Source organism: Rhodnius prolixus, unplaced genomic scaffold (assembly GCF_049639745.1).
Source record: "Rhodnius prolixus isolate KJV_2025 unplaced genomic scaffold, Rpr scaffold_3, whole genome shotgun sequence".
Taxonomy (NCBI): Eukaryota; Metazoa; Arthropoda; class Insecta; order Hemiptera; family Reduviidae; genus Rhodnius; species Rhodnius prolixus.
Genome location: NW_027411603.1, coordinates 46,895,146 through 47,822,716, shown reverse-complemented (window position 1 = coordinate 47,822,716; position 927,571 = coordinate 46,895,146). Strand labels below are relative to the sequence as shown.

The window sequence follows — 927,571 nt, the reverse complement described above, 5'->3', positions numbered from 1 at the left end:
ATACGCCATGATTTTCTTTTTATTTAATGTTTTTCTTTAATTTCCTTAAAATTGTTTTAATCAGAAATTTTAAAATTAATTATTTGTTAGTATATTCATTGTCCGAACAGTATCTATATAAACTTCACCTTATATATATTATATAAATACTTAATATCAACATTTTTTTCCTTTTAATTTTTATTATAAATTTATTACAATACTTAAAAATCACATAATAATCGTCTTTTTTTTCAACTTTCATTTTATATTTAAAGGTCTTATTTCTGTAATTATTTGTGTTTTCTAAAGAAAAGAAAACTGAGAAGTAGGTACATAAGGAAATTCGTATTAAATAAATATATATAAAAATTGTAATAAAAAAAAGAACACAAACTATAAACAAAAACCTATTTAAGAATATAATATTACATTTTTTTTCTTTTGAATTCATTTTTCTTTACACTCAAGTCCTAACAACATATAATAATTTTTTATTTAGATCAAAAATATATATTTCGATTTATTACCTATTTAATTTTTTATCGCAATGGAAGTGAATATATGGAGAAAGAAAAAAAATTATTGATTTAAAGTGTGACGTATTTTTCTTTTCTCTTAAAGTAGGAAAAAATAATTGGAATTTAGAGAAAAAAATATAAAGAATAGAGAATTAAAAACTAAACTTGATATCTTTCATATGATAAGTTGATAAGCAAGATTTCCTGTACTTTTTTTTTTAAATTTTTGCTAATCATGACCGAATTGAGCTTAAGTTTCCATCCAACTACTACAGAGATGGTCTTATCAGGTTGTTATTTGTCCTAATTTTTCATCACAAGCCAAATTAGCTGTACTTAAATGAGGTGATTTATATTTAATCAGAGTATTCCTTATGAGTGATATTATGTGTTCTTTTGGTTTTATATATCATCCCTGAATGTAAACGCTAACTTATTCCTGAATCATGTTACAGAGTCAATTCCCACCCACTTTCCTTTAATAATTAGGGTAATTATAGTAAGTGACCAGAGCGGGGCTTGTGACTTGTGGCCTTAGTCTTCCCTAATTCTTTACGCCAGATCCCCAAAAGTCCCAAATAAGTTGGAAGAGTCCTAACTGTTTTATCTAAAAAATTACACAGTGATTCATAGGCATGTGTTCCTATCCATTACTTTTTTTTATGAGAGAGAGAGAGAGAGAGAGAGAGAGAGAGAGAGAGAGAAAGAGAAAGAAAGAAAGAAAGACAGAACAAGGGTCTTCTGTTGATCGCTTCTAAAAAGCCAACCAAGATTTCACACATGAACCAGGACATACTGGATTGAAAGAGCTTCAGTAAAATTGATTCAACATCAAATCTGCGCTCGTGGTTAACAAAAAAGTGGTGTATTTTACACTAGGAGTAAAGTTTTATAATCTCAGCACACCTCAATCCAAACTTATCTTAATAGGGACGAAATTTCGTGCACATCCCGCAAATTCTTTTGTTAACTTTTTGGTCTACGTGAAATCTGTCTCGTTCCTACAGCCCTCAGTTCCCCCTCAGTTCCATTATTCTTAAATGTTTATTTCCTGTATGATTGTGACCGAAAGGATCAGAATCACAGAGCTAAGTCGAGGGAATTCTTAACCAAATTGTCTCTTTTTGCCTTCTAACCGTCACATCAAGGTACCACACATTCAAAGTAGTAGAGCTTTACGTTATCCCTCTGAGGACGGTCTTACATATTCACCCTCAAAATTAGAGTTCCAACAAGACAGCCTGCTCAAAACCTTCAGCACAGCCTGACTGTTAAAATATGTCATCACTCATCATCCATTTAAAAATCCCCCTGCCACAGTCCACCAATCAGCACCATACAATGATCACATGCTTGGAAAACACTAGTATAACTCCACGAGCTTTTTTGATTAAACTTCGATAAGAAGCCCAAAATTCATGGTCTTTAAAGATCCTCCACTCTCTGGGGATTCCTTTCACTTCACAGAATAATAAAACCTCCCTTGTACAGGATGGGTGAGCATATGTAAAGTAATACCTACTTTTCGGGCAACATTATTGGCCAACTACCAACTAGGGATATCGTGGATGGTGGAGACTAACGAACGTACTTAACTATGAATTTCTCATATTAACCATAAGATAAAATTCAAAGTCTAGCCCGGGAATCGAACCCAAAATGATCAAAAGCCTTTCTCTGCTGATCAACCTACTGATGAACCAATCCTTGAGTGGTTAAAAAAATATGAACAAAAAAAATTAATAGAACAATAATAATACTAAAAAAAAAAGCAAGAAAGCTGCGACAAAATTAATAATCTATTAAAAGAAAATCTAATAATTAAAACAGAATTTTAATTAATTTTACGTTATTTAAGTTTCCATAACTTCTTTTTGAAGTAAATCGTTGATTATTTACAGGATAAAATGGTAGGAAAATGCATTTTTTTTCTAAAAATAAAAGAAAACAAAAAAAACTCCTCTCACTATTTCTTTAAAATAATAATCTTTTTTTAAAAATTAATTTGTTAAAAAAGTTGTTAAATTTGTTAAAATCTTATTTTAAATTAATAACAGTATATCTGCCCTAATTAATTTTAATGTTTGTTTCTTTTGAATTGATTTTTTTTTTTTTAAGTATTTTATCTTTTTTTTTTTATAGTTTATTTATTATATATTTTGTTTCTGATTAATAATCTAGATTAATATCAGACATAATATGTATATATAAATTAATTTTTTTGTTTAATCTAGTTTAATTATTTGTTTTTTAATAAGTTACACATGAAATATACCTTCTTTTTTTTTTTCTTCATTAATCATCAATTTAAATACATCAAATTACTTATTAATTTAATTATTTAAATTAATTGTTTTACCACAGTGATTAATTTTTTAAATTAATAATACACATAAAAGGTTAAAATTTGAGCGGCTTTGACCTAGTTTTTACTTTTATTTTATTTTTTTTAAAATAATATTCGCTCTCTAAAATGGTCAAAGCTTGTAAAAAACAAAAAGAGTTTAATTTAAATGATTATTTTTTTTTTTTCAATTTTATTAGTTTCATTATTATTAATGACTATATACATATAATCATTTATATAAATAAAAAAATGACTATATCGACACACATTTCTTTCTTTAGTCGCACTTTGGCACAAGTCTTTCAATGATTATTTTAAAACAAAAAAAAGGGAGAAAAAAAATTATTATTTTTTAACATCGCATTTTTTTTTTGACTACAATTCTAAAATTATTCAATAAAAACGAGGAAAAATTAGAAGAAGAAAAAGTTTATTTTTCCAATACAATGTTTTTTCATTTTCTAAGAGAAAACAAAAATAAATCAATTCCTCTCACATTAATTAAAAACATCCTTCGCGATTTGATTTCTCAAATTTGTATTTTAAAAATTATTTTGGAGGAAAGGGAACACCATTTTTAGTTTTATTAGTATCAATTTTTTGATTTTAAATTAATTTTCGACGTTTTAATAAAAATGCTTAACATTTTTTTATTTTTTTAATTTTCAAATTCATCGTCACTTCGCGATCACAGTCTTTAATTTTTTGACACAATTTGATTTTATAAGATTTTTTTTTTTTTTTTAAATTATTAATTGAGGTAAATATTAATTAGATTTTTTTTTTATTACTTTTTGTTTTTAAAGCAATAAAATAAAATTATACATAAAATTTTTTTAAGAGAGAGTGAAAAACAAAATTTTCAAGAAGTTGAGAGAGATTTTTCATGATAATTTACAGCCTACACTAAAATTTTTAAGAAAGATTGATTATTAGGGGTTTTTCTTTAAGATATTTTTCTTTTTTTCTCAATTAGTTGGAAAGTGGGGTAGAGGGGAGGTTGGAATTTAGGAGTTACTTTTATTTATTATTATTATTTTTTTTTTAAAGGAGTTGAAGGGGTTTGATAATATTATTTATATATATATATATATGTATATATTTACACAAAATAGGCCACCTCTCGCCGTAAGGAGAGGGGTGTATGTATTTGTATTTATATGGTTATTATTTATATTATATTAAGTACTTTTGTTACAACTATAAAGTAATTATGATAAAAAAAAGAACTGAAGTGTTTAAAAATAAATAATTCAATCAAAATAATAAATAATAAATGGTTTTGAGAGGAAGATGGTCTGTGTTATTTTAAACTATTAGTATTATAATTATTATTTATTAGTTTTTTGTTTTTTTTTGGTGTTGTCTATAATAATATTTTTTCTTTTTCCTTTTTTTTTGTTTTCTATTTTGTTTTTTGTTTTTTATAATAATTTATGTAGGCCTCCATTTTTTTTTTTTGGTTAAATAAATCTCAGATTCTACTTGTGCTCGGCTTGAGCTGTTCGCCGTCCCAAGGTCCGGGTTTCACCAGCTCCGCCAGACTGATGGCTGTTAGATTTCGACTTCCGCGGCAGTGTCATCGTATCACTAATGTCTCTTGGTTTCCAAACTGGCGAGCCTGGAACATATTTTTTAATTTTTTTTTTTTTTTTTTTCGAGAGAGAGTTTGAGAGTGAGTAAAGTAATTTTTTCTTTTTCTTTCTTTTAATTATGGTGGTTTTATTACAGAATAAAAAACATGGCAAAACACACATAAGGTGAAATAAAGGGTGGTGTAGTGTCATTTTTTTCGTGAAGGGAAAACAGCATAAAATAGGGTGGTTTTTTTTTTGGAGTGCACGCTGCAGTTTTCAGGAAACCAAAAGACATGTTTTTAATTTCTTTTTTTAAGTGTAAAAAAAAATTAGGCCCATATTTTTATGAAATATTTTAAACTTTTTTTGGTAAAAAGAAGTAAGGCCATTTGTGCATGCAAAATAAATAAAAAAAAGTAAATAAATGTCTGTATCATTGATAAAAAAAAAAAACACATACAATTACGTCATTCATTCCTCAAACCAACTTCCTCACACCTGCCTTTCATTCTATCTCTTTCTTAACTCACTCCCTCCTTGTTTTTAAAATAAAAAAAGAAAAAAAAAGAAGATTCAAAAAAGAATAAGTAGAAAAAAAAAGAAGGAAAAGAAACATTTCATCCTAATTTTCAGATGAGCGTCGTAGCCTCGCCACAGCAAGACTAGAAGCTCATCTCAAGCGAGTGTCATTTGGCCAGTCGGGGTTGATTGCAGTGTACGCAGATGTTACCTAGATCGGCTGCTGCAGGCGGCTGGTAGTTGGCCGGCTGTTGACTGGACTGTATAAGACGCGCCTGAGAGCCTGTAGATCCAGCCGACAATGTGGACGTGGTGCTCAACGTCAGATGGTTTGGTGTTCGTCCAAGACCGCCTCCACCGCCGCTGCCACCACCACCACCACCTCCACCGCCTTTACTACTACTACTTCCGCTTCCAATGCCAATCGACCTTTCAGCACGGCAAACGCTTTCCTCTTCACCTTCCGACTTGGTCCCAGGATCAAAGTCGCTACGATGCTTTTCACCACAATCATCTGGAAAGAAAAAAAAAAAAAAAAAATTACAAAAACATAAAAAGTTATTTGTATACGTATTTCTTGAGTTTATTTTTGTTTATTCAATTTTTATGGATATAAAATCTAAATGAGATTCTGAAAAAGTAATCATTGTCTTTGGTATATTTTATTTTTTTATATTTCGTAACGTTTCGGCCTGTTAACAGCTTTCTTCAGGTCTGAAAATTTACATTAAAAGATATTGTAACAATTGTTTTTAGTGAGATTCACGCCGCTGGCCCCGCGAAATATCTTTCTTCAAGGAATTATGAAGGAACCAATGATCTGAAGTTCCAACAAGGTTCCTCCACTAGGCGGCATCATCGCACACGATATAATGCCAATAAAATTTCTCGTACTTAAGACTGTGGTCTTGTAATCTCTCCGACAATGAGAGTATTGTTTTGGAGAAGTATTGCCAGAGTATTATCACTGGGTAACTTCGCCACTCTTAACATTTCCATTCCACTCTAACTTTTCTAAATGCAAATATAATAAAATCAAGGATAGCGAACACTGTGACTAGTTTTTATCTGAATCTTATATAGATTTACATCCAAAACAAGAACATAAAAAGTTATTTATTTGAACAAGTGATTAAAGCTTTTTTTAAAAAAATTCTTTCGTTCAATTACCATACTAGATACACTCGTGTATCAAGATGAACTTGAATATCAAAAATAATTGACTAAATAATTACATATCAGTTTTCTTTTGCTTGATCTCACTGACGCTAAGGAAAGTATTTGCGTACGTTCAACATTTCATAACAAGCTTTCAAAGTAATATCCGTTTTTTGTTTCACTGAGTACGAAAAATTAGTTTTTAGTAAATTGTCCCCCTCAATTTAAGCATGTGCGTGTTTGTCTTTGAGTGAGAAAACACCTCAAAATAAGAAATCGTAAGAAAATCAAATATTATATTTTGATTGGGTAGCAAAAAACAAATTCCTTAGCCGGAAGTGGCTATTAACAGATGGGATTAACTTTGTTTTATACTTTATACGCTGCAAGAATGATAAAACGATTTGGTCAAGGAATCGTTTACTTTGCCTGCATTTCAAATCTTTAATAGGCTTCCATTGCCAAGTTTTTTTTATGTCCAGAAAGAGAAATGGAATTCCCTACCACATCCAAGGAAATAGTTATTTTTTCAACTAACTTTAGAGTTCTATATAGATCTATACACTATCTCTATGCCCTACAACACTAAGGTGTAAGCTGTACTTCAACTAATTGTAAAGGCCAAAGAAAAGACAGATATTTCACTCAGGATATTTAAAAAAGGTTTTCCCAGAACATAGTGACTTAAATTTTTACTAACTGTAAATTTTCTATTATTTTCTCTTCAAAATCAATATGATTGATTAAACATCTTTCTCTTGTAGAGGTAAGGAAGGGTAAAAACGAGCTACAGACTCCCAACAATGGAAATATATATTCAGGTGATTCTCTTTTAACAAACCAATCACAATATCGAATTTGAATTCTCCTATTTTGCTTAACGACCATTGTCCAGAAGCATTTAGTGTATAACTTCTCGAGAAAAATAGGAAAGATCTAGCATAATATGATAATTAAGTGACAGTAAAATGCAATACATACACTTACCAACAGCGTCTGACACTGTTTTGCTTCGGGACCGGAAACCAGTACTTGCCGGAGGCTGGGGTCCTTCCACTGATGATTCCCTCGACATCCCGCCGAGATTATCATAATCAATGTTACCAGCTGAATGACGTTGTGGCCCTTTTGGTGGCTTCTTGGCTTTGCCCAATGTCTGCGAACCTTGCATGATAACAGCTCCACTAGCTGTCGTTGTTTTCTGACTGTGCGACTGACCTTCACCACTTGTGCTTGCACTTTTCTGGCCGCCTAAGATTAAAAAAAATATCTTTATGCACAATTAATAAGTTTAAATTAATTTTTTAAATTATATCGTTTCTTTGAATACTAGTTGAACTAAATCACAATTGCCTACCATTCAAAGAATCAAAAAATTAAGGAAGGAAAACAAAAGTTACCAGGTTGATTAGATCTCCCAAGCGTTGATGTACCGGAGAACTGACTTCCGCTTCCAGAGCTAGCAGGTTTAGTAGCTGGTATACTCATATTTCTTACGCTTTCTCTTATAATCTGGCGAATCGTCTTTAAAAATGCATTTCTAAAATCTGATGTGCTATTAAACAAAAAGAAGAAACAAAAAAGAACAATGAACAATTAATTAATTCCACAGTAACATTCTTTTTTCTTTTTTGAGATTTTTGGGATGGTTTCAATTTTTTACAGAGCAATCAAGTAAGATTAGCAATAAAATTTGGATTTCAACAACAAGCTGATTTGCACTCCAAGTTAATTCAAGCTATATTAGACAAATCAGGTATACTAAGCAAGCTTGATGATATTTCTCTTGGAAGTAGTCCATTACCAAGAAATGTTGGTCTAAGAAGTTTACTAAGTAGTTGCCTAGAATTGATAACATTCATGACTTAAGACGTAATAACTGAACAATTGCTGTTTCCAGACAGCATCATAGAGTTTAAAAGCAAGATGTGTTAGATCGAAAAGTATCAATAATTACCAGAAGAAACTAGTCTCAAACGATCAACATAAAACTACTTACACCAGGTTATCGTGAAAATTCTAGAAAGTAATGAGAACGTATGTAGTTAAAGGTAACCACTTTCTGTTCCAATTAACCATTTCCCTTCCTAAATATTCAGAAAAAGAAAGAGAGATACAGGAGATATTTCCTTTCAACTCCTGGTAATTACCTAGTTCCAGATAGGGTGGGATGTCTGCAGTTGGAATTAAAAAATTTCCTGCTGCTAAACTTGCCAAAGCTCCCCAGATAATCTGAGGTTGGATCTCCCCAAATTTAGGAAACCAGGATATCAGCTACGTGTTGTTTTTTGTACCCTTTCCCGCCACGCAACGCTACTGCGAAATATTTCAATAGTGGCATCCCAAATTGGTGGGTTCTACGGATAGTAAACATTCTTCTAACACTGGAAATCAGACTCGCTCTATAAGCAAGTTGAAGGGATCGAAAAATCGACAGACTGGTTCTGTCCACTACTTGTCCACAAATATCTACCTCCTAACAAGTCAAGACTTGGTCAGACCCAGTGTTTTGAAAAAAGAGGAATTTTATCGCTGACCAGAAATTAAAATATTAATAAAATGACTAAAAAATTGGGATTTAAAATACTTTTTTGAACAATTTATACTCACCTATTCGAAAGAACGTAAACTTTTTCCGAACGTCTTTGAAGTTGATTTCTTAAATGAATTAATTCCCATAAGAAGTGCGATTCCATGTCCTTGGCAGAGCTAGCTCGGACTTGGACTTCAGTCACTGGTATTAATACTTGATACCTAATAATTTCTACCTCGTTTTCTTTTCCTTTACTGGCAACACTCTAAAACAAAATTAAAAAATACAAAATATAATTTTATGCAAGGAATGATTAGTTGAATTAGTCAAATAATGGAAGCATATTCAAGTTTAGACCTGACAAGATTGTAACATGTGCAATTCAGGCCTATGATATCCCGATTATGCCTAAACATAAACCCCATAGATTTAGCTCGTTCTTACACTATTCATTAATATGCTCTTTGAATTGGAGTTCCTGGTCCATGAGCACTCCAAGTTCCCTTACTAACACTAATCTATAAAGGAGATTTAAAGTATAAGAGATTTAAAGCGCATTTCTTTATGTTTAGATCCAATTAATCACTTTCGTTCTTTTTATTACTTTGTATGTCCATCACTGGTACCAGACAAAAAACGTTCCAAAATAAGCCAGCAGGATTATCTTTAAACATAAGTGTTCTTTTAACAATCATTTATTTTATTAAACCAATACGTACCATTAATTTTTTCTTCTGACGAACTCTCTCCTTGCAAAGGAATACCACAGCAGATTTGAAAACAAAGCACATAGCATGCAGTTCTAAACCTTTTTTAATTTTGCCTAAGAAGTCGGATATGTTCAACCATTCAACACCTCCATAGTACAGCAGATCACCAGGACTCAAGTCAATTGGCTGTTAACAAAAAAAAAACAAAAAAAGAAGAAGATTGTTTAAGATTAATCAACAATTTATCATATTTCGAGATGTATGTTATTTTTTAGATTTCTCCTAACAAGAAAAGATTGGTATCAAATAATGCATAAAGTGATATTTTTGTCCATAATTATTGATAATTCTGATTTCGCGTTCTTTCTTTCTCTAGGCTAGGAATGAGTTTTCAAAAGAATGAACTCTTCAGATTGTGTGGATTCTTGCAATTTTTCTCATCAACTGTTCTCATTAACCAGGTTTTTACTGGCTTGATGGATTCTTAAATGCGTAGAAATTTATTTGTAACATCTACAGAAATTTATCTGAGAATAAATATTTTCCTAAATTCCACGATTGAAGAACATCATTTGTAACAGAAATGTTAAATTTTCTGAAACTTATTGTACTAGGACTTTCCGACAAAAATAAATCGTGCTAGTTTGTAAAGTATTTCTAATCAAAAATGATTATTAATGTTTCATGCTAAAAAAACAGTAAGTTCTTTTACCTGTTTACAAGATTTCTGATGCTGTCTGTAAAGATGATCGAATATTGCACCATATTCTTCATGGATCCTTTGCATTTCATTTATATGTTCAGCAACTTTTTCCATTCCCTTAAGAGCCTCTGGAAGAATCAAAATAAATAAGTAAGTGAGATCTAACACTATCAGCGAGAGAATATGAGAATTTTCAAACAAGAAACGTATTTCTTTAGCTTCTTTAATTTAGCACTAGAAAAATATCTTTAAGAGAATTACAATGTAAAAACAATGAAGGTAACGAAGAGGGTAAACGTCTGCTAAATATGGCACAAGCCCTCTGAGCGAGATAATGAATGCGGTCTCTCTAATTAGTGCTCAGAAATCATGAGCAATCCTGGAGGACGCTCCAAGGGCTGACGTCGGCCGAGAATTGGAGTAGGTATCAAATACCTTTTTAGGACAAATTAACCAGACAGAACAGGATAGATTGATACTTCTGAAGAACTGCGACGCTAAAAAAATCGGAAATTAGATGCCAAGGTACTTACTAGATGCAGAGGGGCAAAATATCTTCCATGGAGGATTCCTTCTTAGAGAAATAGATTTAGAAAAAGTGCTCTAGGATTTTTGGTGATGCTTTTATGAAGTTTCATCGCCTCATGAGAAATCCAGACTTTAATTTATTATGTCTCAGAATTTATGGCTATGAAACCTGATTAATTAAGAATTGTCATGATCGACTCTGAAGTGGACAGAAACGGTGAAGAGCGTCATAAGCCTCTGTTAACCATTTAAGGATGTAGAAATCACTAAGAAAATTTAAAGACGAGCGGTGCAAACAACTTGAGATGAATGGTAAGTGACTCTGTAATGAATTATGGTGAGTAAATTAGCGCTAGCTTGAAACTCGCAATCAGAGACCGATTGATCAACAAACCATTCAGCAGAGACTGATCTGGATAAGCCAAGATGCGAGATTAAAACACAAAATTAATAACTTAAAATAACTAACCGACTAGATGTAAATGTTGATCAGATTGTGGATCAGTTAGATTTCTAAGTTGTTGTAAAAGGAGTGGATATTTAAGTATTCTTTGTATTGGTTTAATCAGATATGATTCCAGTGTGGACGAATGTTGTTGCCGGGGATTTCTTGCCGATAGGAACTCTTGTAAAGCTTGATTACCTTCATCTTGAAAAAGTGTAAACAAAAAAAAAAAATTATTTAAATCATTTTAGATATATTAAATTAATTGCCAAAGTGAAAAAATAATAATACATACTTGGGTGGAGGACTTTTTGGGCCTTAGAATGGCTGGCACAGAACGAGCTGTACAGCTTGAAATGATTCACATAATAAAGGAAGGCACTTCCTACTGAGAACAATACATTCTGAAAAATGAATTAATAAACGGAAGTTATTACAAAATACGGTTATTATACAAATTACCAAAAAGGCTGTTTCCCTTTACGTAGCAGCCTCTATTTTTTTGAGTTACACTTTTTTTGGATTCAGTTTACACAGGAAAAAGCACATTTTGCGATCCCCTAAGCAAGATTTTTTTTTGTTGCGCAAGGACATTTTGTATGTGTACATACCGAAAAGATACCTTAAAACGAAACAATAAAAAAATAATTTTTGGTTTGATTATCGTATCGAATCAAAATTTTGTTAATTGACTTTTTTTTTCTTCATTAACAAATTTATGCGGCATCATAGCTTCATAGATGCGCACCTATAGGGCCCATCCCTTCTATTTGAACGTTTCTACCAAAGAGAATTAATTTTTACGGGAGTTTTTAAAGAAAAGTAATAATTATTATAAAGTAAATAACCTTAAACTGATTCGGATGTTCAAATTTATTGAAATCCGGCTCCATTTCAAGCGCTTCCTCTAAATTCTGTAGGAACTGACGCTGGAATGATACAATTTCTTGGATATTGCCAAAGAGAGCGCCTATTTCAGCTTGCGAGAGGAATGTCTCTTTCTTCAATGGCTCCAGATAATTTTCAAGAAGGTTATTTAGATGCTAAAAAATAGAGAATAAAATATAAAAGAAAAGTATAAATTCATCAGAATTACGTGTTTGACAGTCTTTATTTTGCAATTATTGTTAAAATTCACAATCTGTCACCTCTAATCAATAAGTAAATCTGAGAAACAGGAAAACCTTATGAAAAATAGATTAGTCTTAGTTTGCTACATACGTATGTCTGAATATATTGTACAAATTATAAAATTCTAAGATTTTTGGTCCGGATTGGCTGGCAAACAATAAAAATAAAGGACTGATGAATTAATTGGTTTGATTGGACATTGTAACAATACCCGTTGTTGTAATTGGCTTTGGCAAAGAAGCACAATTTTCTATTTTACTCAATTTTCATCAGTACTATTAGTCGATATGATGATACTATGACTTTTCTGAAAACTTTTCCTGATTTGTCATGAATTTGTTTAATTTTATAACAAAAAAAGTATTACTTACTTTGACATATGTTCTTTCGGTATCAATTAATTCTAAGACAACTTTTCTGATTTTCTCAGCATCCGTTAGTTGTCTACTCGGAGTTAAAGCAGTTTGTGAGCTGACCACACTTCCGGTTGGACTAGATTTACGTGTTTCTACAGGAGATCTACAGAAACCAGTCACCTGTTCCGCTGACTAAAATTAAATGCAAAAATTTAAATCAAATTAACTGTTCATAAAGTGAAAACTAATGGAAGTTTACAAAGAAAATATTACTCACCTTTAACAGATTTTCAATTTCAAAAGAATTAGCACGAGACGCTTGTTTAGTTTGTGGCTCACTTCCGGTCGGAGCCGGTGATCCTCCGTCCAATTCATTGCCTCCAGTATATAGTTCTTTGCCTGTTGTTGGACAACACAATAGATTACACACCCTATCTATTATATGACACATATTTTTGTATCATAACTCATTAGAAAGACATGATACGACACTATAAACACTATTAAAGTGCAAAACTATGTGACCATGCATAATAATATAGACAAAGGTAAGGCACCACACATACGACAGACACAACGATAGCACCGCTATTTCTTATCAGCTAAAAAGGTATATACGGCAATGCGTGACCTTGTTTTTATACTTTAGTCATTAATAGTGTTACGTTATATTAAGAAAACTGGTATTTTAAAATAATTACTAGCCGAGAATGAAATATTGAAGAGTTAACTAATATAATAAGAAAATGTAGTACGTGTATTAATTACTAAACAAAAAAAAACTTTAATTTAATTTTTTGTTTCCTTTCATGAGTAGAAAAGAAGTCTGTAAATTAGGACGTAAAAGTCTGTAAAAAGTAGAAATCGGAAAGCTAGTTGAGACAAGGAAAGAATATTTCTTTTTACAGTCCTTTTTAGACCGGAAATCGAAGGGCCGCTGTACCATAAAACAGACTCATCAAAAAAGGAACCTCTTGGATTGAGAGATAGGTGAGGCTACTACCTTACTTAGTTCCAGTGGGCACGGGGGTTTCTAGGTTGTATCTCCATGGACTGGGCGACGGACGACCTAGGGCAGATCTGCTACAATGTGAAACCTCGTTAGGTAGAACATACTCGTATACTTGAAAGTTCTTAATTTATGTTAATCCCCAGGATTATTGCTATTTATATCATTCAGGTGGTAGGACCAACTAATTTACTAGAATGGCACTTCTAGAAGGAGCACCACCTTCTAGAAGTGCCATAAAATACTTTTTCTTGTGGAAATGATCCAAATAAATTTTTTTAGATCTACATCATAATAGGCCATCAATGTCGAAAGAGGTATTTTCAAGATTAGTTCCTTCCGGGTCCCTTGAGAGAAAAAAAAATGACTCCTCCAGTAACTTTTGAGCTGTTCACATTCACACTTCTAAAAACCACTCAATAAAGCACAAAACTTGTACTTCCTTTTAGAGCTTAATACGGAAAGTTTCGTAAGATAACAGTAGTACCTTATTCTAATAGTTCTTAATTTAAGAAAAAGTGAAAGTTAATGGAGTTTAAAATAATGATTTAGTGTTCATTTTTTAGAAGTGTGCAACATGATTACTTAAATAACTTATTGATTTATTGTTATTGGTTGTTTAAAAAACAAAAACACTAAAAAATAAACACAGTAATCATCCCGAGTTACCAATTCAAAGAGGGGTTTTAATTATATGTTTTTTTAAAAGACTTTTTTATCTTTTCGTAATTAACTTCATGGCCAATAGTGGACAAGTAAGACTGATTGTATTGATCGATTACGCAAATAGTTAAAGAGGTACAAGAACAGTGAAAGGTCCCATAGATAGAAAGAAATTAAGAGGCGGTCCTAATCACTGAATTATAAGGAGGAGGAAGTTCACCATTTCCCAAAAAAGGAGTTCTGGTTCGCTAGGATTTTTTTTTTGGGTGACGTTTGTTTGTTCGTTTTTTGTTTTTTACTTTCTCTGATATCTAGGAAGAGGAAGTAGTACGATACTCTGGAATCTCCGAAATGTGCGATGAGAAAACTAAAATATAGAATTTCATTAAGGTTATGTCGCTTCACTAAACCGCAAATAAATTTTATTTAAACGACTGTTTAAAAATAACTTTACCGATTTTCTTAAAAGTTAAAATATTAAGCGCAGAAAACGTTTTATTGTCAACGATTTTATTATCTGATAACATTTAGGGGTTCTTAAATGTTACCATGGAACTCCAAATTTATCGTAATTAAGTTAACATAAAATGCAAGTTTTTAATATAATGCATGAACAACGAGTTTAAATTTTCGTTATATTTCATGGCTGAAGAAAAACCAGCGGCAAGTAAAGGGCTACAAATCCGAAGCTCTACATCAGATAATCCCTACCCTCTGAACTTATTTTGGCTAGGGCCATTATAGCTCTTTGGACTGCAACAAATGTGTACTTTTTTGTGCATCTTTGGTGCCTGCATAAGAAGAACCAGCGGCAAGTAAAGGGCTACAAATCTGAAGCTCTACATCAGATAATCCTTAACCTCTGAAGTTATTTTGGCTAGGGCCATTATAGCTCTTTGGACTGCAACAAATGTGTACTATTTTTGTGCATCTTTGGTGCCTGCAACACTGCAGTAAGAAAAAAAAAATCAAGTAAAAAGTTGCTTCTCTAAAATCTAAAGGGGTGACAAAAAAAAATTCTCAAAATGTTCATTTAACTTGATTCAAACTCTAAATAGATGTTGCCTTAGATGTTGACGCGCCTCAAATCATTAAAAAAAAAATCACCTAATGAGCAGAGATTTAAAATAAATAATGTCTACGACTTACATTAATTTCATCGATATAAATACTGAGTGACTCAGTAAATACTGAGTCTAATAATTACTCAGGAGTGTCAATATCTGAGATCATTGGTGCCCGCAGCTTTTTTCACTGTGCTGCTAATCTCCGGACAGTGTACTCTCGTTACAGACTGTCCATCACTGGACAGTGTTGTCTGTAAGAAGCTTTCAAGTTGTATTATTCATTATGTCTTATCCCATACACTCAAAAGTTAATTCCTACATCTTTTGTGGCGCCAATGAAATGTATTTAAGTATTTTTGGGTCAAAAAGAGGCGGTTTCAGAGTATCGGAATAAGGTATTTTCACACAAGAAAAATGAAGTAGGTAAGTAATAGTTGAGATAAGACAACTGCCCAGTTGTAGAAGAAGGCTCCTCTAATTGCATTGTAGTAGGTGGGATACATTAAGCAAAACATTTCACGTAGAAGAATATCACAGCACAAATAAAGGTTGAACTATTGTCCATGGTTAAATAAATTAATAAAATAGTAATTACTCCATCCAGGCGCAGGTACGATAAGGCCTGAGATCATCTCCTCGGATATGACTGGCGGTTCAGACGGTGGTGGTGGGCAGACCAAAGATTCAATGTCCACATCAGGCCTCAGCAAGCCGGACCCTAGTTCTGGTGGTTCGGTCCTCGATGAACGCATCATCATACACAATGACAGTTCTTCTTGAAGTACTGATTCCAAATACATCATATCCAAGTCTGATACTATAGCACCATTGATTACCATTATTTCATCTCCTTTAATTATTCCTATAAAGAAAAAAAGGAGTAGAATTTAGATTTATTATAATTATTTTATTTTTTGAGATAATTTACGGAAAACTAATTAGCAAACACCAAAAAACTAACCATTATGCATAGCCACACTTTTGTCCTCTACCCTGCTGACGTAACAACACAGTTCATCCTGTCTGTCGGCGTTCTCAATCAGTTCCGCTTCCACAGAGAAGCCCCACATATGTTCCAAAGTTGTCCTTTGTAGTTCAACTTGATATAGTATCTTAGCGCAAACTTCTACCACTTCATGGGTGTGTAACTGGTGGAAAAGTTATAATGAAAATAAATTAGAGATTCTAAGTTTATCAATATTGTTTAGGAAAATACATACATATAATTTTCCGAATTTCAATTTATGAAAATAATAAATAAATTCAAATTTGAACGAAATGTTAATTAAAAAAAATCACGGGCTCAAAATTTTGAATGATGTATTCGGATGAATGAACCATGAAACCCGATTGTAATTTTACAAAACAGAATTTCCTTCATTATTTTATTTTCTATAAACTTTGTTCCATTACATCACAAGTGAATGTATTCTTCTAATATGCCAAAGCCCTACGACCTATAAGCTCTACTCTGGCTCCCATCTATGCCAGCTTTTTAATTAGCATGCGATTTGCAATTGCAATGATGAATAGGTTTGTTTCAGATAATTATTAGTCAACATGATAATGGGTACGCAAAATCCACATTGGTTGGACAAGATCTTTGCTTGAAAACACTACAAAATATTATTATATCTCTTAAGTGAAATATTCAACTTACATAAGTATCGATAACATCAGATCTATGAGGCACAAAATAATTATGATCTTCCATATCCCTTCTCTTTTTCACTCTGACGAAATGTTCCATAGCGTTCAAACCTTTTCTAGCACAAGCGCCGGCTAAGAATTCTTCAACGGTCATTCCTTCTCGCAGATAGACATTTACAAACTGTAAAAAGAAAATTTAATACAACGTTCTGTAGGATATTTCATGTTGGAAACTAAACTAAGAGCAGCCTCATAAATCAGGCAGAATCTCACTACGAAGAAGGCAGTACGGTGAGATGAATATCGTACGTTTTCTTAACCAGTAACTAACTGTAAGCAGAAATAGACCGCCAGTTTGGGAAGGCTTATTTAACCCTATGGGTTGCTCCTTTGTAACTCACATCGCGAAGGAAAATTGTAATGATAATAACCGATCACTATCTGTAGGGCAAAGTATTATCTTTCCGGAAGCCTTCAGTTCACTGAGAAAACTTCACGTGCCAGTGTTACGTGATACTGATAGGCTCAAACTATAAAAAAAGTAGTAATAATACGAAGGTCATAATATTAATGGACATGGTCCCAATAGAAAGAAGTTGCAGGCTTTATTTTCTGGAGCTTGAAAAGAGATAGGTATTATATCTAGGCCTCAAAAAGTATCGAAAAGATACTTATATCCATAAAAAAAACTGGTGCAGAAACTGTGATCGACCAGAATATTTGAGTCATACAGGTATGAATCAGATGCTGAGGCGTTCAGGATGAACGACACTAATATATTTGTGTCTTCATGAAGGATTGCCTCAAAGTACTGGCCTCGTTTTCGAAATGCCTGACAACAAAGTAGGTATTCGTAATAAGAATTTTATTTTTTCTCCCAAGTTGATTTAAACGACTTTTTTTAAAAAAATAACAATAAAATAAGAAAAACAATTTCACCTGATTGTCTGGTACAGAGACTTTTACAGATTTATCCGGCTCTTCCCTAGACATCTGTAAAGATCTTCTAGATGATCCAGAATTTGATCTAGATAACATTGGCGGCCGACGTTTTGTCGCTCCACGGCCAGCTAATAAATTATTTAACAATGAAGGTGATCTGGCACAGATGAACGCATGGAAAGATGATACAGTAAAAACTCCTAGTTTGTTTAGGGTGGATTTCGTTGTCCTGGATACATGGGTCAGCAAGCTCTGGAAAAGAATAAAGTTTTAAATATTAAAAGCTGCTAGTAATAAAAAGAATTAAAGTCTGGAAAATTTAAAATGATCTATTTTCATTTTCCATTATTCTATAATAATGAGGGAAGACATTACAGTAGGTAAGATTTTTAATTTAGATTTTTCGCCCCCTGAGTAGGAATAAGGTTTTTCAAAATTGGTCTAAGTTTATCCAACACAATTCAAAAAAGAAAAAATCCCAGAAATCCCCAACTTAACATTTTTCTAAGATGACAACAGATGTCAACCTAGAATATGGTTTTGATCCAAATCTTACAATCTCAATCATGACTTTATTGAAATAATTTTTCCGCTAGAGGCGGCTGGCTCCCAAATGTGAGGATGCTTTATCGAAGCTTGCTCAAAATAGCCAACAATAGGGACCAAGAATATCAGCTGACGTTTCATTCTGATTAAAGCTAACAGACGCAATTTTTTTATACAACGAATATAAATCGCATTCATTTATTATTACCTTTGGATTTGGTAATTCACCATTTTGTAGACTGGCCATATAACATCTCAGCCTGAACTGTTCACAATGTAAACGTTCCAGATTTTCTTCCCACTGTAAGATCTGCTGTGAGATTTGTGACTTAGTGTCCGGATCTGAGACAACGCTCTGCTGCAGTTCCGCCATATGTTTCAGCTTGTGATCCTGTAACAGTTATTATATAGTTACTTGAATTTCGTACGTAATTAATCACAAAATCTTGCAATGAGCGCATCAGCGCTGGGTTGTTGGTCGCCTCCTGCTCTTCACCATCGAATTATGCTCAGATTGTAAATTAATAGATCAATTTAAAAAAAAAAAGTAAAATAAAATACAAACTGATTAGTATTAAACACGTGGCCAAAGCAAAAAGAAAAAAAGAAAGAGAAAAAGAAGTTCTTAACATTACTGTTACAGAGAGCGGAAAGAATGAGAAAAGATGAGAAAATTACAAAAATATTTACATCATAGGTAGAAAAAGTTGAACAAAACAGCAATATCATTTGCAATTTGCATGCAATGAAAAGAACAAAACTAAAAAACAGTTTGCGAAGCGGATTGGATGACAATTAGGAGAGATCTGCGATCCATTCACATATCGAACTCGCCAAGCCTCACGAGTGTGTAGCAAATTAAAGGAACACAGCTCACTAGTCTGGTCAAAGTAATCCATGATTCCACTTCTGGAACGATATTTCTTGTCCAGATAGAGAAGACGGAGCTCAACTAATAGTGGAAACTCTCCCAAAAATTGGTAAAGATCATCACAAAGACATGTTTTATTGTCCCGATTTCTGTGCACCCAGCGCCGGAAGTTCAAATACAGTGGGTACCTCGGTTTTCGAACGACTTGACTTTCCAACAAATCGGTATTCCACCAAGAAATTCGAGAAAATATTGTCCTGAAATCCGAACAAACGATTTGGAACTCGGAACACCCGAGATGAGCCGAGTTGTTTCTTGTATTTACACTTTTAGATCTTATTTCTTGTTTAGATACATGTTTTTTACATAAAATATAAAAAATTAGGCCAGTAAAACGGCCTAATATTTCTGGGGCTTAGAAACGAAATAAACTACATAGTTTACCATTATTTCTTATGGGATAAATTGTTTCGGTTCTCGATCGCACTTCCGGAACGAATTGTGGGCGAGAACCGAGTTACCACTGTATTGAGGAGCTCTTCTCTAAACTTGGAGGGGGAGGGAAACCAACGAAGATCCTTAAGTTTCAGTAAATAACAAATTAACACCCCCCCATGTGTAAGCAGAACAATCTGAGATTAGGATTGTGCGGAAACCGGTGCAGATAATCAACGGCCTCCTAAAAGGATGTCTACGCTGAATAAGGGGCGAAAGTTCATGAGAAGAAGACTGTCGTTCGAAAAGGATGCAAAATGAGTTCAGGAATAATAACTAGAAGGAGCCGTTGAACCAAAAAGTTCAAATTTATAGTTTAGGGTGGTTGACGATGGTCGTCCAGTGGTTGTAACGCTACTGTCGTCATGTGTTGTTTTCTAGCAATAAAAAAGAAATAAAAAGAGAAAATATTAAACTGGAAAATTTCAAGTTTTTCCACTTCTGAATAATAATAAAGAGTCAACATCTATATCTGGATTCCAGCTACTTCGTTATCATTTAGATTGTTCAAGATTTCCTACTATGCCCATAAATTTTAATAACTGCATAATCATTCTCATTAATTACTTTTCTCCTTCCAAAAAAGGTAAAGAAGAAGTAGTTAAAAAGTTTATCAACACAATTTGAATAAAACTTATTGAGCGGTGAAATAAAAAGAAAAAGGAAAAAAAGTCTAATTAAGAGCAAATTAGATAAAAAAAAGGTTATCTAATTCAGAAGGTAATTAAAAAAAAAAATCCGTTTTAATTTAGAGAAACCCAATGATCACTGGCCTTGACATAGTTTCTTTTTAAGGCGACAATCGCATTAACACTAAATCAATAGATGGATCAACTACAGACTCACTAAATCCGACTTAAGTCTTGTCCTATTGCAGACTGGTGAAGACTATGCGTTAAAAAGTAATTGTAATGAGAACTATTTTCATTATTTTAAGAAATTCCAGGTCTATGACATAATTATATGGCTTAAATCTCCTATATCTGGATAGAAACATTAAATTTAGATGACTTGAGATTAGATTCCTTAAGGGTTGGCCGGGCAGTCCTTTTAGCTTTGAGAGAGCTCCTTAAATCCTGTCTACTTGATTTGATCTGAGACTCTGGAAAGGTATACCTGGAGAAAGCTTGAAGGCACGTTTTTTTTATTCTTTTTTTCTTCAAAAGGCTAAACTCTCAGGACATAGTACATGCCCTTAACCCTTTCAGGAAATACTCGCAACAGGTGTAAGGAGGAGTCTTCTTCTTTCTGTCACACTTATACAGACTAACTGTTGACTGGTCCAAGCGATAATTATGTTCAAACCGAGAACTACATTCTGCGAGTGACCGGCTAATAATGAAGGCTACTTCGCTACCAGCTTTATTATTTTTTTTTTTACGCCGTACATCGCTCAGATCCTTTAGAGAGCTCTTACTCTTCTGGGCCAGACAAGCTGTTGTCTCATTTCACTTTTGACCCGAATGTCCCTCCTAGTTCCTTGAATGGACTTCGTAGAACTTGATAGCCAATAAAGCTGCCAGTATATGTGTTGGAACGGCTCTAGAATTTGTTTATCCATCTTTTGCAGTCTCAGCAATATAACCACAGAAAATAACCACTTCAGTACGTTCAGCCACCAATGGACTTGTTAGCTTGTCTATAGTACACGCAGAGAAACATTTGGACCTGAAACAACTAGATGTAAAAAGCAAGACGATGAAGAAAGAAAGATCGTTCTATACACAGCATTTTGCTGAAGATAACATAAAGGTCCAGGGGGAACTGTCTATGAAGATGCTGCTAGATGTCCAGATATTTTCCTTCTCCTTGACAACAGCTAGACTTAAAAGGAAAAAGAAAAAAACTAAGAAAAAGGGCATGAGTGGTTCCTCTCCCACTAACCATTAATCTTGTGGATGCTGTATGAAGAACAATAATTTACAATCATCCAATGTGTTCTCATTTCAAACAATTTTAGAAGACCATTTAACTGAAATACATTTGAAGGCATACCTCATAACAAACTCTCTTATCGTTAACATTTCAAAATACTATAGGAAGTTCACACAAAACACGACCAGCATATCCAACTGAACATATTTACGCATGTTTCTGATGATAGTAGTAGTATAATAACTGTCTATAATTGTCATTCAGGACTATCTATCCTGACGACATTTAGCGCTTTATTCATATACCGTTAACCGCCATGTTGCAATATTCCGAATTTGCATGAGAGGGGGTTATTATTATAAGAATAATTTTAAAAGGGACTTAATTTATTTCAATTTGACCTAGTTATTTTTTAGATATCGAATGATCAATTAGTGCTGCCCATTGTTTACCATTTAATTTGCATTCAACTTCGCACAATTAATTGTAATAAAACTATTACACTAAACCATCGACTTTGCTGTCCAAAGCATTGGGGGATTCCTTCTACTTCTTCTTTTATCTCTTTTTCTTTGGCTCCCATCCGCATTCTTTGACCATTTTTATTTGTGTTTAATTTCTTATAGGACCAAAACGGGGGGCACCCTTCTTTCTAAGGTGCTCTCTAATATCTTCTTAGTCCAGAATGTCCCTCCCCAACTTGCTAAATGGTGCCAAAAATCTAGTAGTTTTAACTTTTACTCTTTTAAAGACTCAAATTGTGTTTATTCTCTAAAATAGTTTTTTTCTCTCTCACTCGCCAGTTATGACGTCTGATGACTTCTCTTTCTAGTTATTTTTTTTTGCAAAAAAAAAACCAGTTCAAAATAGAATTCGAATGTTTAACGAGCTCAAAGTTATTTGTCGTTGAGAATTGGATTACTCTCAGTTTAGGATTTCTTTCTTTTTTTTTTTATCTTTTCAGAAATGCTGTTTCTTGAAAGATCCTTTAAAAATGATCTAATCACATCGCCCCACTATTGTAACACTTATCAAAGTATTTTCTAATTACGAAAAAGAAAAAAATATAAGTATTTAAAAAGGAACAAAATAAAACTGTTGATGTACGTTTAAGATTTTCACAACTTATGTATTTTTATAAATTTTAGATGTAGAAATAGAAATAGAAAAGAAAATTATTCCGGGACAATTGTCCCCTAAGAATAAATACAGGTACAAATAGAGTTCTTAATGGTTTGGCCTGTGATTAAACAGAAAATAAATAAATAAATAAATATTTACAAAAAGTGAAAATCAAAATAACAGCAGAAATTAAGGAAATAAATTAAAACCATTAGAATTTCGGAGGAAGCTGAATAGAAAGGAGATAACTAATAGACGGGATTTAAAGATAGACAGGGTAGGAGCATGGCGGGCAGATGAAGGTTAGGAGTTCCAGAGAGAGGTAGCACGTATTAGGAAGGACTTGTCAAAGGATGAGGTACGGTGAGAGGGAATATAGAGATCGGATGAGCGAGATCTAGTATTACGGGAATGTGTCGAGGATTTAAACTTAAGGAGTTGAAAAATATAGGATGTAGGTCAACTTCAGAGCTTATACTTATTAACAATTATAATATTCGTATAATTATAACATTGCAGGTGTTAAAGGTTGGAATGTCAGGACAGAAGGTACTCGCAACAATGTATAAAACAAATTACAATTCTTTATAAGTCTATCCCTGAAGATGACCTAATCCCTAACACTGCTTGGCATTAATAAAAATTAAAAAATTTGTAACTGAGATCTGCAGTAATCTTCTTTTTTCCATCTTGTATTAATGAATCAGTCACCAAAAAAAAAGATGAGAAATACTTTACAATATATTAAATATTAAATTAAAATTGAAACAGAAATAATAAAAATTAATAAAAATATGCCTATTTTATGAATGAAATTCAATGAATAAAAAATCTTGCTATTCATGCTTCAAACAATAAAGGAACTTGCTTGATAATATTATGAAAAACAGGGCAATCTTAAAGGAGTTCAATCTTGAAGAGATACAATTTTGATTCAAAATACTTCCTTAAATTATAAATTAACAAATCAATAAGTTTTTCCATCTTTATTTTTTGAATCGAACAGGTCAAGAATAATTGGGAAAATATAGGAGATACAAAAATAAATAAATAAGCTTGCAGAGATGGAAAATTGTTTGTATTAATTTTTCAATAACTTGCCTGACTTACCGACTCGATGGCCTTCTCCAATCTGAATATCTCTTCTTGTAAAAGATGTAGAGTACCAGTTTTACCACGATGTCTAGCAAATGCTGCAGCACATGCTGAATGAATACTGTTGACCCAATTCTCTAATTCCACCTGACATGGGGCCTAGAACAAAAGTAAATAAAAGGTTCAACATGTTCAGTTCCGAAGGAGATTGAATTACATGTACGAGTACGTTTAATTCTCTGGTTCTTCAGTTAAGTCAAACTGGGAGCTATTTGCACCAAATTCTATTTTATTAATGTTAAAATGAAAATTTTAATAAAAATGGGAGTTAGCACAGAGATTAGCTTTCTGGGTTCCCCACGCAAAGATCCAGGATTTGAATCCAGAAGCCGGTCCTCTTTTTCTCTTTCAAAGAGCTTCTTATAGTTCTCTGTTCGGTGATGGACAGTGTACTCAGTGATGAGAGGCCGACAGTACACCGAAAAAAAGCTCCGGGCGTCAATGACCTCCGATGTTGATGTGCCTTAAGAATTAATAAAAATATCAATGTCTTAAGATAATGATTGGCACTTGATTATCGTTCTCTAAATTTAGTATAAGAAAATACAACTTATTATTTAACGATAGCAGTAAACTAAAACTAAGAGAAATCTGCACGCAAGACCTTCCCTAAGTTGTACAATTCAAACCAACAAACTTCAAAAGCAAGTTTGAAAAGTTAAATTAAAACAAGAAGAACATGTCAAAAATTGAACCCTTCTATGTGTTTTTTCAAGTTCTTTTCCAGGTAAAAAGGTTGTGTGAAGGAGCAATTGATGGAAAGAGAAGAGAAGATAGTCAAGAGAAGGAAATCAAGATCCTGTTACGCTCTCCGTCTATGCACTTCTTCATCGGCTCTTCACAGGTTGTTGAAAGAAGAAGATTAAAATTTCTCAACACCACCACTATGTTTCTATTACAAAACTAAACTCCTCTCGAAACTTGAAGGAGCACGAACTTATCTAAAACAGTATGAGTTTGAGACTGGGAGGATACCTTCTCTCGCTCTTTATCCCTCTGTTTCAGAGGAATAATTTTCCAGCTTGGATTTGTATAGGCAAGCAGGACAGGCAACATCCCCTCCAGCCAGCACAATTACACAGCTTCTTTCCTTTTACTTTACACTTTAATAAAGCAACTGTGATCTTTCTAGATAAATATTTAAATACTACTTACTATATTCAAATTTCAGGGCTTCTGCACAACCTCTCGGGTTACATACAGATATTAATTTCTTTCACTACTCTCAAAAGGTTAGAAACCTATACAGGGAAATCAGCTATTTCAAGGCGGATAATCTCTAGAAAGATTTGCTTTTAAAAATAGAACCTGGGAGAAACAGGGCGATTTTTGTTTTGCCGGAAACTGAAGTTTTTCCCTTAAATTTTCAGTGAAATAAAAATTTTCCAGCTTTTTTTTTTGAGTATTTTGTAAATAAATGGATCAGAAGGAAAATTAACACGGGAGTCTGTATTCGTGCAAGATAGAGAGGCGTAAATGTTTATTTGACTTTTATGGACCAACCTAGCCGATGAAAGAGCAAACTCGGTGAATCACTGAAGGATTGGTGAGGAAGAGGTTACAGCTGGTAAGTAATTCTGTAGGAAGTATAAGGACCAATGGAGGCACAGTAAACAGTCAAAATTTGACCGGAAGGAGTATTTGTTTTATTAATTAAAAAGTTCCTAGGTTTAATTAAAAATATTCCGTTGAGTACATATTTATTTAAGTAGCTTTGATTTATTGCTTGAGTTTATTTATTTGCAAAATACAATGTGTTTTTTGTTTTTGTTTAAATAATTAAATAATGGTCTTATAAACCTCATTTTTAAGAGATATTGCCCCAAAAACGGCTTAATATACCAGGGGATACAACAAACGATAACAGCTCATTAGACAGGACGTAAGAGATTTCCTCTTTTCCTGTCCTAGACTAACATGGCCGGACCCAAACGCTGTGGGATCGATCCCTTTATGGAAATGTTTTTTTAACTCCCTAAAAATAAGCGGCCTAAAACAGAATTATGACATCACAGGCACACAGCCTGGTCGAAGTACAGTCCTGCAGCAACGTCTAGGAGATGTGTCCTTTCCTTTGTCCAGAGACTTCTGTGGATGGCTAGTAAATATCGCATGCTGGTCCTAATTATCTCCCACACCACCAGTCCAAAAACTTCCCTTTCCGAAAAAAAAAACAATCTCTGCAATTCCAAGGGAGAAACTGGGACATCGAGTAAAATTAGCTACTTTCCATCGACCTCCAGAACAAACAGTAAATTGTATTCTTCGTATAGAGTGGAACTTGTAGATTACCAAAGCTGACCAAAACTTTAAAAAAATCATTTTTGCGAACAAGAAATTGATTTTGAAATTTCCGCGTTCAGTATTACTTTAAAGCCATATAAAATTAAAAACGACGAGATTTATTGGGCTTCAAGAAACTGAATGGCGTTAGGAAAGAGCTTAGCTTCAGGAAATAGGTAATTCTCGTCTGGTTTGATCGGAAGTATTGAGATTTCTGCTTTACACACTTAATTACTAAGCCAGAGGTGGAATGTATACACTGGATAGCCAAGAATTTGAAGTTAAGATTGCAAAATGAATGGAAAAATAGGTAATTCTCGTCTAGTATGATGAGAAAGATTGATATTTCTGCTTCATTCATTTAATTACTAAACCAGAGGTAGAATATATACACAGGGTCGCCTGAATTTGAAGTTACAATTGCAAATTAAATGGAAAAAATCTGGGATTCTCATCTAGTTTGAATAGAAAGATAAGAGATTTCTGCTTCAGTGGGTTATTAAATATGACAGAGGTGGAATGTATACACAGGGTCGCCTGAATTTGAAGTTACAATTGCAAATTTAATGGAAAAATCTGGGATTCTCATCTAGTTAGATCGGAAATATTACAAGAGTGGAGCTTAGGTATGCAACGTGTCTTCACTCTTAAAGTAGTTACTTAATGTAATAATGAAGATATTATCTTTCTAATCGAACCAAGAAACCTTTTACATTTACCAAGAAACATTTTAAATATGAAAAATTGCTAAGAATTTTCACTATAATTTATTTTATTTACTTAGTATCGGAAAACAAACAAAGCGATAGACCCAACTAGCTACTCCAGCCTAATTTAATAACACTGGGTGATTGAAAGGGGCAAAAGCATTATTACTAAGAAGTATTCAGTTTCCATAAGTTTTATAAAATTAACTACAAATTATGTACGTGTTATTTTTAAAAAGTGAAACAAAAAAATAATACGTCTATGAAAATTTATTCCCTTTAAATCCGGATAGATCTTCATAATCCATGGTAACCGAATAGATTGTAAAATAAAATCACATAGATTGTCCTGTCTATTGTTAGACAACACACACTCAATTATTTGAGCCGTAAATAGCCAGCTGGTAAACATAAATCTCATCACTAAAACCGAATACGCCAGCTATAGTTAGCGCACGGAAATGAGTTATGTACACCGTTTGTGAGATTAATCAATTAACACAGAAGAGAAAATATTCAGACACATGCATGGAAATAGGACGGTTCGTTCATCAGATATGAAAATAGATGGCGGTGGTATGAACAAGATGAATTATGCAATCAGCTTTAGCATAATAATAATTATTATTATAATTATGACGTGTACGTCAGGAGGAAAGAAGCAAACGGTTGCCGGAATTATGGTGAAGGGGTGGGTCGCCTCAAAATGAGTGCCGTGTATGTAATTAGCTTATTTTCTGTGAAACCCATTTCAATTTATAAAATTATGGAATTAGTATCCGCATAGATATGTTCACAAATAGACTTGTTTTTTTTTTTGCACATTTTATCAGTAGCACCTAACAGTCAGTTTTTTTTTGTACACCACAAATTGAGTCTGCACGAATTGAGTTGTGAAATTAGTTCCAGTTTAGCATCTGGTACAGCCAGGGCCGGATTTTCCTATAGGCTAATTAGGCTTCAGCCTAGGGCCTCAAGATCAAGAGGGGCCTACATTCAAATTGATAGCAAAATTAAAATTACACTACATATTCTAAAAACAGTGAACACTAAAATGCTGAACCAAAAATAAGCAAAAATTCTACGCATATGACTAATAAACAAACATAAAAATGTATTATAAACTTAAAAATGGGAGGTGAAAGGGCCTCATAAGTGGTATAGCCTAGGGCCTCTTTTCATCTAAATCCGGCCCTGGGTACAGCAAGGTTCGGAGCAATGTTGATTAGTATTAACAACACCACTGTGAATTAATTTTTATACAGAATTCATTTTATTTATTTACGATCTGCACGGAATGATCTAGTTGTTATATCGACACTGAAAAACAAGCTAGCTAGGCATCACGATAACATGTGGAGGCCGTACCTGATGGCAAAAAATAAGCCACTATGGGCTGTTTACGTTATCACCGAACAAAGCCAACTAACTAACGAGAAATCTGGCAGATTAAGACAGTCCGAAAGATGGTTCTAGACAATGCCGTTTCTCTAGGACTTGTAACATTGTTTGTACTATGACAGAAAAGAAGACGCAGGAACTGGATCTAGGACTTACCTATGGTCCAGCTGTTGGACTGTAATCATTTCATTCCGACTATGAGTACAATGTCTCCGCGAAGAGGACTGCCTTCGAAAGAAGACTCATTCCTACTATCAAAAGACTGTGATGTTGGGCACGGCGTGAGAAGATTCTTTAGCTTGAAGGTGAACACAACAAAAGTCCGCACCAATTTAGGAAAGTTGGGAGTCATCTATTTCCTTTCTTTTAGCCCGGTCAGATCAGAAGTAATCCGAAAGTTAAATAAAAACATAATTTAAAGTATTTCTAAAGACAATGAACAGCTGATACCGTAGCTTTTGATGATGACCCCTCTTTTGACTATTGTTTTAGTACCTCAAACAATCCAAATAAAAAATGTCAGCCGCCAATTAGGCCACGAATTGAGTGGACACGTTCAGTCACCAATTAGGACTTCCTGTGGCGAGTTTAATTTTTTTATTTACGTACATCAACAAACAGCTGCAAAGGCAAACAAGTTGAAGTTACACAGACAGATAAATTGAATCTGTAACAAATACACTGAAAAAAAGGGAAGCTGTACACACAGGCTCTTATTGATTACCACATGAAAGAAGTTTTTCGTTGTTTTTGGACACAGAATTGTTTCAGTACCTGTCAACCACTTTTCTATTCGTGCGCTGGAGAACTGAGGAATGTAAAAACATTGCGGCGCGTCTGAGTCTGAAAGACGGAATATGGAATCTCACATGAGATAAGATTTCTGCACAATTGACCTCGCAATTTAGTATTCTATTCAAAAACAAATCGCAGATCATACCACAAGGGTTTTAATAAATAAACCAGACGTGGATTGTACACTCAGTGAAGTTACGCGTGCAAAAATTGATGGAAAAATAAGGAATTCTCTTCTAGCTTTACTGCAAAGATTGTGATTTCTGCTTCTGTCTATTAATAAATAAGCCAGACGAGGAATGTTCACACAGGGTTGTCCTAATTTGAAGTTACGCGTGCAAAAATTGATGGAAAAATAGGGAATTCTCTTCTAGCTTTACTGCAAAGATTGTGATTTCTGCTTCTGTCTATTAATAAATAAGGCAGACGTGGAGTGTACATACAGGGTTGTCCTAATTTGAAGTTACGCGTGCAAAAATTGATGGAAAAATAAGGAATTCTCTTCTAGCTTTACTGCAAAGATTGTGATTTCTGCTTCTGTCTATTAATAAATAAGCCAGACGAGGAATGTTCACACAGGGTTGTCCTAATTTGAAGTTACGCGTGCAAAAATTGATGGAAAAATAAGGAATTCTCTTCTAGCTTTACTGCAAAGATTGTGATTTCTGCTTCTGTCTATTAATAAATAAGGCAGACGTGGAATGTACATACAGGGTTGTCCTAATTTGAAGTTACATGCGCAAAATAAACGGGAAAATAAGGAATTCTCTTCTAGTTTTACTGCAAAGATAGTGATTTCTGCTTCTGTCTATTAATAAATAAGCCAGACGAGGAATGTACATACAGGGTTGTCCTAATTTGAAGTTACGTGTGCAAAATTAATGGAAAAATCAGGGATTCTCATTTAGTTTGAATAGAAAGATTGAGATTTCTGCGAGAGGTAGTGTACACACAGGGTAGCCGCCAAGAATTTGAAGTAATGATTGCAAAATTAATGGTAAAGAGGAAATCTCGTCTAGTTTGACCGGAAATTTTAGGATCTCTGCTTCAATGTATCAATAATTAAGGCAGAGGTAGAATGTATACACAGGGTAGCATAAATTTTGAGTTATGATTGCAAAATTTACAGAAAAAGAAGGAACTCCGGCCTAGTTTGACCGAAAATTTACTTGTTGAAGTTATCTAGACAGATAAATTGATTCTATAACAAATACACTAAAAAAGAAAAACTCTACAGGCACTTATTGATTACCACATTAAAGAAGTTTTCTTTCTTGGGCACTGAATTGTTCCAGTACGTATTAACCACTTTTCTATTCATGCACTGTAGAAATGAGGGATAAACATTACGGCGCGTCTGAGATTGGAAGACGGGAGATAGAATCTCACACTGGATAAGATTTCTGCACAATTGACCCTTATAATTTAGTATCTTGAAAACAAATCGCAGATCCTGTATCTCAAGGGAATAAAAAAAAATCATCTCGACGTCTTTGTACAGCCTTGATCCTTTAAGAAAGCGGAGAAATTTCTTTCTATCAGCTTCCCAACAGCTATAATTTTGCCTGCTGCTATTCAAAACAATGAAAGTGTTCAATGATAAGGTTGTAATATATATTTGGGATTCAGGGTGAAATCCTTGATATTCCTGCAATGCCTAAACATGAATCTTCTAAATTTACCTCCCTTCTTAGACACTTCATCAATGTTCTCTTTGAATTGGAGTCCCTGAACATTCCTAGGTCTCTCACTACTTCAATACTAACAGTTGAATTCCTTGGGGAACTGGCATTCTAATTATTTTCTTGTCATTTTCCTCATCATTACAATTATTCTCTGAGAGAACTAAGACTAGTGGAAGGACAGTTTTCATTACAATTTTTCCACTTAATATGAAACTAATCTTTTACTTTTCATCTTTTCCCTACCCTCAACCATGTGGAAACTTTTCCTGGGACTTTTAATTTTTTGTTTTCATTTTCATTAAAAGTGTCGAACTGTTGGACCAGTTATTTTCTGTTTTGAGAAGTTTGTTTGGCCAAGTTGGTCCATCCAGTTTCTCGTAACAGCCAAACAGTTATGACCAGCTTTAACTTGTTCTTCACACTAAAAGAAGACCAAAAGTAAAACTGAAAGTAGGTTCAAGCAGGGCAAACTTGCCGTAACAAACTTGCAACTGGCGGACTTTAGGCAACCTATTAAATCGGACAGCTTTATACTCTTTCAACTTCGGCGTAGGGACGACATCTTCTATAAAAAAAATTAAGAAAAACTGAAACAAAACAAAAAAAACTAAGAGTTCCTTTTCATTACTTTCTATTAGAGAATATCAAAAAGAAAAATTAATAAGAAATAACTTGACAAACTCTCCCATGACAGGTACATTTTGATGATAGATATTTGATGACGCGGCTTTATACTAGACATCATGGAGAATCGATACTAACATTAAAAGACTTACTTTGGCAATAAACAAACTGACTTTAAAAGTCGATAATTCAAATACTCTCGCTCAAAATTCATGCCGTAATATCCGGATATTGGGTTGCCGTATTTTTAAATGTCTACCTGCAACAAGACTACTTTCCGCTTTACTCTCACGTATAGGTAACTTATACTTCTTCTACGGAGTTTCCATCACGACGATGAGTCTAATTATCGGTAGTAGTATAATTCCAGAAAACACACAATGAGTTTCATAGACTCGAGACTTACTCTCCTCGACGTACCAGAATCGACTTCCGCCTTAAGATATCTTCCATAATTCCCTAACATTCCTTTATCCTTTTTCCCTGCAAGTGACATCCTTAATGTCGATCAAAGGTCCTGAATAATTAATTGTTCCTTAAGGTCACTGAATCACTGGATATCCGTTTGAAAATTTTTTGTGATTGTAAGACCCAATTTACAACTATAATCTTTTTCATTTCTTTTTTTCCCCACAATATTACGTAGTTTTTATTTCGAATTAATATAAATCGCAATTATATTAATATAAATCGGCTATTTTTCAATGAACACTCAACAATAATTGTTTTAATGTTTATTGTGTTTAGAGTAAACAATGATGAGCAGAACTGTCAGTGATGAACTAAATTGTTTGAGATAAAACAAACAATATCTCAGGTTTGCTTGTTTAAAAATATTTATTTCAATATTATATTGTTCAACTAATTAAGTAAATTAAATTAATGGAATAGAGCGTGCTTTGTTTTTAAACCTCTGAATTTGTATAGTTTTATTCATATATCTTCATATTTCGCCAGAAACAAGTGATGCTGTAGCATGATTTAGTAAAGAGGGAAATCACTCGTTCGAATCCAGTTTGTAGCTACTTTATGTTAGAAAAAAATTGTTAATAGTAAAGTATATGCTTTAGTCTCCTTCAACGATAACTTAAATGATGGTTCGCTTTATATTTGTGAAAATCTCTTTTAATTATAAATTCTTTATGATTCAGCATTTTCTTTTTCCAGGAGTTTCTCAATATTGAGATTTTTCTCAACCAAATATTTCTTTTAATGTCAGCTTCAAATAGAATCTATCCCGGATATCCCCTTCTCTCAGTCCGTAACTGTGAAGGTTTTCTCGGACGCCATTTATCCCACTTCTTCCCTTTCTTCTTCTTCCTTCGGCTTCCCAGTCTAGGATTTCCGTTAAGGAGGAATACAATACTTAATTATGAGAGTCAAGATAGCAGAAGATGTAATTACTACAGTCAGGGATGTAAGTGAAGCTGTGGATAAAATGATGTATTATTTGAAAATAGTTTAATAGTAGACTAAAGTAGACCAAGATAATTTTGTTGAGAGAGATAGCACGAAAGGTAGTTCAAAGTTAGTAGAGGGCGAATACATTAAGACAAGGTGAAGATGGCTTAGAAGTTGTAGTGGGTCCTGATGAGACCCACATAGGAGCAGGACAACCTCTTCTCTACCCCGAAGAAGTATTCATATTCAAGGAGGATGGAGGGGATTCTCTACTAAGAGGACCCTTACCGTTGTAACTAACACCACTCTACAAGGTTATGTAGGAGTCAAACCAGCCAGAGTGGGAAACTTCTGATACATTCTAATCCTTACTGCTATACCCCAGTTTGCCAGCCATACTCTCCTAGTTCTAGATCCTGCTAAACACCAAGGAAGCCCATATTCTCTCTCCACACTCTAACTCTTCTAACCATACCATCCAGGATTGTCAAGGTCTTTCCCTCCCTCGTCCACAATCTCTCCTTCCTTCCTTACCCAGTTCCAAGTTAATGCTTGCAAATGTATTCTGCCAGCAATTGGCCACACACACACACACTCCTTACTGCCACAACCAATTTATAAATTTGCAATGTCCAATCCTAGGGTCTAATTTAAATATGGAAAGGATTTAATTTGTAAATCGAATTCATTTTTGATTGAGTGGTTATTTCTGATTTATAGGTAAAAGATCTGCTAAAGAAATGCCAATTATTTTCTCTTAACATATTTATTACAATTACAGTGCCTTTTATTCATAAAAATTTCCCTGCTTACACACGATTTTCAAATAATGTCATCTCCAAAATTTAACTTTTACTGAACACTCTAACAGTCGAACATCCGCCTAACTGATATTCAATCCATTTCATGGCATTTCTGGGGCTGGACATGATGAACGGAACAGCTTCGTTTAAGGTGGTTAACTTTTGATTGAAGTTCTTGGCATGAAAATGCATTTTACGGAAAGAATACGGCTTTCCACAATCGTTCTTTTAATAAGACGAACCCAAATAACATTTAGTAAAAAATTTCGAACCCAAATTTTGGGAAATGTATTCAGAAAAAGTCGTATAAATGTACAAACTAAGTTTATTTATTTTATTAGATAAGTGACTTTAATTTCACTTATTCAAAATGATACATACATACGTAGGTATCTTATTAAATATTTTCCAGCTTTTCCCTCTTAAGAGCAAATATCTTAATCTGTTAAAATATTAATAGTAGGCTTTTCATTTTACTTTATCGTTTTAAGAAGGAAAATTTTTCTTCTGTTGAGGTAAACTTCAAACCAAAAAGAAAAGTAAATGGAAAACCTCTCTAATAGGATTTTTTTGTTCATAATTAATAACGGAAAAGCCCTCTTACAATTCAAGATGGTGGTAAGTACATGATACACGAGCAGCCTACAAGAATTTACAGGAAGTGGGTAAAAAAATTAACCAAAAATAGGCACTTCATTATTAATAACAAAAAAAAACCTCATATTGCAACGTGAACAAATCCATTAACTTTTCATCGAAATAAGAAAACCATATCATGAATTGGGCAAAATTAAGTGGATGCTCGAAATAAGAGGTAATAAGTAACCAAGGGCAACCATGCTGAGTTGGACTGGGCACGTTCTACATCACTGGATTGTGCCGCCACTGTGGACTGACTCAAAAGTAAGTTCACGGTCTGTTGATCCTAGTTTCCTAAATTTTCTATTTCCACGCTTAACATGTTACTTTTTGTTTTTCTTTTAATAGCAAACGTATTTTCCTCTCTTTTTATAATTTAGCGTGCTACAATCCTGTCTAATTTTCGAAATTGATTATGAAACAATCCTTTCTACCTTTACTGATGATTCTGCAATCCTATTCCCTCAATCCGATCCTTTTTTTTTTTTGTTAAAAGAGCTCCTCAAACGCATATCAATCACTTACAAGACTGGCTTAACAAATGGTAAATCAAAACTAACATTACGAAATCAAAATGTATAGTATTTACTCTAAGACGAAAAATCCTATCTCCCATCTTCATGAACTAAACTCCAATACCAAATGTGGACAAGTACGCTACCTTGGACTGTACCTAGATGAACGGATAACACAGAATTGCCATACTAGAAACAAGAAACTAACCAACGTTACAAACTTTTCGCAAGACTGCTGGACAAAACGATCAATCTAATTAACAAGACACTAGTGTTACTGCGACCTATTTGGTCATACGTCATCAAATTGTAGGGATCGACTAAACGTTTTCACACTCTACCCATTCCAGTCAAATCATCATCAATAACTGAATAGCAATGATGGAACTCATCAAATCCCTGTGGCCAAAGATCTTGCAAAAACTCATTTTCCCAAAAATTTCCTTCCACTCTACAGCAGCTCATCCTAATCCTACAGGCGAACACCTATCATCTTCCTGCAATATGCTAGGTAATCCTCCAAGGAGATTGAAGAGAAGATGGCCTCGCAATCTACTCTCTAATCGTGAGAGCATTATAGCAAGATTGTTCACGTTAATGGGGTGACTTCTTCGCTTAAATAATCCTGATATATCTTGTATCTCATTTATTTGTTACAACAATTGTTGAAGTTATAAATTTCTACAAAAGATAATAAAAACTATAACTTTAATGGAAAAGACCTATTCATTCAGAAAATTTTGAGTATTAAAAATGAATGGTGTACGATTTAGTTTAGTGAGGTAATAAAATCATAATAATGGGAAGATCAAGTTTCATGTACTTCCTGCTTATAGTGTAATACTACTGAAATTTAATCTTGATCAATTGATCATCCCTTCGTAATATAATTGAGTATTGAACTCAATATTGATGGTCTTTCATTATCATGAGGCTATTACTGTAATGGAACTGTTTCTATCTACCCAATACTAAATGTTAACTCTATTACTTTCGCTCCAAATAATATCTAGGTTCTGCTGCCTCCAACGTCAATGTGAATTTAGGATAAATCTTCAAATATTTACAAACATTCTTGATCTAAATAAAATGCAGGACACTTAAACTTCCAATTCTCGAGATAACAAATTTTTATCTATAATTAAATTCAATGAAACCTCTATCTTTTAAAGGAATCAGAAAACTTAGTGGCCCATTTCTTGTGTGTCAACTCGATGTTGCTTTCGTTGACATTACTTCTAAATATTCTCTACACGTCAACCAGCTTCCCTGACTAAGATAACTTGTTTCCTAATTTGCACTTTCCTCTTATACCATGCCAAAGCACTTGAGTCAGCTTATATCTTTGCTTAACACTTCTTAGAAAAAACACTAACAATCTCGTTCTCTACTCCAGTTACTAAGTCCAATTAAAGCCTCTTCAAGCTTAAAACTTAATGATTTTCTTCTTTTCTTTTTATGTACGGCAACGAACGTGAGGTGAGCTGTCCTGTAGCCTAATTCAACTTAGCATGTTAAAAAAGAATACAGGATACGTTGTCACCTGCAAAAAATACATCCAACGATGTAAGAAGAAGGGTACTGACGACATTTCCTCTTCTCTATCTCAAGTCACTTCCTCTAGAGAATCTACATGGGTGCTTTGTCCCATAAACGCTAATCATGTACAGAGTTTTGGCCAGAAAATCATGTTGTTCTTCCATTCTGAAAATCTTGATACTGTTTCAACGTTGGGTAGATTTCCAGTGATTGCTAAATCAGTTCACTAATATTATGTAGAGTGAAGGCCGCATAAATATTGGATATCTTAGAAGCCAGCTGACTTAATAAATGGTCGCAGATGAGAGCAGTGGCAGAAACGTTGATGCTCTATTAAAAACGCCAGCTAGAACAACTATAGGTAACGATTTAAATGAAAGGCGATTCTACGCCGCTGGAGAGCAATGCATCTGAGAAAGGGCTTTGAATCATTCTCAAGAAAATCCAGAAAATCTGACTCACTTTTTTCCAACAAAGAAAAGCTAAACATTGATTGCATTGGGTACCATTAGCACATTCGTCCGTCCTTAAAAACCACGTTTTCAGCAAATTTAGTTAGTTGTAAAATGTTATTTGTTTATTAATAACCATTAGATTAACGATTAGATGTTAATAAAACGTGATTTATAATTTTCTAGGTGTGAATGGAATGACGCCAGAGGATGGGTTGGTTGGTGCTAACCATAAAAGGAGACATGGTGAGGATATTCCCAGTTATGTGAGAGCCCGTGGGGCTATTATATAAATTTTAAGCCCTTTCCCATTAAATATGAGAATAATTTCTCTCTCATCCCCCTCCTGTGATCTACATGCGGTATTCATAGGATTCTCTTCTGTTTTGGGTGTTAACCGACAATGTTCTGTTATTTAATTACACTGTTATTGATTGAAATGCAGGCAGGTGATCTTCCATTTTCGGATTATTTTATTAAAACTGAATGAAAACAGTCTAACGACTGTAAAGTACGCCTGGCTTAGAAATAGAATGTTAGAAACGGAAAATAGGGAAAATTCCAGTAAAACTATCAATGATTTCCTATTTTCCCTTTTTTACTGAACCTCTGCATCCAAAATTAGCCGACCTAATGTGTATAATGTATTCCTGGCTTAGAAATAGAATGTTAGAAACGGAAAATAGGGAAAATTCCAGTAAAACTATCAATGATTTCCTATTTTCCCTTTTTTACTGAACCTCTGCATCCAAAATTAGCCGACCTAATGTGTATAATGTATGCCTGGCTTAGAAATAGAATGTTAGAAACGGAAAATAGGGAAAATTCCAGTAAAACTATCAATGATTTCCTATTATCCCTTTTTTACTGAACCTCTGCATCCAAAATTAGCCGACCTAATGTGTATAATGTATGCCTGGCTTAGAAATAGAATGTTAGAAACGGAAAATAGGGAAAATTCCAGTAAAACTATCAATGATTTCCTATTTTCCCTTTTTTACTGAACCTCTGCATCCAAAATTAGCCGACCTAATGTGTATAAAGTATGCCTGGCTTAGAAATAGAATGTTAGAAACGGAAAATAGGGAAAATTCCAGTAAAACTATCAATGATTTCCTATTTTCCCTTTTTTACTGAACCTCTGCATCCAAAATTAGCCGACCTAATGTGTATAATGTATGCCTGGCTTAGAAATAGAATGTTAGAAACGGAAAAAAGGGAAAATTCCAGTAAAACTATCAATGATTTCCTATTATCCCTTTTTTACTGAACCTCTGCATCCAAAATTAGCCGACCTAATGTGTATAATGTATGCCTGGCTTAGAAATAGAATGTTAGAAACGGAAAATAGGGAAAATTCCAGTAAAACTATCAATGATTTCCTATTTTCCCTTTTTTATTGAATCTCTGCATCCAAAATTAGCCGACCTAATGTGTACAAAGTACGCCTGGCTTAGAAATAGAATGTTAGAAACGGAAAATAGGGAAATTCCAGTAAAACTATCAATGATTTCCTATTTTCCCTTTTTTACTGAACCTCTGCATCCAAAATTAGCCGACCTAATGTGTATAATGTATGCCTGGCTTAGAAATAGAATGTTAGAAACGGAAAATAGGGAAAATTCCAGTAAAACTATCAATGATTTCCTATTATCCCTTTTTTACTGAACCTCTGCATCCAAAATTAGCCGACCTAATGTGTATAATGTATGCCTGGCTTAGAAATAGAATGTTAGAAACGGAAAATAGGGAAATTCCAGTAAAACTATCAATGATTTCCTATTTTCCCTTTTTTACTGAACCTCTGCATCCAAAATTAGCCGACCTAATGTGTATAATGTATGCCTGGCTTAGAAATAGAATGTTAGAAACGGAAAATAGGGAAATTCCAGTAAAACTATCAATGATTTCCTATTTTCCCTTTTTTACTGAACCTCTGCATCCAAAATTAGCCGACCTAATGTGTATAATGTATTCCTGGCTTAGAAATAGAATGTTAGAAACGGAAAATAGGGAAAATTCCAGTAAAACTATCAATGATTTCCTATTTTCCCTTTTTTATTGAATCTCTGCATCCAAAATTAGCCGACCTAATGTGTACAAAGTACGCCTGGCTTAGAAATAGAATGTTAGAAACGGAAAATAGGGAAAATTCCAGTAAAACTATCAATGATTTCCTATTTTCCCTTTTTTACTGAACCTCTGCATCCAAAATTAGCCGACCTAATGTGTACAAAGTACGCCTGGCTTAGAAATAGAATGTTAGAAACGGAAAATAGGGAAAATTCCAGTAAAACTATCAATGATTTCCTATTTTCCCTTTTTTATTGAATCTCTGCATCCAAAATTAGCCGACCTAATGTGTACAAAGTACGCCTGGCTTAGAAATAGAATGTTAGAAACGGAAAATAGGGAAAATTCCAGTAAAACTATCAATGATTTCCTATTATCCCTTTTTTACTGAACCTCTGCATCCAAAATTAGCCGACCTAATGTGTATAATGTATTCCTGGCTTAGAAATAGAATGTTAGAAACGGAAAATAGGGAAAATTCCAGTTAAACTATCAATGATTTCCTATTTTCCCTTTTTTACTGAACCTCTGCATCCAAAATTAGCCGACCTAATGTGTACAATGTATGCCTGGCTTAGAAATAGAATGTTAGAAACGGAAAATAGGGAAAATTCCAGTAAAACTATCAATGATTTCCTATTTTCCCTTTTTTACTGAACCTCTGCATCCAAAATTAGCCGACCTAATGTGTACAATGTATGCCTGGCTTAGAAATAGAATGTTAGAAACGGAAAATAGGGAAAATTCCAGTAAAACTATCAATGATTTCCTATTATCCCTTTTTTACTGAACCTCTGCATCCAAAATTAGCCGACCTAATGTGTATAATGTATTCCTGGCTTAGAAATAGAATGTTAGAAACGGAAAATAGGGAAAATTCCAGTTAAACTATCATTGATTTCCTATTTTCCCTTTTTTACTGAACCTCTGCATCCAAAATTAGCCGACCTAATGTGTACAAAGTACGCCTGGCTTAGAAATAGAATGTTAGAAACGGAAAATAGGGAAAATTCCAGTTAAACTATCATTGATTTCCTATTTTCCCTTTTTTACTGAACCTCTGCATCCAAAATTAGCCGACCTAATGTGTATAATGTATTCCTGGCTTAGAAATAGAATGTTAGAAACGGAAAGTAGGGAAATTCCAGTTAAACTATCAATGATTTCCTATTATCCCTTTTTTACTGAACCTCTGCATCCAAAATTAGCCGACCTAATGTGTATAATGTATTCCTGGCTTAGAAATAGAATGTTAGAAAAGGAAAATAGGGAAAATTCCAGTAAAACTATCAATGATTTCCTATTATCCCTTTTTTACTGATCCTCTGCATCCAAAATTAGCCGACCTAATGTGTATAATGTATTCCTGGCTTAGAAATAGAATGTTAGAAACGGAAAATAGGGAAAATTCCAGTAAAACTATCAATGATTTCCTATTATCCCTTTTTTACTGAACCTCTGCATCCAAAATTAGCCGACCTAATGTGTATAATGTATTCCTGGCTTAGAAATAGAATGTTAGAAACGGAAAATAGGGAAAATTCCAGTAAAACTATCAATGATTTCCTATTTTCCCTTTTTTACTGAACCTCTGCATCCAAAATTAGCCGACCTAATGTGTATAATGTATTCCTGGTTTAGAAACAGAATGTTAGAAACGGAAAATAGGGAAATTCCAGTTAAACTATCAATGATTTCCTATTATCCCTTTTTTACTGAACCTCTGCATCCAAAATTAGCCGACCTAATGTGTATAATGTATTCCTGGCTTAGAAATAGAATGTTAGAAACGGAAAATAGGGAAAATTCCAGTAAAACTATCAATGATTTCCTATTTTCCCTTTTTTACTGAACCTCTGCATCCAAAATTAGCCGACCTAATGTGTATAATGTATTCCTGGTTTAGAAATAGAATGTTAGAAACGGAAAATAGGGAAAATTCCAGTAAAACTATCAATGATTTCCTATTATCCCTTTTTTACTGAACCTCTGCATCCAAAATTAGCCGACCTAATGTGTATAATGTATTCCTGGCTTAGAAATAGAATGTTAGAAACGGAAAATAGGGAAAATTCCAGTAAAACTATCAATGATTTCCTATTATCCCTTTTTTACTGAACCTCTGCATCCAAAATTAGCCGACCTAATGTGTATAATGTATTCCTGGCTTAGAAATAGAATGTTAGAAACGGAAAATAGGGAAAATTCCAGTAAAACTATCAATGATTTCCTATTATCCCTTTTTTACTGAACCTCTGCATCCAAAATTAGCCGACCTAATGTGTATAATGTATTCCTGGCTTAGAAATAGAATGTTAGAAACGGAAAATAGGGAAAATTCCAGTAAAACTATCAATGATTTCCTATTTTCCCTTTTTTACTGAACCTCTGCATCCAAAATTAGCCGACCTAATGTGTATAATGTATTCCTGGTTTAGAAACAGAATGTTAGAAACGGAAAATAGGGAAATTCCAGTTAAACTATCAATGATTTCCTATTATCCCTTTTTTACTGAACCTCTGCATCCAAAATTAGCCGACCTAATGTGTATAATGTATTCCTGGCTTAGAAATAGAATGTTAGAAACGGAAAATAGGGAAAATTCCAGTAAAACTATCAATGATTTCCTATTTTCCCTTTTTTACTGAACCTCTGCATCCAAAATTAGCCGACCTAATGTGTATAATGTATTCCTGGTTTAGAAACAGAATGTTAGAAACGGAAAATAGGGAAATTCCAGTTAAACTATCAATGATTTCCTATTATCCCTTTTTTACTGAACCTCTGCATCCAAAATTAGCCGACCTAATGTGTATAATGTATTCCTGGCTTAGAAATAGAATGTTAGAAACGGAAAATAGGGAAAATTCCAGTAAAACTATCAATGATTTCCTATTATCCCTTTTTTACTGAACCTCTGCATCCAAAATTAGCCGACCTAATGTGTATAATGTATTCCTGGCTTAGAAATAGAATGTTAGAAACGGAAAATAGGGAAAATTCCAGTAAAACTATCAATGATTTCCTATTTTCCCTTTTTTACTGAACCTCTGCATCCAAAATTAGCCGACCTAATGTGTATAATGTATTCCTGGCTTAGAAATAGAATGTTAGAAACGGAAAATAGGGAAAATTCCAGTAAAACTATCAATGATTTCCTATTATCCCTTTTTTACTGAACCTCTGCATCCAAAATTAGCCGACCTAATGTGTATAATGTATTCCTGGCTTAGAAATAGAATGTTAGAAACGGAAAATAGGGAAAATTCCAGTAAAACTATCAATGATTTCCTATTTTCCCTTTTTTACTGAACCTCTGCATCCAAAATTAGCCGACCTAATGTGTATAATGTATTCCTGGTTTAGAAACAGAATGTTAGAAACGGAAAATAGGGAAATTCCAGTTAAACTATCAATGATTTCCTATTATCCCTTTTTTACTGAACCTCTGCATCCAAAATTAGCCGACCTAATGTGTATAATGTATTCCTGGCTTAGAAATAGAATGTTAGAAACGGAAAATAGGGAAATTCCAGTTAAACTATCAATGATTTCCTATTTTCCCTTTTTTACTGAACCTCTGCATCCAAAATTAGCCGACCTAATGTGTATAATGTATTCCTGGCTTAGAAATAGAATGTTAGAAACGGAAAATAGAGAAATTCCAGTTAAACTATCAATGATTTCCTATTTTCCCTTTTTTACTGAATCTCTGCATCCAAAATTAGCCGACCTAATGTGTATAATGTATTCCTGGCTTAGAAATAGAATGTTAGAAACGGAAAATAGGGAAATTCCAGTTAAACTATCAATGATTTCCTATTTTCCCTTTTTTACTGAACCTCTGCATCCAAAATTAGCCGACCTAATGTGTATAATGTATTCCTGGCTTAGAAACAGAATGTTAGAAACGGAAAATAGGGAAATTCCAGTTAAACTATCAATGATTTCCTATTTTCCCTTTTTTACTGAATCTCTGCATCCAAAATTAGCCGACCTAATGTGTATAATGTATTCCTGGCTTAGAAACAGAATGTTAGAAACGGAAAATAGGGAAATTCCAGTTAAACTATCAATGATTTCCTATTTTCCCTTTTTTACTGAATCTCTGCATCCAAAATTAGCCGACCTAATGTGTATAATGTATTCCTGGCTTAGAAACAGAATGTTAGAAACGGAAAATAGGGAAATTCCAGTTAAACTATCAATGATTTCCTATTTTCCCTTTTTTACTGAACCTCTGCATCCAAAATTAGCCGACCTAATGTGTATAATGTATTCCTGGCTTAGAAATAGAATGTTAGAAACGGAAAATAGGGAAATTCCAGTTAAACTGTCAATGATTTCCTATTTTCCCTTTTTTACTGATCCTCTGCATCCAAAATTAGCCGACCTAATGTGTATAATGTATTCCTGGCTTAGAAATAGAATGTTAGAAACGGAAAATAGGGAAATTCCAGTTAAACTATCAATGATTTCCTATTTTCCTTTTTTTACTGAACCTCTGCATCCAAAATTAGCCGACCTAATGTGTACAATGTATGCCTGGCTTAGAAATAGAATGTTAGAAACGGAAAATAGGGAAATTCCAGTTAAACTATCAATGATTTCCTATTTTCCCTTTTTTATTGAATCTCTGCATCCAAAATTAGCCGACCTAATGTGTATAATGTATTCCTGGCTTAGAAATAGAATGTTAGAAACGGAAAATAGGGAAATTCCAGTTAAACTATCAATGATTTCCTATTTTCCCTTTTTTACTGAACCTCTGCATCCAAAATTAGCCGACCTAATGTGTATAATGTATTCCTGGCTTAGAAATAGAATGTTAGAAACGGAAAATAGGGAAATTCCAGTTAAACTATCAATGATTTCCTATTTTCCCTTTTTTACTGAACCTCTGCATCCAAAATTAGCCGACCTAATGTGTATAATGTATTCCTGGCTTAGAAATAGAATGTTAGAAACGGAAAATAGGGAAATTCCAGTTAAACTATCAATGATTTCCTATTTTCCCTTTTTTACTGAATCTCTGCATCCAAAATTAGCCGACCTAATGTGTATAATGTATTCCTGGCTTAGAAATAGAATGTTAGAAACGGAAAATAGGGAAATTCCAGTTAAACTATCAATGATTTCCTATTTTCCCTTTTTTACTGAACCTCTGCATCCAAAATTAGCCGACCTAATGTGTATAATGTATTCCTGGCTTAGAAACAGAATGTTAGAAACGGAAAATAGGGAAATTCCAGTTAAACTATCAATGATTTCCTATTTTCCCTTTTTTACTGAATCTCTGCATCCAAAATTAGCCGACCTAATGTGTATAATGTATTCCTGGCTTAGAAACAGAATGTTAGAAACGGAAAATAGGGAAATTCCAGTTAAACTATCAATGATTTCCTATTTTCCCTTTTTTACTGAATCTCTGCATCCAAAATTAGCCGACCTAATGTGTATAATGTATTCCTGGCTTAGAAACAGAATGTTAGAAACGGAAAATAGGGAAATTCCAGTTAAACTATCAATGATTTCCTATTTTCCCTTTTTTACTGAACCTCTGCATCCAAAATTAGCCGACCTAATGTGTATAATGTATTCCTGGCTTAGAAATAGAATGTTAGAAACGGAAAATAGGGAAATTCCAGTTAAACTATCAATGATTTCCTATTTTCCCTTTTTTACTGATCCTCTGCATCCAAAATTAGCCGACCTAATGTGTATAATGTATTCCTGGCTTAGAAATAGAATGTTAGAAACGGAAAATAGGGAAATTCCAGTTAAACTATCAATGATTTCCTATTTTCCCTTTTTTACTGAACCTCTGCATCAAAAATTAGCCGACCTAATGTGTACAATGTATGCCTGGCTTAGAAATAGAATGTTAGAAACGGAAAATAGGGAAATTCCAGTTAAACTATCAATGATTTCCTATTTTCCCTTTTTTACTGAACCTCTGCATCCAAAATTAGCCGACCTAATGTGTATAATGTATTCCTGGCTTAGAAATAGAATGTTAGAAACGGAAAATAGGGAAATTCCAGTTAAACTATCAATGATTTCCTATTTTCCCTTTTTTACTGAACCTCTGCATCCAAAATTAGCCGACCTAATGTGTATAATGTATTCCTGGCTTAGAAATAGAATGTTAGAAACGGAAAATAGGGAAATTCCAGTTAAACTATCAATGATTTCCTATTTTCCCTTTTTTACTGAATCTCTGCATCCAAAATTAGCCGACCTAATGTGTATAATGTATTCCTGGCTTAGAAATAGAATGTTAGAAACGGAAAATAGGGAAATTCCAGTTAAACTATCAATGATTTCCTATTTTCCCTTTTTTACTGAACCTCTGCATCCAAAATTAGCCGACCTAATGTGTATAATGTATTCCTGGCTTAGAAACAGAATGTTAGAAACGGAAAATAGGGAAATTCCAGTTAAACTATCAATGATTTCCTATTTTCCCTTTTTTACTGAATCTCTGCATCCAAAATTAGCCGACCTAATGTGTATAATGTATTCCTGGCTTAGAAACAGAATGTGAGAAACGGAAAATAGGGAAATTCCAGTTAAACTATCAATGATTTCCTATTTTCCCTTTTTTACTGAATCTCTGCATCCAAAATTAGCCGACCTAATGTGTATAATGTATTCCTGGCTTAGAAACAGAATGTTAGAAACGGAAAATAGGGAAATTCCAGTTAAACTATCAATGATTTCCTATTTTCCCTTTTTTACTGAACCTCTGCATCCAAAATTAGCCGACCTAATGTGTATAATGTATTCCTGGCTTAGAAATAGAATGTTAGAAACGGAAAATAGGGAAATTCCAGTTAAACTATCAATGATTTCCTATTTTCCCTTTTTTACTGATCCTCTGCATCCAAAATTAGCCGACCTAATGTGTATAATGTATTCCTGGCTTAGAAATAGAATGTTAGAAACGGAAAATAGGGAAATTCCAGTTAAACTATCAATGATTTCCTATTTTCCCTTTTTTACTGAACCTCTGCATCCAAAATTAGCCGACCTAATGTGTACAATGTATGCCTGGCTTAGAAATAGAATGTTAGAAACGGAAAATAGGGAAATTCCAGTAAAACTAACCAGGAATATATTCTGGTCAGGGCAGACGAGTCAGGGGATATAGTGGTAGAAAGATGTTCATTTTTATTCATAGAAACCTAATATTCTCTAATCTCATATTCTCCTTTACATCGATTATTGAAGCAAGAAATTTGAATTGCATCATTGCTCAATATCTTCTTGGAATAAGATGATTTACATATGACCATGTATTCTTTGTTAAACAAAAATAACAAATATTTACTTCCGTATATAGAACTAAATTTTAGAGCGGGAAATTCATTTGCCCTCTTTTGCTGAGAATAACAAAAAGAGAAAAAATAAAAATTAAATTAAAGTCTCAGTAAATATTTTTACAGCCAGCTGTAACAAGGTCAACATCTTGAGATTATTGGCGCCTGGAGCTTTTTCCAGTGCACTGCCGGCCTCCAGTGTGTTCTCTTGTTACAGACAACACTGTCCATCACCGAGCTTTAGGAAGTTAAGGAAGAGAAAAGGGCTAGACTTGAACTCCGGATCTACGCGTTGAAATCCAATAACTCGCCAACTACTGAGTTCCGTTTTATGTTATTTTTTATACCATATTATTAGAAACTTACTTTTCCTTATAATTTTAGTGGGAAGGAGGAGTTTGACCCCTTAAACCCTCCCTTGGAGCGCCATTGCATCTACGTTTTCCTACTTTCACTCAGACATTATCCCTTACCACGTACTTTTATGGATGTTCAAATAAGAAAATCACAAATGACCTACTGTCCTACGTTTCCGAATTATCACATCTTAAGTATCTTAGTGAAGCTCCCAGTTTGACAAAAATATTACCCAGTCTACCAATACTCAATTGGTAACCAAATTATTGCTATTATATGACAATTACTCCAAATCTATACCTGAAATAGATACGCATCTCCGAAAGCTGTACTCAAACAGAAGATATAATCACGTTTCGGATGTTCCGGTATGGGCTGCATGATCGCTCCATCCACGATTATCAGATGTTTGGGCGCCGCTTCCACAGATCTGCCTTCCCTAGAATCACAAGGATAGAAGAGCAAGGTAGTTCCTTTCAGGCATACCCAATAACCTTTCCATCCTCGTTTTCTGGCCAATTCAATCTGATGTTTTTTACGCAACAGCCATTTCTTTACCGACAGGAAGCTGTGAACAAAGAAACAATCAATGATGAGTAAAAGTATTATAAAAAATAGTTTTAGATCAGAATGTAAAGGTAAGAACATAAAAATAAGATGGAATTTAAAATAACTCTCTCGAATTTAGATAATTATTGAAATTTAAGTACGAAATGACGTAAGTATCAAAGGGGAAAAGATTTAGCTTTATCTTCATATGAGTAAGCCTCTGGTTTTGAAGAATCGATTGGTGTTTCTTCTTAATTGAAATATAAAACTTAAGTCGCTTTAAAAGAAATACTATAGGCAACTTCCGTAAAACTGTTATCGATTTTACTGAAACTGTGTCGAACTGAAATTTGAATTACACTTTTTCAAAACCCTCTACTGGAGAACAGTACAACCCTCAGCACATACATTTGCAATGCCTAATTTACAATTTCGAAACATTAGAAGTTTCCTTCTATAATAGCCATAATAAAGGAACGATAAACAATTCAGACTCCCCTAAAAGCAGACGTGCACAATAAACATTGGAAGGCTTGCTGCAACTGAATTAAACGAACTCTTTAGGTGACCTTTAGTAAGAGCCTAATACCAAAAGTGTTTTGCGACTGGTAGCGCGAACAACGGATGGCATAACAACGGTGCCTGCGAGGAACATAAAGAGATCTACGATGCAGCAAGCGTCCACTATCGTGAGCGTTGATTTCCCTTAAAAGCTTTTTTATTTATAGAAACTGTTAAAAACATAGTGATACCAGCATTCGTGTGGAAAAAAGGACGCTCAATTGCAAGAGTCATCTGTGACAAATAAAAGCCTAGAGATTGTTAAATAAAAATGGATTAACTATAAATGAATAAAAAATCAATTAGACACTATAATGGAGGTAAATTAGCGAATGGTTTAGTGCTGCAATGAAATTAGTTTGAAAACTGATACGAAGCCCGTTTGATAAGCTTTATTTATTGTTTAAAAAAAAAGAAAAAAATACTCTAAATTCTATGCGAATCTTTGAGATTAAATATTTATAAATTCAGTGGAATATTCTCTGCATTGAATATTTGAAGTATTTTAGTAGAATGTATGCAGCTGCCAGGAGGAATATATAGGCTAAAAATAGTTATGTACCACCCACGCCTACGATAAAGGATTTATATGTATTTAAAATTGGCAGGCTACTTGCCTAAGCCTAAATAAATACGGCACGATAAAAATAACAAGGTGAAACATGAATCGATTTGTTTGTTTTGGTGTTTTGCTGATCACACACATTTTAAGGCTAGATAATAACTAAACACGTACAAAGGAGGAAACTTTTATTAAGATAATCCGCACAATCCGCCATATTTGCTTTTACGGTAAAGATAAAATTATTAGATGACTAATCTTAGAAGTGTATGCTAATTTGCAATTTATTATAAAAACTAACTAAAGTAATGAACGAGCAATAACCAAGAAAATTGTTTGGCTAAAAATACAAATTTAAAAAGTGGTAGTTACCAGTTTCCAAGAGGGTTTTAACCTGACAAATAAATTTGGTTATTTGCTTTGGCAAAAAAAAAAAGCAAAAGAAATCCTGTTCTGCACACCCACCGCCGCAAAGGGACTATCTTACTATTGGGCCATACAAAGTAATCGGGGAACACGGGGATAAGTACTCTTTGCAAGTAATCTAAATCGCTCTAGACGATGTAGAAGAAACTAATGTTAGTGGCTGAGAATTTATATTGGATGACTCTACACTATTCAGCTGAGGTTGTTCCTTTTTTTCCCCCCCCCTATCCCGTCCGTTTTCTTGTCGCCGCCACTATATTCAGGACCCTAGGAGGCCGCGTCCCTATATCTCCAACCCTTGGGTAAACTTCGAACTCACACCATTGCAGCTAATATTTATGTAGGATGTAAACTAGAGTTTAGTTGGGTGGGGAGCCCCTTTTCTCAGGGCAATCTGTATCGCTCCTCTTCCCACTTTACATCCTTCTCTTTTTTTTACCCATCCAGGTTTTTTTAGTAGATAAAGGTTATCTGGGAGTATTTTTACCCCCTCAGAAAGCCAATCTACGTAACTAGAATCTTTGAATAGATAAATAGATTTTTTTTTTTAGGTTTAAGCTTAACAAATGATTAATTGCATTGCTTCCATTGGCACAATTTAGAGAGTAAACAGCTCGACGATCGTTCATGCTCTTGCCTTTATTAACATTGCAACATAATTACTTTTTATAATTAAACATAAAACATAACTGAATATATTGCAACTGAAGGGAACTATAATATTGGAGTTGATTATAGTCATCGAAGTGCGAGAAACTCTCTCTTGCAAAGTGAGCTTACAAATGCTTAGGCTCGAACTTTAAACGAACTCTTTAGATAACCTTTAGTAAGAGCCTAATACCTAAGGTAACGGTGTCTGCGAGGAACATAAATGAATGTGCGAGGCAGCAAGCGTCCATTATCATGAGCTTTGATTTCCCTTAAAAGCTTCCTTTATTTATGGATATCTGTTAAGTACCCAATGATACCAGCTTTCAGTAAAGTGTTTCTTGTTCTCTACTTCCTTTTAAATTACACATGGAACCGAAGATGGAGGTGTGATCACTGTAGGGCATAGAGTTAAGAATTGAAAGTTCTCCCTGTACATTTTATTATAATAGCGCTGAGGTACTGTTGTCATAAAAATAATTAGTCTTTTCGTAGTATAGTGATGATTTCCGGCATCCTCACGTTTAAACGATTAACGATGATGCATGAGATTGTAAAGACATACTGTAGTCTTAAATTTTCTATGTAAAGACTTAAATATGAGGAAATAGGGCGGTAACTTACTGGACTATTAAGTCTTTTCCTCTTTCAACATAATGTACATTTCAACATGGTTAAATAAAGTTCATGAAATCATTTTTTGTGGTACTAAAGTACAAAGTAACACGAGCGAAGTAGCCGAGCGGTTAGAGGCGAAGCCCGGTGTTAAGCTAAGTTACATTGCGGTGCTAGGTCCTAGGCAGTGTGCTGGAAAAAGCTCCGGGCCTCAATGGACGTCAGATATTGACACGTCTTCAATAAAACTAAAAATTTTCTAAACCCATCTAATGAAACTACTTCTGATAATGGATGAATACGCGAAATGGTAAGAAAAATAAATAAAAAAAAACACAAGCATGCTGCGACGAATAAAAATAACTGTATCATCTAACAGGCCACAATTTTTTTTAAATAAATTTGCTCCATAACAGCCTAAAGAAATTCAAAATGGTAAATATTTTTATTTCTAGAGGCAATTAACTTGTACACATTTAAAAACAAAAATGGGCCTACCAAAAAAAAAGGAAGAAACAATTTCACTCAGCTGAGTTCCGTTTCCCTCGACGAACTGTAGGAGTGAGGTAGTTACAGAATGGAGTAATGGACGCACGCACAAACCGACCGGGAAACAGTTACGCGTTTAGCACTTACGCTTTATACGCTATTTATTGGCTTTACAAAATGTTTTTATCTAAAATCTTGTTTTGCGAGAAACAAGATCACAATCTAAGCAGTTGCCGCAATGCGGGCATAACTTTTGTGCCTTATAAGGCGTACTGTACAAACACGCTTTATAAAGTAAAAAATACAAGGGAAATATAAATTAGAAGAAGTGGGACATAATGGTTAATAAAACCTCATTTCATTAAAAGCAACTATTCTTAGAAATCAGTATCCCGCTCCTTGTACTAATCTAGAGCTACTAAACCCACAATGAATTTGTGTATTGCGTTACAAGTAAGGCGCTACGGTAGCCGAGTGATTATAGGCTAGACCCGCAAAGCTTAAATGTATTATTGGTTTAGTAGGTTCGATCCCCGGGATCTAGGCTTTTTTAGTTTATTTATTGGTTAATATGAGATGTTTATAGTAAAGTATGTTAGGCGGTTATAGGCCAGACCCGCAAAGCTAAGATGTATTGTTGGTTTAGTGGGTTCGATCCCCGGGATCTAGGCTTTGGAGTTTATTTATTGGTTAATATGAGATGTTTATAGTAAAGTATGTTAGGCGGTTATAGGCCAGACCCGCAAAGCTAAGATGTATTGTTGGTTTAGTGCAGGGGTCGGCAACCCACGACTCGCGAGCCGCATGCGGCTCTTTTATCCAAATTGTGTGGCTCTTCAGCCTGCCCAAAATATATTGTATATTTTAATTTTATTGAAACCAATGAAAATTTCAATTATTAAAGTAAAGAATTTTAAATGCGATAGGTTTGAAATTGAATAGAATTATATTAAAATAAAGTACGTAATTATATAATACTTTCATTACAACACAGGTTTAGCTATTATTTATTTGTTTATTTACTTTACTTAAAATAAATGTATAGAACATTTATATGTTATTGAATATCATAAAATAATAATTTGTGAAAATACAAATGATCTACAGAGTTTTTTACTCTATCATCCTTGCGGCTCTCGGTAAGATTTATTAAAATTATTTAAGGAGAAATGGCTCTCTACTTGAAATAGGTTGCCGACCCCTGGTTTAGTGGGTTCGATTCCCGGTGTAGGCCTTGGATTTTATTTAATTGTTAATATGAGAAATTTATAGTAAAGTATGTTAGGCGGTTATAGGCTAGACCCGCAAAGCTAAGATGTATTGTTGGTTTAGTGGGTTCGATTCTCCAGGTCTAGGTCTTGGATTTTATTTAATTGTTAATATGAGAAATTTATAGTAAAGTATGTTAGGCGGCTATAGACTAGACCCGCAATGCTAAGATGTATTGTTGGTTTAGTGGGTTCGATTCCCCCTGTCTAGGTCTTGGATTTTATTTAATGGTTAATATGAGAAATTTATAGTAAAGTAAGTTGGGCGGGTCATAGGCTAGACCCGCAAAGCTGAGATGTATTGTTGGTTTAGTGGGTTCGATTCCCGGTGTAGGCCTTGGATTTTATTTAATGGTTAATAAGTAAAGTGTGTTTGCTAGTCGCCTGAACAAGTAGGCGATTACTTTACTTTACTTTTACAAGTATCATCATAAAAGCACAATAAGTGATATCGCTGACTTTATCTGTTGTAGCTGGCATTTTTTTTTAAATTTTATAAATTCCTGACAGGTGTTTAGAATTTTCTTCCATTGTCAGGGGTAGATTAATAAATTTAGTGTATAGAATTTATCTTTCAACAATCCATTGTTTGGTATAAACTTAGTTAAAGTCAAATTCTCTCATCCTCTGATGATATGACGAGTAAAATCTGCGTTTATTAACCGAATACAGGCGGACCTAACCACATTTTCAACTGAATTATGAGTGGTACATGATGGTAGGTTTTTTACTGTAATGTATTGATTTATTATCAATCAATATACCCTTAACAATAAATTATTATTAAAAAATAGCCTAATCCAATGAACCGTACCATTTACATCACTGTGTGTGTGTATTGTTCAAAATCGTTATCCCGTTTGATTAACAACGTAGCGGCGGTTTCTGATTCCATCAGCTATTCAATGTCACGTGAATTTGTCTCTTAAGTACTATAGACTTAATAGAAAGAAATCGATCGATTTTTTTTATTCTCACAATCACGTTTTAATATCACAAATAAATTATAATCGCGTACAAACATAAACTTATATAAAAGCTTCAACAATCAAGTGAATTCCATTTTTATCAAAAAACCCGCGGGACTTTAAACTCACGGAGTGAGCACATATTATAACTTCCAAGAGTAAAAGGGCTTTAGAACTTTGAATACGGAGCAGGAACTTACACACACACACACACACGTACTCACGTAAACATTTACTCGGTTCATGTGGAATGAATTATGAGTACTCTAGCTTTTCTCTTTCTACTCCCGAGTTTTCCAACTCCAAAACTCCACCATCTGCACAAAATCTGCAGGAGCGGGATGCTGCTTTGGAACTTCCTTTAAACAACCTCCTTCGCCAACTAAACAGAAATTAACATCGCCTCCTGGCCAGAACAGACTAACAACAAACATACACATAACTAACAAACTGGTTACTATACGGCTCAAAAACAATAACATTCATTAAGTTGTTAACTAACCATTAGCAACATATATATTTATGTTCATAATATGTTGCTGAATTTCATAAAACTGAATAGCTGGGCCCTTTAAAGATTTTAATGGTAATTTGGGCTGATATATCGATTCTACTGCTACTAACGGCTTTGTATTCAAAAATCCATTATCCGCACCGGAAACGATTTTCGTTAAGACTCATATTTTTTTTTTTTGATAACTTTAAAAGTCAGAGAATACTAAAAGAGCTAATCTCTCAAGGCTAAGGAGTTATTCTTATCAGAATAAATCAAAATTAAAGAAAACAAGTCCTGCTTTTTCAGGCATATAATATCGTTAATCAGCTTTGAGGAAAATATAGAATGCAGGAAAATTTAGAAAAAAGGAAAATAACAGTTGATAAGGTAAATATGAGGCCACCAATCAGACGATAGAGTCTGGTGTTGGCAGAAAGCTAAATATATAAGGTAACAAAGTTTGTTTATTCTATGAAATAAGATTATTATACAGATTTACACGAAGAGGATATTACAAAGGTGTTGAAGGCCTTCAATTTATTAACAATTTAATAGAAAGAAAGGAGGTTTAACAATTTGTACAGCTGTTGTACTTTAATACAACTAAACTTAAGATAGATTACTTTAACTAACTAATGCTTTAACATTTATTTATAGAAAACCGGATAATTAAATAAGATATATTTGGGTTAAAGCTACAAAACACTGTCTAAATTAAGGATTTTAAGTGAAATTTGTGAAGTAATTACAATTCTGTACTATGATTGAATGCTCATAGGAATTGAATTGCGACTGACGCCAATTCCGGCCCTGAGGTTTATCGGAAATATGTATAAAACAATAGTTCCGCTGTAGCGTTTCGGAAGTTGTAATTAAAATTGAATTTAAGTGTTGTGAGTTGACGTTAAAAAGTATCTTCCATGTATTCTATTGATGATTCTTCTAATGATGTGGTATTATCCAAAACAGATATTTGATTTGGTGGTTTCTTGAGCAGCCGTTAGTCCGAGATAAAGGACCAGAAGGTAAGCCAGATGGCCAGAGGATGCCCAACTAACAGTTGAATGGTTCAGTTAGAGGAGGACCTCAAAATATCTAGCCAAAGAAGAAGAATTTGAAGAAGAAGAAGAAGAAAAAGAAGAACTGGTATTCGCTAATATATCAAGATATTTATCTTTTACTACCTCTTTATCGCTCTTAAGAGTAAGTACGAGGATGCAATTACGCAAGACTGCGAAAGCTTCAATTTTCAAAAATACTTACCACACAATTTTAACGACTGGCAGCGAATAGTGTGCACCAACCTAGAGCCAATCATAAGCAGCGAAAAATTGCATGCGCCAAGTATGTTGGACCTTACAAGTTGCAGCTCAGTTGCAACAACATTCTACTTGCATTATCGAAAGCAATTGAATAAATTATGGAAATACTAGTTACATTCATCATGATTGGATCTCTTAAGCAAAGGATCTACTGAATAAATAGTGCACGACGGTCACTATCCGAATATCTAGGGTGATTCCAGAACCCTCCAACGGATAAATGTAGTCTATTACTGGTCGGTAATGGCCGCAGACATTGCCAGTTATGTGTTATAAGATGTTCAGATTGTCTCTACTGAGCTTAGAAGTGCCTTCTTAGGGAGGTTTTATATTTTTTGTTTATGTAAAAAACCCTTTGCTCACCCTGTAAAAAGGTGTAGACTTCGTTATAAATAAAATAATAAGCTCCGTTAAAGTACAAAACTATTAAAATTTTGGAGCAAAAAATGAACATCGCGATAGATTCCATTTTTAAATAAATTGCTATATAAAGCAATTAATTAAAATTGGATTGTAATCTGGTAATAATCACACGGTAAATCCTTTGTTCCTTTTTTTTTCTGTAAAAAAAGGAGGTTAATCCTTAATGAGTACAGGGATGAGGAGAAAGAATAGAAGAGGAAATTTAGTAGAACATCCCAATTGGATGAACAGGGGATCGCTATCCCGGTCGGTTATATGTCACCCTACTCCCAGCGCGGTTATGTAGTTGGTATGCACTGATCCTGGGTATTCACTATCTCTCTCTATGGTGAATCAGTGGGTATATGTGTGTTGTTTAGATGCTGGATAAAATAAAACGTCATTAATTTCCTAACTTGGCCATCCAGTCGATATTTGTAAAACTACCACCAAACGTGCCTATAAAACTTCTTTAAACCACAAAACTCTAAATTGGTGCAGTCTCCATGGAGATTAGAGAGAGAGAGAATTTGTGAACAGTTTTTGCATTGTCAGACAGACAGACAAAAAAATCTGTGTTTAATACACATACAATGATCACTTCATAAAAATGTGTATACGTATGTATATAAAATTCAAAACCAGGGAAAACGCAAAAAAAATTGACAACTGCTTCCCTTCTTCTTTACAGGAAGTTAAAAAAAAAGTAATTAATTTTTCCAAACGGATGTAAAAAAATCCAGTGCGTCAAGAAATCAGAACATATGGTCCCCATTTATGACGTAAATGTACCTGAGAACCACTGGGGACAACCAAGTTCCCAGACTGGATTAGATTCGTTATAGAGTCATGTTGGGATAGCTAACTATGCTGTGCATGAATAATAACTACGAGCTATGGGAAGTACCACAGCTCGGGTAGAGTTGTACTAATACAAAAACTAACAGAGATAGAGACAGAGTGAGAGAAGAGAGAGAACGAGAGAGTGATGACGTTTTATAATTTGATCACGTCTCCCTGGTCTCGGTCTTATGTATTGCACGGCACAGCTCGCACAAAGTAGATAGAACAAAATTTTACCGAGTGTCTATGGTAAAAGAAACAAAATATGTTTGCAAGGTTAGTAATTTTAATACCCAACAAGAAACAGGAAACAATTTGTTCAACATGGTACTAGTAATTGAACTACCTCACAGGAAATAAAAAAAACTTCGGGTATCAATTTAAGTATTTTAAGGTAAATTAATTATAGCAGTTATTGAATCTACTTAGAATATATTTCTGGATGGAATATAGACCAGAAATTGTCCCTGGATAGTCATTTAGAAGATTTTAAAATCCCAATTCCAATTCATATTAAAAAACAACCATGACTTCAGTTTCACAATAGTTTATCAATATGTTTGTTACAGATTATCGATTTAGAAAATTGAACAGAGATTCAGAGTATCTGAATCTTCAAGATCCAAGTCTCTTTCTTCCTATCCCGGATTACAGGTTCTGAGGTGATTAGTTAGTTCCAAGCTATGCTCAGTGCAGTGCATATGTATTTTACACACTTTGTAGGCCACACTATGTGTTTTGTGGAAATCAATGCAGTCTTGCGACTCGTACCGGATGGATAGAATGATTGGATCGATAATAAAAGCCTCAAAGCATCTGGTGGCCACCTGTAAGTAGTCTTAACTGACCAAGGAAGGCTGGGGAGGAGGTCATTGAGCACTTTCCTAGGATGGTTTCCAGATATTTAAAGAGGATATACCTGCCCACTAAGGCGGGCGTTTCCTTCCTTATAAACCACTAACGCCATTCAATAATAATGAACTCAACCTGGAACATCCAACTGAGCCATGATTTTTTTCGTGCCTTCTAGCTGTATCAACTCCCAGACAATCCTACTTTCTCCAGATTCGAACCAGCCGTCTTAACAGCGAATATTCCCTTGTGTAATAGCACTACTCTCTTACATTTACTCATTAAAGATGCTTAGGAAGAGGTGGACTAGTAATTTCTACAAGGTTTCAGCGCCTTTGCCCTTATCGCAGCCTAAGCACTGAAAAAGCTTGTAGTGTCATCCTGAACATTCTCTATAGTTCATATAGGGCCAGAAAGGGTAGTTTGATGCTGGAAGCGCTCTTACAGGCAATCATTTGCTCTTCATCACCATAAACAACTCTTCAGTTATCTACATCTTTTTTGTTACCAGATTATCGATTAAGAAAATTGAACGGAACCACAAAGAAGGCAGATTCAAAGTGTCTGAATCTTCAAGATCCAAGTCTACGAATAAACCTCCTCCACCTACCCGTTAATAATCTGCGCGGCTCAGCTCTCGGAAACTGCAAAATGGGAACTGATAAATAATCAATGGAACCATTTTTGAGAGGAAAGAGTAAGCTTGAGCTTACGAAGATATTTTTTTTGTTCTTGAGACTTTTTCATCATTCACCCAATCAGAACTCATTCTTTGAACACATTTTTTCGTACTTGAAACAAATCATTTCCGGTATAAATTCAATATTTAAACTTTTTGCTATTGTCCTGAGTAAATAAAAAGAGAAACTAGAAAATTTGTTAAAAAATAAATAATAAATTAATATAATTCATCGACTAAGTGATAAATAAGCTATTCCGCGTATCGGTGCACATCGATATTAAAGATAGTATATTACATGCCGGATATTGCGACCAGTACGTGAATTATATCTCACTGCCACATTTTTATAGATGAAATAAATTTTATTTGGTCATAGAAGAAATATGTGATTACATCGTAATTTCTGACTTTAGTCATCCCCAATGTTACTTTCTCCGCTTTATTATTGGTTTATAGTATAACGAAGTGTTTCTTTTAATTCTGTGGTTTTTTTATCTTCCTTATTTTCTATTCTGCATCGCATCCTGTGTGATTTATACATGTTTTTTCCTGTGTCGTGTTTTTATGGCGACTTCGAGTGATAAAAGGAATGTTAAGATCTGTATGTATTAGCCCGGATAGAGGCATAAAATGATGCGTTTACTGTGATGCGAAGTATTTTAGATTGAAGAGATAGAATTCTATGGAGATAGACAGATGTTTAGTTGAACACCCTCATCACAATTAAAATGATTTTTTTTTATGGTTAACATTAAAGGTAGGGGTAACATCTGGCGTGTACAGACCTGGGTAGGTGAATTACTTGATCGTCAAGAAAAAAGACACACAACCTTTGATGTTAACCATGTAAAAATAATTATAATTGTCAATGAGTCAAGCCCTGAAGATGACCTAGACATTATGTCGAAAGCTGGGGGGAAAAATTATGACTGAAATTGGGAATAATATTTCATCCCTTGGAATTAATGAATCTGTGAACAAGTAAGTACAGGTGCCTTCTAATGATGATAGATCTTCATAGATAGAACACTAGGTATACAAAAAACTCTGGTATCGTGTTCGATATAAAACCCAAAAAAAGCTTAGTATAGTTCCGTTCAGTGCAAAGTGGTACTACCAAATGGCAGAATTGGACCAAAACCACTCAGTAAAGTGGTATTTCAAAATGGCAGCATTGGACTAAAACCACTCAGTAAAGTTCCGCTCAGTAAAGTGGTACTTCCAAATGGCAGAATTGGACCAAAGCCACTCAGTAGAGTCCCGTTCAGTGGTATTTCCAAATGGCAGCATTGGACCAAAGCCACTCAGCAGAGTGCTGTTCAGTGGTATTTCCAAATGACAGCATTGGACCAAAACATTGTCTCCTGATGGAATCTAAATCTAATCCCAAATTTGGACCAGCTGCAATTATTCGTTATGCCATCCAAACCCAGATTAATATTTAAATACCACTTTTTTTTGGACCCTAGGGACCTTATGACGGACTTTACCAGCGAAAATAAACATTGGAAAATCTGCATGATCCCTTAGGAGTGAGAGAATAAGAGAATAGAACAGAAAAGCGGGACGGGACCTATGCCCCCACGGCACCGCAGCCTTAAGAGGGCTTATTGTGGCATTCCTCTTTTTTTTAGGCTCAAGTAGACGGGCCTCCCCTGCTAAGAAGGTTGAAGACTTTCCCTACTAGTTCTTTTTGCGCTACTATCTCCTTTGGTCTCAAAGAGCAAAGGAGATAGTAGCGCAACCGCTCGATTGCAACACAATCGAACAACAAGTGCAAGACCGTTTCCTCCTCTTCCTGACCACAATCTGCAGTTTATTTAAATGCATTTACAGCAGTTCCGGGCTAATGAGCCCCACCTTGTGCAGGTAAGTTCCTGATAAGTAGTAAGAGAAAGAAGAAAACTAATTTATTTCAAATAACGTTATTTTAAATAAATATTTATTCATTTTAATTTTATTTTATTGAATTGGAAAAGCCGACTAAAATTGGGAAAATATAAATATTTTCCACTAGATTCGTTTCTAAGGAGAAGAAAACTGAGATCAGATAAAACTTTCTATAAATGGAAATATTATGCACACCTTACTTAGCATTATTTTCTTTAAACTTCTTTTTTTATCTTTGTTTCTCTCAGACGTGTCATGTTTAGGGATAAGTTATAAAGTTCTAAGAGATGAAAAATGGGGGGAAAAGCGAATAGATCGAGAGGAATGAAAAAAAAATCCTGATATCTTTTGCTAAGAAGAATTTTCACATGACTACTCGATAGACTGGAGTCGGGAACAGTGTGAGCTTTTCTTCATACTTTCTCCTTTGCAAAATGATACTACTTTTCTTTACTACTCATATATTATTTGATTTTTCCGACATTTATCTACGTAAATAACGTGCACACATTCATGGTAGAAATCGTGAAAGAGAGAGAGAGAGAGAGAGAGAATTTTCGCTCCTTCTTTATTGTTCCCCAAAGACCGAGTTCTCCCTTAAACGTTATTTATTATTAGTCTCGACATTCTTGGTTTCCGGTAATTTTAATAAACGATTTTTCATACATACTAAAATAATTTATTTTACTGCGTTGTACTTATTGCACTTAGAAGATTCTGGTTATGTTTTATGAATGAAACTAACTTATACATAGTGAGCTTTTGTTCTTCTTCTCTTTTCGAACTCTCCTCCCTTATCAAATCCGAAACCCTGGATCTCAGATAGGATCTTACAGGTTCCAAGTTAAGTCTATTAAGCAGGCGGGGAGGAATAATTTATTTAGGCAATGCATAAAACTGAAAAGAACATGATCGAACCACGTTGAGACTGAGAGCGAACCACGCGGTGTGCGGATCGTTTCTTCACAGCATCAACAAAAGGTCCACCTCTCCTCTTTGCGTAGATTGCAATGAGGAGGAGGAGGATTTCAGGACAATATAATAATGGATATGTCCACGTTATGTAGTAGAAAGGAAACGAATGTTTGACGACATATACAGGTATTTAGATGCACCATTTCGCTACGAAGACATAATATTCTCCACCAACATCTATGTGCTTAAATCTATAGCAGAGCTAGCAATGAAATATGAATGTATTTAAAAGTTATAGCCGATTAGAATGAATGGAAGAAAATGATTAGAGAAGGATTACGTGATTTTAATTTCGGTTAAGCTGTAAGGATGGCAGGAATATAGAGTACTGATCCATCCATTAGTTGTAAGTTTGTATGTAAATAGTTGTATATAGTAGAGGGATGAATGTGTGAAGCGAATGTATTTATAAGTAAGAATGGAGAGTGAGTGATATTCTAGTGATAAGCACCTAGACGATGCTGGCTGTATGGCGGAAGCCAATGCCAAAAAAAAAAAGGCAAAAAAAAATGAACGAATAAAGACATAATTTGTCAGCCTACCTTAAATATAAAATACCTCAGCTAAGAAATAGAAACTACCAAATATACTAGTTACATCGAGAAGCTATGTAAAGCAAATAGAACCTGAGGCACATTAAACTGGAGAAATTAAGGAGCGACTAAACTGTGTAATAAAAAATAAATTATTACAGAGATATTGCAATGTAAAATAGTTTACGATGTTAAGATGCGACGAACAACCTGGGAGGTAAGGAATGTGGGGATAAAAACTGGGATATACTCGTTTTTATTATTATGATTAAAGAGGGAGTGGCTGTTAGGTTCAACTGGATAAAGGAGGGATAGGTGACGTTGACCTGGGAAACGGTTCTAAAGTTGGAGAAAATTTATATCTGTACAAGAAATACCGGGGCACGACGAGTGAGGGGGTGTTGAGGAAAGACTGTAAATTTTCCATCTAATGGAAAGTCAGCCGCACGTATAATTGCCTGAGATTTTCTCCAGAACTTACTGCAGCACTGGAGACTAAGTCATACTATCTTGTTTCCAAAAACCATCCCTCAATCCAACAACATTTTCGGATATTTGAATCCTCTCACTTCCACTAATTTTTCATTTAATATTTTAATAACTTTCAAGCAGGATTTCAAGAATGTGACGTCAGAGTTTCAATTATTAAATCCAGAGGTTTCCCACCTTGCCTTTAACTTTTCTTTTCTTTAAATATTAGAATTTTTCATCCACTTCAGCATTCATAAATCTACATTTCAATAACCATCAAGTGTTATGCGAGGAACGGATTGTAGTTTAACATTCTCATCTTTATTTTAAATTGGATAAAAGATCCTATATCAAGAAGAGTTGGTGTTAGGCGTGTTTGCTCGATTTGGGAAAAATCCAAACATCTCCGCAACAGCAGCAAATAACGCCAGTGAAAATTACTTTTCTAGGTCTGCCAGTAACCAGAAGAGATAGAAGAGACAGACATAAGACCCAAAAGGCTTCTGGCTCAATACAGTTGTCACGCGGTTGGCGTGTGATGTTAAACAGACAGTCTGTAACATTACATGCGACTACATTGTCACGTCAACAGCTGGCCAAGTCTGATATCAAGCAGCTGACGTCTTAGCTGACCTCATTAACATTATTTAGATAAATCCCCAAGTTCTGACAGTAAATAATAATCATTTTATTGAACAATTAAGGGAAACCGTGGGTAACCGAGCGAATAGAGGCGAGGCTCACAAGGCAAATATGTGTTATGGGTTCGATTCCCGTTCTAGAATTAGGATTTTATTTTATTCTCATTAAAGGAATTTATTGTGAAGTTTGCTATCTGCTTCCAGTCACAATTAGGCGGTATTTGGACGTAAAGCCACAGCCTGATAAATTAAGCATTTATTTACTTGTTATTTTCTTTTTGTATAGAGTAAATGTTGTTTCGATTCGGATATCCAAGAAATTGCTGCCAAAGAAATGACCAAGAGACTTGGAAGAAAGTTGATAGCCCACATCTACGAAGATCATATTTGTAATTAAGTAACTAATACTCAGCGTTTCTTTACTTACTAGGCGGTTCTAAGTGAAGTTACGATATATTGGGTACCTGCAATCACGAGAAATCCCAAATAAGCTGTCCCAAAATATAGAATAAGGGAATACGAAGAGAATCATGGAACTTCAGACGATTAATTTTTGAACAAAAATGTTCACATACAACTATTTTATTATTAAAATAAATAAATAAATATTTCAATACAACTAAAATTTAAAACTAAACACGAACCAAATTAGTCTTACGTATTTAAAAAAGTATCATTTGATTAAAACAGTTGAAACAATAAAAAACGACGAAAACTTTAACGAATTTTACAATGAATTAAATCCAGTGAATGAGTGCATCTAAGCATGCATTTGCAGCGTGGACTAGGCGTATATATGCATTTATATGGGAGGAGTATGCATGGAGATGTGTACATCATTGAGCATCTAATGAGCCTCAAAATTTAGTTCATGATGCTGGTAGAGATGAATTTAAACATAAATTTAAAATTTAAATTACCTACTACAATGATAACTCGGTCGTTGACTTTTGTAAGCGGAAATGCAGTAATAAAAGAAGGGGGAAAGGAAAGAGTGAGAGGGGGAATTATACAGGAACTACTTTTTAAAATCAATTTTCATGAAAATAATCTCAAAGAAAACCGGTTTAAATTGAGAAGTATTCGAAACGTACTCAATTACTTGCAAACTTACTTCGAACGCCAGAGATGATTTCGAAAATTTGGCACATTTACCATACTTCCTTCTACTAATAGGTAAGAACCGGCATTAAAAGTAACCTGCAATTTTTTTTTTTAATTTAAGGTACATTAGCATTAGCATCTAAGGTCATTGGCGCCTGGAGTTTTTTCCAGTGCATTGTCAGTGCTCTCTCGTTACAGTCAACTCTGTCCATCACCGGACAAGTGACCTGTAAGAAGTTTCTAGAAAGAGAAAAATCTAAGGGCCTGCAGCTGGATTCGAACCCGGAACTCCTCGTGTCAATCCAATAATTTAACCACTTGAATAATCCCTTCCCATAGGTTCCGTGTTAATTAGGATCCGTTAACGTTAATTATATCAGCATTGATTCCCAAAAATAATCCCTTTTTTTTTGGCTAAAAGTGAAAAAGGTTAAAAGTAGAAAGTTCCTGTAAAAGAAAGACAGAAAGAAAAAAAGAGAGAAAACGGAGGGGGGAGAGGGCAGCACTGCGGTTGCTCTAATTCCCTTGATTAGAAAGCTCTGAAAGTTGCTCTTAAACTCGTAATTAGTCAATGCTGGCAGTTTTTAAGCGGTTTCAGGAAAACTGCGGAAGCCTGTTGGAGGCAGGGATTTACTAAATTAAAAGTTTTCAAGCAAAAAAAAAAAACCATCCTCGATTCTGGAAGAGTCATGATATTATTCTATTTTAAAGGTGGGATATCCTATCAGAAGATGGAATCTGTAAGAAATAAAAGGACAGAATACGTACTCTTCTTTCCGCTGTCAATTGTTTTGGGGCAGATTATTGTTGAGCTAAATGGGTATCCCAAAATACAGAATTCAGTCCCTTCAGTATTTAATTAGCTTACAGATTGGATTTCCTGAAATTCCCGAATCCCAAGATTTCGATTTGAGTTAAGTCACACTTCAGTTGCATGTGTGTAAAAAGTTGTTAAATAAAGAAGTGTAACAATCAAAGTAGTTTCTTTTCTTGAAAAACAATTTTTCCATGAAAACTCAATAGTCATTATTTTCCGTTGTACAGAAAACAATCTTAGGCAGGGCCGGATTTAGAAGAAAAGAGGCCCCTAGACTATTCCACTTATGAGGCCCTTTCACCTCCCATTTTTAAGTTTGTAAATTACATGAGAGATAATAAAATACATCACTAAAGTAAAGTAAAAGTAAAGTAATCGCCTACTTTTTCAGGCGGGGTTTTACGTCCAACTTCCAATTAGGTGTCGTGGACGGAGACGATTAGCAAACATACTTTTACCGTAAATTTCTCATATTAACCATTAAATAAACTCCAAGACCTAGACCAGGGGAATCAAAACCACTAACCAACAATACATCTTAGCTTTGCGGGTCTAGTCTATAACCGCCTAACATACTTTACTGTAAATTTCTCATATTAACCATTAAATAAAATCCAAGACCTAGACCAGGGGAGTCGAACCCACTAAACCAACAATACATCTTAGTATTGCGGGTCTAGCCTATAACCGCCTAACATACTTTACTATAAATTTCTCATATTAATCATTAAATAAACTCCAAGACCTAGACCAGGGGAATCGAACCCACTAAACCAACAATACATCTTAGCTTTGCGGGTCTAGCCTATAACCGCCTAACATACTTTACTATAAATTTCTTTTATTAACCATTAAATAAAATCAAAGGCCTAAGACCGGGAATCGAACCCAGCACCACAGTACATAATAAAATACATCGCTACTGTGATATAATATATCAATATTTTCGGTACAGTGTTTTACTGTTCAATGTTTTTAGAATAGTTAAGTTTAATTTGGCTAACAATTTGAATGTAGGCCCCTCTTGATCTTGAGGCCCTAGGCTGAAGCCTAGTTAGCCTATAGGAAAATCTAGGCCCTAATCTTAGGAGATGAACATTTTTTAGAGAACACTTTATAAAATTCATCACAATATTCTAGCATGTACCAAATAACGACTACGAACTGTACTGACTGACATTGCGCTCAAAAAGTACTATGACAGCTTTTGTTTATGCTTCTTTCTACGTGACAAATCAACCAAATTTTGGGCATGTCTTATAGTGTTCACACCAAGTTGGTTTTTATAACAATTGGCAATCACGTTAGCAATAGTTCTTTTTGTTTCCTGAAGATATTACCATCCAATATATGTATATTATAACGTCTACAAAAAAAACCAAAAACTAGAAACAAAAAAGGAAGTATATTCGGCTATAAAACCATTAGGTGCACAAGTTTAATCCATGCTCATCACTGCGATACTGGGATACTGTCTTCCGCACGAATGCATTCTTTATTTCTTGTATTCCGTTTTGAAGAAGCGAGGTATTTCTGCTCCAGCCAACCGCACTTTCCATCACAACATTACTGGAATTCAACCCTTTCAGCTCGATCGTTACAACGCTTCTTTCTTATTCCTGTATACTTTTTATTATCGTCTTCACGGTGACGTAACGATAATCACTTTTCCTGTTATATTCTTATGGAGATTTGTAAGCATTGCAAAATTTATGATCACCTGGGCTAGAATATATTTCTTACATTTTTATTAAATATAATTTTTCGCTGAAGGCGGCGACAATTTATTTCTACGAAGACAATAATTTAAATAAATAGTTTTAGCAACAAAAAATATTGAAATTAATATTTCTTTTTACTTCTCTAAAAGGAAGACATAGCAAAGAGCCTTAACATTGTACGGTCACATACAGAGAATAGAAGATGACAGATGGCCCAGGAGGTGTTTGAGATCGTAACTATATCCTATAACAGAACCAGAAGTAGCCTAAGGTGGGAGTTGCAGCAGTTATCCAGGAGACTGGAGAACAGTGACTGCCTGGACAAGAAAGATCTTGTAGTCTAAGATAACAAGCCGGCAACATTCGAGAGAAACCTGAGTAAAATAAAGGACTATGTAAAAGACGATAAATACAAATTAAAGAAAAAAAAGATTTTTCTATCCAGAATTTTAGCCCTAATATTGATTTGCAATAGAAAGCAATGAAAAAAGATTTAGAATCCTAAAAAAAAAAGTAGATGTTAAACAACCATTTAACAAAAAAAGTTGAACCAGTGCTATTTTGAAAGTATGCCAAAATTTAAGAATATAAAATGGGAAGAATATAAAACTAGAAGAGGAAATTAAAATAGTTAGCCAACATTCAGAAAGTTTCCTCCAAACCAATAACTATTGTGTTCCGGTGCCAAGAAGGAATTGGATGCAATTGGAATCGCTTTGGACTAATTAAATTCCTTTCAATATAATTAAGACAGAGGTGGAATGTATACATTGGGTAGCCTGAATTTTAAGTTACGATTGCAAAATTCATGGAAAAATAATGAATTCTTGTCTAATTTGACTGGAAATATTAGTATTTCTGCTTCAGTATATTCATAATTAAGACAGAGGTGGAATGTATACACTGGGTAGCCTGAATTTTGAGTTACGAGTGCAAAATTAATGGAAAAATACGGAATTCTTGTCTAATTTGACTGGAAATATTAGGATTTCTGCTTCAGTATATTCATAATTAAGACAGAGGTGGAATGCAGGGAAGCCTGAATTTTGAGTTAAGATTGCAAAATTGATGGAAAAATACAGAATTCTTGTCTAGTTCTACCGCAAAGATTGAGATTTCTGCTACAGTATATTAATAATTAAGCCAGAGGTGGAATGTATACATTGGGTAGCCTGAATTTTAAGTTACGATTGCAAAATTCATGGAAAAATAATGAATTCTTGTCTAATTTGACTGGAAATATTAGTATTTCTGCTTCAGTATATTCATAATTAAGACAGAGGTGGAATGTATACACTGGGTAGCCTGAATTTTGAGTTACGAGTGCAAAATTAATGGAAAAATACGAAATTCTTGTCTAGTTCGACTGTAAAGATTGAGATTTCTGCTACAATATATTAATAATTAAGCCAGAGGTGGAATGTATTCACAGGGTAGCCTGAATTTTAAGTTAAGATTGCAAAATTGATGGAAAAATACGGAATTCTTGTCTAGTTTCACTGAAAATATTAGGATTTCTGCTTCAGTATATTAATAATTAAGCCAGAGGTGGAATGTATACACAGGGTAGCCTGAATTTTAAGTTAAGATTGCAAAATTAATGGAAAAATACGGAATTCTTGTCTAGTTTCACTGAAAATATTAGGATTTCTGCTTCAGTATATTAATAATTAAGCCAGAGGTGGAATGTATTCACAGGGTAACCTGAATTTTAAGTTAAGATTGCAAAATTAATGGAAAAATACGGAATTCTTGTCTAGTTTCACTGAAAATATTAGGATTTCTGCTTCAGTACATTATTAATTAAGCCAGAGGTGGAATGTATACACAGGGTAGCCTGAATTTTAAGTTAAGATTGCAAAATTGATGGAAAAATACGGAATTCTTGACAAGTTTCACTGAAAATATTAGGATTTCTGCTATTTATTTTTTATAAAATGGCTAGTATTTGGATCAATAAATAAAATAAAAAGGAAACCCTAACGCCATTGTTTTTCCTAAACCTAAGCTGTTAATTCCTTCCGTTATTCCATTATTATTAATATTTTCCATTCAGAAATGAACAAAAGAAAATTACTGCTTCATTTATTTCACGCTCATTATAATGAAGTAGCTTTTCCACCAGTGTGAGCTAACGAACCGACGAAAAGACAGACAGACAGACAGATATCCAGTTTTAATGGCAAGTATATAATAAAAATGTTTCTGAACAGAAGACGAGTCTTCCATCAAAATCTCGTTTTTTGTTTTAGAAAATATATTTTAGAAATTGTAAGTAATATAAGTAGAGCGTTAAAAAAGAAAAGTTCTACAAACCAACAACATGGCTCCCTTGTTAGCTGCCTACCTCACACTCGAAAAGGGATTTTTACTCAACAGTTTATAATGAATGAATACCCTTCCTCTGTTTTTCCTTTCAAACTTTAATAACGAAGAGAGGGAGATGATTTAGAGAGAGAACAGTGGTTTGTGCAAGCCAATCAGTTCTCTGAAATGAGTAACCAGATTTTTTTGTTTTTCTCCACTCTGTATTTACTTATTTATTTCTTAGTCAAACAGTTTCAACTCATGGTTAATTAAATGTAAGGAGACTACTCCCAAAGAGTGGTTCAAACCACTCATAGAACTCTCCTCTTACTGTTGTAATTAAAAGAACAACCCTCAACTGGAGTTTTAGGGGACCTCTTTTGTTCTCTATTTAAATAAGTATTGCCTCTGAAAAGATGTTTTTCTATAATATGTTTCACCGTCGTCAAAACACGGTTTTAGTTTCAAATTATTTCTGATCACTACTTAATTAAGAAAACTAGCTACAAAATAGTGTAAAGAGCTTGTGGCGTTGTGCTGAAGATTGGTGGAAATCTATGGCCAGAGATGGTTGTGGATGTATCTGTTAGAAGTGACCAAGTCCTTTCAAAAGTTGTAGCGCAAAAGAAAACAGAAAAACGATTCAGTGATGACGTTATTGAAAGAATGCTGGACGTAGACCGAACATTGTTATTGAATGCATAAAGAAATAGGAAGCGTGAGAAAAAATATATTACTGGTGATAATTTAGGGAAATTTTCTCTTACCGTTCCCAACCATCCTAAAAGAAAAGAAAAACACTGTCAGAACATGTAAAGCAAATAAATAAATCAGCTACAAAAATAACTAAGACAATAAATATTTGAATACAGAGACCAAAGTTACCTAAAAGAATTCTGAACTTATCCTGAGACGTAAGAAGGCTACGGGGAGGACTCACAGATGTAGGCTACAGGAAACTTTGTGATGAGGAAAGAAATACAAGAGAAATAAACGGAACAACAAACTTTGGTTTTATTGGGAAAAAAGACGCCTTATAAATTCCAAGATTTGTTCAGATCACAGTTAGATCCTGTGGTGAATAAAAAAGGAAAAAATTTACTACCATTAGCGAGTATAAGTCACTTTTTCGTCACCAGCAGGAGGTCGGCCCTATGTTATGTCAGTTTAAAGCACTTGTACAAATAAGGAAAATGCGTATTCAATGAAGGGTTTGGAAAAACTGCAGGTACAGGAGTGCAGAACCAAAGTCACAGGAGTTTATCTCAAATATAGAATCATGACCGGAAAGGCCTGCTACCGCTTCGTGACAAAAGTTTGGGCAGAAGTGCGAAACAATTGGCTAAATTAAAACAATTGGCTCTTGCTAAGGAGTTAGTTGCTTGATTATTGTCAACTCTTAGCTCTGAAAGCTTTTTGAGAAAAATAAAGAGTTTTAAGATAACGATGTAGAACGGACTCCTCCTCAACTTAGACTGTCCGTCTTTTTGGTTGGACCAGCCTGGAGATAGTGTGACAAATAAATGCCAAAAACTTCAGTAACCGCTCAATCAAGGTAGAATATTGAGGAGACCAGGAAATCAGCAATGAATTGTAAAGATCAATGATTAAGAATACTGCAAATTTTTGCCAAAATACTTGAGAATCAGTCAGCAAAAATGATGAAAAGAAATAAAATATATATCAATATGATAGTTCTAAATTAGGGCCTAATATAAAAACAAGTTGACCCTAATTAAAACTATTATTTACTTTTTAGTTTTCATAATAAAATTAAACGTCTGTTAGAGATGTCTAAGTTTAGAAGCTTTATTAAGTTATCTAAGTTTAAACAACTTTGGTTTTCACAGAGAGTTGAAACAACTACCAAAGTGGGTTCTATCCTCACTTCTGTAATGGTACCAAAACTATTTTCAGCAGGTTGCCCACTTCTAAAGCTTGGAGGAAAGACCATAGAGTTTTGTGGTTTACTTCAATTTGAGAAGCGTGAGGTTTTTGTGTGTGTGTGTGTGTGTGTGTGTAAAGTAAGTGTAGTTCGAATTTATGATGTTCAGGTGACTTTTAATATGATAAAACAGAAGTTGTGAAAATTGAAAGCTAATGAAATGCTTAAAAGGAAATCATTGAAAATCAGTTGAACGAATAATTTTTTTTGGGAAATTATAACGATTGAATTCGCAACAAATGAGATTTTGGTGAAGATGGGAAATAAGAAAAAAAAAAAAATGAAGATCATTGCGGACATTTAATAGATAAAAAGAAGGAAAGCGAAGAAGGTATATGCCGATGTAAACCAAGTACCGATTGAGTATAATCTAGTAATTAGTGTGACTTCCTGTCGCTAATATGACGTTGATAAGGACGATTGGAACGTTTGAATTCTTTTTATATATCATAGATTTACATTGTGGCATACAAGTTATAGATCCACGTACTAGCATACGTATAACAGGTATTTCCGTACAAAAACCGGGGAAAAAAAACGCTCGAAACAATATCCTCTCTTACTTAGTAAAAGTAAGAGACTACTCACAATACAGAGAGAAAAATAATACTAAACAGAAAATATAGAAAGGCAGAGAAAAGATTCCCAAGTGAAATGTTGATGAAATATTAGGCCTTTAGGGCAATGCATCAAACTACACACATCATCGGCGCTCTAGTTGGTATGTGAAAAAGAAATATTGGCAAGTCCTTGAAGAGGGCTTTGGCTTACTTTATTTTTCTGGTGCTCCAGTTTCTTTTATTTTTTTGTCTCAACCGGTACTTGAAGTCTGCTTCCATATATGGTTATAGCGCTAACAAGATCTATAAGTACAGAAGGCGACAAAAAGAAAAAGAAAAAAAAGAAGAGATTTATCATACGGTTTGAAGAAGCTCTTCTCGGTTAACATTTACTTCTAGTATCGTTTTATATTGAACCACATCAATATATCTGCAATATTCCCTGAAGTGTAATCCATTTATGAAATACAATAATTCATCCAAATAAGCTCGGGGTAAAAGAAAAAAAAAGAAATCAGAAAATATTCAATCGGGAAGGCCTCATAAGCTCATATATTATGCCACAGAATACAAAAAAAGAGAAGACTACTGTGAATACGCGATTTAGGGCTCAAGGGAAGTCAAAATATGTTGTTTCAGCTGTAACTCAATCATTAACGTGGACGCAATACTTCCGTTACTTAAGGAAAATTAATATTTTGTATTTATTAATTTTCTTTTATTTTCTGAGACTTTGCACAAAAAAGCACGTAACATGTAAAACAGGGCGCTAATGGCCATAGACGTCGATGCGCCGGCAAAAAAAAAAAAACATGTAAAACAAACATCAGATGAGAGTGCCTAATGAAGTTCTTAGGTTAGTTGAAGGCCTCTGGCATAAATGAGTGGCTATCCAATCTCTGGCGTAAATGTGTGGCTATCCAATCTCTGGCACAAATGAGTGGCTATCCAAAGATGATTAGCCAATTTGTAATATGCTGTTATAGTGAAGTGGTTCGCGACTGTCACTGTAGACCAAAGGCATACGTAGTTAGTCGCGAAATCTCTGACGCTTCAGGTTTTAGGGAGCATTGATTAGATTGTAATAAAAGGGCGGGGTTCCACCAAAAAAGGGGAAGGAACGCAGGAAATCCAAAATGCCCATTGTTCCCCGTCCACCTCTCATCACGGTAAGAGGTACCGGGGCTTTAAAACGAACAAATCCGGCTAAAGATAACAACAAAATCCAGCTAAAGATTTTAGGAAGGATCAGTATGGAGAGTAGTGGTTGAAAAGACTTGGATTAAGGAATTCGAATGATAGGATAGCCGGGAATGGAGAAGTTTTGGTCAATTTGGTAGGTCAAAAACGGACGAAATTTTCAAGGTCTACGCAAATAGTTTGGAGACGTAGAAAGAAGGAGCACTGACTAGATTCGTAAGATTTTAGAATGAAGGGCATACTGCTCGCTCCACTTGCTCCAATCCTCTAGTACAGTCTCTCGCCTCCTCTGACATTCCTGACAATCCTCCTCGCCGACTGAATCGCCAGTGGCCCCGCCGCGACTTCCTCGTAGTCTGAAAGCCTAAAAATCATATCCTGTAGAAAGTGCTACCGCTGGGCAGTTTCTTTCCTCCTGCCTTTCGCGCCTTTATACTTCAATCTCCCTATTTACTTATTGTATAGTATATTATACTATAGTATAGTATATTATAGTACTATTCCCGTTGGAGGCTAATTTTAGATAATACAGGTCGCCTTCAGTTGGGTAACGTTAGAGTGGAACTTTTGCCAAGGATATTTAATGCTTAAAATCTGTAATTTAATTCAGTTTGCTTTATGAAGTATAGGGGATCCCTGGTTATTCGCTAATCGAGGTGAAGTCAAAACGAGCTTTTACGTAAAACGACAGGAAGGATGATATAATTTAAATTTATGGAGAGCAGGATAATTTGGTTTTTCGATGTTTAACCTTGATTCTTCCCCTTAAGAAGCCAGGGATATTGCGAGTGGGATTGCAGATGGCGCGTTGCCATGTCAGAATCGTCAGTAAGTAATATGAACATTATATTTAACTATATTATATATATATAATCAACGACAATGTGATCGGCTACAAGCTAGTCGCAATTGCGATAAACCGAGTTCTGCTTAACAAAAGAAATCTTGAAAACTCACTTAGAAAAAGCTCGTGAAAATCCCTTTTTCTTCTCTTAAGAGGTGTGCGGAAATAAGAAAAAAAAGAAGAAAATTCTCTCCCTTATATTTTGTTGAGAAGTTTTCTCTCCATTACTAGGTTGGAAAATGTTTTTTAAAAGGATTTGAAGAATGCAATAGCTGAAGAATGCAATCTCAGAGCTTTTCCTCGCTTTTCTTTTTCTTTTTTTTCTTTTAGCCTCCTGAGGAGTAAATTTTTCTCTATTCTACTTCACCCCTCCCTCCTTCGTGAATGTTGCTACATAACTTTGTGGTGTTATGTGCAAGATAGGCAAATAAATCGCTATGTAAGGCAAAGTTGTATGCTTTGGCTTGTGGTTTTCACAATGACGTCATGACTTTACGTATTAAATTAGATGGGTTATTTGATGAATACAGTTTAACTGAATTCAACGTCATCAGCACATCATTGTCTAGGCGCTTAGTATATTCTGTCTTTTAATCAGTGTTTGAATAGTTGCTCTGTTGTTTGGGAGAAAAATGAACAAAACCTGAAGTAAACGCTATCCTCTTGTTTCTCTTGTTAGAGCGCTACTTTCTTAATTGGTTATTCAACTTTATGGCCACATTTTCTCGAGCAAAGTTAAATTAATTTCAACCCACATGACGTCAGTAATTTACTTCATAAAAAAAAATAAATGTTCAACTCTAAAATACAGCTGTATTAGTTTCTATTAGCCCTTTATAAGGTCGTTTGGAATAGAAAATGCGGGAAAACTAAACATTCGAATCCCCCTATTGCATCCAATCATTACAATCTAAAATCCTCCGAACGAACAAACGTTTTAGTATATAGTGCAGCCTCCGACCCAGTGGCTAACAATTATGTTGTCATTAATAATGAATAGCTAGAAAATTTTCTCCAAAATGCACAGGAATTAATTACAGGACATTGTCAACTTCAAAACTGGAAAATGTTGAAAAGATTGATAACTTGATAATCAATACTTCCTTTTTTCTTGTATATTTTGCCGGATGTACACTGATGCCTGGCAAGATTCTGTGACCCTGCTAAATGGTATAACTACCCACAGGTACTTTGAGAATGTTCGAGGAGCTGGTTGTTATGGATAGCTACACTTCTGGAGCCAGTTCAGTTTAGGTTCTTTATTTTTCAATATACGCCAAAGGAAACTTCTTTAAGAGGGCATTATTCCCCAATGATTCCTGGTTATTGTCCACTTTCTTGTACAACTGTACGCCATTCTTCCTAAAGCTTGTAAGATGTTCTAAGAAAAGTTCTTTGGTGCTGAACTTCTTTTGGGTCATCCCAAACGAACTACATCTTTGGTTATTCATCTTCTTGGTGTACTGGTCTACAAATTTGGGCGGTATTATATTCAACTCTTTGACAAACTGCAAAATCGTTAGCATTATTGAACTTATGAGTCGTATTACACTGTTATTTCGTAGTTTTTTTTAGACATGTCTATGTACTTTTCCTGACACGTCCTTACCAGATGACATTCCAAAGATGGCATCCAGAATTAATATTTTGAGAGTAATCTAAGGAGGTTTTTATACACTGTTCCAAACACCCAAAGCAATTGACTTTCATTAAATCGTCCCCAACAATTACAATCCCAACAGTTATCCTAAAGAACAGCAATGTATCACGAGGAAACAATCACTCGGAAAGCTATCCCAAGACATACGACTTTCAATTAGTATTCGAGTAGAAACTTGGATGGGAATAATAGCCACAGCATAGGAAATGTGGTCCTGTAATAATAATTAGTTCGGGAATTCAAGGAAACGATTACCATTAAGGTTGAAATGTCTCATTCAATATTAGGACTTCTATATTGATTTCCAAAACAATATAGAGCAATACAGGAACTTTGCTTATAGTTTGGTTTCCTTTTAATATGGGAAGACGTAAATTCATGCTAAAGCTGTTAAAACATTAAATTTCAAGGCCAAAGTTGTCGAAACTTTCATTGTATTCTCATCTCTCTCACTCACTTCCTTTGCAGCAGCTTCACCGATTTGCTTTAAAACTTTCAAGTACTTACCGGAAGTCATTTCTAAAAGACTTCCCATTCATTTGAAACCTTTTTTTTTTTTTTTTTTTTTAAAAAAAAGAAGAAGTTTCCAAAGAATATAAAGATTCTTCAACTTTAGGTTAAGATGGCGATAACGTTTTTGGTTAAAACCACATTTTATTCTTCTTTGGCGCATTCATCCAAGATCACTGTTTATTAACAATTTAAAAGTAAATGAGAAAAATTCAAAGAAGCTTTTGAATTGCTATTTCCTTTCTTTTTACGTAGTGGCACCGATTAATAAATACATGATTTATTCAAATAAGTCCCATTTGTTTGGGCGCCTGGCTGGCTAGAATTTATTATTTATTTGTAATTCTATGGAGTACTTTTCATATGTACAGGTGCTTCTAAGGAATTCCATCAACCGCTGGAGGGCATATACTTTGGTTGACATAGAGGTAAATGTTTCATCAGTTCCATAGATGGTTAAAGGTGAACAAATGGGCGGAGAAGAAGGTGTCAAACACGAGTTCATCAACAAGAGCACAGCAAAAAAGGTTTATATACAAAAAAAGAAAAAAGCAAGAAAACAAAAACGGCGGACATAAGAGGGCAATATGTCTCCAGGGCACATTTACTGGCTATTCATATTAATGGGGAATGTCAAACGTAGTGGAGGTCCAAAGGGCTGCGCTATATTAAAACTTTTCTTCATAAAAAAGAAATTTATATAGAGGAGTGCATGAGCTTTAAAAGCAAACCCTACAGGAATCTCCTGAAAAGGATAAAGAAGGAAATATTGGCATGAAATACTCACACAACTTTTTTTGTATAAAGCTTTGACTTTTCTTGAAATCTATAATCAATTTTGTGCATTAAAGAAAAGCCCTCTTTAAAATCAATTTTTATGAAAATTATTTCAATCAAGGAAATTTTAGTCACTCATTTAATCCACTTACTATGACGTAAATAGTGGGCCCAATAAATTAGGCATTTCAAGGGAAAGCATAACAATCACCTCCCTAAGAATTACCTTAAAATGAGTTTTCTACAGCAAAAATAAATAAAAAAAATCAATTAATAGAAAAATATACAAGTAAAGGAACCTAATTTGGTAATTGGATGTAAAGACTGCATGAATGAACAGGCATTACTTTATTTTAAAAAATAAGATACGTAGTGAGTATAAGGCCTGCATGAGGAGAAATCCATGCTAGTACCGCAATACATCTAAGCTTTGCAGGACTAGTAGCACCGGTTAGCTATCAGGCGCCGCAACATGTTAGATACGTTACAGTACTTTTTATATACTTTATTATTATTGTAAAATATTTTATACATTATACAATATATAATATTTGATATACACTATTTGGTAGCTGTATTAATAAATTTACTACAGAACATTTATCGCTCAACACTTCCACCTGAGAATAACTAATAAATAATAGTTCAAAATAGTTTCAGAAGTTAAAAGAAAAAAGAAAATTGGATCGATTCTCGTGAAAAACTGTAGCAAGATTTAAGCATCAGGAAAATAGGCACTTCCAGCTGTTGAATTTCAGCCACAATTTCCAGATCAAGCGCTGGAAAATAATTTTTCTACAGACAAAGTTGTCTGCCTCATATTCAAATTCTGAGGCCATAAAAAGAATGTTATAAATAAATCTGATAGGTGAAAAATAAAAGTCAGCCGTTACTCGGATTTTTTTATTTTTTTATCGTGAACAACAATTTAGAACATCATTTTCCACTTCCTTCCGTTTACTCCTCCTCCTCCCCCCCAAAAAAAGTAATCTACGTAGAGGTGAAGGTTGCGGAGCAAAATGTACGAATAACATTGGGGAGATTAGATCATCAGCAGATGCTGGTGACTATGGTAAGGGAATTTAATTGAATCCGTACAGTGAAGTTCTAACTTAACTGAGAGAGAGACCAGTTCTTGGAAGTTTAAAAAAAAACTTTTTAAAACTTCTAGTGGTGACGTCATTATAATCTCTATCTTTCGCTTTCTTTCTGTAGAAACTTTTTACCGAAATTAATGGGTGGGCGGGGAAAGAAAAAAGCGAAAGAAATAAATGTGTCTGCGCACCCCACCGTTACACATTTTAATTTTATTGAAAAATTCATATTTGAGCTATTTTTTTAAAAAATTAATATTATCAATAATCTGGGGGGTTTTATTCATGAAATCTATGTGACGTTTCGTGACACTTTTTTGCCCCTGTATTGACACAAAACTGGGAAACTCCGAAGTGGCTGTGAAAGGGAATTAAAATGATCAGAACGACAGAAGATGCCCACAAGCATTAGAGTAGATATGGACGCCAGACTACCCTGCTCGAAACACATAGCATTCACCCATGGAGGATTCATTCTTACGACACTCGTCATTCTCAGTTAATCCGATTCTTCTAGAAATACTGAAAATTTGGTTAGGTCCTCAGTGATGGATACTTTGACGCAATCCGTTGTAGCACGCGTGTTTACAGCATTTCTGACCGATTTTAGAGTTTCATCGTTGATCACTGTTAGATTAATCAGCATGGTGAAAAGATTTCGACTTCACTAACGTTACCGTCTCGCTATTTTAAACTTACTATAGATTGTGCATAAAATAATTAATATTATAATAATATTGTGCAACAAGTTTTCGTTACAAAAAAAAAAGGGTCTTTTATAGATAAGTACTTGTAGCAATAATAATGTTGCATGCTAGCAGCATAAAGACTTAAAGCGTAAATAAAGTTAAGGAAATAATCCCTTTTAACTTGTAACTTTGACGTCACAACGTAGCCCTTTACGAGAACTTAATACTATTCACTTTGCATAGTACAAGTTGCTTAAATAAACTTTTACACTAAAGGGTGAAAAGGGAAGGAAAATAGTTAGGAGACAGAGAGTTGCATTTTAATTTAGTAAAATGGCCCTTTTGAAAAACCATGTAAACTAAAATGTTCTTTGGAAAGTTAGTAGAAGGTTCACTAGTTTTACTAGCCGACCAAGCGTTCTGATACATAAAAGCGTTAACTATTATCTCTATTGTGTGTTAAACGTATTGCGACACTATTGTACGAGAGGAAGGAGCCTGCGCGGGTCGTTGAATTAATTATCAAGTGATAAACAAGGCGGAAGACATGGTGCACATCATGTATTACGTTCTTCTTCCTGCACAAACATAGTGAAGGTAGTTACAAAAGTTTGTGTAAATCTGTGGGGTGAAGAGGTTGACGTACTTAATTTTACTAAAGTGTTTTATGCAAAATAGTTTTACTATAGAACAGTTTGAAGCTCTTTAAAACACCCAGAGACTTTACAAAATACAATCTCATTGGATGACATTTTACAAAGCTAATAATCTAATGGTCATTTTAGAATTTTTGGATCGTGAGTTTTCACAGCGATCTATAGTATTATTAGGTCAAAGGTGGAGGTGAATGAGTTTTTACAAATAATTGTAATGTGTGTCTGGATGGTTGGGAAAACTCCTAGAAGATTCTAATTTGACTAAGACGAATCATTTCAAAAAGGGTTTGGTCGAAATCCATTAACAGAAAATGCCATTTTACTGGATGAAATGGTAACCGAAAATAAGGTATTTTTTTCGTTTGAGTACCCGAGCGTTCCGGATATAAGGGTACGAATCGCTTGGCCTGGCAAAGCTCATATGAAGTTTCCATGTGACCTGAATCCTTTTGCAGTGTATCCCAAAATGTCGTTGTCAGTCATATAATAAGTTACAGAAGTTCCTGAGTATAGAGACCACAGGAAACCAGCGAAAAAGTTCCTTAACAAGCTACAAGTCTAAACTTCCCATTCCTTAAGCAAGGCTGAGCGATCATTAAGATGATGGTAGACTATTTCACTGGCCAATGTAGACTAAAAAAACACATCCATCGCTTGGGCCAAACGGAAGACTGTCCGTGCAGCAACTGTCACATATTGCCCCAATGTGAAGAACTAGTTTAGTTAAGGGTTCGCCTCATCAGTAAATAAAAATTCACGCCTCCATACTTTACTCAGAAACCACACCCAACCACCAGACTTCTCAGTACTAGCTAAACAAGATTGGAGAAAGAGGTTAATTTAGTGGATGCCGGTGGTGTTGGCTTTCCTAAAAACCCGCGCAGAATCTGATCAAATCTACTGAATGGAATTTTTTACTTTTTTTTATTATTACTAATTAATGACGTCAGAGTAACAGTTGTTAAGAATATTGCAGAAATGTTACGGCTAGATTTGAAAGAATACAAAAAGAAAATTTAACATTTAGAATATTCTTTAGATTTAATCTACTTTAGAGTGTATAGGAAGTCAAGTAGGAAAGTATTACTCACTTCAAATAGCATGTACAGATAATCAGCTTTTCCAGTACAACTAAAAAATGTATATACGATATATATAAGGTTTCAAAAGTTGTAAGGTTCCAACAATACTTCTATCTTCCTCTATAATAATTAAACAAGTCAGGCGCCACGGTAGCCGAGCGGTTATAGGCTAGACCCGCAAAGCTAAGATGTATTGTTGGTTTAGTGGGTTCGATTCTCCCTCGTCTAGGTCTTGGATTTTATTTAATGGTTAATATGAGAAATTTATAGTAAAGTGTGTTAGGAGCCGGTTGTAGACTAGACCCACAAAGCCAAGGTGTATTGTTGGTTTAGTGGGTTCGATTCCCCTGGTCTAGGCCTTGGATTTTATTTAATGGTTAATATGAGAAATTTTTAGTAGTTTGTTTGCTACAAATCTAAAAATAGGCAATTAATTTACTTCTTTTTTTTTAATTAAACAAGTTGTCATAGTTAAGTAGCAAAAGTAACTTAAAATAACATTAAGAGTAAGGGAGATAGGGAGATACTGAAAGAAAGAAAGGGCGTTAAGGAGGGAGGGAGAGAGGGTGAGAGAGTAACATTGGACAAATATCGGAAAATCTGCCATTTAACGAATTATGACCTCTTTTCGTTATTTTGTCCCGCCAGGATGTTTGTGTTTTGAAGTTACAGCGGGTGATTTATTGATTTATTAACCTTTTTTTGTTGATTGGGAGGTGGGGGGGAGAGTAAAAGGGCCGTAGATTTATATATACTTCGTTTTTCCTCTCACTTTTATTCAACATCATACATTTATTTTTGTTTTCTATCTCATAATGTTTTTGTTTTTCCCAGATTTCTTTCCACTATTAGAAAGATAATAAATTTAAATTGCTTTTATTTAAAAAAAAAAAAAAAAAAATAGCGTGAAGGAGTTTTGGGGAATCTGAGAGGTCGGATTAATGTGTTTGTACAAGTTCCAAGGTTGCGAAAGAAACAGGAGGTCGACTGATACCTGATAAAGTTGCCCATCATAAATTTTATACCGACTTATGGTACAAACTATTTTTTTTGGTTAGCGATAAGAAAATTTATATATTATAGTGGAAACTGTAAGCTTTGTACCGATAGGGAAGGTCGTGTGAGTTTGTACATAGATATAAAGAAAACTAGCTGTAGTAAATCCAATATCCTGGTATTTTTTTTATACCAATGAATAGGATATAAAATCTATAAATGGTTAAAAAATAATAAAATTGTCTTTATCTCGCCCAGCTTTTTTTGCTATTCTTTTTTCACCTTTTATGGTGAATAGGTTTTCCGTACAAGTATAGGAAAGAAATCAGTTTGCCAATGGAAACAGAAAATACATTGTAGAAACGCTGGCCACAGCCGGCCAGCCAATAGGCCAGGGTGAATAAGCTCAACTGGAATAAGCCTAATCTGAGATAAGATTCTTGGAATGAAACTCAGCATGATAGGTATACGACCAACCAACCAATACGAGTATTCATGGAATGTATAAAAATAAAAAATGGTAATGTCTTATTTTTGCAGGCAGGCTTTATATCCAACTACCAAATTAGATGTCGTGGACGGAGGCGACTAGCAAACATACTTCTCATAACATAAATTTCTCATATTAACCATTAAATACTCGTAAAATCCAAGGCTTAGACCTGGAGAATCGAACCCACTAAACCAACAGTACATCTTAGCATTGCGGGTCTAGTCTCTTAACCGCCTAACATACTTTACTATAAATTTCTCATATTAACCATTAAATAAAATCCAAGGCCTAGACCTGGGGAATCGAACCCACTAAACCAACAATACATTATATAGCTTTGCGAGTTTAATTTCATTAACTCGAAATCACAAAAATGACCAAAAATGCCAAAACAAAATATAAATTTATAGGAGGTGTTTTAAAAATGAAGATGAGGATGCTTTCACAATGCTGGATAATTACGAGTATATTGTTCATTTTATCTTTAACCAGCCTAACATATAGGTTATTTTACAAGGTTTGTTATTTTTGAAAGATGAGAAGAAATGTTAATAGATCCGGATGGAAAGTAACTATGGAATGGCTAAGGGCCGAACAAACATAACTTTGGAAAGAGCAAGAGCTAATACCATTTATCTTTCAGGAGGGGTCAAAGTGGTTCCATATATGCTGACTCTATAAATATTGAGGGCTTAAGTGGATCAAATCTCTCTTATCTTCGTTTACCTTCGAGAGCTGTCAAAAAATTGCTGTTATATATATATATATATATTTAATTTGAGTTTAGGATTAAGTTGTGCGTTGATGGCAAATTTGTTAAGTGATTTTTTCGGAAGTAGAAGGATTAAGTTGTGCGTTGTGTGCCACATTTTTCAAGTTCTTAAGAGTAAGATGTTGTTAAATATGAGTAACAGTTTTTAATAAGTGACTGTGGCAAGCTAAGGTAAGGAGTAGGGTAAACCAAAATTCCCCAGACTTAATCTTCTCTCTTCGTTGACTTGCAGCGGAGATATCATGAGACAAGTCTGGGATGTTTGCTACTTAAATTTGGGCCGATATTAGAAGGTTATATAAACGTTCGATGGGCTTGATCTGGACGACTATTCCGAGAGATACTGCTACCATCTATGGACCCTTGAAGCTTTGTTGTTGGAAGAGTAGTTACATAAAAATTAAATGGTGAATGGTACACCCTCTATTAGAAACCGGTAACTTGCAGCTGATCTTAATTCAAAACAGGCTAAGTGCCTCATGCTGACTTAATCTAGCCTAATGTCATTTTTATAGGATACGATAAGCCATTTATAACTAACTTTATAGGAAACAAAGGCGTTTGTAGCATGTCCTGTTGCGTTGCAAATCGTTATTTTGCAAAACGTAACTTTTTTTCTTCAATTCCAGAATCTGTTGAGGAAACTCACAGGAAACTCTTAATAAAAAAGATGATTTCTCCTGTTTGACGTAGCAGGTTTTTTTTTTTTTTTTTTTTTTAAGGGAAGCAGTTCCAATGGGAGCAGCAGAGCTGAACCGATAACCGAATCAATGTGGCTTTATTTCTATTCAGTCAGCATTTTGTTTGATAATTCCTGGAGAAAATAAGTGTAATCCAATGGAAGCTTAAAAATAAGTTCCACTGAAAAATAGACCTCAAAAAATTTGATTAAATGAATATAAGCGAGTCAGCTGACTGCTCTAATGAAAGCAAGACGCGATTATTTATTGTGCTTATTAAAATTAAAAGTTTTTTGGTAATTTATGGACTATTTATGCCGATTTTTGGTAAGTAAGTACCTTACTTCAAGTGGTACTTGATTCTAAAACATTCTCCGGTACATTGTGTTCGAAAGTTTTTTTTTTTTTTGTGACAATTTATTAACAATATTATTAGCTTAAGTTATGTGACATTTATTATTTTTAGTGAGTATTTCGATTTAAGGACCTAATAAACTATATAAATAACATAGCAGTGTATTAAAAAGTTAAAAAAGTAATTGTATAAATTTAACCTGGACAGTAACTTTAATAATTTTGTTTATAATTATGATCATATGTTAATTTGTAAATATTATTGTAAATATTATTATTAGTGTTAAGCAGTGTAGATACGCATTTAGTTCGCTTTTCTTTTTTGTTTACTGACTTTTTATTACTCTCTTTCGGTTTATATTGTTATTCTCTTATTTATTTCTCTTTCACGATGAGTAATTCTAGTGACCGCACGGTAATAGCAACCTCCACGGACAACGAGTCCACTACGTCCACATCCTACAAGAGGAACTATCCTTCCGGTGTCTCCCCCAAAAAATGCAAAAAAACCAAAAGCACAAGGAATGCCTCAGCCAAGAAAGGACCCCAGGGCCCTATGGATCGACCGCAAAACCTTCCTGCCTTTTTGCAACCAGCGACGCCCTCAGCTGAGAAACCCGAAGTAGCTCGAGGCCTAGCAACTGTTACGGCTCCTCCAGGAGTGCTGACTAATAATCCCTTTGCTCCTTTGGCTGATCTACAGGACATGGAGACTGCTCCACCTGCCTCAACACGTGTCCACAAGCCACCTCCTATCTACGTAAAAAATCTCAGTCAGTATACTGTTTTATGCAATGCATTATCGCAACTCGTGGGAAGAGATGCCTTTATATGCAAAGCAAGGATCACAGATCTAGTCATCCACGCAAAAACCGTTGTCAGTTACAGAGGCATCATCAGGTACCTCAAACAAAATAAGGCGGACTACCACACATACCAACTGGAGGAGGACAAAGCCTACAGGGTAGTCTTAAGACACCTCCACCAAAGCGTGCCCGTCGAATATATAAAGGAAGAACTTAATGAGCTGGGCCACACTGTTCGAAATGTGGCACCAGTTATTCATCCAGTCACCAAACAAACTCTGCCTCTCTTCTTTGTGGATCTCGAGCCACGGCCAAATAACAGAGATGTTTTCAATATTGATACTCTTTGTTATTCGAGAATTAAGGTCGAAGAGCCACACAAGCAGCGGATTGTTGTGCAGTGCAAACGCTGCCAGGAGTACGGGCACACAAAGAGCTACTGCCAGCACAAACCAAGGTGTGTTAAATGTGCCGGTGAGCACTTTACCCAAGATTGCGGCAAGATGCCAACCACACCAGCCAAGTGTGCTCTCTGCAGCGGCGACCATACAGCCAGCTATAAAGGATGTATGGTGTACAGAGAGTTGCAGCGAGCTCGGAGACAGCCTCCCGTGTACGAACATCGCTCAGCGCAACGGAGTACTCCACAACCACCGCCAACAACACAACAGTCAAGAAGCTTTCCTCCTCTGCATACTCCCATCACTAACCAAAATCTATCTTATGCAAGGGTGGCCGCGGGACCTCAGCCGCCTCCTATTTCTCAAATGCCCACAACCTCATCCACAGGAGACATCAATACACTTCTCACAAGCTTCTTAACAGACTTCAAATCCCTCATCACACCTCTGATATCTCTCCTTACAACTGTCGTTTCCAGACTCCTTCCTAACCAATCTCCTTAATGGCTCTTTCACAACACTCTCTCACCATCATCCTCTGGAATTCTAATGGACTGACTAACCGCAGACATGAACTAGAAATATTACTTCGAGACAAACGTATTGACATCGCCCTTATAACTGAGACGCACTTCACTGACAGATCAAGATTTTTCATCCCAGGTTACACGACTTACAAGACCAATCACCCCGACGGAACAGGACACGGAGGAACTGCAATACTTATTCGAACTTCTTTACAACATTTCTTAATTCCCTACAACGCTACACCCTTCCTACAATCTACAGTAGTCTCTTTACTGACAGAGCCCTTCTCCTACACTTTTGCAGCTGTTTACTGTCCTCCTAACCACAATATTCATCAAAACGATTTCTCATCCTTTCTCTCTTCTCTTGGTTCTCGTTTCATATGTGGTGGCGATTACAACGCTAAGCATCCGAGTTGGGGCAGCCGGGTGGCGAATCCGAGAGGTCGAACTCTTAGGACTATCCTCAATCAAAATAGTTACATTCCTTTATCTCCTTCTCAACCGACTTACTGGCCAACTTCTCCTCGCAAAAGACCTGACCTTCTTGACTTCTTTATCTGTTCTAATATTACCTCTTTACACACTGATATACACACATTAAACGACTTGTCTTCAGATCATAGCCCCGTCATTCTAACCCTTGACATTCACCCAAAACAAGCTCTTCCCCGACAAACCCTAATAAACGGAACTGTTGACTGGGACTTATTTCGAGAAACTCTTGACGGAAAACTGAACTTAAATGTGTCCTTAAAAACTCCACAACAACTAGACGATAACGTGGCATACTTGACTACCGCTATTCAACAAAGTATTTGGCATTCTACTCAACGGACTTCATACAACAGAACTGCACCATTACCTCTAAATCTACCTCTACACTTGAGAGAACTGATAACGCGCAAACGTCGCGCAAGAGCTCTTTGGCATCGCACCAGATATCCCTCTCACAAAAGACTGTTTAACCAACTCACTAGAGAACTGACAACAAAACTAAGGGACTACTTTAACGACCAATTCTCTGATTATACACAATCACTCACAACTGAAGACAACTCTCTGTGGACAGCAACCAAAAGAATTCTCAAATACAGAAAAACTTCTCACCCACTAAGACGCCCGGACAATTCTTGGGCTAAATCCGACGAAGAGAGAGCCCAGTACTTTGCCGAACATCTTTCTACAGTCTTCACTCCTCATCCCGACGTACAAGACTTACAACATACTGAAAATATTCTCAAAGAACTGGACATCCCTCTACAACTTTCACCTCCTCCCAAGCCATTCACTCCTAAAGACATCATGGACATAATCAACTGTCTTCCCAAAAAGAAAAGTCCGGGCTATGATCTAATTACAGCTAACATCCTTTTACAACTCTCCAGGAAAGCAATAGTATTTCTTACTACTCTTTATAATGCTGTACTTCGAACCACTTACTTTCCTATTCTCTACAAATTCTCTTCTGTAACAATGATCCCCAAACCAAATAAACCTTCTCATATCCCAAGCTCTTACCGACCAATCAGCCTTCTACCCATCCTGGGGAAAGTTCTTGAAAAACTCCTACTACTCCGCCTTCAAACTGAAATAGCACCTTTAAACATAATTCCTGACCATCAGTTCGGTTTTCGGAGTTGCCACTCGACTGTTCTCCAGGCACATCGAGTGGTGGATGTAATCGCTACTTCCCTTGAATTAAAGCAGTATTGCCCGGGTGTCTTCCTTGACATATCTCAGGCATTCGACAGGGTATGGCACACGGGACTGCTTTATAAACTCAAACGCCTACTGTCTTCTACCTTTTACCTCATTCTTAAATCTTATCTCTCCGACCGTTTCTTCCAAGTCAAACAAGGTTCTTCTTCTTCTCTTATCCTTCCAACACTCGCTGGAGTTCCTCAAGGAAGCATTCTAGCCCCCTTACTTTATATTCTCTATACTGCTGACTTACCAACTCACCCGACTACAATTACTTTCACATTCGCCGACGACACTGCAATTCTTTCTCCTCATCTAGATCCTGTTATAGCATGCCGTGCACTCCAAACTCACCTCAATCTTCTCGAACCTTGGCTGCAAAAGTGGAGAATCAAAGTGAACGAATTGAAATCTAAATACATAGTATTCACTCTAAACAAGAAAACTCTCCCTCCTCTCTCCTTCCACAATACTTCTATACCAATCACTAACCAAGTACGATATCTCGGACTACATCTTGACAAACGACTAACGTGGAACCCCCACACGAGACTCAAACGAACTGACCTCAATCTGAGGTATAAAATGTTGAAAAGACTACTTGACAAACGATCAAAACTGACCCTGACGAACAAACGAACACTATATACCGCTCTACTTGCCCCAATATGGACGTACGGAATACAGCTCTACGGAAGCGCCAAAAAATCTAACATCAACCGACTCCAAACCTTACAGTCTAAAATCTTGAGAACAATAGTTAACGCTCCCTTCTACGTCTCCAATCATACTATACACTCTGATCTCAACATTCCTCTCGTTTCTGAAATAGCCCAAACTCGATACACAAAACTCCATTCAAATCTACACGATCACTACAACCCTCTGATCCACAACATGTCCACCACAACACTTCCTTCTAATCCTAATCGCAGACTAAAGCGGCGGTGGCCACGCGACCATCTCAACACAACGTCGACCTCCTAGGATGGTTGCTGTGTAAGCTTGCCAATCTGGCGAACTAACGGCTTCCATCACTGGATGGTCGTCGTTCACTCCAATCACGCCCTTGGCGCACATGCATGTGCGCGTATGTGTATGGATATGCATATGAGTGCATGTGTATTTGCGCCATCCTTATCACTCATCTCTTTTGCTTATTGTACTGCATACAGTTGCAAAATAAATAAACAAATAAAAAAAAAAAAAAAAAAAAAAAAAATGAATATAAGCAAAATTTTTTTAACGGAAGTTCAAGCCAAATCTTTACGCTAGTATTGAGCAATTCGGAACTATTAGGCAAACCATTTTGAGCCTTATTTTTTTATAGATAAAAGTATGGAACGCAGGCACTTGCTGAGAGATTTGAGGCATTAAAATTTGTGTCAGATTTTTTTATGATATACTTTAAAAATACTTAAAAACGATAGAAGCTTAAAACTTCTTAAGCGAAAAGTTGGTGAAGTATTCACTTGCCCTGGGGGCCACTTTTCACGCTTTCATTCACCTTAGTTCACCTTAAAGATGAAGTTTGAATTGAAAAATTCTGTAATGGTTGAGGAGAGTGATGTTGTTGGTTGTTGATGTTGATTGATAAATAACACTTTTAGTATCGGTATAAGATATTATATTTGTATGTGACTGACTGCCAAGGACTGTATACTTTACACAAGAACCGAACAGACTGACTGACGTGGCTAAACGATGTGTACAACTGAAGTGTAAGACTTTGAGCAGAAACTTCGAACTGAATATGTAACGCAATATCAATATGATCTATCACTGAATTGAATCCCAGTTGAATCTCGAATCTATTCTTCCTCTTTGACTTTCCTCTTCTTCTTATATACCTTCGTCGAGCCTCCCTTCTCTGTGTGCCAAGGGGGCTGAACCTCTCCCTCTGGCTAGAGTGGATGAGTGGTGGGGTTTCACTACCCCTACGCTAGAGTGGATGAGTTGTGGGGGGTTCACTACCCCTACATCAGGTTGTGGGGGGTTCACTACCCCTGGTTGAGGAGAGAGTTGTTGGTTGTTGATGTTGATTGATAAATAACACTTTTAGTATCGGTATAAGATATTATATTTGTATGTGACTGACTGCCAAGGACTGTATACTTTACACAAGAACCGAACAGACTGACTGACGTGGCTAAACGATGTGTACCACTGAAGTGTAAGACTTTGAGCAGAAACTTCGAACTGAATATGTAACGCAGTATCAATATGATCTATCACTGAATTGAATCCCAGTTGAATCTCGAATCTATTATTCTTCTTTGACTTTCCTCTTCTTCTTATATACCTTCGTCGAGCCTCCCTTCTCTGTGTGCCAAGGGGGCTGAACCTCTCCCTCTGGCTAGAGTGGATGAGTGGTGGGGTTTCACTACCCCTACGCTAGGGTGGATGAGTTGTGGGGGGTTCACTACCCCTACAATTCTATTAAAAGTATAAGATTTTTAGTTACTATCTATCGTTCATATGCGCTAATATGGGTAAAAATATTTGGAAATTTTATTAATCTATGATTTTTTTAAGGATTCAAGTATTTTCAACAGGGTCAGCATGATCCAAAAAAATGTCATGAGCTGCCACTGAAGTCAAATTTAATGAAAGAGAACTTCCATTATATCATTCTTTAGGCATGTGACGCAGCACCCTGAGAATTTCATGGAAAGATTGATGGTTTAAGTTAAAAGGCAGATAGATAGACAGCGTGATTTAGGCCCTTTAGTGTACTGGACAAGATGGATGGATGGATGAATGCAATGTTAAGGTAAAAGAATCCTTAAGAGGAATTCTGGATAAAATGGTTGGTGACAGACAGAGATTTGAAGTTAGCCTAAATGTATTGGATGTTCCAATTTCATGATTCTTGTATCCAAAAATCAAGATTTTTGCCTTTCAATAGAAGCGCTGGATTATGAATATGTATAACATACACATAGATAACATTGATTTGGTATGAACAATTAACCTTACTTAACAATTAATCAAATTATCTTGCCTTGTGATCGGGTAGATTTTAAAAGATCAATATCTAAGGTTCACTGCCCGCCTCCAGGCTGTGTACTCTCACTTTGCCCCCAACACCGGGCTAAAGGAAGAAGCTCTGAGAAGAGTATGCCTCGATTTGGGTTCTTTTGACTTTCTAGCCCAATCGCTAGTCAATTGTAGGATGCACAAAATGTAACTAGAAACTAAATTATCCCTACAAAACTAGGTATTCTATTAGGCTAATGAAAAATGCGAAAACTAAATAATATAAATTACAAACTTGCACGAAAAATTAACTGTCAAAAGAAATTTATTAAACTCTCTGGTCGTGGAATCCCCACATATGATTCAAACGTCAAGAATTAAACAGACTTTATGGACTTGTGAACAGACTCAGACTTAAATCCACCCTGACCATATACAACTCTTACTTTACAAAACATTACTTCGGCCAATGCAGCAGAATTGTGAAGCACGTCCAAACCTTCTAACAGTCAACCTAGACAATCCTCTCAATACAAATGCTTTCACCGAATATACCGCAAAAAAACAAATTGTTAATAAGACGGCTGCATCATCAGAATCAGTTATTAGTAATTTACCGAAACCTATGGTTAAAATTTAACCTTGTTAATTATGTAAATATGGTTAGATATCTGATACATAACTTCGTAAACATTTGTTTAAATGTAATGTTTACCTTACTATATATTTGTAAACTGAATACTGCATTACAGTAGATAAATAATGCCATATTTACATTTCGTTACGTTATTCAACACAAGTTGTTTGTAAAAATATCGCCCCTAGGTGTGACAAATGTTTTTTTACGAAATTGTGATGTAATTTTTTGGAAAAAAGAAAAGAATATTGCTGTTAACGTTTCAATTCCATACGTGCCAACCTTTTTTACTGAATCCGTTAAGATAAAATTGATGGCGGTGCAACAGGACGCATTAACCGATCGTTTGCTCCAAAAGAACACCAGGATCCTTTCCTGCCTTCCAAAAAATGTTTTCGGGTCGTTGAGAACTTCAAAAGCAATAACTTTTGGATGTCACCCAAGTTTATCTTCAAAAGTATTCTAATTGACGAAATTATAATTCAATACTTCTTCATAATAGAAGGAACAATTTTTCGTACATTTGTACGACGGCAATGTCTCAGTTATTGTGATAATTCATATATACATATATTATTGAAGGACACAATGCTAATTAATTTGTTGTAAAATTAATGCCTATTTTCTCAGGCAGGTTTTACGCCAAACTACCGAATTAGGTGTCATGGACGGAGGCGACTAGCAAATATACTTTACTGTAAATTTCTTTATATTAACCATTAAATAAAATCCAAGGCCTATAGACCGGCAATCGAACCTACTAAACCAACAATACATCTTAGCTTTGCGGGTCTAGCCGATAACCGCCTAACATACTTTACTATAAATTTCTCATATTAACCATTAAATAAAATCCAAGGCCTAGACCAGGGAAACAAACCTACTAAACCAACAATACATCTTAGCTTTGCGGGTCTAGTCTACAACCGCTTAACATACTTTTTACTATAAATTTCTCATATTAACCATTAAATAAAATTCAAGACCTAGACCAGGGGAATCGAACCCACTAAACCAACAATACATCTCTGCTTTGCGGGTCTAGCCTATAACCGCTCGGCCATCGTGACACCTTAATTTGTAGGAATAATTTTTTGCAGCAGGACGATCTCTTAATAATTTGGTTATTTTTACTTTTTTGCTGGTTATCCTGCTATCTGTTTAAACAAGGTGATATGATTGTCTCGCTTCTTCCAGTTGAACTTAAATCCTACTAAGCGCGAAGATGAGGATTTCATGAGGCTTATTGAACTGGCCAATCAGTCCTCGCCCAATTATCTGTTTCGTTCGCCAAGCTTGTAAAATAAGGAGTTGTTGGATTTTCGACCTAATTTAGCTCAATCTGTAAATTACTGGTTATTTTCTTGAATATTTTGTATCTTTTGATGCCTTTAATAAGTGTACTTTAGCGAACGGTTTTTTTGCTATTGCTTAATTCATTTTGTACATTCATTTTGACTATGTATATGCTTTTTAAATAAAATAATAATAAATAATTTGTAGTATAATTGAAATTTGGAATTCCAAAACCTATTCTAAACTAAACAATGAAGTGACCCAGTAGAGAATTTACCCTTATCCCACCCTAGAATGACTTCAAAATAAAGTCTTTATAAATAATTATTCAAAATAAACAATTACAGAGCTAAGTCCATTAAATTTAAAATTTTTCAAGAAATCATAAAAGTCATTTTTAAGGGCAAATCTTAACAAAGTGAAAGCTAGACCAAGTGTTTTCAGTTGGGGAATACTTTATGAGCTCGAGAATGTTAGCAGCTCACTTTAATCGTCTTTAATAAATAAAGAAGAGTTGGGATCAACCATTCTACTGAAATAGCACATTAATGGCAGAAGCTAACTCTTCCTAACGAAAAAGAAAAACTTGAATACACCAAATAAATGTTCAGTTACTTTTCATAAATATTCCAGAAGAAGAGGGGGAAGAAAAAGCTTTGAAAAATCATATTTCCCAGGGGATAACTTATAATTTATCAACTCAGATTAAAAAAAAAAAAAAAAAAAAAACTAAGTACAAAAAAGTTCAAAGAAGATATTTATTCAAGTATGATTTCATCAAGTAATGGGATCCCATCAAGTAATGGAAAAGGGATAAAAAAGAAAAATTCCACCTGAACTTTGACCCACAAAAATAGCTTTTGATTCTTAGCTAAAAGACACTTCATTCAGTCTAATGTTTTTCATCTATAAAAAAAAGTAATATTACAGAGTTCATTTCTGGTCGCCAAAAATGTTCGTCTTTTTCACTTTCTCGTACTCTACAAAGTAATATTAGGTATTTGAAATCGTGCAGCGGACACTTTGAGGTACCCTGAGTCAGTAAAAGAAGTATTTGAAAATTAGTCTCTTTCTCGCTTCAAATTTTATCTAAAACCGACACTGTTAACTCATTGCTCCTCAATCTTTCTTCGTATAAAATTTTAAAAAAGCAAAAAATAATACAACAATAAAAGGGACAAGTGACAGTATTCTTTTGAAGTTAAACAAGCTAATACGCTAACCAGTTAAGCGTGGAATTTAGTTTTAAAAAAACCCCTACTGTGAGCGGAATTAAAATCAGAGAATGACGTGTATACACGTCGAACGCAGGGCAAAACAACCAAAAACGTTTACAACGTCTTAATAGTTACTGCAAGCGAAACTTTTTCTGCAATTTCTGGGGCTTACAGATTACCAGAGCATTCTGTGCTCATTCAAAACATCTTACACCGCTTCACGTATATGCATTGCTCTAGTTAACTAGAGACGCAAGAGCTTTTACAAGGAAGAAAAGAGCTTTGAATTCTGTGCAAAATGAAATCATGCTCGTACTGAAGTCTGAATCTCTATCTAAGGTAAAAAAAAGGGCATTGCACAAGGTTTGAGAGCTTCTATTTGTGTGCGAAATTCCCAATGCTCTAATGCGGAGACCAAACATGTACCAACCATTTATCATACTATAATACGACTTGGCAGTTCTATCGGTAAGATAAAGGAAACATCCCACCAAGTTCTTATTGTATTTTATTAAAATTTCGAGTTTTTATAGTTAATGGCAATTTTATATTTTTCACAACGAGTATACACGTCGAACGCACCGTAACAGAGATTTGGATTGACGTGTATACACGTCAAACGCGCCTAACTGGTTAAAGGATAAAACTAATATCAAGGGAAATACATACGATTTTAAATAGAGGAATTTAAGCTATGACCAAGTTGGATACATACTCGACATCCGATAGAACAACGTCATAATCATAACTTAAAGCTACACAGTTTGGATCCCAACTGTTCCTATCAGTTGGAAACTGATCAGAGATAGTAGCCAGTTTAATGTAGGATGCATGAATATCCCCCATGTGGATTTCATGTGATCCCCCTTCTAGAAAAGCAATGCTGCTCGTTGGGAATCATTGCTAGACTAGTACGGCTAACCTACCCTAATACATAAATTTACCCTTTTTTCTCTGTCTCATTCTCTTTCTCGCTCTCATACAATCTTTATTTCTTCTTTTTCCCTTTATTTATTCATTCGAATTTACTATCATTTTGAATGTTACATTACTCGCTATTTCTTGCCTTGTGAAATAATAGAATTTTACTCACTAAAATAAGTTAGCAAAAAATGAATAGAATATCTAACCATAAAATTGTTCAATTTCAGCTGCACCAAAGCCCAGATAAAGCAAACGTTTTTTTGCTCTTTTTAAGACCAATTTAACTTGAAATATATTTCAACAACATTTCAACTACGCTTGGCGTTAAAGTACAATGTTAGAAACCGAAATTATGGAAATTCCAGCAAAACTAATGAATATTTTCTATTTTTCCCTATTTTCTGAACTGCTGGATCCAAAACTAGCCGACCTAATGTGTATAATATACGGTTGGTATTAAAGTACAATGTTAGAAAACCGAAATTAAGGAAATTCCAGCAAATCTAATGAAGATTTTCTATTTTTCCCTATTTTCTGAACTGCTGGATCCAAAACAAGCCGACCTAATGTGTATAATATACGGTTGGCATGAAAGTACAATGTTAGAAACCGAAATTATGGAAATTCCAGCAAAACTAATGAATATTTTCTATTTTTCCCTATTTTCTGAACTGCTGGATCCAAAACTAGCCGACCTAATGTGTATAATATACGGTTGGCATGAAAGTACAATGTTAGAAACCGAAATTATGGAAATTCCAGCAAAACTAATGAATATTTTCTATTTTTCCCTATTTTCTGAACTGCTGGATCCAAAACTAGCCGACCTAATGTGTATAATATACGGATGGCATTAAAGTACAATGTTAGAAACCGAAATTATGGAAATTCCAGCAAAACTAATGAATATTTTCTATTTTTCCCTATTTTCTGAACTGCTGGATCCAAAACTAGCCGACCTAATGTGTATAATATACGGTTGGTATTAAAGTACAATGTTAGAAAACCGAAATTAAGGAAATTCCAGCAAAACTAATGAATATTTTCTATTTTTCCCTATTTTCTGAACTGCTGGATCCAAAACAAGCCGACCTAATGTGTATAATATACGGTTGGCATGAAAGTACAATGTTAGAAACCGAAATTATGGAAATTCCAGCAAAACTAATGAATATTTTCTATTTTTCCCTATTTTCTGAACTGCTGGATCCAAAACAAGCCGACCTAATGTGTATAATATACGGTTGGCATTAAAGTACAATGTAAGAAACAGAAATTATGGAAATTCCAGCAAATCTAATGAAGATTTTCTATTTTTCCCTATTTTCTGAACTGCTGGATCCAAAACAAGCCGACCTAATGTGTATAATATACGGTTGGCATTAAAGTACAATGTTAGAAACCGAAATTATGGAAATTCCAGCAAATCTAATGAAGATTTTCTATTTTTCCCTATTTTCTGAACTGCTGGATCCAAAACAAGCCGACCTAATGTGTATAATATACGGTTGGTATTAAAGTACAATGTTAGAAAACCGAAATTAAGGAAATTCCAGCAAAACTAATGAAGATTTTCTATTTTTCCCTATTTTCTGAACTGCTGGATCCAAAACAAGCCGACCTAATGTGTATAATATACGGTTGGCATGAAAGTACAATGTTAGAAACCGAAATTATGGAAATTCCAGCAAAACTAATGAATATTTTCTATTTTTCCCTATTTTCTGAACTGCTGGATCCAAAACAAGCCGACCTAATGTGTATAATATACGGTTGGCATTAAAGTACAATGTAAGAAACAGAAATTATGGAAATTCCAGCAAATCTAATGAAGATTTTCTATTTTTCCCTATTTTCTGAACTGCTGGATCCAAAACAAGCCGACCTAATGTGTATAATATACGGTTGGCATGAAAGTACAATGTTAGAAACCGAAATTATGGAAATTCCAGCAAAACTAATGAATATTTTCTATTTTTCCCTATTTTCTGAACTGCTGGATCCAAAACAAGCCGACCTAATGTGTATAATATACGGTTGGCATTAAAGTACAATGTAAGAAACCGAAATTATGGAAATTCCAGCAAATCTAATGAAGATTTTCTATTACTCCCTTTATTAAGTTCTAAAAAAAAACATTGGAAACGTCTCCAAGAAAATTTTAAAAGACAAAAAAAATCTATTCTGTAAAATGCCATTTCTTTGGAAACTAGCTCAAAATTTATGGTTTATTGAAAAAGTTTGATGTGAGATATGCAGCCCTTTTGGTTGTCTTTTCGATTTTTTCCAAAAAAAGAGATTGAACATCTAAGAATGATATTTGTATCTATAAAGAAGTGGTTGAAGAGAATCTGATTTAGTGACCCTGGTGGAAGCAAGATGACAGATGTTGATTGGACATGACGGGAAAATGGAAAAAGAGAGTTAGCCTAAGAAAACCACGATCCAAGGGCTGGGAGTTCATAGATCGTAAAGCAGGGCCCAAAGTAGGCAGAAAGCTCTGTGCTTTATGGTCCCCTTCTGGAAAATATGCTGGAGAAAATTGTCTTTATGCTTGGATATATGATATTCCATGTCGCTTTGTACTTCATCTTAAGCTGCTTCATTAATATACTGGAAAATGTTAACTGTTAATGTTTAAATAAAATTTCAAGTTAATAAAGAGGAGTTAACAGTTTGATGTTTAAAATTAACATATTTCTAACAATACACTTTGGCTGTAAGCAATACTTCCTCAACTTGCAACAATTCCAAAATACAATTAAATAGTTAAAATTTCTCTCTCCAGCGCTAATTATATATTTAACTAGAATGCTACAGTTAATTATTCATTATTTATTGCCAGGTAAGAAAGAAGTTGGTGGAGGTGAAGGTTACCTGTAATTATGCCCTTCCCTTTTCAGCTAGTGAAATTACACTCGAGAACAAGTTTCCAGACTCTTCCTGCTAAATTACATAATACTCGTACGCATCCACCTACAACTTGGAGCGAAATTAAACTAATACGCAGACTGTACCGCCTTCTTTACTTGTTTTCTCAACTGGAAATAGGAAGTATCACGTGAGGTAGATGGAAAATTTTGTAAAGAAAATAATAATTTTCTCTACTCTTTATAGTTACAAGTCTCTTCTGTTACTTAAACTTTAAAACGATTACAAAATATACAATCAAATATAAATGTAATTCTTAATTACTTATTATTCTTTTCCATTCTCCTATCACTCGTATCACAGTCATTGTGCTGATTTTCGAATTTCTACCGAAACGTTCACGTTCTGTATAAAATGAAAACGGAAATACAATGGTACTTCGGTTCTCGACCATAATTCGTTCCGGAAGTGTGGTCGAGAACCGAAACAATTTATCCCATAAGAAATAATGGTAAACTATGTAGTTTATTTCATTTCTAAGCCCCAGAAATATTAGGCCGTTTTACTGGCCTAATTTTTTATATTTTATGTAAAAACAGGTATCTAAACAAGAAATAAGATCTAAAAGTGTAAACATAAAAACAACTCGGCTCGTCTCGGTTGTTCGAGGTCCAAATGTTTATTCGGATTTCAGGACAATATTTTTGCTCGAATTTCTTGGTCGAATACCGATTTGTTCGAAAGTCAAGTCGTTCGAAAACCGAGGTACCACTGTACATTTAATTCATATTCATACCATAAGTGGCGTTCTGTTGCCGCTTAGTTACAGATTTTTTTAAAGGTTCATATTTATTTGGGGACACCTGGACACTGGGAAGTCTGTCAGAACAGATTGGAGAGCTGTTACTAGAACTGTTCCTTAACGAGAGATTCCAGTATTGGACTCACTAAAAGAAAAGTGAATTGGTATCAGAGATGGGATACCATCACTATTAATAAATTAATGGAAATCAAAAGCAATGTCAACAGATGGAACTCCTCTTTCCGACAGAGAAACGTCGAGAAGAGGTGTTACTGAGCCGCCTCCGAATTGGACGTATATGTTTGACACTCAGACATTTGAGGACACGTGCGTGCATCTCCACCAACTTGCTCAAATCTTGCGGTGTCATCCTCACTATTAAACTCTGCTTGAATTATAACTCGTAGTACTTCATGCAGGCTACAACATGACCAAAGTATATCTTAAGATATTGAAATTTTTTTCAAAACAGATTGTAACACAACGAATTCGAGTCCAACTTAACAAAAATCCAGTCACCACTTATTCCACATCATTTTTTCCTAACTTAAACCGTTACTTTAAACTAAAAAGCATTAATCCTTTCCGAGAGCACAGCCATAACTTAAGATCAATTGAAGGAAAAGTACCACCAAACCCATCGAAACTCGTTTCACTTTCTTTCGACGTGTTACAAAAAACCTGTACAATACGATGCTTATAAATGAAACTATTTCTTGCCTCCTGAAGAACTCGAAGTATAAAACATGAAGCAATTAATATATATTGCTGGATAGACATGCAGAACACAATGGAGAGTAGAGATTGGCATAGAAAGGAAAGATTAGATAGTAGCTGGATGATGCTGGTGTGGTTAGAGGGGGGGGACCAGCTTGGTCACTATGGCAAACATTCCATTTAGATAACACCATTTCCAACCTCTAGCGGTGGTCCAGAACTTTGTCATTCTATGGGAGGTCAGTCTCTGATTACTGCGAACTCTCTCTCCGGACTCTCTATTCACCCGCTAACAACGCTCAAATAATGAAACTGTGGTGGACGAGAAATATTTTCTGCCTTTAAGTCATGGATTTTCCCTTTACAGGGATAACGAATGTTGAGAATAATTAAAAACCATTTTTTTAAAATATATTTATTCAGATCATGAACTAAGAATGGAAGATAAATTTTTTTAGGGACAAAAATCTGATTGCAACTTTTTATGACTCTTCCCAGCTTTTTGTTCGGTGAAAGAATCCGAAGGGTTCTTAAGGCTGGAAGAACTTGAGCAACACCTAAAGACGCCTGAGCAATCTATCATCTATCTAGTCACAGTCCCAAAAAAAAAACCTCACCAAGTCTGGTCAAAGTAAAACGGCGTCCTCAGCTGCAGATAAGTAGAGAAAATTTGTATAAACTGCTAGGTTATTGACTGCTCTAGCAAACCTTAAATCAACGTTGTACAAGATCTATTACACAAGAATACTTCTGATGAAAAACCTGCAGTTGTCCTTGTAGGAACTACAAATACTTTACAAGTGAAAAGGCAGAACTAAGCTGAAGATGTTATCGAGTTCCCCAGGGTAGAAGACAACGAGATAGCTTCTGCTATTCTTAGTTGGCTTAAGGAGATTTCTCAAGTATTGTTTTAGAACCAGTGGTTGTAATGAAACAATTTTGTGACAGAAAAATTAAAAACAGGTATTATTCAGGGCGACACTCTTTCTAAACAGGATGCAATTATAGTCTCCATGACATAAGCAACGGATGTAAACTCGAGAAAAAAAAAAGATATTCTTGTTTAGTTACAATCAACTCTTCATATTTTGAAAGACGATCTAGAATAAAAATTAGCAGAAGTTCTTCTGATAATACTCGTAATGCTTAAAGTGGGCAAACTTCCACCAAGATTTGTAGGAGGAAGTAGGCTAGCCACTTTTTCAGGATTGTTGTCTTATCAGGGATTCCAGGCTTTTACGAACCATGACCCACACAATTATACATAAGGCCTACAGAAGTAGTTAAGTCTGTTTGCTTAGACAGCATCTGGTTCATCAACGTAACATTGCCTAATTCAATGGACTAATACTTATTGGGAGTCTCTATAAATATTTTAGGTTGCAGTGGATTCAGATTTACCACCACTTAAAGCTGAAAAAAAGACAACAAATCTAAACAGCATCAAAGACTAGTTTACTGAATAGGCCGATCATGAATGGCAGTTAACACCCGTGGCAGATCTGTCGTCGCCAATAATACGAGTATGCATGACATAGCTACCATTGTCGAGGTTAATTTGTTCTCTTTACGAGGGATCAGTCACGCTCTTTACGTTGGCCAATTTCCGTGTCTACATGACCTTAAGTGCGGAATATATTGTAACGGAAGTTTGTAATATCCTATCTACACCATAGAGTAATCGTGCGTTCTCAATGACCAATCATAAATCCAATTATTCTATGATGTAACCAATCTTGTTACATCTTTTTCTTCCTTCTTTGGCTTTCCTCTTTTTCCAGATAATCCATGACGTCAAGTTGGGGGGGAAAAATTTGTTCTGAGACACTCAGTAAAGTCGTCGAATAGGATCTCAGTTTCAACCATTGCTTGTTATTGCAAGACCCGAGGATATGAAGAAAGAAAGAGAAAAATAATAATAAAAATAAACGGACAAAATAAAGAATGAATTGTTTTTATGGGAACCGATTGGTCAGCAAACAAATGGGAATATCCTTGGCAGAGGGAGAGGGTGGTAAGGACCGGAATTTAACGAGCGAAACCTCTGGTCTCGACTAACTTATTTATTGTTCTAAAGATTGTTATGTTCAGCTTTTTATTTATATATTTATTTGTTTTTCTTTTATCATTTAAAATTTGTGACAATCCTTGAAAACAATTTTATTATTATGTCAAATAAGCACTTCACAGTTACTCAATGTTTTGTGGTTTTTAAGTAGTGGATTAATTGAGCTACAACTACGCAACTCAAGTTTTCCGTCAATGCTAATTAGGAAAATCACACACGACACCCCTCTCGCTGAGGGGTCACCACCAGAGGAGAAAAAAAATCTTAATACAATTTTCCGCACAGTCCCAAAGAACCAAACACAAAAAATGAAATCCGAAATTGGTCAGATTTAAATTTAGAACGGCAATCTGGACATTGAACTTAACAGTTCCTCCTCAGAGCACTCGATCACTTTTGGAATACTATAAGAAGGCTCTGAAAACAGGAAATCTGGGGCAACTATCTGAGTGAACCAAAAACTTACGCTCTTAAATCCCTGCACTTCCGCTCCTAAGTCCATGCACTTCCTATTAATAGTCTTTATTTTTATTTTTTTAAATAAAAAAAAAGTCAAATGTCTGAATATGCCATGACTTTTCAGCAAAAGTAAAAACAAAATTAATATATTTTTTTTAATTAATGCGGACCAACATCTGAGGTCTTGAGAAGTGAAGGAGCAAAATCTGATCCTATAGTCAGGATTTGGACAGTCTAGTTGAAGGGAAATATTCTCCCTTCCCAGAATATTTGCTGATTATTTCCAATTTTGGGAAGTCAACTTTAGAAAATTTAGGGGAAGGCACTGGAAAGAGAGGTAAGTGGAAGGTTACTGGGCTGTACCAAGGTATTAGGTCATCCCAGACTGTCCGACGACTTCCTTCAGAATTTCCCAAAGATCCTGAAGAAAGAAATTGCTGTAGTTAGAAACTGTCTAATTTGGACTTCAGTGAGCAGGCCACAATAGTGAACTGGTTCAGTAGTACTTCCCATAAATCTCTTTCCCGAAACATTGCTGCTTTCCAGACACTATTTGCATCTGCCAATTACTGGAACAGTGGAACAAAAGAGGGAGACAATTCAAAGACATCACATGCATGGTCTCGAAAATAAATCCAATAATTTTGCGCGTTCTGCAGTCTTTATTTCATCAACCAGCATAACAACTAGAGAATCTCTTGAAAGATAAAGTGCTCTTTGTAAGTGAAAAGTTAAAGGAAAAAAAAAGTTTCCTTCGGGAAATAAAGATAACCTCTATCTAAATGGAAAATACGTTTAATTCAATACAATCTGGTAAATGAGAATAAGGGAAATGAGGTGTTCAATAGGTTGCGTGAAAATTGGAAAATCATTTAGATAATAGGGGCAGCCGGGTGGAGGAAAAATTGAAGGAAAGGGAAAAATCGCATGAGGGAAATGTAATCTACAATTCTCTTAGAGACTTTTTTTTCCCCACATATTCTACTCTTCTAATTCTCTTTGTGTAGAAGTCCTTCTTCAGTAAGGGGATGATGAGTATGGTAAGTGAAAGCAGGTGTACCAGGAGTGGAAGGGAATTGTAACAAAGGAAGATGAACATCACTCCTATGTTGAACAGTGTACTGAACTGTTCAGCTTTTCAGTTCTGACTGAACTGAACCCAATTCACCATTTTCCGACGAGCTGATAATAAAAGATGTTCCCTAAATCTCAGCCCCTCCCCTTTACGTGGGAAGAAATATTGTCAAGATTATTTGGTATTAAAGCTTTTGCCAGAGTGTGTGAATCCAGTCATACAACAACCAGCCTGGAACTGGAACTCCTTTCACTTAAATTCATTCGCTCGTTTTCATTTTATTCATCCATCTATCCATTTTCTATCTCGTCTTTTTGTGTTAGTCCGTAATATTGGCTGTGACAAGCTGTTATTATCTTCTCGTGCATCAGCACACTCTATCCGCCATGAAAAGCAACAATGAAGCTCTCATATATTCTAAAAAAAATCTACTTTTTAAATTTCGCAGTTAGGAATCCTGATTTTTTTACCTGGATTAATTTTAAAAAAAACCTCTCTCCTTCTTTTCATATAGTATATTATTAATTTTTGCAATTTGTACATAATACAATATATTTTATGGTGCGAAAACAAATCAGGTCATTGACGCCAGGAGCTTTTTTCAGCGCACTACCGGCCTCTTAGCCAGACGCTTTAAATAGATCCTAATGTTTATAATATACGCTTGGCAAAAAAGTAAAATGTGAGACACAGAAATTATGGAAATTCCAGCAAACCTAATGAAGTTATTCTATTTTTCCCTATTTCCTGAACTACTACATCCAAAAAAAGCCGACCTAATGTGTATAATATACGCTTGGCATTTCAGTACAATGTAAGAAACAGAAATTATGGAAATTCCAGCAAACCTAATGAAGATTTTCTATTTTTCCGTATTTTCTGAACTGCTACATCCAAAACCAGCCGACCTAATGTGTATAACATACGGTTGACATTTAAGTACAATGTAAGAAACAGAAATTATGGAAATTCCAGCAAACCAAATGAAGATTTTCTATTTTTCCCTATTTTCTGAACTGCTACATCCAAAACCAGCCGACCTAATGTGTATAATATACGGTTGGCATTTAAGTACAATGTTAGAAACAGAAATTATGGAAATTCCAGCAAACCTAATGAAGATTTTCTATTTTTCCCTATTTTCTGAACTACTACATCCAAAACCAGCCGACCTAATGTGTATAATATACGGTTGGCATTTAAGTACAATGTTAGAAACAGATATTATGGAAATTCCAGCAAATCTAATGAAGATTTGGTCTTTTTCCCTATTATCTGAACTACTACATCCAAAAAAAGCCGACCTAATGTGTATAATATACGGTTGGCATTAAAGTACAATGTTAAAAACCGAAATTATGGAAATTCCAGCAAACCTAATGAAGTTATTCTATTTTTCCCTATTTCCTGAACTACTACATCCAAAAAAAAAGCCGACCTAATGTGTATAATATACGCTTGGCATTTCAGTACAATGTAAGAAACAGAAATTATGGAAATTCCAGCAAACCTAATGAAGATTTTCTATTTTTCCCTATTTTCTGAACTGCTACATCCAAAACCAGCCGACCTAATGGGTATAATATACGGTTGGCATTTAAGTACAATGTTAGAAACAGATATTATGGAAATTTCAGCAAACCTAATGAAGATTTTCTATTTTTCCCTATTTTCTGAACTGCTACATCCAAAACCAGCCGACCTAATGTGTATAATATACGGTTGGCATTTAAGTACAATGTAAGAAACAGAAATTATGGAAATTCCAGCAAACCTAATGAAGATTTTCTATTTTTCACTATTTTCTGAACTGCTACATCCAAAACCAGTCGACCTAATGTGTATAACATACGGTTGGCATTTAAGTACAATGTTAGAAACAGAAATTATGGAAATTCCAGCAAACCAAATGAAGATTTTCTATTTTTCCCTATTTTCTGAACTGCTACATCCAAAACCAGCCGACCTAATGAGTATAATATACGGTTGGCATTTAAGTACAATGTAAGAAACAGAAATTATGGAAATTCCAGCAAACCTAATGAAGATTTTCTATTTTTCCCTATTTTCTGTACTACTACATCCAAAACCAGCCGACCTAATGTGTATAATATACGGTTGGCATTTAAGTACAATGTTAGAAACAGATATTATGGAAATTCCAGCAAATCTAATGAAGATTTGGTCTTTTTCCCTATTATCTGAACTACTACATCCAAAAAAAGCCGACCTAATGTGTATAATATACGGTTGGCATTAAAGTACAATGTTAAAAACCGAAATTATGGAAATTCCAGCAAACCTAATGAAGTTATTCTATTTTTCCCTATTTCCTGAACTACTACATCCAAAAAAAAAGCCGACCTAATGTGTTTAATATACGCTTGGCATTTCAGTACAATGTAAGAAACAGAAATTATGGAAATTCCAGCAAACCTAATGAAGATTTTCTATTTTTCCCTATTTTCTGAACTACTACATCCAAAACCAGCCGACCTAATGTGTATAATATCCGCTTGGCATTTCAGTACAATGTAAGAAACCGAAATTATGGAAATTCCAGCAAACCTAATGAAGATTTTCTATTTTTCCCTATTTTCTGAACTGCTACATCCAAAACCAGCCGACCTAATGGGTATAATATACGGTTGGCATTTAAGTACAATGTTAGAAACAGATATTATGGAAATTTCAGCAAACCTAATGAAGATTTTCTATTTTTCCCTATTTTCTGAACTGCTACATCCAAAACCAGCCGACCTAATGTGTATAATATACGGTTGGCATTTAAGTACAATGTAAGAAACCGAAATTATGGAAATTCCAGCAAACCTAATGAAGATTTTCTATTTTTCCCTATTTTCTGAACTGCTACATCCAAAACCAGCCGACCTAATGTGTATAACATACGGTTGGCATTTAAGTACAATGTTAGAAACAGAAATTATGGAAATTCCAGCAAACCTAATGAAGTTATTCTATTTTTCCCTATTTCCTGAACTACTACATCCAAAACCAGCCGACCTAATGGGTATAATATACGGTTGGCATTTAAGTACAATGTTAGAAACAGAAATTATGGAAATTCCAGCAAATCTAATGAAGATTTTCTATTTTTCCTGTTTTTCAAAACTTCTACTAGCGAGACTAGGCGGCATTTTATGAATACATTGTATACGTTGCATAAATAGGCCATACTAACATTCCAGCTGCATTTAAAACGGAGATATGAGGAGATAAAGAGTTTTGTCCATTTACCTCTACATCTGTGCAGTATTCCACCTTTCTATCGGCATTTCTGAAGAAAATATAAGGTGATAAAGTTTTGGTTTTTTGCACTTCCTTCAATTTACAAATTGCTGTAGCTTCCGTCGTATTAGTGTTAACACTGCAGCAATATGTACAATTATGGTACTCATTTACCTCTATATTTGTGCAGTATTCAACCTTTCTATCGGCATTAAAGGAAATATAGGGTAATAAAATTAATATAAAATTTTGGGGTTTTACACGCAATACCTCTAGCTCAAAATCTTTCTTCTAGAACTCTTTCTAGCAATCCAACAAGACGTCTTGAAAGACAGTGGTCTTGTAATATCTTCCCTAGTGAAGAGAGTGTCTAATAGTTCAGTGATTTATTACTACTTTGTAACTTCTCCATTTGTATGATTCTACTATTGACTGTTATAATGTTTGTTTATAGCGCTTAATGTTCCACAATGGAGAAAGATTATTTTATGTAAGAAGTTCTTAATGTCATATTACGATAGGTCATTTCCTGTCCATAGGTCTGATAAACCTTTCTGAGTTAAAAAAAAGTACGAAGTCCTAATTTAATTCTATAATCTATTACTTCGTACTGTTAAAGGGAACATCTTTAAAAAGTTTGGATTATTCTAATAGTTTTAGATAAAGATAACCGATGTAGAAGTTAACTGGGATACCAAAAAAAAGAGAAGGAAACAGGAACAAGGTCTTATTTCATTTGTGTGACAAATGCGAGTGATATATATGTGAACCGTGGGGGTAGGAAGTATAGGTAAACAAATGGAACCCTTTTGAATATTCGACTTGACAAATGGTGACAAATTACATCCAATCAAAGTCCTTTTTAAATCCAGGAATCTGTGCAAGATTGCCAAATTGTGATTTGTTGAAGCTCAACCAGTAGTATTTGATAAAATTTTGAAGGGAAGCAATTAGTTACCTACGTTTTAGAGTGGTTACACTCTCGTTATCTTTGGGTCTCATAATAGCCCTATCCCAGATCTAAGCACGTTAAGTGGATATAAGTCATAATTTGGTTTATTTAATACTCAAAACATTAAATTAGGAAAAAAATTAATTCACTTAATGTATGTTTAGGGTCTCATGGGATCCCTTTTTCCGGAGGCTTCCGTAAGTGACTTTGATGTCTTGAATATACTCGTATATCTGCCGGCCTATTTAAACTAGGTTCATTTCCTAAACCACAAGTTGTAAGGTGATGGGCAAAGGAAGCCTTTTGAAAACTGCTTTATTGTTGATCTACGTTTCGGGTACCATTGGCACCCGTCATCAGGAGGGCTTCAGAAGCTTCACAGACAAAAAAAAATCAATAAAATGTATTTTTCTGCACAATTTCTTCAAATAGAAGTGATACAACTTAAAGTAAAGTAAAGTAATCGCCTATTTTTTCAGGCGGGGCTTAACGCCCAACTACCAATTAGGTGTTGTGGACGGAGGCGACTAGCAAACATACCTTAGATACAACTTATATTACTTAGTGCGTGCCAAAGATTGAATGAAAAGCGCATCCCACTTTTAATAATTTATTTCTGTGGTAGCTTAAGCTTGAAGCTTGAACACTGAACCTCTCTCTAAAGTACCACTTCGATACAAAGTAAAGATCTACCTAGTATGTAATATTCAAGTCCATTAAAAGCATTGTCACAAATTGAAGTTCGATAGAAGCATTAGAAATTCAATTAAATAGAAGAGCAATTTAAATTTCGAGCTTCTAGAAGCACACAGAAAACCACTCCAACAATGCTGCTAAAATTTTATATTTCATAATTTTAAAAATATACGCCTATAATTAATAATATTATTTGTTCGCTGCAGTTATTATGTATACGAATTTTAAACAAATAAATAAAAAAAAACTCCTCACTTATTCCCAAGCCTGGTAATGGAAATCCTGGAGGACATCCAGTAATATAATATTCTCGGACTTCCTATTCATCTAATTCCTCTAGGATGGTCGTGAAACATTTTCTTGGGAATCCTAGAAATTTCCATTCTTTCTGAATGCTCCACGGTCTCTGAATGGTTTTCTTTAGTTCATGTTTTAGTGGGGGGGGGGGAAGGGGAACAGAGGCTGACTTCCTGTTGGAAAAAGTTATGATTTAGAAAATAAAATATTCTTTTTTGAAAATAAATAAAATAAAATAAAATAATGCCATGAAAAAATGTGTGGTATTACACTATAATATGCTGGCAACACTACTGTTAGTATCCCAAACATGCTTTATGTGTTTAGGCTCGAGTCAATTTGGTTGTTCTCTGGGCCTAATTAGTCTCCCGTCCACAAGCGTCCTACTCGCAGCATCACACTCTTTATTACCGATTATGGAGTCCGAACCTATCTATCCGTCTAGGAGGTTAGTTAAGTGTAGTTGATTTAAATTTAAGAAACGATATGTCGCAAGGTTGGTACACCCGAACCTTTTTTTTCTTTTTTTTTTTCTAATATCGGAAGTGATATTAAAAGGAAAACAAGTCAGTGCGTGTCTCCTTACCTTAATCCGACATACTTGATATAACACTTAGCTTCAATGACTATTTACTTAGCATTAGCACACATCAAAAGAGAGAGAGAGAGAAAGACAGATAGATGTTTATTTGAGGAGATAAAGCAAAGCAAATCTCAGCAGCACCAAGCAGCTCTCTCGGCTTTATTGCCAAGATTGATAAAGCCAACGCACGCCAATCTGGGGAAGGAATATATTAACCAATGTGCACATATAAATGTGTGTATATAGTACATGTATGCACCAATGACCATGGATATAACTAACATGTTTATGTGGGAACCTTTTTAATTTAATCTATCAAGTATTTATTGAGTTACTTAACGAAGCTGGTCTAGTATACAATTAGTAACAAACATACATACATAACTACTCATTAAATACACAAAGTGGTAAAGCAATCAAATTTGAATACGTGTAAGAGAGTGGATCTGGTGTAAATCAACACGTTGTATTAATTAAATTAATCCATTTAATGGCTGTAATCCATTTATTAGTAAATTGTCAGGATACATGAAAAGTTGTCAGGAAAATGGAAATATACCAAAGGAAACTTTTACTTGATGCAAAAAAAAAAAAAGGGAAGCATATTAATAAATATTGAGAATGAAGTTCTGAGTAAAAGATGCAGAAAAATTTTTGGGATCAAAGTCCATGGAATCGGGAGTATCACTTGACTACATGGATTTCTCTTTATATATACATTCTCTCAAAAAATGCTGAAATGATTTTCGACGAATTAATCAATTAAGATCACTTCCGGTTACCACTAATATAATATTAAAGAGGATTGAATGAGTAGTAAAAAATATCTCAACTTTATAGAATATTGACATTAGTAAAAAGTGAATTAATATCCTTAACAATAAAATAACTTTTTATGATAAAAAATAAAATAGAGGTCATATATAAAGATTCATTTCTTATCTCTTGGTAGAAGATACGAGAAAATATTTACACAAGTATTAGAAGCTGCACTTGGCAAGTGTACCTTACGTCACTGCTGAAACAAAAAAGGAGAAAGAAATCCAGAGAACACACACACTCACACACAGACACAAACTTTCTCATACAATTATACACACAGACACACATATACACACCAATTTCTCTATTCTCCTCCCCACCACCTCAAGTATAAAGATAACTTTGCAATAAAACTAAAGTATAATCTCCAGACCCTCTGGGCTTTTAGATATAACAAAAGAATTGAGAAACAAAAAGAATAAGAAGCACCTAATAAGAAATTCCTGTCGCAAAAATAATGAAAAACGGATGTTGTAGTAACAAAGCTTGTTCTTATTTTATTCTATTTTTTTAACTTTTATTTATTCAATTTCTTTCCCCCCCCCTTTATTCATCATGTATAAAACATAACGGGATAGTTAATTTTATTATATAGGCTTAGATACAATATTGACGAGGTTTCAAAGATTATTGTTAAAATTCAGAGTTCAAGGAAGACGGTCAGACAAAGAAAAGGTGAATTATTTGGCAGAGTATTGTTCATCGTTTTTGGTAAATGATTCATTAATCCGGAAGGAAGAAAGAATATTGCCGATCCTCATTTGACAATGGGAAAAAAGAAAAAGGAAATTAAAGTTACTGAAATAAAAACTTAAAATCTATTTATCGAGGCTAGACCCGCAAAGCTAAGATGTATTGTTGGTTAAGTGGGTTCGATTCCCGGTCTTAGGCCTTGGATTTCATTTAATGGTTAATATGAGAAATTTATATTAAAGTATGTTAGGCGGTTATAGGCTAAACCCACAAAGCTAAGATGTATTGTTGGTTTAGTGGGTTCAATTCCCCCAGTCTAGGTCTTGGATTTTATTTAATGGTTAATATGAGAAATTTATAGTAAAGTAAGTTAGTCGGTTATAGGCTAGACCCGCAAAGCTAAGAGGTATTGTTGGTTTAGTGGGTTTGATCCCCCCAGTCTAGGTCTTGGATTTTATTTAATGGTTAATATGAGAAATTTATAGTAAAGTATGTTAGGCGGTTATAGACTAGACCCGCAAAGCTAAGATGTATTGTTGGTTTAGTGGGTTCAATTCCCCCAGTCTAGGTCTTGGATTTTATTTAATGGTTAATATGAGTTTATAGTAAAGTCATTTCTTGATAAATTTATTATTACTATTAATCATCTAAGTTCGTAGGCGCCCGGAGCTTTTCTGAGTGCACTACCGGCCTACGATAACGTTCCTCGCTGCAGACTTTTAGTTCAACTACGTACATTTACTTTTGCGTGCGAACGTAATAAAATTTCTTCGTTAAAATGTTTAATGAAGAGGAATGAGTAATTCATTCTCTCTCTATCTCCCTCAGAACCCCTAAACACATACATACACTCTACTTATATATACAAGTATAAATTGGTGTAAGATAACAAGATAATTTCAGTAATTGTTGCGGTAATTACTGAATAAATAATTATTGGTTAATCAAATCACTTTTAATTAATCAATACCTTTAATGATGTTCATAAATTCTAAATTCTAATTTTAGACGAAACCAATTTCTGAAATTATAATCCTAAAATGATTTATAATTGTAAGGTTAAGCAGTAATTACTGTTCCGAGGGTAGGGCCCATTTATAAGGGGAGGTGAAGTGAATAAATTTTGTAATTACTGTGCATTACGTGACGTAATAAATTTCATAACTAAAATCTGACGCATTTTGGCTGAATTAAATGCAGAAATGCAAACGATACTAGTTGAATTTACTTTACAAGAAAGAAACATGTCGCAAAGCAGATAATGCTTCCAAGCAAGCATTGATTTTTTCTGAAAGCAAGGCGTGTATATTCACAGCAAACTTTCGGAAAACCGCTGGCTCTACAGTCTGGGCTATTCAGGACAACTTAATAATCGACGCATCAATCAACATCATTTCTCTATATGTTCTTCTAATAAAAAATGTTGACAGAGAGCTTTCGTGTTTTAGAAGGGTTAACCTAGTTTTCTTTCAATATCACTTTTTCTCTTTCTCATTTCAATTTCCTGACATATCACTCAAGACGGAAGTCCACACAGTCCATCACCCCTTTTGATCGCTTCTAAATCAACTTTAGTGTTTTTTTTTTTGTTTTTTTTTAAATAGAAAATCGCGTGAAAACAGAAAGATAACTGCAGGATATTTGCACTTCCGGCAAATCAATTGTCTGGTTCAGCTTTAAGAAATTTTACATTGCACAATAAGGAAATGAAATCTGATGCATAAGGTGAAACGAACTTTTTGAGTAGCCAGTGAAAAATTGGATTTAAAAAAATGGCGACAAGAAATAATCGCTGGTACCTCAAACTTTATATTATGTTTTAGCTTTCGTGTTTTGGTAAACAGAAAGCGACAAAGCGACAGAATTACCAGGAAGTGGTGACTAAGGTAATTGTATTGAAGCTGTGAATGGAGGTAAGAAGCTGTCCGCAGGCTAAGAGATTTATAGAAGGCATTAATCCTTCGACTGTATAGGCTCGTCCCTTAAAGCTAAGATGTATTGTGGTACTAGGTTCAATTTCCGGTTAAGACTTTGGATTTTATTTAATGCGTCCATACTCACCAGATCTAAAGTTGAACCTAAAGGCGATCAGATATTAAAAATCTATAAGGAGCTAATTGATTCTGACGAGAAATATAATCTAAAAGTTCTGAAATCGGTAATGACTGCGCATATGCTTCTGAGGCTGGTCACCCGAATATCATACAGGAAGGAGATCAATGTAACCAAGCATGGCATGAGGTTAGAGGAACCCACTATTTGAGACAGTGCTCTCCTTTACTTAAAATTCAAGATTCAAGATATTTGCCACTGGCCAGACATTAAAGAAACATCTAGTCCAGTTAGACAGATTAAATTAGGGCAGCCTCAAGGCCTACGCCTCTGCGAGCCCTTTGGATCTATTGTGGCTCCCCAACTTAAGAGCTCGCCCTCGAGACCCGTCCTTTTAATCAGACTCTTAATTCTGGAGAGCGAATCCTGGGTAAAGCTCCTCAGGCCTTGGTTTTTCCTCCCCGAGAAGTAACATCCTTAGCCATACACGCCCCTTACACTGACACAACACGTGCAGTGCGCCGTTTCCTCTTCTTCCTGACAGAACCTTCAAAGGCTATCATCTGCTAGAAACATCTAGATCAGTTAATGGTCGGCGACTGAACTGAAACCGGAAGACTGTCCCAGAGATTGTTAACATTTTTTTGGAAGTTCCAAAAAAAAAAAAAAAAAAAAAAAGCTTTGTAGCATCAAGTTCCACGCTTTTTGCGGGCCCTTAATAATGATAACAAGTTTGTGCCAATTAAAAAATAAGCAACTGCGCCTTATTTATATCAACAGAATCAACTTTTAAAATGGGCCCATAAGAGTTACTGTATTGAGAACAGCTTTTACGTGAATTTAGCCTTTAAAACTGATAAGTTTTAATTATCAGTGGCTGCTTAAAGCCACAATCATAAATACTTTCACGTTTCAAGTTCATAGCAATTCGCAAAGCTTAATTAAATAAAATGTGAACGGTAATCAATTAAAAAAAGCTTAGTAATTTATTTAATTGCCACTTTATGTAACAGGAAAATTAAAATTATTGTTACATCAATTTTTAGAATTGCTGAAGAAACCAATTGGAAAATTATTCAGCTGTTTTGAAGTTAGGAAAGCGATCAATCGATCGAATACACTTATGTCATCAAAATTATTAGAAACTGGAAATAAATAAATAAATGAATATTGTAATGAAATTTATCTTAAATATAGTTTTGTAAGCGAGGCCCTTCAAAGAGTGGAAAAAAAGAAAATGTATTGGTTCGGGTTTGAAAAGATAGTAGCCGAAGAAAGTTTTGTATTCCTGGCAATTTTCTTGATGAGTAGGCAGTATTGGTCTCAGAAGAGATCCTGAATACCTGATGAGTAAGATGAACGAACAGAGGAGTTTAGAGGAAAGGAGCAAAACTGTGTATTTGGCCTTCTTCATATATACATTCAACCATCTTAAAAACCACCAACATTCCAGCTATTGGAATAGCAAAGATGCCATCAACTTAAATACCTCTGAGTTTGGTTTTCCCAAGACGGATCTATTCGAAATCGATAGGAAAAAAGGATACACTCTCAAGGGATTTTTTTTTTTTTTCTTAGGAGAAGTTACCTTTATAGGGGGAATTTGTTTTTATACTCTTCCGGAAAAGGCCGTTTTATATAAAATTGAAGCTTGGACTTTAAAATAAAGGTTTTCAGAAAAGCTGCAGGCCATTGAAATGGATTTCTTGAGACGTCCTAACGAATTAGAAAGGATGGATTAGAAGTAAATCGTTGGTGCTAATAAACCCATAGTTCCTAGTATCTGCATTACAAAGCACAAGGAGGCTGTCATGGCCAAGTCTATGTAGTACGATGAGATGGGGGTCTTCAATGCTGCTGGATACGAACCATTTGAACTAGAGGAATGAGATGATCAAGAAGATTAGCATAGAGTTTGTGATCTAGGACATTGTAGCGACAGGACATACCTGTAGTAGCGACCTAATATGTATAATATACAGTTGGCATTGAAGTACAATAATAAAAACAGAAAATATGGAAATTCCAGTAAACCTAATGAATATTTTCTATTTTTTCCTATTTTCTGAACGTCTGGATCCAAAACAAGCCGACCTAATGTGTATAATATACGGATGGCATTTAAGTGCAATGTTAGAAACAAGAAATATGGAAATTTCAGCAATACTAATGACGATTTTCTATTTTTCTCTATTTTCTGAACTGCTGGATCCGAAATCAGCCGACCTAATGTGTAAAATATACGCTTGGTGTTAAAGTACAATGTTGGAAACCGAAATCATGGAAATTCCAGCAAACCTAATGAAGTTATTCTATTTTTCCCTATTTCCTGATCTACTACATCCAAAAAAAGCCGACCTAATGTGTATAATATACGCTTGGCATTTCAGTACAATGTAAGAAACAGAAATTATGGAAATTCCAGCAAACCTAATGAAGATTTTCTATTTTTCCCTATTTTCTGAACTGCTACATCCAAAACCAGCCGACCTAATGTGTATAATATACGGTTGGCATTTAAGTACAATGTAAGAATCAGAAATTATGGAAATTCCAGCAAACCTAATGAAGATTTTCTATTTTTCCCTATTTTCTGAACTGCTACATCCAAAACCAGCCGACCTAATGTGTATAATATACGGTTGGCATTTCAGTACAATGTAAGAAACAGAAATTATGGAAATTCCAGCAAACCTAAGGAAGATTTTCTATTTTTTCCTATTTTCTGAACGTCTGGGTCCAAAACAAGCCGACCTAATGTGTATAATATACGCTTGGTGTTAAAGTACAATGTTGGAAACCGAAATCATGGAAATTCCAGCAAACCTAATGAAGTTATTCTATTTTTCCCTATTTCCTGAACTACTACATCCAAAAAAAGCCGACCTAATGTGTATAATATACGCTTGGCATTTCAGTACAATGTAAGAAACAGAAATTATGGAAATTCCAGCAAACCTAATGAAGATTTTCTATTTTTCCCTATTTTCTGAACTGCTACATCCAAAACCAGCCGACCTAATGTGTATAATATACGGTTGGCATTTCAGTACAATGTAAGAAACAGAAATTATGGAAATTCCAGCAAACCTAAGGAAGATTTTCTATTTTTTCCTATTTTCTGAACGTCTGGGTCCAAAACAAGCCGACCTAATGTGTATAATATACGCTTGGTGTTAAAGTACAATGTTGGAAACCGAAATCATGGAAATTCCAGCAAACCTAATGAAGTTATTCTATTTTTCCCTATTTCCTGAACTACTACATCCAAAAAAAGCCGACCTAATGTGTATAATATACGCTTGGCATTTCAGTACAATGTAAGAAACAGAAATTATGGAAATTCCAGCAAACCTAATGAAGATTTTCTATTTTTCCCTATTTTCTGAACTGCTACATCCAAAACCAGCCGACCTAATGTGTATAATATACGGTTGGCATTTAAGTACAATGTAAGAATCAGAAATTATGGAAATTCCAGCAAACCTAATGAAGATTTTCTATTTTTCCCTATTTTCTGAACTGCTACATCCAAAACCAGCCGACCTAATGTGTATAATATACGGTTGGCATTTCAGTACAATGTAAGAAACAGAAATTATGGAAATTCCAGCAAACCTAAGGAAGATTTTCTATTTTTCTCTATTTTCTGAACTGCTGGATCCGAAATCAGCCGACCTAATGTGTAAAATATACGCTTGGTGTTAAAGTACAATGTTGGAAACCGAAATCATGGAAATTCCAGCAAACCTAAGAAAGATTTTTTATTTTTCTCTATTTTCTGAACAACTACATCCAAAGGAAAATTTTCTATTTTTCTATTCTTTTCTAAACCTCTACTAGACTAGGCGGCATTTTGTGTATACATTGCATAAATAGGCCACTCAAACACTGTATTATTTTATTATAGTACAGGCTGGTACAAACACCTCAATTGCAGGAAGGTTTTCAGAAAAGCTGTAGGTCATTGAAATGGATTTCTTAAGACGTCCTAACGAATTATAAAGGGTGGACTAGAAGCAAATCGTTGGTGCCAATAAAACCATAGTTCCTATTATCTTCATAGCCATGTCTATGTAGTACGATGTGATGGGGTCTTCAATGCTGCTGGATACAAACGATTTGAACTGGAGAAACGAGATGATCAAGAAGGTGAGGATAGATTTTCTGATTTAGGGTATGGCAGCGAGAGGACATTAGAAATGCGGCTATAGGAAGATGGAAAGCTGTTGAAAGACGCTGGTACTGGGTGCAGCATAAGAGATGATATTAAAAGCTGGCTTCTTAAGATAAGGAACCCCACAGAAGAATGATCTCTGTATTTTTTTAAAAATATTCATGTTCCTCTATACTTTGTAGGCTTCAAACTTCGTGGGAGGTTTACACAAACTAAAAAAAAACAATGCAAGGAAATAAGAAAGTATGCCGTCATCAGTACTGCATTGTTTACGTCATAGTGTAGCATTATTTGACTACCTGTCAGAAGAGCAACGCCCCAACTTAAAAATCTATAACTCGTATGAAAATCTGTCATAAATTACGGCCACAGAGCTGGAATAGAATAGAATACACAAAAAGAGGAAGTAGGTATACAAACGGATTAATTCTATTTTACATAACAAAGTTCGTAAATCATGAAAATAAGCTAGCAATGGAAATTACTACAGAAACTAGGTTCTTAAGCGATTTGCTCATAAGAAGAAACTAATATGAGGAATAAATATTGAAGTATGACAGTAGGAGGAGTCCGGGGTATTACGTGAGAGGATTTTGTACAAGATGATTTCCGGTAGACCAGGGCTGGAGGAATCGAGCAGGAAAGGAAGACGGATGGCGAAGCTTATCCTCAGGTGCCGCTGAAACGAGAAATAGAAGAGGATCGTGATGGAAATTAATAATGAGGTCCATCAACCTAAACCGGAAGAACCTATAGTCATCCTACTAATCACACGCAAATTTCTATTCTATTGCAAACAAACAAACAAAATCAAAAGATAAATCAACGATCTTTACATTAAGCTAATCAAATTAATTTGTTTCAAATTTTTAATTCAAGAGATATCAAGAGATTGGTGGTGGGTATATCCTGATTCGGATTCCCCCCCCCCTTTATTAGTAAATTTACAACTGCAACGAATGTTGCATCAAGTAAATTTGATGAAACTGGTTCAGTTCTCATGAATGTCATGTAAGAGCAACCACCCATTGATGGAACTCTTTCTCAATAGATATTACACTCACATCAGTAAGGTCCCTAGGCCACTTCCGCTTCAAGCGACGAGGAGGATTGTCTGGAAGGTGAGGAGAGGAGAGTTGTTGGACAAGAGGATTAGGATGGAGAGAGCTAGGAGGCTGTGAAAGTTGCGGTAGCGGGACTTTATTAGATCGGTGACAAAAGGGATGTGAAGGTCAGTGTGAATTTAGTTTGGAGCATTAAGGATTTTTCTTAAGATTTTAGACTGTAGTGTCTGCAGGCGTTTGGAGTTAGAGGGTTTGGTTGAGCTCCACACTTCTGCTCCGGTATGTCCATATGGGTCTTGTAAATTATCAGTTTGTGATTCAAGTCGAGTTTGGATCTGCGGTCAAGTAGTCTAGGTAAGTAGCTTGTAGCGTCTGTTCACGTCTTGTCGTTTCAGTCGAGTATGTGGGTTTCACGTCAGTCTCTTGTCAATGTACAGTCCACGTAAGTATCGTACTACGTCAGCTGGAGGAATCGTTACACCGTTCAGTTGAAAACTGGTGGACTCGCAGGATTTTCGTAATATAAAAGTAATGTGCACTGATTTTTGTACATTAAATTTTTATTTTCCATTTTCGAAACCAGGTTTCGAGAAGCTTTAAGTGAGTTTGAATGTTCTGACTGGCTTGGACCGGATCTCGGAGTGGGATGAAAGTATAGCAGTATCGTCGGCGAATGTTGAAACTATTGTATTTTGGGATAGAGGTAAGTCAGCAGTATATATTCGGAATAATGGGTAAATATGTAAATGAAATTATGTAATCCTGGGAAAAATGTTATAAATAAAAGTGTAGGTTTATATGTCCATGATTGCCATTTATAAAAACATATGTTTTAATAGACACAAGATCTCAAAATTGAGTATATCCGGTGAAAATTAAATTACGTACTTTTGATTAGTAACAACAATTAATATTATTGGATGCGCCAGATTGTAAACTAAATAAATAAAAAAAAAAGTTGGAAAATATCCACCAGTATTTTCATTTATTTTTCCAACACAACAGGAAGAGGAACAACAATTTCTAAATTGAATAATAGAAAAAATAAAACTAATCGTGCCACGATAGAAAATCTAAATCGTATTTGAATACGATCTAAACGATGTGCTTGTGGTTCTACTATCAGTAAGCTTAGAGCTGAAATGAATAGAAGAGGACAAGGTGTAATATATTCTCTGGAAGGGCTAAATTTAGATTGAATCTATGATGATGTGAAATGCTTAAATGTAGAAGCGGCAGGAGAGTTGCTAGGAGTTAGCGGGCGGAGATGGGACCGGAAAACTCCGACTCAAGGTAACCAATAGCAACCCCGGAATGAGGGGATCACTCACTTTACTATCCCACCTACTTTTATATATATCTATATATAGCCCTATATAGTCTCTCTCCTATTTCTGTCACCCTTCCTCTGTATCCTGGAATTACCAAACAACAGGTTGTACAAGTTCCTCTTGCTAATGGATTGCACGAGGCAGGCAGGAAACTCGTAGGAATTGTAATCATTCTATCTTATTGGAACTGGGAAAGAATTTTTGGATGATAATCATTATTTCCGTTTGCGGAAAGATTCTGACAAAAAAGAGAATCCTTCAATCCGGTCATAAAATGTTCCCATTTCTAGTAAGGGAGATCTCTAAGGTAATGCTCTAAGTTGATGTAATTTAGAATGCTGACAGGATCAATACGTAAACGGAAGTAAAGAGTGGGTATTTTCTTATTAAACAGCCAAAACTTCTTAAAAGATATTAGCAGCAAAACGGTAGCTCTATACCACGCTTATAAGACGTCTTTGGCTTAACCAATCCTCACACACATATCTCGAAATCTTTTCTTTTTTTTGTCTCCGTTGTTGCAACAGATAACGCTTACAAATAAGGATATTTTAAGGAAAATTTGGGAATTTTACCTTTTATAGAAAAAGAGAATAAAGTTGGGTAATATAACGGATTTAACCAACCCTTATATAATTGACAGATTTAATAAAATTAATTTGACAGTTAGCCCCGAATGTAACTATGGTTGCGGAGAAGATGGCAGTATCAATTCTTCAGTTGCAACTAATACAGTGCGATTTCTTGTGGTGACAATATTGATTAGGATGAAAACAGAAGCGTTGATTTACATAAATAATAAATAAAGTGGCCATATAGATTGGGACAAAAGACAATAAGGAAGTAAACATGCTGGAGATAAGAAAATTAACTTTATGGATTACCTAGTTATCTGACAAAAAAAAGAGTATGAAATACGAGAGAAATTCATGCCTTCTATATATTTGAAGTTTAATCATTCGTCTGTAGCAACGGAAGTGAAGGGGTTCAACTAAACGCTCAAATCTCCTCCAAAGAATCTACGAGTCCTTCCCGTCTAAAATTCTAAAATTCTCAAGTTGCTGAAACTCTTTACAGAAAAAAATCCATCTTAACATACATACAATCTCATCACAATTCACTTTGATACAACATCCTTCTTTCCAGGGCACTTCCAGATAACACTCTTAAGACGTCTTAAAAGACAGTACCCTCATGATCTCGTCTCTGATCAACAGTAGATAGTGAGGGGCTCGTATGGCTTGGAGGAAAAACCAAGGCCCGTGAGCTTTACCCAAGAGCCGCTCTCCAGCATCAAGAGTCTGATTAAAAGGACAGGTCTGGAGGGTGAACTCTAGAGTGAAGGGAGCCACCACAATAGATCCAAAGGGGTCGCAGTGGCGTAGGCCTTGAGGCCGCCCAAGTTTAATCTAATCTAATAGTAGATGGTGGAAATGTTTTTGGAGAGCTATCACTAGGAAACTTCTCCACTCAAAGAATGTTATGGACTCGTAGATATCCTTGTCGCATATAACGTAATTTTTTAAAGTTTAAATATACATATTAATGAATATTTAATAATTGGGGGAAAAAATGAAAAAGCCCTTTTAAGTTTAAAGTTAGTTTAACACCTGAACAAACACCAGATAAGGAAAATACAAACAGAATGAATGTATCCACCTGTAAACAGAACTCATTAAAACTTGAACTTGGGAGGTGGTGCTTGTAGAACGTCTTCAACTACCCAGATATACTCGCATACATTAAACAAAATAGCGATGAATAAATTATTATCCATGAATGAAAGAAACTCACAGGACAAGAGGAAGTATGAGGTAAAATAGCATCACTATAACTTCCGACTTCACCAATAGAAGGCGTAGTTTAAATTTATTCAAAAGAGAATAAATAAAAAATGAATATTTTAACAATATAGGGAAAAAAAATTTAACAATATTTCATCTCTTTTTTAGAATAGAATAGAATAAAATGATAGCACGATGTTACAGAAAAGAGGGAATAAAAGTAGCGCTAACGAATCGTTAGTAATGAACCAAAAGGGGAAAGAGGAGAAACCGGGAGCCAGCCTGTAACAACCCTTTCTGGTAATGGTAATGGAGTACCATTTTACGGGATGGTTAAACCCGTCGTACCCGGTTTTATGAGGGGAGTAAACTTGCTTGCTAGCATTCAGTTCTCCATAACTAGTCCCATATCAACTGGTAATGAGACTTCTCACAGATGTTCTGGGGGGGGGGAGGTGGTCGGGTCAGAAGGTCCTCCAGCTATTACCCACTGATGGAGAGCTTGTATTCTCCGGATTCTCTCAGAAGATTGGGCACACGTCTTTCTCGGAATTAGAACAATTAAACTTCTGAGTCCCAGTTACTGGTGTAGGCTGCAGATGTTATGCAATAAAAATTCTCCTCCTAATCGAGACCTCTAAAAAGAGGTTTTTAAAAAATATAATTATTTAAAGGATTTTCCTTCATTGAACGGGTTCTTGTAACAATAATTATTATACAATATCAAACATAAAACACTAAAAAATTAATAAATCTTCAAAAAGTAAATATCCTAGAGGCAACACTTATAGCCCCATAGATTCATGGACTGTTCTTGCTTTCTGCAATGCCCCAAAAGGCTTTGCCCATCCACCAACACTTTGGTCTACCTCTCCTTAAAAAAAAAACACTCATTTCACGTCTGGCAATCATCTCCATTCTTTTCTAGAGGTCGACCATCGAAGGCGTTACACCACAATAGTTTTGCAGGACGTTCTACCTTATTGCCCATTGTTCCTAATCTGAAAACCTCCAGAATATTTACCTTCTTGGCTTAGGTTGGATTAGTTATATCTAGAAAGACGTAAATAACGAGCTGAAGACACTTCAGCAATAGTCCTTTAAGATTGCTGCGGGCAAAAAAGAAATAATGCTTTTTTTGATATTCAGAAAAATTCTTTTAAAGTAAAGAAGTTTTTAAAAAAGAATATTTATTTATTATTCTTAAATTTAAGATCCGTTCACATCAAAGATCATTGGCGCCCAGAGATTCTGCTAGCCTGCGGACAGTGTCCTCTCGTAACATACAACCAGACAAGAGAAGCTCCTAGGAAGAGAAAATCTAAAGGCCAGCAACTAGATTTAAACCTAGGAACCAGTGTGTACACTATCCTGATTCCCTAAACAAGAGTAATATTCAAGATTGAAGGTAAAATTAGATCTTTCTGCTTGCTAAAAAAGTAAAAAAACTGACCGCATTTTTTTTTTTTTAATTAAAGGTAATAAAGATCAATAAATATTGTATAATTTAAAATGGACTCACTTGGGAAATTAGTTTATTCCAGTGACAAAACAATTATGATTGGTTAAATTGGAATAAAAGCCAATGTTTTAACCAATGGACTGTGATAATTTACCAAAGCTCGGTATTTTATTAAAAAAGCTCTCCCCTCTTAAAAAACCAAATCACTTCCTTACTTTCGAAATTTATACCAGAGACTTAAAAGGTCTTTATTGGTTTATTGAGCTTTCCATTGGTTAATTTTCTCCTAATGAGTTTTCCTTTAAAAGAAACTTTTCTTCTTTTCAAATTAACAAATCTTTGTTTTAGACTTTAACAGTTAATCAGAGAATATGTTTCAATTAAAATGGATGAATTCTGATAAGTGTTAGAAATAATTCTGATAAATTACAGACTAAATTACTAATTAATTTATTTAAAGGACTTTTCTTTAATTTACCTAAGGATGTTATGTAAGACGAGGTAAATAAACGTACCTTAGTTTGTATGCGTACATACATATGTAAATATAAGTTAAGTTTACATACATAATTCAGTGATCTTAATTCGTTGACATACATTAACTCGTTTACATTAACCTCAGCACTGATAATGTAAATTGGCTTATCTAAATTATAATCAAATAGAAGTTTATAAGCTAATAAGAAATATGGAAATTTCAGCAATACTAATGAAGATTTTCTATTTTTCTCTATTTTCTGAACTGCTGGATCCGAAATCAGCCGACCTAATGTGTATAATATACGCTTGGTGTTAAAGTACAATGTTGGAAACCGAAATCATGGAAATTCCAGCAAACCTAAGGAAGATTTTCTATTTTTCTCTATTTTCTGAACTGCTGGATCCGAAATCAGCCGACCTAATGTGTAAAATATACGCTTGGTGTTAAAGTACAATGTTGGAAACCGAAATCATGGAAATTCCAGCAAACCTAAGGAAGATTTTCTAATTTTCCCTTTTTTCTGAACTACTACATCCAAAACAAGCCGACCTAATGTGTATAATATACGCTGGACGTTAAAGTACAATGTTGGAAACCGAAATCATGGAAATTCCAGCAAACCTAAGGGTGATTTTCTATTTTTCCCTTTTTTCTGAACTACTACATCCAAAACAAGCCGACCTAATGTGTATAATATACGCTGGACGTTGAAGTACAATGTTGGAAACCGAAATCATGGATATTCCAGCAAACCTAAGGAAGATTTTCTATTTTTCCCTTTTTTCTGAACTACTACATCCAAAACAAGCCGACCTAATGTGTATAATATACGCTGGACGTTAAAGTATAATGTTGGAAACCGAAATCATGGAAATTCCAGCAAAACTAAGGAAGATTTTCTATTTTTCCCTTTTTTCTGAACTACTACATCCAAAACAAGCCGACCTAATGTGTATAATATACGCTGGACGTTAAAGTACAATGTTGGAAACCGAAATCATGGAAATTCCAGCAAACCTAAGGAAGATTTTCTATTTTTCCCTTTTTTCTGAACTACTACATCCAAAACAAGCCGACCTAATGTGTATAATATACGCTGGACGTTAAAGTATAATGTTGGAAACCGAAATCATGGAAATTCCAGCAGACCTAATGAAGATTTTCTAATTTTCCCTTTTTTCTGAACTACTACATCCAAAACAAGCCGACCTAATGTGTATAATATACGCTGGACGTTAAAGTACAATGTTGGAAACCGAAATCATGGAAATTCCAGCAAACCTAAAGAAGATTTTCTATTTTTCCCTTTTTTCTGAACTACTACATCCAAAACAAGCCGACCTAATGTGTATAATATACGCTGGACGTTAAAGTACAATGTTGGAAACCGAAATCATGGAAATTCCAGCAAACCTAAGGAAGATTTTCTATTTTTCCCTTTTTTCTGAACTACTACATCCAAAACAAGCCGACCTAATGTGTATAATATACGCTGGACGTTAAAGTATAATGTTGGAAACCGAAATCATGGAAATTCCAGCAAACCTAAGGAAGATTTTCTATTTTTCCCTTTTTTCTGAACTACTACATCCAAAACAAGCCGACCTAATGTGTATAATATACGCTGGACGTTAAAGTATAATGTTGGAAACCGAAATCATGGAAATTCCAGCAGACCTAAGGAAGATTTTCTAATTTTCCCTTTTTTCTGAACTACTACATCCAAAACAAGCCGACCTAATGTGTATAATATACGCTGGACGTTAAAGTACAATGTTGGAAACCGAAATCATGGAAATTCCAGCAAACCTAAGGAAGATTTTCTATTTTTCCCTTTTTTCTGAACTACTACATCCAAAACAAGCCGACCTAATGTGTATAATATAAGCTGGACGTTAAAGTACAATGTTAGAAACAGAAATAATGGAAATTCCAGCAAACCTAAGGAAGATTTTCTATTTTTCCCCTTTTTCTGAACTACCACATCCAAAACAAGCCGACCTATTGTGTATAATATAAGCTGGACGTTAAAGTACAATGTTAGAAACAGAAATAATGGAAATTCCAGCAAACCTAAGGAAGATTTTCTATTTTTCCCTTTTTTCTGAACTTCCACATCCAAAACATGCCGACCTAATGTGTATAATATACGCTGGACGTTAAAGTATAATGTTGGAAACCGAAATCATGGAAATTCCAGCAAAACTAAGGAAGATTTTCTATTTTTCCCTTTTTTCTGAACTACTACATCCAAAACAAGCCGACCTAATGTGTATAATATACGCTGGACGTTAAAGTACAATGTTGGAAACCGAAATCATGGAAATTGCAGCAAACCTAAGGAAGATTTTCTAATTTTCCCTTTTTTCTGAACTACTACATCCAAAACAAGCCGACCTAATGTGTATAATATACGCTGGACGTTAAAGTACAATGTTGGAAACCGAAATCATGGAAATTCCAGCACACCTAAGGAAGATTTTCTATTTTTCCCTTTTTTCTGAACTACTACATCCAAAACAAGCCGACCTAATGTGTATAATATAAGCTGGACGTTAAAGTACAATGTTAGAAACAGAAATAATGGAAATTCCAGCAAACCTAAGGAAGATTTTCTATTTTTCCTCTTTTTCTGAACTACCACATCCAAAACAAGCCGACCTATTGTGTATAATATAAGCTGGACGTTAAAGTACAATGTTAGAAACAGAAATCATGGAAATTCCAGCAAACCAAAGGAAGATTTTCTATTTTTCCCTTTTTTCTGAACTTCCACATCCAAAACATGCCGACCTAATGTGTATAATATACGCTGGACGTTAAAGTACAATGTTGGAAACCGAAATCATGGAAATTCCAGCAAACCTAAGGAAGATTTTCTATTTTTCCCTTTTTTCTGAACTACTACATCCAAAACAAGCCGACCTATTGTGTATAATATAAGCTGGACGTTAAAGTACAATGTTAGAAACAGAAATAATGGAAATTCCAGCAAACCTAAGGAAGATTTTCTATTTTTCCCCTTTTTCTGAACTACCACATCCAAAACAAGCCGACCTATTGTGTATAATATAAGCTGGACGTTAAAGTACAATGTTAGAAACAGAAATAATGGAAATTCCAGCAAACCTAAGGAAGATTTTCTACTTTTCCCTTTTTTCTGAACTTCCACATCCAAAACATGCCGACCTAATGTGTATAATATACGCTGGACGTTAAAGTACAATGTTGGAAACCGAAATCATGGAAATTCCAGCAAAACTAATGAAGATTTTCTATTTTTCTTTTCTTTTTTTCTTCTAAACCTCAACTTGCGAGACTAACTGAATGGAGAAGTTAGGTAATGAATTTTAGAGGACCATACTTCTACTTACTGCAGCTGGAAAATGAAATAAAAAGGCTATTATATTAACTACAAAGTCATACTTTATTTACAAGGAAACCCACCATAATCTATTGGAATTTTTCGTAAGTTTGTAGCCACATTGTTTAGTTTGAAAAAGTGTGTGTTTAGATAAATGATTGTACTAGAAGTAAGGAAGTTAAAAAGATCTGCAGGAAAAAGAGCAGTATTACCAATACAATAAACAGTATGTATTGGTGGTGCCTATCTTTTATTGGGTCGCTAAACAAAATGCTTCAACATTCAAGACGGTATTTCCATAGCAGAATGCTATTTATCTAAGCTTCTTGTGTTTCCTTTTCTTTACTTATTCCTTTTTTTATCAATGAGCCAGCTGATCGGTGACAAACAGCTGACAGAATACAAAACAGTTCTCGACAATTCCAAAAGTTCTACCCAGACATTTTGATGTTGGTACTTTTTTTTGTAAACAAGTAGATCGATTTAGTAAAAGAATATTGAAGAAGTTAACTTTGTACTGTGCATTTAATAGTGATGTTCGTACCTTCGCAGGTGAGGTGTCTGTAATGCTACACTCTATTAGAGTCAGGTGTAGCTAATACAGGGACCCTTAAGTGCATTTATGGTAAAACTGGAAATCGCTAAAAACTTCAACTTTATACTCGACTGTGTCAGATGACTTGTCTGCAACTCAAATAAGCTCGCTCTGCAACAGACTTCCTGATAAAAAGCCAGCTTCAGTCTTTGTGGACTGCCAAGCTGCTATATCGTATCTCCGGCCTCTTTTAGATCGGAAGCATATAAGCCTATATTACCAGGAAGATAATTACATTGAATAATGGTGGAAGAATTGAAGGTCACTGCAACATTCTGAGCAAAGATCAACGAAGGAGGAGCGCCAGTTCCTGCAGCCGGAAGTTTCATCAGGAGCAAGTTTCAGAGAGGGGAGTGGAGCCAATAGTTGATGAAACCCAATTCCATGAAGCTTAATGTGGATTGGGCAACAAGACTTGATTCCTCACAACCTTACTTCCATGGAATTTTAGGTAGTAGAGTGTCCGTTATGTGATATCCATTCCTAAAATCGATGCTCTCCTTCCGTTTACGTGGACGGCATACTGAAGGCGAAGTGTTTTCACGCTGAAGAACTATTTGAGGAGGACTTGGACTGGCTTAAGTACCAGAGATCATCAGTAAAACTTACTTACATGTATCCCGTAAGTAGGCTAGCCACTTCTTCAGGGATCTTTGCGTCCCGATGATTATCCCAGACTAACAATACGGACATTCTCACTGATAACCCTAAGTTTTTATAAAGCAAGTCACATTGTTTAGTGAGTGGTCATTTTTTACGTTCACTGCTTGACATGTACACTATCTTATCAATGTAATATGTCAAGTACCCCCTGCAGGTATCAATTTTAAAATAAAGTAATGGTTTAAAGAAATGTCCACTATCCTAGACAGAGGAATTTTGTAAGAACTAAGTTCATCCAAACAGGAACAAAAATAGAAATGGGCAAACCTGATTGATTACAATAGGTAAATTAAAAACAAAACAAAATCCATCAAATAATTGCAATCATTTTTTTTTTTTTTTTTTTTTTTTTTTTTTTGCGAGGGGGAAAAATGCCAAAGGCACCTTCCGACGATCTGTCGGGTGTGTGGGGCTCAACCCACTAAAAAACCCCCTCCCCTTCAGGCGTAAATATCCATCCCGGAACCGCCAAACAGCATTACTTCGGGATGGCGCCTCGTTACTTGGCTTTCCTTCTTTTTATTGCTCTTCCACCTTACCTACAATAATTCGAGGTCCTTCTTTTTCCTTATTAATATTTTTTTAGCAATGGAAGATACTTTTGCCCAGGCTTCCTCGTCTTCCAGCATCCGTCCGACGATGCTGTCCGGAGCTATCGGACCGGTGACTTCCTGCAAGCTTCTTCTTTCTTGTACCCATCGTGTACACTCAAAAAAGGTGTGCAGGGCGTCATCCGAGTCCGAGTCCCCGTAAATACACGCCCCAGACGGCCTTTTCCCTATTTTTTTAAGGAATCCTGCGAAATACCCGTGGCCGGTAAGGAATTGTGTGAGGTAATAATCCACCTCCCCATGTTTCCTTTCCGCCCAGATCACCGGGTCAACAATCAATTTTGCCGTCCATCGCCCATGGCGGTCATTGGCCCAGCAGGCTCTCCAATCTTGTGCCAGCCGAGCAGTCGCTCTCTTTTTGGCGTCGGTACTACCTAGAGACTCCCTCAACAGGTAGGTCCTTCTTCTGGCCATTGCCACCAAGTCAATGGGGGGAACACCTGCTATTACCAGGGCCGCCGACCTCGAAACCGTCCTGTAAGCACTGATAATTCTCAGTGCCCCTTTTCTTTGGACTGCCGCCAGCCACTTCTTATGTTTTCCTTTTTTTAAGGCTTCCGCCCAAATTTCGCTGCCATATAGCATGGCAGCATTTGCCGCGGACATCAGGAGCCGTCTCTTGCTAGGCAAAGGTCCTCCAACGTTTCCCATTAGCCTGCTTAGTGCCGATGTGTTTTTTTCAGCTTTAAGAGATACATGTTTTAAATGTTCCCCAAAAGTTAGTTTTGTATCTAGGAATACTCCTAGATATTTTAACGCGCTCTTGGTTCCCATTGCAACCCCTCCCACTTGCATCTGGATTCTGGTATCAATGTGCCGTCTTGTAATGAGGAGGACTTCCGTCTTTTGTGATGCCAATTCCATACCATGATCCTCTAACCAGGATTGTGTACGGCGCATTACCTGGTTAAGCCTTAGTTGAGCATCATCTATGTCTCTAGCCGAGATAACAGCTACAATGTCGTCCGCATATCCAACTAGAAAGGTGTCATTTGGCATTTCCATACGCAAAATTCCATCATAAGCCACATTCCAGAGGTCTGGGCCAAGGATCGAACCCTGCGCAGCTCCGCCCGTAATCTCCAGCTGTCGGATACCCTCAGTCGTTTCGTACTGAAGCTGCCTATCGCTCAGGTAGCTATCCATCATCCTAAGCAAATATCCGGGCACCTGGAAATCCTTCTCCAGGGCTCTCAACATATCTGACCACCTAGCTGAGTTGAAAGCGTTTTTCACATCCAATGTTGCCAAGAGTACGATCTTTCTCGAGTAGTGACTACCATGTATTGCCGCGTTGGTTGCTTTCATGACCTCTTCAACTGCCCCGATTGTGGAACGTCCACTCCTGAAACCATACTGACGAATAGCTAAGTCCCCCGCATTCTTAACTGCTTCTAGCAAGCGAGGTTTAATCAATCGTTCCAGCAGTTTCCCAGCCGTATCCAGCATGCATAATGGTCTGTATGCTGACGCGGTATTTGGATCTCCTTTCCCTTTACTGATCAGAACCAGGCGCTGAATTTTCCAGATCTCCGGGAAAATACCCGCCTCCAAACACTGATTGTACATGTTCAACAAGAGCCATGGGCAAACTTGAGCAGTGATCCTGAGTACCTCGGAAGGAATACCATCTGGTCCTGGGGCCCGCTTGTTTCGCATTAAGGCTACTGCGTTGTATAGTTCGTCTTCTGTGAATTTCGGTGTCTCTGCATTAGAACAGAGATACTGATGTTTCTTCCTGCTTGGTCGAGTCGGGAACAAATTCGTTACAATATGTTTCATTTGCGCAGCCTCGAATTTAGGTATTGGCCGTAAATACCCAAGCTTGCGCATTACAATTTTGTATCCCCTACCCCAAGGGTCCAGATCTATTTCCTTTCTTAACTCTTCCCATTTCTGTCGCTTACTCCTATTTATAGAGTGTTTCAAGGCTTTCTTAGCAGCTCTATACTCCTCCTGTTCCACTTCTGCCTCACTCGCATTTCTTCTCCTTGTCCTGGTTGCCTTCCGCCTCAGACGCAAGCAGTTCCTTCTGAGCTGCGCAATTTCCTCCGTCCACCAGTACGCTGGTCCTTTATTTCCGCGAAACTTACCCTTTCTAGGCATGGCTGCATCACAGGCTTTCTGAATAAGACGCATAGTGGCTCTTACCACCTCTTGTGGGGTCCCCACCACATCCATCGCAGTTGCTTGTCCTTGTTCTATAATCAGAGTAAAAGCATCTTTATTTAATTTAGCAAGGTTCCAGCCAAGTTTTTTGTTGGCATCGCTTTTAGTTACCTTTCTACGCTGATTGAAATGAAACACGATATACTGATGGTCACTCCCCGTATAGTCTTCTAAGACCCTCCAATGTTTAAGTTGACCAGCCGCTGTATCTGATACAAGCGTAATGTCCGGAATTGTGCCGACCTGGCCAGCTCTTCTAAATGTGGGCGTATTACCGGTATTGGCGGCTATTAAGTTTTGCCTGGCCATCATCTCTGAAATATACCTGCCCCTACCGTCTAGCGTAGACATACCCCAATCCGGGGCCTTAGCATTAAAGTCTCCTGCGACTACTATCCCTTCTCGCCATTCATGCAATGTGTCCTCTAGTTCATCTATCTTTGCTCGGAACTCGTTTATACCTTCGTTCGGGGTAAAGTAGCAACTCACAAAATAGGTTCCTAGGCTTTTAATCCACACATAGCCATGACCAAGACCAGTTGCTTCAATCGGTACTTCACTAGGATTTGCTACCCATATGGCTGCCGTATGGAGCGCATCGGCAAACCAAAGCGGGCAGTCCTTGTCTTTATATTGTTCACTGATTATTAACAAATCCGCATCCCATTCTGACCTCAACTGGTTTAGCAGGGAATCAGCCACCCTACTTCTGTGCATGTTTCCCTGAAGGATCTTCATTTAATTTTTCATTTAATTGCAATCATTAAGAATGATGCTTATAACTGGAATTTCCAGGAAAATGTCGTTAAACTGGAGAAATGTAGGATATGAATGAAAACTAGGTGAATTCATGTGGAGAAGCGTAAGCACGCTCATAAGCTGTTTATTGTAAAATAGTGCAGGCTTACACTGACAGCCACTGTAGCTGATTTTATTAACAGCAACAATAACGCTAACTTCAACAACAACAGCAACAGCAACAACAACATCAACAACCTAGAATGGAGGACGAGTTTTGCATATAAAGTTGACATTCACAGTCACCTCTCTGCAATTTATTTTTCCTTATACAGTTTTTATACACCGTGGTGACTAGGTTCAATTTATACTTTCCCATACACAGAAATTAGCTTGTTGTCCTCGTTGCACAAATGTGTGAATGTATGTGAAAACGGGAGTGTTCACAAGAATAAAATAATAAAACGGGATAAGAGAAAGAAGATGCAAACAAAAAAGTGGTACTTGCAGCATTCCATTTACTCGAAGATGGTCTTTTCCCTTACTCATAATGTTCTTCCTGTAGAATTCCTTATTTCCTCCTTCCTTGCTTGTAGTCATGGTTCCCACTTTTGTCAGCTTTATTCTTTTGTTTTTAAGCAAATTTTATTTTGCTTTATTTTTAAAGTTAAAGTATGTTAAAACAGGAGGGAAACGCGGTTTCTAAAGATGAGAACTGTCATTGCAGCATCCTGCAATTTATCAAAATTGAAATAGGGTTGAAATCTGTAGCACACTATTGGTACTTAATGCATTTAGAATTGCAGAACACGTTTAACTTGATATTTTACTTGCAAATCACGAGCATTGGATAGTTTTAAATTATTATTATTATTATTATTATTTATGCGTTAAGATTATTAGTGAGTATTTGAGGAAAGAAATAGATTACGATACACTTTTAAGACACTTCAACATCTAAGGTTATCAGCGCAAGGCAGCAATTTTCAGCGCACTTAATTCGTGAACTGTGTTCTTTCGTAAGAGACGTTACCATCAATGAGCTGTATGAAGCTCCTAGGAAGAGAAAAATTTAAGGGGCAAAAGCTAGTTTCGAACCCAGGACTCCACCTTGGGATCCAGGAATGATAATTATTATTACTTCGCTAATCCCTTCCCTAAAAATGTGGTATTAATTTGATTTTTTCTCTTTTTGATTTGAAGAGGAACAACACCTTATGCAATTTTGATACAGCCCAGAAATGCTCTCTTCCATTCTCTTCCATTTTGATTTCATTCACATGAATGCATGCATGATAGGCATAATTATGCTCTCTTGCTAGCACGTGATATTAGTACCAATGATACTCCCCACTGTACCTCTACAAAATAAAAAAACCTTGAATCAAAACCACATCCTGAAATATTTATGTAATTAAAAAAAATCAATTGCAACTGAGAATCAGATCATGGATTATTTGAACGTTCATTTGTTGCGAATTTGGTGTAGAAATACCTCATTTCTTGTGGCCAATTCAAGTGGTTCACCCAGAATATACCGGCAAAAAAAATCAAACAAAAAGAGCTCCCATGTACCGGAAAACGTTTACTGAAAACACGTCAATTATTTCGAATGAAATAATAATATATAATTCACAGGATATCCTTTTCTTGTTTAGTACTTTTATTACATCTCTCACACCTCTTGTTTGTAAGAGCGTATGAATGTTATTACAAGACATTAAATCGTCCAGAATGGACACTGTGCAGCATGTACCCTACAATGACGTACTCATGTAAATCTCTAAAAGGATATAAAAATGGTTATTACATTGTTTTACAACTAATTTTACAATCGATTTGATGTAATTCTATTTTTACAATATCGTAATAAAAAAAAGAGAGTGTTCCTAACATTTTGATCTAATAAATTGTCAGTTTCACAACAGAGAAATATATTTTTAGCCCTAAAAAGGAAGTATTATATTATTCCCTATATAATGTTTGCAAGGGAATTTTGATGCCTTTATTTATTTATTTTTTTTAAGTTAAACAGGGAGTTTTTATGTGCTTCCCATAAAATAAAGGATCTACATAAAGCTCTAAAGTATTTATGGATTTATTTATTTTTCTTTATGATGGAAAACTAATAAATTTTATTATTATAACGCTATAAATTACAAATAATATGTGATAGTATGAATAATATACGACCATATAACGTATTCTACAATGCAGATAAGAATCTAGATTTGTTTAGATAGAAGAAGCTGTATGAAATGTACGAGATATTTCAGGAGACGAACTCATAAAAAACACGCGCACACACAAAACCACCTAAGTTATGATGTCACAAAATGAGAGCACAATGACGTCAGTTACCTTCATTATTTTTACGATTTTACTACCCTATTTCTTTCCCCCCCCTCTTTTACGTCATGATAAAGATTTTTTTCTGTATCTTTTCTTTTTTTATGTTGTTTTCTTTCTTTGCACCCTGTTTCTTATTTTTAGCCCGTATTTGATGTTTTCAGTAGAGCTCCTTCAGTAAAGTTGATGTGAAATAGATGTCTTCTTTGGGTTCTTCTGCAATATTCTTAATAAGATTTAGACTGAGCTCCAAAAAAGACTATAATCCAAAGACAAACGTCTGATGGCAAGATAGCAAAAGACGTCCTCCTTCGAATTCACTTCATCGAGCTCTTGTGTTAGCCGACTCATGGCGGCCAGTCAATTTTTTTAGGCAGTTGTAAATTAAATAGAGCTGAAAAAAGAAAGAAACAGAAGAAGAGAAATGCTATGCACTTAATTTACGGTTCTGAGGCGAGCGTTAATTTTACAAGAGATGAAAAGATTTGACAATACTTCGAAACAATGATCCTCATGCGTGGCGTAGAACCAATGCTGAGGTTATTGTTTGGTTCAAAGTGATAAGCAAGGAAATAATAGAGAGATTTAGAATAGATGAGTATCATAAAACGCAGATGGTGTTTGTGAGGGCGCCAGGGATCTTCTATTAAATACTAGGAACTGGGAAAGGTACGCAATAAACGGAGAGGGTTGGCGGAAGTGGATCGTGGTGGCGAAGATCTCGAATAAAGGGCTGCACAGCCAAGCAGAAGTAGGAAATCCGACGATGATCTAAGGCACTTGTTGGAAAAGTCTTATGACAAGCTGAAAGTTTATTCTTATAACTATTTATGATCTTATAAAATCGTACGACATCTGCAATGATGGATATCTTATTTCAATTACTAATTCCATAAAAAGAATAATACAAAAATTAATAAATGTAGTACAAGATTTTTTTGGTAAATAAGTGTAAGATAGAAGGTCAGATTGGCTTTCCCAGAGTAAGCGAATAAGCTCTCCCTGAAACTATCAAAAAGGCAGTAACCTAATCCTTCTGGTCACCCTATAGAGTTCTAGGAAAAGCGGTGAACCGCCCACAAACCCTATACACCACCACCAATGATCTCTCCAGATTCCAAAGATAAGACCCCTAATAAAAACTTTAAGAGAACTGTAAGGAGAGTGAATCATCCCTCCAACAGCTTGGTAAGTAACCAGGGATCTCCAGGAAAAGAATCCAAATAGCGGGGAAGTCGGAAGTAACCATTCTGAATAGTTTCAGAATTCTTTATCCTATTGCTTTTGCCTGGAAGAAGGGATCTCTCCTATCATCAGTAATCTTTCAAGCTCACTACAAGTTAACAGACAAACAAAATAAATTTAACGAACCGATTGCAGGCCATCCTTCATGAGTTGGCTAACTCACTGAATTCGAAGAATTCCCTTATTTTGTAACAATGCGATCAGGGAGACCATTAATAATTCAGCCTTCGGGAAGAATTCCAGGGAAGTGTAATTTGGGAGAAACATTTAAGTTCATAAAATATTTTTTCTTTCTAATAAAACTGCTTTACCGGAAAATAGTTTTCTAATCACAGGAGCATTGGTTAGAAATATTAATTTTAGAAAACCCACTAAATTATTAGAAAAGAATTGACTGAATCCTGGAAAAATAGTAAAAATTGCTTTTCCTAAAATCAGAAATTTTAGTGACTAAAGAGTGTAGAGATATTTGGAACACATTTTCATATAAAATACTTGCGTATAAACTATTGTATTTTGTATATATTTTCGTAAAGTAAAATATTTCTAACTTAGGTAAAATGTATATAGATATATTAATCTAGCCTTTCTTATTGTGATAAATGTTACTCGCCAGAAAATAAGGAAAATTTCAAGCAACATAAATAATTCACTTCAAAAAGCTGTAACTTAACTTGCGGCGCTCGGCTAGTTGACAGTTAAAACTCATCGCTAAAATTTATGAACGTGCTCCTTCATGAAGGAGCTTAAATTGAGATATTTTTTTCTTTTTCTGTTAGTAAAATTCATTATTTTATTTGAAAGCGAGATTTATAATTTATGGAAAATAGGAAAACAGTCTTTATTATTATTATTTTTTAATCTAAGGCGTCAACATTTTAAGTTTAATGGCACCCTAGAGCTGTTTCCTTTTTTTTTTTTTTTTTAACGCACTTCCGTCCTTTGAATAGAGTTTCCTCTTTCCAAAGAACATTGCCCATAACAGGAAGTGAGCTAGCTATAAGAAAACTTCTAGGATGAGAAAATTCTTAATCTGAATAAAATAAGATTCCAAGGAAGAGTCTCCTCCTCTGCATGAAATCGTGTTTTTCTTTTTCTTTAAAGACTTTCTTTTTAAAAAATAATTTTAAGTTTTATTTCGTAAAATGCGGTAAGAGAAAATCGTGGGAAATGTTGGAAACACAGACTTTTCATTTAGTGCAGTAATTTCAATTACACTTCAATTATCCAATCTTCAAAGAATTACAATTCTTTGTTTATTTATTTTTTTACCAAAAAAGATTTCAATAATAATTTAACTTTTTCATTCCCACGTTTTTCACAAACGGTTGTTTTTCCATGAAATTGAAGTCCACCAGGGAAATGGATCAAAAATTCATTTCAAATGAAGAAACAAACAACTACGTATACAATTATTTTAATTTTGAAAACTTCATTTCAAACTTCCAATAATGAATTCCATTCTAAACGGAATTTCCGTTATTTCATTATTGTATTGGTTGCTGTTCAACATTTTTTTTTTTTTGCTTTAATTCCCAGTTTTATGAGATCTAAAGCAATTAACAAAAAAATCCACTTGTTGAATCTTTGAACGATGTTCGAGTGAGACCTTCCGCAAAATGAAAAATTTTTCCTTCAAACACAGAATTTTTATAAATTGAATTTTCCAATCAGTGATGAGCACATACGATAAAAGATCACTCGTGTTGTAATTTGTTTGACGACGCAATTCTACATCGAACGAAGCAGCAACAGATCGGGTTCGGCGATGGCTTTTCCAATTAATTGGAATCATTGTTCGTGATTTCTAAGCACAAAGATTCGTTTTGGATTTCAGCTGTCAAATACTCATATTGGAATTTTCCTTACATATTCGACGGAAAGTATCTTCAGCCACGAGCGATTTACGTATATTTCGCCCATAACCCTGTTGGAGAAGAAAGTGTGCAGGAGGTCAATTTGATTGCTAAAAATGAAGAACTTAATTTGGATGTGCATTTTTCACTTTTTTCTGAATCTCTACAAACAAATCCAAAGTGTATAAAATATGCTTGGCATTAATGTTCAAATTATGGAAATTCCAGTAAAACTAATTATGATTTGGTATTTTTCTCTTTTTTCGGAACTACTACATCCAAAATCTGCCAACCTAATGTGGATAATATACGGTTGGCATTATAGTTCAAAGTTAGAAACAGAAATAAAGGAAATTCCAGTAAAACTAATGAAGATTTTCTATTTTTCCCTATTTTCTGAACTGCTGGATCCAAAAAAAGTCGACCTAATGTGTATAATATACGGTTGGCATTTCAGTACAATGTAAGAAACAGAAATTATGGAAATTCCAGCAAACCTAATGATTTTCTATTTTTCCCTATTTTCTGAACTACTACATCCAAAAAAAGCCGACCTAGTGTGTTTAACATACGTTTGGCGTTAAAGTACAATATTAGAAACCGAAATTATGGAAATTCCAGCAAATCTAACGCAGATTTTCTATTTCTCCCTATTTTCTGAACTGATGCATCCAAAAAAAGCCGGCCTAATGTGTATAATATACGGTTGGCATTTAAGTACAATGTTAGAAACAGAAAATATGGAAATTCCAGTAAAACTAATGAAGAGTTGGTATTTTTCTCTATTTTTTGAACTACTACATCTAAAATCTGTCAACCTACTGTGGATAATACACGCTTGGCTTTAAAATACAATGTTAGAAACGGAAATAAAGGAAATTCTAGCCAAACTATTAAAAGTTTCGTATTTTTCCCTATTTCCGGAATCATTAGATCCAAAACTAGCCAACCTAATGTGTATAATACACGCGTGACATAATAATACAATGTTAGAAAGCGAAATTATGGAAATTCCAGCAAATCTAATGAAGATTTTCTATTTTTCCCTATTTTCTGAACTACTACATCCAAAAAAAGCCGACCTAATGTGTTTAACATACGTTTGGCGTTAAAGTACAATATTAGAAACCGAAATTATGGAAATTCCAGCAAATCTAACGCAGATTTTCTATTTCTCCCTATTTTCTGAACTGATGCATCCAAAACCAGCCGGCCTAATGTGTATAATATACGGTTGGCATTTAAGTACAATGTTAGAAACAGAAAATATGGAAATTCCAGTAAAACTAATGAAGAGTTGGTATTTTTCTCTATTTTTTGAACTACTACATCTAAAATCTGTCAACCTACTGTGGATAATACACGCTTGGCATTAAAATACAATGTTAGAAACGGAAATAAAGGAAATTCTAGCCAAACTATTAAAGGTTTCGTATTTTTCCCTATTTCCGGAATCATTAGATCCAAAACTAGCCAACCTAATGTGTATAATACACGCGTGACATAATAATACAATGTTAGAAAGCGAAATTATGGAAATTCCAGCAAATCTAATGATTTTCTATTTTTCCCTATTTTCTGAACTACTACATCCAAAAAAAGCCGACCTAATGTGTTTAACATACGTTTGGCGTTAAAGTACAATATTAGAAACCGAAATTATGGAAATCCCAGCAAATCTAACGCAGATTTTCTATTTCTCCCTATTTTCTGAACTGATGCATCCAAAAAAAGCCGGCCTAATGTGTATAATATACGGTTGGCATTTAAGTACAATGTTAGAAACAGAAAATATGGAAATTCCAGTAAAACTAATGAAGAGTTGGTATTTTTCTCTATTTTTTGAACTACTACATCTAAAATCTGTCAACCTACTGTGGATAATACACGCTTGGCTTTAAAATACAATGTTAGAAACGGAAATAAAGGAAATTCTAGCCAAACTATTAAAGGTTTCGTATTTTTCCCTATTTCCGGAATCATTAGATCCAAAACTAGCCAACCTAATGTGTATAATACACGCGTGACATAATAATACAATGTTAGAAAGCGAAATTATGGAAATTCCAGCAAATCTAATGAAGATTTTCTATTTTTCCCTATTTTCTGAACTACTACATCCAAAAAAAGCCGACCTAATGTGTTTAACATACGTTTGGCGTTAAAGTACAATATTAGAAACCGAAATTATGGAAATTCCAGCAAATCTAACGCAGATTTTCTATTTCTCCCTGTTGTATACTAATGCGGCCGAGGGATGAAGTCCAGTATACAAGCTCTTCTTCTCACCGCTCGCAGGTACAAGTGACTGGATGGCCCTGAAAAGGACCGTTCACAAAAAAATGTGTCGGCGCTTGACTCGCCTATGGCGCTCCCCAGCGGGGTAGCCGTACAGTTGGGTGGCCCTGAAAAGGGCCGTTCACACTGTTGGTTGAAGTGACTGCGCCGCTCCGAGCATGGCTTGCTCCCAGCGCGAGGCCACAGCAAAAGTGATGTGAGAGGCCCTGAAAAGGGCCGTTCGCTAATACCAGTCAACCGGCTTTGGGAGCCCCGGCAGTGTGGCCAGCACCCCGATAAACCCCGGTACCAATTGGCCTGGTCCTCGCTCGTATCTCACACTGTGGCAGCGCTGGTGATTTGGCTTGCCTCCGTAGCTGGCGAACTGCAGCGGCTCGTGTGCTGGGCTTGGTCCTCGCTCTTGTCTCGCACTGCGGCAGCGCTGGCGTTCGGCTCGCCTTCGTAGCTGGTAAACCAAGGCGTCTCGTGTGCTGCACTTCCTTCTTTCTTCTTTCTTCACAATACAGGGGTTAAGTGATCGATTTTTTGTTCTGGTCCGGACAGTGAGGTCCTTTGGCCGGTACAGAGATCCAGGTTGAGAGTAAGGCCCAGTCAGCAATCTTCCAGCTAAGGTAGCTATTGTGGATGTTTTCCCGTTGAAAAATTATCTTGGACTGATGCAGACACGGCCGATTCTGCCCTTTTTATAGCGAAGTCGACCGTGCTGCGCCCTGGCGTCGCGACTGCGTCGCTATTTCTGTACCGTCCAAAGAACCACATTGCCATTCCAGAGTCTTGAGAAAGACTTTTTAAAATGGGCTATTTGCCTCTTTTCCTTTTTTATTTTTCTTTGATAAGCAATCATATGTACATATAAAAATTATTTTTTTTCTATTTACAAAAATTATGTAGCTGTTCAATTATGCAGCAAAGTGAAGTTGGGGTTCCAACATGCCTCCGCCCTAATTGAAGAGCTACGTTGCAAATCGCACTGGCCGCCTGATGGTCCTCGATGGTCTAGTTGACCGATGCTCGCTTCCTTCATCGTTGGCGGTGGAAGGCTCCGGAGGTTTTGGTGCATCCTGTTGGCTCTCCTCCAGTAGGTAGGCTGGCTTGAGGCGGTCCAACGAAACTCGGTCTTCCCTGCCGGGTAGTTGCACTGTAGCCGTTTTGTCATCCCGTTTCCGCACTAGGTACGGTCCTGAATAAGGTGGCGTCAGTGACCGCTTGTGAACCTCTTCTCGTAAGAATACGTGTGTGCACTTTTCCAGGTCCGGGCTGACAAAACATTTTGTTTGCGTTGGACCGATGGTTCGTGCCCATTCTTGCCGTAACAGTTGCAAACTGGCGTCTGTGGGTTCTTGAGTTCGAGGAGGCATGAATATTTCTCCGGGCAAACGTAGTGGCTGTCCCAACACTGCCTCTGCTGCGCTTACCCCGGTGGTTCTCCTTAGAGCCGACCTTAGTCCTAGCAGGACCGTAGGCAAGGTCTTTGTCCATTTGCTGGCCTCTTCTAGCCTCGTCCGAAGTGCGCTCTTCAGGGAACGGTGCCATCGTTCTACCATTCCGTTGCTTTGTGGATGGTAAGCCGTTGTTCTGAGATGCGTGATCCCTAGAAGTTGCGCTAGCTGGTTGAACAGCGTCGACTCGAATTGCCTTCCTCTATCAGTTGTTAGGCGGACTGGTACTCCATATCGAGCTATCCAGTGGCGATAGAAGGCCTCTGCCACAGCGGTAGCGGTGATGCTAGTCAGAGGTATCGCTTCCGGCCACCCGGTCGCTCGGTCGACCATTGTCAGGAGATATTCTTTCCCGTCTGATGGTGGGAGTGGTCCAACTAAGTCCAGGTGCACGTGTTCAAATTTCTTGGACGGCATGAAGGACCCAAGCGATGTCGAGGTGTGTCGGTTGACCTTGGCCCGTTGACAGGGTATGCAGTGTTTTGCCCAATATGCTACGTCCTTTTCCATGTTTGGCCAGAAGAATCTAGCGGTCACCAGCTTCCTTGATGCTCTGATCCCTGGATGGCTAAGGCTGTGCAGATTCTCGTAGATTGGCTTCCTTAATTCCCCTGGTACGTATGGCCTGGGTGTTCCCTTTGTGGTCTCGCAGAAAAGACTGTACTCTGCACCAGGTACCGGAACTAGCTGGAGGCGAAGAGTCTCCCTTTTCTCTTGGGTATCGATTTCTTCGTCCCGTTTCTGAGCTTCAGCTAGGTTCTGAAAGTTGTTCAGTACAGTTACCTCCGCAATCCTCGATAAAGCATCAGCCACGGTGTTGTCCTCTCCCCGCTGGTAGCGTATATCCGTGGAGAATTGAGAGATGTAGTTCAAGTGCCGTAATCTCCTGGGACACAAGGTCTTATTGCTCTGTAGCATTGCGTAGGTTAGTGGCTTGTGGTCGGTGTATATTAGGATATGCCTGCCCTCAATCATGGGTCTGAAGTAGCGTATTGCCTCATACACTGCCAGAAGCTCTCGGTCGTAGGTGCTGTAGTTTTGTTGCGCCTTGTTGAACGCTTTAGAGAAGAAACCTAGCGGCTGTAGTGTGCCCTCTTCCTGTTGCTGTAGCACTGCTCCCATGCCGATGTTGCTGGCGTCACAAGCTACTGATAGCTGAGAGTCCGGTGAAGGATGTGCTATGCATGTTGCATTCGCAAGGTCCTCCTTGGTCTTCTCGTAAGCCGCTTCTGCTTCCCTCGACCACACTATAGGCGTCTTATCTCTGCGTTTAGCGTGGTGGAGATATTTGTTGAGCTCTCTCTGGGTGGTGGCTGCGTTGGGAAGGCACTTCCTGTAGAAGTTTACCATCCCAAGAAATCTCCTTAGATCATAGATGGTGGCTGGCTTTGGTAGTTCCCGAATAGCTTTCACCTTCTCCTGGAGTGGGCAGATCCCTTCTGGTGACACGGTGTACCCAAGGAAGCTGACTGTCGGTTGTCCCAGTACACATTTATCAGTCCTTAGCGTCAGCCCTCGCTCACTCAGCCGCTGGAACACTACTTTTAGGTGGGCTTCGTGTTCTCGCTCATCCTTGGACGCAATGAGTATATCGTCTACGTAGACGAACACGAATGGTAGGTCCCTAAAAAGGTGGTCCATGTATCGCTGAAAGGTCTGGGCTGCGTTTCTTAGACCGAACGTCATCTTGACGAACTCGAATAGGCCAAACGGTGTGATTATAGCCGTCTTCGGAATGTCTTCTTCCGCCACTGGTATATGATGGTACGCCTTGTTTATATCCAGAGCCGAGTAAATCTTAGTGCCGTATAACTGAATCGTGAAGTCGTGCAAGTTAGGCACATTGTATCGGTCTGGCACGGTCTTGCTATTCAGCAGGCGGTAGTCACCGCAAGGTCGCAATGTTCCATCCTTCTTCTCAACCACATGCAGTGGGCTGGCCCATGGGCTCTTGGATGGCCGACAGATACCGTCGTTCATCATTTGCTGGAACTCCTCCTTGACAGCTTGATACTTGCCTGGCGGCAATCTGCGCGCCCTGCTGCATACGGGAGGCCCTGTAGTTTCAATGTGATGAAATATCCCGTTGTTTTGTCGTACCTTATGTGAGCCAACCTTCGTTAAAGTAGGGAACTGTAGCAGCAACTCCCTAAATGGTACGTGCGGTGGTACAGTAGATAGCTCTAGTAGCTCCACGACTTCAATGGACCCTATAGTTGCGAGTCCTGTGGTCCGGTCTATTAGACAGCGCTGGGCCAAATCAACCACCAGATTGCTTCCGGCGAGAAAGTCTGCCCCAAGTATGTGCTGCGTGACGTTGGCCACGATGAAATCCCACACGAACAGTCGGCGTAAGCCAAGATCCAAGCTCTTCCTTTGCTCTCCATAAGTTGGGATTGGAGTGCCGTTAGCCGCATACAGGCTGAATCCTGAGTCTCGTTCCCTGGCCTTGTTACAGTTGGGGATGATGGATATCGCCGCGCCAGTGTCCACCAGGTATCTTGTCCCTGTTTTTATGTCAGTGACGAAGAGACGGCGGAATTTATTAGCGGTAGCGGCTTCCGCCTTCCCGTCTACCGCGTCCCATTTGTTGACGGCTGGCTGGTGGTCCCCCATTTGCAAGGTTTCTTGCACTTGGTGGCCTTCTCCCCGAACTTGTGGTGGTAGTAGCAATACCCATCCTTGGGAGCTCCTTGGTCACGGTTACGGGACCTACTTCTTCCACGGTTGCTGCGCTGAATGGTAGTGGCCAATGAAGAAAATTGCTCGTGCAAAACTTGCAGTTGCTTCTCCAGTCGAGCAAGTCTGTCGCCGTCAGTATCCCTCACAGCGTGAACAGAGGTATTGGAGTCTACCTCCATTACCTTGTCTGCCACAGTGGCCAACTTGTCTAGGTCGTCCTGTTCAATAGCGGCTAGAATCCCTCTCACTCTCTGCGGTAGTGCTCGCAGCCAAACGGTACGTAAGACGCCGTCCGACATCGCTGTACCCGCTTGGTTTTGCATTTGTCGCAACAGCTGTGAAGGAGTCATGTCGCCAAGCTGTGTTTGTTCCAGAAGCCTTAGTATCCTTCTCTCCTGGCTTTGACTGTAGATAGCGATCAGTTTTTCCTTCGTTGACGTGTAAGGCACTGGACCAGGTGACTGCACTGAGCCGGCTATTTGTGTAAGCACCTGATATGGTAGCTGACCAACCAGGGCTTGAAATCGTCCAGCCTCGCTCTTGATCTTGTAGGCCCCAAATAGAGCTTCGATTTGTAGAAACCATAATGCTGGATTTTCCTCCCAGAACTGGGGTAACTTCACGAGGCTTACAGCCTCTGTGTCCGGTGCAGGCTCGAGCGGTGCGTCCCTCGCTTCAGTCATCACGTCGGGGTCACCAATTGTTGTATACTAATGCGGCCGAGGGATGAAGTCCAGTATACAAGCTCTTCTTCTCACCGCTCGCAGGTACAAGTGACTGGATGGCCCTGAAAAGGACCGTTCACAAAAAAATGTGTCGGCGCTTGACTCGCCTATGGCGCTCCCCAGCGGGGTAGCCGTACAGTTGGGTGGCCCTGAAAAGGGCCGTTCACACTGTTGGTTGAAGTGACTGCGCCGCTCCGAGCATGGCTTGCTCCCAGCGCGAGGCCACAGCAAAAGTGATGTGAGAGGCCCTGAAAAGGGCCGTTCGCTAATACCAGTCAACCGGCTTTGGGAGCCCCGGCAGTGTGGCCAGCACCCCGATAAACCCCGGTACCAATTGGCCTGGTCCTCGCTCGTATCTCACACTGTGGCAGCGCTGGTGATTTGGCTTGCCTCCGTAGCTGGCGAACTGCAGCGGCTCGTGTGCTGGGCTTGGTCCTCGCTCTTGTCTCGCACTGCGGCAGCGCTGGCGTTCGGCTCGCCTTCGTAGCTGGTAAACCAAGGCGTCTCGTGTGCTGCACTTCCTTCTTTCTTCTTTCTTCACAATACAGGGGTTAAGTGATCGATTTTTTGTTCTGGTCCGGACAGTGAGGTCCTTTGGCCGGTACAGAGATCCAGGTTGAGAGTAAGGCCCAGTCAGCAATCTTCCAGCTAAGGTAGCTATTGTGGATGTTTTCCCGTTGAAAAATTATCTTGGACTGATGCAGACACGGCCGATTCTGCCCTTTTTATAGCGAAGTCGACCGTGCTGCGCCCTGGCGTCGCGACTGCGTCGCTATTTCTGTACCGTCCAAAGAACCACATTGCCATTCCAGAGTCTTGAGAAAGACTTTTTAAAATGGGCTATTTGCCTCTTTTCCTTTTTTATTTTTCTTTGATAAGCAATCATATGTACATATAAAAATTATTTTTTTCTATTTACAAAAATTATGTAGCTGTTCAATTATGCAGCAAAGTGAAGTTGGGGTTCCAACACTCCCTATTTTCTGAACTGATGCATCCAAAACCAGCCGGCCTAATGTGTATAATATACGGTTGGCATTTAAGTACAATGTTAGAAACAGAAATTATGGAAATTCCAGCAAATCTAACGCAGATTTTCTATTTCTCCCTATTTTCTGAACTGATGCATCCAAAACCAGCCGGCCTAATGTGTATAATATACGGTTGGCATTTAAGTACAATGTTAGAAACAGAAATTATGGAAATTCCAGCAAATCTAACGCAGATTTTCTATTTCTCCCTATTTTCTGAACTGATGCATCCAAAACCAGCCGGCCTAATGTGTATAATATACGGTTGGCATTTAAGTACAATGTTAGAAACAGAAATTATGGAAATTCCAGCAAAACTAATGATGATTTTATATTTTTCTTTTCTTGTAAACCTCTACTTGCGAGGCTAGCCGGCCTATTGTATATACATTGTACATATTTCTAGCACTTCATTACTTGTTGCTGAATTGCTGGATGACGTTGACCGGGCTTATTTAAGAAAGAAACATTCATCTTGATTGGGATGCACGGTGTACAGTCTGCCTATGGTAGTTTCTTTAAATATGCGCCAGGTTGTCCGTCGACTCGCACTCCTCGTTTGCGTCGTTCAAATGATTTTCTACTCGCTTTGCTTGTGTAATACGTAGACACTTCCGAATACAGTAGTGTTCTTGTAAACGCGTCATTTTGACATAAGTGACGTGAAGAAAGTTTGAAAAGAAAGTTCTGAGGAAAATGCTAGAAAATGAGAAATCACTACAGCAAAGATGAACTTCCGGATGAAGGTCTTCGAATTTTCGAGGCCCCAAAACATGAATTTTAATATGAAAACGTCGAAAATACAAGTGCTATTATTTAATCTTCTTAAAAACTATTTGCTAAAATTAATTTGAAAAATCATAACTGAAACTACGACAACTAAAAGCTCTCAAGTTATAGATAGAGTACTATAAAGAAGTATAATAGTTAAGCAGAACTAGAAACAAAACGAAGCTTCGAAGTAGCTTTGTGCTATCCGCAGAAGTAAAGAAAATAAAAAAAAGAACAACTTACATTTCACAAGGGAAATAACTTATTCTTTGAGAGAAAAAAAGAAACGAGTCACCTTGTAACGCAAGGATGAAAAACTGCAGAGAAAAGATACTAGAAAAGACAGCAGATGAAAGAAAAATTACTTTGGAATTTTTCAATAGAAATGCACACAGTAAAATGATTGCAACAGCTAGAACATGGAACTAGGATAACATATCTCGATATATTTTATATTTTCTAAACCCATACAATCAATAATTGCAAATAATTTAAAATTTAGGTTCAAATTATTTTCTGATGATATTGATACTTTTATTTATTTCTCTGATCTACTTAAGAGAATCTGTGGAAGAAGAACATTTCACCATAATCTAAGGACTCTGGTCATCCGAGAAGAAATCGCGAGCATCTTTTAAGATGTCTAAGTTCCGGAAGTGGAAGAAAGATGTTTGTAACAGTAGATTGTGATGAGATTCTAGGTAAAGATGGAATTTTCCTGTGTTCGGGTTTAAGCTGTATTTGTGACGAAAGGAATGTTTAAGTCTGCGTGAATGGTTTGGTTAGTGTTTATAGACAGGAGCGTCAACTGTATAGGGGAGCAACAAGGACTGGATTCCTTGGAGATTTGAACGTTGAACCCCCGCAGTTTGATGCCACAGGACCAGAAGGGCTTTAATCCGCTAACATATGTTAAATAAGTCTTTTGTTGTCCAGAGTGAGTTTTAATCAGTTATCTAGTAGCGTTTTTAAGTTGTCAGAAGCGTCTGTTGAGTTCTGTTCTTCCAAGTGAATCTTCTGTCGAGATAAAGCCCAAGCTACGGGAGAAAACTGATTGACTTAAAAAGGAAGGAACAAAAAAATGATGATTTTAGATTTCCACGATTTAACTGTGTTCAGCTAAAAAATATTAAAGAACCTTACAAATGAGCCAGAAAATCCAAATTTGAAAGAAACCCAGTTAATAATGATTGCATTTTTTTCTTGAATAAGGAAATGACACTGGTGAATTTAAACGAGGGGTAGGGAAAATAAATAGCAAGAAAAAGTGTGTAACTAAATTAGAGAGATTCGTAACTGGAATGAAACCACTAAAAATCATGGAGGGCAAAATCGTAAATAAGTTTGCGATTCGTCAGCCAAGTATTGGAACCAATCATACGTGCTACCAATTCTATTTCAATCTCGGATCTGAACATATACGTACGCTTCCCACACTTTTTTTATCTCAATTTATATCAGATCCCAATCTCTTACTCATACCCCCCCACGATGAACTATATTTGAATAAATTCCACCCTCCATAATAATTCCAAATGTAAAAAAAAGATATATGTATATTCATTCGTTATTCAAAATTAACATCTAAATAAAAAAAAAAAAATTAACATTTTTTTGAAAATTCAGTTACAATTATGTTACTGGTATTTAAACAGTATTTTTTATTGTAATTATAAAAAGTTCAAATTTTAAACGTTTATATCTCTTCTTGTATTTGTCAGATCTAAACGATTTCTTTATCAAAATGTAGAGAAAAGTTAGCTTTATATGTGGTATAAATGGCAATGTTTTCGTGATAACAGTTCATGAGATATTCAAGATGGAATTATTGGACGTTTTGAAATTCGTTTCGAATGCAGTGAAATTTCAAACGTTTCTATCTCTTTTCGTATTTACTGCAAAGCTAATATGCATTGTGGTACTGCGTTCGATTCCTGGTCTTAGGTCTTGGATTTTATTTAATGGTTAATATGAGAAATTTATAGCGAAGTATGTTAGGAGGTTATAGGCTAGACCCGCAATGGTAAGATGTATTGTTGGTTTAGTGGGTTCGAGTCCCACGGTCTAGGTCTTGGATTTTATTTAATGGTTAATATGAGAACTTTATAGTAAAGTATGTTAGGGGTTAGAGACTAGACCCGCAATGCTAAGATGTATTGTTGGTTTAGTGGGTTCGATTCCCCTGGTCTAGGCCTTGGATTTTATTTAATGGTTAATATGAGAAATTTAGAGTAAAGTATGTTAGGGGTTAGAGACTAGACCCGCAATGCTAAGATGTATTGTTGGTTTAGTGGGTTCGATTCCCCTGGTCTAGGCCTTGGATTTTATTTAATGGTTAATATGAGAAATTTATAGTAAAGTATGTTAGGCGGTTATAGGCTAGACCCGCAATGCTAAGATGTATTGTTGGTTTAGTGGGTTCAATTTCCCCGGTCTAGGCCTTGGATTTTATTTAATGGTTAATAAAAGAAAATAGTAAATTTTGTTTGCTAGTCGCCTCCGTCCGCGACCCCTAATTGGTAGCCCGCCTGAAAAAAAAAACACATTCGGAATAACAAATATCACGAAATACAATCACTTTTACGAAGTGGTACAATTGAGCATGATGTACTACCAAGTGGTACGCGAGCCAACAAAGGTTGGGAAACGCTGCTCTAACTAAATAACTTCAGTAAATGTCTCCATTATTTGCATACTATACAAAAAAACCAACAATGCTTCCCCTATATTTTGAAGTAGGAAATAAATATATAACGAGATTATATAATACACCTTTAGAATACATTTCAGAAATTCAAGAGGCTCACTTATCAAAAGTAGAAACATGGAAGAAAAGATTATATTATTTTGTTTTTGTCTTGCCACTTTGTTTCAATGCTGTCTCCATTATGTATACACCTTAGCCGAAAACATACTGACGCTCATGTACAATCTAAATGGTGCGCGTCCGCCGACTTTGTCCATTCATAATGTCACAGAGTGCATAGCAAGAATGAAAAATAAGAAAAAACCCAGCTCTTTCTCCAAAATTTTTAACAATTTAAGAGAAGTAGCGTGTTATCTGATTGGCTTAGATCGTACCACATTTTTTACTTAGTGTAATAACAAAATCCTAAAATTAGTGTGAAACATTCACTTGAATTTCTTTTAATACTTTTAATTAAAAGTCTAATTGGTAAATTTTCTTCGAAAGTTTAGGGTTCCAATTAGATAGAATTTCTCTCTTGTGACTGCAGCCTCTTTAAATCTTTTGGGTAAAAGAATTTATGAGAACAGATTTTCGAAAATTATTTAATTAGAATAAGCTTTAATTTGAATTTTTTTCAAAGGAGCTTTTAAATTTTCTTGCTTTTTTTTTTTTTTTTTTTTTAATTTATTTATTTTCACAACTGCAGAATAATTCTGCATCAAGTGAAGCTGATACAACATGATACATAGAATACATACATGAATACATGAGGGGAGAATTCACCCATTGGTGAAACTCCCAAAGTGGTACAGTTCACTACTGTACATTGGCTCTTACTTCATTTAGAAGATCGCGTGGCCACCTGCGCTTCAACCGCCTGGGAGGATTTCCTGGTAGAGTGGTAAGTTGAGCTACTAGAGGATTAGGATGTGAGGTGATTGATGTGTGGAATTTAAAGTATCGGGATCTTACAGCTTCAGAAACATAGGGAACAAGGAAATCTCGGTGCAAGGTATGATTGGAAACAAAGTAAGGAGCATTAGCGATTCTACGGAGAGTTTTTGACTGGAAGGATTGGATTCTGTAGATATTGGAAGCTTTGGCTGAGCCCCAAAGTTCCATTCCGTAAGTCCAGGCAGGTTTTAGTATCATAGTATAGATAAGTCGTTTATTCTGTAGAGAGAGTTTAGATCGCTTGTCAAGAAGTCTAGAGAGAAGTTTGTATCGTCTGTTCAGTTCTTTCCGTTTGAGTCTAGTATGTGGATTCCAGGTTAGGCGTTTGTCCATGAAGAGTCCTAGATACTTAACACAATCTGTTGTGGGATGAGGAGTGAGGTTTAGGTAAACGGGTGGAAGGATAGTTCGCCTTAGGGAGAATGTAATGTAATTACATTTATTTTCATTAATTTTAATTCTCCATTTCTTTAGCCAAGGCTCAAGAGATTCTATATGGGATTGGAGGAAGCGGTAGGCAAGGACCGGGTCTTTATGAGGAGAGAGGATGGCCGTATCATCGGCATAAGTAAAAAGGAAGGTACGAGGATTGGTAGGAATATCAGCAGTGTATATGGTGTAGAGTACAGGCCCAAGGACACTTCCCTGGGGAACACCTGCTCGAACTGGGTAACAAGGAGAGTAGGAATTTCCAAAATTTTCTTGCTAAAATATTTTTTTAAAAAAAGGATGTTTTTTTGTTTGTGTCTACACTACGTAAAAGAAGTCGGCAAGGTTTTCTTAACAAAGATATTTAAAGATGGTTTCGACGCCCTAAGACGAAACAAATACCAAAAAATAAATAAATAAAGCCAGATAAGCTGCAGGCAATAGAAAAGCTTGTTTGCTATTCAAAAAGTTCCGGGATTTAGGGCAATATAATGACAATGCCCATCATATTAAGAGGATTATCAGTAGTAACTAGTTTTAGAGAAACATGGGTTATAAAAAAAAAAAAAAAAAAAAAAAAAAAAAAAAGAAGTGAAAGAGTTTTAAGGGAACTGGGAAGGAAAAGTGCTCCAGGAGAACATATAGTAAGTAAAGTAATCGCCTATTTTTTCAGGCGGGGCTTAACGTCCAACTACCAATTAGGTGTCGTGGACGGAGGCGACTAGCAAACATACTTTACTGTAAATTTCTTTTTATTAACCATTAAATAAAATCCAAGGCCTAAAGACCGGGAATCGAACCCAGTACCACAATACATATTAGCTTCGCAGGTCTCAGGAGAACATATATATATATTCCAAAAAAAAAAAAAAAATGAAGGTAGGCCTAAGGTGGCTTGGACATGGGGAAAGAATGGAGAGACAGTGAAGTTCATGCTGTACGACGGACCAGAAGGAGCTCGAAGTCCCCGGGAAGAACCCGCTTGCAGGTGGTTGGACGACGATGTGGAGAGGAAGAACTGTGTTGAAGATGGACAGCAAGGTCAGAAGATAGGGATGAGAGGCGACGAATCCACCTTTCAGGAGAGTGTAGCACCCACGGAAGAGGAAGAGGAAGAAGTAAACGTCAAGTGAAAGACTTCTCGAGGATTAACTTCAAAATTTTTGCGCTTCGTACACAATTTATTTAAATGAATAAACTTAGAAGAACGTATGATTTCACAAATAATAAAGGGGAAGTGGTTTAGGCTACTCTAAATTGACTGCGAAGAAAGTACACTTGCACAAAGTACCAATTTACTTTCATTTTCACTTATTATATTTTCACTTTTGTAAATACTTATTTATTTATTTAATTTCTGTATAATCACAGGCCAAACTGTTAAGAACTCTATTTGTACCTGTGTTTATTCTTAGGGGACAATTGTCCCAGAATAATAAATTTCTTTTCTATTTCTATTTCTCTATTTCAATTAGCTGGCTGGAAATCAATTGACGTGTCGAGTAAGTTCGGAAGCATGATTTCTTTTTGTTATTGTTTTATCCCGAAGTTAATAAATGATTTCTATGGCCCAGGTAATAATGATAAAACTTATGGGGGGAAAAAAAGGTAACTATGCACATGAGTAGAGGCAGTATTTCTCCTCCTTCCACAAAGCATGAGGACTACCGAACATGTGAGGAATGTGTATTGCAATTGCTTTGTACACACGTATACATTCAAATGTAAATCAATAATTCAATATGTATATTGGATACAAATAGAACTAGCCTCAACGTAATATTCAGTGAGTGTATGCGGGTTTTTTTTTAAAAAAACCCAAGAAGCATTTTCTTTTTCTTTTTTAGTTCGCTAAATCAGTTGGGAAAATCAACAATTTCCGGTTTTAGGGTGAATTTACCACTCTGTAGATTTATTGCACTTTTAATTGTGCTGCTTATTTTTTAATTTTTCAATTTTATAGTGTATAATTTGTATGGTAAATCTACACGTTTATCTGATCCACTTTAATTCAGAAAAATAAAATATTTAAAAATATTATGATAAATAAATAAATAAAAATAAAAATAGCCTTAATTAATTCCAAAATAAATAAATAAAAATAAAAATAGCCTTAATTAATTCCAAAATAAATAAATAAAAATAAAAATAGCCTTAATTAATTCCAAAATAAATAAATAAAAATAAAAATAGCCTTAATTAATTCCAAAATAAATAAATAAAAATAAAAATAGCCTTAATTAATTCCAAAATAAATAAATAAAAATAAAAATAGCCTTAATTAATTCCAAAATAAATAAATAAAAATAAAAATAGCCTTAATTAATTCCAAAATAAATAAATAAAAATAAAAATAGCCTTAATTAATTCCAAAATAAATAAATAAAAATAAAAATAGCCTTAATTAATTCCAAAATAAATAAACCAATTACATAAAAAAATTCACTGTTATAAATTTAAATAGCAAGATTAATAACGAAAAAGGAAAGAAGGTTTACACTTTACTTAATTAAATAATTAATAATAGACTAATACACAAATACTATTAATTATAACTAATATAAATCTATCTATCTATCTAATTGGCGTTACAACCCTTGTTGTGTCCTAGCATCCCCAATGAGTCTATTCCACAGTTCCCGGTCATTTGCAGCCGCTTCTTTCCAATTTCTCACCTTTAGCAGGTGTTTTGCGTCACTGATGACACCATCCTCCCGTCTCAACTTTGGTCTGCCTACTTCTCTCTTTCCCCGTCTATCCATTCTCGCAACATGCCCAGCCCAGCTCAGTCTTCCCAACCTTATCCACACGTACCACATCCACCTCTCCGAACAGTTGATATAGCTTCCTATTTCGTCTCCTTCTCCACACATCTTCCTCCTTCACAGGACCGAAAATCCTTCGAAGGATTTTTCTTTCAAAGATCAGGAGCCTGTTCTCATCATCGACTCTGGGAATAGTCCATATCTGAGAGGCGTACGTCAAAACTGGGCGAATCAGTGTTTTATATAGCCCCACTTTTGTGTTCCTAGAGATCAGGCTACTCTTCATATATCGGATCAGACCAAAATAGCATCTGTTAGCTATCGTTTTTCGACTAATATTAATAATTTAAATAAACATAAGTTAAATGCTTAGATTTTGGAATTAGGCCCATTTCTGGGCAAAGGCCTCTCCCATTGTGGTCAACTCCTCTCTAGACTTTGCTTTCCTACTAAAGTTAATGCCCGCTACTCCTTTTAGTTCAGTAATGAAATAGTTTGTCCTAAGTATCTACTTTCGAACACCCACTTGATTTCTTCTCCAATCATTGTTATGGCCGATTCTGGTCCGTTAAAAATATTAAGATACACCATATTTTGTCGTGATCTAATCACAATTTAAAAACTTTACAAAATTTCATCATAGATAATTTTAAAACAAAAAAGGGCTAGATTCAGTCTGGAATCAAATCCGTATCTTATAGGCAGTAAAAACCTTGGTATCACTTTGGTCAAAACCTATCATGGAAAAACCACGTTTCCCAAAACTCTCGTCGTTCCATCCATATCCTTAAGCAGTTTAATAGTTCCCGTCACCTTTTTCCAATTTAGACCCGGCAACTCCTGGTTTCCTCTCTTATATTCCCCCATTTCGACTATGGTTGCTTAGTATATAGCGGTCTTTCTGGTGATATTGAAGCTAAGCTCAAGCGCCTCTCATGAACTGCTTCATAAGATTTATTTTCAGCATTTCCCAGAGACTCCCGCATTTCGCACTGCTACGATGAGAGTTGAAGTGGCTTTTTCCTGTCTATCGCCGCCAATATTTTTTGGCTTCTTTCCTTTTTCAAGTTATCCAGTCTGAAAGGCTTTCCTATATTTTTCAACTCCTTAAGTTTAAATCCTCGATACATTCCCGTAATACCAGATCTCTATATTCCCTCTCACCGTACCTCATCCTTTGATAAATCCTTCCTAATACGTGCTACCTCTCTCTGGAACTCCTTACCATCATCTGTCCGCCATGCTCCTACCCTATCTATCTTTAAATCCCGTCTATTCAGTTATCTCCTTTCTATTCAGCTTCCTCCGAAATTCTAATTGTTTTAATTTATTTCCTTAATTTCTGCTGTTATTTTTATTTTCACTTTTTGTTAATACTTATTTATTTATTTATTTTCTTTTAATCACAGGCCAAACTATTAAGGTCTCTATTTATACCTGTGTTTATTCTTAGGGGACAATTGTCCCAGAATAATAAATTTATTTTTTATTTCTATTTCTAAAAAGGCTTAGGTACCTCCAGCTTCCAGTTTTGCTCTATTTTTTGAATAGTAAGAGTCCAAAGGGTTAATGATTTTAGGAGTTGCATTTCTTACTTAGAAATAACAGTTCCCGAGTTACAGTTATTTTTTTTAGTAAAGGAAATGAATGAAAACTTGGCTAACATAATCCAACAAATGAAACAATACTCCCCAAAGTTATTATTATCTTTTAATTACAATGTAGATGGCACTGTGGACTTTAATGGGAGTATGGGGCGGATATAGGAGGAGAATCAGCGGAGGAAGTTAGCAATGGTGAAAAGTTTGCTATTAATAGTTACATTAAATGGAAAATACACAATCAGAGTGAGAGGGAATGATAGAAACCCCCTAACACATTTATCATACTCGTACATACAAACAAATATAGTACTAAGATTGTACACATTAAGTGGGTCAGTTCATGCAAAACAATAGGCACACAATAGGCTAAAATACACACAATACTGTATTACGATCCTGTCCACCATACAATAGTACATATACGTGTTTATTTTCGTTCCTATGCGGCATGATGTCTGTTACGTATTCATGAGGAAAACAGTTTACTGGTTACATCCAATCCCGTCCTATCCATTTTATTCCTTCTTAGTTAGCTACCTTTTCCAAACCAGATGATCTCAAACTTTGTTTTCATTCACTACAATGGGATTTGTGTTTGAATTTATGGTTTATCTGAGTTAAACTGTTTGTTAAACTTAAACAAAAACAATTACCTAAAGCTTAGATTATTTTTGTACAATTTTAAGTGTAAATATGTTTTAATGAGGTTAGATAATCAAAGAGATAGTTCGAATTGTTATTAGGAATACAAATATAAACGAAAATCCAAGAAAAGATTCAAGGAGAAAGTATAAGTGATGAGTTTAATGAAAAAATAGGAATAGGCTGAGAAGTAAATAAATATTGGACATTATACAAGAAGGATAAAGAGATGGATAATGAAGAAGACACTACAGAACTCAGTAGTAAGACCTCGTACTAGGACTTATCAGGGGGTATGAAAAGGAGATGAGAAAAATAAGGCTTGGAAACAAAATATAAGAAACATTTTAAAGAGAAGAGGGTGTGCATTAATTTTTTGTGGGTAAGGGGGTCATTGTGGTATAAAAGAAAACTGAAATTGTTGATAAACTTGCAAAGGAAGCCACCAATAGTGGGGGGGAAATGGCTAATTATAAATTACCACACGCCCGATATCAAATGTATAATTGCAAAAGCAGCACTACAAAAATGGCAGACAGATTACAGTAATGGTAATAAAGGAAGATACTATAAAACTATGGTAGATCAGTTACCTAGACAAACATGGTTTAAAAGGGAACTGTCACTAATAAATGGGTTGTTACCGACAATAAGCAGGCTGAGAGCGAACCATGCGGTGTGCGGATCGTATCTTCACAGGATCAACAAAAGGTCCTCTCTCCTCTTTGCGTAGATTGCAATGAGGAGGAGGATTTCAAACATATAATAATAATATGTCCACTTCATGTAGTAGACAGGAAACGAATGTTTGACGGCATATACAGGTATTTAGATGCACCATTTCGCTACGAAGACATAATAGCCTCCACCAACATCTATGTGCTTAAATCTTTAGCAGAGCTAGCAAAGAAATATGAACGTATTTAAAGTTATAGCCGATTACGTGATTTTAATTTCGGTTAAGCTATAAGGATGGCAGGAGCACAGAGTACTGATCCATCAATTAGCTGTAGTTTATGTAAATAGTTGTATAGAGTAGAGGGATGAATGTGTGAAGCGAATGTACGAGTATTTATAAGTACGAATGGAGGCTGTATACATAGACGATGCTGGCTGTATACATAGACGATGCTGGCTGTATGGCAAAAGCCAATGCCAAAAATAAGGCAAAGAAAAAGAAGTGGAAATGGGACGGCCACTTAAAGTCTTGAGATGTAGTGAACAGAAATAGAGGAAGTTCTAAATGGAATGAAGAAATGAATGAGAGGAATGTGGTATTTAGAAGTGGGAAAACGAGTGTTTTTCGGACGTAAAAGGGATTGTAGTAATCCTTACGTAAATAAGGGATTGGTGGAAACTTTATAACAGGATCGGGATGTTAAAACAATTACCTGGATTTAAACCATTAAAAATATCTTCCTGACTGAAGTTTAATTAGATTTTCCATGGAGATAAGTGGCCGTTTGGGATATCCATAAATGGTATCATTAATAAATCAAAGAAAATTTTCAGCTTTCCTAGACAAAAAAAAAAAGTTTTGAAAGAACTCTTAAGAAAAGAAAAGCAAAGAAAAGTCTCATGTGCGTACTCATGGGATTTTCCACTTAAACGCTTATTTAAATTACATCGAAATAGTTTGTAAAAGAAAAGCAATAGATTTTAAAAAGCACCGGAAATAAAAGACAGACGATCTCAGAATATTTCCATTAAACTCGATGACTAACCAACAACCAATGGGAAGCCCTCTACTAATAACACTTTAAAAGCTCTTTCAAAACCAATAGAAAATATTTTACGATTAATTTTAACATGACATTTTATTTCAAAGCTTTTTATTTGCTAAAAACAAGTATAATTAAATTCCTTGCATTTAAACCGAATACAATCAGTTTGTCTGTCTGTTTTTTCACCAAAAGCCAAACCATTTTTGGTATTTATCTCAGACTCAATTATTATTATAGAATTATTATTATAACTCTTGTAAATACATGAATTGTGCAGCTCTATTCTACGTTAAGAAAGATTAAGTGAAAATTTGAAAGGCTGTATTTAAATAATTATTTAAATTTCATCTTGAACCCAATCTCCAGTTTCTGTAATCCTACTCTAATCCCTTAGTCCGCTATCTCTCATCCCACAGCATCCTCAGCTACTGGGTGCGTCACTGCTGGGTAGCTCCTCAACCTGGGAGTTCCATCAATTTTACTTATTAGTCCAATAATCGCTGGTAATAATATTTCCGCTTTCAAACGTCAAGAACGAGCTTTTAACTGATCAAAGAGATGCGTAGCACAAGTATAAGAAAGAAAGAAGAAGAACACTAAATACCCAGAACCCAAAAAAAAAGGCTAATGTGGTCATTGACCAGGAACGATGGCTTTCACGATGACAACCCAGAATATTATCCACTTTCGGAGTTCAAGAGACGATGTACGCGAGCTTTAAATCATGTTACGAAGGCATGCCACTTCCGTGAGAAGTAGAAGAGGAAGAAGGGAACTCCACCATCTGGGCATAAGATTCGCCACCACCAGTTTCCGCCGCCGCTCGTGAGCTCTGTAGTCAAAACACGTTATCAATATCAGGTCCTACGAAGATCTTGGGATAAACTATCCCTACAGTTTTCTTTTCCCCCATAATCTCCTGGCATGACTTGGACTTACAGCACTATTCTTGAGAGAGGCAATATTCCTTTCACTATAAAGACATTATAAAGGTAAAGATAGAGATTTGCGCGAATACGACTAGAATATTCCTAGGTTTTGCTTCTCGTTAAATGACCATAACTTTCCAAGTACCAAAAGAAAAACCATTTGTCTAGGATTATACATAATACTTATATAAGTACCATGCAAGCAGGTGCAAGGACACAAGCCGACTACTAACTTTTGATACTTCTTACATTAAAAATATCCTATTAAGCACTTTTTAGTTGTGGGCCGCAAGAAGCGAATTTCCTCCATTGTTGCTTCCGCTTCTGTTAGCCCCCAAAAACTGAAAGTCATTGTATTGCGAGGATTAATAGAGCAACTTCTTTAGCCGATTTAGTTATTTTGCATGTGCCTTACATAAATGTTTTACTCTTGATATTTATTCAGGAGGTAAAAATGAGAGAAAGAAACTTTACTTCTAAAACAAGACAAGCAGGAAATAAAGGTCTCACTAATACTGATGAACTCATCGACACGAACTTACTACACCTAACAAAACAGCCACTTTGTAAAAGAAGATGGTTGAAACTCTTGAAGTACTTGGTGACAACAATGGCTCTAGCAAAAAAGAAAAAAAAAACAGTTCTGTTCTTGATGTAACTTTTTTATACTTTCTCTTTATAAGAGCTCCTCTACTACAGTACATTCAGTATCAGCTCCTCTACTACAGTACATTCAGTATCAATCAGATCTTTACCAGGCTTTAAAAAAAGATTTTTCTAAGAAAGAATGGAACTTATTGTTAATGTATTTAAGATTTTATTAAAGCAAAGTAATGCCTATTTTCTCAGACAGTCCAACTACTTCCAACTACCAAATTAGGTATCGTGGACGGAGGCAACTAGCAAACATAATTTACTATAAATTTCTCATATTAACCATTAAATAAAATCCAAGCCCTAGACACCGGGAATTGAACCCACAAAACCAACAATACATCTTAGCATTGCGGGTCTAGCCTATAACCGCCTAACATACTTTACTATAAATTTCTCATATTAACCATTAAATAAAATCCGAGACCTAGACACCGGGAATTGAACCCACTAAACCAACAATACATCTTAGCATTGCGGGTCTAGCCTATAACCGCCTAACATACTTTACTATAAATTTCTCATATTAACCATTAAATAAAATCCAAGACCTAGACACCGGGAATTGAACCTGCTAAACCAACAATACATCTTAGCATTGCGGGTCTAGCCTATAACCGCCTAACATACTTTACTATAAACTTCTCATATTAACCATTGAATAAAATCCAACACCTAGACACCGGGGGGAATCGAACCCACTAAACCAACAATACATCTTAGCTTTGCGGGTCTAGCCTATAACCGCCTAACATACTTTACTATAAATTTCTCATATTAACCATTAAACATTAAATCCAAGGCCTAAGACAGGGGAATCGAACCCACTAAACCAACAATACATCTTAGCATTGCGGGTCTAGCCTATAACCGCCTAACATACTTTACTATAAATTTCTCATATTAACCATTAAATAAAATCCAAGACCTAGACACCGGGAATTGAACCTGCTAAACCAACAATACATCTTAGCATTGCGGGTCTAGCCTATAACCGCCTAACATACTTTACTATAAACTTCTCATAATAACCATTAAATAAAATCCAACACCTAGACACCGGGGGGAATCGAACCCACTAAACTAACAATACATCTTAGCTTTGCGGGCCTAAGAATTTATTATAAGTATACATCCAGTTTTTTAGATTCAAAACCAATACTTAGTTCGAGATTAAAGCGCTTTAAGGTGGTCCAAATAAATGAGATTAAGAATTTCTTGCTTTAAGGTAATCTGTTTTATAATATCATGTCTGATGACCGCCCTTTAAAAAACCTAAGGATTGCAAAAAAAAGGAGGTTGAACACCAACTTACGGCAATCAAACCATTTCTTTCTGGCATCAAATTTAAATATGATCCAATTACATTATTAAACAAAGTAATAATTTTTTTCGAAACCATGAAGACCAAGAAGTATGAATACAGGATTTGCGCTAATTCAAAACAGGTATAGGATTAAATTTTGCACTCTTCAACTTATCTGGAAACTGAAGAAAACAGCATCCCTCTTCTTCTAGCTGCACATTAATAATTCTGCTCCATAACTTGCTACTACATCAGGGGATATTTACATTGCTGCTTTAATCCCAGCAAAAAAAAAAAAAACTATTAAATCACGTAGGATTACTGTGAAAACTTTACAACATTTAAGGACTTGCAAAGGATGCTGATTTAGAAACAATTTAGATGGAACCTAGAGAGGGGCAAAGTCTGGAAAAAAAAAACGAATCGAATAATTGAGGTATAGAAATGTCCGAGAACAAGTAGTTTCGCCAAGTCAAGCAATCCAACTACTGTCTCCATCAATCACTTAACAATGCAGACGTCTTTCTTGAAAGCACTTGCATGGTCTTGGATGCAATGAATTCACAGGTTTACTCTAGCTCATCGTTAATGCGGAGCTAACAACATTTTCAATCATTACAGCATAGGTATGACCTTTTTTTTTTCTTTCTTTTTTTTTTTTTTTAATAAAAAACATCGTTCATTATTCATTATGATGAAGACCATAATTACCTCTTGTAGGGCTAAGATATTATAGTTGAATCCTGAAAAAACTGATCTTTGTCAGCATTTGCAAGGAGATATCTCCCAAATGTTAAGATTTCTTAGAATGGTTGCGGGGTGTTATATCCTACATTTTCTAAGATCTCAATACAACATTATGGTACCCCCTCCCAAAAAAAAAGAGCCGAAGAAAGATACTACTACAAAGAAAAAGGGCTTTCTCAATTTATCGACCAGTTTACTCTTTCATACATTTTTTTTTGTTGTAGTCTAAAAATCTCTTTAAATGATATACGAGTTCACAAAAAGCGGAAATATGGTTATAAATAAACAGGGTGTATCGACGGTTTTTTACCCCCTCTTTATATATATACATATATATATAAGTAAGGAGTATTTATTTTTACAGGGTTACTGCAGCGATATTCTACTGGAGTATTCTATTTATAAATACTTTGAATATTCTGACTCGCTGACATTATCACACAAGTTGTTTAAATAAAGTTTACCCCTACGCATACATTTTCCAGCTGTATACTGCATACAATTCGATTTATTAAAATTGTATGAATGAGAAACACCATTATATTTCTGTATTAATGTATATCTAACATCAAGAAAAATTTTGGAGAGAGAGTTATTTAAGAATTACATCAATAATACACATCAATAAATGAATGTGTATAATTGACTCACCCAGCTTTACGTACAGCTCCGGTACAGTTAAAGGAAGCGGCAGCTGTGCCTGTCTGTTTAGCTCGGTACGGCGAAGCGTGAACAGATTCTCCATCCTCTTCGTCGCTAACAGCAGTCGTCAGCGACATTCGATCATCATCGGACATCTAAACAAAATGGAGAAAAAGAATAATTAGTCAGTATTGTTTATTTAGGCAGAAGATGCAAATATAGGTTCTAAACATTCATTCCTTTAAATAATCACAATCTAAACTCTAATTTACATTGGATGTAGCACCGTCAGAGTCGACATTAAACTCTCTGAAGAAACCAGTTAACTTATGGGAACTTAGTTTTCTACAGAAAGGGACACGCCTTAGAGTTCTCTGCTGGTCCAAATTATTGCCCAAAAAGATTTTCATTCTCCCTCACAGAAAGAGAGACTTAGGAGAATGTTCCAAAGCGTGTCTCTGCCAACATTCACCTCCTTCCTAAGCACAATATGTATTGTGGTACTGGGTTCGATTTCTCCGGTCTTAGGCCTTGGATTTTATTTAATGGTTAATAAAAGAAATTTACAGTAAAGTATGTTTGCTAGTCGCCTCCGTCCATGACACCTAATTGGTAGTTGGGACGTTACGCCCCGCCTGAAAAAAAATAGGCGATTACAGCTTTAACTAGTGCAATCTGACCTTCAGTGCCTAAATAGAGCGGACTTAGTGCTTTGTCTCACAACAGTATCGTCAATATCTATTTTTCCTCCCAAACATGTCCTAGCACCCACAACTAGGCTAGCTACATTTTCATAGCCAAGATCATTTTGAGAGTGACGTTTAATTTCCAGCCATTTTTGGGCTGGAAATTTTGGAATCATCATTTTCGTTTTCAGAAAACCCTTACTCTTACAACAGTTGCAACTATTTTTGAAAAGTGAATATATTTATTTTATTGAAGTTGTTTTTAGTCGATACAATATCGAACTGAGTAGATAACGGATGTTGGGGGGGAAAAGAAGGAGTAAATAAATATGGGATAGAAAGGTCAGTTGTCAATATTACACGTTGTGTGAGTAAATACGATATTGTCAAGTTGCAAAAAAATGGTCATGTTTGGACAACAATACAAATGTGTGTGTGGCTTTTTTTTTTTGCAACAGACTAGTGTTGCTATGTTATCTTGCTGCTATGACAACTAGTCTACATTTTACTGTAATCTAGATAATCTAATACAAAAAAAATTTAAAAGTCCAAATATGCGTTAGCATACAAAATATCTCGTAAAACTAAAAATCCACAGCAGCAAGGTGAAAGTTGGAAGATTTCGATTTGGACCCACCAACGGAACTAAGCAATCGAAATCCCTCAAATCCTTAGCACCACTTCATTCAACGGATTTTCCAATTTTTCTTGGGGGGAGATTTTCTCAAAATGAAAATGTCTTCAATGTCGATTTTCATTAAATTTTGTGAACACTTCGTACTCATAGAGGTCTTAAAATTTGTATTTGATCCATTTTTCTTTATAAATACAAATTTTCAAAAAGAAATATTCAATTTTAAGGGTCCTCATTAAAAATTTCAATTTAATTATCCCCTTTTTTTTAAACAATCTGTAACCGGAAGTCGTGAGTATGCACATTTTGTTTCTCTTGAAAGACTGTAATAAACAAGAAAAAAGACTGATAAATGAAAACATAAAAAGGGAACCAACCAAGTAAGACATGAGTTATAGATTTGCAAAAGATTTCCTAGTAAGACAGAAGAATGAGTTTCTTTTGTTTTTATTTGACAAGGGACAGACAAAAGCAATTCTGAAGTAATCAAGCCTTAAGGAACTGAAGAAATTGAAGGCAAAAACTATTGGAGAATAGGTAAAAAATACTAGAAATGAAAATAGTAATATATATATATATATATATATATATATATATATATATTGATGTGTGCCCATTGTACGATGTCAATTTTATATCCCCTTTTTCACTTGTCTACCTACAACTTTTGTTTGTGTTTACAAAAATGGGAGGTAGAAAAATGGAGGAAGGAAAACAGGAAGATAAGGGAAAATAGGACTCTTTGGTGTCAAATTTCTAATTTCCGAGTATTTACTGGAATATCGATTTTTTAAGTCTTGTGAGTCTAGAAAAAGAAAATGGAACAAAATATCACAAAAGCTAATAAACGCAGAAAGCTGTAAAACTTTATACTTAAGATTGTGGACTCATTGTGGTTTCTGACTAAGATTAAATGATAGTTTTGGTTTTTGACAGTTGTTAATTGATTGATTTTGGGATTACTGAGGTGCGGTCAATCAATAAATTCAAACACAAATTTTGTTTCATTTCACCAACGTTTCGGTAAATCTATTACTATCTTCAGGGTAGTGTAAAATTTTGTTTCAACTTAAAGCTACATAACTGTTATGCTATTTCTAGTCCGACAGTCGCCATTGGTTTCGCTTGTTCAGGAAGATCTACTGGACGATTTCAAGGCATACTCTGCTTGTAAGCGTAAGGCTTTGACCCCCATCAGTTAATCCTGGTTAACAATATATCCTAACAGGTCACAGTTCTTACTTCTCCTTTTTCCGTACTCCAACCTAATCCGTAATGAAATAAGATGTATTCCCAGTCAAAACTGGGATTTCTAAATTTTGAGCTAATTTTTAACACTATTTATAATAACTACGCTACGATTTGGTTTTTCGAGAATATCCTTTCTCAAATTCAATGTTACAATAGAATTTTTGAACTTATTTTAAGATCCAAATAAGACAGGAACCTCAACCTCTTTGAGAAATGTATGATCAATAGTGCAGTTAGTTGGAGACTGGCTCCTCAGTAATGTTACTCATGAATTATATACTGTTTGTAGTTTGTATACATATATATACAATGTAATTAATATATACGTATTTGTAAACAAGGCCAATTAGCATATGGACCACCTTGTTGAAAGTCAATAATTCACCTTCAAGTATTATTGTAGTAATTAAAGGGATACCTCCCGAGAATAATTAACATACTCCACAGATTCCTGAATCTATCTTAGGTTTTAAACGAGATATTCAACTGTGTCTACTTTGTTTTTGCAATTTAAATTTTTAGTTTTTGTTCAATTATCCTCTCAGTAATATCCACCCCGTTCGACAGGCGTCTTCCCTTGCTTATGTTTAGTTTGATTGCTAAGTCATATTTCTCGTATTCCTCCATCAACTAAGAAATAACCATTTCCTCGCTCCTTGGGCTGGAAAAAGATTTTACTTTGGAATTTTACTAAGAAGCGTTTCTGTTCTGGATACCATCATACGTTTATCCAGGAACTAGATGTTTAGCCACTCTCTTCTAGGCTATTGGTTGTAAATATTTAAATTTACACTTTCAACATTTGGACATCTGCAAATGCAAGAGTGAAAATAAAGTAGTTACAAGTTCCAGAAATTCCAAGTTGTGTCATCTTGGATCTTCTTTCAAATTCCTTAGTTATACATTAATTGATCAAGAGTCTCTTATTTTTTTACAGTCTTGGATGACTTGGATGACTTTCTTGGATAAACTAAAATAAGTTCAAGCTTCGGGATAAGAGTTTCATTCACTTTCATATTCCTCAGAGATGCCACTTATCAAGTTTTTTTAGACTTTTTCACATTTTCTTAAGTTTTTTTTTGTAAATCTTGACACAAACCATTGTAAAGAAACTAATTTTTTGGACTTAAAAGAACCCTATATTCCTGTTTTGGATTTTTCATTGAAATACTGCATACAAAAATTTTTCCTTTACAATAAAAATTTTCCTTTAAACCAATGAAAAAATAAAGTTACACGTCAGCTTGAACATCACTCTTAAATCCTCAAATTAATATTTCGAAGCATCCAAATGTTGGCGAAACATTTTTATGTGAACAACAGAGGCAAAAGAAGAAACGCTACAGAAATTATTAGCAATGACGTACATTGTAGGTGGAGATGATGGTTGTTTTATGTAATCGAAGAACTGTTCTTTTTATTGTTGTTATGTGACGTTAGGAACTAATTGCTATTGTTGACGCCACAGATCCAGATGATGATCATCATCAACATACCAACCAATTGATAGTTGGTTTGTTGATTACAAACCACATAACGTCCGCCTGAGTGGTTAGATGGAATACACGCTGGCGTGGATGATTTGCGGTTAATGGTTGACTGGATATTGGAGTCCAATATTGGATGAGCCAATGTTTATTAAAATAAACGTAAAATTACATTATTAGAAAATAAGCCATCAGTGGGGGGGGGTTTTCATTTTATTTTTGTTGCAGTTCAAATAAATTTGAAATTGATCCTTTTTTTAGTTTTATTTAAATATCTACGTGAACCAAATGAGTGATCATATCTAAAAATAATTGCAATTCGCAATTTCAATCCACTTGAGATCATAAAAACTCTAGTGTAGTAAAGAAATGTGCATGAGTATTCCACATCCATTTTGGGCAAACAACTATGTTTAAAGAAACTCTTCGATTCCCAGAGTCAGGACTGAAGAAATACATGAAGACTCACTCAGAATGAAGATGTGAAAAAGCAAATCGGAAGTCCTCTTAGATTCACAAGCGGTGATCTTGGTATTCGCCTCGTTAGATTGGCACAAAGTGAATGATTCAAGAAATCAGGCTGACAGGAGATGAGGTAACTTCCAAATGGAATCCAGGTATTGAGGAATCTTCCAAAATGAACAGGCCATCTTTCATAGCCATTACTTCCGCTTTATTTTAATATTATTGCTAATAATAAAGGATATTGATAGCAGGGCCGGATTTAGATGAAAAGAGGCCCTAGGATATTCCACATGTGAGGCCCTTTCACCTCCCATTTTTAAGTTTGTAAATTTTAATTTTGCTAACAATTTGAATGTAGGCCCCTCTTGATCTTGAGGCCCTAGGCTGAGACCTAGTTAGCCTATAGGAAAATCTGGCCCTGCCTACCCTACATTGTACATTATAGGCCGATCTATTTTGAAAAGTCAGAAGTAAAAACTACTGGTAAAAGTGGAAATTTTCTCCTTAACATATTTCACAGGAAGGCGGCAGTTCTTGTACTTCACAGTTAATATTATGGCCTACCCTAGATTGTTTATCATTAGTTGACCAATTTGGACAACTCAGAAGTAAAAACTACTAGAAAAAGCCGGAATTTCTTCCTAATTTTACAGGAAGGCTGCTGTTTTTGTACTTGATAGTTAATATTAAGGCCTACCATAGATTGTGCATCATGGATCGGTAAATTTTGAAATTTCAGAAGTAAAAACTACTGGAAAAAGTAGAACTTTTCTCCTAATTACACAGGAGGGATGCTGTTTGGGTGATTGTTAGCTAATATTAAGGCCTACCCTAGATTGTACATTATAAGCCGATGTATTTTGAAAAGTCTAAAGAAAAAACTACAGGTAAAAGTGGAACTTTTCTCCTTATTTCACAGGAAGGCTGTAGTTCTTGTACTTCATAGTTAACATTATGGCCTACCATAGATTGTGCATCATGGGTCGATTTATTTTGAAATGTAAGAAGTAAAAACTACTGGAAAAAGTGGAAATTTTCCCCTTATTTCATAGGAAGGCCGCTGTTTTTGTATTTGATAGTTTATATTAAGGCCTACCCGATAGTAATATGGATCACGTAGTCACTTGGCTATCTCAATAGAATCGCTCTTCTCCAAAACGGATGTTCTAGATATGCCATTAAATACCATTCTCTTCCTAAACAGTTCCTACATTATCTAACATCTAAAAATTAGCCAGAAATGTTGGTTGAAAACCAAGAAACTGAGCAAGAATGAAATAATTTATGAAATAATTTATATCTACGGTCCAAATGCCCATAATAAAAAATGCACTTCAAATTATGATTCATTTGGCAGATACACGAACAATAAATAGCTTAACGAATAATGAGTAATTGCAAATGTAAAGTAATATCTTGACTAAATTGAAAGATCTCCCTAGATTCTATTCAGGGCACATCCATTTCCAAACAGGTAGCGAGGCGGATTGTAATTTGGAATTAAGACAACCACCTCTAGCCCATCAACTAGCTCCAGTTGTGGGGGGAAGTTAATGGATTGCTCCGGTTACTCCGGGGAAATGGTTGAACTACGATTTAGAGAAGACGAGCATGGTATTTCCTGTACACACATATACATTTCCTGTACACACACACACACACACATTTCCTCTCTCTGCTACAATTCAGTTCTACCACAATCAGCTAACCAACTAATTCACAAATGTTAAAGTAAATCCCCACAATCTTTTGTTAGTAATTCTAAATTCTTTAGGCAAGGAAAAACTGATTGGATTGTGGTATGGTTTTGACCGAGCCCTAAAACTGGTTGAAAAATAATGTGTTTTCTTTACTGGAAAATATATGACTAGGATTCATTGAGGATGAAAAACTATAGGAAATAAAAAGATCCATTAAGCACAGACTTGATATCGTGTTAAAGGTTTTCCTAGACTTTTGGTAACGGAAATTTTAATAAAAATCTGGGTAAAGTTGGATTAAAGCTTCTTTTTTTTGCGCGATAGCAATAGTACAGCAGATGTACACAAGTAGCGTGACTGTGGCAATAAGTTTAGACGAACCCTTATTTGCAGGTCCTGTAATAATATTATGGGAAGTCAAGTAAACCCAGAGTATATCCTACACATCTTCTCCTGTACGAGTTGAACAAGAGATGCTTACTAGACAAACAGATCTTGTGCAAAAACAAAGGATGTTCCAGATCCAGGTTGAGGTTTTTGACACCCACGAATTAGGTCGTCAATTTTACTTTTAAAAATATCGTTTGAACAATTTTGACCCTCGTCAAATCACTTGCACAATGGCCGTTGAGATAATGAGTGTACAAATAATGGCAGTGCGACTCTTACAATAAAGTAGCGAAGTTCGGAAAATCGGATTCTTGACCACAAACAGCGTGGTGCTTTGTACGGCAGTAAAGAAAACCATTCTTAGTTTGGTTTGAATATGAAAGAAACATGGCTGCCATTATACCAATTTTCGACTTAAGAAAAATGGTTGTGCCCAAACTGAGGAGCCAATGATTACCCAAGGGGAAACTTTCATCGGGAGACGATCATGTTAGGACATGGATGGGCTTCATTCTTTAGGAAGAAAAGATTACAAAAGAATCAGAACAATTAGCGCTCTCTGAACTAAAGGGCAACAGAAACACCCTAGCCGAAGTCATGGTTTCATGTTCCAACATGTCAGTACAAACTTGGGTCTAAATAGCTTAATAGGTCAAGCAGATCTTGGCCTGTTCCAGAGACTTTGCTCCTCCTTTTATCCTATTTTCCACTAATCTCCAGCCAAAAAAATGCCCTTACAAGATTTTCCAATCTAACCATCAAACATCATCAAATATTGGCGGAGAATACCCCTTGGTCGGTTGACATGCTCCTCTTCAGACATATTAAACCATTTCTTTGTTGAATACATAATTTATTATTTAGCTACCCAAATAGAATGGAATATTATTAAATTTCTCATGGCAAGAAGATAAATAGTTTTTCTTCAAGATAAAATTTGTTATACTAATTTCTAATTAACTCAAGATAAGAGGAACTTAATGAATACTACCCAATCCAGTGAATCTGATAAGAAGTAAATTAAACGATGCTATAAGAAAGCACAACTATTAATTTGCGTAAGTAAAAGCGAGTACGTCATCAGAAAATAGTAATGTGAATTTATTACATATATCAGGTTTCAATTGGTTGAAATAATAATGACGTAATAGAAAAGAAGTGGACGAGAGAGATGATATGTGTGTGAGTGGGAGAGAGAGAGGGAGAAAGAGAGAGAGATAGAAGCAGCGAGATTATTATTTTAATGATGATTTACGATATTGCAAAAACTTCCAACTTTTGACTATATTTGGGAATTGTGGCGTCATCGATCTTCCCCTTCTTGTCCTTACTCTCTCATTATCACTCTCTCTCTCCATCTCTCTTAATTTAATAATGTCTTGCCCCAGAGAGTTTCACGTATCGTTAAGATATTAATATTTTTTTCTTTGTTAGGATATATTAATAAGCTTTAATGCCGACATTACGGCTGGAGTTCAAAATATAATACTGTCCAATAAAGTTCTCCCCCATTCAAGGAGCTGTTTAAGGAAGGGGACCAAAGATTTATGGGATATTTCCGTTTTTTCCCAATTTTGCAAGTACACTGGATCAATAATCCTCTAATACTAGATCCAATAAACTTTTATTAAAGTATAACTTTTACTATAATCTATTATTGTTTTGTATTTTTTAATGAAATGTAACTATAAAATAAATGGTCGTTTTTTGAGTCTCTTTAATTTTTTTTGGAGCTTAACTCAAGCCAAAACAATGGAGAGGATTTTAAATGGTTTCGAAACGTAGACAGGTTGCGAGGATTTAGGTTTGTTCGCTTGTTGGCCTAAACCTCTCTTGAGATAGAGGCAATTCTTGACTAATAGTTGATGAGGGATCTTGCGTTTATCCGAGGAATCTTGCGTTTCGGACAGTTTATAAATTGAAAAATCTTTACGCCAATATTTCGAACTATGGTTAGTTCAGCTCTAGATAATTAATTATTCACAAGATTAATTTGTTAATGTTATTTTTAAGTTAAATTATGAATATCTTTTAAGACTCCACGACAAATTAGTATACCCTCAGATCTTAGTTTATGTTTTGTAGCCCTGAAAATGAATTTAATTTAGTCCGAAACGTTGGCGTAAAGACAGATTTTCTTTAAAGTAATCGCCTATTTTTTCAGGCGGGGCTTAACTTCCAACTACCATTTACTACGTGTCGTGGACGGAGGCGAATAGCAAACGTACTTTACGATTTCTCATTTAACCATTAAATAAAATCCAAAGCCAAGACCGGGAAATCGAACCTAGTACCACAATGCATATTAGCTTTGCAGGTCTAACAGATTTTCTTTATAAAATGACCAAAATTTAAGATTCCTGAGAAACAATAGTTTTATAGTGCATTTAAAGAAATGTGGTAGTAAAATATTTGAAGTGGTTCTCATAACCTCAAATTCTGCTGTTTGTAAGAAGCAAGGTTGCCATCAGTTATCATAATTTAAATTATCCACCTACACAACAAAGGTTTTTGGATAGTGGATAAAATTGTTGATAAATGGAATAGCATCGTTTGGCCATACGAGCTTAGCAAGCTCTACTATACAAAGTTATTGGGATCACGTTGAACTAGGCTACTAAGAAAGTTGTTTAATGAGCCTTGCAGAACCCAAACGTTCACCCCAGAATTATCAGCTAAGATTGAGTTGAACAGGAACTTAAGAGTGATAGTTAAACGCTTGAACAAGGCGCTTCAAGCGTCGTCATCGAACAGTTTCTGAAAAAAAAAAAAACCTGCTCAAACCGGAGAGGTATTCCGGTTTCACCAGCCGGCGTTGAATCTTGCAACTGAATTGGTCAGCCACTGAATCTGGGAGAATGATTCTCGGATCAAAAGCAAAACGTTTATCTCTCCAAATAAGGGACTGGGGCCGGCAAAGAAAAGCATCCGGGGCATTATCTGTTTTGCAGGGAGTTCAATATGTCTTGAGTGGTTAGATCAATGTTGTTGTATCTTGAAACTTGACTGGTCAAAGCAGCATCTTCTCAGAATATAAGTTTAAAACAATTGAATAAATAGAATATTTAAAGAGGAACTGAATAAAGCAAACAAACAAAAGAGATCATTTCTAATTATTTTTCACACCAGAAAACTCAAGGACTCAGCAGTGATGAAGTAGTTTTAAAATTTTCTGTTTAACCAAATGAGAATGTACTTGCTTTGGGACGGGGAAAAAAGAAAGAAAAAAGAAAAAGAAAAGGGAAGTTAATTTTCCTGGATAAAAACTAGGGTAGAAAAGGAATGGCTGGGAAAAAGAGGGAGATTAAAGGAAAAGAGCCGAGTCACGGCTTCCTTTAGCTTTTGCCAAGGTGTAGCATAACCGGAAAGAGATAAACTCTGCACAGATAACCGGAAAGAGATAAACTCTGCACAGAACAGTGTGTTTTTGTTCCCTCTATGTACGTGCTCTTCTTCCTGGCACATTATGTTCTGTGCCAGGAGTGTCTCACACACACACACACACACTCTCTCTCTCCCTCTCTCTCTCTCTCTCTCATGGAGGATGGTGAAAGTCCTCCTATACTTGAAGTGACTCTCACTTGTGAAATAATTAGCTTTCTACTTTCATCTCCTTTTTTTTTAAGGATAGCTTTAATATTTGAGTCACTACTAAGAGCTATACAATTTCCTTAAATATTTTATTCTTAAAAACAAAGAGATAATTAATAAACTAGTCGAATGAAAAAGACAAAAAACTAACTAACGTTACAAAACTTCTCGCAACACTACTTGATAAACGATCGAAACTTAACCTACATAAAAACTGACTTGTTATTCCAACTGTTAATAAGACCTATTGAAGTCATATGTCACAGAAATGTAGGGATTGTTCAATTTATCCAGTCATTTATGTAACAAAGTACTTGGGAAAATTCTTAATGCTCCCTTTTTTCCTTTGTATCCAAATCTCAACAAGCCAAAACGACATCAAAAATCCCACGTTTTCATTCCTGTATAATTACTAGCACAACCTAATACTTTAAACGAATACCTATCTAATTCCTCAGTACCAGGTAACCAGGACTAACACCAACCAAGAGCAGGGATATTTTAGCAAGAAGTTCATATCCACAGGAAAAAAAAAAAAAATGGGATATTATAAAATTAACTAAAAAGAGACGCAAGTACTGACAGGAAATGGACAATTCTTGCACCGGTTTAATATCATTAACTACAACAACTGCCCTTGCGACAACGCTACCAGAACAAACATTGGACCACCTTGCACCCACTTCTGGACCGGTACAGACATCATCTAATACAACATATTACGACAACAGGGGCACAACTGGTCCATCGCAACATCTTTACTTCTTTCAAGAAACTATTTACTATTATTAGACAAATTGATATATACAATACCAATAGATAAATATTATGATATATTGTATATATAGTATGTTATATACTGTAAAGAAGTATAATGTATTAACTAATACATTATAATAGATTATATAATTATTATGATTATATAATTATGTATTAGATATTAGATAAAGTACCAGGTAACCCTTCAAAGAGATCCTGAACAGAGGATGGCCTCTCGATCTACTCTTATCGTGAGCTTAGCATTAGTAACATATTCATGATAATGCGAATGACATCACCGAGTGCCTTCTGCACTCAATATTCCTGATATTGTGTTAAAGTTACTTTTTATAAGTTGTAAATTTCAATAAAAGATTTTTTTTAAAAAAAAGATACATGAAAAACTAGTTTTTAGAAAAACATCTGTACATATGTTAAGTCCTGCTTAAAGATCTAGATTTCTCTGCTAGACAAAATATATACCCTTTTTTGCTGGGATACCTAAAGTGATTCCTTCTCTTTAAATTATCAGCTTCCTGCAATTGTTAGGTTGCCTCGACCAAAGGATGTTCGACTGGCCTTGTATGCTGATGACGTCGCTGTCTATGCTTCGTCCTGGAGGTTGGACACGATAGTCAGGTCAGGCTTACTAGGGCTATGTCATGTATGGACCGATTTTTCACGAAGTGGAAAATAAAAATTAACCCCTTAAAAACAGAGGCTATCCTTTTCACTAAGCGCAGGCCGATCTTGTATCGACATGTCCACTTCGGGGGACGGATTGTGCCGTGGGCTGCCACTATCAAGTACCTTGGGGCTATTAATGGATCGTGGGCTGACCTTTACCCCCCACATAAAGGAACAGAGTCAATAAAGGCAAAGCAGCCATTCGAGTACTATTCCCGCTGTTCTGCAGAGACTCTAAACTGTCCCTAAGAGAATAAACACCTGCTGTACAAGGTAGTGGTTAGGCCCATGTTACTTTATGCTTGTCCAGCCAGGAGTCTGACGTCGATCCAATATCGCCTCGCTGCAGATCATCCAAAATAAATTCCTCAGGCTTGTGACAACTTTCCCCCCGATACACCCGTATTATAGACTTACACTCTAACTCCAACATGGACTATGTAGAACCACTACATCAAGTACCTCGCTACTGGTTTCTTCAGTAAGTGCGTATTAAGTCACAACCACCTCTGCAGACGAATAGGTGACTATAATGTGGACACGGTGCACAGGCACAGGAGAGTTAGGGACTCCCTGAATTGAAATCTTTCTTATAAGCTGGGGGTTTTTCATTGTTTTTCCCTTTAGTGTATAATTTAATTTCATTTTAATTGTTTGTACAGAAACTATGTCTGGAGGTTATAGTACTTAACTGGCACTCCAATGTATATATTGTATGTATGTATTTTGTATATGAAATAAATTTTTATCTTATCTTATTATTGAGATGTATATACACTTCGTTTTTTAACACACTATTATCTAAAAACTATTCTGGGAAAACTCAATTTTGAACTCAATTTAGCTTGAGTACAACACTTTACCGTACTTAAGTAAGAGAAAAAAAAATCTTAGAAAGCAAAGTCACAGGCGATAATTAAATTCATGGCTGCATTATTATTACTTATTTGAAGTACTAAGTACATACTTCTTATGCATATTTAATTTGTTGAAAGAAAACTTAAAGTGAGGTTGTTACAACAGATTTAAGAGAGCGTCCTCGCAGAAGAGAGATAAAAAGGGAAAGGGTCCATGGATTTGTTCTCACTTTAAACCATGTCTTTGGTTAAAAGTGAACAAAATAAAAAAGGCATTAAGGAGCGAATGGAGGAGGAGGAGGCAGGAATCCTCTAAAGCGAAAGAAGCGAGAGAGGTGGTGGTGGTTCTTTCTTGGACAGGAGAGCTACAGAAAGAGAGGAGAAGAAAGAGGCTTAAGAGTACGGCAAGGGGGCGGCAAGAACAAGAAGGCAAGGAGGAAACCGTACAAGTATGTTTGAAAGAGACTACTACTACATGAAGTTAACAGGAAAGAAGACCGCCCGCCTCCACACTTACAAGGAATAGAACGGGAGCAAGCCTAAGGAGTTGTCGTCTTAAAGATACAACCTTCATCCTGGCCGCCAACAAATCCTCTCCCCTTTATAAAAACCTACTCCAAACTAGAGCTCAGTAGCTCACTGTCCAAACTGAAGTGGCTTTTTCCTGTAAAATTCTTCCTTCCTTCCTCCCCCCCCTTACCCCATCAACCACAACCGACTTTTAACCCACAGGGTCCTTACTTATGTGTCTTAAGGTAAAGTAGCTCTTAAAACTTAACCCTAAACTTTAAGTACGCCTAGGAAAAAAAAGTATTTCTAAACAAAGATATTTTACACGCAATTCCAATTAACAAAGTAAAAATGTATGCTTCAATAACTTTATTTTTATTTTAATTCTTGAGGATTCTCTCAACGTTTGAGAATGTTTACTAAATTAGTTAGCTAAACTTACAGCTCATTCTAATAGAAATACTTTATGCGGGGAAACTTAACTGATTTAAATGATTGACTAAGCACAGTTCATTAAAATGACCTCCAGTTATCGTCAATATGTTCAAATCTCGGTCTGGTTTAAAATCAGCTTCCATTCTATGAAAGAAAACTAAATAAAATAACTATCCAGGAAGAATAGTTCGTTCCTGAAACTAATGGACACACGATTTATACCGATAGTGGCATGGGTTGAGGGTTTTTTTAAAAAACGTTATTGTTGACATGATCCAGAACTTTAAGTTAAGAATTTTAGACGCTAAAGCACAACTCTGGACGTCAACATCCTCCAAAAGGTATTAATGAAGTCCTTGAAGAAGACAGAACTATCCTGAGACAGCCTGAAGTGAAATCATTCGTCAGGAATATTTCAAACTAAAATCTCGTGTATATACGTATATGAATCTCTTTAAGGGGAGGAAAAAGAAGCGAAATTACAATCAGAAACAATTACAAAGAAATTCTTTGTACGATTAATTAACTGTAAAACCTAAAACATCATTCAAATAAAACATCTCGCAGCTGTTATAAAAGATAATTATTTCATCGTAACCTCTAAAGTTCCTTTACCTGCTGTCAACGTAGTCCGCTACCTTGGGCTTTACCTTGACAGAAGACTCACATGGAACCCTCATACTCGACTTAAGAGAACAGAACTTAACAGACGCTTCCGACAACTGAAAAGACTACTCGACAACAGATCAAAACTCACTCTGGACAACAAAAGACTAATATATGTAAGTATACTAAAGCCAGTCTGGGCTTACGGCATCGAACTGTGGGGTTCAACCAAACGCTCAAATCTGCAAAGGATCCAGTCCTTGCAATCTAAAATTCTTCGCTCTATAGTAAACGCTCCTTTCTACGTCACCAATCAAACCATTCACACAGACTTGAACATTCCTTTCGTCACACAAGTTGCAAAAACACGATACAGAAAATTCCATCTTAACATTCAAACACATCACAATCCACTGGTACAACGTCTATCTTCAAGAACATTTCCAGACAACACTTCCAGACGTCTTAAAAGACAGTGGCCTCGCGATCTCCTCTCTGATGAAGAGAGTCAGTAGAAAGTAAATTGTTTTTTGGAGTGTTACCGCTGGGTAACTTCTCCACTCTTTTATTCTGTTATTTATAGTTATCATTGTTGCTTATAACGCAAAATGCGTTGATTGTAACTAAATAAATGATTAAAAAAAAAAAAAAAAAAAACCTCTAAAGTGGAAAATACATCATGAACAACTCTCTGGAGAGATAGGAAAATACTGTTCCCTTGACTTAACCTATTCTCACCACCACCACTTCCACCATAAAATATGAAAGCACGCTTTTCCACTGGGGAAAAATGCTCTAATAAAATATACATCAGCAATCAGTCTTGATTAGAAACTGTAAAAAATTAAAAGGGAGAAAATTTAATTCATCAATGTTACAAAGTTTGATGATTCATTTCCTTTTGATTTTCTATAGAACAAATTTATGTCACGTAAAATTTAATAAAAAATTTTATAAATCAATTCCGGGCAAATTAAAAAATTATAAACGTCTAGAATTACGAAGGCATAAGCTACTTCTGCTTATAAAAAAGAAAATGTAGACAAAAAAATGTAAGTGTTTGTCTTTAGAGTTAAAGTGGTTTTAATAAAGAGGAGAACCTTTACCATGATTAGACCTGGACTTTTATCTACCCCAGGGATAAGAGATTAGCTCCGGGGAATGGGTATCCCCTGATACATAGCTTCCTCGTCATCACAGTGCAGGCATCTCTTAAGAGATGCCAGCATATAGTTACCAGATTTTGAACGGACTTCATTAAGAGTTGTACTCTGTATCTGGTTAACGGCGGCTTACTATTTCCCTAGACTTACCTAGAAAGCCTGGATAAATAAAGGTTATATATATATAAGTTATGTTTTTCGTTGGAGAAAAACTGTTTTTAAAAAATCAACTTTATTTGAATTACAAGAATATACAGGACTACATTAATTATCAAAACAGTAGAACAGACTCTAAGGTACTAAATATGACAGAGAACTGCCGGAAGTGACTTGGTTTAGGCGAAGAATCAAAGTGGAGCAGCAGGGTATGGCTGCAGTGTCTTTTGTTATTGTGGGCGACTAGTGATAACAAAGATCTTCTCACGGCTACCGAGTGTGAATCCCGATGTCAGCATGATCTTGTCCATAACTTATATATAGTATATACGAGTATATACACCCTCCTAATTCATCCAATTTTAAACTTAGGTAGTTTGGAATTTCTAGGAAAGAGGCTAGAAAGAAAGTGTTATCCCAAGGTAGCCAAATTGAAGATACGTCGTTTATCTGCGAACATTAGGCCACTAGACATTCGGGAGATCACAGGTAGCAAAATCCACTGCGCAAGGAATTCATAAATAATCCATAAATAATAAACAATTTTTTTTCAGTTCCATTATTTTCATTTTGATCCACAAACAATACATTCTGCATCAATAGATGATAAAATTAAGTTTGCATAATAATTGTAAATTAATAATATGCAAATATAAGATTATAATCTAGGCGAGTTAATCTCTTTTTCACCGTATGTACGTATATCGCCCCCACGCTTTTACATCTCACATACAAAATTTTATAGTTCACTGGATACAACAAAGAAGTTTATTATTAGATAAGTTTTAACATAGAAAGTTTTCAATGTTATTAAAGTTAAACAATATTATTATTATTAATATTAATAGTAGCTCGTGGGTAGGAAACTTTTGTTTATATACGAGTATATTAAATTTTTTTTTTTTAGACACAAGTGTTCTATCTCATGGTCATGGTCTCCTTAAAGAAGTACGATATACTCGCACACTTTAGCCTCAAGTGAGCCAATTGCGCCCCCCTAAATACCAGCTCAAGCTCGATAAAATTCAAAAACGCCAGGACAGAGGGAAGTAATAACTCGGACCCTCTCTAGTTCGATCCCTGGGGATTATTGGCGATGAACTAAGCATTACAATGCAAGAGAATAAAAATGTTATCCGTAAAAAAAGGAAAAAATCTATTCCTTAAGGAAAAATGGTTGTTAATTAGTTTCATATAATCCTATTCCTTTCTAGTAATTTCCATAAATTTCCCAGACTTGGACTTAGGAAAAAGGGCGGTTGAATAGTTCCATCTCGTGGTTGAAAGATGTAGAAGCAGGGGCTAAAATTTGCTCACACATCTCTCCGTCTATTTCTCCTTGTTCTTTCGAGACCTCTCACACTCATTCTTTCACTCCTCTACTAATTAAAATAGTGAATTCAAGTGGTCACCAGAAATGGTCCAGTAAACTCAATGGTGCTGCTGCATGTTTGAGATTTTTAGAAATAATGACTCCTTCAAGCAGCTATTAAACCTAAATCTCGACAAGAGATTCTCAACAATTTAAAATTAGAAAAAAAAAAATATTTGTAACGAAAACATTTTGTCAAATTCCAGAAGAAAGAAAGTTGTTGCAGTAATCATTTCTACTTTTACAAATTACTGGAAAAATTACCACAAAATACTGGAAAGAAAAACTTCAATTGAAGGTGTTCCAGTAATCATTTCTACTTTTACAAATTGCTGGAAAAATTACCACAAAATACTGGAAAGAAAAACTTCAATTGAAGGTGTTCCAGTAATCATTTCTACTTTTACAAATTGCTGGAAAAATGACCACAAAATACTGGAAAGAAAAACTTCGATTAAGGATTTGCAATTTTATTTTATGTCTCTAACTGAACCATTCAATTCGATCTAAAAGAAAACTTTTATTCAGGACCTAATCTCGCCGCGCCGTTACAAGATGTTTCAATCCAGCCTCCAGAGAATAAAACCCTCTCATTGACCAGCTTCCCCATCTTTTAATCTTCCAGACAAAACGAACCGCCGTCAATTGCAATGGCGCTAGTTCCATAATTTATTTGGCGGTGCAGTACAGTAATTCTACTGATTGGAGAGCCACAGATGTGGGTGGTTATTATTATTGCACTGGATGCTGAATTTAATTGGTACAGAAAACTTGAATAAAGAAATATTGCAATTTAAAACAAAATGAACAAAAATTTTCTGCCTCAAACAAATTGAATAGCAGGGGATCCTAGGGGAGCAGGATGGGGAGGTAGCCTATTTAATTACTCAAGTAAAAGACTTAAATTCTGATCAGGGAATTAAATTGGGTATAAGAGAGAGTGGGGTTAGGGAAAACGTCCTTCTAAGGACGGTGGTGTTTTACTAATGAAGGCTGAAAGGATTTAGAACAAGCGCAGATACTACAGGGGGAGTGAGGGAACAAGACCATCCCGGATGAGAAACTTGGGAAAGAGATGATTGGAAGAGACGCAGATCCAAAGGAACACACAGAGAGAAAAGAGGTTTGATTCAAAAAGCCAGTTTACTGTTTATTTCAAAGGAATTATTTAAAATGAATCCGATAAAAGGTTTATTTTATTTTTTTCTACAAAGGGAGCTTTAATAAGTTTCTACGTTTATTAATAAAGTCCACTCCCCGACATCTACGTTTTTTAAATCAGTGAATGAAGATATTAATAGATCAAAAATGTTATTAACGAGAACAAAAAACAAAAATCTTATTTCCATTCGTTTCAAATTGGGTGGAATCAAACAAAATAAGATATTTCCCTTTTTCATAAAAATAATCAACATTTAAATGAACTTCTGGAAAACTTTGATCATTATTGATTATAAAATGGACATGATGAAAGTCAAGTAGAAAGCAAGGGCAAATATGTAGGGAGAAAGCTTTCCAGTAGTGTTTGAATTAAAATATAACCGAGAGTCATGGAACTGAGATTCTTGGCGATTTTCCAGGAAATACTCATACTTCCAACCATGAAGACCATTCCAGTGGGCAGGAAGTGGGTGCACTTTTTTTTCGGGGGGGGGTCGTCCTTGGAATTTTCTCTCCCAAACGACGGTGGTATTATGAAAATGTGGAATGAAATATATGGAGGGAGTAGTGGGCAAAGCGACCCATAATCACTGTGGGATCATCATACAGAAAGATCATTCGGTCAATCAGCGCTAATCAGTGACCCACCAGAACCTCATTATATCGAAACCTAATACTCATAAGCAAGTGCAGCAAAAGGAGGGACCAAAAAACCATGAGGTATTTGATTCCCAGGATTACAGTGAGCTTTACTGGAACCTACTACCTACATTCTGAGCACAGTCTTTTTTTCCCCCAGCCTAAATTAGACTTGATAAACACAGATGGACTTTAATGGCTGCCTGAAATAGTTGAGGTTATCAATATAATCTTTGGCCGCAGAAAAAGTGCTTGGAGAGACTAGTTTTAAGATTAATATTTCTAGTTTGGGAAACATGTTACCTAAATCATGCCTTTAGATGCGTCAAAAGTCTTTAATCCAGCCCTTACCGATTCCAGATTTCAGACTCAATGGCGGAAGACACAGCAATTACTCTTCTTCTTAAAAGTTACCAACAAATAGGATGCAGCAAGTTGTGCTAACTTTAGACCACATTCTTGTATCGTATATTTTTTTTACGACATTTATGAAGATATTCCACAATAAGTTTTATTTTATTACCACAATAAGTAGAAAGGAAGTTACAATTACTCAAATTGAGGTAAGAGGAAGTCGTAAAAGTCTATCCAACAGTTTTTTTCCCCTCGTTCAGTCATTCTAGATACTGACTCCAACTTAAAAAACAAACAGGAACGTACAATACATTCTGGCAATCTTGTGGGCTTGATGCAAATGATGACCACTTCCTTCCTGTTTTTTTTACATTTGATAATAAGAAAATTGTTATCACTACTGGCTCAGGAAATCTTTAAGCACAGCTTACCCTAAGTCATAGACTCTTACTTAAAATCTTTTACTACTAAAAAAAAAAAAGAACAAGAGAAGAAATAAGATCACAAAAGTTTGTAATGAGCACGTAAAATGTTTCTTAAATTTGAGAAACAGCAACTATGCAATGATTTTGTAACAAAAAACGAATAGAATCAATACTAACATTATTTGGCACTTATATTAAATTATAACCACCTAATATTAAATCATAAAGTACCAATAAAGACCCATTATTTATATAAAGCTTTGTATAAAGCTCATAAATCAACGCTGTACCGTACACTCTGTATGAAATAATAAATGGAATGTGTTAATCCGTTATTTCACAGCGTCCACACTTAAGCGTTTTGCGAGTTAATCTTTAGTCCATAAAACAAAATGAAAAATCTCCTATCTTAAAAAAGAAATGAGAAAAATGAAGATAATTTATTTTCTTTTAAATTTAATCTGACATTAAAATAAATAAATGTTGTTAGCAAGTTTGAAATGAATTAATATCAAGATTAATTACTATTCTAGAAATTAATTAACTGGCTATTGGTTCTTTTTGAATTAGCCAATTAATTTGTTGGGAAATAAAAGTCTTAAAAAGTGCATATTTAAGAGGTTTATAAGGAAGTTTAAAAAAAACCGTTGCCTCCCACCTATTAACTAATTAATTACGTCTCTTCAGCTGAAAAAGTATTCAAATCCTTTATTGATGCTGATAAGTATCATCTTTAGGCACTAGTAATTACTGGCACAAAACTTCTTCAGAAAAAAATTTAATTCGTTGTAACATTTTGACAAAAATTCTTCTTGAGATTGCGATCATTGTTGTTCATAGTTTTTGGTGACAAGATTCCTTAACTTTTAAAAATTATCTATATTTTGTGAAAATTAATTAAAAAGGAAACGGGATTATTAACTCAGTTGGTTAATCGTATACTGGATACGAACGCAGGGAGCCTGGGTTCAAATCCAGCTCTGCTGGTCCTTAGAATTTCGGACAACCAGGCTGCACTGGAGGCTCTTGTTTCCTTCAGAATGACCTGGTTCCCTAGTCTGGGAATACAGAAAGGCCCTTGAACTACTGCCTCGGAATGGGTGCCGGGTCATGTGGGGATTGAAGAGAATCAGAGGGCTAATCACCTGGCCAGGATTGGATCTAACACTCCTTTCGTTGACCCGGGGGGCCTATCCTGTCGATCACCAGGGGTTCGGTTCGTGCGGCTCTCAGAGACTGGATCTGGAGAGATCATGAAAAGAACTGGGTGATGTGTCCTGGGGTTAAACACAGCAAAACTATTGCTTGCCTTGGCTGTGTAAGTAAAGAACCAGAGAGATCCTGTGCTTGGGTAGAAATCAGATTACTCTGATTACAGGCCTATTCAAGGGGCACGGTAGGTTTAGGAAGCATCTGAGAAAGGTGGGGCTTATTAGCTCGGAGCCGTTGAGCAGATTATGTCAGGAAGAGGAGGAAACAGCCTCTCACCTGCTGTACGATTGTGTTGCAATAGAGCGTTTGCGCTATGAAACCTTTGGAACGCTGAGACCAAGGAGGATAGTAGCGCAAAAAGAACTAGTAGGGAAAGTCTTCAACCTCTTTAGTAGGGGAGGGTTCGCTTACTAGAACTAAGAAGGGGCTGGCACAATAAAGTCTTCTGTGGCTGCAGTGCCGTGGGGCGTAATTCTATTCTATTCTACTGGTCCTTAGAATTTCTCTTCCTAAAAGTTTTTTTTACAGCTTCTCACTGTCTGAGAGATGGACAGTGTTATCAGCAACGAGAGAACATTGTCCGGAGGTATTCAGTGCGCTGAATAAAAGGCTCAGGTTGCTAATGACCACTGATGTTAACGTATACTTACATATATTTATTAGTTAATTATATAATTAAAATAATATTTAATGTCACCAAAAATTCGTTTTTGAATATTTTTTGAGAAAATAAAAAACTGTTGGTTCCTTAAAGAAATCCTGGCAATTTTCCCTTCCAACATTTCTTTCCTTCTTCGTGTTAAACAATTTTCATTCCTTCCTCTACATTGAATTTTTTACTAAGTTTCAGTAACCACCGCTAATGGAGAGAAGTTTTTAGAGGATAAGAGATATTTCTAGATTTATCGATTGGCGGTTTTTCCAGTAATCTCTCAACTGCCCTCCCACCAAAACAATTTCCAAATAAATTTTCCTTTTTATTCTCTTTCTGCCCAGATATTAAACTAAGTTAGAGCCAAAGAAGAAAAGTGAATGATTAAAGTTTTGGGAAATTATAAACTTGTAGAGGTTTTTTGCCAGTAAATGGAAAAACATTTTTTAGAGGAATGTACAATCTTGCCCTGTGAACTGAATGAGAGATTTTTGTTTTGAAAATGTAGGAAAATCTAAGAATTTATTTGTAATTCCTTGTAATAGCAATTTGTTTCCTCTAATTGTTTCTAATGAACATCCGGAGTCTACCAAAAAAACGAGCCATTTCTTTTACTATAAAAGAAAATTTATAAAATCAAAGAAAAATCTATCCAAGTAAAAAAGGGGCACTTCTAAGTTAACTGATCTTATGTCCGGGGGGACCTATGGTAGGCCGTTAGGTATCAAATTTAAAGTTAAGACACCATTTTCCAATTACCTTTTTATTTTATTTTTATACACACAGACAAACAGGTATGAACCACGGTAGCCGAACGATTAAGAGGCTAGACTCACGAAGCGAAGATGTTTTAGCGAGTTCGATTCCCGTACTAAGCATTGGATTTTATAAAATGATTAATATAACGAGTTCAATAGTTGGTCTCTTAAAACACAAACATAGTTCAAATAATCAATAAAATTAAAAACAACTTAAATAAAAAGCTTAAATAGAACTTATTATTAAAAGTAAAGTAAGTAAAGTAATCGCCTATTTTTTCAGGCGGGACTTAACGTCCAACTACCAAATTAGCTATCGTGGACGGAAGCAACTAGCAAACATACTTTACTATAAATTTCTCATATTAACCATTAAATAAAATCCAAGACCTAGACTGGGGGGATCAAACCCACTAAACCAACAATACATCTTAGCTTTGCGGGTCTAGCCTATAACCGCCTAACATACTTTACTATAAATTTCTCATATTAACTATTAAATAAAATCCAAGCCCTATGACCGGGAATCGAACCTACTAAACCAGCAATACATCTTAGCTTCACAGGTCTCAGAACTTATTATTATTCACGTCTGACTTAAATAAATCTCATATTAAACATTTTATACAAATTTCTTATATTTTGTGATAGTTAATTAAGGCTTATATATATATATGTATTAATGAAAACAATGAGAAAATGCCGTGTCATATAAGCATAACAAAGCATCAAAATGGGTTAGAGGAAGCATCCCTTTGTAGGGCAAGGGCAGAAATGCTTTGTTGTACTTTCAGCTAGGGTTTAGATAACCCGTCTGACCCACTTTCTTAATGTATTCTTTATATATATATATGTATTTTTGTTTTCCTTCCACTTTTCCTTTTTAATGTTTTCCATTTTACTTCTTTATTTAATGAACTTTGTTTTTTTGTTATTATGAAAGGGACTACCTAAACTAAAATAGAGCATAAAAATGAAGAAAAATATAATTACTTTTTTTTTGCTATGAATAGATTTTCTTTTAAAAAAGTAAAAATCAAAACAGCAAATGCGCAATTTAAGAAAATAAGCTAAGAGGAGACTAGAGAGAAACAATGTAAGAAGTAGCAGAATGAAAAAAAGCGCCATCAGAATAGAACTAGCCCACTGAGTGTGGATGGAGAAACTAAGTTAGGTAGTTCGTAAACAGGTTTAAAGAGTACACACGTAGACCACGCTTTCCTGGTAACTATAAAGAGGAACCACCAACTTTAGACGTAAAGAAGGATGTAAGAAAGCGAAAGATGTGTAGAGGAAGAAGGAGAATAGAATAGGCAAATGATAGTGTGGAGAGCAAAACTGTGAATGCTAAATTTGATGCTAAATTTGGCGTTTTGAGAAAAGAAAAAGAGGGTCAATTAATGACCTTAAGGTGAAAAATAATTCTTAAAATTAAATTAACTTAAACCAAGTAAAACAAAATCAATAATGTAGTAGAACTCAACAGACTATCCCAGCGATCTTAATTCTAAAAATAAATCCTTTTAAAAGTACGTACAGTATCCAAGGAATGCCACACAGAACCTCGTAGAATACTCATTTTCCTAGGATTGGGAGTGGATCTACAAAAAGAAAGCACTGTCCAGAGACTTCGAAGATCTATAATCCAAAGACTTGTGTAATTGTTTATCCGTCGAAGCCAAGCATGTTTATAGTCTGCTTTATTCGCCTGACCTGGCCGCCCCATGTGACTTTTATCTGTTCCCCGAAAATCAAATCGGCATTAAAAGGAACACGATTTCAGCCCTGCTGAAGCTGTGAAAGAAAAAGCGGCTGACGCGTCATGCAGGTCAGCTCACAGAAAAAGACTTCCAGGTTTCGGACAATTGTACAAATCGAATGGAGCGTTGTAGGGATAGGGGAGGAGTGTATATTGAAGGGATAATAACTAATTATGTATAAATTTAAAATAAAATGTTTTACAGCAATAGTCTCGTTATTTAATAGCTAGCAACATCTCGTATACTAGACCATCCATCAGCAGAAGTTGATTCATCAATTCTGATGCAGAGATTTCGACTTCACTTATATTTTCGTCTCACATTACTCTTATGCTGACTAGATAATAAGTCCGAAATTGATCAGAGATACAGTACACAATCGTGCTACGTCAGATAAAAAAATAACAACAATATTATCCAGCACTGCTGAACTTTTTTATATTATACAGTTCGTAAAATTAACTCATCCATCCCTAGGAACAGTTCTAAAAAGTATTATTCTAGAAAGATAATTGTACTAATAGTATTATAAACCAATGTAAGTAATAAATCTATTTAACATTATGAGGAAATTAAAAAATTTCTATTGAGAAGGTAGCAAGCAAATTAAAGGAACACAGGTCACTAGTCTGGTTAAGTAATCTATTATTTTACTTCTGGAACGATATTTCTTGCCCAGATGCAGAAGATCGAGCTCAAGCAATAGAGGAAACTTCCCCAAAATACAGTATATAAAGGTCCTCACAGCAATTACAATTGCAAAGATTAAATCCAAGGCCTAGACCAGGGGAATCGAACCCACTAAACCAACAATACATCTTAGTTTTGCGGGTCTAGCCTATGACCCGCCTAACCTACTTTACTATAAATTTCTCATATTAACCATTAAATAAAATCCAAGTCCTAGACCAGGGAAATCGAACCTATTAAACCAACAATACATCTTAGCTTTGCGGGTCTAGCCTATAACCGCCTAACTTACTTTACTATAAATTTCACATATTAACCATTAAATAAAATCTAAGACCTAAAAATTGCAAAGACAAAATGTTTCAGCATCCGGATTTCTTTACTTCCATAGCCGGAAGTTCAAAGTTTCAGTACATCAAATAAGTCACTCTGTTGTGTAAACAGGACAGGGGCTTCCTAAAGCAGAAAATCTTTTCCTTTCTTCTTGTTGTTAACCACAAGTTATGTTCGTTCAAAATGAAACAAAACATTCAATATAGATGTTCACAGTATAATTACTGTTGTCTGAATTGTAAGGTCCCTTTGATAGGCACATTATACAGGAAAGACTTGAAAACAATAGGATTTTTTGAACAGAGTGAAGTTTTGACAAAGCAATGGACTTTGGTTTGATGAACAACAAAGATGATGAAAGGAGTCCTTGTTACGATGAAGAGAGAGGGTAAAGTTCCATGGCCATCCTAAGTCGACTCCCAATACTAACTAACAAACTGAACCTGTGTCCCACAACTCACCCAAGTCATGGTAGTGACAATACTGGCTTTTATTCGCCCTTCGCCCGAATGTCTAATTAACAGCGAGAATGGCTCATCTTTTTTTGTATTCATTCTTTCTCGGAATCTGCTCCGATTTCCACTTGGAATGTCTCCTTAAAACTTCTCGTTACGACTTCCTGTAGAACTTCTTCTTCCTCTCATCCTGATATCCCGGTCAACAATTTTGTACTAGCTATTCAATAAAACGGGTACAGAATGTATTTTTATTTTTTATTCCAAGAACATCTTTTTAATTTTTTTCCCCCCTACAAGTTAAGCTTACTTTCCTTCATTAAAACTTCTTCAAAAACTTTTTCTAAGTAATACTAAAGAAGCTTATTTTGTGTTATTATAATCAAACTTACAGCTGCAATCACACAAACTTTAATGCACTTTACTGTCTACAGGATCCTGCAAAAAAGTGAGCTTTAAAAAATTATGCAACAACCCAAAAAAGATAGCGTAAATTCTGACATAATGTCTTAACTGCAAGGACCCTTGATAGACGCCATGGCAGACACGCGGTTAGAGGCGAGGCCCGTAAAGCTATGAAGTACTGTAAACAACCGTTTCCCGATCTAAGCCCTTGGATTTTACTCATAGTTTGTTTGCCTGAGAATTTATTCGTAAAGTATGTTTGCTGTTCGCCCTTGTCCATGGCACCTTATTAGCTAATAACGTTGAAGCAAAAAAGACAACAATAGTGGTTCTATCAAGACTGCGAGATGAAGATAACTTAATTCAAATAAATTTGAACTGAAGGCAAGTGGAAAAGCGGACAAGTTTGGAGAGCACAATCACGAAGACTCTTTACATGGTCGGCAGCTAAGATCTAAGAATATAGCCGAGCATAGTGAGTACTGGCCTCTCTTTTGAAAACATTTTGGGGCACCCTCTGAGTAAAATAAATATTAGATGAGGTAAGTTTAAGTAAAGTAATGCGTATTTTAAGGTGCTGTGGACGGAGGCGGCTAGCGAATATACTTTTCTATAAATTTCTCATATTAACCATTAAATAAAATGCAAGACCCAGACAACGGGAATCGAACCCACTAAACCAACAATACATCTTAGCATTGCGGGTCTAGCCTATACCCGCCTAACATACTTTACTATAAATTTCTCATATTAACCACTTTAAATAAAATCCAAGGCCTAGACCAGGGGAATCGAACCCACTAACCAGCAATACATCTTAGGTTTGCGGGTCTAGACCTCTAACCGCTCGGCTACCGTGGAGCTGCAGATATGTAAAGTAGTAAATAAATTAAGAGTAAAAGAAATAATAAAAAAAACAAAATTCTGTAAAATTCATTTAAGAGAACAATTCTGAAAACTAGGTACGTAATCTTAGCAAAAACTTTTTTAACTTTATTCTATTTTTAAGCCTACAATAAAGCATTTTTCTTGATAGAAAATTTATTATCAAATGCAGACAATGTCTCATAAATGTTAATGAGAATACATACAAGTTATTGTATAAAGAAAATAAATTAATATATAAAGTTTAAGGAGAAACCTTTTTGGATTCATGCCAGGGATGGACTTACACATACACACCAAACTTACATAATCTTAATACACACGCGCGCACAGATGCCTTAGCATCCTCTCAAGTAATTTCTGGCGTTATGTGAAGGCAATATAAAGTACTAATAGCAAACTTTTGTAGCCTTATTTTGCAACTTATTACTTGCAAGTTCTTTTTTCATCGTCTTTTTTTTTTTCTGTAAACTTAGGGTTATTTTGTTGTTGCTTTTCTTCTTAAAAACAAACCGAGTAAAGGAGTTAACGGTGGAAAAATACTAGCAACAGCACAGAAAAACATTATGTCTATTTACTATTTCTCATCTTGAGGAAAATGCTCGGATAAACACATACAAAAGGGAAAATTATAAGGAAAAAGTTGAATGGGAAATTCAGAGAAAGGAAACAGAAATCAATAACTGTTAAAACTGGAAATATCAAGTACAGCTTTCTAAAACAACTGTACAAGTATTGCTTGTAGGGATGGGGGTCGGAGTGGGGGGAAGAAACTTTGTGTAGAACTACTTTCAAATCCCTGAGGGAGAAATAAACTATCCTAACCCCTTTCTTCAGAAACTGTCGGTGTGCCTGTGGGTATGTTAGTTTATCAAAGTATAATATTACAAACAATGCTAACACAATTATCCAGGAACCTGGAAGAGTATATGCGAACTCAAATGGCTTTATATTCTATATAAGATGTAGTTCCTTAATTTTGGGTAGAAGTAGAAGATATGTGCAATGTTACTAATTCAAAAATACCCCAAAATTTTTTTATTAGAAACCTTTTACACTTTAAGTTGATAAAAAGGTTATTCAGGGTCACCACCATTGTACAGGGTGCGGCAGCATAACTTCCTTTTTTCCAAACTTAATAAAACCCATTGTATGAATCAGAACATTTTTATTTGTTTTTTTATAGTGCAGGTGCATGCCTAAAGTTTTGAAGATAAATTCAGATAGATGACGTCCCCCATTCTCCATAGACTGAGTAAACCGATTTCTGGCGTTTGTCATGACTCTTGCCAGCATAGCAGGCGTTATGTTGGCAATTTCTTCCCGGGATGTTGGTCTTTAAATCTTGTAGGGTCCTTGGACGGTTCACATAAACTCGGGATTTCAAAAAACCTCATAGAAAAAAATCACAAGGGGCCAAATCGGGAGAGCGGGCCGCGGCCACTCCAAATCGCCCCTAATTGAGATGAGGCGCTCTGGGAAGTGTTCCTTCAATACAGCCATCGTTGCTCTTGAAGTGTGTGTGCCGTTGCACCATCTTGTTGGAACCAAATATCCCCTGAGTCCACCTCATCTAGCCGTGGGGAAAAATAAATTCCTGTAACATGAATACATACCGGTCCGAATTCACTGTCAATGTGACTTCATTTTCTTCAAAGAACCAGGGACCAATAATTCCAGCTGAGGAAATTGCACACCACACTGTGACCGTCTAAGGACCCTATAAGATTTAAAGACCAACATCCAGGATGAAATTGCCAACATAACGCCTGCTATGCTGGCAAGAGTCATGACAAACGCCAGAAATCGGTTTACTCAGTGTATGGGAGCAATGGGGGTCGTCATCTATCTGATTTTATCTTCAAAACTATGTAAAACCAAACTTTAGACATGCACCTAGATTATAAAAAAACAAATAAAAATGTTCTGATTCATACAATGGGTTTTATTAAGCTTTGAAATGAGAAAGTTATGCTGGCGCACCTTGTACGTGTATGTATGCCCAAAGGGAACTCCTCAAAAGTAACAGATTTACTTATTTATTCTATGATAGGTAAGTGCCTACTGCAATGAGACTCGTATTGTAGAAATAAGAACAATCCATAATTCGAATGTTAATTCTATATTGTTCGAAAACCTTACAATCTGGGAACATAGAATGTGATTTTAGATTAATCGAGACATAGTTTTATGGACGACAATATTGGGAAAACTCTGGTAATAACTTGATAGGAGAAAGTTGTAAAGAACAGCATCATAATCAGAGCGCAGTAATTTTATCATGTTAAAGAAAAAAATAATTTGGGAAAAACCGGAAAGTGGGAAAAAAACTTGGTAAAATTGAAAATAAAAAAATCTTCAAAAAAACAAGTCCCAGAACATTACATCACCCGTATTGATTCCACCATCCAGAAAAGTAATACAAATCCATCCATAACACACTAGGCAACTGAAGGAAATTGAGAAAATACGAAGAAAGGGCGAAAAAGGGCAATATAGTAGTAGAAGGATAGTAAAGGAAATAAAAAACATAGTGAACAATAAAAACAATAACAGTATAATAACCAATAAAAAGAGAGGGTTCATGGTTCACACTCACTCTCTCGCTCTCTCTTTTCTTGCGGAACATTTGGGAAAGAAAATGGTGAATAAAGAGGAAAACATATTTTCTTATACACAGCAGTGGGAAGAAAAACAAACAAGAAAAACCTACTAAAGATGATTTCAAGCGTGGCAAGATTTTTTGCAGCATGTAATAGAATAAAAATAGAAATTATTTATTTCTATTACACAAGGATTACTCCTACGTATTCGGAGGGAATACATGTAATACATATGTACGTATTACAGGAGTACCCACCAGAGAAGGTTTAAAGCTCAAAACCCCATGAGATTTAAGGACAAAACAATTAAATTTGTCTTATGTAATGCAGCGTAGACATTCAAATGCGACTATTTAGAAAATTTCAATAAGATTTAATTGCTTAAATTTCTTAAATCTAAATAGAATCGTTAATTCATCTTTAGATTACATTCCAAAGATAATTCTATAATCTAAAATGAGAAGTAAGATTAAATTAAATTGAGATTCCGGGAGGATTAGTTCCTACTACTTCACCGAGGATTTTGTTGAGGTAACCCTCAGGACAGAACGTCTGCCTCCAGTTCTGTCTCTTTGATCAGACTTAGGAATCTGGAATCTTGAAGGTATGGGTTTGTTTTTGGTGTTGAACTTTCACCAACCTTGCTCTTCTCACTAAAAGGATATATGTACACATATCCACAGACCCAGGAAATGCATGTGTTATTTAGAATGACGAAGCCCTTCTTCAATTGGGCCTTGATCGTCCCACTAGCCTTCCAGTCTTTTTTTGAAATCATGCACTTAAATATACACTTATCAAGCTAATGATGAAATTTTGCGCTGCGGAGTGACTTAGCGGGGTACATTATGGGGAGTCATCAAGTGTAGTATATAAGAGGAACTTAGCTGAAATAAAATTGACAACACCCAACTTATAAATTAACCTCTGGTGATAGATGAAAATACGAAATCAGTCAGGATTAGAGAAAAACATGCATGCTATGAGCTACTTGCTCAATTTATAGCTTAATAATGATCATGAAGCCTTTAATACATTTTTTAACAAGCTTCCGGTTCTGTTAGAGTAATGCCAAGGTGATTTTGTTTTCTAATATTCGACTTTTGTCACTTCCTGAAACATCAATTCTTTCTTGAAGTAAGCTTGATAGGAAATCTAGACCAGGATATTTAAATTTAATATTATTCAGATGAATCTGTAACTCAGAGATAACCATTTAGGAATCTAACAACAGTTGGAATGTCACTACGGCTAGAGCCTAATCAAGCAAGATGACCAATCTTAGTTATTTGGTCATTTATCGAATGAGAAGCCAAGGTAAATTGTTCTGTTGATGTGACTAGGTACGCAGATTCTTCAGCTAAGAGAGAAAGCTATATACTTGCACCAATTTTCTTTGATAATAGCTCTTCTCTTGTAGAGCTTTGTCTGCAGAATATTATAGAGAACGGTGACGCCAAACAGAAAGCTCAAATAATGTACTTCCTATTAAGTTGAGAAAAAAAAGCCACAATACTCCTTCCTATTATGTTTTACGACTACTTAAAGCGAGCGTTTACGACCTTAAGGGATCCTAAAACTCTTCGTACGTAAATAAGTTAACAATTCAATACTTCCATTTTCATTATTAGAAAACGCTGATAAAATATTTAGAAACTAAATAAGGTTAAATTTAACAAGAGATAACAATTGGTTCAGTAAATGTAGATATTCTAAGTAAAAGTCAACACTAGAAGTAGTTCAGTTTGAAATTTAATAATAGCCAGCCTTCTCCGTGGCCAATCTCGCCCAGAGCTCGGTATTTCCGTTAATATTACCAGAGTTGTGGAAATGTAAATTTTATAACGCAAATATAGATAACCTTGTTTTATTTGAAATTTCCAGTGGGTTTTCAAACTTTTCCGCAAAGAAAATTATATCTATCAGAACTATTTCAACCAATTAACAATTTTGTAAGTCAAGCTTCTTTTCTGTGTAAATTTTCATTTTACATATTTCAGTTTTAAGAAACTTTTACTGTTTTTTTCCTCGTACTCTTATTGTAGAAATAAGATTTAAGTAAAAGCTGATTTTTAGCATAACATCTGGTTTGAACCTGCTATTATAGCAAGTGAAATACTGAGGCGACAGATGGCACTTCCTTAGGGTGCTCCATAAGGAGATAAGTCACAGAGAAATTGAGTGAAACTTCCAAAAGGAAATAGAAGTTCATTAGTGGGCTATGGCCGAATATTCCAAGATTCTCCTAGAGCTATTCAGAAGATCTGAGGCCGTTATAGATGGAAGTCGTTAAAGAAAAGCGGAAAAACAAACATAACGTGTGAGTGTAAGATTAGAATCCACAAGATTTGACCTGCAAAGGGCTAGGCTACTGCTAACTGTAGGGTCTAATGTAACCCCCATCCAGTACTGTCTGCTTAATTAGAAATCTAGTGAGGCGCTTCTTAGCAGAGAATGAATGCTTGGAATCTTCTTCTTCGAAGCACACTGCTCTCTGGAACCAGAGGAAACATTACGGCACTTCCGCCAAAAGAAAGCTTGAATTTATGAGAGTTCCGAGCTTTTTGGAGAAGAAAAACTGATGCCTTACAAGGTTTACGAGGGAAACGTTCTTCAGACTACCAAATCTGGCCAAAGAAATAGGAATAGAGAAGGCCTCTTAACTTTTGGATACCACAAAGCGAGTCGCTTTAGGTTTAACTGGTGAATCTGTCTGTTAGGAATTAAGCTCCGCGTATATTAGCAATTCAATACAAGTGAAAGCTATAGTTCAAGCGATTGCCCAGAATTATTGTGTATTAACTAAGAATATTCATACCACAATATTGTCCAGTTCGAGCAAAGAACGGGATAGCCATGTCAAGAACTATAAGTCAAATAAGTTTTGGGGCACAGCAGTAATTAGAACTGTTTCTTTTCAGGCAGATTGGCGATGAAGGCAATGATATGGAGAGACTAGATCATTTCTGAAAGAGCATGGAAGATAGAGGAAGCTAAAGACAGCATTCCTCAACGCACAATATGAAAAACGCTAAGATCTCTAGACTCTCTTGATCTACCATGCATCAGAGTCTTGTGTGCAAAAGATCTTACACTTTATTTCAGCTAGTCCGGAGATAGATTGGAAAATACTGATCCTCCAGAAACAGAATAGAGATTAACAAAAATGGAACGGAAATAAAGAAACGTAAAAATACCGGAGGAGTTAAAAACAAGATTACAAAGAATTTATGCTTAAAATATGAACGAATATGAGAGGAGCATTTTGAGAAAAGTTTAGGCATTTTGAGCACATAAATTATGAATGGATGAAGCTTTTATCTTTTGGTGAATGAGATTGATGAAAAGTGATTCTATTTTCGTTTAAATTATTGCCTCTTAAATTTTTAGGGATTTCTTTTTTTTTCTTTTTTTGTAGTTTCCTCTTAAAGAAAGATGACTATACTCCATTTTCACCATGGTTACTGTTTCCAAGAGTTAGTTTACTAGTCTAGGTGGTATATAACTCACGTGTACGGAGCTTTGAGTGTGGTTTTAGTGGGTGTGTTTATCCACAACTCCACATACGTACTTCCTCTATTCTCTCTCCACACACACACACACACACTCTCATATACACACTTCCTGTCGTATCACGAGTCTCTTCTATTGGCTGGCGCAGAGTACTTTTAAGAAAAGTGGTGTGTATTACTTCTCCTTCCAACTATCAGCTGCAGAGACTACTTTGTGTGAAGCATTTATTACTGTTTAGCTGTTTTATCTACTGTAGAAGAAATCGTTTTTCACACTGTTCAAAGTTGAAAACAATGCTAGGACTTGCCTTTTTACCCCCGCCTTACTTATTGAACGATTTCCATGGGAACGATTATTTAAGAGGGAATTGCTTTCACAAGTACTGGCCATATGTTTACTCTTTAATTTTTAAAAAAAAAGCTTTTTGTAAAAAATTAGCAAAAACAATTATGTTTCAATTAACTTCAAACATCTCAGCACCTCAGCTAAGAACAGATTGTGGTGGACTGAAGGCAGTTTGTGATTTCGTAGATCTGTATATACAGGGTGTTCATTTTAAGACGGCTCAAATGCATTTCATGCTTAAACGGTTAATCTGAGCGAAAAATGGTAGAGGAAAAATTTGTTGCCCGTCACCTCTAGTTTCAGAATATGTCACTTGATTTTAGATTGCTGCCCGCATAAAAGGCTGACGCGCAACCAAAAGTGAGGGTTCGCAGTTGACCCCCATTTTCATATACACAGTTTTAAAGCGTATACAAAGATATGAAAGAAACCGGAAACCGCAATTCGATATCTTCAAAATTAAAGGTGCTAGGCCATTTCAAGGCTCACCGCCATCCAGCAGGCCGTGCTGAAAGAATATGATCAAATCCCAAAAGGGAGCATGCAGGTTAGATTAGCCAAATGCATGTATAGGCCAGGGTTTGTCTTGGCCACCTGTGCTGATCAATTCAGTGCAGAGTGGCTTAGGGACATTGTCCCAAAGCTTAGACCCTGGGAGGGAGCCAAGCTGCTGCCGCTGCTAGGGGATGATATTCCAAGGCCTGAAACCGCAGTAGTATTTATCCCCGATGAGCAGGGTAGCAGGATAGAGGCCGATACAGTGCTGAAGCGGTTGGAGGTAGGTAATCAAAAGTTATGTACCGACAACTGGAAAGTATGGGGTTGTAAGCCCGCGGAGGGTGGTCAGGTGTGGACCTTCTCCATGGATAGGGCCTCATTAGACGAATTGAGGAGGCTGAATATGTCTCCTTTCTTCGGTTGGGGACAGGTGAAGTTTAGGGCGAAGTCCTCAAAATATCAGGGCCCGGAAGAGGCCAAGACATCAACGGAAGAGGAGGGGTTGATGTTGAAGGCCACAGACCCTGAAAAAGAATCTACGCCGGGGGGGCAGAGTGGGTTGGAGGGGGAAATGGAGGCCCTCAGTGCCGCTCTGTCCGAATTACCTGCGGACGTGGGGTATCCCAAAGGAGAAGGGGTAGAGGCGATGGAGATTTCCGTGGGCGAACTCCCGTGTGGAAGTGAATCCTTGCCTCAGAGGCCTAGCGGCCTGGGGCAAGAGTCAGGATCCGCCGAGACACGGGGGGGAGTCGCGGGAACACAGGACGTCGCCCTGCCCCCCCCCGGACGCTTAACATGGTGCTGAAAGTGGTGCAGGCAAACCTTCACCACGCCAAGGCTGCTTCGGCCGTGGTGTGTAGGAGGTTTGACAGCGAGGGGCTAGATTTAGCCCTACTGCAGGAGCCATGGTACCATGGGGGGTCTGTCCGGGGTCTTAATCCCAAATTGGGGAAGACACTATACAGCAAGTCTGCTAATAGACCCCGAGCCTGTATAGTGCTTAAGAATGGGATTGGCTGTTCTCTAATACCGGAGCTATGCTCTGGAGATTTTGTTACAGCTCTTCTCAATATCAACACCGAAGGAGGACCAAGAAAACTTGTAGTTTGCTCGGCTTATTTTCCCGGTGATGAGGACTGCCTCCCAACTCTGTTAGGCGACACTGTTGCCCTCTGCCGGAGAGAGGGATTGCAGCTAATACTGGGGTGTGACGCCAACGCACACAATACTGCATGGGGGAGCACCGACGACAACGCCAGAGGTAAGTTACTTTTAGAATTCATTTCTGGTGAGGGGCTGCATGTGTCTAATATAGGATCAGTCCCGACTTTCGTGACTGCAACTAGGAGGGAGGTGTTGGACTTAACTCTTGCCACGCGTTGCATGTCAAATACCGTAGCTAATTGGCATGTATCGAATGAGCCGTCTTGTTCCGATCATAGGCATATCAGATTCGATATATGCGTCCCGCCCCTGGTTATCAAGAGGCTGCGAAGCCCTAGAGAAACCCACTGGGCGGGATTTACCCAATCGCTCACAGAGTCTCTAACAAGCTTTAAGGTTGATGTTAGAAGGACGGAGAGCATCGAACAGGCAGTGGACCACATCAATGAGGCGATATTGGAGGCCTATCAGGAAAATTGCCCGGAAAAGATCAGACCCCAAAGGTCGAAAACAGTCTGGTGGAATAGTCACCTCGAAAAGAGGAGAAAAGAGGTGAGAAGGCTGTTCAATAAGGCCAAATCTAACCAGGACTGGGATTTGTATAAACAAGCTCTGACGCAGTACAACAAGGAGATAAGGAAGGCCAAGCGAAGCGCCTGGCGGTCATTCTGTGAGGACATTAAAGAAGCCCCAGAATGCGCCAGAATACATAGAGTCTTGGCGAAAGAAGGTACTGCGGGCAGAATAGGTTTCATGGCTAAGGATGATGGAACCTATACTAAGTCGATGGAGGAAACCCTGGAATTACTCTTGAGTACTCATTTTCCGGGGTCCACCCGACTATCAGCCTCGGGTTATGAGGAGGTCTGCTCGGAGGTACCGAAAAGACCTTCAAGGGCGGATTGGAAGATTGCGACGCACATCGTTCAGCCAAACAAGCTGCGGTGGGCGATCGCGCGGTTCCAGCCCTTCAAATCCCCGGGGCCGGATGGAATTTATCCAGCCTTTTTACAAAAGGCAGGGGAGGTGCTAATGCCCTTCCTGTGTAGAATTCTCAGAGGCTGCTTGGCTTGGAGGTTCATTCCTGAAGTATGGCAAAGGGTGAAGGTCGTGTTTCTTCCTAAAGTTGGGAGATTAGGGGACCAAATACCACAGTCATTTAGGCCGATTAGTCTGTCGTCCTTCCTGCTCAAAACATTGGAAAGGCTTTTAGACAGACATATTCGGGACGAAATCCTAAGAATTCAACCCCTTAGTGATCGTCAATATGCCTATCAGGCAGGCAAGTCGGTGGATCTTGCTTTGGATGATGTTAATAGGCTACTTCAAAAGTCCCAAGAGGACAAAGAATTCGCAATGGCCGCATTTTTAGACATACAAGGGGCCTTCAATAATGTCTCGGCTATGTCGCTGATAGATGCCCTGTCAAGGAGAGGCTTGGCGCCGACTATCTGTCAGTGGATTAAGTCTAATTTATTAGGCCGCATTGTTATGGCCACATTAGACGATTGTTCGGTGGAGGTCAGGGTGGCGCGGGGTTGCCCGCAGGGGGGGGTTTTGTCACCCCTTCTGTGGACGATTCTGGTCGATGACCTCTTAGTGAAAATGACGGCGGAGAGTTTCTACTGCCTAGGTTTTGCAGATGACCTGGCAGTGGTTGTTAAGGGACGATTCGCTTCTACGGTTTCGGAGCGCATGCAGAGAGCGCTAAATATCGTGGATAGGTGGAGTAGAAAGGAGGGTCTCTCCATCAATCCGCAGAAGACTAAGGTTGTCCCTTTCACAAGGAGGAAGAATCTGGGTGGACTGGAGCAACCAATTTTGGGGGGAGTTACTGTCCCCTTGTCCATGGAGGCCAAGTATCTGGGAGTTATCTTCGATAAAAGGCTTACATGGAATTCACATTTTAATATGATTTCCCGCAAGGCTAAGGTTTCCTTAGGTTGCTGTAAAAGGCTGTGTGGGAAAAGTTGGGGACTAAGCCCTAGAATGACACTCTGGATCTATAAAAGTGTAGTTAGACCCATGGTGTCACACGGGGCGGTGGCTTGGTGGGCGAAACCTTGCAGGTGGGTGGGGTTCGGGCACTAAGTGGTATTCAAAGGCTGGCTTGCCTGAGTGTCACTGGTGCCATGAGGACTTCCCCTACTGCGGCCTTGGAGGTTTTATTGAATTTACCCCCATTGCACATATTTATTCAAGGCGTTGTAAGGGCCGTTGTCACTAGGCTTATGAAAGGACAAGCTCCTATTACCGTTAGGCACGGAGGAGCGTATCAAGAGTTATACGAGGAGCTGGAGGCGGACCCTATCTTGGGCCTGCCTTCAGATTTTATGACTCCCAAATATAACTTCGACAAGCCTTTCAAAGTCTGTATCGGAGACCGGGAGGCTTGGAGACGTGGACCCCCAGTTATGGGAGACTCGATGTGGTACACGGATGGCTCCAAGATGGGAGAGGGTGTAGGGGCAGGAGTGTACGGGGTGAAGCCGAAATGTAGCTTTTCGGTTAGCCTAGGAAAGCTAGCTACAGTTTTTCAAGCTGAGCTAGCTGCAATTAGGTTCTGCACTACCGAGATTATAGGGCGAGGAATTATTAATTCCAAGGTCGTAATTTTCTCGGATAGTCAGGCTGCTCTACGGGCAATTAGTTCCTACCAGGTCAACTCAAGGCTGGTCTGGGACTGTCTGGGTGCCCTGAAGGAAATTAGTGACCAAAATAAGGTCTTTCTGGTTTGGGTACCTGGTCATTCAGGATATAAAGGAAACGAAGTGGCAGATTTATTGGCCCGGGAAGGCTCTGCGGGACACTTCGTTGGCCCGGAGCCCTGTTTTGGGGTTTCGAAGTGTGTCAAGACTGCGGCCATTAATTTGTGGGTGCAGAGTAGGTCTCAGGAGTGGTGGCTCGCCACCACTGGACAGAGACAGGCGAAGGAGTTTATAAAAGGCTATTCGCCGAGGCTGACTGCAGAATTAATCCGTCAAGGCCGTGGGGCTATCAGGATGATTGTAGGCCTATTAACTGGCCACTGCAGACTCAGAAAACACATGCATCGCATGGGCCTGGCAGATGACAGCCTTTGTAGGTTCTGCCAGGAAGAAGAGGAAACTGCACTGCACGTGTTGTGTCAGTGTGAGGGGCTTGTATGGCTAAGGATGTTACTTCTCGGGGAGGAAAAACCAAGGCCTGAGAGCTTTACCCAGGAGTCACTCTCCAGAATTAAGAGTCTAATTAAACGGACGGGTCTGGAGGGCGAGCTCTAAAAGTCGGGGAGCCACAATAGATCCAAAGGGGTCGCAGTGGCGTAGGCCTTGTGGCCGCCCTTATTTAATCTTATCTTATCTTAGGCCATTTCAAAATCTGGTATTTATTAATAATATTTCAATTTTTTAACTTGTTATCAAAGAGAAAGAAGAGCACGCAATAGGTCATTTTTATGTATTTTTTTTATCCCCTTTCTACTAAAAATATTGCCAAGGCAGTAAAGCTAGTATTTTTTTTAATATCGGGAAATAAGTCGTTTTCCGAGTGATTTTTCTAAGAAAAATCAAATGATAAGAGCTTTAGATGTTCTCAAACACACAAAATGGCTACAAATTAATTTTACATCTGTTACAAAAAAGAAGGTTTAATAATTATTTGGTAATTTTGGGAGAGTTGCGTTTAATTACCAAAAAAAATCGGAAACCTCTTGCCACATATTTAAGTGATCAATATCTTTCAAGTAAAGGATCAAACTTATTCCTTAATTTATCAAATAATACACTTTACTCAACTTGTGAAGCATGTACTGTGCCTCCAAAGGTGCCTTCTCAGATACAGGAGAGCAGTTGATATCTGGCTTGCGAGCCAGAGGAGGGCAACAAATCTTTCCTCTACCATTTTTTTCGCTCAGATTAACCGTTTCAAGCATGAAATGCATTTGTGCCGTCTTAAAATGAACACCCTGTATAAAGAGATGGTTAAAACTAATTTTAGCCATATAGCTTAGAACTATCTTTTCCAAAGACCTTCCAGTAGTCAAACTCCAATTTCAGGCATATTGAGTTTGCTTCTTCCAATCGCTTCCATTACTCCTTTGGATTCTGGAGAAACTTATGACGTTGTACTTTATAATAATGTAGTACCGATAATATTAAACTATTATTCCATAACTATGCACTATTAACTATACATCCAAATGCAATGTACTACTTAGACGAGTAAAACTGAAAACTTCAATGCAAATTGTCATTTATAATTAAGATATATCCAATTATAGAAATGTGTAACAAGAGTTTTATCCACTTCTAACCCTTTATTGACGGAGACCGCTATCCATTTCGACGTATTTCTTGGCCACACCTAGAAATCTACACACTCAAGTAGCAGGAACTAAAGCGACGAAATGATTTCTTCTTTCTCCCCTTGGCTGTCAGTGAACAGCTGATTTTCCATTCTTTGCACTCATCTTTTGAACTTTTCACATTAAATAAAAAAAATTGGAGTTTTTTACCAGATATCATCTCGTTGGGACATACATGAGCGACATGGGAACAACAGCAAACCTTCGCCTATCTCGTATTCATGGATGCGCGTAGAACATTTTTATTTTTTTTGAATTAAAAAGCCCAGAAACAAAATAAATTAAGACTTCAGTTAAGTACACATTCATAAAGGGTTTACTGGTTAAAATGAACCTCCTTAGTAATACAAAAAGGGCATAAAAACAGCATGGAAACGAAACCCTTTACTCCCTCCACACAAGAAAACTGTAAAAAATTAATTCAAACATATATAAAAGAAAAATAATACATTTATCTAAACAAATTACCTCACGATAATACAAGAAGAGAAATACAGAAGAGAACAAAACTACAACAGAAGAAATAGAAGGAAAACTCTAGCGTGTAAAGTTTTTCTTTTTCTCATTTTTTTTTTGTCCTCCTCTCCTACCTTCTTTCTCCACTTGAATGAGAAGCACTTTTCATTAAATGAAAATCCTTTTTCCAACTAAAGAGTCTAATTAGTAAAAGCTTTCCCCACTGTATTACTCGCAGTTATTTTTCCTCAAATCCTTTTCTTCTTCTACTTCTTAAAAAACACACAATACTCAGTGAATATAATGAATAATTAGAAGAAAAGTAAAGTTGAATTAGTGATCACCAGTAGTTAACGTTCTGGGTTTACGTTCTATTAACTCTCTTGTTTTTTTTTGTTACATTCTCCTTGTTCTTACCTATTTCTTGGTTTATCTTTAATGGATAATTCAGTGGCATAATTAAGGCTAACAGAACCTTTTTTTTGGGTTAGATTATTTTGTTGAAAATGATAAATTTATCACATTACCCACAACAAAATGAACTTGTAAGTATATAGCTCAAAACACTATGTGGCCATGTAATTTCCTCGTAGAATCTGCAGAAGCCATCAGACCTCCTAGTCCAGTTGTCCAGTAGGGATTCTTCCAGGTATCCACTAATTAGAGCACTTCGTGTAAGCCTGTCAGTTTCACTAGACTTAGGAGTCAGCTAGGCGGCTATTAGGCAAAGTATGAAGGAGTGGATTTTTGTTTTTTTCTTCTTCTCTGAGCTAAATTCGCTCTTTACACTGGCGCAATATGTGCAGTGTTATTTAAGATTCTTCCTGACAGAACACAGAACAGGCTGTCCTCTGCCAGGACCTTGCGATGCATGTGTTTATTCAAGCTCATTGGCCAGTGGAAAGGGACTATGATCATCTAAATGGTTTCTTGTAGGAATTATGCGGCAGTAAGTTGCTAACAAAACCAGCGGTTTCCTCCCGCTGACACTACCGCGACTTATTATTATACATCCATTCTTTAATGGCCACACTCACAAAGGCGTTCTTCTGCAAAGCCACAAAATGGGTTCAGGTCCAGTGAAAGCTACAAAACCCCTATAATCCGAATTTCTGGATTGCTATAACAAGAAAGACCACCATCACCACCACTTGTCCTTCAAGATTTCTAAACAGTCTCACACTAGCTTTCAATGGGCTTAATGGGCATGCAAAAAGCCGTCTGTGGTTCGAAAAGATGCCCAACCTGGAATTAATTTTACCCCATCTTAAGCTATATATATAAGTAGACCACAAAAAATAAACTCTCAAGAATCGCTAAGAGATTTTTAAAAATTTTAAATGGAAACGGGTCGATGATTTAAAAAATTTTAGTGACCCCTGACCTAAAGTTCTTTAGATGAAGCTGGAATTAGGGGAGTCTATAGGAAATTGATTTCATTAAAAAAAAAAAAAATCTTAACGCGAATCAAATAAGTTTTAGAAACCTTTCGAAATAAGAGGTTCATCTTACGATTGGTTTTATTAATGAAAATAAAAGCCAGCATCCTCCACACAGCCCAATGATACCATTAATAAGGTACTCCAATGTTTTCTTAGAGTAGTCCGCCCACTAGACTCACGAGATAATGTCAACTATTGAAAGAGACATTTATCTTCCAGATTCTATCAGATATATTCTGGCTACACCTACGTTAATGTCATAATATATTAGTAATTAATGTATTCATAAGTAGTTTAATTTAAGTAGTTTTAATATATAATACTCGTACTTTTTTCTTTCTTTTTTTTCCAAGTTACAAATCAGATGTGGTCCAGCTCACTAAGAGCTATCTCCAGCGTAATACCTAGTTTAAATGGAGTTCAGTTCTCCATAGATCTTAATACTATCTTCTGGAAGCTGTGGCTAGCCAAGTTGGGTAATGGAGATGTTGATGGCAGTGTGTGTGAAGGCCGAGGAAGAAGTTGCCAGTTAGTTTGGCCAGGTTTGACTTGAATGTCGCAATTCTTTGTAAATCTGAGTGTTCCCAGTAAATCATGGGGGCGTTCAGGGGCTATTCGTAGTACTTTTTTTTGGAATGTCTGCTGTCTTGACGTTAGTACTGAAAATGCCTCTTTTTTATTTTGAATATTTTACTGCTGTGTGTAATAATTACTGCAATTAGTTTATAAAACATAATTCAGAAAGCGAAGCAATTATTACTTTCATTAAATTCTTTTTGTGTTCATATTCTTTTAAATATTAACATTTACGAAACATAATATAATAAACTATTAATGAAAAGCTTTTAGAAAATATGAAAACTAGCGCAATAAAGTTCTAAAAAAAGAACTTTCTAGATTTTTAAAGAAAGCTGGCTTTCAAGTATTTCATATAATAAGACTATGAATAAACAAGCGAACAGCTTTGCTAGGAGTTTGAAGGAGGAGTCTGAAGAGAAAGAAATTCTAGAACGTGAAGGTGTAAGTGTTAAAAGCATGCAAAGTTTAATAATATACTCAAATAAGACGCGAGAATAAAGAAAAGAAAAATAAAAGAAAGAAAAAGCGAGAGAGAGAAAAATGGCTCCAGAAAAATGGATTAAAAGAAAAAGTATACAAGAGCGTCGTTATAGCAACGGAGACAGTACTGGGGGCTGCAGAGTTTCTGCCTCCGGAGGACAGAATATGAAAAATGGTTTCATATATTAAGAGTAAGAGGGAAGAAGTATGAGAGCGCGGACACAGTCGTTTCAGAAAGGTAATAATCATCTTTTCAATTCAAATATTGTCCTTTTATAAATCTAGTAGAAAATCTAGTACGGTCCTTATCCTATTTTCTAAAAGATTAAATACAAATCACTTAGCCAATATACAGGGTGATCCATTTAAAACGCACCAATCGCTAATAACTTTTTAGGGTAGCGGAATTCCGGTAAAACCAACGAACTAAACTACATGTTTTTTTTGGTCTAGTTTCCAAATTTTCCACCCCCCGATTCTGAATCTTTATTTTTGGCGGAGTTACGGCCAAAAACCTAATCGAGGTTTCATAAGGGCAACTGATTTTGACAATGATTATGAAAACTACATAAAAAACTGTGAAAAATGAAGTTGACCCCGTTTCGAAGTCCCTAATACTTGTCGAAATATTTATGATCAAAGTTACAATTTTATCTGATTTTATCTGAAATTTGAAAACTAGACAAAAAAAACACATAGTTTACTTCGTGGGTTTTCACGAAGTTTCGCTTTCCTAAAAAGTTATTAGCGATTGGTGCGTTTTAAATGGATCACCCTGTATATTTTTATAAGAACTTCAAAACCAGTGGCTCTTTGGATACATCGTGAATTTATATCCGCGTCTCTAGTTTTCCAATAATCACATCCTCTCCAAATTATCATCAACAGTACAGGGTAAATTTAGCGGTGTTACAGCCTGATGTTTCCATATATAAGCTTATATTATACAATCATATCCAAATATAAACTTAAATCGACTTATAGCCTAATCATTAAGGTGTTAGGATATAAAGAGGACGGCAAGATATTTTTACTTTAAAAAGGGGCCACGGTCGTAAAAAGTTTAAGATACACTGGACAAAATGAACGAAGAAAAGTAAAGGTAGGGTTGCCTAATTAGGCGTGCTTTAAAAATTTGTCTAAGGCTAATTTTGAAATAAACTCTTTGCCTTGAAATTTTCTTGCAGACAAAGTAAATCATCTCTTATTACAAAAAATTACCCTTCTAAAGTATTTTTAAACATCTTAATTACAAGCTTAAATAACTTATAATACAAGATGTTATCTCGTTACATAACTGTTTTTAATCCCATTATAATATGCTTTATCTTTTGCTTTTTAACCCTTTTTAAGAGATCGCATGACTGTCAAAAAAAAAGGAACTGACATCATGGCGTGATAAAAAACGGAAGAGCCAAGCGGAACAAAGCTATTATCTTGGCATGTCAAAAATGACCTAGTGCATCAGTCATAAATATTTTATAACATTGCAAAATATAAAAATTACGTCAACTTTTATAATTTACAAACTTTTGACTTACACTAATTACTTTTTCAACTATTTATTGCCATTACGTTTAAATTTAATGGGAGTTTATTGGAAATGGTAATTATTCAAGACTTCGCACATTTATCATACTTTGAATAGATAATAGTACCGTTTAAACACCGAGGGATGAGCTGATGGACAATGGGGTAATGCATGGCGCGATCGCGTGCTAAAGTAGTCGTTTGAATTCGTTAAGTTTAAACGCAAGCTCTCCAATAACAGTTTTAGTTTAGATTTACTAATATTAGCTTCTTTTTTTTAGCTTTCCCTTCCGGAATTGATGTCCATGACGTTTTTAGCGCAAGGTGTGTGTGATAAGCTCGAACTTGATATTGTTTCGTCATTAATAAGAACTAAGACTTACGAAGGACATACGTCGTATTACTATTTGGCTACTTTTTCGACAAAAGCACCAATGATTTTAGTATAACTTCGCGAAGATATATCACTTTTATTTTAAACTGATTCTGGGAAACTGATTTAGATACATTTCCTTCTTCGCAAAGAAGGAAATTGAACACATTGAACATCCACTTTTCAAAGGAAGGAAACAACTTTACTTTTCGAACATTCTTAGGACTTATGTTAAGAAAATATATTTCCGGTAAAAATGCAAATTATTATTATTTTTTTGCTTTATTTCGCAACTGTGTGATAAATACAATAAGCAAAAATGATAAAGGGAAATACATACACCATCCAATGTTGGTAGTCTTTAGTTAACCATCAAGAGCAATATGACAACCAATTTAGGGGGATGACGTAACGCAATTAGAAGATCGTTGGGCGCCTGACTTTGAAGAGGGTTGGATGGGAGGGTTCTGGAAGAAGTGGAGCGGATTAGTAGATTAAAGTGGGCAGATAATTTGCTATGAGATTACTGTACAGTGGAAATGGGCTAGCTTGGGAAGACTTAAGACTGGAGTATTTTACTGTAGTTCTTAGGATTCTGGATTGGAGAGTTTGAATTAGAAGAAGATTGGCTGTTCCGTTCAAGTTCGAGAGCCAGTATGTCCTCCATATTGGGAGCTAGTGAAGCATTCTTTTCTTTTATTCTCTAGCTTAGAGCGCCTGTTCAGGAGTCGTTTCAACATTTTGAAACTGAAGCTAAAATCTCTCCAGTTTTAGTCCAGAAAAGCCCAAGATATTTCACTTGATTCGCAACTGGGATGGGGAGGTTTTTAATTTAAAAAGGGTGGAGAGTTTTCCGATTTAACCTGAAGACTATGTATTTAGAGTTTCATTCGTTAACCTTGATTTTCCCATTGGCAGTACCAATTATCAGCGCCAATCTGATAATAAAATACTCTTAACCAATGAATGCTCAGCTAATAAAAAGAATGTAAATGGAAAAACCTTTGTACAGCTTTCTTTTTTAAAGTGAACTCTTCATATTTTCTTCTCAAGTTCAGAGTCAAGAAATCTTGAAAAGAAAATTATGGAGAATTTTCTACATTTTCTTACAGCACCCCTCCTCAACCGCTACTGCAGAAATATTTTCTACGTTAGCATATCAAAGAAAATATTATTATTGCATTTCCCGGTAACTAAATAAAATTTACCCAGTTCCTCTTCTCTCTCTCTCTCTCTCTGTTTGTGTGTGTGTGTGTGTGTGTGTGTGTGTGTGTGTGTGTGTGTGTGTTCATTTCTCTTTGAAGATAACTTTTCCAACCAACTCTACCCAACACTGGCTAAAAATTAATGAATAGTTTTGCACTTGAATTCATCAACAACTGAACAAAGAATGGGGAAAATTAGCATATTTTAAGTAATCTGTAGAATGGAGAGAAGCAAGAAGTCTGATGAAAGGAGACAAGTATGAGAACGATGATGATGTAATATGATGATCTGCTCTGGGTCCATATTTCCGACAGTCTCCTTATCAAAAGTTATTCTTTTCCAAAGTTGATGATGTAGGTTGCAAAAGGAAGAAAATTTAACAGTAATAACAAAATTTGTAATTTATACAATAATTTTAAAGTTCCGCATTTTATTTGTCAAATTAACAACTGACGAGGAAAATTTTAATCAATAATTTCCAGTTGGTTTTTGTTCTCGGGGAGCCTTCCAGAACACTATCCCTTCCCACCAAAATGTAATTCTTTTAAATAATACGCAATTCCGGAAAATCCCTTTTCTGTTAATTCGGCATTGGATTGAACATTACATATATAGGTATAGACGGTGGTGTTGTACCTTGTTCCGAAAGTGGCTAAATGTTACCCTTTACAACTAACTTGCACATATACACCGTCACAAAGGGGAAGTTATAAGGGCTTACTGTGGTTTTAATAGCGCAGTAGGGCTTCGTCCCTTCAACTCATTAATTAATTTCCTTTATCCAGCACCCAGTTAGCGGCCTCTAGAAAAAGTTCAGCATCACCTCAGATGCGTAAAGTTCAGGGTTGATCAAAATAGCCCTCGATGAATTCAATGCACATAAAGGCCCACACGTATTGATCTATTCAAAAACCCTTTTTCAATCCCTTTTCCTTGATCATCTCGCAATTCCCTTCCTATTTTTTTTTTTTAAATAAAACATTTTAAAACAAATATTCCAGGATATAAAAAATGCCAAAAATATTTCGAGGCGATTGTAAAACTATAAACAAGAGAAAGTTTAAAAAGGATAGGTTTGACGACATATACAGGTATTTAGATGCACCATTTCGCTACGAAGACATAGCATTCTCCACCAACATCTATGTGCTTAAATCTATAGCAGAGCTAGCAATGAAATATGAATGTATTTAAAGTTATAGCCGATTAGAATGAATGCAAGTAAATGATTAGAGAAGGATTACTTATTAATTTCGGTTAAGCTACGAGTATAAGGGTGGCAGGAATATAGAGCATTGATCCATCCATTAGTTGTAAGGTTTATGTAAATAGTTGTATGTAGTAGAAGGGTGAATGTGTGAAGCGAATGTATTTATAAGTAAGAATGGAGAGTGAGTAATATTCTAGTGATAAGCAACTAGATGATGCTGGCTGTATGGCGGAAGCCAATGCCAAAAAAAAAGGCAATGAAAGTTTAAAAAAGAAGCACTATTTGATGAAAACATTTTTATGCGTATAAATTGGAGGAATTTCCGTTTCCGGGCAAAATTTAGATATTTCCGGGAATAGGAAGAAGGTATGAGTGGAGAATCGTTTTATTTATAGGAAATATTCCTACATCCTCAACAGCTTCAACTAAAAGCCAGCCAGTAAATAGTGCAAACCCCCAACTACGTTAAAGGCTCTTGAATGGAAGTGTACAAAGTGCAAGAGGATTTGGTAGAACTACGTCAACCTCGAGGACCTTCCTCCTCTCAATCAATTCCGCTTACCCTTACCGGTCTTTTACACATGCTGATTCTACCACTCTGATCCTTTAAACATTGTCTAAGGCTGCCTTTCATCATACACGCCCTTCCCCAATTGCAACCTCTATCCTCTTATTAACTTTAATGCATCCTCCCCTTTCATCTCCCTTCTTTCCATAATTATCTCGTTTGTGACCTTATATCTAGGTAATATTTACCCGCTGAACAGCATCGGATATTCCATTCCATTGTCTTCAGCTTCTTTTGCTCATTGTTTCCTATGATCATGGATTAGCATCCGTACAACATAATGCTGAATGTTCTGCTCTGCTGAACAAAATTGAGCCGATGGCTCGACAATTATCGCTTCCTCATCTTTATCTCACAACTCGAAGTTCGACGGTAGTTTACTATTATACGTTTTTTTTTTAAATCTCTCGCGCAGTAAGAACTAAGGGTTCTCCGGCAGCCACCATTTGATTTGATTTGATTTCTAATCCACATTTCTCGTATTCCTGCACCAGCTGTTCAACATCAAAGAGCTAACCACAGTTGAATATTGCCTAAGAGAAGGCGTTAAATGAAAAAAGAAAACTAGAGGAAAATGTGGTCTTCCTTTTAAACTTAAAGGAAAAGTCTCCTTGAAAACTGGCATTTAATTATAAACTGGAAGGCAAGAAAATAAAGAATAAAAAAGAGAGAGGCGTTAACATAAGATCAAAGAGTGACATTTTACTTCCTTCTTTTTTTATGGTTAAAGTTGGGGGCGTGAGTATATTGCGTACCGCCTCCAAGAGCGTGACCACAAAGTGTGATCTTCTAATTTATTTAACCGCCAATTTCCATCAAAGGAAAGTCTGACGACATCAATAATGTGCGTTTTGCTTTTTTAAATTCTGCTTGCTACACTTATAAGCTGATTTTGTTTCATCAAAAATGACCTAGAAATTCACAAATAATCTCATAAAGATGAAATATAAAGGAGATTAAAGAATTATGTATGCGCACGCCATTCCTTAAATTGTCAAAAATTAAAAAAAAAAAAAAATCAAGTCTCTTAAAGACAATAAAGAAAAACTCGTATAACCAACTTTGTGGGATCGTAATTTCTCTTTAATCTTATAGTTTGAAAAGGATTCCAGCAGTGCCCTTTTAAGACACTTGAAGGTAATGTAGTGCCACAGAATTAGGAGAATCTACAGGTGGAGAACATGGTTGTGAAAGGTGTAACGCAATAGGTTCTAGAAGATGCCCAAGCATCAGAGTATCAGGACGCGAGAGCAAGGCTCATTACAGAACCGGAATAAATCCTAAACTATTCAAATCTAAATTTATCTGGAGTATAACATGTCTATTTTCAATAATCTTTAGGACCGTACATTAGGTCCAATTGCCACTCTATTCTGTGCAAATCTCTACTTCTCTGTCAACCACTTTTCAAAAAAAAAAAAATTTCCAAACAACTAACACAAAGTTCAAGTCTTTTAATATTTTAGAATTTTCATTTCTTTCGTCCACTCAGTTGCTCAAAGCTCCAGTAAAGATACGTAATCTTCATGTGCAAGAAACTACTCCTTTAAAACCTCGTTTAACTTATTTTGTAGCCCAAAATGATTTCATTATCAAACTGCTTTCAAAAAAAAATCTCTTAGCGATATTCGATAAGTAAACACCGTTAATAAATGAAGTGAAATAGAAATGAGTACTTGCTAAATTTTCATTAACTATTTACAAATCAATTAAAACATTTTAGAATAATTTATGTACATAATTTTAGGAATTAAATTGCTTATATAAAAACAGGAAATTAGTAACTTTTACTTTCATTAATAATTAACTAATTAAATTGAATTAATTCTTGAAAGTCGACAAAACTCTGTTGGAAAATTAATTAATTTCTGTAGAAAAAAAGGGTAAGAAAATACATTAAAACATAAAAGAAAGAGAAAACGAAAAATACTACGAAAAAGGAAGTTAATTAAGAAAATGAAAGAGGCAGTAACATGGCCAAACGAATAGTGTGAATAGAATAAAAATAATATTGAGTAGAAGGCGTGGTAATTAGAACTTATAAAAATAAACGACTCGAATAATTGAAAATAGTTCTATGTGTTCTTCCCTAACACCACAACTTCATTTTGTTAGAATATATAAAAGGCTATAAAAAAAGTAAAAAGAAAAATGGAAAAAAGTTTTTCCTTTCCATAAACATTAATATCACTACAATATCTAGTGATATTTTCTTATAAGAAAGGAAGTAAGGATATTATTTAGAGTTGGTGACATCTCTGGGGGAGGGGCACTGCTTTCGTCTTTTAGGAGTATATTTTTATTTTCTCCCCCATTGAGAGGGGTTAGGGTAGTTTTGGTCCGCAATGCTGAAAAACATCTGAGATTCCCCCCCCCCCTCCAAGGATGCTTTTGCTTCATTTTTGTGGTCATTGACCAGTTTTTGGGTGAGGGGGGGCCGTGCTGACTTTAGAAATAAAATAACGCTGTATAATGTTTTGTGAATATACGAATCTTCATGTAGGTTCTCTCTTGTGGCTGCTGTGCGCAACAACTGTCAAAGCTGGCATGCCTATTTGAAGAAATTTGATCCCGTCAGTTAAGTTTACTCGAGTTGCGTGACGGCTAGAGAAGGTAGTTACCGTGACATCTAATGCTTTGACTCCGCTCTCAAATCTGCTGGCTTGAAGGGTGGCAATTTTCACGATTTCCCTAGGAAATCTACGCCGCCTAGTACAGGAAATGATAGGTACAGGGAAGTATTACCGCAGGATGTCCCACAATGGTTTTCCACAACAGTTTTCCTCGACTAGTACAGGAAATTTGACGAGCAGACACAATAACAATACTCTGATCCCGCGATCTAATCACTTCCAAGTACTTCGGGCTTAACTTTGGACAACTAATTTTGATTCAGGACAAAGTGAACTCCTGTAAATTGGGTATTGTTAATTATTGTTTTCCTTGGTGTTTGTTTCATGAATCCAAATGGATGGATGATTATTGTGCCTATTTTAGTCAGTTCGAAAGTTTGGAAAAACAAAAAAAAAACATTATGACTAAAATTGGCAAAATAATCTTTCTACATTATCAAATCACTGTCGTTCCATAAAAATTCTAGACTTAAATGAGAACTCGACGTAAGTTTTTACGTGGATTTAGCGGGCTCTTTGTGGATAACCAAATGATTAGATAGCCAATTTGAAGAAAACTACCTTCCACTTACATTCTCTTTTTAGTCTTTTAAAGAACGTCCAAGTCCCAGCTAAAGTAATTTAGCCGATTACAGGTGTCCAATCACGTTATTTGCAGAAAAGACATTATATGCCCATTGAAATCGCATAAAAGGGACCGACGTTAACCGTGCCTATAGTTATTTTTTGCAAGATCCTGTTAAGTATAAGAGATTGAAGTCTCCAATAAGGCAGATATTTCAAGTGTAGTCGTTTCTTTCAAGTTGAGTCCGGTATAATTAAAGAAATTCTAAAACATTGAGTGTCGATTAAAGAGTATTTAAACCTCGTTCATCAACTTCACTGGCGAAATACTAATTCCTGCATAATAAGTAAAGATAACTTCGAATTAATAGGTTAGTGATTCAACTGGCCAATCTGATTTTTCTAGTCACAAAAATTAACTTGCACATTTTAAGGTCAATAGATTCAGCAATAGCTGAGTTAATAGTCAAATGGAAGGCTATAAAGAGCACGGAAAAGATTCGAGATCATGGAAATAAGAAAAGTGATCAATAACTCATCACACAAACACACACTCAAGACGATAAACTCTCATTCACCCCTCCCCACAGGTGAACAAACTATCATTGATCCGATAATCAAAGATTTCAGCCGATCAGTTTGAAGAGATGCTGCAGGCAAAATGATGTTTACGTGGAGATCAAAGGGCTAGCTGAGATAAAAGGGAAACGAAGATATCGAAACACTGGTTAAGTGAAGCTGTTCAATTGATCAAGATGTGGTTTAGCCCTAATGTTAATGGGGTCATTATCTGGGATGAAGATTTTTCATGCTGAAGGCAAAAGAAATTATAAGAAACTCTAGATTCAATTAACCAGTTTTTTTTTTAGAAAACTTGATCTATGAATTAATAATTAAATCAATTCTTACTTACTAATAGTTAAGAACAACATTGTGAACATGTCAAATTTTCTATTTCCTGTTTACAGTGAAAATATCCGAACTTTTGAGGTCCCCCGAGTCCGAAAAAGTGGTTTAATAACTAAAAAACTAAAAAAACTGCAGGAACCTCAAGCATTATATTCCATTTTCAATACCTCAAAAACACCCTACTTTAACTTAACGACCCAAAACCCTAACCACGAATCTAAAAATGGGTACCCATATTGATAAAAACGTTATTTAAAAAAAACATTGACTCAGAAAACTTTCGGTACAGAGCTTGGGAAGCAACCCAGAAAAGTACCATTTCTATATAATTACTAGTAAATTAATAACTAAGAGAAGTATGAACATTGCAGATGCAATACAGAAGGAGATATAGTAAGATAAAGTTAACTTATCTTTCACATTACCTGAACTTTGAATCGTGGCCCAAAAAATTATTTTAACTTTAAGTATATAGACGCTAATCACATTGCAGTTAAGTTGGTGGGGGATATCCCCGTATGGAAGTAAAGTATTCAAGTATTAAGTCAAAAAAAATTCTCAAAAATGTTTAAAAAAAGTGTTTTGTGAACTTAATTTAAGTTTAGGGCCAAACGTCTATGATAAGTAATTATTTTTCCTTTCTATTTTCTCTGTCTTAAACCATCGTCTTACTTAAACATCTTAATGTGTCTTACTAAACGTGACTTAGCTTATTGTTCTGCAAGAAGCGTAATATTATTTTAAATAAAGTATTTTATCTCTTTAAGGAATGAAAATTAAAACAATTTTCTTGGCCAACAAAATGACTAGCACTAAGCCAAAAGTATAAATTCCGACAATATTAAGAAAAACTAATTTCCTTTATAGTCCGAATATAATACAAGATGTTAAAAGGTCGAAGGAGAGAAAGAAAATTAAAACAGAGAATTGAGAAAATTGAGTTTTACTGGAAAGCTGTTCAAATAAAAAATGAAATGAATTAGAAAAGTTTATAACTCTTAGAATAATAAAACTTGAGAAAATTCAAGTAATTTAATGTTTAAACGAAGATTAAAGCCCAAGAAGTAAATTACATAAAAGTTAAGCACGAGTTGTTTTAAAAAATGAACGGGTCAAACAACTTAATCATAGAATTAGAGCGTTAGATAGACAAGAAGTTATATTTTACTACTTGCTTGACAGGTCAGGCGATATAATATAAAAATGCAAGATGAACAATTGAAGCAATAACAACCGGGTAATTTAGTAATTACAGTTTGAATAAGGAAGTCAAATCAAATCCGTGGAGTCATCTGTTCAGAGTATGTTTTAGATTTGAGTTGGGTATTTAAAAGGTCATTATTCTGTGACTTTGTTGTTGGTTTTTTCGATGGCTGTCGATAGTTTGATGGTAGAAGAAATTCCCAGGTGTTCGGAAACCAAAAACTATTCCAGAACTTAGGCATCCTGATGGATAAAGCCCCCTGAAGTAGGATTAAATTCCCAGGGATTCCAGTATAGTAAAAGCAGACTTGCCTTGTTTAGGCAGAGGAGATTAAGACAAGTGGAAGAACGATGTCAGAGCAGAGCGTTGAAATCTCTTAGATTTAAAATTTTCAAGAAAAGAATATGATGAAGAGCTAGAGTTTGTCTCTGAGTTCGCTAAAACGGAAGTAGTGCCAAATAACCAACTGTTTTGACACGCCTTTTTGTGTACTTCCTGTCTAAATGTTGGAGTGTTTTTTTGTACTGTTAGGCTGGAATAACCTAGGCATTCTTTCTTGGTATATAAGTATCCAAGTGTATTACTTACGAAAAGGTGTCTTGAGTAATAACCATTTCAACGGTGCACTTACCTAAAACAAAAGAAAAATCAAATGTATTATAAATAATAAAAGGTACTTATGGTTTGGAATATAAGAGGGAAGTTATATCAGGCAGTCGCTATCCGATCTCTTCTTTATGGAGCGGAAGTTAAGCGATTAACCATTAAGAGGATTTTGAAAGGTGTTAACCTAAAGGTGGTAAACCAATCCAAAAGTCTTTTTCAATTGCAGAGAAATACTTCGAATGATAAGTAAGTCCTAGAGACAGAGATCAGTACCATATGAAATCTAAAAATGAGTGATAACCTAGGACGTGCCAAAACAGAATGTTGTCTTCTGATAAATTTTCGTGAAAGCAATAACTTCCGCTCTTAAAAATGTTCAAATATAATTGACTCTTATGTTTGGAAAAATTAACTTAGTCACTTTGAAGAGTTCAATATACGGGGAAACCCTGAACCATTGATTTTTTTTTCAAAAATGATTCCTTCTTTTGTTGGGATAAATGGAAGAGTTTCCGCCTGGAGACTTCGCTGGTGCAGATCTTGGTGGTAGTTGCTAATTCCCAAAGGGCTTAGGATCGACTGACTCTTGTGCTGTCAGCTGTTCATAAGAAAATTTGTTGTCCAGCTATTTGTAGAATATATACGTTTACAGTTGAGAACAAAATCATTAAGTACCCTTCCTCATTAAAGTATAAAGTAGACCCCGAAAAGTTCTTGTGACTTATAAAGTGTTAATGATCTCAGTTGATGACGTGCTTAAAATCAAATTATATTTCTAAAATAATCAACAAAACAAGGGTTTACAACAATAAGGCGAAAATTCAAGATATAACAAACATTCTTTTTTTTTTTTTTTTTGTAATACTGTCTCTAACGAAAAGGACCAGAATGAAAGATGAAGATTCTGCCACACCGAAACAAAGAGCGAAAGAGGCTGAAATATTGGAAACGACGGAAGATAGCTAGTTAAAATTAGCTATTTTCTCTAGTGGGTCAGCAGTAGTTCACATTTACTTGCACGCAGGTAGACCCACAGAGGAGACGAAGATTATGTAGAGAATTAAGGCCAAGTGGGTGGATGCAGTAGAATGAATCTGTAATCATGCTTGCAATGTATCAGTGGTACTTTATTCACATAGTCTAGGTGAGGAGCAAATTTCGAAATGATTGCATAGCTTGCACTCTCTACTGAAGAGGACAAGAGAGCGCCAGAGACTGTAGCCAAGATAGAACCTAGAGCATCTCCTGTGTGGGAGGCGAACAGAGAGAGGGTCTTGGCACTGGATTTAGGATCGTTAACAGCGAAGGACTCTATTCAGGCTAGTGATACTCTAATTGCAGTTCTGTAGTATTCCTGGCTTTGGCTTCACATAGTGTCCCCTTTTTAAGGCAGATCCCGTATCGATTTTCTTCAGAGTTTAAGCAGCTAACTTCAGCACCAACATTCACAACACTGTTCATCTTCTACCGCTGAACATTGCATTAACTAGTGCCTTACTATCTTTACTTTACCCAAGAGTTGATTTAAAATTTCTGTGCGCTAGTAACCAATAATTTTGTAACCGTTACAACTGCTATAGAACTAAATAAATAAAAATGGATTTTATAAAATAGAAATTATTTTAATTTTATAAAGGATCAAATTGAGCATCAGTAATTACTACGCAGAGGCTGACTTAATACTTCCTCAAGGATCTTGTGGGCATTCCAGTCTAACAACACGAAACAACAATTTCACTGGCACCAACGTAACTGGTTTTTCAAGCGTCCACGCACAAAAACTGACATATTAAAGGAACAACAATAGATCTTATGGGTAGCAGTGGATCGGGTTTGTAAGTGGTTATAATCTTTCTACCACTTCAAGATGTTTTATTTCTCTTGTAGGTTGCTATGGCTACCTACCCTTGATGATTGTCACGACAATGGTGATGTGTTTAGTAGTTTGGTCGTTGGGTGAGCAAAAATTGTTTTATAACTAGAGGATAAAGTACGTTTTTTATCTGATTCGGAAACTTAATTTCCTTTTACTTTATCATTGAATAACATCAGAATCTCTTCCACAAAACTTACGGCAGTAAGAAAAAGGAAGCAAACAAGTCTTATTCTCCCACTACATCTAGAGCAACTAAAACTTAGGCTCTACTATGATGTAGTTCACTATTATTCGCATAATTTGTTTTTAATGTTTAGACAAATTGAATGTGTTTATTACAAATTAGGAAATCTGATGCTTTTATTGGTCGTGAAGCTCCTGGAAGGAAGTAATGACGTTGAGGAAGTAATCATTAGTAATGGAGACGTTGGGGAAGACATTAAGGAGTTATAGCTGGCATATCCATCAAGTTACATATGTTGATGTGATAACTATCCGGGTGGGGAGAGATTTAAAGAGGATAGGGGGCACTAAGCGAGCGAGAGGAAGACAGAGGTCAAGGGGCATTAATGGGATAGTTACAACTGTCGCCATTGTTGTAGTCAGCACTGTGCCCTCTCACACAATATACGCTGGACAAGTTCCAGGTAATTGGATGGTGGACGGACCCTACTTAACTAAAGGAGAGAGAATTGGGATAGATTGTGCATGACGCTTGGTACATGGCCTCTCTTGTAGGTTGCTATGGCTACCTACCCTTGATGATTATCACGACAATGGTGATGTGTTTAGTAGTTTGGTCGTTGGGTTGTTGGTTGTTCATGCCCACATTAACTGGCCACAGCCTTGAAAAGAGTAACTCGATCTCTTCAGGTGACAAAGGGCGGCGGAGAGTGGTGTACAGTTAGGACCGCATTGTCTTTCATCGTCCAAACTTAAAACTAGAACCAACGTTTCATTGATTCTAGACATCCAGGTATATACATATATTTGGAATTGTGTTCCAAAAAGTCCTTCACAGGTGACACCTGGGCTGTTTTGTTCTGAATCAAAGCAATCAAACTTCTTCATCATCAAGTTCATCAAACTTACTAAAAAGACACACATTTTTTTAACTTCTTTTTATTTTCTTTTAAATTCCGATACATTTGAAGAAAAAATTCTGGTACAACGCATGTCCAAGCTAACCGAACCCAATACTCCCGACGTTAGGCGATTGATGCGGCAAGTAACCTCGTGATCATCTTCACTAATTTCAACGCCATTAAGTGAGATTCTTCAAATATCACGTCCTTTTATTCTATATTTACATTTGCTGGTTGTAAATTTTACACTTACAAATACATAAATGGATAAAATAAATAAATATTTGGTTTTGAGGAGAGATTTTTTACTATATTTGGAAATACTCATGTTGTCCACGAAGATTTTAATTATTGAAAATTATTGGGACCCTAAATTTTGGGTACTACAGTTTCTCCCCTTAAACCACCCAACTACTATCGAACCCGGAGACCCCTTCATCATCCCACTGTCCCAACAAGGACTGCCCACACAAGCATGTGACTATCCCAAAGCAAATGCATTACACATTAATGAAAAGCAGCATTCTGTTGGCGTAGTGCATTTACACAGAGACTGCAGTTCTATTCAACAACAATTTCGAGAATAATGGCTGTCATATCAAATGTCGTTGCAAACAATATGCTGCTGAGCGCGTGGGAGGTTAATTGGCAAAATTGGTTTCCTCATAAGGCAGCATATCTCTGCATGTATTGTACATTTTACAACTTTTACTTTCCATAGCTTTAGTGCAGTAAGAGAAGATTTCTGATTGGGAGATACCACCGGAAATATTTGTTTTGAGATCGAATACTACGCTGAAAGAGGAAAGAATTCATGAGATAAATTCAGGAATCCACCTAGGGATCGCGCAAAGGAAAAAAAAAATCATCTTTCACCAGAATAGCGTGTCTGTCCTCCAAAGATGTTCATGAAACATCGATCATATTCGATGATATCCACTACAAACCACAACAAATATACAGGTATTTAGATGCACCAACATCTATGTGCTTAAATCTATAGCAGAGCTAGCAAAGAAATATGAACGTATTTAAAGTTATAGCCGATTAGAATAAATGCAAGTAAATGATTAGAGAAGGATTACGTAATTTTAATTTCGGTTAAGCTATAAGGATGGCAGGAATATAGAGTACTGATCTATCCATTAGTTGGTAAGTTTGTATGTAAATAGTTGTATATAGTAGAGGGATGAATGTGTGAAGCAATGTATTTATAAGTAAGAATGGAGAGTGAGTGATATTCTAGTGATAAGCACCTAGACGATGCTGGCTGTATGGCGGAAGCCAATGCCAAAAAAAAAGGCAACAAAAAAAAACAAAAGAAATTTGTGGTTAAAAAAAACAAAAGTTATAGAGATAAATGGAGGGGTTGATAGATATCGAATCGATAGCGATGTTATTGATTCATTAATGGGGGAAAAAAGTGCATTAAACTGAACAGTGACAATGATGACAATCAAATGCATTTTTAAACAATAATCACAGTCTATCATTGCCACCACCTCGTCGACAAATGTTTAACTAGCTCTTGTTTAAACTACAATATAGCAGCTTTTCACTGCTCTTTACGAAGTTTTCATTTCCGGTTAAGTGCGTTTGTGCATAATTTATCAACTTCCTAGTATTTTATTAGAAATTCTTCACTGGTAAAGAAAGACATATGCTCGAATTATTCACATTTCCGCCGCCGTATAAGATTGTCCGTACACGTTCAATGCGGACAAAAATGGGACCAATACCTTTCCCCTGACATCTTTCTGGAACTTGGGGCGTTGTTGATAGCAAACTCTTTCAAAATTATATATTTTTATGAATGAATGGTTAATTTTTTGTTTTCTTCTTTCATAGTGAGCGGCCATCTGCCATGTTTGATTTCCAGCTCTTTTCCTTCCGCACACATCGTTGCACACGATATATATATATATATATATATACACACACACATCCGCCCACACACTCACAATAAAAGAAAACTTTAGAATACAGTTGCCCGGTTACTCTCTTAGTTTGTCATCAACCATGATGATTTATGTAAGTTATTTGAAAAGTGTTGTTTTTTTCCACTATACTAAAAGTTTAATCCGCATATTTTCTCCATGACGTCATGTTATTTGGTGTTCTCAGTCTAGTTTTTAGTTAAGTAAACATCATAGATGAATTTGAGATTATGCTTGCTTGGGGCGTCATTTATATTCTACAAATATTTTCGTGTTTTTCGTTCTTGAGATGGCTAAAAGTTCCATTTTCCGTCTCTCCTACTCTCTCATTTTTTTTTAGCTCTCTCTCTTTCTCTCAGTCAATTTTTCACACAAATCACCCATTTCCATCAGAGCAGTAAATATTCTTTGACTACTTTTCGACTCAATAATAATTCCAACATTTGAACGAAGAAATATTACAAGTCAAATCGTTATTCCTTTACTTTTAATGATAAAGCAAGAAATCTGAAGAATAAAGAATCCTCTCTTAAGACATAATTAAGAAGAAATGCTTAGCAAAGCTCCTGTCAAGCGAGAAAATATAAGGTCATTATAATTTTAATGATTGAAAATGGTTTCGGAAGAATTTAATCTTTGTTGCAAATTAAACAAAACGTACATTTCCGGCTAGAAACAGATTTTTCCGGAAGCTAATCGCAAATAAAGTTGTTGTTTTTTTAATACAGCAGTGTAACGGGTACTCTTTTTATCGGTGACACTTAGATGTGCGTATATTTCGTAGTAAATTACATATAACTGAGACAAGGACATTTTCTGCAAGTTTTGGGCGGCGTCTTCTTTTATTTTAGAGTTATCTTATTGGATAAGACTATCCCATAGGCTGTGCAGAAAGAAGGACCGAAGAAATAGGTAAGATAATTGATCCTAGTTTTGCCAAGATAATATGGAAAATTTCGGATAGGATTGATGAAAAGAGATTAGGATGTATTGGGGGAAATGTTTTATATCATGGAACAAAAGTGAGAATCCCTAAAGTGATGGTTGTGAGAACAGGAAATTAACAGGCTGGAAGAAGTCTTGGAAGTTTTGAAAATTTAGAACCTTACAAAGTTTTACGAGTGCGAGAAAGAATAATTTTTTGTTTAATACTGGAGAAATATCTCGATAAAACTTAAGCTAATCTCCTTCCTAAAATATTTTTTATTATTAAATTTTCTAGGAAAAAATAGAACCTACGCAGCAACCATAAAAAATATTTCAGAAACAATATGAGAATATTTTTATTTTATTTTTAATAATACTCTACTTCCGCCCGAAGGCAATATATTGTGATCCAACATCAAAATTGATCTATCTTCCTTGAGAGCACGCTGGATTTCACCATCGTAAATATGAATATTTATACTCCAAAGAAGCATAAGCAGGCAAAGCAAAGCCCGCAAAGCTAAGATGTATTGCTGGTTTAGTGGGGTTCGATTCCCAGTGTCTAGAGCAGTGGTTCTTAACTTTTTCATTGACGCGGAACACAATTATATGTATATATTTTTCTCGCGGAACACTAACATTAAATAATTTGAAATTCCGTATTTAGCAAGAACTTAAAATTAAATTCAAATTAAAAAAAAAGGAACAATTTTTTGTTTTCGTATCTTTCCTAAGTTTCTAAATTTCAATACATTTAAAATTGAAATTTCGTGGAACACTTGGACCATATTCGCGGAACACCGGTTAAGAACCACTGCTTTATATCTTCTAAAATTATAGATCTGTGCACAAAATAAATATAGTTTATAATTGAGAAAAACAAAGTGTATAAGAGAACAAAATTCCATACCAATACGTGGTTCACAGTGGGAGATATGGAACGGCCCTAATTTTACAGAATTTTATGACCCAAAAAATTTTCAACCCTTTATATCTTCTACCTTTTTACATCTGTGCACAAAATAAATATATATTATAATTGAGAAAAACAAAGTGTATAAGAGAACAAAATTCCAAACCAATACGTGGTTCACAGTGGGAGATATAGAACGGCCCTAATTTTACAGAATTTTATGACCCAAAAAATTTTCAACCCTTTATATCTTCTACCTTTTTACATCTGTGCACAAAATAACAATATATTATAAATGAGAAAAACAAAGTGTATAAGAGAACTAAATTCCATACCAATACGTGGTTCACAGTGGGAGATACAGAAAGGCCACAATTTTACAGAATTTCATGACCCAAAAAATTTTCAACCCTTTATATCTTCTACCTTTTTACATCTGTGCACAAAATAACAATATATTATAATTGAGAAAAACAAAGTGTATAAGAGAACTAAATTCCATACCAATACGTGGTTCACAGTGGGAGATACAGAAAGGCCACAATTTTACAGAATTTCATGACCCAAAAAATTTTCAACCCTTTATATCTTCTACCTTTTTACATCTGTGCACAAAATAACTATATATTATAATTGAGAAAAACAAAGTGTATAAGAGAACAAAATTCCATACCAATACGTGGTTCACAGTGGGAGATATAGAACGGCCCAAAATTTACAGAATTTCATGACCCAAAAAATTTTCAACCCTTTCTATCTTTTACATTTATAGATCTGTGCACAAAATAACTATAGTTTATAATTGAGAAAAACAAAGTGTATAAGAGAACAAAATTCCATACCAATACGTGGTTCACAGTGGGAGATATAGAACGGCCCTAATTTTACAGAATTTCATGACCCAAAAAATTTTCAACCCTTTCTATCTTCTACCTTTTTACATCTGTGCACAAAATAACTATATATTATAATTGAGAAAAACAAAGTGTATAAGAGAACAAAATTCCATACCAATACGTGGTTCACAGTGGGAGATATAGAACGGCCCTAAATTTACAGAATTTCATGACCCAAAAAATTTTCAACCCTTTCTATCTTCTACCTTTTTACATCTGTGCTCAAAATAACTATATATTATAATTGAGAAAAACAAAGTGTATAAGAGAACTAAATTCCATACCAATACGTGGTTCACAGTGGGAGATACAGAAAGGCCACAATTTTACAGAATTTCATGACCCAAAAAATTTTCAACCCTTTATATCTTCTACCTTTTTACATCTGTGCACAAAATAACTATATATTATAATTGAGAAAAACAAAGTGTATAAGAGAACAAAATTCCATACCAATACGTGGTTCACAGTGGGAGATACAGAAAGGCCACAATTTTACAGAATTTTATGACCCAAAAAATTTTCAACCCTTTATATCATCTACCTTTTTACATCTGTGCACAAAATAACTATATATTATAATTGAGAAAAACAAAGTGTATAAGAGAACAAAATTCCATACCAATACGTGGTTCACAGTGGGAGATATAGAACGGCCCTAAATTTACAGAATTTCATGACCCAAAAAATTTTTAACCCTTTCTATCTTTTACATTTATAGATCTGTGCACAAAATAACTATAGTTTATAATTGAGAAAAACAAAGTGTATAAGAGAACAAAATTCCATACCAATACGTGGTTCACAGTGGGAGATATAGAACGGCCCTAATTTTACAGAATTTCATGACCCAAAAAATTTTCAACCCTTTCTATCTTCTACCTTTTTACATCTGTGCACAAAATAACTATATATTATAATTGAGAAAAACAAAGTGTATAAGAGAACAAAATTCCATACCAATACGTGGTTCACAGTGGGAGATATAGAACGGCCCTAATTTTACAGAATTTCATGACCCAAAAAATTTTCAACCCTTTCTATCTTCTACCTTTTTACATCTGTGCACAAAATAACTATATATTATAATTGAGAAAAACAAAGTGTATAAGAGAACAAAATTCCATACCAATACGTGGTTCACAGTGGGAGATATAGAACGGCCCTAATTTTACAGAATTTCATGACCCAAAAAATTTTCAACCCTTTCTATCTTCTACCTTTTTACATCTGTGCACAAAATAACTATATATTATAATTGAGAAAAACAAAGTGTATAAGAGAACAAAATTCCATACCAATACGTGGTTCACAGTGGGAGATATAGAACGGCCCTAATTTTACAGAATTTCATGACCCAAAAAATTTTCAACCCTTTATATCTTCTACCTTTTTACATCTGTGCACAAAATAACTATATATTATAATTGAGAAAAACAAAGTGTATAAGAGAACAAAATTCCATACCAATACGTGGTTCACAGTGGGAGATATAGAACGGCCCTAATTTTACAGAATTTCATGACCCAAAAAATTTTCAACCCTTTATATCTTCTACCTTTTTACATCTGTGCACAAAATAACTATATATTATAATTGAGAAAAACAAAGTGTATAAGAGAACAAAATTCCATACCAATACGTGGTTCACAGTGGGAGATATGGAACGGCCCTAATTTTACAGAATTTCATGACCCAAAAAATTTTCAACCCTTTATATCTTCTACCTTTTTACATCTGTGCACAAAATAACTATATATTATAATTGAGAAAAACAAAGTGTATAAGAGAACAAAATTCCATACCAATACGTGGTTCACAGTGGGAGATCTAGAACGGCCCTAATTTTACAGAATTTCATGACCCAAAAAATTTTCAACCCTTTCTATCTTCTACCTTTTTACATCTGTGCACAAAATAACAATATATTATAATTTAGAAAAACAAAGTGTATAAGAGAACTAAATTCCATACCAATACGTGGTTCACAGTGGGAGATACAGAAAGGCCACAATTTTACAGAATTTCATGACCCAAAAAATTTTCAACCCTTTATATCTTCTACCTTTTTACATCTGTGCACAAAATAACTATAGTTTTTAATTGAGAAAAACAAAGTGTACAAGAGAACAAAATTTCATAGGAATACGTGGTTCACTGTGGGAGATATAGAACGGCAATAGTTTTACAGAATTTCATGACCCAAAAAATTTTCAACCCTTTTTATCTTCTACATTTATAGATCTGTGCACAAAATAACTATAGTTTATAATTGAGAAAAACAAAGTGTACAAGAGAACAAAATTTCATACGAATACGTGGTTCACGGTGGGAGATATAGAACGGCCCTAATTTTACAGAATTTCATGACCCAAAAAATTTTCAACCCTTTCTATCTTCTACCTTTTTACATCTGTGCACAAAATAACTATATATTATAATTGAGAAAAACAAAGTGTATAAGAGAACAAAATTCCATACCAATACGTGGTTCACAGTGGGAGATATAGAACGGCCCTAATTTTACAGAATTTCATGACCCAAAAAATTTTCAACCCTTTATATCTTCTACCTTTTTACATCTGTGCTCAAAATAACTATATATTATAATTGAGAAAAACAAAGTGTATAAGAGAACAAAATTCCATACCAATACGTGGTTCACAGTGGGAGATATAGAACGGCCCTAATTTTACAAAATTTCATGACCCAAAAAATTTTCAACCCTTTCTATCTTTTACATTTATAGATCTGTGCACAAAATAACTATAGTTTATAATTGAGAAAAACAAAGTGTACAAGAGAAAAAAATTTCATACGAATACGTGGTTCACAGTGGGAGATACAGAAAAGCCACAATTTTACAGAATTTCATGACCCAAAAAATTTTCAACCCTTTATATCTTCTACATTTTTAGATCTGTGCTCAAAATAACTATAGTTTATAATTAAGAAAATCAAAGTGTACAAGAGAACAAAATTTCATAGGAATACGTGGTTCACTGTGGGAGATATAGAACGGCCCTAAATTTACAGAATTTCATGACCCAAAAAATTTTCAACCCTTTCTATCTTTTACATTTATAGATCTGTGCACAAAATAACTATAGTTTATAATTGAGAAAAACAAAGTGTATAAGAGAACAAAATTCCATACCAATACGTGGTTCACAGTGGGAGATATAGAACGGCCCTAATTTTACAGAATTTCATGACCCAAAAAATTTTCAACCCTTTCTATCTTCTACCTTTTTACATCTGTGCACAAAATAACTATATATTATAATTGAGAAAAACAAAGTGTATAAGAGAACAAAATTCCATACCAATACGTGGTTCACAGTGGGAGATATAGAACGGCCCTAATTTTACAGAATTTCATGACCCAAAAAATTTTCAACCCTTTCTATCTTCTACCTTTTTACATCTGTGCACAAAATAACTATATATTATAATTGAGAAAAACAAAGTGTATAAGAGAACAAAATTCCATACCAATACGTGGTTCACAGTGGGAGATATAGAACGGCCCTAATTTTACAGAATTTCATGACCCAAAAAATTTTCAACCCTTTTTATCTTCTACCTTTTTACATCTGTGCACAAAATAACTATATATTATAATTGAGAAAAACAAAGTGTATAAGAGAACAAAATTCCATACCAATACGTGGTTCACAGTGGGAGATATAGAACGGCCCTAATTTTACAAAATTTCATGACCCAAAAAATTTTCAACCCTTTCTATCTTTTACATTTATAGATCTGTGCACAAAATAACTATAGTTTATAATTGAGAAAAACAAAGTGTATAAGAGAAAAAAAATTCCAAATCAATACGTGGTTCACAGTGGGAGATACAGAAAGGCCACAATTTTACAGAATTTCATGACCCAAAAAATTTTCAACCCTTTATATCTTTTACATTTTTAGATCTGTGCTCAAAATAACTATAGTTTATAATTGAGAAAAACAAAGTGTACAAGAGAAAAAAATTTCATACGAATACGTGGTTCACAGTGGGAGATACAGAAAAGCCACAATTTTACAGAATTTCATGACCCAAAAAATTTTCAACCCTTTATATCTTCTACATTTTTAGATCTGTGCTCAAAATAACTATAGTTTATAATTAAGAAAAACAAAGTGTACAAGAGAAAAAAATTTCATACGAATACGTGGTTCACAGTGGGAGATATAGAACGGCCCTAATTTTACAGAATTTCATGACCCTAAAAATTTTCAACCCTATATATCTTCTACCTTTTTAGATCTGTGCACCGTTTAAGAACCACTGATCTAGGCCTTTGGATTTTATTTAATGTTTAATATGAGAAAATAGTAAAGTATGTTAGGAGGCGGTGGTAGACTAGACCCGCAAAGCTTAGATGTATTGTTGGTTAGTGTTTTAATTCCCTGGTCTAGGCCTTGGATTTTATTAAAAGGTTTAAAAGAGAAATTTGCAGTAAAGTATGTATGCTAATCAACCCAATCCACGGCACCTAATTTGGTAGCTATACGTAAAGCTCTTCTGGAAAAATAACCACTACTTTACTTATCTAAACCAATTGGATAAGTCACATAGAGTGAAAATATCACCGAACAACAGTTAAATATGGCAAAGAATGATGTCATCTATGGTGATAGATCTGCCTCTAAAGAGTTTTACCATTAGTAATGCACGCTTACATGATACACATCATGATGATGGAGATGATGATGATGATGATGATGATAATGGTGATGATCTATTTATTTCAGCTAGATTAAGTTTTTCTTGGCACAGTTCCCAGAATGTAAGAGTATATTAGAGAATTTATATGTACTTAAGTGATTTATTTTAATCAATACGAGAAAAGTCCACTATGAAAATATTCATCCTAGTTTTGGATAGTTTAAATGAAAAAAAAATATTTTGAAGATTTCAAACGTAGACCAAAGATGTAATTGTCTTTAGTATTCAAAATTTATTTTTTAGCTGGGCTTATCTATAAAATAAACAGTTTAAACAATTTATTTAAATTTAACTCAAACACGCATAAAAAAAAGTTTGTTTCATTGGACCAAATTTCGGGAATGATAAATGAAAAAACAAGAATCTAAAGAAAATTATTAAACATAGGTATAACACAAATAATTATTTGATTATAATCAAGGTAATTTGTTTATGTTATGCCAATAGATTTTATGATCTCGTTAAAGCCGCAGAAGTAAAAGCTCAGTAGGGTTCGTTTTCAAACATGTTTTCCACTAATAAAGGAAAAGCGTAACTATTTGGGTTAACATGAAAACTTATTCCCCGGCTACATCCACTAATCAGAGATCAAAGATTATAAGTTCGGGGAGTATCCATCGCTTTTACCCTCAACTTCCGTATTGGGTAATTTCCCGTTTAACTGACCGTGTAAAGTTAGTAACCGCTACAGCTTCTGACGGAAACAGCCTCTCCTCCCTTTCCACCAAGAACATCAAGTACAAGATGAAAATTTGTTCTCGCTTTTCTAGGAACTATTCTAAATAGGCTTTTTTTCTCTCTAAATTTTACTCAGTAATTAGAAACCATTTCCTTTAAAAAAAAAAAAAGTATAAGTAATGTAATGCCTATTTTTTCAGGTGGGCTTTACGTCCATTTACCAAATTAGGTATCGTGTACGGAGGCGACTAGCAAACATACTTTACTATAAATTTCTCATATTAACTATTAAATAAAATCCAAGGCCTAGACCAGGGAATCGAACCCACTAAACCAACAATACATCTTAGCTTTGCGGGTCTTGCCTATCACCGCCTAACATACTTTACTATAAATTCTCTCATATTAACCATTAAATAAATTCCAAGGCCTAGACCAGGGGAATCGAATCCACTAAACCAACAATACATCTTAGCTTTGCGAGTCTTGCCTATATTCGCTCGGCTACCGAGGCGCCTTTTCCTTTTAAATTATGCTACCAATTTCCTGCGAAGAATCCAGAGACCAAAAATCAGTTTTTTTTTAAGGAATGAGAATGGACTTTAGTTTATCATTAGATTTCTAACCATTCGGAATCCAGGGTGAAGTGGCTGATACTCGAACTAAAAAAGATAGGCTTTTACCCTATATAGAGGCCAAGAGTGAAATACTAGAGGCGTGTAAGGAGATTCTGAAACAGGCTGAAGAAAGTGGAACATCTGGACTGGATTTTGAGTACTCTACTTCAAAATGAGAATTCACTCTAAAAGCTGCCAAATTTTCTCATAGCAACTGTGCATGGCTATTTATGGAGACAGAATCGTCTAAATTTTTTAGGCTTTGGACTCATAAAGCTCTGGCTCATAGCACCATGTCCTCTCTGAGGCTTTTATTCGTATGAGATACGTTTTTTTCATTTTGAGTATGCGCAGTTTTGCAAAAAAACAAACACTAAAGAACATTTACGCGCCGAATATGTTTTAATAAATGCAAATTCAGTATTGATAATTAAAGCTTCTAAATATCAATGATGGTCTTTTGAAAAACTGAAAAAAGATGAACTGGATGCACGAATGAACGAAAAAAACTGCAGCACAACCATTCAAGATGAAAAAAAGAAAAGAAAAAAGAACAGCAACTGAAAAGTGATTTATGCATAAAATTTACAATGCGTTCCACCAGTAATTAGAAAAGTCATCAGGATGTAATTAGAAAGAACCGCATACAACTGGAAACACATTTGTTTAGCGCTGTTGGTTTTCCTTCACTTGCATTTTTTTGATTATTTTTTTTATTCTTAGCTTTTATCCTTCATTTTCCATATTTTCCCGTTTTCATAATGAGGCCGTGGTGGAAATATTTAATGTTTGATTAATAGTTTGAAAATGACCGTCTCAATTCTTTAGAAAAATCGCCAAATCACCAAAACTCCCCGGGAAAATGTTCCAAATAAAGGTTATCAAGAAAAATCACTCAAGAAATCAACAAAGAACTGAAAAGACGATTCTGTAATGAATAAGAAAAAGTAAAGATCAATTAAATAATAAAGTAAGACATAAAGTTCTTCAATCGTTCTAGATTAAATATCTATCTAAATGGTCTACTACAAATGGTAACTCAGATTCATAAGATCAAATTTTGGGGCAACATTAAAATACATATATATTACAGATAAATGATTCTCCTAAAAGAATTTATGTAATCCAGATATATTAGAGGAACTATAAAAATTCCAGAGAAATTGTATTTTTATGGGAATATCTTTAAATGATCCCCTTTTTCTTTTTCTTTTTATAGGCACATTCTCTTTTAGAACGCAATAAAAATCTATTTTAAAAGGGGGAATATTACAAAGACTGAAGGACATTCAGTTAGGAGTGCTTTGTAATAAGTGTGCAGAAAATTATTAATATTTGCTCTTTCTCTCTCTCTACCTCTCACTCGTCTTCCCGTAATTTTAAAAGAGGAATTTTTGGCCTTCTCTTACACCACAGAAAGAGGAAGCAGCTAATCGAGCAGAGTTTTGAATTTGTGTTTTTAACAGTAATACACGTTTTGAGGGAGTGCATTTGACTTTCCCATAAAAGCCAGCCTAGTTATTCACACTGACGGTAGTGGAGGATATGATCTCTCTCTTCAGAAAAGGGATAAATGTTTAGGTTATCCCGATCTTCCAGTCTTCCCTCTTTCCTCTCATAGCCAGAGTTATTACAGGTGTTTGTGGAGATATATTCTCCCCTTGGGAGAACTGATGAAGGGGTATCCTGGCTTCAGGGAGTAGTTATACACAACCGACCTACTCTCCAATCCCAAACCCAGGGGCTGGCCTTGAGAAGAGTGCAAGGAATACCAGAAGGTGATTAATCCTGTTTACTGGTGATTACATCTTTTCTTTTTTTTTAAACTCTTCTGGTGTGCCAGGTTTCCTTAATTTAGAAAAGGGAACATTAAAATGTCTGATGGGCTTTGGGAGGTGGCGTGAATGGTTATCCATATCGCCGTGACACAATTCTGCTAGAAGAGCCCTCCTAAAAGACCTAGGGTGTTTCACGAACTTGATTTTTCTCAGTTAATATCATTTTGATTTTCTCAGCTCTAAAGTTTATACCAGGACTTAGCCACCTAAACTTCTGATTAAAAAAAAAATCACAAGACAAAATTGAAATTTAGCCTAAAATTTTACGAGGAGTGCAAGAAGGCCGGCCAGCAAAGCAATTAAGGGCCGCATGCGAATGTAAGTTCCAAGGGCCAAGCAAGGGCTAAGCTAAACTCTTGTTGCCAACAAAACTGATTACTGCGCTAAAGCAGGTATCCTTGAAATGAATATTTGAACAAGCAATCCCGAAGTATCCTTATAAGTTGATTATCCCCCCCCCAATTTGCACGTTGTGTTGGAATGAAGAAATGATGTAAGGACTCATTCTATAGCGAGAAAAGTCCTCCTTGCAAAGATATTTGGTTTGGCCTAGATGCCTTCGAAACAAAAAAGAAAAAAAAGGTAACATTACTTAAATATCGTTACTTTAATACTGTCCACGAAACATAACATTAACACGAGCTTAATTAAACTTTATTAGCTTTTTTTTTTTATTATTATTTCAAAAAAAGTCTAGTCAACATCTAAGGTTATTGGCGCCCGGAGCTTTTTTCAGTGCAGTGCCGGCCTCCGGACAGTGTTCTCTCGTTACAGATAACACTGTCCATCAGCGGACAGTGAGCTGTAAGAAGCTCCTAGGAAGAGAAAATCATTGAATCACTATTACAAAAATTTTTCATCATTTTTTCAGCAGAGTGAATCTTGAAGTTTTAAAAACAATTAATATCCAATGTAAAAGTCAAAATATTAATAACGTTTCTAATCTAATTTATTGTTCTCTTTTTCTAATTATATTAATTTCTAAAACACAGCGAATTTGGAAAAACTTTCAATAATAAAGTCTAATTACCTTTTCCCAAAAAGGGATGTTTTTTAAAATCAAATTTAGGGAAAAAAGGGACCCAAAACCAAAGTTAATAATACCACTTTGGAGGACTTATTTAATAGCCTAAGAACCACATTATTACTTTTCCTTTAAATTGACTGATAAAATTACTTTTACAAGAATATAAATTCTTCCAAGGTACATAATTACTTTTCTTTTTTTTCTTTAATTTATTTTTTACTTTATTAATGAGAACAATAGAAACTAATTGATTTATTAATATAAAGAAAAGATAATTTTATTTATCTGAAATTAATATAATATTGTAAATTCTTTGATTAGTTTTTGTCTTATTTTTCTTTTTTGAACTTCCTTGTTGAAAAACACCAAATTGGAAACTCAATATTACAGCAACTTAATTAAATTTCCATGAAAGAAAAGGAAATTTTAATTTGAAGGAAATTGAAAATTTTATTAAATTGTTCAACACGTGGGGCTTTTCCTTTTTTTTTTTTGTAGAGGACTTTTCCAGGACTTTTCCAAGATAATTTTTTTACTAAAAGAGAAAATTCTTGAGAACCTAATCTCTATATTATATTCTCATATAATATTAATACATCACATCCTAATGCTTTCGACCTTCATTTCCGTTGACGTTATAGTTATTCACTCTCTCATTCTGACGCCCATATAATCAACTCGAAACCCTGAAATCAGTCACTAAATTTTATGAAACAATAGTTTTTTTAAAAAAAAAAACAATGAAGATGCTAGAATATAACTTCCACTCGTAGACGTACAACTTGTCTTCCTGTTTATGTAAATCAGAATGCACTTCCTGGGCACTGCATTGTCAAATACTAAAATCAAATTAATTAGTATCAAAAATTAACGGACTGACGTGACAACCAAGAATAATTCAACGATAAGAACTAAAGAAACGCTGCTACTTTGCAACACGATCAAAACTAATACTGACCAACAAAGTACAGATATAATAACGCACTATTGAATACAATCAGGACTTACTTGATTTTGAAGTTTGAGGACAGCTAGAATATTCCAATAAATAACGACTCCTAATCATTATCATCCAAAATTCTTAATTGAATAAGTAACGTGCTTAAAAATAATCAAGTATAACTTGATCCATAAATGATAAAGTTAGAATTTTCTAACGGACAACTACGAAGACTGCTAGGGCGGAGATCAGCCATGAACGTACGTACAGAACAAGTCTATACAAGACACTACTAAGACCCATCTGGACCTACGGAGCAGAGCTGTGGGGCTCTGCGAAACCTTCCAAACATCCAAAGAATCCAATCCTTTCAATCTAAAGTCCTTCGGCATATCGTCAACGCTCTCATTGTCAATGACCTAATTCATTCTCGCTTCCTTAATTTCCATAATAGCCTAACCATACATCCTAATCCCACAGCACAAGCCTTATCCACAACAACCCATTCCGACAGTCCTCCACGACGCCTAAAACTACGTTGGCCCCGTAACCTTTTACCTATTTCCTAAACTTCCTTCCAACCCCTAGAGAGTTCCTGCATTGGCTGGCCCCTCTCAGCACCGCCTTTCCGATTGTGGCGCTGGATCCTCGGATTCAGCCTACAATCTGTGCCTAACAAATTGGTGATCACATTTACTGGATGTATATGTATACAGGTTGTAAATAAATAAATATATACAAGAATTTTCTGCGATTTTTCCATCTTTAAGTTACGGTGTTTACTGACAGAAAGACAGACACTTTTTCCGAGAAAGCAAAAAAAAATAATAATAATAATAATAAAAAAGGAAGTTGAAATTACGAAAGCGTAAATAGTTTCTTCCTAGAAACAATGGGAGAGAAAATGGGTACATTGTTCCCGATTTTCAGCACACTAGAAAGAGAGGGAGATAGAAGGAGACAGACTCTGGAGTGGGTAGTGTCATATAAAAAATTAAACCAGTTCATTGTAAACGCAGGAGACCTTCAGAATAAGGCTTTTTTATTCTCCTTTTTTTTTAATTGGAAGTAGTGTTATTCCCAACTCACATTTGGCTCGACCAAGGATAGTCAGACAGCCGGACAGGGTGGTGGTAAACCGTTTCCCATTTTAATCCCATCCTTCCCACCAATCCTCATTCTCGTGAAAAACTAAACGAATGCTCTCAATTAAGAATTTGTAAATATATTATGTATCCAAAAAATTACATTTTTTGTTTTTGTTTTTTTAGACAATTTTTAACTTCTGATACACAAAAATGTATTCACTGTTATTTTATCCATAAGTTTTAACTACGCGATATTTTCAACTTTTGTTTTTCTTAGCGATATTTCGAGCAACTTGTCGCATTGACGAATATACCTACTTTAATACCACGATTGAAGTCGACCATTCAATTTATTCTTTTAACATCTGAGATCATTGGCGACCGGAGTTTTTTTGGCGAACAAAAAATTGCATACAACACCGTCCATCACGCCCAGATAGTGAGCTGTAAGTAACTCCAAGGAAGAGGAAATAAAAAAAGGTCCAACAGCTGATTTTAGTTACGAACTTGGGATCTCCGCGTTGGAATCCAGAATAACGCTTCCCTAATGATTTTGGGTGGACATCTTCAAGTAGATAACAAAGAGCTATGCCACAGTCTGTTGATATTTCTGGACAGGAGCAAACTGGCCTGTCTGGAGAAGGAGTTTTGGGCACTGGTTTAAACAAAAAAAGGGGAATCCAATCTGATAAGAATAACAGTCAGTCCCATCTAAATCAAAACTGTTCTTCTGTTCTCAACCTTTTCTTGAGCTCCGTGCTACCTAAATGCGATTTACTGTTGTAGTAGATAACACCATTGTGACTGATCAATATAGCTGTGTAGTCTAATGTACTTAGACAGCAGCTTCTTCATGTTCGCTATATAGTTGTCACTCTCTCATATATTTTCGCCCTTCTTTTGTTGGTCCTTGTTAAACTAAAAAAATTGTGCTTCAACCTTTTTTACGTAAAATATTCTTCTACAAAGGTCATAGCACTTCTATAAAGGGCAATAAATAGGTCACACAAACGGTTGATGCTGTGAGCGGTAGGATCATAATACTTACGCCAGTTGACATTTTTACCCAAACAACTCTTTCTAGTATTCTTACATACAACTGCACTCTTGCCACTAAATGAAGAGGAAAGAAGAAACAAGGACGTAACTTTTCTTGAAAGCGGCGGAAAACACACGCTAACATATATATATATATATATATATTCATATATAAACACAATTCTTACTCCCTTTAGCGAGCCTCGCTGCAGGACAAGAAAAACATTTTGACATTTTCCATTCTTATAACAGCATCGATATTATAATGTCGATAACACTCTTCTACTAGCAGCAGGGAGCGGGAGCTAGAAGGCTGTTCTATTGTGTTCTTCCGTTCCATACATACTTACCATTGTTATATACGTAGTTTTGCTACTGAGATGTTTTTCTTTAAATTGGCTAGGGTTTAGTGAACATGGAAATTTTCCATAAGTAATAATTCCAGTTTTACTTAAGAGTATTTTTTATTTTGAGGGGCTAGGCCCGCAATGCTAAGTTTATACTAAATTGCTATTGTAGTTAGTGGATTTGATTCCTGGTCTAGGCCTTGGATTTATTTAATAGTTAATATGAGAATTTAATTGTAAAATGTTAGTCGGTTATAGGCTAGACCCGCAAAGCTAAGATGTATTGCTGGTTTAGTGGGTTCGATTCCCCCGGTCTAGGCCTTGGATTTTATTTAATGGTTAATATGTGAAATTTATAGTAAAGTATGTTAGGCGGGTCATAGGCTAGACTCGCAAAACTAAGATGTATTGTTGGTTTAGTAGGTCCGAATCCCGGTCTAGGTCCAAGGATTTTATATAGTGGTTAATTATGATAATTTAACAGTGAAGTATGTTACTAATACTATTTAACATTAAAAATACTACTTTACATTTACTTTAGGGAGAGTAAATTCACCTCTAAAGTGAATTTTAGTGTACGTCATAGTTGTATAAACTACTGTTGTTAATAATAATTATGTACGTTTCAAAATTTAGAGCTTAAAAAAAGAGCTTTGAACGTAGAGAACTTCAGTTAAACAAAGTCGTGTGAATGTTAAAACAAGATTATTTTTAACTTAGTTAATTAAACAAAAATAATTAATTACCAAATTACTGATAACAACTAATCTAACAGGATTCAGTAATAACTTCTCCCCCTAGTGTAAGAGATGATATCTGTTTCCTCTTGCAAATCCTAAACTTAATAAATCCAGTTTGAGAAATTAATTAAATTATTAATCCCCGTATTAACATTTTAATGCAACTTAATAGAATTTTAATAAAAATAAATACCCGGATAGACAGAGAATTGTAAGGCTTATACTAATTCCTAATTCAGCGCAAAATCTAAAAATATAATAGGAAATACAACCTATTCCAAATTAGTAAACTGGTTAGCGTATGCTAGATTCCTAAGTGGAGATGCCGGGTTCAAATCTAGCTGCTGGCCTTTTGACTTTTTTTTTCTTCCCAGAAGGTGCTTACAATTTACTGTCCGGAGATGGGAAAGAGTTGTTGGTGACGCTGTCAGGATTGCTCAGAAAAATGCCCTAGACGCTAATGACCTTAGGTGCTACATTTTTACTGAAAACGTGTTGGAATGAAAATTCTAACATTCTTATAATCAATTAATCAATTTTACTTACTCTGATTCTTCCAAAGCAGAAGTATTCATTCATCAGAAATCTGATTTGGGGCTATGATTCCCTAAATGGGGGATTTATAAATTTTTAGTAGAGAAATTAATTTTAGTGTGCTTCTAAGAGAGACAGGGTTCCTTTCTCTCTGCAGTATCACTTTCGAGATTAACGTGTGGATATGGTTAGTTCTGAAAAAGACAGTCTCATCAAGTTCAACTTGGTTACTTCGTTACTAAAGAGCCGACGGTCAAAAAAAAAATCCTTGCGCCGTTGAAGTCATTTTTGTCAGGCAATGCAATACTTTGATTAGATTTTCTTTTGCCATTTTTTTGGCACTGGCTTTCGCCATACAGCCAGCATCGTCCAGGCAACCTATTTTAAGTAGAAAGCCAATTTACCTTAAATAATTTTAATAATTCTTACCAAGAGCCGCAAGGAAGTTACAAGTAAACAACTCTGTAGATCATTTGTATTCGCAAATTATGATTTTATGATATTCAATAACATTTAAATGTTTTATTTATTTATTTTCACATATCGCAAAGTAAATAAACAAATAAATAATAACGAATGAAAAGGCGGCAATCTTACAATATAAATCAAGTACTTTATTTTGATATTGTATAATTCCATTCAATTTCGAACCTATCACATTTAAGATTATTTTTGAAAAAATAACTTTAATAAATGAAATTTTCTTTTGTTCCAACAAAATTAAAATATACAATATATTTTGGGCAAGCTGAAGAACTACAAAATTTGGATAAAAGAGCCGCATGCGGCTCGCGAGCCGTGGGTTGCTGACCCCTGGTCTAAGTGCTTATCACTAGAATATCACTCACCCTCCATTCTTACTTATAAATACTCGTTTATTTGCTTCACTCATTCATCCCTCTACTCTATACAACTATTTACATATAAACTTACAACTAATGGATGGATCAGTACTCTATATTTCTGCCATCCTTTGATTGACTTTCTGTACTTGAAATTACATAGCCTAAATAAGCAAAAGATATTTTGAAAAGTTCAACTAAAAATTACTCGCTTAAGGTGCTAAGCGCAGGCGTCTTTTTTGCTGAGAAATTGGCAGCTGAAAGAACAATAAAATTACTTTGATTACTAAAAAAGCAATCAAGCAGATAATTACTTTTAAACTTTGCTAAATTTTACAAAAACTATCGTAAAATTTAATTAATTTTATTGTTCATATATTAATAAGTTTTTTAACAACTTAAACAATAATAGAAAAATCACATTGAATTATAAAAGAACTAATAAATCTTGGAGATAATGGAATGCAATCAAGTTAATTGAAGATGAAAACACTACAATTAATATTTCACATAAAGTTAGTTAATTAGATTTTCTAGAACAAATTAAATTATCAAAATTGGAGTGACTATCCCACCCGGCAGGCCCATCCACAACAACAATGTGATCTTCAAACACGAAAACAATACAATGCCAACTGAACAATACATTATAGCCAGCTTTTATGACCTAGATTTCAATTATTTTAATCAAAAATTATTCATTTTAAGTAGTAAAAGAGATTTTATTTACCATTTACTAGCTTTAACCGGCTACGCGTTACTGTTGTTACAGTCGACAGTAAAGTAGCAGCAGATAGATTTCGTGATAGCAATTCCCAATTGATTCTAGGATGATTTTATTCACGATTTCTAAGCATAAATTTTCAATCATTATCAACGCTTTGTTGTGGAATTCTGTTGTGAAATCCATGCACATATTTAAATTTTCCTTGCATATTCGATCGAAAAAATCTTCAGCTACATGAGATTTATATTTCTTCTGTAACTGTAACAGAGGCGGTCAATATGATTGCAATCAATGCACGAATTTGATTTGGATGTGTATTTTTCCCTTTCTTCCCGAAATACTACACCCAAAAAGAAGCTGACTAAATGTGGATTATATAATATAGGCTTGGCAAAAAAATACAATGCTCGAAACCAAAACAAAGAGAATTCCATCAAAATTAAAGATGATTTTCTTATTTTCCTTTTTGTTCCTTATTTTTAATTTATTACTAGCCGGCCTATAGTGCATGCAATGTATAAAGTGACATAGTGCTAGTTTCTAACAATGTATATTACATTAGTATAATATACGCTTGTACAAATTCTCAATAGCGGGAAACAAGTAGAAATCTACACGAACTGGAAGCCAAATCAGCATTTTTCCGTTCTATTTTACCTTACATTTTACAAATGAAGGCTACCCTTTATGTATGTTTTAGCTTTGGCCTCAAAACTAGATATCAGAGACGAAACAAGTGGAAATCTAGACGAAATAGAAGCCAATTCGGTATTTTTCCGTTGTATTTTACCTTACATTTTCCAAATTAGGCCTACCCATTATGTATGTTTCAACTTTGGCCTTAAAACTAGGTAACAGAGACAAAACTAGTTGAAATCTAGTCGATCTGGAAACCAATTTGGAATTTTTCCCTTGTATTTTACCTTACATTTTACAAATGAAGGCTACCCTTTATGTATGTTTTAGCTTTGGCCTCAAAACTAGATATCAGAGACGAAACAAGTGGAAATCTAGTCGATCTGGAAACCAATTCGGTATTTTTCCGTTCTATTTTACCTTACATTTTCCAAAAGAAGCCTACCCTTTATGTATACTTTAGCTTTGGCCTTAAAACTAGGTAACAGAGACAAAACTAGTTGAAATCTAGACGAACTGGAAGCCAATTCGGTATTTTTCCGTAGTTATTTACCTTACATTTTCCAAAAGAAGTCTACCCTTTATGTATGTTTTAGCTTTGGCCTTACAACTAGGTATCAGAGACGAATCAAGTGGAAATCTAGTCGATCTGGAAGCAAATTCGGTATTTTTCCGTTCTATTTTACCTTACATTTTCCAAAAGAAGCCTACCCTTTATGTATGTTTTAGCTTTGGCCTTAAAACTAGGTAACAGAGACAAAACTAGTTGAAATCTAGACGAACTGGAAGCCAATTCGGTATTTTTCCGTAGTTATTTACCTTACATTTTCCAAAAGAAGTCTACCCTTTATGTATGTTTTAGCTTTGGCCTTACAACTAGGTATCAGAGACGAATCAAGTGGAAATCTAGTCGATCTGGAAGCAAATTCGGTATTTTTCCGTTGTATTTTACCTTACATTTTCCAAAAGAAGTCTACCCTTTATGTATACTTTAGCTTTGGCCTTAAAACTAGGTAACAGAGACAAAACTAGTTGAAATCTAGACGAACTGGAAGCCAATTCGGTATTTTTCCGTAGTTATTTACCTTACATTTTCCAAAAGAAGTCTACCCTTTATGTATGTTTTAGCTTTGGCCTTACAACTAGGTATCAGAGACGAATCAAGTGGAAATCTAGTCGATCTGGAAGCAAATTCGGTATTTTTCCGTTGTATTTTACCTTACATTTTCCAAAAGAAGTCTACCCTTTATGTATACTTTAGCTTTGGCCTTAAAACTAGGTAACAGAGACAAAACTAGTTGAAATCTAGACGAACTGGAAGCCAATTCGGTATTTTTCCGTAGTTATTTACCTTACATTTTCCAAAAGAAGTCTACCCTTTAAGTATGTTTTAGCTTTGGCCTTACAACTAGGTATCAGAGACGAATCAAGTGGAAATCTAGTCGATCTGGAAGCAAATTCGGTATTTTTCCGTTGTATTTTACCTTACATTTTCCAAAAGAAGTCTACCCTTTATGTATGTTTTAGCTTTGGCCTTACAACTAGATATCAGAGACGAGCAAGTGGAAATCTAGTCGATCTGGAAGCCAATTCGGTATTTTTCCGTTCTATTTTACCTTACATTTTCCAAAAGAAGCCTACCCTTTATGTATACTTTAGCTTTGGCCTTAAAACTAGGTAACAGAGACAAAACTAGTTGAAATCTAGACGAACTGGAAGCCAATTCGGTATTTTTCCGTAGTTATTTACCTTACATTTTCCAAAAGAAGTCTACCCTTTATGTATGTTTTAGCTTTGGCCTTACAACTAGGTATCAGAGACGAATCAAGTGGAAATCTAGTCGATCTGGAAGCAAATTCGGTATTTTTCCGTTCTATTTTACCTTACATTTTCCAAAAGAAGCCTACCCTTTATGTATGTTTTAGCTTTGGCCTTACAACTAGATATCAGAGACGAGCAAGTGGAAATCTAGTCGATCTGGAAGCCAATTCGGTATTTTTCCGTTCTATTTTACCTTACATTTTCCAAAAGAAGTCTACCCTTTATGTATGTTTTAGCTTTGGCCTTACAACTAGATATCAGAGACGAGCAAGTGGAAATCTAGTCGATCTGGAAGCCAATTCGGTATTTTTCCGTTCTATTTTACCTTACATTTTCCAAAAGAAGCCTACCCTTTATGTATACTTTAGCTTTGGCCTTAAAACTAGGTAACAGAGACAAAACTAGTTGAAATCTAGACGAACTGGAAGCCAATTCGGTATTTTTCCGTAGTTATTTACCTTACATTTTCCAAAAGAAGTCTACCCTTTATGTATGTTTTAGCTTTGGCCTTACAACTAGGTATCAGAGACGAATCAAGTGGAAATCTAGTCGATCTGGAAGCAAATTCGGTATTTTTCCGTTGTATTTTACCTTACATTTTCCAAAAGAAGGCTACCCTTTATGTATGTTTTAGCTTTGGCCTTTAACCTAGCTAACAAAGACCAAACTAGTAGAAATATAGTCCAACTAGAAGCCAATTCGGTATTTTTCCGTAGTTATTTACCTTACATTTTCCAAAAGAAGCCTACCCTTTATGTATGTTTTAGCTTTGGCCTTACAACTAGATATCAGAGACGAGCAAGTGGAAATCTAGTCGATCTGGAAGCCAATTCGGTATTTTTCCGTTCTATTTTACCTTACATTTTCCAAAAGAAGCCTACCCTTTATGTATACTTTAGCTTTGGCCTTAAAACTAGGTAACAGAGACAAAACTAGTTGAAATCTAGACGAACTGGAAGCCAATTCGGTATTTTTCCGTAGTTATTTACCTTACATTTTCCAAAAGAAGTCTACCCTTTATGTATGTTTTAGCTTTGGCCTTACAACTAGGTATCAGAGACGAATCAAGTGGAAATCTAGTCGATCTGGAAGCAAATTCGGTATTTTTCCGTTGTATTTTACCTTACATTTTCCAAAAGAAGGCTACCCTTTATGTATACTTTAGCTTTGGCCTTAAAACTAGGTAACAGAGACCAAACTAGTTGAAATCTAGACGAACTGGAAGCCAATTCGGTATTTTTCCGTAGTTATTTACCTTACATTTTCCAAAAGAAGTCTACCCTTTATGTATGTTTTAGCTTTGGCCTTACAACTAGGTATCAGAGACGAATCAAGTGGAAATCTAGTCGATCTGGAAGCAAATTCGGTATTTTTCCGTTGTATTTTACCTTACATTTTCCAAAAGAAGTCTACCCTTTATGTATACTTTAGCTTTGGCCTTAAAACTAGGTAACAGAGACAAAACTAGTTGAAATCTAGACGAACTGGAAGCCAATTCGGTATTTTTCCGTAGTTATTTACCTTACATTTTCCAAAAGAAGTCTACCCTTTATGTATGTTTTAGCTTTGGCCTTACAACTAGGTATCAGAGACGAATCAAGTGGAAATCTAGTCGATCTGGAAGCAAATTCGGTATTTTTCCGTTGTATTTTACCTTACATTTTCCAAAAGAAGTCTACCCTTTATGTATACTTTAGCTTTGGCCTTAAAACTAGGTAACAGAGACAAAACTAGTTGAAATCTAGACGAACTGGAAGCCAATTCGGTATTTTTCCGTAGTTATTTACCTTACATTTTCCAAAAGAAGTCTACCCTTTATGTATGTTTTAGCTTTGGCCTTACAACTAGGTATCAGAGACGAATCAAGTGGAAATCTAGTCGATCTGGAAGCAAATTCGGTATTTTTCCGTTGTATTTTACCTTACATTTTCCAAAAGAAGCCTACCCTTTATGTATGTTTTAGCTTTGGCCTTAAAACTAGGTAACAGAGACAAAACTAGTTGAAATCTAGACGAACTGGAAGCCAATTCGGTATTTTTCCGTAGTTATTTACCTTACATTTTCCAAAAGAAGTCTACCCTTTATGTATGTTTTAGCTTTGGCCTTACAACTAGGTATCAGAGACGAATCAAGTGGAAATCTAGTCGATCTGGAAGCAAATTCGGTATTTTTCCGTTGTATTTTACCTTACATTTTCCAAAAGAAGTCTACCCTTTATGTATGTTTTAGCTTTGGCCTTACAACTAGATATCAGAGACGAGCAAGTGGAAATCTAGTCGATCTGGAAGCCAATTCGGTATTTTTCCGTTCTATTTTACCTTACATTTTCCAAAAGAAGCCTACCCTTTATGTATACTTTAGCTTTGGCCTTAAAACTAGGTAACAGAGACAAAACTAGTTGAAATCTAGACGAACTGGAAGCCAATTCGGTATTTTTCCGTAGTTATTTACCTTACATTTTCCAAAAGAAGTCTACCCTTTATGTATGTTTTAGCTTTGGCCTTACAACTAGGTATCAGAGACGAATCAAGTGGAAATCTAGTCGATCTGGAAGCAAATTCGGTATTTTTCCGTTGTATTTTACCTTACATTTTCCAAAAGAAGTCTACCCTTTATGTATGTTTTAGCTTTGGCCTTACAACTAGATATCAGAGACGAGCAAGTGGAAATGTAGTCGATCTGGAAGCCAATTCGGTATTTTTCCGTTCTATTTTACCTTACATTTTCCAAAAGAAGCCTACCCTTTATGTATACTTTAGCATTGGCCTTAAAACTAGGTAACAGAGACAAAACTAGTTGAAATCTAGACGAACTGGAAGCAAATTCGGTATTTTTCCGTTCTATTTTACCTTACATTCTCCAAAAGAAGGCTACCCTTTATGTATACTTTAGCTTTGGCCTTAAAACTAGTTAACAAAGACAAAACAAGTAGAAATCTAGACGAACTGGAAGCAAATTCGGTATTTTTCCGTTCTATTTTACCTTACATTCTCCAAAAGAAGGCTACCCTTTATGTATACTTTAGCTTTGGCCTCAAAACTAGATATCAGAGACGAAACAAGTGGAAATCTAGTCGATCTGGAAGCAAATTCGGTATTTTTTCCTTGTATTTTACCTTACATTTTACAAATGAAGGCTACCCTTTATGTATGTTTTAGCTTTGGCCTCAAAACTAGATATCAGAGACGAAACAAGTGGAAATCTAGACGAACTAGAAGCAAATTCGGTATTTTTCCGTTGTATTTTACCATACATTTTCCAAAAGAAGGCTACCCTTTATGTATGTTTTAGCTTTGGCCTCAAAACTAGATATCAGAGACGAAACAAGTGGAAATCTAGTCGATCTGGAAGCCAATTCGGAATTTTTCCCTTGTATTTTACCTTACATTTTACAAATGAAGGCTACTCTTTATGTATGTTTTAGCTTTGGCCTCAAAACTAGATATCAGAGACGAAACAAGTGGAAATCTAGTCGATCTAGAAGCAAATTCGGTATTTTTCCCTCGTATTTTACCTTACATTTTCCAAAAGAAGGCTACCCTTTATGTATACTTTAGCTTTGGCCTTAAAACTAGTTAACAGAGACAAAACAAGTAGAAATCTAGACGAACTGGAAGCAAATTCGGTATTTTTCCGTTCTATTTTACCTTACATTCTCCAAAAGAAGGCTACCCTTTATGTATGTTTTAGCTTTGGCTTTAAAACTAGTTAACAAAGACAAAACAAGTAGAAATCTAGACGAACTGGAAGCAAATTCGGTATTTTTCCGTTCTATTTTACCTTACATTCTCCAAAAGAAGGCTACCCTTTATGTATACTTTAGCTTTGGCCTTAAAACTAGTTAACAAAGACAAAACAAGTAGAAATCTACACGAACTGGAAGCAAATTCGGTATTTTTTCCTTGTATTTTACCTTACATTTTACAAATGAAGGCTACCCTTTATGTATGTTTTAGCTTTGGCCTCAAAACTAGATATCAGAGACGAAACAAGTGGAAATCTAGACGAACTAGAAGCAAATTCGGTATTTTTCCGTTGTATTTTACCTTACATTTTCCAAAAGAAGGCTACCCTTTATGTATGTTTTAGCTTTGGCCTCAAAACTAGATATCAGAGACGAAACAAGTGGAAATCTAGTCGATCTGGAAACCAATTCGGTATTTTTTCCTTGTATTTTACCTTACATTTTACAAATGTAGGCTACCCTTTATGTATGTTTTAGCTTTGGCCTCAAAACTAGATATCAGAGACGAAACAAGTGGAAATCTAGTCGATCTAGAAGCAAATTCGGTATTTTTCCCTCGTATTTTACCTTACATTTTCCAAAAGAAGGCTACGCTTTATGTATTCTTTAGCTTTGGCCTCAAAACTAGATATCAGAAACAAAACAAGTGGAAATCTAGTCGATCTGGAAGCCAATTCGGAATTTTTCCCTTGTATTTTACCTTACATTTTACAAATGAAGGCTACTCTTTATGTATGTTTTAGCTTTGGCCTCAAAACTAGATATCAGAGACGAAACAAGTGGAAATCTAGTCGATCTAGAAGCAAATTCGGTATTTTTCTCTCGTATTTTACCTTACATTTTCCAAAAGAAGGCTACCCTTTATGTATACTTTAGCTTTGGCCTCAAAACTAGATATCAGAAACAAAACAAGTGGAAATCTAGTCGATCTGGAAGCAAAGTCGGTATTTTTCCGTTCTATTTTACCTTACATTTTCCAAAAGAAGGCTACCCTTTATGTATGTTTTAGCTTTGGCCTTAAAACTAGTTAACAAAGACAAAACAAGTAGAAATCTAGTCGATCTGGAAGCCAATTCAGTATTTTTCCGTTCTATTTTACTTTACATTCTCCAAAAGAAGGCTACCCTTTATGTATGTTTTAGCTTTGGCCTTAAAACTAGTTAACAAAGACAAAACAAGTAGAAATCTAGACGAACTGGAAGCAAATTCGGTATTTTTCCGTTCTATTTTACCTTACATTCTCCAATAGAAGGCTACCCTTTATGTATGTTTTAGCTTTGGCTTTAAAACTAGTTAACAAAGACAAAACAAGTAGAAATCTAGACGAACTGGAAGCAAATTCGGTATTTTTCCGTTCTATTTTACCTTACATTTTCCAAAAGAAGGCTACCCTTTATGTATACTTTAGCTTTGGCCTTAAAACTAGGTAACAGAGACAAAACTAGTTGAAATCTAGACGAACTGGAAGCAAATTCGGTATTTTTCCGTTCTATTTTACCTTACATTTTCCAAAAGAAGGCTACCCTTTATGTATACTTCAGCTTTGGCCTTAAAACTAGGTAACAGAGACAAAACTAGTTGAAATCTAGACGAACTGGAAGCCAATTCGGTATTTTTCCGTAGTTATTTACCTTACATTTTCCAAAAGAAGCCTACCCTTTATGTATGTTTTAGCTTTGGCCTTACAACTAGGTATCAGAGACGAATCAAGTGGAAATCTAGTCGATCTGGAAGCAAATTCGGTATTTTTCCGTTGTATTTTACCTTACATTTTCCAAAAGAAGGCTACCCTTTATGTATGTTTTAGCTTTGGCCTTTAACCTAGTTAACAAAGACCAAACTAGTAGAAATATAGTCCAACTAGAAGCCAATTCGGTATTTTTCCGTAGTTATTTACCTTACATTTTCCAAAAGAAGCCTACCCTTTATGTATGTTTTAGCTTTGGCCTTACAACTAGGTATCAGAGACGAATCAAGTGGAAATCTAGTCGATCTGGAAGCAAATTCGGTATTTTTCCGTTGTATTTTACCTTACATTCTCCAAAAGAAGGCTACCCTTTATGTATGTTTTAGCTTTGGCCTTAAACCTAGTTAACAAAGACAAAACTAGTAGAAATATAGTCGAACTGGAAGCCAATTCGGTATTTTTTCCTTGTATTTTACCTTACATTTTACAAATGAAGGCTACCCTTTATGTATGTTTTAGCTTTGGCCTCAAAACTAGATATCAGAGACGAGCAAGTGGAAATCTAGTCGATCTGGAAGCAAATTCGGTATTTTTCCCTCGTATTTTACCTTTCATTTTCCAAAAGAAGGCTACCCTTTATGTATACTTTAGCTTTGGCCTCAAAACTAGATATCAGAGACGAAACAAGTGGAAATCTAGTCGATCTGGAAACCAATTCGGTATTTTTTCCTTGTATTTTACCTTACATTTTACAAATGAAGGCTACTCTTTATGTATGTTTTAGCTTTGGCCTCAAAACTAGATATCAGAGACGAAACAAGTGGAAATCTAGACGAACTAGAAGCAAATTCGGTATTTTTCCGTTGTATTTTACCTTACATTTTCCAAAAGAAGGCTACCCTTTATGTATGTTTTAGCTTTGGCCTGAAAACTAGATATCAGAGACGAAACAAGTGGAAATCTAGTCGATCTGGAAGCCAATTCGGAATTTTTCCCTTGTATTTTACCTTACATTTTACAAATGAAGGCTACTCTTTATGTATATTTTAGCTTTGGCCTCAAAACTAGATATCAGAGACGAAACAAGTGGAAATCTAGTCGATCTAGAAGCAAATTCGGTATTTTTCCCTCGTATTTTACCTTACATTTTCCAAAAGAAGGCTACCCTTTATGTATACTTTAGCTTTGGCCTCAAAACTAGATATCAGAAACAAAACAAGTGGAAATCTAGTCGATCTGGAAGCAAATTCGGTATTTTTCCGTTCTATTTTACCTTACATTTTCCAAAAGAAGGCTACCCTTTATGTATGTTTTAGCTTTGGCCTTAAAACTAGTTAACAAAGACAAAACAAGTAGAAATCTAGTCGATCTGGAAGCCAATTCGGTATTTTTCCGTTCTATTTTACCTTACATTCTCCAAAAGAAGGCTACCTTTTATGTATGTTTTAGCTTTGGCCTTAAAACTAGTTAACAAAGACAAAACAAGTAGAAATCTAGACGAACTGGAAGCAAATTCGGTATTTTTCCGTTCTATTTTACCTTACATTCTCCAAAAGAAGGCTACCCTTTATGTATACTTTAGCTTTGGCCTTAAAACTAGTTAACAAAGACAAAACAAGTAGAAATCTACACGAACTGGAAGCAAATTCGGTATTTTTCCGTTCTATTTTACCTTACATTCTCTAAAAGAAGGCTACCCTTTATGTATGTTTTAGCTTTGGCCTTAAAACTAGTTAACAAAGACAAAACAAGTAGAAATCTACACGAACTGGAAGCAAATTCGGTATTTTTCCGTTCTATTTTACCTTACATTCTCCAAAAGAAGGCTACCCTTTATGTATACTTTAGCTTTGGCCTTAAAACTAGTTAACAAAGACAAAACAAGTAGAAATCTAGACGAACTGGAAGCAAATTCGGTATTTTTCCGTTCTATTTTACCTTACATTCTCCAAAAGAAGGCTACCCTTTATGTATACTTTAGCTTTGGCCTTAAAACTAGGTAACAGAGACAAAACAAGTAGAAATCTAGACGAACTGGAAGCAAATTCGGTATTTTTCCGTTCTATTTTACCTTACAATTGCAATTTAGTGAATTATGTGCTTGATAAAATTTAATTCAATTTGAATAAAATGTATCCATGTTTAACCAGCTAGAAATATAATATTCCTAACTGGTTAAATTTATTTCTAGCTATACTTTAGTTAAGGCTACAATTTGCAAGCCCAATTGATGGTGACAGCCGATGCATTTCATTTGGAAAATTGTTTTCTAAAAGAGGGGCCTACATTACGATTTATTAACTTAATGGGAGGGTAGTACTGAGAGTGAGAGAGAGAGAGTGAATGAGAAGCGTTCAGTAATAACCGAGACAAGCCGCCCTAATTCTGATGTCAGTATTACCAAGGCGTCTTCTCAGGTATTTCCGGTCAGAGTTAATTTAGTTTAATGCAGAATTGGGAAACTGGACTCATACTGAAAATCTAGACTCTAATTCTGCTTAAAATTCATCATCATTTCAAGAAAAGTGATCAAATTAGTATCTCAAATCAATAAAAAAAAAATGAGGTAACCAATAACTTCAGCCTTTAGGTGTTCAATAAGTAGTAGGGCTTCAAGATCTATGTCAGCGAATGGGAAATACGAATCTTTTCGGTAAGTTCGGTCCTTCTGGAATGAACTGGAAAAATCCATTCAAATGAATTGCATTTTTCGGGTGAGGGATTACTTTTGAAATTCCATTGATGATGGAATCGTTCATAGTTTTTGTGCAATGAATTATCTAGTCAACAGAGAGCCAGATGACCCGTAGATCACCACAGACTGGTTAATTACAAGCATTACAGAGGTCTGAGAAAGTGTAGACCTAGCACTTTTTGTCTGGAAGAAAAGGAATTTGTCTCTTCACTAACACGTGGGAAAGGCTTGTGTATGGCTAAGAGTTTGAAAAAGAAAAACTCATAGTTTCCATGTTTTATCCAGGATTCCCTTATCTAACTATTAACTGTTTGTCGTCATCATTCAGACAGTGGGAGAGTTGAGCTTTTAAACAATGGATTCCCTAAAATCTTTTGGTTTGCTAAATGGCTAAACCTACGGAATCTAATCTAATCTACAGCCTAAACTTACAATATTAATTTAAACATTTACTAACCTCAGAAAATTAAACTTTCCGATCACGGTGAAAATTATTTGCAACCATAAAACTATAATTTTTCTAAAGCATTATGGTAGTTAAAAAAATTATCAATAAATACTGTAATGGAGATACCAGAACTATGAGAATACATCATCAATTTATGCTTGATAGTGATCGCTTTAGTTTTATACAGATCAATTATAGGGGGGGGGGGAAACTTATTAAAGAAAAATTGTGAAAATTCTAGCCTCAGGCTTTTCATTTAAAAACTGGGTTATTATTTCAAACTTTTCATTTTCAGTTATTTCCTTTAACTAATTAGACTGAAATCAACAAAACTCCCTCCTCCATCCACTGGTCCTTTCCTTTTTAGACTGCCTACAATGTCATACAAGATGAAAATTAGAAGTTTTCTCTCAGACGTGTTCACCTTAATGAGATTTTCACAGTAACATTCATTAATTTTCCTCTTATGAAATGAATTTCCCGTTTTCATCTAGATTATAGAAACAACAAGAAAAATATGTCTTAAGATTTTCGGAGTTACTGTAAATCTCAAGAAACTCCTTTATGTTACTTTTCTTTTCTTTGTTTTGTTAATTCTAAGATAGTAATTAATCTATGTTATTTGGAAAATTATAAATTACCTGTTACCGATATAAGACCTTTTTTTAAAGCGAGGCTTGCAGAAATGGGAGGCAGACTACAATAACGGCAACAAGGCTGCATTTGTAAGACCATGATACCCGATTTTCCCCCAAAAAAATCAAAAAGATTTTACGAGTTTTTACATTAAATAACTTGAGATGTAATCCACACAGATCTGTACAAAATCAGACGCTGTGTGCAAAGTGCCAAAGAAGAAAGAAGAATAAGACCTTAAAGAGATAATAATGGTACGCCCACGCTTTAGTACAGGTGAGAGAGAAAGGAAATGCTCCAACACATTAACAAGTATTTGGAGCCACCCAATCGGTACGTAGATATTTATCTTCTTCAGCATCATTTATGTATTGCAGTCCATAATAGACTAACAATAAATAAGAGTGTTCTTACGAGGAACGAACATGTGGAGATACCATGAAGGCAAGAATATTGAATAATTTCACCTGGGGGAAGGCTATAAAGATGGAAGAGAACTGCCTATGCTGCAATAGGTTTAAGATGAGTAGGTACTTAGACGGAAGAAAGAATGTGAATAAGAATTTAGATCATATTATTCATATTAGGGATAAGTTCATAAATAAATTATGGATAAAAGAACGGCACAAAAACTGTTCCCCGAACACACAGTATGAAAAACTATCAGTAATCACAAAGTACTAACTAGAAAATTTAAAAAGGCACCTAATCAATCAAATCCGAACCACCATCCAGCTATACTGGCAAAAAGTCACTGCGGAAATAAAATATGTTATGAGACGTCATTGCGGAACAGTCCCGGAACCTAAACGCCGACAGATCCCGTGAAGCTATTTTTTTGGACAATACTTGTAACTTACCACAGACATTAGTAGACGTCAAGAACAAGAATACTAGTCAAGAGTAACTTTTCTATCTGATAATGCAGCGGTTTCCAACCTGGGGTATGTGAAAGATTGTTTAGGGGTACGCAAAAAAAAAGTTATTAGGGCGGAAGATATAAAAATTATACAGATATATTATTAATGAGAAAAAAATTATATAATAAATGATTCCTACAACTTAATTACAAAATTATTATAATAAAACTGAATAACATATAAATTGACAAGAATTAAGTACACATTCGATACTGCAGTATTTTTTTTAAAGTAAATATATTTGTATATCAAAAATTATTAAATGATTTCCTGAAAATGTGAAAATTGCGATAAAATGCTGCATTAGTTTTGACTAATATTACACATGGCCCGCACATAATTTACTTCTCCTTTATTAACACTTTGCTGTTTCAATTTACGACCCCCGCAATAGTTATTGGTTTGAAATGTTCACCTATTCATAGATGATTTTTTTAATAGGAACATATCATATGTATATGTTCGTTACAAGGCACATTATATTCAGATTGTTTTGCTGTTATTTATTTATTTTTTTTTTCACTTTATTTGTGTATTTACAACTGCAACAATTGTTGCATCAAGTAAATTTGATCTTACTGGTTCAGTTCTCTTGTAATGACATGGTTAGAGCAATCGACCAGTGGTAAAAACTCTTTCACAATGATTTAATCACAACAGATCTCTAGGCCATTTTCGCTTCAAGCGACGAGGAGGATTGTCGGGAAGGTGAGGAGAGGAGAGTTGTTGGACAAAAGGATTAGGATGGAGGGCAAGGAGGGTGTGAAAGTTGCGGTAGCGAGACTTTATTAGGTCAGTGGACAAAAGGGATGTGTAGGTCGGTCAGTGTGTATGGTAAGGTTAGAAATGTAATATGGAGCATTCAGGATTTTCCTTAGGATTTTAGTTTGTGCAGTAAGCCCGAGTGCCAGACCCGATCAAAGGCGTGAGCCACATCGAGAAAGACACCCGAACAGTACTGTTTACGCTTCAAGGAAGAGGATATGGTATCTATTACACGGTGCAGCTGTTGAGTTGTTGAATGAAATGCGCGGAAACCAAATTGATGTTCAGGTAGCAATTCCTCTATTATAGGGATTAGACGTCTTAGCAGTGCTGTTAATTTAAAGTTACAATACGTAAAATCAAGAATACGATTATTTATTTATTTATTTATTTTTTTTATTTATACATTATATATATATATATATGTTAGGGGTACACACTAAGGAAACAATCAGGTAAAGGGGTACACTAATGAAAAAAGATTGGGAACCGCTGCGATAATGAATGAAAAAATGAACCCCTCACAATCTAATTCAGATCTTCAACAGCCAAGAACATGTTAAATCAAATCTACATAAAATTCAAAATATTAGAAGTTAGTAGTTAGTTTGGTAACTAACAAATCCAAAACATAGTACGACCTAATTTATAATATATGATTTCCTAAAATAAATAAATTTATTCAGATGAACCGATTTTTTGATTGAATGATTCTCAAAGTGATTTTACATAGAAACTTTATTTTATTTATGGATGAGTAAATTTTCAAGGATTTATTTATTTAAATTCTTAAGGGGGTCTTTTTAAAATTTATTATTTACAAGGAAAAATAAAGGCTTGAATTATTTTTTTTTAATAAATCAATTAAATTTATTTATAGAATAAATATGCGTTTAAATTACCATTTAGGATTAAATAAATACGACTACGTATGTGTACATAGGATAATACATGTTTGTTTGCTAGTAAAATCAGGGCACTTATGGACTGACACTAGGGATTGAAAGATCTGTGCTGCCACTTGCTCTCAATTACCTGTTCATACACACAGAGACTAATCAGGACTAGGGATAGATTCACTTGAAAGAGTCCATCCGGAACTCTAGAAAACCATAATTACCCGGGCGAAAGTTTACAAACATTCATACTTCCACTTGTGTGCGTGTGTCTCGTGTGTATGTATATGTAAAGCGAAGGAAGTAGTATTTCCGTTCTCTTAACTAGATAAGCATCAAGTCAGGCTACTGTCGTAAATGTGGCGTATCCACCAGAACCCTATTTCCGGCCTCTGCTATTACACCGCTAAAACATCCTTAACCGAAGAAACTTAATTCGAATTTAATTCATTAGGAATTGCGTTACCCAGGCAACAACAAGATTGAGTAATTGGTGTTCTCAGTCACGTCTAACTACCCCCACTCTTCCCCTTAAAATTCCTTCCACTCCCCCCGTTCGCCCATAATGAACACACAAAGTTCCCATTTCCTTTTCCTAAGGAAACCTTGGTTATCCCTACACCCTCCCACATTAACTTACTTCTCTTCTATGATCACAACCCTTTTACCTTGGATAGAGGTAACATAATTACTAAGGAAAATATTTGTCGATCTAATGTATGATGTTGTTTTTAGGCAGGGTGAAAACATGATATGAAAACGAGAACAAAAGGCTCTTCCGAGCCCTGGAAAATGCTCTATGATAATGTTTATTCATGCAATATTTAGTTTTCTATCTGCGTCATATTTCCAACTAAGTAGTTTACCACTAATTAGGTCAAACAAAATGGGATCCTATATCTGTTAGCTGGAATGTTTACTTTAGTAACCTTAGGTAATCCACTTTAATATACAAAATTTTCTAAAATACATAATTTTTGTTTCAAATTATTTTATTGTTTATTTACAACTGATTTTTCAATCAATTTTTTCCATCATTGTTGCCTGGACTCGAGATTCTCCTCTTAGATCCACCATTCCTTATCCCTAAACCTCCTGCTTTTCTCTGAATACTCCGTCATTTCCAATCCATATTGGATAACTTAGGTGGATGGCTAATGAATAAGGAAGGGAAACCCTTCGAACGACGAACGGATGAAGAGGAAGATCGGCAAAGAGATGGGAGGACTGGTCGGACGAGAACTTAATCTTAACTTGTGGAGTTGAGAGATTTCGATACGGTAACTGGACCGGAAACCTACAGAGGAAAAGTCCCGGATATGTAAACAAAAATAAATATTTAAATTAAAACATGTTACTATTTGCTTTTATACTTTTAATTTTTAGGGAACAAACGTTGCAAAATTAAGTTATATTTTCATTATTAAATTTACAGAAAATATTTTAAAAACAAAAATTATTAATTACATAATGACCAATATAATCATCGTTACGAAACGATCAAAGAAATCGTTAAGGAAATAATGAACCTTAACGTTACATTCTCTATTGACAAAAATTTGCTTATCATCATCAATTTTAAAGTCCCATATAGGTCTCCTTGCAGCAAAACCATGTAAAAGCACATAACTTGTTGGATAATGTGTCGTGTAGTTTATCTCAAGTTAACGACGTGAAAGACCGCCCAAAGCTAACATGATTGGAATTTTCACAGAAGAATGAGAGAGGTGTGTTGTTTGTGTCTCTCTCTGTGTGTACGTGAAAGAGACAGAGAGAGAGCGAGTGAGAGAGAAGATTATCTGCTAATATTTTCTACATTATCTTGTAAAGGCATAACTTACATTCCACCTCACTGAATTTGAGCAATATCCAGATTTACAGGTGATCAGTAATTTCGTACATGAAAGAATATCTGATATGCCCTTTTTTTCAGGCAATTTTCCTAGCAAGCAATTGGTACTCTTATGATTTGGGGGTCTCCACCTTTAATAATTAAAATAATTAATTTGTATTACTGGATAATTCTCCATAAGCGGTCTCATGAGGTCTGAGTTACAATTCCCTTGAGAGAGGTGAAATAACTAATTAAACATATTTATTAACGAAAAAGCTTAGAATAATAATTAAAGAAAGAAAAAGAACGAAGAAATTTCAACATTTCTATTGGGGGACTTATTTCATCTAAAGATATAAATCTTTTATCTGAAAGTTATGCCCTTGAACATTTCAGAAAGCACTATGCATTTAACTGATCAGCAGCATTACTGCTCCAGAATACTTACAACTGATTTCTTTTAGGCAGCTTCACTCCTTTTTCCGTATATAAACTATTTACGGCTAGTAAAACACCTCTGTTCTTTGGAAAACATAATCCTTAAATATATATATTCTAAGGAACAATGGAAGTATTGTTTCTCCAGAGTAAAGGGAGTCCAGAGAATTTGGCCATTGTTAACCAGGAGATTCCATTATTCTATTCCAATCTTCAGAGTTTACAATATTTTACAAAATTTACAAAATAATGTACACTTTAACCCAAGCGCCACAGTAGCAGAGCGTTACAGGCTAGACCTGCAAAGCTAAGATGTAGTGTTGGATTACGATTTCCCTGGTCTAGGCCTTGTATTTTATTTAATGGTTAATATGAGAAATCTGCAGTAAAGAATGTTAGTACGCGGTTATAGGCTAGACCCGCAAAGCTAAGATGTATTGTTGGTTTAGTGGGTTCGAACCCCGGTGTCTAGGCCTTGGATTTTATTTAATGGTTTATATGAGAAATTTATAGTAAAGTATGTTAGGAGGTTATAGGCTAGAACCGCAATGCTAAGATGTATTGTTGGTTTAGTGGGTTCGATTCCCCTGGTCTAGTCCTTGGATTTTATTTAATGGTTAATAAGAGAAATTTATAGTAAAGTAAGTTAGTCGGTTATAGGCTAGACCCGCAAAGCTAAGAGGTATTGTTGGTTTAGTGGGTTCGATCCCCGGTGTCTAGGCCTTGGATTTTATTTAATGGTTAATATGAGAAATTTATAGTAAAGTATGTTAGGAGGTTATAGGCTAGAACCGCAATGCTAAGATGTATTGTTGGTTTAGTGGGTTCGATTCCCCTGGTCTAAGCTTTGGATTTTATTTAATGGTTAATATGAGAAATTTATAATAAAGTATGTTCGCTAGTCTCCTCTGTCCTCGACACCTAATTAGGCAGTAGGACGTATAACCCGCCTGAAAAGTAGGCATTACTTAACACTTTAAATTCTAAAAATGGATATTTTTACAGAAAATTCAAAAAAGCAAAACTACACGATTACGGATATCTTCTTTTACTTAGTAGAGTAAGGAAAAGTGAAAATTCGAAGGAAATAATTAACAACACCCTGAATAATTTTCCTTAAGAACTTTCAAACTTTCATGTTCAATTCATGAAAATATAACCATTTAGTACAAATTCAATTTTATTTTGTTTGAAAACAAGTCAATCCAACCTTGCTTTTTGATAATGAAATAAATATAGTGATTTTTCCGAGACTAAATTGGCAGAAAACAAAAAAGTAGGCGAGCTTGTGCAGTGAAAGAATTTGAAAACTTTCTAAAGCTTGAACACTGATTACGTACTTTTCTTACTGATTGAGGGAATGGATTTTCCACTGTTACTTTGCTAAACAATCTAAAAACATTACAACACTCTGCTACTAATACTATAATATTTATATGTACTGGGAAAGCTGCCGTTCGTTTAATGATAGATTTTCTGAGGTGGGAAAAGCGTTATTTATTTATTTAACGGTTTGAATGTATTTATTAGTTGTTTTTTCCTAGTGAACGTATTGATTAGCATGTGAAACTAGGGGCTCGGGCTCCTCTTGCTCTAAATGATGCTAAAGTTCGAGTATATTGCTTTCAGCATCACCATTAGCTTAAGGCTTAAGTACATGGGTTTTTTTATTTGTTTGTTTGTTTGTATGGTGGGGGGATGCCATTAAGGGGAAACTAATTTAGGCTTACTTTATTTCAGTTACTTATCCTCTTGTTTTTTTTACTCTTCAATCAATAGTGAAGGTATCTGTTCAGGTAGTGAAGGTACTCTGATATTGACGCGCAGTCCGTCGTGGTACGCATTATTTGTTGTACCCATGACGGGTTACGGACTTACCTCCATCATCAGAGAGAAATACTAAACCGGTTAGGGATGCTACCAAAGATGGTAAAATCAAAGATATTAATCCAAGCTCTGCGAATCTAATCATATTTTCTCATTATATGTTAACATGAATTCAACATCTTGAAGAGATTTACTGTTTATGTCTCTTCAGCAGATTTCCTAAACATTTTGGATCCTCCAAGACAAATATAAATCTTTGAATTTTGATTAATTCAGGGGTGTCAAAGTAATTTTTTTTTTTTCGTCACTTTAATTCAATGACCCAGGAGAGAATTACCAATTCCAACAGAAGGAAATTTATTTTAGATATGTGTATACTGTGTAAAAATGTAAGTACCTAAAACTGATGCTGCTTTTCCATATCTGCACCAAAACAATAACGAGAGAATAACGGAGGATGAATCCCGAATTATCTGACACTTTGAAGGTATAACAGAAAATACGCACACCAAAAAAGAAAAAAGAAAAAAAAACAACGTGACAAAATAAATAAGATAGGAACTGATGCGCACCAGTGTACCAGATTTGAAGTGGAAAATTTAATCAAGTTAAAAGAGCAACCAGAAAAACAACACGATAAAAAATATATATATATATATACATTAGAAAAATTGACTGTGATGTTCATAAGAATTTTTAAAAAAATCTGGTGTGAAAAACTCTTTATATGTTTCTCTTACTGAAATAAACAAAAACATTTTCCTAGAACGTTTGGTTTCCACAAATAATAGATGAAAGATTCAAGTTTTCTCTGAACGTCTTCCCTTCTTTAGAAAAAGTCGCATACAAAAAAATTATTTACTGAGAATTGGACATATAAATCCGAAGGCTCCTGGGTACTCAACTAAGGATACCTTAAGTTATTTTGACTAGAGAACAAACCAGGTGCGTTTCAATCACAACTTCTCCTCACAGCATCTGCTAATCTTCCATTCTGTACGAAACTGCAGTTCACATAATTCTGGAATGTCGTCTGTAGATAGAAAGTCATGGGAAGTAATATGGTACATCTGTAACTTTTATTTTAGACATGTATCTGGGATTAGGGACACTTCTGGGAGAGTTGGTGGTTAGAATTCTCTCTATTGTACCATATTTGTTATTTGTACTGTGTAATAATAAGAAAGAGAAACTGAAATTTCATACTTGAAGAAAATTGTCAGACCGATAGTGACTCTTGATGAATAGATTTTTCAATGTTTCGAAACTTGGTGTACTAAATGTTAACATATCGAGCTACAACTTTAAGTTGATCTCCCATTGCGATCAGTTAAGTATCTGTTTTCTATTTATCATGCAAGACCTACTAATATTACTAATCTATATATATATCACGTTAATTATGATTGGTAGGTTAGAATAGCCCCATTTTGCCGTACAAATGTCACCAAATTCATTGTAAATCTATGTTCAGATTAATACGAAATGTCATCTCAATGTGGAAAGGTTCTTCCAACACTTTTACTTACATAAAATACGAGTACTACGACTGGGGCGGAAATTACATTATTGACAGAAAATTTACAACTTTATAAAAACCCAAACATAATAGAATCAACATATGAAGGAACACTCTTGTCCATTACAATCTACATACAGTCACTGACAAATACACACAACAATCTACACCAGCAACTGGTGAACATACTTCGTACACTTAGGCCCAAAATCCCTTTATTTGTTAGTGTGCCAGACCAAGATAAAAAAAAAACAACAAGAAATCGAGTTAGCGATAGTATCACCATCTTCAAATGATGACAAATAATATCAACAGTTTTGTCGTCAATTTTCAGAAGCATGTAATTAATGTGTATCTTTGTTTGAAGTATAAAAACATAAAAAAAAAAAAAAATACTCTAATATAGTAGCATATTCAGAGTACTTATGTAAACATAGTTATAAAGAAAACTGTCAGGAAAAACTACACTACGTAAAGAAATACAAGAACGAAGACGCCTCTACAAATACAGCTTGAAAAGATTGCGTTTCTACGATCTGAAAATACAGAGAACAAATTACAAGGAAAACCGACCGAATTGAAAAAAATTAGAAACATCGTTGGACTAAGAACTGCGATGGGAATTGGCTTGCCACAATCAATGGATACCGCGAGCAATCAGTGTTTCAAAAAATTTTACAAGTAATAGAGATTTTCAAAAGCAAGAAAATTGGGTTTTCCCCATAGATTGAAAGAGAACGTCGATAAAACTTGACTGAAGTAATTCTTTTTCTTCCAACTGAATCCTCTATTCTAATATCTGGATCTTATTGCTTCCTCTTAGGGACATCTCTCAGAACAGCAACAGGTGGGAACAGGTAGGTTTAAGAAGAACATCTCTTCAAAATTGGAGCTCACTCTCAAGATATATTTTGTTCGAGTTTATGAAGAAGAGGGAGCAAAAAAAAAAAAAACCTTCCTTGGACTGTGATAGCCCAGGACTTCCGTTCATAGTGAACCCTGGAAGTCCTTAAAATCTTGGATGCCTCAATTTCAGGTTTGGAGTCCTCTCCTAAAAAACCCACATATCGTGTGTTGCTGTTGTATTTCTTTAGGATAGCTAAAAGAGCCTAAAAAGGTTTTCGACAGCAAAGGGTTTAGTTTCCGCCCTACAGACAGAATAATACTTCCTCTTTCAAGATGTTAGAGAGAGAGAGAAAAAATTTAATGATTAATCACTTTCCTATTATTTAAATTATCAGCCAAACCAAGATTTCGTCTGAGTCATTTCCGCTTTACCTTTCTCAATTTTTTCTTAATAAAATAAACAAATTTTCCACTTATTAAAAGAAAATTCCTTAATAAATGTGTATCGTGAGTATAGAGCGATATTTTTTGTAAGTCAAGAAGAAAAAAAATTAAAATTAATCAATTCGATTTAGTAAGGTAATTTTTGTTCAATAACTTATTTGAATAATTTTTTAATAATAAAGCGAAATATAAAATAAAGAATATTTGGAGCAATAATGGAGAGAGTTTCTTGAAAAACAGATTCTGCAGAATTTATTTTAATACCATTTGTAAAAAAAAGTAATATAAAGTCAATTTTCTATTCTTAATACATTTTTTTTTTTCAAGAAAATTGTCTTTTCTTCAATTTAACTAGCTTTGTAGATGATAAAACTTTTCAGTTATTCGAGGAGGTTCACTGCGTTCTATATTAGGAATACAGTAACCATCTGATCTATCACCTGATGGGCTGAATAATGGCGTTTAAGAGGCGTGTCAACAGTTCTGGTGGCTCTCTGTGTTTGGTCACATTTCACAATAGACAAAGGACATCTTAAGACCATTGTGACAAGACAAACAAAGCATGTACGCTCATTGACTGGGAGCTCTTAAGTCCTTATTTGAAACAGCAGTTTGACTGCAGATGGCCCTAAAATTATGCGACTAATTTAATGTTGAATTTCGATGGGCTTTAGTTCTACAAAAAATTTAATTTTATTAAATCTTTATGAACACATATTTATTCATAATTATTTTTACATTTTTTCTTTAAAGTATTTAATTACGTCAAGAATCTGGGTCACCACCAATCCAGATAAATGCTCTCCTGGACTTCTCACAAAGTTAAGGACAAAAAAAAAAGGGAAGAAAACAATACTTCCACAGGCTAGACCCGCAAAGCTAAGATGTATTGTTGGATTAGTAGATTCGATTCCCCTGGTCTAGGCCTTGGATTTTATTTAATGGTTAATATGAGAAATTTACAGTAAAGTATGTTAGGCGGTTATAGGCTAGACCCGCAAAGCTAAGATGTATTGTTGGTTTAGTGGGTTCGATTCCCCTGGTCTAGGCCTTGGATTTTATTTAATGGTTAATATGAGGAATTTATAGTAAAGTATGTTAAGCGGTTATAGGCTAGACCCGCAAAGCTAAGATGTATTGTTTGTTTAGTGGGGTTCGATTCCCGGTCTTAGGCCTTGGATTTTATTTAATGGTTAATATGAGAAATTTATAGTAAAGTATGTTAGGGGTTATAGGCTAGACCCGCAAAGGTAAGATGTATCGTTGGTTAGTGGGTTCGATTCCCGGTCTTAGGCCTTGGATTTTATTTAATGGTTAACATGAGAAATTTATAGTAAAGTATGTTAGGCGGTTATAGGCTAGACCCGCAAAGCTAAGATGTATCGTTGGTTAGTGGGTTCGATTCCCGGTCTTAGGCCTTGGATTTTATTTAATGGTTAACATGAGAAATTTATAGTAAAGTATGTTTGCTAGCCGCCTCCGTCCATGACACCTAATTGGTAGTTAGACGTAAAGCCCGCCTGAAAAAATAGGCTATTTCTTCTTCCACAGTAAGCACATCGAAAACGCATGATGATTCAAGTTTTTTAGAGAAGATGTTCTAAACTTGAATCTACTTATTAGGTTGGATAATACATTGACTTGGGGTGTAATTAAACGAATGTATTCTTAGGAAAGATACATAAGTAATTAGTAATAGGTTCAGTAAGTTTACTAGATATCTGTTCATTATTTTTGGTGACTGATTCACAGTTTCAATAGGATGAAAAAATAAATGCCAGTTTTCAGTCGTGTGCCAGTCCATGAACAGACAAAGACAGAAGACACACCAACCCTGTAATGTAAAATATTACTTTGTAAACTAGCCCTAAAGATGACCTAGTCCCTAGGTCGAAAGCTCAGGGTAGAATAAATGTATCACGACTGAAAACTGGCATTTATTTTTCCATCCTACTAGAGATCATTACAAGAAGAATACTTCATTAATGCCTTTGAAGCGTCAGCTATACCAACATAGAGCAATTTAATCATTATAGCTTTAGATACATGTTGCTTAAAATATATGTCACACACAAAAGAATAAGTCACAATGTTTATGTGCCCAGCATTTTTTCTCTAAACTTTGGAATATTCTACAAAACTCTTTCTATAACTTTAGATAATATTCTCTAGATGTTAGGTCAAATGATAAAAAAGTTCTTAGATGTTGTTCTCTGAGAGAACTCTGCCTTCATCGTGAAGCATTTTTTTTTTCTGAGAAGATGATGCAAAAAGAAGTGATAAGGGCTTTTATGATGTGGAAATCTGTAACACAAAATTTAAAGGAAATCTTTATAAGCTTTTTTTTAAGACTTTTTTTTTTTTAAGGAAGCTCACATTCATTTACTTATATAATGCTCATATTCTTATCAAAGGAATCTGTGCAATCAATACAAACTCAATTTCAAAACTTAGTACACAATCGTAGGTTCTTTATTTTACTTATATAAGATAAAAATAAAAATAGGTTGGATACTTTTAGATGGCCCTGAGGGAATAAAAGTTAGAACCAGATCAATTTATTTATTCTTTTATTTATTTAGAGGATAATTCAATGAAAATGAGATACGCCAGCTAGATACTGTACGTAGCCAATATAGGATATAGGATAACAGAATAAAAATCGATCCCATAATTCTTTAATTGAGAACCAGAATTATTAAAATAATCGATGCTTAAGACCAAACCATCCTAAACCATGCTCCTTTTCCCCTATAGTTCGATTAACTTCACAGCCAGGGCATACAAAATACCTACACTATATATGAGTTGTGTCAAACGAACAGGGAAGTTCTGTATCTGTAAATTTAGGATTCTACAGTTGTAGGGTTATTTCTAAATTATTAACACTCCTGGTTTTGGCGAGGATGGTTCACTGTTGTGCGTGTGTCTGTATACGTACCCATAAATAAGCAGCTTCTACTGTTGGCAGAGAGAGGGATGTAGATAAATTTTTGGCAGTTTTGGCTGTCCAATCTTTTAAATGATTACTTAGTTTGGTGGTAACCTTAGTATCAGGAAAATGGTTGGCTATTCTTATACTAAAGAAATCCATTATTTGTATGGCTTGGAAAAATCATATTCCTTAGATTGTAAGAGAATTTGGCTGCCTCAATCCTTGATTGGTTAGGCTTAACACAAATAATATTATAGTCCGGTAACTGTATCCATCGGCATCATTCAAGTTTAATAGCATAATTATTCGGTGCGTCCAAAAAACTGAAGAGATACTAAAGAGATCACACTTCCATATTACTTATCAAAACACTTATACTTTGCCCTCCAACAAATAAAAAGCCACTTCTTCAGGGAACTTTCACGTACCTAAGAATTGTTAGGCTCCACGGGCCAGGAATCCAAGTCTAGAGCGTGTTCATCCATAAGAGCTTCATTAGGCAATAGGATAACAATATCATCAGGCTATTTAGGGCATTTTGGATTGCCTGAATTCCTTCCCCTTTTTTGGTGGAACCGCCCTTTTAATAAATCTACAATCAACAATCATCAAGCTATTTAACTCACAGCTGATTCAGATAAATACCTAACAACTTTTCAGTCGAAATATTGTTGGAATGCTGGGTCTGCTAACGTCCAAAATATCAGCCATTACCTTGGTTCTTGGGCACCTTAAGAAGAAAGTACTTTCTCAAAGGAGCAAATAAAGCTCTTGATGGCATCTTCAGAGATCTTTTATCTACTAAATATAAAATGCCGTACCTTTTCAGGCTCCTTTACTGTGCTTTTCAGAACTTCTTTCCCCTCACCAGATTAGTTCCCTTCCAGATATTCAAATATAAAAATGCAGTTATGCATAACTTAGAAGAATAGAATGGTTAGGCCATAGAGTAAGAATGCCGGACTATAGAATGCCTAAGAAAATATTTTTATCCGCCATGCAAGGTAAATGAGGAAGAGGACGTCCAAGAAGACGTTGGGCTCAGGATGTCGAAAACGACCTCAATACGAGTATATTGGGCGTCACAAATTGGAAAAAGAAAGCCGAATGCAGAGAGAGCAATTGCTTAATGTTGTTGTTAAAGAAGCCAAGGCCCACCCCGGGCTGTAGTGGTGTCTAATAAGTAAGCATAACTTGCTTCATATACTTCAGAACAATCTTTGGTAGTGAATGCTGCCTTTGGAAAGAGTTTTATTTTGTAGTAAAGTAACTAAATCGTGGTTTTCTTATCTTCTAATTAGAGTCCTTACGCGGCAATCAGTTCACATCTAGATTCAACGTTACCATTCAGTTGAGAATATTTTTTTATTTAAACTTACAACGATATTCTACGTGCAAAAAAATCAAATGAATCGAGGTGGCACTCACAAGATTTTTTTTGAAGCTTATTTCAAATAAAAATGCGTTAAGCTAGACGGAAAGTTTGATGAATTAGTTTAACCAGAGGAGTTTAGAGGAGCTTATTTCTTTATGAAACTTTAGGGTATAATATACCCTAATCTGCCACCAGCTTCACATGGAATGAAAACCTAACAGAATCACGATTTAGACCTAACTGATTAAAACGATAAGTGAAAAAGCTGTTAAATTTTGCAGTCGAATAAGTTAAATGGCCAATAATGTGCTGACTACGCTATTTTTAAACGTTCAACGAAGGTTTTATTATTATTATTATTATTTATTTTTCTCCAGAAATGAAGGCCCTGATAAAAAGACTAAAAGAAAAAAGAAAAAGTGTGCTCCTGGTGAGATACGAACGTGGAAAGGAAGAAATATATTTCTCTGATCTATATTTGTTGGGAAAGCCTTTTTGCTGCTGACGTCCGCCAGTGTCACAGTGTCGCATTTATTTTTCCACTTGGCCAGAAATGACCAAACGATGTCGCCTTTCCGATTCACTGGATCTACACTCTCTTTTTGAGCTGGACATCATCAGTGAAACAACAACTACAACTGACACTACTAGTTCAGAACAGAACAGAACTAAAGCAACTAAATACAGAACATATTCTGATCTTGCAGGAAAAATGATTGTACCTCAGTTTACTGGTTTTATTTTATCTGCCTCAGCATCTGGTTTTGGTGCTCTGCCTTATTTTTTTCTTTTAATTCTGTTTTCCACGAAAAATATGAATTATTATATCATTTTTCATATTTCTTTTTATCATTATAAATAATGAAATACTTTTAAATGAATGTACATCTTATAGGCACGTGTTATATACCTTTTTTTTTATTTATTTTATATATCCAAATTTTTTTCCTTAACTTTTTTTAGGATACATGATACTTAAAAGTAATGCCCTTCTATTTTAAAGGCGGGCTAAGCCTGTAACTACTAAATTACTTTAATCTCTAATTTAACGAGACTTTAACTCTGATTACTAATTACTTATAATTACTAACTACTAATTAGTTCATGAAAAATAAAGTAATTCGCACAAAAAAGGAGACCATCCAATTACAACAGCTACCAGCGTCACTAATGAGGTACATTGAGCATCTGATAGGACGCTGAAAATGATTACCAGTAATAAGCAGTAAGAGTGAGGGTATTAGTGTAGTGGTTATGAAGCGTGGATTTGTAAGTAGGAGATCCCCAGTTCGAATACGGATTGTAGTTACTTTTTATTTGTTAAAAATTCTTCCTCCTCCATTCCCAATGGTAGTTGGGGACCTTAACCCTGCCTGCATGAATAGAAGATTACTTTTTTTTTCAAAACTTTTCTATACGATCTGCCTAAAGTCAGAAAAAATAATTATTATTAGTTTAATTTAATTCAACCACTTTCCATCAAGGTTTGGAAGGAGTTATCATCAACTCTGAAGGCCAAGAAGAATTGGTGTTCAACTAGAAGTGTTCAAGGAAGCAGAGACGCTTCCTTGTAGTTGCGATATCGAGAAGTTCTCTTTGGTCAGCTGATTTGCAGATAACGCTGAACAGTTTCTTCGTAAATAAAGTCTCATAAAGTCATAAGCAAAAGTTGACAAAGGAATTGTAACATGGGTTTAAGTGGATTGAAGGTCTCTGGTGAGTAAAACAACTTGGATTAAGTCTAAAACATAGTTTGGACATCTAGTCAGGGAGTCGAGTCATGTAGCAGTCAAAGAAACTATGACTAAATCTCATCTTAGTAAAAGTATGATCTCCATTTCGTGACATAAATAAAGGCAATAGCTACTTCACAAGCAATCAGTTAACCTTTTCTTGACGGGCTAGAAAGTTAGACACTCACCGTCGCGTAGGGTCTATAAAGACTACAAATGGAAAAAAATCAAGTTATATTTTAAGAGAACAGGAAATCAACCCTACATCGACCCAAAATTAGGAAGCAAACATCCCAGACAAACTTGAGCGAGGAAAGAGTCCTTCCTCCAAACAATGTGCATTTCTTTTTTGCTTTTTCCTGGAATACTCCTTTCTAGTTTCTTCTGGGGGGGAAAAAATCACTATATTTTACCCTCAGGATTCGTAGTCATTTAAAAGCAAAAAATCCAGCTTCTGCACCTGCAAGGTTTGCTTGAAGAGAAATTATCTCACAAGGAATTTTCCTCGATAGATTTTTTTTGTTTTCTTTTATAATGATCCTCAGGTTATTAAACCTGAAAAAAGAATAGTAAGGTTCAGTACCTTGTAAACTTCTGAAGAAGCTGGAGACAAAAAGAACTTAAGAAAGTAAAAAAAAAAAGTCCCTTAATGCTCTGCATCCATCAATTCTAGTAAAGTATGGGTAAAGTTTAAGTAGTCTAAAAGAAGAAGAAAACAATCTTTTGGCTCACCGTTTACAAGATCAAGATTTTTTTTCTAATATTGGAGGAAGTCTGAAATCCAATAATAGTAACACGACAGGCGATCAAACTTAAAAAGAAAAAGAAAAAAAGAAGAAGTTTAATTTGAAACGAAAAGAAGGGGAAGGACTTATACAACACAAACTTGTATTGGAAGTACAAACTTAGGAGAAAGACGGTTAACTTTCCAGAGATCATCCAATAAACCACGAAGAACTCAGTAAGAAGAGGTTTGGGTGGTTGTTGGAAAATTTTTTGGATGGAAAAAGAAAAAGCGAGATAAAGTCGAAGTAAGAAAAAAGGAAGGGGTTTGATAATTAATTCTCAGCTGCTGGAAGAACCTTACACACACTGGAACAGCCAATTTTGTGGACCATCATACCTCCATCTTCTGGTCTACTAAATGAAATTAAGGTAGCGCCAGTTTTACTAAATGGCGCCATCTTAAGATATAGACGGGGGAACTAGCTGGAATGTGCAGGGGGAAGTAAGGAGGTAATTGCGTCAAGTTGCCCAGCGATTATGGTAATTTTGGAAACGCAGATCTTCCTGATTATAAAATGAAAAGAACTATGGGGGTAACTATGGAGGGGAGTTTTGTGGAGGGGAGCTTTAGAATTAACTTTATAGTTAGCAATAAACAATATGGAGAGATTTCTGTTCACTGACCCCCAAAATTATGAGCTTTCAGGCTAAACAAAACGTTTCCATCCAAAGCTTCACCAGACCCCGTATAACTCATACTGTATCCTCAAGCAGGATGTAGAAACTGTAACTGGATTCACTGGAAGGATAAATTTTCTCTGTGAACCATTCGCAGGCGGGAACCCTAATACCGTCCCTGATCTACTTCTTCCCTCAATAATAGCGATATGGAATTGATTTAAGAAAAAACCTAGTTCAAACTAAGGACCTAAATTGATTCCTTTGCAGCATTCCCTTGCAAGGTACCAGCTGCCGGAATACAAAGCTAATCTATCACCTAGGGTCATGTTAATGAATGGCAATGAATAGATTCAAGATTTATTTTTCTTGGAAGGACCTGACAAGATGAAAGTCGAGGTGAAGGAGGTATTTACCTTAAAGTTACAGGGCATTGCCTTTTGAAAGGGTATAAAAAATAGGACTACTTGAAGAACCCGGGTATAGGAAGTGTGGCCTGGCGGTTGAAACTTCGTTACAATTCGAACTGGAGTGCACTTGCCTCTGTCCAGGTGTTTTTGAATTTTATGGAAGTGATGTGAGCTGTTTTCTATGAGGAAACAATGGGCCTGTGAGTGGTCTAAGTGCACATCTCACTTCCTTATACTTTCACTTCCTGATTTTTAGATTAGATTAGACGATTGTAAAGTCTCTACCGGAAGAGAAATATTGCAGAGATTATTGAGATGAAGGACAGTTGTACAAAGAGCTGGAGGTGACAAACATTTCGAAAAAACGTACTATTTTTTCTTTTTCCGAGACAAGATGAAATTCTTGAATTTTCTCTAAAAAGAAAGATTATCCTGTTGTTTAAAAGAAAATCATCTCAACAACTGAGATGAATTAGAAATAAGAATTTGCTTTCTTTTATAATTGCCTACAAAACCATTTCTATCTCTAGCTTATATTTCTCCGCTCAACAATTTTATTTATCTTATTATATAATGTACATATAAATGAATTCCCGAAGGAACAATAAGGAAAGCTGCTTAAAAGCGAAGCAGTAATAGCTCACCATTTATTTCTAACTGAATTTTCTACTTCTTCCTCTTTATTTTTCCATTAATTCAGGCCGAAATTAAGGAAGAAAAAGTAGGAATAATCTCTCCTTCTTGTGCCACCTCCAGATTATAAATAGGTTGTTGAGTAATAAATAATTCTTACTAATTTATAAACAAGAGAGGCTTTTTATCTTTGGAAAAACAGTTCAAAACAGACCAGCTGTTGTATTTCTTGCAATAATACCTTAAAACGACTAATATCCTAAAAAAGACTAATATTTTAATCAATTATCTCAGTTTCCTGTGACGTATATTGTTTATTGTTAGACATCTGTATCTTTCTCTAAACTCTAGTTTAACCTAAAGAAATTTCCTGGTAATTATTGTTTAATTTTATTTCTCTTAAAGAATTTTACAAGTAAGTAGAAGTAAAAAGAATATAAGTACAATAAAGTATGAACGTTGACTTAGCGTCATACGCACATACACTGGCTTGTTTTCTTAAACGGCGGCCATCCAGAGATGACAGCCGTAATAGGCCCTTAAGGCGTTAGGGAGTAAAAACTCTCTCTGGCTAGCCGACGTAACAGGCATTCAGGTAGTCGCGTGGCCATCGGCGTCTCAACTTCTAGGAGGGTTTGTGGGAAGATTTGAGGTGGAGAGAGAGCCTTGGATAAGTGGATTTGAATGAGGGGATAGTCTGGAATGGAATTTCAGGTAACGTGGGTTTTGGCTTTGGCAGAAACGAAGGGAATTTTCAGGACAGTATGGATGGTGAGGTTTGAGATGTAAAAGGGAGCATAGGGACTACGGTACTTAGGATTTAGGACTGTAAGGATTGAATGCGATTGAGATTTGTGCATTTGGCAGTCCCGTATAGTACGGACTGTAAGGATTGAATGCGATTGAGATGTGTGCGTTTGGCAGTCCCGTATAGTACAAGTCCTTAAATCCATATTGGAACCAACAGTGTTGTCTAGTTGAATAAAGTGAGTTTGGAGCGTTTTTCTAGTAGTTTCATTAGCATTCTGTACCTGTGGTTTAATTCAGTTCGTTTTAGTCTAGTATGAGGGTACCATGACAAACGTTTGTCCAGGTGGAGTTCCAGGTAACGGGACTTGAGAAACTGCTGGGAAAGAAATTTGATTAAGATATATATATTTTATAATATTTAATTTCTTTAATTAAGATGCATCGACATCTGTGGTTATTGGCGTCCGGAGCTTTTTTATCCAGCCGGATTCCGGACAATGTTCTGTAGTTACAGGCAACAACTGTCAATCACCGGACAAAGAGCTGCAAGAAGAAGCTTTTCGTTGGAGAAAATCTAAAAGGCAAACAGCTGATTTCGGACCCGGCGTGTGGGAACCCAATACGGTAACCACTGAGCTAATCTTTTCTTTTGTATTATTATTATTGAGAAAAAGAAACACAAAATTAATTCAATAAATTGTAGTACACCCGTTCAACCGTTGTTTTTCTCTCATTTCCCACTGATTTTCTTTATTGCTATTTAACTACCATTATGTCATAAACATTAAAGAAGACCCAGAGGCGGAATCTAGGTTCACTTAATGTCTTCTATCTCTTGAAGAAGTATTGTTCTTTTTCTTTTCTTCCTTTTCCGAGGAACTTCTTCTCTTTTTTTTTTACCAACTCACGAACTTATGATTATCCTTTACTTTTTATAAAGACATTTTCTCTTTCCCCCCAACTGTCTTTTGGAATATCTTTTGATGTTTTCTTTCTCTTTCTAGTTGGGAGACTAAAGAATGAACAGTCTTTCTAGAAGTTAAAAAAGAAAGAAAGCTTATAAAGGAATTGGAGTGGAGAGTGTTTGACCTAGTTTTTCAATAATCTAACTAAAGTAATATAACCTAACATTAGTGGATTACAACCAGTTTCCGCCAGAGAGGTAACAAAGTTAGCAAGATCACTTCCGATATAAAGAAATAAAAAAGAAAAAAGACATGTGATGTAGAAACAGTAGACTGCTTTTAGTGAGGCAATTCTCCAATTTCTTCTTTGAAGGTTGAGGTTGAATTTTTGATATGCACCACTTACTCTATGGGCTTTAGTGGCAGCAAAACTTCTTTTAGGCCCATCATGGCGCAATTCTTAGTCACGATCTTGTGGTGATAATATAAAGAGGTTGGTGAAGCCCAAGACTTACCACAACTCCTAAAAAAAAACTTGTTCCGATATTAGGGGATAAATTCTTGGCTGACGCCCAATTCTTGATGAATTCACATCCGTAAAGGGACTACACTGAGAAGCGTCATAGCCAATGGGTACAAGAATCTTTCAGGGCCCTTTCTAAACGCAAACCTCTGGGTCCATCTATTTGTAGGACTAATGCAGTTCCCATATTCTTTTTCTTTTTTCCATACTTCCCTATAGGTACATCCTTGACCGACAAAAATCCAGGAATCGAATCCAATACATCTAAACTTTGCAGGCCTAGCTTCTAACAGTTCGGCTACCTAAAAATCAAGTTAATGAAGTTTCTGACTGTGTATCTTTCAGATTTTATTGAATACTTTCCCCAGAAAAATGCTAACTTTCACTAAACTATATCTCCTTGATGTTCCTCAATTTCACGTACGGTTCCCAAAAATGTATTAATTATTCCGCATCCAGAGTAATCTGTATTAAATCGATGGTATTATCAATACACAGAAGATCCTTAGGTAGCAGAGTAAGGATAATTACAAAGGTGATCTTTGAACAGATACGACTTCTCTTAGATGTCAACCATCGGTCCAGATTAATCTACCTAATGGACGCCCTAGCATATTATAGCATATGTAATCGATATTGAGCGACTAACGGGAGAGAATGTTCAATATTGCCGAGTTGCCCATAAATTTCAACTTGAGCTCATTACGAACTATTACATATATATATATTTAATTGGAAAATACGAGTGAAATTTGGCTGAATAAAAATAATTAATGAGTGATTCATGATTTATTAATTACTTTAGTTACTATTCATTTCTGTTTCAATATTAGAAGAAAAAGAAGCATTAAAAAGATATTACTGTTTATAGTTTTCCGAATAGTAGAGAAATTAGAAAGAAAATTAAAAAAAAACTGATTTCGTGTAAAAAAAGAAGAAAATTACCCGTTTTAGTTTCAGCGGAAGTTACGCTGAATACTCGAATTCTTCATTAAGGAAGTGTCAAAGCCTAACTGGCAAACCTCACCAAAGAATCACAAATAAATGTATTCGGATCTCAGGGCATAACAGTTTGGGAGTTTGGCTCAAACGACCAGCATTTGGATTTCATAAGACCGATTTAGTAATAATGAAGGTCAAAAATAAGTCTGGTCCGATATTAATTGCCTTCATTTAATTACTAAGAATACATCAATGATGGTTTTGAGGGTAAATCATATGCTCTCGCTCCGAGTGGTGGTGGTAACCACTCGCGTGTGTATGCGCGTGTGAATGCGCGTGTGGAAAATTCCAGTGGAAATCAATCAAATAGGAAATCTAATGTGAACAAAATTGTCAGTGTTACTCGTATACACTTTTCTGATGGTTAACTTGTCAGCATTGAAGAGAAGAAAAACGGAAATAATAGTGGTGGTGGTAACGCCCCAAATTGCTGAGCTTGATGATTGATGAGGAAATCGTGCGCGGCCCCACTAGCGTTTCAATCGCTAGGGACGGTGCGGAGGAATAAGAGGTGGCGGACTAGGGTTACTTGGGTGGGAACTGCAGGGATGGGTGGTAGTTTTTTAAAAAACGGGTTTGGGCTACTAGATTAAGGGATTACGATGTAAGTCGGCTATTGTTTTCTTCTCCGTTCTAGTCTTTTGTTGGTTTATGTTAACTTCTAGGTGTGAAGTAGAAGAACCAACTAAGTTATAAGAGATTATTAAGAGGCTGAAGAACTCTGCTATCTATCGTTCGAATCTCTTGCAAACATTATTTATTGTGGAAATTACAAAAATACAACTATTTTCTCCCAAAGATATCAAGTTTTCAAAACCGAACATATATATATACAGGTGTATATATTTCGAATCTTGTAATAAACTTCCAGGCAAAATCATCCTACAGGAAATGGAGTACTATATTACTAAAACTATTTTTCAGTTTTTTTTAAAGGGATTATCCCAATTACGGCTCCATCGAGTTTCACCAAACTTCATAGACTCATTTTACATGTATGGATCTTTAACTTTTTAACATTTTCCTAGAATAAGGCTTATTAAGGCACTTCTGAAAGGGATAGAGAAGCGTGTTTTAAATGTAACTTATCCACTTTCATTATCTGTGCACGTTAAAAGCTAAATAAAATTACAAAATTGATGGAAAAGCAGATGAACGGAAGTAAAGAACGGCAAAAAAGAAAGGTCATGTGAAAAATGTTTTATCTCAGCCATTTAACATTTCATAATATGTCGAAAGCAAAAAAAATGGGTGAAAGTTCGTACACCGGAACTTCGATTTTAATATTCCACTGAGCAGCAGCAGACGACGACGACAGAATGAAAACTTGTTCAGCGGTACTTTAGCAATTGTTCAAATAATCTACCAGAATTCAATTCTTTAATAATCGGTGAATGGAAATAACAAAGTTGACTTGGTAAAGAAGTGGCGGGCGAGCGAGGAGGCGTAAAGCACGAGATGTAAGCGCCGCTCTAACCGGCTGGGAACGTGATATTTCTCTCTAATGTTCATGCGCTGAATGCCAATGAACACTTTGGCATCGACGACGGCGGCGGCTATGTTGGCAGTAACCATTTCCCAACTGCCATACTTAACTCTCTCTCTCTCTCACTTTGTGCTTTCTATATTATTATAATTTCCAAAGCTTTTATCTTTTCCAAAGTTATCCTCCTACTTTTATCTACCTATCCTAGCAGTTTTCCTTCTAAACCTAGACTGTTATCAGTTTCTTCTCTTTTGTAAAACAAAACTCGCATTCTAAAAAAAAAAAATGCTTACTGCTTGTGTAAAGGAAAAATTTTTTGGATCATGCAGATTTTTAATGGGAAAAGTAGGTGCTGAATTTAGAAGAAGCTAACTATCTCCTCTAAAATCTCCTGCGCCTCGTATCGTAAACGATTTATTATCATTGGAAATGATCAGCATTGGCTGATTTCTGTCTTCCTACGGTTATGTTCTGCATTAGGATAACCGGCAGCTTTTGCATCATCTACGTTGTTTATTTTGATGTATTTCTAAACTTTGTCTAAATGTTATACGTATATTATAAGGATAGCAATAACATTAAATAACAAAAATAAAAATCCGTAGCTAATAGATCGATAAAGAAATCTCTCTTACCCTAATATGCAAAGGCACAACTTGCTGACTAAATTTTAGGCCAAGAAATTGAATAAAATAATTATTAAAAATGTGAATTTCTTAATTAACACTTTCAACCTAATTAAAACATAAATTATTAAAGCAAAAATAAACTACCTTTACCAAGAAGTAAACAAAAAAAGGTTGACGGAATCAAGATCAGCTGTCTTGGGTTTTTAACACTTGTAAAAAAAAAGATGGTAAAAACAGAGTAAACTTTAAAAACACTACCTGAGGTACGTCGACTCAGCTAAACTATTTATACAATACTCAAGTTGGAATGAAATGCAGGAGCTGGAAGGAAGAAATAAAATGGTTAGGGAAGAAAGATTAATAATATTAAAAGTAATTTTATTCATTTCATACTAATTATGCAAATTCAGCTTTGGATTTAGGGAAAATGTTAAAATAATTTTAACTTTTCTCTCTTGAATAATAAGCCTAGTTTTTAATTAGGATCTTACAGTTAGGATGTTGTGGGGAGAAAACAAAATCTGTAGATTAAAGAATCTCAAGATTCAAGAGTTATGAGAGGGATTGGATTTTTGGTACTGACCTCCACGTGATCCTATTGGGGAAATTTAGCAATTCTAGTAATTATTGGTGTACTCGTTAGACTGGGTTTTAGAATCATCCAATAGTAACGTGGGCTAGTCTTGGTTCTATACTTGCGAGCCCCAAATGATTGTGTTTGCAGAGTGTGGGTTCAAAGTTATTTATTTTTTGCGTTTATTGGTGCTACAATCAGAGCGTTGGCAGTTTAAGTAACTACGATAGAAGTGATTGGTAGATACAGACGAGTGGAGAAGTTACTCAGTGGAGTAACACTCCAAAACATTAGACTATTAGTCCTTTCTTTTCACTTGAGAGGAGATCACGAAGGCCACTGCCTCTTAAGGCGTCTTGTTGGTTTGTCAGGAAGAGTTCTTGAAGAAAGATTTTGGGCTAGTGGATTTGCGAGAGATTGCAGGTTAAAATGAAGTTTCCTGTATCTTGTTTTAGCAACTTGTGGTGACAAAAGGAATGTTAAGGGTCAGTGTGAATAGTTAGGTTGGAGACATAACATAAAATGGAGCGTTTACAATAGTTCGAAGTATTTTACATTAGAGAGATTGAATCCTTTGGAGATTGGAGCGTTTGGTTGAACCCCACAGCTCTATACCATACGCCCAGATGGGTTTTAAAATAGAAGCATAAATCTGTCTTTTGTTGTCTAGAGAGAGTTTTGATCTATCGTCTAAGTCTTTTAAACTGTCTGTTTAGTTCTTTATGTTCTTATAAGTCTAGTGTTGGGGGTGTGTTCAAAGTTAAATACTAAAATACTAAATTCCCAACATTTTATGGAATAGACAGAGCGAAATAATATGGAAGAATTTAAAAAATAAAAATGTAATGGTCTCACGAGAAAACGAGCTAGGTTTTAAGGAATGTCGGTGTGTTACTCACGGAATATAAAACTTTTTATTATTATTATTATTATTAGAAAAAGCTTCTTAAGTTGGAAGTTTCGATTTTCAGTTATATTAGGAAGAAATAAGGAGTTTTAGGAGCAGTGATCAGTAATCTTATACCTCCTATGGAACACAAAATTCAATCTTTGATTCCGTCTGTTCCATGATGACTGAAGGGTTATATCCAAGCTTCAGGATTTTCTAGGACTTTTATTCTCGCAAAGTGTACCGTACTATGATTGGAATAGGTATTTTTGATCCGCCTCAAGAGCCCAATCATTTCTATTACACCTGAAAATGGTGAAACTATTTATCCAGTTAAATTCTAGGATAAGTGGGAAGCCGGCTGCCAGGAATGTCCACTTCCTGTACTAACACACATTTTTCCTTTCAAGTCCTTCCTAAGAAAGAAGACTCCCTCAACCAAAAATAAAAAAAAAAAACTGGGATGATTCTAGGTATGTTCACCTAGACAACTACCAAGCCCCGGGAAGAGTAGGAAACCCGACTCAGAGATAACTAATTCCTAACGCCAACCCTCAGAGAAGATATTATCCTCCACCATCTCAACGGTTACGCGCATCCTGTTGAATGTCTTGAGTAACATTAAGGAAAAAAAGGCACCTTTTTTTTTTCTTTTGTATTCTTTCTTCTCAAAAAAGGAGACTGTGGCATCTAGAATGCGATGAAGATGTTCAACAGTTGGAGTACATTTGCCTGGATATAAACTAAAGGTCCCGTAGGATACCTTTTTTTTTTTATTATTATTAAGGATATTTGGAGAAATGTCTTGACTGAACATCCTAATGCAGACTCAAAACATTAAACATGGAATTTAATCAGCTGGTTCCTTTATTGACGTAATAGAAAAATTACCCAGTGACGGTACTTCTTTTAAAAGATCTCTTCCACAATTCATTCATCTTTAAACCAATCCTAACACGCCGTTAATAGAATTTTGCTTATGTACCATAATTAGAAAATATTTTGTAACCATCACGTATAAATATGATATTCAAAATGCAACGAATTTAAAGACACTAAACGATGAAGACTGGGTTAATCTGGTGAAGTATACCAAGTCAGCACCGGAAATATAGATATTTTTTTTGAGCAGGAGTTTAATTAATTTCTAAAAAAAAGTAGTGATGTGTCAAATTTTGTTTAAACAATAATAAAGTTGGACCAACTTAACTTTTCTCATGAAACTTTCTGAAAATAAAGTTTGTTGCCCGAAATTTATTTTTGATTCTCTATTTGTTACCCCAACGAGTCAGGCTTTATTTTGTTAGGCAGCCGGAAGTTTAAAGTTGAAGTTCATATATTTGAAGAAGAATTAATTATAAATTGGCGAATCTATTAGCCAACCCATTCTACGAGACCACTCAATGTTATCATCAAAAACATTATCCTTTATCAAACAACTGTCTCAAGAAACAAGTAATATTGTGTCAGTCAACAATCAAAGCCAGTTTAATACGCATTCTCAGTCAGTCAGTGTTAAAATAATTCCAACTTCCCCATTGTGTTGCTTTGTCTAAATAATAACAATAAGATGCCATTTCCCTTTTGCGATGAAATATTTACATTTGCAAATTAATTAATCTAAAATAAGGTCTTACTAGGATTCACTATGAAAAATTAATTTCATAGAATGAGGCTGAAAATGATATTTTGGTTCTTCAAAACTTGCGAGGATTTGGTTACGGTTTTAAAGTTTTACCATCCACTGAGGAGCGTTTTTTTTTTTTTTTGCGGGCCCGTGATTTCCATCGTTCAAGCGGAATACATCTTCCCCGAGAGAGTGGTGAAGGTTGTCCGGCACCAGGAAGCAGTGATCCTCGAATTACCAACTCCTCGCTTAACCTTGAAGTTTCTCTGGTAAGCGTGAATAGTTTTTAGCAGTCTATGCGAGAAAATTCCCTACTTATTTATATTTAGGGGGAATGAATTTGAGTAGAGAGTTTTATTTTGCTATAAAGGGTATAGATTATCTCTAACTGTCGGCTTCAAAAGCTTCTCCTAAAACTTCGCAGGACATTGGAAGTATAGTCGATCACATAGCACCCTATTGAACCAATACACTGTTACAATCATTATGGCTCAAATCCAAGTCAAGGTGTTTATCAAATATTCCTACTTACGGGTCGAATACTCAAAACCATAATGAAACAGTCATATAACAGAACAAATTTTAATTTAAAGTCCTCCAAGATGAGATATTTATATTAAATTATAAAACACTTTCTCTTTGATTAAATCGAAGTTAACGAAGTTACTTCAATAAATACTTAAATAACTTCAAAGCTTAAGAGAATTTGTTTCTCTAATTTATCCTTTGACCAGAGTCTTTTTGTCCAAATCAGAGAGAGTGTATCTAAATCTCTCTTTTAAAAGAAAAACTTTAAATTCTCTTTAAACTTGTTTAGTTGTTTCAATAATAATCTATCTATTCCTTAATCTGGGGACTAATGGGAGCATCCCCACCAGTTCCACTATCAAGTCTAATTGTTCCCTAAATTCGTTTTTCTTTTTATTAATTCAAAATAAAGAAAAAACACTTTTCCCAAAACTTCTACAAGAGTATTAATGAAAGTTTTTCCGCATTTTTCTCTTCAAGTTCTTCTTTCACTAGCTATTTCCATTAAATAAAATAATCTATCCTCTTAGTTTGTGTGGAAAACTCATTTTCTTTTTCAGCAGTTCCATTTTCTGTTACACTTCCTTTCTTCTCGAGTTATACTCGTAGAAGGCTCCATATTCTCGTCAACCTTTTTCACTGGAGCTTTATGCTTCATTTCTTGCAGATTTTTGCTGTAGTCCTAACTTTGCTCAGCTTATGGAACAAGTTAGATTAACTATTATTATTACTTTATTAGTTGGATTTAACCTTCTCGAATTATGGGTATTTATATCTATCGTAGACGCTTAATTCTTTTTTACTCGTCGTCCGAGACTATTGAGTACCTACTGAGAGATCTATAACAATTTTCCATTAACGTGATCAAAGTACTTAAATTGAGTTTTCTCAAGAAAAATGAGATTTTAGACCATCTTAGATAGCGGAAATAATAAATTCAGGCATTTAACTACGCTATCTACAACGCTTTCCTATCGGAAAATCAAAGGACATTTAAAAAAAAAAGTGTACAGACATCTATCTACAACATGTACCTATTTTCTCATCCTTAAATCATACCACTGAGGCTCAACTTTTTTTTTTAAGAATAAAGTTGTTCTAGGATATTCCTTTCCGCCCTCATTATTCTGTGAAAGAAAACAGGATTTCTGCAAGGAAATAATATTCTGGATTCTATTTTATACACAACTAGCGCTGTTCATCTTTCTCCAATAACCTAATACAGTAACAATGATGCTGCAATGCACTCTCTTCCCGTCGCGATCCCTATCTCGATCAATGCACCTTCCAGAACATCGTGTCATTAACAGAACGGAATAACCAGGGATAATTTAATTACACCGCTTATACACGTCGGCACTCCTTTTGTTCTGGTGTTCGAATAAATAATAAAGTTGCTCTATCCATTTCTGGCAGAGTACGCTACCTTAGGTTACGATAAACAAAAGACAAACTTAGAATTCATGTACCAGACTGGAAATAAAGAAAAGTGACTAACTTTGAATCGCACACTTTCAAGAGTTCTTGGATAGACGATTTGAACTTACATAATAAAAACAAACTTACTTTTTTTCTCTGACCTAAGAATAATAATAAAAAAAAAGGTCTAGGGTTCCGTTAAGCATTCTAAACTATACGGAATCCCAAAAATTACCAATACTCCTACATAATGACCTGATCATTTCCTTTTAAATCCGAACTGATGAAATTCGGCTGTCTAAGATTGTGTAATATCTTTATTCTATCATCCCAAATCCTCTTCTAAGCCAAGCTTCCAAGCCCAACCGTACCTAATACTCCGGCTAGACGACTGAAGCGCCAGTGGCCTCCATCTATTTTTAACTAATTCCATCGCCATGAAGTGATATCCCTGGATACAAAAATGTCACAAGTCACTCACATCATTTTATTCCAAAGATAGATAAAAGATTAGATAGATAAAAAGACCATAAATGAAACAATTTCCAAGAAGAATCCATTTCATAGTAGAGCTTTCCACATTTTCACTTCTTTTACAAACTTTTTTTATACGTCACTAGTTGACGCCAAAAAAAAAACTTTTCTAAAAGATCCACCCAAAAAGCTTTTAAGTTCACTTTCAAAAGAGGATATAGAAATAGATTTAATACTAAGTGCTCTAGGGTATTAAACGGGATAAAGCACTGATGAGCTGTACACTATGCGACTATATCGGCGGCGATATATGGCCGAAATATATAAAAGGAAAATCTGCTATATAAAAAAAATTGAAAAAGCGTCAAGCTTGATATAGTTGAGTGGAGTCCATTTGCAATAAAAGAAGTCATTCTGCTGGTTGATGCACGATCAAGCTTCGTATTATATATATATATATATATGTGTGTAATACATATTACAAAGCTGGAGGATTTGGTTCAATGCTTATCGCGCCAATATGAAGAGGATCCTCTTTTTTATCGATAAAACTAGGAGTTTCCATTTTAAGACTCACTTTCGGGGTAAAGCAATTTAATTTAAAAAGAAAAAAAAATCGATAAAGCATTTTTGTTGTCTAATCTTGCATCATAAAGCTTTCAAACAGCTTACACATAATGACGAAGCTTATTATAGAAGCTTCCGGCTCATTTCATTTTCAAATTCGTATTAGTTCTAAAATATAGTTATAAAATAGTTTCCTTAGTTTGTGTGTTAAAGCCAGTAAATTTTACCATCACCATAAAGCACAAGTCTGTTAAGTTAGTGTGTTCCAACAAAAAAAAACGCGTACCATTTCCGAAACAATTGTTTGAGAAACGTTTTTTCATCGTTTTAAATCTACCTCACAAATTGTAACAATATGTTGGGTAAACATTATAATTTAAGCCCCCTAGACAAAACTATTTTAGCTAGACGAAGTGATTATAATAGAAACAGAATCTGTGACAGATAAAAAAGCAAAAAAGAAAAACAAACTAAATCCCCTGTAAAGTGGGGGGGAGGGAAATGATTTAAACAGGAAACGCCCATCAAAACCACATTAGGTATACCACATTTTCATACCATTCTAAAAAAAAAACCGGCTAAAATAATACCCACAACGTTCCAACATCTGAACATACCATTCTAGTACGGAGATGACGTTCTAAAACTTACCGTTTACCACAATTTACATTGTTACTTACTCAACTACGTCATTGTTTTTCTGGTTTTGTTAACAAAAGAAAAGAAAAAAAGAGACTACAAAAATTAATTTTTCAGCATGAACAAAACGGTCTTACATTCTTCTTTTAGAGAAACATGCAACAAATAAAAAAAAATACGTTTACAGGAAATAATTAAAAAGATAAACACTTTTTATAAAGATATCCTACCCTTTCTTATAGATTAAAAATGGAAAAAAGAAGGATGTATATGCAAGGATGTATGGTATTAAACTTCTGTGTAGCTGAAACAGGAAAAGAACCCAAAAAAAATTAAAAATTAAATAGAATTTCCTCAGTCGTAACACGCGTATATAAAATCCCTTAACGACTTCGGGACTTACACCCACCATTAGAGCAACAATAATCCAGTTCGGTGTAAAGGATTTCAACTTCACTTATGTTCCCGTCACTTACTATCCTTCCAGACTGGAAAAAATTGAACCAGATTTTCCACATTTTACCTGAATGAACTTGCCTTATTATAAACAGGTAACAATTAGAAAAATTGTAGTTCAGATTTTTTTGTTTTTAACTAATTTTTCCCCCACAAAGGTAATTATTTTAATAAATCATCAGATTATGCGATAAAATCTATTTAAACCTAACCAATTTTTTTTTATAAGGCGATTACATTTAATGAAATCTATAATTCTACCCATAAATATTAGTCAGTAAACATCTTGTTAAATTGATTGTTAGTTCAATGATGGATATTATCTAGTCAAGAGTAGGCGCCCTTATAGTTAAAAGACATGGGAATCGAATGCTAGACTGCACCCAGGCCTTTGTTATTCCCTCTGTATTATATGGGAACCAGGTTTTTGATTACCGTAATGAATTTGTGAAGGTACATAGGAGCTCTTGAATCATTATAATTAAAGTTTGAAAATGAATGAATTTATAAATTACAGGTATTAGTTATTTGTTATTAACTATGTAATTTGTGCTCACTTAAAGGCGAATTTAAGTCTGAAATTTCGTTTTAACTCCGTAATTCAAATCAAGGCAGTAATAGAACGACTCTAACTTTACCTTTTTTTTCATTTTAATATGCGAGTGAATGTGATGATTATTCAGAATCACAAGAATAATTTGGAATAGAGTTAAAATGTAGTGCCTTTTTAATACTAACTATGATGATGGGATACACATCTTTTATTATTCTAACAGAAAAATATTTCTGAGTGATGATAAAAGACCAGCGCAAGGGTCAGTGACATATAATACATTCTAAAAGTTATGATTCTAGAAGTATGAATGATAAGTTGGGTACTAGCTGATTTGAGTACCTTTTGGCGTTTAATCAACCCTTATATTTAACTTTTAAAACTGTAAGTTTTTGTTAAGGAGTTATAAAAAGGTACCCCACCCAGATGTAACCCAAAATATATATTTGGTTCGATTAGAAACAGGAACTATTCTTATTAAAATTACCCTTCTTCCAACTTATTTAACACTTTAAAAATAAGAATTATTTTAATGTGGTCCTAGGTGAAATATTCATAACCCGATCTAGTCGACAGGCAAAAGATTTGCCCACCCTTGAAGGGTGATACAGGAAGCATTTTATTTAACAGTGAAATGTAAAAAATAATAACAATACGCAGAATATTCGAGTTCAAATAACGTTAAAAGCAGGCCTTATAAGGATAAGTGCAATAAGAAAGCAAGTAGAGACTAACACACTTCAAAAATAAATGAGAGCTAATGTTCATTTAATGAATGCACCCCCTCGAAATGAACAAAAAAAAAGCGCAGAAATGGAAAAGAAAAGTACGTATGTGAAGGAAATGAAAAACGGCAAGATAACTTGGGGAGAGTTCAAAGCGGGGACAAAAATAAAATGAGATAAAAAGATTATTTCTGAATGGAGATAAAATTCTTGAAGAGTCTGTGAATTGTTTCCTCTTTTCTCTTTCTTTCTATTTTAGGACCCTGAGTTTTACTTTCGCTTTTCACAGCATCCTTCTATTGCTGTTTCCTTTTTTTCCTTCACGTGAAGAAACTGCTTTCAAGATCACCATATCTTCTACCAATACTTCCGTTGACGTATTGCACTGTTTTTCTTTTTATGTCTCAGCATAAGTAGTGATTAAGATGTTAGCTTCAGTAGGAATATCAGCAGTGTATGGTAATCAAGGAGTGTATGCTGCCTTATGGAACTCCAGCGAAGATAGGTTTATTTGGCGAACATTCACAGCTCACTCTTACTTTAAAATGTCAATTGGTTAAATAAGGGTCGGAGGTTTAAAAAATAAGCTGTAGGGAGGAATTCTTTAAGCATGTAAAGAAGCTTAAGCCCTACACCTTATCAAAGGTCTCGGCAGAAAGATAATCCGAAAAGTATATCTTATTAACTACTAATGCAGAGGAGATGCCCAGTTAGAGAAGTAAAATCTAAAGAAACCATAATAGCCATTACCAAGATAATCTCAAAAAGGTAAAATCTCCCCTAGTAGAGTGCTACTTTAGGATGAGGGATTTTGAGAGCTAAATTAAGATGGAATTCGGAAAGCAATTCGTAATAGAATAGAATGAAAATTACTCTTTTCTCGGAAATTTTTAAAGACCAGTTCAATATATCTAAATATTGAAACTCAATTGAAAAGTGAATTATTTATACAGAATAAAGATTCCAACACATAGAATTGATGTTCCACAATTTCCCACTATTGGGAAAGTGTGTATTTACTTCTTTCTCTCTGTTTAAAAATTCAAACCTTATTTTTCCATTCAAGTTCCCATATTAGATAAATAGAAAATTCTTTTATAGGAACTCTTTAAAGAGAGAAAAATGAGGAAGAGAGTGTGAAAAAAGAAGCAGGGAGTTTTCACCCTGTTTTCCTGGATGGGCCACAACAAGATCTGTCAGCCCATTTCCATTTAACAAATGCAAATGGAAAATAGAAGGTTATTTGGATTTATTTCCGGTCCTAGTGCCGGTAAAAAAAAGAAGAAAATTCTCTGAAATAAACTAAAGCAAAAGTACATCATTAATTTTATTTATTTGAATTGGCTGTGATTTTGCTACATGACTGTGCATATATAATAAATATTATATATTGAGCACGAATATCTCATATTGCAAACCATTATTGAATATTCGAATTGCTAAAAATATTGAAATTACATACATTTTAAACAGTTTTTCATAATAAATGGTGGAGAGAATTGTCTTAAAAAAATATTTCCTGGAGTACATATTTCTGAAAAAGTTATATACCATTATATACGAGTACAGTGTCGAACAAAAGTCTACATACACCACAATATTTCGGGAATTTTCAAAATAAAGAATTATTAGAGTGAAAATGTGATTTAAACATTTGTAACTATTGTTACTAAATATATATATGAGAGATGAAAAGACCTCTGCCATCTCCCATTGCACATAAATAAAAAGATCGGAGTTCATGCCTGAACAAAAGTCCACATACACTATTGATAAATTCAATTTTGTAATAAATACTTACTAGTTAGGGTGGGTAAATCTTAATATTTACAAATTTATTAGTTATAGTTGGAACGTGAATATAGGCGGATCTGAGTTAGTTAAGAATTTATTATTATTTAAAATGGTTCACCATAGAAAGGAAATTCCTGTGTCAATACGCAGATTAATAGTTAAATTAAATAATCAAGGATTTAGATATCGTAACATAGCAAACATTATTCAAAGAAACCACGCGAGATATCCTTTCCGACCGAGATAAAAGACAAATTTTCAGGGTGTATGCAGACTTTTGTTCGGCACTGTACGTCATATCTTACGTCAACCTAAATAATTATCCGCCCCATTTGGGCGGATATTGGTCTAGTGGGTGTAAAGCGCAGATTTCAAAAGTTGGGGGGGGGCCACCCACACTTATCTGTAGCTACTTTTTATTTATTAGAAAAAATAATGATAATAACATCAGTAAAGTATTAGCTTCCGCCCACTGTCACCTAGATTAGCCCTAATTAGGTCGCCTTTTAAAAACCGTATGGTCAGAGAACAAGCGGAACTATAGATGAAGCAAGTTACGTCCATAAGAAATTACTGTTCTGATAAAAGTTACTGGGATCTACAAGAATGTAGGTACATAAGTAGTTTAAAAGACAATCGTAAGAGGCACAAATCGTACATAACACACATCAAAAACAAATAATTACTTTTCCTTGATTCCAGGGTCACCTCATTAAAAATTTGATGTTACCTATGATTTACAACATAGTATGCAACTTGCTGTACCGCACGACTATTGGCGTCCAACGCTCAGACGCAATACATTTACTTAATTACTGCCCTACTATTGAATTAAATGTCTATTAATTTGGAAATTGACTAATCAAATTCAGCTCTGGATTGTACTGCTACTTGGAAACGGCAGTATACAATCCAAATACTGGAACAGAATATTGAAATCGTAAAAAATCTATAAATGTATGAGCGGAGGAGTTTTCTTTTTCTTTTAATTTTTTTAATTCAATTAATAATGCTAATTAACTTTTAAAATTCATAATTATAAAATTAATTTAATTCAAACGAGTCAAAAAAGATTATTCCCATAGGAATTTGTTACTACAAGCAATAATTTAATTGAATTTTAATTAATGACTAATGAAAAATTAATAAAATAAAAACCAGTGGTTTGTAACACATAACGTTACGTACGAAGTTTATTAATTAGGCAAAATTAATTACGGAAATAAATAATACATCAATAAATTTTATTGGTTATTAAATATTATAAGTAAAGCAATTGATGTTTGTGCTTTGCAAATACTGATTTAATTTTTTTGGAAATTAGGGTCAAAGTAATGAAAATTTTGTAATTAGTATTGTCCATAAGTCCGTCATAGGATTGTGTTGTTTCCTTTTTTTATAATAATCTTATTTCCGGGATCATTACACGCTGTTGAGGATTTAATTGCGTCATAGCAATTAAAAAAAAAAAGGAGAGCTTTTCCTTAATTTGTAGTTATCTAGTCGTACATGACTCACTTAACTCTTATCTTCTCTTTTACTCATCTTGTAAAGAAAGTAATTTATTGAGATATGAGTCGAAATGTTTCAGCAGATTGATTAAGAAGAGTACGCGTTTGGGTGTTCTTTGATTACCACCTTAGAACTTTATTAAATCACAATTTTCTTGGCACTTTCTTCCCTGAATTGTCAACGTTAAATTTTCTGGAATTTAGTTCCTATTAGCCGGAAATAGTCCGTCTGAATTGTGAATGCTTTCCTGTGAACAGAACAGTTAACTGCTCAACACCCCTTTAAGACCAGTGGTATGTTACTCGAAAAGCATCTATCAAAAACTGCTGCGAATCTAAGATGCAAAAATATGTGACTTCGGCATAACTCCAGACAATAAGATGGCCGAGCGATTAGAGGCTGAGACCCCCCCTTAATGCTTAGATGTATTGTGGAACTGGTTTCGAATTTTCTTTCATTCAGCAAGGTACTTAGCTATTTTTGGGGGGAACCATTCTCTGAAATGAATTGAATTCCACTTTTCAGCAAAAAAATTAAGCTTTTAAAGCTAAAGAAATACAAGAGCTTTTCCTCTGAAAAAGCTAAAACAAAATACATTTGAACTGATGAATTTAAAAATCAGAAAACTAAATAAAATGAACGTCATAAACTTGGTTTCCTGGATTTTCCAGCATCAAAAAAAAAGAAAGAAGAGATGTGTTAACATCTTATTGAGAGAAAATAACATAAAAAAAAAGAAAAAGTTTTTCACTTGAGATATGGAGCCTTTTCTTGTGAAATGATGAAGGGTTTGCCTCAGGAAAATTCTTCCAACACTTTTTTCTTATAACGGGCAGAAGAGTATAAGCTAATATTTGGTGCTTTTCTAGTAGACCCAACTTTCCCACCCGCCAACATAGAACCCATCCAATGTACACTCTAATCCAGAAACCTTTTACAGTCTACCCACACACATACTATCACAAACATGTTTCTTGTGTCCACTATGGCGGCCCAAACCCACCGGGAGCGAACACTTCTACCACCACTAGTTATATTCTGGGAAATAAAGTAAAAACACGTTTTCCACCTCAAGCTTTCCTCCTCCTCCTGCCGAGGAGCTGGCTGTCTCTTAATTAAATTCCTACCAAATTGTTTTTACTCGTCAGTACCTATATCCAAGGATACCTAAACTGGGAACGGGGTGGAAACAAGTGACAGAGTAACCGAGATTAACACGTTTTGATTGGATGTCATGCCCAGGACTTGCTTCCCCCCCCCCCGGACAGCAAAATTTATAAACTTAACTCTCGAATCCTGGTCATTTAATTCATTCTATATTTATTGCAGTTGTTCCTGACGCTACTTTCTGAAAAAATGACTTCAACCAATATGGATTTATGGAATAGTGAACGTGAAGTACCGCTAAGCCAATCTTCATCGAATCCAATTCTTAGAATACAATTTAACTCCAATTAAAATCCTATAAAACGTTCAAGATTTAGGGTTACTCTTGGCTTGTTTGGATCAATTGGGTACATCAGTGTGCTGCATACTTTTCTTCTAAACACTCTGAGAACATAAGATGAAAACTGAGCTTCACAAAACCCCTAACCTCCATGGCTTCTCAGACGGAGACTTTTTCAGTATAGAAGATCCTTTAAAAAAGCGTTTATTTGCTTTCAGGTAGCTTTCGAAATGTACTCTGTGCACTTTTAAAATTGTGACGGTTAAAATTTATCGATTTCGAATGATCAACTATTTTATAATTTCATTGCAAGCCAGTTTTGTGGCTCTTAAGACCTGGCGTTCGTATGACTTTTTTTTTTTCAGAGGCCATTTTATAGTTAAATTTTATAGTTATTTGAACCATCAAGAAATTGAGGAAAGCTGGTCTTCTGAAAGCAGTCATCACGAGGGCTTGACACTGAAAAGCTTCGCCTTCCGCGTTGTCGTCATCTGATGACCTGCAGCTTTTAGAATCACTAGCGGCAATCTCATCCTCAAGCTTTATGATGTTCGAATTCTTTCTAATATTTCTTCTTCAGCAGCGAAACGTTTTATAATAAATCTCAGTACAAATTATACCAACTATAAGTTGGGGGGTTGACCCCACAAACCTTACATATTAGGGCAGAGTCCAAAGGTGTTATCCAAAACCCAGAAGACCATCCCACAAGAGATTAGACAGAATATCGATACTGAAAATACTTATTACTAACTTGTCAGTAAAAAAATGACCCTGACCCCATGGGAGAGGACACGTAGTTTTATGGACGAACACAATTTTTGATTTTTATATTTATCAATAATTGCAATCGATTATTTGGTTTTTCTTAGATTTAGTTTTCTGTAGATTGTAAATAATTATTATTTAATTACATAGTCTTTATTTATTAAAAATAAGAATATCAATAAAAATACACTTCTTTGTACACAAAATTATAAAGACACTGCCATGGTCAAAGACCGTCGGCGAAGTGGTTGCTACAAATTATTTTTACAATTAGTAATTTAACTAATTGTTAAGTACTATTCATTATTTTTGGTGACTGACTCATAGTTTCAGTAGGATGAACAAATTAATGCCCAGTTTCAGTCATGATAAACTTTATTATGCCGCGAGCTTTCGACCCCTAGGGACTAGGGTCATCTTCAGGGCTAATTTACAATATACTGTTTTACATCATTAGAGAGTTGGTGTGTCTTCTGTCTAGTCTAGTAGGATTCAGTCCATGAACAGACAAGACAGAAGACACACCAACTCTCTAATGATGTAAAACCGTATATTGTAAATTAGCCCTGAAGATGACCTAGTCCCTAGGGGTCGAAAGCTCGCGGCATAATAAAATAAAATGAAACTGGGCATTAATTTTTTCATCCTACTAATCGTTATGGTTAGGTCCTCGGTGAAAAGGCAGTTTTGGCATCCGAGAGTAATTACCTACTTCGGTGTGCTGTAATATCGTTAAATAATCGTTATAATGAACCCAGATGGTGGTTCTTGCACCCAAACGTTACCAATTTATCTACGAGTATCTACGGCAAGGCCACTTAGAGTATCAATACTCTACTTTGTACCATATTGGGATGCCTATTGTAAATGATTAAATGATCTATATGATGAGGGCTACATATGTTTAATGATCGCGTTTGTGTGCTTTCTTTTTTTTAAAAAAATGATAATAATAATTGAGAAACAAAAGAAGTAGAAAAAACAAACAAACTTGGGGAAAAAAGGAGTACTAATCACGAAAAAAATGTTTTTCATTTCAATTCAGACGGGAGAAAAAGGAACGAAAAAAAGAAGTAAGAGCAGAATGATAAGGGAAGAGTGGGGGGAAAAAAAAGCTTTAGGCTCCGTGCAAATGAGACTGTTATCTTTAAAGCGGATTAAAGCTGTGCAGAATAGACGCAACGTGGGATGGAGGTAAAAGAGGAGTTAGCGTAGAAGCAAAGCAACGTACTCTGGAAGGAGGCGGCCTCGCGCACAATACTGCAGAGGCTAGCTTTAACTAAAAACGGGGGTGGGAAGTGTGAAGAGCGTAGAGAAAGGAAATACAGTGCAAAGAAATAAATCCCAGAGAAATGATCGTCACTGGCGCTGAAAAACGGCCAGCGCGACAAAGCCTACGGTGGCCATACCTCGCTCCCACCAAAACAAACGAGTCCCAACTCCCAATGAATTAAAACAAAAAAAAAAAAGAGGAGAACCTCAGCCATTCCTATTATTTATTAAACGAAAATAACGTGAAGCTTGAATTTATAATCGTATTTTTAAGCTTTTTCTTTTTTTTTTTTTAAGCGATGGCAAAACTGTTTCGACAATTTGTGCGTCTAAACTGGAAAAAAAAAGTCAAATCCTTGTCAGCTATAAATATTCACGATGCATAAGTTTAAACTGAGACGGGTGAACCCCAACTTTGCACCTTTTGATTGTCGATAGCAAACAACCATACAAATTGTACACTTCAACCGACAAATTCTGTTGTAAAAACACAGCAAGCCACAATAAATGTTAAAAGATTGCAATAGTACTTGGCTTATTTAGCCACACCCTTTATATCAACATCTACCGTTGAGGTGATGTTGTTGTAGGGATAATGATACCCTTATTAGGAACATCCATTAAATATAATAATCAATAATTTGAGAAAATGGCCACAAAGTTAAAACTTAATATTATATTATGTAGTTTTCTTTTATAGTTTTCACGATTATTGAAAGTAACGCTAATTATACTTAAAAAATACTCATACCTGGTGCTCATACTCTTGTAGTGAAATTAAAGGAAAATCTTTTCTTACCTGTAACACATGAAAAACATAAAATTACATATTTATCACCATAAATTATTTAAAATAATCAAATGTAGTCTCAACTTATAACTAAAATCTTAAAATCAAACTATCAAGTGAAACAATTCGACCATTTTTTTTTGTATTATCTACTTCCGCTAGCAGAATCAGCAACAACCAAATAACTCATGGGTCAACAACAAGCGAAATAGTTGATAAGAAAATTTGTGCTAAGGACCGGGATCGGAAAAGATGAAAAGAGGATAGCTGTTTAAGGTGAAGATTTGCTTGCTTATCTCTTACATCGGTTGGGATGTCAGATGTGTAAATGCGAGAAAAGTAAAGGGACCCCTCTGCGAGTTACCAGTAGAGTTAACAAGGATAACAGAAGGACAAGGAGTCCTGAGCGTAGCACTAATTTACTCTTTCAATCAATGCCTAGTCTAATCATGAGAATCTCTTGAGTTCCCAGTTTGGCAGTTTATTGACAACAGAACACCTTACAAGTTTACACAAATCCGGAACAAATTTTCAACATTTGGAGAGAAGATAGTAAAATTTAAACAAATTTTTCGCCGTATGAAGCATCTTCAATATCAAAACTTTGGACAATTTGGTTAATATTCCGTAAATTCCATTTACTACAGAATACTGACAAACCAAATATCAAAGCAAACAATCAAAGCTATCCAAATTCGAATTTAAAAGAACGTTTCTGTCATTTTTTCTGTTATTTTATATTTAAAAAAGGTAAATATTTTTATTTTTAAAAAAGGTAAAGAATTGGGATGATACAATTTATAATTAAGTTTTAGTAAACTTAGGCAGAAAACAGAGATCAAAGACGAAAATGAAAAAGGAATGAACAAAATATTATTTTTTTTACACGCCCCCCGAACAAAAATAAAATCATGGTTAAACAAAAAATAAAAAAATCTCAAAGCTTTGTAAAATATATATTATTTTTAACTCTTTGTAAAGAAGATACTACAAATGTAAATACCTACTTTTCGGTATTTTCCACATCCTACATTCTATGTGGTCAAAATATAATTTTATTAAAAGCTCAAAAAGTAAAAGAAAATGGTAAATTCTGAATAAAAACTAATTCGTTTAATAATTTCATGATATCAGAAGCAAAAACATTAACAGAGCCTGATTTTGGGTGCAGCTGAATGTGGAACCTATGTACGTTCTAGTCTGACACATAATCTGAATTCAATTCAGACAAAACTCCTTTAACAGTGACGAAATAAAGACTACTGAGTAGATAGAAAGATGGAAAAAGCTTTCCCAGCATCAAAAGTCGACTTAACATTAAAGTCACCCCAAGAAAGAATAAAATCCAACTCTTCACCGCTGGAAAATTAAACACCAAGCAGAAGAAATTATAAAGCCAGAAAACTAAGAAAAACATTTTTCCCAGTAATGAATAATTCATTGGGAGGAAAAGCCGAGGGTAAAAGTAAAATGTTAAACGGAGTTGAAATTAGTGAGTTAATCGGGCTTTTTCTTTAAATTTGTTTTCCCAAATTAAAAATATTTTCATAAATTTTAATTTTCTCTCTGGCCGGCCATTTTCTTAAGAAAAATTATTGTAATCGGGCAAAAGTTTCGATTTGGACTTTTTATCGAAAATCTCTTTGCATTGATTATGCCAAAAATGGATTTTCGGTTGGTCTGTATGTACAGTCAGTCTATTTACAAATTACTATAATTTAAAATCGTCCAGTAGGACAGCTGTGAAATAAAGGTTGATCGTCAAAAAGAACTGCATGAAGTGAAATAAATAAAAACTCGGTCACAGGAAGTAAATAAAAAAGGGAGCCCAATAAAGGGATGTTTCATACACCCTTATTTTATTCCCTGTTGAGCAGTAAACGAATCACGTAATTAAATCAGTCGCTTAATCAAGTTCAGTCTCCTTTAAATGAAAAGTAGGGAGAAAATTCACATCCCAAATATGGGACAATTAGAGCCGGATATAGGTTGGTCTCAATTCGCTCAGGATCAATACTTGTGATTGTAGTAATTAGCTCTGGATGAGCCTTTTGTATTCTCTAAATCGCCAATCAGCATTGAATCATTCAAATATAACAATTACACTAAATTAATCAAAAAAAGGCAAGCAACATTCAGCTTTACGACGATAATTTTAAAATGATTCAAAGCTCACGTAATTTTTAATTATTTTTGTTAATTTTACTAATGTACTCGTACATTTATATTTTAACAGAATCATTCAATCTCGTGTTCATGCAAAACATTTATTAAAATTACCCATTTTAGTGCAGATAAATATTTTAATCATAAAGCTGGCATATGATGAAAAAAATAACTAATAAATTCTGCGCTAATAATTGCGACTTCTAACTATTACTATTATTTTAAATTAGTTTTCAACGTTTGACCAGCATCGCTGGTTTATGGACTAAATTAGGGTCTTGTCCTATATCTAGAAGTAAAATTAATAATTAAGTAAAAAGTAAGTAAAGTAATTGCCTACTTTTTCAGGCAAGCTTTGCGTTCAACTACCAATTAGGTGTCGTGGACGAAGGCGACTAGCAAACACATACATATGTAGTTTACTGTAAATTTCTCATATTAACCATTAAACATTAAATCCAAGGCCTAAGACAGGGGAATCGAACCCACTAAACCAACAATACATCTTAGCTTTGCGGGTCTAGCCTATAACCGCCTAACTTACTTTACTATAAATTTCTCATATTAACCATTAAATAAAATCCAAGACCTAGACCAGAAGAATCAAACCTACTAAACCAACAATACATCTTAGCTTTGCGGGTCTAGCCTATAACCGCCTAACATACTTTACTATAAATTTCTCATATTAACCATTAAATAAAATCTAAAGCCCTAGACCGGAGGAATCGAAGCCACTAACCAACAATACATCTTAGCTTTGCGGGTCTAGTCTCTAACCGCTCAGCTACCATGGCGCCGATATTAATTATTAATTAATAATTAAGGAATCAAGAAAAATATAATAAACACATCCAAATAAACGAAACACATTCTTAAAGTTGCCCTTGGTCACACGTAAAGATGTAAAGTGATGTGGAATATAAAGAAGTCACATCGGGTACTATGAGTAAATAATATAGGGAAGGATTAGTATAGCGTGAGTGAATACTGGATTCCAATACGGAGATTACAGGATCGAATCCACCTGTTGACCCTTAGATTTTCTCTTCGTCCGGCGATAAGACAGTCCGGAACTTGGAGAAAAGGAGGCCAGCAGAATATTGAAAAAAAGTTACAGGCGCCAATGATCTAATAATATATATTTATTTTAACAAATTACTAAGTTCTAAATACGATAATGGTAGAAACCACTTGGTCGATACAGTCAATGACCAAGCGAAAGAATTTCCAACTAGCAATATTCGCACCTTAGGATGCTTTCATTGGTTATGATATTGCCACAGCACAAGGTTGGAAAAACTGGTATTACTTCACTATTTTCCACAACCTCCAAAAGGTGGGTGAATTGTAAAAAAGGAAATTGAAAAAAGGGTGTAATGGACATCAAGAATTGCAGAAGAATTAATATTTTTTGTGATAATATAGTTATAGAAAATTGAAGAGGACCTTAGGCCCTGTGGGTGGCCCCAATATAGCGGAGTTGATGAGTCTCTAAAATGCCAGTGTGTTGTGTGGTTGACAAACCGCCTCCAGTTACCAACTACTGCCGTCCCTAACCGCCCCTGCTCTGCCCCCATCCAACCGCCAACATTTCACCAATTCTCTATTGTGTGCTAGTAGAGGTAATACTTGAACTCTGTGAATGTGTGAATGAGATGATGATGTCAATTCGTTTTGGTACAACCCCGTTCTTGCCCCGCTTCCTCTTCCAGCCCCCACACTTCCCACATCCAAATCGACCCCGTGGTGAAACCTATGGCCACTGCTCGGGGGCGGGGGTAGAGCTGTGGTTTAATGGGTAGTCTATATTGGGGTGTAATGGCGAATGTTGGAGATGTATTGAACTCAGCATCACCTGTGCTCCACCGACTCCACATACTCTACCCGCCACTCTATTGTCTAAGTACAATAACTCTGTGGTACCCATCTGGGTAACATCCAACGCCCACCCACCTATTCAATGAACCCAGTCCGCGTGTTATATCGGTGTGCCCTTCACATCATCAGAAAGTGGGAGAATACCTGTTGGGTAGTATAGTCTGAAAGGCAAACCTCTCTCTCTCTCTTGATTGTCTTGACAATTGTCAACTGGTTTTCCCATTTCAAGACCAACTATGGGAAGCCCTCAACCAGTAATTAAATGTACTCAAAACACAAAGTAAATTTAAGTTATCTAATGACGGTTTCTTAATTAAAGTAAACATTTAATGACTACAAAACGTAATTACTAACAATAAAACCTGAACATTTAAAAGCTAGACACAACTCTTTTATTGTTAGTCTTCAATTTCTTTGAAACTTATTGCATTTTCTTTTGACTTAATTAAAGAGGAAAAACTATGGAAATATTTCAGAAACTCATCACTGCAAAATACCTAGTTCACAGCAATTCTTCTAAACTGCAGCGATACTAAAAGAAATGTTAGTCCCAGAATAATATTTATTTATACATTTTATGAACGATATAATCAAGCCAAAATTCAGATTTCCATTTCTGATCTAGATAGTAAAGAATATCCTCTATTAAAACAGACGAACAAAACGAATGGAGCATGAGATAAGAAGAGGGATGTCAACAAAGTAAAGAAATGGATAAATGAAAAACCAAGCAACAGGAATTGATGGGACTGTAGTTTGGGAGAAAAACTGACATTTGTAACTCTTAGACAAACACACCATTAAAAATATAACAAAAAGGGGAACCTAATGATAAAAAAAATATAAAAATAAACCTAGTCGCCAGATTTGTAGCTACAGATTTGGCGGGTGAACATTGTACAAAAACGAGGGAGAACTTGTGTGTGTGTGTAACTTGCGACAACCTCCCCCTCCCTGCCGCCACCAGAGACCAGTGCGGCTCGTCTTCTGCAAGCCACTGCCAAATAGGTCAGTATCTCTTTAAATCACGACGAAAGAGCATTGTACTAGAAATGCTGGATGACGTGGCTAGTTCACCCACTCAGAGTCTTACTGTTTTTCCTTTCTTCCTGGCCAGTAAACCTTCACATCCAAAAATAAAAACTGCAAGGACGAAATAGTTCCCAAGAGGAATCACTTCTTATCCCATGATCATGAGTCTAACGTTTTATTTATTTATTAATTTTTTTACCTTTTTTTTTTTTTTTAACGAAGACTTGTACATCTCTGATGGTAACTTAGCAAAAAAAATACCCCCAAGCGGAAGTGCCATATTAGAACTTTTTCCTCCTAATAGATAAGTTAGATTAAATTTGGGTGGCCTCAAGGCCTGCGCCACCGCGACCCCTATGGATCTATTGTGGCTCAATAGATAAGTTGGTCAAGTAAGAACTTTGGCGCTTACAGTAAGAGAAAGTTGTATGTTCACACCAGATTTGAGAAAGTTTAAGAAAACCAACTTGTTATTACATTCCCTTAGTATTTAAATGGAATAGCAATCCTTGTAAGTTCCCACCCTCCCTAAACTTTCAAGGATAACCCACTGGGTTACTCCTATCCCCCACATAGTTAGATCATCAGAACCTGCTTACCACTCTCACGATTTTCTTCTCACTAACTTCTCAGTTGGGAAACTTCTAAAATTTACTGCCCATCTTGGACAGCATCCAATTTTCCTTAACCTATTTTTCTATTTTTAGGTCAAGGAAATCTTCCAATCCATTGAGAAAAACGGCACTTTTCCATAGAAGTCTAAAGCCTTGGCTCATAAGAAAAAACTAAAAGAATTTCTTTTCTATCGTTCATTCATCTAGGTTTTCATAGATAACAAGGCTTTTCCTTAAACAGTCTTAGTTTTTCGCATTTCTTTGAGATATTGATAATAAGTTTCTTATAGATAATTTTTTTTTAGTTGCAATTTGATTGCTTACTTATTATCTCATTGATTGTATTGATTGTACGTACGTTTTTTTGTGCTTTCATCCACCATCAGAGGTTATTTCAATAGTTTTGAGCCGAGAGATTGATTTTTCACTATATAGTGAAATATTTCTGTCCCACTCACAAAGTCACAACATATTCAGTGCCTATGGACTGAGAATAGCGCCTAATTACGAGCCAACCTATCTCATTTCTAGAAAAGACTTAGAAACATAGATCTACCACCAGACTAGAAGAACATCTTTGAGAGTCCAGTCTTCTGAAAAATTCTAAGCACCACCTTGCGGAAAAAATAATTTCATACCTCCAGCGTCGCACCTTATTCGATAACTCCAAACGGATCTTCACAGAACTGCGGTAGTGTACAGATAAACACTTGTGAACATTTATCAAATTCCCAACACTCAACAAAATCGGAGCCTGCGGAGAGATTGATGGGTACAATTGCTTGGGTTTTTGCCGAACCCTACAACGCCAACAACCTAACATTAAAAGAAGACTAAAATCGATCTTTTAGATCACAGTGCGTTTGACTTTAGAGCCGATTGTCTATTCATTCATTATGTGCAATTATGCTATAAATTTTTATTTGACATTCCAACTGGAACCCCACAGGGGAAGAGGATTAGTGGGACTTCTTCAGGGTAGGGTATCCCAGCTTAGCAACATGAACATGAGCAACATACGTATACTGTTACATCCCAATACATTCACAAAGTAACATAGGGCATAGTCATCTGAACAAAAAAGGGCTTATTAGCTTGGAACCGTTGTGCAGATTCGAGGAGGAAACGGCCTCTCACTGGCTGTTCGAGTGCAATTGCCCTTTGAGACCTTTGGATCTTTGAGACCAAAGGAGATAGTAGCGCAAAAAGAACTAGTAGGGGAAGTCCTCCAACTCTTCAGGAGGTTTCATCTACTAGATCCAAAGTAGGTGGCACAATAAGCCTCTTGTGACTGTGGTTCCATGGGGCATAGGTCCCGATAATCTAATCTAATCTTCCAACTAGTACAACAATGTTCAATAAACTTTAATTGGTCAACAAGGAACAAAGGAATCAGAAGAAAACTATTGAGTAATCCAGAATCTGATCGAAATCTTTAAGAAAATCTTAGAATCCGCACGAATTTTCCTTTTTAATCGTAACGAGTGCTGATAATTAAAATACATAAATTAATACAGAAAAATTGGAAATCAATAATCAATCGATAAAAAGTAGAAAAATAAATAAATACCGTATTTGACGGCATATAAGACGCACCCTTATTTAGAAGGCCACACACAAGGGAAAAAAGTTTCAATAGTCCGCGCGACAGCGCGGTACCACAATAACTTAAAATGTGGTTTCTTTTAGTTCTCACGTTTCGTAAAAGCCAAATAAACTATCATTGAATGCAATTACCAAACATATTTTTATTAAGGAAAATTAACAAACGGCAAGCTATTTTGAACATGATATGTAAATTTCAGTTCTATGGGCGCTAAACTGAACCAAAACCAAAAGAGAGGGTTTTCTTAAGAGTCCACCAGGACGCCTCGCCCATACGTTCTGTAACCACAGTTTCATTCCAGCTTCATCCATCCAGCCTTTCGGATGAACAGTCAATTATAAATTAAAGCAACGCAGTTTAGTCATTATTAAACCTGATAAAATAATTATGGCAGATGTAGAAAAAGTTATGTGTGTGTCTAGACCTTTATCCGGGCTAAAAATAGCATTCAGTATTGAAAGTTAACCTGTGTCCTTCACGTATAAGACGCAGGTAACTTTTTTGAGACCTAATATAGGCAAAAAAAAGTGCGTCTTATATGCCGTCAAATACGGTAATAACGATTTTCAGAAAGTGTCTGAATAAAGAGTAGAGAAAATAAAAAGCAAGCTTGTATGACGTCAGTTCGATGAATGACGCAAACCATGATTTTTAACTCCGATTTCCTCTTGCGACTAGCTCTGCTATTGGGCAATATTCATTACAAATATCTCTAATTAAATGAAGCATGACGATAAAAAAATAGGGAAAAAAAGGAAAAAGGTGTTTGCATAAGACTATCCAGGAATTGCGTCATCACTTGGTGCCTTCAATAACAAATTAAGTCTCTGCATTTTCAATTCTTTATAATTTTATCGACAAGTCGAACTTGTCTATAAAGGAAAATTTGTTTCATTAAATGTAGTTTTCAAGGTTATAAAGAAGTGATATACAATACTTTCCCTTATGGGTTACGACTACCCATAAAGATAGAACCCTCTCCTGAAAATGTATGATAATACAGGATTGCTAGGATATAGTACCAAACAAATTAATAAATAATAGAAATGTAGATAATATTGATTATTTAGGAAATTCCAGCTGTAAGAGAAAAATCTTCTAGAATCAACTTCAGGATAGTCCTGAACTTATTCATAGTTTTCATCCTTCAGGGGAAATAATTTAAGACTTGAGTGGCGAAGATGTGAATTTATACTACAAAATAGACTTCAGTTTGTAACTGAACAGTAAAGATTATTCTCAAAATATTTCGATATTGTGCGTCCTCAGCATCACTACTATTGTAATGAAAAGTAAGTCCAAAATAAGATTAGAATCACGACGATGCCGAACAGCATCGTTTAATATAAAGCATTGATTATATACTTATATAAAGGGAACATAAATATACGATAGAGAAATATCGAGATACATAAATCAAGGTCAAACTATTTCTTTGGTTATTATACTGCTTACAGAACAGGCTTTTCCCAGTTTTCCTGCGGTTTCCACATAGGAAACAATATTTCAACCATCCAGAGCTCCGGTGCACTCCTCCCTAACGTCGGTTGAAGAATGGAGCGACATTAGTTTAGCTATAGCCTTCAACATCCCAGAAGTCAGCAATTTTCTTCAATATTTCTTAACCAAGAAATTTTTTTGTTTCGTTTAATAAAAGCTATTAAATTAAGAGATTTCCATGAAAAATCCGTTTTCTCTTTCTTTTTCCCCCCATTCAATTCAATTTTCTAATTTATCTCCCAACTTCTACTGCTACCACACGTTTAACAACTGTGCATTATTATCACCATTATCATTGTTTTGGCTGTTAATTGGTTATTTCCAACTGTACATTATATACATAAGCAAATGTGTACAAACAGAACATATTAAACATACTGTCACAGAGTTAACTCAGTACCACAACTGGAAGGACATGAATTGAGAGAAACCAATCAGCGCTGGCACTCTCTAGGTTGCAGGAAGAGAGAGGCTGGCAAGTGAGAAGATCATGCGGGGGGGGGGGAACGTTAAACGATGTGGAGGATTGTCAGAATTGGAGTGTGTATGTGGATATAATGATTGGATGGGAAAGTTCAGGTGATCAGCTGGATTGAGATGCGACATTTTTTGGGATCGGATGTGGATTAATTCATTGGCAAAGAAAACGAATTCAGGGTCCATGATTCAGGTAACGTTTTGGAAGCATTGCGTTTTTTAATTCTACAAATGACTGGAGGGACAGTATCGTTGTTGGAACGTCCATATTGGTGTTTATCGCCAGGGTGGATTTAGGTCCAAGAAGTCTCCTCAATAGTCCGTAATGTATTATGTTAAGTTCCTGTCTTTTGTGTAGATCTCTAAGTTCCCAAATTGTGTAGAAATTGTTATGATGTCTGAGGTGAAGCTGCGATGAATTTAATTCTCCATTTTTGACACCAAGCTTCTTTTTATTTAAATGATATTTTAGAATAGAATATAGCAATACCCTTACTCAAAATCCAAATTCATTATTTATTAAACTATGACGTACTAGTTGTAGGTGAGGTCCATAACAATTTGACAAATATTTCGTCACTAAATGCCGCTAGAATCTGGAATGATTCCAGCTGTTAGAACGTGTGGGCCATCTCAAATATTCTCAAAGTCCCAAGGGATTACAAAATAACCAGATTCACTAACCAAGCATTTCCACTCAAGGCGATTTTCTAACCATTTACATTATTTTCTCACAGCCATAAAATAAATTACAAATATGTAACACAATAAGAAATAATGTTTAATCCAGAGTAAATAAAAGTGAAGGACAAAAAAAGAAAAAAAGAAATGAAATGAGAGGGAACAGGTACTTCTTGTTCTGGAGTGGTCGGTCGTCTAGGAGGTGGAAGCGAGAAATGGTCTACAGGAAACGGCACCAACAACCACTAGGGTGGCGTCATGTGGATACAAATGGGCAAACTTTAAGTGTACATATATATATTGTTCCTTTTGCTCCATTTTCCAAAAAAAAAAAAGAAAAAGTCCTGAGGGGGCAATAAATCTTTTGGAATATGTTCTTCTATTCTTGGAAAAATGTTGGTTGCAGGAAGAGCAAACACTACCATTCCTCTTGGAACTTTTTTCATTCCCTTTCGGGATAAAATGGGTGAAGTTTTTTTAAAAATAATTTTCAAATTAACAATATAGGGAAAATAACAATAGGATTTCGAACGCTTTAATCAAAGATCTGTAATCTTAGCATGACTTCTACATTAAGCAGAATAACGAAACCAGTTACCAAAGGTAAAAGTCAGTTTAGCCTCAAAAACCAAGGAACGAGAGATGGATGTTTTTGATGGATGAGTTTTGGGCTTTTGAATACACAAAAAAGGCATAAGAAAAGATGTGTGTTTTTCGCAAATTTCCACCAAATGTTTTAACAAATGAAAACTACATATTTCGAGAAAATCACATTCATCTTGATTCCTTTTTTAACAATTGGATCGAACGAGTCTTGCAATCGAATATCGACTTCATATAAGTTCTTGTTTCAGCTGTTGAAGTAACATATGCAATATTATAGCTTGGTCTTTCAGCTATAAGTCATGTCTAACCGCATGGTGACCTGAATTTAAGGTTGTACACATTAAAATTGTATAGATTTAGTGCCAAGTTATGCAACGGTCCATGTCTCAATTGTTGAATATTGCATGTTTAAGAGAAGGATTGCAGCAAGAGAGATGGTGTTTAAAAATGAAAACTGGAGCAGATACTTATGGTTGATCATGTTCAAAAAGAAGATATTTCACACTGTATTATTATTATTACATGAATCCTTTCGTAGAAGCAGAAGTGCCAGCCACAGTTTCCATAGATGTTGGCGCAGCGGGCTACTGTACAGAAGAAACGTATGTTAGCCTGGCAGAAAATGCATGTAAGTAACTTTTACAAGGAAGAAAAGGAAGAGGAGGTTAAGCAAGTTTGTACGGCTAAAAGATCGGCTAGCCTCTGTAGAAAAACTCAAGACCTTCCAAGATTTATCTCCAGATGCAACACAATAGACCCTTTTGGATCACGCAACCATTAATCCTCTTGGAAATAATATGGAACCTTAAAATATACTAAAATGGAACGTTTCAAAAGGGATCATCATCGATTCCCTACTAAGAACCGTCTTAACATAAATTCTCCAGTAAAAGTGACAACAAGTAAAAGCAGAAGCAGTTTGTACACGAACACAACAGTGAAAATTGCTAAGAGCTTCTGGAAAATCAAATCTCAAAAACCAGAAAAATTACTTCAGAAAAAGTGCATTTTCTGTGTGTCTTAAGATTTCGAGTATTTGTGTCACTGCCTAAAGGGTTAATAGTGAAATAAATCTTTGTAGCTATTAACAAATAAATATTAATTCTAAAGTTTATTCACAGAAATGGTAATTCGTGTAAAATATAACTTATATTCTCTCCATTAAAACTTTTGGATTACTATTTATGTTATTACATGTCTGTACCATAAATGTAAATAAACTGGACACATAAAGAAAAAGTGTACATAAAACTTTTACAATAAATTTTCTATTTAATTTTCTTTTATTTCCGCCGTGAGAAATATTGTAATGATGTACTTTTTTCTGTTTAGAGATCCAGTAAGAAATAGAAAATGTGTTTGGACCAATCAAATTGGTCCACCTGTGTGTACAGCTTAACTCAAAGACGGAAAATGATTTCCCGATACAAAAATTTATTAAGAATAATTGTGGAAAAGAGTGAGTGGTAAGTCGTCACTGTAAAATGCCATTCCAGTAAAATGTACGGTCTTAAAACCTCAAGAATATTACTCTATATAAGAAATTTGGATAGACTAAATAGCATGATACGCTAGGTCTTAGTGGAAAGTCTGTTCCTTGGTGAATTTTGGGTAAACCATAGATTTTTTGGATGGATCGAATTGTGGGCAGTAAGAGAAATAATATGTAAATAAAGATCCAAATTTAAAGATGCTGCTAGCGTCTTTTTTTTTGTTCTGTAAATGTTTTCACCAATTATCTTTCACATTAGGTGGGTGAAAATTGAGGCAAACGAAAGAAAATTTAAATTTTGATAAGAGACTGCGTAACCACCAGTTTTTTTTGGTTTCCTGCCGTTAAAATTGAACAATTTTCTAATTAATGATTTTCGCAATGCACTTTATAATTTCAAACTGAAAATTTAAATAAAATTTATTTATGAAATAAAAGAAAAAAGACTGAATATAAAAGATAAGGAAAATCTGAAATTTATTTTAAAACGCAAACAATATTTAAACATTACCATAAATCAAAATACCACAAATTTACCTACAAACTTAAGTTATTCTTTATCCCAGAATCTAAATTACTTTAAGACTGTAATTAAGTTTTAAGATCAATGAAACTTATTATCCCAGAATGCCTTTATTACATAGGATGTGGCCAAACACAACTTTATTATAGTAGGCACTTTGTTGTACTTAATCTTTTAGCTTTCAACTCTCCTCTGGGAACGTTTAAACTGGGACATAATCAAAATCCCTCAGCATGGTGGTAGGATCATCGCTCCCGAGGTCCTTTTTACTCTCATACATTGAAGTGAGTTATTGTTCAGTAAAACATCAATTACATTAAATGTAGGATATTAAATGAAATATTTATCCCACTATGAAAATCAAGGCTTTAAAGAGAAAGAAATAAAAAATAAAAATGAACGTTTCAAAAACATGAGCTGCCGAAGGTGGAAGAGAAGAAACTGAAATGGTCATACAAAAGAAATGGAAGTTGGAGGAGATCCTATACTGTGAAGCAGAAGTTACAAGAAGAAAGGATAGACCAAAGAAAAAGTGGATAGATGGCGTCGAGCCTCCACGGTTACGGACTGTGAGAAGAGGATATCCGGGATAGATCCACCTGGTAGCTAAAATTAAAAGAAACATTTGGACCGGGAACCTATTCAATCCGCAATAGGTACTAGACGGAAATTTGTAATCCTCACTTCTAAATGTTTTGCAGTTATGACTCTCTTTGGCACCCAGAACAGAAAGTGAACATAGAACAGTCACAGTGTTTCCGCCCTTAAAGATCTAGTGTAACATCTCCAATTACCAAGAGATGATATCCATAACCTCATCAATACCCATGAACAGGACCCACAGAAGATTCGTGTTCCCTGCCTGCAATTGACACAGAATCCAGATATTGAAGAGATTTATCAACTTCAACTAGAAGTATTCCATAGGGTATATTATACACATTAGGTTGGCTAGTTTTGGATCAAATGATTCTGGAAATAGTGAGAAATACAAAACCTCTAATAGTTTGGCTAGAATTTCCTTTATTTCTGTTTCTAACATTGTATTTTCATGGCAAGCGTGTATTATACAAATTAGGTTGGCTAGTTTTGGATCAAATGATTCTGGAAATAGTGAGAAATACGAAACCTTTAATAGTTTGGCTAGAATTTCCTTTATTTCTGTTTCTAACATTGTATTTTCATGGCAAGCGTGTATTATACAAATTAGGTTGGCTAGTTTTGGATCTAATGATTCTGGAAATAGTGAGAAATACGAAACCTTTAATAGTTTGGCTAGAATTTCCTTTATTTCTGTTTCTAACATTGTATTTTCATGCCAAGCCTGTATTATACACATTAGGTTGGCTAGTTTTGGATCTAATGATTCTGGAAATAGTGAAAAATACGAAACCTTTAATAGTTTGGCTAGAATTTCCTTTATTTCTGTTTCTAACATTGTATTTTCATGCCAAGCCTGTATTATACACATTAGGTTGGCTAGTTTTGGATCTAATGATTCTGGAAATAGTGAGAAATACGAAACCTTTAATAGTTTGGCTAGAATTTCCTTTATTTCTGTTTCTAACATTGTATTTTCATGCCAAGCCTGTATTATACACATTAGGTTGGCTAGTTTTGGATCTAATGATTCTGGAAATAGTGAGAAATACGAAACCTTTAATAGTTTGGCTAGAATTTCCTTTATTTCTGTTTCTAACATTGTATTTTCATGCCAAGCCTGTATTATACACATTAGGTTGGCTAGTTTTGGATCAAATGATTCTGGAAATAGTGAGAAATACGAAACCTCTAATAGTTTGGCTAGAATTTCCTTTATTTCTGTTTCTAACATTGTATTTTCATGCCAAGCCTGTATTTTACACATTAGGTTGGCTAGTTTTGGATCAAATGATTCTGGAAATAGTGAGAAATACGAAACCTCTAATAGTTTGGCTAGAATTTCCTTTATTTCTGTTTCTAACATTGTATTTCCATGCCAAGCCTGTATTTTACACATTAGGTTGGCTAGTTTTGGATCTAATGATTCTGGAAATAGTGAGAAATACGAAACCTCTAATAGTTTGGCTAGAATTTCCTTTATTTCTGTTTCTAACATTGTATTTTCATGCCAAGCCTCTATTATACACATTAGGTTGGCTAGTTTTGGATCTAATGATTCTGGAAATAGTGAGAAATACGAAACCTTTAATAGTTTGGCTAGAATTTCCTTTATTTCTGTTTCTAACATTGTATTTTCATGCCAAGCCTGTATTATACACATTAGGTTGGCTAGTTTTGGATCTAATGATTCTGGAAATAGTGAGAAATACGAAACCTCTAATAGTTTGGCTAGAATTTCCTTTATTTCTGTTTCTAACATTGTATTTTCATGGCAAGCGTGTATTATACAAATTAGGTTGGCTAGTTTTGGATCTAATGATTCTGGAAATAGTGAGAAATACGAAACCTTTAATAGTTTGGCTAGAATTTCCTTTATTTCTGTTTCTAACATTGTATTTTCATGCCAAGCCTGTATTATACACATTAGGTTGGCTAGTTTTGGATCTAATGATTCTGGAAATAGTGAGAAATACGAAACCTTTAATAGTTTGGCTAGAATTTCCTTTATTTCTGTTTCTAACATTGTATTTTCATGCCAAGCCTGTATTATACACATTAGGTTGGCTAGTTTTGGATCTAATGATTCTGGAAATAGTGAGAAATACGAAACCTTTAATAGTTTGGCTAGAATTTCCTTTATTTCTGTTTCTAACATTGTATTTTCATGCCAAGCCTGTATTATACACATTAGGTTGGCTAGTTTTGGATCTAATGATTCTGGAAATAGTGAGAAATACGAAACCTTTAATAGTTTGGCTAGAATTTCCTTTATTTCTGTTTCTAACATTGTATTTTCATGCCAAGCCTGTATTATACACATTAGGTTGGCTAGTTTTGGATCTAATGATTCTGGAAATAGTGAGAAATACGAAACCTTTAATAGTTTGGCTAGAATTTCCTTTATTTCTGTTTCTAACATTGTATTTTCATGCCAAGCCTGTATTATACACATTAGGTTGGCTAGTTTTGGATCAAATGATTCTGGAAATAGTGAGAAATACGAAACCTCTAATAGTTTGGCTAGAATTTCCTTTATTTCTGTTTCTAACATTGTATTTTCATGCCAAGCCTGTATTTTACACATTAGGTTGGCTAGTTTTGGATCAAATGATTCTGGAAATAGTGAGAAATACGAAACCTCTAATAGTTTGGCTAGAATTTCCTTTATTTCTGTTTCTAACATTGTATTTCCATGCCAAGCCTGTATTTTACACATTAGGTTGGCTAGTTTTGGATCTAATGATTCTGGAAATAGTGAGAAATACGAAACCTCTAATAGTTTGGCTAGAATTTCCTTTATTTCTGTTTCTAACATTGTATTTTCATGCCAAGCCTCTATTATACACATTAGGTTGGCTAGTTTTGGATCTAATGATTCTGGAAATAGTGAGAAATACGAAACCTTTAATAGTTTGGCTAGAATTTCCTTTATTTCTGTTTCTAACATTGTATTTTCATGCCAAGCTTGTATTATACACATTAGGTTGGCTAGTTTTGGATCAAATGATTCTGGAAATAGTGAGAAATACGAAACCTCTAATAGTTTGGCTAGAATTTCCTTTATTTCTGTTTCTAACATTGTATTTTCATGCCAAGCCTGTATTATACACATTAGGTTGGCTAGTTTTGGATCAAATGATTCTGGAAATAGTGAGAAATACGAAACCTCTAATAGTTTGGCTAGAATTTCCTTTATTTCTGTTTCTAACATTGTATTTTCATGCCAAGCCTGTATTATACACATTAGGTTGGCTAGTTTTGGATCTAATGATTCTGGAAATAGTGAGAAATACGAAACCTTTAATAGTTTGGCTAGAATTTCCTTTATTTCTGTTTCTAACATTGTATTTTCATGCCAAGCCTGTATTATACACATTAGGTTGGCTAGTTTTGGATCAAATAATTCTGGAAATAGTGAGAAATACGAAACCTCTAACAGTTTGGCTAGAATTTCCTTTATTTCTGTTTCTAACATTGTATTTTCATGCCAAGCCTGTATTATACACATTAGGTTGGCTAGTTTTGGATCTAATGATTCTGGAAATAGTGTGAAATACGAAACCTTTAATAGTTTGGCTAGAATTTCCTTTATTTCTGTTTCTAACATTGTATTTTCATGCCATGTCTGTATTATACACATTAGGTTGGCTAGTTTTGGATGAAATGATTCTGGAAATAGTGAGAAATACGAAACCTTTAATAGTTTGGCTAGAATTTCCTTTATTTCTGTTTCTAACATTGTATTTTCATGCCAAGCCTGTATTATACACATTAGATTGGCTAGTTTTGGATCAAATGATTCTGGAAATAGTGAGAAATACGAAACCTTTAATAGTTTGGCTAGAATTTCCTTTATTTCTGTTTCTAACATTGTATTTTCATGCCAAGCCTGTATTATACACATTAGGTTGGCTAGTTTTGGATCAAATGATTCTGGAAATAGTGAGAAATACGAAACCTTTAATAGTTTGGCTAGAATTTCCTTTATTTCTGTTTCTAACATTGTATTTTCATGCCAAGTCTGTATTATACACATTAGGTTGGCTAGTTTTGGATCAAATGATTCTGGAAATAGTGAGAAATACGAAACCTTTAATAGTTTGGCTAGAATTTCCTTTATTTCTGTTTCTAACATTGTATTTTCATGTCAAGCCTGTATTATACACATTAGGTTGGCTAGTTTTGGATCAAATGATTCTGGAAATAGTGAGAAATACGAAACCTTTAATAGTTTGGCTAGAATTTCCTTTATTTCTGTTTCTAACATTGTATTTTCATGCCAAGCCTGTATTATACACATTAGGTTGGCTAGTTTTGGATCAAATGATTCTGGAAATAGTGAGAAATACGAAACCTTTAATAGTTTGGCTAGAATTTCCTTTATTTCTGTTTCTAACATTGTATTTTCATGCCAAGCCTGTATTATACACATTAGGTTGGCTAGTTTTGGATCAAATGATTCTGGAAATAGTGAGAAATACGAAACCTTTAATAGTTTGGCTAGAATTTCCTTTATTTCTGTTCCTAACATTGTATTTTCATGCCAAGCATATATAATACACTTTAGGTTGGCTAGTTTTGGATCTAATGATTCTGGAAATAGTGAGAAATACGAAACCTTTAATAGTTTGGCTAGAATTTTCTTTATTTCTGTTCCTAACATTGTATTTTCATGCCAAGCCTGTATTATACACATTAGGTTGGCTAGTTTTGGATCTAATGATTCTGGAAATAGTGAGAAATACGAAACCTTTAATAGACTGGCTAGAATTTTTTTTATTTCTGTTTCTAACATTGTATTTTTATGCCAAGCATATATAATACACTTTAGGTTGGCTAGTTTCGGATCTGATGATTCAGAAAATAGGGAAAAATACAAAATCTTCATTAATTTGCCTGGAATTCCCTTAATTTCTGTTTCTAAGCGTGAAATAATGCGTAAAAAATTAAAATATCTAGAGATATTTACGTAACTGTCAAAAAATCCCGTCCAAAAACTAGGTAAAATTCCACTTTTGTATCAGTAGGACATAATAGTATAGGAGCTCATTGCAGAAACTGTTTATCATGGGTGTGGCGTTGGGATGGGAACCATCAGCCAATCAGCATTAAGTTCCTATCTGTACAGTAAATGGTTACTGTCCTTCTTTCTGATTGGCTGATAATATCTTGATATTTTCCCACGCCTCTTTACTGCTTCAGCAGTTAGCTCCTACAGCATTATGTTACCCGGATAGAAAATGTTATTTTTGTTGCATTTTTAAGATTTTTTTTTACAATTTTTTGTTCTTCTTAGTAAATTATTAGTTTCTGTAGTTAATTTACCCTTATTAATTATGTTTTAATTAGTAAAATAATAAATGCATTTTTATGTAAAATTAAATTGTAATTTTTTTATTTTTTACCCAACTTAATAAATGAAATCAATTATAGACTGATGTAATAATTCGTAAGAAAGCGTTATAATAATAAATGTATATAATAATAAAGCGTTGTATTGATTTATTTATTCTTTATTGAGTTTATCTTCTTTACCTTTAAGTTTTAAATCATTGTTTCTTGTTTGGATCAGATCGTTTGATTTCATCTGAGAAACTTCTGAATAGAACGTGACAATTAAGACTGAGGTAAAATAATTTAATATACACAAGCTTTAGAAGAAGAAGAATGTATATTCTTTACCTAAAAGTCTTAAAAACAAATGTAACAGTTCCTGATTTTTGGACTGTTGGAACCCCAACTTCACTTTGCTGCATAATTGAACAGCTACATAATTTTTGTAAATAGAAAAAAAAATAATTTTTATATGTACATATGATTGCTTATCAAAGAAAAATAAAAAAGGAAAAGAGGCAAATAGCCCATTTTAAAAAGTCTTTCTCAAGACTCTGGAATGGCAATGTGGTTCTTTGGACGGTACAGAGATAGCGACGCAGTCGCGACGCCAGGGCGCAGCACGGTCGACTTCGCTATAAAAAGGGCAGAATCGGCCGTGTCTGCATCAGTCCAAGATAATTTTTCAACGGGAAAACATCCACAATAGCTACCTTAGCTGGAAGATTGCTGACTGGGCCTTACTCTCAACCTGGATCTCTGTACCGGCCAAAGGACCTCACTGTCCGGACCAGAACAAAAAATCGATCACTTAACCCCTGTATTGTGAAGAAAGAAGAAAGAAGGAAGTGCAGCACACGAGACGCCTTGGTTTACCAGCTACGAAGGCGAGCCGAACGCCAGCGCTGCCGCAGTGCGAGACAAGAGCGAGGACCAAGCCCAGCACACGAGCCGCTGCAGTTCGCCAGCTACGGAGGCAAGCCAAATCACCAGCGCTGCCACAGTGTGAGATACGAGCGAGGACCAGGCCAATTGGTACCGGGGTTTATCGGGGTGCTGGCCACACTGCCGGGGCTCCCAAAGCCGGTTGACTGGTATTAGCGAACGGTCCTTTTCAGGGCCTCTCACATCACTTTTGCTGTGGCCTCGCGCTGGGAGCAAGCCATTCTCGGAGCGGCGCAGTCACTTCAACCAACAGTGTGAACGGCCCTTTTCAGGGCCACCCAACTGTACGGCTACCCCGCTGGGGAGCGCCATAGGCGAGTCAAGCGCCGACACATTTTTTTGTGAACGGTCCTTTTCAGGGCCATCCAGTCACTTGTACCTGCGAGCGGTGAGAAGAAGAGCTTGTATACTGGACTTCATCCCTCGGCCGCATTAGTATACAACATGGACTTATACCGAATAGGATGAATATCAAATCTACCTTTTCCATAATATGAAATGTAATATTATTTAATCCGTTCTCATGTAAAATAAAACTCCTTTTGATATGGTATATTAATGGGGTTGTAAAATAATCTAAGCACTGATTGCAATAATAAAAAGTAAATTTTATTGAAGATATTTAAAGCTAATAGATTACATTGTATATAATACATAGATTATTTATATCAAAATCAAATAGAACTCTTCTTAATACTAACATATAAATATAATAACAAAAGATTTTCTATTTTATGGAAAAAGATTCTCATCATGGGCATTCTTTGATCTTCCCAAGGATGCTTTTGCGATTATTGCTATTGTTAGGGTGGTATTTTTCTGCAAAAATGTCCACTTCTATCCATTTTGCCACGATGGATTTCTTTGATTAACTAAGAAGGAGCTTCCACTATCTATTCCTCCTCTGAGCGAGAAGAGAGTCTATCCCATTCTAGTCTGATGCTAATCGTTCTCCAGATCCAGAAACCTTTTCAGTGGTCAGTTCTTGATTGTGGTTCTTCCACGACATTATCACATTCATCCAGTTCCATGGGTCTGGCCAGTGAAACAGTACCCTCCACTATAGAAGTCCTAGATTCGATGTCCTTTTCTGTTACTGCTTGTGGCCACAAATTCCTCCTTTGAGGTGTTAATTGCTCTATGGAAAACTTTCTGCTGCTAAGCTTTGACAATGAGCGATCGTAGAATGTATGATATTAAAGTGATATTTTCCAGCATTCTCTAATAGTTAATTCTGTCTCGGTGAAAGCACCTCTCAAATAAAAGTTTAGTATAAAGTTCCTCGTGATTTCTTATGTCTTACTGATCCACATACTGAATGAAGTCGAACACTCAGGCAAGACATAATCCTTCAAGCTCAGTAGATGAGCAGGTGCATCATCCATTAGGAGAAGAGCTTTCAAAGGTTCACTGTTCTCTTCTAAATAACTTTTTACACTTGGACCAAACCATTAAACTATTCCACAGGAAATATTGCCACGTTACCCAAAGCCTTGCTATTTGATAGCCACATAACAGGCAGTTGGCGGCACTTCTGGACTTTGTTCTTTAAAAGCTCTCGGGTTTTCAGAGTAGTAGACAGTAAAGGCTTCATTTTGCAATCTCCACTAGCACTGTACCAGAGCAGAAGAGTTTTCTTTCTTTTTAGTATATTACTAGTTTCTGTAATTAATTGAGTCTTAGTGACTATGTTTTAAGAAGTAAATAAAACATACATTATTATATAAAATTTCAATTGTAAATATTTAATTTTTAACCCAACTTTATAAATAATAAATATATATAAACCAGATTGGTCTTTATCTGAAGGGATTCGAATGGTAAGAAAAAAAAGAATCCCCCACGATATCCTCACTTCCTGTTGAACGACTTTAACTAAACTCGGAATTTTAAAACTGAATTTCATGTTCCGTTATAGTAAATAAAAACAAATAAGTGAAATGGACCTTCCATTAGAAAGGAAGTCTAGAATAAGAGTTCCGGTAAAACTACCTCAAAAATTTATAAACACACACACATTTTTTCGAACTCAAAGGGCCACAAAACAACTATAATATAGTTGTATAGTCAGGAAAACCAATTTTGACTCGATTGTAATACTTCCGCTTATCAGTGGCGAAATATAAGTATGAATCGTAATGAACTAAATTTAGTAATTTTGTTCTAATTACACAAACAATTAAATTAACATTATTTTAACAGCCGAACGTTAAAACAATATGTAGATCTATTTGAAATTTAGTCAGGAACATTTCACATTGTTTTCAAAAGTTATATAAATTGGAAAAGTTTGTGAAATTAATTGTAATAAACGTAAACACAAGTGCGAGCTAGTCTGGAATATAATTTTGACGTAATCTAATTAATAAATACACCCAGCTCGTCATAATGAAAATGTGCAGTGTAGCATTAATATACTGGCGGGGGTGGGGTGTGGGGTTTGGCCCAAACTCCAGAGAGCAAATTAGATAATGATGAAAGCATAACTGCGCTTGAGTGCATGAACATGCATACATATGGATGTACTATATTTACAAGTGCAATGAACATAATTGTCACATGATAATATATAGTGGAGGGGATGGGTGGGGGAACCGTTAATTAATCAAATTACGTAACTAGAACAAAGCGCTCGCTGTTTGGACGGCTTGAAAAATCAATGACAGTTTAACTAATAGTAGTTTTAAGCGCCACTGTACTACGTTGAAATTCCTGGAATTATGGTCCGGAGAAAATATATCATTGGATCAGGACATTGAAATACAAAGTGGATCCTATACAGCAGTTAGGAAACGTTCTAGAAGTGACTGTACAAGCCTTGTCGGTTTGCTATAACACCGGCCAAAACCATCAATGCAGAATGATGCAGTAAAGAAAACAACGAAATTTACCGGAAATACATATGATTATAACTTATTCAATCTTACTGCTTAGCAATGTTCCGACAAATTTAACATACAAAAGTTCCAAGATCTTGGTGATCAAAGTTTTCTGCCATATCCACCAAATTCTTAAGATCTCTTGCCCACTGATTAATACCTGATTAACTTTCTCGCCACTAGAACCGTCACAACCAAGAACTTCGTGTCTAGTGTTAACTAGTCCAGATCGGAATTCTAAGAGTCGTTTTAGATGTTTGCTGCGAGAGTTCACTTAGTGTCTTAGAAGTTGCGTGCAGCGGTATCAAAAAAGACAAGATTCTTTCCAGGTAAAGAACGATATCAAAGGCTAGAAGAGAAATATGATTGATAATTGAGGAAAAAGCAATACAATAGTAAAAATACCGTACTAAAATTTACTTTTGTTTTTCACTTAATTATCCATATTTTTTAAAACCATTCTGCCACAGGAGTGAGTTGTGATGCACATGTCTATTTCAGATAACTAGATCAGGAACTGAGACGAGTACAACAGTGTCTGTCTATACCTAGGCAGACAGAATTAAAGTTGGTTTGGTAGTTCTAAAATCAGATCAACATAACACAGTTAGAATATAGACATTTAGCTGCCCTAATTAGAAAAGAAAACTTCCAAACCTGTGGAAATATCTGGAAATGAAAAACAGAATGACTACAATGTAGACTTCGTTCGTTCTAACATCAGATAAACCAAGCAGAGTTCAAATATATTCTTAAAGCTGCCCTAATTTGAAATAAAAGTTTCCACAAATGTGGAAAAATCTGGAAATAAAAGATAGAATGACCACAATGTAGACTTTGTTCGTTCCAACATCAGATAAACCAAGCAGAGTTCAAATATATACTTAAATCTGCCCTAATTTGAAATAAGAGTTTCCAAAAATGTGGAAAAATCTGGACATGAAAGATAGAATGACCACAATGTAGTCTTTGTTCGTTCTAACATCAGATAAACCGAGCAGAGTTGGACTATAGACATTCTGCCATTATTGTGTACCGGATATGACTTAATCTGCTTCCTTTCGGGGCTTCATCTTCCGACAAAAGCCGGTAAAACTCCAAATTGAAAATTTACAAGATTGTATATACTTCAGTTTACAACTTTTCTCTGTCTCTCATATGTGAGAGAAAACTTCAGCAAGTTCGATGACATACACACAGTTTTCCGTATTATCATAAAATTGAAAAGTCGTAGCAGAAAATCTAATAAAAAGGCTTATCAAGAAAACAAACCGGTAAAAGTGAAAGCGTTAAAGAAAGGAAAGAAAGACTAACTTTTCAGAATGAGGTAAACAAATTCTAGGCTTTCCACCTCCCCCTTCCCGCCAACAATAACAACGCTGACAAAGTCCCATACATAAAAAGTGAGTCCTGTATGCCAAACACATCACGTACGAATGGATAGAACTCACCTTAAATACACAGAAATATAAACTTGAAGCCGATATGCTTCAGCTGTCTGAAAAACTAAAGCTATCCACTTCTTCTGGAAGTCTTCAAAAATCATGTACTTCTTGAAAGCGGTCGTCTCACTTTGTGAACACCAGTATGACATAGTGTTCAGCACTGTCCCACAAATTCACTCTAGAAAGTGTTTTCATTATCATAACTGAAACTTTTCTGTTTTAGATTTGTTAAGACTTTCAGTGTTTTTATTAGGTCACCGTATATTTCTGTGGGCCTTTTTTCGTTGTTTTTAAGATGGTAAAAGTATCAAATTGAAATGTTTTCTTGAAAATAAGATGCTCTCGAAAATGTTTGTGGCTGCCTTAGCTTTGGAGAACTGAAGCTGTGTGTGGTGCTCCAGTTTATGTTAACTGTTCATGATTATCAATTCACCAGGATTCTGTTAGCAAGATGATGTTATTTTTGTTGAGATAGTTTACTGAAATTTTTCTATAGATGTACCACAAAGGTGTATGAACAAGTTTTTCCCATCCACCTCCAAAAAAGACTAGCGATAGTTTTGATTCACTACAGTAGGAGCATCAACAGTGATATGATATGATTCTTGAATAACTCTTTAAACCATAATGACCAGAGACTGAATAACTCTTTAAACCATAATAACCAGAGACTATCTTCTAACCTGAAGTCTGACAAAAATGTTCTCTAAGCAGAGGTTGAGTTAAGATAGTAACCATCATACTATTAACTGTAATTTGGATCCCCAAATCAGCATTTGTAAGACATCAAAACAGTTAGAACTTATCTAACCAAAAGTTGAGTGAAATAATAACCATAATTTTTAGTATACGTACCGTCGAAGCGAGTTTTATAATATTGGTTTGGAAGCTGTCAGGGTGTACAACCACTCAGGATTAGTTCTGCTAAAAAATGTGCCATTTATACAAAAAAGATAAGCTGTAGCGTAGAACTATCTGAATCAGACGCAGAACAAGCGAGGAATCTCTTGAACACATATTTTTAAAATGCCCCAACTACAGTTTATACAGAAATAGATACCTTAATAGTCAGTCAGATACTTCTTTAACAAACATAATTGTATGTACAAGCAAAGTTCAAGTATTTAACGTGTATAACTTTATTACTAAAGCAATGAGATTACGTAGTACTTTGCTAAAATAGTAATGTCCAGTCTGTGCCCACTAGAACTATAGTGTAATGTTATTTCAGTCAATAATGCGAAGGATTAATTTATGATTTTGTACTGCCTAGAAATTAGTACTGAACGCCTCGGCTATTCGAGCAGATACAATTCATTATTAAAGTTTAGTTCTAAAGTCTTGGAAAGACAGTGGTCCAAATTAAACACTTGCTTCAAAATGATTCCTTGTCACGTAGATCAAATAGATCACACCATTTCATCCAATCTTTAAAACAATTTTTTTAGTAAGCAACTAAACACTTCTATGATCATAAATACTGATTGCGTTCTAGCTTTAATTTTATATACAGGGTGAACCAGTAATAAGCATAAGTTATTCTCCAAACAGCCACAATCTTCCTCCGAGTGCTGGAAAAATAAAAGTAATCGAAATTTTTAAGAAAACTCATTAGACCCTTATGTGATCATTATCAGACCTAGGTGCTGGCACTTTTTATAAAAGTTTCCTTGTTTAATGCGCTTTCAAACGGTATATCATTTTACAGGATTCCTTTTATCTTCGTATGAGAAATTACGTTTGTTTTACAAGAAAACGTGTTCACGAGCACTCAACAGTGTTAGTTTTGAAGTTGTTTAATTCATTGAAAACTCTTTAAGGTGGACCAGTAGTCATTTTTAAAGTAGATTGTCTCAAAATAAGGAAGTCAGGGGTGACAAATTGCACTTTAAAAAAAATTCGAAGAAAGATTGAGGCTGTTTGAAGAATAACTAATGCTTTGAAATGGTATCAATTTTTAGAAAATTTGTCTGTCTTTCTAACCGTGTCATCAGAATAGAATTCGGACTAAAACTTTCTGAGTTATTTACATTTTTACTGGAAAAAAGTAATGATTTTAGGAGAAAAAAAAATTAAAGTGACGTCAATCAAGAACAGTGGAAAATATGAAGTTGGCCAATACGTCATTGAACTCCACTTTAGATGTACTACACACAATAGGCCTATGGACAATACTTACTGGTTCACCCTGTATATACGAGTATCTATGTATAAAAGTTTAGTAAATAGACATATGACGTAAGAAAAAAAAAATAGAGTACAACGTAATTTATTAAAAAGGAAAATGAGTTTTGTGAAGTGGAATGAATTAGGTTTAGTCTAATAGAGAGGTGATGGGATAGAAATTGGAAGGGAAATAAGAAAAGACCTTTTCGGGTGGGATGATGGCGTTGAATTGGGGCCAGGTCATCAGATGTAGCCATGTTTTATTCAAGAGTAAGCCTGGAGTAAAAGAAGAAAAAAAAGAAAAAGAAGTATGTCAGATCGAGTAAAATATCAGCAATATGGCAGGCAGCAGCCTGCGGTGATGATGGTGTAGCAGCAGGAAGAAGATGGCCAGTCGTCTGGCACTCTAGTGTGTGTGAGTGTGTGTGACAGAGTGTGAGAGAGAGAGAGAATGAGTGAGCTCAACACTTTCTGTTTAACAGTCCACAAATCTCTCTCTGGACGAGATGAAGGATAAAGCAGGGGGATACATTATAAAAGAAGGAGCGCTAGAGGAAGAATCACCAGGAAGCCATATTATCAGCTAGGAGGAAGATCAACCTTAGCTTCCAATCCAAGCATACATTATACATAATTCCAGCATCCAATGACTATACATATCGACTAATCTATTTAGAGGAAAAGTTTTTTATTTTTCTAAACTATTTCTAAGCCTCGAAGAATTAATTAACTTGGGGGAATGTTTTGAAGAAGCCATGAACTATTTGGGCTAAGACTTTTAAACGGCCTAGTAGAAGTACTTTCTTCTCTTAAGAGAGAGAGACTGTTCATCTGATTTCTGTTGCGCATAGAGAGACCGATGTATCCGTCAATTAAATCTCTCTCTACAAAACTCTCTTTTAATTGGTTAATTTTAGAATTTTTTTTTTTCTATCACCTATAAGTATCAACAACTTCAGTGATCCTGATGCATATAAAATAACTATAAAATGAAAAAGAAATCATTTAAACTATTGTGAGGAGAAAAATGGTCCATTTATTTCACGCTAGATACCAAATTGTTAGCTGAATTTCAACTAATGACTGGAACTCGCAACTGAATTGACGTCACCGTTCTAACAACATCAATCAACTCGGGTTCGATAGGGTTATCACAACCTCTGGACACATTACAGTAAGCCTTCCCTTATCTGATATCCTGTACGACTCAATTAACTTCCGACTCCAATAACAACAAAAAGATTTGACTTGTACTTTACAACAAACAAAATAAAATACTAAAAAGGCTTTCTATTTTATAAAATTATAAATACTTTTAAGGAAAAATTTATGTCCCAGTTTCCCAGAACTCAGTCCTAAAATCAATTTTCACGAAATGAATTTCAATCTTAAGAATCAAATAGGGTATGGAAAATAAAACAACGAGTTCCATTCTACCGATCAAGCGAAATGCTTGATAATCTTGATTTATAGAACTTATTTAATTCTTACCAACACAATTTAGAAAGTAAATCACTAAAATTCACGAAAATGACCCCTAAGGAATCAAGTTAAAAAAAAAAGATTGTTTGAAAAAGAGGCCGATAAAAGTAATACGAACTAGAGTATACAGTTGAAGTTCCGAATTTTGATTGGAGCACTGTAGTGGTGTCCAATTGACTTGGGTAGTTTTTAAAAATACAAAAGGAAGCCGAATTAAGCCAGTTCTAGATTAAGAGCCGACAACTTATGTTCTTATACTTCGTGAATATAATTTTAATCAAGTGTGTTTTTCTATTTAAGTTTAAGTGTAAGTTACAATAACACACTTCATTATAAAATATGCGCATTTCATACAAAAATAATTAAGTTCTAATGTAACTTACATTACAATCTTCGTAACATAGTTTAAAGAACGCTTTATCAACAACGGGGGCAAGGATAGAAAAGAGAAGTCTAGAGCCAGAAAGTTGAAGAAAAACATCGTTTTAATTCTTTTGTATCTTCAGGAAATGGAAGGCTCGTAGGTGGTGGCTATTTTGCGGCAGAATGGGTTAAGATGACCCGGTCTTAAGAGTGGAGAGAAGTTTCAGCCAAAAGTTCTAGATAAAGAAGTGCCCGAGGATTAAGGAAACAATCTCATGGAGTGAATTGATTTTAAGTACATCGAGTAGAGTCTGTCGTAAGTCCAAGTAATTTTGTTTTAAGTCAAGCTATAGGTAGTACAGGTGTAGAGTAACATCGGCCTGATGACCACTTTGTGGAGCAGAAGTTTTTTGTTCGGCATAGACATCTTCAATCCTCGAGAGAGTTAAGAGAAAAGTGGTCTTATAGTCATCACTTTTTCCAGAATTGACTTTGTCCAGTATGTGAGCAGAGAAGGTCAGTTTGTTGTCCGAAGTGCCTGACGAGGTGTGTTGGTACATGCAATTAGTTTTGACATATTCTGCTACTTTGAGTTATAACTCCCACACTATACTATATTATTATTCCTTCATATTAAATAAGTTAATACTGTTATCATTCCTAAATCGTTATAATCCATTCTGAGTTAACGAAAACCAAAGTTCTTCATAACCTTTACAGGCTACCCCTAGATATAAAGTATTGATGCTCTCAAAATGCAGTCTCAGAAGGTAAAATAATTAACAATAATCGAAATGGCAGAAAAGAAGTTTTAGCATCCTAAAACTAATGATCAGAAGTTTAAAGATCCAGCTGGACTGGTCACATGATAAAATAGCTGAAAGATGTAAAAACATTTACTCCAAATTTAAAATTTAAGTAATGAAATAAATTTCTACCAATATTATACAAACAATTCTTTAGCTTTATTTAGAAAATAACAAATGATTCCAATAAAATGATAGTATAGTTGGAGTTAGGTTGTTATTGTTGAGGCTTTAACAGCGTTTACAAAAATATATTTTGGCCATTATGCTTTGCTTAATAAATATCTCAACGATGAAAAAAACTTTGTAAAAAAATAAATGCGAAAAATCTTGCGCAACCAATTCTGTGCATTAGCGGATTTGTTCAACTGCATTTCCTCGAAACTAAAAGTGCAGGAAATTGAAATGATTGTAAAAGAAAAGAGAAGGGATCTAGCCAGCTAAAGAGCCTCCTCCCTCTAGCGTCTAGCTAGGCACCTTCTACCATTTTAAGAAGAAGGAGGCAGAGCGTTCTTGTCAAATGAAAGGAGAGACGAAAATAAAATACTTCTCAACAGGAGGAAGAATCGATTCGAAATAAAAACTTCGGGAAAAACCATTCGTCAAGTAGTTCACATACGCTTATGAGTTTCTAAAATTTTCCGCGCAGTAACTAATAGCTACAAAGTTGGTAGCCAATCGAATTGGCAGTAACAAGTAATGCCCCAGCCACACTCTTGAAATGCTTTTTGTGCAAGAGCAAGGGGGTCTAAATGCGAGCACATGTCCTTGAACAATCAAGACTGCTACTTATGGTTGAACAACGCCCTATCTTCAGAGAGAGAGAGACTTGGCATGCGGCAGTAGGATCTTGCACCCGTTAAAGGCTGTTGGAGCCTTTCTGATCCGGTTCATCCGACTTTTTAAATGTACACAATCAACTTCCTGTAGTAACGTAGTTCGTGCGTTCAGTATTTCATTCTGTGCCACGATCTACTATCCGCCTTTAAAGCAAACTAAAAAAAGATTAACAAAAAACAAAAAAGCTCCAGTTAAATAAAAACAACTGGAAAACCAGAGAGAGAGAGAGAGAGAGAGAGAGAGAGAGAGAGAGAGAGAGAGAGAGATTCCAAACTTAGCCGGTTAAGTTCTAAAATAAAAGCTTAAAAGGGAGTGATGTAAAGGGAGCAAACAGCTGCTAAACACAAACCAACAGGAAAATCCTGTTTTACAAGTGACAGTTTAATGAGCTGACGGTGATTGATTGCTATTCTTGTAACTGGTTAAGAGGAGTCACTGACTAGAGTGCATATCAAGTGAATTACCTACCAGCTACCTCTCTACGCTACACATAGACAATGGACCTGAGGTCTGCCTCATTAACATCTTTCAACGGAATCAATAAACATTTAAAGACTAGCCTAAACAATGAGGTTATATGGAAATTCAATTTCTCTTAAATATGCAAACATAATAAATTAGTTTTCAGATGGGTAACTGAATATGGAAAAACCTGCATGAAAAAAATCTGGTGACAAGGTGACAAACGATTAACATGGCATCCTCATACTCGACCAAGATTAACTGAAAAGATTCACGGATACAGAATATTAAAGAAAACATCAGTCAAATGGTCCAAACTTGATTTTGACTTACGCGACTTGAGCTTTACGGATCGGCTACATGCACAAACCTCTATCAAGTTCAATCTTTACAATCAGAAAACTCCTACGTACCATAGTCATTGCTCCCTTTTACATCTGAAACCTCTCTATCCCATGCCGACCAAAAAAATTCCCTCAGTTCCTGTCAAAAAAACTATCCACCCACATGGTCCACAAGGGTATCCTCGTCTTCGGTAGGGTAAATGTTTCCCTACCGGAAATTCTGGTAATCTTAACGAACTTTCTAGGTTCATTCAGTGCAATGGGCGATTGAGTCGCCATGCTCCCTAGTGTCCTGTTACTACTTTATTAGTTTATTATATTAGCATCTGGCAACCTTTAGCCGGATCTGTTGTTCTAAAGCCCCGGTATCTCGTATGAGATGAGGGGTGGGCGGGGAACAATGGGCATTAGGATTGCCTGCGTTCCTTCCCCTTTCTGGTGGAACCGCCCGTCTAAAGCAATCTTAATCTTAATCTTATTCCTCCTACATATAACAGCCTTCACAATGAGTCACTGACCGCGCAGCAACCATCTGAATGCCTGTCAGAGAGGCAGTCACATTCCCTAACGTCATAATTGCCTATTTCGCCTGTCATCGTTGGACGGGTCGTTGTACATGAAATCACGCCAGCATTAAGCTTGTTCTGCTGTAAAATTCTTTAAAATAAAAAAAAGTAAAGCAAAACATATCGCTAAATTTCAACCGAAAGGCTATATAATAACACTCCTAATAGTAAACATTAGTCAAGTTAGCCTGTACAAAAGTGTAAAACTAAATGCTGAATTTTTAGTTGGACATAAAACAGAGAAAAGCCAAAACTAGGGTAGTTGGAAGGTGAGGTTGTGAGCAAGTGTGCCACAGTGGCACTACTAGAAGATAGTGGCACTAAAGACAGATCTTAGAAACAACTGTTACAAAATTCCTAGGACATACAGTAAGCTTAGAGACTATCCTAGAGACGGTCCTACAAATTAATGTAATAGGATATCCAAAAACTGTTCCACTGTCTGAATCACCAACCTCAAAACACTGTTCTCCCCATACTAAATAAGAAAATAGAGGAAGACAGCTGGTTGAAAAGCTTGTAGAATAGGGAAGGTTAGGGGCGCCCTATCTCCATAACACTATGTGCCATCCTGCCTAGGCAGAGCCTAGGGAAAGGTCATGTAAATTTAGTTCTTAAGTTTCCAAAGGGGTTTGGAGTGAGTAAAGCCCCTTAGGTTGTTCTTATAAAAGATTTAAACGGGGGTGGAGAAAGAGTAAAGTGAAGATCTTAAGGCAAAGACAATGGCTTTTTCATTATTTATTTATAATGGTGTCTTGTTTTTCTTCATCATTATTTAATTGGAGAGAGAAAGCCCTTTAAATCAATAAAGAAGCCGAGAATATTTTGGAAAAGATAGAAGAAAAGTGTAAGGACAAGACTTTTAAAAGCTTCAACTTTTCCAATAGGTGTTCCTATTCTATTGTTAAAATTGTTATTTTATAAGTCATATTGTCTAACGGATGGCGCCGTATTTAACCCTAAGCACAGAAAAGAAAAGTCACAAGATGATCGAACTATATATGAACTTGTCTGCGTACTCCAAAACATAAAGTGCAAAAGTGGTTTGGGTGACAAAAAGTGCGGAAGTGATAAGATTGCTTATAATATGTACTTCATATACTCACTTCACAGATACAAATTTGTAACTTTTATTCAAAACACTTTTTAATAAATATGACGTATATATAGTGACGTAAAAAAGTAACAAACTTCTGATAAATATATAATTTTAAATAAAGTATAAGTTCTATAAATTATTTATGTGGGCAGTGATAAATATAAAACATTATTAATTTATTCCTTCATAAATTACAATAGATTATTTAAAAACAAATTCAACCGCATAAATTAACGTTCATTTTTTTGTCATAATTTTATTTTTAGTCACAATTATTTTCTTTTATCTATCGCAGAATAAATTTGCAGCTGATTTACATAAAACTAACAAAACTAAATGTGTCATTTTTTTTTTTAAATCATGTAAAATTTATCATAAAGAAAGAAAAATGTAAAATTTTCTTATGACACAGAGGTGGGAGGTGAGAAAAGTTTTTTTTTTATACATGAAAAGCTCTTTGATATAGAGAGTGAAAGAGAAGGGATTAACTTAGTGGTTAGCGCATACTGGATACCATTGCGGAGATTCCAGCTTCAAATCCAGCTGCTAGCCCTTACATTTTTTTTTTTTTCTTCCTGGGAGCTACTTACAGCTTACTGTTGATGGACAAGGTTATCTATAATCTTGAACACCGTCCAGAGGCTGGCTGAATTAAAACTGCGGGCGCCAATGAGACCTCAGATGTTAGCGTGTCTTAAACTTCAACAAACAAACAAAAAAACGCTGAATGCTGAATTGGACCAATAGTTCTTCTCCATTATATATCAATAAAACCATTGAAAAGTCCCTATAAAATTAATATTTTTTTTTCCTTATTGATATTGTAGGTAAATAGGGAAGGCTAAAGGGCAACAAAACTCTTTTGTACTTCAATATTAAGAGTACTTCGCTAATAATACCTATAATGGTTACAAATAATTGAAAATCAAATATTTTTTACCAATAATTAATAGAAAGATAAATAACGATGGAACAAAGTTTAATATTTGTATAATTAAAAGCATTAATAAAGTATTTAGGGCGAAATAAAGCAAGAGAAAGATTTATTAGAATTCGTATTTGTTTATAGCAGATAATCCTCGTTCAAGATAATCATCAATAAATTTATCGATTTGACCTAAAACTTTCAACGATAATTTCATTTAATTTCAATAGAATTATCAGGTATTAATTTGAATTTAATGTAGAAGCTCCTTCAACTTTACTTCTACTTTATTATCTCTGATTTCAATCAAATTTAAGCAGTAAAAAGTCATCTCCAAAGATAGATAATAAAAATGAGGTCTGTTGTTAACACTCGTACGAACTTCTCTTACAAGATTCGACGTTTTAACAATTTATTTTGAAACATAATTACTTTCTATTAATATAATATATTGATATTCGTAAAACCGTACATAGCACTAAAGTAGAACACTTTTGAGGTAATCAAACTCCAATACAACACCCCGAAATAGCCTGAAAAAAATTTTCCAAGAAAAATGATGGTAATAAAAGTTATAGAAAACTACGAATGGGTAATTTCAGAAAAGAAGTTGAAAGAAAATCGTCGGAAGCAGTCGCTAGGAAAATGGGGAAAAATCTTTTCAGGAAAATGGCACTTCCGCTTAAAGGATGGTGATTGAAGTAACTGTCATGTACACGCCCTACTAGGACAAAAAATTCAAACAAAAACTGTAACTAAAATAACTCGAGTTAACACTAGAAACAGAAAATTGGGTGATAATTTGCCTAAAGAGTCAAAAAATTTAAAATAATAATTAAAAGGAAAGAGATTAATTAACTCAAGTATTCTCCCACGCAGAGATGCTGGGTTCGAATCCACTAGCTGGCCCATACATTTTTTTCCCCCCTAGAAGCTCTTCTTTTACAGCTCACGCTCTCTGTAAGCAGAGAACCTTGAAGCAGAGAGGGTGGATTGAAAAATTAACCTCAGATATTGACGCGCCTAAAGCAATACTAGTACACGCAAATAAGCGATTTATGTGTCACAAATAAAATCATGAAATATGTACATTGGCAACGATCTCTGGGTGTCAGTTACGAAAACAACTGGTTATTAAATTGATGGAGCTCATGTTTTGCTGACAGACAAATGGACATTGGCAATATTTTATCCAGTTGATTAATAGTAGATGGAGTGTTAACAATGTGACGTTGGGAACATCTATTTTTGTTCACTTCCTTTTTCAGAGAAAATACTACGACAGTGGGGGGCTAAAAAAAAAATCCACTCAAAATGATAAATACCGAAATTATCCGAATATGTAAAAATACATGTTTTTCCATATTCGTGAGTAGGAACCCTTAAACAAACCGAAATCGCGAGATTCCTCAAATATTAATAATAATAATAATAATAATAATAATAATAATAATAATATTATATAATATATAATATATAATAATAGAGGGAAGGGATTAGCTATGAGGTTAGCGTACTGGACTCCCACGCGGAGGTCCCGGGTTCGAATCCAGCAGCTGACCCTTAGATTTTCTCTTCCTAGGAGCTTCTTACAGCTCACTGTCCGGTGATGGACAGTGTTGTCTGTAACGAGAGAACACTGTCCGGAGGCCGGCAGTGCACTGGAAAAAGCTCCGAGCGCTAATAACCTCAGCTGTTGATGCGCCAAAAAAAAAGAAAAAAAAAAAAAAATAATAATAATAATAATAATAATAATAATAAGCCGTAAATACATATGTCATCCCATCATTGGCATACGCTTTTGGGATTCTCAAATGGTCAACTACGAAACTTCAGGAACTCGATAGATACGTCAGAACTAGTACGACGTCCGCTAGGATGCACCATCCCAACGCATCCACTGTCAGGCTTTATCTACCGCGAAAGGAAGGAGGGAGGGGATTACTCAGTGTTGAACAGCTCTGCAAAAGAGCAGAGAACTCTCTTAAAGAGTATTTCCAACAACAAGAAGTCCCCCTCTTTGCAAAGATGAAGGCTCTAGATAAAGGCTTCACAGCCTTGAATTTGCATGAGCCAGGAAATAACGTTGTGCGATTAGAAAGGGATATGAAGAATGAATGGGGCCAAAAGCAGCTACATGGCAGGTATTATGCCCTTCTTACTGCAGAATGGCTCACAAAAGGCCATCTATTCCCTGAGACGGAAGGGTTCGTAATGGCGATGCAGGACCAGGTTATCAGGCTATCGCTACGAAGCGTACCGAAGATGGGTTCTAGAGGAAAGTCTAGTGCACGATAAATGCAGATTGTGCAACTCCACTTCGAAAAGCATACAGCACATAGTTTCAGGATGTTCAGTACTTGCGCCGAAGGAGTACCTTTTCAGGCACAATAATGTTGCTAAAATTATCCATAAAGCACTTTGCTCAAAGTTTGGGCTGCTGAAGACAGAAGTGCCATATTATAAATATAACCCGCCGATGCTGCTGCAGAATGCGTACACAAAAGTATATTGGAACACTCAGATAGTAACGGATAGGAGTGTTGCTAACAACAAACCGGACATACTAGTTATGGATAGGAAGGGTAGAGTGGCACATATCGTCGATATCGCCATACCCAATGATGATAACATGCAGAAAAGCAGGGGCGAAAGATCCGGAAGTACCAGGACCTTAGTTTCCAACTAAGAGAAATGTACAACCTGGACAAAACGACGATTGCGCCTATAATACTTTCCACGAGTGGCCTCGTGCCCAGAACAACGGTGACTGCTGTCAATGAGTTGGGCCTATCCACTGTTCTGGTTGTAGAGGCGCAGAAGGCAGTCCTCCTAGATACGGTCCGTATCGTCCGAAAGCTCCTGAGTGCTGCCTATTAAGCAGATCATTACAGCCAATCGCCGCGTGCAGCCCGATATTATCTGGATTTAGTTTTTAACTCCGAGAGATAGATTATGTAATTTAGATAAGGGGTTGTGGCAAAGTCCACCCCTCTAAGTGACTTCCCTAATAAGGGGTCAGAAATGAAATAATAATAATAATAATAATAATAATAATAATAATAATAATAATAATAATAATAATAATAATAGTAATAAAATAAAACCCAATACCGGAACTGCATCTCATATAAATTGCATGCCAAAAAGTTACTACATCCAGAAAAGGAAGCAGCAGTCTTCTCGCTGTCAATCTTCGACATTTTCCCTTATATAATGAAGCCTACAGGGTCTGTGAAGTAGAGTCATCGTGAGAGACATCAAAATGGTCGGTAAGACTGAAGAATAGACAACAGAAATTACTCGCATGCTCAATCCCTTAATCATTTAATCACCCTCAAAGCAGCAGAAGGGTACAACCCACTTCTTAAATCCATTTTAATCGCCGGTGGTGATTTTCACGTTTTTAACTTTTTTTGGGGCATCTACTAATCGCAAAGACGCGGTGCTGGAATGCGTTTACTGAAAAAAAAAAAAAAACTTACGCGATTTATCGGATGAAGAGAAGATATCTTTGCACAGCGAGGGTTCTTCTTCCTTTTTCAAAGGAAGTCCTATTTTGTGGCCCCTAAAGAGAGATAATACTTGCAAGCAACTAATTGTGCTTGCCGAACTCGTAGAGCTCAGCTCACATTTACTTTATTGTAAAATTTACAGACGCCTATCCACATAAACCAGTGAGGTTTAAGGGAGTCACAATAACTTCTAGGTTGAAATGTGACTAAATTTTATCATCACTTATTCCTTCTCGTAGGCTGTAGTTTCCTTTAGTGCCAAGAAGTGGATAACGGAAGTTAGACGTCTGTAAAGTGAGCAAAGAGATGAAAAAAGAAAAAAAGATTGTGGAGATGATAATAAATATTCTGTAAATTGGTTTAACTTTCACTTTAGTTAGTTCCTTATCATTTATAAGCGTTTTTAAGGTTTCATTAAGTGCAATTTTGGATATCCAAAGGGAACGCCGAAAGCCCTGAAGGAGAGCCCTAGATTCACAAAGGTTGACCTGTAATTTAAAGTAAACTGGCTAAAAAAGGAATTTTACAAAACTATGCGCATACTTGAGGGCTGAACATTAAAGAAAAACTTTGCATATTTAGTTCGAGTATGTAGATCGCTTTACGCCTGTGTTCATTCCACCAGACGGGGAGGGGAAGCAGTACTGCATTATTACTGGAGAGAATTCAACCCTAAAGGGGAAGGAACGACCTTTTACCACCTTACAAATTAACCTTTCCAAGACCTCTTCGAAAACTAACTACCACATAAATACGAGTATATTGTATGGTTCTTCCTAACAATAACAACAACAATAACAGCCGAGTACACTATTATATTTGGCGAACAAAAGGTAAGTTACTAGTGACTGTAATAGTTTTACTAGAAACTACACTTTCTATACATTTTAGATTATTTTCATTAGCACCATCAGTGTACTTGCGCGCTTAAGTGAACGTGAGCTTTTGTTCTTCTCGTTTAAGAAAGAACAGAGAATAGAGAGTATATGGCCGCACAAAACTCCGAGTGTGATTTGAAAGATTTCCAACAATTAAAAGAGTTCATTTTTTAATAGTAATTTAAATCGACGCAATCGATAATCATGCCGAATTCACTATTTCAAGATTTTATTTAAAATGGCTACAATGATTTTCTTTTGACATAGTACAATACCATGAAAACGTAAAGACCTAAAATTAAAGGAAAAATTTCCCACTGGAAATTCGATGATCAATTTCTGGTGGAAAAGCATTTCCCTTTGAAGTGTCTTTCAGTAAAATGTTCACGACACGTTTAACACCATTTATGTAATATTAAGAAGGATAAAATAAATTGCTAAAATCCCAGTTTAAGGAGGATGGCATAAACGAAACTCGAGTATTCCATGAAAGGTTTAATGCGATTGGCACGAAAATGGCACCTATGCTTTCAAATGACCATTCAACCAATTATACGCATCATTATACACACCCATTCACACACATATAATGGTGTCACAATTTTTTTTTTGACACAATATAAACTATAATTTTATTAAAATATTATTTTTTCTAAAAATTTCATTTTAGGGCAGTTCTAGAGAAAGACTATTAACTTTAAAATGCTTTATGAGCAGGATATACTTTTAATAAAAGTATATGCTTCCACCCCAGACCACATCATGAAAGTTCAGACGTTAAGCCTGCTTGAAAAGTTTGGCAGAAAGATATAAATAAATAAGTTTTTTTTTAAAAAAACTGGGCGTTTCAAGAAATTTGAAGGTGTTGATTACAATGGATCGAATCATGACCTTTTTGGAAGTATTCTGGGTCCCCAAAATCACTTCCCGACGTCTAAAAACAAAATGGAAAATTAGAAAACAATACAGACTTGTGTGACAAAGAAATCGACCAAAAATTTACTTAAAAATACGCAACTCCTGGCAGGGACACAAAACTACCGACCAAAAAAATGGAATCGCGTTTCAAGATGTTTCGCCTCTACTTAATACTTTTCACAAACCTCTCACCTTTAACCTGATCTTGATAACAACCTCCTTTTTTTTTTTCGAACATCTGGATAACTTTCTTAGTGGTTTTACCACTTCACCAACACAAAAACAGAATTAGTCACATTTCTTAAACCAATAGGACCGATTTTTTTTCAGTCATCGGTTTAAGTCGCTTTCATTAGAAACTATATGAAAGCTTTTTAAACATTCTATGTTTAAATTTTCACCCAATCAATTGCAAACTATTCTACACGATCGAAATTCTTACTTTAAGAAAAGCTAAAAATTTAAAATATTTTTTATTTTTTTTCCAAAACATTTAACAACAGAAAGTCAGCAAACAAACCACTAAGTTATTTATGTACCAACTAAAAACTTGAAAGAGCATTTTTCATCCTTACATTTTACCTCTCCCTTTAACTCATTTTCTTTTACTCGCAGTTTTTTCAGGAAGAAAAACTACCTTTTGTTACGAAATTGGCATCTACCTTTAATGTACTAACAAAACGACTTTCTGAACGTCCCATGATTCGTTGGTCTCTCCCTCTTTCCCTGGTATTGGTATAAGGTCCTGGCCAGCTTCCAATATCGAGGAACCTTCCACTCCTAGATCTTGCAGCCACTACAGCGAAGACTAAGCCCTTTCTACTCTTTCATCCTCTCCCAGGAAGTAGATTCTTTATCATGCCTCTCTTTCATTGACTATATAAAAATTAAATCATCCTCTTTGTAAAGTTGAAGAGAACCTTGTTGGCAGTACTCTTTGGCTAAGAACTTAGAAAATGGTTAAAAGATTTGAGTTTGAGGTTAAAGAGCATCTGAGATAAGAATTTATTAGTCTTGTCAAATTCCTACAAAAATCCAATCAAATTGGTACTTAAAAGGAAAAACTTACCCTCAAAAACCCACTTCCAGAAAAGCTCGTAATCTAATTTTCCGGGAAAGACGTTTCAAATAAAAGTTTAGACCTATGTTACGTCTCGTGAAAAGGACCAAACAAAATATCAAGCTTAAAAACTGTCTGTGACATTTCTGTTCACACTCACAACTCGACGTTGCCTTAAAATCACTTTTCCTGACTCAGTGAAAAGTTGAAAAAATAATTCCTTGGAAAGTTCAATGTAATCCATGACAGTCTTGCGTCATATCACACAAACCCAAGGATACGTTTCTCACTTCAAGTAAACGTACTCCTCTCTTAACAGAAATGTCGCAATATTAATGTTTTGATTTATATTACTTTTAAGAAAGGAGGCAAGAATCAAACTAAAATCACAATCCTAACATGAATCTTCCTAGATAAGAAGGTTTACCTGAGACTCCTTTAGAGTGGAGTTACAAGCACGTGAGATTCGTGACTGCGCTTGACATCTTGTTATTTACTGTATGTTCGAAAATAAATATAAAAAAAAAGTTAATAGAAAATTGTGATAATAATATAGGTAGAAATGTTTCACAAAGAGAAACATTGGAAAATCGAACGAACAAAACAACTGACACACCTTTTTTAGAAAAAGTGCGGTACAGGAACCGCCAGGCACTTTCCAGTGTGAATGCTTATATCCTGGACTACTCATATTCTCATCTTCCCTAATTCTTGTATCACCTCTAAGCAATAACCTTACTGCTTCCTTTTTAGGACGGCGTCTTTCTTCTGGACGGCGTTCCCATGATGATAATACATTCCCAATGAATGTGAACAATTGTTGGACGTTGGCTTCAAATTGTCCCGGCAATGAATGTACAGAACCGCGTTCTTCACTTGAACCACCGGCGGCTCTTCCACTATTTGTATTTCCGCTGCGACCTCCTCCACCACCACCACCACTACTACTACTGCAAGCACTACCACTTCCGGTACCGCAACTATTACTAGTTCCAGCTTGACCATCTTCATGATGGTGTAGAGTCTCACCAAAATGTACCGTCTTATGACGACGGCGTCTAGCGGCCGTACCTAACACAGACATCTTCCTTTTGGTGGACTCAACCATTGTACTAATTTTTTCCAAAACTAGGGCGACGAATAAGATATCGCGCCAAACAAAATTTAATATAAATCACTTAAATTAAAAAAAAAAAAAACACCAAAATAAATTTAAAAAATAAAAAATTAATTGAAGAATTTCAAAAACCAACGGTCATATCAAACACTATCATATTAACTTCACGACAGTTACACCTCCACAACACAGTACTGCTCCGGACCGTCTCCAAGCACAGACTGATACACCATACATCTACCACCACAGTATTACACACACTCACACACACATATACTCACGCATTGAGGGCCAGTGCCGCCCCCAAGGGCCGCTTGATAATGCTGCCCCCTCATAACTACACTAGCCATATCTAGCGGCCAACCAACCAACTGAACTCCTAAATTTCACCCTTCTTGATTTTTTATCAATGAATTCATTCAAAAAAATAATATTACTGATGTACCTATAAATAGAAATTCACGACACCTAATTTGGTAGTTGCGACTTTTTTTTAGAAAAATCATGGGCGTTAAAAACTTTTGTTTTTAAAAAGAAATAATTGATTAATCCTAAGAATATGTTTCATCTATGTTCTCTAACTTGTTTTTAGTGTTTCAACGTCTAATACTCAATCTCTCAAGACGATCCAAATAAAAGAGGAAGGAATGCAACTACCTGGGACTTAACAACTAAAAGATTTATTATGGATACTATTATGGATATTATTTTGGATAGTTAAGCTTAGTAGAACGATTGTACATAAATATATCTTTGATAAGAATAAACGGTTTTGTATGCATATCAAAATCCTATCCATTTACAACACATTTAAGAACAACGTTATTGGAAAATAAAAACATTTAATACGTGATAAGTTAAATCATTTTCAATAAGTCAAATGTTTCATAAGGAATGCATTTCATTTCCTTAAAAACTTCAGGCCATCTGCCTTGAAATTAGCAATTTTGGCTTCTCCAGATTTGATTGAAACTTAACTCAGTTGAATTAAGATAACATTTAAAGACTTGAAAATGATTCTTCTTCTCCTTAACTTAAGACAGCACATTTTATCGATTATTAAAAGAAAAAAAAATTCAATAAAATTGTTAGCAAATCGTGTTGTTCGGTTTATGGATAACCGAGACAACCATTACTTAAGTAAGCATGAAGTTTTATGTTAAATGAACTACAGGAACAACTTCACGATTATTTACTATAATGAGTACAAAGATTTTGGTTACCAAAATCGTTCTTCATAAATGATGCATTTTACGAAGATTTTATTGTGCTTATTCTAATAAAATCGGCAGTTTATAAGATTTCGTTCTTTGGATCAAAACAACAGCCATAATTTACCCTCTTTTGAGGGAAGAATATTAAAGTAAATTATGTATTTAAAAAAACCACTTTTTATCCCAATTTTTCCCGTGCTTGGAATAAGTGAAAAAAGAGGAGAGTCTGAAATGAACATTTTACTCCAACAAGAGGAAAAGGGATACACATATGGTATTGGGGGGTTTTCCTCATGGAGTCTAGATGTGGAAAAGAGAAAATATCGTACCATTTGTGGAAATAGATGATCTACTTTCTCACAGAATGTACACTTCCTAGACTAGCATCTCTTTTTCAAGTTCTCACCCATAGGAGATACCCTGCTCCCTGAGTTATAAATAGACATCGAAGAGAAATAGAAGAGAAAAAGGACTCTGAGACAAGTTTATTTGGGTCAGTGTCATGCCAATGTCAGCTGATATAGCCTACTTACAGTGGCAGTCCTGGGAAAAAGGTTATTTTCGCCATCTGACATCTGACATATGTCTTCACTTACCTGTAACAGAAATATAGAAATATATTACTATTTGTGAATAGTAAAAGTAACAGTCTATTTATTTATTTATTTATTTATTTTTCAAGCAAGAAATCGTCCAACGACTAAATTAAAATTTGGGTGTCGAGGATAAATTTTTTTTATACAAAATAAAAAGTATCAACATGCGAGATTTGAACCGGTGATCTTCTTACTTACAAATTCACCTTTCATAACCAATATCCCAATATTTGTGATTTTTTTTTTTAAATACCTTAAAAAATAAAGATTGTCAAATATTTTCTGGAATCAATAAAATATGTGAACCGATACAAGACTTATTCTTACAACACTTTCAAAAAGGTTTTCTTGGAATTCCAAATTTTATCTGTAAGGAGAAGTGGTTTAGACACTTCTAGAGGGATCGTAGCGTCCCTGTGGGCTACTAGCCTTTCAAGACACGCGACAAGCAATTCACAGTGCTAACCACCCAATATTATTAACACAATGTACGCGGGACTTACGAACATAAGTGATTTTTTTTTGTTTTAATGTCAATATTCTAAGTCTATTCTTCTCTGTACACTGCCGGCTTCCTGACAGTGTTCGCTCCTTACAGAGAGCGTTGTTTTCCTTCACTAGACAGTGAGATTTAAGACAAGGAGCTCCTAAGATAAAGAAAAGATAACACGAACCTGGGATATACGTATACCAAGCAATGAACCTAATGACTACATGATTTGTGCATCTACTTCGATTTAGCAAACTCATGGCCGACTCTAGCTCAGCACAAATCATGGTGCCAAGCGAGGGTGCAGATGATTGTTCGGAGAATAGAGCTTCCGAGGCACTGGGCTCCCCATACGAAGTAGCGTTTCTTTGATTATCGCGGGATTAGGATTAGTGAATTTCAATTGTTATAAAACGAATAAATCTCTTGTGAGAGAGGAGGGGGAGTCTGGACCCCAGCGAATGGAATCTAATTTTATGATTCTCTGCTCAGGATTTCCTAACAGTGCTTATATGTTGATACCAGGGGTTGGAGGAGATATTTCCCCCGGTACATCTTAACTCCTCTTATCTCCTTAATTTGGAGTTTCATCATTGCTATATTTATGGAGGTAGTTGCAAGAAGATATGATACGGAACTACCGCTCCCTAAAACTTCCCTGGAGATCATCCGCTCATCTAAGGAGGTCATCCTCAGCAGATCTTGGAGTAAGAGTGCTATGTGCTGCACCAGCGAGAGAGATTTATTTCTACCTGCTGACTCCCAGAGCAAAAAAAATGAAAGCTTTTTGAACAATTTCCGGTTCTTGTTTCTTCCAGTGTTCTACCAGACTGTTCACGATACTCCCCCTCTCTTATAGGAAGTAAGAGAAGTAGGAGATGGAAACTCAATTAGATTAGTTCCAGGATAGAAAAAGGATTACCTCAATCTAGGTTAATTAGGTAATATTATCCAGATAAAATTTACAAGATGTGCAAGTAATTTAAATCCGTCTAAATACAAACGGACAGAACTAAATCAAATTTACTGCCCACGTGGCCTATATTTCTGGCCAATCGATTTAAGTGGAAATCCCGAGGGTAAATATTTAAAAAATAAGTGCTTCTCGGGTAAACAAGTATTGGATTTTTTTTTAAAAACCAATCGGAAAATCAAAGTATCGATTTAACCTTGTAAACACTTTTAACGAGGTTTTTAATGAAAATTAAATACAAAATTTCTGTCTTTTTACTTAATCTACTTTGTGTAATTTTTAATGCGAAATTTCTCCAGACTTGGGTGGTTCTACTTGATTTAGTTACCTTCTTTACTTAACAGTATTTCAATGAATATAGATAGTCGGTAATACTTTTGCCAATAAGTTTTTAAGAATCATCCATTACCGGAACTTAGCGTTAAACGTTTATAGTGTGGTCAATCGTCGAATAGTTGCAATCATATTAATTATTATATTTCCTTAAACTTTTCGATTATTTGATTATTTACAGTCAAAACCGAACCTCGATTTATTATCCTACGATTTTATTTTATTTTCACATAAGGGGGAAAAGTACTGCAGAAAAAGAAAAGGAAGGTCAGTTCATCTTCAGCATCCTCCGCTCCCGATAATTTGGTAATGACCAGTGGTGAGAGTGACATTGAAGAGGAGGACGATGATTTTTGTATTGAGTGTAAAGGATATTTTATGATAGGAAGGGCCCAAAATGCGATTGGCTTCAATGCATAACATGCAAGAGACGGGGCTACATGAAATTTGCAGCAAAGACAATTTGCATTGCAAAAAATGTTAAAACTGAAACAAAAAATGTCGGTGGTGTTCCTTCCCCTCAGTACTTAATGAGAATATTTTGCTGTTTACCTAACATTAAATTTGTAATTTTTTCTTTCTCAATTTATAACTTAAGATATTGTTGCATCTTCCCCCGCATCAACTGGCATCTTCCCCCACATGATGGGGGAAGATGCCATTTTTGACAAATTTCATTCAAATGCATTTTTAATGGTTTTGCAATTAATCTTATATACTAATATATATATATGTAATTAAAGAGTAAAAGACAATCTGCACGTTGATACATTTGGTGTTGTTTTTCGATAACCCAGTTTTCTACAAAACGGAAATAAGTGTTAAGTGTGGCATCTTCCCCCCACTTACCTTATATTTACAAAAAGTCCAATGACTTTTACCTCACATATTTTCTCAGGTACTATATAGATTGTATGGTGGAAATGGCCAGGAATCATTCCCACTAAGTACGATTTGCGAAATCACTTTAAGCTACATTTAAAATTCTGAAAAAATAAGTTTCAAAAACAAAAAAAAAACGGTTAACATGAAATGCGTTTTTTTTAATTTTCTAGAAAACAACTTTATCGCATTCCCTAAAGAAAATAACTATGTAGATAATAGTACCTATCGTTTTTAGTTGAATCAGCATGACCAGCTACCCTAGTTGGGTCTTCCTTGGTACGTCGCACCATGAACACTGACTGACCCAGTGACGAAGAACCTATGGCTGCTTCAAGAGACCATTTGAGCACTTGGACTGGTTAGTCAAAGAGTTTATTTAAGACAAGGTTTGTGTCAATTCTGCTCGTACATTGTTGGCCAAGGCAAATTGGGCACACTTCTTTCAGATCCTGCTAAGTAAGTAACTGGTCGTAGATATTTCTTCACTACTCAGACCATGATGAGTGCTTACCCCGCGCGATTCACAAGGTCAGCCTTTTTTCCTCCCAAGGAATTATGGGGCTCAAGAAATATCTCCCCCCAAAGTCGCTGCCACAATGAGTGGGTTTTTTTCCCCACCCCGCTTCGATATACCGTTAGATTCTCCAACCAGAAGAACAAGGGGTCGGCACCGTAACCACGTTGAGCCAGGAATAACCAGGATATGTCCCAATTCTCAAATCTAGTCAGGAGCTTGCAATTTACAATACACCCTACACACCTACACAATGTTGAGAAGAAAACTTTTGCGTGTATATTTTTTAACTACATTGTTACAATTAAAAATAATTTTTTTTTTGATGATTCACAAGTAAGAAAAAGTTTTTGTGGATGTTTTATTGGTCCACTCCAAATAATTATATTGTACCCAGAACAGTTTTGGCACTTCGGGAATAGCGGAGGATAATTCGCAAAAAAAACCTCTGGACGTCGTAAAAAAAAAACCTAGGATGAAGTTTCCACTACCCAATCTAGTTATATTTCCTGCCCATCATTTCACCGCATTTTTTTCCAATTCCATTACCAATTTTTTATTTTTTTGGTTTTTATTGATCCGAGATGGAATGGATGTTGATATATATTCCAAGGAATAGCGAAATAACTTATTTATGACAACATTCGTTATTATTATCATTATTGCTATTAGCAATACCTATTCTGCTATTTTATTGATTTAATAAAATCAAATAGACTGTCTATTTTTTATTCCAAAGTAGAGAAAGGTTATGGAGAGAGAGAGAGAGAGAGAGAGAGAGAGAGAGAGAGAGAGAGAGCAGTAAGAGAATAAAGAATAATGACTTTAGTTACAACTTCTTAGTAGTTATTCGCAGGAAGTTCATGTTTTATGTAACTTTATTTCTTGTTTGGTACCTCTCGACCGTCTCTAACCGACTCCAACCAACTCTATACCCCGGGCAGCAGCTTGTTGATTTACAGAAAAGTGTACCACTACAATCCACTTTTTTTCCTTCCCTATTCCTCCATCAGTCGCATTCACTTCACTTCCATCCTTCATTCTCTTTACGCTGGCTATTCCAACTGTTTTCCCAGAGTTGATCTTCTTCCCCATTTTGCTGAAGGGGAAAGGAAAGAAAAAGAAGAAGAAACAGAATAAAGTTGTATCAAAAAAGGGTAATAAATAAAAAAAGTTACTTTTCATAAAATACTTCGACTAAAAGAAGTATTAAAAGGAAGTATAAAAAAGTTGGTAGTAGGTTTGAAGAAGAAGGAGAAGTAGAGAATGAAGGAGATGCGAGTAAAAAAAAAAAGAAAAGAAAAAAGAGAAACCCCAAAACCAAGACGAAAGGGCCGAACTTTCAACATTCTAAATGACATTTCCACACCTGAGAATACATAATCTTTCACCTGTTCACTTTGATATTACCTTACATTGATCATAAACAGATGATAGTATCAGATATTTTAAATAAGAGTTTTTACTTGAAATGCAGGCTTTGAGGTCAACTGAATTAACATGTATACAATGAGAAAACTTATAACTTTTCCGATTCTCGGGTGGTTAACTTTGATTACTAACATACCCACTTCTACAGGGTAGCCTCGAGCTCTTCTTAGGCACTCGTCTTATGTGGAACCTAGGCTTAAAAGACCGGAATTAAACAAGACGTTAAATGGACTTCTCAGGAATAAAAAAAAAAGTGAAGTAATTGCCTATTTTTTTCCGGCAGGGCTTAACGTCCAACTAAACTACCAATTAGGTGTCATGGGCGGAGGCGATTAGCAAACATACTTTACTGTAAGTTTCTCATATTAACCTCTAAATAAAATCCAAGGCCTAGAGACAGGGGAATCCAACCCACTAAACCAACAATACATCTTAGCTTTGCAGATCTAGCCTATAACCTCCTAACATATTTTACTATAAATTTCTCATATTAACCATTAAATAAAATCCAAGACCTAGACCGGGGGAATCGAACCCACTAAACCAACAATACATCTTAGCTTTGCGGGCCTAGCCTATAAACGCCTAACATACTTTACTATAAATTTCTCATATTAACCATTAAATACAATCCAAGGCATAAAGACCGGGGGGAATCGAACCGACTAAACCAACAATACATCTTAGCTTTGCAGATCTAGCCTATAACCTCCTAACATATTTTACTATAAATTTCTCATATTAACCATTGAATAAAATCCAAGGCCTAGACCAGGGGAATCGAACCCACTAAACCAGCAATACATCTTAGCTTTGCAGATCTAGCCTATAACCTCCTAACATATTTTACTATAAATTTCTCATATTAACCATTAAATACAATCCAAGGCCCAAGACCTGGGGAATCGAACCCACTAAACCAACAGTACATCTTAGCTTTGCGGGTCTAGCCTATGACCACCTAACATACTTTACTGTAAATTTCTTTTATTAACCTTTAAATAAAATCCAAAGGCCTAAGACCGGGGAATCGAACCCAGTAACACAATGCATATTAGCTTTGCAGGTCTCGCCTCTTAACCGCTTGGCTACCTACCGTGGCGCCTACTTCTCAGGAGTATCTTTTTGTACCTAAATCGTCCCTGATTTAAATAGACGCCCTCTCTACAAAACAATTACTTCGACCTAACTAATTGACGGTCAGGAACAGTATTGTAAGGGGCTCTGAGCTAATGTAAACCTTGATTCAATATTACAACATTTATCACTCAATTAATCGCATTTCCGTTTCCAAAATTTCCATAAAAAAAATCTATAGAATCTCTGGCAATGGATAGAAAGGAAGGAAAGAAATGGAATCACCTCACTAATATCTGGGGATATGTAGTGCTTAGGACACTGGGGATTGATTATACCGGAGTTACTGGGTCCTCACAATTCCACAGAACTTCCTTTTTTGGGAGGGGAGTTTGAGTTGTGAGAATTAAATATGCTTCAAAAATGCGAAATTAAAGAAAATATTTCGAGTTCAAGTAATAATTCCAAGATTTTTGTTTTTTGTTTCTCACACAAGAAATCAAACTACTGCTTAAATGGACGTTAGTTGAAGCGGTCACCTTCTTTTCCACGTCCGTTTAACAAAGGACCCTTCTTTTAGTCTTCATTCTTTTCCATTCTTTGTCAAAACAAATGGAACTTGGCGGAAAATTGTGAAAATAGAAAAGGAAATGGAATCCTTACAAAAATTGTGCTCCCAGAATTTTTTCTCCCCTCTCTATCCTGTGGTAAGGACTGAGATTTATTTTGGTTGGTTCTTTTATCAAAACCGTTTTGATTGTTCATTCTTGTTTTCTTCTTTTTAATGGAAAGAAAATATAAACAGTGGAATATGGAAATATAATTTTCTCGCGTTAAAATAGCCTTTCAATAAAATTTTCAGGACTTTTATTTTGTTTGTTTTTTTTTTCTTTTCTTTTCTTTGGCCGGACGTATGATTGAATTGCTTTTCAATTAAAATTGTACTTTTTTCCAGTCTTTTTGTAAATGGAAAATTTTAGAAACATAAAAAATAAAAATAAAAAATGTTTAATGTGAACGAAAGAAAATTAAAAACCCAGAAAACCAAACGGAAGAGATTATCTTCACAAAAAATCTTTATATGAGAAAGGAAGATGATCTTTTAGGAATGGAAGACTTCAGAGAAGTCTCGGTCAGGATACTGCTGAAGTGGAACATCAAAATGGAAAGAGAAGGAAGCAATAATTTCTCTTCCTATTTCATGGTGATTCTTTTTCGCTTACAGAATCCACTTCTTCTGGGGTTTTTGTGCCATCGAGTAGCTCACTTGACACGTGATATGAACAATCACCCTGACACTTGGGGCTGCAGTGAACTCTTTTTGTTTTGTTTTGGAAGGCGGTAGATATGGCCGATAGTCATTCTTCTCTTTACAAATCTTCAGTCCACATGGGTAAGTATGCAATATGAAGAAAAGTCCTTACCCTCCAAGCCTCTGATAGTCATGACATAATGAACACCGTTTCTAGCCATTCATAGTCCACGAATTGGGATCCAGTCAAGACCGTTTGCTTCTACCGACTTACAACTGCTGTCTTCATGCTTTCTTAGGGGAGCATTACAGGCTACGACATCACCACTCAGAGCGGCGGATCCATCCCCCACGCAGTCTGCGACAGACGGAGAAGGAAATTATACGCAAAAAATGTCTGATGGTAATGATATCTAGCCAGATTACATCTGACTTAGACTGCCAGTCTGTGGCGATCGCAACATTCCATAGCAACTTAATTTTACTTAGTCTCAATATACTGGTAGCCATACCACCATAGCTACATCATTATGTTACGCCCGATAATAGGCTTGCGCCAACGATGGGCAACCTCCATCCATCTCATGCTAGTCGGAATCCTCACCGGCTGCCGATACAACCGGTGTTCACTATTAAATGTCGCAGGTAATTGGCCGTGAGAACTACCTCATCCTGTAAAGCCACAATGAACCACCTCCGTCTCTGCAAAAAAAAAAGTTACCAAAAGAAACCACATCTCCGTCGATGGCAAATCTACCGCCCGCCGCCTCTAGCACCGATAAAAAAAAAACATACCCATACAAAACTTTTCTGCTGCGTTAAACCATAAAGGTTTTCTCTTTTCCTAGGTTATTATTATTGTTACTCATAAAAATGTTTCAAATAGAAGTGATTTAGAAATTCAAGAACACCTCTTTATCTGGATCTGATCTCTTTGTACGGATATTAATCCAAACGAAGTCAATTTACCACAAAACTCACAGGACCAATGAAATAGCATTCGCCTTACTTCATATACATACAATACCAAATTACAATAAAAGACAAAATTAGAACCCAATTTGATCTGCACCACTTTAGTCGTACTTAGAAACAAAATAAGAAACCAGCAAGAACAAAGACAAAAAAAAAAGCAATTTTCTTAATGGAATTTTACTGCGAGGAAAATTGAGAAACATTTTACTCTAGTTGAAAAGGAAATGGGATAAAGTGACAGTCATTCCCGAACAGAAGGAAAGCCAGCTGAAATCTCCCAACCAGATTGGCACGGTCATCTCTTTCTCTCACCAGCATCCTATAGAAATCTTGTCACCTCTTTGTGCCAAACGAAACTTTATTGCTTTTCCCCACAACAGATTGTTGCAAAGGCTGTAAAAATCTTGGGTTTTAAAAGCTAAATTTCTTTTAAAATATTGCCACAATAAATTTAACAAGTTGAAAAACGATTTAATTGGAAAACGTAGTGTTAGTTCTTTTTAATTTTGCGTAGACGGAAGTCTTGAGCAATCGTTTCTAAACTCAGACTCTAAATAATCTTAAGTTTTCCTCCATTTAAAGGGAATTATCTGTGCGATGAAAAATCACATAGTTCACCAACAGTATCCAAATTGATGCATCAATATTTCAAATCTGAGACACGATAGACTATTTTTCTCTTCTCACTTCAAATAAATTCTTTAAAAATATTAAGACGAATTTGAAAAAAGTTATTGACTCATAAATTTAATATTATAACTGATATAAGATTATGGATAATCTTTTAGATAAGAGAACTGTATGAAGATGGGAAGTTGGGGAATTTATAATAAATATCCTAAATATAAGATGATGCTTTAATACATGTAGAACTTGATGGTTTAATACATGAAACGTAATTAAAACTGTACGCTTGATATCTTGCCTAAAATAGGTAATTAAATACAGCACACACACACACACACACACACACACACACTCACAGACATACACACCTTAGAGAATCGTGTTAGTTGCTTCATATCATCACCAGCATCACCACAGCGTATGACCCAGTTTCTCAGTAATTGTTAATAAATATTATTTTATTATTAACATCTTGTTAATTACACTTAAACATTTAATTTTTTGTAGGTAACTTAATTTTTATACTTTTCAAGCTAAATTAATAAAGTACGTCGAAGTTTTATTTTTAAAAAATGTTTGCTTAACCCCAGGTATTATTTATCTTTTCTGTAGACCTAATTTGCTAAATTTTACGAGAAACGCGCCATATCACCAACGTCAAAAGTAATGCAAAGCTAATAACAAGTGCTTTGGACGCATAATGTTGGAAATGTTTAAAGACTCACCATTCCTCCGCTTAATTTCCTAAATCTTAGGGAGGCCACAATAAATCCAAATGTAATCGTCACATACTGTTGCTGAGGAGGAATCCCCCCGTGTACAGGAACTTTCCATATAGGGAGAAGATTCTTTGTCTTTCAAGCTATCTCTTGGGATTCTACCTTGGTATTCTGAATTCTTGACCCTAAAAGGTTACTTGTCTAAGATTTGTTGGGTTAGCTGGAAGGTTTTCAATCTTGGGTCTTTAGTTATGATCCAGAATCGGTTTGGGTGGCTGTTTTACTAATTGCATGGCCTATAGGGCTTAATCTCTTTCCACAGATTAAAATAATAATAGGAAAGAGGTTAAGGTAAAGGAGGTTGCTCATTGGATTCTCTTATGGAGAGTCCCCCAGGTTCGAATCCAGCTGCTGGCACTTAGATTTTCTCTTCCCAGGGGCTTCTTTCTGACAGACACTGTCCGGGCGCCAAAGGCCTCAGACGATGACGCGCCTTAATCTAAAAAATAATAATAAAAGAAATAAAAATAATGATATAATAATAACTATCACCATCAGACATCTACAAATAACTAATAATACTAGAATAATCAGAATGCATCCATTATTGCAGCCTTTTTCTTTTTACGAACTCTCCATAAATTCTAAAATAAATACGACCTGTTTCAACATGTTTTATTAGTTTATTTTTCAAACTAGTGTAATAATAATAAAAGTAACAACCACTTGTTAGATAAAGTAGCACCATTGTATACATATAATTGTATTAGTTACATTACAATTGCAACTGGGAAATGGCAAGATCGTGAAGTTTTATGAAAGAGAGAGAAAGTGATACAAACAAAGATAGAGATACTTGAGCAGTTAAAATGGAAGATAGCGGCTATACATATCGCCGGCAATTCTTTGGACTATCCCTAGGGTGTACTCCAGGTAATCATCTTAACACTTCCTTCTTAACGTCCTGGATGAGCAAACAGTTCAACTCTATCAACCGCCCATCTTCACAAACTACCTATCTTAAATCCCATAGTCGCCAAGTATCTCCTCGTCTTTCATTTATATAACCTGCACGTATTTTTATAATAATTTCTTGCCATGGAACACTAATAAAAAGAAAAATTCTATTTACATCAATTCGTGATTAAAATTTTTAGCTCACCTTAGATGGTCTGTTGTGGCTAACAAAAGTATACTATAGAAGAGAAAACGAGTTTTTTGGGCAGTAACTAAATTGAAAAAAAGAGCCTCTCAAGGAAAGGGTTGGCGTAATTCTATCATCTAGATCTAGACCGATTTCTTACTGGACCCTTTTTAGCAAAGATCTGAGAAGTGATCTCTGCTAAAAAGGGTCCAGGAAAGATCACAAACCATCTGGGTAGTTAGTTAGAGACCCAGCATGCTTCTTCATCCCAATCCTATTTAACTAAGCCTCTACTAAATGGGCACTCCTTCCAAAAAAACTGTGCCACCATTCATAAAGTTCAAAAGTTAATGAAATTTTTTGTGTTTATGCAACCATGGTGATTCGTTTTCGAATTCCAATTATGATTGGTAGTTATAAGTTGGTCTAAAAATGATTAAAATTAATCATCATGATGAATAAAGATATCCTGACTCTCACTGACAACATTGTAAGTTTAATTTTTATAATTTAGCCAGTTATTGTTCTTTTAATGATTGCTGCTATTTACTGTTTTATAAAGATTTTTGCCAACAACGGGTTAAACACAATTTGAGGAAACCCAATGCAAACATAAAACAGGCAAAACTGCTTCATATTTACTTGAATAGAAAAACACAGAAGTGTAAATCACGGAGTTCAGCTTGCACCAGCTGTGGCAGTATATTTAACTTGCTGGGGCTGCACCTCCATAACAGTTCCATGTAACAATACACACATATGGAGAGGCAATTATTGAATATTCATATTTCTTTCCATATATATTAAAGTAACATCTTCAACCGCACATATCTGCAGATATTAAGTTCGAAAGAGTATCTCGAAATATTTATTTAGGCCTTAATAAATACAATTTAAAAATTTCCAATAGTTTATTCTCTCTAAATACTTGAATAGATTGGCTCAAGCAATTGAAACCAACAGCTAATCTCTTAAAGGAAAATAATCTCCACGCTACGATAATTCCGAACGGAAAACCTATGCCTAATCAAAAGCAACAACCATGGAAATCCCCTAAGCAAATAAATCTGAAACTCTGTTAACAAAAGCAAACTTTTTCTTTCAAAAAATGTTAAAAATGATAATATGGTTTAAAATGATAAATAAGGTTTACTGTGATTAATGGTCTTCCGAAACGCAAGATAACATCGTCGAATCCTTGCTTATTCCCTTGTCAGAGAATCAAACTTCCGAATGAAGCGATCATTGTCTAAACTCAATTTAATTTCTTTTAATTTTAGCCCGCATTGAGGGAACCCAATTACATTTTCAACATTTATTTCATCCTAATCAATAATATGTAAGTGGTTAAAATAAACCATACGATTCTGTGAAATTATTTTAAATTTTAGACGGTAGGCTCCTCTAGAGGAAAATGAATTTTCCTGAAAATAAGGAAAAAAATTGTTTGAAATAAAAGAAAATATGAAATGGTCTCCTTGTCTAAAAAATAATTATATTTTTATTTTAAGTCTTCTTACAATTCAAAAGTTAAGTATAAATTTCTGAATAAAAACAAGAAGACAGTACTGTTCGTAATAATAACTCGTAAAAGTGAGTGAATGCCATTTGAAAGTGATAAATTACAAGATTCTAATCATTTTAGAAAAGAAAGATATCATTAAAAGATGTCTGAGATCACAAAACATTAGTCTTAAATAAAAATATATATTTTTTTTATTACAATGGCAAAATTTGGCCTTAAGTAAAAAAGTCATCCAATCTGTCAATTCACCCTAAAACTGCAAAACGAGCATAAATTATTAACATTTCCCTTAAAATGAACTTCAATTAAGCTTAAAAAATGCGACTACCATTTTTTAGGATAAATCTTAAAATGTCCAGAGACATATCACTCATTCATAACTCAAATTGATGATAAAATTCTATTTTATTTATACTAAAGATAAATTTTTCTATGAAATTGTTCTCCAACGAGTTGCGCATTTAAGATATAAAAAAAATTACTACGTACAACAAAAAGACAACTCCTTATCCTGAAGAGTCTCTTCATTAAAATACGTAGTTATTCCACCAATGGTTTCCAAAATTACAGACTAACTACAGCTGATTAACAGTAAAATAACCATCAGGTTTAATCATGAAAGACAATTATTACCACAACAACAAAAAAAATCAGTAAAATTTAATTAAATCGTAATAATTTTTCATTAAATTTCTGGTTAATAAACTGAGCCGCCAGCTCAAGTATTACAAATGATAACAGAAGATCTCATTTTGTGTTACATAAATGTGTTAGATCATCATTTTTATCCAGGGGGGTTTTATATAAATGATATGGCCTACGTTTTTCTCAATCGAAAGTACCGTAGAAGATGCTGAGAAGAATTCGCAATGATTGTAGGCTTTCTAGGCTTTACTTCATTCTAGGCTCTACTTCACCAATCTGTTCGGCAGTTATACAAATGAAAGGTTTGTTAGGTCAATTGGTAGGTAACGCCAATGAGATTATAATCCGGGAATCCAGCCTTGTTGCTCTTTCAACTTTCTCATCCTTTACAGCTAACATATCTGTGATCAGCGAGCACACAATAGTCGGCAGAACACTGAGAAGACTGCGAGCATCAATTTTGCATGATGCAAAAAATGAAAACTATAACGAACAAATCGCAGGAAGCTTAAAAGTGATAATTCCTCTGGGATCACTCCAGGGAATCAAGTCTGTAATTAAACAATCTAAATCCATCCTTCAGCAAGAAGTACCTCATTACACCTACTATTATTATTGATTGGTACTTAACAGTACCAGGAGATTACTAGCGAAAATGTTGAGGAAACTTTAATGCATCTACTGAGTGCCTGCGATATCATTTATTAAGGACACCTGGGAAGTTACCAGTTTCGAGGAGGTGGAGAAGATTTCCTCCCTAGAATTAGAAGAAACCAACCTCCTTTGAATCTAAGATTTTCCAGTTGTTTAGGTCGGAGGAAGAGGCAATTTTAGGATTTCATTTGGTATAACGGATCTTGAAGAAAATCGTAGAGCAGTTGTAGCGAACAGGTGGTTTCGTTTCTCTCTACAGTACCGTTTCAGAATAATGTTCGGTCCTGCTCATACATTATTATACAGGTATATAGTAAATATGATGTTAAAACTAAGAATTATCTAAGAGATTTGAAATTATTCCACAATCTGAAGCAGCACTTTACTTGAACCGATTTTATTTATTTAATTAATTGGCAAAGCTAGATAATACATTAACAAACTTTGGGTCCACAAATTTCAATAGACACCTTACAAATTAATGTTTCCAACTACTTCTTTGTAGTAACGAGTAAAATGTTCCTTCTAGATACTATAAAGTCGAACCACTAAACAACAGTCTGACCACTAGCGAGGCTAATCGGCAGCTATTCTAAACTACTAAATGATTTATTACATAGAAAAGGAGAAATTGATACATAAATTTTGGCCAAACATTATTACACTATTATTATTACTGGCACGAATTCTCTATCTCCTAGGAGCGAATGTCCCCCAATAGTAATTGAAATTACATATAATTTATATTGTAGTAAATATTATCAGTGATATTTCATTTGGTTATAAATTAGGGTTTATTGTTTTGATAGGATCAGGGACAAAGGGTCAAAATCTTCTTTAATAATGGTGAATATAGTCACATTTAGGTTTAAGGGTTCTGTTTAAATTATCAAATACCAAATACCTACAAATAAAGAAAAACCTAGTGATATCTATATGTTAATTGAACTTTAGAAGTGAGCTTTATCCAATCCATCCCTATGAGCTAACGTGAAATTCCCAATGAAAACGTTTCTAAAATTGTCTTTCTCCCAACATGAATAAATTCTAAAACTGGGCTACTTCGCAAAAAAGGCTTTATAAGACCTCTTTAATGTCAGGCCCTTCCCGGCAAGCAAAATTTGTAATTTTATTTGCTTTTAAATTCATAGTAATATTTTATAAATGATGAGACCATAAATTATACTAAAATGGCATTTGAAGGAGACCTCTCTCTTACCGCAACCTAAAAGGCACAAATATGTGAAATTTCCTAAGAAAATTATTCAATTTTTTTATGAAAAAGTTTGCCTTTAAGTCCAACCTAAACGAAACATCCGACTTGAAAGCTTTCTGCGATGTTTTCCTAATTTGACTTACCTTTTTATCAGACACTCCACAAAGAGATAACCATCAAGTTAGTTGGAAAACATCCTCACTAAAATGATAACTCGCTGGACATTAAAGACCTGAGCAAAGATTTTGGGATGATCATAGCCAAACTAGTATAAAGCTCCCTGTTTAATTTTTTCGACAGTGACATACTGCTAGGAGTGCCTTCTTACTCCAGAACTGAAGGGGAATAACCCCCCTCATCTACAAGCTACACGCAAAGAACCTGGGAAGATTTTGAGCTGCAGAGATAGCTTGGTCCAGCCAGCTAGCTAGCAAGCCAAACCACTAGGCCGCGCCCCGCTGGTAGTCAAAGCCTTAGTGTACAGCTACTACAGATTCCTGAGGTAAACTAGCTTTACTGGAACAAAGAAAGTGCTTTACTGGAACGAGAATAACCTAATTCAGGAACGGAGATCAATATTGCTAGCGATATTGCTCAGTTTTGGGCTACACGTTTCCAGCGTTCTTATCGTTCTGTTTATCTCCTTCCATTTGTTCTTAATATCTAAAGTTCATCTTAAATCATTATCTATCATCAGATTTATTATATGTCAATTTATTAGTTACAAAACAAACTTGTAAAATTAAAAAAAAAAAAACCCTTGAGATTACCAACTGTTATTAGTTAAACGTTCTGTAGTTATTAAAAAACTTTACAACATTCCTAAAGCAAAACACGAACTAATACAGAGAAATTTCCAACATTGAGAACACAAAATTTATTGAGAACAAAACAACATCCAACACTTTGTATTAAAAACAAAACAAAACAAAAACGAACAAAAGATTTACATAGTTGTGTGGTGGTGATCTACTGTAACGTTTTATAAAAACATAAACTGAGCAAAATAAAAAGAAAAAAAGCTGCTTTGTGACTGACTTTACTCTCTGTATTGCGTTGTTCTAATTTCCAACAAAACTTTTTCTCACATGTGGCAAAAAATAAAACAAAAAAGTGACCAACGAAGCAATTTTAATTATTTCTACAAAAGTTGCGTTTCCGTTTCAAAAATCAAAAACCAACAAAATTTAATCCATATCTTTGCTGAAACACACCCATCATAAAAACGTTATCGGTAATTTTTTTTTTTTTTTTTTATTCAATGAAAGAAAAAAAAAAGAAAGTTTATTTTAAAAGCTCCTTGAGAAAAACTGAATATTAGTTAAAAGGTTAAAAAGTGCTTACAAAGCTTTCCTGCGCTGAATACTACAACAAGCTACCTACCAAACTTTTATAGCCAAAAGTTTCAACAGCAAACTTGATCTATTGAATCCAAATTATACTCGTAAGAAGTAAATCCAGGGATTTTTGCCAAATTTTAACCAATCGAGTTTTCGTAAGGGGTCGGCTAGCTCGGGATGCTCCACCAGTCCAACCTGGAGTTGAAGGAAAAAATAATTAAAAAAAAAACAACTACTCGCATACAAATATTAAATTTATATGATACTAGTAATCAAGGAAATCTAGAGCATTGGATCTACACCAAGTTTTTTTTATTTCCGGTTGAAGGAATTCGACTGTTGGATTTATGTGATTTGTTCATCTGTTCACATGCATATATCGTTCATTACAAAAAAATTTGTTTCCGCTCTAAGAATTCCAAAACATTCGAGTGTATTCTGATCTAATGATACCACTAGTTTGAAAATATTATACGATTGCAATAGTGCTTAATTTCCGTTTTTTTTTTTTCAAAGCATACATGCAAAAAGAAAAATGTCAACATCCGATGCCTGTCTAGAATTTTTAACTAGTATTTAGTCGGTATTACGAATTTAGCAAAAATAAAAGGTTGGATAACTCAAATACACCAGAGAACTGGGGAACGAACTGTTCTGGTGTCGAATGTTAGTTAAGGCCGCTATAGGGTTGCATCATAGGGGGGGGACTACAATACTGTCCGTCTATGTATCTATCCCAGTTTAAACAAGGGATCTAGCCTAGTATTATTTCTCCATCCTCACATGGCTCGACTATCATACAAAATAGGACTCTCTCGCTCGCCCTCGCTCACACTCTCTCTCTCTCTATCTGTCTCTCTCACGAACACACAAATCACTCTGGTCGATTTCCACTAACCTGTACAAATCCAACGTTCCAACAATCCATTGTTAAACCCTGATGTACATGACTTCAAATGATGATTGTCCAGTTAAAACTAGACTTAGCATTAGAACTAGATTGTGATATGATTCCTGGGTTCAACTAAATCTCGTGTGACGTGACAGCTACATTTTTTTTTTCTCTTAGAATTCAGAATTTTAGCATAATTTTATTGAGAGCTTGCTATTAATGTTTCAAAAGGGAGCATTAAATATCTGAGTGCCTACTAAAATAAAATAAGGAAAAATGGTAGATAAAGTAAATTTAGGATTAGACGCGGCAAGAAGAGTCTTACAAGCAACCAGAAATAATGTCACAGAAAAGAAAAAATCACATTAAAGGTAGAAGTTGCTTTTCATAAAACAGTCATCCTCCCGATTGTAAGGTACACAAAGATTTCTTGGACTCGAAACCAACAAAGCTAATCATCTAAACTCCAGGCCGAAGGAGATGAGGTATCTGAGAAAAGCTGTAGGCAAGACTAGAAGAAATAGGACTAGGAACAATACGGTAAAAAGCAGCGTAGCACCAACCGTAGTGAACATTCGCTGATTCAGTCCCGAAGGACTTGTGAGGAGGAATTAAGAGAAGGAATGAAGGAAAGTGGAATATTAGAAATGAAAGGGACTGGCCATGATGAATAGGGATCATTGGAAGGGGCCCGCCCTACAGTGCTCTAGACGGTGTAGGAAGAATGGCTTGGAGGAGTGGATTAAGACCTATACCGTTGGCCTTCTAAAGGCACCAACTATTATGTTGAAAAGCTGAACACAAGCAGGTGATCTAACGGAACTCCTAGACAGGAAATAAACGTTTAAGTTAAATTTTATTCTAAATATGAATAAAATATTTCCCCTAGATATATTACATGTTCGTAGTTTTCCCTCTTACTTCTCACAATATAAAACAAAATAATTACTTTGTAATAATAAAAGCATCAAAAGTATCCTAATTAACTATCCATCTACTAATCTAATATCTAAACTAATCTGAACTAACTTTAAAAACTGGGTTTTAATAGTTTTCAAATGAAGAATTGACTCTTAAAAAGTCAAGGGAGTAGAAGCCCAAAAGTGAATGCCTCTGCTATCTAGCGGCAAATACAGAAAACTAAGCGGTTCTAGAGTCAGCCGCTAGATGGTGCTGCAAGCAGCACATTTTGCCTGTAGAACTTCTTTTTCTATTTTATTATTTTTATAAACAACTAATCTAATCTACTGATAATTGACAGTTTTATAGTAACTAGACCATTGAATTCCTTTGCTTTCATGCACTGTGCTGGACAAAATATTAATCTTACAGCATGGAAAACTGAAAGAACCCTTGAGAAAATTCGCAAACAATTTTGTTCCAAGTTGATTCCCAGCAATTTATTCAACATACTGTGGTAGGACAGGATAGACGGCAGAACACGGAAACACACAACTCACACGTAAAAATAATTATAAAAAATTTCAATTTTTATAACTCAAGGGACCTCTTAATTCCGTTGAAAACAAAAAATAATCGGAGCTCTGAACAGTTGCAATTTCTAGTTTTCAAATCCTCCTGGAGAGAGAAGCTTTTGATTCCGCTCTTGAGGAACGAGAAAAACCTTTTTTCGGAACGCCACACAGCCGAAGCTATCCGAGATAGTTTAGTCCTGCCAATAAAAAAATAATCTCAGATGGAAAGCCAAAATTAAACTCGGCAACTAAATTAACTGAAACAAATAATAAATTAATTCAAAACTAATAGAAAAAGAGAACGAAAATAAAACTTATTCTAAAATACTTACACTTATAAATACAACTTAGAAGTGATTAAGGAAAATTGTATACAAAATATTTTTATTATACCGGGCTTTCGACCTAGGGGAACTAGGTCATCCTTAGGGCTAATTTACAATGTAATATTTTACATCAATAAAGGGCTGGCGTGTTTTCTGTCTTGTCTGTTCATGGACTTGTACTATTAGCCCTGAAGATAATAAAAATATATTATGACTGATACTGGCAGTTATTTTTTCATCCTATGCAGATATATTTGAAAATAAAACTTATTACGATTATAAGGCTTCAAGTTCAGCCGCTCATTTTTTCAGCAGGGACAAATGAAGAAGCAAGAAACCCTACTTAAGTTAGCTTCACCAATTTCAGATGAATTTCCTTTGATGTTTGATCAACTGTGCCCCTCAAAAAATTTTATTGATGGCAGTAAATATTTCAGTCTATCTGTTTCAACGTAGTACGCATAATACGTTCACTTAAAAAAGCTTTATAAATAGAAGAGGTTCTTTAAACATTAAAAGAGGTAAAATTAAAATAGGTTCTTTGTTAAACAAAAGCTATTCCTGGCTAAAAACGAGATCTTTACATCTTATCCAGGTAAAAGTTTTATTAATTACAATTGTAATGAACACAATATATTGTCTTGAGCGCTTCACAGATGAAATTAACTAGCGAAGGAAGTATGAAGTCTTATTTTTTCACAAAGCATGCATATTTCTTCCTTTACCTTTTTTTTAATTAAACATCCCCCCGCCGTTAGTTTGACATTAGATTTTTCTGTTTTCTTTTTGTTTCGCCTGTCACTCGATCTCTAGTGAACATTAATCTCTTACTCCTCTCGCACCTAGAGATGATAGACGTGCTCTATAAAATTCTTTCTTTTTTTTTTTAACTTGGAAAGATTCTCTGATCCTTTCATCGCTCTGATGATGATTAAATTTTCTTTTCTTACCTCTTTGTACAAATACAGATTATACTACGTAGTTTTTCTCATGTTTACTGCAAACATTTTCTTTATGTTTTGAAGACTGTAGGCAGCATAAACTTACTTCTATTTAAATTTCACAGTTGCAGTCAGAAAGTAGTACCTCTGTAATCCTTAAATTTCTTTAATTTCCAAAAAGCCGGTAATAATAGATAGCATGAAAAAAAAAGCTAGGTTTTTCCAGTCTGGAATATAAATTTGCGCTGATACCTGGAGTGCTGGCCTCTAGGCAAGTATCCATCACAGAATAAGAGGGATTGTTTTGTATTTATCTTTTAAATAAAAAGTAATCATGTATAATATAAAAAAATTAAAAGTTATTTTCTTTACTTTTCCATAACTTGTGCATTCACCGGGGAATGCCGAGCTAGTATTAATTAAACAGCGCGCATACTTTTTAAATACGTTTAATATTAAAATTTGTAGATAACATTAACAATAAATTCCTTTAGCTTCTAAATCTTTAGATAAATACTAATTTTTCTAATTTTTTTTTAAATAAAATCACATTCTAAAGATCGAAAAATAGAACAGGAAGGTTTAGAAAATAATCAAGGAACTGCGTGAAAAGAGCAGTAGGCAGTATTTCGTGAAGAAAGTAAGATTGATGAAGATGTATTGAAGCCGCAGAAGATAGATTGGAATCAAATTTAGATGACAGATGAAGTAGTAAAAGTTTTACACATTACATTCTCCACTTACAATGACCCAAAAGTCAGCCGAAATATTTTTTTTCGTTAACATTTCTAGTTTAGAATACTTGTTACCTAAATTTGGGTCGATATGAAAGGGAGCCTCTTCGGAAATTGTTGCGACATCTAGCAATGAAAGAAGACTTACATTTCCGGATCCATTAGCGAATTCATGGCAGTTTTTTAAAGGTGCACCACTTCACCTAGTAGCTCTTCGTGTGTCTATTGGCTGGAGAGGTAAATTACTTAATGCCAACTTGCGACAAACCAAGGCTATCCACCAACTAACAACCCACTGCTAATCAACGTAAAAAGATCTAAGAGTCTGGGCTGATAATTGGTCGCAGAGGAGTCTGAAAACTAGGTCAAGTTCCTTTTCCGACTTAATCTGGGGCCTAATTCCTAAATAAAAGGACAAGAAAGACACAGTGTGAGTGGATCCTGGACTTTGCTCAGGCAAAATGAACTTTCTCCTTTAGATTGGGACCACGGTTGTTTACGAAAAAAGTTCTTCTACTGTAACTTAATGAAGTGATGCTTCGACCTAAGTCTGGGATTCACTAAAACTAGAGCCCCAGTGTTGTTGACTGTATCAGGAAGAGAACTACGGTCAGAACAAATTATTATTCTACTACAATATCTATGTAATTTAAAAAAACCTTAAACAAAAGGTGAGACGTAAATTTCAGTTCCATGCAAAAGGCAGTTATATTTACAAAACCTAGACCGGGATTCGAACCCAGTACCAAAATACATGTTTGTTTTGCTGGCCGCTAAAAATAAATATAAATATAATATAAAAATTGGTGATAAGTTGTTTTAAAGACCAAATTCCAAGTTATTATAACATAAATTTACATTTATTTGTTGGAAGACGAAATACTGATTCTCGTATTGATTAGACTACAGTAATAAATAATAATCAGAATTCATTGTGAACCAAATGATTAATTAATTTTATCTTCCAGCACAATCAATCATTATGTCAAATGCAAATGGAAAATATAGCGTTTATTATATTTGTAACATATAATTTTCTTTTTTCCTTTTTCTGGTTCTACCTACCCGCAAGTTAATGACATTAATATTTTATTGTGAATGAACCAAGGAAATCAAACAGTAAGAAAGTGGAAATGGGAAATTGGAAAAGAAATAAATTAGTAGGCAGTACATAAAAGAAAGTTCGTGTGTGTTTAACAGAGAGAGAGAGAAAAAAGTGCAAAGAAAAGCCATTTTCCCCTATTTTCCCAATTAATCATTAAACATGATTGTGACGACTTCTTTTTCACGTTTTTTATCGATAGTTAGTATTTACGCTGGCCTACATGACCCTCTAATAGAATAGGTCTGGTTGATTGACCTGATTTCCAAAAAAAAAGTGGCGATTCGTGACCTAAGAAGGAACTGTAAGTGAAATAGCCAGACATATGTCAGTTTTACAAGTTATTGCTTCGATGAACTTAATTTAGACGTAAGAATACATTTTCCAAGACATGTTTGGCGCTCGGGGGCTTTTCCCAGTACACTGACGGCCTCCGAACATTCTGCTCAGCACAAAATAGAACATTACTGAATAGTGATCAGTAAGAAGCTACTAGGTAGAGGAAATCAAAAGAGCCAGCAGCTGGATTCGAGATTTTAATGATAATATTATTAAGTGAAATTCACTTAATGATCAATAGGTTTACACACCGACCAATAGGTTTCTGTACACAATTCCTGGACAATCAAAACTGATCAATAGCTTATTATAAAATATATACATAGATATAATTCACGGAAATTATAATACGTTAATACCAAAACTAGCAAACTCTATGTACAGGAAACTAGCAGATAGGATTTTACCTTGCCCCTTCCACAGCACCAATACAGGCGCACTAATCCCGCATTTATTGCTACCCCAGAGAGTTTAGCCTAATTTGCCAAATAAATTATTCTTGATTGTTACAGTCATAAATACATGCGAGACTTAACTGGCTGTGTATCAGCTGTTATGTAGCATACGTAAGAGATTTAAGTAAATTGTTTAATTTACAGAAAAGCTGTATGCGTAACTTTATAGACTCTGCTCAGTTTATCGAATTATTCAACCGACTAAATACGTAATATGATCTCGGACTTAATGGTGCCAAAACACTACTATATTTAATCATTAGGGTTTTCAATTTCTGATTAAAAAAAGCGCACTTCTAATCACGAATACAATGCTATCCTATTAATCCCACTCTACTGCCATATGTTCACCAAATATTCTTTGCCAGTGTTACCCTTCTTCTTCACTAGGTATCCAGAAACATTAGGGAACAACTTCTACTTTTTCCAATGGTTTTTACTTCTAGTTTTTCAAAATAGATCGGCCCAACATGTATGATATACGATAGACCATATTAATAACTATCAAATGCAGAAATAACAGCATTCCAGTGAAATTAGAGGACAACTTCCACTTTTTCCAATGGTTTTTACTCCTTGTATCTCAAAATAGATCGATAGATCGACCCAACATGTATGATATACGATAGACCTTATTAATAACTATCAAATGAAGAAATAGCAGCATTCCAGTGAAATTAGAGGACAACTTCCACTTTTTCCAATGGTTTTTACTCCTTGTATCTCAAAATAGATCGATAGATCGACCCAACATGTATGATATACGGTAGACCTTATTAATAACTATCAAATGCAGAAATAGCAGCATTCCAGCGAAATTAGTGGACAACTTCCACTTTTTCCAATGGTTTTACTTCTAATTTTTCAAAATAGATCGACCCAACAAGTATGATATACGATAGACCTTCTTCATAACTATCAAATTCAGAAATAGCAGCATTCCAGTAAAATTAGAGGACAACTTCCACTTTTTCCAATGGTTATTACTACTTGTTTTTCAAAAGAGGCCTACCCAACAATACAATGTACGCTTGGCCTTATTAATAACTATCAAATGCAGAAATAGCAGCATTCCAGCGAAATTAGTGGACAACTTCCACTTTTTCCAATGGTTTTTACTCGTTGTTTTTCAAACTAGATCGACCCAACAAGTATGATATCCGATAGACCTTCTTCATAACTATCAAATTCAGAAATAGCAGCATTCCAGTAAAATTAGAGGACAACTTCCACTTTTTCCAATGGTTTTACTTCTAATTTTTCAAAATAGATCGACCCAACAAGTATGATATCCGATAGACCTTCTTCATAACTATCAAATTCAGAAATAGCAGCATTCCAGTAAAATTAGAGGACAACTTCCACTTTTTCCAATGGTTTTACTTCTAATTTTTCAAAATAGATCGACCCAACAAATATGATATACGATAGACCTTATTAATAACTATCAAATGCAAAAATAGCAACATTCAGTAAAATTAGATGACAACTTCCACTTTTTCCAATGATTTTTACTCCTTGTTTTTTTCAAAATAGATCGACCCAACAAGTATGATATCCGATAGACCTTATTAATAACTATCAAATGCAGAAATAGCAGCATTCTAGTGAAATTAGAGGACAGCTTCCACTTTTTCCAATGGTTTTTACTTCTTGTTTTTCAAAATAGATCGACCCAACAAGTACAATGTACGCTTGGCCTTATTAATAACTATCAAATGCAGAAATAGCAGCATTCTAGTGAAATTAGAGGACAGCTTCCACTTTTTCCAATGGTTTTTACTCCTTGTTTTTCTCAATAGATCGACCTAACATGTATGATATACGATTGACCGTATTAATAACTATCAAATGCAGAAATAGCAGCATTCCAGTGAAATTAGGGGACAACTTCCACTTTTTCCACTGGTTTTTACTTCTAGTTTTTCAAAATAGATCGACCCAACAAGTATGATATCCGATAGACCTTATTAATAACTATCAAATGCAGAAATAGCAGCATTCTAGTGAAATTAGAGGACAGCTTCCACTTTTTCCAATGGTTTTTACTTCTTGTTTTTCAAAATAGATCGACCCAACAAGTACAATGTACGCTTGGCCTTATTATTAACTATCAAATGCAGAAATAGCAGCATTCTAGTGAAATTAGAGGACAGCTTCCACTTTTTCCAATGGTTTTTACTCCTTGTTTTTCTCAATAGATCGACCTAACATGTATGATATACGATTGACCGTATTAATAACTATCAAATGCAGAAATAGCAGCATTCCAGTGGAATTAGGGGACAACTTCCACTTTTTCCACTGGTTTTTACTTCTAATTTTTCAAAATAGATCGACCCAACATGTATGATATCCGATAGACCTTATTAATAACTATTAAATGCAGAAATAGCAGCATTCTAGTGAAATTAGAGGACAGCTTCCACTTTTTCCAATGGTTTTTACTCCTTGTTTTTCAAAATAGATCGACCCAACATGTATGATATCCGATAGACCTTACTAATAACTATCAAATGCAGAAATAGCAGCATTCTAGTGAAATTAGAGGACAGCTTCCTCTTTTTCCAATGGTTTTTACTCCTTGTTTTTCAAAATAGATCGACCTAACATGTATGATATACGATTGACCTTATTAATAACTATCAAATGCAGAAATAGCAGCATTCCAGTGAAATTAGAGGACAGCTTCCACTTTTTCCAATGGTTTTTACTCCTTGTTTTTCTCAATAGATCGACCCAACATGTATGATATCCGATAGACCTTATTAATAACTATCAAATGCAGAAATAGCAGCATTCCAGTGAAATTAGAGGACAGCTTCCACTTTTTCCAATGGTTTTTACTCCTTGTTTTTCAAAATAGATCGACCTAACATGTATGATATACGATTGACCTTATTAATAACTATCAAATGCAGAAATAGCAGCATTCTAGTGAAATTAGAGGACAGCTTCCACTTTTTCCAATGGTATTTACTTCTTGTTTTTCAAAATAGATCGACCCAACAAGTACAATGTACGCTTGGCCTTATTAATAACTATCAAATGCAGAAATAGCAGCATTCTAGTGAAATTAGAGGACAGCTTCCACTTTTTCCAATGGTTTTTACTCCTTGTTTTTCTCAATAGATCGACCTAACATGTATGATATACGATTGACCGTATTAATAACTATCAAATGCAGAAATAGCAGCATTCCAGTGAAATTAGGGGACAACTTCCACTTTTTCCACTGGTTTTTACTTCTAGTTTTTCAAAATAGATCGACCCAACAAGTACAATGTACGCTTGGCCTTATTAATAACTATCAAATGCAGAAATAGCAGCATTCTAGTGAAATTAGAGGACAGCTTCCACTTTTTCCAATGGTTTTTACTCCTTGTTTTTCTCAATAGATCGACCCAACATGTATGATATCCGATAGACCTTATTAATAACTATCAAATGCAGAAATAGCAACATTCCAGTGAAATTAGAGGACAGCTTCCACTTTTTCCAATGGTTTTTACTCCTTGTTTTTCAAAATAGATCGACCTAACATGTATGACACACGATTGACCTTATTAATAACTATCAAATGCAGAAATAGCAGTATTCCAGTGAAATTAGGGGACAACTTCCACTTTTTCCAATGGTTTTTACTCCTTGTTTTTCAAGATAGATCGACCCAACAAGTACAATGTACGATAGACCTTATTATTAACTATCAAATGCAAAAATAGCAGCATTCCTGTAAAATTAGAGGACAAGTTCCACTTTTTCAATGGTTTTTACTCTTTGTTATTCAAAATAGATCGACGCAAGATGTATGATATACGATAGGCCTTATAAATAACTATCAAATGCAGAAATAGCAGCATTCCAGTGAAATTAGAGGACAGCTTCCACTTTTTCCAATGGTTTTTACTCCTTGTTTTTCAAAATAAATCGACGCAAGATGTATGATATACGATAGGCCTTATTAATAACTATCAAATGCAGAAATAGCAGCATTCCAGTGAAATTAGAGGACAGCTTCCACTTTTTCCAATGGTTTTTACTCCTTGTTTTTCAAAATAGATCGACCTAACATGTATGATATACGATTGACCTTATTAATAACTATCAAATGCAGAAATAGCAGCATTCTAGTGAAATTAGAGGACAGCTTCCACTTTTTCCAATGGTTTTTACTCCTTGTTTTTCTCAATAGATCGACCTAACATGTATGATATACGATTGACCGTATTAATAACTATCAAATGCAGAAATAGCAGCATTCCAGTGAAATTAGGGGACAACTTCCACTTTTTCCACTGGTTTTTACTTCTAGTTTTTCAAAATAGATCGACCCAACAAGTACAATTTACGCTTGGCCTTATTAATAACTATCAAATGCAGAAATAGCAGCATTCTAGTGAAATTAGAGGACAGCTTCCACTTTTTCCAATGGTTTTTACTCCTTGTTTTTCTCAATAGATCGACCCAACATGTATGATATCCGATAGACCTTATTAATAACTATCAAATGCAGAAATAGCAGCATTCCAGTGAAATTAGAGGACAGCTTCCACTATTTCCAATGGTTTTTACTCCTTGTTCTTCAAAATAGATCGACCTAACATGTATGATATACGATTGACCTTATTAATAACTATCAAATGCAGAAATAGCAGCATTCCAGTGAAATTAGAGGACAGCTTCCACTTTTTCCAATGGTTTTTACTCCTTGTTTTTCAAAATAGATCGACCTAACATGTATGATATACGATTGACCTTATTAATAACTATCAAATGCAGAAATAGCAGCATTCCAGTGAAATTAGAGGACAGCTTCCACTTTTTCCAATGGTTTTTACTCCTTGTTTTTCAAAATAGATCGACGCAAGATGTATGATATACGATAGGCCTTATTAATAACTATCAAATGCAGAAATAGCAGCATTCCAGTGAAATTAGAGGACAGCTTCCACTTTTTCCAATGGTTTTTACTCCTTGTTTTTCAAAATAGATCGACCTAACATGTATGATATACGATTGACCTTATTAATAACTATCAAATGCAGAAATTGCAGCATTCCAGTGAAATTAGAGGACAACTTCCACTTTTTCCAATAGTTTTTACTCCTTGTTTTCTCAAAATAGATCGACCCAACATGTTCGATATACGATAGACCTTATTAATAACTATCAAATGCAGAAATAGCAGCATTCCAGTGAAATTAGAGGGCAACTTCCACTTTTTCTAATGGTTTTTACTCCCTGTTTTTCAAAATAGGTCGACCCAACATGTTTGATATACGATAGACCTTATTAATAACTATCAAATGCAGAAATAGCAGCATTCCAGTGAAATTAGAGGACAACTTCCACTTTTTCCAATGGTTTTTACTCCTAGTTTTTCAAAATAGATCGACCCAACATGTTTGATATACGATAGACCTTATTAATAACTATCAAATGCAGAAATAGCAGCATTCCAGTAAAATTAGAGGACAACTTCCACTTTTTCCAATGGTTTTTACTCCTAGTTTTTCAAAATAGGTCGACCCAACATGTTTGATATACGATAGACCTTATTAATAACTATCAAATGCAGAAATAGCAGCATTCCAGTGAAATTAGAGGACAACTTCCACTTTTTCCAATGGTTTTTACTCCTAGTTTTTCAAAATAGGTCGACCCAACATGTTTGATATACGATAGACCTTATTAATAACTATCAAATGCAGAAATAGCAGCATTCCAGAGAAATTAGAGGACAACTTCCACTTTTTCCAATGGTTTTTACTCCTAGTTTTTCAAAATAGATCGACCCAACATGTTTGATATACGATAGACCTTATTAATAACTATCAAATGCAGAAATAGCAGCATTCCAGTGAAATTAGAGGACAACTTCCACTTTTTCCAATAGTTTTTACTCCTTGTTTTCTCAAAACAGATCGACCCAACATGTTTGATATACGATAGACCTTATTAATAACTATCAAATGCAGAAATAGCAGCATTCCAGCGAAATTAGAGCACAACTTCCACTTTTTCCAATAGTTTTTACTCCTTGTTTTCTCAAAATAGATCGACCCAACATGTTTGATATACGATAGACCTTATTAATAACTATCAAATGCAGAAATAGCAGCATTCCAGTGAAATTAGAGGACAACTTCCACTTTTTCCAATGGTTTTTACTTCGAGTTTTTCAAAATAGATCGACCCAACATGTTTGATATACGATAGACCTTATTAATAACTATCAAATGCAGAAATAGCAGCATTCCAGTGAAATTAGAGGACAACTTCCACTTTTTCCAATAGTTTTTACTCCTTGTTTTCTCAAAATAGATCGACCCAACATGTTTGATATACGATAGACCTTATTAATAACTATCAAATGCAGAAATAGCAGCATTCCAGTGAAATTAGAGGACAACTTCCACTTTTTCCAATAGTTTTTACTCCTTGTTTTCTCAAAATAGATCGACCCAACATGTTTGATATACGATAGACCTTATTAATAACTATCAAATGCAGAAATAGCAGCATTCCAGCGAAATTAGAGCACAACTTCCACTTTTTCCAATGGTTTTTACTCCTTGTTTTTCAAAATAGATCGACCTAACATGTTTGATATACGATAGACCTTATTAATAACTATCAAATGCAGAAATAGCAGCATTCCAGCGAAATTAGGGGACAACTTCCACTTTTTCCAATGGTTTTTACTCCTTGTTTTCTCAAAATAGATCGACCCAACATGTTTGATATACGATAGACCTTATTAATAACTATCAAATGCAGAAATAGCAGCATTCCAGCGAAATTAGAGCACAACTTCCACTTTTTCCAATGGTTTTTACTCCTTGTTTTTCAAAATAGATCGACCTAACATGTTTGATATACGATAGACCTTATTAATAACTATCAAATGCAGAAATAGCAGCATTCCAGCGAAATTAGAGCACAACTTCCACTTTTTCCAATAGTTTTTACTCCTTGTTTTCTCAAAATAGATCGACCCAACATGTTTGATATACGATAGACCTTATTAATAACTATCAAATGCAGAAATAGCAGCATTCCAGCGAAATTAGAGCACAACTTCCACTTTTTCCAATGGTTTTTACTCCTTGTTTTTCAAAATAGATCGACCCAACATGTTTGATATACGATAGACCTTATTAATAACTATCAAATGCAGAAATAGCAGCATTCCAGCGAAATTAGAGCACAACTTCCACTTTTTCCAATGGTTTTTACTCCTTGTTTTTAAAAATAGATCGACCTAACATGTTTGATATACGATAGAACTTATTAATAACTATCAAATGCAGAAATAGCAGCATTCTAGTGAAATTAGAGCACAACTTCCACTTTTTCCAATAGTTTTTACTCCTTGTTTTCTCAAAATAGATCGACCCAACATGTTTGATATACGATAGACCTTATTAATAACTATCAAATGCAGAAATAGCAGCATTCCAGTGAAATTAGAGGACAACTTCCACTTTTTCCAATGGTTTTTACTTCGAGTTTTTCAAAATAGATCGACCCAACATGTTTGATATACGATAGACCTTATTAATAACTATCAAATGCAGAAATAGCAGCATTCCAGTGAAATTAGAGGACAACTTCCACTTTTTCCAATAGTTTTTACTCCTTGTTTTCTCAAAATAGATCGACCCAACATGTTTGATATACGATAGACCTTATTAATAACTATCAAATGCAGAAATAGCAGCATTCCAGTGAAATTAGAGGACAACTTCCACTTTTTCCAATAGTTTTTACTCCTTGTTTTCTCAAAATAGATCGACCCAACATGTTTGATATACGATAGACCTTATTAATAACTATCAAATGCAGAAATAGCAGCATTCCAGCGAAATTAGAGCACAACTTCCACTTTTTCCAATGGTTTTTACTCCTTGTTTTTCAAAATAGATCGACCTAACATGTTTGATATACGATAGACCTTATTAATAACTATCAAATGCAGAAATAGCAGCATTCCAGCGAAATTAGGGGACAACTTCCACTTTTTCCAATAGTTTTTACTCCTTGTTTTCTCAAAATAGATCGACCCAACATGTTTGATATACGATAGACCTTATTAATAACTATCAAATGCAGAAATAGCAGCATTCCAGCGAAATTAGAGCACAACTTCCACTTTTTCCAATGGTTTTTACTCCTTGTTTTTCAAAATAGATCGACCCAACATGTTTGATATACGATAGACCTTATTAATAACTATCAAATGCAGAAATAGCAGCATTCCAGCGAAATTAGAGCACAACTTCCACTTTTTCCAATGGTTTTTACTCCTTGTTTTTAAAAATAGATCGACCTAACATGTTTGATATACGATAGAACTTATTAATAACTATCAAATGCAGAAATAGCAGCATTCTAGTGAAATTAGAGCACAACTTCCACTTTTTCCAATAGTTTTTACTCCTTGTTTTCTCAAAATAGATCGACCCAACATGTTTGATATACGATAGACCTTATTAATAACTATCAAATGCAGAAATAGCAGCATTCCAGTGAAATTAGAGGACAACTTCCACTTTTTCCAATGGTTTTTACTCCTAGTTTTTCAAAATAGATCGACCCAACATGTTTGATATACGATAGACCTTATTAATAACTATCAAATGCAGAAATAGCAGCATTCCAGCGAAATTAGAGCACAACTTCCACTTTTTCCAATAGTTTTTACTCCTTGTTTTCTCAAAATAGATCGACCCAACAAGTACAATGTACGCTTGGCCTTATTAATAACTATCAAATGCTGAAACAGCAGCATTCCAGTGAAATTAGAGGACAACTTCCATTTTTCCAATGGGTTTTATTTTTAGCTTTTAAAAATAGATCGACCCAACAAGTATATGTACGATAGGCCATAGATAGATGGACCCAACAAGTACAATGTAAGATAGGGTTTCTTTTTCACCAGACATTTCTTCTGTATCTTTTTGATCCTCATTTTTCGTATTTTCCATACTTGTCTTTGTTATATAGCGTTTACTGGTGTCATACAAAGCATGATAAGTACAATTTTGCTTTAAAAAACAGCCTTGCTTTTCGTAAATATTGTCTTTTAACTTATAAGTTAAATTGCTATTTACAAGGGATGCTGGGCGAGGCTTTCTTTCAACTTTAATGTAGTCTACTAATTTTTATATGGTATCTAAATAAAACAAATCTAATTTGCTGTAACATGGTAAGAAAATGTTATAAACTGCATTCTCATGCTTTCTAGCGGCGGAAGCTTGAACTAAACGGTTCTTGTAGTTCTTACATATGCGGCTAGATAGCACTAATGTGGTATGTTCTTTGACTTATTTTTCAATTATTTTAAAGTTTAATGCATAACCTACCGGGCGGTTTCAAGAAAGTATCTATTGCATCAGGTATTTAGAAAATTATGATTATCCTATATGTTCAATTCTGTTACAAAATATTCCTGTAGAACTCATCAATATTTACAATTTCTAGGGAATTTTTTGTAATTAAAAGCTTTACCTTGAAACGAGAGATTAATAAATATAACTTGATATTAAATCGTTTGAGTATGTTTTTTCATTATTTATCTTTGTTTATCGCAATATTGACGAAATTGGATTTCATGATTTACCTGAAGTGCATTTTAATTCAAATTTTTTCTGCAACCTAATCAAGTTGTAACGTCTATCGTTAAAGGTAAATTATTTAATTTACACAAGTAACACATCTATGGACTTGAATCTAATTTTTCCAAACTTGAATCCGATAAAAACTTGTATAATTTTAATAATTATTGTCTTATATTTGTATTAAAAAAATGAATATTTAAAGCAATATTTGCACTAGTTTTTTTTTTTAAAAAAACAACTTGATTTAAAGATATAAAAGTGTGAAATCACAATACCCATAATAATATGATATAATAATCATACCATAATTTAAAAGTAACTCAATATCTATCTGTATTTGGTATTGGTTAACATCTTTATTACAACCTGGCATATTCTTAAGTATATTTATAGCAATAACTGATTTCATGTTGTTATTTAAAGGATGAAATCGCGAAGTAGTAGAAAAGCGTCCAGTAATCCGGCTGAATTTTCCCCTTCGAAACAATTAAACAAAAGTCTAGCACTTTACTTGTTTCAACTTTCGCGACGATTTGTTTAATGTGCTACTCATTGATGTGATAGCTATGATAAGATTACCATACGTTTTCCGGGGATAGTCCCCAAATTCGTACTTCTATCCCCGATGGAAAAGTGTCCCCGAATTTTTTCATTTCTCCCTGACTGTCCCCGCTTTCGATATCAATGTCCTTAGTCCTAAAATAGTAAGAGATATATCATCATTGAAGGAATATTGTTAATCAAGAGAGAATGGAACACTATGAACCTCCAGCACAAGTGAAAGGTGGAGTGATATGTTTTCACATTTCACTAGCAGAATGGGTACCATTTAATAATTTGCAAAAGCTAGTTGAAATATCTCTCTGTTTGCCAGGGGAGTAATGCATCTGTCGAATGAGTTTCTCAGCAATGAACATGATGTGGTCCTCACAGCGATCAAGAATGTGTGTTACGAACAGTGCGTTCTACGTTAAGTATCATCACTAACTTTCCTATGTGACTTGTCCCAAGAATTTGCTACAAAACTTAGTTCAAGAGATGATATTTTACATTCATCACAGACTTTAATTGTGTGAGAACAAGAATATTATGGTTTTATCAAGTATTAATAATTATATTTATAATATATAATAGTAGTATTGAATTTACTTTCAGAAACTTCGTTTCTTATCAGTGGACGACAACAGTAACGTTACGATCATCTGTATACATGGAGCTGCCAGTTGTCCCCGGATTTCAGGTAAAAAATCTGGTAATCTTAAGCTATGAATAAAACTAAGATGTCAAATTTCATGAAGGAACTGAATAAATACGAGGGAAATACCTGTGATAAGCAAAATTTAGAACTATCATAAATGGTTTAACAAACAAACACAACGCATTTAAAATCATAATTTAATTTTCTCATACAATAAAGTCCACATAATTAGATTTTCATTAAAAAAAAAAATCCATAATTTTTCAAAATCCATGTGGCCTGAATTAATAAATTAATAAAAAAGAAAAGTGTCTCACGGAGAATTACAACCGTAAGAGTTGAAATAAGGTGAAATATAAGTCAATGCATATATAACTTTACATCAAAGTCAAACGATAGAAACGGGGCACAACATAGGAGAAACAAGAAAACAAAGCTGAAGTAGTTAACTAAATAAAAGAAAATAATTACTCAAAAAATAAATGAAAGCATTCTCTAAGATTAACATTATCATTAGAGAATGAATGATCTTTCTCAATTGAACTAAGGCGAACGGTTAAATCCACTTGCCTCTTTTCCACTTTTAATTAAATTCTATTTTGCAAAAAGAATGATGTGATTACAAAAATATAAAGATAATTGAATGGCAAAAACAAAGCAGTTACGAACAATTAGTAAGATAAATGAAGTTGTGATTGCCTATCTGTAATCAAAAGAAAATGTTCATCGCTAGTCGCCTCCATCTAAGACATCTGATCGGTAATTGAACGAAGTCATTAAAATAAAATTTGAATGGACTGTCCACACAAGAATTTCTCTAGACTAATTGCAAATTTTCTAAATACTCCGAAATTTCAATCATTTTAAATGCTTGCTAAACATTCGTACAATTAGTAAAACTGTACAATACACTGAAATGTCTCTTCACAGGGAAGTTTTTCACAACACCAATCCCAAGAACTGCCCCCAACGGTTTTTTTTTTTTTTTTTAATTTTATTTTTAGAAAGACAATAAAGATAAAACTGTCCATCTATGTACATAATTTACATAAAAGACATTTACAGAAATCCTGAGAGAAATTTTCGGAAAATCTTAAAAACAAGATCAAACACTTGGGCTAAACGAGATCTGCCCCAAATAGATTGTCATGGATGGAGGCGACTAGCAAAAACCCTTCACTATAGATTTCACCATTAAATAAAATCCAAGACCAAGATCAGGGACCAGTAACACAATACACCTAAGCAATGTGTGCTTCGCCTCTAACCGTTCGGCTACCGTGGCACCAATTTACTTTTTAAAAGTAGAGAAGTAGAAAAATTAAACTAGATTTGTTTTTCTTAAATTTTTACTTATAAAGTTCAATTAGTAAGAAGTATTGTAAGTTAACATGCCTTCCAATTAGTTTTAAACTGTTATTAAGTAGAACAATAAAATAACTACAGGGTACATCTCCCCTTTTAGTCTCCAATTTTATTATTCTACTTACTACTAAAACTATAATCCGTGAATCTGAGATGTACGTAGTATAAACAAGTTAAAACTAATTAAAAGGCATTTTAACCTAATATTACTTCTATCACATGAATTTTCGAAGTACAATTTCAGTAACAAAATAAATTTTTAAAAAAGGTATTTACCTACCAGCATTTGATAATGGTTTAAAATTATTTTATAAAACTGATATCATTATAAAAATTATATTACGTTAAAGCTGTAAGAAAGTCTGAGTCATAAAAATGTGAAAAATAAATTCCATAATAGAATATTAAAAAAAAGTAGTCTTAAAAAATATGATGACTAGATACTATGAATTGGTGAGATAGAAACGGATTTTTTGAATTAATTATAAACTCAACAAGATATTGAGAAAAATTTTAAACGAAGTGAATTAATTATCTTGTAGATAGACACATGTCAAGTCTTAAGAAATCAATTATTTTCAAATATTAAATTAATTTTCAATTCGAAGTGTTTTCTTTGTTATTATTAATAATTTCACGTCATTCTTATCAAATGATTCTATCAATTGGAAAGGGTTGAGAGTTCTTATCAGTACCTGTTAGTGAGCACCTTGTAATTCTTAAAATAAATTCTAGCAATAACTTGAAAAAGGTGTCCTTATTTGATTAGCTTCTTTTCTCGTGTCTTCTTTCGGCATTGGCTTCTTCTAAATTTTAGAGCTACATCATTATTATTACTTTCTCTGATTACTGTTTAACTATCGAATAGTAATTCGATTCTCCAAATAAATAAAAGTATTCAAACACAATCTGGCATATTTCCTCCCAATCGAATATTCCTTTTGTAGAACACCTCTTACTTCGTCGTTAACTCTTCAATAAAGAAAAAAGTCAGTCAACCATCTAATAAACTCTGCCTCTTTAAATTCCTGCTTTGAAGTTGAAGTTAGAAAGTTCTTCAACAATTGGTACAACTTTCTATTCTGTTTTTCTTCATCACTTTTATCTTTTCCATCAATCTCTGTATCTTCATCCTTCATACTTTTTTTTTACCTGTGAAATGGCAGTTAATAAAAAAACGAATATTTCTTCTTCAGGGCTTCATTTTAAGGCTACAAGCTGAAATTAGACCCAATCTGTATTCTAGGTAAATTCATTACAAACTTAAACTTTTGAAACTGTGAAGCCGCTTTGTATTGTTTCGAATTCTTAGATTAATTGTTGCAACAATCTTCGACAATTTTTACAGACCTAAATTATCCATAATGACCACACAATGAACTTACTTAAACGGATTGCCTTTTAAAGAAAACATAAAACCAAATGAACTTCAAAAACTGGAAATTTCAAGTTTTAAATGAACTTATTTTACACGGGATTACTGGAGTTTTTTCCTCCACATCCAAATTTATAGTAATAAAACTATCGGAAATTACGATTATTACAGATTCACTATGTTTCAATTGATAAATAAGTTCAAACGCAAAAGAAAACTCTAATAAACAGAGATCTCTGTACAATATGATACAACTCAAAACTGAACTTGGTCATATGACCTGGAGGTTATCCAAATTCACCTTGTGGCAGCCCAGCCCAGCAGCTGGTTGTCCCAGTGTTGCCACGAAGCAGTTTTGGAGCAGAGAGAGAGAGAGAGTAAGAATCAGGAGGAAAAGGGAATTGGAAAAGCACTGGGAAGAAAAGCGATATGTATCTTTTCTTCAGACCAGGAGGCAAATTAGACACGGGGATGTAAGAGATTTCTTCACTTCCTAAGAGTGGGACGTAATTAAGCACTTTCAGGACAGTTGCTTGAATTTTAATGAAGTTGAGGAAACGGTGTTCCACTACCAAAGTCAGTTGCCTGCTTTGGGCAATCTTACTATAATAAATACAGACATATCAGAAGTCTTAGGCAGCATGCTTTGGAAATTATTCGCTTCGAGGTTAAGGATCCCAATTAAAATATATATAAATATATAATACACCCAGTTCACTGCTCAGTAATAGTGTTCTCTCATACACCAAGAACACATACTGAGGCCGAAGTGCACTGAAAAGATACCGGATGCCAATGAACTTACATGACTGCCTTAACTAAAAAGTTGTTATAATTCGCCATTGATTACAAAAGCACTTAGAAATATCCTCAAAAAATCATGAGCATTCGCCTGCTCCCCCAAACCTTAGGTTCTTACCTTAAATGCCATCCTAGTTGACGTCTTACAAAGTTGAAACTCAAGAATCTGATATGAATATTCAATGTAAATTTTTAACATAAATTACAAGATACTTTTCTACTTCACTTGTATAAAACTTGTAAAGACCTTAACTTAAGACTTAATAGCTAGCTAATTGTGAACTTGTTACAACGAAATTTCTGTAAAATCTAGTAACGTTTAAAAGAAATATCAAATTGAAAGTTTCCAGGATTTTATATAGAAAGAGAATTCGTCCCCAAAAATTCCAGTTTTTAGTTTTGAAAATTCTTGACAAAAAAGATGAAATCTATTTTTAAGTGAAGGGGAGAGGACTCCCATACATGTTTTTCAATGAAAAATCCATTGAAAAATTTTGCAATACTTCCCCCTTAAGAAGAGCAAAACAAAAGAAGTAAAACTGAAAATATTGAAGGTATTTTCTTTTATAAGCCCCTACGCAAATAACATAAAATCATGTCTAAACTTCAGTTTTAAAGTTGTCAAGTTTATACAGTCCCTATTGGATATACCGTTTTTGAATAGTACAAAAAAACGTTTTCTAAGGGATTTTTGTACCAATAATCTGTAAACAAGACAGATGTAAACCAGATAATGTGATAATCCGTCAACCACTGGCTGGCAGTTTGTAGAAGAAAGAATTTTTGATAAACACACCACTTGGTCTTAATTTTTAAAAGTTTAATAAGTTTCTACTTATTGTTTAATTTAGATTTTGTGTGATACATTTCATAAGATTACAGAATTAAAATTCCTATCACAGGAATATTATATAAATTTTAATTGGCTGCTTTTTAATTTTTTTATTTTACTGGGGTACTAATAATAATTGGAATTTTTTATCTAACCCTTCACTCAGCTCGTCAAGTCTGCTCCTTTCTTGTCCTATTGTAAGAAATTTTGCAGCAATTCAAACTTAAACTAAGAAGAGGATTTTTAAGTTACTTGAGGCGCTCCACTCCAACAAGCCGACTTTATCCCAAAGCCGGGCTGTAGGTAAGCCACAATATTGTAACCCTTTGTCTAGCAATTGAGTGATGAGCGAAGGGTGTATATTTGTAGGTTTAGAATAATTTTTAGATAGTGTTATGCCTGAACGCTGGGCTTTTCAGTCTTTCTCAAGACTTACATAAAAATCCAGGATGGTACCAAAAGATGGAACTCTTTGAGAAGGATGTATCCTTCTCTTTGGGGGAGAGGATTATAAGAAAAAGGGAATATTAACACCAGGAAGTGATTATTCCCTGTGTGACATCTCTTTGTTCTTCCAGGAATTTTATTTTAATAAAATATGCATCAAAAGTTTCAGAAATACTTTATTTTAAATACACAAATTTTTAAAAATAAGCATAAAAAATTTATTTGTAAGAATTTTTATGTAGTTAAAAAATTTGTGTTTTTGAAATATATAATTCAAACCCTAAGCAGAAACGAAGAAACACATATGTACGGCTTAATATTGTAAATAAACAATAAACTTACTTATTACTATCCAAGTAGCAGGGCAAACTACGAGTACTTACCTGTAACAATAAATTAATTATTCAGTCACCAAGATGCTTAACTTAAAGATACCATGTCTAAAAACATCTTGAGTAATTTTTTTGTTCCAACCACAAGTAAATCGTTTATGTGATTCCCTGGTCATCAGAGATGTTTGACTACCCCGTAGTTGGCTCTCTGATTGGACAATTATTGTCCTACACTACCGGTAAATAGAGTGGCATTTGCCCGTTCAGTCTTTAGTTTAGGATTATCTGAAGTAGTTTAAAAAAAAAAGAACTGGATGAGCTGAGAAGCGAGAGTGAAGTTTCTTGAATCCGTGAAATGATTAAAAATCTTGAATAAAAGATGCTGTAGAGTAATTTACTCTCAGTGGTCTTGCGGTAAGATGATTGACAACGTTTCGGTGCAAGAAAAAAGCATCCGATATCAATAGTTGTGATACTACCAGCAGCAACGGAAATGCTAAAAAATTAAACGCCATGGTAGACGAGTGGTTAGGAGGCAAGACCCGCAAAGCTGTATTGTTGTATGTATTGTTGGTTTAGTGGGTTCGATTCTCGGTGTGTAGGCCTTCGATTTTATTTAATGGTTAATATGAGAACTTTATAGTAAAATATGTTAGGCGGTTATAGGCTAGACCCGCAAAGCTAAGATGTATTGTTGGTTTAGTGGGTTCGATTCCCCCGGTCTAGGTCTAGGATTTTATTTAACGGTTAATATGAGAAATTTATAGTAAAATATGTTAGGCGGTTATAGGCTAGACCCGCAAAGCTAAGATGTATTGTTGGTTTAGTGGGTTCGATTCCCCCGGTCTAGGTCTAGGATTTTATTTAACGGTTAATATGAGAAATTTATAGTAAAATATGTTAGGCGGTTATAGGCTAGACCCGCAAAGCTAAGATGTATTGTTGGTTTAGTGGGTTCGATTCCCCCGGTCTAGGTCTAGGATTTTATTTAACGGTTAATATGAGAAATTTATAGTAAAATATGTTAGGCGGTTATAGGCTAGACCCGCAAAGCTAAGATGTATTGTTGGTTTAGTGGGTTCGATTCCCCCGGTCTAGGCTTTAGATTTTTTTTAATGGTTAATATAAGAAATTAAAAATAAAAAGTGTTTGTTAGTTGCCTTGGTCCTAATTTTTTAGTTACGTAAAGCCTGCCAAAAATAATAGGCATTAATATTCTTTAATTTTTTTTTTACGAGTACTTAGATGTTTAACTCAGTTTTTTAGTCTGTTAAGAAGTGGTAGCTGTTTTTTTAAGTTCTTATCGTTTTAAACAAGCATGTTAATAAATGTATAGTCCAAATTACCGTACTGCGTCCTAGTAGGGAAGTCGTACTGTATCACTGTGAGGGGGACTGCAGCTTTACCCAGATATAATAGTTGAAAAATATTTTTGGCAGTCATAGTCTTCAGGGACTAAAAATTACGCTACCGAACATTTACTTCCGATTAAAATTGAATTTAGAAAACCAGCTTGATTGCTACACTTCCTTCCTCTTAATAAAAGTAAAAGTATTACTAATAGTCAGTATTTAACTTAATAAATGTAAAGTTATCACAGCTATAATAAGCTAACAGAATTTTAGCTGAGATATAACTGAATTTAAAACAAGTTTCTATTACTATAATTTTGTTTTACAACAATTACCAGCGCAGCAATAAAGTTTTACACAAGTTTTGTGCATGTAGTTTGTGGAAAACTTTGGAAATTAGTGATGAGATCAGCTACTACTACTACTACTAGAGTGATGCGGCTTCAGGTATATTCTGGGGGATAGTTTGTATAACTCAGGGACATTAGCAGAGGCTAAATCTCCACCAGTCTTACAGTAAAACGGGAATCAGAGATAAACTGTAATAGCTGTCAAGAATTATCTACAACTATTAAGCTAAATAGTTTCCAAGTTCAACTTAAATATATTGTAAATGATCTGTGAATTCCTTGGAACATTCACTGTTGCTCTCTCTTACTACTGGAATTTTCTGAAATAAAGTTTTGAGGTCCTAAGAGTTCGAAAAAGTGTTTTTTTTTAGGGGGGGATCTATGTGAAAGAGTTCAAATAAAAAAATAAAGAAAGCTAAAACTTTATGATGAAAAGCTTTTAACGACAATGGCCAAGGAAAGCTTTTCTTTTTTGAGACCAATTCAATTACTTTATTATTTTTTTTAACTTTGTTTTACGGAGAAATAATAAAGAAATTGTTTTTCAAAACACAATAAAAAAATGAAAATTGAGGCCATTACCTACAAAACCTAACGACGATTCAATAAACCAGCTTAAACTTTATTTTTCGTTTGGAAACCCCATGGGACTTGACAGCTACTTAGGAGATAAGAACACTTTAAGAGGAAGGACCGATTCTTTATTGAATGGATATTTACTTTATTTTATTTCACTTTTTTTTGTATACGTCTTCCAAATTGGTATAAGAAGGTTCCAATTTAACGAAGCTAGATTGCTGTTCATTATTTTTGGATGACTGATTCATAGTTTCAATAGGATGAAAAAATAAATGCCAGTTTTCAGTCGTGATCCATTTATTCTGTTCATGAAAAGACAAGACAGAAGACACACTAACCCTGTAATGTAAAATATTACTTTGTTAGATAGCTCTGAAGATGACCTAGTCCCTAGATCGAAAGCTCGGCAGAATATTGTGTCCATGAACAGACAAGACAGAAGACACGCCAACCCTGAAATGTAATAGTATTACTTTCTAAACTAGCCCTGAAGATGACCTAGTCCCTAGGTCGAAAGCTCGGCAGAATACTGTCCATGAACAGACAAGACAGAAGACACACCAACCCTGTAATGTAAAATATTACTTTGTAAACTAGCCTTGTAGATGACCTAGTCCCTAGGTCGAAAGCTCGGCAGAATATTGTGTCCATGAACAGACAAGACAGAAGACACACAAACCCTGTAATGAAGGAAAATATTACTTTGTAAACTAGCCCAGAAGATAACCTAGTCCCTAGGTCGAAAGCTCGGCAGAGAAAAAATGTATCACAACTGAAAACTGGCATATTTATTTTTTCATCCTACTGAAGCTAGATTGTTAAAAGAAAGATTTGCTGAGCTTATTGAATAATTACTTTAACAAGGCTTTGCCGTTTTTCTATGAACATGGTAATTGCACAACTAAAAGGTAGATCCATAAATAATCATTTTTAAGACAAATTCTGTTCCCGAGGGATGAGGAAATTATTCTTGCTTCGTGACTGCAGCTAATACCATTGCTATCATTCAACTGTTGCTTCTATTTTGAGTTTTCAAAAGAATAATAACTTTTTCCAGAAGTACGTACTTATTTTTATATATTTAAGGCTCGTCCACAACTGAGTTCATTGGAGCCCGGTGCTTTTTATCTCCCATGTACTACCCCGAACAGAATTCTCTCATTACAGAAAATACGGTCTGTCACCGTATATAAGAAGCTACTAGAAATAGAAAATCCTAAGGACCAGCAGCAGGATTCGAACCCGGGATCTTCGCAAGGCGAAGCTTAGCTGAACCCTTCCCTTTTAAATAATAATTTTTCTCTGACTCACGTTTCCCATTCAAGATAAAATTGAAGTTATATTATAGCAATTAATATGCAGTAAATGTAATAAAAATATATAAACCAAATTGTTTATTGAAATTTCAATTACTATTAGGTAATTAAAATTATTTTAAAACTAAAATTAACAATAAAAAATTATGGATAATAGACGCTCCCTGTCATGCCATAAACAAAAAGGGTGCCATTAATAAAGTGGAGCTTTTATTCCTGGAGGCTCCAGGTGTTATTATTTTCCAATAAATAAATCCTAAGTGTTCTGCTCTTTTTTATTCCATTTTCTCACTCACAAACTCTCTCTTTCTTTCTCTCTCTTACTCTCTCACCCCCCCTCCCTCCAATGATTACTATTCCTGCTATTTTACACCAACTGAACAAAGTCATCAAAAGTCCAGTAATTTTGAAGGAGTTAATGAATTCTAAATTGGTATCTAACAGAAAGGTATTTGATAAGTTCATAAAATTTCTTTTTAAAACCTTTTAATTGGAAATTAATAGCTAATTAAATCGCTTATTTATCAAAGTGATTTTATGACAGTTTATTAAAAAAATTGTTTTAGCATTGTACTTGGGTACCGACAAAAATGAGATGCTGTTTCGATTTAGTTATTCTCCAGATTAATAATCACACCAAAACTGAGAGCAACCAAAATTCTAAGAATAGAAATTTCTATTATCATTCGCCACTGTAGCCGAACGGTTAGAGTGAGGCGAGGCCCGCAAAGATATGTATTGTGGTGGTAGTACTGGGTTTGATTGCCGGTCTAGGCCTTGGATTTAATGATTAACGTGAGAATTTAATAGTCAATTATAAAGTTATTTGCTTCCTTCAAGCCTTAATTTGGTAGTTGGTCGTTAAGCCTGACTGAAAAAAATAAGATTACTTTTTTTTACTACTAACATCAAACATTCAGCGTCTTTCACCGCTTGTTCACTTCTTCTCCAACTTACAATTGAGCAATTTATTTTAAACCTCAAGTTTTTACTGAATACTTTAAGTGCATGCTATGATGCACTTTACTGAAATATTTTCTCAGTTTTACAAAAAACAAAAACCCGACAAACGCTTTCGCTTTTTATGATGGTGATGGAGTAACTAAAGTATCCGCTAGATGGCACAGGCTGTGCTAGTTGACAACAACGTTAAAAGTGCAATATTGTATTGTTCACACTGTCACTAATAAAACATTATTCTCTATACTGACTCGCTGCCTAGGCCAGTACCAGCTGTATACCGTAACATTTCTATTGCCTACAAAAGCCTAACCACTTTTGTGAGTTCGTAAATTTACTTTGTGCAGCTGCTTCACATACTTTTATAGTACATTATTTGGTTTATACCCTGTAGATTAAGATGCTTTATTTTTTTCACCATACTTTGCTAGGTTTTTATCTTCGATTGTAGCAGCCAGTAGCCGGTTAAGATTTTAGAAAATTACTGAACTTTGATAACATTATCAAATTAACATTAACACTGCGGACCTAATTGCTATTAAATTAATAAATGTCAACTCACGATTATCATATCCATGAGCGAACACAATGATGAAAATATGGACAATCGATCAACCATGACATTCTTTTGTTTTCTTCGGCAAGAAAACTTTTCCAGAATATTCAAAGAAAACTTGTTTTCCGTTACAATGTCAACAAATAACTACAATACGGAAAGTGTACTCAAGTTATGTAATGAACTTTTTATAAATAAACTTATCAACTTTCTTTTTACTCATATAATATTATATAGGAAAATAAAGTTCGCTTATTACGTCACGCCTTTTTGATCACGAATTAACCAGTCTTGTGTGAAACTTAGTGAAGAAGAGAGGCGACCAGAGAGTTTGCAAATATGTTAATTTTTTTTTTTTTTTTTTAAATAAAATTGTTTATTTACAATTATGCACCCTCTTACCCCCTATAATAAGTGAAAATGGAGCTGAATTTTGATTCTGTGTATCAGGAATTTCCCTAGAACGGAGACAGTATTGCCCGGGAGCCTTCCTTGACATTTCCTCAAGCATTTCATCAAGTAGAGCCTTCGGGTATTCTGTGGAAGCTTAAGGGCATCCTTCCTCAAATTACTATCTCATCCTAAAATTGTAACATGCTGATTTTAGCTTGATTTTATAGTCTTGCAAGAATACTTGGTTTTATCCCATATTTCCTGCCGACAGGGGAGTATTATTGCTCCACTCCTGTACACAATTGACAGTGCTGATATCTCACTGTATCCAATTTCTTCCACCTTAAACTTCGCTGTGATACGCGCCATTTTAACACTTGACAATGATCCAGTTATGGGTGGGTGGGTATTCGCCATCTTCAATCCTATTTCAATGTCCAAAAACTCTGGCTCCGTAAGTGGAGAATTAAGGTTAATCAACAGAAATCTAAACTAATAGTCCTCGTATTAAACCCAAAAAAATCCTCCCTTCCCATAGATTTCAACAAAATTACACCTTTCCTACCCGTTACAAAATTTCCTTACCCTTGACCAACGACAAACTCGACTTAAGCAAACTGCGGAAAGTAAATATTTGATTTTACACTTCGATTAGACAAGTTTTGGACAATCAAACCAGAAGAGTATTTCCATGAATCAATTTCCGTTTTTGAGTGAACCACAAAACACTTTCATTGATTCATTCATTGGCTTTGTGCTTAAAAATAGGTAATCAATAACTTATTTTAAACAATTTTACATTAAAATGCCCCTCAAGTTAATTTTCTTCCTTCAAAAAGTGTAATGGTCATGAAAATGTTGTCTTTAAAGTGGCCAGAATAATATTAAAGTCATTTTTTTTATATATACAAATACTGATTGTAAAGAATCTTATTTAAATGTAACTGCAACAAGATAACGTCTGCGGGTGTTTTTGTAACAGAATTTTTGTTTTAGATTTTGCAGAACATTGTACCAAAGAATTGCAATGAATATTTGAATATAAAATTAGATAACCATTTTTCCTTCCTAAGATTTTTGCTATTTTTTGCATTCTCTAACTGACTATACTTTTTCTCATACCAAAATTTTAAAAAAACTATTTATTCAACTTGAGTTTAATAGTTTTAAATTAACACTTTTCTTTTGTAGGGAAACCTAAGAACTAAATGGATAGACACCTGTAGTTTAAACACGAAAACATATTAATTACTTGTTCAAGCAAGACAAAAAACAATTAACTTCCCATGGAAACCAAAAAAAATCAGAAAATTCGACAATTGCATTGCTTCCACTAACTAGAAGTAAGAGAAATCTCTAATTGAAGGAGAAATAAAATCTCTTTACCAACCTCACTCTAAGAAATAGCAAGAGAAAAGAAGAAGAACAAGAACAGAAAAAGAGAATAAATTATTAATGTTTTCCAGACTAGAAACCTCTCTGATCTTTGTTTAAACACTAAACACAGTACGTGTGTCGCTTTACAAACAAACCAAAGAAAGAGTGATAAAGGAACTTTTAAAATATTTGCACTAAGTTTCCACACAAGTTGCAAATTTAAACCAAACTACTTCCAGCACACCAAACAAGGTCAACTACAAATGAAACTGGTTTATACTCTGTTACCAAATTTTTGTTCTGTTAAAAAAGTCTGACTCTTTTGATTAGAAAGAGAGTACACCTGACGTAAGAAGATGCTGCCAATAAGAAGGAGACCATCTAAGAAAAAAACTGCCAAGCTGCAATCCAGTAAACAAATAATAATGACTTAATAATTTGTTCAGAATTCCAGCATTTCAGCTGCACTTTAAAAGGAAATATAAGGTGTTAAAAAGTTATGGCATTTTGCACATCCTTTAAATTTCGTATTGCTGTATCTACTGTCCTAATGGTGTTATCTCTGCGAAAATATGTACAATTATAGTACTCATTTACCTCTACGTTTGTTCAGAATTCCAGCAGTATTTTAAAAGGAAATATAAGGTGATAAAGATTTGGCGTTTTGCACTTGCTTCAATTTTCAAACTGTTGTATCTTTCGTCCTATTGGTATTATCTTTGCGAAACTATGTACATTTATTGTACTCGTCTACCTCTACAGTTGTAGAAAATTCCCGCATTCCAGCTGTATTTTAAAAGGAAATATAAGGTGATAAAGTTTGGTGATTATAAATAATAATCGAAATCTTTATCCTTCAACTTTAATTATGTTACTCGAGATTTCATTCAAGTATGTACATTTTTTATTAATATATAAATTAAATTTAAGTATTAAATATACTTAAAGGCAAAATAGAGAAAAACTAATTAATGCTACGCAACGATCTAAAAGGAGCGATGCAATGAGTTTGATATCACCTTGATCTTTTGCACCCAAAGCTTAAAACCAAGTCAATTTACCAGACATAATTTGGTCCTAAGTTATTATGGTAGAAATAACTAAAGAATAAATTTAACATTCATTAAAACTGTCCGGTAGGACAGTTGTATAAGGGTTGATCGTCAAAAACTGCACGAAAAAGAGTGACGTTGAGAAAACACCCAACTTTGACAATTTTTTTCTCTTTTTCTATAAAAGATAAAATTCTCAAATTTTCTTTATAATATAGGGCAGATCCTCCTTTATGACTGTAATTTTTTCGTAATAACATAGATTTATTAGTTTTCGAGAAAATAGAAATTAGAAATGAAAACTGTATGAAATAAATCATTCACATTTCTATGAAGTATTTTAATTTTTATAAAACGGAGTTTAAGCGAGGCCTAGTTTATTTATCATACCCAGTAGTCACAACAGGAAAGCTTTTATAGGGGAACAGGCTAGTCTTTATAGGAGACAGATAAAATGGGAACAAAGTAGGTCATACAGAAACAGGCCAACTATAACCGACTCCATTTTAGCTATAATTTCTGTGTTTCTATCAACAACCATTTTATATACGTCACACTCGCTTCAATGATATCCACTTTTCTTAAGAGAAATAATTCTGAGAAATTAAAGCAATTATTTTTTTAAACTTTGCTTTAATTGGAAAGACTTTTTTTTAAAAAAAAAAAAATCATCAATTGAAACTAAAATTCCTTTACACCTGCTTTCTTGGAGCATAATATTAAAATCACCTAAAAATATGGGATACTCGATGTCCATGCCACACAGCAATCATTGTATGAATCGATTCAGATTCAATCAATTTTTACAGCCAAACTAAATGCCTTAAACGATTGCTCAAGCCTTTTACGAAAAATGTACAACAAAAGTGGTCACTTTCTGATAGCAAAAAGCTTGCTCAGCTAATTATAAAAAGATACCTTCGTGCAAACAGCTGACATTATTTACTTAGTTTGTTTAATTTGTTTACTATTTTATGGTCATCGGCGCTCGGTGCTCAGAGAAACAGAGAGAGAAGAAGAAGAAGAAGAAGAAGAGAAAACGGGATCAAAAGAGCGAATAAAAGTCACTTTTCTACGAAGGATATGTTTGTAAACCACGACAACTTTGCGAGGTCTACAGCCAGCGGCGGTTGCGGTCACAAAGTAATTTTGTGAATAGAAGATTATGGGTAAAAAGGGATGAGAAAATTTGAGGAGCCTGTAAGGGACTGGGAAAGAACTGGGCAGGGACAACACTGAATTTCTTCTCTGGCCGGAGTCATTTAAACTTTCGATAAGCAGAACGCACAGTCGTAGAGTAAGTGATCTGATTTTATAGGAGTTGGGAGGAAATGACGTAGCACTACTTAGGTTAGGTGTGCCTCAATGCTGTGGCTTCTGAACAATCGGGAGATGGATATTCTCAGAGTAAGGGTATCTTACGAAGTTGCTAACGGCTAATCATTAAAGCGGATTTCCTAACTTCGTTTTTGATGGGAGTTGGTTTTAAGAATGAGATTTGTTCTTTTCTTTTTTGAAATTTAATGATAGTTTAATTAATGAATCAACCATATTCATTCATTCACCAATTCAATCAATAATATAATATGTGCTGATCACTAAAATATTCAAAATTACACAATACTAAGATTTTTAGTAAAAACACTTTGAACATTTAATTGGAAAAACATATACTGCTGAATCTCTTTGAAAATCCATTCATTAAAAGGCAGTTAACAATGACGTATCAACCAAGAGGCGAATTTTCCATCTTCTCATTCTAATTACATTCATTATTTATCTTATTTGGAACACAACATTATTTATGCTAATCAGTTAGTCCATTATTTACTAATGATCAGTTTCAATCAGTGCACCGATCAGATGGATGACCCTATTCATGATTTTTTAATGAACGACTCTCCATGATTTTCACTGAAAACGCTGCAAAAATCAGTATGGGTTAAGAATAACTTGTTATTTTGTTTATGTTATTTGTTATTTAGTGTTAACCTTTCTGGTTGATAACAGGGAGAGCTGACTGGTGGACAGGAAGAAAGGCAAAAACTGAAGCGGATTTCAATAATAAGAGATAGTCGTGTGAGTCTTCGCACCTGATTCTTTCTCTCTCTCTCTCTCCTTTTGATCAATATTCCTTTTGATCAATTGGAGAATGGAATCAGATGTGTAAATGATGACGTCGCTTCTGTTTTTAATTGGGCAAAAGATAAAAATTTATCTTTTAATGCCGGTAAAATGAAGGCGATGGTGGTTGGTAGCTCTAGATTTGTTAATGGCATCGATTTTAACAATATTTCTAGGATAAAAATTGGTAACATTGATCTACCTTATGTGGATTCTGCTAAGTTTTTGGGAGTTACCTTCAATAGCACCTTAACTTGGCATAATCATGTGGGTGATGTTGTCAATAGAATGAACAAAGCTCTGTATCAACTGAAGTACCATAAAGAAATCTTGCCTGTGTCACTAAGAAAGCAGTTGGTTCAAACACTCATCCTCCCGCATGTAGATTATTGCTGTCTTGTTTATTTGGACCTGACTTCAGAACTGAATACAAGGATACAAAGAGCTCTAAACTCGGGTGTTCGTTTCATTTTTGACGTCAGGAGAGATGAACATATTACTCCTTATTACCATCGTCTGAACTGGCTAAATGTTGAATACAGAAGGCAATATTTTTTAGGTGCCTTTATTTATTTTCTGTTCAAAAATAGAGCACCAGACTATCTGTATTCACTATTTAGTAGCAAAGAACAGTTACACTTGAGGACCACTCGACAAGTGGATACAAAGTTGTACACGCCCACACCTAGGACTGCAACCTATCAAAATTCTTTTTATTTAAAAGCTTGCAGGTTATGGAACTCACTTCCGATTGGTTTGCGTGCAAAGTCTGTCAATACGTTTAAACCTCATTTATACGAACATCTTATCAAAAGTTATCTAAATCAGTGATTTATTATTAAAGTTATTATTATCATTACTATTATTACTTCTTTGTTCTAATTATTATCTTTATTTTGTCATGTTTCCCTCTACTTATTACCACTATCACTATCACTATTATTATTGATATTATTGTTATTAATGTTACTATTACCATTATATAATTATTATATTGTAAGCAGTAGACCTATTCTTCTCTTTTAAGTTAACATTTTTATTTAGGTATTGATTTGTGTATATATTTAAAACGGAAATGGAATTTTAGTTTTATTTTTTATCTTTTTGTTTTACTCTGTATATATTGTAAATATTAATTTGGCAGCAACTCAGAAGAGAAATTTTAGTTTATTAAATTTATGTTTATACTTTTTGTTGTCCTTAAGGGACTAATGTCCCAGGACATTAATAAACGTATTTCTTTCTTTCTTTCTTTCTTTCTCTCTCTCTCTCATTCAATAAAAAAATCGGCAAATAATTTCCATCCAGGTATGGCTCAAAGTTTTCCTAAGAGAACAGCTGGTGCGGCGCCAAGACTTCCTTCCCCATCCTATATACGTATGTAACGTCTAATAAAATGATATCATACGGAAAATTTCCTTCAAGGACACCAACCAATAAGATACGAGCGCACACTTATAACTGGCCTAACTTGGAGAACAATTTTACTTTAAGAGTATAAAAGTTAAAATTAAATATATCCATAGTATTATCTTTTTATTTCCATTTTCTCGGATTTTCCATATCAAGTATTAAACGAAAATATGGTTCTATGAGTTCGAAAAAGTATATATTTAAGTACGAGATGGCTGTTTGTATATAAACTCGAGTACCTAGCGTACAAAAAAATTGGTTCAGATATAGAAAATTGACATGGAATCCCCATATTAGACTGAAAAGACAAGAAACTAACCAACGCTACCAACTTCTTGCCAGACTACTTGACAAACGTTCGAAACTTAACCTACATAACAAAAGACTCTTACATCTTCTGTTACTGCGACCCATTTGGTCATACGGCATCGAAGTATGGGGATCGAGTGTTCCAACTCACTACGCCTCCAGGCATTACAGTCCAAAAATACTTCGAAAACTTGCTTGACGCTCCGTTCTATGTATCTAACCTCACTATACACAATGACCTCAAAATCCCTTTCATTACAGGTTCTCTTGCTAACACTCGTTTCTTCAAATTTCATTCCTCTACAGCAGCTCATCCTAACCCTCTCATAGAACACCTATCTTCTTCCACATTACCAGCTAAGGAGATTGAAGAGAAGATGGCCTCGTGATCTTCTCTTATCGTGAGAGCAAAGCACGTTACGGGAGTGGCACCACTGGGTGCCTTCTCCACTCATGATTTCCTTTTATTTCTTTTCTCTTTCACCATATTTGCTTGTTGCAACAACTGTTGCAGTGGTAAATTACAATAATAGATTAAAAAAAAAAATCAAACTCTGACGAGACTTTGTATCTGAAGAACAGTTTAAAGAAACTAACAGGACATTCTTGAACAAGCGGTATGATAAAGAAAAAACGAAAGCAGAGAAGAAACTATCACAGTCAATGAACAATTTAAATAAGCACCACTATTTAAACTGAATCGGACACATAAAACAATACTGTTATGAAGAAAAAACAAAAAAATATATGATATTATAGAAGTAGGTACAAATATTTGATTTTGAAGAGAAGTCTGAATCTGACCCAGTTATGGAAATAGTGCCAACGGAAGATTTTAGTACAGGAGTTTTTAAAGAATGGATAAATAAATAGATAAATAAAGAATAAATAAATTTGTGTTTCAATGACTATTGTTATTTTAACTACTTTATATTTAATAAAGCATGGTTTACTAAATAAATACTTTTAATATCTAAACAAATATTACTTCATCTTTACACAAGACCAGTTAAGGGATTTATTTGATCAAATCACTGACTTTCTTTAAGGAATTTGCCCCACAGAATTGGTTATTATAATATCTTCCGTGAAATGATCATCTACCTTAGGGATTTTTCCGGTTTTAAGGTAGGTATATATCTCCCTGAGATATATACCTACCCTAAAACCGGAAAATCGCATGGAGACGTCAACATTTATATTGTTATTGGGTTCAACCACGACCTTTTAATATAAGTAAGAAAAATCTATACAGAAAGTACACGACTCCAGGGATTGATTATTGACTTCTTTTTTGAGATATCTAGGGAAATAGCTTAAACGATTTTCTTTAAAAAAAAAAAGTGAAAGTTTACACCAGAATTGAATAAGTAACAAACCAACCCCAATCTAATCTCGTAATTATTAATTAGATTAAATCTTCCAAATAGCCAACCAAACTTGACTTGAATGACCTGCCGTTTAGTTTCTTGAATAGAACCCTAATACTGAACAGAGATTTGTCTAGAAGCAAACCCCTTGAACTATATATTCATAGCGTCAGAATCTGGAACGACCCAATGAAACCCTTAGGAACCACAACCATTCAAGTTACTAACCACAGAGCCAGTATTCCTTGAAACGTCCAACCTTTATTAAACCACAACGACAAATAGATTGGATCCAAATATTCACAGCTACAACAAAATTTAATGAATCAAAAATTTAAAAAAAATTCTTGCTATTTTCCAGGAAAATGAACCCAATTATCTCGAAAATGTCCCGTCATATGTTAGAAGAAAAATCAACTAACTTGATAAACAGTTTTGGTGCTTTTCATACTTCATTCTTCAGGACTCAATATGTTCATCCAAACCTTATAGAATCTTGTTGAACTCGTTTATCGACTATATCCGTTTCTATACATATACGCAAAAAATATACAATAACGATGTATTAGTTTAGGGAGATAATGGCAGCGAAAAATTTCATAATACTAAAAACACTCGTAATTTTTTAAGTTTTAATGTAACGCTGAACATTCATTAGATCATTAAGAAATCTTAACCGTTAATGTGCAAAATTAGTCTCTACATCATATGAAATATAAATTCTAACGATGAATTAGTTTTAGGAGATAATGGCTACTAAAATTTTCATAATACGACGACCTAAATTTACCTCTCAATAATTCGCCCTACATTCATCAAATCATTATGAAATCTTAACCACTTATGTACAATATTATTAGTCTCTATGCATGTATAAATTATAAATCCTTAATAACGCATTTATTCAGAAGATAATGGCCGCTAAATGTTTTATAGTTTAAAACAAGGCCTACTTTTAAGTCTCCATTTCTCACTACTAATTATGAAATCTTATAAAAATTTAGAATATATCACTATCTATACATGAACAAAAGTTAAATTCTAAGGATATATTAGAATAAGGATTACGAAATAATGTCAGCTATACATTTCTTACCTAAAAACACGCTTTAATAAGTTTTAAGTCTCAATATCTCGCTCCAAATTCGTCAGATCATTATGAGGGAAGTAAATTCTTTAGAATTTACAGGATGCTGTACTGCGCAGGGCCCCTCCCACAAAAGGTTCTTCCATATGAAATTTCAAATAGTATGACACGTCATTCCTAAAAAAACGCTACGTTTTTTACAAGCAAATAATTAGCTTTACAGGTCTCCTGTTTGCCCATTTATTAGATGCATTTTCTCTAAATCTATCTAATTAGCGTTATTGTACAAAAATTGTAAACAAGGATTTTTGTCCCTTAAGTTCAAAATGAAAAAAAAAAAAATGGGATTTGTACCTTTTATAAGGAAGGAGGAAAAAATAGTTTAAGTTCGGTGTTCTTTCAACATTAAGTTCAGTTTAAGCCAATCACTCTTATAAAACATAATAAAAATCTACTCCATATAACTAAGTACTTGGCGTATAAATTAGTTTCATAATCATATTATAATTATTAAATTTCTTCCCATCCTAAAAATTATAAAAAAAGTAACGCCCAAAGACTTACTTAAAATGATATCAGTTGTAAGAGAATTTATAAGAGGATATAATGGATTTTTTTGTATAATAGAATCATTTTTTTTAAGGGATTAATGGAAACATTGTTCACAGGCTAATGTTAAAGGACATAGAAATCCCTATAGTAGTTCTAATAAACGAAAGGGCAAAAAAACTTAGAAATTAATTTAAATAACATTCTTAAAGCATTCCCCTGGGTTCTGACCGAAATAGCGAGCTAAAAAAAAATATAAATTAAATGTTAGGATACTTGCTGTTTTAGAAACCTTTTTTGTCGTTTAATCGATCCACATTCTTAGCTTCTTTTTTTTAAACAGAAAGTTTTTTGTTAAGGAGATACTCCTGAGCAGAGTATTGATTGATTGATTGATTGATGGTTTTGATTGATTGAAAACAAATTACTGGACGACGCAAATTGATTAGCCGACCTGCTCTCAGATCAATTATACATGATGTCACACAGGTGGTATCTATAATACATGCCAATATTTGCATAGATATCTCGCTCGCTCCAGACAATTCCTGGCGATACACCCACCCAAATACATCCTCCATAACACTATGGTTGTTTACTCCTAGCATACATTAACTTCAATATGTTAATAAATTAATGCAGTAATAATAAAATTTTACTGTACATTTGGAATTTAATAGGTAAACACAACTGTAGAATAAAATGAATAATTTCGTTTTCCTTAAAGACTTGAAAAGCTAAGAGAGGTTTTCCAACAATAATAAATGTAGCGTTAAATATTTATATTTTTTATGACTTGAAATGACGTAATAACTGAAGCATATAACAAGAGCTGACTCATAAGCATGACGTAAAAAAAGATAGTAGAAGTTCCCGTCTCCGCCCTTCTCCCCAGAAACTAAGCCCAAGGTACGATAGTTGGTTACCATGGCAATATGACAATTTTACTGTCCATATTCTAAAGCTTTCTGTTCATAAAACCGCCCAGCTTAGAGCTTACTTTACTTTTTCTATAATATTTTGACTTCCCTTGATGTATAAATGCATCATTGGTAACACTATAAATTCCGTATTCAAACTATAAACAAAAAAAAAACAAGAGAATTGATATTCCTAACATCCCTTTATTCCTGACCCTGAATTTAACAGAATCCCTTGAAAATATAAAAGGAAAAAAAAAATTGCCGTAAAATATAAACACTATCTCGTACCAATATCTCTTTTAGGAGGAAGTCACGAATTTTCTTTGTGTAAGACAAAGGGTACACTCTTCTTCGAGAACTGCCCTCAAAAAAAAAGTGATGCTGTCATCGAAAATTACTATTTTGAGAAAACATTTATTTCATTTTTTTTGCAAAAACCCTTTTGCTAATATTCAGTGAGCGTAATTTTGTTCGCTAAATTACGCTATCAAAACGAAATATAAAATTTTGAATAATCTTGGATTGAAAAACAATTATTGTTGAGATATTTTGTTTGGACACACAAACATAAGCGTGCAGAAAGAGATAATACTTATTCTTGAAAGAACGAATATTTCCGGAGGCAACTTAATACCAAAGTTTGCCGAAATACAATCGAAGTACTTGAAAGTACAATTTTTTTATTATTATTATTTTAAGCTCTAATAGGGGACCCCCATTGTGTCTTCGCTCTAGACGTTCTTGGTAATGGCTCCAACAAAGTTAAGAAAAATCCAGGTTCTTTAGAGAAGGGACTGGAAATAGAAAGGAGTCCCATATTCTTAAGATATCAATGTATCTACTCACAATCACCACTCCAAATTAAGAAAAACTGGGAGATTTCTTACAAAAGTATACTCTTCTAACTCTGTGCATCATCCAGGTTTTCTTAAGAAATCCCAGAAGTTAAGAAACCGGCAAAAATTGAGATCACCATTTCTTTGGTGGCCAGACTCCTTTTAAAAGTTCCATAAGGATATAAACCCTCTAGAAAGTGATAACAACCACTCATGCAGTCTCAGAAAAAGAAGCTGATAATTGGGGTAATTCCGTTCTCACCCCATACAGAGAAACGGATATCCTTCTCCAAACCTAGTGACTTTGCGGGGCTTTCAATCATTTCCCCCTCCTCCAATTGCCCTCCTATGAATGCATTATTCTGAAAAAACTCGGTTGTGCCCTCTAGCCTCGGAGCATCCGTTCTCGACACAATCACCCTTGTGCCATCTATCCTTCGGCATGGATTGCGCTGATTAGTTAGAAAGGGAAGGTTGTAAAAAACAAAATGCAACAAACAATTCCAGGAATCTCAAGAATACGTCTTTCCGGTAAAAAGTCTATGAGGCGATCACAATAATTCTACTTCTACTAGAACTTACGACAAAAGAAAGAAAAAGAAAAGATATTGAAAGAAGAACGATGTATACATATATACAGACTCTTCATATTAAAGGACTGAAATGTAATCCAGACCTGTTTAAAAACCCTCTATTATACTACTATATCTTTGAAAGCACACTCTGAGAAATCAGCAATTTTTTCTTTTTTTCCAAGCTGTTCTCTGTAAAACTATGAAGTGAAAAAATCTACAAGGAGAAAGAGAGAAAGAGAATGAACTCATTATATATAGTTTAGAGAACTTATTTCTCTCTCTCTCTCTCTATTCCCTTTTTCTCTCTGTCACTCTTCTCTCTAAAATCTTGCAACAATTTTACGTCATATTTCACCCTTACCTAGCACAACAACAGTTGTCATTACTTGTATAAGTCTTTGTCATTTTCTCTCAAATTTTGGTCCCTTATTTCTCTTTTTTTCCTGTTTTATTTTCCAGCTTTTTCTAGGTCACAGAAGAGAATATTTCATTTTGTTCTTAACTTTTTTTTTTTTTTACATTTCTCTCGTCGACAGGTGTAGCAATAAAAATGAATCTGTCTAGTTCCTGATTACTACGCGACTTTCTCTTACCGTTGACCCCAAAGATGAGAGAAAATAAAGTTAAACGCAATCTATTACTAACTTTAAAAATTACAGGAGGTCCTAAGTCTACTCCTATAGCGGCCATGCAATTACGATCAGAAATATATCCCCTTAGAGTTTGGCGAGAAATTGCAGCTCTAAACATAACATGAAGGAGAGATTAGCAAGATTGAGGATTGATTACTGGGAAAAAGATAGACCACCTGAAGACGCAAGGCTAAAAACTCAGGTGAAATATTCAACCCAAATACATGCTATTCGCCAAAAGTACAATTTATCCCTTGGCAGGAGAGAGCCTCTGTTACATGAGTCGTACTGGAAAATAAGAAGGACAACTTTGATACGTCTCCATCTTATGGAGCCCGTAAAAAAAGGCGTCAACAGTGAGACCGAGTTGAGAGCTCTAGCCCTTGAAACGCTTGGAGGATGGTATCCATCTCCTCCTTGGACCCACATCTATACCGACGGTTCAGCAGAAGGTGCCACTAAAAATGCGGGAGCTGGAGTGTTTGGTACCAACTTCCAGTTCTCAGAACCTGTTGAAACGTGGGCATCAAATTTCGATGGGGAGATTCGGTCTATCCTGATAGGTCTAAGATACGTGGTTGAAAGCAAATTGGACCAAGTAATCTTTCTTAGTGACTCCCAAGCAGCGTTAATAGCCGTAACGGGAGCTCAAATTGGAGTTTCCGCTGATGTAAGAGCGTGCCAGGAAATGATTGAAAAGATACTTATAGAAGGGAAGCAGCTGGCTTTCCAGTGGATTCCGGCACATTGTGGATTACCCGGGAACGAGCAGGCCGATAACCTTGCGAAACAGGGAAGTCAATGTGATCAGCCCGTCCACGCAGTGTGTTACGCATCGGCTAAAAGAGTTATAGGTAACCACATAATGGGGAAATTACACGAGGAATACAGGAGCATGGCCGCTGGAAAGCAGTGGGCAACACTGCTAGAAAAGAAGATACCTGCCGGCCTCCTAAGAAAAGAGTCTGTCGTGGTCTTCCGAGGAATTACAGGGCACGACTATCTACAAGCACACCTCCATAAGATAGGTATTAGGGACTCGCCGATTTGCCCATTGTGCAATGACGGCGTAATGATTTTTAACCATTTGAACAAGTGCCCGGCACTACTGGGCATGAATACGCCATATGAAAGATATTGGGCTGCCAGACAGAAAATGGCTTAACGCCTTTGTCGCGGGATAAGAAGGGGGAAAAAAACTAACTTTAAAAATGCTACTGTTTTTTGAAGATTCGTAAATTTACATAATGTTTGTAGTTCAATTTAAAATGAACACTATCTAATGTTGAATGTGGCTAATCACCTACATGTTGAGATTGCCATTTATTTGCTACTTAATGATTAAAATAAAGAAGCTGCAATTCTGCAAACACTTTCCTCTTAAGAGAATGATTAGGGAAAGTATAAAAATAATGGAAAAGTAGATTTTTTTTTGTGTGTGTGTGTTCTATTAGTAAAAGTTCTTTTGTTATTTATTTTTATTTTTTCCTACCCGTAAAAAACTTTTTTAATTATATTTCACATCAAGTGTTTTATTAGTTTCTTGAACTAAGTACAAAACAAAGACGAGTGAACTTGAGGGGAAAAACTAATATTTTTTTAAACCTCCTCAAAAAAAAAGAACTCAGTAAACCCTTCTTGTTTTACTGAAGACCCGAGTGATCAGAATAGAAGAGAGAGGACTCAACCTTGACTTAAAATTATTACCAAAAAGTTCTTAACTACTTGAATGGCTAATTAAAGAGTTCTTCTAAAATTTATTTAACGTTTACTCAACTTTTGTCCTTATTTTCATTAATTATGATTTCATTTAAGCGTTCATATTAATTAAAAGAAGCAAAGTATCTAAGAAAACGATTATTCACTACTTTATCTGACTTTTGATTGATTACAATTTTAGATAACAAACATTTTTCTCTTATTATACAACAGCGTGCTTAAACCGATCTGGACTTACGAACTTGGAACTGTGGCGTTCAGCCAAACTTTCCAATTCACAAAGAATACAGTCCTTCCGATAAAAAAATTCTCCGTCAGATTACGAATTCTCCATTTTATGTCTCTAACTCCACCCTCCATAATAATGATCTCAAAATCTCATACGTAACTGACGAATCTAAAACTAAATATAGAAAATTCTTTCGATTCTCTTCCATTCTGTACAAATCCTCTTGTTCAAAAATCTTGCCTCTAAAACGATTCAAGATCGTCCTCCACTACGATTGAAACGCTGTTGGCCTCGTGACCAGCTTCAATAGTGCAAGAAACTCCAGCGAGAGTGTTGCCGGTGGGCAGCTTCTCTCCTCAAGCTGATCCTGTCTTTTATTCTTTTTGTAGATTGTGAATAGCAAATAAATTTAAAAAGATAAATAAAAATTTCTTAGCCAAGATAATTTACGGGTATTGTTGAGGCGAATAAGTTAGCTAAACACTTCCTGTAACGCACAAACTGCAGGACTAATTTAATTTCCGTCTCAAGAATACTGTCAGTACTTTATTAATAGGAGAATAATTTAAACCAAAAACGAGAAAAGAAAAACTACTAAAAAAGGAGTAACATACTTTATCCGACTTAGCACGCAAGTTTATCATCAGGAGTAGATTATTCAGTTTGTTGTAAGAGATTTTGAGCAGTTTCTTTGAGCTAACTCTTCAGAAATCCGGTAGCCACAGGCAGCCGCCTTAAAGCTTCTCTCTGCCAGATCGAGTTCTTTACCAACTTCTTCTAGTTCTTGGAGACAAGAGTTGATAATTACAAAAAAAAAAGACTTACGGGAAAACCATAGAGTAGAATAGATTTCTGTCAAGACCTAAGAAACGGATGGCACAATAAGGTATCTTACGCTGCAGAACTTAGGGAAACGGAACCAACGAATCTAATCCAATCTAAACTAAATGTTAATTCTAAAAAATACCATTAATTTTAAATAAAGAACTCAAATTACAGCTGAATATACATGTGTTCTGGTTCAACTAAACCACTCTTATTTTATTTCCCGCCCTCCAGATAAAAGTATTTAGATCTATTAAAAGTTAAGCTTTTAAAGTTACCGTTAATTTTTCACTTTTTAATCAAGTCCCTTAAGTTTCAGTCATCCTATAACCGCAAGCAGAGAACCTAGACGAATAACAAGAGTTAAGTATTCCAAGAGTGCACAAACTGCTGACTGATGAGGGAAACTAACTTCGTCTTCTCTCTAGGAAGATGAACATCAATTACACAGCTGCTGCTTTCTGCTGCTGCAGCTGTTGAAGAGACACAAGTTTCTTTTTTTCCTCGCCCTTTGTTTTTTTAATTACTTTTTAAACAGATGTGATAGTAGTCATAGACCTTCTTAATCTGAGAAATTTAAACTATTTTTCTCTCAGTAATACCACTTTTCTGAATGGATTTTAATATTTTTCTCCAAAATTTCTCCTACGATTGCCTTTAATATCATACTTATATATCAATGAAGATCAATATCTTTTTTATTTGAATAATGTAATAATATAGCGTATAGTTAGTAATAATTAAATGTATTGAGGGAAGGGATTAGCTATGAGGTTAGCATACTGGACTCCCACGCGGAGGTCCCGGGTTCGAATCCAGCAGCTGACCCTTAGATTTTCTCTTCCTAGGAGCTTCTTACAGCTCACTGTCCGGTGATGGACAGTGTTGTCTGTAACGAGAGAACACTGTCCGGAGGCCGGCAGTGCACTGAAAAAAGCTCCGAGCGCTAATAACCTCAGCTGTTGATGCGCCAAAAAAAAAAAAAAAAAATTAAATGTATTAATAAAATTATGAGTTAGAAGAAAATGTAGTGCGAACTTACAAGAGAATTATAGTCTTAAAAGAGAATTACAGTAAGTCATGTTAAGTAATTATGGAAAGTCATAAGAGTATTCACACAAGATTTTTCTTTTGTTCAACTAACTTATTCTTGTCACTTAAATTAATGACTTGCAACATTTTAGAAATGACACCAACCTGAAAGGAACATACGATGTATATACGTATATATACTTTAACTTCCCTCTTGTTCTACAACACTTGTCAGACTGAGTACTGAGTGTTTCCACACACCGAGCCTGGAATGGTCCTCAACTTGGTGGAGGAACATAAAACCACCACCTTCTCAGTGCGACAGGAGGCAGTAGAACGAGAGAGAGAGAAAACCACAATTCATTCTTGACACATTACTTAAACCTTTAAGTGGCAGTGGAATTCACTTCTTTATTTAAGTGACTTATTGTTTATTTCAGCAGAAAAATAAAAATAATAAAAACTGAATTAGTAAAAGATAATTCTTTAATGATTCACTTAAAACGATCTTGGTCTTTTTGTCCAGGCCAAATGGTGGCCCCCCCTCCCAATCCAGATATCAAATTTAAAATACCTTCCCTTTCTTTTCTAGTTATATTAGTAAACAACACACACACGCCGACTAATCAAATTCAGCAGATCTCAAAACAGGATATTTATCAAAATAAACGTCACAAACGCAACACTTCCTCCTCTCTCAAAAAAAAAGAAAGGAAAAAAGTATTTCCACTTCCTGTAAACTGCTTTCTTTTAAAATACTGTGGAAAACTTATTTTCCACCAGAGACAAATAAAACATTTGGGAGGTTTAGCTAAGTGGAGGAGAGTCTGACAGGAAGAGATCATCTCAAGCTTGGGGGGAAAAAAATAGAGCTCCCTATGGAAAAGAATAATTACGTAGCCATGAGTTTGTAAACAACAACCAAGATAATAAAAACCAGAAATAGCAACCGTTGTTAAATTGGAATAAATCAACGAACCGTAGGTCATGTTGAGGCAGCTAAACTTTGATAAAAATTTCCAACAGAATATCAACAAAATACAAAATGTCACGGAAAGCTTATAAATACATATACATGGTATTTCTATTATTGGACGAATACATTAAATTTTAATTTTTGGAATGTTTAATTCAAACCCTAAGCAGAAACGAGGAAACACATATGTACGGCTTAATAAATAAACTACTTACTTATTACTATCCAAGTAGCAGGGCAAACCACTTACCTAAAACAAATAGAGAAACAATAAATTAATTAATTATTCAGTCACCAAGATGCACAAAGATACAATCTTTAAAAATATCTCAAGTTAGTTATTTTTTGGTTCTTATCACAAGTAAACTGCTCAACTAATTGTCTGGCAATGAGAGAAGTTACACTACCGTAGGTGGCTCTCTAATTGGTCAATTACTGTCCTCCACTACCAGTTAAACAGCGTGGCCTTCTTCTGTTCCATGTTAAGGATTAGCTACAGTAGTTAAAAAAAAGAGCTAGCTGGTCAATAAGATGGTTGGGCATGAGTAGAGAAGCTAAAGGGAAATTTCTTGGATAGTGAGGTGATTAAATCTAGAAAGATGTAGTAGATCATTGTCTGTTAAAGTCATAGGCTGGAGAAGTGGTTATACGACTTAAGAATTGTCGGACTATAGTGCTTTGGGGGTAGGTAAATTTTGGAATATTTGGCTGAACATAACAGTTTCGTGTTATTAAGCCCAATTTGGTATAAATGAAAAGTTAATTAACCTCAATGGTCTTACAATAGGTATTGTGGTAACGTTTCGGTGCAAGGAGCACCAATTAGTGTCCAATAGTAAGAGTATAAGTTACAATATTCAGACCACCTTAATACCAAAAAAAAATTAAGTGGCACGATAACCAGAGGGGTTATCCCCGCAAAGCTAAGATGTATTGTGGACAGGGTTCGATTCCCGGTCTAGGTCTTGGATTTTACTTAATGGTTAATATGAGAAATTTATAGTAAAGTATGTTTGCTAGTCGCCTCCGTCCAAGACACCTAATTGGTAATTGGACGATTAAGTCTGCCCGAAAACAGTTGGCATTACTTTTCTTTCAATCGATCGAATTTTGTGAAGATTCAGCTTGAGCTTCTCAAAATTTTGTTAAATATTTAGAACTTTATTAGATCTTAATGTAAAAGCTTAAATTTCTTCGAGCTTAGAGGTAACTCTTTACGAGATAAAATATTGCTACTTATAATATATATGTACACATTTCGTTGAAGTAATGCCGAGAATGTCAACGGGAGATTCCATACTGATGTCACATATCATGTCTAGGCGAAGTGACATCTTAACAATAGAAAATGTCAGTGAATGAGTGAGGTAGATGTGGATGACAGTTACGCCACCATAATGTATACACATTAAGGACAGAATTGTAGCCGATGATCTAGATATTTAGGTTTTCAGATCACACAAAAGGATATCACCCTAATTTCCCGGAGACATACGGCACGAGTCAAATATAAAGTAGATCATGTCACGTATCAAATTTTCTTCTCTACTGAACTCAACTTTCCTTTGCTCAATGGAAAACATTTCCAACATATACTAGAAAATAAAACAAACTTTTAGTTTTTCTTAATATTTTCTCTATTTAGTAAGAGATAGTGTCAAATTTTTAAAATAGAATTTTGACAGAAAACTTTCATTTTCAGATCCTCTCAGCCCTCTTTCCCAAAAATAGTTTTTAGAAAATTTTTTGACGTCAGAAATGTGTTTATCAGTACCTATCGGAACAAAATATATACCTCAAATCTACTACCTACATGAAAACTAAAAGAATACTTCCGAGTTTTAAAAAGAAAATTGTACGTTCATTTTAAAGTCCCTTTTCCGGCTAACAGATTTTCCCTCTTACTGAGAACAAGAGAAAGTAAAAGTAAACAGTTCCAGAGAGGATGGGTTAAAATAAAGTTTCCTCAAGTCTTTACAATCTATGAAGTAATATAGAAAGTTTATAGATAAATAAAACTGGATAAACGTGTCAATAATTCACATCAGCAACCAATATGGAAACCCACCTAAAATATCAACCAAAATATCAACGCCGGAAGTCAAAGTGAGGGGGAAAAAATAAAATAAGAAGAAACTTATGCTACAGATAAAAAAGTTTTCGTAAATAATAAAATCTAGCAGCTCAAGGTCCCTCTAGAGAGATAACACTAAAAGTAGGAAGTAAACAAACAGGTGGCTTCTTCCTTTTTACTAAGTATCCTTCCGAGATACTCTATAAGTCGGGTACATCTATCTGGAGACGTATTTATCACATTTTAGCTCTACTGGTAGTTGCGATTTGGTCTTGAGTATCCCTTCTTTCTATATATTTGGGTATTGGGAATAACGGTACTACAGAATAACCATTCATTTTAAGGTCATCTTTAGATAGAAAAATTGATTTTTTACTGATTGATTATCTGTGTTTGTATGGGATACCGTAATTCAAGAATGAAAAGTGGGAGTAAGTCCTTCGATAAGTAATTTAGGTGCCTACACTGAATGCCACCATTATAATAAGGTTTTAATTAAAAAATTTTAACCAAAAAAACTTGGGTTATTCTTTTTGAACATTTCTGAGATTTGTTATGGCACATAATGGGTCAGGGAACGAAACAGATTGCGCTGTCACACAAGGCAATCATACAAGGATGTTATAAAGCCATCCCCTCCTAAAAAAAAAGTACCATCCCCTTTTTTTTTATTATTATTATAATCAAGGGAATTGAAACCAGTTAAGTTACTCATTTAGGAACGAAAGAACCAAAATTAGGGAAGTACACTGCAAAGAAAGATATAACCTGAGATCAATTTCTACACAAAATCTTTCGAAAGACCTAAGGACAATGCAAAAAACGGAAAGAAGCTACTTAATTAACTACAACAAGAATGCTAATTAAAACTGTTATCCATTTATTACTGTTCTGTGATGCATTTCCAAAATAATGGAAGGCAATCAACAACTACTTTTGTCGGAGACTGAAGATGAATGGAAGTTAAAATACTTGTAGTGGGGGACAACGTGAGTAATAGGGTAATAGATACAGTCAAAACCAACAACCTTTCTTGCCCTTATACAAAGGTCAATGTAAGACACTGATGAATGGGGTAAAAGAGAAAAAAAAAGAAGGTTTTCCAAAAAGAAAAGTCTAAAAGATGAGGAAAAAAAAACAGCCGGAAGGGTTGTGACATTACTGCAGGAAATCCAGACTTTTCTTCTTAATACCTTGATTTTCCTTCCTATTGACCTGTTCTTGGAATATGTCCAAACCACCATACCTCTTTCTCTTTTCGCTGTAGTTTCTTCATTCAACTGAATCCACTGGAGAATTAATTCAGTTTCAGTGTCTTGAAAAACGAGCAAAATAGTAAATAAGACGGCGTACAATATTTTTCTGTTCTGTTTTCCTGTTATATTCAAAGGTGTTACGTTTACAGGGGTTCCCCCAGGAAGTCCCAGCCGTAGCCGGCCTGCATTTGATACTACTAAAGTGTCCCGAAATTTTACCAATTCCCTTTCTTAATTTCTCTTAAGTCTCATATCACCGACATCAAACCACTTACGTGTTTCAGCTGATTACGATCTTGTGATTTTTAGAGGCAACTACATTTCCGTCTAACAACGTTCTTTTCTTTTATGACCAATTAACAGAATACTTCAATTGCCTGTGTTTGTTTATGCGACTGACTACAAAGCTAACTGATTTCATGGCCTAATCATTGGATTAAAGTTTTATTTTACTGTTGCTACTAACATAAATTGTGGAAAATATTATAATTACGTAAAAAACTTAATTAAACATACAAAGCCGTCTTTTTTTTTAATGAATATTTTTCAACACAATATTTAGTAAACTTGAAAAAGAACAACTTGCAGAAGCAATGTAAAAAATTACAAAAGGTTAGAATAATTCTGAAATCCTTTGTATATCCTGATACCTGCTCACACCGTTCGTTCAAGAACCTGCAAAGGTAATTAGTTGATGTACAATCCAACCCAATTAATTTGGTTTACCGAAACCGCAAACCACATTCAGTCTAAATTACTTGTATATTGTTCACATTTGACTTAATTAGATTGATGAAACAGACAACATATAAACAAAAGCATTGACAGCCTAGAGACCATATGGATATTTTTAGTTGGAGTTTATTTAGCCACTTATCTAGATCTATATTCTGGGTTCACCTATTTTATTCCTTGGGATGCCTAAATACAGAAATAAAAACCTTTCGAAAAGAATATTTAATTGATTTAACACAACAGTCCAGAAGTAAGTATGCAGAAATTTAATACTTCAGCAAAGAAGCTGAGGGCCTGTAAATTAACAGCAAAAGACGAACTACACGATTATACATTTTTTTTAAAAAAGGGCCCATAAAGTAGGATTAGCTACCATAAATTAATGTGGTAATTACCCGGATGTGATGATAAAATTAACCGGTCTGTTACGTACTAAAGACAAATGAGTATCGGAACCTCGGTAACTCATAATATCAGACCAATAGCGCTGGTGTCATATGTAATAAAAACGTTCGAAAGGTATCAAAAAACAAGTGCACCGAGCTGTACCTTAATTGAGTAAAACACAAGATGTAAATATATGCGGAGGATGGTGAGTTACCCAACTTATAGGATGCAAGTATTGTCCGATCGGTTGCGCTTTAAAAATGTTTAACTGCAATACGAGAAGCTAAAGCAAGTCCCCCCTCTCGCTTAGGTTACCAGATAAAAAGGAAACCTCCCTATATGCAAACACTACAAGTTTAAACAGGTTAAAAAGCTTTCAAATATTTAAGAGCCCTTCTTACAGGTAAAAAAAAAAAAAAAAAAAGTGAAGTGAGGTGATTAAGAGCATGTAAAGAAGAATAATGGCGGCCAGTAAAATTTTTTGGGGTTTGAAAGAAGTGAGCTATCAAAGGTCCGTAATGTCAAGACAGCAGAAGGGTCATCTTCGGCAACTTCAACTAGATTTCCCAAAATTTTCTTTCAAGAAAAACAAGACCATAAAATATTATGGACATCTGCGTATTATATGTTTAAAAAGTTGTATACGAAATTTAAAAGGAAATAATACTTAAGCATAGTATAAACGCTGAGATCACTAAAAATCTTTAATAAAAATCAATATTTATGCAAAAGAAATAGGCAAATATATAATCACCAATTTTCCTGCATAACTTTTATATGAAATTAATGCTCATAGACATAGTCTTAACAGTCTTAAATGAGTTTACCAAGAGGCAGCAATAAGATAAGCAGAATAAACTTGGGGGCGGCGATGCTGACTTTGCTTACTTCCTTCCCCTACAGTGACAAATGTGTTGCTTATAAATACAAATCGATATTGGCCTAAAAGAGAGATATATATGTATATATATACATAAATATTTATAAGATAAATCTAGAATAAGCCAAAGAAATACTAATGTTACACAATTGCTCTATTTATACAGTTAAATTCAGTAGTTTTTTCTAGAAAATAACGTAGATGTTATTTTTAGTTATTGTTTTAAAATTATTTGTAGATGTTTTACTCCCTTCTTGGAAACAGAGGCAGCGGCCAAAGAGTTTGGATTGAAGATTTAACTAGCAGAAGATCAAATATATCATTACTAGGAGAAGAAAAAAGGATAGAGAGAACAAACCATTAAAGGAATGAGTAAAAGATTTCAAATATTTGGGCTCAGTATAAATCTCTGACGCACAATCTTACTAGTAAATGGAAATAAAAGTAAAAAGTATTAAGAAATTATGATTACTTTAACACAACAGTCGATACAGGATAAAGCATTAAAATAAAAGGTATTTGCCAAAAGAGTAAGAAAGATTGAATCAGTGAGGCGTAGGGACAGTCCTAACTCGCTGACTAAATTTACACAGTAGTACAAATATTTAGATTGGACTAGTACTCCAGACGTTTAAGGGCTTTAATGTTAGGGAATAGAGGGAGTAACTATTGAACTCTTAGTACGAGGGTCGTTTGAAAAGTCCGTGCAAAAATAAAAAATAATTAATTTTTTGGGGTAAACCTTTTTTATTTTTCAACATAGTCTCCTTTTAGGCTTATACACTTCGTCCAACGCTGCTCTAGTTTGTTGATCCCTTCCGAATAATAGGATTTGTCCAAGTCTGAAAAATAGCCATTCGTTTCTGCAATCACCTCCTCGTTTGAATAAAATCTTTTTCCCGCCAGCCATTTCTTCATATTGGGGAACAAATAGTAGTCCGAAGGAGCCAAGTCTGGAGAATAGGGGGGGGGATGTGAAACGAGTTGGAACCCTATTTCCATTAATTTTGCGACCACAACTGCTGAGGTGTGAGCTGGTGCGTTGTCGTGATGGAAAAGGACTTTTTTGTGGGCCAATCGTGGGCGTTTTTCTTGCAGCTCGGTTTTCAAACGGTCCAATAACGATGAATAATATGCACCTGTAATAGTTTTACCATTTTCCAGATAGTCGATGAGGATTATTCCTTGCGAATCCCAAAAGACAGTCGCCATAATCTTTCCGACCGAAGAAACGGTCTTCGCCTTTTTTGGCGCGGATTCCCCCTTGGTAACCCATTGTTTAGATTGTTCTTCGGTCTCAGGAGTGTAGTGATGTATCCATGTTTCATCCACAGTGACGAAATGACGCTTAAAGTCCTGCGGATTCTTCTGGAACAGCTGCAAACCGTCCTTGCAACACTTCACACGAATTCGTTTTTGTTCAAGCGTGAGCAATCGCGGCACCCATCTTGCGGATAGCTTTGTCATGTCCAAATGTTGATGCAAAATATTATGTACCCGTTCATTCGAGATGCCCACAGCACTAGCAATCTCACGCACCTTCACTCTTCTGTCATCCATCACCATATCATGGATTTTATCAATGATTTCTGGAGTAGTAACCTCAACAGGGCGTCCAGAACGTTCAGCGTCACTTGTGCCCATATGGCCACTCCGAAAATTTTGAAACCACTTATAAACTGTTCTAATCGAAGGTGCAGAGTCACCATAATGTTTATCAAGCTTCTCTTTAGTCTCCTGAGGCGTTTGGCCTTTCATAAAGTAGTGTATAAAAGAAATCTTTTATAGTTTGTATAATATATATAATATATATATATTGTAGGATGTGACCTTATTGGCTGTGCAACGGGACTTTATCGACAGAAAAAAAAGGGTTAAAATCGACCAACATCGCATATAAATCAAAATTACAAAAGTAAAACAAGAATGAAGTAGTCAGCTGCAATTGTAGGATGAAATATAAGTAGTATTATAGTTATGGAAGTGTACACATACGTACACAGACTATTTCTGAAAACTACTTATTCTCATAACTAATACTTTCAGTGATAGTTCGTTACAAGAAATTTGATTCGTTCCTAATAATTTTTACTTACTAGTACACTGTAAGAGCAAGTAGTAAAAGATATTAATATTCCATGTGTGCATGCATACGAGTAACTTGAATTGGTAGCCCATCTCAACCGATGTAGAAAAGCATAATAGGAAGAGGAAGACGTGTTTTGGCAACAGGAAATAAGTAATTCTAGAACTGCAGGCTCCAAAAGCTCTTCCTAAAATTTCCCTAGAGAACCTAGATAGCTGCCAGGCGCGTTTGTTGTTGGATACTCTTCCCCTAAACCCTTCGAGATTCATGATTTAACTTCCGGAATGACTGAATTTAGTAGGGTAAATAAATTGAATGCCTAAGAGTAATTGAAAGCTCTACTTGGAAGTAATAGGTAGAGAATAGAATTTAATTGTTTTACAGAAAGATAGACTGGAAGTCGTGACTTTTATTCAAACTAACATATACGAGTACACCCACCTACAGTGATGAGAAAACATAATTTTTTCCTCACAATATCGACCGCAATTTTACTCAGAGAAAAGAAAAAGAAGAAAAGTTGAACCACAGATGTTTAATCTTGAGATATTCATAAAATGATGGAGATCCAATTTTATTTGCAATATCTCTGGCATTTGGTCCATCACTGGTAGCAATATTCTTCAGAAATATCTATCTCCTGAGTTTTAACATTTTATTGCACAGAAATCAAAGGGTAAATAAATAAATCATGATTTAATGAATGATCCATGATAAATCATGGTTTTTTTTCTCCAGGGAAAATCTTCCAAATAAATCTATGGTCAATGAACATATGACAAATTTAAAGAGAATCCAATGGTGCCCTGAATTAGAGAAAACACTCACAAAGAAAATCTTATCAGAGAAGCGGCACTTCCGGTTGAATTAACTGGAAAAGCTTCTCGTCACGATCTCCCCCTTAAAAAGCTCATCAATTTTCCACCTAAAACTTCCAAAAAAAAAAACACTTTTATCTTTATTAAGGAGAAGCGCACGTAAAAATGCGATATAACCAGCGAAAAACACAATCGTAATATTTCCTCTCTCTTCCTAGGATGAAAACCAATGAGAGTACTTCTCTTGAAACTTTGAATTTTCCAGAAGAAGTGACGTCAAAGCTCAACCCAAAAAAAAGACACACAAAAAACCTATTGATTTTTTGGATTTGTCCTTAGGGAAACCTATTGATTCCTGAAAAAAAAAGTGACCAACTAACCGAAGAATAGATCGTTAAGAAATAGTTTGAAGGAACCCCCCCCCCCAAAAAAAAACAAAAAAAAAACGAGTCCAAACCAACCAAGAAGAATCAAACGACTCCTTTTTTTTTGACTCACCAAATTTTGGTCAGACTAATTAGTCACATTATTTCATTAAGAAAAACAAAAATTTGGAGCCCTCAAATTAACAGTAAATTTGGGCAACAAAGGCCAGATGAAGAACAGTAATTGGTGTTGCTGGAAGTTTGGGTGTTACGACGACAATCATCAGGCTTGTTTGTGGCTGTTGGCTTTAGAGGCTCCTTTGTGGACAGGGAACGCCCAAATTTTATTTACAGATCTTAAGAAGAATTTTTTTCTTAAGATAAATTAACAAATTATAACCAATTAAAGCAATTTTAAGATACTGCTTATTAACTTATTCATATTAAACTCAACTATTAACAATATTAATAATATTTAACTATTAAATTACAACAATAAATATACCATTTAATTTAGGTATTTTAAATATATTTATTAAAATTCTTACAATTTTTTTTAGACGGAAATATTGTATTAAATAAAGAAAATATATTTTTCACGGAGGGAGAGGGAGGAGGAAATATGTCCATTAGAAATACAACGCCCACAGGAAGCTCACTGAACTGTACGAAAGGTTAAAGTTGAAAGGTGAATGAATGCTCCAAGCGAATTTTCCAAAATAATTTTGCTTATTATCTTCTATATGTGTGGGTTTATCTGTTGGGAAATTCGCCGTAGTTTCTCAATTTAAAAATGTCACCCATTTATAAATGTATTATCCAAAAACAGTTTGTGGAATTATTCTCAATCGTTCAATTTTTCTATTACTCTATTGTTGGAAGGGAAAATGAATGTATTGTAATCGTGCAGAATTTTCATTTTGAGTTTTCACAGGAAGTATCCTTTTTTTAGGTCTCCCTGAGTCCCGGAAAAGTGATTTTCACAAATTGGTAGAAGATGCCACACAAAAAGGGCTTTGGTTAAAATCGGTTAACAAGCACGTTACTGGAATAATTTTTCCAATGTTTAGCATTTCCTGGATAACGTCTTCTACAATTTACTTTAAACATAGTGTGTGAATTGTAACATGCGTAGTTATGAGAGCACTTCCGGGAGAGGGAAGTGGTTAGACATACCTCTAAACTACCATTACCGTTCATTGTACTGGCTTTACCACCTCATATACTCTTAAGAAGAAACAAATGTGGGCTTCAGTTCACAAATTTGGCGAAAATTAGCTGCTCAGAGGGAGCCACTTTTCCGCATAAAATTTTCCGTATTTTAAGATTTTCTCGTAAATGGCTCCCCATGATTTTCTTTGAACTTTGTATAGTGGTCACACAACTAATAAATCTACAACTTTTACTAAGAGAAATTTTTCCCGAAAATTCCATTAAGGGTACTTCTTTTAGAATGAGAGGGGGGGAGTAGATTCACTAGAGTCTCACACGTCCGTTGTTAACAGGAAATTTGTGAGTAAAACTTAAATGTATAATGAATAAGAGAAATAAATAATTTTTTTTCTAGTATACAAGTTTGCAATTATACTACGTTTTATAACATTTTAACGTCGTTTTAGAGCAGTAATAATTTTGTCCCCTAGTTTAATTAAGTCTTGGAATCACTTCATTAAGGGTCTAGAGAGCCCTTCTTGAGTGATTAGCTCAGGCTTACAACAAGAACACTAACTTTATCGCTTGCCAGAACACTAACAAAAAAGAAAATAATACTAAGCTCTTGTGGACTTTGCAGAAGTAATTGCTTAGTACAAGGAAGTGCGTATTTATTTTCTTTTAGAAATAATCTTAAATTTTGTAAAAAATCAGCAATTTATTTAAGTTTAAGAAAGCACATTAATGCATATGAAAAATCCAATTATTGTCAAGAGAAAATTAAGCAGGTGGTCTCTCACCGAGTTAAGTTTCTCTCAGAAAACTAAATATATAAAATTTGGTAAACACTTTCTTTTAAAAGGGAGAATTTCTCTTGCTAAAAAGGCCTCAATAATTTTAAAATAGCAAGAGAAAATATGTTTTACAAATTCAAAGTGTAAATTACATTCCAGAGAGCAACAGTGTAATTGTATCTCTTTAGTTAAAACTCCTACGTAGTAATTTGTGAGTATTTATCTTTTTTAAGAGAAAGAAAAAGAAAAACAAATAGTTAATTTTATACAAACGTGGGCGTATTATTTTTCTTCCCTTAACTATTTTATTATTTCCATCGGTTCACAATTTTCTCTGGATGAGTTTTTTTCTTTCTAGGAATTATTTATAAATGAAAAAAAAGAAAAACGTCTGTATTAGGTGAGTCAATTTTCCTCATCTTTTTAAGGATGACATTTGAAAAAAAAAAAAACAAGGAAGCACAAATAGTCGCAGACTTTTAGCTAGAGTAGCTAGCCTAGTATCCAGATTACCACCTACGGGACTGTATTCGCCCACGTCCAACTTGCTCGGGAAAATCAATGGGTTGCAAGAAAGCTTTGCATCTACCTACCACGTACTTCCTTTTTATATAGGATGATCCGGGGCTTCTTCGTAGTTTTTTGTTTTTAATTTTATATTTATAGAGTATTAAAAAATAATTACTTTTTATAAAATAAAAAGTTACTATCGTGTGGCTGTTAGGTTTTATTACAGTATTTACGGCAAAAACGTCCATTTCGTGTAATCCAGACGATATTAAAACAGAACGAAGCAAAAAATTTTGATGCGAGCAGAAAGAAAACATAATGAACATAAGAAAATGGAAAATATATTAAGGGAAATATCAAAATATTGATATGAACAAAATAATTTTTAAAAAACATATTCAAAATGAATACGAGGGGGGAAATAAATAACTCGAAATAGAAGTAATTTTAGCAACAATCTACACAGAACTTAATCATTCTTATCTCTATAGAATATATAGGGGTAAACGCAAGGGGGGGGGAACAGAGATCATTCTTACTAGACCACCTGTTGGGCCTATATGTGGGAGAGAGAAACGGAAATACTTTAGGAGATTCACTTCGCCAATGACGTCTAGACTGCTTGTTTTCATTTACTAAATGGAGATTTTTCCGCTCTCAGATTTCCTTAGATGAAATAAACTTTGTAAAGGCTATATTTAGATTCGAGTTATGGTTAGGAGAATATACTGAAAACATTGTACTGTATGTGCGCCGTTTATATGTTGAAACGCAAACGTACGTACGTAAATGGAAGTTCAAGGAAGAAATAAATAAAGTACAGACTTGAAACAGGAATAGCTTCAAAGAACAGATTTTTTACATGAGGATTTCAACATTTTTCCTAACAATTTAATGTGTGGGAAACGTAATCAAGAAAATAAAGAATAAATAAAAAACAAATTTTGCGAAAGAAACGATAAAACACAAGAGTCCCCTTGGTGAAGAAGCAGACTTAGTGAAAGAGAAGGGACAAGTTATTGGATTTCCCCTTTTTGGAGAAAACTTACCCCTGTACACGGGGACCAACTGGCTGGCATCCCTTTGAGTAGCTGCTGCTCCAGCCTGTTCCTGGCATGTCTCATGCCCTACATAGTCACTTATTATTCACTTCCCTCCTTCTTAAGACCTTGTGTACATATTTTCCCTTTCTGCCACACTAAACAACTTCAACTAATCTACTATAAAGGGATGTTGAAGGAGTTGTCCAGAGGGAGATTCTAGTTCAGAATAGGATTTTGTGTGTGTGTATATATATATACATCAAACATTGGGCTGTAAAAGACCCGAAGAATGTTTTGTAGTGCGACTTAGTAAAGAGTTTGTTCCATTTTGCCAGAAAACAGAGAAAGAATATCCTACTTTGTCCTAAAATGAAGAGACTAGTAGTAAACTTGATCAGCGTTAGTCATGAAGTATCCGTCTGCCTTTCACTTAGAACTTCGCTTACTAAAACTATGAAGTATCTAGAGAAAAAAATAAAAGTAAAGATGGTGGAAGAATCATGCATCATCGTGAAATTCATTAAAGTGAACAGAGAGGGAAACTATACTTTTATGGGAAACCAAAATGTACAAATTATCCCATAGTAATGAAACAGTATTTTACCGAACGTATTTAAGTTAGCCCCAAAACTACTACGTGTTTAGATTAGGCCCCAGCCCTAACATATGTCCACAATCAAATTATGTAATCTTGTTGAAAATTTTTATCCATAACTCCAAAATCTTACAATATAAAATACTATTATGATTAAAAAATTATCTTTTAGTAAATCAAGTTTAATTAAAAACTGTCAACAGTAGTTATGAATATATTTTCAAGAAATGCATTCAAGTAAATTCGCATTTATGGTTATATATTCTTGATAAATATTTTGGTAAATTGATAAGAAAATCGCAGAATATATTTTTATATTCAGTTAAATCGCCAGCTAAAACGTTAGCATCAAAAATTGGTCTCAAAATTTGGGCGAAATATTAAGTTTAAGCTTTCTGCGAATATTTTGGTTATGACGTAGCCTGTCAATAAACGCGCGCACACCACCACCCCCTTAACATAACACTATTTTCATCTTTAAGTGAACATGAAACATTGTATTGCCAGTGAAGTTTCACTACTCCCCACAAGAAGCAAAAGAATGTGAATGTGATAGAATCGACTCTACTCTAAAAACCTGATTTTTCCTGGTTAGTGTAGCATGCAACTACCAAGTTAGATACCGTGGATAGAGGTAACAGCTTGTATACAAGTAAAACCAAAAAAAAAAAAAAAGAAGCTTAAGTAAGACTTACTTTTCTAGGCGGGCTTTAAAAGTCCAACTCCCTAATTAGGTGTCATGGACGGGGAGCGACTAGCAAACATACTTTGACCGGGAATCGAACCTCAGTACCACAAAGATATAAACCTATTAGCTTTGCGAGTCTCGTCTCCAACCTCGCTAGGCTATCATGATTAATGGCAACCACTTTCATAATAATTTAAGACAAAATCCAAGGCAAAAACCGGAAATCCAATCTAGTATCAAAATAATTACATCTCCGTTTACCGTGTCTTTACATTCTAAAACAAACCGCTTTCGTGACATTTATGAAGAGATCGCCCACATCTTTAAACCTCAAATAAATCACCAATAATTTTACTTCTAAAAAAAAAACGACAATCAGAAACAATGGCAACAATAGAAGTCAGCAAATACATAAGTAAAATAAGTAGTTGGATAATAAGATTGATTTTATCCTTAGGTGTCTAATTTTTTTTTATTTCTGACTGGCTTTTAGTTTTTCATGCATCATCAGAGTTTGATTTATCAATAATCGTTGAGTCTTTCCTTCCATTTCATTATGCTTCATCACAGTTGCAATATAAACATAAACATCAATTATACTCGATACTACATTTGAGCCGGACCGAAAGTGGTGTGTGTGATAATGTTTTGAGAGTGAAAACTATTGAAAAATCTACCTCTGATGTTACATGAAAGCCTAAAAACCTGTCTCTGAAATAAGGAAAACATATTTAGATGAAAAATAAAATCAACGATAGTAAAATTTACTTAAAGAATTCTAATATATTTTAAGGAGTTCTTAAAATAATATTACTGTGCTCACGCTGCACAAAAGAGAACATAAACAAAAAACAAAAAAAAACAAAAAAAACAGGAAAATATGACGTAAAAATAAGAGAGTGGGAAATACTCCCAAACTTTTAAAAGATCGTAATGTTGAAGGGAAATGTTTTTCTCAGTTGGCAATCTACATATATAACAAGGCTTACATTGGGAAAATGCAAGGAAAACTGTGAAAAAGAGAATAAGAGACACAGTCACTGATTAAATTATTTAAAAGAAGGAATATATATATATATATATATATACATACACACACATGAACCGAGGCAAGAAATAGAAAAGACTTTTCACTCTTAGGGAAATTAGGAAAATGTCTTTATCATATTAAAGGCATTGGCCGAAAACTTGCTTTTCTATTAAAACTGGTATTTATATTTTGAAAATCTTGACACCAAGTCCCTGATCTCGTCAAAACCGCTAACTTTTCCCACCCATGGCTTACCAAAATTACACATTAATTCCAAACCAGAACACTAAAGTTTATGAATGGGTTTGCTACAGAACATGCAAGTTTCAGAACACAAAGGAACATTTTTTTTTACATGAATGTCGCCAAGGAAACCGAGCGGTTATAGGCTAGACCCTCAAAGCTAAGATGTATTGTTGGTTTAGTGGGTTCGACTCATGATGTCTAGGCCTTAGATTTTATTTAATGGTTAATATGAGAAATTTATAGTAAAATATGTTAAGCGGTTATAGGCTAGACCCGCAATGCTTAGATGTATTGTTGGTTTAGTGGGTTCGATTCCCTGATCTAGGCCTTGGATTTTATTTAATGGTTAATAAATGAAATTTACAGTAAAGTATGTTTGCTAGTAGCCACCGGTCCACGACACCTAATTTGGTAGTTGGACGTAAAGCTCGCCTGAAAAAAAAAAATTAAATAGGGTTTGTTGTTTTAAAATAAAATTATATGTCACTGAAGGTGTTTCACCTAGCCAATTAAATGTCTCTAAATGGGAGTCAAGGGGGAAAGTCATGTCATTTTCTGCTTTTCACTATCGGCAATGAAATACTTTTCATCCGTCTTGCAGAAAAGCGTTATAATCAAGAGGTTTTTTTTCTGTACGGGTTAGAATTAAACTCATTTTTAACGCACTAGTTGATTAATCATTCGTTTATACAATTCGATTATACCAGGATAGATTGGTTTAGTTTCATTCTACTCCATTATCTCCAATGAAATATCCACAATATAAGTTTTAATTAATTTATTTAATTACAGTAAAGAATTCTGAATGGAGGCGGTATTTCAATTAGAGAAAGCACACACACCCATCCCTTCTGCTGACTTTATCTTGGACAAGAACCTAAACAAAGGTCTTGTACTGTATGGAATACTCTCAAATTACTCCCAATACCCTGAAATCTTACAAACCCATCTCATGAAAAACTCCTAGAGGAAATCGCTTTAAACAAATCATGAACAAAAAAAATTAGAGATATCCCTTTTCTGAGATTATTATTATTTTTACAACCCTTATACAACTGTCCTACCGCACAGTTTTAATACATGGATAAGAATGGAAGGGATGGAATCGTTGTGACCTACCTTAACCAAGTTACGGTTAAATTAACTCCCCACTTAAATTTTACCAGTTCTAAACATTACGTAGCCAGTGACTTCAATATTCTACAGTCAAAATCCTTTACCAATTAGATAACATTGTAGACTGCTATACTACATTAACACTTCAATCACATTAACAACCTCCTAATAAATCAAATTTATACTTAAATAAGTAGAACTACAAGTTAAGACCCATGACATTCTCAAAGTTATGTAGATTAAATAAAATATTAGGGAAAAGATTTGGTGAAATAAATTATTGGAGGCAGACTTTGGTGTAAGAATAAATGGACTTGTTATACCATAAATGGATGAGAATGTTTTTAGCAAAACGTAGTGTTACTGACACACAGAAGTCAACTATCCTGATAACATTCAGGTGACAGCAATAGTTGTCATCATGAACAGCAATAGTCATTGGGCAAAAAAGACGTGAAATTGGGCTACAATAATTAGTTACAAATTTTCCATAAATTTGACATTAAATGTTTTTTATTAAAAGCTCAGAAATTTCCGCTTGGTGTATTGTGATATTAATCGAAACGTTAAAAGTTACCATTTACGATCGACTATAAAGAATTATTTTAAAAAGAACCTAAGGTCATACTGTAAAATTACGAATTTCATTACACTAGATTTTATCGATTTTTAAACTCGACACCAACTCGTAACCGAAAAATCAAAATGAATAAATAAAACGACCTCAGATTCTGATATAAAACAAAACAAACCATTAAAAAAGCAATAAAGATTAGGACTGAATGAAATGACATTGAAATTTCCTTTTTTACTGGTATCTAAGTTACAATAGCAAGTTTTCATCGGGAAAATCTATTTCAAACATTAGATGTATTTTTGGAAATTAAAGAAAATCTGGGTTAATTTCTCAAATTTTTCGTGATTTCTTTTTTTCCCCTCAAAAAGGTTTTCAATTATTTTCTATTAACTTTAAGTATGCACTAAACTTTCATTTGATCATTTTCCGAAGAAAGATCATTCAATGGTAGCGCTGGAAAAGAGTCGAATGAAATAAAAGACTTCTCAAGTATCATCTCAATGTAATGTAAGATATTACTAAAATGTTAAGTAAGCGATAGATATGCCCACAAAATTCTCACGTTTGAAGAAATTGAAGGTGGTGGCAAAAGTACACTTCGTAAAGTAATAAAACCTAAGTTGGTATGTGTAGATAGATAAGCAGGTTATTCTTTTAAAGAAAATGAATTTTCAATGCCACGATTTTTCTAGGTTTAATTAAATAAAATTAAAGTAAGATTATCGATTTATCCAATTCAGAAAATCTATTTTCGTTTAAATCGAGGATTCAGTTTACTTCTTAATGATTACATACATTAATACATAATTTATAATATAATGTTTAAGCTAACTGTAATAATTGGTTCATTTCGATTAGAACAAAAAATTAATTGACCATACCTACCGGTACTTTGAGGTACTTCATTTTGGGGTTAAGATTTATCCTTGAATTTTTAACCTAGTTTCACAGAAATCAGTTTTTCCAGAAGAGGGAGAAAAACAGAGAAAGGAAATTAAAATTTAAAACAGGACATTTTTCATATTTTCTTTCAATGAACTCACTGTAACTTTTTCTTTAATTATTCAGTCAAATATTCATTAAAATGAACCAAAGACGAACTTCACTGGAGGTTTTCACCGCACAAGATTATGAATTAATAATAATAATAAATAGAAGATTTTGAAGTAGGTTTTTATTTTATTGTTCACAGATGAATGGGGGGGAGTTACCCCCCAATTTATCTACAATGCTGTTGATTGTTCCGAGAGTCTTTAATTTAGGGTCTTGGAAAATCAGAAATCTCCCCTTTTTTTGAACTGAATTGAATCTCGCTTTTTTTTTAACGCTCAAAAATCACTGACAAGCAAAAGTAGACGAACACTTTAAAGAATATAACCGGAAACGGAAGAGAAAAAAAAATTATTAATGAAGAAAACAAGTTGTTGAAACAATAGACTGGAAATAAACTGGCGACCCGGTCCAAATCAAGAGGCTGTATTAAATAATACACTTCGATACTTTTTTTTTAAAAAAAAAAATTGGAGTAGATACTTTCAACTTTTTTGAATGTGCGAAAAAAAATACATATATACCGACTCAAATACACAAACACCGGATTTTAAAACACGAAATCTGATGTAGTGGGATTGGTGTCACACAGGGCACTGTGTTTTGTAAAAGCACCACCGTACTAGGGAGCGCCTGTGTTCACTGGCGGGAGAAATTGTGCTCGCTCTCTCTTTGTCCAGTGCGCTTTCACTCTTACTTGCTCTTGTTGATGCTGCTGAGGAGAAAGGGAGTGATAGAGTGAGCAAGAGTTTGAAGGGAGGAGGAGGCCATGTAGTGGGAAAACGCGCGGGCGCCCTCACAGAGTCCCTGCTGAATGGAAGCGCCACCATCGATTTAGGGACTACCTCCACATAGAGTCACTGGGTCTTGGCTCGCCAGTGCTGGGATGCTGGCTGGCTCTGTAGCTCTCTCTGTAAACTTCTGGGTGATCTGGCCGTTACTACACAACTGAGGGAGGTCGGGAGGAGAATCTTTTTCTATTTTTTTTCTTTTGGTGGGAGCAACTACCCCAATGAAATCACCCTCACAAAACACCAACGGGAAGAACAACCCTGACACAGTTTCCTGGTTCGGGAGATTCTCTTTCTCTCGGTCAACTCACAGTTGTTTCCTTTTTCGACCATGGAACGTGAGGGAAGGAGGAGCATGGATACAGGTATCCCTTCCCTTCACTCCTTCTCCTGCCCATAGATTGTATGAACAGTATACAGCTTAAAGTTTAATAATAATACACTTTAAAAACACAATCTATATTAACCAGAGATTCCTGGAGCCATAGGGGGAATGTCAACATGTTACTAGGGAGAAAGCACCCTAGATAATTTTAAAATAGTTTGGTTTACTTAAAATTCGCTCTAAACATTTGTCGGGTCGGAGATGTTTCTTGCGTAATATATAATAACCTCGTTGTACGGCTGCCTAACACAGAACAATTGATATTTGTTCTCTAGAATATAAATACCCACTTTATAATTAAAATTCAATTCATGAAGCTTTAACCATATGCTTAACACTTTTTCTGTCAAGAAAAGCCGAAAACATGTACTTCCGTTTAAAAGTCAATTTCGGAAACTTATGACTTCCTGTTAGTAGGGTAACAGAATGACAAGAGCTGTGTATGAATAAAAATCAGCTGTTATACACACAAAGTCGCCGAAAACTGAAAATTGGTTAACTTTCAATAATGCAGGACCCACCTTCATAAGGTACAATTTACTTGTACGATCTATTGCAGAATTGTAAACGATTGGTCTCGAATGATCGCCCTAATAGTACCATCGTGCGTTGCTGTTTGCTGATGGAGCTGCCCTAAAATCTGTCGCTACCAGCTGGTGTAAGACGGATTAAAATAAGAAGGTAACGTGCTGCTAAGGTTATGTAAAGGTAAAATAAAAATAGAGTAATAGCCTACTGTTATCACTTCAATATTATTGTTGCAATTAAAAGTTGCTTTTAACAATAAAGAATGAGTAGATTCCGTATATCGTCATCCGGACACTGCTTTGGTAAAATAACCCTCTCTTCCAAACGGATGTCCAGAACAGGTCTGGCTTAAGTGTCTAGCACTAATGCAATATACGTAGAATAATATCCAACTAGTAAAAACTAATAATAAAAACCAGCCCTAAAATTATGTTTTTCTAAGTGCTGTTTTCAAGTGACTTATAAATTCTCTTTCCTGACGCCCCCTCTTTGAGTTTTCATTTTAAACTGTCGCGACTCACCAGATTTTTTTCAATACCTTCATTTCAAAGATAATATTATTAAGTTATTTTAACAAAGTAGCAACAATACCAGACATTAACTGCCATTTTAACAATTAATTGATAATAGCAAAGCCAACCGTTTGAGTTTTCAGATGCTGCCAGGAGGCTAGCTGAAATCTGTGACACTGGATACTGGGGTGGATTACCGTGAGTTCTTTTATATTGAAGAGTATAAGGCTACAAACAGTCATGGCGAGAATTGGAGCTGCTCAACTCAAACCAGAATCTCCTATTTCAACGAGCAAGTGCTACACTCCTGATAAGACTTTCCTAGTGTTAGAACAGAATAAAGCTTCCTTCAGAAAATCAGAAGGTCAACTGCAATAGTAAGCGATGAGTTTTAAACTTCTTGAACCAAAAGACATGGGGACTGCCATTAAATCTGCCAAGAGTCCATCAGCAGTGTATTTAATAAGGGTTCATCCCTCGTAATTGTTTTCTCCAGCATCATTTCCATTAAACTGATGCAGCTGATTAGCCCCTCTTTATTCAGCATTGTGGAGGATGCAATATAAAGATATTCCGCGTAACCATACATTTATCCTGACGACAGCCAATTATGATTCAATCACCATTCCGATGTGATGGCTGAATGTTATTGGGTTGTGCATACAAGAAAATGCCTTCAGTGGCTTAGAAAATAACTTTAATATACCCACTACGTTCCTTATCTCACGACGTCCCTTGTTTCATTTATGGACTTAAAGAGGCACAGCATTTATTAAAAAGAGTAAATACAAATTCTGATTACAGCTACGCCCACCAACTTAAGAAAACAACCACTGCCAATAAACTACTCTACGACGATATATCGAACTTATTTGATGTACGTATCTCAAGAATCAATAACCTAGCTCCGCTACAAAGATCAGGAGAATGCGTGTACAAGAGAGATGATCACAAATACACGCACGCGCACATGAAAAAGAAAACTTACACAAGATCTAAAACAACGAAAATTTCCCTTTATCCATTCTAGTTTTCCTTCTTTAACACACACACACACACACACACACACACACACACAAAGAAAGGAACTGCTATAATTCAAGTCAGCAATTTCCTTCATTTGTTTTTCCACTTTTTTCCCCAGCTTTCGTATAAATCATCTACTTTCATGTTACTCGTAGAAGTAAAGTACCGTACTAAATATTAAATTTATACGGTTGCCCTTATTGAACCTTTTTTGGGTTTTGACTTCCCACAATTTTCAAGATTATAACGTTTTCTATTTACGTATGATTTAAAGTTTAATTGAAAATAGGAGTTTACGACGATAATTGATTTTATCCACCTTAATTTCGGATTTTCATTCAACATCAGAGGTTGATTTCGTCAGGAATAACAAGAGTGTAACTTCCGCTTATAAAAAGCATCATCATACTCATCCATCTCGTACGAAAAAAAGATATTGACGAAGGAGAACTGCTTCTGAAATTAAGAGAAAAATATGAAGTGTCATGATGGAACACATTTTCTGTTTAAAGAGGAAATTCATTAACTTTACGAATAAATTAAGATAAGAAATAATGTCAAATAAAACAGCATCGCAATTTTTTACACGGAACCCCCCCTCCCCAAAAAAAAGGAAGGCAGGAAGGAAGGAAGCTCTGCAATAAATCAGGGAAGAACAGTTTAACAGTTTGTTAATAACGCAGCAATGTAGCAGCACTACTACTAGCGTGGAGAACCCTCTACTGTTATCAGTAGTTCAGAAACAGCCCGTTTCCAATTTATTACGCTTTAATGAGGCGTGTTGACTGAAACACAAGATTGTGACGCAAGTTTCTTCTCAGCAGATTATCTACGCTTCTCTAGTCGAAACGAACAACAACTACTACATGCTCTAGTAAAGTGTTACAACTTCAGACACACACATTGACAAACAAGTTACTTAATATTAATACCCCCCTCCACCGCTACCGTTTAAGAGTTTACCGTTCCCTGTTGTTCCCTTGGTAAGTTTCTAAACATCGCTAGAGAACAGTTCCTGGTTACAGACATCTCCACCGACTGACTGACTTAAGGGGTTTGATGGAAAATTAGGGGATTGTTGGGATAGGCCAGAGGTTATAGAAAGTAGTTAGGTTGTGTTGCTGTTAACGAAATTCACAAATACAGAACAACCCAAAACAGGGATTTTATTAATAAAGTAACAAATCTTTTTAGATACAACAAACTTACTTTTTAAATATATTAGAAATATGTACAAGTATGATTGAATTTTGTGTTGAATATACAGGGTGAACCAGTAAGTAATGTCCATAGGCCTACTGTGTGTAGTACATCTAAAGTGGAGTTCAATGACGTATTGGCCAACTTCATATTTTCCACTGTTCTTGAGTGATGTCACTTTAATTTTTTTTTTTTTCTAAAATCATTACTTTCTTCCAATAAAAATGTTATTTACTCTGAAAGTTTTAGTCCGAATTCGATTCTGATGACACGGTTAGAAAGACAGATAGATTTTCTAAAAATTGATACCATTTCGAAGCAAAAGTTATTCTTCAAACAGCCTACACTGTGGAAATGAAAAGAATGTGAATAAACCTAAACAACCTTTGACTTCCTTATTTTAAGACAATCTACTTTAAAAATTCGACTACTGGTCCATCTAAAAGAGTTTTCAATGAATTAAACAACTTGATAACTAACACTGTTGAGTGTTCGTGAACACGTTTTCTAGTAAAACAAACGTAACTTCTCATACGAAGATAGAAGGAATCCTGGAAAATTATATACCGTTTGAAAGCCCAATAAACAAGGAAACTTTTATAAAAAGTGCCAGCACCTAGGTCTGATAATGATCACATAAGAGCCTAATGAGTTTTTTTAAAAATTTCGATTACTTTTATTTTTCCAGCATTCGGAGGGAGATTAAGGTTGTTTGGAGAATGACTTATGCTTCAAAATGGTATCAATTTTTAGAAAATTTATCTGTCTTTCTAACCATGTCATCAGAATCGAATTCGGACTAAAACTTTTTGAGTAATAACATTTTTATGAAAAAAGTAATGATTTTAGAAAAAAAAAATTAAAGTGACGACACTCAAGAGCAGTGGAAAATATGAAGTTGGCCAATACGTCATTGAACTCCACTTTAGATGTACTACACACAGTAGGCCTGTGGACATTACTTACTGGTCCACCCTGTAAAGTGCAGTTCTGTGATGATATCTTTCCATTAACAGTAATGTTATCTTTCACAGTGAACCAGTGTATGTTTGAATATTGTGATGAATATAGTGTTGTTCTGTGATGATATCATTTTCCCATTAACAGGAGAGTTATCTTGCATAGTGCACCAGTAAAATTACTGATGTCCACTATCTTTTTATTTTAAATTCATAATTTCAAGAAAATTGATCAACGTTAATTAATTGCTTTAAGAGAAAGATTCGTTCATTCCTGAGTTTCTATTACGAAGAATTTCTTTGATTTACGATAAACGCTCTTTGCTTCCTTTTACTTATATTTGACGGACCTCGTACTTTTCCAGAAAATTGAAAAACTCTTAAAAGAAAATGTCTACTTCCAGTATAGAAAATTTCCTAGTACTTAACTGAACATTATAAAAGTAGATACCACATCAGATAACATAAAAAGAGAAAATGAATTTGTTGCCGTTGGGAAGTCTTAAACCTACTAAAAGAAAATTGGAAAAAAGCGGAAATAGTTTTCCACACACGCACCCACACACACGTCTACACAATGCGTAACAAGATTTTCAATAAAGAAGAAAAACAAAATTAAATAAATTCAATTTCCATACAAACCTCCTCCCTGCTCTTAAAGTTTTTCTATTCAAGTAAAAAATCTGGAGTGAACATTCATTCTGGACTTCCTCTTATATAATCCTCGAGTTGTTTGTCTAATGGATTTGAACCTCCAATAGGTCATTTGTGCGAACACCTTAGAGAGGGGTGAATTTAAGATCGCTTCTAAAGTACCAATTTAAGATGTACTGTTCTAATAACTGTAAAATATATTTGTTTACGAATATCTATAAAAAAAAAAAAAAAAAAAAAAAAAAAAAAAAAAAAAAAAAAAAAAAAAAAAAAAAAAAAAAAAACGAGTAGGGGAATATCAGTAGTACACCGGAACTGAAACTTTAAAGAAGGCTTTTACAGCGTGTTTTGTAATTTTCTAAACAGCTGACCAAAAGATTTAATCATTTCAACGTGAAGAAAAAAACTTGTGTTTAGGCCCATAAGTTTGGTTTAAAACTTCCTCTGAGTATCTAAGGGAGCTGTGACGTCACATTTCCTCTCACAGTAGCTTTAATTGCATGAATTTAATGACGTAATAATTGAATTTAATTAAGTTTTTTTTTTTTGAATACTTAAACAGACTCTCCGTAGAAAAAAAAAACGATATTTCTGGCACGTGACAAGACTTCCAATACTTCCCAAACTAATTGATGGGTAAGAGAGATAAACGTGAATTCAATTTTTCAGATATATATATGTATAGTACATCACCATGGAAAAATTATTATATGAAAAATGTCACCTAGTTAAAATGTCGTCGGTAGCCAGCCAGCCTTTAGGGGAATGGGGCACAAAAGGAAATGTCAACGCCATTCCACCCCCCGAACTAAGAAGGTTGCCGGTAAAATGAATTATGTCTGAAGGTCATCATGGCAACATAAATTCATGAAAGAGAGAGTGTGAGGAAGAGGAGAAGTCAGAGAGCAGATATTGCAACATTACTTCATCATACGTATATAAGAACCGTCGACTGAATTTTCTATTTTCATCACATTCTGGTACCGCACAGGGCAGCAAAAAAAAAAAATATATAATAATCTGATTTAAAAACCCATACAACTTACTTTTATGCGCAAATGACGTAGCTAAATGTTCCTTTAAACAAGGAATTTGTACTAAAAAGCTAGCTGAAGGAATGTCGTAGAATTGTATGACGTTACAGTTCCCAGGAACTCCATTTTATTCTATTTATTTCGTTAAAAAAAAAAAAGTTTCACAGGAAGTATTTATTACTCTGAACATACGTACGTCATTGGAAAATGTTATGTACGTCATTCCATAAAATCCTTCGGCGGCTACAAAGGAAATTTAAAAAAACGGAAGAGTAATAAAATTCCCATTAAACTTAATTTTTACATAAAAAAAAAAAAAAACAGCATTCTTTTACCTCGGAATTTTTTACCTTCAATTAAATTTGATACTGATGTTTACTATATTCCCGAAACAGTACTTAAAGGAGAAGAAGTTAACTGCTGCAAAGTTAAAAAATTGTTTCAGTACTAAATAGCATTTTCGGATAATTGATTTCCTTCAGATCTGGAATTCTAGTAATGTACGGTATAATACTTAAAATAAGACCTGCGAAGCTAATGTGTGTTGTGGTACTGAGTTCGATTCCCGGTCTTAGGCCTTGGATTTTATTTAATGGTTAATAAAAGAAATTTACAGTAAAGTATGTTAGGCGGTTATAGGCTAGACCCGCAAAGCTAAGATGTATTGTTGGTTTAGTGGGTTCGATTGCCTGGTCTAGGCCTTGGAGTTCATTTAACGGTTAATATGAGAAATATATAGTAAAGTAAGTTAGTCGGTTATAGGCTAGACCCGCAAAGCTAAGATGTATTGTTGGTTTAGTGGGTTCGATTCCCTGGTCTAGGCCTTGGAGTTTATTTAACGGTTAATATGAGAAATTTATAGTAAAGTATGTTAAGCGGTTATAGGCTAGACCCGCAAAGCTAAGATGTATTGTTGGTTTAGTGGGTTCGATTCCCCTGGTCTAGGCCTTGGATTTTATTTAATGGTTAATATGAGAAATTTATAGTAAAGTATGTTAAGCGGTTATAGGCTAGACCCGCAAAGCTAAGATGTATTGTTGGTTTAGCAGGTTCGATCCCCGGTTTGTAGGCCTTGGATTTTATTTAATGGTTAATATGAGAAATTCACGGTATAGTCGCCTCCGTCCACGAAACCTAACTGGTAGTTGTACGTTAAGCCCCGCCTGAAAAAATAGGCGATAACTATTTTTACTTACTTAAAATATTACTTGGTAATGTATTTTTGTGGAAAAACTTGGAAATTTATTCGCAAAAAAAAACTCAATTTATCTACGGCAACGTATCAAATAAACGTGATTGGGTATTTAAGTTAATAAATAGTAGGTACAAAGTTTAAAGAAAATCACGAGCCATTTGTAAGAAAATAGCTAAAAACTGAAATTATAAAATTTTAGTAGTTTTCCCCTATATTTTGTGTTCGTTTTTTTTTTAACTTACGGCACGTCATGCCCTTGACGTCATTGTGGCGCGTCCGGAGTTTTTTCCAGTTTACTGTCGGTCTGCTACTGGAGATCTATCGTTACATAGAACACTGTCCATTTTTAAAGAGAGAGCTATAAGGAGCTCCCAGTAAGAGAAAATCTAAGAGCCAATTGTTATACAAAAACTAATATATATGTATATAAATGAACTTGAATATTTACCCTCACCAAAACTTACATCATGGTAGAAAAAAAAAAAAAATGTGTAGATAGGCAAATATGTGACCACCACACCATGATGGGTAATAAAGATGCAAAATAACGTCCGGATGTGAATGGGCTTACTGGCCGTGAAGCTCTAACCACCACACCATGGTGTATCGATAAGCGTAGCCGAAGCCGGTTGGTTACTACATTGAGAGATGGTACTTACCCATCGTTATAAAAACTACTCACCATACCAAGGGTGGTAACCGGAAAACCGTAACCGCTACCACCACTATCTCTCCTGGTGTGTACACTATCTGAGCAACCTTCCTCTTTTTTCAATACACTTATATGATAACCAGTCTATAACCACCATCGCTACTTCACCTTAATGTATACTATCATTATTATAAAAATTTCAACAAAATATCTGGGAAAATGTGCTATATTTAATATTTGGGATACAAATTTTTTAAAAAACATAAGGGACCATGAGGATGATGAGGCACTTTTCCAAATATAAACCTGCTACAGCCAACATTGGTATTATTTTAGAAAAACAATTGCCTTCTACGTTTTGAAACACCTTGGTCATTAATTAACAGTGCCGTGCATTGGATAATACATTTTTTTTTAAAAAAAAAACATCGCTTGTAATGTGTACTCGTTCGAACTAATACTTCTTTTAATATAAAAAAATATTTTAGTAAAATTTCCGTAATTTCCGATTAAGCGGCAGTCAAATCTTTGTCGCCCCCTTTAGATAGAGTTCCGTTTAAGAAACTATTACCATACATCCCCCAAAATTACATTACACGCTACTCAAAACTATATGAATTAGCAAGAAATATATTTTTTTATAGTTTGCAATCAGCGCGTTGGCGCTATTAGTAACAATGATACAATAGAGTAATAAATGATAAGGTAACAAGTGGAGAAGTTACCCAGTGGTAACACTCCAAAACATTATATGGTTAGTCACTCTCTTCACTTGAGAGGAGATCACGAGGCCACTGTCTTTTAAGACGTCTTGTCGGGTTGTCAGGAACTGTTCTACGAGGGTCGTTTGAAAAGTCCGTGCAAAGTCAGAGAGATAGCACTACTGGCGCGTATCGAGGTTATGTTTAGTTAGTAGCATCTCTTGGAAGAACACACACCAAGTTTCAGCCAGATCGGTCTATTTCTTTGTGTTTGGCATTCGTTTGAATCGAGGAAAAACGAAATCGTGTGAAGTGTTGCAAGGACGGTTTGCAGCTGTTCCAGAAGAATCCGCAGGACTTAAAGTCCTGCGGATAAGCGTCGTTTCGCCACTGTGGATGAAACATGGATACATCACTACACTCCTGAGACCAAAGAACAATCTAAACAATGGGTTACCAAGGGGGAATCTGCGCCAAAAAAGGTGAAGACCGTTCCTTCGGCCGGAAAGATTATGGCGACTGTCTTTTGGGATTCGCAAGGAATAATCCTCATCGACTATCTGGAAAAGGGTAAAACTATTACAGGTGCATATTATTCATCGTTATTGGACCGTTTGAAAACCGAGCTGCAAGAAAAACGCCCACGATTGGCCCACAAAAAAGTCCTTTTCCATCACAGCTCACACCTCAGCAGTTGTGGTCGCAAAATTAATGGAAATAGGGTTCCAACTCGTTTCACATCCCCCCTATTCTCCAGACTTGGCTCCCTCGGACTACTATTTCTTCCCCAATATGAAGAAATGGCTGGCGGGAAAAAGATTTTATTCAAACGAGGAGGTGATTGCAGAAACGAATGACTATTTTTCAGACTTGGACAAATCCTATTATTCGGAAGGGATCAACAAACTAGAGCAGCGTTGGACGAAGTGTATAAGCCTAAAAGAAGACTATGTTGAAAAATAAAAAAGGTTTTCCCCAAAAAATTAAGTAGTTTTTATTTTTGCACGGACTTTTCAAACGACCTTCGTAGAAGAAAGATTTTGAGCTAGAGGATTTATATGAGATTGTAGGCTGAAGTGGAGTTTTCTGTATCGTGTTTTCAGCGACTTGTGTGCTAAAAGGAATGTTAAGGTCAGTGTGGAGACATAAAATGGAGCGTTTACAATAGTTCGAAGTATTTTATTGTAGATTGAAGAGATTGAATCCTTTGGAGATTGGAGCGTTTGGTTGAACCCCACAGTTCTATTCCATAAGCCCAGATGGGTTCCAAAATAGAAGTATAAATCAGTCTTTTGTTGTCCAGAGAAAGAAAAAAAAAATTGTCAATGAGATTTAAAATAATAATTATAATAATAACAATAATATAAAGCAGGGAAGGGATTAGCTATGAGGTTAGCATACTGGACTCCCACGCGGAGGTCCCGGGTTCGAATCCAGCTGCTGACCCTTAGATGTTGACGCGCCTTAAATCACAAAAAAAAAAATAATAATATAAAGCGAAATAGCAAGAAATATAAATACTTTTAACACTATCGATTGTTAAAAGTAAGCTAAGCTGATGTACAAATTCAATTGATTTTAACGTACACCACGTATGAACATTTTTTTGGCACGATCGCAATCCGTCCTAGTGAGTGAGAATGAGAGAGTGATTATTAGAATATTAGAAACAGAAGGAAACGTCCGAAAGAGTATTCTGAGTTTTGAATCAAGACAAGCAATTTACAATCGCGTTTTAGACAACGAAAAAATTGCTGAAAAATGAAAACATTTTCATAGAAATAAAAATTCAAAAGTTCTAATAATTGGCTGTGAAAGGTTAAAAGGGTTTATAATACCAGTTAGATCTCAGTACAATAGAAGCTGCTCAATGTATTACGCTCACTAAATCTATTTACCTAACAGCTTACACACTAAGAATTGAGGGGAAAACGCATCGTAATAAATAACATCTCTACAAACGTTTGGTTTTCACAAAGGAAAACCGTGTATGCTGCTATTCAACTGGAGCGATTTTCAAACTGCTGACTAAAAGGAATGAGATTTTCACATAGCAAGGAGACTCCCGATTTCCCCACCCTACAGCTTTAAAAAATGTTTAGAGAAGTTCTTGTTATTTGATTCTATCGCTCATATTATTTTAAAGTGAATTTAAGATGTAACAATAATTGGTTATTTACTGAACCGGATTTCTTTTCAGGTTTTCCAAATCTGCCACGAAAAACCATAGTGCTAAACTTTATTAGCTACCTTAGGGCGTAAAGAACATGAGTGTTTTGCTAGCAACTTTATTAGAGAAAATTGATTTTTGGAGAGACTTTCCCGGGAAATGGCGCTTTCCTCATGTAAGCTGATTCGGACAGTCCAACTGTTTTTAAATTTAAAGTAATGTAATGCCAATTTTTTGCAGGCAGGCTTTTATGTCGCAACTACCAAATTAGGTTTCATTCACGAAACCGACAAGCAAATGTTCTTTACAATGAATCCTGCTGCTCTAGATATTAAGATTTTTCTCTTCCTAGAAACATTCTTACAGCTCATTATTGTCTGTAACGAGGGAACACTATCCGGAGGCCAGTAAAGCACCGGAAAAAGCTCTGAGCACCAATAACCCGCAAACGTTGACGCGCCTTAAAACTGTAAAATTTAGTTATAAGAATATTTCCAAAGAAAGATATAGGAAGAAAGACGAATAATCTATAGAATAGCAAATCAAGATAACATTTTTTTTTTTTTAAATCCAGTTTAAACAGAACAATTTCTTCCTGTTTGTAATGTGCTTTTTTTAAAGAGAAAACCAAGACGTGGATTTATGAGTTCTTTAAACATGAATTATTCACAAGAGAAGAAAATGTTTTATACCGCAAATACCCAACATTGTGATGGTAAAGTATCGCATCTCTAACTATATTAGAGCATGTTTATAAAAAAGTATAATACGACGGAATTTAGTATTCATTGACCTTGTGAGCGAGCGGCTGAAGAGAGATATGGTGACAAAGCGGTACATAATAGAAGTGTTACCACTAGTCTTGTAGAAGAGAGAGGTTAAACTCAAGCTTTGCAGGAAGGAAATAGCAGGTTGTACTTACTTCCAAAATGATGCGGTAGAGTGCACGCGCGAGCGCGCGCGTCTGGCTCAAGTAAGAGTTATTACTGTATTATAATAAATGGTATACACGACGGGAATGATCTGTGAGAGATGTTGAGCTGTGTAGCTGTGGCTCATACTATCGTAAAGCTCTAGAGCTAATATTAGCTCTACTACCAGTAACAAGCATGATCTATTATGTGTAAATATTAGAAGGAAATTGAGAGAGAGTATCGTATTTTGGCGATTATTTGTGTTGCGGATAGAACCAGTATATATGTGGGTGATCCAAATAAAATATAAGTACTACAGTAGCCCACTCTAACAGTTTAGATTTTAATTTGATTAACCGGATGTTATTGCAGATAGAAATTTCAACAATTTTTTTTTTGTTTTTGAGTGACTATCGATCACGAGTGACTACCGGAAATATCCCTCTGAATCAGAAAAACGACTTCTCCACTAAATGATTTCTCGGCGTGGATACGTTCACAGTAACTTGAAAATGAATTTCACAAGAACAACTTAACGATTCTCTTTTAACTTTTAAGTGGTGTAACTTGAATTAGAAACTTTCATCCAGTAAAGTACGATTGAGGGTACTTATAGGCGAAATGAAGATAATTATGTTTTACTCTAAAGTGCTACTTTTAACAGATTTGCCGTCTTTCCGCCAACATAATTCTATTAAGAATCACTTGTGGGAATAAATTTTCAAATACGTAGAAAATCAGCTTTCAGGAAGTGAATTATATTTTCCATCTTTTTGAGATTTTCCCGGAAACAGCTCTTAACATTATATTCAAACTTTGTATAGTTATTAAAAATATATATGAATCCAATATTTTGTATTTTAAACGTGTCTATTTAGAGTGAAGCTTTCTTTTAGTATTACTTACTGTGCTACTTCTCATTTAATACTCTTTTAAGAAGTGTTAAAGTGTTAATCTTCTTCTTACACAGATCCTGCAATTTGAACCTATTACAAGTCTTTATAATTTCAGCATCTTTGTGAGCATCATTTTGTATCATCATCTTTTCTCTTTTTCACGTTTCCTGCTTTCTTCTTTCCAGACTCCTTCCTTCTTTATCTTCGATTTCACTTCTTTTTTTTTTTTGTTCTTCAACTTTTCAGCTTCTTTTTTACTGCAGGTTTTGTTAGCCAGGTATTCTGTTTCTTTATCTTGATACCAATAGATACATTGCTCTGCATTAAAACCACCTGTTCTAGTAAGCAGTTTTCAAATTCAGTTAACATTTTACTGTATTGTTACTTCAGATGTTTTACTAATATTTAGCTTCTCCTGATACAACGTGATAATCCACTTAAAACGTAATATGGAAAGTTTAATACAACAATACTTTTAAGAGTAAAAAAACCTAAAAAGAAGGCAGCAAATATAAAATCAGTACTGCTTTGGATTGTTTCTACTGAAGAAATACTTTTATGTACTTTGCCATAGAATTCTGCGAGCTTGACAAAAACTTAAGTTTTGCTTGGACGAAGAAGCAAAAGGAGTAAACTTAGTAACCTAATACTTGAGACAATCCGACTGTCTAGCGATTTCAACTACAGTCAACAAAAAGTTAATTTTGTAGTGGTGGGGGGAGGGGATTACGACACCTAAACTGCCTGACAGAACTCCTGTGTTGATGATGAAGTCGTTAAAACCTTTTCTTTAATTACACCAGAATGAAATGGCAGTGAATATTGTGCTGAACACAGTTCTATTCAAAGATATATTTCTTCTTCTTTCCTTATCAATTCTTTTATTAAACAAAATAATTGTCTTAAAACACTTACGCTAGTTGCTTTTAATTCTATTTTCTAGCTGTAACTCACTAATTTTCTCAGATGTACCTTATATTGAATTTTCCACATTGTTGGCTACAAAACATTTTTCAGAATGGTTTTTGCAGTATTCTATAGAGCTACAGTATTTTTTTTAAATTTATTAATGGAGTTGTACTAAGATATGCTTCCAGAGAAAACCATCTTTTAACTAGAAACGGCTAAACCACTAATATGAAGAGTTATGGCCCCGGGATAGTACACACAACCTTGTTCCTTGGGAGAAGCTGAAAATTTTGAAGGAAGATTCAAAATCTAACATTAACTGATTTGATTTCCTCTAAAGAAGGATTAAGAGAGACGTGAGTATCTATCTCTAACCACTGCAGGAGGAGGAAATATCCTTAGGGAATTCCGTGTGTAATGTGCAGCGCTCAAGAAGAGTTGTAAGCCCTAGGTTGCGAAGTGGGTTGACTTTTGGAACATGCTGAACAATGCCGCAATTGGAAAGCTGCCGCATTAAACCACAGAGAGGACTGGCGGAAGCGGATCGAGGAGGCCTAGGTCCATTGATGGATAGGCTGTAGAGCCGAGCGAGAGAATGAAGAATTCGATATGGAATACGAACTAAAGGTTAATTGGATTTTCTCAATTACTGTGAAATTTCTAGTGATGTTGAAGAAACAATAAATCATTTCCGTATCTTTCAGGACCCATGTTTCTAAGGGAACATTGATTTCACTAGGAATATGGGGGAGGGGTAGTACGACGTCACGATGTCTTTAAGAGCACCAATTTACAGTAGTAAACATGTTTAATGTATTGATACCATCATACTTCACAAATTAGTATAAATAACACAAACTCTCATAAAAAAGAACAAAGAAAAAAGCCTAGAAATAGTAATAATAAACAATGTGGAAGCAAAATCTTAATATATTAATTAAATTGTATGTAATAACCTGTTTATAACACAGTAAAACCAGTAAAAAACGATACGTTTTTGTATTTCCCCAATTTATTTACCAAACAAATTATAGAGCAGCTGGCGGAAATGAATTACTAATTAAATTTAAGCTCACCGCTACTGCCGCCCACACAGTTAAACGAACAGTAAACTTACGATTTATTATAATGAGATGGTATAAAAAGAAAAGCTCCCGAACGCCACAGACAGGTGCCATTAACTTGTAACTAAAAACAAATTACTGTTAAAATCTTGCTAGTTAATAATAAAAAAAAAATCGAAACCATACTAATTAGGCCACTATGATTATGCTACTTAAATTGGATGGTAAATTTCCATACAAACTAAGTGAATGTTCGTAACAGTTAAGCATTCCTGGTGGACTTAATTTTTAGTTTTTATCAGAAATAATTTTTCATTTTTAAAACAATTAAATTTAAATTTCTACGATTTCCTCCTGGATTTAAGTTTTGCTCATCAAAACTCGCAATATTAAAATTTGGATTTCCGGTAAAAAGGAGTCAAAAAAAACACACTCTAACGAGTTGTAAGAGGAAATAAACAAATAAATAATGTTAACGTTTAACCTTTTCTATGACAAAGAAAATATCGTTTTAATTTAACCTTTACTATTCATCAATTTAAAAAAAAAAAATCTGAAAATGAAAAACTAAAGGAAAGTTATGAATACTAAAGGATTCTACTATTCGGGCAAATTATAAATTCAACTGTTATTTCCACGGCCCACGTTATTGGAAAATGTTTTCAAATACAAAACCAAATGATGAAGAATAATAATTTACAAACTGATTGATTGATTGAATAATTTTTTTATTTACAATAAAATGGGCCACTTCTTTTTCCCAGTAAATGGAGGAGAGCCCCGCCACCCCTATTTCGTGTTGATTAGGATTTCAGTAACTTATTCAATTTTCCATGATGGATAAATTTTACAAACTGGAGAGAGAAATACCAATTGTTATTGGCCCACTGGCTTGGAAAAATACACTGCATTTCTCATTCCATACTGTTACCCTCCGTAACAAGAAGTATACTACAGATTAGGCGCCACGGTAGCCGAGGGGTTAGTGGCGAGACCTGCAAAGTTAATATACACTCTGGTACTGGGTTCGATTCCCCTGGTCTAGGTCTTGGATTTTATTTAATGGTTAATATGAGAAATTTATTGTAAAGTATGTTACGCGGTAATAGGCTAGATCCGTAAAGCTATGATGTATTGTTGGTTTAGTGGGTTCGATTCCCCTGGTCTAGGTCTTGGATTTTATTTAATGGGTTAATATGAGAAATTTATAATAAAGTATGTTAGGCGGTAGTATGTTAGGCGGTAGTATGTTAGGACGTTAAGCCCAGCCTGAAAAAATAGGCGATTACTTTACTTTACTTTTTACTTACAATGCTACAGATTATCAATTTCGAGTTTTCGTCAAAAATATTACTTTTCAGTTCTCTGAGTAAGAAAAAGTCATTTTTGAGAGAAAATGATTTTGTAAAGTCTGATGATTTCAATAATCCCTCTTGCTTCCACAGGAAGTTTAAAAGAAAAAAAAAATTGACAATAATAACACATTAAAAGGTTGTTACTTTATTACTAATGAACAAATATACGAAATACGGCGAACGTCCGGTTAGAAGGGATCTGACGTAACCTTTAAGGTAAACTGATACGATAATAGAACACCGAGAAAATCTCAGCATGCCATTTAAATCATCCAAGTGATGAATAGGGAGGATATCGATAATTACATCATTTCCCCAGTACCTTTGATGTATATATAAGGGAAATCCCTTCGCTTACCTGCAGGGAATGTTCGTCGCCCACTCTGCTCTATATCAGAAGCTGCCCTATTCACTACAACTAGTATCTTTAGCTGGAATAGATCTCTTGCCACACCCTATTTCAAGCTAGCATTACTGCGTAGTCAGTCCTTTATTTTCCCAGCCGTTTCCATGCCGGAAATACCCAATAAATGAGTAGTAACTTTTCTGTTCAGTTATATCGTATACAATTTAGGTCAAGCATGAATTTGGCCAATTTACTATAAAAGTGAACAATAGCTCCACTTTTTTCTGTAATAACGAACTGGTAACAATACATTCTGTTAACCAATACTTTCTTCCATTAGAGTTTAAAACAAATAATAACCTTTTTTAATACATAAATCTAAAAGGCGGCGCAGTGAAATAATGGTTAGTTTCTTTAAATAAGGCTACTATGGGAACCATAACAAAAACGGAAATCATTCTTCACTAGGCTTCATGTAAATGGCAGGAAGTAAAAGAAAATGAATCTTCCATATTCAGAGCTCAATGGAAGTAAGCTAAGCGAAAAAAACGCGCCAATCAACATGCGAGCTAGACGGTTAAAATAAGATAACTTTAAGCTTTATAACTTTCCGGAAATTCTTTTCTTGTATCTAATTGGCAAGCTAAAAATTAACAATATATTATAAAAATAAGGCTACGTAAAATACCAATTTGTATTCACAAATACGATCAACAAATTTAATTAGTTTGGGTCCAATAAAATGGCAGAAAGTTTGCGGCTTGGCGGGAAACGAAAACAGGATATAACATCCACGCAGAACATACCCCCTCCCCTTACAAATAACTATATTGAGTGTGTGGGGGGGCGAGTAAACCCCTCTCCCAACAAAAAAGGGGGGTGGCAGCCTTCTGATACAATTTACTGGTAATTGAATAGTATTATCTGGCACAGTCCATTGCCCATGAGGCAGTAGCGAAACTAATTCAATTAGGATCAGCGATTGGAGGAGGAGATTCCCTGTAACCATCTGGGTACCGGCAACAAAAATAAGCTTATTATTAAAAAGGGACTTTCTCATAATGGCCATTACGATTTTTAAACACTCCCTAACTACAGGAAATGCCAAGTTTACGGGATGTAAGCATGTTTATGCTTGCGAGTATCGTTTAAAAATTTTGGTTGGAGCATTTTTTGGTTATTAAATGCTTCTCTCTCAGGGATATTCCACTGTTAGGTATGGGGACCTATCCCTATTAAATATTAATAAGGAGAAAATGCCTTAATCCGAATTCCAAATATGAAAAAAATCAGCTGACAGGAAGAAAGTGCCACTGTGTCGTTAATTTCAAGAAAACTTTTTCTTAGAACTGCGGGATAAGTGACTTCAATATTCAAACCATTTTTTTTTTCTTTTAACTTTATTTTTCTTTAATATGTGGCCTAAACAATATAGACAGAGAGCCAAGAAATCGTACTCAATCAAATGGATTTAGAAAAAATTAAGACAAAACATCCAAGTCACAATTGCAACTAGCTACGGCAAAGATTACGCAATTCATTTATAATTTTAAAACTTCCATTTTCGCCTGAAATAGCCAATTTGAGTCTGATAAAATTATTTAAAAAAAAAAATTGGAGATTAAAAATCCGAATATTATTTACATTTTCATTAGGTTCCCCAGAGAAGTCAAGATTGTTAATCAGCGATCCAAAAATCCCTTAACCGTAAATACCACCACTTGACAACCAAAGACTAATTTAAACTTCTATTTTAGAAACCCATCTGGGCTTATAAAACAGAAGTGCAGGGTTCCAAACAAAACGCATCCACTAACACTAAAGAATTCAGTCTCTACAATCTAAAATATTTCCATCCATACTAAGCGCTCCTAAAGTCTCTAACCCGGATTATACCTACAGATCCTAACATTTTAAGTCGTTAAGACTCAATACAGGAAACTCCACCACTTCAAGCAGCAATCACACGCGAATACTCTCGAATGTTTTTCATTGAGAACTCTTCCTGACAATCTAGAAAGACAATGGACCTCGTCATGTACTCTCTTGTGAAAAGTGTGACTAATAATTCAGTGTTTTGGAGTTTCATTCGCCACTCGCCTGTATCTACTACAGTTCAATGTTATCGTTGTTACTTATAGCTGGGCGCCACGATAGCCGAGCGGTAATAGGCTAGACTCGCAAAGCTAAGATGCATTGTTGGTTTAGTAGGTTTGATTCCCCTGGTCTAGGCCTTGGATTTTATTTAATGGTTAATATGAGAAATTTATAGTAAAGTATGTTAGGCGATTATAGGCTAGACCCGCAAAGCTAAGATGCATTGTTGGTTTAGTAGGTTTGATTCCCTTGGTCTAGGCCTTGGATTTTATTTAATGGTTAATATGAGAAATTTATAGTAAAGTATGTTAGGCGGTTATAGGCTAGACCCGCAATGCTAAGATGTATTGTTGGTTTAGTAGGTTCGAATCCCCCAGTCAAGGTCTTGGATTTTATTTAATTTGAGAAATTTATAGTAAAGTATGTTAGGGGTTATGATACTAGACCCGCAAAACTAAGATGTATTGTTGGTTTAGTGGGTTCGATTCCCGGCCTAGAGGCCTTGGATTTTATTTAATGGTTAATACGAGAAATTCACAGTAAAGTCGCCTCCGTCCACGACACCTAATTCGATAGTTGGACGTAAAGCCAGCCTGAAAAAATAGGCATTACTTTACTTAACTTTTACTACTCATTGCACCAACGCGGCGCTGATGATTGTAGCACAATTAAATGTCAGAAAGAAAATTTATTTACAAAATTATAGACTATGTTGGATTGTTTATCCTTAACATTTCCGCATGGACTGGACTATGGTGCTGGTTATAAGTTGTAAACAAAAAAAAAAAGTTTGAGCTGAATTGTTCAGACTTTATAGACTGAATTACAGTTTTCTCCAACGAGAGAGATTACAGCACTCCCAAAGTTAACTGTAAATAGAATAATCTAAAATGATTAAGAGAAAAACTGGCGAGTAAACGAAATCTCGAAAATGTAATTAATTTAAGAATTATACCAAGTTAGAAAACTATTAATAGTGGTATTAATTGTATGTACTACTTAACAAAAACTTACAGTTTAAAATGTTAAGTATAAGGGTTGATTAAACGCCAAAAGGTACACAAATCAGCGAGTACCCAACATTTCATTAATACTTCATTAATATTTAAGTAATTCTACTGCATTAATTTTCATTAATAAGTTATTTTTTAGAATTTATTAGATGTCACAGACCCTTATGCTGGCCATTTTCGTCTACAAAATATGTGTTCAAGTAGCACTGTAGATTGACTGTAATATCTAGTTATCTATAATAATGAAACTATTAATTACAGGTTAAAAAGAAAAACGTTACAAAAAATAAAAAAAAATTATGAGGCTAAAAAATTCAAAACTTTTTTTTATAAAAAACTTACATCAATGATTTAGTTTATTTTATTTATTTATTTTTATTTTTAAATAAAAATCGTCGGTTTAAGTTCATTCTTCGATTAAATTAATTGTTATTTTATGTAGTAGTCAAACGTTTATAATAATAGGTAATAATTATCTGGCTTTATCGCAAATAATATAGTTTTCTTCAATTACGAGTACATTCTCAATCTAGGTATTCATCCCACAATGTTGTATATATGTAATATAAAGTAGATATGCATATTTTTAGGGCAGCTAATTATTCCAGTATTTGACTATAAGTAAAATTAGGGGGACTAAATTAAATTACAATTGAGAAATGAATAATTGTTGTTGAATAATCTACTTGTTATTAACTGTGTGTTATTTGTGCTCACGAATATTTCGGTAAGACAAATTCAAGACAGTAGCCTACTCTAACTTTGTCTTTTTCTACTTTAACATGCCTGTACATATTTATGTGATTTATCATAATTATAACAAAAAAATATTATAAATGAAGTGGCCAGCATAAGGGTCTGTGACATCTAATAAATTCTAAAAAATAACTTATTAATGAAAATTAATGCAGTAGAATTACTTAAATATTAATGAAGTATTAATGAAATGTTGGGTACTCGCTGATTTGTGTACCTTTTGGCGTTTAATCAACCCTTATACTTAACATTTTAAACTGTAAGTTTTTGTTAAGGAGATTTTTGTACCTTTTGGATAGATTTTCCTTTTTGTTTATTTTACAAAGTTACATATCTTCTTTACAGATTTTTTTAAAATTTGGAATAAACAATTCTATCATTATAATCTGATAAGGTGTTAAGTCGGAACCGTAACTACCAATGGAGAGATCTTTTTAAAGAATGATTATAGTTGCGTTCCCCCAAACCATCCTCAATAACAATTTTTTTGAAAAAGCGTTTTGAATAACATAGGAAGGTATTTGTACGTAAATAGCAAAATTAAACTGCGATTTCAGTACTTCCTTTTAAGAGGAGTAAGAAAAATAAACTACGATTGCAGTACTTCTTCCTAAAAGGCAAAGAGGCAAAGATCTTTTAATCGAACGACAATTCATTGATTTAAATCGGTTCACTCATTGATAATTTAAATGATTGCAGTACTTCCTCTTAGTAGGTGCAAGAGCATCAGCAACGTAGAGGAGCTTTAACCACTTATTCGAGCTGAATTTTATCAAAATCGGACTAAGCGTTATAGAAATATTGGTAATAATAGTTTTAGAAAGGGCCTTATTTGGGTGGGGCAAACTCCCCTTCTTATGAGGCACGGCGTCGAGACTTTTAAAGTGCAAATCTGTACAAAATTTCGATTCGAATGACCCTTTATTCATGCAAATCGGTTCACGTGTCGATAATTTGCAACGATTGCTATACTTCCCCTTAACAAGTGTAAGAGCAAATCGTCGCTTTATTGTTAGGTAGGGGAGCCCTAACCCTATCATCCTACCAAATTTTATCAAAATCAGGCCAAGATTTACAGAGTAATTAGTAATAATAATTTTGGAGGGGGCCTTACATAAAGGGGGCTAACTCCTCTCCCATTCGATGTACAGGATCGAGACCCCCAAAAGGCACATCTACATAAAATTCCGAATCGAATGACACCTCATTCATGAAAATCGGTTCGCGCGTTTAGGCGCTACGTTGTTTACAAAAAAGGTAACAAGAAGAAGAAGAAGAAGAAGAAGAAGAAGAAGAAGAAGAAGAAGAACAAGAAGAACAAGAACAAGAACATTTTTTGAAAAAGCCGTTTTTACTCATTTTTGGCAACTTTTTTCTCGAAACCTATAAGATCTGGGTTGTTGCAAAAAATTACAGTTATAAAGGAGGGTTTGCCCTATAATTTAAAGAAAATTTGGGAATTTTATCTTTTATAGAAAAAGAGAAAAAAATTGTCAAAGTTGGGTGTTTTTCAACGTTACGCTTTTTCGTGCAGTTTTTGATGGTCAACCCTTATACAACTGTCCTACCGGACAGTTTTAATAATATTTGAGGAGATCCCACTTACGTGGGGCTAATGCCTGAAGTTAGGTATATAATACAGCTTCTGTTCCATCAACACCTAAAAGATAAATCTATACATTTAATCTCAAATCAAATGATATGTAATTTAATTCCTAAAAATCGGTACGAAAATTAGAATCGATTGCAATCTCTCTCCTTAGTAGGAGTAAGAGCAGGATGGCAATTTAATGTTAAACAGGGAAGCCCTAATCCCTAATTTCTGCCAAATTTTAACAACATCGGGCCAAGATTTATAGTTATACCGGACAGTTTTAATTGTTAATAATAATTGGTGAAGCTAACTCCTCTCCTGTACCGTGTATGACGTTGAGATCCCTAAAGTAAAATTTAGAATAACCCAAAAAATATTTAACCCAAAATTTAGAATGAATACTTCATTCATGAAAATCGGTTCAAGCGTCGATGTCTTGCAGTACTTCCCCTTAGTAGGTTAAAAGCATGATGGTCCTACCATGTAAGGAAGATTTAACCAATGTTACTTGCTAAATTTTATCAAAATTGGCCTACAATTTTCAGTCATTAGAATAAGTTTTAGTGTTGGCCTTACTAGCACGGGGCAAACTCCTCTCCTCATGATGCACAGCATCAAGACTTCTAAAATGCAAATCTATGTAAAATTTCGAAATAAATGACCATTCATTCAATGAATAAGGTTCACGCGGTGATAATATGAAACGATTGCAATAATTCCCCTTAATAGGTGTAAGAGCAGAACGCAAGACTTCTAAAATGCAAACCTACGTAAAATTTCGAAATAAATGACCATTCATTCAATGAAAAAGGTTCACGCTGTGATAATATGAAACGATTGCAATACTTCCTCTTAATAGGTGTAAGAGCAGAACGCAAGACTTCTAAAATGCAAATCTATGTAAAATTTCGAAATAGATGACCATTCATTCAATGAAAAAGGTTCACGAGATGATAATATGAAACGATTTCAATACTTCCCCTTAACAGGAGTAAGAGCAGAACTTCGCTTTAATTATGTTATATAGGGGATTCTTAACCCTTTCAACCAGTCAAATTTTATCAAAATCGGGCGAAGATTTACAGAGTTATTAGTAAACAATAATTTTGAAGGGGGCCTCACATTCATGGGGCTAACTCCTCTCCTAATCGATTTACAGCGCCGTGACCCCCAAAAGGCACATCTACATGAAATTCCGAATCGAATGACACCTCATTCATGAAAATCGGTTCGCGCGTTTAGGCGCTACGTTGTTTACAAGAAAGGTAACAAGAAGAACAAGAAGAACAAGAAGAACAAGAACAAGAACAAGAACATTTTTTGAAAAAGCCGTTTTTGCTCATTTTCGGCAACTTTTTTCTCGAAACCTATTAAATCTGGGTCGTTACAAATAAATACAGTGATAAAGGAGGGTTTGCCCTATAATTTAAAGAAAATTTGGGAATTTTATCTTTTATAGAAAAAGAGAAAAAAATTGTCAAAGTTGGGTGTTTTTCAACGTTACGCTTTTTCGTGCAGTTTTTGACGATCAACCCTTATACAACTGTCCTACCGGACAGTTTTAATTTACAAGAACTTATAGGGAGAGAGGGAGGGAGATCCCTAAGTTAAATTCTCATGAGATTGCTAAAAAGCTCTTCAACAAGCAGTTTTTAATCAGCTTTTAATCTTAATTAAATTAGCATTAAAAGTTTCAACTTTCCGTTCACCAGTTCCAGCAAAAGTTTGTTCTTGAAATAGAAGTTACTCCCCTTTTTTCTTGTTCAAGTTTTAGCAGTAAACATTATAACCAACTTCTATCAATGCAACTCCTACGTTAATCAGTGTTACAACATATCTTCAACTTGAACGAGAATTTATTGAAAATGTGTTTAATAAAAATTTACTGAAGTAAATGGGTAACTTTTGAGAAAGTGAGTAAATTACTCACAGCAGATTTTATATTTACTCATTTGCACATGGTAATAAGTTTAAGGTACCTGTAGCTATGTATGAAAAAATAGTTTTTAGTTTTTTCCAAAATTTATTTAGAGTGTGAACACGTATAATATGTGAGTTCAGCATAACTTAAAAACCGAGAAAGTTTTAATATTTGGTTTAGGGTGAGGGAGACAGGTAAAACGTTTTCAAGCAAAGTCGAGAAATGGTACCGGAAGTGCCACTGAAAAGATTCTCTAACTACTTTATTGATTCTCCCAGTATTCACCGTAGGAAAGTGAATAGAATTAAAACTATTAGATTGTAAATCAGGGTAAATCAATCTTACATTCATCATACCAACGTTTTGGAAATATTAAATTTCCTTCCTCAGCGTAGACATAAAAAAAACTTTATTACAAAGTGTTTAAAATAAAACAATAAAATACAACCAAAAACATCCAAGTTATTGATAAAAAACTAACTACACTGATGGACAAAATTAACGCACCACCCTTATTTTTTTTATTATTTCCAATTTGTGCAAATTTTGGACTTTCAAAATATTGTTGGCTGAAAAAATAAGCCATTTGTAACTACGGCCATCAGAAGAATTTAGGCCTACTCTGTTATGCCTACTTACCTCATCTGTTATGAGAACTCTCTTCCAGTTGTCTAAAGTCCAATTCACATGTTCACGTGCAAACTGAAGCCTGGTCATTTTGTGAACTGTGGTAAGGAGAGGGCCACGAGCAGGATGTCTGGCTCTAAGGTTACTTTCATTAAGTCTTCTTCTAACAGTCCTACTGGAGATGGAAACATTTCGGACTTGCCTTATAAGACTTTTTATCTCATTTCTCGTTATGCTTCTGTTTCGTAAAGCCCGGCTGTACCTATCGTCTCTCTCTCTCTGCTGTACATCTCTTCTTGAATGACCTCTTGTCTCCCTAAATCGCTTTAGACAAGTAATGTACGTCCAAAACAAAAGCGGAAAATAATTTATTTAATTTTAACTAAACAAAAACTGAGTGGTGCGCTAATTTTGTCCATCAGTATATTTAAAATTTGTTTAATTGAAAACAACAACAAAATGTTTAACTACCTTAAATTATTCGTTACAATATGTAGCACTGAGAAACAAATAGATATTTCCAAAACACTGGCACAAATATGAAACTAATTGGTTTTTCAGATCAATCTCCAAAGGATATTAAAGCAGTGATCGCCCAAAGAAATCTAGGAAGGGCTTGTAAGGGAGGAAAGAGGCGAATTGGCTCCAAGAATTCGTAAGTCCTTATTAGCACTCATCTCTAGAACTAGAACTCCTAGAACTTCCATAGAGAACCTGGAAGAGTGTAGTTCCATGACATGAGGAGCAATCGAGTAAAATGGACACATCTAGCACCATAAGAAGTAAAATAGGCTATTAGGTTAACTTGCAGAATTCCCTTTTTAGTACCTTTTTTTTTTTCTTTTTTTTTTGTTTTACTGTGATTTGTGGTCAATCAAACTAGCGTTCAGTAAAAATTTAAATTTTTTAAAAAATTTAATAAGTTCAAATTGTGGTCTGTGTTTTCTGACTTTAATGAACTTCCTAATTAAATTTAAACATAAGTTATTCATAAGAGATATAAAACTTAAGCGGAAATATATATATATATATATTTCAAAAATTCATAAATAGCCTGCCTCAAACAGCATATACCCGGTGGTTAAAAGAAGTTTTTCTGAAGATGAAAACTTGTCTACAGTAGAAGTTGAAGCTGGAGCTAAAACTAGTAGAAAAGATAGAGGGGCTTTGGGCGGTAAGAACTTGAACTTGACATGGCGAAAAGTAAAACCCCATTATAATTAAAATACTGTTTAAAACTTTCCATCTTATGCAATGAACAAACTAAGTAGGAAAAGCTCTCCTTTCTGTTGGTTCATTATGATGGCATTTTGGTTAATACTTGCGGAGGAGCTTTAATGTTGACTTAATGACAAGTTTTCTTTTTCTCTTTCAATGAAAGAGAATATTTAATCCTAGTTGAATATTTGAAGCGGAAAAAACAAAATTGAAACAAATAAAGCTGATTTAGAACACAAATGTTTTAAATCTATCCGATTTTTTTATTTACAAGAGCTTAATTAACTTTAAATTTATTCCTAAAAACCCTGGTGTGAATAATGAACACACTCGCCTAACATTTTCTTGCTATTTTCTCAATAATTTTCTTCTATTTCAGAATATTATAACCAAATTAAATTCTCACCAACAATTTAGTTTTCTCTTTAATTTATCATTTTTCAAGGAAGGCCCAAACAATTGAAAATTTGGCTGACGGACAAAAACGTAAATTTCAGGCGAAAACTATGGTAACAATAGAAAATTTGTTCGATTGGTTTTCTTTTTCTTTTTTTTTTAACCGGGGAAAGTGGGAATAAAATTTATTCTCCGTTTTTATCGGAAAAGGTTCGGATACAAAATAATTTTATAAATTGAATAAAACAAAAAATTCTGTACAAACGAATAAAAGGGACTCAAAATACCTCAAAATTTTGGGAAACTCTGATTTAAAAAGGTATCCTAATCTTACATTTTACTAAAAGCATATTCTATAGCAGTTAGTTTTTATAACTTTCATTTCTTTGTCATCTTACCTAAAAACTCAGGTACACATGATAGGAGCCAAATTACAGCTAAAGAACTCATCACTTGCAAAAAGTGCAGTATTTCATCTATCTTGGACTCCCTTCCCCCCTCGTCATAATGGATATTGAAGAAGTCTGACTATAAGTGACTGGACTTAGCTTTATTTTATGATCCATATAAGTAATGGATAATCGAAGCAGAAAAAGTTATTGTTTACTCAGGAGAGAATGTATAAGACAAGATAATAAAACAATGAAAGAAGGAAGAGCGCTTTATATTTCTCCTCTCTTTTCATCGCCATTAAGTTTCTGCTTTATGTCAGTCAGAAGATATAATAAAAATATTATGAGCAGAAAAGGTATAGAAGAATAAATGATGTTGAAGGTAGTACTAGAAGAATTGTATTGAACTACAGCAAAATCAAGTTCAGAAACTGCACATGTAAGATTTATAAAATTTATCTTCAAGGGGGTAAGAATTTTGCTCAAAAAAATTTCAATTAACGTCTCTTTCTCAAAGTGTGTTCTGGTTATTCTCATTTTTTTTCCTACAACACTGAATTTTTACAAAGTAGCTGAACTATATAATAGAATGACTTTTACTACCAAGAAATCCACCATAAAAATCAATTTTCCAGCAAAGATTTTAATAAATAAAATTTGTACCCATAACGTTCTAAGAAATCATTTCAGTAATATACTTTCCTGATTTTTAACCAAAACCTAACTGTTGGAACCCCCAACACAACGCATGATGGCGGTTCACGATTATTCTCAAATTTAAAATTTCTTCAATTTTTACAGAGGGCAGACGCGCAGAGTGAGATGAGTCGGTCACACACCTTTACATACTGACAAACAGGTATTTTTCTTTCCCTATTTAATCCAGAGTAAAGATTCTCCTCAAGCTCCAAAATAATATGTTCTAACACTTCATACAAGTTTGACTTTAATGAATATTATAGAAGTGGTAGAATCGTACAATGTACTAAAACGACAATACACAGGAAAGATCAAATTCCCTATATTTCCCTGAGTCCCCTGAATAAATGTTTCAAATTGAGATAATTAGACAGACATGATAGATGTACGAGACAGAACAATGTACTCTAATCATAGGTACAATGATTCATTTGCTAAAATTGCATTATCGAAAAAATGCTAAAAGCTAAAAAAAAAAAAAAAATATTCAGAAAAGAACACTTCCGGTCTACCATTCTTTCTGAGACTCCAAAAACGTTTGCACCATGAATGGCGACAAAAAAAAAAAGAAAAAAGAAGCTGTGAAACAACAGAACACCAGTTTTAGGAAGAAGAGGTGCTTCAAGAGCGACAATGAAGAAGGCAGCTGCAGAAATAACATGGCTTAAGAAATATGGAGGGTATGAGAAGAGACGGGAAAGAACACAATCTTGCGGAGCTTTTCTGAAGTGGGTATCCAAGCTTGATATAGTAGCCAGAGGAACTTCACGCCACCCTATAAAGTACAATACCTTCCTCCACCTTGCACCGCACTCCGCCCCACAAAAACAGCCCTATAATTTTGTTGGACAAAAACTTGCCTCCAGTCAACCGTGCTACACCATAGTTTTGCTAGCCTCTGGAAGAAGAACAAGAGGCAAGTGAGAAGTTCAGCTAAAACACCATATTGTCTGCAATAATATTTATGGCCTGGCTAAATTGTTACAAACATACATAAAGACATCGACTATGAGCAGCTACGTCCGCCTTCCAAACAACCAACCATCTTACTTTACTTCCTTCCTTCACAACCAACCCATTCACCCCACTATTCCACACTTAGCTTCTTCTCCTTCAACTGTCTTCCTGTGCTCGTTAAGTAACTCATGCCACACTTACAGAATATCGCCGTGAAATATCTAGATTTCTAAAAATCAGTGATATTTTCCCTTACTAAGAGAAAAGAGCAATTTTCTTTCATTCGTATTGTATTATTCTTCTGTTTTTATTTAATATATTAGTAACGTAATTATAACAATTATTGATATCATTCAAGTAATTTTACTGCATCAAATTTTCATTAATATTGTTTAGAATTTATTAGATGACGCAGATCCTTATGCTGGCCATTTTCATATACAAATATTTGTTCAGTGAAATGTAGCGCTCCCATTTAACTTCGATTGATTGTAATAAAAGGTATTTAACTACTCATGCACATTTTAAAAACATTACGAAAAATAATTATGACGGTAATTACTGAAAAAATAAAATAGAAATGCATATACTAGCATACAAAACATCTGATTTAAGTTTTCTTATGTACATATATATTTCTAACTCAAATTGCAACTCAACTTCTCTCCCCCATAATGTTGATTTTATACAAAATTTAGCTCAAATATAGGGAACTTCTTTCTCTACATTGAAATTTTCGAATGTTGTATCTTATCTTGTTTATGTTCTGGTTTAGTGAGTTGCCCATTAAAAAATATTTATTAAAATGTACTGAGTAATTTAAAGTACTACCATTCGGTAAAAACTCTTGTTTACGAGAAAACCAAAGTACGTATTAGTAAAAAAAAGTCTTGTGAGTAGGCATATTAGATGTTAAATATTAAATTGTAAATTAAGTTAATAATCATGGTCAATTGAGCTTACTGCATGCAATGTTATGAATCACTCCAACGGCCCCTAGCGACCTTTTTCAACCGGGGTTTAGAGGAGGCCCCGTATTAAGTACAGCATAGTGACAACCAAGAGACGCATCTACATAGTTAATATCGCAAACCGTTAGTACTTTTGGATTCATCTAAATCGGTAAACGTATCGATAATTTAAAACCATTGCTCAATCCTTTCCCCTTTGTGGATGTAAGAGCAGTAACTCACAGCAATGTTGTTACATAGGCAAGCTTTAACATCTGCTTCCAGCAAAATTTTATCAAGTTTGGGCTAAGCTTTACAGAGTAATTAATAATAATAGTTTTAGAAGGGTTCTTTTTAGTGAGGCAAACTTCCTTAACCAAGTAAAGCGAATAGACTGCCAAAAGGCACATCTACATGAAATTCCGAATCGAATGACACCTTATTCATGAAAATTTATTTACGCATTTAGGCACTAAATTGTTTGAAAATGACGTTTTTGCTCAATTTTGACTTTTTTCATGGAATACATTAAATCTACGTAGTTGCAAAAAAAAAAAAATACTCTTGTAAACGAGGGATTATGCCCTATATTTTAAAGAAAATTTGGGAATTCTATCTTCTAGCTGACTCTTATTTCCAATTAAATTTAATTTTAATATTAATCAATTCTAGAATAGATTCAAATTTTGTTATTAATATGAGGCTATATACTGCAATTTTTTTTTTTCTTAATGTAATCCTTAAACTACCAATTTCATTATTCTATAATATAGACTTTATTATAAACGTTTTAAAGGAATGATTAATTTTTAATTTGCAAAATAATATTTTATAAGCCTTACCTAACAATCGATAAAGTAAATTGAAACAAGACACCAGGTGCTGTCGGACGGTACGCTTTAGAACTAATCTTAAGAAGCAATAAAAAGGTGCTTTTAAAGAAATTTATTGTTTGTAAGTTAAAGAAGCTATACATCGTGTTAATTTAATTAGTAAAAAACAAAATCTATTTCGATTGTATTCCCCAATAAAATATTTTCATGTAGGTTTACACTATATAAGTACCAAAAAATAACTAAACAAATATTAAATAATGATAACTTACGAAATAAATAATTATATTTCACTAACCTCTGATGATGTTAGATAACACAGCCTGGAGTCGGTGCTCTCGATTGACGCCTGCTGCACGATACCATATCTCGAACTTTCTCGATCACTCATATAATCAGATCTCAGGCTATCTTGACGATCGAATACTCCTCTGGAAGGGTCAATGTTGATATTAATTGATGATAATAATGATTAATCTAAATTCGTGCTCTTTTAATGGAAGCACCACAGTTTCCTGCTAGTAAAAAAAACTTGCGATTATTAATAACATAACTATTATTAAAGGGTTGAACTTCAATTAAAGTTATGGTTATTTAAAGCAATATTAAAAGCTACAATTTTAATTACTAAAGCAAAGGGTACTCCTTCCCTTTATCTGCATACTTTCTTATATTGTTAATTTCACCAACCAGTAAAATGTCTTATACTGATTTAAATGTTTACAGCTGATAAAACCTAAACAATGCCGAAATAGCATTTCAAAGAATAGCTTATAATTAAAGCTAGCAGTTTTTCAAGAAATTTACAAAAATTATATTTTCCTAAGAACAAAGTCTCGAAACGAAAATGAAAGGCCTTTGTGAATAAGAAATAAAGATAACTGAAACTATGTACTCGAGAAAAAAGACTTACCTCTTACAATTCTCAAGGTCCAAACTCATAAATATGTATTCAGAGTTTGTAAAACCGTACAGTACACTGGAAAAAAATTAATGAATAAAAACGAAGGCCATTGAAAATAAGAAATAAAATAATTGAACCTACACTCGAGAAAACAAAATTTCTCAAAGATCAAAACTCATAAATATTCGGAGTTTATAAAATCGTTCATTATACTGGGGAAAAACTAACTTAACTAATTTACACTTACTCTTAACTTATTAACTTACTTACTAAATTTAACAGTACAATATCATAACTTCTTAACTCTTCAATTTTTTTTTGAGTATAATGAACGGTACCACAAACTCTGAACTTACTAACTCTTTCAGTATAATCTCTGAACTCTTTAATTTGTTTTTCAGTATATGTACAATTATACGAACTCAAAATATGTATAAGTTTGGACCTTGAGAAATATAAGAGGAAGTCTCTTTTTTCTCGAGTACACAAGTTACATTATTTTATTTCTCATTCACAAAGGCTCGTCATTTTCGTTTGAGAAAGTGCTAGGAGTGTACGTATGTTACATTGAAGTGGCACTTTCCATTAACCAATCGCCCTAATTAACAGAATTATCCCAAAAAATTGTTCATACCACTGCTATAGCTTTAAAAATGAATGAAATGAGAATAAAATTATCTCGTTACTATTAAAAGACGCTCCTTTCAGGTTTTTAATTCTTTTTTTTGTTTTTCTTTTGCTACCATTTAAGTAATTCTGATTTAAATGAGCAATTCTCTGTTGAAAGTTATTTGAAAATCAACCTTTTAATGTTGACCTAAGCTCATGTCTGATTGATTTAAACAATACTTTTTTTTCAAAAAAAAATCTCAATTATTCATGAGCTAAGTTACATAACCTAACGTCGGACTAATCAGAAAACTTTTTAACTCACAAAATCGAAGTTTTGCACGAAGATTTGTTTTAATTTTTATCAAGACTACAGTTACTTTCTATACAGCCTCAAAAAGATTATTGGAACCATAGAGATTTGCATTTCAGCGATTTGAACTGGTAATACCAAAATAAGAGGACTTCTTAACTAAAAAAATTGGTTTTTAACATTGTTTTGAGATCTGTCTTTGATCAGTAGAACTCAAAAGAAAAACCTTTATCAATAGAGTGTTCACGAGCGGCTTGCTGCCATTGAGACACCCTAATCCAAGTATCAAATTTTAATACCCTGTGACTTTCCGTTTATTGAGTTATGCCGACAGACAGACAACAATACTAATTCGTAAAAACCTCTTATCCGTACCCAGAAGAGCTCAAGGCACGTGTAAGAAGGAGTTAAAACGGTTGACTTGTTAGACCAACGTTAGTTAGAAATAAAATATTGTTTTTTAAATATATACATACATAAAAAAAGCAGCAAAAAAATAGATAAATAAAATAAATATAAAAAAAGTATACTAAGTTCTGGAAACCAGTAATTGCTCCAGGTAAAGTGCTATGATAGTAAAAAATCTGTCAACCATAACAGCATTGCTACTGATATATTCCTTGTTAAGCTCGTTTTTAATGCATCCAATAAATATATAATTGTGAAACAAAAACTTCTGGAAAAAATAGGCAAAAATAAATTAATAAAGCAACAAAAAAGTAATTTTAAAACATGCAATCTGGGTAATAAATGAAAAGCAAACTAAGAGGTGGACAAATCTAGGGGAATTCTCTCTCTCTAAACAAGGAGAGTAAAAACACAAATTATCATAAAACAAAACAAACATAAATAAAAGTTAAAAACATAAGCTTGTGAAATAATGATTTTTTTTTTTCAAAATACAAAGTTACAATGTCTGTGGCATAAAATGAAATAATGTTTCTGTCAAATAAAAACAAGAGTAATACATTTAAACAATAAAATAAAAATTGAAACTATAAATACCTCTGTTCAAAGGAATCAGCCCTGTTGCTTTTATAACCGGAATCATTGAGCGAACCTTCTTGTCTGAGCGAAGGAAGACTGTCCCAGGGTGATCTTCTATGACCACCTGTAGTAGCATTTCCTGTGCCACCACTTCCGGCAGTTGGATTTCCGCTTCCACCACCGCCGCCGCCGCCGCCGGGACCGCTTCCGGTAACGCCGCCCAAATTCTGTCCATAACTACCACAGCTACCCAAAGTAGAGCTTCCAGATCTCCAACCATCTGAATGTCTGAACCATTGTGCTCTTGCAGATTCACCTAGACAGCTAGCACAACGGCTGTAGCTGTTCAAAAACATTGTCAAGAAAATAATCTTCCAGCCAGAATCTCATGAATATTGTAAATTTTTCTTTAAATTTTGTCGTGGTAGATTTATTTCTGTTTCACGCTGATTTTGATGAGTTAATTACCCAGAAGAAGTCAGCGAGATTTGTTGAGTAGTTAAGGTACCATCCACCAGAGGTACCTTCTATTTTCACCCATTTTAAAAATGATTTCTGTTGATTTACGAATAATATTTAGAAACGCAAAAAAGTTCTATCTGTAAACCCAGCCGAGTGTTTCTGTACAAGCTATGTTCCTAACTACAGAAATGCCATCTGCAAACATTTTTAGGGTAACTATCATTAAATGTTACCGAAATTAAATGTCGAATCGAAATAGCAATACCAAAATTCCTAGAAACTAGAAATTATTTTATAATCATCATTTAAATTAAAATTTAAGGCAAAGTATAGTTAATATTTTATTTGATCGATGCTTCTGTAGTGGAATAGTAGAGAACTGAAGCTCATGACAGAGAGGATCAATGAAACATCTCCAGAATTTGGGAAGAGATTATTCCCAGTATCCTTTCCAAGATAAACCGAGAAAATCTAGACAGGATCTCAGCTAATTTTCTGTTCAAAGCTTAATAAAAATCATCTATTTTGTGATTTGTACTTTGTGAAAAAGCAAACCATATTAAATCTATAATATTAACATATCTAAGTTGTGATTAGTATTTAAATAAACGCGTATCAATACATCAAATGATGGAGCATAAATTGAAATTTAAAGGCGAATCTAATAAGAAATTGTAGTTAAATAATGACGCTGTACAGTTTATTGAAGAATGAAAAAGGGAACGCGTAGACCAGATTACATCCTAGTAATTCCCAAGGAATATAGTCCATAAAAAAAGGATCAAAAACAACCGAAAACAGCAGCTTCTTGTCACTTTATTTATTTATTTATTTATTTATTTTGCACCTTCCCTCTTTATGAAAAAATTATTATGCAATCGAAACTGTTATTCTTTTTATGTCACAGACACTCTCCATAGAACAGAACGAATGTGGGAGAGAGGAGATTATACAAAAATTATTTGGAAAAACACAAATGAGGTGGTACAAAGAAGTTTTTATAGAATAAAACAAAAATTATTATACCAAATTTTATATAATTCTGATATCTACTCGGGTAAATAGGAACTCAAACAAAAACAAAGAAGTAAGTAGTTAAAAAAACATTTAAAGTTCTGTTTGTTTCATCTTGTTTCAATTTGAAAAACAAAGGAACGACAAATTTCTAAAGAAATATAAACAAGAATAAGGTTTAAAGAATAACAACAAAAACAAAAAAGAAATATACCTGGAAGTATTGTGATCAGAAAGATAACCACGGTCTCTGGCCAAGTCATTTCTGTCGCTATAGTAACCATCTCTTGAAACAGCTGCGCTTGATGCCGGTCTCTCCAGACTTAGGCGATGAGGTAACGGTAGGGTTGACGATTTGTTCATGGATCCACTGACGCCTAAATCATTAACAATAATTATCAGTATCATTCAGCAGAATCCACTTCTATAAGATTATTAATGGCACAATGGTAACACATGGCCTAATGAATATTTAATGTTCTTTTGATAATTGTAATTAAATTTCCTGTAGCACCAAATCCCCAAAAGTTAAGCCTATTCTTAAGTGGAAAAATCGAGAAGCATTTACCACTTTTAAAATGAGTTGCTTTTATCAAAAACCATTTAACCAAGGTTTAATTTAACAAGAATTTTTTTGGTGATGTTAATCGGCTCTATCTTAAAGAAATCGCCTCCTTTGCTCAAGCCATTTGAATCAGTTTCAATCAAAAGTAAAAAAAAATCAAAATCTTTAGACTTACTTCTTCGGCTAGGGTAAGGACTTCTCGCATTCGATGTGGGCAATTGTTCAGCAAACTCTGTAACAATTCATCACATTTATTAAAACAATTGAAAATTTATTATTAAAGACGCTTCATTTTATAATATCGGGATTTAATTTTTTGTTATGTTTAAACAAATAAATAAAAATCTAAGATGGTTTATTCGTTAATTTTCCGCGAAATTATCAAAAGGTTATCAGCTTTAAGCATGAATTTCAATTTTTATTAACTCTCGCCGCAAAATAGTCACTCTCAAAATTATAGCCGGATGTCTCTAGATTGTATAAAGCAGAAGGGAGAACTCTGATAATAAAAGGCTAATTTCTGTCATGTTTTTTTTTATTCAAACCCCATCTGAACGTTCAGACTCTTTTCTTTCTTCCTGGAGAGCCTCCAGTTCTCTTAATTTTGGATTTCCATTCTTAAGACCTTTTGGGGAGCCTTTGGAGGTTGGTAAAAATTGCTCCATGTAGCTGTTTTTTAAATCAGCTCACTGCGTAGCGAGTGTAGTAGCCAGCACCACAGAATTAGCTATCTCTAAATGTCGGCTTCAACCGCTCTTTTTAGAACTTCCCATGAAAATCTAGGAGGCTTTTTTCATTGGCTGGGAGTACGGTGGAATAATTACAAAGGCCCACCTGAACATTCAGGAAAACTGAAGGAAAGAATAGAAGGAATATTGAACTTAAAGTTCAGCAATTTAACTTCAACTCGTTTGGCACCCCTCGTAGAATTTATTGAGGAAGGACCGTTAAAGATGGATTTGTGAATCAAAGGCAGAAACCTCGATTACCCAGGGAAATGTATGATGGAAAGAGCAAGAACAAGGCTTACAAGAGAGAGGTAAATATATTCTAGTAGTCTATCTGAATTGTATTCTTCGGAATTAAAAGAATGGAGAAAAACTGAAGGTCAAATTAATTAGTTATTCGGTAAACCTTTAACACGTAGGAAGAAGAAGGAACGAAGTATGAAAGTAAATTTGTAACTTAGCATAAATAATAATTTAAGTTTCAATAACAGAACAAATTTCTTCTTGACACAAACTCAAATACAAATTAAACTCAAATAATGAACAAAGAAAAAGTGATGGTTGAAATTATATGTTTAAATTCTAAAACATTATAAAAATAGAAATTTTTGAATGATTAAAAGTAAATAATAAAAATATTTAAACAAAAGAAGCATATTTTTTTAATAATTTGAAGTTTGTTGACTTACCTAAATTTTCCATACTTTGTGTTAGCAGTGCTTCAAACGTATGCAGCGAATAGCTTTCCGCGTCCATACCTTTGGCTAGGGTATTCCTCAAATGCATTTCATATTCCATAAGTAGACGACTGGTGGGTGAGCTCGGTGTTGATACAGTACCCAGACCGTCCCTGCCTCCATACCCTGCGGACACGGTCAGGTCAAAGCCGCCCCTAGGGGCAAGGATAGGAAAGGGGGAAAACGACAAAAAAAAAAGTGATGGAAAACACACAGGCAGACTTTTCGACTTTTTTTTTTTTCTTAAATCGATCCGAAAATATCATTTAAAATGTAGATAACAATGATTTTGAAGAAAATGGTCGAACAATCCTTGAAGAAGAATGTTCCCAAGAATTGACACAGAATCAATTTTGATTTCCGTTTATCTAAGCCTAAACTACACTGAGATTGGAAAAATTACCTTTAAAAAGCTGAATTCGCCATGCGATTTAAAATTTTTAAGTTTTAAGAAGATAAGTTTCATTAATCAAATCTAAATATTTTTGGGCCAGGAGAAGGAAACGTGGACGATTTTTTTATACAGAAAATTACCTAAAATATAATACATGTAACTATTTCGAGACTAAGTGGCTAGCGTATTGCAAAAAACAGGATCCAATTCACGTAAGAGGCTAAGCGATGACTAAATCTTTGGGAGCCAAAATGGTAGCGAAACTGGTAGTGTTGGTCAGCCTAATACCGAATAGGGACCCAGCAACAATATTCCTTACACAAAAATCGCCCCTTAAACTCGGGATGTAAGTATCCAGAAACATGAAAAGAACTTTTTAAAACAAAAATATTTTACTTTCATTTAAGATTTCTAAATAGCAGTCGTAATTAGTAAACAAATAGCAAAAATAAAGTCACATGAAACCGCGAGAAATTCTTGTTTTGGACTGTGTGTTTCCATCATCCATTTTTATTTAAATCATTTGTGTAAAAAATAATTGCTTTAAGGCTAAATTATTATTTAATATGCAAAGCAAAAATCAATGAAACATAAAATTCAACAAACTAAAAATTATTAATTACAAAAAAAAAACTTTTATAGCTTAAAAAAAATAAAATATAAACTAAAAAAACATTTCTTACTGCAGTTAAAATTCAAATAACCAAATTCTATTTTATAAGACAAAAAAATAATTTCCGAGCGAGTGAATTTTATAAAAATTGCTAATAACTCGATGGTCACCTGAAAGGCTCGGTACCTAGCAGATACCCGCCCTCTACCCAGACCGACTAAGACTGATTCCATAACACAGTGCAGAAACTATTAAAGTTTAGGAAAAGGAAATAGAATCGTCTGAAAGAATCTAAAAGCGAATTATTCATTAAACGGCCAGAATCTTGAACTGTACAGTGAGTTTCAACTGTACTATGACAATTTTTTTAAAGAAGGTAAAAAAAATCACGAATTTAATTTACCAAGGAGGTGTCGCCTTCAATAATACTTCTTATGAATGGAATTTATGAAACAAAAATTTGGTACAATAAAATTATGTACCAAAAAATAAAAATTAAAAAAAAGTCCCTGTCCTAATTTAATAAGCGACATTACAGCATCCTATCAGTTTAAAAGTAGTTCAATAATATTTCATCTATATGCTCAAAACGGATATCAAGATCACAACGGAGAAGTAGCCAAAATACAGTAAAGATTATCCAGTGCAATGTTTGACGAGAATAAATCAACCGATAAAAGAAAAGAACTAAAACAAACTGAAAAACTTAACTGAACAGCAAAGCACACCTCCAGATCAACCAAGTTTAATTCAGAGATGACGTTAGCTCTTTAGAGATTACATAGCCCTGGCAAAAGCGTAAGCTAAGTGTTCCCTGGTAGCAACTAACCGAAATTGGAATTTCCTACTTTTCGTTGAAAATGTAATTTCTAAATTTTTAAATAAAAGTAAACTTTTCTTATTTGCAGTAAGAGAAATTTAGAAAGAAAAATTAAACACAAAGATTAATTCAAAGATGAAAAATAATAGTAACATGAGAATTTGTTTAAAAAAAAAAAGAAAAAGAGAAATAACATTAAATTTGAATTATAGGAAAAGACTACGTCTAGAAAAGAAAATAAATAATTTCAAAAAATAAAAAGAAAAACAAAACAACAAAAGAAACAATATTTAGGTAAAACACAAGAGCTTTTTAAAAAAATAAAATAAAATAGATTTGTGCTGTAATAAAGTTCATATTATAAAAATTGAACAAAACAAAAAATTTAAGACGTGACTAAAAAAGAGATTCTATATGTTTTGATAAGATCAGTGCCGATGTGCCAAGAAGAAACATGCGTCAACAATAAAAGATTTATAGAAATAAAAACTACCCATAATTTAAAACAAAAAACAAAAAAAATAGTACAATATACGAATTCATAATCGTTAAAATTAATTTACAACTTTTTTTTATTTTTAATAAATTATCGTTAATTTGTTAAATAAAAATTAATTATTCACTTTCAACAAAATTAAAAAAAAAAAAACTGTTAACACGTAGAGTAACGCAACACCACACCCAGTTGGCTGATGTTCGTTTCGGGCTTACAACTTTTTAAAAGAGATTTTTTGTTTAATCAACATTTTTAAATAAAATAATAATTAATTCACAAGGCTAATTAATGTTGCAAATAGATGATTTTAAAATTAAACCGGTTATCAAAGTTTTTGTTCTCTTTTTTTTTAAAAAAAAAAAACTTTAAAATGACACTGATGAATGATAAAATAAAACTGAAAATTCAAAATGAAATAACACAATAAAATAATAATCATACAAGTAATTTTTAATGCAAAAAGGTGGAAACTGTGGTAGAAAGGATTGGATGCGACAAGATGCAAAGATACAGATTCGTTCTAATCATAAGTAAATTTTTTGTTTAACCAAAATTGTCTTCAGTGCAGTAAGAGGGGCTGAAGGGGAGAAGAATTTAACGAATTAAGGACGAAGATACACAGTAAATAGGATGCAAAGAACTAAGAGAAGTTGACGAACGTAGAAATTCCAACGACCTTGCTCAGAGGAGTATCGAATAGCTCTTTTGAATACCCGAACACACACAGAAGGAAGAGAAGGCAGACGACGCATTGCCTTAGCAGACATTTTCTAAATTGTTCGGGGATTTCTAGTCACCACAGTTTAAACAGAGAAATTATGGATAGGTTGATCAAAGAATAAAGAAAAAATAAAATCTCTAAAGAAAAAAAACTGTAGGGTGTCTCCAACTTCAAATTTATATCTGCAATGACGGAATTGGGATTACAGTGCTACATTCTCAGTAATCAGTAACACACGACGCTGTAAAGGAGGAAACTTAATGGGAGTGTTACTGTAATGAATTCTATAGACCCAGAAATAAGGACTAAACATCAAATAGCACCTCGTCAATGGTTGACACAAAGCGATGACATCACATACTCGTAGATCTCTTGAGAGACCGAAGGTTGTACGTTGCAGCATCTTCAGTCAAAGACAAAAATTATCCAGGGAAATCCGACCTTGCATGTTGGAATTTCATTCAGATTCATGGATGACTAAGATTTCAGGTCAACGTTAACTAGGTTTAGTTTTTTCAAGAGCCGTGCAGAGCACTCTCAATGGGAGGAAATGCTTGCTAAAAAAAAAAAATAATAATAACAAAATATGTATTTTAAATTATTGGTCATAAATATAACAACATAAACTTGGTTAGGGACTAAGGGTAAAAAAGTATGAAGGGCAGTAAGGAATCAATATGTTCATTCCAAATTAGTAAAATTAGAATAAAACAAAAATACAAATGAGGTTAAAAATTAATTAAAATAAATTATGAAAATAAATGTATTAGAATAGAATGTGGGTGGAATAAATAAATTAGTGAATTGTGAAAGATTGGTGACATCAACTAATTGTGAGAACGGACAGCAACACTATTTTGTGAAAAAATCTAATCGTTTTAGTAAGTTTTATTTAAAGGGGAAAAAGGGGCATGTTATTTTTCTTTTTTTGTTGTTCATTTTCTTTTTTTTTTTAAAAAAAACATGCAACTTTGTTTTCTGTAGTTTTATAATTGTGTTCTGTACTGTAGTGTTTATTGTAAGACTTAGAAAGTGCAAAGTTTAATTTTGAAAAATAATATGTGTACAATAAGATCTTTTATCTACGAATAATAAATGATTCTGATTTGAAACTAACCGTGGTAGGAAATAAAACAGTTTTTTAAAAGAATTTTGGAGCCTGAGATAAAACTGATTACAATGTATTATCTGAGGATTCCTTATTAACGAAATTAAAAATGGAAGCATATTTTGGACCACGCCAACCAAACTATTTTTTCAAGCGCCAGATTAGCGTATTGACTACTTTTAAAATAATGAAAAAATATTTATAAGCATCTGGTCTTCTACGATGCTTATATAAAATCTATCGATCTAAAAGCAGCTTATAAATTTATCATCTCATCAAGCACCACAAAATAAAATTAGCCTCTATATAGATCGACATTCTAAAATTTGTTGTTCTTGGAACAAAAGTAATTAACGATTTAAATACTCGCGAACTCGCGACAGTATTGCTATTCCCCCTAGAAAGTCCAAAATGAAAGCTTCAACTATTAGTTTTTGATTAATCACGAATAAAAAGAGGGCATACACGTACGTAAAGGAGTCAAGTAATATTTCAATGCACCGTTTCAATATAATACCCACTTATTTTCGTGTCCCCAAACATATTTGACAAAGAAAATTGATTGAATCAGTAAATTTTAACTAAAAATTGTAAATTAACTGTAAAAATGATTTGAACTTTATGTAACGACAGGTTTTTGACAAACCTGAGGAAGACAACAACAACAAAGTAACCAATCAGCAAAAACAGTTGTACTGGTGACCTTAAAAATTCTTTATTCCCTCAGAAAACTCAAAATTAGTACAGCTGTATATATATTCTTGCGTTGGTTAAGAGAAAGTAAGAATTAGTTAGCATTCTAAGCTACCTGGAGTAAGGCAAAGAAAATGGAGGCTAAAAAAAGATTTTCCTGGAACAGCGAACACTAAATATGGGAAAATCAAACAACAATTCAAACTGGGGGAAACTCGCCCACCCAACTTTTAACATCCCTACCCCTGGACATTATCGGGCTGGCTAGGCTAACCAGAGCGAAAGGATGACCGACGTGGTCTTTGCTCGGAGCTCATCATGCGCACCTTTTTGGTTGTCTTTGGTATTAATGGCCAACTGTCTCACGTTTACTTTTGCGACTAAAATTCGGATTTGGAAATGTAAACTAATGTCTTCCAATGGTTTTCTCTTACTTTTTATTCACTGAATTTTATTAATAAATTGAAAAATAAAATGAGAATATTAACGAAAATATTTGCCATCATTAAAAGCAACAGCTGAGCAACAAAAAAAATAGCTACTTTGTTTTAAGTATTTGTGTATTTCTTTCTTAGGTGTGGGTGAATATTGTGTGTAACTTTCTATTTTAAATAAAAGTGATTTGTTCATTAAGGGGAGCCAGGGAGGAGCCTGTCGTACCTCTGGCCGAGGTCTGCGGCTGGTCCAGATCAGAGTTGCCATTGCTTGAACTGGGTGTGGTGGCGTAGCATTGATTGTCAAACAGAACGTTGTCACTAGGCGGAGACATGTCCCCACCTCCAGCTAGTTCCAAATACAGAGATCTCCCGTAATCACTTCCTCCGCCTCCACTCACACTGCCGCTTCCAGAACGAGGACCACCGCCGCTAACACCTGATTGTTGACCACGGCCAATTTCATGAGAAGAACGGGACCCTGTGTGACAATTTTTATTTTTTTTTTGTCTTCACTTTAATTTGAAAATTAAGTTATTTATTTTAAGATCCATCCAAGGGATCTTTAAAACTTTCTCTTTTTTTTCCAAAACATGCAACTTCAAAAATATCATTTTATTCAACATAAATATACAAACAAACACAAAATCAAGTTAAACAGCTAAATACATCGAGATAAAGGGTCTTTTTTTAAAAAGAAAATAAACTCAAAAGAAGACATGAAACGAAAATGGAAAATGACAACGGGGGAACAACTTTGTAAAAAGGGGTTTGTAAGGGTCAGATTACATGTTATTCGTTACAAAAACTCTTGATAATAACTCTGAAGAATGACATAATAAACAGTTACTACCCAAATTTTTGTTTCTTGTCTCTCCAGTAACCCAAATTAGTAAAATGACTTATGCTAAAAGTAAGGATTCGAACTTTTTTAGTGCACATTCATGTTCTATGAAAATATCATCCCTTAAGTTAATTTGCCTTGGGTAAAAGATTAAAAAAACAACCCTTTCTCTTACTTAGTACTTCAAAAAAATGTACTCAACAAATTTAATGACCCATGTTTTAACTCAGCCACAGTTGTGACTGCCTGTACAGGGTCTTAAGTTGAGATTCTCATCATTATTCCCCTAATTCCTAATGAAAAAAAGAATCTGAAATAGAACTAACACTAAACTAATCTTTTTCTATTCAATTTGCCAAATTAGAATAGATTGTAGTAGTAGTCAAGCAGAAGAAAGATGTAAAACAAAAATAGAAGAGCGAAATTGATCATTTTATAAATTTTTTACAAAATGAATGGTCACCCCAAACTTTGGGGGGAAAAATCAAAGGGCTTTCTAGTAGGAAACAAACAAACAATGGGGAATATCCTACCTTGAAACATTTCTAGATGGGGATCTATCTACCAAAGATGGGAGAGTAAAACAGTAATGTGGAAATCCTAGGGCCAGGAGCCTGTACATCAAATACTTCAGTGAAAGGTCCAAGGCCAACGGAGCCTACGGGAAATGGGAGATTACTGAGATGATCCGAGTAGAAGAGAAGAAGTATAAACGTTGGGCAAGTCACTAAGTCACTGAAACTTAACTTCATGAGTGAATATTAAGAAAAAATCATTTTTGCAAAGGCAATGAATGTGTGGAAACCCATCAACTAATTAAATATAACTAAAATATCAATGAAGCATTAAAAAAAAAGTTTTAATTTACCAACCCTAACCATAATAATTAAAAATGGGGAACAACATGGATTGACACTCTATTCAAAAAATAATTAATTAAAAATAATAATAATGAGCTAGATATAAATCCTAAATTAAATTTATGATACCCGAACAAAATTCTAATCTACGAAATTATTTCCAGTTTTTAATTTTAGGCCAAAAGGTGTCTATTTTGAATTTGAAAGTATGGGAAAACTCTGTATAATTCACTATTCTTCAACAATCCGTCACAATTTACACTTACAACAAAAAATAAATTAATAACAAAAGTAGATGAATAAAAATAAATTCGTTATCTTTAATTGAAGACGTGCATAAATTTATGGGACGAAATCAAGCATCCATTCATAAACTAATAAAAAAAATTTTTGTTCGAACAATACAATAAATTTGGAACAAACAAATGTTCATGCATAACATATTAAAGTAGCTAACAATAAATTTGTTCAAATTTAATTACAAAAATTAAGCATTTCAATTGAACAAAATTTTTGAAATCACTTACTGTCTACGCAATCAAGTTTTTTTTTTTATGTATATTCTTCAAAATAAACATTTCTTTAAGTCACCTGGAAAGTTCTATTCAAACAAAAAACAAATAAAAAAAGAAAAAGCATTTTCTCTCTTTTTTCGGTTAGATTTTTGATTTTATTTTTGCAACTTTATGCTTTCAAAAACATTTGCCAAGAAAACAAATATAACGGTCACTACAAGAAATTACTAGATCAACTTTATCGATAATTGTTCTCATATCATTTGTCTTTTTCTTCAAAATCTTATGAAAGTTCTTTTGAAAATAGTTCATCAGCTAGCTACCTTGACAATATGCCTTCTGATTCTTTTATAATGGTAAGGTAGCCGCTGGGCTCATCACATTTAATGCAACGTATTTCCTAAGAATAGTTTTATGAATTTCCACTGTCACTTCATTTGATTCACTTTATTCTCCTTCCTCATTTATCATTAACCTGTTGTATCACTCACTTTTCAAGAACAGGATAAGTAGCAATTTATGTATAAGATACGCATCGCTGGACTGGACTTTAATATGTATTTCCGAGAGTAAATCGGAGCCATTTAGGGAGGACCATGTTTATCCTCTTAGCCCGCAAATAAACGCAAACGTGATGATTGCGCTGATAATGTACGTGTCTTTTATGATAAACTTCACGATGCACAAACTATCCAATAACAATTTTTGAAATCAATGAAATCTCTTGTTTTGGAAAATTAGTTGGAAATAACAACCAGGATATAATTTAAGGGACAATAAGATTAAAGAAAACGATAAGTTACATTTTCCTTTCAGAAATAACAAGAAAAACCTCGATTTAGTCGAAATCGTCTTCTGTAGGAATTTAACAAGAATCCTCTGCCGAAGAAGCTATCCGACAAATTTATGCTCGTGTGGGGAAGAGGCTCTGCGATCAAAAGAGTGGTCTGACGTATCCGGAAGTCGTAATTTACATGATTGGAACTTGGGAAGGTACTATGACCCATGTTTCAGAGGAAGCTGAGCCATTATGTACACTTCTTCGGCACTTATTCTTATAAATTCTTGACACGTAGCACAAAAATACTCACCGAATTGATAAATACACTTATATTTTTTCCAGAGAGTTACTGGTGTATCAAAGTTTATTTGCTGCTCTGGCCTCCATGCAAAAAAAAAAAATGATGATTACTCATTCACAAAATAAGTTAATTCAATTTTTTAGCTACAAAGTTTTTTTCTAATTATAATGCAGGAGGGGAAAATCTAAACTTTAAGCCTCATGGCGATTTTTATTATTAAGAAATTAGAAATTAGGAAGTAATATGCAAAACTTACTAATGACTTCTATGATAAGATTCTACTTTAAGTAATATCAATGCAGAATCTTTTATTATATAGTGCATTTTACACATTGTAATAACTAATTTAAAAGAAAAATAAAAATCATATTTACAAAGTTGTTTGAAGTCTAAGCCTATTAAAACTATAAAAACATCTAGAAAAAATCAATTGTCCTTAATATTAAATGAACAAAATAAAACTAACAAAAATGCTTGAATAATTTAACTAAAATGAAAATTTGGCTGCGCTGTGTTTGCCGTAAAATTACGCATTCATATTAACGGTAAAGATACTTAAGAAACTCTTTGATTGCAGTATTACAGTTAGTCTCTTGTTTTTATTTGTATGGGAAAATCCATAAAGAAAATCCCACTTAACAGGGAGGTCAAGAGTTAAGATGAATTGATTTTGAAGTAATAGTAGTTACCAAAGTCAAAAATGAAATTATAGTCACGAAAAAATTGAAGGATAGTGAATTTTTTAAATTCAAATCGCGAAATTTTCAATAAATAAGTGAAAACATTATAACTTTAAAATTAAAAAAGTAGTTTATGTTGAAATTTAATTCATTACAACGCTTTGATCTTAGGAGGCTTTGATCTGTCGTCCGTTGTTAAGTTCTTTCGAATTTGCACCTTATTTTGTTAAATTTTTGGCAAAATTTGGTTTGTCTTAAACATTTCTATGTTTAGAGATAAGACCTGACTTATTTAGTTTCATCCAAACAATTTCTCTTTTTTCGGAGAATTTTTTTTGTAAAAACTGCTTCAACTTATGTTCTTCATCTCGCAATTTCTGAACATATCGTGACGAGATATCTGTCTTAGATTTGTACCTTAGGAAGTTCTCCAAACAGAGAATGTTATTATTTATCTTTTTTGAACATAATTTCTCTCTAAAACGTTTATATTCAAAAGTGAGTTCGTAAATGAAAATCCGTTTTTATCATTAACCGGGATGATAGCCACGAATACTGTAATCATGTTTTGCATTATTTCTCAAAAAGAAAAAGAAAACAAAATCAAATTGCCCTAGCATAAAAATAGCAGAGTGCAAAGAAGAGGAAGAGAAGATGAACAAAAAAAAAATCTTCCTAAATTATTTACAAAGATAACGAATAAAAAGAACTATAATATAAATTTATTTGAATATCTTTTTTGTAAAGAAAAACCTGAAAAACGATTGGTCCTGTGCCGTCCGCCGCCAGATTCCGTTTCTGAAAGGACGTTGCGGGTATTGTTGTTGCCGTGTTGGTGTTGTTGATAATGATTGTAGTAATTGTATCGTCTGCGAGTCATCTCTGGACTTGTGACAGGACTCTCGAGTGAGCTGATTGGCTTCAACATCCTTTTCAGGGTGTTCGAATCTAGTGACATCTCACGACCTCCTGCAATTGAACAATGGACATGTTTTTTAACAGATTTATTTATTGGTTTTGTGAGAAGGGTGCAGCAGACCGGCTAAAAAAGTGTAGTAGTCGCAGGGGGAAAAAAAAAACAGCGGAGTTTGCAAAAACATCAGTGTGGTTTGTTTTCGGCTTGTAGTTCTTATCGCCTCTCAACTTATTTATAGCTCACGTAGATATTCATGCAATAAAGCCTCTAATTCCGTACCTCTTATAATTTTAACAATATTTCTACCCTTAATTCTCTGCAAATCTCATTAGACTACTCTCCATGCTAAATAAAAAAAAAAGGTCTACCAAATTATTTCACAAAACTGGTTGGCTAAAAATTAGGTTTTTTCAATAAGCAATCACCCAGTTGACGATTAATTTCATTGACCAAATTTCGGACCAATAATCCAATAAAGAGCGAACTAATGAGATATACAGGGATTTAAGGGTGCAAACACGAGTTTAATTACACTACCTCGTATTTTAATAAATGTTGTATGAGCTGTTTTTAGGAAAATCTAGAACTAGAAAATTTATTTAGCAAAATTTACGTTTTGTGCAAATCTTTATTGAGGAATTATTACACTAGGTTTCACCTAAGCGATACATCAAATGCCAACTTTTAGCGATTATTCGTTTTTAAGTTACGTTGGATATTACATACATAATAACTACGTACACGTTCAGAGAAAGAGAAAGGCATATTTTAAACTACTTAGCCGTAATCAGAGACCTTAATATGTACTATTTCAGTTAAAAGTCAAAAAAATCTGTTGCTGCAAGATTATATTTTACATATCACCATGAAGGGTACAGTACTTTCAAAAACAATAATTATTTGCCCAAAATCAAAATAACTTTCCAATGAACTTAATAAAATTCATGAATGAATCACTTTACCTTGAGTACCCATTTCTTTTCTATTGTTATTTCCGCTTCCAATTCTTCTATTATTATTGATATTGTTAAGATTGTTGATGTTATTGTTGTTCGCCTGTCTGAGTTCAGCCTCTCTAACCATGTCCACTACACCGTCAGCCATTCCTCCAGGTGTAAGTGCTCCTACTGAGGACTGTGTTTGACTGTCCTTGATCAAACGTGGTGTACATGTACCTGTGCTGGTCTTACCGCTACTAACGCCCACCTGAGTGCCCTCATTTTTCTGCGTTTCCTCACCCTGTAATATAGTATTCTGTTTTTTATTTTTTTAAAAAAAGAAATCACCAATATGAAAGTAAAAATTGCTACCAACTGATGTAGTTTCAGTTTGACAAGAATTATGATTAAATTTACTTTAATTCTAGCCCCTACTGCAGTTGTAAAAGATTAATCAAATTGAGTCAAATTTAATCCTAATTTCGAATTTTTGTTTAACATTTTGATATCCTAAACAACTCATTTATTATTTGACATCAGGAAGTGGAGTACCAAAAGGGCTAGAGGACTCAAAAGAAATTTGAATGTGCTGCAAAACAAATTTGGTTTTAAGACCAATATCTGGAAAATCCTTACAATCGAGATTCCGCGGATTACAAAAAGTGTCCTTCCATTTAAAACTACAATATAGAAATTTGACACAATCGCGATTTGGCTTACTAAGAAAAAGTAATTAATTAGCAACAAAGGTTACTGGAAACAACAATTTACTAAATTGCACTCACTTCTTCGGTTTGTGATCCTGCCGTATGCGAAACTTGTTGCTGTTGTTGTGCTTGAGCTTGTGCAGAAATACCTCCATTGTTGATTTTACTAGTACCCGTGCCCGTCTCTCGAGTCTGTCTACCTTTGACTATGGAAGCAGTCGCCGTGGTTGGTCCGCCGCCGCATGTACTTTGTCCTGCGCTTCCGCCACCCGCCGAGGTTACATTATCATATAATGATGTAGAGCTAGTTGCCGCGGCCACTTTATCACCCAGTGCTGAGACTCGTCCGTCACTAGAGTCACCAACTCGTGACGTCGCCCGTGGTAAGGTTGATGAACCTGAGTACAGATAGGTTTGACCTGTAAAAATATTAAACACAGAACATCCAAAATAATTATTGGTGCTACCTTTTTTTCTTTCTGGTTAGGTAATTTTTGCTTAACCATCCTAATTAAGCGATGCGCTAAAATTGAAATTAATTAACTTTTTATTATTCAAAATTAAAATAGTTAAAGAGAATTATTTTAATCATCTTTTATTTAACAGTTATTGAATTACCTAAAAAAAAGGTAAACAATCACATTTAGAAGATCGCACCAAGTTATAATTTAAAAAAAATTATAATTAATAAAACTTAATACATCTTAATATAACTTAATAAACGTTACATAATATAACTGGAGCTTAATAAAATGCTGCTTAACTTGGTAGCTTAAGAAATAAACAAATGAAGTTGAGCCTTGAATGTGTAGCGGCATGCAGCGGATTTCCCCAAGAAATGATGGGATGGATTTATTAAATCTTTTACAAGAGTATGACGCAACCATTCTGATAAGCCTGACAGAAACACCCTTCTAGAATAGCACTTGGTACGTTTGAAAACAGTGCTTTATAGGAAGATAGGATTTTTCCGTTTTTTCAGCTAGCTACCAAAGATCATAAAGGTCATTTAGAACCCCCTCCCCATAACATCACCAGAAAAATGACCTCTAATTGGTCCTTTAAAGATCTAATGATTTTAATCAAATAACTGTTCTTATCTATTTCGTGTACACAGAGATGTACTCCATTTCTATGTATTCAAAATCAAATACAATTCTATTGGTTATTCGGACTTGGCTAAATCTATTATAGATCACTAACTCTTTTCAACAGAATTACAACTTTTATAGCAGCCAATGTATTCTGCAATTAAAACAATTTCCAGCATTAAACTTTATTAAAACGAGCAAACAGATGTATACACCATTTGCAATAATACATCTTTGTACAGCCAAAATCGTAAGAACGAACAATAGTTTCAATTCCATGAACGTCAACTTTTTGGTCAGCCAAGCGACCATCCACTAACTTTCCTGTGAAGCCTTCTCTTGTGAAGGACTACTCAAAAATACCTGACTGAAGTACCTGAATAAGGACGGCTAAGTGTTCAGGGCATTAGGGTTACAGGGACAGCGAATTGTCTAGCCCGGAAAGGTGCTCCAGGCAACCCTTTAGGTCACAAGGCCTAAGAGAACATCAGAACGAATGACTTTACTCTGTAACGTAACGTAGTCAATGAATGCACAAACGTTCTGACATTATGTTACGTTATTTATCACAAACGAAGCATAAGAGCTAGTTCTGATTGCGCTGTCAGTAGGGCGTGATTAGCACTTTTGACATTGATGAAAGAATGAATTCACTTATAATCAATTACAGTTCACATATTGACCTCTATTTGTCAAAAATCTGAATGGCAACAGTAATTTATAATACAAATTATCAAACTAACCTAAAAATAAAGAAAAAAAAAGCAAATGAAGGCAATTTAAAAAAAAACAAAAAACAACAGCAACTAGATGAAGTTGATGATGCGCACTCTTTTGAAGCCAGCAAAAAAGAGTATCTTTTTGGGTCTACTGTTGGATGCAACTCACCCCTATATCTTGGATCTTGGGCTCTCAATCTAGCATATTGGTCAGCAGTCATACATGTACACTGTGGTTCTCTGGATCTGCTGGGACTGGCCGGCGTTGACAATGGTTTTCGTTTTGTCTTCACTTTGTTCTGTTTGTTGGGTGGCTCCAGCTTCAAGGAGTAGGAAGACGAAGCTTTTCGTGAGAATTTGAAAGAAGGTGACTGTGTGAAAAATAAGAAATAAAACATTTTAATAAATATAATTAGCGCCAATAAAACAATAAAAATTTAAGTTTAAAATATTTATAAGGAACAATTACTATCATAAACTTACGCAACATTCTCTGAACTGCTTTGCGTCGATAGGCGATGTGAAGTTGAGCCCCCATGTGTCGTTGGTCATTGGATCTTTCCAGTAGACAAAACATTCTGACGCCTGGCCAATACGAGTTCCTGAAACATTTATTAAACTATTAGCTTGGGAAGAATGTTTTCCGGGTTATATGGCAGCATAGTTATGAAAACGATTTTCCGAATTATTCCGTACAGTATTATCGATACACTATCTTATTATGAAACATTTACCTTTAAAGATCTTGTCAAGGAAACAATTTAGGACAAACTTCTTTATAATGAGTTCCAACTATGACGTCGCTAAAGCATTGCTGGGACAGCTCGAAAAAAAATATATATTGCTGTTTAGAGCACCAGTGGAGATAGTGAGAAAGGGTCTGGGGCAAGAGATTGGTTCTAGAAACTTCGGTCAGGAGTTTTTGACCTCGTACTGGTAGAACTACACGATATGGAAGATTTAAAGCTCATTGGAAAGGTGAAATTGCAGAAAACTGAGTGCCTCATGATTTGTGAACTATTTTCAAAAAACGTTGACGTTTGGAGATTTGTGCTTCAGTAAATTTGCGCAATAAAATGATCAATTGTTTAATCTAATCGTGATTAGCCTTCAATAAGGAACGTTCAGGACAATAGTTGGCCGCGACTGTCTCTTTGAGCACCAAAACGTTAGGTCAGATAGTGTGATGGCTGGCAACAACTGTCATCTCCTATACATTTTTAAAAACCGGGGAATGCAACAATGAAGTGAGGTCAAGATGGTAATTCACCAGAAATTACACCAAAAACAACCTGCGTGCTCAGAAGTGGTCTGATCTGTTTGGGTGGTTAAGGACCGTTTTGGTACACGACATAGAAATAGATCGTTTGGTCAATGTAAACTGAAAAGGTATAGTGCACAGTTTGTTTTGTTCAATATCTTCAACAATTTTTTGAAGCCGTTTTGGTCCATTAAACTTTTGTCGAATGAGTAGAGAAAGTGATGTGCCAACAAATCAATTTCGTTACAATTTTTGACAGGGATTCTTTTGGAACTGGAAGTCTCATTTCTTAAAATAAAATTCAACAAACAAAAATAATAATAATAACCAACTGACCAGGTTGTACTAGCCGGACGTCAAGTATTTTGTCCACTTGACTGTTGTAGGCTGTGATATGGAAGACACAATCTGGGGAGTCTTGAATACATGTTATGTTCACTGGCACCAAGTCCTCAGACACCTGCTGCCACTTTACTGATCCGGCTCCACTTGAGCTTACATGGAACACCTCCGCCCACAACCTGCAAACAGGAAATGCAATCAGTTCAAAAACATATTTTAGTGTGAATACCCACAAGACTTCCTTATACTTTTATTCACAAGGTTCTAAAGCATAAATTTTTCTTCAAATTCGGAACATTTATGTCGTATTTAATACTTACGCGAACATTACACGTTTTTAGAACGTACAATATACTGGAAATATAACCTTACTGACAAGCCTATCCCGATATTTGCCGAGTGCTGATTTATAACGAATTTTATACAAGAAAATGATTACAGAATAGCCTAGGAGTCAATTTCCAAGAAATTGAAAATCAATCAAAATCAAATACTTCCACATTCGAGGAATTTTCAAAGAAAGGAAAAGATTGGACTGTCAGAAAACAATTCCTCTCCAAGAAGTGAATTTCCCTAGAAAAACAATTCAAATACAAATCACAGATACATTTGGTTCACGAAATTTTGGTAGGCGGTTTTTCAGAAAATCATTAAAGACTGGAATAACGATTAAGTGAAATGGGTACATCAAATAAGAACTTGCAGGGATTTCTTTCTTCTTAAGTTACGCTAGCTGGATACAAGCGCTCACTTTTGGTAAAAACTTTTTTTGAGCAATTGGGGGGGAACTCCAGATTTTTCTGGCGAACATTCCAAACAGAAAATCTGGACGACAGCAAAAATCTTCTCTTGACTATAGAATAAGAAAAACGTAAGTATGGGAACATACGGAAGAGATTTCTGACAAGGCTGAAAAACAAACGGATTATTTTGTTGACAATTATCGGTTAAGAGTTTAAAGCGGCTTACAAGTATTTTTCGAAGTGTTGTTTATATTGTGAAGCCAAACTAAAGAGGGGCTGAACACAAACTATTTCCTGTGTAACTAATAAGATTTACACAAGGCTTATTTCCAAAGTGGATTTACTCTTTTTAAAGTATGTAACTCTCATCATATAACTAACTTTACAAACTCTTCTTAATATTTGAACTCAAAATCTCAAAATCTTTCGTGATTTATGTTAATAGCTCCCTCTTTGGTTTTTATCTTTTAAGTGACTAATACAAGAAATATGGAGTAGTTATATTGCTTGAAACTAAGTAATAGGCTGTTAAATTCTTGCAGACTCCATACAATTTGTTGGATCAAGTTTAAAATGCAAATTTTGGGTCCTAGGTTACGAAGGAAATATTTCTAGCTAATAATCTCTGGCTTTACTTTAGATAAAAATATATTTAGGTGAAGGGGAACTTGCCGGAAATAAAAAAAAACATTAAAATCTGATAAAATAATAAAATTTTCTTATTAGGTTAACAAAAAAATGGTTGAATTAAATTGCGACAGTACGTGTGCGTATATCAGCACAGGATTTGGATTAAATCAAAAAGGAAGTGGTTATTTAAAAAAAAAGAAAATCCACTGTGACGTTTTAGTTTTCTCGAAAATTCCATGAAAATCTATTTCAAGGAAGTTCCTGGAGAGAGAAGCTTTATTCTTTTCCTCTACTCTAAGGTTTCATTTCAGTTTCATTGCTTTCTAACTGAAATTTTATGTGTAGAAATGTCAAAATTACGGTTCAAGTTTATAATTTAACGGAAAATGGAAATTATTCTAACTTAATCATCGTAATGTCCCTTAGTTGTTTTTTCACAACTTTTTTTTGTAACTACAGATTCATCAATACTCAATCAACCCAAAAAAAAAAAAAAACACCTCACTACGCTTTACTTTAGGGGAGGAAGTGACTTGAAAGCCTAAGTGGACCAAAGATGTCAACAATGGATTTAGGTGCCCCTTGTCTTATGATCTCCAGCTGGGCAATTAATCATTATGACTAGCTACTTATGTCTGAATTTAGCTTAACCTAAGGCTTACCGAGATAGCAAACCTCGGATTAACTCATTTGCTTCAGCTCTAGTTTGAGCATTTTGAACTTCGATCCAAGAAGACATCTAGTTTTCTTTAACATCTCATTACTTTGCTTACGAATTTTTTAACTTTTCTTTAATTTTTCAAAGAAATATATTTTTTTTAAAATTAGACTAATGGCATTGTTGTTTAATTTTTCGTTCCATTTTGATTTAAAAAAGTTCTTCTAGCTTCCAAAATGCAGAACAGTTTAATTAACAGTTTGTTTCTTGACTGTTCAGTCAGGTAGTTAGAATTTCATTTACTGAAGTCAATTTCCAGTAAATTTAAATTACTGGATCAAAGGATCAAATTCTGAAATTTAGCTTAAGCCTTTTGATTCAAAATTTGTAACACAATGCCCCAACTAATAGGGAGAACCTAACTTAGCATACCTAAGTATGAGATCAAAATTACCTAAGAAGGTGTCCGTCTCTACGTCTGGATGCTTGCCAAGGTGAATCTTCGTATCTGTACGCTTTTCGTATCAAAGGAGCGCAAGAGCAGCTCAGTTTGTTGCCCATGACTACGTGGGGCGGTGATCTCTCCTCACGTCACCACACACCACCTCCTCCATCAACCTGAAGAGACAAACATAATAAAGCAAAAGAGATTTAATAAACTAGTAAGAAATTAAAAGTTATGTAATCATTCAAGTAATAATATTGTGTAACATGTGTCGAATTACAAAGAAAACCATTTTTCGTTGGATGAAAAGAAAAAATGACACTTTTTAAGGCTTTTTATAAATAAATAAAGGCTAGGTTCCCCAGCTTATTCAAAGTAGGTAACAGTTGTAAATAACCTTTCAATATAAAAGTTTTAGAAACCAATAACTTGAAAAAATCATTTATAATTTCCACAATGGTGTCTGGTTAGTTACCATAGCCACCACACTTCACGGATTTTCTTGTCCAATGTTCTACTCACTATTTAGTTGATTACAATATTCTAAAAACTATCCAATCACCTGCTCATCGTTATTTTTACTATCAGAAAGTTACGTAAACATTTTCCTTTGGATTTTTTCTTGGGCAGAACAGTAGCTTTTCGAATTCTTTTGCAAATAAGAGAAATAAAACTAATTCAACTTTCAGATGAATCGAAATCGACTGCTCACATCATTCTAAAAAATTAAGATAATAAATAACGGATATAACGAGGCAGGAAATAAAAGTATCTTCTATTTTCTTGAAGTTACTAATGGAAGAATTATTTCCAGATCTAATTTCCGGCATGCTATAAATCATAACCGTCCTCCGCCGTATAACTGAAAAAGTGGCAGCACTCAACTTCCTGTTAGGCGTACTTCTCTCTTACTGATTGGCTGATTGATTGATGTCAGTTCTGCAGTTTGTTTTTCACAACTGATGCTTGTCTACTTTCAAAGTCCGCTCTCGCTGCCTTTCATTTTATTTTTCTAACTATCATTACACTTATTTCATGAAATATTAACTTGCAACATCCGTTTTAACTTCACCTTCCTCCGGTATTTTGTAATAAAAAATTTCACCAAGTAAAAAAAAAGTGATTCGCAAAATAAAGATTTATTGGAAGAGATTGCAAAATGTTATCAAAAAAAATCGGTTAATGAAGTTAATAAAGAAAACGTGCTAAAATCAGAATTTAACGTTAGCCATCGTTAACCTCTTAATGTGAACCCTCTTAATTCAATTGACTCATGTGTCAAACTACCAAAACCACCTTTCGAAAACTTATTTCAAGGAAATACTCCTCTGCTAAGGATTTTTTTTTTGTTTAAGTATTTCCGGTGGAAAATCAATTATTTAGTAATTTTATTCGTTCCTACAACTTCCCCTTCATAACTAGGCGACTTACAAAGGAATAAATAATTTTCTAATAAACTGAAATTGGTTTGGTTAAGTCATGTGTTGGTACGTATGTAATTCAGATAGATCAACTTCAATAAATATTTTACTGTTTTCTCAATGTTGACCTGTCGTAAAATTGCAGAGTTGTGTTTCGAGAGTCCGAAAGGCATGTGTGAAAATAACGTTTTGACCGTGACCCAATGACCCAGCCGATGACAGACACCAGGGGGGGGGCAGACGAATAACAAACCATCACCTTGTATTGATGTAAGTTGTTGTGTGCGTGTGTGTTCTTTGTTTGTTTGTTCGTTAGCGTGTATACATTTCCGGTTGGATAGTTTTTAGTGAAAGCTAAAAAGAAAATCATTTAAGGAAGATTAATTTCAGCATTTTGACCACAAAAACTTATTAAGATTGATCGCAATAGTCAAAAGAGAGAAATCGCAAAAAAAATCTTTCGATAGATCTAATCATTGAAGAGGCACTCCCACCTATGTAAGTTAAATTGGAGAATTTGAAACAATAAATTACGATAGAGCGGAAGTAATTTTACTGTATTATAAATTCTGTTTTTAAGCTTTTTTTTTTTTAGCAATGTCTTTACATCCGTTTTGATGCAACCCACGTTTTAAGTGCGTTTCCAGTCTTACAAAAATAAGTTCCACTCAATGTTATTGCAGTTGCTGCTGCAGTACAGAATTCTGTTAACCTGCAAACTGCATATTTTCTTGGGGCTTTTTAAAAACCTTTTTTTTTTTTACAAAATATATGTAAATTTAACAGATATACTCTCTTTAAAGTGACCCCTAGTCTAATTATTCACTGTATACTTTATTGGGGCGTAAAGGATGATGACCTGTAAAGGGGATGTATTCACCACAGTTTGAGAAGACGACGGACACTGCTGGACCTATAACCATGGCAGGATTCCCTTTTTTAATACAGGTTATGCTCTGTGGAGGATACGTCCCTTACCACTCGGCCGCCGCTACTAAGTCCACTCCTTTTTTTTTTTAATCCTCATTTTGTTTTCTTTTAAACACCCTATGTGTACGTACATCCAACGATGATTTACCTTCGCCTTCTCAAGCTTTAGAGATCACTATACATAGACACAACCAAACAGTGACAAGCAGAGGAGGAGGAGGAGGTAGTGCTAGTGTGCTTCTAGGGCGAAGGGAGGCCATAGCCACACGGCAGCAAGTGGGAAAACGTGTGACGCAGTGTAGTGGATCAATATGAGGAGGTTAGTTCCTCTGGCGATAGGTAGACAGCACTAGTAGTGCTGCCATTTCCCCATACAAGTCCACCCGTCTCTATGGGTGGAGCCAAAAAACATTTTCTTCTAAATTTTCTTGTTTACAGCACTTTACCTTTAGTAGACAAGGAACTTATTAAATGGGCCTTACTTCAACCAATTTTAAAATATTACATAAAGAGCTCTTAAATATTTATATTTTTTTAAAATGCTTACAAAATAAAAATGTATTATAATTTACTGCTAAATTTAAAGACAATCATTTGAATGGATAAAGACAAAATGCAGAATAAGACTCCTTAATAACGGACTTTACTCTAAACAAGGGTTTTTTGTAGATTGTTAGTCGGTTCCTATAACTTTTAACTATCGGTATCTTTTAATTCAATTGATAAAGAAAAATAAAATAAAATAAATCGATCACAGCGAACAATAATCAATTACAAATGACTGGACATAGCCACACAGTATTTCCTCCTTTTATTCTTTTTTTTTGAAACAGTCCTGACAAATCATTCAATAAATGACCTGATGACCCCAATTGACAACAAAATAGGTCATTGGCAAAACATCAATGAAAAGTTTTGTACTTGCTGAAGAACACTTTAGACAGCTAAACGCTGACATGCAAGTCAGGTTGAGAGGCAGGTTTTTTTTATATAGGTCAGCTGTTGCCAAGCAGGTTTAATATTCACACACTGCAGGTTTATAGTAATGTCGTGTGTAAAATTCTATTTTTCTTAAATAACCAATGATTGGAATTATTATTAAAAATTATTTTCTAATTATAGATGTTTTTAAATTCAATAAAAAAAAAAAACATGTTAAGATTCTAGCATGGGGTACTCTATAAACTAATTTTAGGTCCTAAAACCGTCATCATTGTATCTAGTTATCTCTCTCTCTCTTTCTATCTTTCCCTCTATCGACAATACGACGTGAGTTCCGAAAAGTCTTTCTTTTATCGCAGTATCCGGAATTAAATCTTTTCGAAATTTACAATTTTTACTAATAAGCTGACTTTAATATTGTACAACTTCACTTGAATCTCAAAACACAAATCTGCAAGCACAGCCTTAATACTCACTCCCTCTCCTCCTTCCTCTTAAGAGAGATAATTTTAACTGGAATTCTCCAGGGTAACCTGGAGACAGAAAGGAGAGTTTGACGTATTGTTATTGAACCCTAACGTGACCCACCAACAACAGCTTTGTAGTGTGTGAAAGCAGAAACTCGCCCAGTTGTGTGGTTGTTGTGTTTAGGATGGGGGTGTTGTACACATACACTCTCTTAAGTTCATTGACACGTCTAAAACACACAAGGGATCCGAGGCCCAGTAGTGAATGGGTACTCCAGACCTAATTACACATATAATCTGATCCTACCACAACAATCTAGAAACCCTATATTTACAATATCTTTGCTAAAAACAACTGTGAGAAATGCCCAGGTTCAAAATATTTTTTTTTGCGCAACAAATACAAATTGAAAATAAGAGCTTCATAAGCTTTATTTGGTTTAGCACGCAAGCAGCTTCAACTTTTTTCTCCTATGAAGAGAATTACTTGAAGTTTTTTCTGTGAAAAATCAATTACTAAGCTTTGACGAGTCTTACAGCTGTAAGTTGCTAAAAAGAAAGTCTATCCGGAAGTGTAACCAAATTTGTAAACAAGAATTTTGCATGCAACAGTTGATCGCGTGACAGACTCACATAATTATACATAGAATTTTCTCTGATAATGATCTGCTCTCTTTTTTGTACTTTCGTTTTAAAATATAAACTTACCAGTAAGTATTAATTACGATTAAATCATGTCGTTAGCTTAAATTATGAGCTTTTAATTGAAACTAAAATTGTTTAAAGGAACTTGTTGCAAATGAGTTCTTTTAATTTCGCTTGTGACGTAAGTGTGAGGTGATTCCGACATTTTATGAGCCTAGTTTTCTTCTTACTAGAACTGCATATTACGAAGTGCATAATAGTTCCGGGGTAGAAAGGAACGGTGGTCTCGGCTGTGCACAGAGATGCAAGATGATTTTTATTTATTGTAATAATCACAATTATCATGTTCGCAATAACGTGCGTCTGACTGTCGATCGGTTTTCATTATTTTATTTTTTTTTTAAGTGCAAGTGTCTCTTGATTTTTCTCTTACTAGTACGAGTTCCCACCGGAAACATACGTATTGACGGAACCGGAACTAAATATTTAAAGAAAACAAAAGAGAAATCACACTCATACAGACCACTATACTTTTTCGGACTCAGACAACTTGTTGTCAGCATACAATAGTAATATCTTCTCTAAATAGATTAAAGAAAAAGGTAAAGATTCATTTTCTCAGGTGAAAACTGGAAAAAACTAATTCAGATTTGAAATTTGATTGAATTTCGACTAACAAAAGAAAAATCTATTATAGAAGATATGTGAAATAAATTTAGCATAATGTAATCTAACATATCGAATGCAAATACGAGGGGGTACCCAAAAATAACCGGAATTGCGTTGCCGCGCATGGAGCTTATGTAGTACGCATTTCTGCCGCTAGACGTGTATAGCGCAATTCCTTGCCAGTTCAGTCCTGCCTGTGTTGTCTGCCTGGCTTGTTCTGTTCATCTGCAGTGATTGTTTTTACCAGCGCTGTTTTGTTCTTTTTTCGTTTTTTATGATGGCAAGTTTAAGTGAACAACGTGCAGCTCTGAAATTTTGTTTTATACTCGGCAAAAATGCTGCTGAAAGTGTTTTAATGTTGAAAACAGCTTACAAAGATGACGCTATGGGAAAAACTCAAGTATACGAGTGGTTTACTCGGTTTAAAAATGGCGACATGTCGATTGATGACAAACCTCGTTCTGGACGTCCATCAACTGCCCGAATCGACGAAAATGTTGAAAAAATTCGAGAGCTGGTGTTCACAGACCGTCGACAGACAATTGATCAACTGTCAGAGAGTAGTGGGTTATCTTGGAGCTCGGTTTAGCGAATTTTAACGGAAGATTTGGGGATGAAAACGGTTGCTGCCAAGTTTCTTCCTCGAGTTCTGACTGACAATCAAAAAGAACATCGAGTTGAAACATGTCGTGCTTTGAAACAACAGCTTGAAACTGATCCAGACTTTCTGTCAAAGGTCATTATTGGTGATGAGTCATGGTGCTATGGTTATGACCCAGAAACAAAGCAACAGTCGAACCAATGGAAGACGTCATCTTCACCCCGACCAAAAAAATGTCGTCAAGTCAAGTCAAACATCAAAACAATGCTGATTTGCTTTTTTGATGCCAAAGGCGTAGTCCATTCAGAGTTTGTCCCCCCAGGTCAGACCGTCAATCAAACCTTGTATTTGGAAGTTTTGAAAAGATTGTGCAATAGTGTTCGCCAAAAAAGACCCGATTTGTGGCAAACAGGAGACTGGTTCTTCCACCACGACAATGCACCTGCACACACAGCCATCTCTGTTACACAGTTTTTGGCTAAAAATGGCATGGTTCCGCTGCCCCACGCACCTTACTCGCCTGACCTGGCTCCGTGCGACTTTTTCTTATTTCCACGCATGAAAAAGGGCATGAAAGGTCACCGATTTGACAACATTGAAGAGGTCAAGAAAAAAACGAAGAAGGAGCTGTCAGCCATTTCTAAAGATGACTACAAAAAATGTTTCGAACAGTGGAAGCACCGGTGGGACAAATGTATTAGTTGTAATGGAGAGTATTTTGAAGGGGATAAGGTTGTTCTGTAAAAAATTTGTAAATAAATAGCTTTTAAAAAATAATTCCGGTTTTTTTTGGGTACCCCCTCGTATGGTATTACTGTATTCACATGTATTATTTAAATGTTCTGCTGTTAAATATTTTGTTTGTTATGGAACTAACTACAAGTTTTCTCACTTAATAATTAAATTTTTTCATGTATGAATATTTTAACATAATTTATTTTCTATTATTGATTTAAAAATTATATAGTACGTATATTAATTTCTACCGTTTTGACTTATTTTTAATTTATTATAAAAATCTTAAGCAAAAAAGTACAACTAAAAATTTTAAGTTCTTTGGAGCCGTGAAAATCTTGAAGTGACATTTCCAGTTAGTTGCCTGTTCAAACTCTGCTATTGGACCCTAATGTTCTGAGTGGCACGTAAAAGAATATGATCCTTTCTGCAATTTTCCATTTATCTGCCGCACAAGACACAACTCCTCTTTAAGAAAAAACAATCAAATTAGAACCTCTAAAGATGGTAGCAAACGCAGTATCAAATGCGACATGTTTAATGAATTTTATTCACAATTTTCACTGATGGCAAGAAGATAAAATATCATTATCGTGCAAGTTTTACAATTGTGAATTCCCTCAAGAAAATCTCGTTATGAGGTGCCCTGTTTTTAGTTATTTTTGATTACCTTGATCAGCATAAAAATATAACTTTTTTCTAACGTAGGTAAGAAAAAAAATAATCATTAATAATTCCACTTACTTCATGCTTTTCATGAAAGAAAAGTCCACCATTAAGATGACGTAGTTTTATGTTTAGTAGTAGCAAAAAAAAAATGAAAATTCACTTAATATTATGGAACTTTGGGCTAAATCTGATTCATAAAGTTAGAAAACATCTAAACTATGGAACTGGTTAAGAGTTTGCGAACGTATTTCACCAGAGCGGTCGCCCAGCTGCATAGAGAGAAGTGGAAATGGTCTTCTCCGGAAGTACACTGTCGTCGCCCCAGGGAGACACTCCAAAATCTAATAGCGACTCCAGCAGCATTAGGAGGGAGGTACAGCAAACATCCCCTTTATAACTTCCATGGAGAGAAAGAGAGGGAGAGAGGAGTTCAGCTTATTTCCCATAATTCCCTGTAGCAAAGCGGAAATCACTTTATAAAGTCAAACTGGAGTTCCCAGACCGAGAGAGAGAGAGAGAATGGATTTCCATCATGTTACTATATTCTAGAGATGATTGGTATCAAGGAGGTCCTCCCAAAATAAATCTCTCTTCTAACTGGACCATCATCATCCACAGTTAACCACCTTATATACAAGGGTTAGACGTGAGAGGGTAGACGTTTTATAATTTTCTTTTAACCCCTTAATGTGCCAGTTTTTTCTATTTTGTAAACGCGCCCGGAAAAGTGTATACACGTTCAAGGTAAAAGAATCTACATAATAATGAAATTGCCTTAAAAAAGAAGCGCCCCACCTAACCGGAATTTGTCTAAAAAGAATTTTCCGCGAAAAAAATGATTAAAATACTTTTATTTAAATATCTGCGTAAATTATTAACTGTAAGAAGTTTAGTAAATGTATTAAATACAAAATAATAATAATAATAATACCCCTTTATTGTGAATTATTAGAGAAAAGCAAACTGGCATTTAAGAGAAAATGCGAGGTTGTAGGAAAAGTTCTTTATAAGCGTTTTCTCTAGATTTTTCTCTCAAAATAGCGACAGAAAATAAAAATTTGCTCTGTCCTTTCTGTGATGACTCTTGATACAAAAGAAAGGTCAAGTTGCCTTCACCAATATTTCTTCATTCGAAACGGAAATAAAAGAAATGAAAAAGCTGTCTCCAGGATGGACAACTATTTGGTCGAGAAAGGAGCCCCTATCTCTCCCCACAGTTGGCTTTTAGGCTACTTGTTGGCAGCAGGCATATGCACTTAAAAGCTCTACTTTTAGAATCAATTGAGTTTCAATATAAAATGATATTTTGAAGCTTTTATATGTAGTCCTTAAGCCCACTATTATTCACACAGTACAGTAATCGATTTTTATGTTTTTTCTTTCCGCTCTATGTAAAATGTGCGATGCTATAGATTTCTATTATGAGCTTAAATTGGTCTATCGTCTTTGTGTTGACCAGAGGTGGTATATATAGAACCCCCAAGGGTCTATTTAACAAAAGTAGGGGGTCGATCTGAGCCAGGGGGTCGAAAGAAAAACAATTTCGAACCCAAAATAGCGAACCTTACAAAGAAACACCAGGCTCACCTGTCTCATTAATTAAGAAGCAATACTGGTGTTACTTTACTTATTTAAATTACTTATTATTTAATTGACCATGGCAGATGTCTTTATAATTTATTTTGTACACCCAGAAATGTATATAATTTATATTTTTATTTTAATAAATCAAGACTGTATAATAAAAATAATAGTTATTAAGGTACTTAAATTTCAACATTAAGATATTTTTCATAAAACTATTGTTACACATTGTAAAATTACTTTAATAAATGTTTAAAACCATAAAATAAATTGTACAAACACAGTACCTAATAGTTTTATTTTAATTAACTGAAAATTACTTTTATGGGGGTCTGTTGGAGATTCGAAAAATTACATAGGAGTCCTTGATCAAAAAAGTTTGGCGACCCCTGGTCTAGACGTATGTATATATTTAAAAAAACGCATGTCGTTAAAATTTGATATTTCTTCCGGCACTTTCAGGGGATCCAAGTAAGTTACCAAGAAAACTTACCAAGAAATCGCGTTTAGAGGAAGTCAGTTTAGAGTGTTCATATTAAGACTATTTTCTTTCATCAGTTAATCTCAAATTCCCAAAAGGTAATACCGGAAACGGTAATCTCGAATTTCAGATGGCAGGTAAATAGAACCTAGCCCTCACTAGTGTGTAAATTCTGATTTACATAAATGACCACCAGCACACCTGATTTGAAACTAGTAGGGTTATTTGCCAAATTGATTTGCCACCAAATTACACAAGCGCAATGTGTGTACCTCACTGTTGTGATCAAATAGTAACCACTGCAATACCAGCTAAACAGTGAACCAACCTATCCTTCCTCTACGATTCTCCTAGAATTGCCCTAAAACCTATTGCAAAAAAGTATTTAAATAAAAATTGAAGATATATCTCAGCGTAAGTGACGTACATACTAAGAACTACTAAGTATACACTACAAAATGTGTTTCTGAATGGCAGAAACCTAAAAGTAAACTGCTGAGTCCCTAAAAAGGACTATAGCCATTATCAGTGAGAAGTTAGTTCAGCTGGTCGTAGACAATAATTCTCTTAGAGCAGCTTGCAGAAAATTAGGGGCACTTTACTAAATCCTGGAGAGAACTGAGCGGAACTGGAGCCAGTTAAATGACTTTTCCGGTTGCACAAATTGGATATCAAATGTAGGAAAGATCCTGGAAAGAAAATAAGTACATGGGAAAAGCCTCTATGCGCACCATCCCACAAAATAACTCTTACTATAAATTTTTAATGGAAAAAGGTGCTATTCCCAAAGTTGATTTTACCAAGGTTTAAAATGTTATTGGAACTAGTTTCAGAGGGGTGTGGAGTAAAAACGGGGAAAATCAAACTAAAATAAAATGGTGGTACCTCCAGTTAAATCAACTTTGACCAAACCATTCGCTAGTCGTTTGAGCCGATAATTAGCATCTAAATCAATGGAGTCAAGGGAGAATAACTGAGTAACCAACCCACTTCGTGTGGTTGGTGTTATCCAGAGTAGTTGATGAAAGATAAAAGACGAAGTTGGTAAGAAATAAATTGGCTGACAGAAGGTTCTGCAGAACTAGAAGTAAGATACTTTAAAATTCTAATAATGTAAATAACAATAATGTTAATAATGTAAATTCTTAAAACTTATTAGTTAACTTTTCGAAGGAAAAGAAATAATTGCAATCGATATCGTGTTTTTAAAAATCTGTATCAATTAAAAATGATAATTACAACTGATCTCATTAATGGCAATACAGATAGCATTCGATATAAACCGAAACAAAGTTTTTTTTACAATCTAAGCGCAACTCCGAACTCATTGATGGCAATACAGAATAACAACAATCAAAGAGAATTGAAGAAAACCATGGCTATTCAAGGTATTGAACAGATTGGCAACAATGTGCACAGGAAATTCCTAAACCGGAAATTTGATCAGTAGCAATCAATAGACATCAAACTCTTTATTGTTAGTACTGTGCGATTAAATTTACCGGAGTTTATAATAATTTCAGTGAACTGTGCGTGTTTAAATTTTCCAAATATTTTTGAAAAATAAAAACTAATTCAGTTGTATTAATATTGTTTAAAAGAATAGATAACCAATTTCTTAATTTAAAAAATATAACACTCAAATCTTCTTGTAATCAGTTACATGTCTTTTGCAGCTCACTTTTCTTTCCCAGAAAGTATTACGTTCATCATCGCCTTCGGAGTTACGTGATACAAACTGGTATGAACAAACCCAGAGGTAGGTGGAAGTAGCAACAATCAGAAAACTTTAAAAACCAGCCAATACACAGATTGCTAGAGAACTGACGAACTACGGGGACAGCTGGGGTCAAATCTCCGCCAACATTCGTCGAAGAACTGTTGGCTCAAAACTGAAGAAAACAGAGAAAAAAATAAAATAAAGAAAAAAATAAATCATAGAAGGGATACTAGCCTTTCTGCACGCGTACAATCCGGTACAACTTAGCTGGCCAATAGAACAAGTTTTACTGCGTAATTTCAATATCTCCTGTAAATAAAAAGAAAAACCGAAGGAAAACATAAGAACATTTTTAAATCCAAAACTTACGAATGAAGAAACAAAATCAAGAAAATAAATCACCAATACACGACAAAAACAAGATACCCCATTATCAGAATCATCATCACTTGTATCTTGGCGATTTCTTCTAGTTGGAGGATATCTTTCTTTCTTTACAACAACCATAAGATCATCTGGATTAGTATCAGTAGCAACAGTATCAATAGCCGTAGCAATATCTTCAGTTCTTCTAACTTCTTGGTCTTCACAAATTGGATTTACCGCAACCTCAACATCCTCCTCCTCCTCATCGACATCATCATCATCGTCATCAAAATGTATATCTCTTGGGCCGAGTCTCATCACTACGCCAACACAGGAAGCACAATTGGAGAACATGTTCCGCTTAGAAAGGCGTATCCCGATCGACTGGCACTTTTTTAATAAAAAGGAGGCCTTCTGGAAATAAAAACGCTGAGTCGTCGTGTTCAAACTGACTACTTCAACCACTGATCGTAATGGTGGGGGACGATCCTAGTGTATACCTAGTTACGTGTAATAAATAAAAAAAAAAAGGGGGAGAAGGAAGATGGATTCTATCGACATCCTGGTAAGAAGAGAGTAGGTAAAGAGACCACTTTAAAAAAAAAAAAAGGAAGAGAACTTATAAGTGGTTAGTGAAAAAGAAGTTATAAGTGCCCAGCTAAGCGGAAATGAAGATGGCACTGCTACTTCAATATTACTCCCGCACCACACGTTGCCTTATAGTGGGATAAGGACAACAAAAGAGAGGCAGCAGGAAAAGAGTTTGTACCCATAATCTGACTGGAACGCTGGGGGACCTTCAGCGATATGAGCTTCACAAGAGCAAACTATTGACAATCTTCTCCACCAACTAGCTAACTTTACCTTTCCTTCTTTGACTTTTTTCTTTGCATTTTACAATATTCATATGATAAATCTTATACATTCGTGTGTTCTTTCATTCTCAGCATTCACACAGCTGTTTTAAACATTCAGTCTTAGAAAATAAAAGAACTTTCTTCATGAATAAAATGGCATCAGCATATTTACAAAGGGTCCAATGAAAAATGCTCAAAAATTCCAACTACTAAGTACCCAAAATTGTACATAGTTCCTATAAAATATTTCGATATACTAGGTTGTAAACAGGAAGTCTAAGTCTTTTCATTGCCTCTGTTCCAACTTAAAAAAATAAATAAATGTACCGTTCAATGTAAAATCAGGACGTATTAGATAAGTTATAGGAACTTGTTCGATGAACCAGATGTAATTAGTCGCTTTAGCTTGGTGTTAACCAATAACGACAATTATTAATTCCAAGGTCGTAATTTTCTCGGGTAGTCAGGCTGCACTACGGGCAATTAGTTCCTACCAGGTCAAATCAAGGCTGGTTTGGGTCTGTCTGGGTACCCCTGAAGGAAATTAGTGACCAGAATAAGGTCTTTCTGGTTTGGGTACGAAGCGGCAGATTTATATTGGCCCGGGAAGGCTCTGCGGGACACTTCGTTGGCCCCCGGAGCCCTGTTTTGGGGTTCCGAAGTGCGTTAAGACTGCGACCATTAACTTATGGGTGCAGGGTAGGTCTCAGGTGTGGTGGCTTGCTACCACTGGGCAGAGACAGGCGAAGGAGTTTATTAAAGGTTATTCGCCGAGGATGACTGCAGAATTAATCCGTCAAGGCCGTGAGGCTATAAGGATCATTGTAGGCCTATTAACTGGCCACTGCAGGCTCAGAAAACACATGCATCGCATGGGCCTGACAGATGATAGCCTTTGTAGGTCCTGTGCAGGAGGAGGAGGAGGAGAAAACGGGCACTGCACGTGTTGTGTCAGTGTGAGGGGCTTGTCTAGGGCTAAGGATGTTACTTCTCGGGGAGGAAAAACCAAGGCCTGAGAGCTTTACCCAGGTGCCACTCTCCAGCATTAAGAGTCTGATTAAAAGGACAGGTCTGGAGGGTGAGCTTTAAAGTGAGGGGAGCCACAATAGATCCAAAGGGGTCGCAGTGGCGTAGGCCTTGAGGCCGCCCTAGTCTAATCTAATCCAATCTAATCTAATAACAACAATAATCTTTCAGACAAACCGGAAGTATAACCTTACAGAATACAATTTTAAGGTTTTTAAGATTTAAAAAAATAAAACAGAGTCCTCTACGATTTTCTTTAACTTGATAACACACCAATTGCGCATTAGTAGTTATAGAAAATTTTTCCGGAAAATTTCGATTAAGGACATTTTTGGGAGAGGGACATTTTGGGCAGTTGAGGCTTTTTCTTCTGCAGTCCAATTCAGTCTAACTTTGCGATAACTACGGAAAAGTAAGTTACGTTTGATTTTCTTTCAGATTTAACACAATTACTAAATAAATTAATTAAACTATTTTTTTTATTTTTAATTTATTTGTAAAGTTACACCAGCGCTAGACACGCTATAAGTAACAATGACAATAACTGACATCGAACTAACTAATTGAGGGGAGAAGCTACCTAGTGATAACACTCCTTAAGTCATCTCTAGCTACTCTCCTCAGAAGAGAGAAAATCGCGAGTCCACTGGCTGATTCTAATCGTCTGGGAGGATGATCTGGATGGTGATGAGATGATAAATGGCGGACAAGAGGATTGGAATGAGAGTGCAAGTTCTGATGAAAACTTTTATAGCGAGTTCGTGCAACCTGACCAACAAACGGAGTTTCCAGGTCTGTGTGGATGGTTAGACTTGAAACGTAAAATGGAGCGTTAACGATAGTGAGTAGAATTTTAGACTGAAGAGATTGAATTCGTTGAATATTGGAGCGTTTCGTTGAACCCAACAGTTCAATACCGTACGTCCAGGCGGGTTTTAGTATGGAATTGTAAATCAGTCGTTTGTTGTTAAGTGAAAGTTTTGAACGTTGGTCTAGTAGTCTTTTAAGTAGTCGATAACGCCTGCTAACTTCAAACTATTTATTAATAATTTATTATTTCTTAATTAATTTAATAAATTATTAAAATCCTGGTAAATAAAACTTAAAACCATTAATTTCAATTAATAAATAACCAATAAATTTTTTAAAGTTACGTTCAAAGAGACTTAACAATAAAACGCTTTTTAATAATACAGTTAAACCAAATTGTTTCATCAGAGAATAGTAGCCTTCCATATTTGGTTAAATCTGTCATCTAATTCCATCACTACTAACTACAGGATTTACCATGCTAATCCAAAATGAGATCAAAACACGCATAAATTACTCAATTTTCGTTTTAATTTTGTAGGGTGCTACTGACCTCATGCTGTCATCAGTCAATAGATACGTATAGTACAGCTATTTAAACATCAATTAATGATCGTTAATTTAAATCAATTAATTCTGCAAAAGGATTTTAAACACACAGCTGCATGGCAGCGGGCAAGATCAAACCACTAAAGGAGATGTCTGTTAATTTAAACACACTAAGAAAATCATTGAAGGGCATTTTAATTGCCACTAATTGCAATCTGATGACGGAAAATTAAAAAAAAAATTTGTTTCTTTTAGCGGATGTAAAAGAAGCATTAATATTCACCGGAAATGTCACGTTTTCATATTCGCCGAGTACGGAAAAGTGATTTTTCACCAATTTGTGGCCCAAGAAAGAAAAATCCTAAGTTTTTGTAGGCATTTCCTTTTTATTCCTTAACGGTAAAGACGCTATTCTTTAAAAGTCAAAACAGAAAACACCCAAAACATCAGATGTCAAATCAAATCGACAAATAAAACCTGGAGGTTTCATCAGCTGTTTAAGATGGAGAACAGAGGAGAAGTGGTGGTGCATACTAAATATTGTGATGAATCAAGATTTAGTCAAACGGTTCAATTAAAATATCAGCGCAGTTCTCCAGTTGTCCTGGCAACCTACCTTGTCTATCTGCCAATCTCGTCTCTGTCTCTAACCCTATCATCCCTTCACACGTCAGCACTAAAGCTCCAACTCTAGAACACCTTATCTGCATATCTCTCTTCACTTCCTATTATTAGATCATCACCATCCAGCTTTCTTATTCGCTAAAAACATTATTCAGGTATTTCCAAAGTACAGGCACTAATTTTCTTTCAATTCTTTTGCTTCCGGTAATAAAAAAGAAGGATTGCATGAAGAACTTCTTGATATATCCAGTTTTTCACTAAATAAATACTGGGAGACTTTCAGATACTTAATACCATCCGGGATGAAAACTCACACACTTCAAAAAGTTCAAATTTAATATTTTGAATCCATCAAGAGAACCGGAAATAACGTTTTAAACAACATCTGCCAATCGGAAGTGCTGCTTCCCAGGAAAAAAGCTTCTTAACGCTTTGTGGGCGGGCCTCGCCTCTAACTGAACTCCGTGACTGTCTACTTCAGAGGTTTCCAGAAGTTCACATTCACGTCAGGAAGTGCGCAGCGAGTAGGTAACGTAAGAATGGTGGATGGAAGTCGGAAGGGATACGATGGATAAAATCGAAGTTTCTTATTTAGAATTAGTCGCAAGATTAAGAAGAATTTGATTAAATGATTTCAAATCAAATCTATTTTGATAACCAAACATTCTGGGAGTTTTAGATAGGACCTAAATGGAAAAGGGGTGTGTTAAGACTAGGTGTAAAATAAATTGTGAAGTGTCGTGAGGTAGACTAACGGAAACGGTTGTACAGCCAGAAGAATGTACGAGACAAGATTGTTTGGCCGTGGGTAGGAGGCGGTAGAGTCGTGGAATGAGAATACACTATTGTCGTGTAAATTTTGTACCCGCTTAGCACTTGGAAACGCTACAGAAGAAAGAGAGAAATGTACCAGCAGAAGCAGTGAATTCTGTCGGCTGGGGGACTATACTAACTGAATGAGGCGGCAACTGTTTGCACGCGTAATGAGGTTCTTTCCTTTTTACCAGAACCACCCCCTCTCCTCAGCTGCAGCACACCCCGCCGCCGCCGACGACGGTGGCACAAATTATGTTTACACCCTGTGTGAAAGCAGACAGACACCCACAGTGTCTTCTACTTCTGCTATACTCTCTCCCTTCTCAATCTTACACACCCGGAGCGGCAGCTCTGTCTGGCTGTCCTAGTTTACCGCCTCCAGTCAGCCACCTCTAGTTGTAATGTCCCATTACCACCTCCAATTACTACCACGATTACATTCTCCAGGTCTTCTTTCCTCAGACTCTCTAGGTACCTCCATTTTTTTTATTACTGAGTGTATTACAACAAAAATCCACTGTTGTTATTATGTTGCTGATGTTACAGTTAAGATTTGGACCCTTTGTGCAGTAGTCCCTCACACGTCCTTCTAACGCAATTTAGAGATTGTAGTTTCTTAAAAACTCAGGAGGTATCCCAAAACATCCTCTGACAACCATTTTCAAGATTCTAATTCATTTTTTCAAACTCCGAATTTCAACAGTACATTCTAATCCTTCTTAATTCGATATAAGTATATGTTCTCTACAACTTTAAAGGTTACACTGGAGGAAAACATTAAAAAATTATTCTGTCCTAGAAATGCCGTTAATAGACTCTTCCTGGAAAATCTACTTGGTAGATAGATCAATGCCTTTTTCTTTTTTGTAACTTACGGTTTCACAAATCTTCGGGAAAAATTGAGTAAGAATTATGTTTATGTAATTCGATGATTAATTAGAAAATTTATAATTTATAAGTTTGAGAAATGTAATGAAACAAAAATTGGCTCCCAGGGCCCTTTTTTAGTGCACTGTCGGCTGCTGGAATGTGTTCTCTCGTTACAGACAATACCCTTCATTACCAGAGAGCGGTCAGAATAATGGCCTTTTAGGAAAAGATAATTGTAGAATCGGTCACTGAATTCGCACTCCTGAGATCTTGCACTAAGACAATTCTATTTCCTTCTCTATAATAATATAATTATTAGAAATTACCACAAACTTGCAAATATTCCTAATGTATAATGAATAAATAAGAAAAACAAAATAAATTCAGTGAACAACAATAATTGTCATTTTAAGTAGGTACTTAAAACTTTAATGTCTCCCATATATTCATTAAGGAAATAGTATGCTGTCTCATCTACAGTGATAAGTGTATCCTTTCTGTATTATCATTACTGATAAGAGCTCTTAACATTGTAAATCTTTCAAAAGCTCCTTTACAGCTTTTAAGAATATCATCTCGTAAACTTTTTTTTTTCACTTAACTAAAGCTTCTTTCTATCTGTTTTCTCGTAAGATAAGAGCTTTTGCAGAAGCTCTACATACTACTTCCAGTGAGAGAGGATCATCACAAGTGTTAAATCATTGATGGAAGATATTTTTTATATCAACCTGGTCTAATAATGGGCTCGCCTAATATTTCACGATAAAAACAACCTTTATTGTTTAAAAAAACAAAATTCACGATAAGAATACACTAAGCTAACAAGTGCCCAAAATCGTTTATCTACATCTACATTCCTCTTTCAAGTAAGTAGATCTTTCTTTCATTCATAAATGTTTAATTCAATAATTTCCCCCTCCCACAAAAATTGATATTTCTCTCAGGTACCGCCAGAAAATGCCACAATAATGTTCCAGTAATAATCAGGTATGAAATGAACCACTTTACTGAACTATTTCCTTAATCCGGTTTACTAGATGTACATAAGTAGATGTTTAACTATTATTTCCATCAATTTTTCCTGGAGAATTCAAATAAGGACCCTTTTGGAAAAGAGAAGTGGTTATGGTTCTCACTAAAGTATAATTTTTGTTCATTTTATTTAATAATTAGAATCGAATGTGGAATTACATTTCCAAAATTTGAAAAAATTATCGCTTACCGGAAGTTTAAACAGAAATTCATGCACAAGATAGACAAAAGGAAATAGGCCCTTGCTACCAATCGAACCCCATGCTTAAATGTTAGAAAACCTACAAATTCCAAGCCAGAATTTAAATGGTTGATCTATTTTATTTATTTGCATCTAGTTTTCTGAAAAGTTTTGTAATTTTAAAATTGGTAATTGATCCAGTAAAAAATTAAGCGTATTTAAACCAGAATTCAACTTTGGAATTATGTTGAAACAGTTTTAGGAATTTTAAAAAGTCCCCAGTATTAACGCTGTTCTGATAATGTGGGCGATGTATTAATTCCCCGAAGGCATTTAAATATCAAAGCACTGTTTATTGTTCCAGTATGCGTTTGAAAGTGTTTTCATCCCTTCGCTGTCAACGGGTTCTCTCTTCTCTGTCTGGCTGGCCTTTATATGTCGTCGTCGGTGGTACAGTCCCCTCAGGAAGGATGCTGTACCTCTCCTCTTTACTGCGACTAACAGGAATCCACACCCCCGCAGCTTCAATATATAGAATTGTTTCAATACCAGCGATACAATTTTAACAGCTTTTAAATATTGACGGAGAATTTTCTTTTTTACTTAAAATTTTAATTAAAAATTTGGTGAGAAACATTTTTTCTTACTGTAAATCTCTAATTCAGGAAGGTATTCAACAAAATAGGTACTTATTGATGTAAATGCCTTCATGATTCTGCGTTTGAAGCTCAGTAGGAAAAAGAAGTTATTGATAACTCAGGAACTTAGCAAATCAGAAAAGTAAAAGAGAAAAACAAGCCTTCAAAGAAAATGACGTTTCTGATGTAAAGAATAAATAAACGGAAAATGGGTAGGAATTACAGTGGTGGATAGCATAAACAAAAGGGTAAAGAAAACTTGACAGAGTTGTTAGTTTCGTTAGAAATTAGTCAAAGATAGAATTTAAAAGAAGAAAAAAAAAAACAACCCGGATGACGTGCAATCGAGAGAACAGGATGCTTGTGGACGATGTGGAGGTGGAGATATATATCGATTACTTTGCTGGCCGCCTCCAGCCGTACAGTAGTCTCTCTCTCTCTCTCTCTCTTACCGGAGGCGGCCGTAAAGCCATAATACAGTAGTAACCCACCAAAGTGTGGGCTACAACTTGTAGAGTAGCCCCCCATAGATATAGCAGCCTAAGCAGCAACACATTTCACATGGGTTCACAAGGTTCCATTAATAATAATACTGGTGAAAATCTTTCCCGCAAACAATGTGTTTACGGATACCCGTCATACTGCAGCACCATCACCCATCTTATACATTGTAAAAAACATTCTGATTTAAACTACTCACACGATTTCCTATTAGGATTCTCGAAACAATTTCTACCTCCCAATTTTCCCGAATATTTACTTAATACCAAACATTATCAAGAAAAAAAAACTGCTATTAATAGACAAAGTTTAAAAAAGAAAATTCTTGAACAACTTCTATAGAAGAAACCACAATGGAAAATCCAATAAGTGACGTAATACCTCAGGTTGTGGAATTTCCTTCAAACTCGAAAATAAGCATTTAAATATAATCCTGCTTAATATTAAGTAAGCGATAAGACCAAAAATGAATCTTAAATGACTCGTCACAGGGTGATGATTCTGTCTTCCTTCATTCAAAGAAGTTTTCTTAATAAAATTGTCCAGGAAAATGTTTTCAATAGTAATATGGGGGCCATAGAAAAAGAAAAATCAAAATAATGCGAAATCTTAATTATCAGTAAAATGGTACTTTCGTTTAATCGATTTACCAAAAATCTAAGAAAACTCCAATTTCCTATATTTTAGTTATGTTAGTAGACAAAAATTCACTCAAAATTAAGAAAAATCTAAGATCGCAAAAATTTCTATGACTGGACGGACGGTGCTCGGAATAGATAAGGTAAAAAATTTAGATTGTGAGCATTGCAGGTACAAATTTCAAACCTAGATTTCTTTCCCCAAAAGCGTCCATAATCTGTCAGTTTACGCTGGTGGAGGATTGTTTACGCTGGTTTAATGCTCCCAGTATTTGGGGTTATTTTTATCCCAACACCTAGAATATCCAGAGATCTTGCTCTACTCACTTCTTACTAGAGCCTGGGACACTACAATCCTGATAGTCTGGGTAGTTAACTGGTGATGAAGAGGAATCTAGCCTCCCTGGGGCAGATTGAAGGTGTCTATTTAGCATTCCAAAGTGCCAGCTTCTCATCATATTTCTTCTTCGGTTGAAGTTGTGTGTATACCATCTTTAGAATTATTCTGTTAAAAAAAATGGTTTTGCTTTACAATACTTCAAAGAAGCTTATAAATAAATTGCACTCGGCATGCAGCCAGTAAAAACTGCGCCCCACCACTTGAATGTTTTGTACAAATCACCTCGACCAAGAAAATCGCGTGAAGCTACGTCAAGAAGTTAAGAGAACAGAGAATTACGGTTGCTACCAAAAATTATGGGAAAACAATTCAGATGAAATTATTCAGCTGACTTAATAACTTAATCCTACGCTATAAACGATAGTGCCACATTTACTTGCAAAGTTGTGACTACTTTTTGTTTTTATTTATTACCCACATTAATGCTTAATTGACCCTCCCATTTTAAGCAAATCTCTAACGAAGAATAAGGAAAACACTATCTTCAGAAAATAAGCTGCTTCATAGCACTTGTATTAAATAATATTAACGAGAAAATAGCCCAGCATTCACGGAGCTATTGAGCATTGCTACTAGCTTTACATATAAAAAGGTGACAGTGAGGGCTGCCAGAAAACGAAGAATGAGGACTTTCACTGGTTTATTCTAGCTAAATCCTTAGATGTCCTTCACCATGACCTCATGACATCATACTGAACAATTTCTTTAAAATAAAAATCCTTAAAAATAACTAAATGAGTAAGTTAATATCTGCTCGGATTTTCAAGTGTTGCTGATGAAAAATTCTTTACATCGAAACTGATTCTGGAATATTCTAGATTCTAAAAGACTGGGGGTGTGACTGGTGGGAAAAAAAATTCTGGATATTGTAAAATAAATAAAGACGCGCTCTCCGAAAAGATCTACTGGCAATAAATTTTGGTGTCTGGAAGAACCCAGAACAGATTCGTTCAATTATGTATTCACAACTAATCTACTCAAATTTCAAAATCCCCTTTCTAGCTTTTAAGCATGGCTTTCAATTATTATTATTATTATGAATACTGCAAAGGTAACTAGAGAAACTGGGACATATTTTCGACCAAAGATGCGAAGGCAACAGAAAAAAGGGAGAAGCCTATAATTTGGCTCTATCTCTCACCTCAAAAATTACCTGATTTTGCTCGTAACTTAGTAAAAGATAAATCCAGCCATCCAGAAAATTAACGAGACCCATTTGGAGATACAACGTCACAAGTATTCCTTTTTAAGGTATCCTGATTATTCCTTTTGAATCACAGACCCACCCGTGGGGCTAGTGAGGTAGATTTTCTTTCAGGCAGCTTTAACGTTCCTACCGGACTTTGAAGGGAATACTTAAGGAATGCTGTCCCTCACAGGGAATTATTAGAATATTCTGAAGAATAAAAACTTAAGATACCATATTTTAAATAAATCCTAAACTTAGCAAATAGAATCTCCAAAATTTAAAATTAAAACTGCCCGGTAGGACAGTTGTATAAGGGTTGATCATCAAAAACTGCACGAAAAAGCGTAACGTTGAAAAACACCCAACTTTGACAATTTTTTTCTCTTTCTATAAAAGATAAAATTCCCAAATTTTCTTTAAAATAAAGGGTAAATCCTCCTTTATAACTGTTATTTTTTTGCAACAACCCAGATCTAACAGGTTTTGAGAAAAAAGTTGCCGAAAATGAGCAAAAACGACTTTTTCAAAAAATCTTCTTCTTCTTACCTTTTTTGTAAACAACGTAGCGCCTAAACGCGAGAACCGATTTTCATGAATGAGGTGTCATTCGATTCGGAATTTTATGTAGATGTGCCTTTTGGGGGTCTCGACGCTGTACATCGAATGGGAGAGGAGTTACCCCCTTTATGTAAGGCCCTTTCCAAAATTATTATTACTAATTACTCTGTAAATCTTGGCCCGATTTGGATAAAATTTGGTAGGATGATAGGGTTAGGGCTCCCCTACGTAACATAAAGCGGCGATCAGCTCTTACACTTGTTAAGGGAAAGTATAGCAATCGTTTAAAATTATCGACACGTGAACCGATTTTCATGAATGAAGTGTCATTCGAATCGAAATTTTGTACAGATTTGCACTTTAAAAGCCTCGACGCTGTGCCTCATAAGGAGGGGAGTTTGCCCCACCCAAGCAAGGCCCTTTCTAAAACTATTTTTTTTTTTTTTTTTTTTTTTTTTTTTTTTAATGATTTAAAGCGCGTCAACATCCAAGGTTATTAGCGCCCGGAGCTTTTTCCAGTGCACTGCCGGCCTCCGGACAGTGTTCTCTCGTTACAGACAACACTGTCCATCACCGGACAGTGAGCTGTAAGAAGCTCCTAGGAAGAGAAAATCTAAGGGTCAGCTGCTGGATTCGAACCCGGGACCTCCGCGTGGGAGTCCAGTATGCTAACCTCATAGCTAATCCCTTCCCTCTAAAACTATTATTACCAATATTTCTATAACGCTTAGTCCGATTTTGATAAAATTCTGCTCAAATAAGTGGTTAAAGCTCCTCTACGTGGCTGTGAAGTGCTATCGCGCTCTTGCACCTACTAAGAGGAAATACTGCAATCGTTAAAATTATCAATGATTGAACCGATTTAAATCAATGAATTGTCGTTCGATTAAAAAATCATTGCCTCTTTGCCTAGAAGTACTGCAATCGCAGTTTATTTTTCTTACTCCTCTTAAAAGAAAGTACTGAAATCGTAGTTTAATTTTGCTATTTACGTACAAATTCCTTCCTATGTTATTCAAAACGCTTTTTCAAAAAAAAATTGTTATTGAGAATGGTTTGGGGGACCGCAACTATAATCATTCTTTAAAAAGATCTCTCTAGTGGTAGTTACGGTTCCGACTTAACACCTTAACAGGTTATAATGATAGAATTGCTTATTCCAAATTTAAAAAAATCTGTAAAGCAGATATGTAACTTTGCAAAATAGACAAAAAGGAAAATCTATCCAAAAGGTACAAAAATCTCCTTAACAAAAACTTACAGTTTAAAATGTTAAGTATAAGGGTTGATTAAACGCCAAAAGGTACACAAATCAGCAAGTACCCAACATTTCATTAATATTTAAATAATTTTACTGCATTAATATTCATTAATATTTTTTAGAATTTATTAGATGTCACAGACCCTTATGCTGGCCACTTCATTTATAATATTTTTTTGTTATAATTATGATAAATCACATATTCATACATGCATGTTAAAGTAGAAAAAGACAAAGTTAGAGTCGGCTACTGTCTTGAATTCGTCTTACCGAAATATTCTTGAGCATAAATAACACACAGTTATAACAAGTAGATTATTCAACAATTATTGATTTCTCAATTGTAATTCAATTTAGTCCCCCCAATTTTACTCATAGTAAAATACTGGAATAATCAGCTGTCCTAAAAATATGCATATCTTATTCATTTTATATTACATGTACACAACATTGAATACCTAGATTGAGAATGTAATTGAAGAAAACTATATTATTTGCGATAAAGTCAGATAATTATTACCCATTATTATAAACGTTTGACTACTACATAAAATAACAATTACTTTGATCGAAGAATGAACTTAAACCGACAATTTTTATTTAAAAATAAAAATAGATAAATAAAATAAACAAAATCATTGATGTATGTTGGTGGAAGCATTTTTTAAAAAAGATTTTGAATTGTTTAGCCTCATAATGTTTTTATATTTTTTATAACGTTTTTCTTTTTAACCAGTAATTAACAATTTGATTATTATAAATAACTAGATATTACAGTCAATCTACAGTGCTACTTGAACATACACTGGGCCAAAAAAGTCTGTGAACACTAACCTAAATTTTATTACTTTTATTATTATCTTATTAGAAACTTCTTTTATTTTCAAATGAAATATACTATTCGATAGAGAGAAACCAGAGTTTTTCATTTTATATTCAATCTTTTATTTTTGTTCAGCAGGAATATCACAATTAAATGTTTAACAAAACAACACCCCAAACGAATGCAAAAAAAGTCTGTGAACAGCTGTATAAATATGTAAAAACATTAAGATAACAAACAGAAAAACGATTGAATAAAGTTTCAAAGTTCTCTATTGTATTGTAGAAACCACTACAGTCAGTTTTGTGAATAAATAATCTAATTAGTACATATTTAACCACTAATATGGAAGTTCCCAGACCAATTCGAGAACTTATTGTGACGTTGCGAAATGAAAGAAAAAGTATTCGAGAAATAGGGAAGATAGTTCAAAAAAACCCTTCAACGGTGCATAATATAATTAAAAAGTACGGAAATGTGATTAGTAGGCCACGCAGTGGACGGCCACCAAAACTTAATTCCTTTCATAAACGGCAAATTCTGAAGTCTGTTCGAGAAGAACCCAGGACAAGCGCTCAAAAAATCAGTCAAGAATTATCAAATGGTTATGTGTAAGCGTAACACCGCAGACAATTAGAAATAAATTACATGAATACGATTATTGCGGTCGAGTCCCGAGGAAAAAACCTTTAATCAATAAAATAAATCGTAACCGCCGATTGGATTTCGCGAAAGAATATGTTTCTAAGCCTTCTAGTTTCTGGGAAACCGTAATCTTTTCAGATGAGTCGAAATTCAATGTATGTGGGTCTGATTGACGACAAAAAGTGTGGCGAAAAAGAAATGAAGCTATGAAAATGAAAAATATGAAGCCTACTTTTAAGCATGGGGGAGGCAACATTCTGGTGTGGGGTGCATGAGTGCTAAAGAAGTGGGCAAGTTAGATCTAATTAATGGTATGATGGACCAATATGTGTATGTGGATATATTAAGACGCAATTTAAAAAAAAATTCAAAAAAATTAGGGTTGGAGGGAACGTTTGTCTTCCAACAAGACAATGACCCGAAACATACCGCACTAAAAACTCGGGAATGGCTTTTAAATAATACACTCTGGCGCCTAAACACCCCTCCACAATTGCCAGACCTTAACCCAATAGAACATTTGTGGGATGAAATCAGCCGCCAAATAAATAAACGAGGAATAAGAAACCGTGAACAACTAAAAAACGCTATTTTAGAAGAGTGGGATAAAATTCCAACATTGACGACCACAAAATTATAAGGATCGATGAAAGCTCGCTTGTTGGAAGTGATTAGGAACATAGGAGGTCCTACAAGTTTTTAAAATTTATAATTCACGTACAATGTGTAAGAATGATTTATTTCTGCAAAGTGTTCACAGACTTTTTTTGCATTCGTTTGGGGTGTTGTTTTGTTAAACATTTAATTGTGATATTCCTGCTGAACAAAAATAAAAGATTGAATATAAAATGAAAAATTCTGGTTTCTCTCTATCGAATAGTATATTTCATTTGAAAATAAAAGAAGTTTCTAATAAGATAATAATAAAAGTAATAAAATTTAGGTTAGTGTTCACAGACTTTTTTGGCCCAGTGTATATTTTGTAGACGAAAATGGCCAGCATAAGGGTCTGTGTCATCTAATAAATTCTAAAAAATATTAATGAATATTAATGCAGTAAAATTACTTGAATATTAATGAAGAATTAATGAAATGTTGGGTGCTTGCTGATTTGTGTACCTTTTGGCGTTTAATCAACCCTTATACTTAACATTTTCAACTGTAAGTTTTTGTTAAAGAGATAAATAAATAAACTTGAAGAAAATAATTCTAGTTTAAATAAAAATAAATTCAAAGATAAAAAGATTGTTGGAATACAGCATAGCTAGGCTACTCTGGTATGTATCAGAAGCTGTAAAGTGTACAGCAGTAAAAATGGACAATAAAGTAAAATGAAAAACTACAGGCAAAGTATAATCAAATCATGAAATAACAAAAATTTCGTAATGTTTAAAAAAAAACGCAATAAAAAACACAAACGTTCTTTGTTATTATTTTGGAACCACATATCAGAACCATACCCTATTGCGCAATAGGTAAGGTTGCGGATATTTATGTACAGTAGTTCTATAAAGAGTCGTTTTAAGTATAGCTTTCCTTCCTTATTTTAGATTTGTATGCAAGATTGCTGAAAAAAAAAAAACGGAAATACGATTGCAAACAAAAAAAAAATTATAAGCCTGCACGTGTTCGGAAGTACCTGCTTATAACAAAGGAAATAAGATAAAGGGCATTCTCTAGTAAACCAACTGAGTATAACTTAAAAACAAAAATGTTCATATCTATTCTCTCGACCTTGCCCTAAAAAAAGAAACTAATATTTCTAATAGTGTACACTTCATGGTGTGGATATCCATTTTAAATTTTAGTCACACCCTCCCATTAGAGGATTTAATTGTGCAGATTTTCTATGGAAGATTGTTAAGTTTCCTTGAACATTGTAAATGCGATTTTTTTTTCACTCGGCGGTTGTCTCAGCGCACAGCCATAACATGATAACCAGAAAAATCATAGTTCATAATTAAATCCAAGTTTAACTGGGGATCCTATAAATAAAAATTTTCATTTGTATCAATCTGAAGATGCCTCTTTATGTGAATTGTGTGTGAGTAGGGAATTTGTGTTCTCGATAATGCCTCTCAACGATTTCTTTAAACATCGTTCACTTCCGGCTAATATTAACAAGGATTATCTGAATTGCTAGAATTCCGAGTTTTCGAAAAAAAAAAAATGGCGTTACCAAAAATGAAAACTTCCTAAGCATTGTTTTCACGGTTTTCTGGAAAAACAGCTCAAGCTGATTTCTTTTAACTTGCTTATACTTCTAGTTTGAATTTAAACTTACAATACATGAATTATATAAAGCTGTTCTCTTATATGGGGGTTATTTTAGAGGTGGGTTGAGGGTAAGTTTTCTCTAGGGGCCACCTAAACTAGCCTATGAGATTTTAGTAAAGCAGTTTTTTGAAAATTAGAAAAACAGTGTGGGTGGCAACTTTTAAGTTCCAAACATATGATTTATTTCTGTTACGATATCTCTTGCAACTAAACTTACCACACACCTATTTACTATTGAAAAAAATAAATTTCAAAACCAATCGATTATAGAAGAATGAATCTATTATATTCGAAACTAAAATAAATAAAAAATAAAGGCAAATAAAGGGAGAACCCTCACCTGAACTTAGCAAATCCTTATTATTTATTCTTAATAACAGTTTTATCATTACTAATCCCGAAAAAAAACTTGTTTTTTTTAACACACTATATATTTTATATTAATAATAATGGAATCAAATAAAATTGCACATCTTTCTAGGATAACTCCGCTAGTATCGAGCTTAGAGCGCAAATAACGCCGGCCTAGCAGATCCACCTGGCTCTGGGCTACACTAGCGAACTCTTCCCTAACACGACTTGTACTATTTTTATTTTGTAGTATTTTATGGGTATTCTGTGTAAATTATTATTATTTTTTTTAATCATTAAATCATTTATAGCTATAATTTAGTAAATTTATATCGTCTAAATGATTATATATTTTAATAATGTCGATAAAATAAATATAAATACAGATTATCGATTAAAAAATTTAGATTATTTACAATATTAAGTGAACGATACCTATTTCTATTTAATTTCTTTTTTTAAATAAATCTTTTAGATCATGCTTGTAAGTTTAATGCTTTATTTATGTATTTAGAAAACTAGAAATTAAAAAAATAAATAAATAAATAAACGTGTAAAAACATGCTGCAAGAGACGCAGGCAAAAATAATTTAAAAAAATTTCGTTTTCCCATCATTTATGTTCTATTTCATGCTGTATTTATGATATTATTAGTGAAATTATTCTATAGATAAATTAATATTTTTAATTTATTTGAAAAGGTTTCTGGGAACTATTTGGTAGCCCTTCTTCAGAAAACTGTTTCTATATGTGATGAGAAGATGGTAAAAAAAAAACTAGGAAAACTGAAAATGTTTTCAAACTCTCCGAATCAGTTTTTCTACCAAAAGAAAAGCTTCAGATGAAGGGTTTCCAACGTACATTAATGCCATCCAGAAACGCTTAAAGCGAGTTAATACGGGTAGGGTCAAAAAAATACAATTTTTGTAAGTTATTGCAAAACACAATCCTTCGTTATATTTTAAAGGTCTGGTGATATTTATATAATCGTGTGGTATTAAATTATTATCATAATTTTAAATTTTTATTTTTATATTTTACGCAAAAAAAATTATTATTTTTAATCTATACTACGAGATTAAAAAATAAAGAAAAACTTAAGAAAACATGCCCTTTATAGATTCTTTTTAATTTTATTTCGTTACTTCTATTTCATGCTGAATATTTTTTGCACAAGGGTATTTTATTTATTAATGTTTTTTATATATACATATGTATATTAATTATTTTTTATTTTCATAAAAATGTTGTGCTCTCTATGGATGTGTAGGTATAGTTTTATTTTAATTTTATTAAACTTTTTTGCTACGAGGTTGTATAAAAGCTAAGAGGGTTTTGTGAAGGCAGGTTACAGTGGAAAAACAAAATTCTGTTAAAATGAAAAAACACAAAAATAATGCTTGGAAAATACCAAAAATAAAAAAATAAAAACCGGGGGGGTTAACTGGAAAAGTGTGTAAAGGGATTATTTTTTTCACAGGATAACTTTCTTTAATTAGTGCTTTCAAAAACAAAACAAAAATTATTACTTTTTTTGGAGTTTTTGGTTTCTTTTTTTTTTTTCTTTTAGGTATTTACCGGAAAATTGTTGTAAAAATAAGGTGTCGTTGGTGTTGTTGTTGTTGTTGCTGAAGAAAGCTGTTGTGGTAGGGAGTGCCTTGGTCCCATTGTTGTTCTCTTGTTCTCGTTCTTGTTAAATTCTTTTTTTTTGTTCTGTTTTTTTTTGTTCCGAGCTTTTTTGTTTTCAATTTTTTTTTGTATTTGTTTTAATATACTAGATGTTAATACTCGGGGGTAGTTCTATTTTATAATAATACGGTGCGGTTGGTAGCAACCATCTACTGGTAGGTCTGACCGACAGACTGCGCCACCTACCAACACTATACCAACCTATATATTGAATTTGCAACCCACCCACGGTTCTGGGTGGCTGAAACTGACGAGAAATGGGAGGGAAGGATCCCGGGGGTTGGGTTGGGTCGGGTCGGGCCGCGCGGTAGTACGTAAAGTTAGGGTTAGGAGGTTGAAGCGCTTCAGCTTCTGCGAAAACTTCCCTCCTATATAACTTCCCATCCCTGAGAGCACCCTACAGCATTCTCGCCCCCACCCTTAGCTTCTCTGAGGCCACGTCGAATGGGGCGTGTCCTTTTTCCAGCCCCCTCCCCCCGACCATTACTTTGCTTTTCATCTCACTCTCACTCATCCTCTCCTTGTTTTTGCCCTCATAGTCTCTTTACCCTCTCTGTTTAGTTATCTACGTCTCCACCCTCTTTTATCACTTTCTCTTCGTCAAACCGGCCATCTCTTTCACATGCAGCCTCCTTCTTCTTCTGTAATATGAAAAATATTTCCCCTTTTTTTTCCTTTGCTTAAACTCCCTCTCCCTTCAGCATCAACCATGTGAGAAATAATATATATACACAGAGAATCACACGCCGACATCCCGAACGTACAAACATACTTGTCTCTTAAGAGGTTGAAGGAGGGACCTACCTTCTTCTCTTCACAGGCGGACGGACACTCAGCCTACTTTTTGTTTCATCATCATCAATAGACACGAAAGACAGATAGACATAGTTAAACTTGAACAAATTAATGGAAGTTTTTGTACTTTCATTCCACAAATTAAGTGCGATAAGTTATTTCTTTTTGCTTAAAAATCGAGACAAGAGCCATGAGTTCGAAAAATTGATCTGCACTCTGTCTGCACTTGTTGGGGTTTGACCATACGCTTTTCATCTCATGTTATAGAAAAAAAAGGAGGTAAAGAACATTATTGTAAACAAAGGATAATTCCGGCAAAAAGAAATAAAACTAAAACTCAAAATAACATCTCTAACGTAAATACAGAAAGCAAGCAATAAAAATTAGCGTTTAATCAGAACTTCAAAAGAGAGTAAAAGAAAAGAAAATTCTTAAGTGCTCGATTTTCCTTAAGACTTTAAATTTTAACTTAAGTTGAATTTCCTTCAATAATACATATGTTTGCTATTGTACATTACTATCAGAAAATTTCGCATACTATCAAAAGCGTACTAAACAAATGATCTAAACTTAAATTACAAAACAAACTTACTTTGAACAAAACTTAGCTGTGACCTATATATGAACCTACCGGACTAAAGTTGTTGTGTTCCACTAACTATTCTAACCTTCACCAATCCTTACAACCAAAAATCCTACGAAAAAAACACCAATGCTTTTTATTACGTCTGCAGTAAAACCCTACATAATGTCCTACACATTCCCGAGGATCTGTTAAAAATACCGCTATCAAAGTTCCACAACTCCTTACTTATCCTATATCATGGAAATCCTTTGCAAGGCAGCTTTCAAGCTTACCCAATACTCCAGTAATCGATTGAAGTGGCCTCGGTATGAAGATAAATTAAATAGTAAGCAAATTATTTCGCTCCTCATTCATTTAAGACTCTAGCTTTTACAAAAACATCATTTTGGGTAGCGTACCGGGAAGGATTCTTAAGTTTCTGGGCTACACCCAGAAAACTCAATGATTTAAAAAACTTTTACGAGGTAAACAAAAATATGCAATACACATAATTGCGTAATTGTTAATACAGTTTGGCAATGTGGATGGATCGCTAAGAATCACATAAGAAAAAAGGGCATAAAACCAATTAACTGCGATTTTATCGAAAGTATGTAATCTAATTTAAATATTTTAAATCATAAATTACTTACGAAAGAAATTCCAAGATAAATCCTACCTTGATTGAAACTGGCCAGTGATGTTCTTATCTCAAAGCTGAACGAAAAGACATTCCAATTTATTTAAAAAAAAAAAAAACACTATATACAATTTTCGGCGCTAAGAACAATAAAAAGTATAATTAATTACACCAATAAACAAATTGAAAACAATTAACAAATCAGGGGAAATTGAAACAAAACTAATGTGTAAGAGCGATAAAAGTTCAAGAAAAGTAAACGGGTCTCAACAGCTGTTGTGATAGAATAGTTAGGGGTATGAAAACAGTATTGCCAACTTAATTGAATTATCCAGTTTATCATAGTAAAGTATAAAAACATACACACACACACAATAGCATTACAAACAAAACATGAAAACAACTCAGTATAACCTTCTCTTTCTTGAACCCTCGTATAAAAAAATTGAAGATTCTTCCATGACTAGTTTCGTTTTTTATTGTTTTCAAGAATTATTACAGAAGACAATAATAATATAATCTATTTGTGTAGTTATGTCTAAATTTAGGAATAAACTTTTTTTTTCTTCTTATAGGGTTTTGTTTAATTTTATTGTTGTTGAGCGAACGTTCAGCGCTAACTTACAACTGTTGAAATTGAATTCTACTTAGAAATACAGGATAACGAAGCTAACGTGTTTGAGACGTCGTGGTGGATTATCGGTATGGATTATAGAAGAAACAGTTTGAGCTATGAATTGGGATGGAAGTATACTACTGAACATAATAATTTAACCGGATTGAATGTGGGACCGCACCGTATTTCCTAATGTGTTTAAGTGAAGTCTTGTAGAAGGCTATAGTTTGTTGGGTGTGCTTAGTTTAGATTTAGGACCGATCATGCGTCCTAGTTGGCCGTATCTTTTCTTTAGTTGTTTTAAGCCTGGTGTGTGGGTTTTCATGTGAGACTGCAGCCCAAGTAGAAACCCAGGTGCGTAATAGGATTCGAGGGATTTGATTATTAAGTAAGACCTATTTTGGGGGGGTTAACGTAGAAGTTATGAGGGCAATTTTATTAGGTGCTCCTGAAGGAATTTTGAAGGTTTCGGATGGTTCTCAGTGGGTAGAGAAGGCGTTGTCGTCAACATAGGAAGTGAATAATGTCTTTGGGTGGGAAGGAATATCTGCGGTGTAAAGGTTGTAAGTACCCAAAGTTGTAAGACCTATTCCTGGATTGGGCATCTAACCTAACAAAATCAACATTCAACAAGATTTTGGAGAATATAAAGTCGTTGGTAAAAAATTTTTTATAAGGGTATGGCTCCTAAATAGTAAATAAATAATAGAAATACATCAGAAACATATATTAAATGTTTGCTGTGATTTGACGTATTTCTGGTGAACATTCAACACTTAGTTTCAAGACAAATGTCCTTCAAAAGCTAGATGTCAACATACTCTAGACATGAAGTTAGATTACATTTGAACTTAAAGTTAATTAACGTGTTGAAATACCCATGTATTAAATTAATTCACATTAATTACGGTGGTTAATTGTGTTAAGTTCATTAATTAAATGTTTTACATAATTAACATAGAAATTATGTTACTCAAAACACTTTTCACTTTCACTTATTTACTCGTAGTGAGATAAAGTAATGGCAATCGAGTTAAATTCCGGAAATACATGTTTGGAACTCCGCAGAATCAATTACTCATTCGATTCTCTTTCTCATTCTCAACAATTCTCAAAAACTAAGAATTTTTAGACATACTAGTGATAGGATCATGCATGGAGATGCCTTAAATTGCATTTTCATCTCTTGCACTTTATATTTCCGTCCCGCACAACCCTTGCTGACCATATTATTATGTTTAAGTTACAATGAGAGGGATGTAAAGAGAAAACAAAATCAATTTTTGAATTCGGGAAACTCCCAATAGGTTCCAATTAAAAAAATCTGCACAAAGTAAAGGTAAGTCAAACCTAAAGGTCCACAATTACTTTTAATGACGTAAGATTTTTACTTTGCCAAAAGTGAAAACTACAGTTAGCCTCTACTTAAGAAAAAATAAATGCCATTTTTAAAATACAATAAGCAGAATTATTTAATTGCGATTTAGCGTGATTAAACTAGTTGATGCTTATCTTTGGCAATAAAAACACGGATTTACAAACGTTATTTCTTTAAACTGAAAGTGGTATTGAATTTTCCTTTAAATTATTTTTTTCACAAAATAAAAGCCGGATATTACTTTTAAACCTGAACACTAGGGGTTGCCAAATTTTTGCTTACGAAGATTAACGCCATCAATAACTGTCTGGAAGAAAAAAGAAAACAAAAAAAAAGTAAATCTGCTCGATTTCTAAGAAGCCCATGCCTGTAGGAATCCATATTAAGAATGTCATTAACGAAAAACCAAACTACATACGCAGCGGTAAATAAAGTCGTGTGAGTGTGCATATTAGATGGTAAATATTAAATAGGAAATAAAATCATGGCCAACTGAGCCGAAAAATACCGACAATAACCGATCACATTCGGCTTTTTAGAAATATAAGAAAAAGAGAGTCGTGTGAGTGTGCATACTAGATGTTAAATATTAAATAGGAAATAAAATCATGGTCAACTGAGCCGAAAATTACCGACAATAACCGATCGCATTCGGCTTGTTTAAAGAGAAAAGAGATAAATGTGATATTAAAAAACACGGCTAAGGCAGGTTGGGTTACAGATTTGGAATTCCTAGAATTTCAAGTTCTCTAACCCATCGTGCCTTGATGCAATAGGTTTGGACTGACTTTATTACTCTGTACTTAGTTTATCCGCTATATCTCAGGAACGGATAATCGTAGATACTTCAAATTTGATATTTCGTTCAAGTGTCACCACCGGAAGTGACAATAAATTTTTGGCCAAAATAGGCTCAACGGAAGCACCACTTTACTGAATAGATTTTTCACTTTTTTCACTTTATTTCAAAAACTGCTTCTCGGATTTTCTTGAAACTTGGAATAATTATAGCCTCACAAATAGCTCTACAACTTTCATTTGAAACATTTTTCTGGAATCATTCAATTAAGGGCACATTAGAGTGAGGGGGAGGTTGATATATCCGGTAGAATGCCAGTACGCTATATATACTTACTTCCTATTTAACAATAATTTAGATTAAATGTAAAACAAAAATTCTATATTTGAAAAAAATTAGTCAATCTGAAATGCGATTTTAGAACTAAATCTTACAGGGGATAAACAGATATCCTGTAATGTGTAATTTTTTCCGTCATTTACGGTCCTCTCTCTTTTTTCTTATAAGAAGGATTATATTTAATGTTGAAATTCCAAGTTACTTATTTACTTAACTTAAGCTTACTCACATAACAGAGTGTTAAATATTTAAAATCAATAAAATTATCAAAAGCATGATTTTAAATTTTTCTCAACAAAAATTTAATAAAACCCAAATTTAAATTTTTTTTTTTTGTTTAAAGAAAACGTTGACGTAATAAAAGATGCACATCTCGTGGTGGGTGCGGGCCAGTAGATAGCTTTAGCAGTGCAACCAGGGGATCAATGGTCTGAACCTCCATATCAACGCCCCACTATACCCACAACTTGGTCCACTTACTGGCTTGCACACTGACATACAAACAGACGTAGAGTACAGTGGCAGTCGACTGACTATATCCCTGGCCAATTGTGAATTACGTATTAACAAGTTTGGCCAATCATCATAAATCATCAGCTCACAATGTTTTGATCTCTAACGGTTATCTTAAAAGTTAAAATTATTTATTTTAAATTACTAATTACCTCCTAAAGGTCCTATTCTGTATACCCCCCATCAACCCTTGCTCCTTTCGTCACCTATCTGTGGCCAAAAACATTTATCTGAGAATAAACACAAATCCTTTAATCCCTATTTAGTCCACGCTAAAACATCCTTCCAGGAAATCCCAACTACACTTAAAAATGGTCCCACGTCCTCTTAAGCACCACCTAATCATCACCGGCATTCAAGCACATCATGCTAGTGTTATGCTATTACTTACTCAAGTAAATAGAGAATAAATTAAATACTCATGCACTACTACACTTAATAGCATTTCCGCGTAGTTTGTAATCAATACAAAAAATTAAAATGTTAGAAGTTGTTTGCGAGAAAATTTTAAAATGCGCCAAATTCTTTTCGAAAAATTGGCACATACGATTAGCCGATTCTTATAAAATTTAAAAATTTAGTCACACATTCGATTTTTAGTAATACTCCTCTAGATAGCAACTAAAATACAATACACAATTTACATAACTTTATGAAAAAAAAAAAAACTTAACCTCGTCTAACACAAATAAATAATGTATTTGTATATATTTTCCCAGAAATTACACCAATAGGATAAGAGAAACAACAAATTCAACAAAAAGCAAAAGCTCAAAAATTCAACACCTTATATTTCCTTTAAAAATGCCGATAGAAAGATGGAATACTGCAAAGTTGTACAGGTAAATGAGTACGACAATTGTACATATTTTCGCAGAGATAACACCAATAAGACGAAAGATACAGCAATTCCAAAATTGAAGGAAGTGTAAAAGACCAAAACATTATCACCTTATAAGAAATAAGATCTTAGAAAATAAATCTTACTTATCCCACTGCGAAAATATTTGTGTTTACTACTTTATTGTTACACACTTCATAAAAATTAGGTTTAAATGAAGGTTCAATTATTAAGCAGCAAATTTGACAATAATTGCCTTCTTCGCCATTATTAGACGCCGAGTTTCTTAATCCCTTAATCGAAATTCTATTTGTTCTACTACTTGTGAAATTAATGCCCTCTGCGCTTAACCGTGATGCATTATTTGTACAAATACTGAGGAAACCTCAGAGATTCAATTTTTAAGAACACTTCTCATCAGATTAACCGAGTTAGAAATTATTATTATTTTCTCTGTGCTTACTACTGTTATGGCCTCTCACAGCGAACAAGAAGGTGATTTATCACTCGCTGCTTTCACCCGCTTGATTAGCAACATTAAGAGGAAACTTAATCGCCATCTTGAGGCCTTTCTGCACTGCGGAAAGGACACTGTTACAACTGCCTCGCTAATCGCCTCACTACGCACACTGGTCCAGAGCGATTTCGACTCCTTCCTGCTATGTGCGGACCCGTACTTAGCCGCAGACCCGCTCCCGGCGGGCCTCTCGGAGGATCAGTTATTAGACGAGATCTATCCAGTGAAGAACCTTCGGAGGGAAATTCGTCACACCTTTGCAACAGCTGTGCCCGCTCCCCCCATCATCGCATCATCACGCACTTCCGCTACACGGTTGCGGCAACTCCTCGCAACTCCTCCCTCTACAACGAGTTCTCGCGCTCTTCTGTCGGCCAGTAAAGCCTCGGCCGCCCTCCCCGCGCCTTGCGTTGCTGCATCACCGCCTCCAGCGCGCTCGCAGCCTTCAATTCTTCTCAGGGTCTCTGATAAGGCCAAAGATATCCTTGCTGCTAGCCCCCGCACTCAGCGCGGTCATTGCGCAGCTTCGCTCTACCCCCGGACGGCTGCACTTGAACCGGAAGAAGAGGAGAATGCACTTAGTTGCTTAGTGCAACTGTTTTGGGAAGACAATACAGTCTCTAAACCCCTTCTCGCTTCTCTTTCATCTTCTTCGAGCTCACCTGCGCCCCCCCCGCGGTTGAGAAGCCGCACCCCACATCGCCACCGCCTCATCTCACTGGGGCTGAGAGGGCTTTTCCTTCTACTCACATCACTGGGGCTGAAGGTGCTTCTCCCACGCACTCACACTTACACCCTGCCTCTAAGGAGTCACGCCCCTCATCTCCTCCATTGCACTCCAGCTTAGGTGTTTGTGCCCCTCTCCTACCTTATCTCAGTGAGGCTGTGTGCCTATCCCCTTGCTCCAGGGATCTGCTGTGCGTTGGTGGATCTCTTACTGCAGCACCACTGCTCTACGTGGTTCGCTATTCTTTAAGAAAGCGTCAGTCTCATCCTCGATGCTACGCTTCATCGTCTTCTTCCTGCTGGCGCCTTAGCCCCCATTCCTTCATCCGTGGCCACTACGACATCCCGGATGGGTGCTGGGGTTGCTGACACTGCCTAAGCAACTGCAGCCTATGCTGCTCCGCTGCTACGATTCGCCTCAACACGCCCTCGATGGGTGCCCTCCCATCTACGCATATTTTTGCGGTTACAGCCTGCAGGGTGGCCGGTGTCAACTTCACCTGCCCCTTCGCCAGGCCTATCGTGCGATTGTGCAGTACCCCACTACCCAAGGGGCCTCTGGTAGCCTTCAACAGTTTCGGCACCTCGACTGGGCAGTGCGGGAATATCTCCGCGCTGTTCGCATCCGCTGTCAGCGCGGCCTCTTCGCACTTTGTTGCTCAGTGTTGAATTGAAGGAAGTGCAAAAGACCAAAACTTTATCACCTTATATTTCCTTTAAAAATGCCGATAGAAAGATGGAATACTGCACAGATGTAGAGGTAAATGAGTACTGCAATTGTACGTATTTTCGCAGAGATAACACCAATAAGACGAAAGATACAGCAATTCCAAAATTGAAGGAAGTGCTAAACACCAAAACTTTATCATCTTATATTTCCTTTAAAAATGCCGATAGAAAGATGGAATACTGCACAGATGTAGAGGTAAATGAGTACTATAATTGTACATATTATCGCAGAGATAACACCATTAAGACGAAAGATACAGCAATTCCAAACTTGAAGGAAGTGCTAAACACCAAAACTTTATCACCTTATATTTCCTTTAAAAATGCCGATAGAAAGATGGAATACTGCACAGATGTAGAGGTAAATGACTACTATAATTGTACATATTTTCGCAGAGATAACACCAATAAGACGAAAGATACAGCAATTCCAAACTTGAAGGAACTGCAAAAGACCAAAACTTTATCACCTTATATTTCCTTTAAAAATGCCGATAGAAAGATGGAATACTGCACAGATGTAGAGGTAAATGAGTACTATAATTGTACATATTTTCGCAGAGATAACACCAATAAGACGAAAGATACAGCAATTCCAAAATTGAAGGAAGTGCGAAAGACCAAAACTTTATCACCTTATATTTCCTTTAAAAATGCCGATAGAAAGATGGAATACTGCACAGATGTAGAGGTAAATGACTACTATAATTGTACATATTTTCGCAGAGATAACACCAATAAGGTGAAAGATACAGCAATTCCAAACTTGAAGGAAGTGCAAAAGACCAAAACTTTATCACCTTATATTTCCTTTAAAAATGCCGATAGAAAGATGGAATACTGCACAGATGTAGAGGTAAATGAGTACTATAATTGTACATATTTTCGCAGAGATAACACCAATAAGACGAAAGATACAGCAATTCCAAACATGAAGGAAGTACAAAAGACCAAAACTTTATCACCCTATATTTCCTTTAAAAATGCCGATAGAAAGATGGAATACTGCACAGATGTAGAGGTAAATGAGTACTATAATTGTACATATTTTCGCAGAGATAACACCAATAAGGTGAAAGATACAGCAATTCCAAACTTGAAGGAAGTGCAAAAGACCAAAACTTTATCACCTTATATTTCCTTTAAAAATGACGATAGAAAGATGGAATACTGCACAGATGTAGAGGTAAATGAGTACTATAATTGTATATATTTTCGCAGAGATAACACCAATAAGGTAAAAGATACAGCAATTCCAAACATGATGGAAGTGCAAAAGAAACAAAAATTTATCACCTTACATTTCCTTCAAAAATGACGATAGAAACATGGGATATTGCGCAGATGTAAAGGTAAATGAGTACTGCAATTGTACGTATTTTCGCAGAGATAACACCATTAAGACGAATGATACAGCAATTCCAAACTTGAAGGAAGTGCTAAACACCAAAACTTTATCACCTTATATTTCCTTTAAAAATGCTGATAGAAACATGGAATACTGCACAGATATAGAGGTAAATAAGCAGTATAATATTACATATTTTCGCAGAGATAACACCAATAAGACGAAAGATACAGCAATTCCAAACTTGAAGGAAGTGCAAAAGAACAAAATTTTATCACCTTATATTTCTTTCAAAAATGACGATAGAAACATGGGATATTGCACAGATGTAAAGGTAAATGAGTAATGCAATTGTACGTATTTTCGCAGAGATAACACCATTAAGACGAAAGATACAGCAATTCCAAAATTGAAGGAAGTGCAAAAACCCAAAACTTTATCACCTTATATTTCCTTTAAAAATGCCGATAGAAAGATGGAATACTGCACAGATGTAGAGGTAAATGACTACTATAATTGTACATATTTTCGCAGAGATAACACCAATAAGGTGAAAGATACAGCAATTCCAAACTTGAAGGAAGTGCAAAAGACCAAAACTTTATCACCTTATATTTCCTTTAAAAATGCCGATAGAAAGATGGAATACTGCACAGATGTAGAGGTAAATGAGTACTGCAATTGTACGTATTTTTGCAGAGATAACACCAATAAGACGAAAGATACAGCAATTCCAAAATTGAAGGAAGTGCAAAAGACCAAAACTTTATCATCTTATATTTCCTTTAAAAATGCCGATAGAAAGATGGAATACTGCACAGATGTACAGGTAAATGAGTACTATAATTGTACATATTATCGCAGAGATAACACCATTAAGACGAAAGATACAGCAATTCCAAACTTGAAGGAAGTGCTAAACACCAAAACTTTATCACCTTATATTTCCTTTAAAAATGCCGATAGAAAGATGGAATACTGCACAGATGTAGAGGTAAATGACTACTATAATTGTACATATTTTCGCAGAGATAACACCAATAAGGTGAAAGATACAGCAATTCCAAACTTGAAGGAAGTGCAAAAGACCAAAACTTTATCACCTTATATTTCCTTTAAAAATGCCGATAGAAAGATGGAATACTGCACAGATGTAGAGGTAAATGAGTACTATAATTGTACATATTTTCGCAGAGATAACACCAATAAGACGAAAGATACAGCAATTCCAAAATTGAAGGAAGTGCAAAAGACCAAAACTTTATCACCTTATATTTCCTTTAAAAATGCCGATAGAAAGATGGAATACTGCACAGATGTAGAGGTAAATGACTACTATAATTGTACATATTTTCGCAGTGATAACACCAATAAGTCGAAAGATACAGCAATTCCAAAATTGAAGGAAGTGCAAAAGACCAAAACTTTATCACCTTATATTTCCTTTAAAAATGCCGATAGAAAGATGGAATACTGCACAGATGTAGAGGTAAATGACTACTATAATTGTACATATTTTCGCAGAGATAACACCAATAAGGTGAAAGATACAGCAATTCCAAAACTTGAAGGAAGTGCAAAAGACCAAAACTTTATCACCTTATATTTCCTTTAAAAATGACGATAGAAAGATGGAATACTGCACAGATGTAGAGGTAAATGAGTACTATAATTGTATATATTTTCGCAGAGATAACACCAATAAGGTAAAAGATACAGCAATTCCAAACATGATGGAAGTGCAAAAGAAACAAAAATTTATCACCTTACATTTCCTTCAAAAATGACGATAGAAACATGGGATATTGCGCAGATGTAAAGGTAAATGAGTACTGCAATTGTACGTATTTTCGCAGAGATAACACCATTAAGACGAATGATACAGCAATTCCAAACTTGAAGGAAGTGCTAAACACCAAAACTTTATCACCTTATATTTCCTTTAAAAATGCTGATAGAAACATGGAATACTGCACAGATATAGAGGTAAATAAGCAGTATAATATTACATATTTTCGCAGAGATAACACCATTAAGACGAATGATACAGCAATTCCAAAATTGAAGGAAGTGCAAAAACCCAAAACTTTATCACCTTATATTTCCTTTAAAAATGCCGATAGAAAGATGGAATACTGCACAGATGTAGAGGTAAATGACTACTATAATTGTACATATTTTCGCAGAGATAACACCAATAAGGTGAAAGATACAGCAATTCCAAACTTGAAGGAAGTGCAAAAGACCAAAACTTTATCACCTTATATTTCCTTTAAAAATGCCGATAGAAAGATGGAATACTGCACAGATGTAGAGGTAAATGAGTACTGCAATTGTACGTATTTTTGCAGAGATAACACCAATAAGACGAAAGATACAGCAATTCCAAAATTGAAGGAAGTGCAAAAGACCAAAACTTTATCATCTTATATTTCCTTTAAAAATGCCGATAGAAAGATGGAATACTGCACAGATGTACAGGTAAATGAGTACTATAATTGTACATATTATCGCAGAGATAACACCATTAAGACGAAAGATACAGCAATTCCAAACTTGAAGGAAGTGCTAAACACCAAAACTTTATCACCTTATATTTCCTTTAAAAATGCCGATAGAAAGATGGAATACTGCACAGATGTAGAGGTAAATGACTACTATAATTGTACATATTTTCGCAGAGATAACACCAATAAGGTGAAAGATACAGCAATTCCAAACTTGAAGGAAGTGCAAAAGACCAAAACTTTATCACCTTATATTTCCTTTAAAAATGCCGATAGAAAGATGGAATACTGCACAGATGTAGAGGTAAATGAGTACTATAATTGTACATATTTTCGCAGAGATAACACCAATAAGACGAAAGATACAGCAATTCCAAAATTGAAGGAAGTGCAAAAGACCAAAACTTTATCACCTTATATTTCCTTTAAAAATGCCGATAGAAAGATGGAATACTGCACAGATGTAGAGGTAAATGACTACTATAATTGTACATATTTTCGCAGTGATAACACCAATAAGACGAAAGATACAGCAATTCCAAAATTGAAGGAAGTGCAAAAGACCAAAACTTTATCACCTTATATTTCCTTTAAAAATGCCGATAGAAAGATGGAATACTGCACAGATGTAGAGGTAAATGACTACTATAATTGTACGTATTTTCGCAGAGATAACACCAATAAGGTGAAAGATACAGCAATTCCAAACTTGAAGGAAGTGCAAAAGACCAAAACTTTATCACCTTATATTTCCTTTAAAAATGCTGATAGAAAGATGGAATACTGCACAGATATAGAGGTAAATGAGTACTATAATTGTACATATTTTTGCAGAGATAACACCAATAAGACGAAAGATACAGCAATTCCAAAATTGAAGGAAGTGCAAAAGACCAAAACTTTATCACCTTATATTTCCTTTAAAAATGCCGATAGAAAGATGGAATACTGCACAGATGTAGAGGTAAATGACTACTATAATTGTACATATTTTCGCAGAGATAACACCAATAAGGTGAAAGATACAGCAATTCCAAACTTGAAGGAAGTGCTAAACACCAAAACTTTATCACCTTATATTTCCTTTAAAAATGCTGATAGAAAGATGGAATACTGCACAGATATAGAGGTAAATGAGTACTATAATTGTACATATTTTCGCAGAGATAACACCAATAAGACGAAAGATACAGCAATTCCAAACTTGAAGGAAGTACAAAAGACCAAAACTTTATCACCCTATATTTCCTTTAAAAATGCCGATAGAAAGATGGAATACTGCACAGATGTAGAGGTAAATGAGTACTATAATTGTACATATTTTCGCAGAGATAACACCAATAAGACGAAAGATACAGCAATTCCAAACTTGAAGGAAGTACAAAAGACCAAAACTTTATCACCCTATATTTCCTTTAAAAATGCCGATAGAAAGATGGAATACTGCACAGATGTAGAGGTAAATGAGTACTATAATTGTACATATTTTCGCAGAGATAACACCAATAAGACGAAAGATACAGCAATTCCAAACTTGAAGGAAGTACAAAAGACCAAAACTTTATCACCCTATATTTCCTTTAAAAATGCCGATAGAAAGATGGAATACTGCACAGATGTAGAGGTAAATGACTACTATAATTGTACATATTTTCGCAGAGATAACACCAATAAGGTGAAAGATACAGCAATTCCAAACTTGAAGGAAGTGCTAAACACCAAAACTTTATCACCTTATATTTCCTTTAAAAATGCTGATAGAAAGATGGAATACTGCACAGATATAGAGGTAAATGAGTACTATAATTGTACATATTTTCGCAGAGATAACACCAATAAGACGAAAGATACAGCAATTCCAAACTTGAAGGAAGTACAAAAGACCAAAACTTTATCACCCTATATTTCCTTTAAAAATGCCGATAGAAAGATGGAATACTGCACAGATGTAGAGGTAAATGAGTACTATAATTGTACATATTTTCGCAGAGATAACACCAATAAGACGAAAGATACAGCAATTCCAAACTTGAAGGAAGTACAAAAGACCAAAACTTTATCACCCTATATTTCCTTTAAAAATGCCGATAGAAAGATGGAATACTGCACAGATGTAGAGGTAAATGAGTACTATAATTGTACATATTTTCGCAGAGATAACACCAATAAGGTGAAAGATACAGCAATTCCAAACTTGAAGGAAGTGCAAAAGACCAAAACTTTATCACCTTATATTTCCTTTAAAAATGACGATAGAAAGATGGAATACTGCACAGATGTAGAGGTAAATGAGTACTGCAATTGTACGTATTTTCGCAGAGATAACACCAATAAGACGAAAGATACAGCAATTCCAAAATTGAAGGAAGTGCAAAATACCAAAACTTTATCACCTTATATTTCCTTTAAAAATGCCGATAGAAAGATGGAATACTGCACAGATGTAGAGGTAAATGAGTAATGCAATTGTACGTATTTTCGCAGAGATAACACCAATAAGACGAAAGATACAGCAATTCCAAACTTGAAGGAAGTGCAAAAGACCAAAACTTTATCACCTTATATTTCCTTTAAAAATGCGGATAGAAAGATCGAATACTGCACAGATGTAGAGGTAAATGAGTACTACAATTGTACATATTTTCGCAGAGATAACACCAATAAGGTGAAAGATACAGCAATTCCAAAATTGAAGGAAGTGCAAAAGACCAAAACTTTATCACCTTCTATTTCCCTTAAAAATGCCGATAGAAAGATGGAATACTGCACAGATGTAAAGGTAAATGAGTACTATAATTGTACGTATTTTCGCAGAGATAACACCAATAAGACGAAAGATACAGCACTTCCAAAATTGAAGGAAGTGCAAAAGACCAAAACTTTATCACCTTATATTTCCTTTAAAAATGCCGATAGAAAGATGGAATACTGCACAGATGTAGAGGTAAATGAGTACTGCAATTGTACGTATTTTCGCAGAGATAACACCAATAAGACGAAAGATACAGCAATTCCAAAATTGAAGGAAGTGCAAAAGACCAAAACTTTATCACCTTATATTTCCTTTAAAAATGCCGATAGAAAGATGGAATACTGCACAGATGTAGAGGTAAATGAGTACTATAATTGTACATATTTTCGCAGAGATAACACCAATAAGACGAAAGATACAGCAATTCCAAACTTGAAGGAAGTGCAAAAGACCAAAACTTTATCACCTTATATTTCCTTTAAAAATGCTGATAGAAAGATGGAATACTGCACAGATATAGAGGTAAATAAGCAGTATAATAGTACATATTTTCGCAGAGATAACACCAATAAGAAGATAGATACAGCAATTACAAAATTGAAGGAAGTGCAAAAGACCAAAACATTATCACCTTATATTTCCTTTAAAAATACCGATAGAAAGATGGGATAATGCACAGATGTAAAGGTAAATGAGTAATATAATTGTACATATTTTCGCCGAGATAACACCAATAAGACGAAAGAAACAGCAATTCCAAAATTGAAGGAAGTGTAAAAGACCAAAACATTATCACCTTATATTTCCTTTAAAAATACCGATAGAAAGATGGGATAATGCACAGATGTAAAGGTAAATGAGTAATATAATTGTACATATTTTCGCCGAGATAACACCAATAAGACGAAAGAAACAGCAATTCCAAAATTGAAGGAAGTGCAAAAGACCAAAACTTTATCACCTTATATTTCCTTTAAAAATGCGGATAGAAAGATCGAATACTGCACAGATGTAGAGGTAAATGTGTACTATAATTGTACATATTTTCGCAGAGATAACACCAATAAGACGAAAGATACAGCAATTCCAAAATTGAAGGAAGTGTAAAAGACCAAAACATTATCACCTTATATTTCCTTTAAAAATACCGATAGAAAGATGGGATAATGCACAGATGTAAAGGTAAATGAGTAATATAATTGTACATATTTTCGCCGAGATAACACCAATAAGACGAAAGAAACAGCAATTCCAAAATTGAAGGAAGTGCAAAAGACCAAAACTTTATCACCTTATATTTCCTTTAAAAATGCGGATAGAAAGATCGAATACTGCACAGATGTAGAGGTAAATGTGTACTATAATTGTACATATTTTCGCAGAGATAACACCAATAAGACGAAAGAAACAGCAATTCCAAAATTGAAGGAAGTGCAAAAGACCAAAACTTTATCACCTTATATTTCCTTTAAAAATGCGGATAGAAAGATCGAATACTGCACAGATGTAGAGGTAAATGTGTACTATAATTGTACATATTTTCGCAGAGATAACACCAATAAGACGAAAGATACAGCAATTCCAAACTTGAAGGAAGTGCAAAAGACCAAAACTTTATCACCTTATATTTCCTTTAAAAATGCTGATAGAAAGATGGAATACTGCACAGATATAGAGGTAAATGAGTACTATAATTGTACATATTTTCGCAGAGATAACACCAATAAGACGAAAGATACAGCAATTCCAAACTTGAAGGAAGTGCAAAAGAACAAAATTTTATCACCTTATATTTCTTTCAAAAATGACGATAGAAACATGGGATATTGCACAGATGTAAAGGTAAATGAGTAATGCAATTGTACATATTTTCGCAGAGATAACCCCATTAAGACGAAAGATACAGCAATTCCAAACTTGAAGGAAGTGCTAAACACCAAAACTTTATCACCCTATATTTCCTTTAAAAATGCGGATAGAAAGATCGAATACTGCACAGATGTAGAGGTAAATGTGTACTATAATTGTACATATTTTCGCAGAGATAACACCAATAAGACGAAAGAAACAGCAATTCCAAAATTGAAGGAAGTGCAAAAGACCAAAACTTTATCACCTTATATTTCCTTTAAAAATGCGGATAGAAAGATCGAATACTGCACAGATGTAGAGGTAAATGTGTACTATAATTGTACATATTTTCGCAGAGATAACACCAATAAGACGAACGATACAGCAATTCCAAAATTGAAGGAAGTGTAAAAGACCAAAACATTATCACCTTATATTTCCTTTAAAAATACCGATAGAAAGATGGGATAATGCACAGATGTAAAGGTAAATGAGTAATATAATTGTACATATTTTCGCAGAGATAACACCAATAAGACGAAAGATACAGCAATTCCAAACTTGAAGGAAGTGCTAAACACCGAAACTTTATCACCTTATATTTCCTTCAAAAATGACGATAGAAACATGGGATATTGCACAGATGTAAAGGTAAATGAGTACTGCAATTGTACGTATTTTCTCAGAGATAACACCATTAAGACGAAAGATACAGCAATTCCAAACTTGAAGGAAGTGCTAAACACCAAAACTTTATCACCTTATATTTCCTTTAAAAATGCTGATAGAAAGATGGAATACTGCACAGATATAGAGGTAAATAAGCAGTATAATAGTACATATTTTCTCAGAGATAACACCAATAAGAAGGTAGATACAGCAATTACAAAATTGAAGAAGTGCAAAAGACCAAAATTTTATCACCTTATATTTCCTTTAAAAATGCCGATAGAAAGATGGAATACTGCACAGATGTAGAGGTAAATGAGTACTATAATTGTACATATTTTCGCAGAGATAACACCAATAAGACGAAAGATACAGCAATTCCAAAATTGAAGGAAGTGTAAAAGACCAAAACATTATCACCTTATATTTCCTTTAAAAATACCGATAGAAAGATGGGATAATGCACAGATGTAAAGAGTAATATAATTGTACATATTTTCGCAGAGATAACACCAATAAGACGAAAGATACAGCAATTCCAAAATTGAAGGAAGTGCAAAAGACCAAAATGCTGATTGAGACCCAAAGAGAAGGATAGATTAAACTCAAATATGTTATAGTCAATTTAAAAGTTACTATAATACTAATAATTGTTTCCAAAGAGTAACCAAACTTTAACAAAAGATACTCCAATTGTTGAGGGAGTGAGTGAGATAGCGATAAACCACCTTCAACGGCTTCCGATGTAATGACTATGGCAGGATATAAAACCTTTGTTTCCACGTGACAATAGAACCTAGGATTTAGTTTGATAAGATTTGCCCCGTAGGATTTTGTCTTTAAAACTATTGTAAAGTTATAAAATTCTATTCATTTTACATTTAAATGTTTATACTAAACCTTCATGACATGTAAGTATTGCTGGGTAGTATCTGTAGTGTTTTGTATACAAGAGTGTTTGGCTAGCATAACTTCGAACGTAGAATAATTGGAACTATAAAGTTTTTATTGAGGAATCATATTGAAGGTTCTAATCGAATCCGAGTAACATGGATTCACTGCTTTCGTTGAATTAATTTCCGCACTTATAAGAAGCGGTTTTTTTAGTAATTGAAACTATTTTGTTTAAACTACCATACCAGTAAACTTCATTCATCTGATAGACATATTAAGTCCTAAGAAGTCAGTTCAAAGCTGATATGAGAGCGGGCTTTCTGCCTTCTAGTTGTCCAGGCATTCCTGCAGCAGTTAAGCCTCGCACCGAGTGGGCTTAACTACGTTTGACTCTTCATGATTTCTACAAACATTTGGCCAAATGACGAAATAACCAATTTCCTGTTTCTTAATTTTAATTGTGGGCGGGAGCATGGGAGAATAACTAGGCTTTTGACCTTTCTAAATCTATTGTGCACCACCCTACCGAATCTCTGGACAACCGTGCAATTTTCCAGATGCTACTTCTATCAATACTTCTGGAACGTAGCTTTGCATACTATCGATATATTTACAGAAATTTTGCTTAAAAATTGTATCCTTCTAAAATTTTTAGAAAAACTATCGTATTAAACTATTTCTCTCTACTTCAAATTTCCTTATTAATACAATTTACAGTTAAGCCTGGAATATAGTCTAACAGTTTTTTATTGTTAGACACTAATTGATTTTGAGAACAATGTTTTTTTTATCTGCGAGCAAACAGCTGCGACGTTATGGTCAATCGTACAAAATTAAGCTATCAATTCAAATTAATTGCTCAAGTCTGCTGGATTTTATTGTTAAGTAATATTCAACACACCCTACAATCTTAGAAGAATCGTAATTATAATGAAGGATGTAAAAATTGCCCTGTTTTTGAGTGTCTGTTTGTATAGATAAAAAAAAATAGCTAACCTATCTGCAGTAACCTAATGTGTCGCATAACCTATTAGATTTACGCTTACTACTTACACACACACAACTTGTTAATACACAGCTAAACCACAAACACACACGTGGACTCTCTCCACCAATAAAAAGAAACCTATTACAGCTCCACCCTACTGGAGGCATAGTCCCAGAATTTGGTCTACCCACGAAAAATTTATCCAATCTCCCGCTTTCACAAAAAAAAATGTAATTCAATTTTTTTGAATAAAGAATTAAATTCAATAAAAAGAAAAAGAAAATTGGTGATCAATGAATGATAATGAATTTTCACAAAATATTTTACTACTGATATCGCGTCATAGTTTTTCAAAATTTTCATCACATTTGCTGTAGTCGTTTTAAGTTAAAGGTCATGCTTACACCGAAAAAACAATTTTTATAAGTGTAACCGTTTTTATAGTGTAAAAATCAAATCAATTTTTAATAAAATAAACATACTAAGTTTGTGAAAAATTTAAAAATTGTGAATTTCAAAAAACAAACAAAAAAATAGAGGAAAAGCTCAGTGAAGCTTTTACGCAGATTTGTTTTATTTTCATTACTTTTATTTTGATAAATTAGAAAACTCTACCAGCTTAAAAGAGCTGGGCAATTTTGAAGAAACTTCCGTTTTTATGAATCGAATTTGAATTAAGAATTCATTGAAAATTTTTAGTTTCAAAACTTTTAGGGAGTGAGATATTTTTAGGGCAAAATACTAGGGATAGATTTGTTTTTTTTTAAACCAAGATGGCGCTTGTGTAGTGATAACCTGCCCTTAATAAAGGAGGTACAAGAAAATCGGCTTTTAAGGTTTTAGGGTAAACAGATTTTTCCATTTGTTTGTAAATTGTTTTTCACAAAAAAAGGAAAAACTGATATAAAAGACTCAAAAGACTTTCTTTCACTTTTCAAGGGTTCTTTCAAAATTACTTTAATTTTTTTTTACTAAATCTTATTTAATTTTTAATAGGTTCAATAAAATAGTATCTGATAGAAACGTTGTGGTTATGGGTCCTTATTATCAATTAGCATAAAAAAAAAATCCAAACAAAACAGGAAGATGGTTTTATAGGGAAGGTAAGAAAAGATACCACACTTCCGTTCATGCCATTTTTTTTTTTAAACGGAGAATTTCAGGAATTAGTTTAAACCCTCCGTCATAGTATACAAGTGCAATAACCGTTAATTATCCAGAAATTACACTTTTGGGAGTGATACAACGAATTTGCTTAATAGAATTTACCAGGATTAATGTTATCAATAAAAAGATGTAAACCTATAAGTGCGGGTGGAAATGATTGTATAATGAAATAAGGTTTAGAGTTGTTTTCGAAAAATGATCCTAAAATGTTAACAGAAAGTAGAATTATAGTGTTAAGTTTCTAATGAGTTTGGATTTTCGAACTAGATTGTTTACACACCACAAATTTTCGAACACCGAAACAAATGTTTCTGCTGTAAACTCACTGCAGATAATTTTACACGATCTCATTCCTTCTCTTATATAAGAGTAAGAGATTTTCAAAAACTAGAAGGATGGGTTAAGAACTCAATGGAAATTTAAACAAAGCCACTAGGGAACCCCATTTAAAAGAAAATTTGGGGAAAAACAAAAAAAAATATTAAATGAGAACACTCACCTCACTTATGCACTTGGAAAAAACAGCCTTGTTGGGCTTTTCTTTGCCACCACTCAAAAAAAAAACAACAACGAAAATTTCAAACGTCAATTTTTTTTTTTTGACACACTTCTTTCCGGGATCCGAGGAGCTCTGTCACTTCTTTTATCAACTTGTTTTTCACAAAATATTTATTTCATTTCCCCCCTCAAGTGTTGTCCATCAGAAAAAGGAAAACTTCGTTCGGTATTGCTCAGTTTCCTCTCAAAAAAAGAATGAAAAGAAATCAGGAGATTTACGTATTCTTTGTTCTCTAATATTATTGGCACAATATTTTAAATAATTATATTTTTAGTTCATGTTTATTTTATTTGACACTTGTATTTAAATAATCCATTTAAAGGAAAACATGTTGGAAAAATTGAAAAGAAAAAAGTTGTTTAATTACAATGAATTTAATGAACCTATTTGCTTTTAAAAAGGAAAATGAACCGAGTTCTTCTTATCTACATTCAAGACCAAGCAAAAATAAAAATAATAAAATGATAAAAAGACCGTTAGAGAATAGATAAACTAAAAACTGAGGTCTACAAGCGAACAGGCTAGGGTATTGTGTGATAAGCTGGTTGGTGTACACGAAGGTAACAGTGGAATGTTGGGTTGGACTAGGAACGTACGAACGAACGAGCAAAATGGGCGAGTTCCGTCTGTATAGCTCACTGTTCCTCTGTCCCTTACAATCCTCCACAATCCCTGCACTGTGTGTTACCTTACCCGCAGGAGGAACTCTAGTGCCCCTGGCCGCCCAGGGTGGAGAAAGAGAATAGGATAGAGTAAAGGGGAAGAGAACCTGTGGGAGAAGGGCAGAACGGTGGGTCTCCTCATCCAGTTACGATATATCGAATTGGCTTACAATGATATCACATTGCCACCCCGGCTGACTATCGATGTTTTCGCTCGGTGTGAGTTCAAGTCAAATAAAATTGTCTTTGTATTTTCTTTCGGCCTGTTTTTCTACATATTATATAGAGAAATATATATTTTTCTAATAATATTAACTAAGAATTAATACTCTTTTTTTTTTTACTTTTAATCGAAGCCAAATGTTGGAAACCCCCAAAAACCTTATTAGCAAAATGTGAATTTGGAAAAAAATTTCAAGCTGAAAACAAAAGATCATCAAAAATAATATCTTCAGAGAATTTTCTTTCTATAAAAGACAAAAGAAAAACTGGTTACACCTGAATTAAATTACTATTACACCTGATTATTATAAAAGAGATAATCAGAGCGGAAAAATGATATGTTTATTTAAACAAAATAACAAAGAAAAAGATGAAGAAGCTAATAATCTATATTTTAAGATTTCATTTTCTTGTTGGGAAGGGGCTACTGAGAAAAAAAAATCTATAATTTTGTTGGACTAAGCTTTAATAAATTTTTCCCACAATTTTAAGTTTAAAAAATAAAAATAAAGAAAATTCCATAATAAATAAAAAAAAGGGGGTAGAAAAATAAATAATATTAAAGGAAAATTATAAATCTTTGTAAGTGTGTGTAAGTCATTAGAAGAAAACAAGCACATTAAACTCCACCTAACGGTGATTCACTGGAACTAAAATCGATTGTATGTGATTTTCTGGTTAGGTGTTCCACAAAGCGGGGGATTTTCTAGAAGCAGTTGGAAGAACACACTGGGAAAATCGATGTGTCGTTTGTGTGTGTGTATGTGTGAGTTGGCGTTGGAGTGAGTGAAGGGTGTAAATAGTAGAGAGAGTGTGTACAGTTTGGGTGAGGCTGCGCAGTGAGTACCGCGTGGTCATGGCAACAGCCTGCAGTCTCCGCAATCAATAGGCGCCACACGCCAAATATAAGGGCATATACCGAGCGACAGAGATAGAGTAGAAAAAAAAGAAATAGTGGGGAGTATTGAAGTGAAAGAAAGAGATGTCTGTCTCTCTCACTCACTGTGTCCCTCTCTCCAGGGTCTAGACGAAATAAGGGTGTACACTCAGGGGGGTTGGTTTGGTGGTAGGTGGTGGTGACCAGTCTACCTGGAGCGGGGCAGATATGGTCCGAAAACGGTGAGCTAGTGAGACAACTCCTAGGTTTTTGATGGAATGAGAGATACATGGGATATATAAGGACGACGAAGTTCACGGGAGCTGGCTACTATGGGTTGGGGGTGGTGGAGGAGACGCTGGACTGGGAAATTAGTGTAGGGCGTGTGACATAAAGTATGAATGGGGGCTTTAACTCCCTTCACCCCCACTCTAGCCCTCTTGTTGTAACCTAGCCAGGAATAGGTAGTAGCCCTACGGCCCTATTTGGCCCCGTTCCCTCAGGTCCACTATTATTAGGAGATCGCGTGTTGGTTTGCATGATTTTATGTTTGTATGTATGTACTGTCTTCCTTTTTTAGACTGTTCCTTGTCGGTCTGTATAACCCATACAATTCGTATGCACTCAAATGCAGAATATACTCTTCTAGTTTCTAGGACAACCGTCCACTGCTTTTTTACTACGTTCATCCAGGACTTCGAGATCGTCCTTTAACTGTCCCTTATTGGTAAATAATTATCGTGTCAAATGATCTATAATAAATTTTCGTCAAAATAACCATTTTGAGATACCCTGAATAAAAAAAAAAATATTTTTGAAAATGGTTTCTTGTTTGTGTGAATGAAGTACCTCTAAAACCATAAAATCGCAGAAAGCTAAATTAGAAGTAGAAATCGAACTTGTCTAATTTCTGTTACAACCACCAATCTACTGAAACTAAAAGTAGACAAACATTTTTTTCCAGAAGTGCCATTTTCCAGATTGAATTTCCACTTTTTCCCGATTTTTCTGACTGAAAGATGGATCCTAACGATTTTCTTTCAATATCGAATGCTATGCTAGCAAAACTATAAATCTACAACTTTTAATTCAAGAAAATTTTTAATTTGAATCGTTTCTCTGGAAAAATTCGATTTAGGGCAGTTTTGGAGAAGGGCTGAAATAGGCTACCCTTAAAAGAGTTACTCTAGTGAAATTGCATAGCATTGGTGGAAAAATTAATCTAGGAAAGGGATTAGTTTAGTGTTAGCGTATTGGATTCCCACGCGGAGATTCATGGGTTCGAAACCAGCTGGTGGCCCTTAGATTTTCTCTTCCTAGGAGCTTCTTACAGTTCAATGTCCAGTGATGGAGATATATGGTACACTTTTACAACGATATAATTACCTGAAAATCACTTTTTCCTTCTGAGGGGAGTTCAAAAACGGATAATTTTTGGTGAAAACTTAGAACTTGTAATTTTGATAAGATCGCAATGTTTTCCATCTATTAAGGAAATATTTAAAAAGAAAAAATACGTCCAACAAAGTGATAAAAATAAATAAAATCTGCCTAGTAATAAAAAACCTTTACACTAAGGTAATAAAAAGTTAGGAGTTAGGAAAATAGAATTTAGGTGTAATAACCGGGCGAGCAAAGTCAGTCAAGTCGGCTACATTTATTAGGGCAGAGGGTGAAGGGACGGAGAAGTAGGACCTAATTAACTTAAATATTACGAGCCACGACAGCTGCAAATGTTTTAGGGCAAGTTCCTTCTTCTTCTTCTTCTTCCCAGCTATTCAAGATTCTTAATAATTGAGTTAAAGGCACTGGTTAGAATTGGCAGAAGGAAATAACAAAAAGGGAACTTATCTTTCTCGGAGCGGAAGAACTTTTAAATACATTTTATTGTCTTGTAAAAAAATTACTCGAATAGCAGAGGTGGAGTAATTTCAAAATTTATTTTAAGTATTCGGCACTTTGTTGAGCAATACCTAAAGTTAAAACAATTAATTTTCAAGAGATTATAGTTCAAAACTGAAGCGAATATATTTCTCTTCGTACTGTTCGGATTTCAACGAATTCTTTACCGAATTGTACAGAAAAGATAGTTCTATAACGGGTATAGATTGCAATGTTCTAGTCACAATAGTTATCGTGATAGGGAAGGTTATAGTTTGAAAGTTTTCATGTTCCTTCAAAATTTTATGCTCTTATATCTCTTATAGTATTTATCAGATTTCAATGAATTGTTCACCAAAATGTAGAGAAAACTATTCTGAATAACTGGTATAATGGTATTTTTCTAGCTATAATAGTAAACTAAATACAGAAGCTTTAATTTTCGATGTTTTCGATCTACGAATTGAAACTCGTTCAAAATTAAAACGAATATATTTCTTTTCGTACTGTTTGGATTTCAATAAAATCTTTATCGAATTGTACAGAAAAGATAGTACTATAACGGGTATAGATTGCAATGTTCTAGTCACAATAGTTATCGTGATAGGGAAGGTTATAGTTTGAAAGTTTTCATGTTCCTTCAAAATTTTATGCTCTTATTCTAGTTGGTTTATTAACCTTTGAAGTATCATATTAATAGTGGAAAATGGAGGCGGTCCGAGCGTGGGGATGGACAGAAGAATAAGGGAAGGTAAAAGGATAATAGAACTGCTCCAATAAAGAGCTCTGGAGTAGCAACATTTCAATGAGTATGAGGGTTTTACATACTGCACCCTTTTCGAAAATGTACTATACGGTGTCAAAAATCTTGACCCTTAAAAAGGATGAAAGTGTGAAGTCACCGGAATGGAGAAGACCAGCAGAGAAATCCAGAAGAGATGAAGTAAGGAATGTAGAGAATAAAAATGAGGTACAGGTAAATCCTTCATGCTGTAACTTTTCTCCGCATTTGCTTATGAGGTTTCAAAACCCGTACAGTTGATATTTGCGAGGAAGCTACACTTTTTGATCGAAGATGACAATTCGCTAAAAGTATTTCTTTCAGATTCAGGTAAAAACTCTAAAATTTCCTATTAATGCGGAAAAACAAATGAAATCAGAACGGAAATAATTAAAAACAAAATAAATTCTTTAAAATAAGCAGCGATCAATAGAATATTCTTGTAACTGGTCACCGAGAAGAATAACGGGAAATACTTTCTTCACCTGAAGATGTTCTGAAGAAGCGAAAGAGCAGCTTCAATGACAAGGTGGACTTGTTCAGTAGATATGCTCCTCTAGGGAGCGGACGATTTATAAGCCTTCTGGGTGTTCTAGCTGCCGGCTTTTCGAAGATCTCAAGATTTTGTTTTTTGTTTTTTTGTATTTACATGTTCTATCTTTATTTCTTCTTCCTCTTATCTCTCTTAAGAGGAAATAGCCCAATCGTATAGATTTTTTATTTGAGGTTACACTTTGAGATTCACTGATTATATTCTAATTTTTTTTGCAATTAATTAGGTGAATGAGAAGTCAGTCTAATTAAAAAATCAAAAATATCACAAAGTTGAATTTGATGAGAGAAGATCGATTATTGCCAATCGCGCTTTCCTATTAATGCGGAAAAACGCTTTAATTAATTAAACTTAATTATATTTTGATTTTTCCCTGACCTTAAAAAAAAAAATCAATTGGCTAAAAGCGAATAAGGAGGATTAAGAAATAACTTCAAAAAACTGTTTAAAAAGAATCACTTTAAACAGTTTTAAATATTTTTAAAGATTAAATTATCAAATTACAGAAATCATTTGCAAAGTAACATAAGACAAAATTATTTAAAAATCTTCTTTTTTTTAAAAAAAAAAACAATACTGTGTTATAATGAAGTATATAATTTTGAAGAAGAAATTAAAGTTGATTCTATGAATGAAAGAAAAGATTCTAAACTTAAATAGAAATTAGAGGATATCTCAAAAAGATCATGAAAATAAAGCATGCCCTGCCATCTAGCGGCAGTTTACATTCACAATACAGTTTGCAAACAATCCGCTAGATCGCACGTGCTTTAAGTTCTATGTTGTGTTCTGTTGAGGCTAGGTATTAAATCAGGTTATAAACATTGGGCACCAGATTTAAAAGAATTTTAGGGTTGAAGAATTAATTTTTTAGAAAGAAATTAATATGGCTGTAATTAATCACACTAGACTGTGTGGCATAATTTACATTAAAACCCTAAATTATAACTGTTTATAAGGGTTAGTGGTTAAAAACCTAAACGAAAAAGAGTACTGATGAAGTGAGACACACTAGACTTTGACCATTTTCTTTTTTTGGGGGGTTTTTTAAAATAAAATAAAAAACATATCTCTAATTTCACAACATAAAATAAGAGCATGCCCTAGTTTAAGATAGTAATTTATAATAGTGGGTTGGTTTTCGATCGTTAATAGATTTTATCATTCGGATTTTTGAGGAGCGGCCAATAAAATTTTGTAGATAAATTTCGTTTTTTATACTGACGTTTCGGCAAATTTAAACGCTTTCTTCAGGGTAATATAAATTTGTAGTTAAACAGATAGTTTAACTACATTATCATAACTGCAACAGTTTTTCGAGTTTTCCGTTATTTTCTAGTCACCGATGGATTTTTATTTTATCTTAATTGTTGGTTAGTGGAGGCGGAGAATGTGATCAATTGTTTTACAGATGGTTGTAGATAGAGAATCTCATGGAGTAAGTGCCTGCTTCTTGAAAAGGTAAGAGTAGAACTGTGGTACTGAATCGATTGGTTACAATGCTCTAAACAGATTTACATGGAATGATAGGATGCTGCGAAGAATCTAGAATGATGTGATTGGCCAGATGTATCTTCTCTGTTAGTCAGGAAGCATTAAAGGCACTTAAAAGCTAGGTCTCTAAGCTGGTAGAAGAATGCAAGAGACATCTGGATCATATTGCCGGAATAGGGGGGTAGAGGATGGTAAGACTCTATTGGGAACCCTGAAAAGTCAAGGATTGAGGGTGACGAAATACCTTAAAACACTTGCAAGATAGGGGATTAGCAAATGCTTCTGGGAACACGAGAATCTATACTGGCGATCTTGAAACTACGTAGAGACGAGGTTAGGTGAGAGGCTTTAAACAGGCTTACGAGTTTTAAAAAAAGAATTCATCCAAAATTTGGTACTTGCTTTATCAATATGGTGACTGGGCAGGCTACTGTTAATGGGCATCTAAATACCACCAGAAAAGGGAAGTGGGTCATCTGCAACACCATGTATAAAAGAATTAAGTGCGAGAGACCTGCATTATTTTTTGACACAGAATCCTCACTTCCTGTAGGACATTCGATACTGAGCAGAAATCGAGGAAAGATTTGGGTCGGCGATATTTTACCTCGCAATTTGCGGCCCTACCAATAATAATAATCATCAACATTTCATTATAATAATCTTGTGCAATATAAGCCACCTAATTTTTCAGCTCAAATTATAAGTTTCAAGAAAAATTAATTACGTAAACCCACGATAAGAAAAAAAAAAAGGTCATGTGAGTGAATATTGACACCAGATTTTTGTTTTGTGACGTTAACTAAATTCTTAATAACTGACGTAACAGTTTTTGCGCATGATGAGTTGAAATAAAACGCACTTTATGTTTCCTGTTTATGGTCTGTTTGAAACAAAAGTAAACCTAAATGTACTTTTTTTAAAATTATGTATCTCACTATTTTATTGCGTGAAAATGAGTGCAGTAAAATAAAAATGACAAAATGTGTCTTTTATTGCAGGATTTATGCCTGGATGTGTAGAAAACCACATAATTTCTAAAAAAAACTATAAAAAAAAGTCTGGAGTTCAAAAATTTGTTCTAGACAATGACTTTCACGTACATTGCTTTTTAAAGCAACTAGAAGTTTTAAATCAAAAAGATTTTAATGGTTTTTAAAGACTTTAATGTTTGTTTTACTTTCTTAAGTTCTTTTTATAACTATCGGCTTACCTCAAAGAATACAAAGATATCCTAACAAAATTCAATATGTCACATATTATTGACTTGTCTTGCAGAGATACTTCATAAAACTGCTTGTATTTAGGCAAATTCAAGTTTATATCATCCACTCACTTATTGTTTCATTTTAAAGACGTCTTTTCTAAGAATAAAAATGATACTTCATGTGCCAAAAATAAATCTAATAGATCGCAATGGATTTGATTCTAATAAATCACAAATTCTTCAATACACAATCTTTAAAAAAAAAAAATTAAAAAAGGCGACATTAGGGGGGACAAGTTTGAGACTGGAGTCCTAACTGGAGAGCTTCCAGGAAGAACTACAATTCAAGTAGCAACTGGGGATACCAACACACGTCATAATTACCTGAACTTCAGCCTAAATTTATGTTGAGAGCAATTTAATTCTGTAAAGATTCCAAGTTTAAAAAAAAAATCAGGTTATTTAATACTAATAACTTTAATAAGAAAATGACTTGCTTATTTTTCCCAGTATTTTTTTGTTCACCATATTTTTGCCTTGTAGGACAGAATTGAATTTCAATTTAATCCTTGAAAGCCGTTGTAGTAAAATAGAAAGTAAGAGTATTATGCATGAGAAGTATAGTACGCCTTTTTTACTGGTCATTTTTTTTGCTATCAAATTTAACTGAAACTTTATATTCTCATGTTAACGGATGGCAATAAAAATAGAGAAAAACTGTTCTCCCAATCCGGCTACTAATTTTCGACTTCTTAATTATGATTTTAGAATGTCATAGATTATAACTTGGGATAGGTTGCTTCCCATGAACTGTAGGGAAGATGACGGTTTATGTATAAAACCTCCCTACACTTGGAGGAGACGCTGCTTGACTATTTGGCTGGGAGTCAACTAAGTTCAACTTTCATTTTTAAGGGACTTCTCAGTTTAAACTTAGCGTGTTCCCTTGAATTATATCTTTATGTTGTCCCTACCAATGTCAACATACTCAGCATTCAATTTTCTATTTATATTTATTGATAAGGATTAAACAAAACGCGTCTAAAAATCACGTCTGAAAAAAGAGCGAGTAGATTCGACAGAAACCTAAGTACCGTTAGCATCTAAAACTTCCCTTGTAAATCAACGAGTGCTCAATGTAGGATAAATCCAAAAGATGTAAGAAAAGAAATTGTCTCCTTAGATCGAACCAACGCCCGCTGTGTGGTATCAATGGTTCCGATAATAATTTCCAATCAGGATTCTTATGAAAACCAAAAACAAGCAGCACCTGAAACGTTTTCAGCATGTTGACGAGTGCAGAACATGGAAAAAGCCTAATTGTGTTAAAAATGTACCACCATCGCCCACCGTGTGTTAGCAATGGTTCCGATAACTTCCAATAAGGATTTCACTTCCCTAAAACCAACGATAGCATCGAAAAAACAAAATTACGTATTAATGAGTACAAAACATGAAAACAATCCTAACAGCGTAAATAAGGCGACTAAGAGGAAGTAAGAAATACAGGATGCTGTGACAGATAAATAAAATATTTCTCCAGATTAACTGTAATAAGAACTGTAGTTTAAGATTATGTGGAAATCAGATTGGAATTACTTTTTAATCCATACTTAGCCGTTAACCTTTGTTGGAATGTACCCTACGTATTTACATTATTTCAACGCAAATAATTCAAAGCAATAATAATGATAACAAGTGAGAAAAAGTAATTATCTCACAACTAAGATAATTGTAAAGTTAAGCTCGGCCGGCCAAATTAGTTCTCTCATTTAAGACCTTTCTTTTCTAACTACAAACCTTCTTCCGCCAATTTACAAGAAAAAAACAAAACAATAATTGCTTCCCTCATCACAATTAGATATCAGAAAGTTCATAATTAAAGTGCGACAAAAGAAAGAAAGTTTAATCCATGTTTGAAAGAGCTGATGTTTCTAATAAAGCTCTATAAGGTCCCTAAAATATTTCTTTTAATTATAAATGTTAATTTATGGACACTTATTGCGTCAGTTCCACACAGATAATACTTCATAGAGAGTATTAGTTAAATATTTCATTTTAGAAAGACAATTAATATTTTTGGAGTAAAACTTACTGCTAGTTGCTGCAACCATTACTGCAACTGCTGCTTCGGCTACTGCTACAAGTGCAACTGCTACTACTGCTATTACAACTGCCGCAACTGCTGTTGCTGCTACTATCACAAGCTGCAACAGCTCCGTGCTTCTGCTGTAACTGCTACTGTTGCTTCTTCAACTGCTGTTATTGCTACTGCCGCCTCAGCTACTAACGCTGCAACTGCTAATGCTGCTCCTATATTGCACCTGCTGCTGCAGCTATACTGCACCTGCTGCTGCAGCTAGTGCAACTGCTACCGTTGCTACGGCCACTGCCAATTCTACTGCTGCAACTGTAACTACTGTTCTCAAAATTAGTGCTATTATGTTACATGAGAATATTTTTTTAGGAGTCAAAAAAGAGAAGTTTCAAAAAAACAATATTTGTAGAACAACAAATGTTTTTAAAATTGGTGAATATTGACCGATGAAGGTATATGCTGTTACAACTACTCCTGCTGCAACTTTTACTGCTACTGCTGCTACTTCAACTGCTACTATTGCTACTGTTGCTACAACACTGCAACTGTTGCCTCTGTTGCTGTTGCATCAGAAACTGCTACCACAGCTACTGCTGCTGGCTACTATTCTGCAACTGCTGCTGCCGCTACTGCTACGGCAACTGCTGCTACAGCTGCTGCATTCAACTGCTATGGCTTCTGCTACTGCTACAGCTGCTGCACTCAACTGCTGTGGCTACTGCTACCCCTACGGCTGCTGCACTGAACTGCTATGGCTACTGCGACAGCTGCTGGCTACAGCTGCCACTACTGCAACTGCTACTGCTGCTACTATTGCTTATTACTGCTGCTGTTACTGCCACTGCAACCGTTGCAACTGCGAACACTGCTGGCTACTACTGCAACATCTATTGCTGCTGCCACTGCAACCGTTGCAACTGCTACAGCTACTGCGACCGATGTTGGTATATGCAGCTACAACTGCCACTGCAACCGCTACTACTGCAACTGCCGCTTCAGCTACAGCTGCTATCGCTGCTACTGCTGAAACTACTGCTGCGACTGCGATTGCTACTGATGCAACTGCTACTACAGCTACTGCCACTTTTATTGCTGCAACTGCTACGGCTACTTCAGCTGCTGGAACTGCTACGGCTACTTCAGCTGCTGCAACTGCTACTACTTCACCTGCTACTGCAACTGCTACTACAGCAACTGCCACTGGTACTCCTACAGCTACTGTAACTATTTTCAATATTAGAATAATTTTATTTGAATAAATTTTTTATATAAATAAAGAAGTTTTTCGAGTAGTAAACTTCAGTCAGTCATAAACATAATCCTTTTTAAAAAAAATTCTAGTGTATTGCAGATGATGGCATATTAAATCTGCTGACACTTGAAAATAATAATAAATAAAAGTAATAAAATTTATAATTGCCACTGCTGCAACTGCTACCACAGCTTCCTCAGCTACTGTTGTTACTGCAACTGCTACTACATTTTCTACAACTGCCTTTACCAGTACTGCTGCTGTAGCTACTGCTCCTACTGCAATGCTGCTACTGCTGCAACTACTGCACCTCCTATTTTTAAAATTTAGTACTATTAAATATGAGTAAGTTTTATTAAATTTACTGAAACAGTTTATTAGAAAGAATAGAGAAATAAATTAGTAAATTATTAAAATAGTAATTGATATTAATAGATATCAGACACTGAGCTCTTAGCAAGATAAAACCTAAGAGTCAGCAGCTGATTTCGAATCCATAACAAGTTTTTCTTGTTGATTTGAAATCAATTTTAGAAAACGTTCTTTAATAATTTGGTAAAAAAATTTCCTTATGTTCAATTTTATAGTTAATATTTAGCCTATAAACCATTCCTCTACAATATGAAGGATTGCCCTCAATTATTTTCGATTGAAAACAGTGAATCAATAATTGTTTGAAAGCATAATACGATTTTAAAATTAAAAATAAATCATTAAATAAAAAGAACGGCCATTAAATAAAATCTAACCAAAAATTTGAAAATTATTTCGAGGTCAAATTGTTTGAATAATATAAAATGAAATTTTAAATACCTTATTAACAGATCTGTCTTCATCTTTTCTGCATTTAAATTGAACTTATAGTGATAATTTATTGAAGAAATAAAACTTTTATCATGATTTTATTCCTTGCCTCAAAAAAATAGATCGCCATTAAGAATGATTGTAGTCTCGATTTGGGCGCCAAGAAAATCTCCCAGTGCCAGCTTCATTACCGGGATAAAGAATAAAAATGTAAGGAATACTATTGTTTACAAGAAAAATTAAAGAAAATTATTTCTAAAATTATGAAAATGATAACATAATTATAATTTGAGAATTTTGTTTTTAAAAAATTTAAAAAGAAGTTTTGTAAAAATATGATTAAAATATTTAAAAACTCTTATTTCATTTATTTAAAAAAAATAAATCAATAAATAAATTGACACTAATCTAATTGAACTTTGAATTAATTAGCACTAATTACACTAATTTGTGACGTCACAAATACTCAATTATCTTCCGGGCATTGAACAACTCAACTCGGATTTAATGAGTACGTAATGATTTATTTAAATTTTAAGATAAGTCATCTAAAATTGATTTCAAGTTATTAAGCGGATTTTGATCAATAAATAATGTAAGTATGGAAAAAAAATAATTGTTGCATTACAACGGCAAAAATAGGGGAATGTATAAAGTGAGATTAGTTTTTTTTTCTAAATACATCAATATGGCGAGAGACTGGAGACTGATTTATTAACTAAAAAAAGGATTTGTTGCTAATTCTGTCAATTTGTATTTATACAATTTTGCGATTTGAAAACCATTTTATTAATGTTTCTTGTGGTAAGTTTAATATTTTAAATTAATGTTTTCATTGAAGGTCGTAGTTGGCTCAAATCTAGTCCAGGTTAACAATGATCTCTTAAATATGATTTATTGGTTTATCACTCAATACATTGAAAAATCTTTGGGGTAAGAATTAATGAATTTAGTAAACATTTCTATATAAACTTTGTGCGCTTGATTTTTTTTTATAAAATTTTTTGAAAAACATTTTTAACCAAAAAACTGTTGGAATTAACAGGTGTACCTGATTTTCCTGTGAATGCTGTTGTCATCCATCTCGAATCCAGTGAACTTTTCTTGGACGCCACAATCTTGCCGTTAAGAAGTAAAACAAAAAAGGTAAGGAACAATGAGGTTTTTCTTGTCTTTTTCTTCTAATTCTTGATTAATTGATCTAAATTTGATATTAAACGAAACTTATCATTAAAAATAAACGTATAAAAACCAACCCAGCATTATTTTAAATAATCACTCCACTTCATTGTTAAGATAAACACAAACTATAGGATATAAACATGAAAATAGACTTCCAGAGGAAATGAGAAAAGAAATAATATTCTTCTCCTCCACAATAGCCAAAAGAGTTTTAAAGATAATTCGATTAGGTTATGAAATGTTAGTTTGTTTATTTCTGAGGAAGACTGCCTTCTAGGAACTTATTTTAAGAATGAAATAAATTTTCAACATAAAATAGAAAGGAAATGGAAATAATAAAACGGTTTTATATTCAATTTTAAACTGTTTCTATACTTTTGTGGAACTATTCACATAATTGACAAGAGATCGTTCACCTTCTTCTACCAGCTGGATAACTTTCTTGATACCCATTTTCCGAAAACCAAACTTATCCAGTGGAATCCGGGAAAAAATGGAATAGAAAAAAAGAAAAAGGAAGGTACATTTTAGCTCACTGGATTCCCACGCGAAAAGCCCGGCTTTACTGGCCCTCAAGATTTCCTCTCCTTACTAGGAGCTTTTTTACAGCTCAATGTACTGTTATTGGACAGTGGTTGTCTGTAGCGAGAGCACACTTTCCGGAAGCAGGTAGTGCAGTGTAAAAAAAAGCTCCAGCGCACAATGATCTCAGTTGACAAGCCTTGAATAAACAATATCAAAAAAGAAAAAGGTCTCAGAATACTGAGATTGCCTTTCAGCACAGTGACTAGGTCTTTTCACCAAGTTGTGGCCCCACTCTGTCAGTAACTATTTGGCGATTCTTTCTCACTCTCTGCATCTTCATCCATTGGCACAAAAATCTAAGTAATACAAGAAATAAATCTCAAAAAGTGGGGGGGAGATCAGCTTCCTTTTACTTATCATCTGCGATCTAATTGCCTCTATAATATTAACAGGAAATCAATATTTAAGTTATTACTTCGATAAGAGAAAATCAGATGTGCGGAGATGTCGTATCACTTTATCTTGTCAATTTTGTGGTTTACGGCGATTTTGCTAGAATAAATTCTACGTTTTAAGAAACGTTAATCGTGGTCAGGAGAAGGTCGTGTAAATTCGCACCTGGGCGTCATCTATCCTAGGTACCATAATTTTGTTTTTATTTTGTCACATTTGTCGCTACAATATTTTTTGTTACTTTTTTTACCTACGATTTAATTACCGATTACCTTTTCATCAAATCCCCCAGCAATGCACTAAAGATTATTCTGTACTTTCTACTTATTGTTTCTACTTACCTGTATGCAAGGTGTACACACTTATTTGCACAGATGCAATAAAAAAACTAGAAGATATTTTTTTATTTATTACATAATGCTTTTGGGGCTTATCCCCTTAGCATGGAGTTTGACAATGAATGAGTTGACAAATAATTAATACGTAAATGCCAGATATAAAAATACGCAAAATAATAAATTTAAGTTCATGAAAACAATTATTAGACTTCCTAAGAGCTTCTCTTTCCTTTCTGTCTTACATCAGATCTTAGCTTTCATTAACTTTTTTAAAAATTACCACTCATTGAGTAAAAAACTTCTTATTTGTAAAGATAATTTGACATAATCATATATAGAGTTGATTTGATGTATAGAGTTAATAGTAAATAGATTCACATAATTTTCTGAGTTAGGCAAAGCTGTTACCAATATAGTTGTTTAATTTATGTGACCGGAAAGGCTCGAAGACCTGGCAGGAGAAAAGGAAGTGCAGTAAGGAGTCTGAAAGGTTATTTTTACAAAGAGTGCATATATTGGAGCTATCAAAGATATAAGTACAAGAGTTGAAATAGATTTTTGTATTTATTGAGGTTAGCTAATCTAAGCTGGGATATTAAGCGAATTTTTTTTTATGGAAATAAGCCAAGATAGATGGCCGTTCATTGCTGCCCAGACTACTTATGTGATGGTACAAAAATATTGTATTTACATCGGTCAATTACATAGGCGATATCTCTACTTAAACAGTCATTCCAAAAACTGTTTTTCTAAGTTTTTAATTTGGGATTTAAGAATAACGGGATCTCCCTGCATGAAATCTAAAAGCACCTATAACTAGAAGATATATTTTGATTAGAAAGTAACAAATTAATATCTGTATACATTATTTTATTATTTATTACGATTGGCGTTAATTGTGATTTCACTTAAAGTTTTATTACTATTCGTATTTTTATTATACTTCTTCTCATTACTTTTTATCCTAATTTCAAATTACAGTCTTCAAATGATTCTCTAGTCTCTTCCTTTCTAACTTAAAAATTTCACTACAGTGAGCGTACATGTACAGGATTCCAGGAGTAATATTTGTTCCAGACTAAGAGTAAAGTAATAATATTATTATTTAAGTTCAATTCGTTATCAAGTGTGAGGGGGGCTACATAAAAGTGAAGTCAAAGTTGGCGAAAGTGGTTCAGACCAGCTGTTGATATGCCCAGCCCGCAGTACATGAAACTCACCTGGAGCACCGCACATAACTAGAAAGTTTTGGCCGGAAGTAGTGTAATATATACAGTTTTTAATTTTTTGCTACAATTTATTAATTTTTTTTTTTCTATATAAAGACACACACACACACACACACTTTCCAGCGTTTTATTAAAAACATGTGTAAAAATTCTTGGTTTTATAATTTGTTTTTTGTTCTCTTTAAAAAAAGATTTTCTTAGGAACAATTTCATGGAACAATGAAAAGCGTTTATCTGGAATTGTTGATTAATAGCCTGTTTCCTGTTAGGTAATCTCCAAGAATACTGGTTCACATTTTTTTAGCTTCATCTTAATTTCATCGAATTTCCAGTCTAAATATATATCTTTATAAATGATAAATCTAAATTATTTACTTTCTCCTAATTATTTACTTGACTTATTTATTATTGGTGAAAATAATTATATAATGATTTCATCATTATTCACTACAATTTTTTCAATAAATAATTTTATTTTAAGAAAGAGCTTTTTCTTTGAAACTTGCTCGTTGAAATCTTACTTCCGCTTAATGTTTGCCATTACTCAGGTATTCAAATATCTTAGGCGATATGAAAACTCCATTTACTTCGAGCCATCTCTATTCACCGGTCGGCTGTTTTCAATCTAGAACCTACTCTACCATCCATTACCACTTTCTTGCTGCACAACTGGTCATCGGAGGCTTTTAACGGAATCCAAACTGCTAGTAATGCTGTCAGTCCACAGTTTAGGGCTGCTTATTCAAAAACAAAACTATTTTTATTTCGTTAACTTCTATATCTTGAGACCATTGTTCGCTAGCCAACGGCGATTCGTTCAGTAGTCGAGTATTGAAGCTTTATGTCATCCTGAGTAAATCTTCCAAAAAGTTTTTGTTTTGGCTGGTATGAAATCACAAATATTTGTATTTTGCTGAAGATGATCTCTACACAAATTAATGGAACAAATATGTTTGAAATAAATATATTTCAAATTCGAAATCATGGAAAAAAAAATGTTATTTTAAATTATAAAATAAAAGAAAAAGTAAATGAAGCATTTTCCAAAGAACTTTTCTTCGTGGAGTTACAAATCTTCTGCAAGAGCATCGATCATTCCCTTCGAGAAAAGCTAGAAAATGAAACAACAACCTCCTGTGAACCTACACTGTTCTAGTGTTCAAGATATGTGAGAAGTTGTGCTACCAGGAGGAGATATAAGCAAAATCAGCTTGCGAGCGAAATGTGCATCTTTTAGGCTTGGGGGTACCTCATTGGAAATAAACCTAGAACCAAGATGGTGCTTGCAGATTCAGTGTGAAGAAAGAGATGAGTCCAACGATGCCGAACTGTTGTGACGTCATTACTCTGTGAGGACTTAGAAGTTTGGGCATACTCTGGCTGACGGCCTTCCCTGCAAGAGGCTGTCCTGTAGAAATAGAACCTATAGATTGAGAACAGTACACTCTAATTCCGAAAATTAGATTTTAAATCTGTTGAAGAATGTAAAAAACTTGAGGTCATAAATATATAAAATAACTAAATATAAAAATGTTATAATTTATTCGGTATAAACATTACATTTTTACATAAATAATACACGCTTACAAGTCACACTTTTTTTTTTAGAAAGACTTAACCAAGTTTGGGAGGGGGACTATAAATAGAGGAAGGGCGATTTTTCGGCAAGGAGCATAAGTTTTCCTCCAAGAGTGGAAGGAATTAAAAAAAAAATAGAGGAATTTATTTTTTTTTTAATGTTTACTATAGTTTATCGTGTTGTAACCAGAAGAAGATGGAGATCCATATGTAGAAGCTGGGGAAGAATAGGCAGAAGATGGCGCGGAATATGAGGCAGATGATACTGGAGAGGAATATGAGGAAGAAGGTGAAGAGGCGTATGGCGAAGAGGACGGGGTATACGAGGAGGAGTACTGTGACGTGGATGGTGAATACGAAGAGGAAGTGCCTGATGAATATGATGTTGGTGAAGAATAGGAACTAGATGGTGAGGAATATGATTGAGAACCGGCCGAGTAGGATGAAGAAGATGCTGAGGATCCAGATGAGGAATAGGATGGTGAGTACGCCGAGGAAACTGGTAAGGAGTAAGCTGATTGGCCGGAAGTTTGATAAGCTTGAGCGAGCTGTGGTGTTGCGTAAACGCCGAGATCAGCTAGCCCACCGTGACCTACGCCGAAGGTTACTGGACCAAGTTTTGTAGTCGTGGCTTGGACTGCTGGTAATGCGGCGAACTGTTGGTAGCCATGACCTAGGCCAGAATACAAACTGGTAAAATCCAATTGTGGGGTAAACAGGCTGTGTACTGATGGCTGCAGGAAGTAACCCTGTTGGAACAATCCGGATAGATCGGATGTAGCCGCCGCAGGACTGTGAGCGTATGTTGCTGCCGAAGTGAGTGGAAGATTTACTGTCGGCAGGCTGTACATTTGTGCCGGCAAGTAGGATAGACCGGGTACTCCATATCCAACACCGGGTGTTCCATAGGAACCACCAGCTCCACCATAATTATGACCGCCTAACTGAGGCAGATAGGCAGCACTTGGAGTTCCATAAGAATTTGTGGGCGTACTGTATTGTGCATTAGAAGTTGCATATTGTGAACTTGGCGATCCATATTGTGAACTTGGCGATCCATATTGTGAACTTGGCGATCCATATTGTGAACTTGGTGATCCATATTGTGAACTTGGTGCTGCTGAATAAGAGCTGCCAGAATAAGATCCACCGCCGCCTCCACCGTTAACCGCACTCTGACCTACTGGAGTTCGTTTATCTTTAATCTTTTCTAAAGATTTGGTCGACTCAGCAAGTACAAAAGTCAGAACTGATAACAATATCTGAAATAAAAGAAAACACACATCTTTACTGGCACTTTTAAATATTCAAAATAAATTACATAACAGAAATCATCTTTAACGAGAGAGAACAGGATCCAAAGTTTGGGAATGCATTGAGAAGGATCCGAGCGCCAACCACCACGAAGCTTTTAAATCCTTTCCTTACTTTCTTAAGATGGCGGCATATTTTCAATACACTCACAAACATACACAAAAAACACAGACACACACTCAAAGCAGACCAGTTGACTCTACGTTGTATGACTTTAGACAATAGTAACGCATAGTTTACTTGCAACAATGCATTTCTAGAAGGTGAAAGTCATTTATACTTGACAAGGGCTTCACTATCATGCACAATGCACATCACCCATTCTTCCGGAAACAAATTCCGGAAATACATACTGGATTCATATTAATACTATAAAAGATATGAGAACGTACATTTTACTGAAATGACACTATACTGAGAGGAAAGCTTGCACTTAATGCTATGAGCATGCGAAGTTTAGAGAATCAAAATTTGAAAAACTGGAAAAAAAAACTTTTGCAATGTGATTCTTCTTTGAACTGGAAGCACATTATTATGAGCCACTGACAATGAAATTAAATATCAATTTTGACCTTTCTGCTAATTTATCTCTTCGTGTTATCTGGAGCTCAAAAATATAATGACGCACACGCCAATTTGTAAAAACCACTTTTGGGGGTTACAAGGTACCTTTAAAGTTATATTCCCGTTAAAAACACGTCGAACTGAAAATTCGCTCTATTACCAATATCAAATTTTACTTTTAGTAAGAGAAACGACTATTTTTTTTTTACCAAACAATATTTATTAATTATATTTAATTAAGAACTTTAAGACCCGAGGTCAACGCATCCAGGACTGGAACCCAGTAACCCACAGCAGCGTTAGTAACCCACCAAGTTAAACCCTTCCCTACAATTCATTATTATTTACGTTTCCTTTGATGTAAATTAAATGAACTAATTAAAATATTCATTGAGCAAAAAAAAAATTGTGAGACGTGATGAAAAAATTAACAAGAACTTTAGGAAGGAAAATACGGAATCAACTCTCACGACTTCCTCTTATCTTGCTTTTGAAACTGAAAATGAAATTTTCTTTATACTAACAATTTTCACAAATGTTATTGTTACATATATATCTTCGTTTTTAGTACTGAAAACATAAATATCGAAAAAAATATATCAGAGAACTGAAAAAAGTCGACCCTTTCCTAAACTGTGTACTTAAAAGAATAATTCTGGAAAAATTTATCAAATAAAATTCATACAAATATCCAATAAGTGAATCAAGTTTAACGAAAATACATTTTAAAAAAAAAAGCCCCCCCAAAAAATATTCCAAAAGCATTTTTTAAGGGCCAAATAATGAATGTAGGTATCGAACATTGTGAAGGAGTTTTTTTTTTGGAATCAGTGAACGAGTTTTTTTTTTGGAATCAGTGAACGAGTTTTTTTTTTTTGGAATCAGTGAACGAGTTATTTTTGGAATCAGTGAACGAGTTTTTGAATTTTTTTTTTGGAATCAGTGAACGAGTTTTTTTTTGGAATCTGAACGAGTTTTTGAATCAGTGAACGAGTTTTTTTTTGGAATCAGTGAACGAGTTTTTGAATTTTTTTTTGGAATCAGTGAACGAGTTTATTTTTTTTTTTAATCGATTCATGGACTTGATTCCAATTCAATGAATCCAAAGGCAGACTGGTTTAGTAGTCCATCCATTATAAGAGGTCTCCAGTTTAAGTTTGAGTTTTGATCTGTTGTTCTATGAAGAATTAGTTCTTTTTCGTATTTACCTAATAAGTAACTTTGTCACTACTCAAACTCAAAATAGGAAATAGTGCAGGATTTCTCGAGTAAAAAAAAAACGCGAAGTACGCATCTGTTTTGATGAATCACTAATTGAAGACCTTTTTTTTTACCCTTATCAAAATTTCAACTTTGGCATCAAAAGCAAAAAAAAAGAAAAAGAGAAACGTAATCCAATCGCGATAATGGGAAATCACCATCAAATTGAGCCCTGTAATAAAGAAAATTCTTCCAATATTATAAAAAGAAAATTCACATCAATCTTCTTCAATGTAATTTTCCGAAAAATCAAACGCACTTTAGAAAATAATAAACTTGGTTTAACTTGAAGACTTACCAAAGTTTTCATATTGCTGTTTATTGGTTGTTTGTGTTAAAAGAAACTGCAAGTGTGTGTTGCTTTGGTCTAGTTCACTGGGACTATATATATATGTACAATTTTGGCGGGGATTTCGAAGGTGATAAGAGAGGGAATAGTTGTTATTGAAATGTAAAGAAAGAAAGAAAAAAATAATAAGCCGGGGGGGGGGGCAGCATTGCCACTGCCAATGTGATCGCCCGGCTCCAGATTACTTTCCATTTCATACGGCGTGTGTACTTAATCTCTTTGTAAAATTAAAACCTCGACCTCCAGCGTTACATCTGCCCAGCTGTTTCGCTTCTTTGTTCACTTTTCGCAGCGACTACCTCAGTAGGGCGCCTCAAGATTACCACATGATTCCTTCTCTTATTAAACAAAAAAATTAAAACTCATTAAATATTACTAATCATTAGTACAGATAATCCACACATATAACGTAAGGCCTTTTATGATTGAGCTTTTGTTTACTTTTGTTACTTGACATCCGGTACAAGGTAACTTATTGTTTTTTTTTTTAATAGATTATAATATTACAATGTAATATTGTAATAGCAAGTATTATTAATAATATACAATATTAAATTAATGTAATCAATAATTTTTCACAATTTCTTAAGCAGTCATCAATACCACTGTATTTGGTAACATTTCATTGTATAATCTATGTTGTATCAATATCTCAAGATTCTTTCTCTCCACTGTAAGGTTGAATAGTAGTCAAATATGTTTGCTAGTCGCCTCCACGACTCCTAAACGGTATTTGGACGTAAAGACTGCCTGAAAAAATAGGCATTACTTTACTTTTTTTTTTTTGAATCGGTGAAAATTAGAGATGATCGCAACACTTTACATCAAATAACTTTGGTCTGCTTCTCTGAGAGAGTTTGTCTGTCAGTGAAATGTATAGTAAGCATAACGGAAAATCGTAAATTTGGTATTTGCTTTAGTTGTTATTTTGGAACCAAAAATAGCAGCCTACCAAAAATGCCAAATCGTTCTAGTATTTTTACGAGTTTTCTTGAAAACTGTTCTTACGATTTTCTTTTGACTGAGTGTATACAAATTGTTCTAAACCAGTGGTTCCCAAACTTTTTTGACCCATGGACCCCTTTTTATAGTCAAACCTTACCCACGGACCCCCAAATGAAAAAGCTACGAGTACATAAATGCATAGTCTAAAATTTACAAATTTAAAAAAGCATTTTGTTGAAGAAGTATTTATTGAAATTATAACTTTTGTTTAAAATAAAATTTAAAAAAATTAAAAATTTGGATGAACGTGATGAGATGTTATGAGTGTATTTATATCCGGCTTAATGTTTGTGAGTAGCAACCGCAAATCCCCACGAGTAATCTTTGGTTCAGGTCTGCATGAAGAGCCGTTAAGAGTTCGACAGTGAGCAAGCAAATCTTCATCTCTATTTTAGCAATTTCGAAAGATTTGGAAACTGAGAACGTTCTCCTCTTCCCAGTTTTGTTTTTACAGAAAACGTTTTGCAACAAACACAGATATTACGCTTTTAGTTTTGATTAAATTTAATTGGTCACCTTGTTAGTCTCTAATTTCCATAATAATAAAAATGGATCACAGTTTTATTATTTTATATTGAACCTTGCGCGGACCCACTGACGTTGTTCAGGGACCCCCAAATCAATTTTAATTTTCCACGGACCACCTGAATGATACCGGGGACCCCTGGGGGTCCGTAGGGACCACTTTGGGAAACACTGCTCTAAACGTAGATGATAACTTTGAAAGCATTTTCCAAAAGAAAATCATGCAAGGGCATTTTGGACCGCTTTGAACAACCAGAGAGTTGATGCCTGTAATTCTACTTTTAATAAAATCTCATTTTTTTGGTACATACCTTCTAAAAAATAATTATGACTTGACAAAAGTGAAACTTGTATTATTTTGTTCTACAAAACCAATTATACATCTCTTTGTTCTAAGTGTAGGTTACCGTTGTGGAAAGTTTAAACAGATTGAACCATTACTTCTGGTATTTATTGTTCTCTGTATCAATGTAAAAATCTAAATAATTGCACAATGTTTTTATTTTTCCATTAAATAAACCAGTAAATAGGGAGAACTGTACACTATGATATGGTTTCACTAAGCTAACAATGTTGGCAACCCAATCAACTCGTTATTCTTTGCTATTTTTATAATGTTTACTAAACATTGTTTTGTATAGACGAGTATATAATAGCTTTTCAAATAAGCATGATGATTTAGTTTATCTATGGCCAGCTACACTGTATTGTGTTTAAATAAATACTGGAATGTAATTACAAGTTATTATTGACAATAGAAAATTGGTCAACAGGTTCCAATGAGGGAAATTTCTTGCTAGTGTTCTGTTCAATAAACTGTCAACACTGTTGAACTATATACTTAATGGAAATAGGAATATTTTTTATTGACCTAGGAAGCTTGACGTTTAAGCACGGTCTTCTGATAAACGTTTAAGACAAGAAAACTGAGATCTCATGCAGCATTTTGTGTGTGTGAGTGTGTTTAATATACGTTAAAAGATATTCAAATGGTCGCTTTTGTATGCGTAGTGAAGCGTATCTAAGTTGGGTACTCGCGGTTAAATCTTTAACTCTTTGATTTTATCCGGTTTCGCACTTTTGCACATCATTAGAGAGTTGATGATGTTAGCAAGTGTAGCGTAAGTGAAGAATCGAAATCTCTACAACAATCTGATTAATTTACCCCTGATCATGGATAGAAGTCCGAAACGGGCTCAGGATACAATAGTCATGCGTGCTACGATGATAGATATAAATAGTATTTTTCCATTTCCCCGCAGAAATGCGTAGAGAACTGTTTTCGATTCCAATTTCCCATCAAACTACTTTGAAATAGATTAGAAGAAGAGGTTTTCTTTCTTAATTTCTACTTTTACCTCAAATTTTAGATGAATTAAGAAAATCTCTGGTTAATTTTTCATTATGAAAAAACTATAATCGCAAAGGACACAACAATTATTGATAAAATTCAATAAGAATTAATTCCCATTTCTTATTTCATCATTAACATCAACTACTTATGCGAACAGAGTATGTAAAACAACAGCAGAAAACATCGATGTAGCGACCTCTATTGACTTCTAGCGAAATATAACGAAAGTGTGTTTACTGGCAGACAAACTGAACCAGAGGACCTCCAAAAAGTGGTAAAAATAATTTTCTTTTAGTCTCCAAAGATCACCAAACGTGATGAAAACTTAAAATAGCCAAATTTCACTATTACAATATCTTATCTTACTAAGAAGATAAGAGTTGAAGGAAGTAAAGAAATTGGTTTATGAGAGGAATCTGGTATTGGAGGAACGAGAAGGAGAATATCCTGATGGAAAAAGTATTGAAGCAGGCTTTAATTTTCCAAGTGCTTGACTGGGGAAATTTGGGACAGTACTCTTTGAAGACATTAATCAGAACAATTGTAAGATCAGGATGCTAATGGAAGTACATTGTGCCGATATATCACCATTTATCTCAACAATATCTTGGTTTGAGGTATTGGATAAAGAAAGACAGTTCTATACCACGATATTGCGGCTTAGGTTTAACCACAATCTCGCCAAACCGCACCTCTATAATCAGACTGAAATTAAACCCTTGTATAACTGCCTAGAGAGTCTAGACACCTCAATCACCTCATCAGTTAAGGTAGACTCAAGTTATTAACTATATTGTCCTGTTTACAAAACAGTTTAGCTTTTAAAATGAGATTTGGAAACAAGAGCTTTGCGCATGTGCGGAGTCAAATGTGCAGTTGGAGGCAGCGTTCATTAGGGTTCTATTTTCAAAGCCCTCAGGTACTTTTACACACCAAGCCTTAGGCATTAATCATACATAAATGTTAGGATTTACATTGGTCAGTAGAAATAGAAGAACCAAAAGCGGTTCCCGCATTCCGCTTGAATGAAGACGATAGAATATACAAGAGGCTAAGGAGATTTCTAAGTTATTGAAGAAGTTGATGCATTTGAAAAAGGATTTCATTTCTTCCCGTAAAAGATCCTTAACCAAAAGTCAGCAGCAAAGTATTAAGAATCCAAAGTCAAACTGGATTTTGTTCAGTCACAAAACATCACAGAGAACCGTAAATCGTCTCTTACGGTTGGCAGGCCCTATAAAAGTAGTCGGCGGAACTACTTGCCATATCTCTTTCTCACAAACACCACCATCGATGATGACTAATGCAGGCGAGATGCATCTTCTAGCCGACTACAGACTCAATACGGGCAGCCTTTCACCCCGTTACATATCTAAAGTTCGTTGACCTGGTTAGGAAGAAGGTTGTTCAGACATTAATTTGAAAGTAGAGATACTAAATTTAAATTCCGGAAAAAAGAAATGAATAACTACATAAAATGGAAGTTACATGCAGACTTTATGGTTAAGTACTTTTTTATGGGTTCATGTGATGTCATTAATAATAAAAAAAAAGTTAACATTTTTGCTTAACAAGATCTCAAAACGAAATATCTAATCCGAACACTCACTCGACTTCCTTGAAACAAAAATTTAATTGAAGTGTACCTCTTGACATTATTAGGTATAAAAATCGGCAGGAAGTTATTCCATTAAAAAAAAGAATTTTCCAGGGCGAAAGAACCAAAAATAAAACTTCCGGTTTAGTCGTAACAATATGGTGAAATTACCAGGAAGTTTTCATAAATTTATGTTAAATTTGAGCTATAAAAATTTGTTTTTTTCACCAATTTTGGAGAAATTGTTTTGCATCACATTTCCGTCTACATAATTAAATAAAAAAATATTAAACAATCCTTTATAGATGGTTACGACAGTAGCTTTGAAAGTGGAAACAAAACTAGTCAATATTTCTAGACAAACTTGATGAACAAGCCAGCCACTGTTGTTGAACGATGCTGAATCCGAAACCGGTCAAAGATACGGAAATAAATCGTGTTATGGATGTATATACTTTCAGTTGGCTGGCTATACTTTCCTTACCGTCTTGATATACATCATTTTTTTATTTTATTTTTTTGTATCAGCGCAATCTGTTGTATCTTTCGGAAGAGATCAATTAAGGTAACTTAATTAATCAGTTGAATGCATATATAATTAAAATAATTAACTACACCATTTTACAATATAAAAAAATATTGAACAGGTATACATTTTTTTTAATCTAAAAGTAGATTTTGCTCAATTATTAAGCTACTTCTTTTAACCTTAAAAGTAATGAAAAAAATAGACGCATGCAGTCTGCGGTTCATACCTTCACCGAATCGATAAGCGAGTAACTCCGTTGTGCAAAGAAATAATGTACTGGAAGTCTTTGATCAGCAATATCTTTTGATTTTAACCTTTTTCTCTCAAAAAAAAAAGTGCTCAATCTTTCAAATTCTAAGAGCCTATGATGTCTTGTTACCATCATTAATATCGTCCAATTCTAGTAGACCTGTACTCAGGGCCGGATTTACCTATAGGCTAACTAGGCTTCAGCCTAGGGCCTCAAGATCAAGTGGGGCCTACATTCAAATTGTTAGCAAAATTAAAATTACACTATTCTAAAAAAATGTACCAATAACAACATGTTTCATTTAACATATTGATATATATCAATGTAGTGATGTATTTTATTATCTCTCATGTAATTTACAAACTTAAAAATGGGTGGTGAAAGGGCCTCTCATAAGTGGAATAGCTTAGGGCCTCTTTTCATCTAAATCCGGCCCTGCCTGTACTGAATGAATCCAACTATTTATTTATTTATTTTTTAAATAAAAATTTCAAGATATAAATTCCAGTAAGAGAAAAGCCTTATAAGTCTTATAAATAAATTATTAAATTTTGCCTGGACAGAGAACCAAAATTGGACCACCTTTAACCACAATTTTTCTTTGTTACTTAATAAATTTATTAATTCTGAAGGAAAACATGATCAGATAAGAGCTAAATTTTAACCATTAAGCGAATAATTACTGAAACTAACGTCTTTATTTTCTTTCTGTTTAAATGTGAAAGGTAAATTCAATTATTAATTACCAAGGGTAAATAAAGTAAGGTCAATTAATTAAATATAGTGTATGGACTCAAATGTACCAATTACCTTTAACATGACCCTTTCATGGGTCAGAAGATAATCTAGAAATGGGAATTCACGAAGCAATTTCACGTGAATTCTATTATTTTAAATTATTAAAAAGTCAAGCATTAATTATTTGATTGATCGGTCAGGACAAGGGAAAGAATATCATAATCAATAAAAATTGGAAAGGTTACTTACATCATGAATAACTGATGCACACATTCGCATAAATTTCTTTTAACTTAATTTTAAGTACTTAAATTTCCTTGACACTTGAAATTAAATTGAAATATAGTTAACTTTAATATTGTAGACAGGATGTGTACTATAATAGACTATTATTAAAGGAAGCATGCATGAGGTCTCAGTTCCGTTAGAATCATCACACAGGTTTCCAAGCCATAATGGTGTAGGGCCTAACGTATCAATATGTAAGCTTAGCTTACACACTGCACACATGTAGGAATGTTACATTTATAGCAATCGTGTTTTCCCAACCAACTTTATTTATTTAGGAGAGTTTAAATAAGGTTTTCTAAACTTCCATTTAGATATTTTAAGGTTTTACTACCTCAAAGTGTTTGATTATTCAATTTCTAACCAAATCTCCAAGAAGAAAGAAAATCAATACACCAGACGTGCAGTTTTAAAGGAAGACTTTTTCTGTAATTTACTGAGAATTTGCCAAACGGATTCATTTGAAGCTGATCTAATGGCGTACTTATCCTTAAATGTCACTTTAGCTTGTAATTTTTTCTTAATTTGGTTCAGAGGGAATGTGACGTATTCTATCAACATTATTATTAATTTGATCTTTTTTTCTATTTTTCATGCAATTCTAAGGTTCAAGAAAAGTCAATTACGTTCGTAAATTATGGTAAGAAAAAGTCATGTGAGTCTTCTCAAGAGATTTTTTTTCGTGAGAATGTAAAGTGAAACTGTCGAATGTTGGCAAAAACTATTCGAAAACAACCTTAACTTAATAAAAAATTTCTTGAAAATTGAGAATGATTTTTTTTTCGAATAATTTGTCAGCATTTTTTCTCAATTCTACATAAGATTAATATTTTTTCTAAAATAACAAAATAAAGTTAATAAAAAATGGTATAATAATGAAAGAATTAGAAAAATAAGTTAAATGTATTGAAGCAAACAAGCTTTGAATGGACGGGGCGTGACTACACTAGAGGTGGGCGGGATTACACTAGAGGTAGGCGTGACCCGCCCACAGTCTGCAACCTACTCCTCTGTGATTGGCCAATACTTTAAACTCAATAATTTCAATGAAATAATTAATTTAAAAATTTTTTTCCAACATTTCTCCCATAGGTATTTGATAAACTTTCGAATAAAACAATAAAAAAATTTCTCTTCAATAATACGATAAATAATATTTCTTTTGGGATAATACCTCATGTTTTACACAATTATCGTTAACAGACACAAAAAAGTTGAGAATTTGTATTGTTTAATCGTGAAATAGATATCAGAGAAATGGGCACATTGTAGACTTGTAAGCCGCCATTAAATAGGCTGTAAGCTTACTTTATACTCCATCCGGTGGAGAGCTCTAGTGGCAATTTTTGTAAACATAGTTGCAGTTTCTAAATTCACATTTAATTATGTTGACGACTCACTAGACTTATATATCTTACACTCATATTTAATCATGTAGGTAATTCACTAGACTCATATAGGACCACTTTACACTCATATTTAACCAAGTTGGAGACTCGCAGGACTTATATGGGAGTATCTTACACTCATATTTAATCATGTAGGTAATTCACTAGACTTATATGGGACCATCTTACACTCATATTTAATCATGTAGGTAATTTACTAGACTTATATAGGACCACTTTACATTCATATTTGATCATGTAGGTGACTCACTAGACTTATATAGGAGGAGGTTACACTCATATTTAATCATGTAGGTAATTCACTAGACTCATATAGGACCACTTTACACTCATATTTAACCAAGTTGGAGACTCACAGGACTTATATGGGTGTATCTTACACTCATATTTAATCATGTAGGTAATTCACTAGACTTACTTGGGAGTATCTTACACTCAAATTTAATCATGTAGGTAATTTACTAGACTTATATAGGACCACTTTACATTCATATTTAATCATGTAGGTAATTCACTAGACTCATATAGGACCATTTTACACTCATATTTAACCAAGCTGGAGACTCGCAGGACTTATATGGGAGTATCTTACACTCATATTTAATCATGTAGGTAATTCACTAGACTTATATAGGACCACCTTACACACATGTTTAATCATGTAGGTAACTCACTAGACTTAGATAGGAGTAGCTTAGACTCATATTTAACCATGGGGATGACATACTAGACTTACATTGTACTATCTTACACTTATAATTAAACACTTAGGTGACTTACTAGACTTACATAAGGACCATCCTACACTCACATTAAACATTGTTGGAGACTTACTACACTTACATAGGACTATCTTACACTCATATTTAACCATGTAGGTGACTCACTAGACTTATGTAGGACCACATTATACTCATATTTAAACATGTTGGTGACTCACTAGACCAAGATAGTTCCACTTTTCACTCACATTTAAATATTTTGGTCACACACTAGACTTATATATGTCCACCTTACACCCATATTCAACTAATTTTTTTACTGCATTACGTGTAACCTATTTATGTATTAGACTATTTTTCTGTCAATCTACTATCTTCTAGACATCTCCATGTTTGTGAAGTAAGTAGTTTGAGCTACTTCTTTTTCACTTTTGCTATTCCACTCTCTTTGCTTTGTAGGATGTTCCTGGATTAGAAAGATCCCATATGAGGCTACATTGCTCAGTGAGTAATTGTTTCAAACTTATGCATATATTACAGTAATTCTCACTTTATGTTACATTAAACCAATCTTGGATTGAGTTGCTACATTATAAAAGTAGGCGAATACTACATTAATGTAATCATCTTTTTTGAAACAACTTGGAGACTCAATGCGGATAGAGAGAATGTGTTTTATTCCGCTTTTATCGGTGTTTTCCGTGAGCTGGTAACATTTTGCAAGTTAAAAGAATTACTGCTCCAGTAAACTATCTATTGTGTTTTACAGTTTTCAATGACAAAAATCATATTGATCACAGTTCTCCAGCAAACAATTGCTCCAGTGTTACGAGAATTTAGATGCCTTTAAAAAGATTAAAGTGTTTAAAACTAAATTTGGAACTTAATTCAATCAAATTAAATTCTGATTAATTTGAATTTTTTATAAGATTAAAAATTTTCATTGATTAAAGTGAATTTAATTCAATCAAGTAATATTGACCGATTAAATATTTTTGATTGCAGGCATGATTAAAATTAAATTTCGGTTTAATTCAATTGAAAAAATGTTTGCCATCTCTGTGTGAGACGGGCGGGTTAGATTTAGTTTAGAAGAAGAAATCTTCTTGAGTGATAAAAATTAGATAAACTAAATTGCAGTAAAATGTTTTGTACTTATTCATTCGGATATTTGATTTCTTAATGGCCATTCACTTGTTAATTTTCAAGGTACAATCGGTTTCTCTTTTCCATCGTTAGTTTAGCTCGGAAATATCTACAGCAGCACCATACATAGTGTACATATTATCTTTAATAGATTTATAATACTTTTTTGGCACATTCTTTCTTTAAAAAAATCTATATACTCTATTACGAGGGTCATTCAATAAGTAACGAGACAAATTATTATTGCTCAAAAACGGTTTATTGAATCAGTACAAATCTTTGGTTACTTTTCAACATAGTCCCCAGCAACACTTATACACTTGTCCCATCTTTCTGCTAATTTTTAAATGCCCTTGGCATAAAATTCTTTGGGTTGATCTCGAAGCCACTTTGCACCTGATTTTTTACCTCTTCATTGGATCGAAAATGTATCCCTCGTAGACCATCTTTAAGGGGTCCAAACAGATGGAAGTCTGATGGGGCGAGGTCGGGGCTGTAGGGGGGATGTGGAAGGATCTCCCATCCCAGTTTCTGAAGTTTTTCTTTCGTCAGCTGTGCCGTATGTGGATGGGCGTTGTCATGAAGCAAAATCACGCCTTCAGTCAAGAGCCCACGGCGTTTCGTTCGAATTGCAGTTCTTATCTTGTTTTCCAGCATGTCACTGTAGTACGGGCTGTTGATTGTTCTTTGGCCTTCAAGAAAATCACAATAAATTGGCCCCTGAAAATCCCAGAATACTGTAAGTATGACTTTACCGGCAGATGGCTGGGTCCTGAATTTTTTCCGAATGGGAGAAGTCGTATGCTTCCACTCAAGGCTCTGTCGTTTTGACTCTGGCTCACAGTGGTAGATCCATGTTTCATCACACGTTACAATTCTTTTGAAAAAACCTTCTCCTTCAGTCGAATATCGATTTTTCAACTGTTGACTGATTTGAAGCCGGGTTTCTTTGTAAGCGTCCGTGAGTTGTCTGGGCACCCATCTCGCACAGGTTTTCTTGTACTGCAGCTTGTTGTGAATAATATTATGGACAGTGCCAACACTCGCGTTTACTTTTTCACTTATCAGTTCAACGGTGATACGCCTATTGTCCCGAATTAACGCGTCAATCCGAGATTCGAGAGAGGAAGTCCCAACTTCGATCGGTCGTCCACTGCGTTGCTCGTCAGAAACTTTTGTACGGCCACTTTGAAACTGTTCTACCCATTTGTAAACGTTCGAACGATTCAAACAATTGTCTCTGTACACTTTTCAACATTCTTTTGTGGATTTTACTACCTTTCTCACCTTCCGCGACTAAAAATCTGATCACGGCACGTTGTTCTTCCACGGTGCAATTCTCGAGCGGACTCGCCATCGTTAACTGAGTAAATTTGAGGTTATGTTTACAAAATATAATTGAACAGCTGATCAGATGTCATCGCAAGGTTGCCAACTTTATGTCCTGAAAGTTTCATACGGATCAATTTAGCTGTTTTTGAGCAGTAGTAATTTGTCTCGTTACTTATTGAATGACCCTCGTAGTTGGTCGGATTGTTAGTTTTAATGATTTTTCATTTTTAGTCAGGATTAAAACTACTTTTATGCACTTCCTCTTAGAACTCGCTACAGGAAGTGTTAAGAACCAATCAAATTTATTGAAACAAAGTATTTACAGGAAATTGCCACTACATAGCGGCTGCGTAATATTCATACTTCACCGTGTAACTTGATCTTCCTTCTTCTAAGTTAATTTTATTTTTCTGTTTTTTTTTAAAAGAATTTTCTCATACGATTTTCTTTAATCTTGACGTAGATCTATACATTCATTTTCCAGAAAAATCAAATCAAAAGAATTTATGGCAGAAGGGGGGAGTTTGGTTTTCCCCCTAATGTACCATTACTGTTTATTGTACTGTCTTACCACCTGTATTATATTAATAAAAATAAAATGTGAGTCTGTATTTAGAAATTTGATGAAATTTCATTTCTGCCAGGAAGTGCCACTTCCACAAAAGTCTCCAATGTCCAAAATTTAAATTTGTGAATTATTTTCTTTACTTTCAACGGAAACCTCAACCGTCTTAAACAAAAACCTCACGAAGAACCCTTAAAGGGAATGAAAAACAAGAAGATCTAAACTCTGCACTCTGCTACTAAGCCTGTCAGTCTTCCAAACGACTAATTTCTAAATGGGGGGGGGGGTGAATGACTGGAGCTTAAGTAAGCCAATTCTTTAAAAAAAAAAAAAAAAATCCACTTCTTATAGCCCCATAATCTTCCACGGAATCTCCCTAATTACATCAGATCCTTACACAATGACTTTAAAATTTCCTTCGTCCAGTAAATCGTAATATATACATATATAAGATAAACCTTCCATATATCACTCCTTCATCAAGTTAATCCAGTCGAGCTTCTGTTGGATCTTTTCCTACATCCCAGCTTGTCCTCCCCACTGGACTAAAGCGCCAATGGCCGTTAGAACTTCTAACTTTGCCATAACCATAATTCACTGTTAACAGTTTGGATTTCAAAGTACACTACTAGAATATTGTCCGCAAGAATACATGCTCTCATGGGTTGGATGTAATCGCAGTTTTAAACGTCAATGAAATGAATAAACTTCCGGTGTTTCTTTTCATTTCTTTGCGGATCTTCATTCAGTTTCATAACGCATTCCTTAAATTCAAATTTGACGCTTCAAAGAACTCTAAAAAGAGTTGGCTTTTCCACTTTAATTCCTCAAATGAATTCGAGTGAACATGAATACTTCCTGCCGTCACCTCCAGTTTTACCGCTTCCTTAACAATAAAAAAAAGCAGGCGTGACCACTCACACGACTTCCTTTTACTACTACATTCTCAAGGTTCTAACTCATTAATATTCTTCAGACTCGGTCTAGATGAACCATATTTAATTGCAGAGTAAGAGAAAGTAAACCCAGTTTGATAGAATTCTGTTTGTGCGTCCACTGTGTTCGAGAAGAATGCTTGCGAGAGCCTTGAAGAGAGGATGTTAGCTGATCATAGGAGCTATTCCTGTCCTGCCAAGGGGAAAGTCATCGTAGTTGGCCGTCCCACGGTCATGGGCGCCGTTCTCAATATTACGTCCGGCTTACCGCTCTTGCGTAATCACCTCCAATACGGCACTCTCCCGGCCAATAACAACAACATTCGATTATTATCGATTTATTTTGCCAGTCGGACGTTCACTTTGAGATCTTGTTTTTTTGTTTGCTTTTTTTTTTTTTTTATCTTAGTGTAGTTTATAATTGGTAATTTCTTTTTCTAATCATTTCATTTATTTCTTTGAGTAGCTGATTAATACGTCAGCTGAATTTTCACTTTCTTTAATTACTCGCTACGAGAAAGTATTGCAATGATTTTCAAATTTGAATTTTTCATTGGAAAATACCAAGTTTTTCTCTCTGAGTTTGAAAAATTGGAACTTCAAGGTTCAGCCAAAGCTTCCAATATCTAAAGTATCTTAATCTTTTCAATCAAAACCATTACTTCGTCCAGTCGCTAATGCTCCTTGCTTCGTCTCTAACACAACCTTTCACCGAGATATCCCGTTTCTGAAGCTGCAAGATCCCGCGGCTGCTATGCCAAGTTCCATACTTCTATTTCCTCACATCCTAACTCTCTAGTTTGCCATTGCCGGTAAATCCTTAAAAAACAGTCGAAGCGCTGATGGCCACTTAATTCTTTCTTATGAAGTGACCAGTGCATCTTAGTGTAATGCTTTCCTTTAGGAGAGTATCACCATTGGGTGAATACTACCTTCATGCTACTCATGCATTACTAAGTAACGCGATGTATCAGCTTCACTTATTGCCGAAATGTACTGCAATTGTGAAAATAAAAATAAATAAATCGATAATCGATTGAGCTGAAATGCTGTTTTTCGTGAATGATTTTTGTGGTTTTTAGGGAATTTTTCGCAAAAAAAACACAAAAAGTTTCAAAAAAAATTTCATGGCACTTCTCATTAAACGTAAGAGGAAGTCATTTTTATTCGCAACAGTTTTTTTTTTTTTTTTGACTTCCTCTTTCTTACTAGTTGCAGAAAATATTACGATCATATAAAAAATTTTGATTTCCGGTTTCTGAGGGCCCATGGTTCTGAAAAAATATATATATTTTTAGAAAATAGGCTCTCTGGTATGTAAACAAATATTACGAATAATCGCCGGAAGTTAAAACTTTCAATTTCGATTGGGCCCCATCAGGCAACTGGAGTGGTTATACCAGAATATTTTTTTAAAAGTAGATTTCTGTTTTAAATGTTATATTTTGAAAGAAATTTGGCGAAATTTTTGGAAGAATAAAAAAAATAAACAATAATTATATAAACGCTTTCATCTTGAACGATCCAATTTAAACACGTTTACAAACATATGTTTAGGTATATATTTAATAATAACTTTTGGCAAAGAAATCTCTAAACCCAATAAAACTGTTTTTAAGACTCACAAGACTTAATATTACCTTAGTTTTTTGTATATTTAAATTTAATCTGTTGAAAGAAGTTTGTTAATGTCGGCATAATAAACCGGAAGTAGGTGGACCCTGTTACCATTTTTAGGCACCCTCAAGAGTGGATATGACCAAAAAGGAATGACTCTCAGAGATTAGGAAACTGGAGCGATCTTTCCTAGTATAATATACGAGTATAATTGACATTTCACCCTCTTCATATATGATGGCTTTCTAATGTTCATGCTGCGTTGATCAGCATCAGTTAAATCAATCATTGTTGAGAATCAAACTTGTTCCAGTGAAAACTGTAATCAAGGCTGATCAATTTATTATTTTTTTTATTGAAATCTTGATGAATTATCCATGTAATTGGCTAGGAATTCAGAAAGGTCCTTTATATCTCTATTTGTGATCAGAATTGCATTCGACTGTTTCTTTTCAACCTCTCATCTGTGTCTAACTCAACGATCTTTTACGGCCCCCTTCTACGCACCTAGTGAAAGATCTTTTTTTAGAAAAACGAAAGAAATACTTGTTTTTTTGTTTCTAATTTGAATCTAGCGTGCACACTCTCACGACTTCCTGTAAGTGCTATTCTCAAGGTTCTAACGCATTTTTGGTAAAGTGTATATTTCCGGAAAGTTGTCTTTCTCCAACACTGGAAATTCATACTCACATTTGATTCTTAATAATATTGAACAGATGGTAAGGCAGTACAGTAAACAGTAATGGGACTTTAGAGGAAAGCCTAACCATCGTTCTCTCTCTCTCTCAGAAAAGTCCTTTCCCCGGAAAAATATAAAAAAAAAAAGTTATTGATGTATACAGAGATGCAATAAATGGGTACAGCAAGTTAAAAGTACATCGCTAAGGTAGGTCTACACGGAGACACTTAGAGCAGCTAGAGCGTCTAGATAGAGCAGGTGTCGCAATGTGGACGGTTCGTAGAGTAGCCTCCTAGATCGAGTTGCATCCCCACCACCAATTTCGAGAAGTGTCGGCTTTTGCCTGGAGTACACTCGTGTAGACAGTGACCAATAATTGTCTGAGATTAGTGTCTCCTAGTTTCACGCAGGTGAAACTTTTCCCTAGAGCAATTTGAAATTATTCAAAACAAAAATGCCACCACCAGCATCAATTTCGATCCGGCAGTGGACGAAAGAGGAAACAGAGCTTTTCATCTCGCTGCTTGAAGTCCTACCAGATTTGTGGGATGCGTATGGTGGTTTGTACAAGGGATCGCAACTGAAAAGCAAATGTTGTTTTCTACAGCAACTTCATAAACGGAAAAATGACATTTGCAGTAAGAAAACGGGCGAAAATTATTCTTAACTTGTATGACGTTTCTTACTTCATTTAGGGTAAACCGAAGTGTTTCACGACCATTGTGTCATGCTCGATTTTAATAAACAATATTGCACTTTAAGGGCAGGGTTTTTCAAATTAAGGCCTTCAATAGATAGAATAAATTAGTCTAACGTACTGCCTAAATAATGGGACTTATTTCATGCTCTAATCTAATCTTACATTCCATGACATCCTGTTTAAACTCAAAATTTGAAATACTCTATAATTATTTGTGATTTAATTGGTTTTTTTGCACGAAATATGAAACACGCTAATAGCTGATATAATTTTATTAGAAAATGTTTTCTTAATTTTAAAATGCCAAGTCAGAAAGTCACATTATGTTGGAAGACTTGACTGCAAATCAATTTTCAAACAAATTATCAGCTTCAACGTTGTGGGAAAAGATAATTTAAATTAGGTGTTTATTAAGTTCGATAATATCGAATCAGTTCCAGATAGCTGTTTGATTTTTTGTTTGCTCTGAGCAATTATCGATATTCTTAATTTAAAGGTCTAGACTTTGAATATATTATGGAGATTTTATTTAGTTAACGAAATTAAGCGTGGATTCAACGTAAATCCGCTTAGCACACCTCCATATCTGTGATTAGTTGTACTAAATGCCTTGCTCTCCGTTTCGGTGTAATGATTTACAAACGATTATAATATTGGTAAGAACTGTAAATAAATATTGTAATTTGAAGAAAATTTGTAAGTTATAACCTCGTGAGTCACGTGAGTGTTCAAAGAAAATTCTCTTTCTCTCTTTAATTAAAACGGAAGTAAGCTCTAAAATTGCTTATACTAGTAACACTACCTCAACAGGAAGGAAATACAAACTAACAGAAGAAAATTCATGTAAAATACTTTACTTTTTTTTTTTTGTGAAATGTTGGTATAAGTGACAGGAAATTGCCCGCATTTTCTACAGCAATAATCTGACATACTTCCCCCTAAACTAGAGTATATTTATTACTTGTAATTTTTCATATTAGGTATTATCGATTGTTTATTATATTCTATTTATCCAGCTGTATGATCATAAATAAGGTAACCTTCATTTTTTTTTTATTACCTTCCAATAAAATAATGTTAAAATAGTTTTTGCTGGCAATGAGGTTGTGATAATGAATTTCTTTTCTTTTTTTTTCCTAACAATTTCCCTTACTTTCTCTTACAGCTGTAAGAAGTAAGTTTGGGATTACGTCTTGACCGGAAGTCTTGCAAATTTCCAGGCAGTCGCCTTCCTATCTTGACCTGATATGTGATTACGGTTCAATAGGCGCAGCTCCCAAAAACCATCCTGATTCTATATGTTCCGGGATGTCCGCTAGATCCTCCCCACAATGTAAAAAAGCAACAATCGCAAAAATAAATCAAGAAAAATTCATCGTTCCGCACCGTTTTTGGTTTTTGAATTATTAAGTTCAAGCACCAAATTGTGCTACTCACTTTTCTTAACACAAGAAAATACGTAGGTTAAAAAATTTAATTTCAGTTTCAAAATTTAAAGCCATAATGATCTCAAAATCTCTTTCGTCAAAGAAAAATCTTGTGGAAACTCAGTTTTCTCAAATTTCATTCCTCTAATCAGAAGCTCAACTCGAACATCGATCTTCTACCGCTTTGCAAGGTAATTTTCTAAGAAGATCCAGAAGAGAGAATGGCCTCGCGATCTACTCTTATCTTGAGAGCAGAATAGCAATAAGCGTTCAAGATTATAGAGTGACACCCACTGGGTGCCATCTGCACTCAATATTCCTGATATTGTGTTATCGTATACTACGTACATACGCTTGTTGCAGTTGTAAATTTCAGTAAAAGATGAAACATAATTTCAAAATTAAAACCAATCTAATAATTGCTCCTTCTTTCAAGCTGACCTATTGAATCGCCTAGAGCCTAGACGAATTCTACTTAACCATTCTCGTTTCTCCTCAAAAAAATAGATTCTAAAGACGTTGATTGACTTTATAAACCTAGTCTTTTCTCACAATTAAGACTCCGAATGAATTTACTACATCTAGTAATTAGCAATAATGATAATAACTACAAAGATAATTTAGTCTAAGAGAAAGGGACTCTACGTTGAAACGGGGAATCGTCAAATTAGTTTTAGCCCACGATATATACAACAATCATAGTTAATGATAACGATAATTACATTTCCATACACGATTCTCGTTATCAGTAACAATATTCGGCTCTAATTGGAGAGAACATGTTAATAAGTAGATAATATCGTCTTTTTCTATCTACTTATTTCCGATAAGTGAAAGTATTGTTTTCGTATAATTTTCAAATTTGGAAATAATTATCACACTTTGGGACACGCAGAAGGGTTTTTTTTTTAAGTTAATGCCCTACATTAAAGAAAAAAGCTGCAACAGTTTTCAAGAAAATAAAGGAAAACTGAAAAGCCTCTAGGAAATTTTAAGTTTGAAATTCTGGTGATATTTGTTTCTGAGCTAATATTTACACAAATTCAGAAAGAGAGACACAGGAAGTCTTCTATCGAAATCACTGCTTCGGTCTTTGCGGTCTTCAAGATTTCCGGTGGAAAACTTGATATCGGCAATTCGACACGAACATGATACTTCCTCTTTACATTATAATGTGTCAATGTTCCCTAGTGAAGTAAAACAAAACAAGGACCAAGTTCTCTTTACGTTACAGAATGTTGTTGCGTATAAAAACAAGCAAAACTGGTCAGGTTAGACCGGAAGTGATCAAATTATCTGTAGCCATTCATTTTATCTTGGCAGGTCTTGAGAAAGACGGCCAAAATAGGAAGTATCGCTAGAATGGCATTAGCGAGTGAATATAATACCATGGAGTACTGTTTTATTTACATACACAGCAATAAGCAATAACGATAAATTGGCGTAAGTAATGTCAATAAACTGTATTATTATTTATTTTCTTTTAAAACAACCCAACTGTGAAAAATATGGGTTAACACATTAAATTTTACGTAATTATTTTTTTTTTAATTTCGGCCGTTCGGTGAAGAAAGCCTTCCAAGGTTTTACACAAGAGTCTCTAGTGAGAATTAGACCTTTCTCTAAACTCTAGGTACAACGACAAAACCCTATACATCGCGGTGACGTCAATTAATAGTCCAAAAACCCTAAGGTATCTAAACTGTAGAAAGCCATTAGATAACTTTTCCTGGCTTTTTTTTAAAAAAATCACAAAACATGGTTATCTATGACGGAAATTTAATAGGTGCCACAGTTATCATTAACTAACAAGAGGTTTGGTCATACTTTTTTTTGACAATATCAAGTTGCTCTTGCCGATATAAGATCTCTATTATTGCACAAGAGTTTTTACAGGCGAAATTTGATATTTACGTAGAATATAACACCTACTTCAGTTCAGCACTCTTGTTAAACAAGATATTTCAGTTCTTAGTTAACCATTAAAGAAAATAGAAAAATTGTAATTATTAAATTGATGAAAAATTAACATTTTATTTCAAAATATATTATTTCCCTTACTCTAAAGAATTATACTTATTAATTATATTTTTTATATAGGCTATACCCGCAATGCTAAGATGTATTGTTGGTTTAGTAGGTGCGATTCCCCTGGTCTAGGGCTTGGATTGTATTTAATGGTTAATATGAGAAATTTATAGTAAAGTATGTTAGGCGGTTATAGGCTAGACCCGCAATGCTAAGAGGTATTGTTGGTTTAGTGGGTTCAATTCCCCCGGTCTAGGCCTTAGATTTTATTTAATGTGGTTAATATGAGAAATTTATAGTAAAGTATGTTAGGCGGTTATAGGCTAGACCCGCAATGCTAAGAGGTATTGTTGGTTTAGTGGGTTCAATTCCCCCGGTCTAGGCCTTAGATTTTATTTAATGTGGTTAATATGAGAAATTTATAGTAAAGTATGTTAGGCGGTTATAGGCTAGACCCGCAATGCTAAGAGGTATTGTTGGTTTAGTAGGTTCGATTCCCCCTGGTCTAGGCCTCGGATTTTATTTTACTTTACCTACTTTGGTACAGCCAAAAAGTAAAGGAATATTAGGCATTATTCCACTTTGTTTTTTTACTTTTTATCTAATCTATCTTAAAAATCCATTTAAAACGTTAAAATCCTTAAAACTTGTTTCTCTAATTCGTGAATCCGCACGATTGCAGTACTTCTTCTTATAAGAAACTAAATTACGAAATTCAGAATTTTATAGCAAGAAATAACCTATGATCTGTATAATTGATAGGGACTCAAGAGAAATTTTGTTTTGCGATCAATGCTACAGTTTTTTTATTAAAAGCAACTATTAATTTATATTATGTAAAGTTCAAAAACTCCATTTTAGTAGTAAAACAGACACGTTCGTATGCATTTCTAAAGCACTATAATTTACTATTTTGATCGCCTGTATAGAAAGTAAGTATGAATGTATGTGCGATGTACGCAGAATATACGGGCTAATGAATGCTTATTTCAACTAAATTATTCCTTCAATCAGCTATCAGAACTGAAAGCTACTGTTTATTGCATTTTTTATTTAGTTCAAATCACAAGCTTTAATTTTTTTAACCTTTTATTTAGTGTAATTATAAAAGAGAAAGGTTATGTTAAATGTTTAGACTTATTATCAAAGAAATGCAGATTTGGTGAGAAATACATGATCTTACCTTGCTTCAATTATTTGTAATTGGAGAAGTTTTTTTACTTTAATTATTGTTTTATAAAAATGTAGGTAACAAGTTAATGCACACACAATACAGCTCAACATAATTTAGATGCAACTATTTTTCAACGAGTTGTTCGAATCCAGAGAAAAAAAAGAAGGTCCCCAATGTCAATTAAATCACATCCGAATCCTAAATTTCTGCTTTAATCTAGCGGATCACCTTTCGTCCAATCATTAATCACAAACTCCTATTCTGAAATAATTCTCCACGTCGTCTTAAACGACAATGGCTCCGCAATTTCCACGCTTTTTTAATTCTTTCTTCAATCTAGAAGGCGCCACGGTAGCCGAACGGTTTGAGACGAGACCTGCAAAGCTGAGTTGTGGTACTGGGTTCGAATCTCGCGGTGTCTAGGCCTTGAATTTTATTTAATGGTTAATATGAGAAATTTATAATAAGTAAGTTAGAGAGTTATAGGCTAGACCATTAAATAAAATCCAAGGCCTAGAGACTGGGAATCGAACCCACTAAACCAACAATACATCTTAGCTTTGCGGGTCTAGCCTATAAGCGCCTAACATATTTTACTATAAATTTCTCGCATTAACCATTAAATAAAATCCAAGGCCTAGAGACTGGGAATCGAACCCACTAAACCAACAATACATCTTAGCTTTGCGGGTCTAGCCTATAAGCGCCTAACATATTTTACTATAAATTTCTCGCATTAACCATTAAATAAAATCCAAGGCCTAGAGACTGGGAATCGAACCCACTAAAGCAACAATACATCTTAGCTTTGCGGGTCTAGCCTATAAGCGCCTAACATATTTTACTATAAATTTCTCGCATTAACCATTAAATAAAATCCAAGGCCTTGAGACTGGGAATCGAACCCACTAAACCAACAATACATCTTAGCTTTGCGGGTCTAGCCTATAAGCGCCTAACATATTTTACTATAAATTTCTCGCATTAACCATTACATAAAATCCAAGGCCTAGAGACTGGGAATCGAACCTACTAAACCAACAATACATCTTAGCATTGCGGGTCTAGCCTATATAACAAATATAATTAATAAGTGTAATTCTTTAGAGTAAGGGAAATAATATATTTTGAAATAAAATGAGTTAATTTTTCATCAATTTAACCATTACAATTTTTCTATTTTGTTTAATGGTTGACTAAGAACTGAAAGCTAAGATGTATTGTTGGTTTAGTGGGTTCGATTCCCCCAGTCTGGGTCTTGGATTTTATTTAATAGTTAATATGAGAAATTTACAGTTAAGTTATGTTTGCTAGTCGCCTCCGTCCTCGACACCTAATTTGGTAGTTGGACGTAAAGCCTGCCTGAAAAAATAGGCATTACTTTATTTTACTTTTTTCAACCTAGAGAGTGCCAGCACTGATTTGTTTCTTTCAAGAAGTCCTCCCAGTTGTGGCTCTGAGCTAGCTCGGTGACAAAACATGTATTATACATCCTGTGTACCCACATTTACTAATTTATATAATGTACAGTTGCAAATAGATCCTTATGGGCGCAGATAATGGTCTTTTACAGTTCATTCCAGATCAAACGCTAATTTTTTTTTTTTTTTTGTATTTACAGGAGACTTCCGGTGAGCATTCCGTGGCGAAAATTAAACCAGATTGCAGTATTTCAAAGTAAGTAGCAACTTTTCCAAAACCTGCATGGACTACAAAAAATTAATTTAAGTATTAAGTCAATTAACTGCATCATAGTCGGAAAGATCAAAGACTCGTCCGCACTAAACTTAAAGTTAACTGCATCATTTGGCGGCATGAACTAAATACAAACTAATATGTCTTTCTTAGTAAAACTGCATTGTTTTTCAAAGAAAGTATTTGGATTTTTTCCAATATCTTTTTATATTCTATTCTGAATAAAGATGTGCATTGCATATTGCATAAGATATTCTTAGATACTTTTAATAGGCAGCAGTGCGATGAGCAATATTAATGATGTAAGGGAGAGGGGAGATTAAGCAAAATCGATAAAAGTAAATCGATATAAAGAAAAATAAATTGGTGAGAATCGATGTTGTGTTGCAAACTTAAGAAGCTGGGAGAAGAGCTTCTAGAAACACATCTTGGTGGCGTAGTTATATCAACTTAGCTATCGTGACGTCTACTTCAATTATACCTTTATTTTCAAGGTACAATGAAATTCATAAATTATAGAATTATTGCAAAATAAATTAACATTAATGAGAAAGATTATTTTTTTGCAAAAACCTGTAATAGAGACTTGTTTTGAAAGTTGCGAGTAACTTACAGAATTATAAAATTTTAATTCATTTCCGTTTTATTAAGTGTAAGCTTGTAAAGGTTATATATTTAATGTGAATCAACACGAAAGGTTCAAGTTTTCATCAGCAACATCTAGCAGTTTACAGGAAGTTACTGCTGGGAGGAAAAGATACCTTTTAGCGAATCGTCTGGAAGGATCCAGAACTCCGTTTGGGTAGGGGCGGATTTCCTGAGAATAATGGATTGACGTAAATTAAAAGACACGACAGAAGAAACAATCTCTGGCTTACAGTTTTTAACCAGGACTTCTCAAACGAACTTAATAATACGTAACATCCGTACGGATTCTAGTATAATAGAATCAGCTGATCGAACAGACCTCACGTGATAACCTTGTTACTTATGGGTTAAGGACGCCATGACATCTTTCTTTTTGAGGTTAGCAAAGGTCATGTTCATGACTTGTCTGTACAGCTATTCTTCGAATTGTATTCTTCTGGTGTGTACGTGTACAATTTTTGGCCGATATTTTCCTTATAACTGTTCACAATGTCTCCAAACTGGTTGGTAGATGTGGATGTTCGCAGGAATGAATTAAGTGGTTCCAATTTATCTTTTTGTATCATCAATTTAGTAAAAGTAACAGACCATGTATTTGTTGAAAAATAATTAATTATTTATTTTAATCACCCTATTTCTCTTATTGTGATGGTTTTAAATTTTCTAAATTGTGTTTTCACTGGAATTATTTGTTCACAAGTCCTTGGAGAACAATTTCTTTCCACACATTTACGCGAGTGAGATTGTATGCCACCGTAGAACCTTGACAAATAAGCTTTGGGACAAAATCAGCCATTCATCCAGAAGGGCATTCTTCATATAATCGATTTTCCTCCAAAATGTCTTATCGATTTTCTTTCGTGTCAAATTTTCGCTTTCCAGTTGTCGCTGAAAATGTACAGTTTTGAGGAACGTTGAGTCCAAAAAAAGAGGTATATATTATACAGTATGTGTGGAGTGTACTGAAGTTAAGCATCTCAAGAGGTTAAGTTTTGTTAATTTGCCTTAGGTCTCACTCATCAAATCTGGCAATAACTTTTTGGACAATATCAGCCAATCGACTTTACTGAATCAATTCGGAATTAAAGCAGAGTTCTTAGAGAAGCGGTAAAATTAAGCGCATTCCAGTAACGTGTTGTGGAATATTCTCAGTTTTCTGGATGGTCGCCAAAGATTTTTCGTTTGAACTTGAACATAAAGTTTGTTAGGCCTATCACTTTGGTTTGAAAAGTTTTCCGAGAATTTGGATTCTACTTAGAGTACTGATGGGAGCTTCAAGCCAAGCTTTCTTCAACAGTATCATTACAGTGTGTACTGTATAGTACTGAAAATACCTTTTTTTACGACAAATCGTAAGATTCAAGATAATCGAATTATGTATCTTGGTATAGATGAGTAGGAGAAAGCATTTATTATTACATATTTTTTTAATCAAATTAGTAAAAGTTACCGTTACAATCGCCAAATGATAAATCTTTAAACAAAATTTGTATAGCTACCTTTAATAATATTGTAAATTTTTCTAGTTCCGAGTACTTCAATACTTTTACTTTTATAATTGCATTAATAAATTAAAAATAAAAAAAATCGATGCAGTTAATCGATCTGTAAACTTGTAGTTATATTCACATCCCAAGTAGAGGTAATAATAAAATAGCGTATAACCTATGTAATACCTTCCTCTGATGTGAAAGTGCAATGAAATGGATGATGATATAGTTAGTCTCTCTGTCTCTCTCATTCTGTCATTTACTCACTCACACATGCACAGAGTTGTTTATAAGCCATTAGAAATGGACAACTATCCGCAGATGTAGAAGGTGTTACAGTTGAATTCTCATAGTCGACAATTTATTAACAGCACTCAATCATCCCTTGGGATTTCCAATTTCTATCCAAAGCCTGAGAAAGAGGAACAGGCCGCCTTCACCCTCCCCACCAATCTCCTGGCCAATTGTTGGTGTCACCTTTTTCTATTATAACAAATAGACTGTAGGGCATTCTGTTTGTCCGTTCACTACGTCATCTTTTGCTATAAATTAAACAAAAAGAGAAAGTACATTCTGCTGCGGTTACCGGAGAGGGTGACACATTAAAGTCGCTCTCCGCCGATCTGAATAGAGACTGTTCAGACTATTTCCTGGTCCCCTCACTACGCATTCCATATATACATTCATATACAGAGGTTATTAAAGCTTTTAAAATGGATTCTTCTTCAGGGTCAGACTTCTAATTCTACTTTAATAAACAACAATTTCCACACTACTTTCTCCCATTAAACCTTATTATGTATATTTCTGTTTGATAAATGTCCTACGCAATCCTATTACTCAAAAGTATAAGTGTAGATTATAGTGATCAGTGGTATACTTAGGTTCCTTTAAAGCTGCCCAAAAATATTTTTCGAAATAACCGCTTTTGTTAATGTTTTTTAAAAATTACATTCCTTACCAATTACAGATTTCTGCAGCCTCCTGTGTACTTGTGATAATTGCTTGATAATCCTAAGGGCCATTTTGGCTATCCTCTCCAACTGTCAGAGAGATTAAGGGCGCTTTAATCACACCTTCATTTGGGAAACTCTATTAAATTTAAATGCTCAATTTCTGACAAGAAAAATCGTCAGTTTCTTACCATAATGTGAAAGAGATGTTGGCATTAATTGAAAACGGAAATATTTAACTGATACTTTAATTGTATTTCCGCCTTCCTACATTAAATCTAAGATAAAAACTAATGATCTCCAGATAAGGTTGCTTGACAAGAAATTGAAAAAAATTTGATTTATATTTCTCTGCTGAATTAAGCTCCTATAAAGAGCGACCTCTCCTAAAATGTTCTCATGACCATAATGTAGATAAGGAGCTAATCAGGAGAAGTTTTTCTGTTAGAAAGTTGAAGACTCACTCCGGCTACAATTAAACTCAGATAAAATAACCGCCAACGTAATTATACTTACGAGATTATACTTAGTGTTATTGGCGTGTACACCACGAATGCAAAGCGTGAGATGCATACTATCTTTGATATTCATATTGTAGTTTATTCATTTTTTGGATGAAATTGTCAAAGATTCTTTTTTTTTTTTTAATTCATTTCGCGACTTCACAATATTGAAGCAATCATCTGCCCTCGACACTCAGCACCAATATGTACTCAAGAACTGTGGTGATGCTTTTGGTCACGCTCCGTCCCAGCTATGAGCACGGCAATTGGACATACCAAGTTGAGAGCATTAACACACAGCAAGAAGCAAGCTTATCAATCTTGACTATGCCTAAAGAATTGTAAATCTCGCTAAACATATGTACAAGGGATAGGGGGAAAAAAATTGTTTAAACAAGTTAGAAAAGTTAAAAGTGAGTAAAGATTAATAATGAACTGATTTTTAAAAGACCATTAGCAATTTGGGCTACTCTGAAAGATTTGAGAACTCAGGAAACAAACTAAAGCAAATTACTGTGATTCTATTTGCTTGAATAGATGGAAACGATATTTTTACAAACCTTTTGAATGAAAGACGAGGAGAATTCAAAAAAATAAATTTTTAAGTCAAGAACACAGGATTGAAGACAAGTAAAGAGGAATTTGCAAGAAAATTGAAAAGAGATTTCTATTTTACCACAGCCAAATGAATCTTGAAAATTTGGTACGATCGCAACACTTCCTCTTATAGTAGGAGTAAGAGAAAGTAAAAAAAAAGAAGAACATCCTACTGATAATAGCGGTGGTAGCATAACCGGAAGAAGATAGGTAATTGCAGCTGCTCCATTGTACATAACCATCTCAACCAGTCATAATGATATGGTCTCCTTTAGAAAGTACCACTCTCCCAGTAATACAATGGTCAGACCTTCAAATGTAAGATTAAATAGAATCTCCAGTAGGAATTAGCGGTTTTCTTTCAAATTATGTAAAGAAAAAGGATATTATGTATTTAAAGATCGCTTTGAACCGATGTAGTCACACTGAGTTGCAATAAGTTTATGTACTCTCATATTTTCTACTGTACAACTACTGGTACATAAAGGTATCTGTAGTGATACGCAGGCATGTATCGCACTACAATAAAGAGGAGAGGCTACCCACTGGTGTCCAGTTCTGAACATTTTTGATCACGTACTCACAATCACTTAGCAGTTCTCAATATCGAAGCTTCATTTACTTAGGAGGGCAGCTGGGATCTGGCGGCAGGATAGCTAATCTACAAGAGGATTGAAAATAACGGGATCGGTTCTTATCCTTAGGATTTATTTGGGTGGCATTTATAAATTTTCTCAGAATCTTTGATTAGGTACTTTGGATGAGATGGGTTTTCGAACCTTTGGAAGAACTGTTCCAGTAATTAGGTCCATATAGGATTCATTATTAAGTCTACGAGGTCTGTAAATTAAGTAATGAGATTGATTTTTTTGAATTGTTTTTATTCAAAAAGAATTATAATTCTATATTGTCACCTTCAAAATAATTTCCTTCTGAAGCCACACAGCGCTGGAGACGTTTCTTCCACTCCTCATAGCAGTGCTCGAACTCCGATACTGGAATAGCCTTCAGCTGGTCGGTTACAGCCGTTTGAATGTTTTCAACTGTCCCAAAATGAGTTCTTATGATTTGCCTTTCCGATAAGTAAACCAAGATTTACACTACCTAAAATCAATTTTCCATAAATTAATGTCACAAGAAAACTTAATTTTTGTTGTTGGAGAAAGTCGTTTAAGGCTTCACATTGGATTCTATATTTTACTTCTTTTTTTTTGTTCAAAATTGATTCCTAGAAGGATGTATTATCCAGGAATGTCAATAGGTTAAGTGGTTCCTTTCAAAGGAAAGTTTTGAAATTTAGTTCAATACTGGATAATTCGCAGGTTGTAATGTCTCAGGAACTGGCTTGTAGATGCTTGTAGATTAGTTTGAAAAATTTATTACCCTAATTTTCAGACAATTTATTTTTTTAAGTAAAAACAACCTGTTGGACGGAACAAACCATCAATCAGCCAATGTTTAATCGGAGAGTTCAAGAATGAAGATTGGCCAGCTGGAGAAGGTGTGTCCGGCCGAAGGTCACCTACCTTACTTTCTCATCCAGGTCCATTGTACTGTGCTCCGTTACTTTCACTCGTTTGCCCACCTTCATACTTCCAATTATATTTCCGGCTGTCCCCTGGGTCGTTATACTAATCTAGTGCCTTTTGCATCGTGCACTTTTCTTAAATGTTGTCTGTAAATGAATCTGAACTCTAGAAAGAGCGCTAATTACATTTTTAACGGAATTTATCATATTAGCTATCTACGAGGGTCGTTTGAAAAGTCCGTGCAAAAATAAAAACTACTTAATTTTTTTGGGTAAACCTTTTTTATTTTTCGACTTAGTCTCCTTTTAGGCTTATACACTTCGTCCAACGCTGCTCTAGTTTGTTGATCCCTTCCGAATAATAGGATTTGTCCAAGTCTGAAAAATAGCCATTCGTTTCTGCAATCATCTCCTCGTTTGAATAAAATCTTTTTCCCGCCAGCCATTTCCTCATATTGGGGAACAAATAGTAGTTCGAGGGAGCCAAGTCTGGAGAATAGGGGGATGTGAAACGAGTTGGAACCCTATTTCCATTAATTTTGCGACCACAACTGCTGAGGTGTGAGCTGGTGCGTTGTCGTGATGGAAAAGGACTTTTTTGTGGGCCAACCGTGGGCGTTTTTCTTGCAGCTCGGTTTTCAAACGGTCCAATAACGATGAATAATATGCACCTGTAATAGTTTTACCCTTTTCCAGATAGTCCATGAGGATTATTCCTTGCGAATCCCAAAAGACAGTCGCCATAATCTTTCCGGCCGAAGGAACGGTCTTCGCCTTTTTTGGCGCAGATTCCCCCTTGGTAACTCATTGTTTAGATTGTTCTTTGGTCTCAGGAGTGTAGTGATGTATCCATGTTTCATCCATAGTGACGAAACGACGCTTAAAGTCCTGCGGATTTTTCTGGAACAGCTGCAAACCGTCCTTGCAACACTTCACACGATTTCGTTTTTGGTCAAGCGTGAGCAATCGCGGCACCCATCTTGCGAATAGCTTTGTCATGTCCAAATGTTGATGCAAAATATTATGCACCCGTTCATTCGAGATGCCCACAGCACTAGCAATCTCACGCACCTTCACTCATCTGTCATCCATCACCATATCATGGATTTTATCAATGATTTCTGGAGTAGTAACCTCAACAGGGCGTCCAGAACGTTCAGCGTCACTTGTGCCCATATGGCCACTCCGAAAATTTTGAAACCACTTATAAACTGTTCTAATCGAAGGTGCAGAGTCACCATAATGTTTATCAAGCTTCTCTTTAGTCTCCTGAGGCGTTTTGCCTTTCATAAAGTAGTGTTTAATCAACGCACGAAATTCTTTTTCGTCCATTTTTTGAAAATCACTCGACTTCCTCGATTCAAACGAATGCCAAACACAAAGAAATAGACCGATCTGGCTGAAACTTGGTGTGTGTTCTTCCAAGAGATGCTACTAACTAAACATAACCTCGATACGCGCCAGTGGTGCTATCTCTCTGACTTTGCACGGACTTTTCAAACGACCCTCGTATTAAAAACAAAAAATTATAGAGTTTCATGAACAAAGTTTATGTAATAACTCTAAAGCTCTAATTGAAAAGTAGTCCATTATAAACAATTTCTTTTTACCGCAATTCAAAAAATGCTTCAACCTGAAATATCTTTTTTTATCAATTGATTTTTCTTTACCAAGATAATGGTTTAGATTTTCGATGTTCACTGAAATATCAGTTTTTGATTACCACTGAATCTGAAAATTGGTGTAATACTTTAAGGATGAAATTTGGATTTTTTGTTACCTATTTAATCCTAATTAATATTTAATGTGATCCATACATTATATTCACTAGGTACTTTAAAGGGAAGTGCAATTAAACCTCGCCAATAACTGCACTTAAATTAACATTTTCCCAAAGATTCAGAAGACATTTTTCACCTGGACAAATTATTGCATCTCACATCTTTTTAATTTCAACAAATCAATATTAAAACTGTCCGGTAGGACAGTTGTATAAGGTTTGATCGTCAAAAACTGCACGAAAAAGCGTAACGTTGAAAAACACCCAACTTTGAATTTTTTTTTCTCTTTTTGAATAAAAGATAAAATTTTCAAACTTTCTCCAAAATATGGGGCGAATCCTCCTACCTTAATTAAAAATAAAAAATACATATAATTTTATAAAAGTAAACCAAATCTTAATTAATGACTGAAACATAAAAATACTTTTTCTTTTTAAAACTGTAAATTAAACTAACAGCAGAAATTAATAATTGTAGTTGTTTACTAGAAAAAGGAGTAAATTTATTTGTATTAATTAATGTAATACTTAAAATGGGCGTGTGAACAGAGTTTTTAATAAATAGTTTCTGATTTGATACAAATATATTTGTTAAAAGTGCTTTAAACGTGTCTTACACACCTTACCTGTCAATTAAAACGACGTAGTTCTGCAATCGATACATTTTGAAGTCCCAATTATATCAACCACTCTGGTAAACGTTAAAATGACCTGTATTACTTTTTCTTGCATCCCAAAAGGAGGGGATATTGTAAGGAGGTAGATTTTCCACTTTCAAGTTTTCTAAGAGAATTACATGTTTTGCGGTGCCCTGAAAAATCGGAAAAAAAATCTGTTGATGAACATGTACACAAATTTTCCTTTCCACTGTTTATGTAATTACTTCCTTCCTCAGGAAATCTCTTTTCCTCGGTAGCCACTCGCTATGTCTCAGCTAATTAAGCAGCCTCGTCATTGCTAAGGATATCAGATCCAAATACATCCAATACACTTTTTTAGACGTAGTTCTTTGTTTTCCTGATCTCTCTAGTTCCGTACTCACAAAGGTCCGCATATTTTGCCCTTTTATTTTATTTCCTTTTGAAGTATTATTTCCAATAAGGGCGACAACTCCTTTCTACAGTGTTGGTGAAGAGCAGCAAGCGTATTTAGACTAGACATTCCTTACCTAATACCTGTTTTACTTCTGTTCACATGCTGATTCTTCCATCGTTCTTCAGGGCATTGCAAGAGGTTTTAAGCTCGACTGGAACGCTTCGTACTCCCTAGTATCAAGCTTCTAATCGCAGTGTTTCCCAGGGTATCGATGAGCCACTTAAACAAAGGCAATATAGTTGAACTTTAAATTAAAATAGTTATTTAAGCCGAAATAGCTTTCCAGGAAACGTAAACTGGCAAATCTGCAAGATCGCAGTATTTCCACTTAGAGGAGGAAAGAAAGTATCGAAAAAAAGAAGAAGAAGAAATTGAGTGATTGTCAATCACAAATCGAAAGAAAGATTGGTTGATCTGAAGTTAACTGAACTGATGGAATTGAATTCAATATAATATGAGACATTTCCTGTTATGCCTTTACAAAAAAATTACCTTACAAAAAAGGTGTTATGTGAAAGTTAAAATAAATTAATAAATTAGTTAGTCTTTTCTGACTTTGTTGTAACATATGTAATACTGCTGAACATCTTGGAACGGTTACACCGATATTTCTTACATCCATGTTTAAATGACTATTAGTGGCAATGACTAATGAAGATGTTCAAGATTAATGAATTATTGTTAATAATATCCATCGGTGAAAGTCAATAATGACACCATTTTTATTACATCATTTGTGACTTTAAAAATTTAAAAAAAAAAAATCAGGTACGAAACACTTTCTCTTACTAAAATTCTTAAAGTTCCCTTCAAACGACTTTTACTAAGTAAAACTTGCCTTTAATATAGATACAATAGAATATGGATTTCGAGGGAAGCTTGATGAACACATTCGTTAAGCATAATTTCATTAGAATTTTAAAAAAAACCTAGAGATCTTTACCTAAGCAGACGTTATACGAACGCTTAAAAAAATACTTCAAAAGCTCCATACTTCAGATCAAATTTTTTCTTTTGAAACTCGAAATTAAATCAACGTATTCGAATCTCACTAATACCGTTAAAGTATTAAACGATTTAGTGGAATGGCATGTAACAACAAAAAACTATCTCACCCCTCCAAAGAACTGGCCTAAAATTAATTATCAGGGAATGACTTCGGCAGGAGTAGTTTTCGAGAAATTTGCGTTGAACTAATAAATCCTTTAGGAATTCGTATTTCCGTTCACGCTCATCTCTTCAAATTTCAACTTTCTCATTTCAACTTCCTTTATGATGTTGCACAAGTAAAAATAAAACCTTAAAGGATACATTCTTCTAAGAGACACTTCCTTTCCCCATAAGTGATAGCAAATGACACTGGGTAAATATTTTGAGTTAAAGATATACAACGATGTGTGAGTAATAAGCATTAGAATATTTCAGAGAATCGTTTCAAGCGTTTTCGAAGTCCTTAAAAAAAAAACTCCTATTTACTGATTTTGTCCCAAAGTTTCTTGCTGAGTTTTATGGGGGACACAGAGTTTGAAAATCAAATTGGAACTTTCCGCTAAACGGACCAATTAAAAAAAAGCAACGGATACTTTCGACGAAAATTCTAAATTCATGCAAGAAGATATTCACAAATGCAGTACCTTCTCTTATTACTACTCAAGAAAAAGTAAGGTAAAATAAATATAATCTCTGCAAACGATGCATCTTCTATCCTCAAATTTGGTTTTCCAATGACCTGGTCTGGAGAAAAGCACCTTAATCACTCTTTCAGATAAATTAGGCTTACCACTCAACCATAACATATGTATACTAAGGCAAATCGCAGAACGACTCGAAGTTTGTTAAACCCTTCTTCAAAAATTATATTTGTTTCATCAAACGATTGAAAAGTGGATTGATTTCGATTACCCCATTATTTAGATTAAACTATGGCATATTGATTATACAGCGTGGGGTTCGTCGACTGGTTTATCGCAGACATGAACACCATTCTTTTACAAAATTCTAGACATGCACTACCGTGAGAATATGGTATATGCAAAGGACTTGCTTAAAAGCCCTCACGTTAAAGAACTTTAAAAAAAACTACCTCAATTTTTTTTTTTTTTATTGAAAATCTCTAGGCTCCAGGATGTAGTAAAAAATAATGGCACACACGTACTTGAAAACGAAATGGTTTAAAATACAAAAATACATCTCACTTGTCTACATTGCAACCAGCTTACATTACCTACACTTCGACTTGCAGGTTATACATATATCCAATTTTCCACGCTAGAATCGCCACGGTCCACCAAGCAGTTAACATAATAATACAGTTTTTTTTTCTTCTTTTTAAATAAGCATTACGTTGTTACACGAGATCCCTGCTATTGGAAATTTCTCCTTCGGATAGTTCTCTTGTAAGATTTTGTGAACCAGAAAGGTCAAGAATTTTGGTGTTGCAAAAAATCAGCTGGACTGAAGAAAGAAGATTTCTTGCCTCTAGCGTCTTTTTAGTTACCTAATTTTTGTTACAATTGTGACTAAAAAGTCACACGTGGGAAGAGACGCTCAAAAAAAATAGCAAATTAGCTTCTTTTTCTTCAGAGACCAACTCTTTGTTCCACATCAGGATTTTTCTGTTTTTTTATTGTTTGTTACACCTATGCATGTTGCAACATAAGTAACACTGATGATACTGCAATCACTTAATCTTGCATGCGCTCATGCACACACTGAGGGGGACAAACTATCCAGCAGCTGAGCCGAGCTGAGCAAACAGCACTAGACATTCGAGGAAAAGAACACCTAATCTTACTGGAAGGGTTTTCGAGAATGGGGCGAGATGGGAGGTGGCGGGCTAAAAAATAGGAGTGGCAAGGCAAGGATATATAAAAATTGGTTTTACCGGCCGGGACAGGGCTACAATGTTGACGAAAGGAACTTCTAGGTCTCTGTGGACGGTTAAGTTGGAAACATAGAAAGGAGCACCAACGTTCTACAGAGGATTTTGGAATGGAAGTAATTAGAACGTTTGTTTTATATGGTTGAACCAGATACTTCAATTTATAGATTTTAAAATGGAATTGCACATAAATCGTGTATCGTTTAGGGAGAGGCTGATCTGTTTTCTGGAATACTGTTGGGTTCAGTTCTGTTTAGACGTGTGTGAGGGTTCCAATTTGGACTTTTGTGCGTAAACAGACCAAGGAGCGGATAACATGAGGTTCTCGTGGATGTTTGCCAGACCTCTCTGTAAGGTGTCATTTCGGAGTTAAAGTTTGAAGAAATAGTGTACAAGTTTGAAACTAGAGAATTGTAAACAAATTTCAGATATTTTTTGTATTTTAATTATTTACTTATTTTATTTTTACATTAAAGAGATCTCTAAACTTGTATTTCCGGTAGAAAATCAGTTTCGAAAATTAGATATGGATTGCAACATTTAATATTAGAATAAAAAGAAATCGGAAATTGGACGGATGTAAAATGTGTTTGACGAAAATCCAAAAACAAGCCCCTATAAAGCACCACAGGCACTTGATGTTGCGGTCAATGGCTTGACCTTTCTTTAGATTTCATTAAACCGGTTCCCTGAACTTGGTTCCTGTGAGAGGAGATAGCTGTCAGAATGAAAGTGGTTCTTTTTTGCGTGCATTAATTCTTTGTTGAATGACGGGCCACAAGTTTAATGATTCTCATCGTGTTCGTTTATTTTATTTTAAACTACTTTCAAAATACTTTTACTGAAGGGAAATGACGATAAGATGTTTGATTGGGTGCTAATTAAGTATTTGGTTACGTAACAAATAACAAACCCTGCCTTATTTAATAAACTACATCACTTATCAATAAAAATGTACAGTTAAAAAATAAATAAATAAATCATTCAGTAAAATCACGTGACATCAATAATTTCATCAGTATGTCGAATTTAGGAGTTAAGTCTTTCAGGAAAATATTTGAAAATTTGGACATTCGGTCATTTCAACATTTTTAATAACTGCTGCCCTCTTACAGTGTCTTCTTGTTAGAGTAAACAGGACAAAAATCACTGGTCAGGGGCTGTACGAAACATGTAGGAAGGGATCACACGTTTGAATCCAGTGCGCTAACCACTGAGCAAACCGCTTCCCTTTTTATAATTACGAGCCATTTCCGGAAAAAATAACTGGAAGTAAAAAAAAAAAAAATCCATTCAATAAAGTAGAATTTCCACTTGTGGAATTTCCTTCAAAGACTGAATTGCATGCAACACGTCTAAACTTTCTTTACAGTAAATAAAACACGTGGCCGTCCTTTATTCTGAAATGGTTCTTTGGAGATTAGCCCAGAAGTGTGCCTTAAACCAATTTATTACTAAAAAAATATAAGTAAAAGTTGTAGACCAAGAGAAGTACCAACAGTATACGTAGTTGAAAGAAAGTCAGAATTTCAGCAACAGTTTTTAAAAAATGAAAAAAAAAAAAAGATTGGGGAAAAAATCTGAAAAGCAGTTTCATTAGAATTCCTGAGGCTAGACTTCGTAAGCCTAAGACTTCAAAGCAGTAATCTAAAATGGGTGGAGTCGTACATGTGAGGCTAAGATAACCGGCAGCCTTTGGTAAAATTTGTGTAAGTTTAGCCTTAGTTTTATTCTTAAAGCAGTAATTAAGAGAAAATACATTTTTAAATCTAGTTTTAAAAAACTATTACAATGTTTCCTTTTTTTGAAAGACTCATCCTTTTAGACTAATAGGGGCCTCCCATATTCTGACTAATCTCGTTTGGTTCGCCAATTCATTCTGAAGATAGCAAAAAAAAACTGAACCTTCTTAGCCTTTCAAACATTCTAAAGACTCTGCGGTCTTCTTGTTTATTGCACTTCTTGGTTTAGGGGAATCAACACATTATGTCTTCGGGCGTGACAACGATTTATAATTTATTATTTTCTGTCTACAGTTTTTAAAAGTCAGCATGACGATTTACACGACCAACTCATTGAACAAAACTAAGAAATCGAATATATAGTTCCTTCTCACTCAGTCTTGCTAAGTTTTGGGATTAGTGACTTATCAGCTTCCTATCCGAAAGAAAAAAAAGCCTGGAATTTACTTCTAGAGCTTACACATTTCAGGTAGTCCCATTTAGCACTAAAAAACTATTAAGTTGACTATTCCCAGAAGCTAGATAGCTTTGTCTCCAAAAAAGGCCAGCAGTACGGGACCAATTAATGGGTAAGATGCGTCAAACCCAAGTAGTTTTCACATTACTACCGAAGAAACTAATTCTTTATGCTGTTTTGAGTATTGGCTGGGAGTTGCCAAAGAACTGAGTAAGGTTGTTCGCATTGTTAGGGCTGGGAAAGAATTTTCTTGAATATAAAATATGATTTCTTATTTTGTTCAGTTTGTTGGATTTAATAATAACATTTAATAACATCGGAATCATAACAATAGAAATATTAAGTGGGGACTAACCCACTTCACGGATATCAAATCTCTACATTTCTGGATCCTTCGAAATTATCACTTTTTACCTAAAAAGAAGTACATAATATACGAAAAATAACTGGTTTTTGTAACAATGGGGCAAATTATGGTGAAGAAGAACAATTTTACAGCCACATTAGGAGTACAAATTCCATTTTAAATTAAAAAAAATGAAAGTTTATAAAATCTTGCAAAACATGTTGATACTCCTGCACATGGTAATCATTACATACAGATTCTAGACAGGGAGTAAATTACATGTTTATGAGTTATTTTTCGGTAATAATAGAACTAGTTACCTAAAGCCCTAGTAATTACAGTCATGAGAGTATACAGACCAGATTTTGGTTTATTTCTTTCGTTTAAATACACATGACACTATCATGCAACCAAAGTGCAGCCTCCTATAATCAGAATAGATCAACGTGCGCTATCTAGCAATTTTCCTTATGAACCAACCGCTAGTTCACCATCAGAGTAAATGTTGATAGTTTGTTCTTAATTTTATTCAAGATTTTTCAATATTTGCTTAAATTTATCGATTATTAATAAATGATTTTCTTAGAGGACTGACTGAATCCCATTTTTCACTGGTAGCTTACGCAAACAACAGAACTGACATTCCGTAACTATTTAGTTACTTCTTTTTGGGGGATCTATCTAAATGGCTTCTTTTTGGGGGATCTATCTAAAGGCACATAATACTAGATCGATCGTGAGACCCAATCTTAAGACATAATGTTGCGGATTCAATACCTTCCATCTACAGTTATGAGTTCAGTTTGCTCTTTGTTATAAGAAAGTTACTAAATTAAAATTGTAATATCTCGCAGTAGGACAATTTTGTGTGGTTGTTCACACTGGAGTTTAGTTTTTCTCACTATTTATCAGTCAGTTTAATTTTTTTTTTTTTGTAAATTAAAATTGATCAATACAGTCTCATTGCGGCAATCCAGAGATTTGAATGGGATTCTTATGCTTGAATAAAACTTGCACCTTCTTTGGCTACTCCTGTAGACTGACACCTAGAATTAAATGAGACTAATGTTCCTCTATTCTAAATAACTAGAACACCGACGTTTTCACCATCATTCATTAGTCTTTATCGTATCAAACGATCAATAGTCTGACATTCCTTGGTGTGGCTGTTAGTTCTATTTACCGAGTAAGGTGTACTGTTGATTCACTAAACAAGAGCCCGATGAAATGGGCCTTCAAGTACAATCGAAGGTCACTTTGAGAGACGCCAAATCAATCTCTTTCAAATACATTATTTACCGTAAGACAATTTTCGTAACTGTATCGTATTTTTATATACAATTGCTTTCCCCCACCAGAATCGAAAAAAGGAGCGCCCTTAATTTTATTTAAGTTAAATTCATAAAAAAAAAAACCTATGTATTCAAGGTGATTTAATATCTAGAATTAAACAACAATACAAAAATGTATATTTTAAAAAAAGTTATTTACAAAAAAAAAAATTATTACACTTAAAGGTATTTACTGTTAGAACGGTTAAGCTGGCACATCTCGCGGAGAACCTTTCGGCGAAAAATTTAAACTTTCACTGAAATGTTCGTAAGCATAATGCACTAGATAGGTAAACACTGAATTGTTACTGAGCTGTTCTAAATCTTCAATTTCCAACAGTGTTTCAATGGATGGTATAAATTGTCCTGGGTTGGTCTCTGAAATAATTACAAAAGATTTTTTGTTTTTCATTTTCAGTATGTAGTTTGTGATAAACATATTTTGGAGAGTTTACATTTGAAGATTTGATCCTCACCTGTAACCACCACAAGTTCCATCAATTTAAAAAACATCATATTGGAAAGTATTTCTAATGGAGCGTTTAAATTTTTATCAATCCATTGGTCTTTTAAGACGGCAGCTGCCCAAATTTTATTCCTTAAAAAAAAGCAATGCTTACAAAAAATATGTGACATATAAAATACTGCTCTCTTTCCATTAAGAAGTCAAATTAATTTTTTTGACAGCTTTAATGATTTATATTCATATTTTATAACAACTTATTCATATTTTACAACTTACGCGTTAAAGTACCAACCAAGAAAAACACACAAAAAAGCACATACCTTAATTTATCAGCCACATTTTGTTCTTCAAAAAATTTCAGTAAATGTAAAGCATTTTTAAAATGGTACACATCAGCTTCAATGTTTTCATCGCTAATGATAATCTGAAACAATAACAATAAGTTATAAACTAGTTTTCAGGAACGGCAGGGACAACGCTGTTTAAACAAGGACTTTAATTTCAGCTTTTTGCGATTTCCTAGTCAACGTATCCAACAGTTTTCGTTAAAATTTCCTTATGCGAAGAAAATTCCTTTTAGAAAATAGGTGATAGCAAAAGACGAAAACGAGTCGATCGATAGACAATGAAATGCATCTTAATTCAAAAATCTCTGCTTAATTTATTTCCAGTAAAAAAGTTGTTACGATTTGTAGTTATAAACTATCCTAGCCTAAATTTTTATCCATCTAATAATTAGATTCTGAATTTTCCTTTTAACAAGAAAAATACTTTGACCTAAGATATTATGGTAAAATAAATTAATATGCTTGCGAGTTTTTCCATTACAACAGCATGATTTGTTTCCTTTAGTTCTGAGGAGTTTCTGATTTTTATTTACCAACAGGGAGAGATATATTCTCCAGATTACTAAAGAGAATTTGACCCATTAAAAAAGCTTTTGCCGTTATTTACGGCTGCTGACTGTGCCCAAGTGAACACAATCATGATATTTTAATGTAGAACTGAGAACAGAACATTTGGAAGTTATCAGATGTTATCCATGAACAAAAAGTGAAACGGGTTAAATGTTCAATTCAAACGAGAACGTTCAAAAGAAATGGTTTAGTACAGGCCAAGTGTAAAGGCTTTATAAGAGTATTGCTTTTTATAATTATCAGGACTGACTAGAACTAGAAGATAAAGAGAAAGATATTTAGAGTAATTTGCAGAAGTTTATCATAAAACTTTTATATTCTTTCTACGAATTCCAATACCTGTATAATTTCGTAAGGTGTAAAGGCACGGACATTCTTCAAATCTGCAGCAAATGGAGCTAACGCAGAAATCGGTAGATTCTTTTGGTAATCCAGACATTCCAATTGTGAATTAACTTTAGCTTCTATAGAATTATCCAAATTGTCACCGACTACAGAAAGTAATTTACCAAAAGACAACATACGCTGAAAATAAAACATTGTTAACTTTAAGGAAAGTAATTGTTACTTTGTTGTTTTACGGAATTAAAACAGCAGCATACCTGTTTAATTATTGCACTTTTGTTAAAGTTGATTGCCTGTTCGGTAAGAATATTGGCAGCGGACGCAAAATCCTTTTCTCTTATTAAATACAACCAATTTAATCGAGGATATCGACGTAGAAATAAGCCTAATTTGTGTTCATGTCCAGGTGGTGCTTCCAATTTTAACAATTCAGAAAAACGTTTTGCTGCTATCAACCACTTAAACACTTCTTCACAAAATCCCTAAATAATCATAAGAACTCGTAGGAAAAATCGAGTCAACCATAAAATTGTTATGATAGAATGATATTTACAGCAAAATATCAAAAACAGTGGAAGATTGTCAATTATTTTGATAATATTTCTATCAAGTGAGCGTTGCTAGAATTAATAATTGTCTTTTCCTTGTAAGGGAAAGTAGGTTAGCTAGCTTTTCCAGAACTTGGTATCCCATCAATACAAACAAAATATTCCAACAATTCATCCTGAAAAGATTGTCTGCATCTATTTTCACAAGCTTAGCTTTTTAATGGTAATGGGGATGCTGTTATTTTATAGTGAAAAAGTTTGTTCAATAAGACTGGGCTACACGTAGATCTCTGAAAAAGTGGCTCAACCCCCAGAAATTGAGAATATTTTGTTTATAGATAGTTTATTTTGATTAAATATCAAAATTTGGGAAGACATGTTTTATCTGGAACAGTAATAGTTTGTAAATATATATAAAATAAAACCCTTTATCTATTACAGATTTAGAAAGTTTGATGTCAGAATCTAAATGCCACTTGATTACACTTCCACTGCAAGATGCAATCAGTTTAAATAAGAAATAACTGGCATAAATAAATAAAGACTTAATTACTACCTCATCTCCGAAAACTCTCATGTATTCGTATAACTTTTCTGGTTGGTTCATTCTGTACACTACTTCAATTAATAGTTTGAAATCTTTATATTTATAAGCTAATTTCTTGGCAAGATCGTACGCTTTCAGTGTTACTAGAAAATAACATTAGAAATTTAGAAATCAAACCGCAAAAAAACAAAACACAAAACTTATACAAAATAACCTAAATACTTACTGAAATATTTTATTAATGATGCACGAAGATCATAGAATTTCTGTAATGGTGGGTAATCTTTTTGTGTATAAAGAATAACGTCGCTCAACAGGAACAACTGCATAATCATGTTGCTACAATCAGCAAATTGTTCGTGATAATCTCTAATCAGTTCATATGTTAACAATGTCTGTAAATTGAAATAATTATTTGTTTGAATAGTGTCTTCAAAATACAACATAAAAAAACAGGATTTTTCGATCAAACCTTACGGATTTCACCAGATCATAGAACAGAAGTACTGAATAGTAACAAAAGCAATGTCTGAAAAATTGAAGAATTACCCACCAAAGTTTATTTTTATTTTACACACACCTTGATAAGAGCCACATTAATAGCATTAACGAAATACAACTCATTCGGCTCCTTCAGGTCTCCTGGAACAACTAATCGGTGACTTTTCGGCGTGGAAATCAAGATGAAACCTTAATGCTGGACCAGATAGCAGAAAAGAGATTTTGTCACTTTGCAGCATACAAGCAGTTGCAAGTATGAAATTCATAGACAGCAAAGAAATTGAAGAATACAGTAATAAAAAAAAAAATCTTCTAAACAAAAAGAAAATTTCAGTATTTCAGCGGGTACCTAATCATTGCGACCTCTTCGGGAACAAGAAAGAGAAAATAAACGAAATGACTGCAGAGGAAAATATCACTTAACGAGCCAATACTCCTCGCTAAACAGAAAAGAAGCTGTGCCATGTTTTAGAACAGCAACCAGACATGATAATTTACAAAAACGCTTACACAGAATAGGGTTGTTAGTTGATAACCAATCCGCTCCTTATCTCTCGTACAGGAACAAGAATTTCCATCTTCGTACGAACAGGTACAACTTGTACAGGGTAACAACAGGCAACGAAAAACCAAATCTCCAAAACTCACACCTTCTTTTTATTCCCCCAAAACCACCTAAAATTAATGATTATCCAAAACATTTTTTCAAAGCTGTATAATTTATTTTATGATCAAGTTATAAAATTCAATAAAGCCATTTTTAACACGTCGTACTTCCAGCGAACTCGATATATTTCCAACTATAAATTTCGATTAGACATTTGTTGCCAAAGAAATGTTATTCATATTAGAACCATAAAATATACTGAAATAGCAGTTTAGAGATGAACTTAATTCACTCTGTAATGATTAACTAAAATTCAGAAGATTTAAAAGAAGAATTCTCTACAATACTAAAGTAATAAATATACCAAAAGAACCAAATGATCGTATAATCCTTTATTTCCGGGCGCTGAAATCCAAGGTAGGTAGTTTTTGTCAATATAATATCCTTTGCGTTCCCTTTTTCTAATCACTGCATAAGCAACTTCCTAAAAATGTAATAAAAGAAGCAATAGTTTTATTATTTTTCTATTTATTGCAAAACCAAATGCGAATAAGAAAAATAAATGAACATTACGGTAATAATTTCATTTGTTGCTAAAAGTATCTTCATATACTTGCTAATACTAAGTCCTTCCCGCGCCATATTTTCACAGTTGTCTACCATTACTCGCAAACCTTCATCCACAATGCTCACCTAAACAAAACAATACAAACTCTGATTGGAAACAAGCACTAGCTTTTCCCTAACAGTTAAACGAGAAAAATATTTTTCTAAAGTAACTTTACAACACCACCCCTTGTGCCGAGAAGTACTAAAAATGAAGATCCCCTAGCAAAATGTTATAAAACTCTCTGTGCCTGTTATCAACATACCAAATTTGAAGGAAATATTTAAAGTCATTTTCGAGTAAATATATAATAATAAAATTGTAGGCCGTTTGCTACCACTTTGCATCTCGCATTGCAAGAGAAAATTAGTTATAGTAACAATTAGAAATAAAAAGCTCAGTGCAGATGTTCTTTAAGGAGATAAATGAAGTTTGGCCGCTATAAAATGACGAATGCCAAGTATTGGGAGGAATAAAGTAGATTTGTCTGAAGTTGACAAAAAAGACAGAATGTATTGAGCCCATGAACAAAATGGCAATCTACAATAATTTGGGATTCGCCCAACTTACGAGGTACAGTTCGTGCTGATTTAAAAAGTAAAGTAATATAGGAATTTCAAAATCGTTTGAAAAACTTTTAATAACAAATTAAATAGCAGAATATGGCGAATGCCACCGTTCTCTGTACCTGTTCTTTCGTACTTGTTCTCTTGTGTTATCTTGGGCCGATACAGAACTGGATCGCTAGGATTTTTGAGGCAGTTAAAGGCGCTGATCAGGAAAGCAGGAGAAGAGGCAGTGATGAAAAACGTTTCTGAATATGTCTCATTTTAAATATCTCCCCAAAGCTGGACTGGAGATGCTTTTTTGTAAATATTTTGTCTATTAGGTGATACTTTCAAGTTTACAAAATGGCTATGTAGTAATTTTTTTTCAGGCGTTAAGGGAAAAAAAAACTATTCCGTAAAGTGGTACTTTACTACCCGGCAAGGAATTTCGTTTACTAAGTTACCCTCGAGAGCCCCGGTACAATCCAAGTAAAAGTTTTTGTGCTACTTCTTTTTCAACACAAGGCTCTACCCACATACATTTGCTCAAACTATTGTTTAGTACATTTGGATAGACTCAAATAATGTATTTCATGCAAAAATGTGAAATTGAAAAACTACTTACATATCGATAAAAGTAATCTTGACTCGTTAACTTAGATGTAAGTTGAAACTCCATGACCATCACAGCTTTGGTAATGGCTGAATCGATTAATTCTTCAAAACTGGAAATATTATGTTTTCATCAGAACTAGAAATGCGTGCAAATAAATTTCATTGATATCGTTTTTCTTTCGTAATGCCTAACACAAGATTTACTTTGTTATTTTTCTAAGGTTGTAAAGCAAAACAAAAATTGTTAAGGGAAACACTCTAGCAACTTTGGGTTTCAGGTTGGAGTATAATCAAGAATACAACAGCGATTCTGGTTTCTACCAATCTTGAAGCTCGAGATTCAACCAGTTATCTTGAAAGAAGTAAAAAAGCAGTCAACAAATTGGAAACAATACATCTAACAGGCCCATGTTTCTGGTTTTTCTGGCTTAACAATAAGGTAAGATATTTCGTCTTGAACAATTTTGTTTAAGTGAACAAACATACCATTTAATCTTAAAATATTCCCAAATAAAGGCAAATTTTGCGATTAGAAAAAAAAGTGATATGTAATATTCATATGACTTATTTCTGACACTATTCTGCGAATTTTAATCATATATTTCTTTGACGGTTACAATAATGTGTAATCAAAAGGTAAAATTCAAATAAGTAGCATTATAGAAGGAATTCCAAATACATCCTCTGCCACGGAAACCCACTAAAATCAATTTTCACGAAAAAGTTTCAAGTAAAAAAATAGTTAGTAAAATGAGTGTTTAATATAAATTTATGTTCATTATTTTTGGTGACTGAATCATAGTTTCAATAGGATGAAAAATTAAATGCCAGTTTCAGTCATTATAAACTTTATTCCGCCGAGCTTTCGACCTAGGGACTACTAGGTCATCTTCAGGGCTAATTTACAATATACTGTTTTACATCATTAGAGAGTTGGTGTGCCTTCTGTCTTGTCTGTTCAAGGAGTCCATTATTTTTTTCATTCTATTATAAATTTATATATAATAAGTTCAATTGCTTTTCGAGAAAATCGCGGGAAACTAGCGGAAAAACATTCTGAACTTGTTTCACCATCTATTTACAATTAATAACTTCATTAAGATCCCTTTAATGTTAGTGTTAAACGAAAATAGCTATTTAAAGCTTAACTTACTCTTTCTGTCGACTTCGTAACGCTATAGTTGCCATGATTTTCTCATTGTGTTCGGTCAAGATGTGAATAGTTCGTACTTCTGCATTTTGTCGTGTAACTTTGCCCAGCTGAAACAGACATACCAGTAAAAAAAATTATCACTGTAAACATTTAAATCAATTAATATCATTATTAGTATTATTTTCAATAATAAGCAAATACCTGGTTGGCTAAGTTAAGATCTTTTACAAATTTTAAAAATAGATCATGAGCTTGAAGTTTTTCCATCAATTGAGTTTCAATTCGCAACGAAGTAACGCCGGATAAGCAAGGAGCTTAAAAAAAAAAAGTATTCACTTATAAACTAAAATCACTAAAAACACAAATCACAAAAAAAAAGAAAAAGCAAAAAGAAAAAGCCTTAAATGTTGTCATTACTGTGAGATTTTTCCCCCCAGCGTGGATCTTTAAGCGGTAGATCGTTAATGATATCTAAACTGACTTTGACCATGGTCGTGGAAAATGGAGAATCAACTTTTGTATTCTTCTCTGGAGGAAAAGCTTTCTCAATCACATGTTTACATTGACCCTAAAAAAAAAATACTTGAAATTTGTCAACCATTTAATTGGAATGGTTAAAAATAGTTAAATAAACTTACGATATTTTTTCTAATATACAATATAAAAGCGGTCTTAATGGTTGATACATAGTCTGGTTTGGTGGACACAGGAGGTTCTCTCGAAGAAATAGTACTTGGAGTTGCAAGTGTTTCTGCTGACGAACTGAAACAATATTTGTATACATTACCAGACATTTAATCTACATTATAAATTTTATTTTGCAATGAGTTATTCAGGAGTGGCTTTAGTTTTTGTTTTAGAAAGCTACCCAATCAAACTTTAATTTTATATAAGGACTGTTAGAGAATGAGTGAAGAGGGAGAATGATTTAGTTAACATGATTAATGACACAAATTAATCCTCAATAGCAAAAATCATCCAGAAGGACTTGAATTGTGAGACTTTGATAATAAATTCCAACAAAATGACTCTCAGTTGAACAGCTTTGCAGTTATAGCGTGAAATTAAGGTTTAGGTCAGGCAGAGGAGCTCTTCAAGAGTCTGATAACAAACAAGACTATTATTGATTGCAAACTTTATCCCACCAATCAATAAGAAAATTCTGTAAAATATACAGTGATGATAGAAATTAAATGTGAGAGAAGGGATTGCTCAGTAGCTAGTTAAATGGAGATCTCAGGATCAGGTCCAATTTCCTGACCAAAACTTTTCGCTTCCATGAAGCCTTCCATGATGGATATCGTTATCTGTAACGAGAAAGTACTATTCGGTGGACTGGCTTAGCACTGAAAAATTTTCTGGCTGCAATAATAATAATAATAATTGAACCTTTGGCCAAATTTCTGTTTTTAATAAAAACTTAAAATTGAAATAATGTTTCTGATATTTTTTTCACAATTTACATAAACTTCAAAATGAAATATCTAGGTCTCCTACCTGTTCAAAAGATCAATGCAAGCAGTATCTATTGGACAAATAGAAAGAAAACCATAGGTGGCTGAGAAGAATACAGGTTTATTCTTGTACATGTCACCTCCTAGAACTATCCCTCCAGGAATATCTATTCGATCACCATCCATCGCCTTGCCAGCAACTAAAATAGCACAAAAGTAAGGCATTCTTAGATGACTGTTTTATCAAGTTTCTATTTTAAGTACACTTTAACTAAACTTACTTGGTACAGCAAGAATAACCTTGGAATTAAAAATAAGAGCAGTAGCCGGTAGTAAAAGAAACCGAAGAGATGCTACACAACCAGAGTTACTAGTTCCCATTTCCAAGGTTCCACAATCTTTGTTCGTCAATATGCACATGACTAAAGCTTCCGTAGGTGGATTTTGATCCAAACAAGTAAGTTCCACTGGGGAATTTTAATATATATATTATTAAAAACTGAACGCAATAGAAGAACTATTTTACTAATTTATTACGTTAAAAACTTACTCAGCACATAATGTCGGGGTTCTGAAGATGCCACCAAGACCATAAGACCGCCTTCGGCTAGACGCATATCGGTTACTACAATTTCACAGTCACCATTTTGTACTGCCTATAATTATTAAATTAATAAAAAATGGAAGGAACTACAAATTTTTTTGAAAATAATTTTAATAACATACCTTGCGTGGAAAAGCCGCTCGTATGAGATCTTCAATACTTATATCGTACAGTAGTTGACGATTTTTATCAGTAAGTAACCAAAGTTGTAAAGTTAAACCAGCTAGTAAATAAACTTCCCAGCTGTCGTTGTCACTTTCACGGGTAACTATTTTAACCACCCTCTATGAAAAAAAGAAATAAATTATTAACTAAAATTGAAAAAACAAAACAAACAAAAACAAACTTAATTTATACTAACATTATCAACAGCTCCAGATGTTGACATTCCAAAAATGATTGAGCTGACTCTTTTGCCCAGACCTCCTAACCAACCTCCATGAGCGGCCGATAAATGTGATGTGGTAACAGTAGGAAGTCCACGATCTAGTGTTGGTGTTACAACTACCAAAGACCCAGAAGTTGTCACGGCTACACAGCCCAGAGGAGGTGTATATTCCACTGCACAAACCTAGAATGGAAAATAAGAAATCTGGAGTTAGTACTCAAACGACTTTGTTTTACTGTAATTTTCAGTTACAATTAGTTACTTTCTAAGTTACTAAAATGGAAGTTACTTCATAAATTGTAACTAAAAGAAACTTATTAACGTAAATTGTAATTCCAATAAGATTAATCATATTATTTGATGCTCTTGAGGGAAACATGAGTTCCTAACGCATCAAAAGTCTCCTATTTCTTAATTAAATTTTGATCCCACGGGTGCAACTTACAATAAAACCATTTTGCTTCAGAGCTTTAACTCTTCTGCAAATATGCAGGATATGTAAACAACCATTCCAATTAAGTTGAACTCATTAAATCACTGCAGAGGATTGAAAAGTATAATTACAAAGAAAAAAAAAAGGTTTCAAACTTTAAAGCCATTTATCTCTTGCACCCCTAAAGAGAAATACTTTTTTTATCATAAGATCGTGAATTCTTTTCTCTATATTTAAACAAATTCATAAATTTTACCATTTTTGAGAAACTTGTAAAAAATTATGATAAAAAAGTTTTTTCATGGTTAAGTTGAATACACATACTTCTTCTCCTCCAAGGTGTGCATTAACATCGACCCAGGGTGAATGCTGCCCAACTTCTTGCCAGTACCTTACTAGTCCTTCTGGTGAAATGGCCACACAAGATGCTGTCTGAAATGTAAACATGTATGTTAATTCTTTTTATCTGTGCACATAATATGATTTGTAATGTTTCAAATTACTTTTTGACCAGGCTGAACAAAGATGACCACATGATTGGCTGTATGCGCAAGATCACTTGACGGTAGGAGAAGTTCTCTAGATATCACTGTTGGTGCAATTGTTTCCTTTGTTGGTACGACGTGCCAAACCAACAATTTTCTGCCACACACGTACCATCCCCATCCGTATTCGCCACTTACTTTAACTGATGATCTTTTGCGACCTATAAAATACAAAACGAACATGGTTTAAAAATTAAATTGAAAATTTATTGAACAAACTGAGGTATATTTTCCGCAATACCTTGATTGGATGCCAATGATTCAGCTACTTGTACAGGCATTTGAGGTCCAAATTGTTCAACTAAATGCTGTTGAGTAACGAGAACAGATTGTCGAGTCCTAGCCACTTTCCTGGAAAAAATAAAACTATTTAAGGCCCCAAAATTAATGTTTACAAGTTTTCTAGCTCTGTCTACAGTAACTGGAAGGGCAAATTATTCAAGATCTTGAAAACATATTTACATTTTAGGCGTGGATGCTCTTCTAGTAGCTGACAGAAAAAAGGATGAAGTTCCCGAAGCACTCTGGTTTAAGCTCTCCATTTCTAAAAAAAAAAAAATGAAAATAACTAAAATAACAGATAAGGCAAATTTAATATTAACAAAAGTAGAGATCACAATTTTACGAAGTTTGGAGTAACAAATTTTTTCCTTTTTACCTTGCACTAAAACTTTTGATCAGTCCTGAAAACGTATTAGCAATTAAATTTACATCAAGAAAATAACATATTTTAAAAATAAACACTTTAAATAAAATGTCGAATATTTAATCAGAACAAGCCGGGAAGCACAACCTTTCTAAGTATAACCTCTCATCACCCAACTAGGTAACGATTAACGAACACTGTATGTTGATACGTTGATAGATTTGAAGTGCAGTACAACATTGAACACTACTACCTTAAGTTTAAAATGTCCCTTTCCAGACTTGTAAAATAAATGTTCCTAATGTTCAAGAGAAATAAGATCTAAATTTTTCTTTTACAGCAAGGCGAAGATTTTTGGTGCTACAAATACGTAAATAAAAATTAAGCTATTTATTTATTTGATTATAACTTCAACTAATAAATAGAAACGGATCAAACTATCTAATCGCGCGTGACACAAAAATGAAAAATGTAACATCTAGTCTTAAGGATCGTGTGACAACTTTCCGCTCATCTAAAGCTCTAAGGTGAAGTGAATTTTTTAGTTTTTATTGCGTAGATCAATATAATGCATTCGTATTCGTTATTGTTATTGTAGTTGTTACTATTTACAACCTAATGGAAGATCACTTTGGGCTTTACGCATATGGACAATGAATACTGGTTAAAATAATAAATAATCCTGAAAGAGTTTGTGTTTCAATCTTCTTTAAAAAAGAGGTCTCATCATTTTGATACTGTAAAGCTGAAGATAGTTTCTGAAGGGATGTGAAGAATTGTTTGATTAGTTTTTTAATGTTTGTGTGAATTGTAAAAGAATGAAATGTCCAGTTCAAATGGATTGACTATTACCAATCTTTTATAAAGGTACGTTCCATGGAAAATCATGCAAATCAAGAATAGAGTACAGTCTAACTCAAAATTCTTATAAAATCGTTCTAAAGAAATGTAATGTTTTTATATTGAAATATTTTAAAATGAATTTATGAAAAATACCAGCGCTTTCGCTTGTTTAATTAGGGGATTCAATTTGTTCACTTACTCCATTCACAAACTCCAACTCCTTGGAGTGCTCGATAATATGTCTGCATTGAACATAATGAATTAAAGACGACGTACTAATTGATGTGTAATTCATTTCAGGTTATGAGCGTGGAGTTATAAGTGAGAGGTCCTAAGTTCGAATCTCGCGACTAGCAATATTTTATTTGTTACAATCGTGCTTCTTTCCTTGTTTACGTCTCCTAATTTGGTAGTCAGAAATTTGCAAAAATAAGCGATTATTCTGAAAATCAAACCCAAAATTCATAAAAATACAAAAAAAAAAGAACAATCATTAACAACCATACATAACTACCAAAGTAAAAATATTAAAAAGCCATATAATCAAATTTAAGTCTTCACACACCTTAAGAGTTTTCAATTCATTTTTTACGTTTTCAGTACCCTACCTGCAGCACTAGCCGAATTACTAACAGAAATGTTTCATCACTAACTTGATTTAGTTTTATCTAATTCTCTTCGTTTAATTAACGTAGTCGATTTTTTTAGAAATACAAAGATGATAAGTGTTTTTAAAATTACTTTCCTAATGTAAGCAAAGCAAAAATACTCCCTCTTAATTTTCCTCAAAATGTAATTTAAAAAAAATTGTTCGTTTTAGCGAGGCGTAAAACTTTCTCTGGATCTGCATCTGTGGACACAGTCTCACTTCGAGGTTTAAGAAACTTTAGTTGAGCTGTAAGCTAATAGCTAAAAAGTAGTACATCATTCTTTTTAAGTTTATCCATCTTAAGAGAAAAATGAGTGAGTACTAATCGTTTGTTAAACGCTATTTTGATTCTGTACCCATTTGTTGCTTTCATTGTTTCTTCTTAAACATAACTGAAAGAAGACAATGTAATTTTTGGTTCAATACTTGTAATTTATAATTATTTACAATACATCACACCCTTTACGGCAATGTAGAATGCAAACAAAATCAGGTATCCCTTTTTTTGGGTGGGAATTTACTGAATGTAGTATCATCTACCGCAGCAAATGACTTTTGTAATATTTTTTTATCATAAGACTCAGCATTGTTTGGTAACATTTTCCAAACATTTCTTGATTTATTCTCAACTTCAATAAGCTGTCTGAAGTCTTGTAAAGCTAACAATAGTCTGTACTTGATTATTTGGAAATATTCACTACCATAAAATTCTTCTACATCTTCAATACTCTCATGTAGGTCTGCTTCATCTTTTGTTAGGAGTATACAGTTCCAAGGAGCCCACGGTTCTTTGTTGTCCCATCTTGGAAGTTTTAACAAGGTTGGTGTTGAAATCCGGCTAAATATAGATCTACCTCCCCAAATATTTTGGACTATATGTTCTATACATTTTGGCTGTAATAAAGATACGTATGGGTTTTTACATCCACGGTTGAATTCATCTTCTCGTATTTGTTTAAGAATTTTAGAATAAGGTGAAAAACTTTTCGGGATTCGAGCAGCTATATAATGTTCTGTGCAAGATAAACAAGCATTCGATTCTAGCTGACCCATATAAAAAGGAAATTTGCTTACATTTTTAAATTTCCTGCAAGCTTTACATCTTAATATTACTTTATGTTCTTCATAAACTGAATTTTGATCGAATTTGTCACTCTGCAGATTTTTAAGGTAGTTAAATAAAATTTCGTCTTCCCATTTCCTCATATAACTGAAATTATTCGGATTCATTCCAGTGGACAACAATAGACATTCTCGATCCATAAGACCAATAAGGTCATCTTTCATTTCAAAATAATCAAAAGAGTTCAACTGTTGTTTCAGTAGCATCAACACTTCTATTCTTTGTTCGGGGCTCAAATTCTTTCTTTTAAACAGAATATACAATTCTTTAAACTTTTTAAATTGTTCATTATGGCTGGTTTCAATTAAGTATAAACTATTTTTGTCAAAATTGGGTTTACACATGGGTGTTGTTGAAAGTTCAAAAAATGTTTTTCTTTGTTTATTTAAATTATCAAATTTATGAAGAATTTTCCTCCTTTCAATGCCCAAAACGATATCAAATTCTTTTTCGAAGCGCAGATAGTTATTAGCTTTGAGTGCAGCCGGAAGGAATGTTAAATCTTTTGATGTTCCAGAGACATTTTTAAATTTGGCCAAGAGCCATTGTAGGTGGTAGAAATCCTCTTTGGTGTACGGATAGACCATATCCAGTAATCGCGAACTTATTATTTGTTCATTTTCAGGTCGAATTAAACGATTTGCTAAGTTTAATTCTCTTTCTTTATGTCGAGCAAGATAACTAAAAAATTTACCAGAAACGTCATGTTTTCTTAATTTGTAACCTTTCCAACACTTTTGAATAAGGGTAGCAGCTTTTTCTTTGAGCTCATCGTTGATATTAACACCATACGGAACGTATAAGCGTGGAACAACAATTACATCTGTATCACTTTTCATATAGTGATCATTTCTCCACATTTGTGTACTGTGATTTTTTGGCAGGTTGATGCCAACATCTTTATAAGGTAGATGAGTTTGGGTATTTCTTGTACTTAGGAGAGGCGGTTTATACCAAGGTGGTCGATTTACGTCTTCTTTCTTTGGTTCAGTCTGAGTGGCCGCATTGTGGTAGAAGATGTCGGTGTAAATGTTTCTATATCCACCTAACCATCGAGTACCGTTCATTAAATTGAATATAGTTACAAATACATGCCTCTCATTGTGCGGTAGGTCTTTTACCTTAACTTCTATGCATTTTAGTGGCTTCTTCGGTGACGTTAGTGTACTTTCTGTAAACATTGGTTCCAACATTTTGGTTAATTTAACCTTTATGTAGTCATTTTTTAAATAACTTGCTACCAGCTCCGGTTGGTAGACTAATTTTAATTTTTCTGGCTGAGTACCAATAGCTTTCGATATGTCATGTTGTAATTCGTCAAGATGGTATTCATGATTTTTTATTTTCTTTATGGCAGCTTTATCTAGTACATACAACACTCTGTTAATATTTTCCAAACCTTCTTTTGATTGTAATACTTCGATACCATTCTTACTCATAATTAATACTTTGTTGGAATAATCACCAATGCAGAATATTTCTTCGAAATCTGTGAATGATTTTAGAGTTGTGGATTCATCTGAAATGCGATCTGGAAAGATTATATTTCTATAGTCCACTTGTTGAGATACATCTTCTCTATCTGCTGGAACGATGTAGTTGTAGGTTCCCACAAGGTTTCCTTCGCTATACATAATGTTCAAGATTTGCTCAGGAAAAGTGTTATAATAGTTCTTCCTTATCTGTGAGGATAGTTTTCTTCGAGATGATCTCTGTTTCAAATGCTGACCTGATATGGATTTTGCTTTTTTATGGAGCTTATACGACGTTGCCTTGCTTTTTAATCTATCATTTAAATTGAAAGAAGCAACCGAAGGAATTGCTTCATTAGATTTTTTAAATTGTAGAAAAAACAAAAGTTTATTGCTTGAATTTGCAGAATCATTTTGAATAAAGTCTTTATTAATTACTTTCTCATTATTGGCTTTTTTAGTCTCTTTTTTAAAATGAACTGTATAACATCGAGAAGACTTGCCCAAATCTTCATTCAAATATTTCGTTTTTTCTACTTTGTTTTCAAGAAGTGACGTTCCATTTAAATACTGGTTGTTTAATTCATTTGTAAATTTTTTGTTTTGTACTTTGTAAGATTTTCCTTCATTTTCTGGTCCGGCTATTGAATTTTTTCTTAATCTAATTGATTTCGAAATCTTTGGAAACTCGTTTATGTAATCCATTAGTAGAAAAATTGAACCTATTAATCTTTTGCTGCACTTATTTCAGAAATGCCCTTTTTTAACTTCATTTTTACATTTCTAACTTTTATAAGTTCTTGGTAAAGTTTTAGTTACTTCTACTGAACTGAATAATTAATCTGAACTCCTTTAAAAATACATTTAACATAAATAATTTAATCATGTGGAATTTAATCTTAGATTCACATGGTTCTGCACTAATGCAGCATTTTTTAAATCTTGTTTGACCGCGCACATGACTTTCTCTTATCAAAATGTATGTTAATTAAAAAAACAAACAAAACAAAACAAAGGTTTCAAAAAACGCTGAACACAACAAAATTTATCTAGCATTAAACTCTCATGAAGTCTTTTAGGTGTCAGCTGGTACTCTTAGTTTTCACTTTAGAGGGTTAGTTTAATCATACCTTTCCCCCAAACGCCTTCAGAAGCACTTGATTATTAAATGCTTCAATAAAATCTTAAATGTGATTAAAATACATATGACAGAGTTGAGTATAACATTAGAATCTTTTGACTATATTTGACTTTCTGTAATTATTTTGTACATTTCTTTTCTTTTTTTAAAAAATATCCTTTTATTTTTAATATTGTTAATTTCAATGAATTGTGTACTTTAGCAACGAAAGAGCTGATCTTTTAGCTGGGGTGTTTGGTACTTTTATGAATAATTATGATTTTCAATTTATCTGATTGATTGCATGTTTTTCTAGCCGTTTTGGAAGAATTGACTAATGTCTAAAACTGTTTGGTACCGTCAAAAAAAGGTCACTCTTATGCGCTCCGTCGACAAGGGGCCGTCCATAGGTCTGGGTCTGTAGAGGCTGCAAAATGCCTGGTAACAAGAAATCTGCACTCATACAACTTGAGGTATTAACTCTTACTTATGATTTACTGAAATATTTTGTATATAAGTGTGTGGGAGTATGGATTTCTCACTCAACAGGCTTTGCAGCCTCCGCAAATACTTTAATTTGTTTATTCAATATGCCAAATTAAAAGAATAAATTTTACATTTAAGTTGAAATTAATATTTTTTTATTAGGAGAATAGAATGTCTCCCGACTGAATGAAAGCAATGAGCAACGCTTCAGATCCTACATGTTAGGCATGACCTGTCAGGTTGGCCATGTCTTCCTGATAAGCCTTTCTTTTTCTGCGAGGCTACGAAAATGTATAATACCTTTTATATTCTTCGATGATATTATCTTACAAAAATTTTCTCCGTAGAATTCGGAAACATTTTCAATTCTTTGATGTACTTCGTTTTCTTCCGTTGTCAATAGAATACAGTTCCAGGGTGCCCAAGGTTCTTTAGTGTCCCATCTTGGAAGTTTCAGTTCAGCTAAGTTAGCTACGTTACTTATGATTGATTTACCACCCCATATATTTCTAACAATAAACTGTATTCCTTTTGGTCGTATGAGTGCCACATAAGGGTTGTTACATCCCCGGCTAACTTCATCAACTTGTACTTGACGAAGTATTTCCTCATAGTCAGTAATATTAACTATAGCTCGGGTTGCACGGAAAGTGAAGATACATTTTCTGCATTTGATGAGTCTCTTATGTCTAATATCTTTAGGGAAGAAGTCTTGAGCCTTTTTTATTTTATAGCAAGCTTTACATCTGTAGATTTCCCGGTGACAGGAAGAGATTTTCTTTGTAAATGGTTCTCTAGCTGAGATTTTGATCAAATGGTCCATAATTTCTCGTATTCTTTTTCTGAGTAAGTGCAGATATTTAGGAGATATTCCGTTAGAAATCAAAAGACACTCTCTGTCTATCAATTCTAATAGATCATCCTTCATGTCGAAATCCTTGCAAGTTCCCAATAACTTCGTTACAAGCAACAGCACTTCCACACGCTGTTCAATGCTTAAATTTTCTCTAATTAAAAGTGCATATAGTTCTTTGAATTGATGACATTTCAGAATATTCTCGTTGTTAATTATACGAAATATATCTTTATCGGTATTTTTTTTTATCTTTGGTGCGGATAAATGTTCTGAAAATTTTTGACCAGTTTTCAGTGGGTCCTCCTTCTTGTCTAGAATACCTTGCTTTTTTGTACATTGCAGAAGTTCTTCGATTTTCTCGAACGATGTTTTTTCAGCCTTCCTCTGGCAGCTGTTTTCAATTAATTTCAGGTCTTGGAGTTTCTCCTCTTTATACTTGCTAATCAGATAGAGTATTCTGTAAAAGTCGTTTCCTTTCAACGGTAACATAATGTTTAATATTCGCTGATGTAATAATTCTCTGTTACCCTCAATTAACGGATTCAGCAGGTCAAAGATCTCTTTTACTTGCTCCATAGAAGGTGCTTGTTCAGCGTCATACTTGTCAGGCTGTTCTCTGTAATATCTCCAATAATGTTTTATTATAAAATCTTCTTGTTGTTTCAAGTAGTCAATAAATTGCTTCTCACCCTTCCTTAATTTATGCTGTTCCCACGTTTCCTGAATTATGAGGGCTGCTTGTTCTCTGATTTTAGAATCACTACCATTCTGGTTTTCGTCAAAACGTTTATTTTGATTCGGAGAAACAAAGACATCAGTATTGGATGGTATGTAATGATCGAATCGCCACATCTGGGTACTGTGGTCTACTGAAAAAGTGGTGGCCACATCTCGGCGAGGAGGAAGTGTCTGGCTGTCTCTCGATCTTAGCGAGTAAAGTCGGTGAAGAGGACGTTTCCGTTTTCTTGGTTCCGTCTGAGTGGCAGCATGATGATAATAGACATTAGTCCTGGTATCTATGTATCCGCCTAGCCACTGTGAGCCGTGAGTCAAATTTTGGATGACCACTAAAAGGATCACGTCCTCGTCTCCTTCTACTTCCGCTTTCAATTCTACGATAACCAGTTTTAAAGGTTTTGAAAAAAATTTCATTTCTTTAGCAGGCACAGTTTCCAACATTTCAGTAAGTTGTACATTTGTGTATTTATTTTTGAAGTGCTTTAGTTGTTCTGTTGTTATGTAGAGTAGTTTTAATTTTTCTGGATGAACTCCAATTGATTTCGCTATATCATATTGTAAATTGTCAAGATGATATTCGTTTGTTTTGATCTGATTAATGGCCGACCTATTTAATACAAACAATACATTTCTTATATTATCTAAACCTAATTTTGTTTTTATAATTCCTACTATTTCTTCACCCGCAATTAATACTTTATTTGAATAATCACTAGCGGAAACAATCGCTTCTAATGCAGAAAGTGGCTCTAAAACGCAGGATCCACCAGCTTTAGAGTGGTTGATACGTTCCAAATGAAGCGTTTGATTAAATTCCCTAATAATATTTTTATCGTGTTGCATATCACCTGCGATTGTCATGATGTGTGAAAAGTTTTCTTAATTTCCAATCACCAATTTATTTATTTTTATTTCTGTGAAATCGCTTCTTTCTTGATAATTCGTTTATTACAAAATTACTTAAATTACAGAATGAATAAATCATACGTTTTTATTTATTTTATTTTTTTAAAAAGTTTTTTATATACATATGTTAAACTGGTGTCCACGGAATTCTTAAGCGTATAGTCGTCTGCAACTGTATTTTATTTAACATATTTTGTTATAAATACTGTAGTAGTAACTGGCTGCAATAATCGTACCTTGTGATTCATTTCCTGTGTAACCCCTACATGACTTATGATCCACCTGAAATATTAAGCATTAATTTACTTTTATTTTTTAGAAACAAGAAACCAATGATAGTTTTATTGATAGGAAGGAAACTTTACAATAATTATGAAGATTGTATTGGAATACCATTAAGGTAAACAAAAATCAACTTTAATTGTTGAGACATTGATTTTATACCTTTTTTTTGTCTAAACTATTTCGACAAACTTTGTCTTTGTTTACGGATATCTTTAAATTTCCGTTCACGAGAATGGTTTCTCTAGACGTTAGTATTATTTAAAGAAGGCAGATGTTGCTAATATTCTGTGCGTTTGTAACACTATTGCCCAAATAGCACGACTTGAGTTTGCTGTCCATTTGAACAGAGCAATCTTGAGAACTTACCTGTACTCAGATTACATTGAGTATCTCGTTCGTCTCTATGGTTTCACATGTCAGCAGAGCGTACCAATTTTCTATCGATCAGTGAATGGTGGAAACAAAAGTTGGAAGTTAGACGGTACACTACAGGAAGCGAATTCAACTTCTACGAGTTTTTTTCGTTATTTTCTCTTCAAATTTTTGGGAATAATGGTACTAGATCGTGGAGTACTAGCCGTAAATACCTAATTACTCGATAAATCATTATAATTTTTTATAAATCTTCAAAAATATAAATAATTGTGCTTAAATTTAAAATCATCTTTATCATTTTCTTTATTCTTTTCGACTCAATTCATTTTGTCTCAGAAAACATAGTAGAAATCTTAGAAATTCAGAATTTTCTATAACATTTGCTGAGAATTAAAATGCTGAACATTAAAATTGCAAGTACTAAGAACCTTCTTAATTTTTTTTTTTTTTTCTTTAAGTTCTCTAGTTTGACATCTAACATTTCCAAAATATTTGCTAACTTTTGGAGATTGGCTTGGAAGTGAAGTCTGCATTTTTTTAGATACAGAGAACTTTACGATAAAAGTGATTCCATTCTCATTCAAGACCTAATCAACTTTCATTTAAAAATAAATTTTAACATTGCCTTTCCTCATTCTCAATCCTCTCATGGAACAGCTTACATCTTTGACGCTTTTTGACAATCCCAACAGTCGACTATGACGACGCTGATTAACTTGGCGAAGAGGTTTATAATTGGCTTATTTAAGAGTTACCGATGGATGGTAATTCCTCTATTGAGTATCTAGTTTACCTATTGCATTGTAATCGCTCCTACCATTGCAAATTAAAAAAAATATAAGTATATATTATAAAGATTTCCTCTGACCCACTTCTATTTGTCACAGAGCGCTGAAATTGTACATGTGTAACGATATAAGTATGTATTAGGTTACGAGCCAATTTGCAACTCACAACTGATAATGGTCTTGATTTAACAGGTGCTTAGGTGGTGAGATAATGGGCCCAGTGGAATACAGAGCAGTCACACCAAAGGAGACGTTCGACGAGATGAAAGAGGATTTTAGTGATGATTCTCCCATCATATGATGTAGTCAAGAACTGGCATCGTCAATACAAATATAATCGAACTTTGGTGTAAATCAGATCACATTCCAGGGAGACCCCCCACTCTACTACTAATGAACATACCATCCAGCAAGTGGAGGTCGCCATTTTGGAAAATCGGTGTCCCTAGGTGGCACCTATGTATATTATATAAATAGGGACACTCTAGGATATTTAGGGTATCTAGGGGACTAAGAGCAGCCATGAAACTTGGCATAATTATTAGTCCTCATACATAAACTGTGATTATTATTCTTATAATAAATTTACTTTACTATAATAAATATTAAAGTGAATTTGAGCTCTCTTCATTTAGCTTATAATTTAATCGATGGTTGTAATTAATTAAATATTGCTAATGTAAAACAATACTTTGATAACTTGTTATTTTGCTACAATATTACACCTTCCATTTCATATGTTTGTCTCCAAACAGGTGGCTTTAGATTTGTTCATGAAGTGGCTGTATTTTGTACACTTGTGGATACGTCTACCAAGAAGCCACAGATATTCTATAGGCCCTAAATGTATTTTGTATGTGTGTTACTTATTGTTAAATTGGGTAACTTGCAGAAATGGCAAGATCTTTACTAGGCCAGTTGTTCCTACTATAGTATTATATTTATTGTAACTAAGAAATGAAATAATATTCTTTTCTAGAGAATCAAGTTCGATACATTATGCACATAGATAATTATGCGAACAATTTTTAAAGGATAGTCCTTGAATTTATTTTATTTGTTAAATTAAAATGTAAATATGAATAATTTTGTGAACTTCATAACAGGCACAGGTTTTCAAGAAACGATGATACTTCATTTAATCTAAAACTTATTAATCTTCCAGTCACAATATATTAAGAAATCTTATTTTTTCTTAATAGGCAGTACAGCCTTGACAAGTCCTTAACTTGGAACCTACAGTGAAAAGAAATCACTATTATTGGTGCTAGTTTTGTTGAATATAAAAGTATTATAAGAAATGATTATTGGTAAGTATTGAGTTCAGTATGAAATATATCTACTGTACTTATTATTTAGAAAAAGAGAGAGATCTCATTTTAAAAAAATGGATCATGCCATTTTACTAGCTTTATCTCCTTTAATATTGATTCAACTGATTCAATTATGCTGATTGGTGTTTAAAATTCAATTGTATTTTAAAAAAACTAAATGTTTTAAATATTTATTGGTGTCATCTAAACTTATTTCTTCATTGTTATTATTTATTTTTATTTTTTTTTAATCCTCGAGAAAAGGATATCGCATTCATTATGTCTATAATATTCTACATAATCGTTTATTGTAACAAAACTTACATACTTTATAATTTAAAATACAAGAATTTTTACAGTTAGCTGTATAAAGCTACAATAAATTTTGATATTTTCTTTTAACAAGAACTAAGCATAATTTTAGAAGATTCGTCAGAAATAAATATATATATAGTACTATATATAAAAAATATTTCTTAGCGGTACCTGAAACATTCAATCACTTTACTTTAGAAGTCAGCATCATGATGGTAAATGAGTCTACTGAATTAACAAATGTACTTTGATGACCAAAATAAAAGAATTTGGGATGTAAAAAACAATATCATCCAATATAAATATCTTTTTTCACAGTTGCCTTCAGCAGTGGTATTTGCCACTATTATTTTACAAAATAAAATGGTTTAAAGATAACAATTTAGAAGAGTAAGCGTACTGATCTTTTTGCTTCTGGGGAGACCAAACATGTGAAGTTGAACCTTATAAGCAGAAAGTTTTATGATATTTTAATTGATATTTTAATATGGACTTGCCTTAGACTAAGCGAAAGGAAATTGTGCAAATTTACATTCCCAAGACCAAACAAAACAAAGAAATGTAAACTCTATTTTTTGTTAACAATACCATCAGACTTATTAAAGATATTCCTAGATTTGGAACTGGTAATTTTGGTGAGTCCTTTCACAATATTACACTTTGTTTAGAAAGTATTTGATGCTCACAATTATAACTAATATGGTAGCCAAAATTTATTTCATCTGTTAATTATTCAAGAACCATAAATACATATTAACTTTATTTTATTTTGTCACATATTTATTAAAGTTGAAAATAATATTCCTAAATAACATAAGATACATGCTAAATGTTTAAAAAATGGCGATCGTGTACCAACACTTTACTGAACCAACTACATATTCTATTGAGAACTGTATTTTGCTTAAATGATAACAAATAAAAATTATTTACAATGCCCAGTGACCCAATAGAAGAGAAACACCTAAAAGTGCATCTTCATGCCATCTAGCGGCAATGCCAGGAACTACAATTCTTTAGAACATAAAAGTAGTTTTAAAAAAATCCGCTAGGGAGCAGTAAAAACCAATTATGTGCAATAAAAATAATTCTTAAAAAATTCGCTAGAGAGCGGTACTGTGCAAACCTGTAATATAATTATAATTAATCAAAAATCGTCAGTATGTGAAAACACTTGGTAGAGTACACATCGATTTTCTACTACTTTTCGTAAAAAATATAAAGTGTTATGTATTTGTAAGGTAGCGTCAACCTATTAATTACCCACCGAAAAGAATAAATCTTTAAGTTTATTGATAAAAGTTTATTTTTTAACTTAATTTATCCTCAAAAACAAAATAACAATATTTAAAAATAAAATTGAACTAAATATTCAGCTCTAAAACAAAGTAAATAAATATTAAAATGAACGTGAACAGGTATCTTATCTATGTGCTTTAGGTTATAATTCGTAATAATTCATAAAAGTTTATTTAACTTAATTTAACCTGGAAAACAATTAAAATATTTAATAAATGAAATAAATTGAACTAAATATTCGGCTCATAAACAAAGTAAGCAAATGAATATTAAAATTAACGTGACACTAAATATGGGCTGTAGGTTATTATTCGCCCCACCCTCCCACCCGGCGGCACAAACTTGCTTAAGTAACCGACATGACAGTTTGGCCACACGAGCCGAGAGACTTGTTTAACGCATTTTTTTTGGCCTAATTATAGTTATTAAAGCTTTATTCTTTTAAAATCTATTAGCAAAAATATAATACCACGCCAAGATAATTTTTATACTTAATGAAAATGGCGAAAATTGCAAGATAAATGAAAAAGAAGTAGAATGAATAAAAAATGGTTAGTTTAATAAATAGCTACCAGGGTGCAACACCTAATAGGCAAAATATTAAAATTTGCTTTTAAACGGTTGTATAAGAGTTTACCGTTAACAACGATAAAGCGTAATTCTTTTAAGCAAGTGTAATTAATATTTATTTTTTGAATGCTTAATTGATGCTGCACAGACTATTAATAAACACCTTTATTAAGTAATAGCCAGCTCCTTTAAGATAATCATATACGAGAAAAATACAGAGGAATTAAAACTAAAATTGGAATTCCTGTTACAGTGATTTCAGCTACTTGTTCTTTTTTTGATCAATAAATTGAAAATCAGTTCTAGAACAGTAAGTAATTCAGTTCAATAGATTTTAAGCCTTTGTTCAAAACTTACTGGTTTTAAGGCAAAATGATACCGCTAAGCAAAAATATATGTTTATTTCTTTTTATAACATTGGAGAAGCAACATACAGATGTAACTTTAATTTACTAAAATTATAATTTAATTTAAACATGAGTACATAATAAAGAAATGGAATTTATTACTTTCCTCTTAAACTTTACCTTCACGATTGTGAGATTCACTAATTTTATTGCCCGGCAGCTACTGCAACCTATTGGCCATTTTTGAAACCAACGTTTTATTTTCAATTTATTAAATTAATTTTTTAAATTTTCTTCTTCTTGGATCACAAACAATTCTTAAGTTTTTTAAATAAAATTCATACCTCTCTACAAAGATGGGTTTACAAAGAATAGTATTCTTTTCTATGCTTTTGACTGCATAAACAATTGATCAACTATACAATAAAAATTCTGCATGAAAGTGCTTACTTGCTTCAATGAACATAGAACAGTTGATTGTAATAAGCGGTTATTATGTTCAGTTTCTGTGTGGTAAAATTTAAACAACTAACAGCTCTAATTAATGTTAAAAAAATTAAAGAAAAAATTTCCATATACTTTATAAAGAAACTTCAGAAGTTAGTGGAGTCATTGCTTCGTCATTTTAAACATTTCACTGAATTCTATCTAAAACTAAAGTTTTTGTCCTAGCAATGTCTCTTAGTTAACTAAAAATGATTATCAAGAATAGAAAAAACATGTCAGATCTACAGACCAGTAAATTATTACTGCTGGAAACAAGTAGCTATACACTTTTAATTCATCTTTTCACAATGAAGTTGATTTAATTTAAAAAACCGATTTAAGAAACCTGGTGTTACTTTGAACAAATTCAATGTTAAATAAATGCAAACTATGTAGCTTAATTAGATTCCATTTCAATGTTACAATTTCTGCTTAACTTTAAGATACAATTAATGAAATCTAAGTCAATTTTATAATATCCACTACATATCTAAGGATTCCGTATATTAGGTTAATTATGCAATTAATGATTAAATTAACTCTATATAAATAAGCAAGGCATTATTTAGTACCTATTAAGTAAAATTGTTCAGTTTTACAAATTTGTAATTTTATGAAATAAACTGCTTTGAATTTACAGTGCATTCAGGATCTGTTCTAGGGCTAGAAATTTGCAAGATAGTATTAAAATCTATCCCTATGTTAAACCTTATAATAGAACTCACCTTATTACTTCTTATACAGCTTCTTCTTTCTGTAAATATCTACCTGAGACATTCTTCTCTATCTTGTGAGCTGCAATGCCTTCTCACTGCAGTTCTTCTTTGTTCCTTGACTGTCCAGAAGATACTTTCATCACCTGGATCTAGCAGGAGAATTAAAAGCTAATTGAAAGAATAAAAAAACAAAATGTAATTTTTTCCCTGTAGAAGTCCATGGATCCATTCATATGTCTAATGTTTTCAAACACGATATTACATCTATCTTTTAGACTAGAACAGTAGAATATTTGAGTACATATTATGGCCCCTGAAATTGATCAGTTCATTGTATGTTTTGGTTGAGAAAATTATGAATTGCTTTGAAATATTTTAATAATTTCAAATCGCAATGGAGAAAATGAATAATAATAATAATAATAAAACGACAAAACGTTACAATACAATCGAAGGCCGGCAGTGCACTGAAAAAAGCTCCGGACGCCAGTGACCTTAATCAAAATAATAACAAATTCATTTAAAAATATTTTATTTTAAATTTTATTATATACATTAAATATCAACTTGCAATAGATTTAAGCAGCTTACTTATTATTTTTTAAATAAAAAAGATAAAAACAAAATTACAATTTTTTAAATAACAATTGCTACCAGTCATTTATGCAAGATATCGTATTTAAAAAAATCATATGATGACCTTAATATTAAGAGAAATTTTTTTCCAATCTTTTATTTTGGAAGAGGCGCCAGAACAGTTAGGAAGACACATCTTACATCAGGATTTCTGAGATCTTTTAAGGCATATAACAAAACGAAAAAACAAAGTATGGAAAACATTATTTAGTAAACAAATCGACAAGTACAACTAAAAGAAAAATATATAATTAAAAGAAGGAAATTAGTCAGGTAACATATTGTGGGAATCTACGGAAATCCATTTTTTCTTTTTTTGAAAAAACAAAACATAAAAATGGAACCAAGAATTGCAATCAGCAAGAACCCCTCCAACAGAAGAATTAATTATAAAAAAGAAACTTAAAAAACCAAAATCATAAACAGAAATAAAATAAAAACACTTTTCCGAAAGAGGAATTCATTCTGAAGACACGTCTCTTCCCGTTACTCCAAGTAAAAAAAAAAAAAGAAAATAATAAATTTAATACCAAGCTGTCCCCTGACAGAATGCGTCATTAACCTCCTTTTTTGTTCTCTTAGTTCGTAATTCGAAAATATAATATATTTTACATTTAACGGCGTGTATTTACATTTCTAGATATCTAAGACAAATTAAATTTTAAAAATTATTTACAATATAAAAAAACTTTAGTAGCACAATAAATAATTTGCTTTCTTTCTTTTAAAAATTGTTTATATCTTCTGATTTAATATCGCAAAATAAAATAAATAGTTTTACTCTTGTTTTATGACCTTTTTCTGAAGCAGTTTATTGGGCAATGTGTATCTTCTCTGCCTGGACGAACTCACAGATGTCCACTGCGGATTCTGAGCTGATCGCCTCTTAGTTTCCATATTCCGGACAGCGGTTTCCATTCGCTTTGCCATCACGTTTAAGTATCTCTGAAATGCTTCACCTGTTGACCTCAATAAGCTCAGTCCTAATTTCAGTTTAACCTGAGCTAACCGTCTAAGAAAGCCTAGAAATCCGCTGTCATTGTTACCATCTGTACTAGAAATATTATCTTCGTCATCGTTATTTGAATTATCAGGTGAATCTGTGACATCTTTATTATAACCAGATTCATTTGTAGCATTGGTTACTGTGTCTGTTGTGGTATCCGTACTGGAATCTGTAACTACATTGTTTTCATAGTTCACAGTTGTGCCATCCTTAACCAAAGAGGGTTCAGTTTTTGTAAAATAATTAAAGCCTGTTGTAGTTTCTAGTTTATTAGTTGGTGATTTAGTTGTTGGGGCTTCTGAAGGCTTACGCAATATTTTCTCATCAGTTGAATCAATTTCATTGTTGAAATCATCGTGTACATCTCTTTTTGTGCGTTTCAGAGGCAAACTCCTTGGACCATGATCTGAAGCGGCTTGTGCGCCAGTCCTATGTCGGATTTCTTGAGCTCCGTAGCTGCCAGTCAATGATACTGAGCCTACAAAATCAGTGTTTGTGAAATGCGGTGAACCTACAAGTGCGGAAAACTGAGGAGCACTTTTGTCTGATTTATCTTCTCCCACACTAGTTTCATTTTCACGTTTATTTTCCCCGGAATTTTCATAAGAACTCACAGTTCCCACAGAAGCAGCGTTTGTGTAGGAAGTGTATTCAGTGAGACTGGGATAATTATTTCTTTCAGGTTTGAAGGTCTCCGGCTGAGACGAAGTGTCAGTCAATTTATAATGTGTAGTAATTGGATCCATGCTGTAGTATTTGGAGGAATCCGGTGGTGGATAATCTCCTCCATTTTTTACTGAATCTGGTAAAGTGGAGTAGTCACTGGTTCCGGCGTATCCGTTTACACTATAATCGTGTATATCGTACCTATACTTGTGATTGCTGGCTGAATACTTGGATCCATCGTATGGAGGTGACGGATTGAACGTATTCTGATTCATACTCGACAGTACTTGTCCGAACACTTTCTCTTCAGGCTGGGCATTGTTTGGCTCTGGCTCGGGATGCGGGGAATAGCTATTATAGTAATACATGTGAGAGTCTGATGACAATGGAGTTGGTGCCTTGTCGTAGTTTCTTCTCGCTATTGTTCCTCCAAAGGGATAAAGAAACAACCCTGCCAGACCTGCAGTCAACATCAGCCCTACTATACCCACGCCTACACTGGGCATAACCTCACGAGCAAGATAATTGTAAATTCTTGTGGATATTGGGCGATTATTCTCTATCTTACTAGCCACCGCATTATCGTCCGTTATCTTGCTTTCAGCTTGGTCAGAGTCAGGTTTGGATGGCCTGCGACGCCTGTTCTTGTTCTTCTTCTTCTTTTTGTTAGTTGGACGTCTTGTCCTCTTCGTTGTAGTCGAGGTAGGCTCAGTTGTGGAAGTTTCCTCTACAGCTTCCACCGTGTCAGTTTCTAAGAGAAGTGATGTAGTAGGCACAATATCCGGAGAATATTTTGTGCTGGTTTGTGTAGTTTTTCTTTTAGTCGGCGCAGTCGTTGAAGCGATAGTGGCCGTTGGAGTTGTTGAGGCGACTTTTTTCAAAGAATTGTTAGTGTCAGTTTTTTCAATAGCTGGTATTCTTCCAACAACGACTGGAGTGCGATTTTTAAATTTAGAATCCTGTAAAACAAGAGCCGATGCTTTAGGCGGATCCTCACGTGTAATATTCGCTTTCTTTACAGGCGCAGGCACTGGTTTTACGATACCAGGTTTGCCAACTTTTTCTTCGTTTTTCTTGATGCCTTTTTCAGGTGCAGGAGTAATAGCTATTGGAGGTGGTTTCTTTTTAGGTTCTACTGTTGGTGCTACAGTACCTTTCTTTTTAGTGGCCAACGTACTCTGCTCTCCATTGCTTAAGAGAATCCATGTAGACAGTCCCGCTGTACTTGGAGGCGTAGACGGTTTGGGCGGTGCTGAGGTGACAATCTCGTAGGCAGAAGTATCGTCCATCAATACAGGATGTGCTTCACCTTTCCCAAGCGGCACAAAGTCAGCTATCTCACTTTTGACTTGTGATTTTACCCTTGGAGGTGTCCTAACATCCGTGGCCACCATATCAGTAGCACTGGGCGCCTGCAGCAACTGTTTAGTGACCATCTTGAATGACTCAGCTATCGGTGTGGCTGTGGTCGGAGCGATAGTCGAACTGATACCTGCTGATCGTCCATCAATTACTGATATATCACTCTTTACTATCACTTCAGAATCGCTTTTGCTTTCACGGGTTCTGCAATACAAAGAAAACAATTTATAATTAACCTCGTAAAAAAAAAAAAAAAATGGTGAAAAGTATAAATGAGCGGTAAAGACTTGATATCAACTAGAGAGAACATTAATTCCAAAAAAAAAAAAAAACTATAAGAAAATTTTAAAAAACTAAATATTTGAGTACCTTTATTAGACTTCAGCAGAGATCTCAAATGAAGAACGAAATAATTATTATTTAAATTTTATTCAAAGAACTTCAATTTTCTTTCTCGTAGCTTAATTAATATGCTACCTAGTCTGTTAAATAAGAAGGTCTAACATTTCCTATTTAATCCAATTTAAGAGAATATGATTTCATATTCATTCGATGAACTTTTGTTGAATTATAATTAGAATGGTACGCAGTGCATGTTGTCAGCTGGGCACCTAGACGATTTTAGGGGAAGAAATCCTCTCCAAGAAATGTGTGAAAATATAAAAGTTTCAGTTAAAAAACTGTAAATGTCATGTAGGCTGTATCCATCACTTATGAAATTTCAGATTTGTTGTCTGATTTTTTTAAGTTTTGGAGTAAAATGCATTGTGATCAAGAAAGTCACAACCCCGGCTTGCTGTTGGGGTGAGATCGACAGCCTGTACATCTTTACAAGGCCAATTGCTTAAAGGGTAGAAAGGATATTTCCTCCGCTAACAGCCAATATGCTTCTAATTCATGTTCAAATAATAGCATTGAGTTAGATGTACTGAAGCTTTATTTCTTCACAAAATAGGTAATCAATATGGGTGGTACAATTTTTTTTTTATTTCTTTTGACGCTTTTACTAAGCTAACTGTTGGCAGATCCATGAGAAGCATGAATTTAAAAGTCTGCAGTGATAACCAAGAAGCCTACGACTATCCAAAAGGCCTACTAGCCTTATTGGAATAGTGCCGTAGTGAATGTGGGTGAGTGACTAACAATTTACTTCTTTACCTGCTCTGGCTCTGGAGGTTTCCATCTACCATTGCTTATTTATTATTCCTCATTGTGCGTCCACGCTTTGTTGGCTGCACTACTGCTGCATTTTGTAGAGTTAATTACCTCAAGAGGGTTATCATGAAAACCCAACCACGCCAAACAAGCTGCTGCCTCTTCAAAACTTTTGTTGTCCTAACGGGCATTCAAATAATAAGAACCAAAACTCATCAGAATTACCAGCAGTCTTAAACAATCTTAAATTAGCTTCGTAAATTTTAATAGCGAGTGGCGCCAACTGGATATCTGAGAAAATTACCATGTCTTAGAAGCATGAATACATAGTGGCTGTTGGGAGTAAATATCCTGCCTAAATAAACTCACGAATTCTTTAGGAAATTGGGCTTGAAATGATGTTTAGGCTGACGACCTTACACATCCACTTATCAGTGGCCCAACAGAATATCACTTACATAAAAAATTGAAAAAAAAACTTGTGAACACTTCATGTTAAAACTTAAGATTTGAGAAACAAGTAAGCAAGTCTTTTAACAAGCAAACGAGGTATTGAAAAAAAAAAACCTAATTCTTAGAAATAAAAAGTAATATGAAATATAACTTACATAAGGTCTTAGACACGAAATAATAAAATAACTTATAAGTAAATTATATTTTCCTAAAAAACAAACAAGAAAATAAATACATTGTTTAAAAGAGCCAAAAAATAGGATTGTAATAATTTTATCCAAAATAAGAACTATAAATTGTCAACTCAAACTGTGCAAATGTTTATATGTACTTACGTACTTCCAGAAGTCTTCTGTACTGTTATAATACATTTTTATCCCATTAAATTGAATCAAATTTAAATTTATGAAATTTAAGAACAGTCGCACAAAGATTTTAATAATATTTTATTAACTGAAAGAATTTACCTACGAATGGTACAGATTGGTTAAATTTGATCAATATATCGTAAATTTTATATTGGTTTTTACCCCCTAATATTCATGTTTAAAATACTCATAGTTGGCTTATCAGTGATCTCGAATTTCAGTGAATAATAAATAACTCGTAAAAACAATTTTTTACTGAATAGTAATTGATAATTAAATTTTACAAAGTAATTTTTTCTAATAATCACCTCGAACTAAAATAATTTAATAACCTTTTATTCTAAAAACAGTGCTTCTTAAAAACATTTTTAAAATTTGCTTTTCACTAGTTCATTATTGCTGAGAACACTCACATGACTGTCTCTTACGGCAAAAACCAAAATTCTAACCTATACATTCAATTCAAATTTGAAATTTCAAAACATATTCAACTCTTATTCCATGCTGTATACTAGAAATGAAGCGACACTTTAAAAGGAAATCTACTGACCCCCTCCCCAACTGCCCGAAACGAATTCTCATTGACAAATTTTTTCAAATCTAAATAATAGATTCTCATGTGTACGAAATTTAAATACTGAGTTTAGAGAAATCATTTTCGAAAAAAAAAATCAAAAAGCTATAGGAAAAACTGTACTTAGTAAAATTTTACATTCGGTTGAAGGATTTGATCGCTAAGTTATTGTCTGGTCGCTTTGTGGGATTGCTTGGAAAAATGTATTAAGTAATAGTTGTACATTAACACGAATAAATAACTTTAAAAAAAGAGCTAAAAGAAAATTGTTAAAGCCATTTTTTTGAAACATCTTGAAAACAGAAAATCCATGCAGCATCTGCATTGAAGAATTTTTTTTAAAGACTCCAAAATTTTAGAAACACATTTTAATATTTCCAAGTAGAATGTTAGAGATATGACCCTACAAAGACGAAATGGCACTTTACAGGGAAGCGGAAAAAAAAAATAAAATGAAAAAGTAGAATGTACCAAATACCAGTGAGGGCACCTACATTAGAACGGCCATATCAGTGGAACACTTTTTTTCGCGCATGTGCATACTAGCACTGCTTCTTCTAAGTCTTTCTTTAACCCTCTGCCAGCCGCAATGTATTCTCCTACTTGGCTGATTGCAATGCGAGATCCGCTTCACATTGAATTCTTCTTATTAGCTAAATATTGCAATGTCTAGTTTTAGAAGCACTGCATATGTACATTACAACTAGTAATAAATAAATATGGCAAAGATATTCCAATAATTAATTAAGAAATAAACAAACAATGCCAAAATATAACTACTAAATTTAAAAACTGATAATATCACTTATATAAATAGATAAAGTAACTTGGTGGCAAGATTTCAGTAATTTATTTTATTATTTAATTTAAAACTTCACAATACCTGAATGTCTATCGTGTTTAAAAAGTAAATCAGCAAATCAATTAAATAGCTTAATCTAATAGGCTGAGGAACAAAATTATCACTCAAGGTTTCTGTAATAATTATCCAGCAATCCTAGCTTAAGATTCCTTTCAAACGTGATGGCTGAATGAGAGAACGTGGGCCGGTGACGTCCAACAATGCTTCTTCTACGTCTTCCACCTAGAATTATGCTAGGTCCTATCCAGGGTAGTAAAAACGTCCCCACACCCATCAGTCCAACTAAGAGAAATAATAAAGGGCCTAAGAGTATTATCCACAAGGAAACACTGATCGGGCCAAGTATGGGCAGAGTATTGATGAAAGCATTCACGGACTCCAAGAAGGTAGTGATATAACCCATGGATGGTTTCATTGGTTTCATGGGCTTTGGAGGCGCTGAGGTAGTAAGATCATCGTAATCGTAGTCTTCTTCTTCATCGTCCAATGGATGAAGTACAGGGGTGGCCTGAGGTGGAGTAGAGACAGGAGGAACCAAAGCTGGGGGATCTACTGGAAGAATTGGGGGAATTGCACTGCCTGCAGAGCCTGCAACTCCAGCGGCAGCTGCTGCAGCGGCGGCCGCACCTGCAGACCCTGCAGCCGCTCCTGAAGCAGCGGCAGCGCCTGCAGAACCCGCGGCTCCCGCTGCAGCTGCTCCTGCAGCCGCAGCACCTGCTGCTCCTCCTGCAGCAGCTGACCCTGCAGCCAGTGCAACAGTATGAGATACCGCGGCAATCCCTCCTAGAGTTGCAGCAACACCACCACCACCAGCAGCTCCACTTCCTGCTGCTGCAGCAGCAGCAGCTGCACTACTGCTGGCTGAATTAGTTACCGGTGAGTTCACAAGTATCATCACATCCGAGCAAGCCGGGTATGGTGGCTCTTTAGAAAAATTATTTATCACTTGAACACTGCCACAGTCATGAGCAGCTGCCGGTGGCGGAGTTATATTGGAAGCACTGTCTATGACTATAATAGACGGTGGTGGAGGCCTCACGTTTGTCGGCTCAGTAACTGGTAATACAGTAGACTGAGCGATCAGGACAGGCGGATATTTAGAAGTGTTGTGGATTAGGGGAGGCGGATCGTAATAGTGGTTGTGCAGTTCTGGCGGTCTGGGCGAACTATGGGGTGGTTTACTAACTGGCGGCTTTGTCGGTCTGGGGAAGGTGTAAACCGGCTTGTAGACTGGCTCTGAGGATGGACCGTCTGACGCAGGAGCGGGAGGATCTTGATAAACTGGCCGGGTGGGCCGAACAAGGTTATAAGGAGGTTTGTATGCAGGTGGATCGTTCCAGTGATTGTTACCATTAGAGTAAGTGTTTGTGGGTATGCTGGGCCTGAGCGAATGATGAACACTTTGATCTGCTTGCGTCACTGTTGCAGTATAGTGATGTAAAGGTTTTACAACGTATGGTTTTGGCTTGGAAGTTGGCTTAGAGCTTGAACCAGGTCTTGGGTACAACAATACAGGCTGAATCTCTCCAGTTGCAGAGTAGTCTTCTTGAGGTCTATATCCCGTATTTCCTGATGTACTAACCACATTCCCCCAGTTGTAGGAAGGTTTGGCCGAAGGTTTTGGCCGTTTTTCTACTTGTACTGGAAACATTTGTTCGACAGGTTTATAGTGCAGTGGCTTATTGTTTGGATGATTCCAAACATCATCTAAAAGATGCGATGACGGTGTTGTTGGTGGTTTTGGTAGTTTTGATGGATGAACGTCTTCAATTAAGATTACCGTCGGATCCACAGGATTAGTGTGCCAATTTGGCGGACTTCCTTCCGGATACATTTGTATTGGTTTTACACCATGTTGAGTATGAGAAAGTATAAGATTATCTAAAGACTCACCAGTCTTTATTACTGTAGAACTTTGACCAGGGCTAATATAAGCCGTTGTTGATTGTAAATGTTGCAAAGAGTTGCTGAGAAAATTCCTAACCAAACTTCTTGTATGATTTTGATCAGATATTGAAGTTGCTAAAGATACAAGTGACCAATTTCTATCGGCATCGATTGAACTGTGAGTCGAAATTTTTTTTAATTTCCTATTGTTCAACGAGGAAGAAGTATTCGATGTGGATGTTCCAGATGGACTGTTATTCGTGTCTCTCCGCGACCTACTTAAACTATTTAAACGAACCAATAGACTTTCATTCATTCTATCTCCACCAGGTCTATGCACACTAGTGTTATAAAAATATCTTTTATACCTTACGTTTCCTCGGTAAACTGGCCTTCTTACATCGTCCAAAGCGAAACCAGCATCTAAACATAAAAAAGGTAGAAATAAATTAGTTGTTATTACTTTAAAATTTTTATCTAAAATAATACTTGTTTTGATCAAATTTTTATTGGTTATTCTAAGTTAAAAATAAGTCGACACATATTCGGCCGTTCGACTGAGCAGAAAATTTAAACAAAAAAATGACTAAAAATGGGTTACAGGAAACGAGCTACTGCTCCAACATCGCTGAACCCATTTTAATCAACTTTTTAGAGATATTTCTGCTTGAAAGAATTTGAGACAGATATAATGGAGTTTTTAGAGACTAGATCCTGAAAAGGTGGAACGTTAGGCTGACATTAACTAGGTTTTTCAAGAAGTGTTCAGTTCAAACATCTGCTTCCTCCACTGTTATGGAGCTTTCACGCCCAAAATGTATTTCTTTACAATTTTAATTATTCATACTATTTATCCTAAATATCCTTACTGTATCAGTACATCATATGTTATAATGAATTAATTTATTCCAAGGTTGATCTTCGGGAGACATTATTAGGGAGACTCCTGGCTAAACCACGATCATGGAGGAACTTCAAACCAAATATCAATGAGCCACCAATATCATCAAAGAATAACACTATTACCAGTGCCGCATTTAATTATAAGCTGTTCCATAAAAAATCCAAATTAAATAAATAATCAGCCGAGCTTAAAAGAAAGCTTTAACGAGATACTTTCAGCCGCCTGATTGACGTGCTTTGTTTGTTAATTTGTTTACAAAATATTGTTTTGTAAAAGTTTATTAACCATAAACTGTAGAGATTTCATTAATAAACTTTCTCTTTATAGGATATCCGTTCTATACTGTTTAGTTAATGTACTCGTGCTGATGAGAGTGTAGTGTACAGGCATAATTATTATTGCATCCAGTAAATAAGTTGAATGAATTGGTAGGTCAGCAGTTATGTAGGATTGTAGAAAATTTAATGAATTATTCAGCAACAACCAGTAAACTATACAATGTGAGCAGAGTAAAGCAACTGGGATTTTCGAGTGTCTTTGCTCAATGAGCAAAAAAAAAAGGAAAGAAAAAGAGGTTGGCTATTTACTCGGATTATGGCCAGCGTTATTCGGCATAAAAAAAGGGAAGCTCTTGGTGCAAGGGAAAGACCGGACGATCAGAAGAGAAAGAGTCAAAGGAGGGAATAATATAACTTTCTCTTTAACCAGTTAAGCGGTGGAATTTAGTTTAAAAAAAAAAACCCACACTGTGCGGAATTAAAATAAAGACAATGACGTGTATACACGTCGAACGCAGGGCAAAAACAACCAAAAGTTTTTACAACGTCATAATAGTCACTGCAAATGACTTTTTCTGCAATCTATGGGGCTTGAGATTACAGAGCATTCTCTGTGCTCATTCAAAATCTTGCACCGCTTCACGTATGCATTGCTCTAGTTAACTAGGGACTCACAAGAGCTTTTACAAGGAACAGAAAAGAGCTTTGAATTCTGTGCAAAATGAAATCATGCTCGAACTTAGGTCCTGAATCTCAGAGGTAAAAAGGGCATTACACAAGGGTTGAGAGCTTCTATTTGTGTGCCTAATTCCTAATCTCTGATGCAGAGACCAAACATGTACCAACCACTTATCATTTAGCTGACTCCCACCAACCCTTCCGAATAAAATACTGAGCAGTTCTATTGGTAAGATAATGGAAACATCCCACCAAATAATATTCTTATTGTATTTTATTAAAATTTGGAGTTTTTATAGTTAATGGCAATTTTATATTTTTCACAACCAGTACTCACGTCGAACGCACCCTAACAGAGATCTGACAATTAACGCGCATAACTGGTTAAGGATGCTGAAGAATTGAAGAGACCGACTAGATGGGCACATAGGGCATATCAGTGCGGGTTTTTTAAGGGCGCCAGGATTACGAACAACTCTTGATGCGAGCTTACAACAGTTTGAACAGAGTGGAAATATGGCGAAGGGACCAATACCAAGTAGGGCTACGAAAAAATCAAATAGACCAAGGTCTGTACTGCCAAAGGAGAAGTAAGACAGGTTGTGGCAACAATCGATCATAGTTTTGAACGGAAGGAAGTGTAGAGTCTCGATCTACTACCCCAGAAGACTCGCATCAATCTTCCATTTCTTAATTCATATTATTCACTCTTCTGTTTTTCCTTCACTCTATATTTGTTTAATATCCATTGAAGTACATTGATACGCATCGATTGGTATCTTTGAAAAATACGTACACTAATTAATTCTTAAACTATTTCTTTCACACTCCTATAATATTTCCGGTTCCGGTTAGATGGAGGCAATTTCATGACTCAATTGACACGACTCTCATTTTAATGAGGAGGACTCTTTCTTAAATGTCCACAAAAGTTCCAAATCAGGACAGAGTATGAAAAGGAAGTGGTCCTTTTCATACCACTTCCTTTTCATACTACTGCGAGTCTACAAACAGGAAACTATAAACTCGTTATTTAGGCAGTTTTTTTAATCTTTTTTTTTTTTTTTGTCGACATCAGGAAATTACTACAACTGAGTCTTGCTCTAGTAGAGTTACTTTATATTCGGCTTTTCTTGGTTAACATATAAATAAAATAAAAGGTACTTACAAGGGCCGGGCAAGGCCGCGGTCACTGCGATCAGGGCCAGTAGGACCGCGGCCACGGCTCCCCACACTCTCCAAGTTCTCCACATCCTAACCGCACCTTTCTTAGCACCTGTGCACACAAACAAATGATATATATGTTTTTTTAAATAAATATTATAATAAAAATAATTAATGATCACAAGGAAAGGGTTTGAAGCAGTGATTCTCAACCACTGTGCCGCGGTACTTTTACGTGCCGACAAATTTTAGAAATGCATACAATAAAAATTATATATTAAATGTAGAAGACGACATGAGAGTAGCATTATCATTTATACGACCAAATATAAACTGTTTTTTTTTATTTTATTTTATTTATTTATTTATTTTGTAATTTACAATCTGTATAAATATATACAATAAGTAAATAGGAGGTGAATGAGATGAACTGGTGCTGGAAGAGCAGGAGGAGAGAGAGTGGTAGCACTCTCTATAGGAGAGAGGAGAATGTGAGGAGGAGAATATAGAATAGAGTAGAGATTTAGGCCTTCCGCCTGCAAGGAAGTCGCGGGGCCACTGGCGATTCAGTCAGCGAGGAGTATTAGGGATGTCAGAGGAAGCGAGAGACCGTACAAGAGGATTAGAGCTAGTCGAGAGAGTATTATGGAATTTTTGGATATTTAGTCTTGGCGAGTTGGTCTATGAAGGGAATGTTGAGGTCGGTGTGAAGAGTGAGGTTAGTCACCGTAGAAAGGAGCGTCAGCTATCTGTCGGCAGTAGTTTTGACTGAAATGTCCTGTACAGTCCGTATGTTGGTCGGTTAGGCTGAACCACACAGCTCTAGTCCGTAAGTCCACATAGGTTTGAGAATAGTACTGTATATTAAACGTTTGAGTTCAATGGGTAATTTGGAGCGTCGTCCAAGAAGTCTGTAAAGTAGTTTCGCACGTTTCGTTATTGCTTGTCTTTTAAATCTAGTGTGTGGGTTCCACGTGAGTCTATGTAGAGACCCAAATATAAACTGTAATTATAAAATAACATCAAGCTCAAATTTCTCATTAAAAGTATTCTTATTATTAACTTGTAATTTGCTAGATTGCTTTAGACGGGCGGTTCCACCAGAAAGGGGAATGGGAAAGGGGTATCTCATGAGAGATACCGGGGTTTAAAAACAAATCCGGCTAAAGGTTGCCAGATGTCAATACAATAAACTAATAAAGTAGTAACAGGACATTAGGGAGCATGGAGACTCAATCGCCCAGTACGCTGGAATCATCTTAAAGAGTTCTGGTAAAGATTACCAGATGCCACAATCTCCGGTAGAGGAAACATTTAACCTCCCGAAGACGAGGAATCTAGTTTTATAACTTGTAATTAATCCCTTAATAAACATATACTGTTGTTTTTTGTAGTACATATTATTTTATTTTATATTGAAAATTGCCCGCTACCTTGGGCTTTACATAGACCGAAGACTTTCTTGGAACCCCCCACACTATACTTAAAAGAACAGAACTAAACAGACGCTATCGACTGCTTAAAAGACTCTTTGACGATAGATCAAAACTGTCACTAGACAACAAAAGACTGATTTATTCTACTATTTTGAAACCCATCTGGGCGTATGGAATAGACCTGTGGGGTTCAACCAAACGCTCCAATCTCCAAAGGATTCAATCTCTACAATCAAAAATACTTATTATGTATTTATGTCTCCAACCTGACAATACATACTGACCTTAACATTCCTTTTGTCACACAAGTCACTGAAAACAAGACACAGAAAACTCCACTTAAACCTGCAATCTCATATAAATCCTCTAGCACAAAAATCTTTCTTCTAGAACTCTTCCTGACAATCCGACAGGACGCCTTAAGAGACAGTGGCCTCGTGATCTCCTCTCAAGTGAAGAGAGCGACTAATAGCCTAATATTTTGGAGTGTTACCACTGGGTAACTTCTCCACTCCGTATACCTCTCTGTAATTCATAGTTCTGTTATCACTGTTACTTATAGCGCCAATGCGCTGATTGTAACAAAAATAAACGCAAAAAAAAAATTGTGTATTGAAAATAAACATACAACTATTTTACTCAGTGTATTATGAATAAGTAAAATACTTTTAAACTTATCTTATTGTTAGTGCACTGCCAAATTTTGAAATTGTTAAAAGTGTGGCGCGACAAAAGCAAGGCGGAGAATCACTAGTTTAAGGGAATCATACCAGATGATGTACTAGTTACTTCTGATTACTGTCGGCTTTGATGCTCCAATTAGGAATTTTTTGAGCCATTACCCAAAACTTAAGATGATACAAGTGACCAATTTCTATTGGCATTGAATGAACTCTGAGCCTGGATTTTTTCTTTTTAATTTCCTATTGTCCAACGAGGTAGGAGTATTCTAAATGGATTTTTCAGATACTAGAAGCAGAAGCTGCAGGTAGCGATGGTAAATGTCAAAAGTCCATCGTAAGAAGTTTCACAAATAAACAAAAATTAAAACATACCCTCATAAAGAAATCAATATTTATGAGTTTAGGTTAGCATAATTTAAAAATAAACATAAATGAAATACTATAGTTTGATAGTAGGTTACTGGGAATGTTTTTGTTGATAAATTATGTATTCGAAGAGGAGGAGGAGGAACATGTTCAGGAAGGGAGCTGTTGAATGACCTTGACCTGTTTGAAGGTCACTATACTCTTGAGATAACAGTAAATAGTATCCAAAACAAATACATACACTACTCTGACAACAACAACAACACAAAACACACACACACACGCGCGCACAAAGATTGCAACTGAACCACGACAACCAAAGAACAGAGCTAGCCGACCACCGCTAGCCTACGCAATGCACGTGCACGTTATTCTCACCAACTACAAACACAACAAACCTGGGCATCTCTAACCTTGATTAAAACCTTTAGATAACCTTTTCCATGGAACTATGACAAGAATTGCAGCGGTTTTGTGTTTTTTTTCCCCTCCCATGTACGTGCATATAAATGCGGCGCTCGACCTTAAGGTTATGAGTTTTGAAAAGGGGTTCCTTTGATTTTTAAAAATCAAAATTATAAGTTTACTTTATAACTGTTTCGTTAATTCGTCTAATTTTACGTTACGCATTTAGATTAATTAAAAAAGGTTACCATTTTAGAAAGGATTACTTGAAGGACGATCAAAACGGATATTGAACAAAGAGGCGCAGATTTACAATGCACTTCCGATGCCAATCTGGAGATCAGCCAAGCATTCTACTTCGCCTTTAAAACTTGGTAGTCTAAAATTAATAAGCACTGTTTCTTATTGTGTATCCAGTTCAGTAGAACCATTCGTAATGATCGGGATTAAGTGATTCAGATTATAACAATAAAAATTAGGTAATTTTCATTAGGTAATTAATTAGATAATATTTTAATTTTAAAAGCATTGCTGGAATTTTCAAATTTAAGGTATATTGGTATATACTTTTCCTGAATAAAACGCTAACCGATTTTTGCTAAAAATTGCCTTATTATTTTTTTTAAGGCGCATCAACATCTAAGGTCACTGGTGTCCGAAGGTTTTTTTTTTTCAGTGCACAGCCGGCCTCCGTAAGATGTTCTCTCATTACTGACAACACTCAGTTGACTGGACAGTGAGATGTAAGAAGCTCCTAGGAAGAGAAGATCTAAGAGTCAGCAGCTTCAAGACCGAAACCACTACGCTAATCACTGGACTAATCTCTTTCATAATTGGTTCAAGTTAAGTTCTAAAAGCAATTGGGTTTTAAACCATAAAATGGGAACCATATGAAAGTTTTTGTGACCTGTAGCATCAGATTTTTGTTCGTACAACAGAACCGTGATATACGATACAGAATTTCAAGGAGATTAAAAATTTAAAAACAAGAACTTTTAGTTTTTATAAAATTTTAAGCACAAGTCCTCCTTTAAAAAGTAGACTTGAATAAAAGACAATAAGTTTCTTCTAGTAAAATGCTAGAAATAGAAGAAACTAGGCCTCTCCAGTTGTACAGAAGATCGAGACACATTCTTGCCATTCGTGGAGAGAGGAAGTTTTCTGTTACTTTCTCCTGGAATACGACGTAGACTCCAGGATTCTAGTCTGCAAGCCGATCAGGAAGGACATTCTGCATTTGTATTCACTGCAGATAAATAACCAGTTTTATTTCTTTTCTACCTGGAGCTTTAGTGGTGTTCTTCTTTAGCCTCCTCATTACTCCAGTACTGGAGGTACATAGTTTAGAACTAGATTTCTTGAACTAGTCGCCTTTATTCACCATTGCATTGCTCTTTATGTTTTGTGTGATAAAAAATTGAGTATTATTGTAATTAATTATTGACTTTTATAAGAACGGACCTTCGAATTTCTACTAGTTGTTGGTTGACCCCAAAGCACGTAATGCCACTACAATAAAACTATAATTTTATGGCAGTCTCCACTAAGCTAGACCGTAAGTATTTGTAATGCAATTACGTCTCATCTCATCTTTTTCTTTAAAAATGGTGTTCATCATGACAGCAACGCCTTTTTTTTCAGGAATGACTTAACATCCAACTATCAGTGGACAGGGGACTCTAGCGCATACATTACTATTAACATTTTACCAATTAAATAAAAAAAAAAACAAATAGCTACTTGCTGGACTCGAACCAGTGATCTCCTGCTTACTAGTCCAAACTACTAACCACTGCAGCGAACCCGATAAGCGTCGATTTACAACCTTATAAACAAATTTTGTTAGAGTAAAATAAGTTATGCAAAAAATGCGTCTGTAAAAAAATGTAGGTCATTATGATCGTGCAGAGTGTAAGTCACCACTTGATACGCCTTTGTGATCATCAACTAGACTGCGGTATTTCATTCTGTATGTCCGCGAAGAAAGTTTGAATTAATTTCCACATTTTCCATAAATATCTTCTCGGAAGGAAGGGGCAAAAAATACAACTATTAATGTGGAGCAATAGTATTTTCCTTTAAGGAAAGAAAAGAAAAGCTGTTGTGTCGTCACTGAAAATTCATTCTACTGCTTTCGTAGCTTGGAAAGATAAGCGAAGATTGGAATTTTCACAAACCTTGCAGAAATATCTGAAATTGTAATCGCCTTAAACGATTATCTACAAGAGATGCGAGATCATAAAGGTCGGACCAAAGATTACGATTGGAATGCAGAGATAGTGTACAATATGCCCTAAATATGAAAGGATGTGCGATTTTGGTAAACTAGAGTTGGCCCTTTGAGAATGCACTAAACAGTTGCAAGGCTGCTATAAGTATGTTGGTATGAGTGCATGAGATATCAGCAAAAAGTGTTGTTCAGCAAGATGACCGTAGAGGGCAAATCCTGAACTCATTTTTTAGAATTATTTTAGACATGACCCAGAGGGGGGGCTGCTCCCCACAAAACTTATATTTTCTTTGAAAACTCAAAGTTGAAAATTTTCACAATTGCAAGAAAACGTAAAAGGAAAGTTTAGAAATAATGCCAAATTTTGGAAATTAAGGTTTTTAACGGAAATATACGGAATTGTGGCATCTATGAGACTGTGAGGTTTATCCAAAATAAATCTACGAAGGAAAATCAAAGAAATATGAAATCTCAAAGTGAAATTCAAAGAAGCCTCCAATCACCACACTACTAAACAGACCAACTTACATTCTATCATGTCTGCATGCGCTAGTCTAAGTTCCGCTATTGTCTGACCTCCATTTCTACCACCGTTTCTAATGAGTATAGTTTTATTCAATGGCTTCGGTAGAATATAATTCTGGAATTAATAATCCATTGGATTAAAATATAAATTAATTTTTTAAATTAAGTACTTTAGAAAGAAGTTTAAAGAATTTTAAAGCGAGTCAAGTATAAATCAAGATTATGGTAAATCAATTTGGATGCCAAATTGTTAATAGTAAATAAAGGAAGTTGAATTTAAATAAAATTTTAAGGGTCACTTTTAACTTTCTCCCAGCTGCGATTATGCCAAAATCTCGAATACGAACCTGCAGGTCTACAATTTTCCCATTGATATTTATTATATGATACGAGGAAGGATAAGCTGCCCTTTGACTATTTCCGTTGAATGAACTCATCAACATATATATTATAACACTTTTACAGCCGGAAGTATCACGATTTTAAACGGATTTTCACTTTTTATTTTAATGTCAGCAAAGCTTTTTCTAATTTTCGTGTATTAATACGTCACTTAGATCTACTGGTTATTTATTTTAAAAACATTTTTCCAAAGAAAATCTGTTTTTAAGACAAATCTACAGGTAGAATGGGGAGTAGGCTACCCCCCCTCTCCAAATAAATGGATTTCTTTTCACCACCATCTTACTACTCATCTGAATCCATCTCATCTGAAATGTACACACGCCAACTTTTTACAGTTTCCCAAAATTAAATTCACACAGAAAGGAAAGCGTATTGCATCTAGTGAAGCGAGTTAAATTAAATTCAACGCAGAAACATTTATAGCTATCGGAAGTTAGTTGTATATGAAGCGGAAATGACGTTAAGGATAAAATATTCTTTAGGGAATGAAGGGGATAAATTAAATTCGCAAAAAATCAGCCATAGAATCTTTTTTTTTCAAATAGACATCCCTAAACTATTAAAGTAAATTAAAAATATAGCGAGAATAAATTCACGTAATTTTTTTTGATAGATAAATTATCTGATAATAATGGGCGCTATTTAAATTGAAAATTGATTGAATAATAATAAAAAAGAAATATTCCCTTTCAATATGTCGCTACCTAACGGTGTTGCTCGCCTAACTAGCCAATTATTCATTACCGTACCTTGTCCTAAAATTCTGGTCCCGTTATTCTCGTTACTTATGACTACACATCCAGTATGTGTAATACTTAACTAATTTCTTACGTCATCATTATAAATTCACTAAATAATTTTAGAGGTAATGTTTACAGAATAATAGGCTGTTAGAGAGATCTCCCAACCGATAGCATACTTGCGGTTAAGGAACAATCTCTTGTCTAAGTCTAGAGTGGGATAGAACAAGGAATTTAAATTTACAATTCTTGCAATTATTAATTTCTTAAGCGATAATTTGAACGTGTTCAAATAAATAATTTGGTAAAAAAAAACATTTTTTGCTAAATGGACCTTAAAACTTGTATTTCCGGAAAAAATAAAATACGAACATTAACTTGAACGTAAAACTTCCGCTTGCTAATTGTATTGAGAAAGTAATTCTTAAAATACATATGAATGGGTAAGACTATACACTAAGCCGATTCATTCATATTTATTTAAAGCTCGAAACAGTTTAGCCAAATAATTAGCACCTATCACTTTCTTTCTAACTTCCGTTCGCTTTCTGTTAGCTTCTCTTAAGATTTCAATTTGTTTACTTATTCTCATACTGCTTGCAATTGCGCGCTGAATTGAGTTTCAATCGATTATATACTTGTTTTGAGGTTACAATTAAGTGCAAGTGGAGGAGAGAGGTGGTAATAAAGGGAACAAAAATCAAATAAAAAAGTGATCGATGACGAAAATTGGATTTCGAGATAGAATTAACGTTTAGGGAATAGTTACGCCTTTCTCTAGAGAGTCATTTCAGTGGATTTGTATTGATTTGTATGAATTTCTAACTTATAAGTAATGTAAGTTTGAAATAAAATGCCTTTCCTAGCAAGGGGAGGCTATAGATCTAACTATCGATTTCGTGTCGAGGGCGGAATCGAATTGCTAACGTATTTCACTGTATAGTACTCATACTACTAAATAAAATCAAAGGCCAATCTATACTAGTCCAGCAATACATCGTAGCATTGCGGTAATAGTATAACTACTCCCCTACTGTGGCGTCTACAACTTATCTTTTATTCAGTTTTTTCAATTTAAAGCGCATCAACAGATGAGGTCATTGGCGCTTTCTTTCAGTGCACTGCCAGCTTCCGGACAGTTACTGGCAACAGAACCTGAAAACGTTCGCGTTGGAACGCTAATCACTGACCTAATTATTTCTCTCTTCTGCAGTTATTAATCTATTTTATAAATTTTACAGTAAACATGATTAAGAGGCGAAGTTTCGCAATTTTCGGTTCTATACGATGATAATGACCTCATTACACTTCGATATCGCGATCTTCTGTACTTTCATTTCTATCAAAATTATCAACTTTCTGTTTCCCCAATTAGATGGGAAAACCAAATGCCTCTGGCGATAGACATGAATATAGCAATTTAATTATTTTCTCTGCCTGAAGCGCTTAGTGCTTAGTTTTCTCCGCCGTAGGTAAGATATCTGGTTCCTGAGGACTAGACAAGCGAGTAGACCGAAACATTGGCTGTTTCAAAGATTTAAAAAGAATAAAAATTTTCAATGAAATAATCACACGAAGTAGATGCCAAGAAAATTATTAAAAACCATTTTCAAGAGAATCATTATAAGAAATAACGAATTAGTAAAAATTAGACTTCCGGTAAGGCTGAAAAATCACTATCAGATACCGAGGTGGTACCAAAAATATTCTATGATAACAGAATATCTAAAAATCGAATATAACACCAAACTAGGTATACCAAAATCGCTTTTAATCATTCCGAATTGGATGGTGGCAACTTAATGTAAACTACCTGTTTAGAGGAGGGTTTGTCGAGATATCCAGACCAAAAACGGTATCTGCTTGAGGTCCAGGTAAGACGCAAGAGAGTAGTATCCTTCAGCAGGACTACATTTAGAGGTAGATAGGGACTTAGATAAAAAACATCGGGAGACCTGCCATTACAGAAGTGTCTGCATTCCTAGCTGGCGACATCTGCGACCTAGAAATTATCTAGTCGTCTAACACCCTCTCTCTCCTGTGACGCATTTAACAAAACATAAGATAAATAATGGTTAGGAAAATGAACCAATAAAATTTTTTGATTTTGTTTTTAATCTAAAAATAACTTCTTTTTAAAGAGAGATCTGAAATTAATGTCTGCCCTACAAAAAAAACAATCTTAGTTTTATAGAATGTAGATGACTTTACGAGAATTTGATGCAGAATAAGGAACAAATGGATTGGCAATAAAATAAAGATCGTATAACTAAAAAAATGAGCCATTATTATAATAAAATTTACAAGCAAACTGGCACTGCCGCCAAAACCGATTTGGTAGTTTACCAATAAAATTGATCCCTACATTATATTTAGAGAATTATTTAGTGGTTTCATTTTCACTTATATGAAAAAGAAAACTCAACCATCCTCTTCTCCCCCCGGAAATGTCTTAAAACGCATTTTCCGGGGTAAATGTTACAAGTAGAAGCGCTATTCATCTACGTATGTGCAGAGAGCAATCGACGTAAAATAAAATCGATCTATGGCTTTTAAAGACCAATTCACACGATAAATTATGAAAAATTTGAAAAAATAAAGTATTTCCTTTTGCTTAATGCAGTCCGACAAACGAACTTGCCAATTAAAAGTTTCACGAGACAAAAAGAAAAAACAATCAATGAAAATCTGCAATTTTACGGCTGGCAATTTTCATACCGGAAATCCAGCCACTAGAAAATTAACTAGTCTAAAATTGTGACATAATTATTTTCTTTTTGTCTTTGGTCATCGTCATGTACGAGTATAATGGTAGACAAGTGACGGACCAAACCACGCCTATTTGCTCTCTCACTCCCTCTCATTGTAACGGCAATCAAAGAACGACGGCAACAGTTGGCAATTTAACGTAAAAGCAAAGTAAAAGTGTCGTAAAGTAGATTATACATTACTACAAGTGGCTAGTCGCCGGGAAACATTCGTGAAACACTTTTAATCACACACATTTGTTGACTCTAACGTGTTTTATATAGTCAGGATTTCCTCAATTGGGGAAAATTAATGCTTTCAAAGCTATAAGGGGGTGGAAATTTTTTATTGACAAGAATTACGACAAATTTTTCCTATCGTTAATTTTTATAGTGAAAACTTATTTCTTAAACGACTTTTTGTCTTGTTTTCGATGTTTACAATATTAAATTGTAATATTTTGTTATTTAATTTTACCAAATTTGGGTGGTTCCTGTCCAAAAGTTTCATTCAGGTTTTAATATGGATGTGAAAGGTTATATTAAATCAAGCGTTGCCATTGGAAAACACAATAATTATAGCTTATTTAGACCTTCGCTGACGACACTACCATTCTCCCCACACACTCTGACCCTATCCTCGCAGCAGGAGCCTCACTACAGTCCCACCTTCACTTAATAGAACCTTGCGAATAAAAATTAACCCAGTTAATTCTAAATACACAGTCTTCACACTCAAACGTCAAACTCCACCACCTGTCTTCTTACATCATACATCTATCCCACCAGCCGACCATGTGCGGTACCTTGGAAAGTACCTAGACAAGAGACTTAACAGGAACCCCCATACAAGACTTAAACGTACCGAACTGTAACAAACGACACAAACTTCTAGCCCTGACTACTTGACAAACGCTCAAAACTCTCACTACAGTACAAACGACGACTCTATACAGGCTCTTCTCACACCAACTTACGGACTCGAACTTTACGGAACAGCTAAACAATCCAACATCAATATGGGCTGCAAACACTCCAATCCAAAATACTCCGCGGCATAGTAGACGCTCCATTCTATGTTGGCAACAATACATACAGATCTCCAAATTCCACTCGATCTCCGAAGAACTTGCCCAAAATCCGATATAAAAATTTTCATCAAAAACTCTCTCATTTCATCCCCTAACCCTTTAGCTGTAAACTTGTCTTCATCTACACTACCCTCCAATCTTTGAAGACGGCTGAGGCGCCGTTGGCCCCGTGACCAACTGGGTGACTAATGGCGGTCATCACTGGATGACCGTCATTCACGTCTGCCACGTTACTGTATACATACATTTATCTCATTTACTAGATTTACACCTGTGGGTACAGGTGTAAATCTGAAAAAAAGGATAAATAAAAAAAAAATTAGATCTAGATCTCCCTCTAGAGCGCTAAAAACTAATTTAATCGCAAAAATTTTACTTATAAAATTGATTTTACACATTACCAATTAACATTCAGTACAAGAGATATGTTTTAAGGAATTCTAATTACTAAGACTGCAGCAAGTTGTAATTAGCGATGGTATTCGCTCAAAAAAAAAAATATCTTTTTCTTAAAGAAAAGATGGGAAGAAAAAAATTATAATACTTTTGCAGCGCATGCGCACCCTTTAACGGTTTGTTTAGCGATAATAACTAAAGGTTTCCCGGTTTCAACGGAATCAGCCGGTTCAAACTAACGGTAATCCAAGTGTAAAATTGATTACTTCTTGGGAATATGTAGAAAAGGTAATTCCAGAAGCTAGTGGAGGTAATCAATCGCTTGATAGACAAACCTAGGATTTGGTTGGGGGGAAATTAGTCTTATAAGAAGCTGTATATGGACCATTTTCCTAAACTTTAAAGATATTTCCTGTGCACACCTCCTACCCTCACCCGCCAAATAATTTTAAAAATTGGAATTTAACGGCCATCACTTCCTCTTGCAACAAGAAGGGAAACGCGTAATAATTTGATAGTAATAAAAATATTTTTATTACATTTATTTAATGGTAGGTGACACCAAATTATGGCTTTTCACAACACAGTCAAAACAGAACAAAATGTTCTGAATGATTACAGTTCTGAAAATTACCTAATTTTCTTTTTTCTTTTTTTTTTGTTTCCAAAATTATTGTGACATCCAACATGTCCAGGATGGTGATGAAGGCTAGGTTTATGTTTATGATAGTTACATCGCACTTGAACAGTTATTATTGTATTATAGCAATAGCAGTATAACGGCCACAACATCATATTTCTTGGCATAGCACAATGATGAGTCAAAAAGAATGGTTTGGTTCCCTCAACCACACATTCCCCCTTTGTGTGGCGGCGCGTCCGTGTAGACTCGCACACAAGTTTGGACTGACACACTCACACTCACAAAACGGAAGAGCACGCTTCGGCTATTTGTACAGCGTGTATGTTCTACCTGGGTCCGCTTGCAGCACACTTTTACAAAAAGAGCTAGTAGAGGTAACGGTCTGAGAAATAGTAGCGGACCCCGTCCGTGTGGGCGTGCCCTATATTTACTTCTACCAATAGTAACAAAAAAATATAAAAGTTGGACGGGCTTTTTTTTGGTAAGATTTGAAAACATTAATGTTCATTGGTCCGTAACAATATTCAGAATTATTTATTTATTTTTTGAGGTTTTAATAATTAACAAAAATGAGGATACCTCATCAATTTTCCTTTACCGCAGTATTCGTAATAAAATTACCATTAAAGTTATAATATATACTAAGAATTAGTGACTTAAAGGGAGGCAAGGGAATGGTTCAGTGGTTAGCGTATAAGATACCAACCCGGAGATCCTGGTTTCAAATCCAGCTGCCCCTCTTTAGACTTTCTCTACCCAGGAGCTTCTTACAGCTCACTGTAAAGGTGATGGAAAGTGTTGCCTATGGAAAGTGAAGGCCGGCAAATGCAGTGAAGTGCATTTTCCGCAAATCTGTTCAATGAAATGCACTTTCGTTCAGCCAATATCCTCTCAAATTTGAAATTATGGTACGAAGTGCATAAATTAGTTAAAATCGTATATCACATTGAAATGGTAAATTTGTGGGCAGGCCAATGAACTTCCTTCGTCCAGGAGGGCCATGAATCGAATTTTTCGAGATAAATATTTCAAATAAGAATTTAAGATCTGGGAAATTAAAAGAAAAAATCACAGGAGCCATTTTCAAGAAAATTTCAAAATGAAGTAAAATCGATTCAGGAACGTGGCAAACTTCCGGTTACCCAAGAAATTACTGCTAGGAATTGAAAAATTATTTGAGTCTTATGCGAGCAATTGAAAATTCTGAACGATCGAAATATTTGCAATGATTTTTTTTTTTTTTCAATTTATATAAAGGAAAATTCTGTATGAAAATGAAGCGATCCATAGCTTAAAGTGTTATATCCTAAACGATGCATTCAAAGCAATGCGGAAATAATCCAGTCGTTGAGCAAATAATATATGTTATTTCCTGCACTTCACCGTGTTAGTTTTTTTTAATTGCTACATAATCTAGAAAGCATTAGCTCAACAAATGAGACGCAAAAACTGATAACAGAAAACTAAATATAAGAAATTAGTTACTAAAGTAATTTGGAGGTTAACATAATTTCTTATAAATGTTTTTAGTAGAAAGTAAGAAGATGGAAAAAACGTTAAGGGTAAAAACGGAAGTCATATAATAGCATTGTGTGCATTGAAAGTGCAAAGTTAAAGAGAAAATCGCATTTTCTAGAAGCTCGCAAAAACGTGGTAAACTGTGGTACTTTCGGTAGATAGATTTTGGGCGCAAAATTACTGTCGGTTACTTAAACTAAATATTCAGTCGTGAATTTCCGTTTTAAAGCTGGAGTCTTGGAAAAATACATACAACAGAGATCATGTTCATAAAAACAAGCACCTAGTTTTGGGGCTCAATGTACGCCGAAATGTGTATTTCCGCTGAGAACTGAATAGCGGAAATTTTTCTCGAAAGCTGTACTCTAGCTTTGAGAAAGCAACTTTCGTTAGAGAAAGTAAACAAAAAACGAGACTAATCGCATTGCTAATCGAACTACTTTTCTTGGTGTAGAGAATCGCACGCTCTGTTTTCGATCTTGAATCATGCGTTTACGCTCTAATGAGTTTAAAACTGACGCTCAGCCAACTCAATCGTGGTGTAAGAGCAGTTTAACTTCTTCAGTGAGGTTTTCTTGCGCTGACGGGAGAGGAAAAAAAGTCTCAGATTCGAATAGTGAATGGCAAGTTTCTTTGTAGTTTCAAGAATATCATCAACAGAGACTTAACAAACTCAAGAAGCTTACATAGAGGAGTTTTTCAACTGCACATAGCTTTGAATTTCTTAAGAGGTTCTTAGAAATATGATGAACTCTTTACTAGACTTAAATAAATAGAACTAAACAGACGCTTTCGTTAATTTAAAAGACTCTTAGACGATAGATCTAAACTGCCTCTTGTCAACTAAAGAATAATTTATTCTTCTATTTTAAAACCCATCTGGGCGTATGGAATAGAGCTGTGGGGTTCAACCAAATGCACCAATCGCCAAAGGATTCTATCTCTACAATCAAAAATACTTCGATCCATAGTAAACGCTCCATTCTATATCTCTAACCGTACTATGCATACAGATCTTAACATTCCTTTTATCGCCAAAATACGATACAGGAAACTTCCACTTCAACCTACAATCGCAGCAAATTCTCTAGCCCAAAATCTTTCTTCTAGACAACTCTTCCTGACAACCCAACAAAACGCCTTAAGAGATAGTGGTCTCATTATCTCTCTAGTCAACAGAGTGGCCAATAGTTCAGTGTTATCATTTTTACTGATACCACAACGTGCTGATGATGGTAGCAAAAAAAAAAAAACGCGTAAATAAAGAAGTATTGATGACTCCTGAATTAATGAAAGTTGGAAACACAGGTTCTATCAGACTGAAGATTAGGTGTGCGAGCTACAGGTGCAAATGTTGCAAATGAACAGAGTGTTCTTCATCTACTGACCCGTAGTATTTTCTTTTCCTGGGAGCTTTTTACAGCTTATTACGCGGCGATGGACAATGTTATTGCCTGTAATGAAAGAGCACTCTCCAGAGGCCGGCACTGGAGCCAATGACCTCAGATGTTGGGCCTTAAATTAAAAAAAAAAAAAAGTAACAGGGTAATATTTGCATTTTATCAGGTTTCTGCAAATAGATGTACCACAATTTCCGGTCAAAAAATGAATTTTAGAAAATTGGCACGATCACAAACCTACCAACCAGTAGTATAAGAGACTAAACATTTTTAATATAACACTTCCGGTTTGAGAATTTTGACGCTGAATTAAAATCGACGAATTTTATACAAACGATGTTTACTTTGTATCGTAATTTGATATGTCTTACTACGTTTTGCGAACTCACTGAGAAACAAAAATATCGATAGTTAAGTTCTTCAAATCGTCTTCATAAAAGTAGAAATAGATGTTCAAAAAAAAGAGTTGAATACTTCCAGCAGAATCTGAAACCGAAAATAATGGCAATTACAGAGTAGACAAGTAGTATTAAAGTAGGTGCATACATGAGAACTCAATCGATGCGCCCATTGGTACGTTCTACATAGAATTAGAGCATGCATAATCTAATAAAGTTGTAAAAGTGGCCTTAAAATTGATCTTTTTTTTTTTTTAAATTGTATGAGAAATAAAAAGAAGTAATAATGTGTTACACTTTACTTACAACTTAGCGCCATTCACACACCAGTTCTTTAAAAAATAGATTTGCCTAAAGATTACGATTTTTTACGGAATATTTACTCTGTTAACTCCAACCAAGTGACGTCATGTCAATACAATATCAATGCATCATTGAAATATAATCGTATCTAATAATCTAAAGGTAACCTAAAGCAACGGCCTCCTGTATTCCGTAAAATATATTCAAGTAGCTGTTCATTATTTTTGGTGACTGATTCATAGTTTCAATAGGATGAAAAAATAAATGCAAGTTTTCAGTCGTGGTACATTTATTCTGGCGAGCTTTCGACCTAGGGACTAGGGTCATCTTCACACCAACCCTGTAATGTAAAATATTACTTTGGTAAACTAGCCCAGAAGATCCTATATTTAAGCCATTTTCTTTAATTTTTCTTTTTTCCATCGCAAAAAATAAGAACTTGAGGCATCAATTTCATGACTCGTTCATGCTGAATTCAAAAAAAATAAAAATATTTTTAAGTCAATGAAAAAAAAGAACTCCATCACCAAAAACCAACTTAAAGTGACCAAAAAAAACGTAGTTTTTTTCTAATTTTATGGCAAAAAACGGGCATCGTAATCGATATTTACTACAAAAATATATATATAAAAGATAAAACTGGTTGAAAAAGATGGCCTCCCCACACTTCGCCCTGTCTTATGGTGTTTTATTTTTTCTCAAAAGTGGTTCAAACGATTTTTTGTTTTTAAACTTTGCATTTATATTGTACATATCTAGATTTTATAATTTTAATAAGATTTACAGGGTATTTAGTTTTATTTAGAACCATTTCGAGGAGAGATGAGTGGTCGGCTTCGCTGTTTTCATGATTTCACGTGATTTCCGGTTTATACGTACTTTCAGTCTTAATAAGAACGAAGTATGTAAGTATGTAACTAATACAGGTAGAAGAAAACCTCGATGATTCCAACAAGAGAAAGTTCTGCGTGTGTTCATGCCACACTTTTTTTTCATATTAAATTTCCATGTATGCTGCAGTAACTTTCCTTTTTGGCGGGTGTTATTACGGAATAGGAAGAACATCTTTAACATCAATTACACTTTAATACATTTCAATTTAGTTTTATTATTGTATAATTATTTTTTTACTCGGTATATATGTTTTTACATAATTAAATCGTATGCAATCATAAAGTTGATATTAAAGGAATAATCAGAGATCAATGAGAAAGAAAAATATATTAAGATCTGCGAGGAATTATCTGCATCAGCTCCTGTCATCGCCGATTTCCAAATAGTGATCGAGAACTTCAAAGGATATGGTGGATAATAAAAATATCTATTCGATTTCCTGTTAGAGTATTCAAGTGTTTCATGCATCCGGTCAAGCGAGTGTCTTGAAATTCGCAAGGTTCTAGGGAACCCCCATGAAATTTCCTGTTTTGTTGTGCCAAATTTTATTTTTCAAACTGGGAATCTTAGATATCATCCATTTAACCATCATCTTTCAAAGAAATCTCTCTTATATTCAGTTAGTTAGTTTGCACTGCAATCGCTATAGTCTAAGATGTGTGGTGACTCTTGCTTATAAAGATCAGTTGGGCATAATTTGTAAAAACAAATATTCAGACATCCTGGAAATCGTAAAAAGTCAAGACCTCATAGGCAAGGCCTGATTTATAGAGCCACCCATGCAGACCAGGAAGACGTAGACATGTTCCTTCCTCTTTGCTCCGACGATGCAATCGTTAACCAAACCGTTTTCGTAAACTTGGAATGCAAGCTACTTTTTTTCTTTTTCTTTTTTTAAATTAAAACGATAACTTTTATTTCAATTTATTTTTCAGACATTTTGAAAATGTAGGGATTAAAGGAGGGGACATAATAAGTTTAAAAATTAAAATTCTACTTCCGGATTTGATGGTTAGAACAGCAAGTGATATGCACGGTAACTATCCAGATTCAGTTTGGAGTATATTCTTAATTTATATCAGGCTATACCAAATAAGGATAACTGAAAGTTCAGTAGGGCTTAATGATGTAATGTAAGTTTAAGTAGTAGTTACTCTTGCAAGAGAATGACGTTGGTGCGCTCGCAGCAGATTAAATTTATTGTCTTTCTTGAAGTACCTAAAATATAAACGAAATAGGCTGAAAGACTTCAATGCTCGAAAAGGAAGAATGCGCGTAAATCAAGATGTTGCTACAGATTAAAAAACTTGGTACTTATACTGGAGTAGATTTGTAATAAAACTTTTATCTCCAACAATTGACCAGAGAAAGCCTAAGTTATCACTGTTTCCCTTCATCAGATCTTAGGGAACTACAGCTTTTTAAGCAGCTCAAGTTGCATTGTCAGAAACACTTACAGATCTACCTTTCTATCTATCTTTAATCTACTGTCTCAATTGAATACTGCTGAAGTTATGTTCATCAAACGATGCTCCTAATGAGCATAATGGCAACCGAAACAACCATCAACATCATAACAAAATACATAATTAAAGGCCTAAGAATTTTGTAACAATTTTTAAAAAATCTATTTCCATGGTCTTCAAACGTTACATTGTAGAGCATTATATTTAAATGTTACAAAAAAGAAAAAGATTAAAAGAGAAAATTTCTAAACATCCACGAATCTGCTCTACCATGAAGTTTGAAAAACCTCGAAACCAAGGGGGCAGAAATTCTAAACGACAAACAAATAAAGGTTGGGCCTCTTACCAAAACAATGAAGGAGAAACCGCTACTTAAGTGGTAAGTGGATTGGTTTGAAGACACTTCAGCGTTATTGAAACATGAGTCAGCATATTGGACAGGTGTAAGACGAATGAGCAATTCTATTAGCTATTGATGTTCTTTAAAAAAAAGAACAATGGTCGGACATGAGATAACCGGTAGTTCTATGCCAGAGGTTCTGAATCGAACATTACAAATTCTTTGATGATTATCTTTCAGACTGTACTCATGTAGAGACGAAAATAGTCAGCTGCGATAGTACCTAGAAGTACTCCAGAAGTCAAATGACCTTACATTCAGTCCTGGCTGCCTAGAAGTTCAGAAAATAAGGACAGTTTTATCGAGTAAAAGTAAAACATGTTTTTGAAAGATACAGAACAAAGTTTGTCCTAATAGTTCTATGTAACAAAGCGAGCATCAAAAAGAGCCCACCTCGGAATCGCTCATGGTCTGAACAGAATGCTGTTCAGTTTCTAGCTTTACAATGATTACCTGGTTATATTAGCAGGAAATGATGTGAAATCATTGTGCCAAAGGTTTAGGAACTACCGCACATGAAGCGTATACGGAAATACATAGTCAGTGCCTACATGGTATTAGTCGTATTGTAAGGTAGGCCTGAGATGCTATCTTTACTTTGGCCAATTATAAATCCTCTACTGAACCTCCAAATGCTAATAGCCTCAGCTTGTGTACGACGTTCTTTTGTATTGCTTTATTTTGGAACAGGTCTTCTTAAATTTAAAATTTACCCAACTATAACTAAACTACATAGAATACTACGTACTAGGGACATAGAACACACACCAAAAATCAATTTTTCAAGGAAAGCCAGTTTCGAGAAAAAGAGTTCACCATAGAGGCCCACTTCAGAGTTATATAATTCGCCCAATACCTTGGAAAATTTGGGAATGTAGCAATTATTCCCTGGCTATAAACGGAAGTAGCTCACGAAAATCTTTTAAAAGAAATAAATAATAGTTTTTTTAAAAAATTCAAATAAATTATTAATATTTATAGTTATTTATAGAGTTTACTTACGTTATAATAAATTAAATTGAAACAAAACAAAAATTTGATGAATGCAGCTCTCTGGATAAAGGAGTGCAGTTAGTGCAAGTACTCCCGAACAGCCGATCAGAGTGGTTGCAGTTACAAGACTGAAGAAGTGAGGGTCTGGAAGTTACATGGTCAGGGTCTCTATATCGCCCCACCACTACACTATTCTGGAGGATATATGAAGAAGCCCATCCATTATCTTATTCTGGTTTCTACTTTGTCACCAGTGGCCAACCAATTAATCAACTATTGCCATGAATGGACGATCTAATTATTATCTAATTTGAATTAGCAAATTGTAGGTAATCTGATTTTTTTTTTTTTTTTTTGCTGCAAGGGCGAAATTTGGAAGTTACGGCGGCCTAAAAATTCAACCAATTCTTCGGGTATTCTGTAAGCTCAGAATTTTAGCGAAATAATAAATTTGGGGCGTGAAAGAGAAGGGAGCGGTGGGGTGTAGAATGGACGGAAACGGAACTACAAAAGACGAGCGCAAATATCTCCGTTTTGAACCCTTACGCAACTGTCCAATCGGAACAGTTTTAGTTACTAAAAATTTAGTTCAAACATTTGAACTCTTAAGAGTTTGAGGAATTGATGATTGAAGTGAATAAAACAGACCACAGATAAGCGGCAGTAGTGAAAAGAGTACCATAACCTTAAAATGCATAACCTCCTACTGTCTGGTTATATCAACAGCGGTGTTGAAATGGAAGAGGAATAACATATTCGAACTACCCATTACTTAATTTAATAAAACAACCTTGGAACTGTAGACGTGCCTTACAAAAAAAAAAAAAATCAGTATATCATTTATGAATATTTAATTGTATTCGTAAGTTATTATTTAAATAAGGTACGAACATGAGGAAACGTCTATAAATACAGAGGTCAATAGCTCGCACACTCGCTTGTCTCAATAATGATGACGCAAAATACATTCCATGACGTCACTAAGCAATATTCATTTATAGAACTTTTCTTGGAACTTGGAATTTTCGCGAAGGAAAAGAATGAAGCCGAAAATTACTATAGCATTTTTAGTATACTGTGGCTTCAAATATTCTTAACTGTATAATACTTGTATGAACGATGTGACGTGTAAAACCAGGTGTAACTTCCTTACAAAAATTTGTAAAATATTGAAAGCTATTTATCATTTATCATTTTAGTAAAAAGTACTCAAGTTTGAAGTTTAAAGGAAATTGAAATACGTAAAGTGCAAAAATACTTGTTTAACTTCGGTCTGGAGAGGTAGTCAGAGAAGCCGGCCTCAAAATTACCATAACAGAGAACCGTTATGGAAGCATTTCCTTGCCTTAGAAAGCTCCGGTGTGGCGAACGGATCTTAAGGATTAATGAGGGTGAAACGAAATAACCTGGTGTCGAGTAGTGATGGTCCATCTGTGATGATTGGTCTTAACATTTTCGAAACCTTAAAAGAATTCCTGGCTCTCAAGTCCATCACTACATACAATGACTTATCATGGCAGAAGTTGACAGAAGAATTTTGGCGGTAAAAGAGGTGTTTTTGGGGATCATGCTTCTACATTGAAGAGTTGCCTTATTTTCAGATACTCTAAGACCCTGCTATATAAAACAATTGACTGCTCTCCAAGACTTGAAAAACAGCAGATATTTGGACCATATTTCGGGTTGTACAAGATTGGAGAAGAAGGTCTAATCTTGGAGCAGAAACTGAGTGACTGCATGATGAGCAGGGCATGTGCCAAGAAAGGGTTTATTTGGAATGTCAAAAAGGATTTACAACAGAGAGACTGTTTGGAACAAGTCGGGCTCCCGAAGTTGAGATGGTTAAATGAAATGGTGGAAGAGATCAGAAGATTTGGTCTCTCCGTAATTGGATTGTTGCAGCTAGCCCAATCTCTAAAAGATCTCTAACGGTTTGTATACATACACACGCGCACATAACTTGGTTTCAATTAGAATGATTATATGGTATGTAAATTGGCAATTATAAATTAATTTTCAGAGATGTATTTTTGTTTCCGGCGCACTGTTAATCATGCACTACTGCTACATGTTTCTTGACACCTCAATTAGAGAAGAAAATGCACCTTCAGCCATCCAAGTACATCTACTCGAGAGCTATCAAAGTTCAATCTGATTTTTTTTTTTTTAAATGATTTAAGGCGCGTCAACATCTTAGGTTATTGGCGCCCGGAGCTTTTTTCAGTGCACTGCCGGCCTCCGGACAGTGTTCTCTCGTTACAGACAAACTGTCCATCACCGGACAGTGAGCTGTAAGAAGCTCCTAGGAAGAGAAAATCTAAGGGTCAACAGCTGGATTCGAACCTGGGACCTCCGCGTGGGAGTCCAGTATGCTAACCGCATAGCTAATCTCTTCCCTACTCTTTTCTTATTATTTTCTAAATTGCCTACACCCAATATGTCAGCCAGAAAGCTTTTATTAAGCTCTAAAGCTGGGCACCCAATACTCAGATATATTTTTTTTTACCTGTTTTTCAAGGGTACGTCGAAAAAGTCCGAAACTTTGAAGTGATGCATATAAAAGAATTTCAAGAAGCAGCATATTCTGATCAAAGACCAATATCGGTTGCAAGTTAATCTTTTTTTGTTCAGAGGGAAGATTAATAGAAGTTCTTGTACTTAGAGATGGGCTGTAGCGATTTTGAAGTAGTAGCAGTGAAGGGCGGCAAAAGGAAGTCATGCGGGTGTTCAATTCAGATTTTTTAGTGTTATGAGCGATTATAAGATAGATCGAATCTCATGTTCCTGGAACAGCAGATAACCGGAAGTGATTCTCATAAAAAGAGATGCTTAAAGGTTTTTCAAGTAGTTTTTCTCGAGATACCAAAGATTTTCTCGAGAAAGAGTTAAACTAGATTTTTATTTTGTTTAAGTTTCTCGTGAGGATATTGAATTAGATTTTTAAAATAAATTGCTGCCACAATAAAACCTATTCACGTCTCTAACGGCCTTTCAACATTTCATTCAGCAAAAATATACAAATAGAAGACCAATATCTGTCAATGAAAATATTTGGAACCAATTAAAAATGATGTAAGCAAATTAAAAATAAAAATCGATAAAAAAATAAATATAAAATCAATAACATCTATTCTATCTGATCTATGGCGTCTAAGAACTAGGTTAAATAACTGATCACCTACAATCTTTGGACCTTATATTCTCCATCGCACTCTGCATATTCCTGCTTCGAGTTTGATTTATACCCATCACCTTGAAACTGAAGACTGTTAACTGGCTTCATCTACTCAAATTGGCTACTGTAATTGAACTCTGAAGTAATTCTAGTGTAAACAACATACACGATTTGCTCTCACTACCAATACATGAAATACTTTCCACCCCCGCAACTCCGTAATTTTAAACTTACTTAACAGTGACGAACTTTGTTAAACTGGAAATCCTAAGAAATGTAGGAAAACGCCAGAAAAGAGGTTCTTGTGAAGGTTAAGCTTGCAGGTAATCCCGAAGGATGTTACAACAGCACCTTAAGGATGCAGCAGCTCTTACCGCAATCCCTTCCACATATCAATTCTCAGTACTACCCCAATTTGAAAAAAGAAAATGAAAGTACCATAATCTCAATGACTCTTACCATTGAGGAAAAGCGAAGAATTCGATATTGAAATCAGCTGGAAAAAGCTAGCCGTTTTTCCTGGATACATTCCTGCCAGGTCAACCATGTTTCCGGTAGGGATCTCTAACGGTTTTTAAAACGCACACAAACACACACACACACACACTTTACGAATCAATGAGAATGATTATAAGTTTGCAAATTGGCAATTATAACATAATTACCACAGACGTGCAGTTTTGTTTCCGCTGCAACTGTTAATCATTTTTGTCAATTACATGTTTCTTGTCATACTTTGAAGAATGTATTTCAATTCTTTTTAAAAATTAATTACCCTTTCTTCTTTGATTAATTAATAGCAAAGAATTGAATAAAAATAATAAAGAACTAGAGACCAACGTGTGTGTTTTACAAGGTGCATTGTATTCTGGTACAGATTTAATCTGTTATCTTTTCCATTTCTTTACCGCTACAATTCTCACAAAAGTACAAGAACTATCTATTTTCTTAACGTAATTTCGCTAATTAGTTGTGACACAATATTCTTCATTACGCAAACGTTGTTTTCATTCATTATTAAAGACACTTAGTCTTTATTCTTTCTTTTAAAGAAGGAAAGTGGAGGTAAAGGACGAAAGGACCCCTTTCAAAAGAAGACTATCTCCTTTTAAAGGGATCAAGAGATTTGCCGAATGACTTTAAATTAATGCTCGAAACCTTCTAACTCCTTCCGCGGATGGAGCACAGTTTTCTTAAAAAATAAAATGAAACCATTTTAAAGAAAATCTTATTTAAGAGAAAAATTTATTTAATTAAGTCTACTTCCGGTAGAGGAACTTTGATCGCTAAGTTACAATTGGCTCCCGCCCCTTAGTGAAGTTTCACTTTTCTTTTTTTTTTTTTTACCTTACGCCTTCACGGTCAATGGCTACTACAGCCATGCGACGTCTGGCAGCCCAATATAAAATACTATTTTTTTTGTGTGGGTCCGTGGGCATATTGTCCCGGACATCCTGCAGTTGGGAGCATGCTAGCAGGTGCGGACCGTTCATAACATCTCCACCACAAAGCTTAATGCCAATTCGGTGGAGATGCTTCTGAAGGTAATCATGCCCCGTCAATAGTCTAAAGCATGCCACAGCTGTTGATCTAGGCAGATCGGTGGGGAGTCTTCCTTTGATATTTTCAAGCACCTCCCACTGCTTCCCTTGTGCTTTTCCCCTTTGTTCTTCGGCCATCTTCGATCGAAATCGGAGCCGGATCTCTCTCTTAGCAGTTCTAAGCGTCAGCGGGGCCTCGAACTGAACTTGATTCGCCCCCTCTTTTGCCAATCTGTCAGCTTCTTCATTGCCCTGGAGTCCAACATGACTCGGGATCCACTGCAGTACAACTTGCTTCCCTTGCGAAAGTAACCTATCTATGAGAGCCCTGCATTTCTTTATAACGATGTCGTCTTTATCATCATAGCCGGTTACTGCTGAAATAGCTGCTTGGGAATCCACAAGTAAAGCAGTCTTGCAAAAGTCCCTTTTAGCTACCTCTTCCAACGCTATGGCGATGGCGTGCAGTTCTGCATCAAAATTTGATGCTAACTTTCCAACAGGAACACTCAATTGGAACTGCACTGCGTTCAGCGCCAACATTACGGTTTGCACCTTCGGCAGAACCATCGGTGTAAACATGCACCCAAGGCGGAGAAGGGAAAACATTATTTATTGTTTCCAGGGCAAACAGTTTTAATTCATGCGGGGGACTGCTTTGCTTTCTTACATCTTCTATTAAATTCAGTCTACCCGGCGCCAACTGTGGCTCTTCCCAGGAATCAGAGTCAGAAAAGGGTTTCCGATTTTGTAAATCCTCAAGCCCTATTTGCTAACGTAAATCTCGAACTTTACCCGCAAAGCATTTTTGAGTTTTCAACCTCAATGTGGGCACACTTTCGGTTTGCCAGTACTTAATGGGTAATCGCTTTAATCTTTCATCGAGGGTAATCGCAGCAATCTCTCGTCGGACGGCAAGTGGCTCGATATCTGCTTGCATCTCCATTGAAGTAATAGGGGTCGAACGAGGGGCACCTAGTATAACTAGGTGGCACTTTTTATTGTTCCCCGATTACCTTTAAAATGAATTAAGCGCCACGGTAGCCGAGCGGTTAAGAGGCGAGACCTGCAAAGCTAATATGTATTGCGGTACTGGGTTCGATTCCCGGTCTTAGGCTTTTATTTAATGGTTAAATGAGAAATTGTGAAGTACAATCGTCTCCGTCCACGACACCTAGTTGGTAGTTGGACGTTAAGCCCCTCTTGAAAAAATAGGCAATTACTTTACTTTACTTCGTTTTTAAAATGAAAATATCCGTTAAAAACTATAAATCGAAAATTAGACCCAATCGCTTTCCTTACCAAGTAAGAAGGAAGGGGTAGAATTTTGTAGAAAACTTCCGTAAACTGATTAGTAATCTTTAGAAAGAGTTTAGAAGGTCTGAATACTAGTCCAATTTGTGCTGAAGTTGAATTTTTCAAAAAATGAGTTCTATTTACACAAAATGAAAATTTAGACAACATTGTAAACAAAGCATTGCCAATGGTGGGTATTACGAAACAAATAAATAATACCCTGTTTTGAAATTATAGCAGCCCATCGATCATACCCCCTCCCCCGCACAGGTGTCTCAATAGAAGAACAAAACACAGGTAAATACAGTAATCAGGAAACTAGTAATGTCATTGACATTGCAGAAACGACTCACATCGGTGCACTAGTTGCACTATCATCTACTTAACTTGAAAACTAACCTTCTATTAATGGACTGGCTGGCTAGAGGAACCATTACAAACCTATATTCTTGCAGGTGAAAGAATTCAAAAGTGAAAGGAACAAAGTATAATTAACAATTTAGTGACAGCAAGTCTAAAGAATTTCCTCATTTTCACTGGCGATTTTTCATAGACTGAAATATAACTCTTGTTATTAACGCTCTTGAAAACCATTGTTTCCGGTTTTAATAAATTGAAATGGTGGTTAGTGAAATAAGGAAATCAGCAGGCCAAGTGCAAAGGAAAATTATTGGAGGTAGTAGCTGAAAAATAAACTTCAGAAACTATTCAGTTATGACGTAAAAATTTCAGCGAACAGATTTCCTTCGAATTTTTAAAAAATTCTGATCTAATCAATTAATACTGAAGGCGGCATTTAGGGCGGAAGCTGGATTTAGTTTACAGTTATCTGAGAAACAAACTAATATTTAGTTCTCATGGAAAATTGTTTCAAATATTAATGATTGGTAAGTTTAAGCGAAGAATTAGTACAGGAAGGAAGTACAAAAAGTTGGACTCATTTTTGAATAAATCTCGAAGAATTTAAACATCGCAACAGTCAGGGCGCCAATCTTATCTGGTGTAGTGGTTAGGAAGCGCGGATTTGTAAGTAAGGGATCTCCAGTTCGGATTCTGCGTGAAGCTACTTTTAATTTGTTTAAAAAATAAAGAAAGTGATTAGTAAAGTATGGGCTTCCGACTCTACCCCGGTCACTGATAGTTGGACGTTAAGCCCCAACTTAAAAATAAGCGTGCACTTAAAGCCACACATCTGGTTTAGAAATTTTGGCTCAAAACCTTAGAATCGGAAACTAGAGAGAAATAAAAGCGGAAAAGCAATTTTTGTAAAGCTTTAATCTTGTAACAAGCACAGACAGGAAGTCAAAAATTATTGTATTTCCGGTGGGAAAAACAGTTGAAAAAATGGACACGATAACCTTTTACAAGAAATTATTTAAGTTTCCCAATTTAATTTTGTCTTTCAGTGAAACCTCATTTTTATTCAACGTATTAGACGATTCTAGAAATTGAATACTGTTAAAATTGATTGACGGATATGGTGGATATCCCTTGGGGCAGCCGTTGGAAAAATTATTTTCTGGAAGCTTGGTGTTAAGCGATCTGTGCGCCGTTTAAATTTGCACAGCCTTGCCATAAAATTGGCATTTAAACTTAACATCTAAATGCTTTGTTTTTTATTTTGGGATAGTTTTCGTTAATTTAATAATTTACTATTAAACGAAAGTTATAATTTAATATTAACTTGGGTAGGTAAACAACAGGTGAAAGCTCTGCTTCTCTTTGTAGAGAGCTTTCTAACCTTTATCTGCTTAAATGCTCTGTAAAGTCGAACTTTTTTTTACCACTAGTTAATTAGTGAGAAAATTTTAAAAGAAAAGTAAGGAAAATTTGACACTTTAAATAAAGAATAAGTGAACCGACCATTAAGAAAAGTGTTACTTACGGTTAAGGTATTTCTTACGAAATAAACTCAGAATTATAGCAACACCATTTAACCTTTCATTACAATAGGGATAGAACCGTACATTTTACAAAATATGGCACATTAGATGGGTATCATTTGTGTAATTAAGGTTGGGTACACCACAAAAATTAGGCTTACAAAAATTATTCTGGAAATTCATTTTATGGCAATTCTATGGGAATAGCGTATTTAAAGGTTTCTCGCTGAAGTGGCACTTTGTTAAGTACAATGGTTGACTAAAAATATTATGTCCATTACCAGTCCATGAACAGACAAGACAGAAGACTCACCAACCCTGAAATATAAAAATATTACTTTCTAAACTAGCCCTGAAGATGTCCTAGTCCCTAGGTCGAAAGCTCCGGCAAAATAAATTTTACTCGACTGAAATGGCAATTATTTTTTCATCCTATTAAAAATATTATTTAAATCGATTAAAAATATTATTTAAATCGATTAAAAATATTATTTAAATCGATAAAAAGTTCGATTATAATATTTTAGTCATCAACCACCTCGTAAGACTAGTATATTTACGTAAGAATGTAGTATATTTTTCTCTAATTTAAGGGTTCACCGGAAGGACATATTATGAGATTCTCACAAATTCATCCTTTAATCCGGAAGTATATCAGCAAGCTCAAATTTACATAGTTTAAACGGCCTCACGAAACCTCAGCTTTAAGCGGTTCCACTTAAATAAAAAAAAATCATTCTAAAGATATCATGCACCCAAAATGCGCTAGCCCAAAACTAAGCGGTTCCGGTAGAACCAAAATAACAAAACAGCGAGATCAAAAAAGTCATGGGTTAGCGGGGTTCTTAACCTTTCTTGCTTCCTAAAATTACAGAAAGATTTTCTTTTAAAAAAAAAAAAAGTCCATAAATTCTAATATAAATTGAAGTTAAGATCCTTCTCGAGGAGCCCCTGAGCGTGCTCCTTGGAGTAGCCAATACAGGCGGCATGAGGAGCCGCTGCCAGGTTCCTCAGCATCATAACTAATCTTGCTAAGAGTTAGAAAAAGAAAAAGAAAAAAAAGTAGCCATCTTGTTAAAAACAAATTCTATTTTGAGCGAAGAATACTTTATCAAATAATAAAACTACCAATAACCAATAAAGGGTAGAAAAATTTCTAACTAAAAAGCATCAAAATTTCTAACTCGGTTGGTTTTTATTTAACTTGGTTTTTTAAGTGTATACAACAGATCTACATAACCTTAGTTTAGTGTAACTAAATAATGTTACGTGAAAGCAGCACGCCCTACAGTAGCCTAACGGTTCTAGACATTTTCAGTGATTACTTGTGGACACGTCATGTAATCATTTGTCCTTTTTTTAAGCCCGATGTAAATATTTACACGACTTATTTATTCCCTAAAACTAAGGAATCTCTACCTTCCAACTGTTAAACGTACTTCATATTTGAATCAGATTTTTCGGAAACACAGAAATATAACTTCCTCTATTTCAGTATGGCAGCCAATAATTTGTGCCGGCCAATGATTGAATTCTAATTTAATTTTTTAAAAATGAATAAATAAATAAATAAATTGTTTCTAACAATCGACAGAAAATATATTGGCCATACTGTCTGCATAATAAATAAATGGTAATAAAAATAATAATGAGCATCATCATCATCATCATCAAGGAAATAGTCTGAGCATTTTTTTAAAAAATTTCGTCACGTAGCAGAATGAGTTCCTTATCTTGACCGGCCCAACTTTATACCTAAGCACGCCTAACCTAACCTAATCTAACCACACCTAGGTATGTGAGACGCATGACTAAGTTAAATTTGTTTACAGCTAAACATTATATTATTATTATATTTAAGTTTATAAATTAATGATCTATTTCTTTTTAAACTGATACTAACAAAGATATTCTGTCAGTTCTTGGTACTAGGTCAGTTTATAGCAGACAAAATTTTGGTATTTATTCTCAAGATTTTCTCTATTGTTTAAGTTCTAACTCAGAAATGTTCTCCAATCTCCGACAGTCTAAAAGTTTTAGAAGGGATCTTTTTCTCACCCGCTCTTACGGAAGTAATAATTAGCTTACCAACAGAATTTCAGAGAAAACTATTTTCAATTACTGTTTTTTGGTTACAAATTTAAGGCGCGTCAACATCCTAAAAGATCATTGGCGCCCCCCAGCTTTTTCCTGAGTCAGCCTTCGAGCAGTGCCCTCTTGTTGCAGACAACACTGTCCATCGACGGATGATAATGAAAGGGTAATGAAGATCCTGGGAAGAGAAAATCTAAGGGACAGCAGCTGGATTTGAACTCGGGAAACCTAGTAGGCTAACCGCTAATCTCTTGGCAGTTATTATTGTAGTATCATGTGTTTATAATCAATATTTAGAGTTGATATAAAGTCAGAGGAGGCGTTAGCTTAAACAATTTTATTAGGTAAATTGGCATTTTAACATGCAAATTATAAACATTTTTCACACGATAATTACTGAAAATAAAGTAATAATTTATAAAAATAAAATTTAAAGATTATATATTATATTTAAAAAGAAACAGTTTATGTAGAAACGGTATTAGATAGATAGGCTATGGCTCTGAGGGGGGAGGCCGCAACTGTTTTGTGAGAGCCAGTCTTCAGTCGGCCGTGACGAATGTATGATTAGCAAGGCAGTGAGTGCCTCAAGGACGGCCAAGTTCACAGGTGCAATGATCCTCTGGGGGTAACGGGATCCCAGTAAAAGTACACACATGATTTGCAACCTCACTCTAACCTGCGCAGCTGCAACTTGTTCGGGTCATGTATTTATTTATTTTAATTAATGCACGACAACAGAGGAGGTTATTGGTGTTATAGCCTTTTTTTCTTTGCACTGCCGGCCTCCAGACAATGTACTCTCTCTTTCTGCAATATTCTGTTTTTCATTTATGCTGGTCACGGTCATACAACAGATGTACACATCCACCGTGTGTGAAGGATGCCAATTATTTAAAAAAAAATCTATTTCATTCCCAAGGGCTCAAAGTATGTAAGAATATTTAATATAGAAATCTGCACGATTGCCTTACTTCTCTTTAGAGAGATAAGAGGAAGCGATTTAGTATTAAAGTTCAAAATGGTGCATTCCGAAACTTCCTACTTTAAGAGTTGCAGCTGAGTGTAACGAACTGTCAGAGAGGAATTGGATTTGTTCTGGATTCAATGAGAAATTTGATCACTCTCTATTTTAATGAAGTTTGTTTATAATCATCGGTGAAATTTCACGAAGAGCTATTTGGTTACTGTACGAAGACAACTTTGTATTAGAGGTCAAAGCGTAGGAATTTATTTTGAGTTAAGAGAAGTTAAAGGTGTGACTCCTAGCCTACATTAGTTAACACGAAGAGTTTATTTCTAGAGGAGATACTGGAATTAAAGGAGAGAATTTGGAAGTAGCTGCGGAATTGTGGTAGTTCCGGTTGTTAATGAAGCAAAGAAAAAATATATGCGCACGGGATATACCTTGGGTCGTTTGAAAAGTCAGAGAGATAGCACCACTGGCGCGTATCGAGGTTATGTTTAGTTAGTAGCATCTCTTGGAAGAACACACACCAAGTTACAGCCAGATCGGTCTATTTCTTTGTGTTTGGCATTCGTTTGAATCGAGGAAGTCGAGTGATTTTCAAAAAATGGGCGAAAAAGAATTTCGTGTGTTGATTAAACACTACTTTATGAAAGGCAAAACGCCTCAGGAGACTAAAGAGAAGCTTGATAAACATTATGGTGACTCTGCACCTTCGATTAGAACAGTTTATAAGTGGTTTCAAAATTTTCGGAGTGGCCATATGGGCACAAGTGACGCTGAACGTTCTGGAGGCCCTGTTGAGCTTACTACTCCAGAAATCATTGATAAAATCCATGATATGGTGATGGATGACAGATGAGTGAAGGTGCGTGAGATTGCTAGTGCTGTGGGCATCTCGAATGAACGGGTACATAATATTTTGCATCAACATTTGGACATGACAAAGCTATCCGCAAGATGGGTGCCGCGATTGCTCACGCTTGACCAAAAACGAAATCGTGTGAAGTGTTCATGGACGGTTTGCAGCTGTTCCAGAAGAATCCGAAGGACTTTAAGCGTCGTTTCGTCACTGTGGATGAAACATGGATACATCACTACACTCCTGAGACCAAAGAACAATCTAAACAATGGGTTACCAAGGGGGAATCTGCGCCAAAAAAGGCGAAGACCGTTCCTTCGGCCGGAAAGATTATGGCGACTGTCTTTTGGGATTCGCAAGGAATAATCCTCATCGACTATCTGGAAAAGGGTAAAACTATTACAGGTGCATATTATTCATCGTTATTGGACCGTTTGAAAACCGAGCTGCAAGAAAAACGCCCACGATTGGCCCACAAAAAAGTCCTTTCCATCACGACAACGCACCAGCTCACACCTCAGCAGTTGTGGTCGCAAAATTAATGGAAATAGGGTTCCAACTCGTTTCACATCCCCCCTATTCTCCAGACTTGGCTCCCTCGGACTACTATTTGTTCCCCAATATGAAGAAATGGCTGGCGGGAAAAAGATTTTATTCAAACGAGGAGGGGATTGCAGAAACGAATGGCTATTTTGCAGACTTGGACAAATCCTATTATTCGGAAGGGATCACAAACTAGAGCAGCGTTGGACGAAGTGTATAAGCCTAAAAGGAGACTATGTTGAAAAATAAAAAAGGTTTACCCCAAAAAATTAAGTAATTTTTATTTTTGCACGGACTTTTCAAACGACCCTCGTACGTAGCTCTACCATCCAGGAACACCAGCTGACGATTGCGCGCTACAAATTCGAGAGGGTTAACCAGTTTGGCTATCTAGGGCCCCCTAGTTAGTAGTGAAAATCAAGAAAGCCTGGAAATTAAAAGAAGAATTATGGCCGCAAATAGGTGCTATTTTGGCCTAGTAAAGTACATTAAATGAAAGCTTATCTCCCGCAGCACGAAAATTCAAATGTACAAGACGGTTGATCCAGCCAGTGCTTATATACGGCTCCGAAGCATGGACCATGTCAAAAGTAGATGAGCGGTCCTTGGCGGTATTCGAGAGGAAGGTTCTCCATAGAGATTTATGGCCCTGTACGGGATGAACAGAGTTGGAGAACCAGGAAAAACCGGGAGTTATATGCTTTGTTCAAGAAACCGGACATCGCTAAAATTATAAAACTCGGAAGACTGCGAAGGGCACGGCACGTGGATCCTTGGATGGGAGATGAAGAAATACCCAAAAAAAGTATGGATGATAGCGAACAAGGTCCCAGGAGGGTAGGCAGACCAAGAACACCACGGCAGCACTGTGTGGCAAGAGATGTTTTGGCAATGCTAGGATTCCGTAACTAGAGGGCGCGTCTTGAGGCGGCCAAGACTCTTCATGAGTTGTAGCGCCGTTTAAGAAGTAGAAGACTTGGTGGGTAGTAGCTGCGGAATTGTGGTAGTTCCGTTTGCTGAAAGTAACGTGCACTGTGCGTTCTACCTTACAAAAATATTTAACTTGAAAATGTACCGGAAGACTTTTTTTTTTTTGAAAAGTGTATTCAGAGAAAGGAATTCTTCCAGAAATATAAAACAGAGGACCTTAAACCATTTACTTCCGGTAAAAAAATTTAATTTCGAAATTTCGATAGGATTACCATTTTGATTGTATTATTGATAGGGTTTCTTTTATAAATCTCAACACATACTTTGCAGCTTCCATCGGATATTGAAATGGATTAATAAAATATCTTTCAGCTCCCACACCCCGCATAAAGAGCCCAACTTCAAATAGAATTTTGATGGAATCTAAGAGAATAATCTCCTTCTGATTTCAATTACTCATAAGCATAAAATTGTCAAAAAAATACAATTTTCGATTTTACAGCATTAAGCCCAAAGTAAAAATAATATAAACTTCAATAATCTTTCAAATTTTACAATAGAAAACAGAAAATGTTACTGCAAAAAATAAATATAAATAAATAAAACGCCCAGCAAAAATAGAAGTAATAAATCTAATCGTACACTATAAATGTAAAACAGCAGAACTTTATAAGCAGCTGACAGTGATCACCGCGCGATCTATTGAGCAACAGTAGTACTTCTACCTTTCTTCCTAATTACAGACCTTTCACTTTGAAAATTCACTTTGTTTTTACTTCTGATAAACCATTTCCTAATTAAAAGAATACTAATTGCCTTTTAATAAAAAGAATATTAATTTTGTATAAAATTTACAAATTAATCACAAAATTACCGGAGCTATTAGCCTAGAACGTCGATGCGCCAAAAAACTAAAAATATTATTTATAATAATAAATAACAGAGTAAGGGGATACTTGAGCATTGGGCCAATGAAAAGATAGATATGCTTGCAAAGGAAGCTATTTATAGTGAAACGTTAATAAATTAATGAATCATATTGATAATGAATTACAAAATGAATTAAGATTTTCAGAGTAATGAAGAAGAAGATCTCAAACGTATGAAAATGATATGTCCTCAAGAGAAAGAAAGGTAAAGCTCTGAACTTTTGCAAAATAAAATATTTAGAGGAACCCATTTGATAAGATAAGAGAATATTATCTTCTTTAGCGCCATATATGAACTTCATATCGTGGTAGAAGAGGGTACTTAATTGGTGAAACCAGAAAGTAAAAAAGCGATCACGAGATGTCATGAAGAGCGATAATACTACCTTACTATGTGCTGTAAATAGGTTTAGGATGAGCAGATGTAGATAGTAGATACTTAGTCGCAAGTAGGTTAATACTTTTCATATTACTTTGTGTTCATAGATATAATAAATAAATATGGTTGGCTGAATGATAAAAGACGATGCGACAAAAATAATAATTTTAAAAGAAGAAAGAAAGATTAATGCCAAATTTAAGAAAACCCTAAAAATAGTTTTAATGGCATTGTCACATAAATATCTCCAAAATATATTGTATGAACTACATAAATTTGTCTTATTAAAAAAGCAATACCAGTAAGAGGCCTATATTTTGTATTTGATTCACTTTCCATAATGACCATCCTTGAAAAACGAGATTCTAGGATTTTAACAAGAAAAGTAAATAACGTTAATTTAAAAAAACGTTAACCTCCTTCAGAATCTTTAATACTTCTAATTATTGTTAATATGTTCTGTCGTTAAAATCAACTTTGAAAAACTATGAATCGAATCTAGAGGTTAGTCATGTATTTCACAAAACCATTCTATGATTTCAGAATTTAGGGAGAGCTTTAAGGGAACTTGTATCATTCAAGTATTTACAAAATAAATTATTCTTGATAACGGAAAAATATAATTCATTTAAAAAAAGAAAGCCTAAATTATCAATTTACTGAATATGCTCAAAAATAATTAGTTATAATAACATTACTGACAGTCTCAATCCATCAATTACTGTATAAGTATAATTAGAAATCACAATTAGTTCCTTTTTTTAAAGAAATTGTCTGAGTAAAGTTTGACTTTGATGCAAAGTAACTAATGAAAATACGATTTACGAACACAACAATAATATGAGTAATTTAACAATATTAACAAAAACTTGGGTGAATTTTTTGAGTGAAATTAACTAATTAACTTCTAAAGTTTTCTTAAAGAATAAATTAAATACTTAAAGAACATATTAAGTTCTAAACTGCAGTTAGTTTATTTTTAATTTAAAATGAAACATTAGCTATTGTATATTCGTTCTGATTAACATTTCAGTCTTATTAGGATGAAAAAAAATAATTGCCATTTCAGTCGTGATACATTTATTCTGCCGAGCTATCGACCTAGGGACAGGTCATCTTCAGGGCTAGTTTACAAAGTAATATTTTTACATTACAGGGTTGGTGTGTCTTCTGTCTTGTCTGTGCATGGACTGAGTGTGACAGACAAGACAGAAGACACACCAACCCTGTAATGTAAACATCCCTAGGTCGAAAGCTCGGCAAAATAAATGTATTACGACTGAAATGGCAATTATTTTTTCATCCTATTGAAACTATGAATCAGTCACCAAAAAGAATGAACAACAATTTCAGTCTTACGATAACTATTGCCTTTTTACAAAACATTTCAGTACTATAAATGTTTGAAAAACATCGATTTAATAACACTGAATCATTAAAATAATAATAAGGAAATCATTTTTAACATTTTATTGATCACTTTTTAGAAATTGAAATTGATTTTTGGTTTGTTAAATATAAGCAATTTATTGGAGGTTCCTTCTTCAAACTTATATTATACCTCAACAATGAGAGCTAGTTTTGCAATATTCCTACTTAAATTTCTTACTTTTCTCAGTATTTTTGGGAATTTATTTTTTAAGAATCGTTTCCTTTTACTTTATAATACATAAGGTTTATAACTTTTGATTTTCAATTTTGGTTCATCAGTCAAGCCGACCTCATTACATGCAGAACTTTTATATATGTATATAAAGGATATGAATAATTATACAAACACTGAAAATATTATTAAATGAACTTTTGTGAATCACTTTTAACAACTTTAGCAATTACAAAATAGTATAAAGATATTAAATTTAATAAAGTACATACCCACATTGCTGCCATTAGAGTCAACCACCAGTCTGTGCTCTCTAGCGGAGAAAAGCCCAACTACATTTTAGTTAACTGATTACACCATTGGCAGTTATACCTAAATATTCAAAGTTTCAATGTTGACGTTGATTTTTATTAGTGCCAACCATCCTTTAATAAATTTAATAATTACAAAATTATTTATAAATAAATTAAATTGAACTCATGTATATAAGATCCTATCGCTGCCATCAGTATAAGTGCTTTCAAGCGGCAATAAGTACATACAAGAACATTTTAGTTCGCTATTTACTCCATTGGCAGTGCTGTATCATTAAAGTTTGAATGTTGAAAGTTTTTAATTAGTGTCTGTTGTCTTTAATTTTTAAAATGTTTTATGTAAATATCTAATGTTTACAGTAAACCAACAATTCTTCTACTAATTTGCAACATCTTTTTTCGATTTAAAGCAAAATATAAATCTCTACAAAACTGTAAGTAATGGAATTTCAAAATAACTTATTAATTTAAGTTAATAGAAAACTTCTATTGATTGTTCAGGAACTTATTTTATGAAATCCAATGTTTTTCATTTAGTATGTTACTTCACATAAAGTATTACCTTTTTTTTAAAAAAGGATTAAACTAATGGTTTAATAATTAATCCTGAATCGTTTGCTGGTATTTTCATTACAATACAGTTCTACATCTGATCGTTCTACATATTGAGAATGTTACATTTAAAGTTGTTTTAACCAGGGAATTGGTCTGTAAAAACAACTTGAATAAGTTTTGTTGACATCAGTTAATAATTGAATTGAACACTTCTTATATATACTAAGATCATGGAAGTTAAATGATCCAGTTAATTAAAACTTGAGCTTTTACATACATATATTACAAACTTTACGTTAATTTGACTGTAAATTAATCGTTTTTTCAATGTGTTTGAATACTTTGAATGATTGGTCTTTATAGAAATCAGAAAAAGAAATATTTTGGATTTCAACACGAAAGATTTTATTTGTTGAAAGTTGTCAAATATTATTTTACAGTCTTGATTTTCTGAAAGTAAAACTCATATTTCTAAATGCTATCTCACATTTTACACTGACTTTTAATTATATTAAGCTACATTTACAAAACGAAGCATTGTTTTGGACCGATATGATAGTAATATTGTAGATTTTTACACAATCAATGAAATAAGTCATTTTTTAGTTGGTTTTGCAAAGTAGGAGCCATTAAAAACATATAAAATTACTCGTAATATCTTAATTATTAAGTTTATACTTTTCTATGAAAAAGAAAGTAGATCTTCATTCAAAATGTAAAGGAAGTTAAGGTGTTCAATATGAACACTTACGCTAGTTCCTGACACTGTTTTCTCAAGGTTCTCACACATTTTTTAATATTTTGATAAGATTAGAACCCAATCAGCCCTTAACAGTTTTTTAAAAATTATTTTGAGTTAGCTTTTCATTCGTGAAAACTGCTGATGTTCGAGACTCTGCAAACAAAAACTATAGTCCACTATTGGAAGTTTTCAGAACCTTAAATACAATAGGACACTTCAGCTATTAGGAATATAGTGCATAATTGTTTATGTCGATATAGTGAGTATGCTGTATGTTGCCATGCCATGTTAGGAACAAAAAATAGTATTCTTTAACTCATAAGATCAAAATCTTTTATTCAGTTATGTGCGGGGCTTTGTTAGTGGGAGATCCTCAGTTCGAATCCCGCGAGTAGCTACATTTCATTTGTTAGAAATAACTGTAGGTATTATTGTAAAGTGTGAACTTCCTAATCCATTCATGACACTTAATTGATAGTTGAACGTTAAACCCTGCCTGAAAATATAGGCGACTACTTTAATTTTAGGGGTAATTTCTGGGTAATATTATATATTTCTAGGACGCGTGTTATCTTTTAAATCGAGGTAATCCCGCCGAAAATAAGACAAATGGCCACCTTAGTCTACTAATTCTGTAATGTTTATAAGAATTAATAGCATACTTTTGTGTTATTAAGAAAAATGAAAATTTTTAACCCCAGATTTATGATTTTACTTAAGTTTCCAAAACTTGCCACTAGATCATTCTAACTCTCGAGAATAATGAAGTAATTTACTGTGAATAATATTATTAGTAAAAAAAACAAATCACAAACAAATAGATCATCAAATGACAGCCTATAATCGATTACATAGTAAGTTGAAGGTGACATGTCGCTGAATTTAAAAAAGAAAGATCGCTTTTGATTTGACAGACAATTTATTTTCAAATATTTACATTTAACGTGATGATCACACTGGGTTCGGACATCACGTTCGTTCTGTTGTTGGTTGTTGTCGTCACGTCGTTCTGGAATTGTTATCACTATCCTGTGTTCACTTGCTGGCTACGCTAGATCGGCCCACATTCTTTGCCCGGGCGGGAAGTGAGGCAGCCCAAAACTACCATACATTGGTGAGAGTTGAAATGTTTTCACTTCTTAAGATTTTTTTTGTGTGTAACTACACAGAAAATTGGGTGAACATAAAGTGGTTTTCTACCCTGGTGGCATATCTTGGAGATATGAATAGAAACCAACATTACTATAATTTGATAAGATTTTGACTCTCAGTTTCACTAAATCGTCGAAAGGAAAGAAAAGTAGACTGATTAAGTTTAATAGAAAACTTATAAATATATTTGTATTATTTTTTGGATTCAGGGAACTTCAAATCAGATATTTCTTGTGAAATAGAAAATTTTTGTCACGATCAAAATATTACCTCCCTATAGCCGTAAGAAAATGTATTAGAATTTAGTAAATTTTTAACGTCGGCAACAATCACACGAACTCCCTTTATTATCAAAATAAGACATTAACCACTTTACTTTCGCTCGAAGAATAATTTACCAGGAAGAGCAAAAAACTAACCAGGGCACAGATCAGAGGCGTCCATGAAATTTATTGCCGAGTTTTGCGGTTGCGCCCAGTGGAGTGGTACTAATCAAGCGGGTAATTCTTCTGTAAACGATAGCTACAGCATATTCACTTTCATTGGAAGTCAGATCGGATAAAAAAATGTATATATTTAGTCATCCAGTGAAAATTAATTGGAAAGTGATGAAAACTATAAAAAGAGGATAGAGCAAACAATCTGGTGTAAACATGCGCGATTATTACAACTTAAATTCATATATTTAGTAAAAGTGTACACTTAGTCTATTCAGATAAGTGTATAAGGGTCTGCTGCCCAAGATTTATGTATGCCATTCACATCAGGTAGGGTTCTTCTTCAGTTCTCCTCTCTTGAACTTGCACTATCACACTCTTGTCAAACAGGAACTCCCAAATTCCCTCACAATTCCTCTATTGAAATTTCTGGATTGGAAACAGTTCCTGTAACCTGGTTGAGGTTTTCTATCTGTGTTAACACTTAGCTCATTAAAGATACGAACATATTAACTAAGATCAAATATTAAAAATAAATCAACTTATGAAACCAAATCCTAAGTTAGTTGCATGTGCAAGTTATTTGACCGCCAACCTTTTCCAATACTACTAAAAATTCCTAGTTTAAAGAATTACAAAGCGAGTCACGATGATAAAAATAAAAGAGAAACACAGTGAAAGCACCATTTTCACAATGAAAAGGTCAACAAAAACGTGACTTGAAGCAAAAAGTAAAAATTACTAAAATTATTTCATTATTGTTACAGATCCACTATGGAGGTTATGATACTGTTTATTTTTTTGCTTTACTATTATGGGTTGATTCCCTCAGAACTAGTAATCGATAAATGAGAGTCGCTACTAATATATTTAATGACGTAGATTTATTTTTCTTCCCTAATTTTCTGATAATTATATTGTGCTTAGCCCTAATATTCTGCTTTTTGTTAATAGTTCATTATGGTATTATTTTGTAATAGTAAAAAACATTTTACTGAGGACGTTCAGCATCTACATACTATATGCAGGACCTAAAACCTCCTTTTAAGAGGTTTACATTTTATTTCAAAAAATGTAAACCAGGTGTTATCAATTCTCTACTTAAAAAACCTAACTAAATTGCAAAAAAAATTCAGAAAAGTCGCTATTTCTCCTGCGTGGCATAAAATTAGACTACGCTCTATAAGTTTGCCGCCCCTGCCTTGAATTGTAATTAAAATAACCTTTGTTATTAAGATAGCCTGCAATTCATTAAAAGCTTAATTTATAAGTTAATCACTAAAATTTTAGAAATTAATAATTTCTTTATTCATCGTAAATTCAGTTACTTCACCAAACTTCTATTGAGGTTAATTAAAGATTAGATTACTATGGAAACATAAGTTATTTTTTAAAAAGAAACTTCTTTAATTATAAAGTTTCTGCAAACAATGAAGTTTCATCCTTTAAAAGAAACTTCTTTAATTATAAAGTTTCTGCAAACAATGAAGTTTCATCCTTTAAAAGAAACAAAGCGACGACACAAATGAAATAAAATAAAAATTAAGAGATTTTTGTTTTTCAAAATCTTCTCAAGCCTTCCCATTCATCCATTTTGTAACATAACCACTAGTTAGTTATAACCTCGACTTACGTACAACGACCAACCTGTTATATCTGCAGTTACTATCCGCTTTGTTCACGGCCATTGCCTATCTCTGATCGCCATTCTAGTTTTTCCATGAGATAGGAATAAATTAAAATACACATACCTCATTTCCATACAATACTGTATAACCACTACAATGTAAGCGGAGGCCATTGTCACGGCCATTGTATTTATTTTCTTGTATTTCTACGTTAAAAAGTATGAAGGTAAAAATGCAGCAAGAAAAATACAATAATTTTTTACTGCTTTTAATTTTGATTGCGAATAAAAATTATTGCCAGCGAGTTTATATTCATGAATTAGAGTAAAAAAAAAAGAAAAAAGAACTCTAATGAACAAGCACAAGACATTGTCTTACTACAATTTAAAGTGAATTTCCTGCAAAACTTGGAATTCTTACTAATATGAGAGCTATCTTGAATATTACTCATAATCTCGTATAATATTTTAAAATGGAATCTTGGCTTCAAAACTCCTACAGGACTACATTGTAATCAATATTCCGTGATAAGAAGTTTCGAACCACAGAGATAATCCTAGCATACTTATGTTCAAATAAAATGAAGCTCTATGGCGAACGTTATAAAATAAAAGAAAGCACAAAAAAGCCATTCTGTACTGACGCACTTCCAGCGTAATGATATTCTGTACTGACGCACTTCCAGCATTCTTTGTATTAAAAATTTTGATTACGAAATTTCATACTCAAAAAAATATTAAAACAACTTTGCTACCCACTTGCAAGACTCTTTTGACAGACCATTCAGACTAACGTTTAACAATTTAGTCTGGAACTAAAAAGCTACTGAAACAAATTAGGTATTACAAACTTGTACTAAGAAGGGGATCCAACCTCTACCATTTCCAAACATTGAGCCCAAAATTCTACTCTGCGTCATTAATGTCCCCAATCACGCCCTTTATTTACGAACTCTTCATTCCGTTCCGCAACGAGTGTTTGTTCAAAATTCTCATCACCACGCATAACAAGTCATTCCATTGACTATGCCACAACTTTTTCTCTTCCTGATATACATTAAACGTCGTCTTGAGTTCGCGCTGGCCACTAGATTTGTTAGAAGTAGCCAACTTGATACATTAGAGGACCATCAATTAGATGTTACTTCACCAACTATTTGTTGCAGGTGTCATTGCCCCTATTTTTTTTGCATAAATTAATTAGCTGAAATAATTTTAACAAAACTGGGGCCAGACATAGCGCGAGCTCCCTTCCACCATCACTGACCTCAGCCGTGATAATTACTAAATATCCTCACAATAGTAACAAGTTTTCCTTTAACGCTTAGTTGAATTTCATACTATTGACCTTCGCCGCTAATAAGCTATAATAAAAAATGAAAAAAATCTGTTCACACAGAACTTAGTATTTTTAACAGAGAGCTAAGAGTACAGACATAATCTATGCAGGAACCTTTGCCTTTCCAAATTCTCACTGACACCGAAAAAGCTTGTAGGACCACGAAGTTCTTTTCATTTCAGTTCACATCTTTAAAAAGCAAAATATCTTAATTCTTTTGCAGCCTTGAATTGATCTTATCCACTAGCAAGAACGCTGAATCTCCTTAGCTCCTTTAATGACCACGATTTGGTCAAGTCTAGTCGTAGCTTTCTTCAAATCTCTTATAATATTTTTTAAAACTTACCTGCAAAAGGCTGGTGTAAACTTACCTGCAAGTCCTCGTAACGAAATGTTTCTGTTACTTCGAAAATTTGGCGATGATCACAACACTTTCCTTATCATTAGAGAAATTACAAGTAATAGAATAACAAAATTAACATTTAATTGGAAAATCGTTTAAGTGAAAGTAGAACATTTAGTGTAAGGTATACACTCGTATTTTCCCAAAATGTGTGTTAATTATGAAATGTGGATGTGAAAACTTTCTACCCTTCTTTGCTAAATAAAACATAACCTCTCTAAGCGAAAGTCGGTGCCATTGTTTTTTGGTGTGAAAGGGGAGGTTAATTTTTTTTAAAAAAAATTATATATGTAGTAATTAAAATGCATCCCATCAACGTTATGTAAGTTTTCCTGATTATATACTTTTATTTTTTGCTTTCTGTTACTCATATATTAGGGGATAAACAGAACCATCCTTTGTGGGTTACCCCTAAAGTAAAACAACAACTCAACGAGCCCAAGACAAACACACCTGCACTTGAGCCACCTGAGAATGTTCATAAGTAGTAGAAACAATTGCAACAACTCTTGTGGACCAAAATGATGTTAGTTTAAACTACAGAGCTTTTCTGCTAAGAATCGAATCTGATGGCAAGCCTGAGAGATGTTCTAGTACGTAATATCCAGAATAATCTGTCTATCAGCTCTATCAGGAAATCGTAGTGAGCAATTTGGATCCTGAGAGACAGCAGAAGGTCTCTGAATATATTCAAACCTAATTTTTGGCGAGTGCTTTCCAATTAATTAATAATACTTATGACGTATGCGCCCGAATACTTCCTGGTAGAGGATGTATCCATAGCTGGCATACGCAGCAATAATAAATGCACGATCTTAAGGGTCATTAAAAAAAAAAAAAATGAAGAAAAAAAACCAACTTTATGACCCAAGAGGAATACGTCACTGTTGTATGACCCAATTATCTCTCTTGCTACAAAACACATTATTGTCATTATTATGACGGAACGAAAGAGTGACACATGAATACTGGATACGCTACTCTTCAACTTCTTCCTTTATTTTTATTTGTTTTCTTTGCTTTTTAAATTCGCGCCGACTCATACTCTTTATTTCATAAAAATGTATAAAAAGAAAAAAAAGGAAGTAAATCAAAAAATTAAAGGAAAGACACAAGCCAAGAGTATACAGGAAATTACATGAACAAACAGGACATAATGAATTCATGGTGTGTCACATTTTAAATATTATAAACTATTATATTTACACAATATAACAGGAAAATGGTTAAATATATTGTAGGCATAGTAATTTCATAGTTGCTCCAAATTTACCGTGGCAAAATCAGTTTTTATGTTTCTGAACTTCCTCTAGAGAAGGAAACATCGTGTCTTTATATCGAAATTATATTTTCATCGAAAAGCGAAGGTTTTTGGTGTGGCCTAAGTATTTAAAAAAATGTAAATAAATAAATAAAAATTCTAACTAGTTAAAATAACTAATGTGGTTTCTTCAAGTATTGGCGTATATTAATTAGAGAATGTTTTTAGAGAACTACGGAATGGAATTAATTCTCTTAATATTACCGACAATGATAAACATATGGAAACTTAGCAAAGTTTAAGGCTAAATGCACCCCAGAGTTCTTGTAAAAAAGATCAGAAAAGCCTCCAGTAAAACAAGCATTGACGGTGAAACCATTCGAAATTTCAAAAAATCTAAAACCATTGCTATACTTCCTTTTTTTACTAGCAAAGAGAAAGTAGTAGTAAAATAAATATGTATATATTTTTTTTTTTTAACCATCGATATGGCACATTATTCAATACATATACTCTTTATTCAATATCAGTCGATTGTTAACACTCTAGTGGCTAGTGTTTAGATAAAGAAAAGCGTATAATTTGTAAACATACGTGGGCAAGATTCTCTCCAATCTCTTCAATATAATAATTTGATTGATACTTGCAAAATCAATGAAACTACTAGCACATAACAATAGATAGGAAATCTATTGTAAAGTAAACATTGTCGCCAACAATACTAGTGAGACAAATGTCATTGTTGTAGTTGGCTTTTGAAAGAGGATCTGCTATGTAAATACAATGAACGGTGTAAACAAGAACTTTCAAATGATTTGTTTATTTATCTACTCACCACCTTTAACACCTTCTTCTTTTTACTCATGGAGAATAGAAATTACATTTTTTTTTTATTAGTTATTATTTAGAATAAATATAAACGAAATATCTATTCTACATCGAATAAAGATAAGAGGATAATATTAGCGAATAAATAAAATACATATGTCCATTCTTTGTAATTTTCTATTACCACAAATCTTTTTGTGATTGAGGAAAAATTTTCAAAAAAGGTTTTTTACCAGAAATGTACTTCTTGAAACTTCTAACAAGGCTAGTTGTCGCCGATTGCTGTAGGCGTACGTTTTGTCTATTTCTTGACAACACGAATCTGTATCGATTGTATTTATGGGTGACACTGTTAGTCGATGTGTAGCATAAACAGCTTTTTTATCTTCGAACAGAAATCTATTTTTTTTTTTTTTTTTATCACGGTTCGATTCATAAATAGCGAATTTTTGGTTGCGCAAATACAGAGAAGATCAGCTATCTCAAACAGTTGTGAGGGTTAACGTTCATTTGCTATAGGAACCATTTGAGGTGGGCCAGCTTTGGCTGAAGCCCTTAATGTATTATCATCAAATTACCATTACGGTCAACTGGTCATGAACATGGGCTATCTTTGAGGCAAAAAAATCTCCATAGACCGTAACTTCCAATGCTTTTTACTAAACTCTTTTGGTGCCACTTATAGCATTAATTTTTCTTGCCGTCTCCAGTAACGATTTGTTGTGACAAAACAGTGGTTTTTTTTTTAACTCATAAAAAAGACAATCGTCTAAAACTGCTTCTTTGTCATTTTGCCATAAGCATGAAAAGTGGGAAAAGAATAAGTTTAAGTGAGAAACAATGACGCATTCTTAAAAAGTTGGAAGTTTACTGCAAGGAGGTCTATCAAAAAACACTGAAGTTAAATCGATATTTCATTCAGAGAAACGATTTCAATAGTACGCACGTCAAAAACCCACAATCTGTCCTTCCTATTTTTTTTAAAGCTCAGTATTAGACATATTTTAGAACATATTTAACCAGATTACCTACATTGACGGCGGATAGAAATAGAGAATAAAGAATGATGAATGATTAACTGTCAGTAGAGCTAAACTTTCTATTGCTTCTGATTAACAAAATTATTTATGATCTATTCTTTAGAAAAAAATAAAGAGTTAGTGAACGGTTAAAAATGGGACAACAGAGTTAATAGTTAAGCTCTGCTTGTACTTTCTCTGACAGAGTCATAATCAATCAAAATTTTCATTGTCACTTCCGTTGCTAAGGTTTTTGAAAAAGTATTTTTGCTCATCTAAATGGGGTTTCTCACTAAAGGTAGCTTTTTAGAAGTTTGTGAAAGAAGTCAGACCCTACTACTGCCTGTCGTAGTATTTAAGTGTCTGTAGCTGCGAATGAGTTTGTGCGTGTTACGTTCTAGAGATTGAAACTGCGTGTGCGCATAAGAGAAAAAGTGGTACTTAAGTGTGGTGAGAGTGTGGGAAGTGTCAGTAACGAGTGTTGAGACCAAGATGCTAGCCGCAACATCAAGTTTCCTGAAGAAGTTGCTGGACCCTACTCCTAGAGCATCAATTTCAATGTAATAAATCCTAGACGGGGAATCGAACCGGTACCGCAATACATCTCAGCTTTGCGGTACTCGCGTCGAAACGCTCAGCTCTTAAAGTGTCCAATGTTCTTTAATTTAGATCAACTAAGAACTTTCATAAAGGGTCCCAACAATTTGTTAGCATCGTGACTTTCCGTAAGAAAAAAACAAATTATGAAAAATTTTCCAGTAAATTGTTTAACTGCGAATTTATGCAATTCTGATTTCTGCATTATTCTGAACTTTTCTGTGGCCCATGTTCAAAACAATTTCCATTTTAAACTAAGGCGAGCGCTAAGTGCCCGTTTCAAATTTTAACCTCAGGTAACAGCAAGGTTACCTTACATAGCCAGTTACAGAATCAACTGCGAGTACAATGGACTTCAATAAAAAAAATATCAGAATCTAGCCTAATCATTAACAGATAGACTTTACATCTTTAAAATTTATTGGATTATTGAAACGATTGCAGGAAAAATAAATTATATAAATAAGAATTCAAATTCAACTTCACCCAATTTTACAATAAACAGTAATTCTCTTACATGTTTGGTACCATCGAGTGGTTTTCTTAGAACAGCCTCTATTAGTTGAACGTACATTTTGCCTCTCATGCAAATAGTAAATTACCTACCAATGTTCTGGGTTCTGGTGACACTCTCCAGTATGCATCGTTTGCATTAAGTCTAGAAAGTAGTGTACGACAAGGCATCTTGGCAATAAATAGCACCTGCAATTAGCTATCTAAAAGTGAAAGAAATTGCGTTATCCTATATGATTTCTTTCTTCAATTCATTGCTCTCTTTGATTTTACCTCTACTTTTATTCATTCATAACTTCTTTCAGTATTGTATCAGTAACTCTGTTCGATTGTTTTACTTTCTGTATGGTAAAATATTCAAAATTGCTTTATCTCTGGAAATATGCTGTGAGATTCTGTAAACGTCATTGCGTGTAACAAAAGGACTAAGTTCAATGCTAGCATCATACATAAAGAAGGAATCTTGACTTAGATTTTTCAAAAGTATGTTGGAACAATAAATCACAGAAACGAGCCAGCACAATGTCCCAACTTGATACTCTTTAAGCATCTTTCTGAATTGCTTTTCAGTATTCTGATTGAATTATTTTAATGGAAAGATTGTGGTCGAATAGTTTCCGTGGTGGCACCTAGTTGACTTATCATATCAGTGCATAGCACAACTTTCCATTTTTTGAGCTTTGTTTACCCCAACACTCGAAAATACATACCAATTTATAAAAAAAACACCATTTTTTGGCGCTTGAAATCAAGAAACGATTTAAACTCAAAATCGAAATGGCCCTATCTTCTCTTGTGATTAAAAAAAAAGCACCTTTAAGTTGACTTCAACTTTGGTGAATCTAGAAGGGGAATGCTGAGAAACAGGGCAATAAGACAATTAGTCCACCTACACCTGTGGATCAAAAGAATTATCATCACTACACATTCCTATATAGCTCTGTATGCAAACACATTTTTGCACATAAAGTTACGCTACTTGATGGCGTGGTAAACTAATTAACGAAATTCTAGTTAAACTAGAGATACACGTTGAAAGACCGTTACCATGTACAACAGTTAATTATAAAGTCAGAGTAATTACTAAATTTATTTAATTCGTTTAATTTAAAATTTAGTTATCACTTTTTGACGTTTTTATTTCTTTTTTTTTATGTAAGGCGCTTCAACATCTGAGGTTATTGGCACCCGAAGCTTTTTCCGGAGCAGTGCCAGCCTCCGGGCTCCGCGGGATCTCCGCTTAGGAATACACTATGCTAACCACTCATCTAATCACTTCCTTTTATTTTCTCTTAATCCACACCAAGATATTAGGAAATACTTTTCCAGTCTTGCAAGATTTAAATACGTGTACGAATTTGCGAGAACACAATAACTTACAAGGCGTTAAAGGAGATAGAAAAATTAAAACGAAATCATAAATAACAATGAGACCGCAAGATTGAAAATATTAAAAAAAAGTAAACACCATTAGTTAGCTTAAGATGGCTGTTTGTAGTGAGGAAGTTGTAGTTTTCTGCATGTTTGTTTATTAGGTTGTAATTACTGTTTGCACAGTTGTGTGTGCACTGGCCCCAATAAACAAATAAACAGGAAAATAATATAACCTTAATTATATTTTAACACATTTAACGAGGCATTATCGAAACAGCATTGTTTACAATCGATAGGTGTTAAAAACAATTAATATATAGTATATCGACAGAACCAGCATATCGTTCTCTCACTCTGTTCCTCTTATTCCAATCTTTTATCGCATTCTTTAAATTTCTAAGTGAATTTTAGGTTCTGTAGCAAAATGGATAAGTACATACACAAATTGATTCAATTATACAAATCTATTTTTAAAAAAATATTAAATCTGATACTCGTGTTTTCGTGACGTGTCATCAGAAACAAAGTTTGTAAGGAGAAATAACCTGCGGATACATGGAACCTTGATAGACTGCTGTGCCTAGGTCTAAATATTAAAATAAAATAGCTTTTTTTTTTTGGATACAGAATTTTTGGTTTTCCACTAGTAAGATGAAGTTTCATAATGCATTTTTTTTTTATTGCTTAATTAAGTGTTTTTAAAAAGAGGTCTATACGAATAATTTGGGTGATTTGTTTCCGTCTGTCTGGTGAGGAGTCTGTGTACGCCACAATTCCAAAACGCAAAATGGCAAAAAAGTCCTACTTAATTTTTTAATTAGGTGCCATTAAAGGATCAGACTGTTAATGTTTGTGAAAAAACCGGATGAACCACTAGGGGAGAATCGGTTTTTTAAAAGTTTTCTCGTAGGGATTTCTCAATATCCTTGTAAACTTTAAAATAGTTATTAAATATGTAGGTCTTTAACACATTTCTTTTTTTGTAAAAACAATTTCCTAATTCAAGTTGTGCAATGAAGAAAATTCATTTTTAAAAAATTCAAAATTATGGCACTTTTGGTGGGAAATACGAAGGAAATTGCCTTTCTATCTCTGCTAGTCAGAGGAAGAAACGACTTATCTCAACCTGTATGATTGCGTTGTCATCGTGAAGTTGCGGAACGAGATATTTGGCACTTTGCAGCCAGAGGAGATCATATCCTCAACAAAGGCAAATCGAGAAAAAGATCCTAGATCTTACGAAAAAGGGAGGATTTACCCATCTAGACTATCTAGGGGTTGAGATAATCAGTCTCGTTGGCTGCTCTGCAACGAGGGGATAAGATTTGTCCCTTCAATAATCATTATATTGATATATTGGACTTAAAATTCAAAAGAAGCTATTTACTGTCTGAAGTAAAAAAAAAAAACACTTTTATGATTTTAAAAGAGCAAGATTATGCTGTGGTAAGGCCGGTCATCCTTGTTTAGAGGTGATTTTCTCTTTTAGTTTGAAATGTTTACTAAAAATGGCATTTTAACTGGAAGTATTCCCTCAATGAAGTTTATGCCGCTAAAATAATAAACTAGCTTGTGAAAAATTATTTTCTTTTACATTAATTCGCAATTTCTTACTCATTCTTCTTCAGATTTTAAATTGTGCTTAATGTTACATGTTCAGTGGGATAAAAAGAGCCATTGCCTTACTTCCTTAATAAAAGTTTTGATGAAAAGAATTTTAACTAAACTAAAAGTCGTCCAAGAGATTCACATTTCCGGGTAAACAGACTGTATTCAAGATCCTTATTTTACTAATATTGTATAGTTGATTTAAAAGTATAATTTCTATGAAGTGGTAATTTAGAGAGAAGTTCGAGATAAACTCTAGCCTGGAACTCTAATAACTAATTTTCAAAATAAATTAAAAAAAAAAAAATCACAGCCAAAAATTGTAGCCTTAAATAGCAGGAAATTTACCTAAATTGGTTTTCAAGAAAATCATTTAGGTCTTTTCAAAACAGATTTTTGTTTTTCTCAACTTTGTATAAACAATGCAGTTATACAATTGGATATAACCTTCTTTTTCTTTCAATTTGAAGCACGACTACATTTTTCATTGCTCTACAGGCCTCCAAACAGTGTTCTCTCGTTACAGAGCAGACGTCCATTACCAGTCAGCTGTAAGAAGCTTCTAGGAAGAGAAATTCTTCAAATCAGCAGCTGGATTTGTACCTAGTATCGCCTTTTAGTTAAGTATCTTTTCAGTGTTATGTAATGTTTTGCAAATTGTATAATTTTAGTTTGTAAATTTGTAATTTGAAGGGAATTTAGTAAGAGAATTCGTGTGTCAGATTTTTTTAATTAAATACAAGAAAAAAAAAAACTATTTTAGCCCAAAAAATAGCTCCTAATGATAAAATATAGGTTATTATTTACATTCATTCCTTACAGACAGAGTAAATTTAAGTGAGTACTTACAATAAATATTTTTGGGGGGAGGTTTGCCTCTAGCCCCTCCCCCCGCTGGTTCGGCCGACGGAGAACGCGAACCGATGATCGTCTGTAGTTAATCTTTTTCAAATTTATGAATAAAAAACCAAGATATAGATTGATAAGATATGTATTGATAAGCCACTGCACTCGTCCAATAAGAAGTCAAATTCATGACCAAAACAATAAATTAAATTAAAAAAAAAAAGCAGTTTTTAATATTGTTCAAATAGAAATTATTGCACTTCAATAATTGTTACATGGACGCAAATGTCTGTAACAATACTGTAAATAACAGTTAATTGCAAAAAGTGTTAGGCACATTGCAAGCCCACTTGGTCTTTCACAAAGAACTGCCTCAACTCCCAGTGTTGTTACACTCTAACAGATCGACTGGCAAGTCGCAAGAAATGTTCCTTACTCCCACTATTCTGGAGCGTCTTGAGGACATCATCTCCCTTCCTTCTCGTTAAATTGGGTTTCTAATCATTTTTCTAATAGATCGAGTCACTAAAATAGTATCATTTTAATTGTTTGTTTTTTTTGTAAATCTTTTATTGATATTTACAATTCACAACAATTGATTCAACGAGTAAATGTGATAAATGATAACACAACATGAGGATATTTGAGTGGAGAAGGCACCCAGTGGGGTCCCTCCATTATCGGTAACACTTATTATACTGCTCTCACTATAAAAGTTGTATAATAAATTTTCTACGAACTCGATGTATCAAAAAATATGTAACTCCGTCCACGACACCTAGTAAATGGTAGTTGGACGATAAGCACCGCCTGAAAATATGTAACTCTTATTCAAACCTTACAGTTGGTGAATTCGTACATTAAAATGAATTCCACACTCTCAGTTTTGTTTCGACTAATAGTTACTAAACTAAGTGTTTGACTAGAGTTCTTGCTTCTTAATTGGTTTAAACATATCAGGCCAGATAAATCATCTTCACGCATGCTCAGTGATTTGACTAGCTAGGTTGTGCAAGAATGTTCACTTTCGATGATTTCCTTAAGACATTGTAAAACGTCGAATAGTGAAAGTCACCCTTTCTATATTGATAGAGAATTCTTAAGAAGCGAACTGAAAAACGATGGACAACGTAGCAGATTTAAAGAAATTTCGAGCTGATTGGTCAAAACTTCGACACCATTTGAACTATACAATTAGATTAATAGTTTGGACAGGCTTGGAGGAGATCGCAATAAATTTACCTGTGGTCGAGCCCTGAGCAAAACTGGGAATCAGATACCACTGACCGTCCACAATGTGAATATTACCGCTGCAAATTGTATCAACAGTTTGAAACTTCCGCATTATTTACCTCGCCTGGATAGAGTATCCTCCAAAAGAATGCTTAAAACTTGGGATTTCGAATGGATTTTTGATTTTGATATTTTATTGAAAAATGGCCCAATTTGCTTTCTTATTTATAAACTATTTTCGTACGTACAGATCTATAACATTTATTAAGCAACTTTAACTTAGAGAATTCTATTAAAGGTACTTCTGTGGAATGGATTGGGTAGATTTCTTTTTTTATTCTACTCTAAATAATAAGAAATAATTAAATTTCTCATTAATAATGACAAAAACCAAAGAAAATCGTGTACTGTTTTATTCTAGATTTGTTTTTTTTTTTTTTAGATGATGCTGTTTAAAAAGTAATAAAAAATAATAATAATGAAGCAAAGAAATTTGGATTCGCTCAATGAAAATGAAAAATAAGTGAAATAGAAGAATTTGTTCAAAATCAATGCCTTGACAAAGTGAGTAGATGTTCTTTTCTTCATTTTGCTATATGCGACTATTTATTTGCCTTATGTTTGTATAAGATTGCTTCTACAATATTTGAATTTTTGGTTAATAAGAGAAAGAACTCATTGAAGAAAATTGTTTATTTTTATATTTTTGGAAAGAGTAGAACAAGGAATATAAAAACCTCAAACGCGATGAAGTTGTAACTAAAGAGAGCCTACTTTCTCTTTTCTGGAGAACCGCCTGCAGCACATTAGCCGGTGATGGGCAGTCTTGTGTCTGTAACGAAAGAACACTGCGGACGCCTCATCACTGTGAGGTCTCCGGACGCCAATTATCAAAAACGTTGATGCGCCAAGAAAAAATAACGAACAAACAAAAAATTCACTTACTACTTGTAGGGGAAAAAATATTGTTTTCCTACATAGTTTATTGCGTAGCCTTCCCCGTTGGTGTACGCCTATTGGCTACGCATTATAATTTGTCGTCAACACTATAGGGTATAACAAAAACTGTGATTGTGTGTTTTCATTTCAAAAATAATTTGCTTACTCACCTCTTAAGCATATTCTTTGAAATATGGGTTATTATAATTTTCTAAAATTTCAACTTATCAGTGAGACAACATCTATAAACTCCAAAAATCTTATAAATGAAATTTCTTCATCAATAAAAGTGATTGAACAAACCTTTGTAGCCTGTTTTAGGCAAATCCTATTTATCTATTCATGAAGCACGTCTAACATATTAGATTTGAACCTAAGAATCCGATCCTCTGGATCTCTAATGTCATAAGTTATTAAAAGTAAGTACAATAAGTAAGTAAAACCCAATTTCAAAAATTTGATGATATATCTGATAAAAGTAAGTATGACAAAATAAAAGCAAACCTAAGTGCTCTAAACTTACTAACTCCTAATTTTTTTAATTACAATATTATAGCATTAATATTTAATACAACATCATATAACCATTAAAAGAACAAGTAACCTCGTCCTTTCGACCAACAAACATGGCATTGCTTTTATATAAACTTATGAACATTTACTTTATAGTTTGCACCGTATTTTCTCTTGAATATTTATTGTATTAACATAGTGAAGAATAGAATGGCATAACTGTTATTAGAATAGTGTTCTATTGTTTTATTTCTATTAGTTCTATAACTAATCCTATATGTCATTTTTTTATTCTTGATTCTAAAAGTGCTTTTTTAGCAGTTAAACGCACAAACGATACTAAAAAACGTATAATCAATAGGATTCTCACTCTATGCAGCAAGTCAAAGGTATGGATCTAAGCACATTCTGGAATTAAGTACAACAAAATGGGCTTTTTGTTAGCGGAAATCACAGCAGTGTGAAACAGATTTGTTCCTTTTTATAAAGAAGAGAGAATTGCTCATGACTCATGTTTATGTATCTTAATTTAACGAACAAAAGATATTATTATTCCCTAAGAAGAAGTACTACGGGTAAGAGATGGAAAAAACGTTAAGTATAAACTTCCTTAACCAGATTTATTTAGGACGATAAGATTTATATGCACATGATTAAATGCATCAGTTTGATAGAAGTATCATTACAGCTAAGAGCTAACATGATTTCTAAAAAATTTAATTTGGTGAGAAAAGTTGTTTACTGCAAGAAAAAGACAGATTTGGTTCTCTCTTTCTTTTAAAAGCAAAAGTACAGAACTCTGACGACGAATTTTATCAAGTGAAGCTTGCACAATAATTAGTGGTTTTTTTTCAAGTTTTGAAGAGTTTCAGCTCTACTACGCAATTGTTGCATTTAAAAAAAAATACTGGCAAATTTTATTGTATGTAAAAGATATTTTTAATACATTTATTTATTATTGGCGCTACAATCCAATTTCACGAGTCTTGGCTTCTACCAACATACTTGTAGATCGCTAGATGTCCCTATCTTGTGCATCTTTCGTATTATGTACTCTGAGAAGAATATGGGCATCTTCGAGTTTACATCAACCCATCACAACTTAGGTCTGTGCGTTCAATATTCTTTTATGAGTGGCTACAACCTTGCCTGATGTTCAACCCAGCGAATTTAATTCTATAAACAATACACACATCTCCTCTATATATAGCTTTCTACAGTGATCTTCATCACCACTATTGACCCTCTTTTATAACAGCCCTATAGATCTTAAGGAGGGCTTTTCTCGCAAACTTCAAGTTGGAAGAATTCGCGTTTCTGCTTAATGTCCAGCATTTAGAAGCGTACTTCTCGACAGATCGTTACAATTACATATGTTGGTAGTATGGACTTAATCTCATCAATTATTAGCGATCACCAAAGCCAGGAGGATTAATTTCCTTCAATATTTCCTTCTATTGCTGTAGTTAATATAAATTCTATAGTTCTGTTTCTTCTATGGTTTATTTGAATCATAAGAGTTATTTTAACTCCAGATTAGCACTGCACGTAAATTTTTTGGAGCCATTTCGACTCTTGATTGAATATAAGTAGATTTTCTGTTATCAATTTGACTCGAGATTACCAAATTTGCCTGCCCCTAAGGGAAATCTACTTGTAATTCAGACCCTTTGTTGTCTTCCTCGCGAAGAATTCTGAAATTTTCCTCTTGATATTTTTCTGTGTCATAAAATTAACATTTTCATAAATATTAAAATCGAAAGCAAGATTCATCTTTATTATTTTTTAGGCCGTATGTCACAGCAGAACCGTACAAAGCGAAGCCCAATGAACTCGTGTTGTTACTCTCATCTTCACATGATGATTCAGCGACAAACGAGAGAAAAGATAAACCGGAAATAGTTCATAAATTTTGTAATAAAACATGGGGTGACGTATTTGACCAATTGTGTCGAAATATGTTGCTAATCGTAAAACTTGAACTTCCGAATGCTGCGAAAACGCAGCGAATTTGCTCACGCAAAGAATTTCCATTCCGTGTCAACAGCACACAGTAATTGAGAAAATGCAGTGTTATCAGGAATGAAGAAGTCCGTGTTCAGAAGGCAGTCAATCAAGATTCTAGAAAATATTGAAATTACTGCGATCCTAAGTTGAACAAAAAAAAAAATTTCGTTCTGCATGAAATGTACCGATTGGTGGACAGAGTATGTACGTTTCATGTGAATAGTTTTATTACATACATATTTGTTCCTCTTATTAAGCTACATTTATTTCAAAATTAAGGAAATGGATCTCAGATCTAGTCTAGATTTTTTTTTTTTTTTTAATCGGATTTTAAATACTAATTTTACTTTAACTTTCTCAGTTACAAAATTATAATTTTTTTTTATGTACCTAATTCCTATTCATTTTTATCCCTCTGTACAAATTTAATTATTAAAAATGAAATCGATGTAAAAATAAATTATAGAGTCTAACTGGAAATAACTGACTAATTTTGAACATTGGCAATGCAGTATTCTTTCTTTTGTAGAAGGTTATAAAATTGGGTGTAAAGAAGGTTATGTTAACTTCGCACTTGGCATTGTAGAGGACTTGAGATTTTAAACATTCAGTTTTACTTGCTAGTTGATGGCGTGTTAAATGACACTGGAATTTGGTGATTAAGTATTCTTAATAGAATGGAAACCGAAGGTAAAAAGTAAACTTTTTTTTGTTTTATAATTAGAATTATGTTAGTCAATTTCTATTTCGTACAGATGACAGTAAGAAGCAGTCAACTTTATGTTGTTTACCTGCTTCAACTATCAAGTTATTAAGCAGCGGCCAGGTTATTACCTCAGTTTCAACTGCCGTGAAAGAGCTGGTAGAAAATGCAATCGATGCTGGAGCATCAAATATTGAAATTACGTTGGTGAGTTAATTTTGAGTTTTTACAGTCTGAATGACTGAATCTGGAAAGTTTACTTATATAAATATTCTAATTAGAAGTTCATTATAGTTCATTAAACTGGTTTAAAGATTTAAAAATGTTGGCTAAATGAGGTTTAGTTGAGATTCGTCAAATTTTGCAAAAAAAAAAAGCTTGGTATGCTGTTTGTACTTAAGAAATTTAACTATAATCAATATCTGTTGTGAATTGTTAATTTATTATTTAACTGAATGAAATTGTACTCTTTAATTACATTTGTGTGTTCTTTTTAGTTTGCTTTTAAAAATAGTTTAATCAAAATTCGTTTTTCAATTTTGGAAATACAATCTATGTATATATTTACAGACTTTTATAACACTTTATAGACCATGACCAGTTTTGTAATAAGTTAACTGGAAGGAAACGTTTGTAGTTTTTGAGAAAGTCGTTTATATATATATATATCATAATTATTATTACTATGATAAAATTTCTTCTTAATGATATCCTGTTATATATGTTAAGGAAAATGAAGGATATGAAAAAATTGAAGTAAAAGATAATGGTAAAGGAATCCGAAGTGAAGATGTTCCTTATATGTGTCAGTGCAGGTATACGTCAAAAATAAGAGACTTCGGTGATCTGGGTTAGGTATCACATTTTGTATATTAATCATCTTTATCATTATTCATAAATTTAAAGTACGTAGATTTTAGATTCCTATTAATTTTGCTTAATTGTTTCTGCTTTTAGATCATTTAGAAAGCTATGGATTTCGTGGTGAAGCGTTGAGTTCATTGTGTACATTATCCCAAGTAACTGTTACCACAAAGACCAAGCGAGATGACTTGGCGAAAACTTATTCTTTTGATAGTAACGGGAACGTAATATCTTCCCGAATATCCCATTTGAATGTTAGTAAGTTTTACACCTGGAATTACATAAAAATATCTGTAGTACTTTTAAAATATCACCTTTTTTTTTTTGTTTTTGCTTCTTCAGCTGGGTACTATAATCACTGTCCAAGGATTGTTCAAAAATTTACCTGTAAGAAAGCAATTTCTTACAAGTGGCAAAAGAAAAACACAAGAATTGAACTCAGTGGCTAATATTGTAAAATCATTCGGTTTAATACATCCAAGTCTAAGAATAGTTTTACATCACAATAAATTCCGTATTTGGCAAAAGAGTGCTGTCAGTTCTGTGCAAGAATGTTTGGTCCAAGTTATACCACATACTGTCTCGAAAAATCTATATGAAATCAACCACAGTGAGGGTAATGTAAGTATAAAAATGCAAATTAAAAATTATGTTTTCGCAAGTTTACATAAGTTGACTCCCAATATCTGTTGTTTGCGTAATTATTTAAAATTCGAGAAATGAACTTTTTCTAGAGAGGATCTTGCTAAATCTCGCTTTCTCAGATTTCATCCCTCTACATCAGCTCATCCTAACCCTCTAATAGAACACCTATCTTCTTCCGCATTACCAGGTGAACCTCCAAGAAGATTGAAGAGAAGATGGCCCCCGAGATCTACTCTCAACATAAAAGCAGAATAGTAAGATCACGTTAATGGGGTGGCACCACTTGGTGCCTTCTTTTATCCGTATTCATGATATTCAATGATGGTTTTGGTTTTTTCGACTGTTGTTGATAGACGATTTTTGGGAAATATCGAGGTGCGGTCTTTTTTTTTTTTTTTTTTTTTGCGTTTATTGTGCTACAATCAGCGCGTTAGCGCTATAAGTAACAATGATTCAATGGAGTAATAAATGATAAGTAACGAGTGGAGAAGTTACCCAGTGGTAACACTCCCTAATATTTGGATGGTTAGTCACTCTCTTCACTTGGGAGGAGATCACGAGGCCACTGTCTTTTAAGACGTCTTGTCGGGTTGTCAGGAAGAGTTCTAGAAGAAAGATTTTTAGCTAGAGGATTTATATGAGATTGCAGGTTGAAGTGGAGTTTTCTGTATCTTGTTTTAGCAACTTGTGTGACAAAAGGAATGTTAAGGTCAGTGTGTATAGTCAGGTTTGAAACATAAAAAGGAGCGTGAACAATAGTTCGAAGTATTTTAGATTGTAGAGATTGAATCCTTTGGAGATTGGAGCGTTTGGTTGAACCCCACAGCTCTATTCCATACGCCCAGATGGGTTTCAAAATAGAAGTATAAATCAGTCTTTTGTTGTCCAGAGAGAGTTTTGATCTGTCGTCTAAGAGTCTTTTAAGTAGTCGATAGCGTCTGTTCAGTTCTGTTCTTTTAAGTCTAGTGTGGGGGTTCCAAGAAAGTCGTCGGTCTAAGTAAAGCCCAAGGTAGCAGGCAACGTTTACTATTGGTAGAGGTGTTAGGTTATAGATGATTGGAGGAAGAGTAATGCGCCGAAGAGTGAAGGTAATGTTTTGCGACTTAGTTTCATTAAGCTTTATAGCCCATTTCTTGAACCATTGCTCTAAAGAGGAGAGATGAGATTGCAGATTTCTGTGAGCAAGAACAGGATCATGATTAGTGGACAGTAAGGCGGTGTCATCTGCGTATGTGAGAAGTGTAGTGTTAGGATCTGTTGGTATGTCTGAAGTGTAAATGGAGTAGAGAATAGGACCCAGAATGCTGCCCTGTGGAACTCCAGCGTCGATATGTTTTAGTGGGGAGAAAGAAGATCCTATTTGCACTCGGAAGTATCTGTCGGACAAGTAAGATTTTATGATTAAATAAAACGTGGCAGGTAAAATATTTTTAAGCTTCCACAAGAGGCCAGTGTGCCATACTCTATCGAAGGCCTGCTGTACATCAAGGAAAACCCCTGAACAACAATCTTTCTTTTCAAAAGAGGATGCAATTATGTCCACTACTCGATGACATTGCTGAATAGTAGAGTGGTTACGTCGAAATCCAAACTGATGATCTGGGATCACTTTAGAGTTTTCGAGGATAGGAAGGATTTGTTTGAGAAGAAGTTTTTCGAAAATTTTTCCTAGTACTGGTAATAAACTAATTGGACGGTAAGACGAAGGATGTTGATGAGGTTTTTTAGGTTTTGGGATAGGACGGATTATGGAGTACTTCCACAAGACAGGGAAGTAGGTTGTTCGGAGAATTGCGTTGTATATGGAAGTCAGAAATACCACGGCTTTTTTGGGAAGATTGCAGAGAATGGTTGGAGTAATGAGATCAAATCCAGGCGCTTTCTTACGTGAAAGATGATTTATGACGTACTGAACCTCAGAAGGTGAAAATGGTTTGGGTGGGAGTGAGAGAGGGAGAGGTGTGTCCAGATCTTGTAAGAGAGATTGTTGGAATTGAGAGTCGATTATGTCAGAATGTGGAGTGAATGCATTTAAAAAATGAGAAGAAAAGAGAGCAGCTTTATCACCATCGGAAGTAGCCCATGATCCATCGCTACGTCGAAGTGGGGAGGGTACTGGTTTGTATCGGAGGATTCTTTTTGAAGCGGTCCAGAGAGATTTGTCTTCGGTAGTCAGTGATAGTGTATAGTTTTCAAAACGTTCATTTTTTAAGAGCTGTAGTTCAGTACTGAGTAGATGGGTAAGTTTGTTAAAGATTTGTTTGTCTGAGGGATAGCGGGAGCGCTGCCATACGGCTCGTGCTCGTCTCTTATCTGTGATGAGTTGTCTTATGTATAGTGGTAAATTAGTAGTGTGATTATGTTGTTTTCTGGTATGTGATGCAGATTGATAAATGGAGTTTTGTATTGATGTTGTGAAGTGTTGTACAGAGTTGTCTATGTCTTCACTTGTTTTAAGTACAGTTTGTAGATTTAATGACTCCTGTAATATAGATTGAAATTTCTTCCAGTCGACCGGGCCACATATCAGAGATGGTTTAGGAGTACTAAGAAAAGGATTTATATTAAGAGTAATCAGTACGGGGCTGTGATCTGAGGAAGGTTCAGTTAGAGTGGAGATTTCATAGTATTGAGACATCCGATAAGTGACAAAAATATCCAGGATATCAGGGAGCTTAGATAGAGATGTAGGCCAGTACGTAGGACGATCCGGTGATATTACGCTGTAATTTTGGGCGTGAAGAACATTTAGTAGAGTATGGCCACGTGGATTTATAGTGCGGCATCCCCATTGTTGGTGCTTGGCGTTGTAGTCTCCACCGGACAGAAATCTGGGACCAAGTGTTTTGAAAAATGAAACAAACTGTTGTTGAGATATGGATTTGTTTGGAGGGCAATAGACAGCTGCGAGATTAAAGTTATGAGGATGTGCGGATATGGAGATACTGCATGATTGGAGATAGTCAGTAGATGTTGGAGGAAGGTTATGATGTGAGAGAGTATTGCGAATTAGGATTGCCGCACCACCGTGAGCTGTGTCATCGGGATGGTCAGTCCTGTATGTTTTATAGTCAGTAATGTAAAAGTTTGATCTACTGGTAAAGTGGGTTTCAGTAAGTAAAGCTATGTCGATACGTTTGTCGTGTAAGAAAGCGTCAAGTTCGTCTCTGTGGGAGTTCAACCCATTGGCGTTCCAAAGTAGGATAGTTAAGGATTGTTGAGTAGGAGAGGTCAAGGGTTGAGACGAGGAAGTAGTTGACTAACTAAAGTGTTTAGAAGATTAACGAGTGGAGTGAGGAGGGATTCGAACCTTTGGAAAAATGAATTGAGAACTGTCGTTAGGTCGGGTTGTGTAGATGGAGGTTGAGGAAGAAGAGGTGAGTACGGAGAATAAGACCTCGTGATCTCCGAATAAGAGAGCCCTCTGGTAGCTGGTTGGTTGAAGGGCTGCTGCAATGGTTGCGATTGCTGCTGTAGGTGTGACTGCTGTTGCGATTGAGGCCGATACTGTTGTTGCTGAGGTCGTTGGCGCGCTGTTTGCGGGAGAGCCGGGAAATCCTTGAAAGCAGACGTTTGAGGAGGCTGAGGGTGATTGCCTCTAGAGGGTAGGTGTCCTCGGGCAATTTCTCTTTCCCGACGAACTCTTTGAAGTTCTTTGTGAACTTCACAGCCTCGGATGGCAGATGAGTGTGATCCTGAGCATAAGGCGCATGTGGGAGGTGTATCAGGAGATTTGCTGCAGTTTTCCCATAGATGAGGACCAGCGCATTTAACGCATCTCGGGGCTACGTGACAGTAAGCCCTCGTGTGTCCGTATTGTTGACATCTCTTGCACTGCGCTATTTCTTTGGTTTTGTAGGGTTCTTCTACCTTTATTATTGTGTTGAGTAGTCCAGTGACGTTGAATATATTTTTGTTGTGGGTATCTGGCTCTAAGTCAACGTAAAATAGGGGTAGCGGATTTTTGTGGACAGGGTGTCGAATGTTTATGACGTTTCTCACGTTGAACCCTATTTGTTGCAATTCTTCTTTTATGTTCTCTGGAGGAACTGTGTAGTGCAGATGTCTCAGAACTACTCTGAATGCCTTATCTTTCTTGAGCTGATAAGTGTGGTATTCAATGTTTTGATCGTTCAGATAGTGGACAACTTTCCTATAGGCCTCAATAGTATGGGTAGTTACCAGTATATTGTCCAAACGAGACTTGCATGAATAATTATTGGCTCCTATTAAGTTTTTCAGATGGTCATTCAGCATCATAAAATTATTGATTTTGTACACGTGTATAGGGGGTGGCTTATTATCATTGGTGGATGGATCGCTAACCTCTTGCAAGACGCTAAATTTGTTGTGGGTGGCAAAATCGGATACATACTGTACATTTTGTAAGAGTTGTTGCTGCTGCTGTTGAGGAAATGAAATCTGTTGTTGGGAGGTTGACTGAGACAATACGCCTCTCTGACGAGTTAGTGGCGGCGAGGAGACCGGAACAGTCTTCTTGCTTTGTTTCTTTAGTTTTCCTTTCCCAGGTGAGAGCTTGGCCATCTCTGAAGAGCGTTTTGGTTTGTTCACTGAGGAGGTAGTAGATTCGTCCCCCGAGGTAAAAACTCCCCCCATATCGGTGTCACTTAGAGCCATTGTCTAAGCTGGCCGAATATGGGATTTCTACACTTTATTTTATTGTTTATTTTATTAAGAAAAAACTGTATAATTACCTAACCTTTTCTAAAGTCTCACTTCTCACTTCACTGAACTAATTGTTTGCAAATATCAAGACTAAAGTTAATTACAACGAAGAATAAAGTCTCTTTTTAAGTTTATTGAAAAGAAGGAAAGAGAAGAGAAGTCAGAGGAAAGAAAAGAAAAGTCAAGTAAAGTTAATGGAAGAAGGAAATTGGCAATAACACTAATAAACTAAATATATATACACCGAATTAATAAAATATAGTTAACAAATTTTTTAGAACACAAAATTTGCACTAAAAAGCAATCAAAATTACTTTAATTAAGTATTTAACGAGGAGCAAAAATATTCGCGTATATTCACTATTTTAGCACCCAGCTGATTTTTAGGTGCGGTCTTAAATAAAAACAACTTTTTTGCTTTATACCAACATTTCGGTAATTTTTACTACCTTCTTCAGGGTCTGTACAAAAGGAATATTACACTAATATAGATAAAATTGTAAAAATATAGCAAAAAAGTTGTTTTTATTTAAGACCGCACCTCGATATTCCCCAAAAATCATTCATGATATTGTTATCTTATGTCACAATTGCTTGTTGCAACGATTGTTGCAGTTGTGACTTTCAATAAAATATTTTTTTTAAAAAATGTATTTTTTCTCACTAAATAGAGTATTAATAAAAAAAGTTTTACGCAGTGCCGGTTTAACACTGGGAGTGAGCTGTTAGATTCTAGTGCCAATTTATCCACCCAAATAATAATTGTATTATATTTCAGCTGACAATCCAGTTAATGGTTCCTTCGAAAGAGTGCTACGTTTGGAATACATGTTACGGGCTCGCTATTGAACCTATAAATGTATTTGTCAATTCTAGACCAGTGAAAAATAAACAAATAGAGAAGGTGATTCATTTACTACTTATTAATTTATTGATACATATGAAATGTTTATATTTTATTCCTTTTAAATTATTTCCAACTTTATTTTGACTATATTTGCGCACACTCTTCTCACAGTTATACTTGACCAATTAGAGTTTTTACAGTTTAACAAAAAAAACTCCGTATTTTAATAGTTTTAATATTTCGCCTTCGAGGAATAATATTTTTCTAGTTCTCTTAGATAGAAATCTCCGTCTTCTTTTTGCTGATGAGGTTAAATTGTTCTTCTTTGTCTTCCCATATTGGACCCCATATCTCTGATTGAGTGTTTTCCTGAATTGTGATGATATAGAAATAAACCTTGATAAATTTGAAAACAATCCATAGTTTCTTCATTTATAAATTAAGTTGCGCTGACCTAGAATGAGTTACCTCAGACTATTTTCTATGTATCAATAGTTTCTTTGAGCTATTGTAGAATATGATAATTTGATCAGAAACTTATTTTACTGTGCAATATTTACAAAATTAGTGTCATGCAGATGACTGGGTTTATTTTCCTCAATATTCGCAACTTTTGTGTCTAGGATATTGCTATCTGCTGGACAATTCTATTTTAAGACCTCATTTAAAATATACCTCGGTCATCAGAATTTAATCTTATCTAATATATGTAGGTGTATTAGAATTTCTTCAGCAACGATTCCTAACGTATTTTCTTTCGATTTTGACCCTAATAAATTATCATTAAGTCCTCTCATACTTTCTATCTTAAATCCTTTCTTTATTTTTTTTAACTTCTAATTTTAAACGCTAGATTTTTTTGCAGGCAGTTCAAGAAGAAATTTATCAATTTTTCGGGAGTACAATACCTAAAAATAAGAATCCATTTTGTTTAGTAGCTATTACTCTGCCAACAAATTGTGTAGACGTTAATCTAGAACCCAATAAAACTAAAGTAATAATCAAAGATTTGGTAAGTAATAATTTATAGTTTTTAATTTAATTGAATTTATTTTACTGCCCTGAAGAGGACTTCAGATAATTATTTGTACTTTATTTGATTTGTTCAAAGGAATGTGTTGTCAAAGTGCTCAAAGACCAATTAGTACTCTACTATGTTGGTGCTTTAGAACCTCCAAAACCAAGCACTGACGAAAATCACTCTGACAGTGGGTTAAAAAGGAAAAACACCGAGCGTACCCCTGTCAAAACTAAAGTTGCTAAAAAAACTAACAAAATTGAAACCGAGTCACCTAACAAATCTTTAAATGAATCAGAAAATAGTAATATTGATGAAACTGTTAAAGATTCTGTACATATCAAAGATACCTCGTTGTTTCATGCACAAATTAAAGTACCATCAAGTTATTTAAATGTGCTAGATAATGAAAAAAATAGTAGCGATGCAATGATTTCTCTAACAACTTTAAATCATTCAGAAAATAATATGTGTCGGACTGAGATTGAAGTAGGAAATGATTCGCTTAATTTTAATGAAAATCTTGATGATTTAGTGCCAGTTTTAGATCAGATTGCAACTGATTTGTCTGGTATTAAGAGATCTGAATTAATTACAAAAGATGTTACCGTTTCAATTGATGAAGTAAAAAAAAAGATAAACAGTGGTGAAGAATTAGTTGGAATAATGTCAAATGATGACAGCAGTGCGGATTCCTTTACCACCGAAATTTTACAAAAGCTTAGTGAAGATTTTAAGGTAATATTTTTATTTTTATTTTAGCAAAAATGGAAAGAGTTGTTTATACCTTGCATTCATGGGCATAACAGCTTTTAAGCATAATTATAATAATTAATGCATTTAAAACTTACTTTTTACTAATTAAATTATTTTCTGTTCAAAATTTAGCGATGCTCGAATGGTGACACTGACTGTGTGATGAAGACTTCCACGCAAAAGGAAGTAGCAGAATGTAACGAAAACGAGGTAGAAAAGAAAAACAATATACAACAAACTTCTATAAATATGAATGAAATAACAATTTCCCAATGGAGTCGAGGTGATGTTAAAATAAATGGACAAGTTATAGAAGTTAGTAATTTTTAAAATATAACAAAACAAATTTTCATAATTTTAAAACTTTTGAATCAAGCATTTTCAAGTAAATTTTGGGAATTATCTATGTATTTTTACTTGTAGAGTTCAGTCAAAATTGGCAAAGAAAATTTTCTTAAAAGGAAACTAGAAAACAATCCTTCCTGTTCACCGAATACATCTCAACTTTCAGAAAGAAGTATAAGCAGTCAGATGGGTTGTAAGCAGTTGTCTGGATTTACAAAGTTTGCTAAAGAAATGCGATCAAAGAGTACGTAAAGAAATTATAACTTATTTAAAATGTATTTAATTTTAAGGCCAACATCTGAGTTAATTGGAGTTTTTTTTTATTGCTTTATCGGCCTCTGTTCTCCTCTATCGGGTTCTCTCGTTACAGGCAATACTGTTACCTTCGAACAGTGAGCTGTAAGAGGCTTATAGCTAGAGAACATTTAAGGGCTGGGCATCTCTAACCACAATGTTAATCATTTTTCTTGTATAAAATTTTGTTGTGCTTTGTCTACGATAATTAGGCCCCAAGTTTGAGTATGAATAAGTTAAACTTCTTATCACCTACTTCATTGTTTTAAGAACATATAACTATTACGAAGTAGTGTTCAATATGATACGTCTTCTGCTTGGTAATGTTGATGCTGTTCTTGGGAGTAATTCCAAATGAAACAAAAGGTTTTTTGGGGGTCATAATGTCTGAAAAAGAAACGACGCGTGCACTTTAGAGGTTCCAAAATCTTTTAATTTCTTCTAAAACTTCTACTTATTTTCTCTTTTTCTCCTCTGAGGTGCTCGTAAGTCCATCTTTGTTTAGCAACGTTATATTCGCTAAGTAGGCCGTAAAGGCGCCTTTATTATGGAACACGATCCTTAACAAGGCGTCCCCAGCACAGAATTTGGATTATACTTGTAGTATGACTCATTTTCTTCCAGAAATATGTGTTTTCTTGCAGTTTCTTATTAGATTATTTTGTAACCTGATTGTTTGTGTAAATATTCATTTTAACGTCAGACCACGCAAACTCTGTATGTAATATTTTGAAATACCTTTGTTTGTGGATATACGCTCCTTTGTCTGTATTTGATCATCTTTGATTCTATCAAGCTTCATTCCTGTTCTACAGACGCCTAGTACGATAGACAAATCACATGTACTTCCCCCTCAAAGTTAGCAAGTCTTACTGTAGTAGCTGAAAACTGTAAGTCTTGTGAAAAACATCCGGCATCTGCATTCCAGGTGTATTGTTATTTACATATTTTGATTTAACTAACTTTTACGATGGCCAATGTTATGAGTAAGTAAGATATTAAAATGCCCGTATTTCGTAGGTAGTGCCTTTAAAGTCGTTATTTGGTTACATTATTTCATGGGTTCCTCTTCTTAAAGGTTTTCCCACGTTTAATAACGCGAACTGCTAGAATACTCCCATATTTTCTACTTGAAACTCGATACAGTGTCTCAAACTAACAATATCACTTCATCTGCATTTTGAATACCCAAATACTCATCCTTGGCTGTTTTCTTGGCCTTTATTTTCTTTTTTCTTGAATATCCTAATATTAATAGATTTCCATTTTACGAATTTTTCCAGTAATCCAACAAACGCCTGGAATAACGTTCACCGCGGTAGCTGCAGAATTAGCCTCCAGATGGAGAGATCTACAGGAACATGAACAAAAGATGTACGATGATAAGGCTAAAGATAAGCAAGAAAAACCAAAACTCCCTAAGATGCCCGTGAAGTTAAAAGATCCTATATACAGACCTAATCTAGTTTCTATTAGATACAATCCATCATCTTCAGAAGTTAAAGTTAAAAAAATTGTCAAAAACACAACAGTGGAACTAACTATTGACAAATTGAAAACATCTTTGGATAAAAGGTGCTTATATGTTAAGTAATTTGAATTATTGTTTATTAGTATTTCTAATAATTTTAATTTCCAAAATACTCGTGTGCATACTCACTTGACTTTTAGTATTACTCTTCCGAATATTTTTGTAGTTTTTATTTCTTATCAACAACATGCAGTTTTGTTACCTACATTGCACCGTAATGTAAATTCAAAGGGAAGCCAACCCCAATTCTTCCTCGAAAACGGCTCCTCAGTTAATTTTTCTAGAAAAATGATTAAAGTTGAAGTTATAAATTTGCGTAAAAAAAAAGAAGTAAAATAGTGCCCACTTTTTCAGACTGGTTTTAAGTCCAACTACCAAGTTAGCAACATACCGCTGGCTCAATATTACAAGGTTGTATGTTACATTTTCAGTATCAAAGTTATATGATGAACCATATTTAATTAAATCTAATCTAAATAAGGCGAAATGGGGATTATTCAGTTTTGTTTTTTAGTTTACACATTAGTAAGTAACAGTTAGACTCAATTTTGCGGCGCTAACTTATCTAAAAATAGTAGATTAAAAATTAAAAATTTGATTTTCTCTAAACCTGCCTCCGGTCACAGAGAACCTTGTAATATTGAGCCAGCGATACTTAATCAAAATGTAATACTTAATTTAATGTTTTAGTAGGTTTATTTTATTTTATTTTTGTACATAATAATTATAGGAAAGAACTCTATTAAGCAATCAGAAATTGTGTATTTCAAATTAGGAATTGTGTATTTCTTACTATTTTCTCTATTATTGCCAAGTTTTTCTTGTCAACACTTAGGTTTATAAGTTAGCGTCATATTTATTTAGGCAGGGCTTATTTTCAATGTTTGTTTTGTAGATATTTACAACTCAGGTAGATGGTGTTACATTATCATGGATGTTTTGTTGTAGAATTAGTAGTTGTGCGAAAGATTTATTTTTGTTTAAGTAAACATCTTTATTTTTAAAAATTATTCATTTCAGAATAAATTATCAAGCTCCTTCAAGAAATCTTATAACAACACTTCAAGATAATGTTCTTCTTATAAAAGAAGATGGAAATATCATTTCGGCCAGCCTAGAACGGATTAAGGAGGCCATAGAATTGCATAATAATTTGGAGCAAATAAAGATTACTTCGAAAGTTTTGGATACTAGAGTACCCATATTTCAGAGGTTAGCCATAATTATTAAAATTGTATTTTTATTTTCTCAAATAATTTTTCTGTAAATCCTTAAGTTGTTAATGTTACTATTTCGGCCAAGGTGGCAATGAGAAACGTCTAGGCAGAATTCGTAAAGTTGTAGGAAAAAAATCAATATATTTTATATATGTAATGTGACACGGTAGTTGACTGATTAGAGGCAAGGGCCTCAAAACTGAGATAAACAACTTAGAGGTACTGGATTCGATATCCGGACTAAGCCTTGGATTTTATTTAAAGTTTAATACAAGAATTTAGTAGTAAGTATGTTTGCTATTCGCCTAAACCCAATCTGGTAGTTGCGTGCCTGAAAATATAAATAATACTTTAATTAGGAAAATCGTAAAAAATAAGTAAGTAAATATTAAGTAAATCAAGTATTAATGAACCTAATGTTTATAGTTCAAATCTGGTGCGAAAGCTGGCACAACTTTCTATTTTCGAAATTTAGAACAAAAAATCCCGGAACTATTTAATGCAAAAAACAAAATTACTGTAAAGTGGCAATTTTGCTCAATTGGTTTTCTTAAATTTGGAACTTAAATTACTTATAAATTATTATAAGTAATTAGGCCGCTCACTAAGCGTAAGTGACACTTTAGTTTAACCTCAACTATCCTCGCTCCAGACATTGGACATCTTCCTATTACACTGAGCGCTCTCTGATTGACCGGATGGCGAGCATCGAAAGCTGTTCCGGGCGTTTTCCCTGTTTTTATGCCTCTTGGAGCTGTTAAAGGGATAGGAACTTAGAACCATCATGCAATTTACAAGTCTACACCTCAAAACTGTGATAATAGTCAAACCAATGTTACACTTTCCTGAGGGCCCGATCGGTCGACAATTGGTCAGGCATTCCTCTAAACTGCCATTCTATAACATTTTCACACAGCCATATTTCGAGTTAAAGAATTCGAAGTTTGAAAAAATAAAAATAAAAAAAACCTTACCCGCTGGTTTAAATCTCTTAAAACAATTTCTATTAAGTTTATGTACACATCTACTTACAAAAAAAAAAAAAAAAAACCTTAGTTTTATTTGAAATTCTTTTGATATAAATTAATTTTTAGAAAGGGATTTTCTCAAAGCTCTTAATTTTAGCGAACTTTTATATTAAAGCTCTGTCAATTGTACAATATTAAAAAGACAGAAGTTGGACGAAAACTCAGAGAATTGTATAACAGTTGCTACCAGATTTTCTTTTTTAATATTTGTTAAGCCCTCTCTGTTCTTTGTTTTAGTGATCTTGGGCCAGGTTTATGGAGCATCCTAGGTTCTTTAGAGTCAAATTTTGATGATACTTTTAAAAGTATTATAGTAATCATTGATGAAAGAATAACTATTAATGGATTTAGGATTGAAAAAATTCCAGGTATATGAATACTTAAGATCGTTTTGACTTATAAAGATTTTTTGTTTTGTCTCAATTTGCACAATTTCATTTAGTTAAACAAGCCTAGTTTTTACATTTTTTTTTTAATTTTTAGTAATACTAGTAAATAAATAATAATTTTTATTACTTTTTAAGTACCTTTAATCCAAAGCCATTTTCAATTCGCCCATAGTAAGTTACATTGTTGTGTTTTTAATCAATTTTTAACTTTAATCTCTGACGATGATGGATTGTATCTAAAAGAAACCTGTTTAAGGTCTCTATTAGGGTCTTTTTACTTCATGGGGATCTTAGAGATTTTTGGTTTTTCTTGTTTATCTTTGCTATCTTAGCTTTATTTTGTTCATCTTTCTCTCATCTTTCTGCAGAAATTATATCCATTTGGAGGTAATTCTACAGCTATCGCGCAAGGCTTTTAGTAAAATCAAACTGTGGTAGCAGCCATGGATGGATGTTTTGCTCTCCTTCCAAGATAATATCTATTATTTAGAAAGCAAACTGCATTGATCTACAAAATCGAAGTGTATTAATTTTTGTCCTAGAATTTTTCATTTGTCTTGTGTTTTCTTGCCAGTTCTAGTAAATCTATTCTTATCTTTAATATATTAAAAATTACTTACCAAATATTTTCAAAACTTTTGTCTAATTACTTGCATTATTTTCATCAACCTTTCCCACGCGTTCCAGGTATCCAAGAAAATGAATACTACATTACGGACGTCCCTTCACAAATAGAAGGTTGTGGTCTGAATGAATTCAAAGAAATATTACAATTTATTTCAATAAACCATAATGTCAAATTGAAAGATTGCCGACCAAAGAAAATTTTAAATTATGTTAAGGTAAAACTAGACTATTTAATATTTATTTTAGAAGATCAGTTTTTACTCGTAATTCCAATTTTTTGAAGCTCTAATAAGTTTTGTACAATTTTTTTCAATAATTATTTTACTGTATTTTCGCTTATTATGGACAATTCGTTCTGTTTTAGTATTATAGTTAGGAAGGTTTCGTGCTTAGTCTTGATTTCATAAATGGTGAAGTCGAGTATAAAGATTTTCTTGTTTTTCAATTGGATTAATTTTTAGTGAAAAGTTGATCATTTGTTCACTTTCCCCATGATTTTTAGTTTTTTAAATTTTTTAAGGGTCTTTGTCGATTTCGTTTATTTAACGGTTTGAACTTCATTAGTTCACTTCTAAAAATGATTTCATAGCTAGTTTTTCATCTTTAATTTGTTGGAATTGCTCCAACTCTTTTATTTTTATTATTATTTTTTTTTTTACAGAGGGAAACCTTAAAATGTAATAACACATTGAATAGCCATATTTTTATGGACAATACTAATGTACTGGATATGTACCGATACTGGTCTGAAAATTTAAAAGGAATCACCAGGAATTGTCCTCATTATCGTCCAGTTTGTAAACTACTTTTCCCTGTATACTGATATCTCGCAGAATTATATTTTTGTAAAATTATTAATATATGTTTGTAACATTAACATTAGTGTTTCTTTTGATTACCTGCTTAATTTGTTTTAAAGTCAGATTGTATATCAATAAATAGTATGAATCAAATAGTAACATTAAAATATTATGAATCAGTTATCTTTCATGTTTATTTGAATATGTCTGTTAATTGTTTAATATTGTGGCTAATTATTTTCGTGTTAGGCAAATATAAAGAAAATTTCTCCAAATTGTATGTCACTTCGCACTTTAGGAGCGAAGTTTTGATTGGAAGCGTAAGCACGATTGCCTGCGAAAGGTTAAATAAGTTAATAAATGCTAGTTAAAGATCTCGCCACATATATATTGTAACATTAGCCTTAATAGTAAATACCAAATACGAAACAAGAGTGTTCGAGTGAAATTAGAAGACGATTTCCACTTTGCCAATGGTTTTTACTTTTTGATTTTCAATATAGATCGACCCAACATATACAATCTAGGATTGCCTTTCATATTAACCATCAAATGCAGAAACAGCAGCATTCCAGTGAAATTAAAAGAGTATTTCCACTTTTTCCAATTGCTTTTACTTCTTGTTTTTCAAAATAGAACAAGCTAATTTGCACAACCTTATCTTGCAATGGCTTATCAAACACGGAAACAGCTGGATTCATGCGAAATAAAGAATTAAATTCAACTTTTTCTAATGGATTATACTTTTTATTTTTTAAAATAGATCGACCCTTTTTTTGTATTGTATTTTCAATCAAATTAATTTTATTAATAAATAATAAGTGTATTTTTTGGAAATTTATTTCATTTATTGAATGAAAAGGTTTAAGTACTATATCAATTGTTACAGATGTTTTTCTCTAGTTTCTTAATTCAAGGTAAAGTTCAAAACGCACTGCAATTTAATTAAACATTTTGGATTTTAAGTTTAAACAGTGCTGATACTACCGTACTGCCTGCAAAACCATTCATCAATAGAAGATTTGGGCAAAATTTCTAGACACAACTCCACTAGACTTACATAGGACTTCCTTTCACTCACATTTAATCATATTGACGACTCCTTTCATTCACAATTATTTAACATAATTGGTTTAATTTGAGTGAAGGGAGGTCCTACATAAGTCTCGTGAGTCACCCGTCGATTGAAGTTTTTCCAAACTCAGTGAAGATTTTATTAAACTTATTGTAAAAATGTTTAAAAATTATTTTTAAATAATAAAAAAATAGTTAATTAATGTTGTATTTATTTTCCCTTCTAATCTCTTAAATAATAAGAAATTAAAAATAATTAAAAAAATACGAAAAAAGAATACATAAAAAAAGTAGTTAAAAAAGGCCTCCAAAGTCTAGAAAGAGAAATGTAATCGTTAAAATAGTGATTGTTCTGCTATCTAGGAGTGTCTGTAAAAACTGAAGTTCATTTGTTATTAACTGCATTGTTTTTATTAATTATGTAGCTCAAGCTTCTTTTAATTAAAAAATATTACATAGTTAGATGGCATTATGAATGTGTTAATTATTGATACCGGAAGTAAGCTGAAATAAATTGTTTTATTCTGAGAAAAATGCATTAATTGTTTCTTGCTTGTCGAGTGTGCAATAGTACCGCCAGGCTATATAAGGAATATTTTTGCCAGGGCGTGGAGGGTGGGGAGATTTGCATACTAGCTTGCACAACACGAAATCACATTTCATTAATAATTGATATTTTAGACTAGACAGACAGACATATGATACCTATAACATGTTTGATATTTCGAATATTTTTTTCTGTAATTCTTGTAGAAGAATTTTCGTGTATTTTTATGATTGATACTGATTTTTAGGATTACAAAGTCATATATTATCATACCTTTTTCGTATTTGATTTGAATATTCTTTATTATAATTCTTATTTTTGACTAGACAGACACATGTCATCATACCTCTTTGACATTCGATAATATGAGACAAGAATAGATATGTTTGAGCTGACGAGCGACAGAGCGATCTACTCCCCTTCGACACTGAAGTCGTACTGAAGGGAAATCTTACGAGTTATATGTACACAGTTTTAGTGCTACCTAGTGGTGAATATATAAACTAAAATGTGTTTCTATAGTTGACAGTCCAGTAAGTGCTGCTACCTTGTGGCCATTTTTAAAACTAATTTTTCTAATGGTTTTACTTTTGGATTTTTAAAACAAAACGATCCAACATACACAATCTAGGATTGCTTTCAATATTAACCATCAGCAGAAGCAGCAGCATTACAGTGAAATTAAGAGACTATTTCCACTTTCTTTTCCAAAGGCTTTCTTTTTTATTCCTTCCACTCTCGCAGCTATTTCTAACCTTTATTCAGGTTTTCCTTTTTATTTTTTTTGTAATTAAACGCTTTTTAACAATAATAATGTACAAACATGCTAATAAAATATCTAACAGTTTATTTTTAGAAATTATTTTAAAAAATATTCGTAATTATTTCTTTCATCCTGTCGAAGTTTTTTGAACTTTTCCAATTTTTTCTGAAATGAAAAGGAGAATAAATAAGATTCTTTTTTAAATTTATATATTTTTTATACAGCAAACAAATTAAACATTTTATTAAAAACCAAGAACATGCAATTAGAAGTAACAATTCTAACATTATATTGTGAAATTAACGTGCATATTACGTACAGTAACTACATAATACTTTTTTTATTAATTGATTCTTCACAAATATTTCCTAGGATAGATGATTTACGTCTATTTCACTTGGGCTTCTATTGATGAACAGTTTTGCAGGTAGTACACCAGTATCAAAGGTATTTAATCTGAAAATCAACATTATGTACAATCAACAACATTTATGTACTTAATAAAATAATTAGTTTTTACTGAGTTTTGCTTGAATTAAGTACCTAAAAAATAAATGTATAATAACTGATTACGTATTCATAAAAATTAAATAAATGTGATTGCAATAAAACTAAAGCATTGATATGAAAGTTTAAATCATTTTTTAAAGAACCTAACCCTTTCTTTTAAAGAAAATGAAATATATTTTCAAAAAACATACTTATGATTTGTCAAAAAGATTACTCTAATTGAACAAAGCAACAACAAACATGCTACTAATATTCTAATTTTTTAATTATTATTCTTTTTTTTATACAGAAGAGAAATAGTTCTGTGATTGGAAAATATAACAGAATTTCAACAAAATTTTAAAAAACTTAAAACTTTCTTTCAGCTACAAAGATAAAAATTTATTCGAAAAAAGTTTTAGTTTATGTAGTATTACTCTGAACTTGGTAAATAATAGATAAGTATACTTGAAGAACATTTCCACAATTAGAGAATCTAATTTGGTTTATTATCAAATTAGAATGGATGCGAATTACCTCATAAAAAAGGTCGTATACTTGCTGGAAGTATAGAGGGATCCTTCAAAATAATGAAATGGGTTACAATATCGGAAGACAACACGCCCCATCGCCTATTTGAGATACTTCACTTAATTGTTGCAAAAAGTTCAGTTTTGAAGAAGTAAAAAGACCAATCTATATATATAAAAATGAATGTGTGTCTGTTTGTTTGTACTCGATAGTTTCAAAAACCGTATATCCAATCGCCGTGAAAATTTGGGAAATTATTAGGTATATACCCGGGAAGGTTTTTGCAATTTTTTTTTAAAATCAGAGTTGGGTTCTAGGTGCACTCGAATAAATATCCCAAAAATATCAAAATAACATTTAATTAGTAATATTTGTTAAAAGTGTAACCATGAAAACCATGAAAAACAGTTTTTTGCAATTATTAATACGAGAGTAATTATACCGAAGATGGTGGAAAATCCATTAAACTAAAAGTACTCAACAATACTATTGACGTTGATAAACGTTGGGTAGGACCATATTCTCCATTACTACTAAAAACGTATAACGCACACATAAATGTTGGGTACTGCAATTCAGTGAAAGCTATAAAATATATTTGCAAATATGTGAACAAAGGAAGCGATATGGCAGTGTTTGGGGGTATCAAAACTGCCTTTTTGTTCAAACACAGCAACGTGTGAACGGGTACAGCTAGTCAAATTATATAATTAAATATTCGGAAATTGCAATCTGTACAAAACCAATGTTTATGATTTAAAGTTCACTTCAGTAAACCAATTACTACCAAGATCACTAAAAAGCCCTAAGATGATAGAGAATCATTAAAAGGGTAAGCACATGTACTTTTTTTAAAAAAACGTAAATCTAGGTTCCGGATAGTTTGAATTTAGGTAAATCATTGCACTTACTAGGTATCTAATCTGTTACTGTATACTTTATTAGTTATCTTCAGATAATATGACATAATATCTTAACTGACAAACAACATGCTGTAAGATAAAAACTTGCACTTACTGTTGCTGAAGGAGTTAAAATGTGTTTCACTGGATAAAATGTCATCAATCCAGCCATTTGTTTTAATTGAACTAGTTCAGAATTACCATTAGAATGTCGAAAGAACGCTGAGAACAAAATAAAAATTATATAAACTATTATTTATACAATTGTTTTCATTGAAATTTACAAATATTTCTCTCCTCTTTAAATGAGAGAAATGTGAATATTTCCGTAGAACTTCATAATTCCCAAATACATAATCGTAATTAGCAATTTACTTTTACAGTAATAAAGACGACCAAAAATTATTAACATGTTACGAACTAAATCTAAGTACTTATGATCGTTGAAACATTCTTATGAAACAAAATAATGAAGACCAAAATCAACTTTTTAAAATTACATGCGTAAACTTAAAATGTATTTACTACCAACTGTCTTGGAAACATGTCAATTTCATAAACACTTCTAATCACATCAACTCATAATTAAAAATAAAAGTATACACAAAAAATGATGCTTACCTTAATGTAGTAATGATGAAAAAACAAGTTTTTAATTTCCTACGAAGTTATCGCTTAATGTAAATAGATAATACAATCAGTTTTCTAAGGTATGTAAAGTTCTCATTGTCTTAGTTACAGCAAAATCAACTTAAACTATCAATCATAAATAAAAAAAACATCAAATTATGAGGAGAACAGAGAATTTTAAACATGGACATTTTTAGAGGAAAACTTCTTTTTAAAATACTGACGATATAAAATGATTATCAACGTCGGTTAAGAACATTTAATAAATAAAATCAAATGATTACTGTTGCTACATGATGCAGCGAATATTTGGACAAAACCGAATAACCTTTTTACCCCACTGTCTTACCGGACAGTTGTTTCGTTGGGGAAGTTATTTAATGTTTAATAGTGTCAAAGTACATGTTCATGCTACCTAGCGGTAATCACTGGAACTAGTTCCCATGTAATTACATCTTCCTAGTTTAAGCTATTGCCGCTAGGTAGCATTGGCATGACCTTAATACGTCTATTTTTTTTCCATTCATAATTTTAAAGTAAGAACAGAATTAATAGAATTTCTAATAATTTTGCCCAATTTCTTTAATTTAAATATAGGGACTTTCAATTTCTGATTTATTCTTTGATTTGAACAGAGCAAATACCAAAATAATATATTTATAAATTCCACTCTCTTCACAAGCTATGTGTAATAGAACCAACCAATCTTATGAAAGTATTTTAATAATCATGGGACAATAATGTTGGCACAACAATCGAGGAAAATTCTTAATAAATCTCCATAAGTTGTATTGATATTTCACTATTTACAAGTAACGTAACTAAAATTTCCATAAGCAAGTCAATAAAAACTAACGATTTTTATAAGTAGTTGAAGATGTGTAGTAAAAGGTTGTCAACAAATCTAACGTTGTTCCTCAGCCATGCTAATCCATTATATCCATTAATCAACAGTAAGACTTCAATCTTCTGCAATTACTTTATGCTAAAATGAAAATACATTGAAGGTGATAATATCATTTACTACTTACTAAAAACTTCAGTCAGTTCGATACTGAAAATTTGAGTTTTACTGCTAATTTTGTCTTACCATTACCACAGGAAGACTTCGCAATACTTTCTAGAACAAAGCGTCTCCACCTATCTTTTAGATTATTCCATTTAGCGTTTTACATTTATTTATTTTTTAAATGTGTCCAATATTCAATCAAAACCAGCTGTAATTCCAGCTGCAATATAGAATTCCCAAACTAAATTTTGTTTTTTTCAGCTCTTCAAGTATTGCTCTTATTGAACTAGAATAACTGCAAACGTATCACTGAAACAAAACAGAATTTACAACAAAATAATAAAGATGCTCTATAAAAACCAGAAATAAATTTAGTTTAGTGGATGCACTAGAAAGTATACACCAACCAATTCTGGTGGGAGCATTCACAAATTTCTCTCGTCACAACTTACGTATTTATTAAATATTCTTTAAATATACTATTTTGACTAAAATATAATATGAAGTAATTCTTCGATATTATGAGAATGGATAAAAGGGATATGGAGGTCATTATGAATGGTAAGATCAATGCGAACCGAAGTTTATTTACTCGTATTATCCTAAAGATTTTTGATTAGGGAGACTGGATTCACTGACGATTGAAAAAATAGTACCCCATGATTTCTGTCATAAGTATAGATTGCTCCACAAGCAGCAGCTAAAGTAGTCTCTTATTGATTATAGAGTTTTTAGCTTTTGCCGAAAAGGCTTAAAAGAAGTTAAATGCAGAGTTTGGTTCCTTTCTTTTCGGTCTAGTGTGAGAGATCGAAGTGAATCTTTAGTCGAGAAACAGTTATGTGAAGGAGTGGGAGAATTTCGCAGACCCGTAGAGAATTTTTATGTTCTTGCATTTCCCCGCGTTTATTTTATTTTCTTCTCAAGCAAAATCCGCATAAGACTGAGATGAGTCTGAAATGAACAGTGGGCGGCAAAATGATCAAGATTTGGAAAAAAAATTACGGCTCTTACGTTCGCAAGGTACACAGTCCTATATTAGGGCATTGTGGAATAATAATAAATAGAAGGGGACCGAGAACTGAGCCTTGAGGAACGCATAGGATTAGGCAAATCCATGATTGATAAAGTTGTCCTGATCCTTACTTTGTAAACTCTGATTTCTTAACTTTCTGCGTCCGGACATCTTTTAATATCCAGGGCAATCACAAAGGTTCAGCTTAAGGAGGCGAACAAAAGGCGACAGAAAAAAATGTCAATACAGCTCTAGATCGTCATGATTTAATGAAGGTACGTTATTAAATAAACAAATTTGATAAGCAAAATACCTTATATGAAGTCGATGAAAAAAGGAAGGTCTTGTTCACATAACACTTGCTCCAGAAAGTAATTCTCATTCTTCTCCTGTGTAGGCACTACTACCCTCGTCATTCTTGTTACGAAATAGTCAAAAACCATTTCAAGCGAAATACAGAGTTAGTAACTTCTTGTCAGTCCTATCTACGAAGCCATTTAATTTTTCATCTGAATTGCCAAAATCACCATCATGTATAAATACCAAAGTTTTGATATATTTCACACCTTTTTCAAGCCCTAAAATTTTTAATAAATACACAATGCCATCTTATTTTTTCTTACACTGACTACATTAAACAAAGTACAACAATAAGAAAAACACGAAACGACTCTCCCAAAATACATAAACAATTGTATGTAATACGTACCCAGGTTACTTAATATCATTAAATAAGGTTCCATTTTATTGAACCTACATCTGTTGATTTAATGACTCCTCAGATAAACTGTTAATGCAATATATGAAGTCAATTTCATGTACAGGTCTCACTTGTTCTACAAGCGAATTAAGCTTATCGTACTCATCCTCCTCATCTTGGAATCTTGGTTTTCGTTACTTCACTTCGAATTAACACTCCTCGAACTCTACTTTTTATAGGTCTTCGTAAAGGCTTAAGAATTTAGTCTTATGAAAATGAGGTTACTTACGCAGTGCATAATAATAATTGTAATTTTTGTCCGTTGTAGGACGTATTTTTATTAAACCCCTTATTGGTTTCGGTCTTTCAACCGTCTCAGAGATAGAATAACCAGATTAACGTCGAGTCTTCGACTTCTCTTACGCTCTTGAACCTCACTACACTTATTGACTGAACAGACTGTGTTAGGGAGGTAACACGGTGTTATCCAAAATATTAATGAATTGTCAAACATTTGTAAAAATTATGAAATAAAATTATTGAAACCTAGTAGGATATTTGTTTAAAACTTGTAAACCTCTGTACAATTTTTTGTTTTTAATTCTGTGCATGTTTATAGAACTGAAAAGTTGGGAATGTATTTTATACGAGGGAGGCGCGAGAATTTTAGTTTAAAACACGAACATAGTTGCATTTTCACTGCGAAATTATTATTGATAAGCAACATATGAATGAATATGCGATTCTAATCATTTAAAAAATGCGTAAATTAGTAAAATCTTTAAAGTAAAACTTTTAATCAGCACAGAATATGCAATATGCTGGTATATTTAAGCTTTGTAAAATAGCTTTCTGTTGGCATATTTGTAATACTATGTACATTTCCATGCCTAGCAAAAACACTTCAAGTGTTATAAGACAGAAACTAAGCGATTTAAATGCACAAGAGTACACTGACCAAGTAATAGCTCTAAGTGAAACTACCTGTCAAACATAACTACTTCAGATTTAACAATAACTTTTATCTAGCTAATAACGGATTGGTACACACGATTGGTGTGATTCAAATTGCTTACCGTTATAAGCATCTAAATCAGTCTCTGTCCATCTTCCTAAAGGAGAAAATTGAGTCTGTAATTTAAAATTTCCATTCAAAAATTCCACCAAGTTATCAAGTGTCACTTTGGACAGTGTATTAATTTGGGATGGCCACTTGATATGTGGAATTAAAAATATAAAAATACTTCTATTCCTTGAGAATGTTTTCACACAGTTAGTGGGGCGTGGAGCCCGAGGTGTTGATGTTTTACATGCGGTCTTTACCTTCGCCTTTCGGGAGTCTATCCTTTAAATAGGCTTTAAGTTCTCTCACCGCTGGAAGTAATATATGCGCAGACTTGTGAGTTACCAGTCTTCTATAGGATGTATGTATTGTCCCATTGGTATGTTTTAAAAAAATCTTAAATTGCATTTTGATTATAAAAATTTCTGTAATATTAAAAAATAGAATTTGCTAGTATAGCACTAAATTTCTTTTGCCCAGATAAAAAGAAAGAGGTACTCTGTAGCAATGGGAGAGCGGTGTTCAGGATGATATATAAAATATTTATTAATTAAAATAAACGTTACAGCTTCTTTTGACTCAAAGATAGTACTTTGGTACTACAGAAGAATAACGAAGAATAATGATGTTATAATTTTACGAATAAAAAAACAAATAAATTCCACACCCAGAGTAAAATACAACACAGATTGTCATTTCTTTACATTAACAAAAAAATTTCATGAAAAAGATACTGATATTAAATTTAAATAATCATATTTTTGTTATCAAATTTATTATATAAAAAACATAGGACTCTTTTTAACAAATTCTTCTCTCACCTTCATCTTAGATTCTTCCTTTTTAAGGCTGTTTAAATTGATAGCTTGACTGAAAGTAACAAACAAATTAAAGGCATAAGTTTGTAATTGTTGAAAATGTAACCCGAACTGATTATAAAATATAAGTGTATTGTTACTGTGTAATAAATACAATATTATTGTACTTGGGGAAGTAAAAATGAGTAATTTATTGTAAATAACTAAGTATAAACTTAATAAAAGTAAAGCCAGTCTTGTAATTTCCAACAGGTTTTGGGCAATTATGAAAATGAAATAACGTAGATTGTTTTAGAATAAACGTAAAAATAAAAGCTGCCAGAATATATAGGCAAAAAAAGTGGGGATACAATAAAAATAAATGCTATATAAGGACAATTAATAACTTGCGTCATTCATGTCATTCATCTTGTAAATACCCTCTCTAATGAATAGTGATGGGAGTAAGCGAATGTACCAAACGTGTGCTACGATGACAAGAAAAAAAAAAGAAGTTAAATGAGAAATGGCTGACCAATAAACATGGTCGGGCAGGCATTGTTCTCTCAATTTCAGCTTCTGAACTGAAACAAATAAACGGGTGCAATACCTAAAAAATAAGTCCGTAATAGACCATTATGAAAATGAATTTTGGAAAGTACCAGCCAGATTCTTTAAATAATTCTAAAACATATCAAATCAGATGAGATCTGAAGAACTTCAACGAAATACACAGGAACCTTTTAAATTTCGCCATTGCTGCAAGGAACGTGACCAGGAAGTCGTAGAATGTCCTTATAAAAGCGTAAAATCTTCTTGTAACATACTCAAGCGAATAACGAGAATTAAGAAAATAAAAGTATCCTATCCCAAAGCCTTCGCAGGAAATACATGCATCAACTCCTCCTATCATTTCCTGACAGTGGAGACAATGTTTTTGAACAGGAACGTTGTCTGGGAAACTTTCTTGGAATCTTAATCCATATTAAAGATGATAAATAAATCATTTAAATAACTCACTCCTCATAATAGGATCTAATTCTAAATGCAGCCAAATGGGCGTAATATGTAGGCGCAGGGTACGAAACGGCTCGAGTACATCTTGTAAATAAATGACACAGATAATACGTAAGTTCCTCTATATCATCTTCTGACATATTGGAATCGTCCCATAAAACATGATATTTAGTTGGTCTGCTGGTTCCCTGCAAGAGTAGAAAGTTAGTTCTAATGAAAGTCCATATGCAATAAACAAACCCCAGAAGGTTAAAAGAAAAAGAAATTGTTTATAACCTGTATACTAGCATGTGACACTAAGTAGAAGTCTATTTCATTGATGTGCGTTATAGTTGTATCGACAACTGTACCAGCAGGAACATTTTTGTTTCGTCCGTCAGCATCCTTAGCTTGTGGAAAGAATCGGGTATGATGTCTTTTTTGTACAACTAGGAAAGTTATTGACGGCTGGTATTCACCTCCTAATCCTTTGCACGCACGTCTTATTGCCTGAAGTTCCACATCTAACACCTAAAAAATAATTAATATTGCCAAATCAGAGATAAGAAATGTCATTTTTGATTACTTTTCAAAAATTTATACAGAAATTGAAGTTTGCACTCAACAGTATTTCCTAAAAATATGGAGGCCTAGTAGGCGATAACATGAAACACTTCAAGCCTATCAAATCGCTCAAGAAGGATACATAACTTCTTTTGTCATCCATCGTTAAAAATGATTAACATTCACATTTCTTCTACTAAACTGAAATTTATATGTATTACTCTAGATGCAATATTGCTAACAGTCACCTGCTTTTCGCATTATTATGTTCTAATTCCCTACTTGTCTAATTTAAAAAAAAGAAGGCTTGGTATCTTTAGGTTTGTTAAAAAATGTTTAAGCAATTAAACGATCATTTAGGTTTGATAACTAACTAACTAAAACTAAAACCATTCGTCACAATAAGCTTCTTCTCTTAACAGAGTAGAGTGATTAAGCCTAGAGCACTTATCAGATACTGCCAGGTGGAAATGAAAATGCTTTCCAGTTCCTTCACAAAGATATCATGCCGCATAACAGTTCAAGAAGATATTATAAAAGCCTTTTCCGTTTATTTGCCTTAAAGGACCCGCCCCGTGTTTTAATAAGAATAAAATTTATAAAAAAATGTTTGTTCCTGTCATTTCTAAACTTTCTTATTTTGTAACACAATGAATTCATTTACATTGCACAATGAATTAGAGTATAAAATATTCTAAAATATTAAACTTACTTTTTTAAACTGGCCTTCAGAAACTCCATCTCTGTAGAAAAATATTTTTTCAGGTTTAAGGCCATTAGTACGGTTATAGAATTCCAGCAATTGTTTTTTAACAATTTCCTCAAGATCGCAGATCATTTCTTCCCGAGGTGGTTGGAATCGCCATTCCATATTGTATGCAAATGCCTTAGGTTCATAGCTTGCTGCTACCTAAAAAAAAGTTACACATTCATTATTGCTGTAGGAAGAGACTGAAGAATTTTTTTTTCTTTTAAACTAAATTTAAAATAAATTCTGTTATCATTAAGGATACAGCAAATCGTCACTTACGGCTGCCACTGACGGTACACCATCTTGACCTGGTGATGGATGAGTTACATCAGCACCAAAAACTATCACAGGCCTATTGAAGTATTTTTCCCTGAAAATAAGAATTATTCTAAAGTTACTGACTATCAAATAAAGTAGCTGAGCCAAGTAACTAGATGTAACGAGTTATTTGTAAATATGTACATGTATCCTCCCCATAAATAAAATAATTTCTACGTCTGATTATTCAAAAGCAAAATAATTAAAGATACAAGTCTTTAAACTTAATTTTTTTTTTATAAACAACATTAAATTGGCCTTTCCCTCTTTATTTACCATCAGTACCCTTCATATAGAATGAAGAATTCAACTTATTGTAATAATATGGCAAAATAATTGCAAATAAATTATATATAATTAGTACTTACCAAACTGAACATTTTATATTATGATTGATTCCGTTATGTTTAGAATTTATTTTCAACAGAATATTTGTAACAGTTGAAGGAGATAATTTTTCTAAAGTTCTAGACTTCAAGCATTGAGTTAGAACACCAACTTGTTGTTCGGCAATCTGCTTCACTTTGGCTTTTGGAAAATTAAATTAAGATGTAAATCAACATTTCATAGCAATAATAATAAAAAAAAAATCGTGCTATAGGACTTCTTCGAAAAAGCTTCACCTTTTTTTTTTATCTAGATACTGACATACTTAGATTCTAAATAAGATTGAAAATAATACATATTAATAGTACGAACAATCATTCAATTTTTAGTCACTGCCTACAACTTCAATTCAAACGGAAGCTGGTTGAACTGAACCCCTTGCCAAAGAATGTAGAAAATCCAATGTTCTCTGGCCTTATGGGGCTAATTTTGAAAAACGTTTATGTAGGAGTCTAATAATTTTTTAATCAGGATCACTCACAAAAATTTCATGGATGAGTTAACGGATTGAGGAGCTGTAGCTGTTTCGTGAAAACCATTTTTAGTCACATTTAGACATTTTTTTTTTCTGGACCCATATACAAGCAAACGTCTGAGTACTTGTATACTTATATTTCCGACTTGGAATAATTAATTATAAATAATAATCTATGAACAAAACTGAAAGGAGACTTGCTTTCTCCTTGTGAATGATTGAATACGCATGTTTGCAAAGCGGAATTCTAAATGAATATATACATATATTTGGTTTATATGTGATTCACAACCGTCGCGCACAATGAGGCAACTGAAAATTGTGTAATTATCTGTGATATTGTACTGTGTGCACTTAATCTAAATACGAATGAATTTAAGTGAAAATCGTCGGAACCAGTTTCGAAAAAACCTCAAAAACGTGAAATGATAAATTTTTGAAAACTCGGGATCGAAAATTTGAAATGATTGCCATGCAATTCTCCCCTTATAACGAATAAAAATAGTACTTACCATAAGTAATCCCTCTATCTGGAAGAATAATCACCGCCAATTGTATACCTTTGTCCTTCCATGCTTTAAAATGATTCTCAACTTCATTCGGCCGTTCAGCAACGACTATTATTGGATTGTCAATTTCCATGCCAAGTTCTTTACCATTCCTTTGCAGAGAACTAAAAAGATCCCTGAAAGCAACAAAATGAAACCTTTAAAATTATCAATAAAATAAATTACATGTTCTAAAAAAAATTATGAGTGAATTTTCGAAACTCCACCGATTAAAATTAAAAGCGATTCTCTAGGCTTGTGATCCTATACAGACCTTTCATACATAAACTTGCTAGAGATGAACGACTCTTTTTTAAAAATAGGGAATTATTGTAAGTTGGATACTACTGTTGATTCACACAATATGCAGCAAGAAAAAAACAAAAAAAAAAAACGAAATACATACAACTTCGAAAATTATGGGGTACTTTCTTAAAATAAACGACATATTTTCAACTTTCACCAATTGTTTAGTTTGCAAGACAAGTTGCTTTAATTTTAGGACAATTATGTCGTACTTATAAAGATTATTTTTCTGCACGCGGAAAATTTGAAATTACATGTGCTTAGTTCCCAGCCTACAGTTTTTGCATTAAACTTGGCTAATTGTCGTCACCGTAGTAGCTCTAGAGAACGTTGGCTTTAAACTATTGGGTACAAGGAAAGATTTGCAGAATATTTTCAAGATGTGAATGTTGTGAAATGAATGTACACTTAATTCGCCTAATGTTTACAATAATTAATACTTAGAATGCACCACATGTCTTCATTCTTAGGGATACCTTTAAGGATCACTTCCAGAGAGATGGTAAAACAAGTGACGATAAAACAAATCAAAGCGTAACCTAAAATCTCTAGTAGGATCCCTTTAAGTGTTGAAGTTTGTTTAAAGCAAGTAGTGGTTTATGTAGAGTACAATACGTTAACTTAATGTGTTTGTATACATATATGCGCTAGTATACATCAATTTATCTCTGAAGGTGGGTGCGTGTATTGTGCATTATTTGTGCTCACATTCACTCTGTGTTAATCGGTAAAATTAACTTCCAATAAAAATTTCTATTTACCCATTCAACAAGCGCACTGAATTGATTTTTAAAAAATCAGAAGTGCCTCTTACGTACTCGTACAAGAAAGGAAAGTTATGAAAATGAAAAGCGAGAAAATAAAATACTCACTGCAATTTGTTCATTCCTACTCTTCTATCAGTATTTAATATAGCCCATCTTGATAATGGATCTGCCTTTAAGAACCTTCCAGATTTCCACACACCTTTATCAACACTTCTTTCGCTTTGCTTAAAGAAAATATAAATTCACTTATGCATATACAGTGTGTTGAACATCAATTAGGTAAAATCAAAATAATACGAACTTTATACAGAAGTCGCGGAGCGTCTAGAATTCTGGCTTCAACATTGGTGAAATTGGTGTCCACAAATATACCAAATTCTTTTATACATGGATCGTTGTTGAAAGCAACGCTTCGGATCTGTAACCGTTCAATACATTAAATATTAATATATAATACAGCAGATTTTATCTGTCACGCATATTTTGTCGCGTGCTAGCTATTGCACTGTACTTTTACTGATAGCAGATGCTAAGCACTGCGAATCCAGCTACTATTTCAAAACAAGTTTATATTAGTGGCCTACAGCATATTATGGACCGTAATCGGTGAACTTTAAGTCACAGGCTATAAGACACATAACATCGTGATGTTACGATTTAGGATTTTGTCAATCCTGAAAGAACATGATGAAATTCTATAGTATTCACGATTGTTATAACTATTACAAGTAAATTATAAGCGTACTTCTACTTCAGATGTGTGTTTAAACAAGAAGAAAAGATTAAAAGACCCATTCTCGAAAATAATGAAGTGCCTATATCTGCTAAACTAGAAGTTTTTAATTATATTATCAGAACAATTGCACAGGTATGGAGAATAACGAAAGTGGATGCGTTGGAAAAGGTGTTTTTTTTTTTTTAAATTAAAAAGGTGTATCTTCTGCCCAAAAATATTTCTTAGTTAAATACTTGGAAACAGAAACCTTTATTTGATCTCATCTTGCAGCTAGCTATATTTTAATTATATTCAGAAAGTAATTAATAGAATTTAATTTAATAACCGTCTGCCTAATATGCTGGCTATTGAAATTGTTAATAGATCTTAAATTATTTTGTTTCTTCCACATTACCAGGTAATCCTCCAAGGAGATTGAAGAGCAGATGGCCCCGCGATCTACTCTCCTAATAAGAGCAGTATAGTGCATCTACTCACGTTAATGAGAGTGTCGCCACTGGATGCCTTCTCCAATCTTCATTCACGACATTATATTACATCACATTTGCTAGTTGCAACAACCATTGCAGGCAGATAAAAGATTTTTAAAAAAATTATTTTGTGAAAAATACAATTAGGAATTTTAAAGGCTATCTTTATGGAAAGCATATAAATTTTATATTTTGGGTATATAATTGTAAAAGATTTCATAAGTAATTTATTATCAGAAGCGCGGAAACGGAGATTCCAGATTATGTAAGTACTTGAATAAGTAATCGCTTATTTTTTCAAGGAGACGATGAATACTTTCTTAGATGGAGGCAGAAACACATACTTTACTGCTAAATCTTTTTTGGTTTTAGTTTTTATTTTATCTTTTAAATAATAAGTTTTTAATTACTTAATTTGTATTATCCATATTAGGCTACTATTTTTGTTCTTAGGCGACATATGTTCCAGGATCAAAATTATTTTTTCATTCAGATGCATTTATTCATTTAAGGCTTAATTCGAACTTACTGGATCCACATTAACAAATATACCTACCTTATTTTTTCACTCTAAACTTGATATACACTTCAGTTGAAACATGATACATCATAAAAAAAATTCAGAGCTGCATTAAAATGAAGCGAGAAAATTCATTACAGTGTTCCTTTACGATGCATCTAGTAAAGGTAAACACATTACCCGAAAAGAAAATTAAAAAAAGAAAGTGAGATGTGGGGCAATGCTTAATAATTTTATGAATAAATAAAAATGTATTACATACCGAATTTTCAATTTTCCTCTTCCGAATATCAGTGCCTACAGCAGCTGCCCTCACCATGTTCCTTGTCTGCATCTCATTCAATTTTTTATTTACAACTTGCCCTTCTAATACACGGCATAACTATAAATAAATAAACTTCTTATAATTGAAATTTCCCCAAACTTATGGTGAGAAGTTAATAGGAAGTATGGCTTAAAAAATTTAAAGACAAAAGAAAAAAATCTGAAGTGAACTCACACGACTTTATATTATTACTATCCTCTAGGTTCTAACTCAAAAATGTTTTGCCAAATAACTCAAAAATTTGAACATTTTTGAATCATATTCAATTGTTACTGTAGGTAAATTTAAATTTTTGGTATTTGAGTGGCAACCCTGCTGAGGGTGTATGAGAAGGGATGACCGTTTTGGGGTAGTTAGGGAGTAAGTGACACTCTTCTCCTTATATTATGTACGTTATATTATGTCTTATGTTTATGTATTAAGTGAATAAACTAAACTTATGTTAGATTGGTGTTTATGTCAACCCTTAAGTATTTAACGTATACAGGGTGAACCAGTAAGTATTGTCAATAGGCCTACTGCGTGTAGTACATCTAAAGTGGAGTTCAATGACGTATTGGCCAACTTCATATTTTCCTCTGTTCTTGAGTGACGTCACTTTAAAGTTTTTTTCTAAAATCATTACTTTTTTCCAATAAAAATGTTATTACTCAGAAAGTTTTAGTCCGAATTCGATTCTGATGACACGGTTAGAAAGACAAGATAAATTTTCTAAAAATTGATACCATTTCGAAGCATAAGTTATTCTTAAACTGCCTTAATCTTCCACCGGAACCTAAGAAAATAAAAGTAATCGAAATTTTTAAGAAAACTCATTAGGCTCTTTTATGTGATCATTTTCAGACCTAGGTGCTGGCACTTTTTACAAAAGTTTCCTTGTCTAATGGGCTTTCAAACGGTATATCATTTTCCAGGATTTCTTTTATCTTCGTATGAGAAATTGCGTTTGTTTTGCAAGAAAACGTGTTCACGAGCATACAGCAGTGATATTGTATTGTGTTGTTTAACTCATTAAACTCTTGTGGATGGAGCTGTAGTCAATTTTTAAAGTAGATTGTCTTAAAAATAAGGTAGTCTAAGGTTCCTTATTGCACATAAAAAAAAATTAAAAAAAAAAAAAGTTAACTGAAATATTTGACAAAATGTTAGATTTTGAAACTAAGCAAATTAGCCTTCGATTATAAAAATAGCACTTGTTTAAAATATTTTCTAACATTTTGTCAAATATTTCAGTTAACTTTTTTCTTTTTTTCTTTTTTTTTATGTGCAATAAGGAACCTTAGACTACCTTATTTTTAAGACAATCTACTTTAAAAATTGACTACAGCTCCATCCACAAGAGTTTAATGAGTTAAACAACTACAATTCATCCTAACAGAGGATGCCTAAAACCAATCCTTCCCCGAGAACTGCTCTAAAACGAATTTTTCTAGAAAAATGATTAAAATTATAATAATCTACATAAATGTAATGTAAACATTAAGTTAATAGAAAAACTTCGAAGTTACATTTGAGAGAATGAACAGAATATGTCACAATCAATTGAGTGACGTATTTCCGATTGAAGAATTTTCTGCAGATTCGATTTTAGTATTATATACATTTAACACCCTTTTACAGAATACAAGTATCAGGATAGCGCATTATGAAAATGGTACCGTAGAGGAAATCTACCGAAACCTTTTCCTAAAAGTAACCTTAATAAAATTTTATGGAACTAATGTTTAAATATGTACATGTACATATTTAAATTACATGTGCAAATACTCAATTAGTACTAGAAGTTGAGAGAAAATCTAAAGGAACTGTTTTCGAAAAAATGCTAAGAAACTTAAAAATACCACATCAAAACATTAGTGTGGCGGTAATCTTCTGTTAGCACCTCAGCAAAAAAATTTGTATTTTCAGAGATTTTTTCGAATTTAAGTTATGGTAGATATAGAAAGGTTTTAAGTGTACAGAATTAATAGATATCAGTAACTAGTTTTTAGAATTAGGTTTCTAATCTGGGATTTTCTGCTAAATTAGAGCCAATACAGTAGGAGGAAAGAGACGACTTTGGAGATTTTGGATAACCATCTCTGGGCGAGGGCATACACTCGGAAACGTAGTGGTTAGCTAGACATTCCTCTACCTACGTATCCGCCTTGAAAATTATGAATTATTGCGGAGGAGTAGAGAGTGCATGCGACTTACATCATCCCACTAAACTCTACAGGTTATGGTGCATCGCCTAGTATTCCTCCCCAAACCCTGCAAGAATATTAATGGTGCGATATAAAAGACTTCTAAGGTGATATTTTCTGATCTAGGGCATGATTTGGAAGAAGGCTTTGGTTTGGAAGTTTTTTTTTAATGAACATTGATTTTAGTGGACCTGAGGATTCTATGACTAGTTTCTTTCTAATTAGTCTTCTTTGTTACAGTTATAGTAAATCTATAGTTCAAACTCCACCACATTTTCCTACAAATTTATATTTCATCAAAATTAAATTGCATTAACTTCAGAGGAAGTCGTATGAATGTTCGCAGCAGATTTTGTTTGTTCTTATCCAACTAAATACAATACCTCCATCGGCAATGATATGGGCTTTTCCTTTGATCCACATTCGATACAAGGAACTAAAGGATAATTTATGCGATAATTATACTCTCGTCTGAAATATTCTTCCACAGTAACCGGTCCACTGTCAGTCTTAAATCTGAAATTTTCCATTTATATTAATTTGTTTACATAAAATTTGACACAAAAATGTTTGTTCAAAATGTGATTAGATGCTTAGTGGTGGACAATTGATTTTATCCGTCATTGTACACATTTTTCTTTGTTTTATTAATTTTTCGGATTTTCATTCATCATCAGAGAATGATTTATCAGTTTGTTGTTGAGAATTTGACTTCCACTTTCAATTTCTCTGCAACTAAACTTATTGACTGAGTGAGGGAAGTTATTTGGTATGTTTGTACGACTCTTGGATGATACAACATTAAATAATTATCACAAATATAGTAAAATTTTTTTAAAAGCTAATTGGAAATTTTTGTGTAATGTAAGTACAATAGTGTATTTAAGATTCAAATGCAAATGAATTAAATGAAAGTTTGGAAACGAAGTTTCAGGTCGTACTTTGTACTGGTGTCACTAAATTACCTAATCATTTATAGTACGATGTAATAGTTGTTAACTTAAATATTTATATTCACAGGATTTAATTATGTAGATGGTAGTAAATTATAAAAGGTAAAGTTTTCATTTACATTTATGAACGTTGTGGAGGTTAATGAGTTATGTGCACACTTTTTCCGACATACGAACTAAATGAAAGATTTAGAACCTAAAATTACCCTAAGTCTACCTTACTGATAAATTTAGCTATCTTTTTTAGCGAATTAATAAATTCAATATCTGAAAATTAAAATTCTATTATCTTCTCACGAAAATAAACCTTCCACTTGCTTGTCACCTGACCAACACAGGACTTGCATCCTATGAAAGAACTTTAACACTCGATCCAACTTACAGCAGCATAATCAAGTCCGCAATACCAATAAAACCGTTGCATGCTAAGATATACATATACATTTTTTTTTATGAATATAACTATAATCACCACTAACCTGTTATTTCTTGGACAAGTTGAAAGATCCAAAACCTTGTACGTTCTCTTCTGTTTTGAGCCACCTTTCTGTATTTCATAGGCTATTCTCAGATTTTTAATAAATGATTTGAAATCATTTAAAGCTCTTCTATCTGGTTCATAATTTGGATCAAGTTGGCTTCTAACTTGCTCGGATAAATCTTTTAAAATTTCAATACAGTTTTTTGCCGTTGGAAATCCCTTATGTGCCACTGTGGAAAATAGTAATGAAACAGTGCAGTCTGAACAAGGGCGAAAAAATCTGGTGGGAAACTCTATACTGTGCTTAAACTTTTTCTTTCACCAATCAAATTAATATATATTGTATTCAGTTGCTGTAAAATATTTTCCACGTTCCTGAAGAAGACTTAGTCTCTAGATCGAATATTTGACATTCAAACAAAAAAATTATGACTAAATTTGTCAATATTCTTTCTTTCCCTTGGATTAATGAATAAGTCACCAACAAGAAAAAATATTATACCACTTATAAATATACAAAAAACTTACCATCAATATTCAAAAATGGTTTCCAACCAAGAATTGCACTTTGATAGAAACCATACCATAGGTCTAGTCCACCGCCCAATTGAATTAACTGTCCAGGTGGTGGACTGAAGTATGATCTTCCAACAGGTACAAATCTGCAATTTTAATTTTACAATAAAATTGTTAAAAAACAAGTAATTACCAACTACCAACGACATTGAACGACAATTCATTGATGTAAATCGGTTCACTCATTGATAATTTTAACGAAATTGGGCTGCTGATTACTCGGATATATTAGAAAGAGTACAACTAAAATTTTTCAAATACTTATTATACAGTTAAGGCTTGTTAGCAATAAATCTCCTAGTTTTTTCATAATGGGGAGGAAATTTAAATTTAAGCCAGAAAACCTCTGTTTTACCTGTTCCTTGTTTAAATCTGACACGTTAAGACATTTCTTAGTAGAGTGCCCTTACTACAGTCCCTTAAGGTATCAACATTTAAATAAATATACATTGGAAATAGTTTCTCTTCTGACTTTCCGCTCTAAATTAGAGTTACAGAATTTGTACCTTTTTGTAACTCAAGCTTTGGAAAAGCGGCAAAAAGCATGTGTATTATTAGTGCTCACGTCACGTAAAATTCACAGTTGAGTTTATTAATTTAAAAAAAATAATAAATTGAAATAATAATTTTTAGTGAAATGTATCATTTATTTTTGTTTATATTTATATTATTTTTATTTTTTTTATATTATATTCATTTCATGTATAACATTGAAGTTAATTTATGTTTAGCCAACTCATTGCAGAAAGTTGTAAACTTATAAGCAATAAAGTTATTTATTTATTTATTTATCTATTAAAAACCAAAAAGATCCATATGGTCTTGAAGCTCAATAAATGCGCAACTTTTTCTAAAATTATGTGACTCCTTGATTCATTAATCATTGAAAAAATGCAGTTGAAAATTTTAACAAAAATCATCGAGAACGAATTTTTTAGGCGTTAAAGTAAAAATTGCATTGTTATACGAAACGTTTTGAGGCTATGGGTTAGACAGATTTAGAGGAAATTTAATGCTCTTTCGTTTGAAATAAGCAGATTTGTTGTAAGACAAAGGATAGAAAAGTTACAACAGTTTTTATGGTGAAAAACGCGAATATCGGTGGAAAAGTTAAAAACGCAAATATCTTGGGACACTATTGAGAATCGAGCCATAGTGAATTAAATATTTTTTGTTGCATTTGAGCTACTGAATCACCTCCCGAAGTTTCGACCACTTCTCCGTATACACCCTGTATATAAAGGCTCAGTAAGTCAGTGCACTGATTTCCACGCGAAGATCCCGGGTTCGAATCCAGTTGCGAGGCCGGCAGTGCACAGAAAAAGGCAAAAAGGCAGGAATCTCGGTTAATGCCGTAAATTTAACAAGGAAAAAAAAACTCACGAATTTGATGCTGGACTTCTCAGAACAACGTCCAAAGCTTGTATAGCTTCCTGAGGAACAGATAATGATGTCCCACTTCTCAAATATTCTCCTATAGTCGCAAAATTAATTGAGTTAGCCATCTTTATTTGCACTTCCATTTCCCTCACTTTGGATCTTTCTGCATCCCAAACTTCTACTTTTGCATGTAACACCTGCATAAATAAAATGGAACAGGCAGTAAGAGAAATTTCCACGGTACAGAAACTTCTTTAGTACAAATCCTGCATAAAAAACAAACTTTTTTTATTTAATTTTTGTCAAGGAACACCATCATTGAAATTTGTACATGTTTCATTTGCATTTATTCTAAAATGTAAATATGTATGTTTTAGAACATGAGTTTGCATTATCTCAGTTTAAAGAAAATCATCTTTCTTTCACCTTAGAAATTCTCCCCTTAACAAAATATCCTGTGAAATGCGGACTTCCAGTCCGGAATGCCGGCGAATAAATAAATCAATTTTAACAAATTCCAGTGAATAAATTTAACCTTATAAATAAATAATAAAAATAAATTGGTTAGCTCAGATTGGAAAGCGGTGGAATTTTAGAGATCCTGAGCAAGACATCCTGAGTCTATGCCCAAATATTTTTTTTTTTAGGAGCCTCTACAGCATCTGTGCATTAAAGAAGGCTCCAGATACCTAAGACCTTTGAATGTTGTAGCACCTAACGTTAAATAATAATAAAATAAGTTTGTCTATCTTGTCTATTTTTGTAATATAAGCTTTTATGTTTAAAAATTTTTATTCTGAAAAGTAAAAGGAACCTCGACATGTTATGCATAAAAGGAAGGTTTAATAAGTGTGATCTGCTATATTTTTATATGACTTTCTGGAAAAAATTGCCATTAAGACCAACCAATTCCCGAGATCTAAGAAAAATGAGTCTTTTCTATCGAATCATAGGGACAAAAATTGGTTCCCTGCAAGATGTACTGAAGCTGAATATAAATAAAATATTTGAACTATAATATAATCTGAATGTATGTTTGAACGAGAGATCAAATACAGTCTCTGCGTCAGTATGCTACACGCTGGAAAATATTCAAAATGCGTCTTTAAGATTATAACGGGTTCTCCAGTATTTACAGATTCTTGCAATCAAATCCAGTTTTGAAGTTTTCCTTAACTACAAAAGGGATAGTAATCCAGATTTTCAATGGACTGATTAACACATCAATATTCACAAGAATTAGTTAAGATTCCAACGGTTTTCCGAAAAACATGGGTAGCTGGTCTATCCTAGCTACAAAATGAGAATTTTGGATTACCTGTCTCTGTATCGGTAACTCACTGTAGCTGTATAGATTTTTTTTGCCATCAAATGCTGGAAACTGATTTGGATAGTATGTTTTTTGAACCTCATTCATTGCTGGTCTGGAAAGAAATTTAACAGAAATTACTATTAATCAAAATACTTTATTAAAAATTGTGTACATACAAAATCGTTTGTACCATGAATACACTTTATCTTTTTAAGGGTATTATCCCCGAACTGCTCCTCAAGACACCTCATTTTATTTAGTTTCAATTTTATTTAGATTTTATTATCATTTTTTAATGACTTCCCTTTTATTTAAACAGAATTCTCCATATTTCCTGCTTTTGTATCTTTTCAGTATTTTTAAATATAATACTTCAATTTTTTAATAACCGACTTTAAATATTAAATACAAAATTAGACTCCACAGACCATTGATTGTGTCTTAATATATTTAAAATATATTAATTCAATAAAAGTAATAATAAATAATAAGAATGAAACAATTAATGTATGAAAATGCAAAAATACTCAATAAAGACTTAGTATTTATCTATCTATTCATATTTATGCATATTTTCCGAGACTTACCTGTAAAACTTAAATGGCTTGTCTGGAGTTATAGCAACATCGTAATGGTAAACCACAACACTGGTGTTCTTCATCCTCAGTGCCAAATGATTAGTCTCAACTTGAATCTTTCTTCCATGTCCTTCCTTTGCAGGCCGGTCTTGAGTTTTTCGTTTTGGTATCAAAGCCAAGTTTGATATACCAGTTGTTATACTCTTCACTGAAGTATCATCTAAAATAATAATTACATGAAAACCATAAAATTTAATCTGAACTTCCTTTCGATGCACTATTTAGATTTAGTATTTAGACTTAGATACACATAAACTAAGAGTGAAAATACAATAGAAGAAATACTAATAGATATTGTGAAAAGCTCTTGCAAGCTTTCTATACCGTCCTGAAGTGTTGTCTTTTTGCAAATTTCAGATTTTGAATTGTAACAGAAATTCAATACACGTTTTGAGGTACTCGAGTGCGAAAAAATGGACGTCCTAATCAGCTGTGCATAATAAGAATAAATATAAATGAGCCAGTAAGTGTAGTGCGAGACAGAAACGTAAGTGAAGTCGAAATCTTTTCACCAAACCGATTAATATACCTCTATTGAAGGGTGCAAGTCCGAAACCGATCCCGGATACAATAAATTTGCGTGAACCGACGAAAAAAAATCAAAAAAATATAAAACAATTATTACAAATTTGTAGGAAATCGATTGTATGCGTACACTTGTGGGGGTTTTCTTCACCGGAATGGAAGGGTTTTTTTTCGCATTCATCCTTTCCGGCCATTGAACGGAATCTTATATTTTTTATAAATAATCAGCACAAGAGAGAACACAGTCTGGAGGACAACTCTGCTCTGGAAAAGGTACGGGCGCCAATAACCTCAGATGTATGTAGGCGCGCCTTACACTTAAAAAATTTATTTACACTTGTTACAATTTTTGGTTTAGTTTAAACATGTTAATGTAATATTAATCAGTTCTAAATGGGACCCATCTGTGTGAAACTCGTAAATTTTGATTAAATATACATACAATCAATGTTTACCTTTTCCAAGTGGAGTTGGTGGAGTTGCCTCTTTTTGCGCCTTTGGAGGAGGAGCTTGAGCAGGCTTCTGTTCCAAACCCTTAATAGTTTGAGAGGTATCAAATGGTTGGTGAACTGGTGATTCTGAAGGACTTACAAATCCTCTAGTAGCTGGAATTGGCTGATCGGGGAACTCCACGCCACGACCACGACCCTCTGTGGTGTGTAAACAAATTTATTATTTATTTCAAAAATAAATAAAAATGAAATAGAACAGTATTTCATAGTCGCCTCTTGCGACAAAGATAGCAGCTGCTAGATCCTAAGTGGGCAGGGAGCAATCCAGCGCAGGGAAACTCCCAACTAAGTAACAAGCCAATATTATAGATTCAGGGATCTAGACAAAAACATGGTATGAAACCTAGTTCCAAGCAAGTAAAGAGGTTAAAAAAAGATATCGACACTGACTGGCCATTTGTTCAGGGACATTGACATCCCTGCAAGAATCCCAGCCTAACAACAACAACACTTACACTGACACAGCTAGCACTCGCACCATGTAAGTAATGGCCTGCAGAGATAGTCAATCGAGCAATTATTTGGATTTAGCACATCCACTGGCAAACTGTAGCTCACTATATCATTAACACTCAACACAACACATTTAACACTTCACAACCGCCCATTCTTTGCACAAACAAACACCACTGTTTAGGGAGCCACAATAGATCTTTCAATTGTGAATGGATTTGGCCTAGCTATTTTCTTCACCAAAAACCAGAGTAATCTAGAAGTAATAAGATTTAAATTTTTCAGCTTTATCTCATTTTGGGGAATTCAGCCTGCTTTATTAAATACTTTAAAATCTACAGGTAGTAACTTAAATAAATTACCTAAAAGATTTACTTACTTTTGCCCCGACCTGCCACAACTCGTTCACCTAAAAATTGATGTTATTTTTCACAGTATTAGTTTTTAAGAAATAAATACTTGTATTAGTGAAGGAAATAACCAAACAAACAACAAAAAATATTCTACATTATTTTCCATAAAAATTCAAAAATGAGAGGCACCACATAAATGAATTGGGAAAATTAGATAAAATTAAATAATTAATTCAGGGAATTCAATCAAAAAAATACTGATTTAGTATTCAAATCCAAGTTTTAGTATTAAATTAAATTTTATTAAACTTTTTTAATAAGTACGAAAAAATATAATCGCATTCAATCCATATTTATCGGACACATATAATTGTCCTATTATCTTGGGTGGTGACTTCAATTCCCGAATAGGAAACCTAAATCTGATAGATGAAAATGCTGTTAATACAATTTTTTATCCCTTGCGTAAATCCTCCGATACAATTATTAATAGAAGAGGGAGATTGCTCATTGAAATCATGGAGGACAACGGTATGGTGGTTTTAAATGGCCGCTCCCCCTTGGATAACCCGGGAAATTTTACTTTCATTTCTGCTCAGGGATCAAGTATAGTCGATCATATCTGGTGTAATTATGATTCTTTGGCCTTGATCCAAAATTTTGAAATAATTAATCTCTTTTATTAATTTTGGACCACCAGGGTTGTACCATTAATTTAAATATAACAAGCGAATATATGAATGCTTCCTCTTGTGTGACTAATCTTAAATTGAGCTACAGATGGGTGGATCATTTGAAACGAGATTATTGTAACTTTATGGCCAGTACAGATTTATTATATTACCATAGTTCAAATACTGAAAATCTATATTTAAATATAAATTCAGCAATTAAAAATGTCGCTGACTTGTTAAATATGATTAAAAAAGTGCCAACTATTCCTTCTTTTCGAAGGGGTAATCTGTGGTTTGATGCCGATTGTCTTTCCTTGAAAAGAAATTTAATTAAAATTTTAAAGTTGTGCAAAAAATCAAATTTTGAAAAAAAAAATTTAAATCAATATATAGCTCAGAAAAAACAATATCGCACTTAAGTCAAATTGAAAAAGAAAAATTATTATAAAGCTAGAATAGATAAAATTTCTAACATAAAGAACACAAAAGATTTTTGGTTGGCAGTCCGTGAAGCTTCTCCTATTAAGTTAGTAAAACCAGTAATAGATATAAAGACTTGGGAAATTTATTATAATAATTCTTATCCCCCTAAGAAGATAGTTGATTTACCTAAAATATTTTATTCTAATCCACAATTGGAAGCTAGTATTTCTTTAGTTGAATTGCAGCAAGCTTTGAAAAATTGTAAATTAAATAAAACTCCTGGCCCAGATGACGTTCCATTTGAGTTCTATAAAAATCTTCCACCGTCTTGGGATCATTATTTACTGAACGTCTTTAATACAGTCTTATTAAATGAGAGAACCCCAAAATCTTGGTCACTAATACACTTAAAAACGTTACATAAAAAAGGTTCTCTCAATGACCCTTCAAATTACAGGGGGATAGCACTCCTAAATAGTGTTCCTAAAATATTTACCTCCATATTGCTTAAGAGATTGAATAATTGGACAGAACAACATTCTATTATACCTGAGGAGCAAGCAGGTTTTAGACCTGGTAGAGGTTGTCAAGACAATCTTTTTACCCTTTCTTCAGTAATTAATATTAAATTGTTCAATAATACCTCTCTCTTTGGAATATTTATAGATCTTAAATCTGCCTTTGATTCGGTCTCTCACTCATTATTATATGAAAAACTTCTAAGAGTAGGAGTAGGTTCAAAGCTTACAAATATTATAAAATCACTATATGACAATGCTAGACTAAGGATTCTAACTGAGAATGGACAAACAGATGATATTCAAGTTTCGGCAGGAATACTTCAGGGCGAACCTCTTTCACCGTTGCTTTTTAACTTATTTCTTTCGGATTTGACCAGATTTTTTACGGAGAAAGGTGCCACTTCGATTAAACTGGCTAACTTCAATAATTTCTGTTTGTTATGTTACGCGGACGACATTGCCATCCTTGCTACTTCTATAATTGACGTAAAAGAAAAGTTATTAATTCTTGAAGAATACTGCTGTTTAAACTCCCTGAAAATTAATACATCTAAAACAAAAATTATCTATTTTTCAAAAAGTACACGCCCCAAAAAATTTAAGCAAGTTTGTATAAATAATACTCCAATAAACATTGTAAATACATACACTTATTTAGGTGTTCCTTTCAGTCTAACTGGGAAATTCTATCAAGCATCCAAACATTTCATATCAAAAGGTAAAATAGCAACAAATCGGGTAAGGCAGATTCTAATAACGTCTAAAGCAAATTCCATCAAACCCATCAGAAAGTTGTTAGATGCTGTTGTAAAGACTTCTTTACTCTACGCATGCGAAATATGGGCTTATAGGTATGCCGACGATCTGGAGGCAGTGCAGGTGCAATTCTTAAAACAAATATTTAATCTGCCGAGATCAACTCCTAATAGTTATCTCCGCTTAGAATGTGCAATATTTCCAGTTAAGCTGACTATAGTCAAATCAATGTTAACTTTTTTAATAAAACTTCTTGAGATGCCCTCTAATAGATTGCCCCGTATTTGCTTTGATATACTTCTGAGCTTGGACTCATTGTCAAGCACTAAATCTTCTAATTGGGTTTCCCAACTCAAATTGGAACTATTCTCTATTGGCCACCTTGACACTTTTTTATCGCTGGACCCAGTAATAATTAAGAGATCTTTATCAAATATAACTGATGCCTTAAAGAATAGATTTTTAAGTAATGACATTGCTTGGGTTATAGATTCTAAATATAATACAGTTTACAGAAACTTGAGTACATTTGGACTTGGTGAATTTTACTTGGAGTCTAATTATAATGTATCTAAGTCCAGAATTATTATTCAGCTAAGACTTGCAAATCTAAATAAAACAAGTATTTACATTAAGGGTACTAAATATTTGATTCTTCTGTTATTTGTACTTTGTGCAAGCTTTTTAAGCCTGCCTCACTCTTTCACTTTATGTTTGAGTGCCGACCTTTTGCGCCACTTAGAATTCAGTTAGCAGAAAACCTAAATATGGATATGTCCTGCCATAATAATTTAATTGAATCATCACTTTTAATTGAGTCCTTAGTTCAGGCCAACTTGATATATAACTATTTCTGTGCAGCCACAGCACTCAGAAGTTTCCTATTAAATGAGTAATCTCCCTCTGTTAATATAAATTTGGAAGGGTTTGTAGTTAATTTTGTATTTGTCTAGTTATTATTTTAGTATTCTTGGTACAGTTCTATATCTAGTTTGTTGTCTTAGACTTGTATTTTTCAGTTTTTCATCTTTTTGTAACGTTTGTTTATTTATTTTTCTGAGGATGAGATAGCTGTGTTACATCAATCAACATATATTTATTTTATTATTACATTGTCATATTATATTAAACTGATTTTGTTTTTCTTGACTTTCATGTTATTACTTTTATGTTTTATTTAGTTTTATTAACAGTGATTTAATTTTTATTATATTAAAATTATGTGGTTAATTTATTTTTGTATTGTATATATTGAACAGATTTGTATTTAGTTAATTTTTATATATTTTGCCTAACTCGTGTTATGAGTTGTATTACTCAAAAACAATAAAAATTTTGATTTGATTTGATTTTGATTTAATATACCTCTATTGAAGGGTGCAAGTCCGAAATCGATCACGGATACAATAAATTTGCGTGAACCGACGAAAAAAAATCAAAGAAATATAAAACAATTATTACAAATTTGTAGGAAATCGATTGTATGCGTACACTTGTGGGGGTTTTCTTCACCGGAATGGAAGGTTTTTTTTCGCATTCATCCTTTCCGGCCATTGAACGGAATCTTATATTTTTTATAAATAATCAGCACAAGAGAGAACACAGTCTGGAGGACGACTCTGCTCTGGAAAAGGTACGGGCGCCAATAACCTCAGATGTATGTAGGCGCGCCTTACACTTAAAAAATTTATTTACACTTGTTACAATTTTTGGTTTAGTTTAAACATGTTAATGTAATATTAATCAGTTCTAAATGGGACCCATCTGTGTGAAACTCGTAAATTTTGATTAAATATACATACAATCAATGTTTACCTTTTCCAAGTGGAGTTGGTGGAGTTGCCTCTTTTTGCGCCTTTGGAGGAGGAGCTTGAGCAGGCTTCTGTTCCAAACCCTTAATAGTTTGAGAGGTATCAAATGGTTGGTGAACTGGTGATTCTGAAGGACTTACAAATCCTCTAGTAGCTGGAATTGGCTGACCGGGGAACTCCACGCCACGACCACGACCCTCTGTGGTGTGTAAACAAATTTATTATTCAAACAATAAATAAAAATGAAATAGAACAGTATTTCATAGTCGCCTCTTGCGACAAAGATAGCAGCTGCTAGATCCTAAGTGGGCAGGGAGCAATCCAGCGCAGGGAAACTCCCAACTAAGTAACAAGCCAATATTATAGATTCAGGGATTTAGACAAAAACATGGTATGAAACCTAGTTCCAAGCAAGTAAAGAGGTTAAAAAAAGATATCGACACTGACTGGCCATTTGTTCAGGGACATTGACATCCCTGCAAGAATCCCAGCCTAACAACAACAACACTTACACTGACACAGCTAGCACTCGCACCATGTAAGTAATGGCCTGCAGAGATAGTCAATCGAGCAATTATTTGGATTTAGCACATCCACTGGCAAACTGTAGCTCACTATATCATTAACACTCAACACAACACATTTAACACTTCACAACCGCCCATTCTTTGCACATACAAACACCACTGTTTAGGGAGCCACAATAGATCTTTCAATTGTGAATGGATTTGGCCTAGCTATTTTCTTCACCAAAAACCAGAAGTAATCTAGAAGTAATAAGATTTAAATTTTTCAGCTTTATCTCATTTTGGGGAATTCAGCCTGCTTTATTAAATACTTTAAAATCTACAGGTAGTAACTTAAATAAATTACCTAAAAGATTTACTTACTTTTGCCCCGACCTGCCACAACTCGTTCACCTAAAAATTGATGTTATTTTTCACAGTATTAGTTTTTAAGAAATAAATACTTGTATTAGTGAAGGAAATAACCAAACAAACAACAAAAAATATTCTACATTATTTTCCATAAAAATTCAAAAATGAGAGGCACCATATAAATGAATTGGGAAAATTAGATAAAATTAAATATTTAATTCAGGGAATTCAATCAAAAAAATACTGATTTAGTATTCAAATCCAAGTTTTAGTATTAAATTAAATTTTATTAAACTTTTTTAATAAGTACGAAAAAATATAATCGCATTCAATCCATATAGCTCTTATGTCTAAAAAATCAATATTAAAATAACTCTTTTAAATCAGGTTAAGAACGCACTATCAAAGATTTTTTTATTTGTCTCTAACATGCTTCTTTTTGCATATTCTGTCAGTGTTTGAATTTCATCTAACTTTATAGGTTAAATAACAAGTTTTTTTTTGCTTTAGGTTCTGAAAATAGAACAAATTCCGAAATCGAACTATAAGTATAAAAATGGCAATCTTTGATATTTCTCAACTAGATTCAAGCAAATGATCAAGAATATGTCAGGAAGTCTTTTCCTCCCTATATTCCCTTATTTAAAAAGTTCACTTGTATTAGCACAGTTAATTTCAAAAATATTTCAAAGAAAGATTTCATAATCATTTCCGGTAAATGTATTAAGTGCAGAACGTACCTTGTTGCTCAAGAAATTGTTGCTGCTGCTGAGTTGGTTGCTGGGGAGGTTGCGCCGCCTGTTGTGGTGGTTGTTGGCGCCAAGCTTGTTGCTGGGGAGGTTGTGCTTCCTGTTGTGGTGGTTGTTGACGCCTAGCTTGTTGCTGAGGAGGTTGGGCTGCCTGTTGTGGTGGTTGTTGACGCCAAGCTTGTTGCTGGGGTGGTTGCGCTTCATGTTGTGGTGGTTGTTGACGTCTAGCTTGTTGCTGAGGAATAATAATAATAATATTTATTTATTTTGTTTTGAGGAATCCCTCATACAAATGGAGTTGAGTGACAAACAGAATACATTTCTTGAAATATAAACACAAAATACAAATAAAATATATACATAAATTTATATATACTCTTTAAAACAAAAAATAAAATAAAATAGTTATAGTTATAAATTTATCTATTTCAAATAAAACAGTAAAATTCAACTGACATTCTGGTTTTGGATTAAAAATTTTTGAATTTAATAGAGAGGGCTGAAATTACAAAAAAATAAACATTATCCATTTTGTCCGCATTATCAATAATCAGTAAATTAGAAAAATTTTCATCCAAACTCACATTACAGTTACAGTATTTATTTAAATAAGGTTTTTTTCTTTGTCTTTTTCTCTCTGTTTAATAAGTTTTTTCTGTTTTTACTGTTTAATAAGTTAATAAATTCAATCACAAGAGACTGTCTTTTTTGGATACGCTAAATTTGTCTTTCTTCAAACTGCGAAAGTAAGTTGCTTTATACAATTTTGAACAAACGTTATCAACATGGGTGGAAGTGAAAAGAAGAGTGATTGTTCAGTTGGCGGCAGTGCGGGGCAAGACTTGGCTAATTTGGTATTAACTAAACTTGAAAATATTTCTATTGACCTCAAGAATATGGACTCCAAAATTACAAACTTAGAAACTAATAACCAAAGTTTCCAGGCTAATATAATAGAGCTGAAAGCAGACTTCAACAAAATTGTCCCTAAATTACAAAAAGATGTAAACTCATGTAAAAAAAGATCTGTTCGTGCTAAAAAAAGAAAACAATATTCTCAAAAACGAAATAATTGAAATGAAAAGGGACTTAATTGAAAGTTCTCAAGTTCGGTTCCAAAATGTTTTGAAAATAGACAACATTCCAATCGTCGAAGGAAAGAATTTTTTTTCAATTTTGAAAAACATACGAGGGTCGTTTGAAAAGTCCGTGCAAAGTCAGAGAGATAGCACCACTGGCGCGTATCGAGGTTATGTTTAGTTAGTAGCATCTCTTGGAAGAACACACACCAAGTTTCAGCCAGATCGGTCTATTTCTTTGTGTTTGGCATTCGTTTGAATCGAGAAAGTCGAGTGATTTTCAAAAAATGGACGACAAAGAATTTCGTGCGTTGATTAAACACTACTTTATGAAAGGCAAAACGCCTCAGGAGACTAAAGAGAAGCTTGATAAACATTATGGTGACTCTGCACCTTCGATTAGAACAGTTTATAAGTGGTTTCAAAATTTTCGGAGTGGCCATATGGGCACAAGTGACACTGAACGTTCTGGACGCCCTGTTGAGGTTACTACTCCAGAAATCATTGATAAAATCCATGATATGGTGATGGATGACAGAAGAGTGAAGGTGCGTGAGATTGCTAGTGCTGTGGGCATCTCGAATGAACGGGTACATAATATTTTGCATCAACATTTGGACATGACAAAGCTATCCGCAAGATGGGTGCCGCGATTGCTCACGATTGACCAAAAACGAAATCGTGTGAAGTGTTGCAAGGACGGTTTGCAGCTGTTCCAGAAGAATCCGCAGGACTTTAAGCGTCGTTTCGTCACTGTGAATGAAACATGGATACATCACTACACTCCTGAGACCAAAGAACAATCTAAACAATGGGTTACCAAGGGGGAATCTGCGCCAAAAAAGGCGAAGACCGTTCCTTCGGCCGAAAAGATTATGGCGACTGTCTTTTGGGATTCGCAAGGAATAATCCTCATCGACTATCTGGAAAAGGGTAAAACTATTACAGGTGCATATTATTCATCGTTATTGGACCGTTTGAAAACCGAGCTGCAAGAAAAACGCCCACGATTGGCCCACAAAAAAGTCCTTTTCCATCACGACAACGCACCAGCTCACACCTCAGCAGTTGTGGTCGCAAAATTAATGGAAATAGGGTTCCAACTCGTTTCACATCCCCCCTATTCTCCAGACTTGGCTCCCTCGGACTACTATTTGTTCCCCAATATGAAGAAATGGCTGGCGGGAAAAAGATTTTATTCAAACGAGGAGGTGATTGCAGAAACGAATGGCTATTTTTCAGACTTGGACAAATCCTATTATTCGGAAGGGATCAACAAACTAGAGCAGCGTTGGACGAAGTGTATAAGCCTAAAAGGAGACTATGTTGAAAAATAAAAAAGGTTTACCCCAAAAAATTAAGTAGTTTTTATTTTTGCACGGACTTTTCAAACGACCCTCGTAGCTGATAAAGTTGGGATGGATTTAAGCTCGGAAATGATAGATGATATTTATCGCTTAAGAATCCCCAACAGAAATAGTAATTTCCCGCCTGCAATAATCGTTAAATTTGTACGTAATTCAGTTGAGAAAAACTTCATTATAAATGCAAAACAGAAGAGAAGTTCTTTAATTATATCACCAAATCAGGTGTTTGTAAATGAATTCTTATCTCCTCTAAAGCTCAGTTTATTTCGAAGAGCTCGTCAGTTAAAATTGGAAGGTAAATTAAAGCAAGTTTGGACAAAAAACGGAATAATACTAATGAGAAAAGAGGAAAATTCTCAACCCACAATAATTAGGACACATGAAGACCTGGCGGATCCAGACGAAAAATTCCCTGCATCTCAATCAGAAAATATAGACGTAATCCCCACTGAAACGGACATTGAAGATACAGAAACGGACTCTTCATCAGCTCGAACAACCAGGAGTCAGTCTACAAAAAAAATAAAACCGAGGTCAGTCAAATCTAATCATCTAAAAAATTTTTTAGTACAAACCGCGTCTCAAAAAAGCAAGTAACGCCAAATAAAATACTTAGTTTCTTTGTTTCTAAACAAAATCTAAGTTTTATTTTCTGGAATTAATATGGTTTTAATACATTGTATAATTTATCGGCTCAGGATATAGATAAAATTGTTAATGTAGATATTTTTTGTCTTTATGAAACGTGGATTACTTCTAATTTAGTTATTAAACCTAATTTTTTACAGGAATTCGATTGTTTTTTGGTTAAGGCATCCAAATATTATGTAAAAGGCAGAGCAAGTGGAGGTATCATAATATTCTTGAGGAAATCTTTATTTAATAATATAAGAGTATTAATTTCTAAAGACTGGCTTTTATGCTTATTAGTTGAGTATGACAACAACACTATAGTAATAGTAGTTTACTGGAAACCGGGCCCTGAAAATAATTATTTGCTAGAAGAGATCTCTAATGATTTAAATTGCTTATTTTTTAATTACGGACAATTCCACATTATCATTGGGGGAGATTGGAATGCCAGGATAGGTTCGTTGAATAATTTAGATGATGAAATTTGTAATTCTTGCAATTTTTCAGGTCAGCGTAGTTCAATGGATGGCATAATTGACCAACGGGGGGAAAAACTAATTGATATTATGGAAAGCGTGGGAATGATAGTTTGCAAAGGGAGATCACCAAGTGATATTCCCGCACAATATACCTACTCTGGTCCAAATGGGTGTAGTGTAGTAGATAACATATGGGTATCCTTCTCCTGTGTGAACGTTGTCAATGATTTAAAAATTCTGGATATATGTGAATTCTCGGACCATTTCCCTTGCCTCCTTTCCCTAAACCATAAATATGATAATAATAACCCCAAACCTACGACCCAAACAACCCGTATTTGCCGAAATGCTACAAATCTAAGCTTATTTAAAGCGATTTTGGAATCCTCTCCAAATCAATTTGACCTAAATTTGAATATCAATGAACTCTGCAATAATTTCACTAATGCAAACAAAAGTCATCTGTCCGAGGCAGATATTCTGAAAACACAAACATTAAATACTGTGAACCCTAATAAACCATGGTTTGATAGTCGTTGCTATAAAGCAAAAAAAAGAAGTTCGTGATCGGCTTAAAAATTGTCGACAAAACTCGTTCTCTCCGAATTCACTAAACTTACTTTTAAGCACAAAGAAATATTATAAAAATCTCATAAATCAAATTAAGTTTGAATATCATCAAAAACTAAACTCAAAACTGGAAACTGTAAAAAATTCTGCAGATTTTTGGTCGTCAATAAAAAAATTTAAACCCAGGGTTCCCCGGCAAAATGCGATCTCGTTAAAGCAGTGGGAGACATTTCACAAGAACTCTATTCCTCTGAGAGTAGATATCGATACTAAGTTTATGAGTTATCGTACGTCCGAATTAGATAATGATATCACTCTAGATGAATTGTTGGCAGTTATAAACTCTAGTAAAAACAATAAATCTACCGGATTAGATTTAATAGCAAATGAATGTTATAAGTCACTGGGTTCAACAAGTTTTAAATATATATAACAAAATCTGGCGAGAGGAAAACATTCCTTTAAACTGGGTTAAAGTAAGGATGGTAATGTTACATAAAAAAGGCCCCACAGATGACCCTCAAAATTACAGGGGAATATCCATATTAAACAGCATTGTTAAACTCTTCGCTGCAATTTTGTACAATAGACTAAAAAACTGGTCAGAAGTAAATCAATTAATTCCTGAAACACAAACGGGATTCAGGGCGGGTAAAGGTTGCAGAGATAGTGTGTTTATATTGTCCTCAGTTGTAAATATCTCCTTGAGGCTTAAGAAAAGTAAGATCTTGGCAATATTAGTTGATTTTAAACGTGCCTTTGACACGGTAAATCATCAGAAACTCTGGCATCGACTGTATAACCTAGGTATTCAAGGTAAACTGCTAAGTATTTTAATAAAATTATACGAGTCGGCGTCTTTTGTTTTGTAAGATGGTTCCCAAACCTCTGATTCTATATCCATATCCGAGGGTGTCCTGCAAGGGGACATTCTGAGCCCCCTACTCTTCATATTATTTATTTCTGATATCGAAGAGTTCTTCATAAATAGAAATGTTGAGGGTATCCCCATCAATCGTTATAGAAACCTGCTTTGCTTACTTTATGCCGATGATTTAGTCATCATGGCAAGTAGTTGGAGGGACGCTCAAAACAAGTTACGCATATTGGAAGAATATTCCTCTCATAGTAGTCTAACGGTTAATATTAATAAAACAATGGTACTCCCATTTCATAAAGGAGGCAGACTAGGGAAAATAAAGAAGCTAATTTATAATAACTCAACTCTTCAATTTATAAACTCATTTAACGATTTAGGAGTCCCTTTTTCTAGCTCTGGTAAATTTAACCTTGCTAGTAAATATTTTTTATCAAAATGTGTAATAGCTAATTCAGCTGTATTGAAAACACTAGCCAGTTGTAAATCTGTAGCGTGAGACACAAAAACCAAATTATTTCAGGAAGTATCGGAGAGCACTCTCCTGTACGTGTCGGAAATATGGGGCCCCCCATACGCAGATCTAATAGAAAAGGGGCAATTATCTTTTTATAAAACTCTTCTCCATCTTCCAATCAACACCCCTAACTATCTTGTAAGATTGGAGACAGGTCAAGTTCACATGAAGTATAAGCTCTTTAAAAGAATGGTGAACTGGTCGATCTCCATACTGAATATGTCAGAGGATCACTTACCAAAAATATGTTACAATCGCCTTGTTGAACTCGCCGATACATTTAACTTGCCTTTTAATTGGGTGCTAGAGTTAAGAAAATATCTTTCCATCATTGGTTCAGAGGAAATTTGGATTGCCCAAGACCCCAATCTTATCAAAGAAAATTATAATAATTTAGCACAAAGATATTTAAACCATTTGATCTCTGAAGACATTGATTCTGCCATCAATAGTAGTTTTAATATTTTTTACAGGGATATGTGCTCCTTCGGAACCTCCCAAAGTTACCTCAGTAAAAAAAATCAAATCAATATAATTAGAATATTTGCTCAGCTAAGGTTGTCTGGGAAACGTCGCGCCCGAGTCTGGCACAGAAATTTTACAATAACCTTTTATGAGGAATCCGAATGCCCTCTTTGCAGGAATAGTCAGGATAGTCTAATTCATACCCTATTATCTTGCCCAATTCTTTCCTCTTTTAGGGACACATATATCGGGAAGTACATAATCGTTCAAACTTCAGACAGAGAAAATTTTCTGGATTTACTGTCAGCTGAGAATGACCTTAAAATGAATATTTATTTTTTTGTAACGAAAACCTTAAAACTTAGAAAACTATTATTAGAGTTTTAATTAATTTACAATTTTTCATTGATAGCCTATTTTTAATTAGCTAGCTACTTGCCTGCCTTATCGAGCCTGTTTAATACTGTTTATTAGAAAATTAGTTTGATTCATGTAAAGCTGTCCGTTTTATTTATTTAAATAAAGATTCTTGTTTCATTTGTTCAACATCACTCGTTTTCTCTTAATTTGTATTCAGCATTAATGTATATTATTGTATGGAGAATATTGATTTCATTTATTTATTTTTTTTTTTTTTCTGTTTTTCATTTATTTATTTTCATTTTTCTGTTATTCTGTTATAAACTTATTCAGTATTAATCAATTTAATTTCTGTTACGTAAAATACCTACGTTATATTTGTTTAATATTATATTATATTTTATTGTAAAGAAGTTTGTATTGGTCAACTCATTGCTATGAGTTGTGTCAAACTCTATAAGCAATAAAAAATTCATTCATTCGTTTATTCATTTTTCTGTAGGATGGACTATAATTTGAATTCATAACAGAATTTATATCTATGGATACCTTGTGGACTCTAATTAAAACTGTCCGGTAGGACAGTTGTATAAGGGTTGACCATCAAAAACTGCACGAAAAAGCGTAACGTTGAAAAACACCCAACTTTGACAATTTTTTTCTATTTTTCTATAAAAGATAAAATTCCCAAATTTTCTTTATAATATAGGGCAAATCCTCCTTTATAACTGTAATTTTTTTGCAACCACCTAGATCTAATAGGTTTCGAGAAAAAAGTTGCCGAAAATGAGCAAAAACGGCTTTTTCAAAAAATGTTCTTGTTCTTGTTCTTCTTCTTCTTCTTCTTCTTGTTGTTACCTTTTTTGTAAACAACGTAGCGCCTAAACGCGTGAACCGATTTTCATGTATGAGGTGTCATTCGATTCGGAATTTTATGTAGATGTGCCTTTTGGGGGTCTCGGCCCTGTACATTGAATGGGAGAGGAGTTAGCCCCCTTTATGTAAGGCCCCCTCCAAAATTATTATTACTAATTACTCTGTAAATCTTGGCCCGATTTTGATAAAATTTGGTAGGATGATAGGGTTAGGGCTCCCCTACCTAACAATAAAGCGACGATCTGCTCTTACACTTGTTAAGGGGAAGTATAGCAATCGTTTCAAATTATCGACACGTGAACCGATTTTCATGAATGAAGTGTCATTCGAATCGAAATTTTGTACAGATTTGTACTTTAAAAGTCTCGACGCTATGCCTCATAAGGAGAGGAGTTCGCCCCACCCAAATAAGGCCCTTTCTAAAACTATTATTACCAATATTTCTACAAAGCTTAGTCCGATTTTGATAAAATTTAGCACGAAGAAGTGATTAAAGCTCCTCTATGTGGCTGTGAAGTGCCATCATGCTCTTACACCTACTAAGAGGAAGTACTGCAATCGTTAAAATTATCAATGAGTGAACCGATTTACATCAATGAATTGTCGTTCGATTCAAAATCTTTGCCTTTTAGGGAAAAGTACTGTAATCGCAGTTTATTTTTCTTGCTCCTCTTAAAAGGAAGTACTGAAATCGCAGTTTAATTTTGCTATTTACGTACAAATACCTTCCTATTTTATTCAAAACGCTTTCTCAAAAAAATGGTTATTGAGGATGGTTTGGGGACCGTAACTATAATCATTCTTTAAAAAGATCTCTCCAGTGGTAGTTACGGTTCCGATTTAACACCTTATCAGGTTATAATGATAGAATAGCTTATTCCAAATTTTAAAAAATCTGTAAAGCAGACGTAACTTTGCAAATAGACAAAAAGGAAAATCTATCCAAAAGGTACAAAAATCTCCTTAACAAAAACTTACAGTTTTAAAAGTTAAGTATAAGGGTTGATTAAACGCCAAAAGGTACACAAATCAGCAGTTCCCAACATTTCATTAATACTTCATTGATATAATTTAAGTAATTTTACTGCATTAACTTTTCCTTCACATTTTTTAGAATTTATTAGATGTCACAGACCCTTATGCTGGCCAGTTCATTCATAATATTTTTTTATTATAATTATGATAAAATGAGTGATGAATTATTCTGAGTAGTCACATATACATGCATGTTAAAGTAGAAAAAAACAAAGTTAGAGTCGGCCACTTTTTAAATTTCAATCACGGAGGATTCAAAACAATATTTCAGTCTTAAATTCGTCTTACCGAAATATTCGTGAGCACAAATAACATACATTTAATAACAAGTAGATTATTCAACAATATTTACTCATTTCTCAATTGTAATTTAATTTAGTCCCCCTAATTTTACTTATGGTAAAATACTGGAATAATTAGCTGTCCTAAAAATATGCATATCTTTATTTTCTTTATTTTATATTACATATATATAACATTGTGGGAAGAACACCTAGATTGAGAATGTAATTGAAGAAAACTATATTATTTGCGATAAAGCCAGATTATTTATTACTTATTATTACAAACGTTTGACTACAACATAAAATAACAATTACTTTAATCGAAGAATGAACTTAAACCAATGATTTTTATTTAAAAATAAAAATAAATGCATAAAATCATTGATGTAAAAAAAGTTTATGATTTTTTAGCCTCTTATTTTTTTAATATTTTTTATAACGTTTTCTTTTTCACCTGTGATTAATAGTTTGATTATTATAGATAAATAGATATTACAGTCAATCTAAGTTAAATGGTGTGCTACTTGAGTAAATATTTTGTAGACGAAAATGGCCAGCATAAGGGTCTGTGACATCTAATAAATTCTAAAAAATGTGAAGGAAAAGTTAATGCAGTAAAATTACTTAAATTATATCAATGAAGTATTAATGAAATGTTGGGAACTGCTGATTTGTGTACCTTTTGGCGTTTAATCAACCCTTATACTTAACTTTTAAAACTGTAAGTTTTTGTTAAGGAGATTTTTTCAACTATGTTTGAAATTTCGCGATGGACTAAATTAGGGTCTGAAATATTAAGAAAATAGCTAGCACCAATTGTAAATAGTTTATTTTTTAATTGCGAGAACCAGTTGAATCTTATATCATTGTTACAGAGATTATCCAAGTACTTTAACTTTTCCGAACATATTCTAGGGAGTCGCTCATTACTCATATTCATAATCTTCGCCCACCAGCTAATCATTCTTTTAAGAACCTCCACCTCTACATGAAAACATCCGGTTTCCAGGCGCACGATATAGTTAGGAGTATGGAGAGGCCAATTGAAAATTGATTTAAAATATTGTAACGAAACAAATTCTATTTAATCTGTGTATAAAGGAGCCCATATATCTGAAGAATATAATAAGACTGAACTGGCCATCGCTTTGTAAAGCTCACAATTAGTCTCCCAAGCGTCAGATTTAGAGGATACAAGAATTTCTTTAACTTTAAACGAGGCTAGTTTTGCTTTCCTTACAAATTCCTCAGCGCCCAAGGAGAATACACCTGAAGATGAGAACCTGCCGCCTAAGTAATTCACGCTTTTTACAGTACTGATTTTAGACTTATTAAAATAGAATGCTCTATTAGTCCTCAGTCTGCCGCCTCTCCTGAACGGGACGATGTTAGTTTTGGCAATGTTATCAACTAAAGAATTAGAATTACAGTAATCGGATAATAATTGTAATTTATTATTCATGCCCGTCCAACTGTCATCTACAAGAACTAAATCGTCCGCATAGAGGAGAGCCACAAGATCAAGATCTCCACTCAGACTGATACCCAAACTGCCATGCTCTTTAAAAAAAGAAACCAGATCACTTACAAATAGTTGCTCAAGAAATTGTTGCTGCTGCTGAGTTGGTTGCTGGGGAGGTTGCGCTGCCTGTTGTGGTGGTTGTTGACGCCAAGCATGTTGCTGGGGAGGTTGGGCTGCCTGTTGTGGTGGTTGTTGACTCCCAGCTTGTTGCTGGGGTGGTTGCGCTTCATGTTGTGGTGGTTGTTGACGTCTAGCTTGCTGCTGAGGAATAATAATAATAATAATAATAATAATAATAATAATAATAATAACAATAATAATATTTATTTATTTTGTTTTGAGGAATCCCTCATACAAATGCCCGTCCAACTGTCATCTACAAGAACTAAATCGTCCGCATAGAGGAGAGCCACCAGATCAAGATCTCCACTCAGACTGATACCCAAACTGCCATGCTCTTTAAAAAAAGAAACCAGATCACTTACAAATAGTTGCTCAAGAAATTGTTGCTGCTGTTGAGTTGGTTGCTGGGGAGGTTGTGCTTCATGTTGTGGTGGTTGTTGACGCCTAGCATGTTGCTGGGGAGGTTGCGCTTCATGTTGTGGTGGTTGTTGACGCCAAGCTTGTTGTTGAGGAGGTTGCGCTGCCCGTTGTGGCGGCTGCTGCCTTGCTTGCTGAAAATCACCTACATCCTCTCGTGCTTGTTTTTTCTTTCCTGTTGAAAAATATATCATTAATGCAAAAAGAAAAAAAAAACTATAATTAAGTTCTTTAAACTGGATAAAGTCTTGGTTTAACAGTTCAATTATTCAATTAAATATTATATAAATCATCTTAACTAAGACCTCTATTTACTTATCCCCTTTTTTAAGCACTTTTATATTTCCAAAAAGAATAACTCTATCAGAATCTGTTGCGTAAGAGGAAAACTAAGAAACAGTATAAGAATTACTGTTGCTATCCACTTCTTTTAATTCTTCATAACTATCAGCTCTAGCTGCAAGATCTCTCAATCAACTGCATCAAATTCAATCTCACGTTTATGTCTGTTTTCTATAATTTTTTATTTAATTACATGATCGCTACTTCCTGTCCATTTTTCAGTAATCGACACTCAAATGCTTTTTGAATTATCTCCCACTGGATTTCATTACAGGCAGAAATAACCACTATCTTCTGGTAAGAAAAGACGTTTTCTGTATTCTGTAAAAATAAATTCAGATGTTGCATGTATACAGGGTGAACCAGTAAGTATTGTCAATAGGCCTACTGTGTGTAGTACATCTAAAGTGGAGTTCAATGACGTATTGGCCAACTTCATATTTTCCTCTGTTCTTGAGTGACGTCACTTTAAAGTTTTTTTCTAAAATCATTACTTTTTTCCAATAAAAATGTTATTACTCAGAAAGTTTTAGTTCGAATTCGATTCTGATGACATGGTTAGAAAGACAGATAAATTTCCTAAAAATTGACACCATTTTGAAGCATAAATTATTCTTCAAACTGCCTTAATCTTCCATTATACATTGTACATTATTTAACTAATTATTTTCTCAATACATATATATAAAAGAACTTTTGCCGAAACAGGCAATATTTTTAAAAAGTGTAAAAACAAACAAAATTATTCCATTTCTTTTTAATTTCATTCAGCAAAATAGTAAGAATTTCTGTTAATTTATTTTTAGAAAGGATTTATCTCCCAGCAATATAAGAAAAGTTGCCAAGGCCGGTTGGGATTACTGGTTCTCAAATATAAGCCCTTGAGCTATGAGCTTTTATTCAGGGATAAACGTGTAACATAATTTAAATAATGAAAGATGGTGTTCTTTATAATATTATTATCTTCTGCTTCTTTCTCCCTTCTTTCCAGCAAAATGAGGTGCATAGAACTAATTATTATTATATAAGAAAGGAAACTGTTAAATTATGTGCATTACTTACCTCTTGATTCTCCTCCAGGCTTAGCTTGTTGCTGTTGTTCTTTTTGCTTCTGCTGTGGAGGTTGATCTTTCTGCTTTTGATGTTGTGGTTGTTGCTCCTTTTGCTTTTGTTGTTGTGGCTGTTGAGATCCGCTTTGACCTGCTTGGCCATGGTCATCTTCAGGCTTATTTCCTCCCTTCTTTCCTGCAAAATGAGGTGAATAGAAATAATTATTTTCTAATTATCTTCAGAAGAACTAATTAATCTTCATAGAACTAATTATCTTCTGCTTCTTTCCTCCCTTCTTTCCAGCAAAATGAGGTGCATAGAACTAATTATTATTATATAAGAAAGGAAACTGTTAAATTATATGCTTACTTACCTCTTGATTCTCCTCCAGGCTTAGCTTGTTGCTGTTGAGGCTGTTGTTCTTTTTGCTTCTGCTGTGGAGGTTGATCTTTCTGCTTTTGATGTTGTTGTGGTTGTTGCTCCTTTTGCTTTTGTTGCTGTGGCTGTTGAGAACCGCTTGGACCTGCTTGGCCATGGTCATCTTCTGGCTTTTTTCCTCCCTTCTTTCCTGAAAATGAGGTGCATAGAACTAATTATTTTCTCAATGAATCAAAATCCTAGTGTACAATTTTTTGTCTTTAACTGAACCTATATGTAATTTTTTTTTGTTATGCTTAAATAAAATATACTTTTCGCTAAAAAAAACAAAACAATAAATCTGTTTGTAAGTAAAAATACAATTAACATTAAATCAACTCATTGACTTTTATCAAATAAACAAAATACATGTTTATTCTTTGATTTTAAATACATAAATTAACGCACTGCAGTAACAATATGCAAAAACACTTATTCCGGGTCAAAGGTTCTCCCGTGACCAAAGGTTCTAGCTTTTGGGTTAAAGCTGGAATTCAGCAAAACCATTCTTCAAGCTTGAATTTGTCTAGCTTAACCTCACTATTATGTTCTCTAATGCCTGACCGGTTCCAACAGTTTCAGCATTGAAGTCATCTTCATCTGCTTCATCTCCCTTAGTACCTTTTCATTCTTGCCACAGTCACCTTCGTATAAGATCCTGCACGGTTTTTTTAAATAATTAATCTTCTTCAGTATCTTCTACTGTTTTCCTTGTCCCAACTTTTCCGTTCCAGTTTCCTATTAATCTTCATTCGACACTAAATATTTATTACTCAAGTTTTCACTTCTTCAGTTTTATTTCACCGCTATTACTTTTCTTCCTTAATTTTTGTATCATCGCTCTGTGCCTTTGCTTGAAATTTAACTTTCGGCTTTGTCACTAATCCGGTTAACACTGGAAAACCTAACTTCACTTTACTTAATGAAGGCAACGTCCTCTCCTTCACGCATCTTAAGGCAACTTGAATAGATTTAATGCAAGCGATAAATATCTCATTAGATGTAGAATATATTTCTTTGGAGGAAAATCATTCGGTTCTTCTGCAGTTTCTTAAGCAAAAAGTGTTTTTTGTTTTTTTTTTTTAAATACGTAATCGAAATTCGTTCTTTTAAGTTTCGTCACCGCATGTGAAATGATGTACTCTTTTGTTAAAAATCCTTACTGATCGTTAATCAAAATTCAATTCATACGCTAATCGTAGAATATTGTTTATCTTTTTTATTAATTTTTAATTACTTTTGCAATAATGCATTAAATCAACACAACTGACTTTTTCCATAGACATTTTCTTAGATATGGGAAGATATATGTAGAAATCTATTAAAAGTAGATTAAAAAGTCACTAAGAATATTAGTCATTTAAAAAAAAATGAAAATTTATAAAAACTAACATAATTTTTAGATAAATTTATCCAAAAACAATTTAGGTTTCTCACATATAATATATAATCACCTTTATTTTTCCCCATTTAAATTTATATTTATTTTCCGTAGTTTTCTTCTAAAATATCTGAAAAATTAAATTAAAATAATATTAATTTAAAAAACGTGAAATAAAAAATAATAAATGTCATAATCCTAGACAAAATAATTTAAAAGATTCGATTAAAGTTAAGCGAAAGAAGGCCTTGCCTCTTTAAAAAACAAATTAAATTAAATATTTAGTTCGATATACTTCGAGGGAATGTTCAAAAGGAATTCATCCCATATGGCAAATCCGTTGATTCTGACCCATAATGTGATCATCAGGTCACGGCTTGCAACTCTGAAATGAAACACTCATACTGTTGAAAAACAAAGATAGTAATGCAGTTTTCCCCTTGCACAGAAACTAACACAGGACATAATTTAAGAGCTTGACAGGACAACGTCAGACTTAAAATCCTTATGATTTAAAGCCAATGATTCGACATCTTAGACGCTTGTGGAATACTATACCTCTACAAAGAGGGTGACTGACGATATAACAGAAATTGCTAATACCAAATAAGTATCAGCACAGTTCTGTTATATGTATTTTCTATCATATTCAGCACATTGCAGAGACTTTTATTTTGAGCACCAACTTTCAACAAAAGAAATTTATAAACGGTAAATAACTTAAGTAGAAAAACAAGCAAGAAAATAGTTGAGTAATTGATAGCCCAGAGGTGTACATCTCTTAAGATTCTGATCTGAGGGCCAAACTGAAAGAAGAGAACCAAATTTCAAAAAATAAAACGTTTCCTTTAAAGATGCGATTCCCTTTGCACTAAATACACGAATAAAAATACTGTCAAAAATACGACAACTATGTGTAATATTTAAAATTAATGCATTAGCAGCTATTGACACTAAATATTCATACTTTTAGGTATCCTCCTTAACAATACTGTCTTTAAATATTTTTTAGAGAAAAGCACCAAACTTAACTTTAATCAAACAATTTACAGAGCTTTTGATTAATACTCAGTTTACTCTGTCAGATAACTAAAACTACTCACACACAAAAGTAGTCAACGTACCATTAACCATCTGCTACTCGACTTTCGTAGACTTGTGCAATCTGCAACAGTGTTGTTACTACCGACCAATAACCATCATGCAACCCTAAAACTTTTATCAGTATAAAGCCACATTGGCACAGCTTATTATCGAAATAATTATTAATCCAGCTTTATTACATAAATATAAATTGTGGAATAGAACATCTGAAAGAAAAATTAAAAGTTTCTTTTAAACTACAACTTTATTGTAGGTTTATGTTGGTACTTCAAGTACGACTGGGAATCACTTTTTTTTTTTTTTCTTTTTTTAAGAACATGCTGAGTTTTGGTGGGATTTTAAATTGAACTCACTTTTTACTTTAATCATACCTACAAATGTACCTATACAAATTTATTGTTCATTTACAAAAATTTCAAAAATATAAGAATAATAAAAATATACCACTAACTATTTTCTCTAATTATTATATTTTTACCCTTCCTAATGATTTCAGTAATTCAAGTTAAGTAAAAAAGTACAATAAAAGTAAAAAAAAGTTAAGTGAACCAATCTATACAACTTTCTCTAAATGCTATTATTGCAATTCTAACAAATTTGGTTTATTTACTTATCTCTCTGCAAATTGGAAACTGGTAAAAGCTTTAATAATAGGGACACTTTCTAGTAGCGTTTTTGTTATAAAGTTATTTAGACCTAACTTTACAGCTCTAACAAAGGCAGAACTCACAAAAATAATTTTATCACTTCTGAGCTTCCAAGTGGCCAAGCGCTTAGCTATCAGCGAACTTAAGTGTGTCAAAACTAAAGCCTGATACAAGAAGTGCTCCTTTAATGCAGTACTTTCTAATCTTTTTAGATTGGTAGATCACATTTCACTGGATAAGAAAACTGAAAAATACGTAATGGAACAAATCTATTATCCTTGAGAAGGACAAAGAGATGTGAAAGGTTAGTACGTTACAGATATGGAAACTGGGCCGTTTAGTTCTACTCTTGTGGAAAACTAACTTATACAAATTTCAAGAACTTTGAGAGTTTTGGTGTATTGGGAAGAAAATAAAACCAGTTGCTTTATTTTTACTTAAATTAATGAATTTACTAGTTTCAATAAATTACTATCACTATTTTTTAAGGTTTTAAGAAAATAAATATTAATTGTAATAAACACAAAATAAATTTAATGAGAAACAAGTTTCTCAAAAATTTCTAGTATATTGGGTCTAACGAACGGCAATACTATTCTTATTTTTCGCGTTCACTTATTTGTTAATGATTTATATCGAAAAAAAAAACAATTCAAAAGATATCTTTTTTTTACCGTTTAATACTTCTTTTAGATCAGAAATCCTTCAAAGCTCATTTTCCAAACTTTTTGTCCTCGATTCAAAAAATTCGACTTTTGATTTGAAACCAACAATTTTCACTTAGTTCAAAAATGTTAAGAAACATGATTATTGCATCCTTTTCTTTTTATTCAATTTGAAACAAAATGTTATTTAAATAATACTAAAAGCAACATTTATCCACATGATATCCCTGATCCTAAACTTGGAGTAGTTAAATGACCGCCCTCAAAACTTCAGTAGAGTAATCGCCTATTTTTTCAGGCGGGGCTTAACATCCAACTACCAATTAGGTGTCGTGGACGGAGGCGACTAGCAAACATACTTTACTGTAAATTTCTTTTATTAACCATTAAATAAAATCCAAGGCCTAAGATCGGGAATCGAACCCAGTACCACAATACATATTAGCTTCGCAGGTCTAAAAACTTCAGTAGTTATACCTTTTTATGTTTATGTATACAATAAAAATTTGAGTCCCTAGCCAACTACACCAGGATAACTTTGGGAATTGGTTTCACTGCCGCGTTTTTCTTTGTGAAATAAGTTAACATTGACCATTATTAAATACTTTCTAATCAAAAAAAAAAAAAAAAATTATGGACAAAACGTATCTTTTATTAACAAAACAGATTAGCTGTTGAATGAAAAAGCCTATAAACAAAAGTGGGGAAATTTTATAATAATATAATAATGAATTAATTTTTAATATTACTGAGTAGTCTGGGCTTTAGAATAGATCTGTTCGCTGAGTAGGGTGTCGTTGAAATGAATATCAGAATTACTGCTGGCGCTAAATTAAGATCATCCAGTGTTTTTTCATTATCTGCATCGGTCAAATGATTACCAAAAGCTGTAGTCAGTTTAAACGATCCTATTGAATCGTCGATGCATTCACGAACAAACTCTTTGACAACACACAGACGTTCATAAATGCCGAAAGTACCTTGTAGGTAAAGGCCATCTGGGAGTCTAATCCTAATTAGAGAATAACGATAATTAAGGGACTTATTGTTTTTCTCTTTTTCTCGCATGCTTTTAGTCTTTAATCTTTGGGAATCACGCAGATTTTCAGTTTTTCTTATTTGTTCACGTTTTATTTCATCCGGTGTTCTAACGAAAAACTCATCAGGAAATTCTATTTTTTCTAAAACTTCTGACGGTGTTAATATTTTGATATTTCTATATAATTCTAAAGTGATTGGCTCAGTGTTACACAATAAATCTAGCATCTGTTCAAGATGATTACAGTCAGGAATGTTATTCGGATAAACATAATAATAATCTTCATTTTCTTCGTAATTAGAATTCATAGTTTGCTTTACAAACCCAATGGATTCTAGAAATTCTACAGCTCCAATAGTTTTAAAGACTTTTTCTTGAAATACTTTGTTCGTTATACGAATTTTTTTAAACTTTTCTTCTAGAGGATTTGAAATTATATTTTGTAAAATTGTGCACAAAGTTTCAATGCATTTCATTGATTCAGAGCTTTGATTGAGCGAATGTATCATAAGACAAGATGCAAGACTTTTCTCAACCTTAGACAAATCATTGAGAAAGATAGTTAACTTCTGTTTCCATTCTTCTTTTGTTAAAATTTCTGTACCTAAAAACGGACAGGTGAAGAATACACCTTTCTCGGCTGGATATTCTTCTGATCTTTGATGTTTAGATACAGATGCATCATTTTTTGATATGTTTGCCTCTACGAATGGATGTTGGGCTACCAAAGAACAATTTGGAAGATTATTTCTGTTCCCTATTACCCTTGCTAAGGCTGCAAGACCAGCTTGCCTACTTGGAGCATTGCTCGATCCTCCAACTTCCTGGTGGGATGTTGAAGATTTCTTTCCGGGCGGTTTATTCACTTTACGTGATGGAGTTTCGTTCAGTCTGTTTTCTTGACCTTTAAACTTATCATCTTGAGTTCGTTTATTCACAGTTTTCTTCAACTTATCAGACATATCATAGGTTTTTTTTAAGAAGAAAGTTAATCACAAATATCCTTGCCTATAATATTAAATAAATGATTAATTATTATCAATAAGTAAATTAAAACAGTAATAAAAACAAAATAATTAAGTAATGTTTATCAAAAATAACAGAAATTGAGGATGAAACAATCTCGAAGAGGAATTGGTGCCCTTCATCAAGAGCTATTGGGAAGGAAACTAAAACTGCTATTGAGAAGGAAGAGTTTCTCTTTTTTTAAGTAGGGGACCGTAGTTGACCGTAACTTGTCACACTGTGAAAATAATTTCAAAAAACTGCCTTTGAGCATCGAAGGAAAAACGAACTTTATCCTCACAATTTAAGGCCAGAGGATTTGGTAAGCAAATAATAGAAAGGAAAGAATGATCAAAAAAATTTGGCGCCTGAAAAAATCTTTTAGATAAAGCTAATCAAGCTAAATCTTCCATATGGAAAGAATTTTAAAAAAAGTTATGCAGCGTGATAGTGAATGACGGTATCGTTCATTTAGAGATGGTCTCTCATCGTCGGCGATTTTATTCAAATTCTTTACTTAGAAGCGTGTTTTTTGTTTTTGCAGACATATAATCCTCTTTAGTTAATTGAAAAGGAGTTTTCCTAAAAGAAGTTAACACAATGCTGTATTCGTATCAGCAAATGTTCATTCTCTGTTCATGATCAAAATTTTATCTTTTTTCAAATCTACAGCAATGCATAAGTCAAAAGTGGTAGTTCCACTTTGAAGGAATTTGTCTTCTTATTCTCGTGTTTACGCTTACTCTCGAGAGGCAAAAAAAAATAAATAAATAAATAAAAAAATAAAAATAAATAAACACAAAGTAACTATTTAAAATTTCACTGGCTGTTAAGTTTGAAAGTTCGTTCGTCAGTGGTAGTTTGGGTTTTAGTTGTTGGTTTATTTTCTAAGACGGTGGTTTTTTTGTAGAAACAGAACGTATTTCGTAGGTTTAATCTAGTCGGTTGTGCCTCTTGGTACATAGATTCTCTAGAAATGTGCATAATGTGCTGACCGTAAGGTCTTTTATTGTGGAAAATTCCAGCTCCCTATTGACTTGTTTATTCCGTATGAATCACAGCCTCCTTAGGCGAAATGAAGCGTTTAGTTTTGGAAAACGCAGTTTATTCATTGCAGTTTGATTAGTGCCAATGCATATGGCACAATCATGTGTGAGTAATGATTTGAGTATAGATGTACATCGAGTAGACCTGGCTTAACTTCAATTTGTAATGTTTAGGTTAGTCTCGTGAAGAGTTTAAGAAAAACTAAAAATTAGCTTAAAAAACTCTAAAAATTACCCCGGTTAAAAGTAAAATATGGTAAGCCTACACTAAAACCGTACCTCAAGTTTAGCCGTCCTCAATTTTTATTTATTTTACTTTTTTTCTTTAAGAAAATTAAAACATTTATTTCCAAAAAATAGACCTCATGCATTACTTCCCTGGTGAGCAGTACGAGAAGATAAACAAGACTTCTTACCTAAATAACGAATTTTGATACGATGTAAGCAGTCATTTCTGAAGAAACTAACGAAACATTTAATAGAAATAAATATATACAAATTAAATTGAAAAAAAAAAACAATTAATTACATGAAGAACCAAACATTATGTAAATTATGTACATACATGAAGTTACATAAATAAGAAAATAAAAACATGTCTTACATTCTTAAAGCTCACATGAAATATTATTGTAACAACTGTGTAAAATAAGTGGTAAGAGCTTCAATGCATCACTTTTTATGGTTGTTAAACATTAACTTATTAAGAATAACAAAATTCACTAAACGTTTTCAAAAAATTAAAGAATTGTCCACTAACACAGAAATTTACAGTGTTGCTATAAATGCGCATATTTAAAAATATTCAAACATTAAATTTGTTTTACGTTTTAACGAATTAATACATTATCTTTTCATTGCAATCAAACTAATTTAGATAAATCGAACATTGAATTAATGACAGCAAAATAAATTACCGAACATATGTGTGACAAAAATATTTTAGAACTAAATAAAATTTATTTAAATTAAGTTGGTACACCATCTGTATGGGTGGTTGCGAAAGAGTCTTTTAGATAAATGGCCAATCATGGGAGCGGTCTATCTGTAAAGGTGTACAAATTAGGCTCGCCCGTTAATTCATGCAAAGTATTGCAGCGCACGACAAAAAGAAAACGGACACTACACTTTTAAACTCCAAACTGATAAAACATTTCATTTCATGAAACCAAATTTAACTTACCATTATATCTTTGGAGAAGGTGAATTCTCATTAGACATGCGTTGATTAGGCTTGGCGCGGGCCGGAACTTAACTCCCAATGCTATCACAAGTAAGGTGTACCAAAACTAATTGAAAAAGAATGTTGAAAGGATAAAAAAAGAATTTCTAGTAAAACTACAAAAGATTTTCCATTTCCTCCCTTTTTTCTTGACTTCTAAATCCAACACTAGCCGACCTAAGTATATGATTAAGTCCTGGCGTAAGAATAGAAATTTAGAAGTAGAAAATAAGAAATTTCTAGCAAAACTATAAATGATACACCTTTTTTTACTACAATTTGAAACTATACAACTAGAACTAGAAAAGAAGGAAGGTTTTCTTTATTCTTTTTTTTTTTCTCAATCTCTGTGGCCAAAACGAGAAGACGTAGGGTGATTTAGTCAACCTGTGCAATAAACATGAACGTTAAAATAAGAAAATAAAGAATTCCTAGTAAAACAAGCCAAGATATTCCAATTTTTCCCTTTTTTCGAAACTTTTAATTCCCAAAATAGATGGCTTAATGTCTATGATCAACCCTGGCTTTAAAGTCGATCTCAAACAGTTAAAAATAAGCAATCACTCGTAAAACAAGAAAAAAGATTTCCTATTTTTCCCTTTTTTTGATCTTCTACTTCCGAAACTACCCGACCTAATGTGTATGTCAAACCCTTGTCATGAAAAGCTAACTCTGTATACTAAAAATAAGGAATATTTTAGAATACTGGCAAAGATTTTCCATTATTCTTCTTTTTTCCGAACTTCTACATAAAAAAAAAGTCGACAAAATGTGTATGATCGACCCCTGACATTAAAATCGATCTCTGGAAGATAATAATAAAGAATTTCTAACAAAACGAGCAAATACTTTCCACTTTTTCCTTTTCTACTTCCAGGAAAAGCCGACCTAATTTCTACGATCAACACCTGGCATTAAAATTTTATTCTGGAAGGTAAAATTAGGAATTTTCGGTTAAACTGGTCCAGATTTTCCATTTTCTCCCTTTTTTCTGAAGTTGTACTTCCAAAACAAGCCAACCTATTGTGTATGTACCGCCCCTGGCGTGAACATCAAACCCTGCCACTTAGAAATAAAGAATTTGTTGAAATATTAACCAAGATTGTCCGCTTTTTCTTAATTCTTAATTCTAAATGTAAGCGACCTAATGTGTACAATCAACCCCAGGCATGAGAATCGAACTCTGCAAGTAGCAAATAAGGAAGTAGTAGAAATACAAGCCGTGATATACCATTATTTGTTTTTTCTGAAAATCTACACCCAAAACTAGCAGAACTAATGCCTGTGATTAATATGTGGTACGAAGATCTATCTCAGGAAGTCAAAAACCTATTGGATTGAGACTAGACATTCCATTTTTTCCCCATTTTCTGAACATCTAGTCAACCTAATGCATAAGATCAATTTCTGGCAAGAATATCAAACACTGGTACAAATAAATAAGATAATGCTAGTCAATCTAGCCATGATTTTCCATATTTTCTCTTTTTTCTGAACTTGTCTCTCCAAAACTAGCCAATCTAATCTGTATGATCCAACCCCGGAAAGAATATTGAACTCTGGAACTTAAAAATAAGGAACCACTAGTTAAACTAGCCAAGAATTTCCATATTTTTTTCCTTTTTTCTAAACTTCTTCTTTCAATACTAGCCGACCTAATGAGTATGATCCAAACCTGGAATGGAATTCAAACTCTGTAAGTTAAAGACAAGTAATTTATTAAAATATTACGGGAGATTTTTCATTTTTTCCTCTTTTCTGAACTTCTATTTCCAAAAAAGACCACTTTATTTGTTTGATCAACCCATGGAATGGAAATCTAACTCTGACACTTGAGAGAAAAATGAGAAATGTTTGGTAAATTTGGCTGAGATTTTTCATATTTCCTTTTTTTCTGAAGTTGTCCTTCCAAAACTAGCTGCTCTAAACTGCATGTTCAACTTCTGGCATGAAAATCGAACTCTACCATAGAAAAATAAGGAATTTATTTGAATACTATCCAAGATTTTTTTTTTTAAATTTCTACTTCCACGAAAAGCCGACTTTAGGTGTACAATCAATTCCTGGCATGAAAATTAGACATTGTAAGTTAAAAATAAGAAATTTCCTGCAAAACTAGCAAGGGTTTTCTATTTGTAGCCTTTTTTATGAACTACTTCTTAACCTAGCCGACCTAACGTGTATGATCAACCCCTAGCATGAAAATCTAAACCTGGTAGCTAAAAACAAGTAATTTCTAGCAAAACTGGCCCAGATTTTCCATTATCTCCCTTTTTTTTTTTGAAGTTGTACTTCCAAAACAAGCCGACCGAATGTGTATATTGTACCCCTGGCATGAACATAAAACTCTGCCACTTAAAAATAAGGAATTTACCAACCAAGATTTTCCATTTTTTCTTTTATTTTCTAAATTTTCAATTTCTAAGGTACTTTTAGCGGCCTAATGGGTACAACCCTTGTAAAGGGAATTCTTTTAACACTGGCAAGATTTCTTTTTTTGTACCATTTTTCTAAATTTGTATATCCAAAACTACATAATGGCATAATACATGGATTGATAGTTTGGGGGCCGGAGAGAAGAGCAGAAATGACCACCCTTGAAAGCCGGACCAGAAAACCGCTTTGATCTTGTCTGAACAGTAGGAGCCCAGCTCTATTGCAGCTGTGGGGCTACACTCTCAATATCTGCTCATCAGAATTTGTACAGTTTTTTCCAAGTGGTATTTTCTCTTCGAATAGAATCTCACAGAAGCATCTCTCCGCAACAATTTTTCTTTCCTGGTCAGCTGTCCATCAGTATACATGTGAAGTCGACCGTCAGTAGGAATCGAGTGCAACAGAAAGGTGATGTCCTCTTTTCTTTAAATTTTTTTTTTTTGTTTTGCTTACAAAAAATGACAGTTTTGAAGGAAAGCATTGATAGTTTCTTGGGAAAACAAATCACGTCCATACCAGTCGTTGCATTGGTCCATGCAACTCCATACTTTCTTTGTAAAATATCCATCTTTGAAAGGAAAGTGCCAAATAATATTAATTTTAATACAGAAGCTTAATTTACATCTGAATGCTTCAAAATATATCAGTGTTAGATCTGATAGTGTTATTTATTCGGTACAGATTACAGATAGAAAAAAATTATACCACAATATTCAAATTTTATTATATATTTTATTATTTACAACACAGTACATAATCACAAAACAGTTTGTGGTTTCTCTTTTCTTTTTTTTAATCTTTTTTGTTTTTGTAAATCAACATAGACAAGCAATCGATATGAGATAGTACAAGTATATTTATATTTATACGCATATGACTTTTATTTATATATTTTCAGTTAAAGGTAATCCTATATATTTTTTTATTTATAGAAACTACTTGTAGAAGAGAAACTTTAGATACAACCTCTATAAGACATCCAGTAGAATTATTTATTATTATTATTTTTTTTGTAAACGTAAATTTCTCTTAAAATTTATTAAATAATTTACAAGAAAAAATTGATACCACCTTTTTTTCTTTTATATATTTTATAGTAGAAATGTAATTTTGTATACACAATATTAATTAATTACTTGGCGATAAACCATTTTAATTTATTTTTTTTAGTTGAGGAACTTTTTCTTTCTTTTTTTTAATTCTCCTTTTTATTATAACACATTTTTTAAATTTGTTTCCAGTTTTTTAAAAATTATTTTTCATTATCATACAATATTTATAGTAAATATATATAAATTCTGATTTTTATGAATACTTTTGTTGTATTTATTATTTGTTATGTCTGGAAACAAAATGAATATAGAATAAAAGAATCCCATAAATTTTACAACTGCAAATAATTTTTTTTTTCTAATAATGTCTCTATTTAATTCTCGAAAATAAAATTTGGCTCGTTTGGGGGGGGGAGGATAACAAAAAATGTCATAGTTATTAAAATTGATTTCGGCATCATGTACCTATTTAATGTTTAGTCCATATTGTTCAATCTTGGATTCATTGTTGATCCTAACCTGATGCTAATTCCAATGAGCGGAATTTCGAGACTTTAAATTTGAGAGACCAAGACCATTTAAAGGCTGTCGAAAAAGTAAGAATATAAAACGTAGTAAATCAAATAAAATTAATTATTTATTAAACATTAGATAACATTAGTTAATAGTTAAGAGAAATTAATCAATCGTACAATTAAGTCCAGTTTAGATAAAAAAAAGAACAAAGCTATTTTTCCATTTACATTAAATATTTATACTGAGCTGAAATATCGTAATAAAACTAAATCCAGGCTGAAAGACTTCTTAAGTGTTAATAAATACTTCAGCTTTATTAAAAAGCATCCTCTTAAATTAAGAAGATAAATTCAAATCGAGAACATTTTCAACCTCAGCATCTTAGCAATACTAAAATTTATGTTTTTAGAACGATTATTAAAAAGCTTAAAAAAAAAGAAGTGTACATGATCCGTGAGAATTAAAAAAAACTAGTTATTTGCAGCAACGCACCTCTAAAACGCTGCTACTCTCCAAAATACATTATTATAATTATTTATTTATTTTAATAATAAAAAGGCCTAACAGTCAAGTTTACAGTTAGCATCCTTAAAAGCTGAAAATAATTAAAAAGTACAAATTTTTTATTTAGTAAATTAACACCAGTGGAAGATAAATAAGGTTTTGGTTATACAGAAATGCTGCTATACTGAATTGATTTTTTCAATGTCTCAACTAGAAACGATTTTTCCTTGTATTACTCGAACATACTGTAAATCTATCACCTTTATTTGAAGCAATTCTTTGGGGAAAAATTCTTTTGTAAAGGTTCTACAGGAAGAGAGAGTCACAGAATCCCTTCCTAACAGCAATTTCAGTATATATTTTTCTAGATTACACCAATTACAAGAAAATAATTTTAATTCATGGTCATGATTATAAGTACATGTTCTCGTTTTTATTCAATTCACTGTTAAGTTAGTTTTCCGGATTAAATAATTTTTAAATGCAAAACAGTATTATTTCCAATTTGTACCAGCAATAACAATGAATGTTATTTAAAAGCATTTTAAAATCTGAATTTTAGAAATATTTATGTACACTTAACAAGTTTCAGCACTATCAGTTTTCCTTCTTTGAAAAGGTACAAGTGATTGCCTAAATCAATTAACTGAAGTAAATTAATAAGTAACATACATAAAATCACATGGAAAATAAATATCTCAAAAAGTGATACATGAAAAATTCAGAATAATAAACTTAACTAATTCGTTGTTAATGATAAAATGTTTATTTATTATCTGTTATACTAGTTTTTCTTTCATGGCTGTTAAAAAAATCAAACTTTTTTTTTAATTTACACTTCTGATAGATTTTTAAAAACATTTTAAAACAGGTTATTTTTTTTAAATAATTAATTTCTTTAAACATGGTCTTGTATTTGTTTTTTAAGTCCTTGGCGGTCTGCTGCATATGTACAAGTGGTCATTCGAGAACGTAGTTTGCAGATTTGCCGCTAGATATCATCGGATGCCAGCTGAAGCTGTGCAACCAGGTCGGACTATGTTTGGTATTGAAGCATTGGTGCAGCCAAATTGGGATGATGCGAACTATTCATCCTTAAGGCTGATAAACTTTTATTATACCATTCATCATCTGTCGACATGCCTGCACAAAGCATAACTGTGTAAAATAGTAAATATATGTTAAAAAAATAATATTTACATAATATAGTTTGAGTAAAATATTATGTAAGTTTTATTTATTTATAAAGTAAATTTCAAGGGATTTGATAGATTTAATTCTCTTTTATTACTGGTAAGAGGAAGCGTTGCATTAAATATCACATGTTCTATATTAAGTGGAGGAGCACACTTTTTGAAATTTCTTAATTCTTAATGAATGAAACTTTATAAAGGGTTATCTGAAATGTACATTCTAGGGAAAAAAATCCAAGAAAGCTGTACAAAAAAAATTAGAGAAAATAAAAAAAATCTGAGAAATATCGACATTATTCTGTCAGAAACAGGCAGACGGACGCACACATTACCACTATACTGTGGTATGAGTAACACTGGCGCAAGTTGATTGCCAAAGATAGGGAAGCGCTGAGGTTTGTGCCCAAGTAGGAGGTGGAGGATAGATACCCTTCTTCTTCTTCTTCTTCTACGTCTTCTGCTGCTTACTGTATATAAGACCGATGCTAGCGGCAAGGGCGGCAGATATTGAGTTGTGAACCTAGTTAACTCACAGCTAACCATGTTATAGGACCAGGAGATTGGTTCATCCACAACCCTTCCTCTCTTCACCGCCTGTACGCAGTCACTGCCGGAGCCTCTAAATATATATGTATAGATAGCTTTATTCGCTTGGCTCGCCCGTTCGTTCTTGTTTGCTTTCTCATTCGTTCTATACCTCCCACCCGCTTCTTCTACTTAGAGCAATTTCTCATGTTCATAGTTCTGTTTCTACCACAGTAAACCAGCCTTTCTCACTGACGCAGCATCTTGGCTTCATTTCCTTTATCTTGCTCACCCACTCCTTCTTCTTATCTAAACATCATCTCAAGGATGAGTCTTGTAATTTCCCTTGCTAAGACCTTTACATCTAAAGTGTAGAAGGATGATAAGGCACCCGAGTGCTTGGTGCTCCCAGGTGGGTGAGAAAAAAGGGAGGAGCAAAGCTTATTTAACCAATCCGTGAACTTAATATTAACATATCTAAATAATCTAGTATCTAATTTGGGTAAATAATAAATTTCCTAAAATAAGTAAAACTAAGTTAAACAGATAATATTTCGCCTAAAAAATCTCTCACTTTTTTCTTAAAATAGTTTTAATGTTGAGATAAATCTAAGTCGCCAAAATTAACTTCATACTTTTTTTTTCTCTTCTACTGATAAGAGAAGGTACTGTTGTGATTGTGCTGATTTTCCATTTTGTGATTTCACCAGAAATATTCTTTTTGATGCCTTTTGAGTACGAAAAAGGCGTTTTGATAAAAGTCATAAATATTACAGAATTTTTATTCTAACGATTTTCGATAGATAAGTCGTCAAACATGTTTATTTAAAGCTGTCATTATTAATAAATATAATAAAACTCATGTTAATTAAAAACAGATTCCGCCAGCAAGAAAATGCTTCTTTTTTGCTTTATTAAAATTATGTTTATTAAAAATTAATTATTTAATTTGAACTTACCCATAGGATCTTGTCTCATGCCCGAAACTGAGCTCATATTTGAGGCAGTGTGGCTCATTGAAAATGGTTGCGTCATTGAAGGGTAACTGGCACTTGTCATCTGGAAACATCAATAAATATTCAAATTGAAAACATTATCATATAAAGTTGATTCAAAGTGCTGTAAGGAATGCATCACAATACGTTGCTCATGTGGATGAAGGGCGCTTAATAATTGCCATGCATTGTAAGGAACTTAAAAGAGAGTTTGTGATAGTTTGGTTATAGATGGAGAAAAGACCGAATATACTGCCAAGGAATATATAAATTAACCGGTTAGTTTTGTAATTTCTCTTCTTCTACTTCTACTCGGTGACCCGGAAAATATCCTCTGAGTGCCAGTGGGAATACCTCAAATAATAATTTATTTTTTTTGCGTTTATTTATGCTACAATCACCGCGTTAGCGCTATAAGTAACAGTGTTAACCGAGTAACAAATGATAAGTAACGAGTGGAGAAGTTAACCCAGTGGTAACACTCCCAAATATTAGATAATTAGTCATTCTCTTCACTGGAGAAGAGATCACGAGGCCACTGTCTCTTTTAAGACGTCTTGTCGGGTTGTCAGAAAGAGTTCTAGAAGAAAGATGTTGAGCTAGAGGGTTTATATGAGATTGCAGGCTGAAGTGGAGTTTTCTGTATCGTGTTTTAGAAACTTCGGTGATAAAAGGAATGTTAAGGTCAGAGTGTATAGTCCAGGTTGGAGACATAAAATGGAGCGTGTACAATAGTTCGAAGTATTTTATTGTAGATTGAAGAGATTGAATCCTTTGGAGATTGGAGCTTTTGGTTGAATCCCACAGTTCTATTCCATACGCCCAGATGGGTTTCAAAATAGAAGTATAAATAAGTTTTTTGTTGTCCAGAGAGAGTTTTGATCTATCGTCTAAGAGTTTTTTAAGAAGTTGCGTCTGTTTAGTTCTGTTCTTTTAATTCTAGTGTGGGGAATAATAATAATAATATATAAGGGGAGGGATTAGCTATGTGGTTAGCGTACTGGATTCCCACGCGGAGATCCCCGGTTCGAATCCAGCTGCTAACCCTTAAATTTTCTCTTCCTAGGAGCTTCTTACAGCTCACTGTCGGGTGATGGACAGTGTTGTCTGTAACGAGAGAACACTGTCCGGAGGCCGGCAGTGCACTGAAAAAAGCTCCGAGCGCTAATAACCTCAGCTGTTGATGCGCTAAAAAAAAAAAAAATATATATATATATATATATTTACTTGTGGATATCTGTTCATGGTGTTTGGATGATGATAAGGCTGATATCCTCGGGTCGCACTCGGATAAATGTTCCTCATCATTGCTCCGTTACACGTAGGTAAAACGGAAGGTGCTAACGCCTTTTGCAATTGTTTCTCTTGTTTTCTATATTTCGCTCGCCTATTTTGAAACCATACCTATAAACAAAATAGAAAAATGTGCTATTAATAAGGGACTTTTATTTTAAAAGTGAGAATTAATCAGCGCCTACAAAAAAAAGAAAAAAAAACCAAGGAATTTTGTGAAAATTCGATTAAGGGCACTTTGGAGGAAGTGGATGATTTGACTTCCTTATATAGTACAATCAACGTAATATAATGCCTTTAGTTTATTATTGGAAGTTGGAAGAAAATGCCTTAAACAGGAAATTTACTCATGTAAAGGCTACTTTTTTCACTTTTTTGGTATTTTCTTGGACTTGGCCGCTATGATTTCTTTTATCTCCCCCACACTTTAAAGATAAAGATACATATGTTATGAATAGAGCCATAAATTTTATTTAAACATTTTTTCCGAAAAATTTCGATTAAGAGCAGTTCTAAGAGTATTTGGTAGACTGTTCTCATTTCAGTGTTGTGTACGGTTTTAGAAAGGATGAAATGTTAGTATTAAATTCAGAGTTTGAAGGAAATGTTTAAGATGGAGCCATAAAAATGTAAGAATAAAAATATAATCTCTGGTGTTAAGTATTTTGTTTATAAAATAATAAACTGTCTAATTAAAATGATATAACAACCAACAAGGAGTCCTTTATTTAATTTGAAAAATAAAAAACAAAAAAAGAAAGGCAAAAGATACTGAGCCAGTAAGAAAGAAAAGAGAAGAACGGAAACACGGATGAGAGTTTTCTTTTGCTAGAAAAGTCGGAAGTACAAGTGACGAAGGAAGAAAGAGAAAAACAAGTATCTTCTAAGTTTTCAGAAGTTAAGGCCAGAGATGAAGCTTTCTTGGTGTGCTGCAGGAACACAAGAGAAGATACTGACTGGGAACGGGGTGGTTAAGATGGTGAAAAGATAAGGGTCTTCTTGAGACGTAGAGAAAGTTGTCTGGAACGAAATAGGAACAGGGGAAGAGATGTAGAACTTTAGGTGGTGAAGGTTTTTGGCTTGCGAGACTCTAGTAGTAGCTGCTCCTAATTGGAGCATTAAAGTCTGGAGCAACACTTTTAAGAGCTTTACCTTCTCCTGTTCGTCTTACCGTCTTGTTCCCTCTACAACGCCCCCCCCTCACACCCTTTTCCACAAATAGCAGGAAGAGAAAGAGCGCGGTGAACAGTGACGGCTCAGCAAGAGGTAGTGGGGAGATGAAAGTTTAATGAATCCCTCGTACTTCGAGCTTCCCAGTCCAGCCAACACCCCCCTGGAATCAAAACTGGGACCACATTTACAATATTTATATTAACTATCTCTGTCTCCACCTACCTATCTTACTTTTATTTCGTTTTAATTAGGATTTCATCCTCGTCTTTTCTGCAAGTAACTTTATTAATCTTTCCTACTTAAGTAGCATTACAGTCATAAATAAATTGTCAAACAAAACAAAAAAATCTGGATTCTTGAAGTTTTTGTTTGATAGATGATTTTCCCTTTTAAACTCTTCCTACACAAAAAAAGTTTCCTTAAAAATATATAATTTTTACACTTCCTCTTTATTCTAGAGGAAGAAAAAACTTTGATTATAAGGTACTTAACAGTAAGCTTTTAGTTAGAATTGTACTACCAAAATTACCGTGGAAGTTAATAGAATTTTTAAGTTTTTTAAATGGTTTCTGTCAAAAAACGCTGCAATGAGTTTCTTTAAACTGAGGGTTCTAATTGGAAACACCTAAATCTAAAACATTGTTACAGTAAAAGTGATAGAAGGGCACTTTTGGATGATGAGTGAGAGAGCAATCTGGCATGTCTCAGGACAGCATACTGGGACCCATCATACACAGTCTACACTGCGGCGGACATCCCCTACCCATCCCCAAACTCTATTCACAACTACGCCGATGATACCGCCATTTTATCTTCTTATCTTGATCCTACTTACGACTCACAACAACATTGTTCAAGAACACCTTGAGCTCGGCGTCAAAAATAGAAAATTAAATTCATCACTGCTACACCACAGTCTTACTCCTACTTCCACACAAGTTCTGAGCAATTCCTTGGATTTAAATCAACTCTGTCAATACACAACGAACTCTTACAATACAAAGCAATACTTTCGACCAACACGGTTTTATGGAGTAGAATTGTGGGGCACCGCCAAATCTTCCTACATCCGCTTGAGAGTCCGCAGAATTGTAAACCTACCTAACTATCCAATCGTACTCTCCATCATGATTACAATTTTGCAAAGCAACTGAACCCATTCGTTCAACCTTTATCCATCTTGATAACACTCTGCGAAGTTTAAAATGACGTTGGCTCCACGATCTATTCGCCTCCTGCAACCTAGAGAGTAACAGCACTGGCTAATTCTGTTTTTCGGATTTGGAGACATTAGAACGAGTGTTTAGAATTCAATTACATTGAATACACATTAATTTCAAATAGAGAAACGAAAAGTTTTATTCAATAACTATTATTTTATGAACCATATTTGCCATTTATGATGATTTGCAGGGATGATGGCGTGGTTGCAGAAGAGATGATTTTGATGAAACCTTGTTTGTTGGGGTAGACAAATAAAGGGGTCTAGTATATGTACACGAGATGATAGACAACAATTCGCTAGTGCACAACAGAATGACGTACAGAGAGAGATTGATGGAAGGGGAAATGACTGACGACAAAGCGAGGAAAGATTTGTACATGAATTTTGTGTGTGTGTGTGTGTGTTGGGTAAAGTGAGAGAATGGGACAATATTATGTGTTAAAGAAGAAGAGAAATAAAGATAGGGAGTTTAGTTGCGAAGGGAAGCGGGAAGTACGGTAAAAAGAAGAGAAAGGGCGATATTCAGAGCGAAAGGGAAGATAAGCTAATGTGGTTAGGGCTACATTTGATGGTGCATCCCCTCCTCTGAGCAACATGGCGAATATAAAGCCACGCCCACTACGTCAAATACAAGACCAACCAATCGCCAGCTTTGTTATACACCACACTCTGCTGCTGTTGCTCTAGCAAATATAACGTTCTACTCACTCACACATTGGAGTGAGCGTTGTAGAAAAGCGTTGTGCGTGCGTCTGTCTAGACGAAAACGTAGTGTAACTCTGTCCCGAGCGTGGGTCCCTGACGGCTGTAGAATGTTTAGGGGAGGCAGAAGAGAGTTTGGGTTTTTGGTATATTTCAAATTACTAAGGGAAATGTGGATAACAGGGTGGAACGTTAGAGAGATGGAATAGTAGACATTGTAGGATGGGAACCCAGAACGAGAGAGAGAGAGAGAGAGAACTGGTTTTCCACTACCAACCGCTTTGTCCTTCATGCTCCTCCAGCGTGGTGGGTTTCAAAACCCTCATACTACAACTTAAACCCAGCGCGCAGCCCGAGGGCTTTCCCTTCACTTGCTCATACTCCCATCTCTCATTCCAGCTCATGAACTGGGTTTAGTATAGCTTGTCATTGGCCGGTTTATTAAAAGAGGGCTACCAGCCGCCCGACGCCACCGCCCGTTGCCCCCAGGGCGGCTATCATGACGGTCATTACCATAGTCAGACCACATTTCAATTACAAATATCTCTCTTTGGGCCAAAGAGTAGGAGTGCGGATAGATAGGATCCCAACTAGGGAGAGGTAGAGAGGACCAGATGAGAGACGTATCTCATCACAAAATTGCTATAACACAACAGAAGAGATATAGGATGTGCTTGTATTGATGATGATACCTAATGGGTTTCCATTATTGGCCTTTAAAAAATCAAGTCTTCCTCAGATATGAAACTGTTTAAAAAAAAAAAATCTTTGACAACCTTAAAACTTTATTGACAAACTAAAACCAAAAATAGTTAAGCTTCAATTTTTTGTTTGTCTGTACTCTTTTTTTTCAGTTAATAATGAGTACAAATAACTAGCGTTGAAACTAATGACTTATCATTTCTATTTTCCATTTAAATATAAAACAATTTTTCTATTTTTTTTTAACAATCTGCTGATATTAAAGACTTTTAAATTCCCTTACTTCAAGTAAGCGAAGTATTGCAATCATTTCAGTGAAATCTACGGTTTTACGTATAGATTTTTAATATTAATGATTTAGAACCTTGAGTTTACCCCGGTAAGAGAGAGTCATGTGAGTGTACTCACAATATTATTATTCTCATTGCTTGTAGAAGCCCAATTATTTGTATAACCTTTTTAAATGTGAACCAATTTCATTTTATTAATTAAATAAATGAAAATAATTACGTATATGCCGATTAAAACATTTATTTAGAAAATTTCTTGATTTATTATTATTTTTAATTTGAGCAGTTATTTGGGCATCCCTCTAAGGGCAATGATGGTCCCATTTGTTACGACTAAGCAACGGATTTTTATGTATTTAAAAATGCCAAATATTTAATTAAAATATGCATTTATTTTCGTCAATTATGTGGAAAATATGTGATTTTCTTAAAATATTTTCTGGAATATTTAAGTAAAATGGACATTTGTTTTTTATGAAAATGGAATTTTGAAAACTTCACTCTTCGAAATTGTTTGCAACCACATGAAATTTCAAATGTTGGAACGTAAAGTGACGACGATCTGGGTGTAAGATGGACTTGTAACGACTAAAAGATCGTTCAACATCTACAGATGTTATAGCTGCCTTGCTGAAAGAAGTTATCTCGTTGGTTGTAAAGGGTACACGATGTTCTGAGGTGACTTCTGTTCCACTGATAATATCAGAAATCTGGCAGATGGTCTCCCACCCTTTGTTCTTGCTCAGTACTTCTACCAGTTTTGATCTGATCAGATCTCCCTTACTCCCAGGTATCCCTTCCACCTTTTCGATGACTTTTTTTAACGTTGGACACGTTTTCTGTCAGTTGAACATTTTGGGACTCAAGTTGGGTAATGGCTTGTGCAAGAAATACGCAATTGTCAGAAAAGAATACACTAAGTGACCGTACGAAATGAATTGGACACTTCAACGAACGAGCTGAAAGAACAGACAACGTCAGACAACTTCAAAGAACTAACAAGTGCCCGTCACTGTTTAGCAGCATTCTATGTAAATTACAATAACCATTGTACCCACTGTGACTCACAGCCCTACAGTCTGTGGTTCACAGTTCCTGTCAACCACCTCCCAATTATGAAAATATGCCCAAAATGAAAAATATGTACATATTTTGATTAAATATGTAGAAATATTTATTTATTTTAATCAAATATGTATAAATATGCGATAACATCCAAATATGTGGAAATATGTGAAATAAAAGTAGACTCAAACGGCTTAAAAAGTGTCAGTATGAATACTTCTAGTTGAAAAACGTCTGTAAATTGCCTAGAAAAAAATATGTAAATACATACGAATCCGTTCCCTAGTTACGACTGTCGCATGAAGCGAGGAGAAATTCTATGCTTCAAAGGAATGACGTGGTCGGAAGTGTATTATTATTCTCATTTACGAAGCAAGGAAAGTACAGTTATTTTGTCAAATTTTTCTTTTTTACGAGTTTGCCCCATTCATACGTATGAGATGTCTGGTTTTTTTTTGTTAACTTTATAACATCGACTGTACCTTCCGGTCTACTTCGTTCTTCTTGACCAACCAAGAAGTAATCTAGTTTCCTTTACTGACCGGAAGCAATCGATCTTCTGTTTTATTTAGTAGTTGGCAGAGTTTTTTTTTTTTACCACTCCCTAACCCTTGAACACCTCCTAGCCTAGCCAATCCTCTCTATTGGCCAGAGGCCTTCCTTTTGTATAAGAACCGTACAGAGAGGCAACTTGGGGACCAGCATCACCGAAGAAACTGACCGTCACTGAACAGAGAAACTCAATCAATTGATCCCCTCTTCCTGGCACTTCTACCACCAGTCCAACGTCCATTTCATTCTGCAGACCTTAACCTTTTTCCCTTCTCTGCAGTTCCCTCTTTTCTAATTCTTTTTACTCGATTTTTTTTTTTTTGTACTCTTTTACGATTCTATTTAAGACTTACTAAAAGCCACAGTAAAATATTCACGAGGATACCCTGTACAAGTTATTTCAATTGGTATAAGCGGATATTTGAAAGAAAAAAAAGAAAAACAGGAAATCAAACATTTAAAACTTCCTTTTTCTTTTGATTTACTTATAGCAGTGCAATGGAATTTCCGTACAGAATGCGACATTTTTTTTACAATAATAGAATTGTTTACTTTCGATTTCTACATAAACAAGAACCAGTTGCTTCTAAATAAATTAAATTTGAAAATTAACTGGAATAAAGGCAAATCATGGATATCTAACTAAAAGAAAGATCGCCACTTCCCCTTTTTAAGTGTGAGAAAGAGAAAAAAAATTAATCTCATATTGTACGATTTTCTAAATTATATTTAATTAAATTGTTTATTGTTAGTTGGCTGAAAACTACTCAACATTCGCTCGAAATAAAAGTAAAAATCCAACTTTGATTTTTGACTAAATGGCTTAATTTTAGTTGGTGTTAATTTTGTTTAGTAAAATGTTTTAAGGACCGTTTTGGGAGATTCAGAGGATACACTTTGTAAATGCACAACAGAACTAATCGAAAGAAATACCATTAGTACATCTTTGTCAACGAGTCGATGTTGGTACATTTTTGTAGCGGTTAGGAAGCATGAATGTGTAAGTACGAGATTCTCCGTTCGAATCCAGCGTATAGCAATTTTTTTATTTGTTTAAAAAAATATTAACAGTTAAGTCTGTGCTTCCATTCCCGTCCACAACACCTAATTGGTAGTTGGACATTAAGCCCCGCCAGAAGAAATAGGCGATAACTACTACTTCTAAAATAAATTAAACAAATGTAAATCATCAAACAAAAAACAAAACAATGCTATAATTAAATGGAAATTGACTGCTCACCTGTATTCTAGCTTCATTTAATTTAGTAGTTCTGGCTAACTCTTCTCGACAATAAATATCAGGGTAATGCGATTTGGCAAACGCGGCCTCTAATTCTGCTAACTGCTCCTGAAATATATATAAATATTATAGCGATGTAATGCGAGTAATATGTGAATAAATTAATATTTCCAATTTTTTTTATATAACATTTACATTAGATGTTTGTAAAGAGAAATCAGGCATTAAGGCTACTTTATTCTAGCCTAGAGCAACTGTAGAGGTCTTAGTAGCATTCAGAATGAAATCTTCAGTAAACTGTATTACTTTTCAAATTTGACAACTTAAGAAATCTATCTACATTTAGCAAAAGAAAAAAAAATACGACTGAACACTATCTTGGCTAATAAATAACAACCTGTTGGAGGTTTAAATATATTCTTTTTTAGGTTAATACTTTTACTGTTATGTACTCGTTACACGATTACAGAGTTATTATTAATAATAGTATTAGAGATGATAAAGAGGGCTAACTCCTCACTTAATAAATACACAGCGTCTCTACCTCTATAAAGCACGTCTAAATAAAAAGTCGAATGGAATGAACCTCATTCATAATAAAAATGGAGGAACCATTTCTGAAAATTTCGTTTTCGCCCAGTTTCAGTAAACAAACTATTTTAAAGTAAAAAAAAACAAAACGGGAACGAATAGAATATTTCAAATAAAGAACAAGAAAATTTAAATCAACAAACTGCCCAATATTTCTGAGGGAATTATGGACCTGCTTTTGGCTAATGAGATGGTCAATGTCCGGTTTAGTTATAGTGCTTTGCCTTTCTTCCTACTCCAGCTATTATTTTACACACTGTTTTCGGAGCCGTGACGCGTGCATCCCGCGTCATCGGAAGTAGTACCGTACATGGACGACGCAGCGCTTTGCGCCACCGTCCCTTATAGTGCTCCTCTCACTGACCACCAATAAAAGAGATGCCCCTTCCGGAAGTGCGGCGGGAGCCGAATAAATGTCCTCAGTGGGCCGCATGTGGCCCGCGGGCCGTAGTTTGGGGACTCCTGAATTAGACGGTCCAACGGCTTCTTTTTCACTCTCTTTCTCCACCAGTTAATAATATTTATCAAATAAACAGTCCCAGCAGAATCAATTCTCACTGGTTAACGCCCAATAATTGTGAAACTATCCAATATCATTTCCTCAAAAAAAATGAAAATATTTTTCTTTTCCAGGAAGTTGATTGCTTCTTAAAAAATTGATAATGCCGCACGGAAAGCTTTGAGTTTATCAAAAAGATAAAAATGACTACCTGTGTAAACGTGGTTCTATGCCTCCGTCGAGCGGGTGTCGGACAAGAGGCGGTGGTTGGCGTATGACCTGCGTGTTGAGGTCCAGGTGATACTACACTCTCTGTTTTCAGCTTTTTGAACGCTCCTTCACCGCCTAAAATAAATAAATAAATCATTAGTTTCATACAAAACTTATTGCTAAAACAATGGCCCCCCTCTTCTAGAAAAATTATTCTTATACTTCTTATACTAGTGCCTCGATCTTCCAGAATTCCAGATCTGGAGTTAACCCTTTATAGTGAACCAGAGCTAATGCAGAGCGTTTCAGGAAGGACTTATTTTGGAAGAAGCAGTTCCAATTTGAGCAAAGCAAACATAAGGCGCAGATTTTGAACAAATTTAAATTCATTAATATTATGATATGATCAATAAAAATATTAAGGTATATTTGATAGATAACATAATTCACTGGGACGTCTTGAGAACATCTTGGGTGGCTAGAAAATCTAACGAACGAGTACTGTGAAAAGCTAAGAAAACATAAAAGAAAAATTTTTTGTAAATAATAATAAAAAACAAACAAAAAACTGGCGAAATCACCACACCCTTCTTTTAGATGAAATAATACAGAATATTCAACATAAATTATACCTCCAAGTCAGAATAGCTTTTGCTGTAACGATGGGGGAAGCCTTGCAGCACACTTTGTAAGGAGATAATAAACGGAGATGGAGTTGTAATATTTAAGGGGTCTAAAACAGTTTTAAAATAATTAAACACCTAATTGAGATAACTGGAATTCCTCCGAAGGGATTTCACGAGGTCTGTGTTTCCCTTCAAGGGAGAAAGAAAAAATAGATACAAAATTTATTAATGATAATTCATTTAGGATTCAAATGCAATAATTTATGGTAACTTTAACGAATACACAAGGGCTTGTTTATCTTACAAAACACTAAGTTTCAAAATTTGATCTGTCCAAGGAAGAAAGGGCTTTCTCTAACTCCTTCCTCTTACAAGAGGCAAGAAAAGGTAAAAAAATCAATTTCCTTTCGTTCACCTTAAAGGAAAAGAAGGAAAAAGTAAAGGAACTAGGCATTGTGCAATTGCTGGAAAAGAATTACTTCAGTTCAGTTCGCTGGGCTGATTACTCTTCTTCCTACTTCAATACTTCCTAATTAAATATGAAATATTATCAGACGGATAAAAACACGTACGTTCCTTCCTACATGCACCATCAAACCTTTGAAATAAACTTTATTTAACAAGAACAACTATTTGCTAAGATATTGTTATTTACACAAAATGTTATGAAAACTCAACACACACTTTCTCTTAATGCTATTTTATAAAGCACTAATCTATTATGATTCCTTAAACGAATGAATATCTAATAGGTGTTTAAATTTGGGGAAAATCCCAAAAAACATTGGCTAATGAATGGAGACTTCACTGGATAGGTTTTTGTTTTTTTCACGAGATGCCTCCTCGGAGTAAAAAGTATGTTTTCCTAAATAGCCCTGGCTTGAGGGAACATTAAGTGTTGTACCACAGGTGTTGAAGCAGAAAAGTTTGTTCCCTAGAACCTTCTAACTTTTAGTTTTGAGTTCTGTCTTTGAAATTTTAGGAGAGGGTGTTGCGGGAAGAGCAGCTTATGAATTTAGAGCCTAAACATAACTAAATAACGAAGTTTAATATTAATAATTTTTTACTCTCATTTATTTGCCATTTACATCTGTAAATTAATAATAATAAGAAATATGAGAAAGGATTAATTAATAATGACCTATCTATTTGCGAGGATAGCTCCATTATATATAACCAAAAAAGAAACCAAATTGGCGGACCAGTGGGTTTGGATGATCGCAGAGAGTGTTTAGAATCTTCTCACACATAGAAGAGAACATTAACAAATGTTATTGGGTTTTAGTTCTTTTAGGTCTTTTTATTAAAAAGACTGGATTTGGCGGGTATAAGAACAGAAGTAAAAATTGTTTTTTGAGTCTTGTCTTCTTCGTAGATCCATAGGGCTTCTTCAATAGTCGTTAAATTAATCCTAATGCGTACGTGGTCAGCAGTCGGAACAATTCAGATGGAAAGGATGTAGCGAAAAGTAAAAGTTATTTATTGACTTTTTATTTGCCATTTTTTGAAACAACTTTACCTAGGCAGCTCACTTAGTTTTGTTGAACTGGATTCCAAATCAGAATAAAATTTAAGCAGCTACTGCTGCCTTTCTAATTTAGAATCACAACTGTATTAATATATTTGCCAAAACACAAATCAAATGTATTTTTCCAAAAGAGTAACAAATAATAATTACTTTTATTTTTTACTTTATTAATAATGCTACTTAAAATTTTTATTCATTGTTCTTTTCTTTTGCTTTTTGTGTAAACTTTCTTGCCAACAATGTTAGCAAGGGTTTTACTAATTAATATATAAACAACTATCAAAACAAATAACTACAAAACCAAAATAGAGATTATTTGAATTAAAACATTAAACGGTTATACAGTATTAACGAGATATATGCTTTCTGAATAATTAATAACTGAGTTGAATGACAAGAGATATTAATAATGTACGTGCTGGTGAGGTTTAGAATATCTAATCAGAGTTAACTAGTACATTTAGATTAGGGAATCTATTAATAAACTTCTGTATTTAAGCAGCAACACCTTGGAAGGAGATGGCAAAGGGATTTTGTGCATATCGTCAAATAAAGGGCGTAACTATGTCAACTAGGCATTGGATTGGGCTCGGGTAAGACTATGCGATCAACAGTGAAAAGGGCCTAAGTCCAGTGAATGCCTCATATAACCCACATTAAAGTTTGGGCATATCTTTTATTCTACTATGTGTTTTAAGTGGGGCAACGATATTGATATTGTATGCAGGTAAACAACATGGTTCGCCCAGACAAAAGAGAAAGGAAGTGATGAAAAGGGTCACTAGGATCAGCGCAGAAAGATGAATGGAGGTTGAGAGATGTCCTAAGTTAAATTGTAATCACCACGCGCCTAAACATGTAAATTGGGGCCACCCTTTAGCTCTACAGGGCCTTTCACACTGGCTGCTCGCACCTTGTAATCAACTTTTCATTAGCATTTCCTAACGGCCTTCACCTTCATTCATTACTTCTTACAACTACTGCTTCTTTTTTGTAACTTATTCCTACCTTTGTTTCCTTTCCATAAAACTACTTAAGAACAGGTTAAAACTGATAGATTGTTGATAAATTTAAAAATATCTTATGAGAACACTCAAGATTTTATTTTCCCATATTTTTAAGTTCTAACTTATACACAATTTCCAACGTTGTGTTTTTGTTAATTTGTGTGTGCGCGCAGATAATTAATCTGCACAACATAAAGAACATTCTACCGCCAATTAAGGACACAAGGCTTGTGCTAAACTGTTAATCTATCAATAATTGGGAGGTGTGAGAAGGCAACAACAGAACCCTCTACTAGTTTAGAACTCTAGATAGATGAAAAATTACGGACAAATGAATTGCACAGTTTCGACTAGTGGGTTAAGTTTGGCTTGAAAAACTTGAAAAAAAGTCCTTCGTTTCCTTAGTTAAGTAGCTCGGCTAAGCAATGAGAACAGAATGAAGAATTATAACTCGTCCAGTTAAAATTAAGTTAAATTTTTGTAAATGGTAATAGAATGTTACAAGTTTTCTTCATTTTAGAAAGAAGAAAATCTACTCACTGCATATTAACTCGAAAAGACTGTTATTACAACTTCCATCAGATCAGCTTTTGTACAATAAGTTTACAAAATTGTATAAAATATTATGACTATTCTACACTTAATTTAAAGATAACACATTTTTAAACCATTTTTGAAGTTATTTATAAAGCTTAGTAAGTATACTTTATTTTTAATAATTTTATTGATAAAAATAAAACACATTCACACATTCTACGGTTTGTTGCAATGGAAATGGTGATGTAATAGCAGCAATGGTTCCATGATATTTAGTGAGCTATTCAATAATATATTGTTACCTTATAGTAAATAACCTACCCTATTTAAGATAAGGAATTAGGAACTGTTGCGCGCTGATGCTTCGTTAATAAGGCTTTAATGATCAGTTTTTAAAGTGTTCTAAATTTTGGGAAATTTAAACCATTCGAGATTTTACATTTAATTTTATGTAAGTAACAAATTTTAATAAGTTGCTACCTTTAAATAATAAATATTTCCAACAATTCATTGAATAACTTTTTGACTCCCAAACTATTCGGAAAATTTGGGTTTTATGACAGAATTATTTGAAAATAAACAATGATAAATCATTTTTAAAAGAAAAATAGTTATTTATAGAGTAAGTAGTTAAATATTTATTCATTGGTATCAATTTTCTTTTCATTTCTTAGGGTTGATGCAAAAATTTTGGCTATCAATTAAAGGATTTTTTCGCCGGATTGGATTAGGTTTACTGGTATTTCAAAGTATATCAAGTCATACTCATTTGTGCGATTGTTTGTGTATCTATCTATATATGTACATGCCCTGAAGAATAGAATTTCAGGTACACCTGAACTTTCACTTTTTCTCTTATTATCTTTGAGTTAAATAAGGTAATCCTCAGTCGCAGAGGCTTTTTTTTTATACATTTTTGTTAAATGTGGGAGGGGTAGATCCTCTTTTTCGGTGAACAACCCATTAGTTGTTTGACTAGAACTGAAGAGGCCCTTTGTGGACTGGTTACCTATCACAATCTTCAATGAAGATCGAGAACAATTTGATCCGCATTAAATCTAGTGAAACCAATCACAGATTAGCCACCGTGTTGGAAGTTGTATGGCACCTATTTAAAAAAAACCCAGGAGATTTGTAGTGTTGAAACCCTCACTGAGGATGAAAGAATCGACTTTATATGATTTATAAAGTCAAGTTGACTAAAGATGTTCATCAAACTTAATTCAAGCGGATTTCATTGAAGAGAGAGGAGAAGATCAGAGTAGACCGTTACAGTATATGGTAACGTTTACGCCTCGTAATATTTAACATATTAAATGTCTAACCAAAGTTCCATATTAGAAAAATGTTAGTCTACAAGAAGCAGCTTTTTTCGAGTTTTCTGTAATCTTTGCTGGCAGTTGCTGTCAGTATGATTTAATCTTGGATATAACTTATATTAGGGCAATGTCCTAGGATTGAAAAGAAGTTTCTAAAAAATTAAGTATTGCCAAAACTACGGTAAGAAGAAGTCGTGTGATATTTACACTAGATTTTTGTTCAGAACTAATTTAATAGATACAGGTAGAGGAAAAAAAAACTTAACTTTTGATTAAAGACTTTTTGAATAATATGTGGGTTAGGAAAGTTGTATATCAAATACTTTAATCGCTATAACAAGTTTATTTTTTAACCTTCCGACTGGTTTAGGATTTCCGTCCATTCTCAGAGGGTGATGCATCAGTTTTTTGAAGAGAATGGTGCTACACTTTTTTGTATAGGATATTAACCCCTACTTCTCGCCACACTCGTTCTCTATACAACCGTAAATATTTAAAAACTCTACTTCACTTGCCTGTGATCATTATTTGATCAATTTATAGGTATTGCGCTTTTAAGTAATTTTTTTTTAATTACTGTAAACTAATATGAAAAATAAACTCTAATTTATAATTTAATAAAGTAAAAACTAAATATTGAGAAAATATTATAAAATGGACATTGTAGAGTTTGGTGATAACATGGATTCCCTTCCAAAGTCAATAACTGGCCTTTATTGTAGCAGAAAGCTACTCTATACACAGTGTCCATTCGCTCGCTAAAAGGTTTTTGTCCTATATATACTATATTTCACATCCACCAGCTCTCTAACATCGCTGACCCATACCTGTCCCTTGGTAGTTTTACAAATAAAATCTTTGTTCTTTTTTTTTGCATTAGTTGATTTTACGTTAAAAAGTTTTTCTCTACAAGGTAAAATGTGTACCGTTAACAGTTGTTTTTTAATATTTTTTTGTTTTTGTTTTAATTTGAGTTTATGTGTTCAGTAATTCTTTAATAGTTTTGTTTTATTAAAAAACATCAAAAACTGATCTGAAAACACACGATTTTCTCATAACTGCAGTAGTTTACGTTTTGTGCAGTTGTTAGAACCTCCCTTAGAAACCCGTTTCAATAAACAAAATAGTTTTCTGGTAAATTTTTTTTAATTAAAAGAGGCGGAGCTGCAAGAATGTAGACTGCGTAATAACAAGACTTTCGGGAAATGTTTGAATTCATTAAACAAAAATCACAAGTAAAACAAAAAAATACTCAAAATCAAACTCGCAAAATTGCCAATACCGGTTTGCTAATTTTGTTTTTCTTTAACACCCCATCAGTATTACAATATCTTTCTGCCTTATCCAGTTCTTTATATATGTAAAAAAAAAAGATGTTATTAAAGTAGTCGGCAATCAAACTGCTGTCACTGCTTATTCGGAGGTTTCAGCTAAAAATGGTGTGCTTTCTAGTGGATTTTACCTGGCAAATTCTTCTAAGATCTGTGACTGTATTACCGTTTACAAATTTTGTCTAAAAGCTGATGTTGTATGGTCACATGGTAGCATCTAAACTAAACACCAAATTTGAACGTTCTATATTTCGTTTTTGGGATATAGTGTACGCATAAAGGTAAAAATGCCTACCAATATTTGTATATGCTCAAAATTTAAGTTTCTGGTGTAAACTCAAAATTAGAAATTACTAAATTTCTTTCTTAGAGCCCCTCAAAATTAAAAAGTTTAAGGAAATTTTAGAAGACATCAAAAGATGTCAAATTTTCAAAATTAAAATAAATGTATTAAGGTGCCCTGAACTCGCAAAAAAGGTTCTTCTGCTAATGATGTGTGTGTCTGACAGAGAGAAGAGAATAGTTCTAAGATTTGAAGAGCGTTCCAATTAGTAACTCATGTTTGAAACTGTTTTAGGGCTAATAATAAGTTTTCAGCTAAAACCAATTTTATCTTAAAATTCGATTATATTAATGAGATTTTTCATTTTTTCACGAAACTTGGTGTATAAATGTATCATTTTTATTCATGACTTTTTCTCAGACTTTTTTTATTTTCTAGAAAACGGGGTATTGAAAACTTTTAATTTTTATTCTATTTTTTTTTGTTTGTTTGTTTGTTTGTTGGCTTCCTGTCTGTGCAGATTAGCCAGGGATGTACTAATGTATTATTTAATGGGATGTGTTATGATGAGTACTATTGTTATTTTTGTTTTAGTTGCTGTTATGTTTTATGTTTTAATTTTTATGTTCAAAGTTTGATTTTGTTTTTGGTAATGAATTGGAAAATAGCCAGATACGTTTCGAATATTGGTTCTGTGAGGATGGCATGCAGGTTGGCAGGAAGTGGACATTTCGCTTTGATGACTGCATTCCACAGTTTGTCCCTATCATCCTGGTGACTATTGCAATCAAGGATCAGGTGGTTGGCGTCTCTAATTGTATCAGAAGGGCAAGAGCAAATTGGAGGGACTGAAATTCCTATACGGCTGAGATGGTGGGGCGAGAAGTTATGGTTGAAGCGCAGTCGTATCAAAGTAGTAATGAACTTTCTACCTTCTGCGAAGTCAGAGTACCACGGTTTTTTAGGTATTGTCGGCTGCAGTGAAGTGTAAAATTTACCTTTGGCATATTTTGATTTTTCGTAATCTATAGACCATGCCCTGTAGTAGGAACGTTTAGAGAAGTTCTTTATATCTGAAGGTAACAGTTTCTCGAGCTTGAGATTCTCCAGGCGTATTGCCTCTTTTGTCTTAGAGTCTGCAATTTCATTGCCAGTTATCCCTGAGTGGCCCCTAATCCATATCAATCGAACTGTCTTTCCGCTAAGACCCGCTCTCTTCAGGAGGTGGACAGTTTCGAGCACCGTGAAATCGGCTTTATGCCCAGGGCATTTAAGCTTGTTGAGCACACTCTTGCTATCAGAAAGTATGACAACTGTTTGTGCCTCTGTCGAGGCCACTAGATTTGCGCATTTATTGATGGCAATGAGTTCAGCCGAAAAAACTGAGGCATGGCGGTGTAACTTATATAGTCTACTGAGGTTGGTTTGCGGGTCATACACTGAACATCCCACCCCTTCAGGGGATTTAGACCCATCAGTGTAGAGGAAGTACGCACTTGGGAACCTGGCATTTAGTTTTGCCGATAAGTATTCATTATTTGCCGATTCAGGGAGACTTTTATCGTACTGGTAGAAGGTAGTTATGACACATTCTGGAGCTCCCAGTGTACACTCAAGGTCAAAAGAAAATGTTGGGAGATGGGTACTCCGGTGTAGGGACAGCATGAATTGCGACAGAGACCAGAACTGATGTACAAGAATTGGTGTACTTTTTTTTATACCAATAACTTTCAGTGAGGATTCGGGGAGCTAGTCTGCTTATTTTCTGAAAGACGGGTTGATTCAACAAGGGCAGCGATGTAGCGCGAGGCTAGTAGGTTCCTTCTTATTTTCAAAGGAGGTTCCTTCGTCTCCGTTAGTAAGGCGTTAATGGGGGTTGAGTTGAGAGCGCCCAGGCATGTACGAAGGGCTTTGTGTTGGATGCGGTCAATCTTTTGGAGATGTGTAGGAGCGGAATCCCCATAGAGAAAGCAGCCGTAATCAATCCTGGAGCGAATTAGCTGACGGTATATCATCAAGGATATTTTTATATCTGCTCCATACATTTTATGATTCATAAATCTCAAAATATTCAGACTCTGTTCACACTTAGCTATGAGATATTCTATGTGAGTCCTCCAGAGGAGTTTCCCATCCAAATACATTCCCAAAGTTTTCATCACTGGTTCTATTTTAAACTGTAAATAAACTTTTTCAATTTCATAACTTTTATTTAAACTTGGGTTGATGATTAATATGCAATCACATGTACCTACAACCTATTTTAAATATTTTCCAGAAAATGTAAATTTAAGTGAATTTTGGAATGCTGGGAATCGATAATGCACTCAAATGTTTTGAATCCATTGAAGAGAATCATTTCAACTCTCACCATTAAGAATTTATTTGAATGAGACTCAACATTTGTCGTTAAGTAAGTAAAGTAATCGCCAACTTTTTTAGGCATGACTTAACTCAATTAAGTTTGGCATCGTAAACAGTTGAGAAGTGAATTTGTCATTTCTAAGAGCAATATCTGGAATGAGAGAATGTCGTGCGGGTATTCATGATAGATTTTCCCTATTTGGTAACTGTAATGCTATTTACTGGCTGTTGGTGACGTAATTTATTTATTTTTATTCTATTTTCTAATATCAATAAAAAAAATAAATAAAAAAGGCGATCTCCCAATAATAACATTATTTTAACTCAATAAGTTTCAACTCAATTGTCTGCGCTCTATAGAGCACCAATTACCCCCTCGGAGTATCTGAATGGGTACCCCAGTCAACTGCACACTCTGCTTGTGGAAACCAGGACCAGGGTTTCCCCTCTTCTTCCTCCTGACAGCGTGGCAAAATTTTATTATAGCTGTTTACGTTCGTTAGGAAATTATATCGGTTTACAGCCGCCCAGGTAGCAGCACCAGCACTTTATCGCTTTAGCACAATTTTCCTATTATATTTTCAGTTTTTTTTTTGTGTTTTTTCATTATTGTATAGCTTGCAAATATTTTCTTAGCAAAACATTTTTAATTAAGAAGGATTCTTCTCTTTAATTCGTAGGTATTACTCGAACATTTTTTTCTAGGTTGTATTATGTAGAATGTTGATTATAGAGAGTGGTTACATGACCACTGCGACCTGAAAATCTATTGTAGCTTCCTAGAGTATCATTGTTCGTGCATTGGAATGTGAGTATTAAATGTAAGTTAAGTTTGCCTGTGGGTTTGTAGTTTGCTGTTCTTTTGTTGTGACTGTTTTGGGTGTCAATGTAAGAGCATACAGGGATGCCATGTACCCTGAAGAAGTGGCTAGCCCACTTCCCCAAAAGGTATACAGAGTATATGATTAGAACATAAGGCAGTTCGTGTTCTTAAAGGCACTATAACCGAAATAGGCTTATTGTGCTGACTTTATTTATTAGAAGAAACTCTACATTCCTCTTTTTGTCCACAGGATTTTCCCATCAGTTGCTTTGGCACAATATTTCCTCTGCTTTGAAAGAGTTTCCATTTTACTGCTTTGCAGTCAGTCAGGATATAAGAGAGAACGCTTCCTCTCCTTCTGTTACTTGGGGAGCTGATTCCATCATTCATAGGACACCATCGCTATAAGTCATTATGTTATGTCGCAAGATGGCCTTAAGTATCTATACGCCGTCTAACATTTTCTTTCGTATTAACTGCTCAATGTTTGTAAAAACAGTTTACTTCATTAATATAGCCAAAGATGAAATAAACCATTTCAATCAGGATTTTAATTTTGCTTTAAAAATATCTGAGAGTATCATACCAGTTTTCTACTAAATGTTTGTAGTAACGAGATTTAAAAAAAAAAAGTTCATTAAATCATAAACTGTAGTGTTGTACAATAGACACACCAGAAAAAGGATAAAGAAAGATGGTGTTTTGAATTTGTACTTAATTATGCTAAAAAAAGTTTGACACAAATCACACGGAGTAATTAAACTATGAAAGTACAAAAATAAAGATAAGTGTTAATGGATCTACAATAAAGAAAAATTAAGTTAAAAAGAGGAAAAACTTAATAAAAACAATGAAAATAAAATAAAAGCCTTATTAATTGAAGAAAGAAAATACTGGTAAAAGAAATGACCAGATTCAAACAAAATAGAAAAATTCAACGGTAAAAAAAGAAAATGTCGAATTCAAAACAGGAAATTACTAAGCAGATTAAAGGAGAAAGTAAAGTTACATTGATTCCCTTTGAATTTCGTCATTTCCGGTACAATACGAATGACAGGAAATCATATTCGTGCATCTATTTAAAAACAGCAGCATTAACATATTTAACCTTTTCAGTAAATTGCGAACATAAATTTTATTGGCTGGAAATAACGCTTTTTTTCTTAAATTAAATTCATGTAATGATGTAAAAGTTTTCGCAGACTTTGAATTCTCCAATTGTTTGCGGGTAAGATAAGGAGTGACTGTAATAAAACCAAAACAGTGTTATAGAAAATTTATTGCAACTTCAGGAACCTTTAAAAACTGAGTTTAAAGGCGGGTTATGAAAATTGGGAGGAAATTTGTAGTTGCCAATATGGAAAAATAACGCGAAAATTCTTGAGGTTCGCACTTCTTGTCTACCAATTAATTTTAAAATCTTAATTTCTAATAACATGTTTATTTCCCACTAATATTAGCCATACTGATAGCCTTTAAAAGTACTCTGTACCCAGAAAATACCCGTTATATGGAATCTGAAAAATCAGGAGCGTCCCTAGGCTTGGAAAAGTGCGGCAGTCACACCGGGCTCCGAGTTTAAATTCCCGAGGTTAGAAGACATTTTATATAATAGTAGAAACCATTTCTTGTCAAGGGCAAGCTGAATGTTTTTCATTAGCCATTATATGTATAATTTTGTCCCAAGGGCTCTTCTTGAAGCACCACATTCTACGGCAGCAGCTCTTCATTTTTGGTAGCTTCTTTTAAGCCGGACGGTCAGCTTATTAAGTAATCGCCTATTTTTTCAGGCGGGGCTTAACGTCCAATTACCATTTACCAGGTGTCGTGGACGGAGGCGACTAGAAAACGTACTTTACTATTTCTCATTTAACCATTAAATAAAATCTTAGGCCAAGACCGAGAATCGAATCCATTACCACAATGCTTATTAGCTTTGTAGGTCTCGGCCAGCTTTTTAACTTAACCGTATTAAATCCTCTTTTAGAACATTAAGCGAGTCCGTCTATTATCAATGTTATGGTAATAATAGCAGACTGAATCAATATAAAGTGCGATTAGATACCTCTCTTGCAGCTGTTCGAGGACTAAGGTTACATGGAAATTATTCTCTCAAAATTTGACTACTTCATATGACTACGTATTTGACTGACGGACAAGAAAATCTAAAAATTAATGGTCTAAGTGAAATGTCATCCCGCTGTTGTTTTTTGCGCCACCGCTCTCCATCAGCAGGGTGCGTTTTTCTACTCAAATTTGAGTGTTGTAATGGGTAGTTAAATTGAGAAAATATTATTTTGAATTTAGTCTAATGAATGTATTTTGTTTGTACGATTTATTGTATGAAGAAGTTATTTTTTGTCTAATTGTAATACATATATACTTTATTTGCTACAACACAAATTTGTAACAGTTGCCAATTCCAATAGTAAGCCGTCATCAGAGCTTATTGTTATTTAAAATCGCGGCTTATTTTCTGAGACTTTATCCACTCATTTTATTATTTAGTAACAAACATAAATGAACGGGAAAAGAAAGCGGCTCTATTTTTATAGAAGTTTGAGGCAAGGATAATTTATTTAAATTTTCCCAACATTCAAAGTTTCTTGTAACCAAATATTACATAACTTTTTCAAATAAAGCAGAGTGAATGAATATCTTTTCATATTTTGTTAAATAAATTACGAAAATATTAATGGATCTTCAATTGAATCTGTTTTTTTAATCAGGTATCATTTTTTATTGCAGGTCATCAACTGGAAAACTTAATAGTGCGATAACAATCAAGAAGGTTTCATTAAAAACCCGGCAATGAGCTGCAAAAGGCTTCTTCCAACATGGCGGATTAATTACAGTTACTTTTTCTCTTTATGTTGTTAATTAGTGAATAATCTCTCAATATTGAATTGGTTTAAGATATTTTTTTAAAACAAAACATATGGTAAGCTTAGTTTTTAATTCATTATTGCAAAAATGCATTATAACTTATGTTTAAGTTAAAATTAGCACTAAATTAAACAGAAAATGAAACCAGCTCGTTACATTAAACCAAAGTGTTTTATACTGCGAAGTTTTTTTTTTTAAATTTAACTTGATTTTAGTTGGGTTTAGTATTAAATTGGTTATGAAATTTTAAACGTAAGGTAAATTTAGAGAAAATCACAAAGCCCTCAGCTTCTGAACATATGTTCTGTTACCAAACTTAATTATAGCAAGCAAAATAAATCATTGGTTAATTCGTTTTTTACTGAACTATTACTGTCTTTCTGATATTTTGAAGATATCATTTATGAGGAAAATTAGTAATTTTGTTTTTATCCTTTGTCTTAATTAATGGTAATTTGAGTTACGTTCTCGCTTACTGAACACTTGAAAAACATTTTCTTCACACGCTATGGTTCACGAAAATGCTATTTTTAAGAATGCACGACTTTGGAAAACTTTACTTTTTTTGTGGCTGATTTATTAATTCGAAATTTTTAGAAATTGAAAAAGTTTATTTACAATTTAAAAGACCTTACTTCTACAGCATCATTTCTGCAGTAAGTGGTCTATTGCAAATAATTAATTCGAAGTGAGAAATATTAATGCCAATTTTAGACATAATTTTTATTTGTATTAATGCCAAGCTTTCGTACTAGTGACTAGGTTTTCAAGCAATTTAAATTAAAAATTTAAGGATTTCTGCGGAATGTATAATTTATAGAATTATTTTTCGAACTAGGATGCCTCAAAATGTGTATAGAGATAATTTATATTAACGTAATCTTTTCTATTTTTGAAAAAGAAGAAATGTGTTGCCAAAACCATGATTTTGCAAAATTTTATGTCGTCTACGGTCCTTATCTTTACATGTTTGACACAGAACAGTGAGCACATGCAGCATATTTTGTTTGAAACTTTGTCGGGGAGGGGGTGCATTTATTTTAAAATTCTTTGAAAGCAAAAAAGTAAGTTTCCCTCAAACGATTATCTCCCATATGTAATATAATATAGTAAGCTACTTATCATTTTTGACATTTAGAGTAAGCTAGATTATAAATGGAGTAAGAGGTGCAGTCTGCGCGATCAAAAACATGCTTCTTGCTAAATATCAAATTAAAGGATAGAATGTGTAGATTAAATTAGGGCGGCCTCAAGGCCTACGCCACTGCGACCCCTTTGGATCTATTGTGGCTCCCTTTGACTTTAGAGCTCGCCCTCCAGACCCGTCCGTTTAATCAGACTCTTAATTCTTGAGAGTGACCCCTGGGTAAAGCTCTCAGGCCTTGGTTTTTCTTCCCCGAGAAGTAACATCCTTAGCCATACAAGCCCTTCACAGACACAACACGGAATTGCGGAAAAACAGCTGGTCTTACTGAAAACCCCCTAAATAAAAAAAAGTTACGTCAGAGTGCTTACGCTCGACGATCATCACTTAATTTTAAAACTTTAGATAGATTGCCAAATTTTATTTAATCGAATTCGATAAGGAAATTTTATGGGTGAAAACAGCCACATTTTCAGTCCTTGAGGGTATGCCAGCTTAATAACAAAACACTCTTTCTCACATACCCTACATTCATACAGTAATCACAGGGGTTTTCAGGGTTAGCGGATAGTGCAATTACCATTGATTAATGAAGTTTTTCCTATCTTAGGTCTTATTAAAAGATAAGAATTGAAAAAAATGTTTCAGATAATATTTCATTAACTGGTTGTTGGGAAACGCTACAAGAGAGTCATATCTGGAGTTTAAATTAATTTGTTTAAACCCATACCAAAATTGGAATTAAACAATTAAACGGAAAATCGAAGAGTATTCTAATTTGGTCTTCGATTTAGGTAGGTTGTTTTACCAGAGAAGGCGACAAATTGTTTTGATCAAATCTTAGTATTTTACTGAAAAGATTTATTTTTTAGCCCAATTCTATTAAAGGCTAAGGGAATAAGGGTCGTTAAGTTTATTTCTGAATTGCCATTTCAGAGTAATGAATGTTTTCATCACCTATCTACTACGAGTATTTATAAAAATTTAATTATTTAACTAAAATTTCAAATTTAAGAGACCTAAGTATTACTTTACAAAAATCTTTTTCTGTTTTTTGAGATTTTTTTTTTAATTTGTTCCACTGACTTTCTTCAAATTTATTGTTGCCCAAAATACAAAAATTTTTAGGATGGATTAAGTACAGCTCAACTTGAAACTTCTTATACAGTAAATTATTCGGTTTTAACACGTGAATAATATTAAACAGTATCAAGTATGTTGTTAAATTCCGAATTAGTAGAAGTTCGCTACAAATAAACGGTACATTTGATTTTTTCGATTTTTCTGCGATTTGTTTACACAGTTGCCTAAGAGAATTACTTAGGCTGAACCTCTTTTTTTCCCAGAGAATATTGGAAAAAAAATTAAAATATGATTACAGGAATGCGTGTGAATGTTGTTGACAATCGTATCTTTTCTGTCTATAATTTAAGTAGCTTATGTATCCTTTTTTATCATCATTACATTAAATATTACATATATGCCCGTCACTTTCTAGGTCGTCCGTCTCTCTGCCCTAAAGTTTTATATATTTAGATCAGATGCAAATTTATTTAATGAAGGGACGCTGTCTTGAGTCTCGCCCTGCGCCTAAACAGTTGGTGTGCGCGCCAGTCAACACTGCCTCCGTTGGGGTCACATTCTTTTACGAGGAAAATCAAGATGCCCTGCCTGCGCGCAAATCTGAAGAAAAGAGAGCCAGCATTTTCCACCGACTATTTATTTTTTGTGTGAAGGTAATATTTCTAATTTTTATACGTTTTTAACTATTTATTATTTTTTTAAGTATTTATAATCTAACATTATATAATTTTGTATTCTAATCTAATTTTTAAACTGTGCTAGGCCTCTAACTATACTATATAACTGTATATTTTTAAACTAACTATGCTATGACTTTTGAAAATGCACTATTTTTTCAACGGGCACAAAAAATAAGTTCTCTGATAGTTGAACGCGAATACTGAGGGAGTTTCAGGACACCCTACTGAAATGTTTTTTTCAATTTTTCAACAACCCTTTTGATTCTTTTAAAAGGTCTTCCACATCCCTCAAAGTGGGACATTTTTAATTAAATTTATCTCTATTTTGATCACCTCAAGCCGCAACGGTATTAACACGGCACGCTCTTTCTTTGTTTTCTTTAATCCGGGTTGGTTTTAGATTTTTTTTATAATAAATATAGTCCATACCTGAATGGTCGTGCAGTTGTCTTGGTGGCGGAGTAGTATGATCTACAGCTGACAGTGAATACAATCCTGCCGGAGTGAAATCCTCCACTTTAGGACGTTTATCCGGCTGAGTGGTGGAAACGGTTGTCTGTCCGATAACACTACTACCGGAATGATGATGATGGTGGTGGTTATGGTGATGTAAATGATGTTCAGCAGCCGTATCCATCAATCCCAGTATACCCAGATTTGGTCTTAATTCATCCATTAATTTACTACTCTGCGTACCTTGTCCAAAATTTAACTGTCTACTAAAGATTGCCGGAAATATGTTGAACTGTTGCTGTTGTTGCTGTTGCTGTTGCTGTTGTTGAGATTCACTAGTCACAGTACCCGTTCCTGAGACTGTCGATCCACCAGTACTTTCAGAACCTCCACCGCTACAACTTGTTTTAAACTCCATTTTTGTTTTTTAATTTTTTTTTTATTGTTATCTTTAAATCTCACATTAACTTGAATTTTTTTAGAAAACAAAATTGAAGTTCTATTCAATCAAAAATGAACTAAACTTTCAACCAAAAAATAAAATAAACCAAAAAAAAAAATTAAAAAAATAAAATAAAAAACTAAAACTCTCTGTAAACAACACCTAACGCGGAAGGTTATACTTTTTTTGTGTATCTTTTATAACAATAATGATAATATGTCTAGTGATACGGTATGAGACGGTTGAAGGCATGTGGGCAAACGAAAAGTGACTAACTAAGTTATGGCGGCAAAGGGGTTCTCAACAGAATGCTTTGGGGTAACACAAGGGGGTGGAAACACGCGCACATACACACATACACTCATTCACGGGAGGGGTGATCTTTGGGGAGAGAGGGGCCGAAGGAGAGAAGTGGGAAGCCTGCGCTGTTTCCATAGCGACCAGCCAACCAACCAAACACTACCATTTTCTGAAAAGTCTTGCCAACTAAACTCTCCGGATCTCTCCGTAACACATGCAATAATATATATATATATATATATATATCAAACATCGCAGCATTGATGGTGCTGCTTTGTATGTTGTATTTGCTACATTGTTTTCTTACTCTTTATAGTTTTTTATTTTTTATTTTCTCAGACTCTGCGTAGTAAGCAGTGGCATAGATGCTAATTAAGCTGCAAAGCTGAGCACCGAAAATATTTTTCAAAAAAGCACTTTGCTTCATTCATCGTAAAAATATAATCAATAAATTCAGATCTGCTAAAATGTACGAATGAAACTGAAAATTCTAGAATTACCGTTAAGGCTGCCAGTTTACGCAGCCTCCCAAACTTGCGTTGTTCTCCACTCCAGAGTTGTGATTACTGCCAGAGGTTTCTTCGGCTACTTTCGTAAAGCCTCGGAAAGACGAGGCGCACACTGAGCTTAATCGCATTATCATTTTAAATTGAAAAATTTTGTTATACGTTCTGTAACTTGGCAGAACTTCGGGTAAATTCGGCCAAGCATATCACTGCTTTCTTGATTAATTAGTGTATTTTTTTTTTTTAATTTATGAGACAAGTTACAGGTCAAGAAAGAAGAAGAAAAAGAGTTACAGTCATGTGGAAAATGAAAATCATTTCTTATTTAAATGATTATATTATTTGTGTGTTGACAGAGATTATGGCTGTAAATGAAAGTTTAACTGACAATTTATTAGAATTTCCAAATTTCCTTCTTTCTCTTCAAGAATTATTTCTAAAAGATCTATTCGTATCTTTCATTAAGAAAGCTTAGAAATCGTTCACGTCATTTCCTAACAGAATTTCGCATTTACTTCTCTCAGGAAATTTAAAACTATATTTTAGAATGCCTTTTTTAATATAAACTATTAAATATACATACGTAGTTTACATAAAATCAGGCGTTTTCGGGAAAAGTCTTCTGAAGTTAAAAAAAAAAAAAAAAAAAAAAAAACAATATTAATCAATTGATGCAAGGAATATTCATAATTTTTAAAGAAAAACTTTTTGATTTGGTAATAATTGTGAATGGTATTTGAAGCAGGAAATCCTACCACATCCTCATTTATAACTTGCCAACTTACTTTCTGTTCTAAACATCCTTTTCATTCTATAAAATTGAACTAATAACGCACATCCTCCTAAATCAGAAAAAAAATAGTGATCGTAGTTCCTAACTTCTAATAATGGGCAATTCAAGCTTTCACGGTAGTCGGAGTGGTTTGATCTTATTTCAACAATTGTGGAAATGAAATCCTATGGCTGAACAGCAAATTGTCTGCGTTATATCCAATTATGTGGTAAATGATATTCACTATATTTAAAACTTTCATAACTAATATCTTGTAGAATCAGACTTTAGTGCTACAAATATTTTTACCAAACAGAGAAATTGTCTAAATATTTCCGAAGTTTGTTCTTTACAAAAAAATTGAATCAGATACCAAAGATTTAGTTTCGCAGCATCAGATTCAATTATTTAACTGATTAATGAGACTATAGTTTTTATATTTAATTTTCTTTATCCTCATTTAATCAGCTTCTGCAATAATAAGCGCTTTATTAATGGAAGTGCGGAAATAAATGAAATTTCCTTTTTATTTACATCTAATTAAAAATTTTCTAAGCTAAACTGAACTTCCGCTCTAAAATTACGAGTACTTTGCTATTGCGTAAAATTAAATTAGCGCAGAACTGCAAGAAAATTTTTCTTCTAATAACAATACAAAAGTGGGGCGGTTGATAGAAAAAAGGGTGAACTACTCTGGCCCTTTAAGGTACTAATTTTTTTTAAAGAAAAAAGAAGAAATCTTGATCTAGAATTTACGATATTTTGTTTTTTAAATGATTTACAACTTAATTATTTAATTCTAGTTAATAGAAATGCAAGATTGTAAATAGTAAATCAAATAGAGCGGGGCCACTTACTAGATCTGACTTTACTTTAATGGAATCAAAACTAATTAACAAAGTTTGATGGCTTTTATCAAAAATATAAAGTTATGCCTTTTGAAGTAAAGTTTTGACTTTGTGTGAAACTTTCATAATCATATAAACACACACAAACACACACACACACACACACACACACACACACACACACACACACCTTAGAGAGAGATAAAGAACGAGAGAGTTTGGGAAAAGGAGTGAGACGAAGATGGCGAAAATCATTTGATGTATAAACTTTGCGAATTAATTTTTCCTCTCTAGTAAAGTAATCCCTCATTTTTTATTTTTCTCTTATCTCACTATGGTAAGTAGGAGAAGGTATTGTAACCGTACTGATATTCGATTCTTAGTTTTCTCCTGAAATATCCGTTTTGTGGACCGTTGAGTCAGAAAAAGTGAATAAATTCGACCGCTTTCTTTCAGAGCGCGATATAAAGATTAATTTTTCTGCCATTTTTCGCTTTCTAATCTAAAGAGGTACAATACACATATATTTCATAACCTTTTTTTCGAAACACGGATCCCCAGGAAAACGTGCTATCAAAATTTTCTCCAACTGATCGCGAAATTCTACCTCTAACATAAGGTTAAGAAAAAATCCGTAAACTCGTATCTGTTCAGCGGAGTTTCACTTCCGCTAAGTTGATTTTTCATAAACTTAGAATTCCAGCAATGATTTTATGTATTATTTATTTATTTATTTTTAATTTAAGGTGGTGCGACATCTTCTGAGGCCATTGGCGCCTGGAACTTTATTCAGAGAACTACCGGCCTTCGGATAGTGTTCTCTAGTTACAGGCAACTCGATTCCTTACTAGACAGTAAGCTGTAAGAAGGGCCAGAAGCTGGATTTGAACCCGGGATCTCCGTATGGGAATCCTATATGCTTATCACTGAGGTAATCTCTTCCCCATGTATTTATTATTACACGAGTATATTTATTTTTCGAGATTATATAGGTGTTAGTTCTGTAAAATGGTCCTGAAAGAGCACTTTATATGAAAGGCGAACCCCATAGTTGCCTGAGGAATCCTCAAATTTTCCTCGGAAATAGTTATATGTCTTAAAGTGTTTTCCTGGTGTTCGGAGTTCAATGAAGACACACTACAATGAGTCCGCAAGTGAAGTGTGAGACGGTAGCAAAAGAAGTCAAAATCCTCTACACCAAACTGATTAATCTACCTCTAATGATGAATGTAAGTTAGAAATCGAATAAACATTCGTGCTAAGACAGATGAAATTAAAGATATTATCTAGCAATGCGGACTTGAATCACATCTTCAAAAGAATCTACTTGTTCCTTCCGTTAAAAAGTGTACGAAGTTATCGATAGTTAAATTTTTACTTTCCCTTATGACCCAAATGTAAGTGTGATAGTTTTTCACCTAAAATACAATTTTTATTCAGATCCCGCTGAACCTCCTAAAAAAGTCCTATTGGTCGCTCAAAGTACTGGGCAACTCCTAAAACAGAAAAAAAAACGCAGTTTAAATTGAACATGTTATTTAGGTTTTGATGTTTTGGTAAAAAGGGAAGCTTCAGTTTACAGAACAGATTTACGAGGGTCGTTTGAAAAGTCCGTGCAAAGTCAGAGAGATAGCACCACTGGCGCGTATCGAGGTTATGTTTAGTTAGTAGCATCTCTTGGAAGAACACACACCAAGTTTCAGCCAGATCGGTCTATTTCTTTGTGTTTGGCATTCGTTTGAATCGAGGAAGTCGAGTGATTTTCAAAAAATGGACGAAAAAGAATTTCGTGTGTTGATTAAACACTACTTTATGAAAGGCAAAACGCCTCAGGAGACTAAAGAGAAGCTTGATAGACATTATGGTGACTCTGCACCTTCGATTAGAACAGTTTATAAGTGGTTTCAAAATTTTCGGAGTGGCCATATGGGCACAAGTGATGCTGAACGTTCTGGACGCCCTGTTGAGGTTACTACTCCAGAAATCATTGATAAAATCCATGATATGGTGATGGATGACAGAAGAGTGAAGGTGCGTGAGATTATTAGTGCTGTGGGCATCTCGAATGAACGGGTACATAATATTTTGCATCAACATTTGGACATGACAAAGCTATCCGCAAGATGGGTGCCGCGATTGCTCACGCTTGACCAAAAACGAAATCGTGTGAAGTGTTGCAAGGACGGTTTGCAGCTGTTCCAGAAGAATCCGCAGGACTTTAAGCGTCGTTTCGTCACTGTGGATGAAACATGGATACATCACTACACTCCTGAGACCAAAGAACAATCTAAACAATGGGTTACCAAGGGGGAATCTGCGCCAAAAAAGGCGAAGACCGTTCCTTCGGCCGGAAAGATTATGGCGACTGTCTTTTGGGATTCGCAATGAATAATCCTCAGCGACTATCTGGAAAAGGGTAAAACTATTACAGGTGCATATTATTCATCGTTATTGGACCGTTTGAAAACCGAGCTGCAAGAAAAACGCCCACGATTGGCCCACAAAAAAGTCCTTTTCCATCACGACAACGCACCAGCTCACACCTCAGCAGTTGTGGTCGCAAAATTAATGGAAATAGGGTTCCAACTCTTTTCACATCTCCCCTATTCTCCAGACTTGGCTCCCTCGGACTACTATTTGTTCCCCAATATGAAGAAATGGCTGGCGGGAAAAAGGTTTTATTCAAACGAGGAGGTGATTGCAGAAACGAATGGCTATTTTTCAGACTTGGACAAATCCTATTATTCGGAAGGGATCAACAAACTAGAGCAGCGTTGGACGAAGTGTATAAGCCTAAAAGGAGACTATGTTAAAAAATAAAAAAGGTTTACTCCCAAAAATTAAGTAGTTTTTATTTTTGCACGGACTTTTCAAACGACCCTCGTATTTATTTTTTTTTTGTGATTTTCTTGAAAACGCCTCCAATGACTTTTACTTTTTAAACTTTGGTATTCTACTAAGATTTTAAAATTTTACTTTTATTTGTAAAATTTTTTACCTGAAAAAATTATTTTATGTAATACTTCAAGGAAAAGAAGGATGTTGATTACGTTATCCTCTAAAGTGCTATTCCATTGAATTTTTCGTTCAACCATCCATGTACCAGTTCTCGAACAGGAAAAAGTTCCTGATATTTGGGCGAAATCTATAGTTTCTATGATATATAATCAATCGAAGTTATAATTAAATAGAAATAGTGCTAAAATTCTACGCTTGAAGAGAATCGCTTGACCGACCGGAAATGGTAAATCTCTCGGAGTATTTTTCTTTTTATCTTTATTGTTTAGAGAAAAACTTACCGCTTTTGTTTGTAAATCTTATCTAGTTAAATTGAATTTAAGTTAATGTTACGAGACATTACGCAATGCACAAAAGTTCTTTTACCGTTTTTGAATTCAAAATCAAATTTCGAGAGAAACTGAGAACGTAATGAGAGAAAGTCATGGGTTTTGGCCAGATTTTTTGTTATCTCTTTCTTTCTTTTACTAATGATATCTTGCCTGTTTTTCAAGTATGGTGTGATAATACAATACTATCCCAGGATGAATGAATGTGCCATCGCCGAACTGTGAACAGTGGTAATTCTATTCTTTCAATAATCTATTGATTACTGTAAGAGGAATCCTCGCCCGGACCCCTAGCCCAAACACTGTAGAAGCAGGTGTTTAACAAAATACATGTCATGAATGTAGCAATGTGCCACACACATTCTGGGTGTTATATACCCAAATGGACATCTGTTATCAAACCTGTCACTATTAACAAAATCTATCTACATTCATATTTATTACTCATTAGTTGATGTTCACAATATTCTTCGTGCTCTAGGTTTTTGGGACAAGATTAGACGCCAATTTTTTGCTACAATTTTATTGCCAACGCTTATTTACAAGGAAAGTATTGTGATTGATTTTATTTTTCTATTTTTAACCGTAAATATTCGTTTTCAAGCTCGCTAAGTTCGAAAAAGTGATTTTAGAAAATATTCTTTTACGTAAAGCTGTGTTTAAACTTCAAGAAGACCTCAATAATATCTCAGCATGGGCCACGAACAGTAAGCTTACCCTGAATGTAGAAAAGACCAAAGCTATTGTTATTGGCTCCAACCCACTCCTTAAATCATTGGCTCCTCTTCCTAATCTTTTCCTTTACAATAGCCCAATAAAATATTGTTCCTCTGTGAAAAACCTTGGTATCACTTTTGATCAAAACCTATCCTGGAAAAATCATGTTTCCCAAATCTCTCGTCGTTCCATCCATATCCTTAAGCAGCTTAATAGTTCCCGTCACCTTTTCCCAATTAAGACCCGGCAACTCCTAGTTTCCTCTCTTATATTCCCCCATTTCGACTATGGTTGCTTAGTGTATGGCGGTCTTTCTGGTGATATTGAAGCTAAGCTCAAGCGCCTCATGAACTGCTTCATAAGATTTATTTTCAGCATTTCCAGAGACTCTCGCATTTCGCACTGCTATGATGAGTTGAAGTGGCTTTTTCCTGTCTATCGCCTCCAATATCTTTTGGCTTCTTTCCTTTTTCAAGTCATCCAGTCTCAGAGGCCTTCCTATATTTTTCAACTCCTTAAGTTTAAATCCTCGATACATTCTCGTAATACCAGATCTCGCTCATCCGATCTCTATATTCCCTCTCACCGTACCTCATCCTTTGACAAGTCTTTCCTAATACGTGCTACCTCTCTCTGGAACTCCTTGCCATCATCTGTCCGCCATGCTCCTACCCTATCCATCTTTAAATCCCGTCTATTCAGTTATCTCCTTTCTATCCAGCTTCCTCCGAAATGCTAATTGTTTTAATTTATTTCCTTAATTTCTGCTGTTATTTTTATTTTCACTTTTTGTAAATACTTATTTATTTATTTATTTTCTGTATAATCACAGGCCAAACTGTTAAGGCCTCTAATTGTACCTGTATTTATTCTTAGGGGACAATTGTCCCAGAATAATAAATCTCTTTTCTATTTCTATATTTATGAACATAGCTCAAAAATGAAAATTCATATAAAGCTTTAACTTCATATTTCGTTTGTTTGCCGACTGAACGTTAGCTGTCAAAATAGCTCAACCGAAAGTAGAAACAGTGATTCCTCCCGCTTAATTTCTTTTTGCTCATATAAAGTGTACTGCATTTTCATTTCCGGAGCTATAACTCAGTCTGAATTCTGCCTCTTAAACAAATCGCTCCATCTGTCTCGTATCTTCAACCACCATCTTCGCACCCCAACTTCTTCCAGCTCAGAATCCAGCTATCTTAGTCGTGGTCTGCCTTATTTTCTCCTTCCTTCTGCCGTTACATTTCATATCCCTGTTAAGAATTATATATATTTTCCACTCGAAACACATTGGTGGCTGGAAATGTGTTCTTAGCGGCCAAATTCTTCAATCATTAAATCTTTTATATAGTTCCCTGTTTTATATAGATTTTTCTCCGAATAATATTTTATACGCACATCTTCTACTCTTCTTTTTCTAGCCAAATTTGTAGTTGTAGGTCAGGCCCGCCTAATCTAGGACTCTGAGCCTAATACAGTGCCACTTTTTTACAATTACTGTTTTCCTTACATTTATTATCACCTTTAAGGAGATTTAAATGTGTTGCTAAAATTCTAATTTTCAAGAAAATTCCTCTACCGAATTCACTAAAAAAAGATCTAAATTTAAAAGCATAAATATTAATAAGAGGAAAACGTGTGCGCGTGTTTACATCGGGTTTATGCGAAGTTCTAAGGGCAGTTCAAACTATAGACATTCCTTAAATGTGCCACATTAGAACAATTTATGATTTTATCACCTGTAAAAAATCAATAACACAAACAGCAGTGTTAAAGTTTAGAATTTGAAAAAAATTGGTTGACGTGAAAGGCGACTGTTACAGATTAGAGTCTTTAAAGTTATTATATACTTTCCTAATTATTGGAATCCCCGTAAGATAAGAATTATGAAATTTCGCTTTTTGATTATGAATAACAAGGAATTTGTATTCACTTTTTTGTTTTATTCCTAAGCATTTTTATTCCGCATCTTTCAGATACGCCAATTTGTTTCTCCTTGAGGCGGTGGAGTATCTGAAGCTAGTGGAGAATGAGGATTTAGTAGCTCATTGGCTCACTGGCAGAGCTACCATGTTGATATTCAGCGCAAGTGTTGCGGGATTGGCAATGGGTGCATAATAAGGCGGGCGAAAAAAAAGAGGGAAAAGAATAAAAAGAAAACTAAAGGATGTTAAAATTATGGAACATATTCTCATCCTAATTTTAGCTATTGTTTTTTTTTTTTTTTGAAATGCGCTAATGGTAAATACATTAATCAGAGGTGAAAACACGTCTTTTACTGAAGAACATCGATTTTTCGATAACGTATTTTCACCAGAATTATTTGTCCAAATAAGTTATTTTAAAAATTGATCGCAGCGAGTATGAGTTGGTGAGCATTGTCTGTGTGACAGCATAACTCAAAAACGAAACCAAAGAAATTTCAAAAAAAAATTTAAATAGCTTTGGTTCCACCGACAGTAAATTATTAGAGATAATCAGCAAATTTTGAAGCACCAATTTACTGAATCAATTTTCCAGAATTTATTTCAAAATTTATCTTAAGAGCAATTTTTGTCTATTTGTCCTAGGTGTTTTCTAAACGCGATGTGGACCATTTTTGAGTTGACGTGCCCAACTAGGTAGTAATCATGCTGGGAAAGGATTGTGCATTCTGTAATCACGTTTCGAATCATTTCTCAAATTATTGACTCACACTTAAATGGTCGATTTGATTCTTTTCTAGTAAAATCTAGTTTTGATTACCTGAACTTGGGTGGTTATTACAAACTCTTCAGTTTTCGCCTTGAATCATTCCATTGAAGCAATTTCATCTACAACCTCGACTGTACAGCAGTGAAATATCTTAGAGAGGGGCTCCGGATCTTCAGTCTTGAGCGATTCTCTTCTTCGCAGCATTATTATTTCATTTTCTACCTAAACTGAATGTTTTATTATTATTTTCTAATGATTTAAGGCGCGTCAACATCTGAGGTTATTGGCGCCCGAAGCTTTTTCCAGTGCACTTGCCGGCCTCTCGTTACAGACAACACTGTTCCATCACCTTTAGGCCCTAGTATTATTTCCGGTTTCGTTCCCAATCTTTTCCATATTGTCATCATTTGGAACAGCGAAGTTGATGACGTCACTTTTCTTTTCCGGTACTTTCCATTATGACTTTAGAACGATTTTTGTGTTTAGGTCTTGCAAAATGTGAACTCATTGTCAAACTCAACTGCAACTCAGATTACTTTTTTTTTTCTCTCTTTTAACTCGCATTGCAGGTGGTTTTAACATTAAGAGGAAAAATGTACATAAAGGAAAAATCTTATTTCAGGGTTGTACTGCAGGAAGAACGTGCAATACATATAAAATAAAATAAAAAAATCATTGCAATTGAGAGCATTGCAGACAACTTTGACAAAGGAACTGTAAGAAATTACTAAGAAGGCGAGATGTATGTGTGTAAGAGAAGGGGGTCAGTGTCAGCCAGACAGACTTTTTTTACCCGAAGATGAGACCGACACAGTACAACTTGGGATCGGAGCAAAAGAAATGGTAGAAAACAAAATGGAAGAAATCTCTGCTAAGTGAGCACGCGTGTGCATGAAGGTACGCAAGTTCGTATGTGAGGAGTTGTCTGGAACCTGACGGGGAACTGGAAATGTCTATCCCTCTCTCTCTCTTATCAGAGATGCATATTTCTATATCACATCCTGTACGCACACAGAGCACAATATCACATTCTGCCTCTACCAGTACCTTACCCATCTTGGCATTCAGCTATTTTATTGAATTTGTTATCACAGTTCCGTCTTGCGCCTGCCACCTGTATACTTGTTCATTCCCAATAGCAGCGTTCTCCATAAACACCTACAAAGCACTTTACAATAAACTCAGAAATATTTCTTTTGCAAATCCTTATTTCTTTCTTTTTTCTTACACAAGCTTCTTCTTGTGAGGACTTATTCTATTTGCAAGCATTGCCGTCGGAAACTGGGCTGATAATTATTATTGAGAACTCACCGTAAGAAAAGAAATACTGTAAATGTTGGAAATGCCTCAACAAAGGTTTATGATAGCCAAGCACTTATTTATGTGCATTACAATCCTCGATTCATGAAATGAGTGCATAAGAGATTAACTGCAAACCTTTGATCTATGAAATGCTACAGATTAGGATTCTGCAATGGATGTCACGGGCTGTGAGATACAGAAGAATGACGAAAGTTGCCTGGGCTTTTTTAGATCAGCCAATTTATCCCATTCAATTAAGAAATGTGCGTTTTGTAGTTGGCAAACTGAAAAAAAAATGAAAAACTTATTTTGAAAAATCGCGTGATTAAAAACCTGGTACTTCCTTTTCAGACTACGCTACCTGTATGTGTCTTGACTGAGCATGATCTGAGCTAAAGTACCTCAACTGTATTGGAGATTGCAGATCCTTCGAAATTCCGCTTTGCAGTATCTCTGAAACTGAAAGGAGAGCATTCAAGCTTTCTTATTGACGGTAAATTTGATTTGAAGAAAAGAACAAATATTTTAAACTAGTAAATTTATATGGGCTGCCTGATGGAAAGTGGACGAAAGATTGGTTTTATTAAATAAACCGGAATTCGGAATTTCATCAGGCGTATTTAATTTACGGTAACTATATTTGGGTGGTAAAAACTTTAAAATTCTAAGAAGTGGAACTTTAGAGAGGAAAGCTCTTGAAAATACTCATAAAAACTATAAATTTTCCCGATTTTTCATGTTTGAGATAATATTTTTCATACAAACGCAGAAACCATTTCTGCAAATCATTTTTTTAGACTTTAGAGATCTCAAAACGGATATTTCCTGTGACTACTTGATATCGAAAATTTCACTCGATCGAAATACTTCCTGTTACCTAGTAAGAGAGAGTAAAACTGATGAAAACAATTTTTTTTTGATAGATTTAGTTTTCCTGTCCCCCCCCAAATTTTAAGATGTACAAAGAGTTCTAGCTGGCTGAAACGTAACATGTTGTGGTCTATTGTTATTTTGTAGAACGCTAATAACAAAGCAAGAATAGGTTCTCTCTTGTTATACATTAAATAAAGAACTTCCAGGCGATATCAGTTTTCCACATCGGCCGATGTTGACGTTAAAAGCTTTAAATCTGGGTATTACAGGTTTTATATTATGGGTTTGTAAGTGGGAGGCGGACACCCCGGATTATTACTGTGAGACGGGGGTTACATGCGATATTTGCTGGACGTGTAGGGTTGTAGCGGACCAGAGGAGATGCGAGCAGATGTTTGCTGTTGGATCAACACGAGCCGATGACAAAACGCGCTCTGGAGGCGGTAGGGCAAGCTGAACATAGAGTCGCACCTGCTTCAAACATACTTGAGAAATAATGTGAAGTGTGCTTCAATAAATCATTCACTCTTTTAAATTTACTGTAAGTGGGACTTTTAAGTTTTTACGAGGTGTGAGGGACTTTTTTTTTTTCTCCCTTTTCATTCATATAAATGTGTCAACACTGCATTTCACTTCATTTCGCCAAGTAGTAGCTCTAGTATTAATATTTTAATTGCAGTATGTAAATCAGTTGTAACAGTCTCTATTTCTCGTACTCGTTTCGAATTGGTTTTTGATATTGAACGAGAACCGTCACTTATTTTGCTTTCTTATTGAAAAACTAACTTATTTTTTCTTCCAATGTGCATGCGTGTCAGATATCTCGTACATCTTTTGCCGCGAAACTTCCAGTACCAAATTGTGCTCATTCTAGAAGTTTCCATCAAGTAGTGGTTGCAGTTTTAGGTCGTCATTCGCGTGGATAATTACCAAGAAGAGTACGACCTTGTTTAAATTCAGCTCCCATTTTTTTCTGTATGGTAAATAAATTAAATATTTGTTTGGTTTTTGAGTCGTGCTAACCACCAGTTTGTAAAAACCACTTTTCCAAAAGCTTGAAACCTAAAACGGGTATTTTCAAAAACCAAAATAGAAAAAAATTCGCACCAATGAACCATATCCTATTACAATGTAAAAGGAAGTAATTATTCCAGTAAGAAAGCCAAGTAAAACTGGAGTGAGTTGCCTCATTTACCGAACGCTGACAAAATGTCTAGTAAGAGAGTGAATGGGGGAGACTGAAGTTGTGTACAGATGTCGGACCGAATGCCCTGTAACTAAGTTAGTTGTTCAACTACTGTAAGTAATGACCCCCCACAGAGTGACAACTGTGCCGACACTAGTCATGACTGCACTAGGGCGAGTCGACAGACCTAGCTAAGTCCCTCCTTCGCCACAATCCTTACAGCCACTTAGCCACTTCGGCCTGTGCTGCTACTCGCTTCGTACTTGCATCGTCATTTCTTCTCCAACTTTCCTCTTTCTCCAGTGTGGACAACACTTACTCATTGTATAAAACGACAAAAACTAAAGAACTACGTTCTTGTATTAAATAATTTTTTTTGAAAACAACATAAATGATCGTTTTCGGGTTTCCATCCAACATCAGAGGATGATTCACCAGTTTGTTGTTGAGAACACCACAGTGGAAGTGAAATTCGATACACCAAACTGACGAATCAAGCTCTGATTTTTGATGAAAAATTTGAAACCGGTCAGAAACTTTGAAAAACATGGTGTGCTCTGCTGGATAAAATCGACATTTAATTTTCTTTAATATAAATCATAGGGCCTGAAGATAACGCTGAAATAGCCCTTTAAAAGACAAAAAAATAAGATTTTAATGCATTGTACAAAGTTGAAAATATGATTAGCTCCGCAGTGCTTGATAATACCTTGAAGATAGATTAATCAGTTTAGTGTGTACACTTTGATTTCCCATTTCCGCTCTGCAGTTAGCAAATGCAGTATGAGACGGAAACGTTGTTGAAATCTCTATGTCAAACTCACTAATATATGTCTGATAATGGATGGGAGTCCCAAAATGGTCAGGGATACTATAAACATACGTCCTAAGACGGATAAAATTAAAGACATTGATAAATCAAAGACAATTTATAGTAAAGTAAAGTATTTGCCTATTTTTTCAGGCGGGCTTTACGTCCAACTACCAATTAGGTAGAGCCGACTAGCAAACATACTTTACTATTTCTCATTTAACCATTAAATAAAATCCAAGGCCAAGACCGGGAATCGAACCCAGTACCACGATGCATATTAGCTTTGCAGGTCTCGCCTCAAAGACAATTTTTTAACTATGCCCCCATTAAATGAAAGAATTATATTATCGTCCAGTAAACGCCATAAATTCAATTTAAAGCTGAACATTCCCTCAAGAGTTCAATGGGAAAATATTGCTATTTTCCAGAACAGGAAATGGTTCTAAAAAAAAAAAAAAGAAATGAATAAAATATAAAGTGGGTGAAAATAAAAAATCAAGTTCCGAGTACAATCAAGTCAATAAAGCACAAGTACATAATTAGCAGGAATATAGAGTAATCCCGCCCTCCGAACGTTCTTTTTGAAACGTCCTTACATCCTAATAAATAAAAGACAGTACAATCACGCATCTCTAGGTCACGTGACCAACATGTGCCAGTCAGCACACTTCATCACACGACCTCTTGTGGCTTTATATTAGGCCGTTTATTACAATTGGTATTAGCTAAATATTAATTCTCTTGAGAGAGTGTGCATGTATAATACATTAAATTGTGTAAACACAAAACATGAGAATGTACTGTGTATCAATATTGAATGCTTGTGTACATACTATAGTTCTACTAAACACTGATGCTGTTGCATTGAGATTCTCCTCTTCTATTTTGACTTGAAGTGGGGGGATGAATTCACACATAGACACTGATTTCTATTTATCTAGTGGCTTTTGTTATCATCGTAGGCTTGTGTTTAGGCTTGAGGGTTAAAATCAATTTATCACTGACTAAATAGATAATTTATATCAACATGACGTTTAGTGACACACGATTGGTTACTTAACAACAAAAGTACAATTTGTAACTGTTTGATTGATTTAACCATCACAATATATTGAGGTTCAAGTATACTTAACCGTTCAAAAACCTCTATTTTAACGCTGAGCTTTAAGGACAGCTTTTACTTTTTTATTTTAGTTAGGAGAGAGAATAAGTTTTTCGGAATTTCTTGGGCAAATTTAAGAAACTTCTCACAACCTCCAATTTCCACTGTTCCTACAAATCCTAGAATATAAGTTTTACAGAGAAAAATCAACTTGATTGAAATAATTTAAAGTTCTGGCTTTGGCGTTAATACAATTTTATTTTTACGTTTTCAAAAAAATGCATTTATTTTTCTACTAATACTCTTTTAGTTCAATACACCCTTATCAAAAGTTTTTGCTATGTATAGATTCCATCCTGAAGTGCGATTGATCCATCAACCTTCTTCTATTCTTAATTAGCTACCTCTTCAAGGAGGTGCTTGGAGCTTGGGTATCCCGGAAGTGGCATGGATATTCCTCGGAACATCCATCGAATTTTGGCCCTGTGCCAGAGTCAGAGGAATTTTCTATTACTGGATGCCTAACAATCGCCCAAGAGAACACCCCACTCGATCCTAACTTAGGGAGCAGACGCTCCAGCCTAGGAACGAACTAGTCCCTGGCTAACTCTTCGTGGCACCACCATAGCTCCTAGTTGAAGAACTTAAAGTGCGTAGAGAGCAGCTACTTCCCACTATAATGCTTAACTCAGCCACATTAGTTGTACCAGTGGTTGAAATTTATCCTTAGATTTTCGTAGGGTTCGGACTGAGATTCGCCTTTTTTAAGAGGTAACTTAAAGCCTTACATTTTCAAGGTCTTAAATAGGACCTAGAACTTCACCATAAACTTACTTCGGTTGCCAGTTTCTTTAAATTCCTTAAAAATAATAAAATAAATTTTAAGAGGAAATAATTTCAGCTGTAACTTCAATTTTAAGCCAATCATTAAATTAACCACCAAAATAATTATTCATTTAAATGTGTTTACAAATTTATGATAAACTGTTGGTTAGAATCACTCATATATAAGTGTATTAAACATGTTGCGCAGTTGAATGCGCATAGCTGATGACGTGATGACCTTAAAGTGCCCCGACGACGGGTGTTTAGCTAATGGGCCACTAAAGTAAACCAACCTAGCACCGCCGACCTCCTACACCACTTGGGCCGCGACCCTCTCACCAGGTCGGGCGCTATTTGCATCGACCTCACCTGGGCACTACACTAATGTATACAGTCTGTCAACTGCACTGAAGCTCACGTTAACCACCATTTATCATTCTATATAGGCAGCCACAAACATAGTTATCTAGCTTTCCTTGTCCATATGTAGTATTATTTTATGAGCTCCATTAGTAATACAGCATTTTCTTTAAACTTACAGAAAATACGTCAGTCCGTACAGTTTCTATTTGAAATCAAGCATTTTGATTTCAGCTTTTTGACCCATAAAGCTTTATAGGTAGACAAAATTATATTGAACAATTTCTTCTCTACATATGACTTTTGGAGGCTGTATTCAAAAAATCTGAACCTATTTGTAGGATCAGTAACAGGCTTGTCCAGAAATAGTTCTAGAAGGAGAAGGAACTAAGCTCTGTAGTAAACATGCAAAAATGGCCTCTAGATTATAATATATCCGAGAGAGATCCATAACTTGCATGGGTATGAGTAAGAATAACTTGTGTATGTCGACGGGTTTCCTTTCTGGGCGTTAACTATTTGGTGGTGAAAACTTCCTATAATCTCGGCGACTGGAATTAGAATTCCTGTCATGGCATGGGTGTTCTGTATTTGTTTAAAAATTAATTCACTTGATGAGTACGATATTGTGGCTCACAGTCAAACATTGTACAGATTATACAAGAAAAAAACAAACCAATTAAGTTTATTTTTATAATTAATCTTGTAAATAACTCATAATGATCTTATTGTTAAAAAATAAATAAATAAATTCATTACCAACAATGCAGAAATATATACAATACTTATTTTTTTAATCTGATTTCCGGAAATGCTTTTTTTTAACTTTTAGAAAGAAATCTTTTCTTTAAGGTCGTATAAATAATCATTGCTTTTATTGTTAACTCCTTAACAAAAACTTACAGTTTAAAAAGTTAAGTATAAGGGTTGATTAAACGCCAAAAGGTACACAAATCAGCGAGTACCCAACATTTCATTCATGCTTAGTTGATATATAATTCAAGTAATTTTGCTGCATTAACTTTTCCTTCACATTTTTTAGAATTTATTAGATGTCACAGACCCTTATGCTGGCCATTTTCATCTACAAAATATTTGTTCAAGTAGTACTGTAGATTGACTTTAATGTCTATTAATCTATAATAATCAAACTATTAATTACAGGTTAAAAAGAAAATGTTATAAAAAATAAAAAAAATATGAGGCTAAAAAAATGCACTTTTTTTAAAAAATGCTTACACCAACATACATCAATGATTTTGTTTCTTTTATTTATTTATTTATATTTTTAAATAAAAATCGTCGGTTTAAGTTCATTCTTCGATTAAAGTAATTGTCATTTTATGTTGTAGTCAAACGTTTGTAATAATAGGTAATAATTATCTGGCTTTATCGCAAATAATATAGTTTTCTTCAATTACATTCTCAATCTAGATGTTCTTCCCACAACGTTGTATATATGTAATATAAAATAAATAAAATATGCATATTTTTAGGACAGCTAATTATTCCAGTATTTTACTATAAGTAAAATTAGGGGGACTAAATTAAATTACAATTGAGAAATGAATAATTGTTGTTGAATAATCTACTTGTTATTAACTGTGTGTTATTTGTGCTCACGAATATTTCGGTAAGACGAATTCAAGACTGAAATATTGTTTTAAATCCTCCGTGATTCAAATTTAAACAGTAGCCGACTCTAACTTTGTCTTTTTCTACTTTAACATGCATGTATATGTGTCTACTCAGAAGAATAATTTGGAATAGAGTTAAAATAAAGTACTTATTTAATAACGAAGATATAATATACATTTTATCATAATTATAACAAAAAAATATTATGAATGAACTGGCCAGCATAAGTGTCTGTGACATCTAATAAATTCTAAAAAATTTAATAAAAAGTTAATGCAGTAAAATTACTTAAATAATATCAATGAAGTATGAATGAAATGTTGGTTACCTGCTGATTTGTGTGCATTTTGGCGTTTAATCAACCCTTATACTTAACTTTTTAAACTGTAAGTTTTTGTTAAGGAGATTTTTGTAGCTTTTGGATAGATTTTCCTTTTTGTCTATTTTGCAAAGTTACATATCTGCTTTACAGATTTTTTTAAAATTTGGAATAAGCAATTCTATCATTATAATCTGATAAGGTGTTAAGTCGGAACCGTAATTACCACTGATGATATCTTTTTAAAGAATGATTATAGTTGCGGTCCCCAAACCATCCTCAATAACAATTTTTTTGAGAAAGCTTTTTTAATAAAATAGGAAGGTATTTGTACGTAAATAACAAAATTAAACTGCTATTTCAGTAATTCCTTTTTAGAGCAGTAAGAAAAATAAACTGCGATTACAGTAATTGTCCCTAAAAGGCAAAGAGACAAAGATTTTGCATCGAACGACAATTCATTAATGTAAATCGGTTCACCCATTGGAAATTTTAACGATTGCAGTACTTCCTCTTAGTCGGTGTAAGAGCATGATGGCACTTCACAGCCACGTAGAGGAGCTTTAATCACTTCTTCGTGCTAAATTTTATCAAAATCGAACTAAGCGTTATAGAAATATTGGTAATAAAATAGTTTTAGAAAGGGCCTTACCTTGGTGAGGCAAACTCCCCTCCTTATGAGGCATAGCGTCGAGACTTTTAAAGTGCAAATCTGTACAAAATTTCGACTCGAATGACACTTCATTCATGAAAATCGGTTCACGTGTCGATAATTTGAAACGATTGCTATACTTCCCCTTAACAAGTGTAAGAGCAGATCGTCGCTTTAATGTTACGTAGGGGAGCCATAACCCTATCATCCTACCAAATTTTATCAAAATCGGGCCAAGATTCACAGAGTAATTAGTAATAATAATTTTGGAAGAGGCCTTACACAAAAGGGGCTAACTCCTCTCCCATTCGATGTACAGCGTCGAGACCCCCAAAAGGCACATCTACATAAAATTCCGAATCGAATGACACCTCATTCATGAAATTTGGTTCAGGTGTTTAGGCGCTACGCAGTTTACAAAAAAGGTAACAACAACAACAACAACAAGAACAACAACATTTTCTGAAAATGCCGTTTTTGTTCATTTTCGGCCACTTTTTTCTCGAAACCTATTAGATCTGGGTTGTTGCAAAAAAATTACAGTTATAAAGGAGGGTTTGCCCTATATTTTAAAGAAAATTTGGGAATTTTATCTTTTATAGAAAAAGAGAAAAAATTGTCAAAGTTGGGTGTTTTTCAACGTTTCACTTTTTCGTGCACTTTTTGACGATCAACCCTTATACAACTGTCCTACCGGACAGTTTTAATCTTCAATAAAATAACGAACAAAACACTCAGAAATCTTCTAACCCATACAAATCTAGTTTTGCCTGATAAAGATTCACCAGTGGCAATGAGTTTTCAATCCCCTCTCTAGTTACTAAGTGAAAATTAGCTTCCCTAAGGCATTTCAACTTGCCAGCTTTACCTTTTTAATTAAAACCAGAGTTTCATTAAACTGAGCCCTATAACAATCCCACTTCACTCCCTAGGGCGTCTATACATTTTCCCCGGATTGTTTCATATATTGTAAAATTTGTTACGAATTTAAAATTACTTATTCGAATGAATATAAATAATATGTAACGCTCATGAATGAAGATTAGTTTTTATTTTTAATGATGACTCTAATTTAGAAGTATTATTAGAGATTAACATCTATCTACAGTTGAATTTTAAATTGATAGATTTACATTGTTAGATAGTTGTTTAAAAAACCAAATCCCCTGCGGCCTTAAAAAAAAAAATGCATTGATGCTTTCTTAAATGTCAAAGTGTTTGTTCCCAAAGTTTAGGCGTCTGTAGAGGTGTGCAGTGTGGGTTTTTTAAATTAAATGTAAAAGAAACAACTTTCTTATGCATTCAATAATATAAATATTTTTTTTTATTTAATATTTTATGCATATACATACATTTATTTTAATTTTTTCTGTATTATAAATCAAATACTTCAAACATTTCCATGATTGTCGCAATAAAAGTCCATTTCCTTCTTAAAAAAAACATAAACCATGTCTTTCTTTTTTTTTATTGCAGAGGATTGGCAGATATTCATCGGCCTTTTAACTGTTCTCAAGACTCAACATGTGCCACAATTAGAGATTTTTTTCTTCTGGTAAGCTATTTTACCGTTTGCTATTTATACATTCATAATTATAATGCAGTCCGTTTTATTTATCAGTATTTTTTTAAATCTGATATACGATAATATCTAATTAATAGCCCTAAATATTTGTTATTTCTTGGATTTTAAAATTCTTTTTTTTTTACATTTTCATAAGATTTATCTTATTTAAGAAAATGTAATCAAAAAATTGTTTAGAGAAGTCTCATTATCTTTTTACCTTATTTGATTTACAGTGCCACATATTAATTAGCTCAACTAAAAAGCTTAAGAGACTTACATTTCAAGCAAATAAGACCTTCCTAAAAATTCTTCTTTTTTCAAAATGGTGTGACTAGCCTGCAAAGCAACCATCTGGCGATTCAAGGCATAGCAGAAGCTTCATTTGTTTGCTTACTAGTATGATCTTTGTCTCATAAACTCTATCTTTGATTGTTCGACATTTTTTCACCGATTAAAGTCATGTAAAGTAATGCCTATTTTTATGACTGGCCTTACGTTTAACTATCAAATTAGGTGTTGTAGACGGAGAAATCTAAGGCCTAGACCGAAATTGAACACACTGCCACAATACTTTATACCGTTGCAGGCCTTGCTTGGATATCATGTCGCCTGATAATTATATGGTATACAATCGGTTAAAGTTTCAAACTTAGTGATTTACTTTGTCTGAGTGTGCATGAATTGGAGGCAGCAAGTTTATGCATATACTGAGCTAATTTGATGTTTGTTTTTGAAATCAGAAAGTTTGATTTTCACAATTATATCTAAATAGATAATGTAGAAAATTGTTGTTTGAAACGGTTAAACCAAAAAGTGGTTTATCTATTTTGCAAAACTGGTTGTGCTTAGCTCAAATACAAACTCGGTGTCGTTTTAGGGCCTTTCATTAATGAGCTATCATTATTTATTACAGCGGCGTGCCCGCCCCTCACTCGCCGACAGTTCCTGGCCTAGTCCACCCCCTGCTATAAGCTGCTGAATAGTAGATTACTAATTGCAGTTGACACAATTCACATCACGTACCTAGACAACTTAATAACCCACTCGTAACAGAGTCCTCAAACCATTCTTGTGGGTGTGTACGCTAACAACTCGACTATACACTGACAGATAATACAGGCTTCCACGGAGTGCGCCAGACTGTTCTGTCAGAGTGTTGAGAGGACTCTCTCTGTCAGACTGCCTGTACCCGTGAAAAGCTAGTCGCTTCCCCAGCCCTTGCACTAAATTTTCCACCATCCAACGTGATGACTGCACTCCCACATATATCCACCTCTGTTGCAAAACCATATTCTCTTTAAACTAAAACCCTATACCCTTTCAATAAAGGTGTGTGTAGGGAGAGGATTGCGGGGAACAGCAGGTATACCGTGTTGTATCTCCTCTGTAATGTGTTTCGCCATTAACCAATTTAAGTAACAATACCAACTTGATATTAATTTCTCTTCCCTTTGCTTTGGTTTAGCTTTCAATGGATCACTTTTATATTTCCTCTCGCATTCTCTCTCTTTATTTAGTAAATTTATTTTATATTCGACTATCTATATTTTTAAAAAATCACATATATTATATGTCATTTATAATTACTTTATAATAGTAATTCCATTTTATGGCCAATTTTAAATGCTATTAAAAGCAGCCTGCGCAATTAGTGAATCAAAATTATACCCACCCAAAAATATACATGTTTCAATTCTGGAGATAAAAGGAAAAAGTTTTCGTTAATTAAATCGATTATTATTACATATACATATCTTTAAATTTATTTATTTCATTTTATTTTTTGTTTTGAGTACCAAAATCGTTCGCAAATCGTATATTTCATAAGTGGAACGTCTTTTAAGGCACAAGTTAATTATGATTGTTGATTTCGATATCAAAGGTGTTGAAGGCAGTTTTGTGGTACAAAAAAAAACTATTAGAGAGCCACCTAGACTATGGCCTATCCAGATAAAATAACGACGCTACACTGCTGTTCAGTCAATATACAAATATATATATATACGTATTCTTTGCATAAACCATTTATACAGCATTTTGTTTGTACTCAGGAAAAGTGAAGAAGATACACCACCAGAAAACATTTTGCATGTGTATAAATGTATATCCGAACGCCGTGTGTTTTTTGATCAAAAAAACCTTTATATACATACTTTTAAAAAAAATGCAGTCTTTTTTTCTGTAGGTATGAAGTAGAGAGAAAGGTTGCTTTTGTATGTTTCTCCGACGACGGAGGGGTTGAGCCATCATAGGGACTCTAGCGATGATGCGAGCAACGTGTACATAGTAAAGGAACTGTGTGTAGATTTTGTTGATAATGTTGATGAAGTATAGGTAGTGAAGATAGGGCAGTACTGTGTGTGTGATAGTTCTCTGTGTTATATTCGCTATAGCGCCCAGCCCTTCTCCTAGCATTTCCTCCCTGGCCCTCAGCGTCCTTGCCATGAAGCTTTTGAAAACCCTCACCACTCTTGGGCTTCTTCCTCTACTCGCTTGTGCTCGCCGCCTCCCTCCCCGTCCATCCCTTTGCTAAAAGCTTTGCCGCGTTCAGCTTTGAAGAGAAGGCCACGCATTTAGTGGCGGACGGTGAAGGGGAAGTGGTAAAGTGTACAGAAGAGGAAGAGGTGGGTTGTGACGATACACAGTTGAGTTTAGTGAGAGTAGCAGGGTACTGCTCTTGGATAGAGGCTCCACGGCTTGAAGTAAGTTTCTCTCTGTGTATATACACGAGACACAGGCACACCTACATCTAAAGATAAATAAACTTTTGATAAATAATAAAGCTATGGCTGATGGTGTTTTGTTAGTGCGCAGACTCAGAAACAATTGAGGCTAAAACTTACATTCCCTTCAATCTCTACCTTAAGGCAATGTCCACATCCGGTCTCCCTTCACTACCACTTCAGCACTACCTACCGCTTCTTTAACATTCATAATTACCTTCTAAATTATCTTCTACACAAAGAAACACATCTTCCTCCAGCCAGTTCAGTTTGTAGGTTTTATTTTATTCAACACTAAGAAAAGGCTATTCTTTTATTTTTATTTTTGTTGTTATTAAATTAATTTCCTTCCCTTTAATAAAATCAAGAAAAGTGGGGGAGATGCAGCTTAAACTTCATGCCTATCTTTTACATAAAAGAGTATTCTTTAAATCTTTTAATACATTAATCAAAGTGGGAACGTATAATTTTAATTTTTCATTCTTTTTCTTTTATTTTTAATGTTTATTTAATATTCAACGCCAACTAATCTAGAACCGGAAACTCCAGAAGGAAATGAAATGTTCAAACGTGGGCTTATTGTGCTCCCTTGCTAAACAGTTCACATCCGCCCTGTATCGTTCAAATAAACCAGAGCAGGGAGGCAGTCGAAGACTTCGTCCTCCAAGTTCAGCTTCGGATCTCTGGCGCCCAATGTTATGAATTATTTGTGGGCATAATCGTTTGTTTCCGCTTGGCCGAACTTCCTGTATAATGATTCTGCATCTAATTCCATTCTGTGTAGATGCTTCCCTAAAGACAATGCTACGCCACTAACTAGGACTAAAACCTTTCCTTAGTTTCACTTCCTTTCTGCCAAGGAATTAAGTTTAACGGGCCTTATCAAGTCCTTTCCGAAAAGTTTTAAGAGTGTCTCACCCCGTCTTACCTCTCCAGTAGTTCTTGTAAGCCATTCATCAATTACCCGTTGGGCACATTTAGATGAAATTCCTTTAAAAAAAGGTTTGAGATCTGATGGTATCCGCAAGACCGCTTTAATTTGAAATCCTTCATTACCTTCTTTATTTTCTGCTCTGCCACCAAACTTATCCCCAAGCTGATGTGGTTCGCCAGGGCCTCCAGGTCGGTTAAAATCTCATCACACAGCGTTGATCATTTTTTTTTTTTGGTAATTTTGATTAGATTATCTGATTCACGGTTTCGATCCATTAGATAATCACTGATAAAAATGTTTAAAGAGATCAGCTCATTCAGTTTTTGAGAATCTTGTAGTAAACCAAAAACTCTCAGGGAGTTTACACTTCTGAAAATTGTCGGTAACTTGGAGTTTTATCAACTCGTTTAATTTTTCTAGATGTAATGTAATTGTTGGTACCGTACAATACAATAAAACAGCAGTTTGATCGACCCTATATTCCCATCTTTCCAATCGCTCATAATCGAATTTTCCTGAATTGTAATTCTAATAAAAATTGTAGCTTTGTGGCGTATATTTAAAGAAAATAGTTGGAGGTATTAAAAAATGTCGGGAAAGTTTTCTCTTCCTGAGACGTTTAGTTTTTGATCTAGATTGTTCAACGAGAGTGTAAACTCAACGTTTCCTGAAGAATACTTTTTTTCTTTTTTTTATCTCAGAAGGCCTTTAAAAAGGTACATTTCCTGTGAAAACATTTCTAAATTTTCACACGATCGAAATACTTATTTTTATCGATCGAAAGAAATGATTAAAAAAGTTCTTTTGAAATAACAGTTTTGTCATCTGTATTAATTTTGTAAAATAATTGAACGAAATTATTGTTTTTGTTTTTAATGAAAATACAATTAAGATTTTCAAACGATTTAATAGATAGAGAATAAATTGATCCGTTTAACACTAGAGCGGATAAATCGTTATATCAGCAAATTTCATAATTCAATAAAAGTTAAGCTCTTTGCAGTTTCCAGTTCACTTAGAGAGAAAGATAGTCTCTCTCACAACGTCACAACTGTGGGTTCAGCCCTTTGGACTGTATCTGTAAAACACATTTGACGAAAAAAAAAAATAGCTAAAACTGTTTCACACTGTTTTTAATTTTGGTTTTATAAAATTAAGTATAAACAGGAAGTAAACAGTTTAAAAATAGTTACTGGTTCCGCTTTACTAACCACTTCACGATAAAGATTTTTGTTTCAATGAAACATTTTGCTTCATTTTATGGTCGTGTTTAGATTTCTGGACTTGCGCATTAAATATAAATTGCCATTTTCATTGTATCTGTTTCACCTGAACTTAGGTTAGATACCGAAGTGAGTATGCTCTCAGGGGAATGTTTAGGAGCTTTAGGATATCATGTGGACTTTTTTTGTTTAGATGCCCGTAGCATCTTTTAGTGCACTGCCGGCCTCCAGGCAGTGTTCTCTTGTAACAGACAACATCCATCACCGGATAGTGAGCTGATTGACCACTGAGCTAGCCGTCCTCCCTACGATTTTTCTCCCTACGATATTACTCATGATATCACCATAATTTTCTATATAATAACACACTTTACTCGACCAGAACATAATGTTAACTCCCTCAATCTGAAATATAAAATGGAATGTTAATGGAAGTGAAAGTTCCTTGAATTGGAAAATGGATGAAAATTCGATGTATAGAATAGATTTGTTTTAATATACATACGAGTCATCAAAACGATCTGTTACGAACTGAAAAGCAACATGCTGTTTTGGTCAAATAAACTTTGAAGTTTTAACATTTCAAACGTTTGATGAAGATTTCGCATTTTTTTTTTTAGGTGTAAGTTAATAAAAGTTTTCTGAAAAATGAACATTTTAAAAATGAGATAATTTTTGTTTTTTAAGATTTTGAACATTTTCGTTACAACAGGTATATTTTTTAATACCTAAAAAAAGAAATGTTTTAAAATGATGTAAGGAAATCAATTATAAATAAAAATGAAAAGCAAATTGAAAAGCCATATTATTTAATGAAAGCTACTAACATGTGTTTGTAATTTATCTCAATAAGAGTTGGATATGATTGGTTTCCCTTAATGTTCATCTAGGTTGATAGGAAGTAGTAAGACGGAAGTTAAACTGGTAAGTTCCGCTATCATCTAGTTCATTGGTAAACCTTCCTTCCGGTGCTATAACTAGGTTAGTGATGTATCGTCATCCCAGGTGTCCCCATATGATTGAAATGTAGATACGTACTTAACTAATTTGGGTAGATTGATTCCTGACAGATATATTTTATTTTATATTTATCTATATATTTCACCGTATCTGTTTTAAGGGGGTTTCATTGTTTTGCTTCTTTCAAATGATTTTTTTTTTAAAGGCTTGTTCTCTTTTGACCCTTATTTAAATCTTTTGTACCCCTTCTAGGACCAGGTGAGATCCTGCAGCATCCTCTCTGATGAGACAACTCTTCTAGATACACTAGAGAAGTTCGAGGAGTAGCTGGCAGTTTGGAATAACCACTCCCCTAACCTATTCCAAATATTTTGAAGAGAGCTCCTCTAAAACCTGTTAACTATTCAAGATCTTCAGGAAGCCACACCTCCAACGCTCCTCAGATATTTTAAGGATGATTACCCCAAAACAAAAGCAAGCCAAGATCTTCAAGGAAGTTTTAGGAAGAGAGCAGAAGGCTCTAAAATTAACCAACTCTTGTGACCCCTCGCTAATTTAAGGTTAGAAATTTTTTGTTAGGAAGACAGTAAATCTATTTTCAACAACTGTCCGATAACCACGAGTTTTAAGCTTTACAAAAATATGTACAAGACATAACAAATGGGAATATATGGTAGCTGCTGTCTAATATTTAACAAGATCGGAAGTTAATGAATTTAAACTATTTTTTAATTCTTATTTTAAAAGAATGTGATTCAGGTTCTATGTCTTTACAATAAAATAATCACAATTTTTTGATTGCCTTCGGGCTAATGAATGGAAATTACGTAGTTTTCCGTTTCCACCTAGAAATTTTGTAATGCAGTTGAAGGACCTCTCTGTATTTTGATCTTTAATAAACAACAATCAATCTGCTAGAGTATAACAAAGAAGTTTTGGCGTTTTTGACTGTTAAGCAAATTAAAAATTGCTAAGGCACATAGTAATTTAATTTTTAATGGGATTGAAAAAATAACTGCCATTTCAGTCTAGTAAAGTTTATTTTGCCGAGCTTTCGACCTAAGGACTAGGTTATCTTCAGGGATAGTTTAGAAATGTAATACTATTACATTTCTAAACTAGCCCTGAAGATGACCTAGTCACTAGGTCGAAAGCTCGGCAAAATAAACTTTACTAGACTGAAATGGCAGTTATTTTTTCAATCCCATTGAAACTATGAATCAGTCACCAAAAAAAATGAACAATTTAATTTTTGTTAAATTATTTATTTATATTGATGTTTATTGTACTTAAAATTGTTTTCATGACCGAAAGTGTTAGCGATCCAGCTGTTGATTAGTTAGTGTAAAACATTAGTATGTTTTAAGTATATTATCCTATAGTTTCCTGCACCTTATTCAATTTCTGAAGGTATGTATTTAAGTAAATATCTTAAGTTTACATGACTTTAGTATGCGTAAAAACTATTCCACGTTAAATAGCAATATGAAGTAGTCTCGAATTTCATTTTAATAGCGCGATTCGAAGCTGGGTGTCATTTTTTTTCTCTCATTCTATTTCGAAGAGGGGGAATGAAGAAATGATGAGTACCTCCAAAGAAGAACAAAAAATAAAAGGAGATAGTTGTTAAAGGCGATGGAGTAGAAAATAGAGGTGCCTAGAGTGGGAGGATATTTATATATATAAACCAATGGTGATATAGGTAGCCTGAGGGCGGAAGTGGGTACTCTACTGCTGATGGTATCCGCTGCTACCTTCATCCTTAGCTTCAACATACCTTCTCACTCTCTCTTTCTCTGTGACTTCCTAGTGCACTAGTTGTGAAAGTGAAGGGGAAAAAAAGGATATGGAGAACTCTGGTGAACGTATATAGAGGGCGGTGGTGTAGATAAAATGGCGGATTGGTTTGTCGGTGGCCGTGGGTGAAGGAGGCTGGGTGAGAGTGTTAAGATGAAGTGGAACGGAAAGATAGAGAGAGAGAGATCTTGGAGGCAGTGTGGCGTAGAGGAGATTACTTTCTGGAATTACCCACTTCCTTCCTCGCTGCCCATTCTTTCCTCTCCCCCCGGGCTCCCCCTAAGAACTCCCTAACTGTACTATAGTTGGCTCGCACCCACACACACTGAGGTATATATGTGTAATATATATATTACATACACTTACTAGTTTATGTGTGTAGGTCTGTAAAAGATAGAGAATTGTAACGAGAAAAGGGTCAGCATCACACCCTCATCTCCTGAATTCTTATTTCTACTTACAATGGTCTTCTATTTTCTCCCCTCCCTCGCCACACTCTAACACTTAAATTCCCTCTTTTTTTTTTGCCTCCCACTCTGTTTGCTACACACGTAAATCCTTCTTCTTGGTCTCATCAGCTTCTAGATCCAACTTATTACTGCAACAAAGCATGCTCAGCAGTATATCGTTGTTTTAGAAATAATTATTTCTCTTTGGATTGGTCGGTTTAATTTTGGTGAGGTAAAACAATGTTTCTTAAACCAGAGATTTAGTGTATCCCTTTAAGAGGGATATCAACATTTTCAGTTGAGGCGCCACGGTAGCCTAACGGTTAGGAGCAAAACCCTCAAAGCTAATAATATGTGATAAGATATTGATCACTTAAATATGTGGCAGGAGGTTTCCAATTTTTTTGGTAATTAAACGCAACTCTCCCAAAATTACCAAATAATTATTAAACCTTCTTGTTTGTAACAGATGTAAAATTATTTTTTAGCCAGTTTGTGTATGCTTGAGAACATCTAAAGCTCTTAACATTTGATTTTTCTTAGAAAAATCACTCGGAAAACGACTTATTTCCCGATATTAAGAAAAATACTAGCTTTACTGCCTTGGCAATATTTTTAGTAGAAAGGGGATGAAAAAATACATAAAAATGACCTATCGCGTGCTCTTCTTTCTCTTTGATAACAAGTTAAAAAATTGAAATATGTTTAATAAACACCAGATTTTCAAATAGCCTAGCATCTTTAATTTTAAAGATATCGAATTGCGGTTTCCGGTTTCTTTCATAACTTTTTATACTCTTTTTATACTGTGTATATAAAAATGGGTGTCAACTGCGAACCCTCACTTTTGGTCGCGCGTCAGCCGCTTATGCGGGCAGGAAGCTAAAATCAAGTTACATATTCTGAAACTAGAAGTGACTGGCAACAAATTTTTCCTCTACCATTTTTCGCTCAGATCAACCGTTTAAGCATGAAATGCATTTGAGCCGTCTTAAAATGAACACCCTGTATATTCTTTATATTGCCGCTGTAATATTCACTACCATTCCTTTACGTTGATTCTTCAGTAAGTGATTTTCTGTGAAAATCCGGAATTATTTATTGGGACAAGGGGCCGAGTCCTATTTCCCAAAGACATCGCAGCCAAGGGGCTCATTGTACAATTTCCTAGGTAAATCTTCCTCTTCTTACTAGGCTTAGGATTTTACTCACTAGTTTTGTTGCGATATATGATATCCTCTGACTACAAAGTGACAAGTATCGCAACCTCTCGAATATAAGAAGCCGTTTTCCTTCTCTTCCTGGCCTAGTCTACTCAGACGTTCCTGTATAAATAATCCCATCCTATGAAGATGATTTCTGAAACTGCCATGCCCTGTGTAATGATGCCAGTTGGTTACCAGAATAATCTCAATTCTAACTAGCTTCTAGGTCTCCAAAGTTTTGATTTTACAGATCGGGCATAATGCTCACTATGTTCATTACCTGGAACAGCTTTCCAGGTGTTTGCGTGTTCTCTCTAAATAGAGCTGTTCGCAGAGTGCCCTGCTTGATACCAAGAGTTGGTTGTGGCCCAGTGAACTGGGTGGATGCTCCATTACTAGCCAGTTGATCAGCAACTTCTGATTACCTCTGATTTCAGAATGACCCGGCGCCTGTTCAAGGACTATCTCATTGTGCCGGATTCCTTATACTACTAAACAAGGAGAGTATAGCATTTTCCAAGCTGAAGCTTGGCATTCCAAGGAAGTCATGAAAATCTTCATGTTCAGATTTACCTTAATCTTAATTATCGATTAAATTCCTAGTAAAAAATATTATTTCTTTGTTCTTTTCTTGCAAGACTGATGAAAATTAAATGTGACCAATGAAGTTCGTAAAGAGTTAATATCTTCTCTATTGCATAAACAATGCAGAATGGAGTGCATTATAGTACATTACCAACGTACCAGATCAATATTCTGGATACCAGTTGGCAGAAATTAGTTGGATGGCTAGTTTAGTTTCTATTACCGCAAACCCAAATCGCTCTATTACGTACTATTATGGGTTGCCTTTGATTAGAGGCGCCCCTTGAGGCCCATTATTCTTTCTTCTTCTAATTTCAAAGCAAAACTTTCACCTGATGTGCTGTTTTACAACCCAAATCTTGGTCGCATTAGTTAGTTTCACTCAACATACTTATTCACAATGTATAAATTAAATTTTAAAAAATATATTTACAAGCCGAGGGCAACCTCGTCGCTACGAAAATCATTGCGGTTTCCGTTACAGTGAACCACAATTGGGAATATCGTAACTCGTGGTAAATCCCTTGAAAAACCTAAATTTCATTGAGGAAAAAAGGAAAATCTTGGCCTTATCCCTTTGGAGGGTTTGAATATACTTAATGTAAACTGTAACATATGATATGTTTTCTGAACAACCCATGCTTTTTATAGCGTTATCAAAAAGTATTTACCAGCCTTCCTTTTTGAGAGAGCGTTACTGGGAATTAATTATCTCACTTTCCCTTTATTAATTTCATGTAATGGTTGTACATTTCCTTTTGCCTATGAATGCAACGAAACACATAGGAATAATTTTTTTTTTGCTATTAAATTAGATTTTCTCTTCGTAGGAGACTCTTAAAGCCACTGTCCGGTCACGGGCAGTGCATTCCTTAATGGGAGAGCACTGTCCGGAGTTATAGCAGATATCTAGGGAGAAGTCGATATATCGAACTCATCGGATTCTTTATTACTTAAAATTTTGCTCACAACGCTCGGAAGCCAATGCCAAGGAAAGTTATTATAACACTATCCAGAATTTTGCTAAAATCTGAGTCAGGCAAGAGTAGTGAGTCACGGACACATTGAAGCTGAATTTACACCAAACTGATCAATCTACTTCACAACAGATGAAAGTCCGAAACTGATCAGAAATTAAAAAAAAAAATTTAAAGTCAGTGGGGTTATTTTGCTAAAATTCTGAGTCCTTAAAAATGGTCCCTAGGACTTATTTATTTTATTATTATTTAATTTAAGGTACTTCAAAATCAGAGATCACAGGGGCTCGGACCTTTTTCCAATGCACTGCCGGCGTCTGAACAGTATTCTCTCTTTACAGACACACTCCATGACTGGAAAAAGCTCCTAAGGAAGAGAATATCAAAAGGCCAGCAACTGGATTCGTACCTGGGATCTCCGCGTTTGAAAAAGATTTATTTCAAATCTATCAGACAACTTTGGCAATACTGTTGGCGACAAGTTATAGTAAATATTTGATTATAATTATTTGTAATTAACTGGATAAAATAATTTGGTTTTTAACATAGATTATTTGCATTTATTATTGCAGGCATGGAAATGAAGGGAGAGAACGATGAGAATAGCTACATACATCCCGCAAAATTTCAGGTAAGATGAATATATCTAAAATTTAATAGCTTTTTTTAGGAGCTAACATCTTCAAGGCTCCTGATTTTCCTTTCCTTAAGGGTAACAGTACCTCACCGCACAAAAAGTGTGTTCCATCTTCCACATTCCTAGGTCAGCCGCACTGGAATCAAATTTGGCAGCTATTCCAATTTTGCAGTCCTCATGCCAAGTTATTGTAATTAAAAAGATATATATTTATGGGTATGTGTGTGTGTGTGTGTGTCTGCCGTGCCATATATATATTTCTGTAAGTATGATCGTGCCCTAATATCCTCTCTTGTTGGATACGTGTCTACCTTGGTTTCATGTCATTTTCGATCTTTCATGTTTAAGAAGAGGGGGGATGAGCAAGACAGACAGTCTGTCTGACAAACAGGAAACAAGTCCACGGACTCTAACCGCCAGCTAGTGTGCAACACTCTGACTTTGGTGAGTACGCTGTTCGGCGAACGGATGTTGTGAGAAGAGAAAGGAAAGCGAAGGCCCGTGTTAGCTGGCATGGTTAGTGGGCCCAGGATATAGTATGGAAGGGGTAGAATGGCGACGGCGGTGCGCGGAAACTAGCTGGGGCCTTCTAGAGAGTGCGCGCGAGAGAGTGGAAGCTTGGAGGCGGTCCCTATGATCAATACGTGAGGCGGCTATCCGGGACGGTAACCATGGTGACGGGCGGGGCTGTTGGGCATGCCCCGGACCCCGAGAGATTCTGGCACTGGGTATCCCCCATATACCCTCTCGAGTGTGTGCTCTACCATTTTTTTTTGTTCTCTCTCTTTTTCCAAGTTCTTTATTTTTATTTTTTGTCTTTTTTCATTTCTTTCTTTGCAAATATGTATACATATATCATCCTCTCGCTCTATTACTGAACGTACGCGCGTTCACATTCACATAAGAGTATGTAGTTGTATGTTGTGGACACTTTCCTGTATGTGTGTTTGGTAAAATGTGTAATCTAGGCAGGGAGCTAACATGAACCATAAGACCGCGAGGAGAGGATGGAAGAGTAAAACAGCAACAACTTTAACCCATTTACCCCTACACCTAACATATCGGATCGTCATGTAATTATGTCTTCTTGCTCTCTGTTGGCATGAACGCACTCAACCCAGACATACAGAATGGCTAGGTTTAATTTCAAATTAATAATCATCAGGATTTTTCTGTGTTCATACTGTTTTTATCTATTTAAAACGAAAAAAAAAAAGAACGGGTACTTCTGTCCAAGAATCACTGGACTACTGGAGTTGTCCACGCCAAATCCTGTAATTTCCTTCGCTGACAAGCAAAGTTTCACTTTCAGCCACAGTCATCCAAAACTTTGCCGAGCAATAGAGCAAATGGAGACAAGCGAATCCAGTTCGAAGATATAGCTTCTCCATGTGTATGACTTTAAGTATTTAAAAGTCCTTAACAACAAATCATAACGATATAACTTCAGAAACAGAGGGCAAGAATGCCGGCCGAGAATAGATACCTGTTTGCTGTTCATGGCTGATCACTTACGCCAGGGAAGACGTAAGTACTTAGCAAAGAAAATGAAAAAGATTCTCGGATTTAGAAAAGAAAAGTTTTGAAAAGAATATTCGGTCCCAGATGTGCAAATTGAATGTGGAAAACGCGAAAAACTGAGGAATTAAAGCAAGAATTTACTGGTGAGCTGGATGTAGTTGCTCATCTCATAACATATATAGAGCGGGAACCATCCAAGATGGTTGGATAATGTGTAAAGGATGCCGTTAGAGAAGGTTCCCGAGAAAACATTTGAATAAACAAGAGGATACCCTCGGCTTTGGAGATTGGACGGTTGGCCCCGATTGACGTAAGATGATGGATTATCAAGGCCAAAGATCGTTGGGAGTGGGTAAAAAGCATATTAGGAGATCTCAGGTCTTACTCTAAAAACTGTCGTGTTGAGAAAGGTATTGTTGGGCCCATTACTTTAAAAAATATGAAAAAGTAAAAAAATCGTATTTAATTATTTTCTTTGCTGACATATGTATTTCCTCTTTCTCTAACATACAACTCTTACAACTTCCTGTTTAGTAAAAAATGAAATAAGTTTATTTCATTATAACTTATCTTTGTGCGTATCCATTCCTTTTGCAATTCCAACCTCAAAATTTGCGTCAATTATTATAATTCTCTCTCGTCTCATTCACGTGCTTAATTGAAATCCTAATATAATTTATTTTAAATATGTAAATTATATTGAATTTAACATCCAAATGAGATAATTTTTTTAAATATCATTAAATTAGTGAAGTAAAACATTTATTTTAAAAATTTGAGGATTATATTACTACTGGTTTAACTACGGTTTGTTGGAAAGTAGGTTTATGAATGTAAATAATTTATAAAATATTTTGGTAAAACTTGAAATATGTATAGTAAAAGACGAAAAATGCTAAACTAGTATCTTTAATAAAAAACAAAATACATCTTTTTTTGCGTTCCTTACAATAAGTCAGAATCTTATATTTCGAGAGGGTTAATTTTTATTATTTTTATACAAACACAGAACTGTGCCATTATTACGGTAATACTTTCCGCCGTCTTACGAAGTAGTAAAAGCAAGTAATGAAAGTTCGTAGAAGATGTCAGTGAAAGAAGAGTAAAAAACAAAAGATCCGGAAGGAAATGTGGAAAATGAAATGAAGTTAACAAACATCTATGTATCAATACAGGATGCCCCGGATTACTAATATAAGAGAATTTGACAGGATTTTATCTTTCCTGAGGAAATGACGTCTACTAAGTAAAAGTGAAGAGTATAAGAAAAGTAAACAGAATAAAGAAAGCAGGAAATAAAAAAAAATGTTTTATAAAAATGTACATCTCTTCCGTCTGTAAATATTTTACTAAGTTCCATCGCTTGAAAACAAGGACATATTTTTAGAAAAACAACGTTCCTTGACAATTGTTAAATAAGAACAGAAATATCGGTATATATATTTTTTTTAGCCAGATTGTTGATTTGAAAATTTCGCTTTTTTGAGATTTTCTCGAAAATGCCTTTGAACTCTTTCTTTTTTGGATTCCAGATTTTTTTTTTTACCAAATTAGTCTCTCCTTGTGTGGGCATGTGTGCCTGTTTTCCTAAAACAGCTCCAATGATTGGCCTTTAACATGCTGTTCTAAGCTGCTTATATGCATATATGTATATCTTTTTTAAAACCTTTTTTCCAAGGAAATCCGATTAAGGCACTTCTGGGAAAGGGCTAGTTAGACTTCCCCTAAAGTGTCATTACTGTTAAAAAGAAAATCTAAGAGCCACAGCTGGATGAGAACCCGCTGGAGTATCTTTAATAAAAAACAAAATACATCTCTTTTTTTTGCGTTCCTTACAATAAGTCAGAATCTTATATTTCGAGAGGGTTAATTTTTATTATTTTTATACAAACACAGAACTGTGCCATTATTACGGTAATAATCCTACATGGTCCTGGCATGGGAAGCCAGTACGCTAGCACCGAGCTGATTCCTCCCTTATTTCTTTTGATATACTTTCCTTTAATATTTTTCACTATTTCATGATTTTAAGAGGGTTTTTTTATATTCGTATTAGGTAATCCTAAGAAATACTACTATCATCTGGATATTTTAAAAATTTAAAATTAACATTTCGAGAAAATTTATGTTGAATTCTTTAAAGTGTTTCAGATTTGACCGCTTACAATTTATACAATTTAAATGAGGGATGCAGTTGGGGTAGAGATATAAGAAGAAGAAAGTGGTTGCCATTTTATTTTGCCCAGCAAGGTGGAAGAACTAAAGAAGAAGAGTTTCCTCTCGGCGCCCTTAATAATGCTGTTTGTACCTAAAGGGAGTTTAGGTATATATACCGTCTCCATTAAGAGGGCTTTTCAAAATTGTAAATACATAATTTACGTTTTACTTTGTCATAACCTTACTTATGATTGTTTATAATCTTTGTTGTTTCATTTAGCAACTATATCTTTTATGTATTTCTGTTTAGCTAATTGCTCTTTATATCATAAAAAAATGAAATTACAAAAGTGCTTTTTCTTTCAAGAGAAAGCTGTCTTTATGCTTTTCGCCGAAATAATATTATTAAATTCTTTATATTGTTTTACTCGTTTCGAGTACCATTGGTGTTCTTTAAGCAGATACTTTTTTTTTTGGAGATAAAGTAATATATATGTATAATTTTTTTTAAAAAAATGTATTTAATTATTTTTCCATTTTAATTTAAGGCGCTTCTAGATCTGAGATCAAAGGCACCTAGAGCTTTTTGCAGTGCACGACTGATCTTCGGATGGTGTTCTCCCTAAACTGACAAAGCAGTGAGCTGTAAGAATGTTTTTTATTATTATTATTATATTCTAGGGTTTATCACATATTTTGTAACTTTTATTAGCCGGCCAGTGCTAATCTTTAAATACTTCGTAGTGATTTTGATAAGAATTTATTTAATTTATAGGGACATTTTCCATGTGGTTAAGGTTAAAGTATATATTGTGGTACTATTCCCGGTCTGTGCCTTGTATTTTATTTAATGGTTGTTATGAGAATTGAATTGTAAAGTGTGTTTGTTAGTAGACAGCGTCCACGATACCTAATTGGCAGAGTGAACTAAAAAAGTAGGCATTACTTTTTTACATTTACTTTCTTTACATTCTCAATGTGGCAGGCTCGAATTTGCCTTTCAATCTAGCCAGTGTGTGTTTTAAGAAAGGTGATTGCCACAAGTTTTTTTTTTTTGGTAGAATAAGGAAGGTTCAAGCGAATGTTTGCATCAGGTTATAATTAATCTAAGGCACATTTACGAACAGAGATAATAATTAGTAAACAAAATGTGCTGTAACGGTATCTTTAAATAAAAACTGAATTTATTAACAAGCTGATATTGATAGAGTGTGACAATAAAATTTCTATCATTGGTTTAATAACCAATTAGACATAAGTTATTAAAATGCACATGGTAAGCGAAGGCGTGGTTGATTTGATCAGACAATCTTCGTGCTTCTTCTACACTGAGCGTTTTCAGGGAGCCCTGCCACCAAGTCACAGAAGCACTGGGTAGGGTAATTCGTTTTTCAGAAGTCTCCGAATTGAATTATCCATAGAATAATTTTTTTTTTAAGTTGTAGCCCTACATATATGCAACTTAAAACAAAGTGTTTAAAGAAAATCGTTGGATCTTTTTGAGAGAAAATTCTAATCAAGTGAAAAATTAATTGAGTAAATTACTACTTCCGGATGGGCCTTATTGTTGCCTGTGGGTACTGCGCTGGTACCTGAACGAGTTTTCAAATTATTAACTTTCTGCGATTTTTTTGATTTTTTAATTTCAGTGGAACACTCACATAGACCGACCAATTTGGTAAAACCTTTCTTCCGGTATCATGAGACCTCAAAACTAATATTTCCATAGAAATCTCAAAAATTGATAATCTGCGCGGTTACAATACCTTCTCTTTGGCTAGTTGATTAAGGAGAGAGTAAAAAGAGAGAATTTTTCTTTTCTTTTCTCTTATTGAACTTTTTTAAAGTAATAAACTTGTGTAAGTTAATAAAAGAAGAAACGTATACAGTAATAATAAGAAGGAAAAGTTGCAGAATGGGGTAGACTGATGATGCTTTGGCCGACACAAGCGGCCTGGGGAGTGGCGCTGCTTGATGCTGGCGGTGTGGGTAGTGTAGAAAGGAAATGATGACGATGATTGGGTTATTTGAATATATATAAGACCAAGTGAGCTCCTGGTAGAGTTCTCAACCAGGTGGGGCTGTAGAATCTCTTCCGATTTCAACATTTTTCACACTTTTTCTAACCTTTTCATATTTCTTTAAATCTTTAAAATTAATAGATTGAATTTATAAATAATTAATTTTGTACTATAAATAATTTTTTGCTGTACAATTCGGACGTCTTAAAAGCTCATCATCCTTATAGTTCTCTGAAAAGGATAAAAACGTTCCTATAAATCAATACCTTGAGGATGGTAGTAAGGAAAAGTCTATTTTCCATCAAATTTACGTGGTATAGTTTCGAACGACTGCCAGTAATTTAAGTGACCAGTGTGGGTACTCAATGTTTATATTACAACACATACTCATCTTACAATAATTGTTCTCTACAAATAATTTTTACCCTCTCTTAACTATTTTATGTAAGGAATATTGTGATCAATTATTAAAATATGACACTTATGATTTCATCTCGGAAATAACCGTTGAGTTCTCAAAAGGTTTTTTACAAATAGGTCTCTGTGAATATAAGAGGGAGAGAGAAACTAACAAAGTTTCTATTTTATCCTGGGGCAATATCCCTCCTTAAGGACATTATAATTTATATAAGAGAAATTAAATATAATAAGTTTTCTGGGCGAAGCAAGTAATGATATACTTATAAATTCAAACAATTATTAATTATTATTAAATTATTAACAATTAAATTAAGTTTTAATAATAATAAATGCAAATTATTAGTTCGCGTTATCTTTGAATAGTGCATTAAATAATTATAAAATTTAGTTTTAATTTAAACTATTGTTTTATGGATAAAAAATTGAGGTAAAGAATTCCAGAATAAAGGTGATTGAATTGAATTAGGGATGATTTTTTGAAAGTAACTGTTCTGATAGGATTGAGTATGAACTGCTCGGATGTACCTAATTGGGCCTTATTAGTAAACAATAAACATATTAAGTTAATATTTTGGGTGTTATTTCTGAAGAGTTTGAACAGAAAAAGAGTCATTGGCCCAACTCAAAAACAAAAACCCAAACGTTCAAATTTGATATTTAGTTTAGATTCTCATTATCGGCAATACCGCTTTTTGATCCTTCCCTAAATAATTTACTTTTTTGGGAGATTTTGTTCAGAAAAATTGTTTTTATTTTTTTTAAACATCGAATCTTAATTGCAATGTATAGTGACTTTAATTGGAAACGTTTTCCCGAATAAATTCTCTTTACTTTAAAGACATTAATTAATAAAACTACAAAGTGGATTCATTTTTTTTTTAAATAATTTTGTTGAATATTACTCCCTGCATAAAAAAAAAGCAACAACAACAAACAAAAAACAAACGAACAAATATCTTAACCGACTAAAATAGCAAACTTTATATATGCGTTTCCCACATATTGTAGTGAAATAGGAATACATGTCTATGTATATATTAAAAGTAAATGTTGCATAAATGAAAATATGTATTGTAGTGAACAATGCTCTCTTTTATCCAAAGGCTTTTCTCCTATGTAACAGAGCAAGCTGGTGAGAGGGAGCGAGATATAAGCGTATAGAATCAATAGTAAAGCCCCTAACTGAAGAGGATGGCTGGTGTGCGAGCCCCGAGGTTAGCAAGGGGACGTGGAGAACTTTGTCAGCGAGCAGACTTGCTCGCCGCAGAGCCGTGCTAAAATGGAACAAGGCAAAGATCTTACTAGTAACGGTATATAACAACTTACTCTTTGTATATTTAGTAAAAAGGAAGTACACACCTGTAAACTATTTTCTTATTATCTTAGTATTGATGTATTCATTTAACTTCTCAGAGTTCTTTGATTTGACTTATAACTAATTAGGTTATAAAGAACTTTTATTTGCACATTCTTCTTATCAGACTTCCAGTCCATGAGTAAATTAAAATGATGTACAGGAATACCTCAATTACGTCGCTAATTAGTTAGTTCCAGAAAGATAGAGAATGAACATCTACTTCCCCTATAAAGCGCAAATATGTACGTTATTGTAGTTTCCTTTAGTTACAATGTGGAGGTTAAATAAGGCTTCTCTCTAAAGTGATATTTTAATAAAATTTACGGTTATATATTGTATTATTTAGGAAGATTAAGGAAGTTGCCAAAATTTCGAGTTTAAAAGCAATCGTAAGTACCACTTTACTGAGTGGATTTTATTATTATTATTATTTTTTTAATTATTATTTATTCCATTCTCATAGAACTATCACTTTTATTTCATAAATTTTCTGCGAGAAAAGTGTTATTTAATTGTAATGGACGGTTTTACTAACAGTATAATGTAAGTAAAAAGGAAAATTAACGACTTTTTTCAGGAAGACTTTACTCCCCATTCAAATTAGAAGGGTCGGACGGAGGCGTCTTGCTAGACGTCTAGCAATGGTTTACTCAAATTGGCCTTTCTCTGCCTCTTCGCTTGTTTGTGCGATAATTATTTAATCGAAACCACTTGGGTTTTAAGGGTGGTTTTTAAAATAAGAAAATGGGATGATGCTTGCTTTCTCGTAAGCTTATACGAATGAATGCTTCAGCAGCTTGCTGACTGCTCACAGTTGCGGTTTAAGTTGGGTACCATAAGCCTAATTTTGCTAGCTTTGATGATAAAGCAAGGATTCCCTGTTTCGATTGCTATTAGAAGTGCTGAATGTAAATGAGTTGATTACTTTTGTGTCTAAACATCAAATCACATTGGCCTGGAACTCTTCTTCTGTGCATCTAGTGCAGTTTTATGTTAAATGGAGATATGCGAAAACGTAATGAAAAGAGTTCGTGTGATTCTACATCCGGAGTGTTTGAAGTTATATTTAGGTGCTGTGGACTGTAAGTTAGAATAAGTTGGGTACGGTTAGAACATACATGGGAATCTAAAAGCAAGAGTTCTGAAAATTTGTAGGTTTTAAAGAGAATATATTGGTTTTTGATCTAGTGTCATTTTTGCACGAATTTTTTCAACTAAAAATCACATGAATCTTTGCACCTGCTGGGTCAAAGATGCAATTAAAAGGGTAATCTATTAAGGAACTGATTTATGTAGGACATACATTTACAGATTACAGTCGGTCAATTTGATCTATATTTTGATTCTAGACACGGTTCTTGTTACTTGCGCCTGCAACGTCTATTAAAAATTTATCGTTAGCCCTTTCTCTGAAAAAGGTTGGCCACTGTTGTTTGAATGGATGGTTCCTCTTTCAAAAAGTAATACTTTCTAAACCTGCTATTTAAATACTACTTAATTAATGCTAGAGCATTAGTAATTTGTTCAACACATAAAAAAGTACAAAGTTAGCTTAAATCACGTACCTAGTAAATTTACATAATAATTCTAACGCAAATGTTAATTGACCCAGGAATAATCTGAGTAAAGTCAATTACTGACTGGAGCATTTGCGGATCGATTAAATGTGCAACTTTGCCGTATCGGAAATATTTTTGTTTTATCTAGTGTCAATACGTTCCTTTATCTAATCTAAATTAATTAACATTAAATTTATTTTAAGCAAGTTTCTTTAAGTCCTGAACGTATACTTTGCGGAATGTTTAGTTGTTCATTTTTCTTCAAAATACCTTCTGTTATTTTCTTTAAATTTCCTTAGGTTTATTAATTTATTGATTTTCAATCACGTAATTAACTTAAATTTCAATTTGAAACCTCAAAAGAGGAACAACAGGCAGGGATCCAATGGAGTGCATAACAGTTTACAAATAAATTGAGAATACATTCTGGATCCCCTTTTTCTCCTGCAAAAAGGCGTAAAGCCACATTGAGTTGTTTAGGCTTCCCTAAATAGCCAGCCTTAGTCGAATCTCGAGGCCAATTACTGCCAAGATCTTTTGGAACTGAGCCGTAGGTTAATACCTCTCCTGCTTTAAAGCCGTAGCAGAGATATCTCTTGGAACTAACATCAAGCCAGTCAGTTCAATAAATAATTACATTAGTAAGGTTTCTTCAGAAACCTGCCATTTTTAGAAGAGTTGATTCCAGCTTGCAGGAACATTGTTTTTGGAGTTCATTAGATTTCTTTGTTACGAAAAACATTAAATCAGTTGCATTCTCGTGCACTGAGATCGCAATTCACAATCGGTATCGCGGCCTCTTCATGGTACCAACATAGACACGGATATAAAGGCAGAAACTTGGATAGGGAAAGAGTAGCAACTTTCCGTCATTATTACGGTACCAAGCAGACAGTTAAGTTCAAAATGTCGTTGTTATGCTGATTAATAGTGAAGGCGCTCCCTGACCCTGTAGGACTCAAGTCATTCTTAAGCCCTTCTGTAATCCTTGATACTTTTCTAAAAAAATAAAATTCTAACCTTCTTTAAATACTCGTACGTAAAAAATACTGCAATCTAACAGGATTTTTCTTTTGCAGTTTCGCTCTTTTCTTAACTTTCTGAGATTTTTTAAACAGGCAGTTATGATTTTCTTTTTATTTAATTTTCACTCATACTATACTATTAACTGGGCTTTTTACTCATAATATTACATGTGTATGCCTTAAAACTCGCTCGATGTGTTTCGTTCTTCTTTCCGAACTTCCTTCTAATTATGAGTTAAGATGGGACTGATGAAAATGGATTTATAACTTTCTGAGAAAGCACTTGTGCCTCTTCCCGTGATCCTCTAGTGAGACAGATGTGTTACTATGTCACCCTCATCACTCCTCATGAATACCAGATGAAAGGAGAGACATGGTATTTTCCATCCAGACCTCCCCCTTGGCAATTTGAGAGACTGGTCCCCGGGTTGTGGAACATGAAGAGGAAGAGATGATGTGCTCATAATAACCGGACAAATTCACTTATCAAGACCTCCTCTTTATGTATGTGTACTATTTCGATGAGGGAGGACCTTCAAATTGAGAGGGCAGGCAATACACTGTTATAGGGTGGATTTTACTCAAGGCCAATCAGTGTCAAAGAGGGTTCTCTCCTCGTTCGCAGATAGACAGACTAAGATGTCATCCAGTATTTTTTTTTTCCTAAAAGTTTAAAACAAAATCTCTTTGCTGTCTAATCCTAGATGAATAATCTCAGTAATTGGCAAATTGTGAATGTTTGTTATCCAAAGCATGCTACATTATTTTTTATTTTTTCTTGTGTAATTTTATATACATATATAATGATTAAATATTATTAAGATGTATTTAAATAATTATTTATTTAAGTATACATTATTATATTTAATATACATTTAATATATTCAAGCAGTCTAGCTAAGTATCTGAAGCTTTCGTTGAGAGGTATTCGTTTCTATGGATTCCAGGTTAGTCTCTTGTCTAGTTACAATCCAAGATATCGGAAGGCAGGGAAGTGTTAAACAGATGGATGGAAGGAAGAATTTTTTTCATTCAGTGTGAATAATTGATTGATTGATTTGCTTCCTCTTATCTTCAACCGTAATTCAAATGAGTAGATTTGTAAGTAGTTCTTGGCGAGGACAAGATACATAGTTACAAAGTAGTGATTGCTTAGAAATATAATAAACTGTTCGGATGTATGAGGATACCACTAGTATAAATTGTGTTCAAAATGGACCTCCCCGCAGAGATGGAAGTGAATTTCTTGAATTAAAAGAGCAGTCGGTGGGACAGCACGACTTTCAAAGCGTTTATTTCCAGTGAATATTCAAAATTGAAAATCTGCACTTATCCTCTTGACGCCTTACAAATGACTCCCCAAAACATCATGAATTAAAATATTATAATAAACAAATACATATTTATTAATTTTTACGAACAAATTATTATGCCAAGTAAAATTGAAATCGAAACATCATTGCCACCTATGGGTCATATTAGGTAACCATTTTACCAAAGTTCTGATCATGCGCTAGAATATTGATATAGAACCGCAGACATATTTGTAACCTGCACTTAGTGTTCAACATGTTTTTGTTTTGTAGAAAGATTTTTTATCACTAAATTACACTAGGTGAGTACTTACCCTCTTAATAGAAGTTCTGGGATTTTTAATGTGATTCGTTTTCAGTAAGTTGAGTTCTAGAATCTAGTATCTTCCAGTCTTTTCATAGATTGCTTTTGAAGTTTCTTAATTTGTTTGATATCATCCAAAAAATAATATTTCTTGTAAAATTATTTAAAACAGCTCAGTCTATCGATTACTATTTATACTTAGTTTTATATAAATCATGTGTGCTTATTTTCTTTGTTCCCGGGTATGCCATTTTACTTTACAATTCTTAACAATAATTTTACTAGTAAGTATGTGTTCATAAGTACAAAAATTATATCTCTCACCAGAATTTAATGCACTGGCACAGACTTTAATAACACATTATCTGATAAAGTTCCAACTTTCGTTCGTAAGTGCACAGTTAATATTGTCTAATAGATCTGATCTGAACTTCCACACAAATGCACATTTATCAATCGGATGTTCAGGATTTGGGATACGATTATAAAAAAAGGTTTTTGTTATATTAAATTATATATTTTAATCCAGAATTTTCATTGGTATTATACAACGAAATAATTTCTTGTAGGTTTGCATTGCCGAAACGAATTTACTCTTCAACGTCAGTCGTGTTTTTAAGAAACATTTAATAGACTTCTGTTCATGTATAGACTTCATTAAATGTATGATTTTTAGAATGATTAGTGTTTCTGAGAACCTTTCAGGCTGATCTTATGTGTCACTTACTAGAACAGGGAGTGAATTTTTTATTCGTGACGATTTTTGTAAAATGATTGCAATATTTTTCCTTAAATTTCTTATCCTGTATAGTATACACTCTTAAATTTCTTAAGGAGAAGGTGGATTCTCCTTATCTTCAGGAATCTTGAACACTCAACGGACATTCTCAATATATGTCGGGCCTACCTAGGTAGTGATGTATGCTGGTGATAACATAGGCAAACTCTTGCTCACCATCAAATACACTCTCTTCACATTTACAGTTTACTGATGCCCCAGTTTTACAAATGATCCTTGACATTAAAGGCAGCCGCAATAGAACTTGCTGTTATTAAAGCCCCTTTAATCCACATTTGCCTTCTTTCTAAATTTTTATCATTTTTAACTGAATCATTTTTCATTTTTCCAGAAATTTTATTTAACGCTTTACAATTTGTAAAATTTAGGTAAGAATTATGTTTCAAAAATTCTGAGTTTGATATTTTAAATTTTTCAAGAAGTTGTCTTTTTTTTTTGAACAAAAAATAAAATGATCTGTACAGATTTCAAAAATCCATTTCTTTGTTAATATTTTCTTCACAATTGTTAAACAACTCAGCAAAGAAAGAAAAAAACAAAACAAATTATGACATTTGGTCGTCCAGGATAATATATGCTGCATAGTGAGAGGAATAATAGGGAATAAGATTGTTTCTGTTGCATTGCCGCATTGTTACTTTTACAAATCTACTTCGTTATCCTCTCGCAAATCGTACAATTGTAGAAAGAAGATGTCTTTGTGTGTGTGAGTTTGTATGTGTGAGGCCAGTACAATAGAAAAATGTGCATATTCTTTCCATTTCATTTGTGAATCGTGGCTGTGGGTGTGCTTATATATATACTCTAATGAATGGTGTACAAAGAGATTTGGTGAGTGTATGTGTGAGAGAGGAGAATTCGAGTGAATGGGCAACTAAGACCTGCTTAGTTAGTGGTAATGATAGACTGTAGTGACTATATTGTGTAGAATTATGGGGGGATTGGGATAGACTATAGATGTGACTAGGCTGGCCCCCGGAGGTGTCTGTCTATCCTCCTGTCTCTGCATGCCACAGTACACTAGAGAGGCGTCTCCGTGCATCGCCAGTCTCCCCTTTCTCTCTGCTCAAACTCACTGTGGCAGACTATAATTGAAATGTAAGTACAAAGGACATTGTAGTAACCCGGTATGTTATCAGAGCTTAACGCAGACACCTTGCCCATATGGTAGCTAGTATTCCTCTCTCGCAAAGAACCATCTCCACTCACCTCCTTCCGTCCAATCCTACCCCCCATTCATCCCCAAACCCTCCCACTTTAAACAAAAATATTCTTACTACGTCAAGTATGTGTTGATAAATAAGTATTCATATCAAGTTTTATTATTATGATTGTTAGGCAAAAATACTTGATGTAAACAATTATTTATTCAACTCTTATGACTAGAACAGAATAATATTTTTATAGTTTCTTCGAATTCAGATGATTAAAAATCTGCTATTTACCTCACACACGACTTTCTCATTGTTTAAGTGACTAATTCTACGCATATTCGTTATACTTAGAATTTTAGTTACTTATTTAATTGATGGGATCAATGAGCGGTTGATAAAAAGGAACATTCTTAGAACTTTTTCTCAAAGAAAAGCTGAAATGCTCTCACATGAATACGTGCTTAGTTGGTTTTCGAGAAAATTGGAACAAGTTTAATTAAACCTGTTTAAAAAAATAATAAATGAAAACTGTAAAGGAGCTTTTAAGGCTGAGTAATTTTCTTCAATTGAAAATTTCAAAACCTTATTTAACCCTCCATCCATACATTTCAGTTTTTGACAAACATAAAATACTGTCTTCAATTTCTAGTTTTTAAGATTTGGTGTTCATAGTATTCTAGTAGACAGGTACACGATGAAATACTAGCGCAGGTCAGCGTAAACCTTGCTTATGTTAGCACACTGTATTCTTCAATCTTGGCGGTTTACTCGAATTTTTCGAAACAAATTTCCAGACGGAAACAGTTTGTAGCATTTCTCCAAATTAGAAAACCAGCAGCATCCCTTCAACCGCTGTACTCATTAATCATGGATAAAATAGCCCATTAGTGTTTAATTGCCGTAGGACGTTAAGCTGATGTTTGACAGTTGGTTTTCAAATATATGTTGGTACAGAAGTGTCAATTAATACATTGTCCTACAATAAAGATACTTGGGGACAGTGGGTAGTGCACACAGCTGTTTTCATTTAACAAGACATTTTTGTAAATAGTTTTGAACTAACCAATACCCTTTCAACAATTTTCCAACTGAATTGCAGTTGTTAATGATGCCTCAGTAGTAAGTTCAATATAAATAAAAATAACCTTTATTCCAGAAAAACAAAAGTCAGACAAAGTGATACATAGTTGACGTCATCGTAGATAGCTGAACAGTAGCGTTTTTTAAAACTTTTTTTTCATCTTCTAGTTGAATTGAAGGATGTGGCGGTTATTTTCAAACATTGAACGTAGCAAAATGAATTCTGTCTGCGAAAAGAATGTTAATTTTATTGTTATTATTTCAAATTGGATTTCCTCGTAGGTCAGACCACACTACCCGATAGAAAACCTATGGCTTGTTATCTCTCACATTCATTCTTTACACCGCTTATCTTTACACCTACCGGTGTTGCTCCAGAATCTTACCAACTGTCTGATTACATCCACTCCTAAGATTCTCAATTTGCTTTGGCATTGATGGAAGTGCACCATAGACTCAACAGTCTCCTCAATCCTATACTATTGACTCTAGGCCTGTCGAATTACCTTCATATTGAATAAGTAGCGAGCCACTTGTGTATGCCGGTAATCAGTACCACTATGCTCCTTAGATCATTCCTAATTCATTTAATATTTTCAAGACAGTGTTCAGTCCTGTAAATTCTGTAAAAATGTATTGACTGGATGCCAGAGTTAAGTTTAAGGTAATTATCTCATGTACATTTCTTTTTTCCAGTCGTTGTTTCTGGAGATAAAAACTTTCAACTTTTAAACTTAAAATATAAACTTTTAAAAACGGACAACATAGTAGGCTCTGGGAACCTTTGAATGGGTTAAGAACAATCCGCCTTTTGTAACACATCAACTTTTTCTTTGTGGATACCAAGAAGTCCAAGAACACAGAAAAAATGCATACTTTCTTATTTCCATATTCATTAATACAACACCTTCGAAGATCAGCCTAAGGGAACTAATAAATGGGTTGTTACGACAATAAGCAGGCTGAGAGCGAACCATGCTGTGTGCGGATCGTATCTTCACAGGATCAACAAAAGGTCCTCTCCTCTTTGCGTAGTTTGCAATGAGGAGGAGGATTCCAAACATATAATAATGATATGTCCACGTTATGTGGTAGAAAGGAAACGAATGTTTGACGACCTATACAGGTATTTAGATGCACCAATTCGCTATGAAGACATAATATTCTCCACCAACTCACTGTGCTTAAATCTATAGCAGAGCTTGCAATGAAATATGAATGTATTTAAAAGTTATAGCCGATTAGAAGGAATGGAAGAAAATGATTAGAGAAGGATTACGGGATTTTAATTTCGGTTAAGCTATAAGGATGGCAGGAGCATTAGCATCCATCCATTAGCTGTAGTTTATGTAAATAGTTGTATATATAGTAGAGGGATGAATGAGTGAAGCGAATGTATTTATAAGTAAGAATGGAGAGTGAGTGTTATTCTAGTGATAAGCACCTAGACGATGCTGGATGTATGGCGAAAGCCAATGCCAAAAAAAAGGCAAAAAAAATAGAACAGCCTGACTTTTCTAAGGCTTTTAAAGCAGCCTTACTGTCCGCGACAATTCTTATTGGACTAACCTGTTATTTCCAGCGTGTTACCTGTTAAGATCGCCATGTCTCTACTTGAAAGACATCCTCTACTACTTTCTAGTATGCTTCACTATTATGCTTTACTTTGGTAGACAACACGCCATTAGTTATAGACATTTAGTTGGGTAAATCATTAGGAAAGTCTTGGAAATACTTGGAGCTTTCAATAAGAGATTCGCGGAATAGACGATGGGTATACTAAATTTTAGATTTTGCGTTACATGCAATACTAAGACTCTCTGTAAACAGGTGTGTTAGATAAAGAATGTAGCAGGTGGTCTATTATCATAAAATAGATGTACTTTACTTGGACCTAAGTCCTCTGTATGGTACAATCCCTGTTGCGATTCATGTTGCACTCATAGCATCCTTATACATCTCCTGCACTGAACACTGACATAGTGCAGGAGTGAGTTGGTGAATTATCACAAATGTTATCATTACCCCAGCAGGAGGTCTCAAACGGGGAGGACTCTTAAGAGCAGGGGACTACCATAAACCCCTCTCCTCCGGCTCTCACTGCTACAATGTAAAATGGTATTATAATTAGCATTCTGTTTCTAGACTCTCTTTCGTGGTGGAGTGTGAGGGTAGAGGCCACATGTTCCTAGCCGGCTTTAGATAAGCAAGTAGTCAACAAGTTCTAAGTACATAAGTCCCCTTCAATCCGCTTACCCTCATATTTTATTCAATGTAAAAAAAAATGTATATATATATATAGAAGGGATGTTTGCATTGAAATTTAAATCGATAGTTAATATCTTATCTACAATCTAATGTAAAATAATATACCTTTAAAGTTTGTCGTAAACATAGACAAACCCGATATGCTTACTAAAGAGGTACAATAAAACAGGAGGGGCGAGAAAACTTTGCATAATAAGCATATTTAAACAATGACCGCAAATAGCGTTTCAAGACTTTTAAAGTTTATTGGAAATTTACCAATTTTCCTTTTTAGTATAACAAAAAACGAAAAATACAAAAATCTCAAAATTTCATTATTGATTCTATATCATACAACTGAAATCTGTCTACTGCAAAAGCTAGAAACTTTTTCTTTACATAACCACTTGTTTACGTTTTTCCCATAAATTGCTATTTTAAAATGCCTACACCGGAAAATTAGTTTTTTAGGGAGGGTCTTTACAGCAGCTTACAAGTGGTTAGTTTAGATAGGCTATAGCCGTGTTGATAACTAGACTAACCCAGTAAATCATCTTTTCTAACGCGTGCACATCTAAATAAAATTTGTTAAATTTTGGCAGAAAGATAAAGGGAAACTTTGTTTGACGGATGGATTGGACTTTGTTTATTTTTAGATTTTATAATTCTAATTGATGCATCGAACATAAGTTGTATTTGTATTTTAAAAGTAGTGTAGAACCAACAAAAGCATTTTATATAAATAGCAGCTAGCTACGTCAGTGGTTGTCAGGAAACTGCTCTCCTTGTATTATCTTATCTTATGAGAACTTTCTCAAAGTAGGAGTAAGAGACAAAAATGACCTCAAGTCATTTTCGAGTTGATCACTTGTCGAGTTTTCATCCCAGTTAACAGACATTTACGAACATGGAAATAATTCTTTTAATGTCATTCAATATTGCATAGTTGACAGATTTTTATGTTTCATTGATATGTTCTTTCTCAATAAAATTTAAGGATGCTATTAAAACTTTACCAGAAAAAAACCACTAATGGTGTGTTTTCAATATTGAACAGTTATACACTCAAAACATTTTATCAAACTTAATTGACCTCAAACAAGTATTTCTTGTACACATATATATATTTAAGAAAAGCGATAAAACTATTTTACAGTGAATGAGCATAATAAGATTAGTATCGTAAAGAAAAATTGAATTAAAAGTTCCCCCTCTTATGTGTTAATAAATTTCGTTAAAACAGGATTTGATCGGGTTAGGATAAATAGATCATGGTTTCCATAATAAATGTTTTCAGAGCGCTTGTATACAAAGGAGAGTTGCTAGATTAGATTTAATTTATCCCTTCCTACAATTATCCCCTTTAAATTCAGTGATTGGTATAATTATTCAGTTTTTAGAAGTTATTAGTTAAAAAGATGCGGTTAATTATTCGATTAAAAATAAGTTTAACGTAAAACAAGTCAGAGGAACAAATTCATCTTTCAGGTGAACTTTTAAATGCTTCAATGAGTTTTTTGGAACTTGATCGCTCCTCTTCCCCTAATACGCTCTCTAAAATTACTGGGCTGGAAAAATGTATGAAACAGAAATTGCACCAGTACAAAATCATACAAAAAATCAATATATAAGGCACGAAAAATTTTATGCAAAAATTTACACGACTATATCTTACCACAGTTAACGTAATAAATTTTATTTAACTCATTTTTACTGGAAATAAGTTACTTTATGTTTACATATCCAACTTTATGTCTGCAATCCGTCAGATGTGTTGAAACTATCTTTTGTTAAGAGGTCGACTTTTCAGTTAAAACTAATCCAATTTAGAAACTCCTGACATTTTCTGACAATTACAAAAACTAAAATTGTAACATTCCAAAAGTCAATCCTCTCTCAAGCAGTTTAAATTCTGTAAACAATCAATTATAACATATTTTGTCATGCGGAAGTAGTGTGTACTTCAACAGTGCAGAAAACACATGATCAAACACATACAATATATTAACAAAAAATCTATCAACCCCCTCATTTATTGTATATATAACAATATGAATATCACAAAATTTTCCAGTCGATTGTCATGTCAGTGACTGTGATTCTTCTCCGCCCACATGGACCGCACACCAGTTCATAGTAGGAGGCGGTGGATTCCCCAGGGTGCTTAGCTTCAATCCCTAGGCTCCAATTAGGCTTTCACCCTACACTACGTTGAATCTATTTACTATGATGAGATATGTGAAGAGGAGCACTCTACTGAAGAAGAGCGAGTAGAGGCAGTTGGTAACATTGAAGAGAGAGAGAAAGAAAGGAAAAAAATGGGGAGATAACTTAGTCAAAAATGACTCAGTCCTTCAAGTTGGATTCCCCTTCAAAGTGGAGCCCCGAGGAGACTTTCTCTTGCAATTTGTCAAGTACTTTATGTAGCTATATATGTGTTATCGTTTTTGTTACGTTCTATGTTTAAGTGACAGGCAGAGAAATGAATATAGTGCTAAAGTACCGTATCTACTAAGTTTATTTTTAGTTTCTTTTATCCCTCATATAAGGAATTATTATTTTGGTTTCTGATTCCCGATTTTGATTTTTCTTAGGAAACGATTTGAAGGCCTCTGAACCATGATCCGATACCATCTTCTCTATAACAGTAGAAAATGATTTATTTAAAAATTGTTCTTAAGGGGGCACTATGATATCGCGCTTCTTCTAAATTTATTTTTTATAGTATACTTATAAAGAATCCGGTGATCAATGTTGTCTGTAATATGAGAGAGCTCTTTCTAATGGACTGAAAGAGGCTTCGGGTGCCAATATCCTCAGATATTGTCAGACTTAAATAAAAAAAACTTACATTGAAGCTAAATAATTTTTATTATCGTGACGCCAGCTATCTTTATTACGAAACTGGGAGACTGAGAAATGTGGAAAAAAGTCGTGTGAGTGATCACACCAGTTTTTTTACTTCTCCCAGCTTCACATTTCCATGCCAAATATTTCGAAATTGTGTTCACTGGAAGTAAAATTTTTGAAGTCCCTGAATTTTTTTTTTTTTTTTTTAAATTAGGAATGTGCTTAAGAAACATGTTTTAGGAAACTTTATTTCGATTATCAGTTTAAATAATCTAGTTATTTATAAGATTTTCTTTTATCTTTTTGTACTATTATAATTTTACTCCAGCTTAATCCCTATTATTTTTAATTGTAATATTTTCAGAGGGAATTTTCTTCGCGATAGTGGCTAAAAATTGAATTAGTTAAGGTTACCCACAAAATTGTACTTCAAACAATGTAATTGCCACGCTCTAATTCATTAGCATTAACAGTTTGACAAATTTTAGCCAAACGGTACAGCCTATGCTATCTAGCGGATTTTTTTGTTACAACGACTTCTTCACAGAGAATGATTAGATAAGTGTATGAGAAAGCTTCCCGTCATATTCTATCTTAAAAAAGTGGGCCAAGCAGAAAATTTACAATGAAGTGAGACAATGTTAAAGCCATTTTGCAGACCAAGGTTCTTTTTTCACGGGGTTATAACTCGCTGCCAAATGATGTGAAAAATGGATTTAAGATATTATATTCAGAGCTTGTTTTTCTTTCTGTTGTATACTTTCTTTCATCTTAGTCGAATAGGAAACTTTTGAAAATACCCTTGTATTGCATGATTTTAAAAACATTACAGAATTTTAAAGTTTAAGGGTAATGCGGGAGTGACACTTAACAAAATAGAATCATAGTTTTGAGAATGTAATTAGAAAATGATCACACAGTTTTTATGAAAAAGTAGATAATCTGTTTTTTTTTTTTCTTTAAAACATGTGAGAAAAAATTATTTCAAGCGACTTTGAAATTAGAGAATGTATGATGTTTATATTAAGAATTAAAGAATTAGGAAGACGTAGTTGATTGGGTAACACTCAAAACCAGTAAAAATAAAAGAAAAAAAATCACTAGCTTTGACAGATATCAAATTACACTTGTAATCAACCCTTATACAATTATCTTACCGGACAGTTTTATTTAAAAACCACTTATATTCAACATTCGACATTCGTTAATTTCTAAGCACTTACATATCTGGATTTGATATTTACTACTTTGGAAAAATACACTTATATGAAAAATCAATGCAATATTGATTGATTAAGTAATATTATCTCTATAGATGCTGCTAATATGGAGCATGTTATCTCTAGTTATTGGCGTGATAAGCTTTAGGGGACCTCATCATCCCAAAGGGCATCATCATTACAAACCAAGAGCTGATGGCCCAAAGCTCACCCAGGACACACAATTACTTCAAGATGCACAGTTAGTTTAAAAAATATATAAAATAATAAATATTTATTTATTAAATTAGAAAGTATATATTACATAAGTTAAATAAATTTAATGCTGTAATCTAATGATATCAAATCCTTTTGACAATTTTTGTTATATTGTACGGATTTTCGATTTTGATAAATTCACTTCTTGCACAGGCATATTCAAGAAGACCTAGGAGACTCATTGCCTGTGGAAGCAGTTGATAAGATGACACCAGAAGAAATGGAGTTTCATTACTTCAAGTGAGTAATAAGATCTTTCAGTAATATCAGACATTTCTTATTATTATCATCATTAAATCAGAAATCAAAGTGGTTGCTGGAGGCTTTATGGTACAGTAGGGGCTCTGGTAGAGTTCACGTTTGTTGCCTATAGGATATAATTAAGTTTTTGCCGACACAGTGGGTTCCTAAAGACAGTTACTCCTGGAATGCTGGAATGTGATGTCCACATTAGGTCCACATTTAGGCCAGGACATGTCCTGGTCGAATGTAACACCGTATTTCAAGGAAGATTCAGTTGCCTGGAAGCTACTTGCCTTCAAAACATCGTGGAGGATTCGTGTGAGCTAAGCATTAGCGAATGTGCCACAATAATTCTTAAAAAGAAATGCATTGTGTGTGAATCTGCACAAACTATGCATTATTCAGTGCAAGTCAAGACACAATAAATATCTATTTTTACGAATATTAATTTTCTCTTTAAAGCAAAATAAATAAATAAAACCTTAGCTTTACAATTTTATTTTGAATGGGTTTACATTAATTGATTTGTTTACAAACCAGGAGGAAGTATCTAAAATTTTACAAACATTCGTCAGTTCATTTTTTCTGATTCTTCAGATAAGGATGTTTATCGCCATTAGTTGAGTTAATTTTGTACTTTAATGTAGAAATCCCACGTTATAACTAACTGCACTCACAATTAGTTGTTTTTTAAGTCTTTTTTAAAATTATTTATTTTTAATTCATGGTTGTGTGAAAATTGTGAAGCTACCTAGATTGAATGGTAAGATAAATGGTGAATTTATTCTTTGAACAGATTGCACGATTTTGACAATAATACCAAGTTAGATGGCCTGGAAATTTTGCATGCAATTCGACATACATTGGAACATGAACAGTTTAAGCAGGAAAAAGGTAGTAATGCCCAGTTGGATACTGCGAATTATAAGAAAACAGCACAAGATCTTACCAATTTCATTGGTCAGTTGCATCAAAATAAACTATTTGTATTCTTATCGATGAAAAATTAATCCAAAACTTTTTTTTTACTTTGTTATTTTCGTTTATCACCTTATTATTCTTAATTACAGATTTAATCGACCAGGTACTGTACGAAGATGATACCGATCATGATGGATATTTAAGTTATGTAGAATATGTTATTGGACGGCAGAGAGATCTTCAAAGAAAGGCACAACTTACTAAACATCATATTGGAAGTTAAATGTAATTTAAAGTTTTTAATGTAAATAAATAAATTACTATGTATTTCTCTGAAATTTCTTCGCTTAAAATTTATCTTTTAAGTATAGGATTTTGTTTTTAAAGCATTCTGTGATTTGAATTTTTTCTTCTTATATAAATCATATAAATATTTAACCATTGCATTTTGCTTCAAAAGCAAATTGTTCACAGAACTAAGCAATTGCTGAAAGAAAGAAAGAAGTATAAAGGAAGAATTTGAAAACAAGAGAAGTGTCTATCCTGATGTGATACATAAATTCATGACAAGGAAAACACTAGTTTTTGTTGAATCATTCAAGCTTACGTTGTGGTAAGTGCTAAGAAAGTAGCGCTTATCTCAGTTAAACAGCCCTATTAAATGTAGTAGGCACATTAACCCATTTTTTTAAATCAGTCGTCAATGATTATATATTTTAGGAAATAAATATTTAAATTTCTTCTTTTTTCATTTGATTATTACAACTGCAAAGCAACCTGTAACAATTAACAAGGTAAAGAAGCACGATGAAGTCATCACTAAAAACGATTCTTTGATGAATGGATTGTTAAGATCATTGCGGGTAGCACAGTGAGAGATTTATCTGGGAGCGATAGTTATTTGTCGAAGAATAATTGTTGGAGACGGTAAGTATTGGAATGCTTGCTGACGAATCCATGACGATACAAGAATTACGAGCCCATAAGTCCAAATCGGTTTCATTTGTTCTTGTCATTTACGTCTTATAAATATATGTATTTCATACCAGTCATTGATCTATGTAAGGTTCCTAGGTATTTGATTGTGTCTGCCTCTTTCCACTGAACTTTACTGTACTGTAACAACCTTAATTACAACTCATGCGGCAAAAAAACCCTGATTTTTTAAGTCTTAACTGCCACTGTCGTAACATTTTATGGAAGAGGGTATAGGAATAAATTCATAAGCAGTTTTAAAGGAAAGAGATTAGTAAGATACGTAACTACTTCAGACGCTAGGAATGGTTAATAAAAGGAAAGAAATAATTAAAAAGGCAGGTTTGAATTACAATATGAGCCACAATAGATCCAAAGGGGTCGCAGTGGCGTAGGCCTTAAGGGCCGCTCTATTAGAAATATAATATTAATTATGTAAGAAAATCAAGTCATTCCAATATATGCATTCAGTAATGTTTCATGGCTTTTTATCAGAAAATTTAAATTTAATAGAATTTGTAAAAACCATTCTATGTTCATTCAATTATTATATTAAATATTTATGTCTAGCAATTGTTCATTTGTTGCATTTCGTATTTCTTTAGTAATTTGCGTTCAACATGTTTTCACAAAATTTTGTTTAGGCCAAACTGGTGCCTTAAGTGGGAGGGTAACATTTGTCATTTTAATGGTTCGTAAGTTTTTCAGTGTTCATAATAAAGATCATTTACCTACTAAGAGACTGTAGTACCTGATGAACCCTAATTATTTTTAAAAATAATATGAACAAGTTTGTTTTATAAATACTTTTTAAATTACTAAGGTTGGTAAGAATTACGTCTCAAGAAATTTAAAAAAGAAGGTATTTCCCAAGGGAATGTCAATTTAATATGAGTTAATCAATATTTTGGGTTAGATGGATGAGAAATTTAACTTGTAAGTTGCACTTCTAGAAATGCATTGCATTGGCAAAACAGTTGTGATTGATATTATACTTGATTGCAAAGAACTTCATTGTTTAATTGCTTTATTGCCTTAGGCTTGTTATGCTAATCAATCAAGAGTTGGTAATTGTATTAGTACTTTTAATGAAATAGAGTATAGTTTGTCTTGACTAGCCGACACCGAAGATACCTATATTATCTCTATTATAAGAAATACATCAATGTAATAGAAGTCTTGTAATTAATAATTGCAAACGATTTTTAATTATTATTTACTTCCTAAAATGAAGAATACATTCAAAACTTAATAGCATTTTTTTTTTTTTATTTGAGTGTCGTTGGCAATAGTGGAATGAGTCACATCGGCCATAATTGTCGGCCATTCCATAAGTGAGGTTTTCTTCGGAAAGGTCGCTACATACTTTTTCAATGTTACACTTTTAATAATGGGTGATTCCTTGGATCCTAGTGATCCTCCTCCGGAGGAACAACCGGTGTCAATTGTGGACATTTCTGAAATAGTAAATTATTTAAAAGAAAATGTTAAATTAAACTTACTTGGGACTAAAGTTGCACCACCTGCTTTAAATGTAGCTTTTGAAGAAAATAACAATATAGAGTGTATAAAGAAATTTGCAGCAGATTCTCAGATACCTACCTTATTAGTCCAACGAACATCGGCAAAAGGTGAGTGTTTAATTAAAATTAGGTAGAAATTCGGCGGTCACCGCCGTTAGCTCCTTGCGAGTTCTTCGTTGATAATTATCAGTGTTTTCAAAAGTTCATTATAATAATCTTAATTTAAACATAGATCTTGATAAACATTTAAGTGGTAAAGCGAAAATTTCAGTGATATATTTTTTCTCATGTTTTATTTCAAGATGATGATCCAGATCAGGGCGGAGATGTGGATGATGAAAAAGATCAAACAATATTTTATATATCCAATTCTGTTCAGTTTAATGGTACCAAGACAACCAGGTTTGTTCATTTAGATCCTTTTTTTTCTGACTAACAGCAATTATGGGAACTTGGCAGCAGTTAGCAGTAAGGTCGATAGTTATCCGTTATAATGGAATTTTATGAAAGTTAAATAGTTTCACACGTGAATTCCTCATTATTAATTGTTTTTTCTGGAACGAAAATTGAGTAATTGACTTGTTTTGCAGTTGAAGCAGTTTATTATTTTCTTGTATTCATTATTGAATTAATAATTTATAATGTTGCCCTATAAACTTGAAAATATCCTGTTAAGTATTTTAATGAATTAATTAAAACGTTAATTTTATTTACTGGTACATGTAGCGTTTCACTTTCCTCTTGATGTTGACTTAAACCGAAAAAAAATTGTTTTAGATACGCAAGTTATTCTCAGCATATTTTTACTTATTGTGAAATATTTCCAAACAATTTTGTTCGAGGTTTAAAAAAAAAAAATTGGTTGATTTTTTAACGCAAAAAGTTTTTATTGCCCAATTTTAAATTAAACAACTAGATCATAATATTTCCAAACTTCAGAACTCTTAAAAGATAAAATTACTTTTTTTTTTGTTAATAGAAATTATTAAACAGACGTTGAGTTTGTCTTTTTCTGGCTTTCTTCTTAGTTGGAATTAATTATTGCCTTAATGATGTTAAGTTCGGCTGGGGAAAAAAGTGTAAAGAAAAATTAAAATTGATTCGATATATTTTATTTACTGACGTTGAAAAATTGAAGAATAATCAATTCATGCTTACATAACTTTTATAGCTCTAAACCTATTCAAGGTATTCCTTCCTTCCCCTGACTGATTCATTTACTGAATGGCTAATCATTCTATTTATTAATGCAAATTTAGAGGCAAGTAATTGAAATATTTAATTCTGTCTCAATTTCTTTTTTCAAGAGCTCGCATATAATTTATAAGAAACTGACCTTTTGCGGTGCGTTTTCGTGATATGAAAATAATACTTTTTCTTACTTTGAGGGTTCCGAGTTATTGAGAATTTATAGCGACGTCCAGGAAAGCAGAGTGCTTCGGGCAGGAACATATGAGATGCAAGCACTTTAACTTTCTACTGGAGAGAAAGTGCAGATTTGTGCGCTCTAGCACTGTAGATTCTAATCTGAGAAGAAATTTAATAAATTTGAAGTTAATAAACTTGGATTAGTGTGGGAGAAACAAAGGTGGGCAGATGCGTCATGATTTAACAAAGGGAGAGCATACGTGCGTGTCCTGTGAACAGAATGCATCTACTAAAACCTTCTTTCTTTATATAAAATTGATTGGCAATAATATTTCCACCTAGTTGATGAGCAAAAAGTTTTCTTACATGTATAATTCAATTAATTTTTTGGCTGCATTTGACATTGCTTGCAGTCTATTGAAGATATCACTGACTAGTAGTCTCCTGTACTTTGTTGCCTAGCTAATTCAAACAGTGCATTAAGATTTTATCTGAAACCTTTCGAAAATCACACTCATGTAAAATTTATGTTCAATCTTCCCTTGATCTTGAGTAAGGTGTTGATATCTTTTCTGGCGAAAATGGGTTATAAAAATCGGATTAGAAACAGCTTATTCCGTCTTTCTGTAATTTCTGCTACTTGGTCTAAAAGAAACATTCATTGTGAAATACATGTCGTCTAAAGATCTTTAACGAGGATTGGTTTTCCATTGACTCATTGCCACACATACCGTATCTTCAAAGATTTATTTAGGCAGCGAAGTTATTAATTTAGTGTAGAATGAAATTCTTAAAGTGATTATTTTTAGTTCCATTTTGTAATGGTGACGTAATTTGCAGTTTACTGTTCATAAAATGTGGACTAGTATTAGAAGCAGATAAATCCATAAACTCTCAATTAAATATGATAGAATTCTCCGAAGGTTCTGCCTATGAAAGTTTGCACAACATAATTAGCAAAGGAATGTCACCTTATTTTAAAAGTTATGTCAAAGAATCTGGAAGAGCTGACAGGTATATTGTTACATTGATTTCTAAGTAGAGTACTTATGCTTATAGATATGGTAATTTAGAGACAATTAAAAAATGGTTGATATAGGGATGGTGATAAGATGGTTCCCTCTGTTGAAAAGAAGATTGATGAATTAGAAATGGGATTATTACATTTGCAACAAAACATTGATATCCCAGAAATTTCATTAGTTGTACATCCAGTAGTTGCAGCTGTAATCAAAAAGTGCCTAGAAGAGGGTAGAAAACCCAAAGTTGCTGATTTCGGTGATAGAGTGGATGATTCTACATTTCTTAACCAATTGCAGAATGGTGTAAACCGTTGGATCAAAGAAATTCAAAAGGTAAGTGAATAATGAAACAATGAGTTGTAAATTTTTGTTTTCTGTAATTGTTAATTTATTTTTTTTTATTTTTTTTACAGGTAACGAAACTAGATCGTGATCCATCTTCTGGAACCTCTTTGCAAGAAATTTCATTTTGGTTGAATTTAGAAAGGGCATTACATCGAATTCAAGAAAAGAGGGAAAGCGTTGATGTTGCATTAACTTTAGAGATTCTGAAACATGGGAAAAGGTTTCATGCCACTGTTAGTTTCGATACTGATACAGGTATTATTAATTCTGAAGTTTTGATTATATTTTTTCTAACCTAATAACCTTAAATGGGTGAATAATGACATGTAAGGAGTAAAAGGTAATACTCTCGATTCCATGATATCCGTTGACATGTTGCCGATAGCATTGAGAGCTGTGTTTCTGCTTCACAATTTATTTATGCTCTTTTTTTTAATATGGAATCCTATCAACTTATACATATATTAATTTATAAATATCTAAGCCATCTACTGTTGCTTGCAGTTCCTAAACATTGTAACTTTTCTTTCTGAATAGCTCCGTTCTTATTGTTTGCAGAATAACCTGCAGATTGTTGATTATTTGATCGTTGTTGTCATCAAGAAAAGTGTTTTTTTCTTGACTTATTGATGATCTTAGCAGCATTTTTAAAATCCATGTTAATTAAGGTTCTAGTTAAAAATCGTTTGTCCCCTATGGAAAAGTTGAGTCGTTCTAACGAGCTTCAAGTTAGGCCATTAATTTATGTATTCTCGCAGAGCCAGCCTTTCAGACTTGACCTTTCTGTTAACTATTTTTGCCCTGCGTACTTTAAAAGTTTTCCTTTCTTTATGTATTTATTTATTAGTTTACTTTTTGTCCTTAGGTTTGAAACAAGCATTGGCTACAGTTAACGATTACAATCCATTGATGAAAGACTTTCCAATAAATGATTTACTATCCGCTACGGAATTAGATAGGATAAGACATGCAGTTCAACAAATTTTTACGCATCTTCGGAAAATAAGAAACACAAAATATCCAATGACACGAGGTCTAAGACTGGTTGAAGCAATTTCAAGAGATTTAACAACCCAATTGCTGAAAGTGGGTTTTATTCTTGTCTTTACTTTAAAAATAAAGCAAACAATCAATCTTGGGAATACTTTAGTTTTTATTTTAACCAAAAAAAATGTTTGACAGGTGCTAGGAACTAGAAGATTGATGCATATTCCATTTGATGAATTTGAAAAAGTTATGCAGCAATGTAGCCATGTTTTTACTACTTGGGATGATGAATATGATAAATTGCAGGGATTACTCAGGTATAACTCTATACACCTTTTTTACTATAAGTAAATGTAATTCTGTTTGTAATAACTTATAATGTGTTTCCAACAACCTATTTTTTGCAAGATGAAACATTTTGACATAAAAAAAAAATCCAAAAAGCTCGCGGAGGTGATTATGGACAAGTACTTTTATATTTGGGTTTAGTGTACCATCAGGCAACTCCTGTACACCCCGAACCGATTGCATTCTGTACACATAGTTTGTCAATCTTAAGAAATACTCTGTAAACAGAATAATTTTATTACAGTGAACATGTAAAATATTTAAGTAATCAATTAATTCTAAGTTTAAGAAAATATTACTCCCTAAGTCGTGCAGTGTTCACTCCAGATGTATTTGTTTTTGAAACTACTTCGTTTAAACAATTACACTTGAGCGATATCTCTTAAAACAAATTAAAAAGATAGTGTTTTTTCATAGTGATGAAATGAAATGAAAGCCATTTATTCAATATTTTAAACAATACATTTAAATATTAAATCAGCTAACGCTATGGCTACCCAAAGGGTAATATGAGTTGCTAATTATTTCATAGGGATATTGTCAAGAAAAAGAGAGAGGAACAACTGAAAATGGTTTGGCGTGTAACCCCGGCACATAAAAAACTACAAACCAGGATGGAACATATGAGAAAATTTAGGCATCAACATGAACAATTACGAACAGTCATAGTACGAGTATTAAGGCCAGCATTGTTAGCACAAGAACTTCAAGATGGCACAAAACCACCACCTTCTAGTCTGGCTTTAGAAGCTGCCAATATTAGTGCTATTGAGGTAAATTTATAATTGAACTTTTTGGAAACTGGGTATAATATTTCCAGAAGCATTGCTTTTACTAAAAAATCTGTATTTTTTATTAGTAAATAAAAAATATTTTTTAAAAATAAAAGGTTATTTTTATAAAAATAATTTATATTTTTAAGTTTAAAATATAATAGAAGATAGGCATTTTTGTTTTTAAATTCAGAAAGTGATTCTAAGTTCTTTGTTCTCGTAATTTTAATTTATATTTTGTAATTATTCTTTAGAATGTGCCCTTCAGACCAGGTTCAGATTACAATCTTCTTGTGGTAAGCGTTTTGCAAAATTTAAATTGGCTGAATGATGCCAAAAAAAAAGAGAAGAAATTGTGCATGGTTTTTTCTTTGCCTACAATTTGGATTTTTCCAATTTTCGCTCTTGTGTTTAACAGTTTTGTTATCTGGATTTGAACAAAAAGAGATATTCATTTTTATAAAAGTGTTTTATTAAAAATAAAAAGTATAAGATCAAGGTTTTTTTTAAAAAAAAAACAGATTTAACATTTTCTAATTAACTTAACCGGGTTTTTTTTTTTTTTTTTTTTTTTAATTTATGTAAGGCCATTTGAAACTGAGAAATTCGGATGCGATAAAAAATATAATACATTTTAAAAGCTGCATGATGTGTATGCTTTTTTAATTCACCGTTAGGGACCTTCATAAAAATAATAGATATATGTATAGTTTTTATTAATACGCCCTGATTTGTCTATAATGTCCGATTTATCTTCATGAAACGATTTAGAACACTGTTCTAGCTTTGAGTAGGACCAGACTTCTAAATTGTGAAACTATGCCACTGTTTGTACCAGAAACATCTTGATTAATGGTTGGCATGATCCAAGTCAGATTACAATTTGAACTAGTAGTATTGTTCACTAGCTAGATACTAAGCGCTTTAATCGATATGGTTCTAGTGTTTATGAAATTCTAAAGACTTAACTCTTTAAATCTTTCATTCAAGGGTTCTGTTCCTGCCTTTGGCATGTCTTTGGATACATGACTATCTAGCTTCATAGCATTCATCTTTATTCAGGATGAACTTGGAGAGGGGTAGTTGCCACTTTAAAACTCTTATGAGGTCTGAAAAGAGATAGATGATTCTGTTTTACATGGTTAACTTTCAGACTCTTTGTTTGCATCACTCACTAACACTTTGGTTTGAGGGGACATCTTTATGTAGTGGTACTTATACCAGATTCATTTTGTCGAGTGTGTAAGGTAGAGGGGGAAATACTCTTTCCATCTCATAAATAGATGGTTCGAGACGTGAGGAGTTAGGTTCAGATCATCAAGGTTTGGTAGGAACAGGTTGATGGCAGGAATATGACTGAAGACTTTTATGGACAAATCCTGATGTTTTATTTTTTCTAAATCGTGTAAATCTGAACGTTCTTGTAAGAAATACTATAATAAAATTTATGATTCTCAAATATCCCTCTTTCATTTTTTTCAGGCTCTCTTTTAAGCTAGAAGTATTCCATGCATTCCTATTCCTTCAATGCTGCTATAAATTTAATTAGATAAAAATAACTCTAAGAGGGATTATTGCTGGATAGCGCTTGCTTCAAGAGTTTTGAATGCTCGGACAAAAAAAAAGAAAAAGAAGTACGAAAGTGTAAACTTAGGGCTTCCAAATTATAAATTTTATGCTTTTAATCGGAGCACATTGATGAAATTGCATTTGGCGTTTAGAGAGAATTTTGTGATTACTTAAAAAAAAGAACCTGTCCAATTAACGGGCAATATCAACATTACAGTTGCTAGCTTTATATACTTCATGTATTGTTTGTTAATAATCTTCATATACTAAAATTATTGAATGAAAGTGCACAACACTATGACAACTTCATTTGCCATTTGTTTTCCATATTTTTCAAGCAGTTTGACTAACTGAATGAACTTGCTGTTTTATTTGGTATAAAAAACTTTTCTTTTTTTTTTATTTTATCTTTAATACTTGTTTTTTTTTTTTTGCAGGAAGTAAATCTGGCTTACGAGAATGTAAAAGAAGTGGACTGCCTAGACATGAGCCGTGAAGGCGGAGAAGCTTGGGAAGCGGCCGTCGCTAGGTATGAAGAGAAAATTGATAAAGTAGAGACGAGAATTACTGCTCATCTTAGGGATCAGCTTGGGCAAGCTAAAAATGCCAACGAAATGTTCAGGTTTGTTTGCTATGAATGAAGAATTTTATAAATTTTTGTTTTCTGGTTGATATATATTTTTTTATCTGTAAAAATATTGCAAATCTTTATTACAGGATATTTTCTCGATTTAATGCATTATTTGTGCGGCAACATATACGAGGTGCCATTAGAGAATATCAGACACAGCTTATTCAAAGAGTTAAAGACGATATTGAATCATTACATGAAAAATTTAAAGTAAGTATTGTTAATTTACTTTAGCCTCTTTCCTTTCATTCACCATTAGACGTCACTTCAGTGTTATTAAAAGCATCTTATTGCAAGTCTTAGAAGCACCCTAAAAGCCTCATTAAAAATATCTAGGGAAGAACTACGAGCAATTATTACTGATTGTAACTATAAGTTGCTGCGCTTGACAAAGGATAATTCGATGGATACTTTATCAGCGTGATAGTAGACTATCCTATCCTAAGTATAATCACCCATTTCATGTGCCTTAAGAACAAAGATTGAGTGGACCAAAGTGGAGCCCAAATCTGCAGCCCAAAAGGAATTGTATGGTTTACAGATAGTTCTTAAATAATCATAGCATAGGAGTAGGAATTCGCGAGGCAAATCCATAGCTGTGATTAAAAGATATCTTGGAATCACTCCCACGTTGTACTAAAATACCGTCAAATTTTTCATTTAAATTCATTATTCCGTATTCTATGCTAGAAATAACCAGGGACTCCATGCTAACGACTCGCATAATCAGTAGCTTTGGAGAGAGCAAGACAAATTTTGGAAATCTATTCTAGAGGTCGGTCCATGGTAAAAGGCTTAATCCAACGTTTTGCAAAGTCAGAACTGACTAGCCCCTTAAATTAGAAATTCAGATCAGTATATTCATAGAACTGGCGTAAGGTTTTTATATTTTAGATTCAATCTCAGTATTTTAATATTTTTCTTATCTTTAGGTGCAATATACCCAAAGCAATGCTTGTAAAATTAGTTCCATAAGAGATCTGGCGCCAGTATCTGGCTCAATCATCTGGGTGAAACAAATTGATAGACAGCTTACCACGTATTTAAGGCGAGTCGAAGATGTGCTAGGTTTGTACCAATAATTTTCTATAGTAATTTTTTCGTTTGTTTTTCTTGTTATAAATTTTAGTTATATTTATTTTCGAAATATTTTAGGGAAAGGTTGGGAGAATCACATCGAAGGACAAGCACTAAAAGCTGATGGTGACAGTTTTAGACTTAAATTAAATACTCAAGAAATATTTGATGATTGGGCTCGAAATGTCCAGCAAAGAAATTTGAGTGTTTCTGGTCGAATATTTGCTATTGAAAGTACAAGATCTAGGTCTGGTAGAGGAAATATTCTAAAATTGAAGGTATGATGTACTGCGTTGGGCCAGAGGTATATAATAAATATTCGAAAATATAAAAACTAGTTAAAATTATTACTCGGATTATCGATATACCTTTATAGTGCAAATTGCTCTCGTTTACTTTATAATTTTTATTTTTTATCTCGAGTTTCAAATTTAAAATAAAATTCCTTTTTGCTTTATATAGATTTAACATATATACACATTTTTTATATACATGAATATAAGTAAGCGTTTAAAATTCTTGAATGTTGAAAGAAATTTTTCGGTACTAATTTGTTAATTAAAGAGATGGCCATTGAAGATTCTCTGTCCTAAAACTTTGGGGGCATTAACGAATTATAAAGCTCATTTTTGAGATTCTTTGAATGTTAAATTTTTTTATGTATTTTCTACTTCAATTTAGTGTAGCGCTTTTTATCATTGAATTCACATTTCAAGTATTTTATAGATATTATTATGGTTCTATCATCTGGATTAATGTTAAAGATAGACAAATGCATTATTTAAAATTACATGTTTGAAACCATTTTCTTTAGTAGTCAATACTAGTTCTTTTTTTTTTTTTAATTTTTCTTAAGCAAGTATTTAATGTATGTATTTTATTTAAAAATGTTAATTAATTTTTAGGTAAATTTTCTTCCTGAAATCATCACCCTTTACAAGGAAGTGCGTAATTTAAAAGGCCTAGGATTCAGAGTACCTTTAGCTATTGTAAATAAGGCACATCAAGCCAATCAACTCTATCCTTTTGCTGTTTCTCTTATTGAGAGTGTCAGAACGTACGAAAGGACACTTGAAAAGGTAAACAGAAATCATGTTATTAATTATTGCTTTATTTGACATAGTATTTAAGCAGCAGAGATATTCTGCCTTTAATATGACTATTTATAAAGCTCAGTGGGTAAAAGAACAGCTGTTACAGAGTGCTTTTTCATTAATATCAACAAATATTTTGAGATTATAAAGATGATTATTCTCCTCTTTTTAAGGATAAAATTTTGAAACTATTTTATCCTGGAAAAAAAAAATTCTTCAGAAACATGTATTGTTCTTTACTTTCGCAAATCTTTGCAAAAGTGTTTAGTCTCTTTTTTCATTATACATTTTTTTATATATTTTCTTCTTTAATTTAGTGTAGCGCTTTTTATCATTGAATTCACATTTCATTATTTTAAGACTTTTTTTATTGCATACCATGACCGAACAAAAAATGGATAATGGGGAAGAAAACTTCACAACTATGCCAATAATCTTAATTTGTCTTCTTCATAATTTTGTGTGGACACAAAAAAACTCTCTTCTTATATTTTGTTTTGTTTTTCTTTTTGTGTTGTTTAATGTGTTTTTCTATGTAAACGAGAGAGAGATTTTGCAAATAAAAATAATTTAAAAACGTTGTGTGTGTGATCACAGCTAATGAACAGGACATCAGCAGTGCCTAGTACACATCAGAAGGTAGTAAATCATTAAAACTGAAATGACTTAATGAACGAAATAAAACTATCGCCCTCAATCTATCCTGCTATATATATATTATACATATATGTGTTGTATCACACTTTCCTCTTTTATTTATAGCCCTACCACCAGAATTGCGCTCTCTATCTTGATACTATTGTCGCAGATTGCAAGTATCAATCTCAAGTTTTTCATAAACAAAAATATCAATTATAATTAAACAGTTTAGAGGAAAACTTATAGCAAACATAAAACAAAACTGTTGAACAAATTTATCGTATTGTTTATTTTCTTTAATCCCTTATTTAAAAAAAGTATATATAATCATGTAGATTTACTGTTTTGCGTTTTCAAAAGAAATATCTGTTTAGATGTCGAGTAATTAGAAGTAAGCGCTGTACATGTCCTCGCCAGTAAAGTCTTTTTCTTTAATTTCTGCTACTATGGCGATGCATGTAGCTCTCTGATCTCAAAGTTTCTTCATTTTTTTCAAAAGTTTTGCCTCGTAAACTCTACGAATTACTATCTTTCCAGTTCACTAACCATGTCTCAGATCCTCCATACATTATTACCGGACGATAATAGTTTTTTAAATACGGAGTTTACGTTTGGTTACGTTTGGATTTCATAACCCAGCTCAGCTCAGAAAAAAAGTAGCTAGTGTCTAGGATTTCGCTTTTAGACTCTCGCTGCTTTGTAATTAATTAAAAAAAATATCACGTTTTCTAATCTGTTTCCATTAATTTTAACATATCGTAACTTAAACGACATACTGTGTTGTCAAACATTGAAGTTAGCATATACTTAGTTTTAGTGTAATTTACTCGTAAATCCACGGACTTTGCTTCTTTTTCTAGTTTCTCCTAGCAATCTTTCTACGCTCTAAAACACCCTGCAACTAGAATAACGTCATCTGCATAGACAAATACTGGATGGATTGATTGAAGATTGTACCATTAGGATTTACTAATTGCTTTCTTCTCTAACTTAAGAAAAAAACAATATGGTTGACAGAACATCAACTTGTCTAAGATCTATGTTGATGTAAAACTTTTTTGAGCAGCCACGTTGAACTTTCAATTTTCCAGACGAGTTTTCCAAGCATCTCTTCACCAGACTGATTAGTTTGTAGGGATAACCAATTCTTGCAAAGTTTCAGCGGTTAGGCACACTGTAGTGTGAAGAATTATATTTGAATCGTAACAATCAGAGTTAAACTTAACAGTTAAAAATGAAACCAAAAAAATAAAACAAAATGGTGCAATGGTTTTTGTTCAACAGCATATTAAAAAGTTTGCTTAGCGTGTAACTTAAGTGAACTTAAGATTGAATCTTGCAAAAATGTTGCTTTTTACAACGAGCTTTTGTTTACTCCCTCCCTGATCATTTATTATCAATACATATAATAAGTGTTGCTATTATGTTGCTCATTTTGCTTTTTCAACAAAATTGTCATGCGAAAAATAAATAAATGTTGCAATTTAATTGAGGTATTATGTGGAAAAAGCTTTTAATTTTTTGTATAGGTGTCGCATGGGTTCTGTGTTTCAGTTTTTATTCTATATTTCAGACTGCTGAAGACTTATTTTATGTTTACTATTTTCTTTTTTTTTACAAATTTTATATGAAAAAATAAGTTGTTAGAAATAAAAATAAATCAATATTTCTATAATTATTATCAGTTTCAGGTAGTTTCTTTTATTATTATATTGTTTTTAATTCGATCTTCGAAAATTTTGTTCCAAAATTGTAAATATAACGTGAGATCATCATATACAGCTTGCATTGTTATTAGGTATTTGTTAACATTTATCCTTGAGTCGATGTTGTAGTGCATGCGAACGTCTAAAAAAGTGAAATTCTTTATAATTATTATATAGATAGATAAAACAAAACAAAACTTCCCTTTTTGGATTTCACATAGTCATAATATGTATACAGTTCCTAATGCATGGTGGTAAATGATTCCAAAGCTATTTCGGAATTCCATGAAGCATGTTGATTGTAAATAAAACAAAATTAATTTATTTAGAAGTAAGAAAGAAAAAAAAAATAGAATATATAATGAATTTCATGTTTCCTAAGCTACACTGAAAATCTTGTTTCCTCCAAGTTTAAATCGAAAATGATTGGAAATAGTATTTCAGTAAATTGTTACAGTTCATATTACTTTCCACAATATCTGTAAATGACATTTATATACAATTTATCTAAGTTAGTGATATTTAAACTTATTATTTCTGCTTCAGCTGGAAGATAAAGCCAGTATATTACCTTTGGTCGCCGGACTCAGAAAAGAGATGCAGCTTTTAGTTTCTGAAGTAAGTTTATTTTTCATTAATAAGTGATTAATATTTTTGGTTATTAATTGTCTATATTTCTCTTACTTTCTTAATTGACTGGCATTTTCCAATGTCAAATGTCAAGGCAACATGCATTGCGAAAAAATTCTTCACAAGCTTGATGTTTGCTGAGAAAACGCTTTTATTATAATTACTTTCAGATTATTATCTAATTTATTTTGCCGAGAAGATGAACAAATTATCTTCTGGGTTAACTGCTCACCAACAGTGGTCATCAAAACGCTCTCTAATTTGAGCAGAACATACAGCTGCCCACCAATCCAAGAGCCATAAGATTGCTTAAGACTTTTTTGCTAGATTACTGCTGTTAATGCCTATTTATTAATTTTTAGGGTATTCCGTTAGTCTGGGAAAGCTATAAACTAGAGCAGTATGTGCATAAATTTGCTGAACAAGTGTGCACATTCCAAGAAAAAGTGGAAGACTTATTAGTAGTTGAAGAACAATTAGATGTAGATGTGAGATCGTTAGAAACTTGTCCATATTCGGCGCAAACATTTGCAGATATATTATCAAAAATTCAGAACGCTGTAGATGATTTATCACTAAAACAGTATAGTAATCTACATGTTTGGGTCACGAGGTTAGATCAAGCCGTAAGTAAATTTTCTTTGATGGAATTATTATTTAATTTCCTGTCATTATTGAAATTTGGAAGATCTTTCAATTTTTGTTTTTCTTTTCTTATTAATTTAAAACAAAATTCTTATTAATTAAATTAATAGGTAGAAAAAAATCTTGGAAGTCGTTTACAAGCGGGTATTGAAGCATGGACGGATGCTTTAGAAGGAAAATCTAGTCCAATAGATCATTCTATGGATACAGATGCTCCAGCCAAACCTACCCATGCTCCTGGCGGTGATCCAACCGTAGGTGGTTTAACTCATGAAGTGCGAATTACAAATCAAATCATGTACTTGTATCCTAGCGTTGAAGAAGCAAGATTCCTTATTATGCAGCAGTTGTTTAGTTGGCAAGCTGTAGTCACTAGACAAATTAGGTTACAATCTTCCAGGTATCAGGTTAGTAACCATATAATTTTGTCTATTTTTTTTTTCAAGAGTGAAAATCTTGTATTGATCAAAATTGTACTTTTAGGTTGGTTTGGATAGGATATCTTATCAAAACTATAGAGATTTGCTTACAAAGCTACCTAATGGTTCACAATCGCTACATCAGGCATACGAGTGTATTGATAAAAAAATTAAAGATGTAAGTTTTAATTGTCTTGTATTTATACGTATTTATTTCAGGTATCTTACTAAAATTAGCTTTATTTCTGCAGGTTGTTACGTATGTTGATGAATGGCTGCGTTATCAATCTCTGTGGGATCTTCAGTCTGATACTCTCTACAGCCGCCTAGGAAGTGATATTACCACTTGGATGAGATGTCTTAGCGATGTCAAGTATGTATTAGTAAAGTGTCTGCCTGACAGCGTTAGGCTGGAAACATAGTGGAGCGGCGAGCAAAGCGGCGATGATAGCGAAGAGCGAAGCGGCGAAATCAAACAGAAGTTAACATATGGGACCGCGCATAGTGGCGAGCAAAGCGAAGATAGAGCAACTCTATCTATTTCTAGTTTTTGTTTTTGCCGCTTTGCTCTTCGCTATCATCGCCGCTTTGCCCGCCGCTCCACTATGTTTCCAGCCTTAGGGTGTCCTGGATTCCTAAATTTTGCATGCTGATTTTATTGAGAATAGTGACAACTTTTTTTAATTCCGCAGAGATACATCCTCTTATCCTCACCCAAAGACATAAATTTAGGTTCCCAATGATCGATCTTCTGCCTTCGTTAATCCATGAGCATTTATTCTCAAATCCAGATATTACAGAATTGTAGACGTCATTATATTATAATTTTATTTACTAAGATTATGACTCTAAATAAAAATTATAAAAAACATTTCAGAAAGTCCAGGACAACATTCGATACTTCAGAAACAAGGAGGCAGTTTGGTCCAATAGTAATAGACTACGCAAAAGTTCAAAGTAAAGTTGCTTTAAAATATGATTCTCTTGAAAAAGAAATTTTAGCAAAATTTGGTGGCCTGCTTGGAATCGAGATGCAAACTTTCCACGGACACATATCTAAGGTAGACAAGGCGATATGTATAATGAAACAAATATTTGCTATTTCTTTTCCACCAGTTTAAATAATCACTAATTTATTTTTATTTTTTACAGTCAAGAGGAGAATTAGAAAAACAAACCATAGAAGCTGCCAGCACCTCGGATGCCGTATGTTTTATTACGTACGTTCAGTCTCTCAAACGAAATATGAAAGCGTGGCAAAAGCAGGTATGTTTTTGAAAAAAGGCTTACAGCTAGTAAAAAAATTATTTTTATTGCAACAATTTTAATTACATTAACTAGATAAGGCGTATTTACTTTATGTTTAAGATTTGGTTTTCGTGATTAATTGGAAACTAGCAGTTATTTGTTAAAATGTACGTTTTGTTTGTAAAATAATTTCTAATAGTAAATTATTCATTCGATTTCTTTTAGGTTGAAGTTTATCGAGATGGTCAGAGAATTCTGGAAAGACAAAGATTTCAATTTCCTAATACTTGGCTTCATGTTGACAATGTGGAAGGAGAATGGAGTGCTTTTAATGAAATTATAAAGAGGAAGGATCTTTCAATACAGGCTCAAGTTAGTTTCTTTCATTCAACTTTCTTTACAACTGTGCAAATTAAGTATTGCACCTACGGACGTGTGGAATTCTCGATGTATGGTTTGAGGTTACCTGGTTCCGTAAAAGAGATATTTAAAAATAATCTTGTGTGATTGTGTTAATTAAGTCGAAAACTAAAAATCGCTATAAGCTTCAACTTTATTTGACCAGCTTATGGTCAGAATTCCTTACAGAATTCGATGAATTCAGAACAGACTTTCCATTTGCTTGAGATTTTGTCGAAATGGTTCCTTTGACTATTTTGTCTGAACCTCCGTTACAAATTAAAAATTAGTTTTAGGAAGGAAAAGTGAATGCTCTTTAAGATGTCAGTGTAATCTGCAGGTTTAAAAACTGTGTAACTGTAACTCAGAAAAATTAAATGTGTTTTAAGAAATTTATAGTTAAAAAAAAAATAGTGTAAATTACAACTCCGAAAATTAAGATAAGGTAAAATCGTTTGGGTTAGTATTTCACAACCGATTTGTTTTTTTCATAAATTTGAAAAATAACTCATTATTTGTGCAAAATTTTGAAATTTATGAACTTTTCTTTAAACAGTCTTTTTAAATAATACACATTCCAATGTAGGTATTGAGTTTGCAACAGAAGATGGTTGCGGAAGATCGTGCTGTCGAAGCAAGAACTAATGATCTACTTGTTGATTGGGAACATTCTAAACCAATAGAAGGTCGACTAAGACCTGATGAAGCCTTACAACAACTTACAGAATTTGAGGTTAAATTTTCTCGATTGAAAGAAGAAAGAGATAATGTAGCCAAAGCAAAAGAAGCTCTTGAACTTCAATATACTGGTAAAATATTCTTACAACGTCTCCTTAATTGCTGTAACATGATTTATTTATTTATTTATATTTATTATATTGTTTTATTTCGTGACAATTACCTTTTGAGAAACCTAAGGAGAGAAAATCTAGTCACGCTGGTATAATTATTTTGTTTATTTTTATAGGAGCTAGTTCAGGCAGTGAAGAAAGAGTAATGGTAATGTTTGAAGAAATGCAAGATTTACGTGAAGTTTGGTCAGAGCTTTCGCGTATCTGGAAGCAGATTGATGAAACACGAGAAAAACCATGGCTGTCTGTGCAACCACGTAAATTGAGACAACAATTAGATGTTATGTCACAACAGTTGAAAGAATTACCTGCTAGAGTTCGACAGTATTCTAGCTATGAATATGTAAAGAAATTGTTGCAGGGTTATACGAAGGTTAGTTCCTTCGAGCACTAATAATCTGATTTTTAGTTTTGTATATTATTGATTAACTCCTAGACCACTTTCTAAAAATCTTTAAACAGAATGATACTATATAGGCTTCGAAATTCTAGATTTACAAAGTAAAACTAGAATTTCAAAGCCTACTTCAGTTATCAAATAGCTACTGAATGTGATGTTTGATATATGTGTCTTCGTTTAATGTTGTATCTTTAATAATCTATATCTTCTATTAGCATTTTAACCCCTAATATCTGTTTGCCGAAACTGCATTCTAATATTCGTTAAATCTGTAAATATTCCTTTTTTGTTTAATCGGTATGTAAATACTGACCATTTGTAATCTGACCCGTTTGGAAACGAATCTAATGTCCCAAAAACTTCTTTTAGAAATATCCAGAGTTTGACTCCAGACATAATTGGCATTTACTCAATTCTCCTTGAGACGACATTTCTTGCATTATTTTGCCTCAATTTCATTTAATATTTATGTATTCAGGTTAACTTGCTGATAGTGGAACTGAAAAGCGACGCCTTAAAAGAACGACATTGGCGACAATTGATGAGGAAATTAAGAGTAAATTGGGTATTATCCGAAGTGTCATTAGGGCAAGTTTGGGATGTTGACCTTCAAGCCAATGAAGCTGTTGTAAAAGACATTATACTCACTGCTCAAGGAGAAATGGCTCTTGAAGAATTTCTGAGACAGGCAAGTGTAGTTGGCTCGTCCTTAGTAGCTCTCAAATTCCCGATAAAAGATAGTAGGATTTACCTTTTTTTTTTTGTTAGGTCAGAGAATCATGGCAGAATTATGTGTTGGATTTAATTAACTACCAAAATAAATGTCGACTCATTAGGGGCTGGGATGATCTCTTCACCAAAGTTAAAGAGCACATAAATTCTGTAGCTGCAATGAAATTATCTCCGTATTATAAGGTATATATATTTTTATAATTATTTTTAAAAATCTTCTCTTTAAATTTATTCTCTTTTAAGAAAATTTGATTTTACGGTTAAATAAAGGTTTTTGAAGAAGAAGCTTTGACTTGGGAAGAAAAATTAAATCGTATCAACGCATTATTTGATGTGTGGATTGACGTACAAAGGCGATGGGTGTATCTAGAAGGGATCTTTTCTGGAAGCGCTGATATTAAAACATTATTACCAATCGAAACTTCCAGATTTCATAATATAAGGTAAATATTTATTTTTTACTTTCTATATTTTATTTCTTTTTTTAGAAAACGCGATTTATAATTCTTATATTCTTTATTTATAGCTCTGATTTTCTTGGTCTAATGAAGAAAGTAGCTAAATCACCAATGGTAATGGATGTATTAAATATACAAGGTGTGCAGAGATCTTTGGAAAGATTAGCTGATTTACTTGAAAAAATCCAAAAGGCTCTTGGAGAATATCTGGAAAGAGAAAGAATGTCATTTCCAAGATTTTATTTCGTTGGGGATGAAGATCTCCTAGAGATCATTGGTAACTCTAAGAACATTCCACGTTTGCAGAAACATTTCAAGAAAATGTTTGCTGGGGTCGCAGCCATACTATTGAATGAAGATAATACTGTTATTACTGGCATTGCTTCCAGAGAAGGGGAAGAGGTTAGTAACACTTTAAATGATTGTTTCAGCTTAAAAAAATAAATCAATAATAGTCATATTGTTTACAGTATAATCATCAGTTAACTAGTTTCCAGAGGCAACAATGGTGGTTGATGTTAAAAATTTCAGTTCGATATTTGTTGTTTCTACTTGTCCGAATTCTTCTGTTCTGCCTTTCTTCTGCTATCATTGCTTACAATCCACCATGCCGTTAATTTTCTTTAGGCTTCCTTTGGGTCTGGACATAATCATGTCTTATCATGTAAAGATTGATGCCTTTGTCCAGTTTCTTTCCTTTTGCGCATATTATTTTAAGATTTTGGTTTCTTGTGGTTTCATAAAGTATTTTTTATTTTGTACTTCTGCCTTCAACTCTTTTCTAGATTTTCATTTTCTTGAATTCAATGAATAAATTAGTTAAATTTTAGTTCCGCATTATCAATTTCAATAGCAATCGTGATTTGCCTTTAAGATGCATTTAGGTTTAAATCATTCTTTCAGATACCTTAAATTTAGATTTTATTTTTTCCTCTTTTGGCACATTTAAAGGGGTTGTAATTCGAATGTAATTTAAAGTGTTCACTGATCTAAATATCTTTCAAGCAAAGACCATGGTTTTTTGTTACTAGATTTATTTAGAAATTTTGTGTAAAGTTAATTTGTAAAATATACCAGAATTTATCTAAACCTAGTTTTCTTTCTACAGGTTATTTTTAACAATGCAGTTTCAACGGCAGACCATCCTAAAATAAATGAATGGCTGACACTAGTTGAGAAAGAAATGCGTCTAACCTTAGCCTCATATCTTTCGGCAGCCGTCACCGATATGAGAGCCCTGAAAGAGAAAGTAGAACCATCGGCCTTTGTTTCGTGGTGTGATCGTTATCAATCTCAAGTGGTTGTACTTGCTGCCCAGATTCTTTGGTAACTTGATACATTCTACTGCTTCAATTAGAATTTCTGGGATATTCCAAAGGATATTTGACTGAAAATCTAACGATTTCATTTGATCACTAATCTAACAGGTCAGAAGATGTTGAAGCTGCTTTAGGTGGTGGCAAAGGAAAATTAGAAGAAGTTTTATCTCATGTGGATAACACACTAACCGTGTTGGCTGATTGTGTTCTTCATAAACAACCGCCCTTAAGAAGAAGGAAACTTGAAGCCCTTGTATGTAACCACTACTGATCATAGGATTTTCAGCATTAAAAAAAAATGAAATTAAACTACGAAACATATCTTTTTCAGATAAACGAATATGTCCACAAACGTACCGTTACGCGTAAATTAATTTCTTCAAACGTCAGTTCGCCCAAAGCTTTTGAATGGCTTTCCCAGATGAGATTCTATTTGGATACAAATCAGACTGATGCACTTAGTCAGCTTTCAATACACATGGCTAATGCTAAATTTCACTATGGTTTTGAATATTTAGGAGTACAAGATAGATTGGTACAGACTCCATTGACTGATAGGTCAGTAATAACCAGATTTCTGATTTCTTGTTATTAATTAATAAATATTTTTTTAGTCATTTACTTGGCATATATATATTTATGTATTTAGAGTATTGTACCTTTTTTTGGATTGCTTCATTCATCCAAAGAAGAGAAAGATTATTTCCGATTTCACTCATTTTTTTATTTTATTTTTGTTTTTTGCTAAACTTTCGTCCTAGGGACAAGGTCATTTTCAGGGCTTATACTTATCAGCAGTTATAATTTAACTATTGGTAACATCAAAGGTCACTGTACTGTTCGGTACCTGAACAATCAGGACAAGACACACTAACCTTTGCTGTTAATTTAAAACGAAATATAATTGTTAATAAGTGTAAGCCTAAAGATGAATTAGTCCCCTGGTTGAAAGCCTGGAAAAGAAGAAATTATAAAAAAGTTATGACTGAAATTGGCAATAATCTTTTTTCGCTTTGTGTCGCTAGTACGAACATTATCCACGATTGTCCCGCTCAATGAGGCAATCGGAAACGTCTTTTTCTTTCTTTTTTTTGTAGAAAATTATTACTTTTTTATAAGAAGATAAATAATGGAATGAACATACCGAAAATCGTAAAAGTTATTTCATAAAAAAATCTTCCTGAATAGTTACAATTTTATTGTAATTATGTATATATTTTTTAAAATGTTGCATCCATTTTACTGAACATTAAAATGTACTTAAGGAAAGAGCCATTCTTGTACTGTTTTAATTATGAACCTCTGTCAGCCAATGACGCAGACAACATAGCAATATTTCAACACTAACAAAGACTCTCTCAGCGCCTTCTCGCCAAACATCTAAAATCTCAAACAATAACACTTTCATAATGGAAAATCTTAAATTTAAAAGATTGCCAGTCCTTTGTTTTTACAAGTTGTAAGAAAAATTTGAAAGGCGATAGCTTTTCGAACTAAACATTCAAATTTGTCCTTATTTAAATTAAGTAATTTGTATATTATTATCTACATTATATATCTAGCACTTTTTGACGATCAACCCTTATACAACTGTCCTACCGTACAGTTTTAATTCCAAATCAAAAAATATTTTTTTATCTTTTAAAAGAGTAACTTTTTATCTTTTATTTTAAAGATGTTATCTTACAATGACCCAGGCGTTAGAAGCCCGTTTGGGTGGTTCACCTTTCGGTCCTGCTGGAACTGGTAAAACTGAATCAGTGAAAGCTTTGGGACACCAATTGGGAAGATTTGTCCTTGTATTCAATTGTGATGAAACATTTGATTTCCAAGCAATGGGACGGATTTTTGTTGGACTTTGTCAGGTAATCATTTCGGTTTAAAATGAAAGGCACAAAATAATTTATAGGAGCTACAATGAGATAATAAAATGATTTTAGGTAGGAGCATGGGGATGTTTTGATGAATTTAACAGACTGGAAGAGAGAATGTTGTCTGCAGTATCCCAACAAATACAGACCATCCAGGAAGCTCTAAAGTCACAAATGGAATCTAATAAAGACAGAGATAAAAGTAAGTTTTATGTTGTAACTGATTTTTCCCCCCATCCTTACTAACAATATAACTAATTAATTTATATTCTATCTTGTTTCGTTTCTTGCAGCATTAACCGTAGAATTGGTTGGTAAACAAGTCCGGGTATCACCCGACATGGCTATATTTATTACAATGAATCCTGGCTACGCTGGACGTTCGAATTTACCAGACAATTTGAAGAAATTGTTCAGATCACTGGCTATGACAAAACCTGATCGCCAGCTTATCGCTGAAGTGATGTTGTTTTCTCAAGGGTTTAGATCTGCTGAAAAACTTGCTTCCAAAATTGTGCCATTTTTCAAGTAAGCATGATTTAGAATTACAATTTTTAAGCCATTATTTCATTTATTACTAAAAGTTAAAAATCAGACTTGATTGGTTCAGTAGATTCCATTGGGTGAAAAAATCTATGCCATCGTGGTTGTTGTCACAATGGTCTGTGTAGGTAAAAAGACAAAAAACGTTTAGTTTACAATATGTTGAATAATTATAACGACGTTTCTGGTAAAATTTTTGGCCTTTTATGTTCTGAAATTTGGTTTGCTGATGTTAGTTGACTTTCAGTATTTTCCTCAGTTGATTAGTGCAATGAATTACGCGAAGATTAATGAGAATCGTTCGAGCGTTTTACAAAAGTAAAACTAAAGAAAGTAGGGAAATGAGGGATTTTCATGGCCAAGTTAGCATCAGGTCTCAAGTGGTACCCAAATTAAATGTACCATTTGAGCTATCTACGATTTATTATTTTCTGAGCTTGAGTGAAAATGGCCATCCTCTAAAAATATTTTGCTGAGCTCAGTAGGCACCAAAACGGATATTTCTAATGAAAACACGAATGTCAAAAATTTGATCGCAATGAGGAAGAGGGAATAAACTTTCTATTGTATTATCTATTGTCTTATTTTTCGTTTTATTTTTATTTGTACAGATTATGCGACGAACAGTTATCAAATCAATCTCATTATGACTTCGGTTTGAGAGCGCTTAAATCTGTGCTAGTTTCGGCAGGTAATGTCAAGAGAGATAGAATTCAAAGGATAAAAGAAAGAAAAGAAGGAGCGGGCGATACCTTGGATGAAACATCTATTGCTGAAAATCTTCCTGAACAAGAGGTTTGGATTCCGAATTTTATTAACCTTATTACTGGCAAAATCCCTATCTTAAAAAAAATTCCCTTAAATTAACAATTATTATGTCATTTATTTTTTGGTTTTACATTGCTTTTCTATAATAGCAACTCCTTAATATTCCATTTTAAAAAATCCAATGCGCTTACTTTTTGAATTTACTAAGTAAAAATGAATTAATTTGTTAATTTAAAATGAAATTATTGAAGAATTCTCAGCTATCAATATTTTACTACTTCTAGATATTAATACAATCTGTATGCGAGACAATGGTACCGAAATTAGTGGCTGAAGACATTCCGCTGTTGTTCTCCTTATTGAATGATGTATTCCCCAATGTAACCTATACTAGGGCAGAAATGACAAGTAAGCCAGTCTTATTTTGTATTTATTTGTTCATTCTAGGTAAAAAAAATTTAGATTAATAAATAAATTTTAAAAAATTACGCAAGCTTTCACAAAATTACCAGGGTAGATCAATTAAAATAAAATGTCCTGTTGAATTTTTTCCCAGAATTGAAAGAAGAATTGAGAAAAGTTTGTCAAGAAGAGTATTTGGTCTGCGGAGAAGGGGATGAACAAGGAGGACCCTGGATGGAAAAAGTGAGAGTTGTTCCATTTTCTTTTACCAATTGTTTATCCCTCTTATTTATTTATTGTTAGAATTATTTAAATGATTTTTTTTAAATAATAATTTTAAATATAAAACTTTATTTGCATGCCGTCAGTATATGGGTGAAACTTGGATTGAAAAGGTAAAAGTGAACTTTTAGTTGGTTTCCAAGTAGAGTAGTGATTATCAAAATCAGGTCGATAGCATGATTGCAAAATCTTTTTATATTAACAGATCGTCATTTAATTTATAGTAAATAAATTTAGTAGGAGAAGATGCAAATTTCTTGTTTTGAAAATGTGTTTTGTGAATTTCTTCTGTTTTATTCTTTGTCTTTATTTAATAAAGACATCTTTTACCAAATTAAGGCAGTAAGATTTATTTTTACTTTTCTTACTATCAAGTAAACTTTCCTTACCGGACTTTTACTGGAAACATCCATATATGATAAAGAGTTGCAGATGTGAACTGACTTTATTCAAGTATATTGAATATTATAATATAAATATTATATAATAATAATCTACTTCAATATGCTTGAATAAAGTCAGTTCATATCTGAAACTCTATCATATACATTTCAAGTTTATAAATGATTATATTGAATAAAACTTCATTTCTCTCTTAGGTGCTGCAATTATATCAAATTTGCAATCTCAATCACGGTCTTATGATGGTTGGTCCAAGTGGTTCTGGTAAGTCCAGTGCCTGGAGAGTATTATTGAAAGCTTTAGAAAGGTTTGAAGGGACTGAAGGTGTTGCACACGTTATTGATCCGAAGGCTATGTCCAAAGAAGCCCTGTATGGTGTCCTTGATCCTAATACAAGAGAATGGACGGATGGGCTGTTCACTCATATTTTAAGGTAAGTTTTTTTTAATGCATAGTTCGGTAATTGTTTCTATTTAACGTTTTTTGTTAAGCGAATCCATAATTTTACAGAAAGATTATTGACAACGTACGCGGAGAAATCAACAAAAGACAATGGATTATATTCGATGGAGATGTAGATCCTGAATGGGTAGAAAACTTGAATTCAGTTCTTGATGATAACAAGTTACTCACCCTTCCCAACGGAGAACGTCTTTCATTACCACCCAATGTCAGGGTTATGTTTGAGGTGAGTCTTACGAAGTTCTAAGATTAAAAACTTTTATTTTTATATTTTTTTAAATATAAATTAAGATTACTGAGATAATGTTTTCAATTAGGTACAAGATTTAAAATACGCTACCCTGGCAACAGTATCTCGTTGTGGAATGGTTTGGTTCTCGGAAGATGTTTTATCTACAGAGATGATATTCGAGAATTACTTACTGCGTCTTAAAAATATTCCTTTAGAAGAATCTGATGAAGATTCATTAGGTAACTTTAAAGACTAAGGAGCTGTTTTGAAAAACTAGTTGGGAGTGTCATTATTTAAAATTTTAGGGTTTTTTGCTGCTATATTTTTTATCAACTTGTTTACCCGTCTTTAAGATCTCTATCTGAGCTTAAGCTACAATAAGACTTAAGTTGCAGCGCATGCTTAAGAGTAATACTGCTAATAAGCTGAATAAATTCAACTCTTCTGAACTTAGGTGACCCCTCGAAATTTGCAAAAGATTATTAAAATATGGTCAACGAACAAAACAATATTTTAAGAAATTAAAATTTATTTAACTGAACAATTCTAAATCTAACAATTTAATTTTTTAGGTTTCGCTCCGAAGAAAATTCAGTCTGAAAAAGAAGAAGGAGCGCTATCAGCTGGTATGAGAGTACAAGTAGATATTGCCAATATTTTACAATCTTATTTCTCACCTGATGGATTAGTGGTGAAATGTTTGGAATATGCCATGGCACAAGAACATATCATGGATTTGACCAGATTAAGAGCGCTAGGTTCTTTGTTCTCCATGCTAAATTATGGTGTTAGGTTAGTACCTGATTTCTGAATTTGAAGTATTTTGATTTAAATTAAATCTTACCATTGTATTTTGATTCACAGGAATGTTATCCAGTATAACCAAAGCCATTCGGACTTCCCGCTACCTTCAGATCAATTAGACAGATATATACCTAAAGTGTTGGTTTATTCTTTACTTTGGAGCTTTGCAGGAGATGCTAAACTGAAAGTCAGAAGTGATCTTGGAGATTTTATCAGATCCGTTACAACCATACCTTTACCTCCACAGAATTCAAACATGCCCATCATTGATTATGAGGTTAGTTTCGCAATCTTACGCTTACGAATATATCATCAGCTCAATTATCAGACATACTTTTATCTACAACAAATATTCACACCTACAAAACTTAATCCTATATGTATATACTTATTTTCAATTTTATACGCTTTTGTATTGGTAATTACAAAATCACAAATTATGTATCCTATTTATATCCCTATACCTACATTCACACTTAGGGTGCCAGTCTTGACGAGGCCCACCTCCAGAAACAGTGGCTTCTAGGTTAGGGGAAGTTTTGCGATCGGGCCAAACGTCAATTTCGAGTGTTCTATCAATACAGATAGTTCAATAAAATAGATAAATGCATATCGAAGTTGATTAATAAGCCGAAGGCTTCGGGTTCAAATCTAAGCGTGCTTCCTTTAGATTGTTTTCTCCTAGAAGACTCTACTGGTAAATGACGATCAGTGGCAGCATACATAATATTTACAATGCACCAAGATTACTCCGGGCACCTCAAATAAAAAATTTATTAATATATTTAATCTGTATATTTAATTCCATATTCAAAAATGAAATCAGGTCAGCAGCGCAAACTATCGCCATTATCTTCTTATTATAACCACGATACATATAACCTCCAATAGATCAATCTCTAATTCTCTGTATTAAATTAGCTACATTCAGTTCTTGTTAATTATTAGCAACAACCGTACTGATTTATGTACCGAATTGAGAAAGATTAAATATTCAAGACTAGAACCCAGCAAAGCAGTTTCAGAACGTAAACATTTTTTGTAATTTTTTAAAAACATTTATGTAGCCAATAGTTAATTTCTTAGAAATAATAATTATTGAAAGTAGAAATTTAAACAACGATTTTGTTCTGAAGTAATGTTAAATAAAAATGTATTTCTTCGAAGTTACCTTCCCATTTCATTCACTTTACTCATTTTGCTTTTCCCGTGAATTGTGATACATATAAGTTCAAAATGAAGGATTAAACATTTTTCGAAATTAGTTTGTATGCAATTTTTTTAAGAGATTTTAGATATTTTTTTAAAAATTTGGATTATGCTTGTTCTTCAGAGAGTTACTATGAATACTCTGATTAAATACTGAGGCATTTAATTATTTTCAGGTACATATCAACGGTGAATGGTCAGCATGGTCAGCGAAAGTACCTCAGATTGAGGTTGAAATTCATAAAGTTGCTGCTCCAGATGTAGTTGTGCCTACATTAGACACAGTAAGGCACGAATCTCTTTTATACACATGGCTTGCTGAACATCGCCCGCTAGGTTAGTGCAAAGTTATGTTCAAAGTATCATTTTACAATAGATGAATTTTCCCTAATGAAAATTTAAAAAATTCAAGTGCTGTGTGGTCCACCTGGCTCTGGTAAAACAATGACATTATTCTCGGCGTTGAGAGCTTTACCAGATATGGAGGTTGTCGGATTAAATTTTTCTTCAGCAACAACTCCGGAATTATTATTGAAAACTTTTGATCACTATTGTGAATACCGGAAGACGCCAAATGGTGTAGTACTCTCACCTGTTCAGGTATAATTAAGGCTCAATTAACAAAAGATTTTTTTTTTTTAATTCCTAAAAGTGACAATTTTATCATTATTGTTGAATTTTCAGTTAGGTAAATGGCTAGTACTATTTTGTGATGAAATCAATTTACCGGACATGGATTCATACGGCACACAAAGGGTTATTTCTTTCCTTCGACAATTAGTAGAACAAAGAGGATTTTATCGTGCTTGTGATCAAGCCTGGGTGTCACTAGAAAGAATCCAGTTTGTGGGTGCCTGTAATCCTCCCACTGATCCTGGTAGAAAACCACTTTCCCATCGTTTCTTGAGACATGTGCCAGTTATATACGTAGATTATCCAGGAGAGACTTCACTCAAACAGGTTTGTACTTTTTATTGTGACTGTAATATTTACCTTCATTTATTAATTTTTGGTATTTTATTGTATTTGATCATTTTCAGATCTATGGCACATTCAGCAGAGCAATGCTACGTCTAATTCCATCTTTGAGAGGCTACGCTGAGCCTCTTACGAATGCTATGGTTGAATTCTATTTAGCTTCTCAAGAACATTTTACACAAGATATGCAACCTCATTATGTCTATTCACCTAGAGAGATGACACGTTGGGTTAGGGGCATCTGTGAAGCAATGAGGTTTGTCTTGTCCGCTTTATTATGTATCGAATGTAAGAACTTAAAATTTAATAAGATTTTTGCAACTTTTCCTCAGTCTTAAAAACCTAAATGCATGATTTGATCGAGCAACGTAGAAATCGTTTTTGTAATTATATTGTTCAGGGATTAGGTACCAAATATTTTCAAGAATTCCCAAAATGATATTTGTAAAATGAGTAAACACCATTGAGTTTATTTAAGTTTACTCCATTATTACGCATATAATCGCTATAGATTACTTTTTGAGGCGGCGAATTATAATAGAGGCCAGAAGTAGTTATTTTAACTGCCGGTTAGCTTGTAGTCGATAGTCTGCCATCCAAAGACGCTCATATGTAAAATTCATACCATTTTACTTTTTAACAATTTCTCTCCAAATTAAAATGTTAAATAAGAAAATTAGGTATGATATTTCCCTGTCTATAGATCGAAAACTCGTCTAAATCAATTTTTTGGAAAAAACAAATTTGCAATAATTTTCTTTCTCATACATGTTTCATTTTCTGTAATCCTTAATATTACAGAAAATATAATATTTGTCGCCTGAAGGAAATATTTCTCATCAAATTTTAATTCGTTATGGACAATCAAGTAATTTGAATATTGGAAGTATTGGAACAAATCCAATACTGAGTAGCAATCGCAGCAGTAATGTATGATCACTTATTTTCTTCGTGGTAGCACGTATTTTTTTTCTAACTATCTTAGTCTTATCTATTATCTAGCAACGCAGGACATTAATATAAAGATATCTGCAACGCGGACCAACCACATTTTCACTAATACATGACTTGGAATTCATTTATTGATATTTGCTCTTTCAGGCCTTTAGACGCTCTACCAGTGGAAGGTCTCGTTCGATTGTGGGCACACGAAGCGCTTCGATTGTTTCAAGATAGACTCGTTGAAGCTTCTGAAAGAACTTGGACAAATGAAAATATTAATGTTGTTGCTGTTAAACACTTTCCTTCAATTGATAAAACTGCAGCACTTGGTCGCCCTATACTTTATAGTAATTGGCTATCCAAAGATTATGTACCCGTTGATCGTGATGAATTAAGGGATTATGTTAAAGCTAGATTAAAGGTAATGTTTATTTTTGTTTTCATCTTGGTATCTGGTAAAAAAAATAAATAGCTAGTTAATTAATAACTTTACAGGTGTTCTATGATGAAGAATTGGACGTACCGTTAGTACTCTTTGATGAAGTACTTGAACACGTCTTAAGAATAGATAGGATATTCAGGCAACCTCAAGGTCATTTACTGTTGATCGGTGTCTCAGGAGCTGGCAAGACCACGCTCTCAAGATTCGTAGCCTTTATGAATGGGCTCTCAGTCTTCCAAATTAGGGTAAGAACGTTTGAATTAGTCATGTAGATTTGTTCTAATTCACTTTTTTCTTTAGTTTCTTCTCTCTGTAGTAATATTTTGTGGCAGTTATTTAATTTTTACTATTTAGGTACATAATAAATACACGAGTGAAGACTTCGATGAAGATCTAAGATCTGTACTGAGAAGATCAGGTTGTAAAAATGAAAAGATAGCCTTTATACTAGATGAGTCTAACGTGCTTGAGTCTGGATTCTTGGAAAGGATGAATACTCTGTTAGCTAACGGGGAAGTACCTGGATTGTTTGAAGGTAAAATTATTCTTTGGATTCTTCAGTTTTTTGTCTCTTGCTCTTCATGTTGCAATCATACGTTTTCACTTATAAGTTTTCTAGATGCTATGAACACATTTTATTGATAAACTTTTTGTGTTTGCTCCGCCGTATAAACCTCCAGTTTTTCTTGCAGTAACTTCGTAAACTATATAGAAAATTTGTGTATCTGTAACTTTGATTTAAAGCATTTTATCTCCTTTAATAATCTTGAGAATTGCCAAAGTTAGAGAAGACTTATATTTGGCTTAATATTTTGGTTTGAAATTTTGTCAGTGATCAGTGATTGTAGTGTGGTTCTAAGTAAGTTTTGACGCCACATAACGTTCAATAGAATAATTTTATTATTTTTATAATCTTGAAGCCAACTATTTTTTTTAGTAAAAAAGAGAAAGAGCGCTAATGATCCAGATGCGATTTAATATAAATAAAAATAGAAGATAGACTCGTTTTCAGTTACATGCATCAGATTTTCAATTCTTAAACTTCTTTTTATGTCAATTCCATGTTTGTAGGGGATGAATACAGTACTCTGATGACCCAATGTAAAGAAGGAGCTCAACGTGAAGGACTTATGCTGGATTCGAACGAAGAGTTATACAAATGGTTTACTGGTCAAGTAATGAAAAATCTACACGTTGTATTTACCATGAATCCATCATCAGAAGGTCTTAAAGATCGTGCTGCAACATCACCGGCTTTGTTCAATCGTTGTGTATTGAATTGGTTTGGAGATTGGTCGCCTGGTGCTTTATATCAGGCATGTACACTTAGCGATAATTCTTCTAAATTTATGGTAGAGCATACTTCATAAAACTACGTTAATATGAAACTTGTAGGTTGGCCGCGAATTTACCCATACACTAGATTTGGACGGACCACCGACCTGGAAAGCACCAGACTTTTTCCCTGTGGTGTACCCTGGACTATCTCCAACACCTAATCATCGTGAAGCCGTCATTAATGCTTGCGTATATGTACACCAAACTTTGCATAGAGCCAATGCTCGTCTTGTGAAACGAGGAGCCCGTACAATGGCTATTACACCAAGGTTTGTAAAGTTTAAATATTATAAAGAATTTTGAATGTAAAAGGTGAAAAAACTTTTAAATTTTCATGTGGTTTTAAGGCATTATTTGGACTTCATCAATCATTTTGTGAAACTGTATCGTGAAAAATGTTCTGAATTAGAAGAACAACAACTGCATTTGAATGTTGGTTTGGGAAAAATAGCAGAAACTGTAGAACAAGTGGAAGAAATGCAAAAATCACTTGCAGTCAAATCTCAGGTACTTTTACTAGGCAAAAATGTCATTATAACCTATAAACAACGAAACTATAACATATTGATTATCTTTCTGTTTTTCCATAGGAATTGCAAGCCAAGAATGACGCTGCTAATGCTAAACTAAGACAAATGGTCAAAGATCAACAGGAAGCTGAAAAGAAAAAGGTTCAATCTCAAGAAATTCAAACCGAGATTGAAAAGCAGAAATTATTGATTGCACAGAAAAGAGAAGGCGTTATGGCTGATTTAGCATTGGTGGAACCTGCTGTCATTGATGCTCAGCAAGGTAATTATTTTATTTTTAATGAATTCTGGTTTTAATACGCCTTGGTTGTTAAGGTGTATAAAATATCAGTAATTGTGCTCATAATTGTTTACCCAGAGTTTTGAGAAGAGCTTGCGACCAATTTAACACACATTGAATGTTTTTTTTATTTTGCAATCGTTATTCGCCCAAAACTATACTAGCAATACTTCTGTGCTAGTTTCTTACTTCTTTGTTTTAATCGGCTGCTGTTATCTTAAAGTTTTGAAAAGTGAAAAGAGGTTCTATTATGTTAGCCTCCTGCTTATTAGTGTTCGAATAAAACTGTTGAAATTATTCAATACTGATGGTGGCGATATAACTCAATTTTTGGATTTTAAAGAGTCCAATTGCCAGTACAGAACAGAAGAATTTATTTTTATTCTAGAAAGGTTAACACTTTAATAAATAATACACCAAGTGAGGCTGCTTTGAAAACACACGCTAAGAATACATTTCACTAATCGTATAAATGATGATTCAAAACAATAAATTATTAAAAAACAGATCAGAAGTGATAAGCAAATTTCAGAAAAAACATTAGTTTTCATTTTGAACTTGCAGTACTGTGCAACCGCACACGTTGGTTAATAATTCGAAGTGAATAAATAGTATTATTATTGACTCCGTCATTATTGGTAGATTTTTTCGGTCGATCAGTAGCTTATCAAAAAATGGGGCAATTCTCTTCGGATGGTAGCTCGTGAGTCTAACCATAGGCCATATAGACATGTAATCTCTCCGATGTTACAGGTTGAAACTTTTTTTTTCTAAATACGTTAATGACTTATCAGCTTTGTCAAGATCATTAGCTTCGAATTTATTGTTGGTTCAAGTTTTTGAGTGCGTTTTTGACCTCTTTTGGGGAAAGGTTATTTTGACTACGAATCTAGACGAGCCACTGTATCCACAGTGGACACTGCCTTCTAGCAAAAGAAATCTTTTTCATTTGCTAATAAAAGTTATCTTGTTAATAGTTTGACAATCTTGAAAGTATGAGAGATAGTTTCTTTCAATTAATACTAACAATGTGACTTTGCGCTCGGCAAAATATTTTCCTTATTGTTTATTCTTCACTTCTCGATTTTTTTTTCGTTTCTGAAAGTGTGTGCTTTTGCTCTTTTCAAAATTCGCTTGCTATGATTACATTAAAATTCAAGAATATTCTGCATTCTAATTTTTGTAAAATGTGTTTCTTTTGTGGTTTATTGAGTTGGAGAGAATTCACAGTGAATAAACAAACAGTCGCAATACGTAGGTTTTTATAAACCTTTTGAAAACGAGCTTATTTAAATCAACTGCTTCAATAAAGCATTTATCATTAAGCATTTAAATACTTGATCAGTTTCTCCTTGACTTTGTTTTTCAACAATTCTCTCAAAATATAAACTAATTTAAAACTTAAGCTGCTTGGTTGCTTCTTTTTTGGAGCTTTTCTTATGAGTAGGTAAAAAAAGGCTCCTTACCAAAAAGCGGTATATTTAAGAATCAAGCTCTGCTGAATTATTAACTGATCTGTAGACTAATGGATTTTATTTTTATTTAAAAATTTCTAAGATGAAAAATGTATTCCCTTTTGTCTTTTTAACTCTCTAAGGACATCTCTTCTACATGTCATATAACTTTTGAATAAAGGTGAACTTGTGTTTTTAATTATTTATTTATTTATTTAAATATGTGAGTATGAATATGTGTGTTGATTTTGTAAAGCTGTGAAATCCATAAAGAAACAACATCTGGTCGAGGTGAGATCCATGGCTAATCCACCAGCAATTGTCAAGGTGACACTAGAATCTATCTGCCTGCTTCTTGGGGAAGCGGCAACCGATTGGAAGGCGATCAGATCTGTGATTATGAAGGAGAACTTCATTTCTACCATTGTCAACTTCAACACCGATGATCTTACGTCTGTTCTCTATTCGTCACCCACTATTCTGTCGTTCTCGTGACCTCCTCATGTTGCCTTAGTTGTTTTGACTTCATGTATTGCTTTCTGTTCATATAAAACTCTATTTGTGCTTTAATTGTAAAATCGTAGGATTAATTCATTTATGTCAATGTATTATTTCAATTTTTTGCATTTCCTTAAAAAAATTTTTGGTTAAGAAACTCAGTAGAATAAAATATAATTTCCCATTGCATGTTTCCATAGTAGTTGTAATCACTGTAACTTCCATGAGCTTTTAAACATAATTTTTTGTTCTTTGCTGGCACTTCTCTATGATAGAAGTATACGTTGTTCTGTTTGGTGTTCTCTGGTGACACAGATTTGCCTTACTTCTTTTATAAAGTAAAATAAATCATTGCACTTTGTTTATCATTCAAGTCTAACATGATGGTTAAACGTCTTTTAGCGACCATCCACCTCATCTGGATAGCCAACTTTCGACAGCTTTATCCAAAACTTGGAATTTAAATAATTACATGTTCTTGAAACTCATAATTTGTCGTAGAAAGATAGATGATACCAATATTATGTAATGTTCAGTGCACTTAAATTATAATGTTAAAGAAAGCGTGAGGCAACAAAACTCCTCTAAAATAATTATTTCTTGAATTAATTAAATAATCAATGTTCTCTGGAAACGAGAAGAAAGTTTAAGAAAAATTAAAAATATTGATTAATAGACGTTACTTTTTTCAAGGCAGTTACAAATCTAAGAGGATAATTTTCTTGCCTATTATCCTGTTTCTGTCATCTCTTCAGCTGACGACTTCATGCTTCAATCATTCTTTATTTCTTTGTTCAAGTACGGTTTTGCTTTCCCTTACATTAACGATCCTAGCAATTCCATTAAATAAAAATATGTTTATAATTTTTCATTGATTTCATTATTATAATTAATCATTAATTTTTATAATAATCAATGTTTTTTACTTAAATTTATTTCCCAATTATTTACATACAAAAATGCACCTCTTTATATGAAGCATGTCCTCCTTTTTGTTCTTTATGACTCTATGTGTCATCTGTGTGCTTGCGTGCATGATCCTAGCCGTGAAGGAGATCAAGAAGCAACAGCTAGTCGAAGTGAGATCTATGGCCAATCCTCCAGCAGTAGTCAAGCTGGCTCTAGAATCAATCTGCCTTCTGCTTGGTGAAAACGCTACCGACTGGAAATCAATTAGAGCGGTCGTTATGAGGGATAATTTCATTAATTCAATTGTCAACAATTTCAGCACAGAAAATATTTCGTATGTATTTCATTTTAATTATATTTATTATGTGTATGTACATTTTATTTTTAAATCTTATTATTATTTTTATTTTTACTTTAAAGTGGCTTCTGAATTCTGGACAGATTTTTCATTATCATTTCATATTGCAAAACATTCTCTTTCTAAAGGGGAAGGGGTTGGTCTAATGGTGAAGAGCGTTGGCTTTGCAGGTGGGAGATCACCAGTTCGAATCCCGCGTATGACTACCTTTTATTTGTTAAAAAAAAAAAAAAAAAAATGTTTATAGTAAAGTATGAGCTTCCGCCCCGTCCACAACACCTAATTGGTAGTTCGACGTTAAGCCCCGCCTGAAAAAATAGACGATTACTTTACATTCTCTTTCTACATTAAACATAGCATTACAGAAAACATCCTGGTGTTTGTACTGGTCGGCCTCGGGAACAGTTTCTGTGATCCGCTTTAAGATCGTTTTTTTTCCCTTTAGTGCTGCTGAACTTATTGCTTGTGCTAAATATTTTCTCTTAACTTTTTTTCATCACTTTACTGAGCAGAAGAAAGACTACAGAGCGTAAATTGCCCCCGGAATCTTTCTCCACACTAATAAAACATTCTCGTACAGTTGTGAGGACACATATTCGTAATTATAAGCGTGTTTGAGATAGTGGTTAACCTGTGGATGCGCGAAACCGAAATAGTAGACCAATTGAATTTGTGTGAGTATTGGGACTGTCAATATAAGAATGTTCGTGTTGAGGGATATCCTCAGGGAAGCCAATATCTTTCATCATTAATTTTCCGGAAAGTTCAGTTTTCTACTTATTCTTCTTACTGAAATTATTGTTCACTTTTCGTATCCTATTAGATTAAAAACTAATCGATGTGACTGAGTATTGATGGTCTTCGTTATTGTTTTGCTCAAAAACGTTTTATGAAAGTTCTATTTATTTACTGAAGCTCAGAATGTTTCTTTATTAAAATCTGATGCTACTACAAATTTCAGACAGAAGGTAGGTTTAAAACAAAAAGAATTATTTTTTTTGTACAATTTGTTGTAAAGCTTCTCTTTAGTAATTATTTTCTGGTTGCATGTCTAAAGAAAAAAAGAGAAAAATCCTTTCTAAATTTTCATTTTTATTGTTGTGCGTTTGATATGTTAGATAATACCCCAGTAATAAGTTTTTATGTGTAACATTCTTGTATGTTGTATGTATAAAGTTAACGCTTCTCTCCTGCCACTTGTGTGTGCATTTCCATATTTTAATTCAATTTTTTTGTAAAATCTTGTAAAAACATCGAATTAATTAAGAAAAAAATTAGTTTTTCTTTGATGTATTAATTAAAATAATAAGCAGAAATGATAATGGTACTAAATTAGTATAATGCTATAACGTAGTACATTAAAAACTCAGATATTCTAAAAATTAATAAATAAGGAGTACATTAAGTACGAGTAAAAAGTAGTTGTTTTAAGACAGCAATTTTTAATATAAGAAAATCTCTTAGAAAATATATTTTTTTTAGTATCATTAATTTAGAATTGTTAACTTTGACATTTATTCAAGGTTATAATTACCTAAACTCTTAATTTTTACTTTTTAAAAAACCATAAAGTTTTTCTCTAAGGAAATATACATTAATGTAAAGATATTTTAAATAATTCCTAACTTTCAAGCAATATATTTTTTTCTTTATTTAGTGATGAAGTACGAGAGAAAATGCATACAAGATATCTTAGCAATCCTGAGTATACTTTTGAAAAAGTAAATAGAGCATCAATGGCTTGTGGTCCTATGGTTAAATGGGCAGTAGCTCAGGTACATTTTTCTGAATATTTTTTCGACCAAAACATTTTTACTGTTGAAAGTAATATTTGTAATGTCGAATTATGATTTTTTTTAAATTTAAATAGATCAGCTATGCTGACATGTTAAAAAAAGTGGAACCTCTCCGTGAGGAGTTGAGATCTTTGGAAGATATGGCTGGTGAAAATCAAAAGAAAGGTGAAGACACAAAGGACTTGATTGCCCAACTGGAAAAGAGCATTGCAGCTTACAAAGAAGAATACGCGCAGTTGATACAAGAAGGATTGGCCATAAAACAGGATTTAGAAAATGTTCAGGCTAAGGTATGTATTTTTTTTTTGCATACAGTTTTAGTTAACTTTTCATTGATTTGTACGGTCTAATCAAATTAAATAAAAGTCTCTTATTGCTTATGAGAGTAAAGTAAATGCCTACTTTTGCTGGCGGGCTTTTTTTTGTTTCTAACTATCAAATTAGGTGTCGTAGACGGAAGGGTCTAGCAAACATACTTTACTGTTAAATTCTTATATTAACCATTAAATAAAATCCATGGCATAAACCGGGAATCGAACCCACTAAATCAACAATACACATTACAATAGCTTTGCGGGTCCGTCTCTAACCGCTCGGCTATAGTGGTGCCTAAAAAAACTGCAATAATTGTAACTTTTTTTAAATTGAGGTTCTACCGGAAATGCTTGTTTTTATGTTTTTGAGTACAATTTTGTTTTGGGCGCCTAGAAATCCTCGCACTATTAATCTTCAAAAGTTTTTAGTAATGTAATAAACATATAAGCAATAGTATCTTTTGGAAAAAGGGATTACATGAAGCTTAAAATAAAAGAACTGTACTTTATATAAAGATAATATTATATATGCAAATTAACGTTCTTGCAGAGATATTATTTGTGTTGGCAATAGTGTAGTTTTTAGTAAATTTTAAATCATTTATTTCATATTTGTTAGGTGGACCGATCAATAGCTCTATTAAAATCTCTTGGAATTGAACGTGAAAGATGGGAAGCTACAAGTGAAACATTTAAGTCTCAAATGGCCACGATCATTGGTGATGTTCTACTATCATCTGCATATCTTGCTTATGCAGGATATTTCGATCAACATGTAAGATTTAAAAATAAACAGAAGATTTTACCTTTGATTTCTGTTTGTTTATTTGAGAAATCAAAACATTTAATTATTATTATTTAATAGTCTCGGCACAGTTTGTTATCCACCTGGACTGAACATCTCACAACAGCTGGTATTCAGTTCAGATCGGATATGGCCCTTACTGAATACTTATCAAATCCAGACGAAAGACTCAGATGGCAAGCTAATGCTCTACCTACTGATGATCTGTGTACAGAGAATGCAATCATGTTGAAGGTAGGCCTTATTTGATTTTTATACCTGCTAATGTTCAGTAAAAAATATAGTTTAAAAATATAATTATTTAATTGTTTTACAATTCTAGAGGTTCAATCGTTATCCATTGATCATTGATCCGTCAGGACAAGCTACCGAATTCATAATGAATGAATTTCGGGATAAGATTACCAAAACTTCGTTCTTAGATGATTCCTTTAGGAAAAATTTAGAATCAGCACTTCGATTTGGCAATCCACTTTTAGTGCAGGTAATTTTTTTTTCATTGACAATTTTGAGTACTGTTTTACCATTATTGAACGTAACGACTTATAAATACTTAAGTTTAAAGATCATGGTTATCAGAATTAACTGTAAAAACAGAAATTAGGCCAAAACATTGTTGAGAGAAAATATGGAAAAATGGATATAGCATTAAACCTGTACAGAACAGAGCTTAGGACAGAAATTCATTTAACATTTTTAGAAAGTCTATTTGTTAACAAAACTGATCTCTCATTGATTATAAGCCTACTGGTAGATACGAAGCTAGATTAGTAAAAGATATTTTAAGGTAGAATATGTTTTTGGAAAGGCCGGGTGTAAAATGGAAAATGTGTCCAGTTTTAAAAGTAAGTTTTGAATGGTTCTCAAAGCGATACAATATCAAAGAAACGTACGGTTCCCCTTAGGGAAATGGACTACCCACTTCTTCAGGAATCTTGGGACATATCTAACGCTAACAATACAATGTGACCTGTAGAGTTAGTTGATGTGGAACTATTTGGTTTGGGTAAACTCTAATTCTTGTACTTATACTTTGGCTTAAACCATCTCTAGAATCATCTAGCCTTGATATTTTTTCTTATACTGTAAAATTAAAAATATTAATATAATGTTTTATTTATTTCATTTTAGGATGTAGAAAATTATGATCCTATCTTGAATCCAGTATTAAATAGAGAAGTACGTCGAACTAGTGGAAGAGTTCTTATAACATTAGGAGATCAGGATATCGATTTGTCTCCATCATTCGTAATATTTCTATCTACCAGGGATCCAACCGTAAGTTTCAACTTTCATTCCAGATTACCTTAGTTACCCACATATTCTCCAAATCCAATGAAACACAACTAATATAACGGTTTTTTAATTATAGGTTGAATTTCCACCAGATATCTGTTCAAGAGTTACTTTTGTTAACTTTACTGTTACTCGGTCTTCATTACAATCGCAGTGTCTTAATCAAGTATTGAAAGCTGAACGTCCTGATATTGATGAAAAGAGATCCGATTTACTCAAATTACAGGGTAATTTATTTATTTTATTTATTTCTTCAGGTATCAGTTTTTCTAACGTGTGAAAGAGCAGTAAGAATTTCGTATCGTGAATATTTACTTGGAAGTTTAAAGAATTTCTTTACAATTGAGTTTTTAACATTTTTAGTTGTTAATTTTTCTGATATAATATGCTATTTACATAGCTTTAGTTTGCCGAAGCCACTTTTTCTTCTTTTTCATGAAGCAGGTGTTTCTACAATATTATATGTTATATAGCTCGCGCATCATTTCTAAACTACATACGTCAGATATTTATCTAAAATCTTTGCAATTACATTAAGGGCTCAAAAAAAAAAAAAGGATGTATACTGCACTGCTACTCTATTAGCCTATAGTAACTGCTATCCTCCTACGCAGTTTGCTGAGTCCTAAGGTATTATATATGACCAATCACTCTACAGTTCTCTCCAAATTAAAAATAAATAGGAAGACTCTCATTAAGGATGGGTATATCTTTCTCCAATACTTATTAAAGTAGGCTTACCAGAGAAGTCCCAAAACTGTTCCTGGTGCTAATCTACCCTTCTACCTTAGAATATTGTGAATAACTCATTTACCCACAATGCAAAGAGGTGTAAAATTGATAACTTAACTTTGTGAATTTTTATTTTGGGATGCCTTCATACTGTGTTTGGTAGCTGCTCTCATGAGAAGTTGGATGAGGAAGGACTAAGTTGGAAAAGCATTTTTCTAAAGCCAAAATTGTCAAAACTGCAGTTTACATTTGTTCACTCTATTTATTTTTCTATACTTAAAGGTGAATTCCATCTTCGGTTACGTCAACTAGAGAAATCTTTGCTACAAGCGTTGAATGAAGCTAAAGGCAAGATTCTTGACGATGATTCAGTGATTACAACGTTGGAAACTCTAAAACAAGAAGCTGCCGATATTAGTAAGAAAGTTGAAGAAACTGACAGAGTTATTGCCGAAATTGAAACAGTATCGCAACAATATAAACCCCTCAGTCAGGTATATTGCCAAAAAATAAAAAAACTTTTCATTGTATCTTGCATTTTTAAAGGAAGAATGCGCGTTTTTTTAAAAGATGTGTCTCGAGTTTAAATACGTCTCTCTTTTTACAGGCTTGCAGCAACATGTACTTCACCATGGATTCGTTGAATCAAATCCATTTCTTGTATCAGTATTCACTGAAGTTCTTCCTAGATATCTTCAGTGCTGTTCTTTTTAGTAATCCTTCACTTGACGGATTGACTGATTACAATTCAAGATTAGCTGTCATCACAAAACAGCTATTTTCAGTTAGTTATTTTGTATTGCTTGCATTTTTAATATTATTATACTTTCTTAGTCCTGTTTAGAGGAAGAATGCGTTTACGTGACTAATTCGTGCAGCTACATTTAGCGTGATTAGAAAAATTGCCAGAATAATATTATTGAGTTATTGAAAGTGTTCACTCTTTCATATATATGTAGATATACGTAAGTTCATTTAATTTGAACAAATTCATACAGGAAAATTTAGTATGATTAGAGATATTGTCACAGTTGTTATTATTGATATTGAAAGTGGTGAGAGAGTCCTCGATTAATTTAATTTGGACAATGTTGCAGGTATGTTTCGAAAGAGTTGCTCGCGGTATGCTTCATACAGATCGGCTCACATTGGCGATTTTACTCTGTAGAATTCATTTGAAAGGAATGCCTTCTGAAGATCCTCTGGATTCTGAATTCCACTATTTCCTAAGAGCCAAAGAAGGCGTCATACCAAACACGGAACAACAAATAGAAGGACTGAGTGCTGAACAAATAGAAGCTATGGTCCGACTAGCATCCAGGTAATTTTTTAGTCGTGCATTCAATCCCGTAGAATTTATGAGCAGCAAATTAAAAAAAGTAACTGGTTATCTTTCCTTTGGTGTTAAGATTGAAAATTTCTCGCATATTTTTTCGATGTTTTTAAAATTTCCATCTTTAGAAAATGTAATCGTAGCCACTTTAATCATACTGGAACATGGACAGGTTAAACGTTTATTCCCACAATTGTTATTTTTAAACAGAGACAAATAAAAATGAAGGGAAAGTGATATCATTATTGCTAAGTAGTTTTATTTTGGCTAATTATAAAATATGATTAAGTATTTTTAACACTTCACGCTGTCCCAGCTCTCTGAGAATCCAGCGCTTCGTACAAATACCAAGTTCAAAATTGCACGATACGTCAACCATTATTTTACATAATTCACCATGAATTGCTACCATGCTTTTGTTCTCTAACGTCTTTTGAAAATCTACTCTCGGTATGTAATCCTGTTAACCAATTTACTGATAAAGAGGCTTACTTAGCATTTGAAACCACTTCTTCGATAAATAAATATTCCTCGAAGTACAATATAGAATTGGTCCTGTCTCACGCCTTGTAGCTGTATCTCATTATCGACGATACTATTTATGCTTCTCTTAGCTAAATTTAAAAAGTCTCTAAAGCAAAACGTTTTTTCATTAACCTTATAATAATTTAGTTAATTATTTGTTGAAGTTTGACAAAATGGATTTTTTTTCTCCATCGTTTCAGATTACCAACATTCCGACATTTAGTCTCGAAAGTACGTGAAATGCCAGAATTCGTTGCTTGGCTACAACAGAGCAGCCCAGAACAATGTGTCCCTACACTTTGGCACGAAGAAAAACCTTTATCGCCAATAGCTACTGCCATGAATCGTCTTTTGCTTATACAGGTAATTTTATTTAAGCATCTGTGATTTTTTCCTATTTTGGTTACTATAATATGTCGGACTTAAATAAAATAAAATAAATTTAGTCTAAGAAATAAAATAAAATTATTAAGTTCTTAAAAACTCAGATTATAGTAAAGATACCTAGAACACATAATTGAATACAATTATTTCCAATATTAGGCTGTGAGACCAGATCGAGTTGTGGCCGCTGCACATTTGTTGGTAGCCTCAATTTTGGGCGAAGGATTTACAAATTCTGCTGAACGAGAACCAAATCTTGGCGCAATCACTGAGAAAGAGCTCAGTTGTTCAGTACCTGCACTGCTTTGCTCGGTCCCAGGCTTTGATGCTACTTCCAGAGTTGATGATATGGCTGCTGAATTGGGCAAACAGATTGCTAGTATTGCAATAGGTTCAGCCGAAGGTTTCAGTCAAGCTGATTCGTTAATCAACATTGCTGTCAGATCTGGAAGGTAGATAAAATTTAATTCGCTTTTTATAAGTTGGTTTATTTTAAATGATATGATGTATACCATCAGCCATCAGTAATAATTTAAAATTAATATATTTTTTGTCTATTATAAGCTTATTCTGAGGCATTTTATATTATGTTTTTTTTTTTCCACAGGTGGGTACTGCTAAAAAATGTGCATTTAGCTCCACAATGGCTTGTACAACTGGAGAAGAAGTTGCATTCATTGCAACCTCATTCTAACTTCCGACTCTTTTTAACTATGGAAATAAATCCAAAAGTGCCCGTCAATCTGCTCAGGGCTGGTAGAATATTTGTTTTTGAGCCTCCTCCTGGTATCAGAGCTAATCTGCTAAGAACATTTAGTACCGTAAGTTTGGTTATCTTTTAAAATATTTTTTGAATATTCTTGAACCACAAGTGAGAAGAATTCTTCGAACGCTTAATTTAGATTTATTATTATTATTATTATTACTTTACTACTTAACTGCTAAAACTAGTGTAATATAAAATAGTTGGTCTATCAATCTAAGACTTCCCAATTTTAAAAGAGGAACGCTCTATCTTTGATCAAAGTGATGAGTTTTTAATTTCTGAAGAAGCTTACCATAATCACTTTGCTTGTAAAATTAATATGGCTTCAAGTTAATATTGGATCCTGTTTGAGATTAAAGTCAGGCAGACATTCTGATAATATTGGCCCTCAGTTGCTATTGAGCGAAAGGGTTAAATCAATTCAATCAAATTGAAATGAATTCAAACCTATTGATTACTGTGACAGTTTGATCTTTTATGAAAGTATATTCCGCGTATATATTTGTTATTTTTGTATTGTGCATTGTAGGTTCCAGCTTCAAGAATGATGAAAGCGCCGAGTGAAAGAGCTAGATTATACTTCCTACTCGCTTGGTTTAATGCAATTGTCCAAGAAAGGCTTCGGTATGCGCCTTTAGGCTGGGCAAAACATTATGAATTCAATGAGTCAGATTTAAGAGTTGCTTGTGATACTTTGGACACATGGATTGACGCAACCGCTGTGGTATGTTTTTTGTTTTAAATTTTTCAATTTTTAAAAATTCATTGCTAATATTTCATAAAAAGGATGAGTTAAATATAAATAAAATCCTCGATCATTTAATATAATTTACAGGGACGTACACAACTACCTCCAGAGAAAGTGCCGTGGGATGCTTTGGTAACTCTGTTGTCACAGTGTATCTACGGTGGTAAGATCGACAACGATTTCGACCAAAGATTACTTAGTTCATTTTTATCCAAATTATTCACACCTAGAAGTTTTGAATCAGATTTCGCTTTGGTGGCAAACGTGGACGGAGTTGCAGGTGCTCCTGGAGGCCAGAGGTAACATCGCTTAAGACCAGTATTTTTTCCCCCCCATTTATTTAAGTAAAATATCTTCTATTTTTAATGTCTGATCACGATTTTAGGCATATAACAATGCCAGATGGGACTAGGAGAGATCATTTCTTATATTGGATAGAATGTTTGGCTGATAGACAGACACCATCTTGGCTCGGCCTACCTAACAATGCAGAAAAAGTCCTACTTACAAATAGAGGTAAGAACTTTAAAATAACATTTAAGAAATCTTCTTTCTTGTTTACTAAAACCCAGCACTGTTTTCATTAAAATTTAGTATTTTAGTTAAAATTTCTCTCTTTACTCACTTGCTGTTCTCTGTACCAAGAAAGATTTCTTGAACAAATTTTTCTTTTGGATTTCTTAAACCTCAACGGACCTACTGCTTAGAAATTTGTTGCATTTTTTTTTTCGGAAAATTGAGTTGAAGGTGGAGTTTGATAAAGACTTCAGAAAAAGTCCTATGAGTGTTCATCAGTTTTTTTGTTTTAAACAGGTACGGATCTTGTGATAAAGCTGTTGAAGATGCAGCAATTAGAAGATGAAGATGAACTTGCATACACCGAAGAGAATGCAATGAAAGAGACTGGAGGCTCATTGACTCCGGCGGCTTCACTCAACAGTATTCCACCAAGACCATCAGATGGTCGTCCAGCCTGGATGAGAACACTATTCAATTCCGCGACCACTTGGCTGGAATTGTTGCCCACAAATCTGCCGGTTAGTATTTCTGTTCTGGTTGTAATGTTTCAAACCCAAGTGCTCATTGGTCATCTTCTCCCTTCTTCATAAAAACTATTTCAATTGTGTATTTTCAGACTCTGAAAAGAACAGTGGAGAACATTAAAGACCCATTGTATAGATACTTCGAAAGAGAAGTTAATTCTGGCGCTCGATTACTTAAAGATGTTATCCACGATCTGCAAGATGTTGTACTTATCTGTCAGGTCTGTAAAATGTTATCATTTCTTCAACACCTTTTTAATCAAGTATATCTTCATTAAAAAAAAAAAAAAAAAAAAAAAATTTAACATTTAATTTTGAACAGGGAGAAAAGAAACAGACAAATTATCACCGATCCATGCTCTCTGATTTGGTAAGAGGAATGTTGCCATCTTCGTGGCGACGTTATACAGTACCCCGAGGTTGTACCGTCATACAATGGATCACAGACTTTGCACATCGTGTCAGACAGTTGGATCATATTTCACAGTTAGCTACATCTAGAGGTCCTTCAGAAATTAAGGTTTGTAGGTTATATAAGTTTTTTAAATTTTTTTTTAGTCAATTTTTTTATAATGTAATGTCTTTTCACCAGAAATGCCGAGGTGTCCTTGAGCAAGAAAAATTTGTTTCAGTTTTTGTTTTTATTTTATTTTTTTTTAAACTGCCAATTTTCAGGTTTAAGATTGATTAATTTATTATTCATTTACATTAACACATATACACACCATGTAACTTAATGTTGCTTGGATAGAGCTCTCTCATTACAATCAGTCTCTTTAAGCCGATTTTTAGATAGTTATCATTTTAGTTCTATTAAATTTTCTTTTATTGATAATGATGTAGCTTTTCCTAAATTTTCTTTATAGAAGAGGTTTGAAATCCACTTATCATTTGTGTTTTCGGGTTTTCGAAAATACTCCATGAAAGTCAACTTTAATCCGGTTAAATGTACTATTTTATTTTCTCGTATATCTTGAGACAGACTAACCTTATTACTCTACATATTAACATTACTGTATAATATTAATAATTGAAATAATTTTTATGAATTATAGGAAAAAATGTTTCTATGATATTTTTATGATTTAATTTTTTTCTTATTTTTTTATGTCCGCTATTATTGATTATTTTTCGTGTAAACCAACCAGCATCTCGCATATCGCCATGGTGGTGGTAATGTGTTAAATATTGTACACAAATTTACATACTTGAATCTGCCATTGTCTGTTGTCTCCGTAAATGCCATGAGTTTCGATTTTAGTATATAAAGTTACTAAATTAAACTCTGTTTAACTCAAATTAATAATTTTCACAAAAGTTGTATTTTATTTTAGCTTTAATTAACTAATATTTTACTTTTTATTAAATTTTCTTTATAATAACTCTTTTTACTCTTTTTAAATTGAACACTTTTGAATCCTTAAGTTTTATAATTATTAACTTTTTATTGAGTGTTTAATTGAATTCATGATCTATTTTAAATCTAGTTTTTCGAGACCAAAGAAGTGTGTTTTAGAAAGATCATGGTCTCGTACTTATGTGTGAAGACCTAGCTCAAACAGAAAAAACAAAATCTTTGTAAGTTCTTTCTTTTGAGAACCTCCATCATGGAATTCATCTCTAACTTGCGATGGAAATCTTCTACGGAAAGTAGCACCTTAATGAATTTTGTTTTCCTTTTTCAGAGATTTTTTGTAAGTTTCTTTCATTCATTACGTATTTGAAGAACTATAACTTCTAATATATATTTTTCATGGAAAATTCATTTAGAGCATTTCTAGGGATGGATGGAGATTAATAGAAGCTGTCCTGTAAAAAACATTAACGAGGATTAAGTGGGTTGAAAAATTTTTTTGTTTACAGAAGAAAATTGTGGATAAGTCCTGAACTGTATTACGGTATCCTCAAAAAACATCTTCTTTCCTTAAGCCAGAATTTAATTCAGATAATTTAATTTCTAGAGGAATTTCAGTGTTCGTCGCATGCCTGGGTACTCTCTTAACCATTTCTGTGAGAATTGAAGATACACATGCATTTTTCACTCCAAATTTTTATTTTTAAATAATATTGATATAGAATTCATTTAATTTCTAAATGAATATATTTTTTTTTGTAATTACAGAATGTAGCTGTATGGTTAGGTGGCCTGACCAATCCTGAAGCATATGTAACAGCTACCAGGCAATGTATTGCCCAGGCCAACAGCTGGTCACTGGAAGAGCTTGTGCTAGACGTAACCATCTTGGAACAGGGAGTCACTAACTATGACAGCAGTGCTGATAACAGTTTCCCGGTGATTGGACTTAAGTTACAAGGAGCTCAGTGTCGTAATAATCAACTATTACTTACTTCGACCATCATGATGGATCTGCCGACTACATTGCTCAGATGGCATAGGTAAATTATTACGAAATAATCAATTGTTGATAGAATTAAACTAGGCATCAGTTCTCATACTGCTGATAACTAAGTATTGCTATCGTGTAAATTTCATTGGAAATTAATACGTTTAAAGGGCCCCTAAATTAGAAAGAAAAGGTTTCTGCGTGTACGTATTGCATTTCAACATTGACTTAAAAACAAAAAATCACTCATGCATGCTTCAAGAAAAATAATGTGAGTATTCTTAATCCGTACAATATTAGTGTTAACTTATATTTTTCTCTTTTACAGAGTTGGAGGAAAGACTAATACCGGGAAACTTTCATTACCAGTGTATTTGAATTCCACCAGAAGTGAACTATTGTTCACAGTCGATTTAAACATAGCACCTGGTCAGGACCAGCATAGTTTCTATGAAAGAGGTGTGGCACTGCTTACGTCTACTGCTCTTAATTAAAATCCTCCCTGCCCACCAATTTTCACGCACACTGAAGAGATGGCAAATTGTGCAATATCTTTAAAATTTTAGTGATCACACACAAGATCCTTTTTCTTTATACACAGTAATAAAATTAATTATGCTCGGTCACACAGCGTATAATGGAGGAAATTCTAGGCAGGTAATAAAATGATTCTATAAAATGATTTTCAAGAGAACTTATTAGAAAGAAATACACTGGAAAAGAAGTTTTCATTTAAGTAAAACGGCACATGGGGACTATTCTCTCAATAGTTAGATTATCTTATAAAAAGAAAACATAAATATTTATTCACGCTTTGTTTTTCTTTGTTATTTTTCATTTTATTTTTATTTTTTTTTAGGCTTGCTAATTATGTAAATATAGTCGGTATAAGTATATAGTACATTTATTTGATCTTTTTGCCTACAAAAATTATGTTTGCTAATTTCGTTCTTTTTAGTTTACTCTTCTTAAATGCTTGTGCCCACCTAAAATTGTGAATGTAGTATTTGTCATTAACGTTTTTATATAAATTTAATATATATATAAAACTACAAGCAAAAAAAAAAACTTTCGACGCACATAATTTACAGTTCATGGTATTGGTTTTTTGTTTTTCTAATTAGAAAGCAAAGAAGGGGAAGAGGGAGCAAATCATTGTTTAGAAGTACTCTTATCATTTACATTTGTAATTATAGATTTATTTATATTTACAATTAGTGTGTACATACAAATTTATAAAATGAGTTATTTAAATTAATACAATTAAAAAATAAGTTACAAGATTGGTTATTAAAACAAAAAAAGTTAATTTATAAATTTATTTAATTATATTTATTTAAACATTAAAACTAGTTCTCAAAAATACATAATTCGCGCTGAAAAACAAAAATAATAATTATGATAAGTTAATTACATATACACAAGTTTTCATTCGTAATTGGTATAAGACGAAGATCGTAATGCTTTAATTATCGGTGATAGTATTTTTTTAAATATTAATTTCGCCATTTTTTTATTTAATTTATATTTTATTTATTAAAATAATTTAATCAATACTTTAGAATAAGTACTAAAGTTCTGTAAGTATATTACGCTGTAGAGGTAAGAAGTAAGCCCGGTCTATGTTATATATAAAAAAAAAATTCTATAAAAAATAGAATGTGATCATTAAATTTTATTATTACGTAATAAAACATTTATTTATACAAGAAAAAATTTAATATGTAAATTGTTAGCAAAAAATAAGGAATTTAAAAAAAAACTGATCAGAATAAATTAATAAAGATGTCAATTTCCAATTTTTTTTACCCTACTGAAAACAAAAAATTTCAAATACAGAATTGTTTCTTTGTATGCTATGAACAAATAGGTAATATTTTATATACCCGATTTTCAGTGAAATGGTTTCCTAAATATCTGTCACTAACACAATAGTATGGACCTGGGAGGTAGGTATGCTATATATTTAAAATATAAAAAATACTTTATGATATCACTCAATTGAAGTTTTAGAAGAATGTTATTCCTTGATGTAACCTATTTTTTCACAGATGCATAGGGGAGAGTTGAGTTTCTCACCCTTGCGGTGCGTTCTAATGAGATTTCATTAATTTTATCCTTCGTAGCATTCATGTTTCTTGAATCCCAGACCGTTTCGGATTTGTATACACTACAGAGGTAGATTAATTAAGTGCAAAGATTTATACTTTTTATTCAAAAATTTTTTGCAACCTAATTTAAATATTCTAGCTTTGCAATAAACGTTGGTGTATAGCAAAATACAGTAGCTTGCTGGTTAATGATGTTAATATATTTATCTTTTTTCCTACGTTTCTGAAGTTTTATTATCATTAACATTTAACATGTTTTTTGAATTCCATCTCTTCTGTATTATACAAATGTTCCTGGTACATTCCGACTGGTTTTTATTAAAGAAAAAATTGTGTTGGACAATAGAAAGGAATCAAATTGGCACAAATCGCTTCTTTTGTTGCGTTACTTCTATTCAAAAATTATAAAGTTAAAGGAATGGTTAAATTAATTAGAAAACAAATCTGTCCTGCATGAAAAATTAACTAAAATTTTGTATTTCTATGATTTTATTTTGATTTGTGTTTAACCTATTGTTTAAATGAATTGTCTTATTCATTTTCACTTCATAGGTGTTTAATTATTGTTTTATTTATTATATAATGTGGCAGATTGTAAAACTCTTGGTAAACCTAACGGTAACCTATTGTTCTTACTTTGTGTATGTTTTCTTGCTGGTTGTTACCTGAGCGAGAGGATTTTTGCAATTGTGCGGGTGGCAAAGTATTTTTATGCATTTCTTTAATAGTTCAAACTTTAACACAATTGTTTTGTAACAATGAATGGCATAATGAATAAAAGGAGTTCACTTTCCTTTTATCTTAGGTAACGAAAGCTACTTGATGTAACAGAGTGTAATCAATTTTTTTAAAATTAGAATGGTGATAATGCAACGAATTCACTTTAGATAAGGGTATTAGAAATTATTCACTCAACAATGTTATTACTTTACTTTTATAATATTGTTGAATACGTGATTCTGACAAGGTAATAACAAATAAGTAAGTAGGTAAAATTCTATAAAAGAAAATCCTTAAACACTGAAGAACATACTAGTACATTCTTATGTTCTATATTCTATAGAACAAGTATAGAATATTCATTTATATTCTAGTTAAAACGTTCATGTTTGTGAGATTTGCAAATGCTTTTTTGAGAAATTTTTAGACCAGAAATACACTTTTTTGTAAGAATTTTTTGATATTACTTTGTTGTTTACTTAAATTATTTTTAATCTAAGAAGTAATTTTTCTTGGGTTTATTACATTTATCTACTTTGTTCTAGTCTTTTTACTCTGACCAGCCTAACGTAAAATTTCACCTCTTCTAATAAAAAGTGGAAGCATACTGCTTTGCATTCATTTATTTAAATGTCCGTTGTGCCTTTACTCCATTAGTTATACTTGCTTGCAATTAACTAATAAACAACTAATTTTTTTTCTATAAAGAAAAAGAGAATAAGAACCTTAAAAACACTTTCTTTCACCTTTTGTTTTAATATCCCTTTGAATGGAATATCCCATGTTACTTCCACTTATAATCAGTAACAAAGTTAAGTTATGAATGCTATATATTAATACATGCAGCATTATATAGGATCTTGTGAGTTGCACTAAATAATTTCTTATTAGTATTTTCTTTCTAAAATCGAATCTTTTTCTCAAAAAAAATGTTTACTATAATTTATTTCTGGAAGTCTTGGTTGCACAACAGAATCTATAAAAACAGTTTTGTGAGGTATATCGTGAATACCGAAGTAAACCTTGCCCAGCATTATGTTTTAGACTAAACCACTTTTTAGCAATTGTTTTGCAGGTCTCAGCATTATGTTATATGATAATATAGGTATTCAAATTCGTTTTTAAAGTTATCATGTAACCTAAAAGGAAATTGATTGAAGGAACTAAATGATTTACGATATGTTTCTGGAAGAATTGAATAATCTTAAACCAAAACTATCTTGAAAATGATATATTGCTGGTTTCATTGGTACATATCCTTTAAATTCATACTAAAAGTGATTTTGATGAACAGAATCTATTGAAACAGCAAAGGAAATTAAATGAACTCTCCAGACATTGATTTTTTGAAGGTAAGTGGTTGATTGAAGATATGTATGTAAGAATTTTTTTTAAAAAATTCTAACTTAATTGCGTAAATTTGTTATCTAACGCACGTTTTAACGATGCAGCATTAAATTCCTATTAAAATTGCAACTCTAATCTCTTTTGGTAGATAGATACCAAAGTTGTTTGGTTTGTTTTATGGTTTCAAAGAAAACGACTACAGCAATTTACGTTAAACTTTGTACAATTACTGAATACATCATATTCTATTATTTTTTTTGGAAATTATAATCTGAGATTTGATTTCAAAGAGGTTTTTTGAGTGAAAGTCCAACTCAGCACCTTCAACCATAGCTACTTAAGATACGGACCTATTCTCATTAACTTATGTTACGGTTCAACCCCTGAAATTACTCTACCCAAATTTCAATTTTAAAGAAAATCTATCGAGGCAATTTTCAAGAATCGCCAAAAGGAAGTCATACGTAATAGCTTTCTATTTTCGTCTTTAAAACTTAAATTACTTTTAAAAACTCAATTCCAAAAATGAATTTCCCTAAAACTAGTATAATTAAAGTAATAAATAACCAAAAAAAGATAATTAGTTGGAACTATTTTATTATCAAAGTACTACTCGAACAGGTCACCATATGTGACGTCACAAAGTAGTTTCCAATTAATAAATGAATTAAATTTTTTTTAAGTTTAGAAAACTTTTTTTAGCCATAATTTCATGAAATTCAATATAAGCTGATTGAATTTTTTTTAATGTAGCAGCACATACATCGTATGAATGTACGTAACGGCCATTTTGCCAGTTTTACTCGTGATCTCAACCAGGTAACCTCGTAGTTGCAAAGTAAATTCGTTTTCTTAACTAAAACTGAAAATATTGCATCAAATGTTTATTACTATTAATATAATAATACAAAAACAATAAGGCTACATAAAAATTTATTATTTTACAAAATTTTAGTTTATTAAAACGAAAAAAAAGAGCTGGCTACTTAAGCTAAACAACCAATCCCAACAGGCCTGAATGTTTATTTGTTGGAATTAATTAGAGCTTTTTTTTGTTAATTATCAATCTTTTAACTTCTTTTTAATGGTTTTTGTTAATATTTTAGGGTAATTTAGTTTTTATAATAAAAATTAGAAAATAATTTAACTTCATATACAGTGGTTAAGTATCCTCAATACTTCAAACTAATTTTTACTAATATTTGTATTTTATATAAAATCTTTTTACACTTAAACATTCGATGGCATTTGAATAATCAAAAAATGTTGTATAATGATTCTTGAATTACACCATTTTTTATATCTAAACTGTGGTACAGTTGGTTTGAAACAGATATATTTTTGTTGGCATGAAGAGGAAGAATTCGACAGATACAATGACTTATTTGTTGGGGTAATATAGTGAGTGCCCAAGCAAGACATTATTCCGATAATATATATAAAGCAACAACAGGACCAAAGAAAATGTCAATTTAGATCTAATTTCAAATGGTTACATTGCTTTAAGTTAACTTTAATTTTTTAAAGATCACTTTAATAAAAATAAAATATTCACAAAAAATGGAAAAATAGAAAATTATTAATGTAATTTTACTTAATGACGACGCTTTTTAAGTTGTGCATTAACCACTTTAGCAAATTTAGTGCTCAAATCGAAATAAGTAGCGTTTACGTGTTGTTTAATCAATTTTTAGTTTGAAATTAGAATCGAGCTACAGGCTTTGATATTAATGAAACATGCTATCACAAAGCTGCGATGAAGTAGTATATTTAAAAAGTTTTTCTCTTTATTTTGTTATGGAGAGGGTATGGTTTAATTATTTACAGAACTCAATTTCAAAAGTTTAAGTTCAACAAAAGGTAAGCTGACTTGAATTCTACGGGTGGATTTAGGCTTTTTGTAATTTTTAAATTAGGCTTACAACTTAGTTATGGCTGATTAGAGGCGTCATCCTCAAGGTGACAGATGCATCTGAGATGACATAACTAAGTTGTCGCTCTAAACATATGTTAATCTGAGATATCTGAGCGAATTATGAAAATATAAAACGTTTTTGTGGGTATTCGAATTCCTTTTGAAGCCCCCCACTTTTCCTTCCGAAGCCACTCAAGAGGGAGTCAACAGAAAGTAAAATCTACTCAACTAGACCTAAGGATTCAACGGTCTCCTGTTCTCAAAAGACCGAAACCAAAAACGAATTGTAAACCACCAGTTAGTACTTATTTAGCTTCCACATTCCAACACTAGGCTTTTCAGTTATCAATCACCCCCTTCATCAAGCCACTCTTTGATGAGGTTTTCCTGGTTTAGTGCAGGCTACTAATCAACCTCTACATCTCTTTTCCACGCAAGAACATCGTTCTTTTTTTTTTACCTCCATTTGCAACGATACATCGCCACTCAGTCCACTCATAACTACCTTCACCAACCATCTTCACTGTCAAGCATTTCGGCGCAGGATGTTAGGGCTCTTAGTTTTTCTAAAGGAATTTTTCCAAAGAAAAAAAACCGCTCTACTAATAGATCTACAATTAGCCTCTACTCATAAACAGCTTCCGTAACATGATCTAAACCATTCGTAAGTCTACTTCTTCCATCAGGTCAATGCTAATTTTGACATCGATAATCCTCGAAACCAATTACTTCTGTCGCCTAAAAAACATCAGAACTATCGAAGCTATTTTCTACTTGTCTGGAGAGGCTCTGATTACTGTCCAGGGATAATGAAAGATTGATGTTTTTGCATCAATCTCAATTAGTAGTTAAAATTTCGATTTTTCTTCAATAATTTTGGATCGTTTGTTATAAGTGATAAGAAATTGTGAAAATGTAAATGATTATTCCAATACTCACGCCCATTCGGGGGGAGGAGACAGTATTTAGCTTACAAGGAATACTATGTAGATACCAGAATTTGGGCATTATCAAAGTTTCCTTCGCGCAGGATATAAAACGAACTTTCACAAGAAACATAATGGTTATATAAAAATCAAAATGGTTAGGGTTATATAAAACTAAATCTTCAATCCTTGAATTGTTAATATCTGGATCAGATAGCTTGTTTTGTATGGCTTGTTCTAAATGAATGTATTTAAATTTCTAAGTTCTGAGTAGGCCGTACATACATAATGTGTAGGATGTGGTCTTTTTTCAGCATTAAACCAAACGTATAATAGATTTTAGAGTAAACATTCAATCTTTTGTTTTAATTATAAAACTCTACAGCATTTTTTTTTTTCTATTTGTCATCTTTAATTGGAGGAAGATATTCTTAATTTCATTTTTCATTTTCCAATCTAATAAAGGTTCATTGACTTGTGGGAACTAATAGGACGGTACTTTAGCCGTTTCTTACCTCGCAGTGTTGAGGAGGAACCAAGGTATATAAAAGATTTGCTCAATTTCAAACCCAGTTCTTGATAACGAGCCAGCTAGAGGTCCGACTTTTTTTAAACAGCTCAATTGAGCAAGTTTGATTCCATCTCTCATCATTCGACTTTAGAGCTTTGTATCCATCTCTTTCTAAACGTAACAAATAGCTATTTCTATAATATCGAAGTTAATTTTTACAAGTAATAACTTCCGATAAATATTGTATAAGAAAATAACTTTAAAACGTAAAGAAATTTAGTTCCTTGTAGAAATAAAATACAATATTCCAAAATTGTTAGATACAAAAAAAATGGTAAAGGCGTACTATTACTGCTTGTAGCTCTCCAGTTGTAACAAATAACTAGATCGTTTTTGTAGATCACTGGTGGCAGAAAGGTGCTCAGATAATTTCAGAAATATTATCTGTTTTACACTCTCCATCAAATAAACATTGTCATGCTGATGGATTCCAAATCTCTTCCATTAATTCGAATACACTGCAACAATAATCTTCCTTATTTCATAGTCTACGCTACGAAATTCTAATAGCATTTTTTGAATCTGCTAACAAAACAACAGACCTGTAATGAGGTAACTGCAGAAGTTGGACTGCAGCCAACCTGAGTCACCTCGTTACAGGGTCTTCAAGTTTGTTAGAAGTAAATAAAATGGCAGTTGGATTATTAGCTAAAAGATAGAAATAGAAGTTATTTGTTGTTAGGAATTTAGAAAAAAGATATGTATTACCTTTGATTCGATTCAAGGTCTAAGAAATTATATTAGGAATCGTATTTGTTGATTTAGTGGAAGATGTTGAATCCGAAGTGTAGAACAGTGATCCAGTTTGGTGGTAAGAGTGAAATATAATTGAAAATATCAGTGCTTTTTTTTTTGCTGTCAGCGTTCACCAAAAATTATCTGATTATTGGATAATCTGAATCTATGAGAAATTATAGTCACTTTTCTTAACTTTCTTTTTTAATCGGCCTTTTTTTTTAATACTGCAGGGTGTATTCATTTTTCTAATGATTTAAATGATTTAATTATTTGCGATTATTGTAGCTCAATCATGGGCTGATGCCCAACAAATCTAGTTTTTTGGCAGATATTAATTTTGACTTAAAGTCTTCTTTTATCTATCCGGGATTTTAACAGAATCAATTGAACTTCCCCAAAATATATCTGTATTTATTCGTTTGCTTCTGTTACTATGGTAGCGGGTTGGATACTAAATAAGTTTTACAATCTTTTTTTTTTTTTTTTTTATATCTTTTATTTGAAATTTACACCTGCACTCGTGCAGTACAATAAGTAAATATGCTGTGCGTACAATAAAAATGGCGTGGCAATCATGAATGATGATCATCCAGTGATGACCATCATTAGTCTACCAGTTGGTCACGGGGCCAACGGCGCCTCAGCCGTCTTCGGGGGTTGGAGGGAAGTGTGGTTGAGAATAGGTTTGCAGCTAAAGGATTAGGGTGAAATGATAGTTTTTGGTGGAATGTGTTGTAGCGGGTTTTGGCAAGTTCTGGTATAAATGGAATGTTGAGGTCTGTGTGTATGGAGTGGTTACTGACATAAAAGGGAGCGTTTACAATGCGGTGGAGTATTTTAGATTGGAGTGTTTGTAATCTGTTGATGTTAGATCGTTTAGCTGTCCCGTAAAGTTCAAGTCCGTAAGTCCATATTGGAGCAAGAAGGGAAGTGTACAGTCGACGCTTGTTCTGTAATGTTAGTTTTGAGCGTTTGTCCAGTAGTCTAGCAAGGAGTTTGTATCGTTTGTGTAATTCAGCCCGTTTAAGTCTCGTATGAGGGTTCCAAGTTAGTCTTTTGTCTAGGTATACAATCTTTAATGAGAAATATGATGAGATATGAATCATCTTGCTTCAATGCTGTGTAAAAATGAGAAATTGGATCTATGCAGACTCTATTTAAGAAATGAAGTAAACTAGGTTTATAAATTGAGAAATCTTTTGTTTAACTTAGGATTCTCTCAAAGGTAGGTTAAGAATGAAGCGTTAACAGTAATGATAAGTTTACAAAAAGGAAGTCTTTTTTTAACTTATCATGATATGCTTTACCGTTTCATAACTCCTGACATGTCTGGGAGAACCTTGTTGGAATTGAATATAAAAGAATGAAAAAAAAAAGAAGTCTCTCTAAAACTGGGTCTTCAGGGAAAACGGCGGTTTCCTATCGTTCGAATAGTTTCGATATCGTCGTGAAGCTTGAAATACTTTTGAATACGAATATCGTCGGTTTGTTTGTATATCAAACGCAAGCGCGTCGAGCTTATATTGCAAAAAGAATAAAGGCTGCCTGCAACAAAATCGTTTATGCGGTACTACGATGTTCTGTTCCGTATTCTACGTAAGTTCGTGTTCTTATAGACCTGGCGTAAGAAGGCATATAGGGAAAGTGCTGTCGTTTTTATTTAAAAGAATTGGTACATGCTTTAGTCTGTTTGTGATTATCGATTTTGGTTTTTAAATGTAAAAAAAAAAAAGATCACTCCTAACATTTTTATGTTAGATTGGCCCTTTTACTCAGTCTGTAGAAATTTCTACATATTCTAACTGAAATCCTTTACGGGCATACACTCGCAAGACTAGCTGCTCCAGAAATTACCAACACGTAATTGTTGTTTTTTGTTGAAGTGTACATAATTTAATAATGTGTTCAGGTTGTGACGTTGCGTCAAGTAATGGCGGGGAGAACTGGAGCGGGTCCGTAAGGTGCTGCGACCACCGGAGGGAAAAGAAATTAACGAAGTGGCAGTGAGAGAGAGGGGAGCTGAACGCAGCAGTATGGTATTGGAGAGAGAGAGCGCCTGGTGGGCAGTCAGAGAAAAAAATTAGAGAGAACGACCGAATTTAACGGGCCGACCCGCCTCTGAGTCTCTAACGAACCACGGTACTGAAGCCCGAGCAACCGAGCCACGACCCCGCAGACCCATCGGCGGAAGCAGGTGGCCGTACCGCACCCCCCCCCCCAGGTACTCTTGTCTGTGAAGTTCCACCCCTAACCTTACAGGAACTGTCGGGAGTGACTAACTACCCCTAAATTGATTCTTATCCCGAATGTGGAGACAATTAGTTATTATTATTTTGTATGTTCTTTAAAAAGTATTTTTAGTTATTTTATATCATAAGGCAATTAGGTGAAGGATCCTTCTGTTATGTATTTCTTTTGTACTATTTTCCTTTTTTTGTTTTGATCAATATAATTGTTCAAACTAAATGCCTAGTTATTGTTAACCTGTCTATTGTGATTGTGATCTGGTTCCTTGCTGGTCAACACTACTATCAGTGGTGTTACAAGGTTTGGAAATTAAGTTTTTATAATCTTTTTACTTTTATGGTTTCTGCATTGCTTGCTTTTCTTGTGAAAGTTCATATTTTGTTCTACATAAAGAAAGCTTTTTTAATGCCCAAATTCAAGGCTGCAGATTTACCTCCCTGATAGCTAAATATTGCTCTCTAAGTGCACATTGTGTAGGGATAATATTTTCCATTTCAATGATTTGTCACTTCCTGTAAGGCTCCTAATGAAGTGTACAATGATTAGGGGTTAGTGGGTATTAGAGAGATATTTGGGAGTTCATAGACCAAACTCAGTGCAATTTTCGAAGCGATACAAGTTTGGATTTTTTTTTTTTCAATGCATATTGAATTCCAGCTCAGTGTGTTAGTATGTTATGTGGAATCAGATATTTAGTCATGCATTACATTGCATTAATTTAAATTTGAGGTTTGAACATTAGAATATTTTAATGAGCTTCGGTTTATTGAATAAAAATACTCAAGAGAGATTTATTGCTGCTAATGAGAGAAATATTCATATTTCCTTAATGGATAGCTAAATTGAGAAGAAGTTTAAGGCAGAATAAAGATGAGCTGGTATACATGGGTAGCGAAAAGAGAGATGAATGGATTAGAGGCCTAGGTGATTGAGAGGTGAACTGGATTTGTGGGTTAGGTGATGGAGAGATAAACTGGATTATAGGAATGTTTATTTTAAATATCTATTTGTATTTTAATATGTACATATTTTAAACTTTGCGCGGGTTGTTTTATTGTTTTGTCTTTTCAGTGGTTTGTTGTTGTATACTTAGTGGTTGTTGCCTTCTTTTTCTGTAAATTCCCAAACGCGACTTATCCCTTATTCCGCCATTCATGCCAAAATCCTCTCTCTGTAATTTCACGGTTATCTCCATTAATCGTATTTTTTAATCGCTGGTTTTCACCCTGAACCTTCGCAGGTAATGTATGCCACAATGTTGGCATCTGCTACCCTGCACTACACAGGGTCAAAACTGGCTGGAATACGGTTAGGCAAGAATGTTTTTTTTCGGGGGACAAAAATCTGAGCTCTACCTCCTCGTGGTGCCCCCCGGCAAACTGCTCTTATGAGCAGGCTAACAGAGCCAGTACCCGAATAACCTAAAGTTGTAGCATTTGCAACCATTAGATCTGTAAACAGTCCAATGGTTTGTGATGCACTGAGGAGTTGATACCTATAACTATTTAAGAGCCCCTTAGTCAGCAGGGGGTTTAACTGCGTTTAGGCAGTTTGTCAAATTCATTCTTACAAATTTTTATAACATCTGTAAAACCATTTTTGTCTGTTCTTGTTACTAATTTAATTGTGTTTGCTAAATGCAATGAAAGTAATCAATTAAGGTGTAATAGATTCTCTTAAGCAGAATTACTGTAATCGCAGTTTAATTTTGCTATTTATGTAAAAATACCTTCCTATTTTATTGTTGTTCATTATTTTTGGAGACTGATTCATAGTTTCAATAGGATGAAAAAATATTGAGTCCATGAACAGATAAGACAGAAGACACACTAACCCTGTAATGTAAAAATATTACTTTGTAAACTAGCCCTGAAGATGACCTAATCCCTAGGTCAAAAAGCTCGGCAGAATAAATGTATCACGACTGAAATGGCAATTATTTTTTCATTCTGTTGACTTCCTATTTTATTCAAAACGTTTTCTCAAAAAATTGTTTTTGAGGATACTTTGAGGACCGCAACTAAAAACATTCTTTAATTAGATCTCTTAGGGAAGGGATTAGCTATGAGGTTAGCATACTGGACTCCCACGCGGAGGTCCTGGGTTCGAATCCAGCAGCTGCTGACCCTTAGATTTTCTCTTCCTAGGAGCTTCTTACAGCTCACTGTCTGGTGATGGACAGTGTTGTCTGTAACGAGAGAACACTGACCGGAGGCCGGCAGTGCACTGAAAAAAGCTCCGGGCGCCAATAACCTTAGATGTTGACGTGCCTTAAATCATTAAAAAAAAAAAAATAATAAGATCTCTTCAGATAAGGTTATAAGGGTTAATAAAGAAGGTTGAATTTTGGTGGTTTCAAATTCGTTAAAATTTCAAGACTTTGTAACTCTATTCGTATTGTTCAGATTAAAATGAATTCTTTACTGAATTCAATGTTTTAGAGATAATGGTTTATGAGACAACATCAAGAGAAGCTGCTAAGGAAAAGATAATCAATATTTCTATACTAACATATCTTCTAAATAACATCTTCATAAATGGTTCCGAGCAAGATTTCTATCACAAACTGCCAAAATATAAAAAGTATGAAAAGCATTCATCAGTTTTTAAATCCACAATTTTCAGTGTAATAATCCAGCATTTTTCCAGCAGTTACTCTACCTACTAGGTAATGCACCATTTCTTGTAAAATTTATTATTCTCATTCGAACATTATCTTGAATAAATTCAATTTTTTTAAAACCAAACAAAACACAGTTTGAATTTTTTGTACACGTATCTAACGCCAGGATCGAGTTTAGCGTTACTTTGATTTGTTTCACAAAATAATCCTTTCTTTTTTGATAAAAATTACATTCGGGCCTTAAGAGTATTTGTTTTCTTTTGTAAAACTGGAGAGAATAGAACTGTGCAAATAACAGCTGTATGGTAATCTGGAGCATCTTTATTATTTCGTTGTAAATGCTGATTTGTTTCAGTAATCCGTTTGAAGTTATTCTAGTCTTCAATAAGAGCAATGATTCAAAAGCTGAAAAAAAAAAATTAGTTTGGGAATTCTTCTTTGCTTATTTTAATAACAGATGGTTTTGATTGAATATTCGACACATTTAAAAAATAAATAAACGTAAAACGCTACATTGATTAATCTAAAAGATAGGTTGAGACGCTTTGTTCTAAAAAGGATTGCGAAGTCTTCTGTGGAGTGCAGAAGATTGAAGTCTTACTGTTGATTAATGGATATAATTGAATAGCATGGCTGAGGAACAACGTTAGATTTGTTGACAACCTTTTACTCCACATTTTCAACTTCTTATAAGAACGTTAGTTTTTATTGATTTACTTAAGGAAATTTTAGTTACGTTACTTGTAAATAGTGAAATATCAATTCATCTTATGGAGATTTATTATGAATTTTCCTCGCTTGTTGTGCCAATATTATTTTCCCATAATTATTAAAATAGTTTCATAAGATTGGTTGGTTCTATTACACATAGCTTGTGAAGAGAGCGGAATTTATAAATATATTATTTTGGTATTTGCTCTGTTCAAATCAAAGAATAAATGAGAAATTGAAGTTCTTATATTTATAATAAAGAAATTGGGCAACCTTATTAGAAATTCTATCCATTCTGTTCTTACTTTAAAATTAGGAATGAAAAAAAATAGACGTATTGAGGTCAGGCCCATGCTATCTAGCGATAATTGTTAGAACTAGGAAGTTGTAATTACATAGCAACTAGTTCTAGTGATTACCGCTAGGTAGCATGAACATGTACTTTGACACTATTAAAATAAACATTAAATAACCTCTTTACAAAACAACTGTGTGGTAAAGCAGTGGGGAAAAATATTGTTCGGTATTGTCCAAATATTCTCTTTATCATGTAGCAACAGTAATAATTTGCTTTATTTATTAAATGTTCTTTATCCACGTCAGTATTTTAAAAAGAAGTTTTCCTCTAAAAAATGTCCATGTTTAAAATTCACCTTTCACCTCATAATTTGATGTTTTTTAATTTATGATTGATAGTTTTAAGTTGATGCTCCTGTAACTAAGTCAGTGAGAACTTTGCATAACTTTGAAGACTGATTGTATTAAGCGATAACTTCATAGGATATTAAAAAACTTGTTTTTGCATCATTACTGCTTTAAGTATTTCTTGCAGGTAAGCAACATTTTTTGTGTATACTTTTATTTTTAATTACGAGTTGATGTGACTAGAAGTGTATATGAAATTGACATGTTTCCAAGACAGTTTTAGTCTTCATTATTTTGTTTCATAAAAATGTTTCCACGGTCATAAGTAGGTAGATTTCAATAGGATGAAAAAATAAATGCCAGTTTCAGTCGTGATAAATTTTATTATGCCGAGCTTTTGACCTAGGGACTAGGTCATCTTCAGGGCTATGGAACATATTTTAGATGCATTAGTGTGTTAACAATAATTATATTACAATGAATATGTAAGTGCAATGATTTACCTAAATTCAAACTATCCAGAACTTAGATTTACGTTTTTATTAAAATTTATTGCTTTTTTGATAGTATTAAGACTAATGCTAGATTGTAATTGTAAAGTCTATCATTTTTGAAAAACAAAAAGTAAAAAGCAATTGGAAAAATTGAACTTTTATCCCAATTTCACTGAAATGCTGTGGTTTCTTTCATACATCAGTTAATAATAAGGCAATGCTACAGGAATAATGCTGCCCCTGTATTTAATAGTTATTATTAAGGCTAATGCCAAATTGTGCATATTGAGTCGATCAATTTCGAAACAAAAGATGTAAATGCCATTGACTTTAGGAGAAATTATCCCCTACTAAACTGGAATACTGCTGATCCACTTTTTCCAAGGTTTTTCTTTCTTGTTTCTGAAAATTGATTGACCTAGCTTACATAGTTTAAAATTAACTGTCAAATACGGAAAAATAAGTATCCCAGTGAAAGGCACTATCTGAGAGAGAATAATGAAGCTAATATTCCACAAAAAATAAGGATACTTTTAAGTGTAAAATTGGTTGAAAAACTAGTAAGTTCTTAATCTTACATAAAATTGCATGTGCATGGCTGGAACACCTCCAAGTTCACTGGTTTTCTGTACTCAATATTTCTGTGCAATATAAAGTATAAATGATAAATCCCTTTTAGCTTCTGCTTTTTACTTTTCATTTTGCTCCTGTTCCTCTGCAGTCTTTAAGTTTAATTATTTATTATTTCACAAAAAAATTAAGATGTTTAAAACAATTTTATCCCCATAGGTATTTGATAAATTATTAGATTATGCCATTCAAATTTAATATAAAAGAGATAATATGTTCGGTTTGTCTTATGTATGCTCAAGGGAAGTGTGCTAAATTACTTTTGTCCTGGCTTTACATTATGTAATGCCAACCTGTAACGTAATATTAATTATGAAGCTTACTCATATTAAATCTCTTTTACAACATTTCATCTTCTACGTGATAAATATATCTTCCAAACTGGCTGTTGCAATGTTATTTGTTTACATCGAAGTCTTGGGTCCCATATAGTGGACTGTTTTAGAGGCTATACCTCAACTTCATCTTATATTTCAATATCAAAATTGCATTAAAAAATAAAAGTTGTGTTTTAAAATGTAGTATGTTTTTCTCTCCACTCAGTGGCTTTGCTCAAGGACCCTTTCTGCCCTTCGCTGGCTATTCTTCATCATAGCCCTTCTTTACATCCAGCAGCACTCCTACATAAGTTGAGGTAATTCACATCTAATTTCTAAATTTCGTTCTTGAAACAAATCAGGAAATCTTCGAAGGTACCCTGTTAATTTAGAATAGAATTCTACTTCAGGTAGTCTTATTATTTATTGCATATAATTTGAGATAATTCGCAACTATTTCTACATTCCATTGAATAAATCAATGAAATCTCCATACTTACCATGTTACCTTATGGAGCTGATCTTCATGTTATATTATCCATTATTCATTACATCTAAAGCATTTTAATATCAATTAAACCTTTATTCCGATAAATTAAATATTTTCCTTTGAATCTGAATAAAAAGTTGTTATTTTGTGCCATAGATGGTTTAAATTAGATTTTCTGAGTTAGTTGCAGAATGGTTTAATTTGTTATAAACAGAATTAACTAAGATTTTGTTTGTAAAATGCTACCGTACTACAATAAGTGTGTGAATGAAATTCAGATCATTTACTAAGGTTTTAATACGATACTTTCAGCCCTTGGCCGACTCACAGCCCAGTGAAGCTCAGACATAATCTAAAATGATTACTTTTGAGAGAATTTCTTTTAATGCTGCAGCACTTCCCTAAATTAGAGGTGATTCCCATCCATGTCTATTCCTGCAACATCCAAATAAGGAAATCTACCTACCACTCTGTGGTGTTATCTTCCAGGTAATCTTATCCATTATTTATTAAAACTTGAGCATTTTTACGTGATTAAACCTTTTTGTTCATATATTCCTGTAGAATCGGAATGAGTATGGTAAAGATTCTGTGTTAAAGAAAGTTTTAATTTGATTAGAAAATTGAAAGGTTCAAGAACAAAAAATGACGAGTGTTTATTTAAAAAATGTTTATTTCACTTAAAAGAGTGCAGTAAACTGCTATTTTGAAAATGAATTAAGTTCATATAATTACTAACACTCATTTTTACTTTCTCGCGTTTTCTTTCTAAAAGATTGATCTATTCTTATTTAAACCTACACAAATTAACATTGATTTTCAAGGAAGTTGATGCTGCTGTAACTAAGTCAGTGAGAACTTTGTATAACTTTGAAGACTGATTGTATTAAGCGATAACTTCATAGGATATTAAAAAACTTGTTTTTGCATCATTACTGCGTTAAGTATTTCTTGCAGGTAAGCAACATTTTTTGTGTATACTTTTATTTTGAATTACGAGTTGATGTGACTAGAAGTGTATATGAAATTGACATGTTTCCAAGACAGTTTTAGTCTTCATTATTTTGTTTCATAAAAATGTTTCCACGGTCATAAGTAGGAAGATTTCAATAGGATGAAAAAACAAATGCCAGTTTCAGTCGTGATAAATTTTATTATGCCGAGCTTTTGACCTAGGGACTAGATCATCTTCAGGGCTATGGAACATATTTTAGATGCATTAGTGTGTTAACAATAATTATATTACAATGAATATGTAAGTGCAATGATTTACCTAAATTCAAACTATCCAGAACTTAGATTTAGGTTTTTATTAAAAAAGTGTATTATTAAAAGTGCATATTTAATGATTCTCTATCATCTTAAGGCTCTTTAGTGATCAAATTGGTTTACTGAATTGAATTTGAAAGAAAGGGTTAGGTCCTTTAAAAAATGATTTAAACTTTCATTTATTCACATTTATTTAATTTTTATGAATATATAATCAGTTATTATACTTTTTTTTGTTCTAGGGTCTTAATTCAAGCTAAACTCAGTAAAAAGCAATTGGAAAAAGTGGAAATAGTCTTTTAATTTCTCTGAAATGCCGCTGTTTCTGCATTTGATAGTTAATATGAAAGGCAATCCTAGATTATATATATTGAAAATGAAGAAGTAAAAACCATTGGAAAAAGTGAAAATCCTCTTCTAATTTCACCCGAACCCTCCTTTTTTGAAACTGATAGTCACTATTAAGGCTAATGGTAAAATATAAAATATAGTAGGTACGATCTTTTTTTTAAAAGTAAGAAGGAAAACGCTGTAGAAAAAGTCTAAATTGTCGTCTAATTTTGCTTTTTTGATAGTTAGTATTAAGACTAATGCTAGATTGTAATTGTAAAGTCTATCATTTTTGAAAAACAAAAAGTAAAAAGCAACTGGAAAAATTGAACTTTTATCCCAATTTCACTGAAATGCTGTGGTTTCTGCATACATCAGTTAATAATAAGGTAATGCTACAGGAATAATGCTGCCCCTGTATTTAATAGTTATTATTAAGGCTAATGCTAAATTGTGCATATTGAGTCGATCAATTTCGAAACACAAGATGTAAATACCATTGACTTTAGGAGAAATTATCCCCTACTAAACTGGAATACTGCTGATCCACTTTTTCCAATGGTTTTTCTTTCTTGTTTCTGAAAATTGATTGACCTAGCTTACATAGTTTAAAATTAACTGTCAAATACGGAAAAATAAGTATCCCAGTGAATTAAGCCAAAATGAAAAAGACGTAGGAAAACAACTGCCCATCAGGACCTCTTCCAATTCTTTTATTATTCAGTCGATTATTTGTAAAAAAAAAAATATTTGAAGTTTGAAAATGTAATGTAAAATTTAATTTTATAATGTAAATAATTTTAAGAATCATTACCTAAAAGATGTAATTGAATTTAAAATTTGTTTGTAATGCGAAAGAAAAAAAATGTATAATTGGTAACAAAATAAAGAATTATCTACAAATTATTAAAATGTCATTATTTATTTTTCTTTTCCTATAGACTTCTTATTTTTATTATATTTGCGAAAAAAGGAAGTTAAAAGAGACTAAAAATGATAAGAGGCAAGTAAAGTAATGTACAGGTAGGTATAAAACTGAAAATTCTGTTTACATTAAACAAAAGAATAAAATAAAGCAATAGTAGTACGAAAAGATGGCGTCAGAGAGCGTTAAAAAACCGAAAAAGTTAAAAAAAAGTAGCAAAAATGCGTCAGAGAGACGTAAAAAAAAAAAAAAGAAAGATTAGTTCACATATTTGCCACCAGGCAGCAGCACCTACTGGACTTGTTTACTATGCAAACAAAATTTAGTTCAGTTTTTTGCCACCAGGTAGCACTGAAACTGTTTATATACAACTGTCAAAGAAGATGTCTCCTCAGTACGACTGCAGAGTCGTACTCGCGAGGAGGGGGCTATGTCGCTCGTCGTTCCAAAAATATGTAATCTAGTCAAAACACCTCTCTTCACATTAAACAATCTTGATAATGTGTCATGTGTAATGGTTAGGAAGATGCGTTCACCTCGCCGGTCGGAAGGCGAATGTTCGCCCCACCCGGCCCGGCCCTCGCGGCGAACTTTCTTATATACCCTCTGGATGGCGTCATATCACCATGACAACGGGCTCCCCCCTACTTTTAGTTCCACCAGCTGTCACTAGATCGCTCGTGCTGTCTGTTTTACCTCTCGTAGCCTTCCTTGCACACTCTCAAGACTGGCAGCCATTGTTGTGAACTTGCTATCTTCTTACACACTCTCTAGACTACGGCAGCCATTGTTGTAACCTTGCTATCTTCTTACACACTCTCTAGACTACGGCAGCCATTGTTGTAACCTTGCTATCTTCTTACACACTCTCTAGACTTCGGCAGCCATTATTGTAACCTTGCCTAATGCTTCTTACACACTCTCTAGACTACGGCAGCCATTTTTAACCCTTTTTTAAATATAAAAAAGGGAAAATAAATACAATATTGTAATAAATAAATCGTTTATCATTTATATTTTAAATTTTTGATACATTTTTTTACAATAAATTTTATAAAATCTTTACAACCTCACATTTAACCACGTTCGTGACTCTTTAGACTAATATAGGACTTCCTTTCACCCATATTTAACCATGCTGGCGACTCACAAGACATATATAGGACCATTTTACACCCACTTTAAACCATGTTGATGGCTCTCAAGACTTACACTGGACCTCCTTAAACTCACATTTAACCATGTTGGTGACTCACAAGACTTATACAGGACCTCCTTTCACTCACATTTAACCAAGTTGGTGACTAACAGGACTTATAGAGGACCACATTACAATCATGTTTATCTTATTTTTTTACCATGTAACTTGTATCCTATTTGTTAATTTTGTCAATATATATTTAAAAAAATTAAAAATATTTCATCATTAAAGCGAAAACCTCGAAAAATAAATATGTAAACTTAGCAAAGGTTTCACTTTTTGTTTTTTATGTATTTTTAAATTCTAAAGGATCAGGTGTGCTTGGAACGTAGAATACTTTTTATTTTTTTTTTTTTTATAATAGATTGACAAAAGTAAACAAATTAATAAATAGGCAATTTAACTGTTATACTAAACTTGTTTAAGTCCAGTTACAATCTGCCATAAATTTAAACTATCTGGAAGGTTCCAGCCATGCACATGCAATTTTATGTAAGATTAAAAACTTACTAGTTTTTCAACCAATTTCGCATTTAAAGTTTCCTTATTTTTGTAGCATATTAGCTTCATTATTCCCTCTCAGATAGTATCTTAGGAAGTTATAACTGCGTACTATTTAACCCATCATTGGTTACCACTTATTTTACTGTGACTCCAGTTTACCTCTCTAACCTAGAGAATAGTCGAAGCGATAAGATCTCTCTAACCATTACCCAACATCATGATTCTTTAAGAGACGTGATGAGTGTTAGACTAGATTAGATAACATACCAGCTGCTATAGCAGTCATTTATTTATTACAGAGTTTTTAGTTTTTATCCATTTTTCGAGAGAAATCTTTCAATAAATGCTCTAGATCATAATAATATAATGAAAGTACGTTGTTAACAGGAAACCGTAATTGCGGTTCAAGAGAAAATACGAAAAATCAAATTCAGTAAATTTGTAGTTAGATCTCCATAAGGAGCCATTGAACTAAATATAAAAATTTGAATTTTCCTTTATTAATTTTCATCACACGAAACTTGACCGACGACTCGTAAAAACATTTATCTAAAGCAAAAAAAATCCGTTGAAAACTGAATAACATTCTACTTGATCGTAACACCTTGTAATTATTATAAGCAAGAAAAAGTAATTGAATTGTAACAAGTGCTTGGTGGATATTAAAGTAAAAGTGAAATGGGCAAAGTGACAAAGATAAGCAAAATACCTTATTAAGCCGATACAAAAGGAAAGGTCTTGTTCACACAACACTTGCTCCAGCAAGTACTTCTCATTCTACTCCTGCTTGAAGGCACTACTACCTTCTTCATTCTTGTTACGAAATAGTCCATTACCAGTGAAACGCAGAGCTAGTAACTTCTTATCAGTCCTATCTATGAAGCCATTTAATTTTTCATCTGAATTGCCGAAATCACCATCCTGTATAAACACCAAAGATTCGATATATTTCTCACCTTTTTCAAGCCCTAACATTGTCATCTTGTTATTTTTCCTTACACTGGCTATATTATACGAAGTATAACTATAGCAAAAACTTGAAACGATTCTCCCAAAATACATAAACAACTGTATGTAATACATACATACGTTACTTAATATCATTAAATAAGGTTCCTTTTTATTAAATCTCAGAGGAAGAATAACAAACAAGATTTCAACCTGACTATTCTCCCCGGGCCATACTTCACTTACTGAGCAGACTGAGTAAGGGAGGTTACGTGATGTTATCCAAAATATTAATAAATACTCAAACATTTGTAAAAATTATGAATAAAAATAATTGAAATCTAGTACATATTAAAAAGAAATATTTTTTTCTTTTAAATCTATGCGACTAATATTTTAGAACTGAGAAGTTGGAAATGTATTTTATAGGAGGGGGGCGCGAGAATTTAAGTTTAAAACACGGACATTGTTGCATTTTCACTGCAAAATAATTATTGTTAAGTAGGCGCCACGGTAGCCGAGCGGTTAGAGGCGAGACCTGCGAAGCTAAAATGTATTGTGGTACTGGGTTCGATTCCCGGTCATAGGCCTTGGATTTTATTTAATGTTTAAAAATGAGAAATAGTAAAGTATGTTTGCTAGACGCCTCCGTCCACGACACCTAATTGGTAGTTGGACGTTAAGCCCCGCCTGAAAAAATAGGCGATTACTTTACTTTACTTTAATTATTGTTAAGTAAAATATGAATGAAAGGTGGAATATTTCTCGTAATTTAACTAGAATACTTATGTTTCCGTATTTGACAGTTAGTTTTAAGACCAAGGGTAGATTATGTAAGCTAGATCAATCAATTTTGGGAAACAAGAAAGAAAAACCATTGGAATAAGTGAATCAGTAGTCTACCTGGGGACAAAATCTCCTATATCCAATGGTATTTACTTGTTGTGTTTCGAAACTGATCGACCCATTGTGCACAATCATTAGCTCTAGCCTTAATATTAACTATTAAATACAGGAGCAGAATAATTTCTGTAGCATTGTCTTATTATTAATTATCGCATACAGAAATCACGAACCTCAGTGAAATCGGTATAAAAGTTCCATTTTTGCAATTGTTTTTACTTTCTTTTTTTCAAAAATGATAGACTTTACAATTACAATCTAGCATTGGTCTTAACACTAACTATCAAATAACCAAAATTAGACGACAATTTTGACTTTTTCTATAGCTTTTTACCTCATACTCTTAAAAAAAGATCGTACCTACATGTACATTTTACCATAGTGAAAGCAGAAGATTTCTACTTTTGCCAATGGTTTTTGCTTCTTGATTTTCAATATAGATCGATCCAACATAAACTGTAGGATTGCCTTTAATATTAACTATCAAATGCAGATACAGCAGCATTACAGTGAAATTAACAGTCTATTTCCATTTTTTCCAATGGTTTCTGCCCGTTGTTTTTCAAAACACATCAATCCAAAATGTACCAACTTGAATTGACCTTATTATTAACAATCATAACAGAAACAGGAGTATTCTGGCGAAATTAGGCAAGAACTTCAACTTTTTCCAATCTTTTTTACTTCTTACTGTTATAAAAAAAAAAAAAAAAAAAAAAAACCTATCTAAATTTACATTCATACTTCTGCTTTAATATTAACTCTCAATTACGAAACAGGAGTTTTCATGTAAAGTTAAAAGACGATTTCTACATTTTCCAATGGTTTTCAATTGTATTTATTTAACCAAATATTAAATAGTAGGAGATTTTAAATATTGAACATTTAAACTCTAGCACTTCTGGTGTCCCAATATTTTTGAGAGCCTTATTTCACACTTTTTCAAAAAGTGCTACCTAACAGTTTGGAATTTCATTGAGTTATACTTATATATAATTTCTACAGATGTTGCTAATGTTATTTTTTTTAAAAAAAATTCCAAACTTTTGTATGTTGTTTTCATTTTCCTTTTAAATCCTTAACAAAAACTTACAGTTTTAAAAGTTAAGTATAAGGGTTGATTAAACGCCAAAAGGTACACAAATCAGCAGTTCCCAACATTTCATTAATACTTCTTTGATATAATTTAAGTAATTTTACTGCATTAACTTTTCCTTCACATTTTTTAGAATTTATTAGATGTCACAGACCCTTATGCTGGCCATTTTCGTCTACAAAATATTTACTCAAGTAGCACACCATTTAACTTAGATTGACTGTAATATCTATTTATCTATAATAATCAAACTATTAATCACAGGTGAAAAAGAAAACGTTATAAAAAATATAAAAAAAATAAGAGGCTAAAAAATTCATAAACTTTTTTTACATCAATGATTTTATGCATTTATTTTTATTTTTAAATAAAAATCATTGGTTTAAGTTCATTCTTCGATTAAGGTAATTGTTATTTTATGTTGTAGTCAAACGTTTGTAATAATAAGTAATAAATAATCTGGCTTTATCGCAAATAATATAGTTTTCTTCAATTACATTCTCAATCTAGGTGTTCTTCCCACAATGTTATATATATGTAATATAAAATAAAGAAAATAAAGATATGCATATTTTTAGGACAGCTAATTATTCCAGTATTTTACCATAAGTAAAATTAGGGGGACTAAATTAAATTACAATTGAGAAATGAGTAAATATTGTTGAATAATCTACTTGTTATTAAATGTATGTTATTTGTGCTCACGAATATTTCGGTAAGACGAATTTAAGACTGAAATATTGTTTTGAATCCTCCGTGATTGAAATTTAAAAAGTGGCCGACTCTAACTTTGTTTTTTTCTACTTTAACATGCATGTATATGTGACTACTCAGAATAATTCATCACTCATTTTATCATAATTATAATAAAAAAATATTATGAATGAACTGGCCAGCATAAGGGTCTGTGACATCTAATAAATTCTAAAAAATGTGAAGGAAAAGTTAATGCAGTAAAATTACTTAAATTATATCAAAGAAGTATTAATGAAATGTTGGGAACTGCTGATTTGTGTACCTTTTGGCGTTTAATCAACCCTTATACTTAACTTTTAAAACTGTAAGTTTTTGTTAAGGAGATTTTTGTACCTTTTGGATAGATTTTCCTTTTTGTCTATTTGCAAAGTTACGTCTGCTTTACAGATTTTTTAAAATTTGGAATAAGCTATTCTATCATTATAACCTGATAAGGTGTTAAATCGGAACCGTAACTACCACTGGAGAGATCTTTTTAAAGAATGATTATAGTTGCGGTCCCCAAACCATCCTCAATAACCATTTTTTTGAGAAAGCGTTTTGAATAAAATAGGAAGGTATTTGTACGTAAATAGCAAAATTAAACTGCGATTTCAGTACTTCCTTTTAAGAGGAGCAAGAAAAATAAACTGCGATTACAGTACTTCTCCCTAAAAGGCAAAGATTTTGAATCGAACGACAATTCATTGATGTAAATAGGTTCACTCATTGATAATTTTAACGATTGCAGTACTTCCTCTTAGTAGGTGTAAGAGCATGATGGCACTTCACAGCCACGTAGAGGAGCTTTAACCACTTATTTGAGCTAAATTTTATCAAAATCGGACTAAGCTTTGTAGAAATATTGGTAATAATAGTTTTAGAAAGGGCCTTATTTGGGTGGGGCGAACTCCCCTCCTTATGAGGCATAGCGTCGAGACTTTTAAAGTACAAATCTGTACAAAATTTCGATTCGAATGACACTTCATTCATGAAAATCGGTTCACGTGTCGATAATTTGAAACGATTGCTATACTTCCCCTTAACAAGTGTAAGAGCAGATCGTCGCTTTATTGTTAGGTAGGGGAACCCTAACCCTATCATCCTACCAAATTTTATCAAAATCGGGCCAAGATTTACAGAGTAATTAGTAATAATAATTTTGGAGGGGGCCTTACATAAAGGGGGCTAACTCCTCTCCCATTCGATGTACAGGGCCGAGACCCCCAAAAGGCACATCTACATAAAATTCCGAATCGAATGACACCTCATTCATGAAAATCGGTTCACGCGTTTAGGCGCTACGTTGTTTACAAAAAAGGTAACAACAAGAAGAAGAAGAAGAAGAAGAACAAGAACAAGAACATTTTTTAAAAAAGCCGTTTTTGCTCATTTTCGGCAACTTTTTTCTCGAAACCTATTAGATCTGGGTGGTTGTAAAAAAATTACAGTTATAAAGGAGGATTTGCCCTTTATTATAAAGAAAATTTGGGAATTTTATCTTTTATAGAAAAATAGAAAAAAATTGTCAAAGTTGGGTGTTTTTCAACGTTACACTTTTTCGTGCAGTTTTTGATGGTCAACCCTTATACAACTGTCCTACCGGACAGTTTTAATCATTTTGTAATAGGTGTCCCAATATTAATGGGAGTCACTGTAAATTCACATTCATACTTCTGCTTTAATATTAACTCTCAATTACGAAACAGGAGTTTTCATGTAAAGTTAAAAGACGATTTCTACATTTTCCAATGGTTTTCAATTGTATTTCAAAATAGATCGACCCAACATGTACAATCTAGCATTGCCTTTAGTATTAATTATCTAATGCAGAAACAACAGCATTCCAGTGAAAAAGTAAAAAAGTTTATAAATTATTTTTAAATAATAAAAAAAATAGTTAATTAAATATTTGTATTTATTTTTCATTTTAATCTTTTTAATAATAAGAAATTAAAAACAATGAAAAAAATACGAAAAAAGAAAACATAAAAAGAATTGTTAAAAAAGGCCTCCAAAGTCTTGAAAGAGAATCTTTAATCGTGAAAATAGTGATTGTTCTGCTACCTGGAAGTGACAGCACGTACTGCATGCAGTTCATTCGTTATTAACTCCATAGTTTTATTAATTATTAGGTAGCTCGAGGTTTTTTTAATTAGAAAATATTAAACTTTCAATATGAAAGATATTGACGTAGCTAGTATATAGGTTTTACTTTAGGGCTTACCATGAACAATTTCAACACAAGATTAATATCTTGTGTAATACTAATGTAGTATTACAGGCAATGAAGATTTTGCAAAAATAATAACTTAAAAGAGAAACTTATCGCGTAGGTTCGTGGAAATTCGTCACGTATAAGAGTAGGTAATAGGTTAAATAGTTTTTACGGATTTTCTTAAAAACAGCTTTAAAGATTTTGTTCAAACTTTGTGTACTTTTTATTTAAGCCGTATTACATAAATTTTACTGAAAACCGTTCTCTGACAACTTATTTTGAGACCACTTTTGGAGTACAACTTCAGCCCTAGGTCACACTCGTAAACTAGTATTTAAATAAAATTTTAAGTTTTACCACTAATTTATTATTAAACTTTACCTATTATTTAATTTAAATTCCAAATACGAAGAAAATCTATCGAGCACATTTTCAAGAATTAGCCAAAGAAGGTCAGAAGTACAGGTGCTCATTTTCGCCTTAAAAAACAATTTCTAATGGAAAATAAACTTTTTAACTACTTATTTCAACTTGATAATTTAATATTCTTTCATTTTTTAAAAGAAAAGTATTAGTATTATTAAATTTTAACTGGAACTACTTTTTGTATTCTTCCGCAAAACCTTGTGCTTTTGAGTGACGTCATAAAGTAGTCCCAAATTATTTATTTTAAAAAAGACTTTAAAACTATTAATAGTGTGAGAAAATCATTTCTTTTATCTAAATTAACTTGTTATTAATCCATTTTAAACTGAATTATGCTTAAATTTAATTTTATAAAAAATCCAAGTTCAAATATGGCGACTAACTGATTTTTGCAGTCAGTTGCCACTGGGCTCCCGACCAGTGAACATCTATGCAGTTCACGTAAGTAAGATTTTATTATTTATTTAATTTAATTCAATCAAATTTTTATTAAACTTAATAAAGTGACACAACTATATTAAATTTAAAGAGTTTTAGATATTTTTTTACTAAAAAATTAAAAGAATTGAATTAGCACGTGGTCTACCAATGAATCTTCCATGCCTGAACAAGCAATAATTCTTATTTCTTTAATTATTTTTCTATTTCACTTAATTAATTTTTACATTTTAACATAAAATTAATTTTCGGAATTATTTTAAATATTTTTTAACTAAAAAATTTAAAAAAGTGAATTAGCACGTGGTCGACCAACGAATCTAGCATGCCTAGACAAGCAATGATTCGTATTTCTTTAATTATTTTTCTATTTTTCTTTATTAATTTTTACATTTTGAATTTAAATTTATGTTTATTGTAATTTTAAATTTATTTATTTGAAGTAACTTGACTCTTGAAATAGCTTTAGACCTTGGAACATGCTTAAATTTGATTTTATAAAAAATCCAAGTTCAAAAAGGGCGACTAACTTATTTTTGCAGTCAGTTAGTGATGGGCAGAACGAGTCCGTCTTTGGACTCGTTGGATTTGAATCAGTTCCAGGGTTGGAATCGATTCCAACAACTCGTTCACCGATTCCGGTCTCTGTACTTACCCTATGCATTAGTAAAAATGTCACGCAATTTATTAAAAAATATCATTAAATGTTAGCTTTCCCAGTTAATAACAAAACTATATTTCTTTAACACACATTGAGTACTATCCCTAATTTCCAATTGCACTGATAAATATAAAATTAACAACGTAACACAAAAATTAACATAAAAATAGACTAGTCAATTATAAAAATTAAAGCAATGCTGTTTAGTCATTATCTAGCTTGACCACTGGAAGACTGGAGTTAACGTGCTTCAAGAGGATCCAAGGTAGAGAAACGGAAATGGGTAGGAAATTATTCCCATAAAAAAAATTCTAACCCTTCAAGCAAAATGATAATTACTCATAAATAAAGAAATATTTATTTACTAGGACTTGTATATCAAGCTTTAAAAATATTATCTTATTATCTTACGAAAAGAAAAAGCTGTGTGCTTAATCTTTAACATAGCGCTGGACACTCTTATTCTTATCTTCATTGGGTAAGTTTAACCGTGTACATGACCGTGAGACAGTCAAAGTAACACTGAGCCAAAATTTAGTATTACCTAATTGGTTTACTTACTGCAGTATCCCTCCCACTCTATCACCAATTTCACAAACATTCATCGATTGGAAATAATTTTTAGTTAAATATTCCTTTTATTTGAATACAAAAAACATTATAACGCTTTCTTAAGATGATTTTAATTTTTAAAATTTGTTTTTGTCCATTACTCTTATATAATACGAAGAATTTCAAATAAAATATAATATACAAACACAATGATCTAGTATGCAGGTGGAGTCAGTCCTCGTTACCATAGCAATGGAACCGTTAAACAACTCCGGTTCCAGCTCCAGCAATTTCTATTGGCTAGATTCAGTGAACGAAAAAATGGAACGAGTCCGGTTTCAAAAGGATTTAAATCACTCCGGATTCGACTCCACCAACTCCAGTGGATTTAACCAATGAAAATGCTAGAGCTGGGCCGGAGTCGTTTAACGGTTCCGTTGTCATGGTAACTACGACTGACTCCACCTGAACACTAGATCATTCTGTGTTTGTATATTATATTTTATTTGAAATTCTTCGTATTTTATAAGAGTAATGGACAAAAACAAATTTTAAAAATTCAAATCATCTTAAGAAAGCGTTATAATGTTTTTTGTATTCCAATGAAACGAATATTTAACTAAAAAATATTTTCAATCGATGAATGTTTGTGAAATAGGTGATAGAGTGGGAGGGATACTACACTAAGTAAACCAGTTAGGTAATACTAAATTTTGGCCCAGTTTTACTTTGACCGTCTAGCTGACATGTACACGTTCAAGCTTACGCCAATGAAGATGAGAGTAAGAGTGTCCAGCGCTAAGTTTAAGATTAAGCACACAGCTTTTTCTTTTTGTAAAACAATAAGATAATATTTTAAAAGCTTGATATTCAATTCTTAGTTAATAAATATTATGAGTAATTATAATTTTGAAGGGTTAGAATTTTTATGGAATAATTTCCTACCCATTTCCGTTTCTCTACCTTGAATACTCTTGAAGTAAGTTAACTCCAGTCTTCTAGTGGTCAAGCTAGATAATGACAAAACTGCATTGCTTTAATTTATATTTGACTAGCCTATTTTTGTGTTAATATTTGTGTTACGTTGTTAATTTTATATTTATCAGAGCAATTGGAAATTAGGGATAGTACTCAATGTGTGTTAAAGAAATATAGTTTTGTTATTAACTGGGAAAGCTAACATTTAATGATATAATAATATAATAAATTGCGTGACATTTGTTCTTATGTTTAATCGTTCCAAACCTTCTGCTGCCTCATTTTCATTTTTATTTGCCTAAATTTTTTGGGGCGGGGCGGAATCACTTTTTTTAAAAATAGGGATTTGAATCAACTCGTTCCACCATCGGACTCGTTCCAATGGAACGAGTCCGCTCAAATAGCCCATCACTACAGTCAGTTGCCACTGGGCTCCCGACCAGTGAACATCTATGCAGTACACGTAAGTAAGATTTTATTATTTATTTAATTTAATTCAATCAAATTTGTATTAAAATTAATTAAGTGACACAACTATATTAAATGTAAAGAGTTTTAGATATTTTTTTACTAAAAAATTAAAAGAATTGAATTAGCACGTGGTCTACCAATGAATCTTGCATGCCTGGACAAGCAATAATTCTTATTTCTTTAATTATTTTTCTATTTCACTTAATTAAATTTTACATTTTAACATAAAATTAATTTCCGGTATTATTTTAAAAAAATTTTAACTAAAAAATTTAAAATAGTGAATTAGCACGTGGTCGACCAATGAATCTTGCATGCCTAGACAAGCAATAATTCTTATTTCTTTAATTATTTTTCTATTTCACTTAATTAAATTTTACATTTTAACATAAAATTAATTTTCGGTATTATATTAAAAATTTTTTAACTAAAAAATTTAAAAAAGTGAATTAGCACGTGGTCGACCAATGAATCTTGCATGCCTAGACAAGCAATAATTCTTATTTCTTTAATTATTTTTCTATTTTACTTAATTAATTTTTACATTTTGAATTTAAATTTATGTTTATTCTAATTTTAAATTTATTTATTTATTTTTTTGTTGTAACTTAACTCTTGAAATAGCTTCAGACCTTGGGACATTTCTTAACACTTTTCTAAAACAATCAATAGTCCGAATTGTGAAGTATGTCATCCCGAACCGTCTTTACCAACCTTGAACAGAATAAGCAGGGTTTTACCAAATTTTGGAAAAAAAATAAGTAACAATATTTATTATTTTATTCAATAAGAACACTGCAAATTAAAATTTTATAATAGAAATTCAAATAGTTTAAAATAAAATTAATTAATGAAATCAATTAAGGATTCAAATGAAATATGCTACAATCTACAATTGGTTGGATTTTGAAATAATTTTAAAGCGCACAATAAGAAAGGCAACCTTCACTTTGGAGTTAAGCATTCAACAAAAAGAAAGATATAAATATCTTTGATTTAAAATACACTAAGTGACTTTATATGATTCTTATGAGTAATGGGCTAGACAATTAATTCATTAAAAAAATTTTAAGCTATGGAAAGATCCATCAATTTCTATTTAAAACAATTGGAGGGCATTAGGATTCCCTAAAAAGATTTCTTATGTTCTTAAATATAATATACTAGACTGAAGGAAATTAAAATATTATTCAAGGTTCATGAGAAATTTTATTATAACAAGTATTCCATTACACGTCAATACAGCAAATCTTAAAACGTTCTCAATTATTGAAAACAATATCTAGATTTTAAGATTGTACAATGCATTAATAAGGAAATATAATCCTAAACCTCATAGTTATTGCGATAATCGGTAGGTAATTTTTGGGGAGCGAAATCTGATCTCTACCTCCTCGAGGTGCTCCCTGGGCAACTACTCCCGGGAGTAGGCTAACAGAGACAGTACACGATTCAAAGCTAAATGTAGCTTCAATTAACGCTTACTCTTAAAACTTTTCTAGTATAATATTTCGCTTCAATGTTAATTATAATTCCACTTATTTTACATTTTCATATTTAATTAATATGGTGTAACTAATAGCATGATAATAATGTAAGAAAAAATTAAATCATTTAACTAATTGCATGTTCCTCCTCACCTAAATGAATACTTGGAATTATAATTATTTAAAACATTTTAGTGGCCACTAACAATGTTTTTACTCGGTTTTTTAAGACTAAATGTGAATCAAATATTAATATAGCACAACACTTCGTGACAAAAAACACTGGCTCCGATTTTCATTACACGTTTCATTGTTTTAAAATCTTTTGTTTCTTGGTTGATTTGCTTAAATTCAGGCTGGGGTTTCAGTTGTTAATCGTCTTCTTGTTGATTCTTAAATTTCATTTTCTTTGAAGACTTTGTTTTCTTCAAGTATGTATCTTAGTAATCCCACTTACCCACCAGTCCAATCAGAAGAAACTATATCTTAGGAATTACCATGGATGGCTAAAATATCTAGTTTGTACGTTAGGTTAAACTTAGTTGTAAGTTGGGCAGTATGCTCCAGCCATATAAGAAGAAACCATATCTTAGGAATTTCAATTGATGACTAAGTTATCTATTTTATAAGTTAGGTTAAGCTTAGTTGTAAGTTGGGCAAATGTGCCCCTGCCATATCAGAAGAAACCATATCAAAGGAATTTCAATCGATGACTAAATTATCTAGTTTGTAAGTTAGGTTAAGCTTAGTTGTAAGTTGGACAAGTGAGCCCCTGCCATAAAGGAAGAAAACATCTTACGAATTACAATGGATGGCTAAATATCTAGTTTATAAGTTAGATTAAGCTTGTACATTGTATTTAAAAAAAAGAAAAAAAAATTATCTTTTACTATTTTTCTCCCTAATCTTCTTGATATTAAGCACCAGTATGACGTTAAATTTTATGACGAACGGCAAAGCAGCTATAATATGGAAGCCAAAAATGGTTAATACGAATTAAATAAAATATCTAGTTTGTAAGTTAGGTTAAGCTTAGTTGTAAGTTGGGCAAGTGAGCCCCTGCCATATAAGAAGTAACCATATCTGAGGAATTTCAATGGATGGCTAAATTATCTAGTTTTGTAAGTTAGATTAAGATTAGTTGTAAGTTGGGCAAGTGTGCTCCGGCCATATAAGAAGAAACCATATCTTCGGAGTTTCAAAGGATGCCTGATGTAATTAGTTTATAAGTTAGGTTAGGCTTAGTTGTAAGTTGGGCAGTATGCCCCGGCCAAATAAGAAGAAACCATATCTTAGGAATTTCAAAAGACGATTAAAGTATCTAGTTTATAAGTTAGGTTAAGCTTAGTTGTAAGTTAGGCAAGTGAGCCCCTGCCATATAAGAAGAAACCATCTTAGGAATTTCAAAGGATGACTAATGTATTTAGTTTGTAAGTTAGGTTAAGCTTAGTTGTAAGCTGGGCAAGAGAGTCCCTGCCATATAAGAAGAAACCATATCTTAGGAATTTCAATGGATGGCTAAATTATCTAGTTTGTAAGTTAGATTAAGATTAATTGTAAGTTCGGCATGTGTGCCCCGGCCATATAAGAAGAAACCATATCTTCGGAATTTCAAAGGATGGCTAAACTATCTAGTTTATAAGTTAGGTTAAGCTTAGTTGATAAGTTGGGCAAGTGTGCTCCTGCCATATTAGAAGAAACCACATCTTCGGAATTTCAAAGGATGGTTGAAGTATCTAGTTTATATGTTAGGTTAAGCTCAGTTGTAAGTTTGGCAAGTGAGCCCTTGCCATATAAGAAGAAACCATATCTTAGGAATTTCAATTGATGACTAAGTTATCTATTTTATAAGTTAGGTTAAGCTTAGTTGTAAGTTGGGCAAGAGAGTCTCTGCCATATAAGAAGAAACCATATCTTAGGAATTTCAATGGATGGCTAAATTATCTAGTTTGTAAGTTAGATTAAGATTAATTGTAAGTTCGGCATTTGTGCCCCGGCCATATAAGAAGAAACCATATCTTCGGAATTTCAAAGGATGGCTAAACTATCTAGTTTATAAGTTAGGTTAAGCTTAGTTGTTAAGTTGGGCAAGTGCGCTCCTGCCATATTAGAAGAAACCACATCTTCGGAATTTCAAAGGATGGTTGAAGTATCTAGTTTATATGTTAGGTTAAGCTCAGTTGTAAGTTTGGCAAGTGAGCCCTTGCCATATAAGAAGAAACCATATCTTAGGAATTTCAATTGATGACTAAGTAATCTATTTTATAAGTTAGGTTAAGCTTAGTTGTAAGTTGGGCAAGTGTGCACCTGCCATATCAGAAGAAACCATATCAAAGGAATTTCAATCGATGACTAAATTATCTAGTTTGTAAGTTAAGTTAAGCTTAGTTGTAAGTTGGGCAAGTGAGCCCCTGCCATAAAGGAAGAAAACATATCTTACGAATTACAATGGATGGCTAAATATCTAGTTTATAAGTTAGATTAAGCTTGTACATTGTATTTAAAAAAAAGAAAAAAAAATTATCTTTTACTATTTTTCTCCCCAATCTTCTTGATATTAAGCACCAGTATGACGTTAAATTTTATGACCAACGGCAAAGCCGCTATAATATGGAAGCCAAAAATGGTTAATACGAATTAAATAAAATATCTAGTTTGTAAGTTAGGTTAAGCTTAGTTGTAAGTTGGGCAAGTGAGCCCCTGCCATATAAGAAGTAACCATATCTTAGGAATTTTTCAATGGATGGCTAACTTATCTAGTTTGTAAGTTAGATTAAGATTAGTTGTAAGTTGGGCAAATGAGCTCCGGCCATATAAGAAGAAACCATATCTTCTGAGTTTCAAAGGATGCCTGATGCAATTAGTTAATAAGTTAGGTTAGGCTTAGTTGTAAGTTGGGCAGTATGCCCCGGCCAAATAAGAAGAAACCATATCTTAGGAATTTCAAAAGACGACTAAAGTATGTAGTTTATAAGTTAGGTTAAGCTTAGTTGTAAGTTAGGTAAGTGAGTCCCTGCTATATAAGAAGAAACCATCTTAGGAATTTCAAAGGATGACTAATGTATTTAGTTTGTAAGTTAGGTTAAGCTTAGTTGTAAGCTGGGCAAGAGAGTCCCTGCCATATAAGAAGAAACCATATCTTAGGAATTTCAATGGATGGCTAAATTATCTAGATTGTAAGTTAGATTAAGATTAGTTGTAAGTTCGGCATGTGTGCCCCGGCCATATAAGAAGAAACCATATCTACGGAATTTCAATGGATGGCTAAACTATCTAGTTTATAAGTTAGGTTAAGCTTAGTTGTTAAGTTGGGCAAGTGTGCTCCTGCCATATTAGAAGAAACCACATCTTCGGAATTTCAAAGGATGGTTGAAGTATCTAGTTTATATGTTAGGTTAAGCTCAGTTGTAAGTTTGGCAAGTGAGCCCTTGCCATATAAGAAGAAACCATATCTTAGGAATTTCAAAAGATGACTAATGTATTTGGTTTGTAAGCTAGGTTAAGCTCAGTTGTAAGCTGGGCAAGAGAGACCCTGCCATACAAGAAGAAACCATATCTTAGGAATTTCAATGGATGGCTAAATTATCTAGTTTGTAAGTTAGATTAAGATTAGTTGTAAGTTGGGCATGTTTGCCCCGGCCATATAAGAAGAAACCATATCTTCGGAATTTCAAAGGATGGCAGAAGTATCTAGTTTATAAGTTAGGTGAAGCTTAGTTGTAAGTTGGGCAGTATGCCCCTACCATAACAGAAAAAACCATATCAAAGGAATTTCAATAGATGACTAAATTATCTAGTTTATAAGTTAGGTTAAGCTTAGTTGTAAGCTGGGCACCTGAGAACCTGCCATATAAGAAGAAACCATATCTTAGGAATTTCAATGGATGGCTAAATTATCTAGTTTGTAAGTTAGATTAAGATAAGTTGTAAGTTCGGCATGTGTGCCTAGGTCATATAAGAAGAAACCACATCATCGGAATTTCAAAGGATGGCTAAATTATCTAGTTTGTAAGTTAGGTTAAGCTTAGTTGTAATTTGTGCAAGTGAGCCCCTGCCATATAGGAAGAAAACATATCATACGAATTACAATGGATGGCTAAATATGTAGTTTATAAGTTAGGTTAAGCTTGTACATTGTATTTAAAAAAAAGAAAAAAAAAATATCTTTTACTATTTTTCTCCCTAATCTTCATGATATTAGGCACCAGTATGAGTTAAATTTTATGACCAACGGCAAACCAGCTATGATATGGAAGCCAAAAATGGTTAATACGAATTAAATAAAATATATAGTTTGTAAGTTAGGTTAAGCTTAGTTGTAAGTTGGGCAAGTGAGCCCCTGCCATATAAGAAGAAACCATATCTTAGGAATTTCAAAAGATGACTAAAGTATCTAGTTTATAAGTTAGGTTAAGCTTAGTTGTAAGTTGGGCAAGTGTGCCCCTGCCATATCAGAAGAAACCATATCAAAGGAATTTCAAAGGATGACTAATGTATTTAGTTTGTAAGTTAGGTTAAGCTTAGTTGTAAGCTGGGCAAGTGAGCCCCTGCCATATAGGAAGAAACCATATCTTCGGAATTTCAAAGGATGACTAAAGTATCTAGTTTATAAGTTAGGTTAAGCTTAGTTGTAAGTTGGGCAAGTGAGCCCCTGCCATATAGGAAGAAACCATATCTTCGGAATTTCAAAGGATGGCTAAAGTATCTAGTTTATAAGTTAGGTTAAGCTTAGTTGTAAGCTGGGCAAGAGAGTCCCTGCCATATAAGAAGAAACCATATCTTAATAATTTCAATGGATGGCTAAATTATCTAGTTTGTAAGTTAGATTAAGCTTAGTTGTAAGTTGGGCAGTATGCCCCTGCCATATCAGAAGAAACCATATCATAGGAATTTCAATGAATGCCTGATGTAATTAGTTTATAAGTTAGGTTAAGCTTAGTTGTAAATGGGCAGTTTGCCCCGGCCATATAAGAAGAAACCATATCTTAGGAATTTCAAAGGATGGCTAAATTATCTAGTTTGTAAGTTAGATTAAGATTAGTTGTAAGTTCGGCATGTGTGCCCCGGCCATATAAGAAGAAACCATATCTTCGGAATTTCAAAGGATGGCTAAACTATCTAGTTTATAAGTTAGGTTAAGCTTAGTTGTTAAGTTGGGCAAGTGTGCTCCTGCCATATTAGAAGAAACCACATCTTCGGAATTTCAAAGGATGGTTGAAGTATCTAGTTTGTAAGTTAGGTTAAGCTTTGTTGTAAGCTGGACAAGAGAGTCCCTGCCATATAAGAAGAAACCATATCTTAGGAATTTCAATGGATGGCTAAATTATCTAGTTTGTAAGTTAGATTATGATTAGTTGTAACTCGGGTAGTATGCCCCTGCCATATAAGAAGAAACCATATCTTAGGAATTTCAAAGGATGGCTAAATTATCTAGTTTGCAAGTTAGGTTAAGCTTAGTTGTAAGTTGGGCAAGTGGGCCCCTGCCATATAGGAAGAAGACATATCTTACGAATTACAATGGATGCCTGATGTAATTAGCTTATAAGTTAGGTTAGGCTTAGTTGTAAGTTGGTCAGTATGCCCCGGCCAAATAAGAAGAAACCATATCTTAGGAATTTCAAAAGACGACTAAAGTATCTAGTTTATAAGTTAGGTTAAGCTTAGTTGTAAGTTGGGCAAGTGTGCCACTGCCATATAAGAAGAAACCATATCAAAGGACTTTCAATTTATCACTAAGTTATCTATTTTATAAGTTAGGTTAAGCTTAGTTGTAAGTTAGGCATGTGAGCCCCTGCCATATAAGAAGAAACCATCTTAGGAATTTCAAAGGATGACTAATGTATTTAGTTTGTAAGTTAGGTTAAGCTTAGTTGTAAGGTGGGCAAGAGAGTCCCTGCCATATAAGAAGAAACCATATCTTAGGGATTTCAATGGATGGCTAAATTATCTAGTTTATAGGTTAGGTTAAGCTTAGTTGTAAGCTGGGCACGAGAGACCCTGCCATATAAGAAGAAACCATATCTTAGGAATTTCAATGGATGGCTAAATTATCTAGTTTGTAAGTTAGATTAAGATTAGTTGTAAGTTCGGCATGTGTGCCTTGGCCATATAAGAAGAAACCATATCATCGGAATTTCAAAGGATGGCTAAATTATCTAGTTTGTAAGTTAGGTTAAGCTTAGTTGTAATTTGTGCAAGTGAGCCCCTGCCATATAGGAAGAAAACATATCATACGAATTACAATGGATGGCTAAATATCTAGTTTATAAGTTAGGTTAAGCTTGTACATTGTATTTAAAAAAAAGAAAAAAAAATATCTTTTACTATTTTTCTCCCTAATCTTCTTGATATTAGGCACCAGTATGACGTTAAATTTTATGACCAACGGCAAAGCAGCTATGATATGGAAGCCAAAAATGATTAATACGAATTAAATAAAATATATAGTTTGTAAGTTACGTTAAGCTTAGTTTTTAAGTTGGGCAAGTGAGTCCCTGCCATATAAGAAGAAACCATATCTTAGGAATTTCAATGGATGGCTAAATTATCTAGTTTGTAAGTTTGATTAAGATTAGTTGTAACTCGGGTAGTATGCCCCTGCTATATAAGAAAAAACCATATCAAAGGAATTTCAATGGATGACTAAATTATCTAGTTTATAAGTTAGGTTAAACTTAGTTGTAAGCTGGGCAAGAGAGTCCCTGCCATATAAGAAGAAACCATATCTTAGGAATTTCAATGAATGGCTAAATTATCTAGTTTGTAAGTTAGATTAAGATTAGTTGTAAGTTGGGCATGTTTGCCCCTGCCATAAAAGAAACCATATCTTCGGAATTTCAAAGGATGGCTGAAGTATCTAGTTTATATGTTAGGTTAGGCTTAGTTGTAAGTTTGGCAAGTGAGCCCCAGCTATATAAGTAGAAACCATTTCTTCGGAATTTCAAAGGATGGCTAAAATATCTAATTTGTAAGTTAGGTTAAGCTTAGTTGTTAGTTGGGCAGTATGCCCTTGCCATATCAGAAAAAAGCATATCTTAGGAATTTCAATGGATGCCTGATGTAATTAGTTTATAAGTTAGGTTAGGCTTAGTTGTAAGTTGTGCAGTATGCCCCGGCCATGTAAGAAGAAACCATATCTTAAGAATTTCAAAAGATGACTAAAGTATCTAGTTTATAAGTTAGGTTAAGCTTAGCTGTAAGTTGGGCAAGTGTGCCGCTGCCATATAAGAAGAAACCATATCAAAGGACTTTCAATTGATCACTAAGTTATCTATTTTATAAGTTAGGTTAAGCTTAGTTGTAAGTTAGGCAAGTGAGCCCCTGCCATATAAGAAGAAACCATCTTAGGAATTTCAAAGGATGACTAATGTATTTAGTTTGTAAGTTAGGTTAAGCTTAGTTGTAAGTTGGGCAGTATGCCCCGGCCATATAAGAAGAAACCATATCTTAGGAATTTCAAAAGATGACTAAAGTATCTAGTTTATAAGTTAGGTTAAGGTTAGTTGTAAGTTGGGCAAGTGTGCCCCTGCCATATAAGAAGAAACCATCTTAGGAATTTCAAAGGATGACTAATGTATTTAGTTTGTAAGTTAGGTTAAGCTTAGTTGTAAGCTGGGCAAGAGAGTCCCTGCCATATCAGAAGAAACCATATCTTCGGAATTTCAATGGATGACTAAATTATCTAGTTTATAAGTTAGGTTAAGCTTAGTTGTAAGTTAGGCAAGTGAGCCCCTGCCATATAAGAAGAAACCATCTTAGGAATTTCAAAGGATGACTAATGTATTTAGTATGTAAGTTAGGTTAAGCTCAGTTGTAAGCTGGGCAAGAGAGTCCTTGCCATATAAGAAGAAACCATATCTTTGGAATTTCAATGGATGACTAATGTATTTAGTTTGTAAGTTAGGTTAAGCTTAGTTGTAAGTTGGGCAGTATGCCCCGGCCATATAAGAAGAAACCATATCTTAGGAATTTCAAAAGATGACTAAAGTATCTAGTTTATAAGTTAGGTTAAGGTTAGTTGTAAGTTGGGCAAGTGTGCCCCTGCCATATAAGAAGAAACCATCTTAGGAATTTCAAAGGATGACTAATGTATTTAGTTTGTAAGTTAGGTTAAGCTTAGTTGTAAGCTGGGCAAGAGAGTCCCTGCCATATCAGAAGAAACCATATCTTCGGAATTTCAATGGATGACTAAATTATCTAGTTTATAAGTTAGGTTAAGCTTAGTTGTAAGTTAGGCAAGTGAGCCCCTGCCATATAAGAAGAAACCATCTTAGGAATTTCAAAGGATGACTAATGTATTTAGTATGTAAGTTAGGTTAAGCTCAGTTGTAAGCTGGGCAAGAGAGTCCTTGCCATATAAGAAGAAACCATATCTTTGGAATTTCAATGGATGGCTAAATTATTTAGTTTGTAAGTTAGATTAAGATTAGTTGTAAGTTGGGCATGTTTGTCCCGGCCATATAAGAAGAAACCATATCTTCGGAATTTCAAAAGATGGCTGAAGTATCTAGTTTATAAGTTAGGTGAAGCTTAGTTGTAAGTTGGGCATGTGTGCCTTGGCCATATAAGAAGAAACCATATTTTCGGAATTTCAAAGGATGGCTAAATTATCTAGTTTGTAAATTAGGTTAAGCTTAGTTGTAAGTTGGGCAAGTGAGCCCCTGCCATATAGGAAGTAAACATATCATACGAATTACAATGGATGGCTAAATATCTAGTTTATAAGTTAGGTGAAGCTTAGTTGTAAGTTGGGCATGTGTGCCTTGGCCATATAAGAAGAAACCATATTTTCGGAATTTCAAAGGATGGCTAAATTATCTAGTTTGTAAATTAGGTTAAGCTTAGTTGTAAGTTGGGCAAGTGAGCCCCTGCCATATAGGAAGTAAACATATCATACGAATTACAATGGATGGCTAAATATGTAGTTTATAAGTTAGGTTAAGCTTTTACATTGTATTTAAAAAAAAGAAAAAAAAAATATCTTTTACTATTTTTCTCCCTAATCTTCTTGATATTAGGCACCAGTATGACGTTAAATTTTGTGACCATCGGCAAAGCAGTTATGATATGGAAGCTAAACATGGTAAATACGAATTAAATAAAATATCTAGTTTGTAAGTTAGGTTAAGCTTAGTTGTAAGTTGGGCAGTTTGCCCCTGCCATATAAGAAGAAACCATATCTTAGGAATTTCAAAAGATGACTAAAGTATCTAGTTTATAAGTTAGGTTAAGCTTAGTTGTAAGTTGGGCAAGTGTGCCCCTGCCATATAAGAAGAAACCATATCAAAGGACTTTCAATTGATGACTAAGTGATCTATTTTATAAGTTAGGTTAAGCTTAGTTGTAAGTTAGGCAAGTGAGCCCCTGCCATATAAGAAGAAACCATCTTAGGAATTTCAAAGGATGACTAATGTATTTAGTTTGTAAGTTAGGTTAAGCTTAGTTGTAAGCTGGGCAAGAGAGTCCCTGCCATATCAGAAGAAACCTTATCTTCGGAATTTCAATGGATGACTAAATTATCTAGTTTATAAGTTAGGTTAAGCTTAGTTGTAAGTTAGGCAAGTGAGCCCCTGCCATATAAGAAGAAACCATCTTAGGAATTCCAAAGGATGACTAATGTATTTAGTATGTAAATTAGGTTAAGCTTAGTTGTAAGCTGGGCTAGAGAGTCCTTGCCATATAAGAAGAAACCATATCTTAGGAATTTCAATGAATGGCTAAATTATCTAGTTTGTAAGTTAGGTTAAGCTTAGTTGTAAGCTGGGCAAGAGAGTCCTTGCCATATAAGAAGAAACCATATCTTAGGAATTTCAATGGATGGCTAAATTATCTAGTTTGTAAGTTAGATTAAGATTAGTTGTAAGTTTGGCATGTGTGCCCCGGCCATATAAGAAGAAACCATATCTTCGAAATTTCAAAGGATGGCTAAACTATCTAGTTTATAAGTTAGGTTAGGCTTAGTTGTAAGTTTGGCAAGTGAGCCCCTGCCATATAAGAAGAAACCATTTCTTAGGAATTTCAAAGGATGACTAATATGTATTTAGTTTGTAAGCTAGGTTAAGCTTAGTTGTAAGCTGGGCAAGAGAGTCCCTGCCATATAAGAAGAAACCATATCTTAGGAATTTCAATGGATGGCTAAATTATCTAGTTTGTAAGTTCGATTAAGATTAGTTGTAAGTTGGGCAGTATGCCCTTGCCATATCAGAAGAAACCATATCTTAGGAATTTCAATGGATGCCTGATGTAATTAGTTTAGAAGTTAGCTTAGTTTTTAACTTAGTGGAGTGTCCGTCCTTCAGCTCAGAAGAAAACCATATCATTAGTGGATCTCAAAGTAGTTGATAAGTAGTATTTTAAGGAAATTGTTTGGAACAAAGTTTATTTAGTTACAAACTGACTTTTATAGTAATTTCAGTGCACGTCATCTAATAAATACACAACTTAAACTAATTTAAGTGAACACTTCTATTTTGTTTTGCAGACTGTTGAAGTACTCTTGAAGTATTGGTATATGTTTAAATTTCACTTGTATTTTTTTTCTACACTTAGCATTATTGGTGCATATAAGTGGCTTTTTCTCTTTTAGAACAGATAGAGTATATTTCCTGGCAATATATTTTTATTAATTAATCTTTGTTTTAATCGTAAAAAGAAGGTTGTATTTAGGTAAAAGAGTGACATTGATTGGAAGAAGAAAACGGTTGAACAGGTTAAAAGCGTTCGCTGGTTACTAGAAACTTGTCGGGATGGTTTCATTTCAAATTCGTCTAAGGGTCGATGATCTTTTCTAGTTATTATTGATAGCATTCTAAATGCAGTCTTATTGTTTCTACATTAATAGCTTTGTAGTCATTCGAAAATCTTTAGGAGTTCTATTATTAATAATTTTAACTCTTACTTTTACAATTTTTCTAGTATAATATTTCGCTTCAAGATTAATTATAATTCCACTTATTTTACATTTTCATTTTCAATTAATATGGTGTAACTAATAGCATGATAATAATGCATGAAAAAATTAAATCATTTAACTAATTGCATGTTCACTCTTCACCTAAATGAATACTTGGAATTATAATTATTTAAAACATTATAGTGGCCACTAACATTGTTTTTACTCGGTTTTTGAGACTAAATGTGAATCAAATATACCGACTAATTAATTATTGTGTTAGATTCATCTCGGATACACATCTTGCACAACACTTCTTGACAAAAAACACTGGCTCCGATTTTATACATTACACGTTTCATTGTTTTAAAATCTTTTGTTTCTTGGTTGATTTGTTTAATTTCAGGCTGGGGTTTTAGTCGTTAATCGTCTTCTTGTTCTTTCTTGGATTTCATTTTCTTTGTTGGTTTTGCAGACTTTGTTTTCTTCAAGTCTGTATCTTTTTGTAAGCCCAATTACCCACCAGTCCAAAAACCTTATTTTTCCGAACGCCTTTCTAATAATCCCCCTATTTCCCTAATTGCCCCATCCTATACATAACCTAGAAATCTAGGTTTAACTCATTCTAGTCATTGGTCAATGCAGACAGATCTCCCTGTATATCCCTCAATCACTAAACGATATTCTTACCCTATCCCCTTTTCCACCAATTTTATCCCAATCCATTTTTCAAACTCTTTTGTATGGAGTTCTACGTATACCTATGTCTGCTTAAATGACCAACTAGAATGCGGATGTGGGTAGAAAGGCGTTCTTTGGGGAGCGAAAACTGATCTCTACCTCCTCGAGGTGCTCCCTGGGCAACTGCTCCCGGGAGTAGGCTAACAGAGACAGTACATTTTTTAAAGCTCAAATGTAGCTTCAATTTAATTTTTTTCCAAATTTAATTAAACTTTATAAATAGAAATATATTCATCAACGATAAGCGAAACGATAAATTAGAACTGTTTTAAAAGGGTTGTAAAATATGAAAGTGTTATCTCGTGCAGTTTCGCGAAAGTTTCGAGATATATATGAAAAATGGCTAAAAAAAAATATACCTCAACTACTACAGCTCGAACTTAAAATAAAACTAATAATATTTCGTCAAGTTATTTCTAGAGCAAGCTTGTTTAATTTTTTTCAACTTTTTTCTGTATTGATATCTGCTTTTCACTTAAATTTGCCTTTTTCCTTTTATGATCGAAACTTAAATTAACTAGCGAAAAATTCATTGCCAGCTAAATATACAATTTCTGTACTAATATAAGAATCAGCGTTCTTTTAAAATCAATAATGGATTATTTACAAAAACAAGTAAAAGTGATAAACAGAAAAATATATACATAGCGATACTTCATGACAGAATAAACATTCTGACCTGACACAATTAAAGAAGGCCTTTTGTTGGTTTAAGTGTAGTTTATTTAGTACGTTACACTGAAACAACATTATAGTTTACTAACAAATTAAACTATTCATGTTCCAAACAATTAGTTTTAAGTATAGTTAAGATAATTAATAAGATCAAGGATAATGAAAAGAGTCAATGATAATGAAGATGTGGAACAAGCATTGATGTGGAAACCAAAAAATTTAAATGCTACTTAGTTATAAGTTAGTTTTAAGTAACGCTAATCCCAAGCTGTGATGAGGAAAACCAACTTCGTTTAGTTAAGTTAGTTTTAAGAGACTTTAAGTTTGTACATTGAATTTAAAAAAAAAAAAAAAAAGATATCATTTACTATTTTTCTCCCTAATCTTCTTGATATTAAGCACCAGTACGACATTAAATTTTATGACCAACGGCAAAGCAGCTATGATATGGAAGCCAAAAATGGTTAATACGAATTAAATAAAATATCTAGTTTGTAAGCTAGGTTAAGCTTAGTTGTAAGTTAGGCCATATGCCCCTGCCATATCAGAAAAACCATATCTTAGGAATTTCAATGGATGCCTGATGTAATTAGTTTATAAGTTAGTTTAAGCTTAGTTGTAAGTTGGGCAGTATGCCCCGGCCATATAAGAAGAAACCATATCAAAGGACTTTCAATTGATGACTAAATTATCTAGTTTGTAAGTTAGATTAAGAATAGTTGTAAGTTGGGCAAGTGTGCCCCCGGCCATATAAGAAGAAACCATATCTTCGGAATTTCAAAGGATGACTAAAGTATCTAGTTTATAAGTTAGGTTAAGCTTAGTTGTTAAGATGGGCAGTATGCCCCTGCCATATCAGAAAAAACCATATCTTAGGAATTTCAATGGATGACTAAAGTATCTAGTTTATAAGTTAGGTTAAGCTTAGTTGTAAGTTGGGTAATATGCCCCTGCCATATCAGAAGAAACCATATCATAGGAATTTCAATGGATGACTAAATTATATAGTTTATTAGTTAGGTTAAGCTTAGTTGTAACTTGGGAAAGTGTGCCCCTGCCATATAGGAAGAAACCATATCTTCGGAATTTCAAAGGATGACTAAAGTATCTAGTTTATAAGTTAGGTTAAGATTGGTTGTAAGTTAGGCAAGTGTGCCCCGGCCATATAAGAAGAAACCATATCTTCGGAATTTCAAAGGATGGCTAAAGTATCTAGTTTATAAGTTAGGTTAAGCTTAGTTGTAAGTTGGGCAAGTGAGCCCCTGCCATATAAGAAGAAACCATATCTTCGGAATTTCAAAGGATGACTAATGTATTTAGTTTGTAAGTTAGGTTAAGCTTAGTTGTAAGCTGGGCAAGTGTGCCCCTGCCATATAAGAAGAAACCATATCTTAGGAATTTCAAAGGATGACTAATGTATTTAGTTTGTAAGTTAGGTTAAGCTTAGTTGTAAGCTGGGCAAGTGTGCCCCTGCCATATAAGAAGAAAACATATCTTAGGAATTTCAAAGGATGGCTGAATATCTAGTTTAGATGTTAGATTAAGTTTGTACATTGTATTTAAAAAAAAGAAAAAAAAAGATATCTTTTACCATTTTTCTCCCTTATCTTCTTGATATTAAGCACCAGTATGACATTAAATTTTATGACCAAGGGCAAAGCAGGTATGATATGGAAGTTAAAATGGTTAATACGAATTAAATAACTAAGAAACTGTAGAAGTGAGCCAAATGCCGACATTCAGTGATGTGGAAGTCATACATAGTTTTAAATTAATTAATTTAGTAAATTTGTAGCTATAAGTGTGATGCAGTGATGTGAAAACAAAAAAATTGTGTTAACATAAGTTAATTTTAGAAAAAAGCTTAAATTATTCTGGGGACAAATTATTGTTTAATTGTTAATTAGTTATAAGATATTAGTTAAAGAAACGCTTATTCTAAGCTGCGATAAGGAAGCCAAATACCATTTAAATGCTTATTATTAATAAGTTAGTTATAAGAAACGCTAGACCTAAGCTCTGATGAGGAAAAAACTCATAATTTAATCGTTAGTTAGCTATAAGCTAGTTTTAAGAAAACGCTAGCGGTAATGCTGTGATGAGGAAACTAAACATCGTTCAGTAATTAAGTTCCTATTTTCAAATAATAGTTATAATTCTGATGCAGTGATGAGGAAACCAATATTTTTTCAAACGTAATTTAGTTAGTTTTATAAGATAGTTATAATCTTCTTGTGATGATGTGAACACCAAAAAATATTTCAAACGTAGTTAAATTAGTTAATTTACTAACTCTTAAGTAAGTATAAACCAGAAGCTGTGATGTGAAAACGGTGATATATAATACGAAGTTATATGATTCGCACATGTACCAACTTTGATGTCAAACAGGAGATGGATAAATAGAGAAAGGAATCTAACTCTACAATATTTTTACATACTCGTATGTGACATGTTTTTAAAATTCTCATCCATGTAAAAAAAACAACTTAGTTTTAAGAATTAGTTTTAATGAGGCTGGGATGACGTTATGGATGAGCAAAGTGGATATGGATGAAGGAATGGAATGGAAGTCCTACAAATATTTTGGATGTAATGGTAGATGGCTTAACGGACAATGGAGGAAAGAATATTTGGTGTTTGTTGAAATTGGTCCTTTCGTTGTTGCAAAATCTTACGTTATTTTTTTTTTTTGTTGATTGGATCTATTGTAGTTTGTATAATCTCGCATTTGCTTTAAGTGCTATTAGTTGAATTGATACTCCAAAAAATGATTCACATGGACTTTATTAAAACAATTCATTCCTAGTGTTCCATACCCAGTATTAATCTCAATTGAATTATAATCACTGCTGCTCATCATTGAATATTTTGGGAAGCAGATTTGTAAACTCTGTTCTTATTAGTATTGACCCTCCATATTTCTCATGGCACTGACTGTTAATTATTTAGGCATTTATTCCTCCTGAAACTCATCAGTATTGATACACGTTGGAATTTCGTAAAGTTACAAGTTGATACTTGATTAAACTTTTCTTAGTGAATCTTTCCCTTATGTATTAGGAAGTAAGAATTGAAACTGACTATATCATAAGTGACAATAAAACTGATAGATGGCACTAGTTTTAGTTAAATTTTTAGTTGTCTTATAGTTTAAATAGAGCGTTAGTTTTAGAGTAGAGATAGAATTAAGTATTAGTTATAAAAGTAGGTATAGTTTTAAGAATTAGTTATAAAAGTAGGTATAGTTTTAAGAACTAGTTATAGAAATAGGTATAGTTTTAAGCACATTTAAAAGGCATCAAATCAGTTTACATTCATTGAAAAAGTTCAGGTGTTGTGAGATGCAGTTTTAATAGATAACTAACCTAATTTGTTTAAAATTCTTACTCCTACTACATTACGAGTATGTTACTAACCTGCATAAAACTAACTCCTACCCCAACTTCGTATAAAAGATAAGTGAATTTAAAGCTAATTTCCAGACATGCAATTTCACTCTTTTATTCCTCTAAAACTAGCTGCACCTTAAGCTCCTTTGCACGTTAATAAAAAAATAATTGCTTGCTTAAAAGTGACAATTCTTCTTGAGTTCACTACTAATACGATATATTTTAAAAGTATGGTACCATACTACTAATATCCGGACGAATATAAAATAAAACGGTGCGATTTGTATTAGCGCGTCTTCTATGGAACGATAAAATCGGATATCCGGGTATTTAGGTAATCCGTGAACTCAAAACATTCGCTATTAAATATCCACCGTCCGAATTACTATTTTATTTTTAAGAGCTTAAAAGATTATTCGGCGCGGAGCGTGTTCGAGAAGAAATTCGGTGTTGCAAACGGAACTAAATCGGTTACCGGTGTATTTCGATAGTATGTGATCTCTAGAACATTTATATACGACATATGTCGCCGAACAATTAAGTTACTATTATTAATGTGCCAAGCAGAACTGGGCGCAGAGCATGTAGGAGTTCTATTTTAGTGAAATTGCTTGTCTTACTTCGAATTGAGTGCTTCAGTCTCAAAAAGTCTATTTGTTTGTACGGTTTTATAAGTATATTATAATTTTAGTTAAACATTTATGTAGAATTTAAATTCTATAAAAGTTCAAAAAATGTGTTTTTATTTAATACGTTCACCGTTTTGAATTTAATGTTTTGGGATAGTTTTTCTTTCTGTTGAGAGTTTAATGTTCATGGACTTGTTTTCGCTGCAGTAGATTAACAATCCATAGGGGTTAAACTCTAAATAGATGAAATCCTTTTTTAGATTCGAAACGTGTGAAGTTAAATAAAAGTATTTTTGTTATTAGGGTTAATGTAAATTTTAAACATGTTAGTAATCAAATACTTAGAAGCACAAGTACTTCTTTTCTTTTTGTGTTTACTTTGACTTTGATCTGCGAAATCTGAGTAGATTGTTAGGCGAACACAGAGCTTCGTTTCGTTTGGTTTGTGTTCTTTGTGAATTCTCGATAGCTGTTCCTCAGACAAAAATGGTCCATTGTAAATTAATTGTATATTTAAAGTTTGTTACTTTTGTAACGTAGATAGTAAATGGAGGTAAACCTGATACCTCTATTTTATTATTCCTTGATGTTCTTGGTTCATAGATTCTTTGTAACCTGTTATTTCTGCTATACAGCTAGAACATGGAACTAATCCAAACCACCGCATTACGTAAATCTACGTCTTACTCCAGCCTAGCAAAAATTAGAATAGAATAATCATTAGTTTTTAAGATTACATAGTTATTAGTTAAGGAAATTTTACCTATCATAACAGATCATTAGAAATCCAATGGGTGCCAACTGAAATCAGCTTTAAGGTAACTTGGCTACAAGACAGGAGAAATGACCCCTTTATGCCAGATGAATGTAATATCCTTAGAATCGCAATGGTAGCCTAACCAAATTCACATTTTACGAAATATCACCGGATGCGACATGTGTTTAGTTTATAAGGTAATGGTTTAGATTAAGCTTTCAAGTTCGCGTTTATATCTTAAGACCTAATCTATTGGTGCTCACATCTCTTTTCAAGTAATTAAGTAATTTAGAAGTAAACCGTATACACCCTCAAATTCAGACGAAACCATATCTTAGGAATAAAGGATGGCTAAATATCTAGTTTATAAGTTAGGTTAAGCTTAGTTGTAAATTGGGCAAATGTGCCCCTGCCATACAAGAAGAAACTATCTTAGGAATTTCAAAGGATGGCTAAAGTATCTAGTTTATAAGTTAGGTTAAGCTAAGTTGTAAGTTGGGCAAGTGTGCCCCTACCATACAAGAAGAAACTATCTTAGGAATTTCAATGGATGGCTAAAGTATCTAGTTTATAAGTTAGGTTAAGCTTAGTTGTAAGTTGGGCAAGTGTGCCCCTGCCATACAAGAAGAAACTATCTTAGAAATTTTTAATGGATGACTCAAGTATCTAGTTTATAAGTTAGGTTAAGCTTAGTTGTAAGTTGGGCAAGTGTGCGCCGGCAATATACGAAGAAACTATCTTAGGAATTTCAAAGGATGGCTAAAGTATCTAGTATATAAGTTAGGTTAAGCTTAGTTGTAAGTTGGGCAAGTGTGCCCCTGCCATACAAGAAGAAACTATCTTACGAATTTCAAAGGATCGCTAAAGTATCTAGTTTATAAGTTAGGTTAAGCTTAGTTGTAAGTTGGGCAAATGTGCCCCTGCCATACAAGAAGAAACTATCTTAGAAATTTTTAATGGATGACTCAAGTATCTAGTTTATAAGTTAGGTTAAGCTTAGTTGTAAGTTGGGCAAGTGTGCCCCTGCCATACAAGAAGAAACTATCTTAGGAATTTCAAAGGATGGCTAAAGTATCTAGTTTATAAGTTAGGTTAAGCTTAGTTGTAAGTTGGGCAAGTGTGCCCCTACCATACAAGAAGAAACTATCTTAGAAATTTTTAATGGATGACTCAAGTATCTAGTTTATAAGTTAGGTTAAGCTTAGTTGTAAGTTGGGCAAGTGTGCCCCTGCCATACAAGAAGAAACTATCTTAGGAATTTCAAAGGAAGGCTAAAGTATCTAGTTTATATGTTAGGTTAAGCTTAGTTGTAAGTTGGGCAAGTGTGCGCCGGCAATATAAGAAGAAACCATATCTTCAGAATTTTAAAGGATGGCTAAAGTATCTAGTTTTTAAGTTAGGTTAAGCTTAGTTGTAAGTTGGGCAAGTGTACCCCTGCCATACAAGAAGAAACTATCTTAGGAATTTCAAAGGATGGCTAAAGTATCTAGTTTATAAGTTAGGTTAAGCTTCGTTGTAAGTTGGGCAAGTGTGCCCCTGCCATACAAGAAGAAACTATCTTACGAATTTCAAAGGATCGCTAAAGTATCTAGTTTATAAGTTAGGTTAAGCTTAGTTGTAAGTTGGGCAAGTGTGCCCCTACCATACAAGAAGAAACTATCTTAGGAATTTCAAAGGATGGCTAAAGTATCTAGTTTATAAGTTAGGTTAAGCTTAGTTGTAAGTTGGGCAAGTGTGCCCCTGCCATACAAGAAGAAACTATCTTACGAATTTCAAAGGATCGCTAAAGTATCTAGTTTATAAGTTAGGTTAAGCTTAGTTGTAAGTTGGGCAAGTGTGCCCCTGCCATACAAGAAGAAACTATCTTAGGAATTTCAAAGGATGGCTAAAGTATCTAGTTTATAAGTTAGGTTAAGCTTCGTTGTAAGTTGGGCAAGTGTGCCCCTGCCATACAAGAAGAAACTATCTTACGAATTTCAAAGGATCGCTAAAGTATCTAGTTTATAAGTTAGGTTAAGCTTAGTTGTAAGTTGGGCAAGTGTGCCCCTGCCATACAAGAAGAAACTATCTTAAAAATTTTTAATGGATGGCTAAAGTATCTAGTTTATAAGTTAGGTTAAGCTTAGTTGTAAGTTGGGCAAGTGTGCCCCTGCCATACAAGAAGAAACTATCTTACGAATTTCAAAGGATCGCTAAAGTATCTAGTTTATAAGTTAGGGTAAGCTAAGTTGTAAGTTGGGCCAGTGAGCCCCACCAATTTAAGAAGAAACCATATCTTAGGAATTTCATAGAATGACTAAAGTATCTAGTTTATAAGTTAGGTTAAGCTTAGTTGTAAGTCGGGCAGTATGCCCCTGCCATATACGAAGAAACCATATCTTAGGAATTGCAATGGATGCCGGATGTAATTAGTTTAGAAGGTAGCTTAGTTTTAACTTAGTGAAGTGTCCGTCCTTCAGCTCAGAAGAAAAGCATATCATTGGAACCTCAGTAGTGGATCTCAAAGTTGTTGATAAGTAGTATTTAAGGAAATTGTTTGGAACAAATAGTTTATTTAGTTACATACTGACTATCATAGTAATTTCAGTGCACGTCATCTAATAAATACACACCTTAAACTAATTTAAGTGAACACTTCTATTTTGTTTTGCAGACTGTTGAAGTGCTCTTGAAGTATTGGTGTATGTTTAAATTTCAATTGTATTTTTTTTTTCTACACTTAGCATTATTGGTGCATATAAGTGGCTTTTTCTCTTTTAGAACAGATAGAGTATATTTCCTGGCAATATATTTTTATTAATTAATCTTCGTTTTAATCTTAAAAAGGAGGTTGTATTTAGGTAAAAGAGTTTAATTGATTGGAGGAAGAAAACGGTTGAACAGGTTGATAGTTAGTTACCCCAGCAAAAGATAGTTCCCAGGAGTCTGATTGTATTACGTTAATAGGTTCGTAGTCAGTCGGAAATTTTTAGGACTTTTATTTTCAATAATTGATTCACTTAATTTTACAAATTTCATTTATATAATTCCATTTATATAATTAACAAATTTCATTTATATGATTCCACTTATTTTTCATTTTCATATTTAATTAATATGGTGTAACTAATAGCATGATAATAATGCATGAAGAAATTAAATCATTTCACTAATTGCATGTTCACTAATCACCTAAATAAATACTTGGAATTATAATTATTTAAAACATTTTAGTGGGCACTAACAATGTTTTTACTTGGTTTTTTAAGAGCAACTTTGAATCAATTTACGCAGACTTATTAATTATTTTAGTAGATTCATTAAGTATACACTTTCTGCACAACACTTCGTGACAGATAAAAACTAGCTCCGATCTTACCTATTACACGTTTCAGTTTTTTTTAATTTGTTGTTTCTTGGTTGATTTGTTTAGTTTCAGGCTGGGGTTTTAGTTGTTAATAATTGTTTCTTGAATTTCGTTTTCTTGGTTGGTTTTGCAGACTTTGTTTTCTTCAAGTCTGTATCTTTTTATAATGCCAAATACCCACCAGTCCAAAAACCCTTTTCTTTCCGAACGCCTTTCTAATTATCCCCCCTATTTCCCTAATCGTCCTATCCTATTCGTAAACTAGAAATCTAGGTTTTCGTCATTCTAGTCATTGGTCTATGCAGACAGATCTCCCTGGATATCCCTCACTCACTAAACGATTTATTTACCCTATTCCCTTATCCTCCAATTTTCTCCTGATCCATTTTTACAAACTCCATTGACTGGAGTTCTCCTTAATCCTATGCCTGTTTTAAAGACCAACTAGAATGCGGACGTGCGTAGAAAGGCGTTCTTTGGGGAGCAAAAACTGATCTCTACCTCCTCGAGGTGCTCCCCGGGCAACTACTCCCGGGAGTAGGCTAACAGAGGCAGTACACTTTTCAAAGCTCAAAAATAGCTTTCATTAAAATGTTTTCCAAATTTAATTTAACTTTATAAATACAAAGATTTTTATTAACGATAAAATTTCCTGTAAGGGGGAAGTGAACTAGCCACTTCTTTGGGGACCTTAACGTCCCTGCGGGTACCCTAGCCTAACAACACGAACAATAGGCTCATTTTATTGCAATTTTTTTTTAAAAAAAAAATGCAGTTAAACTAGACTTACAATTCTTAATGTTTTCTAAAAAAATCAAAGAAAATCTATTACTTACTTTCTTAGGAAATTACTTACTTTAGAGTCGTAAATAGAAAATGTAGATTGCTAGGTGATTAAACTGGGAAACAGAGCACTCATATTTCACAACGTTTTCCAAATGAAACAGCCTGCAGTCTTGAACACTATTGACTGCATTTCTGTTAAAATTCAATGTATTTATAGCAAAAAACCAAAACACTATTTAAAGAACCAAAGTATTCCATTTTGTTCTTTATTACCAAAAATCACAATACACCAAACTGTACAAATGGAGGGAAACTTCTAGAATCATGTGTCCCCACTTTACAGAAAGACAGTGTAGCAATTATATATTTCATATTTAACAATATGAAATATGTTATAATCAATTGAAAGTATTTTTAAATTTTAAATATAAAATCATTTTTATAAAACCTTCTGAGAAGTAATTATAATAATGTTTTTAAATAATTTCTTATTTCTTTAATGTTCCTGTGAACGAATGAAGATAACATATTTACTTTGATCCACTTGAGTTTGATTTAGTGACTTTTATCTAAATCACTAAATCATAAACAGCAAAAAATTCAAGAGAACTATTTTACGATTTTCTTTTACTATAATAGTTGTCGAGGTTCTTCCATTACACTTCGATACTGCTAATCTTAAAACGTCTCAATTTTTAAAGACTACATCTAAATTTTAAATTTGTACATTGCATTAACAAGAAAAGATATCCTTACATCTTATTGTTATTCCGATAATCAGTAGATGATTTTTGGGGAGCGAAATCTGATCTCTACCTTCTCGAGGTGCTCTCAGGGTAACTACTCCCCCCGTGAGTAGGCTAACAGATGCAGTACACTTTTCAAGCTCAAAAATAGCTTTCATTAAAATGTTTTCCAAATTTAATTTAACTTTATAAATACAAAGATTTTCATTAACGATAAGAGAAAAGACTACAAACTAAAAATTGTGACAGTTTTAATAGGGTTGTAGAATACATAGCAAGCGGGTTTAATTTTTTTCTACTTTTTTCTGTATTGTAACTTGTTCTCACTAAGCTTGCTAGTTTTGGATGTGAAAATGGAAAACTGAATAATTTTCATTACTTTTACTGGTATTTCTTTGTTTTCTGTTTCTTTAATTGTATTGTTTAGCCAATCATAAATTATACAAATTAGATCGTCTATTCTTGGATTTGCAGATTCTGAAAATAGGGAATAATACATAATTTTTATTACTTTTGCAATAGTTTCCTTGTGGTTGGTTTCTAACATTGTACATTAATGCCAAACGCATATTATACTCATTAGTTCAGCCAATTTTGGATGTAGAGTTTCATAAAGAAAGAAAAAAGGCATAATCTTCATTACTTTTACATGAATTTCGTTATTTTGATTGAATATTGGACATATTTAAAATATAAATAAATGAAAAATGTTGTATTGAATAATCTAAAAGATAGGTTGTAGAAAAGATTGGGAAGTCTTCCTTTGGCGAGGGTAAGACAAAATTCATAGTAAAATTTAAATTTCGGTATCGAGCTGAGTGAAGTTTTTAGTAAGTAGTAAGCGATATTGTCATCCGATAAAAGTTTGACAGCAATGCATTTAAGTACGAAGTCACCTTTGAGCCAATCTATTATCACCTTCAATGTATTTCATATTAGTATAAAGTAATTGCAAAAGATTGAAGTTTTACTGTTGATTGACGGATACAATGGATTAGAATGGCTGAGGAACAACGTTAGATTTGTTGACAACATTTTACTCCACATCTTCAACTTCTTATAAAAATAGTTTTTATAGATTTAATTATTGAAATTTTAGATGCATTACTTGTAAATATTGAAATATCAATACATCTTAAGGAGAATTATTAAAAATTTTCGTCGCTTGTTGTGCCAAAATTATCGTCCCATAATTATTAAAATACTTTCATACGATTGATTGGTTCTATTATACTTGTGAAGAGAGCGAAATTTATAAATATATTACTTTGGTATTTGCTCTATTTAAATCAAAGACTAAATCAGAAATTGAAGTCCTTATTTTTAAATTAAAGAAATTGGGCAACCTTACGTTAAAAATAGGAATGGAAAGAAAATTGACGTATTAAGACCATGCCAGTGCTTTCTAGCGGCTATTGCTTGAACTAAGAAAAGGTATTCACATAGGAATTAGTTTTATTGATCTCCGCTAGGTAGCATGAAGATATACCTTAACACATAAAATAAACATTCAATAACCTCCTGACCAAACAACTGTCCGGTACGGCAATGGGGTAAATAGGTTATTCGGTTTTGTCCAAATCTTCTCTTTATCATGTAGCAATAGTAATAATTTGCTTTATTTATTAAATGTTCTTTATCCACGTCAGTATTTTAAAAAGAAGTTTTCCTCTAAAAAAATGTCCATGTTTAAAATTCTCCTTTTACCTCATAATTTGATGTTTTTTAATTTATGATAGTTTTAAGTTGATGCTGCTGTAACTAAGTCAGTGAGAACTTTGTATAACTTTGAAGACTGATTGTATTAAGCGATAACTTCATAGGATATTAAAAAACTTGTTTTTGCATCATTACTGCGTGAAGTATTTCTTGCAGGTAAGCAACATTTTTTGTGTATACTTTTATTTTGAATTACGAGTTGATGTGATTAGAAGTGTTTATGAAATTGACATGTTTCCAAGACAGTTGATAGTAGATGCATTTCAAGTGTAAGCGTGTAATTTTAAAAAGTTGATTTTACACTTCATTATTTTGTTTCATAAAAATGTTTCAATGGTCATAAGTTGGTAGATTTAGTTCGCAACATGGTAATACTTTATTCCTGTCGTCTTTATTACTGTAAGAGTAAATTGCTAATTACGATCATTTATTTGGGAATTATGAACTTCCACGTAAATATTCACATTTCTCTCATTTAAATGGGAGAGTAATCTCCATGAAATTTAAATTAATAATGTTAAGGTAAATAACGTCCTATAATTATGGACCTTGGATTTTGCAAGGTTCGCACCAGTAGATTTAACTTATTGAGAATTGTTTTTTATCAAAATGTTTGTAAATTACAATGAAAACGTTTTAAAGTTTTAATAGTTTATATAATGTTTTTTTTTGTTCTCAGCGTTCTTTCGACATTCTAATGGTAATTCTGAACTAGTTCAATCGAAAAAAAATGGCTGAGTTGATAACATTGATGACATTTTTTGCTGTGTAACACATTTTAACTCCTACAGCAATAGTAAGTACATGTTTTCTGCTTACAGCATGTTGTTTCTCAGTTAAGATATGTCGTATTATCTAAAGATAAATAATAAAGTATACAGTAATAGATTAGATATCTAGAAAGTGCAATGATTTGCCTAAATTTAAACTATCAAGAAGATACAAGAACTTGGAACGTAGATTTAAGTTTAAAAAAAAAGTGCTTCTGCTTAACTTTTAATGATTCTCTATCATCTTAAGGCTTTTTTGTGATCAAATTGGTTTACTGAAGTGAATTATTAAGTCTTAAACATTAGTGTTGTACAGATTGCCCATTCAGAATATTAATTATATAATTTGGTCTTTTTACTTCTTCAAAACTGAACTTTTTCCATCAATTAAGTCAAGTATCTCAAATAGGCAGCTGGGCGTGATGTCTTCCGCTATTACAACCCATTTCATTATTTTGAAGGATCCTTCTATACTTTCAGCAAGTACGACCGTATTTACGAGGTAATTCGCATCCATTCTATTTTGATAATAAACTAAACTAGATTCTCTAATTGTGGAACTGTTCTTCAAGTATTCTTATCTATTATTTACTACGTTCAGAGTAATACTACTTAAACTAATACTTTTTTCATATAAATTTTTATCTTTGTTGCTGAAAAAAAGTTTTAATTTTTTTGAAAGGTTTTAATTTGATTTAAATTCTGTTATATTATAAAAAACAACAAAAACTAGAATATTATAGCATGCTTGTTGTATTGTTCAGTCTGAGTAATCTTTTTGATAAATAAGTATGTTTTTTGAAAATATATTTCATTTTCTTTGAAAGAAAGGGTTAGGAACGTTAAAAAATGGTTTAAACTTTTACATCAATGCTTTAGTTTTATTGCAGTCACATTTATTTAATTTTTATGTAACATAACCAATTATTATAATTTTTTTTTGTCTAGGTTCTTAATTCAAGCTAAACTCTGTAAAATCTTATTATTTTAAGTACATAAGTATTGTTGATTGTACATAATGTTGATTTTCAGATTAAATACCTCTGATACTGGAGTACTGCCTGTAAAACTGTTCATCAATAGAAGCCCAAGTGAAATAGACGTAAATCATCTATCCTAGGAGATGTTTGTGAAGAATCAATTAATAAAACAAGTGTTATTAAAACTGTCCGGTAGGACAGTTGTATAAGGGTTTGTAGTTAATATATGTAATATGCACGTTAATTTCACAATGTAATGTTAGAATTTTTACTTCAAATTGCAAATTCTTTGTTTTTAATAAAGTGCTTAATTTGTTTGCTGTATAAAAAAAAATTATAAATTTAAAATAGAATCTTATTTATTCTCCTTTTCATCTCAAATAAAAAAAAAATTATAAAGTTCAAAAAACTTCGATAGCGAACAGACAACAGGATGAAAGAAATAATTTCCAAAAATAAAAATAAACCGTTAAAGATGTTTTATTAACATGTTTGTATAGATTTATTGTTAAAAAGCGTTTAATTTAAAAAAAGAATCAAAAAGAAAAAGTTTAAAAAACCATTGGAGATAGTTTCTTACCATAATTTCTCACTGTAATGTTGCTGTTTATGGATTTGATTGTTAATATTAAAGGCAATCGTAGATTGCATATGTTAGGTCGATCTGTTTTGAAAATCAAGAAGTAAAAACCATTGGAAACAGTAGAATTCGTCTTCTACTTTCACCCGAACGCTCCTGTTTAGCATTTGAATTTTATATTGAGGCCAATGGTAATATGTACATGTAGGTACGATCTTTTGTTTACACAAGATGTAAATACCATTGACTTTAGGAGAAATTATCCCCTACTAAACTGGAATACTGCTGATCCACTTTTTCCAATGGTTTTTCTTTCTTGTTTCTGAAAATTGATTGACCTAGCTTACATAGTTTAAAATTAACTGTCAAATACGGAAAAATAAGTATCCCAGTGAATTAAGCCAAAATGAAAAAGACGTAGGAAAACAACTGCCCATCAGGACCTCTTCCAATTCTTTTATTATTCAGTCGATTATTTGTAAAAAAAAAAATATTTGAAGTTTGAAAATGTAATGTAAAATTTAATTTTATAATGTAAATAATTTTAAGAATCATTACCTAAAAGATGTAATTGAATTTAAAATTTGTTTGTAATGCGAAAGAAAAAAAATGTATAATTGGTAACAAAATAAAGAATTATCTACAAATTATTAAAATGTCATTATTTATTTTTCTTTTCCTATAGACTTCTTATTTTTATTATATTTGCGAAAAAAGGAAGTTAAAAGAGACTAAAAATGATAAGAGGCAAGTAAAGTAATGTACAGGTAGGTATAAAACTGAAAATTCTGTTTACATTAAACAAAAGAATAAAATAAAGCAATAGTAGTACGAAAAGATGGCGTCAGAGAGCGTTAAAAAACCGAAAAAGTTAAAAAAAAGTAGCAAAAATGCGTCAGAGAGACGTAAAAAAAAAAAAAAGAAAGATTAGTTCACATATTTGCCACCAGGCAGCAGCACCTACTGGACTTGTTTACTATGCAAACAAAATTTAGTTCAGTTTTTTGCCACCAGGTAGCACTGAAACTGTTTATATACAACTGTCAAAGAAGATGTCTCCTCAGTACGACTGCAGAGTCGTACTCGCGAGGAGGGGGCTATGTCGCTCGTCGTTCCAAAAATATGTAATCTAGTCAAAACACCTCTCTTCACATTAAACAATCTTGATAATGTGTCATGTGTAATGGTTAGGAAGATGCGTTCACCTCGACGGTCGGAAGGCGAATGTTCGCCCCACCCGGCCCGGCCCTCGCGGCGAACTTTCTTATATACCCTCTGGATGGCGTCATATCACCATGACAACGGGCTCCCCCCTACTTTTAGTTCCACCAGCTGTCACTAGATCGCTCGTGCTGTCTGTTTTACCTCTCGTAGCCTTCCTTGCACACTCTCAAGACTGGCAGCCATTGTTGTGAACTTGCTATCTTCTTACACACTCTCTAGACTACGGCAGCCATTGTTGTAACCTTGCTATCTTCTTACACACTCTCTAGACTACGGCAGCCATTGTTGTAAACTTGCTATGTTCTTACACACTCTCTAGACTACGGCAGCCATTGTTGTAACCTTGCTATCTTCTTACACACTCTCTAGACTTCGGCAGCCATTGTTGTAACCTTGCCTAATGCTTCTTACACACTCTCTAGACTACGGCAGCCATTTTTAACCCTTTTTTATATTTAAAAAAGGGAAAATAAATACAATATTGTAATAAATAAATCGTTTATCATTTATTTTTTAAATTTTTGATACATTTTTTTACAATAAATTTTATAAAATCTTTACAACCTCACATTTAACCACGTTCGTGACTCTTTAGACTAATATAGGACTTCCTTTCACCCATATTTAACCATGCTGGCGACTCACAAGACATATATAGGACCATTTTACACCCACTTTAAACCATGTTGATGGCTCTCAAGACTTACACTGGACCTCCTTAAACTCACATTTAACCATGTTGGTGACTCACAAGACTTATACAGGACCTCCTTTCACTCACATTTAACCAAGTTGGTGACTAACAGGACTTATAGAGGACCATATTACAATCATGTTTATCTTCACAACCTGTTAATTCCAAAAGTTTATTTGTAAATAAAAAAATTATTAAATTACACGTTTGCAAAAAATCGTACTGGATTTGATGATTCTGATCAGTTATATTCTTATGGTAGGTGAATTGCTTTCTTAATGCCGACGCTGTTTTGAGGCTACTTTTTTGCAATTAATAACAGATTTCTGCGTCAATTTTTAACATAACCCCAATTATTGTATACCGTTCGAAAGGTGATCGTATGTAGATGTTTTTCCTGAATAGTGCACGGTTTTTTCATATGAAATGTTTCTGAGAAAATGAAGTCAAAGTTTTTGGAAAAAATTAGAAACTTGCTATTTCTTATGTTTGGGCCACAAAGGAAAATACTTAATATTATTATTTTGAAATACAATTTAGCTTATTTAAAAGGAAATTTAACCTTCTTTCTAATGAGCCTATTAAAATAGCTGTAGCTTTAATAGTTTGAGAAATATAGACATCTTTTTGCTAAAAAGTAGTAACACCTTGAAAAAACATAAAATTAAAAATATCTATAAAACGGAGCCGAATCGAGCCATAGTTTATATGGAATTTTTTGTTGCAAATGATGCCCAGAATCGCCTCCCGAAGTTACCGTAGTCTTATGCTGAACACCCTGTATATAGCACAAATCCTTCCTCTGGCAACAGCACAAATTCTCGTCAGTACGAGTTGAGTAATGCAGCGGGTAGGTCGCTCTGTCGCTCCAAACATATGTTATCTAGTCTAGTCTAACATTCATCACCTCTCTCCCAAAGAATCATGAGTGAAGGAGATGTTGTCGCTTCGACGGTTCATTTTTAATAGATTTCTAACCAAATTAGTGGGAATATTCACACTGGATTGATGTTTTACGTCTTTTTCACTTGGGATTCCATTGATGGACAGTTTTGCAGGCAGTGCTCTGGAATCCCCATTATTTAATCCTGAAAATTAACATTATTGTAATTAAAATGTAATGAATTTCACCTAGCATAAGAAGCTAAAGAAACTCATCTGTAACAATTTATATATAAAAAAAGATTAAATAAAGACAAATGTAATTAAACTAAAGAATTTATTTATTTTTTTAAACCTAAATCTTTCATTCAATGATAATGAAATATATTTCTAAAAAAACTCACATTCCTCAGGAAGAAAATTAATTTGATTGAAAAAATAAAATTACACAATCTACTAGTATTATGAAATTATTTTTTTGAAAATTAATTAAAAAATTATAAGCTTGATAAAAATAGTTCTATGTGATTAGAAAATTATGCAGAATTCACATGCACGTTTGATGTTGAATTTTTCAATTAAATTACTGCTACCTACAATTAACAAAAAATAAAACTTCTATCAGATACAATAAAAAAGAATAATTTGTATGAAAAAAAGTTTTGGTTCTTGTTGTATCACTCCTAAAATAATAAATAATAAGATAAGACTTTCCTGGATGTGAATAACTTCATACTAATAATGGTCGTGCTGCTGGAAGTACAGAAGGACCCTTAAAAATTCATTCAAGACCAAGGGTAGATTATGTAAGCTAGATCAATCAATTTTGGGAAACAAGAAAGAAAAACCATTGGAAACAGTCTTCCTGGAGACAGTTTTTTCTATATCCAATACAATCAAGGATTGACTTTAATATTAACTATCAAATGCAGAAACAGCAGCATTACAATGAAATTAAGAGACTATTTCCACTTTTTCCAATGGTTTTTATCTCTTGTTTTTCAAAGCACAACAATCAAAAATTTACCAACTTGAATTGACTTTATTATAAACAATCAAATACAGAAACAGCAGAATTCAGGGAAATTAGGCAAGCACTTCAACTTTGTCCAATAGTTTTTACGCTTTCTTGTTAAAAAAAAAATCGAACCTACATTTACATTCATACATCAGCTTTAATATTAACTATCAAATAAGAAAAACTTCGAGTGAAATTAGAAGACGATTTCTACTTTTTCCAATGGTTTTTACTTGTATTTCAAAATAGAACGTCCAACTTGTACTATCTAGCATTACCCTTAATATTAACTAACAAATGCATAAACAGCTGGATTCATGTGAAATAAATTCAACGTTTTCTAATGGATTTTACTTTTCAAAATAGAGCGACTCAACATATCTAGCATTGACCTTATTATTAACAATCAAATACAGAATCAGAAGTATTCAGGCGAAATTAGGCAAGAACTTCAACTTTTTTCCAATCGTTTTTACTTTTGACTTTTAAAAAGATCGTACCTACGTGTACATTGTAACATCAGCCTAAATAAATATCTAATACGAAACAGGAGTTTTCGTGTGAAATTAGAAGACGATTTCTACATTTTCAATGGTTTTTAGTTCATAATTTTAAAAAAAGTTTGAACCTACATGAAAATTCTTACGCCGGTCTTAATATTAACTACCAAATACGAAATAGGAGTGTTCGAGTGAAATTAGAAGACGATTTCCACTTTTTCCAATGGCTTTTACTTCTTGTTTTTCAAAATAGAACAAGCTAATTTGCACAATCTTGCAATGGCTTATCAAACATGGAAACAGCTGGATTCATGTGAAATAAAGAAATAAATTAAGCTTTTTCTGATGGATTTTACTTTTTATGTTTCAAAATAGATCGATCCTACATTTATAATTTAGCATTGACTTTATTATTAAATATCATATACGAAATCACTGAATTTCAGTGAAATTGCGAGACCATTTTTTCCAATAGTTTTTACTTCTTGATTAAGAAAAGAGATCGTCCCAATATATATAATGTATCATTAGACTTTATAGTAACTATAAAATGCAGAAACATCAGCATTCCACTGAAATTAGGAGACCATTTCCACTTTTTCCAATGGTTATTTCTTAATACTTAAAAAAAAAGTACCTACATCTACATTCTTACATCCTTAATATTAACTATCAAATACAAAATATATATGTTACGGTAAAAGTAGATATTGCGGCAAATGTACACATTTTCCGGCAAATGTGCACATTTTCCTCCTCGTTTGGGTAATGTGCATTCAACTAACATTTACAATTTCAAAGAAGGGAAATGTACATTGAATTCACAATGACCATGTCGTTTTGGTAAATGTGAGCATACAAAATACGAAATCGCAAGTGCTAGTAATGTGGTGCGCATGCGCACTTGTAGTGGTACGCGAACTACCGTTTCGGCAAGTTCAGTAGGCGCTGCTATTTCACGTTACACTGAACATTAACTCATTTGTTGCAAATCTGCACGAAATTCAATCATTTTGACGAAGCGGTACAATTTAGCATGTTGTACTACCAAGTGGTACGCGAGCTAAAAAAGGTTGGGAATCGCTGTCCTAACGGAATATATGAATTATATGTTTTTACTATAAAAATTCAAATTAAAAGTTGAGGATCATTAAATGAACTCCTTTGCATTTCAAATTTAGTTTTTTTAAGGTTAGAAATGTAAAAAGTTAACTAGCATCATCAGGCGAAATTTCAAGCAATACGAAGATTCGTTCAATTTAACCTAGCGTAGGAATATATTAACTGTTAATGTATGATTTGTAACACTAGAAACTACAGGGATGAGAAGTTTGTTATCCAGGATGCATATCAAACCGCTGAACTTCTGTATTAACAGCTAATGATTCCCTAATGAGGAAAACTGAACCAAGTGGGAAGAGGTTTGCGATTGGCGAAGTAAATGGCCGTCGCCCTGGCGAGGTAAAGCGCCCAAACAAACTTTTGTGGGTTCACAACTTTCTGTAGAATTGCTTTTCTTTGGGAAGAGTTGAAGAGACTGGATGAGATCATCAGGAGTCACTCTCTGAAACATCCTTCCTATCCTGAGGCTTGCGTAAGTATGTTTAAGTAAAGATAAAACCGGAATAGATCTGATCCTTTCCTTGGTCTTACGGAAGATCAAGGGATGTATTTCCTCTCTGGGCATTGTAGATTTGCAAATATTTGCACAGTTATAATAAAGAAAAGTATGTTATTATTATTATTTGTTTGATTCCCATCGTATTGGTCCTGAAAAACTAGGACGAAAATTGTATTTATGAATATTGGGATCATAACCTACGACATATTATATAATATGCAAAGAAAAGTATGTTTTGTTTGTCATTTACATTTTTTAATTAAAATAATTTTCGTTATTAAAGCCTTTTGTATTATGTTTATTTAAATAAATATTTTTTTACTGCAACAACATTTTTAATTTATTTGTATTCCAACTTTTCTTAAAACATGAAGGTAAGAGTATACATTTTTCCAAAACGTGAAGGCAAGAGTACACATTTGCCGGGAAATGTACATATACATTATATTCAGTTCACATATACCTAACTTTTTGGGAAATGTACACATTTTACGGTAAAAGTGTACATTTACCGTAACATATATACCATACATACATCTCATTGAAATTGAGATAAAAGTTCAATTTTTCCAATTGCTTTTTACTTTATTGTTTTTCAAAAATGATAGACTTTACAATTACAATCTAGCATTGATCATAATACTAATTATCAAATAAGTAAAATTAGACGGAAATTGACTTTTTCTATAGCTTTTTACCTCTTACTTTTAACAAAAGATCGTACCTACATGTACATATTACCATTGGCCTCAATACAAAATTCAAATGCTAAACAGGAGCGTTCGGGTGAAAGTAGAAGACGAATTCTACTGTTTCCAATGGTTTTTACTTCTTGATTTTCAAAACAGATCGACCTAACATATGCAATCTACGATTGCCTTTAATATTAACAATCAAATCCATAAACAGCAACATTACAGTGAGAAATTATGGTAAGAAACTATCTCCAATGGTTTTTTAAACTTTTTCTTTTTGATTCTTTTTTTAAATTAAACGCTTTTTAACAATAAATCTATACAAACATGTTAATAAAACATCTTTAACGGTTTATTTTTATTTTTGGAAATTATTTCTTTCATCCTGTTGTCTGTTCGCTATCGAAGTTTTTTGAACTTTATAATTTTTTTTTTATTTGAGATGAAAAGGAGAATAAATAAGATTCTATTTTAAATTTATAATTTTTTTTTATACAGCAAACAAATTAAGCACTTTATTAAAAACAAAGAATTTGCAATTTGAAGTAAAAATTCTAACATTACATTGTGAAATTAACGTGCATATTACATATATTAACTACAAACCCTTATACAACTGTCCTACCGGACAGTTTTAATAACACTTGTTTTATTAATTGATTCTTCACAAACATCTCCTAGGATAGATGATTTACGTCTATTTCACTTGGGCTTCTATTGATGAACAGTTTTACAGGCAGTACTCCAGTATCAGAGGTATTTAATCTGAAAATCAACATTATGTACAATCAACAATACTTATGTACTTAAAATAATAAGATTTTACAGAGTTTAGCTTGAATTAAGAACCTAGACAAAAAAAAATTATAATAATTGGTTATGTTACATAAAAATTAAATAAATGTGACTGCAATAAAACTAAAGCATTGATGTAAAAGTTTAAACCATTTTTTAACGTTCCTAACCCTTTCTTTCAAAGAAAATGAAATATATTTTCAAAAAACATACTTATTTATCAAAAAGATTACTCAGACTGAACAATACAACAAGCATGCTATAATATTCTAGTTTTTGTTGTTTTTTATAATATAACAGAATTTAAATCAAATTAAAACCTTTCAAAAAAATTAAAA

At 34.0% G+C, this 927,571-nt stretch overlaps 13 protein-coding genes, 3 long non-coding RNA genes and 1 pseudogene across 58 annotated transcripts; 3 read left to right on the top strand and 14 right to left on the bottom strand.

The window, feature by feature from the left end:
• Positions 1-1,168: 1,168 nt before the first annotated feature.
• Positions 1,169-488,442, bottom strand: sif (guanine nucleotide exchange factor still life). Of its 4 annotated transcripts, none has more exons than XM_074126178.1 (34): positions 487,906-488,442; positions 459,061-459,224; positions 456,570-456,754; positions 455,456-455,574; positions 455,142-455,343; positions 453,241-453,581; positions 452,480-452,756; positions 451,355-451,570; positions 446,847-447,101; positions 441,294-441,467; positions 440,052-440,108; positions 439,526-439,688; positions 437,854-438,177; positions 435,321-435,453; positions 157,710-157,855; positions 46,800-47,067; positions 23,849-24,001; positions 18,593-18,775; positions 17,836-18,090; positions 16,907-17,077; positions 16,208-16,394; positions 15,842-16,108; positions 12,785-12,906; positions 12,523-12,699; positions 11,869-12,063; positions 11,316-11,424; positions 11,045-11,224; positions 10,057-10,175; positions 9,354-9,530; positions 8,712-8,899; positions 7,502-7,656; positions 7,083-7,352; positions 5,155-5,457; positions 1,169-4,468 (listed from the first exon to the last, which is right to left on the bottom strand). In XM_074126178.1, exons 2-34 carry the CDS (start codon positions 459,165-459,167, stop codon positions 4,329-4,331), a joined length of 6,318 nt encoding a protein of 2,105 aa, XP_073982279.1. In that variant the 5' UTR covers positions 459,168-459,224; positions 487,906-488,442; the 3' UTR covers positions 1,169-4,328. The 4 variants fall into 4 exon arrangements, with proteins under 4 accessions (XP_073982279.1, XP_073982280.1, XP_073982282.1 ...); XM_074126179.1 differs by having other exon boundaries at positions 23,858-24,001; positions 487,906-488,440; XM_074126181.1 differs by having other exon boundaries at positions 23,858-24,001; positions 453,241-453,560; positions 487,906-488,438.
• LOC141453873 (U4 spliceosomal RNA) lies at positions 287,470-287,628 on the bottom strand (annotated as a pseudogene).
• LOC141453230 (uncharacterized) lies at positions 468,044-471,293 on the bottom strand. Its single transcript, XM_074126182.1, has 2 exons — positions 470,342-471,293; positions 468,044-470,224 (listed from the first exon to the last, which is right to left on the bottom strand). Exons 1-2 carry the CDS (start codon positions 470,633-470,635, stop codon positions 470,045-470,047), a joined length of 474 nt encoding a protein of 157 aa, XP_073982283.1. The 5' UTR covers positions 470,636-471,293; the 3' UTR covers positions 468,044-470,044.
• A 37,844-nt stretch (positions 488,443-526,286) lies between the features above and the next one.
• On the bottom strand, positions 526,287-562,866 carry LOC141453227 (uncharacterized). 4 transcript variants are annotated; one of them, XM_074126176.1, is made up of 4 exons: positions 560,222-562,866; positions 559,673-559,857; positions 556,653-556,842; positions 526,287-527,607 (listed from the first exon to the last, which is right to left on the bottom strand). In XM_074126176.1, the coding sequence occupies exons 3-4, from the start codon at positions 556,710-556,712 to the stop codon at positions 526,501-526,503; spliced, it is 1,167 nt and encodes a 388-aa protein (XP_073982277.1). In that variant the 5' UTR covers positions 556,713-556,842; positions 559,673-559,857; positions 560,222-562,866; the 3' UTR covers positions 526,287-526,500. The 4 variants fall into 4 exon arrangements, with proteins under 4 accessions (XP_073982277.1, XP_073982274.1, XP_073982275.1 ...); XM_074126173.1 differs by having other exon boundaries at positions 559,673-560,360; positions 562,225-562,866; XM_074126174.1 differs by having other exon boundaries at positions 556,653-560,360; positions 562,225-562,866.
• A 4,147-nt stretch (positions 562,867-567,013) lies between these two features.
• Nup133 (nuclear pore complex protein Nup133) lies at positions 567,014-578,928 on the bottom strand. 2 transcript variants are annotated; one of them, XM_074126169.1, is made up of 24 exons: positions 578,865-578,928; positions 577,639-577,720; positions 577,418-577,527; positions 577,135-577,337; positions 576,956-577,063; positions 576,172-576,381; positions 575,933-576,094; positions 575,757-575,862; positions 575,488-575,673; positions 575,250-575,406; positions 574,391-574,514; positions 574,170-574,320; positions 573,954-574,066; positions 573,753-573,859; positions 572,610-572,709; positions 571,403-571,522; positions 571,194-571,313; positions 569,948-570,116; positions 569,731-569,864; positions 568,884-569,108; positions 568,621-568,806; positions 567,685-567,788; positions 567,375-567,496; positions 567,014-567,276 (listed from the first exon to the last, which is right to left on the bottom strand). In XM_074126169.1, the coding sequence occupies exons 1-24, from the start codon at positions 578,911-578,913 to the stop codon at positions 567,104-567,106; spliced, it is 3,321 nt and encodes a 1,106-aa protein (XP_073982270.1). In that variant the 5' UTR covers positions 578,914-578,928; the 3' UTR covers positions 567,014-567,103. The 2 variants fall into 2 exon arrangements, with proteins under 2 accessions (XP_073982270.1, XP_073982271.1); XM_074126170.1 differs by lacking the exon at positions 578,865-578,928 and adding an exon at positions 577,835-577,976.
• A 797-nt stretch (positions 578,929-579,725) lies between these two features.
• On the bottom strand, positions 579,726-582,865 carry LOC141453225 (IQ motif and ubiquitin-like domain-containing protein). Its single transcript, XM_074126171.1, has one exon. It carries the CDS (start codon positions 582,612-582,614, stop codon positions 579,804-579,806), a length of 2,811 nt encoding a protein of 936 aa, XP_073982272.1. The 5' UTR covers positions 582,615-582,865; the 3' UTR covers positions 579,726-579,803.
• A 774-nt stretch (positions 582,866-583,639) lies between these two features.
• Positions 583,640-586,099, bottom strand: LOC141453226 (IQ motif and ubiquitin-like domain-containing protein). Its single transcript, XM_074126172.1, has one exon. It carries the CDS (start codon positions 585,968-585,970, stop codon positions 583,751-583,753), a length of 2,220 nt encoding a protein of 739 aa, XP_073982273.1. The 5' UTR covers positions 585,971-586,099; the 3' UTR covers positions 583,640-583,750.
• A 6,925-nt stretch (positions 586,100-593,024) lies between these two features.
• On the bottom strand, positions 593,025-654,508 carry LOC141453213 (uncharacterized). Of its 8 annotated transcripts, none has more exons than XM_074126147.1 (4): positions 654,362-654,508; positions 604,507-604,614; positions 601,847-601,901; positions 593,025-596,383 (listed from the first exon to the last, which is right to left on the bottom strand). In XM_074126147.1, exons 2-4 carry the CDS (start codon positions 604,589-604,591, stop codon positions 593,923-593,925), a joined length of 2,601 nt encoding a protein of 866 aa, XP_073982248.1. In that variant the 5' UTR covers positions 604,592-604,614; positions 654,362-654,508; the 3' UTR covers positions 593,025-593,922. The 8 variants fall into 8 exon arrangements, with proteins under 8 accessions (XP_073982248.1, XP_073982250.1, XP_073982249.1 ...); XM_074126149.1 differs by lacking the exon at positions 654,362-654,508 and adding an exon at positions 640,016-640,038; XM_074126148.1 differs by lacking the exon at positions 654,362-654,508 and adding an exon at positions 623,551-623,679.
• Positions 654,509-654,845: 337 nt separating this feature from the next.
• On the top strand, positions 654,846-674,880 carry LOC141453212 (PMS1 protein homolog 1-like). Of its 5 annotated transcripts, none has more exons than XM_074126145.1 (15): positions 654,846-656,155; positions 659,806-659,960; positions 660,483-660,603; positions 660,711-660,871; positions 660,960-661,238; positions 666,727-666,852; positions 667,661-667,807; positions 667,907-668,551; positions 668,702-668,884; positions 668,993-669,158; positions 670,492-670,783; positions 671,760-671,951; positions 673,222-673,352; positions 674,061-674,215; positions 674,662-674,880. In XM_074126145.1, exons 3-15 carry the CDS (start codon positions 660,555-660,557, stop codon positions 674,821-674,823), a joined length of 2,688 nt encoding a protein of 895 aa, XP_073982246.1. In that variant the 5' UTR covers positions 654,846-656,155; positions 659,806-659,960; positions 660,483-660,554; the 3' UTR covers positions 674,824-674,880. The 5 variants fall into 5 exon arrangements, 3 of the variants coding, with proteins under 3 accessions (XP_073982246.1, XP_073982244.1, XP_073982247.1); XR_012457847.1 differs by lacking the exons at positions 654,846-656,155; positions 674,662-674,880 and adding exons at positions 659,580-659,740; positions 673,742-673,896 and having other exon boundaries at positions 674,061-674,199; XM_074126143.1 differs by lacking the exon at positions 654,846-656,155 and adding an exon at positions 659,580-659,740.
• A 2,496-nt stretch (positions 674,881-677,376) lies between these two features.
• LOC141453215 (uncharacterized) lies at positions 677,377-679,719 on the bottom strand. Its single transcript, XR_012457849.1, has 2 exons — positions 679,222-679,719; positions 677,377-677,640 (listed from the first exon to the last, which is right to left on the bottom strand). It is a non-coding gene; the product is annotated as an uncharacterized lncRNA (long non-coding RNA).
• A 4,322-nt stretch (positions 679,720-684,041) lies between these two features.
• On the bottom strand, positions 684,042-726,857 carry LOC141453211 (protein argonaute-2-like). 10 transcript variants are annotated; one of them, XM_074126135.1, is made up of 28 exons: positions 722,290-722,314; positions 721,580-721,765; positions 720,529-720,585; positions 719,031-719,225; positions 718,670-718,852; positions 717,211-717,440; positions 716,792-716,986; positions 706,653-706,896; positions 705,925-705,954; positions 705,039-705,233; positions 700,876-700,905; positions 699,987-700,181; positions 698,956-699,166; positions 698,375-698,480; positions 697,060-697,253; positions 695,629-695,762; positions 695,099-695,330; positions 694,050-694,182; positions 691,418-691,537; positions 689,731-689,847; positions 689,535-689,653; positions 688,321-688,493; positions 687,315-687,474; positions 686,908-686,998; positions 686,590-686,787; positions 685,611-685,844; positions 685,338-685,522; positions 684,042-684,390 (listed from the first exon to the last, which is right to left on the bottom strand). In XM_074126135.1, exons 3-28 carry the CDS (start codon positions 720,542-720,544, stop codon positions 684,297-684,299), a joined length of 4,014 nt encoding a protein of 1,337 aa, XP_073982236.1. In that variant the 5' UTR covers positions 720,545-720,585; positions 721,580-721,765; positions 722,290-722,314; the 3' UTR covers positions 684,042-684,296. The 10 variants fall into 10 exon arrangements, with proteins under 10 accessions (XP_073982236.1, XP_073982239.1, XP_073982237.1 ...); XM_074126138.1 differs by having other exon boundaries at positions 716,792-716,983; XM_074126136.1 differs by lacking the exons at positions 721,580-721,765; positions 722,290-722,314 and adding an exon at positions 726,566-726,857.
• Positions 723,503-727,473, bottom strand: LOC141453214 (UBX domain-containing protein 6-like). The gene is made up of 2 exons (XM_074126156.1): positions 727,145-727,473; positions 723,503-724,918 (listed from the first exon to the last, which is right to left on the bottom strand). Exon 2 carries the CDS (start codon positions 724,870-724,872, stop codon positions 723,604-723,606), a length of 1,269 nt encoding a protein of 422 aa, XP_073982257.1. The 5' UTR covers positions 724,873-724,918; positions 727,145-727,473; the 3' UTR covers positions 723,503-723,603.
• A 2,858-nt stretch (positions 727,474-730,331) lies between these two features.
• On the bottom strand, positions 730,332-760,723 carry LOC141453209 (homeobox protein unc-42). Of its 2 annotated transcripts, none has more exons than XM_074126124.1 (6): positions 759,987-760,723; positions 743,948-744,081; positions 742,647-742,754; positions 735,632-735,808; positions 734,369-734,468; positions 730,332-732,849 (listed from the first exon to the last, which is right to left on the bottom strand). In XM_074126124.1, exons 1-6 carry the CDS (start codon positions 760,426-760,428, stop codon positions 732,728-732,730), a joined length of 1,083 nt encoding a protein of 360 aa, XP_073982225.1. In that variant the 5' UTR covers positions 760,429-760,723; the 3' UTR covers positions 730,332-732,727. The 2 variants fall into 2 exon arrangements, with proteins under 2 accessions (XP_073982225.1, XP_073982226.1); XM_074126125.1 differs by having other exon boundaries at positions 730,332-732,834; positions 759,987-760,715.
• LOC141453210 (multiple coagulation factor deficiency protein 2 homolog) lies at positions 747,969-814,911 on the top strand. Of its 6 annotated transcripts, XM_074126127.1 has the most exons (18): positions 747,969-748,095; positions 752,856-752,990; positions 756,513-756,705; positions 758,443-758,588; positions 759,293-759,530; positions 763,625-763,809; positions 780,187-780,265; positions 786,370-786,677; positions 791,472-791,617; positions 791,703-791,761; positions 795,432-795,611; positions 795,994-796,090; positions 799,010-799,196; positions 812,890-813,035; positions 813,206-813,292; positions 814,092-814,255; positions 814,366-814,501; positions 814,677-814,911. In XM_074126127.1, the coding sequence occupies exons 14-17, from the start codon at positions 812,890-812,892 to the stop codon at positions 814,497-814,499; spliced, it is 531 nt and encodes a 176-aa protein (XP_073982228.1). In that variant the 5' UTR covers positions 747,969-748,095; positions 752,856-752,990; positions 756,513-756,705; positions 758,443-758,588; positions 759,293-759,530; positions 763,625-763,809; positions 780,187-780,265; positions 786,370-786,677; positions 791,472-791,617; positions 791,703-791,761; positions 795,432-795,611; positions 795,994-796,090; positions 799,010-799,196; the 3' UTR covers positions 814,500-814,501; positions 814,677-814,911. The 6 variants fall into 6 exon arrangements, with proteins under 6 accessions (XP_073982228.1, XP_073982227.1, XP_073982231.1 ...); XM_074126126.1 differs by lacking the exon at positions 758,443-758,588; XM_074126130.1 differs by lacking the exon at positions 758,443-758,588 and having other exon boundaries at positions 795,432-795,650.
• Positions 814,912-816,502: 1,591 nt separating this feature from the next.
• Positions 816,503-863,612, top strand: Dhc64C (dynein heavy chain, cytoplasmic). Of its 10 annotated transcripts, none has more exons than XM_074126084.1 (77): positions 816,503-816,822; positions 817,017-817,116; positions 818,923-819,096; positions 819,182-819,437; positions 819,518-819,704; positions 820,315-820,535; positions 820,632-820,753; positions 821,317-821,557; positions 821,812-821,853; positions 823,564-823,748; positions 823,844-823,967; positions 824,690-824,825; positions 824,913-825,112; positions 825,740-825,913; positions 826,526-826,567; positions 828,820-828,891; positions 829,266-829,529; positions 829,659-829,955; positions 830,032-830,145; positions 830,219-830,340; positions 830,845-831,028; positions 831,120-831,233; positions 831,441-831,587; positions 832,201-832,423; positions 832,582-832,838; positions 833,344-833,553; positions 833,634-833,780; positions 833,868-834,040; positions 834,124-834,457; positions 835,164-835,381; positions 835,483-835,627; positions 835,706-835,932; positions 837,050-837,239; positions 837,315-837,447; positions 837,539-837,773; positions 838,400-838,583; positions 838,841-838,964; positions 839,113-839,201; positions 839,327-839,353; positions 839,840-840,075; positions 840,153-840,330; positions 840,422-840,575; positions 840,909-841,128; positions 841,201-841,417; positions 842,526-842,685; positions 842,762-842,949; positions 843,034-843,309; positions 843,390-843,583; positions 844,429-844,690; positions 844,765-844,956; positions 845,066-845,246; positions 845,783-846,027; positions 846,107-846,318; positions 846,397-846,556; positions 846,640-846,841; positions 849,856-850,054; positions 851,736-851,853; positions 851,949-852,164; positions 852,808-852,963; positions 853,054-853,227; positions 853,316-853,477; positions 854,125-854,271; positions 854,366-854,516; positions 855,304-855,515; positions 855,629-855,805; positions 856,119-856,342; positions 857,080-857,242; positions 857,423-857,715; positions 857,871-858,084; positions 858,559-858,753; positions 858,865-859,076; positions 859,163-859,293; positions 859,591-859,814; positions 859,913-860,041; positions 860,143-860,340; positions 861,943-862,217; positions 862,494-863,612. In XM_074126084.1, the coding sequence occupies exons 1-77, from the start codon at positions 816,582-816,584 to the stop codon at positions 862,657-862,659; spliced, it is 14,088 nt and encodes a 4,695-aa protein (XP_073982185.1). In that variant the 5' UTR covers positions 816,503-816,581; the 3' UTR covers positions 862,660-863,612. The 10 variants fall into 10 exon arrangements, with proteins under 10 accessions (XP_073982185.1, XP_073982186.1, XP_073982188.1 ...); XM_074126085.1 differs by lacking the exon at positions 849,856-850,054 and adding an exon at positions 848,570-848,765; XM_074126087.1 differs by lacking the exon at positions 821,812-821,853.
• Positions 863,613-866,685: 3,073 nt separating this feature from the next.
• LOC141453207 (uncharacterized) lies at positions 866,686-870,915 on the bottom strand. Its single transcript, XR_012457845.1, has 3 exons — positions 870,464-870,915; positions 869,700-870,213; positions 866,686-867,205 (listed from the first exon to the last, which is right to left on the bottom strand). It is a non-coding gene; the product is annotated as an uncharacterized lncRNA (long non-coding RNA).
• An 11,797-nt stretch (positions 870,916-882,712) lies between these two features.
• LOC141453206 (uncharacterized) lies at positions 882,713-885,794 on the bottom strand. Its single transcript, XR_012457844.1, has 2 exons — positions 883,589-885,794; positions 882,713-883,047 (listed from the first exon to the last, which is right to left on the bottom strand). It is a non-coding gene; the product is annotated as an uncharacterized lncRNA (long non-coding RNA).
• Positions 885,795-927,571: the final 41,777 nt, after the last annotated feature.

Excerpts from the sequence above, each read along its gene's own strand:
- LOC141453230 (XM_074126182.1), bottom strand. The coding sequence starts at position 470,635 with ATGTTCTCCAATTGTGCTTCCTGTGTTGGCGTAGTGATGAGACTCGGC. Across the intron at positions 470,225-470,341 it reads ATGATGATTCTGATAATGGG|GAGATATTGAAATTACGCAG; the intron begins GTATCTTGTTTT and ends TTTTATTTACAG.
- Dhc64C (XM_074126084.1), top strand. The coding sequence starts at position 816,582 with ATGGGTGATTCCTTGGATCCTAGTGATCCTCCTCCGGAGGAACAACCG. Across the intron at positions 832,424-832,581 it reads TCTTGAACTTCAATATACTG|GAGCTAGTTCAGGCAGTGAA; the intron begins GTAAAATATTCT and ends TTATTTTTATAG. Across the intron at positions 841,129-841,200 it reads ATGCTAAATTATGGTGTTAG|GAATGTTATCCAGTATAACC; the intron begins GTTAGTACCTGA and ends TTTGATTCACAG.
- LOC141453213 (XM_074126147.1), bottom strand. The coding sequence starts at position 604,591 with ATGTGGAGAACTTGGAGAGTGTGGGGAGCCGTGGCCGCGGTCCTACTG. Across the intron at positions 601,902-604,506 it reads CGCGGCCTTGCCCGGCCCTT|ATGCTGGTTTCGCTTTGGAC; the intron begins GTAAGTACCTTT and ends TTTTATGTTTAG. Across the intron at positions 596,384-601,846 it reads GTTTACCGAGGAAACGTAAG|AACCCGTGAAAGCAAAAGCG; the intron begins GTATAAAAGATA and ends TTTGTATTGCAG.
- LOC141453210 (XM_074126126.1), top strand. The coding sequence starts at position 812,890 with ATGCTGCTAATATGGAGCATGTTATCTCTAGTTATTGGCGTGATAAGC. Across the intron at positions 813,293-814,091 it reads ATGGAGTTTCATTACTTCAA|ATTGCACGATTTTGACAATA; the intron begins GTGAGTAATAAG and ends TTCTTTGAACAG. Across the intron at positions 814,256-814,365 it reads AGATCTTACCAATTTCATTG|ATTTAATCGACCAGGTACTG; the intron begins GTCAGTTGCATC and ends TCTTAATTACAG.
- Nup133 (XM_074126169.1), bottom strand. The coding sequence starts at position 578,913 with ATGCAGACATATTATCGAGCACTCCAAGGAGTTGGAGTTTGTGAATGG. Across the intron at positions 570,117-571,193 it reads ACGATCATTTGGTTCTTTTG|ACATTGTTAACATATGAACT; the intron begins GTATATTTATTA and ends TTCAATTTACAG. Across the intron at positions 568,807-568,883 it reads AAAGTGCAATAATTAAACAG|CGTATGTTGTCTTTTGGTAA; the intron begins GTATGCTGCTGT and ends TTTTATTTTCAG.
- LOC141453211 (XM_074126136.1), bottom strand. Across the intron at positions 700,182-700,875 it reads TGTGGCAGGTCGGGGCAAAA|AGGGTCGTGGTCGTGGCGTG; the intron begins GTAAGTAAATCT and ends TACACACCACAG. Across the intron at positions 685,845-686,589 it reads CTGAAGGCCAGTTTAAAAAA|GTGTTAGATGTGGAACTTCA; the intron begins GTAAGTTTAATA and ends ATTATTTTTTAG.
- sif (XM_074126178.1), bottom strand. The coding sequence starts at position 459,167 with ATGGGCAACAAACTGAGCTGCTCTTGCGCTCCTTTGATACGAAAAGCG. Across the intron at positions 441,468-446,846 it reads GCCGCAGACCTCGGCCAGAG|GGTATGGAGGCAGGGACGGT; the intron begins GTACGACAGGCT and ends CCGTGTCCGCAG. Across the intron at positions 7,657-8,711 it reads GTTTACGTTCTTTCGAATAG|CACATCAGATTTTAGAAATG; the intron begins GTGAGTATAAAT and ends TTTGTTTAATAG.
- LOC141453209 (XM_074126124.1), bottom strand. The coding sequence starts at position 760,428 with ATGGAGTTTAAAACAAGTTGTAGCGGTGGAGGTTCTGAAAGTACTGGT. Across the intron at positions 744,082-759,986 it reads ACAACTGCACGACCATTCAG|GCGGTGAAGGAGCGTTCAAA; the intron begins GTATGGACTATA and ends TATTTATTTTAG. Across the intron at positions 734,469-735,631 it reads CCATGAACAGATATCCACAA|ATGACAAGTGCCAGTTACCC; the intron begins GTAAATATATAT and ends TGATGTTTCCAG.
- LOC141453227 (XM_074126176.1), bottom strand. The coding sequence starts at position 556,712 with ATGAGGAGTGGAAGAAACGTCTCCAGCGCTGTGTGGCTTCAGAAGGAA. Across the intron at positions 527,608-556,652 it reads AGAAGGAAATTATTTTGAAG|ATATTGTTATCAGTTCTGAC; the intron begins GTGACAATATAG and ends CTTTTATTTCAG.
- LOC141453226 (XM_074126172.1), bottom strand. The coding sequence starts at position 585,970 with ATGACAATCGCAGGTGATATGCAACACGATAAAAATATTATTAGGGAA.
- LOC141453214 (XM_074126156.1), bottom strand. The coding sequence starts at position 724,872 with ATGTCTGATAAGTTGAAGAAAACTGTGAATAAACGAACTCAAGATGAT.
- LOC141453225 (XM_074126171.1), bottom strand. The coding sequence starts at position 582,614 with ATGGATTACATAAACGAGTTTCCAAAGATTTCGAAATCAATTAGATTA.
- LOC141453212 (XM_074126143.1), top strand. Across the intron at positions 660,604-660,710 it reads AAGAGACTTCGGTGATCTGG|ATCATTTAGAAAGCTATGGA; the intron begins GTTAGGTATCAC and ends TTCTGCTTTTAG. Across the intron at positions 671,952-673,221 it reads AGAGTACCCATATTTCAGAG|TGATCTTGGGCCAGGTTTAT; the intron begins GTTAGCCATAAT and ends TCTTTGTTTTAG.